The 1,153,433-nt window shown below is 37.9% G+C and overlaps 3 protein-coding genes, 4 long non-coding RNA genes, 1 other non-coding gene and 2 pseudogenes across 41 annotated transcripts; 5 read left to right on the forward strand and 5 right to left on the reverse strand.

The window, feature by feature from the left end:
• Nucleotides 1-140,699: 140,699 nt before the first annotated feature.
• CCDC59 (coiled-coil domain containing 59) lies at nt 140,700-147,259 on the reverse strand. Its single transcript, XM_081594869.1, has 4 exons — nt 147,090-147,259; nt 144,511-144,823; nt 142,865-142,964; nt 140,700-141,238 (listed from the first exon to the last, which is right to left on the reverse strand). Exons 1-4 carry the CDS (start codon nt 147,238-147,240, stop codon nt 141,077-141,079), a joined length of 726 nt encoding a protein of 241 aa, XP_081450995.1. The 5' UTR covers nt 147,241-147,259; the 3' UTR covers nt 140,700-141,076.
• Nucleotides 147,260-147,408: 149 nt separating this feature from the next.
• On the forward strand, nt 147,409-463,639 carry METTL25 (methyltransferase like 25). Of its 13 annotated transcripts, XR_014083322.1 has the most exons (16): nt 147,409-147,673; nt 172,825-172,989; nt 173,470-173,576; nt 177,741-178,334; nt 181,423-181,570; nt 209,324-209,418; nt 223,027-223,056; nt 227,310-227,383; nt 244,217-244,310; nt 254,967-255,041; nt 255,610-255,681; nt 257,206-257,321; nt 305,304-305,400; nt 320,003-320,148; nt 417,512-417,637; nt 462,341-463,634. XR_014083322.1 is itself a non-coding variant. In XM_081594867.1 (13 exons), the coding sequence occupies exons 1-12, from the start codon at nt 147,430-147,432 to the stop codon at nt 257,296-257,298; spliced, it is 1,788 nt and encodes a 595-aa protein (XP_081450993.1). In that variant the 5' UTR covers nt 147,409-147,429; the 3' UTR covers nt 257,299-257,321; nt 355,525-356,229. The 13 variants fall into 13 exon arrangements, 6 of the variants coding, with proteins under 6 accessions (XP_081450993.1, XP_081450989.1, XP_081450990.1 ...); XR_014083323.1 differs by lacking the exons at nt 305,304-305,400; nt 320,003-320,148; nt 417,512-417,637 and adding an exon at nt 336,991-337,067 and having other exon boundaries at nt 462,341-463,639; XR_014083325.1 differs by lacking the exons at nt 320,003-320,148; nt 417,512-417,637 and having other exon boundaries at nt 305,304-305,424.
• LOC145546835 (uncharacterized) lies at nt 197,005-205,775 on the reverse strand. Its single transcript, XR_014083329.1, has 3 exons — nt 205,551-205,775; nt 203,370-203,460; nt 197,005-197,293 (listed from the first exon to the last, which is right to left on the reverse strand). It is a non-coding gene; the product is annotated as an uncharacterized LOC145546835 (long non-coding RNA).
• Nucleotides 462,717-464,864, reverse strand: LOC145546834 (uncharacterized). The gene is made up of 3 exons (XR_014083328.1): nt 464,795-464,864; nt 463,465-464,176; nt 462,717-463,235 (listed from the first exon to the last, which is right to left on the reverse strand). It is a non-coding gene; the product is annotated as an uncharacterized LOC145546834 (long non-coding RNA).
• Nucleotides 464,865-464,985: 121 nt separating this feature from the next.
• TMTC2 (transmembrane O-mannosyltransferase targeting cadherins 2) lies at nt 464,986-881,880 on the forward strand. 20 transcript variants are annotated; one of them, XR_014083331.1, is made up of 14 exons: nt 579,892-579,998; nt 630,434-631,004; nt 667,641-668,469; nt 697,794-697,908; nt 736,011-736,096; nt 736,618-736,802; nt 737,886-737,964; nt 756,294-756,415; nt 783,031-783,112; nt 808,269-808,383; nt 820,988-821,051; nt 822,735-822,905; nt 824,933-825,000; nt 833,839-834,234. XR_014083331.1 is itself a non-coding variant. In XM_081594872.1 (13 exons), exons 1-12 carry the CDS (start codon nt 579,901-579,903, stop codon nt 851,308-851,310), a joined length of 2,382 nt encoding a protein of 793 aa, XP_081450998.1. In that variant the 5' UTR covers nt 579,892-579,900; the 3' UTR covers nt 851,311-851,319; nt 879,228-880,893. The 20 variants fall into 20 exon arrangements, 11 of the variants coding, with proteins under 11 accessions (XP_081450997.1, XP_081451001.1, XP_081450998.1 ...); XR_014083337.1 differs by lacking the exons at nt 579,892-579,998; nt 822,735-822,905; nt 824,933-825,000; nt 833,839-834,234 and adding exons at nt 464,986-465,797; nt 774,056-774,161; nt 879,228-880,893; XR_014083332.1 differs by lacking the exons at nt 579,892-579,998; nt 824,933-825,000; nt 833,839-834,234 and adding exons at nt 464,986-465,797; nt 879,228-880,893.
• Nucleotides 548,757-550,656, forward strand: LOC145546838 (uncharacterized). Its single transcript, XR_014083341.1, has 2 exons — nt 548,757-549,078; nt 549,178-550,656. It is a non-coding gene; the product is annotated as an uncharacterized LOC145546838 (long non-coding RNA).
• Nucleotides 642,050-667,809, reverse strand: LOC145546837 (uncharacterized). Of its 2 annotated transcripts, none has more exons than XR_014083339.1 (5): nt 667,134-667,809; nt 666,821-666,969; nt 660,467-660,535; nt 642,756-642,807; nt 642,050-642,370 (listed from the first exon to the last, which is right to left on the reverse strand). It is a non-coding gene; the product is annotated as an uncharacterized LOC145546837 (long non-coding RNA). The 2 variants fall into 2 exon arrangements; XR_014083340.1 differs by having other exon boundaries at nt 660,467-660,540.
• LOC145504046 (U6 spliceosomal RNA) lies at nt 773,534-773,634 on the forward strand (annotated as a pseudogene).
• Nucleotides 881,881-1,023,405: 141,525 nt separating the features above from the next.
• Nucleotides 1,023,406-1,023,477, reverse strand: TRNAC-ACA (transfer RNA cysteine (anticodon ACA)). Its single transcript has one exon. It is a non-coding gene; the product is annotated as a tRNA-Cys (tRNA).
• An 8,593-nt stretch (nt 1,023,478-1,032,070) lies between these two features.
• On the forward strand, nt 1,032,071-1,033,169 carry LOC145545009 (putative lipid scramblase CLPTM1 pseudogene; annotated as a pseudogene). Its single transcript, XR_014081786.1, has one exon. The product of XR_014081786.1 is annotated as a putative lipid scramblase CLPTM1 pseudogene (transcript).
• The last annotated feature ends 120,264 nt before the right edge of the window (nt 1,033,170-1,153,433 follow it).

Here is a 1,153,433-nt window from a genome sequence, read left to right on the forward strand (position 1 = left end):
GATGGACGTGAGTTTGAGCAAGTTCCAGGAGTTGGTGATGGACAGGGAAGCCTGGCGTGTTGCAGGCCATGGGGTCACAAAGGGTTGGACACAACTGAGCGACTGAACTGAATAGATATATAGCTGCCAGGCTTAGCTTAAAGTGAAAGTGTTTAGATTGCCTGCCACGAAGAAAATTGACAGAAAAACTCATGCACTTATGGCACCTCTACTAAGAAATCTATGAGTGTTTAGTTAGTTGAAGAAAATGTAAAACTGTCAAGAAAGCAACTTTATGATCATAATCTCTGTCTTGCTGAGACTTTCTGCAATGCTTTCATCAAGGACATTCTATGAACCATCCCACTCTGGTAATTATCTGTTGCTGAGTAAGTCCTTTGCATTTTATTCAAGGGTGTCCCCTTAAAACCCAACGAAGATGGCTAAAACAGATTATCTTCTCATCAATATGCTTTGAAAGTAATGCATAACAAATACCACTCCAAGTCCCGTCCCCCCCACCCCCAGGGAGATTATACCTAAATCTAGAAATTACTGTGGCATCTCCAAGGTCAAATAGCATCTGTAGAGTAAGTCAATTTTTCCAAGAAAGCATATAGATTTTGGTTTCTCTGAAATTCGGTTAAAAGCAGTCTCTCTAGATGGTGACATTGCTCTGAAAGATATTTATAATACGACTCAGTTCAAGAATTGCAGGGTTTTCTTTATTGTAAAATAAACTTATTTGTTTAAAGAGTATTTTATTTTATTCTAGTACTTTAAAGTTACAAAAGATCATATGGTTTATAACACAAACAGGATAATTGACTAGAAAGGCATTTTGTTTCCATGATATATAATGCAGTTTACTGAAATTGATTATAATTATCTCTGTAGTTTAGTCATTGGTGAGGTGATTAATAGCTAAAGTCATAACCTTTATGATTCAGATCTGTTCAAAACATTTATTAAATGCCTTTTATATGCCTGCTCTAATACAGTACATAGCTAACTGAATGGAACATTATGTACTGTACATTATTCTAAGACTTCTACCTGATAAGGTAAAGTTCTGTTAGGAAGATATTATTTCCTTCCGTTTTTCCTTCTTTTTTTCCTTTTCACTCTCTCTTCAGTCCCACCCTCTCTTTCTTCCTGGCTTTCATTTGCATGTCCAAGGTGAGAAATTTGTTTTAAAATCTATTTGCCAACCTTTGGTAAAGGTTAAGGATGCAAACAGTGAATGAAATCTGCCCTTAAATTTTGAAGTATCCATGGCTGAGTTCCTGTAACCTGTGAATATGGTACCTGACATAGCAAGTAAAAGACCCCACAACTTTGTAAATGCAGTTAACATAATAAACCTTGAGATCAAGAGACTATTCTGGATTATTTCGGTGGACCCAATCAAATTGCATGACTTTTCAAAGGCAGAGAACCTTTTGGCTACAGTTAGAAATGCAATGACATCAAATAAACAGCAGTGAGAAGGAGTCACCTCTGTGTTGTGAGTTCTGAGATGAAGGGGGTGTTTAGGAACTAAGGGTAGCTTCCAGCTGACAGCCAGCAAAGACAAGATACCTCAGTCCTACTACATGGAAATGAATTCTGTATGGGCAAGGAAATAGATCATCCCCTAGAGCCTTCAGAAATATGCTGACCCCTTGAATTTAGCTCTGTGAGAATGGTGTTGGACCTCTAAGAAAATAAATTAGTGTTGTTTTTAGCCACTAAGTTTGTGGCACTTTGTTATGACAGCAAAAGAAAACTAATCAAAGGTCTTATAATCTACTGGATAACAGGAAATATAAGCACATTAAAAAGTGATGTGGCAAGTATTTCAAGAGTGATATGAACAAAGCACTGTGGGTGTATTATTTCCTGGGACTGCCATAAGAAAGTACCGCAGACTGGGTAAGCTAAACAATAGAAACTTATTTTCTCATAGTTCTGGAGGCTCCAAGTCCAAGATCAAGGGGTCAGCAGATGTGGTGTTCTCTGAGGCCTCTCTCTGTTGGCTTACAGATGGCTGCCTTCTCCATTTCCTCACATAGCTTTTCCTCTGTGTCCTAAGCCCTTCTTTTCGGGAGCCCAGTCATATTAGATTAGGATCCACCCATATAACCTCATTTTACTTTAATTCCCTCTTAAATGTCCCATCTCCAAATACATCCTAAGGTTTAAGACTTCGATATAAGAATTTGGGAGGGACACAATTCAACCCTCAATAGTGGGATTCCTGAATGAGAGAAAGCTTGGAGAAAATTCCATAAAGAAGATTAGATACTTGAGCAGGTTGCTATTTTTTCAGGCAAAGAAGAGGTAGAAGAGCATTAAGCTTAGGTGGACTGCCAAACGCAAAGGCCCAGAGTTTTTAAACCACTACTCTTTCTTTAATACAAATAAGCTGATCAAAGAGTTCTGAGAGAATATAAATTTCAAAGTTTCAGATTACCTCTACAGACTCTACCATCTGAGTTCAGGATATAACAGGATATAACCCCTGTTAACCTATTCATATATTTTCTTCCATGTGATTTAAATTTACATACAAGCATGTGTTTATTTACCAAAAAAAAAAAAGCAAATTGCTGGGCTACTTGAATTTTTTAATTTGAAAATATTTACAAGCTGTATATTTATATAATTTTAGTGACTATGAAATATTCCATTTTAAGGATATACCATAGTTTTCCAGTCCCCTGTTTACAAGTATGTTTTGCTTCTCCAAATAAAGTTGCAATAAACCTTCTTATACACCCAGCTTTGTCTATTAACTGGTTTTGAAATAGACTGAACTTAATGGATGCAAGGTTTCCCTGGTGACTCAGTGGTAAAGAATCTGCCTCCCAAGCAGGAGCCACAGGTTCAATCCCTGGATCAGGAAGATCCCCTGAAGAAACAAATGGCAACCCACTCTAGAATTCTTGCCTGGAAAAGCCTATGGACAAAACAGCCTGGAGAGCTATAGTCCATGGGGTCACAAAAGAGTCAGACACAGTTTAGCAGCTAAACAGTAAACAAGCAATGGCTACAAACAGAAAGATTGTTTTGTTATTGTTGTTTTGCATTGTTTCACTACTGCCTTTGACAGTGATCCTCAAAGTATGGCCTCTGCCCTGTCAATATTAATATTAATATCACCTATGCCGATAATGATAATCAATAAACAGTCAATAATAAGAATAGAAAAGAGTTTTATTTGAGCCAAATTGAGGACTATAGCATGGAGCCCATTTCCCAGGTTACTCTAGGGAACTACTACAGGGAAACTTGGCTTTCAGCACAGTTTTACCTCCTGTTAGGACAAAGAACATAACAAGTCAGGAGTACATTTCTTCAAGGTTAAAAAAAAAAAAAGAAAATAGACCAGCACTTACACAGCAAGTCAGTGTGGCCTTGGCCCCTGGGAAGGGAGCCTTATCATCAAAGGAGTGCTAGCATTGGCATCCCAGGGAGAGAGCTATTTAGTCTTTATTTTTAACACAGACTTTCTTTACTTCTGGTGAGTGTGCCCTTTTCTTTAGTAATGAAAGCAGATGTCCAGTGTATGTTCGATAGGCCACAAACAGACTGTTCTAGTTAGTATAAAACTTAACTTGTGTCTAAGCCAGGATGACTTCCTCATATCCCAATAGTGTATGGGAAAATTTATTACCTGGAAATTTAGAAATGCAATTCTAAATGCAAATGCATTTAGAAATGCAATTCTCAGGTCCCAGAGACCCTGTCAGATCTACTAAATTAAAAACTCTGGAGATTGGACTGCAAACCCTCCATGTGCTTGTGATAAAGAGCAACATCTCATAATCCCTGCCCTAGCACCTCTCCCATTCCTACTCCTTGAGGACTCCTCAGGCACATCGCTTAGCTTTCTCATATCATTCCATTTTGCTAAGTGTTTTTGGGTGTTAAAATATCTCAGAATTTAAACAGAGAGGTTGATTCCAAATCAGTTCAAATTCTGAACCATGACAGTGTGTGGGGAAGGAGATTGTCTATTCTTGCACTTTTCTCATTTGTAATCCCATCTCACTCTGCTACTTTAGGATCTCTCTTCTCTGAAATTCTAAGACCTGGAGGATAGTTGGGGAAAAGGAAAAACCATGTCTTAAATGATTAGTATTATTGCAATCCAGCTATTGGGCTTCCCAAGACAGTTAGTGGTAAAGAATCCATCTGTCAATGCAGGAGATGAGGTTTCAATCCCTGGGTTAGGAAGATTCCCCTGGAGGAGGAAGCAACAACCCACTCCAATATCATTGACTGAAAAAACCCATGGACAGAGGAGCCTGGCGGGCTACAGTCCATGGGGTCACAAAGAGCTGAACAGGGCTTGGTGACTGAATGAGAACCATAAACCCAGATATTAGGATCCTTGATGAGGCAGGCATTCAAATACAGATTTTCTGGAAGACCTCCACAGGCATCTCTAATCTGCAGAGTTCCAGGGAAGGGATTGTGCACTCTCTGACAGGCCTCTGTGGCCTCCCCCTCCACCAAATCCCCTCCTCTGCCTCTCCAGCCCCTGCCCTTGGCAGGCTACTGCTCAGCCTCTTTTTGCCAGAATCCTCCAGACCCCAAAATCTACCCACTTGATTGATATTAGGTTGAAATGGCTCAAACCTTGTGGCATTCCACAGCAGTCAATTAATACACAATAAGCTCATTTATCTGTATCATGCTGATTGCTGGGCATACAGACAGTTCCTCTGCTTGCCCTTCTCTTTTCCAGCTATGAACAGTTTGAGAGGTCCGCATAAAGGGTAATCCTTTCCCTATCTGAGATAAAGTCAAACTACATACTAGATACAGGAATCAAAAACACAGAGATGGAGATCAGCTATGGGTTATTATTTAAAAAACAAAACAAAACACCTGTTTACAGGAAATGGCTTAGAACTGTGCCAGTAGTGCTTGCTAATATCAGCACATGGCCTCAAGTAATATGTAATTACTTACCCAGTTATAGGCATGGCTGCAAAACTGTAGTACTGCCCCCAACCCCCATGAGCAGGCTCCTTAATCCTTAACAGAAAAGCGGGTGATGCTGAGGCATACTTCTTCTGGACAGGCTGCTTCCCAGAGATTAGAGAAAGGGAAAAAGACCGAGTCGGAGTTGTCAGCCCTATTTCCCAGACCTAACAGATAAATTGTCTTGTTTCCAAATATGAAATGAATGAGTAACAAATAAAGAAGCAAGACTTTAAGCTAGGTCAGTGCTTTCCAATAGAAATATGATGAGCCACAAATGTTAGTCACATGTACAGTTCAAATTGTTGAGTCAGTTCAGTCGCTCAGTCGTATCCGACTCTTTGAGACCCCGTGAATCGCAGCACGCCAGGCCTCCCTGTTCATCACCAATTCCCGGAGTTTACCCAAACCCACGTCCATCGAGTCGGTGATGCCATCCAACCATCTCATCCTCTGTCATCCCCTTATCCTCCTGCCCCCAATCCTTCCCAGCATTAGGGTCTTTTCCGGTGAGTCAACTCTTTGCATGAGGTGGCCAAAGTATTGGAGTTTCAGCTTCAACATCAGTCTTTCCAATGAACAACCAGGACTGATCTCCTTTAGGATGGACTGGTTCGATCTCCTTGCAGTCCAAGGGACTCTCAAGAGTCTTCTCCAACACCACAGTTCAAAAGCATCAATTCTTCGGCGCTCAGCTTTCTTTACCGTCCAACTCTCACATCCATACATGACCACTGGAAAAACCATAACCTTGACTAGATGGATCTTTGTTGGCAGAGTAATGTCTCTGCTTTTAAATATGTTGTCTAGGTTGGTCATAACCTTCCTTCCAAGGAGTAAGCGTCTTTTAATTTCAAGGCTGCAATCACCATCAGCAGTGATTTTGGAGCCCAAAAAATAAAGTCTGACACTGTTTGCACTGTTTCCCTATCTATTTCCCATGAAGTGATGGGACCAGATGCCATGATCTTAGTTTTCTGAACGTTGAGCTTTAAGCTAACTTTTTCCACTCTCCTCTCTCACTTTCATCAAGAGTCTCTTTAGGTCTTCTTCACTTTCTGCCATAAGGGTGGTGTCGTCTGCATATCTGAGGTTATTGCTATTTCTCCTGGCAATCTTGATTCCAGCTTGTGTTTCTTCCAGCCCAGCGTTTCTCATGATATACTCTGCATATGTGTTAAATAAGCAGGGTGACAATATACAGCCTTGATGTACTCCTTTTCCTATTTGGAACCAGACTGTTGTTCCATGTCCAGTTCTAACTGTTGCTTCCTGATCTGCATACAGGTTTCTCAAGAGACAGGTCAGATGGTCTGGTATTCCCATCTCTTTCAGAATTTTCCACAGTTTATTGTGATCCACACAGTCAAAGGCTTTGGCATAGTCAATAAAGCAGAAATAGATGTTTTTCTGGAACTCTCTTGCTTTTTCGATGATCCAGCGGATATTGGCAATTTGATCTCTGGTTCCTCTGCCTTTTCTAAAACCAGCTTGAACATCTGGAGTTCACAGTTCACGTATTGCTGAAGCCTGGCTTGGAGAATTTTGAGCATTACTTTACTAATGTGTGAGATGAGTGCAATTGTGCGGTAGTTTGAGCATTCTTTGGCATTGCTTTTTTTTTGGATTGGAATGAAAACTGACCTTTTCCAGTCCTGTGGTCACTGCTGAGTTTTCCATATTTGCTGGCATATAAAGTCCAGCACTTTCACAGCATCATCTTTGAGGATTTAAAATAGCTCAACTGGAATTCCATCACCTCCACTAGCTTTGTTCGTAGTGATGCTTTCTAAAGCCCACTTGACTTCACATTCCAGGATGTCTGGCTCTAGGTGAGTGATCACACCATCGTGACCACATTAAAAAACTAATTTTATTAATATACTTTAATTTAACCCAATATTCTAAAATATTACTCTTCTATCATAATCAATATTTTAAACTGATACATAGCACTCTTTTTAAATACTAAATCTTAAAAATCCTATTCATATTTAGTACTTTGAGCACATTTGAATTAGGACCAGTCATAGTTCAAATGCTCAGTAAAGGCATGTGACTACAGGCTACCATATTGGACCATGCAAGTCTAGCTTAACACTTTCAATTTTAAACATAACTAGAATGGATTGTAAGCCTTCCCTACCCTCAGTCCACTTCCAGATTTCAGAATTCTCCAAGCATAAAGGAGACAGTGGTTTCTGTGATCATGACACCTTCACCACTACTCTCATCTCCAAACACCACAAGTTATGAGTTATTAACTCCTCAAATTTTTTTCTGTAAGGATTAGCCTACAAATTTCTGCAGCTCTGTAGAATGCTGCTAGGAAGTGTGATCTGTTTCCTATAATTTGAATTCACTCTGATTACTACAAGCAGATACACATTCTTTCTTATGTGCCATGTCCTAAAGCTGTCAGCCCCTGCCAGGATATATCATTAGACCAAAAAAAAAAATTTTTAATAACTTAAATTATGTTGATTTATTTATAAGCTGTAATAATAATATTTATAACCTACCACTGTGCAGTTATCTATTATATAGTTTATATAAAGTGAAGTAAAAGTGTTAGTTGCTCAGTCATGTTCGACTCTTTGTGACTCCACAGACTGTAGCCCACCAGGCTCCTCTGTCCATGAAATTCTCCAGGCAAGAATACTAGAGTGTATAGCCATTCCCTTCTCCAGGGGATCTTACTGACCCAAGGATCAAACCCAGTTCTCCTGCATTGCAGACAGATTCTTTACCATCTGAGTCACCAGAGAAACCCAGTTTGTATAATAGGTATAATATATATAACTTGTCTTAGACAATAGAAAATATGTGATTTAAAGTCAATGAATAAACTTTGCCTGCAAAAGACTCCCAAATTTTCAAAGAATTTAGGACTCTACATAATTTGAGAATTTACCTTCTCTTGATCTTATTCAAATAGAAAAAAACTCTTAAGTTAGTATTATTTGGTGCACCTATCATTGTTAAGATTTTAAGCTCCTACAGACTCAGGCTAAAAGTGGAATATTTTCTTGTTACAGAGCAACTACTTTTTATCTAATTGGATCATGAAAAAATCTCTTTAAGAGTCTTTATCTCACTTTTGCTACAGTTATATATGAAGTGAAAATACATAAGATTACAATATATAAGATATTGTATATATAAGATAATATATATACAAGATTAAAAAATAAAAGATTACAATTGATTTATATGCTATAAGGCTGCAAGAAATTAAACTTTTACACAATTAGTTATAATACATATTCAATTTACCCACGTTGAAAGAGTCAACATTCATGTCAAACCTATTTTCTAGCATGCCCTATAAATATATGAAATTATCTATTAGGAGTATTACTATTTTCTTAAAATTTTACATTATTTTATATTAACAACATGATGCATGAATTGGGGATCTTTGCAATATGATTATTTTGAAAATGTGATCAGATTTTCTTAGCAATGCCATAATGATCACAGTTAGAACGTCATCCCAGCTGATTGTGATGAGCATCAATAAGCAACAACAATGTAGAGACTTCCTACTACACCAGCAAATATGGAACCTAGATAGTAAGTGGGCATTCCTCTGGAATGTCTCTATGAGGAACTCAGTGCATCTATATGACCCCCCTCCTGTATGGGCTTTTGTTACTTAAGAACTTTCCTCAACTCTTGTCCCCTAGATCTTTGGTACTTTGAGCAAGAATGTCCCTGAAAAGTACCTCAGATGACTGAATCGTACACATTCTCTTTCCTTCTTCCTCTTAGTCTTTTACCTCAGTGCCCCCACTCTTTCCTACATAGTTTTCAAAATATCTCTGGATGGAGCTGTTTTCAAAAGTATGCTTTGACATATTGCAGTACCTCCACAATGTACTGCAGAAGTAAGGTCCCCAAAGTTCTCCATCATGTAAAAACTCCTCTATGATCGTTATGTTTGCCAGAAATAAGCTAAAGTTGAGACATCTCAGTTTTTTTTTTTAAATAGCTTATTTTTATCCGCTTCACTAGAATTACTGCTTTTGCCCTATTGTGTCCTATATTGTGTTAATTCCCAATCCCCCTCTCCACCTTTATTAATTACAAAAAGTAGTATGGCAAAAGTAACAAGGACTGCCTGGGTTCAATTCCAACATGGATATTTAATATCTGTATGATTGTGGCAGCATTGCATTAACCATCAGTAACTGTTTCATCATTTATAAAGTGAAGATAATAACAGCATCTACCTCATTGGGTTTTTTGAAGAAGTAAATGAGTTGATACTTGGAAAGCTCATAGAAAATATGTGGCATGTAGAAAGTGCTCAGTAATGTTGTTTACTAATAATCTAATATAATATGAATTCAATCTAACATAATATGAAATCCCCAGGATGCTAAAATAATAAAAACTATTTGGATGAAATGATGCCATAGAACTAACTGGAGAAGAAGAAAGAAGGAAAAGAGATAAGTGATCTAGGTATCTGAGAAAAGGAAAATAAGAAGCAAGGGGAGATGCAACAGGTTAAAACTTTTGAAATTGTTATTTTTGTAGCTCAAATATTGATAATTTCTTATGGATCAAACATGTAGTAAAAAAACATTAAGCAAAAGACTATTGGAGAGGTTGCTGGATACGAACGAACACCACATTTATGTTGAGGCCATATACTTGAGTGAAATAAACACCTGAAGGAGAAGATTATTTGGACAAAGAGTAAAGAAAAGAATTTTCAAATATCTTAAATCTAATCAGCCAGATAGGGAGGATGGGAAATGGTGAATTGAATTCAGGTCTGGATACCACATTTTGACTAATGCATGGAAGCTCTTTCCAGACAATAAAGATGTGGTATAAGATTAAAATTATATTTACTGAAAAGTTATTGGCAATTCACCATTGTGATAAACTAAACTTATAAAATACAATAAGCTTTCAAGAAAAGTTTATTCTTAAAAGTATGTGATTCTACAACCAATTAAAAGTTGGAAGAGTGTCATGATCATCACTATTATCCTCATGTTCAAAAATAGAACCTTATGGTATTAAAAGACTATTCAAGCATAGGGTAAATCAATTTTAGCTCAATTTCCTGCACCTAAAATATGTGACAGAAATAATCCTTTCCTAGTCTTCTCTCCCATAGAATCCAAACTCCTTACCCTCACCTTCAGTGTCCTTCATAATTTGTCACCCCTGCCTGCCTTTTTGGGCTTCCCAGGTGACGCTAGCAGTCAAGAACCCACCTGCCAATGCAGGAGACATAAGAGATGCAGATTGGATCCCTGGCCCTGGTGGGGAAGATTCTCTGGAGGAGGGCATGGCAACACTCCAGCATTCTTGCCTGGAGAACCCCATGGGCAGAGGAGCCTGGTGGTCTATGGTCCATAGGGTTGCAAAGAATCGGACATGACTGAAGCGACTTCACGGTCACACACAGGCTGCGTTTTAACTTTGTTTCCTACCATTTCCTGGAGAGACCATGTCATCTACTGTTCAAACTGAAACAATTTTAAGAGTGAATATAAGTCTCTAAAGTAATTACACAATTATAAATTTCTGAAATATTATTTTCTTGTTGAAAGTTTGGCTTTATTGTGCTTGTGATTTATAAAATTCTATTTAAAAATATTTTCAAAATTAAAATTCTATTTAGAAAATAGAGATAACACATACAACTGTTTCATAAAGGAGGAAGCTACTTTATCTTGATTATCAGAACACAAAAAATTGTCAACAGCAGCAATGCTACTGGTACATAAGCAAATACTTTTAATCAGTTCCTTAGTTGTTATCTGTCCCAACATCATATCACTGTTTTTCTTTTCTTAAAAATGTATTTTTAATTGTCTCCTTATTTAATATTTTTTTGAAATTCTCTGTAATCTTCTTCAAAACTAAATAGAAGGCTAAAAATTTGGTACTGTTGATATCTTCAATAGAATATTTTCTATAATCACAACACTTTTCACTAAGGAAATATTCTCTCTACACAAATAGGAAAACTGATAACCTCAAAGCAGTTCTGCTAAATAGAGGATATTCTCAATTCTGATATTTGAATAAGTAAATATTTCATTGTAAATATTTGCTTAAGCACATCATTTTTACCTGCAATCAGAAAATTTATCTCTGGCAAAAATTTTAACATGAAAACGGTGTCAAGTAAGTTATCTATATTTATAATTGCTCTAGATACTTTACCAAATTTAGGTCTTGCAAACTTATAGGACTTCTTAACATCATTCCGTTCTTGTATAGAATTTAAATTAGCCAATGAGAAGTGAGAGCTCTATCAAAATCAACTTATTCCAAATGCAATTATAGAATTTCAAACTAAGTCTTACCTGCTGTTTGAACTCCTATCATTTAATTTGTTCTCCTCAATTTGTTTTTTATGGATACATTTCCATGTCTTTCTTTTCACTAGCTTTGTTTTAAATAACTGCAATTCTTAAAAGTTTCAAAAGACAGAGACTCTTAAGTGTTCTGTTTGTTAAATATTTAAAGATTCTTCATTGATTTTCAGTAAAGTGCAACCAAGATTTAGAGATATCACTTATTTAAAAATTCAACATCATGATAAGATACAGTTAATTACAAATAGTTTTTCAAAGGCTCGAACATTTCAAAGCTCTCAATGATACTGGGTAATAAAGAAAAGTACTCACTGCCATGTTTCAGCATTATTTCTGCTGGACATCAGTTTTGTCACAGACAATTAGTTATTCAATTAAAGTATGTATATGTCTTAGAAAATTATATACTTGGACATTTGTGAAACCATGACATATCTCAAACGCATTTCTATATTTTGTAGCTTTCTAGAGTTGATAGCCATCTTCTTATAACAACACTGTACTATACCCATATGCTTTTACTAGCATTATCAACACAAAAGTTTTAAACTTAGTTCTTAACTTTTAGACTTAATTTACAATAGCAATTTAATAATGTTAAATATATCTCCTTTTACAGGATGAGATTCCAAAAGATTTACTTTGATTCCATGAAAAGAGTACTTTGTTTAAAAGCAAACCATTATAAAAATTTAATTGATTTACTATTTTCAGTGTCAAATGACATTTTTGTAAAACTGGCATCATTTATTTGCTAAATTCCTCTGTTGCTAATGGATCCGATTCATTAACACCTATGATGTCATTTTTTGTACATGAAAAAGAAAATCTAAGATTAAAAATGAGCAAAATTAACTTGAGACAGTAATCATTTAACCTAAATGTGCCTTCCACAGGCCTTAATATCTGGTAAGTTTCAAAACAGATAATGACTTATGCTTCTTCAGAAGATTATATATCATTATGCTCTCCACAGAAAATGTTCACCAACACTTTGTTTGATTTACAAATTCCTCAACAACTTTTTGAATGAAACAAGACTATAAGTTTTCATTATATATATATACTTTTTTTTAATCTCATTGCTACTAAAATGATTTATTCAAAAATCAAAATGACTTACCAAATAATAAAATAAATGGTTATAGATATTCAGGTCACTTCAGTTCAGACGCTCAGTCGTGTCTGACTCATTGTGGCCCCGTGAACCGCAGCACGCCAAGCCTCCCTGTCCATCGCCTACTCCCGGAGTTCACCCAAACTCATGTCCATTGAGTCGGTGATGCCATCCAACCATCTCATCCTCTGTCGCCCCTTCACCTCCTGCCCTCAATCGTTCCCAGCATCAAGGTCTTTTCAAATGACTCAGCTCTTCGCATGAGGTGGCCAAAGTATTGGAGTTTCAATTTCAACATCATTCCTTCCAATGAACAACCAGGACTGATCTCCTTTAGGGTGGACTGATTGGATCTCCTTGCAGTCCAAGGAACTCCCAAGAGTCTTCTCCAAACCACAGTTCAAAAGCATCAATTCCTCGGCACTCAGCTTTCTTTATAATCCAATTCTCACATCCATATATGACCACTGGAAAAACCGTAGCCTTGACTACATGGACCTTGGGTGACAAAGTAATTTCTCTGCTTTTTAATAAGCTGTCTAGGTTAGTCATAACTTTCCTTCCAAGGAGTAAGCATCTTTTAATTTCTTGGATGCAATCATCATGTGCAGTGATTTTGGAGTCCCCAAAAATAAAGTCTGACACTGTTTCCACTGTTGCCCCATTTATTTACCATGAAGTGATGGGACCTACATCATGAGAAATGCTGGGCTGGAGGAAACACAAGCTGGAATCAAGATTGCTGGGAGAAATATCAATAACCTCAGATATTCGGATGACACCACCCTTATGGAAGAAAGCAAAGAAGAACTAAAGAACCTCTTGATGAAAGTGAAAGAGAAGAGGGGAAAAGTTGGCTTAAAGCTCAACGTTCAGAAAACTAAGATCATGGCATCTGGTCCCATCACTTCATGGGAAATAGATGGGGAAACAGTGGAAACAGTGTCAGACTTTATTTTTGGGGGCTCCAAAATCACTGCTGATAGTGATTGCAGCCATGAAATTAAAAGACGCTTCTACTTGGAAGGAAGGTTATGGCCAACCTAGATAGCATATTTAAAAGCAGAGGGGGGTCCAGGAGGGGGAACACATGTAAACCCATGGCTGATTCATGTCAATATATGGCAAAAACTATTGCAATGTTGTGAAGTGATTGGCCCCCAACTAAAATAAATAAATTTATAAAAAAAAATAAAAATAAAAAATAAAAAAAAATAAAAATGGATAATCAGAAAAAAAAAAAAAAAAAAAGCAGAGACATTACTTTGCCAACAAAAGTCCATCTAGTCAAGGCTATGGTTTTTCCAGTGGTCATGTGTGGATGTGAGAGTTGGACGGTGAAGAAAGCTGAGCGCCGAAGAATTGATGCTTTTGAACTGTGGTGTTGGAGAAGACTCTTGAGAGTCCCTTGGACTGCAAGGAGATCCAATCAATCCATCCTAAAGGAGATCAATCCTTAGTGTTCATTGGAAGGACTAATGTTGAAGCTGAAACTCCAATACTTTGGCCACCTCATGCGAAGAGTTGACTCATTGGAAAAGACCCTAATGCTGGGCAGGATTGGGGGCAGGAGAATAAGGGGACAACAGAGGATGAGATAGTTGGATGGCATCACTGACTCGATGGACATGGGTATGGGTAGACTCCGGAAGTTGGTGATGGACAGAGAGGCCTGGCGTGCTGAAATTCATGGAGTTGCAAAGAGTCGGACACGACTGAATGACTGAACTGAACTGAACTGATGGGACCTAATGCCATGATATTAGGTTTCTGAATGTTGAGCTTTAAGTCAAGTTTTTCACTCTCCACTCTCAATTTCATCAAGAGGCTCTTTAGTTCTTCTTCACTTTCTGCCATAAGGGTGGTGTCATCTGCTAATCTGAGGTTATTGATATTTCTCCCAGCAATCTTGATTCCAGCTTGTGTTTCCTCCAGCCCAGCATTTCTCATGATGTACTCTGCATATAAGTTAAATAAACAGGGTGACAATAAACAGCCTTGAAGTACTACTTTTCCTATTTGGAACCAGTCTGCTGTTCCAACTCCAGTTCTAACCATTGCATCTTGACCTCCATACAGATTTCTCAGAAGGCAGGTCAGGTGGTCTGGTATTCTTTTCTCTTGAAGAATTTTTGACAGTTTATTGTGATCGACACAGTCAAAGGCTTTGGCATAGTCAATAAAGCAGAAATAGATGTTTTTCTGGAACTCTCTTGCTTTTCCAATGATCCAGTGGATGTGTGCAATTTGAACTCTGGTTCCTCTGCCTTTTCTAAAACCAGCTTGAACATTTGGAAGTTCACGGTTCACATATTGCTGAAGCCTGGCTTGGAGAATTTAGAGCATTACTTTACTATGTGTGAGATGAGTGCAATTGTGCGGTAGTTTGAGCATTTTTTGGCATTGCCTTTCTTTGGGGTTGGAATGAAAAGTGACCTTTTCCAGTCCTGTGGCCACTGCTCAGTTTTCCAAATTTGCTGGCATATTGAGTGCAGCACTTGCACAGCATCATCTTTCAGGATTTGAAATAGCTCAACTGGAATTCCATCACCTCCACTAGCTTTGTTCATAGTGATCCTTCCTATGACCCACTTGACTTTGCATGCCAAGATGTCTGGCTCTAGTCCAGTGATCACACCATCATGGTTATCTGGGTCATAAAGATCTTTTTGTATACTTCTTTTGTGCATTCTTGACACCTCTTCTTAATATCTTCTGCTTCTGTTAGATCCATACCATTTCTGTCCTTTATCAAGCCCATCTTTGCATCAAATGTTCCCTTGCTATCTCTAATTTTCTTGAAGAGATCTCTAGTCTTTCCTATTCTATGTTTTCCTCTATTTCTTTGCATTGATCACTGAGGAAGGCTTTCTTATCTCTCCATGTTTTTCTCTAGAACTCTGCATTCAGATGCTTATATATTTCCTTTTCTCCTTTGCTTTTCCCTTCTCTTTTCACAGCTATTTGCAAGCCTCCTTAGACAGCCATTTTGCCTTTTTGCGTTTCTTTTTCTTGGGGATGGTCTTGATCCCTGTCTCCTGTACAATGTCACGAACCTCTATCCGTAGTTCATCAGGCACTCTGTCTATCAGGTCTAGTCCCTTAAATCTATTTGTCACTTCCACTGTATAATCATAAGGGATTTGATTTAGGTCATACCTGAATGGTCTAGTGGTTTTCCCCACTTTCTTCAATTTAAGTCTGAATTTGGCAATAAGGAGTTCATGATCTGAGCCACAGTCAGCTCCCAGTCTTGTTTTTGCTAACTATATAGAGTTTCTCCATCTTCACCTGCAAAAGATATAATCAATCTGATTTTGGTGTTGGCCATCTGGTGATGTCCATGTGTAGAGTCTTCTCTTGTGTTGTTGGAAGAGGGTGTTTGCTATGACCAGTACCTTCTCTTGGCAAAACTCTGTTAGCCTTTGCCCTGCTTCATTCTGTACTCCAAGGCCAAATTTACTTATTACTCCAGGTGTTTTTTGACTTCCTACTTTTGCATTCCAGTCCCCCACAATCAAAAGGACATGTTTTTGAGGTGTTAGTTCTAAAAGGTCTTGCAGGTCTTCATAGAACCATTCAACTTCAGCTTCTTCAGTGTTACTGGTTGGGGCATAGACTTGGACTACTGTGGTATTGAATGGTTTGCCTTGGAAATGAACAGAGATCATTCTGTCATTCTTGAGATTGCATCCACCAGGTACTGCATTTCAGACTCTTTTGTTGACTATGATGGCTACTCCATTTCTTCTAAGGGATTCCTTCCCACAGTAGTAGATATAATGGTCATCTGAGGTAAATTCACCCATTCCAGTCCATTTTAGATTGCTGATTCCTAGAATCTCAACGTTCACTCTTGTCATCTTCTGTTTGACCCCTTCCAATTTGCCTTGATTCATGGACCTAACATTTCAGGTTCCTATGCAATATTGCTCTTTACAGCATCGGACCTTGCTTCTATCACCAGTCACATCCACAACTGGGTGTTGTTTTTGCTTTGACTTCATCATATTTCAATACCTGGACTGCCATTCCATTGAGTGATTTGAGAATACTTCTGAAGCAGACAGTCATAAGAAGGAGATTTCATCAATCAAGGGCTTCATACCAAGGAACAAACTGAAGGATGAAGACTACATGTACCCACAGCCTGCAGGATTAGATCTAGTTCACCAAGGCTACAGATTGTCTTACTTTAATCTTCATTTCTCTTTTCTTTATCTTCCTGAATAATTTCAATCCTCTGCTGGAATAAGGTTTTGGATTCTTACAAAAATATGTTTTCTTTTTCCTTAAGCGTAATATTTATAGATTCTACACTTTACATTTCTTTTTGAATCCTCATATACTCCTTGGTGTGAGTCCAATCCCTGATTGTAATCTTTTCATGATTCAAACAAAATGTACAATTAAACTGACTGTTGTATTGTTGTACATTTACCTCTCAATGCCAACCAGTTCCCTTAAGTATAAATCCCTTGTAAAAACACAATTGTTTTCATCAGTAATTGGACTCAAATATGGCATGACTTTTTAATATAGCAGATAACATAGTAGTCCAGGAAATAAAAAAAAAATGTAAAACCCCCATCATAAAATATCTATGAAGGAAGATATTTCTGCTTTCTGCTTCCACTGAAACAACAGCCAAGATTCATTTGTAATAAAAGAACTCTGTAACCAAACTTTCACAATTTGCCTCAGAAAGAAAACAGGAAATAGATAGCTTGTGTTTTACTTCTACCACATTTACAGACCCTACAAAAAAGGCTTATTATGTAAGTCTGTCTCCCTATCAGATCTAACCATTTACCTATTCAATCATGTCTCCACTTTATAATCTGTGTATGCTATGTCGCTTCAGTTGTATTCGACTCTTTGCAACCCCTGGACTGTAGCCTGCCAGACTCCTCTGTCCATGAGATTTTCCAGGCAGGAATACTGGAATGGGTATCTGTTCTCTTCTCCAGGGGATCTTCCCAACCCAGGGATTGAACCCAAGTATCATGTCTCTTGCATTGGCAGGTGGGTTCTTGGGAAGCCCATAATCTTCTGCCTAGCACCCAACTACTTCTTAATGGGGCTGAGACCATGCAATGAAATTGAGATAGCCCATAAGGGATATTTTACCCAAGACCACAACATTGGATAGACTCCAAACCTGATATTAAATATGTAGTGATAATAATAAAAACAACAACAACCTATTGGCTACTTTCAAAAAACTAGACATGGTCTAGTTATCTCAGTAAAGTGATCTCTGACATAATGCAGGATCCATTTTGACACCCTATTTCTCCTTTGAAAAAGAGCTCACTTCTTAACGTGGTACAAGAAGGAGAAAAAAAACAAAACTGGGCCTCAGTTTTAAGTTCAAAATCTTAATCATTCGATAGAAAATCCAGATAGTTTTGTTCTGTCATCAGGAGTTTTCATTTCATGCTTTAAAGGAGACACAGAATGTGAAGAAGCTCCTACCTGCCATGGAGCTAGACAATCTCGCTAGGAAGTACATGAGATTGAAAATATGATGATTTGGAACAGAAAAGCCCTAGACAGGATATTGGCCTCTTGAGGCTGTTGAAATGCCATTTGAGGGGGAAAAGAAATTGTTGCACTTTCATCTCTACAGACTTTATGAGGCCTTTAAAATTACCAAGAAGATCTGAAAAACCAGTGAAGAAATCACAAAATTAATTGACTTGGCTAATATCTTCATATCTGGTTGTGCAGGCTCCTCAGAATGAAACTGGGATTTGTTTTCTTGGTTTACTTTAAACACTCTCAGATTTAGGGCTAAAAGTCTATAAACTCTAATTATAATCATGCCTCTAATATTTGTCTGAGTGGCACAGTTCACTCCAACATCTTACACCTTATTTTACAGTCACCATCCATTAAGTGATCCACAAAACTGATCATCTTACAAAAAGAACAAGAAAGCCTAATATGTGTAGTAGTTGAAATAATTACCACCAGCAACTTGCCGTGACTTTACAAAAAGATGGTATAGAACTGGACCAATTGTTTTCCCAGAAAATAATAATCTATCCTCCAGCCTGGGATGATGAATGACAGCAATTAAGAACTCAGAATTGAAGGCATCTGTGTCACTATGACTTAGAAGAGACTGTAGATCACTTATGTCAGCCTGACTTAGTTGTTAGTTCCAAAAATTTTGCCAAGAAAAAAATAAAACTGTAAATCAGTAAATAACTTCACTGTTTGCTTCCTACGTACTTGCCCTGTCTCCAGCTAATGATCATTCTAGCTTTAGATCAGAGTATCTCCACTATTATAGCTTATCATAAGGGCAGTGAGGGGTATGCTGCTTTGCTGCTTTCTCTGGTAACCAATGAGGTAAGTAAAGTGAAGTGAAAGTCATTCAGTTGTGTCTGATTCTTTGCAACCCCATAGACTGTAGCCCACCAGGCTCCCCTATCCGTGGGATTTGCCAAGCAAAAATACTGGAGAGGATTGCCGTTTCCTTCTCCTGACATCCATTTCTGCTATAACAGGTGATCTCCCCTCCCTTGGCAGTGAAGACTGATGCCACATCTTTCTTGCCACATGGTGGAATGTTACTCCAGACCTTTCTTCAAGCAAGTAAGCACCACCACCCCACCCCACCCCATCCATTAAACCATTGATGTTGCTGACTCTGGGCTCTTTCTTTAGTCTAGAAATTGGACTTCTTTCTAGACTGAAGTACAAGTACAGGGCTTGAAGGCCTGCAATGTGCAGCCCAGCAGTTGGTGGGGCCATCTAGGAGACTGAGGAAACTTCTGTGAGCACCGAGTTGTCAGGAAGTAAGTGCTGCACAAAAACGGGACACGAGGGAACAGGCATGTCTCAGGTCTTGGATGAGTCCCTGGGACAGGCTGCCAAGTGAGGGTCCTTGAGAGAACCATAGTAAAGTGAAAGCAACTGACGTTTAATATAAGTAAGTAACTTATATTTGGAGAGATACATTGTGGCAGAATGTAGTCTGTCTCAGAAGGTGAGAGTGGCCCTGGGCTGTGGGGGTTAGTTTTTATAGGCTGGGTAACTTCATATGCTAATGAATAGGATAAATATCTATTATGGAGGAGGAGCAGAAATTTCCAGAAATTGGGCTGCTGCATACATTTTGGCCTTTTATGCTGGCCTTGAAACTGTCATGTGTCATTTAGTGTATAGTAATGTATTATAATGACTGTATAGTGAGGCTCAAGGTCTTTTGGAAGTCAAATTTCCTGTCATCTTGGGCCTAATCAGTTCCAGTCCATTTTTGTTGTATCTTGTTATTCTTAATGGCTGTGTCATTCTTTTAATGATCGTGCCCTGCCCCTTCCCTCCTGTCTCCTAAGGACAGGGAATGGAAAGCTGCTGGGGCCATCCATAGCATGTGGAACTTGAACGTTGTGGGTGTAACTGAACTTTTGCATTACTTTCCAAAAGTTGTAGAGGTAATCCTAGGGTGGCTGTCAGCTTATATGTGGTGCCCTGTGGTGGCTGTCCTTGATGAACAGGGGCTGCCAGGAGAGTATGGGGAACTCACAGACACCCCTAAGACTGTTGCAGAGATATTGGCGGTCATGGTCCATGCATGGATTGGAAAAGAATTTCAAGACATGAGGCAGAATGAGAGGAGAATAAAATGTATTAGAGTGGGAGATGCTGTTAGAAGAGCAGGCTGGCTCGAAGGGGAGCTGAATCATTTTGTAGGCTAGTAGCCAATTTTTATAGCCTCAAGACAGAGGTTGGTATTTTACCTAATATGAGGTCAGGGAACTGGCCAGATTAGATTCGGAGGTTCTTCACAACAGTTGCTGTGGGGCTTGGTCAGTTCCAGAGATTTTTGTCCTATGACCTTGGTACAAGGCTCCACACCTGGGCCCTTGGCTTAGGGCTCCACATTAGCCACCATTACAGTGGGGAAAAAAGAAGTTAGACAATAAGGCAATGACTGTAGCTATGAGCTGGCTATTGTGTTCTATGTTAAGGGCACAGACACTGAGCTAACAGCTGAAGTGAAGGTTGGGGGCCTCAGAAGTTAGGTTGAAATGGAAATCCAAGATCTTGTTCATAGGGCCTAAAAATGGAATCCACAAACACAAAAACACTCATGGTAGCAAGCAAATAAAATTTATTAGAGAGGAGGAAAGTAGAAAGCTCTCAGCATAGACACTGAGAGGAGGTAAAGAGTCCCTCAAAGGCCGGACTTACAGCAGTTTTTTAATCTTTAATCTGTACATCCTTAGTTGGCTCTAATCCTTAAAATATGTGGAAATACAGAGTCCAAAATGCAGTAATTGGATGCAGTCTCAAAAACAACAGAATGATCTCTGTTCATTTCCAAGGCAAACCATTCAGTATCACAGTAATCCAAGCCTATGCCCAGACCAGTAATGCTGAAGAGGCTGAAGTTGAATGGTTCCATGAAGACCTACAAGACCTTCTAGAACAAACACCCAAAAAAGATGTCGTTTTCATTATATGGGACTGGAATGCAAAAGTAGGAAATGAAGAAATACCTGGAGTAACAGGAAAATTTGGGCTTGGAGTAGAGAATGAGGCAAGGCAAAGGCTAATAGAGTTTTGCCAAAAGAAGGCACTGGTCATAGCAAACACCCTCTTCCAACAACACAAGAGAAGACTCTACACATGGACATCACCTGATGGTCACTACCACACATGGACACTACCGCATAATTCCACTCATCTCACACACTAGCAAGGTGATGCTCAAAATTCTTAAACTCAAGCTTCATGAACATGAAGTACATGAACATGAAGCAAGTACATGAACCATGAACTTCCAGATGTTCAAGCTGGATTTAGAAAAGGCAGAGGAACGAGAGATCAAGACAGAGGAACCAAATGGTCAATACCAAAATCAGATCAATAATATTCTTTGCAGCCAACGATGGAGAAGCTCTATACAGTCGGCAAAAACAAGACTGGGAGCTGACTATGGCTCAGATCATGAACTCCTTATTGCCAAATTCAGACAGAAATTGAAGAAAGTAGGGAAAACACTAGACCATTCAGGTATGACCTAAATCAAATCCCTTACAATTATACAGTGGAGTCAAGGGCTTAGATCCGATAGACAGAGTGCCTGAAGAACTATGGATGGAGAGGTTTGTGACAATGTAGAGGATGCAGTGATCAAGATCATCCCCAAGAAAAAGAAATGAAAAAAGGCAAAATGGTTGTCTGAGGAGGCCTTACATATAGCTGTGAAAAGAAGAGATGCAAAAGGCAAAGGAGAAAAGGAAAGATATTCCCATCTGAATGCAGAGTTCCAAAGAATAGCAAGGAGAGATAAGAAAGCCTTCCTCAGTGATCAGTGCAAAGAAGTAGATGAAAACAATAGACTGGGAAAGACGAGAGATCTCTTCAAGAAAACTAGAGATTCTAAGGGAATGTTTCATGCAAAGATGGGCACAATAAAGGACAGAAATGGTATGGACCTAACAGACGCAGAAGATATTAAGAAGAGATGGTAAGAATACACAGGAGAACTATACAAAAAAGATCTTCATGACTCAGATTAGCACGATGGTGTGATCACTACCTAGAGCCAGACATCCTGGAATGCAAAGTCAAATGGGCCCTAAGAAGCATCACTTACGAACAAAGCTAGTGGAGGTGAGTGAACTCCAGTTGAGCTATTTCAGATCCTAAAAGAAGATGCTGTGAAAGTGTTGCACTTAGTATGCCAGCAAATCTGGAAAACTCAGCAGTGGCAAGAGGACTGGAAAAGATCACTTTTCATTCTAATCTCAAAGAAAGACAATGCCAAAGAATACTCAAACTATCGCACAATTGCACTCATCTCACATGCTAAATGGCACCCCACTCCAGTACTCTTGCCTAAAAATCCCATGGATGGAGGAGCCTGGTAGGCTAGTCCATGGGATCACTAAGAGTCGGACACGACTGTGCGACTTCACTTTCACTTTTCCCTTTCATGCACTGGAGAAGGCAATGGCAACCCACTCCAGTGTTCTTGCCTGGAGAATCCCGGGGACGGCGGAGCCTGGTGGGCTGCCGTCTATGGGGTCACACAGAGTCGGACACGACTGAAGCGACTTAGCAGCAGCAGCAGCAGCACATGCTAAAAAAGTAATGCTCAAAATTATCCAAGCCAAGCTTCAACAGGACGTGAACCATGAACTTCCAAATGTTCAAGCTGGATTTAGAAAAAGCAGAGGAAACAGACATCAAATTGCCAACATCCATTGAATCATCAAAAAACAAGAGAGTTCAAGAAAAACATCTATTTCTGCCTTATTGACTATGCCAAAACCTTTGGCTGTGTGGATCACAATAAACTGTGGAAATATCTGTAAGAGATTGGAATATCAGACCACCTGACCTGCCTCCTGAGAAATCTGTATGCAGGTCAGGAAGCAACAGTTTGAACTGGACATGGAACAACAAACTGGTTCCAGATCAGGAAAGGAGTACATCAAGTCTGTATATTGTCACCCTGCGTATTTAACTTATATGCAGAATACATCATTAGAAATGCTGGGCTGTATGAAGCACAAGCTGGAATCAAGATTGCTGGGAGAAATATTAATAACCTCAGATATGCAGATGACACCACCCTGCCAGATGACACTTGGCAGAAAGCAAAGAAGAACTAAAGAGCCTTTTGATGAGAGTGAAAGAGGAGAGTGAAAAAGTTGGCTTAAAGCTCAATATTCAAAAAACGAACATCATGGCATCTGGTCCCATCACTTCACAGCAAATAGATGGGGAAATAATGGAAACAGCGAGAGACTTTATTTTTGGGGGCTCCAAAATCACTGCAGATGGTGACTGCAGCCATGAAATTAAAAGATGTTTGCTCCTTGGAAGAAAAGTTATGACCAACCTAGAAAGCATTTTAAAAAGCAGAGACATTACTTTGCCAATAAAGGTCTATCTAGTCAAAGCTGTTGTTTTTCCAGTAGTCATGTATGGGTGTGAGAGTTGGACTATAAAGAAAGCTGAGCACTGAACAATTGATGCTTTTGGACTGTGGTGTTGGAGAAGACTCTTGAAAGTCCCTTCGACTTCAAGGAGATCCAACCAGTCAATCCTAAAGAAAATCAGTCCTGAATATTCACTGGAAGGACTTATGCTGAAGCTGAAACTCCAGTACTTTGGCCACCTTATGTGAAGAACTGACTCATTGGAAAAGACCCTGATGCTGGGAAAGATTGAAGGCAGGAGAAGGGGGAGACAGAGGATGAGACTGTTGGGTGGCATCACCAAATCAATAGACATGAGTCTGAGTAAGCTCTGGGAATTGGTGATGGACAGGGAGGCCTGGCATGCTGCAGTCTATAGGGTCACATAGAGTCAGATAAGACTGAACGACTAAACTGAACTGAAATGGATCTAAGTGCTAATAACTTATCAGACCAAGGACACATTCCAGAAATTGGGGACAAAAGGTATAGCTTTAGGCTAATAGAATGAGCTCTTTATTGAAAACAAGATCAAGATCTCAGAGTCCTACAATGACTGCCTAGCAATTTCTACCTCAAGGTGACATTATGTTAATTGACCAGGAAATGTTGAAAATGGCCTCTGTGACTGGCCACCTAGCTCCATGGCAGTGCTTACATGGGGCCATCGATGAGAGTGAAGTGTTTTCCCTGCTCTTTTGGGTAATAGTTGCCTGTCCCATCACCTGACCAAATTAAGGGGTTATACCTACTACTCCTCTCCCTTGGCTGCTGTAGAATGTGTGAGGAGAGCTAGGCATGAAACATGCTGTGTATGCCAAGCCCTATGAAGGGCCAGACAGTGAGTTATTTTCATCAGGAAAGAAGGGTGAGATACTTCAGTCAACTCCTAGAGGACGGTGTGGGACTTTAGTGTCATTTATGAGTTCCTTAGTAGGACATCCAGTTGAAACTGTTTACCTCAGATTGGGACTTAAACCCATGTGCTTGGACTTGAACCCAGCCAAAACCCAGTTTGGGAATCAAACCCACATGGTCAAGACTTGAAGCCGACCAAAACCCTATTTGGGGCTTGAACCCACATGGCTGGGACTCATGAAAGTGAAGTTGCTCAGTCATGTCCGACTCTTTGCGACCCCATGGACTGTAGCCTACCAGGCTCCTTCATCCATGGGATTCTCCAGGCAACAATACTGGAGTGGGTTGCCATTTCCTTCTCCAGGGGATCTTCCCAACCTAGAGATCGAACCCGGGTCTCCTGCATTGGCGGCAGATGCTTTAACCTCTGAGCCACCAGGTTTGGGAATCAAACCCACATGGTCAAGACTTGAACCCGACCAAAACCCTATTTGGGGCTTGAACCCACGTGGCTGGGACTCATACCTGGCCAAAACCCATAATCTTCTAACTGAGATCACAGACCTGGTTTCAGGACCTAATGAAGTTCAGGTTCTTGATGTCCCATTACAGAAAAAAAAAAAAAAATCAGTGATAGGTAAGAAGTGGATTTATTCAGAGAGACTGACAGAGTGTGGGCCATCACAGAAGGCAAAATCAGCAGCAAAATGTGGCAGTTAGTTTTATAGGCTGGTAATTTCATAGGCTAATGAGTGGGAGGAATATTCCAACTGTTTTGAGAAAGGGGTGGAGATTTCCAGGACTTGGACCCCTGCCCACTCTTTGGTGTGCTGTTTGGCTTGGTGATTGAAGATCAAGGTCTAGTTGAAGTTGATTTATCTGCCATCTTGGACCCACTTGATTCTAATGCATTTATATTGTCCTCGGGCTATGTCATTCTTTTAAAACTTGTGCCCTGCCCCCTTCCTTCCTATTTCACAGTTGTCCATGTCATGCAAGCCATACCAGACTTATGAGAAACAGAAGAGATACCTTGCTGGAGTGATCAAAACCCTTTTCTACCTTGTAGTCCCCCTAGGGTATATTTTCTCTCCAAGAAAATTAGAGATACAAAGGAAACATTCCCTGCAAAGATGGGCTCAATAAAGACAGAAATGATATGGACCTAACAGAAGCAGAAGATATTAAGAGAAGGTGGAAAGAATACATAGAAGAACTATACAAAAAGATCTTCATGATCCAGATAACCATGATGGTGTGATCACTCACCTAGTGCCAGACATCCTGGAATGCAAAGTCAAGTGGGCCATAGGAAACATCACTATGAACAAAGCTAGTGGAGGTGATGGAATTCCAGTTGAGCTATTTCAAATCCTTAAAGATAATGTTTCAAAGTGCTTCCCTCAGTATGTCAGCAAATTTTGAAAACTCAGCAATGGCCACAGGACTGGAAAAAGTCAGTTTTCATTCCAATCCCAAAGAAAGACAATGCCAAAAATGTTCAAACTACTGCACAATTGCACTCATCTCACATGCTAGCAACATAATGCTCAAAATTCTCCAAGCCAAGCTTCAACAGTACATGAACCATGAACTTCGAGATGTTCAAGCTGGATTTAGGAAAGGCAGAAGAATCAGAGATCAAATTGCCACCATCTGCTGGATCATCAAAAAAGCAAAAGAGTTCCAGAAAAACATCTACCTCTGCTTTATTGACTATGCCAAAGCCCTTATGTGGATCACAACAAAATGTGGAAAATTCTGAAAGAGATGAGAATATCACACTACCTGACCTGCTTCCTGAGAAACCTGTATGCAGGTCAAGAGGCAACAGCTAGAACTGGACATGGAACAACGGACTGTTTCCAAATCAGGAAAGGAGTACGTCATGGCTGCATATTGTCACCCTGCTATTAAACTCATATGCAGAGTACATCATGCAAAATGCCTGGCTGGATGAAGCACAAGCTGGAATCAAGAATGCTGGGAGAAGTATCAATAACCTCAGATATGCAGATGACACCACCCTTATGGCAGAAAGTGAAGAAGAACTAAAAAGCCTCCTGATGAAAGTGAAAGAGGAAAGTGAAAAATTTGGCTTAAAGCTCAACATTCAAAAAACAAAAATCATGGCATCTGGTCCCATCAGTTCAGTTCAGTTCAGTCGCTCAGTCGTGTCCGACTCTGTGACCCCATGAATCGCAGCACGCCAGGCCTCCCTGTCCATCACAAACTCCTGGAGTTTACCCAAACCCATGTCCATCGAGTCGGTGATGCCATCCAGCCATCTCATCCTCTGTCATCCCCTTCTCCTCCTGCCCCCAATCCTTCCCAGCATTAGGGTCTTTTCCAATGAGTCAACTCTACACATAAGGTGGCCAAAGTATTGGAGTTTCAGCTTCAACATCAGTCCTTCCAATGAACACCCAGGACTGATCCATGGGGTCACAAAGAGTTGGACACGACTGAGCAACTAAACTGAACTGAGGGTATATTTTGCAAAACTGTGAGATCTTCAACTGTGTCCCCATATTTGAAAGAAAATGATACTTTTATTTTAATGGTATTTGACCTAAGTACACCTTGAGATTTCAAGAACAATGCCTCTAATGGCTCTGCTATTGTATCAAACTGAGCCTTTCGGAATTGATTTGGATTTTATCTTGGGTGTGTTCAAGAGTGACTTGAGTTAAAATCCTGTTCTCTCTCCCTGGTTTTGACCCTCATTAGGGGGTCCTAGCGGAGAAGGCAATGGCACCCCACTCCAGTACTCTTGCCTGGAAAATCCCATGGACGGAGGAGCCTGGTAGGCTATAGTCCATGGGGTCGCTAAGAGTCGGACACGACTGAGCGACTTCACTTTAACTTTTCCCTTTCATGCACTGGAGAAGGAAATGGCAACCCACTCCAGTATTCTTGCCTGGAGAATCCTAGGGACGGCGGAGCCTGGTGGGCTGCCGTCTATAGGGTCGCACAGAGTCGGACACGACTGAAGCGACTTAGCAGCAAGGGGTCCTAGTAACTTGAATGCTGATTTATCTTCCACTGAAGGTAAGGCATGTGAATACAAGTGATGATATGTATTATTTAATACTGTTATTTGTTTAAACTGAATCAGCTGTCTAGAAACTTGGAGAAAAAAAAAAACCTGAAGATGTTCAAAATGGGATTCTTGACATTCTAAATCTGGCTTTTGCTAGTAGAAGTCAGCTTTCTAGACGGAATTGGTATTCCTCTTTCTGTGCCTTTTGAGATATAAAAGGTCTTCCTAGCGTTCTCAGGAAATTTCATCTAATCCCTTAGAGTGAAAGAAAAACAAAAAAGAGAAAGCAAACTTTATGAACTCTAGCAGAAAAACTATGAGATCTCTATGTCTATACGGATGTGTGTGTGTGTGTGTGTGTGTGTGTGTGTGTATAGTTTATAAATATGAAGTGCATCAGCCTCCAGATAGCATTGCCAAAATTGGTTCATGATGAGTTCTTTAGAGTCATCAGTGTTAAATATAATAATTATATTGTATCTAAGTTTATTAAGGCTAAATAAGACCTTATTATATCTGTTGCAAATTTTTCAGCAAGGAAAATGATCTGATATGAAGAAAGTAAATATAAGTAAGTAATATATGTAAATATGAATAAGAGTTTTTAGGGAAACTCTATCAGTTCAGATCAGTTCAATCGCTCAGTCATGTCCTACTCTTTGTGACCCCATGGACAGTAGCACGCCAGGCCTCCCTGTCTATCAATTCTCGGAGTTTACTCAAACTCTTGTCCATCAAGCCGGTGATGCCATCCAGCCATCTCATTCTCTGTCATCCCCTTCTCCTCCCTCCTTCAGTCTTTCCCAGCATCAGGGTTTTTTCAAATGAGTCAGCCCTTCACATCAGGTAGCCAAAGTATTGGAGTTTCAGCTCCAACATCAGTCCTTCCAATGAACACCCAGGACTGATCTCCTTTAGAATGGGCTGGTTGGATCTCCTTGCAGTCCAAGGGACTCTCAAGAGTCTTCTCCAACACCGCAGTTCAAAAGCATCAATTCTTTGGCGCTCAGCTTTCTTTATACTCCAACTCTCACATCCATACACAACTACTGGAAAAATCATAGTTTTGACTAGATGGATTTTTGTTGGCCAAGTAATGTCTCTGCTTTTTAATATGCTGTCTAGGTTGGTCATAACTTTCCTTCCAAGGAGTAAGCATCTTTTAATTTCATGGCTGCAGTCACCATCTGCAGTGATTTTGGAGCCTCAAAAATAAAGTCTGTCACTGTTTCCAATGTTTCCCCATCTGTTTGCCATGAAGTAATGGGACCAGATGCCATGATCTTCATTTTTTGAATGTTGAGTTTTAAGCCAACTTTTTCACTCTCCTCTTTCACTTTCATGAAGAGGCTCTTTAGTTCTTCTTCACTTTCTGCCATAAGGGTGGTGTCGTCTGCATATCTGAGGTTATTGATATTTCTCCCGGCAATCTTGATTCCAGCTTGTGCTTCATCCAGTCCAGCATTTGTCATGATGTACTCTGTATATAAATTAAATAAGCAGGGTGACAATATACAGCCTTGACGTACTCCTTTTCCTATTTGGAACCAGTCTGTTGTTCCATTTCCAGTTCTAATTGTTGCTTCCTGACCTACATACAGATATCTCTGGAGGCAGGTCCAGTGGTCTGTTATTCCCATTTCCTGAAGAATTTCCCACTGTGTTTATTGTGACCCATACAGTCAAAGGCTTTGGCATAATCAATAAAGCAGAAATAGATGTTTCTCTGGCACTCTCTTGCTTTTTCAATGATCTAGTGGATGTTGGCAATTTCATCTCTGGTTCCTCTGCCTTTTCTAAAACCAGCTTGAACATCTGGAAGTTCACGGTTCACATATTGTTGAAGGCAGGCTTGAAGAATTTCAAGCATTATTTGTGGTAAACTCTATAGGAAGTTGTATTTATTATAAGTAAATATAAATAAGATAAGAGTTTTTGGGTAAACTCTATAGGAATAATTTTGTTTTGGGAAAGTCTATTTAAAATAATCTCCTCAGATTTTAACTTGAAACCAAGCCAAGTTAAATGAAGAGAACTCATTTACTAACTGGGTCAGTTCAATAAAATGTTGAAACATTAATTGCTGGGCAGGTCTAAGTTTACATACCTTTGTCTTCATAGGAGAGGAAGGTGAAAACATAAGTTTTCCAATCAGGAAATGTGGGTATGACAAACAGTTCACAATTACTTGCTTCTTGATTTTTGTCACAGATTAAGGTTTTTAAGGGTTAAGATTATAATCAGTCATAATTCTAGTTATTGTAACCAAGTTTCTTTATTGATTACAGTGTAATCAGATGTTTAAAGTCCTTCGTCATTCAATAAAAAGAAATAAAAGCTATCTAAATTAGAAAGGAAGAGGTAAAGTTGTCATTATATGCAGAGACACGCTTATATAGAAAACTCTCAAGACTCCACACAAAAATTACTAGAACTGGTAAATGAATTCTGCAAGGTAGCAGGATATAAGATTTATATCTGGAGTCTGTTGTATTTCTTTACACTAACAATGAATATCAGAAAGGAAAAGTAAAAACCAACTTCTTTTAAAATTGCATCAAAAAAATAATTAGAGGAAAACAATTAAAAAAAAATAATTAGAGGATCCTGCTGTGGTTTATGTCGGAGAATGTTTTGCCTATGTTTTCCTCTAGAAGGTTTATAGTTTTTGGTCTTACGTTTAGATCTTTAATCCATTTTGAGTTGATTTTTGTGTATGGTGCTAGAAAGTGTTCTAGTTTCATTCTTTTATGACCCACCTCCCAGAATATTGGAAATAAAAGCAAAAATAAACAAATGGTACCTAATTAAAATTAAAAGCTTTTGCACAACAAAGGAAACTATAAGCAAGGTGAAAAGACAGCTTTCAGAATGGGAGAAGATAATAGCAAACGAAGCAATGGACAAACAATTAATCTCAAAAATATACAAGCAACACCTGCAGCTCAATTCCAGAAAAATAAACGACCCAGTCAAAAAGTGGGCCAAAGAACTAAACAGACATTTCTCCAAAGAAGACATACAGATGGCTAACAAACACATGAAAAGATGCTCAACATCACTCATTATCAGAGAAATGCAAACCAAAACCACAATGAGGTACCATTTCACGCCCATCAGAATGGCTGCTATCCAAAAGTCTACACGCAATGAATGCTGGAGAGGGTGTGGAGAAAAGGGAACCCTCTTACACTGTTGGTGGGAATGCAAACTAGTACAGCCACTATGGAGAACAGTGTGGAGATGCCTCAAAAAACTGGAAATAGAACTGCCATATGACCCAGCAATCCCACTGCTGGGCATACACACTGAGGAAACCAGACTTGAAAGAGACACGTGTACCCCAATGTTCATCGCAGCACTGTTTATAATAGCCAGGACATGGAAGCAGCCTAGATGCCCATCAGCAGATGAATGGATAAGGGAGCTGTGGTACATATACACAATGGAATCTACTCAGCCATTAAAAAGAATACATTCAAATCAGTACTAATGAGGTGGATGAAACTGGAGCCTATTACACAGAGTGAAGTAAGCCAGAAAGGAAAACACCAATACAGTATAGTGACACATATATACAGAATTTAGTTAATCGGTAAAGATAACCCTATATGCGAGACAACAAAAGAGACACAGATATATAGGACAGTATTATGGACTCTATGGGAGAGGGTGAGGGCGGGGTGATATGGGAGAATGGCATTGAAGCATGTAAATTATCATATGTGAAACTAATCGCCAGTCCAGGTTCGATGCATGATACAGGGTGCTCGGGGCTGGTGCACTGGGATGACCTGGAGGGATGGGATGGGGAGGGAGGTGGGAGGGGGCTTCTGGAAGGGGAACACATGTACACCCATGGTGGATTCATGTCAATGTATGGCAAAACAAATACAATATTATAAAGTTAAAAAATAGATAAATAAACTAATTTAAAAAAATAAAAGCAATTGTTGTATTATGAAAATGAAAAAAAAAAATTAGGGATAAATCTGACCAAGGAGGTGAAAGGCCTGTATTCTGAGAATTATGCCACATTAATAAAGTTCTCTGCTCAAATGTTACCTCATCATAGAGGCCCTCTCTGACTATTCTATTTAAAAAATGAAAATTTCCTACTATCATTCTCTATATATTGAACATGCTTTATCTTTACTCATAGCATTAATTACTGCTGGCTATATTATGTATACAACTGTCTACTTCATTATTATCTTTCTCCCTCAGTGAGACTATGGCTCCATGAGAGAAATGATTTGTCTCCTAGTCATTTCTGTGTCCCTCATATCTAGAATAGTGCTTAGTACATAACAGATAACAATAGACATGAGTAGATGAATACACTGTTAAGCCATATTTTCTACAACAATTCTCACTTCCTTTAAGTATTTTATAGACAATATTTCTGGCAATTCATTTTAAGAGTATCAGAGCAGAAAGAAATTTGTTAGTTATAATAATAATTGTTACCATTTATTTCATAATAGTTCCCATCACTTTTTCCATTAACAGCCCATCTGTTTAAAAAAAAAAAAACATGTTATAGCAAAGAATATGTTTATTAAACTTTGAACAAATAGGAATGTTTTTCTTTAATAACATGGGCGTCCCTGGTAGCTCAGTTGGTAAAGAATCTGACTGCAGTGCAGGAGACCTGGTTTCAATCTCTGGGTCAGGAAGATCCCCTGGAGAAGGAAATGGCAAACTACTCCAGTATTCTTGCCTGGGGAATCCCACGGATGGAGGAACCTGGCAGGCTACCATCTATGGGATCACGAGAGTCGGATACAACTTAGCGACTAAACCACCAACACTTGTTTACCTAAACAAAATCATTATGTTCTAGCCACAATAATCGTCATATAATGAATTAGCAGCCACTCACTTACTAACAAAGTTACAGAATCTTCTTTTTCTCCATCTGTGTCTGAGGAGAAAAATAGAGAGAAACTATTTTCTAATTATTTTAAAGAGTTTAAGATTGTGACTTTTATTGACTTGAAATTTACCCTACTTGCTAACTAATGAGTTTGCCTGCCAGTTTCATAAATGCTGAACAAAAGACACGAGATTTCTATTCACAGACAAAGAATTTCATAACTACAAAAATGGCAGTGATGAAAGTAACAGCATTTGAGCCAGTTCTCTGAGCCTAGATTCCCAAAGAGGAATATGAAGGGGGCCACGTGATGCCTACCCATCAAGTAGATTGCACAGAAGAGAAACCCTAAGTTTAGGGACCTTGAATCTTTGATCATGGGCAGTAAGTGTGTCTGACTTTTGTTCAGAAGGAGATAGTACTATAGTGAATAATAAACAAACCTGCCTTTGCTCCAAGAAGAAAATGCTATGTCCATCTTGCAAAGCTGTTCACTTTACATACATTCTGGAAAAGATAGTCTAGGAAAATGGCAGTTAGTGTGTCTGCTCACAAGAGGTATGGAAATGTAAAGAACCTATGGTCTCTCTACAGGTACAATTTAGCATCAACTCCAACATGGCAGTAAAGTTGTTAAGGCACCTTGAGAGCTCTTCAATGAGGTACTTCCCTCTTCTAACACACCTCCATTGACACCATTTTCCTTTCTCCTAATTATATTTTAGAAATCAGATTATAAATTGCCTCCTCTGGGGAACGTCCTATGGTCCCTTGAGGTTAAAACAGTTGCCCTTTGCCCCCACAAAATTCTGCAAATCTCCTAATTTCTATATCACACCTCATTCTATATTAAAATGGCTCATGAATTGTTGAATTGTTTTTTCCCCTCTTAAGCCATAAACTTCTTGAGAATAAGAACTGTGATTTATTCATTAATGTGCTCTTGGAAACTTAAAAGAGAATTTGACCAATTGTTAATACTTACTAAATATATCGTCTTGAGAGTTTATGATAGTTGAGATTTTCATAAAATACAGAATTTTTGAACTCTTTAGTAAATGCTAGGCATTGTGCAGACTGCTTCCTGAGGTGCATCTTCATGAAGAGGTGACATTCTAGTTAATTCAGAAGGAATAAAAAAAAAAGGTAAATTTTCAATTGCAGAGAATTAAAGAAACCTGATTAAAAAAAAAAACTTGATGCCTCTAAAATTAACTCAAATTAGCTTAAGAAAATGTTTTTTAATAGTCTGTCATAATGTTCCATTAGTTCAGATGGAAATCTTTGACAAGCAGATGCAGACCTTGAGATCTTGTAGCTTACAACACTAGGCAAAATTTTATGATTATTTTCAAATTAAAGAATTATCTGTTTTGAAAACAACACTCTAAGGCAGTCTTACATTTTCTGGGAATTATTTTAAAAAAAGTTGTCATTTTGATATTTTTAGTTAAATCTAGGCAAATATTCTTTCTTTTTTTCTGGTTTCTTGTCTGCAAATAGAAATCTCATGAGCATGTCCGCCCTATGGAATTAAGTGTGTTACATTAAAGACAGGTACATTGTATTCTAAGCACTGTAGCAGATAAAATTTTCATAGTAAAAGTATACTCAAAACTTATAGCACATCTTATTTTTTTATTTTCAAAAACTGAAGCTGCCATAACAACCAAGTAACCTGATGGATCCAGTAGCTCATTATTTCAATTAGGTTTATTTTTTTCCAAGAGTACAGAATATTTTGTTCTCCTTCAAGAATTTAATATACTGGGCAAGATCAGCTGTAAAATCAGTTAACATGAAAATATCCAATTAGAACAATGCATCTTTTAGAAATAACATCTGCCAGAAATTTCAAAATCCTACAGAGTATTGAAATTATTTGTTCTTCTACTTAATCCCCAGGCATCTTGAATTTCAATACTTTTAAATAATTTCTCTGACAATGCCAAATAGAACTGAGGGTGAAATGGCAACAATTAGCTATGAATTGGCATTTTGAATGACAATAAAAAAGTTCAACATTAGTTGGGATTTGGCCAAAAGATCACAGGATAGAGAAATGACATTCTTTCCTTATTAATTAGATAGTTTTAATACTGCATACTATTTTAGAAATGTTAATAATTATTTTTATTAAATATGTTAATGCAGGAACTGGTTTTCAGAGCATTTTCCACCAATATCGCTTCAAGGGTGCCATCATTCTAAAATCCCACAGTGCTAAAAATTGCATCTAAAGAGTTTATAATGTATTTTAGCCTACTCATTTGCATTCCCAGCAAAAGAGAATGTGAAGGTCATTCAATCATGACTATTAGAAGGCAATATCAAGAAAAATATTTTAGACATTTGTGTAACTTTCATTTATCTGGTTATATACACCAGCTTCTACATCATTTTTGCTGAGCACATTTGTTCTAGGCCCAAGATTTTTAGAATTGACTGCCTTCATAAATCTTTTTGAGAATATATATATCAAATAGAGTTTAAAACATTAACAGTAATGAACCCTAGAGGGAAAAATTATGTTGAGCCCAATTTACTACCTTTCCACATCTAATTAGACACACTGGCAGCTTCTTATCACTTTAATAGCTATCGGTCTAATTAATGGATAGGTCATTAGAATTTGAATAAGGAATTAATAGAGACAATTCTACTAATTTACTGAATTTCATTTGTTTATAAATATAAGACTTCATATAGGTAGATAAATATTAATAGTTAAATTAGTGACTATTACACATAGATGTAATTTAAAATCTGGTGGTTAAGCAGAAATATACAGTGTGCAAGCAACACTGAAGCTAATCTTTTGACTCTGAGCAGAACACATTGTTGTTATAAGTTTCTGTCACACAATGGAATTTGTAAAAGCTGTTACCAGAAAGTAATCATTGGTTAACAGTCGAAGATATATTGTGTGCCAGGCGCCATAGTAAATATTTTGTTGATATAACCATACTTAATCCTTGTAAAAGCTCTAGAAGTTTTATCTTATCATCTTCATTTTACCTGGTGATGAAACTGAATCTCTCAGAGACATGGGGCATGAGAGTGGAATTCTGAGCAGTGATATGACCCAGTCCTGACTGACCCCAAGGGCCTGGACTCTGAGCCACATATTACAACCCATTGGTTTACTTTCCTCTCTACATTTGTCTTTGGCTGGCATTTTAATTATATGTCAGTCTAGCCATAAGATGGCTTCTATACTCAGAACTTGATATATAGCAACTTTGTTGTGTCCTAAGGTACACTGGTCATATCTCTTAGTGAGACAGCACCGGGAAAGGCACAGGAAGGGGAAAGGTTGTTGATATTCCCTCCCATTTAGGCCTGTCAGATTTAGCAGGTAAGAATACAGGACACCTAGTTACATTTGCATTTCAGATAAACAATAAATACATTTTTAGCCTAAGTATGTTCCAGGCAATATTTGAAATTCAAATTTTATCTGAAGTTCAAATTAAACTGAGTATCCTGTATTTGACCTGGCAGCCTTTCTCATCTACCCCACACACAGCTGTGAATAATAACTATAGGTCAAATTCCAAATGAGGCTTTTGAAAATACATTAGCATTAATTTTTTTTTAAACCATAATAGGCGATATCAGGATTATGGAACCCAAAACCTTGGTAGAAAAATATTGTTAAATGGAAAAAGATTGCACAAAAATCCAAAAATATATTTTTAAAAGTACAAAAATATATTAAAAAAGTAAACTAAGAAAAAATAGCAATAGGATGTTAAGTATCTTAACTTTTTAACAATACATATTAGAAAGTTGCTTTCTACTCATGTTTGTTCTTGAGATTTTTATCAAAGAGGTCAGATGCTATTATAATAATAGTTATAAGAGACAACAATTACATAAATTAAATTCCCAAAGTCAATTTTTGTGTTTGTGGTTTTAGTAGGCTTCTAACTGCTGGCTTTTCTTAAATTAATATACAGTGGTTCAAGTTATTCAGAAAATATATCCCTACATTCCATGTCTTCACTCATATTGCTTTTTTTTTTTTTTTGAGAAAACATAAAATTTGAGCTGAGTACCTTTTCTAAAGGTCTGTTGATCCTCTTCATAAAGTTATAGCAAAATAAATGTCTCTTCTGTAGGTTTATCCTTTGAATATGATTACACACATGCTCAAGATCCAAACTTGTACTAAATCTTTTTTCAGTTGATTTCAAAGAAAGGCCTTTCTTTGTTTGATTATAGTCTCCAAAACCACATCTGGCCTCTTTTATAAAGCTGCAGCCCACTTATTCTTTAATCTAAAATACTCTGTGGCTGAATTTCCCTGCCCATTACCAGCATTTTGCACAATTTAGGAGTAGAAGAAAGGTTATTTATTTATTTTTATTATTTATATATTTTTTAATGTTATTACTACAGTGAGTCATATCCTAATTGGTGTCCAAGAAAACATTATCTAGACCTGTGGTACTTCCTGTCTAACATCATTAACCTCCAACAGTAGCAGTTCATTTTCATTACCAATTATTCATTTAATGTCCAACATCATAGACTCCACAGGCACTAATTATTCATTGAGACCTGCAGTCCATTCACTCCTCTTCAATTCCATTGTCTGTTACTTCATTCTCCCTTTCATTCCTTATTAAGCTTATATTCCTTGATCATAATTGTAATCTCTTCTTGAAGACATCCTCTACTCTTCATCCTTCCCTTCCATGGGCATACACATCTGGCAAAACTCCAGATTTTTGATTGAGCCCAGGTATCTGCCTTCTCCAAACTGCCAAATCAAGAAGCTCAATGTTGCTGAGAAAGGCACATACCTGGGCTGACTAGTTTCACTGTAAATTCATGATCCTAAACCTAACATAGACGTTCAACTTTGCCTAGTCATCCTACTCTTTTTTTCCTAGTAAATTTGCTTCCCCATTCTGGAGATGGCAATTGTGACCTTTACCCTCTCTGCTCATACATTCCTTTATTGCCCCACTTGCAACCAACAAACACATCTTTCACAGTCTTCAGGCAAGAACTCTCCAACATTCCCACTCCAGTCCATCAGCCTTCCGCAGCAATACTTACAACATAAGCTGCTGCTTACGCTGACTTTTTTCCTTTGTTCCAAAAGCCCATCCTTTTATTAAAGGCCAATTCTTCCCCTACGCTTTTGAACATACGACCTCTAATGTTCTCATGATTTCACTTCTGAGGTTATCTTCTCTCCTCCTCTATCTTCTCTCCTTCTCCTTATTGCCAGTTGTTTTCTACACTGACCGTTGCCAAAAAAATACATACTGTACTACTGTCTGTCTTCAAACAAACATTCCTTGACATATATCCATGTACAGTTACCACCTCTCTTTAGATCCATTGCCATACAAACTGTCTGAAAATGTTTACATTCACCATTTATCTTCCTTACTTTTTGCTCACTTTTAACCCCCTTTCAATCAAACTTTAAATTATAAGGTCACAACAAAGTTTCATGTTGTATATCTAACAAACACCTTTCAGTATATACCTATTTTACACGTTTCATAATATTCGGCTTAACTGATCACTGATGTACCTTGAAATTTTTTCTTTGTTTCTATATTAGTCTGTTTTGGTTGCATTATACTAAGTTATGTTGCAAAATTTCATTGATTTAAGAAAACAAATAACTATTTTTGACTCTAGTTACATGTCAACATCTATGCATTGCAAGCTGTGACTCTGCTCTAAGTTGTACTTTCAGTTCATGTCTGCTACATGTGTTTTCTCACTCTGGGACCCAGATAAAGGGGTCAGCTTCTTTCTGGGGCATACTTTTCCCTTGGCAGAGGACTGAAGAACAAAAGACCAGGAAGAAACTTGCAGTGATTCTAAATCTTCTCCTCAGACACAGTGGATACATCACCTCTGCTCACATTCCATTTGCCAATTAAGTCATATGACTGAGTCCAAAGTAGTACAGGGTGAAAGGATCCTTCTCCAAGACTTGTATGGCAAGAGGTAGAGATGACCAATCCTCTTATGAGACAGGGGGTAGATAGCTATACACAACGATACTACCTACCAGTTTCTGAGATATCATGATCTTCATATCGACTCCCATTTTATCGACTCCTTTTTCTTAGTCTCTTTTTTGCAGTTGCTCATCTTCTTCCTTTTTAATGTTGAAGAATCCCTAAGATTATTTCTGGGCAAACTTTCCTTCTGTATATATAATATCTCTCTACTTTATCTCTATCATTCCAGTTCAGTTCAGTTCAGTTAGGTCACTCAGACGTGTCTGACTCTTTGCGACCCTATACATCAATTTACAATGCTATATCAGCTACAAACAGATATGCAATTCTAGTCTATAACACTCACAATAGCAATGAAAACATCAAGTATTTAGGGACAACTCTAACAAAATTGTGCAAGCTCTCTAGATAAAATTATGACAATTTTTTGAAAGGCACTCAGTTCAGTTCAGTCGCTCAGTCATGTCTGATTCTTTGCCACCCCATGGACTGCAGCATGCCAGGCTTCCCTGTCCATCACCAACTCCCAGAGCTTGCTCACACTCATGTCCATTGAGTCGGTGATGACATCCAACCATCTCATCCTCTGTCGTCCCCTTCTCCTCCTGTCCTCAATCTTTCCCAGCATCAGGGTCTTTTCCAATGAGTCAGTTCTTCAAATCAGGTAGCCAAAGTATTGGAGTTTCAGCTTCAGCATCAGTCCTTCCAATGAATATTCAGGACTGATTTCCTTTAGGATTGACTGGTTGGATCTCCTTGCAGTCCAAGGGACTCTCAAGAGTCTTCTCCAACACCACAGTTCAAAAGCATCAATTCTTCAGTGCTCAGTTTTCTTTATGGTCCAACTCTCACATCCATACATGACTATTGGAAAAACCGTAGCTTTGACTAGACGGACCTTTGTTGGCCAAGTAATGTCTCTGCTTTTTAATATGCTGTCTAGGTTGGTCATAACTTTTCTTCCAAGGAGCAACCATCTTTTAATTTCATGGCTGCAGTCACCATCTGAGTGATTTTGGAGCCCAAGAAAATAAAGTCTGTCACTGTTTCCACTGTTTCCCCATCCCCATTCCAATGGCATTTAAATATTAACTGTAACTTAATGACTTTCAGATGTACATTTCATCCCTGATTAACTGCTCCCTTAATGTCTACAAAACAGAGTTTTTGATTCACACACACATATACACACACACATCCAATATTCCTTATGCTTCCACATCTCACAAATAGTTTGGTTTTCTAAGCCAAAAACAAAGCATTTATCTTGATTTGTTTCTCTCATGTTATATCTAACCCATCAGCAATTTCCAACAGCTTTACCTTTAATATATGTTAAAAACTGTTTACCTCTCTTCATCTCTAATACATCTATTTCATTTCATATCCAAGGAACCAGGATCATGGTAAGTTTGGATGCTATATTTTTAAAAAATAGACACAATCTCATTTTTCAAAGAGCTCTTAATTAACAACATGGAACAACACATGCACTTTTTTAAGCTGTGAAAGATCATACAATGCATGCTAAACTTAAGGAAAGTACTTTAGTGCTAAGGAACACATATAAGAAATAAATTAATTTTGGTTTTGGTAGTAAGAGAAAGCAACCATAAAAAAAAAAAAACACCTCTCATCTTTTTCTTACAGCATTGGTAGAATTATATCAGAAACACTCTTATAATGGCCATATATGTGTTGGTTGAGAAGATTTAAGGGAAAGTAATATTAATACAAAAGCTAGAGAGAAGAAAAAAAATAAACTAGATAACTGGTTGGGAAGAAGGTAAGCAATTCTGAGAACCTGAACTCAGGTATTGAATGTGGAGGCTGAAAAGAAGACCAAAATTCTGTAGGTAGGTATTTACCTCTTTTGAACAGCTCAGTTTTAATAATGAGAGGAGATAGATGCTTTTATAGCAAGATATAATAAGAAAGAAATCCTTTAAGATATTTATAAACCTTGGTGGCTTTCTTTATACTTAAATTATATAGTTCAGTGTCAGAATAAAACAATTAAAAAGATAGAGGCCTATTGCTATTCTAAAATATTTTGTTCCCTGTGCACATTTTTAGAATGTACCAAAAAATTTCAAAAATTGGAAAAATATCACTAGACATCACAACTATTTATTAATATAACCATTATGTTAGTCTCTAAAACTCAGATTTATTTCAACTTGAAGATCAGTGAAAACATTATTGAACTAGCATCTGAATATGAGAGTTGTACATTCACCCAAGCTATAAATTCAGAACTCAGATTATGACTGCTCTATCAGCCCAAAGCCAAAATCTGTTGTAGGTATCTGAGAATAAAATTTAAGGTATACAGGCATCCAAGATAGGACTTATTCATGCTTTTACAGTTTTAGTATGAGCACTGAAGCTGAAATATTCACTATTTTGTTGGATTTATCTTGCCTGGATGTACTTTAAGCATCAAGAATAAAATGACAGATCCCATCAGTTATTTCAAGACTTTAATCTGTATAATGCCCTATGAGGTTCTACATATGTCCATAGAAAGACAGCAATGTGTTCTGATAAATATACAAACCAGAGTATTCTCTTGTCTTCTGCCAGTCCACTAAATAGATGCATCCTTGGCCTCAAGGGGCATATGTGATGTGACATGTTTATGCATGCCTAGAAATCCCTGTTTGCCAGTCCAACTTCTATACCTCCTAGGCTGAGGGAAAGTTGGATAGCTGGAAGGAGGAAAACTGTGCTGTGATCAAAGTAAATATAAATAAATCTCACAAGCGTTCTTCTGATAAAATCCAGTTTTCTTTCCTAACTTTCCACTGCATTTCTAAAACTTTGCTTAAAAGCTACCCATTTTGATAACAGAGCCATATGTTTTTGTTTGGGCTTTTTAAATAAATGTTTATAGAGCCCTTACCATATGTTATGTACTGAGCCAAATGGTTTAAATGGCTTATTTCACACTAATTCAAAAAGATATATGCACCCACATGTTCATTGCAGCATTATTTACAGTAGTCAAAATATGGAGATAACCTGAGTGTTCATCAATAAATGAATGGATAAACATGTGATAAAAACACACACACTGGAGTATTATTCAGACATAAAAAAATGAATCAAATTTGTAACAACATGGATGGACCTTGAGATCATTATGATGAGTGAAATAAGTCTGAAAAAGACAAATACTGCATGGTCTCACTTCTGTTTGGAATCTAAAAAACAAGAAAAACAAACCAAACAAAAACCAAGCTCATATTTAGAGAACAGATTGGTGGTTGCCAGAGGGGAAGGGGTGGGGTGGGTGAAAAGAGTGAATGGGGCCAAAAGATACAAACTTATAAAATAGATAAGTCATGAGGATGTAATATAATAATATGTTATATTAATATGTCCATTATACCTTAAGTTTTTAAAAAGAAAATTGATGCAAATGCAATTTAATAAAGACCATATAGTCTCCATATTTATTAACTATTCTATTCATATATTTCAGTCCTATCTCATCCCACAAAGGAATTGATTTGTTCTGACAATATTAATTATAAAATCCAATTACATTGTATCATATCTAGGTTTAAACATCTGGAGTGAGGAAGAACTCAGCATATAAAGAGGCAGATCATTCCCTCAGCTAGGAATTTATTTACATAGCTTTTTAAAATATATTCAGCCAAAATCTGTTTTCCAGTGCCTTCTACTTCTTTATCTTAATTTGGGGGCCATTTTTTCTAGCAGCTATATTGAGAGTCACATACCATATGATTCACCTATTTAAAATGTACAATTTAGTCCTTTTAAGTATATCACGGATCTATTCTGCCATCCTTACAATCTAAGAATACTTTAATCATCACAAAAAGCAAACTTCGTAGCCTTCAGCAATCACTCCTCATCTCTCTGTTCCAGTTTCTTGAGCCTAGACAACAAAAATTGATTTTCTGTCCCTGTAGATGATCTAGTCTGAACATTTAATAAATATGGAATCATACAATCTGTGGTCTTTTTTATTTTTTTTGACTGGCTTACTTTCCTTAGCATAATTTTTCAAGATGTATCTAAATTATAGCATATATCAGTATGTCATTTATTTCTATTACTGAATAATATTCTATTGTATGAATATACCACATTTATCATTTAATCAGTTGATCCATATTTGAGTTTTTTCTACTTTTGGGCTATTTTAAATAATACTACTATAAATATTTGTGTGTAAGTCTTTTTGTGGGCATATGTTCTCATTTCTCTTGGGTATATGCCTAGGAGTAGAATTTCCAGATCCTATATTAACTCTACATTTTACATTTTCAGTCACTGCTATGCTTTTGGTTTGTTATTTTTCTGAACATAGCTCCTTGAAATATATTTTTTAAATTATTTGTATAGTATAAGATACGTTATTAAAACAAATACCTGATTTAATCAGTTGAAGAAACAGAACATTGACAACATCATGGTCTGCTCTATCATGGCCTTCCTCCTCCTGCATGGAGATGTCCAGTGTTCTTACTGTAAAAAAATTACTCTTTGCTTTTAAAAATGTTGTTTGTTTTGTGTTTTTTAACTTTAATTGAAATAATATTATGCATACTATTAAATTACTTCTCTTGTTTATCATTGCATTTGTCAAGTTTGTTCATTATTACATCTAGCTGTACATCCAATTTCGTTGCTATATGACATCCCATTCTATGAGTATGTCACAATTTTTTAATCCATTTTCCTGTTGATGAACATTTTTGTTGCTCTCAATTTGAAGTTATTTTTAAACCTTGACAGTATAAAATATTTTACAGTTATCTCCTGATACAAACATTCAGTAGATACTCTAGGGAATATCTTAGGAAGGGAATAACCATCTTACAACTTTTCTTAACCATGTCATACTCTTACCCAAAATACTTACCATAAAGCCCTATACTTTAGATTCTTGTTCCACACATTTTTTTTTTTAATTCCATGTCTTCCTCTGGTAGTTCAGATGTCTAGTTATGACTTTAATTTGTATTTTTTAATAATAAATGGGATTGATAAGCTTTTTATTTGACCACTGACCACTTAGATTTCCTGTTATGTGAAGTGTCTATAAAAGCCTTTTACCCATTTTTCTATTGAAATGTCTAGTTTTCCTCATTAATTTGTAAGAATATATATTATGAATATAAGTATTTTATTGATAATATGCACTGCAACTTTTTCTCAGTAATTGTCTTTATTCTTTTTATGTAAAGAAATTCTTAATTTTAATGCAGTGTAACTAATGGTTAGGGGTTTCCACATCTTAACAAAGAATTATTTCTATATATCAAGTATGTAAATATATTCTCCTCTTGGATATTTTAAAATCTTAACTTTAAATCACCTGCATTTGACTTTCGTACAAATGCAGAAAATAATATCAGAGGTTGGTTATAATTTCTGTTCATCTTGACAAATATTCAGTTACCCCAGCACCATAAACTGAAAGTCCATCATTTTTCTCCCTAACTGCAGCACTGCCTCTGTTGCATATGACTGGATGTGTTTCTGAATTCTCTGCTCTATTTCTTTTGTCTATGTATCTAAACTTGTTCTAATAAAATGCAATTATTTTATACCTTTATAGAGTCTTAATATCTGTTAGAACAAGTTCACAACAATCATATTCTTTTTCTCCAACAAAGTGATTGTTCTTTGCACTTCAGGAAAACTTTGGAATTAACTCCAAAAACTCAACAATAACAGCAGCAACAATAGTTCTCAGTGAGAACTGTCTAAAATCCATAGGTTAATTTGGGAAGAATTGACACCTTAAAAATACTGTTTTCAAATCCATGATCATAATATACCTGTTTATTTATATAGCTAGTGCCTTTCAGGACTTCCTCAGTGGCACAGTGGTAAAAAACCCTGCCAATGCAAGAGATGCATGTTCAATCCCTGGATCAGGAAGATCCCCTGCAGAAGGAAATGGCAGCCCACTTACAGATAGAAAACAGATGGGCTGGTATTGGAATCACAGCCAAGGCCTAACTGAGGAGCCCACGAATGTACCTGGCCCCCTCCCGTGGCCTCAGCTCCTCCTCTGGGGCCATGGCTTCCTTCTGAGCACCCTGAGTATGTGCCATCCTGGGACACACACAGCCCCTCCCTGCCTCACAGCGCTCCCAGGCCAGTAGTCCAGACACTGGTCTGGAGACAAATAATCATACAATGACTGTGTTACTGTTGGGAGAACTCCCACTCAGGAGAGGTCCAGTTTGCTGTAAGAGCTTGTAACAGGGGTGGGGAGGGGATGGAGAGGGAGCAGGAGAAAAGGAAAGATATAGCCATTTGAATGCAGAATTCCAACGAATAGCACAAAGAGATAAGAAAGCCTTCCTCAGTGATCAATGCAAAGAAATAAGAAAAAAAAAAAAAAACGGGAAAGACTAGAAATCTCTTCAAAAAAATTAGGGATACCAAAGGAACATTTCATGTAAAGATAGGATCAATAAAGGACAGAAATGGTATAGACCTAACAGAAGCAGAAGATATTAAGAGGAGGTGGCAAGAATACACAGAAGAACTATACAAAAAGATCTTCATGACCTAGATAACCATGACGGTGTAATCACTCACCTAACACCAGACATCCTGGCAGGTGAAGTCAAGTGGGCCTTAGGAAGCATCACTACCAACAAAGCTAGTGGAGGTGATGGAATTCCAGTTGTGCTAGTTCAAATCCTAAAAGATAATGTTTCAAAGTGCTGCACTCAATACGCCAGCAAATTTGGAAAACTCAGCAGTGGCCACAGGACTGGAAAAAATCAGTTTTCATCCCAATCCCAAAGAAAGGCAATGCCAAAAGCGTTCAAACTACTGCACAATTGCACTCATCTCACACACTAGCAACGTCATGCTCAAAATTCTCCAAGCCAGGCTACAACAGTACATAAACCATGAACTTCCAGATGTTCAAGCTGGATTTAGAAAAGGCAGAGGAACCAGAGAGATCAAATTGCCAACATCTGTTGAATCATCAAAAAAGAAAGAGTTCCAGGAAAACTTCTACTTCTACTTTTTTGACTATGCCAAAGCCTTTGACTGTATGGATCAAAACAAAATGTGGAAAATTCTGAAAGAGATGGGAATATCAGACCACCTGACCTGCATCCTGAGAAACCTGTATGCAGGTCAAGAAGCAACAGTTAGAACTGGGCATGGAACGATGGACTGTTTCCAAATCAGGAAAGGAGTACATTAGGGCTGTATATTGTCACCCTGCTTATTTAACTTATATGCAGAGTACATCATGAGAAATGCCAGGCTGAATGAAGCACAACCTAGAATCAAGATTGCAGGGGAAAACATCAATAATCCCGATATGCAGATGATACCACTCTTATGGCAGAAAGTGAAGAACTAAAGAGCCTCTTGATGAAAGTGAAAGAGGAGAGTGAAAAAGTAGGCGTAAAAATCAACATTCAAAAAACAAAGATCATGGCATCTGGTCCCATCACTTCATGGCAAATAAATGGGGAAACAATGACAGACTTTATTTTTGGGGGGGGCTCCAAAATCACTGCAGATGGTGATTGCAGCCATGAAATTAAAAGACCCTTTCTCCTTGGAAGAAAAGCTATGACCAACCTAAACAGAATATTAAAAAGCAGAGACATTACTTTGCCAACAAAGGCCTATCTAGCCAAAGCTGTGGTTTTTCCAGTAGTCATGTATGGATGTGAGAGTTGAGCTATGAAGAAAGCTGAGCACCAAAGAATTGATGCTTTTGAACTGTGGTGTTGGAGAAGACTCTTGAGAGTCCGTTGGGCTGAAAGGAGATCCAACCAGTCAATCCTAAAGGAAATCAGTCCTGAATATTCATTGGAAGGACTGATGCTGAAGCTGAAACTCCAATACTTTGGCTACCTGATTCGAAGTACTGACTCACTGGAAAAGACCCTAATGCTGGGAAAGATTGAAGGCAGGAGGAGAAGGGGATGACCAAGGATGAGATGGTTGGATGGTATCACTGATTCAATGGACATGAGTATGAGGAACTCCAAGAGTTGGTGATGGATAGGGAAGCCTGGCATGCTGCAGTCCACGGGGTCGCAAAGAGTCAGACATGACTGAGTGAACTGAACTGAGTGCCTTTCAAAAAATTGTCATAATTTTATCTGGAGAGCTTGCACACTTTTGTTAGAGTTGTTCCTAAATACTTGATATTTTCATTGCTATTGTGAGTGTTATAGTCTAGAATGTGTATTCTGTTTGTAGATGATATAGACATTGTAAATTGATGTATTGTTAGGTACTGATTTTGTATCCAGAAACTGTCCTGAGTTTTTTCATTGTTTGCATAATTCATGTATATAATATCAAACAGAATTAGTGTTATTTGGTTCAAAACCATCAATTCTTTGGAGGAAGCATCTTTTAATTTCATGACTGCAGTCACCATCTGCAGTCATTTTGGAGCCCAAGATTCCAACTTGTGCTTCTTCCAGAGGAGCATTTCACATGATATACTCTGCATATAAGTTTAATAAGCAGGGTGACAATATACTGCCCTGACGTACTCCTTTTCCAATTTTGAACCAGTCCATTTTTCCATGTCTGATTCTAACTGTTACTTTCGACCTGCATACAGGTTTCTCAGGAGGCAGGTAAGGTGGTCTGGTATTCCCATTGCTTTAAGAATTTTCCACAGTTTGCTTTGATCCACATAGTCAAAGGCTTTAATATAGTCAGTGAAGCAGAAGTAGATATTTTTCTGAAATTCTCTTGCTTTTTCTATGATCCAACAAATATTGGCAACTGTACATCTCGAAGTTCTCAGTTCACATACTGTTGAAGCTTAGCTTGGAGAATTTTGAGCATTAGTTTGCTAGCATGTGAAATGAGTGCAATTGTGCAGTAGTTTGAATATTCTTTGGCTTTGCTCTTCTTTGAAATTAGAATGAAAACTGACCTTTTCCAGTCCTGTGGCCACTGCTGAGTTTTCCTAATTTGTTGGCATATTGAGTGCAGCACTTTTACAGCATCATCTTTTAGGATTTGAAATAGCTCAACTGGAATTCCATCACCTCCACTAGCTTTGTTCCTTGTGATGCTTCCTAAGGCCCACTTGACATTGCACTCCAATACGTCAGGTTCTAGGTGAGTGATCACACCAGCATGGTTATCTGGGTCATTAAGACCTTTTTTGTATAGTTCTTCTGTGTATTCTTGCCATCTGTGAATCTCTTTCACTTCTGTTAGGTCCATACAATTTTTGTCCTTTATTGTGCCCACCTTTGCATGAAATGTTCCCTTGGTATCTCTAATTTTCTTGAAGAGATCTCTAGTCTTTCCCACTCTATCATTTTCCTCTATTTCTTTGCATTGATCACTTAGGAAGGCTTTCTTATCTCTCCTTGCTATTCTTTAGAACTCTGCATTCAGATGGATATATCTTTTGATTTGTCCTTTGCCTTTCACTTCTCTTCTTTTCTCAGCTATTTGGAAGGCCTCCTCAGACAACCATTTTGCTTTTTTGAATTTCTTTTCTTGGAGATGGTTTTAGATTTTCTACCTACTATTGATTATTATTGTTTGAAATAGTCTCTAATTTCCTCTCATTTTTAATCATAATTTCCACTTATGATTTTTCTTTACCTAATAATTCTATAAAACTGTGTTTCCTATTTACCACTTTATGAAGATATTCTTATTAACTTTTAAAAATTACTTTTGATACTTAATGCACTTTGGTGCGGAGAAGGCAATGACACCCCACTCCGGTACTCTTGCCTGGAAAATCCCATGGACGGCGGAGCCTGGTAGGCTGCAGTCCATGGGGTCGCTAAGAGTCGGACACGACTGACCGACTTCGCTTTCACTTTTCACTTTCATGCATTGGAAAAGGAAACAGCACCCCACTCCAGTGTTCTTGCCTGGAGAATTCCAGGGACGGGGGAGCCTGGTGGGCTGCCGTCTACGGGGTCGCACAGAGTCGGACACGACTGAAGCGATTTAGCTGCAGCAGCAGCAGCACTTTGGTGAGATAACATGTCCTTTTAAATTTTTTGAAATTTTACTTAGGGAAAAGACAATTTTAAAAAAATGTCCCATGTATTCTTTAAAAGTATGTATATTCTTGAGTTTTACAGTCTACTAAGTCAACAATATGCTAGTCATATTGTTCATATCATACTTATTGTTTGATATGCTTGTTCTATCAACTAAGGAGAAATGGCTTCTAAAATCTACAACTTACGTATTTATTGTGGTAGGTATATGTATTAAGTCACTTCAGTCATGTCCAACTATATGTAACTCTGTGGACTATAGCCCACCAGGCTCCCCTGTCTATGGGAGTCTCCAGGGAAGATTAGTGTAGTGGGTTGCCGTGACCTCCTCCAGGGGATCTTCCCGACCCAGGGATCGAACCCACATCTCTTATGTCTCCTGCTTTGGCAGACGGATTCTTCACCACTGTGCCACCTGGGAAGCCCATTTATTGTGGCAGTTCTAAAAATTATTCCTTCATATATTTTGTATTTATCCCTATATGAATACTTGATATCTATATAAGGCCTATGGATATATGATATCCACTTACTTATAATTTTTATTGCTTCTTTGAGAATTGAATTTTTTATCTCTGTGAAGTAGATGGCTCTATCGCCAGCAAACCTTCTATACTGTTATGTCTGATAATAATAGAGGTGTGAGAATGCATTCATGCAACAGAGATGCACCTGTTACTTTTAGCTAGTATTGGTATGGGCTTCTCCAATGGCTCAGTAGGTAAAGAATCTACCTGCAATGAAGGAGAAACAGGAGACACAGGTTTGATCTCTGGGTCAGGAAGATCCCCTGGAGGAAGATATGCAATCCACTCCAGTATTCTTTCCTGGAAAAACCTATGGATAGAGGAGCCTGGTGGCCACAATCCAAAAGGGTCACAAAGAGTCAGACACAACTGAACAACTAAGCACAGCACACAGTATTTGTATGGTAAACTATTCATGGTTGGAGGATTATTTTGTTGTTGTTGTTTGGGAATGTTGTTTATTACTTCCCAATTGATAAAAATTTTTACTACAACTCAGTTCAAAGTTCTACATATGACAATAATTTCTAAAGGGCTTTTTTTTTTTCTTTCTTCCTGCTCTGCCACGTGCTAAGTCTCTTCAGTTGGGTCTGACTCTTTGCAAGCCCGTGGACTGTAGCCCTCCAAACTCATCTGTCCATGAGATTCTCCAGACAAGAATATTGGAGTGGAGTTGCCATGCCCTCCTTCTGGGAATCTTCTGAACCCAGGAATTGAACCCATGTCTTCTAAGTCTCCTGTGTTGGCAGGAGGGTTCTTTACCACTCGCACCTACTGGGAAGCCCTGCTCTGTTAAGTGGCAGAGAAACTTTTCTTATAAGAGCCTAGAGATAAGAGTATGGGTAGAGGCAGGTTTAACACCTTGTTCACACTTACCCTGAAGTAATAGGGCTTTGGGGCCTCAGAGTTTCTGCATTAATCCACCCCACCCACACACCGTGTTTTTTTGTATTCTCAGCCTTGACTCCACACACAATTTCTTACAAGGTCTTCAGATGTGGAACTCAAGATAGCCTAGACCAACAAAAGCCCTCAAGGCAAAAGCACCTTCAATGAACACCATCTGTCTTTCAAAGTTCTTGGGATTTTAATTTGCCACTCAACAAATTTGCTATCCCTGTAAAAAGTTTATCATTTTTATTTCTGTGTCTTAATTGGAGAGACTGTAAGCTGTAATAACTAAGAATGCAAATGCTACAGTCAAGGACATCAGAGAAAACTCAGTTTCAATTGTCATCGTAGGGAGGTTTTACTTCACACATGTGTCCAGAGGTTACTTTATTCAGTGGTTCAAGGACATTGTCAATAACTGGGGCCTTTTTATCTTTCTTCCCTGCTATACTTCAGTGTGTTGGCTTCTTCCCATCATGGTCTCTAGGTGACCTTGGCATGTTCAGCCATCTTTTCTTCATGGTAAGTTCCAAAGACCTTAAAAAACATTGTCTTTGTCATGTCTCTCAGAAACTTTCCCAGTCAACTCTCCTGGAAGGTCAAAATGTTCTCTTATACCCATTTCCAAATCAATCATTGGTAACTGATGTGGTGGCACAATGATTGTCTTAAATCAGTCATGATTCTGGGGTTTGGGGTGATGTTTTTACCCTTGAGTATATGGCTGCTATAGAGTTCACAGCTGAATAAAACAGGGGTCTAATTAAAAATAAAAGGAGAGACTGGTCTGTGGGTAGAAAATAAGTAATCTTAAATTTTTCTTACATTTCATTATTGTTATGGTAATAATTATTCAATATGTTAATTTATAAAGCATATTATACAGGGAACACGTTTTATAAATTAACATATTGAATAAAGAGAAGAGGGTGGCAGAGGATGAGATGGCTGGATGGCATCACCAATGTAATGGACATGAACTTGAGTAAACTCCAGGAGATGGTTATAAACCAGGGAAGCCTGGAGTTCTGCAGTCAAGGGGTCACAAGGAGTCAGACGTGACTTGGTGACTAAATGACAACAACAACAACATTCCTAGGGGACAATCAAAGCTAAATTCTAAAACAGTGTTAGAAATTCTCTTATTTGTTTACCCAAGGATCACACCTGTGTCTCTTGAATTACAGGCAGATTCTTTACCGTCTGAACCACCAGGGAAGCCCTTATATATTTATACCAATTCATTGATCTGGACCCTTTGAATAGTGCTCCCCAGCTGATTATTTTTCTAATTAGCTGTTCAAGTGTCTGTTTTTTATTTCCCTTTATCTCGTTCACAAGTATAACAGAATAAAAGAGCTTTTCTATTGACTAAAGTTCAGAAACCCTATACCTAATGATATTCAGTGCTAAAGTGTGAGGTTGCTTCTCTGTCTACATTTCTGTCACATTTCTGTCAAAAAATTTTTACTTGAACTGATATGATTCATTTCAAATGACTCCATTTTGGCTTCTGATGGCTACTTTTTTTCTTTCTTTTTTGGTCAAGAATCAATATCAAGGTCTCAAGGCTATACCTTCTCTTTGAATATTGTTACAACTTTCTTCTGCTTCCTGTATCCTCTCCACAATTCCTCACAGACTGTTAACACTAATAGTGGTGGCAGTTTATAATAGTATAGATAACATTTTTGAGCAACTTGCTATGTGCTAGACTTGTGCTAGGATCTTTAAATATGTTAACATCATCTAATCCTCAGAGCAACCCTGTAAATTTGGTATTGGGTTATAGAGAGGACAAGTGACTTGCCCCAAATAAAAACATCTTGAATCTGGAACCCACACTCTGGGCTACTGTGCAATAGTATAATATAGCAGGCATTCCCTTCAATTATGCCTTTGTCCTATAAGAAATAATTCAAAATATGGTCACTTTAATCTTAGTTCTTACCAAGATCACACCATGTTTCTACCATCCTAAATTTGATCAGTTTCTTTATCCACCTAGCATCTCAATCTTAAATGGATTGGTAAATAAATTTTTAGTTGTGTGTGTGCTCAGTCGCTTCAGTCGTATCCAACTCTTTGCAAGCCTATGGACAATTACCTGTCAGGCTTCTCTGTTCATGGGATTCTTCAGGCAAGAATACTGAAGTGGGTTGCCATGCCCTCCCCAAGGAATCTTCCTGACCCAGGGATTGAACCTGCATCTCTTATGTCTCCTGCATTGGCAGATGGGTTCTTTACCACTAGCACCACCTGGGAAGGCCAATTCTTAGTTGCTATCTTATTAATATAATTTGCTTCTAACGATGCCATAATTTCATGTTTGAGATTCCTCTTAGAGCTATAATTTATACTACTCCCACTGCTAAACTAGTGTATTGGATCTTATTTTCAAAAATTTCTTACAATCTTCACATCAAGAAAAACTAACAAAGGCCAAAAAATATGCCTGAGGTCTTGCAGTTAACTATACCATAAATAACCAGAATAATGGAGTAACCTGAGTGAACATTTTCAACCTTATTTTTAGAACATGTCTTTATGTAAAACAGGAAATATTTGATTACCTCACCCTAAGTAATGTCAGATTGCTAGCTGGCTTTAAGGGTGGAAAATTAATATCAACAGATAAAATTTTCTATTAAATTCACATATTTTATGAACTTAGAATATTTTTATAGGAATTACAATATAGCTCTAGACAATTTATTGAAATGATCCTATTCTATCATTTTTTATAAACATTTTCTGTGTATAACGTATTGTATCAATGTAGTCACTTATTAGTACAGCTTTAGTTTTCATCATAAAATGGCAGTCAGTTAGCTACATCACATGTCCAAGGCATCCATTGTAGATATCTGTCTGTAGCTTTTTCTAAGTCTGGAACATTTTTCTGTTCCTGCCGGATGTCAGTACACAGTTGTAGTTCTTCCCAGTTTTCTCAGTGTGTATAGCTGCTTCTTGGTTCATCATAATAAGGTATCTGTGTATACTGTATCAGTATCCATATATAGCAATGTTAGCAAATCCAGACTGAGCCTCAAATTCCACGGTGGAGGAGCCTGGTAGGCTACAGTCCATGGGGTCGCTAAGAGTCGGACACGACTGAGCGACTTCACTTTCACTTTTCCCTTTCATGCACTGGAGAAGGAAATGGCAACCCACTCCAGTATTCTTGCCTGGAGAATCCCAGGGACGGCGGAGCCTGGTGGGCTGCCATCTATGGGGTCGCACAGAGTCGGACACGACTGAAGCGACTTAGCAGCAGCAGCAACAGCAATGTAAATACCTTTAAAAGGGGACGAGTAACATGCACTTCACTCTCAAGTTTCCTCTTTCCAATTGTCCTTTCTCTTTCTCTTTCCCCTCTTTGCATTTCCTACCCTAACTGTTTTGATAAGGTGATGTCTTATTCTTACAATTGTGGCTTAATGTATATACATGTTTTGGAAATTACTAAACTGTGTACTATCTCGCTAAAATAAAAGGCCATATGTATACATGTACATACACATAGAGAGACACAAGGCAACCTAAATGCAACAAATCACCTAGTTATTTGGATATTGTGATTCACAATTCAAGCGTATTTTCTTACCAGCTAATAAAGAATTTAGATTGGATGACCTCTAGTCTGACAAGCTATGAAAAGAAAAGAGAAACAACTTCTCATTACAGAAATCTCCCACACTTGGAAGCATTGCAATCATCTCTCTTTTATCAGGAAATTTCCTCTTTGAGGAAATTGATGAAGAAAGTATTTACATATGAGGTAACAATTGGTGCCACTGGTAATTAAACCATGACACTTTATCTTCCTTTTCACACTGTTTCCTGCCAATTAAGGCACAATGACCCTCTTTTAGGTGTAATTTTGATCTCACAAGGTGGCCTTATTATTAACCAACAGTAAACATGCTAAGGAAATGGCAACCCACTCCAGTATTCTTGCCTGGAGAATCCCATGGACAAAGGAGCCTGGTGGGCTACAATCCATGGGGTCACAAAGAGTCGGACATGACTGAGTGACTAACACACACACACACACACACAAACATGCTAAACATTAATTATGGAGAATTTTTTTTTCACTCTTTGGGTACCAATCTCAACATTTTATTTTATTTGCATTTGTTTTAAAATAGACAACTACAGCAAATTCAGCATAAAAGTCTATGTCACATGCACAGTCTAAAATGTGGCTTGCAAGTTTTCAACTTCTCCAGTTTTCTTGGTTTGGAATGAGATTTTCTTTTACATTTTATTTTTCTTTTCCTCTGATGAGTTTGTGAAAAAGCTGTAGCGTTTTGCATACATAACTATCAAGTTCCTTTCAAATGCCATCTTACTTTTCTTGGTGGTAGAATATCTCTCAGAGTTTGATGCATAGCTCCAACCTCTGGTTTAGGTTGAAGAGGAGGAACTGGTATGGTGTAGAGTTTTATGAGAATCTCAGAGTCAGTATTCAAAAATCAACAGTATATAATGACGGAGGGAGAGAGAGTGGGTTCACAGACAAAATACTAGAGCTGTGAGTACAATAAAGACCTAAATGTGACCCAGTGCCTGCCCACATGGAGCTCACAGTCAAGTTTGGTAAAACTCATTAATCAAATATCATACAGCAAAGGAAATGTACATGACGCCTTGAAAGTTTGCAACTGGGGGGCTAACTAGCCCGAAAGGCCAAAAGGCTTCCATGAGAAAGTGATACATGAAATCTGATAAATGAATGGCAGTTCAGTGGGCAAGGGAACTCTGGCCGTCCCCAGCTACCAAGCAGCAGGAAGAGCTTGTAGCTGGAGGAAACATGGCTCATTTGAGCAAATGAAAGAAGTTCACTATTATTGGAACAGAGGAAAAAGAGAGGGCGATCGAAATAGAAGCAGGAAAAGAAGGTGGAATGAGGCCTGAAAGAGCTTTGTAGACCCAGGATAAAGACTTTGGTCTTGAACCTGAAATCAGTACAAAGAGATGAAGGTTTGTGTCTCTATAAAGATGAAAAGCCATGACTTTAACAGATTTGTGTTTTCAAAGATCTCTCTGCCTACATTTTGGAGCTCTATTCTGCTACTTCTGAACTGTCTGCCTTTTCTGGAGCTCGGAGTTGCTGCAGAGGATTAAAGCAAATTACTCTTCCATCACCCTGAATACATCAGAGTATACAGTGACTTGTTTTTCACATCTATCTCGAATTTGAGGTACTTATTCTCACCTCTCATGCCTAAAGCTATTTAAATTACCATGGAGATGGTCTGTCTACAGTCATACCATCATAGCAACTAATCTTCAGTGGCAAGTTTCTCTGGGGGGTCTCTCCCTCTAGAATTTATTAAATGAAATCTACATTTTTCTTTCTAAGAAAAATGCAAACTCATGTATTTATTCTGACACCTATCTGATTATTGCATTTAATTATATGCAAGAGTCTCTGTCTATAAACAGGCATTTATATAAATATAATAATTTTAAATTGTAATGCTAAGACATGCAGTTTTTTGAGATATACCTTAATACATAGAAATAGAAAATAACTAAATTATCCCATGCTCAGTAAGACACTTGAGATTTTTTCTGAGAAAAACATGATTATCTCCATAAGGCATCAAATCAAGCCAATATGTCATACTTTTAACATTAGCATTACCCAGTTTCTAAACTCCTCTGAGATTTTATTTCAGTAATCCATTATCACTTTTTACTAAACCTAAATGAAATAAAAGCTGAAATTGCATAATTTATGTGACTAGGAAATTAATAAATAAGCTAAGGAAATACATCATCGAGACACAGTTCACGCTAGGACACTTTCTTCACTGGTCCTCTTCTTATAAGCTGAAGACATTTAAACTAAAATAAACACCAACTGCCCTGTCTGGACAAGTCTTGCCAGTCTGTCATGCATCTACATCCCCTGACGCCATTTGTCATCTCGCCTCTCAATTTGTAGAAGTTCTAAAAATACAAAAAGACTTTCTAAGAATAGCAGCATTCATATCTTGAAACAGCCACACTATTTTTAAGTTTTGTTTTCTGATGCTCTTTTCTGATAAAACTAGCTCCATGCTTCCACCCAGTGGGGTTTCTTCACAAAAGGATTCAAGAAAGAAGGCAGGAAAGAGAAGCAAGGGGATAAAGAAGAGGAAGAGGAGAATGGAGAACAGCAAGAGGAGGAGGAAGAAGATGAAGGGAAGAAAAAGTAAAAGCACTCTTTTCTTTCGAATCTCATGGTTGGAAAACTTGAGTATCTAACTTTGTCTTTGACCCCAATGCCATTTTCTCAGGCATGTCCATTGCTGAGTTATACTCAGAAGTGTCTCACCTCTCACCTCTATTTAACAAACTATGATCTTGCTGTGGCCAGGAAACCTAGTAATACAAATGTCTAATTAACAGTGCTAATCCAGTATTGCCTTTGACAATATTTCATTCTAATTCAGCAATCTAGAAAGACGTGTTTAAAGTGCTGACTTAATATGGCTTGAAAATATGTTCAGAATGAGGCCATTTTTGTACCTTCATATTTTAAAATTTCTTTCAGAGTCGTTATTTTAAATGGATCCAGAAGTTTGTTTGTTTTTTTAATGTAGGAAGATAACTCAAGAAAAAGAATTTGTATCATTTCTGCCAATGAATAAAACTTAAATGAACTTCCAGAATTGGCAAATCTGTAAATACCATTGGTTCATTTATTCAATAAATATTTATTGAACATCTACCAGGTGGCAGGAACTGAGGATATAAAGATGATGAAAAGGATGTGCTGCCTTCACAGAGTTTCCTTTATCGTAAGGAGACAGCATACAAACAAACACAAGATATAATGTCAAGTGGTGGTAAAGAGTTGAAGAAAATTGAAACACATTAAAGGAATCTTATAGATTAGTTACCCAGGAATGTCTGTCTGAGGAAGTGACATTTGAGCAAGGAACACAGTGACATAGAGGAATACGATGTTGTTGACGACTATTCCAGAATGAGAGGATGCAGTGGGAAAGGGCTGTGAGGTGGGCATGTATTCAAATAATATCACAACAGTAAGTTGCACTTTTACCAAGTAAGCGTGTAAGACTGAAAATTACATTTTGAATGCAGTCACAGATTTCTTATAAAACGTAGTTCCAATTTAACCAAATGCTTTGAGAACCATCCATATTCTTATAATTAAATAGCAGGATTTTTTTTTTCCTTTTTTGAAACAAACTTTATTTAATATATTAACATAACATTTATAATATTTATATTTTAATTCTCCCTCTTTATTTATTTTCCAATTAATTTATTTTTTATTGAAGGATAATTGCTTTACAGAATTTTGCTGTTTCCTGTCAAACCTCAACATGAATCAGCCATAGGTATACATGTATCCCCTCCCTTTTGAACCTCCCTCCCATCTCCCTCCCCATCCCACCCCTCTAGGTTGATACAGAGCCCCTGTTTGAGTTTCCTGAGCCATACAGCAAATTCCTGTTGGCTATCTATTTTACATATGGTAATGTAAGTTTCCATGTTACTCTTTCCATACATCTCACCCTCTCCTCCCCTCTCCCCATGTCCATGAGTCTATTCACTATGTCTGTTTCTCCATTGTTGCCCTGTAAATAAGTTCTTCAGTACTGTTTTTCTACATTCCTTATATATGCATTAGAATACGGTATTTATCTTTCTCTTTCTGACTCACTTCACTCTGTATAATAGGTTCTAGGTTCATCCACCTCATCAGAACTGATTCAAATGCATTCCTTTTTATGGCTGAGTAATATTTCATATACTGTGTATATGTACCACAACTTCTTTATCCATTCATCTGTTGATGGACATCAAGGTTGCTTCCATGTTCTAGCTATAGTAAATAGTGCTGCAGTGAACAATGGGATACATGTGTCTCTCTCAATTTTGGTTTCCTCAGGCTATATGCCTAAGAGTGGGATTGCTGGGTCATACGGTGGTTTTATTCCTAGATTTTTTAAGGAATCTCCACACTGTCTTCCATAGTGGCTGTATCAATTTACATTCCCACCAACAGTGCAAGAGCATTCCCTTTTCTCCACACCCTCTCCAGCATTTATTGTTTGTAGACTTTTTGATGAGGGCTATTCTGACTGGTTTAAGGTGATATCTCACTGTAGTTTTGATTTGCATTTCTCTAATAATGAATGATGTTGAGCATCTTTTCTTGTGTTTGTTAGCCATGTCTATGTCTTCTTTGGAGAAATGTCTGTTTAGGTCTTTTTCCCACTTTTTCATTGGGTTGTTCATTTTTCTGGTATTGAGTTGTATGAGCTGCTTGTATATTTTGGAAATTAACCCTTTGTCAGTTGTTTCATTTGCTATTATTTTCTCCCATTCTGAGGGTCATCGTTTCACCTTGCTTATAGTTTCCTTTGCTGTGCAAAAACTTTTAAGTTTAATCAGGTCCCACTTGTTTACTTTTGTTTTTATTTCCATTACTCTAGGAGGTGGGTCACAGAGGATAATGATTTGATTTATGTTATCGAGTGTTCTGCTAATGTTTTCCTCTAACAGTTTTATAGTTTCTGGTTTAACATTTAAATCCTTAATCCATTTTGAGTTTATCTTTGTGTATGGTGTTAGGAGCTGTTCTAACTTTATTCTTTTACATGTAGCTGTCCAGTTTTCCCAGCACCATTTATTGAAGAGGCTGTCTTTGCCCCATTGTATATTCTTGCCTCCTTTGTCAAAAATAAGGTACCCATAGGTGCACTGGTTTATTTCTGGGCTTTATATCTTGTTCCATTGGTCTATGTTTCTGTTTTTGTGCCAGTACCATACTGTCTTGATGACTGTAGCTTTGTAGTATAATCTGAAGTCAGGAAGGTTGATTCCTCCAGCTCCATTCTTCTTTCTCAAGATTGCTTTGGTTATTTGGGGTCTTCTGTGTTTCCATATGAATTGTGAAATTTTTTTGTTCTAGTTCTGTGAAAAATGCCATTGGTAATTTGATAGGGATCACATTGAAACTGTAGATTGCATTTGGTAGTATAGTCATTTTCACAATATTGATTATTCCTACCCAGGAACATGGAATATCTCTCCATCTGTTTATGTCATCTTTGATTTCTTTCATTAGTGTCTCATAATTTTCTGTGTACAGTTCTTTTGTCTCCTTAGGTAAGTTTATTCCTAGATATTTAATTCTTTTTGTTGCAATGGTGAATGGGATTGATTACTTAATTTCTTTCTGATTTTTCATTGTTAGTATATAGAAATGCAAGTGATTTCTGTATATTGATCTTGTATCCTGCAACTTTCCTAAATTCACTGATTAGCTCTAGTAATTTTCTGATGTTATCTTTAGGGTTTTCTATGTACAGTATCATGTCATCTACAAACAATGAGAACTTTACTTCTTCTTTTTTGATCTGGATTCCTTTTATTTCTTTTTCTCCTCTGATTGCTGTAGCTAGGACTTCCAGAACTATGTTGAATAATAGTGGTGAAAATGGACACCCTTGTCTTGTTCCTGATCTTAGGGGAAATGCTTTCAATTTTTCACCATTGAGAATAATGTTTGCTGTAGGCTTATCATATATGGCCTTTACTATGTTCAGATTGGTTCCTTCTGTGCACATTTTTTGAAGAGTTTTAATCATAAATGGGTGCTGAATTTTATCAAAGGTTTTTTCTGCTTCTATTGAGATTATCATATGGTTTATCTTTCAGTTTGTTAATATGGTGTATCACATTGATTGATTTGCATATATTGAAGAATCCTTGTATCCCTGGAATAAACCCAACTTGATCATGGTGTATGAGCTTTTTGATGTGTTGCTGAATTCTGTTTGCTAAAATTTTGTTGAGGATTTATGCATCTATGTTCATCAGTGATATTGGCCTGTAGTTTTCTTTTGTTATGTTGTCTTTGTCTAGTTTTGGTATCAAGGTGATGGTGGCCTCGTAAAATGAGTTTGGAAATGTTCTTTCCTCTGCAATTTTTTGAAAGAATTTTAGAAGGATAGGCATTAGCTTTTCTCTAAATGTTTGATAGAACTCTCCTGTGAAGCCATCTGGTCCTGGGCTTTTGTTTCTTGGAAGATTTTTGATCATGGCTTCAATTTCAGTGCTTGTAATTGGGTTGTTCATAATTTCTATTTCTTCCTGATTCAGTCTTGGAAGATTGAACTTTTCTAACAATCTGTCCATTTCTTCCAAGTTGTCTATTTTATTGCCATATTGTCGTTTGTAATAGTCTCTTATAATCCTTTGTATTTCTGCATTGTCTATTGTAACCTCTCCTTTTTCATTTCTAATTTTGTTGATTTGATTCTTCTTTTTTTCTTGATGAGTCTGGCTAAAGGTTTGTCAGTTTTGTTTATCTTTCAAAAAACCAGCTTTTAGTTTTAGTAATCTTTACTATTGTTTCATTTCTTTTCATTCTTTTTCATTTCTTTTATTTCTGCTCAAATCTTTATGATTTCTTTCCTTCTATTTTGTTTTGTTGTTGTTGTTCTTCTTCTTCTTTTTCCAGTTGTTTTAGGTATAAAGTTAGTTGTCTATTCAATGTTTTTCTTGTTTCTTGAGCTAGGATTGTATTGCTATAAACTTCCCTCTTACAACTGCTTTTGCTGCATCCCATAGGTTTTGCATTGTCATATTTTCATTGTCATTTGTTTCTAGAATTTTTTTGATTTCCCTTTTGATTTCTTCAGTAACCTGTTTGTTATTTAGAAATGCGTTGTTTAGTCTCCATGTGTTTATGTTTCTTACACTTTTTTTCTTGTAATTGATATCTAGTCTCATAGCATTGTGGTTGGAGAAGATGCTTGATATGATTTCAATTTTCTTAAATGTACTGAGGTTTGATTTGTGACCCAAGATGTGGTCTATCCTGAAGAATGTTCCATGTGCACTTGAGAATAAGGTGTATTCTTCCACATTTGGATGGAATGCCCTAAAGATTTCAATGAGATCAGTCTCATCTGATGTTTCATTTAAGACTTGTGTTTCCTTATTAATTTTCTGTTTTGATGATCTGTCCATTGGTGTAAGTGGGGGGTTAAAGTCTCCTACTATTATTGTGTTACTGTCAGTTTGTCCTTTTATATCTGTTAGTGTTTGTTTTATGCATTGAGGTGCTCCTATGTTGGGTGCATAAACATTTACAATTGTTATGTCTTCCTCTGGGATTGATCCCTTGATCATTATGTAGTATCATTCCTTATCTCTTATAATCCTCTTTATTTTAAGGTCTATTTTGTCTGATACGAGGATTGCTACTCCAGCTTTCTTTTGCTTCCCATTTGCATGGAATATATTTTTCCATCCTCTCACTTTCAGTCTGTATGTGTCTTGAGGTCTGAAGCGAGTTTCTTGTAGACAGCATATATATGGGTCTTGTTTTTGTATCCATTCAGCCAGTCTGTGTCTTTTGGTTGGAGCATTTAATCTGTTTACATTTAAAGTAATTATTGATATATATGTTCCTATTGTCATTTTCTTAATTGTTTGTGGTTGAGTTTGTAGATCTTTTTTCTTCTCTTATATTTCTTGACTATTTAAGTCCCTTTAACATTTGTTGTACAGCTGGTTTGGTGGTACTGAATTCTCTTAACTTTTGCTTGTCTGACAAAGTTTTTATTTCTTCATCAGTTTTGAACGAGATCCTTGCCAGGTACAGCAATCTTGGTTGTAGATTTTTCCCTTTCAGTACTTTAAATATATCCTGCCATTTCCTTCTGGCCTGCAGAGTTTCTTCTGAAGATCAGCTGTTAAACATATGGGGTTTCCCTTGTATGTTGCTTGTTGCTTCTCCTTTGCTGCTTTTAATATTCTTTCTTTGTGTTTAGTCTTTATTAGGTTGATTAGTATGTGTCATGGTGTGTTTCTCCTTGATTCATCCTGTATAGGACTCTTTGTGCCTCTTGTACTTGATTGATTATTTCCTTTTCCATGTTGGGGAAATTTTCAACTATAATCTCTTCAAAATTTTTCTCATACCCTTTTTTTTTCTCTTCTTCTTCTGGGACCCCTATAATTCAAATGTTGGTGCATTTGATATGGTCCCAGAGGTCTCTGAGACTGTCCTCAGTTCTTTTCATTCTTTTTACTTTATTTTGCTCTTCAGAAGTTATTTCCACCGTTTTATCTTCTGGCTCGCTGATTTGTTCTTCTGCTTCAGATATTCTGCTATTGATTTGTTCTAGATTATTTTTAATTTCAGTTATTGTGTTGTCTCTGTATGTTTATTCTTTAATTCTTCTAGGTCTTTGTTAATTGATTCTTGCATTTTCTCGATTTTGTTTTCAAGGTTTTTGATCATCTTTTCTATCATTATTCTGAATTGTTTTTCAGATAGTTTGCCTATTTTCTCTTCATTTACTTGGATGTCTGTGTTTCTAGTTTGTTCCTTCATTTGTGTAGTATTTATCTGCCTTTTCATTATTTTTTTTTAAGTTATTGTGTTTGAGGTCTCCTTTTCCCAGGCTTCAAGGAAAGTTGAATTCTTTCCTTGATGAAGGTTGAAGTCTTTCTTCCTTTTGGTTTCTGCCTTCCTAAGGTTGGTCCAGTGGTTTGTGTGAGCTTCATATAGGGTGAGATTTGTGCTGAGTTTTTGTTTGTTTGTTTGTTTCTCCTCTGATGTGCAAGGATGAGCAAGGTGGTAATCCTGTCTGCTGATGATTGGGTTTGTATTGTTTTGTTTGCTGTTTAGATGAGGCATCCTGCACAGGGTGCTACTGGTGGTTGGGTGATGCCAGGTCTTGTATTCAAGTGGTTTCCTTTGTGTGAGTTCTCACTCTTTGATACTCCCTAGCATTAGTTCTCTGGTTGTCTAGGTTCTTGGTATCAGTGCTCTCACTCCAAAGGTTCAGGGGTTGATTTCTTGTCAGGAAGGAAGATTACACAGGTGGTTTGTTATGGCATTAAGTGAGATTAAAACAAATACCCCAAAACGAGAAACCAAAGATGAACCCCAGACAAATGATGTTACAAAATCACACAAATAATAATTAAAATAATGGAATATAAACATATAAATATACACCCACGAGCAAAGTGAAAACAGTCTAACAAAAATAAAGTGCAGTAGATTGACTCAGCAAACAAAGGAAATGAAAAATTATATTTACCTGTTAAGAACAGAATTAACTTAAGCACAAACTGGGACACAAAACTAAAGCAAGGTGCCAAGTGGGGAATAAAGCAATGAAAACAAAACAAACAAATATGTTGACAGGAAAGGAGAGAAAGAAAAGAAAGAATAGATATGCAAAGTTAAATAGATGTAGAGAAAGAAGATTTGCATATGTTAAAGATTAACTGCAAGGGGAAAGAAGAGTAGGAAACGCAAACAAAGGAATAAATGTAGAAAAACTAATAATAGGCTTAAAAAATTAAAAATTAAAATTAAACAAGAGAAAAGAAAAAAAGGAAAACTCCACAGAATTGCAAAAGCCCAATGTAGAAGCAGAGGTTTATGACAACAATAAAAAAAAAAAAAAAATACGACTAAGGGGAAAAAAAAACTTCAAAAGCTTAATTGGATTTCTTAGTGCCAATAAAATTGACAACTACGACAGAAGGGGGAAAAGGAGAGAAAAAAAAAAAAGAAAAAATTCCAAAAGAATCTACAGAACAAGTCAAAAAATAAGAATAATAAATGTTTTTCTTGAGTCACTGCTGTCAGAGTCCTTTCCCTCACTGGGAGTCACAGTCCACCTCACCTCCTTAGGATGCCCTCCAAAACTGTGCTGATCTCTGGACCTGCTGTGGGGCAGCTCAGATTCTAATCTGGTCCTATTCCTGTGTGTTCTTGCCTCCAATGTCCACGGCTATCAGAGCTAGTAAGTTTTCTTCTGTGGGAGCTCTCAGTGACCTTTTATATATTCCATAGACACAGAGTCTGCTTAGTTGAGCGTGTGGATTTAATCTGCAGCTTGTACAGCTAGTGGGAAGGTTTTGGGTCTTCTTCCTTAGCCACACTGCTGTTCGGTTTCAATTGTGGTTTTATCTCCACCTCTATATGTGGGTCGTCCACTGCAGTTTGCTCCCGAGGCTGCCCTGGAGAACTTGGGTTTGCCCCTGTGAGGGCCAGGTGTGGAGGTGGTGCAGCTGCTTGCCTTCTAGGGGTTCTGGCAGCATCAGGTACTCAGGGGGGTTGGCGGCTAGGGCAGCAGGAAATATAGTGCTCTAGAAGGGTATGGCAACCAGTATTGGCCAATACAGTCCAGTTTTCTTGCCTGGAGAACCTCTCTCTGACAGAGAAGCCTGGAAGGCCACAGTCTACAGGGTCGCAGAGTTGAGCATGACTGAAGCGACTCTGTGTGCATAGACACAAGACTTTTTTTGCCTGTGGCAGCTCTGCCCCAGTGAGAGTTGAGCATGAAGGTGGTGCAGCTGCTTGGCTTGCAGGGACCCTGGTGGTGCCAAGTGTGTAGGGACACGGATTGCCTCTGCTGCAGGAGTTATGCCCCTGCCAGTGTCTTTTTTTGAGCCTCTTGTAGCTGACGATCAGAAGGCCTTTTTGGTCAGTCTTTCCCCGTAGCTCTGCTTATTCGTGCACTTAGACGGCTCCCTTGCCTGGGGTCCTTCCTTATTGTTCGGTGTGTCAGGCACATAGAGGGACCCCCCTGGCTGGGGTCTTACTCTGTAGATCAGCACATCAGGCACTTAAAGGGGCACCCTGGGTGGGGTCCTACTCTGCAGTTCAGTGCCTCAGGCGTTTGACGGGCTAGCCTCTCTACTGTTCAGCTGCTGATGCTGTTGTGTGGGGGGAGAGAGGTTATGGTGATGGCTCCACCCCCTATGCGTGACTCAGCAGTATTGCCTTACTTCCATGGCTGCCTGGCTTTCCTCCACAGGCATTTCCCACCACAATCTCTTCCTTCACATCCCCTCGATCCATCTCTCCATAGTCAACACCAGCCCTCGCCCTGGGATTGCCCCACAATCCCTAAACTCCAGCTCCCAGCCGCTGCACCTTCCAGGAGACCAGAATTCCTGTAGGAGTATGTGTGGCTGCAGCAAGGACTGTCTGATTCTCATTTCCTTTAGGCTGCCACAGAACAGATGTTTCACTCTTAGTCTTAAATGTTTCTCCTCTGGCTCAGACAATTGCCCTGCTGAGGGGATCTGACCCCTACTTCAGGAGTTTAGTTTTATTTCAGTTAATTTGAAGTGGTTACGAATTTTCAAGGCCGTGTCCCTGGATATACAAATTCAGCTTTCTGTTTTTGTATAACTTATCTTCATCTCCATTTTGAATCAACACTATTCCTGATGGAAAAATATAATCTCATTCAATTCCAAGTTAGTTATTTCAGACCTTCTCTGTGAATGACAAATTCAAGAAGGTTTACACAATACCATGACATAGAGGTAGGAGATTGGAGGGAAAGTAGGAAGTAGGAATGTTTTATTTTCCCGTTGATTGAAGTTGAAAATACTACTTGGCCTTTTGATATGTTCCTTTTATTACACTGGCAACTGTTGAGAATTCTGCCCACTCAACACCTGCATAACCTATGGTTGCTTTCTGCTCTGTATCATTGTTGAAAGTGAAAGTCGCTCAGTCGCGTCCAACTCTTTGCAACCCCGTGGACTATAGAGTCCATGGAATTCTCCAGGCCAGAATACTGGAGTGAGTAGCCCTTCTCTTCTCCAGGGGATCTTCCCAATCCAGGGATTGAACCCAGGTCTCCCGCATTGCAGGCGGATTCTTTACCAACTGAGCTACCAGACAAGCCCCTGATATAATTGTTGTTATCACCTTAAAGATCCTTTACGTCCTTGTCATTCTCAGATGCAAAAGAAAACAGTGGCTGCTTCCTCTAACCTTTGAAAGCATATGTAGATAAAAGATGCATCCTCAAATATTTCAAAGGAGAGTTTGAGGCCCATATGTAGGGACTATGATCAGCAGACAGTCTCTAGCCGTCAACCTCTTCTTAGTCTCAGACTCAATGAGCTGCCTTGCTGAGATCACACACATTGACCTCACATTGCTAAGTGGTCGATACCCAGTGAGAGAGCAAGGTAGGCAGATAGAGGCCCAGCTACTTCAGCCAATCTTCAAAATTGACTGGCAATTCTTGTTCCAAAGCCTCCCATGAGGTTGGTCAAGGCTGTATCACAGTTAGACGTCTCCTGTCCTATCCTGTTTCTTCCCTCCTTCCTTTCAAAGCTGTTAAACCCCTGATAAACGTATTGTACCCCAAACTCTGTCTTAGAATCTGCTTCTGGAGAGCCTCACTTGAGAAGGACTTCCATCAGTTTGTTGAGTCTACCACACTCTCTTCTACCCAAGCATCTGATACAAATGTTCCAGGTCTGTTTTCCCACACCATGGTTATCAAAGGGCTCAGCTATTCTGCCACCCAGGCAACCAAGGAGAAAGTCTGCCTTAATCTCACATATCCAGACTCAGGAGGGTGGGATTTTTACCACCCAGCTTGGAACAAACCCCATAATGAGAGGCAAAGTATGAGAGTCCTTCCCAGTGAAACCATTTATTTTCAGTAATTTGTTTTCCAACTCTTCTCTCCTGAGACCTCAGAACTGCAACTTTAAAAATTGATTTAGCAAAAATTCTCCCACACATGTAGTCTAATGTCTGGATCATGGCTTTTTGTCTAAGTTTAGAAGTAAAAATGTGTACTTTTTCTCTATTCTAGGACAGCCTACCCCTTTACCCCCATATGATGGATGAATCATGTTTAGCAGTCTGAGTTAAAGGGAAGGGAGAAGGTCACAGGGTAAAAGTAAATTCACAATAAAAAGAAACATGTTTCCAGTGCCATCCAACCTCCATCTCTTTGGGGCAGTCACAGGATTCACACTGACCAGTCCAAGCCCTTCCATGGGTTTTTTAATAAATGGAGCAAAATATGGGGCGAGGGGTTTTAATACCTAATGATTAAGTCGCAAGAAGTTCTAAAACCTACTAGGTATCATGTACTCCCCTCCTTTGCTCCTGGACACAGGAAGCTCACCTTCATGCCAAAACTCAGAGAAAAGGCAAGATAAAAGATATAGGGCATCACACAAAACGTTCAAGTCCCTCAATCAGTTCCTATGAACCTCAGAATTGTCCTATTTCTGCTTTCCTGTAGCTGATATTTGGCTCCACCTCAGACTACAAACTCTCCCAGAATCCTCTCAGTGTTTTCTTTTTTCCTGAAAGTTGTCATAAGCTGGGATTTATTCTAAGGGACCAAAATAATACACCTTACAAAAAATCATTGGAACATTTGAATGTCCAGCCTTTGGCCTGTGAAATGTACCCACAGTTTTTCAGGGGTTGGTGTCCCCATTATACACACACACACACCCACGCATGCACACATGCTTCTAGGCCAAGAAATAATCTGCTCTCTGAATGACAACTTAATATACTTAATACACTCACATACTCCCAATTCATAAACTTTATTTCAGCCTGTTAATTCTGAGCCACTTGTGTCAATATCATCTGCTTATAAGATCTGAGAAAAATGTACTTGAGTTTCCCAGTGTTGATTGTCATACCCACTTCCTTAAGGGAGTCCAGACATTTCTTAAAAATTAGTGTTATATTAATGTACTTACTGATGAGAGCATTCAATGATTCCAAATATCTTTGGTTCTTAATATTGGTTCTTATTTCCCATCTTTGACATTATCCAGTCCTTTTCACACATACCGTGGAGAAGAATTCATCATTTCAGTGATTCCTGATAGCATAATATATCCTTCAGGGTCTGTAATTCAAATTTCACTTTGAAAACTTTCTCAGTTGCTTGTGATTCAGATTGATGGACCTAAATGACCATGGCCGCTGTGGAAGCCCAGAAGAACTATAAATTTTGGCTCTTATTCCTATGTATGTGATTCTTTAAAGATCTCAGTCCTATGGAAAACAGCTGTCCTCTCCATATGGATGATAAAACCTCAAGAACCACATTTAAGGTGAGATGCCTTTACTACGAGGGCAAGTATGTCACAGTATAACAAAAGCAGCCACTTGCCACACTTAACACTTCATAAATTGTGTAGTTAAGTGGTGACAAAGATGATAATTGCTGTTTTTGAGTATCTCAACTCCAAGACTATTGATAAGCCTAGAAATCTAACCTAAACTAAGCCAGATATCTAACCTGAAAGCGAGAATATCTGATTATGCTGAAATCGTCAATTCCTAAAAACTTTCTACCCTATTTTTGAATGAGGAATTCACCATCACTCTCCCTACCTTGAACCTCATCTTCCCCACATGCCAGCAACACAAACTAATCTAATTGCCTAGCTGATTGGCTGATAGGCACATGAACTCTTATTTGCACCCATAAACATTTATATTCCATTCCTGAGAGTATGTGCGTCTCTGTCTATAGATCATTTCCAGGGAGGCCCATTGACACCAATTCTGGTGATGCTACACCTGGCACCACAACACACTCTAAATATCTATCTGGACTTTTCGTCACCCATATTTGGCATCTGGCAATTCAATAAGTACTAAGTGTGATGTCCATACCTAGGGTAAAGAACTACTCTGAAAAACTCCAAAGGTTTTTTTGCTCTTCATGCCAACATACACGGCACAACCATAGGAGAATAATTAGTGAACTAATTTGCTTTTGGGTCAGCATCACCATCAAGAACTCTTTCAACAGGATGACCCTTTTGATATCCTGCTTGAAAACATTCACCATAGGCAAAATATTCTCTAGTTGGTATGATATCTGAATACACAGCCTCACAAAGTAGATGATTAGGATTACAGGACATGATCATTTTCTATTTGTGAAAGGCTCTCATAAATAATCCCAAATTAAAACTTCCCTATAACACAATAAGCCTATAGTTTCTGCCCAGTACTAGGCACATGAATAAAAACTACTGAAAATGATAATAACCATGGCAGTTATAATTTGAAATACTCAACAAATATTTATCATGCTAGAATATTGAGAATCAATAATGAGGATATAATTTGGGTGTCTACTGGAATTTAGAGACTACCAAAAATGCCCGATGAACAATCAAGTATAAATAAATTTTATTTTGGTGACATAATAGAGGAAATAAGAAGTACAAGAGGCGATAGGAGCTTGTAATAGAAATGCACTGTGGGGAGGGAAAGTCAGGAGAAACTCCTTGAAGGAAATGCTGCTTAAATTTAATCCTGAAAAGTTACACAATCATCAGAGGAGTTGGGGTATAGGGGAGAGATGAGAAAGAACCTGTGTTCCAAGCAGAGAGATCATTATAGTAAAAAGGCTAGAAGGTGAAACAAAATCACGGACTTGGAGAACTTAAAGATATTCATTCTAGCTGTACAGAAAAGCATGAGAAGGGGGAAACTGTATGGCAAGTAGGGGGCAAATAATGAAATTCATTCAGTAAAAGATACACCAAGAGAATTATAATTTAGCCCAAGAGCAATGGGAAATCACTAAAGGATTTTTACATGATCATATAATAAGATTTATGATTTAGAAAGAATGGCATGGATACAATATGGAAAACTTCCCGTGAAAACACGGGACTCTCCTTATTACTACCATAACAAATTCTACTGCTTTTTGAATCCACTTTCTAACTGCCCATTATTGTAGCTGCGTTTCTTGCAATGTGGTAAAGTAGAAAATCTAAAAACCTTCAAAATACAAAACCCATAATTACATTGAATAGATATAAAAAACAATATTAAATACATAGTAAGTCAGAAGAAAAATCAACATTTCAAGGAAGTCTGAAAAAAATGAGTCATTCAAATATGAAGAATAAACTAAAATCCAGAGCTGTACACAATACTGCTGCTCTAACCGAGTCATGGGTTACCTGCCTTGAGCTCTTGCCCCTCCCCCATGAAACTAGCATTCTCAAATGCGGCACCTCTGTGCAAAATGGTAAGCTATAAAACTGCACCCATGAGAAGGAAATGAAAAGGTAACTTATCTATTATAATCTGGTTCTGTGAGAGAGGAAAAGAAATCTCTGCTAAGAACTTGTAATCGCAGGCTTGACCTCAGTCATGTTTGGTGTTTAAATTCCCATCAGTTGCTGAATCCAAATCTCCAAAGCTTGAAATTAATATAAAGTTTTGCCCAATGGCTGATAAGTTTTTCAGACTCTCAGTAGAGTTAAATGTAAAAGTCATTCTTAAAGGATACAACCCAAGTCCAGGCAATAGAAGATTGCCTGCCAAAAATGAGCAATCCAAAATTAGAAAGCACAGGAGGAAAATATCCACTGAGAGCCAGAATCAGCAGATACTGCAAACAGCAGGCAGGACCCCCAAGACTTCAGAAAATAGAACAAGCTTAACGAAAATTACTGTGTATTTAAATATTAAGTGTATAAAGAAAGGAATAGAAATCCTAGATAAAAATAATAAAAACAATCAGAAAAAATGCAAGCAGATTTGGAAAAGAGGCAAATATAAGTTTTAGAAGTTAAAATTTTAATTGAGAGTAAAAGCAGAAATAAATGAAGCTGAAAACATGATTAGTGAATTGTTTGACACTGCTGTGGAAATTACAAAGAAATTAATAACTATAAATGAATAATGTTATTTTACGGAATATAAAGTCAAGGTGGAACTAGAAGCATTTGATCACAATAACATGGAAAACATGATGGGAGCTAATAAAGATAAAACATTCTAAATCAGTTATATTCTTTGGGAGAAAAGCAGAAATTTGGATTTCTTTAAACTTGCTTAAATATCTATTTAAAATCTTAAAGATAACACTTAAAAGAAACAATCTCATTTCAGTGGCAATGCATGATTTTCAAATGAATAGAGATTAAAAGACACAAAATAATTTCTATCAATTCAATAGAACACATAAGAAGGAAAATGTAAGCATAGGAAAACAGTATATAATAAGCGAAAATTTATGGTCAAAATAAATGAAAATAATAATTACAGTAAACATAAGTGCAATTTTTAAATCTCTATAACATATGGGCTCCCAAAAGTTGCAAGTAAAATGATAGAAAGGGGGAGAGACAGTAAATACTATCAAATAAAGACAGAAAATACTATTCAAAAGAAAACTGGAGTAAGACAAAACAAAATTCACAGACAAAAAAAAATACGTAAAAGTGTTTTCAGGCAAAAAGAGTAATTAATAAAAAGAAAGATTTGACAGGAAGATGTCACAGCGATAAACTAAATTATTGATATATGTATGTACCTAATAACTTATATAACTTCAAAGCACTCTAAGTTCCCAGTAATTGGCACAGCAAACTTTTAAACAGGGTACTAGTATTGTGTACATTTTGAAAATGGAGAAACTTTGATGCAAAGAGGTAAGTAATTTGCCCAGATTCACACACCTAGTACATGATAGAGCTGGGACATCCCATTTGTACCACAGTCTTTCAACATTCAAAAGGTCATTAAAAAAAAAAAAAAAAGAATGGAAAGCAACTCCCACAGTTTACTACAAAAGCAACATATTCTTCATTGATATTTTAGCTGAAAAGTAGAAAATGAACATACGCTTCCTAGATATCAAGCTGCAAGCTTGATATCAATCTTTGAGGGCTTATGAAGTCCTTCTTTCAGCTCCTACACCACTATCTCTAGTCCTCTGTCACCTTAATGTTGCCTCATATGATTAATCCTAAAATATATTACAAAGTCTTTGAGCTTAGAAGCCATGGTTTCAATTCTTTGTTGCATCCAGAGCACCTTATAGAAAATATTATACATAAACTATATATACATCTTCCAGCTAGTGTCAGGTAAATAGTAGGTAGTCAATAAATGTTAGCTCTTTGAACCTCAGAATGGGGTAACTGGAATGAGTTTCAAAAGTCAGGTAAACAGGTTTGAATACCACTTCTACTGCTTCTTAGCTCTGTGACATAGGCCAGTTTTCTCAAAATCTTTGAAATATGGTTATCTCACCCTATACGTGAGATAGCAAAAGAGACACAGATGTATAGAACAGTCTTTTGGACTCTGTGGGAGAAGGCGAGGGTGGGATGATCTGAGAGAATAGCAATGAAACATGTATATTATCATATATGAAACAGATCGCCAGTCCAGGTTCGATGCATGAGACAGGGTGCTCAGGGCTGGTGCACTGGGATGACCCAGAGGGATGGGATGGGGAGGGGGGTGGGATGGGGGTTCAGGATGGGGAACACATGTACACCCATGGCTGATTCATGTCAATGCATGGCAAAACCACTACAATATTGTAAAGTAATTAGCCTCAAACTAAAATAAATAAATTAAAAAAAAAAGAAATATGGTTATCTCATCAGTCAACTTACACAGTAATATCCGCCTTATTGCTATATGCATTAAAGAGAATTGTGTGTGAATAGATGCTGATACATAGTAGGAGCTCAATAAATATCACTTACGCTTTTCTTCCATTAGATAACTTATTTTATATGGTCTTGATCCTAGAGTTTTATATTAGGGTTCTCTAGAGAAACAGAGCCAACAGAGGCTGTGAGAAGTCCCACAGTCTACCCCAGGTGAAGAGGTGAGGCCAGTGGTGTAGTTCAGGGGCCTGAGAGCAGGAGAGCTAATTGTATAGACTCCAGGGCTGAAGGGCTGAGAATCCCAACCACTAAGGTCAGGAGAAGATCCATGTTCCAGGAAGATAAACACTGAATTCAACCTTCCTCTGCCTCTTCAATTCAAGCCATTGATGGATTAGAGGAAGCCCAGACTCTCTGAGAAGAGCATTTGCTTTACTCAGTTCACAGATTCAAATGCTAATCTCTTCCATAAAAATCTTCACAGACACACCCAGGGATAAGGTTTAATCAGCTCCCTGGAAAGCCCATGGCCCAGTCATGTTGATATGTAAAATTAATCATCACACTTTTATTACAGACATTAGATCCAAAATCAACAGAAGAATTGCTCTTGTGTCTTTCCGAGTATGAAACGTGAAACACAGATCTCATCAACAATGCAGTCTCGGAACATCAGTAGTAGTCCATTAACACCAAAATGATTTTTTGAAACAAAATTTTAATGAACAGGATCTAAATTCAGAAAGGATGAACATAGTTATTGTCACCACTACATTTTTAGCAAACTGACACTACTTACTCAGACAAAAATTAGCACCTCACACAGAAAAGAAGTGCTTCAGAAACATTAAAGGAATAAGATGCCAGAGAATGAGTAAAAGGTAGAGTATATAATGATAATGCTGCCAGATGAAAAGTCCAGCACCAGAAAGTTCTCCTTAGGTTGCTGCAGTCAGGAACAGGAAGTTTGTTTTTCTGTGTCAGTGTATTTTAATTATGTACGTTTAGACAGAGAGTGGATGTAAGGTTCGATTATCAACATTACAGATTCTACAAATAGTAATCTGTTTGAATAATAAGAAAAAAATGTGCATATTTTCAAACTGGATTTCTTTAGATTGGACCTCCCACAGCAAGACCACAGATTTACAGATTTTTATTCTGAAAGAATAAACTACCCTTGTAATGAAATAGAAGGGTCCTGAGGCCGTGAGCCTTCTGACCTCTTTACCTTAAGTCAGATTCAAGGAGTAAACCAAAATTTGAGGAAGATTATCAACTGTTACAAAAAGTAGAACTTAAGCTATGCTATGAAATTTCTTTGTACTAGTGTTTGTGTCTGACACATCATTACTGACAGCATCTGACATCTTATGTAGTAGGGTTGTTGCTTTGATAAATTAGTGAGTTTGTTCATATTATGTTAAAAATAAACATCTATAATCAAGCTGTTGAAACACAACTCAAACATTGAAACTCATATAAACAAAGGATAAAAAAGTTTGAACCCATCAAGCCAGTTGGTTATCAGTTTGTCTCAACCTTTCTCTTTGGTGTCTACAAATTTTATTTTTCTCTGATTGATCATAGATTCCAATCCTCCCTCTTTAAATACAAGAAAAAAAATTTACTCATGGAACTCCTGGCTTGATGGTACTTAGAAATCTCTCTGCTAGAACCCAATAATAAGGCGTTTTGTTGTTCACAACTTGCAAAGGTTGCTATGCAACCAAATTGAGGGGAAAAAGGATTTCAAGCCATAGAATATAGGCACAGGAATTGAGGTATTAGAATAAAATTAGTTGAATGTGTATATATGTGGGTAGGCAAATACTGTATAAATTATCAAAAAGGAATAAGCTGTAAGTATAAAGCAGTTTTTTTCTATGAGGAAAAAGATTCAGCCAGAAGAAGCATGTTTTCTAGTTAGAAGCTTATAAAGTTCTTACAGTTAATTAAGCCTATCTTTTAATTTGATCAGTCAAACTGCAGCATAGGCATAAGGCGAAAAGAAAAGAACAGTGGGTGGACAGTTAGCAACTAAATTGGGCAAGCAGCATACACCAGTATAACTCTTTTTTTTTCTTTTTCTGTTGTGGGTAGGAAGAGTATAAGAATATATAGAACCAGAACTTGTGCTAAACTGTGTATGACAGTCATTGTAACAAGAAAGAATTCATGAGATTCAGAACCCCACACTTTTAGGCAAGCAAAATTTAAGGATACATTTAGAAATATGTGTGAACAGAGCCTACATGATCTGCAAAGGCAAAAGAAAAATGGAGTTGTTCAGGTGGAAGAATTCCTCACCTCCTACCAAAATAGTCTCCCAAAAACACCCCAAAGCTTTATGTACTAAAAGTAAGTTTTACAGTTTTTCTCATTTGAGAAAATAATAGTATAAATGAAATTGTTTTCCTAAACTCTTCCAACAACACAAGAGAAGACTCTACAAATGGACATCACCAGATGGTCAATACCAAAATCAGATCAATAATATTCTTTGCAGCCAAAGATGGAGAAGCTCTATACAGTCAGCAAAAACAAGACTGGGAGCTGACTATGGCTCAGATCATGAACTCCTTATTGCCAAATTCAGACTGATATTGAAGAAAGTAGCGAAAACCACTAAACCACTCAGATATAACCTAAATCAAAATCCCTTACCATTATACAGTAGAAGTGAAAAACAGATTCAAGGGATTAGATCTGACAGACAGAGTGCCTGAAGAACTGTGGATGGAGGTTTGTAACACTGTAGAGGAGGCAGTGATCAAAAACATCCCCAAGAAAAAGAAATGCAAAAAAGCAACATGGTTGTCTGAGGAGGCCTCACAAATAGTAAGCAAGAGAAGGTAAAGGCAAAGGAGAAAAGGAAAGATATACCCATTCGAATGCAGAGTTCCAAAGAATAGCAAGGAGAGATAAGAAAGCCTTCCTTCAGTCATCAATGCAAAGAAGTAGAGGAAAACAATAGAATGGGAAAGACGAGAGATCTCTTCAAGAAAATTAGCGATACCAAGGGAACATTTTATGCAAAGATGGGCTCAATAAAGGATAGAAATGGTATAGAACTAACAGAAGCAAAAGATATTAAGAAGAGGTGGCAAGAATACACAGAAGAACTGTACAAAAAAGATCGTCATGACCCAGATAGCCATGATGGTGTGATCACTCTCCTAGCACCAGACATCCTGGAATGCGAAGTCAAGTGGGCCTTAGGAAGCATCACTATGAACAAAGCTAGTGGAGGTGATAGAATTGCAGTTGAGATATTTCAAATCTTAAAGGATGATGTTTTAAAGTGCTGCACTCAATATGCCAGCAAATTTGGAAAACTCAGCAGTGGCCACAGAACTGGAAAAGGTCAGTTTTCATTCCAATCCCAAAGAAAGGCAATGCCAAAGAAGCTCAAGCTACTGAACAATTGCATTCATCTCACACGCTAGCAAAGTAATGCTCAGAATTCTCCAAGCCAGGCTTCAACAGGACGTGAACCGTGAACTTCCAGATGTTCAAGCTGGATTTAGAAAAGGCAGAGGAACCAGAAATCAAATTGCCAACATCCGATGGATCATCGAAAAGCAAGAGTTTCAGAAAAACATCTGCTTTATTGACTATGCCAAAGCCTTTGACTGTGTTGATCACAACAAACTGTGGAAAATTCTGAAAGAAATGGGAATAATCAAAACCACAATGAGGTATCATTTCACACCAGTCAGAATGGCTGCTATCCAAAAGTCTACAAGCAATAAATGCTGGAGAGGGTGTGGAGAAAAGGGAACCCTCTTACACTGTTGGTGGGAATGCAAACTAGTACAGCCACTATGGAGAAGAGTGTGGAGATTCCTTAAAAAACTGGGAATAGAACTGCCATATGACCCAGCAATCCCACTGCTGGGCATATACACCGAGGAAACAAGAATTGAAAGAGACGCGTGTACCCCAATGTTCATCGCAGCACTGTTTACAATAGCCAGGACATGGAAGCAACCTAGATGTCCATCAGCAGATGAATGGATAAGGAAGCTGTGGTACATATACACAATGGAATATTACTCAGCCATTAAAAAAAATACATTTGAACCGGTTCTACTGAGATGGATGAAACTGGAGCCCATTATACAGAGTGAAGTAAGCCAGAAAGAAAAACAACAATACAGTATACTAATGCATATATATGGAATCTGAAAGATGGTAACGATAACCCTATATGCGAGACAGAATAAGAGACACAGATGCATGGAACAATTTTATGGACTCTGAGGGAGAAGGTGAGGGTGGGACGTTCTGGGAGAATGGCATTGAGACATGTGTATTGTCATATGTGAAACAGAGCACCATTCCATGTTCGATGCATGTGACAAGGGCTCAGGGCCGGGGCAATGGGATGATCCAGAAGGATGAGAGGGGGAGGGAGGTGGGTGGGGGGTTCGGGAAGGGGAACACATGTAAACCCATGGCTGATTCTTGTCAATGTATGGCAAAAACTATTACAATATTGTAAAGTAATTAGCCCCCAACTAAAATAAATAAATTTATAAAAAAAAAAAAAAAAAAGAAATGGGAATATCAGACCACCTGACCCGCCTCTTGAGAAATCTGTATGCAGGTCAGGAAGCAACAGTTAGAACTGGACATGGAACAACAGACTGGTTCCAAATAGGAAAAGGAATACGTCAAGGCTATATATCGTCACCCTGCTTATTTAACTTATATGTAGAGTACATCATGTGAAATGCCAGGCTGGATGAAGCACAAGCTGGAATAAAGATTGCCAGGAGAAATATCATAACCTCAGATATACAGATGACACTACCCTTATGGCAGAAGGCAAAGAAGAACTCAAGAGCCTCTTGATGAAAGTCAAAGAGGAGAGTGAAAAAGTTGGCTTCAAACTTCACATTCAGAAAACTAAGATCATGGCATCCAATCCTATCACTTCATGGCAGATGGATTGAGAAACAATGGAAACAGTGAGAGACTTTATTTTCTTGGGATGCAAAATCACTGCAGATGGTGACTGCAACTTTGAAAATAAAAGACACTTGCTCCTTGGAAGAAAAGTTATGACCAACCTAGATAGCATATTAAAAAGCAGAGACATTACTCTGCAAACAAAGGTCCGTCTAGTCAAGGCTATGGTTTTTCCAGTGGTCATGTATGGATGTGAGAGTTGGACTGTGAAGAAAGGTGAGCGCCGAAGAATTGATGCTTTGAAACTGTGGTGTTGGAGAAGACTCTTGAGAGTCCCTTGGACTGCAAGGAGATCCAACCAGTCCATCCTAAAGGAGATCAGTATTGGGTGTTCACTGGAAGGACTGATGCTGAAGCTGAAACTCCACTGCTTTGGCCACCTGATTCAAAGAAGTGACTCATTTGAAAAGACCCTAATGCTGGGAAAAATTGAAGGCAGGAGGAGAAGGGGATGACAGAGGATGAGATGGTTGGATGGCATCACTAACTCTATGGACATGTGTTTGAGTAAGCTCCAGGAGTTGGTGATGGACAGGGAAGCCTGGCATGGTGCAGTCCATGGGGTCACAAAAAGTCAGACACAACTGAAGGACTGAAAGGAACTGAACTCAAACTCTGATTGACCAAACTGCACTGCCTTTATCCTTCCCTTTCAGCTAAAGACCACCAGAATCGCGTCTATAATTGAACAAGTTGGGTTTATGATTCACAGAATTAAAGAGGGAAGCCCCATGCAGAACTGTGGGTCATTTTGGTGAGAAGGTATTAGAATCCGTAAGAATATTTAGGCTTGTCTGGGTGCCTTTGAAGAGAGTCTAAGAAGGCAGGACTTCACTTTAGATGCCATCAGAAAGTAGAGACATTTCTGTGGTTGGGTATCTCAGTAAAGCTCATCTACATGGACAGCTCACCTAAGTAAAGCTAAAGCTGTGATTGGTAATGAGAGAGAACCCGTTATGTTAGCTACGAGTAGGGAATACTAACCATTTTACAAATAGCACAATAACCTTGCTTTTGTGTGTGCTTAGAAAGTTATGAAGTAGCCTTGTTTTGCCTCCCTTTATTGTGGTCTCAGACTGGCCTTGTCTGACCTTGATGCTTGATAAGCTGGTGTTTGATTGCTTCTGTCAATGGGAGAGCCACTAATTGTATGTTCCAGGCCAATACCAAATAACTACAAAGCCTAGAACAGTGTCACATAGTTCCCTAATACCAACAGCTACTTTTTTCTTTCTCAGGTATAATTGCTGTTGGAATAGTAAATCTCTTACTTATTGTGAATTAGAATGTACACATGAACAAGGCTTGAGATCTTTGGATACCACGTTGGATTTACTACATGAAGCAAAAGATTTACCACAATTATATGATCTTCTTTCATTCACATTAGCGTGGATCTTTTTTCTTTGGAAATTAGCACAATCCCCTCTGCTCAGTAACTGGGCTTCCCATAAATATAAGTGGCACACATACCCCTACTGATCAAATTACTGCAACAGCCATTATTTATATAATCATTATTTGTAGAATAGCTCTACATCATCTTTTCCATTACTTCTCACAAAAAGAAAACTATAGAAGACATAAAGGGGGCAGATGGCTTTCCAAAAGGCACAGTTAGTGGAGCTAAAACATGAAGTCATCTTCTGAACTGAGAATCCATTCTAGTGTGTTCATCCTTCCAGCGTGGTGGCTAAGAAAGCAGCTCTGAGATCAGACCACCTCCATGTGGTCCCTATTCTGCCACTCACTACTTCTGTGGCCTTGATAAAGTTGTTTGACCTCTTTGTAACTCAGTCTTCACATGCATGCTGCAAGCTCAGGTGCTTCAGTTGTGTCAAAATGTTTGTGATCCTATGGACTGTAGCCTCTCAGGCTCATCTGTCCATAGGATTCTCCAGGCAACAGTCCTGACGTGGGTTGCCATGCCCTCCTCCAGGGAATCTTCCTAACCCAGGGATTGAAACTGTGTCTCTTATGTCTCCTTCATTGGCACGCAGGTTCTTTACCACTAACACCACCTGGAAAGCCCCAGTTTTCACATAATATGAGTTAAATACTAAGAAAATAGAATTTTTCATAGTAGCTCTTAGGTTTGTTTCAAAGATTAAATAAGTCAGTACATGAAGAGCAGAGAACAGTGCAGGCTCATCATTAACATTTGTTAAATGTTAGCCTTGGTTCCAGTACCTCAGAATCTGACTGTATTGGAGATTTGGCCATTAAAGAGTTAATTAAGTTAAAATGAGGCCTAATCCAATATGAATGGAGCCCTTATAAGAAGAGGAAATTTAGACACACAGGAAAACACCAGGGCTGTGTGTGCTCAGAGAAAACTCAATGTGAGGACACAGCTAGAAGGCAGCCAATTTTAAGGCAAGGAGTAAGGGCTCAGAAGAAACCAAACCTGCTGACACCTCAATCTTGGGCATCCAGCCTCCAGAGCTTGAGAGAATAAATTTCTGTTGCTTAAGCCACCCAGTCTGTGATATTTTGCTATGGCAGCCCTAGCAAACTAATGCAGACACAGTTGTTAATGTTGGCCATTGCAAGTGGTTGAACAATCCTGACAAATTCCATTTCCAGCTCTTAAAACTTATACCTAAAGATATTGATGAGATACTGAAAGAGAACACAAAATTACTCTTGACACTTTTCAAGAGTTGATATGTTCTCTTATATTTTTTAACTGTTGATTTTTTTCAAGTTTCTCATAAAGATCTCTTTCCTTCTGTCCTCACAGATTCCACCTTATATATCACTGAATATAAAAGTATAAATTTATTACTTCATGCATTTTAATTAGTATGTGATAAAATCAACATAGTGAAGATATAAGGAGATCAGTTAGAGCAGAATGGTGAGATGATAAAGCCATAAATGTCTGTAACTAAGCTATAAATAGGAGCCAGACCATGGCCAGTCACCAGGAAAAGATCCTGTTAGTGATTTCATTTTGGAAATTAAACAAGACCCAGAAAAGAGATTCTTATTAGTGTAGAGCAGGGCTTCCAACTACCCAAAGCTACATATCTTCCAGCAGTGACCCTCAATGTCTATTCTGGACATAGAAAGCTAGTCCATGCTGATATTGGGAATGATCAACCATTTCTAGTAACAAAAAAATGTTCTTCCAGTATTGGCATATCTGAGAACAGTTACTTCCAATGAAGCCTCTCGACCATGCAATCCTAGGTTACCTAAAATAACGCCAACTTCTTCACATGTCTGCAAACCCCTCTTTAACCTTTACTTTTCTTTACTAATCTTCTGTTCCTTCTATCAAGCTACTGACTACTATTTCCACTATTTCCACTGTACATTCTAGCACCACACTCCATTACTAGTTGGGAAAAAAATAAGGTCAGATGAACCAAGTTTGAGATCTGGTGGCTGCATGAAATCACCTAAGCTAATTATTCCTTCTATTTCTCAGCTTACTCCTCTGCAAAATCAGGAAGTGTTGGCCAGAAATTAAGAATAGAAATATGTTGTATGGAAAAAAATTAAAATAATACATTTTATAGAAAAAATGTTAATATATTGCAAATAAAAATTTAAATGCAATATACCATACAATATATTACATTACTATATAGTACATATACAAATATTAATATATTAATATATATTTAAGAAAATATAAATATATATTTTCAAGAAAATATAAATTAGCTATATTATATTAAAGAGGCATCAAGCCATTAATTTCATTAATTTTCATCAGAATCTGTGTAAATCATCAGAGGTAGAAAAAGGAAACAAAGAAAGAAAACGGGTAGACCATGGAATACTTTGGATTCTTTTACTTGCAAGAGAAGGGATTGTTGTTGTTGTTGTTCAGTCACTAAATCACGTCTGACTCTTTGAGACCCCATGGACTATAGCATGCCAGGTTCCTCTGTCTGCTACTGTCTCTCAGAGTTTGCTCATTTCATGTCCATTGAGTGGGTGATGCTATCTAACCATCTCATCCTCTGCTGCCCTGTTATCCTCTTGTCTTAAATCTTTCCCAGCATCAGGGTCTTTTCCAGTGAGATGGCTCTTTGCATCAGGTGGCCAAATTACTGGAGCTTCAGCTTCAGTATCAGTCCTTCCAATGAATATTCAGGGTTGATTTCCTTTAAGATTGACTGGTTTGATCTCCTTGCTGCCTAGGGGACTCTCAAGAGTCTTCTCCAGCACTACAATTTGAAAGCACCAATTCTTTGGGGCTCAGCCTTCTCTATGGTCTAACTCTCACATCAGTACATGACTACTAGAAAAACCATAGCTTTGACTATATGAATATTTGTCGGCAAAGTAGTGTCGCCGCTTTTTATTACGCTGTCTGGGTTTGTCATAGCTTTCCTTCTAAGAAGCAGGCATGTTTTAATTTTATGCCTGCAGTCACTGTTCACAGTGATTTCAGAGCCCAAGAAAATAAAGTCTGTCACTGCTTCCACTTTCCCCCCTTCTATTTGCCAGTGATGGCACCAGATGCCATGATATTAGTTTTTTGAATGTTGAGTTTCAAGCCAACTTTTTCACTCACCCCTTTCACCCTCATCAAGAGACTCTTTAGTTCCTCTTCACTTTCTGCCATTAGAGTGATATCATCTGCATATCTGAGGTTGCTGATATTTCTCTTGGAAATCTTTATTCCAGCTTCTGATTCATCAACCTGGCATTTCGCATAATGTGCTCTCCATATAAGTTAAATAAGCAAGGTGACAACATATAGCCTTGTTGTATTCCTTTCCCAATTTTCAACCAGTCATTCTTCCATGTCGAGTTCTAACTGTTGATTCTTGACTCGCATGTAAGTTTGTCAGGTCTGGTAGTCCCATCTCTTTAAGAATTTTCCAGTGTCTTGTGATACATACAGTCAAAGGCTTTCATGTAGTCAATGAAGAAGAAATATATATTTTCTGGAGCTCCCTTGCTTTCTCCATGATCCAATGAATGTTGGCAATTTGATCTCTGGTTTCTCTGCCTTTTCGAAATGGAGTTTGTACATCTGGAAGTTCTCAGTTCACATACTGCTGAAGCCTACCTTGAAGAATTTTGCCAGCATTTGAAATGAGTGCAATTGTATGGTGAGTTTGAACATTCTTTGGCATTGCCCTTCTTTGAAATTATAATGAAAACTGACATTTTCTAGTTATGTGGCCACTGCTGGGTTTTCCAAATTTGCTAACATATTGAATACAGCACTTTAACAGTTTCATATTTTAGGATTTGACATAGCTCAGCTGGAATTCCATCATATCCACTAGCTTTGTTCGTAGTAATGCTTCCTAAGGTCCTCTTGATTTCACATTCCAAGATATTCAGCTCTACGTGAGTGACCACACCATCATGGTTATTCAGGTCATTAAGTGCTTTCTTCCATGTATTTTTGCCACCTCTTCTTAATCTCTTCTGCTTCTATTAGGTCTTTAACATTTATGTCCATTATCAAGCCCTTGTTGTATGAAATATTCCCTTGATATATTGGGGGGAAAAAGATTTTTTTTTTTTAAAGAGATCTCTAGTCTGCCTCATCATATTGTTTTCCTCTATTTCTTTGCATTGTTCATTTAAGAAGGCTTTCTCATCTCTCCTTGGTTTTCTCTGGAACTCTGGATCCAGGTGGATGTATCTTTTCCTTTTTGCCCTTGTCTATTGCTTCTCTTCATTCGTCAGCAATTTGTAAAGCCTCCTCAGACAATGACTTTGCTTTCTTGCATTTCTTTTTCTTTGGGATCATTTTGATCACTGCCTTTTATACAGTGTTATGAGCCTCTGTCCATAGTTCTTCAAGCACTCTGTCTACCAGATCTAATCTCTTGAATCTGTTTGTCACCTCCACTGTATAAGGGATTTGATTTAGGTCATACTTGAATCATACCTAGTGGTTTTCCCTACTTTCTTCAATTTAAGCCTGAATTTTGCAATAAGAAGCTCATGGTATGAGCTGCAGTGAGCTCCAGGTCTTATTTTTACTGACTGTATAGAGCTTCTCCATCTTTGGTTGCACAGAATATTTCAGTATTGACCATCTGGTGATGTTCATGTGTACAGTTGTCTCTTGTGTTGTGGGAAGAGAGTGTTTGCTATCAGCAGGGTGTTCTTTTGACAGAACTCTATTAGACTTTGCCCTGCTTTGTTTCTTACTCCAAGGCCAAACTTGTCTGTTACTCCAGGTATCTCTTGACTTCCTACTTTTGTGTTCCAATCCCCTATGATGAAAAGGACATCTTTATTTGGTGTTAGTTCTAGAAGGTCTTGTGAAAGTGAAAGTGGAAGTGAAGTCGCTCAGTCGTGTCTGACTCTTTGCGAGCCCATGGACTATAGCCTACCAGGCTACTCTGTCCCTGGGATTTTCCAGGCAAGAATACTGGAGTGGGTTGCCATTTCCTTCTCCAGGAGATCTTCCCAACCCAGGGATTGAACCTGGGTCTCCCACATTGTAGGCAGATGCTTTACCGTCTGAGCCACCGACTATACAACTTGTAGGTCTTGTAGGTCTTCGCAGAACTGTTCAGCTTCTTCGGCATTAGTGGTTGAGGCATAGACTTGGATTAGTGTGATATTGAATGGTTTGCCTTGGAAACAAACCAAAATCATTCTGTCATTTTTGAGATTGCACCCAAGTACTGAATTTCGGACTATTTTGTTGACAATAGGGCTTCTCCATTTCTTCTAAAGCATTCTTGCCCACAGTAGTAGATATAATGGTCATCTGAATTAATTCGCCCATTCCTGTCCATTTTAGTTCTCTGATTCCTAAGATGTTGATGTTCACTCTTGCCATCTTCTGCTTGACCGCATCCAATTTACCTTGATTTATGTATCTAATATTCTAGGTTCCGATGTGGTATTATTTGTTATAGCATCAGACTACTTTGACCACCAGACACATCCACAGATGAACATCATTTCTGCTTTGGCCCAGCCGCTTCATCCTTACTGGAGCTATTAGTGTGCACAGCGTGGCTTATAGCTTCAATGAGTTATGCAAGCCCCTACGCCGGACAAAACTGTGATCCTTGAATGGGAAGAGTAAGCATAGATAAGAGCAAACAAGAAAGCCAATCAACTTTAGTTAAATTTCTCTTGGAAAATTGCAATGTACAAAAGTCTCTCTCTCCAGGTTGTCTTGGCAAAAGATATCAACCCTGTTTCTTTTATGGCAATAGCATTAAAATAAGAAAAAGCACAAATAAATAGAGATAGTGCTAATTAGAAGTAGATCCATAAAAGGATAAGACAAGAATTGGTGAGTAGTATAGGAAAGATTGTATCACCAAGACTGATACTATCATGGGGAAGACATATGACCCACATATAACTGGACAAACTTGAACCTGTGAACTTGAGAAAATATCTGGACATATTCTTCCTGTCACTGTTATTTCAGCTGCTGAAATAAAGAGAATTAGCAATAAATGACAATTTTAGGAAGACAGAAATGTATTTCTCTCTCAGCTGATAGTCTGAAGGGAATAGTCCTGTTCATAAGGCTGCTTGTTCCTTGTAGTCATTAAGAAACCCAGGTTCCTTCCTTCACGTTCTTTTTTTTTTTTTAATTTTAAATTAATTTATTTATTTTAATTGGAGGCTAATTACTTTACAATATTGGGGTGGTTTTTGCCATACATCGACATGAATCAGTCAGGGGTGTACATGTGTCCCCCATCCTAAATGCCCCTCCCAACTCCCGCCCCATCCCATCCCTCTGGGTTGTCTCAGTGCATCAACTTTGAGTGCCCTTCCTGTTTCATGCATTGACCCTGGACTTGTCATCTATTTCACATATGGTAATATACCATATTTGGTTCAATAAGGAACCAAATACTTCAATGCTATTCTCTCAAATGTTTCAATGTTTCAATGCTATTCTATAAAATCAACCCACCCTCGGCTTCTCCCACAGAGTCCAAAAGTCTGTTCTTTATATCTGTGTCTCTTTTCCTGTCTTGCATATAGGGTCATTGTTACCATCTTTCTAAATTCCATATATATGAGTTAATATGCTATATTGGTGTTTTTCTTTCTTACTTCACTCTGTATAATAGGCTCCAGTTTCATCCACTTCATTAAAACTGATTCAAATGCATTCTTTTTAATAGCTGAGTAATATTCCATTGTGTATATGTACCACAGCTTTCTTATCCGTTCATCTGCTGATGGACATATAGGTTGTTTCCATGTCCTAGCTATTATAAACAGTGCTGCAATAAACATTGGGGTACATGTCTCTTTCAATTCTGGTTTCCTCGGTGTGTATGCCCAGCAGTGGGATTGCTGGGTCATATGGCAGTTCTATTTCCATTTTTTAAAGGAATCTCCACATTGTTCTCCATAGTGGCTGTACTAGTTTGCATTCCCACCAACAGTGTAAGAGGGCTCCCTTTTCTCCACACCCTCTCAAGCATTTATTGCCTATAGACTTTTTAATAGCAGCCATTCTGACCAGCGTGAGATGGTACCTCATTGTGGTTTTGGCTTGCATTTCTCTGATAATGAGTGATGTTGAGCATCTTTTCATGTGTTTGTTAGCCATCTGTATGTCTTCTTTGGAGAAATGTCTGTTTAGCTCTTTGGCCCACTTTTTGATTGGGTCATTTATTTTTCTGGAATTGAGCTGCACGAGCTGCTTGTGTATTTTGGAGATTAATTCTTTGTCAGTTGTTTCTTTTGCTATTATTTTCTCCCACTCTGAAGGCTGTCTTTTCACCTTGCTTAGAGTTTCCTTCATTGTGCAAAAAGCTTTTAATTTTAATTAGGTCCCATTTGTTTATTTTTGCTTTTATTTCCATTACTCTGGTAGGAGGGTCATAGAGGATCTTGCTGTGATTTATGTCAGAGAGTGTTTTGCCTATGTTTTCCTCTAGGAGTTTTATAGCTTCTGGTCTTACATTTAGATCTTTAATCCATTCTGAGTTTATTTTTGTGTATGGTGTTAGAAAGTGTTCTAGTTTCATTCTTTTACAGGTGGCTGACTAGTTTTACCAACACCACTTGTTAAAGAGATTGTCATTTTTCCATTTTATATTTTTGCCTCCTTTGTCAAAGAAAAGGTGTCCATAGGTGCATGGATTTATCTCTGGGCTTTCTATTTTGTTCCATTGATCTATACTTCTGTCTTTGTGCCAGTACCATACTGTCTTGATGACTGTAGCTTTGTAGTATAGTCTGAAGTCAGGCAGGTTGATTCCTCCAGTTTCATTCTTCTTTCTCAAGATTGCTTTGGCTATTTGAGGTTTTGTTTTGTTTTTTTTTGTATATTCATACAAATTATGAAATTATTTGTCCTAACTCTGTGAAGAATACTGTTGGTAGCTTGATAGGGATTGCATTGAATCTATAGATTGCTTTGGGTAGCATATTAATTTTCACTATTTGATTCTTCCAGTCCATGACCATGGTATAGTTCTCCATCTATTTGTGTCCTCTTTGATTTCTTTCATCGGTGTTTTATAGTTTTCTATATATAGATCTTTTGTTTCTTTAGGTAGATATATTCCTAAGTATTTTATTCTTTTCATCACAATGGTGAATGGAATTGTTTCCTTAATTTCTCTTTCTGTTTTCTCATTGTTAGTGTATAGGAATGCAAGGGATTTCTGTGTATTAATTTTATATCCTGCTACTTTACTATTTTCATTGATTAGCTCTAGTAATTTTCTGGTGGTGTCTTTGGGGTTTTCTATGTAGAGGATCATATCATCTGCAAACAGTGAGAGTTTTACTTCTTCTTTTCCAATCTGGATTCCTTTTATTTCTTTTTCTGCTCTGATTGCTGTGGCTAAAACTTCCAAAACTATATTGAATAGTAGTGGTGAGAGTGGTCACCCTTGTCTTATTCTTGACTTTAGAGGAAATGCTTTCAAATTTTCACTATTGAAGATAATGTTTGCTGTGGGCTTATCATATATAGCTTTTATTATATTGAGGTATGTTCCTTCTATGCCTGCTTTCTGGAGAGTTTTAATCATAGATAGGTTTTGAATTTTGTCAAAGGTTTTCTCTGCATCTATTGAGACAATCATATGGTTTTTATCTTTCTATTTGTTAATGTGGTGTATCACATTGATTGATTTGCAAATATTGAAGAATCCTTGCATTGCTGGGATAAAGCCCACTTGTTCATGATGTATGATCATTTTAATATGTTGTTGGATTCTGTTTGCTAGAATTTTGTTGCAGATTTTTGCATCTATGTTCATCAGTGATATTGACCTGTTGTTTTCTTTTTTTCTGGCATCTTTGTCTGGTTTTGGTATTAGGATGATGGTGGCCTCACAGAGTGAGTTTGGGAGTTTACCTTCCTCTGCAATTTTCTGGAAGAGTTTGAGTAGGATAGGTGTTAGCTTGTCTCTAAATTTTTGTTCACATTCACTCGTGAAGCCATCTGGTCCTGGGCTTTTGTTTGTTGGAAGATTTTTTTATTACAATTTCTATTTCCATGCTTGTGATGGGTCTGTTAAGGTTTTCTATTTCTTCTTGGTACAGTTTTGGAAGGTTATACTTTTCTAAGAATTTATCCATTTCTTCCAAGTTGTCCATTTTATTGGCATATATTTGCTGATAGTAGTCTCCTATGGTCCTTTGTATTTCTGTGTTGTCTGTTGTGATTTCTCCATTTTCATTTCTAATTTTGTTGATTTGATTCTACTCCCTTTTTAAATTGATGTGTCCGGCTAATGATTTATCTATTCCATTTATCTTCTCAAAGAACCAGCTTTTAGTTTTGTTGATTTTGGCTATAGTCTCCTTTGTTTCTTTTTCATTTATTTCTGCCCTAATTTTTATGATTTCTTCCCTTCTACTAACACTGGGGTTCTTCATTTCTTCTTTTTCTAGTTGCTTTAGGTGTAAAGTTAGGTTATTTATTTGATTTTTCTCCTGTTTCTTGAGGTAAGCTTGTAATGCTATGAACCTTCCCCTTAGCACTGCTTTTACTGAACCCCATAGGTTTTGGGTTGTCATGTTTTCATTTTCATTTGTTTTGATGCATATTTTGACATCTAATCTTACCACATTGTGTTCAGAAAAGATGCTTGAAATGATTTCAATTTGTTTGAATTTACTAAGGCTAGATTTATGGCCCAGGATGTGATCTATCCTGCAGATTATTCCGTGTGCACTTGAGAAAAAAGTTGAAATTCATCGTTTTGGGGTGAAATGTCCTATAGATATCAATTAGGTCTAACTGATCCATTGTATCATCAGAGTTTGTGTTTCCTTGCTAATTATCTGTTTGGTTGATCTATCCATAGGTGTGAGTGGGGTATTAGAGTCTCCCACTACTATTGTGTTTGGAGAAGAAAATGGCAACCTACTCCAGTATTCTTGCCTAGAGAATCCCATGGACAAAGGAGCCTGGCAGGCTACAGACCATGGGGTCACAAACAGTCAGACATGACTGAAGCAACTAACACTAACACACATTATTGTGTTACTGTTAATTTCCCCTTTCATACTTGCCTTACATATTGAGGTGTTCCTATGTTGGGTGCACATATATTTATAATTGTTATATCTTCTTCTTGGATTGATCCTTTGATCGTTATGTAGTGTCCTTCTTTGTCTCTTTTCACAGCCTTTATTTCAAAGTCTATTTTATCTGATATGAGTATTGCTACTCCTGCTTTCTTTTGGTCTCCATTTGCATAAAATATCTTTTTCCAGCCCTTCACTTTCAGTCTGTATGTGTCCCTTGTTTTGAGGTGGGTCTCTTGTAGACAGTATATATGGGGATCTTGTTGTTGTATGCATTCATCCAGTCTTTGTCTTTTAGTTGGGGCCTTCAACCCTTTTACATTTAAGGTAATTATTGATAAGTATGATCCCATCGCCATTTACTTTGTTGTTTTGGGCTCAAGTTTATAAACCTTTTCTGTGTTTATAAACACAGGAATGTCTAGAGAAGATCCTTTAGCATTCGTTGAAGAGTTGGTTTTGGTGGTGCTGAGTTCTCTGAGCTTTTGCTTGTCTATAAAGCTTTTGATTTCTCCTTTATATTTGAATGAGATCCTTGCTGGGTATAGTAATCTGGGTTGTAGGTTTTTCTCTCTCATCACTTTAAGTATGTCCTGCCATTCCCTTCTGGCCTGAAGAGTTTCTATTGAAAGATCAGCTGTTATCTTTATAGGGATCCACTCGTGTGTTATTTGTTGCTTTTCCCTTGCTGCCTTTAATATTTTCTCTTTGTGTTTGATCTTCATTAATTTGATTAATATGTGTATTGGGGTGTTTCACCTTGGCTTTATCCTGTTTGGGACTCTCTGAGTTTCTTGGACTTGGGTGGCTATTTCCTTCCCCATTATAAAGCGTATTCAAATTCTTAGGGGAAAATGTATAATAAAGTGTAAATCATCACCACATGTTGTTTGAGATATTTTATTGAAGCAAGTTTTGTAATTATTTTATATTTTCTAATCACATACAAATGTAATTCAGACTCTGTTTTATGCAATTCCAAACAACTTTAAATCCTGTTCTCATTTTACATATTATAATATCAGGAATACAAAAGAAAACTTTTCATGTAATAAATGCAGTTCAAGATTATATGTTTTTGTGGTTACCTAGGTAATAGTTGCCATAGCTCTGGAATGCATAAGTTTAACATTTTATTCATAATTGATACTACACTATAGCTTCACATCACTATTTTAAATACAGTCATAATCAAATGTGTTAATCTTTATGTTATCTCTCAGTACCAAATATGCCTACTTATTCTATCAGGGTCAATATTTCAAGTGCCAATTTGCAATCTATATTCCATGCCTATTCCCCTCAAGATCAGAATTTTATAAAATTTCATAATTGTGTATATGGATGTGTACTGGTCTTAAAGATACTAACAGTTATACAACTGAATATATTTTAAAAAGAAATGCATTTCTAGTCTAAGAATATATTGAACATGTAGAACATATAAACCCTCTGAATACTTTTAATATGAAATTCACTTCTACTAATTAGGCCAACAGTCATAATTATTATCTATCTAGGAAAAATTAAAAATATTGATCCTAATTTTCATGTATAATTCCTGGATCTTTAGTTATTGGATTGCAGTTCATTCTGAAGTACTTAAAATTTTTGATTTATATCATACTAGGCATGTGAGATTACCCCTTTTAAGATGTTTGGTAATTTTAAAATCAAGAAGTAGTACTGAATACCAGAGTAAGTAAGAGCCCAATATCAGACTTGCAATCAAATTCCCTGTCTAAAACTAGTGATGTAATTTTGAGAAAATTACCTGAAATTCAGACCCTCATTTTTCTCATCCATAAAGGACTTTTGCAGGATCATTTTCAGTATTAAGTGACATAATATATGTGGAAACAATCTAATAATAATCCCATAGCAATTACTATAGCTACAAATTTATCCTCTACTTGGTTAATTATAGATGCAGAAGTGTATATTGGATGTTGTACCAAGCAAAAAAAAGTTTATATAATTTATATTGATATATTTATCTCTTGGCATCTACAGTGGAAACCTTTGCATTAACAAAAATCATCCAACTCTTTTTTATGAAACAGTATTTATAAAGAGTATAGCACTGTATTCTAAAACTAAAACAGTGAAACTTAACTGGCTTTATCAACTCACTCAACTATTTCAGATATCTCAACTGTAAGAGAAAAAATCTGTAGTCCAAAGAACACAGTGTATTGTGCCTTTTAAAAATTAATCTCTTCTAGGGATAAAATGTAAACACACACACACACTTCTTTGCATTGCTTCTCTTTTCTCAAGTTCCAATTTGCTATTTCTTAACCATGTTTTCAAAAAGGCTTTCTTCTCTACTATAGATGCAGTGAAACTGCTCCTGTCGAGGTAACCATTGATTTTCATTTTATCATTTCCAAAGCCAACTCCCAGTCATCTTACCTGAGCTCTCAGCAGCATTTGACATAGTTGATTGTCTCTTCCTTTAAAAAAAAATTTTCTTGGCTTTCTAGGAAACTTCATGTCCTGGTGGTCTTCCTTAGAGTCTGAATGCTCCTTCTCTGTCTCCTTTGCTACCTTTTCTTCTTTATCTCTACTTTTGAATTGTGGAGTGCCTTGGGGTTTAATCAAAGGTATACTTCTCTAATTACATTCATTTCCAAAGATGATTTTATCCAATCTCATTGCTATAAATTTCATCTATACTCAAATGACTCCTAAATTTAATCTCCACTCTACTTCTCTGAGCTTCATGATAATCTTCTTAAACTGTTTACATGTCACATGTTTTATCAAGTTTTGGTAATACACTGAGTAAAATGTTATTTGGAAATGTATAACCCAACAAGAACTTAGTTCTTGATATAGACAAAAAGAAACTTCTTGACATATGAGAAAATAGAGTAAGATCATTGAAGATCCTTAAGTATCTGCCATACATTATAAGATCAGTTGCTGAAATTATTAAATACTATTTCACAAAAAGTCTTAAATATTCTCTTGTTCTAGTGCTTAAATTAATTCCTTGACCTACTTGCAACAAAGCTTCATAAGGACTTTAGGCTTAACCTGAAGTACAAATGAAATGATTATATTTGATGTAATCCCATTATGAGAGCCATACATGTAATTCATTGTATCAAGTTAGACTAAGCTATGGTAACAAATTCCAAAATTTCAGAGGCTTAACACACCAGAGGTTTTATTGCTCATGTATCAGTGTGGCTCTCCTTCATGCAATCATCCAAAACCAAATGTCTCTCCATCCTAAGGCTTTGTCATTCTCACAAGCCTCTGAAAATAGTCAAAACAACAGAAAAGAAAGCGTGGAAGAGGCCAACCTACCATTGCAAAAGTTTCAAATAAGAATGATACATATCATTTCACATATTTATAATTTCACATATTTAGCCACACAATAACACTTTAATCACAAGGGAACTAATGCAGTCTAAATGTGTTCATTACTACAGTCTTACTGACATAAAAGGATTGAATGATTTTGGAGCAAAGAATCTCTTACACATATATACAAAATTAAAACACTGTCATATATACTTAAAACTCTCCTTAAGACCACTCCTCAGAGATAACCACTGTAAAGAGTTGTTACATATTCCAACTTACTGCATTCATTTGTTTAAATATATTTTAAATCAGTCCATAGTGTGCCTGACACTTTTCAACTTTAGGATAAAATTTAAAATTCTTAATATGGCTAGCAAGCTTCTAAACAGACAACTTCTTGGCTTCTTCTTCCCATCCATCACTGCACACCAGTCACATAATCCATTCTTCTATTCTTAGAACCTTCCTATTTATATCTGCAGTTTCTCTGTCTGGAACCTTCCAATTTTTTCAGGACTGGAGCCTTTTCTTTTTCCAGGACTCCACTCTTCTTAGAGAAGACTTCTTTCAGCATTAATCTAGGATAGTATCTTCAATACATATCTCATCAAAATATATAATTCCTCTTTAGTATTTGTCACAGCTTGAAATTATCTTTATTTCTTCATTATCTGCATTAGGATTTAAGTTCCAAAAGAAAAGGATGTTTCTGTCTAGTTCGGTTTGTCTCGAGTATAGAATGGTGCCTGGAATACAATATATGCTCAGTAGATGAAGAGTAAACAAATGAATGAGTGAATAATGAATAAGTGTTTCTATGACTGTTTAAGAAATCAGCTGAAAATTTAGTGCTTTATAATGACAATGATTTGTTATTTCTCATCACTGTGCACCAGGAACTCAGGAAGTGCTAATAAGTTCAGTGGTTCTTCTGCTCTAGATGATATTAACTGGTTCACTCAAATACAGCTGCAGTCAACTGGAAGCTCATATAAGGTGCCTTCTTATCCTTCAGAGTTTCTTTCCATGTGCCACCAATCATTCAGTCACCTATCCTGGACTTCTTTATATGGTGTTTGTTGAGATCCAAGAAAGGAATATGGAAGCTTCAGTATCTCTCAAGGGTTAGTGTGAAAATCCCAGAATATCATTCCACTGTAATTCTGTTGGTCTAAGTAAGTCACAGTCCAGCCCCCATTCTAGGAGAGAGAAAATAAATCCCATTTCTTAGAGTCTATGCATGTACAATGAAAGGAGAAAGTATTGACAGCCATATACCATTTACTCCATTATATGGAAATGCTGGCGAAAAAGCTATGAACATTTTTTAAATCAATATGGTCAAACTGTCTACAAACAGATTATAAAAATATTGCTTTGGAAAAGGGAGCAGAAGATGGCGGAGGAATAGGACGAGGAGACCACTCTCTCCTCCACAAATTTATCGAAAGAACATCTGAACGCTGACCAAACTTCACAAAACTACTTCTGAAGGCTGGCTGAGGACGTCAGGCTTTCACAAAAACTGCGCATTATCTTCAAAAGAGGTAGGAGAAATTATAAAAGATAAAAAGAGAGACAAAAGAGTTAGGGACGGAGACCCGTCCCGGGGAGGGAGTCGTAAAAGAGGAGGAATTTCCAAGCACCAGGAAACCCTCTCACCGGCGGGTGTGGGGGAGGATTTTTTATCTCGGAGGGCAACGTAACTGGGAGGAAAAAATAAATAAAATCGACAGATTACGTGCCTAAAGCAACTCCCAGCAAAGAACCCCAGACGCTCGCATCATCCGCCACCAGCAAGTGGGGGCTGAACGGAGAGGAGCGGGCGGCATTGCCTAGGGTAAGGACCGGGCCCGAGTGCCCCGAGGGCAATCTGAGGGAGCTAACGTGAGATAGTAACCTAAACTGTGGGACAGCGAGAGAGAGAGAGAACTATCCCGCGAAAAGCCCAACTCTAAGGCACTGCCGGCCCGCTCACAGAACAAAGGACTGAGCGATACCAGAGGAGAGCTAGCCGGCTGCGGACTGCGCCATCCCCCGCCGGACACAGCGGGCAGGCGGGGCCCGCCAGAGCCGGAAAGGGGCAAACTCGGCTCCAGAGAGGGCACCCCCTACCAAACTGCAAACAGGCTCCCAGTTTTTAAGCAAAGACTGCCTGAGATCCCGGAGGGTCGACAGCAGCCGGGAGGGTCGCAGCCAGAGACCAGCTCCCCAGAACCGACACAAGCACACCGGAGCCGGGCGCGCCCGTAAACCGAGGCGGGGACCAGGGAGGTGATAAGCCGCACCGCCCCAACAGGGGACAGCGCCCTCGCCAAACTCCTGGCCGCCTGGGCAGCTCCGACCGGGAACGGCACAAGCCGTGGGCGAAACCGAGTCTGCGCCTTTGTGGAGTAACCGGGAGCCTGAACCTGAGCGGCTTAGTCCTGGGAAGTGCACGCAGCTCAGGGCCCGCTCCCCGGCCGAGTAACCTGAAGCCTGAGCAGGGTAGACGGGGAAAGCACACACGCCGTGAGCGGGGGCGAACCCAGTGCGGCCGAGACACTGCGAGCTTACCACACACACGCCAGAATTGCAGTGTTCCTTCCTCCCCACAGCACGATTGAACAAGCGAACCTAAAGAGATCACCTCCACCGCTTTGTTGCAGGGCGGAAATTAGATACTGAAGAGATCTCCAAACAGAAGCCAAATAAACAGAGGGAAGTGCTTTGGAAGGGACAGGCCAACAGATTAAGATCCCTGTAGCTAATACCGACTGCATTAAAAAGGACCTACAGATCTTGAAAAGTATAAGCAGGAATAAGGATCTATCTAAAACTGAGCAGATCCCACACTGCTCACAACAGCTCCAGAGAAAGTCCGGGATATATATATTTTTTACTATTATTATTTTTTTTAATTTTTTTTTAATTTTTTTTTTTTAATTAAAAAAAATTTTTTTTTCTCTTCTTTCCTTTTTCTTCAAGTCCTCTATTGCACCTTTAACTTTCATTTTCATAACCCACTATTAACTTGCAAAAAAAAAAAAAAAACCCCTATTTTTGAAGCAAACTACATACATATATCTTATACCTTTTGTGTTTTTTTTTTTTTAATGTTTTTTTCCTGTTCTACATTTTTTTACTGTTTCTTTTTTTACTGTTTTACTGTTTTTTTTTCTTTTTACACTGTTCCCTTTTTTCTTTTTTTTTTTTTTTTTAGATTGTAAGTTTTATAAGAGTCTAACCTCTACTCTAGATTTTTAATCTGTGCTTTACATATTTGATATCAACTTTGTACATTTAAGAACCCAATCTTTAGGACCCATTTTTACTCAGGAGTGTGATCACTGGCCTGATCACTCTCTCCCCCTATTGATGCTCTTTCTTCTCCCCCAGGGAACCTCTATCTCCCACCCTCCTCCTTCTCTTCTCAACCCAATTCTGTGAATCTCTGAGGGTGTTCTGGGTACCGGAGAACACTTCAGGAACAGGATACTGCCCAGATCTCTCTCTCCCCTCTTAATTCCTCCCTTTCTACTCATGCTCACCTCTGTTACCTTCCTCCCCCCTCTCTATGTATCTCTGTGAATCACTCTGAGGGTTCCAAACTGTGGAAAGCACAGAGGGAAGTGCTTACTGGCTAGATTGCTCTCTCCACATTTGAATTCCCCTCTTCCCCTCCTGGTCACTTCAACCCACCCCCCCCACCTCATCTCTCCATGTAACTCAGTGAACCTTTCTGGGTATCCCTCACTGTGGAGAATCTTTTCACCATTAACCTAAAAGTTTTATTATTGAGGCTGTATGGAAGGAGAAGTCTTGAGGCTACTGCAAGAATAAGACTGAAAGCCAGGGGAAACATTAATTAATAAGAGACCATCCAATAGCCTCCATAAATTCACTGAAACCAAGCTCCACCCAAGAGATAATAAGTTCCAGAGCAAGACATACCACGCAAATTCTCCAGCAACGCGGGAACATAGTCCTGAGCATCAATATACAGGCTGCCCAGAGGCACACCAAATCCATAGACATCTCAAAAATTAATACTGGTCACTCCATTACACTCAAGAGAGCAGAAATCCAGCTCCACCCACCAGAACACCGACACAAGCTCCCCCAACCAGGAAACCTTGACTAGCCACCTGTCCAACCCCAACCGCAGTGAGGAACCTCCACAACAAAGAGGAACTTCATACTACCAGAATACAGAAGGGCCACGCCTAACACAGCAATCTAAACAAGATGAAAAGGCAGAGAAATACTCAGCAAGTAAAGGAAAATGAGAAATGCCCACAAAGCCAAACAAAAGAGGAGGAGATAGGGAATCTATCCGAAAAAGAATTTAGAATAAGGATAATAAAAATGATCCAAAATCTTGAAAGCAAAATGGAGTTACAGATAAATAGCCTGGAGACAAAGATTGAGAAGATGCAAGAAATGTTTATCAAGGACTTAGAAGAAATAAAAAGGAATCAATATAGAATGAATAATGAAATAAAGGAGATAAAAGACACTCTGGAGGGAACCAACAGTAGAATAACGGAGGCAGAAGATAGGATAAGTGAGGTAGAAGATAGAATGATGGAAATAAACGAAGCAGAGAGGAAAAAAGAAAAAAGAATCAAAAGAAATGAGGAAAACCTCCGGGACCTCTGGGACAATATGAAACGCCCCAGCATTCGAATCATAGGAGTCCCAGAAGAAGAAGATAAAAGGAAAGGCCATGAAAAAATACTCGAGGAGATAATAGTTGAGAATTTCCCTAAATTGAGGAAAGAAATAGTCACAGAAGTCCAAGAAACCCAGAGAGTTCCAAACAGGATAAACCCAAGGCGAAACACCCCAAGACACATATTAATCAAATTAACAAAGATCAAACACAAAGAACAAATATTAAAAGCAGCAAGGGAAAAACAACAAATAACACACAAGGGGATCCCCATAAGGATAACAGCTGATCTTTCAATAGAAACCCTTCAGGCTAGAAGGGAATGGCAGGACATACTTAAAGTAATGAAAGAGAATAATCTACAACCCAGATTACTGTACCCAGCAAGGATCTCATTCAGATATGAAGGAGAATTCAAAAGCTTTACAGGCAAGCAAGAGCTGAGGGAATTCAGCACCACCAAACCAGCTCTCCAGCAAATGCTAAAGGATCTTCTCTAAACAGGAAACACAGAAAGGATGTTTCAACACGAACTCAAAACAACAAAGTAAATGGCAACGGGATCATACTTATCAATAATTACCTTAAATGTAAATGGGTTGAATGCCCCAACCAAAAGGCAAAGGGTTGCTGAATGGATACAAAAACAAGACCCCTATATATGCTGTCTACAAGAGACCCACCTCAAAACTAGGGACACACACAGGCTGAAAGTGAAAGGATGGAAAAACATATTCCATGCAAACGGAGACCAAAAGAAAGCAGGAGTCGCAATACTCATTTCAGATAAAATAGACTTTAAAATAAAGGATGTGAAAAGGGACAAAGAAGGACACTACATAAAGATCAAAGGATCAATTCAAGAAGAAGATGTAACAATCATAAATATATATGCACCCAACATAGGAGCACCACAATATATAAGGCAAATACTAACAAGTATGAAAGGGGAAATTAACAATAACACAATAATAGTGGGAGACTTTAATACTCCACTCACGCATATGGATAGATCAACTAAACAGAAAATTAACAAGGAAACACAAACTTTAAATGATACAATAGACAAATTAGATTTAATTGATATTTACAGGAGTTTCCACCCCAAAACAATCAATTTTACCTTTTTCTCAAGTGCACATGGAACTTTCTCCAGGATAGATCACATCCTGGGCCATAAATCTAGCCTTGGTAAATTCAAAAAAATTGAAATCATCCCAGCCATCTTCTCTGACCACAATGCAGTAAGATTAGACCTCAATTACAGGAAAAAAACTATTAAAAGTTCCAACATATGGAGGCTAAACAACACGCTTCTGAATAACCAACAAATCACAGAAGAAATCAAAAAAGAAATAAAATTATGCATAGAAACGAATGAAAATGAAAACACAACAACCCAAAACCTATGGGACACTGTAAAAGCAATACTAAGGGGAAGGTTCATAGCAATACAGGCGTACCTCAAGAAACAAGAAAAAAATCAAATAAATCAACTAACTCTACACCTAAAGCAACTAGAGAAGGAAGAAATGAAAAACCCCAGGGTCAGTAGAAGGAAAGAAATCTTAAAAATTAGGGCAGAAATAAATGCAAAAGAAACAAAAGAGACCATAGCAAAAATCAACAAAACTAAAAGCTGGTTTTTCGAGAAGATAAACAAAATTGATAAGCCATTAGCCAGACTCATCAAGAAACAAAGGGAGAAGAATCAGATCAACAAAATTAGAAATGAAAATGGAGAGATCACAACAGATTCCACAGAAATACAAAGGATCATAAGAGACTACTACCAACAGCTATATGCCAATAAAATGGACAACTTGGAAGAAATGGACAAATTCTTAGAAAAGTATAACTTTCCAAAACTGAACCAGGAAGAAATAGAAGATCTTAACAGACCCATCACAAGCACGGAAATCGAAAGTGTAATCAGAAATCTTCCAGCAAACAAAAGCCCAGGACCAGACGGCTTCACAGCGGAATTCTACCAAAAATTTAGAGAAGAGCTAACACCTATCCTGCTCAAACTCTTCCAGAAAATTGCAGAAGATGGTAAACTTCCAAACTCATTCTATGAGGCCACCATCACCCTAATTCCAAAACCAGACAAAGATGTCACAAAAAAGGAAAACTACAGGCCAATATCACTGATGAACATAGATGCAAAAATCCTTAATAAAATTCTAGCAAACAGAATCCAACATCATATTAAAAAGATCATACATCATGACCAAGTGGGCTTTATCCCAGGAATGCAAGGTTTTTTTAACATCCGCAAATCAATCAATGTAATACACCACATTAACAAATTGAAAGAAAAAAACCATATGGTTATCTCAATAGATGCAGAAAAAGCCTTTGACAAAATTCAGCATCCATTTATGATTAAAACCCTCCAGAAAGCAGGAATAGAAGGAACATATCTCAACATAATAAAAGCTATATATGACAAACCCACAGCAAACATTATCCTCAATGGTGAAAAATTGAAAGCATTTCCCCTAAAGTCAGGAACAAGGCAAGGATGCCCACTTTCACCACTACTATTCAACATAGTTTTGGAAGTTTTGGCCACAGCAATCAGAGCTGAAAAAGAAATAAAAGGAATACAGATAGGAAAAGAAGAAGTAAAACTCTCACTGTTTGCAGATGACATGATCCTCTACATAGAAAACCCTAAAGACTCTACTAGAAAATTACTAGAGTTGATCAATGAATATAGTAAAGTTGCAGGATATAAAATTAACACACAGAAATCCCTTGCATTCCTATACTCCAATAATGAGAAAACAGAAAGAGAAATTAAGGAAACAATACCATTCACCATTGCATCAAAAAGAATAAAATACTTAGGAATATATCTACCTAAAGAAACAAAAGACTTATATATAGAAAACTATAAAACACTGATGAAAGAAATCAAAGAGGACACAAACAGATGGAGAAATATACCGTGTTCATGGATTGGAAGAATTAATATAGTGAAAATGAGTATTCTACCCAAAGCAATCTACAGATTCAATGCAATCCCTATCAAGCTACCAATGGTATTTTTCACAGAACTAGAACAAATCATCTCACAATTTGTATGGAAATATAAGAAACCTCGAATAGCCAAAGCAATCTTGAGGAAGAAGAATGGAACTGGAGGAATCAACCTACCTGACTTCAGACTCTACTACAAAGCCACAGTCATCAAGACAGTATGGTACTGGCACAAAGATAGAAATATAGATCAATGGAACAAAATAGAAAGCCCAGAGATAAACCCACGCACATATGGACACCTTATCTTCGACAAAGGAGGCAAGAATATACAATGGAGAAAAGACAACCTCTTTAACAAGTGGTGCTGGGAAAACTGGTCAACCACTTGTAAAAGAATGAAACTAGAACACTTCCTAACACCGTACACAAAAATAAACTCAAAATGGATTAAAGATCTAAACGTAAGACCAGAAACAATAAAACTCCTAGAGGAAAACATAGGCAAAACACTCTCCGACATAAATCACAGCAGGATCCTCCATGACCCACCTCCCAGAATATTGGAAATAAAAGCAAAAATAAACAAATGGGACCTAATTAAAATTAAAAGCTTTTGCACAACAAAGGAAACTATAAACAAGGTGAAAAGACAGCCTTCAGAATGGGAGAAAATAATAGCAAATGAAGCAACAGACAAACAATTAATCTCAAAAATATACAAGCAACTTCTGCAGCTGAATTCCCGAAAAATAAATGACCCAATCAAAAAATGGGCCAAAGAACTAAACAGACATTTCTCCAAAGAAGACATACAGATGGCTAACAAACACATGAAAAGATGCTCAACATCACTCATTATTAGAGAAATGCAAATCAAAACCACAATGAGGTATCATTTCACACCAGTCAGAATGGCTGCTATCCAAAAGTCTACAAGCAATAAATGCTGGAGAGGGTGTGGAGAAAAGGGAACCCTCTTACACTGTTGGTGGGAATGCAAACTAGTACAGCCACTATGGAGAACAGTGTGGAGATTCCTTAAAAAACTGGGAATAGAACTGCCATATGACCCAGCAATCCCACTGCTGGGCATACACACCGAGGAAACCAGAATTGAAAGAGACGCGTGTACCCCAATGTTCATCGCAGCACTGTTTACAATAGCCAGGACATGGAAGCAACCTAGATGTCCATCAGCAGATGAATGGATAAGGAAGCTGTGGTACATATACACAATGGAATATTACTCAGCCATTAAAAAAAATACATTTGAACCGGTTCTACTGAGATGGATGAAACTGGAGCCCATTATACAGAGTGAAGTAAGCCAGAAAGAAAAACAACAATACAGTATACTAATGCATATATATGGAATCTGAAAGATGGTAACGATAACCCTATATGCGGGACAGAATGAGAGACACAGATGCATGGAACAATTTTATGGACTCTGAGGGAGAAGGTGAGGGTGGGACGTTCTGGGAGAATGGCATTGAGACATGTGTATTGTCATATGTGAAACAGAGCACCATTCCATGTTCGATGCATGTGACAAGGGCTCGGGGCCGGGGCAGTGGGATGATCCAGAGGGATGGGAGGGGGAGGGAGGTGGGTGGGGGGTTCGGGAAGGGGAACACATGTAAACCCATGGCTGATTCTTGTCAATGTATGGCAAAAACTATTACAATATTGTAAAAAAAAATAAAAAAAAAAAAAAAAAAAATATTGCTTTGGGGTCTTCCATCATTCAGACAGCGTCCCTCTCCTTGATGGATCATACACTGATTCTTATAGATCAATGGCAAGGTCACAGAAAAAACAAGCTAAATCAAATGTCTCCAACCCGTCCTTTAGTCCAAATTAAGCGTAATGTACCTAACTTATTTGAACGTGACTACTGTGATTTTGGATTTCTGACTGAAGGTGGCAGTCCACCCCTCTGAAAATTCTTGAGCTCCAGAGATAGTAGAAGGTAAATCACAACAAACAGTGGGAAATTCTTAAAGAGATGGGACTACCAGACCACCTTACCTGCCTCCTGCAAAACCTATATACAGATCAAGAAGCAAGTTAGAACCAGACATGGAACAACAGACTGGTTCAAAATTGGGAAAGGAGTACATTGAGGCTGTATATTGTCACCTTGCTTATTTAACTTATATGCAGAGTACATCATGTGAAATGCCAGGCTGGATGAAGCACAAGCTGGAATCAAGATTGCCAGGAGAAATATCAATAACCTCAGATATGCAGATAACACCACCCCTATGGCAGAAAGCAAAGAAGAACTAAAGAGCTTCTTGATAAAAGTGAAAGAGGAGAGTGAAAAACCTGGCTTAAACCTCAACATTCAAAAAGCTAAGATCATGGCATACAGTCCCATCACATCATGGCAAATGGATGGGGAAACAATGGAAACAGTGAGAGACTTAATTTTCTTGGGCTCCAAAACCACTGCAGATGGTGACTTCAGCCATGAAATTAAAACTATGACCAACCTAGACAGCATATTAAAAAGCAGAGACATTACATTGCCGACAAAGGCCCGTCTAGTGAAAGCTATGGTTTTCCCAGTAGTCATGTATAGATGTGAAAATTGGACCATAAAGAAGGCTGAGTGCCTAAGAATTGATGCTTTTGAACTGTGATGTTGGAGAAGACTCTTCAGCATCCCTTGGACAGCAAGGAGATCCAGCCAGTCCATCCTAAAATGAATAAGTCCTAAATATTCATTGAAAGGACTGATGTTGAAGCTGGGACTCTCAAGAGTCTTCTCCAACACCACAGTTCAGAAGCATCAATTCTTTGGCGCTCAGCTTCACATGTTAACATTTGATAATTCTTTTCGTTGTTTTCATAGGTAAACTCACACCAGTCAGGCTTTGTCTCCACCATTCCATCGATATTGTTTATGTCAAAGTCACTGATGTCTTACAGGAAACTGAATCCTCTCTGCTCTTTTCTGATCTTATCTATGCTGCTGACCTCTTACCACATTTACTTAACTCTTCTATCCCCTTACATCTTACTGTATTCTTTCCTCTGACCTCTCACCATGCTTGTGACTCTGTCTCTTTATGACCCTTTCTCCTCTATTGAACCTCTAAGTGTTAGAATGCTTCAAGGCTCTGTTTCAAGTCACCTTCTCATTATGCTCCTGAAGTAATATTTTGAACTGATCTCATACAGTTGGTGGCTTTAAATACCAACTAAATACCCATGGCTGCAAAAACTCTGTCCTCTCTCTGGCACCCTAGTCATCAACTTTGTACCTGATAACTCTTCATGGATATCAAATATTTCAGACCTAGCCAGGAAAAATCAGAACTCCTAACTAGCTTCCTGATTCCACCCCAATCCTGTCCAAATCCTGTCCATTTCATAACCTAGTACTACAACTTTTTAAAATATGAATCAGATCTTGATTCATCCTTTCATAATATCTTCCATTGGATTCCTCTTGTACTTAAAAAAAAAATCCACATCTGTTACCCTGGTTTGCAAAGGACACAGTGTGGTCTGGCCCTTTTCTCTCTCTTTGAAATTATTTAATAATCCCCTTCTCTGTTCCTTTACATTTTAGCTACATTGACCTTCTTTGTAACTTCAAATCCAACATACTCCTAAATTTTCTCAGATTGTCACCTGCTCAGAGAGATTGACTCTAAAATAGTAGCACAATCTTTGTAGTATAAGCCTCATTTTAGTCATTGGAATTATACATTGTTTTCTTAATTGCTTTTTGTTTATTTTCCCCAACTAGTGTAAGCTCTATAAAAACAGAGATCTTCTTATCTCTGTATATATCTCAAAGAGCTGAGGCTGGTATTCAATAAGAATTTGCGAAGTGTGTATGCAAACTTACTACCTCTTTTCATGAGTGAAAAACTAAAACTTGAAGAGGACCCAGTGCAAAATATTTCTGGGGGAGAAAAATAGGTGCATAATCACTTTCCTTGAAACTTTGCATACATTCTTTAATTGCCTCTAAGTAAATTTGTCAATCAGTTAATGTTTATTCAATAGCTAATTATGTGTTGTCTGGAAATAACAAAATATTAGGCATGCTCCCTAATATCAACGCATTTTAAATTTAGATAAGAACAACTGTATACATGAAAAGTTAAATGCTAGACAGCAAATATTAAGTGCTAAAGAATGACACAAATGTGAATAAGAAGTATAGTTTAAAGAAAGAGTTTAAATCTTAAACAGTTTTAAGATTCAAATGCATTTGCTTCACAGGCTAATAATTAGTTATTTTTTGTTTTCTTCATTGGTGAAGCGTAATTGAATTTTTTTTAAAGATTTTGATGTCCAACTGAATATGTAGTCTGGTAACAAAATTTTGAGAAACTCTTAAAAAACTATTTCAGACAATTCGGGAAAAATAAAAACAAAAATGTTAATGATGTTCACTAAGAAAAATAGTCATTTTCAGAAGAATTAATTGGGAGAGAGGGAAAAGAAACCTGTGCTGTTTGGGGCAGAAATTGACATACTTGGTTGTTCTGCCTCATATATATATTTGAGGAATTATTTGAAAGATAACTACGCATTTCATAGTTGTAATTTTGAAATGGTTAATTGCATATTTCTAACTGCAGCGATTTCTACCACATATGTTTCCCCCCCCCCAAAAAAAAGGGTTTTCCCTTAAGAGTAGCTGTCTCTAAATCATGACTTTTGAGATTATTCTAAATAATGCAAATCAAAAAAAATAATATTAAAAAAATCTTAGTGTGGGTAATCTTAGTGTGGGTAAACTTATCAGATTAGCTTGTTATTTGCTAGGAAGTTCTGAGATAACATAAGGTTATCAAATGCCTAGAGAAAAAGACAGATTCTGTTACTGGGGAAAAGGTCACAGAAAAGGAAAATGTAAAAATAAGGATTACCTACTTTACACTTTTGATAACAGTCATACACAGATAGCAAAGTTTTTTTTAAAAAAATTATTCTTAGAAGAAACAGCAAGGAGAATCAAGTTTAAGTATAACCTGTGAGCCAAAAACAATAGTCCTCAATTCTCCATGAAACAGCTCAGCAGAAATGTAGTCTTGAAGTCATCCTGTGTGGCCATATCACCATGGTAACCTCCGGCTGAGTCCGGATGATGTCTGCAGAGCATAAGAACATTCCTTTAGAAAGAGAAGAATGCATGTAGGTCACACACACACACAAATACAATGTAAGAGAATAAAAGATTCATTTACAGGGAAGTGCAAGCTTCGTTTCTTAGGCATGCAGCGTTTGGACAATAAAACTTTTATGAATCTTTTATTATATGAGGCATGCAAAGATTTAACCCAAACTACTGAAGTTGGGAGCACTTCTGATATGGCAAAAAGGAGACACCTATAAAATAAAATGTGAGTAATTGGGAGATATTTTTCCTAGCTACAGAATCCAGAAAATTATTTTCCCCACTGAAAATCAAGGTGAGAGAAATCTCATTTCTCCTCTGGAGATACCTTTTTGGAAGCCATGTATCTCTGTTTCCAGGCATTACTGTGTAAGGCATTGTGCATTCAGTTGCTAAGTCATGTCTGACTGTGCAACCCCATGGACTGCAACATGCCAGGTTTCCCTGTCCTTTACTTTCTCCTGGAGTTTGCTCAAATTCACGTCCATTGAGTCAGTGATCCTATCTAATCATCTCTTCTTCTGCAGCCCCCTTAGTGAAATATATTTGCACATAAGGAAAGCTGCACTCCATTCACTGTTAATGATAATACATTTATCTATGTGATAAACAAACAGACAAAAATAGTTAGAAATAATATCAAATACTTTTTATTTTTATTTTTTTATTTATTTTATTTTTTTTTTATTTTAGTTGGGGGCCAATTACTTTACAATATTGTAATAGTTTTTGCCATACATTGACATGAATCAGCCATGGGTCCACATGTGTTCCCCTTCCTGGACCCCCCACCCACCTCCCGCCCCATCCCATCCCTCTGGGTCATCCCATTGTCCCGGCCCTGAGCCCTTGTCTCATGCATCGAACATGGAATGGTGTTCTGTTTCACATATGATAATATACATGTTTCAATGCTATTCTCCCAGAACGTCCCACCCTCACCTTCTCCCTCAGAGTCCATAAGACTGTTCTATGCATCTGTGTCTCTTATTCTGTCTCGCATATAGGGTTATCGTTACCATCTTTCAAATTGCATATATATGCATTAGTATACTGTATTGGTGTTTTTCTTTCTGGCTTACTTCACTCTGTATAATGGGCTCCAGTTTCATCCATCTCAATAGAACTGATTCAAATGTATTTTTTTTAATGGCAGAGTAATATTCCATTGTGTATATGTACCACAGCTTCCTTATCCATTCGTCTGCTGATGGACATCTAGGTTGCTTCCATGTCCTGGCTATTGTAAACAGTGCTGCGATGAACATTGGGGTACACACGTCTCTTTCAATTCTGGTTTCCTCGGTGTATATGCCCAGCAGTGGGATTGCTGGGTCATATGGCAGTTCTATTCCCAGATACTTTTATATTGCTTATTATTTAATAGACACTTTACATGTATTCACTTTCTTAATTCTTCCATCATCCCTGTAGCAAAGGTGCTATTATTTTCCCTCTTTAGAGATGAGGAACTAAAAACGCAAAAAAAAAGTTAAATATTTTCTTAAAGCCATACAGCTAATAAATGACTGATCCAGAACTCACCAGAGTCAGTTTGGCTCCAGACTCTATATTCTTAATCACTATGATGAGCCTATACTACCACGCAGAATTCTTTTTTTTTTCTTTAGGTACAAATGATAAAATGCCTCAGGTTTGCTCTGCTGTTGTCTTAGATACCTATTGTTGCATAAAAAAATAGCTTAAAACAATAAATATTTATTATCTCAAAGTTTCTGTGAATCAGGAATTTGGGACTAGTTGGGGTGAATGGTTCTGGCTGAGATTTCTTATGAGCTCGCAATTAAAATTTTTTTAATTGAAGTATAATTGCTTTACAATGTTGTGTTAGTTTCTGCTGTACAACAACATGAATCAGATCTATGTGTATATAAATACCCTCCCTCTTGAGCCTCCCTCTCATTCACCTCCGTTCTACCCCTCTAGGTCGTCACAGAGCACTGAGGTGAGCCCCTGTCTGTACAGCACCTTCCCACTAGCTGCCTATTTAACAAATGGTAGAGTATGTATGTCAATGTTATGTTTTCAATTCATCCCACTTTCACCTTCCCCCACTCCATGTTCACAAGTCTATTCTCTATGTTTGAGTTTCTGTTCCTGCCCTTCAAGTAGGTTCATCAGTACCATTTTTCTAGATTCCATATATATGCATTAATACACAATATTTGTTTCTCTCTTTATGACTTACTTCAATCTATATGACAGACTCTAGGTTCATCCACATCACTGCAAATGACCCAATTTCATTCTTTTTAATGGCTGAGTAATATTCCATCACCCATGTCTGACTCTTTGTGACCCCATGGACTGTAGCCCACCAGGCTCCTCTGTCCATGGAGATTCTCCAAGGCAAGAATACTGGAGTGGGTTGCTATGTCCTCTTCCAGGGGATCTTCTCAACCCAGGGATCGAACCCAGGTCTCCCACATTGCAGGCAGATTCTTTACTGTCTGAGCCACCAGGGAAGCTCATGAATACTGGAGTGGGTAGCCTATCCCTTCTCTGGGGAGGGTTCCTCCTGACCCCAGAATTGAACCAGAGTCTCATGCATTGCAGGTGGATTCTTTATCAGCTGAGGTACCAAAGAAGCCCAATAGACATACCACATCTTCATCCATTCATCTGTCAATGAACGTCTAGGCTGCTTCCATGTCCTGGCTATCGTAAATAGTGCTGCAATGAACATTCAGGTACATATGTGGTTTTGAATTATGGTATTCTCGGGGTAGATGCCCAGTAGTGGAATGCTGGGTCATGTGGTAGTTTTATTCCTAGTTTCTTAAGGAACCTCCCTGCTGTTCTCCATAGTGGTTGCATCAATTTATATTCCCACCAACAGTGCAAGAGTTCCCTTTTCTCCATATCCTCTCCAGCATTTATTGTTTGTATATTTTTTGACGATGACCATTCTGACCAGCGTGAGCTGATACTTCATTGTAGTTTCGATTTGTATTTCTCAAGTAATGAGTAATGTTGAGCATCTTTGCATGTGTTTGTTGACCATCTATATGTGTTCTTTGGAGAAATGGTTGTTTAGATCTTCCACCCATTTTTTTTTGATTGGTTGTTTGTTTATTGTTTGTTTGTTTTGATATTGAGTTGCATGAAAAAAAAGAAAATGAAAGTCATTTAGTCATGTCTGATTCTTTGCGACCCTATTGACTGTAGCCCTCCAGGCTGCTCTGTCCATAGAATTCTCCAGCAAGGGTACTGCACTGAGTTTCCACTTCCTTCTCCAGGGGACCTTCCCGACCCAAGGAGTGAACCTGGGTCTCCTGCACTGAAGGCAGACTCCTTACCATTTGAGCCACCAGGGAAGCCCTGAGTTTCATGAGCTGCTTGTATATTTTGGAGATTAATCCTTTATCAGTTGCTTCTTTTGCAAATATTTTCTCCCATTCTGAGAGTTGCCTTTTTGCAAAATCTTAATGTGGCTACAGCCACCTGAAGACTTGCTTGGGACTAAAAATACCTGCTTCCAAAATGTCTCATTCTCATGGCTGTTGGTAGGAGATTTCAGTTCCTTACCTCTTGGACTTCTGCATCTGGCAGTTTGGTTAGCTTTACCAAATGGCAGCTGACTTATCCCAGAGTGAGAGTTTCCCTCAGAAGAGAGAGCAAAGTAGTAGCCAAATGGACATATACCATCACTTCCGATATATTCTATTGATCACACAGAGTGCCATGTATTTATGAAAGCCATACACAAAGATATAAGTATCAGGAACAGAGGATCACAGAAAGCTATCTGGGAAACTGACAATTATAGCTGTAATTTGAATTCCTTTGATTAATGCAAAGCAGGGCTGCTACAAAAACAAGGCAAGTGAGGCATCTATGGGGTACAGTTTAAGGAGGCACCATTCTCAGGGGCCTGCCCTGCACTTGTGTGACCCAGAGAAGGAGTGCTTCTGTATGTTTTGCTCCCTAGGCCTCTTGCTTGCTTCACCTTTGTACCAGCCTTGGTACAAGGGATAAACAGTTTTCCATGTTTTAATTTATTAATACTACTTTTCCAATCATTTATAACTGTTGGTTTGCACCTGCAGGGGTTTCCCAGGTAAAACCCAAAATGGGCCCTCGTACAGGGAGGGCATAGAGAGATGGAAGAAAGAGACAGTCCCTCCAGATTGGTAGGTGGTGGGTTTAATAAGCAAGGGGACCTGAGGCTTGACTTGGGAACTGCGGAATGAGTAGATCTCCGCTCTGCCTGCCAAATCTTAAAGTTTAGACAGAAGTTTTAATGTGGTTCAGTCAGATATAGTAGCTACCTAGTCATGTGGTCTCCACCATACATTGCTCTCTTAAGGCCGTGATCTTGAAAACGGCTCCTGTGGTGGGAATGGTGGGCAGGGCGTACAGTCCAAGTAAGAGGAGGAGTGAGGAGCTTCCGGTTGCCCTTGTTCAGCTCACAGCTCATCCTCTGCATGACATCCTCCGATAATTACGAGATCAGAGTTATCCTTCATTTATCTGTGTGTGTGCTCAGTTGCTCAGTCGTGTCAAACTCTTTACAACCCCATGGACTGTTCTGTCCATGGGATTTCACAGGCAAGAATACTGGAGTGTGTGTTCCCATTCCCTTCTCCGGGGTGGGGGGGGGGGGCGGTCTTCCTGACTCAGGGATCAAAGCTGGTTCTCCTGCATTGGCACGCAGATTCTTTACCACTGCCACACCTAGGAAGTAAGAGTGAAAATATTAGTCGCTCGAGCACAGGTGTGCTCAACTCTGTGACCCCATGGACTCTAGCTCTCCAGGTTCCTCTGTCCATAGGATTTCCCAGGCAAGAACACTGGAGTGGGTAGCCACTCCCTTCTCCAGGGGATCTTCCCAACCCAGGGGGTCAAACCTGGGTCTCCTGCACTGCAGGCAGACTCTTATCATATGAACCACCAGGGATCTGGAGTATTTATCTTAAATTTTGCTTCTCTCTAATTTTTAAAGATATTAAGCCTACCTGCATTCTTGTCATAGATTTTAGTGGTGCATTTTGCCTCTAACATTAGATGCTTCCAATAGTCATTGTTCTAACGTGTCTTAGAGGACTAGAATAGAAATGCTTTGTGAAAAGTGGTCTTAACCTGGAGTCCCATGGGCTTTCTCCATAACACTCTAATATTGTGATATTTGAGTTATATTTATGCCACCTCCATTACAAATTACAGCATCATTTTTTTCAGACTTTGCAGTGTTTGCTCTTGTTTGTCCCACAAAACTGTCATCATTTTAAAATGCGAGAATGTGACCTTCATGTCTAACTCTAGTTCAGCAATAAGAACGAGAACTAAGTTTCATTTTTTGAATGTAATTTTATTTCGTTGAACTTTAAGAAAAAGGGATCAACATAAAAAAAATTTATAATGCAAATAATAGTATAAGGTAGCGACAACAACAAAAGAAATATTCTATCCCTACTGTTACATATAAACATCATTTTTTTTAATTTTTTATTGCAAGATATTTATTTTATGATATTCTGCATGCTTCTGCCATACATCAACATGAGTCAGTCACAGGTATACATATGTCCCTTCCTTCTTGAACCTCTCTCCCATCTCCAACCCTATTCCACCCCTCTAGGTTGTCACAGAGCAAATCCCCACTGGCTATCTATTTTACATATGGTAATGTATGGTTTCCTTGACACTCTCTCAGTTTGTCCTACCCTCTTCCACCCACACAGTGTCCACAAGTCTGTTCTCTATGTCTGCGTCTCCACTGCTGCCCTGTAAAGAGGTTCATCACACTATCTTTCTAGATTACACATACATGTGTTAATATGCAATATTTGTCTTTCTCTTCCTGACTTACTTCACTCTGTACAATAGGTTCATCCACCTCATTAGGACTGACTCAAGTATATTCTTTTTTTAAAGCTGCGTAACATTCCATTGTCTATATGCATCACAAATTCTCTATCATCTATTCATCTGTCGACGGCCATCTAAGCTGCTTCCATGTCCTAGCTATTGTAAAAATTCCTGCAACAAATATTGTGGTACATTTGTCTCTTTTAATTAAGGTTTTCTCAGGGTATGTGCCCAGTAGTGGGATTGCTTGGTCATATGGTAGCTCTATTCATAGTTTTTTAAGGAATCTCCATACTGTCTTCCATAGTGGCTGTATCAATTTACATTCCCACCTACAGTGCAAGAGGGTTCCCTTTTCTCCACATCCTCTCCAGCATTTATTGTTTGTAGATTTTTTAATGATGGCCATTCTGACTGGTGTGAGGTGATACCTCATTATAGTTTTGATTTGCATTTCTCTAATAATGAGATATATTGAGCATCTTTTCATGTGTTTGTTGGCCATCTGTATGTCTTCTTTGGAGAAATGTCTGTTTGGGTTTCCACCCATTTCCTGATTGCGTTGTTTGTTTTTCTGGTATTGAGCTGCATCAGCTGCTTGTATATTTTGTATATTAATTTTCTGTCAGTTGATAATTGTCTTCCTCCTACTCGTAGGCTAGTTGCACACATTAAATCCCAGTAAAGGTATACTTGTTTTGTTTTTCACTTATATCCTAAATATCTATGTATTCTTCACTAAACCTCTCTATATGTGCTATTGCTACACAATTCTTGTAGGTATCATTTCTATATTATTTTTAAAAGCTTTTTATTTCAGAAAATTTCAATCATATGCAAATGTATAGGTGCTGATAGTTAAACCCTTTGTACCATAACCCGGCGATGACCATCATCAGTCGCCAAATGTAATTGAGATATTTAGATATTTAACTTGAAGCTTAAGTTTTTAAGGCGTTTCTCAACTTTCAATATTTTACTGGTACATATGAAGTAGCCTACATCACCTTGAAAGGATACTTTCCATGAACTGAACTGACAACAGAGACAAGAATGAACCATACTTTGAGTCTTTGAGTTGCCCAAAAGGCTGGACTGTATTAAAAAATTCTGGGCTGTTATATATACATTAATAGATGCAAAATTATAGTAGAAGAAATTAAAAGTTACCTCTAATTGAAAAGTAGCAAAGCCTCAAGAATCATCAATTAATTGTGACTTGTCCATCTTTTTCAACTAGACATCTCAATCATTATTTTTAAAAAGTAATTTTTAAAGAAAACAAATTGAGAAATGATAAATCTTGAGAAAAAAAAAGAAAACGCAAAATATATTTTGTTATCTGAGACCTGGGGAGAGGAGCTATTGACTGCTGAGTTCAATTAAGTTTCAGAGAAGAAAGTCAGAATTAGCAAATCCTTAACAACCACTCTGGCAGGAAGTTAATTTTTGATTAAATAACATGATTATAGAATGAAGGAGCTTAATTCATAGGGAGATATTGGATGACATCCAAATATATTACTTATTTCTAAGAATTAAAGAACAACTTGAAATAACATAAAATGATCTTTTAAACAGCATTAAGGTAACAACTTGAAAACTGATAGCAGCTAGTGACCTCTACTTAATACTTAAATATTAAATATTAGTGTGGATTGGCAATGTAATTCATACTAATATATTATTAAACTTTTGTTTAAAATATGGCAAAAAAGTTTCCATTGCTGATTTGAACACACATAAAACAGGTAATAGTGAAGCCCACACTCCAGAGAGTTGATAACTGTTGTAAAAAAAAACCAAAACAAAACTGGACTAGATATCAAAAGATTTAGAATCCAGCTTTAACTCTTTCTTTAAATTATTATATGTTTGTACCTCAAAATAGTTTAGATAAAAAGTATTAATCTGGACTAGGTTAAACAGATGATTAAGCTAAAATTAAAAATAAGAAGATTCTCTAACATATGCAGTATAAAAAGATAATAATTAAATATATTATAAATAGTAGTTCTGTTTAAGGTTCTATTTTTAAATCAGAATTTATAGAAAAGCTTCAAATGATCTGTCTGTGCCGAACTTATATTCAGACAGGAAGAAAACAAGTGTAACTTACTATATGATAATGTTACTATATAATATCACCCAGACAGGCTTTCTTTCAAAGCATAAAAGTAAAAATACATACTAGATATAACATAGCCATTCTAGTGTATATTACTAATTGTCACATCTGTATTAACACTACTTAACATACATTTTTTATAAATCCAATTAATACTTTCCATTTGTGATGCAGCACTTACTGAGTCCAATTATTGACCTTTTGAGAAACTATGCCAAAGCCTTTGACTGTGTGGATCACAATAAACTGTGGAAAATTCTGAAAGAGATGGGAATACCAGACCATTTGACTGGCCTCTTGAGAAACCTGTAGGCAGGTCAGGAAGCAACAGTTAGAACTGGACATGGAACAACAGACTGGTTCCAAATAGGAAAAGGAGTACGTCAAGACTGTATATTGTCACCCTGCTTATTTAACTTATATGCAGAGTACATCATGAGAAACGCTGGGCTGGAAGAAACACAAGCTGGAATCAAGATTGCTGGGAGAAATATCAATCACCTCAGATATGCAGATGACACCATCCTTATGGCAGAAAGTGAAGAAGAACTAAAGAGCCTCTTGATGAAAGTGAAGGAGGAGAGTGAAAAAGTTGGCTTAAAGCTCAACATTCAGAAAACTAAGATCATGGCATCTGTTCCCATCACTTCATGGGAAATAGATGGGGAAACAGTGGAAACAGTGTCAGACTTTATTTTGTTGGGCTCCAAAATCACTGCTGATGGTGATTGCAGCCATGAAATTAAAAGACGCTTACTCCTAGGAAGGAAGGTTATGGCCAACACAGATAGCATATTTAAAAGCAGAGACATTACTCTGCCAACAAAAGTCCATCTAGTCAAGGCTATGGTTTTTCCAGTGGTCATGTATGGATGTGAGAGTTGGACGGTGAAGAAAGCCGAGCATCCCAGAATTGATGCTTTTGAACTGTGGTGTTGGAGAAGACTCTTGAGAGTCCCTTGGACTGCAAGGAGATCCAACCAGTCCATCCTAAAGGAGATCAGTCCTGGGTGTTCATTGGAAGGACTGATGTTGAAGCTGAAACTCCAATACTTTGGCCAACTCATGCGAAGAATTGACTCACTACAAAAGACCCTAAAGATGGGTAGGATTGGGGCAGGAGGAGAAGGGGACGACAGAGGATGAGATGGTTGGATGGCATCACTGACTCGATGGACATGGGTTTGGGTAGACTCCGGGAGTTGGTGATGGACAGAGAGGCCTGGCGTGCTGCAATTCATGGGGTCGCAAAGAGTCGGACATGACTGAGTGACTGGACTGAACTGAGAAACTATTATAACTGATCTGGATTATTTGATACACTCAAGGACAAGACCTATTTCATTACAGATTCTGAGTAGGAAACAGAAAAGACTCTAGATCTCAAAGCACAGTCTCTGGTTCGGCAGTTCAGGAATTCTTACATGTTGATATTCTTGGATTCTACTCCCATGCCTAATAAATCAGAAATTCTGGGATTGCAGCCAGATAATCTATGTTTTAGCAAGTCCACCAGGTCACTCTGAGTCACACGAAAGTTGAAGAACCACTGATCAAGGTTTTTATGTGAGAGTAAATGAAATACAGGTTAGATGCTTACAGAATCATTGAGAAGTCTACAAGAGCAAGCTCTGAACAGGGTCTCCAGAAATAAAGAACAAAATAGAACTGACTCAATAGGGAATTAACACCTCTACGTCTAGTTGTGGAACAGCTGATCTCAAGAGCATATACTGTAACTTCAGGGGCTATCAGGATACTGAAAATTCAGAATTCAGAAGCCATTGTTACTACTTCCATCTATATACCTCTCAGTACCAGAAGCTGGAGCATGGAGCCAGAGACACAACAGCAGAACTACCTCACATCTCCAGGACTTTTGTCTCAAGGAGTGACAGACAAAGGAACAGGAAGATCGCCTCTGCTTCCCAAACCCCTTACCAGTGCACACAGAAATATCCCCTGCAACCAGAAACATGGTGTTTGGGAGTAACTTAGTGCCAGCATTGTCATCAGTGGGCAACATAGTTCAATCACTACCTGGATGTCATCTAGACGGTTTTGACATATGTAACTAGCAGTATCATTTGGTTTCATCACTGTCTTAAAGCATAATTTAAGAGCTACCAAGGAAACAAGGATTTAGAACCAATTAGATGTTTAAAAAGAATCACAGCTAATTTGTTACATGTGTAGCTCAATCAGTAAAGAATCTGCCTGCAAGGCAGGAGACCAGGGTTTGATCCCTAGGTCAGGAAGTTGCCCTGGAGAAGGAAATGGCAACCCTCTCCAGTATTCTTGCCTGGAGAATCCCAATGGACAGAGGAGCCTGGCAGGCTAGAGTCCATGGGGTCACAAGAGTTGTACACAGCTTAGCAACTAAACCACCATCATTATCATCATTTATGAGTTTGTACAATCATGTGTTCATTGGCTAAACTGATGAAGTAAAACAATGCCCAGCTTAACCTTAGAAAAACATACCTAAGCAATTTACATAAAGATATAAATAAATTTACGTAAAGATGACATATAGATTGTTGATTGATAAATAGCAATAACTTACATTTGTATAATATATTACTTTATTCTCTATATAATGTAATTGAGGTACGCAGAGTATAATATATGTATTTTATACAAAGAAACCGAGTCTCAAAATTATAAATTGCCACATGATCGTAGCTGAATAATAAGTAAAAGAATCTTCTAACTCCTAGGCCAGTGTTTATTCTTACATACTTTAATGCCTTGTCTCTATGTCCTCTGAGAACCCTCACAACATACAGTATGACAGAAAAAAATGGGTACTGAACCTGGGACAGGAAAACAATGTGAGCGCAAGGCAAACAGGATCAAAGCAGTAGCCTAGGATGGAGTTTTAAATAACAATCAAATTCAGAGGAAACTATTGCAAATCTAATACAACTTTAGGTACATTTGTATATTAGTCAAGATAGGCCTAGCTATGCTAAGATCACAAAGAACCTCAACATTTCAGTGATTTTAAACTATAAAGGTTTATTCTTTGCTCCATTGAGGGATGCATGGGGAACCCTAATCTGGTGTATCTTCATTCAGGAACTCAAGCTAATGAAGTAGCCGTTAACTGTGACAGTGCAGATCAGCCAGCCAGAGGAAGAAAACACTCTAGAGTCTCTTACTGGTATTTAAATGACACATGTCACTAGTTCACACCTCATTAACCAGGATACAGCACATGGTCTCACCCAGCTACAGTGGAGCTAGGAAGTGCAATCCTATTACATGCTTGTAAAGTAGAAAAGGAGCCATAAATACTTGGCAAATAGCATGAAAGTCTACCACAATGTCAAAGGCAAATTAATAAAGGGAGCTTTTTATCAAGAACTTGGAACTGAAGGTCAGAGACATCCAATTAAGGTAGATGAAGCAATGTTAATATTAACTTGGTATCTGTAAGCAACTATTTTTTCCATTATGGTCATGGAGAGGTAGGAGAAGCTGGTCTATGAATGAAGAAAGTAGGTGAGGCAGATACTAGAGCAAAACACTGAAAAATAACAAATTTAGATCAGAGACCTGATGGCTTTCTCGATCTTGACTATAGGGAGTTAAGAGCCCTAGCTGCTCTTGAGTTCCACTGTATAACTCATTGTCTATCATTAAAGTTCCTATTTTTCCAAAATTCATGCAAGTTGGTTTCTGTTTGCAATCAATAGATATTAATTAAGGCAACAACACTAATTAATTCCATAGTAGTACTCTATCAAATAAAATGCAATGTAGAGTCTAACACAATATACTAGTTTCTCACACTGGTGAACCTTACTTTATTTTCCCTGCAGACAACATACTGATACAGAAAATTATTTTGATTTGGAAACTGTATCACAATATTAAAGAAAGAAAGATAATGGTACTAAGGAATTTGGATATTTTTCACAAAGTTGAAAAATTGAATCCCATTAATCTAAGTGGACTCTGATGCAAATAAGTTGTAAATTTATTAAAGATTTTTTGTCAAAACAGAAACAATGATAAAAGAGTTTTAAATGACTGATAAAGTGCGAAATGATAATCAACTCTCATCTAAAATTTAAAATATTAAAATTCATTTAAGCCAGAGAACAAATTATTAGACTCATTAATGATACTCAGAGAAATAGAAGAAAAAGCTTTAAAAACTGTTCAAATCAAGCAAACGAAATGTTCGAATTCAAAATGAAACGTAAATACTCTTAGCAGAGAAAGTAGAATATAAAAGAGAAAGTTCCTAAAGTTCTTGATATGATTCTTCCGGGAACATTTCATATCAGCTACACATATTCCTGAGTGCAGCTGTAATTTTCCATATATTCTCAAGTAACAAAGTGACAATTGTGGGACACAACCCTATTTTTGTTAATATTATAGGCAAGAAAATCATTTGATTCATATTGTGAAAAAATTAGACAATTGTGAATAAAGGCTGTCAGATAATCCAAACTGTCAGTTTTGTTTAAACATTTCTGAAAAGATGAAGTAATTTGACCAGAACTGCCAAAAATGTGCCAACTGCTTGAGCACATGCATGAATAAACAGGAAACAGTATTTGGATATACTGATGAAAGATAAGATTTTGTTATATATGTATAAAATTTCATTCAAAATATTTTCTCCTAGTAGGATAGCCAACAGTTCTTTTAAATATAAAATACTGGAGTCTATCTCTTCGAAAAATGTATGATAAATAAGAATATGATATCAATCACACAAAGGTTAAGTTTGATGATCTGAAGTAAAACACATATTGCCTACAATAAGAGTGTGATTTAATCAGTGTCTCTGCATAATCCCCCTAATTTTCAGCAGCAAGTCAAACTTGTCTGCAAATAATATTTTACCATACATTTCTTTTCTATTTGCATAGGTTGTCAAAATTATGGTTCTCTTATCATTCATAATCTCTAGTCTCAAGTAGGTTAAAAAGTCCTGACCAGCCATAAACATCAGCAGAGAGACCTCGTGGTGAGTGGCTCTCTGCAACATGGTGGTATTCATTTATTTTAAAAATAATTGAGTGTCTGCTCGGTTCCAGATATTGTTTTAAATGCTTTGAATTCAGCCAGGAAGATGACAGGCAAGGCCTCTAGTAAATGTTAACAACTAGTTAGAAAGATATTTTAAAACAAGCAAAAATATGTGAATAAAAGTTACATAGGGTAAAATGACAGAGATACAGTACACCGATGTCCCTGCTCAGGACTCTAATTGGATATTACAATAGCCTCTTTTAATTTCACTTCATAACCTCAACATTACAGTATGTATTTATCTATAGCATGTGTACACAGTAATAACTGTTCTTCCATGCAAAACCTTAGCTTAAAAATATATTTATTAACATCAGCTTGGCTTTTCCTCAAAATGGAGCAACAGCAACTTTTTAATACGCATTTTATAGTGGAGAAAATGAGCCTCAGGGACCTTAAATGGCTGGCCCAGATCTATGTGACACAGCTGGGACTTGAACTGAAGTGCACTGAAGAAAATTCTCTTGCAGTTCTTTGCTATATCAGGCATGTGATGGATATTATAACCACGGATACGACATATCCCTGACTTGATCATTTTATCCAGGCTAAGTTTCCCTGTTCTTAATCCCTGGGCAGAAGCAATCATACTCCTTCTAAAATTAACCTTCGAAAAGCCTAACCCATGGAAAACGCGTGCTCCTCTGAAATAAGTTAGAGGCTTAATGTCAGTCATGCTTCCTTCTGGTGGATGAGTGTCTCACCTCAAAAAGCCATCAGAGATTGCATGAAAAATATTCAGGTTTTCTATCTTAACATTTAACCTTCCCCTTTTAAATTTATAAATATCACCACAGATAAATGGAAGAACCAGGGAGCAAGCCGGAGAGAGAAATGAGCAAAGACTTCCTTGTTTTCCCTATCCATGACTGACGTACTTGCAATGCAGGACTGAGGTGTGGGTTGCCACAACCCAGTGGTCAGCAGCAGAGTTGTACTCAGCATTCTGTGCAGGATAAGGGAAGCGGCTCTTCTTATCACCTTCAATGTGATTTGATACAAATAACTTCTCGGGATCATTGACGTCCTAACTGACCTTTGGAGAAATGGACTTAGAAAGCTAATTGAGAGGCAATCCAATAGATTTCCCCAGAGGTACACTAGTAAATTTCCAAAGTGACAAAACAGATTGCTAAATTCCTGGAGATATCATCTTTTGAATGAGATGGAAGTATTCATGTTAGTGCTGAAAGGCCTAATATTGGCTAATGTCCACAGGACAGAAAAATTAGCAAATTTTTAAAAAATGCTCTCATTTGTGCCTCAAATCGTATAGGTGAGGTTTGCAAATCAAGTCTTCCTTGCCTCAATGAATTCACACTATTAATAAACATGAAAGTATCTTTTAAAAGTATATTTGACTTTATTGTACTCTATATCCCAGGGAAATAACTTCCATATATTAATATATCACTTCTCAAAACATTACAAATTACATAAAACAGCATTTAAACATTAGAATTAAAATAGTAAAAGGGGAATAATTCACTGTTTTTAAATTAACTCTCTATCTTTATCCTCCTCTTAGAATTACCTAATGGATATGGTCAATTACCTTGGAAAATATGCTTCTATATAGTTGGTTTTTTTTTTTTTTGCACTAGACTCTGGTTGTTGGAGAAGGTCTTTGAGTATGTGATCAATGCTTGACCCCAAGCTGGCCCTAGGCAATCATAGTCTCCTCACCCTCTTCTCTGTTGTGAAAATGTATATTCCACACACCATTCCCAGAGTGGGAGCAGTTTTGAAGTGTGAAGCCTTGAGAGCAATGTGTTGTTGTGATCATCTCAACCATGTACCTGACTGAATCCAGGCAAGGCTTCCATAAAATCTTTTAAGATTCTGGTGTGTGAGTGTGGAGATCTACTCATCTTGCAGACACCCAAAACAAGCCTTATATGTAACTTCCCTTTCTTATTAAAACTGCTGCCTACCAACCTAAGTACTCATCAACGGATGAAGGGGTAATGATGTGGTAAACATACATATACAATGGAATACTGCTGCTGCTGCTGCTAAGTCGCTTCAGTCGTGTCTGACTCTGTGCGACCCCATAGACGGCAGCCCACCAGGCTCCCCTGTCCCTGGGATTCTCCAGGCAAGAATACTGGAGTGGATTGCCATTTCCTTCTCCAGTGCTTGAAAGGGAAAAGTGAAAGTGAAGTCGCTCAGTTGCATCCAACTCTTAGCGACCCCATGGACTGCAGCCTACCAGGCTCCTCCATCCATGGGACTTTCCAGGCAAGAGTACTGGAGTGGGGTGCCATTGCCTTCTCCAATGGAATACTACTCAGGCATAAAAAGGTGAAATCTTGCCATTTGCAACAATATGGATGGACCTCAAGGGTACTCTGCTAAGTGAAATAAGTTAGATGGAGAAAGACAGATAACGTGATTTTACTCACATGTAGAATGTAAAAAACAAGAAAAAAAAACAACAAAATAAATGAATAAACCAAACAAAAGAAGCACATAGATACAGAAAACAGTAGTGGTTACCAGAGGGGTAGAGGGTGGAAGACAAAAATAGGTGAGGGGGTCAACTATGTGGTGACAGATGGAAACTAAATGTTTGGTGATGAGTATGCTGTAGTGTATACAGAAGTAGAAATGCAATGTTGTACACATATATGATATATATCATAATAAACCAGTGTTACCTTAATAAAAAATAGATTTTTAAATGAAGAGGGAGGAAAAAAGCTGCCTCCTTGCCTGTGTGTAGGGGCAGGGAGCATTCAGATTTCACCTGGGAACCTTCCGAGTTTACAAACCAACACAAGTCATTGCTGCTGCTGCTGCCAAGTCGCGTCAGTCGTGTCCAACTCTGTGCGACCCCATAGACAGTAGCCTACCAGGCTCCCCCGTCCCTGGGATTCTCCAGGCAAGAACACTGGAGTGGGTTGCCATTTCCTTCTCCAGTACATGAAAGTGAAAAGTGAAAGTGAAGTCGCTCAGTCGTGTCCGACTCTGAGCGACCCCATGGACAGCAGCCTACCAGGCTCCTCCGTCCATGGGATTCTCCAGGCAAAAGTACTGGAGTGGGGTGCCATTGCCTTCTCCGTCATTAGGTGTAGTTAAATGAGGATAAGACCCCAGGAATCTCTAAAGCAACTGTATTTTCAACAATATCCTCCAAGGCTCCCATGCAGTCTTGATGCAGACCAGACCCTAGTGTAGAGCCTATTGTGCTCAGGGGACATGGCTATGTATGCGCTGTGAGGCTGGAACATAAGGCACATTGGTTCTGGCGCGCAGCCCAAAGACAAGCTCCTGGTGTGAGTACCAGTGCCCAAGCAGCGCGGATAACCTCCTAACTTCAAACTGATGGCTAACAGAGCTTGGCAGTGCAGGAATACTCAATGAATACCTGTTTAATTAATTAACTAATGATAAAGGAGAGTGGCAGAATAAAAAAGTGTGTCAAATTAAAAAAAAACAGTGTCAAATTTGAAAAAAAACAAGCAAAGCAAGAAGAGTCAAGCAAAGATGGTGAGATTCTTTATTTAATTACTGTGCCTTTTATTTAATTACTATGAATCATAAAATGTGCAATATGCTAAAACTGACAAAATCATGTTAGTTTAGACTGACTAAAGAAAGAATTTATAGAACATAAGCCCTACTCCTTTGTTCTCAGAAAGATGAATTTCCCAACTTTCCAACAGAATGGCTGTCTCATCTTTTCTAGAAAATTTCTAGAGACAAATGACTCCACATCCTCCTGAGCAGATTGACATAAAAATTTCATGAGAATAAACATAATGGTGTCAGATATAAAATTGGTGATTAATCACTATGTCATCTTGAAACTTAATCTTTCTTACTTACCCAGTAAATCCTTTATAAGGGCTGTTTCTATTTAATTTTATTTTTCTGATAACAGAATTCTAAATATAAAAATTAGAATTTATTTCTAGAGATTTTGGAAAACTGGAAATTATGAAGAGAAAAATAAATCACTTGAATTCCTGTCAGCAAGCATTCCAGCATGCAATTCTCCTTATATTTTTGGTATATTTCCTCCTGGACTTCTAAAATTCACAAATGTGAGAAAAATCAGGATTATTTACTTAGTGTGTTTGTCTATAGCTATATGTCTATACACAAATATGTAACATATATGTAAACAGTGTTGCATCATCATTTTTAATTAACACTATATCATTTATATAACACATAAGATACACTGACAACAAATAGGAAAAATGTGGAACAAAAATGAAATGGATATATCAAGCTCAGAGTAATAGAGTTACCATAATAGAGCATTAAATTTAACACTAAGCTTCCTTGCTTAAAAAATTTTTGATACAACAAAATCAGATCTGCTTCTGCTATCACACAACAAGTGGCCCACAGGGCTTTTGTAACCTTTGCTTGATTGCATCACTGCTGCTGAGAGATTCAGTGAAGCATTTTCTACTTCATAGCAGTCTCCATCATTCTGATATTTATAAATATCAAAGAGCAGCAGCCTGCAGACAAAAACTTTCACTGGAATAACACAGCTTTTTCAAAATATCCAGTATAAATGAACCCATTTATAAATCCCTACTGGATTCCATCCCTGGGTCAGGAAGATCCCCTGGAGAAGGAAATGGCAACCCACTCCAGTATTCTTGCTGGGAAATCCCATGGACAGAAGAGCCTGGCGGGCTGCAGTCCATGGGGTTGCAAAAGAGTTGGACATGACTTAGCGACTAAACAGCAACAAACAGTGAAATCATCAACTCCCTTTTATCTTACATGTTTGTGGTATTTTCTAACTCCTTATACTTTAAGGAAATAAACACATCAAAAATATTTAGAAATGTTATTGCTTCAAGACTTTCATGTGCTTATTTGCACATTTTAGCATGAGAAAATTGTTTTCATGTGATAAAAAGTGACAAAATAATAAGTTTATTAACTATTCTACAGTCATTGTCTCTGAATTTTTCCTGAGTTTCATTTTCAAAAATAGTTGGAATTACATTTACTGGAGACTCCATACGTCATTTCAGTTTTGTGTTATATGCATTGTATGTATAACTTCATGCCAAAAATTATCCTTGTTCAAAAGAAAATTTTGGTTCTTCCCTAAATTATATGACTTATGGAGAGCCAACAAATATTTAGACAAATTTTGATTATATAGGTGTAAATTTCTAATAATACTGATATTTGATGGAATAAATATTTTTATTTCTCAAATTAATTCCCTAAATCAGTAAAAGAACACGTCTAAATGATTTTTAATTCCTCACTAGTAAAACAGTACCTTGTACACCCTCTGCTGGCTTTCAGGAGTAATTTAAACATTCTTATATTTGTATAGTAATCAAGCATAGACAGAACAGAAACACTTTAAATGTTACATAAAGACTCTAATCACAATAAAAATCCAAGTAAAATAATCATGTTTATCCTCTTTTGGACTTAAAAAGGAGGAAGATGGTGGAGTAGAAGGACGTGCACTCATCTTCTCCCGCGAGAGCTCCAAAATTACAACTTACTGCTGAACAGCCGTTGACCGCAGAGTCGGACAGGGCTGAGCACTCACGCATGTTTTTTATGTGTTCTGGGCACTAGTCCCTTACCAGATACGAGACTTTCTCCCAGTGTGGTGGCTCGTGTTTTCATTTTCTTAATGATCTCTTCCAAAGAACAAAATTTTTAATTTAATGAAGTTGAATTTATCAGTGCTTTCTTTTTTGAATCAGGCTTTTGTTACCACGTTCAAGTAACCTTTGCCTAAGTCAAGGTCACAAAGATTCTCCTGTGTTTTCTTCTAGAAATTTTATAGTTTTAGCTTTTACATTTAGACCTACGAGCCATTTAAAGTTTTATATAGGTCAAGGGTCTGTTTTCTTTTTCTTTTTTTGCATACATGATTATCCTATTGGTCCAGCACCATTTATTGAAGGAATTCCTGCTTCACATAGATATGAAGTTGGGGAAGGAAATACTAGAATTAATAGCCTTTTGGGGTTATTAACTTAATGTTTAATGATGTTTGTGTTTAGCAACCCATTAACAAAATTCCACATCTACCAGTCTTGCAGCCTCTTCAATAAAACATTTCTTAGAACTTAGTTGAAGGACATATTCCCAACTGTCTCTCTGTGGGGTACGGTAGTAAAGGGCTGAGCAGATTCGTTCAGCATTTCTGAGCTTTTGGACTTATTCCTTTAGTTATGCCAGCAACATTCCAACATTTCCACATTGTAAAATGTGGATTATTGATGAGTCCAGGCTTCAAAGAGCTACCTCATCAGGTTATATTCACATGCTTAAGTCAATATATTAAATTTCATATTCTGACAATGCATCCATGATAATAATTCAGCCCAATTATGCCTTCTACTTTATTCCACTTGATCTAATCTCTTAAAATCTACCTTCACACACATTGTTTAATTTCTTGCCATTACAGATTGGAGAGGTCCTGAGCCCATTCGAGTGTGTAGGCCATCTCTACATAGAGCAGTCCTTGTACTTTTCATCTCTGCTAGCAGTAATGGATGTGTTGTGAGGGGAATTAGATTGTGAGGCAAGTGCAGTCATCAAAAGGCTTTCATACTGAAGAGGTTTTGTTTGTTTTTCTGTATGTCTTTGAGTGAAAGTCATATAGATGGGAGTGGGGAGGACATCAAAGTTCTCAGCTTCATCCTTGCCACTCAAATGATCCTTTCTCCTGGTTTGCAATTCTACCCTTTCTGCCGCCAATACTTTTCTATAAGCACAAGAGACCTAGTTGACTTGAGAATTTATTTGAATTGTGAAACCCTCAGAATTGGACCCTGGACTTGGTTCTTACCCTCTGGACATAAGAAATGAGGGACCCCATCAAGATTTCTTTTAAGCTTACTAAACGTCCATGCCAGATATTTTTGGGTTTCAATCACTCATTTTCCACATATACACACTCTAGAGCTATCAGAAGGAACCAGTGGCTCCATGAATTTTATAATCACTGTTTTTGCTATAGCGACTGGGTTTTACATTCACTTGAATTCCCAGTGCCATATTCTGTCTATATGCTTCATCACATTCTAGCTTCAGTGATCATTTGAGTGATTGTAATGTCTCTGCACATCACGTATTCTTGCCTGGAAAATTTCATGGATAGAGGAGCCCAGCAGGCTACAGTCCATGAGGTCACTAAGAGTTGGACACTAATGAGCCCGCACACACACACACACATAATGTCTCTGCATGTCATGGATTACCCATGTCCATTTCTCCCCAGGACTCTGCAAGGATGTGAGAAATCCATTCCCAAAATTTGAAGTTCTGCTTCCAAGGCCACTTTGGATACTAATTATTGTACCAGTCAAGATCCTAGCAGGAAACAGATGATATAAACTGGAGAAAAAGTTCATAAGGAAACTGTTTACACAGGTATAGGCAAGGTATAGGGAAACAACAGTATATAATACTATGTCACTGCCAAATTCTTACCCCTCCCAACTCCTCCCTTAGGACTTCATTTCACTGTCACACAAAATACAGATTTGGAAATCATCCAAAATTATCCATTTTCTATTATATACCACTTTCAATGAACTAAATACCAAATCCTCCTAAATATACAGCTAAAATATCTTCTCTTCCCTACAACTTTGTTGCTTTGTTCCTACCTAGTGTGGCCTCATGGTTCAATTCTTACTGAATCATGAGAATTTTTGTGCAACATAAATTGCATATACTGGAGCAGCAGGAGAGGATGTTACAGAAATAAGGAACTAGGTCCTGGAGAAATCCATTGTCATAATGAGAAGTTCATTTTCTTTAATTCACAGCAAAAGAAACAAAACGGGGATAGCAGAACCCTTTATACTTTTATGTTATTTGTGTTATTGCAGTTGAATACTCAACTTTAGAAAATCCATTAATACAACATCAGCACAAAAGATGTGAATTTTAATATGTAGCTCATCCAATTACAGCACTATAAAGAGAATGAGGAGAAAAGCAGCTATAAACATCCAACCACAGATTTTAAGCAGTCTCATGCTGTGATTTTAGATAATGCGAATTTTATGTTCACGTCTCATCTTAGGAAACAAAATGCATTATATCAAAGATCAATCTACCTGGGAATTATAAACCTTAACACAATTCAGAGAACTTACGGATTTGGTTCTTTATTTTGATCAGTATTACTAGAGAAGTGTTCAATTGTGTTACATGAGATGAAGAGAGCCAACATGTCTAAAGGTCTATCTATTTCAAATATAGTACTATTTATTAATTATAAAGTATCAGGATGAAACATGTCCACAATTCTCCCTACCTATGCTGTATTGCCTATTTCTCTTATATTAACTACAATATAATATGTAACTATGTTAACTACAAAATGCGAGGGTAAGGATAACCATTGGTCATCTACCTGTGTTTTAGCAGATTTGTTAATATAAAGTATGGATTTCTACATTACTTGCAGATTAAATGTAAGCTGAATTCATATATTTTACTTAGTCCATAAGGGATTTTTCAGGCCAGACAGCCTTTAACAGTCATCTAGCTTTGGTTCAAAAAGAACATATCTATTAGAAAGAAAGAGCAAATGTCACGTGTTCCAAGAAAAGGGCTCATTAAATCTCAGGATGATAGCTAGGCTTTTCTGTTATTCTAAAATTAATCATTACATTGTTAATGATTCTTTATATTTACAGGAGGGAAATAAATCAGACTTAAGAAATATATAGTTCAGGTCCCCATTCTTCCTACAACCTCTTCCCATCAAACTCACATTCTTGAGTTCCCTAATTTGGATTTCCATTCCTTTTTTTTTTTTTTAAGGTTTGAGACACTTAAAATTCCAGCAGATCATTTTGAGATGTAATGTTAATTGCTTTAAACCAAAAAAAAAGAAAAAAAAAGAAAGCATTTATGGATTATGGAAAGCACATTTCCTTTCTGAAATATCCAGATAAATAATCTAGAGAACTGAAAATTTCTGGACACATACTACAATATATTAGGATATTATTGAAAAGGAATTATTGAATATGATTGTTTTGTTTCATGTTTTTTGTTTTCACTGAAATATATTTGATTTATATGTGTATATATGTGTGTATACACACACACACACACACATCAGTTCAGTTCAGTTCAGTTCACTCTCTCAGTCATGTCCGACTCTTTGCGACCCCATGAATCCCAGCACGCCAGGCCTCCCTGTCCATCACCAACTCCCGGAGTTTACCTAAACCCATGTCCATCGAGTTGGTGATGCCATCCAACCATCTCATCCTCTGTTGTCCTCTTCTCCTCCAGCCCCTAGTCCTTCCCAGCATTAGGGTCTTTTCCAATGAGGCAACTCTTCACATGAGGTGGCCAAAGTATTGGAGTTTCAGCTTCAACATCAGTCCTTCCAGTGAACACCCAGGACTGATCTCCTTTAGGATGGACTGGTTGGATCTTCTTGCAGTCCAGGGGATTCTCAAGAGTCTTCTCCAACACCACACTTCAAAAGCATCAGATCTTCGGTGCTAAGCTTTCTTCACCGTCCAACTCTCACATCCATACATGACCACTGCAAAAACCATAGCCTTGACTAGATGGACTTGTTGGCAGAGTAACGTCTCTGCTTTTAGATATGCTATCTAGGTTGGCCATAACCTTCCTTCCAAGGAGTAAGTGTCTTTTAATTTCATGGCTGCAATTACCATCAGCAGTGATTTTGGAGCCCAAAAAAATAAAGTCTGACACTGTTTCCACTGTTTCCCCATCTACTTTCCATGAAGCGATGGGACCAGATGCCATGATCTTAGTTTTCTGAATGCTGAGCTTTAAGCCAACATTTTCACTCTCCTCTTTCACCTTCATCAAGAGGCTCTTTAGTTCTTCTTCACTTTCTGCCATAAGGGTGGTGTCATCTGCATATCTGAGATTATTGATATTTCTCCCGGCAATCTTGATTCCAGCTTGTGTTTCTTCCAGCCCAGCATTTCTCATGATGTACTCTGCATATAAGTTAAATAAGCAGGGTGACAATATACAGCCTTGACGGACTCCTTTTCCTATTTGGAACCAGTCTGTTGTTCCATGTCCAGTTCTAACTGTTGCTTCCTGACCTGCATACAGGTTTCTCAAGAGGCAGGTCAGATGGTCTGGTATTCCCATCTCTTTCAGAATTTTCCACAGTTTATTGTGGTCCACACAGTCAAAGGCTTTGGCATAGTCAATAAAGCAGAAATACATGTTTTTCTGGAACTCTCTTGCTTTTTCGATGATCCATTGGATGTTGGCAATTTGATCTCTGGTTCCTCTGCCTTTTTTAAAAACAGCTTGAACATCTGGAAGTTCACAGTTCATGTATTGCTGAAGCCTGGCTTGGAGAATTTTGAGCATTACTTTACTAGTGTGTGAGATGAGTGCAATTGTGTGGTAGTTTGAGCATTCTTTGGCATTGCCTTTCTTTGGGATTGGAATGAAAACTGACCTTTTCCAGTCCTGTGGCCACTGCTGACTTTTCCAGATTTGCTGGCATATAGAGTGCTGCACTTTCACAGCATCATCTTTGAGGATTTGAAATAGCTCAACTGGAATTGCATCAACTCCACTAGCTTTGTTCGTAGTGATGCTTTCTAAGGCCCACTTGCCTTCACATTCCAGGATATCTGGCTCTAGGTGAGTGATGACACCATCGTGATTATCTGGGTTGTGAAGATCTTTTTTGTACAGTTCTTCTGTGTATTCTTGCCAACTCTTCTTAATATCTTCTGCTTCTGTTAAGTCCATACCATTTCTGTCCTTTATCGAGCCCATCTTTGCATGAAATGTTCCCTTGGTATCTCTAATTTTCTTGAAGAGATCTCTAGTCTTTCCCATTCTGTTGTTTTCCTCTATTTTTTTTGCATTGATCCTTGAGGAAGGCTTTCTTATCTCTCCTTGCTATTCTTTGGAACTCTGCATTCAGATGGGAATATCTTTCCTTTTCTCCTTTGCTTTTCACTTCTCTTCTTTTCCCAGCTATTTGTAAGGCCTCCTCAGACATCCATTTTGCTTTTTTGCATTTCTTTTCCATGGGGATGGTCTTGATCCCTGTCTCCTGTACAATGTCAGAAACCTCTGTCCATAGTTCATCAGGCACTCTGTCTATCAGATCCAGTCCCTTAAACCTATTTCTCACTTCCACTGTATAATCATAAGAGATTTGATTTAGGTCATACCTGAGTGGTCTAGTGGTTTTCCCCACTTTGTTCAATTTAAGTCTGAATTTGCCAATAAAGAGTTCATGATCTGAGCCACAGTCAGCTCCCGGTCTTGTTTTTGCTGACTGTATAGAGCTTCTCCATCTTTGGCTGCAAAGAATGTAATCAATCTGATTTTGGTGCTGACCATCTGGTGATGTCCATGTGTAGAATCTTCTCTTGTGTTGTTGGAAGAGGGTGTTTGCTATGACCAGTGTGTTTCTCTTGGCAGAACTCTATTAGCCTTTGTCATGCTTCATTCTGTACTCCGAGGCCAAACTTGCCTGTACGCCAGGTGTTTCCTGACTTCCTACTTTTGCATTCCAGTCCCCTATAATGAAAAGGACATCTTTTTTGGGTGTTAGTTCTAAAAGGTCTTGTAGGTCTTCATAGAACCGTTCAACTTCAGCTTCTTCAGCACTATTGGTCAGGGCATAGACTTGGATTACCGTGATATTGAATGGTTTGCCTTGGAAATGAACAGAGATCATTCTGTCATTTTTGAGATTGCATCCAAGTACTGCATTTCGCATTCTTTTGTTGACTATGTTGGCTACTCCATTTCTTCTAAGGGATTCCGGCTCACAGTAGTAGATATAATGGTCATCTGAGTTAAATTCACCCATTCCAGTCCATCTTACTAGATTAGTGGTTTCTGATTTCAAGAACAATATTCTACCTTGCTAAAGCCTGTGGTGCACAAGGAAGTTGTCATGACTCCTGCATATGGCTCACTTATTAGCAAAGTGGAATCTGAATGTGTAGTCGCTCAAGCGTGTCTGACTCTTTGCAACCCCATGGACAGAGGAGCCCGACTCTGTCCTGGGGACTCTCCAGGCAAGAATACTGGAGAGGGTTGTCAATTCCCTTTTCCAGGGGATCTTCCAAACCCTGGGATTGAACCTGGATCTCCCGTATTGTAGGCAGATTCTTTACTATCTCATCCACCAGGGAAGCCCTACTTATAGGCCACTAAAGTGAAAACATTCCTATTAAATCTAACAATGTAGATAAGCCTTTAGTGTTGATGATAGCTGAGTATACATCCTATGAAACAGATAGAAATGTGCAAAAGTATAAATTGTGTTAGTTCATGTTGCAGAATACATCTCAAAAAGTAATTTTAAAGAGCTGGGCCTGGATTGCTCTAAATTTTAGGCTTTTCTTCTCTGATTCAAAACTTAGATTTGTTTTTTAAATTAATTTGTTAATAAAGTATATAAAAATAAATTTGCTTGGAAAAGCAGTTTGAGGATAAAATGTAATAAGTGAATTTAGCAGTAGTTTATCACTTTTTAATAAAGGAAACAGCTATTGTGAATGTTTACAATTTAAAATAATACATCCAACCTGAAACTGAGAGAGTAAACTCATAGGCAGATTGATAAGAAGTCCAGGATCCCTGAGAAAGAGAAAGGAGTCTGGGGCTCTCAAGGAGGAGGAAAGGACAAACTTTTTTTCCTACATTCCTTTGTAAGGATTATATAACAACAACGTATCCTGCTTGAGGACAGTTTCTCCTTCTTAAAAACCTTCTGCATTATGCTAAAATAAAACCTGTTATCTTAAAATGTATATTATGGGAGTGGGTCTGGTAAGATCTTTCGATTGTTAGTTCTAACCCTGTCATCTTAAAATGTAAATTGTGGGAGTGGGTCTAGTAAGATCTTTACAACCTTGAGACATTCTTTTGATTTATTGTTAATAACCAATTGAAAAAGTAGGGGGGGGCACTCTCTGCCCTCTTCTGATGTCTGTGTCAGAAACTTTCTCTGTCCCTTTACATATTTTAACAAAACTCTGCTACACAAAAGCTGATCAAGCCTGGTCCCTGGTCCTAAAGCTAAATCTTCTTCTTCGGAGATCCAGAATCCAACACCGTTCACTGTAAGCTATCAAAACTTTAAACACACTGTTAACTGGCTATTTTGCCGTTTTTCAGTCTCTAAGTCATGACCGACTCTTTGTGATCCCATGGGTTGCTGCACACCCGGCTCCCCTGTCCTTTACTGTCTCCAAGAAAGTGAAAGTGAAAGGCACTCGGTCATGTCCTTCTCTGATTCTTTGTGATCCCGTGGACTGTAGCCCACCTGGCTCCTCTGTCCATGGAATTCTCCAGGCAGGAGTACTGGAGTGGGTAGCCATTCTGATCTCATGGTTTGCTCAAACACATATCCGTTGAGTTGGTGATGCTATCAAACCATCTCATCCTCTGGCACCCCCTTCTCTTTTTGCCTTCAATCTTTCCCAGCACCAGGGTCTTTTCGAATGAGTTGGTTCTTGGCATCGGGTGACCAGAGTATTGGAGCTTCAGCTTCAGCAGCAGTCCTTCCAATGGATATTCAGGGTTGGTTCCCTTTAGACTTGACTGGTTTGATCTCCTTGCAGTCGAAGGGACTCTCAAGAGTCTTCTTTAGCACCACAACTTGAAAGTGTAAATTCTTCAGTTCTCAGCCTTCTTGATGGTCCAACTCTCACATCCATACATGACTACTGGAAACACCATAGCTTTGACTATATGGACATTTGTTGGCAAAGTGATGTCTCTTCTTTTTAATACACTGTCTAGGTTTGTCATAGCTTTCCTTCCAAGGAGCAAGAATCTTTTAATTGCATGGCTGCAGTTGCCATCCTCAGTTATTTTAGAGCCCAGTACCAGCTATACTCCAATATAAAATAAAAAGTTAAAAAAAGTAAATAAAATGGTACATTAATACTACATTACCAAATTATATATTGATTAGGAAAAAAGAAATCTGAACTACTCTTCTCAAAAAGCAAGCATAAAATTCAGGTCACACAGATATGCTAATGTTTTTTAAACAAATTCAGATTTACTGAGCACACACACACAAACAAAAGCACAAAAAGTCACCTTTGAAACCTACTGCCATAGTAATCAACTTAAGCAGAGTTTCTAAAAGACTTTCTCCTAAGGATGGCACAAGAAGATGGATGATATTAAAAATACATTTGATTTTTTTTCCACTTCTGTGACGTGAGCCCCTTCTACTAGTTTCTCTATTCTCTTGTATTAATATTACATATACTATAATAATAAAATAGTACATTACAATAAAATAATTTTAGTATGAATATACATAATATAAAAGACCAAATATAGGAGGATCTCATAATATAGTTTGAGGGATAAGAAATGGATTTAGGTCTTTTATAATCATGAGATGGTGAACTATCTCTGTTCTATATTAGGAAAACAAGGTCTCTCAGTGACATCCACTGGATGGCTATATCTGGATTTGTGGGTTAAGTAAGCCCTGGGCTGCTTAGAGTGTTTGTATGGTGCCCATTTTAGGATTCCACCTTTCAAGCACCTCTGATTTATATGTGATTTCCCCAATATGGGACTATGGCATTTGGCTGCCCCTGCTTCGTATACAGTGAGAAAAAGGGGTCAAAGTTCATCAGTCCCTTCTTGTGGTTATGTCTCTATCCCAGAGGAGGAAGTTTGACCATAAGGAATTCAGTTTACTCTAGCATAGAATCATCATTTGAGTGTCTCTATACATCAGAGGTTCAACAATAAAGCAGGTTCATTAAGAAAACAATTCTCTGAAACCTATACAACTGCACTGTATCACCATAGACGTAACCACAAGTAGAAATTTTCCTTGAACCAAGCAACCTTTTCAGCCAGTGATGAACTATTTTTGGTGTGTGGAATAGTGCTTTGCCTTCACTAATGGATGCTGGAAAACCTGTAAGGCAGACAGGAGATAGGATACATTTCTAAACCTAATCAGTTAACAGGTAACATTCTATAAGCCCTAATTTCACCAACTCAATATAAGGAAGAAGGAATTAGTCACAATTAATCCTTAGGAAACTTGCAGTAAATTCCCTTGGTATTGTATCCCCCTATCTTTTTTTTTTTTTTCTTTTTTGACAATTTGTATTCATATACTTAGCCTACAGCAATTAAGCACCTAAAACATGTTGGGAATTTTGTGTCAAATGAGACAAAGCCCCTGATTTAGAAGCCTTTAATTTCTAGTGAAAAGAAAAAATTCTAAAGGTAAACAAATGTCAAAGTTGTGGTTGTTATATTGCACTATAGTTTTTTTTTTTAATTGGAGAATAATTGCTTTATAATACTGTGTTGGTCTCTGCTATACATCAGGATGAGTGAGCCATAGGTATATGTGTGTACCCTCCTTCTTGTACCTCCCTCCCACGTCCCATCCCATCCCACCCCTCTAGGTTGTCACAGAGCAAATTCCCACTAGCTCTCTGTTTTACATATGGTAATGTATATGTTTCCATGGTACTCTCTCAATTTGTCCCACCCTCTCCTTTGGGCTCCAAAATCACTGCAGATGGTGATTGCAGCCATGAAATTAAAAGACGCTTACTCCTTGGAAGGAAAGTTATGACCAACCTAGATAGCATATTAAAAAGAAGAGATATTACTTTGCCAACAAAGGTCCGTCTAGTCAAGGCTATGGTTTTTCCAGTAATCATGTGTGGATGTGAGAGTTGGACAGTGAAGAAAGCTGAGCACAGAAGAATTGATGCTTTTGAACTGTGGTGTTGGAGAAGACTCTTGAGAGTCCCTTGGACTGCAAGGAGATCCAACCAGTCCATCCTAAAGGAGATCAGTCCTGGGTGTTCATTGGAAGGACTGATGTTGAAGCTGAAACTCCAATACTTTGGCCACCTCATGCAAAGAGTTGAATCATTGGAAAAGACTAATGCTGGGAAGGATTGGGGGCAGGAGGAGAAGGGGACGACAGAGGATGAGTTGGCTGGATGGCATAATCGACTCGATGGACATGGGTTTGGGTAGACTCTGGGAGTTTGTGATGGACAGGGAGGCCTGGTGTGCTGCGATTCATGGGGTCGCAAAGAGTCGGACACCTTTGAGTGACTGAACTGAACTGAACTCCTTCTCACACTGTGTCCACAAGTCTGTTCTCTATGTCTTTGTCTTCATTGCTGCCCTGCAAATAGGTTCATCCATAACATCTTTCTAGATTTCATATACATATATGTTAGTATACAATTTTTGTTTTTCTCTTTCTGACTTACTTCACTCCATGTAACATGCTCTCAGTTCATCCACCTCATTAAACTGATTCAAATGTGTTCTTTTTATGGCTGAGTAATATTCCATTGTAAATATCTACCACAACTTCCTTATCCATTCATCTATCAATGGACATCTATGTTGCTTCCATGTCCTAGCTATTGCAAAGAGTGCTGCAATGAACATTGGGGTACATGTGTCTCTTTCAATTATGGTTTTCTCAGGGTATGTGTCCTTCCAATCATTTGAATATGATTATTTAATCTCTTGAACATTGCTGAAAGAGACACATATTTGTGCCAACCATTATCTATTATTGTTTTTAGCTTATGAAATTGAGTTGTAACAAAAGTTGTCCCCACTTAGACCCCATGGCCTGTGTGGCTTTTGGTCAGGTAAACCAGGCCTCTGCAGAAAAGTACAGGAAAAGTTTCCCAAACCTCATGTAGATCATGGGGACTAGAGCAATTGCCAATGCCTTGCATAATAAATAGAATTACAAGATACAGTACATGTGTGCATGCTAAGTTGCTTCAGTCGTGTCTGATTCTTTGTGACCCCACGGACTATAACCTGCCAGGCTCATCTGTCTATGGGATTCTTTAGGCAAGAATACTGGAGTGGGTTGCCAAGCCCTCCTCCAAGGGACCTTCCTGACCTAGGGATTGAACTGGCGTCTCTTATGTTTCCTGCATTGGCAGATGGGTTCTTTACCACTAACGCCACCTGGGAAGCCCATAAGATATGGTAGCATGCAAATATTCTGTTTATGAACACAGAAGTTCCCATATACCCAACCATTTCTGCACTAAATGCTATTGCAAATGCACAGGCTAATTACTTGTTTATTTTGAATATACCAAGAACTGAGTACGGTTAAACTCAACTATGCTGAGAGAAAACAATGATCATTTGGGTTAAATGACCCAAAACAGTGATATTTGGGTTAAATGACCAAGAATACAAGAATAATAATTACAAGAAAAAGAATGATTGTTTTAAAGAAATTCTTTCAGCTGTGTCTTATTTTGTCAATCTCAGACATGGACTGTATATCCACTGTCATCTCCTTGGTGCAGAGTCCTTGGACAAAATGACTGCTTCTTGAAATTATCTGCTTCTGGAGAATTTTTTGACTCGGTCTCAATTTAAATCTCATGTGAGTAGAAATCCACTGATTTGACAGTTTGTAGCTTGGTTGGTATTTTGCTTGCACTATGACACATGAGCCTATAGTAAGAATAGAGATGGTGTCCAGTAATGCTGAAAAGCATTTTCATGTTGATATGTGTTATTGGTTGAATTGTATTCCCTAAAAAAGATATTGGGTTCAATCCCTGGGTTGGGAAGATCCTCTGGAGAAGGGAAAGGGTACCCACTCCAGTATTCTGGACTGGAGAATTCCATGGACTGTATAGGCCGTGGGGTCGCAAAGAGTCAGACACGACTGAGTGACTTTCACTTCACTTCACTTCAAAAAAGATATGCTGGAGTCCTCACCGCTAGGACCTAAGAATGTGACCTTATTTAGAGGTTAGGGCTTTACATAGGTAATCCTGTGAAAATAAGGTAATTTGGGGTGAATCCTAATACAGTGTAACTGGTGTAGTTATCATAAGGGAAATTTGGAAACAAAAGCATGCACCCAGGGAGGACACCACATGAAGACTAGAGTTCTGCTGCCCTATGCCAAGGAGCCAGAGATAGAAGAGTGACCTGGAGCAGATCTTCCCCTCCCTCTGCCTAGGGAGACAGGAACAATTCTTAAAGATTATCTTTGTCTTTTGCCACAATAAAGGCTTTAGTCAGAACTATTAATTCTGGAATCTGAAAGATTGAATATTATGTAATGGAGCCCTTTGATGGCTACATTTTTGGTAGAAACGGCAAAAGAGGATGTCTTTGTAATTTCTAAAATAAAATCCATCTGTAAGTCATATTAAGTCAAGATGAACTAAAAGGGTTCTGTAAGATCAGTCCTGGACATGCTTTTCTTAGTCACTGCTATAGTCACATTTCCCCTTCATCCTGAAAAGGAATCAAGTTGCAAGAATAAGGTTTGAATTATGTCAACTAGGGATATATAAAAGAGATAATAAAAAGGCTTCATAAATGGAAAAGTTGCTGATAGAGAAATCTTGAGTGTTGTCTAAAAGTATTATAACAATGATTGTTCAGCAGATCATAGAGTTAGTGAGACGCAGACAATATATTGGCAGAAGCTTCAACCTGTTTGGCAGTTCTCTCGCGTTTTGCAAGCCTAAAAAGTATGCCTTGGTTACCAAACCATGGAACAGGTTAAAAGAGGCAACCTACTGGCTCTCATGAGCTAATACCCCAAATATAGCATCTTTTCTTTCATTAACAGAAGAGAAAAGGGTTTGACATGGTTGGGATACCCAAAGTAGAAGATAGTTGAAGAGAAGCAGTGAAAGAGGAGAAAGCTTCTTCATTTCTGCTTCCCATGGAAGAGACTCAGAAACTTGTTTGTAATAACCAGTCAATCCTCAAAAAAAAATGTTTTCATTGTTTTTCTTAGTTTAGAACTTTGGTAACACGGACATTTTATGTGTTCTGGTGAACAGAAACATCCATGGCTGACAGATTGTGACCCAAATAATTTGTAATTTCTTAGCAAAATTATAGCTTTTTCCTACGTGGTTTGTAAAGCTTTTCAGTTAATCTTAAGAAGAGTTATAGGAAGTCTTCCTGTGAAGTGCTTAGGTTAGGAAGGCATAGTAATCTCTATGCTGTACAAGGATGAACTCTCAAAGAAAAATGAATCCTTTTGTTTAGATTGACTTGTTTAGATGGAGAGAAACATGAGGATTCCATAAATCCCTGAGGTATAAGCATCTAGATATACTATTCATTTTCCCACAAAATAACAAATATTAACTGTCTTTATGTGTCTAGGAAGGAAAGCTGCATAGAAACTGACTACTGTGAAATATTTGCTTTTTTAGGGGTTGGAGGATAGGGTATATTTGTGTTGAGAACTGCTAGGAATCTGGGCATCAAAATTCCATCGCCCACCTTGAGATCATGAACAAGCAGGGGTAGTCTCTTGATCGACTTCTTACCTGCTTGTGTGGGAGTATTGCAAGGACTGAGATGTGGTCATCCTTATTCTAATAAAGACTCAATAATGAATTTTATTCCTGAACTTTCTTCAAGTTTGAATGGATATTGGGATGACCTCAGGGGGGAGTTATAAGGATTCATTTGACTCTTAGTCGGTCAGTTTCCAATATTCCACTCACATCAATAAGTTTTTAAACTGAAGAGTAGAAGGAATCTGATCTAACATTGCACCAGGTGCTGACAATACCTGTCAAAGAACTGCTATAGTTTGGGTGGCTCTGATGTGGTGCCACCTGGCGAACATGGAATTTCATGATGCTGTTACAGAGCAAGTCTCAATTAAGCTTGCTGGAGCAGAGGCACACAATGGAAATTAGTAAAAGTTACAAGACTAGTAAAATCATAGATGTCAACATCTTTTAGAGACAACCTCCCATTATCTTATTAGTACTGAAAGGAATAGGTTGAGACAAAGTAGTGAGATTTAAAATAGAAAATGTAGCATCTGCATTGAGTACAAATAGATATAAAGCAGAGGATGCTATGATATCTTGAGTATCACTGTTGGACCCCTAATTTGACTTCACAAGCTTCTTTCTCACTTTCAGCAGGTAGCCCCTTTTCTAGTACCTAATCTCTTCTGAGATGTCACATTTCCTAAAATGTTATATACCTACCATGTGACTGAACCATTTCCCTCCTAGGCATTTACCCATTCGGAGAACTGAAAGTATATGTCCACACAAACACCTATACAGAAACGTTCATAGTAGCTTTATTCTTGGGAGCCCCAAACTAGGAACAACCCAAATGTCAATCAACAGGTTAATGGATAAACAAATGCTGACACATCCATACCATAGTGTACTCAGCAATAAAAAAGGAAATATTGATAAATGCAACACCATGGATGAATATAAAATTTGTCTGACTAAAAGAAGCCATACAGAAAAGAGTATACAGTACATAATTCCAATTTTATGAAATTTTGGAAACTGCTAATTATATATAGTAACCCTAGTGGCTCAGACTGTTTAGAATCTGTCTCCCAATGCAGGAGACCCAGGCTTGATCCCTGGGTCAGGAAGATCCCCTGGAGAAGAAAATGGCAACCCGCTCCAGTATTCTTGCCTGGAGAATCCCGTGGACAAGAGGATCCTGACGGGCTACAGTCCATGGGGTCACAAAGAGTTGGACTAACACAGAAAGGCAGATCAGTGGCTGCCAGGGACCTGTTTGGAGAGCCCCTGGTAGAATTGATGAAAAAGGGCCATGAGGAAACTTTTGGAGATAATAGTGACGGATTTGTGATTATGGTGATGGTTTCTTGAGTGTATACGTGTGCCCAAACTCACCAAATAATACATTTTAAATGTATTCAATCTATTATACCCCCCTCAATATATCTGTTTGTAAACCCAGGGTCAATAAGCCCATGAAAAGTGTTCCCAATGGCAATTATCCAAACACCTAAAGAAAGCCCAGTAAAATGCTGATGTTTCCCGTTTTAGTATAAATATTTTCCCTTTCAAACTCCTATGGAGAAAATAAAGTCTATATATTAAATTACCTTTCAAGTTAACATCCAAAGGCAAAAAATTCAAAACCCCAAATCCATTTCTCTTGCCCTTATGAGGTAAAAATCTAACAAAATTAAAATCCCTCCCAGTTTCTTGTTTTGTTCATTCACAGCCAGAAAAGTTAATGCCTAGACAGATTCGTACAGCTGCGGCAGCCTGTGTGTTTTCCTTGGAAATGGATGTAGCTCATTTGGCACCTCAAACGTTAAATTAGTTCAGCATCAAGTCTGTGGTGTGTCTCAATTTTTAGAAGGTCCAAAGATTTAACAGAACATCCAAAGTAATCGTAACACTTGCCTCACACTCACCAAATTCATACAGTGGTTATCATGGACAAAATTATGTTCCCAGAACCCAGCAGTTGTTATTGTCAATTTATAGCAGAAACTCCATTGTAGAAAATCATTGGTATGTAGGAAGGAGGGTAACTGGGATGGCTTTAGTCTCATCAGAATGCCGGCCAGTTTATGCCAACTGTCAGGGGCCCATGCCCTGCACACGTCAACTAAACTGGAAGAAATTTTGCATCAGGAAGCTAGATTTATCACCATGCATTTAGCATGGCACACCGTATGTTCATTCTGGCATTTCAAACACTGATGTTGTCTTGCAAAGTAGAGATTTGCTGTGGAGCAGTCCCAATCACCAGGTCTTTTTTGCAGTCCTGATCTCTCCTGTCTCGTATAATCGAATATCTTTATATTCAGATTTTGTTCTTTCACACTGAATTTTATGACTGGCATGAACAATTTAAACCAGGAACTTCCTGAGAGCTCTGTACTGTATGCAGGTCCTCTGCCTTAGCCAAAGTTTAAAAGCAGCAAATACTGATACAGTCATCAATGTTTAGCACATCTGGATTTTTTCTGTCATCAAACTCTTGCCTCAGATGAAAGTTGCATTCTGGTAGCTCTTCAGCCTCTGATGAGGCCCCTGATGCTCACCCATGAATTTAAATATAGTTCAAGGTCAGACTGCTGCAGCTTGCACCCTGAGGCTGCCTGCACATACCAGTGCCTTTGTTAATGACAGCACAGCCAGAGTAGCTCGATAGATCCCCTTTGCCGGCATTAGCTGAGGCCATCCAGGCCAGCATTTTGGCGAGCCCCATGGCCACATCTTGTGCCTTCAGTGAAGCCTGTGTGTCTCGGTCATTACCCTCCCCTCCCTGCTCCTTTGTTGAGGCCTGCAAATGAACTTAACTAATTTTTACTCATCTTGCAAAGACCAGATCTCTAATGTTTTGTCCTGACGGCTAGAAGTAAAACACATGTGAAATCAGTATTAAGCAATTAACTATTCTACACTGCTCCACAGTCTACTGTCTTTACCAATGTAGCCAAATTTAGGCTGACCTGTTCATTTTAAATGCAATATATATATGAAAAAGTTGGTCGCTCAGTTGTATCTGTCTCTTTGCAACCCTATGGACTGTAACTTGCCAGGCTCCTGTCCATGGAACTCTCCAGGCAAGAATACTGGAGTGGATAGCCCATTCCCTTCTTCAGGGGATCTTCCCAACCCAGGGATCGAACCCCAGTCTCCTTCTTTGCAGTCTCCTCAAACCCAGGTCTCCTGCAATTTACCATCTGAGCCACCAGGAAAGCCCATATAATATATCACAAATTATTTAGCACCGTTCTTCTCTGTAATAAAGAAGTCCTCTTTAGTTAAGTCATGTTTCCTCAGCATCTATTATACTTTTAAATGCAGAATCATCAGTAGAGTTACAAAAACTTTAAAGCAGCATTGGGGTGCACCTGTTACCACTTATAAAGGATAGCATTTACTAGGCAATGTTTTACAATTATTGCAGTTCTTTTGTTTATAATGTTGATAACCAAGCCTATCTGATTTTGCAGTGATTTCAAGGAAAGAGGAGAAGCAGCACTGCAGTACTTTCCCTTGGTTCACAAAGGTACCAACAGACACAACACTGGTAGGTTCCATAACAATGTTCTTACATGGTACGGTCCCATAGGATCTGGAAAGCTGAAGACCTGCTCTGACACTGCCAGGTTGCCTTCACCCTTCAAAAAATACTACACTATGCAGTGAGTTGGCAAAAAAGTTTGTTCTGGTTTTTCTTTAAGTTATAGGAAAGCCCAAAGAAACTTTTTGGGCCAATCCATTACTTCTACTTAAGGAATGATTATAAATATCAAATTGTGCTTTATGAAGACCATACTATAATGTGTATAGGATATAATATGGTGTATAGGATATACATACACATATATACATAAAATAGGGTGTATAGGATCACCCCCCTATAAAATGTACTGAAGATAAATTTAAAAAGTTCAAGGGGAGTCTCTGTCTCCTTCAGGATTCCATAATTATAGAATTTTAAAACCATAACAGTTCACTGCTAAACTTCAACATTTATTGAAATGATTTATTGAAAGCTTTGCTCCCTTACTTTCAAAACACTTTATTTCATCTGAATTTCATATGGTACAAAATTATCACATGCTTGAACTTGTTGCACAAATAGCAGGTTCTTTCAGTTCTTAAGGGCAACTTTCCTTCAGTGGCAAATAAATAAAAATCAAATCACATATCATGTAGAGTATATATAGAAAATTTTCTTTTATAAAAACAAAAATATTTGGATATCTTATCTTTAATATAGCTTAGCCATTCAGTTTATGTTGACAAATTTAGTTACATGGTAGGAGGGACACTCCATATACAAAAGAATTCAATAAATAGCAAGCACATATTTTAACGGTTGATTAGTTAGGCAACAATGTCTGACTTAATTTTTTTCTTGTATTTTTTTTAGAAGATACTCCATCTGTAAATTCAAGTTTGGTTGGCCCTTTTTAGTCTTTTTGCTCAGTATTTTGAACACTTCCATTTTCTTCTTTTTGTAGAGCCTTTGAGCTTCTTCTCTCTCTTGTTTTCTCCTCTCAAATTCCTGAAATTATTAATGTATATAATTTTCATTAGTGACAAACAGTAGATACTGTTCACAATTCTGCTGAAATAGCTATCACTTCAAGGTCTGTCCTATATTTTTCAAAATGTGAAATGCTACTAGTAAGTGCAGTAGTGTACTCTCTTTGCCTTTACACTATCATATGTGCACAGCATAATGCAAAATTATTTAACAATTTTAATTTTGCATATGAGTAAAATCAGAGCACAAAGAAAGAAGGCACATTTAATAATTTCATCATTTAATTAGATTCACTGAAGAGTCAGAAGTGACTTTACAGGTTATCTAGTCCCTGTAACACTGAAATCATTTCTAGAATATCTGGTATTCTTTTAAATTTGCCATCTGACAGATTTAACTCAAGAAGTATTTAAATTCAAGAAGTACTTACTGACTGTACACTGTATATATGTAAAATATTGTGCTAGATATTATGATTTTGATTATTTAAGAATTATCATGTTCATCTGATTTGCTAAGATCAAGACTTAAATTCATTTGCACTTAAAGAAAAATAATTCCAAGTTATATAGATCTGAAAAGTACTACTTAAAATACTATATTCTTATATGTAAAAGTTAAAAGTTCTTGCAATAATACAATATGTGCACTGTTTTTCAACTTCCCCTGTAACACATATAGCTTCCACATGACACAGCCTTACATTTGTATGATGACATAATTAACCAAGTGCTTTCACATACATTACATAATTATATATATCAATATATTTTAATATAATATATAATGGAAATTTTTTTAAATGTTGTATGTTTTACAGTATAATGGCTCTTATTTCATCTGATATACTATTTACAAAGGTGGCAGTATTAGAAGGTTGGTTTAAAAAGCAAAGTATACTGTCACAGTCTATGAAACAGAAGTTTAGTTTTTCCGTGGAGAACTATTCCTACTTCACTCTCGTCTGCCATCAGTTTAAAAATAATCAAATAAATTTTACATGTTAAACTTCCAGATTTCTTAATTAAACAATCTGTAAAACTAACACATACAAGAAATTATATGTCAGCACCAACTTTGGGGTATTTTTGACTGATGTGCTAACCTTTTTAATGTGATAGATTATAGAGCTTTAATGTAAGAAATATGAATTAACCACAGATAAAACAATTTTGCTGAAGCTGCACATGGCTTTGTTCTACTCATTTTAAAAAAGCTATTATAATTGTGGGTTTATGAATGATAACAAAGAATGGTAACTTACTGCTAAGTTAATCTAGTAGGGTTTTTAAAGAGCAAGAAAAACTCTTTAAAATATTATTTTATTTTAATACCTCCCTCTGACTTCTACTTGCTTTGATGTAAATTTATGAAAATCTGTATTTTTTAGTAGTTCTCAAATTTTATTATGTATAATCTCTTGAGGCAATTGTTAAAAAATCACTATTACTATCACCTCTTGAGGGTAATATAAACAATGGAGGAATCAGGATGTTGAAATTCTCCAGCTCCTCTCAGATTATTCATTTACCCAGTAAATATTTACAGATGGGCATACTATGGGCCCCATATTTAGAAGAAAAGCTTACATATGCACTTAGGATAAAGAAAAATGAATCTAAGTATTTTAAAAATAGATCTTACTTGTTTCTTAGCAGCACGCTTAGCTTGTATCCGCTCATATTCTTCCCGTGCTTTTTGATTTGACGTTTTCTTTTTATTTTTCTTTGGAATATTAATGGAGCTTCACAAGATAAATGAAAACAAATCATAAGTATTAAAAATAATATAACCAAAATTATGACAAAATTACATCAAATATAGTACTTGTATAGTCAAATCTCACTAATGTAACTTAAGGCAGGGGGAGAGATGTTGAAAGAAAGACATTAAATCTTGTAGTAAGACATCCAAATAACACATTAAAATTTTTGTTATACCTTTCAACATATAGAAGGTGGTAAATATAGAGTCTTGAGAAATAGTTCAACCAGGGAAAATACAGAAAGTTCAGAAGAGTAAACCAGCATATGAATGGTAGAAATGACAGACTGCAAAGGCATTAAATTGAAGGATGTTATGAAGGACTTTATGGGTGTACATGAACTTTAATCCCAAAGTTCTCTGACCAACCTGTCTCTATTCCATTTCATTTGTTTTTTAATTGCAATCAAGTCTATGTTCTCTGGGGAAAAAAATCCATATTAATAACAGTAGTATTATTATTAAATAATATTTAATATTATTAAATATTATAATATAAATTTAATATATATATAGTATTATTATTATTAAAAACACCAATACAGTATACTAATGCATATATGTGGAATTTGAAAGATGGTAACGATAACCCTATATGCGAGACAGAATAAGAGACACAGATGCATAGAACAGTCTTATGGACTCTGAGGGAGAAGGTGAGGGTGGGACGTTCTGGGAGAATAGCATTGAAACATGTATATTATCATATGTGAAACAGAACACCATTCCAGGTTCAATGCATGAGACAAATGCTCAGGGCTGGGGCAATGGGATGACCCAGAGGGATGGGATGGGGAGGGAGGTGGGAGGGGGGTTCAGGATGGGGAACACATGTAAACCCATGGCTGATTCATGTCAATGTATGGAAAAAACCACTACAATATTGTAAAGTAATTAGCCCCCAACTAAAATAAATAAATTTATTAAAAAAAATTAATAACAGTAGTAGTAGTAGTAGCAGTTAACAGTCATATACCACTTCCCATGTATCATATGCCTTTTTAAGGACCATATATAAATGAAGTCATTTAATCATCACAACATCATGAGATAGGTCAGGGATATCATAGTCTATAAATAATCCATCCTGGGGTGTGCAACATGGTAGCTGTAAATCACATACTTACTATTATTATTTCCATTTTTAAAGAAGAGGACATTGGGCACCAACATATTAAAGCTAACTCCAGAGTCTATGATGCATTGCACTATAATACCTCTCAAAAGTTAGATTTTTAAAAACATAAATAGCAAGCATTAACCATGGTCCAAATAAATGTACTTGAGAGACTTAAATCTAAAACCCAGATCTCTTAATTCCATTCCATTCCTTGTTTATTAAGCAACATAACTCAGTCATTTAAGCTAACAAGAAAGCCTCCATGAAAACATTTTCACATAATTACTTGCCACTTCTGAAATGCCCTAAGGCAAATTCCCATTACTATAGAAACTGTTCTATAATCTCTTTCATAAAATGCTACTTACATCCACAATAAAGAATTTCAAAAGACTGTAATACATACTTTATTCTTATGCTACACTGTTCTTCTGGCTGAGGCTGCTCAATGCTACAGTGTTCTTCAGACAAAGCCTGCTCATTGCTACCTCGGTCTTCTGGCAAAGGCTGATCAACTTGTTCTTCTGACAGAGGCTGGCCAGCTTTTCTAAGCTGCTTCTTGAGTCTTTCCTCTTCAGCTAAATAAAGATGTTTCAGATGATCAGGATACCAGTCCGTGAAGCGGGATTCACTTGGGGTTTGAGACTTCTTTTCCCTCCAGAGTAATTTCTTATAAGTTTGCTGAATCTTGAGTTTTCTTCGAAATGCAAAGCCTTGTCCTGTTGAAGAATACATCAGTCTTGAATTACTTTCTCAGGAAACATTGCATGAAAAATGCAGTTGTTAATTTAAAACAGAAAATTTTTTACACCATCATGTTCAGATGCTAAATTTCATTGTTTTGCTTTAAAATGTTATTTCAAGAAAAGAACTTGAAGCTACTGGAATAAATAGTATCTTGGTCCTTTGCAAAAAGACTAGGCTAACAGAAGTTGGGAAGAACTCAAGTGAGACTCTCAAAGAAGGAAAAACTAGAGTGTTGCACAGCTCCAATTTATTGTACTCATAAATTAAACAGATTCATTAATTCATCTAAACACTTAATCTAGGTCTTCAATATCTGAAGGGGGGGGGGAACCCTCACTTCTATTCAGAAGTATCTGAAACGAGAACTCCCAGATGTTCAAGTTGGATTCAGAAAAGGCAGAGGAACCAGAGTTCAAATTGCCAACATCAACTGGATCAGAGAAGCAGCAAGATAATTCCAGAAAAACATCTACTTCTGCTTCCTTGACAATGCTAAAGCCTTTGACTGTGTGGATCACAACTAGAAAATTCTTCAAGAGATGGGAATACCAGACAACCTTACCTGCCTCCTGAGAAACCTGTACACAGGCCAAGAAGCAACAGTTAGAACTGGACATGGAACAATGGACTGTTTCCAAATTGGGAAAGAAGTATGTCAAGGAAGTACATTGTCACCCTGCTTATTTAACTTATACACAGAGTACATCACATGAAATGCTGGGCTGGAGGAAGCACAAGCTGGAATCAAGACTGCCAGGAGAAATATCAATAACCTCAGATATGCAGATGACATCACCCTTAGGGCAGAAAGCAAAGAGGAACTAAAGAGCCTCTTGATCAAAGGAAAAGAGGAGAGTGAAAAAGTTGGCTTAAGATTCAGCATTCAAAAAACCAAGATCATGGCATCCAGTCCCATCACTTCATGGCAACTAGATGGGGAAACAATGGAAAACAGTGACAGACTTTATTTTCTCGGGCTCCAAAATCACTGCAGATAGTGACTGCAGCTATGAAATTAAAAGGGAATTAAAAGATGCTTATTCCTTGGAAGAAAAGGACAAACCTAGACAGCATATTAAAAGGCAGAGACATTACTTTGGGGACAAAGGTCCATCTAGTGAAAGCTATTGTTTTTTTTCCAGTAGTCATGTATGGATATGAGAGTTGGACCATAAAGAAGGCTGAAGTTGAAGAACTGATGCTTTTGAACACCTGTGGTGTTGGAGAAGACTCTTCAGCACCCTCTGGATTGCAAGGAGCTCCAACCAGTCAATCCTAAAGGAAAAGAACCCTTAATATTCATTGGAAGGACTGCCGCTGAAGCTGAAGCTCCAATACTCTGGCCACCTGATGTGAAGAGTTAACTCATAGAAAAGACCCTGATGCTGGGAAATATTAAAAAGGGGACGACAGAGGACAAGATGGCAGGGTGGCTTCACCAAGTTTAAGCAAGCTCCAGGAGATGGTGGAGGACAGAGAAGCCTGGTGGGCTGCAGTCCATGGGGTCAAAAAAAGTCAGACACGACTGAGTGACTCAACAACCCACTCCAGTATTCTGGCCCGGAAAATTCCATGGACGAGGAGCCTGGCAGGCTACAGTCCATGGGGTCGCAGAATCAGACATGACTGAGCAACTTTAATTTCACTTCACATCTATTATTTTACCTTAGAGAAACTACCCTGTGACTGATTTTTTAAAAGTAATTCAACATTAACCAGGTTAGATGGTGGTGTATGACTTTCTCAACAGCAATTATCAGTAAACTGTACTTATTTAAGATTTATGTATTTCATATGGGATTTAAAGGTACTTCAAGACAGCAAGATAAAACGAAAAATACAAACTAAAGCAAAGTAATAAAGATAGCAAGAGAAAAACAGATGGTTCTGTGATATTCTTAATTAGTAAGGGTGCGAAACAGTAAATTTCTGGCTTGCCTTCTAGTCTTTACTGTAATACATGCAGGTTTCATGGGGAAAACGTAAAGGAAAGATTTTTTTTTTTTTAATGAGCCTAAGTCGAGAGAAGTATTTCAAGATTTAGAGTGAGCAACACTTCCTCGCCTTCCCATCCAGAGCTCTGAAAACCCCACGGCTTCAGCGAATTTAAGAACAGATTTCTTGGCTCCAAGTAGGGCTGGGTCTTGTTCCTAAATCCTTCCCAGCTTGGGAGGATGGCGAATCCGAAGGATTCGCAGGGCCGAGGACTTGTAAAAGGCTCTCTTATTACATACGTACCTTCGCGAACGCTCCCCGCGAAGGCTTGCAGATGATTAGGTCGCCACGTTTTCCGTTTCACGTTCTTATTTCTGTATTCAACCGGTGAAACTCCTCCACGCGTCCCCAAACTCCCTGTCCGCCCCCTTGCCGCCGGCCATACGGGCGCCATGGCACACCAACCAAGGCGCAGGAAAAACACAACGAACTCAGTCAAAATACGTCATCAGGCAGAAGCAATCCATCCGCCCACCCAAAAATCCACATCTGAGCTCTACTTATCCTGCCTTTCCTGCTTCCCCCCGAGCCCTTGCCTCGCGGCCACGTTTGCGCCACCTACAGTCCAGGAGGGTGGGACGTCATGGCGGCTTCTTGCCCGCTCCCGGCGACCCAGGACCTGTCCACGTTACGTGCCAAGTTGCAGAAGCTGCTGCGGTTCCTGAGGGAAGCCCTGCCCATTTCTAATGCACATACGGTGGACTTCTACACAGAGTCTGTGTGGGAGAAACTGGTTGACTTGCCCCCAGAGACGGTGCTCTCGGTGCTCAGGGCGTCCGCGGCGGCGTCAGAGGCGTGCCCCCTGGAGGAAGCCGGGAGAATGTCAGGTGAATGGCGGGTGGGCGGGGCGGGCAAGAAGGCGGAGAGACCTCGGGCCCTGGGGAGCGTGCCGGGTCGCGGAAGTCCAGCAGACGCCTGTGCCTGCGGGGAGCGGGCCGGGAGCGGGCAGGGGCGGGTCGCTGCGTGGAAGGGAGCGCAGCAGCTTTTCCACCTCCTGGTGGCGTGGCGCTGGGACTCGCCTCTCGGACCTCCAGTCTTCCCCAGGTGCTTTTGTATTTCCACAGTTTAAAAAGAACAAGCAACATTGCTAGGACCTTTCTTTAGTTTTGTAATTCAACAATAATTGTTTTGATTGGAGGGAAACGCGGAACAGTGCTTACAGATTCCATGTGAAAACACAGCAGGAGATAAGTCATCACCTAACGTGATGAGTCTTTTGGATTCTTGATTAAGATCATTTCAAGTGGTGATTATGGCCAAGAAGAAAATGTTGTGAAGTTGCCCAGTGGTGTCCAACTCGAGTGTCCCGACTCTGCTGCACGCCAGGCCTCCCTGTCCCTCACCATCTCCTGAAGTTTGCCCAAGTTCACGTTCATTGCATTGGTGATGCCATCAAACCTCTCACTCTCTGCCCTGGCCTACTGCCCTCAGTCTTTCCCAGCTTCAGTGTCTTTTCCAATGAGTCAGCTCTTTGCATAAGACTGCCGAAGTCTTGCAGCTTCAGCTTCAGCATCAGTCCTTCCAATGAGTATTCAGGGTTGATTTCCTTTAAGATTGACTGGTTTGATCTCCTTGCTCTCCAAGGGACTCTGAAGGGTCTTACCTAGCATACAGTTGGAAGGCATCAATTCTTTGGCACTCTGCCTTCTTTAGGGTCCAGCTCTCACAACTGTGTATGATCACTGGGAAGACCATAGCCTTGACTGTTCAGGGACCTTTGTGGGCAAAGTGATGTCTCTGCTTTTTAGTATTGTCTAGGTTTGTCATAGATTTTCTTCCAAGAAGCACGGGTCTTTTAATTTCATGGCTGCCGTCACCATCCGCTGTGATTTTGGAGCCCAAGAAAATGAAGTCTGTCACGGTTTCTATTTTCACTCATCTATTTGATGGCACTGGATGCCATGAGCTTCATGTTTTGAATGTTGAATTTTAAGCCTATTCAACAATAATAGAATCTAGACCAGAATATTCACTTTTAAAATGTATCTTACCCTGTTAAATTTTTTTTTATGTATTCAATTCTACAAATGGTCAGCTACCTCTAGTGTCAAAAATGATTTTTATAATGATTGTTTGTAAAGGAATATTAATTTTTGTTTATGTAAAGATTATGAAAAGATGGACATTTTCTCCATCGTTGTATGAGATTTATTGTTTGTGTCAAAGAAGTGCATTTTTTTTTATCTTTGACCAGATTTATATCTTTAAACTAAAGAATTGTTAGCCACTCTGTACAGTGTAATTTAGCTGTTAAATTTTTAGACTGTTTAGTCAGACAGGGTACAAATTCCAATTCTACCAGCTCTTTTATCTAAGGGAAGTTTGTCCATTCATTCATTAGGGAACATTTACTTAGTGCTTGCTGTGTGCCAGTACTTTTCTAGGAGCTAGTTTCTCTGCGGAGGAGGTGAAGGTGGAAGCAGGAAGACAAGCCTGAAGACTATTAAAGTAGTCCAGGGTGGACTTCAGGTAATGGCCAGTTGAAGAGATCAGGCAGTTTTTCCAGCAGATAGCAATGACAAACATTGACTGGATTATTAAAGACAACTATTGGAAGTCTCTAGAAGATGACCAAAGAGGGACAGAAATATGAGAAGAGTTTGTGTTGAGAGATTGCTACTGATGGGGAAGAACTGTGAGTTCATGACTTTCTTGCGGGGCATCAGTGGAAAATGACATCCTTCCTGGCTCAATTGGTCATGACAGAGTTCAGATCAGAGCAGATGGGAATTGAAGAAGCACCTTCTGGAAAGAGGGCCACAGAAGGACTGAGATCTAAGATATAAATGTAAACCTGGATCACCAGACTGCACACACCCACCCACACGCCGTTGACCCAGAGAGTCCCACAAAAACAGTGACAAAGCTAGGGGGATGGTGACCCCTGGAAAAACAGAGCTCCCTGGGAGATGTGCCGGCTTGCTGCAACTTCGACAGAGTGTGTTTCCAAAGTGTACACAGCTTGGGTAGCAAAAATCAAAAGCCTGTTTGAATTCCTGTATCAAAGGGCAGAATTCAGGGCTGGTGGGATGACTGGAAACTTGGGCTGGGTCACCTTGGGAGCAAACTTAACCACAGAGAGATTGAACCTCCCTCCCCCCTACCCCACCACCCCCAATCTGTCACATGTACCCAAGTCTTTATCTGCCTGCCGAGCTACACAGGCTCAGGGATATGCTGGGGAGAGGGTGCTGTAAATCAGCAGCTGAGCAGAGACGCTGGCTGCTGCATGGGGAAGGGGAGACAGATTTCAGTGTGGGTCCAAGCAAGTTCACTTCTCTTAGTAGAACAACAACAACAAAATCCTTAGAGAAATAAAACAGCTCCCCTGCAGTAAGTTATCCACAATGCTGCTTTTCAACCAAAACCCGCTCAGTGTGCAGAGAAACAGGAAAGGGTGACTCCTGCTCAAAGCACTGATTGCAAGTGAGCCCTGATGCTCACTGTAAGTAGCTGTGTTCAGAGAAGTAAAAGTGTGACCCAAGGGGGGAAAAATAAGTTAATAGGAGCTGATCCAGATTGGGCTCAGATGTTGGATTTAGGTGGCTATTATAAATATATTCAAAGAAGTAGAACAAAGTAGCCTAATAATTAAAGGGAAACAATAATTGTATGACCTCCCTTATAATTCTATTAATTGGAAGAGTACCCACTCATTGACCCATAATTATATTAATATTACACAGTGTTACACATTATCTGTTGCTGATAACACACTCTCACACAGTTTCTGTGGGTCAGCAATTCAGGAGCAGATGGACTGGAGGATGGAGCTTAGGGTCTCCTGGTTTCACAGTCAAGATGTTGCAGTTGCTGAAGGCTTAATGGAAGTTGGAGAACTTGCCTCCACAGTGTCGCGCTCACATAGGTGACTAGTTGGTGCTGCCTGTTGGAACAAGGCCTCTGCTGCTCAGCACGCGAGCATCTCCCTGGGGCTGCTTCCATGGAAGCTGCTATGTTTGCAGATGTTTTTGTTTCTGTTTGTGCTCATGATTGTGGACTTGGCCTGCTCATAGACTGTGTCTGGTATTGGTGTACTGTAAATGTTTTCATATTTAATAGGGAAGAGTATGGTCTGTGTGCCAGTGCCAGCCCAGCTGTGAATTGCTCTCTGCCACAGCTGATAGCTATTGTAATTTTCTTTTCCTTTTTCAAAAGTATAATATTACCTATCTTACAAAGGTGTAGTAAAGATGAAAGGTGATGTGATCTGGCTCCTGATACAGAACTGGGAATATAGCATGGATTCAACAAATTGTGGCTAATAAATGATGAGGGTTGTGGTAATGATGATTGTGATGGTGATGATATAATTAGGTCTTTCTTTCCTTGGAAAAAAAATTAATTGTCAAGAACCTCTAGAAATGTATATGCTCCTGTAGCAACCTGTATATTTCATATATTTAACACATCATGCGATTTTCATTGTTCACTGACTTCTCTGTCTGCAGTTAGATTAAAAAACAAAAGTACAGCGTTTGCCTTTTTCGTTTTTTATTCTTAGCACATTGAACAGTTTCTGGCATATAGATGAGTAAATTATTCTTAAAGAATGAAGTGAAGCATAGATCTATAAAGAATGTTATCAAAGGCACTTCTGGAAATACAGTACTGAACTAGATAGCTGTTATTTCTGATATTATATTTATCATCATTGTTTTTGTATGGCTTATTCCAACTAATACACTTTATAACTTATTTTGAGAAAATAGAAAACAGTAACTATTCTTTCCCTCTGTGAAAATGCAGTCCTTGATTCAATACACTGAAGATTACAGAAAGATACTCTGGGAATCTGGAGATAAAATCAAGGCAGGCATCATTTCAGGCTAAAATTTTTAAAAGTTTATTACATGTATAGGTGAAATTAACCATCTGCAGAAAAAAACAAACAAACAGTAATGATACCTTGTAAGTACTTTACTAATAAACAAGTGTTCTATATTTCATCAGGGATTAAGATTTTGTCTTACCCACTTCAAGGGAACCAAAATGTTTTTTGGAAGTAATGATTATATATGTAAATCTGTAACATTCTCAAGTGAATTATCTTTGGTCTTCAGGAGTTAATTGGTCTTCCTAAGTATAGAGAAATCTTTCAAAAGCAAAAAAGAAGAGGTATTCTGATTTAGGATAGCCAAAATAGTTTATGAAGCAGAAATAGATCAAGACTACACAGGCAACTCAACCAGCTACCCAGCTTGATTAAGATTTTCTTTAAGAACATCTGGCTTTATCTGCCCTAGTTGCAATTCTAAAATTAGGAAAGTGTCCTCTCAAATGAATGATATGGGCTATTGTTGTAATGTATTTCTCAGTGTTAATTAATAAATTATAAAGTCAGTTTCTTGTAAGTTTGCTTAGAATCAGTGGAAAACCAATTCAGCTTTAAGGAAATACAGTTCCTGTGCCTGGAAAGCCAGCCTCCGTGACTTTGCCAAAGCCCAGGGCTGCTCGAGACTCTAACTGAGCCTCTGGGGCCTCTCTCGACTCTCTTCTTTCGGGTGCATGAGGCCATGTGCGGCATCTCCTGTTTCTTGTTGTCATCACTCACATGATCCTTACCAGGCGTGGGTGCTGAATAAATGTTTAGAATTGGTTCCTTTTGGTGAGCATCTGCATAATTAATTTACTATCATTTTAATTGAACAACACAGGAAGTTTTTGCCTACGATAGATTATTTCATTGAAGTTTCCCTTAAATTATTTTTATTGCATCTCAATAGATTAAATTGCTTCTTGGCCATTCTAAGTATTTTTTGTTGTTGGTAGTGATTATGGTGCATTAAAATTACACTCACATTTAATTTGAAACACATGAAACAAAAGCATGTTGGAAATAGAAAGTGAGAACAGCAGAGAAATAATTAGTGTCATCTGTTTTACTCTGTTGTATCTAACTTTTATCTTTTCACTCTCCATATGTATTGTCCTGAACTCTGTTTTCCCTTTTCATATTTCTTGGATCTTTTTAGGAGACTCCAAGTGTGGACCTAATTTCACAGGACAAAATGATAGTGGCAAGTGTCAGCCCAGTTTCTTGGGTTGCTACTATAATTATGTGTTAAGAGTGAACAAAAATGCAGACACATCTGTGGGAATGTGTTTGGATATTGGTCATCATTTTTAACTTAATTGATGTATAGAAAGTACTTCTGATTGTTCCTTTTAGATGGGGCCATTTAGAACTTGAATTTATTTTCTAGTTTTTAATGGTTACCCACCTCCCCCCACTCCTGCAGCTTCTGATTTCCCTCATATCATTCAGTTATTAAGAAGCTGAGTAAAACAAAGCTTATGGAGATTCCTCTTACTTATGGCAGTTTTTTCCATCAGCCTACTCAAATTATATTTAGCCAATCTGAATAAATTTAAGTGTCTTCCATTTATCTAGATACTCATTTTATGTTATTTGTTTGAATTATCAAATCATTAACCTTTCACTGGAAATTTGCTGTTATGCTAACCTGTCTTCATGGTTTTATCATGATTTAAATTCTTAAGTTGAATTAAAAAAAAAAAAAAACTGCCTAGAAGGCTTCGCGTCTAATGGGGTCTACATGTATTTTTTGTTTTTTCACCTCTTCACTTCAGTGATTTAAAAGGTCCTCTATAAATGACATAATGACATTAGCAATCTTCTTCTTACGTAGGCTCATAATCTGCCAGCTCTTCTTCCTCCATTTCTCTTGCATCTGCTGTTTCCCAGGGCAAATAGTTCAGCTCCCTCGTTTTTCAATCTTGTGACAAAATTTTAGCAATAACTTCCAAATGGTTCTTGCTTGCAGACTATTTCAATTGCTTCTCCATTCAAACTGCTTTCCAGTTATCTTCCAGAATCATAGTTCTCATCTTGTTATTCCTTTACTCAAAAGTCATCTAGTGGGTCTTCATTTCCTGCAAAACAAAGCTCTTCACCTTTGATGTTATCTACTCTCTTTTCTCCAGCTGGAATCTCAGCTGTTAGTGTAAGCAAATAGGAGACAGCATGTAAAGAATATGGGTTTTGTGATTGTCATATCCAGCTTTGAATCCTGTCTCTGTTACTCTGCTGCTGCTGCTGCTGCTAAGTCGCTTCAGTCGTGTCCGACTCTGTGCGACCCCATAGACGGCAGCCCACCAGGCTCCGCCGTCCCTGGGATTCTCCAGGCAGGTGGAGTGGGTTGCCATTTCCTGTTCCAGTGCATGAAAGGGAAAAGTGAAAGTGAAGTCACTCAGTCGTGTCCGACTCTCAGCGACCCCATGGACTGCAGCCTATCAGGCCCCTCCGTCCATGGGATTTTCCAGGCAAGAGTACTGGAGTGGGGTGCCATTGCCTTCTCTGCTCTGTTACTCTAGTGCTGTGTAATCTTGTGTGGGCTTCCCTGGTGGCTGAGACGGTAAAGAGTCTGCCAGCAGACCCTCGAGACCTGGGTTCGATCCCTGGGTTGGGAAGATCCCCTGGAGAAGGAAATGGCAACCCATTCCCATGCCTGAAAAATTCCATGGACAGAGTAGAATCTTGTGTGAATTAGTAAAGCTTTTGAGCCTCAGTTTCTTCATTTGAAAAATGGAAATCGTAATTACTGTCTGAAAGGGTTGTGTAGAAGTTGATGAGATACCTGTTAAAACCTAGCACATAACTGCTGCTGCTGCTGCTAAGTTGCTTCATTCGTGTCTGACTCTGTGCGACACCATAGACGGCAGCCCACCAGGCTCCGCCATCCCTGGGATTCTCCAAGGAAGAACACTGGAGTGGGTTGCCATTTCCTTCTCCAGTGCATGAAAGTGAAAAGTGAAAGTGAAGTCGCTAAGTAGTGGCCAACTCTTCGCGACCCCATGGACTGTAGCCTACCAGGCTCCTCCGTCCATGGGATTTTCCAGGCAAGAGTACTGGAGTGGGTTTCCATTGCCTTCTCTGCACATAACTGAGTGGGCATTTAATAAACATTAGCCATCATTTCCATATTCTGCTTTCCTCACATAGAGGTGGATAGGCTGAGAGTCAGAAGACTGGGTTCTAGTTCATATCTGACTCTGATTAACTGTGTGTCTTGCACAGGGCAATTTGATCTCTGGTTCCTCTGCCTTTTCTAAAGCCAGCTTCAACATCTGGAAGTTCATGGTTCACATATTGCTGAAGCCTGGCTTGGAGAATTTTGAGCATTACTTTACTAGCATGTGAGGTGAGTGCAATTGTGCGGTAGTTCCAGCATTCTTTGGCATTGCCTTTCTTTGGGATTGGAATGAAAACTGACCTGTGGCCACTGCTGAGTTTTCCAAATTTGCTGACATATTGAGTGTAGCACTTTCACAGCATCATCTTTTAGGATTTGAAATAGCTCAACTGCAATTCCATCACCTCCACTATCTTTGTTCATAGTGATGCTTCCTACCTAAGGTGTTCATTGGAAGGACTGATGTTGAAGCTGAAACTCCAATACTTTGGCTACCTCATGTGAAGAGCTGATTCATTTGAAAAGACCCTGATACTGGGAAAGATTGAAGACAGGAGGAGAAGGGGACAACAGAGGATGAGATGATTGGATGGCATCACCGACTCAATGGACATGAGTTTGGGTAATCTCCAGGAGTTGGTGATGGACAGGGAGGCCTGGCGTGCTGTGGTCCATGGGGTCGCAAAGAGTCAGACACGACTGAGCAACTAGACTGAACTGAACTTGCACAGGGCATTTAATTGTGCAATGAGGAAGCATCAACTTCCTCATCTAAGAAGATGCCTAGGGTGTGCATCAATAACTGAGGCAGAAGAAGAGCCAGCCTGTCTCATATGGCTTATAAACATCTCTTGAATGACCAATAAATATTTATATATGTGTATATATATATATATATATATATATTTTTTTTTTTTTAACTAACACAAGTCTAGAATTGCAGCTTCTCTTAAAAGAAAAAAAGAAGATGTGGCTCCCCAAAGTTCTAAAGATTATGGCTCTTGGTTTGTGGACTTCAGTCACTTTCCGTGTACCCCTGAAAATGTATTCAGGAGTTTGCTTCACATTCTCAAAGGAGACCAAGAACCAAAAATAGCTGTGGCTCATCTGGGTAAAAGACGTCTAGTGTTGCTTCCAGTGCACAAAATGTAATGACAAAGTTTTTACCTCCAGATTTTATTAGTTCCTCTTGTTAAAGCCATGATCACAATGAAGGCCTGAGTCAAACTGAATTTTTTTTTTTAATCTTTATTGAATTTGTTACAGTATCGCTTTTGTTTTATGTTTTGGCTTTTTGGCCATGAAGCATGTGGGATCTTAGCTCTCCACAGGGATCAAACTCATACCCCTTGCATTGGAAGGTAAAGTCTTAACCTCTGAAGTCCCCAAGCTGAATCTTGAGATGAAAAAGCCTATAACCAGTCATCATTGGGTCGTGTCAGTAAATTATTGAACTTCCCACATGATCTGACTCCAGGTCACCTTTGATTATGAAGATGACTGAAATAATATGACGTCAATTCTGGATTTCTAAGATACATCTTCAACCAAAGAGGAAGGGACAGAGTATAAGGGTGCAGTATTACCAACACTTCTCTTAGTCATTCTCTCTCCACCCATTTATCTAATACTTCTGCTGCCTTATTGCCTGAATGTGCCATGCATTTTTCCCCTCCCTAATTTTTTTCATGTAACTCTCTTTGCCTGGAACTCTTTCCTGGAACGTTGTCTATTTAACTTATGCTAAATCTGTAACAGAACTAGTCATTTATATATTGTTTTATTCCTTCCTTTATTAGAGCACTTAGCATGTTGTGTTGTAATGACATGTTTCCTTCAACCCTCCTATTCTGTGCGTTCCAGTATCATAAGTGCCATGCGGTAGGCTCTCATTAAACACTTGTTGAATTTAATACATTCAGATAAAGAGTATATGGGCATTCCAGGTAGATAGAACAGTGCAAACAAACAGTGAAGGTGGAAAACTGTAAAACATGGTCAGTAGGAACATAAAACCAAGTATTCACAAATTTTTAAATAGCTAAAGTCACAATAAACTATTGCAGCCAGTGTTCCAAACATCTATCATGGGGATGTTTGGAATCATCCATTCATGGGGACACTGGTTAGGATCCCTTAGTGGTAGTCTAGAGATGAAGGATGTGCCTGGTTTAAGATGATGGCAGTGAGAATACAAAGGAACTGGTAATTTTAAAATACATTGTACAGAGAAAATCGGTAGTTCTTGGTGACTCTTATTTATGTATGGTTCAAAGAAATGGGGAAATCAAAGATACTTTCAAGAGATTGATTGTGGGAATATCTTGAAGAATAATAATGAATAGTCCCATTAGCAAAATTAGGAAAATCAGCTGAGGAAACTAGTTGGGGAAATAATGCATTCAGTTCTAGATATATTGTGTTTGAGGTCACCCAAATAGAGATATTTGAGGATTCATATTCATTGACCTCAACCATTCACATACCACCTTAGATTTTTACAGTTAGCTCCCATGTTTTATTTAAATAGTATAAATTATCACTGCTCTGGGCAACAAATACCCAGAAGTGACTAAAGTGAATTTAATTCTATTGCTATTTGAGAGGAAGGGATGGGCAGTCCTTGAGCATCTCTTCTATGACCTCTGCAAGATCAATGTTCTTCAGAACTTGCTGCGGTCATTGATAGGCTTCAGAATAGTTCTTAAGGACTGTCTCTAAACCTTATGACCTCTGGGTGCCTGACTATTTTTATAACCTAATTTATTTTTGCAAAAATTACTTAGCATCTTCTTGTTTGTTGTTCAGTCACTCAGTCACTTCTGACTCTCTACGACCCCGTGGACTGCAGCATGCCAGGTTTCCCTCTACTGCTAAGTGTTAGTCTAAGCATCTTCTTAGACTCAACACTGTGCTAGGTGTCATGGGTGAATACCAAGATGTAGAAGACATAATCTGTTTTCAAAAATTCACATTCCAATATGGAAGGTAAAAAACATAGTACTTGTAGTACAAAACAAAATGGGAAGACGAATGAAATATTCCTTTCTTTTGCAGAATTTTACTCTAGTTTCTTCCCATTTGATGTGGTCAGAGAATTAAATTATTATATTCTTTCTAAATTAAGTGATCGAAAAAGGCAATGGCACCCCACTCCAGTACTCTTGCCTGGAAAATCCCATGGACGGAGGAGCCTGGTGGGCTGCAGTCCATGGGGTTGCTGAGAGTCAGACAAGCCTGAGTGACTTCACTTTCACTTTTCCCTTTCATGCACTGGAGAAGGAAATGGCAACCCACTCCAGTGTTCTTGCCTGGAGAATCCCGGAGATGGCGGAGTCTGGTGGGCTGCCGTCTATGGGGTCGCACAGAGTCTGCCACGACTGAAGCGACTTAGCAGCAGCAGCAGCTGATTAAGTGATACATGAAAATCTACAGTCTGAGCACTGCCCAAGAAAATGGTTTTCAATCTTTAAGGTTTTTTTTAAAATTATTTAATTTCCAGCTATGTGAGACTGCTTTTATCCAAAAGTAGTTGATTTCATTTTCTAAATAAATTTTTCAACATTGTTTATATTTGAAATGTAAGTGTCCAGCTGTATCTGAGTTTTTGTATTGTTTCACAGGTTAATTTTATAATTCTCCACAATAAAATTCCAATTCTTCCCTTCCCCTCCATGCCCCTCACATGTCAAGCTGTTTCTCATTTGTTGTTTTATTCTTTTCCATGTGTTTCTTATGAATTTTTAGTTATTTTAATGACAATTGAAGTAATCTTCCATGACAGCTATTTTTTAATTTAAAAAATGACAATATTTTTACAGTTTATTCGGAATTTCATCACACATGGCTCTATCTTTGTCAACAGGTATTTCTCAAAAATTACTATTACTCTGTTGATTATGAAGGTATTATCTAAATACAGTGAATCTATCCTTTTGTCTACAAAGCTCCATTTATAAACTTTTCATACTCCTTAATACTTTAGAATATTTTCTACCAAAGACAGATTTAATAATGTAAATCACGTTTATACTCCAATATATGAAAAAAGGATATTTGGAAGTATAATTTTGTTATTATCTTAAAATAATTTTTTTTTTTGATCAGGAGGGTCATTTTTAACCTCACAAACTTTAATAGTGTAATTTATTTCTATTTCTGCTTTTTTTTTTCAGTCTTCCTTCCTTCTTGTTCACCTAGTATGTGAATTTTTTTTTCAATTTATATTTTTAGTCAAAAAGAAAATATGTGCTTCATTCTTCGGCTATCTCTGGAATTATGCAAAAAGATATCTACCTTGCCTTCATTAGAAATTGAAATTTAGATTGTGCAAATTTAAAACTAGTGTTCAGTTCAGTCGCTCAGTCGTGTCCGACTCTTTGCGACCCCATGAACCACAGCACGCCAGGCCTCCCTGTCCATCACCAGCTCCCGGAGTTTACCCAAACCCATGTCCATTGAGTCGGTGGTGCCATCCAACCATCTCATCCTCTGTCGTCCTCTTCTCCTCCTGCTCTCAATCTTTCCCAGCATCAGGGTCTTTTCAAATGAGTCAGCTCTTCGCATCAGGTGGCCAAAGTATTGGAGTTTCAGGTTCAAAATCAATCCTTCCAGTGAACAACCAGGACTGATCTCCTTTAGGATGGACTGATTGGATCTCCAGTCTTAGATCTGCACAGTCTTAGATTGTGCAAATAAAACTACTTAGTGTGATTAACATAACATATATTTTGTCAAATGAAACAGACTGACCTGTATGTTTTGGTAGCTCATATTATTTATGTTTTTTTGTTAAATGGGTATTATCTAAAAAACTCAGACTAGTAACTTAGACCATCAACAATAAGAGAAGATCTGTTTAATCCTAGAAATACTGGAAAGACAGAGATTATCTTTTCAGAGTTGGATTAATTTTAAAACTGTGAAATTTATATTAAGAATTAATAGCTCTGTCAGTGACTAAAAGAATAATTTTAGGTTGTTTTAAATATTTAAAATGATCTCGAGAAGCCAGAAGAAAATACTCAGTTGAATTGTCTGTTATAGTACTAACATTGGGCAAAGTAAAAGGTGAGGAAACAGTAAAAGATAGTGATTCTTAATCTCTTAGGTCACAAATCCCATGAAAAGGCTAATTCACATGAATGCTATAGTACCTCTTCCTTAGGAAAAAGGCATATATGCTCACAAATAGACATAAAATTTTACAGATGTAAAACTTTACAAAACTTTAGGTGATTCATAAGCTTCTGTAGCTCTTGTACCTCAGGATAGGAACCACTGGTTGAAAGCATTTTTAGTATTATAAAACTTTTTGCCTTATCTTGATTTAGACCATTACTTGTACTCATTCTTTTTTTCCTTGTCACTTTTTGTTCCTTATTATGATGTATATTTTCAGAATTTTCTTTAACTAATCTTTATGAAGTTCTGAAACTTCCCATGTGAGGGGAACTGTGTTTCAGATGTAACTGCAGAATATCTGACCAGTATCTTTAGGCAACACCAATGACAATTACTGAAACCGAATTCTTCCTCTTACTTGATGATTAAAATCAGAATGGTGAATGTAAATGTAAAGTTAGGTGGGCATTTTTTGCTTATTCTCTATTTAGCAGCCACCTTAAATAATGGCCCCTAAAGAATAATATTGATCTTTTTTTTATGAATTATACACATCATTTACAAGAATTAAGTAAAGAGCAAGATCTGCTAGAGTTATGGTAGGAACTAGATAGAGAAAGTGTATATTTAATGCAAATTCCTTTTGCACATTCTTTTTGCTGGGCAAATGATTATAACTGTATTCAGTTAAGAAATAGTAGAAGAGACACCCATTTATTTTGTGCTAATGTTGAAATGGAGGTAATGGAATTTAGAATAAGAATAGCAGATAAAATTAAACTCAAGTTAATGAAATACACAATAGAGGAAAGTACAATTTTAAAGGAGAGACGTGACTTTTTACTCTCTCAAAATTTCTTAGTAACAATTTAATTATACTTACAATTACTGTTTACTCGGGACAAAAAGTCCTTTATTTTTCTTGCCTCAATAATAAACAAACTGGAAAGTCTTTTTTTCATTCTTGAAAGCCTGGAAGTCTAGGCCCAAGTAAATGTGTATATAGAAAGGAAATATTGGTCTTCTCAGTAAAAGATCAGTAGCAGTGTTAATTACTAAGATATTGCCATCCTTGAGGTATTGTGGGCCAGTGGAGCTTACAGTGGTGTTCAAAAAACGACAACTGAAATAGGAAATGAGATGTCTGTGGTAGAGACCAGAGAAGAACCAAGAGACTGATGTTAACACTTACTGCAGTAAAATGGGTTCACTTTTAAAGCATTCTTTACAACTGTCAAGCAGTTTTTAAAGTTTTAGAATCTAGAATTTATTTTTTATTTTACTAACAAAATCATATTGGATTTTTTAAATTGAATTTATTTTTCAGAAAATATTTACAAACATTTAATTTATTCCTCAGCATGTCTAATTTTAAATGGACTTTGAAGTTGTAGAATTTCTCATAATCTGTCTCTTGATTTTGGTTATTTTCTGAAAAGAGAGACTTGCGATAAAGAAAATTAAAGCATTATAGTAAAGCAGACTTGAGCTCTATATTAGGTCTCTAAGGCACAGTCAGGATTATAAGCTAGCTACCGAATTTCATATCAAATTCAGTAAAACGTGTCATTGGTAATAATATTCTCTCTTGAGCTTTCAAGCTGATTCTAGGACATGGTGCCCACTACTGACCATGGGCTGCCAAGTACTGAGAAGTTCTTGCTTTCATCCTACTTACACTACAAAACCCAGTGCCAGCTCTTAGACTTGTGTCTCAAATTGCAGCTTACCTGTCTCTAGTTATGTTTTCATTCTAATGATTGAGGACTTGCATCCAACTTCTAAAATCCAAACTTCCTTGTTCCCAGCAGGCCTTGTGTTTAGAAACAGTATTGGTGATTGTTTCAGGTTCTTCTCTAGTAGCCTAAATGGTACTCTGGGCCTAATGTTTGAGTGTTTTCTATCCCATACTTTTCTAACAAAGTCCCAAGTGTCATGTTAGGAGGCTCAGTTACTTAGTTTGGATGTAGTGGTTTGGGAGTTGCCTGCTGTGTTCTAGGCTCTGTTTTTGGATGAGTGTTTATGTACACAAATACATATATACATGTAAGTATTTGTCTGGTTTGGTGGTTTAGTCTCTAAATCATGTCCGACTCTTGCAATCCCATGGACTGTAACCTGCCAGGCTCCTCTGTCCATGGGATTCTCCAGGTGAGAATACTGGAGTGGGTTGCCATTTCCTTCTCCAAGTGTATTTTATTTTTGTTCACGTGCTTATGATTCCCAGATGGCTCAGTGGTAAAGAATCCACCTGCTAATGTAAGAGACATGGGTTTGATCCCTGGGTTGGGAAGATAACCTGGAGGAGGAAATGACAACCTCCATTTTCTTGCTGGGAAAATCCCATGGACAGAAGAGCCTGGCAGGCTACAGCTGATGGGGTCACAAAGGGACTGAGTCACTGAGCACACACACACACACACACACACACACACACACACACACACACACACATGTGCTTAGGTATGTGTGTGTTCCTTAAAATATTGTAAAATAGATATTTGCCCCTATTTTTTAGATGCAGGTATCAAGTCTTATAACAGATAAATAGATTACTCATGGCCATAGAGGGAGAGACAGTCTGGAACCAGAATTCAGACCTAGTTCTTGCTTATTCATGTACCCATTCTAGTCATTGAGTGCCTGCTATGATAGCAAATCATTCTAGGTTTCCTCAGGACACAGCAGTGAACAAAAATCTGTGTCCTCTGGCATATTGCTATGTCAGATGATGATAAGTGCTATAAAACACTGATGAAGATCAGTGAGGAATGAGAGCTGAGAGAAGTTGCAGCTTTAAATAGGGTTGTCAGGGAAGTTTTCACTAAAATGGTGACATTTGAACAAAGACTTGAAGGAAGTAAGAGAGAGAACCATGAAAATATCTGAAAGAAGATGGTATCAGAGGAAAAAACAAGAGGAAGGCCTGAGTAAGCGCATCCTATGTGACATCTTGAAACAACTGTAACTGGGAATTACTGAGCTCTTTGTAATCCACAGTGAACATTTGTTATCCACGTGCTTTGTAAATAAGACACTATATGCTGCTGCTGCTGCTAAATCGCTTCAGTTGTGTCCGACTCTATGCGACCCCATGGACGGCAGCCCACCAGGCTCCCCCATCCCTGGGATTCTCCAGGCAAGAACACTGGAGTGGGTTGCCACCTCCTTCTCCAATGCATGAAAGTGAAAAGTGAAAGTGAAGTCACTCAGTTGTTTCTGACGCTTAGCGACCCCATGGTCTGCAGCCTACCAGGCTCCTCCATCCAAGGGATTTTCCAGGCAAGAGTACTGGAGTGGGGTGCCATTGCCTAGATGAATCACCAGTCATTGATAAATTAGCTTTATCCGGTCCAGTTATTACTTTGCACATAGTAGGTATCCCAGAATTGTTTATTTTTTAGCAAGTTTATTTTTTATATACCAAATCAGTTTTCTAAACTGCTGTTGTTTTGTATGCTGTTTTTATTTTCCTTCAAATTAAACTATGAAAAGGGTTTATTAAATACTGTGTATTTACTCTAAGAAATATTAGAGTAAAAACTGATTTTCCTAGTTGTATAAATAACTTAATTAAATGTGAAAATGCTTTTGAAATTGTTCCATGTAGTTTATACATTCATTGTGATGTAATGTTGGCACAATAAGGATATGCATATCAATTTCTTGTTAATTATATCATTCTTTCTAAGAGCATGGTTTAGTCTTGAGATATCATTTTTTTCATTTCATATACAACCATAAATTATGCTGGAACTTTTGTAAAAAGTTTCCTAGCACATAATTGAATAACATATATTGATTCATTTTAAAAGGTCGCAGTATATATTCTGTTTCTGCCTTACATAGATTATAGGGTTATGGGTATGTTTAAGCACTCATAAAAGTTAATCTACCCTATCTTTAATTTTCATACTTCAGCAAGACAGCTTTAACTTTTGATGAAGTCTAGTAAACAAGTATAAAAGATTGAAGCCTAAAGTCAACTCTTGTGGAAGTGCTTTAAAATGTGTAATTAAACTTGCATCAAATTTAAATTTCCATTTTGGGAAACATGTAAAATTCATCTCAACCAACACTTATTGAGCATTGTGCTTTGGAAGTTTTATTGCTAAGGAAAAAAAAAATTACTATTTCGGTAACAGTGGTGGTGTTTTAATAGAGTCTGAACCATGGAAGTGATGGGCAAGTTAAGAGGGGGCGGTTCCAAATGAAGACATTGTTCCATTAGGATTAATGGGTGACTGGATATGTGGATTGAGGGAACAAAGAGCATTGAAGATGATGGTAAGACTTTTAACTTCAGCACTGGGTGACTGATGCCAATGTTAAACAGGTTAGGAAATAGGAGGAGGGAAAGTTTTGGTGAACATAAGAACGCTCATTTCAGTTTGGGGCCTTTTGAATTGGAGACATCTGTAGGACATTATGTAGAAGTGAGTCCGTAACATTTCTATCGTTATTAAGAGGGCACTGTTAATTTCTTCGTGAAACTCTGGACCATAGGAAATTTTCAGGTTGAGTAATTATAACAATTGTGATCTTTACCCTAACCCTTATAACACAGGTAAACGTCAGAATTTAGCACATAGCTGTATTTTATCTTACCTCACTTTCTAAATGTTCTAAATCACTTTTGTCTGCCCTTGTGATTGTAAACATCAGGGCTGAGATGAGGATTTATGCTCTTTCAACAGGCTCTGCAGTACTCTTGAAGTCTTCATAGTGGCTTCAGTGATGACTACTACCACAGAATCTTAGAATTTGTCTCTACCAGTGTGCCTGGGGGTGCCACAGTAGTAAATGCATTGAGGAATTGCTTGCATCCATCCAGTCATTCATTTCCTACTTACTGAGTACCTGCTGTGTGCAAGGTGTTATAGCTTTCCACCTAGGTGTGAAACAGTGGGGGTGCTTAGTTTCCACAAACAGAAAACCACAACATCATAAAAACTTTTACTTTTCAGGGACTTATCAGTTGTTTTATATGTAGAAATTACTCTTTAATTTCTTAAAATCTTGAAATCACTTGTGGTAAAGAGGAAGCTTTTGGGGGGAGTGAGGACAGTGAAATGATTAAGAAGATAAAATGAGTTTGAACCTATCTTAAGATTATTGTCATTATTGATCTCTGCCAGAGAGAATTCCTGTTACCTTAGTCTGACAGATCTGCCTTGAACTTTTTTAAATGCTGTCTTTCCTGATTTTGTTTCTTGTCCCCCGAACTCACCTCTGTGGCATATTGATTGAATGTGGGAACACAGCCTTGGTCCACATGCCTTGCTACTTACTTAGTGTTTGTGGGAACCTGGCTAAACTGCAGCCTCTCCGAGTGTTGATTTCTTCCACTGTAAGTGTGGATAGGAGCACAGTATAACTAGCTTATAAGTCTTTTCCATTAAATATCAATTGTTTGGCACAGCGCCTAGCAGGTTGTATATGTACAATAAATGTTAGCAGTAATAGTGATGACATAATTGTGAATCCTAAGTCTGTCCTCCTTAAAGTGCTAAGTAATAGTCTAGTAAAATATCAGACATTTAGTTTTGAAATTTTATTTACATTAAATGTTAAAATTATATATTCATTATTTCTATTTTATTTCTAGCTTTGAAACATTATTTTTTATTTCTCTATTTTGAGATTTTCATAATCCAACATGTATATGTATAACCTTTCTCTTTCCTTGTATATTGATCTCTGCTACAAAAAAAAATACTCAGAGCTATCCTGATCTTATATTTAATATAATTAACTTCTCCCTTGCCTCTTGCTGTTTTTGCTCCCTCATGCCCAAGTCTTGTAAGAAACTTCTGTCTCATCTGTCTTGTAAGAAACTTCTGTGGGTTGACAGAAAAATAAGAGTAAATAAAGACAAAGCATGTAATAAAGCAGAGCAGATAGTTCCAGTAGAGGGAGATATTGGCAAAGTAATCAAGCCACATAATTTGCAAGTGCAACGGGCATCAAATTTAAAAATGAAGCTTTTCCTGGGTGAAAAGTTTAACTAATCGAGAATTAATTAAATAATAAGTTGAGTAACACTGTGGTTTCTGTTTTGCTAGTTGCCAAACCCAAACTCAGTATACAGGTATCTGGGAATGCACTATGCAGACCACGGACACCATTTTCATCCCAATGGAGCTTACTGTTTCAGAAGTAGCAGTGAAGGCGACCATTGACACCTCTCTCCAAATCTCTAAACATCTTAAGTAATGGAAGTTACAGGTTGGATCATTTGAAAACAAAGTTACAAAAGCTTTATTTTCATAATTCAAAAAATTTTTTTCACAGATTTCTAGATTATCTGAATAAACTGGTATAGCCTCAAACAACAGGACTGAATCAGAACACTATCTTTTTTTATATAAGTAAATTAATAAAAATCTAGTATCTTTGCAATTTAGATCTCCAAATTTCTGAAATTACTAGGAGGCCTATAATTAAAAACAAATTAACAGCATTAATTTGACTTGGATGGGAATTTTTTTCACATATTTTAGGTAGGATTGATTCAGTAGTTAAATTGCTTTGAACCTTTACTTTTCCAACAGAAACATCACATTTCTTTCTGTTGGCAACCTTGTCCAATAACTGACTACTTTAATAGTCCCTCTGCACTCTGAGATTTAATGCTCTTATTTCTATCACACTCTAAGAATTTGTAGCCCTGGTACGTGGGGATGTTGAGCCTGCCCTTAAAACTGAGAGACTCACTTAATAGTTGATTGAGTTTTCCCCACTGTATCATGCCTAAATATTGTGATGTGGATTTTATTACTTCTGGCTGCATTAGTAAATTCAGTTTGTAAAATGTCCAAAGAACTTTATATAATACACAAAATGTATTTAAAATAAACTTGTAGTAATCTTATAGTTTAAATTTCTATTTAATTGATTGAGAAATGGAGGTTGTACATTTCTGCTAATTTTCTTGTTAATTTAGTAAATATTGCTAGTAATACTATCAACTTAGTAGATATTAACTTTCAAACAGTGCTGTCTTAAACATGTAGTTTTTAGTTAGCATTCTGTAAACCCTCATCAGTTTTCTTGCTTTTAATTTTTGCCAGGAAGCATCATTGCTTTTCATGTTTAAATAGGTTTTTATAATTTCATAAGTAACTTTGGAGGATCATCAATGCTAGAAAAAATTTCATAGCATATATTGTGGTTTGTCTGGTAGAAACTAAGTTGTTCCTTGAATTGCACCATGCTTTTGTAAAGTGAACATTTTAAATATTTTATTTAATCACTAGATGTATTTTTTGATTATTAAAAATATTTTTTTGGTAAATGGACTTGAAAATGAACTACTCCATCAAAAGAGTTTCTTTGAGCTACTGCTTACAAATCAGAATGCCTTTTTTGAAAAAACTTTGATAAATAAATTAACATGCATTAAAAGTGGCAATAGATAAATGAAACTGAACAAATAAAGAGCAAATCTATACTATGTGTATTGATTGGAGTAGGCAAGTTATGCTGCAGTAATAAACCTAAAAACTCAGTGACTGAAAACAATGATGTTTATTTTTTATGTATACTGACTGCGTGTTCCTTGTAGTTTGACAGCAGCAATGTCTTTGTTGTCATCTCTTGGGGACTCAGGTTGAGGGATGTTCTATTTTGACACGTCTTAACAATTACAGTTCTAGGCAAAGAAAGTGTAGTGAATCTTTTGATACTTCTAAAACTTCTGCCTGAAAATGGCATAGTTCATTCGCCTCGGTGAGATGCAGCCACATCTGAGTTCAACAGGGTGTATGATCCTCACACAGAGAGGGACGCAGGGTGTTTAAAGAGTGGTAGTTTGCTCTGCTAAATCAGTGAGCATTGGGCAGGTATCAGTAGTTTCTATATGAAGCTCAGACAACGTCTGCTTTAAACTGACATTGGAAGAAAATGAACAGTTTTCACATAATCATAATCTGATTAATTTTAGAACTCATATTGAGAGTTTATTGAACAAACACACATGCATACACATACAAACACACCACACACAGGTCTACATGGTCCAGTGATTCAGGGTGCAGGGACTTTTTTATAATAACATTTATACCATTGAAGGGCTTCCCTGATAGTTCAGTTGGTAAAGAATCTGCCTGCAATGCAGGAGACCCCGGTTTGATTCCTGGGTAGGAAAGTTCTGCTGGAAAGGGATTCTTAGGCTTCCCTTGTGGCTCAGCTGGTAAAGAATCCGCCTGCAATGCGGGAGACCTGGGTTCAATCCCTAGCTTGGGAAGATCCCCTGGAGAAGGGAAAGGGTACCCACTCCAGTGTTCTGGCCTGGAGAACTCCATGGACTGTGTAGTCCACGGGGTCACAAAGAGTCGGACATGACTGAGCAACTTTCACTTTCACCATTGAAAATATTGCCGTTGTTCCACCTGCAGTGTGGACAGGGTGTAACAGCACTGGATGGACAGACCTTTTTAAATATATGGTTGTATGTCAGCTAGGATCATTCATGAATTTAATGACCATATTTTAGTTTAGCATGGTTTTAAATGTTTTTCTATCTTTCTTTCTTTTCTTGGTTTTAGAAACATCAACAACAAAACTACCGAATTTTATGTGGATTCTAGGTATATACTTGTATAGTGTATTACAAGAAAACTAGCTGCTACAAATAAATAGCTAATAGTTTAAATAATAAATATAATGGAACCATTAGTGATATTGCCAAAATTCACACCAAAATGAAAACGTAATTTGTTGTAAGATCAGTGTTCTTCATTTTCTTATAGTTTTTTAAAATTTATTAATTTTTAATGAAAGGATAATTGCTTTACAGTATTGTGTTGGTTTCTGTCATACATCAACATGAATTAGCCATAGGTATAAATGGAGAAGCTCTATACAGTCAGCAAAAACAAGACCAGGGGCTGACTGAGGCTCAGATAATGAACTCCTTATTGCAAAATTCAGACTTAGATTGAAGAAAGTAGGGAAAACCACTGGACCATTCAGGTATGACCTAAATCAGATCCCTTATGATTATACAGTGAAAGTGAGAAATAGATTCAGGGAATTAGATCTGGTAGACAGAGTACCTGAAGAACTACGGACAGAGGTTTGTGATATTGTGCAGGAGGTGGTGATCAAAACAATCCTCAAGAAAAAGAAATGCAAAAAGTCAAATTGGTTGGCTGAGGAGGCCTTACAAATAGCTGAGAAGAGACAAGAAGAGAAAGGCAAAGGAGAAAGGGAAAGATATACTCATCTGAATGCAGAGTTCCAAAGAATAGCAAGGAGAGATAAGAAAGCAGTCCTAAGTGATCACTGCAAAGAAGTAGAGGAAAAAAATAGAATGGGAAAGACTAGGGATCTCTTCAAGAAAATTAGAGATAACAAGGGAACATTTCATGCAAAGATGGGCACAATTAAGGACAGAAACAGTATGTACCTACAGAAGCAGAGGGTATTAAGAAAAGATGACAACAATGCACAGAAGAGCTATATGAAAAAGATCTTAATACCAGGATAAACATAATGGTGTGATCACTCACCTAGAGCCAGACATCCAGGAGTGCAAAGTAAAGTGGGCCTTAGAGAGCATCACTACAAACAAAGCTAGTGGAGGTGATGGAATTCCAGTTGAGCTATTTCAAATCCTAAAAGATGATGCTTTAAAGTGCTACACTCAATATGCCAACAAATTTGGAAGACTCGGCAATGGCCACAGGACTGGTAAAGGTCAATTTTCATTCCAATCCCCAAAAAGAGCAACACCAAGGAATGTTCAAACTACTGCACAATTGCACTCATCTCACACACTAGCAAAGTAATGCTCAAAATCCTTCAAACTAGGCTTCAAAAGTGTGTCAACTAAGAACTTCCAGATGTTCAAGCTGGATTTAGAAAAGGCAGAGGAACCAGTGATCAAATTACCAACATCCATTGGGTCAGAGAAAAAGCAAGATAATTCCAGAAAAACATCTACCTTTGCTTCACTGACTACGCTAAAGCATTTGACTGTGTGGATCTCAACAAACTGTGGAAAATTCTTAAATAGATGGAAATACCAGACCACCTGCCTTCTAAGAAACCTCCTAAGAAACCTGTATGCAGGACAAGAAGCAACAGTTAGAACCTGATTTTGAACAACAGTTCAGTCGCTCAGTCGTGTCCAACTCTTTGCGACCCCATGAATCGCAGCACACCAGGCCTCCCTGTCCATCACAAACTTCCGGAGTTTACCCAAACCCTTGTCCATTGAGTCGGTGATGCCATCCAGCCATCTCATCCTCTGTCATCCCCTTCTCCTCCTGCCCCCAATCCTTCCCAGCATTAGGGTCTTTTCCAATGAGTCAGCTCTTTGCATGAGGTGGCCAAAGTTTTGGAGTTTCAGCTTCAACATCAGTCCTTCCAGTGAACACCCAGCTGATCTCCTTTAGGATGGACTAGTTGGGTCTCCTTGCAGTCCAAGGGACTCTCAAGAGTCTTCTCCAACACCACAGTTCAAAAATATCAATTCTTCGGCGCTCAGCTTTCTTCACCATCCAACTCTCACATCCATACATGACCACTGGAAAAACCATAGCCTTGACTAGACAGACCTTTGTTGGCAAAGTAATATCTCTGCTTTTTAATATGCTATCTAGGTTGGTCATAACTTTCCTTCCAAGGAGTAAGCGTCTTTTAATTTCATGGCTGCAATCACCATCAGCAGTGATTTTGGAGCCCAAAAAAATAAAGTCTGACACTGTTTCCACTGTTTCCCCATCTATTTCCCATGAAGTGATAGGACCAGATGCCATGATCTTAGTTTTCTGAATGTTGAGCTTTAAGCCAACTTTTTCACTCTCCTCTTTCACCTTCATCAAGAGGCTCTTTAGTTCTTCTTCACTTTCTGCCATAAGGGTGGTGTTATCTGCATATCTGAGATTATTGGTATTTCTCCCGGCAATCTTGATTCCAGCTTGTGCTTCTTCCAGCCCAGCGTTTCTCATGATGTACTCTGCATATAAGTTAAATCAGCAGGGTGACAATATACAGCCTTCACATATTCCCTTTTCCTATTTGGAACCAGTCTCTTCCATGTCCAGTTCTAACTGTTGCTTCCTGACCTGCATACAGGTTTCTCAAGAGACAGGTCAGATGGTCTGCTATTCCCATCTCATTCAGAATTGTCCACAGTTTATTGTGATCCACACAGTCAAAGGCTTTGGCATAGTCAATAAAGCAGAAATAGATGTTTTTCTGGAACTCTCTTGCTTTTTCGATGATCCAGTGGATGCTGGCAATTTGATCTCTGGTTCCTCTGCCTTTTCTAAAACCAGCTGTAACATCTGGAAGTTCACGGTTGACGTATTGCTGAAGCCTGGCTTGGAGAATTTTGAGCATTACTTTGCTAGCGTGTGAGATGAGTGCAATAGTGAGGTAGTTTGAGCATTCTTTGGCATTGCCTTTCTTTGGGATTGGAATGAAAACTGACTTTTTCCAGTCCTGTAGCCACTGCTGAGTTTTCCAGATTTGCTGGCATATCGAGTGCAGCACTTTAGAGCATCATCTTTGAGGATTTGAAATAGCTCAACTGGAATTCCATCACCTCCACTAGCTTTGTTCATAGTGATGCTTTCTAAGTCCCACTTGACTTCACAACAGACTGGTTCAAAACTGGAAAAGGAGTACTTCAAAGCTGTATATTGTCACTCTGCTTATTTAACTTATATGCAGAGTACATCCTGCAAAATGCCAGGCTGGGTGAAGCACAAGCTGGGATCAAGATTGGCGGAAGAAATATCAATAACCTCACTTATTTGATGATACCACCTTTATGGCAGAAAGCAAAGAGAAACTAAAGAGCCTCATGATGAAGGTGAAAGAAGAGAGTGAAAAAGCTGGCTTAAAACTTAACATTCAAAAAGTGAAGATCATGGCATCCAGTCCCATGACTTTATGGCAAATAGATGGGGAAACAATGGAAACAGCGAGAGACTTTTCTAGGCTCCAAAATCACTGTGGACAGTGACTACAATCATGAAATTAAAAGACACTTGCTCCTTGGAAGAAAAACTGTGACAAACCTAGACAGCATATTAAGGATCAGAGACATTAGTTTGCAGCATAGGTCCGTCTAGTCAAAGCTATGGTTTTTCCAGTAGCCATGTACAGCTGTTGGAGTTGGACCATAAGGAAGGCTGAGCTGAAGAACTGATGTTTTTGAAATGTGGTGTTGGAAAAGACTCTTGAGAATCCCTTGGACTGCAAGGAGATCCAACCATTCAATCCTAAAGGAAATCAACCCTGAATATTCATTGGAAGGACTGATGCTGATGCTGAAGCTGAAGCGCCAATACTTTGCCACCTGATGTGAAGAGCTGACTCATTAGAAAAGACCCTGATGCTGAAGGAGATTGAAGGCAAGAAGGGGAGACGACACAGGACAAGATGTTTGGATGGCATCACCAACTGAATGAACGTGAGTTTGAGCAAGCTCCGGAAGATGGTGAAGGACCGGGGAGCCTGGTGTGCTGCAGTCCATGGGGTCGCAAAGAGTCGGACATGACTGAGCGACTGAACAGCAACATGCATATGTCCTCTCCCTCCCTCCTGTTACCCCTTCCCACCCCTCGATTTTTAGAGAGCCCCAGTTTGAGTTTCCTGAGTCATATAGCAGATTTTCACTGGCTATCTATTTTACATATGGTAGAGTGTATGTTTTCATGCTACTCTCTCCATTTGTCCCACCCTCTCCTTCCCCCTGCCCCGTCCCTAAGTCTGTTTTCTGTCTACATCTCCATTGCTGCCCGCCAAGTAGGTTCATCAGTACCATCTTTCTAGATTCCATATATATGCATTAATATACAATATTTGTTTTTCATTGATTGTTTTTTAAATCTCCAACCAATTAGCTAGTAATTGTTTATTCTGTTGCCAATATTTCTCTTTTTATCTTGATTTTTTAGATGTTACTGATTTTCCAAAAATATTTTGTGAAACCTCCCAGAAGCTGGTGAATGTGGAAGCATTTGCTCTGGCTGCAAAGTATTATTCTGTACAAAACTTGGGAATATGTACTCCTTTTGATCAACTGCTTGTGGCCCTTTATGGAAATCAAAAACAGAGAACTGGTAGGTGTGTTTGTGTGTATATGTATGTTTTTTAGGCATTTAGAAGTAATATACTATTCATATATGTTTATATTTCCAACATGTTCTTAATTTGTTAGACCTTGTATCGTGAGCCCTGGTAGACTTATCTGTCCTAAATGAATTGGTTTTCTTATGCGCCATATTAAACAAACAACTTAGTTATAAATCTCCACATTTTCTTCCTGCATTGTAGACTAGTTATCAGTCTTTTCCTTTGTAGTTAATTGTTTTATGATTCAAGAAACATTTTTAATAATGTTATATGAGTCTTTTCATTTTATTAATTCAAATTTGATTCATAATAGCTAAACTAGTAGATGTCTATCATATAGAAACCACAATAGGATCTCTGTATTATTTTCATATTTAATTATAGAAAACATGATCATCAACTGATGATTCTTACCACAGTTGATTTCTTTAGTAGCAGTATGTTAATTTTGTTTTATTTTTGTTCAGATGAAAATGTGAAACTTGATGAGTTTATGAATTTGAAAAAATCTCACGAAGTTCAGGCAATGTCAGAACTCATCAGCAGTATTGCTGAATACTGTGGAATAAAGCAGGTAATAAGAGTATTTCCCTGTATATTCTCGTGTTAAAATTATTACTATTTTGGGGGGTATCATTCACATTTCCTTTTCTACTGTCCTCGTCTAGTCTTTAAAACGTCAGTAAGTAATAGCTAATGTGAGATATGTCACATCATTTCTGATCCTTTAAATATGCTCTCACTACCTAATACACTGCAATTATAACCAATTTATACTAAAAAGAAGATATGGCTATTAATATTTTGCTACAAATTTCACTCTTTTCAGAATGGATAGAAGCTATGGTAATTTTCTTATGTTGTAATTCTACCTCGAAGCAGCATTATGAAGATGACTTCCTGCAGAATTGTTTACTACTCGGTGTTCCCAAGGACGTGGGGTACCAAGCTGTGTTCTGGGGCATCTGCCTCATTATTGTAACACAAAGAAACCTGGATTCTTTCATAGTGTCAGAATCATAATGCATTCCTGTTGTCAAAAATAGCCTTTGTGAAAGGTAGTAATGTCTGAAAACAGATGCTAAAATAAAATCAGTGATTGCCTATGTTGGCCTATAAAAATAGTCATTTTTCTTATTCCTACAAGAATATCTATGGGAGTCATGGAGGACTTTCCCTTCTTCAGTTTTTAAGAGGTGTTAGAATCTTTTCCATGTATTCGTCCAGACTTCTGTAGAGTTTGAGGATGGTTAGAAAACGATCACCTCTTGAGCCAGGCTTGCAGAACCACTTATGGCAACATAAATCTTGAGGGTAGGAACTAAGGCAAGAGCTGAGGCAGTAGCTTTCAACCTTTTCTCCATGTGTCATGCCTAAGCAGTACCTGTCAGGATCAGTAGCAGGCTCAGCATGATGGTGATACCCAACCAGAGTTAAGGGGACAAGTATGCAGTAAAACTTAACCAGCTGCTGCTGTGCGTAACATATGAAGGAATAGTAGAAACATACAAATGAATGGGGAAAATAAGCAATTTACTGATGACTACATATTTTATGGTACCATTTTTAAAAAGCTCTTAAAGAAAATAATGATATGTTCTTAAGGCAAAAAAATATATGCAAAAAAACCATTAAAAAAGCAAGGGAATCATAGACAATAATCTGATAATAATTGTTACCTCTGGTAGGGGAAGCAGGGAGATAGGATATGGAAAGGAACATGGTTATATGGAATGTAATTGCTAATATACCCATCCCTAGGTTGGCTGGTGGCTTCATGGGTATAGCAGATGCTACTGGACGCCTTATTCAAATACTATTGGGCCTTACCGTGTCATGGTGGCCTGGCTGCTTTCTACCTGGCAATTTCTGTATTTCTTTCCCTGTGGATTTTCTCTGTGTGCTGAAACATGACACTGCCTGCATACACATTCTGGGGATTAATTCCTCCCTGTGTGCATCCTTGAATTAATGACTAATACAAGTTAATAAACAAATACATCAACTCCAGGACTTTCCAGATGGCTTTACTCTGAGGTATGTGTCCTACACTGGCTCTCCGAGTTTTCCAGTGGGATTAAACCCAGGTTCTAAAGTCGTATTTTGCCCACAAACACACCTTTTGTTGGGCTGCCTTCCTTTCTCTTTTTTTTCTTTTCTATTTCCGTATCAGTGTTTTCTTCACCTCCCAAATAAATCACTTATACTTAAATCTTTGATGGGTATTTGTTGTTGTCCTTTATAACTTTTCATTTTGAGCATATTTATTTATTTATATGAAATATTATATAATAGATAATTTTAATTGATAAAACAGATTAATTTCTAAAGTGCAGAGAAAAAAATTGAAATAGCATGTTTTATGTTGTTGTTCAGTTGCTCAGTTGTGTCTCATTGTGACCCCATGGGCTGCAGCACGCCAGGCCTCCTTGTCCTTCACCATCTCCCAGAGTTTGCTGAAACTCGTTCATTGAATCAGTGATGCCATCCAACCATCTCATCCTCTGTTGCTCCCTTCTCCTACTGCCTTCAGTCTTCCCCCACATCAGTGTCTTTTTCAGTGAGTCGGCTCTTTGCATCAGGTGGTCAGAGTACTGGAGCTTCAGCTTCAGCATCAGTCCTTCCAAAGAATATTCGGGGTTGATTTCCTTTAGGATTGACTGGTTTGATCTTCTTGCAGTCCAAGAGACTCTCAAGAGTCTTCCCTAGTGCCACAGTTCAAAAGCATTAATTCTTCAGCTCTCAGCCTTCTTTAGGGTTCAACTCGCACATCCATACATGACTACTGGAAAAACCACAGTTTTGACTATACAGACCTTTGTGGGCAAAGTGATGTCTCTGCTTTTTAATATTCTCTCTAGGGTTGTCATAACTTTTCTTCCAAGGAGCAAGTATTTTTTATTTCATGGCTACAGTCACTGCAGTGATTTTGGAGCCCAAGAAAATAAAGTCTGTCACTTTTCCATTATTGCCCCTCTATTTGCCATGAAGTGATGAGACCAGCTTCCATGATCTTAGTTTTTTGAATGTTGAATTTTAAGCCAGCTTTTTCACTCTCCTCTTTCACCCTCATCAAGAGGCTCTAATTTAGTTACTCTTTGCTATCTGCAATTAGAGTGGTATCATTGGCATATCTGAGATTGTTGATATTTCTCCTGAAAATCTTGATTCCAGCTTGTTAGTCATCCCCGCCCCAGCATTTCGCATGATTTACTCTGCATAAGAAGTTAAATGCAGGGTGAAAATATACAGTCTTGACGTATTCCTTTCCCAGTTTTGAACCAGTCCGTTGTTCAATATCAGGGTCTAACTATTACTTCTTGTCCTGCATACAGGTTTCTCAGGATGCAGGTAAGGTGGTCTGGTATTCCTGTCTCTGAAATTTTTCCACAGTTTGTTGTGATCCACACAGGCAAAGGCTTCAGTGTAGTCAATTAGGCAGAAGTAGTTGTTTACTGGAGCTCCCTTGCTTTTCCTCTGGTCTAATGGATGTTGGCTATTTGGTCTCTGGTTCCTCTGCCTTTTCTAAATCCAGCTTGTACATCTGGAAGTTCTCAGTTCACATACTGTTGAAGCCTAGCTTGAAGGATTTTAACCATTACCTTGCTAGCATGTGAAATGAGTGCAATTGTATGATAGTTTGAACATTCTTTGGCATTGCCCTTCTTTAAGATTGGAATGAAAACAAACTTTTTACAGTCCTATGGCCACTGCTGAGTTTTCAAAATTAGCTGACATATTGTTCAGTTCAGTCACTCAGTCGTGTCCGACTCTTTGTGACCCCATGAACCACAGCATGCCATTGAGTGCAGCACTTTAACAGCATCATCTTTTCAGATTTGAAATAGCTCAACTGGAATTCCATCATCTCCACTAGTTTTGTTCCTAATAATGCTTCCTAAGATCCACTTGAATTCACACTCAAGAATGTCTCGCTGTTGGTGAGTGACCACACCATCATGGTTATCTTGGTATTTAGACCTTTTTTGTATAGTTTCTGATGTGTTCTTGCCACATCTACTTAATCTCTTCTGCTTCTGTTAAGTCCTTGTCATTTCTGTCCTTTATTGTGCCCATCTTTGCTTGAAATGTTGCCTTGTATCTCCAGTTTTCTTGAAGAGATCTCTGGTCTTTCCCATTCTATTGTTTTACTCTAATTCTTTGCATTTTTCACTTAAGAAGGCTTTCTTTCCTTGCTATTCTCTGAACTGTACATTCATTTGGGTATATCTTTCCTTTTCTCCTTTGCCTTTCATTTCTCTTCTTTTCTCAGCTATTTGTAAGGCCTCCCCAGACAACCACTTTGCCTTCTTGCATTTCTTTTTCTTGAGAATGGTTTTGGTCCCCACCTCATGTACAATGTTAGAAGCATCTGTCCATAGTTCTTTAGACATTCTGTCTACCAGATCTAATTCCTTGAATCTGTTTGTCACTTCCACTGAATAATCATAAGGGATTTGATTAGGTCACAGCGAAATGTTCTAGTGAAGAAAGACAATTTTATTTTCAATGTCTATCTTTTACATCTTTTTCTTGACCTATTACACTGCTTAGAACTTCTCTTAAAATATTGAATAAAAATGATGAGTTATTTTTAATGGGATCAGAAATTAAAATAGAGTAAAGCATAACAGATTGTATAAATTTTACAACCATCCATTTATTTGCTTTTTAAAAAAATTGAGATTGCTGTTACCATCTAACTGAAATCCCTTTAATTCATTCTCATTTTCTTTAGATAATTGACCTGGGTTCTGGAAAAGGCTACCTAAGTTCCTTTTTGTCCTTAAAGTATGGCTTAAAAGTTTATGGAATTGATTCCTCAAATACTCATGGAGCTGAGGAGAGAAACAGGAAACTGAAGAAACATTGGAAAGTCTATCGTAGGCGGTCAAAACTAGATGTCAATGGACTGACGTTACAAACAACAAAAGAAAGGGAAGTGCAAGATGAAACTAAACGTAAAGCAGACATTGAGGGAATATGTAACAACAGCACTGCAAAGCAAGAAAAGCCATCAACCTCAGACTTTTTATCAGAGTTTTCAGGTTCTGTGATTTCTGACATCAGAAGACAAATGGAAAACCTAAAGGTTTATTCACACCAAGAGGAAAATTTGTGTTTTGAAAATGCCTTTTCTCTTAGAGACCTTTTGCCTGTTAATGCCATAGAACCTACTTCCTCATCCCAAATACGTAAGAGAAAAATGTCTGAAGCAAGTAAAGAAAGAAGAAAAATTACTTCGAAGTCAAATGAACCAAATATATATTCACCTTTAACATCTATTATCACTGCTGATTCAGAACTACATGATATTATTAAAGATCTGGAGGTGATTTCAGTTTTGAATTCTGTAATTTGATTTATGTAAAGGCCCTAAAACATAGAATTAAGTTTTAATATTAGCTTACTTAAGCTGCATATCTTATTTGATTACATTAATTGAAAGAACCAAAAAAATAAAATAATATTCAGGCTTTCATGATTTCCATAGATACCAAAATCTGATAAGAGTACAAATCTGACAATCTGACAATTACAGTTTTCCGGAATGGGGTGCCCTTGCCCTCCCCTAATTTTTAATTCTGAATTAAACGTAAGTACTAATACAGACACTAGTTAGCTAAGTTATCATTATACAATTGATGGATTTTTAAAATTCCAGTCCAAGAAAATTCTTACGTTTCATTTACATTTAGAGTAAAGATGTATCATCTAGGGCAATATTGGGCTTCCCTGGTAGCTCAGCTGGTAAAGAATCTGCTTGCAACACAGGAGATCCTGCTTCGATTCCTGGGTTGAAAAGTTCCCTGGAGAAGGGATAGGTTACCCACTCTAGTAGTCTTGGGCTTCTTTGGTGGTTCAGATGGTAAAGAATCCACCTGCAATGCGGGAGACCTGGGTTTGATTCTTGGGTCAGGAAGATCCCTGGAGGAGAGCATGGCAACCCACTCCAGTTCTCTTGCCTGGAGAATCCCCATGAACAGGGGAGCCTGGAGGGCTATATAGTCCATGGGGTCGCAAAGAGTCTACACAACTAAGCATGAGCACAAGGGCAATGTTATGTTTAATGTTAGCCTTGGTAACCGAATTTTCAATTTTATTGAGCAAGAGTAACTTCTGAATTCTTAAATATTTTGAACTTTTTCTGAACTACAAGTATGTTGAGTTATATAATGTTTAAGAGACAATGTATCTTAAACAAAGGCAGAATTGTATGTTAAAACAATATTAGAGGAGTTTCTAGAAATCATTTGGCCTAACTCATTGTTTAGAAATCAAGGTAGCCTTTAAAAGTTATGATATTCTACTCCTGTTAAATTTTTTGAAAATTCTTCCCTAAAGAATGAATAAACAAAAGATCCTAGAATTCTTTATAAATTTAAATCCTTGTTTGGTTGGTGACCAATGTTTAATACTTTGTCATTTTAGAATGGGGAATTTTTCTTTTTCCCAGGTATTTTTGTATTTCACTAATTGTGGAAAACTGGTTAATCCTCATTAATTGTTTTTCCTATATATGAAATCAGTAATTAAGTTACAGCTTAACCTTCTCTTGAGGTTAAACAACCCCAGTTACTTTAACTTGACTTCAAAATATATACACTTTTAGTGCTTATTATCATTTATTTTTGCTTTTAAGAGTCATCTGAAAAGTATATGATCAAAACTGTATGCAAGCTTTTATAATAATTTGCTGATAAAATATATGCTGGAAGATTGTTTCTTGAGTCCTTAGTGAATCAGTAATTTAATAACCCAAATTGACCGATACCTCTTATCCTTTCCATTCCCCACCGCACAACACACATACAATTCTTAAATATTTTGCTAGTAGGATACTATGCTAATTGCAGATTTTTGTTTGCCACCTGCTGATATTATTAACCAATCCTGTATAATGAATACAGTAAAGAATGAGGTTAAATGTTTTTTGTGTTGTCTTTAGGGAGAGCTAAGCTTAAAAAGAGAGATTTGTACCTCTATGATCTACCCTTAATTAGCAATAAACCCTTTCTCTCTGAATTACTTATTATTTATAGCATAACATCTAAGTAAAACCTACCCAAGCTGTCTAATCACTGAGAAAAGCAAAATAATTACACAACATTCCATAAAATGTGCTTTGAAGAGAATAATGATTGAAGCAACTGAATATTTTATCAAGTCAAAGCATAGTACAGGTACAATTCTTTTCTTTAGAAAGGTTAGACTTCAGCCGTGCCTGCAATGCAAGAATCCCGGGTTCGATCCCTGGGTCAGGAAGATCTCCTGAAGAAGATAATGGCTACCCACTCCAGTATTCTTGCCTGGAGAATTCCATGGACAGAGGAGCCTTGGAGGGCTATGGTCCATGAGTCCCAACAAGTCGGACATGATTGAAGTAACTAGGCACACTCATATCTAGATTATATGAGCTAAAGTGTTATTTTTTGTAAAATAACTCAAATGAAGTAGTTGTATTTGTTCTTAAAATAGTTATAATAATATATTTTATTCCCAACTTAATGTCTGTTATTTTAAATATTTATAATATCCATATTTATAGTAACCTGATATTGATGATAAGAATATAAAACATTTACTGAATTTTATTATGTGCCAGAGATTATACTAAGTCACTTACAAGTATTAACTTATTAAAGTCTTGCAACAACCTGTTGAGATGAGATACTATTATTGGCCTCACTTTACAGATGAGAAAATTATGGAACTGAAGAGTTAAACAGCATACTGATCAAAATTCCTTTGAGTGCCTGCCACTGTAACCACTGTGTCTGTGTATGCATTTAAATTAGGCTTTGAGTAATTAGGAGAAACATTCCAAAGGAATTTTACATAATTCATGTTATAAAATTAAGAGCAACATTTTTTATTTGGAATTAATATTGTCATATTTGGTGTAATGAGTGAACTAAGTAAACTTTTTTGATGTTGGAGTAGAAATGCCCACTTAGCAAGGCTTAATTTCTTTTGAATTTCTTTTGTATGGCAGGTTTTAAAAGTTTTGAACGGTGAAGTGCAATTTAAAAATTGACTATTAAGATATTAATATATCTCAAATCACAAGTTTGTCCTAGTAACACCACCTACATTTGATTGGTCAAATCAACCTTTATTTTGACTAGTTGTTAAGCAAATATTAATTGTAAAAGAGATCAGAGAAAAGTAAAATGGACAAGTAACCAAAAGCATTAGAAAATCAACTCAGAAGTATGTCAGTTTTGATAAAAAATCACTATCATTTTACCTATAAAGGAAATAATTATGTTATGAAAATGGGACATACGATACTCACTAGTTAGAACTTTATCATTTTTTTAAAGCTCTGCATTCTGATAAACATATACAGTCTTCACCTGAAATGTGTTTTACCCCTCCTTTTAGTTTCCAACATTTTTTTCTTCTTATCTTTTAAGGATTGTTTGATGGTAGGTCTACATACTTGTGGTGATCTTGCTCCAAATACTCTGCGAATATGCACTTCCAAGTCTGAAGTCAAAGGAGTTTGCAGTGTGGGTTGCTGCTATCACCTCTTATCTGAAGAGTTTGAAAACCCACATAAAGGTACAAAGTTCTTTATGTCTCATGATTTTATTTATTTAAGCAAAATTACTGCTTTATCTCTCACCCTCTTTTTTGTTGTTGACAGTATTGTCATTTTGAATTAGCACTTGAGATAAGATCTGATATTCTTGCAATGTTAGAAATGTTACAGCAAATGAAATTTGATGCATTGTCACTTGTGGTGTATTTTGTGATAGTTTTTTTTTTTTTTTTTATCATAGTATGGTCTTAAAGAGTGCCAAAAACTGCAAATATGTGAAAATTTTGTGTGATACATGTTTTAGAGAACTTCTATTTAAAAATATTTGTCAGATACACATTCACTAATGTAGTGAAGCTAAGTTATTTTGTCATAAATATAGAGTTGACAGGATTTGCTTTCATTTCCAAACCCTTCTCCATCTTGTAAGGCATACTGATATTTCCCCTTCATGAAGAGTTTCTTACTCTATTGTGAAGTGTTAAAACACTATGCTGTCAAAAAGGTGGAGACCTGCATTTGCTTTAAAATAATAGTATTCACACTCTTTGCTCCTTGGGCTGAGAAGATACCAGAGGAGTGAAGTACAGAGTGTGTTGACAAGACTGAAAGCACTTTCAGTCCTTCATCGAGAGCAGCTCCAGAAATTCCTCCTTTTGACCCATTTTATATGTTATATCTATTAGACATGGTATCACATTAGGCGGTTATGTAGTTTATTAATATTTAGCAGTTCTCTTTTCTATTAGTTTAATGAGTTCTTTATCAATATCCAGTGTCCCTTGCCAGGAATTTTTAGGTCAGGAAGTTGTATCAATATGGATGGCATTGTTGGCTCTTTTTTTCAGTTATAAAACCCAGATGAGTATGAAATTTTGATTATTTTTTAGTCATGTCCAAGAGGTAAAAATTATTGTTGTATACTGAAATTTGGTTGGGTGAAACAGAGGTCTTCCTTAAAACTGGCAAAAGTTTTTATAGAGAAGAGTGGAGTTAGAATTTTTTATGTCAGTGTTTTAAAAACTATCTTTTAGAAAAGATATGCAGAGGTAAAATTGTGAAGAGATACGCAGAGTGAGAGAAAGAAAGCAAATTGGCAAAAAGTTAACAGTAGTTTAATTTAAATGGAAAATGTGCTTGTCGTATTATTATTTCCAATTTTGCTCTGAATACACAAATTTTCAAGATAAAACTTGGGGGGAAAAGTGAACCTAAAATTTTTTTTTGCTCTATAGTATATAACCAAATATTGACATTAGTGTATAACCCTTTTTGTACCACTTTCCTAAAAGAAATGGGAAAAAAAAAAAACAACAAACATTTAATGCAATCACAGTTTTACAGCTTTTAAAATATTAAATGGAAAGTGTTCTCCTGGCTCAGCAAGCATAAAATTCTATGTAGGGAAGGAAGTTCTTGTTTTTCAGGCGCTTCCTGTTTTACAGGTACAGTGAAATGGGTTTTTTTTAACGATTGTCCCAGGTGGGAGTAGATGGAGCCACTTGATGTGTCTTTCAGTTCAGAAATACTGTCTTATAGTGTAAGATCTTTAATTTCAGCTCCCTGCTTCCTTCTTTCACTTTAACATCATCCCCCTCCACCTCACCCCCAACCACCACCCACCACCAAAATGCCTTCCCCTTCCAAAGGGCTTCCCTCTCTCCTGTAGGTGGTCCATCTTAAGACTGCCTTCTCTGGTCCTGCTGGACCCTTGCAGCCCTTGCTGTGTATCGTCAGGTCTCAGGCTTTATCTCTGTTCTTCACACTAGGATCGGGGTCCTCTCTCTTGGCAGTGTACTCTGTTCTCTGTCACACACATTTTTCTACTTCTGACTGTCCCTCTGGAATGATCCCCAGAACTGGTTCCGCTGATTTGAGATGTTTATTTCTTAATGTACATTTAAATCAACGTATCTAGTATAAGTGTGGTCTATGAGTAATTTTATTTATTCTCTGACTTTTGTTGAATATGTAAAGAAATTCAGATTTAAGTGGCTATCATTATTTCATGAAAACCAGGAAATGTTATTGGTACAATTTACATCCTTTGTCTGGTTCTTCCCTTTTATTCTTAAAGGGAATGGCAGAAACTACTTGCCAGGGTAGGAAGCGATTTAAGAGATTGACTAGTTGCACACTAGTTGCTCCTTTGTCAGTCCATTTATGTCAGTCTTCTATAGGCAAATAGTAATTTAATATTCTTAGTTGCATTTATTTATAATGTACTTCAATAAAGTATAAACAAATATAAGGGAAGATAAATATTTTTAGAGCTAAATGAAATGATTGAGGAAAGTCCTTTGTGTTATGAGACCACTTAGGTACCTTTTCTGACACACTGTTATAAATTGTTTAGAAGTATTTATTGACCATGTATTCAAGCTGAGATGAAAAAATATCTTTGAAAAAGGCATATTCACTAGAGAGGTTTTTGCAGAATCTGAAGGAAGATCGGTGCACCGCATCTTTGCCACTTCATTTCTGCCATGGAAAGATTTGATAGATTGAGTATTCAAAATGTAGACACTAGTTTTTGTTTACTTTTTTTTATTTTTTATTTTTTTATTTTTTATAAATTTATTTATTTTAGTTGGGGGCTAATTACTTTACAATATTGTAATAGTTTTTGCCATACATTGACAAGAATCAGCCATGGGTTTACATGTGTTCCCCTTCCCGGACCCCCCACCCACCTCCCTCCCCCTCTCATCCTTCTGGATCATCCCATTGCCCCGGCCCTGAGCCCTTGTCACATGCATCGAACATGGAATGGTGCTCTGTTTCACATATGACAATACACATGTCTCAATGCCATTCTCCCAGAACGTCCCACCCTCACCTTCTCCCTCAGAGTCCATAAAATTGTTCCATGCATCTGTGTCTCTTATTCTGTCTCGCATATAGGGTTATCGTTACCATCTTTCAGATTCCATATATATGCATTAGTATACTGTATTGTTGTTTTTCTTTCTGGCTTACTTCACTCTGTATAATGGGCTCCAGTTTCATCCATCTCAGTAGAACCGGTTCAAATGTATTTTTTTTAATGGCTGAGTAATATTCCATTGTTTACTTTTTTATCTTCAGAACTCAGCACATTGCCTCAGACATGGTTCATGTTGATCAGTGTTTGTACAATGTGTGCTGAATAGATACTTGAGTGGCAGTTGCCCTTGTTCACCGCATTGATAGGAGGAGTTTGGCCCCGGAACTCAAATAAGAAAAAGTGTTGGAAAGTTTTGTTAATGACTGTGACTGGCAGCTACAAACTCTCATTTTCCCTTCTTGTAGGCAGAGTTAATTCATGCAGAGGCCTTCCTGTCAAAAATATCTTAACCATTGGAAATCATTAAGATTATGATCTCAGTGGCTTAAGATCTATAAACTAGACTTAAGTGGCAAAAGCTGATGGTATTATCTTAATGTTATTTGATTTCCTCATAAATACCTGAAAAACACGGGGGCTTGGGAGTCTTGCTTGTTAGGAAAGCAAAGAATAAGCAAGAGGGAACAGGACTGAGTGATATGATGAGGCTGGTGGAGATGTATGCAAGGTGATTACTTTCAAATACTTTGAAAGCAGAGAGTTTGAAAGCCAAAAGGTAGGAGGAAAATGTAGAAAAATAAGTGATAGGAAAAACAAAAGCAACCGAGGTTTATGTTGAGCTTTGCCTAGCTTTGGACTGTTGTACCTTCTCTTCTCAAAAACTGGATGGCAAAAAGTCACTCCCTTCTTTCTTTCCCACACCCCATCTTCATTTTTCTTGCCATTGCCTATAGTGAAAGGAGAGAAGATATGAACCATCTCCTGTGATTTTTATAACAGTATTTCTCAACTCTGGCTGCCCAGCTGGATCATATATGACAGTTGCAGTGTCTAGATGCTTGGGACCTGCTTCTGACCTTCTGAAATATCTCTAAGAATGCGATTTTAATATAAGCATTTTTAAGAAGCACTGCAGGAATTCTAATGAACAGCATCATTGAAAACAAATATTTATTATGGTTCCTAAGACATACAGAATTTTAGAAGATGTTCTGTAGAAATATATTCAAGGTTGTTTGTAGTTATTTTAACCTCTCCCATGCAGGGACTTAGGTGGACTCTACTCATGTGCTAGTTTGCAGATCCAAACAAAAGACTGAACCCAAGAATATATAAGAAGGGTATATCAAAGTCTAGACTACAGAGAATTAAGCCCCCAAAAGTCCTTTAAGCATCAAGCTCAGAGTGAAAACCCAGGAAACTCAAACATATAGGTAAAAATGCACAATAAAGTTAAGGGTTAGAAACTAGACAAAATCAAGGAAGACAATCTGGAACAAGAAAAAAATGTCCAAGATAATTATATGAGCACCACTAGAAGACAATGCCAAAGAATGCTCAAACTACCGCACAATTGCACTTATCTCACACGCTAGTAAAGTAATGCTCAAGATTCTCCAAGCCAGGCTTCAGCAATACGTGAACCGTGAATTTCCAGATGTTCAAGCTGATTTTAGAAAAGGCAAGGAACCAGAGATCAAATTGCCAACATCCGCTGGATCATTGAAAAAGCAAGAGAGTTCCAGAAAAACATGTATTTCTGCTTTATTGACTATACCAAAGCCTTTGACTGTGTGGATCACAATAAAATGTGGAAAATTCTGAAAGAGATGGGAATACCAGACCATCTGACCTGTCTCTTGAGAAACCTGTATGCAGGTCAGGAAGCAACAGTTAGAACTGGACATGGAACAACAGACTGGTTCCAAATAGGAAAAGGAGTCCATCAAGGCTGTATATTGTCACCCTGCTGATTTAACTTATATGCAGAGTACATCATGAGAAACGCTGGGCTGGAAGAAACACAAGCTGGAATCAAGATTGCTGGGAGAAATATCAATAATCTCAGATATGCAGATGACACCACCCTTATGGCAGAAAGTGAAGAAGAACTAAAGATCCTCTTGATGAAGATGAAAGAGGAGAGTGAAAAAGTTGGCTTAAAGCTCAACATTCAGAAAACTAAGATCATGGCATCTGGTCCCATCACTTCATTGGAAATAGATGGGGAAACAGTGGAAACAGTGTCAGACTTTATTTTTTTGGGCTCCAAAATCACTGCTGATGGTGATTGCAGCCATGAAATTAAAAGATGCTTACTCCTTGGAAGGAAGGTTATGGCCAACCTAGATAGCATATTTAAAAGCAGAGACATTACTTTGCCAACGAAGGTCCATCTAGTCAAGGCTATGGTTTTTCCCGTGGTCATGTATGGATGTGAGAGTTGGACTGTGAAGGAAGCTGAGCGCTGCAGAATTGATGCTTTTGAACTGTGGTGTTGGAGAAGCCTCTTGAGAGTCCCTTGGGCTGCAAGGAGATCCAATCAATCCATCCTAAAGGAGCTCAATCCTGGGTGTTCGTTGGAAGGACTGATGTTGAAGCTGAAACTCCAATAGTTTGGCCCCCTCATGCAAAGAGTTGACTCATTGGAAAAGACCCTAATGCTGGGTAGGATTGGGGGCAGGAGGAGAACTGGACGACAGAGGATGAGATGGTTGGGTGGCATCACTGACTCGATGGACATGGGTTTGGGTAAACTCCAGGAGTTGGTGATGGACATGGAGGCCTGGCGTGCTGCAATTCATGGGGTCGCAAAGAGTCGGATACGACTGAGCAACTGAACTGAACTTTACTGATGAGCAGGTGTGTGTGTGTGTGTGTGTGTGTATGAAAGCAGACAACAGCAGACTTTTTGTTCTTAACGATTTAGCAGTGACTGTTTGGAAAGATGGAATACGGATGTGGTCTTATTTTGTATATACAGCATGCATAGTATTCATAAAATAGAAATCCACCACTGTACAGTTTGATCATAATATTGAGATAAACTGATAGGGCAAGATGTTTGCATGGGCAAGGTTGGCATATTTCCTGTCACATATTTAGGACTAGGTTCCATGGAGTGATGTCTTCAAATAATCAAGTATGTCATGTGTTGCTCCCCTCATATCTTACATACCTGCCCCTAACCCTCAGTTTGTTTGCACTGCTGTTTTCAAGTTTGAATTGGGGCAGTATTGCCCTTTGGGATGTAAATCTGAGTTATTGATAGTCCAACATAGTATAGTAGAAAAGTCTGCTAAGTACACTGCAACTTTTTATGACAATATTGTACTATGTAAACAATATGTGTTTTACATTAATATGTTTAGCCAGTACACTGTGGTAGACCATAGAGGTGGCCTGTCATGAATGTTAATTTTCAAAAATACCTCAAAACTCTCTGAGCAATTATGAATACCAAAGTTGTACCATATGCTTTAAAAACTGCTTTTAAATATTTATACATTATGAGCCAGTAGTTCCTAGGAGAACATGAAATCACAGAAACAGTTTTATTGCAGTGCTTCATAGAATATATATGTATATGTATATGTTTTCCCAAGTTTGACTTGTTGCAGTGTTTTGTCTTAATATTGATCATCATTATCATAGTTAATTTGAAATACTGATACTATTTCTTTCCGTAGAAGCTGGAGAGAGAACTTTTTTTGGTTGTTTTTCCTGTCAAGGTAGAGATGTGCTGAAGAAACACTCCTGGTTACCTCTCTAGATCCACATCTCTCTTCTTCCGTGTTAACTGAACTATGACTTTTTTCAAGCATCAGTTATTAGGAAGACTGAGTGCTGCTATCACCTCAGAAATATGTGACTCTCAATCTAAATTAGCTATGATGATTCCGTTTATTTAAAAATGGATATGAGACAGTTGTTACCAATGAAGCATGAGGAGCATATCTCCGAAGTGGTTTCCTGGGAAATATTTTTTCTCTTAAAATTGAATACAAGACAGAAACATTGCTTTTCTTTTTCTTTTTTGCCTCTGGTCTTGGTCATCTGTATCTGTTTGTTCAGTCTAGTAATTCAGCCTGCTGTGCATTCTGTCAGAGTTTGATCTCAGTTCTGTAACTGAGTCATTCAGGCCTGGTCTGAGGAATGAAAGTAATCTACTTTTCCTGTAAGTTTATATGATCATATCAGAGACCTCGGAGTGTGGGATGAGTAGAGAAAGAGCCGGGACCCTAGAGAGTCCCGTTAGGTGGTTTGATGGAGCTTCTTCAGTGACCCTGATAGGAGCCCTTTCTGGGAGCAGCTTTTGTCAGGGAACAGATTTTTGCTTGGTCGCTCCTTGTCTTCTCCACCCAATACCCGGAAGTCTGCTTGTATCTTCAGTGCCCTCCTAATACTGCGGATCTGCAGAGCTAAATACAAATGGTGCAACCCTTGAAAGCCTAGGGCTCACTTTTGTGTTCACCCTTGGTCCAAATGTGTTTCAGGGCATTAAGGTGATCCTCCCTAGAGCCCTCCATTTCCTTTTTTTTTTTAAACAAAGGAGAGCTACAGGTCATCTTTTAGCTGCATCTTTCAACCTGGTCCTGCCATTTCTGTATCAAATAGAAATTTGTCAAGGACATATGATACCCATCCTACTGTAAAACTATTTCTCAATTTAGGACACCAGTAGGAATTTTAAGGGAGGAGGCTAGATTCTTATATAGTCAACTTCACTGTCTTTTAGAATTAACAACTGGTTTTCATTGTTTTAAATTTAGAAGTACTTCACCTGGAAATGTATCTGGAGGATGAAGGAAAAGTGTTGAGCATATTATTTGAAAATGTGACACACAGTGTAAAAATAAGCGTATCTTGTATTTTGAGACCTTTTGGATATTCAGTATATGGTATTAATATTAAAAACTTCTAAGGCAATATTAGCTAGTTAAGATTAGCTTTACACCGTGTTTTGTGTCTACAGAAAAGTATGACTAATTTTAGTCAAGCAAATAACAGTGAATTAATCTCGTCATTCCAGCAGTGCATAAAATTGCTATCTTTTTAGTAAAGATTTAACAGATATTCTGTTTCATAAATTGTGCATTTTATTAAATCTGTTTGTTTGCTTTGAGCATTTAATGCTAGAATTTTGGAGGACATAAAGGAATAGAGTTTGGTTTCTTTTATCAAAAGAGCATTTGTTTGACTTCCATTTCTAGCCATGTGTGATTTTTCTGAGGAACTTTCCTGCTGTAGTTCAGCTAGGTCCTGCCTAAATTAAAACATGTATTTCTTTAAGCATTGCTGAGTCTACAAAAATAAAGGAAATCTCCATGGATTTAGAAAAATCAAAACCAAAAGATTAAATAGAGAGAAGGGGAAGAGAGAGAAAGAGGAGTTGAAACTAGAGCAGGGAACCGTGAGTTATAAGATAGCTGCTGCTGCTGCTGCTAAGTCGCTTCAGTTGTGTCCGACCCTGTGCGACCCCATAGACGGATAAGATAGCAGACAGTGTTGTCTTGAGGCAAATGCTGGTCACGTTGGGATATGGAGACTAACATTGGGCCCACCTACTTGGTGCAGGAGCTGGACCTGAAGAGCTCTTACTAAGCCATGACCTTGAATGAGGCAAAGCAGTCTTCAGTCAGTCCCATGCAGAGGTAAATTCAAATCTTTGGGGGGGAATACATCCCAAATTCTGGCCCCTGGAATTTCCACTGATTAAAATCTACCAAATGTAAGCTCAGAACTTTAACAACAACAACAAAAAACTGTATTACAAAGTCTGTCTGGCTAGGTATCCTGTCTGCCCCCCCCCCATTCAACTAAAAATACTGAATATAATTAAATTTTGTTTCTTAAAGCATTGAAATACTGGAAAGATACATAGTATTTATCAGGTTAGTATACAGGAGAAAGTAGGAGTCCACAAAGAGAACAGAAATGCTGAAGCTACTACGGCTATTTGTGTACTGTGGCAAAGTTGAGATTTGGTTTCAAAGCCCTACAAGGAGTGGAGTACAAATGATAAAACTTGTACTTAGGCACACACAGAGGCATGCACATAGGAAGCTGAGACCATAAGGATAAAGACTAAATTTAGAGCGGCTGCAGCAGAAATACAGTAGATTGAAACATTTAAGATTACCTAGAGGGGTGGCAGTATGGAGAAGGGATTTTCAAGGACTATTACCAGGTTTCTGTTCACAGCCACTGGGTAGGTGATGGTAAAGTTTACATTATGGAAAAAATTAAGGAAGGCCAAGTTTTAGGACAGAGTTTTGCACATGTTTAATAACTTAAGATTGCTTTATATATGAGTGATCATATTTGGACAGGTTTTAGAAATACATGGAAATGGAACTATTGTAGTATAATCACATAGGATTTATTTTTGTCTTACTTTCCAGAAAATCTGTAAGGTAGTAGCTGACATTGGTTCACATGGTTCAAGGGTGTGAGGGCCAAGGTCTTTGTAGTTTTGTTGGCCTTTCACTGTGGCCACACAATGATTGCTGCTGCTGCAGCCATTATAGTTCAAATGGAAAGAAATATGAAGGTGGAAGAACTTTTCCCATCTGAGATAGCATCCTTTAAAGAAATTCCTTGGTAATTCTAGCCAACAAGTTCCGCTCCTCCATTGCTCATCTCTAGAAGTCTAGGTAGTCTGGGAAATGTAACTTTCTAGATGGGCATCTTACAGCTCCAAGTGAAATCAAGATTCTGTGAGTAACAAAGAAGGAGAAACTAGATATTTGTAGGCATTTACCATTCTCTGCCACTGTGTGTGTGTGTGTGTGTGTGTGTGTGTGTGTATGTGTGGACAATCATGTATGAATATTAATGCATGAATAAGGATGAATAAAGGCACAGCGGGTGAAAGTGATGAGTGTGGATAATGTAACAGTCTGTGCATGTACCAGAGTGTAATCATATCCATTGTCCTCTTCTTTCTTTTAGTAATAGAACTCCTCTTAGTTTTAGTAGAGCAGACATCACCCAGCTAGAGTCCCTGACTCCCATGTGACAAATTCAAGCTAACAGTCTTATTTAAAGACCTGTGTTCTGAGATCCTATCCAGTACAGGTGGATCTAAGGTCTTGTTCTGAATGCTTCTTCTTTGGTGAAACTTCTACCTTAAGACTAACTGTTACGCACTATAAATATATAGCAAGCCAACAATAAGAGCAACAACAAAGGATAACAAATTTTATGTGACAGATTATATGTGAGTATATACAATTTATAAATGATTTCTTAGAGGTAAGGGAAAAAAAGAGAATATGATAAGTATTAAAAGAGCTATTCCAGCTAGAAGGTAGAAATGATTTCCTGTTAGGAAATCAGGAAAAGCTTTGCAAAGATATTAATAGTAACTTTTGAATTGAGCTTTGTAGGGTAGGATTTAGGTAGACAAAATTGTTTAGAGAAGCATTCCAAGTGTTAGGAACAAGGTGAATTAAGGCATGGCAGGTCACTCATTGGAGATGAATGAATATTCTAGGTGGTAGCTTGATTCATATGAAGTACAGAAGAGTGATATAATGTGGAAAAGAAAGGCAGAGGTCAGTCCAAGAGGGCCTCATATGGAAAGTCCATTTTGGAAATGAAAATTTTGGGCAGAACAGTAACATGTCAGGACCTATGAATTTTCAAGTATGAGATTCTCTGGTACCCTAACAGTGAAACAGTGGGAAAAACAGAAATCGTGGGATCAAGGCTAGGACAACTAGTGCAGTAGAAGCATTCACCCCAAAGGAGTTAACTAGCTGCTCACATTCCTATTCAAAAGGCAAACTTCAGTCAGATGTGAGCTGACATCTGTTATCAAAGGGGCTTAGTGGAAAATTGGAGCACATGCAGCAGGAGTTTCTGATCAGGTTTTAATATATTTGTTCTTTGAAAGGTACTGGCTCTCACAACACACAAATGTGTGCTAATATTTTTTTATTCTATTTCTATTAAATTTTTTAGAAATACTGATCACGATCCACTAAATTTCATGACCTGTTAATGGGTTGTAGCCAGTGGTGTGACAGTAAATATTTAAATAATTTTCTCCGTCCCTGGATAAAAGCTCTAATATGTAGCATTTCCTGATACCCATGGTATAAATACATCCAGATTGGCCAGTTTCAAGCTGTCAACCTGTTATCACTGAATTCTTAGCTGGGAAGAGATGACACAGTCAGCTCTCTCTGAAGTCAACCTCACTACACCAGTGACTTTGACCCACAGTTTGAAATAAATTTAAATATATGTCTGTTTTAAGTAAGTGAATTTATTCACTTAAGCAGCAAATCAACCCATCTGCCTACTTAAGCAGCAAATCAACCTATCTGTAAAGCCTCCCAATCAGTGTCTGGTATGCAGCAAATGCTGAATATATATTTGTCAAAAGAATGAGCTCCTTTATTTAGACAAATATAAAGGAATATTTATGCCTTCCTTAGTTTATTTCTTTTTCACTGGCCAACTTTTCATATAAGGACTTCAGTTTCTCAATTGAATCTCACAGAGATTTTTCAGATTTCTAAACTTCCTACTATATCACATGTTCATTACTTAAAATTTTAAAAGAATTTTAGCATAAAATTTGAGAAAATAAAAACAAGTTATTAAAAACAAATTATAAGCAATTGATTAAATTTCAAAATGATTCTTTGAAGAAAAGAGATTTTCAAAAATAATTTTATTGAAGTATAGTTTATTTATAATGTGTTAATTTCTGCTGTGCAGCAAAGTTATTTACTTATATATTGTTTGTTTAGTCTCTGAGTGGTTTCCGACTCTTTGCTACCCCATGGACTGTAGCCCACCAGACTCCTCTGTCTATGGAGTTTCCCAGGCAAGAATACTGGAGTGGGTTGTCATTTCCTACTCCAATACATATATGTATTCTTTTTCATATTTTTTCCATTATGGTTTATCACAGGATATTGAATATAGTTCTTTGTGTTACATAGTAGGATCTTGTTGTTTATCTGTCCTGTATATAATAGTTTGCATCTTCTAATTCCAAACTCCCAATCCTTCCCTTCCCTCACCATCCAAAAAGAAAGTTTTAAAAACAAGTAATTTATAAATGATTGGTAATATTTCAAATTAATTTGTTTCAATTAACTTTCTTTTAGCCTTTCTTATAAATCAGTACTGTTTGATCCAGAATCTAGATATTGGGGCATGGAATTCTTTTAGCAAGTCTGACTAATTTTAAAATCAACCTGAAATTAAAATGAAGATTCTCTGAAATTATGAGAGCATAAGAACTGATGTAGTAACAACTTTGGGCATTGAGAATATCAGAGAAAATTTATTCGGTGTAGAATGTGCTAAGACACAAGAGATACTCAGTAAACTGTGTATCCACCAACTGCCCATTTTCCTAGATACCTAGGTAGGACAGTATGCAGAAATTGACAACCCAACGGGAAGACATATAACAAAAGACAGACATACAACAAAAGACAGTGTAATAGGTGCTGTATTAGATTTGGATGCTCCAAAATAGTAATATGTAAATTCCCAAGGAAGTCCAAAAATATCCCATAGGGAGGAGATTCTTTGACTTACTAGAGTTTTACTATTCTCTGCAGTGCTGTGTGGAGAAGGCAATGGCACCCCACTCCAGTACTCTTGCCTGGAAAATCCCATGGACGGAGGAGCCTGGTAGGCTACAGTCCATGGGGTCGCTCAGAGTCGGACACGACTGAGAGACTTCACTTTCACTTTTCCCTTTCATGCACTGGAGAAGGAAATGGCAACCCACTCCAGTATTCTTGCCTGGAGAATCCCAGGGACGGCGGAGCCTGGTGGGCTGCCATCTATGAGGTCGCACAGAGTCGGACACGACTGAAGCGACTTAGCAGCAGCAGCAGCAGCAGCAGCAGTGCTCTGGCCTTGTATAAATAAGTTTACCTTTGTGGATCATTTGTAAATTAGTAAAAAGAAAAGTTAGATGACCATGAAGGTCTCACTTACGACTCTGATAATATGATTTTATGACTTGAATATAGCTTTCCAAAATATGTCTTTTATTTAAACTGAACCTCACCTGTATTTATCACAATATTTAGATTTAGCCCTGGTTTCTTTTCTTCTTAATTGTATAGGGTTTGCATAAACAAATACTCTACTTTCCTGCTATGATTCTGCATTTGAAGTATAATGGAGAGTTTTTGCAAATCATACTCTTAAATCTATGTCATTGTAATAATGGCCATAAATTTTCTGAAAGCTTTATGTTAAGTAAAAATTATCTAACAATAAATTCCTAGTTAAATGCTTATTTAAGTTTTTATTTTCTTAACTATCAATATTAACAGTTTAATAAATTTCTTTAGAATCAGTAACCATCAGGAGATACCTTGGCTTGAAGAAGGTATCGATCTTGTAATCTCAAGAGTGGATAAGTAGACTCCACTGTCAACTCTGTAGATTCAGGTGTTTATAACCTTCAGTTACAACATCACATTACTTCTCACTGTTCAGCTGGGCTTAAGTCTAAGGGAAATTCTTGCCAATTAACATGGAGTGAATACAGAGATTTCTAGATGTACTTGGCAGTCTGTGCATAATTACCTCACACAGACAGCTGTATCCGATCTTCAGTCAGTTATTGGCTCTGATAACTTTTGCCATAGGGAATCTTTTTGCTGCCTACAAGTAGTTAGACATGGAGTTTTAATATATATTCCCCTTTCTTTAATTTGCACTTCATTGTTTTTCATGACTAATAGAAAGTGGTTTTAGAAGCGCATGCAGATTGTATTTATTTAGCAAAAAAAACAAGTTTTCACTGTGCTCATGATAAGAAGAATTTCATTAAATCTAACATCAAAAATTGGTATATATTCACTTAAAAGACAGAGAAGGCAGTGGCAACCCACTCCAGTACTCTTGCCTGGAAAATCTCATGGATGGAGGAACCTGGTAGGCTGCAGTCCATGGGTTCGCTAAGAGTTGGACACGACTGAGCGACTTCACTTTCACTTTTCACTTTCATGCATTGGAGAAGGAAATGGCAACCCACTCCAGTGTTCCTGCCTGGAGAATCCCAGGGACGGGGGAGCCTGGTGGGCGGCCGTCTGTGGGGTCTCACAGAGTCGGACATGACTGAAGCAACTTAGCAGCAGCAGCAGCAGCACTTAAAAGAAGTACTAAAGAGAAATATATGCTTCAAACCATAAGATAATATGAAATCAAAGCTAATAGAAGTTCTTATCAGAAAGTTTACAATCAAACTAATATAAAACAGGCTTTAAAAAAAAAACTAGTTTACATTCTACCAGTTTTATATACAAATTTGGATTTGTATTCTATATAGCAAATGATGTTGTAAAATATTTTGCTATAAATATTGTATTTGCACATTTCTTTTTTTCATGTGATAAATTGTAAGCACATTGTCTAAATTTCTTTCATCAGTCTGGCAAAATAAGCAAAATTTTCCTAGGAATGAAGTTCACAATGTGATTCATGATATTCATATAAGGATTGTCTCATTGTCTTAATGTTTCAGATATTCCATATGTGTCTCAATATAAACTATTTTATCAAGACTGGAGTCTTGAATATAGAACATATGAAGAGCAACAGAGAAAATCTATCATGCATAGTAAGATGCACCATTGAGAACCTGCTATCACAGTGTTTGCCAGACCAATGCAGTGTTTTCTATCAGTACTCAGACATTGCTGTTCTTATAGTCACGCATAAAAATAGCAAAGCAGGACTTCCCTGGCAGTCCAGTGATTAAGAGTCTGCACTTCCAGTAGAGAGGAGGCGGGTTCAATCCCTGCCCAGGGAACTAAGATCCCACATGCCACGTGGTGTGACCAATTAAAAAAATAACTATCAAGAGAGTAGGATCTAGGCTGATTCATTAAGAAACAGTGTTTGAATATAGATGCAACTCTGTTAAAGCAATATATTTTATTTATTTATTTTTTTAATAAATTCTTTTATTTTAGTTGGGGGCTAATTACTTTACAATATTGTAATAGTTTTAAAGCAATATATTTTAAACTAGGATTGTAATTTACATATTCCTGTGAGATTATGTTTCCAGCTACACTTTTACCCAAAGGATAGGAGAAATATTAATATACTGATTGTATAGTAGAGCTACAAGTGGAGATGAGTAACAGAAAAAAAGGTGATGTAAATAGGGCTAACCTGATGTAGTCTAGAGAGAAACAAATGAGAAATGGTAAACTACCCTTTTACCATTGACTAATCAGCCACTCTCTTTTAGAGTATTCCGTGAAGCAAAAGACCATACATGGGATATATATCTCAGTGACTTAAACTGAAGATTCTTTTGGTGAAGGCAGAAGTAGAAGACATAGTAGGGCCTCGATTCATATTATAGATTTGATAATTAATTAACTAATGTGAATATCTGTTCTGCTGTGATTTTCTTCAGATGTCTTGAATTCTATTAAGTTGGTGCAAAACTAGTTGCGGTTTTGTATTGTTGAACTTTGCCTTTTGATATTGGAATACATTTTTAAATAAATGTGGCTATGTTATTCATCATTTTAATATGCATTTCTCGATTTATTTTTTGCTAATGACATTATTTGCTATTTATATTTATTTTAGACTATAGAAATTATATTAGACAAAAAGCAAATTCAAGTGATTTTTTAATTCAAGTTCAAAATGGATCATAAAGCAGCAGAGACAACTCAGAACATCAACACATTTGGGCCCAGAAACTGCTAATGAACATACAGTTCAGTAGTGGTTCAAGAAGTTTTCCAAAGGAGACGAGAGCCTTGAAGATGAGAAGCATAGTGGCTGGCCATAGGAAGTTGACAGTGACCAATCGAGAGCCATCGTCAAAGCTGATCCTCTTATAACTACGTGAGAAGTTGCTAAAGAACTCAATGTTGACCATTCTATGGTCATTCAGCATCTGGAGCAAATTGGAAAGGTGAAAAAGCTTGTTAAGTGGGTGCCTCACAAACGGACCGAAAATCAAAGCAGTCATGGTTTTGAAGTGCCATTGTCTCTTAATTCTACACAACGAACCATTTCTTAATCGGATTGCAATGTGTGACAAAAAGTGTATTTTATACAACAACTGGCAACAACCAGCTCAGTGGTTGGACTGAGAAGAAGCTCCAAAGCACTTCCCAAAGCCAACCTTGCACCAAAAGAAGGTCATGGCTGGAGAAGGAATGGCAGCCTACTCCAGTATTCTTGCCTGGGAAATCCCATGGACAGAGGAGCCTGAAGGGCTACAGTCCATGAGGTCGCAAAAGAGTCAGACACAACTTAGCAACTAAATAATAGCAACAATATTTAAGTTAAGGAGTGATCAAGTTGAACTCAATGAAATTGCTGGTGTTCAACCATTTTTCACCTATAAAAACCAGCAATGATAGCAGTTTCATATGATTCAACCTATGTATAGAATATCTTAATGGAAACATAGTGTAAAATGTCATTAATATGTTAATTAATACTTTAATTAATACCTATTAATTTGGTATTAAAAGTACAGTGGGGGAAAAAAAATGGTCATGGTCACTGTTGGATGGTCTGCTGCCCATCTGATCCATTACAGCTGAATCTTAGAAAAACAATTACATCTGAGAAGTGTACTTAGCAAATCGATGAGATGCACTGAAAACTGCAATGCCTGCAGCCAGTATTGGTCAGCAGAATAGGCTCATTTCTCCACAACAATGCCTGACCGCATGTTGTACAACCAGTGCTTCAAAAGTTGAACAAATTGGGCTATGAAGTTTTGTCTCATCCACCATATTCACCTGTCCTCTCGCCAACTGACTACCACTTCTTCAAGCGTCTCAGTGACTTTTTACAGGGAAAATGCTTCCACAACCAGCAGGAGGCAGAAAATGCTTTCCAAGAGTCCATCGAATCCTGAAGCACAGATTTTTATGCTTCAGGAATAAACAAATTTATTTTTCATTGGCAAAAATTTATTGATTGTAGTGATTCCTGTTTTGATTAATAAAGATGTGTTTAAGCCTAGTTATAATGATTTAAAATTCACAGTCCGAATCTGCAATTATGTTTGTACCAACCTAACAGGATCTTTTTCTGTACCTCCTTTACAATTTGAAACTTACTGAGAGCTACACATAAGTTTTATATTTTAAGTTACCAAATTTTTATACCTATATTTACTCTAAGCATTTTTAGAGAGTAGATCAATTTTTAGAATTTATCTTCTTTTAAATTATCTAGTTATGCCTTATCTGGTTGTACTGTTTTGAATTTATCCTTTAACTAAAGAGTGTTGATGAAAATTAGTCCATTTAAGAGATGGAAAACTTTATTTGAGCCAAACTGAGGCTTATAACCAGGGAACAGCATCTTAGAAAGCTCTGAGAACTGTTCCACACATTAGAAGTCAAGGCACAGTTACGTAAGTTTTTTGGAACACGGGGCTATACATGAAATGGCATATTATTGACAGTTTACACAGTCCAGATCTAAGCATCATTTTGGGCCCTTTCAAGATCAAGAAGAAATGTAATGTTTTAAGGAGTTGTGTTTTTAATGCTAGGAGAATGCTGTTCTTTATGGTTGAGCAGGTATTCCTGCTGATGGGAAGGTTTGGTTGCTGCGTAGTGTGCATACACTATGCACAGTGTGGGGAGAGAGGAGGCCAAAGGGCAGAGAAGAATTTTTTGTGGTTAAATTTGTCTTGTCTTGCCATAAAATGTGAATTTTATTTATATAGTTTAATTGTATTTATTCTTTTAGTTTTAATATATTCAATCAACTGGTGAGATATGAATACTTCAGAAATCTTAGCAGTTCAGTATAGTTTTAATATGCCTTTTACCCTTAGATAATATTTTGAATGTCATAAGAAAAAAGTCAAGTGTAACTCAGAGTTTTTTGGTCTGAAACAATGGAAAAATGGAGTTATTTAGTGACCTGAATATGACTGCTGAAAGAGTAGAATTGAGAAGAAAGTTGTTCAGTTTTGGACAATTGAGTTTGACGTTCATTTAAAAAATACAAGTGTGAAGGTTATATTATCAGTTGGATAGATAATTCTGGTTTTCTGAGGACAAATTGGGTTAAAGATAAATCTCTGAATTATTAACATACAGATAGTAAATTTGAGTGATATCACTTAGGGAGTAGAGATCTTAAAAAAAAAATACAGGTATTAAACCTAGAAATATTCTTTAAAGTTCAAAGTACTTTCCAAAAGGAGTTTGGGAAAAGTAGGAGGACCGGGAAAAGTAGGAGGACCTGAGAAGTGATCTAATAAGGAGAAACAGTACAGTGTTGTTCTTTTACTTAGCAGTGTATTTTGGGTTTCTCTTGTGGCTCAGCTGGTAAAGAATCCACCTGCAACATGGGTGACCCGGGTTCAATCCCTGGGCTGGGAAGATCCCCTGGAGAAGGGAAAGGCTACCCACTCCAGTATTCTTGCCTGGAGAATTCCATAGACTGTATAGCCCATGGGGTCACAAAGAGTCAGACACGACTGAGCGACTTTTACTTTCATTGTTAACATATATAGATTTACTAAATTTGTTTAATAAGGACAAAGTATTCCTTGGAATGGATGTACCACATTCTGTTTCACTTCTCCTGTATTGGTGCATATGTTTTATAATTTTCTCCTCTAAATATAATTTTTGATTTATCTGGTTCCATAATCTTATCTTCCCTGGTGGCTCAGTCAGTAAAGAGTCTGCCTGTAACGCGAGATACCTGGGTTCAATCCCTGGGTCGGGAAGTTGCCCTGGAGAAGGAAATGGCAACCCTCCAGTATTCTTGCCTGGAGAATTCCATGGACAAAGGAGCCTGGTGGGCTACAGTCCATGGGGTCACAAAGAGTTGGACACAACTGAGTGAACTTATGTTTCACTTTTTTTCACTTTCGTAATCTATCTGGGTTTATTTTTGTTTATGATTTGCAAAATGGTTCTATTTTTTCTAAATTCTATTTAGTGAATAATCCATTCTTTTACCCATTGATATGAAATGACACCTTTCTCAGATAGTGCATTTTTAGGTTCTCTTTTCCTTTGATCTGTTGTTTCCTGTAATAAAACTGTACTGTTTTAATTTATGTAGTTTATTTGAACCTTTGAAATCTGGCAGAGCAATTCCTTCAAAGTTCTTAGTTTTCAAAATTTTCTTAACTCATGCATTTTTCTCTTTCAAATGAGTTTTATTTATTTACTGTTAAAAGACTGGCCATTTTATTTCATTGGTCTGTGTAAAACATACAAATGCAGTTTTATATTTTTTAAAAACCAGATACAGGGTTATTGAGTGAGTTTCCTCAAAGAGATTTCTGTCAGGAAAGGCTTGCTGACTGCACCTCATTTATTGTCTGGGCTCAGCAATGGAAGCCAGGATATTCAGTACACATTTGGGTGAACATTATCAGATACGAAAGTCAAGCAATAAGACTTTGTTTCATGTTTTGCTAGAGTTCTTTGTAATATTTCTTGTGTGGCTGGGAAAAGGATACACCATCTTTCAGAGAAGGAAATAATTAATATTAAAATGCTTATTTAATATTAACAGTGGAACTATTTTAAAATTTGATGATGGAGTATTTTACTTATCCAGAGATCTTGGCAAGAGGAAAATTGAAATGCTGATCACATCAACGATTTAGTAAGGCTTAGGTAGAAAAGTTTGCTTGAGCCTTTCATTTGGGATTAAAGTTTATGTGATTTATAGTGCAAATTCATAGAAAAATTGTAAAATGTTTTGTGTTTAAAAAGAATGATTTTTAAATTATCTCATTTCCTTTCTAATGTTTAGATCATAATATACATTGTTGGCCAGGTTCAAAGTAAAAGCTGATTTTGATGATTTGTGTGTCAAATGAGTTTTAGAATCAGATTGTTAAAATACATTTTAAAAAAGCTTTTTGGATTTTTATTGACATACAATGAATTTTATAGATTATATTGGGGATAAATTATGTCTTTAATATGTTTTTTCTGTGTAACAAATTATCTTTTCATTTATTTGGTGGTAGTTTCAGATATTTTTGTTAATCCTGCCCCATTTTAGTTAGTTTATTCATAATGATTTTGTTGGGGTTTTTCCTTTGATATGAGAAACATTTATTGGGTGGCCTGATACATGCTAGTCACTGTTTTAGGGACCAAGGATATAGGATTAAACAAAACAAAGTCCCTGCCCTCATTAAGCTTATATTCTGATAAGAAGGCATCAGGGTCTTCCCTGGTAGAGCAGGGCATAAGAATCTGCCTACCAGTACAGGAGACATGGGTTCATTCCCTGGTCCAGGAAGATTCCACATGCCATGGGGCAGGAAAAGCTGTGCACCAGAACCGCTGAAGCACACATGTCCTCGGGCACACAAACCGCAACTGCTGAGCCTGTGTGTCACAACTGCTGAGGCCCATGCGTCCAAGAGTCTGTGCTCTGCAGCAAGAGGAGCCACTGCGATGAGAAGTCTGTGCGCCCCAAGGAAGCCCCCGCCCCCTGCACCTGGAAGAATCCCACCCAAAGACAAAGACCCAGCACAGCCAAAAATAACTTAATTTTTTGAAAGAAGGCATCAGGCATAGAAAAATGAATAAGTGGATACATAATGTCAGGTTATAAACAGGAGAACAACTAAATGGGGAGAAGAGGGAAAGGTATGTGAACAGCAAAGCGAAATCTTTCAAAAATCACTTTATATATTTTTTCCTATCTTTTTTCCCCTATCTCAATAATAATCATTGTGGTTTTAAATAAAATAGTCTAAAACCCTCTACATATGAAAGTATAATGTAAGTTGAGATTATTAACTTAGGGGACAAAAATTAATATCTCTAACAGCATAATCCCTGTTTATTTTTTTCTAGATAAAATTAAATGTCAAATTTCATTTAAGTCTAAAGAAATCTTAAGAGTATGTATTTTCAATGAGGGCATGCAGATGATCTTGATTCATCTATGTAATTCTGTTGATTGAGTACAACAAAGTTCTATAATAGGCACTAGAGGGTATAAGATAAGCAAGAGTCTGTCTTTCCCCTTTGGGAGCTCATGATACAGTGGCGAATTCAGAGACAATTAACGTAGAACTTTCATGCATGTCTGAGAGTGATGTATTCATGATCTATAGATCTTAATCAACTACAAATATGAATTATTGAAAAAATTAATAAAAGAAGTAATGAGTGATGGATGTATAAACCAAATGCTATTAAGACTAGAAGAGAGAGTAATTTTTTATAACTCAGGGATAAAGAAAAGCTTTCTAAAAAAGGTGACAGTTGGTTTTCATTTAGAAAAATGAAAAAACAAATCTGAGCCAGATTATGAGAGCCATGAATGAAGCCTCAGAATGTTATTCAGTGGAAGGCAAAGTATACGTAGTTCCATAAAAATATTTTTGAGTGTTTATTGCAAAATAATTGCATTCATTTGTTTACATTTTTGAAAAATAGGAGGCGACAACTAGTCACTAGGACTTTTCAGAGATAAAACCAACTGACATGGTAACCAATGGTAGGGAAATAGGATGGGGTAATGGTGAGAGTGGCAGTGAAGGCTAAAGATGATGGCAAGGTTTTAGGTTATATCATGATGGTTGTTGTTCAGTTGCTCAGTCACGTCTGACTCTTTGTGCCCCATGGACTATAGCACGCCAGGCTTCCTTGTCTTTCACTATCTCCCAGAGTTTGCTCAAACTCATGTTCATTGAGTTGCTGATAGCATGATTACATAATGACATATTATTATTGGGGAAGAACAGATTTGTAGGCTTAGGAAATGAGTTTATTTTTGCATATTTTTAGTTTTAGAAATATTCAGCAGATAACTTTAAAATTTCTTATCTCAACGTCCAGAAAGAAGTTCAGACTGGAGATAACGTGGGAATTAAATTTAAAGGAGTAGATGTAATTGCCCAGAAACAAGTGAGGCAAGGGTTGCCAGCAACCACCAGAAGCTAGGAAGAGGCAAGGAGAGATTCTTTCCAAGAGCATTCACAGTCAGCATGCCCCAACTGATACCTTGATTTCAGACCTCTAGTCTCCAGCACTGTGAGAGAACACATTTCTTTTGTTTCAGCCACCCAGTGTGTTGTCATTTGTTATGGCAGCCCTGGGAAAGTAATAACAGGAATGATCAGCATGTATTGAGATATGGACAAGATTACCTAGGGAAAGAGTATAGATAGATTCAGACTACTTTTAGACAATTTTGACAGACCATATTTTACTTTAAAAAGCAGTTAAGATCAGGCAAATGTGATACTTTTTATCATATCGTACAAAAATTTTAGTACCTGTTGTATTCTACCTAGCCATTTCATTCGTTTACCAGCTGAAGGCATGTGAGTTTTGGAGCCTTCAGCCAAAGAAAGCATAAAAGGGGCATGGAGAGTAGGGGGATTAACCCTTAAGAACATTTAATAGACAGAAAACAATAAGCTGTCAAGGGGCTATGAAGAATATTAGGCCACAGATAAGAGAGAATGAGATCATAGAAGCCTAGTGAAGAGAATGTTTTAAGGAGTGAACATCAGGAGCTCCTGAAAATCTGCAGTAAGAAAAATACCCATTGGGTTTGGTCTCATAGATGCTGGTGGTGATGGAAACAAGGGCTGTTTGAGTGGCATATGTCGATGTATAGATTTCAGAAAGATACTGTTACTCTTAATGTAGAGGAAGGAAGAAAAAGAAAGGGAAAGAGGATTTGCTAGTAGGTATTGCATTTACTCAGTTAAGAGCTAATGAAGATTGAAAATGAAAAGTAGATATAATTAAGAGGATGAGTATATAAGAACTTGGGGATTAAAAGAATAATAAAAAAAATGGTTCTATAATTCAAACTTGTGTCACTAACTGGATGATAATATTATTAACACAAAAAGGAAGAACTAGTAGAATATCTAGATTGACAAGATTTATGCATTTCTAAAGCTAGAAAAGACTAAGAAATGGAATAGAAGGAAAAAACAAGAAACTTCATCTCCTCCAAAATTAAAGATAGCATGAAAGTGATCCTCAAGGAAAGCAACTTGATTTCACTGATTTGTTTGTTCTGTTGCCCAGTCATGTCCAACTCTTTGCCACCCCATGAACTGCAGCACACCAGGCCTCTGTCCTGCACGTTTACCCAAGTTCATGTTCATTGCCTTGGTGATGCCATCTCATTCTCTGACACTCTCTTCTCCTGCCCTCAATCTTTCCCAGCATCAGGGACGTTTCCAATGAGTCGGCTGTTTGCTGATAAGGAAGTTTAATGCCCAATTTGACTAGATTTGATTATTAGTATATGAACACAGTTAAATAGGAAACCAAGACATAACAATGGAAATGGTGAACACTGTGACTTTGATTCAAGACATAGAAGGGAGCCTCATTTTTCCTTGCAGTCAGAATGAAGCTGATGAAACAGATTCCAAAGATAATAATGAATCTATATATGAAAGACTTTGTTTGACTTTGAGAGTGTCCCTCCTCAGTGTCAGCTTTTTGCTCTTGCTCTGTTAGAAAATGAACAAGCTGTGAGGCTACTCTAACCTCAATCACAGAACAAACTGTGATACAGATTCAGAAAACCTCAAGGTGATTACACAACCACTGGATGTCCAGAGGAGTGAGTCTCTCATGTGGTATCACATAACCCTGAACCAAGGCTGGCAATTCCTGTAAACTGCCCTAAAAGTTCAGAGGTGTTTTGGATGGAGGTTTGGGGAGCCATGTGCATGGAATGAGACTGCCCGTCTGCTGTCCTTCACACTGTTAGATAGGGTTGGAGGGGGAACTTACTTAAGCCTCCCCTTCTGTAGGCCTTCATTGTGGGGGCAAAGAAAAGGTTTATGAGCCGTAAAGAAGACAGTAACCCTCTTCCCCCTCATCACATTCACCAGCACAAGTTAGGGAACATGCTTGCCATCTTTCAGCCTCTCTTTCTCCAGTGACAGCCCACTGTCTCAGTGTGTGACTGCTCCCCTGCTGGCTTCCACACTGTATCGTCTGAAATCTAGAGGAGTCCCAGTCCTACGTAACCCTGTCTGCGTCTCCCCTTTATCACTGTGCATCAGCTGGCAAGCCCAGAGCTCTGTATTTCCCTGAAAAATTCCCTTCCCTGCCCCCACCACAACACTCACAGCCTCACCACTATCTCTAGGGATGGTAAGGCCTAACCCCATCGTGCCTTTGATCCCCGTTCATGTCAGTCCTCACCAGAAACCCGGCCTCACAATTCATTCCTGATTTCCAGGATTCTCATCAAGTGTGTATATGTCCTTTGTTCTGCCTTGTCTTCTCCCTCTCCTCAATTCCAAAATTTTCTTGAATTCGGTCACTCATTACCAGAATTGCCTTTATCTGCAACCTATTCTCTGAAGATCTCGTTACTGTCTAATCAAAACGGAGCTGCTCCCTGAGGAGGCACACTTGCCGTCCTCATCAAGCAGTGCCTTTTTCTGTCTCTGTTCCCTTGTATGATGTAATTGGCTGCTTTGTTGCCATTTCAAGACTGTATTCATCATCTAATGCTGTTTGAGAGATCACCACAAAAATGAATGACTTAGAGACAGAATAAATTTTATTATATCTTACAATTTCTGTGGGTTAAGAATTTGAGACAAACTTGGGCATGGATTTCTTATATTAGATTTTTTTTCCTGGAAATAATATACCCCTTGCATTGTAATATATTTTCCAGAAATACTCTTCTCATTTCAGTCTGATGTTACGTAGTAATTTTTCTCAGTCATTTTCTTAGCTTATTATGGGTGGAGGAAATTTCTACCTATTTTCAGGCAAGTAGACATGCTTTTTTCCTGGCAGCATAAGGCAAATTGCAGAGCAGTGATGGTACACTAATTATACTTTTAATTACAAATCCATTGCTTGTTTCTTAAGTGGAATTCTTTCCTTGTTTTGTAGCATGTGGACTTTCATCTCTTTTCCATTCTTACAAGTTTTGTAGGTATTCGGTTGTAGCATTAGAAATTGAAAAATTACTAGTTAATAATTTTTAAATTGTATAATATTCTGGTATTATATTTTTAGAAATTAACTATGTCTTGTTGGAGCTCTGTTTGTTTGCTTTTCATTAAGTCTTCCCAACAGATATTTTCATGACTTGTCTCCTCATGTAAGTCTCTGCTCAAATACACATTCTCAAAGAAGACTCCTGTATTAATTAGAACAGAAGGATTCAACTAGTGTGTCATGGATGCTACATGGGAGTTCCTGTGATATTGCTTCCTTCATCCTTTGGGTTTTGGCTCAACACAGTTATCATCATCTGCTTATTCCACTGTGATTTACAAAATCCACCATATTCTCCAAGTGCTGAGCTACAAAAAATGTTTGGGGAGCATTGAATTAAGATAAAGATTTAGATGCTAGATAGGTACAAACCCAAAGTAGAAGTCACTTCAACAAAGCAGATGGATGTTTCTATTTCAGTCCCAAGGTAGACAATTTAGTTCAGTTCAGTCGCTCAGTTGTGTCTGACTCTTTGCGATCCCAAGAACCACAGCATGCCAGGCCTCCCTGTCCATCACCAACTCCCAGAGTCCAACCAAACCCATGTCCATCGAGTTGGTGATGCCATCTAACCATCTCATCCTCTGTCGGGACGTCCCCTTCTCCTCCTGCCCTCAATCTTTGCCAGCATCAGGGTCTTTTCAAATGAGTGAGCTCTTCACAGCAGGTGGCCAAAATATTGGAGTTTCAGCTTCAGCATCAGTCCTTCCAATGAACACCCAGGGCTGATCTCCTTTAGGATGGACTGGTTGGATCTCCTTGCAGTCCAAGGGACTCTCAAGAGTCTTCTCCAACACCACAGCTCAAAAGCATCAATTCTTTGGCACTCAGCTTTCTTCACCGTCCAACTCTCACATCCATACATGACCACTGGAAAAACCATAGCCTTGACTAGACGGAACTTTGTTGGCAAGGTAATGTCTCTGCTTTTTAATATGTTATCTAGGTTGGTCATAACTTTCCTTCCAAGGAGTAAGCGTCTTTTAATTTCATGGCTGCAATCACCATCTGCAGTGATTTTGGAGCCCAGAAAAACAAAGTCAGCCACTGTTTCCACTGTTTCCCCATCTACCTGCCATGAAGTGATGGGACCGGATGCCATGATCTTAATTGTCTGAATGTTGAGCTTTAAGCCAACTTTTTCACTCTCCTCTTTCACTTTCATCAGAGGCTCTTTAGTTCTTCTTCAGTTTCTGCCATAAGGGTGGTGTCATCTGCATATCTGAGGTTATTGATATTCCTCCCGGCAATCTTGATTCCAGCTTGTGCTTCCTCCAGCCCAGCGTTTCTCATGATGTACTCTGCATATAAGTTAAATAAGCAGGGTGACAATATACAGCCTTGACGTACTCCTTTTCCTATTTGGAACCAGTCTGGTGTTCCATGTCCAGTTCTAACTGTTGCTTCCTGACCTGCATACAGGTTTCTCAAGAGGTAGACAATTACAACTAGTTAAAGGAGCTCTGTGGGCATTCACACAGATGCCCTCAGATGGTAAAGAATCTGTCTGCGATGCAGGAGACTCGGGTTCGATCCCTGGCTTGGAAAGTTCCCCTGGAGAAGAGAATGGCTACCTGCTCCAGTGTTCTTGCCTGGAGAACTCCATGGACAGAGGAGCCTGGTGGGCTACAGTCCATGGGGTTACAGAGTCAGACATGACTGAGTGTCTAACATACAGGCACACACAAAGGAGCTCTGAACCAGAAAGCCTTCCAAGAACCCAGAATCCTTCTGTCTTGTTGCTCCATCACTGCTTGCCAACATGACCATAAAGTGGGGAGCGGAGAGGGGAGGTGAGAGCATACCCCTCCCCTTTTTGAGCATTGAAAACCATCTGATATTTCATAACACAGAAGTTTTTTAGTGGAATCTACATCAACAGTATTGCTTCACTGGTAGCTCAGTGGTAAAGAATCCATCTGCCAATGCAGGAGACATGGGTTCAGTCCCTTGTTTGGGAAGATCCCTGGAGGAAGAAATGACAACCCACTCCAGTATACTTGCCTGGGAATTCCCATGGACAGAGGAGCCTGGTGGGCTATAAGAGTTGCAGAAGAGTCACTTAGTGACTAAGCAACAGCCTCAATAATACTTTGTTTTAAACCATTTTCTTATTTTCTAGTTCTATTTTACTTTTTAACCTAATATAAAATTTATATGTATCTCAATTTTCTTTTCATTACCACTCTTTTGATAAACTTGAGTTCTTATTTTCCAGGCTTTAATTTAAAATAGATTTTCTTTCCTTGTCAGAAATGGTATGTGATAAATAGTTGTTCGTAAGGGGGTTTTAACATCAGCAAGTTACATATATAACTCTAAAAGTGAGTCAACAGCAGGTATGTGTGATTAAGTAGTGAATGTTGACTTTTTTGTTGTTGTTACTTAAACCATAAATGCAGTTGAGCCAAACTGAATCACAGTTGAAAATGTAACATCCTATTAATGGAAAAAAGAAGAGTGCATACAGCTGTTCTGGAAAGTGAACATTGTGGCTGGGGAAAAAATATTGATGCTTCAACATTTGTGGGAATAAATTAATATTGTTCTAGGATAAATTGCCAAATGTCACATTTCATAAGTCATTTTATTAGAAAGTTGGGTCACCAGTAAATGTCCAGTATCTCATTACTTATAGTCTTTAGTTATACTGAACATGAAAAGTATTTCCATTTTAAATTGCTTTTGCTGAATCTTTGAGAAATAATTTTGGTAAATTGGTTGGTATCAGACCTGGAGCTTGAATACAAAACAACTGTTGTTGAGAAAATGCCATTTTCATAACATTAATATGTTTTCAATTAACATACTGGAATGAGCTGTTATACATTACCACTTCCATGTTTAACTACTGTTTGACTTTCAAACGACTGATTTGCACTTTCAATAGATTATTTACTTTAACTAAAAGAGGAAGAATTTTATTTAAATAATTCATATTTTTCTTCCACCTGCAGAATACACCCAAGAAAGGTGGGGATTTCCAATGTGCCACTATTTGAAGGAAGAGAGATGGTGCTGTGGCCGTAATGCCAGAATGTCAGCCTGTTTGGTAGGATTTTTTATTTCTCAACTAAGAGCTTTATGCAGATGTTGCTGAATTTATTTCTTTGGCTTTGTTAAATGCCAGATTTTGAAGAGCATCTTTATTAATGCTTTATGCACTGCAAATTATGAGGGGGAAAAAATGGCTTGCCCATACAACATTATTCACTCTGCATGTGGTAACAATTTATAGTTATACTTTAATTCTGCATTATTGTACTTAATTTCTTACATGTAATTACTTTAATTATCATATAAAATGTACCAACAACCAATTCTTAAACACAGAATTACTTTAGTGCTTTATCCACAGCTGTGTGTGTGTGTGTGTGTGTGTGTGTGTGTGTGTTTGTAGCAGATCATTTGGTCTCCTAAGTTTTAATAAAATGGGAAAAATATTATTAAACTGTCTGGGATAGGAAGTACCTATCTAGTTAAGTGAAATCTTTATTTAAAATGTCTGAGTTGGACTAAGAATGGAAGATGGCGGAGGAATAGGACGGGGAGACCACTCTCTCCTCCACAAATTTATCGAAAGAACATCTGAACGCTGACCAAACTTCACAAAACTACTTCTGAAGGCTGGCTGAGGACGTCAGGCTTCCACAAAAACACCGCATTATCTTCAAAAGAGGTAGGAGAAATTATAAAAGATAAAAAGAGAGACAAAAGAGTTAGGGACGGAGACCCGACCCGGGGAGGGAGTCGTAAAAGAGGAGGAATTTCCAAGCACCAGGAAACCCTCTCACCGGCGGGTGTGGGGGAGGATTTCTTATCTCGGAGGGCAACGTAACTGGGAGGAAAAAATAAATAAAATCCACAGATTACGTGCCTAAAGCAACTCCCAGCAAAGAACCCCAGACGCTCGCATTATCCGCCACCAGCAAGTGGGGGCTGAACGGAGAGGAGCGGGCGGCATTGCCTAGGGTAAGGACCGGGCCCGAGTGCCCCGAGGGCAATCTGAGGGAGCTAACGTGAGATAGTAACCTAAACTGTGGGACAGCCAGAGAGAGAGAACTATCCCGCGAAAAGCCCAACTCTAAGGCACTGCCGGCCCACTCACAGAACAAAGGACTGAGCGATACCAGAGGAGAGCTAGCCGGCTGCGGACCGCCCCATCCCCCGCCGGACACAGCGGGCAGGCGGGGCCCGCCAGAGCCGGAAAAGGGCAAACTCGGCTCCAGAGAGGGCACTCCCTACCAAACTGCAAACAGGCTCCCAGTTTCTAAGCAAAGACTGCCTGAGATCCCGGAGGGTCGACAGCCGCCGGGAGGGTCGCAGCCAGAGACCAGCTCCCCAGAACCGACACAAAGCACACCGGAGCCGGGCGCGCCCGTAAACCGAGGCGGGGACCAGGGAGGTGATAAGCCGCACCGCCCCAACAGGGGAGAGCGCGCTCGCCAAACTCCTGGCCGCCTGGGCAGCTCCGACCGGGAACGGCACAAGCCGCGGGCGAAACCGAGTCTGCGCCTTTGTGGAGTAACCGGGAGCCTGAACCTGAGCAGCTTAGACCTGGGAAGTACACGCAGCTCAGGGCCCGCTCCCCGGCCGAGTAACCTGAAGCCTGAGCAGGGTAGACAGGGAAAGCACACACGCCGTGAGCGGAGACGAACCCAGTGCGGCCGAGACACTGCGAGCTTACCACACACACGCCAGATTTGCAGTGTTCCTCCCTCCCCACAGCACGATTGAACAAGCGAACCTAAAGAGATCACCTCCACCCCTTTGCTGCAGGGCGGAAATTAGATACTGAAGAGATCTCCAAACAGAAGCCAAATAAACAGAGGGAAGCGCTTTGGAAGGGACAGGCCAACAGATTAAAATCCCTGTAGTTAATACCGACTGCATTGAAAAGGACCTATAGATCTTGAAAAGTATAAGCAGGAATAAGGATCTATCTGAAACTGAGCAGATCCCACACTGCTCACAACAGCTCCAGAGAAAGTCCGGGATATATATATTTTTTACTATTATTTTTTTTTTTAATTAAAAAAAAATTTTTTTTTCTCTTCTTTCCTTTTTCTTCAAGTCCTCTATTACACCTTTAACTTTCATTTTCATAACCCACTATTAACTTGCAAAAAAAAAAAAAACAACCCTATTTTTGAAGCAAACTACATACATATATCTTATACCTTTCGTGTTTTCTTTTTTTAATGTTTTTTTTCCTGTTTTACTTTTTTTTTTCCTGTTTCTTTTTTTACTGTTTTACTGTTTTTTTTTTCTTTTTTACACTGTTTCCTTTTTTCTTTTTTTTTTTTTTAGATTGTAAGTTTTATAAGAGTCTAACCTCTACTCTAGATTTTTAATCTTTGTTTTACATATTTGATATCAATTTTGTACATTTAAGAACCCAATCTTTAGGACCCATTTTTACTCAGGAGTGTGATCACTGGCCTGATCACTCTCTCCCCCTATTGATGCTCTTTCTTCTCCCCCAGGGAACCTCTATCTCCCACCCTCCTCCTTCTCTTCTCAACCCAATTCTGTGAATCTCTGAGGGTGTTCTGGGTACCGGAGAACACTTCAGGAACAGGATACTGCCCAGATCTCTCTCTCCCCTCTTGATTCCTCCCTTTCTACTCATGCTCACCTCTGTTACCTTCCTCCCCCCTCTGTATCTCTGTGAATCACTCTGAGGGTTCCAAACTGTGGAAAGCACAGAGGGAAGTGCTTACTGGCTAGATTGCTCTCTCCACATTTGAATTCCCCTCTTCCCCTCCTGGGCACCTCAACCCCCCCCACCTCATCTCTCCATGTAACTCAGTGAACCTTTCTGGGTATCCCTCACTGTGGAGAATCTTTTCACCATTAACCTAAAAGTTTTATTATTGAGGCTGTATGGAAGGAGAAGTCTTGAGGCTACTGCAAGAATAAGACTGAAAGCCAGGGGAAACGTTAATTAATAAGAGACCATCCAATAGCCTCCATAAATACACTGAAACCAAGCTCCACCCAAGAGCCAATAAGTTCCAGAGCAAGACATACCACGCAAATTCTCCAGCAACGCAGGAACATAGACCTGAGCATCAATATTCAGGCTGCCCAGAGGCACACCAAATCCATAGACATCTCAAAAATTAAAACTGGTCACTCCATTGCACTCTAGAGAGCAGAAATCCAGCTCCACCCACCAGAACACCGACACAAGCTCCCCCAACCAGGAAGCCTTGACAAGCCACCTGTCCAACCCCAACCGCAGTGAGGAACCTCCACAATAAAGAGGAACTTCATACTACCAGAATACAGAAGGGCCACGCCTAACACAGCAATCTAAACAAGATGAAAAGGCAGAGAAATACTCAGCAAGTAAAGGAAAATGAGAAATGCCCACAAAGCCAAACAAAAGAGGAGGAGATAGGGAATCTATCTGAAAAAGAATTTAGAATAATGATAATAAAAATGATCCAAAATCTTGAAAGCAAAATGGAGTTACAGATAAATAGCCTGGAGACAAAGATTGAGAAGATGCAAGAAATGTTTATCAAGGACTTAGAAGAAATAAAAAGGAATCAATATAGAATGAATAATGAAATAAAGGAGATAAAAGACACTCTGGAGGGAACCAACAGTAGAATAACGGAGGCAGAAGATAGGATAAGTGAGGTAGAAGATAGAATGATGGAAATAAACGAAGCAGAGAGGAAAAAAGAAAAAAGAATCAAAAGAAATGAGGAAAACCTCCGGGACCTCTGGGACAATATGAAACGCCCCAACATTCGAATCATAGGAGTCCCAGAAGAAGAAGATAAAAGGAAAGGCCATGAAAAAATACTCGAGGAGATAATAGTTGAAAATTTCCCTAAAATGAGGAAAGAAATAGTCACAGAAGTCCAAGAAACCCAGAGAGTTCCAAACAGGATAAACCCAAGGCGAAACACCCCAAGACACATATTAATCAAATTAACAAAGATCAAACACAAAGAACAAATATTAAAAGCAGCAAGGGAAAAACAACAAATAACACACAAGGGGATCCCCATAAGGATAACAGCGGATCTTTCAATAGAAACCCTTCAGGCTAGAAGGGAATGGCAGGACATACTTAAAGTAATGAAAGAGAATAATCTACAACCCAGATTACTGTACCCAGCAAGCATCTCATTCAGATATGGAGGAGAATTCAAAAGCTTTACAGACAAGCAAGAGCTGAGGGAATTCAGCACCACCAAACCAGCTCTCCAGCAAATGCTAAAGGATCTTCTCTAAACAGGAAACACAGAAAGGATGTTTCAACACGAACTCAAAACAACAAAGTAAATGGCAACGGGATCATACTTATCAATAATTACCTTAAATGTAAATGGGTTGAATGCCCCAACCAAAAGACAAAGGGTTGCTGAATGGATACAAAAACAAGACCCCTATATATGCTGTCTACAAGAGACCCACCTCAAAACTAGGGACACACACAGGCTGAAAGTGAAGGGATGGAAAAACATATTTCATGCAAACGGAGACCAAAAGAAAGCAGGAGTCGCAATACTCATTTCAGATAAAATAGACTTTAAAATAAAGGATGTGAAAAGGGACAAAGAAGGACACTACATAAAGATCAAAGGATCAATTCAAGAAGAAGACGTAACAATCATAAATATATATGCACCCAACATAGGAGCACCACAATATATAAGGCAAATACTAACAAGTATGAAAGGGGAAATTAACAATAACACAATAATAGTGGGAGACTTTAATACTCCACTCACGCATATGGATAGATCAACTAAACAGAAAATTAACAAGGAAACACAAACTTTAAATGATACAATAGACAAATTAGATTTAATTGATATTTACAGGACTTTCCACCCCAAAACAATCAATTTTACCTTTTTCTCAAGTGCACATGGAACTTTCTCCAGGATAGATCACATCCTGGGCCATAAATCTAGCCTTGGTAAATTCAGAAAAATTGAAATCATCCCAGCCATCTTCTCTGACCACAATGCAGTAAGATTAGACCTCAGTTACAGGAAAAAAACTATTAAAAATTCCAACATATGGAGGCTAAACAACACGCTTCTGAATAAACAACAAATCACAGAAGAAATCAAAAAAGAAATCAAATTATGCATAGAAACGAATGAAAATGAAAACACAACAACCCAAAACCTATGGGACACTGTAAAAGCAATACTAAGGGGAAGGTTCATAGCAATACAGGCGTACCTCAAGAAACAAGAAAAAAATCAAATAAATCAACTAACTCTACACCTAAAGCAACTAGAGAAGGAAGAAATGAAAAACCCCAGGGTCAGTAGAAGGAAAGAAATCTTAAAAATTAGGGCAGAAATAAATGCAAAAGAAACAAAAGAGACCATAGCAAAAATCAACAAAACTAAAAGCTGGTTTTTCGAGAAGATAAACAAAATTGACAAGCCATTAGCCAGACTCATCAAGAAACAAAGGGAGAAGAATCAGATCAACAAAATTAGAAATGAAAATGGAGAGATCACAACAGACTCCACAGAAATACAAAGGATCATAAGAGACTACTACCAACAGCTATATGCCAATAAAATGGACAACTTGGAAGAAATGGACAAATTCTTAGAAAAGTATAACTTTCCAAAACTGAGCCAGGAAGAAATAGAAGATCTTAACAGACCCATCACAAGCACGGAAATCGAAACTGTAATCAGAAATCTTCCAGCAAACAAAAGCCCAGGACCAGACGGCTTCACAGCGGAATTCTACCAAAAATTTAGAGAAGAGCTAACACCTATCCTACTCAAACTCTTCCAGAAAATTGCAGAAGATGGTAAACTTCCAAACTCATTCTATGAGGCCACCATCACCCTAATTCCAAAACCAGACAAAGATGTCACAAAAAAGGAAAACTACAGGCCAATATCACTGATGAACATAGATGCAAAAATCCTTAATAAAATTCTAGCAAACAGAATCCAACATCATATTAAAAAGATCATACATCATGACCAAGTGGGCTTTATCCCAGGAATGCAAGGTTTTTTTAACATCCGCAAATTAATCAATGTAATACACCACATTAACAAATTGAAAGAAAAAAACCATATGGTTATCTCAATAGATGCAGAAAAAGCCTTTGACAAAATTCAGCATCCATTTATGATTAAAACCCTCCAGAAAGCAGGAATAGAAGGAACATATCTCAACATAATAAAAGCTATATATGACAAACCCACAGCAAACATTATCCTCAATGGTGAAAAATTGAAAGCATTTCCCCTAAAGTCAGGAACAAGGCAAGGATGCCCACTTTCACCACTACTATTCAACATAGTTTTGGAAGTTTTGGCCACAGCAATCAGAGCTGAAAAAGAAATAAAAGGAATACAGATAGGAAAAGAAGAAGTAAAACTCTCACTGTTTGCAGATGACATGATCCTCTACATAGAAAACCCTAAAGACTCTACTAGAAAATTACTAGAGTTGATCAATGAATATAGTAAAGTTGCAGGATATAAAATTAACACACAGAAATCCCTTGCATTCCTATACTCCAATAATGAGAAAACAGAAAGAGAAATTAAGGAAACAATACCATTCACCATTGCAACAAAAAGAATAAAATACTTAGGAATATATCTACCTAAAGAAACAAAAGACTTATATATAGAAAACTATAAAACACTGATGAAAGAAATCAAAGAGGACACAAACAGATGGAGAAATATACCGTGTTCATGGATTGGAAGAATTAATAGAGTGAAAATGAGTATACCACCCAAAGCAATCTATAGATTCAATGCAATCCCCATCAAGCTACCAACGGTATTTTTCACAGAACTAGAACAAATCATCTCACAATTTGTATGGAAATATAAGAAACCTCGAATAGCCAAAGCAATCTTGAGGAAGAAGAATGGAACTGGAGGAATCAACCTGCCTGACTTCAGGCTCTACTACAAAGCCACAGTCATCAAGACAGTATGGTACTGGCACAAAGATAGAAATATAGATCAATGGAACAAAATAGAAAGCCCAGAGATAAACCCACGCACATATGGACACCTTATCTTCGACAAAGGAGGCAAGAATATACAATGGAGAAAAGACAATCTCTTTAGCAAGTGGTGCTGGGAAAACTGGTCAACCACTTGTAAAAGAATGAAACTAGAACACTTCCTAACACCGTACACAAAAATAAACTCAAAATGGATTAAAGATCTAAACGTAAGACCAGAAAGTATAAAACTCCTAGAGGAAAACATAGGCAAAACACTCTCCGACATAAATCACAGCAGGATCCTCCATGTCCCACCTCCCAGAATATTGGAAATAAAAGCAAAAATAAACAAATGGGACCTAATTAAAATTAAAAGCTTTTGCACAACAAAGGAAACTATAAGCAAGGTGAAAAGACAGCCTTCAGAATGGGAGAAAATAATAGCAAATGAAGCAACAGACAAACAATTAATCTCAAAAATATACAAGCAACTTCTGCAGCTGAATTCCAGAAAAATAAACAACCCAATCAAAAAATGGGCCAAAGAACTAAACAGACATTTCTCCGAAGAAGACATACAGATGGCTAACAAACACATGAAAAGATGCTCAACATCACTCATTATTAGAGAAATGCAAATCAAAACCACAATGAGGTATCATTTCACACCAGTCAGAATGGCTGCTATCCAAAAGTCTAGAAGCAATAAATGCTGGAGAGGGTGTGGAGAAAAGGGAACCCTCTTACACTGTTGGTGGGAATGCAAACTAGTACAGCCACTATGGAGAACAGTGTGGAGATTCCTTAAAAAACTGGGAATAGAACTGCCATATGACCCAGCAATCCCACTGCTGGGCATATACACCGAGGAAACCAGAATTGAAAGAGACGCGTGTACCCCAATGTTCATCGCAGCACTGTTTACAATAGCCAGGTCATGGAAGCAACCTAGATGTCCATCAGCAGACGAATGGATAAGGAAGCTGTGGTACATATACACAATGGAATATTACTCAGCCATTAAAAAAAATACATTTGAATCGGTTCTACTGAGATGGATGAAACTGGAGCCCATTATACAGAGTGAAGTAAGCCAGAAAGAAAAACAACAATACAGTATACTAATGCATATATATGGAATTTGAAAGATGGTAATGATAACCCTATATGCGAGACAGAATAAGAGACACAGATGCTTGGAACAATTTTATGGCCTCTGAGGGAGAAGGTGAGGGTGGGACGTTCTGGGAGAATAGCATTGAAACATGTATATTATCATATGTGAAACAGAACACCATTCCATGTTCGATGCATGAGACAAGGGCTCAGGGCCGGGGCAATGGGATGACCCAGAGGGATGGGATGGGGAGGGAGGTGAGTGGGGGGTCCAGGAAGGGGAACACATGTAAACCCATGGCTGATTCATGTCAATATATGGCAAAAACTATTACAATATTGTAAAGTAATGAGCCCCCAACTAAAATAAATAAATTTATAAAAAAAAAAAAAAAGACTAAGAATGAAAAGTATTCTCAGGCAATAAATATTCTTCCTATAGCAAAAAAAAAAAAAAGAAAAAATGTCTGAGTTGGCTCTTATCCTTAGATCTAGAACACTTTGGCCCACAGTCTTCTCTGTTTGTGGTGTTATGTTGGTCTAAAAAGGACCCAATGCCAGTTAAATGGTGTAAATGGATTTTGCCATCATAAATGTAAAATATAGTTTCTACAATAATGTTTCTAATGTACAACCCCAAGGTAAATTAACTATTATGTGGTCATTATCTTGATAATTTTATATTGCCAGTAACAGCAATGTAAAGAAATAGTGCTGCAGTGTTCTAGGTCATGTATCTGAGAGTTAACTTAGAAATCTATTTTTGCTAAAATAATTATTTCCTTTGATAAGTCCTCTTAAAATATTTTTCTGGGAATTGGTCTTGTTCTTTCATTATATTTGTAAATAATACTCATTTAGGGTCTTGTTAGAATGGCAACTCATTTTTGGAATGACTTGATTCCCACAATGTTGGCGGCTTATACCCTCTAAGCAAGAAGAAATTAAAATAGTCTTTTGTAGGGAATCTGACTTCATGTTGTTTTTCAGTCACTCAGTCGTGTCCAACTCTTTGCGACAGCATGAACTGCAGCACGCCCGGCCTTCTTATCCCTCACCATCTCCCGGAGTTTGCCCAAGTTCATGTTCATTGCATCGGTGATGCTGTCCAGACATCTCATCATCTGATGTCCTCTTCTCCTTCTGCTCTCAATCTTTCCCAGCAGCAGGGACTTTTCCAATGAGTTGTCTGTTCACATCAGATGACCAAGATACTGGAGCTTCAGCATCAGTCCTTCCAGGGTATATTCAGAGTTGATCTCCCTTAAGATTGACTGGTTGTATCTCCTTGCAGTCCAAGGAACTCTCAAAAGTCTTCTCCAACACCACAGTACAAAAGCATCAATTCTTCGGCGCTCAGCTTTCTTTATAGTCCAACTCTCACATCCATGCATGACTACTGGAAAAACCATAGCTTTGACTGTTCGACCTTTGTCAGCAAAATAATATCTCTGCTTATTAATATGCTGTCTAGGTTTGTCATAGTTTTTTTTAGTTTGTCATAGTTTTTCTTCCAAGGAGCAAGTGTCTTTTAACTTCATGGCTGCAGTCACCATCTGCAGTGATTGGAATTAGGATTGACTATTTTCCAGTGCTGTGGCCACTGCTGGGTCTTCTAGATTTGCTGACATAATGAATGCAAAACCTTGATGGAATCATCCTTTTGGGATTTGAATAATTTTGCTGGAATTTCATCGCATTCACTAGCTTTATTAACAGCAGTGATTCTTAAGGCCCACTTGACTTCACTCTTCAGAATGTCTGACTCTGGGTGATTAACCACACCATTGTAGGAATCTGGTTCATTAAGATCTTTTTTATACAGTTCTTCCATGTATTCTTTACATCTCTTCTTGATCTCTTCACCATCTACTAGGTCTCTACCATTTTTATCCCTCATTGTGTCCATCTTTGGGTGGAATACTCCCATGATGTTTCCAATTTTCCTGAAGAGATCTCCAGTCTTTCCCCTTTTGTTGTTTTCTTCTGTTATTAAGCAGTTCATTTAAAAAGACCTTCTTGTTTCTTCTGGCTATTTTTGGAACTCTATGTTTAATTGGATGTACCTTTCCCTCTCTCCCTTGCTTTTCACTTCTCTTCGTTCTTCTGCTATTTGTAAAGCCTCCTCAGATAACCACTTTGACTTCTTGCTTTTCTTTTTTGGGGGGATGGTTTTGTTTGCTGCCTCCTGTACAATATTATGGACCTCTGTCCATAGTTCTTCAAGCACAGTGTTAACTAGATCTGGTCCCTTGAATCTATTCATTACCTCTACTGCAAATTCACATGGGATTTGATTTAAGTCATACCTGACTGGCCTAGTGTTTTTCCTGGTTTTCTTTAGTTTAAGCCTGAATTTTGCTATGAGAAGTTGATGATCTGAGCTACAGTCAGCTCCAGGTCTTGTTTTTGCTGACTGTATACAGCTTCTCCATCTTCAGCTATGAAGAATGTGATCAGTTTGATTTCAGTACTGACCATTTGGTGATGTCCATGTGTAAAGTCATCTCTTGTGTTGTTGAAAAGGGTATTTGCTATGACTAGTGCATTCTCTTGGCAGAATTCAGTTAACCTTTGCCCTACTTTATTTTGTTCTCCAAGGCCAAACTTGCCTGTTACTCAAGGTACATCTTGACTTCCTACTTTTGCATTCCAATCCCCGATGGTGAATAGAACATCTTTTTTAGGTGTTAGTTCTAGGAGGTCTTCTAGGTCTTCATAGAATTGATCAGCTTCTTTGGCATCCGTGGTCGGGACATAGACTTGGATTACTGTGGTATTGAATGGCTTGCCTTGGAAATGAACCAAGATCATTCTGTCATTTTTGAGGTTGTAACCAAGTACTGTATTTCAGATTCTTTTGTTGATTCTGAGGGCTACTCCATTTCTTCTAAGGGATTCTTGCCCACAGTAGTAGATATAATGGTCATCTGAATTAAATTTGCCCATTCCTGTCCATTTTAGTTTGCTGATTCCTCTAAGCAAGAAGAAATTGAAATAGTCTTTTTGTAGAGAATCTGACTAGCCTAAGAGAAAAGTCTGAAGATACTGGCATTAGAAATTTCACAATAAAATAGGACCTTTGTGGTGAGGTCTGCAATTAATGGTCCTCTCATAAGCACAGTGCTTCCATTCAAGTTTACGATACCCACATTTCAATTATCAGCAGACAGCTAAGAATCATTAGCTGTCTAAGAAAGTCTAACAGTAAAGAATAGAGATCAGATAAACAAATACGAAAGAAGCAACTTGGAGAAAACGATCCAAAATAAAAAGAGATACTATCCGAAATAATATATAATAGCAATTAATATCCCTTAGAAAGATAAAAGAATATAGTATATTCACAAAACAAAACTGATATAAAGGAAACATTCAACAAACCATAAAGAAGGATTTTGAAAAGTAAATTCCAAAATAAAGAATTTATCAACCACTTTGCCTGACTAATGTCAGCCGCTTATAGAATGCCCCTCTCCTTCTAGCTCTACCCTTGTCTTTGCGCATGTGGATTTCTTTTATTGACTAAAATCTTAGAAAGTATAAGGAACATTTTTTTTGGTGTTTCTTGTTTCATTGCCTTTTTCTTCATAACTGACCTTTTCTACAACATTCAGAGCTTAAGGGATTGAGAGAGTGAGACAAAGAGAGAGATATCTTTCTGGTAACACTTTCAGATGAATTGTTAAGGGTGCTAACCAGAGGGGAAAAATGAATTATATTAGTGCAATCTTATCCGCATACTTTTAGCCTGATAAAATTTCAAAATATTTTATATTAGTATAAAATGAACACTTAGTGTATTCTCTTCATCATCTATATTTATTGGCCAATGAAAATTATTAATATTTGTAAGAAACTGTTCATCACCTACCTGTTTATCTCTTATCATGTAATCAAAAGTTAACATTTGGTTTTCTAAAATAAACTCATCAACAACACATACCAAAAGTAGCCCTGTGTTATATGATATTTGTATTGACACCAAATAATATGTTATTAAAAATTTGTCTATCACAACATTGTTAATTGGCTATAATACTAGTCGCTCAGTCATGTCTGACTGACTCTTTTCGATCCCAAGGACTGTAGCCCATCAGGCTCCCACTCTCCATGAAATTCTCCAGGGAAGAATACTGGAATGGGTTGCCATTCCCTTCTCCAGGGAATCTTCCCAATCCAGGGATCAAACCCAGGTCTGCTGAAATGGAGGCAGATTCTTTACCATCTTAGCTACCAGGGAATTGTCTATACTCCAATATAAAATAAAAAGTTTATTATTTAATAATTATCTTCTGTATTCATAACACTCTTGCTCTTGATGTTCAGTGAAGGTATCCAAAAAGTCAATGGAAAAGTTCCATTTTTTTCTTCAAACAATTTCTATGAAGTAAACTTTCATAACATGAGTTCATTTTCCCACTAAATCTTCATGACATGAGATCATAAAAAGTAAATTGGGATTTGGAAAACAAGTTTTTAGTTCCTACTCACCTGCTAACTAACTGTGCAACTTGTGGCAAGTTCCTTTCATTGTCAGTGACCTTGTGCATCTGCAAAAATTGCACTTTGAATAATCTGTAAATTTTCTTTCAGCTTTAAAAGGACATGATTCAGCTATATCTAAAAAGTAATATTTAAGAAGACATAGGCATCTGAAGAAAATATGAGTACTTTGAATTAGGAAGTGTATGCAAATCTGTTACATTTTACTACTTTATGTTTGAAATATTTTCTAATTAAAGCTTTAAAAATAAAATTTTAGTTAAAATATTATCATGTGATTCAGTTATAAAGCAATGTAAGTGTGGAAATGTATGTTTTTAAAAAAACTGAAAGTTTCAGAAGGCTCTATTCCATACTTAAATTATAACAAATCTTTCATGTATATTGTATTATGAGTATTATTAGAAATATTAGGAAATGTATTATAAAAATATTTTGTATTTTAAATAAATATAAATATAAAACCAACTACATATAAAATTGTAAAAATGTATTACTTTCTCTTAAAGTGACTTCATCACATGTGAATTTGATTTGAATTTGCAGACCATGCAGACCGAAAACATGTACTTTAGTAAGATAAGATTTCAACCATAATTTGTTTAATATACTTTTATTTGATAAAAGATAAAATTATATGTTTTTTAAAAATTAGAAGAAAATAAATTAAAAAGTAGTCTATAAATATGTTTATTATATTTATATTATAATAGCTTTGGATTTATTTGTTTTAGCTACAATAAAAGAGAGCCAAGAATATGTCTTTTTATATCTTTCCTGTTTTCTAATTCCTGCTAAATTCAAAGAGTGTATACAGTTGCAGTGTGTATGTGTTTTTGTACATGACATTCATGCATATAGCAGCCCTAAATTATACAAGTGTACCAGTTAACATTCCTTCATGATATTAACACTTCTAAGTGTATAAACTATTATGTTATCAGTTAATTAATCTCTTTAAATGTCACTTTTACAAGCCCTTATATAATGTGTTTATAAGTCTTATAAGATAAGACTAAACATATCAACTATCTTTGTCTTATTTTTTTCTCCTTAAAGGCTCTGGAGCGGGTTGCAGTTGGCCAAGGGGTAAGTGAGAGTGTTTACTCTAATCCAGCTGATGAAAGTGATAGGTTTTCTCAAAGTGCTCTTCATACTTGACCTGCTGGTGAACCTAAAACCTGATGGATTTTAATAAATACCCCTTCTTTTTGTCTCCTCTTCATATTCAAACTTACACATTTTCTGTAAGTTTACTTTATTATAAAAGAGAATTGAATTCTCAGGAAAAGAAAATTAAGCTTTTAGGAAAACTACATTATACTCTTATACTAGGGTCTCATTTCTTCATATTATATTAAACAGTCTGTAAATATTTCTGAAGAATGTTGTTGCTGACTTTCAAGCTTTATGGGCTTAGTTCAAGCAAAGATAAACAAGGTATAGCATTCAATTTATTTTTTAACTATAGTTCAAAGCACACATTTTATTTGGTTGTTTTTTAACTTTTCTTTATTGACTTCATTAGTCATTAGTTGCAACAACCAAATGAGTTTTTATATATAAACAGATGTCAAATGTATTCCATGTAATTGCTTTATCCTCTACCTTATGATTTATGAAATGTTTTAATATTTTTAACGTGTTTTTTTTAAGAATTTCTTTTAAATTTATCACAAAATTTTCTTACTGGACCTAAATTTTAGAGATTTCTTCTTAGCTTATTTTCAGAGTATTAATATGTCCATTTTAATTTTTAAATATGATAGTAGTATAATAGTAGTAACAAGTATCATTTGCTGAGTGCTTACTTTGGGTCAGACACAATGGTAAGAACTTTGTGTGGATTTTTTTTTTAAAAGTAGGGGCTTCCCAGGTGGCACTAGTGGTAAAGAATCCGCCTGCCAATGCAGGAGGCACAAGAGACGCAGGTTCCATCCCTGAGTTGGGAAGGTACCCTGGAGGAGGAAATGGCAACCCAATCCAGTATTCCTGGCTGGAAAATTCTGTGGACAGAGGAACTTGGCAGGCTATAGTCCATGGGGCTGCAAAGAGCAGCTGAGCGCAATTTAAAAAATATTGATTGTAGCTACCTAAAAATTGACAAAAACTGGTTTTTTAAAGACATTGGAGCATACTTTAAGCATGTAGGCTTTAGTCTCTGACTGCTGATTTGCATCCTGTCTTACATCAGCTACTAGGTTAGTGAGCTGGGGACACATTATGATTTCTCCACAGCTTAATTTCTTTATCTGTAAAATACAAATAATAACAATCATAAAACTAAGAGTAATAATAATACCTTTCTCATAGAGTTTTTGTGAAGATTAAATGAGTGAAAGATGTAAAATGCTTGAAACAATGTCACATAGTAAGTGTTCAGTACATGTCAACTCTTGTTACTGTTTTAGGTGATTAATTATGATCATGAAAATAAACGCTTAGTTTCATACAGTGCTTACCAAAGTTCAATTCAAAGTTTGCTTTATCAATTAAAGTGCCACATACATGGCCTCTAAGGTGGGGACTATTATCTCACAATACACACAAGAAAACTGTTAAGTAGTGAACAGTGAGATTTGAATCTCTTGCCTCTGGAGCCCAAGCTCTTAAGTATAGTACAGATCAAAATAGTGGTTCCTTAGGGGTCTGGAAGAGGAAAGAGCATTAATCATCATAATGTCCCGATACATTTGTTCTCTGCTCTTCAGTTGCCCAAGTGCTTGCTCATGTTTACAGTCAGTCTTGTGAGTTAAGTATTCCCCAAACTTACATGAGAGCATGATACACAGCCCAAGTTTAATAGTACATTCTAGCTCAAGTAATTGTAGTTTTTCCAGCTTAGTGCACTCTCCACTAGACCTGTAACATGTATGTCTTAATATACATATACATCCTCTAAGGGTGCACTCTGTCTGCTCCTCTCATGTTAAAACTCATTAAAGTGTTAAGTTGATTTATCATTTGCAAAGGAAAGAAAGTAAACTCTGAGGCACATCCAGCTTATTCCTGGAGTGGTCAGGCACAGGCTGCTCGGAAGATGTTGACTTCCTTCCCACTTCCCCTCGTCTGTATTTACCAGGATGGATAGTCCTGGTTATTCCAGGAGTGCACATCGAAGGCACTTCATAACTCTCTTTCCTTTCTCTTAGGAAACAGCTGTAAAGTTCTTATTTACTCAGGGTTCCTTGGGAGTGATGATTTATTCTATCCTGTTTGTATTCCTCTGTGCATTCCATTTTTGTACGTTCTCTTGCTTAAAGTATGTTTCTTGGTCTTTTTGGTGGCCTTTCTATAGTCAGTTTTTAATGAAAAATAAATGTACATGTATTTCTAAATTATCTGAATATCATTTTATATAATTTTTCTAAAAGGCATAAGGAAGGAGGGCTTTATTTTTAAGAGTTTCTTCTCGGCTTTCCTACATGAAAGTGTATAATAAAAAAATTGATGACACCCCATCTTTGCCAAAATGTGGAAGAAGCAAAATAGCATCGTGGCTTGGTAGTGGGACATCAGAGCCAGGCTTCCTCAGCTCAAACAACAGCTTCAATATTTTTAGGAGTTTTATATAAAATTAACATAAACTTGAAGTTCCTATCTATTATAACTAATCAAATAAAAAATTAATTTTGTAAGCCATTTATGATTCTAGTATTTTACTTCATTAAATATTTCCCAGAATGTCTGGAATTTCAATAGAACAGTATGAGTAGGTATTAATATATGAAAAGGGATTTCAACATTTCTGTGAGAGAACTGAAAGGATTTGGGGGCAATAGGGCACAGATAATAGAGATTGTAGGTACTGCAGGAAAGAATTACTCAAGATCAAAAACTATCAAATAGAAAATATATCCAGAGATGGGAAATTCTTAATGAAATTTTTGGAAAACTCTTCAAGAAAGGAAAGTTTATAAATTAGAGGTTTTGTCTTAAGTCAAGGAGTTGTATTTGGAAAGAAATTTTCTATAAGGAGTGTGCCTTTTGAAGGTTATAAATTTTAGTGTGGGCACTCAAGTATATATATGTCTGCTTTTCAGTGAGTCATCTTAGCAGTTGGATTGGAAACTGTGGTATTACTAATACCATTTCCTACTGGAATCCCCCTTCTTACTGGTCCCACCATCCAGTTGAGGATATAACTTGTGTTCAAAGTACTCTCTCAAGATCCTACAAGTCAGATGTTCTTCAGTGAGTGCCATCGGGTAAAGACCCAAGAAGTAATGGTTGACCCTCAACTGCCCACTTGTGATTTTTTTTTAGTTTCAGCACCTGGGACACACAATGTAGGCACTTGACGTTAAATGGGGAAGTAGGGCAGTAGAGTAGGTTTCCTGCCTGAGCACACAGGCAAAATGTTTCTTTTCTGCTGAACTCCACTTGACTCCAAATGTGTTCTGGTTGAAAATAAATGATAGTGACAATGTGGGGCTCAGAAGGAGAACTGAAGTTACAAAAGGGTGACTTATTAGATATGCACGTTTCATTGAACTCTATCTTTAAAACAGATTTTAGTTTTTACCTTATTTGACTACTCAGAGATATTCAATTATTGTTGACCTCCTTCCATACTTGCTCATTTTTCTTTCTTTTCAACAGTAACTTGACATGGAAACAGGGTTATTGTTCCTGATATTTCTGTTGAATTTTCCTGTACTATCAGTATTAAAAGCTCTCAGGATATGGATGGAGTTTTGGCCACTATTTATAGTTTCTTAGTGTAAGAGTACCTCTGACATTGCCACAGTGAAGCATTTTTCGTTTATGTATAGTACTTTATTACCTTCTACTTCTTTGAAACTGTTATGCATCACTAAGGCCTTCTTCCCTACCTTTGGACCTTCATGAACACTTCCCACTTCTTTTTCCCTAGGAAATGAACATATTTTGGAATGCCCTTATATAGTGTAGTGCCTTTTCTCTCTGGCTATGCATCCTAGGTTAGATCTCTAATCCACCACTGTGAGGAAAGACCCACATTCTCTGCTGTTTTGCACACATCCTACTTCTCTCTTATACAGTGCTGATGCAGTTGGTTGTGAAAGTTTATTTCTATGTTTTTAAATGATAAGCACTCCATTTGGGATGTTAGCTCATTTTTCTTTGATTATTCCTTTTTTACTTCATTCACTACTACTTCTTTTGTTTCTTCTATTTTCTCAGTGAGCATTAGCCTCCAGGTACATTTTATTTAGAATAGAAAAGTTATAATATTATCATCTATGTTAACAACAAACTCAGGTTTCTGACATTCATTTATGGTCCTGACTCTCAAGCATCGATTTGATTTCTGTTTTTTACTTGTTTCTTGTGGTCATATATATCTGCTTGTTTTTCAGCTGCCTACTGAGTCCCTCTTCTATCGTGCCATACTTCAGGATATTATTAAAGAGTGCTATGGCATCACCAAATGGTATGATGATTTTGTTTCAATAATAGTAACTCTCCTGTGTTGTCAGTGAAGTGACTGTTCATTTTCAGATGAATTTATTCAGGGTCACTGTTATTAGTAGAAGAAGCTTTGAATTTGAGCATAAAATAAGAGTTCTACTGATTCCCTTTTGTACTGAAAAGTTGTTATGATGATAAAGTTATATATGGTTATATATGTAAAATGTGCTTTAGAGTGTGAGAAGTATTGCAATGCTATATATTAGTAATTCAGTGAATATAATATGAGCAGGTGTGTGTGTATGTGTGTGTAAGTGCTCAGTCGTGTCCAACTCTTTGTGACCCCATGTACTACATAGACCACCAGGCTCCTCCATGGAATTTTCCGGGCAAGATTACTGGATTGGGTTGCTATTTCCTATTCCAGGGGATCTTCCCAACCCCGGGATTGAATCTGTGTCTCTTGTGTCTAGTGCATTGGCAGGCGGATTCTTTACCATTACACCACCTAGGGAGCCCAGATATGAGCAGAGGTTATATCTTAAAAGATTCACAACCACTGGAGCATGAAACTTAAGTAATTAGAACAGATATCAATTTTAAACAGCCATTGTGGCCATTCATGTCTCTACTGGTAAAATAGTAGTCCTGCATATGTTTTGTTTTGTTCCTGTTTTCCCCAGATAATAACTGCCTGTACACAAAGGCAAGGGTTAGGAGGGTTTTTCATAATAGTGGTTTAACAACTGCTATACTCAAGCATATATCTGCAATCCCTTTGGGTTTCATGAGTTTCTTCCTACTAGTTATAATTTTAGGATTCTTATTGCCATTTGGTTATAATGGAATTATTCTTAAAATTAAAATAGGATAGTTTTCAAGTTCTCAAAAACAAAAACAAATCCAAACTCATTAATAGCTATAGAAGCTATTAATATTTTCAGATTAGGTATAATTTCTCTAAGAAATATAGTCTTTTTTTTTTAACTAAAAAAATTATGACATGTAAATATCTACATATGCCATTGATTTTAATTATCATTTCTATGTAGTTAACTCCCAAATCTGTATCCCACTATCCATTCTCTTTTCCAAATATTAATCTTCAAAATGTCTAGAAATGAATTTCTCATGGTTTCCTGTAAACTAATTCCTTTCTCTTTCTAGAAAACTGATTTCTTTCTTACTCCAAGATGTTAACCTTGCTGGCAAAAGTCACAAAATTATGCGAATTCATGTTCACTCACATATTGACTGCCTGACTTCCTTTAAGCCCTCAAATCTATTCATTAGTGTGTTTGTTGTTCTCTTAATGCCTGCTTAAAATCATCTAAACTCTTGCCTAAACCTTTCTTCTCACTTAAAAATTCAAATCTCTCCAACCCTCCACATTCTTGCCTGCCTTGATTACTCAATAGATGTTATTTATTGTAAGACTTTTTTCATTCCAGACCTTTATTAACCTTTCAGCCACATTTGATCATGCAATAATTGCTTTTGCCAGACTGCCTTCCTCATTATCTTCCATTAAGCTACATTCCTCTAAGTTTCCTCTTCCTACTCTCAACACTCATCTATCTTCTTTAAATGTTCTTCTTACTTAGCCCCTTGGTGTTTCTAGAAATTTTCTAGTGTTTTATACTCAGCTGCTGTCTCTTTATATTTCTTCTTTCTCTTAGCAATTACTGTAACAAGAGATAACTTACATCATGTATCCAGCTCATACCTCTTTTCTGAAGTTCAAATCTACATTTCTCAATTTAACCTGAATAGCTTCACTTAAGTACCTTAAAAATACATCAGATTCAGCTATAGCCAAGACACAAAGTGAGCTTCACCCCAATTCTATTGCTGTTTCTTCTGTCCTTTGACTTCTTTTGTCCTTTCTGGGGAATGGCATGGCCATTATCAATATTTAGGAATCTTAAAATGATGTTTGCTTATTTTCTTTTCCCAGTATCAAGCCACACATTCTAGTAAGTTGTCAAGACTTGTGCTTGTTACATTTTTTAACACAGAGATTGTTTATTGTGTGGCAGGCAGTCTATCAAGTTCTGAATGCATATTGTGGATCTAGTATCCACACAGGAGTCTTTCATAATCTAGTCAGGATGGCATATGCAAAAACCAAAGAAAATAACAGAAACCCACATCCAAGAACAGCAGACTAAGTAATTAGAGCTAACTCTCCGTCTGAGAAAAGCTGAAAATGCTGAAATGTGTACATATGCATGTGTGTGGTGAGTGTATACAAGTATGTGTGTGTGTTTGTGTGTATGTGTGAATTTAAATTTGTTTTTAATTGGCTAGTGAACATCAGATACCAGCAAGGAAATCAAAAATTATCAGATATTTAAGAGAAGATGGAAACCAAAAGAAACGAGCTCAGCTTTAGGTTTTCATTTTTCCCCAGATGCCATTTCTTAGATACACAAAAGACAAGTTCCCCGGCAGTCCAGCAGTTAAGACTTAGGGCTTTCATTGCCGGGGCCCGGGTTCAATCCTTGATTCAGTCAGGGATTTAAGATCTCACAAGCTGTCCAGTATGACCAAATTTAAGAAAATAAATAGAATAAAGCAACAACAGCAGCAACAGCAGAAGAATGATCAACAGCAGCAGTGTTTATAAGGGCAGTAGCCTAAACAGAATGAATGAAATGAACAAAAATTTCATTGGTAGGAGAATGGAAAAACTGTAGTAGAATACTGTGCCTTAGTGAAAATGTATGAATTACAACTACATGCATCAAAGTGAATGAATGTTGTAAATGTAAACGTTATAGAAAAATTCCTATAGGATGGATCCATTCTTGTAATTTGGAAACAAGCTCAACTGTGTAATTATGCAGGAGTATAAATATGTGGTGAGCAATCAAGAAAAGCATAGCAATGATAAGCACAAGCATTATTCAGTGGTGTAGCATCCTATGGGAGGGAGGGCAGTTGAGGGCAAGAGTGACGAGATGGGGAGGACGAGGGGCACATAGGAATTTCTAAAGACTGATAATGTTCTGTTTATCAGGTTTGATATTGCTTACAAGGGCTCATTTTATTGACATACGCACTGTATTTTTTAAATCCTTGTTTTTATTCAGTAGCAATAAAATTATAATCTCGTTTCAGGCCACACCTCAGGATTAGTTGAGCTACCTATTATATTCTTAGTATCTATTGCAATCACCTCATTATAGTAATAAGGAAAATTAAGATAAAGTGGTTAAAAGCTTGTCTTAAGTCAAACAGCTTAAAACAACCAGGACTAGGACCAAATTTGTAGTCCACAAATGTTTTCGCTGTCCCATGATTCTCTTTGGAATATGTTTATTATGAGTTGAGTTACAGATCTCCTTGTAAATTCTTTGGGACATTTTTAATATGAGTTGAGTTATAGGTCTCTTTGTATTAGCAACGTAACAAGGAATCCTTGATTGGAATCTCTAGCCAGCAAGAGTACTAAAGATAGAAATAAGATCACTTAATAATTTCTTTTGCATTTTGTTTAATTTTCCTTGCTAACTAAAATATCTTGTATTCAAGTGATATCCCACTTCAGAATACTTGAAACATTGTTCTGAAAGTTCTTTAAGTATAATTGTTTATATAATCTTAGAAGTAAACTTTTTTCATGAACTTAAATTAACAGAGTATCTTTGTTGATTGTAATGTGACTTAGCATTTAACATTTATGTTAAAACTAAATAATTTGTGTAATTTTTAAGATGTTATAATTAGTCCTTATCTGGAAACTTTCTAAGGGAATAAAATGCCAAAGAAAGCATTTCATGAAATTAAAAATCCTTCAGAACACTTCAAAAGAGGACAGAGAAATAGATGTATATACTTTACAATTCTCTTTCATACTGAGTACCGTAAACAGCCATATAAGAAATACATCATTTCTGATGCCTGTAATTTGAGTTAGTTTAATTTTCATTATGATTTTGCAGTAATCAGATAAATATTTGAAAAGCCAGATCATCAACACTGGCTCACAAAATTAAAGGTAATTATTTAGTCCCTAAAGTGTGGTCAAATTAGCAAGTCATTATCTTTTAAATTGAAGAGTAGTTTGAAGTTTTTTGGTACTTCGTTAAGGGATTTCGATTTTCAGCAAAATTTTATGTCTTAAAAAATACGTAAAGGTTCCTTATCTTTCAGTATATATTAGCATATAAAAGGTAAGATAAATAATAAAGATAAATAATTTCATAAATATTCTGTGACAATAGAGAAACTGAATTTTTATACTTTCTGCTTATTTTTATTTAGTATGTCTCTACCTTTTCCTAAAATTTCCTACACTGATGTTGCTTCTTTGGAAAATGCTACAAGTAAGCCATGTTCTTCATTTTGTGGACAGCATGTGGATGGTGTTGGATTCACTTGAGTTGAATTTTAATTAGATCTGCTGCATTCACTTTTATTAAAAGAAAGAATGCTCATTCCTCTTTAGCATGCTAACCATGCCTTATTCTGACAGAGGGCCCCCTTTCAGTCTGTTCTTCAAATCCCATCATTTATCTTTCAGACACAGTCATGTCACTTGTCTTACTTCAATATGTTCGATAATTCCTCTTCTTCATACTCAGCAACTAAAGTATCTTTATTATGGCATTCAGGGCCATTTCTCAGGTGTCACTAATGTCCTTTCCAGCCTAAGTCACCCCTTTCTTCCTTCTCTGCACCCCAAGCAGCTGCTCATGCACACTGTTTGTACACTAGATTATTCATTTCCCATGCAATTAATTTTGCACCTCGTGTGTGTTCTTGGAGCTCCTCTGCCTACTTGAAATCTTCACCTCCCCATTCCTGTCATCCTTTCCTCCCCTGATCTCTGGCAGGTAAAATCCTAGGGTTTCCTTAAAACCCAGTTTAGAAAGCATCTCTAGTGTCTTTCTCTTCTCTTTCTCACTCTCTTCTCCCATAGTACTTTATCTGTTTGATTCATTGCTCCTATCCAGTCTAAATGTACAATTAGTTATTGTGTCTGTTCCTCTGCCACCTAGTGAGCCCTGGTGGCCAGTTTTTAGCTTTATTTAATGAAGTCGTATATCATAATGGTTAAGAACACAGATTCTGAAAATCCTCTTTAGACCCATTTTGCCCTCCAACTACTATCTCATATCTCTTCTTTCCTTTACTGGGAAAATCCTTGAAAGGGTGCCAATTTCTTTCCCATTTTTGCTTGAATACCAATCAGACTTTACTTCCATCACTCCATCAAACTCCCCTTTTTAGGATCACTCGTGACCCCACAGTAATCATGTACAGATGTTAGAATCAGACCATAAAGAAGGCTGAGCACCAAAGAACTGACACTTCCTAACTGTCGTGCTGGAGAAGACTCCCGAGAGTCCTTTGGACTGCAAGGAGATCAAACCAGTCAATCGTAAAGGCAGTCAACCCTTAATACTCTTTGGAAGGACTGATGCTGAAGCTGAAACTCCAATACTTTGGCCACCTTATGCAAAGAGCTGACTCATTGGAAAAGAATCTCATGCTGGGAAAAATTGAAGTCAGGAGGAGAATGGGTTGACAGAAGATGAGATGGTTGGATAGCATCATTGACTCAGTAGACATGAATTTGGGCCGGCTCCGGGAGACAGAGAAGGACAGGGAAGCCTGGCATGCTGCAGTTCATGGGACAGCAGAGAGTCGTACATGACTTAGTGACTGAACAACAACAATGACCCCATATGGCTAAATCCTGTGGTCAGTTCTCAGTCCTCATCTTACTTAGCCTGCCATCAGTATTTCACACAGTTTACTACTTTTTACAGAAACACTTTTTCTCTTATATGCTAGAGAAAGTCCCTCTTAAGATAGATAGTCACTTTTTTCATTTCATTCTTTCATTTCATTCTTTTTTTTACCCAGTTTATTTTCCTGACTCCTCTTCCTCTTTGAAACCTCTCATTGTTAAAGTGCTTTTTTCTATCCCTACTAACCAGGTGATCTCATAACATCGCATGGCTTTCAATACCATCTTATGCTGATGAATCTCAAATCTGTAGTCTAATCGTCATTGTTCCTTCAAGCTGTGTCTGACTCTGCGACCCTGTGGACTGTAGCTCACCATAGTCCAGTTCTTCTAGTTGTTCTGGTCAGGAATTCTAGAGACAATTTTGACCCCTCTCTCTCACACTGCATTGATCTAGTCCAGCAATTTCGTAGTCTCTCTAATTAAATATATCTAAAATTCTACCACTTCTTATCATCCTCAGGGCCACCACCCTGGTCTAAGCCACCATCATCTCTCATTTAGATGATTATAATAACCTCCTACTTGCTCTTCCTGCTTCTGTTTTTGCCCTGTTGAGTCTATTCTCTACACAGTAGCCAGAGTGATCCTGTTAATACTTTTAAGTGAGATCTTCCTCACAATCTTCCCATGCATTCTTATTCACGTGGAAGTAAAGCTGATTATTTTCACTATGACCTACAAAGCCTTATATGATGGAGCTATCATTATCTCTCTGATCTCATTTGTACTATTTTCCCATTTATTTGTGTCTGTACTGCCTTCCTTGCTATTACTGAAAAATAACAGAAACACCTCTACTTTAAGGCCTTTCCCTATAATGCATTCTCTGCTTGGAATATCAGCACCAGATAGCCACATGGCTAGCTCACTCTCCTTCAGTTCTTTACTCAAAATCATCCTCTCTGTGACACCCACCATCACTCCTCTCTAACATTTTATATCTACTTTCTCTCCTCTATCATCAGCTTCTCGTTAGCTCGTATGCTACACATAATGTACTGCATGTTTTGCTTACTTATCTCTGATCATTTCCCAATTCAAATGATTTTTGTTTGGCTGGTTTCATTCACAAGTCATGGAACCTTGTAATCTGGCTCCAGAGTATTTTAGAAATGCCTTTGAAGAAAGATAAATCAGATCCTGATTACTCTATAACAGTATTCTTCAGATTGTTGTCCTGAAGAGCAATGATTCTATAAAAATACTTTGAGAGAAAAGAATTTCTTAATCAAGTAAATGCTTCATGTACTATCATCCTGTTTAAGATTCGAATGCACATTTTTATTTTAAAGACTCTCAGTAGTTTGATGAGAGATAGCAGGGTGTGATGGTTAACAGCACTACCCAGTCCTCACTGGGTAATAACACTGTGATCTTGGGGACATTACCTAATGTCTCTCTCCTTCAGTTTTCCCATCTGTAAATTGGGATGAAAAATGGTACCTACCTCAAAGAGATGTTGTGAAAAGTAAGTTAATATATTGACATTGACATTGACAATTGACAAGTTGCTCAGTCTTGTCCAACTCTTTGAGACCCTATGAACTGTAGCTTACCAGGCTCCTCTGTCCATAGGATTTTCCAGGTAGGAGTACTGGAGTGGGTTGCCATTTCCTTCTCCAGGGTATCTTCCTGACCCAGGGATCGAACCCAGGTCTCCCACATTGTAGCCAGACGCTTTACCGTCTGAGCCATGAGGAAATCCCAAGTTAATATATATAAAGTGCTTAAAATAGTGCCTGGAACATAGTGAGTGGTTGCTATTATTATTAAAATTAATCTATTGAACTTTGTTGAAACGTGTTTATTTGTTCATATAATATTTTTTTCTCTCAAAACTATGCACATATGTAATTAAAATTTGTAACACTAAGTGTTTTATGGGGCATACTCTAAGAAGCACAGAAAAATCTTGAAAATAATTATTATAACTTATCCTAGGATCTCATTTGTGATTAATATGATTATTTGATTATTTGTCTTTCAATTCCAAAGGAAATGACAGTAGCAAAATAAGATTGTTTTGATTATTTTGTTTAATATCACATGTATTGTTGATAGTCAACCATAGAATACTGTAGAGTATTTTCTGTTATATACAGTAAGTCTGCTGCTGCTGCTGCTGCTGCTAAGTCGCTTCAGTCGTGTCCAACTCTGTGCGACCCCATAGACGGCAGCCCACCAGGCTCCCCCATCCCTGGGATTCTGCAAGCAAGAACACTGGAGTGGGTTGCCATTTCCTTCTCCAATGCATGAAAGTGAAAAGTGAAAGTGAAGTCGCTCAGTCGTGTCTGACTCTCAGCGACCCCATGGACTGCAGCCTACCAGGCTCCTCTGGCCATGGGATTCTCCAGGCAAGAGTACTGGAGTGGGTTAGTCCCATTTAAATCCAAAATAGGAACATAGTGCAACAAACATCCTTTCCTTTCGGTGACTAGTCCTTGCTCTCCTGTTATTTTTATGTCATGTCCACCTGATGACAAAATTTCCTATACCTGTCAAACCTCTAAATGTTAAAAACAAATTATATAGGATCAAGTTATTGTTACATGAATACTTATACATGTAGACAACATAAATTTAAAGTTTTTATTTTTAATTATTAAATATGAACAGTTAAACTTTATTGGAATGCATCTCCTATTGAGACAGATGGGTGTGGCCTTTATAATGCCTTTAGTAAGGAAACTTATTTGTCAACGATTCTCCAGAGGATCTTACACCTCATAGCAATGCAAAATAGTAATATGGGTTAGAGGTATGCTTTTTCTTTGCCAAGTTAGAGCAGAAGGGCCATCTGTGAAAGGAGATGTAGAAAACAGGCATTTTCCCAGACAGACGAGTTTAAGGAAAGTGGGTATAAGGAAGTAGAGGATTTGGAAACTTATTTTTTTTAAATCAGCCCAACGGTGTACCTCTTTCAAAGTCTTTGCAGATTCCTCACAGGCAGTGAAGACCACTGTTTTAAATCACTGCATTTAACCTTACCGCATTCCATGGTAAGTGGTCAAGCCACTTATATAAGCAATAAGAAAATCAAAACTTTTATTAATAACAAGTCAAGGTACTTATTTAAAAAACAAAATACCAACACAGTTATACTACCAAAATTATAATTTTATAAAGTAATATAAGTACTACCTTACCTAATATTTCTGTAACACTTTACAGTTTACTGTTATTGCGCATTATCTCATTTACATCTTTCTGTTGAGCTATTAAATAGATGTTACCTCTGTTTCATCTCAGTTTTCTCAGTGAGAAAGTTGAAATTCTGAGAACTGATTTGTTTACTGCTGCTGGAGTTTAGATCTGTTGACTCCTTGTCCAAGTGTTTTTTTCCTAGTACAATGAAATTTTAGAGAGTATTCTTGATTAAAATTAGAGCATTCTTGAAGTCTGTATGAGAAAGAGTGCTATTGCCAGGGAGGCCAAAATTAGGATCGTGGCCTCAATTTTTCTCTTACTCTGCTGTCATTGTCCTGTTAATCAGACAGTCTGCTTTGTGTTAAGCACTACCCTCTGTGATCTGAGGTTCTGTCTGAGGCCTTGAAGATGACCTGACAAGTAATCTGTGGACCCTGCCATCAGGGAGCTCATTCATAGTAGAGCAACAGAGACAGATATATTAAACAGGTAACTATGTGCTTCCCTGAACTATCAAAAGGATTCTCGCATTACTCTTTCTCAGGAGGATGGTAAGCAGTATTGCAAACTAGTCTAGCAGTCTTATCACAGCAACTGCCACCCATTATTTGATATGGTTCCCATGCTTTCTGGACCAAGTAACCAAGGGCACGTGGTCTAATGAGTAAGAAAATTTATATAGAAAAGCCATTCTATACAGTGGAAACATAGGAGTCATGTACAGTAAAATCTACCTATGGGAATTCCTTGAATTTCCTACAAAGTACTGTAGAAACTCAACTCATCACTTGATCATGTGACAACCACCCTTGGTGGGTAGTTTTAGGATATAGGATCAGAGAAAGGTTTTGTGTGGGGTGGCAGATTTTGGTGTGCTTGCTTGCTTTTTTCAGACAGAAAAACTTGAACGTTTTCCTGTGATAAGAGTCAAGACTCAGTACAGAGAAGTCAACGATACTTAATATGTCAGAGGAGACAGAACGAGATGGCCTCCAGATCCTTGATCTTAGGCATTTTCTTAGAGAAAACAATTATATTAACAAGATTAATTATATATAATTATATATGTGGGCTTCCCTGGTGGCTCTGTTGCTAAAGAATCCACCTGCAATGCAGCAGATCCAGGTTTAATCCCTGGGTGAGGAAAGTCCTCTGGAGAAGGGCATGGCAATCCACTCCTGTATTCTTGCCTAGAGAATCCCATGGACAGAGGAGCCTGGTGGGCTACAGTCCATGGGGTCACAAAGAGTTGGACACGATTTAGTGACTAAACCACCACATATTAATTATATTAAGTAATTGACAGAGAGAAGGATTTATTTTCACATGTGTCAGCAAAAATTAAGACTACAGTGATTCTGTGATGTCATAATATGTAATTATAAAAGGCAGACTCCTAACTTTAGTGTTAAATAATGATAAAAATACAATTGGCACTTACTAAAAATTAAAAGTGGGATTGCCTCGTATTCCATTTACTAACAGTCCTATTCTGCCCTTTTTCTTTCTGAATAGTATTGAGATTTTTCTTGTACCTGCCCTTTTTTACTCTTGTTTCTTAATTATTAGAATTGCAATATTTATCTTTAAAACTGTAGACTCTTCTAAAGGCTGATGAGAGAAGTAGTCTTTTTCTTGTAGCTGCAAAAGAGCAGGTTGCACTCTTCATTATAAGCTCTATTTGCAGCTATTATTTTTTAATTTGTTGCAGCTATTATTTTTAAGAACATTGTTTTGTAAGGTACCTAGACTTTAGATATTAGCCCATGTCTGGCAGAAGTAACTTTTTACCTCCAAAAGTTCTAAAAGCCTGATTCATTCTACTTAATCTTATGTTGCTTTGGTAATAATATTTAAATTGACATGCTGTTTTCTATAATATATTCTTATTTCTTAAACCAAAATGGAATTATTGGTACTTTCCTCTCTTTCCATACCCATAAAAGTAATAAAACCATTTTTCAGAACTTTTTTAACAATAGCACTCTATTTTCAAGTACAATCTTACATAGAACCAAATAAATTTAATAAATTTTAGAAAAGAACTTTTTCCTTACACAGTTATCCTTTCATATTTCATGGAAAATTGTAAACCTTAGAATACCTCTTTGAAGTCCTTAAGGAAAACAGTTTTAAAAAATTGTTTAACCTATTTCTAAATTTTAAGTGTTGGCCTAATTTTAATGTTACTGTATATTCATCTATTTTATCAATATTGCTCTTCACAATACTGTTGGAAATTGAGACCTTTTGAAACTCAATTCTTCCTCTAAGAAAGTTCCCCTTGTCAATTGCAGTAGCTGAGGCATCCCTACACTGTGCTGTATTCTGCTCACCATCTTGCGCTTATCACATTGAATTCCAACATTTCTTCACCTGTCTTCCCTCATAAATTGTGGATGATTCTACCCCTAGAATACAGCACAGTAACAGGAAAATGACCACCATTCACTGAGTGTTTGTCAGATACTGAGGCAAGCACGATACATAGACTCTGGTATTGAATCTTCAACCTTCTACTGCTGAACAAGGAGGGACAAGAGAGGCTTTTAAGTGGTAAATAAGTGGTAGAGCAAGGATTCAAACTCATTTCAGTCTCGAGTTCACATGGAATCTGCCGACTTCTGCTTGCCTATAATACAGAGGTAGACGTTATTCATCTGGAATTTAACAGTATCAAATGTAAATCTTATTGCAGTGCTGTGCGTGGGTGCATACTAAGTTGCTTCAGTCGTGTCTGACCTTTGTGACACTATGGGCCGTAGCTTGCCAAGCTCCTCTGTCCATGGGATTCTCCGGGCAAGAATACTGGAATGGGTTGCTGTGCCCTCCTCCAGGGGATCTTCCTTACCCAGGGATTGAACTGGCGTCTCCTGTGGCTCCTGCATTGCAGGCAGATTGTTTACAGCTGAGCCAGGGGGAAGCCCCTTGAAATGCTCTGCCAGAGTTAATATTTAATAGTAGTTAATATCCTAGATTCTGAAGCCAGACTTCCTGAATTCAAACTGTGAGCAGTTTACTTAACCTCTCCATTCATTAGTTTCACCATCTTTAAAATGAGGATAATAACGGGACCTACCACATGGAATAGTTGTAAGGATTAAATAAGTAGATGCAGCAAAGGGCTTAAGAGTCTCTGGCATGGACTTCCCTTATGGTCCAGTGGTGAAGAATCCTCCTGCCAATGCAGGAAACACGGGTTCGACCTCTGGTCTGGTAAGATTCCACATGCTGCGAGGCAACTAAGCCTGCACCCCAATAAGAGAGTAATTCCCACTTGCCACAACTGGAGAAAGCTTATGCACAATAGTGAAGACCCAGCACAGCAAAATGAATAAATAGGAGTCTCTGGCACATCATAAAAATGAAATAAATATTAGCTGTTATTATTTGTTTTGTTTACACTGCATTTTCCTTATATATTTTTCTTAGTAGTTCTCTCTCTATATATAAATATATATTTTAAATCACACTTGCTTATTTGTATGTATAAGCCTGCCTTCTTGTATTTTGTTTACCTGACTAGCAAATAAATCTACTTACTGTATTAACACATCTCATGTTGTAGTCTAACTAGATGTTTTTGTTTCTGCAAGCTGCAAGAGATATTTAATTATTTAATCCATGTAGTGGGATCCTGCTATATGTGCAATACTACTAAAAGCACAGAGGAGATAGTCAAGAGCAAAACAGGTGGAAACTCTGCTCTCCAGCTGCTCAGAGCATTGAACTCAAATATATTTTTAAATGTCATGGCTCTATCAATAAACATTTCTAGTAGACACCCCCAAAATGAATAGTTAATTGTTTATAAGTGATTCATATGTCTTTCTGCTAGTCTGTTGTATAGATTTTTAAAATAAACTGGAAAATTGAAATTAAAACAATAAAGATTTAATAGAAATTAGAGTTCTAATATTCTGTTTTCCCTGGGATATGTTCACCCTTCTTTGGAGTCCACTGACTCTAAAAGAGTAATCATGTGAAGGAAAAGTTCTGTGTCAGGAGCCTGACTTCATCTGGAGGGCCAGAGAAGATTTTCCTAAGAAAGCAACATTTAAGATAGAATCTGAAAAGGATGAATTTGAAATTCCCTAGGCAAAGAAATAAGGGGCAAAGTGTAACACAAATAGTGTTTATAGCCAAAAGCATGGTGTGTTGAAGAAACTAGAAAGGCTCTCATTGTGGATGGAGTGGCAGTGTCCTAAGAGAGGTGGAAAGGTTGTCAGAAAGGAACAGGTAGTACAAGGCTTATTATATACCGTGGCTCAGCTGGTGAAGAAACTGCCTGCAGTGCGGGAGACCTGGTTCGATCCCTGGATTGGGAAAATCCCCTGGAGAAGGGAAAGACTATCCACTCCAGTATTCTGGCCTGGAGAATTCCATGGATTGTATATTCCGTGGGGTCGCAAAGAGTCAGACATGACCGAGTGACTTTTGCTTTCACTGTAAGCATTTAGATCTTAATTCTAATGGTCATGGGAAACTGGAGGAATTTAAAGAGAAGTAACATGATCGAATACTCACCTTCCTGGTTCTGTTTGGTTGATATGTTTCTTCCTTACTGTGGTGGTGGTGGTGGTGATGGTGACTTAGTCGTTAAATCATGTCTGACTCTTGTGGCCCCATGGACTGTAGCCCACCAGCATACAGAAATCCGTGGGAGTTCCCAGGCAAGAATACTGGAGTGAGTTGCCATTGCCTTCTCTAGGGGATTTTCCCAATCCAGGGATTGAACCCGGGTCTCCTGCATTATAGGCAGATTCTGTACCAACTGAGCCACCAGGGAAGCCCCCTCCCTTACTGGTTACTGCTAAAAACAGGTCTGAAATAGTACAAATCAACAAGGGATTAAGGGGAAAGTCTTACACAGCAAATTATTGCTTAATACACTAAAAGTAATCTCATAATCATGTTGTGAGATTTTGTAACAGTAAAAGGTTAGTATATTCCAAAAAGAGAAAGTAAAATGAAGGCAAATTAAAATTTTAAATGTTTCTCTTTTTTTGAAAACAATCTGAAATATAAAACCCAGGAAACAAATCAATACCTACATTTGATGAGGACAAATTGAAATTTTAAGTGTTTCTCTTATTTTGAAAGCAATCTGGAACATAAAACCCAGGAAACAAATCAGTACCTACACTTACACTATAATACATTCTCTCTTCAGCTTACAATGGTTAGCACTTACCTGTAAGCATCTTACCCTTGCTCTTTATCATTTGAAATCAAAGAAGAGCTCAAACAATGCTTCCAATTATGACAAAAACAACATTCATGACAGCAACAAAAAGAGCTCACATCGTGGCACAGTTCTGAGGATCTTACATGTATTCCCTAATTTAATACTCACAGTAAGTTTACAAAATAGGTACTATTAATATCACACTTTTATAAACATGTAGGTGATAGAGTCAGACTAAGCCACACTCTTACGTACTATGCTCTGCTTTCTCTTTTAAGCTTCTCCATTAGGCAGTAATGGATCCTATAAAATAAGAACCAAAATCACTATCTCATGGGAAAGAATTGTTTGCCCTTTTGAATTAAAAATAACCAAAGTTTAAAAACCTTTTTAAGATGAGAAGCAGGAAGTTAATATTGACTTATTTTTCTGGCTACACAGTTAATCAATTCAATATACTATGATACATACTCGTATCTATTATATGATGTCTGTTATATATTAATATGCATAAGATCTGAGTGTTACACAAAAAGTAACAAAAAATATAATTTCTGCTTCCTGGAACCAATACCTATTCACATAACTAGTATTTCAAAGCAGTGTTGTTGTGTTTTTTTTTTTTTAATAAATTTATTTATTTTAGTTGGGGGCTAATTACAATATTGTAGTAGTTTTTGCCATACATTGACATGAATCAGCCATGGGTTTACATGTGTTCCCCTTCCTGGACCCCCCTCCCACCTCCCTCCCCATCCCATCCCTCTGGGTCATCCCATTGCCCCAGCCCTGAGCATTTGTCTCATGCATCGAACATGGAATGGTGTTCTGTTTCACATATGATAATATACATGTTTCAATGCTATTCTCCCAGAACGTCCCACCCTCACCTTCTCCCTCAGAGTCCATAAGACTGTTCTATGCATCTGTGTCTCTTATTCTGTCTCGCATATAGGGTTGTCATTACCATCTTTCAAATTCCATATATATGCATTAGTATACTGTATTGGTGTTTTTCTTTCTGGCTTACTTCACTGTGTATAATGGGCTCCAGTTTCATCCATCTCAATAGAACCGATTCACATGTATTTTTTTAATGGCTGAGTAATATTCCATTGTGTATATGTACCACAGCTTCCTTATCCATTCGTCTGCTGATGAACATCTAGGTTGCTTCCATGTCCTGGCTATTGTAAACAGTGCTGCGATGAACATTGGGGTACACGTGTCTCTTTCAATTCTGGTTTCCTCGGTGTGTATGCCCAGCAGTGGGATTGCTGGGTCATATGGCAGTTCTATTCCCAGTTTTTTAAGGAATCTCCACACTGTTCTCCATAGTGGCTGTACTAGTTTGCATTCCCACTAACAGTGTAAGAGGGTTCCGTTTTCTCCACACCCTCTCCAGCATTTATTGCTTGTCGACTTTTGGATAGCAGCCATTCTGACTGGTGTGAAATGGTACCTCATTGTGGTTTTGATTTGCATTTCTCTAATAATGAGTGATGTTGAGCATCTTTTCATGTGTTTGTTAGCCATCTGTATGTCTTCTTTCGAGAAATGTCTGTTTAGTTCTTTTGCCCGTTTTTTGATTGGGTCGTTTATTTTTCTGGAATTCAGCTGCAGGAGTTGTCAAAGCAGTTTTTGAGCAGGGAAGTGGTAAATGAAAATACTCTTCTAAGAAAATAGCACAACAATGTAGGCAGGAATGAAGGGACCAACATCAGCTTTATTTAGGAAGTAGCTGTAATAACTAGAGCCGAAGGTAATAATAAGTGGAATTGAAGTAGCCATCTAGAAATGGAGCTGAAGTTATATATTTGAGATATATTTCACTGAAAGAATTGATGGAGCTTCATGTCTAACTGGAACATAGTGATTAATATTTATACTGCCAAGAGTCAGTGACTCAGAAGTAAAAAATCTGCCTGCAGTGCAGGAGAGATGGGTTCAATCCCTGGGTTGGGAAGATTCCCTGGAGGAGGAAATGGCAACCCACTCCAGTATTATTGCCTGGAAAAATCCCACGGACAGAGGAGCCTGGCAGGCTATAGTCCATAGGGTCACAAGGAGTTGGATGCGACTTAGCACACACATATGAGTAAATGAGCTTTTATTCATTGTTTTTGATACTGATAAGTGGTAAGTTTTGTCTTCTCTTGATTTTTACATTATACCTAAATTGCAACCAAAATTGTGAGATACGATAGTCCAGCATTGCATTATTTGAATTTCCAACCATCTTGTATTTTGTTTTTAAACTATAATGAAAATCTTCAGGGCACAAATGAAATTAAGTCAGACCCAACTCAGCAGTATATGGTGCTTGCTCAATGGCTAGCATTTAGGAAGTTCTCTTTGCATGGCTGTTGGATATCACCACTATTAGCAGGTGTTGCCGTGAAATATGCACTGAGCCAGTAAAGTAAAAATGTGCTTTGTAGCACAATGGAACCTTTGGCAAGACCTATAGTACCCTTTAAAAATGAGGCTTTTTAAAATATCTGTACTAGGTTTACAACTTTTTTCTCATAATATTATCTTCTACTGTTGTATGTTAAAGGAATTCTCAAAAGCAGATCCTGAATATTTTTTATAATATGTAAATTAGGTGTTCACAAAAATATTGCTACATTTTTATCACATGTGGAGCTTGTGCCATATGTACAGAAGGTATTTAAAAATATTTCATGATTGAATTTAAAATCATCATAATGTAAATCAGAAAAACTAAAGAGTGATTCGATTTTGTTTTGCAGTGACCGGCATGTGGGTAAAATTTATTCCAAATCCTCTTCCTTTCCGGATTATGTCAGAAAGTCTCTAAAGAAGCTTGGGTTAGATGAGTCCAAGGTCAGTATATTATTGCCCACTGTTTTATAAGAAACACAAGAACTTCTGTGGGGTTCTGGATTGAGATAATACAAAATTATTTGCCTTCTACTTTTCTCTTATTTGTGGAAAACATCTAAATTATATTGAAACCAAACTTCAGTTATCTTAATTCCAGTTCACCTTTCCTGTCAATGTGGATAGTTTGCTGTTGTACACCTCTGGAGAAATTCCCCTTTTAGGTTTATTCAGGTAAAATCTGCCAGTTCTCAAATCAAAATAGACTTAAAGATAACAGAACAAATGAGAATTGTAAGTAAAGCAGAAGATGATGATTTTGATTTTAAACTGCACGCTTTTAAAGGCTGTGCTGTGCTTAGTCGCTCAGTCATGTCCAACTCTTTGTGACCCCAGGGACAGTAGCCCTCCAGGCTTCTCTGTCCATGAGGATTCTCCAGGCAAGAATACTGGAGTGGGTTGTCATGTCCTCCTCCAGGGATCTTCCCAACCCAGGGATCTTCCCAACCCAGGGATCGTACCCATTTAAAGACTGTATAACTCATTAAAATTAAAAATCTTAAATTCAAAAAGTCTTTGAATGAGAGAATCCTGGAAAGTTATAACATCATAGGAGCCCCAAGGTAATAATTAAGAACATATTATTGAAGACAAAAAAGTAAGCTGATGGACTGGTGGTAATAAATACTCTAACACTGAGAAAAAAGTAACATGATTCAGATGAGTTATTAAATAAAATATTAAGTTGAACCTGGATCACTTTGGTATTTTGAATTGATTGTAAATTGAAATCAAGAATGAAATAGGTGGTTAAGGAATGAAATGGATTTCTTTTAAGGAAAAAAATTATACAGATATGGTTAAGTTATATTAAAGCTAAAGGATATTATTATTTTTTGTACCAATTATACATTTACTCTGCAGTTGTTTATTACTTAAAACGATTAGACTAGTACTAGTCACTTTTGTCCTCTATAAAATAGCTATTAAAAAGCATTTCAAATTTATAGGATTCAAGAAAAATTAAATGAATTAATATACATAAGACGCTGAATACAATGTTTGTACATAGCAAGTACTTAACTAAATAATTCTAGCTTTTATTCTACTTTTTGTATATGTACTGCTTATAATAATGTAATTGATGTGACTTCTATAAATATTTTTATTGTCACCAAAATGAAGATCCTTCTAGTTTTGCATAAATAAGAATAAACACTGTTATACTAGTTATTTTATTTCTGTTTTTTAAATATATTTTTAACCAGACTGGTCTTTCTTCCATTAATCTTAATTAGTGCATATATTTATTTCATACTTCAATTCCACTTCTTACAGTAATATTAAAAACACAAACATAAGCATAATTTTTACAAATATTATTTTACTCAAAAATGCTTTATCCTTTGCCAGAAATCCAGATAGAATGTCACTTATTTTTTCTGATAGCTTTTTCTTCCCAGGTTTGTCTTTAATAATAACCATAGTAAATGTCTCTTAGTATATTACTGATTAAAATATTATTAATAGATAATATTTACTAAGCTTCCCTTGTGGTTCAAACAGTAAAGAATCTGCCTGCAATGCAGGAGACCCGGGTTTGATTGCCGGGTTGGGAAGATCCCCTGGAGAAGGCAGTGGCAACCCACTCCAGTATTCTTGCCTGGAGAATTCCATGGATAGAGGAGCCTAGCAGGCTTGAGTCCACAGGGTCACAAAGAGTCAAACACGACTGAGCGACTAGCACACGTTTACTGAGGACTTACTATGAGTTAGTTATTATGCCATAAACATCAACATTATCTCATTTACTCTTCACTAAAACTCTTATGTCCTATACTTATTATTCCCAATGTAACAATCTAGAAAGAGAGCCTCAAAGAAAGGCAAGTCATTTTTTCTGGTCCAAGGGGCAGAGCTGGAACTTGCACACAGATTCCGCTTCCATCAGAACAACCACTGTCAGCCACCACTGTGCTAAGAGGTGCAATTAAAAGCAAAAGGAAAAAGACTAATGTAGATAAGTATCACCTTAAAAAAATCAGTCTTAAATGACTGTCTTTCTTAGTTAGTAAAAGGTAATAATAGGACTTGCTGACTTTTCTCTTAAAACTGTCTAAGCTCATTTACAGACAAATGTGTTGAATAAAATATGCGAGGAAAAGAAAAGGGATAAGAAGCCCAAGCTGGAAGGGGAAGAAGGTATAGAATATAATAAGGTGTTTAAAAGGTAGTGGGCTGAGAGGAGGCAAATAGACGAGTATGTGTTTTGAGGATTTTTTGTTTGAATTGTGAAGGGAGAGAAATTAAGAGAATTGTGCCTATCGGGCCTGAGTAGTTGGAAACAGGATACTTATTAAAACTGAACTTACATTTGTGATCTAATACAAAATCCTATTGTTTTTCTCTCACATCATGAAGTATCAGTGCTAAAATGAAAGTCTAGACCATAGGCATGATAAAAAGATATTTATGAATAGTTTTATTTTAACAATGACATTAATTTTCATGTGAGATTCTAATTCTAAAAATTATCAAAATCACTTAAATTTAAAATGTTAGATATATCAAATTATTTAAAAGATCTTTAACCAAATTTTTAATCATTTATTAACAAATTTTACACATAATTGAAAATGTGGTGATTGCTGTTGATGTGTCTCTGGTCTCTCAAAGCACATCTCTTCATAGTCAAAACTGCATAATTAGGTAAAATGCCTAGAAAATCGCTTAGCATGCTCTGATATTTCTTAGTCACAAGAAACCATGCAAACTTGTGGAAAGACAAAGAATATTCCCAGACAAAACATCATTCCAAAGGAGACTAGAACAGCATGTGCTGGATATGTAAGTCGCCCACACATAGCAGAAAATATTAATCCATAAGTCCTGTAGTCAGTTGTGACACACAGCATTGGACATTTGCTCTTAGAGCAAGATTTCTCAAACTCAGCACATTTGGGTAACTCTTTGTTGTGGTGAGCTAACTTGTGTGTTGTAGGATGTTTAACATCCTTGGCCTCTACCCACTAGGTGTCAGCAATAGCACCCTGATGGTAGCAATCAAAAATAAATATTTTTAAAAATCTCCAGACGTCGGCACAAATGTCTTGGGAGGCAAAATCACCCTTGGTTGAGATCTGCTGTCTTCAAGCATTTGTCATTTTAACGATTCCATTAGCATTCTCATTGTAAACCCCTATTATCTTAAAATGCCACTTTATACAAAGAAACATAGCGTGTGGAAGAGGGGAAAAGCAGTGATTCTGTTCATATATTTTGAAGACTTTTTATCAAAATGATCTCTTCCTTGATCTTCAATTTTATATAGCTTTAACCACTTAATGGTGATATTGTTTCAATCCTGCAGAAGATATAGTTCTGTTTAAGAAGAATATTTCGATTTCACAGTAAAGCCAAGCCTACAATAAATGGTGTGGAGCATCAGCGAGTATACTGTTTGTAATAGGTGGACTTAGAATGAAATTTTATAATAAAATTCTTTGTAATTTAGTAAAGCATAATTATTTCTTTGTCAATTATTTTTATAGAACTTTACAAAAGTCTAAAATAACAAAATCCTAGTAATTAACTTTACCTTGACCTTAAAAAGTTTGGTAGTTTCAAATTTTGTCTTCTGTCCCAAACTTTAGTATCTCTCCACATTTTAGAAAACCTCCAAAACTGTCTTTAAGGTTTCATATTATCTTCAAGGTCCACAGCCCTTTTTTTTTTTTCTTGTTTTGTATTGCTTTTCTCTCTTTCTCCTTCCACATACATGTAATGCACACACAAGTGTGTGAGAGTACACACAAATCCATAAGTTTTTAAAGCATCTGATTTTAAAAGCAACAGAACTACTGTTGTTTGCTAAAGAAAGAATAAGCTGGATCATCTGTCCATAAGAAAATAAAATAAAAGGAACTTATGTCCTAGAGCTTTTGTGTGTGTGTTATGTACAAATAGAAAAGCGAAAGTCAAAGTCACTCAGTTGAGCCCAGCTCTTTGCAGCCTCTTTCCAACTGTAGCCTGCCAGGCTCCCCTGTCCATGGAATTCTCTAGGCAAGTTGCCATTTCCTTCTCCAGGGGAATCTTCCCAACCCAGGAATCGAACCCAGGTCTCCTGCATTGCAGGCAGACTCTTTACTGTCTGAGCTACCAAGGAAGCCCATATACATATAATGAATATTCAAATAATGTTACTCTCAGATATTGAGAATGAAATAGACAATAAAAGTGGTGATTTAATGCGGTGGATACATGGTGTTGAACGGACTAAGTTGAAAATCACCAAACATTTAGAACCTTAGTGAAAGTTGACAGAGGATAATTCAGAAAATTATCCTTAAATATTTATCCAGAACAGGCTGGCAAAAGCAAAACTTTTAAGACCACAATCATTTAGTTATTCATCAGCAAATATTTACTTTGAAGAATCTCCAAAAACCGTGGAAACTCTGGAGCTACAAAGATAATTAAGACATGACCCATGAGAAAATAAAACAAGTAATTATAGAAGAACTTACAGTAGTAGATACATATGTAAACTATGTATGTCTGGAGTGACTCACTCTGCCTGTGAAGATTTTACAGAGGACATTGATGCCTTAGCTTGGTCTTGAAGGATGTGTAAAAATGCATTAAGCAAACAAGATGGGCAGGTAGTGAGCAAAGAACTCATTTCAGGTGTGTGTGGTGGGGAGCATAGCTTGTACAAAACCACAGAGATGTAAGAAACATGATTCTGGACTCAGCACAGTTGAAGCATAAAGCAAGTGGAGGAGGCAGTGGTGAGAGATGAAGCCACAGGACCAGGCAATGTGGAGAGACCAAATAAACTTACCTTGGGACATTAGATCAGAGATTAATCAGTAGTAATCATAATGACTAAGTGGTTTAAATACAAGTGGGAAGACAACTACAAATACAAGAAGCTCATAAACTTTGATGTAGTGATATTCCGTGGTCCCTCAGTATCCTTGGGGAATTGGTTCCAGAACCCGCCACAGATAACAAAATACCAGGGGTGCTCAAGTCTCTTATATAAAATGGTGGAGTACAGGCAGCCCTCTGTATCTGTGGGTTCTACATCTGTGGATGCTGAGGACTGACTACTTATAAATGATCTACAGTAAATGAGGTCCTCTGACCCTAAAGAAGCAGTGAATCCCTGATACAATTTAAATATATAGGTAGCCTGTCATCTTTGGTGATGACATGTGCATTATTCCCATAAATATTTCCTGCTGCTTTTTGCAACCACTATAATAACACAGGGCTTCTCTGGTGGCTCAGACAGTAAAGAATCTGCCTACAATGCAGGAGGCCTGGGTTCTACCCCTGGGTCTGGAAGACCCCCTGGAGAAGGGAATGACTACCCACTCTAGTATTCTTTCCTGGAGAATTCCATGGACAGAGGAGCCTGGCAGGCTACAGTCCATGGGGTCAAAAAGAGTCAGACACAACTGAGCGACTAAGCACGCACACATAATAACACAGAGATACCTCAGATTGTGGGGTCTGTTCCAAAGCACTGCCATAAAGTGAATATTTCAATAAACCAAGTCACATGAAGTTTTTGGTTTCCAAGTGCATATAGAAGTTATGTTTACACCATACTGTAGTCTGTTATGTATGCAATAGCATTGTGTTTAAAAAGCAATGTACATGTCTTACTCAAAAATATTTTATTGCTGAAAACTCCTAGCCATTATCTGAGCCTTCAGCCAGTCATAATCTTTCTCCTGGTACAGAGTCTTGCCTCAGTGTTGATGGCTGCTGACTGATGGTGGTGGTGGTTGCTGAAGGTTGGGGTGGCTGTGGCAGTTTCTTAAAATAAGACAACAGTAAAGTTGGCTGACTCTTCCTTTCACAAATGATTTCTCTAAGCATGCAGTGCTTTTTGATAGCATTTTACCCACAGAACAACTTTCAAAATTGGAGTCAAATATCTCAAACTTTGCTTTATCAACTAAATTTGTGTAATATTATAAATCCTTTGTTGTCATTTCAACAATCATCACAGCATCTTCACCAGGAGTAAATCCCATCTCAGGAAAGCACTTCTTTGCTCATGCATAAGAAACAACTCCTCATCTGTGAAAGTTTTATCATGAGGGTACAGCAATTCAGTCACATCTTTAGGCTCCACTTCTAATTCTTGTTCTCTTGCTATTTCTACCACATCTGCAGTTACTTCCTCCACTCAAGTTTGAATGCCTCAAAACCATCTATGAGAGTTGGAATCAGCTTCCTCCAGGCTCCTGTTAATGTTGTTATTTTGGCATGCTTCCATGAATCATGAATGTTCTTACATCTAGAATAGTGAATACTTTCCAGAATGTTTTCAATTTACTTTGCCCAGATCCATCACATGAATCACTATTTATGGCAGCTATACCCTTACAAAATGTATTTCTTAAATAATAAGACTTGAAAGTCGAAATTACTGCTTGATCTATGGGCTGCAGAATGGATGTTGTGTTAGCAGCCATGAGAATAGCATTTCAGTTTTGTTGTGCATCTCCATGAGAGCTCTTGAGTGACCAGGTGCTTTGTCAGTGAGTAATAATATTTTGAAAAGAATCTTTTTTTTTTCTGAGCAGTAGATCTCAACAATAGTCTTAAAGTATTCAGTGAACCATGTTGTAAACAGATGTGCTAACATCCAGACTCTGTTGTTCCATTTACAGAGCACAAGCAGAGTAGATTTAGCATAACTTTTGAGGACCCTAGGATTTTGGAAATGGTAGATGAGTTTGGCTTCAAAGTCCCCAGCTATATTAGCCCCTATCTAACAAGAGATTTCAGCCTGTCCTTTGACGCTTTAAAGCCAGGCATTGAATTCTCCTCTTTAGCTATGAAATTGCTAGATGGCATCTTCTTCTAGTAGAAGGATGTTTCGTTTACACTGAAAATCTGTTGTTTGGTGTAATTATCTTAGCTAGATCTTCTGGATAACTTACTTACTATAGCTTCTGCATCAGTACTTGTTGCTTCATCTTGCTCTTTTATGTTGTAGAGATGGCTTCTCTCCTTAAACCTCATGAATCTGCCTCTGCTAGCTTCAGACTTTTCTTCTCCAGCTTCCTCATCTCTCAACCTTCATAGAATTGAAGAAAGTTATGGCCTTGCTCTGGATTAGATTTTGGCTTAAGGGAATGTTGTGGTTGGTTTTATCTTCTATCCAGACCAGTGCAACTTTCTCAGTCAGCAGTAAGACTTTCATTTTCATATCATTCATGTATTCAGTGGAGTAGCACTTTTAACTGAAGTTTTCCTTTGCATTCTCAATGTGGTACCACATCCACCCACCTTGAGTTCTAGCCAAGGGTCTATCAGCAGCCTCAGTCCTACCATCTACTGATGAAAAGAAGGTCAGTTACTAACCTGTCTTCTGATCAGGTAGTGTGTGGGGAGGATCTCTGAAAATTGTGTATCTCTTATCCATTCATCTGGTCCATTCCCTATGGAGCTGAAATATGGTCCACCTTTGCTTATCTGGGCGCCCATTTATAGATCTATAAAAAAGACAATTTTAATAAACAATGTAGGAAAAGAGACAAGTCAGCCAAGGCAAGGGGAGAAGGGGGCAACAGAGGATGAGATGGTTGGATGGCATCACCAACTCAATGGACATGAATTTGAGCAAACTCTGGGAGATGGTGAAGGACAGGGAAGCCTCGCTTGCTGCAGGTCATGGGGTCACAAAGAGTCAGATATGACGTAGCAACTGAATAACAACAATATCAGCCAAGTACTCAAGATCCATATCAACAGTGATAGATCATACTGATAGTAAATACCCTGGATATGATGTAAGGAATATGATACTTTACATCTGTAGTCTTCCTCTCAAAATATATAGCCCCAGTCTAATTATGAGGAAAACTGTTCCCAGTGATGGAACATCATACAAAATGCTTGACTAGGGCTCCTGAGTAATGTCAAGGTCATCAAAAACTAGGCAAGTCTGTCAAAACCAACAGGACTATTGGAGTTTAAAATGCCAAAAAAAAAATTGTAAGAAAAGTAAGGGGAAAAACCTAAAGCCCCTTGATGTGACCTCTCATTTACTGTCTCTCACCTAATTTCTCTTTAGGACTGGGTATCTCCTTAAACCTAAACCACAGACCACTGAGCTAGGGCCCCATTACACAGCTTAGCTAATATTAATCCCTTTTTCTGGAGTCTCAGAGATGGGCAGCAAGGAGCAGTGGAATACATGACCAAAGCTCCCAGCTGGCATTCAATGTGCACTTCAACTTGTAAGTTTCCATGAATGTTCTTGCCTACACCAAGCACCTCCTCCATTATGATGCCTTCTTTATCTCTAGGATGTTTGCCCTATCTTGGCTCTTACTGGGTTTAACTACAGTAATGTCATCAGTAAAATGAGACCAGGCATATATGTATGTTACAGATTCATCCTAGAACTAAATAGTGTCTTCATAAAATTTCCATAGATTCTCTGATCTAATCTTATGAGACTGATAGTTGAGCATTTTATTGGAAAAGTTGATTAAAGCATGAAATCATATCTTAAACACTGAATTTTTCACTTAGAAACATTAATATAATTGTATCCACCAAACGTTTGGTATAAGAATAAGGCCATTTATTTTGTTTTTTCCACACAGCTTTGCATATAGTTTCTCTAGTTGGATTTCTACCTTATCTTCTGTCCATCAAACATCTATAATGCATAGTTTATAGTATCCAGCTTTGGATTATTCAAAGTAAGGCAAAAGACCTCCATTTTTTTTTTTAATAGGAAAGTAAAGATGATAGTCACATCTTTTCTCTTCAAAATCACACAAAAGCAACAAATGGAAAGAGAAACAGAAATACAAACTCCTTTTTGACAAAATCAAAAAGCCTGTTAAATCTCAAACCATGTGTATTATGAAGTTCAGTGAAGGTAAAGAGGGATACAGAGTGATGTCAAGAGAAATTGCCTAGGATTGCAGACCACCAGCACAACCAACAATACAGTACTTTAAAGTAGCATATCCTGAGGGGCAAAGTCAACAATTCCTAGTGTGAAACAAAACCAGTTTATGACCAGGGTGATGCTTCTCAATTTGACATAAAGGAGACACAGAGAATATTGTAGAACCCAAGGAATCACAGTGAAAAACCATGTTTATAGGAAGCAGTGTGCCAATGAGGCAGGACTGAAAAAAAGGTTGTGAGTTCTGAGTTCTCTAACTGCTAATCTCACAGGACAGCACAGAAGTAAAGACTAAAGGCTGTAATTCAAACACATTCACAATTTTTTGAGGTGAATTTTGCTGGCTTGAAGTTAGGCAGGCCTAGACTTAGTCCAATATACTGTACTGCAAAAATTTGATTCAGGAGGTACTCATTCAATTCGAAGATGAGCAAAAAAAGGGCTGGAGAGAAAACCATAATCTCCCAAAGGGGAGATATTAATATTTTCTGGAAGGCCACACTAGAAATTGAATGAGACAAAGCCTTACTTTTCACTGTTAGTTACCCTTTTGTATTTTTTTTTTAATTCAAAAGAAATTTCATGTAATAAAAAAAGAATAGGGTCTTTGAAAAAATATGTATACATTTGTAAGGAGATCTGAATACAAATCCTTTCAGGTTTTAGACTCTCTTTATTCAGTCTGTCATTTGTCTTGACCACAGATGCATGCATACATGTTAAGTGGCTTCAGTCGACTCTTTGCAAACGTATGGACCATAACTCACCAGGCTCCTCCGCCCATGGTATTCTCCAAGCAAGAATACTGGAGTGGGTAGTGATGCCCTCCTCCAGGTGATCTTCCCAACCCAGGGATCGAACCTGCTTGTCTTATGACCCCTGCATTGGCAGGGAGGTTCTTTACCCCTAGTGACACCTGGGAAACCCCTTGATCATACAGAATTTGACAGCAATTTCTTCTGGTGACTTTCCTTTATCAAGCCTTTCACAAAGGCATTCAACATATAAAGAAACTTCTTTTTGCATCTATATTTTATTGATTTTTTAATATTTATATAATGTCATTATAATATAACTGTAATAAAAAAGTTTAGGAACAAATACACTTAATGCAGTAGGCATAAAGCTCAACTGGTGAGAACAGAATATGTATTAACAAATTATCTACAAAGTGGCCTACTAACCACAAGGATTCAGTGTATATGGGTGTCATGTTTTAGAGAAAAAACAGAAAGCAGTGCTTGTTGATGGATTGGTTAAGTGTTGTTAGAAGAAATTATGTTTAATGTGAATATATCTTTACTGTATTCCTTTTGCCTTTTCATTATTCTCTATGATATTTTTTTTTAGATATATTGTTTAAATTTTAATTTTATTTGAAAACTATTTATTGAGCTCCTACCTACTGTGTACCCAAACATAGAAACAAGTGAAGGTAAATATTTCATTACTACTTGTTGAAATCAAAGTTAATCGGATCTTATTGTTGATTTTACTTATGATATACTGAATAACCTATATTGATGCAGATTTAAATGAAAGAATTTAGTTAAATTGACTTGCTTCATGAACATCCTTAGAGCTCTTCAGACACCTAAGATTTCTTTGAATTATTATGTTTGTTTTACTTTAGAGTACATCTGATTAGGAAAAAAAATATTTTTAACTGTTACTAAATTTATTATTGTGGTTGTTTTATCTTGAAGCTGCCAGAAAAAACTATAATGGACTACTACAAGAAATATAAATCTAGAATGAATGAACTGGAGGCTTTTAATATGGTAAGTTTCAGAATTAAACATATTAAAGTGAATATGTTGCTAGACTTGAGTGGGATCCTATTAAATTTTTTTTATGGGGCCAACCAATCTATGTTGTTTTTCTCTTAATGTAGAAAAACTGTTTTGGATCATTTCCTATTTTAGAACTATATTAGGTGTCAGTACTGTAATAAAGAGAACACATGGCAGATTTCTCTTAAAGTGTATTAAAAATGCATGGAAAGAAGTTTTAGAGTTCTTTGAACACATATTGGTCTCAATGCAATTATTTCACAAGCATTCCTTTTAATGAATTTCATTCTTAGTACCCCTTTAAAAGCTTTCTATCACATATGTATGATTGCCTTTGGATTGCATCCCAAAGTCACTCAAAGGATATTCTTTTCCTTTAACTATTAAAAGAAAAACTTTTGATCTCGAAAGTATTTATTTTCTGAAGATGTACAATGGATATTGGAGATTTGACCTTATGCAAGTCTCTGTAGGTATATTTTCTTAAATGTGAGTGTTAAGTTACTGTTTTTGTTTGTTTTAAAGTACCACTGTGCTATCTTATTCTTTCTTTTAGTTGAAAGTTGTTCTAGCTCCTTGCATAGAGACCTTGATTCTTCTGGATCGACTTTGCTACCTGAAAGAGCAGGTAAATTTTGTTAATTTTAAATGCATAACAAGTATCTTCATTAAATCCCGTAATATCGATCTGCTTATAACTACAACAACTTTCTTTCACATAACTAGTAAGATAATTTTTCTCCTTATATTTTCCAAGTTTAAATATTCTTTCCATCTCTTTTGAAACAAAAGCATATGTACAACAGATGTTTCCCAAAAAGGTGCTATAATAAAGTGTACATTCTTTTAATTGTATGGTAATTACTATACAGTAGACAGTGCACACAAACCATCATATGTGACATACTGTATAGTTAGGATATCAACATAAAGGATATCATTTATATGTTTTACTTTGTAAGAATGAGCTTTTAATTCATTTTTGAATTTGGAGACATATGTACTCTGCAGTCTAGAAATTTCTTTCTAATCATTGCTTCTGTTTTCTCAGTCTTACTTGTTTTATCTATGTTGAATGACTAGAAAAATGATTTTTTGGTTTATCTTTGGGGAAAATGTGTTTTTCAGATTCTAGTCTAAGCTATAGTCAAAATTATGTTTTTGAGCTGTTTAATCCCATTTGTAGATTCAGCCTTATGTTTTCACTATAAGCTCTTTAATTTAATGTTTCTTTTATCATATGAAGAGCTTTACTTCTTTTCAGCAAGCTACTTGGAACAAGTGGTTTTTAATCAATTATATTTTTATGGAGAAAGGCAGTTTTTAAATATTTAGATACTTATATACTTTGCTAAGCTCCTAACTCACGCAAAATACTGGAAACTTTTGCTTTTCACCTTGGTAGTTCACAGAATCAGGCTTATTTTACTAGGTACTCATCGTTTTCCTTTTCAAAACAATTTCCAGTGACCTAAATAAAATAGGTAGGCATAACAGTATGTACCAAATTTAACTGGTAAGAAGTGATAGAAATCCTGCAGTTGTTCATTTGATAATATTTTCAATAATATTACTGTTATAAAAGTAATACATACTTAATGTTAGAAAATTTTAAGTGAAGAATATCAAAAGGAAAGTTGAAAGTAACTATAATCTCACCTTTCAGCATTAGCTCTTAAATTACTGTTTTCTAGAGCTTTTAATATATGTATGTTGTGTGTGTATGTATGAGCACAGTATTTCTACTTTAATTAAAAATGGAATCAAATTATAAATACAGCTTCTCATTTAATTTGTTCCATTTGTTTTATTTAGATATTTTCTGTCTCATTAAATGCACGACAGAAGCTGAATGATGTTTCATCATATAATTTATTTGAGTAATACCCAGTTGTTCCTAGCCACTTTCAGTTTTTCACAGTTGTGGCAAGGAGTAGCCTGGTGTTTCACTGTCTGCGTACATCTTTAATTATTTCCTCAACATAAATTCCTGAAGATGAAATTCTAAGTGTTAATTTTCTTCAACAAAGAATAATTTTCTTTTCTATAGTTTGTTTTTTACATAGCTGTCATATTCTGGTATATAGTCTAACATCTCTCATTTGCATTTTCAACCTACAGTTGTCTTTTTAAATCACTTGTCAATTTACAGGATGATATCGTGTGGTCTGCGCTTGTGAGGTTGTTTGATCCTGTGAAATCTCCCAGATGTTATGCGATTATTGCCCTGAAGAAGCAGCAATGATTTCAGTTGAAGCAAGATATTAGGTATATCTGTTTGTGACATCTTTTGCTAATTTTGTTTTTCTAAACATTAATGCAATGTTATGTAAATATTTGAAAAACATTGTTATATATCTTAAATAGACAATAAAACAGTAGCTAACAGCAGAATGCCTTAATCCATTTTCCATTGTCAAAGCATACATTAATTTAAAAAAATTAAAACTCATGAAAATATTAGAAAAAGATTGACCTACATTTCTGAATTAGTACGTCCCTAGGACATTATAATCTGGGCCTTGTTTCCTGTTCAATATTAGAGACTTTTGCTATTTGCTGCATATCACATTTTGATGTTTTACTGACTTAACATACAAAAGGTATAGTTATACTTACAGTAAAACTAGTTGGTCCTGAAGATCATCAGCATTTTCTTTCACATTTTGGAAGTATTTTTTATGTTATCAGGAAGGAAAAAATCATGCTTAAATAAATACCCAGGAAACAGGCCAGATATAAAAAGTCCTTAATATGAAGAATATTTTATACTCTGTTTTAATCTAAATTACATGAGGAAATATTCTGTGTCCTTAATAGGCATCTTATAATTGAGATATTCACTTAAGGATTCTTTTTTTTTAATAAATTAATTTATTTTAATTGGAGGCTAGTTACTTTACATTATTGTGATGACTCTTGCCATACATTGACATGAATCAGCCACAGGTATATATGTGTCCCCCCATCCTGAACCCTACCCACCCCTCTTCCTCCCCACCCCATCCCTCTGGGTTGTCTTAGAACATCAGCTTTGGGTGCCCTGCTTCATGCATCGAACTTGCACTGGTCATCTGTTTTACAAATGGTAATATAAATGTTTCTATGCTATTCTGTCAAATCATCCCACCCTCACCTTCTCCCACAGAGTCTAAAAGTCTGTTCTTGACTCGCTTTTAAGGATTCCTGGGGCTTTGTATCTTACCAAAATAAGGGATGAGTTGGCACTTAATGAATCATCTGGTGCTGTGTAAAAAGTCAAACTAGGAAAAGCAGAAGTGAATAGGAGAAGACCAGTACTCTGCACAGAGTGGTGCAGAGTCCTTTCATTAGCAGAAAACTTGAGGTTTCTGATTTGCACAGAAGAAGTGGACAGGTAGGAGAAAAAAAAGTTTCCTTGATCTCAGCTAGAGACTGCATAAAATTTTTCCAGGAGAAAGAGTAACTGCTTTCTTAAATTTTAGAGTCTATCCACAGGTGAGAATAATTTTTTGCTTTGGGTTGTGATACTGAGTTTGTAGCTAGTATATATGTGAAAAGATCCTGATGCTGGGAAATGAATGTGAAAAGACCCTGGTGTAGTATATATGTGTGTATATATACTATATATATATATATATGTATATAGTGTACACATATATACTTGTGTATCTACATATATATATATATATGTATATGTATATATGTGAAGACCCAGATGTAGCCAGTATATATTAGAAAAGATCCTGATGCTGGGAAAGATTGAGGGCAGGAGGAAAAGGAGATGACAGAGGACAAGATGGTTGGATGGCATCACTGACTCGATGGACATGAGTTTGAGCAAGCTCCAGGAGATGGTGAAGGACAGGGAAGCCTGGCGTGCTACAGTCCATGGGATTGCCAAGAGTCAGACACGACTGAATGACTGAACAACAGCAACAACAATATATGTGAATAATCAGGTGCTTCGTATACTGAGTGAGATACTGGGAAAATTAGCCATTTTTTAAGCTCTTTATGGTGAGAGTTTTGAACATCTACAGAAGTGGAGAATAGATTATAATAAATCCCCATGTACTCATCACAAACTTCAATAATTACAAGCATTTACCAATCTTGTTTCATCAGTATACACATGAGCATGCACACATACACACTTGTCACATGTACCTATCTTCCCTGGAGAATTTTAAAGCAGATCTCCGGCGACTTGTTATTTTACCTAAATACTTTAGTGTATATTTCTACGTTAAGGTTTTTTTTTCATAGTAATCTATTACTTGTCCTCATTCACATTTTCATGATTGGCTCAAAATGTCTTTATATATTAATACATCAGTTGGTTCAGTTCAGAATCTAAACAGGGTTCACATATTTCCATCTGATTGACGTGTGTCTTTAGGTTGCTTTTTTATTCTCTTTCCTCATGTTGGTTCCTATATGAGTAGCTTTTTCAGGAGCAGAAAACCTTTCCAGGCTACTTTCTTTCCTTTCATAATTTTACTTCTATGTAAAATTTTAAACTTTTTTCTAAAGTCCAAATATTTATATAACATTCATTCCTCCTTATACTAAAGAAAAAAGAAGAACCTTATATGGGTAAATCTCTGTTTTAATATTCAGTTCAGTACAGTTCAGTCGCTCAGTCGTGTCTGACTCTTTGCAACCCCATGAATCGCAGCACGCGAGGCCTCCCTGTCCATCACTAACTCTCGGAGTTTACCGAAACCCATGTCCATTGAGTTAGTGATACCATCCAGCCATCTCATCCTCTGTAGTCCCCTTCTCCTCCTGCCCCCATTCCTTGCCAGCATTAGAGTCTTTTCCAGTGAATCAGCTCTTCGCATGAGGTGGCCCAAGTATTGGAGTTTCAGCTTCAACATCAGTCCTTCCAATGAACACCCAGGACTGATCTCCTTTAGGATGGACTGGTTGGATCTCCTTGCAGTCCAAGGGACTCTCAAGAGTCTTCTCCAACACCACAGTTCAAAAGCATCTATTCTTCGGCACGCAGCTTTCTTCATCGTCCAACTCTCACATCCATACATGACCACTGGAAAAACCATAGCCTTGACTAGACGGACTTTTGTTGGCAAAGTAATGTCTTTGCTTTTAAATATGCTACCTAGGTTGGTCATAACCTTCCTTCCAAGGAGTAAGCGTCTTTTAATTTCATGGCTGCAATCACCATCAGAAGTGATTCTGGAGCCCCCAAAAATAAAGTTTGACACTGTTTCCACTGTTTCCCCATCTATTTCCCATGAAGTGATGGGCCCAGATGCCATGATCTTAGTTTTCTGAACGTTGAGTTTTAAGCCAACTTTTTCACTCTCCTCTTTCACTTTCATCAAGAAGCTCTTTATTTCTTCTTCACTTTCTGCCATAAGGGTGGTGTCATCTGCATATCTGAGGTTATTGATATTTCTCCCAGCAATCTTGATTCCAGCTTGTGTTTCTTCCAGCCCAGCGTTTCTCATGATGTACTCTGCATATAAGTTAAATAAGCAGGGTGACAATATACAGCCTTGACGTACTCCTTTTCCTATTTGGAACCAGTCTGTTGTTCCATGTCCAGTTCTAACTGTTGCTTCCTGACCTGCATACAGGTTTCTCAAGAGGCAGGTCAGGTGGTCTGGTATTCCCATCTCTTTCAGAATTTTCCACAGTTGATTGTGATCCACAAAGTCAAAGGCTTTGGCATAGTCAATAAAGCAGAAGTAGATGCTTTTCTGGAACTCTCTTGCTTTTTCAATGATCCAGCAGATGTTGGCAATTTGATCTCTGGTTCCTCTGCCTTTTCTAAAACCAGCTTGAACATCTAGAAGTTCACGGTTCACATATTGCTGAAGCCTGGCTTGGAGAATTTTGAGCATTACTTTACTAGCGTGTGAGATGAGTGCAATTGTGTGGTAGTTTGAGCATTCTTTGGCATTGCCTTTCTTTGGGATTGGGATGAAAACTGACCTTTTCCAGTCCTGTGGCCACTGCTGAGTTTTCCAGATTTGCTGGCATATCGAGTGCAGCACTTTCATAGCATCATCTTTCAGGGTTTGAAATAGCTCAACTGGAACTCCATCACCTCCACTAGCTTTGTTCGTAGTGATGTTTTCTAAGGCCCACTTGACTTCACATTCCAGGATGTCTGGCTCTAGGTTGGTGATCACACCATCGTGATTATCTGGGCCGTGAAGATCTTTTTTGTACAGTTCTTCTGTGTATTCTTGCCACCTCTTCTTAATATCTTCTGCTTCTGTTAGGTCCATACCATCTGTCCTTTATCAAGCCCATCTTTGCATAAAATGTTCCCTTGGTATCTCTAATTTTCTTGAAGAGATCTCTAGTCTTTCCCAATCTGTTGTTTTCCTGTATTTCTTTGCATTGATCACTGAGGAAGGCTTTCTTATCTCTCCTTGCTATTCTTTGGAACTCTGCATTCAGATGGGAATATCTTTCCTTTTCTCCTTTGCTTTCCGCTTCTCTTCTTTTCACAGCTATTTGTAAGGCCTCCTCAGGAGCCATTTTGCTTTTTTGCATTTCTTTTCCATGGGCATGGTCTTGATCCCTGTCTCCTGTACAATGTCACGAACCTCTGTCCATAGTTCATCAGGCACTCTGTCTGTCAGATCTAGTCCCTTAAATCTATTTGTCACTTCCACTGTATAATCATAAGGGATTTGATTTAGGTCATACCTGAATGGTCTAGTGATTTTCCCTACTTTCTTCAATTTAATTCTGAATTTGGCAATAGGGAGTTCATGATCTGAGCCACAGTCTGTTCCCGATCTTGTTTTTGCTGACTGTATAGAGCTTCTCCATCTTTGGCTGCAAAGAATATAATCAATCTGATTTCGATGTTGACCATCTGGTGATGTCCATGTGTAGAGTCTTCTCTTGTGTTGTTGGAAGAGGGTGTTTGCTATGACCAGTGCATTCTCTTGGCAAAACTCTATTAGCCTTTGCCCTGCTTCATTCTGTACTCCAAGGCCAAATTTTCCATTTACTCAAGGTTTCACTTGACTTCCTACTTTTGCCTTCCAGTCCCCTATAATGAAAAGGACATCTTTTTGGGGTGTTAGTTCTAAAAGGTCTTGTAGGTCTTCATAGAACGGTTCAACTTCAGCTTTTTCAGCGTTACTGGTCGGGGCATAGACTTGGATTACCGTGATATTGAATGGTTTGCCTTGGAAACGAACAGAGATCATTCTGTCGTTTTTGAGATTGTATCCAAGTACTGCATTTCGGACTCTTTTGTTGACCATGATGTCTACTCCATTTCTTCTAAGGGATTCTTACATTTTAATACCAAGGAAACTATGTAGGAACTTCCCATTGTTTTAAAACATTGTCATAAATTGCATTAACCAATGAACCCTTCCCATTTTTTAGTAACCAGAGAGAAATGAGAGATATCAGTATCAAATCAGCATGAGATGATCTGTACGATCACACTGAGATAAGATGTCAGCAAAAGGAAAAGAAATATAATATTTCGGTAGGACTTTATACACACAAATCCCCACTGAACTGTATGTAGACCCTCATCTTATAAAAACTGCCATTTGAGAGCTCATTTACAAGTTGAACTAAAGAATGGTGCATTGGCAAGAGCACCAGTTCTGACAGTTAATTTCTGGGAGAGTTAAAGCAAGACTTTTAATATCTCAGAGCCTCATTTGTAAAGCGGAGAAGGCAATGGCACCCCACTCCAGTATTCTTGCCTGGGAAACCTCATGGACGGAGGAGCCTGGTAGGCTGCAGCCCATGGGGTCACAAAGAGTCGGACATGACTGAGCGACTTCACTTTCACTTTTCAATTTCATGCAGTGGAGGGGGAAATGGCAACCCACTCCAGTATTCTTGCCTGGAGAATCCCAGGGATGGAGGAGCCTGGTGGGCTGCCGTCTATGGGGTCGCACAGAGTCAGACATGACTGACACGACTTAGTAGCAGCAGCAGCAGCAGCAGCATTTGTAAAGTAGGGGTTTATTTAGTATTCACTTTATTAATGTTTATTGAATGCCCGTTTTCCCAGATGTCTCAGTGGTAAAGAATCCACCTGCCAATGCAAGAGACATGGGTTCCATCCCTGGGTTGGGAAGATCCCCTGAAGGAGGAAATGATGACCCACTACAGTATTCTTGCCTGGGAAATCCCATGGACAGCGGAGCCTGGCGGGCTACAGTTTATGGGATCACAAAGAGTTGTACACAACTGAGCATGCATGCATGCGTAATTGAATGCCTCCCATGTGTCAGGTATATGTAGGCACTGGCAGTGTGGAGACAAACAAGAAATGTCTCTCTCCTCAAAGAGTTCAGTGAGGAAGACAATAAAACTACTCATTACAATAATTAATACTATAATTACTGGGCACGGCTGAGAGAATCAGGGCACAGGATTCTTTAGGGCATCTTTAGATCAATACACTTGGGGGCAAGAGGGAATTAGTAATATTAGTACCATAATTTGGATTCATGTAAATTGTGTCCTTGCCTAAGTCACTTAACTATTTGGTGTACTTCAGTTTTCTCATCTGCAGAAATAACGTAAGAATAGAATTTACTCCAAGTATGTTATGAGGGTTAAAGAAATAAGTATGTGTCATTGAACTCCCCCAAAATATCTCCAGGCACCCTGTTTATCAAGCAAAACTAAGTTTATTAGAATTCTCTGCAGTAAGAGGAAACTCCTCCTGGAAAGTCTCTGAAGGGGAAGTCAGGGGGGAGGATATTTGCAGGATTGGAAAGTCTGGGCTCAAGTAGTTTAAGGTAGCTTTTTTAAGGTGGAGAGCAGACAGGGATTTGGGAAAGTTCCTGACCTGATACAAGTTTTATGGTTAGTATCTGTAGCAGGGTGAGGGTCTCCAGGCATGTCTTGATGATAAGTAAACTGTTACTTGATAAGTTAACTCTTTGCCAAGGTGAACAGATTGTTTATCTCAGATAAATTAACATATGGGAATTTCCTGAAACAAACAATGAAGTTATTTATTGGTTTACGGTCTTATCTTCCTTGGGAAAAGTTTTCTTGTCACGAATAAATCGTGTTGACACAGGTGGTGTCAGTTCTTAGACTCCATAGCTGTCAGATTAGTGCAGATGGTTGCAGTTCTCCTTGTAAAGTACTTAATTCCTGGCACATAATGCATAATATAAAAGCAATAGTTGTGGTTTTTAAATGTTCTAGAGGGAGACAAATGGAGCTTAACCGTCTTTAGAACAGTGATTTTTGTAGGGAAAAGTGTTTAGTAGGGAAAAAACAGTGATTGTATCTATAGGTATAAATGCCTAGAGTTATACAAAAGGCTATCTACACCACATAAATCTGATTGTTCTTTAATTTGTGTTTCTAGCTACTGTACATAATTATTATTATTATTATTATTACCCTCTTTAACATGCATAGTTATTCCAAAGTCTTTGCATGAGTCATGCAGTTTCATTTTTTCCAAGGTGGCTAAGAGCTAAATTGAATGTATTTTTAAATACATGTTTTTGGTTTTTTTTTTAATTGAAGTATAGTTGGTTTATATATTATATGCTACAGGTATACAATATAGTGATTACTAATTTTTAGATGTTATACACCATTTATAGTTTTTATAAAGTATTGTCTGTATTTTTGTGCTGTGCCAATCTGATCTCATCACTTCATGGCAAATAGAAGAGGAAAAAGTGAAATCAGTGATACGTTTTATTTTCTTGGGCTCCAAAACCTATGCAGGCAACTGCAGCCACAAATTAAAACATGCTTGCTGGTTGGTAGGAAAGCTATGACAAACCTAGACAGCATATTAAAAAGCAGTGACATCACTTTGCCAACAAAGGTCCGTATAATCCAAGCTATTGTTTTTCTAGTAGTCATGTCGGGATGTGAGAGTTGGACCAAAAAGAAAGCTGAGCGCCGAAGAATTTATGCTCTCACATCGTGCTGGAGAAGACTCTTAAGAGTCTCTTGAACTGCAAGGAGATCAAACCAGTCAATCCTAAAGGAAGTTAACCCTGAACATTCATTGGAAGGACTGATGCTGAAGCCAAAACTCCAATATTTTGGCCACCTGATGCGCAGAGTCAACTCGTTGGAAAAGACCCTGGTGCTGGGAAAGATTGAAGGCAAAAGGAGAAGGTGGCAGGAAAGGAGGAGATGGTTAGATAGCATCACCAACATATATGTGTGTGTGTGTGTGTGTGTGTGTATATGTACATACTTATGTTTATATATATATATATTATTTCTATATGCTTCATTTTTTTCTTCCAGTTTTATTGAGATATAGTTGATATCTAGTACTCTTTAAGGTATACAGCATAATGATTTTCCTTAAATTCATGAAATGTTTATCACATTATTTAGTGAACATCTGTCATTTCATATAGACACAAAATTAAGGAAATAGAAAAAAATGTTTTCCTTGTGATAAAATCTTTCAGGGTTTACTCTCTTAAAAACTTTCATATATAACATGCAGCAATGTTAATTATATTTAAGTTGTGTACTGTATTCCCTAGTACAATTCTTACTTAGCTTACAACTGAGAATTTGTACCTTTTGACTGCCTTCATCCAGTTCCCCTTGCCTTCCCTTTTAACCACAAATCTGCTCTCTTTTTCTATGAGTTGTTTGCTTTTAAAGTGTAATTTGTCTGCAGTTAACACTATGTTAGTGCCTGTTACACAACATAGTGATTTGATATTTCTATACTGGTCAAGATGATCACAATAACTCCAGTTACGATCTGTCACCATTCAAAGATATTACATAGTTATTCTTTTAATTTAATTTGAAGTACAGTTGATTTACAATGTATTAATTTCTACTGTACAGCAAAGTGATTGTCATATATATGTCATATATATATGTATATACATACACACACATATTGGAGAAGGAAATAGCAACCCACTCCAGTGTTCTTGCCTGGAGAATCCTAGGGACGGGGGAGCCTCGTGGGCTGCTGTCTATGGGGTCACACAGAGTCGGACACGACTGAAGTGACTTAGCAGCAGCAGCAGCAATACACACACATATATGGGCATCCCCTGTGGCTCAGCTGGGAAAGAATCTGCCTGCAATGCAGGAGACCTGGGTTCAATCCCTGTGTTGGGAGGACCCCCTGGAGAAGGGAAAGGCTACCAACTCCAGTATTCTGGCCTAGAGAATTCCATGGACTGTATAGTCCATGGGGTTGCAAAGAGTTGAACATAACTGAGCGACTTTCACTTCACTTCACTTCATATATATATATTATATAGATAGTGGTGGTGTATGTGCTCGGTCATGTCCCAGTCTTCGCAGTCCATGGACTGGAGCCCACCAGGCTCCTCTGTCCATGGTATTTTCAAGGCAAGAATACTGGAGCAGGTTGCCATTTCCTGCTCCAGGGGATCTCCCCAACCCAGGGATCAAACCTGCATCTCCTGGATTGGCAGGTGGGTTCTTTACTACTAGCACCATCTGGGAAGCCCATACACACATGCATTCTTTTTTATATTCTTTTCCATTGTGGTTTATCACAGGATATTGAATATATTTCCCTATGCTATACACTAGGACCTCTACATACAATCGTTTGCATCTACTAACCCCAGATTCCCAGCTCATCGCTTCTCCATCCCACCTCCCCACCCCACACTGTACATTTCATAACCGTGACTCATTTGTTTTGCAACTGGAATTTTCTACTTCTTCATCTCCCTCACCTATCCTCCCCCTCCCTAACCTGCTCCCCTCTGGCAATCACCTGTTTGTTGTCTATAGCTATGAGTCTATTTCTATTTAGTTATGTTTGTCCATTTCTTTTGATATTTAGACTCTAAATATAAGTGAAATCATTCAGCATTTGTCTCACTCTGACTTATTTCACCTAGCTAAATACCTGCCAAGTCTATCCATGTTGTTGCAAATGGCAAAATTTCATTCCTTTTTTAGCTAAGTAATGTTCCTGTGTGTGTGTGCACGCGCGTGTGTGTGTCACATCTTCTGTTTCCATTCATCTATTGACAAGCACTTAGGTTGCCTTCATATCTTGGCTATTGTAAATAATGCTGCAGTGAACACAGGGGTGTATATATCTTTTTAAATTAGTGTTTTTGTTTTTTTCCTATAAATACCCAAGAGTAGAATTGCTATTATCATATGGAAGTTACATTTTTGATTTTTTAAGGAACTTTCGTCTGTTTTCCATAGTGGCTGCACCAGTTTATATCCCCACCAAAGTGCACAAGAGTTCCCTTTTCACCACATCCTCACCAACATTTGTTATTTGTGTTCTTTTTGATGATAGTCATTTCTGACAGGTGTGAGGTAGTACCTCATTGTGGTTTTCTTTGCATTTCTCTGATGGTTGGTGATATTGATCATCATCTTTTCATGTTCCTTTTGACTATCTGTATATCTTCTTTGGAAAAACGTCTATATAGATCCTCTGCCCACTTTTGATTGGGTTGTTTGGGAGGGATTTTGATGTTGTTATATGAGTTCTTTGTGTATTTTTCAATATTAACCCCTTATTGGATGTCTCATATGCAGATATCTTTTCCCATTCAGTAGGTGACCTTTTCATTTTGTTGATAATTTCCTTTGCTGTGAAAAAGGCTCTCTATTTGATGTAGTGCTATTCGTTTATTTTTGTTTCCTTTACCTAAGGAGACATATCTAAGAAATACTACTAAGATCAGTGTTAAAGAGCTTTCTTCCTTTGTTTTCTTCTAGAATTTGTATGACCACAGGTCTTACATTTAGGTTATTAATCTATTTTGAATTTATTTTTGTACATGATTTGAGAGAGTAGTCCACTTGAATTCTTTTGCATGTAACTGTCCAATTTTCCCAACACCATTTATTGAAGAGTCTGTCTTTTCCTCATTGTATATTCTTGCCTCCTTTGTTGAAGATTAATTATCCATTTAAGTGTGGGTTCATTTCTGGATTCTGTTCTATTCCATTAGCTATGTGTCTGTTTTTGTGCCAGTACCATATTGTTGTGATTACCGTACCTTTGTGATATTTGGAATTAGGGAGGATGATGCCTACAACTTTGTTGTTCTTTCTCAGGACTCTTTTGGCTATTCAGGGATTTTTGTTTTTTCATACAAATTTTACAATTATATTTTCTAGTTCTGTGAAAAATGCCACTGACATTTTGATAAGGTTCCATATGCTATATTTTTTAATTAATTCATTTTATTTTTTGGCTGCATTTGGTCTCCATTGCTTTGTGTGGGCTTTCTCTAGTTGTGGCATGTGGGAGCTGCTCTCCAGTTGCAGTGCATGGGGCTTCTCATTGTGGTGGCTTCTCCTGTTGTGAAGCACAGGTTTCAGTAGTTGTAGCAAGCAGGCTCAGTAGTTGCAGTTCGTGGGCCCTAGAGCTCACTGGCTTCAGTAGTTGTGGCATGAGGGCTTAGTTGCTCCACAGTTTGTGAAATCTTCCAGGAAGAGGGATCAAACCCACGTCCCCTCCATTGGCAGGCAGATTCTTAAACGCTGTGCTACAAGGGATGCTGTCCTCCCATATGCTTTAAATTTAAGAAGTATACATTTAAATAACTTTGGAGTCAAAGAAGAAAGTGGAAATGAGAAAATATCTTGAATAATAATGAAAATAATTGAATTATAATTTAAAAAATTACAATTTTTGATTACACATAATTGTAATTTTTGTTACAAATTACACATCAAATTTATGAGATAAGCTAAACCATAATATAAGGAAACATTAGTTGTGAATAATATTAGAAAATAAAAGACCAAAAATCAAAAAATTAGTAATTAGTGGAAGGAAAATACACAGAGAGATAATTAACACCTCCAAAGTTGGTTTTTAGATTAAAAAAACTGACACAACTCTGGCAAGAGTAATCATTTAAAAAAAAATAAAACATAGGAATGTAAAAGGGGACATCACTATAGATCCTACAGAAATTAGAAATGTAGTTAGAATAGTATGAACTGCTTTATGCCGATACCTTTGAGCATTTATATATAATGGAAATTTTTCTCAAAGAAATGCAATATGCCAAAACTGCTTAAGAGGGAAAATAAAACACGGATAATCATATAACTGTTATATTGAATCTGCAGTTAATCCTCTATTAATTCCCTACATCTCAACAAAAGTACTTTGTGGATGTTAATTATAATTGTTACCCACTGTCTTGTTGGTTTACAAGTAAAAGTTGAGGAGAAAGATTTCAAAGCTATTAATAGTTCCTAAATTCAGGAGTTCATAATCTAGTCACTGAAACACATATGTGAGGCATATGGAAGAGTGAGGAGTTAAATAATGACATACCAGAGGAGACAAAGAAAGTGTCTACATAGACACACAATGCTTTACCACGAACTGTGTCCTAGACTGTGGCCTTCTGTCCCATTCTTCCCCTTAACTATAGTTTATTTTAGGTTGTTTTTAAATGTGGTCAGTGGAATGGTTTGTTTTCATGGAGGAAAGGACTGTTTAAGAAATAATCTGCTGTGTGAAATATGTGCTCTGGTTAACCTGTGACCAAAGGAACTGAAAGTCTCCAAACCTCCCTGATGATTTGTACTTGGCCAGTGATACTACTGGCTACATGTATGGGAATTTATTAGTTGATGTATTTATCTCAGTGGATTGCCTCGTTAAGTTTGCAGGTGTTCTGTCAATGAAAGACCTTTTTTTTTTTAATTGTACTGTTTTTATTAGAATTTTCCAATGCACAATCCAGAATATGAGAGTTAACACATTTCAGCACAAAAGAAAGTAGCATGTATTTAAACCTTATGGGAGGAAAAGCTTTTAACTTGTACTCAGACAGTTATGATTGAACATGTTGGATTTTAGAAAAATAGAGAAAGTGTGCAAACTCCAACCTAAAATTCAACACATTGCTTTCCATTCAGTCAGCATGGGGTTTGGTGTGCATCAGCTAATCAGGTTGAACTAAGTGCACACATATTCTGAGTGAATTGCCTTCTCAGGAAAGAATCCAGTCTTCTAATACTGCTACAACTCTTTCAAGAAAAAGAGTTGATGGTGGTTTTGCATTGAGCAAAATATACTCCAATAATGTGTTTCAAGGGAAAGATAAAACAGTTCCAGATCCATTTGATTATAACAACAGACATCTCTGGTGCTCTGGTGACTTCAGACCATTTCCAATTTTAGTAGACAATATAACTGTGCAGGTAAACCTCTGTGAATAAATGCATAAGGGACAGATTTTTAAATCACAAAAAAATGTTAGTGCTGTATTTCCAGTTTAATTCAAAAAGACAGAAACTAAAATTGAAGGCAAAAGAGGGTTCATTTTTAATGTATAGGATGTTGGCCATCTTTCTAGTATATAAACAATGTCTTTCAAGTCTCCACATTTACATTCATGTTACCAGCTTATACAACATTTGGTAAGTCATTCCTTCACAGCAGGTCATACTGTACTGAGGAATGATATTTAGTAGTTTTGAGGGTCGACATTTACAGTGTAAGAACTGAAAACTTTTGCAAGGTAAATGGTTTTCTTGGATAACTTTTCTCTTATTAATAGCAAATAGTTATTGCTCTTAAAAATAAACAAATTTGAATTTTTTAAATATGCTTCATATTTTAGATTTCTAGCACAGTTTTAATATCCGCTTTTGTTAATGATATTACTGGTAATGTGTTTTCATTCTAATAAATTGGTTGCAGATGCTCAAAGAAGAAAGGATTTCATTAAAATTGCGGCTGTTAGTAGCATACCTCCTACCTTTAAGATTAATGAAACAATAGTAAATTCAACCAAAATCTCCTTACTGGTCTATTATTATGAAAATTAAAACTTTATGTCTCTTGGAGTTTTGTTTAGTTAAGGAAATAAAGCAATGTTACAGAGCTTCTGAAGGTGATAGTAGCCTAGTGGAGTTACATCAAGTATACATTTATGTCCTGATTTTTAGATTCTAAACTGTCTACAAGATGCAAATGCCTGAGAAGGAAAGGATAGCAGTTTGTGTGGACTAAAATAGAAATGCCATCTTGGAAAAATAAGAAACAGACAACCAAATCTAATTTTTCCAAAAACAGTGTATATGTGTCTCTGATCAAGTAAGATATATATAAGTTCAACATAACTTTGTTGTTGTTTAGTCAATAAGTCATAAAAAAAAAAAAATAACTCTCTTGTGACCCCATGGACTGTTGCCCACAAGGCTCCTTTGTCCGTGGAATTTTCCAAGCAAGAATACTGGAGCAGGTTGCCATTTCCTTCTCCAGGCAATCTTCCTGACCCAGGGATCAAACCTGCATCTCCTGCATTGACAGACGGATTCTTTACCACTCAGCCATCTGGGAAGCAAAACTTTATTGAACATCTATAACTGGATGTTTTAACACTTAACCTAAATTCTCGGAGCAGAAAACTAATTCAGCATGCGCTGGGGATATAGATTGTTAGTATCAAAACAGTAGTCTACACCCAAGGTGCAAGCAGTAATACTTCAGAATAGTTCAGCCATTCTTCTTTCATTCTAGGGACTTAATTGTTATCTTAAAAGCATAATGATTTCAGTGCTTTATAGTTACTTACAAACTTCCTTTTTGTTCTTTTCTTTTGTCTAGCTCTGCGGTCTCCAGACTTTGGTGAGCCAAAGAATTAAGATATATACTACTATATATTCAAAAGTAAACAAACCACCATGTAAATTTCCCATAGAAATATATTCTTAACACATTTAAGAGATCTTTCAGCTGTTAGTAGGTTTAAGAAAAAAGATTCAATGATAACAATCCCACTGACATTCCAAATAATGTATTTTGTTTTTACTACTTTCTATAATAGAGTCATACTTAACTTTTATTATCTCATAAGTATATGAAAGTTAAAATCAGAACTTTGCAATTTAAAGTTAAAACTTACAGCCAAGGCCACTTTTGAAAGAATTGAACACCAATGATAGTGGTTAGTTTTAACTTGCCTAGGAAGATCAATGAATACCAAGAAACTTCCTGCCCATGGTATTAATTTTAATTTAAAAATGAATCTCAAGATATTTACTAAAAATAGACCTAAAGTAATTGCTAATTATTTAATACCAACTACTTTGACATTTTACATGTTGTGTATACAAGGGCCACCCCAAAAGAATCAGAGTGTGGGTTTTATTAAGAGGCCTGTACATGAAATTTGAAAATTCCAAAGAAAATTTCAAAAACAGCTAACCAAATATATAACTGACTGCACAGCATAATGTTAGAGCAGTAACATTCCAAACAGCTTGTGGGCATATAGCACTGCTTAAAACTTCAACATATGAGTTAAAGAGTGTATTTCTTAGTTATCAGTACTAATCTTTCTGGACACCAGAGTGATAAGTTAAAGTTGTAAGAAAATATTCCAATATATAACACTTCTTCTTACATTGAAGTCCACATGAATGGCATGCTTACATGTCCAAAGATTAGCTTCCAGCCATAGAAATAATATGGGAAGCAAAGACTAAGCCGGAAATTGCCTGCATCACATTTTTTTTTCCTTGAAGTAAGCTGAGCTTAAGAGTCCTATTACTCAGAAATGGACTCTGCAGACCACCAGCATCAGCATCACCTGGGAACTTGTTAAAAATGCAGAATCTGAGTCCCTACCCCAAATCTACTCAATCAGAATCAGTATTTTTAAGGAGATCCTGAAGTGCTTAACATTTGAGAAGACATACTCTTTAAGGCTCCTCTGAGATACTTCTGTGCCCAAGAACACACAAGACATTGCCAGGCCCCATAGTGTCTGCTGCATTTCAAGGTTAGGGAACGTGCAGGTCCCCAGGGGACTCATTCACAGATCTGCCCTAAGTGGACCACATCTTGACTCATGCACAAGAGGTCTGTATCTAAGAAGGTCAGAGCTCCCTACCAAAGAATAAATACAAAGGAGACCAGAATTTCACAAATCCCTTCTTAGTGCAGCTAACTTTTAACAGGCATTACCCCAACAAGACTTGTTAATAAATTTGGGGATTGAATTGTGGAGTTTTTTGCAGCCACTTTTCAACTGACTATGGCTGTCTTTTTAATATAATGTCAAACATTTAATTTGAGAGTAAAATTTAAGAATGTGAAAATGCTCTGTGTTACCTGTATATCTACCATAAAACTCTAACTTATATATATATAGATTAGGAACAACTCTTCAGAAGGCCTTCATATCTTTTGATAGACTCTCTACATTGTATACTGTGCTTTTCCTGTTTATCTCTGATTATGATATCTTTCACCCATGTGATCTTTTCATAGAAATAAAATTAGCAAGCCAGTAGGCATTGGAATTTGCACAGAATTTATTTAAAAAGTCAAGATACAGTGAGTCTTTTGAGGCAAACTAATCAGGTTCCTGGGCTAAAGCTCAAATTGCTCTAACATACAAGCTATCATTTGTACAAATCCATGAGAAATGAATGAAGAATTTGGCTCTCAAATAATATGGTCATGCCATTTAGAACGTTTTACTCTCTTTTTGTTAAAAAAATGAAAATATAGTTAAATTACTTATATTTCCACCACCAAGTAGTTATTTTTATTCAGTTCAAATGTATTTATTATTTACATTTGCCTTAACAGTCAACATGCCATTTATGTTCTGCCTCTTTTACTTAACATTATGTAAGAAATGTTTCCCCATGATTCTACACTGCCTTCATCATGACTATTTTTAATGACCTGAGCCCGTCCTAATGACATTTACTCTGTTTACCCATTAGTTTATTATTAGACTTCCAGCCAGCCTCTTGCTGTTGTGCCTAGGACTACTGCAAATGCCTTTGAACACATGACATTATTCTTTTCTTCAGTCATTTACTTTCTATGAATATATTCCCAGAAGGAAAATTGCTAATTTAAGGTTAATAATACTATTAAATGCATTGTATACATTAACTATTTAGGAACTCTACTTTTTCTTGAGTCAGGGATGAATTTCCCTTTTTTAAGCAAATATATGGGACATTTGGATTTAGTTATTTTCATAAAAGTTGCCAGCTTGGGAAATCATTGATGTTTAAACATAGAATCCACAGACAATTTCATAACAATGAACTGCAAACCCTGAATAGGCTCCTGCCTTGATATTTATACATAAAATACAAGGAAACATAGGCAAGCAATATACTAGTGACTAGACAGAAACCAATTCAGATAACTGAAGTCTGCATAAGTGGGCCAATAAATTAAACTCAAATATACCCTCCAAAAATGCACAAATGACCAGTCACCAAATACAAAGAGCTTTTCTATGTCCCTTATTTGATTATTTTTTAAAAATAACCTACAATTTATTCTTTCCTGCAAATCCTGTTTTTCTCCACCCAAAGTATCCACCTCGTCTAGTAAATGCTAAAGCATATAGTTTAACTGGAATTATGAACAGACAGAGAAGGCCAATTTAAACAGACATCATAATAAAAAAAAAATTTTACCCCACTTACATGTATTAGTTAATAGATGTCAAAATGGCCAGTTTGACAGGAAGAGAAGAAGGAGCCACTTTAGTTACAGATTTCATGAACTCTGCCCCCCCCCACAATAGTTCCTCTTATATGCAGTCCAAAGGTGTTGCATAAGCCCCTTCCTGGCAAGCAGGGATACATCATCAATTTCTTTGACAGTTCTGAAAGTCTACTCTTCAAATTGCTCTTTCACCATTGTGGTCTCCATGGAAGCTTCCAATATGTTAACATAATTCCAGATTCACTATTCTCAAGTGTGCTGGCATCTGAGAGCTCTCTCTGAAGGAGTCTTCTTGAATGGCCAGATCTGTTTTAAAAATTTTAGAGGTGACTCCAACTTATGTTTCTCTTATACACATACATACCATTAAACAGAGTGTCCTTGGCAACTACTCAAATTTTAAAAGGTTTTTTAAACTCCAAATGACATGATGGATTATAATAATAATGCCAACTAAATATTTATTGAGTGCCTACTCTGTGCTTGGTGCTGTTCTAAGCATTTTATATTTATTAACTTAGTTAGTCCTTATAACAATCCTAAGAGGAAGGGACTATATTATTTCTGTTGCTTTACTGAAGGGAAAATTGAAGTAAAGAAAGGTCAAGCAACTTGCTCCAAGTAAGAGGAAGCATGAGAATGGTAAAGTCAAGGTTCAAATCCAGGCATCTGGCTTCAGGGTCTAACTACTTAACCACTACAGGTAATGTCTCACCTCTTGATTGTTTAAGGGTCTTCTGTGTTGATCTTCTTAATTTTTTCAGCTTCCTCTTGAGAAAATCAAGATATTGGTGAGTGAATAACCCTAAAAACCTCAAGTAATTGATTCTTTCTTGGTTGTCCTACCTCTAAAGGGTAGGTCTCATAATCTACCAATCAGACAGAACTGTTTTTACAAATGGCCAGAAAAATATTTGTCTTGTTTTTTTATCTTAGACACCTAAAAGAAGTTTCATTATTAAAAGGAAATGGCTCAGATGGTAAAGAATCTGCCTGTGGTGTAGGAGAACCAGGTTCAATCCCTGGGTCAGGAAGATCCCCTGGAGAAGGGAATAGCAACCCACTCTAGTATTCTTGCCTGGACAGAGAAATCTGATGAGTTTCAGTCCACAGGGTCGCAAAGAGTCAGACACGACTGAGCAACTAACACTTTAACACTTTCAAAATCATAAGTAAAGTGATCTTGAACTTTATGCCCAAAATAATAATATATATTTTCTTTATTATTTTTTTTATAGTGGAAAATTAAAGCTGAAAGTTCAGGTCACTTTTTCCAAAAATAACTAAAACCAGGAAGTGCTAAAACTCAAATGACGATTATGGACAATATTTAGAGAAAGCCACTCCATGACATGTCTGGAACAACAGACAAGAACATTCTCAACATCTCTCTTCTGACTAACATGTAATTGCTATTTTGTAACAGAGAATACTTTCAGCCCACTTGAATTCTCCTGACTTCTAGATTTTAAAAAAAGAACACTTCATTGAATGTTCCTAGCTTTTTGACAGCCTCCATTTCAAAACTGTATACCTTGTGTTTTTAAATCCTCGCTATAACCTTGCACTACAAGCCCAGATTCTGTAAGACGCTCCTAAAAACTCTTGTCTTACTGAGACAACCCACGATTCTCCTGGAGTGCTTCTCTGCTGGCTTTAGTAAGCGAAATAAACCTAACTTGGATGGCAGTTTTGTTCTTAGTCCTCTTGGTTGATGGGCTATAAAAGTTTCTAGGTTGTCTTGGTGGAAGGTGGTGCTAAAGTACACTGAAGAGCAGTATTGGGGAGAAAACAAATTCTATTTCAGTTATGTTGAGTGCAGGATGCTTTTGAGAAATTCAAGTAATATGAAAGAAGCACTGGTTCAAAAGGGTTTGTAGAACAAAGGGGGAGCCTGGATGCAAGTTCTGAACTTATCAATAGATAGATGGAAATTAAAGCCAGAATACGGATGAGATCACTCAGTACAAAAAGCATAAGAAGAGAATGAAGAAACTGAAACTCCAGTGTTAGGCTTCTGTAGAGAAGGCTGAACAACAAAGCACATCCAAAGATAAAGGCGAAAACCAGGGGCAGATCATCACATGAGTCAAGGAAGAGGATATTTCAAGGCCTATGGAGTAACCAATGGTTGAAAGCATTTGAAAAATCAAGTAACAAGAGAATGGAAAATTTTCTCTTGGAGTCCATCGTTGATACTTTTTGTGAGAGGTTTTTCAGAACTTTGATGGAAGCAGGAGTCAGAATGCAGAGAAGTATAAGCTAAATGAAGAAAGAAGGATCTTTCAGTATGATAGTGCCGTAAATAGTGATTAAAAGAATTGGTTCTAGAGAGAGACTGATGGAGTTGAAATTGTTTCCATCACTAGCTGTGTGACCTTAGTGAGGTTACTTATTTCTGCCTCACTTTCTCCATCTGTCAACTGGAAGAAAAACAGTAACTGACCACATGCAGTCATGAGCAGGAAGAGATCAAGTAACAGAGATCCTTTTATATAGTAACATCTCAATAAGGACTAACAACAAGTATTGCAAAAACGTGAGAGAGCATGACTTCTTTAGGGACTTGAAATTCAATGAATGCGAATAGTGAGTATGGAGATAAGAACAGCCGGGTTGAAGGGGTCCCAAACATGGAAGCCTTGAGTGCTGTACATTTCCTCTCAAGACATAAAGGTTTATGGAGGGAATTTAGAGAGTGATGTGACTATAGGTCTATTTTAGAAAAATCACTATGTCTATATAGCCTACAGGATAGATTGGAGTAGAACTCACTGAAGGCCAGGACAGCAGTTAGGAGCCCATTTCAAAAACCTAAATAAAAAGAGGTAATGCCTTGATTAAGGCAGAGGAAGTAAAAATGAAAAAAAGACTTGAGGTAAAATTATTATGACTTGATTACTGGTTATATATTGTAAGTGAGAGAGAGAATGAAGTCTAGGATGCTCACCCTTCACCTCCCAACACGTTCCTGATGTGGGTTGCTAGCTGAATAGTACAGTAATTTACTGAGGAGGAGAAGTCTGTGAAGAAGCAGAGGTCTAAGGGGTGCTTGGGAATTAGGGCTTGCTTATTGTTCAATTTTGGATTTGCTGGGCCTGGGGAATACCCAGATATTGAAGATATCCCATATGCAAACTAGAACCCTTAGGAAAGTTTCAGCTCAAGATCCATAAGTGGTTGTTGAAGTCGTGAGTGTTCAAGTAGTTACTGAGGAGGAATATCTCAAGAGAGGAGTATTGAAAAAAATGTTATGCAGAGATTTATCTAGGAAAATATTAGTTGACAACAGACAAATGTTAAATCTTCTTGAAAATTTGGTGGCAGACCAATGATGGCAGCTGCCAGAGCCAGTTAACATCCTCAGATGGGCTGCTTTAGTTCAACAGTGGAGAATCAACGATGAGACCAAGAGGGGGGACCGGGAAGAAGGCTAAACCCTCTCTCCTCCATTCAGCCTCCCAGTGTCTCCTTGTGGTCCACGTGATATCAGAAAATAAGCATCCTGCACAGGAGAGGTTGACAAGTGGTTCCTTGAAAGGTGGCCAAGCTTCAGGGGGCATATGTTAAATGAAAAATGTGATGGCATAGGAGTTGTTGGTTTTCTCTGAAGAAGGATTTCCAGATGCTCTTGGTGGAAAGGGCAGCAGCAATGGGAGAGTGAGTGAGAAGAGGGAAGAAGGCAGTAGGCTAGATGTAAGAGCACGAACAGGCAAGATGATAGGCACTGCGGCTACTTTGTCCACTTGGGAAGGATGACAAGGTGAAGGCAGGTAGTTCCAAGTTTTTGGTAATCCAAACAGAGGCCGTGAGAGGCCTCTGTCTCCAGGCATGATAATCACCTCATCCCAGGCAGTAGATATTGCACACTTAGCCCAAGTCAAACCCTTTGCCTTACCTTTTTGCCTAGTGAGCCCTGCTCACATTTCACAACCCACCTGAAATGTCATCTTTTTAGTAAAAACCAGGACTCTGTTGGAGCATATACTGGATATTGGAAGGCTATTTTTAAAATAGTGGAAAATGACTATACTAAAATAATAGCAATAACAACAACATTGAGCCATGAGTTGGGGAGCCTGTGTTCTATTCCTGATTTTGCCACCAACGATGTGACCCTGGGCAAGTGACTTCACCTCTTCAGGCCTCAGTTCTCTTATTCATACGATGAGAGAGTTTATATAATGAGAGTCAGTGAGAGACATTATGTTATGAGAATAATGAGAGAATTCATATAATGAAAGCCAGTGAGTTCTGTGATACTTTATGAGTAGTCCATGACACCATGGCCTTCGCTGGGTTGAGGAGCAGAGTGCATCCTGGGTGGGCTGCCCTAGCATGATCTCAGGACTGGCAGAAACCCCTGCCAATGAATCAGCATCCCAAAGAAATCATAAAGCAAGCCTTCTGGCAGCCTAGCTTTCCTTGGTGAGTGCCCTCAACAGCAGAGCCTGTTTGGTCTTACAGGACCAGGATGGTTACCTTACATTGGATTTTCTAGGGGATCCATTTAGAATATCTCAGAATCTGCAGGGTCATTTGATTACCTGTTAACTCTTAGGTGAGGAGAAGTAAAGAAGTGAAGGGAGTGAAGGGGAAGGACCTTGCAGAGTGGACTTGGTGTCCTTTGTCAGCCTCTTCCCTTTCCTGCAATTTACCCATATCACTTCTTAACTCCCTCCCACAGTATCATTTAAAGGGATCCCTTCTCCATTTTCTAAGGATAGTCCTGTTATCTGTGCTCATAGGTCCAAACCCACTGCTCTAGTACTGAACAGGAAATACCTAAAATAATAAAGTATATGGTTGAGAAGTGAGAAAAAGGGCAGCCATCACTAGACTGTGTCCTGGATCAACATCAGCCTCCTTCTTTTCCTTTATATTATAAAGTTTGAAGTAAAGATCCTGAGGAAGGGGAAACCACAGTTCTACATCTCCAATTTCATCCCTCATTCACTGCCCACTCACAGCAACCAGAATCCCTCCCCACCATCCCAGCAGCTGGTATCCACATCACCAGATCTGCAGGATACTTTCTTGACTGTACTACAGGGTCTGCCATTGTTGAAGAATCCCTTCCATAAACTTTCTTAAACTACAGATGTCATTCAGCCCAACTAACCACATTCTTTTCTCCTCACCCATATCCTCTCAAAGGGATGAACATAGACAGCTATGTTTTATACCCGAGACTCTTGGGACCATAGGTGATTGGAATGTGAGTACACACCTGGTCAATGTATCCTGGATCCTTGATGTGACCTGGCTCCACAAGACAACTTAAACCTATCAGATTCTCTCTTTCTCAGGAATTTGAAATAGACAACAGTATGGGCTGAAAGTTGAAAGGTCATGGTATATGAAGAGATTCTAGAGGCGGTGTTTGATCATGTGAGCCCAAAGTTATGAGGATCAGAAATTATGAATGAGCAGAGAAAGAGGTCCGTAGAGAGAAAAGAGTTAAAACTAATACAGAGAGAGAACCAGAAAGGCCAAAAGATTCAGGGAGATGGAGAGAACGTATGACCTCCAAGAGCTGCTTCCCAGAAGCCAAAGAGACACTTCCGTGTCCCATTGTCTGTTCTCTCTCTGCCCTCTGCGAACTCTTCTCTATTTGCCCTTTAACTGTTGTTGTTGTTGTTTTGTTTAGTTGCTAAGTTGTCTCCGACTCTTTGCAACCCTATGGACTGCATCCTGCCAGGCTCCTCTGTCCATGGGATTTCCCAGGCAAGAATACTGGAGTGGGTTGCCATTTCCTCCTCCAAAGGATTTTCCCAACCCAGGGATTGACTCCACATCTCCTGCATTGGCAGGCAGGTTCTTTACTGCTGAACCACCAGGGAAGTCCCCTTTAACTATTAGCCTTTTCCACTGAAGGCTCTGTCCTTCGGCCTTTTTCAGTCCATGCAGGTGGTGCTAGTGGTAAAGAATCCACCTGCTAGGGCAGGAGACATAAGAAAATCGAGTTTGATCCCTGAATTGGGAAGATCCCCTGAAGGAGGAAATGGCAACCCACTGCAGAATTCTTGCTTGAAGAATCTGGGCAGAGGAGCCTGGCAGGCTGTAGTCCATTGGACAGAGGAACCTGGTGGTCTGCAGTCCATTGGGTCGCAAAGAGTCAGACACAACTGAAGTGACTTAGCACACACACACACTTTCCACAGGACATGGTCTTGGCTTCCAAAAGCCTATATCTGATGATGCTCAGGTCTGAATCTCTATGCTAGCTCTCTCTCTCTCTCTAATCTCTCTGCTGAGCTCTAGACCTGTTTATTCATCTTCCTGATGGACACTGCCATTCCCCATGGGCATTCCACCAGAACTTCAAAATCCACGTGTCTAAAGTCAAACTTCCGGTCAAACCTGCTCTTCCTCTAAAACTCCTTTTCAGTGAAAGAAACTTTCAGCTAAAAATCTAAAATAACCTTAGACTTTTGTCTCCTTTGATCCATTTGGACATTAAGTCATAGTCATTCAGCCTCCAACATTTCTCATCACTGCTCCTCTTCTCCAGTCCCACTGCTACTGTCTTAAGCTCAGAGCCTCATAACTGCCCTTTTGGTTTCCGTGCCTATAACTCTTCTGTGGCTTTCCCATTTTCTTACAGGAAAATCCAAACTTTTAAGCTGTGGCGTCCAGTCCTTCCATGATGCTTCCCTGCCTACTTCATCTACACAGTCCTTCACCTCACTCCCTCTAACCCCAGTTGCAAAATGGTCCAGACTTTCTGCAACTCCCACAACATATCAAGTGTTGCCTCCATCTGTACTTTGCTCTCCTGGATCCTTCTTCCGGAAAGGCTAACATCCCTTTCTCTTCCTGTCAACACTTTCCTGTGTTGTTCTTCAGTATTTATGAGCCTGCCCCCACATTTAAATCACTAGCCTTTTATTATGCCCCAACTATACTCTGCACAGATGACTGTGACAGCATCAATATCATAGCACTTAATTTTAAAATGTTTGTATTCCTCTGTTCGACCTAGAAGGACAAGAAATCTATCATTTTTACTGTTTGTCCTGTGCCTAGCAGTGAAAGCATCCAGAACATGCTGTAGAGGAAAGGAAGGAAATGAATACCCTGATCCTCTGGGGGAGGTGGGGGGGGGACCAGCTTACCCTCTAAAAAAAAATAATACCCAATAAGTGAGGTCATGAAATTTTATGGTCATAATTTAAAATGTCCTCCAAAAAGGGAAGAAAAAAAAAAAAAAAGAATCTTTCCTACAGAGGGCAAAAAAGGGCACCATCCTTCTCCTCAGAAAGTATAGTATCTCTTCAGCAGCTGGAAGCAGAAACCCCTCAAAGATAGACAGCCTGTCTCTCATAATGATAACTGAGCAAGATGAAACAATTTCCTGAACAAAATAGAAACCCTCAAAAACAAAGATTTTTTCCATCTGCACCCCTGTCTTACTGAGATGTGGGGTTGGGATTTGATCGATTGAGATCCTGGTAAACAAGGTGAAAATAGAGCCCCTCCCAAAGGACTGGCAAGGCTCTGTGTCCGCTGCTAACACTGCTGGAGCGTCCGGTAGTCCCTAATTAGCTGAACGGCCCCTGCTGCTGGCCAGCTTGAAGAAACGCTCGAGAACAGTGCAATAATTTCTGCTTAGGATGTAATAAATGGCTCATTTAATTCAGGTGGGTGAAGACCTCTGCCCCTCTAGCCTGAATCCCTAGGCTGAAGTGCCGAAGGAGAGATTGGGACTGTGAGTCTGTCCCCAGGTGTCCCTCCCATTTGTACTGTGGTGTCTAAGCACCCTCTCACATGTCATGCCCTAGTTCAGGAGGGAAAGAACTGGCTGAAGCCCAGGAGGCATGCTGAGAGAGCTCTTGGGTGGAGGTCAGAGCCAGAAAAGGCGCAGGGGATGGTGAGGGGCCCTTCCACAAGGGCTCTGTCAGCCATCAGCCACAGGCTTTGCACCTAATAGCTTCTGGGGGAGGGAGGACCTGAGAGAAAGAATATTCGCCTGCCAGAATAAAATGGTTAATGCAAGCTAAATATATTCTCCTCAAGAGTGGGAAGCCACTTGATTTCTGCATTGTGAGGAGGATCGTTTTCCTGGACACATGCCGGGGAAGTTGGAAGGCAGGCAATGCATGTTTCCTCCCTTAGCCATCCTGCTGCCCAGGACCGCAGGCAGATTAAGTCTCAGACTTGCACAGGTTACCTCGGTGTGAGTCTCTTCCCCTTCTGGTTAACACTTTCTTACTCTCCAGGTATCCTCCTGTGTGTCAGTCACTGTGGGCTAACATTCTGCCCACAGTTCCATCACCACCCCAGCAAGGGGTCAGAACATCATCTAGGTCACTGCCGTGTGGTCATGAGAGCACATGAGTAGTATTGGCAGGGCTCCTTCCTTATCTGCCCACAATTCTGGGCCGAACTGACTCAAAGGCAAGAACCACGAGAAAACCGCTGACTCTCCAGATTCTGACATAGAGCATTGTCCAGTCTCACATGTTTAATGAAGGCTTTGAACTTTAGTTGTCAGTATATAATATGTTATACATCATAATTATGTGTGGTATAAGATGAAATACCCCAAAGCTGGCAGTACTGCAGCAATCTAAACTGAAGCTTTAAAGACACTCTAGATGGACCTCACAGGCTGGAGGGCAGCCTAAGCAGTAGGTTGTGAACGGGAATACAGAGGGCAGAGCTAAACCATTTCTGTGCCAAGGACCCCTCGGGCCCCTTCTCAAGCAACTTTTAAAAATATATAGTGAAATACAATACTTTGGCCATTTGGTGCGAAGAGCCAGCTCACTGGAAAAGACCCTGATGCTGGGAAAGCTTGAAGGCAGAAGGAGAAGGGGACATCAGAGGATGGGCTAGTTAAATAGCATCACCAACTCAGTGGACATGAATTTGAGAAAACTCCGGGAGATAGCAGACGACAGAGGAACCTGGCAGGCTGCAGTTCATGGGGTTGCAAAGAGTTGGACACGACTTAGCAGCTGAACAACAACAAAATACATAATTTGACAGGCAAACTAATCATATTGAAATGGTTAACAACAAAGTTTTTTAAAATTATAAATTCAGTAATATGTTTTTTTATTACTCATTAAATAATAAGATTAAGTAGCAGTTCTAAAAGCGACTATGATTTTGAAGTAACAGCCAGTGTAAGAAATACCTGAAGACATCAGCCACAACTGCAATAGGACATGAAAATATCTGCACCTTCTCTTGACGGTAGTTTCAAGTACTGCCAGTCCTGTTGAGGTTTGTTGTCCACATTTATAATTGAAGGGAACACTGAATTTCAGTCAGGGGTTAGTGAAAATAAAGAAGTAAGTTTTGTTCAAGATCCAAGATTATGGATGACCTAAATTCTATCTGTGGATCCCCTACATTGGGTAAACCTTCAATCTGTGGAACACAGGAAAACAGACCACCTAAAGTAACAATTATGAATAGCAACTCTTCCGTATTTGGAGGAATGATATCTTCCCAAATCAGCACAAACTTCTACCTACACTGTGTGATAAACAACGATTTCAGGAGTACTTAGGTTTATGAAGGATATAACTATTCCTTTATTTATTTAAAATGTTAAATTTTATAAGGCTTACTATAAAATTATAGTAATCAAGAGTGTGATATTGTTTAAAAGCAGTTATATAGGTGAATGGAACCAACTAATGAATTCAGAAATAGATCTACACGTATATAGTCAGTTGATTTCTGACAAAGGTGTCAAAGGTTTTCAAGGGGTTAAAAGAAATACACTTTTCAACAAGAAGTGCTAACCAATGATTAGGTATCAAAATGAAAAAAGAAAATCTCAACCCTCACCACATATTACATACAAAACTTTATTTGAAATGGATTTTAGGGCTAAAAGTAAGAGGAAACTGGAAGCCTTCTAGAATAAAATGTGGGAGGAAATATGTGTTACCTTTGGTTAAGGAAAGGTTTCTTAGAAAAACAAAAACCATAAGCCATAAGTGAAAAATTTGACAATTGGTCTTCATAAAATTTAAAATGTCTGCTCTTCAGAAGAAAATGAAAAGCAGGACCCAGACTGGTAAGAAATAATTGCAAAGCACATTTCTAATGAAGAGTTTGTAGACAGGTTACATAAATAGTGAAATAAAAACTCAGCAAAAAGAGAGGCAAAAGATTTGCACAATATTTCACCAGAAAATACATATAAACAGCAATGAACACATGTAAAACTATTTAATATCATTAATCATCAGGAAAGATGAACTAAAAGGAGATAACCACTACATGCCCATTCGAATGGCTAAAATTAAATGGATTAATGCTACTAACTCAGAGACAACCAACAGAGCTCTAAAGAGTGCTGGTGGAAATGCAATGACACAATTATTTTGGAGAACAATTGGCAGATTTTTATAAAATTGAACATACTTACCATACTTAGAAACAATTCCATAGATGTTTACCTAAAAGAAATGAAAACAAAGGTCCATACAGCAAATGTTAATTGTAGCTTTATTCCTAGTAGCCAAAAACCCATCAGCAGCAGAATAGATAAAAATATTGTGGTATTACAATATGCAATAGAATACTTCTCAGCAACAGCTAGCAATGAACTACTGATACCAGCAACAGTATATGTGAATTTCAAAAGCATTGCTGTAAGTAGACAAGCAAAATAAGCTGGACACATGCTGTATCTATGACAGTAACACAACATTCTAGAAAATTCAAAACTATAGAAACAAAGCAGATTGGATTGGTTGCCTATTGGGCTGTGGGTGATGGGAGGAATTGCCTACAAGGGTCATAAGGGAACTTCCTAGGGTGATGCAAATGTTCCATATGTTAGTTTGGGTGTGAACACACAATTGCATGTGTGTCAGATTTTAAAACTGCCCTTAAAAAAGGCTAATGTTATTGTATATGTGATTTGTGTTTCAAAACCTGACTTATAAAAAAATGCTAAAGTTTTATCAAAGAGAACTTGTAAATATTTTGTTACTAGAGCTAAAGTGTCATGTTAGAGAATTCAAAATCAGGATTTTCCACCCAAAATGAAAATAGGCATTTGTCTGTACTCTAAATACAGAGAAGAACAGATGTATTGGCTCAGTATCTTATTGGGTTTGTATGCTATTTGGAAATTGGATTGTTTTGACAGATTACTTGCTAGCCAGGAAAAGCATTAAGGGATTATTTGTCCACTGTGTTTTCAGATTTTTTCCTAATGATAAAATCATTTGAAGTATAAGAGGGCAGCCAAAGTAATTTTACTCAGGGAGATATTATTTCATACATAGACATGTCAGAAACAGCATAAGCAAGAAAAGAAGATTACTCCAATTTTTAACATTTTTTAGCTTATTTCAACAGCAACAAACAATTTCAATCCTAAGTAGCACATAATTCAGATTTCCTTTTAAGAGTTTCTCAATTTAAAGACTTGAAATCATTTGTTAATGTGGGTGTTGTAAACTTCAGATTGCAATTTGAATCTTTACTTCTCAATGCCTCCTTTAATGCTAACTATTTGAGGATACCATCTGATTATATCATTGTTTTTACTTGTGTATAGGCTCTAATGTCTTTCTATTGTGCTGCAGAACGTTTTGCTTGATAGAATTCTATGTATTTCAAGAATTTCTTTGCAAATAAAGCAAAGAAAAGCTTTAAAATCTCCATAAAAGCAATATTCTTCATTTTTCTGTTAATAGATCCTTAATGTTACCTACCTTATCTAAGAGTTTTTTTTTTCCAGTCCACAGTTCATAGAATGAAAGAACCACCATTCATTTTAAATGAGTTTCTGTGTAACTATCAAATGAATTCATTTTCACCTGTGTGCCTTTGTATTGTCATAACATTGGTTGTTTTAATGAACTGGTGGTAGATAATTTAGTTTATTTTTACATTCTTTGTTTTTTTTGTCATAAAAGCCACTGCTAAATCAGTGCGTATTTTTATGTTTTTCCATGGATATACTTGATCTTCAAGTAATTATTTGCTGATTTGCTATATTTACATGAAGTTTATTCTTTTGTATCTCTAGGTCTGCTGCCATCTAACACACAAGTATTTAATTAGTTAAAATGAGCTAAAAAAATTCAGTTCCTCACTCACACCAGACAGATTTCAAGTGCTCAGCGGCCATATGTGGTCTGTGGCTACCCTCTAAGACACAGAACTTTCCCATCATCACACGACTTCTGTGGAGCAGTGCAGATCTAGATCAGCGTAAGAAAACTGTCCTTTTGTAGTAAATCCTGTAACGTTTATGACCAACAGGTAAAATTGAGGTTACTATATAGGCACTACTTAGGCATTTGAAAAGTAGCTCTATTTAAAAATGGAAAAAACATTCCTGCAGGCAGTGACTAGCAGGCAGCAGACTGGAGTTGATCCAGTTTGCCCACTGCTGGTGCCGGTCATTCAGTCCTTTATTCAGTAGGAACATCCTTTTTGAACAGATCTATGTTTTAAGCACTGGAATAAATATTAAGTATAGCATAGTGAGCAAGAAACATAGTCTCAGCTCTCATATAGTCCAGAACTTAACAAGAAAGGCACCCTAACAAAAATTACACAATTAATTATTTTAATTTAACAACTGGAATGAAGCTAAACAAATAACGGGGGAACCTAAACTTGATAAAACATTGAGTTGATTCTAAAAATTATCTGTAACTAATATTTTTTTAAAATACAGCAACTATTTAGGCTTTCCAGCTGACCCATTTGAAAAAGGCATTGTAAAAATTAATAAATCTACATAATATTTCTAAATAGGCTGATGTTCAGATATATTCTTACATAACATCTGTTTATGTATGTGAACTAGAACATCCAATGACAGAAATTATATCTGTATAAATATAATTACATTTGTTATAAATGTAACATTTATTGATGTTTGGTCTTCTGTCTTCTTGTCCAGCATCTTTTATAAGAATTAAAGTGTATAAATTAAATGTTTCCTTGTAACCCAGAAAACTTGCCACAGATAAACTAAAATGGCCCAAGTTTTCTATTAATTCTTATTATCAAAATTCAAATTGAGGCCATTATTAAATGAAATAATGTGATGCATATAAACCTAGAATATTTTGACAGGTATTTTTTTAGAACATATGTCTACTTTACATTTATAAGAGCTCAGTATACATAATACACACAACAACAACAAAAAGATTAAAATATATACTATACTGTCTTCCTATGTATTGTCAGTGTCTCTCAAGATTATATTTGATTTTCTGAGCCCTTTATTGCACTTTGCAGTTCTTTTAAATGTGGGCTTTTTTATGGTGGTGTCAAGAACTTGCTGTGAATCTAAATATTTAATCACTGAGCATGTGTGAGAGGGAATTGAGTGAGCAGAAGCCATTCTAAATTGAATACACACCTTGAATGACAAATAGGCTAAACTGAAATTGTTTTGAGATTAAATCATGTGCTATATATCTGCTTTGTCTCAATAAATAAACCCCAAACTGTTAAATGCAGCTGATTATACACCAAGATGAGGGTGAAATAAAGGGGATAAAATATTTCCTAAGGTCATGACATGGAGTTTTAATTCTTCAGTTTCACTAAAATTAACAGATCCAGGAACAAATCCAGCTGACTCAGGTTTCAGTTCAGTTCACTTCAGTCGCTCAGTCGTGTCCGACTTTGCAACCCCATGGACTGCAGCACGCCAGGCTTCCCTGTCAATCACCAACTACTGGAGCATACTCAAACTCATGGCCTTCGAGTCAGTGATGCCATCCAACCATCTCATCCTCTGTCGTCCCCTTCTCCTCCCACCTTCAATCTTTCCCAGCATCAGGGTCTTTTCCAATGAGTTAATTCTTCACATCAGGTGGCCAAAGTATTGGAGTTTCAGCTTCAGCATCAGTCCTTCCAATGAATATTCAGGACTGATTTCCTATAGGATGGATTGGTTGGATCTCCTTGCAGTCCAAGGGACTCTCAAGAGTCTTCTCCAACACCACAGTTCAAAAGCATCAATGCCTTGGTGCTCAGCTTTCTTTATAGTCCAACTCTCACGTCCATACATGACTACTGGAAAAACCATAGCTCTGACTAGATGGACCTTTGTTGGCAAAGTAATGTCTCTGCTTTTTAATATGCTGTCTAGATTGGTCATAACTTTTCTCCAGGGAGCAAGTGTCTTTTAATTTCATGGCTGCCATCACCATCTGCAGTGATTTTGGAGCCCAAAAAATAAAGTCTGTCACTGTTTCCACTGTTTCCCCATCTATTTCCCATAAAGTGATGGGACTGGATGCCATGATCTTAGTTTTCTGAGTGTTGAATTTAAGCCACCTTTTTCACTCTCCTCTTTCACTTTCATCAAGAGGCACTTTAGTTCTTCTTCCCTTTCTGCCATAAGGGTGGTGTCATCTGCATACCTGAGGTTATTGATGTTTCTCCCAGCAATCTTGATTCCAGCTTGTGCTTCCTCCAGCCCAGCATTTTGCATGATGTACTTTGTATAGAAGTTAAATAAGCAGGGTGACAATATACAGCCTTGATGTACTCCTTTCCCTGTTTGGAACCAGTCTGTTGTTCCATGTCCAGTACTAACTCTTGCTTCTTGACCTGCATACAGATTTCTCAGGAGACAGGACAGGTGGTCTGGGATTCCTGTCTCTTTCAGAATTTTCCACAGTTTATTGTGATCCACACAGTCAAAGGCTTTGGCATAGTCAATAAATCAGAAGTAGATGTTTTTCTGGAACTCTCTTGCTTTATCCATGATCCAATGGATGTTGGCAATTTGATCACTGATTCCTCTGCCTTTTCTAAATCCAGCTTGAATATCTGGAAGTTCATGGTTCACGTATTGCTGAAGCCTGGCATGGAGAATTTTAAGCATTATTTTGCTAGCGTGTGAGATGAGTGCAGTTGTATAGTAGTTTGAACATTCTTTGGCATTGCCTTTCTTTGGGATTGGAATGAAAACTGACCTTTTCCAGTCCTGTGGCCACTGCAGAGTTTTCCAAATTTGCTGGCATATTGAGTTTAGCACTTTCACAGCATCATCTTTTAAGATTTGAAATAGCTCAACTGGAATTCCATCACCTCCACTAGCTTTGTTCGTAGTGATGCTTCCTAAGGCCCACTTAACTTCGCATTCCAAGATGTCTGGCTCTAGGTGAGTGAATACAGCATTGTGGTTATGTGGGTCATGAAGATCTTTTTTGTATAGTTCTTCTGTGTATTCTTGCCACCTCTTCTTCATATCTTCTGCTTCTTTTAGGTTCATACCATTTCTGTCCTTTATTGTGCCCATCTTTGTATGAAATGTTCCCTTGAAATCTCTAATTTTCTTGATGAAATGTCTAGTCTTTCCCATTCTATTATGTTCCTCTATTTCTTTGCGTTGATCACTGAGTAAGGCTTTCTTAGCTCTCCTTGCTATTCTTTGGAACTCTGCATTCAAATGGGTATATCTTTCCTTTTCTCCTTTGCCTTTCACATCTTTTCTTTTCTAAGCTATTTATTAGGCCTCCTCAGACAGCCATTTTGCCTTTTTGCATTTCCTTTTCTTGGGGTTGGTCTTGATCACTGCCTCCTGTACAATGTCACGACTCAGGTTTAAGCTGTTCTTTTATGGTGACAAATGACATGCACCAAGAAACTGAAATCTGACATCTCCATCACATCTTAGAACAATGCAAGTTTGAATAATGCCAAGAATGCTGCTGCTAAGTCGCTTCAGTCGTGTCCGACTCTGTGCGACCCCATAGACGGCAGCCCACCAGGCTCCAACGTCCCTGGGATTCTCCAGGCAAGAATACTGGAGTGGGTTGCCATTTCCTTCTCCAGTGCATGAAAGGGAAAAGTGAAAGTGAAGTCGCTCAGTTGTGTCCGACTCTTAGCAACCCCATGGACTGCAGCCTACCAGGCTCCTCCATCCATGGGATTTTCCAGGCAAGAGTACTGGAGTGGGGTGCCATTGCCTTCTCCTAATGCCAAGAATAGTGGAGTTTAAAAGAAGTTTAAAAACTGTGACTGAATCTATCAAGAAATGATTCCATGTATGAAGATTCCATATATGACTCACTAGCTGTAGCACTGTTCCTCTCACCTTTGTACAATTTCAGCCAGAGATGCTCTGTTATTCTGTAATGCACTTTATGTAAAAATTAAGGACTCTGGCTCCCTCACTGTCAATGTCCTCAACTCATCTTCACTGAGAGAGAAAAAAAGTCATACCTATTTAACACAGAGGCTTGAAGGCCTAGCACGGGAAGCCCGTCTTAATGTCATCAGGGATGGAGCATATTGACAACTGGCATACATTTTCCTCGTGGACCATGGAACCTCTAAGCACCCAATGGTAAATCTGTAGATAGATCACCATGTGCTTCCATCTGAGGTTCCTTCGGTCTCCAGGAAGGAGCTTCGCTCTGGTTCACCCACACAACAGCATCACGACTGGACCCAGTGCCCTTCTGTTGGTTTCCGTTTGCTAGAACCTTTGGCACAGGAATTGCTGGTGGTGCAGAGTTGGACGGGGGTCGTAGTCGGCTGCTGGAGTCAGAGGAGTAGATGAGGTAGGAGTAACCACCCATCTCGGATCTGCCCCACCCTTCATTTCTGTATAGTCTGTCCATTGGATCCTTGTGTCTTAATCCTCATTCTTGAGGTCCCAACCACATCAAAATGTGTCTTGGCACAATCCAGTTTCTCTACTTGCATTTCAAATGTTCCATTGTTATCATCTGAAACACTTCATGTTTCCCTTTGACTCCTCTAGCCCCAGAGGAAGCTAAACTATTTGCTAGGATCTCTTTTCCCCAGTAGAGGCTCTCTGCCTCAACCAAGACTAGGATGACCTTAAAGAAAAGGATGACCAATAAGAGGCTGCTTACTTCAGAAAGTGATTTTCCTTTTTCTGGAATTTTTGTTTATGCCATTTTCTTACTTTCTAATATATTTTAAGTATGTGCTTTTTCGGTAGTTTATTTGCCCTTTTTTTTTCCTTTAGTGGCTGCAATAAAAGTGTTGGCTTTCTGTGACCTACTACATCCTGCCCAAAAGCAGACCTATTCAAGTTATTTTAACATGCTGATATATGTCTGCTCCACCTCATTAATGCCTCTGTTCAGTACAGCAAAAGGGAAACCTGTGACAATGTCACTTTTTTGGTGAAGGGATAGAAATAAATATAACAGTGTGTTTTATAGGGTCTGGAAACAAACTGTAACCCTTTTCATTGGTATATATTTAAAGATGCAACCAAGAGACATAAAACTTAAAAAAAAAATCAAAAATACTAAAAGAGACAAAGTTGAAAGTTATCTAGTTACCACAACCTATCTTTTTAACACAGGAATTGCTAATGTTTGTGTAAATATAATTAATGAGTTGACTCATTGGAAAAGACCCTAAGGCTGGGAAGGATTGAGGGCAGGAGGAGAAGGGGACGACAGAGGATGAGATGGCTGAACGGCATCACCGACTCGATGGACACGGGTTTGGGTGGACTCCGGGAGTTGGTGATGGACAGGGAGGCCTGGTGTGCTGCGATTCATGGGGTCGCAAAGAGTCGGACACGACTGAGGGACTGAACTGAACTGAATTAATATTTTTATTAATAGAATGTTTAAGAACTGACTTCTCACTTTCATGTATGTCCTTCACACATTGAATAGCCGACTGTCGACTGAGGGTGAGATGGAAGTGTGTTGCCTGTGTTCGCACATCCCCACCTTGCCCTGGCATACACATACACCAGCCACGTGACCATACACGACCGATGGCACTGATGCCATGTAAGTTTTATTGGCTTACCCTTTTCTGTTGTTTGCTTTAAGGACACAGATTAACACTCTTACCAATTGTTTTGTGTGTGTGTTCTTTTTCAAATAAGCTTTTTATTTTGGATTAGTTTTAGGTTTACAGAAATGAAGTCCCCATATACCTCTCACCCAGTTTCTTCGAATATTAATATCGTACATTCACACCATGCATTTGTCAAAACTAAGAAGCCAACGTTGACACATTATATTAACTCCAGACTTGATTCAGATTTCAGTAGTTTTTGACTAATGCCTTTTTGTTTCATGATCTAATCCAGGATACCACTTTGTATTAAGTGTTTTGTTATTTTTTTTAATTGATGTTAAGTTTCACATTTCTTAATTCAGTGTCCTGTTTGTGCTTTTATGTAATCCTTTAGCTTTTATTTGAGAATTGTTTTTGAGTGCCAAAGTGTCATGTTTTTCATACTCTAAACTCCTAGGCAGACCTCTGAAGACAACTTGTCCTTTATTTATGACACTATATATCAATATTAAAGTAACTGAAAATATTAAAAATAATACTTACTTTGTGCAGAGTCCATGAACTCCAACCGGAACACATAAAACACATAAACGTCAAATTTGAGCAATAAACTTTGATTGATTTTTACATTCCATTTAGGGCACTATTTTTTTTCTGTATAGAATCTCATGGAAAATCTTTTAAAATATTGTTTTATAAAAAATCATTTCCTATGGGATCTGGAAGTTCTTTAGGTAGATTTTTAGTAAAATGTCTGAACAATTTAAATACTATTTCATATTGTCAGAATGATGAATGTTTTTAAATTATTTTATTACAATGATTTATCACCCAAGTTTACAGTACTCTGAGCATTATTTTTTTTGCTTCAACTGAATAACTAGCATTTTTCTGTTTTGTTCTTTTCCTTGTTGTGTACTCTACTCTGGAGCACTTTCAAATTTCAAAAAAGGTCTCTTATTTGGGACCCATTAGTGAATGGGCATGAGCCATATGTTCAATGAAATAAGTATTGTGTGATTGAGGATTAACTAAGGGAAAGGATCATGGTTCTATTAAAAGCAGCAAGATATTCCTGGAAAAGCTATGAAAAGATGCTTTTCCATTAAGGAAAAGCACTTATCAGTGCTGCCAGTCCCAGTAAAGATTCTCTACTTTAATATGAAGCAGACATTTCTTGTACATGAAGGAGGGCATTAGGCTTGATCACACTATAACTGTCTGCCAGGTAGGACTCTGACTTCTGGAGGTAACTTTGTAGCTCTCATCAACTACAGAAGACTGCAAAACTTGGCACTGTTCAAGTGGGCGGCCATGCCCTGATTAAAGGTCCAAGCCTACAGATCCATTTATAAAGTTTTGGCATTGAGATGATTTAGCCCAAAGAGAAAATTATTAAAGCATGGGCCCCACACTGGTGGCTTGAAGTCTTATTTTGTTTGGCCCAGAGAGAATGTTTTGTTTGTTGGTTTTTAATGTTGGAATTAACTGCTTAACTCTTAAATGTTGGGAGATCACATGCCTGAAATCTGAATTGCCCTCATTTCTACAAGTCAGTGAAAAGCTAGAGGGCTCTTTTTCAATGGGGCATATCCTCTCCAGCCACACACAGTGCCCACCCCACACGATTGTTTCCCTGCCCTGCAACTACCAGTTACCATCACTCCTTACTCAGCTGTTTTCCTATGATGAAAAGGCTCTGTCTCCATGGTGTTCTTCAAAGTAGGAAAAGGAGCTGTGCTTGAGAAGGCAGTGTTCCTCACTCAGTGATGTCCCCAACTGGCCTTGAGGATATTTGACCTTGTGACCTTGGGTAAAAAGGTGAGGTCATGTTCACCAGAGCATAGCAACTCACTATCCCAACTCTCAAATTGGAATTGAGATGCAAGTCCAAACAGTGACTTTAACCCTATCACTCACAGTAATGGCTTAGTGGGTTTCCCAGGTGGTTCAATGGTAAAGAATCTGCCTGCCAAGCAGGAGATGCAGGTTCGATCCCTGGGTTGAGAAGATACCGTGGAGGAGGAAATGGCAACCCGCTCAAGTATTCTTGCCTGGGAAATACCATGGACAGAGAAACCTGGCAGTCTACAGTCCGTGGGGTTGCAAAGAATTGAACACGACTGAGCAACTAAACAACAACAACGATAGCTTTGTAGTTTTATGCCTAGACACTGCAGCTAGACTGCCTCAGTTCAAACTCCCACTCTGCTACTTATAACAATGTATGCTTAGGCCAATTACCTAACCTCTCTATGCCTCAGTTTCTTCAATGGTAAAAGGAAAATAAAAAGAGCTCTTACATCACAGAGTTGTTGCAAGGATTCTATGAGCCAGCGTGTGGGAATCACTGGAAACAGAGCCCAGTACAAATAATGTGTGGCCCAGAAGGATGAGCTGGTACAGTTGTTACTCACTTTCTCATTGTCAGTTCAGTTCAGTTCAGTCACTCAGTTGTGTCTGATTCTTTGTAACACCATGAATCGCAGCATGCCAGGCCTCCCTGTCCATCATCAACTCCCAGAGCCCACCCAAACTCACGTCCATCGAGTCGGTGATGCCATCCAGCAATCTCATCCCCTTCTCCTCCTGCCCCCAATCCTTCCCAGCATCAGGGTCTTTTTCAGTGAGTCAGCTCTTCGCATGAGGTGGCCAAAGTATTGGAGTTTCAGCTTCAACATCAGTCCTTCCAATGAACACCCAGGACTGATCTCCTTTAGGATGGACTGGTTGGATCTCCTTGCAGTCCAAGGGACTCTCAAGAGTCTTCTCCAACACCACAGTTCAAAAGCATCTATTCTTCGGCACTCAGCTTTCTTCACCGTCCAACTCTCACATCTATACATGACTACTGGAAAAACCATAGCCTTGACTAAACGGACCTTTGTTGGCAAAGTAATGTCTCTGCTTTTAAATATGCTATCTAGGTTGGTCATAACTTTCCTTCCAAGGAGTAAGCGTCTTTTAATTTCATGGCTGCAATCACTATCTGCAGTGATTTTGGAGCCCCAAAAAATAAAGTCTGACACTGTTTCCACTGTTTCGCCATCTATTTCCCATGAAGTGATGGGACCATATGCCATGATCTTAGTTTTCTGAATGTTGAGCTTTAAACCAACTTTTTCACTCTCCTCTTTCACTTTCATCAAGAGGTTCTTTAGTTCTTCTTCCCTTTCTGCCATAAGGGTGGTGTCATCTGCATATCTGAGGTTATTGATATTTCTCCCGGCAATCTAGATTCCAGCTTGTGTTTCTTCCAGCCCAGCATTTCTCATGATGTACTCTGCATATAAGTTAAATAAGCAGGTTGACAATATACAACCTTGACATACTCCTTTTCCTATTTGGAACCAGTCTGTTGTTCCATAACTGTTGCTTCCTGACCTGCATACAGGTTTCTCAAGAGACAAGTCGGATGGTCTGGTATTCCCATCTCTTTCAGAATTTTCCACAGTTTATTGTGATCCATACAGTCAAAGGCTTTGGCATAGTTAAAGCAGAAATAGATGTTTTTCTGGAACTCCCTTGCTTTTTCGATGATCCAGTAGATGTTGGAAATTTGATCTCTGATTCCTCAGCCTTTTCTAAAACCAGCTTGAACATCTGGAAGTTCATGGTTCATGTATTGCTGAAACCTGGCTTGGAGAATTTTGAGCATTACTTTACTAGTGTGTGAGATGAGTGCAATTGTGCGGTAGTTTGAGCATTCTTTGGCATTGCCTTTCTTTGGGATTGAAATGAAAAGTGACCTTTTCCAGTCCTGTGGCCACTGCTGAGTTTTCCAAATTTGCTGGCATATTGAGTGCAGCACTTTCACAGCATCATCTTGTAGGATTTGGAATCGCTCAACTGGAATTCCATCACCTCCACTAGCTTTGTTCATAGTGATGCTTTCTAAGGCCCACTTGACTTCACATTCCATGATGTCTGGCTCTAGGTGAGTGATCACACCATCGTGACTATCTGCATCATGAAGATCTTTTTTGTACAGTTCTTCTGTGTATTCTTGCCACCTCTTCTTAGTATCTTCTGCTTCTGTTAGGTCCATACCATTTCTGTCCTTTATCGAGCCCATCTTTGCATAAAATGTTCCCTTGGTATCTCTAATTTTCTTGAAGAGATCTCTAGTCTTTCCCATTCTGTTGTTTTCCTCTATTTCTTTGAACTGATTGCTGAGGAAGTCTTTTTTAATCTCTCCTTGCTATTCTTTGGAACTCTGCATTCAGATGGGAATATCTTTCCTTTTCTCCTTTGCTTTTCACTTCTCTTCTTTTTCCAGCTATTTGTAAGTCCTCCTCAGACAGCCATTTTGCTTTTTGCATTTCTTTTCCATGGGGATGGTCTTGATCCCTGTCTCCTGTACAATGTCATGAACCTCCATCCATAGTTCATCAGGCACTCTCATTGTACTGCTGTATAATTTATTATATATGACTCACATTGTCTCCTAATTTATAACTCATCCTGGTGTCTGGTCTTCATGTTGTGTACTCTGTACCTCCTGGGGTCCACATCGGCTTTAGGGTTTGGCCATGTATTTGTGAATTGAAGAAGGTAAATAAGGCATGAATAGCATGCATTCAGAAATGATAGGGGACTTAGAGATCATCTGGTTGGCAGACTTTGTCTGTGGAGGGCCAGATTGTAAATATTTTGGCTCTGTGGCCATATGGTTTCTGTGGCAACTACTCAACTCTACTGTTGTAGCACAAAAGCTGCCATACATCCAGAATGAATAGGTGTGGCTGCGTCCCAAGATCTTTATTTATGGACACTGAAATTTGAATAGCATTTAATTTTCACATATCGTGAAATATTATTCTTCTGTTGTTTTCCAACCATTTATAATGTAAAACCCAGTCTTAGCTTATGGACCATAAGAACAGGTGGAAGGTCAGGTTTGGCTGACCCCTGATCTAGTCCCAAGCTTACAAACTCCAGTACTTTCAGCCGGAAATTCCACCTGGGAATTTTTGGTTGAAATGTGATGCTTCTGGGGCCCCACTCCAAACCCACTAAGTAAAACTCCAAGTCATGGGCTATGGAATCTTTATAGTGAACATGTGTGTGATCCCCACAAATGTGCCGCTAGGAATCATACTTTGGGAGACTACCCAAGGCCTTCTAATTAGTATGGAGAACTCACAACCCTCTTCATAGAGCTAGACATGATTTACCGAGACTGAATACAACAGGCACCACATTGCAGAAGTAAATGGGATCACTTGTGAACCTCAATTGTTTAAAGGTATTCCTTACATTCTTTTTTTTTTTTCAAAGTACCCCATCCACAAAGGTCATTATTTCCTTTTAGTGTGTTGGAGGGATATGGTATCATCTTGAAATCACCCTAATATCACTGCACATTAGAGAAACTTCACTTTGTGTCTTCTGTCAACATAAGAACATGTGCATACTTACTGACACATTCTTTGTGATGACAAAAAAAAAAATCTGAAAAAAAATTTATATCTGATGATGGTTACTTGAAATTTTATGCCACTATGTAAAGAATGTGTTACAGCTACATGTACTGCACTGGAGAAGGGATGTTAAGCACATACTAACAAGCGAAAAAAATAGCAAGAGACAGTAATGCATACAACATGATTCCACTTTCATTAAAAAAAGGAAATACACTGAAGACACTGGTTAATCTCAGGCAAATAATACTACAGAGGGAAGTGTAAGATGAAAGACATTTAACTTCTCCTTCAAACATATCTTTATTGTTTGACTTTTTGTAGGACTGATTTTAAAATAGAAAAAAAAATTAAGTGAAAAAATGGAAACAAAAAGCTTGAATAAACCTTCATAGCCTGTTTGTTTGGGATAGGAATCCAGGTTCCCTGATAAGAAAGAGACATCTGCTTCTGAGACTCACCAACTTGGAGAAAGTAGAAAAATTTAATAATGTGAATCTGGCTGCAAAATTGCACAATTATCATTTTCCTTTGCCAACTGAAGTCAACAGTTCAGGAGAACTTTTGATATGGAATTCCATGATATAAATCTCATCTAAAGTCAGGTAGAACCCTGACTTTGAGCGAACTCCTGCTTTGGCTAAACAAGTCAGAAAGGCAAATCATTCTGTTTCTGTGGTCTTTATTTTTAATAGGCAGCTGTTTGTTCCATTATAGTAAGTCTCTTCAAAAAGTAATCCATCTAAATAATTGCTGATTACACAGCTCCTGTTAGACTTCCACTTTGCCCTGATATTTTTTCAACAACAGATTTCTTAAGAACTGTGGAAACCACCACTACCAAATGTTCGTCTAAATTATTCTGTCTCATTTGGACACATTTTCGTATAATTACATTGAGCATTAGATATCATGCTTTCTGAAGTTAAGAGAGAAAACTAGATGAACCAAATCTATGATGGAGTTCCGAATTAAATATACTTAGCTCAAAGTGAAAATTTCAATATAAAAAGGTGAACTTCTTTCTCTAATTGCAATTTATCTATTTGTTCTCATACCATTTATTGAATGTTTACTATGTCAGAACCTGTACCAGAAAATGTATATGTGTTATCACACAAAGGGATCAGCTCAGAAAAGTGAGATGACATGTAGTCACACACAAACAATTGCACAATCAGAGATTTAATTCAGGTCTTCAGTTCAGTCGCTCAGTCGTGTCTGACTGTTTGTGACCCCATGGATACAGCACGCCAGGCTTGCCTGATCACCAACTCCTGGAGTCTACCCAAACTCATGTCCATCGAGTCAGTGATGCCATCCAATCATCTCATCCTCTGTCGTCTCTTTCTCCTCCTGCCTTCAATCTTTCCCAGCATCAAGGTCTTTTCCAAAGAGGTAATTATTTCCATCAGATGGCCAAAGTACTAGAGTTTCAGCTTGAGCATCAGTCCTTTCAATGAATATTCAGGACTGATTTCCTTTAGGATGGACTGGTTGGATCTCCTTGCAGTCCAAGGGACTCTCAAGAGTCTTCTCCAACACCACGATTGAAAAGTATCCATTCTTCAGGGTTCAGCTTTCTTCACAGTCCAACAGTCACATACATACACTACTACTGGAAAAACCGTAGCTTTGACTAGATGGACCATTGTTGGCAAAGTAATGTCTCTGCTTTTTAATATGCTGTCTAGGTTGGTCATAGTTTTTCTTCCAAGGATGAAGCATCTTTTAATTTCATGGCTAAAGTCACGATCCGTAGTGATTTTGGAGCCCAAGAAAAAAAGTCTGCCACTGTTTCCACTGTTGAAGTGATGGGACTGGATGCCAGGATCTTAGTTTTCTGAATGTTGAATTTAAGCCAACTTTTTCACTCTACTCTTTCATTTTCATCAAGAGGCTCTTTAGTTCTTCGTTTTCTGCCATAAGGGTGGTGTGATCTGCATATCTGAGGTTATTGATATTTCTCCCAGCAATCTTGACTCCAGCTTGTGTTTCCTCCAGCCTGGCATTTCTCATGACGTACTCTGCATATAAGTTAAAAAAACAGGGTGACAATCTACAGCCTTGACGTACTCCTTTCCCTGTTTGGAACCAGCCTGTTGTTCCATGTCCAGTTCTAACTGTTGCTTCTTGACCTGCATGCAGATTTCTCAGGAGACAGGACAGGTGGTCTGGTATTCCCATCTCTTGAATAATTTTCCACAGTTTGTTGTAATCCACACAGTCAAAGGCTTTCGCATAGTCATTAAAGCAGAAGTAGATGTTTTTCTGGAACTCTCTTGCTTTTTCGATGATCAGCTGGATGTTGGCAATTTGATCGCTGGTTCCTCTGCCTTTTCTAAAACCAGCTTGAACATCTGGAAGTTCATGGTTCATGTATTGCTGAAGCCTGGCTTGGAGAATTTTGAGCATTACTTTACTAGCATGTGAGATGAGTGCAATTGTGCGGTAGTTTGAGCATTCTTTGGCATTGCCTTTCTTTGGGATTGGAGTGAAAACTGACCTTTTCCAGTCCTGTGGCCACTGCAGAGTTTTCCAAATTTGCTGGCATATTGAGTGTAGCACTTTAAAGCATCATCTTTCAGGATTTGAAATAGCTCAACTGGAATTCCATCACCTCCACTAGCTTTGTTCATAGTGATGCTTTCTAAGGCCCACTTGACTTCACATTCCAGGATGTCTGGCTCTAGATGAGTGATCACACCACTGTGATTATCTGGGTAGTGAAGACCTTTTTTGTACAGTCCTTCTGTGTATTCTTGCCACCTCTTCTTAATATTTTTTGCTTCTATTAGGTCCATACAATTTCTGTCCTTTATTGTGCCCATCTTTGCATGAAATGTTCCCTTGATAGCTCTCATTTTCTTGAAGAGATCTCTAGTCTTTCCCATTCTGTTGTTTTCTTCTATTTCTTTGCATTGATCACTGAGGAAGGCTTTCTTATCTCTCCTTCCTATTCTTTGGAACTCTGTGTTTGAATGGGTATATCTTTCCTTTTCTCCTTTGCCTTTCACTTCTCTCCTATTCACAGCTATTTGTAAGGCCACCACAGCAACCATTTTGCTTTTTTGCTTTTCCTTTTCTTGGGGATGGTCTTGATCACTGCCTCCTGTACAATGTTACAAACCTCTGTCCATAGTTCTCCAGGCACTCTGTGTATCAGATCTAATCCCTTGAATCTGTTTGTCACTTCCACGGTATCATCATAAGGGATTTGATTTAAGTCATATCCATACTTTCTTCAATTTAAGTCTGAATTTGGCAGTAAGGAGTTCAGGAACTTATATGCAGAGTACATCATGAGAAACGCTGGGCTGGAGGAAGCACAAGCTGGAGTCAAGATTGCTGGGAGAAATACCAATAACCTCAGATATGCAGATGGCACCACCCTTATGACAGAAAGAGAAGAAGAACTAAAGAGCCTCTTGATGACAGTGAAAGAGGAGAGTGAAAAAGTTTGCTTAAAGCTCAACATTCAGAAAACTAAGATCATGGCATCCGGTCCCATCACTTCATGGCAAATAGATGGGGAAATAGTGGCTGAGTTTATTTTGAGGGGCTCCAGAATCACTGCAGATGGTGATTGTGGCCATGAAATTAAAAGACACTTACTCCTTGGAAGGAAAGTTATGACCAACCTATACAGCATATTAAAAAGCAGAGACATTACCTTGCCAACAAAGGTCTGTCTAGTCAAGGCTATGGTTTTTCCAGTAGTCATGTACTGATGTGAGAGTTGGACTATAAAGAAAGCTGAGCGCTGCCACGTTGATGCTTTTGAACTGTGGTGTTGGAGAAGACTCTTGAGAGTCCCTTGGACTGCAAGGAGATCCAACCAGTCCATCCTAAAGGAGATCAGTCCTGAGTGTTCATTGGAAGGACTGATGTCGAAGCTGAAACTCCAGTATTTTGGCCATGTGATGTGAAGAGTTGACTCATTTGAAAAGACCTTGATCCTGGGAAAGATTGAGGGCAGAAGGAGAAGGGGACGACAGAGGATGAGATGGTTGGATGGCATCACTGACTCAATGGACATGATTTTGGCTGAACTCCAGGAACTGGTGATGGACAGGGAGGCCTGGCATACTGCAGTTCATGGGGTCGCAAAGAGTTGGACATGACTGAGCAACTGAACTGAACTGAACCGATCTGAGCCACAGTTAGTTCCCGGTCTTGTTTTTGCTGACTGTATAGAGCTTCTCCATCTTTGGCTGTAAAGAATATAATCAATCTGATTTCTGTATTGATCATTTGGTGATGTCCATATGTAGAGTCTTCTCGTGTTGTTGAGGAGGGTGTTTGCTATGACGAGTGCCGTTCACTTGGCAAAATTCTGTTAGCCTTTGACCTGCTTCATTTTGTATTTCAAGGCGAAATATGCCTGATACTCCAGGTAACTCTTGACTTCCTACTTTTGCATCCCAGTCCCCTATAATGAAAAGGACATCTTTTTTGGGTGTTAGTTTTAAAAGGTCTTGTAGGTCTTCATAGAACTGTCAACTTCAGCTTCTTCAGCATTACTGGTCGGGGCGTTGACTTGGATTACTGTGATATTGAATGGTTTGCCTTGGAAACAAACAGAGATCATTCTGTCGTTTTTGAGACTGCGTCTAAGTACTCCATTTCGGACACTTTTGTTGACTATGATGGCTACTCCGTTTCTTCTAAGGGATTCTTGCCCACATTAGTAGATATAATGGTCATCTGAATTAAATTCACCCATTCCAGTCCATTTTACTTCACTGATTTCTAAAATGTTGATGTTCACCCTTGCCATCTCCTGTTCGACCACTTCCAATTTGCTTTGATTCATGGACCTATCATTCCTGGTTCCTATGCAATATTTCTCTTTATAGCATTGGACTTTACTTCCATCACCAGTCACATCCACAACTGAGTGTTGTTTTTGCTTTGGCTTTGTCTCTTCATTCTTTCTGGAGTGATTTCTCCACTGATCTGCAGTAGCATATTGGGCACATACCAACCTCGGGAGTTCATCTTTCAGTGTCCTATCTTTTTGCCTTTTCATGCTATTCATGAGGTTCTCAAGGTAAGAATACTGAAGTGGTTTGCCATTTCCTTCTCCAGTGGACCATGTTTTGTCAGAACTTTCCACCATGACCCATCTGTCTTGGTGGCCCTACACAGCATGGCTCATATTTTTATTGAATTAGACAAGGCTGTGGTCCATGTCATCAGATTGGTTAGGTTCCTGTGGCTGTGGTTTTCATTCTGTCTGCCCTCTGATGAATAAGGATAAGAGGTTTATGGAAGCTTCCTGATGGGAGAGACTGACTGAGGGGGAAACTTTCATGTTTTGATGGGCAGGGCCATGCTCAGTAAATCTTTAACCCAATTTTCTGTTGATGGGTGGGGCTGTGTTTCCTCCCTGTTGTTTGACTGAAGGCCAAGCTGTGGTGGAGGTTAATGAAGATAATGTTGACCTCCTTCAAAAGGTCAAATGCAGGCACTGCTGCACTCAGTGCCCCCCATCCTGCAGGAGGCCACCACTGACCCACGCCTCCACTGGAGACTCCTGGACACTCATGGGCAAGTATCAGTCAATATCTTGTGGGGTCACTGCTCCTTTCTCCTGGGTCCTGGTGCACACAAGGTTCTGTTTGTGCCCTCCAAGAGTCTGTTTCCCCAGTCCTGTGTAAGTTCTGGTGGCTCTATGGTGAGGTTAATGGTGACCTCCTCCAAGAGGGCTTAGGCCATATCCAGGTCTGCTGTACCCAGAGCCTCTGCCCCTGCAGCAGTCCACTGCTGACCATACCTCCTCAGGAGACACTCAGACATAGTTCTGTCTCAGTCTCTGTGGGGTCTCTGGGTCCTACTATGCACAAGGTTTTGTTTGAGCCCTCTGAGCATCTCTGGTGGGTATGGGGTTTGATTCTAAATGTGATTTTGCCCCTCATACCATCTTGCTGGGGCTTCTCCTTTGCCCTTGGACGTGGGGTATCTTTTTTTGGTGGGATCCATCATTCTCTGGTCAACTGTTGTTCAGCAGTGAGTTGTAGTTTTGGAGTTTTCACAGAAGATGAGTGCACGTCCTTCTTCTCTGCCATTTTCCAGGTTAGGCAGCAGCTGCTGTTGCTCCAGGATTCAGGAACATCAGCGCAATGGGGTTGCCGTGTTTCCTCTCAGTCTTTTGTGTGGGGTGGGCAAATGAGGAAGCAGTGAGAAAGGTATGCAATGCCCCCACCGCCCTGCTAGTCTCTGGCCATAGTGGCTCATTGCCTTAGCAGGCTGCCCTCTGGCCACAGCAGCATCTGGGGCATGTCAGTCTGCCACCACCGCCCAGGGGCACTGGCCCTGCTCAGTTGCGGCCATGGCTTGGGAGAGCATGGAGGGGCTGCCCGGTCCTGAACTCGGAGTCTACGTATGTATTTAACAAACATCGTTGCAGCACAGTGCCAGGCACTGTTTTAAGGACTTAATGAATAGTAACACATCAAATCCTCAACAATTCCAGATCGTCTGAACCATTTATAGGTGAGTTCACTCACTCAGAGGGAAATTAAATGACTAATGGAGCTGGAATTCAAACCCAGACCATCAGACTCCAGAGTCCATGCTTTAAACCACCACACTAGATGGCCCCTTCTGTCCTAAAGATTTGGTTACCCCCAGCGCTGGGCTGCTTAGGAAGGCAGACAGACTCATAAGAACAGAAATGGAATGAGTTAAGTGCTGAAGTCAACAGCAGTGGCTATGTAGCATTTGGAACTCTGTTATATCGACTGAAAATCCAACCCAATGACTTCAGAAAAAAGGAAGAGAGGAAATTTATTGTATCATGCTTTGGACTGAATTTTATATCCACAAAGCTCATATGTGGGAGCCCAGAGTGACTATATTTGGAGATAGGGCCCTTAAGGAGGTAATTAAGGTTAAATGAGATCATAAGGGTAGGTTTCTGGTATGATGGGATTAGTGTCCTTATAATAAGAGACACCAGAGACCTTTCTTTTTCTCTCCCTCTCCTTCCCCACTTCTCCTCCTCCTTCTACACAGACACACACACACACACATCCCACACCCCAGCATAGAGGCTGCCTGTAAACCAATAGAAAAAGCCTTTGAGTGACACCTTTGCTGGCACAGCACCTATTTCCCAGCTTCCATAACCGTAAGAAATAAGCTTCTATTGTTTAAGTCACCTAGTATATGGTATGAATTTTGTTATGGCAGCCTCAGCAGACTAAGACATATTATGGCAATGAAAAATCCTAGGACTAATCTAGTTCAGACATAGATGGATTTGGGGGCTCAAATGCTAACACAAGACTGTGGCTCTTGCGTTCTCCCTCTCTCTAGCCCTCCCTCTGTCCCTTTCTGACCTCTCTTGTTCTGCTTTCCCCTGAGTGGACTTTATTCTCAACTCAGCACACTCTGCATGCTCCCAGCTCTCAGGCTGACCTAACAGCTCTCAGTCACTAGCCAGTCCTAGGGATTTGGGTGCACCATCCCAATGAAATTCCAATGAGAAGAAGGCATCTCTCTTCACCCACAGCTGCAACAAAAGGGTTGCAATCAAGTCATGCAGGGCTTGCTGGGGTCAGATACTACCCCCACCACAATCACTGTGAATTGGCTAAACCTGAGTTACCTATCTTCCCCCGGAGCCAGCAGCCTGGGGTCCGCCCCCTTTGAACTCTGCGGGCTGTACCTGGAGGAGCCTGAGGACCCAGGAGGAAGTCAAGGTGGCTGCACCGGGTGAGAGGAGGTACGCAGACCCGCAATGCCAGAAGTCCACCACTGGGTTTGTTATTAACCTCCTTGGTCACTCAGAGGCTATGCATTCAAATGACTTGAGGGTTTGTAAAAACTAGATGCCAGAGGCTCACCCTTGGCCATTCTGATTAGACGGCTTTGTTCAGAAGCCTTTGGAGAGTGCAGACACCAGGGCTCTAGTCTGAGACACTGTTCTTTTTTCATTTTGTAGCTTAATGCTGAGATTCAGTGTTTTTAGATACAAGTGATTGGAACCTAACAAGAATGTGATTTGTGATTAAATGCATGTTTGATCTTCGTCCCTATTTCTGGCACAGACCTCCAAAAACCCTTGAATGTCCTAAGTGATAAGAGTGATAAAGGTGCCTTAATATTCCCCCTTTTTTTTGGAAGGTATACTTTTTCAAGTCATATTTGTTTACTTTTTATTTGTTTGGCTGCATCAAGTCCTAGTTGTGGCATGTGAGATCTTCATTGGGTCCTGCGGAATCTTTGGTTGCTGTGCAGTCTTCTGTAGTTGCAGCATGCAGCTCCAGACTTCAGAGGCTCAGTAGTTGCTGCTCGTGGGCCTAGTTGCTCTGTGGCATATGCGATCCCAGTTCCCTCCCTGACCAGGGATGGAACCTAAGTCCCCTGCATTGTAAGGCAAATTCTCAACCACCGGACCACCAGGGAATTCCTGAGGTGTCTTAATATCCCTAATAACCACCTTTCAACCACACCTGAGTTTATGTTAATATGACCTCTAGTCCCTTCTGTAAGCACTTAAGGATGCTGTTGTTTGCCTGGGGAACCAACCAAGTGATTAGAGGGTTGGAGATTTCAATCCCACCCCACCTCTGGGGAGGGGAGAGGAGAGGGACTGGAGGTTCAATCAATCACCAATGGCCAATGATTTGATCAATCTAAAGCCTTCTTAAAAATAGTGAAGATAGGGTTTGGAGAGCTCCGGGTTGGTGAACACTTGGAGGTTTGGAGAGAGTGAGGCACTGAGAGAGGGCATGGAAGCTCCACTCCATTTCCCCGTACTTTTCTCAATGCTGTCACCTACCTGGCTGATCCTTAGCTATACCTTTTTATTATAAACCAATAATCTAGTGAAGGGCTTCCCTGATGCCTCAGGCAGTAAAAAATCTGCCTGCATTACAGGAGACACAGGTTTGATCCCTGGGTTGGGAAGATCCACTGGAGAAGGGAATGGCCCGCCACTCTAGTCTTCTTGCCTGGAGAATCCTATGGACAGAGGAGCCTGGCGGGCTACAGTCAATGGGGTCACAAAGAGTCAGACACGACTGAGTTACTAAGCACACATGCACAATCTAGTGAGTAAACTGTTTCCTGAGTTCTGTGAGATGCTAGTTGGAGTCTCCAATCTCTAGCTGGTTGGCCAGAAGCACAGTTAACACCTGGGCTAGTGACTAGCATCTGATGTGGGGGAAGATGGTTTTGTGGGACTGAGCCCCTAATCTGCAGGAGTTCATGCTCTTCTCCAGGGAAGGTCAGAACTGAGTTGAATTGTAGGCCCCAAAGCTGGTGTCAGAGAATTCCTTGTTAGAACTGCCCCCTACCACACACACGCACATTAGAATTGGTGACCAGAATTTTTGGAGAGACTTCCAGTTCAACCACTTTATAATGTTTGTGTAAAATACTCCTACTAAGATGTCGCTGTGTACCAAAAATTACATTCCTTTTCCTATAAATTAGCAAGTAAAGGAAATAAAATTGTCCTGTGAAAAACAAATTGTAAGATACACAATCAATGGATTAGAGTATAAATCTGCAGAGCAAACTAAAGGAGCAGAATGGAGCTTGAGGCAGGCAGGACAGCAAACATGCAATGCATACTCTTATTTGACTTTTGTAACTTGTCATTTACACGTGGTGCTGAAAATACTCACTTCCAACAGGAAAAATACTACATTGTACTTTTCATCTACACACAACTTTCTCCTCCAAATATTGATCACTGTTAAATTTGCTAATTTTAACTGTCACTGATAGATATCATTTCTTTGTTTCTGGATTTTATTTTGTTGAGTCTGTGAGAAATAAAAATGGGAAAAAATCTAAATGAAACAAACAGCAGAGTAAAAAAAGCAGATAAGAAAGAATACAGAGCTTGGGAAGACTGGGAAACCTCATTCTACTGAATTTCCTAGCTGAAGAAGCAGCCTGGAGAGTCAAAGAAAAAACAGAATGCATCTCACTGGGGACAGCGGTTGTTCAGTTCGTGGAAGTGCCCATATATGTATGAAAATGTGTATTAACAGAGGAATGAAATCTTACTCTGAAACTGCTGGGGAAAGAAATGGAAGTGATCATTCAAGTTGCATTAGGAAGAGAGTTGCAATATCCTCTTAGCAGCAGAAAATAATTCTGGCCTACTTTTAAGCAGAAATGGAGTTTGGTTAAATGAATAAAGTTTAGCTCATAGAAGCACCGTAAAACCAGATAGCCAGGCTTAGAATATGGACAGAAACAAGGTCAGACCAGACCCAAATCGTGCTACAAGCCAGTGAGATGAGATCATCACTGCTGCCTTCATGGGAATCTGGACTGGGCATTTGGCTCGCCCAGCCCTGCACACTGAGTGTCATTGCCACATGCCTGTTTTACAGTCAGTGTAAACAGTGACTTCATGAACCACAACTCCCACTTACAAAGAAAGTTAATTGTAACCAAACTGTATTTAATTTATCTTAAAAGTGTACAATTTACCAACATCGAACACAAATGAAAATGCTTTCATTTTAACACCCAGTAATTCCACTTTGGAGTATGTGTCCTGGTGAAATGCACTGAGTATACACAAGGATCTCCACACCCAAGAATGCTCTTTGGGAAACGGTCATCCTCAATTTTTTTTTTTTAATTGATGCCATAAGTGCGGATTTTAAAAAATGCTTAGAAACTACCAAATGGCCAAAGCTGGGATAGAGAAAAAATAATTTCTAAAAAATCAGTCTGAATCAGAAGAGAGATTCCAAATATTTTCAGAAGCCTGGAACACTAGGGTAAACCCCACAAAATGGAGTATAACAAAGGTGCTTTTTTTTTTTTTGGTTCACTTTTTAATAACGAGCTGCATTGAGTACAAAATAAAGAGGGCTTGACTTGTGGGGATATTTCCTGAGAAAATAACTTGAGAAGTTGAGTTGACCAGAAACTTAAATGCATGTTACACGGCAGCTATAAAGCAACTCTGTCCTTAGGTTACACCCAGCCTCCTGTTCAGTTCAGGAGATGGGAAATTGACGAACCCGGGAACCCCTCAAAGTAGTGAGATGAAGATAAGAAGTGAGCTATGTTATATGAAAGAGAATTGAGGGAAACATTAATATTTAGGTTGAAAATAAAGAATAAGGGAAGCTGTAACTCTCTTCAAATATTATGTGGAAGGCAGAAAAAACCCTTAAAACCACAGAATTTCAGCTAAACATGATCTGTATTCCTCTAGGGGATAAAATGTAAGCAAGTGTATAGAAATTACATAAATATGGGTTTTGTTTTATATAAGAACAAACTTTCTAGCATCTGTAGGTTTCTAGTAGTTTAGTAAGTTACTGAGCTTCTCACCACTGGAAGTAATGATGGCTCTCTTTGAATTCTGTTGGGTGAGAGATTTTAAATGTTTAAACTTTTCTGCTTAATACTCTTTTGCATTCAAATTGTTTACTTTTCAGATAAGAAAACAGGCTTTCGGAGCAAAGAAAAAAGAATACTAATAGCTTGGTCAAAGTACTATGTTTAATACCTAACGGATCTTAATCAGAAGCCTTTGGGCTTAATTACAAAATAACCTAGTTTTTGTCTCTCTCTCCTTTTAGTCCTGATCAGTGGGGCTGTTCCTTTCCCTGTTTGGATAGCATCTTGGACCAGCCTGTGACTTTACAGGTTAAATTTAATTAGTAGTAGTACATTCACTTCAAATCACAAGCACAACCGAATTTGTGACTTAAAACATCCATTATTGTGTTATCCTCAGAGTTTAAACTTGATTTAAAGTGAAAACTCTCCAGCCTTCACATCTCCCTTGGCCTGCCTGCCTTTGGTTGCCTACCTGCAGCACAAGAAGGCTCATGGAAGGAGGAACAGGGGGCAGAAGAAGCTTTTCCCTAACAGACACTTTTATAAGACCTCTGCCTGTGGAGGAAACGAAGCCCACTCCAGTATTCTTGCTTGGAGAATCCCATGAGTAGAGGAGCCTGGCGGCCTACAGTCCATGGGGTCGCAGAGTTGGACACGACTGAAGCGACTTAGCATGCAGCACGCATGCCTGTCTTCAGGAGGTTGTGGGGTGGGGGGCGGTGAGGTGGGCTGATGCTGACACATTCTCTCACGGGGACCCTTCCATCTCTGGGGACTCCCTCACAGACCCCTCCACCCAACTCCTTTATCATGGTCTGGGCCCCAGCTTTGGCTGAGCCTCTCCACCCGAGCCGGAGTCCCTGCCCCAGCCAGGATAGTCACATGTGCCTACCATCTCCTTTTCCTGGCAGACCATGCCCTCTGGTGAGATCCCTTTAAAGACAATCACAGCCATAGTTTCCACAGCTCATCCCCAAGGGTCACGTAAGATACAGGGTGAGTGCTGTTACTGCCCAGAGGCAGCTCTCGGCTCTGTTGTCATCAGCTGCTCTCACTTCCTCAGGCTTGAGGTGGACTGCAGTCCCTGGGGCTGAGGAACACCTATTATTCTCCCTGAGTGGTTCCAGGGAAGCCCCTCTCACCAGGCCTGGCTTCGGGAGGCTGTGCCAGCACGCCCCTCCACACAAGGTGTTGGCAGGGGCGGGGAGGTGAGAATGCTGTTCTCACCTTGGAAAGTCTCCTGACAGACCTCCAAATCCCAATCTTTTTGTTTTTTTTTATGTCACTACTCTGAGAGAAGGACCCAGGTAAAGAGCTCATAACTTCAAAGGACTCGAATATTCTTGTTATAATTTTGCATTTTGAAGGTATGTTTTATCTGGTAGCTAGTATACCTTGATGCCCTGCTCAAAACGTTCAATTAAATATCCCTATTATGCTCATTTATTACCCTCACAAGCCTATTTGATAAGCCTCAATATCCCCATTTTATCGGTAGGAAAAACTGAGGCACAGAGAGATAAAACAATTTTGTCCAGTCCATGGTAATTTCAATCATGTCTGACTCTTTGTGACCCTATGGACCATAGCCCACCAGGCTCCTCTATCCGTGGGATTCTCCAGGCAAGAATACTGGAGTGGGTTGCCATTTCCTTCTCCAGGGGATCTTCCTGACCCAGGGTTACATGTCTCATATATTGGCAGGTGGATTCTTTACCACTGGTGCCACCAATTGTGAGACTGGTTATACATCCAGAATCTGTTATCCACATCTGCATCATACTATGATGGGTAAGCAGGTTGTGTTGTGCAGAAGAATCAACCTACATGTCTTGTTTTCCTTGTGGGAGCAAGAGGAGGAGGATTGTTTGCTGCTGTGCAGTTAGAACCAATCATCAATTTCCAATCATCCTTTTTCAGTCAAAGCGAAATGAAGTGAAGTCACTCAGTTGTGTCAGACTCTTTGCGACCCCATGGACTGTAGTCTACCAGGCTCCTCCGTCCATGTTATTTTCCAAGCAAAAATACTGGAGTGGGTTGCCATTTCCTTCTCCAATTTAAAGACAAAGGACCACAATAAACATTCATTGAGCACTTACTAAGGGCACTTACCTGTATTGTTTCATTCCTTTCACTTTTCCCTTTCATGCATTGGAGAAGGAAATGGCAACACACTCAAGTGTTCTTGCCTGGAAAATCCCAGGGTCGGCGGAGCCGGGTGGCTGCCGCCTATGGGGTCGCACAGAATCGGACACGACTGAAGCGACTTAGCAGCAGCAGCATAACATAAATGTAGTACGTCTTCCATTTTATAGATGAGAAAAGACTTGAGGAAAACACTGGGAAAAGACAGAAGCCAACCTTCTTGTTCCTGTTGCAGCTTTTTCTAGTGCTCAGAGTTAGCTGGTCCAATTCCGCAAGTCCTTAGGGCTATATTTCTTCTCATCTATCAAATGGAAGAATAACATCCATCCTTTATAGGGTCTTCCCTGTAGCTCAAAAGGTAAAGAATTTGCCTGCAATGCAGGAGAACCGGATTCGATCCCTGGGTCAGGAAGATCCTCTGGAGAAGGGAATGGCAGTCCACTCCAGTATTCTTGCCAGGAGAATCCCATGGACAGAGGAGTGTGGTGGGCTACAGCCCATGGGATCGCAAAGAGTCAGACACGACTGAGCAACTAACACTACTACTACTACTTCATAGGATCCTTGTGAGGTCAAATGAGTCAATGGATGGGAAAGAACTTTTAAAACTCACAAAGTACTGTCTACATTCAGGGAATCATTATGACTGTGTTATTCCCATCCCACAAAGGCAGCTGCTGTAGGTAAAACTGCAAGTTCATCCTCTGCCAAGTGTCCCGTGACAGGGACCACAGTGATGCTGTCCAACAGGCATGGCAGAAGAGAGACTGTGTCCTGAAAATCATTTAAACAGGAAACATAGTTAAAACCTTCAGAAATGGTGTTGTAGGGCTGAGACAGAGCCAAGATGAAAAAACTTTGGGATACTTTCTTTGCTCTTGAGAACGATTCTAAGGCTTGAAAATCAGAGCCAGGTGGAGGAAAAGGGAGTAAGTTCACAAAAGACGAGCAGAAAGAGAAAAGCTCAAACTCACAAATTTGGGGAAAGTGAGCATAGCAATACAGATAAGTATTTTTAAATCCACTCAAAAACTGAAATTCTAAGCTATGGGTGGATGTTTGCAAACACAACAGCTGCTGCATTCCACAGTCTACAAGGGAAATAATGGAAACTTTCTTTTCTCTTTTCCAACAAGACACAACAAAAGCAGAGCTGATGTAATTAATGAAAAAAAGATGGCTATTTAAAACAGTGAAGGCACTGAACAACAGAATGGAATGGAAATGAGGCCCACATTTAGGGACAATTTGTTATTTATCTGCTGTTCTTTTAACACACACTGCGTTCTGCTAATAGTCCCCTCTCCAGGTTGGTTTGCGATATAAGCATGAGAAGTTAGATGCTATGATATAAGCAGCGGGTTGATGGAGTTATTCCTTGAATATTAATTAACGTAGTCCATCCAACTTGAAGACTCTTACAATTGAATACTTCAACTTAATGGATCTGTTTTCAAATTCCCTTTAATGGCCCTTCTGTGACCATAATATCCACTTTTCCAGACATCCTAAGTAGAAACCATCATGGACAATGTATGTAAAATCCCCCAAGGATAGCATATGGAGGAGAAATTGTGGATTGCCAAATTCAGCAGCTCTGGAGAGAGTGTTTCTGAATTAAACTTGAGTCTACAGGGATTACAGTTCATTTATGACTGGCAAAACATATCTTCCCAATTCTGAAAGATAAATCCCACTGATACATATGCGGATTTCACAAGTGTTTCTCAAAAAACACAAGACAAAAAAATCTTTCCACAAAATGCAGAAGTTCCATGATATTTTGAAATTATGATAAGTCACAGGTTATGTTGGCTCTCACTGTTAAATAGAGAATTTTGTAAGTGCTGTACCAACTCTGACCCGAGGAAACTTGGTTCAGAAATTTCATGCTGAGATGTTAGGGTAAAATGACTGTTTTGAAAAACTTAAAGGGATTGACAAGGCAGTGACTACAGTCTTTGGTGTTTTAAAGATAAATTTAAAAACTTCAAAAGTTTGGGGAGGAAGGAACCAGAGTGTTAGAAACTTTTTCTTTTGCCAAATAAGATCAGCTTTAATTTTATTTTTTTAAGAAAAAGATAATAGATATAAGTGATAGCACAGACACAGAGTTTAAGGTGCAGTTCTTTAAATTAATGTACTTAGCTTCATGAAAAATCATCCTGGTTTATCTTCATGTTCTGATTTCATTGTGGACCAGGGAAAATATTGTGGCAAACCAGAGCTGGTCTGTGAACCCACAATTGAAAACCACTAGCTTGATTCACTTCATTAGAATGAGCTGGTTCTCTACCCTAAGCAACCATTAAAATCTAATTCAAAAGCTTTCAACATCCAGCAAACTCCTGTAATTTAGCACAAAGTGATTAAATCTTCTAGTGAATGTTTACATTTATTGGTGAATGATATTGTATTCTGTACCCATGCAATAAATTTCTTGGAATACTATTTATTTTTTAAATTTCCAATTTCAAGGAGCTGATATAGCTAAAATTTTAACCATCTTTAAATATTTAAGACTATTATTTTAACTTGAAATGCTAGTAAACTTCTAACTTACATGCACAGAATATTTATTCTTATCCTGAATAGAACTTTTTTTTAATACTCTTTTTTTAACAGGTTAAGTCAAACCATGAACTCCAAGAATCTACTAAGATTGCTTGTTTATTGGCACTGTCTTGTATTTGTGTTGGATATTTAATATTAATTCTCCTATAAGCAGAGAATTAAGAAATTGTATTACTTAGTGATTTTTGATGTTGCAATATTTCTAAATGGGATTTGGAATTATTTTAAAAGAACTTAATTTTATTAATTCTGGTGGAGTAGATTTCCATTGGAAATGAAAGCTCTAAAAATCAAATCTTACTCTGTACCTACTTTTGAAAAACTTTATTTGGGATCCTTATATTCAGGAACACATAGTTCTTTTTCCTGCCTGTTTGAAAATTAATATTAGCACCTTGACACTTTAAAGAGAAAGAACTGGTTAAATTTTCCCTCTAGCAAGTCCCTTGAGCAGTCTTCTTGAGTATTAAATTCTTAAAGGCCAAAGAAGGAGGGTATAGTATTCCCTCCCTACCCTGTTATTCTAAAGACAATGCACTCTTAAATTTCATCCATTCACACAAACTAAGTCTAAAATCCCAAACCAGGTAATCCACACCTCCTACCCCTCAAAAAATCCCATAGTAGATTAATCTGAATCTTTGAAAGTAAGGGGAATGCTAATGAAGAGACTCTCACTTTTTTACCGACATCAATTCATGAGTGTTTGAATTTTTATTTTACAACAAGCTTGTCTTCCTTTTGTAATGAGTAAAAATCTATCAAGAATTGTTTTTGAAATCTGTGTTTTCCTGATTCTGTAAGAACTATTCTTTTATTCTCAGGAATAAATAAAACAGATGGGAGGTGGAGGTAAAAACCCAGAATACATTTCTTGAACTAAAGAATGATTGAATATAGAACTTGGCACTGCATCAAAGCCAGCAGAGATCTGTTATTTTTTCTAAACATTTACTTTTCAATTCATGCTGCTGCTGCTAAGTCGCTTCAGTCGTGTCCGATTCTGTGCGACCCCATAGACGGCAGCCCACCAGGCTCCCCCTTCCCTGGGATTCTCCAGGCAAGAATACTGGAGTGGGTTGCCAGTTCCTTCTCCAATGCATGAACGTGAAAAGTGAAAGTGAAGTCGCTCAGTCATGTCCGACTCTTAGCGACCTCATGCTAGTAACTCCCAAAGAGCAGCTGCCATTTGCTGAAGTTGTTGAAGTTTGGCTACATTATCTGAGAACCAGTAGAGGGCGCCATCAACCACATTCTAGCACTTTTGGGAGAGGAAAAACATCAGTTTTGTTGGTAAAAAATGCACAACAGGGTCAGAAGTTTTCAATATGAAGCTTTCCTCTTCGAAGCTTCGCATAATTGACTCAATATTCAAGTCAGAGAAAAAAGTATAAATAAAAATAATATATACAAGATGTTGGTGTTATAAAACTTCAAAAAATAGAATTTCTTAGAAATTACATTAAAAATTCTTCTAGTTGATTTACTTAATACAGATTCTTCTTTATGTTATAATATTGGGACAAAAACCTCAAAAAGTTATCAAATCTCAACATGGTAAAATCCGTATATTTGTAAAATGACTGTGGTCTCTTTCTATCACTATGTTTGGAACTCTTAAAAGTCTCAAATACTTTTTTTTTGCCCCAAAATATCCTGTGGCTTTCATTCTGTATATTAGATTTTTTAATGTATGTTTTCTCAACTAACAATACCAGTTACAGTGTCATAGAGTTACTGCAACTAGTGCCTTTCACAGTTTACATAGAATATTGAAGCCTGATAAGTGATTATTGCTGCTGAGTTTTCCAAAGATAGTTTAAAGTTTATTTTCTTTTAAGGTATGGTTGACTTGTGAAGAAAAGACATTATAGTTTGGAGGTAGAATGTACAGATATCTTGAAATAATAAAAAATCAGTCCTTAGGAATTCCCTGGCAGTCCAATGGTTAGGATTCAGCACTTTCATTGCCAGGGCCCAGGTTTGATTCCTGGTGGGGAAATGAAGATCCCACAAGACATGCAACACAACCCCCCCCCAAAAAAGAAAAATCAACCCTTTAGAAGAGAGAATAGGGTTAAGCTTGGTAATTCCAGAATGGATAAATGGGTAGATATAGAGTTATATGCAACTCAAACTAGGGAAATGTTTTCCTATAAACAGAATTTTCTCACACAGAAGTGATTACTGCAGAAGTTGATAAGTTTACCATCATTGGAACTATGGAAATGGATTAGATATTCACTTGATGAGAATGTGCTAGAGATTTAACTTCTTAAATTTGCAAGAGAACTATACTAAAGTTCTAAGAAAAATTTTAATTCTTTAAAAAGATTTTAACTGGTGATAGTGTTATATTAAAATTGTGAGATAGTAGGAAAATCCTGGGTGATGTGACAGATTAGTCTAAAACAGTTAGTGGCTTAATATGACCACTTCTTTTAAACTCAGGCACTGGTCCAATGTTGTTTATTGATGGCTGGAAGTTGATTTTCCTTTATACGGAGATTCAGAGACTCAGCTTCTGTAGGTCTTGTGGCTCATCATCTCCCTGGGTGCTGAAGTACTTTGTTTCCAGCAACGGGAAGGAGAGAGAGAGAACAGGAAATGTACACCTACTTCTTAACTAATCCTGGAAGTGACACAGGGACTTCTGCTCCATATTCCACTGGCAAGAATAAGTCATACAATTCTACGTAAATTTAGGGAGAAAGAGAGGCACAAACTTTGATGCAGTTAGCTGTCTTTTCCACCATCCAATCCTCTGACCACTAAACATTTGTGAATACCCTTCCTCTTACCCATGAAACAAAGTCATTTCCCCTTCAAGTCAACTCAATATTACATTCAGTAACTTCTTGATCCAACTCAAAGTTCAGAAAAATCTCTGCGTCCCCTCCATCGGGTATGGTTGCAGCTCTTCATCATCCAGTGTCTATGTTTGTTTCCTAAAATAGATCGCAACATTGGCTCAAATCTTGACCTTGCATCTGTATCCTTGGACACTTTACAGTGTCTGGCTCACTTGGGATAAAAATTTGCACCCACCCTTTGACTCTGAGCTCAGCCACATGATTTGCTTTGACCAGTAGAAGACAAATTGTAAGCAGGAGTTTGCCCTCTGCTACTAACATGAGAATATGCTCAAGGCTGACCTACAGAGAGATGAGAGAGACACATGAATGAAGCAGAGCCAGTTGGCCCAGTCAAGGTGTCCTAGGTCAGTTGACAGCTAGCTGAGCTTCAGATATATGAGTAAGCTAAGTCAAGACAGAGCCACCTGGCTAAATCTCAGCTGATCCTAGACACATGAGCAATAAAGGTTTAATGCTGTTTGACACTTAGGGATAGGTAATAGTTTATGTGCAGCCATATTGTGGTAATAGATAATTGATACCTTTCCCAGAGTCTGAAATGCAGTACTTGGATGCAATCTCAAAAACAACAGAATGATCTCTGTTGATTTCCAAGGAAAACCATTCAACACCATGGTGATCCAAGCCTATGCCCCAACCAGTAATGCTGAAGAAGCTGAAGTTGAATGGTTCTATGAAGACCTACAAGAGCTTTTAGAACTAACACCCAAAAAGATGTCCTTTTCATTATAGGGGACTGGAATACAAAAGTAGGAAGTCAAGAAACACCTGGAGTAACAGGCAAATTTGGCCTTGGAGTACAGAATGAAGCAGGGCAAAGGCTAATAGAGTTTTGCCAAGAGAACGCACTGGTCATAGCAAACACCCTCTTCCAACAACACAAGAGAAGACTCTACACATGGACATCACCAGATGGTCAACACTGAAATCAGATTGATTATATTCTTTGTGGCCAAAGATAGAGAAGCTCTATACAGTCAGCAAAAACAAGACTGTGAGCTGACTGTGGCTCAGATCATGAACTCCTTATTGCCAAATTCAGACTGAAATTGAAGACAGTAGGGAAAACCACTAGAGCATTCAGGTATGACCTAAATCAAATCCCTTGTGATTATACAGTGGAAGTGAGAAATAGATTTAAGGGACTAGGTCTGATGGACAGAGTGCCTGATGAACTGTGGACGGAGATTTGTAACATTGTACAGGAGACAGGAATCAAGACCATCTCCAAGGAAAAGAAATGCAAAAAAGCAAAATGGCTCTCTGAGGAGGCCTTACAGATAGCTGTGAAAAGAAGAGAAGCGAAAACCAAAGGAGAAAAAGATATTCCCATTTGAATGCAGAGTTCCAAAGAATAGCAAGGAGAGATAAGAAAGCCTTCCTCGGTGATCAGTGAAAAGAAATACAGGAAAACAAAAGATTGGGAAAGACTAGAGATCTCTTCAAGAAAATTAGAGATACCAAGGGAACATTTCTTGCAAAGATGGGCTTGATAAAGGACAGAAATGATATGGACCTAATAGAAGCAGAAGATATTAAGAAGAGGTGGCAAGAATACACAGAAGAACTGTACAAAAAAGTTCTTCATGACCCAGATAATCACGATGGTGTGATCACTCACCTAGAGCCAGATATCCTGGAATGTGAAGTCAAGTGGGCCTTAGAAAGCATCACTACAAACAAAGCTAGTGGAGGTGATGGAATTCCAGTTGAGCGATTTCAAATCCTACAAGATGATGCTGTGAAAGTGCTGCACTCAATATGCCAGCAAATTTGGAAAACTCAGAAGTGGTCACAGGACTAGAAAAGTACAGTTTTCATTCCAATCCCAAAGAAAGGCAATGCCAAAGAATGCTCAAACTACCGCACAGTTGCACTCATCTCACACGCTAATAAAGTAATGCTCAAAATTCTCCAAGCGAGGCTTCAGCAATACATGAACTGTGAACTTCCAGATGTTCAAGCTGGTTTTAGAAAAGGCAGAGGAACCAGAGATCAAATTGCCAACATCCGCTGGATCATTGAAAAAGCAAGAGAGTTCCAGAAAAACATCTATTTCTGCTTTATTGACTATGTCAAAGCCTTTGACTGTATGGATCACAATAAACTGTGGAAAATTCTGAAAGAGAAGGGAATACCAGACCACCTGACCTGCCTGTTGAGAAACTTGTATGCAGGTCAGGAAGCAACAGTTAGAACTGGACATGGAGCAATTGACTGGTTCCAAATAGGAAAAGGAGTACGTCAAGGCTCTATATTGTCACCCTGCTTATTTAACTTATATGCAGAGTACATCATGAGAAACGCTGGGCTGGAAGAAACACAAGCTGGAATCAAGATTACCGGGAAAAATATCAATAACCTCAGATATGCGGATGACACCACCCTTATGGCAGAAAGTGAAGAAGAACTAAAAAGCCTCTTGATGAAAGTGAGAGAGGAGAGTGAAAAAGTTGGCTTAAAGCTCAACATCCAGAAAACTAAGATCATGGCATCTGGTCCCATCACTTCATGGGAAATAGATGGGGAAACAGTGGAAACAGTATCAGACTTTATTTTTTTGGGCTCCAAAATCACTGCAGATGGTGATTGGAGCCATGAAATTAAAAGACGCTTACTCCTTGGAAGGCAATTTATGACCAACCTAGATAACATATTTAAAAGCAGAGACATTACTTTGCCAACAAAGGTCCGTCTAGTCAAGGCTATGGTTTTTCCAGTAGTCATGCATGGATGTGAGAGTTGGGCTGTGAAGAAAGCTGAGCGCTGAAGACTTGATGCTTTTGAACTGTGGTGTTCGGGAAGACTCTTGAGAGTCCCTTGGACTGCAAGGAGATCCAAGCAGTTCATCCTAAAGGAGATCAGTCCTGGGTGTTCATTGGAAGGACTAATGTTGAAGCTGAAACTCCAATACTTTGGCCACCTCATGCGAAGATTTAACTCATTGGAAAAGACCCTAATGCTGGGAAGGATTGGGGGCAGGAGAAGAAGGGGATGATAGAGGATGAGATGGCTGGATGGCATCACTGACTCGATGTACATGAGTTTGGGTAAACTCTGGGAGTTGGTGTTGAACAGGGAGTCCTGGCGTGTTGCAATTCATGGGGTCACAAAGAGTCGGACACGACTGAGCGACTGAACTGAACTGACTGACCTTTCCCACCTAGGCTTTCAGCACTTAGTGAATAGAAACTTGTTTTCCTGTTTGTAGTGTGGATAATAGCTATTACTATGCTTTTCCTAATTGGAATTGAAATTTTTGTTGAGCTCAGTTTCATATATCACAAGCTTTGGCTAGAGAATATGCTTGAAATGATGTCAAACCTAAGTGTAAATCACTTTTTATATAGTTCTTGCACTTCGACTTTTCAAATAAATTTCAGATCTCTTTTCATTTGATTTTCATAGCAATCCTGAAGTCAGGTGCGTGCTCAGCCGCTCAGCCATGTCCGACCTTTTGCGTAACCTGCCAGGCTTCTCTGTCCAAGGGATTCTCCAGGCAAGAATACTGGAGTGGGTTGCCATTTCCTCCTCCAGATGTCAGGTAAAAAGAGGTATTTATTCTACATTTCTATCAGATCTCCATAACTGAGTGACTTGCCTCAGTGACAATTGGATAATGACAGAGCAAGACTAAAACACATTGGAATCCATATCTCCTGGCTCTTAAAATCTGGTCCCACTGCTGAATAGGCCTCAGTAGAGAATTAAGGACAAAATAATTTTCCATTGCTATTCTAACATGAATATGTTTATGATATTCTCACCTCATCAGTGGATATGTTCAAGGGACAGCTTTGTTCTCGGCTTAAGCCTATTCTCTCTAGTGGGATGCTAACACCAATATTTTCTGTATCGTTTAGGGGAGCTGAAGAACTAACTGATCAGTAAACAAGAATTGTATGCACAGAGATTTTGGCCTACAGCAGAGTTTTTCAGCCTCAGCATTATGGATGTTGTGAGTTAGACGGTTCCCTGTTGGGAGAAGGAGAGCAGTTGCCCTGTTCATTGTAGGATATTTAGCAGAGTCCCTGCACGTACCTAGTATCTGCTAGTAGCATTCCCAAAGTTATGATGATCAAAAATGTCTCCAGATGTTGCCAAATAACCTCCTCCCTCTTTGAGAAACATGGGTCTACAGATTAAATGCAATTAGGATTTTACAAGAGCATCAGATTCCTTGAACATGAGACCTGACATCTAAGGCATGAGTTTGTGCAACCTTTTCATTTTATAAGGTAAGTAACTACACCCAAGGGTTATTATGCAAGGCCACAAGCCTGGTTAATGCCACATCTTTTGACACAAATCAGTTCATATCCAGTATATGTGCTCACCACTGGTCAGCAAGTGCAGTCATGGAATTTCAAATAGCCCTTTCCACTTCTAATTCCTGTTCTGAGTCCAGGTAATGATTATTTATTATGATTTATTAGCCTTCCTTTGGGTTTCTATAGGAGCTTGATCCTATCCAAATAAGGCCACAGGTGGGACTTCTCTTCTCTGCCTCTATAAGTCACCCACACACTTGACCATATTTGCCATTTTTCCCTAGGCCACACCCAAGTGACAGTCTTTTTTTGTCTCTTCTCTTCATTCTGTATTTTTAGTCCCAGTTTCCAGCTGTTCCCAAGATGGTGATCTCTTTGACTGTCCCTGGATATTATCTTCTCCTTATCCTTTTCCTCTTTTAGGCCTTAGGAAATGTCATTTGCCATTCCACAATTCTAGACCCCTGGGTACCAACTGTCTCAAGGCAGGATCTCCTCCAGCCAATAGTGCCCTTTCAACACAAAATCTGCATATCTCCTTTTCATTTCCATCACACATCCAAATCCCCAATGAGGTATTCAAAAGGCATATTTTTACCTTAAAAGACAGATTATCTATTTGTCCTTGGACTTCCCCATTGCTCTCTCTTTGAGACACCTGTATGTACTGTTTCAGCACACTACCCTTTCCCCCTCACTCCCTACATAGTAGCACCTCTTTTTTCTCATTGCTCTGGGGCACAGGGTGTATTTTGCATCCCAGTCCCTTGTTTGAAACAGATAAGTAAGCAAAACAAAATAAGCTCTCTATCAGACATGGATTAACAAATTCAGTCCTTTGAGAATGCCACTCTATGAAATGGGTGGAAAACAATTATTTGATAAGGGTGCTAAACTACAATGAAAAGTCCATAATTAAAAAGCTTGCTATCATACCATTCAAAGAGAAAAGTGTCAGCTATTTGTGTTCAAGAAATTGGCTCCTTTCATTCCAGCTTATCCAGAATTTAATCTGGTTTCAAATAGTTATGTATTAACCAGTTATAAAAAGTTGCTACAGTGCGGAGCAAAGACCAAAAAAACACAATCCCAGAGAGCACTAGGGTAAAAAGCAGTTGCACATTGTAAGCTCTTATCACCTCCTTTAGGACTGGTTATTCACTTTCTTTTAAAATTATCTTGGCTTATTTAAGAAACAGATGAAGGTAGGGAGAAATTTGGGAAACGAAGAAACTCAAAAACCTCTGTTGAGATTATAGTTGGGGTAAGTAAAAACAGTAAAGATTTATAAGTGAGGATGCAATTTGATTCTGGCATAGATACAGGTCCTGAGCAACTTCCAGAAGGAATCATAAAAAAAGAAGCTGAGCCCAAGATCTATAAAAATAAGGAGGAAGTATATGGGTATATATGGAGAAGGAAATGGCAACCCACTCCAGTATTCTTGCCTGGAGAATCCCAGGGATGGCGGAGCCTGGTGGGCTGTCGTCTATGGGGTCGCACAAAGTCGGACACGACTGAAGCGACTTAGCAGCAGCAGCAGCATATGGGTATATATAGTTCTGACTGTCCCATTAGCATGCAATATATGTTAACATATATATTGAAAGGGGCTTCCCTGGTGGCTCAGAGGGTAAAGCGTCTGCCTGCAATGTGGGAGACCTGGGTTCAATCCCTGGGTCAGGAAGATCCCCTGGAGAAGGAAATGGCAGATTTAAAATTTTAATTCTCAGCTCTGATTTCAAATTATATACTTCATTTTTTTTTTTATTCCAGGAAAAGTAATTTCCAAGCTTGAGAGGATTCCTTTGGCTTGTTTGGATTAGAAAGGAACAGTTTTTATACTTATCATATAAACAAATAATTTTTAATGTTAAAAACGTTCTCACAGCTATTTATTTTTAAAATACCTACTAATGAGAACTTTATTTATTTATTTTTTTGAGAATTTTATTTTAAATAGACACTGTACTGTACGTGGGTCTGCTTTTGCTGCTAAGTCGCTTCAGTTGTGTCCGACTCTGTGCGACTCCACAGACGGCAGCCCCCAGGCTCCGCCGTCCCTGGGATTCTCCAGGCAAGAACACTGGAGTGGGTTTCCATTTCCTTCTCCAGTGCATGAAAGGGAAAAATGAAAGTGAAATCGCTCAGTTGTGTCCGACCCTTAGCGACCCCATGGGCTGCAGCCTACCAGGCTCCTCCACCCATGAGATTTTTCCAGGCAAGAGTACTGGAGTGGGGTGCCATTGCGTACGTGGGTCTAGAAAGCCTCAAAGTGTAGATAAAAGTTGACTGTAATCAAGTAAATTTAGTTTGTGGTTATGTGTTTATACATGAAACTTGGTTCTGTAAAATTTAGTTAGTTTTCCTGTATTCCTCTTAATGCTTCATAAAAACATGATGGTCAAATAGTATAATTTACTTCTCATATTTTTTATGTATTTGTGAGTCTTGGCAAGAGGAAAATTGGAGCATGCAGACAGGGCTCTGATTCTTCAATCTAAGTGGGTTCTAGAAAACAGGAGACCAAATCAGAGACTTTTTGGCCACAACACTGCTGTGTAAACAACAAACAGGAAACTTCGGAGATGCATACAACAATAAACATCGATTTTTGCCTGATGCATATAGGGTTTGGCTTGTGTACTGTGGATGTCAGCTAGGCTTAGTTCAGTTCAGTTCAGTTCAGTCACTCAGTCATGTCTGACTCTTTGTGACCCCATGGACTACAGCACACCAGGTTCCCTGTCCATCACCAACTCCTGGAGCTTGCTCAAACTCATGCCCATTGAGTAAATGATGCCATTCAACCATCTCATCTTCTGTTGTCCCCTTCTCCTCGTGTGTTCAATCTTTTCCAGCATCAGGGTCTTTTCCAGTGGATCAGCTTTTCACATCAGGTAGCCAAAGTATTGGAGCTTCAGCTTCAGCATCAGTCCTTCCAATGAATATTCAGGACTGATTTCCTTTAGGATGGACTGGCTTGATCTCCTGGAAGTTCAAGGGACTCTCAAGAGTCTTCTCCAACACCGCAGTTCAAAAGCATCAATTCTTCGGTGTTCAGCTTTCTTTAGGGTCCAACTCTCACATCCATACATGACTACTGGAAAAACGATGGCTTTGATATTCAGACCTTTGTTGGCAAAGTAATGTTTCTGCTTTTTAATATGCTGTCTAGGTTGATCATAGCTTTTCCTCCAAGAAGCAAATGTCTTTTAATTTCATGGCTGCAGTCACCATCTGCAGTGATTTTGGAGACCAAGAAAAGAAAGTCTGTCACTGTTTCCACTGTTTCCCCATCTATTTCCCATAAAGTGATGGGACCAGATGTCATGATCTTAGTTTTCTGAATATTGAGTTTTAAGACAACTTTTTCACTCTCCTCTTTCACTTTCATCAAGAGGCTCTTCAGTTCTTCTTCGCATTCTGCCATAAGGGTGGTGTCATCTGCATATCTGAGGTGATTGATATTTCTCCCAGCAGTCTTGATTCCACCTTGTGTTTCATCCAACCCGGGATTTTGTATGATATACTCTGCATATAAATTAAATAAGCAGGGTGACAATATACAACCTTTCCAATATACTACTTTCCTGATTTGGAACCAGTCTGTTGTTCCATGTCCAGTTCTAGCTGTTGCTTCTTGACCTGCATACAGATTTCTCAGGAGGCAGATGAGGTGATCTGGTATTCCCATCTCTTGAAGAATTTTCCACAGTTTGTTGTGATCCACACAGTCAAAGGCTTTGGCGTAATTAATAAATCAGAAGTAGATGTTTTTCTGGAACTCTCTTGCTTTTTTGATGATCCAATGGATGTTGGCAATTTGATCTCTGGTTCCTCTGCATTTTCTAAAACGAGCTTGAACATCTGGAAGTTCATGGATCACTTACTGTTGGCCTGGCGTGGAGAATTTTGAGCATTACTTTAACAATGTGTGAGATGAGTGCAATTGTGCGGTAGTTTGAGCATCCTTTGACATTGCCTTTCTTTGGGATTGGAATGAAAACTGACCTTGTCCAGTCCTGTGGCCACTGCTGAGTTTTCCAAATTTGTGGGCATATTGAGTGAAGCACTTTAAAGCATCATCTTTTAGGATTTGAAATAGCTCAACTGGAATTCCATCACCTCCACTAGCTTTGTTCATAGTGATGCTTCCTAAGGCCCAATTGACTTCACATTTCAAGATGTCTGGCTCTAGGTGAGTGATCACACCATCATCTTTATCTGGGTCATGAAGATCTTTTTTGTATAGTTCTTCTGTGTATTCTTACCACCTCTTCTTAACATTTTCTGCTTCTATTAGGTCCATACCATTTCTGTCCTTTATTGAGCCCATCTTTGCATGAAATATTCCCTTGATATCTCTAATTTTCTTGAAGAGATCTCTAGTCTTTCCCATTCTATTGTTTTCCTCTATTTCTTTTCACTGATTACTGAGGAAGGCTTTCTTATCCCTTCTTGCTATTCTTTGGAACTCTGCATTCAAATGGGTATATCTTTGGTTTTCTTCTTTGCTTTTAGCTTCTCTTCTTTTCTCAACTGTTTGTAAGTCCCCCTCAGAGAACCATTTTGCTTTTTGCATTTCTTTTTCTTGTGTATGGTCTTGATCCCTGCCTCCTGTACAATGTCACAAACCTCTGTCCATAGTTCTTCAGGCACTCTGTCTATCAGATCTAATCCCTTGAGTCTCTTTGTCCCTTCCATTGTGTAATCATAGCGGATTTGATTTAGGTCATGCCTGAATGGTCTAGTGGTTTTCCGTACTGAGAGGTTGCTGCTGAGCTGTGAAAGATGCTAGGATTCTTGGCCTCCAGAGGAGAAGAATTCAATCCAGCGCCAGTGACAAGGCTTGATCACTCAGAGCTTTTGGGTAATAAAGTTTTATTAAAGTATAATAGAGATAGAGAAAGCTTCTGACGTAGACATCAGAAAGGGACAGAAAGAGTGTCCCCCTGCTAGCCTTTAGCAGTATGTTATATACCTATCAGCAGGCTGTTAACTCAAGAAAGAAGATGTCTCAAAACTCAGAGGGGCACCAGGCCCATCACCCACAACATGCATTTTGAGATGACATTGCCACCAGGTGAGTCATCCTGGGCCATGAAATGATTGACATGAATCTTGAAGAAAAGCAGGTTCCAAATATATAGTTTCTTTAAGATAGATGAGGAGAACAATGTATGAGTAAAACATACAGGTTTGTTGAGACATGAAGAAAGACAGAGTCTAAGGTAAATATATCGTTCATTAACATAGCTTAAGAAAAACATTTCCATAAGAAAAAAAGACATCTGTTAGGTCCTGGTTTGAGAAAAGTTAAGTTCAGGTGGAGCTAGGTGTCATCGTGGCAACACAGAATTTTAAGAGACACCTCCTTTCAATTTCGTATAGAGAAGGGGAAAAAAATATGACACTTGTATTTGTTTCCTCCTGCTGCTTAAGAGAGAGAAAAAATGTCTGACACTTGCAGCCTATTTCCTTCATTTCCCCTGGCATTCCTGCCTGTTACCCTCTCACCTACTTTCTTCAATTTAAATCTGAATTTGGCAATCAGGAATTCATGATCTGAGCCACAGACAGTTCCCTGTCTTGTTTTTGCAGACCGTATAGAGCTTCTCCATCTTTGGCTGCAAAGAATGTAATCGATCTGATTTTGGTATTGACCATCTGGTGATGTCCATGTGTAGAGTTTTCTCTTGTGTTGTTGGAAGAAAGTGTTTGTTATGACCAGTGTGTTCTCTTGGCAGAACTCTGTTAGCCTTTGACCTGGTTTGCTTTGTACCCCAAGGCCAAATTTGCCTGTTACTCCAGGTATCTCTGACTTCCTACTTTTGCATTTTACAAATGAAAAAATGCAGCTAGCCCTAGCCAATCTGAATTGCTCTTGTTTCTGCTTCTGCAGCCAACTGGAAGGTCAGGTAAGAGCTGGCTGTTCTAGGCTGGCCTCAGCAGGAGCCACTCTGCTCACCTCCAGGATTTTCTCACTTCCCTTCAGTAGGCTACTGGGACTTGTTCTCGCCATGGTGGCGGGAGCCCAAGAGAGCAAGTAGAAGTGCACAGGGCCTCTAGAGTCCCAAGCTCAGAACTGAAATCACAGAACATTGTTATGACCAAAGCAAAGCCAAGGCCAAGAGACAGACTCTAGGTCTTCATAGAAGGAGCTGGAAAGTCCTATCTCCAACAGAGTGGGTGGAGAGAGGGGTAGAAATTGAGATATTTGTGCAGTGAATCCTCTACATAGGACAACAACCTTGGTAGAAATGGAAATTGGGGAGGGAGGGTGTAACTCAAGGCTATATTTTCTAAGCAAGCACCCTGCTTTTATGTAGATTCTGTATTAAGGGAGGTGTGATGCTATCTACTTTGTGGCTGTCACTATTGGCAGTATTTTATATTTTAAAACCCTGTGGAAAAATCAGATAAACCAGTTCAAGTTTTTGGTACATTTTAGTAATTCAGGACTTCATTTATCTAAGCAAATTTTTTCCAATATCCACAAACCTCATATTATGAGTCTTTAATTTTTTTGTACATAAAAGTTAGGACTTTTTTTTCTTTAAAATCCATGGAGAGTATGATTAATATCTCTCTTATACTTACTTATGTATATGTACTTCCACTGTTACTAATTCCCCTTGGTGTTAAAATCTCTTTCTTTTTTTTTTTCTTCCCTTAAGCATGTATTCTTCCTCCTTATAATAGCAGGATTTTTTATTTCTATGGGGAATACCCCCTCTTCTATTTTGTGAAGGCCTTTCATGGCTGTCAAGAATAGGGATGTAACTCAGCTTAGGCCAGTGGACCCTCTGCCCAGGGAATTTTAATGCTTGGTGCCTTGGCATCTCCTTTAATTTTATGAATTACATCAGAGCTTTCCAAGAAATTTCCTTTTGCAAGTTATCCAGAAATGTTTTTTATTCCTTATAGTTAGAGAACATTGGAAAATGTATCCCTTAAATTTTACTACCTATGCACTTTTCCTTACCTGCAAAAATTTGCAGTGTATTGCTATCACTCCAAGTTCTTATCTAAGGAGTATAACGTAGGTATTTTTACCTTAAAAAATAAAGGCAGAAAGATATTAAATATTTAGATGGATGAGAAGCCATGGTGGAAAATATAGTGTCTATTTATATTTGTTGACAGTAAAATGAAGATAGAGATAGTAGAAAGGGTGTTACCTTTGAAGCCAAACAGATCAGGGTTCTAATTATAGGTTAGCTACATACTAGACTACAGTCTTGGGTAAGGTAAAACATTTAGTTTCTTAACTATCAAAATGTGACTTATAAAACTTTATCATAATAATCCTAGTGAGAGGTAGAAATAATATATAAAGTGTTTGCCACATTGCAGGTGCTCAATAATTTATAAATATTAGTATTAAGCATATAAGCATATACATAGTGAAGAATTAACTTTACCCAAAGAGCAGTCTGGCCTTTGTCCCTGCTTCTAGGAGTTAAACTCTAAACCCGTGGAATTTCCCATGTAATAGGAGCATTTTTGTTATTCATGGTGGGTTCCTCAGACCACACCTGATATTTTATGGTAATGAGGTTACTCCATGGGCCCCTGGATACTTTATGTTGCCAAGATGACTCGAGATGGGGGTTGGACACACTCAAACACCATGTGATAAGAGAGGATTGAGACTTTGCCCAGGGTTATCAGCCTGAACTCTGGGGAGGGGAAAGAAGTAGACTTTGAGTACAACCACATGAGCAGTACTTCAATCACACTTAATAATAAAATGTCAGTAAAAACTGGAAACTGAGGCACAGATGAGCTTTATGGGTTGACAGTACTTCATGCAAGGATTAATTACCACAACTCAAAGCTGATAAGGCCAAGGGTCTCTGAGAAAACAGAAGCTTCAAATTTGAAGCCTGCCTAATCCCAGGTTCAACTCTGTGCATCTCTTCTTTTGGCTGGTTTTGAGTTGTATCCTTTAGCTATAATACAACTAGAATCACAGGTGTAGAATTTTCCTGAATTCTGTGTCATTCTAGTGAATTATTGAAACTGATGATAGTTTTGGGAAATACTCAGTCTTGTAATTGGTGTCAAGTCTTGGACTGACTTGGCAATCTGGAAGACTGTGTCCTTAACCTCAAGTTTGGGTAATTCTGAATAACATATTGTATTCCACCAAGAAAAATGAATGTTACCTCCTTGAAACTGACAAAGGAAACCTTGTTTTTCTTCTAGGCAGCTGGGAATGGTTATTGGAAGTTAATTACATTTAAAATATGCAAATACAATGACTACTCTTGCAATTAAGAGCATGTATTATATGTTATCATTGTTTTATTTTGGCAAATGTAAAAAAATAGCATTTTTAAGGACCTTCAGATGTTCATATTAATCTCCCAAGCCCTTATCCTCCTTTTGTTAATATCTTATATTCCTATATCTGTCAATTCTACAGAAGGGATTTTCAGAAATATAACCCTTATATTTGGAAAGAAATATCTTTGCTGGTCTTAGGCTGCTGAGCAGAATAGAATCTTTCTGAAACTTACTTATATTAATAATTACCACCATTTAAGGAGTCCTTGTCATATGCCAGACACCATGCTCAGTATTTTGTATGTACGTAACCAACCTGGAAATTATTTATTATTTTCTTTTTTAAGATGTCAATTATTGACCCCGAGAGACCTTTATAAAAACGTGTCAATCAAGTGAAGCTAAGTTTAATTTTAATAGACTTACTACAGTAAGGGAGAACACCACTTTGGCACAGTCTTGAAAGTGAAAGTGACAGTTGCTCAGTCATGTCCAGCTCTTTGCGATCCCATGGATTGTAGCCTGCCAGGCTCCTCTGTCCTTGGAATTCTTCAGGCAAGAATACTGGAGCAGGTTGCCATTCATTTCTCAAGGGAACCTTCCCGACCCAGGGATTGAATCTGTGTCTCATGCATTACAGGCAGATTCTTTCCCATCTGAGCCACCAGAGAAGCCCTTGGCATAGTCTTAATACCATCTTAAAAGAGTTGTTGTAGTTCAGCTGCTCAGTCGTATCCGACTCTTTGTGACTCCATGGACTGCAGCACACCGGGCTTCCGTGTCCTTCACTATTTCCCAGAGTTTGCTCAAGATCATGTCCATTGAGTCGATGATGCCATCTAACCATCTTATCTTCTGTCACTCTCTTCTCCTTAAAAGGGTGGGAAACAGTATTTACAGGGTTTGGAGTCTGTGATTAAGTTGTTAAACATAGTCTTTCCTTGCAAGAAATTTATTGGAATTGGGCAAAATTCATGATGTAATAGTTCAAAATTAGAGGACACAACAAGATGAAAGTTTTAAAGGAGTCTTGATAGTAAAATTTTCTAATAAGTGAGTTGTTAGCTCAGATGAGTAATCTATTGTCTGACAGAAAAACTGTTTCCCAGAATGAGAAAACTCTTTGCCCAGGAAAATTAATTTGCAAAAGTTTCTTAAAGCAAAAAGTGAAATAATGCATTAGTTTGCATTCTTATCTTTCTAGACATAAATTACCTGAAATTAATATTTAAGTCATGTTGACAGAGTTAATCTTAACTTTCAAAAATGAGGAAATTTAATAATTTTCAAGAATTACACCTAGAACTCAATAAGTCCAAAGTCCCAGTTTATTTAACAGCATAAGGTTCTCCTTCCAAATATATTTATATATCCCTGAAAATAAGACCACATGTAGCCGCATCACCATGACGACTAAGAGCTATTAAAAATGATTAAAGAAGACAATTTAGGTGATATGAACAAACTTTAATACTTCATGAAGTGAACAGTCTCCATGTGGAGAACAGTGAAGCAGGCAGGGGAAAATGTGGCAAGCTTTTAAAGAGGAAAAAATAAGGAACAAGGAATAGAAAATTTTAAAAATGAATAAAGAACAAGGAAATAAACGAAAAAAGCCCAGAATTGGCTTGCTATTTGAGGATTGGCTTGTTATTGAACCAAACTCTGCTTGTCTGGGCATATCAAAGCCAGTCCACTGATGCCAGGTTGTTGTGAAGGAAAGTGTTTATTGCAGTTGTCGACAAAAAAATGTACAACCTTAAGGTTGAGAGCTATGTTTGACTTGGTGAACAAAACTGAGGACTTAAGCCTGGGACTCAGCACCTCAGGTAACTTCAGAGACTGTTCTGAAGGGGCAAGGGAGGGAGCCAGGATGTAAAGGAGTTTTTACAATGAAGACCAGGTAGTTGGAACACCAAAAGATTACTATTAATGAAAGAAGACCAGATATCTCAAGTTAAGAAATGTAATGCTTTTCTGTGTATGGGAACATAAGAGCCTAGGCTCACTGAAAGCATTCCTGTCATAGGCACCTCAGCTGTCTGTGGCGTATTTCTGTGCTTCTCAACCTGAGTCCCTCAGGGCTCACTCAGGGTGGCTGTAACGTGATGGCTTCATGGCTGCAACATTCTTTGTTTACTGATATGGCAGGTGGCATTTTTAGTTCACACAGAGCACTGAGCCAGGAGAATGGACAGCTCATGTTTAAAAGACCCAAAATCCCTGGTAGCTTTCAGGCCAGGGTTTTTAAAAACAGCATTAGGGGAGAGGGTCATAGGATATGTGATCAGCTTCTGAGCGGCTTTCGGACTGCCTGATGGTGAGAGATAACAGGGTGATGTTTCAGGAATCTCTGTCATCACCCTTCTGATTCCATCCAGTCTGGAATCTGTATGCTTATGGTCAGCATATAGTCATCATCTTCTTCCTAGTGGGGGTCGGGGCATGAGGGCAGTCTTAACTTCTGATGAACAACTTAAAGATATGCATCAGATTTCTATCTATATCCCTTCAGGAGGAACCAGGAGTCCTGTGACTATTATTCTAATCATTAACTGCTTGAATCTGCTCTTTGGGATTCAGTGAAGGCCTAGGAGACTGAAGCTTTGGAAAAAAAACCAGAAATGGGGGACACAGAGGTGCTTTTGTACCTGGGAAGGCCCCACAGAGTCCCGCTTGGTTTCAATCCCTCCTTTTCTTTGCTACTCCTCAGTCCTGAGGGGAACAGGGACAGGACAAGAAAGGAAATAAAGTTTTCTCTAGAGAGATTAATCATATATTCAGCAGGGGAACTCAGTTTTAGGGGAACTCAGTTTCAGGTTGGCTGGCTCTATTGTGTTTCTCGTGAAGTGGAGTATTTATAAGGACACAAACGTTATCCGAATTTTTGTTTGCTGACGTGGCACTCTTGGAAAGAGTGGCTCCATTTTGGACCTGAATGGTTATTGCAACAGAACTAAGGTTCCCTCCATCAATATGACGTTACTATCTTTTACCAGGAAGATAAGGCTATAAACCAGTAAATTACTTCATTGTTTTGTGAAGGAGGAAAATTAATTTTCCTTCTACCCTTCTCAAGGTTCTCTTGGCTGAGAACCCCTGTAATAAAAGGCAGATTAACAGGGAAAAAAAATCTTTTTAATTGCATATGCACATTGGGAAGCTTCACAAAGATATGCTCTAAAGGCAGCTAGGCGATTGAGGCTTATACATCATCCTGAGTGAAGGAAAGGGATAGGGGGCTCAGGCTTTAAAGAGGGGGAGCCATTCCTGGGAGGGTGAGAGGACCAAATATTTAGTGAACAAAGTTTATCCTGCTGAGCAGGTAACTCTCAGGTAAAAAGATAATCTCCAGTAATCCATCTCTTCCTGGTACAGCCCCCCCTTCTAATGTAAATTCTCTATAAATATAGATTTTTATTATGAAAGGGTAGCTTCTGTGTTTTCAGAGCTCCTCCAGGGCCTGCAGTTTCTTAAAAATAATCAGCTCAAAATAATCCTTATGCCAAAGATTATTTTGAGGTGGCACATTCTGCTACTTCTCAGCTTACTTCAGGAGCTTCAAGAAAATTCACTCAGCAAAATAAGCTATTCAACCAGTCACCTTCTAAGACAATAGTTGCTCAAGCTGCTTGCTAATGAAGTAATTGTTTACTCCTCAAGAATCACTCTAAGATCCTCACCTGTCTGTGACCACCAATCTTAAACTATTGGATTTATATCATGAACTTTTTCTAATCCCAAACAGACCCCTGCCTTGAAAGACTAAGATTAAACCACAGGAGCCCAGACCTTAAGCCCCTGTAAATACCTATCTCTGACCTCTTCTTTCAGAGACTTTATTAAAACTTTAGGTTTTCGCCCATGGCTCAGTGGTAAGGAATCTGCCTGGAATGCCAGGAGATGTGGGTTTGATCCCTGGGTAGGGAAGATCCCCTGGAGAAGGAAATGGCAACACACTCCAGTAGTCTTACCTGGAAAACCCCAGAGACAGAGAAGCCTAGTGGGCTATAGTCCATGGGGTTGCAAAGAGTCAGACACAACTGAGCATGCATGCATGCAATGTGATATTCTCTCTAACAGTAGGGAAAAAATGTTTTAAGAAAAGTAGGTAATTGTCCAGATTTGCTTGATCAGCTGGTTATTCTGGTGGTATCTAGGTCTTTTGAGAGAGCTGGCAGTTGACATTCTTTAGGATCTGACATTCTACCTTATGGGCAGAGTCTGCTTAAATCAATGAGAAATTATAAATAGATACACCACTTGACATAGTGCATCAAGTGTTACAAAGCACTTCAAGCACTTGAACCTACATCATTTGGCTTAACCATCAAAGAGCTACTTAAGGTAGATATTGTTATTGCGCTTCCCTTAATCCTTAACTTTCTTTTTTAGGTCAGTAAACAAACATTCAGAGAGAGAGGTCAAATTGTTTGGTAAAAATCAAATAGTAAGTAATCAAGATGGAGCTTGCTAGATAGATGGCATTGAGCATAATTTTTTTCAAGTTGTGATCAAGGCTCTCATATTACTTAATCTCTTTTGTTTCAATATCCTTGCCCAGTTTTCCACTTCCAGATACCTTCAGTGTTCCAGTTCAAAATTTCCTCACACTGATCCACTATTTCTGCTTCTTTGGCTCTTCCAATCACCTGTTCTCTAGGAAACATCCCAAGTGGATCACAGTGTAATCTTCCACTACTTGTAGTTAACAAGCTAACAATGTCTTTGCTTTTTCATATTAATGTAGTTTATGCATGCATGCTAAGGCACTTTAGTCATGCCGACCCTTTGCAACCTTATGGACTGTAGGCCACCAGGCTCCTCTGTCCATGGGATTATCCAGGCAAGGATACTGGCTGAGTTGCCAGGCCCTCCTCCAGAGGATCTTTCCCAGCCAGGGATCAAACCCATGTCTCTTACATCTCTTGCATTGGCAGGCAGGTTCTTTACCACTAGTGCCACCTGAGTATTGCTTTTTAAAGGTAGTCTTTTTCTCCTAGTCTGTTTGAGGTCCTTATCTTCTAAATGGCAGTCTGCCTAACTAAAGGACTGCTATAACTTCCTTGATAAAAAGTAAGTTCAGGCTTGATAAGTCTCTCGAAAGAAAACAACTTCTGTGTGAACAGGAGTTACTGAGCTATCGACTGAGATTCAGCGTCCTCTTGAATGTCAGGACACATCATCATTCCCCTATTGTTATGACCTCAGGGGCCACTGCTTCAGCTTTGTGGGATTTTTTTCAACCAGAGACACAGGAAATTGTTCTGTAGGCTGTGTTCTGTGCAAGGGCTTCTGACAAACGGAGCTGGTGTTGGTGAAAACACAGTTCACATTCTCCTGGCCAGCTTTGCCTCCCCAGAGGGGAGTCCTTTTTTCAGATTTACACAAATATTGACTTGTGCTCAGTCTCTGTCGTGTCCAACTCTTTGTGACACTATGGATGGTAGCCTTCTGGGCTACAGTCAGGCTCCTCTGTCTGTGGCAATTTTCAGGTACTGGAGTGGGTTGCCATTTCTTCTCCAGGGATCGAACCCATGTCTTCTGTGTCTCCTGCATTGTAGACAGATTCTTTACTGCTGAGCCATTGGGGAAGTCCTAAATTGCACAAAGACAACATGTAAATTAGTGAGGCTCACCTGGCCTGAAATATTTGCCTAAGACTTAACTAAAGGGAAATACTAGAGAAAGTAACTTGCTACTGAAAAATCTAGTACATGAATGTGTCTCCAACTTGCACTCTCCTCCTGAATATCTTTCTCTTGATCTCTGGGTCAGGAGTCCCAACAAAGATGACATGCTCCTAAAACAGAATAGCGTTTCAAACACTTCTAGAGTCCCTGGGTGAAGAAAATGGGAATAATAAGGATATATTGTAAAGATTCTGTGAAAATATGCAGAGAGTTTTTAATACCATGCCTGACACATAGTAAGTACTTGGTATTGGTGGTTATTATTATGATTCAACAGCCTTTGACTTCACTTTTCCTCTTTATTGTGTCCAACTCCATATTCAGACTCATCAGTGAAAAGATTAGACTTTGAACACTAAACAGAATTTATATGCCTTCAACCTGAATCTTGACCTTGAATCTTAGCACAAAGAAATAAGCATATCTTCTTCTAAGAAAATATAACATGCATAATATTTATAAAACATTTATAGAATATTTATGAAAGTATATTTTCACGTATAATGTTTGAGTGTATACACTAAAAGTACTTACTAGATATATCTGTTGTTCCAGTGTTCATATCATACCAAAACAAAGTTTTGAGTGTGATAGATTTTTATTTTAAAAATAAAAGCTCTTATCTATATAATGCTGCTTTTTATAACTGACTCTTGTAATCCACCAAGAGTCAGGGTGGGCAGAATTCAGGCTCTCTTCGAAAATATGTCTGTCCCCTTTGACTTCAAGAGGGCAGGCAATCCTCCCAGACATGTCACCAGCCTAGGACTGATTTCCTTTTCCTTCTTAGAAGGGCTGATAGCATCTTGCAGTTACATTTGCTTGTTAGCACAGCCTTTTCTAAAGAACTAAAGTGTGCCACTGAGTGTCATTTAGACTCAGTCAAGCTGGATTGATACAAAGTAGAATGTTTTGGAGACAAGAATGGAGTGATATTTTTATATCTTTTTAAACATAAAAAGACTTATGCCACCATTAGCACTTTCATTAAAGTAGCATTCAAATAGGAGATGGATTTTTATGCATATATAATATATCAAATTAGGCAGAAGAAAATTTTACAATTTCTTATGTTGACTGTCTTTGCATTTCACAGGTTTTGGAAAAGTAATTCTTAATTATTCAGTTAATCTTTATTAAGGACTCCTATAGAACTGGCAATTCAGTGAATACTTTGAGAAAAACAGAGATTAGTCTAAAGTAGTGAAGATATCCTGTGGGGTCTTTGTTTAAGTATTCTACATGGAAACAAGCCTGACCCCTCTTTTCTTCTTCTTTCCTATTATCTACCATGCTATAGATCAGAACCACTTACCCAAAAGCCCAGGGAAACCAGATGGGTAAATAAACAAAGGAACCTATGATCAGTGTAAGGCAATGGAAATATGGAGACCGGAAAACTGGAGCCAGTGTGACTTAGCCCTTATCAGGTGTTACTTAGTTCCAACCAGTTGGAATCGTAGGCCCAGTATTAACAAATCTGCCTATTTATGAAAATTCTTTTCCATTTTTTAAGTGTTGGCAGCTAATTCAAATTAAAAGGAAACTGATTCGGTTGGCAAAAAAAGTTTTTTTTTTTTGTAGCATTTTACGGAAAAACTCAAATGAACTTTCTGGCCAGCCTAATTTATTCTATAGGTCTATTCTGTGTGGGCCAACAAGAAAGTAGCTATAAGCCAGAATCAGGGCATAGCCCTGATATATTTCCTGACCCAAGTGCAACTCTCACTAGGAGTGAAATGAAATTAGAAGACAGAGCTGTTAGACACATTCTAACTCCCTGTTAGGCGATATCGGCTTTGATTGGATGCTTTGAGGAAGAGTCCAAGGAAGAGGGAATTTTCCCCTCTGTTGGGTGCTGTCAGAAAGTTGCAACAAGTCTATGACTGATTATCTCAGTTAATCTTACCTGGAAGGAGGGCAGACTAGAATGAGGCTAGAGCTGTAAATTAGTAAAAAAAAAAAAAAAACTGCAGCCAGTCTTATTAAATTGCAAGAGGGGCTGTTTGGTATTTTGTGGTGTTTGTACAGTGACCTTGTTTTTTATCAGGGCTGAGAAGAAATTATGAAGTAGCCTTGTTTAGAGTAATTTTATCACAGTTTCAGAGTGACCTTGTTTGATGTTGGCATTCCACAGATTGTGTATGTCCAACAAGAGAAAAATATAGTCCAGCTGTGAGTGCCACACCAGCTTCAAACAACAGAAAGCTGTCTGTAAGTGATGTCAAGGCTGCATTTTTCTTTCTTGGATCTAAAAGCTTTACTTTTACTTATACAAAGATATTTATGTACAAAGATGTTCAATGTAACAATATTTATAGCAAAACAGTCTAAGTATTTACCAGCAACAGAAAGGCTTAATCACTGATTATTATAGCATCTAACGGGTCACTATGCAACTTTCAAAAATGCTGTATAGTTGTACTGATAGGAAGAATTCTAAAATACTGTTAGGTCCTAAAATGCAAAATATAAAATATCATTTGATTCTGTTTGTGTGGAAGGTCATTAGTGTTTTTTGGCAAATACTGTTTCATTCCCTTTCTAAGATAGGTATATATTTCCTGACCCTGTTGTGTTTAGACAAGGCTATGTTACTAGTTCTTGTAAAGGAGTTATCAATACTATATAAGTTACTTCCAGATTTAATTGTTGATCTAAGATCTCGGTTACTCTCTTTCTTTGACATGGCTACTGGCAACGATCCAGATGAAGGGCTGGACCCCAGAAGAAGAAAACCATGAAGCGAGTCTCTAGTTGACATGCAGTAGAGACGTAACAGGAGGAAGCAAAAAAAAAAAAAAAAAGCCTTGTTGTTTAAGTCACTGAGATTTTGTGATTGTTAGTAACTGCAGCATTATCTATCCTGGCTAATAGCACCAGAAATGGAGTACTACAGGGAAAAAGAATATGTGGAGTTGGGTTAAGGGCTGGTGGTGGTTGATCAGTGAGAAAACTTTTATCTGTGGCTGTAAAGATGGGGATTCATATTATGCAGTAATAAAACACATGGTAAAATGGTCACAAAAAAAATTATAAAGCAGCTAATATACCTATTAGAATTAGAGCTTTAGGGGAAGAAATTGAAAGACAAAATATTAGTAGCAAGTCTTAGCTTCTAGTGGCTGTTTGACAAGTCTTACAAGAAAGACACAAGCTATTAGAATTAGCTATTCCATAAGCAGGAATACAGGTGCCCTTTCAACAGGTAGTTTCAAGCCATCTTTTGTTTCAGGAAAGGTCTTTTGATTTCTATATTCTAGTATTTGTTCTCCTCTCTTGCTTTAGTTTCTGTCCTGAGGATCCCCTTTTATGTGTGTGTCTAGTCTTCCTTGCCTGTCAGCTATACTTTCACTGTTTTTCAAATACTTTTTAACATCCTACTTCTTTTTAATTTTTTTATCTTTTACTTTCTGTTTCTTTTAAGGCATTCATTGTGTTTATTGATTTTCTCTTGTGTCCTTCCTGGTTTATTCTTCAGTTCTGAAATGACATTTTCATTTATTAATGATTTTCTACATTTGTAAGCTCAAATTTCAAATTTTTCTATTTCTTCTCCTGTTCTCCAATTATATAATTTCTAAAATTTTAGAATTAAGATTTATGTTATTTCCTGGTTATTAACATTTTCTTAAATCAACTAATCTCACTTTGAAGAATTTGGTTATAGTTTTCATCTATTTTTGTGTTCAGATCATCCTGGCATGCCTTCATTATCTGTAAGGATATTATTTTTCTTCTCATTTTCTTTCTTATTATAAAATTTTCTCCTTATAAAATCCTCTTCTGTTATGCTTTTCATATGTTTTGCATTTTTCTGTATTACAGAGAGGGAAATCCAGGTAGCTTTCCTAGAATCATAGCTCGAGATTTCCTTCTGTAATTTTCAAAATGTGTTCAATAATAAAAGTTGACATTTTCATAAGATCTTCTAACTCTGGTTCTTTCTCTCCAATATTTTCCTGAACCGTTTTTTGTCTTTTTTTCCTTACTGGGAGTTCTACTTTCAGTATTTTATACTTGATGCAAGATTTGATACTGAAAAGGAATTTTAGCTGATTACTCTCAATGGCTTATAAAGACCAGATTTTTCTAGCATCACTATACGTACCATGGTCCCTTAGCTCACACTGTGAATTCAGGTCTGCTTCTCCCTCCTGATTCCAGCTGCTAGCCTTGAAATATCTTGATGAGTTTACCAGTGAGTACCTGCTGGCAATTTGGATACTTTTCAGCTCTGGAGCCATCAGAAACTTGTGTCTTTCCTTTACTTTCTCTCACAACATTGTTGAAACCGTGTGATTCTTCTTGGTGATGGTGGTTGGTCTTCACCTGCTCATATTTGGGGGTTTATAGTTAACCTAGTGATAGACGTTGTCCATGTAGGTTTTAGGTTTTGCTGTCCTAGTCCCTGTACCTAATTATATGATGAGATTTGGGGAAATTAAAAAAATCTGCCACCAGGAATTCCCTGGCAGTCCAGGGGTTAGGACTTGATACTTCCACCTTGTGGGCCTGGGTTCAAGCCCTGGTGGGGGAATTAAGATCCCACTGCCACCACCTTCCCAGAGTCCTCAACCTTGAATGTTTAAACATCTACTTTTTTTGGTTTTATGCTTTTATATATTTTTATTCCCTCTTAAATACACACTTTATCATATTTTTACATATTCATATCTATGCGTGTGTGTATCAGTGCAGCCATGTGACATGCTGAGTGGAGAACGCTGCAAATTTGTGACGTGTATTCCAGCTTTGTAACTATTGTCAGTGACCCGGATCTCATTACACGTTTCTAGCATCCATATTTTGATCTCTAACCTACACACACATGTGCACATACACACACAATAAGGGCTCTTTGAAAGGTGGATGATGCCAAATTTTAGGGCAGAAAAAAGAATCTGTATGGACCTGGGCCAATCTATTTGTTTGTACTAATTTTATAAATAAGGAAACTGAACTCCAAAGGATGTTACTGGGCACAAGCATGCTTTAAAAATGTCAGCACAAGTGCTGAAATAAAGAAAGGCAAATTACAGAGGCTCTTACTGGCCAAGTTTATTTGCAAATTAAAATAAGATTAATGATAATTCTTGTGACTAAAGTTAACTAAAGAAGTTGGCTCTAAGAAAGGCTGGAAGTTCCTAATAATATTCCATCAAGAAAAGTTTATATGAGATCCCCAATAGGTATTACAGTATAGAAGAGTGTATCTAATAGAATATGCTTCATATTTTATTGATCCAAATATAAAGAATTGCTAATATATATTAAAAAATTACCTAAATATCTATCTATAAATTTAGGTATGTACTTTCTTTGATCCAATGATTCCATAAGGAAGCCAGGTTATCCCAGCAAAAGTAGATTCAGTAGCAAGAGAAGGAAAGCATCAGCACATATAATTAATCAGATTCAAAGGGTGTCTGCAGCTAATCAGCTTCACTGGTCACACACAATAATCATGCAAAAGGAGGGTTCAACAGAGTGTTCTAAATGATGAATTAACCAAATGTACAAAAGAGTAAAGCTGACTATGCAGACACTATCCCTCATCTCCTAGGAGCTGACAATTCTTGATGGTCCAGCTAATTAAAATAAAATACTAATAAGAAATATATAAGATTTTAATAGTACTGACAAACCACACTAATACATCAATGTGACAAGGCAGTGGATAGGATAAAACTTAGAAGAATTCCTTACCTCTTTGAAAGCTACTGTGTCTCAAAAAATTAAAACTTTTACATAAACCAAACAAAAATGTTAAAAGCCTCACAATGCAATGATTAGAATTTTACTAGAAAAAGAAATTTACTACTGGATAGCAGCCTAGAAATCACCTTAGACTGCTCAGTCAGGGCCACATCTCAACTAAGAATTAAACTTTTCATGAAGTGAAAGTATTAGTCGCTCAGTCATGTCCAACTTGTTATGACCTATGAACTGTATGTATGTAGCCCACCAGGCTCCTCTATCCATGGAATTCTCCAGGCAAGAATACTGGAGTGGGTGGCCATTCCTGTCTCCAGGGGATATTCCCGATTCGGGGATTGAAACTGGGTCTCCTGCACTGTAGGCAGAGTCTTTACCATCTGAGCCACTCAAAACCTAGTTAGGCTAAAATGATAGCATTTTCTTAAAGATCTGGTAAGATTAGCAAAACCCCATGCAGGGATCTTAATTTAAACCTAGGAAAATAAGAGAAGAAATAATAGAAAAACAAAACAGAATATATATTATATATATAACTTTATTCCTGGTTTTAGACTAAATGTGTTTATTAATTTTGTAATCATTATAGTAGTATGCTGTCTATTTTCAAAAGGTGTTTAAGACATTTAAAGTAACCTAAAATATAAAGTGTTTGGTAAGATATATTTAAAAGTTTGGGGAATTTCGCTAAATTCTTGAACTTTGTTTTATTGATTTCTGTAAGTAGTTTTTAGAAGAATTTTAAAACTTACTATTTACTCTAATGATAAGATCAATAATAAATTAGATACTAATAAAGCCAAATATTTATGTTACTGTCTCACATAAAGGCCTATCATATAATAAAAACTATTGATAATATTCTAGTCAGGAGAAAGTAGAAATTTAAAAAGCAAACAAATAAATGAGCAAGAAAATTTCAGATAATTTCAAAGAAGCAAAGTAGAGTGATGCAGCAGAATGTTGGAAACATGTTAATCTGGACTAATGTCACGGAAGGTCTCAGTGCAACTGTGATGTTTGGGGTGAGACTTAAATGATAAGCAAATACCAGTCCTATAAAAATCTGAGGGCAGAGAGTTCTGGCAAAAAAACCGGTAAGAACCAGTGTCCTAAAGCAAATGTCCTTTGCTGTATCCAAGACTTAGAAAGAATGCCAGCATGGCTGGAAAATGATAGGTGAATGTCAAAATGGTAGGAGAAAAGACTGGATCATGTAGGGTCTTGTGAGCCACAGTAAGAGGGGGGGATTTATCTCCAGCATAGTGAGAAGTCATTGGAGGGCTGGGTACAAATAAGTAAAGAATGAATTAACTAATTGTGTTTGGGGAATAGATTATTGGGAAGTGAGAGGGGATGATGGGAGACCAGTTTGTTCTTCACCTGGATCCTTGTTCCAGTATTTCCTTGTCCCATGAAGCCTTCCCTGCTCACCTGAATAGAGATAATTTCTCTCCTCTTTGCACTTTTTAACACTGCATCACTACTGTCTTAGGACACTCATTATACCCAGTTTTGTACTTTAGGGAGCTGTTATGTTTCATCTCCCCTTGAAAATCTTAGGATGTATAAGTTCCTACAAGGGAGTGACTATACTTTGTGTATCTTTGCATTTGCAATAGAGCTTAACTTAGTGCTAATTCAAAATTAATATTACATGAGGATGAAAAAGTAAAAATTTATTTTGCTGATGGTAATTTGTTTTTGCTGTTCAGTCGTTAAGTCGTGCCTGGCTCTTTGAGACCCTGTGGACTGCAGCACGCCAGGCTCCTCTGTCCTCCACTATCTCCTAGAGTTTGCTTAAATTCATGCCCATTTGAGTCAGTGATGCCATCTAACCATCTCATCCTCTGCCACACCCTTCTCCTTTTGCCTTCAGTCTTTCTCAGCATCAGGATCTTTTCCAATGAGTCAGCTCTTTGCTTCAGGTGGCCTATTATGTTGCTTATGGCAGTACATAGAATCAATTCAGCTACAGTCTATACAACTATTGAAAGAATTAAAGAAATAAATGACTGTTGGTATCCACATTAAAAAAGCATGAAGAAGGTGGGCACAAAAGATGTCTCAACTTTTTATTCAAGGCCAATTCAGTGGCTGTTCTGGATAAAACAGAGAAAATTTATCTGGATAAAACAGAGAAAACTTTTTGAAAACTTAAAAAAAATTTTTTAACAGTTTGAAAAATATCTGGGTGGGGAAAATTGGGTTGAAAACATTACTAGCAGTTTGACAAGGTTCCTTTGGAAAACAAAAATAAAGAAGCAAATAACTTCTGTATTCTATTGATTATACTATTGGTAGAAAAAAAAATTAAGAAAGCATTTCATAGACAGTATTAAACAGATGGAATATCATACATCAGAAGAGAATGGGCTGTACTAGTGAAGGCCAGGACTAAGGATAGGTATTGGGGTCAGCACAGAATGGTGAGCACTGGTGAGAAGGAAGAAGATTTCAAAGATGTGAGACATGAGACATGAGGGTTGCTAATCCATGAACAATGCTCTGAATAGAAGCAGAGGAAATGCTTCTGGTCTCTAAAACCAGTGAAGTACAAACTACTTACCTGAGGAGAACTCGGTGAAGTTGGAAAACCAGTTTTAGGACCAAAAAAAAAAAAAGGAATATTAATTATCATTGCCCAAGCTTTGTATTTTGTCAATGAGAAAATTGAATTGTAGAAATATGAAACAGCACGCTGGTTGTTTCATACAGTCACACAGCTAACTAGCAGAAACAATTCCAGCTCATTGCTTTTGCCATTATACTCTGCAAACTGGGTGATTACAATCCATTCCCCCTAATTTTTGTCATAGTGCTTTAAATGTGGGGGGAGGGCTATTCATTCTTGCCATTGTCTGCCATTGTAGGGAACTGAGGGGCAAGTTGGCCTCCAGCTAGGGCTTGAGTATAGGACACAATGCTGACAAATTCCACTCACTCTCTGGGACTTTGAATTCTGAACACAGAGTCTAGGACAAAATCTTCATCTCAGATGAAGCTGAGTCATCTAAGCAGTGGCAAGCTGACAAGCCTATCAGTTAAATTCAGCTCTTGGATCCCTGGAGCCACTTCATTGTTTGCTCCTTGTGAGTCTGTTTATTTTGCTTTTCCTTCTGTTTTCGAATTATCCCATATTATGCACATTTATTTATTTTTTAAATATATTTTTAAAGTTTTTCACTTAGTATAGCAGAGTCAATTTCTTTTGCTCACTATACCCAAAAGTTCTAATTACTGCACTGCTCCTAGGAATATAAACATGTCAGGACATAAGATGAGAAATTAAAGAAACAGTGAAAAAGAAAAGGCAATGCCTGAAGTTTTTATAAGTAAGACTGAAACAGAATTTCAGATTAGGGTGTACATGTATTCATTCATGTAGGTGTAATACAGTTTTATTAAATAGCTAATCTGTGTCCAACAGTGGTGAGATAACAACCTGTGGACATTGGAATGAATGAATGGAAATAAAAAGATCCCATAACACATGTCAGGGACTCAACAGGTGAGCTGGACAGCCTGATGCAAAGAAAGTGGGATCCAAGAGTGAGGATGAATAGACTGGAGTTGAGAGCGGTAAGAAACAGAATCGACAAGACGACTGAGCTACCTGGATGCCCAGGGCCACCTCATTCTTACTCCTGAGCCTGGTTCTTTCACTCTTCCTTTGAGCCTGGAAATTCTGAAACTGATTTCTGTGCCTGTGTTCATAGGTAATTGAGTCCATAGGTAGCACTAAGAACAGAAGGCACAGAGATTCCTTTAGTGTCTTTCCATCTTTTACCTGGGCCTTGAAACTCTATTAAAATGTCATGAAAAAAATTCTCCAAGAGGTGTAACTGGACTTCTTGCCTGATGCATTTAGTACCCGTGAGCCAGACAGTTAATCTCGCGGCCTCAATTTCCTCTAATCTCGCGGCCTCAATTTCCTCTTCTATGCAATGAAGAAAAAACACTCGCTCTGTTTACCTACTGAGTTGTGAGAAACACATGAGTAAATGGATGCAATAGCTTAGTAAATTGAGAAAAAAGATCAAGAGAAAAATGTTACTTTCCCTTCGGCATCGTTTCCAACCTGTGTTATGAACAGTCATTTCTCAGCCATGTCAGAGAGACAAGTTTTAAAAAAGTTAGTTAAAGAAAAGGAGATTGAGACTCTGTTGCCACCTTCAAAGGCCAACCTTCAGATTATGCAACTCCCTAGAAATAAGGACAGAACAGAGGCTCTGGGAAGAGTTTTGACAAAAATTAAAGTACATGAAAGGTATACCACGACTGAGAAATTGCCAGAGTATACGTTCAGAAAGTAGGTGTATTTCCATGAGAAATCATCAATTAGAGGATTAGAATATATCTTTTATTTCTGAATCCCATGCATCTAGCATAAGTTTATCAGATAAGCACTGAGTAAGTGATTAAACAAAATTTATTCTTGCCTTGGCCCCATTGCATATGCATATACTTGCCCAGTGTGACATGCCTTTCTCCTAAACTAGTGACACTGACAGGCCGTTCAGAATGGTAAACTAGTTATAAAAGTTTACCTACTATCCCTCTGGAGTCTTGTAATTTTACATCACTGATGTTAAATTATAGAAATATAGAAAAAGAGGACAAGGATGGGCTTAGCTCATAATAGTAAAGGTAAGGTGCCAACTCTTTATTAGGAAGTTCAATTCCATGAAAGCAAGAAAGAGGGAAAGAGAGGAGTAAAGTAGAAAAGGAGGAGTAGAAAAATTAAAGTGGTACATCTTTGAGCTGGCCAAACGTTTTTAATTTGGGCAACCAATTCTTGAGTTTGGAGAGGCCACATAAACTTCTATGTCCCAGAATGTTCCATTGTCAAGGAAGAAGAACTATTAGAACTATTAGAAAAACTATTAAAATCATTAGAACTATTCTGTTACCTTCTTGCTGTCTCAGGTCTCCTATTGTTCAAGCCCAACCACATCACAGAACCTCATGACTGTGTTACCCATCTCTTTGGGAAGGTTCTGGAAGCCCTACAGGTCTGGTGAAGCTACTTGGTCAGGTTCTTCTTTCCAACACCGGCAACGTGATTGGGCCTCTTCATAATGCAGTTGTGGCAGCAACTAGGAAAAATTGGCTCCATGACTGTGGGAATGGACTGAGCCATTGGTAGAATTTCTGTGGGCAGGAAGCCAAGTGGGGAGCTGAGGCACTCAGGGAGAACAGAACAGTTGCATGGATCTGAGGGAGTACTTATACTGAGTCCAGAAAAACTCCCTAATACCTTTTGATGGAATTTACTTTAGCCCAGCAAAATAAGGGAGTAAATGAGAGAGTCAGAAAATAGAGAAGCGAAACTGAGGATAAAAGAAAGACAGAATGACAGCTACGGAGCACGGCTGGAGAGCAAACGATGCATTTTGGAGCAGAAAAATGGGCGTCTTTCTATGAAAGACGTTTGTAAAAAAAAAAAAAAGGTATGTTTAATACATGATAAAATCAAATTGCTCAAGAAAAAAAAAAGGCAATTATAAATTCCAGAAAGCAAAACCAAATCAAACAGTAATTTCCAATAATTGTAGAGCCAGTTATACATTCTAATAACTTTGAACATCTAAAAGTGAAAAGTGTAAGTATTAAAAGTTAAGCTAAGACAGAGATTTGAAGAAATGATAGAAAAGCTAGAGGCACTCATACTTCCACCTTAGAAAATAGGCATTTGAGATGTTGGTGATCAAAAAAGAAAGTGAGATGAATGAACATTGAGAAGAATTATTTCAAGTGACTTTAACACATAGCAATTTGTACATTCCTAGCAGGATTTAGTTTAAGAACAAAAGAAAATAAAAAAATATTGAACTGCATTATGCAATGATATTTTAAACTACTAATTATATGTTGGAAAATAGAAAAAATAAACAACTGTGCTAATGTTTTTAGGAACTAAGATTTGTAAAATAAGAAAGAGAAATGCAAAATCAGTGAAATTAACTAAAAGTCATGTAATAACTTTATGTTTTTATTGGAATATCAGTATAGTTTATTTATTTTTATCTTGCTAATATAACAAAATGTAATAGCCTATTTCATACCTTTGTATATTGAAAAGGCCTTCAAATAGTGACAACCTGGTATAAATAAGCAACTCTAGTGCCCAGATGTTGGCCTCTATTATTTCTCATGAAAAAGATCCAGAGATCCTTTTTAAACTAGTTCCAGGTCTCTGACAGGAAATATAAAAGATGATTCTGGTATATGTTGTTGAACTAAAAACAGGGAAGCTATTCCAAGATTATAGGAGTCACGTCAAAAGGTCTCAGGAGCCAACTTGAAGAAGTTCTCACTGGCATAAAAATGAAAAATTTAGCGCTGAAAAGAATGACCACACTGTATAAAACAGATTACATATATAGAGAAAAATCTGTGAATTCTTCATGATACTAAAAACAAAAAAGGCAGCCTCATTGATTTGCTAGAGCAACATCTTATTATTCTGAAAATTGGTAAAGAAAGAAAATATATCAAGCACTTCTCCTGCCTTTCCTATACAAACCACATTTCAAGGTAATAAATAGTTAATGTGGAAAAATTATTTACAGTAGAACAGATAATTCAGAAGACATAGTAAAATTAAGTAAGTCCACATTTTATAATCTTTAGTGAAATAACAGATTTGGTCAAAGATCATCAGTGGCTGCTAAAAGCATTAGGTAAATGTTGACAAGAACTTGATGGATGAGACATTTCCCAAACTCACTAATTAATCTTCTCATCACTCAGAAAGGAGCAACCAGGTCTGATGTCTCTTATGCTAACATGATACGGTAGAAAGTACACAGCACCATCCATGAAATATTATTGCAAAAATTATTTCAATATGAATTTAATTCAGCCTCTAGTTCTAACTACCAATTTTGTAGAAAGCATTTAAAATATCACATATTAACAACCCTATGACATGACATACCCAATTCAGCTATTACATATTTCTGTTTTCTCATTCTTCATATGAGGAAAAACTGCAGGTTTGAACTACTATGGAAACTATAATTATTATTCTCGAGGATTACAGATTCATTGTTCTTGAAGTGTGAAGTGTTCTCAAGAAGGGTTTCTCACCTTCATTCATTTCTTATTCAAACAAGATTTATTGGCCATCTTCTGTAGGTCCAGGGCTGTGTTAAGTGCTATTGATTCAGAAATGCGCATTAGAGTCTCTGACCTGGATTTGATCACAATTCCCTCAAAATTTAGGACTCCATTCCAAGGCAGAGATATTTGGAAGGGAGTAATGGAGCAAGGTCTGACCTAGTTATCTAAACATCATAGCTGGTAAAGCAGATATTAGACATGACCCAGGGCCATATTAATGAGAATGTTAAGGATTCTAATTTTGGAAATTAAAATATACATTTTGGCGTTGTATCATAACATGGCCTATTCTCAATTTTTTCTTGGTTTCTTTGAAAGTCAAGTTTATATAGAATTGTTGGAATAAAAGATGAATCAGAAAGTCTTTAGCATTTAAACATGAATTCTTTCGAATTGTGTGGCAGATATTTTACTCACAGATTTTTTGTTTTAAAGAAACTAGCACACATAAACGGTTTGGGAAATGAAAGTCAACCAGAAGAGCAATAAATATTTTGTGTCATTAATCAAAAATGGATTTCTAGGAGAGTCAGCTGATTCTTAAATTCTTTTTTTTTTTAATTCTTCAAAAGAAGAATAATAGAATCTCTGGAATTTTATTTTCATATGACAGAATTCAACAAAGAGTTTCCTGTGGTGGTTGCTTTCTCTGTATCAAACAGAGAAATTATATGCAGGTTTGTCATGTAATTGGAATAATATGTCACCTTTGTAGAGGGACTTGAATTGCATCATTCTGTCCAGTAAGCATTTTTCTATCATCTTGGCTGAAAAGAAAGCTCAGGAGAGTCCCTAGCCTTTGAAATAATTTTGATAAAGAACCTTTCAAATTTTATAGAATACATTTTTCAGCAAATTAACTACAGTTATGAGAGCTTGGAAAAATAAGTCCTCTGAACTTCCTGGGGTTAGTGAAAGTTTAACTTGCTTTCAAAAAGAATCTTTCTGTTTTATTGGCCCTCCATGGGCAGCTTGAAAGACTACTTCTTCACTTAAACTTGTGTCAAAGTCTCACTTTCAGAGGAAGAAATCAATCTAGTCATTTGAATCTAGCAAAACTCTTTAATTTGCATTGAAGACAGTGGCAAGAAGCTAGAATGGAAAGAAAGCAATCAGGACACCAAGAGACAGACTTCCTGGAGACACCCTGAGCACCAATATGGGAAACTCTTTCAAGGGAAAAGTCTAAACAAGGGACGTGACTGTTGCAATATAGGAAATAATCTTGAGATTATCTCCCAGCATCCCTGTCTGGGAACTTTTGCTTATTTCAGTTCATCCCCTTGGCACTAGCACAGTAGTACTATCTTTGAATGCCTTGATTATAAATTGTGAATCTTAAAACTTCTTGGTATCCATATTTCTTGCTACACACATAAAAACTCAGAGATAACTGGCCAATAGGGAAAAAGGAGGAATAGTGAAGCAGAGGTATGAAAGGATGAGAGAAAAAGACATTGGAAATGAAGACAGAGACAGAGTCCTGAATATTGGTATGCTGGACAATGTTTAACAATCAGTTCCCTACTTGAAAAACAAGGGCTAATTGTAGCATTGGCTAGTTTCTGTGGTATACATTTTTCTGTGTGTGTGTGTGTGTTAGCCACTCACTCATGTCTGAATCATTGCAACATTTTGAACGGTAACCTGTCAGGCTCCTCTGTCCATGGGATTCTCCAGGCAAGAATACTGGAGTGGGTAGCTGATCGCTTCTCCAGGGGATCTTCCTGACCTAGGGATTGAGCCTGGGTCTCCCACATTGCAGACCATCTGAGCCATCAGGGAAGCTTATGGCTGATTTCAAACTAACTAATGGGATGTTACCAAATGTGAATTGGAAAGAGATTTGTAGTAGCACACTGTTATACAGTTTTTCCAACATACAGACAATAAATCTGAATAATTTCAGAAGCCCATATAATACTAAAATACCAAATAGAGAATATTAAAGTAAATAATAGTAAAAAAAAAATTAAGAATGGTGAGACCCGATAAATTAGTACCTAAACAATATAATTTACTTACCTGTAAGTTTAATTTTTAATGATGACTGTGTTTTGCAACCAGCTTATAAAATTCTTGAATTTAGTAATTGACTCTGGTGAGCTGGTTCTGGTATACCAATGGTCTTGATGATGTTACATGCCTGGTTTCAGTTGGCTTGTAAGCCCAGCAACCTCATTTTTGTCCCTGGATTACTTGAGATAGCTCAGTGCCTTTATAATAAATCTCTTTCTCTGTTACACATAGCTAACTCAACTGGATTTGGGCCATTTGTACCACAGGTAGCTATTTTACTAGGAATTGCATCTCACTAAAATTTTAAAGATAATAGGAAAAGAAAAATATATAAAAGAAACCTTTAATAGCACTTCCTTTTTGCTGATGCCTTGTGTAAAGTATTGTGGTTAACATTTTGATGTAAACTACCTTCAGCTTCTTTCCCTCCTGGTTTCTGGTACAGATTAGCCTCCTGCCATCCAGAAAGCCACTAGATCTTTGCTTGTGAATGACCTCAGGGCCACTGAGAATGTAACTGAGACGACAAGGCTCATCTTCAAGTTTCAAATTAGGCTTCACAAAAAAAAAAAAAAAAGTAAAGGCAAGCCTTTCTATTATAGAATAGAAGCTCAGCTTCTTTGAATGATACAACGTCTCGATGATTTCCAAAGCCTGAGATCCTTGGAGTTCTCAGAGCACAGTGTTTATGCATAAATCAGAGAGTGAGGGGGAAATCTATGACAATATTCTATTTCAAAAAGATCAGCAGACTTCCCTTGCAGTTTAATGCTGAAGACTCTGATCTTCTATTGCAGGGGGAGCTAAGATCCAGGTCTGGGAACTAAGATCCCATATGCTATGTGGCCACATAATAAATAAATGTTTAAAAAGAAAGAAGATCGGGAAGTTAGGGCAACGAATAATAAGGGAGAATTATTAGGACACAGCTCAATCTTAGATTGTGGATTCCTCATGGGGCCACATTTCTGGAATGGGATTGGGTGGGTAGCAGCATAATGAAAACAGTGATATATCGTTTACTATTGTGATTATGTAACTGTTACTCACACAATATGATTGCATCATGATTAGTCAACAGAAAAAGAATAGAATTCTATATCACCAAAACTACCATTTAATAAAAAAAAAAAGAAACAATAGTCACTTTATAAAATCCAGATACATATCAGAATTATGTTGGGATTTTTTTGAAAAATACAAATGCCCAGGTATTTCTGTTTTTTCTCCAGAGCTCCACATATGTTTCTAATGAGCAGCCATGTTTAAAAACAACTGGATTATATGATGATCTTTTACTTTTATCTGTTTCAATTTTTCTCTTTCATATTCAGTGCTCCCATTTCATTTAGTTTATGTTTTCCAATTTCTCCACCTCTTCTTCTTTTTACGTTCTTTCTGAAGCCTTTACCAAGTGTAGTAGAAAAGCTTTTGTATACATATGTACAAATTTTATCTGTAATATATATATTTTAGAAAACTTATGAATTTTCACCTAAGTAAAAAATGTATGACATTTTGATCCCACTGCTTTGACTTAGTATGAATAGAATGCTTGATTTCTAATTTAAAAAATAGATATGTGATAGGCAACAAAGGTTTACTGTATGGCACAGGGACCTATAGTCAATATCTTAACACTAACGTGTAGTGGAAAACAATCTGAAAAAGAATATATGTGTATTTGTATAACTGAATCCCCTTTCTGTGCATCTGAAAGAGTGTAAGTCAATGATACTTCAGTAATATATATATGTATATATATTAAGAAAACAGTGATCGCGATCCAGGACATAGTTGAGAGGCTCCCACAATATAAAAGACTACAGGTCTCTGCAAGGTACTCCTGCATGTGTCTAACATGGACCCTGAGCGGTAAGCTTCCCTGGTGGCTCAGCTGCTAAAGAATCCGCCTGCAATGCAGGAGACCTGGGTTTGATCCCTGGGTTGGGAAGATCCCCTGGAGAAGGGAAAGGCTGCCCACTCCAGTATTCTGGCCTGGAGAATTCCATGGTCTAGTCCATGGGGTCGCAAATGGTTGGACACGACTGAGCGACTTTCACTGAGCAGTAAAGTAGAATACCTGAGAGGGTGTACCAATGTCTGGGTCTAAAGACAGCCTCATAGACTCCCCAAGTCCCAAGGCGAAGAGAAGAAATGCTGAGACTAGTGGAATGGGAGAAGCCTGGAGAAAAGGAGGCTATTGCAGCACTGGGTATTGTGGCACTGAGTGTTACAGAGACCAGCTGCTGTTTCCAGACACATTGAAGTGCCCTCAACAGAGGCCAGGAAGAACAGAAGATGATAGTAGGATCAGGGGTTGCAACTTGGCAGTATTGGCATGGCCCCCCAAGAACCCATAGTCCTTCTACAGAGAACAGGAGAAAGAGAAAGGGATGGGAAGCACAGACTGAATTAACTGAGTAACCTCCAGGTGAGTGTACTTCACAGTGGAAGTGACTGAAGTCTCCTGAATTGGTAAAATTTTGTTATTTACCTTTAGCAGACACAGGGCTTGTGAACAAAATTACTTTGTGTTGTATATAGAGAAACTTTAATAGTCACTTTTTTCACAGTTGAAAGTCTTCAAAAATAATTTTTTATAAGTACTTCCCACTAAAAACTTGTGGTTCAGTTTAGGGTTATGAATAGGGATCAGAAGATTTCAGGTGTGTTTTTTTTGTTTTCTTTTTTTTTTTTTCAGTTGAGCTATAGTTGATTTACAATGTTGTGTTAGAATCAGGTGTTCAGCAAAGTGATTCAGTTATATATATAAAATCAAAGGGTAAGCCAGGCCCTAGGGTAGACTCCTTTGTCTTTCAAGTGACTCCAAGCACCCCTTGGCTACAGAACTCCGATCTATGGCTCCATCTTTTTTTTTTTTTTTTTTTTTAATTTATTTTTTTATAAATTTATTTATTTTAGTTGGGGGCTAATTACTTTACAATATTGTAATAGTTTTTGCCATACATTGACATGAATCAGCCATGGGTTTACATGTGTTCCCCTTCCTGGACCCCCCACCCACCTCCCTCCCCATCCCATCCCTCTGGGTCATCCCATTGCCCCGGCCCTGAGCCCTTGTCTCATGCATCGAACATGGAATGGTGTTCTGTTTCACATATGATAATATACATGTTTCAATGCTATTCTCCCAGAACGTCCCACCCTCACCTTCTCCCTCAGAGTCCATAAAATTGTTCTATGCATCTGTGTCTCTTATTCTGTCTCGCATATAGGGTTATCGTTACCATCTTTCAAATTCCATATATATGCATTAGTATACTGTATTGTTGTTTTTCTTTCTGGCTTACTTCACTCTGTATAATGGGCTCCAGTTTCATCCATCTCAGTAGAACCGATTCAAATGTATTTTTTTTAATAGCTGAGTAATATTCCATTGTGTATATGTACCACAGCTTCCTTATCCATTCGTCTGCTGATGGACATCTAGGTTGCTTCCATGTCCTGGCTATTGTAAACAGTGCTGCGATGAACATTGGGGTACACGCGTCTCTTTCGATTCTGGTTTCCTCGGTGTGTATGCCCAGCAGTGGGATTGCTGGGTCATATGGCAGTTCTATTCCCAGTTTTTTAAGGAATCTCCACACTGTTCTCCATAGTGGCTGTACTAGTTTGCATTCCCACCAACAGTGTAAGAGGGTTCCCTTTTCTCCACACCCTCTCCAGCATTTATTGCTTGTAGACTTTTGGATAGCAGCCATTCTGACTGGTGTGAAATGATACCTCATTGTGGTTTTGATTTGCACTTCTCTAATAATGAGTGATGTTGAGCATCTTTTCATGTGTTTGTTAGCCATCTGTATGTCTTCTTTGGAGAAATGTCTGTTTAGTTCTTTGGCCCATTTCACATGGCCTTCTCCCCTGTGCCTCGGTGCATCTCTGTCAGTTCTCTCTGCTTTTTCCCTTTCAAGACTCTGGAGTTACAGAACTATGAACTATAAACAGGTGAAAATTTAAACCTAATTTTGTGGTAATTTCTTATAGCAGCAATAGAAAACAAATATAGCCAACTTCAGGAACATTCTGTTAGATCATGGAGTTGAGGTCAGGGTCTCTCTAAAAGACAGACTGTGCACTGAGGTCTACAGCTGCCGTAAGGCCAGGCCCCCTTTCCTTTCTCCTCCTCTGGAACTCTATCTTCAGTTCCCTCTTATTCTTCCCCATGTTCCTGATCGACGATGATAGTAGCTTATGCCAGCCTAAAATGTCCGGAGATGGGCTGCCCAGTCCTTGGAAGTGCTAGGCACTAAGACATATCTTCTTACCCTTTCTGCTTCCTGAGGGCTGGCATATGCAAAGATGTAGTGTTAGTCGCTCAGTCATGTCTGACTCTTTGTAACACCATGGACTGTAGTCCACCAGGCTGCTCTGTCCATGGAATTCTTCAGGCAAGAATACTGGAGAGGTTTGACGTGGTATCTTCCTGACCCAGCGATCGAACCCAGCTCTCTCACTTTGCAGGCAGATTCTTTACCATTTGAGCTATGCAAAAAGCCCTTGCAAAGATGTAAGTGCTCTCTTTTTCTGTGAGATGACGAACTGGCAGATAGAGAAAATAAGTATCCTCTTTTTTTAGAGTTCATGTATAAAAGATTTGATAATCTCTATAGTAATATAAATCAGTATTTAAAATAGAGTTCCTTATAGTTTCTAAATATACAATATATTGTAAAATCCTAAATAATGATATCCTGTAGTAAAAATCAGTGATCAAATAATTCCAATAATTTCTAAGTTATTTGTTAATTTTTATAATTTTTTTAATATATAATCTTGTTTGATAGACTTGTAACAAATTATGTAAGCCATGATCTTGGAGTTTCATCAACCTTTTCAGCTTCCCAATTAAAGTTATTCATTTTAGATGACATGTAATTTAATAAGGAATATCCATTAATTTGTTCATGGTGCTACTCTCTCAGACTATGCTCTTATTTCAATAATACAAACTAAATGTTTTAAAAATTTAGCCTTTTAACTGTGAAAATATATAATCTGTATAGTAATATAAATTAATATATAAATCAATATTAAGATCAATTCCCTTTGTTATCTAAATCCTGTATGAAATTTTTATATATTCAGTATCTCTATTATTGACTGAGTCATAAAATAATTTATTGAAATATTTATTTAATGGGCTTAATTTCACTGATTTCTTTCCCCTACTTCATTGAACAAAGTTTGCAAAGCTTATTTGGACAATTTTCAGAATTAATAAAATGAAAGATATTTTTTCTTCAGTTATCAAAACAATTGCATTTTCATTTGATCAGTGGTACTTTACTAATTTCTATTGAAATGGTATCTTATTTTACTTTATTTAAAATATGATTTTTACATTAATTTCATTTGCTTCATTATCATACTTTTCTTTATTTAATTTTATATATACAATCATTTTTATCATTTGTTTATTAACATCAGCATTTGTAACCAAGATATATTTTTTGATTGTAAAGTTAAAGGCTGTATTGAATCTTTGTTAAACTATTCGAAGTTAAAGCCAAATCTCTAAACATCCCATTTCACAATTTCTATTAAATGCATAAATGAAGCCTTTGCAGTCTTGGCACAAAACATCATCCATTGAAGTAAAACTATTCTTCCAATTTTCATGATTGTAATCCAAGGTCTTATAATAATGTTATTTGACTCCCTACAAAGTTTATTTGATGAATGGAAGTAAATAAAATTTTATCAAGAAAATACTGGTTGCAAATTGGGAAAGGAGTATGTCAAGGCTGCATATTGTCACCCTGCTTCTTTAACTTATATGCAGAATACATCATACGAAATGCCGGTCTGGATGAAGCACAAGCTGGAATCAAGATTGCCAGGAGAAATATCAATCACCTCAGATATGCAGATGACACCACCCTTATGGCAGAAAGCGAAGAAGAACTAAAGAGCCTCTTGATATAAGTGAAAGGGGAGAGTGAAAAGTTGGCTTAAAACTAAACATTCAGAAAACTAAGATCATGGCATCCAGTCCCATCACTTCATGGCAAATAGATGGGGAAACAATGAAAACAGTGAAAGACTTTGTTTTTTGGGGCTCCAAAATCACTGCAGATGGTGACTGCAGCCATGAAATTAAAAGACACTTGCTCCTTGGAGAAAAGTTATGACCAACCTAGACAGCATATTAAAAAGCAGAGACATTAGTTAGATGGCATCACCTACTTGATGGACATGAGTTTGACTAAGCTCCAGGAGTTGATGATGGACAGGGAAGCTTGGCATGCTGCCGTCCATGGGGTCGCAAAGAGTCTAACACGACTGAGTGACTGAACTGAAGAAAATACTTAAAATGGTTTATATCATCCAGTGACAATTAAATACAGTGATTAAGTCAGTGCTAAATTAAAACATCTGGAAATTTTTCTGAAATGTTACCTGGAGCTCTGAACTTTTTCACTAACTTTTCTCTAACATAATCTGCACAAAATTCAAGAAGTATTAAAAGTCATTTTGCTCATCAAAACAGCTATTTTATTTTTCAGGCAATGAAATTATGTTATTTTAGCTCTTATTTTTTCTCGCTTTACAAGATTAACAGAAGTACAACAACATTTTAAACATAAACTTCAGGTTTTAAATTATTAAAATATTTTTATGTGAAACAGTTGAAGCCTCATTAATAAATTAAAAATTTTAAATTCCATTATCTCAATATATGTTTCTGGGCAGATATTGTTTTAATTTATATACACACATTATTCACTTGTTTGGATTCAATATAAACCTCTCCTATTATGAATTTCCTGAGGAAAAAGTTTAAAGATTAAATCTCACCAAAAGTTATAACCTAAGACTAAATTTAGAAATCAAATTGTCTTCTCAGTGAGGTAAATTTCCTAAAGAAACAAAAGTTCAAAACCTGTAAGTTAAAGTAATTAAAAATTTTAAATCAAATGTACTTTTTTCTATGAATTGAAATTCAAGTAAGTGAATACCCAGGGCCTCAGAGTCCAAAGGTTAATAGGAAACAGAATATTCTAACGGTTCTATACCCAAAATATTTAGAAAATAAGCCAGTCATCAGGCTTGATGCAGTCCTCCAGACCTAGAATTTAGTGTTATCAAAGACCATAGCAGAAACTAAGCACTCTCTTGTATGTTTCAACCTCACCAGCTGGGAATCAAACCAAGGTCAGCTGTCCAAGGTCTACGCCTTTGGGACCTTAAATTTAGTTTCAAGAGATGTCCCACCTAGAGATTAATTTTGGCAGTATGATTATACCACAAGTGGTAAAAAGTTCACCTATGCATATGATTTTCTCTCTCAGAGAGTGACATTTTTGACATCCCTGCCTTTTGCAAGTTTAGGAATTTCTTGTGGTGGTAGTCCCAATTATCAGGTCGTAAGCTGAGGTATCTTTTGCATATTTAATTGAATGATGACTGCAGATATGACATTAAAAGACACTCGCTCCTTGAAAAAAAAAGCTATGACCAACTTAGCAAATTAAAAAGCAGAGACATCACTTTGCTGACAAAAATCTATCTAGTCAAAGCTGTGGTTTTTCCAGTAGTCATGAATGGATGTAGGAGTTGGACCATAATGAAGGCTAAGCACCAAAGAATTGATACTTTTGAATTGTGGTGCTGAAGAAGACTCTTGATAGTCCCTTGGATTGCAGGGAGATCAAACCAGTCAATCTTAAAGGAAGTCAACCCTGAATATTCATTGGAAAGACTGATGCTGAAGCTCCAATACCTTGGCCACCTGATGTGAAGAGCTGACTCGTTGGAAAAGACCCTGATGCTGGGAAAGATAGAAGGCAGGAGGAGAAGGGAATGGCAGATTTGAGATGGTTAGATAGCATCACCAACTCAATGGACATGAATATAAGCAAACTCCAGGAGATAATGAAGGACAGAGGAGCCTGGCATGCTGCAGTCTGTGGTGTAGCTAAGAGTCCAAAACAACTTATCAACTGAACAGCAACAAAATACTTCTTAATTTCTGTTTGCTCATCCATCCTAGTGTTTCTGGTCCTCCACTACTGAACTGAATATAATGTTAGTTGAATCTACCACAAAGACTCCACTTGATATCCAGTAGTTTCAGTCCTGCTACAGAAGATTTTGACAATGCCTCTTGGTGTGAAATTGCTTAAGTTGAAGAAACCTGCCTCCTGGGTAATTTCTCTTTCATCTCCACATTTGTTTCAGCAGAAAAGTCATCCTCAACCTGTTCAAATACCGAAGCTTCTCTCGAGTCTTTAATATGTACCTCTGGGGTCCAGGGTAGACTGATATCCCTGCTACGTGCTCCTAAGACATGGAAATTTCTCACATTTGTAATTTGCTGAACATGAAGGAAAGTTATGACCAACTTAGACAGCATATTAAAAAGCAGAGACATTACTTTGCCAACAAAGGTCCGTCTAGTCAAGGCTATGGTTTTTCCAGTGGTCATGTATGGATGTGACAGTTGGACTATAAAGAAAGCTGAGTGCCAAAGAATTGATGCTTTTGAACTGTAGTGTTGGAGAAGACTCTTGAGAGTCCCTTGGACTGCAAGGAGATCCAACCAGTCCATCCTAAAGGGGATCAGTCCTGGGTGTTCATTGGAAGGACTGATGTTGAGGCTGAAACTCCAATATTTTGGCCACCTCATGCGAAGAGTTGACTCATTGGAAAAGACCCTGATGCTGGGAAAGATTGAGGGCAGGAAGAGAAGGGGATGACAGAGGATGAGATGGCTGGATGGCATCATCGACTCGATGGACATGGGTTTGGGTAGACTCTGGGAGTTGGTGATGGACAGGGAGGCCTGGTGTGCTGCGGTTCATGAGGTCGCAAAGAGTCAGACACGTCTGAGTGACTGAACTGAACATGAATAGCATTTCTCTTGTTATTATATCTTTTTCTGCCTCAGTCACCTCTCAATACTTTTCAGAAACTTGAATCTGCTTCTTAAATGGGCCCTTTGCTTCCCTAATCAGTATAAAATCAGTACCATTTACAAAATCTTAAGATCTTGGTTTTTTTTTCATTGTTACTTTGCTTTCTGGACAGATATTTATTTGTCTAACCATTTTTCATAAATTTGGCTCAGTGAGGATCTTTCATAATAAGAAATAGGAAATGAGTGAGCTCTGGTCCTCCGAAAGCAACTATTTTTCAAATAAATTTTGGCCACCTTCATGTCTGTGGATTGGATATTCTCACCCAGGAGGAATTCTCCCAACAGAGCAACCTCTGTCCAAAGCCTGACCTTGATCTATTATTCTCCGAGTTGGCGTCCCTTGAATAACTTTGTTGCACCTTCTCTTGGAATCTCAATTACATGAATTTCTTAATCTGGCTCCCCCAGGATATAGGCAATAGCTGTTCCTCCCCCTAGATGCAGTAAGAGTTTCATTTCACTTTGATCCTCAGTAATCATTTGAATATTTTATGCTGGTCCTCTGGATTTCCTTTTGCAGACCAGTCCAATTTATTTAACTATTTCAAACAGCTGTCACAATCTTTAAGGGGATAATTTCCAGATAACTCCTAGTATAGATGCTAATTGTGGTTTCAACAGAGTTTCTTTCTAGGGAACTTCCCTCCTACCCCCTTTTGGGGAAGTTTATTCCACGAAGCTTTCTGAGACCTTGTCTCTCTCTTTTTTGGCTAGATTCTGTCATAACCCAGTGTAGTTTTCAGTTAAACAGTAAGTCAAACATGAAACCCATTTCTAAATCACGTTTTCAGGAAGGTTAAAACCATATTTATCTCCTTTGTGATTTTCTCTCTTTCTGTTTTAGCCTTCATGATCTAATTTTTCCATCCATATCTCTCTGGTCCGCCTTTAAAATTTCAACTTCCACCTAAGGAAGAAGGATTTCTTCCTCTTGCTTACTTCTTGGTTCTTATCCTGCTGCTCCTTTTCTGACAATAAGACCGAAGGATGTTTTTCAAACTATTCTGGTTTCTCCTTCATCTCCTGAACAAAACTAATTTCTGGAACCAGAACATCCCAGGCACAAGACTCCTAGTTATTTTAGTCGTTTTAGAACCCTAGAGTTTAATATGGGTACCAAGTACCCCTTCATGTGTGAGTTAACTCTTTATATCTCCAAAATCTAAAGGCAAAGTCAGGAAACATATCTTCAAAGCAAAACTGTGTGTGTGTTAGTCGCTCAGTCATGTCCAACTCTTTGTGACCCCATGGACTGTAGCTTGCCAGGCTCCTCTGTTCATGGGATTCTCTGGGCAAGAATATCAGAGTGGGTTGCCAGTTCCTTCTCCAGAGGATCTTTCTGATCCAGGGATCGAACCTGGGTCTCCTGCATTGCAGGCAGATTCTTTACCATCTGAGCCACAAGGGAAGCCCAAAGCAAATTTGGTACTGCATAGTTGAAGAAACATAAAAGGGTCTGTAAACAAATGAAGGCAGGGAGTCAGCCCATCTACCTGGGGCAAAAATTAGGTTTTGTAGGTTCGAAGCTTTATATAATTTGGGAAAAATAGCACAGAATTTTGAATACAAAATTAGATATGAAAAATATATAGTGACTGAGAATGATAGAAAAAAACACAGTAAATTATCAACTTTTAAAATCTGGCAAATGTTACCATATCTACAAAAAATAATATATTTTATTGTTTAAATACTTTGGTAGTAATTTTCTCCTACATTTTTAGTTACATGCTTTTTGATCTCCTCTTCTTACAGTGATGATACTCCCTATATAATGTGCTATAGAGAGTATAAGAAGGTATCTAGCTTATTCTTAGGTTGATTGAATTGTTATTAATTGTGTGCGCTCAGTGCTCAGTTGTGTCCGACGCTCTGCAACCCCATGGACTGTAAGCCCTCCAGGCTCTTATGTCTGTGCCATTTTCTAGGTAAGAATACTGGAGTGGGTTTCCTACTCCAGGGAATCTTCCTGACCCAGGGATCAAATTCACATCTCACGTCTCCTGCATTGCAGGCAGATTCTTTACCAACTGTGCCACCTGCTAATGGCCATAGGGACCCATCAAATATTTTATTTCACAGACATATATATATTTAGAATTCATCATAGTGCTATGGAGCTGTGCTTCAAAGAGGAATTCTGTTATGTTAGTTTCTACCTGAAAGCCGTCAATAAAAGAAATACAATGAATTCTAGGTATATTCATGAAATGTATTTCTGTTGTTTGGGAACCTCCATTTGGACCAGGGATTAATGAAAAAAGAATAACCACATCTAATGTTGTGTGTTTGGAGGTAGGAGAATAGTTCACATGTCAGGCCTTGTTTATCTTCCTCTGCTCATATGTTTCTATTCTATCATGACATGGACTTTGGGCCTGCACTTTTTATATGATTGCTCAGTGAGGCAAGACAGTGAGCACTGATGAACTCCCAGAAACTATTCCCACTCAGGGATGACAAGCAGTAACTTTCTGAAAGGGACTGTGAACCACATAAATATATCTCACTGAATCCAATTCCATTGTATCTCCAAATCAGTTACCCTAAGCAAGACTCCACGGCAGCCTGCAGCCATTTGTCAAAAGAAGCAGTCTCTAAGCAACTGCAGTGAAAATGTCTTAATTCTTGGATTCCATGAAAACATAGTCGTGTGAGCATATTGGAAGGGACCCATGCAATGCAGGGGCCCTGAAACCATAACTTATTTAGCTTCAGGATAAATCTGCCTCTGTCCTCAGCAGCTTCCTCCCTGAGTCCTAAAAGCAATTTAAAGCACAGGACAATGGCACAGAATCTGAGGCAACATAGCATTTCTCCCTACCCAGGACTGGCACAAATGACTTGAAGCTAGAAGCTTGCACAATAGAACTCCTGTAAACTCTCAGAAATCTCAATTGCTGTCTAAAGCCCTCATTTACCTAATTGATCTAAGTGAAAGTATTAGTTGCTCAATCGTGTCTGACTCTTTGTGACCCCATGGACTGTAGCCCAGCAGGCTCTTCTGTCCATGGGATTTCCCAGGCAAGAATACTGGAGTACGTTACCATTCCCTTCTCCAGAGAATCTTCCCGACCCAGGGATCAAACCTGGGTCTCCTGCATTGCAGGCAGATTCTTTACTGTCTGAGCCATCAGGGAAGCCCAATTTATCTAATAACATAGTTAAATAGAAAATATTTCTTTGGCCTCTGTTATTCAAAAGTTACTCATCAAAACTCTGCACAGGCCATACCATCTTAGAGAAATCGGTACCTGCTCATTTCAAGGTTAAACCAAAGCAGCCTGAGACTTGAGTGCACTCTCCTGAGGCTGGCTTGGCCAATGTTGAAACTGCCTTTGCTGGTGGACAAAGCAACAGAGTTTCAGTGATGAGCCAAAGTGGGGGGAAAATTCCTGATCCAAATTCTCATGCTCAGTATTATTTTGATCCTCAGATTCCACTGAATTCTGTTGCTTAAGCTCCCTGGTTATTATCAGACGCTCAGTTGTGTTTGACTACTTGTGACCTCACGGACAATAGCTGACCAGACTCCTCTGTCCATGGGATTCTCCAGGCAAGAATACTGGAGTAGGTTGTCATGCCCTCCTCCAGGGGACCCTCCCAACCCAGGGATCAAACCCAGGTATCCCACATTGCAGGCAGATTCTTTAGCATCTTAGCCACCAGGGAAGCCCAAGAATACTGGAGTGGGTAGCCTGTCTCTTCTCCAGGGAATCTTCCTGACCCAGGAATTGAACCAGGATCTCCTACATTGCAGGCAGATGTTTTTTTACCAGATGACTTACCAGGGGAAGCCAAGAATACTGGAGAGGGGTGTTCCTCCTCCAGGGCATCTTCCTGACCCATGGATCAAACCCACGTCTCTTACAGCTCCTGCACTGACAGGCAGATTCTTTACCACTGGCGCCACCTGGGAAGCCCCTTGGCCTAGGTTGCCCCCTGACAGAAGAGCTTGACACGTCGGTTTGCAGGCAGATAGTTCATTCCTAGAAGATGATTCCAGAGAATGGTAGTGAAGGGTGGAAACTGAGCCCATGACAAAAGAAAGCCAGTACAACAGTGACTTCCTGAGAAGTTCATGACTGGGAGCAAATGGGTTTTATCTCATTTGGGAATGTTTTCAGGTCTATGTAATATACACCTTGGAACTGTGCCCCAGTGAGAAGAAAGTGTTTATCCACCAGCTCCTGTTCCTGTGTGGGTCAAGGAGTGTTATTAATAACTCCCTTGGTGATCCGAGTTGTGCATGCGTGAGGGCAGGACATGTGTCAATGCCATGCAAGCGTGAGTGCTGGGAAAGATTTCTTAGGCATCCAAAGCTGTAGAGTTTGAAAAGCCCTGTGGCAGAGAGTGAGAGAGAGGTCCAGTGAGGTGAACTGCTGTCAAGGTTGGTTACCTACACAGAGTTGGTTACTACAGCATGGCTGGTGTGAAAGGGAGACCAAAAGAATATGAGGCTGACTGCAAGAGGTGCCTGACTCACTGCAGAAGCTCAGAATCACAAAGGAGATCAGAGAAATTGGCCCTTGGGGGAGAATACCACCTTATTAACATTAAATATTGGGAAATATGGCTTGGGTGCATGGCGACAATGTACTTCCTTATATTGAACCTCAGACTTAGACACTCAGAGGTGACACTTGGCCACCACTGAATGTCCCATGGCGGGGAGGTGCCCCTACAAAATGCAGCAAGAAGGAGCAGAGGAGAGGATCTGCCTCCTGCAAGCAGCTGACTCTCAAAAAGAAGAGTGGGAATTCAGAATTGATTGAGCTGCATATGCTGGACCCTTTGTCCCAAAGTCTCATGCAGGAGAGGGATGTAGGGGTTGAAAGAGGCAGAGAGTTTCTGCTAGTGGCACTTTCTTCATGAGTGGGGAAGAAGCATTCCATAGCAGGGTTATTATTCTCATCTAAGAATTTTCTCCACCAAAAGGAGAGCCAGATTCACATAGGGTTTAGGAGAAAAAGCTCTGGGCCTTGGAGAGCAGTCATCCATGTGGCTCAGTGTAGCTCAGCCTGGGTGTGGTGTACTTTAGGGCCAAAGCCTCAGAGTGAAAAGGAGTATACACAGCACGGCCTTATCTTCTTGGTGACTTCTAGGAACAAGAAAGATAAGATGGGGATATTCAGAGTCTCAGGGCCTTCCCATCTCTTTCTCTATCACCAACTTTAAAATTAATTACAGCCATCTGATTGTCTATGAGTGGTCAGGATTTCTGGATTAAGGGGATAAACTCAGAATTATCCTTTAGAAAGAAAGAAGGAAAATCACATATATTTTTTGGCCTAATAGGTATCAAGAATAATATCATTTCATAAATTTTCTCCTTTAATCCTTATAATAAAACTGTGTATTATCAACTTAATTTTACAAATGAGGAAACTTATACCAGGAGATATTGGAAAACTTAATAAGAGCTAAAATATTTCTTAAGTTTTATTATATCTTATATAGGAACACTAAACAGTATTAGTATGATCTTTTCTCTATTAAAAAAATTCCCAATTGGATTCATTATGAAGGAAAGTCTCTTTTCCTTTCTCTCTCCTCAAATTGCAATATCAAATAAGCTTTTTGACAAATCTGGGACTCCATTGCATGGGGTTGTTTCTATATGCAAGAGTCTGGGCTTAACATGCTATGTAATTATTTTCAGGTTCTAAAAATAAAAATCTCATGCCAGTAAAGCACACAGGGGAAAGTTTCAGTCTTTAAGCAAAGAGCCTGAGCACACAAGTAACATCTCCAAAGTTCTTAATATTTCCAGACAACCAGAATGCTAGTTTATACAGCTCATTTCTAGCTGTCAAGATTTCACATTGCCACTAACAAGAGGCAACGAATGTGTTAAGAATCACTCCAGGATTCATGTCACAGTATGCCTTTATACTTTTCCCTCCATAGAAAGAAGACAAATTGAATTGTAATGGTAACTAGAGCTATCTCTAGCTACATTATAAGCTTGTCTGCCCTTCTCCAAGAAGTGTTCATGTTGCCAGAAGTTTTCCAATTTACTTTACTGGATTGGTTAAGCAAAAACAAGCATATTTGAGCTTTTTTTAAATCAAAGTTGAAGGAAATTTATCTTTTTAAAAAAGAAGGAAAAAATATTGCTATGAACCGGTATTCTCAGAAAGAACCCAAGAAGACAAAATAACAGAGCAAAGGCCAAGGAAACAAAACAAAAACGCCTGGGAAAAAGTTAAAAAAAAAAAAATTAATGTCAGGCACAGGTCCAAAAGCATGATGGAAAGGCAAATTTATCCCATTCAAAAAATGAGAAAAACAATAGTTAATCCTCAGTTTCCTTTTTCTGACCTGGAGATAAGGAATCACAGAAGAATCAGAAAGACAGATGATAGAAGACCAAGATTCATCCCAAGCTTCCCCTTCTCTCTGCCCTTCCCTGAGCTCCCTAAGCAGAATGCACATACCTCCACAGTTGCCAAGAAACATTTTAAGATCACCAAGGCCCTGGGCACTCGTACATTTGATGATCACACCCCACATGGTAAACAAACACTAAAACCATCCACATCCTGCAAAGTTGATATTTAATAATAGTTACATTTTTGGAGCATTTACATGCTAACAGCCACAGTCGGAACACTTAATGTCTGTTTCATTGTCACAGCCATCCTATGTGTAAGGATTACCCATGTTCCATAAGGAAAGGAAAAAAAATGATTAAGTAACTTGCCCAGGGTCACATAACTGGTAAATGACATAACCAGGATTTAACCCCAAGCAGTATTATTCAAAACATCGTAAACTTTCACTAAACTATCGTGACATAATGGTATGTTCTATAAGGATTTAAATAAATATTCATGCATTTTAGTTGTCTTTTCATATTTTGGAGCCAGTGTATTATTTTTCCCTAAGTATCATAATGTTTAATGGTCCCTTTAAAAAAGCATATGTTCCCTATGTTCTGTTCCTATGGTGATTATTAAGTAAAATAACACTACTTCCCTTATCACATCGTGTTTTTCTTCCTCACCTGTCTCTCTTTCTACAATGTCAGAAGTTAAATAGTTAAAATGCTCTATACAGAGAGGTATTCAATATGCGTTTAACAGTCAAACTGAAGAGTGGTAATAGAAGGGAGAAGAACTTAAAACTGAGTCATGGCTAAGGCCAATTTGCTGAAGATTAACTCAGGGCTGGGTATTTGGAGAACTGAAGTACCCTAGGAAACTGGTCAATTTGCTAACAATGCAGTAATAGGGCATGCTAAGTCACTTCAGTCATGTCTGACTCTATGGGCTGTATGGGCTGTAGCCTTCCAGGTTCCTCTGTCCATGGGATGGTCCAGGCAAGAGTACTGGAGTGGGGTGTCATTTCCTCCTCCAGGGGACCTTCCCCACCCAGGGATCAAACCTGGGTCTCTTATGTCTCCTGCATTGGCAGGCAGTTTCTTTACCACTAGCACCACCTGGGTGATAAAGAGGAGGGGATTATTGAAGCAGCAACTTGGATATTATGCTCCCAAATCACGATTATAAATTCAAAAGGAAGATTATATTGACTATTTTCCTAAAGAACTTCAAAAACGGGAACACATAACCCAGAAAAAGTTGGCCAACAGGCAGATGGTTATAATTAACATCTCTCTCAGGGTCCCTGGTGGCCCAGAGGGACTTTCCTGGTGGCTCAGACAGTACAGAGTCTGCCTGTAATGTGGGAGACCTGGGTTTGATCCCTGGGTCAGGAAGATCCTCTGGAGAACCCACTCCAGTATTCTTGCCTGGAGAATTACATGGACGGAGGAACCTGGCAGGCTACAGTCCATGGAGTCACAAAGAGTCAGACACATCTGAGCGATTTTACTTCAGTACTTTAGTAAGTGTCTTCTAGTCCTAATATTTTGTTGTAACATGCTTTGAAATTTATATTGTTTGTAAAATACAGACATTTAACTCTAGAATCATATTATATCAATTATAAGTGTTTCATTGAGCCCACAGAATGTTATATATTATTTATAACAGGTCATTGTCTTTTCATTTATTTGACACCAGATCTTATACTTTTAAATTCAAAAGATGTTGTTAGAAGTAATTTGGTTACTTTGTTAAAGTAACCATAGAGATTCAATATTCTACTGAAGTCCTGTTTATTCAGCTTCATCTCTATGCTTATCACTGGCTCAGAAGTAGAGAAATACACTTCTTACTATTTCGATGAATGAAAATATATATGCATGCCATTCAGTAAAATAACAATGTTAAAACGTACTATCATTGTTTATATGAATATATAAATATATAGAAACTGAGAGTCATAGAGAAAAAAGTATTAAATTAATACAACTGAAATTATTAAGGATGATTTCCTTGGTTAGAGCAACATCGGAGTTTTTAAGCATGTGAATTTTAAAGCCCAAAAGACCTAAGTTCACATCAATTCCCATCACCTATTTTCCTTGTGACTTTGGACAAAGTTATTGAATATCTCACACCTCAATTTCTTCAACCATTGAAACATAAATAATAGTCAGTCATGGAGTTGTGATAAAGATTCAAATGAGACAGTTATTGTAAAGCGCTCAGAACAGAGTCAAGCTCATCCAAGGCACTTATTAATGATGCAGAGATAATTAATGATTAATGATTTTGAAGCAGTAGTTGCTGTCATAGTCCCAGTCTTAGCAGTAGTAGTAATAATAGCAGTAGCACTGGTAGTAGTAGGAGCAGTAGTGGTAATGATAGTAACGGCAGTCATAACAGTAATTAGCTGAGCTGATTTGTATCAGCAAAAAGCAGAAGAGTGAACACTCTAATGGTGCCAATAGAATAGACAGGGATTGGGAAATCATTCTGAGTGCTTATTTATTTTTAAACTTTATTGAAATATAGTTGATTTACAATGTTATTAGTTTCAGGTGTAGAGCAGAGTGATTCAGTTCTACATATATATGTGTGTGTGCATACATATATACATGTATGTATATGTGTGTGTATGTATTGTTGACTAAAAAAAAAAGATGTACAACTTGAGAGTTGTGAGTTAAGTTTTATTTGGGGCAAAATGAGGACTGCAGCCCTGGAGGCAGCATCTCAGATAGCTCTGAGAGACTGCTCCAAAGTGGCAGTGGGGGAAAGACAATATATAAGGTTTTGGTGAAGGGAGAGCTCAATACCATGAAGCACTCATTTTACAAAAGGCTTTTTGTTAGTCATGAGGATCTGATATAACCATGAAGGGATTTAGTACTTCTCTAGATATGAGGAGAGGCAAGGATTGAGATCATAAAATCTGTTCCTGAAAACATCCAACTATCTAAAGACCTGTCCCACCAGATTCCCTGGAGCACAGAGTGCCTCACTCCACCCTGAACTCCCTCAGGGGTTGTTGAAAGTCAACAGCTATAGTAGCACAGGGTTCAATCTCCATAGAGGCAGATGGCAAATGCCTTTGCTGTTCAGTCCTTGGCAATGCTCTTGGTAAGTGCCAATTTGTAGTTGACAGTATGTATGTATGTATGTATATATATATATATATATATATATATATATATTCCTTTTTAGATTCTTTTCCATTATAGGTTATTATAAGATATTGAGTAGAGTTCCATGTGCTATAGTGTAGGTCCTTGTTGGTTATATATTTTATATATAGTACTACGCATATTTTAATCCCAAACTCCTAATTTACCATCCCCCTCTCCCATTTGGTAACTGTAAATTTGTTTGTTTGTTTTTCTGTCTGAAGCATTTATTTTTAGATTAGTGAGATTATCTAGTTAAAATGTCAAAAAGACTACGAAGTAATGGGAAATAAAACTGAGTAAGTAAATTAACACGACATAAAATAAGTAAAAGTAAGTAAAATTAAGTAAATTAGCAAGACTGTAGGCGCTGGAGCGACAGCTGTGCGGTGCTGGAGCGACTTTGCGGGGATACCCCATGTCCAAGGGCAAAGGAGAAGCCCAGCAAGATGGTAGGAGGGGAGAATTTGCATTTAGAATCAAACCTCATTCCCACCAGAGATGCTCAGAGGTCTCAAACAAACCTTCTGCACACCAGGACCCAGAGACCCCACAGAGACTGAGACAGAACTGTGTTTGAGTGTCTCCTGTGGAGGTACAGGTCAGCAGTGGACTGCTGCCAGGGCTGGAGCTCTGGGTGCAGCAGATGTGGTATGGCATAAGCCCTCTTGGAGCAGGTAACCATTAACCCCACCATAGAGCTGCCAGAACTTACACAGGACTGGGAAACAGACTCTTGAAGGGCACAAACAGAACCTTGTGTGCACTAGAGCCCAGGAGAAAGGAACAGTGACCCCACAAGAGACTGACCCAGACTTGCCCAGGAGTGTCCAGGGGTCTCCAACAGAGGCATGGGTTGGTGGTGGCCTGCTGCAGGGTCAGGGGCACTGAGTGTAAAAGTGCCTGCATGGGACCTTTTGAAGGAGGTCACCATTATCTTCATTTCCTCCACCATAGTTTGGCCTCAGGTCAAACAACAGGGAGGGAACACAGCCCCACCCATCAACAGAAAAGCATGGCCCCGCCCTCCCCGCCCTGGTCAGAACAAGACTTAGTTTCCCCCTCAGTCAGTCTCTCCCACCAGGAAGCTTCCATAAGTCTCTTATCCTTTCCATCAGAGGACAGACAGAATGAAAACAACAGTCACAGAAAACTAAAAAATCTGATCACGTGGACCACAGCCTTGTCTAACTCAATGAAACTGTGCACCATGCCCTTTAGGGCCACCCAAGATGGACGGGTCATGGTGGAGAGTTCTGACAAAACGTGGTCCACTGGAGAAGGGAATGGCAAACCACTTCAGTATTCTTGCCTTGAGAAGCCCATGAAAAGGCAAAAAGATAGGACACTGAAAGATGAACTCCCCAGGTCAGTAGGTGTCCAATATGCTACTGGAGATCAGTGGAGAGCTAACTCCAGAAAGAATGAAGAGACGGAGCCAAAGCAAAAACAACACCCAGCTGTGGATGTGACTGGTGATAGAAGCAAGGTCCGATGCTGTAAAGAACAGTATTGCATAGGAACTTGGAATGTTAGGTCCATGAATCAAGGCAAATTAGAAGTGGTCAAACAGGAGACGGCAAGAGTGAATGTTGACATTTTAGGAATCAGCAAACTAAAATGGACTGGAATGAGTGAATTTAACTCAGATGACCTTATATCTACTACTGTGGGCAAGAATCCCTTAGAAGAATTGGAGTAGCCATCATAGTCAACAAAAGTCTGAAATGCGGTACTTGGATGCAATCTCAAAGACAACAGAATGATCTCTGTTCATTTCCAGGGCAAGCCATTCAGTATTACAGTAATCCAAGTCTATGCCCTGACCAGTAATGCTGAAGCTGAAGTTGAACAGTTCTATGAACTGTCTACAAGACCTTCTAGAACTAACACCCAAAAAAGATGTCCTTTTCATTATAGGGAACTGGAATGCAAAAGTAGGAAGTCAAGAGACACCTGGAGTAACAGGCAAATTTGCCCTTGGAGTACAGAATGAAGCAGGGCAAAGGTTAATTGAGTTTTGCCAAGAGAACGCACTGGTCATAGCAAACACCCTCTTCCAGCAACACAAGAGAAGACTCTACACATGGACATCACCAGATGATCAATACCAAAATCAGATTGATTATATTCTTTGCAGCCAAAGATGGAGAAGCTCTATACAGTCAGCAAAAACAAGACTGGGAGCTGACGGTGGCTCAGATCATGAACTCCTTATTGCCAAATTCGGACTTAAATTGAAGAAAGTAGGGAAAACTGCTAGACCATTCAAGTGTGACCTAAATCAAATCCTTTGCGATTAAACAGTAGAAGTGTGAAATAGATTCAAGGGATTAGATCTGATAAACAGAGTGCCTGAAGAACTATGGATGGAGGTTCATGGCACTGCACAGGAGACAGGGAACAAGACCATCCCGAAGAAAAAGAAATGCAAAAAAGCAAAATGGCTTTCTGAAGAGGCCTAACAAATAGCTGAGAAACGAAGAGAAGCAAAAAGCAAAGGAGAAAAGGAAAGATACACCCATTTCAATGGGGAGTTCCAAAAAATAGCAAGGAGAGATAAGAAAGCCTTCCTCAGTGATCAAACAAAGAAATAGACAAAAACAATAGAATGGGAAAGACTTGAGATCTCTTCAAGAAAATTAGAGATATCAAGGGAACATTTCATGCAAAGATGGGCACAGTAAAGCACAGATATGATATGGACCTAACATAAGCAGAAGATATTAAGAAGAGGTGACAAGAATACACAGAAGAACTATACAAAGAAGATCTTCATGACCCAGATAATCACGATGGTGTGATCACTCACCTAGAGCCAGACATCTTGGAATGAGAAGTCAAGTGGGCCTTAGGAAGCGTCACTATGAACAAAGTTAGTGGAGGTGATGGAATTCCTGTTGAGCTATTTCAAATCCTAAAAGATGATGCTTTAAAGTGCTTCACTCAATATGCCAGCAAATTTGGAAAACTCAGCAGTGGCCACAGGACCAGAAAAGGTCAGTTTTCATTCCAATCCCAAAGAAAGGTAATGCCAAAGGATGCTCAAACTACTGCACAATTGCACTCATCTCATACGCTATTAAAGCAATGCTCAAAATTCTCCAATCCAGTCTTCAACAGTACGTGAACCATGAACTTTCAGATGTTCGAGCTGGATTTAGAAAAGGCAGAGGAACCAGAGATCAAATTGCCAACACCTGCTGGATCATCGAAAAAGTAAGAGAGTTCCAGAAAAGCATCTATTTCTGCCTTATTGACTATGCCAAAGCCTTTGACTGTGTGGATCACAACAAACTGTGGAGAATTCTTAAAGAGTTGGGAATACGAGATCACTGACCTGCCTCTTGAGAAATCTGTATGCAGGCCAGGAAGCAACAGTTAGAACTGGACATGGAACAACCAACTGGTTCCAAATCGGGAAAGTATTATATCAAGGCTGTATGTTTTCACCCTGCTTATTTAACTTATATGCAGAGTACATCATGAGAAATGCTGAGGTGGATGAAGCACAAGCTGGAATCAAGATTGCCTGAGAAATATCAATCACCTCAGATGTGCAGATGACACCACCCTTATGGAAGAAAGGGAAGAAGAACTAAAGAGCCTCTTGATGAAAGTGAAAGAGGAGAGTGAAAAAGTTGGGTTAAAATGCAACATTCATAAAACTAAGATCATGGGATCTGGTCCCATCACTTCATGGCAAATAGATGGGCAAGCAATGGAAACAGTGACAGACTTTATTTTGAGGGGCTCCAAAATCACTGCAGATGGTGACTGCAGCCATGAAATTAAAAGACGCTTACTCCTTGGAAAAAAACCTATGACCAACATAGACAGTATATTTAAAAGCAGAGACATTACTTTGCCAACAAAGGTCCATCTAGTCAAGGCTATGGTTTTTCCCTTAGTTATGTATGGATGTAAGAGTTGGACCATAAAGAAAGCTGAGCGCTGAAGAATTGATGCTTTTGAACTGTGGTGTTGGAGAAGACTCTTGAGAGTCCCTTGGACTGCAAGGAGATCCAACCAGTCCATCCTAAAGGAAATCAGTCCTGAATATTCATTGGAAGGACTGATGCTGAAGCTGAAACTCCAATACTTTGGCCACCTGATGTGAAGAGCTGACTCATTGGAAAAGACCCTGATGCTGGGAAAGATTGACGATGGAGGAGAAGGGGATGACAGAGGATGAGATGGTTGGATGTCATCATCAACTCAATGGATATGAGTTTGAGTAAGCTCCTGGAGTTGGTGATGGACAGCAAGGCCTGGCGTGCTACAGTCCATGAGGTCACAAAGAGTCGGACACGACTAATCGCTTGAACTGAACTGAGCTGAAGTAAGTTAACAGTAGACAGCAAGTTATGATAGCCAGTAATTTCCTTTTGTTTGGAGGTGAGAATGGGTGGGTAATCACTAAACACTTCCTCTAATAATCTTCAATTGTCTTTGTGATGCCTCTACCTGGCTGAATGGAATGTAGAGTGAGGTTTTATCTTGAATTGAAGGGAAATGATATTTGAGTGCAGTTTTGTTCTGTCATTTACTTGTCAAAGGAATAAGAAATCACCTCCAGTAATTTAGCCTGAGAATGTAGGGACATTCTCAACCACTTAGAAGTGTGTTGAAAGATATTTCCTATTATTCATGCGATATCTTCAAATCTCTTTTGGATCATGAAGTTTCCTGAGAGGGAAAAGAATCTGTAAGAAAGCAAGACTTGTGGGGAACTGAAAATTTCTAGCCCAGTTAACAAATAAGTTTATGCAAAATAACTTTTACAGAAACAAGCAGCCTCAAAAGCAGCCAGCAGTGGTTGCCATGCTACCAAAAGTGAACTCTCTGCCTGTCTTCAGTTATTTCTGCTTTGAAGGGTATTTTGTGCCATTTGTGCCTCAAGAAAGAACCAGGCAGTCAAGGCTAGTGTGGGCTGTTTGATTCTCTGGGAAAGGAAGAAAACCATAGATCATAGATCACTGCCCCGGGGAACCAGGCTCATTAGGAGACAGAGGGGACAGGGGTTTGCTCTCTGAAAAGCCTAGTGGCTATAGAAAAACTTGGTTGTGATGGACTTTCTGTAAATCAAAGCTGTTAGTGGTGGGCAGATAGAACAGACTGAGAAGGGAGGGCCTAAATAGTATGACCGAACATCCTCGTTTGCTTGAGACTATGAGATTTCCCAGGATGGGCAATTGGGATGGTTGGTCACTTAAGTACAAGTTGAGCCTTATTTTCTGGGCAGGCTAAAGTCTTATTTGATGGGCAACAAAACCATATGCTGAACATAAATGTACTCTCAGAACTCAGAAATGATCCATCAACCTAGCTCTTAAACAACAAGCCATCAATGGGTTAACTCATAAATAGTCCACCCAGAGTCACTTCCTACCTAAGAAAAAGGAAATGTGTAACATTTAAGAAATACAGATCATGATCAGTAACAATGAATCTGAGATAGTATTCAAGAGCATAATAAATTTTTATATCTTGATCTGGACAAAAATTGCCCTCAGTCACAACCTGCCAAATTGCTGAGAGTGATTCAGTTTTCCTTTTCGCTGGGGAGGCTTAACATCTCAGTGACTATGCTCATGGGACTTAATATAACACAGAGCTGGCTTCAAATCATGACTTTATTGCTTTTGCACTATGTGACCCAAGGTAAATTTCTTCACCTCTTTGTGAATTTCTTCACCTCTTTATTTCCTTTTCTGTAAAATTGTAATACCTACTCCATAGTGTTGTTCTAGAAGTTGAAATTAAGTTAGAACAGTAAATGGGAAATGAATAATCAACAAATATTAAAGGCTCTCTTGTTTAATTTACTTTTCTCTTGGCTTTTCTTTAAGTTCCTTTTCTCTTGGCTCTTCTTTAAGTTTCAATCGCAGATAATAGGATCCCTCAGCTTGCAGGTTTATTTCAGGGAACTGGATGCTTATAATTTCTTTAGCTGGACTGAAGGAACAGGCTCCATGCTGAGCACACAGAGGCCAGCCCCAATCTGCAGAACAGTTTTCCTTCTGCTATAATCAGAAAAGTTACCTTCACTTCGGTAACTTACTTACCAAAGTAGCACATTGTCTGCTAAACTGGGAAGTTGTTCCTAGAGCTGTTGGGTCCAGAACCAGTCACTTCTGCCACAATCTGTGCCTGAAAACTGGCTACCTTACACCCTGGTTCTCTTCCCAGAGAATCCCATCTGACTTAGTATTGGATGAAGGCATCTCACTGGTGAAACTGAAGTCAGGTGAAAAGTCCTAGCTACAAGGTTGTCTAAGAAATGTGTGTTTTTCTTCATACTCTTAGGGGTTGCAAGTTATTTCAACGGAGCTAATCCATAGCTTCCACCACTGCCCTTATGAAATGGATAGTTTTATGCATCAATTTGACTGGGCTTAGTGATGTCCATATAGCTGGTAAAAGCTTTATTTCTAGGTGTATCTATGTGAGGGTGTTTCTGGAAGAGATTAGCATTTGAGTCAATAGACTGAGTAAAGAAATTCCACCCTCACCCATGTGAATGCACATCATTCAGTCCATTGAGGGGCTGAGCAGATTAAAAAAAAAAAAAAAAGGCAGAGAAAGGACAAATTTGCTCTATTTGCTTGAGATGAAATGTCTATCCGCCCCTGTCTTTGACAGGCGGCCTCCTGTTCTTAAGGCCTTCGTACTCAGACAGGGACCTACATCACTGATTTCTCCAGTTCTCAGGCCTTAGGACTCAGACTAAATTACATCACTGATTTTTCTGGTTCTTCAGCTTGCAAATGACAGATTGTACGGCTTCTCAGCTTCCATAATTACATGAGCCAATTCCAATAATAACCCTCCTCTTGCATATGTCTATATATGTATATTTCCTATTGGTTCTGTTCTTTGGTGAACTCTAACACACCTTCAATTTTCCATAGTCAGTTATACAAATGGGCAAAAAAAAAACCCCGACAGCAACTTATAACAATGCATTGAACTTGAGTAGAACATTTCCTAAATAAAACACTCTTTGGGTCATTTGATTTAAATAGGAGAGATTCTTGCTCCAAAAACATGCTAAGAGAAATATTTTGCACTCTAGTAATATGTACACATGTCCTTCTGCGATATGGGTTTAGCTTAAAGACTTCAGTGGTGTCTTTCTTTCTTGGTATTTATCTGAGTTTTGAGTATGTCAAATTCAAAATTAGGAGCAGGGTAGAACTCAAGGGCCTTCTGGGAACCAGTCATACACTCCCAGTTACCAGAGTCTTGGTCAATGATAAACAAGAACTCATGTAAAGAGAATATAAACATGTCTCTGAAAACCATTTATTTGACTTCTGTTGGCATGAGTAAAAGTGTTAGCCACTTTTACTGACTGAAGTGGCCTTATCTACAACACACAATCGCGCTGCTCAGCTTAGCAGAAATTATCATACAGAAGCATTTCAAAGTAAAGAGAAATTTATGTTTGGGGAATGTAGCATCAGAACTTTTTAGGGTTGTTTCTAGAGGCAGGGGGTCCTTAGAGATTTATTGCCAATAGCAGATTTATAGATTTATTGCCAAATGCAGCAGTCAGAGAGCTCAATGATGATGATTAGCACTGTTTTTTATTTGTAGATTAGTGGAGTGTGATGTGAAGTGAAGAAGCCTTTATGGGGGCAGCTCCAAATCTGAAAAGCAGGGGCTGAGCTGGGGGGATAACTCAATGCAGTTCAGTTCAGTTCATTTCAGTTGCTCAGTCATGTCCGACTCTTTGCGACCCCATGGACTGCAGCACACCAGGCTTCCCTGTCCATCACCAGCTCCTGGAGCTTGCTCAAACTCAGGTCCATCAAGTCAATGATGCCATCTAACCATCTCATTCTCTGTAGTCCCCTTCTCCTCCCACCTTCAATCTTTCCCAGCATCAGGGTCTTTTCTAATGGGTCGGCTCTTTACATCAGATGGCTAAAGTATTGGAGCTTCAGCTTCAGCATCAGTCCTTCCAATGAATATTCAGGACTGATTTCCTTTAGGATGGTCTCCTTGCAGTCCAAGGGACTCTCAAGGGTCTTCTCCAACACCACAGTCCAAAAGCATCAATTCTTTGGCGCTCAGCTTTCTTCACAGTCCAACTCTCACATCCATACATGACCACTGGAAAAACTATAGCTTTGACTAGATGGACCTTTGTTGGCAAAGTAATGTCTCTGCTTTTTAATATGCTGTCTAGGTTGGTTACAGCTTTTCCTCCAGGGAACCAGCATCTTTTAATTTCATGGCTGCAGTCAACATCTGCAGTGATTTTGGAGCCCCCCAAAATAAAATCTGACACTGTTTCCATTATTTCCCCATCTGTTTGCCCTGAAGTGATGGAACCAGATGCCATGATCTTAGTTTTTTGAATGCTGAGTTTTTAGCCAGCTTTCTCACTCTCCTCTTTCACTTTCATCAAGAGGCTCTTTGAAGTTCTTCTTCGCTTTCTGTCATAAGTGTGGCATCATCTGCATATCTGAGGTGATTGATATTTCTCCCGGCAATCTTGATTCCAGCTTGTGCTTCATCCAGCCCTGCATTTTGATGATGTACTCTGAATATAAATTAAATAAGCAGGGTGACAATATACAACCTTGACGTACTCCTTTCTTGATTTGGAACCAGTCCTTTGTTCCATGTCCTGTTCTAACTGTTGCTTCTTGACTTGCATACAGCTTTTTTAAGAAGCAGGTGAGGTGGTCTGGTATTCCCATCTCTTGAAGAATTTTCCACAGTTTGTTGTGATCCACACAGTCAAATGCTTTAGCGTAGTCAATGAAGCAGAAGTAGATATTTTTCTGGAATTCTTTCTTTTTCTATGATCAACAGATGTTGGCAATTTGATCTCTGGTTCCTCTGCCTATTCTAAATCGAGCTTGAACATCTGGAAGTTCACGGTTCATGTATTGTTGAAGCCTAGCTTGGAAAATTTTCAGTATTACTTTGCTAGCATGTGAAATGAGTGCAATTCTGCGGTAGTATGAACATTCTTTGGCATTGCCTTTCTTTGGGATTGGAATGAAAACTGACAATTTCCAGAATTGTGACCACTGCTGAGTTTTCCAAATTTGCTGGCATATTGAGTGAAGCACTTTAAAGCATCATCTTTTAGGATTTCAAGTAGCTCAGCTGGAATTCCATCACCTCCACTAGCTTTGTTTGTAGTGATGCTTCCTGAGGCCCTCTTGACTTCACGTTCCAGGATGTCTGGCTCTAGGTGAGTGATCACACCATCATGGTTATCTGAGTCATGAAGGTCTTTTTTGTATAGTTCTTCTGTGTATTCTTGCCACCTCTTCTTAATATATTCTGGGGTTAACTGGAGAGTAGTAAATGTCTTTGGGAGTCCAATCAATAAGAACATTTCTAATTGAACTAGGAGCCTGGAAGCCACCACTGGTAGTATGTTAGTTTGGAGAAGGAAATGGCAACCCACTCCAGTGTTCTTGCCTGGAGAATCCCAGGGACGGGGTACCTTGATGGGCTACCATCTATGGGGTCGCACAGAGTCGGACATGACTGAAGCGACTTAGCAGCAGCAGCAGCAGCCGCCATCTTCCTGTCTCCCAGCCTTCATTATTTTCCTTTCCTTCGATTATCCTTCTTCATCAGCTCCTAGAAACTTGAATATAAAGTACAAAACTATATGGTTGATCAGTATCTATTTTTTGACCATTGTCTGTACTTGAGTTGAAAGGTTCCTCATTGTCCAGAGAACTTTGCAACTCTTCAACCAAGTAATTGCCTTGGAGAAGATGTGAAGAAAGAAACAGAAATTTACTTTACTTTTTTCTGAATAGATTGCGATCATCATGTAGAAATCTAAGGAAGGAAAACAAAAAAATTTGTATATATTTGAGTGACAGTTTCATTCTGAGCAGAGGCATGCATTTGACATTCTAAATCACAGTGAGATATGATAATGACTGATTAATTAAGCATCATCAGTCAAAATAAAAGCACTAGGAACTAAAAAAACTTTAAGGTTATGCATATCTTCAATTAATAAACTTCTTTGTAGTGTGTTATCTATTTAAATATGTACCGAGTCTTTTCTTTGAATTCAAAGGAGTCAGCATTTAGAAATAATGATTCTACAATGCCATGGCTCTTGAGTGCATGGAAATGTGATGTGTTGTTGCACCAAAGAACCCTCATACCAGGTGCAAATGACAGACACAACAGGCATGATGACAGAGAGGTTTTGTAAACAGGTACAGGAGGGTTATTTTATCAAGGGTTTCAGCATCCACAGCTGTTACCCTTCAGCAGATCTGACTGAGTTACTTAGTTAATAGACTTTATACTACTCTTTGATTATGTTACTTTCTCTCCTGCATTTTTCAGTATCAGTTGATACAGCACTGAAAAAGGAATTGGAAGGTTCTGATGAATCCTAAGAAGATTTCAAATTCAATGACATTTGCTAGATCCTACGCTTTTCACTGTTGGTTGCTTTAATTTAAATGACTCTGCCCCATGAACATGAAAATCCTTCGAGTGTTATTTTTTACTGTGGAGTGAACGGAATTTTATTTGAAACCTGCAAAGCATATGCTTCAACTGAATTTGACAGTGATACAGTCTTTGTTCAGGGAGTTGAGTCAAATTATTTTCATCTCACTGATTGTATTTATGACTGATATTATTTGAGTTTGCTCATATTTCAATATTTGATACCACACATGCATGCATGGTCTCTAGGAGGGTTATTGATGACCGTTGAAACCTGGCTCAACACTAACAATAACAGGCCTCTCTGCATGCATGGTTGGGTGTGCTAATTCACCATCTGAGCTGGTAGAGGCTCTTCACATCCCTAGGAGAGCACTCATATATTCAAAATAGTACAAAGTAAAGAGTTCATTTAAAAGCAGCATTTATCATGAGCCAGTTAACAGAATAAAATACCTAATATATTAGCACTGACTAAAGCAAATTGCAATAGGACCTGCTGGATATGATGATTCAGTGACATATTCCCATGCCATGGTGATGAGCTATTTCTTCACTAATTTTATTAAGATTAATAAAATAAGGAGGATGGATCCCACTGAGATTAAGGCTTGTGAAGGTGAGCAAAAAAAAAAAACAAAAAACAACTAGCTTCTGAAATAATGTGAGCATATATATTATTCTTTCCATTCTTTACATCCAGTAAATGTACATGTTTCGATTAATCAAAATACCCTCAAAATATTCTTCTTGAATTTAAGCTATTCTAGGATTAAATTCAGTAATCTGGTCTTTAGGGAAAATTAAAATGTGAACTCAGAAATTCTGGAATATTAAGAAAATATCGGTTCAGTGGTGCCCTAGGATGACTAATTTGTTGAAGACATGTGGGGATATCTGTTTTCAGTTATATAGTCTTAGTTTTTGGAATAATACTAATAAAAATTAAGTATAAGTGGTTACTAAACATGGTGTGAAGTTATGCATTTAATATTTTTAAGGATTATAAGGAAATTTTGGACTTCATGCTTACTCTAAGCTCAAAAGAGGATAGTAAACTCTGATAACAGTTTAAGCTTTAAGAAACCATTGATGGGCTACAGACATTTTCTAATACTTTCTTTAAGTTGTCTATAAATTTCTTTATGACCAGCAGAGTCCAAATCCACTATAAGATTCTCTGCCTGCTTCACAGACTCATTCTTTCAAAGACAGGACTCACCATCTTGCTCTCTAAAAGCATCCTTCCTTTAAGTTCCCAAGCCTGGTAAAAGCTATTCAAGTCACAAATCTAGACAGTACACCCAATTCCACCCTTAATTCCTCCAGCACCTACAATCTACCACCAACTCCTGTCAATTTAACTCTTAGGTTTCTTTTTAGTTTATTCACTTCTCTTAATACCAATGTCTCTACTCTAGGTCACCATTAAGCATTCCTGGATTAGTGCTACACCACTTAACAGATCTTTTTGCTCTCACATATGTATTTATCCCTTTGATTTTGTGATTACACGTTAACCAAAGGGACTTTTATAAAACGCAAATCATTCTTCTGTTTAAATTCCTTTACCAGTTTCCATGTTTCTTAGGACAAGGTCTAAACTCATTGTAAAACAAAAGATGTCCAGTACACCCTGCTACCTTGCCTATGAATATGAATTTTGACCTCCAGATTTTTTCCATGCAATTCCATCTGCACAGAAATAATCTCCTCCCTTAGGATAGCTTCCACTAGTCCTTCAGTGAGAGGTAGCATCTGTATCATTTTTCCAGGAATCCATTTGTAACTCTCCCTCCAGACCCAAATCCAGGTCATGTGTCCTTCCATTGTGTATCCACAGCACTCTGCTGATTGTTCTCAAGACACTGCATAGTAATTACCAGTTTGTCTGTCTTTGTCTATTAGAGATAATCTCTCCAAAGAGAGATTATCTCCTTCTCTATATAGCTCCAAGGCAAAGACATATCTTACACAAAATAGGTGGTTAATCAACAATTGTGGAATGAATTAATAGTGTGAAAATTGAGTTGAAGCAATTTGTGGTATATAATCATCTCAATAATCTTTTAAAGTCACTGTAAGTGCATGACAGAGCAGAGTAATACAGACTCTTTGTACAAGGGAATTGGGAATAAATGGTTTCCACTTCTAGAGGTTTACATTCTGAAGTAAAATTCGATTGTTAGACATTCCAAAATTTTGTACTTGATAACAAAGGCATCTATGAATATGGAGTTAAGCGTATCTAACCAACAGTTCCATGAAACTTAGCAGGGGGCCAAGAAAAGCAGTAAACAATCATTAGAGCACAATATTATCAGAACAACCTGAGTTCATGTCTGGGGCTCTGTTCCTTACCAGGCATGTGATATTTAGCAAATTATTTAATCTCTCTCTTTTTTTAAACAAAGATAATGTGGTCCCTATCGTGGATTGTGTGCTGTGCTGTGCTAAGTCGCTTCAGTCGTGTCTGATTCTGTGACCCTATGGACCTTAGCCCTGGGTAGTATTAAATCTGTATTCTGCTTGTAGTATCTTCTATGCTAGGAATTTATGGTATTTATGTCATAGTACTCTACTTTCCACCTCTAGCACTTAGCACATAATAGATAACCATTAAGTTTTTGAATAATATCAAGACAACAAAGTATTGACTTACAAGGAATCCTAAAATTGGTATAAAATGACAAAATGGGGAAGAAGTCACTTCATCAGATACACACAGAAAAGTTTCCAAAGAAAGTTATAAAAATTCTTACCATGAATTTGAATGACAGTATTTGAAATTCTCATTTAAAATTTTTTCCATTAATTTTTGAGCGATATTTTGATTCCAAAAGTTTGCAAATTTTTGGAACTTTCCAATCCATGGACTTCCCTAATAATGCGGAGTTGAGGAACAAGCATATACCTGAAAGGCTAGTTATATAATACAGAAATCTTTATAAAAGAAACATACTCCTTTCTTAAAATGCATTCGTTGAACATTTTTTCATCCTTCCAGTCGGTTCCAAGCACTGCATTGGCATTAAGAACACTAAAGTGAATACTAAGCATTCTTGTTTGCAGGAGCTAACAGTTCTGTGGTAGAGATGGGCAGATGTACTGAGAAACTCTGCAGTACAACAAGTCCAGTGATGCAGTTACACACGGATGGAGCTGTGATGGCCACAGGGACGTTGGGCGAGACGACCCTGAGGACGTGATTCTAAAGTGGAGTCCCACCGTTGCTCAGTGTTGTGGAGGGGCATGAGGGAAAGATATTCCTGGCCTAGGGGGAGGTGAAAATAGTGTGGCACGTGCTTGTGTACTCCAAACTGTACAATGTTGATGGAGTGGCAAGAGATGAGACTGGACAAAAGACAGGGTCAAACCCTGGGGCTCTTCAAATGCCATGCTGGAAACCTTAGACTTTATTCTGAAGGCAGTAGTGAATAGTGATATATTTTATGCAAAGGAGATATGCCAAGGACATCTGTGCATTTTAGATAGAGCATGTATTATCTAAAACAAATGTAGAAGAGATTAGAAGCTTCCTCCTCTCTGTTCCAGCAGGAATTTATACATAACTCTTACTCATCTTTGCAAAATGTTTTGTAAATCTATTTGCTTATATTTTTTCCCTAGAGCAGTTGTTCTCAATCCTTAATATAGGTCAGAATTCCCTGAAGGTGTTGCTAAGACAAATTGTTAGGTAAAGTTGGGAGCATGATTTTGCATTTTGAACGTGTTCTGGGCTAATGCTAATGATTTTTACCTTTGGTCATATTATGAATACCCCTGTTTTAGACTATGATTTTGGCTTATTTATTATTTATCTTTGTTTCCCAAACATCTAGTCCAGAGTCTGTTCTTTAACAGATACTATTTTTAAAGAAAAGAATGAAAGGATGAAAAAATTCCAGGTATGGGAGAAATTAGAGAAATTTAAGAAAATTAGAGATACCAAGGGAACATTTCATGCAAAGATGGGCTCGATAAAGGACGGAAATGGTATGGACCTAACAGAAGCAGAAGATATTAAGAAGAGGTGGCAAGAATACACAGAAGAACTATACAAAGAAGATCTTCATGACCCAGATAATCACGATGGTGTGATCACTCACACCAGACATCCTGGAATGTGAAGTCAAGTGGGCCTTAGAAAGCATCACTACAAACAAAGCTAGTGGAGGTGATGGAATTCCAGTTGAGCTATTTCAAATCCTAAAAGATGATGCTTTAAAGTGCTTCACTCAATATGCCAGCAAATTTGGAAAACTCAGCAGAGGCCACAGGACTGAAAAAGGTCAGTTTTCATTCCAATCTCAAAGAAAGGCAATGCCAAAGAATGCCCAAACTACCTCACAATTGCACTCATCTCACACACTAGTAAAGTAATGCTCAAAATTCTCCAAGCCAGGCTTCAGCAATACGTGAACCGTGAACTTCCAGATGTTCAAGCTGGTTTTGAACTGCAGAGGAACCAGAGATCAAATTGCCAACATCCGATGGATCATCGAAAAAGCAAGAGAGTTCCAGAAAAACATCTATTTCTGCTTTATTGACTATGCCAAAGCCTTTGACTGTGTGGATCACAATCAACTGTGGAAAATTTTGATAGAGATGGGAACAGCAGACCACCTGACCTGCCTCTTGAGAAACCTGTGTGCAGGTCAGGTAGCAACAATTAGAACTGGACATGGAACAACACACTGGTTCCAAATAGGAAAAGGAGTACGTCAAGGCTGTATATTGTCACCCTGCTTACTTAACTTATAAGCAGAGTACATCATAAGAAATTCTGGGCTAGAGGAAGCACAAGGTGGAATCAAGATTGCCGGGAGAAATATCAATCACCTCAGATATGCAGATGACACCACCCTTATGGCAGAAAGTGAAGAAGAACTAAAGAGCCTCTTGATGAAAGTGAAAGAGGAGAGTGAAAAAGTTGGCTTAAAACTCAACATTCAGAAAACTTAGATCATGGCATCTGGTCCCATCACTTCATGGGAAATAGATGGGGAAACAGTGGAAACAGTGTCAGACTTTATTTTTTGGGGCCCATAATCACTGCAGATGGTAATTGCAGCCATGAAATTAAAAGATGCTTACTCCTTGGAAGGAAAGTTATGACCAACCTAGAAAGCATATTAAAAAGCAGAGACATCACTTTGCCAACAAAGATCCGTCTAGTCAAGGCTATGGTTTTTCCAGTGGTCATGTATGAATGTGAGAGTTGGACAGTGAAGAAAGCTGAGCGCCGAAGAATTGATGCTTTTGAACTGTGGTGTTGGAGAAGACTCTTGAGGTTCCCTTGGACTGCAAGGAGATCCAACCAGTCCATCCTAAAGGAGATCAGTCCTGGGTGTTCACTGGAAGGACTGATGTTGAAGCTGAAACTCCTCCACTACTTTGTCTACCTCATGCGAAGAGCTGACTCACTTGAAAAGACCCTGATGCTGGGTAGCACTGGGGGCAGGAGGAGAAGGGGATGACAGAGGATGAGATGGCTAGATGGCATCACCAACTCGATGGACATGGGTTTGAGTAAACTCCGAGAGTTGGTGATGGACAGGCAGGCCTAGCGTGCTGCGATTCATGGGGTCGCAAAGAGTCGGACATGACTGAGCGACTGAAATGAATGAATGACGGGAGAAATAAGTACATTAAGCAGAATAATTTTATTTGTCCTCTTTATCAGAAATGACCATAAATGATAAAGTACTTATGTTAGTATAAATTGTGGGAGAAAAAACAAAGAGCCACAATAATAATGGTAAAGATGAGAGCTAAGTTAAGAATCTGAAGATTTTCATTTGCTTTCCATTTTTTCATGAATAGAGTAGCCTTGAGAAAACCATTTTACTTTCCACAGTACTATATCCATACCTTAGATGGATGAGTAATTGGCCATTAGCAATACTTCATTGAATAGGCCCTTTGAAAAAAAAATCTCAGAAAGAATTTATTCATATAAAGCCTATTGAATTTAAGTCTCATATAATGAATACTACAAATAGAATAAAAGTTCCAAATGTACCACAGCAAGTGTTCTCTTACATCATGTCCATAAATTCTTTTCTACCTGATAAATTATCTGACAAAGAAACTCTATATTCTTTGTAGCACTGTGCTCTGCTTCATGGGTGAATGCCTCAGTTATAGACTATACTTCACCTGGGTGGATTCTGTTTTGATTCAGAGGGTGAAAGACCCACACTTAGAGTTTCTTTTTCCAGGATGGGTCGTTATTTATGTCAAGTAATCTTTCCTTTCTGACTTTGTACACAGTGACTTAATTTTCAAGATGGCAGGAATGCTTCACAGCTGCTATATATAGCTGGGATTTTTTTTACTTGGTTAAGAATGAAATGTACTTATCTCATAGTCTATTCCAACTAACTGGAATCAATAAGCAGATATGCCTATCCAGATAGTAGAAATTCCAACTTAGTCTGTTTCCAAAAGACATTTCCTCTTCTCTTGAAATTATTAAAGAACAGGATGACTTATAAAATCTAGAAGAAGAAGGAAGACTTTGGGTATTCATTTCATAATAGTCACCACTTGAGATTCTTTTCAGACCACTGGAGAACGGTTCAAAACTATCTCCTCCTGTAACAGCATCCATTGCCAGGTGCCAAGCTCAACCACTGATCCTAACATATATGGAGCTGTCTGTAGCTTCCCTATACCTTGAGGTCCTTGCGGTTCCAGTATTTCCACAACAGAACTGACCTACCATCTCTGCCACATCCTGCATGTCTCAGGAAAGACATTATACCCCCTAGGCTTATATTACTCCCTCTTTTCCAACTTGAATCACCAACCTCCATCTGGCCCTCTCTCCAGTTACTCCAGGTTAATTCTTTGATAGGCCTGACTCTGTAACAAAGGGTACCTCGTCACCTAGTTCAGGGTTCTCCTCCCCTAAGGTATGAAGCCTTAAATTTCAAGACTTTCAATTTCTCATTTACAGTGAACCAACTTCAACCTGGATTAGTGCAATGGTCTCCTAATAGCTCTCCTTGCTGCCTCTCTTTTTAATCTATGGCTCCTTTTGTATGTGTTTTAGGTAATCCGGAAACATAGAACTGATCATTTTAGAGTAGGAGTCAGCGAAACGGTCACCAGGTACACAGGCCAAACCTGGCCCACCTCTTTTTAGTTTTTTTTTTTTTTTAAACCATCCTAAGCTAAGACTTTATTTTTACAGATTTCAGTGATTGAAAAACATTTAGTTAAAGAATACTATTTCCTTCCTTTAATGTAAAAATTATATGGAATACATATTTCAGTGTCCATAAGTCCAGTTTTCTTGGCACATAGCCATACTCATTTATTCATGTATTGCCTATGGCTGCTTCCACACAACAATGGCCATGATGAGTAGCAGACAACATATGGCATAAAAAACACCTAGTATAGTTACTAACTGGCCCTCTACACAAAAAGTCTGCCAACTCTTATCTTGAAGTACTGTCTGAAAACCTTCAGTGAACCACTTCACTCAGTAACTGAAGTCCAAAGCCAGGATCCTTCCCAGGAAGTGACCATAAAGTTGCTTATTGCTCAGTACTCCCCCTTCCTTCCCTCTGCGTCTCACAATCTTAACACTGGGCTTTCCAGTCACAGAGTCTTCACCATTCCAAACAACTACACTGATTTTTCATTTTAACTTACTGCTACAAATTTTCCTTTTCTCCCCATTTTCCTCATTTCCACCTATCTTCAAGACTTGGCTCAAATATATTATATTTAATCAAGTTAGAAACTTCCTACTCTTTGATGTTAGAAACTTCCTGATTTTACTCCATTGTAATTCTATTAGATGACTCATCACATTGAAATAATTATTTGTATATGGGTGGCAAACATTCGTTTTGTCACTTAAGGTTCATTCTCTCTGCCTGTGACATTAAGATTACAGTTTTGGTTTATCTAGTCTCTACCTCCTTCTTCTTTGCTAAGCCTACCCTTTGGCTAAGCCAGTGGATGCATTCCATCTATTTAACCATAGTGACTGCTTCATGCTTGAGTACACCCAAGCCAGGCAAATCAGAGCTAGTAAGTTTCAATTCCAGTACTTTTGTCCTCCTGTGAGGTTATTTGGGCTTCCCTGTGGCTCAGATGATAAAGAATCTGCCTGCAATGCAGGAGATCGAGGTTTGATTCCTTGGTCGGGAAGATCCCCTAGAGAAGGAAGTGGCAACCTACTCCTATATTCTTGCCCAGAGAATCCCATGGACAGAAGAGCCTAGTGGACTACAGTTCATGGGGTTGCAAAGAATCAGACATGGCTGACTGACTAACACTTTCACTTTCATGAGGTTATTTGGTTTCTACCAACCTCTCACCTGTAGGACAAAGTAAAGGAAAATATAAGCCTGAAATCACTGGGGGTAGTAAAACATGTGGTGACGTTGTTTGAGCCCCAAATGAAGCCATGTCTGAAACTAGATGGCCTCTTGAACATTTGGATGATCTCAGTTAAGATTTCAATATAGTCTCATTGCTTAGACTAATTTGGGTTAGGTATTCCATCATCTGCAACCAAAGGAGTCCTAACTGGCATGCTGTCTGCTTTTCCCCATAAGACTCATCTCTGTATCCCTGGCAGATAGGGCACACTCAATACCTGTTTTTGAAATAAGTTAATTTTACTTTCTTATGTTCCTGACCTGCTCAGAAGTCAGATGGAAATGTCTCATCTCCTGAAGTTACTTAACCTCACTGCCTTCACTTTGTCTCTTATTCTACTTCAGTGGTTTTATCTGGGTTTTGAGAGCTGAACTGCTCCTGATTACTCTCTTAGCTTGAACTGTGATGAGTTCAACCTTACTGACATAGCCACAAGTTTCCTCTTTCAAATATCGTTGCTTTGAAAGAGATGCTTTATCTTTCAAACATCATTCTTTCATTTCTGGCCTCAATGCTATGCTCATACCAAAGCTGTAAGATGCCTAAAGTAAGAATGTGGCCAATGTCTGTTCTCTATGTCTGCATCTCTATTCCTACCCTGCAAATAGGTTCATCAGTACCATTTTTCTAGATTCTGTATATGTGCATCAATATACGAAATCTGTCTTTCTCTTTCTGACTTACTTCACTCTCTATAACAAATGCACCTCACTAGAACTGACTTAAATGCACTCCTTTTGTGGCTAAGTAATATTCCATTGTATATATGTACCACAACTTCTTATCCATTCATCTGCTGATGGACATGTAGGTTGCTTTCATGTCCTAGCTATTATAAATAGAGCTGCTATGAACACTGGGGTACTTGTGTCTTTTTCAATTATGATTTTCTCAGGATATATACCCAGTAGTAGGAACACTGGTTCATATGGTAGTTTTATTCCTAGTTATTTTTTGTTTGTTTGTTTGTTTTAAAGGAATCTCCATATGGGAGAAGGAGCTGCTGCTACTGCTAAGTCGCTTCAGTCATGTCCGACTCTGTGTGACACCATAGATGGCAGCCCACCAGGCTCCCCCATCCCTGGGATTCTCCAGGCAAGAACACTGGAGTGGGTTGCCATTTCCTTCTCCAATGCATGAAAGTGAAAAGTGAAAGTGAAGTTTCTCAGTCGTGTCCAAGTCTTTGCGACCCCATGGATGGTAGCCCACCAGGCTCCTCTGTCCATGGGATTCTCCAGGCAATAATACTGGAGTAGGTTGCCATTTCCTTCTTCAGGGGGAATGGGAGGGTGGGACAAATTGAGAGAGTGGCATTGACATAGCTACTACCATGTGTGAAATGCTACTACCATGACGTATACACTACCATGTATGAGACAGACATCCAGTGGGAAGCTGCTGTATGTTCACAGGGAGCCCAACCCAGTGCTCTGTGACAACCTAGAAGGGTGCGATGGGGTGGGTTCAGAAGGGAAGGGACATATGTCTACTTGTGGCTGATTCACATTGTTGTATGGCAGAAGCCAACAAAATATTGTAAAGCAATTATACTCCAATTGAAATTTTTTTTTTTTAGAAAGGAAAAATAAAAGCCCTTAAAGTTGTGTGGACTTAGGCTAGAACTCTAGACTGACTGATAGATAATATACATGAGACCTTAGATATTTCTGGCACCTCCTTGTAAAGTGAAGGGAACTGTATCTCTCTTAGGCTGTAGCAATGAAGAGAAGATTGGTACAGACCTCAGTATAATCAGAACTCAATATATAGTTTTATTATTTTAATTAAAAAAAAAACCATACCTCAAGAAACAAGAAAAAAATCAAATAAATAACCTAACTCTACACACAAAGCAACTAGAGAAGGAAGAAATGAAGAACCCCAGGGTCAGTAGAAGGAAAGAAATCTTAAAAATTAGGGCAGAAATAAATGCAAAAGAAACAAAAGAGACCATAGCAAAAATCAACAAAACTAAAAGCTGGTTTTTCAAGAAGATAAACAAAATTGACAAACCATTAGCCAGACTCATCAAGAAACAAAGGGAGAAGAATCAGATCAACAAAATTAGAAATGAAAATGGAGAGATCACAACAGACTAACAGAAATACAAAGGATCATAAGAGACTACTACCAACAGCTATATGCCAATAAAATGGACAACTTGGAAGAAATGGACAAATTCTTAGAAAAATATAATTTTCCAAAACTGAACCAGGAAGAAATAGAAGATCTTAACAGACCCATCACAAGCACGGCAATCGAAACTGTAATCAGAAATCTTCCAGCAAACAAAAGCCCAGGACCAGACGGCTTCACAGCGGAATTCTACCAAAAATTTAGAGAAGAGCTAACACCTATCCTACTCAAACTCTTCCAGAAAACTGCAGAAGATGGTAAACTTCCAAACTCATTCTATGAGGCCACCATCACCCTAATTCCAAAACCAGACAAAGATGCCACAAAAAAAGAAAACTACAGGCCAATATCACTCATGAACATAGATGCAAAAATCCTTAATAAAATTCTAGCAAACAGAATCCAACATCATATTAAAAAGATCATACATCATGACCAAGTGGGCTTTATCCCAGGAATGCAAGGTTTCTTTAACATCTGCAAAACAATCAATGTAATACACCACATTAACAAATTGAAAGATTAAAAACCATATGATTATCTCAATAGATGCAGAAAAAGCCTTTGACAAAATCTATTTATGATAAAAATCCTCCAGAAAGCAGGAATAGAAGGAACATACCTCAACATAACAAAAGCTATATATGACAAACCCACAGCAAACATTATCCTCAATGGTGAAAAATTGAAAGCATTTCCCCTAAAGTCAGGAACAAAGCAAGAGTGCCCACTTTCACCACTACTATTCAACATAGTTTTGGAAGTTTTGGCCACAGCAATCAGAGCTGAAAAAGAAATAAAAGGAATACAGATAGGAAAAGAAGAAGTAAAACTCTCACTGTTTGCAGATGACATGATCCTCTACATAGAAAACCCTAAAGATTCTACCAGAAAATTACTAGAGCTAATCAATGAATATAGTAAAGTTGCAGGATATAAAATTAACACACAGAAATCCCTTGCATTCCTATACACCAATAATGAGAAAACAGAAAAAGAAATTAAGGAAACAATACCATTCACCATTGCAACGAAAAGAATAAAATACTTAGGAATATATCTACCTAAAGAAACAAAAGACTTATATATAGAAAACTATAAAACACTGATGAAAGAAATCAAAGAGGACACAAACATATGGAGAAATATACTGTGTTCATGGATTGGAAGAATCAATATAGTGAAAATGAGTATACTACCCAAAGCAATCTATAGATTCAGTGCAATCCCTATCAAGCTACCAATGGTATTTTTCACAGAACTAGAACAAATCATCTCACAATTTGTATGGAAATATAAGAAACCTCGAATAGCCAAAGCAATCTTGAGAAAGAAGAATGGAACTGGAGGAATCAACCTGCCTGACTTCAGGCTATACTACAAAGCCACAGTCATCAAGACAGTATGGTACTGGCACAAAGATAGAAATATAGATCAATGGAACAAAATAGAAAGCCCAGAGATAAACCCACACACCTATGGACACCTTATCTTTGACAAAGGAGGCAAGAATATACAATGGAGAAAAGACAATCTCTTTAACAAGTGGTGCTGGGAAAACTGGTCAACCACTTGTAAAAGAATGAAACTAGAACACTTTCTAACACCATACACAAAAATTAACTCAAAATGGATTAAAGATCTAAACGTAAGACCAGAAACGATAAAACTCCTAGAGGAAAACATAGGCAAAACACTCTCCGACATAAATCACAGCAGGATCCTCCATGACCCACCTCCCAGAATATTGGAAGTAAAAGCAAAAATAAACAAATGGGACCTAATTAAAATTAAAAGCTTTTGCACAACAAAGGAAACTATAAGCAAGGTGAAAAGACAGCCTTCAGAATGGGAGAAAATAATAGCAAATGAAGCAACAGACAAACAATTAATCTCAAAAATATACAAGCAACTCCTGCAGCTGAATTCCAGAAAAATAAACGACCCAATCAAAAAATGGGCCAAAGAACTAAACAGACATTTCTCCGAAGAAGAAATACAGATGGCTAACAAACACATGAAAAGATGCTCAACATCACTCATTATTAGAGAAATGCAAATCAAAACCACAATGAGGTATCATTTCACACCAGTCAGAATGGCTGCTATCCAAAAGTCTACAAGCAATAAATGCTGGAGAGGGTGTGGAGAAAAGGGAACCCTCTTACACTGTTGGTGGGAATGCAAACTAGTACAGCCACTATGGAGAACAGTGTGGAGATTCCTTAAAAAACTGGGAATAGAACTGCCATATGACCCAGCAATCCCACTGCTGGGCATACACACCGAGGAAACCAGAATTGAAAGAGACGCGTGTACCCCAATGTTCATAGCAGCACTGTTTACGATAGCCAGGGCATGGAAGCAACCTAGATGTCCATCAGCAGACGAATGGATAAGGAAGCTTGGTACATATACACAATGGAATATTACTCAGCCATTAAAAAGAATACATGTGAATCAGTTCTATTGAGATGGATGAAACTGGAGCCCATTATACAGAGTGAAGTAAGCCAGAAAGGAAAACAGCAATATAGTATACTAATGCATATATATGGAATATGAAAGATGGTAACGATAACCCTATATGCGAGACAGAGTAAGAGACACAGATGCATAGAACAGTCTTCTTATGAACTCTGAGGGAGAAGGTGAGGGTGGGACGTTCTGAGAGAATAGCATTGAAACATGTATATTATCATATGTGAAACAGAACACCATTCCAGATTCAATACCATTCCAGATTCAATGCATGAGACAAATGCTCAGGCCCGGGGCAATGGGATGACCCAGAGGGATGGGAGGGGAAGGGTGGTGGGAGGGTGGTTCAGGATGGGGAACACATGTAAACCCATGGCTGATTCATGTCAATGTATGGCAAAAACCACTACAATATTGTAAAGTAATTAGCCCCCAACTAAAATAAATTAATTTATTAAAAAAAAAACAAAAAAAAACCTTGCTTTTTATGTTTTAGATGCAGAGCTTATGACATGCATTTAGATTTTTATAAAGAATTAGATTTTCTTTTGCTTTGAGAAGTGGATGTTTTTAATTATCGAGAATGATTTTGAAAAGAAAAATCTGATCTACTTCAGCTTCATTGTATTCACTCTAGGTCATTTTGACACAGAGTTTGATTAATATGCTTATGCATTTGAATTAATATTTCAGGCTCTTATGTGAAATTGTAGGCTTTCAGAGTCAAAATAGGCTTCCAAAACTGTAGGTAATATCATAAATCTAACCCCAAATTATACATATTTATGGATTGATGCCTTATGAAAATACCTAGAAAAGTTCATTGTACAGTACATGTTTAATCACATTTATTCCTCTTACTCTCCTCTCATCCTGATTTCTTCTTCCTTACTTTCTACAAAGGATCTGAGGAAAAAGAAATACTGTTAAATTCTTTAGAAGTATAAACAGTTTCAAGTAGTATTAGTTAAATACTCCATAGGCCAGATTCCAGCAAAAATTGACTCTCAGAAGTACTTCCCTGGTAGTAAAGTGACCACTGCCCCTGATCTGGAATACCTATTCTACTGCTAAATTTACAGAAGACCAAATCAGCCACTCCGTCCCAGCTTTTTCTGCTCACCACCATGGCCGAGACAAGAGTTGTAGATTTTCTTCTTAAAGCTCACATCCAGATAGATGTAAATGATTAGCATACAAATAATTCCAAAGCAAATATATGATTTCCATAGAAATTTCATTTGAAAAGAGAACTATTAAGCATTTGCCTTCCAGGGTAATAAATCTTTGAACTTACTGAATCTCTTAGCCAGAATGCATTAGAGGCATTTTTGTTTCATTTTCATATATATTACTCTCGCAGTGTGTAGTACTGGAAATGAAATGTGGATTCCTGCCAAGGGTTGTAGGGAAGGGGATTGTATGGGGGCACAGACAGGTGACAAGACAAGGAAGTGTTTCAGGTGAGAGTGGCAGGGAGTAGATAAAGGACAAGAATACATTTTTTCCAGAAAGAGATATCTACTCCCTTTACAAGGCTTTCTTCTAAACCAGAAACTGGCAAAAAAGATAAATAGAAGAGAATATATGTAATTTAGGAGTTGAGTAATCAGTAGTCACCCTAAAGTTCAGAAATGCCAAAGCTGTCCAAAGTCAAAGTTAAAAGGTATTATACATTCCATGAAAGTAGCTGTGAAGATGATTTAGAAAATTGGGCAAATTATAGAGTTTATACCTCCTCATTTATTTGCACTACTATTTATTCCATTCCAAGGCCAAATTATATTCCTTCTCACATCAGCTCATTGATGTCTAGACTTTCAAATAAGTGCTGGCTTCAAAACTCCAAAGTTTAGCTTTTGATTCTCTAAGAGCTAAAGTATCAGAGACTGCCTTTAGTATCATGTATTCTTAAAATTTCCTCTGATGTGTTTGATTTTCCTTTAGCTTAGTGACTGAATATCCTATTCCTACCTGAGATGGAAATGAAGTAGATATGATGTCTTTTTTGCAGGAGGAACTATAAATGTTATTCTCTTACATTCAGTTGCTTTGGTCTCTAATAATTGCATTAAATATGTCCAGGTTATAGAGAAGTCGTAAAGAATAGAGGATGTAAGAAGCTTCAGTAGGAAAAATAGACTTTTAAAAGTCCAGAATATTTCTGGTTCATCTATTTTTTTGCTTAGATCAGATTACAGAGATAAGATTTAGAATCACAAAAATATTAGAACCTGGATAAAACTCTTGAGACTTGACCTTAAATCCTTTCACCTCTTGCAAAAATAAACTCAAATTTCGTAAAGGGTCAGACTGAACTTGAAAAAGAAAATATTTCTGGAAAGCCAAAGATGGACAGGTTTTGGGAAAGTAAGGACTCTCTAAGACCCTGCCACACCTCCCTCAATGTTTGTTATTGTTATATAAACTTATGTTTCTTTCTCCTCCCTTACCTTCCCACTACACCCTTTCTTCCAAGCCAGAATTGTGTGCCAGCTTGCTAGAGAGAAGGTTTGTGTTAGAGGACAAAAAGCAAATGTTGCTTACAGATAATCTGTTTTCTGGGCTTTAGAAACATACCTGAGGAAGAGTTGGGAAGAGTGTGTTTTGTATAAAATGAGGAGGAGGAAGAGAGAAAAGACGGGTAAGAGAGAGAGTAGGAGTAATGTCTGGAGCAAGCAAGGCCTTAATGGAGGATGCTTGAAAATCAGACTTACAGGAGCTGGACCTCGGCTTCAGGTCACCCAGCATCAGCAAACCCACCAGCATTGGAGCCACAGAGCTACCTCCCCGGAAAGGACCAAGGGGGTCTGGATGGGGGTGTCTAGCTCACTGATGTGTCCTTAGTGCCTGAAACAATGCCTGTCCGTTGGTAAGTTTTCAGTATTTGTTGAATAAATGAAAACAATGGAAAACTTTATGAACTGAAGTGCCCTCTTTCATTTCTGAGGCATTATATAAGTTTCTTGAATTTTTGTGGGATTCTGAGAAATGACAACTCCCCCACCTCCTCCTCACAACAATAGTGTCTTATATTGACTTTCTGCTGTTCTGGCAAGATGGAAGATCAGAGTGAGATTTTATTTGATTTCTTTCACAACTGCAGTTTAGGGTGGAATGCATAGCCATACAAAAATGTGGCTGTGATTGCTTCCATGTCTTGGCTATTGTAAATATTGCTGCAATAAATATTGTGGTGCATATATCTTTTTGACTTATGGTTTCCTGCAGATATATGCCCAGGAATGGGATTGCAGGATCATATGTAGCTCTATTTTTAGTTTTTTAAGGAACCTCCATATTGTCATCCATGATGGCTGCACCAGTCTACATTCCTGCCAAGAGTATGGCAGAGTTCCATTTTCTCCACATCTTCTCCAGTATTCATTATTTGTAGACTTTTTTTGATGATGGTCAATCTGAAATAATGTCATTTGTAGCTACACAGATGGACCTAGAGATTATCATGCTAAGTGAAGTAAGCCAGACAGAGAAAGACAAATATCATATGGTATCACTTATATGTGAAACTTTAAAATGAACTTGTTTATTAATACAAAATGCTAATAGACCCACAGATGTAGAAAACAAAGTTATTGTCACCAAAGGAGAAAATAGGGAGTTGGAGTTTAGGATAACTTAGGAGTTGGAGTTTAACATATACTCTCTCCTAATCGTAAAATAGATAACAAACAAGCACCTACTATGTAGCACATGGAACTATACTCAACATTTTGTAATAACATGTAAGGGAAAAGAATCTGAAAAAGAATATATGTGTGTGTATATATCCTGTACACCTGAAACTAACACAACATTGCAAATCACCTATAATTCAATTTAAAACAAAGAAAAAAATATGTATCCATGGGATACACTAAAATTCTACCTGATGTCCAGGAAGATAATAGAAGCAAAGGCAGGGGGATTCTTCAGAGCCCCTCAATTGCCCTGAGAGGGCAGCTCCAGAATTTTCACTTACATGATATTTCTAAGTCTTAGAGTTGGTCATCTAGTTTGAGAAAGAGGTGAGATGAATTGTGAATCTGCATTTGCATAGAATTTCTCATACAATTAAGTAAACATTCATGTTGCATACGAAAAGCATAGAAAAGGGTTTGTTGGAAATGAGGAAGGGAGACTAGCGTTCTCTCAAGCTAACCTCAGAGACATATGCTTTGTCATAGTGACATGGAAAGGTGTACACACTTTCTCAAACACACAATCACACTTGCACACTTATGTACATCCAATGGAGTATCAGCACCTCTATCTTGAATGTTGTTATTCTGCTATATTAATATAGCTCTGCTGAATCAAACTAAGATAAAAACAACGTAAATTAAACTTACTTTAAAGATGTTTACTAGGCCCCAGCCATGGTGGGTGGGGTTATAAATAGAATCCATAGTTCAAGTTCAATTCAGTCACTCAGTCATGTCTGACTGTTTGTGACCCAATGGACTATAGCACGCCAGGCTTCCCTGTCCATCACCAATTCCCAGAACTTGCTCAAAGTCATGTCCATCAAGTCGGTGATGCCATCCAACCACCTCATCCTCTGTCATCCCCTTCTTCTCCTGCTTTCAATCTTTCCCAGCATCAGGGTCTTTTCCAATGAGTCAGTTCTTTTCATCAGGTGGCCAAAGTATTGGAGTTTCAGCTTCAGCATCAATCCTTCCAAAAAATATTTAGGACTGATTTCCTTTAGGATTGACTGGTTGGATCTCCTTGCAGTCCAAGGGACTCTCAAGAATCTTTCCCAACACCACAATTCAAAAGCATCAATTCTTCGGTGCTTAGCTTTCTTTATGTTCCAACTCTCACATCCATACATGATTACTGGAAAAACCATAGCTTTGACTAGACGGACCTTTGTCAGCAAATAGAATAAAATATATACAAATGATGATTTCTCAAGTATTTGAAATATTTTGTTCTATTTATATTTTATAAATCTCCTGCCACTTTCAAAATATTTTTATTGATAGGTAGCTTAAATCACCATCTTAATTTTTACCACCAATTCTCCACCCAGAATAAGTAAGTGAGTTTCCATTAATTTAATGTTAAAATTAATACCCAGAATAGTAAATGAAGGACTGAGAGTCACTGAGTCGTGAACCAAATGTGATTATTTTCAACTTCTACTATATGTCAAAATTTTAAATATTTATTGGAAAGCATGCTTCTGAATATTCCATTCATATTATGAAATCCACACATTAACACACACGAATGGTAGTCAACCTCAAAGCCGCTGAAAGAATTTATGTTGTGCTGTTAGGTAATCTTTTTTAAAATTATAATTTCCAAATAACATAGAGTAACACCAGATACAGAAAACAAAGCTTATTGCATCACAATCTTATAACCTTTGTAGAACTGTGGCTCTCTCTCCTATTATGTAATAGTTATGAGATGATAATTTTATGATTTACAAGTACACAAGCAATAGATAGACAGATACATTATGAATTCTTTGGTTAAAAGGCTAGAGGAAATCCAGTCTAGAATGTGTAACTGTTATTTATAATTAGCAGTAACAAAAATTCAAAAGGAACATGTAATTGTATATGGAGACTTTTAAAATAGCCAAATTTAGACACTCTCTAGTACATACATTTTGTTTCCATAAAAGGAAATCTGGAAACACATAAAAATAGGAAGAAAAAGAGAAAGAAGGATGTTCACAGGCCTACTAAGCTAAACATATCTGGTGTTAATATTTTGATTCATTTCCTTTGCCTTTATATATCTTCTAACATATATTTGTACTTTGTTATATCTTGTAAAATTTTCTATGATATTATAAGCACCCTCACATTATTTATGCTTTTTACCACATTTTAAGGGTTTGATCTCTGGGTTGGGAAGATCCCCTGGAGTTGGAAATGGCTTCCTGCTCCAGTGCTCTTGCCTGGAGAATCCCATGGACAGGGGAGTCTGGCAGGCCACAGTCCATGGGGTTGCAAAAGAATCAGACATGACTGACTGAGCAAATAATGTTCTATTTAGTTAATGTATCATAGATTGCACCACTATTAAGTCTTCAGCACCCCATAAGCCTATGGAGTTAAATATATGTTTCATGTTAAGATGACATCCTCTCTTTCTCTCTCTCTCTTTCTTTCCCCTCCCTTTCTTCCTCTCTCCCTGTCTCCTGTCTCCGTCTCTCTCCCTCTCTATCTTGTGATTCGTTTTAACGATAACATTTTTGTTCTATTTTTGTTGCCTGAATTTTGATTTTCTCATTTGTAAAATGAAAAAGGAATGATGTATTTCCTTAGACGAGAGCTTAACAAACCTTAGTACATAATAGGTGTTCTCTAAAGATTGTAGAGTAAATAATTGAATGAATTAACAAATTATAACAGGAAATTCCTACTGGGCTTTAATTGTTTGGATTAGGAGATCAGGGAAGGATGAGCATATCGATATACTTCCCTTATTCCCATCTTGACTCCATTCCATCCTCAACCCTGTCCCATGGCTGGTCAGCATTCATCTCTGTACTCACCTCTGCCTTTTTCTGTATTCACTTTGGATTTTAGAGACATCAAAGAGGAGCTGTCCAGAGCAGCATGCTTGTACTCAGAAATGATGAAGTAAAATGAATATTGTCCATTCCCTTAAAAAATGAGCCATATCCTGTATCTTCTCTTTCCTCTTACCTGAAATCTAAATTCCATTACTTTCCCACTACAGGGAACATGCACAGCTTTCCACTCGTTGTTCTCTGCTCCCCAAACTAAGATAGCAAAGGTTTTCCTGATCTTGGCTAAATATCTTTCAGCTAGAGATATTAGACAGGTGATCTGAGTTATTATTCTAAGTTCATAACACATGTTTCATCACAGTCGCCACTTCCCCTCTTCTTAAGATTGTTAAATTATAGCTCAGCATCTCCAGCTTCATATTATGAGTCACGTTTATCATAAGCTCTTGTATGTAAAATATGCCATCATCTTCACTATTACTTTATTACTGCTAAGAAATTCATATGTAGGAATTTGGGCAGTCCTTCAAGATGAATTTCCTCATTAGACTGTGGTTATAAAATGCAATCCATTAGCAGAGGCCCCTATCATCCAATCATTAAAACGTGATGCCCAAGGCTTTTAGCTTTGCTCACTATTATTTTTTGATTCCTTTGTAAATACAGTTTGCCATTTGAACTGCTTTGCTAACTACTGGGAAGTGTATTCCATTTCTGCATGCTGGTAGAATATACTGTACTTCACTGAAACAAAAAGAGGGTAAATTTGACCCTTCAGCATTAGGATAAATTGGTGGGAAGGACAAATTGATGGGCTAATTGCAGCACTGAGACTCTACAGACGGACAGATACTATACCTTTTCCTCTACCTAGACCATGCTTCTGGAGTCTTATCAAGGGAACAGCTCTCACAGATCCATTGAGTTTTTTAATAACATACATTTAGTATCTCTGATGCTGACCTGCTGAATCAGAATCTCTCTCATGAACACGATGGTTGAAGAATTATTAATAAAGGATTATAAGCTTACATTCAATCCTAAAGGAAATCAATCCTGAGTATTCATTGGAAGGACTGAAGCTGAAGCTCCAATACATTGGCCACCTGGTGTGAAGAGCTGACTCATTAGAAAAGACCCTGATGCTGGGAAAGATTGAAGGCAGGAGGAGAAGGGGATGACAGAGGATGAGATGGTTGGATGGCATCACCCACTCAATGGACAAGAGTTTGAACAAACGCTGGGAGATGGTGAAGGACAGGGAGGACGGACGAGCATGCTGCAGTCCATGGGGTTGCAAAGAGTCGAACATGATTGAGTGAGTGAACAACAAAACAAGCTTACAGGTTCTAACTTTTTAAAATAAAATAAGATAAAGCGAAACAAAAAACTATGTTAAAGGTCTGTGGTTTTTCTGCACGACTTTCTGATGTAAGCTGTTTGAAGATCACAAACTTATTTTTAGACTCAATTTACCAGTGATTCATTGATGATTTTACCAACCTAGAAGGCAAGTGATTGTACTATTCAACTGGTATAAATATTAATGGAGTTTATGCACACATATGCACATATTAAAAATATCTTCAAATACCAAGAGAAGGAAAATGCCATATATTTCTTTCTGCTACATATTTTCATGCTCTGTGACCTCAGCTGGATCTCACAGCAGCTCAGAAATATTTTCAACCATCTGAAGGATTACCTACTGCTTCTCCACAGCTGTTTCTGCAAACTGTTCCTCCATTTCTCTGAGCATCTGTTTCTCTGAGAAAATGGAGGCTATTGCACGTGAATCCTCCCATCCCTCTCCACCTGAACATTCCTCTATATGACTGTATTGCTTCTGTACCTTGCATGCATGCAAAAGAAGTACCTTCTTTCTTTCCCAAGAATAATCCTACCAGAATCCTAAAACTAAGTCTTTTTCAGATAATAACATATATTAATAAATTTCAGGAGGAAGAATGATTCCTGCTGTCCATGGGCAGATGGAGGCTGGAGAGAGATGATAGAGAATAATTGTAGGGTAAGAGGATTAAGATCTCGAAGAAGAGGAGCTGAGGGACAGTTGTGGTTGACAGGGTACCTAGAAACCAGGACAGATCACAGGATCAAAAAGGCTAAGAGTTGAGAGACTAGGAGAGACACCAAATCTGAAGTCATGGAAAGAGCACAGAGCTGTAAATAGCTGAATTTATAGCCAACTGGAAAGATATTCAAACTCAAGGATGGAAATAGGTTTAGTCAGAGCAGCCAAAGGATCAAAGGATGTAAGTGTAAATTGTGCTCAAAGCTATTTTTTTTTTTTTGCCATTCTTGACCCAGAGGTTTTTCTTCACCCTTTCAGATTTTTAAAAGTTCCTATCCTTATGTGGCTGAACAGTTTGTTAAATCCTACAAAATCTTTCTATCTAAACCCTTGATCTCATCCTCTCCTGTCATTTTGAGGATGCTATGCCATGTCTGTTCATAGCTTGTGAAGAGGATGCTTAGACTACAGGAGGATATCTTCTTGTCCTCTTGTTGATGCCTCATCCCCTTTGCATAATCCCCAGGCTTTGTCGATGTGGTTTGAATAAAACTGAGCTGAGCCCCTGACTCCCTGAATGAATAGATAACTCGAGTCTGACCAAAGTACCACATCCCTGTGGTCCAGTGATTGGTTCAAGGATGGTGCATGACTCAAGTTGTGCACATCAGAGATGATGCGCTTCTGCCTCAGGACACTTCTAAAGCCAATAAAGAGAAAGTAGACCTGAGATATGGAGAGAAATAAAATCCACATAACATTTGAGCCCAAGACACAGTTCTGCCTGAAACCAAGCCCTGTTCTTTTCTGTTACATTAGCTAATAACTTCCCTCCTTTGTTTAATTAGTTTTTTTAAAAAACTTGAAATAGGAAGTGATCTAATCAAAATTTAACTGTGATATACTCATAGTAAACACTCATGTGTTTTCTGGGGATGAATAGAGTCACAGGCTCTCTGGATAGTATTGTGTTTCTGTGATTATTCAGAATTAATGTTCAGCCCTCCGCGTTGCAGCCTGATCTCTTGTAGATCAGAAGGGTTCTTCCTTCCCCTGGGTAATATGTGAAATTCGCATATTGTTTGTTTTAATGTTGTGCTGTTCATGAGAGACAACCTGAACTACAAGCTGTTTGGTGAATGTTTTATTAATACTCAGTGTCTCTTTGTGGAATTATTCTTCCTTCATTTTTTGCCCAGTTGTTTTGGGTGGTACTGACTGCACCCCAAGCTCCGGGGGTGTGTGGGGCACATGACTCAGATCAATTAAAGTTTTCCCTAAGACTTTGTGGAAGAAAAAGTTACCCCATTCTGTCTACAGCCATACCACCCTGAACGCACCTGATCTTGGAAGTTAAACAGGGTTGGACCTCGTTAGTATTTGGATGGGAGAATTAACCCCTGTTCTCTGGGATTCTAGTATTAAGTATGCATGCTATGTCGCTTCAGTCGTGTTCGACTCTTTGTGACCCTATGTACAGTAGCCCACCAGGTTCCTCTGTCCGTGAGATTCTCCAAGCAAAAATACTGGAATGGGTTGCCATGCCCTTCTCCAGGAGTAAGTATATGTAAGTCTAAAGCTGCCAGTGGATATTTGGGGAACACTCAATACATACAAGTGTTTGAGGCCATCCCAGAGAAAAGCAGAAATAGAGATGGAGGAAAGGGAGTAGTTTAATGAAGGCGTCTTTAGACTTGGGTTTACAATGCCTAAAGTCTTCACTGCTTAGACTTCCTACTCACTTGAGCCAACAAATTCCCTTTCTTCGTCTAATCTGGTTTAGTATGGACTTTTAGCACATGGCATCAAAATCTTAACTAACTATACATTGGCATCCAAATGTCAGTGCTAATGGGTTAGTGTCAGCTGTCACAAGATTCCAAAAATGTGTGTGAAGAAGTGGAGCTTCTGAAACCCCGTGTCTCAGGATTTGCTGAGAAGGTATTGGTGACTTGCTGACGTCTTTGAGAAGATTCTCGGTGTCACAGTGATGAAAGGCTGCAGATACTAAGAGAGGATTCTGAAATATTTTTATATAAAACATGAATGGGGAAGGAGACATATCTAACATGGCCCTGAGAGTCCTCTGAACATTATGGCATTGCTGGAACCTCCCGAGATTCTGAGATAACACAGGTCTTGGCTTCTCTGTGTTGCATGAGAATTTGAAAGAGTCAGCATAATTGTAAAGGGTTGACCCACAAATGTGATCTTGTGTCTTTGCTAATACTTAGTGCTGGGTATCAAATTTCAGTACCCCCTCAGTCCTCTGGTCTGCCACACATACTCCTCAGGGTTTTTCCATCCATTTTGTAACCCTGATGAGACAGTGCATAAGTAATAAGGGTAAGTATATGTAAGTCTAAAGCTGCCAGTGTTAAACCTGCTAGGCTGTTAGGTTTTTTCTTTTCTAAGATTGTTACTTTCACATAAGTAGCTATAGAATTCTCATTGAGAGACCAAAGGATAGGTTCAAATTTATTCTCAATTTTTTAAAATTACCAAACAAGGATACCCTGAATTAAATATGAAATATCATTTGTGAAAATTCCAAGTCTCTATAGAGTTTAGATGTTAAATTTCTTAGAGCAGACTTACAGCTCATCTTTTTCATAAGATCACATCTGAGATGGTTTAGTTCTTTGGAAATCGCCTATTCAAGTGGTAGTTTTTATAACGAAAACTATCATAATAAACTCTGAAATATCATACACCTGGTGGGATAAATTTTCTGAAATTAAGAACTCACTTTATCTTTTATAAAATAGCAATTATATTAGGAATTAAGAGATAAGTATTGTCCTTGTTCTACTACCAGCTAAACCTGGAGGAGAGACTTTACATCTGAGAGTCTGAGAGCACTGGCTCATAGAGGTAAAACAAGATGAGCTCTCTGGTCTTTTCCAACTTTGAGTCTGTAATTTTACATAACATTAGCAATTCTTGCAAATAGGAATTTTCTTCAGTCCAGTTCAGTTGCTCAGTCGTGTCTGACCCCATGAATCGCAGCACGCCAGGCCTCCCTGTCCATCACCAACTCCTAGAGTTAACCCAAATCCATGTCCATCGAGTTGGTGATGCCATCCAGCCATCTCATCCTGTCGTCCCCTACTCCTCCTGCCCCCAATCCTTCCCAGCATTAGGGTCTTTTCCAATGAGGCAACTCTTCACATGAGGTGGCCAAAGTTATTGCAGTTTCAGCTTCAACATCAGTCCTTCTAATGAACACCCAGGACTGATCTCCTTTAGGATGGACTGGTTGGATCTTCTCGCAGTCCAAGGGACTCTCAAGAGTCTTCTCCAACACCACAATTCAAAAGTATCAATTCTTCGGCCCTCAGCTTTTTTTATAGTCCAACTCTCACATCCATACATGACTACTGGGAAAACCATAGCCTTGACTAGACGGATAATTTTTTTAAAAAAAGTATCCCTATGCTGTAGATACAGAGATTCAGTTCTAAAACTACAAGATAAACAAGTTATTAAAACAATTAACTAGAGGGAAGATGCAAGAGTAAACCTGAGTGTACTTTGTTGGATGTTACACATAACCTGGGCTTCCCAGGTGGCGGTAGTGCTGAAGAACCTGCCTGCCAGTGCAGGAGTCATAAGAAACACTGGCTTGATTCCTGGGTTGGGAAGATCCCCTGGAGGAGGGCAGGGCAACCCACTCCACTATTCTTGCCTGGAGAATCTCATAGACAGAGGAGCCTGGCGAGCTGCAGTTCACGGGGTCGCAAAGAGCCAGACATGACTGAAGAGACTTTGCACACAGGTGTACATAAGCTACTTTTAAGAGACAATTTAATTCTTGGGCTTGATGACACCACCAGAAGAGTTAGTTCCTTGGCCGTGCTTTTACGAGTAAAGACTGAAATAGTCTCCTGCTATGGTGGGCATGGAGACATTCTGCCCAGATCCATCTCCAAGGAAGGACTCACTGCCCAGCTGACAGGTAGGGACGAAATCAGCAGACAGCCTGTGGCCCCCAGCTCCTTCGAGGAAAGTCACAGCTGCGTGGAGACACCGTGCCTGTGTCACAGTCCTGCTGGGGCCAGAGCGCCTTCCCTCATGGAGTGGGCTTCCGAGGGCTTCAAGCAGGACCCTCCTCAGGCACCACTCGCCCTAGGATTCCCTGCTGGGTTGGCCAAGGCTTTTCCCAGGCATCCTCCACAATCTAACTTCTCCTCTGCTCAATGTCTCTTCTTCCCCTTTGCCTTCTTGTGTGCTGATCCCTGAGAAATATGTTGCTCCTCAAATTCCATCTTAGCATTTGGTTCCAGGGAAACCAGTTTTATACACTTGTAATTAATTTAGAAATAATAAAGTGATGTATTGAACTTTCCTTGTCACAAGAGATGATGGGATTAATTCCCATTTCAATATTAATAATGGTTATTTCTAGTTTATTGGGATTAAAAAATGTACTTGTACTGCTGTAATTTTTCAAAAATGATAAGCAATTTTTACAAAAAAATGAAGTTATTATAAGGCAAGAATAATAAATATGTCATTGATAAGATAATGGGATAAGAAAGGTAAGAGATGAATACATAAAAAGAGAATCTGCAATATATATAAATCAGAGTTAAATAGTATTTATCTCTGACCATTACTACAACTAGACACTTTTTAAGGTTACTGTAAGCTGTTCCCCATATTTGTATCTCATGTTAAGTTTCCTTATAGAAATTAATACTAAAGGTAGGCTTTGAAAAAATTGTATACACTGAAACAGTTTACCATGATATAAAGTAATCAAACACACAGTGTTGCTATGGATTTAAAAATTGTAAAGCTTAACAAAGTACACATTCTTTCTTCTATTTATTAGTCAAATTTTGCCCATGCTCATGTTGGTAACTAGACATATTCTACCCAGTGTGCTTGGGCGTGTCTAATATTTTGAACAGACAATCATTTTTAGAATCTACTCGCATAAAGCAGCCCTGAATATTCATTGGAAGGACTGACGCTAAAGCTGAAGCTCCAATACTTTGGCCACCTGATGCAAAGAACCGATTCATTGGAAAAGACCCCGATGCTGGGAAAGACTTAGGGCAGGAAGAGAAGCAGGCGTCAGAGGATGAGATGGTTGGAAAGCATCACTGACTCAATGGACATGAGTCTGAGCAAGCTCCAGGAGATAGTGAAGGGCAGGGAAGCCTGGCATGCTGCAGTCCACGTGGTCATAAAGAGACGGACACGACTTAGTGACTGAACAACACCAATTATCTCAAGTATTATGGAAAGAAGTTGAACAGAGATAGGTGTAGGGATTATATAACATAAAAGTCTTCCTCAAGCAACCTCAGATGTTTAAAGTTTTCATTATGATCATATGTGGTAACTGATGGCCGGTTGGTTCTCATGGGTGTGATCATGGTCCTAGAATATTCTGGATTTCCAGAATCTTAGTCAGCTGCTGTAGTCTCGATCCTGCAAGGTCCGATTCTTAGCATGCCATCTGAGTGTTTTCTTCCCTGCTAAACCAAACATTGCAACTGGAAAATGAAATCCTTTGGTCTTAGGTAAGAGTAAGAAGTAAAAGTATCTCCCCGGCTCTAGCCTGCTGCCTAGACTGTTACATTTCTCATTTATGGGATCTGCTCATTAACAGAAAACAAACAAACAAACACCAGAACTGTTTTCCAAGGATTACAATGTAGAATTCTGGCAATAGTTTGGTAACCTATATCATAACCCTGGGGACTTCCCACTTGGTTCAGTGGTAAAGAATCTGCCTGCCAAGTAGGAGATGTGAGTTTGATCAACAAGATGCCCTGGAGAAGAAAACTGTAACCCACTCCAGTATTCTTGCCTGGGAGATCCATGGACAGACAAGCCTGGTGGGCTACAGTTCATGGGGTCGCAGAGTTGGACACTACTTAGTGAATAAAATAGTAACAACCCTAACCCCAACCACCATATAAATTTTCTTTCTCCCTTATATCACAGACACAATTACCAGTGTAGTCTTTCTCTCTCCTCTCACCCTCCAACATCCCTCTCCCCAAATGTCAAGGGCACTCTAAAGAATCAGATTCCTTTATGATGAAACCTTCTGTACAAACACACACACACACTCACTTGTTTGAAATAACATTTGTTGAATGGACATTCCCACTACAAAGAATGCAAAATTTCTTCATATTCATTTATATGTGGTTTTTAGCTGCTTGTTAAAAATAGACCAAGTGAGAAATTAAATCTCACTAATTGAAGTAGATGGGCTTGGAGCAAGTGTCCATGCTCAGAAACACTTTTTCCAAAGGCAGGATTTGTTAATGTCTCACTGTAGTCACATTTACTGGGCTGCAGCATATATGGAACAGCTTCTCATCTTTATAAAGTCAGAGCAAAGATGTGCCCATGTGGGGAAGAATAGCAATAACTCCAAGAAGTGGCATTCTGAAGCTTTAAAGTGTATTTGAGATTTCAATTAAAAGTCCCTAGCCACAGGTGGATTTCTTCCAAGCACTTCCCTTTGGGCCTTTGCTCTTTTCACAAGCCAGGAAAACCACCAACCATCTACAGGGCTTTGTTTTCCGGGTGTGTTGTAAGACAATGAAATAATGAATAGCAAACTCAGTTGATGCCAGATTTCTGTCACACAAGCTTGGCATCTGGAAGTCTAGTGTTTTCACTCAGAGCAGCTGTGTAAGTTTGGAAAGACATTCCAGTTAGAAGATCCATTAACCCCTGCTTAGGGCCGCATTTTAGTATGAACATTTTTTAAGGGACGAATAAGTGTTGAATCCTGTTGAATCCAAGCCCAGATTGTGCTTTAAAAAAGAGTGGCACTAAATAATCTTACTACTCAGGCTCATGTGCTTCGAAGCTCACATTTTGAGAGGTGTTGGCAGTTATCTCGATAATATAGTTAGAGTGGTTTGTAATGCTATGCTTTCTTCTTATGACATGTTTGGGGAAGACATTTAAATAATGTCTTCACTTAGGGATGTGCTTGATCCTAATATGAATGAGTGAATAGTTGTATAGTTTCTGTGAACTATGACATGAAGACTGTGCCTCATTAGTTCATTTAACAAGTATTTGCTGAGCACCCACCATGCCAAGCACATTATTAGGTATCTTGGATTGGCCAGTAAACAAAGCAAAGTCCCTAATTATCTTATCATTGCACATACACTAGAGGTGTCACTTTTACACGAGTTACAAGTCTTGGGTGTATGAAAAATAGCAACTGGGACTCTTAAAATTTTACTTAAGTCCTTGAATTCTTTGGACCCATTATAAAGAGTAAATTTCTCATCTTGTTTAAAATTTATTTTTAATTGAAGGATAATTGTTTTACAATGTTGTGTGGCTTCTGCCATAAGAGCATGAATCAGGCATAAGTATACACCTGTCCCCTCCCTCTTGAAGCTCCCTCTCACCCTTCCCCCCATCCCACCCCTCTAGGTTGTCAGAGAGCCCTGCCTTGAGCTCCCTGTGTGATACAGCAACTTCCCACCTGCTATCTGCTTTACATACAGTAATATGTATGTTTCAGTGCTTCTCTCTCAGCTTGTGCCACCCTCTCCTCCCCCGCTGTGTCCACAAGTCTGTTCTCTATGTCTGTGTCTCTATTCCATCCCTAAATAGGTTCATCAGTACCATTTTTCTGGATTCCATATATATGCATTAATATATGGTACTTGTTTTTCTCTTTCTGACTTACTTCAATTTGTATAACAGACTCTAGGTTCATCTACCCATCCCCCCCCCCTTTTTTTAACTTTTTGAAGTTTGCAATTGTTCTTCCTGGAATATTGTCATCCCCATCTTTAGTTTTCAAGACCTGTTCATCCATCAAGGCCCTATTCAGACTCCCAACTCTGTGCCTACTATCCAAATTCCTGAAGGTACAACATGTTCTTCTTGCCCTGAACCCTTAGAGCAACTTGCCTGGAGATATTTGTGGCAATCAGTGTTTATTCTATCAGTATCTGGCCTATTACCCTTCTCTCCTTCCTGTCCTCCCAAACATTCAACAAACTCCACAAACACGTCAACGTTGAAATTCAGTGGGAGATGGGATAGTCCAATTCTTTTTGGTAGGTGTGTGACCTTTACATAATTATTCTACCTAATTTTAGACTGACATTTTGTGTCACGGTTAGAGCAAGATTTGGGCCATTTATGACCTGTTCTTTACCGTTATCAGTCAGACTGAGTCAGAAAAACAGAGCCCACATCACCTATCTTAGCTTGAGAGTGGATGCTGGAAGAATTGAATGGTCTACTGGCAATAGTGAGGCAATCCTGAAGCTACTGGGAAGCTAAGCAAGAAGCCTTGGGAAGGAGATAGGGTTAATCAAGCCTGAGAGCCAGTGTCTCCTCATGAGAGCCAGACCTTGACAGACCTTGTCCAGTGGGAGCTCGTACCACAGAGGGAGCAGCTGCCTGGAGGGAGTTAGAAATATGGAGTGGAGGCAGTTATTGCTGGAGAAGCTGCATGAAGCAGAGAGGACAGGGGAAAAATACCCTGACTTCTTTGCCCCATATACTAGTCTGCAGCCAATGCCTCCCATTGGTAGAAAGCAGCCAGAGGCAAGGGAATCTGAGAATAAAGTTTACAGGATTCAGTTACTTGTAACACAGAGCAAGGGAAAAGGAAGTGGCAACCCACTCCAGTATTCTTGCCTGGGAAATCCCACGGATGGAAAAGCCTGGTGTGCTATAGTCCATGGGGTTACAAAGAGTCAGACACAATTTAGCAACTAAAACAACAACAGCAACATGCAAAGCAAAGGAAGGGTGGATAACATATTTGGAAACAGTAAAATCATTAGCACAGCCTGCAGAATCAAATATTTACAGCACATACTCTCTTCAAATGATAGTTAATTGTTTAGTTTATGAATATTGTATCTTCAATTAGAAGCCCACTTTGATTACAAGATCTTTGAACATGGACCACTTTTGAGCTATTTGTGAGCTAGACTAATCTCAGAAAACCATGCCATCTGGTGTAGGTTATTTCCACTGTTCCCCGTTCCTCTATCTTCTTTTTTAAGGTTTTTTCTACAATTTGGTTTGCTTTCTCTTCTTAGGTATCTTCTTGTCTTGGGTTCCTTGCAATGCAGTATATATAAGTATTACATTGGGCAGATTTGAGTTTTATTTCTCCTTTCCATGTATCTGAGATCACTTGATGGTCTATCATGTAGAAAAATATAAACAGCTAAGTGTTAGTAGAAGCCTCCTGGATGGCTCTCAGTGATTCTCATCTACTGGAATTCACGCTCTTATATAGTACCAGCTGCTTTGAATTAGAGTTCAAAGTGGAAGTGATCATGGGGCACTTCCAAGATTTGGTCACAGATGGTAATGCAACTTCACCATGATCCCTTGGATTGCTTGCTATGTGGATGCCAACTGTCAGACTGTCAGGACATTCAAGCAACCCAGTGGCCCATTTGTAAAGGGGCTGAGGGCGATAGCCAGTGCCAACTTGCCAATTCTGAATGAATCACCTTGAGCAAATTCTCCAACCCCAGTTATGCCTTCAGAAGACTGAATAAGCTTCAACAGAAATGATTGCAGCCATTAGAAAGCTTCAGGGAAAAGTGCCTGGCTGAACCCTTCCCAAATTTCCTAATCCCGAGATTTTATGAGTATAATAAAGTTTGGGGATAATTTGTTATGCAGCATTAGGTAACCGATGACTTTTGTTACTATTTTCATGATAGTTCTTCAAGGTTTATAAAGTTGATGCCTGAATAAGGCTGATAGTCCCCCATCTCACAGTACTTTGCAAGTTGCACATCAAATTTCTTCTAAACAAATTATTTTCTTTCCTATATTAAAGTTGGGAGTTAGGTGCAGTCATTTTTAAAATTAACCTTGTCTTACATTTGAGGAAAATGATACTCAGATTTTGAAAAACTTGTCCAGGTTTCCTTAGCTGTGCTGTGCTTAGTCGCTCAGTCATGTCTAACTCTTTGAGACCCCATGAACTGTAGCCTGCCAGGCTCCTCTGTCCGTGGGAATTCTCCAGGCAAGAATACTGGAATGGGTTGCCAAGCCTCCTTCAGGGGATCTTCCCAACCCAGGGATCAAACCCATGTCTCCCACATTGCAGGCAGATTTTTAGCGTTTGAGCCACCAGGCAAGGCCAAGAATACTGGAGTGGGTAGCCTATCCCTTCTCCAGGGGAACTTTTCGATGCAGGAACGAAACTGGGGTCTCCTGCATTGCAGAGGGATTCTTTACCAGCTGAGCTACCAGGGAAGCCCCTGAGTTACCAGTAGCTGGTTAGCAGCAAATCCTGAAACCAAAGCTGTCTTCCAAACCTTGTGTTGTACATTGCTGGAGATTTTCAGCAGTCCAGCAAGGCGAATATGGAGACCTGGGGTTGGGACTTTCTGATGATGCTCAGAATTTAGAATGTGTGTACTTGGCTGGTTCACCCCTGCAAGTAAATAGTCAAAAGTAATGAGACAACATGCAGCTATGAAGCTGACCTAGGTGGCCAGCTAGGCAGGTGTGAACTCCAGCTGTTACTATACACAACCGTTTTTGTTCACTTCCCCATTGCCTAATACTTTCCAGACCCCCAAATCTAGGCATCTTGAAAATCTAGTTGCAACTTTTTTCTTCCAAGGATTTGGTTAAGATTATAGACATATGTGCTTGGAATATCCAGACTCTGTGTGTGTTACAATGTGTTTCTCATTTGTGACTTTACTGAAGATTTCCAATATCTAGAACAGTCCCATAGGCTCCAAAATACTTAACACCGAGGCCTGGTTGGTAATGAAGACATTCTTTTTCTCTGACAGCCCACAGTAAATGCACACAGCATGATTTTATGCCCGTTATTCATTTATTTCATAAATATGAAAAATTGCAGTCCCTGCAATATGTTTAGTCTCATGTTCTTTATCACTTTCCAACCTTCAATAACTAACGTCCTGATCTGTTACAAGTTAGGCACTTGGTCAAGTGTGCATTTGCCACTAGTTTGTGAATTCAGTTCAGTGTGGACAACACAATTATACTCCACTACTTGCCTGGGAAACCCCATGGAAGGGGGAGCCTGGTGGGCTGCAGCCCATGGGGTCGTGAAGAGTTGGACATGACTGAGCGACTTCACTTTCACTTTTCACTTTCATGCACTGGAGAAGGAAATGGCAACCCACTCCAGTGTTCTTGCCTGGAGAATCCCAGGGAAGGGGGAGCCTGGTGGGCTGCCGTCTATGGGGTCGCAGAGTCGGACACGACTGAAGCGACTTAGCAGCAGCAGCCTCTTCTCCCAATTTCCTGAATGTTGTTACTTATAGAAATTCAGATTCAAATAAATATCAAGGATAGCATTCAAGGGAAAATGTCACAAAACGATAGCTTGAAAGGATTTTTTAAAGAGCAAGGCTTGGCTCAACCCCTTGACTTGAGAATGTCAGTCTTATATCTTTGCCTAGAAAAGTGATTAACCACCTTACCTGTATATTAAAATAACCTAGGAAAGCCAGCATTAGTCAGTGATCTGGGTCCTATGGCAAAGCAATTAAATTAACTCAGAATCTTAGTGATGGAGCTCAGGTATCAGAATTTTTAACCAATTCTCTGGTTAAAAATATACAACCAGTTCCAATATACAACCATGGTAGGGAGCACTAGCCCTAAATTTGGTTTGGTGGGGAGTGACTGAAGACAACAGAACCTTCCCATTTTCCTCCAACCAGCTTGATTTCTGGAGATGTTCTGCTCTGGTAGCAAGAGACGCCAGAGTTAGAAATGATCAAATAAGTCTCCTAGGTATGCTTTATGGTAGGGCCAGTACTGAGCAACACACTAGCGGTGTATGTTTTCTACTTTATCCTGATAAAACTTGATCTTTACCTGAAACAAATAGATGGCCAGATATTTCTCAGGCAAAGATGGGTTTATTCAGGATCAGCAAAGAATTGCAGTTTGGGGTCTGTAACTATGGTGGGCCACATACAAGTTCCCCAATCTTCCCCCACCCCACCCATGGCAAAGAAAGGAGAAAGTTTGAGCCTGTGGCTTTTCATTGGCTGAGTTCCTGCCAGGAAAGAAGAGTCTTTCTTCTTACCAAGAGTTGTTGGATTCTGCAATCCTCACAGCGTGTAAGAGCTGTATTTAATTGAAGTTTCTGTTTATTAATTTTTTACAGTCTCAAATTTCAGGACACTGTACACATTTCACTGGCTCTCTTTGCTTTTATTTCCCCCCAGTCATGTGGATAAAGTTACTGAGAGGACACAGTATATCTTACTTACCAGGCTCAGGGCAGTGACTATAATAGCTGTAGCCTGTGTTCGTTGCAGCCACATTTTGGAAGTAATTGTGTTTAATGCCGCCCATGTTTTAATAATAGGCAGGATATCATTATAAACGAAGTTCACTGTTGCTTTAAAATGACTCCCATGTGCATGCTCCTGCCTCAGCCTACTTACTTAATCCTGGCAGACACTTATATGCCTGTATGGATCACTTATGGAAACCCCACGTTCTCATAAAGTTTCCTCTCCTGTGAGATATGCTTTAGGGCCCTTTTCCTAAACATCACATATGTTATCAGTGGGTTCACAGATAGGTCATCATCCCCTTTGACTTCAAGCTCTAAATGTAGCGATCTGTTTTTCATAACTCTTTGTATTCGAATGACTACACAGTGATCCCCCCAAAATGGATGTTTAACAGGTGCATAAAATAAATGCATGCAAATGTCCTCTGCCTAATTTCCCTTGTAGATGGGCAGTTTTTCTCCATTAGAAAAAGGAAAGTCTGGTTATAGAATGGCAAGACTATGTAACAGATTCTTTTCTGCATTGTGTCATATTCCAGAATTTAGGAGAAATGAACAGTATAAATCCTCGAACATGAAAATTATATAAGCTTCAGCTTCTAAATAAACCAAAGCATGAAAATGACAGAACCTTAAACGTAGATGCCTTGGGAGTGCTATATGTTGGGTGAAGATAGTTAACCTCAGAATATATGCCAGATTACTTGGACTAATTTAATATCTTTTAGTCCCTATATACACTGGAGGCATATTAAAATTAGAAGTGTACACTGGAGGCATGTTAAAATTAGAAATCTAAATTGTAAATATGTTTAAATACGTCTGTTTCCTCTAAAAAATACTTTAATGTTTAACATTCAAATCCACGCACATGTTTTGGGATGTTCAGGATAATAAACAGAAGTACTAATAGAAACTAAGATAGATCAAGATAGATATTATCTCAATACAGATAGTAAGACTCTATTTATTTTTTATCTTATTCATAGTTTCCGTGTAATATATTAAATTGGGAAGTAGCTAAGACTGGTGGTCCAGTAACTAAGACTCTGAGCTCACAATACAGGGGCCCTGGATTCCATCCTTGGTCAGGGAACTAGATCCCACATGCTGCAACTATGAGTTTGCATGCATCAACTCAGGCCTAGTGCAGTCAAATAAATAAATTATATATATAACATGTATAATATACGGGCTTCCCTCATAGCTCAGTCAGTAAAGAATCTGCCTGCAATGTAGGAGACCCTGGTTCGATTCCTGGGTCAGGAAGATCCCCTGGAGAAGGAGATAGCAACCCACTCCAGTGTTCTTGCCTGGAGAATCCCCATGGACAGAGAAGCTCAGAAGGCTCCAGTAGATGGGGTCACAAGAGTCGGACACGACTTAGCAACTAAACCACATATATATATATACATATATATATATATACACACACATATATATGTGTGTGTGTGTTTATATAAAATTGAACATCTCAGCAAATAGTTATCAATTGCTTTATTTGCTGTGCCCACTTCAGTCTTACTCTACCTGTTTAACAAACATAGTACAAAATTGATTTTTCTCTTTTTTATGAAAAAAAGATCAATAAAGATTAAGTACAAGCTAAACTGATTGAATAATAAGATTTGACTCAGGTCAAACACTAGCTATGGAGAAAAGTAATGTTATATAGAGGATTGTATAATGTAAAAATGCTATTCCCAAATTCCCCTGTAACATGATATTAATGATATTACTCTTGCTTAAATTCCCAACTAGAAGAAAAAAACAGATGAAAAACAACTATATGGTTATGGATTATGGTTAATGTGTTTTATTTCTGTGTGCCTATTTATAGAAAGCTCTCTATTTTTTATAATAATCTTTTTAAACCAAATTCCCACAGAGAGATAAACATTTCTTTGCATATCAAAAACTGGTAGAAAAAGGGCATGGTTTTAGAACTCTTACAGTTCTTAGAGAAAGTTTTATAATATAATCCATGACTTTTTCTGTGCCTGTTTAAAAATATTTGGGATAGTTTTGTTTTAAAGAGGTATCACACACCCCATTTAAAAATTTCATTTCACTAAGTTACACAAATTTATTGAGCAACTTACGGGACCAGGGATTGGAAACTGCGAGAACGCAAATATGGTCTTTCCTCCTGTAAATATATATTCTATAGAGACAGACAATAGCAAGTAGTCAAATTTATAAGTGAGATGATCACATGTGGTGGTGAAAGTTATGACTAAAATAAAAGCATAGAATGATGAGCAGGAGATACTATTTTAGATAAGGTGGAGAGGAAAGTCCTTTTCAAGAAAGAAGGCATTTGGGCTGAAACTAAAACGTGGAAAAGGAGGTAGCCAGGCAGAACTACAAAGAAGCTTGCTTTTAGGCAGGGGAACAGCAAGTGTAAAGGCCAGCAGGGAGCTGGCCGGTTCACTGCACAGATCATTGTTTATGATGTCTGTTTGAATTCCATTCGGAATTAAAAGAGAAATGCTGCTGTAATAATCAAAGCATGACCTACCTACGAGATCAGTCAGTACCTGTCCTGAGAACAGTGATGATTTGCGTTTAATTGGCCACTTTAATTTTCATACCCTTTAATTCAGCAGACAATTTGCAATTTTGTGCCCAGCAAAATCTCCCTGACAAATGTAGCATACAGATGAGAAGCTTCTGATTTATCATTCAAGTCATTCAGGGCCCAAATCACAATCTGTTTTTTTTTTCCCTCCCCAATAAAATAATTCACTGCACCAGCTGAGAGCCTTTCAGGATTTGGTCCATCTTACAATTGTCCATTTTAACAAGATTTGACTGTCCCCCCATCTGCAACACGTATTTTGTCAGGAGAACAATGCCAGTTGCACAACGTCAAACAACATACCTGTGACGGTCAGGGAAGGAAACCATACCCCCAACAACTGCTGATAGGTCCTTTGTGCTGCTGTTAGAATTTTTCTTAAGAAAGATCGCTTTTTAACATTAAAGCTGGAGATCCTATCTCATCAACTAGAATTAGAGACTCATTTGTTGTTAGTTAAAAATGAGATGAGGATGTGTTTCAAAGGAATGGAAGTCTGAAAGAGAGGGAATGCAAATAACAACGGAAAGCTACCTTCAGAAATTGTGGGCATACTGTCTCAGAAGGAAAAGGGAAAACAAGAGAAAATGAAAAATGTAACATTTTCATGCAGTTTCTGCTATTAAGTCATTATTGTCTGTACTCATTCAATGGTATTATTAATGCAGAGAATTACAGTGTTTTTCCTCCATCATAGGTGTGTTGTGACGTATAAATAATGAAAAGTGAAATGTTATCGAGCTACTTCCTAAAACATGGGAGCCTCTGCATTTACACCTCAATAATTCTGAATGCTTCAGTGAATGAAAAATAATTAAGGGGTATCTAAAAAGACATAGATTTATTACTTTCAAGGGCACATTCTCACTTAATGCAATGAATAACAAAGTTCTTCAATGCAGAGGTTATACAAAGTTTCAAAACTTAGGAGTGCTTGTAATTAAGAGAGCTAATTATGTGAAATATATTATAGAGCTCTTATAAAAGTTAAATTTTCTGAGATTTATATATTTCGTTTATAATCTTTAAGTAAACATTTATTTCATTTATAATGTTTAAACAAATTTGGTTTTTTATTTGGATACCTGTTGTTGTTGTTGTTCAGTCACTAAGTCATGTCCAACTCTTTGCAACCCCATGAACTGTAGCACGGCAGGCTTCCCTGTCCTTCACTATCTCTCTGAGTTTGCTCAAACTCATGTCCATTGAGTCGGTGATGCCATCCAATCATCTCATCCTCTATTGCCCCCTTCTTCTCTTGCCCTCAATCTTTCCCAACATCAGGGTCTTTTCTAATGAGTCAGCTCTTCGCATCAGGGGCCAAAGTATCAGAGCTTCACCTTCAGCATCAGTCCCTCCCATGAATATTCAGGGTTGATGTCCTTTAGGATTGACTTGTTTGATCTCCTTGCAGTCCAAGGGACTCTCAGGAGTCTTCTCCAGCACCACAGTTCAAAAGCACCAATTATTTGGCACTAAGCCCTTTTTATGGTCCAACTCTTAACATCCATACATGACCACTGGAAAAACCATAGCCTTGACTAGACAGACTTTTGTTGGCAAAGTGATGTCTCTGCTTTTTAATATGCTGTCTAAGTTTGTCATAGTTTTTCTTCCAAGGAGCAAGGGTCTTTTAATTTTGTGGCTGCAGTCACTGTCTGCAGTGATTTTGGAGCCCAAGAAACTGAAATCTGTCACTGTTTCCAATTTTCCCCCATCTATTTGCCATGAAGTGATGGGACCAGATACCATGATCTTAGTTTTTCTGAATGTTGAGTTTTAAGCCAGAATTTTAAGTTTCCTATTTCACTTCCAAGAGGCTCTTTAGTTCCTCTTCGTTTTCTGCCATTATTGTGATATCCTGATATCCTTAGTGTGGATATGTGCAGCACCATACAAAAATAAAATCCAATGTCCATGTTTCACAGTTTTGAAGTTCTCCAATGTGAAAATGTCAAACACTACCAATATATTGAGTGGCCACACTTCCAGAATTATATTTAGGACAAATACTAGAGTTATAAATATTGGAATTTTGAGGACCCTAAAAATAAATTTTAAGGAGAATAGGCTTAGCTATTAATCAAGAGTATTCATCAATCCCCAAAACACATAATGGACACAAAGCAGTTCGGGGTGCTGACCCTCCAAACAGTAGAAAATTTGAGTATAATTCACAGTTGGCCCTTTTAATCTGAGGTTTCTCTCTATCCAAGGACTAAACCAGCCATGAATTGTGTAGCTCAGAGATATTTATTATTGAAAAATAGCTGCGGTTGAGTGGACCTGTGCAGGTCAAATCTCAGTTGTTCATGGGTCAAATATATTTTAATTTTTGGGGCTTTGACCTACATTTTCAAATTTTTAGTCAGCTTAACATGTCCTTTCATAAATTCATACTTTTCTATAAACCGGTGCTGCTAACTAACCTTCTCCTTTAACTCTGTCATCTGGTAAATTTCTCCTCTTTCTTTAAGTACTAACTTGCTGCTGCTGCTGCTGCTAAGTCGCTTCAGTCGTGTCTGACTCTGTGTGACCCCATAGACAGCAGCGTACCAGGCTCCACCGTCCCTGGGATTCTTCAGGCAAGAACACTGGAGTGGGTAAGTAATACTTAAATAGCAATAATTTACATATATTAAAATTAGTTTGTGTCTATTAAATGACTACTAAGGGTCAAGTATCAGTTGTTCAGCTCAGTCGCTCAGCTGTGTCTGATCTTTGCCACACCATGGACTGCAGCACGCCAGGCTTCCCTGCCCATCACCAACTCCCGGAGCTTGCTTAGAATCATGTCCATGGAGTCAGTGATGCCATCCAACCATCTCATCCTCTGTCGCCCCCTTCTCCTTGTGCCTTCAGTCTTTCACAGAATCAGGGTTTTTCCCAACGAGTCAGTTCTTCATATCAGGTGGCCAAAGTGTTGGAATTTCAGCTTCAATATCAGTCCTTCCAATGAACACCCAGGGCTGATCTCCTTTAGGATGGACTGGTTGGATCTCCTTGCTGTCCAAGGGACGCTCAAGAGTCTTCCCTGACACTACAGTTCAAAAGCATTAATTCTTTGGCACTCAGCTTTCTTTATAGTCCAACTCTCACATCCATACATGACTACTGGAAAAACCATAGCTTTCACTAGACAGACCTTTGTTGGTTAAGTAATGTCTCTGCTTTTTAATATGCTGTCTAGGTTGGTCATAGTTTTTCTTCTAAGGAACAAGTGTCTTTTAATTTCATGGCTACAGTCACCATCTCCAGTGATTTTGGAGCCCAAGAAAATAGAGTCTGTCACTGTTTCCATTGTTTCCCCATCTATTTGCCATGAAGTGATGGGACCAGATGCCATGATCTTCGTTTTTTGAATACTGAGTTTTAAACTAGCTTTTTCACTCTCCTCTTTCACTTTCATCAAGAGACTCTTTAGTTCCTCTTCACTTTCTGCCATAGGGTGGTGTCATCTGTATATCTGAGGTTATTGATATTTCTCCTTGCAATCTTGATTCCAGCATGTGCTTCATCCATCCCAGCATTTTGCATGATATACTCTGCCATGTAAGTTAAATAAGCTGAGTGACAATATACAGCCTTGACGTACTCCTTTCCCAATTTGGAACCAGTCCTTTGTTCCATGTCCTGTTCTAACTGTTGCTTCTTGACCTGCATACAGATTTCTCAGGAGCCAGGTCAGGTGGTCTGGTATTCCCATCTTTTTAAGAATTTTTGACAGTTTATTGTGATCCACACAGTCAAAGGCTTTAGTGTAGTCAATGAAGCAGAAGTAGATATTTTCCTGGAATTCTCTTACTTCTTCTATGATCCAGTGGATGTTTGCAATTTGATCTCTGGTTCCTCTGCCTTTTCTAAATCCAGCTTGAATATCTGTGAATATCTGTGGGTTCACAGTTCCCATACTGTTGCAGCCTAGCGTGGAGAATTTTGAGCATTACTTTGCTATCATATGAGATGAGTGCAATTGTGCGGTAGTTTGGACATTCTTTGGCACTGCCTTTCTTTGAGATTGGAATGAAAACTGACCCTTTTCAGTCCTGTAGCCAGTGCTGAGTTTTCCAAATTTGCTGGCATATTGAGTGCAGCACTTTCACAGCATCATCTTTTAGGATTTGTAATAGTTCAGCTGGAATTCCATCACCTCCACTAGCTTTGTTCATAGTGAAACTTCCTAAGGCCCACTTGACTTTGCACTCCAAGATGTCTGGCTCTCGGTGAGTGATCACACCATTGTGGCTATCGGGGTCATTAAGATCTTTTTTGTATCGTTCTTCTGTGTATTCTTACCACCTCGTCTTAATCTCTTCTGCTTCTGTTAGGTCCATACCATTTCTTTATTGTGCCCATCTTGGCATGAAAGTGCTGTCAGGTATCAACACTTTCCAAACATTTTCTCATTTATTATTCTGTGATATATCTGCAGTAAGAAAACTCCATCAGTTGTTTAATGCAAGTGCTCTCAAAGTATTTGTGATGAAGAACAATTTTATTTCCAGCCCATCACTGACAAAAACTTTTACAAACTATAATGTGCTCTATCGCTATGGCCGACTCTTTGTGACACCCCTGAACTGTAGCCTGCCAGGCTCCTTTGCCTATGGGATTTTCCAGGCAAGAATACTAGAGTGGGTTACTGTTTCCTTCTCCAGGGGATGTTCCTGACTCAGGGATTGAACCCACGTCTCCTACTTGGCAGGCAGATGCTTTACCATGGAGCCACCAGGGAGGCCGTTAAACTATAATAAAAGTAAATAAAAACATGAAAAAAAAAGCTATAAAAATACACGTTCCAATTTATTTATAATTACATTGAACAAATATAAAATTCTCTATCAATCTGCTTTACAGGTTTCAAATTCTACATTTGTGTACTTTCTCAGCGCTGACTGAGAGCACAGACTTCTTGGAGCAGCTCAGATGCATATACTTCAGAGCAGTAGGTTCAGCAACATGTTCTCAAGTAGCAGGTCAAGTTTTCACTCCAGGGTTTTGTTCTGAACCCTTAGGCAATAAGACTTCCTTCCACACTTCAGAAATCTTGACCAAACTGCCAATAGGTCCCAGAGACACCATTTCAAGGCTTGACTTGTTTCCTGTCCCCATGCTAGCCTTTCTCTGTGTGAAGGACAGTGAGGACATTAGTTAAGCAATTAAGAAGGAAACCTACCCACAAGGGTGTGGTCCTATAACTCAAAAGAACAAAGTAGAGCACTGTCGTGTAGCCAAGTTATTCGATCTTAGATAAGCCACAAAGGAGGCATCGAGTTCTCCTGTCAGGGTGTTCTCTGGAGTGAGCTGTCCGCCAGCTGCTGTCTCTAGCACTCCCCGTGACCTCAGTTACAGATTTCCTGTAAACAGTTGCCTGAAGGAGAACACCCACAACTCTGAGACGAAGCAATAATCTTGAGCACTGGGAAGATTTTAAAAACGAACATTTCTCCCAGAGACAACCAAATCCACAGGGACCTGGTACTCAATTTACATTTCCAAATACAGCAGATGACTTGGACTTGAAACATCTGCATTCAAGTCATTTCCGTGTCTTCAGGATACTGTGAGGCATCTAGTTTCACAATTTCGTCACTAAAAAGCCCATTGTGGTGTGTGGATTTTCCCCCCCCAAATAAATGGGTGTTCTACCTCAAAGATAAATACAAGTGCTCAAAATTTAGAAGAAATAAATGTGTAATGTCATCTTCTGTTGGTTTTTTTCTAATCTCACTAACAGTTTTTTTGTCTGTTTTTTTTTTAAGGTTTAAAAAACTGTTGTTTCAGCCAGAGTCATTTTAATACAGAAATTAATACACACAAACTGTTAACTTCAGAATCTAATAACTTGCTATAAATATCCATTGCTTCCTTCCCTTGAAACAGCCAAAATCTAAAATAAACACTGGAATATATTCCTGACACATCGAAACACATGTCAGGGGAGTCACTGTCATTTACACAACTGATTATTGTCACAGGAGAAAGAGTAGGTGAACAGATGCCCCTGATTTGATGTGAGTCACCGGACCTGGTCATCATCTGGGCCCTGAGAACCTCTCCTGACTCCTGCACCCACCTGTACAGCTCTGTGTCAGGGCACGCATAGCCGCCCTTCAAATACAAGACCTGTACTTGGTGGCAACCTCCCCTGTCTTGACGTATTTGTAAACAGATGGAAGAGGAAGCTTTATTCTGAAGTGGGCTTCAAAAAGATTTATCCTGCCAACAAATGATTCTGTTGGTGGTCTCTATAACTGTGTGCGTGAGTGCTCTCAGTCTTGTCCGACTCATTGCAACCCTATGGACTGTACATCTCAAGGCTCCTCTGTCCATGAAGTTTTTAAGGTAAGAATGCTGGAGTGGGTTGCCATTTCCTCCCCCAGGGATCTTCCTGACCCAGGAATCAAACTCACATTTCCTGTGTCTTCTTCAGGACAGCCAGAGTCTCTACCTCGGAGCCATCACTGAAGCCCTCTCTGTAACTGGGTATCTCACTTTTAAATGTGATTCTGTAACTGGGTAACATTTAGAAATGAGGTACCATTTTCACCTATACAGACCACCAACATAATAGTTTTAACATGTTCTAGAGTTTTCTTCAGCTACCCCAAACACAGCATCTTGGCATACTGAAGATTTTCAAACGAAGGAGTTTGAGCAGACAGAAGCACGAAGGTCATTGTGACCTTCCTCACTACTTCTCCTTGAAACGAGTCATAAAAACCTCACCAGAGAGAAGCTCTTTTATCCCTGGAGGAAAGGCACGTCCTTGTCTCCAAAAACAGCAGGACTCTGAGAAGAATCTAGACAGACAGGCCTTGCTAAAAGTCTCCAGTTTTCTGTTCTTACGTTATGCTCTTTAACCTATCATATTCCTCCATGACTGCTGTTGATGAAGATAACCAATAAATGATCAATAATAAGACTAGAAAAGACTTTTATTTGAGCCAATGTGAGGACTAGCCCAGAAGCCCACTTTCCAGGTCAGTCTGAGAAACTGCTCCAGAGAAACGGTTTTCAGCAGTTTTATATCTTGTCAGACCAAAAAACAATAAACAAGTCACAGTTACATTTCTTCAAGGTTTCAAAAAAAAAAAAAAAAAATTAACAGTCCAGCATGTACACAGTGAGTCATTTGGCCTTGACACCTGGTAAGGGAGCCTTATTGTCAAAGGAGTTACCAGTATCAGTGTCCAAGAAGAGCGACATTTAATCTTTATTCTTAACATGAACATTCTTTACTTTTGGTTGTATGTATTTTTCCCTAATAATTAAAGCAGATGTACAACGGATGTGCGGTAGTCCGCAAACGGGCTGTTCTGGTTGGCGTAAAATTCAAGTTAATCCAAGTATAAGCTAGAATGACTTCCCCCATACCTCAATATGTGAAAATTTCTTTTATCACTTTCCACTCTTTATCAAACCTAGCATAAACATTCATGCCTGGTTCTGTGGGTCATTTCCTATGAAGTCTTCTGTGTCACATAAAACATACCATTTCTGTGCTTTTCTCCTGTCAATCTGTCTTTGTCAGTTTAATTTTCAGACCCAGCCAGAGACTCTAGAAGTTCAAGGAAACTTTTTTCCTCCCCTACACCTGATTAGGGCCAAGATGTTAATCTCAACTTCTCCTTTCCTTTTTTTCTTTTCAAACTACTATCTTGTGAGACTTAATAATTCCCTCTATCCACTATCATGTCATCTCTCAGTGACCTAGGATGAATTTTCCAAATTGAGAAATGTCCATTTTTTTTCCTTTTTTCTCATCTGTTTTTTGTCTTTTCCCATTCCAGTAATTAATCAATATTTTCCAAAATCCGATGGAAAGTAGTGGGGGCGGAGGCGGGGAGGAACTGATGAAGTCAATTCTGTTTCTTATTAGCAGTTCTCATAAAGAACAATGGAAACCCATAGCTAAAAAGAGATTTTTCTCTGCATGCCTTCAGGTCATTAGCATGGAGAATCAAGAGCTATCTCAGCACTGATAAGTGAGCCAGTAGTTTAAAATTGACCTGAGGCGGTTTTCAATTTTCTGGTTTCTTTCTTTGCAAGTAATTCTCTTCTCTATAGATACAGTTAGTATTTATCTCACATTTACCCCTCTTCTGGGAAAGTAGATCTTCATACTTAGATAGCAAAGACTTAGTATTTCTTTTAAGCTTTAATCAAGACCTCAAAAGCTTGTCATCTACGTATTATATTAGTTTGGACTTTTTCGTGGTAAGTAACGAAAGTCAGCTTGAGCTAGATAAAGTGCAAAGATTGATTTATTGGAAAGATACTGAAATATCTCTCAGAATGAAAATAGCTAAAACAGGATGGCTACAGAGTCAATGGGAACTAAAAATGAAGATTCTCCTGTAGCATCACTCTTGTTTTTGCTTTTTCTGGATGTTGGCCTTGCTGTTTCAGGCTTTCTCCCTGGAGAAAGAACATGGTTACAGTGACTTTGGGATCACACCCTTAGAGAGGAAAGGGAGGTTTCCCTAAATTATATATTTAGAAAATCTTGGGAGGGACGAGTTTCTGGTTCAGGCTGTGTCAACTTCTCATTTTCAATCTTGTTACTAATCAAATGTTATTGGGGCAGTTTCTTTTTATTTTTAGTAGTTGTCTTTTAAAATATTACTTTTTTTTTAAACCATGAAGTGATTTTTTTTAATTTATTTTTTTCCCACTTTCATTGAGGTATAGCTGATATACAGCATGATATAAGTTTAAGAGGTACAGCATAATGATTTGACTTACATGCATCATAGAACGCTTACCTAGTAAGTTTAGAACATCCATCAACCCATGTAGATATAAAATAAAGCAATGAGAAACAAAATATTTTTTCTTGTGATGAGAACTTAGGATTAATGTTCTTAACAATTTCATATGTAGCATAAAGCAGTGTTCATTATATTTATCATGTTGAATATTACATCCTGAGTGTTTATTTATTTTATAACTGAAATTTTAATCATTTCACTGCCTTCCTTCAATTACCCCTTGGTCTCTGTCCTTCTCTGGCCTGACTACTGTGGCTAGGACTTCCAATATTGTGTTGAGTTAAGAATAGTGAGAGTAGGTATCCTTGCCTGTTGCTGACCTTAGAGGAAATGTCTTCAGCTTTTCACTGTTGAGTATGATATTAGCTGTGGGCTTTTCATATTCGGCCTTCATTATATTGAATTATGTTCCCTCTGTACCCACTTTTGTGCATGCATGCATGCATGCTCAATCATGTCTGACTCTTTGAGACACCAGAGACTGTAACCTGCCAGGCTTCTTGTCTAGGGAGTTTTGGGGGCAAGAATACTGGAGTGGGTTACCATTTCCTTCTCCAGGGGATCTTCCCAACCCAGGGACCAAACCTGTGTCTCCTGCATCTCCTGCATTTGTTGGCAAATTCTTTACCACTGAGCCACTTGGGAATCTATAACCACTTTGTTGAGAGTTTTTGTTACAAAAGGACATCGAATGGTGTCAGAAGCTTTTTCTGCATCTATTGAGATGATCATGCAATTTTTATAATTCAGTTTGTTAGTATGGTATATTAAATTGATCCAATGGGTTTTGACATGCTGTGTGTTACAGTCTATAGGGTCCCAAAGAGTCAGACACAACTGAGTAACTGAAGTGAACTAAATGGGTATTGAACCACCCTTGTATCCCTGGGGTAATCCCACATGATCATGGTATATGATCCTGTTAAATTATTGTTGAATTCAGTTTACTAATGTTTTTGTTGAGGATTTTTGCATCTATGTTCATCAGTGATATTGGCCTGTAAATTTTTTGTGTGTGATATCTTTGTCCAGTTTTGTTATTAGGGTGATATTGGCCTTGTAGAATGAATTCAGAAGTACTTCTTCTATTAATACAATTTTTTGAGTATAGTTTAAGAAGGATAAGTGTTAACTCTTCTTAAATGTATGGTAGAATTTACATGGGATGCCATATAGCCCTGGACTTTGGTTTTTTGGGAACTGTTTTATTAATGATTAAATTTCATCACTGGTAATAGGTCTATTCATGTTTTCTATTTCTTCCTGGCTCAGTCTTGGGACATTGTACATTTCTAGGAATTTGTTTATTTCTTCTAGGTTGTCCATTTTATTGGTATATAATTGTTCATAGTCATCTCTTATAATCCTTTGTATTTCTGTGGTGTCAGGTGTAAACTTCTTTTTCATTTCTGAGATTTATTTGGATCCTCTCTTTTTTTCCTTGATGTGTCTGTTTAAGGGTTTATCAATTTTAATTATATTTTAAATTAACCAGCTCTTAATTTCATTAATATTTTCTAGCATTTTTTTAATCTGTTTTATTATTTCATCCATTTTTGTTCTAATCGTTAACGTTTCTTTCCATCCACCGACTTTGGGTTTCATCCTTTTGTTGTTGTTCTAGTTTCTTTAAATGTAAGTTTAGGTTTTTTTATTTGAGATTTTTCTTTTTTCTTGAGATGGCTCAGATCTCTATAAGTTGCCCTCTTAGAATTGCTTTTGTAGCATCCCATAGATTTTTAATTGTGTGTTTTAATTTTCGTTTGTCTCCAGGTATTTCTTGATTCCTTAAGTGATCCACTGGTTGTTTAGTAGCATATTGTTTAGCTTCCATGTGTTGAGTTTTTGCTTTTTTTTTCTTGTAGTTGAATTCTAGTCTAATAGCATTATGGTAAGAAAAGATGCTTTATAGAATTACAATTTCTTAAACATTTAATGAGACTTGTTTTGTGGCCTAGCATGTGAACTATCCTGGAGAATATTTCATATACACTTTCCGAAAAGAATGTGTATTCTTCTGCTTTTAAATGGAATGTTACATATATATATGTGTGTGTGTATTTATATCTTTACATATACACACATACATAATATATGTATATATATGTATATGAATGTCTATTTGCTCTAAAATGTCACTTAAGCCCAGTGTTTCCTTACCAATTTTCTCTCATTCTGCCTGGATGATTTATCCATTGATATAAGTGGGCTGCTAAAGTTTCTGACTCTTACTGTGTTATTACTTTTGATCTCAATTTATTAGTTTTACTCTCTTTTCTATCACTAATTACATAGTGACAATTTTAACTGTGGTGATAATTTTTATAATATATTGTATCTAACTTTAATGGAATGCTTAGTATGTGCCAAACTTCATGATAAATGACATGTATGTAACCACTTTTAATTCTCAAACAGCTATGTGATAAGTCTTAGAAACTAGAAAGCAAACAGGTTTCCACTGATAATTGATAGTCAAACAATAGCGTCACTAATCATTGTTGAAGTCTCAGACCTGAACCAATGGGACATGAGTTTTTAAATATAGGCAATGCCAGGTTTTTAGCTTTTGTTACATTATGCATGAAGTGAAGACCTCTGGCTATTCACCAAATCTCCTCTCTCTTCTTTGTGGACTCACATGCAGCTAGACTGCATTTCTCAGTATTCTTTTTGTAATGTGTTGCTGAGTGATTATGTTTGCATACATGGTAAGGGATATGTGCACTTTCTAGATCCTACTCACAGAACTCCCTGCTGTGTGGGCTGCTCTTTCTTCTTCCACTGGCTGGATGGATACAGTGACAAGACACATAGGAAGGTGGGCCAGAGAAAGCAAGAGCCCAGAGGAGAGTTACCCTGGCTACTTGGGCTGCTGTCCTGGAATGTAACATGAGATTTCAAAATCTATTTGGTACTATAGGCTACTCTATACCTACTAACTGTACACATTTGAGATTTTACTTTGTATTTTAAAATTAATTTTTATAAGCATACGCATTTTTTCTTGTCATTGGTAAAATTTATAACATATTTGATTAGTTAATTAAAATAAATAGGATCATGTCTGGCTGACTGATTGATTTAGAGCAGTTGTATTCCACAAGTGGGGAAAAAAAATCTGTTTAACAGACTTCTCTGTGATTCAGCCAGGTAGGCTTTTAAAGACATTTTCTGCTCCAGAAACGAAGACATGCCTTTATGAAGCAGCCTATCATTTCATAAGCCTCAAGTCTGACCCTTAAAATGTTTGTTTTGGGGGAGGAGCTCAGTCATATTTTAAATTTCTTCTCAAGAGCAGTATTATTAGCCCCCATTTCACAAATGAGGACACTGTATTCATTTTCTGTTTGTGCTATAAAAAAAAATTGCCACGTACTTAGTGGCTTAAAACAGCAGAAATTTATGATTTTGCAGTTCTGTAAGTCATAACTCTGACATGGGTTTCACTGGGCTAATTCAAGATGTCTACAGGCTGGCATTCCTTTCTAAAGCCCCCAAGAGAGAATCCAGTTCCTTTCCTTTTCCAGCTTCTAGAGGCTGCTCACATTCCTTGTCTCGTCAATCTCTTCCTCCATTTTCAAAGCCAGTAACAGTAGCTTTGAAGTCCTTCTTATACAGAGTCATTATAACTTCCTTTCCTGCCACACTTGTCCACTTTAAAGAAACCTTATGATTCCATTGGGCCTACATTGATAGTCCAGGATAATCTTCCTCTTTTAAGGCCAACTGATTAGCAAAATTATTTCCACCTGCAAATTTAATTCTCCTTTGCCTTGTAACCTAACATAGTCACAGGTTCCAAGGATTCAGACTTCGATATCTTTGGTAGGGGAGGGAGGTGTTGGCAAGCATTACTCTGCCTATCACAGAAATTGAGGTTTATGAACGACAAGTTGGCACTATCAGTGTTTAGATTCATTTTATAACTGTAGTTATATCTTTGCTGCCTATCTTTTAGCTCTTCATTGCTAATTAAATTCATTCTTCTATCTCTTTTTACTAAGATAAATCTCTTGGTTTTGGTTTTAAAAGAGTTTGAATTTGTATTGTAGTCTTCCTAGGTGGCTAACCTGTCTTTGTGACCCAAATTTGATAAGTACACAGATACTATCAACTACATTTCTCTAGGCATCTCTTTCTTGTGGTGGTTTAGTGGCTAAACTGTGTCTGACTCTTGCATCCCCATGGACTGTAGCCTGCCAGGCTCCTCTGTCCATGGGATTCTTATAGTAAAACGAAACTCTCCATTCCTAATAGGGATGCTTTTCACCTCATATAAATAGAAAATATGTGCCTAAATCCATACTCAGCCCCAGATTCACTCTCTCTCTTGTATTGTATCTCACTCTATCTCTCTCTCTCTCGTCTGTCATGTATTATTTGCAGAAGAGACTGGCCCCTGTGTACTACAAATCCCAGGCTTGCTTACATCTGGCTTCTAGATGGTTCAATGAATGGGAGACAAGGGCAGAAAGAGAGAGCATATTTTTCCCCGTACCATCCCAAATTTGGCACTAAACTTACATAGGGCTGATTCCACCCGCCTCTCAATTATAACTTCCATTGGGGGAGGCCCTTAGTCCATATTTCCTCCTCTTTTCCCTTTGGTACTAAGGGCAGTAGTGTTCTCTTGCTGATACTGGTCTCTGGAGCATCACCATCCCTTGTTTGTTTCCTTCATTTGCCCATATGTATCAGTACTTCGATGAGAAGTTTTTCAACAAATCTCTTCCTTTGAAATGAGTTCTGTTTTCCACTGCATCTCTGACACAATATCCCCAGGCAAATTTTTTAAAGTGCATTTTTGTCTTTTGTTAATGGTAAAACAAATAGATCTTCAGCTCAATGGAGCTGAAAGTTCTGCTTTGATGATATATAAAAGTGGCCATGAAGAAAGGAAAGGAGATAGCCAGCAGGGCTTTCTGCACTCTCCCTCTTCATGCATTTTGACTCTCACCCTCATAGTGTATAGTTTCCTTATAGAGATTAGAACTACCCTTTCATTCATTATTCAATATTTATCTGGAATAAAATTATAGTGTGAAAGATAATGCTAGGTCTTATGGCTAATAGGGGGAGATGGAGGGAGACAGTCCTCAAATAATGACACACATATTAATATAAAATTACAAACTGTGCTACTTGATATAAAAGAAGAATAGAGGACACTGAGTATGGAAGTAGGGGTGCTACTGACTTTGGAAGGAGGCCAATGGAAGCTTCCACATGGAGTGATGTGTATGCTAAGGTTTGAAGGAGGGGAGTAGTAACTCAGAGCAGAATTGGGAAAAGATAAAGCATGTAGCATGCTTGTACGATAGTCTCAAGCAAAGAAGAAAAGAACAAAGGCCTTCAGGAGACACAGAACTTAACAGTTTTGAGAGATCTTTCAATAGTAATCAGTGAAAGTGGATTGTGAAGAGCAAGAAGGATAGTAAAAGATTACATGAGGAACAAGCTAGGGGTCACACTGGCTAGGTAGGATTTTGCATCCACGTTAAACATTTTGGACATCACCTCAAGAGCTATTAGAGGATATTGAATGGTTTTATACAGAACATGATGATAAGATTTATGTTTCTGAATAACTCTGGCTGCCACAGAAAGAATGGCTTGTAAGAAGGCAACAGGTATGAAGATAGCGATATAGACTGTTTCTTATCCAGGCAAGTGATGGTAGTAACCTGAACCAAGATGGAGATAGTAGAGATAGAGAAAGAGGGATAAATTTGAGAGCTGTGTAAAACTGGCAGCAATTTGTGAAAAATAGAATGTGAGGATAAAGGAGAGGAACGTGTCCAGAATGGGTCCTCAATTGTTCTCTCTTTTACAAATTTGATTATTAGGTCAAAGCCTTTATGAAAGAACTAGAGTTCAATTCAGTCGCTCAGTCATGTACACCTCTTTGCGACCACATGGACTGCAGCACGCCAGTCTTCCCTTCCATCACCAACTCCCAAAGCCTACTCAAACTCATGTCAATCGCATCGTTGATGCCATTCAAGCATCTCATCCTCTGTCGTCCCCTTCTCCTCCCACCTTCAATCTTTCCCAGCATCAGCGTCTTTTCAAATGAGTCAGTTCTTTGCATCAGGTGGCCAAAATATTGGAGTTTCAGCTTCAGCATCAGTCCTTCCAATGAATATTCAGGACTGGTTTCCTTTAAGATTGACTGGTTAGATCTCTTTGCTGTCTAAGGAACTCTCAAGAGTCTTCTCCAACACCACAGCTCAAAAGCATCAGTTCTTTGGCGCTCAGATTTCTTTATAATCCAACTCTCACATCCATACATGACCACTGGAAAAACCATAGCTTTGACTAGACGGACCTTTGTTGGTAAAGTGGTGTCTCTGCTTTTTAATATGCTGTCTAGGTTGGTCATAGCTTTGCTTCCAAGGAGCAAGCATCTTTTAATTTCATGGCTGCCATCACCATCTGCAGTGATTTTGGAGCCCCCCAAAATAAAGTCCGTCACTGTTTCCATTGTTTCCCTATCTATTTGCCATGAAGTGATGGGACCAGATGCCATGATCTCAGTTGAAAGGAAACAACACCACTTTTTTCCATTAATTTTTGTCTGCGCTGGGTCTTCATTGCGATGCACAGGCTCTTAGTTGCTGCGTGTGCATAGGCTCTCTGGTTGCAATGAGCTAGGGCTACTCTCTAGTTATGGTGTGCAGGCTTACTGCAATGGCTTTTTTGTTGCAAAGCATGGGCTCTAGGACACTTGGGCTTCAGTAGTTATGGCATAGGGGCTTAGCTGCCCCATGGCATGTGGGATCTTAGTTCCCAGGCCAGGGTTCAAACCTATGTCCCCTGCATTAGCAGGAGAATTCTTAACCACTGGGCCACCCAGGAAGTCCCATTGTGCAACTATATGAGGCTTTTAATGAGACAAGAGTTATCAGCAGAGTGTAGGAGTTTAGAGAAAGGAATGACATATGTATCATTTGACATGCCTCTTCAATATGAATTTTATTTTATTGCATTTTTTTTCCTGTGGGGTAAGACCACTTAAGATGGGGCCTACCGTTTTAATGCATTTTAAAGTATGCAGTATCGTTAACTATATACACTATCTTAGGCAGAAAAAGAAAAAAAATCCTGAAATTCATATGAAACCACAAAAGATCATGAATAGCTAAAGTAATCCTCAGAAAGAAGAACAAAGTTGGGAGTATCACATCCTATTTCAAGATACGTTACAAAGCTGCAGTAATTGAAAATAGTATGATACTGATGTAAAAACAGATATAACAGGACCATGGAACAGAAGAGAGAGCCCAGAAATAAGCCTATGTATATACAGCTAGCTCATCTTCAACATGGAAGCCAAGAATGCATATGGGGAAATGATGTAGAATAGTACACAAATGGTGTACTATTTCCCAACAAATGGTGTTGGGAAAACCGGATATCCACTTGCCAAAAAAATGATATGACTTTTAGACTAGACACCCAGACAACTGAGTCACAAAGTAGAGATGTACAAAGTTCTGCCTCTTTGAAGAGAGATCTAAGCATAAGAAATATAAGGATCTTTAGAGAACAGAGAGTGGTGGTCTTGCTGAATAAGGAGGAGAGAAAATAGAATGAGACTTGAAGATGATTTTTTAAAAAATGTAGAGTTTAGCAAAAGTGGACCTTGTGTTTAATCCAGGAGGTACTGAATGAAATGTGTCATATTCTATAGGAAAATTTATTGAAGGTTTTAGGATTCCTTGACTCTTCCCCTCAATACTTTTTTGATTTTTTAGTTTATTTATCTTTTATTTTTGGCTGTGCTGTGTCGTCACTGCTGCGTGAAGGCTTTCTTTAGTTGTGGTGAGCAGGGCTACTCTCCATTTGCGGTGCATGGCTGACTTCTCTTGTTGCAGGGCACTGCTGGGGTGCGGGCTCAGAGCTGTGGCCCATAGACTTTGTTGCCCCTAGGCATGTGGATCTTCCTGGATCAAGGATTAAACCCGTGTCCCCTGCATTGTCAGGTGGATTCCTTCCCTCTGAGACCAGGGAAGCCTTTTCTCTACCTCAATTTTTTTACCTGCGCTGTAGCTATACTACCCTTTTCTAAAAAGGAAATACTCTACTTCCCCTTTTCTGCTCCATTTCCTGAAAGAAGGGAAGTTAATCAAAAATCTTAATTCTTGTCTTATATTTGAAAGAAAATAAGCATTTCAATTTTCTAATATTTAATCATTACTTTAGTAATAATAACCCACAGTTTTATTTTAAAGCTTTCAAACAGAGTTTCCTTTGCAGTGCATCTTAATTTTGAGATGTCACAGACTTTTGAAAATCTGATAAAATGATAGACCCTTGTCTCAGAAGAAAGTGAATAATCCCACCCTTACAATTTTGTAATCATGAGGCTCAGGGATCCCCTGAAATCCACCATCCAACATAGATTCCTCAGACATGGGAGATTAAGCCCTCCTTCTCTAAAGGAACATAGATGGAGTGTTTTGCTCTTCTTGCCTTAATTTTAATGATAAAACAGACTGCTTTGGTTTTGGATACATTAGGTATTTTTCTAAGGACTTGAATCCCTAATATTTTACATCAGTTTGTTTAAGAACCCATGGCTTTTAACGATAATATATTTTGAGACTCTTCATGCCACTGAGCTTCTCCACAAATAACAAGATGGAATATCAAAGAAGTTTGGAAGAAGAAAAAAAAGCAAAACTTGATTTCACAAAACCTATCTCTAGAGAATAATTTTCAGCCTAATGAATTTTCCCTTTGGCAACCAAATTCTTTGTTCCTTGTGCACAAACATATTTATTTGATTTTTCCTTATTCTTTTCCCCTGGAGGAGTACACTGCAACTAAGCCGCCCACAAAGTATGAGAAACCTTTTCTAGACCTTCGTCAAAAACAGCAGACTGTAAACAGAGTAACAGAAGACATGCAAAATTAATGTCTCTGCTTTTCAAATAATTTTTTAATAGCAACATTTCTTCATTCTGAGAGTCGCTTGCTGAGACTGCAAAGCCACTAGATTTTATTGTGGTTTTTAGCTCTTGGCGTTCCATTTTATAGCAATATATTGAATATATGTTGGCTCTCTAACTGCAGTGTTACAGTCGATGTAGAAGATTTTTCAAGATAAGCATCTAGTCAGAAATGCTTTATTCAGGCCTAGACCTGTTCTGGTCATTGGTCCCAGGACCTTGAATAAAGAAGGATTCTATTACCATGACCTCTGTCTGGCGCACGGCAAACCCTCACTAAGTAATTGCTGCCACTCACCAAGCCAAGTGTGACTTCGTGCTGGTAGAGTATCTAACTCAGAATTGCAGCAGTGGCCCTGCCCTCTTGCAATGGAAAGAGGGCACTCAGAGAAGCATCAGGTTGGTAAGACTGGATGCTTTATTAAAACATTTCCTTAGAGAGACAGACTTGTGTTTGATATGAAAATGAAAACCGAAAGATTCCCCAGGGTCAGTCTATGCAAAAGGGAGGGGGTGCTATCAGAGCTGACAAACAGAGGCCTTGGGAGAGCAGCAATGCAAACAGATTCACAGGGCCAAAGAGAAAGTAGGACAAGCTGGAAATGGTGCTCTTGACCAAATGCAAGGAACGTTGCCAATGTTTAATTTTCTCACCTAAATATGAGAACCCAAACAGAGACTGAAAACCTGTCCAATTTTGCTTAAAATACATGTTTTGGACATAATATAAGAGGAGCATAAACAAAGTTGTTTCGTTTTTCTTGAAAGCCTTTAGATTGTTCAAGATAAGTGCAGCATTAATGCAACTGCCTGTGGTAAGAATCCAGTGTAAATCCAGCAACATTGTTTTCTATGGTTAGTTCTGAGAGCTATGGCAAGGTGGTCCCAAGAATTTGCATACTGAGACTTTTGAGACCAACACATAGTAGATCCAAGCATAGATGTGCAAGATCACCTAAAGCACCCCTCTGCTTCAAGGTACATGAGGACGATGGGGAGGAAGGACAGGGAGATACCTACAGGAAACAGTGACTTTTTCTTTTTAAAAATTTTGTCAAGGATTAAAACAGAAATTAATGTTCTCACCATTCTGAAGGCTACAAGTTCAAGCTCAAGGGTTAGCAGGATTGGTTTCTTTTGAAGGGCTGAGAGGGAACATCTTTTCCAGCCTCTCTCTCACAGCTTGGGGTGGCTGCTGGCGATCCGTGACATTCCTGCATAATTCCAATCTCCTGTCATTACGTGGCTGTCTTTCTTTTGCGCATCTGTGTCTTTACAGGGCATTCTCCTATCTTTATCTGTCTCCCTGTCTCTTTTATAAGGACACTAGTTATGTTGGATAAAGGGTCCATCCTACTCCAGCAGAACCTCATCTAACTAATTATATATGCAATGACTTATTTCCAAATGAGGTCCCGTTCTAAGGTTCTGGGAAGGATATGAATTGAGAGGGGCAGGGGATACTATTCAATCCAATACACTTCCTTTCAGTCTCAATTTAAAATAGGCTGCACTATAGTTTTGGAAGTGTGTCTAGAAACTTCCCTGGTGACTAAGTGGTAAAGAATCTGCCTGCCGCTGTAGAAGACTTGATTTCAATCCCTGATTCAAGAAGATCCCTTGGAGAAGGAAATGGCAATCCACTCCAATATTCTTGTCTAGGAAATCCCATGGACAGAGGAGCCAGGCGAGCTACAGTCTACGGGGTCACAAAAGAGTTGGACATGACTTAGTGAATAAACGACAAGCAACAAAAATCTATAAACTTAGTCATGGGTATGTGTGCTCAGTTGCTGAGTCATATCTGACCCTTTGCAACCTCATGGACTGTAGCCCCCCAGACTCCTCTGTCCATTAAATTTCCAAGGCAAGAATACTAGAGTGTGTTGTCATTTTCTATTCCAGGGGATCTTTCTGACCCAGGGAGCAAACTCACATCTTTGTTTCATGCATTGGCAGGCAGATTCTTTACCACTGAGCCACCAGGGAATCCCATAAACTTAGTCATAAGTTGCTTATTACTGTCCAGTGGTGAGCAGGGCACTTCATTAAACCACATTCCAAGCATTATACTCAATTCTGGGTACATCACCCATGAGAGGGAATGTAGTTGAACCAGAATATGAACATGATAATGAAGATTTTAGAAATGGTGCTTTATGGGTAATAACTGGGGTTGTGCCATTGAGGAAGAGACTTGGGATGCCATTACATCCTTCTGCAAGAGGACTGTCCCTTCAGAGGAGAGATAGTAAGGAGGATCAGATTGTAGATTACATAGATCACAAGTATGTTCTCCTGCGTGTGCGAAGCCTGGTTCTGCATTTGGGGTGGGTGGGGATGGGGCTATCCTTTTACATTAAACCAGATCCAACTTCCATCTCTCCAAGGACAGGGAATACTGACTTTATATACTAGTGTGATTACAAAAAGACCTAGTCAGTCAGATTATGAAGCCACCGATAAGACTTAGAAGTACAGGGAGAAAAATAAAAGAAAAAGAAGCACAGAAAAAGAGAGAAACCTATAATATTAATAGTAACTAACATGTGTTGAGAACTGAGTGTGTGTAGTGCTTAACAGTTTTCAAAAGTTTCACATGCATGATTTCATATAATTTCATAACTTTTTTCCTTCCTATTCCAATATTGTCCCTCCTTCCTCCCTTCTCCCCCGCCTCCCCATTGGTAACCATTAGTTGGTTCTCTATATCTGTGAGTCTGCTTCTTTTTTGTTTTATTCACTAGTTTGTCATTGTTTAGAGGTTCTACATATGTGATATCATACAGTATTTGTCTTTCTCTGTCTGACATTTCATGTACCATAGTACCCTCCAGATCCATCCTTGTGGCTGTAAATGGGAAAATTTCATTCATTTTTATGGCTAAGTGGTATTCCATATACTACTATGAATATATGTTCTCTATATACCACATCTTTATCCATTCATCTGTTGATGGACATTTCGGTTGCTTCCATATCCTGTATTATAAACAGTGTTGCTGTGAGCACTGGGGTACATGTGTCTGTTTGAATTAGTGTTTTGAATTATTTTTTTCTAAATATATATCCAGGAGTGGAATTATTGGGTCATACAGTAGTCCTATTTCCACTTTTTATTTACTTGTTTGCCAAAATAATATTGAATACCTTTTATGGGCAAAATTGTGCAAAACATTGGGATACAAAGTCATGAGTGAAAACAGACACAATTCTTTCTATCATGGAGCTTACAGATATAAAATGGCAATGATGACGAATGCTGTGAAGGAGGAACATGGGCCTTGGAGAGCCTAGACCAGGGAAATTTGTTGAGTCAGTGAGGCCAGGGAGCAGTTTTTGAGGATATCCTATCTGAATCAAAATCTGAAAAAAATTTGCAGCAGTAACTCTGTGAGGAAGGGATGGGTGCATGAGGGTGCTTGAGAGGAAGAATAGCAAGTGTCATGCTGCTGGGGCTCAGGGAGCTACAGCAAATACAAGACCCTGAAACACCAGGGTGTTCGGAGCTGTGGAGGGGGGAGTGTGGCGGAAGATGAAGTTGGAGAGATGCACTGAGGCCAGGCAGAACTTCAGATGGCATTTAGAAGATCTGTATTATTTATCCCAACAGCAGTGGGAAATGATTGCTGGAGGAGGCATGGGATAATGATAAATGTTTTAAATATTGATGAACCATGATAATTATAATATGAAGGGTAAATTGGAAAATGGAAGCCTGGAAATCAGGTAGGCTATTGTAATTGCCCAGGTGAGAGGTGAGGGTAATTGAAAGATAATTTTGTTGATTGTGATGGATTGAAGTATAAATATTGGTGAGACTTTTTTAAAAGCTAGAATCAACAAGACTCAGGAAAGAATCAACTATGAAGGTGGTAAGGGAGAGGATCTTATCAAGGATGACTCCTGCTATTCTTCCTATGCATCCAGGTAAAGTTAGTGCCAATCTATCGAGACAGAACACCAGGAGAGGCGGTTTTGAGTGGGAACTTCATGAGCTGGTTTCAGGGATGTGCTTATTTTGAGATGCCCTTGAGACTTTCAAGTGGAAATGTCAAGACTGATGGATGGATTGTAACTCAGAGAAGAGGTTAAGGCTGGGAGATACACGTTTGTGAGTCATCTGCCTCTATTCCATGATATAAGTTATGTATGTGTGGGCGAGATAGCCTGGGGAACAGATATAGAATGAGAAGAGGGCCAAGGAGGAAATCTGGAGAAAGTTCAACATTTATTCCAACCCCCAATCCCTGGTTCCTGCATGCCAAGCAACCTTCAGATTCAAGGTGAGCTGACTCCAGAGAGAGAAGCCTTCATCCTGGGGCAATCAAGGGGTCTCATTCCCGTGCCAGCCCTTCGAATGTTGTTCCTGAGAATGATGTAGATTCTAACATAGGGTGCACACAAAGGGAGAATGTGCAGATCGTGTGAATGAGGCAGTTATATTGCATATTTTTTAAAGTATTTATTATTTATTTTTGGCTGCATCGGGTCTTAGTTGGGGCACATGAGATCTTTCCTTGTGGCATGTGAGCTCCTCACCAGGGCTTGCAGGCTTCTTTCTACCTGCAGCACAAGGGCTCAGTAGTTGTGCTATGCAGGCTTAGTTGCCCCGCGGCGTGCGGGATCTTAGTTCTCTCACCAGGGATGGAACCTGCATCCCCTGCATTGGAAGGTGAATTCCTAACCACTGGACTACCAGAGAAGTCCCCTATTTTGTATTTTAGATTAGTAAGTTAGCGCTCTGATGCTGTCTTACACTTGTGCATTTCAGATGCGGTGAGTCATTCTCCCAGAACTCAAAGGAGAGTCTCAGAGCCTTGGTCACTTACAGAGGAAGCATCCAACACAACTCTCCATCTTATAGACCCCACTTTCAGCTCCCATAAAACAGAATTATTTTCACATCCCAACTTTCAGTGTCTGTGGAACTGAAAGTGAGATTCTTTAGAGGCCCAGACCTTGAGGAAGAAGGAAATGATTGGGGATGAGTATTATGTGAAGTTGAAGGAATCAACATAAAGTATGGAAGGTGATTCTCTGGCAGTAAAGACCCAGTTTGGGCTTCCCAGGTGGTGCTAGTGGTAAAGAACATGCTTGCCAATGCAGGAGACTTTTAAGAGATGCAGGTTCGATCCCTGGTTCAGGAAGATCCCCTGGAGGAGGGCATGGCAACCCACTTCAGTATTCTTGCCTGGAGAATGGACAGAGGAGCCTAGTGGGCTACAGTCCATGGGGTTGCAAAGAGCTACATATGACTGAACCAACTTAGCATGCACAGACACATACAAAGACACCGTTTAAAGTCGAGATTCTGAATTTGTTGGAAAACTGCATTGCACTGTTACACGATTTTCTTCCCCAAAACCAAGGACACAAGCCTTGATTCCTTATTGTGTTCTCTGGATGTTCTTTTTGAGAGAACAGTTCATTGTTAAATATTTAACAGGGATTAATATTTACAGTAGGCAAGTATAATGGGCAAATCTATTGTATTTTGGTTTAAGCTTTTCTTGTCAAAGCCATTTTGTTTAAAAAGTCTCTTCCCTAATTTTGGTCTTTAGAGCATGAATGTATGTTCACATCTCCATAATTGTGTTCACATTTGACATCTATTGCTTTTAGACCTTTTGTTTTACTGTCATATAATCAAATTATGTCTTAACAAATAAAAGTAGAAGTAGAAGGAAATGTAGACAAGTTACTTAACCTCTTTGTACCTCAATTTTCTCATCTCAAAGAAGGATAATAATATCTACAGAATGGGGGAAACAATTTTCTCCCAGTTTTCTCACTCTCCTCACATTTCTGTCTCAATGTAGAAACTTCTCCTTCTGAGATATTGGTTTAAAGCTTTCTGCTCTTCCTTTCACCTTTCTCATTAGCTTGTCCCCACAGGAAAAGGAGTAATTTATATAACTGGTGGAGTGAAGAGTGTCTGGGATCCATTAATCAATCCATGTTGCTCTGCTGGGCAGGGATAATATTTTAAAGTTTGATGTAAACACGGCCTTTCTCTCTCTGCTCCTCTATTTTGGTTAGGGTAAATGTGTGTGCTCAGTCCTGTCAGACTGTTTGCAACCCCAGGGACTGTAGCCCGTCAGGCTCCTCTGTTCATGGAATTTTCCAGGCAAGAGTACTGGAGTGGGTTGCTATTCCCTTCTCCAGAGGATCTTCCCAACCCAGGGATCGAACCCGTGTCTCTTGCATCTCCTGCATTGGTAGGCAGGTTAGCTGTAATAACAAACAGACTCCTAATGTGTGTTGTGGCTCATTTACAACAAAGGTTTATTTCTCTTAACCATCAGAGAAAGATATTTCTGGCTGTGGGAGGTGGGGTGAGTGAGTGAGTGAGTGAAAATCGCTCAGTTGTGTCCGACTCTTTGCAACCCCATGGACTATACAGTCCATGGAATTCTCCAGGCCAGAGTACTGAAGTGGGTAGCCTTGCCCTTCTCCAGGGGATCTTCCTAACTCAATGATCAAACCCAGGTCTCCTGCATTGCAGGCCGATTCTTTACCAGCTGAGCCACCAAGGAAGCCCAAGAGTACTGGAGTGGGTAGCCTATCCCTTCTCCAGCGGATCTTCTTGACCCAGGAATCAATCCGGGGTCTCCTGCATTGCAGGCAGATTCTTTACTCACTGAGCTATGAGGGAAGCCCCGGGAGGTGGAGGGGAGGGGTACATTTCCAACACGTGATTCAGAACCGAGAATATTTTCATCTGTGGCTCTGCTCTTTTCTAGCCTTGCAGTTGCTTGAAGAAAGGGAAAGATGGTGAGGAGGGACAAAACCCCGTCTTAGAAGTCTTGGTTCAGACTGGCACACCTCAGAGACTTAGATAAAAATCCACTAGTCTCTCAAGTAGGGGCTTTTCGGCCTCTCTGTGCTTGGGGGGGTTTGAGGCAGGTAATAATTCCCTAGGGTGTTCTGGAAGCCCAAATTCATAAAGTGTGTGTGCAGAGATATATATCTGGGCTGCTATATGAGGAGGGCTCTTCTGGCTTCAGGGCGAAGTTAGATTCTTCAATCTAACTTCACAACACACCTGTTAAGTGCCCTCTCCTGAAGCCAGAGTTTTGGGATTCAAATATTGGTCTGCTACTTAATACCATATGTCCCTCTTTTTTCCTTTGTCTCTCTCTCTCTCTGTCTTTCCATTTCCTTTTCTGTGAAATGGGGATAAAATAATTAAAGCATTATTAGGCAATTAATTAATCCCTGTAAAGCACTTAGTAAATGCTCAATACCAAATGAACAATTGTTATTAGTAAAAAAGTGTTGTTTCTCTCTGACATCTGTCTGTCATTTCTCAATAAGACTGAATGCAAAAGGAATAGTCAAATCACTGATTATCTAACACTTACCTTCAAGTATACCTGGCCTGTTCCTGGTACAGGCTAGACATGATAAAAATGGAAAACATGATAGGTTTTCTGGTTTGTATCTTCAATTTGGGGCCTTAATTTTTGGTTGGTGTTTCTTTTTGTCTGTAGTCATAACACATACTGTCATCCTGTTATCATTTGTAGTCTATAACTTGCTCTGTCAGAATGCTTAGATTTTTAAATTTGAATTTAATGTGCATAGATTCTTCACAGATGGCTCATCACTTGGTTTCTGTTTATTTCTTAATTGATGTTCAGCTCTGCTTGTAGACTGTCTCTTGCATCTTTAATAGTTGACTTACAATGTTGTGTTAGTTTCTGGTGTATAGAAAAGTGATTCATATATGTGTGTGTGTGTGTGTGTGTGTGTGTGTGTGTGTATACAGGCCTGCATGCTTCATATATATCTGAATATATATATATGCGTGTGTGTGTGTGTGTGTGTGTATCTGAAAGTATAATTTGTAGAGCCATAACATTATAGAAAGAGCTTAGTGTCTTACATTTGTACAGTGCCTCCAACTTTACAAAGTACTTTACAAAGTAGTAGATCATATATGCTCTCATTTAATAACCAAATAAACTCTGTGAGCAGGTACCTTGGTTTCTGGATTACCACACTGCGGATCTGGGAGGTTAAGCAACTTTGTAAAGATCACCCACTTTGCAGGAGTTTGGGCTGCTTTGCAGGAGTCCTAGTCTCATATTGGACATTTCTTTCCATTTAAATACACTTCTCTTGAAACTGGTAAACAGATGCAATGTCAAGTATCAGCTCTGCTATTTTATTCATCTTTTCTGCCCTCTAGTTTCTTCAACTCTCAGATGGGATTAGTAATATTGATCCCTAAGAATTTCTGTGAGGTTGGCCCCTAGCAAGCATTCAATCATTGCATTAAAAGAAAGAAAAAGAAAACAGAAGAAGCAGACAGGTTAAGTCCTTAGAGAGAGAGAAACATAATGATTATGAGAGACTGTATTTTGTTCTTTATAATTTCCCATCCCTTCCATCTAAGAAGTTATCCAGACACTTTGGGCTCCCTTGTCTTAGGAGGAGTTTGTGGGGCTAAAACAAGAGTATCTGAAGATGACACCCACTTCCTGTCTAAACTGGTAAATTAAAATAGATTTGCTAAGATTAAAGTCTTATGGGATTAGTGGGGATTCTCAGCCATTTTCAACCCACTCCCTAACAGTACCTGAAGGAAGTGACAGAATCTTAAAAAGGAATGATAGATTCTGGAAGTTTGAACATTTGGCTCTGAGATTTGGGCACCAATGAGATTCTTAGGCCCCAAACGTGGCAGAAAGGCTACTGACCTTCAAGGCCTCCCCTGGGCTTAGACAATGAGAATTACCTGCAGTAACCATGATGGGTTGAACATGAAGGGTTCCGCTTGCATTTCAGTCAAACACATGAGCCATGGGACTCCTCAGAGAGCCCAGGAAAAGAAAGCAGTAGTCCAGCAAGTGGCTGTGTTTTAATCTCCAAACAACCCAGAACAGCAGGGCTCCAGCTAGGTTTCTGTTTTATTCGAAGGAATTAAAGAAGGTGATGTTCCTTGCACGCCTTATTTGGGGGACTAAGAGTTTCAACCACCAAATCAGCATTAGTAGGAGAGAGAGAAGGAAAGAGAGGTTTATGCCGAATGTGATTGACCATTGGAAGAAAAACAAATCTGCCCCTGAGAGAAAGAAAGAATACCCAAATATAACTGAAGAGCAAGAGGACTTGAGGGCCTAAATGCTAATGCGTAGAAGTCATGAATTCCCATTAATCTTTTTTAACCATCCTGAGGAGAGGGGGCTGCCATAGCTTCTGCATAATAGTCACCTACTGGACTATTGACCAAGTGCCTGCGTTCTTAGAAGTTTGGTTTAAGCAGTAGCATCAATGGCCAACTACCAGAGGGACAATGATATCCACATCATTTTTTCATTCCTTGATGATAGGAACTATGCTACACCAAACTCATCTTTATAGCCCTAGCATCATGTAAAAGAATGTACTCAAAACTTCCCTAAGCACATGATGGGCTGAATTATGTAATGAACCTCTCTTTGCACAAGAACTCTGGGCCATCTCCTACAGATACTACAGTTCAGTTCAGTTCAGTTCAGTCGTTCAGTCGTGTCTGACTCTTTGCGACCCCATGGACTGCAGCACGCCAGGCTTCCCTGTCCATCACCAACTCCCAGAGTTTACTCAAACTCATGCCCATTGAGTCAGTGATGCCATCCAACCAATCTCATCCTCTGTTGTCCGCTTCTCCTCCCGCCTTCAATCTTTCCCAGCATCAGGGTCTTTTCATATGAGTCAGTTCTTTGCATCAGGTGGCCAAAGTATTAGAGTTTCAGCTTCAACATCAGTCCTTCCAATGAACACCCAGGACTGATCTCCTTTAGGATGGACTGGTTGGATCTCCTTGCAGTCCAAGGGACGCTCAAGAGTCTTCCTCAACACCACAGTTCAAAAGCATCAATTCTTCGGCACTCAGCTTTCTTTATAGTCCAACTCTCACATCCATACATAACTGCTAGAAAAACCATAGCCTTCCTAGATGGACATTTGTTGGCAAAGTAATGTCTCTGCTTTTTAATATTCTGTCTAGGTTGGTCATAACTTTTTTTCCAAGGAGTTAAGTGTCTTTTAATTTCATGGCTGCAGTCACTATCTGCAGTGATTTTGGAGCCCCCAAAAATAAAGTCTGGCACTGTTTCCACTGTTTCTCCATCTATTTGCCATGAAGTGATGGGACTGGATGCCATGATCTTTGTTTTCTGAATGTTGAGCTTTAAGCCAACTTTTTCACTCTCCTCTTTCACTTTCATCAAGAGGCTCTTTAGTTCTTCTTCACTTTCTGCCATAATGGTGGTGTCATCTGTATATCTGAGGTTATTGATATTTCTCCCAGCAATCTTGATTCCAGTCTGTGCTTCATCCAGCCCAGATATTTCACTATACATTAAACAGTGGTCCAGGATTTGTGTGGTGGTGGTGATTTAAGTTGTGTCCGACTCTTGCGACCCCCATGGACTGTAGCCTGCCAGGCTCCTCTGTCCATGGGATTCTCCAGGCAAGAATACTGGAGTGGGTTGCCATTTCCTTCTCCAGGGGATCTTCCTGACCTAGGGATTGAACCCAGATCTCCTACATTGGAGGCAGATTCTTTACCTACTGAGCTAGGAGGATTTTTGTAGCAGACCTCAATGGCTCAAAACTCCTACTATTGTTTTATTATCTGTGATCATCTGAAATTGCATTTTCCTCATTCTACATGATCACCATTTACTAATCCAAACTCAAAGAATACAAGTTGATGTTTATTTGCTTTAAAACAGTCAGCAGGACATAGGCCACGTAATCACCCTCCATCTGTTTCTTGATGATTCCATATAAAATAACAAGCATCCTCCCTGTAAGCCATAGTTCTTTTATGTGCATCTGGTGGTAGAGAAAAGGAATGCATTGCCCTCTGGTTTATGGTTCCATTTTAGTAACTGAAAAAAATACAAAAATAGGAAGACTGTGTATAAATAAGTAACTGTAGCATATTTCTCTCCACTGTTGGTACTCATCACTTTATAATAGAGATAATAATTTAACATACACTATTAAGTTGGACTTTATAATAGAAGCCAAGATTTTTTAGAAAAAAATCAATGCTTAAGTTGATATTTTATTTTAAACTGCCTCTTGTATGGGTAAATGCAGGGAAAGGGTTTAATAATTCAGTCCAGCAAGCCATTACTATGCAACCACTGGGTGCCAGCAAAATTTGGGGAAGTTGCCTTTAACACGATAAGAGAAGCAAATTTCTGTGATTCTTTTCAATTTACATGGATCTTTCCTGGCTGTTTGAATTTTTAAAAATCTTTATGCTCAGTGGAAAAGTGGAGGAAAAGGTCTAACAATATGCATACTTAACTACGGTCCAAGCATGGTTCTTATTTTTCCTCTGCCTGGAAATGGAAAAATAGAAAAATAATTTTATTATTTTGAGAAAAAAAAACCCTAATGATTATTTTGTGATAAAAAAACAAAATTTGGGGTATTCCTAAAGTCAGGAACCATGTATTAAGTAAAACCACATCATGCTAACAAAAAGTATTTAATATACAGCTTTTGTGCTGCTATTTTTATTTACCCAACACAGCTAACAAAAGCAATCAGTCGATAGTGTAATCATTGAGAGCAGTCAGTCTGACTATTCTGATTAAAAATTTCTGAGAAACCTAGAAAGCTCAAAATAATTATAAGCAGGATGTCTTCTAAAAATCAATAAACAAGCTGTGGTAGCATGAAGTTCAGTTCAGTTCAGTCGCTCAGTCGTGTCCGACTCTTTGCAACCCCATGAATTGCAGCACGCCAGGCCTCCCTGACCATCACCAACTCCTGGAGTCCACCCAAACCCATGTCCATTGAATCGGTGATGCCATCCAGCCATCTCATCCTCTGTCGTCCCCTTCTCCTCCTGCCCTCAATCTTTCCCAGCATCAGGGTCTTTTCAAATGAGTCAGCTCTTCGCATCAGGTGGCCAAAGTATTAGAGTTTCAGTTTCAACATCAGTCCTTCCAATGAACACCCAGGACTGATCTCCTTTAGGGTGGACTGGTTGGATCTTCTTGCAGTCCAAGGGACTCTCAAGAGTCTTCTCCAGCACCACAGTTCAAAAGCATCAATTCTTCGGCGCTCAGCTTTCTTCACTGTCCAACTCTCACATCCATACATGACTACTGGAAAAACCATAGCCTTGACTAGACGGACCTTTGTTGCAGAGTAATGTCTCTGCTTTTCAACATGCTTTCTAGGTTGGTCATAACCTTCCTTCCAAGGAGTAAGCGTCTTTTAATTTCATGGCTGCAATCACTATCTGCAGTGATTTTGGAGCCCAGAAAAATAAAGTCAGCCACTGTTTCCTCTGTTTCCCCATCTATCTGCCATGAAGTGATGGGGCCGGATGCCATGATCTTAGCATGAAGAAATATATTTAAATAAATGAGCAGTTGGGAATACTTCAAAACAACTTTTTAATATATATTTATTTATTTGGCACATCTCTGACTTCTGCACTGGCATCATATAGGAGAATTTCTTTGCTTTCCTGATCACAGCTTCTCACATATCAGATATAACAGCTATTTGAACTGGCACATATACACAACTGTTCCTGACAGAAAGTGTGTTAAGACAGTGGATGTAACTGAAGCTGCAGATTTAGAGAGACAGCATCCCAAATGACCAACTGGGCATGTGGCCAGAATATTGCAGGTAACATTTCTCTTTAGAGAAAGGGATACGTCACTGCACAAAGCCAACATCAACTCAACTGAAGTCCTTCTCTCCTAGTACTTCTTCCAGTCTCTGCTCATAGTGACTGGCCATGGCTTAGGACTATTCAAAGTGCCCTGCATGATATATGAACAACATCTTCTGAAAATGTATGTTTTGCATGCAGCCATTTTCATAGTTTATAAAACCAGATGTGTATAGGATACACTGCGAAAGATAAATAACAGAACAGATGAAATAGTTGGGTTATAGTACGTTGAAAAGATCAAATAAAATATTTTTATTTTATAAATAAAAATTTGAAACCAGTTTACTTGACAATAGGATGACTCATAACCATACTGGAGTGATGAGCATTTTCAGAGCTGGTGTTATGCAAAGGACTGGAGCACGAAAGGAATGAAGCTGTCTTTCAACATTTTTACCTCAAGGGAAATCATACCGAATGAATGGCAGAGATAGATACTGAGCCAACAGATGACAAGAGGACTTGCTCCATTCTCTGGAAAATACGATGATATGAAACAGATTTCAGCTGTTCCTTAAGTTTTCCCTCTACTGGACAACAAAGCTGCCAAGAAATGAGGAGACGCAGATTATGACACACACGTAACCCCTCCACCTGCACTGCATCCTGACAAGTCACAGTATGTCTTTGATTCAAGTACAGGAGACCTACCAGTGAAGCGAACTCGTCTTCTTATGTGAAACACTGTATTCTGTAGAAGAATCAAGTAAAGCAAATGAGTATTTTTGTGACATTCTTTAGAAAGCAGCTCAAAATATCCTTTAACATCAGTAATCAGAGGTTCACATAAACACTTCTCTAGAAAGTAGAATCCCACTTTCACCTCCACCAACAAAAACAGACAAATAACAACTGAAGCTAAGAGAAATTAGGGGCAAAGTTCTGTTTTAAGTACACATTTTAAGTACATATTATTTTTTAGTTTTTCTTGTGATATAAAATGGAACTTACTCCTGCCCCTAACATTTGCAGAGCCCAAGGCAAGAGTGTAAATGGAGTATGAACATTTTAGAAGAAATATCATTTACTTTGAAAACAAAATAATTTGTTTATTTTTTTACATAAATTCATAGTTTTGATGAAAATATAGTTTGTACACTTTGGAAATAATTGTATATTTAGTTCCATAGATCATTACTGTTATCAGAAAATAAATTAGGTAAAAATCTTGATTTTACAACATAATGAGTTTGCTGAAATGAAACATGAATGCAAGAAAATAATTTTATAGAAATAATCATGTATATACTACAGTTATTTTATGATTGATCAAGACATCACTAGCCTATCAACCAAATGCCAGCTACCTTGTAAATCAAATAGTTTTTTCTACTGTGACAAATACACTTCTATAACAAAATCTGAAAATGTGTAAAGTTATGATTTTTCATATGACTGACATTTGGCAAAATACCAAAGCTGAATGAATTTAATTACTTTTGCTCATGTTGGGCATTTGGTTGATAGGCTAGTGATGTCTTGATCAATCATAAAATAAACAACTGCAGTATATACATGATTATTTCTATAAAATTATTTTCTTGCATTCATGTTTCATTTCAGCAAACTCATTATGTTGTAAAATCAAGATTTTTACCTAATTTATTTTCTGATAACAGTAATGATCTATGGAACTAAATATACAATTATTTCCAAAGTGTACAAACTATATTTTCATCAAAACTATGAATTTATGTAAAAAAATAAACAAATTATTTTGTTTTCAAAGTAAATGATATTTCTTCTAAAATGTTCATACAGAAAACAATTTATAATTAGTAAGTATAAATACTTTAATCAAAGCAATTTAAATAAATCTCATTAAATAATGTTATAAAAATCAATTAATAATCTCGCTATTCAAGGTTCCTGTGTTTGCCAGTGTAAAGAGTTAGTATCACATTTTATTGCTAGTCTTCAAATATAAATGTAAAAGAAATGAATTGTTTACTATTCCACAGCATTCTTCAGCTGCCATGTGCCAGAATTGAAACTATCACACTAAATTTGTTAGAATGGACAGAATGGTAAATGGAAATACATAAAGAAGCGAGACACACTGGAACCTAATCAGCAGAGCAAGATTGAGGTGGTGAAAACACTGTTACTGTGAAACAAAAAACTCCCCAGCTGTTGGGTGACTTCATGGAGGGACTCTCCTGTCCAACTGTAGAGTCCAAAGATGTTTGATGAATTTGGGCTTGATTCCAGCAGGTATGGCTATCCAAGGAGACTCAGTCTGCAGAATGGGAATACAGCCAAAGGAGTCCATAGGCATCAGCCTAGACTAGAAGTCAAGAGACGGATGAAACTATGGTTTTAAATGATATGTAGCAGAACCTCCTTGAGTAGCGAGAGGGTCCAGGTAACAGAGCTCAGCCTCCATGGATAAGCCTGTCAAAGTTAGGCGGAATGTCAGGGCGCCAGCCAAGTGGGCTTGGGTGCAGGGAAAAGCTCTATATCCAGATGGAGTTTGAAGTGATGAGAGAAAACCAAAACAGATGTCTGGATATATACACAGATTTAACCAACACGACTGGGCTAAGGGGAAAGTATTCATTCAGTAAGCAAACGGTGGGGGAAACAGGAAGCACATGGACCCCAGGTCCTCTCCTCTTGCGAAGGGTGCAGATGTATTTTCTGCCATGGTGAGAATCATTTCAAGCTTTGGTTGAGGTTTGAACTTGAATGGAAAGGGCATTTGTGATTATTGTTGAGTGGTGCTAAGAAGACATGAACTGAACAATTTAAAAATAGTGCCATGGCTTGGTATATATATTTTTCAAGTGCATATATGGGATTGTTGGACTTCCCAGGTGGCTCAGTGGTACAGAATCAGCCTGCCAATGCAGGAGATGTGGGTTCAATCCCTGGATCCAGAAGATCCCCAGGAAGAGGAAATGGCAACCCACTTCAGTATTCTTGCCTGGAGAATTCCATAGACTGAGGAGCCTGGCAGGCTAAGGTCCGTGGGGTCACAAAAGAGTTGGACATGGCTTAGTGACTAAATAACAACAACAACAACAACAACAACATGGGATTGTTGGGAAAATTATTTATTATGGTTTTAATGTATAGGCCCAATATATTGGTGAAGTTTAATTTAACTATGATTACATTTTGACCTGATCTTTATGGGTAAATTTTGTATTAAAACATTAGGAAAGTTTTCACTAATTTATTTTAAGTGGATATATATTATAAAATCAATTATAAAATCCTTATTATACCTCTTAAGACTCTTGAAACTGCTATTCCCTATGCATCAATCTGGGTCCTCATGACTCAGCAGTTACCTTAACATGGATAGTTTCTGCAACAATGTTGAATGACTGAAATTGTGTACTGAGTTTTTGGCATCAAGCCTTTCCTGGTGGCTCAGATGGTAAAGGATCTGCCTGCACTGCAGGAGAAGTGGGTTTGACCCCTGGGTTGGGAAGATCCCCTGGAGAAGAAAATGGCTACTGACTCCAGTATTTTTGCCTGGAGAATTCCATGGGCAGGCTACAGTTCACAGGGTCGCAAAGAGTTGGACACAACTGAGCAACTAACATTTTCACAAAAACATATCTCTATTATGAAACTAAGCTAATCCCTGGATCAGCTCTGTCCATGAAAATGTAAGTTTCTGAACACATGATCTTAAAAGAAAGACAAGTTATATGTTTTCAAGTGCTGAAAAGTAATTCTAAATTACTTTACATTCTAAAGATGACCTTCAGTGCTGTCAGTAATACTGCTGTTGTGTGAGATGTCAAAGAAAAGGGCTTTGGATTAGGAACTTGGATTTCAAGGGACTGGTGAGGATAGTGAAGTATTTTTCTGTTCTCACTGACTTTACATTGCAAAGGCTTTTTTGTTTTTACATGACCCAGGAGAAGCATAATTAAGGAACCAAGTAGTCACTTATATTTGGGGGCTGTACACTTTAATAATAAGTGGCAATTAGTGAATCATAGGAAATAGAAACTATTTTGTTGATGTTTTTCCTAAAAAGTTTCTATCTTAAATAATATTTTAGGTCCAATGACTGATATGAGATAGGAAATGACCTCTTCTATGACCACTTTGGTAGAAGCTTTATTTTACGGACATTCAGACAAACACTTTGATTTTAACTCGTTTTATATTATTTCCTGCTAAATGCATTAGAAAAATAGCAAACAAATTAATTTTCCTTTAAATACATGGTCTATTTTGCTGAAATAATTCTGCCAGCTGTCAGCTTATTGAATTGTGTTGGTATTACAGAGATATGCTGTAATGTATATTTTAAAAGTATATTTAGTAGGGTAACTTAAAAAAAATGATGCAAATAAATAGCAATTCTTAATTCCAAAAAATGTCTGACAACTTGAAATGGTCTTAAAAGAGGTAATCTGCAAGTATTCATTAATTATCACTTAAAGTTGATTTACCAGCATCTCTTTCTTTTTTACCTGTGGTAAAGAACACATAACATAAGATTTACCCTCTTAATAATCCTTATGTGTACAGTACAGTATTGTTGACTATATGCAAATTGTAGGACAGAGGATCTTTAGGATGTTTTCAACTTGACTGAAACTCTGTACCACTGAACAGGAACTCTGCACCGCCCCCTCCCCAGCCCCTGGCAACCATTCCCAACATCACTTTTAATGAATGATCCTTGACTTAATATTATACAGTTCTAGAATTTTACAAAAGTATCTACACATATTCTTAAGGAATTTTTGTTGTTGTTTTGAGTCGCTTTTACTGAATAATTGTTTCCAGAACCTTTGAATGCTTTCCAAGGATGGATAGCCAATTTTTACTTTGTTATCTGATGTTTCTGTTATAAAAAATAATTTTTAGAGGCAATTTTAATCAGATGAAAGATAGGAAATGTAATTAGTAGATCTTTGTGAATACATTGTGTTCTGTAATCTCTATATCTGGCCTCAAGGTAAAAGACTAATTTTTCTCTATTTATAAAATAGTTTTTAAAAAGTATTTCTTTATGTCTATCTATAGAGAGTGGCAGCTCCCTCACTTGGCTCTCAATACTAAATTGGAGTATAAAACTTCCAACAGTGGGAATTAATCTCTTCTCTGCCTGAATCATAGCTTCTTCTTTAAAAAATATTTGGGAATTCCCTGGCAGTCCATTGGTTGGGACTTGGTGCTTTATCTACCAAGGCCCTGGGTAAAGTAAGATCCTGTAAGCCAAGTGGTACGGCCAAAAGAAGTTTTTTTTTCTAGTTTAATTCAGATATAAATGACACATGGCACTGTTTAAGTTTAAGGTGTACAGCCTGGTGATTCATCTTACACACATCAAAAGATGATGATAACTTCATACTGAAGACAGTTCTCAATACTGTAAGTAAGCTAGACATTGTATATGATTTAAAATACAAAAAAAAAGCTTTTGAAACAAGACAGGCATAGTATAGAATCCTGGGTCATCATTTACTAGTTGTACCATCTAGAGCAAGCTACTTCATGTCACTGACCCTCAGTTTTGTGAATTGTAAAAAGACGCTAACAACGCCCATCTGTTGAGACAGAGAATTCAGTTACATAGTGTATTTAAAATAGCTGGCATAGTGCTGGTAGAATGGCTCAGCAGGTAAAGAACCCACCTGCAATGCAGGAGACACAGGAGACCCAGGTTTGATCCCTTAGTCGGGAAGATACCCTGGAGGAGGAAATGGCAACCCCCTCTAATATTCTTGCTTGGATAAGTCCATGGACAGAGGAGCCTGGTGGGCTAAGGTCCATATGGTTGCAAAGAGTTGGTCGTGACTAAGCACAGACACAACAAAATAAACACCTTTTTTTCCCTCTGTCCCTACATCAGAAACCCAGTTTAATTTGGCAGTAGGTAAGAGAGACAGTAAAGGAGATGGAGAGGAGTGATAAGGGAAAACAACATATTCATACAAAGTAAAAGTGTACATATAGGCAGCCACCGTGTTTGGCTTTTTGTAGTGTATTGTCGGCAATGAAATTGGCACCCATACCCAGAGCCAGGTTAGAAGATGGGTCAGCCAGGCAGTTGCCCAGTGCTCTGATCCGTTAGGGATACAAAATTACAACTGAAACAGATTGGAAATATAGTGCATGTTTGACTCCTTTCATAACTGGCAAGCTAAAAAGATGATTACTCCCTTGAATTGCAACTCAAAAATCCCGTTGGGTCAGAATCAGCCCATCTCCACTGAGGAGTTTTGTAGCCTGCTCCTGCAATTTGGGGGCCTGGTGCAATAACCCTGAGACTTAAGTCTATAGTTCCTGTCAGCTGAAGGATAAAACTGACTATAGAACATGATCTATGCTATTTGCTGAGAACCAATGATTTACAACTAAAGTTTAGATGCTTGTTCTGAAGCCTCAAAAAAGTAAAACTGATGCTGGAACAGGAACCACAGGAAATTGGGAAATGATTTGCTGGCATTAATGCATGAGAGGAGGCAGGGAATTTAAATGCTAAAAAGGAAAAAAAAAAAACAAAACCTTGTAACAACATCCATTAAATTGTTTTGTTGTTGTTTAGTTGTGCTGGACTCTTTTGAGAGCCCATGGACGGCAGCCCTCCAGGCTCCTCTGCCCCTGGTGTCCATGGGATTCCCTAGGCAAGAATACTGGAGTGGGTTGCCGTTTTCTTCTCCAGGGGATCTTCCTGATCCAGGGATCAAACCTGCATCTCCTGTGTCTCCTGCTTTGCAGGTGACCTCTTTACCACTGAGCCACCAGAGCTGAATATTGGTGATTAGTGCAATCCAATGACAGTATAGATGTGAGTGATAATCCCACCTAGGTTAAAGTATTGTGTCACTTGCCAAGCATATAATACGTTTGTCATTTTGAACATAAAGAAAAATACCCGTTGAACAAATATTTTAAGGTTATTGGTTAGAAGGAGTGATACCTGCGTGTCTTAATTGGGACTGCCCATTTTACTACTATCATTGTAGGTCATAAGTGTTCACTCTGCTTTTCATACAGAGAAACACACTCAGGAAACAGACACAATTACATTTAAATACCTAAATGCCACATGTACCTAGTCACATACTTACATATAAATATACTTAATAAATAAATCAAGAAGAAGCAAATAAGAGCCAGATTATAAGGGCTTATAATAGCAAAGAGAAATATAGCTTAAACTGTTGTAATTACACAGAAGTAGGGAATGATTTAAAAAAAAAAAGAACAGAGTTGTGTTATACTACCCAATTTCAAGACTTATAAAGCTTCAGTAATCAAGACAATTTGATACTGGCATAAAAATAGACAAAAGGATCAATGGACAGAATATATATCCAGAAAAAGACCTACCCATACCTCAATTAGGGCTTCCCAGGTGGTTCTGTGGTAGAGAATCTGTCTGCAATGCAGAATACAGGGGTTTCAACCCTGGGTTGGGAAGATCCCCTGGAGAAGGAAATGGCAATCCACTCCAGTATTCTTGCCTGGGAAATCCCATGGACAAAGGAGCCTGGTGGGCCACAGTCCATGGGGTCACAGAAGAGTCAGACACTACTTAGTGACTAAACAAGTATGTAACAATTAACAAAGACACAAAGGCCAATTCAGTGGGGAAACAGTTTTTAACAAACTGTGTTGGAATAATTGGATATCCAAGGACCAAAAGCAAACACACACAAAAAACAAACCAGCCAACCCCAACAAAAGCAAACTTTGAGTCATATCTCATCCCATATATAAAAATTAAGTCAAAATGAATCATTGACCCAATTCTAAAACCCTGAACTATAATACTTACAGAGAAAAACTGGAGAAAATCTTTGTGACCTTAAAATAGACAAACATTTCTTGGGTCAAACACCAAAAATGAGATTTAAAAACCAAAAAAGATGAATTCGAATTAATCAGAATTAAGAATTTCTGCTCTTTGAAAGACATTGACAAGCCACAAGCTGAGAGAAATGTTTGCAAATTACTTATCTTACACAGGACTTTTGTTTTGAATAAAGAATTCTCAAAATCCAACAATAAAACAGCAATGCAATTGTTTTAAAGGGCAAAAAAAAAAAAAAAAAAACACCCAAAAACCAAAACCCAAAATGTCTGTTGTTGTAGCCCACCTGGCTTCTCTGTCCATGGGCTTTCCCAGGCAAGAATACTGGAGTGGGTTGCCAATTCCTTCTCCAGAGGAACTTCCAGAGCCAGGGATTGAACCCAGGGTTCCTGCATTGCTGGAAGATTCTTTGCTGCTGAGCCACCAGGTAAGCCTTCAACACAGCTACTGGTTTGCAAACAAAGGGGTCCTTGTGAGAAGGAAGGGGACAGCCTTTAAAAGCTAGTTCAGTTCAGTTCAGTTCAGTCCCTCAGGTGTGTCTGACTCTTTTCGACCCCATGAATCGCAGAATGCCAGGCTTCCCTGTCCATCACCAACTCCTGGAGTTCACCCAAACCCATGTCCATCTCATCCTCTGATGTTCCCTTCTTCTCCTGCCCCCAGTCCTTCCCAGCATTGGGGTCTTTTGCAATGAGTCAGCTCTTCGTGTGAGGTGGCCAAAGTATTGGAGTTTCAGCTTCAACATCAGTCCTTCCAATGAACACCCAGGACTGATCTCCTTTAGGATGAACTGGTTGGATCTCCTTGCAGTCCAAGGGACTCTCAAGAGTCTTCTCCAACACCACAGTTCAAAAGCATCAATTCTTTGGCGCTCAGCTTTCTTCACCGTCCAACTCTGACATCCATACATGACCACTGGAAAAACCATAGCCTTGACTAGATGGACTTTTGTTTGCAAAGTAATGTCTCTGCTTTTAAACATGCTATCTATGTTGGTCATAACTTTCCTTCCAAGCAGTAAGCTTCTTTTAATTTCATGGCTGCCATCACCATCTGCAGTGATTTTAGAGCTCCCCAAAATAAAGTCTGTCACTGTTTCCATTGTTTCCCCATCTATTTCCCATGAAGTGATGGGACCAGATGCCATGATCTTAGTTTTCTGAATGTTGAGCTTTAAGCAAACTTTTTCACTCTCCTCTTTCACTTTCATCAGGAGGCTCTTTAGTTCTTCTTCACTTTCTGCCTTAAGGGTGGTGTCATCCTCATATCTGAGGATACTGATATTTCTTCTGGCAATCTTGATTCCAGCTCATGCTTCTTCCAGCCTAGCGTTTCTCATGATGTACTCTGCATAGAAGTTAAATAAGCAGGGTGACAATATACTGCCTTGACGTACTCCTTTTCCTATTTGGAACCAGTCTGTTGTTCCATGTCCACCTCTAACTGTTGCTTTCTGACCTGCATACAGGTTTCTCAAGAGACAGGTCAGGTGGTCGGGTATTCCCGTCTCTTTCAGAATTTTCCGCAGTTTATTGTGATCCACACAGTCAAAGGCTTTGGCATAGTCAATAAAGCAGAAATAGATGTTTTTCTGGAACTCTCTTGCTTTTTCGATGATTCAGCGGACGTTGGCAATTTGATCTCTAGTTCCTCTGCCTTATCTAAAACCAGCTTGAACATCTGGAAGTTCACAGTTCACGTATTGCTGAAGCCTGGCTTGGAGAATTTTGAGCATTACTTTACTAGCGTGTGAGATGAGTGCAATTGTGCGGTAGTTTGAGCATTCTTTGGCATGGCCTTTCTTTGGGATTGAAATGAAAACTGACCTTTTCCAGTCCTGTGGCCACTGCTGAGTTTTCCATATTTGCTGGCATATTGAGTGCAGTACTTTCACAGCATCATCTTTCAGGATTTGAAATAGCTCAACTGGAATTCCATCACCTCCACTAGCTTTGTTTGTAGTGATGCTTTCTAAGGCCCACTTGACTTCACGTTCCAGGATGTCTGGCTCTAGATGAGTGATCACACCACTGTGATTATCTGGGTCGTGAAGATCTTTTTTGTACAGTTCTTCTGTGTATTCTTCCCACCTCTTCTTAATATCTTCTGCTTCTGTTAGGTCCATACTATTTCTGTCCTTTATCGAGCCCATCTTTGCATGAAATGTTCCCTTAGTATCTCTAATTTTCTTGAAGAGATCTCTAGTCTTTCCCATTCTGTTTTTTTCCTCTATTTCTTTGCATTGATCACTGAGGAAGGCTTTCTTATCTCTCCTTGCTATTCTTTGGAACTCTGCATTCAGATGGGAATATCTTTCCTTTTCTCCTTTGCTTTTTGCTTCTCTTCTTTTCCCAGCTATTTGTAAGGCCTCCTCAGACAGCCATTTTGCTTTTTTGCATTTCTTTTCCATGGGGATGGTCTTGATCCCTGTCTCCTGTACAATTTCACAAACCTCTGTCCATAGTTCATCAGGCACTCTGTCTATCAGATCTAGTTCTTTAAATCTATTTGTCACTTCCACTGTATAATGATAAGGGATTTGATTTAGGTCATACCTGAATGGTCTAGTGGTTTTCCCTACTTTCTTCAATTTAAGTCTGAATTTGGCAATAAGGAGTTCATGATCTGAGCCACAGTCTGCTCCCGGTCTTGTTTTTGCTGACTGTATAGAGCTTCTCCATCTTTGGCTGCAAAGAATATAATCAATCTGATTTCGGTTTTGACCATCTGGTGATGTCCATGTGTAGAGTCTTCTCTTGTGTTGTTGGAAGAGGGTGTTTGCTATGACCAGTGCATTCTCTTGGCAAAACTCTATTAGCCTTTGCCCTGCTTCATTCTGTACTCCAAGGCCAAATTTTCCATTTACTCAAGGTTTCACTTGACTTCCTACTTTTGCCTTCCAGTCCCCTATAATGAAAAGGACATCTTTTTGGGTGTTAGTTCTAAAAGGTCTTGTAGGTCTTCATAGAACGGTTCAACTTCAGCTTCTTCAGCATTACTGGTCGGGGCATAGACTTGCAGGGAATTTCCTGGTTGTCCAGTGGCTAGGTCTCCACACTTCCACTGCAGGGTGCACAGATTTGATCCCTGGTTGGGGAACTAAGATGCCACATGCCACGTGGTATAGCAAAAAACAAAACAAAACTTAAGAGGCAAAGAAATGGAAACCCCATTTCTACAACTGCAAAGAACTGAATTCTGCCAACAACTGAATAAGTTTGGAAGTTGAATTCTTCTCTAGAGCCTCCAGATGAGAGCCCAGCTCGCTAAACCCCTTGGTTGTTGTTGTTTAGTTGCTGAGTGGTGTCCGATTCTTTGTGACCACATGGACTGTAGCCCGCCAGGCCGCTCTGTCCGTGGGATTTTCCAGGCAAGATTACTGGAGTGGGTTGCCCATTTCCTTTTCCAGGGGATCTTTCTGACCCAGGGATTGAATCTCCATCTTTTGCATTGGCAAGAGAATTCTTTACCGTTGAGCCATCAGGGAAGCATCTAGACCCCTAAATTCCCATCATATGAGTTCTTGAACTGATAATACAGTTGGGCCATGCTGGACTTAGGACTACAAAACTGTGAGCTAATAAACTGGAGTTGCTCAAGCAGCTAACAACTATGTATAAGAAGGAAAATAAGAGAGGGTGGAAGAGGAGGAAGGGGAGAAGGGAAATGAGGGGAAGAGGGGGAAATGACTTGAACAGATATAGCACCAAAGATGTATGGGTTGAAAATAAGCATATGAAAACATGTTCAACATCATTAGTATTAGGGAAATGGAAATTAAAATTATAACGAGATACTACTATACACTTAGTTAGATGTCTAAAATTAAGACTGATCCTCAAGTGTGGCAAGGATGTGGAATAACTGGAACTCTCATAAGCTGCTTATGGGAATGTTAAATGTTATAACTATCTTGGAATAAGTCTGGCAGTTTCTTAAAATATTAAACACTACCAAATGACTCAGCCTTCCCACTCCTAGGTATTTAACCAAGAGATATGAAAGTTTATGTTCAAATAGAGCCTTCTCATAAGTGTTGATTGCAGCTTTGTTTGTAAACTGGAAACAATTCAAATTCTGTTCATCAACAGATCAACGGAAAAACACATGGTAATATAGCCATACAAATAGAATATTACTCAGAGAAAGAGATGAAAAGAAATGAACTATTAATATGCACAAAACATGGGAGAATTTCAAAATAATTATGCTCAGTGAAAGAAGGCAGCTCTCACCTCTGAAAAAGTGCATAGTGTTATTTCCATTTATGTAAAATTCTAGAAAATGAAAACCCATCTCTCCTCACAGGAAGCAGCTCAGTAGTTGCCTGTGTCACTTTGCAGTACAAATCAGGGGAGACACTTGGCCAAAATTATCAATGGTAACGGATCACAACCTTCCAGCCCAGCACTGGCATGTGATTAAGTTCAGGGAGGAGGTACAGAGGAATGAGAGGCTCCTGATCCAGGTTCCCATTAGTGTTCAGTTTGGAACTGATGAATTTAATGTTGACATCATTTGTCGATTTCAGTCCAAGGACTGACTCTCTGGAACTGACTGCCAAGAAAATAAATGCCTTAGCTTCACGTCTACCATTGCAGACAACCTCTTTTCTGATTAGTTTATATATCGCGGGACAAGATCTTCACACATGTGAGGGTTAAGATCTTTTTTGTTTTGTGCATTGAGATTTAAATCCTTTTGTTGGAGCAAAACATGCAAAAATGAAAGAACATAATGAAAAGAACAAGACAAAAAGATGAAAGAATAAAGAGTATTGGAAAGAAAAATACAGGATAGTGGAAGACTATATGTAAGGACATAAATGTATAATTCACTCGTAATTATTAAATCAGTTATAAATTTTAAGATTTATTCATTCAAAGAGGCAAGTTAATTAAATTTATTGCAAAAATTTTAAATGAATTGATTTTTGTCATTTATTTAATAGGAATCTAATCATTTTAATAGGAATAATAAGTGGATTAAACATGCTTTATGACGTGCAAATATATAGTGGTGTCTTTAACATAATAAGGTGTCTTTAACATAATAAAGTGTGTTTAACATTTGGAAAATCAACTAAAGCATTTATACAGTGACTTAATATTAATATTATTATATAACATTAATTATGTATGGTATATTTGGAGAAGGAAATGGCAACCCACTCCAGTATTCTTGCCTGGAGAACCCCGTGGACAGAAGAGCCTGGTGGGCTGCTGCTGTCCATGGAGTCGCACAGAGTCGGACACGACTGAAGCAACTTAGCATTAGCATATATGGTATATAATATTATAAAATAATACAATATTAATGAAATTAATTATATTAATATAACATAACATGTTATATGGTAATTATATATTAATATAATACATTAATAATATTAAGTCACTTGTATAAATATTTTAGTTTGTTTTGCAAATTTTGATTTTCATTAATACTTTCATTGTTGTGTTGAATTTTGGGTTAGGCTTATCTTAATTATATCTACTATTTCTGTGGATTATGATAGGAAAAAGTCTATGCATGCTTGAATACATTTATTCTTAAAAATGTATGGTATGCGTGTATGTTTTATGGGGGTGTTTCTATCACATGTTAGAGTGTGGTCTTTGCAGGTGTCTATATCAGATTTGGGAAAAATCAAGCAAAAATGATAGACAAAGAAAGACTTCCACAGTATTTTATCCTGAATCTTCTGAGGGATGGTAGAGGAGGAAGAATATGAATTTAATCAAAACACCTTGGCTGTAGCCAGGAATTCTCTTTTCTGAAATATATCCTAATGAAGATATGGCCTTTTGAATGGGAGACTACACTGAGTTAACATGTAGATTTTGGAGTTAAAAGACATATATTTCAAATGTCAGATTCATCACATAGAGGCTGTCAGACTATAGACAATTTCTCAACCTTCATTTCCTTATCTGTAAAATATGGTGGTAAAGGTACCTATCTCCCAGGGCTCTTGAGAGGATTAAATGAGATCATAACATAGATTGTGTTCCACAAAATGCCTAATACCTAAAAAGTGTTCAGGGCTGGTAGCTGTTTCATAAAAACGGGTCACACATGGCTGTAGAAGATATTAGAGCAAGAGGAGCCGGGCTAAATAAAGCTTTGACCACTGGGAGGAGTAGGCAACTAGCTTTTAAGTGAAATCATTGTGTTGTCCAGCGTAGTAGCCACTAGACAATGTTGCTGTGTACATTTCAATTAATTAAAATTAAATAAAACTTAAAGTTTAATGCCTTAGTAACAGTAGCCATACTTTATATGCTCAGTAGCCACACATAGCTGATGATAGTTGGACTATAAAGAAAGCTGAGCGTTGAAGAATTGATGCTTTTGAACTATGGTGTTGGAGAAGACTCTTGAGAGTCCCTTGGACTGCAAGGAGATCCAACCAGTCCATCCTAAAGGAGATCAGTCCTGGGTGTTCATTGGAAGGACTGATGTTGAAGCTGAAACTCCAATACTTTGGCCACCTGATGCAAAGAGCTGACTCATTGGAAAAGACCCTGATGCTGGGAAAGATTGAAGGTGGGAGGAGAAGGGGACAACAGAGGATGAGATGGTTGGATAGAATTACTGACTAAATGGACATGAGTTTGAGTAAACTCTGGGAGTTGGTGATGGACAGGGAGGCCAGGCGTGCTGCGGTTCATGGGGTTGCAAAGAGTCAGACATGACTGAGTGACTGAACTGAACTGAACTGAACCACACTGAGGAGCATAGATATTAAACCACCTTTGTAGAAAGTTCTACTGGATGTGCTGGCTCTAAAGAGTCCATCCATGTTGGGCTAAGCATCAAGGCAATATTCATGAATAACTGGTTAATTTACCTAAGGTCCACATCAAAACTAATCTTTCTTCTTTTTTTCTTTTATTATATAGAATCTGAGTCTTATCGAAACTCTGTTACCCAAAACTCTGTGCTATTTTCAAGCTGTTAGAATATTTTTGATTACTGTTTATACCAGTGCATGTAAATGCTTTCAGAGAGATACTATGAAGGAGGCCGTTCTTGGTTTTCTTGATTGAGTTTCTGAATTCTATCATTAGCCTCAACATCTCTGCAGTTATCCATATCTGGTTATTAGCATGTTATTTCTACACTCCTCCTCCTCCTCCACCTCCACATCTCTGAAATGGAAGCTGGGAGACTGGGAGATTCTTAAAGTGATCATTCTTTTAGCAGCAGCTGGTTGTTAACCGCCCTGGGTTTGTGACAGAGGGGAACAGGATATCTGTCCATGGCTGCCTCTTCCTAATTACATTCCTAATAGATGGCAAGTTTGGGGATAAAGCGTGGTTACATTTGTAGTATCTATAGGGTAGCATTTTAAGGTATGCTGGGAAAGGTGGAAAGGTAACATGTGTAGCCAATGCACTGACTGTCATTAGCTGCCAAACAGCCCGGGTGCCTCTTTCGGCTCCCTGACCCACATTTCATCCACGCTCTGCTGTTTTTCTCCTGCAGGGTTATTTCCTGAGTGAAGCCCAGAGCTTAGGAGTCCCTCAGCAGAGAGCTCTGTTCTGACCTCCCTTAACAGGCAGTTTCACCTACTGGGCTAGTGCCTTTCTGCTTCCTAGTCAGTCTGTTAAGATTTTAGCAGGAGATTCTTGGATACCATTTCACAAAACATATGGGAGATTGTAATTACTTTGGCCTGGTACAATTTTAGAATTGAGAGAGCAAGGAAGAGGTGCAAATCTTCTGTTCATAAATAACCAAATCTGCGGGTGCTTTAAAAGGCATCCTAGGCAGCAGGAGAATTTATGTGCCACGTTTCACCCTTGGCACACTTTCCAAATGAACTGTTCAAAGAAAAGTTGTATTAGGACAAATAGAAATGACGACCAAGACCAGATGTGGATTTTTAGTTAATATTTATGCAACACCCAAAGGGAAGATGGTATTGCACAATAAACTAAAAATGTCTTAGGCAAATAAGGAAAGCTTTACCCCAAGGAACTGGCACTGCAGAGGTATGAATTATACAACAAAGGGCTGGGAATGCAGAACAAATGCAGGGTAGGTCGGGGCAGCTATAAAAAATAATTCATTGAGGAAGTGGTGAGGTAGCAGATGTGTGGAAACTACTTGGGGAAAATAAGGGCTTAGCACTTTTTTGGCCAGTCTTGTATCTAAGGTAGAAAACTCAAGGCAGCCAGCTTAATTTCCTTCATCTGTGAACAGCAATAGTAACTTTCAATAGAATATATATATATATATATATATATATATATATATATATTTCAGAACTCAGGCAGCAATCTCATAATGGCTAAGTACACCTTAATAAATTAAAAAGGAATGTCCTCAGGTTTGAAATGATCTCCAAGGACAGTGATGACATCTTTACATCTTTAATCTGATTTCTCCCCAAAGTTGTTTAAGGAAGGTTGAAAATACAGGCATTGGCTGCTTCTGAGCCCTTGGAAAGTGGTGAAAGAGACCAAGGCTTAATGCACTGGAAGAATACTGAGACCCATGTTAAATTATAGAAGGAAAATTTGTTAAAAGCAACTGGATTTCTCACACACAGCTGGATTTCCAGCCTTTCATTCATCAGGGATGGCAAGATGTGCCACTTTGTGGCACGTCTCACAGTGTCCTGTGCTTCTAATTCAGAGGAGCTGGAGATGGGGAGAGGAGAAAATGAGGGGGCGAGGGAGGAGTATAGAATATATTCCTTTAAAACTGTTGGAGTCTTGAAAATGGAGACAGCTCTGGGAAATGCTTACAAGATTTTAGCAGGCTGAACCCAAACCTCTTATACTTTCATTCCTCTGAGTCCGCTTAATTATTGAACAGAGCTGTCTGTGACTTCCTACCTCTCCCACTTTCCTGCAGAGTAGATGCATTCTTAAGAAGTTTTAACCTACTTCCTCCCTCTCTTCTTTGTTACTTTTTCACTATCTCTAGGATCCAGAACAAATCAGTTTCCCCTATTCTCTCAAGATTAAAGTTTGTGTACTTTCAGTTGTTATGGTTTCTGTTGAACATATTTACTTGTTTATTTATGGACATTTTTTTTTTTCCTTTTAACTGTGCAGGTATTTATAGGTGCTGGGCATCACATGGGAAACAAAACTGATAAGGTCCCTGGCCTCTTGGAGCTGCTCTTCTGGTGGTGATTCTGATACTGACACCTACGATGAAGAAATTAATGCAGCCAGATGGGATAGGGATCGCTGGCGGAGAGGCTACTTCCTGAAGTATGGGCTGGAAAAGCCTTTCTAGGCGATGACATTCGAACCAAGACTTGAATGCTGAGAAGGAACTGGAGAAGGTCTGGGTAGAAGGCATTCCGTGTAAGAATGGGAGAAAGAAAAGTGTAACTTCCAGAGGAACGGGATGTCTGTGTGGCTGGGGCACCGGAGCACAGTGAGACGGGGAGAGTCACGGGGCCAGATGGAGGCTTGGCTGGTCGTGGTAAGGATTTGGGTTTTATTCTATGTATAACAAGAAGTCACCGAACATTTTTTTTTCCCCCTAAGCAGGGAGTTCATAGGGTTTCAAAAGAATCCTTTAATATCTGAATTATAACTGAGGAGGGGTGGAAATTGCAGTAGAAGCAAGGAGACCACTTGGAAAGCTTCTGCCTTAGTCCATGATAGGAACATGGGTAGCTTGGGTGAGGACTGCAGCAGTGTGGATGTGATGAGATGTGTTTTGGAGGTAAACATATAGGTTGTAATTGACGGCCTAAAGGATACGTGGAAGTTGGAGAGAATGAAAATGAAAGTGTTAGTCACTCAGTGGTGTCCAACTCTTTGCAAGTCTATGAGCTGTAGCCTGCCAGGCTCCTCTAGCCCATGGAATTCTCCAGGCAAGAATACTGGGGTGAGTAGCCATTCTGTTCTCCAGGGAATCTTCCCGACCCAGGGATGGAACCCAGGTCTTCTGCACTGAAGGCAGATTCTTTACCATCTGAGCCACCAGGGTACCCTGGAGAGAGTAATAATAATAATAATAATGATGAATAATAGTTACCACTTCTATTGCATTTAGGTTATAAGTGCTTTACACATGTTGACTACTTTCATCTTCATAATTATGTGCCCAGAGATAGGTATTATTATCATCACTGTTTTATAGGTGAGAAAACTGAGGAACAAAGAGGTTCAGTGACTGGCTAAAGGTCACCCAGATGGGCAGCACTAGAATAGGGACTCACACTCAGGCATCTGATTCTAGACAAGCTTGATCTTCTTCCAGTGTCCTAGGATCCAGTATCAACAGGTAAGTGCAGTGGAGAGACACAGAGGACCTTTGATTGGCCAAACTTTTTGACAGTGGGCAGAGGTTATAAGGTTAAAAAGAAAAAAAAAAAAACAAACAAAGGTAAAGAGACAATTCCCTCTTATATGCATTTAGGTGTGTTTTTCCCAGGGCACAAAAATGGGCCCATCGTGTATGGCACAATATAATGAATATTCATGGTTTCATCTATGTCTACATCGATGTCCTTGTGAAATCAGAAGACGGAGCTTTGTTTTGCAGACACCCAAACCACGGTACTTGATTTTCAGGCCACTGCCAGACATCCTAGGGATGGGGGTGGGGGGTTGATCAATTTCTCGACGCCGTTTTGGAGAACTTGCCGGTTAGGTGCTGGTTAGGTTTTGGGGGGGCGGGGGAGAGGGGAAGTCGGCCTCTACGGGTCAGTTTTCTATGCTTTGCGGCTGCTAAGCAGCAGGGGGCGCTGCAGCAGTGTACTTCGTGGTCCAAGGGAGCCGCTCGTCCAGCCGGAAAGGCCAAGTCGAGAAAAGGTGTGGCAGGCAGCCCACGGTCCTCTTCGGTCTTGCAACTTTAGTACCCAGAGCTCGTTCTACACAGACCATTCTTCTACACAATATTTCATCATGTTGGATGCCTTCCATCCAGTCCTGCATCCGGGCGGAAAGGAAAGGGCATTAGCTTCCAGTCTTTCTAGGTTTAAGGATAGCGCTGTACTGGGTTGTTAAGACGTCTCTTCTCTGTTCTTCCAGACCTCCTGACAGTTCCCTTGAAACCACGCAAAGCCTCCGCAGCTGCGGGTACGCCTGTGTGCGTGCTAATCTTTTTGTCCTCTGTTGGGGTCCTTTCTTTTTAAGCTAACTGCGGGAATATTTCACCGCCCCCCCCCGCCCCCCCCCCCCATCTCTCCATTGACATTAGGGACAAGAGTCGGCTCGGAGCTGAAATCTCTCCCTCCTAAGATGCCCCCTCAAACTCGCCAACCCCCACTACCCACCCCATTTCGGCTCATGCACAGTGAGGGTGTCTGACGCGTCGCGTGCGTGGCGACCAAGTCTGCAGTACTAGCCAAACCTGTTCTTCCTCTCCCGGTCCCCAGAAGTCTCTCCAGCTGACCGGCCTTACGCCTGGCATCGCTTGGCACACGCAGCGCCGGGGCTGAGATCCAGCTGGTGCCAGGCGCCGCCAGGCAGCAGCGGAGCGAACGACTGCGTCCTCCCGGTCTCATTTCTTCTTCAGCTCCCGCGCCCAGGGCGCACTCCACCTACCTCTTTGGGCTGTTTTCCAGCCGTCGCCCCTGGGTCCCCGCGGCTTCCCAGAGTGAAATCGAAGGTGAACGAAACTGGGGGAGGGCGCGCGGTGGGAAGGAGGAGCCTCCCGCCCGGGGAGATAGTGGGAGGAGCCTCCAGCCTAGGGGGTAACGTGGGCGGAACCTTAGGGGCGGATCTGGGTGGGGAAAGGGGCTGGGCGATCCGGGGATGGAGGGCTGGCCACGCAGGCGCGGGGGGCAGCGCCGAGAACCCCACGCGGGAGCTTGTGGAGGCTCCAGCCACCGCTTCTCACTTCACTGGAGACGGGGCTAGGGCCGGGAGGGGAGCTAATAAAGAGTGAATGAGCTGCAGCCGCTGTGGCGGCCGGAGTCTGCCCGAGCGGCACAGGAGCCGTGCGCCCGGGAGGCGGCGAGGGGAGGCGGTTTGCCTCGTCCCTCCCAGCCGCCCTTCTCTCTCTCTCTTCCGCCAGCTGGTCCCAGAGCCCGGCTCGGTCCGGTCCCTCTGCCCCCACCTCGCACTCTTCCACCTTCTCCGAGTCCCACTCCGCACCTAGGGCGCCCCGCACTGCCATGGGTTAGGGTGGCGGCTACGAGCCGCGCAAAGGACCAGCCTGTGCATCCGCTGGGGGACGCGGAGCCCGAACGCCGCTAGCCGCTCGCCGGCGCAGGGCATGGGGAGCGCGGTGTGAGCCCGCACCCGGGGAGGACGCAGGAGCTGCGGAGACGGGCGAGAAGGAGAAGGAGGAGGAGAAGAGCGGTGGATTGGAAGGACCCGAGGGAGGAAGGAAGGGTGGGGAAGCGAGGGAAAAGTGAAGCTGGGAGGAGAAAGCGGCGGAAGGTGGGGATTGATGCTTCTGTTTTTTGTTGCCGCTGCTGCCCTCGCGCTGGGAGCCGAGCCGGAGGGAAGGCGGTGGAGAGATGATTGCAGAGTTGGTGAGCAGCGCTCTGGGGCTCGCCTTGTATCTCAACACCCTGAGTGCGGATTTCTGCTATGATGACAGGTAAGGGGGTGAGAGAAAGGGGTGACGGGCTACCTGGAGACTCCTCGGTGGCTTTGAAGCTTCCCGCTTTAAGGCTGGAAGTGCATCTTGGAGGGACTGTTCCTGCACCTGAAGGCTTAGGATACGCGTAAACATCAGAATCTAAAGCAAACATTCGGGACGCGGGCGCACAGGGCGGGCTGAGGGAGTTTGGGTTCTTTGCAGCAGGTTCCTCTCCCTTGCTTCTAGACTGTTGGCAGACGCTTAAGTTTCTTAGCGGAAGTCACAGCAATTTGGGAAACTGTTTAGTGAACGCATTAAAAACAATTCTTAGGTATTCCTTGGTGCAACAAAAGCACATTGAGCGATTTTACGTCTGGGCTGGAAGGAAGCTGCTCCCTGCCCTCTAATAGATCTTCCCTGTGACGTTTCCTTTTATTGATGGGACACTTTTATTTCCCGAGGTTAAAACGCACATTTGACAGTTGCCAAAATAGTGGGAAGATTGCACTGTTTCAACTTTCCCTTTTGACGCGTGATGTACATTACTTTGCGCCAGGGCCAGTGCTGCTCCCCCGCCTCCCTCACAAATCGATGGAGTATTACTTTATAAAAGCCTGGGCCTTCATTTCTTTTTGGGAGTTTTACTTTAGACGTTAGCGATTCTTTTGTGCTAATTGGGGGAAGAAGACGCCCCTAGAGACTGAAGTTGTCTTCTGCATTTGGGTTAGTTTGGGTGGCTAATGAGACCTGAACTGTGTTGTCAAAGAAACTGCATCGATTTCTGGGAAATGTCACAGTTGTGCTCGTGTCTCTACCTATTTTTTTAAACGTTGTTAGTGTTTAGAAACTGATGAAAAGCTCCATTAGGGGAAATTCCAATTTGTGCCTTTCCGGTGACTTAATCTGATTACAATTAAAACAGATGCATAATTAAAATATATTAGAGAGAACAGCACGCCTGGCTAAACTTATTAACCGTCCTGGGGTGTTTCATGCTCCATTGAAATTAAACCATCCAAAAAGTGAGCACAGATTTACTTTGACAGCTTTTCAGCAGCCTCTCTGGGCTATGGAAAGTGAATGGATCCCCAGGGTCAGGGCGAGGCAGTGAGTGAACTTAAGCAGTGGTTGATAGGGAAGTTGAAGGCAGAATCTTCTCTCCATGGTGATTAGTCAGATTCTATATCCTCTATTGTGCCCCCTCTCCCGCTTAAAAGCGTGTTCATGGTTGTATGCCTTAAATCACCAAATCTTGGTTCACACCCACGTGTGTTATGAAATCCCCTGGTAATAGATGCAAGACCATCCAGCAGACCCTTCTCAGTGCCTTTTATGTAAGTGTCTATCAGATACTAGTTAATAGAAAGCCACTGTTAGACATAAACTTTTCCTTCACTTTTAAGCAATGTACATACACTCTTTAGCAATTATGCTGCAGGCTCTGAGAAATAAATGGTCTGTGTGTAAGAGTGATATGAGCTGCTTCTGTTCCCTCCAATTTTGTGTTACTGTGCACCTGCTATTTCTAGAGTACTGGCAGAAAAAAACTCTTGCTTTCCAGAGTTGGGTGACTTTTCAGTAAAGTGAGCTCAGGGGAGAATCTGGGCTGTTACTGGTACTGTTGGGGACAGTTTGAAGAGTAAGTATTTAAGCCAATAATTAAGCGCTTATATAAAAAAGTAACTTACTATAATACTGTAACTATTGTATAACACTGATAAATCAAGCACCACTGGCATGGCTGCTCTTTATTGCTCTCCTGTTCTTTAAAAAGTACTTGTCAGAAGAATCTATCCAATAAAGATTAAGGCTGGAACTAAACTGCATTTGAATGTACTTTTCTCTGTAGACTTAAAGTTTATTTTGTGTTCTTGAATCATCAGTCAGAAGTGTTAGCATTAAAAAAAAAAAAAAGAAGTGTTAGTGTTGTAACTTGGGCAGAGTGTAAGTATGATGATAAATTAGTTGTGCTTTGATAGTTGGCAATTGTTGTAAGTTCTTTACCTGCTATAGATTGAATGGAGTGTCAAAATTCCTGACATACCTAGCTGCATAGATGAATTTGAAGTGATAATTTGCCCATATCATCTAGTTGATACATGCCCAATATATGGTATATAGACAATATATACCAATATGATGTTGAAGGCCTGTAAATAGAAATTATAGTTAGCTACAATTTGAAAAGTGTATTTGACTCTAGTTTTCCTAGTAGCAGAACTGCATGTGTGATTACATATTCTTCAGAGTATGAAGTCTTACCAGTATTACTTGGTTTTTATGAATCCTAGAAATTATGAAGTACATATTCATAGGAGCATGGAACTTACTCGGTGTCGCATAGCATTTTCGGGTAATTCAGTGCCAAGGTGAACTGTAGATTGTGACTTTCGACGTAGACTTTCTGACCACTGCTCTAACTCACTGGTGTGAGAAGGGGAAAAAAGCTGGGAGTGGCAAGTGGAAATTGTAGGAGGATGGTAATGTGTTTATTTCCACCACTCCATTTCAGACTACAAGGACTCAGGTGTGAAACTTGTTTAAACTACATCTGTGGTTTCTGCTGCTTCCCTGCTTTCCTACCCCTCCCAAGAACTTTAGTGAAATATGGTTTCTAAGGAGAGAGCAGTACTGGGAGTGAAAGAGCAGCTCAAGGAGAGAGATGACTTTTATGCTCGACTTGCTTAGTGAAATCAAGACTCTGCATTTTAGCTGACGAATCTGGCATTTGCTGTAGGAGGGCTTTCTATTGCTTTAGCTTAAACGTTATTGCTGTGGTACTTCTCCAAGTTATCATTTCTTTTAAATATAGTGATCAAGTTTACTTTATAAACTATATATGTAATTACGTTCAGTGTTTGATGTAGCTTGGTTGAAATTAAGTGGTAATCTGAAACCTTCTTTTAGCCAAATCAATTTCCCTATGGTAAAATTTAATATTTTACAAGTGTTTCTGTGCTAAAGTTAAGAATATGGCCCTGATGTGATGAAACAAACAGTAGAAGAGTGGAATTCACCATATCTGATGAAAAAGCATATACGGTTTCAGCTTCTTCCCTCTCTCCCTTTGCCTTCAATCTAGTAATAACTGTATTGAATCTTAATTTGTGGTTAGAGTAAAATTGGAATTATAAATATACAGTCATTGCTGAATTTTAAGTCATGCTGCATGTGATTTCTTGAAGGACCGTTTCATTTTCTGGAGAAATTTAATGTTAGGCTAGTGGGGAAAAACTTGCTGATCCCAAATTCTCTGCTGTCTGACATATTTGTTGAGGATAACATTGCATCACTTTCCCTTCATCCTCTTTAAAAGTCCTGTTATGTTTTGCATAGAGATAACACCAACAGAGGAGTCAGTTTACTTCAAAGCAACAAAAGTAAACTATAACTGCTGTTTCCTACACTCATTTCATTTTGCACATATCTTCTAATTGATGTTATGCTTTTTATAGTAGATAACAAGTAAATAAGAAGTTAATGCCGCAAATTCATCTTTTTATTCTAATGTGAGTAAAATAACACATTAGTTTAAAAAGACAATTTTGAGTTTCTGAAAGTAGGAAATGGGCTTGTGGCTGCTTTGAAAAAAATTTCCTTATTGTTCATTCTGCAGTTGTTAAACTCAAGCATGATCATTAACGTTATCTTTGGGTTTCTTAGTTACTGGTGTGCAGTAATTGTGTAAAACTTGGTGAAGCAACTCCACAACAGGAATTTCTACTCTTGAAATCAAAACCACCCCAAATTAGCAATAACACATTCCTAGTTTAGTTATTCATGTAGGTGTAAATGTAAATCTCACTTTAAAAATACTCATTTTTTTTTTCTGAATGTCATAAAGTGTTGGATTAACAGTATTTAAATGAAGAAACAGAGGATTTAAAGTATACACACAAGATTATTTTTATATTTTTTTTTCCTAAAGATATTTAACTGTATTTTCTACTTGATCTTTTAATGTTATTATCAGTTTGGGCTTTTGACCTGGTATAAGAATTTCTTGTGAAATGACCTGTTCCTCTAACTTCTCTGTAAAAAGTTCTCTCTAATAAATTTGCCTTGGACCAACCTGGGTTTGTTATCTTAAAGTTGTAGTATGTTCAGCCATTGAAGATGTGTCTGGTATTTAGTAAATGAATGTTTGGAAAGAATTACTATAAAATCAAAATAAATAAGAGAGAAGTTTGCTTTGTATCTAAGGTTGTCTCTTCAGGTCTTTACTGGAAGAAGCCAGTGTGTACAAGAGTGTTATTTCATTCTTATTTCTTTCCCAGTTGAAAATGTACTGAAAAAAAAAAAAGGCCAGTGGATACAATTTACAGTTTATAAAATATTTTATAGGACGTTTTATTTTCTAGCTAAGTTTTGACTGTTTAATCAAATCTATGTGGAGAAAGTCATTTTGCTGTTTGAACAAGTACATCTCTTAACAGTAAATTAAAATTAAGTGAAGTCAGTATGGATTGCTTTGCCTTACCTCTGTTGAGCTTGTCACATGGGGTTTATCCTAGCAAGTGACCCAAATACAAGCACTGAACGGACATGCACAAATGCCATAGGGAAATTTCTTGCCAGCCATCTGTCTCTTAGTTTTTTTCATATATAAATGTACTATGTTGGTGGGGTGGGGGGGAGCTGCCTGTATTATTGCATATTATTAGTTTACATCATCTTGTCATCTGCACTTAGTTTTTCAGAGCTAATGTACCCCTGTAGTAACACTGAATTCCCTGCTGCTATAATTCTGAAAAAGCTTCAGCCTTTTGGATTCCAGCATGAGTTAAGAGCAGTTTGTCTTCCTAATCTCTTTGTTGCTGTTCAGCATGCTAAAAGCACCTATTTAAAATGCTCTTGATGGTGCAGCTCTTTATCAGAGGTAAAGGGTATGTCTTGTCTAAACCCGGCACCTTCAAAATACTAGGAAAGGACAAAGTTTACCCTTAAGGTGCTCTGATAAATCTGTGGCTGACAAACCTACTTTCTTATAACTTCATTATTCTCACCCAACATGCTTTTAACACACTAATATTCATCTCTTTTAAGTTTTTGATTCTCTCTTGGAAGCTAAATCTTATGTGAACTTTGAGTCCTTCCTTGAAGAGCTTCACAAAATTGACAAGTGTGGCAGCCTTGATGGAAAGGACTATTGGGTTGCTGAATGTAATGACCTTCCCTCTATGAATAGCTGTCTTTATTAAGAGCATAGCTGAAAAAGAATAGAGAAGCCCATCACCAGGAGCTACATTTGTCTACTTTTCATGCAATGAAAAAGGCATAATATTTTGAATCATTACAGGTGTGGTTATGCACAACGCTTGATGGTTTGTTTAAAGATTTGATTTGTATGTGTTTTTGAGTAATAAAGGGCTACATTCATTAATTCACTGATTATAAGCACCACTAGAGTGGGCTTCCCATGTATATGGTGCATAAAACAAACAGTGGCTATTCTCCCGTATCAGTAAGCGTCCCTACCCGCCTGTCCTTTCCTGCCTGTACTTTACCAGGTGCTGTATAGTGTTTGAATCTGGGAGTCTGATGATAGACATAAAAAAATGCTGATAGCTTGTCCTTTAGCAGAGTTTCGGTTGCATTGGCTCATATTTATTTTGATGGATACTCACAGTGTGAAACTTTTGCTGGGCTTCTCTTGGCTTCTTTCCCAGAGCATCTGCTGAGGATCCATGGTAGATGGTTTGAACTGGATTTATTCTTGATCCAATGCTCATTGGCACCTTATTTGTACCTTGGAAGTTTTCGAATGCTTTTGCCACGTGGCTCCTTCCTGTTGTCCATGTCGGTTGTTTTCCTTGAAGGTCTGCATTGGCTGAACTCTTCGAATTACCTGGATTTGCCTTGACTAGTCACAGGGATTGAAGACTTTTGCCTCAGATATTAGTTGGGCTGCATTTTCTAGGCAGTTAATTCTAACAAGATGCAGTGCTATCAAATTTCTGTTGATCTCCTCCTCTCTGACAGTTTAATTTTTCAGTTATATTTGTCAGTTTCTCTGGTTCTCAAGGTTTCTTAGAATAAAAGGTATAGTTGTTTGTTTAAACTCTTTTAGAAATTTTTTGGAATTACCATTTTGGGTTCATCCATGACCTTTCTTCTTTATAGTTAAGTGGGAAACAATTGAGTAAGCCCATCTACTCCGGAGCAATTTGAAGAAAGTAGGAACACTGAAATGATTTATTTTCCAGATTCTATATTAAAAGTTTTTGTCATGTTTTAAAAGTATTTATCTTACTTAAGGGCATTTCATCAAATACAGTTAATTTGAGTAACTAGAAATGATTATTTTAAAGATGAGATGGAGAGAGATTTTGAACTTGCTCATGTCTAAAGGATTAATTTGGAAAAGAGATTAGAACTGAAAATTCTAACTCCACCTTTAGATTCCATTTTGTTGTGGAAATAAGTGAAATTATATATACATTTACTTGTTCCAAGGCTATATACACTTACCCCATTGCTTGAGGGCAGTGCTAATGTATTTGTTTTAAAAGTACCTTAGAACATGGCAGAGGAGATGCTATTTGCTTTTGATTATTTGGTTTAAGCTTTTGTTTTTTGATTTCTTTTCCAGGGCATTTTGTGATATCAGAGTGAGGCAGGGTCTGAAGCATGGCTCAGCATGTAGTTCTAGTCAAGAAAACTGGATAAATTACACATTTGTCAAATGTAACACACATCAGTGCCCTTGGAATAGCAGCTGTGTGGTAGGTGTTGAGGAAAATAAATTATTTCTTTCCCTTTGTCTTTGATGATTGCCCTTTACTTCTGCAGAATTTATTATGATACATGTGTGATTATTCCTCAGGAGCATCAAGTTTAAAAAAAAATGTTCACTATAAGCTTATGATTATGGTTTAACTAGGAAACGATGTGTAAAAATATTGCCGTGGGGTAAAGAAATTTACTGACATTTGAAACCGAAAAATTCACAATTTTTGATGATGAAAATGCTATTTTCCTACTTGTCATTCCAAGGATTATTGATTTCTTTAAAAGTAGAAAAATTCGACTGTTCTAGCCTAGAAATTCTCACTTGGCATCATTTAGGAGTATTTTGACTTCAAAAGATGTGTTATTTGCTGAAAAGTGGCCACTGGGGCAAAATATGGCTCTTGACATTTTGAACGGTGTTAAATGATGGCACCGAAGTATTTCAAACAGTCATGATTCAACATTGTTTAAAAATCCAGTGGGAAAAATGGCAGCCCATAGAACCCTGCATATTTGGAATTCTTGGAGTATTCATTTTAAATGCAGTTCACAAGTTTGCTTTTTACGAAATGCTGTGTTGTTTTTTTTTTTTTTTTTAAAGAAAGATGAATAAGGCTAGTGAATTTTTACAGCTGGGTCCTGTGGAATTTTGTGTTCTTTTTTCCAGTTGCTTATAAGTATTCTATAAAGGGACTGAAAAGATGCAGGCCATAGCCTTGTTTTTTGTTTTTGCTTTGCTTTCTCAGCTGGGTTATATGCCTATATTCAGGATATTATTATAATGCATATTGTTATTCAGCATCTATTATAAATCCAAGATCATAAAAGTAGTCTCTGAGCGAGGCAGATAAGTGAAAACACTTGGGGATAAGTAAACACCTTGTGTTTGTTAATTTCCGGCTTGTCTCATGTCTACCATACTTTCTTTTCTGTTTGGGATATCTTTTGGATTAAAAAGTTCAGTAGTCTGACTCCTTACAGTATCAGTGCATGTTGAAGTGACATTCCTGCAAATTGTGGCCTCCACAGGGGGTGCCCTGGGTGGTGACTGTAGAGATTGCGTCTTAGGCTTGACTGCTTTTCGCAGTTTGGAGAGGACACTTGTCATTATAGTGCCATTTGGGAGAGGGGGGTAAAGGTGACGGTTGTGTTGTTCCCCTTGGGGACCTTTCTCATTGTTTTCTACACTATCTTTTGTCCACCTTAGCCCTCCTATCTTCAGGTTTTTAAAGGTGTTATAAATTCTGAGCCTCCTGCCTTGGATTGTAAAAGATGTCTTAAGGTAGAATACTTGGGTCCAAATGTTTTGTCAAGTGTACTTCTTTTAGAATAGGATGTTTCTCTCCTCCTCCAAGTAATTAACTGCAGGACTGCTTTCCCAAAACAATTGAAAAGAGCTCATTTTGACAAAGCAAGCTTCTAATGACAAATTTCCCAACTACAAATTTGCAGAGGAAAAGTTCTCCGATGATGAAGAAGTTTAATCAGGCAAAAAGACATTTTTATTTGCAGAAATAGGTGCTTTAGAGGGAGGTAATTACTTATAGCTGATGTGAAAAACTGGTATACCTGAATTCATTTGGTAAACCTCATTTAAATAGGAAGGTTATTCTTGTTATTCTATTGAAAGGAAAAAAATGGTGCTGTTGTATCACTGAATTTATATTAAAGAAATAAGGTTTTACACTTGAACCCACTCTTATAGGGATACGTACTGACTTAACCAAAGAAAATGAATTTGAGATTTGAGAAGAAATCTGTTATAAAGACACTAGTGTCCAGCCTGAAATTACCAACTGTAGTTTGCCATAGGTATCTTCTATTTAAAATATCCCGTTGAAATGTTGTCTTTTAGGTTGCTTTCTCCACCTCTATGTTTTTAAAAGTCTTTGCATTTTTCTTTTAAAAACAATAGTATTTTTTGCTAATAGTATTCTATGTTGAACAGAAAATGAAACTTCACTGTTACTGATGACTCTTATATGTCATCAACATAAAGTAAACTATTTCTATGAGAGACTATTTAGTACCTACTTTTTAAAAAAACAATTGGGATATAGTTGCATTACAATATGTTGTTAGTTTCTGCTGTACAATGAAGTGAATCAGCTATATGTATCCATATATCCCCTCCCTTGTGGACCTTCTTGCTCCCATCCCACCCCTCTAGGTCATCACAGAGCACTGAGCTGAGCTCCCTAAGCTATACAGCAGCCTCCCACTAGCTATCTGTTTTACACATGGTGACGTGTATATATGTCAATCCCAATCTCCCAATTCACCCTTCCTTCCTCCTCCCCCAGTGTATCTGTTCTTTACGTCTGTGTAGCTACTTTTAAGTTCAGACCTGATACGATATTGAGGATGCTGTGGCAGGCAAGGGGGCTTAGACCCAGTCCTCTCTCATGACTACCTCCCCCTCCACACCCCACCTTCATCCTTTGATATGGATGATTATCTTTTAAAAATTCTTCTAAAATGCTTTTTAAATTCTGTTTCTTTGAACCAGGTGAAGGTCTTTGTACCTCTCCTAAAAGCACATTTTCAAGCTGGGCTTCTTGTTGGATCTCTTTCCATCTATGTATGTGTATATGTATATATTTCTAGATCATTGCTTTCCAAACTTCAGTCTACCTGCATATCACCTAGGCTTGTTAAAATGCAGATTCTGCCTGGCTCTGGTCTGAGAGTCTGCATTTCTGTCATTCTTAGGTGTGATCAGTGCTGCTGATTCATGTAATGTACACGTTAGCTCTGTGTGTTTTACAGACATTTGGAAAAGACTGCCTAAATTCCTGGATTAAAAAAGATTTAGCATAATCTTTTATATCTCAAAAGCATATGAGTTTTGCCTTTTTATTTAATCTCTTTGTTTTCATATTTGCTTAATCATGACATCTTTAAATTGATTATAAGTGTTTGAGATATTGTATATATTTTGAAAACGTAGAGAGCCTGCTAAAATCTAGATGATCTCTATTGAAATATCTGTCACTATCTTGGATTAAAATATCATCTTCTTTGTAACATTACTGTGGAGACAGATGTTGGGTTCTGATTTTGACAAACTAATAGGCAGTTGCCTTAGGCTTATCACTTGAACAGATTTGTTGTTGTTGTTCGGTCGCCCGGTCGTGTCTGGCTCTTTGCGACCCCATGGACTGCAGCACGCCAGGCCTCCCTGTCCCTCACCATCTCCCGGAGCTTGCCCAAGTTCATGTTCATTGCATCGGTGATGCTGTCCAGAAACTGATGCCTAAACGAGACTGTAGTCAGTGCCTTGATGAGTTGTACTTTCATTGAGTAATCCCTTGTAAGCAAACTTGGCTTACATTGCATGAAGACTCTTTATGTCAGGCAGGCAGCAAAATACAGACATTTAGGCAGCTGAAAGTAGGAAAGACAAACATTTATTAATGATATTCAGGCACTGGGTGATACTACTGGATAAAGGTATATCTACCTTTTGAAATATGTTGGAAATGCTTGGGCCTCTAAGATTTTTTTTTTAACCTGGTACACTATACCTTAACCTTTGGGGTTTTTCTGAAGAGGTGAACTCCTTATATATCTGAAGGCTTACATGCCTACTTAGTAGAAATCGTTTTAAAGAATTTATTCTAAAATAAGTTACAATTCTTTCTTTCTTTTTGAAATACTGTACTCTGTCTACAGTACTGAAAGAACAGTAGGCCGACATAAGAGAGTAGCATTTTAGTCTCGGAATTAACACTTTATTAACTAGTACTTGAGGTGCTAAGCCTCTAAAACTCGCTCTTCTAATTGGTCAGGAAGTGCAAATAATGATAACAACTGCCAACCACAGAGTGAAGATCAAATGAAATAGTCTGATGAATGTTTTCTGTGTATTTAAAGAGATGCAGGAAGATACAGTTAGAGGTAGAGGGTGTTGGACCAGAGGATGAATGACTTGGTTGTCCCCGAGTCACTGGCATCTCACTGTCTTCTCACCTTAAGACAGAGCTGTGTTCTCCACCATGTCCTTGCTCACTTTCTCATTTGGAGTCAGTGGTTGAACTGCTGTCCCAGCTTCTGATCCCCCACCCTGCCACACCCCATCTCTGCTTCTAATCTCTGTTCAGCCTTTGATCACTTGTCCCTGGTCTCACCATGGAAGCAGGTTTTGTTCTCATCTATACCTTTTCTCCAATAGTTTGGCCACCTGATGTGAAGAGCCAACTCATTGGAAAAGACTCTGATGCTGGGAAAGATTGAGGGCGGGAGGAGAAGGTGGCGACAGAGGATGAGATGGTTGGATGGCATCTTCGATACAACGGACATGAGTTTGAGCAAACTCTGGGAGATGGTGAAGGACGGGGAAGCCTTGCGTGGTGTAGTCTATGGGGTCGCAAAGAGTCAGACACAGCTTTGTGACTGAATAGCAACGATTCCTTTTCTGTTGCTTTCCCTATGTTGCTGGTCTCTGTGGTTATTTTGGATAGATATTCTGTCCAATCTTAGTACTTTTTTCCTTCTGCAAGGAAAAGGACCAATTATAGTGCATCGGGTGTGAATAATCTTTGGTATTCTGGTTCTACTTCGAAGGGCGTATTGTTGCTGGGTACTCATGGTCTCTCTCTTCAATAAAACCTTTTTCTTTTGGGAGTATGTTCAGATTCAGAGCAGTACTGGCAGCCCAGTGATTAGGAAAGATATATGTCAGATAAGCTGAAGTTTTACCTGCATTGAAGTGTTTGTGTTAATCAGTGTTGTATTGAGAATTTCCAGTATGTATGCTTAGCACATGTATTGGAGGGTGACATCTAATATCAGCCTGGTGATACAATTTTGTAACTATTTACAATTTTTTTTTTTCTTTTAGAACTTTCCAAGCAACAGAGTGGCAGAAATTAAGAGAGACCACAAGAATTTTGAAATCAGATAGCCTAGGGATCTAATCCCAGAACTATTACTTGCTAATTATGTAATTTTGATTGTGTTACTATAATTTTTCTAGCCTCTGTTCTATAGAATGAGGATAGTAATACCTACTTTATAGTGTTGTTGGGAGAATTTAGTAAGTTTTATAAAGTACAGTGCTAGGATCTTAACAAGTATTTCTCTTAATCAAGAAAATATTCTTTATCTCTATAGCTGATACTTTAAGATAATTATTTAATAACATCTAAAAATATTGTAGAATATTTAGGGGTTTTTCTTTAAAGCCAATATTCAAAATTTAAACTTATTTCTGATAATTTTTCACTTGGTATTTCAGATAGAATTAGTGTTACTGAGAGGGTTCAGTGAGCTATATTAAGTAATTACTAATTTTAAAATTCAGTTTTCACCTTGGGTTATAGGTTTGGACAAATGATTTTGAAATTTAACCATTATACACACATATAAGCATATATGTATACACACAGATTTTGCCAGTAAAATGTTTGTGGTATATATTCAGTTAAATGTATAACTGATTCACTTTGTTGTATACCTGAAACTAATACAATCTTGTAAATAAACTATACTCCAATAGAATTAAATTATTTTAAAAAATCATTAGCAATCAATTAAAAAAAAGTATATACAAAAACCAGAACTCAGATGTCTCTCCGACATCTTCACTGCAAAGTAACTTTCTTCTTTAGATTAGAGGATTGATACTGTGTGTAGGAGCATATGGAAAATTATGATTTCTTAGCATTTTGTAAGAGTTGTTCCACTCTCTGATGCATATCTTAGAGTTTTCAGGAAAATCATTATTTAAGGACATATCTTAATATTAAGATATTCCTTATTAATATTAATGAGAAAAAATCTTCATTAAAATATGGAGTTATTTTGAATTATGTTGCAAAAGGTTATGTTGAATTGAGAGCCCAGATTCCAGGAATACTTTTTTTTTTAATTAATTAATTTATTTTAATTGGAGGCTAATTACTTTACAATATTGTGGTGGTTTTTGCCATACATTGACATGAATCAGCCATGGGTATACAGGTGTCCCCCCATCCTGAACCCCCCTCCCACCTCCCTCCACACCCCATCCCTCTTGGGGGACAACCCAGGACTACTTTTTATATATCTTTCATTTTACAGTGAGTCTTATCAGGTATAAAAGCTCTGTTCTTTGAAGCCTTTTCTGGGAAACTTGTTATTATATCACTGACTTGCTCTTTGATCAGGATCTATGACTCATATTAATTTATTTACAGTAGTTCTGCCTTTAAGAATATTGATCTTCCTTTTGACTCAACAGATCTTTCACATATTTACTTACCACTTGACACTAACATTTCTGCCTTCCTTCCCCACTTCCTGCCCTTCTGCCCTCCAAACAAGAAATACTTCCCTTCTCAAAGTACAAGTAAGCTTAGGATGTTGAAGGTTTATGGAATTGATTAGACTATTTCCTGTTTAAAGTCTAGGTGTGGCTCTAATGATTTTCCAAGGTTTCTTCCAGCTTAAAGCAGGTCACAATTTTAGGGTTTGGGATTTGGGTCCATTTGTCTAAAAAATACTCTGAAATTGGCCATTGGGGGACCATTGATAATGTTTTCAGTAAAACATTGTGCATTTTGCTATGCATACAGTGGAAAATGAAGCACTAATACAGCAAACCATATGAACCAAAGATGTTTTTACCTCAGACATAATCATCATTTTCTTTCTTATGTGTTACCTTCTTCTCAGTTGGAATGTTTACTCTGTTCCTATTGATAACTAAATTCTAACAGCAAGTGGCAAACTCTTAAAAAGGAGAGCACTTTTGGTTCTTGTTGGATAGCAGCCTAGTTTTCTCTAATGCACATCTGTTCCTTGGAACATTTTTAGAATATTCAGGTGAAAATTCACCCAGTATTTTAATAAACCAGATTCTGTTACTGACGGGTTAAAACCATTTTTGTCATACTGTTTTAATTTATTAAAGGGAAACGGCAAATGGTTTCTGCATAATGGCTCTTAACTCTCTGGGAGTAATTTAAATGAGTACAAGAAACCAATAATTCAGGACCTTATTAAACATGCCTCAGCAGTTGATTTCTAAGACTAAAGAAAAGTCCAACAGCTGGATTTCTCCAGGGGAGGGATTGGATGGGAAGAGGGGTTATCTACTATGAAGGAGAAGCTTACGTTTGACATTCCTATAAATGAATTTTGGTGAAATTGCGAGGAGTTGACTTGAAGAGGATTCTGCCCCCTTCTTGTTTATGATACAGTGCTTTCCTCTTATGATTTAGAGGAGGGATCATTATGGAGAAATCAGGATGGGAGACAGAGGCACTGCAATGGAAGATGGGTCATTTTGATTGAGTACCTCTGTAGATTGGAACCAGAGCAGCAAATGATCGTCAGCTTCTTGAGATTAAATCAAGACAGGTTGTTAGAATGGAATCCTCTGAATTCAACTCCATTTGTTAGAAAGTGGTTCTTTGGTATCTTAAATTCTATGACAGATTTTGATTGCATGCTGAATTTGGGATGTGTGTTATAAGACAGCAAGCAGCATGTTTGTATTTTTTTTTTGAAAAAGGCAGTTATAATAAGTACCCAGATGTTTATCTTTGTGTACTTGGAATTTGAATTCTGAGGATTTATTATTTTGGGAGAGGGTTGGGTTTATTTTTTTAACTAAAGCCTGAAATAATTAGCAAATTTAATGTTAAATTGGACATTTTATTCATATACTCAACCTTCAGATTTAAGGTAGACCATAAATGATATTTTAAAATTAAAATTGTTCTAAATGCTAAGAATAATCTTAAGTTGAAATTTTGACTTTTATTTTGTGTCATCATTATTTGTGAAAACTGGTTGACAAAGAAGTTCAAAAATTTTCTGTAAAACCTAAGTTATGACAAGAACATTATTTATTTAAAAAGTTTTCTCTAGACCTAAGTAAAAACTTAAACACAAACCAGAACTTAGCCCGAATGTTTTTCCTTTGAGCATCACTGGGAATCTATATAAAAATAGAGTAAATGCTTTGTATGCTGCTTACCTACTGCATTTGAAAAAAATCTTTTGTATATGTCTGCAAGCTATTTGTGTGTTCAGAAAGAATTTACTGGAATCGACTGAAATTGGTAGAAAGAGGTCAACGAAGCACTAGAGCTATAACTTTATTGAAAACTGGAATGGTATTATCTGTCTTAATCTTGAGTGAATCGAAGTTAAAGAGTGATTTCATTTATGAAATATTATCACTTTTCCTTCACTTAAAGATTATTTGTATTTTAATCATGTTTTCCCAAGAAAATCACATTAGTTGCTGCTGACTTCTATCTGCATTGGTTTTAGAAAAAATAAAGAGATGAATAGAAAGTAGGCAAGCAACAAAACTAATCAGTTGATAATTTCCTTATACCCATATTTCCTTATACCTGTATCAAAAGATTTAAAGATATTTAGTTATAAATTTAGTTGTAAATTGTTTTGTGTTTTCTGGTCTCAGAAGCTGCAAACAACTGTTGTTACTAAAAGTGATGGAAAGAAAGAAAACGTATAGGTATGTTTACCATTTAAGTAGCCTGACTTGTGCAAATTATAGTATAAAAAATGATAATTCTATTCAAAGATTGTGAGAAAGATTTGAATGTGGTTTATTTTAAATTCAGGAAATCCACTCAAATAGACATTGGCCTTTGATTTAAAAGTGTTAAGTCATTCTTATATAGAAGTGTTCTATCTCTCAAGAAAGCATCAGTGTGGGATGCTTTCAGCTCATGTCATTCCTGGTTTTTTTTTGTTTTTTTTTAAGCAAGCATTTCTACGTGCTTAACTGTGTCAGGAACCGTGTTTAATATGGGGGATGGGGGTGGGGCACGGACCCTGAAGAAGATGTAGTCCATAATCTCAAGGATTTTAGAATCCGGAGGGGAGACCAAGTAAATAGATAGTTTCTCTAACAGGAAGACATGCTTATGATTGTAAGTACCTAAGAGGGGCACTTGACCCAGACTAGGAGGGAGTAGATAAGGAGCTCTTGTGAGAACTGATTCCTGAAGAATAAGAAATAACTTATATATGGGGGTGGGGGGGAATATGCAGGAAGAGAAAGTTATGCTGTCCGAATAGCAGGGCATAAAGCTAGACCAGAAGGTAGGGAGCGAGAGGGAAAGGAAGATGAATTGGCAAGGGAGGCAAAAGCCAGATCATTGACGGTCTTGTGATCCCTTATAAAATGTGGAGAACTGTCTGAAACAGGGTGAAAGCTAAAGCAGAGCGACCAGAAAGATGTCTGTAATAGGATTGTATTGGAGGATTTGTATTCCTGGTGATGAGGGCTAAAAGTAAGGTAGGAACAGAGATTTAAAAAAAAAAACAACATTAGAGTATATTAGGAAAAACTGAAGAAAAGTTGATGTCACTTGGTAACAGGCTGAATGTGGAGGGTTTTAGGAAAGGGACTCCTTTCGGGTTTCTGTGTTTGAACAAGTGGGTAAAAAAGGAAGAGCCCCGAGCTCGGTTTGGGGTGGAAGATGGCGGAGGGATCTGCCGACTTTCCTCAGAGAGCAGGAACAGCTGTCACAACACGGCTGTGCTGTGAGTGCGCCTGAGTCAGGCATGCTTGTCCTGCGGCTTTGAATTGGTGCTGAAACCTTGTCATTGGCCCTTTATTTTTGCTAGCATGTTCTATATTTTGGTAATACGATTTTAAGTGCCCCAAACTCAGTTCAGGAAATAGAGAGCCTCTTGCTTGTCTGAACGAAGAGCTCTGACGAGGCCATGAGAACTTCATTTCTTGCTCCGTCTCTCGGTCTGGCCATCTCGGTGGTCACTGTGGCCAGTGGCAACCTCAGGTCTCTTCTCGGGCTCTCCCAGAAATGCTCCCAGAGGGGAGTGGGAGACCTTCATTTTCCCGACTTAGATGACAAGCTCATCGGTGAACGCACCTCTTCTGGTGTTGGAGTCAAGAGGAGACAGGTTTGCTTAGCCCATGCCGCATGCGGTATAGGAAAGAGGGCGTCTGTTAGAAGAAAGGACAATGGATTCTGGGAAGGGGGCAGACCACAGATGTCCATGCAGCCCGGGATGTCTGCTTCCAGTCTATTAATACCCTTCCAGTCTATTAATACCCGCGGTCATTTGAGTAGTACTCTTTGGTTCCAAATCGATCATAAATGCAGTCTAAGAAGTCATGTGTATTATAAGGTGGTCATATATATGAGGTAGAACTTTCAAATAGGATGTGTGTGTGTGTGCGTACCTTGGATTAACCTCCAAATGTTGGAGTGGACACTATAGCCTGCCGGCCAGATCTACCCTATAGCCTATTTTTTAAATATCCACATCTGTCTGTGGACCTGCTGTCTCTGACTGCTGTCTCTACAGTGGCAGAGTTGAGTAGTTCCAACGGGGACCTTGGGGCTTGTAAAGTCTGAAATAAACTCTTGCCCTGAGGATCTTTCTGGTCCCCGAGAGCACATCTGTGCCCTCTCAGGGGCCCCCCTGACATTTGATGGGAAACACAGGTTTGAGATATACTTGTTAGGAGTTAAAGCTCAGGGGTCAGACTTACAGATGTAAAATATTACTGACTTCCTTTTCCCTTGGACCAGTATGACAGTGAGCCCTCGCAGGTGATTTTTTGGAAGAACTGGGCAAACCCACAGCCGGTCTGTCTAGAATAGCAGTCAGGGACTGGGTGGCGATCGTTTATGGGTTTTGTCCTAACTTGTCCCTGGATCTGGAGTGTGTTGGTGAGCAGGGGCTTTTAGGGGCAACAGTGAGTCTTTGTGAGCTGGTGCTCCATCCCCTGCCATGCAGTTTGGCTGTCCTTTTGGGCCTGCAGAAAGCGCCCTCTGCTTCATCTGAGAGCAGCTGCCTGGGGGATGCTGCTGGAGCTGTTTGTGAGCCTGACCCCCCTGCCTCTGGAGCTGCATGCTGAAGTTTCCCAGCAGTTGTTGCCCAGCTGTCTGCTGCTTTGTTACATTGTTTCAAAGGCTGTGCTTGAACTGGTGCTCTCCAAGTGTTTTGCTTGACCTCCTCCTGGGTTCAGGCCTGGTTTGAGCTCAGCCCTAAGCAGCTGTTTGGTATTCTTCTGGTGTCTGTTTTCTCATGGGGTCGCCCACTGGTCCTGATTTTCTGTGATCGAGATTCTGACACCTGCAAAGTGACTCTGCGTCACTACTTGGTTGTTGACAGCCTCCTCTTGATGCTTTTTTGTTCTCTGGGCTTCCCAGGAGGCACCCTCGATAAAATGTGTTCAGTAATGCGCTGTTTTTGTTTTTTTTTTTCTTTTCCTTATTGGCAAGGAAAAAGGCAGTATGTTTCTGCTTTGAACTGAATTGCCTTCGTCCACCGTCTTTTAGAGTCTCACGTGTTCAGTGGTTGTGGTTTGGATGTGGTTGTCCTCAGGTAGAAGACTCAATGTCAAAACCAGAACTGCCTCCTGCAGGATTGTATCTGATTCTTCAACATTCTGGGAGTCTTGTTAACTTGCCAGGCTAGAAGTGTAAATTTTACAAAGCGATTGTACCTGGCTTTTCAAAATTTGTTTCTTAAAGTTTGGTTTGCAGATTTAAAATAATAGATTAATCCTTCCTGAATGGAAAATGCTGCCTTTGATATTATTTTCAGTAGTTAATTTGAAGACTAATTATGTTTGTATGTGAAATGAACTTGAGAGGCCTGATAAATGCATGGAATACATTTTAGCCAGAAGCTACCAGTTCTGCTTAAAAACACCAAAAAATCCATTCATTTGATTTTCAATAAGGGCCTATTAAAAATTCTTAATGGATATGCCAGGTAGTAAACAGTTTCTATGAAAGGAGACATTTAGATAGAAAGGCTTTAACCTGGAGCTAGTGAAATCAATTAAAAAAATTAAGCTGAAAGAAACTCATTGAATCAAACATATATTATAATATTGTTTAAAGGGTATCATAATAGTATGAGTTTGGGGAAATTTCAATTCTAATGTTCAATTTTATGAGTAGATATGTAAAATATATAAGTTTTTAGCAATTGACTACTTGCCATAAGCCAGAGGAGAAACAATCAATTTACAAATAACACAGAGGCAGTAAATTTGTTGGCAACAGTTCTAGGCCTATTGTAATTCTGTAGTTTTTTCAATATGCAAGTGGTGAATTGCTAATGTTGCTCTGAGCCAAAGATCTGGTGATTTGTGAATGCGTCCAAGCAGCACTTACATTATGAAAGGCTTGGAGGTATTTTGATATCGGCGAAATACTTTATGGAAGTAATAGGAAAATGTGTACTGTTGAAATCATATCTATAAAATCAGTGTTTGCATTGAAGTTACTCTCACAACTCACATTTCAGATTTAAGGGTTTGGCTTGATGCTGTGTGATCAATTGAGACATAGTTCCCCTCTGGCAGGGGTTCATGTCTGAACCTAACGTCTTATTGGCTCTGCTCTAATCACATTGATCACTTTGAGCTATCGTCAAGGGGAGCATGACTTCCAACACGGGTACCCTGTTCTCTCCCACGAAGTTCAAAGTATTCAGTACATTATTGTCTCCCTTTTAGTTGCTCCTCTTTTGTTCCAGCTGTTATAGCTTGGGTTCTTTTTTTTTTTGGCTTGGATTCTTGCTTTTGCAAGGATGCTTCTTTCTCTTCTGGGCAGCCCAATATTTCCATCTCAAGTCATTTCCAGTCCACCTATTGTGTACTTAAATCAATATTTGAATGAATCATGATTGTTATGATCGTGATACCTGAATAATGCGTTACAAAGAGAAATATTTAGGAGTTTTGTATGTTAATTCTCCAGGGAAATAAGAAATTGAGAAAATGGGTTAATTATTTCTTGTTAATAGAGAGAAGAAAAATCAACTATGATGAATCATTGAATAATAGGAGTCCTTGAGTTTATTCTTCAATTTTTTCCACTCTGGCGGTGTGACAGTGGGCAAGTCAGTAACTTGTCTGAACCTGGGTTTGCTCTTTTATGGTGAGGACAGTAATTCCTGATCTTATAGGGTTGTTATGAGCATGAAATCCAATTCAGCTTCATACACTTTAATTTTCTGTCTAATCCATTAGGTACTCTGTTAGTAGTTGCTGCTGCTGCTGCTAAGTTGCTTCAGTCGTGTCCGACTCTGTGCGACCCCATAGACGGCAGCCCACCAGGCTCCCCCGTCCCTGGAATTCTCCAGGCAAGAACCCTGGAGTGGGTTGCCATTTCCTTCTCCGATAATGAGGGCAAGAGTGGGTAATGTGGCTTAATGTTGTGGAGTTCAAAGGTGGACTTATCAGTAGTCTGAAGATGGAAACTAGGGTTGAGGCTGTGGTACTTGTAGCTCCTAGCTTCAGGTCTTCTGATGCCATCCATTCTTTTGAGAGGAAAGTAGGCTCTTATTTTGAAGGTTATGTGAAAAATGGCATCATATTGGCAATGATGAAGTTTAGAGAATGGTACAGCTATATGGAATATTGACAGTATTTGAGAAATTACACAAAAATATGTAGGCATGAAGTAGATTATTATATCTTTTAAATAGTTAAATTATGTGCAAAATGTCATAGTAAGTTCTTTACATATTTCATTGCAGTTAGTCCTTTCAACCCAATAAGGCAGTTATTATGAACATGGAAACAGGCTCTGTGAAGTAACTTGCCTGAGGTCATTGGCCATTAAATGATGAATCAGATTTGAACTCACATGTTGGAGCTTAACTGCCTGATTCCCTCTGTGAAACCATTGGTATACATGAGAGTTCTGGAGATCTAAATTGAATCTTGTTTTTTCAAACAGTAACTGTGAGATTGCACAATTTACTCAAAGGCGTACTTACTTTGTCTTACCCCACGTTGTTACTGCAGAGCATACAGAGATGCATTTGAATGCATTTTGCTTTCAAATCAGATTTTTCTGTGTCATGGAACCCTTTGTCCATCTGATTCATCATCAGAATCCACCATCAACTTCCATTAAAACCCCCAAGCTTGTAGTGAACCAATATATGATTATATAGGCTAACAAAGTGTTGACATTTTGTTTCTGTCTTGGGTTTTGATGAATAATTTTATAAATTAAGGGATCTTAGCACTGAGTAGCTTATGTTAGTCAGAAAATCTGATTGTTAGCCTTGACTTTTGATTAATAATTAGTTGGAAAATACATTGTGAAAAGACAAAGTTAGACATAGAAGCTGTTAGATAGCAGGCTTTGGGTCGAGTGCAGGTGGATATACTTAAAGGGGTCTGTGGAGAAAATACTGGAAACTGCTGATTTGGATAATCTTTTAATATCTCTTTTAACTCTTGATTCTTTCACCCAAATATCCTTGATATTTATGGTGTATTGACATAAGTCTAGTTTTCTGTGGATTCTGATGAAAGAAAAGAAAAAAATGAAAACAGATGGAGAATCTGAAAAGTAACTCTTGGTTGATTGACAGTAAATGTGGAGAATGCTTTAGAAAGGAAATGAAATGTTGTCTCCAACAGATGGAAGTGTGTAAATTTTCCTTCCACTTTAGAGCTAGAATCACTGTGAGTGGTGATGTTTCAGAATCAGAAAAATAGCAAGAAAAGCAGTATGATTATCATCACAGGTAGGAGGAAAAGAAAGGGTTCCCATTGTTACGAAAGTCTCATACCTAAAAGGAAAGCTTCCCCTCAGAGATGTGGGCCCTACCCCTTCTTCCTTTTCTCCCCTGTCATCCTTTGTCCTCAGGGAGCAACTTGCACCTTTATCATCTTCCAATTTTCCCTCCTCCCTTGCTATTCTTTCATATCCTCTCTCTTTCCAGTTCCTGTTTCCTCTCTCTGCTTATGCTTCGTACCTCTACACCCACTCCCTCCTCCATGCTTTCCTGCCTCCACCCTTCACCAAGGTTAAGTGGTGATGTTCTTGGGCTCAAGAAGAGCCGCTTCATTGAGTTCTTGGCACTGTGAGAGCTTCTTTTTGACTATGACCTCATTCAACTCTGGACAGAGGCGGTACCTCCAAATCATGCTTGGTGGTAATTCATGCCTGGGAATTTGATACACAAAGTGCTACTTGAGCTGAACTTTAGGAAAGGCAGATGGCCATCTTAGGGATGCTATGAACTGACTGGCTTGCTTGAAGTGCTAAGACTGGCTCACACATTGAAAAAACAGCAAGTTGTTTGGAACGACAGGTACCAAGGGCATATTTGGGAGACTGGCCAGGAATTGAAATACAGAAGTAGGTAGAAATCAGTTCATGATGAGGCCTGGGTACCAAGGAAAGGGGCGAAACTAGGGTGACCCTTGAAGGAGAAAGAAATGATCAGATTTGGATTTTAAGAGAGAATGCTCTAACAGAAGTGAAATAGATTGGAGGAGAACCCTGTTGAAGGTAGAGAGGACAGATAGGAAGCTTTCACACCAAATCAGGAAAAAAGAATGAGAGTTTTAACTGAACCTAAGGGAATGAAGAGAAAGGCAAATTCTAGGGGTAAGGAGGACTCTAGAACTTGCTGACTGGATGTGAGAATGGGTAAGAAAGAGTGTAACAATTTGTGAAAGTTTCTGATACTGGTTGGATACTCAGAATGTCCTCTGTATGAAGGAACTTAGAAGAAAACCACTTTTAAAGGGAGAGATACAGAATTCATCTTTGGACATGTTGAATTTGAGGCTCTCCGCTGATATAGAAACTAGTAGAGTTACAAGCAAACTACAGTTTGGTATTAGCTACTTTACAGTTAGTGTATTGTGTCCTTGACATGTGCCAGCCAGAGTTCTAAGCATTTTACATGGATTATTCCATTTATTCCTTGTAATAATTCTGTGAAGTTAGGAACGATTATTGTGAAGAAAACAAGGCATAGCAAAGTTAAATGACTTTACATATTTAGAAAGTGATAGAATATTAGCATATGATTTCATTTATGTACAATGCCTAGAAAAGGCAAATGTCTATAGAAGAGAGTAAGGTAGTGGTTTCCTGGGAGTGGGCGTGGAATTAATGCAAATAAACCTCAGAAATCTTAATAAGGCTGTGAAGATATTCTAAAACTGATTTATTGTGATGGCTGCCCCATGCAGTAAATTTACTAAAAATCATTGAATTGTACACTTGAAATAGGTGAATCTTGTGATTTAAAGTAAAATTCAATAAAGTTGTAAAAAAAAGTGTTTGGAGTTGGGATCATTATAAAATATTTTATTGTAGTTGTTGTTTTCACTGGACTGCAGTTGGAAAATGCTCTTAAAGGTATCTAGGTATGTAGTACCTGTACTTAAAAAAAAATGTTTTGTTTTTTTTTTTCTTTTAATGCCAGTCTTTCAGCTGTTGCTTGATTACTATCTGTGAAGCCTTTTCCTGTTGCCTCTTGTAACTTGCTGTTTCTGGTCTCTTTTGAGATAAGGTGCTAGGTGACTAAGCTGGCTTCTGCTCCCTCAGGTTCTCATTTGCTCGCTCCCTTCCTTCTATATTCAGGAACTGTGTTAGGGACTAGGAATTTAAAAAAAAGAAAAAAAAAAGAAGACAAAGCATTCTTATAACAGTAGTCTAAAATTAATGTTATAAATGACTCAGTGGGCCTCCGAGTCTTCCCTTATACAGACCAGGAGGGAATCTTTACAGAATTGCTCCTCTGTTTATGGCTCTTGGTTTATTTCTTGGTTCGTGGGATTTGAATATAAGTAGGGCACAACTTTGGTTAGATAGCTTACATTTTGTTACAGTCAATGAAAAGGGTTCCCTGTGACTGTATTAGCAAATATAACCATCAGAAGCCAGATAATGACAAAAAAAGCAATTGCTTTCTTCTCTCTCCCACTCTCACTGGCTCCCAAATCCTGTCTCATTATCATCATTTCATTTTATTTTTGTCATTATGAAATAGTGAAAATTAAATTATCTAATATTATGTATGATTGAGTACAAGAGAGACAATAGGTGTTTTGGTTCTTTTACTTTATTTCTTTTGGAAAACTTGGTATGTAAATAATTTTTCTTCTTCTCTTTTTTCTTTGGTCAAATGAATCTGATTTTGACTGCAGTAGACTTTTCTGGTAAATCTTCGGCAAATCTGGTAGATCTTTGGGCAAAATGCCCGTTTTTTATTATATTTTATTACATGAAATGTGAATATTGTGTTCTGAGGAAAAAGATTTTACTTTAATTCATCTATTCTTATTTGTGCCATCTGAAAATGGCACAAATTGTTGGTAGAATTAAAAATGACCATGTTGCTTTTATCAGAATTAGTGGACACTTGTCAAGTGGGGCTTTACAGGTGGTGCTAGTGGTAGAACCTGCCTGCCCATGTGGGAGACCTGGGTTCAGTCCCAGGGTTGGAAAGATCCCCTGGAGAAGGGCATGGCAACCCACTCCAGTATTCTTGCCTGGAGAATCCCATGGACAGAGGAGCCTGGCAGTCTACAGTCCATGGGGTCACACAGAGTCAGACCCAACTGAGCGACTAACACTTTTACTTTGACTAACACTTTCACTTTCACTTTGTCAAGTGGTAGTGGTTCATTCATATTTGAGTGCTTTGGAATATTTGGTAAATTGTTTCTGTGAGTGCCAATTAAATGTGGGAGCAGACATATGTCAGGTGCCTGGGTTTATCACCAAATCCAGTAGAGTGTCTTTAAGGCTGTGTTCAATAGTACCTTATGGTGCATCATTCATTATGGAGAAAATAAGGAGGTTGGTACATAAAACCAAGACTTAGTTATTGAAATGAGCCTTTTCTGGTTCTTATATACAAGCATTCTTTACACAGTTTGTAGAGAAATAAACATCTTCATGTATAAAGCATCGCACGTCTAAGGGTGGAAGATGAGAGGGTGATTTAGAATGCTGGGATGTTTGTATCCATGAGAAATTTATCACCTCTTCCGTGATATGCCAGGAAGTTGAGTACCTTCAAGCAATTCAGTGATAAAAATTCTTAACCACATTGTGAACCTGCTCCCAAGACAAAATTATTATCTGCTGATTTTACCTGTAAGAGTAATAGGTGAAGGGTAATTTTTACATTGTGTACTTTAAGAGGCTTATTTTAGGCACTTAAATCGAGCAAATAAAAATAAGCGCATCAAAAAATTGGAAACAATTGGAAAATCAAAAGCAGGAATGGAACGTCACAAAACACTTTGAAATTTTCTGTTAATTATCCAGAGGGCATTCATTCAGGAAATTGTTTGTCACTGACAGTATATTGGGCATTTTGTAAATTTTTGAAGTTGAAAATTGGCAGCCTAGTTTTTTGTTTATTCTGAATTGTGTTACAAAAAAATAAAAAGCAAGGGAAAACAGAACAAAACAAAAACCCAGTAGGTAGCCAGCCTGTAAAAATTAGAACACCCTACTCCCTGGTTTGTATTTACAGCTTTCTTAATTTTAAAAGAAAATTAAGAATTTGACAACCGTGGGCTCATATTCCTGCATGGAACCAATTAGCAGGAGCAAAAGAGTGGCTGCCCCCTCATTACCAGTTTTATAGATGAGTCAATTTAAGGAACAGTGTTAGGCAGCATCCCCAAGGACACAACACGGGTTGTTGTGGAGTTATATTTCAAACTTCATCTAATCCAATTAAAAACTAAAAAAGCTTCTTCTACTCTTAATGCTGCAGAGTACACTTGAAGTTGCAAAGCAAAGCAAGATAGAAACTAACGTTCCTTACATGTGGCGCAGCTTTTTAATCTGTGAAATCTGAGCTTTTCCAGTATATCCCAACAATACACCTGTAAATCCAGGCAGGAGTTTTAATTCACAGGTTTCACAGTGGGAAGCCCTGGGCATGATTTGCTCAGTCACAACTCTACTAAGCCACCATGTTGGATTAGAACCCTGGTCCCTGGACACTGGTGCTGGAGCCCTTGTAACACAGTGAAGATCAAGAGTTGGCTAATAGTTTGAATATAAAGTCTAAACTTTATATTAAGTCAGAAAATGTGTAATTCTTACGTGTAGGATAAACCAAATGGCAGTGCCATTTCGTCTGCCAGCAGTGGAAAAGTTCAGCAATTTCATTTGATTCAGTGAGTACGTCTAGAGATCTGCCTAGTTACCATTATTTTTGATGTGTTTTCCTAAATGTTTACAGAGATTTAACCTTTTATAGGAAATTGGAAGTAGGAAGTTTTGAGCAGGTATGTTGTTCAGTCGCTCAGTTGTATCCAACTCTTTGCAACCCCATGGACTGTAGCATGCCAGTGTCCTTCACCATCTCCTGGAGCTTGCTCAGACTCATGTCCATTGAGTCAGTGATCCCATCCAACTACCTCATCCTCTGTCGTCCCCTTCTCCCCTTCCCTTCAGTCTTTCCCAGCATCATGGTCTTTTCTAGTGAGTCTGCTCTTAGCATCAGGTGGCCAAAGTATTGGAGCTTCAGTTTCAGCATCAGTCCTTCTAATGAATATTCAGGACTGATTTCCTTTAGGATTGACTGGTTGGATCTCCTTGCAGTCCAAGGGACTCTCAAGAGTCTTCTCCAACACCACAGTTGAAGAGCATAAATTCTTTGGAGTTCAGCTTTCTTTATAGTCCAACTCTCACATCTATACATGACTACTGGAAAAACCATAGCATTGACTCTTTGGACCTTTATTGGTTATATAATGTCTCTTTTTAATATACTGTCTAGGTTTGTCATAGCTTTTCTTCCAAGGAGCAAGTGTCTTTTAATTTTGTGGTTGCAGTCACTATCTGCAGTGATTTTGGAACCCAAGAAAATAAAGTCTGTCACTGTTTCTATTGTTTCTCCATCTATTTGCCATGAAGTGATGGGACCGGATGCTATGATCTTCATTTTTTGAATGTTGAATTTTAAACCAACTCTTTCACTCTCCTCTTTCACCTTCATCAAGAGGCTCTTTAGTTCTTCTTCACTTTCTGCCGTAAGGGTGGTGTCATCTGCATATCTGAGGTTATTGATATTTCTCCTGGCCGTCTTGAATCCAGCTTGTGCTTCATCCAGCCTGGCATTTCACATGATGTACTCTGCATGTAAGTTAAAGAAGCAGGATGACAGTATACAGCCTTGACGTACTCCTTTTCCTATTTGTTATCTGCGCTTGTTTGTCCTACATAACTGCAACTTTGTACTATTTGCCCAGTATCTCCCTACTTTCCCCATTACCATGGCCCCTGGTAACCACTATTCTACTTCCTGTTTCTGTGGTTTGATTTTTTCTTTATTTTTAGATTCCAGTAAAGGCAAGATCATACAGTATTTGTTTTCTCAGTCTGGCTTTATTAGCATAATATTCTCAAGGTCCATCCATACCACTGCAAAAAACAGGGTTTCCTCCTTTCTCATGGCTGAATAATGTTTCATTTTATATAGGCATATATATTTTCCTTTACACATTCATCTGTTAAAGGGCATTTGATTTGTTTCCATATTTTGGCTAGTGTGAATAATGCTGAAGTGAACATGGGAATATAGATATCTCTTTGAGATCCTGAGTTCATTTTTCTTGAGTATATACCCAGGGTTTTTAATACATTCACAGATTGTGCAACTATTACAATACACAGTGGTTAAGACACTTTAATCACTTCAAAAAGAAATTGCTGTCACCTCTATACCTTCATCCTTCCTTGTCCTATGCAACCATTAATCTTTGTTATATAGATTTGCCAGTTCTGGATTAGCTATATAAATGGAATCACATAATATGTAAGCTTCTGTGACTGACTTCGTAGCTAATTATTTTCAGGGATACACCACATTTGTTTAGCCGTACATCAGTTGGTGTACTTTTGAATTGTTTCCACCTTTTGGTTTTCATGAGTAGTGCTTCTATGAACTTTCCTTTAACAGTTTCTGTTTGAAAACTGATTTTCAGTTGTTTTGGGAATTTTCCTAGGAGTAGAGTTGCTGGTAATGTGATAACTCTATGCTTAACCAGTTGAGGAACTGCTAGACTATTTTCCTAAGTGGTCTCATTACTTTACCTTCCCACTAGTAGTCCCTGAGTATTCCATTTTCTCCACATCCTCATCAGCACTTGTTAACTGTCTTTTTCATTCTTGTCATTGTAGAGGGTATGAAATGGTTATCTTGTTGTGAGTTTGACTTATCTTTTCTTGATGACTAGTGCTGCTGAGCGTGTTTTTATGTTTCCTTTTCATTTAATTAGACCCAATACCCGATTTTTGTATTACTTATCTTGTCCAGTTCCTAATGGCTGAAGTGAGGGTTGGATGGGGAGAAAGATTTATTTGGATCTAGGAAACTCAGCAAAAGATAATTTAATAAAAGTTTCTCATCTCTGCTGTTTTTTAGCTGTAAGTAGATGAGGAAAGGAAAGCAAGAATAGAACTAATTGCTCATCAAGAGAGGAGTTACAAATATAAGTGGTTCTGATACGCATTTAAATTAGATTACATTTAATGAGAGGTTTTCTAAATGGAATTAATTTGGAAGGACACACAAGTCATTGGGTTTAATCTGTGTACCTTCCCATAAATAGCTAAAAATCCCTCCTCCCCCCTCCAGTTTCTGGTAAATAAAAGTTACTGTTCAGAAGAGCCTTTTTCTTCCTTGTTCCCTTGCTTTCTGTAAATGGCAGCTGCTGGGTGGCTTCAGCAGTGTATGCCACCCAGGAAGAGATGAAACTCAGGCTTGTTCAATTTTCATCTGGACCAGAAAACATCAGCATTTAAACGAAAGAGTTTTGAAAGTAAAAAAAAAGAAGATTTCTGTTTGCTATTGTCCTCATGATAGCTTGAATTGTGTTTTTTATTTTCTGTTTTTTTCTGAATTCCACAAATTCTGTTTTGGTACTTTCAGTGTTAACATCTAAAGAACTGAGAAATGGCTTCTTTATTATAGTTTACTACTGAATAGGGACTATGTCCACAATTATGTGATGAACCTATTATCTAAAAATGACTCTTTGCATCCAACAGTTGACTATGAGGTAATTTCTGAAAATAGTTAAGAGGACAACTGATTGATTTCAGCAAACTCCTTGAAAAAAAAAAAATCCAAGTTAATTTTGGTGAGAGAAGACAGAAATAGAGATTAAAATATGCAAGCTATTTAAAGATTTATGGAAAAGTCAGTGCCTTGCTCTGATTACATCTCTGAGATTTCTGTGATGATATGTGTGACCATTTATGTAGGAGGTAATTTTTTTTCAAAGTACTTTCCCATCCACTATTCTGTTTGATGGCTCATGAGAACTATGTGGTGTAAATAGGCCAAGAAGTTTTAGCCTCACTTTGTAGAAGAAATTGAGGTCTCAAGATGGTAATGACCTACCCAGATCTGTCTTCCGGTTGTCCACAGATTGAGGATTAGAAACTGGGTTCTCTGACATCATTACTGCTTTTTCTCACACATTCTGTGGCTGTTTTCATTTTTGCTTGATTGCTGCTGGAAGAAATATAAGGTTTTTTTCCTTTGTGTATTTTGCAAATTGTTCACCAGCGCTCCCATTTCTGCCATTATAAAGACTCTCCTAATGAATTATGCATCAGCATTTGATTTAAAAAAGAAAAATCAAAGGACTTGGATTTAAGTAGTATTCTCACATGGAAACATACTACTTCTTATGTGCTTTTCCCCTAAAATGGTTTGTGAAAGAATGATTTAAATACTAATGTGAAACTTTCTGTAATGTTGCCACCTGAAGAAGATGTGATTTGTTAAGCTGTGGAACAGAAGTAGTTTCAAGAGAAATTAACTTCAGTGGCATTAAAAAATTCTATTCTAGTTCTTTCCCCAGATTTCATGGAGTGTCAGTAAAGTCTATCCTAAGAAACAAAGCAAGTTTTGACAAGCAACCTTCACTTTCTGCCTCTTGTTACAATTATTTGACTTAAGTGTGTTCCATCTGTAGGACTGCAGGTTTTTCATGACAAGTGCTAGTTCATTGAATCTTCATGGTACCTATCACAGCGCCTGACATGTTGTAGGCACTCATTAAATACAGACTGAATGAATGAATTAGGATTCAGTCGTTCATCATCTGATGTGAAGGAGGATGATAGCCATGGAATTGAAGAGAAATTTGCAACTACAGTAATTATGAGACCTCAAGTCTTGTAATTTGGTACAAGAAGGGGTTTTTGAAGCTGAGAGTAACTGGTACACTTAACCCACTCACAAGTGGGACGCTGATGCTGCTTGAGAGGGGAAAGCTTGTGGTGTGGAGGTTTCCATTTGTTTCAGTTTAGGAACTCCCATTGCAGTTTTCTCCTCCCTATTAGCTGCAGTTGTGCAAGGCCTTCTGGGAGATGGGACCTAATACAGCTTTTTGTGGATTACTAAACCGAGGAATGGTCTGGAGTACATTGCAAAGCATCCTAGGACTTCTGAAAACACACATCACCTGCTCAGTGCACTGAAAGGCAGCAAATAGGCTTTCTTACCAAGTAATCATTTGAGTGCCAGGCTTTGTCCCTTATAGCCTGAGATATATCACTCAGTTTCTCTGAGCTTTGATTTCCTCATCAGTAAAATGAGGATACAGAGAGCCTCTGGGTTTGTTATAAGAATCAATTGTTGTTATATTTGTTAGAAGAGTAAGTGATAATAAAGGCTAATTACCCTGGGGAAGGAAAATTTTGTCCAGTTTCCTTCTGATACAGCTCAAGTTTGAGCATTGAGATGTGTAAGCTAGACTGGAAATTTAGAAGCAACCATTTATTAATTTTGGAGTCAGATGAAAGTGCCATAGTATGCATTAAAAATCTATCATTACCTTAATGAGAAGTGAAGAGAAATTGGCTATTGAGTCAGAGCCTCTCATTTGTCAGTCTTAAATAGGAGGGACATTACAATCATGCTACTTGTTAAACTTTAAGGAAGTAAAATTGTTGGATGGAGACATGGAAAAGAGACCGATCATCAATTGTCAGGCTTATATTCCATCATGAATCTTTTAGAGGTAGAACTGGTATGACTCTCTGAGAACATGTGGCCATTATTGAGTGACATTATTGTCTCATATTTTGTTGCTTGTAGATAGCAGTATCCATTTATACTTTCCTAGGAAAAATTATTGAGTAACTTCATGACTTTTGATGGTATTCTTGTACAATAAACATCTCTCTGCTCTTGATGATGAGATGATACATGTAAACCATAGAGTGTCAGAAAGTGAGAGTGAAACTCGCTCAGTTGTGTCTGACTCTTTGCAACCCCACAACTATAAAGTCCATGGAATTCTCCAGGTCAGGATACTGGAGTGGGTAATCTTTCCCTTCTCCAGGGAATCTTCCCAACCCAGAGATCGAACGCAGGTCTCCTGCATTGCAGATGGATTCTTCACCAGCTGAGCCACAAGGGAAGCCCAAGAATACTGGAGTGGGTAGCCTATCCCTTCTCCAGCGGCTCTTCCTGACCCAGGAATCGAACGAGGGTCTCCAGCATTGCAGGTGGATTCTTTACCAACTGAGCTACCAGGGAAGCCCTGAGTGTCAGAAAAGGCAAAGATAACAGCTTCAAATTTTTGAGACCTCTTCCTATTAATTGTCCAAAATTTCAGATTATTCTTTTCTAGAGGTAAGAGAGCAGGAAGGGAAATTACAAACTAGATTTGGAGCAAGAGGCATTTTTCTTTTTTAAAGAAATGTTAATAAAATGTCTTAAAAAACTCAGTAGAAAATACTTTTGGACTCCATCCAGATTTAGAAGTCGAGTTAAAGGTGATTATTTTTTCAAAAGAACTTGCTATTCTGTATATTCAAAGTCAGTTTTCTTTTTACCAGTCACTTTTCTAGACTTGCTCTTTTATTTTCTGTCAGCTTCGTAATACCTGGAGGTGTTCTCATTAAGTGCAAATGTATTTGTTCTGAATATTAATTTTCTCTTGAACAGATTGCTTTAAAAAACTGAAATTATGATTTATGGATTCCATTTTTGTGATGAGTCATTCACCAGAGTGGTCAGCAAGCATAGGTTTGGATTTCTTTGCCCTTAACCGGAGGTGGTCCCCAGTTGTTAACTGTGCACACAGATTGAGATTACAAACACAGGGAAAGCCTCAGATGATTGAATAGTATGTGTGACACCTACCTATCAGATGATGATAATGAGATGGTAATGACCCTGTAATTCTTCTTCCTAGTGAAAAAAATTGGATTTTTCATATGTGCCAGGTATGGGGTTAGGCACTTTACGTAGACCTATTAGTGACCCTGATAGGAAACTGAGGTTCCTAGACATAATGTATTTTTCCCAAGGTCACACAGCTAGAAAGTTGCAAAGGCAGGGTTTGGGCTCAGATAGTATACTTTTGGGCTTCCCTTGTGGCCCAGATGGTAAAGAATCTGCCTGCAATGCGGGAGACCTGGGTTCAATCCCTGGATAGGGAACATCCCCTGTAGGGGAGGGTATGGCAACCCTCTCCAGTATTCTTGCCTGGAGAATCCCCATGAACAGAGGAGCCTGGCAGGCTACAGTCCGTGGGGTTGCAAAGAGTAGGACAAAATTGAGCGACTAAGCACAGCACAGTATACTTTTAACCAGTTATCCCACACCACCTTTGAATTGCTGTACATTCCTGGGAAAGTTCCTTTTCTTGACTGATACACATTTGAGTGACCTGGTTAAATAAGGAAGGATTGATGTTTTCTTTGTTTGCCTCTTATTCTGATCTTTTATATTGGCTTTCTAAAAACAGTTACAAAAGAAAACACTTGTAACATTTTTTCCCCAATCATAAATGCTCATTATGGAAAAAAAGAGGAATTAAACTGTATTTCTACCACCTCAACCCTATCATTATTCTTGACCCTTTGTTATATTTTCTTCTAGTCCTTTCTGTGTATGTATCAATTTATTTCTTCTGCTGAGATTAAATTACACTACTTATTCAGAGCCATTTGCATTCTGTTTGTTGGGCCTTTGAATCTTCCAATTTGATTCTCTTTTATGGATATGAATGAATTGTCTCCAGAGATGCCAGTCTCATTCTCAACATAGGGGATACACAACTTTAAAAAAAATCTACTTTTAATTCAAGCCTTTGCCTAGAAATCTGAGGGGTGGGGGAAGAGATCACTCCATAATGCAGCTCTGCTTGAAAGCACACCAGTGTCAGAGTATTCCAACAAGTCAGAAAGAAAAGAGAGAAGAATAGGGAAAAAAAAAAGAGGGAGAAAAGGAGAGAAAAAACAAGGTGGCATAACAGAATATTATATTGTTGTACAAGTTACAGCGGTTAAGTACTTTCATGATTGTTATTTTGGCATCTCCTTTTAACGAGGTTGAGTTTTGAGAGCCTAAAGCAGGAATGTGAAGTGCCTCACACAATGGCAGAGCCACAACTAAGGATCTGGTCTTCATTTTCTTTTGACTCCTGGTGGTACCAGGAAGTCTCCAGCATTCGGAACACACACATCAGAAGAGCTGGAAATACCAGGCCCCCTTGTCTTAACTGGAGCGCCTGCTCCTGTGCTGGCCCAGTGGTTGTGAGAACTTTGCTAATAGAGATCAAGGTCCTATTTGATTTCTTATTTTGTGTATGCCTGGAGCCTGTTAAACAGTAGGAACATTTTTACTTAAAACTTGTTTTGAGATTATTCAACTTTCTTGATTTTTATAAGAAGTTTGTTTTTATTGAAGTAATCCTTCTAATTTGAAAAGTCAAAGATACTGTAAGACGGTTAATGAAAACCAGAACCAGCCTCATCCACTCCCTGTCTTCGAGTTGTGTTTCCCTCAAGCAACCACTTTAATCTCTCTGAGCTCTTCTCCTGGATGAGTATCTGTGTTTTGGAACAATAAGAGGGTGACCCAGGGCCATTTATCAGTTATATGTCCTAGGAAAGAAACAGTGCTGGGTACCCAGTCCACAAGTCTGTCCATTTTAAACAACGTTGAGTTTGCAGCAACAGATTTTAGGGTTTCCAATAAATGCTGTTGACTGTTGCCCATTCTCTTCAATTCATGTCCTCTACAGAGATTAGCAATCTTACCATATTTCTTTGTACAGTTTTATGTGTATTACATAAATATTCTTCAGTGAAGCCACTAGTTTAAGAGTGAGCTGGTTAAGAAATCTCAGAATCAGAGACAACGGGATGAGAAAAATTGAATGGGGCCATCCTGAAGAGGAAGCTGTGGCCATACCTCAGTGCCCTCTGTTATTATAGCTGCCTTCTTTAGAATTCTAATGAGCACACATGCAAAGTGAGATTGACTTAGAAACTGGGGGATAAAATATTTAGAGAGGTAACAAATGAAGAAGTATGGTATACAGATATCGATATTGCCTTTCCAAGTATCTAAGTTGTTCTGATTAATGTGTTTGGACATGTCAAGCTATTGCATTCAGAGTAGCTCTGCAGCTATTTCTGGTAGCTTGTGGAGAAGCAGACATCTTCAATAAGGTAATTATTTTAAGTGTATCTGTAGCTATGTAATGTGCACATGTGTTTGTCATTACAGTTGGCAAATTTAGAATCAAGTGCCAGTGTTATCTGTGTTTATATATTCAACAAATGAAAAAACCTATTGAATATTGGCTGCTACCTTTACAAATGTGCATTGTTTCAGAGTTTGCCAAGCACAGTACTTGATAGTTGTCACCACTTAAATTTGCTGTGTAATGTGTAGCACAGAAGATTGTACTGGGCAACCTAACAGGCTTATCGCCGAACTGAGCGAATGCGACTTTGTAGGTTGCCAGCGTGGGGCTCCAGAGTGTCTGGCCCTGTGGTGGTAAGACTTGGCATGTAGGAGTTCAGGGTTTTTTCTCATCTTTTAAAGAAAGAAAATTATATGTTAGTGAGTACAGTAATATTTTCAGTAAGGAGAAATAACATGCTGTCAGGACATAATTTGTGAGAAGTATTTAGTAGGTCATATACAAATTTTAGAACAGTGGGGATTTGGGGCTAAAAATTTATAGCTGTGTGCTCTTAAAACTGTATTCATCAGAAGCCTCTATTTAAATACTTGATATGTGTGTTAATTTGTTTACTTATCAATTTGTTGAAACTTTCAGGCTTGAGCTATAAATAATAGGCTTTATTTTTGGCCATGCCAAGGGAAAGAACAAATGTGGGATTTAGCAAAAGTAATATCTTAGCTATACAGATTAGTTATGTGTGTGTACTGCAATTAGACTGCTGTGTATTCAGGAACTAGTAAACCAAGTTAAGTGTGTAGCTGGCAAGGTTCTGTTTTATGAGGAATAGTGTGTGTAATAAATGACTGAATGGTTTGGCCTTAGTTCTTGGATCATGGTAATATATGCAAAAACAACACAGAGCCAATTCCTGATTAACAGTAAGTTTACCTAATTTGTAAGTCGTGAGAGCTTTCTCTTTTTGCTCTTTGTTTATTGTCTCACCCCTTTCCCTTCTTATTTTCCTGTCCACTGGGAGATAATGCTTGGAAAAACTTGGGGTGAGAGGGCAGTTGGAAATTTGGTTGGTAGCAATTTTTGCTGGTATTTTTGGAAGCTAAGATTTGTTAAAGTGTTTTCCTGGTGTTAAATTTCAGGATTTTTTTTTTTTATATATACTTGAAAGATTATTCAGCCTTCTTTACCAAAGGCAATTTCAAGTTGATGCTGGCTGTGTAATACTGATTCTGGAAGTTTAAAATTCTCTATCATTCTTTACTATCGATTTTTATACAGATTTTTATCAGAGTAAATGTCTCAATGGGCTTTTTAAAACAATTTTATTCTGGCTGCTGTTTTATTGAGGACAGCTGTAACCTCTTTGCATTTTGGTTCTCTTGATCCTAAAGTCTCAAAAGTTGAATGTGATAGTTATTCACAAATAGATGAGGGCTAATTTAGGTTTCCAGCTGTATAGAAGCATGGTTTATCTGAATTTTTGTAGGTCACACAAGTAACTTTATTGTTCTAATTTGGAACGTTCCAGCACCTACCCAACACATTGCTAGCTGGAGCTTAGGATATGATAAAACTTAGGTTCCTCTTGGGTATCATCCAGATAAGGTTAATTGCCCTAAGAGGACCTTGTAAGTGAATTTCAAAGCGTGGATACAAATACCAGCATCATGATAGTGGGCTGTATTTACATAATTACAGCAATTAATGGCTTTGACTAATACATTAAAAAATGATACAAATTATTTTTATTTTTCTAGCCTCATTTTATTTTCTTCATGATACTTTCCATTGGTGAAGCACTTTCCCTATTCATTAGTACAAAAAAGTGAAAACCTTAGTCACTCAGTTGTGTCCGACTCTTTGTGACTCTATGAACGGTAGCCCACCAAGCTCCTCTGTCTATGGGGATTCTCCAGGCAAGAATACTGGAGTGGGTTGCCATTCCCTTCTGCAGGGGATCTTCTTGACCCAGGGATCAAACCCAGGTCTCTTGCATTGCAGGCAGATTCTTTACTGTCTGAGCCACCAGGGAAGCACATTCATTAGTGTAAGTAAATACAATTAAGAAAGCAAATTGAATAACAGAAATGCAGTTAGGAAACAGTGAATATTGGGAAATATAGTTTATTTTAAGCCTGCTGATTCATAGAGAATTCACTGCTGTAAGGTGAGGGTAAGCATATATGTTTATGGATACCAAAAATCAACACAGATTTCAGTGCCCTTTCAGTTCAATAAATGTGTATCGACAGCAGTTCCACACCTGGGTATATGTCTAAAAAAAGCCCAAACACTCCACTAAACTCGAAAAGTTACATGTACCCCACTGTTCATAGCAGCATTATTTATACTTACCAAAATATGGAAGCAACCTGTGTCCATCAACAGATGAGTGGATAAAGAATATGTGATTTGTATATACACATACATACATACATACATACATACATACATATAATGGAATACTACTCAGCCATAAAAATGAATGAAATTTTGCCATTTGTAGCAACATTGATGGACTTTGAGGGCATTATGCTAAGTGAAATAAGTTAGAGAGATAAAAATACTTTATGATATCACTTATATGTGGAATCTAAAAAATATAACAAAAAAGAAGTAGACTCACAGAAAAAGAGAGCAAACTAGTGGTTATGGGGTCAGGCAGTAGGTTGCAAAGTGGGAGATACAAACTTTTAGGTTTAAGGTGAGTTACAGAGATGTACAACACAAGGAATATAGCCATTTTTAAAATAACTGAATAGAGTGTAACCTTTAAAAATTGTAAAAAAGTAAATGATATTGCACATATTAAAAAAAGCATGTAGTGAGTACCTACTGTGTTACTAGGTATCATAAGTGTTAGGGATCAAAAGATGAATAAATATACACTGTACACGCCAGCTCCCTCCTTTGTGTAGAATTTAAGGTTATGGATGGCAGTCAACATTAAGCAGCTAATTCAGTGTTTTGACTTTTTCTTTGTGTGTGTGTGGGTGTACCTTTCTAAGAACTGCTTATGAACAGTCAGTCTAAGTAACTAGTTTTACTTCTTTTTTTTTTTTCTTGTTAATGACATGCCTTTGAACATACCCCTTTTACTTAATTGAAGTAAAGTTAATGTACAATATTGTATTAATTTCAGTTGTACAACATAGTTACTCAACATTTAAATACATTACAAAAAATGACCACCACAATAAGTCCAGTAACCTTCTGTCCCCATACAAATTTTTCACAATATTATTGACCGTATTCCTTCTGTTATATCTTACATCCACATGACTTAATGTATTTTTTCACGAGATGTTTGTATCTCTTAATCACCTTCACTTATTTTGCCTTCCACACTCTCCTCTCCGGCAGTCACCAGTTTGCTCTCTGTATCTATGAATCCTTTTGTTTTTTTCTGTTGATTTTTAGGTTTCACATATAAGTGAGATCATATGGTATTTGTCTTTCTCTGTCTAGCTTATTTTGCTTAACATAGTACCCTCTGGGTCCATCCATGTTGTCAAAAACAGCAAGATTTCATTCTTTTTTATGGCTGAGTAATATTCCATTGGGTGTGTGAGTGTGTGTGTGTACATGTATGTGTATGTATATATAGCATCTTCTTTATTCATTCATCTGTAGGTGGATACTAAGGTTGTTTCCATATCTTGACTATTATAAATATTGCTACAGTGAAATATGCATAGGGTGCATAACTTTTTTTTTTTTAAAGAAATGACTTTTATTTTTTATTTTTTTTATTTTATTTTAATAAATTTATTTATTTTAGTTGGGGGCTAATTACTTTACAATATTGTAGTGGTTTTTGCCATACATTGACATGAATCAGCCATGGGTTTACATGTATTCCCCATCCTGAACCCCCTCCCACCTCCCTCCCCATCCCATCCCTCTGGGTCATCCCATTGCCCCAGCTCTGGGCATTTGTCTCATGCATCGAACCTGGAATGGTGTTCTGTTTCACATATGATAATATACATGTTTCAATGCTATTCTCCCAGAACGTCCCACCCTCACCTTCTCCCTCAGAGTCCATAAGACTCTTCTATGCATCTGTGTCTCTTATTCTGTCTTGCATAACTCTTTGAATTAGTGTTTTTGTGTTTTTCAAATGAATTGTGTTTTTCAAATGGAATTGCTGAATCATATGGTAGTTCTGTTTTTATAGTAGCTATACCAATTTTCACCCTTACCAACAGTGCACAAGGGGAAGTTAGAAGTAATCATGAGGGAAGTTTTTTCAGACATTAAAATTTTGAGTGTCACCCTGATGGCAGTGATGAAGCTGGAAGGCAGAGCAATTGGAGTGAAGACAAATAAGGAATGTGGTGATATTAGGAATATTTTATCTTATCTTCTTTGCAGGGAACACAATGCAAAAGCCATTCTATACCTAAACTTATATGTTTTTTTTATAGATTATAAAATAACGCTGAAGTTATACTAAGTCGATATCTGAAGTTTACATAGTTGTGGCACTGGTCTTTGAAATGTGTATTCTTTCAATTACATGACAAGGTATAGAATGACAAAGTTTAGCTCACAAATACTGATTGAGGGACTGTGTTAGACTTAAGTTGCTTCCGTTACATCATTACTGTCAACACCTTAAACCTTTATTAAAGAACTAATGCGTGAATTTATTCATTTCTTCAACCTCAGCTGTTTGCGTCTAATGTGTCTGGCCTTGGGCAAATCACACCAGGGTGTGTGAGTAAATCTCTGCTGCTGCTGCTGCTAAGTCGCTTCAGTCGTGTACAACTCTGTGTGACCCCATGGACGGCAGCCCACCAGGCTCCCCTGTCCCTGGGATTCTCCAGGCAAGAACACTGGAGTGGGTTGCCATTTCCTTCTCCAATGCATGAAAGTGAAAAGGGAAAGTGAAGTCGTTCAGTTGTGTCCGACTCTTCGTGACCCCATGGACTGCAGCCTACCAGGCTCCTCCTTCCATGGGATTCTCCATGGAAGAGTACTGGAGTGGCTTGCCATTGCCTAGGCCTTGGTAATAAGGATCTCAGATGAACAGATACATAATTATCATGCTTTGTAATATAAGATAAAGTTATGCAGGGATTGATATATTTTTCTTTTGCTGCATAAACAACTACTGTAAGTTTAAGTAGGTCCGACTATGTTATCTTTTTAGGGTCTAACAAGGTAAAGCATAGACATCAGCTGGGCTTTCATTTGGAGGCTCCGGGAAAGAGGTGCTTTTCAGCTCATTCAGATTGTTGGCTGAATCCAGTTTCTTGTGTGTGTGGGTCTGAGGTTCCCATTACCTGTCTGGCTGTCAGCTGGGGACAGTGTTCTTCAAAGCCAGCAGTGGTGTGTCAGGTCCTTGTATTTTGAATTTCTCTGACATCCCCTTCTGTCACCTGCCAGAGAGAACTCATTGCTTTTGAAGGAAGGGCTCATGTGATAGTCCCACTCATATGATCACCCTTTTGCCCTAATAATAGCCGTGACACCAGGGGACAAAGATCAAGAGGGTCATCTTAATATTCTGCCTACCACACTTGCTACTGGAAACAGAAGAGGAACTCCAAAATGCAATGAGAAAAGTTTAACAATGGCAGCATGGGGTTGACAATTGCTGAGCCAGGGGAACGTGTACCTGGGTTAAAGTCTAGGTCTCTTTATTGGCTTTGTCATTATCCAACCAGTATTTACTGAGGGCCTGTGTTAGGAGCAAGTCACTCTCAGAGACTCATTTTCCTTAGTCATAAAATCTGAAGACTTATATTTACCTTGAAGGGTTCTGTGAGAATTAGAAGTAATATAAATAAAATACCGGACAAGAAAGGTGCTCATAAATGGAACTATCAAGAGAATATATTGGAGAGAGTCTGAGATTTGTTGCAGGTGGCAAGGAGATATTGACATAAGTTAATTCACACCTTCTGTCTTTCATTTAACAGGTATTTATTGAATACTAAACAGCAAGCTGAGACTAGGAGGAAGTGAGGGAGATACTTGCCTTGAGCATAACATTTTAGGGAGAAAGAATCGTGCTGAAAACTCAGTAATAAGATAAATTATATGCTAATGTAATATTTAAAAAATCAAATTAAGGCAAAATCAAAATGATGAATCAAATATTCACATAAAGGCAGAAGCAATAACCACTTGTGCTGAGCCATATACCACTTGTCTGAGGCAAAAGGAAAAGTTGATAATACTGCTACTAAACCAAACTTAGGTCTGCTCACTCACTCATGTGCAGTAAAGCCAGTCTGTTGACACCAGGTTGTGGTGAATGAAGGTGTGACTTTTATTTTAAGGCACCAAATGAGGAGTCTGGGTAGCCGATGCTGGAAAGACCTGAACTCCTGGGTGAGTTTCAGGGAAGGATTTTTAAAGGCATGGTGGGGGAGGGGCATTGCAGGGTGTGTGATCAGCTTGTGCACGGTTCTCTGATTGGCTGATGGTAGCAGTGCAGTGTCACAAGGGTTAACATTATCTATCCTTAGGCTCCAGCTGGTCTGGGGGTTACCTGCTCACCATCCTCATGTAGTTAACTTCTTCCATTTGGTAGAGGTTTCAGTATCTGTAAAACAACTCAGAATGTGTATCAAATACTGTTATATTATCTGTGTACTTCAGAGGGGAACTAAAGATTCTGTGATTGCCATGTGGCTAATTTACTATTTAAATTGTTATCAGTTCTCCTGACCTAACTGCTACTTTTGATAGTGGTATTCACATCTTTTAAATCACTGATTCTTGAACCAGGCTTTTGTGACTCAGGGAAGGCCTGGGAGACTAGCTGTAGGCAAACGAGACATTGAGAGAGGTGTCTGTCCTGAAAGGTTCCGTTTGGCCATTTTACTGATCCTGTGTTTATTTAAACATTTTTTTGCATTAACTTGATTTTTAAAAAGATTATTTTACTTTCTTATCTTCATTACTGAGTTTTTAGTTTTGTACCTAAGGTGAAAACCTTTCTTACCTAACCCTAGCCCAGGCTCTGCTCACTTGGTTTAAGTCTTTTCTTTTTCTTTGAGATACCTTGGAAGTAAGTGATAGAACATATTTAAATGGTGAGTAAATAGTATGGAAAATGTAATCAAAGTTAAATTTCATTTTGAATACTATTTTGACTTCATTTAAGTATTATTTTAGGTTAATATCCTGGCTTTCTCAATAGTTCTTCCATTTCCTCATTTATTAAAATATTTATCAATCATTGTCAAAATGAGTAACTTATTTTTTGACAAACATGTCCTGTGTATAAAGAACAGACTTTCTTTCTGACTTAGAATTGCTTTAAACATCTTTCAGTATCAATAAAGTACCATTAGAGTATTCGTATAATAAAAAACCTGTCAGTTTTAACTTCTTTGTTTGATTCCTCTTTGATTTCCGTGGCTTTATAATCATTGTTGTTTTGAGGCTATTGCATTCTATTATGTATGCTTTCCAGTAACATAAATGGTGAGGGCAAATGCAACATAGTATCAGAATAACTTTTTTATTTTAAATCTTTACTCCATTGTGCTTTCCTTCTACAGTCTTGTCTGAAAAGGCTAACATTTTCTATGGTCTGGGCATTATTCCCATGATGGATATTTAGTCCCATGATTACTATATTATTGCTAGCATTTTAACATTTCTGAGAAGTACAAACCAAGATTGCCACTTACTATTTTGAATGTGTTCCAAACAATAGGCTTTACCTCAGAATAGAGAGTTGAAAAAGGAAAATGTTGGTTGCTTTCAACAAATCCAAGCTGAAATCTTTAATGAACATTCCAGCTACACAGCTTTTAAGATGTTGTAGGGAGATTTATTAATCTCCCTTTACCTTACAGATGAACAAATGCTGTACTTTTATGCACTAATATATCCGTGATTTGAGGCCTTCTTAAATCATATGAAGTGTAAGCAACTAAAGATCAGTTAGCATTTATGACTGTTAAAATGTCCAAGGGGAGGTAATATTGATTGATCCATTTAGAAATTGTGCTGAATGGTTATAAACTTTGAATGACTAGTGCTGTGAGTATTTTCCTTAATAAAATTTTGACTAGGAATTGTGAAATTATGATATTGTTTAATCTCCATCCTTTTGAGAAAATTAACATTGATTTAACGGTAAAATTGAATAACAGTAAATATAACACTAAGTTAGCCAAATAATTTCTTCCTCTGTTATGTACAACTGAACACTCTAATGTGTATTTTTTTAAAATATCAGGTCTGAAATGACACTACAGAGAGAGTCACGTTAATAATTAAAATTGTTATGTGCAGCTCTGTTTAGAAATGAATTTGAACCTACACTCAAAGCACCCACACTGGGAGACTAGACACTTATGTTTACTGCTTTAGAACAACCACTCTGTGGGAAACTTTTAAAAATAGCCACATGATTAGTATATTTATTTAAAATGGCAGGCAGCTCTGCCTACCCCAGGAAGGGAGCAGGAAATAAATGCCATGGGAAGCAACATAATAGGCTTGTGTCTAGGTTTTGTTTATATACATATTGCAAATAATTCAGGAATAAATGAATAAATAGTCAGAAGTTAAAGATTAATAAAAACACAGAACTTTCCAACTACAGATTTGATTGATTGTAAAGAAATTTGAGGTTGATTTAAATCTGTGATGCTCAGGCTTCCAGAGAGTAAGCCACAGCCACTGTATTGAGTTTTGTTATGTGCATTTTAAAGAGGGAACATATTACTTTCAATACCAGTACCCAAAGGGAGACAATTCCCTGAAGTCCTTCAAAAGATCACATTCCAAAGAAAGTATTTTAGGCAATGATATGGAATAATAAGTATATGTTGGGAGAAGGGAAGAGAGTCCATTGGTGTGAAAAGTTAGCTTTCAATTCTCAACTTTCCTGATAGTAATTTATAGGAGACATTGAATTCTGGTATTTTTCATTTTGCCTCTCTAAAAGTTTCTAATAGTTCCAAGTTAAATAAAATAGAGTAAGTCTTTTGATTTAATATAACTAAGTACTTTTCTTTCTTTTCTATTCATTTGCAAGTTTGCAAAGGGCAAATGGCAAATAGCAAAAATGATTGTGTTCCCTTAAATTAGTATGCCAGGGACAAACCTGTATTATCTTTAGTGGATAAATGGGAGTATCTTCTTTATTCATAAAACTACATCCTTCACAGTGGTAAGTTGATGTCATGGAGGAACTTATTTTTGTAAGATTTTAGCTGCTTTATCAGACATTCTACCTTTCAGTTGTCTTATGAGAGTATTTCTTATGATTTTGATTAAGAAGAGTGATCTGTTGCCTTTTAAAGTTTGTGATCACTTACTGAGTGACAGAGATGTTTGCATTCCAAATCAATGCACTAATAATTGTTAATAGTTTCTTGTGTTCTCTCCAATAAATATAAGCAACAGGTGTTCCTTTTAGTTTCATAGTGTCTTTCAAGTTTCAGTGCTGTGTGATGAGTTTTATTTAAGGCTTGGGGACATTTTCCTCTGACTTAGAATAAATTATCTGTTGACCTAATAGGACAATATAAAAGTTGAATATGTTCTCATTCATATGGAGTAAGAATTGCAGATCATTTACCACCAAATATTTAAACATTTTGAGGCTACTGTGGTGGAGTAGAACCAACAGTTATTGTTAGTTCTTTTAATGTCAATGGTAGCTGTTTTGACCAGTGATGAAAAAAGAAATGAGTAAAATGATCCTTAGTAAGTCTTCTCTTTAGTTCATTAAAAATGATACATAGAGAATTGCTTAATGAATGCTTGTCATGTGAATAACTGTAGCAGTGATTGTAACAATCATAGTGGCCAGTGTCTCTTTTTTTCAGCCTTTTTATAATTTAAGACATTAAAAAATAAAATACACATAGAGAGACAAAATAAAATATAAAACAAACAAAAATATACAGCTCAATGAATTATTATAAAATGATTGTATAACCAGTACACAGGTCAGATAGAATGTTTCTGGCACCCTAAAGTTCCCATATGCTCACTTCTGGTTATTACTTCCTATTTTCTTCTTTCACAAAGGTGATCAGCATCCTGGATTTTCTAGTGTCCCTTCTTTGGTTTTCTTCAGAGTTTTCTTTTCTTTTTTTTCAATTTTATTGAGCTATAATTGACGTATCAGCACTGTGTAAGTTTAAGGCATAGAGCATAATGAGTTGAAATATATACATCTTGAATTGATTAAGTGACCAGTGTCTTAAACAGTGTCAGTTATGTGTTGAACATGTGACTAAGATATATCCATGCTCTGTAAGAGCTCAAATTCTCCAGCCTCTTTGCAAGTAGATGTGGCCACAAGATTTCATTCTGCCCAATGGGATGTAACTAGAAGAGATTTATGTAACTTGATAGTCATTTCTTTTCTTGTTTCCTGCCGGCTGGAATGTAGGTGTGATAGTAGGACCAAGATGGGCCAAAAACAGAAGTTACAAGTTGATACAGGATTCTGTCTGGGTCCCCTATTATCAGGGACCTGTCATTTCTAGCACTGGACTGTGTATTATGTAGATGGAATGAAATCCCATCTTGTGTGCATCACTATTATTTTGGAATTTCTTATTTATTTTTGCTGAACTTACCCTGTGTTAAATCTAATGGGACAAATTTCTCAATCATTGGTCAGGAGGCCAAGTAGGCTAAGTGAATTGAATAATGGATGAAAGGGCTATCTGTTTAGGAATAGCTGGGGTGTAATTAAGGCAAGAGTCCAGGGTTATCTAGCTTTATGTGGATAGGAGATGCTAAACAGGAATCGAGGAAGGCTGACTCAGGAAAACTTAAAGGAGAACAGGAAGGTGTACTGGAAAGAATCCTAGAGTTGGCTTTACAAGATGTATATGGTAGAACCAGTACTGCTACTTACTGTTCATTGAGCCTTAGTTCTTTAAACTATGTTAATATGATGGATTGATACAAGGATGAAATGGAACATGTGTGATAAGTTGCTTTGTAAACCATTTCCTGGGTAATTAGTACATTGAACATGTACAAGTTATGGGAATGAAATTACAAGGCACATTTAAATTGTGCTTCCTACTATCCATTTAAAATATATTCAGAGGATGGAGTTTATCCCCTGTTAATCAAAACTCTAGCAAGTCTTCTGACTTTTCTGGTACTAGAAAGCCTTATAACCCCTTTACTTGCAATGACAGTCTCATTTGGGAAATAAATCCTCTGCTTCTGGTGGACTTCGCTGTAGAAGGGGAATCTGCATTCTGGACAGTGGGTTGTAATTGGCATTCATTCATTGCATCTGGTAATTCTAGCCTGAGTAAGTGCTGAAGCAAAGAGGAACCCCTGCTTCTTGCAGCATCCTTGTTTCTTCCTTTCTGTTTCTTCTCCATCTTCTGTCAAAGATTCTTCTGAAATATAAGAGCTGTATAAAAGGTCCACAAGAAAGTTCTTTTTTTGTGTATTGTGGATTCATGCAGGCTTTGCATACTTAAGACCTAGCAGAGATACTCAGAGCTGAATCATTTTCTTACGGGTGTGTCTCTGAATCCATTAGTGCCTTCCCTGCTGGGAACTGCTGACCACGGCTCCCCTGGAGTGTTTTGTGTTTGCCTCTGGCTGACCCTTTCCCCTCGGCCCTTGTTTTTGATGGTCTGTGTCACAGTTTCTATTGGTGAGACTTCTTAGGAAGTTCCTGTGGCCTTCTTAGGAAGAACTCAGAATGGCTCCACGCTGGTTCTTCCTTCTGCCAGACCCACTGCTGATCCACAGGGAACACTTTCCCATCTTTGACCTCCTCTTGGAAAGGAAAACCATCAGTACTTCCCAGGTACAGCGTTGTCATGCTGCCCCAGGCCCGCTGATATTTCCCAGGTTAAAGACACCACTAAATGTTGACTTCTAGCCCTGACACCACATAACAAGCTAGGATGTGCCCTTGAGTTTCCTCTTTTTTGAGATGAAGGAGGTAGCACATCCCCCTTTTTCTTGTCTCTGTGACCTGACACTTGTTCCCAGTACATCAGCGAGCAGTCAGATACTTTTGTGATGCCTACTTTGAAATTTGCATTTTAGTTTGCACCTCCCTGTGTATCTGATATTTGTCATCTGGGGCCTCAACCAAAGCTTATATCCAGTTATACATGCTTTTCAAAAGTTGTTTATTTGTATTCCCTCTCAAGAGGGCTTTCCTAGGGGTAGTATTGATTTAAAATATTTTTTTTAATTTCAGTGCATGGTTAAATGACTCAATCTCAGTCCAGATGTGCAGAGAAACTAAGAACTTTTTATTACTCTCTTAACTGATCTGGCCTTCCTTGCTTCCTGGATAGTAAGAAAGGGAACCACTAAATAATCAAGTAGAAGAAATAGTCCAACGTAATTAAGTCATATCTTTAGGTGAAATGGGAGGCTCTAGGATTTGCCTTCCTATCTCTTTGCTCCCATTCAGGAAGCCATGTGGGAATATGGGAGAGAAAGTGAGACTTTTGGTAGAGGGGAGATGGGGTCTTTAGATCTGTATGGAGCCCTTGGAATTCTCATCTGTTTCTGTGATCAGGACAAGTGATTACTAAGATGTAAGTAGGTCTGTCTTTCTATTGAGAGACTGCACAAATCCCTTTGTTTGGATCCCAGTACTATTCTTCCAGCCTACATATATTTCTTAGCATTTGCATTTCCCTTCCTGGGTTACATAATATTCTGAGTCCACTGCTATAGTCCTCATACTCTGTGGAGGTCATCATGAACCTGGTATGGCCAAAGAGGATTGTCAGTCCCGCAAATGTTTTGGGGCTCCCCCTGAAGCACATCCCTTTCACATTGAGTGTAGGACCACTGTACTTATCTTTCATTAACTCTTCTGTGCTCTGTATCCTCATGACCGAAATCCTTTAAGATAGAAGCGTACTTTCCTTTATTTCCTTCTGGAGACTTCCCCCTCTGTCAACTCATCTTTTTATATGTCTTCAGCCTCATGACTAAGCCTAAATGACACAAGGCTAAGCCTAAACAAGATAAAGATGTCTTTCAAAAATATTGTGATATCCATAATATTTATATTATATGCATTCACTATATGGTAGATTGTAACACAAAGCAGCTGGATAGTCTAAATGAGAAGAAATGAGTTTAGAAAGAGCTGACTTCTAAAGAGGATGATTTTCCACTATATCTTGTACAGCCTTCATTCCCCAGATCCAGTCTGTGTTTCATTACCACCTATGCATCTTTCGTTCCCAGACTGTGGGACCACCTTACCGCTAGTATTTATCCTCTAGTGCACTGTGCTTGATTCATATGTACACAGTTACCTTTCTGTGATGATTTAGACTGTTTCTGTACCCTTTCACCGTCTTTATCATGAGATTTGTCTTGCATTTACAATAGTTGCTGTGGGCATTTGTCTGGTTAATTCTTTTCTGCGCCTTCATTTACCCATTGGTGAATAAGGATAATAATACTGGCTTCATACGATTACTGTGAGAACGAAATGAAAGAGCAGATATATAGCCTTTAGTACCATGTCAGGTAAGGACCACCAGACACTCAGCCGTAGTTTTTATTATTCCTTTTCATTGTTTCCCAGCACAAGCCTTCCCTTTCAGCCAGAGTGACAGTATTAGTCTTTTAATCTTTCTGTGTCCCATTTTGACCGTCAGAAACCCTTGCGAGCCTTATTTGTTTTACAGGGGCTTTTCTGATACTTTTATTTCCCGCTAATCTGTCCTTTCTTTTAACTGCCTTAACACTATAGAAAACATAACTCTCATAGCACCATAGAGAGTAAGACTCCTTAGTCACAATGCATTGTGACTTATATATTTTGTGTGTATGTTTTGTATTTTTTCCTCATTGTTTTCCATTGTTTTCTTTCTTTCTTTTTCTTTAGCTGTTAGTATGCTTCTGGATAGCAAAGTTTTGTTGTCTTTCTGCCCTTTTTGGTAATTAAGCAAGCATATATTAAGTGCTTGATAACCAAGTGTTTCATAATTTTTTTTGGAAATTTTGACTTTGTTTACTGTTGACCAGCAGTAACTGTTAAATGGCATGTATTAGGCTTTTGTAACCATCTTTATGGAATATCAAATTAGTATTTGCGTGTTTGAGAGAAATATTATCAGATATTATGGTGACCTTCTGAAATGTGAACTTTTAGTACTCTCATCAAACTTCGTACGAGTCAAGTATGATTTCGGTTAGGGCTTCCCTGGTGGCTCAGTTGGTAAAGAATCTGCCCGTAATGCTGGAGTCCTGGGTTCGATCCCTGGGTTGGGAAGATCCCCTGGAGGAAGGCCTGGCCCATCCACTCCAGTATTCTTGCCTGGAGACTCTCCATGGAGAGAGGAGCCTGGTGGGTTACAGTCCATCGAGTCTCAAAGAGTTGGACGTGACTGAGCGACTGAGCACACAGCACATGCTTTGGGTTTGAAACGCTTTTGTTTGAAAATGATAGGAAACCTGTCTCTGGAGACTTCAAATATGTAGAAGTTTGTTTGTCTCAGGTAACAGGAGATTCAGAGGGCAGCATCTGGGGCTGCTCCATACCACCCACTGGGGCCAGGCTCTCTCCTCTACCATTCTTGGCATGTTGCCTCGGATCCTCACCACATCCATGGTCAGGTCCATATTCTAGGCAGAGGGAAGTGGATGGAGCAAAGTATAGGAAAGGGCACGTCTGCTTGTTTTTGTTTTTTTTTTTTTAATAAAGATGACATGAACTTTTATGGAAGTTCCACCTGCAGACCTCTGCTTATATCTCCTTGCATGGATGCCGCCTGGTGACCCTTCTCTGGAGAGAGACTGGGAGCAAGGGGCTGATGGGGCTTGGGGCAGGCACCAGCAGTATTCCACCCAAATATTAAGCCACAGCTTAAGTAGTGATCTTCCCAACTAAAGCCCCATTTTGAAAGTGCCCTCTACTAGATACCTCTTAAAAAAAATAACTTTTTAGGCTAATGAAACTACTAATTTAACTTTTTTTTGTTGGAGGGGTGCTGTCCTAGGCTTTGTTACAGAGTATGGACTTTTCTAGTTTCAGTGTGCGAGCTTTGTTGCCCCTTGGCATGTGGGATCTTGGTTCTGTGACCAGAGATAGAACCTGCATCCCCTGCGTTGGGAGGCAGATTCTTAACCACTGGACCACCAGGGTGGTTCCCATAATTTATCTTGCTGAAGGGATGTTTTTACTTTTTTTTTGAGGCAGGGGAATTCTGATGCTTGTTGGCTTTCTTTTTGTTGTCAAAGCCTGTCTGCAAAAGATATTGCAATCTCAGGTTTGGATTGAGAGGTATTCAGAATATAAAACCAGTTTTATTGCTAGAAGGGAAAAAAAAAAAGAACAAGGCATCAATGAGCATCTTGAAAGACAACAGGGATTTATTTTCTCTTCTGTTCATGTGTGTGCCCTTTAATTTTTTCTTTCCTTTAGCAGAGCTCAGGCAACCCCAAATTAAAGCAGTTCATGCCGTGCCGCACATGATGATTAAATCTGATATGATTGTCCTGAAGATGGACAGATAACAGTTGTTGCAGAAAAATCTTTTGTAGAATCTGAAAAGACGACTGGCACAAAGAATGCTCCAACTCCCCTGTGTTACAAGATAAAGTTAAATTAGATCAGCTGAGGTCCTTTGCAGGTAGCAATCCCTTTAGTAATATTTGATATGTGTTGACTGAACAGAAATCGAGTGTCCTAAGTGAAGTTCCATTATCCACAGGAGCCTCTTGTAAATACCACAGTGTTGTGATGTATGTTTAGCTAATTTCATGTCCTTCTGAAGCTGCTCTTCAATAGCTTGAAATGCTTATTACCGGTAAACATTGTGCATTAACACACAAGAGCCTAGGGAAGACACCACTTACCTTTTGGTAATGGACAAATAGATAATAGCAGAAGATGGGAATTAATTATGTTTATGCAGATGTCACATCAGTCTGTGGAAGAACAGAGTTATTTATGCTTTGGAGAAAAATGCCATTTTGTTTTCATGAAGATGCAAAGCAGGCAAATAGTTGCTCAAGAATAAATTATTTAAGTTGATATGGATTCCGTGGCTTATTCAGAGCATCTGGGAATAAAATATGCACTTTTTTTACCCCCCTCCCCCTTTTAAATTTAAGAAATGCTGCTTCAGCCTTCTGATTTAGGATCTCTGGCCAAATGATTTTTCTTTTGTCCTGCTCTTTACATGGCCAACTGTTTGTTTGTTGGCGCTATTTAAGTGCTGATCCTAAATTGTCATACTTACTGGCCCTGGCTGGAAAGGTCATGGCTTGCCTCTCTTACTGTGCTACTCAAAGCATTATGTAATATGTTGAAGAATTTGTATAGAGAGGTCTTTCTTTTACATTAGACATTTCTTATGGTGATACAAAGAGTTTTGTTATAAAGTTAGAAAAAGGTATGGGACACTGGAGTTTTTGAAATAACCAGGAACTGTATGTGTCTTTTAAAAGTTCTTTTTCCTCACTTGCTCAGTTATTTAGCTTTTGATGTATATCTAGCATTTTTCTATTGAAACAACTAATACACTGTCAACATTTTAGCCATCTGCCTAATGAAGTATCTGCTTTGAGGTGAGTACATCACATTTCTATTGCATCATGAATGCCAGGGTTCAGTTAATGGCGGTATTTGACACCATGCATGTTTCTGTCTACTGGGTAGAGTTTTGTTGAATTCAACAGATATGTATGTGACGCACTGTATTTCAGCAGTTTGTGTGTATCATGGAGATACAGAAGTGACTGTGGCTTCTAACTTTGTGAAGGGTCACACACACACATACACATGAACACACACGCATTGTGTTCTAACAGTGGCCCAGGTTCTCATCCTCTGACTAACAGAATGTGAATCTAAGGCACTGTTATGAAGGGATTTGCAGATGTAATCAAAGTCCCAAATCAGTTGACCTTAAGATATGGAGATTGTCCAGATAGGCCTAACCCCAGAAGGTAAGCCCTTTACAAGCAGAAATTTCTTCTGGCAGTGGCAGAGGAGGAAGTAAGAGAGCTTCAAAGCCTGAGAGAGACTCTACTCCTCTGGCCATTGGTGGTTCGAAGGTGGAAGCGCCCTGTGAGAAGAGGTGTGGATGACCTCTAGAAGTTGAGAGGAACTCCCAGCTGACAGCCACCAAGGAACTTGTCAGTCTTAGAAGAGCCAGGAAACAGAATGGGGCTAACAACCTGAATGAGCACAGACGTGGATTCTTACCTAGAACCTCCAGCCAAGAGGTCATTGTAGCTATCACTTGGTTTTGGTTTTGTGTGAGACTCTTAGGCAGAGGACCTAGCTGAGTCATGCTCAGCTGCTGACGTATAGAATTGTGAGCTAATATATTGGCCTTCTTATAAGCCTCTGCATTTGTGGTAATTTATGCAACAATACAAAATTAACACACACATACAGACAGACAGAGTGACCCTCTCCTCTATGCCAGGAGATGTTAGAGATGCCGAGTTAATTTCAGTTTTCAGGACACCAAAAAAAAAGAGAGAATTGGATAACATTATCAGAATTTTAGATTTACCATCAATATTCTAATTGTATCCATAAGAAAATAGAAGTCCAGAGAAGTGATAATTTTGTCTAAGGTTTTAGAGCTAGCTAGTGGCAGAGCTGGGAATGAGCTTGTATCCTGATTGAAGGTTCATTGTTGTTTCCATTATATCTCCCTATAGTGCATAATGAATTCTAGCTTTAAGTTGGAACCAAAATGCAAAGTCAGATAATAGCAATTACTCTGTCATTATGCCAGATGTAAGGAAGGAGAGTAATAGGACAAAAGGTAATTTCAGGAGAGCATTATTATTTTTCCCTTAAAGAAGGGATAAAAAAGTATGTGCTTTGTTGTGATTCATTCATAACCCAATATAAAAATATTGACACACTCAGTGCAGTCTTTTTTCCATCCAGGTGACCCGTGACTGAGGTTTTCAATGATCCTGATGTTATTTGTTTTTTTTTTTTTTTTGCTTTAAACACATTTAGCACTTTTGTTTGAGCATCCTCAAATGATGGCAGCTCTTTTACCCTTGAGGGTTTATTTGATATTGTTTCCAAATAGCTTTTGGATGATTGTAATATGACAAGTCAGATTTGGTAATCAGTCTGAATAATCTATTAATAACAAAAATCATTCTGAATAATATATAAGAAAATTGGTCTGGGTGATATAAAAAGAAAATACTGCTATCATGTATTAAGGTGGGCTTTTCTATTCGTTTCTTAAATGTAACAGACCATGGTTTTAAAGAAAATTTAGAAATAGACCATTGTTTTAGAAAGCGTAGAAGTCATTTGGAACAATGTTCGCATGACTAGAGTAAATACCCATTGCTTCTGGTAGGTAGTTAAATCGAACATGTGCTTTGGAGAGAGTGGAATCCTGACTTTGACAACTTTCTAGTTGTAGGATCCTGGGAGAGTTAGTCTTTACATATCCTGATTTTTTAATGTGTAGAATGGAGACAATAGCATTTTCTTTATGTCACATAGGAGATACTCAATGAAAGAATGAAATGAATGGACTAAATAATACTAGTCTTGCAAAACTCTTACATATAAACCTTATCCATAGTTTGTGCTGAAGCCTAGTTTGGTTTTCAGAATGTTACTTTTAGTGGTAAATTAGATGTTCAATTTTGATGAATAAGAGTAGCTTCCTGTTTTACTTGAATCAAACGAATGGAATTCCCCTGTGAATTCCATTCTTTGCTAATTTTGTACCAAATCTATGTAGACCCTTTTGGTGGCAGCCTGGGGGGTGTCTGCTTACCATAGGAGATATCATAACCATGTTTTCCGTCTATTCCAGAGGACGCATGCTACTGTGGGATCACTCTGGCTTCACCTGAGTGTGCCAAACTCTTTTTTTTTTTTTAATTGAGCTGTATTTAACTTGCTGCATTGTATAAGTTTAAGATTTACAACATACTGATTTGATGTCATAGTGCAATATGATGGCCATTGTAGCAGTAGCTAATGCTTCTGTCACATCCCATCATTATCATTTCTTCTAATGTTGGGAAAAATAAAAGATTTACCAAACTCTCTCAACTTGGACTTGCTTACACTTTAGACACTGATACTCAATCATTAGTACTATGTAGCGAGACGTAAAATCAAATGTAAAATCAAGAGTAAAATCTTTGTTGTCCTCCTTAACTTACATTCCAGTGAGAGACAGAGGGAAACCATTTTTTCTTATCACCACCTGCCTGCTCAGCCTTGCTCACCTGAGTCTACAAATGTGGGCATAACTCCCCCTTGCGCACGTGATGCTTGTGTGTGTGTGTGTGTGTGTGTGTGTGTGTGTGTGTGTGTGTGTGTGTGTGTGTGTGGCTGCTGAATTCACGTGATGCTTGTGTGTGTGTGTGTGTGTGTGTGTGTGTGGCTGCTGAATTCCTGACTTTGAGGTCTGGCCTCAGCACGGAGAACTGTGTCTCTGTTTCTTTTGGCTGATTCCAAAGCTTCTGTGATGTCACACCATACCCTTATGTGTAGTTTTTGTTTTCCTTCCCTTTAATCATATGTGGTTCAAGTTATGAAGTGCTTCTGAAGTTTTATATCCCTGAGCTCTAGAAGTTAAAACCATTTTTTAAACAAAGTATGACTGCAGTTACATGCTTCCTGTAGTACTGACCCAGTCAGACAGACTTCTGTTAGGGAGCAGCATGCATGGTGGAGATGAAGGAATGAAATGGATCTTGACATCTTTTGCTCAGGTTTTTGAGAGGTGACCTGACACAGCATGCGGTTTGCCATTTCTTAAAGGACTTAAAAGACTTTCCTGTTAATTGTCACTTTGTTCTCCCATCCACTATCTCCAGTGAATAGAGACTGTGTTAGAAATAATAATGATGTTAATTATTTTATAATAATAGCTGATATGTGTAGAGATTTTTTAACCTAAGGCTAAGTGCTTTGTATGAATTAGCTCATTTAATTTTCACAACAATCCTGTGAGATAATTGTAGTATCATCAGTCCTGTGAGATAATAACTATTATCAATCCTATGACTTTGGAGCCCTTGTCTTTTGAGTGTATGCTTATAAAGCACCGCACAAAGTGCTTTATATGTAGTTTTATTTTTCTAGTTCCTCACCACAGCCTTCTGAGTTGTTATTCCACTGATGTATAAGGTCCATGAGGTCAATGACTGTTTTCTTCTTCTAGGCTAAATCCTAGAACAGCAGCTATTATAGTGCCTGGTGCCTGTTAGAAACTTAGTGAATAGATATTGAATGGACCATTTTTAGTTTTTGGATAAGGAAACTGTTAAAGAAAAGGTGAATAACTTGCCCAAGGGCAAGTGGTGAAGCTAGAATTCCCACTCAGGTAAGTATGACTTCAGAGCTTGTGATCTTTACCTGTGTGCTATGAAAGTAATTTTTTTGTTAATAGATTTCTGGAACAGTGTTAAATTCTGAGGCAACATACAAAATATGTTGTATAATTTTAGGTTTCTGAAATAAAAAGAATATAATGTTATTTTGGAAACTGTGCAAAAATTTATTTTGAAACTTGTAAATCATCTCTTATGGGAAAGCTATGGGCTTAGAAGGCTAATCTTGAAGGAATGAAAAATGTGTTCTGGGAAAATATGAATCTATATAGGAAATACTAATATATATGTGAATATACATAAATATAGGAAAATATTGTGACACACTCAGCGACATTTTTAGTTCATTTAAAAAAGGAAAATTGGAAGTATGTTTTAGCATGAAGTTTTATGAGGTTTACTACTTCATAAAATATGCATAATTAAAATATGAATTTTCAAAACGTATTGATTTTAGCTTCTATCATTACTAATTCCTAATGCTTCTTTTTCTCTTCTAGAAAAAATATCTGGAATTATGAACACTTACATTGTATGGAGTGTGGAAAATGGTTTTTGGTACTTAAATATTGCTTAGTCGCTCAGTTGTTTCCGACTCTTTGCGATCCTTTGGACTGGAGCCTGTCAGGGTCCTCTGTCTGTGGGATTTCCCGAGCAAAGACACTGGAGTGGTTTGCTGTTTCCTTCTCCAGGGGATCTTCAGACCAAGGGATTGGTCTAGCGTCTCCAGTGTCTCCTGCATTGCAGGCGGATTCTTCACGTGCTGCGCTATCAGGGAAGCCCACATATTTAGGGTATTTCTAGACAGATAGTTTTGTTTTAAAGGGGTCAACAGAATTCCAAGGTATTTCCAAAAAGATTGTGCCAATTTCCACTGTCTCTAGAATATTGGGAACATATACTTTATTCCAACCAATATGGAATTATTGGCTATTGGTTTTCAAAATTATTGCAGTTGTTGTAGGGGAGAAAACAGCATTCCATTTTAATTTGAAGTCTGTATTTTTGATCAAGTTAAATATGTCTCCAAATGGTTATTAACTAAATACACTTCCCCATAGACTGTCAATTTTTTTCACTTATTGGTAATCCCCTTTTCTTTCTTTCTTTTTTAAAACTGTCTAGTCTCATGGCTGCGGTTACCCTAAATTAGTGATAGATGAGCTATTTATATTTTTTTCAAGCATAAACTCGGGAACAGCTAGACATTCTTTCAGTATATTGTTAATTTAAAAAGTCATGAAGACCAGCCACCACCCCTAGAAAATTAATTCTGAATCAAGGATATAAATATATATCTATAACATCATCACATACTTTAGTTGACATGAGTAAACATCTAGTGTGTAGAACTTTAAAGAAAATAAGCACTACAATTGGGCTTTATTTCTTTATTTAATTTTTTAATGAAGGAAAGAAGAGAATTCCCTGCTGGTCTAGTGGTTAGAACTCTGTGCTTTCGTTGCTGTGGATTTGGGTTTGATTCCTGGTCAAGAAACGAAGATCCTACAAGCTATGTGACTAGGCCAAAAAATTAAAAAAAAAAAAGAAGAAGTTTTGTGAAAACAAAAAGACCAACCATGTGTAAATATTTTTTCAATGATTTCCTCATTTGTGGCTTTACTGAGTGTAAGGTTAAAGTTTAAAAGTAAACATGATGTTATTATAACAAGTGTTTAAGATTAGTTTTATGTATTAGCCTCTGTTGTATATATTGGGTGGGTTAGTAATTTTAACTATAGGAAACTGACTAAGAAAATAGTTGTTCATTTCTGTGTGCTGAATTGAGAAGAATCTGTAAAAAAAGAAAACTTTGAGTTCATTTCTTTTAAAGAAGTTTGAAAACTTTACACCTAACTTCTGAGATTTAGGTCTCTCTTGTGAGACAGCCAAAGGCATAATATATTTTCTGGGAGACCCAGTTGATTAATGTGTAAAGCTGTTCAAATTTTCAAAGGTCTTCTAAAATGCATTTCTAGTTTTTTTGATGCAAAAGTTAGTTGATTTAAATGTCAGCCTGTGTCTTATGTCCATGAAACTGGTTGTCTCTCCATGAAACTTGTTGTCTCTCCTAGGAAAATATAGGTAAAAGTAAATTGTACTACATGAATTAGAAAAGCTTGATGGAGTTAGAGCTATTATTGAGCAGATTCTCTAGGGCGTTTTAGTAGGTCATGTTTTGCCAGGCATTGGAACATTCTGGAATCCTGTAGTCACATCTGTGAAAGGGACAAATGGTGATGTCACCAGAATCAGGAGATTGAGAGTTATATCTGGGAGTCCACCTGTTTTTCCAGGAGATTCCCCTAGGGAATGACATCTGCTCACATTTCCATTATTCTGCCTTTTGTTCATCAGAAATAAATTGAGAGAATATTGAGAAATTAAGGTATTTCATAGACAATAAAAATGAAGAGTAAATGCATTGTTTCAAATATGTTTCTTTCTCAGTGTCTTCTAGAAACAAATATTCTGTTATTGATTTTTCTCACCAGTAGTTTAATTCACTGAGTTCAGAAAACTATTATAAATCAAAAACCCATGGGGTGTCAGGCTTAGTGACTTAGTATTATAAGAAGTGGACGGCCCTCTATTAAAATAATAGATAGGCTCTGCTAATTTATTTGTAGAACAAAGCTTTATAAAATTAGTATTTGGATTTTAAAAGAGGTACTTTTAAAAAGTACTTCAGCTGAGTAGTTCATGCAATGTTGTATCATTTTGAAATGCAAAAAGCACTCCTGAATTTACATGGCCTGGAAACTGGGTTTTCTTATGTTTGATTTTCTCAGAGTACAGTATAATTGCACTCATTTCTTTGTGAACAGAAATGTTTGAGGATGGGTTAAATAAGCTATAGAAAGCACCTCAGAAGAAAGTGCCATGTGAGACATAATTATTTTCCAAGTACTATGTGTGAGGAGCTTTCACAAATTGAAGCTTCCTTGAAATAGAGATTACAATCAAAGTTCATCTGTATACTATTGTATTTGGGGTGCCTGCCAACATTCCAACTTGCAATCACTTTGAGGGGAAAATTCTTCAGATTCATTAGTGTTGTAAGCAAATGTAACTTAAACTCTGGTAACAGAGGTGATGTTGGGCAGGTAAGTTGAGCTGCTCAGTACCTCTCTTTTTCTTTCTTTTTTTTAAGATATGGAGCAGTGATTGGTTGTGGTGGCAATATACTGTTGGTGCTTCCCCAGCATCAGCATCAATTTCCCTTTTCTTCTCCTTACAGTATCTGGAATTTCATATGGGAAGCCGCTCCTCCTATATTCTGTGTAGTTCAGGAGGGGCTGCCTTCATCCCTCTCCTTGCTGTAATGAGCAAGGGACCATCTCCTGCTCACAGGGAGTAAGTAACCAATATTGATCAAGTGAGACTCAATTCTTGAATTTTTTGTTGAAATTATTGAAAAGGAAACTTGTTAACTTTTTCCCCCTGGAATTCTTAGCACATATGTAGTAAGCAAGATATTCTTGCTGCTGGGCTCCCCCGTGGCTCAGTGGTAAAGAATCCTCCTGCAGTGCAGGAGACAGCCTACTTTGCAGGAGACACAGGTTTGATCCCTGGGTCAGGAAGATACCCTGGAGAAGGAAATGGCAACCCGCTCCAGTATTCTTGCCTGGAAAATCCCATGGACAGAAGAATCTGGCAGTCTACAGTCCATGGGGTTGCAAAAGGACATGACTTCACCACTAAACCAATCAGCAGCAGTAAGCAAGATTGTCTGATGTGGGTGGGAGCTCCCATCACTCCTGAGGGGAAGGCAGAGCTTGAGCTGGAAATTCAGAATCCTGACAGCCCTGTCTGAGTATCTTATCAGTTTTGTGATCCAATGAATTATCTCTTTTTTTTCTTTTTGGTAGACAAGTATGTGTTCGGCTTCTATCACTTGTGACTGAAGAGACTTGAACTATACACTCTTAGTGATTTAATGTTGGATCCACCTCATCCTCAAAATTAACTTGCTATATGTACAGTCCTAACTGAAGAGAAATACGTAAGAGTTGGAAGTTGTGTTTTATTTGGAACCTTTCTGAGGACTATAGCCTGGGAGACAGCTTGTCAGAGAGCTCTGTGGAACTGTTCCAAAGAGGTAAGGGAGGAGCCAGGATATACAGGGGCTTCCCAGGTGGCACTAGTGGTAAAGAACCCACCTCCCAATTCAGGACACATAAGAGGTGCAGGTTCAGTCCTGGGTCGGAAAGAGACCCTGGAGCAGGAAATGGGAGCCCACTCCAGTATTCTTGCCTGGAGAATCCCCATGGACAGAGGAGCCTGGTGTGGTACAGTCCATGGGGTCGCAAAGAGTTGGACATGACTAAATCAGCTGAGCACACAGGATATACAGGAAAACAAAAATCAACAAAATAAAATAACAACAAAATATGTAGTTGAATATCGAAAGATGACTGCTAATCACAAAAACAAACATCTCAAGTTAATGCTTTTCGTGTTTTTCTATGTATGCAGCCGTCTGGCCTCATTGAAATTATTCCTTAGATATGCATCTGAACTCTCTAGGGCCAGTATCCTGTTTTGATCCATCCTGAGTTCCCCTTAGGGTGTATTGTTGGGGACAGTTGTAGTGGCTCATGGCCTGATGGCAGGACACATTCTTTGTTTACTGGAATGGCAGGCAACATTTTTGTGCAGTACTCATTGCTTTTTCCTTTTTTTGATCAGTAGTTTCATTTTTCTTAAAAAGTTAAAAGATTTTAATTATAATATGAAAAGTAAATACCTCCTAAAGATAAAATGGCATAATAGAAAAAACCAAAGCTGTTACATCCAGGCTCATGAGTGACATAAACGGCCTTTATCTAGTTTGAGCAACAGGGTTACAGTAGCAAATTATCTCTCAATTATCTCTTTGGTGGTTTAGTCCTTAGGTCTTCTCCGATTCTTTGCAACCCCATGGTCAGTAGCCTACCAGATTCCTCTGTCCATGGTTTTATCATTTCTCTGTATTTTCTTTGGGCCTTTTCTGTCTTATTTTTGTAACTTCTTAGCTTGGATGCTTGGCTTGTTTTCTCTGTTTACCAATAAAATTATGTAAGATTCTAAAGAAAATTGAACAGCCTAGGCCCTGTGTCCCTCCCGTCTATAATGATTTACAATTTCAGGGCTTTGAGGAATAAGAAACACTCCCAAGGATAGAGAAGCCGTTGATTAACAGAATAGTCAGTTTTTTAGTCTGTGTCAAAAAGTTAAGGGGAGCACATGCTTTTTCTCTATAAAAGAAGTTGAATGTGCTTGGGAGCATTTATCCTGCCAGAAAGGCTGCATGAGGATTTCACCTTACTGATGTGGCCTCGCTGCTTTGGCAGGTATTACTGCTTCCAGATTTGGTCACAGCATGGGACAAAGGAATATACAGACCTCCTTCCTGCCTTTGAATAATTAGCGTCAGCGTAGTATCCTAAACAGTGATGGAATATAAACAAAGCAAGCAGATAGAGAACCTGGAGAGATTGGCTTTGGGGAATTATTTAGCAGTAGTCACCAGCTCTGTTGACTATGGAGGCATTTGTGGATTTTGACAGCATTTTCCTTTGGCCTAACAACATTTGCTTTTTATTGGAGGGAGTCAGCCGCATAGTGGAAATGATGGCCCTACCACTTGTATACAGATGGGCCACCACCAATCCAAATATCACACTGTTACAGGAGGATGCATGCAAATGGCTCTATATGAGCCTCTTGCCTCAAGGGCCTTTTCCTTCCTGTGAGGAAAATTGAATCATTGTGTTAGCAGTGATGGTAAAAATATTGCTATTTTAGAAGTTTTATTTTCCTTAATAGCTCTTGTGTTTTATAATCCAGGTTCTTTTCTTAAAACAAACTCAGATTTCCAAGAATAAAAAGAAAATGCATGACAAATCCCAAATATTCTCAGTGTTGACCTGGCTTACAGTATGTAGATGACTTTATTTAATACAGATATGTTCCTGAAAAGTTGAAAATTAGTCAGTCCCATTTTCCGCATGGTTGAAGAGCTTGAAGTTTCAATAATTATACTGGGACTGTTAGGAAGCCCATGGGAGCCTCCTCTAGAAATCGTTGGAACATGCTTAGCAGTAGTTGTCTCTGGGAATCCACCAGGGATTGGTTTTAGGATCCCAGATGCTCAAGTTTCTTATATAAAATGGTGTAATATTTGCATATAACCTACATGATCTTTCCTTATACTATACTTTAAATCATCTCTAGATTACTTATAATAACTAATATGATGTAAAGTCTACATCAGTAGTTGCCAGTGTGGGACAAAATCAAGTTTTTCTTTTTGAAAACTTCTGGATTTTTTTTTTTAATATTTTCAATCGACAGTTGGTCAAATCCACAGATGTAGAACCTGCAGATATGGAGGGCTGATTTATTCCTCTGTTATTTGTTGTGATGTGCTTTGTTCATTTGGTTCCAAGTTGAAATAAAGGGTGCTTCATTTGTGTAATTGCCTTCTCTTGACAGTTTGCTCATGAAGATTTCATAATCTTTAAAAATATTAATATTTGATTAGATGTGCTTGAATGTTTACAGAGTTTTTCATATAAATTGCCTTGCTTCCCTTATAGCAGTGTTGAGGGGCCAGTAGTTTAATAATGTTTCTGTCAGTCAGTTCATTGATGACCACTCTGAGGTTCTACATAGGTTAAAACATGTACTCAGTGCTAGGAATCCAACTGGTACAGTGCTTATTATCATAGTTCTACAGGGATATAGTTGCTCTCTAAACCAAGAAAATACTTATTAATGATTCATCAAAGGACTCCTTATTCATGAGTCCCTCCCCACTTAATCCTACTAGCATCTCTGCTCTTTGGCCTCAAGTCAATAAGTCTTTTACTCTCTTCTGTGAACATCTCAAAATCACATGCCAGGGCAATGCAAAATGCACACAAATTTTGGACATTTTTCAAAGTATGTGTGGGATTTCATGAAGTCAGTTAAAGTGGCTCAGTAATATCTGAGTTAAGATGTAATCCCACAGATAAGTGAGAGTATGATGAGATTGGATTGGGCAGTTATAACTATGGATAATTACAAGAGAGGCCCTTCAGAAGAGTATGGCTGATTCGAATTCTTGACTATTTTGGCAGAAATAGTGCTTTTTAAGATTTTACTGTAATGTGAAGTAAGATTTGTATGGTATGCTTGTCACTTAAAACAAATATTTTATTAAGTAAGTAACAGGGATATACTGTATAGCACAGGGAGTTACAGCCATTGTCTTGTAATAACCCACAGTCTGCAAAAGTACTGAATCAATATTCTGTACACTTGAAATTAACGCAATATTGTAAATCAAATATATTTCAATAAAAATGCAAATTTATTTGATGTTTATACTTATGAAAGAATATAGCAAAACATAAATTCTTAGCTACATTACCCAAATCCCATATTTCTACTTTCACCAGGAAAAAAAAATCCATCTAGACTTTTGTGTTTATTACTCTGCTATCTTTTTAAAAGTAGTTTTATCATGCATGTACATATCTCTATTTACATTTTTCTCATTTTGAGCTTTATGAAAATGATATTGAGATCTATAAAGCCTTTGGTCATTTGCTTTTTAAAAACAATATAATAATTAAAAATTCATCCTTGTTGTGATATGTAACTCTCTTACTGATTTATACTACTGTATAATATTCTGCAATATTCCTGACAATACCAAGAGTTGGTATGGATCTGTGGGAGTTCTTAGATATTACAAATGTGAGTGTAAATGGTATAAAATTTTGAAAAACAGTTTAGCATTGACTTATTAAGTTATTTTATAGTTTCTTTCCTAGATATAGATTCCAGATCTAGAAGGATAAACTTGAATTATAAATGTTATGGGATTATCCATGACAGTGTTCATTTCATAAGTGTAGTATACAAGGTTAGGTGTATGACTTATAACTAATATCATTAATGTGAAAATACAGGTGTGGAATAATTACTTTCTATTCAAACACCAATTTAAATTCAAAGCATATTATCCCTTATAGTAAAAATAGATTTTGAGAATAATAAAAGCACTAAAAGAAAGTGAAAGTTGCTCAGTGGTATCCGACTCTTAGTGACCCCATGGACTATACAGTCCATCGAATTCTCCAGGCCAAAATACTGGAGTATTTTACCTTCTCCAGAGGTCTATTTTTACCTTCTCCAGGGGTCTTCCAAACCCAGGAATTAAACCCAAGTCTCCTGCATTGCAGGAGGATTCTTTACCAGCTAAGCCATAAGGGAGGCCCAAGAATACTGGAGTGGATAATCTATCCCTTTTCCAGCAGATCTTCCCAACCCAGGAATTGAACCGAGGTCTCTTGCATTGCAGGCGGATTCTTTACCAACTGAGCTATCAGAGAAGCCCAAGAAAAACACTGAAGATTAAGATAATTTTGGTTAATTTTGCATCATTTGATGTAAATATGTATGTAATGGAGCTTCCCATCTCGTAAATATTTACATGAACTTGATTTGAGAAATTCAAACCCTTGTATGTCACTGTAGGAGGCAGCATAGCCATAAAGAACAAATCCTGGATTGGGTGTCAAGAACTAGAATCTATACGAGTGCCCCTCCTCTCAAGTCTCAATTGATCTTAACCTCTTAACATTAGTTTCATCCTTGGTTAAATAGAGGTGATGGTGTCAGACTTATTTCCATGGCTATGTGTCAATTAAGTGAAACAACATGGGAAAATTCCTTTAGTGATAAAGTACTGTATACACTGTTTACTATTATTTTTTTTGATAGATTTATTTTATTTTTTAATAAATTTATTTATTTTAGTTGGGGGCTAATTACTTTACAATATTGTAGTGGTTTTTGCCATACATTGACATGAATCAGCCATAGGTTTACATGTGTTCCCCATCCTGAACCCCCCTCCCACCTCCCTCCCCATCCCATCCCTCTGGGTCATCCCATTGCCCCAGGCCTGAGCATTTGTCTCATGCATCGAACCTGGAATGGTGTTCTGTTTCACATATGATAATATACATGTTTCAATGCTATTGTCCCAGAACGTCCCACCCTCACCTTCTCCCTCAGAGTCCATAAGTCTCTTCTATGCATCTGTGTCTCTTATTCTGTCTCGCATATAGGGTTATCGTTACCATCTTTCAAATTCCACATATATGCATTAGTATACTGTATTGGTGTTTTTCTTTCTGGCTTACTTCGCTCTGTATAATGGGCTCCAGTTTCATCCATCTCAAAAGAACTGATTCAAATGTATTCTTTTTAATGGCTGAGTAATATTCCATTGTGTATATGTACCACAGCTTCCTTATCCATTCATCTGCTGATGGACATCTAGGTTGCTTCCATGTCCTGGCTATTGTAAACAGTGCTGCGATGAACATTGGGGTACACGTGTCTCTTTCAATTCTGGTTTCCTGGGTGTGTATGCCCAGCAGTGGGATTGCTGGGTCATGTGGCAGTTCTATTCCCAGTTTTTTAAGGAATCTCCACACTGTTCTCCATAGTGGCTGTACTAGTTTGCTTTCTCACCAACAGTATAAGAGGGTTCCCTTTTCTCCACACCCTCTCCAGCATTTATTGCTTGCAGACTTTTGGATAGCAGCCATTCTGACTGGTGTGAAATGATACCTCATTGTGGTTTTGATTTGCATTTCTCTAATAATGAGTGAACCCTCCAGAAAGCAGGAATAGAAGGAACATACCTCAACATAATAAAAGCTATATATGACAAACCCACAGCAAACATTATCCTCAATGGTGAAAAATTGAAAGCATTTCCCCTAAAGTCAGGAACAAGGCAGGGATGCCCACTTTCACCACTATTATTCAACATAGTTTTGGAAGTTTTGGCCACTGCAATCAGAGCTGAAAAAGAAATAAAAGGAATACAGATAGGAAAAGAAGAAGTAAAACTCTCACTGTTTGCAGATGACATGATCCTCTACATAGAAAACCCTAAAGATTCTACCAGAAAATTACTAGAGCTAATCAATGAATATAGTAAAGTTGCAGGATATAAAATTAACACACAGAAATCCCTTGCATTCCTATACACCAATAATGAGAAAACAGAAAGAAATTAAGGAAACAATACCATTCACCATTGCAACAAAAAGAATAAAATACTTAGGAATATATCTACCTAAAGAAACAAAAGACTTACATATAGAAAACTATAAAACACTGATGAAAGAAATCAAAGAGGACACAAACAGATGGAGAAATATGCCGTGTTCATGGATTGGAAGAATTAATATAGTGAAAATGAGTATACTACCCAAAGCAATCTATATATTCAATGCAATCCCTATCAAGCTACCAATGGTATTTTTCACAGAACTAGAACAAATCATTTCACAATTTGTATGGAAATATAAGAAACCTCGAATAGCCAAAGCAATCTTGAGAAAGAAGAATGGAACTGGAGGAATCAACCTGCCTGACTTCAGGCTCTACTACAAAGCCACGGTCATCAAGACAGTATGGTACTGGCACAAAGATAGAAATATAGATCAGTGGAACAAAATAGAAAGCCCAGAGATACATCCATGCACCTATGGACACCTTATCTTTGACAAAGGAGGCAAGAATATACAATGGAGAAAAGACAATCTCTTTAACAAGTGGTGCTGGGAAAACTGGTCAATCACTTGTAAAAGAATGAAACTAGAACACTTCCTAACACCATACACAAAAATAAACTCAAAATGGATTAAAGATCTAAACATAAGACCAGAAACGATAAAGCTCCTAGAGGAAAACATAGGCAAAACACTCTCCGACATAAATCACAGCAGGATCCTCCATGACCCACCTCCCAGAATATTGGAATAAAAGCAAAAATAAACAAATGGGACCTAATTAAAATTAAAAGCTTTTGCACAACAAAGGAAACTATAAGCAAGGTGAAAAGACAGCCTTCAGAATGGGAGAAAACAATAGCAAACGAAGCAACAGACAATCTCAAAAATATACAAGCAACTCCTGCAGCTGAATTCCAGAAAAACGACCCAATCAAAAAATGGGCCAAAGAACTAAACAGACATTTCTCCAAAGAAGACATACGGATGGCTAACAAACACATGAAAAGATGCTCAACATCACTCATTATTAGAGAAATGTTTACTATTATTGTTACCATCACTATTGTTTGAAGAACCCTGCTTTGGGAAGCAAATCCAGATCATGTCTTTTTGACCATTTATATCAGGGGAATGTGTCTCAGTGGCCTGATGTATATTGAAACAGACTTGTTCAAAGGATGTTTTGAACCCTGCTTAATACCAAATCTTCTCTATATTTTGTTACATAAAATGAACAAGAAGCTGTCCGAAGAACGTAAAGTAACATGTTCTCCTTACATGGCTTATTTAAAACTTATCTTAAAAGAGAGATAAGATTATGTTGTAAAGTTTGAATACTTTCTTTGCTGTTTGTGGAAAAAATTCCTAGAATGGAACAAAAACACTCCTGTATGATGAGAGTACACTATAATATTGAAGCCTTGATCCTAAGTGTCAGTAGCTATCTGACATGATTAGTATATAAGCACTGATGTCTAGCTAAGTACTGGCAAAATTCCAGTACCTGATTGACTATAAGTTTTGTTAATAATAATTTTAAAACTTGATATGTGAAAAGCTGGAAATATAAAAAGTTAAAGAAATTGACAAATTTTCCAAGCTAAATAAATATTATGCCCTTTTATTGATGATAAACTAGTTTGTACCCCCAAACTAGTTTGTAAACTCTAAACGACTTGTAAATATCAACTCTAGTTAATGCCTGGATTAATAAATAGCTGTGGGTTGGAAACCTGGGAGTTGATGGATAAAACTATTTGGTTAAATGTAAGGGTGCTTAAACCTTTGGTGCTCCTCTAAGCTAAATGCAAACAGTATTATTTTAATAGATTCTGGGGTACCTCAGTAACCTAATTTTTAGAAGACTATATCTAAAATAACTATCTGGTGAATGGTGAATGGATTCTCTCTTGTGTTTTCTCCTTTGCTCACGCTAGTTTCTTCATTATTCAAACCATTCTGTCACTTTTGTCCAAAGTCAAGTTTCAGAATGAGAAAAACAAATTATTAACCAAGTTAATTTGGGATGTAGCTAATATATACTTTTAAAAAATCCTTAAGTTTTCTAGTTATTTTATTTTTGTTTCTATATAAATTTCATTTCTTAATTTTGGCTGCACTAGGTCTTCATTGTGGAGGGCAGGGACCACTCTCTAGTTGCGATGCCCAGGCTTCTCATTGCAGTGGCTTTTCTTGTTGCAGAACGTGGGCTCTAGGCACACAGGTTTCAGCAGTTGTGTCTCTTGGGCTTAGTTGCTCTATGGCATGTGGAATCTTCCCAGACCAGGGATCGAACCTCTGTCCCCTGCATTGGCATGTGGATTCTTAACCACTAGAGCACCAGGAAGTCCTTTTTAGTTGTTTTAAAATGTGTCATCAGCATATTTGAGGAGCTGTCATTTAGCTGAATCTCTTCACAGATATCTGTAGTATCTTCTAGCACGATGTCTGACATCATTTGGTGTTACCTTTCCATTTACAAACAGTATAAAAAACCACACAAATGCATATTCTCAGATTTTCATTCAATGATTGTATTTTCTTAGCTTTAGGAGAATATTAAATCTTCTACTAAAATTATTCCTTACTGCCCCAGGTTTCTTTGGAGGACTTTCAATGGCAAATTGGCAGTTAGAAATTCAGGATTCACCTATAGAAAAAAGCTTCTTAGCTTGAGAACAGTAAGAAGCATGGGGTCTTGGTCTTGGGAAGATGAGTTCAGATTTTATCCTCATCACTTAAACAGCAGTGGGATCTTGATCAAGTTTGGTAACTTCTCTAAGTCTCCATTTTCTCACTTCTGACAAAAGGGAGTATATTTTTCACTGTACTAAGTATTAAAGGAAATGCTGATAGAAAGTGCTTACCTGTCTGCCTGGCACATAGTGATGCTTGGTAATGGTTCATGAGGTGTGCACCTGATCTGGTGGGAGGAATTGCTGAGCTGTGAGGGTTGGGACAATTATGGTGTTGGCTGATGGTCCAACAGGGAGACATGTGCTGTGGCCATCTTGTCCTCGGAGACTGAAATAAGTATTAGCTTGAATCCCTGTCCCACATAGGTTGGAATTCCCTGTGACCTTACCACCTGGAGGGGCTCATAGGAGGCTAACATTTTCGTAGTTGTTGCTATCTCTAAGTTTCTGCTTTTATTGAGATCTGGATCTCATTACACATTGTGTCGCCTACTTGTTGGTCTCTTTTCCACCCCTCTAGAACCCCTTGCAAGCTGAAGTGGTCTTTATACTTCCCGGAGTCCTGCTGATGTCAGTGTTGTGAACCCAGACTTAAATGCAGGTTTGATGTAAGTGAGGGACTTTCCAGTATAATACAGCAAAAACCTAAAATGGACCCTTAGAGGTTTCAGTCTTTAAAAGCCTCTCAGTGATTACTGCTTGGGGAAATGTTCATTCATTTCTTCTTCTGCCTCTCTACTCAGGGACTGGCTGTCTACCAGATTGCTGACCATTTTCTCTCTCTTGTTTACCTTACTCATCCTTGTTCTCCCAAATGCTTGTGCAGGGCTTCTGTAGAGCTGTTGAAGTGTTCTGTCCAGTGCATCCTGGTCTTCACCACATGTGTAATACCAGCCTTACCCTAATTCCTTACCTTTCTGAAAGGAATGCTGTGGCCACATAATCTGTTTATTTCCTTTGTAAGACTTGAGAGATTGAATATAAGGGATGAAGAAGAAAGTGTTAAGTCCAGAATTTCTAGAATTTCTAGATGAGAGGAATAGGATTGCTTGCAATGCAAATAGATAAGTGGTAAAGGAAGCTGACATGGTGATATAGAGGACAGTCACCTGGATGTTCAGGGATTCTGTCATATTTGATATTTTCATCAGTCTAGATTTAGAATACATAATTATCTCTTTTTTATTAGAATAAATTGCTTTACAATGTTGTGTTAGTTTCTGCTGTACAAAGAATTGAATCAGCTGTATGTATCCATGTATCTCCTTCTTCTTGGACATCCCGCCCATCCCCACTCCCCCCATCCTACCTCTCTATCTAGCTCATCAGGAGCACTGGGCTGACTTAATAAAAAGTTGGGTGAAAAAAAAAATGCAGCTGTGGAATGGCAGATAGCAACAAAACCTGTTTGCTGTTAATTGTGGTTCCTGTAAGGATGAAAGGAAGTGCAGGAACTAAGTCAGAACAACATAATGAGTGATCAGTCACCGAGCAGATGTTTGTCTGCTCTTCCTTACTCAAATAAGGATCGTCACAGGAGGAGGCACTGAGACTACAGCATTTTTTTTTTTTTTCTTTTGAGGCTTTTATTTGTTGAAAAACAGGAAGCTGGGAGAGGCATAGTAACTTCGTGTGTTGGGATCCTTCCCAGCCAGGGGAGTGTGTCGTCACAGATAAGAATACACATTTGTCAGGATGGTCCAGGAAGCCTACAATGTAAAGTGTGCAGCCTGAAAGCAGAAGGAGGGGGCCAGCGAACATACGAATACGAAGCCTCCTCAGCTCTGTGATGTTGGAAATTGGCCGAAGGCTAGAGCCCTGATTTCCCAGACACAGAGAAACTTCTCAGCCTTCATGATCCAAAGCAGCAAGAGGCTTTTAACTCTAAAGCTGTCCCAGAGTCCTAGGCCGGCAGAGCCTGGGCTGGACCTGAAGCTTTTGCTTGGCTTACAGTGCCAGTCTCCATCTGAAGGAAGCCTCCTCACAAAGAATCCCTGTCTAGTAAGAGCTAAGTGATGTTGAAATCCAGAGTTCTTGAACATTTTAAACTGTTTTCATTTAAAGATTTTGTTTGATAATCTCTTTTTTGAGTTCTTCTTTTGTTTCAATCTTTTTTTTTTTTTTTGACAAATACTTTTTAAGCCCTGCAGATATGACTGGGATGAGAAAATAGTGAATATGATGATAGGGTGCTTGCTTTAGAAAGCTAGTAATCTACCTACAGGAGAAAAGTTAAGAACACCATACATACTATCTGACACAGACTAAATTTTAATACATACTTAATGAATGATTAAATACTGTGATATAAAAAGGTTCCCTGAGTATATGGGCAAAGTGTTGTCTTTGTCAACAAATTGTCCTTGAGTCAACAAATTGTCCTTTACTGATGTTTCCCTGGGGTTTTTGAGAGAGAAGAGATAAATATGTGTTTTCATTTTGTTTTCCTTAACAAACAGGACGGTGTAGTAAGGTGTAGGTGTAGTAAGTTTTGAGAACTGTTGATCTAGAGGTTTTGTTTTTCATGTACTTTTATTTCATAATACTTACTTGTGGATATACTAATCAATTCTACAATATATTTTTTTAAATATTTTAATGAATCTCTGACTGATTAGTTTTTTTTCTTGGTATATTTCTAACTTCTGTCATTGAATGCTTATTACCTTTTTCTACTTTAAAGTGTTTAGAAATGAAAGCTCTTTCTTGTAAAATTGCTTCTCATTACTACCTGGCAACAAAGCGTAGGTGTTAATTTCATTATTCTTTTTGAAAGTTTTCTATTTTTATTAAGGCAATATTTTATTTGCAAAATTTTAATTTCTACATCTTAAGATGACTTATAGTTTCAGTTAATTGTGATAATATAAAGGCTTCCTTTTTCAAATGTGCTGATTTGTTTTTTCTGTTATAATATGGGATTAGTTTTAAAAGTACTCCATAACAATCGAAGGTGAACCTTTTGTACAGTTTAGAACTTAATATATGTTTCTTCAAGCAACCTTATCAGTTGTAATATTCAGATTCTCTGTATATCCATTTCTTTTGCCTGTGTAAATGGGAAAAGAATGAAGGTCCTTAATTTTTCCTACTCTGGTTTATTTCTACATTTATTTTCTTTTATGATATATTTTTGATACTTTATTTTTTACTGTGTGAGAGCTCTCTGATTTGTAGGTTTTTCATTCACACTTTAGGGGTACTGGCAACTGTACAGATTTTAGTCTTGCTCAGGTGTCCCATATAGACATTCTTGTCAGAGTCGTTACATTAGTTCAATAGAAGAATTTATATATATGCATGTATCTCCCTTCCTCCTTCCTGTCTTCTCCTGTCTGTGTTCATACACCCCTATTTATTGATCTGTGTATGTACATATATTCACTTGTATTTTGTCTTTTCATTCTAAGAAACTGTCTTTAAACGTAGCCACATAGTGCTTCCCTGCTAGCTCAGATGGTAAAGAATCTGCCTGCAATGTGGGAGAGCTGGGTTCAGATCCTGGGTTGAAAAGATCTCCTGGAGAAGGAGATGGCAACCCACTTCAGTATTCTTGCCTGGACAATCCCTTGGACAAAGGAGCCTGGTGGGCTACAGTCCATGAGGGTCGCATCCTTGACTTGAGTATTTGTGTCTTTTTCTCTTGTGTAGTTTGATGCTCTTGATGAATTGTTTTTTAAGTTATTTGAGAGGAATGAGTCATTTTTAGTTCCAGTAGTATCTACCTTAAGTTTTAAAGCATGAACATAAAGTTTTATATTCTTTATTAGTATAAGAAAAGATAGATTGATATCTTTTAAAGCTGACAATATTTACTGAAATTTATTTTCATCACACTTGTCCTCTATTTCTTTTTGGGCTATTATTATCCTTTTTATATTATCATGTAGTTATATTTTCTTTAAATTTTTTGTGCCTTTGCATTCTCTTTTATGACAGCATTTACAATATCTGATTTTTTCATCTTTCTCTTAGATCTGTATATGTATGAATACCATCTTCATATACAAATATATAAGGGTCTTTGCATGTCTGTCACTATTTTTCTTTCAATCAAAAATGAACAACTTCTGTATATTAATCTTGAGTTACAGTGTTGCTTCCTTGGTTTCTGGGAAAGCTTGAAGTCAATCTGATTCTTTGTAGTATAAACATTTTTCCGTCTCGATGCTTTTAGGATTCTTTTTTAGTTCTTACATCTCAAAAATGAATTAGGATATAGCTAGACTTTGATCAGTTTTCATTAGTTTTGCTGGTGTCGATCACTACTTTGTCCTGAGTCCTTCAGCTCTGTATCAGCCTCTGAAAATTTCTTTCATAAACACTTGATATTTTCTTCCTTTTTCTTGGTCTTTCTTTCTGAGGTTACCTGTAGGTTGGTTTCTCTTCTTTCTGCGCCTTACCTGGATTTCCTTTTTTATTCATCTGATATTTCTTTGTCTTTTCCTTAGGATGGAGGAAATTTGTTTTCCACTGATTGATTCTGCTGTTTATTTTGTTCTGTGAGTATTTAAATTCTGCTATTGAATTTTCAGTTTCGGTAAACTTCCTAAAGAAACCCTACTACCTTAAAATCCTGCTGCTTTATCAACCAGTTCTATACAAAATCTTGTTCTGGTTTCTCACATCTGGTTCATAGAGACCATGTTTTCTCAGATTGTATTGAAAAGATTGAGTTTTAAGAATTTGTTACCTGAAGTAATTCCGCTTCAGAAATAAATTTTTCTTTGTATTTTATGTTTTATTTATTTATTTTTCTGATGCCAAATCCATCCTATATTATTATTGGAGTATAATTGCTTTACAATACTGTATTAGTTTCTGCTATATACCGAAGTGAATCTGACACACACACACACACACACACACACACACACACACACACACACACACACACACACACACACACACACACACACACACACACACACACACACACACACACACACACACACACACACACACACACACACACACACACACACACACACACACACACACACACACACACATTGAATCCCCTCCCTCCTCATTACCTACCTCCCTTCCCAGGTCATCACAGAGAATCAAGCTGAGCTTCCTGTGCTGTATAGCAGCTTCCCACTAGCAATCTGTTTTACCCCTAGTAGTGGATTATATTTTGTTTTAAAGTTACTTTGTGTAAATTGTTTCCCTGCTACATTGTCTTTGCAAATGGAGAAGTCTGTTCAGAATCATAGTTTACCTTGCTGTCCTGCAGAATTTCCGTGAGGCTCCTTCTCTGAGAACTTGTGCTCTAGAGCAAGGGGATAAAAATCAGCATCACAGGCTGAAGGTTCTAGAAGTCAAAGGAGAGACAGAAAGGAAGATAGAGCTCTACAAAGACCAGCAGAGGAGTGTTTTGTCTGCTTCTTTAACTCTGCTGTTTGCTGTGGCTGTGGTGTCAGAATTCACACTTTATATCTGCCTTTGTGCTTTGCCCTCAGTGCCCCATTTGCACTATTGCTGTGTCTTACCTCCTTTTTGGTACTTCAGCTCTTTATAGAAGGGAAGGCCCTGGAACAGTTGTTTGGCTGTGTAAACAGTGGCCTCCCAGCACAGCTGCTCTGCATTATACTGAACAGTGTGTACCCATCTCCCAGGGCCTGTCCACACTTCCAGCTCACAGCCCTGCAAAATGGGATGCATCTATGGAATTCTCCCAGACAGGGTTTGTGTACTTTCTACAGCACTGGGTGGTTTTCTGGTGGTGTGGCCATATTTTAAGCCTTTAATGTCTTTTTAATTAGGTTCCATATATTCAGGAGAAATTCCTCAAAGTTACTGACATCTTGATAGGGGTGCTTCCTTAATTTATAGTGTGGATGCAGGGTTTTCTACAGCTGTATATTTATGGGTCATTTCAGATAAGATTCTGAGAGCATAAAGGTTTTTGTTTTTGCCTAGAATCAGAACCAAAGATTCTGAAAGAGTACAGGAGTCAGATAGAGATTGCACTGTGTTCATTCCAGATAAGATGTTTTAATATGGCGTAAGTTGTGACAATCAGAAGTACTAATCCTTTTTTCCTTAACAAGGCTTTCACACCTTGCCATAAGCAGCAGGGGCATTCGAGACCTTCTCTTCAAGGGACAGAATCTGCCTAGCTTCTGGGTGGCTTAGGAAACATACCAAAATATATAATCTCTGCAGGTAGGTAGATCCCAAGGAATGCCAAGGAGGGACTGAGCCGCCCATGTCCAGCTCCATCCACAGCTCACCCATCCGTCGAGTCTCTCCATTTCTCTAAGGAGGACCAGTTGAGGGTTCGTGAGAGTCTGACAGAATTACTCCAATAGCTGCATGAGATGTAGAGGTTAAGTGCAGCTTCTGAACAATCACCACCACTTCATGGCAAATAGATGGGGAAAAAGTAGAAACAGTGACAGGTTTTATTTTCTTGGGCTCCAAAATCGCCACAGACGGTGACTGCATCCACGAAATTAAAAGACGTTTGCTCTTTGGAAGAAAAGCTATGACAAACCTAGACAGCATATTAAAAAACAGAGACTTCATGTTGCCAATGAAGATCCATATAGTCAAAGCTATGATTTTTCCAGTAGTCATGTACAGATGTGAATATTTGACCATGAAGAAGGCTGAGTGCTGAAGAACCGATGTTTTTGAACTGTGGTGCTGGAGAAGACTCTTGAAAGCCCCTTGAACAGCAAGGAGATCAAGCCTGTAAATCCTAAGGAAATCAACCTTGAATTTTCATTGGAAGGACTGATGCTAAAGCTAAAGCTTTAATACTTTGGCCACTTGATGTGAAGAGCTGGCACATTGGGAAAGACCCTGTTGCTGGGAAGGATTGGGGGCAGGAGGAAAAGGGGACGACAGAGGATGAGATGGTTGAATGGTACCATTGACTCAGTGAGTTTGAGCAAACTCTGGGAGATAGTGAAGGACAGGGAAGCCTGGCATGTTGCAGTTCACGGGGTCGCAAAGAGTCGGACACGAGCTAGTGACTGAACACCATCAACAACTGAACGATTATGATGATGACCTAGTAGTTACATGTGTTTAAGCCATCGTCTTCTCTAGATATTTCTGAAGCATAAAACTGAGAAATGATGTGAGAATATTTATTTTTCATGGGCTGAGTTTTGTTTTCTTTTAACATAGTCCTTTCAAAATCTGAACCAATGTGCCTTTATTCTGACTTATTACTGAAAATTATCTATGTTACCCCAAGTATAAAATTCTACCACTGGAGTTTAACTGTGTGTGTGGATCTGAATTTCATTAGAATTTAAGTATCCTTGAGTAATTTGTTATTAGACACTAAATAAAATGCATAACTGCAAGTCAGATTCTGACTTTTACTTGAGTTTGCCTAGGAAATAATAAACCTTCCAGTCTGTGAAATTTAGTATCCTATTTAATACATTATGACTGTAGTAAATGATCAGCAATTAAACTTCTTAAACATATGTATTTGGTGAGTGGATTTGCATCTAGTAGCTCTTGGCCCATTGTTTACAAGGGTATCTGAAAGAGTTAGAGTTTCAGATTTTCAGATATGTATAATGTGTTACTCTATTTGTAGGATGTTGGAAGAACTGAATGCTCTATTTTAGTTAAGCAAGATTTTTCTGTCTGAGGCTTTGATAACTGTCTTCCATAGGGTATAACCTACAAAAGAGAATGTGTTAATCCTCAAAGCAAGGTAAATAAACACAACCACTGACCTTTAGAATAGCTGCCCCTGAGCCTTCCCTTGAGGTAATTTTTTCATTTGTACAAGAATAGCCAAGGGGAAGATCGATTTGTCCTATAAGCCTCTTGATGAAAGTGAAAGGAGAGTGAAAAAGTTGGCTTAAAACTCAACATTCAGAAAACTAAGATCATGGCATCTGGTTCCATCACTTCATGGCAAATAGATGGGGAAATAGTGGAAACAGTGGCAGACTTTATTTTTGGGGGCTCCAAAATCACTGCAGATGGTGATTGCAGCCTTGAAATTAAAAGACACTTGCTCCTTGGAAGAAAAATGACCAACCTAGACAACATATTAAAAAACAGAGATGTTACTTTGTCAACAAAGGTCTGTCTAGTCAAAGCTTTGGTTTTTCCAGTAGTCATGTATGGATGTGAGAGTTGGACTATAAAGAAAGCTGAGCGCTGAAGAATTGATGCTTTTGAACTGTGGTGTTGGAGAAGACTCTTGAGAGTCCCTTGGACTGCAAGGAGATCCAACCAGTCCATCCTAAAGGAGATCAGTCCTGGGTGTTCACTGGAAGGACTGATGTTGAAGCTGAAACTCCAATACTTTGGCCACCTGATGCGAAGAACTGACTCATTTCAAAAGACCCTGATGCTGGGAAAGATTGAAGGCAGGAGGAGAAGGGGACAACAGAGGATGAGATGGTTTGGTTAGATGGCATCACCAACTCAATGGACATGAGTTTGAGTAAGCTCCAGGAGTTGGTGATGGACAGGGAAGCCTGGCTTGCTGCAGTCCAGGGGGTCACAAAGAGTTGGACACGACTGAGCGACTGAACTGAACTGAACTGAACCACTTAATCTAAATGAGCCCATCATTCTTTTAATCACTCTACCCTACTTTAGGTGAAACCTTTATGGTGATCTGAAATAGCCTTATTAATTTGTTTTCTTGCTTATATTATCTTTCTGCTCTATCAAAACCTAAATGGTCCTGCTCCTCCAAGTATTCCTGGCTGGGTGCCCAGAAGAGTCTGTTGAATGCAAAACACTGAGTTTGCCTAGAGCTTATTCCTCAGAGCAGAGATCAGAAATCTATGGCCTGCAGGATCTTACCAGAGGACATTTGTTTGATACATTCAGTATCGTTTTGGTTTTTTTCCTCTTTTAATTGAATAAGTTAACATTTATAAATTGGGTTTTAAATAAACACCTGAGTTTCTGGCTTCTCTTGAAAACTTGAAAGAGCTGGGAAGCCTGGCCTCACAGCACCGCGTGGCATCACCAGCGGGAGTTGGTAATGGCTGTCACACGTTAGACAGAACACTTTTCTTTTTCCTTAAGCCTTCTGACCACCAAAGGTTTAAGAGTTTAGTACCCTCACTTTCAACCCAGTCCTTAATTTCATTATAAATAAGAACAAATAATGGTGTGGCTTAAGTGAAATGCCTTTGCATTTGACAACAAGATAAATTACATTGACATGGGGAAAACAATGGTAAATGATTGAGTAGGACAGCGAGGTTACACATAAGTAATTAATGAATAATAGAAGGTGATAAGCACCGTTCTAGTGGAAGTCCATCATACCTGGGCTTCCCTGGTGGCTCAGATAGTAAAGAATATGCCTTCAAGGCAGGAGACCTGGGTTTGATCCCTGGGTTGAGATGATCTCCTGGAGAACGGAATGGGAACCCACTCTAGTATTCTTGCTTGGAGAATTCCATGGACAGCGGAGCCTGGCAGGCTACAGTCTGTGGGATGGAAAAGAGTTGAACACAGCTGAGCGACTAACACTACTACTCTACCATCAGACCTACATTTAATTTGCATATATATTTGCCTGTGTGTATATATATATATATATATATATATATGTATACAAGAATTCATATATTTAATGTGGCTGCAGAAGAGAGGAAACTGGAAAAGAAGTAGGTTGTTGAGGAAGAAAGGTAGGTGAGCTTGCGAAGGGGAGCAGTGGTAGATAAAGGGAAAGAGGTGCTATTGCATGGGTTCCCCATTCTGACTTCAGTTCATGTTTGCACCAGAATATCTGTGATCCTCACCTTTAGTTTCATTCACATTGTATCTCTCTCTCTACTGCTGTCCATTGGATATTTAAATATGAATTGTTGTTACATCATGGCCCTTAAATATAAATATGCTACTGTATTTAATGTTTAACTGAACAATCAGAAATGTGTTCCCAACTTGGGAGTAAAATTGGCTTAGGAATTACTGGTCTTTATAAAGGGTTCTTGAGTCGTTTTGATTAAACTACATTTTTGCCTATGTGCTCACCTAACTCCTTGCAACTTCTTTCTATTTAAGTTGCTGTGACCTGCCAGAGGAAAGAGGTCTAACTTTGAGGCTGCAGGATCTGGAAATATTTCGTAGAGGAGATAGCATTTGAGTGGAGACTTGAAAGATGGTGGAAATGGAGCTCCATCTAGACTCGTGTTTCCAATATGGTAGCCACTGGCCAAATGTTCCAATTAAAATTAATTCAAGAAATAAGGAATCCAGTCCTCATTGCACTGGCCACATTTCCAGAGCTCAGTAAACTGTCTTGATTAGTGGCTTATACAGTTCGGAACATTTCCGTTACCGTAGAATGTTCTACCGATGGTTCTGCTGTCTACTGCTGGTGCGTGTAGGAAGGAAGTACTTTACATCATTGCAGGAGGTAGAAAATTTTGACCTCTGTTAAGATGAACAGTGAAGAATTAATTTAGAGTGTTTCCTGTCCCCACCTTCCCTACCCTCAAATAAATAGAATTCTTTTTCCTCTGGAAACAAAAGCTAAGCCAAATAATGCTAATTACCCAAGAAACTGTGGAATTTTACAAATGTTCACATTCTCTACTGGGTCCCTGTTTTTCATTAATCATTTGTGGAATTATTTAGCTGGTGAAAGTGACGTTGGGATAGATGAGGACATCTTTTTCCTAAGTGGAAAAGAGAATATTACTGATTATTTTAGAAAATTATCCTTGTACTTCTTTATTGACATAGATTTTAAGGAAGGTTTTTGTTTGTTTGCTTAGCTTTAAATATGCTTTGGTATTTTGATGTATATGCAGTGTATAGTTTTTCTTCATATAATTTATATGCCACATTTTTTTTGTGATGCAAAAATCGAGCCCAAGTGGAAATATTATATGTTGCTTGGCTGCTCCTAAACTTTCCCCCATGCTCATCTCCTCACAGTTATTTCTGAGTTAGTTACATTGGTTGTCACCAGGGACTACCGGCTTCTATGTCTTTTTGGCAGTTTTAGAGTCTTGTTTCAAATTATATGCAGTCAAAAGCTTGGCAGTGATTTGTTACTGTCCAACCTAATGTTCTTTTGATTGTATTACAGTTTGTGATAAAATATCTGTTGATTTGTGATACATAATTAATACTGTTCAAACTGTTGGAGTTTCCTAGGTAGTTGTTTATGTGCTAAGGATGAAAGAAAACTTTCCTAGCATGTAATTTATCCACAGAGAAATGAGAAGGGATTTTTTTTTTTTTTTTTAACCAGGATATTAATGCTTGAGCCCTAAGTGGCCCCTGGGGACGTTTTTTTTCTTTTTCTGTTTTCTTAGAGCAGATGTTACCTTTTCTTTTTCACAGGCATTTCAGAGATGAGAATTTTAGGTAAGATATTTCTCTGTCACAATGAAGAGTGATCCCTCTTTGTGGCATTAGTATGTAAATGTATTTTTTAAGTGTGAGAATTAGACATTTTTATTAGAATTGTTGTTGCTCTGCCAATGGTTAGGGAGAATGTTTCTTTCAACCATGATATCTTTACCTTTTCTCTCTATTATTTAACCTGGAAAATGAAGAACAATGAAGAGACATGAAGAGAAGAATTGATTTGGTCATCAATTTATAGATTGAAGCTGCTATATAAAAAGTAAGCCAAAATAGCAGTGATCTCAGAGTGACAGAAATTTATTTTGCTCTCACATAAAAATTCCCCTCTAGGGCTGATAGAACTCCTTCAATCCATCCTCAAGATTGGGCTTTTATCTCATTTCTTAGTGGCCGCCATGCCTTCCAGCACTGTGTCTCCACTCACGGAAGTCCCTGGGAAGAGAAAGTGGGTGGTACCACTTTCCTCCACAGGCAGGACCTGCAAATTGTCCTTATCAATTCTCCTGGGCCCCCTTTGCTAGAATTTGATCACATGGTCATATTGCAGGGAAAGAGACCCCTGTTAGGGCTTGAGAATGGATGGGCTCTTATCTAACACACAGAAATAAATTGTCCGAGGTAACACATGTGCTGAAAAAGCAAGAGATTGTATTGGGAAGGGGTGCCCAGGTGGAGTCGGAAGGTAAGGGAACCCAGGAGAACTGCTTTGCCACATGGCTCTTAGTCTAGGGTTTGATGATGATAGGATTTGTTTTTGGGTTGTCTTTGGCATTTCATTCTGAATCAGCGTCCTTCCTGATGGCACACACAACACTCAGCCAAGATAGATTCCAGCAAGGAGGATTTCTGGGAGGTTGGTAGGACATAGGGACTGGAGTCTCCTTTTGACCTTTCTCAAATTCTCCTGGTTGGTGGTGTCTTGTTAGTTCCGTGTTCCTTTCCAGGATCTCCTGTTATAAAATAACTCATGCAAGTAGTTACTATGGTGTCTGGCCAGCATGGGTGGTTTCAGCCAATGCTTCCCCTAACAAGAACATAGCTACCAGGGAGGCCAAGAAAGTGTTTGAGTTTTTGTGTCTTTGGCCCCAACCTGGTGTTTCATTGTAAAACAATAATGGGAACTATATCAGCAACAGCGTGGTGCTTCTGCCGCAAACCCATGTGTTCCAGTCAACTTCCAAATAAACTTTGGAAATTTCCATTGATAAGATTGACCCCAAAATGCCATTAGTAAATAGGATTTTATTTTAGGATTGATTTTTCTATTAATAAAAACACTAATCATAAGGAAACATTAGAGCAGGGCTGGCTAGTTTTTAGAGCCTGCATGAACTAAATAGATACAAACAAGATTCCCATACTCAGGAATCATGAGTGTGGGCCTAGGGGAGTAAATTTTGAGAGAGGTGCAAATGAAGGAAAGTTAAAAGAGGATTTGAGCCGTGATTGTGGCTGATTTAAGGTCTCATGAAGTACATGGAGTTCTGGGTAACTAATAATGGTCACTAAACTTTTTTGCAATCTGAAAAAGAAAAATATTTTTCCTGGAGAATAAAAATGTTCTGCTTGAGGCCAGCCTTAGTCTCTAGTAGCAGTAAAAGCCTGTGATATATAATGATGCTCATATTTCTTCCTTTTTCAATAGCACTGTGGTAGGGAATGTAAATGTACCAAGTCGTATCTAGTGGAAGGAGACAAAACTCAGCCCTTTTTCCTTTTACGCTTGATTTGATTTTTCTCTGACACATTTATAATTTATCAGTTTCTTTAGTCTGAAGTCTAGGGCTTGGCAGAGTTTTGAGAGGATTGTATTATTTCCTTTTAAGAGGAAGCCATTGCCTTCTCCGAAGAGGAAACATAATTTAGGAAAAAACTGTAGATGGGTTTTCTGTATGTGTGTGCATAAAACCTCATTTCTGGTTTTACCAAGAAAATCAAGTATATGTACAAATAGAGTATCCCATTGAATTGAACCAACTTTTATGGAGTTTCTAGTGGTACGTATGTAAATATCAGTATTAGCTCATGTATGTTAGGAATGTCTTGGTTTATTCATGATAGCCTTTCTAATAATGCCTGCTTTATATTTAGATCTTTCTTTTAAAATATAAATATGCTAACCATAGCATGACCCATGTGTGTGCACAGTCATGTCCAACTCTTTGCAACCCCAAGGACTATGGCCCACCAGGCTCCTCTGTCCATGGGATTTTCCCGGCAAGAATACTGGAGTGGGTTGTCATTTCCTCCTTCAGGGGATCTTCCTCACCCAGGGACCAAAGCCGTGTCTCCTGCAGCTTCTGCATTGACTGACAGAATTCTTTACCCCTGTGCCACCTGGGAAGCGCTAGCTTAGAGCAAAGAGAGGAAAGGCCAATGTAGGCCCTGCTGGTGGTTCCTGGGCATTATCAGAAGATATGGGTCTGACATGAGTCCCTAGGGAGTGCTAGTACCATGCCCCATTTCCACTCTGGGTGTGTTCTGGGTTTGGAATCACCCGCACACTTTATTTTTGTTCATTTCCTGCTATGCTGTTAGTTTGGATACTTAAAACTGCTGGACCAGGGTGCATCATGTTAACCAAGTTTTGAAAAGTATACCTTAAACTGTTCTGAAAGTAAGAGCCTGCCAACATGCTTTGATTTCATGGTTTGCTCCTCTTCTGTGTTACGCAGCTCGAGGGGTGCCCTGTTCATAGATTTTAGTGTGAATGGTGACCCTTAGGGTTGTGTAAGAGAAGGTCTCCGGTCATAGCCTTGAAATTGCTGCATTCATTGTAGTATTGGTATATTCTCACTGGAAAGACTTTAGCATTTATTGTCTAAGCCAGATTTTGAGAATGAAAGGGGACATAATTAGTAACTACAGCAGAAAAACAGACACAAACTCAGATTTTCCTAGAAAAGTGGGCACTTAACGTTTCTCCTCCTTGTAACAATCAGTATACTACTTGGTTGGTTATTAAAATAGGTTGAATAAGTTTTTCTGTTTGAAACATTTCTGTTGATATAATAAGGCAGTGAAACAAATGAATCAAAGTGAGATATCCTAAGAATGGTTTCCTTTTTGCATACTGTGTAATTTCTAAAAGAAATCTTTAAAGGGTGCCTTTATGTTTTTGTTTTGTGGCCATATTTACTGAGGATGCACAACATTCCCCTTTTATGTGTCTTTTAAGTCCAGGTTTCTCCAGCTGCTAAACTGTTAAATTTATATTGAATCCTGGTGAGGTTTTTCCCAATAAAATGTTCTGGAGACAATTATTTAAAATGTCTTTCTTAAATTCTTTAAATCTGATGTTGACTTGCTCAAAAACGGCCAGTTGCAGACTTACATACTCGCTCATTCCAAATGCCTTTTCTTGGCTTTGCATCTCTTTAGGTGACTGGCTCCCCAGCTGAATGCTTCTCTCTTGCAGATTCCTCTCTTCACTGTCTCCAAAATTGTTGACATTCATACTGTCTTCATTGATTTTCAGTGGAAAAAAACCATTTTCTCCCTTTCCAGCTCCTTCCCATTCTCCAGAGTCCCTTATATCAGGGTCCCTTTCCTCTGCCTGTTTCCTCTTTGTAATTGTACCGTTTGAGAAAGTGAAGTGAGAAAGAGTTATGCCCTAGAATCATGTCCCAGATCCATCTTAAAAAGAGTTGTATAATCTTGTGACTCAGTGTTAACTTTCAGTAAATTGGGTATAGTATAACATCACTTCATTCAGTTTCAAGGATTAAATTTGGTAATATATGGAAATTACTTTTTCAACTGTAAAATACAATATAAATATTCATATGATTCTTATTCCCATCCCTTGTTTTCTGGTCCAGTTTGTTAGTTTCTACTAATTATTATATGTTCAAGAGTCTTACTGCCCCCATGATATTGTACATAGGTAAAGCAGAGATGATATAATATCTTACAATGTTTCATTATGTCCCAGCCGTGCCTAGAGAGCTGTAATGGACACATTAAATATTGAACATTCTAGGTCTGTCCAAAGTCTTCTCTCCAGCTTCATCTTTCTGAAGAACTCTGAAATAAGGCTTGCTAAATATTAAGCTAGAGAGTTCCTTTTATTATAGTTGTCATTCAATTAAGAATTCTTGCACAGCCTGATGCTTCAAGGCTGAGTGGCTCTCTGGACAAGCAATGTGACTGAGGACATTCCAGACAGAGAGCATAACACAAACAGGCAAAGAATCCTGACGTCAAAGTGGAAAGTGTAAGGAAATTGAAAATGGTTGCAGTGGTGCGTAATGATGTTGGTAGTTATGGGAGCTAAGGTGGGAAAGATTGTTAACAACCAAATGCTGGATGGGCTTACAGTAACTTTGCTGATGGGGAGATGTTCAAGGATTTAGGCATGGGATGTCAAATATCAAATAGGGTCTATTAAATTGAGCATTCTAATGTAATCACTCACAGAAGATAGCAAATAAGAATATTTCACGTGATAATCCTTTTAGATGTAACTCACATTTATTATAGTTGAGAAACTTAACATTCAGGGCATAGCTGTACATTGTAAAACCTGCTAGGATATGCTTATGATTAATATTGATGTTATTCAGAAAGCGCATGCTCCTGCTCAGTCACTCAGTCATGTCAGACTCTTTGTGACCTCATGGACGATAGCCTGCCAGGCTCCTCTGTCCATGGAATTTTCCAGGCAAGAAGACTGGAGCAAGTTGCCAGTTTCTACTCCAGGGGATTTTCCTGACCCAAGGATCGAACCCGCATCTCTTGCATATCCTGTACTAGCAAGTGTGGGTGTACTGTGATCAAGAATAGTGAAGATGTGATAATAGATTGGATCTTTGAGCACTGTTACTTAGCATAGCAATGAAGCAAAACAGCCACATTCTTAGTCTGTTATATGCCTTAGTTCTAGCATTAATGGAGTCTCATCCATTAAATTTCTCCTTTCTTCCTCCAGGAAGGGTTGTTCCTTCAAAGATGGATGTTTCGTAAGTTCCTTTCTGTACCATTTATTTGTAAATATTTCATTACAGGAAAGATTATTTTTACTAATTATCTGCTCTCTGTCTTTCTTATTTCCCTTTTAGCAAACCCACACCCTCTGTAAGATCATTGATAAATTGAGCAAAGCACAATATAAATGTTTGCCAATATCTGCTTTTTAAACTTTAAAGTGTTTAATGCAAAACGGCTGCTTACTTGTCTACCTTAGATAATGTTAGAGTGAAGGAGAATATTTTGTTAATTTTTGTTACCTAAGTGAGTTTAACTGAGCACTCCAGCATCTAAGGAAAATAGTTTTCTGTAACTTCAAAGAGCAGTGTATGAGCTCAGTTGCTACGTCATGTCTGGCTCTTTGCGACCCCATGGACTATAGCCTGCCAGGCTCCTCTGTCCATGAGATTCTCCAGGCAAGAATACAGGAGTGGGTTGCCATATCCTTCTTCAGGGAATCTTCCCGACCCAGGGATTGAACTCAAGTCTCCTGCATTGGCAGATGGATTCTTTACCACGGAGCTACCTGGGAAGCCAGCCCCTCAAAGAGCAATAAAATGACTTTATTTCATTTTTCCCTGTTCTAAGAAATATAGAATAGATGGCTTTAAGGTAAGTTCCCTAAAATATCAGACTCAGTGTGTTTTGTTTTTTTTTTTGACAACAATCCTCTTTTATTGAATGTTCGTATAATACTGATACCATTGAGTACATGAGATAAATTCTATGTGTTGTACTGATACCTTGTGATATGAATATATATAGAAAGCATAAATAGGGAATTCCTTGGTGGTCCAGTGGTTAGGGCTCCGTGCTTCCACTGCAAGGGTGCATGGCCAACTATCATCCACATGCCATGTGGAGTGGCCAAAAAATATGCGTAAGTGGCATCATATAAGAAGTTTGTAAAGTTAATTTTCCTTCACAGTCAAATGGAATGACCAAGAACGATTAGGAAATTTGCTTTAAAAAAAAAGTCTTATAGAAATATAAACCAAAAATATTGTGTTTTCCCCAAGAGAAGTTTGAACTAATACTTTGCAGTTTTGTGGTAAGAATGTATTTGCATCTCAAAGGTAAATGTTAAAGAATGCATGGGACACAAAATGTACTTACATATATGAATAAAAATGTTCTATCTCATCTTCCTTTTTTATTGTTGATTTTTCAACATATCTGAAGTTTTTTTTTTTTTTTTTTCCACTTTTTAAAATAGACTTAATGGGCTTTCTGGCTGCAAATGCTTCTTTTGAAGTTGCTGTATAGTTAGAGGAAAAGTTTCTTAGTAGGGTTACAGCTCTCATTTTTGTTACGAAAACAACTTTCTATGTTAGAAAGTAGGGCTAGAATAATGAATGAATAATAAATGTCCATTTTATTTTTGAGTTTTCTGAGCTTCTGTTTCTTTTTGTGTTATCTTGAAAAAATTTTGCCTTTGCAATTACAAATATTTTCTGACCTTAAATAACTTGATCACTGATATAAAGTCTGTTTTCATTCAGAGTAGCTAAAACTTACCCCAGGTTGGCTATGAACAAAAGTAGGATTAAAAAAAAAGACAAAAAAATAAATCAAAACAGGGCAGGGGATTATGGTTGATGATCAGATCAAAGTTAATAGGGCGCAAATGCTGAAAATAGCTCTCTTAAACAAATCAAATTTCTGTAGTTATCTTGAAGTCATTTGAAGAAGGACGGGTTTTTATTGCTTGGAGAATGAAAAAACCCACAGGCCTATAGTACATTTTGAAAAAAAGGGTTCTTTGTCATATTTGAATAGAGTATGTGTGTGGAGTTTGTTCTTCATTTTTTTTTTTAGCAGAAAAAAGAAATCAACAAGCTGGCAGTTTGTTGTACAGATTTCCTCTTTGTGGTGGAAATACTGGGACGTTATGGGAGAAAACCACTGCCCATCTTAACACAGATGCTAATTGTGTCCTGTAATTCTTCCTGGTTGCCATTGCGATGTTCTTAGCTGCCTTTTATTTGTTGTTTCTCCCAGACAGAAGTGATTACTAATCACATACCATGCTGCACCCAAGAAGTGGGCCATTTGGTTTTCTTTTCTTTTTTTTCTTTTTTGGAGCCAAAGTGAAAGGCAGATTGGGGGTTTGGGTCCCAATTGCTCATCCCCTACATGGCTGTGCTGCTTCCCTAATTTGCATGGGTACCTTGGGCATTGTCCTGTGAGACTGGGGTAGCTTGACCCCTTCTTCAGTTTAGTGACCCTTGTCATCTTGCTGTTCATTCCTGAGGCCTGTTTAATGCTAATTAGGCCTTCAACCAGTTGCTGTTTACAACTGTGTGATTTAGAAAGAAGGCCCTCTCCAAAGGCCACATTGGTGGTCTTAAACTATACTACTAGGATTGAAGACCCCCCACCCCTGGAGAAGAGCCTCTTAACATTTCTATTTATTTAGAAATATGTAACAATCACATGATTAACATAAATAAACAAACAATGAAGCACTGAATTTTTGTTTTCAATGCTTCTTAATGCTAGACAGATGCTCCTTAGGAAGCTGCTTTAATCCTTAATCCTTAACTCTCAGTTCAGTTCAGTCACTCAGTCGTGTCCGACTCTTTGCAACCCCGTGAATTGCAGCACGCCAGGCCTCTCTGTCCATCGCCAACTCCTGGAGTCTACCCAAACCCATGTCCATCGAGTTGGTGATGCCATCCAACCATCTCATCGTCTGTCGTCCCCTTCTCCTCCCGCCCCCAATCCTACCCAGCATTAGGGTCTTTTCCAATGAGTCAACCCTTCGCATGAGGTGCCCAAAGTATTGGAGTTTCAGCTTCAACATCAGACCTTCCAATGAACACCCAAGATTGATCTCTTTTAGGATGGATAGATCGGATCTCCTTGCAGTCCAAGGGACTCTCAAGAGTCTTCTCCAACACCACAGTTCAAAAGCATCAATTCTTCGGCGCTCAGCTTTCTTCACTGTCCAACTCTTACATCCATACACGACCACTGGAAAAACCATAGCCTTGACTAGACGTACTTTTGTTGGCAAAGTAATGTCTCTGCTTTTAAATATGCTATCTAGGTTGGCCATAACCTTCCTCCCAAGGAGTAAGCGTTTTTTAATTTCATGGCTGCAATCACCATCAGCAGTGATTTTGGAGGCCAAAAAAATAAAGTCTGACACTGTTTCCACTGTTTCCCCATCTATTTCCCATGAAGTGATGGGACCAGATGCCATGATCTTAGTTTTCTGAATGATGAGCTTTAAGCAAACTTTTTCACTCTCCTCTTTTACCTTCATCAAGAGGCTCTTTAGTTCTTCTTCACTTTCTGCCATAAGGGTGGTGTCATCCGCATATCTGAGGTTATTGATATTTCTCCCGGCAATCTTGATTCCAGCTTGTGTTTCTTCCAGCCCAGTGTTTCTCATGATGTACTCTGCATATAAGTTAAATAAGCAGAGTGACAATATACAGCCTTGACGTACTCCTTTTCCTATTTGGAACCAGTCGGTTGTTCCATGTCCAGTTCTAACTGTTGCTTCCTGACCTGCATACAGGTTTCTCAAGAGACAGGTCAGATGGTCTGGTATTCGCATCTCTTTCAGAATTTTCCACAGTTTATTGTGATCCACACAGTCAAAGGCTTTGGCATAGTCAATAAAGCAGAAATACATGTTTTTCTGGAACTCTCTTGCTTTTTCAATGATCCAATGGATGCTGGCCATTTGATCTCTGGTTCCTCTGCCTTTTCTAAATCCAGCTTGAACATCTGGAAGTTCACAGTTCACGTATTGCTGAAGCCTGGCTTGGAGAATTTTGAGCATTACTTTACTAGCATGTGAGATGAGTGCAATTGTGCGGTAGTTTGAGCATTCTTTGGCATTGCCTTTCTTTGGGATTGGAACGAAGACTGACCCCTTCCAGTCCTGTGGCCACTGCTGAGTTTTCCAAATTTGCTGGCATATCGAGTGCAGCACTTTTAAGCATCACCTTTGAGGATTTGAAATAGCTCAACTGGAATTCCATCACCTCCACTAGCTTTGTTCATAGTGATGCTTTCCAAGGCCCACTTGACTTCACATTCCAGGATGTCTGGCTCTAGGTGAGTGATCACACCATCGTGATTATCTGGGTCATGAAGATCTTTTTTGTACAGTTCTTCTGTGTATTCTTCCCACCTCTTCTTAATATCTTCTGCTTCTGTTAGGTCCATACCATTTCTGTCCTTTATCAAGCCTATCTTTGCATGAAATGTTCCTTTGGTATCTCTAATTTTCTGAAGAGATCTCTAGTCTTTCCCAATCTGTTGTTTTCCTCTATTTCTTTGCACTGATCGCTGAGGAAGGCTTTCTTATCTCTCCTTGCTATTCTTTGGAACTCTGCATTCAGATGGGAATATCTTTCCTTTTTTCCTTTGCTTTTCGCTTCTCTTCTCTTCCAAGCTATTTGTAAGGCCTCCTCAGACAGCCATTTTGCTTTTTTGCATTTCTTTTCCATGGGGATTTTCTTGATCCCTGTCTCCTGTACAATGTCACGAACCTCTGTCCATAGTTCCTTAACTCTTGGGTCCTAAAAGAAAAAGATAATCTCAGTTCAAGATCTCAGTCCCCACATTAACCTTGTGGACTGTGAACATTGCTTATGGGTATGATGAGAGTGCTGGGAAAGAGAGAGCAGGTTCAGTGATCTCAGATTTAGGAAATAGTTACAATTTGGATATCTTCTGTTCCATAAAACTAATTGAACAGAAAGACAGACTTCTGTGGACCTTATGCTTGGCATGTGTTTGACCTTGGTAAATATGGGTCCTGGAATTTATTACTGGCTTCATCTGAAACACTGAATCTGCATTTCAGCTGAGAGTTCTGTGGGTCCTCCTGATGCTTGTCTAATGAAGGATCAGAAATGCCTCACAGACCTCTTTGACCAACACTGCCTTCTGCCATTCTTGTATGGACGTGTTTAACTGAAGCCAGGGCAAGTCAAAGACCTCTCCTGTCATCACTTTGAGGAGCTGGGTACGAAGCTACACTTTGAAACAGAATCTTTGAGTTCAGCATTTGGCATAGTCACTGAAGCACACTGTCTCTGAAAAGAGGACAATGGAAAGAAACCTGTGGCCATGGATATTCTTTATCCTTTTCAGATGAAGTACAATATAGATGGCTGTTTAAAGGGTTAGAATTGAAAGGCTTGTGTGATACACAGTACCTTTGAATTACTTTTGAGTAGCCTCTTTATTCCCAATTTTGATAATATGGCAAATTTATTGCAATGAAATTAACAAAAATTATTGACTGTCCCTTTATATACAGAATGAATATTTGGAATTTGGGGAGGATGCTTCCATTTATTCTTTCATGGGCATGATATATCACATGGTGACAGGCTGCTTGACTTGATATACTTGTTTATGCAGTTTCTTTTACAGTGAAAATTGGGTACATTCAGAATTTTTGATTAGAAATGCTTCAGTTAAGGGCAAATGAGATTAGATGCTGAATGGGTTTGAATAATTTCCTGGATTGGGGTGAAACTTAATAGGCACTAAAAAGTAAGGAAGAAAGATCATGTAAATCAAAGTCCTTACTTTGACAATTCATGGCATGAAAAGACAAACCTGTTTTCTGGTTGTTGGGCAGATTTTTGGCTTGTAAGTAGTTTTTTGGTAGCTCTTTCTATAAGAAGTTGGATGTATAAGTGTGTGTGTGTGTGTGTGTTTGTGTGGGTATGCATATGTGTGCGAGAGACAGAGAAAGTAGAAGAGAGAGAGAGAGAGAGATGGACACTCTTGAGTGGTCTAAAGGCAAATTTAAAGATTCCTCCCTTGCCTCTTGCCCCTTAACTTTGTCTCTTCCTCAGATACAAACATGAAGCAGGTAGATGGAGACAGACTTTCTTTTTCATTGGCATTGACCTGACACTGGGATATTTTAGCCCAGCAAGTAGAAGTGTGTCTCGTCTATGGAATTCTGATTGTGCATTTTCTTTAGTAGTTCACTGGTTTTTATCTGTACCTAAATTCACATTCTCATCAATGAGGGACTCATGATTTTTAATCTGGCTGGAAGAGTGGTTATGTTGTGAAAACCTGGGGAGAAGTTCACTACCAACACTACCAAGTTGTCATTTTAGAAAGATTATATCTTCCTGTTGTTTTTCCAACACTTGAAGAAGACATGGGAGTGATTTTTGTCCAAGGATACAAACTTTTAGCGGAGGAGCAGGCTGGGGAAGAGGAGGGTCCTTCCCAGTGCTTGCCCTTCTCGGCTGTTACAGAGTGGGGTTGCACCCCAGCTAAATGCTGTGTAACAGGGTTGTGAGGAGCTGTAATGTGATTCTGTTTATAACCATCCTCTGGAAGCTTTAGAGTTGGATACACAAAGATGAGAAGAATTCTGGTTACTACCATATTTACACTAATTACCCTCAGCCAATAGGAATGTATCAAGTAGGACTGTCTGTTTGCTGGTAGTTATTCTTCCCGGGTTTTGACCAATTTGCTCTACCATTCCAAAAATATTGAGGAACGCACAGTATAAATACTTGGGAAATACATTATATACATATAATACTGCAGCAGTATAGTACTGTAGTCAATGGAGGAGATGTGGGTTCGATCTCTGGGTCTGGAAGATCCCCTGTATAAAGAAATAGCAACTCGCTCTAGTGTTCTCGCCTGGGAAATCCCATGGACAAAGGGGCTGGTGGGCATACAGTCCATGGGTTCTCAAAAGAGTTGGACACGACTAAGAAAAACAAATTAATATTTGAAAAATACATTATGTACATATAATACTGTAATATGTTATTTTGTATATGACAGGTCTACAAAAACGAAAATAAACAGATGCAGATAAAAGCTTCAGTATATTTCTCCTATACCCCAGTGATTATCTGGTACCACTTTTCCTTTTGGGGAGTATGAAAACCCTCTTTAAAAGCATTGTTTAGGACACTGTGTCCAGAAGAAGATGGGCTGTGTTGGAGGAGGACCTGCATATTTAGAAAGTGGAATGAAATTGACATGATATGTTATTTTTTAAGAAAATTTTCTAGGTGGAGTTGGGTGTTAGGTCTGATGTAATTGCTATGCTCCTATGGCTTGATAAAATTCATGTTTCCTCCTACCCTGTCAGAAATTAACAGGGGGGCACAATTTGTTGTCATGGTGCCCTACTTCACCACCAGTGGCCTGGCTGAATTGGTGGATGTTGTAAGGAAGCTGTATTCTAGCCTTCTCTCTCTCAGGTATCTTAAGCCCACATCAGTTCCTTCTCTATCTAGCTGTAGACCAAGGCTGACTCCCCTTTGGCTTCTATCTGGAAGTTCAAAAGTGGTTAGGAAATGCGGGGTTAATGCTTTGTTCAGGGCAATTTCAAGCTTCATTTTTTGGTTTTGGTTTTTAATTTTCCCAACAAATATTCAGTTGGAGTTAACAGCATATTAGTTTCCTTAGTGGAGAGCATCAGCTTTATTGCAGAATTCTGCCCTGGAGCTTTCTATGTGTCATCGATTTGTCTCCTGTGTGAGTGTGTTCCAGTCACATTAGATTTTTCAGAAAATAGGCTAAGTTATAATTGCTGTGTCTTCTTTATTTTCCATTTCTATTTGGGAATGATAAGAGTGAACAGTTGAAGGCTCTTACTTGTCACAGAATGGAAAAGATTTGCCCTACCTCCCGTGTGTGTGTGTGTGTGTGTGTGTGTGTTTCTCTTAAGCCTACGCTGCCGGAGTCCTGCTCCAGCTGGTCCAGGGTTCCCTCAGGATGGACTGTTGGCGATGCGAAAATGAGAAGACACAGCGAGTCTCGGTGTTTCCAAGTGTCTCCTGACTTTATTGTTTTCAAGACAGCTTGTGTATTTTTAGTTGTACGTAGAAACAAATGTAAAGTGTAAAGTCATGCCAAATCAAATCAATGGGTCAGCAGCTTTTGACCCTTATCGGAACCAGGACACTGTTTGTGTTTTTAGTTACAAAAAGTTTAAAGTTGTTTATATCATCTTCTGGCCTGGAGGCCTGCTAACATCTGGTGACTCTTTTATTGATAAGGGTTGATCAGCTAGGACACTTTTGCATCAGGCACAGAAAGTACCAGGGTTACATTTTTTTTAAAGAATACAGGCATAGCAGATTATGACAAAGAAAGAATTCATAAACTCAGAGTTTCAAGGTAAAACCTGTTTTCTGTACTCTATCTTATGCCTTGAGCCTAACAGGGAAGAATGCGGTCCCATAAAGTCATGGCACAGCAAGCTGAAAACAATGTAGTGCCAAGGTCAGTGCTTAGCAAAATCACCAGCTGAATTAACAATCATCTTATTATTTGTGTTAAAGCTAAACTTCTATTTATATAAATCTCTAACTATTATGCTTTCATTATATAGGCTAGATATGTTAAGAGCAAAAACATAGTAAATATAGAACTAAGTAACAGTTTCATAAAGCAATATCTCTTATATTTCCTAATAAGCCTTTTTTCCTACGAAGGGCTCTGTGCCCATTGGGGCTTTCTGTGTGGAGGCTCTCAATGTTGTTTATTGTTAAGGAGCAGTCATGCACATTAGCTCCAAAGGCACAGGTACATTTATTAAACAAACTAATATGCTAGCAAGAGGAATTTAGATTAGAATACTCTATATCCTAGATAATTTTATTAGGGTGCTACTGTTCAGGGGCCTTGTCTATTGAGGTTTCAGATTGATCTATTTTAGAAGAGAATCAGGAAAGGCCTTTTGCCTAAGTCACAGAAAATAAGAAGAGGTTTATTATAGCAAACATCAGAAAGATAGATATCATCTTTAAGGTGAGCCCTAAGGCAGCCTTCCGAGAATCCCTGAGGCCTGAGTAGCTCTGCTCGTCAGTCCTTCTCCTCATGACTGTGTCATGGGTGGGATCTCGTGAGCTGGCTCCCGGCACTATGCAGTGGAGAATTCATCAAGTTACCGTTCAATCAGAAATGACTCATTTTTACTTTGCAAGCTCTCCTTAATGCGTGAAGCTGCTAGGGAATTTCTTGAGCATCAAAACAATAGATGAGAAAGATGTACAGGGCAAACTACGTTTTGCTTCGATTTTTGTCAGAATTGGGACACTCTATTGGAAAAGGAATTTCCCTGCCTTGTGGTTAATCTTGAGCCCTCTTCTTCTTTCTCTTGGTATCAGCTATTTTAATTTTTATTTATTTTATTAACTATTATTTTAAAAAATTATTTATTGATTTAATTATTTGGCGGTGTGGTGTCTTAAATTGCGGCATACAGGATCTGTCATTGCAGTGTGAAGACTCGAGTTGTGGCACTTGGGCTTAGTTGTTCTGTGTTATGTGCGTTCTTATTTCCCCAACCAAGGATTGAACCCATGTCTCCTACATTGCAAGGCAGATTCTTATCCACTGAACCACCAGGGAAGTCCCTTAATTTTTAATCTGAAACAAAAAACTAAAAACAACCCCAAATCACAACATGTTCTTCTGCACTGGAATGTAAGAAATTAACTTTTTCTTTGTTTCAAACTGGAAAATCCATCTTGCAAAAAAATACAGTATTTGGCTGGAGAGGTGTTTTTTTTAACCCCACATGATTAAATTATATGAAAAATACTGTGAAGAACTCTTTTCAGTATTTTGAAATATTACTGCTTATGTTTTATTATTTATTTTACTAAGAAAAAGCTATTTAGTTTATCCTTATCAATATTATTTCCTGTATGACTTGTCCATCAATGGAATTTTAAAAACCAGTTATCAATTTTGCCTATAAATTTGTAACTATAGAAAACATTTTTTTGGTGGATAAAATTACCATAGAGACTGTTCCTTCTGTCTCCCCCACTCCCTCATTTGTTTTTCAGACTGGGAAAGTTGGCAGAATTTAAGTTTGTATAAGAGATATACTTTTAGTTGTTGATATGCATATGTACCTACAAATATATGTATTAAGTGTGTGTATGTGTGTATGTGTATGCATCAGTTCAGTTCAGTTGCTCAGTCATGTCCGACTCTTTGCGACACCATGAATTGCAGCACACCAGGCCTCCCTGTCCATCACCAACTTCCAGAGTTTACCCAAACTCATGTCCATCGAGTTGGTGATGCCATCCAGCCATCTCATCCTCTGTCGTCCCCTTCTCCTCCTGCCCCCAATCCTTCCCAGCATTAGGGTCTTTTCCAATGAGTCAACTCTTCGCATGAGGTGGCCAAAGTATTGGAGTTCCAGCTTCAACATCAGTCCTTCCAGTGAACACCCAGGACTTATCTCATTTAGGATGGACTGGTTGGACCTTCTTGCAGTCCAAGGGACTCTCAAGAGTCTTATCCAACACCACAGTTCAAAAGCATCAATTCTTCGGTGCTCAGCTTTCTTCATAGTCCAACTCTCACATCCATACGTGACCACTGGAAAAACCATAGCACATACTTATATACAATTATGTCTGCCCGTTTATTATTGGACTGAGTAATGTAAGCAAACTTTACAAGACAAGGCAGCAGCAGAAGGAATGTTTATTACCACATTCATTCTAATATCCCAAGTGTCCTAAAGAAAATTGAAGTGAAAGTGAAGGAAAATTATAGTCTCAAATCTGACTTGAAAGCCTAAAGCTGGATTTTCTTTGTTACTTTGGGATTTTCTAATCTTCGTGATTCTAGAGACCACGACTCAGAGCTGACCCCAGACCCTTGGAGGAGCTGGTTCATTTCTGCAGACATTTGTTCACTCTCTGATAGGTGGATGGCCCTGGCTAGGAGTTTATGTCTCTGTTTCAATTTACAATTTCAGTAAATATTATAATACAGTAAATATTATAACAGTAAATTTTATAATTATAAGGCACAATTACTTTATATTGTATCCTCTCTGATATTTAGATTTCTTTCCACGTTTTGGTCAGTGCAGAGACCATCTGTACGGTGTTTCTAAATTTTTTGCATGTAAAACAATATAGAAAATTAAGCTTCCCTGATAACCTGATTGTTGTTTTGCTGATATCTTCTGATTTCCTTGTGTTCAGTTTGCTGAAGTTTCCTTTCATTAAGAAGCAATAGATCAGATTGTCCATGTGTGCAGAGTTAGAAAAAAAGACAAGTAAGCATCTAAATTTCTACTTTCCTTCTTCGAAGGAATTATAGTCTAGTTGAGAAATTATGACATAGACACCTGGAAGGTTAATTATCTGCTCCACCCCAATTTTAATTGCAGTGTTAGTTAATAATGGAAAGATGTTAGATATGACCTAACAAATGGTAGTGGCCCTCACAGTTGAGAGTCAGGAAAGCCCCACAGTTCAGAACTGAGGATTATTTTATTTCTTCTATTGCCATCCTTTTATTCATGTTGACATTGAGATCAGTGGTCCTGAATTAATTTCCTTCAATTTGTACTTTGAAAGTTATTTTCACTAGCTGGTATTTCTGGTAGAGAAACAGAATTTGGTTAATTTGGGGGGAGGTGGGGAAATGAGCCTCTGTCATTATTTTGAAGTAGCGCCGGTGACGAGTGTTGAAATGTGGACTTTGCTGGCTCTCACTTACTGGGGATTCCTTGATTAGAATATTGCTGCTTCTTTTTGTCTCCAGCAGTGACTTATTCCATCATCTTTTAATAAGACATCTCAGGCCCCTTAGAACTCTTCCTGAGAGACTTTCCCCAGCCTCTGCAGGGACCCTGGAGAGGGAACAACCCCAGCTCCCAGGGATCCTGTAGCTGTTTTATTCTAAGAACATGTTTACTCTTCAGTTATGCTAAAGTTGATCTGTGTCTATAGCATTTAAAAATGAATCCCTCATGCTTACCTGTTTTCTTATTCTAAGTCAGCGAAAATGAAAAGTGCTTCATTTGTTTTCTTTGCATTGTTCTGTATCTGTATAACAATACAGTTTGTGTTCAGCTGTGATGCTGTTTTGTTTGCTCAATGATCATCAGGCTGTTTCTTTTTAACACATGTTATGTTTTGGTTGGATGGTGGAGTTTTATAATTTAATGATTATACCCAGTGAAAACTGGTAAAAATCTTTTTTCCTATTTATATTTTCACTGTTGACTAAGTGAAGCAGTTTTCACTGTTTTCTGTATTTCCTTATTTTTCCTTCCACAGTTAATTTTAGAGGGTCTGAATAGGATGGGGTGGCTAAGGGATATTATTTATGAAATGTCATAGGACTTTTTTTCTGAACTGAATTTCCGCTTATGTGTAATAGCTTTTTTTGCTGTTTAACTGTTTCTGAATTAGGAAGGAGATGCTATTAAGGAATTGCTTATAATGATGTTTAGACTTTTACAGGGTTCGCACAGAACTCATCTATACGTAAATGATTTATATTTTTCCCTGTAGTGTTAGTATTTGCAAAACCTGCCTAGACTGTTGTTTGCTAGATTTGCTTCTTTAAAAAGATTTCTGTTTTACAGTTATCTTTGACTTAATTTATTTTATCCTGTCAGCACAGGTTTGTGTGTATATAAATCTCTTAGCGATTAAAAGCAGATATTGAACATTAAATGTCCTTAGAGCAACAGTGGGCTGAACTTTTCTTTCCTTTCCCCATCCTGATAAAGCATGTTTCCTATTTTAAGAGAGTAATACGTGCTTTCCTAAAATGGATTTTGGTGTGAGGTAGGAATAGACTCGGAGAAGGCAATGGCACCCCACTCCAGTACTCTTGCCTGGAAAATCCCATGGATGGAGGAGCCTGTTAGGCTACAGTCCATGGGGTCACTAAGAGTTGGACACGACTGAGCAACTTCACTTTCACTTTTCCCTTTCATGCACTAGAGAAGGAAATGGCAACCCACTCCAGTATTCTTGCCTGGAGAATCCCAGGGACGGGGGAGCCTGGTGGGCTGCCGTCTATGGGGTCGCACAGAGTCGGACACGACTGAAGCGACTTAGCAGCAGCAGCAGCAGGAATAGACTTTCCAGTGTCCCTATAGTGTTCCAGTGATTTCTTTACAAAAAGTCTGTCAGGAGTTTCCTTAAAAAAGAAAAAAATCAGATCTGCTTCTGTATTTTAAATATGACTTGATTGAAAAAGCTTCCTTCATTATATTATTATGTAATATTTTAGAAACATCTTTTGGGTAAAGTACTTTTTATTTTGAGAGTTAATTATAGCAGTATTATCCAGGTACAGCAATGACATGATAGGACTTCTTCTGATCCTTTATATAGGTATGTGGAATAAGAAAAGTAAATATTTTCCCCACAAATTCAGTGGAAATATTCAAAATTCCTCCATCCTTGCAGGTACCTGTAGCTACTAGCAAAATTGAGGCTAGATGGCATATATTCATTGAGGACTCAGTTCTCTTGGTTACATGATTATGTTTTTAGCAGCAGTTTGGAGGCTCAGATCTGCAGGAATATGCATAGTGGGGTTGCCAGGATGGGGGGTTGGCAAGGCTGGGATTGTAAATACGTCCCCTCTCCCCTTTGCCGCCCTCCCCAACTCCTCCCACCACTAGTTCCCCTTAGTACATGCTCCTTTGTGTTTTGCCAGTGTCTTTTTCCTTTTTTACAGTTTGTTCAGTTGCGATCTTCCTAGTATGATGAGCAAAACTGTTACTTTCCTTAGTAATTGTTTGCTCAGTTTGCTTTCCTTTCTCTCCCTTGCAGCTCTCCCAGAGCCTTTTCATGTGCAAGAAATACTGTCCCCATCTTTTCCAGCTGGCACTTTAGTGGCTTTGAAAAATGTATGTTATATTATGTCCTTCACATCTCACATTGCACTCACCGTGAGATTTAACTGTTCTTGGGTTCTTGGCCTATTCTGTGTCTCCTTTTTCTAGAATTCTGAAGTTCTAAACCCCTGTGGCTTTTCTGACTCTTCACTTTCAGAACCAAGGAACTCTGAGTTGACTTTTACAGGAAAGCTGGTTTCCTATTTCTGTCACCAGATGTTCCTAACTCACTGATGGATGCTCCTTTCAGATGATAAAGTATTTCCTTGTGCCAAATGGCTTCCTAAAGTCTCTTGGTTCATTCCTTTTGTTTGTTTGTTTTTGAAACCAGTTACTGAAACGTGGGATAAACAAAGGTAAGCATTTTTGTTTTTCTTTTAATCTCTGAATGGCAAGTGTGAGAAGTGAGGCTTTGCCAGAAGAACAAGAGGATCCAGAGCAGTCTGGGAAGAGAATTGCATCCTGTAGGCTCTGATTATGTGTATGCTGAATTCCAGAAGTTGTTAATAAAGAGGGAAGGTCCAGTAGTTTTAAGTATACTGTTATAGTTAAGAAGCATTTGAAATAAGAAAGAAATAGACACATGTGGACTCTGTGTAAATATCACTACGGTGTATTAAAGGGCTTCCCCAGGGGCTCAGTGGTAAAGAAACCACAGGAGTGGCCAGAGGAGCCACAGGTGGTTTGATCCCTGGGTCAGGAAGATCCCCTAGAGGAGGGCATGGCAACCCACTCCAGTATTCTTACCTAGAGAATCCTATGGACAGAGGAGCCTGGCAGGCTACAGTTGCACAGAATCGGACATGACTCATGATAGGAATACGTAAGACTTTGTGATTGACTATGGTTTCAATTTGCTTTCTGTGTTGTATTTGTATTTGTTCCTCACATTTAACCTGTAGAGTAGGCAAGGCAAGTATTGATATTATTCACTTTACAGAAGAGGAAACTGCTCAGAAAAATCAGTGAATTACCCAAGGTCATGCTGTCAGGGCCAGAGTGCCGTGCTTTCTGATATTGAGCTCAGGACACTGTCACAATTGTGGAGCGATAGGTTGGGCTGGTGGGAGTTGGTCTTCTCTCTGGCTGTGGATTCCTGTTCCTGTTTGAAAGACGCAAGGTTTGAAATTTCTTTAATATTAGTGGTTTGTTTTGCTTTGATTTGAAATTTTCAGTTGATAGCACTATTTCCCTCTCATGGATTCTCTTTAGAAGAAAGAAATACTGGTTTTGCTTAAAAGAAGTAAATTACTAGACTAGATTCAGTGTATTTGAAAAAATTCCTTCTTGTCCTTCCTTCTTTGTCTTTCTTCCTTCTTTCTTTGTAACAAATCTTAACAATTGCTGGGGTGCCATAGCCTCTCTTTAGGGTAGCTGGTTACATGAAATCATCCATAGTACTCAAATGACATGGGTGGAGGGTAGGCATCACCTTTGGTCTTCTGTGTTATAGGACCGACCAGATAGATACTCCTCTCCGAAGGCACTCTGTATATCCAGTCCAATAAGCAAGTCATCTGGAGTGTGTTTTGCTTCTGCTCTGAAGAGGGAAGCCAACTCAAGAATATATATTTTAAGTTTGAATAATACAATATTATTCTTTCCTGGTTTCAGCAGCATTCAGTGAAAGAAGCTAACACACTAATAGATTTTTCTAATTAGAAAGCACTTTCAGGACAATACATGTGCCTCTACTGTAGAGAGAAGGCACAGTCCTAGAAAAGTTGTCCTCTGATGGAGTTACTAAATCCTTCCCTCCTTTAATTTAAGTTAAATTCAATTAATTATTTACATAATAAAATGTGCTGAGTATCTGAATCAGACCAAAAACCATTGTTTATTTTATAATACTTTTGTGTCTTTTTAATTCCTTTGTGATTTCCAGAAGTGTGCTGCTGTTCATTTATCTTTCCTTCAGCAGGACACCCTTTGATTGACTAGATGCACGCATACATATATACATACAACCATGTCAGTGTTTAGCTGCATGATAGCTGTATGGGTTAATAATTCTGAATAGTTTCCACTACTTGGTATTTACACAAATCTGATTATTGGTATGTAAAGGATTAAAGGATGTATTATTTTGTTTTTTAGGATTCCCTTCACTTTCACCTTCCAGGTCTTGGGTTCTTAGGCTCTCAAAATAATAGTTAGCATTTGTAAAAGACTTTGCATTTTATGTAGTTCTTTCATTTACACGTCTCACTGATACTATCTCAGGATAATAAAGTGATTGACTCAGTTTTTTTTAAATTAAAACACATCTTTAGTTCTGAATTTAGGCACAGATTTACTCTGAAAATAATAACCTCTAAAAAGCATTATTTAATTAATGGTGATGGAGTTTTCCAGTGAAATGATATAAATTCAATTTATCCTTAATATTTTATATGCAGAGGAACACTCTTGCATTCTAAATGACTTAATTAGTGTTACTATTTCAAATGACACTTGATTTCCCTTTAAAAGTATTCATTGTAATAAGGAATTAACAGCATGAGAATTTGAATTTTTACACACCTTCTTCCTATGCCCATTAGAAATGACTTAGGAGTTCGTAATCTTGTGTGGGGGTAGGGATGGAAGGTTTTTATGTTGGAACACTGGAGCTCATTAGCATCTTTCAAACCCTAATGCTGTTTTGTTTCAGATAGATTTATTACACTGTCTTTCTCCCCAATGCACTGCAGTGTGTGAAGGTTCAATTGGAACAAACAAAAGAGATATATAACCCTTGAGCCAATTAACATCACTTACAATGTTCTTAATAGGCTTATCTACTGTATATGAAACTTGGGAAAATGACTTAACTTTTCTGCTTGCTTGATCTCTAGGGAAGTTTTTCAGCATCAGCTGCTTTGTACCCACAATGTAAATTTCACGTATTTGATTTCCAGCTTTCTGATAGAAAACCTCTTTACAATCCGATGGCTCCAGGGTGCCATGGTCACTCACTTGCAGCTATTCACTTATTTGCACAGGGTCTGTTGATGCGTGAGAAGAAGGCACATGTGACTTGGTCCTGGGGCAGCTCTGTGCCCTGGGCCAGCATGTGGGACAGGGGACAGCCCTGCAATTTGTTCAGCTAGTGCCGGCTCCTGGGGTGCGCGCCTTCTTTCTGACTCCTCCCTTTAGCCTTTGTCCTCTCTCCTTTGACTGCTTGTCACTGAGCTTTGGTTCCCCTTTTGTTCTTGAAAGGTATAAATGATGCACGTTTCCCCTCTTCCTCTACATCTATCCACTGACACACAAAGAGGGTTTCTGTTGGTGGAAATAAATTGAGGTATATTGTTCGTGACATTTCACAAACAGGCCAAGCTCTGCCTTGCTTACCTAGAGAATGTTAATTCCACAAACTAATGGAAGACTGTACCTCCTGTGAATTTAGCTGTTTTACATTTTAAGAAAAAGCATCTACAGTTTTTTTTGTGTGTGTGTTATGTCAAAAGAGTTACATGTATTCCTACTTTGTATAAAAGATTCTATTATAAACATATGAAAACAATACTTCAGTTACTGTAATATATGATATTCCAATTTGACAAGGCAAATCTAACCACCTCTTGACAGTGTATTTGTTAAGAGATTAGAGCTGGAAGACAGATCTATAGTAACTGACTGGTTGATTTTAGACTCAATTCTTAACTACTCTAAGTTTTAGTTTCTCCATCTGCAAACAAACAAAAACACAAAAAGACAGTAATCATGGGATCCTTGTGAATATTCATATAAAACTACTGTAACAGTCTCTGCCTTGTAGTAAGCATGTCAGAAAAGGCAGCACTGATGCCGATAGAAATCTTTTGGGAAAATAAGGAAAAGGAGCCTAGGATCGTAAGACATCGAAGACCACATGGAATAGTTCATGAATGATTCTCTTGCAATGGAAATAGTTGAGAAAATTATATGGTAAGGCAGCCTGTTCATTCCATAAATTCTCTCTACAGCTCACCCATGTCTTGATATCCTGGTCCTGTATTCAGAAGCCTAGTGTTTGTATCTGCAGGGTCAGGATTGAGTTGCCTTACGTGAATGTTGGTTTCATCAGGTTTATAGTTGGATAGCATGATTAAATAACGTCCCCTGATCTTCCTCTGTTGTAGATACAGGCTTATGTGTTATCAGTGATTTTGGCCTTTCAGACGTAAGGCCATGTGCTAGAATACCATAGTGTTCTGAGCACCAGAACAGTGCCAGTCTCATAGAAGACATTGAGTGTGTGTGCATCTGAGATGAGAGGCTCTTATGAACCTTTTGAGTTGTTGGATTTTAATAAGTTAAGACTGAAGAGGGTGGTTTGTTGGAAGGAGAGGTTGTCTGTAGCCAAGGTGACCTGGCCAGCTTCTTTGCCAGTATTTCCATGAAAGTATTGAGCACAATGGAAGGGTAATGCTTACTAAATAGAGCTGGTTACTAAGGTATCTTGAAACAGGGCTGAAGAATGATTTTATTTGGTATAAAAAAAGAAGTTTTATAATAGACTGATACCAGCTGAAGGGGCTGGTGGTAAATTGAACCCTCTGGCTTCTGATTTTACTAGTGAAAAAATTTCAGGGAAAGTTAGAGAAATTTACTTTAATGCATGCAATGACCAATTATTTCAGATCCTTTACGTATATTTTAAGTTACTCAACAACCTGCTTTATCTTTTGGTGAAAAAATTGATCAAAGTAACTTCATTTTATTCTAGCAATTTAAGTAGTTGGTCTAAGAATAACTTTGTTAGAGTGGTTAGTTTATGGAAAAAATGTATTCTGCATGGCAGATTTAATAAAGTGATACTAAGTGACAGACATGTTAAATTTAATGTCTTTCTGAAGTTAGGCATAATTCTATATATCTTAAAAAACAGTATTTTAAGAAGTGATGTTTGTAACCTATGTAACCATTGGGAAATAGAATTTTAAAAAGTAGGTGGCAAGACATCAAGGGCTTACTGTATAGCACAAGGAACTGTATTCAATATTTTATGATAAATCATAATGGAAATTAATAAGAAAGAATGCATCTATGTAACTGGATCACTTTGCTGTAGAGCAGAAATTAATACAACATTGTAAACCAACTATACTTCAACTTTAAAAAAAAAAGTAGGTGGCAAAGAATTTTAGAAAAGTAGTATACATTTAGTTGATAAGGCAAACGTAATTTTGTGAGGGAAAAGTGGCAGTTCTATTTGTGTTTAGTTTTGAGGATACATTAGATGCATGGTTTAGCTTTCGTTATTTTTCTTTACTAAGACCACGCTAATATAGTATATTTGAATAATGCAGTGTTTTTTGAAAAATAAGGCCATTTTATGAGTTAGAGCCAAGGTGATGGGGCATAAGCGGTTAATTGAAATCTCACTGTGGTCCAGAGCCATTTCACGCCCCGTGTAATCATTGTGTTCTCTTGGTGTATGGCACAGGGGTGTAATGAAGTCCAGACCTAGATTTAGATCCGGTGCTTCTTGGTAGCTCTGTGACCTCGAGGAATATGATTAACCTCTGAAAACCTCAGTGTTCTTATTTGTTCACTGTCCATCAGAGTACCTGGCACAAAGAAATCACTGGCAAACAACAACAAAAAAGTGCTACTTTGGCAGCACATATACTAAAAAAAAAAAAAAGTTTCCTCTATTTCTCCTGCATTAGATAGTGTGTTTGTAAACACTTTGCTCAATATTTAGCATCTCGCCTAACCGATATACCTTGAATTTATTTAGTCTCTTTCTTTTTCCTGTCAACCCAGGACCTCTTCTCCACACTCTAAGATAGTTATTAATAAATACTTATATTAATCAAGAATATACTTTCCACTCGATCGCCAGAGTTTTTGTTACCAGATAAAGAGAAACACCTTTGGGGTCCAGGGAGGATTCCTGCCCTGTGCTCCTCTCTTCTGCCCTGTGGTTGAGGTTTCCCTGGCTGACCTCAGGATGATTCCTGTACCTACTGAGGATGTGGCTACATCTGGGGGTGCTAGCTGCTCAAAGCCATACTGAACCCAGAAAGGCCACCCTGGATCAGTTTCAGCATTTCCTTTGCAGACCTTATCTGAGGTTGTAAGTATCCTCCTTAGCAGCCTCTTTGTCTAAACCTCGGTTGAAGCTTCTGCCCAAGCCCCTTTCTTTCTAGTCCAGTTCTGTTAAGAATCAGAGTGGCCTGAAAATCCAGAAGAAGTTACCTTTGGAGCCTGAGTTATAAGTGCAGGTTCTGCAACTTGCCAGCTACTGGTTATGACCTTGGGCAGGTTACTCAGTTCCTCTAAGCCTCAGTTTCCTCACCTATAAAATGGGGATATGAAAGTTTCTATTTCAAAATTCTGTGAAATTCTTTTAAAGTCATCATCTGGTTAGATATAATCAGACCAAATTAAAAGTTAGCTACAATAATAATTATAATTTAAGATATATCTATGTTATAAAAGGCTACATTGTTCATGCTGTGCTTTAGATCAACAGAGTTTCTGAAATAATCATTTTTAGTTGCCTTTTAAACTCAAACTATTTACACTATACTCCTCATATATTGTTCATTATCTTTCCTGCCTTGTTTCCTGCAGCACTGATAGCTATTTTTCACAACATTACAGATGCTCTGCAAGTTATTGTACAATTTTTATTTATACAATTGGAAAATAATTTTATGAAATATTATTTCCTGTAAAGCCTGGGTGCTACTGTGACATTATGTGCTGCTAATTATAATTTCAAGAGACGGGGGTAGAGGCTGTTTTTTCATTCGTTGTTTAATTCATGAAGGCAGTCCTTATTTTCTAGTATAACAAGTGAGATAATCACTCTTATGAACTTCAGAGAAATAGGCCTTCTTCACCAGACAGGTTAACCTGTCCCTAACCAACCTCCTTAATGGATTGTCAAAGTGACTAGGCTGGCTGAATTTCTCATAGAAATGGTAATATGTATAGTATTATAATATGTGGTCGTTTTGGAATCACTGTCTTCTTTAAATGCCATTACATTTATCGGTTGCTGTGTGAAATAAAGTCTAGGGAGACAAAGAAAAGTCATGTCAAAAACTTACATGGAAACATAGCTCAGGAGCTCTGTTTTCCACCTCTGTGAATTGTACAGTAAATTCACTAGATTCTAAGATATCAGGCTGTAGTTCATCAGCCTTTGAATTATCTGACAATAGATTATTGCTTTATTCACATGTTTGATGCATGTTTTTGAAGGTTTTATATAGACAGAACCAGGACAATATTAAGTCATTTTAGATTCAGTGAGAAGATTGGATCTTGTGATTTATATAAAATACTCTGACATTTATAGTTCCTAGGTACTGTGTGTGCTAAGTTGTTTCAGTCGTGTCCGACTCTGTGCGACCCCATGGACTATAGCCCACCAGGCTCCTCTGTCCATGGGATAGAATGGACAGGCAAGAATACTGGAGTGGGTTGCTATGCCCTTCTCGAGGGGATCTTCCCAACCTAGGGACCGAACCCGTGTCTCTTATGTCTCCAGCATTGGCAGGTGGGTTCTTTACCACTAGTGCCACCTGGAAAGCCCCCTAGGTACTATGGTTATCTCTAAATTTCTGTTTACAGAGCATATTTTCAAGAGTATTCTTTGTAATGTAACCTAATTTTAATTATAAAAAGATATAAGGATTTACTACTTACAGAAATTGTGACTAACTAATAGCCAGAAGTAAAGAAAATGTACCTTTGAAACAAATCCAAGCAATGATATATGCAGGCCAACTTGCGCTTTGAAGAGCAATGGTTGATGCTCTGGTTGATGCACTCAGCAAAGCTCATATAGTATTCGTAAGTCCAGCCAAAAATACCATTCCCCCCCTAGACAGCATAAGGTCACTCCCTTCTGCCAGCCTTTGCATCTCTGAGGCTGATATTCAAGCTTAAAAAATATTTCCATGGGAGAACTGCTACTAGGTAATTGACTTATCCGTAGTAGCTATCTGTAAATTTGAAACTTACATAGACTTATCACACTCTTGATAACACTGATAAGAAGTACACTAAGTGGTGAAAAATGAACTCAGTTCTGCAAACCAGAGAGGAGGTTAGTGCAGACTGATGATGCAAAGCCTGCCTTGATCAGGACTCACTTGGCTCTCCCTTCCAAGCCGCTTATTACAGGAAGAGAGGTTGTGCCCTGCTGTTTCCCAGAGGTGAGAAGTGAGCTTAATATACTAAGAGACATTTCCTAGGGAATGCATGCAGAGGTAGAATAGAAATATGGTCTTTTACTTGCTGCTACTGTGGCCACATGTCTTTTAAGGAAGTAGGGTGGTGTATTCGTTTCTTAGAGCTGCCATAGCCCAGTACCACAAGCTGGATGATACAGGAAAAATATATTTATTGTCTCCTGGTTCTGGAGCTAGAAGACTGAAATCAAGGTGTCCGCAGAGGGAATTTCTTCTGAGGGCCGTGACAGAAGGATCTGTTCCATGCCTCTCCTCCAGCTTATGGGGATTTGCTGGCAAGGTCTGGCATTCCTTAGCTTGCAGAAGCATCACTCTGATCTCTGTCTTCATCGTCACATGGCGTTGTGTGTGTTGGGGGTGGGGTGGTCCTGTGTCCCGATTTCCCCCCTTTGTATAAGAACACCAGTCATATTGTATTAGGGCCCACCCCAATGACCTCATTTAAACTTGATTACTTCTGTAGAGACCCTGTCTATCTTCAGACTAGGTCACATTCTGAGACAATAGAGGTTTGAACTCCAGCATATCTTTTGTGGGAGAATACAGTTCAACAGTTCTAACTGGTGAAGCCCTCAGAGTTCCTTGCCTGAGGGATTGTGTCACAAAGCAGCATGAAGGAGCATCATGGCAAAGCATTCAGTCAGGCTTGTTTAGTTGTCAGGAGTCTCAGGTTGAGTCGTTCTCTGGCTTTTTATGAGACACACATAGGAATAAGTAATAATAATGGTAAATAACAAAGAAAATAAATGCAAACAAATAAAAGTCAATATAATCTTATGTTTATAGGAATGAAGTAGAGAGGTTAAAAATTGAACATGGCAACTATTAGCTGTGTGTGACCTCAGGCAAGCTGTTAACCACTCCAGCATCAGTTCCTTCATCTGTAGATAGCAATAGTGTCTTCCTCACTGAGGACTGCTTGCAGATTAAATCAGATGATACTCTTGAACTCTAAGTACAGTGCTTGGCCCCTGGTAGGAGCACACTAGAGCATAGTTGATAAGAAGGCAAACAAAGAGGCCTGCGGCCCTTGTGGATGCTGGGGAGCAGGCATATTCCAGGTGGGAGGAAACATCTGGCTTTTTACCTCGCAGAGTTGCTCACAACTCCCGCTCTGCATGGTCTTTGCTCTCTTCAGCTGTGTCTCTGGGCACTTGATCTCAGCACTGGGCACCCAGCTGGACATCAGGCTTCCTTTTCTTTCAAGTTGTTTTCTTTGTTGCACTTTCAGAGCTCATAATTTCGTTGTTAAATGGAGGAAAAGTATAAACGTCAGAATTTACTTAAGCTCTTAAAATAATCAGTACTTGTTAACATCACCCCTCCAATTTTAGTAGTTGTAGTGTTCAGAACTTGGAGATGCACGATTTCTTCTCATTGATGAGATAATAAAAATGTCATGTCCATACTTTTGGAGGGGTAGGGAGAATACAGGGTTTGTCCTTGTTGATTTTTGATTGGTAGAGTAGAATCCTATACAAACACATTTTTCCTGTTAGCATTTACTGGGAAATATGGAATGTGTTTGTGTGTGGCTTAGAGCTGTCCCTGTTGGTTGTAGATCATTTTTAAACAACAAAGAGGGGGTTAAATCAGAAACACACATTGGCATGCCTAGAAAACATGTGCATGAAAGTGCTAGGTACCAGGCTATATTTTTGTAAATTTTATGTACTTTTGTACCAACAGTATTTATTTTTAAACTTTTTAATGGGGAGGCAAGGGTTTGACAAGGTTTTAAGAACCTTGTATGTGCAGGGCGAGGATGAGGATAGCTTCCAATATAATAAGGGACATCAGGCAATAGTCTGAAGGCACTTAAAGGAGAAGAACTGATTCCCAAGTGAGGAATTGAAAGAAACTTTTAAAGTTTTCTCCTTGAAAGATGAAACTGATTTTGACAAAGAAAGTAGAATGAAAAGGCATGAGGTATAGAAAAGTGAATTGCCTTGTTTGATGGATAAAGTTTAGAGATAACGCTAGAAAGGCAGAATGAGAATGGATTGTGGAAGGTTAGAAATGGCAGCTAAGTGTTTTAGACCTTGTGGTAAGGAACAACCCCTTTAAGGGGAATCTGCTGTAGGAGGGATCATCCAACAGTGTAGGATTCTTAAAACAGTATGGTGATGGGGAGCTTTAAAGAGCTTCCAAGGTATTCCTGGTTTATAACAATGTGGGCCTGAATGTTGTTAATGGAAGCTGGAACATAGAGGAAATGAAAAGAGGTGTGAAATACTATAAAAGTATTATCAACAGGACTTTATGCAGGGTAAAATATGAGAGTGTTTTTGATCCAGGGTGTCCGGGAAGAGTGGGTGCCATTAGCAAATGTAAGATATACAAGAAAAAGATGTTAAATTTTGGATATGTTGAGTTTGAGTGGCTGAGTTTGACATCATTGCATCCAGATAGATACAGCTAATAGGACAACTGGAAATATGAAAGAAACTCTTTTGGTGGAACAAATATTGGACTTTTTCATGTTGACAAGATAAGACAGTTGAGTTCTGTGGGGTGGTAAATCAAAGAAAACAATATAGTTAAAAGGTTTCTGGTTTAAGGAGGAAGTGGAAACAGAGAGAAGAGAAAAGGAGCTTCTAAGAGCAGAAAGAGGAGTACAGCTTTACAGAATAGTAGAGGAGAGAATTTTAGAAGGAATTGCATTGGTCAATAGCATTAAATGTTTTTATGAGATTAAGGAGATTGGCTGCTTTTCAGAAACCATTTTTGGCCAAAAGGAGGGAGTTCCAAATCAAAGTAAACAAAGTTAAGGAGTTTGTACATGTTAAAAAAGTGAAAAACTGCTCATAATGACTTTTTCCCTAAAATTTTCGAGAATTTTTTGGTTGACAAACCTTGATGTTTTTGTTACTTGGAACCTTCATTTCTGAAAGACAAATCTGGAGGTTTATAATGAAAGAATGTGTACTTCTTTGCCCCTGAGAAATTTATAAATCAGTGATGATTAAATTTTGACTTTAATAACAAAGGGCAGACTTTGTCTGGGACATAATAGGTTAAATAAACATTTGTTTAAATTCCTCTTTTGTCTTGCCTTATTCCTTCATTAATATAAAAAGTAAGGGCTCATTTGATGACTGTTGATCAGATGATATAAATTTAAATTGAAGTCTTAAATTTCAGAAGTGGATACTACAGTAAGACTTTGTTTTCCAGAAGTTTCTTTAAGTGGAACTTGGTTTTCATGATGAATTCTGCATTTGAAGCCACAAAGTTGGCGTTCTCCAGAACGATAGGCTTGTAATCGGTTGACCAGATCTATGACTTGACAAGGGACTCAGTGTAAATACAGCAGGTCGCCCTTATATATTTGGTTTCCCATTTGTTTCCCTTAAGCTCTGTCTTTGGATGCTCTTTGAAATTAAAACACATTAACCGTTTATTGAGGGGTTATTGTGTGCTACTTTTGGGACAATAGAGATAGATGAGTGATGTGGTTCCTCTCCTTGAGGCACACACAGTCTATTGAGGGAGACAGAGAAGCAGACACATGAAGATTCAGCTGTCATTATAATATAAACAAAGTGCTGTGGGAACAGGGCAGGGGAAGGAAAGAACCAGGAAAATTGGAAGGAAGTCTTTTATTTTGGGCAGTTGTATTAAATATTGTCAGATTGCAGCACTCTGAGTGGTTCACAAATGATCAAAGATACAGAAAATTCTGTTCCTTTATTTCTATCAGTAGCATTTTTTTTTTTAATTTAAGAAGAAGTGACTCAATTAGTCACACAAGCAATGCTTAAAAATTGCTTAAGTCTAGTACTTAAGAGTGATGTCTGTGATTTTCCTTAGCAACTACAGTTAAATTGCTCTTCACCTTGCCCACAAGGGCAAATCAGTATTCAAATGATAGTATTTCACATTTCTATTTATTTTATCCTCAGTATTTGGCACTTCTATTTATTTTATTTCCTTTGGAGAGAAGAATTGAAAATGTGAATATATATATATATATGTATGTATGTATAGACACACATAGATATACACCCACACCTTTCTTAAATCCATGGATTGTGTACATGTTTTCTCCATTCCTAGAAGATCTACCCATGACTTTATGATAGCACAAAACCTCTTTCAGTTCAAAACAAACTGTTAATATGTAGGACCAACTGAGATGTTGTTTGACGCAAACAGGAATGGGAAGGTTGACCTTCAAATTCTAAATAATTAACAGAAATAGTCTAGAATACAAATGTGCTGCATGACTCAACATACAGTTTTTAAACCTATGAATACCATGTAAGGAGGTGATTGTGTTCACTGCCAAATGATTTTTCTCTTTATGGAAAGATTCACCCAGGGTTTCTTTAATGAGGTAGTTTACTCAGTGCATTTAAGTATTAGTTTCCAGACCATTAACTCCTGAACAGAAGACTGGAGGTGTGCAGAGAAGCTTAAACCAGAGTGTTCCTAGGAACAGCCTCTAAATTGTGTTGTTCATATGGAGTGAAAAATAAAAGGTAACTAGTTCCCTTTGGTTCAGTGTTGATTGGTGGGAAAATATCATTTCCTTTTCATATCATGTGTGAGTGCTACCTTTGTGAGGTAAAGTAGATACAGTGCAGTTTAAGTTTCATCTGTGACATATACACCAAATGTAAACTTAGGTGGTGATTGCAGCCATGAAATTAAAAGACACTTACTCCTTGGAAGGAAAGTTATGACCAACCTAGATAGCATATTAAAAAGCAGAGACATTACTTTGTCAACAAAGGTCCGTCCAGTCAAGGCTATGGTTTTTCCAGTAGTCATGCATGGATGTGAGAGTTGGACTATAAAGAAAGCTGAGAACCAAAGAATTGATGCTTTTGAACTGTGGTGTTGGAGAAGACTCTTGAGAGTCTCTTGGACTGCAAGGAGATCCAACCAGTCCATTGTAAATATCATCAGTCGTGGGTGTCCATTGAAAGGACTGATGTTGAAGCTGAAACTCCAGTACTTTGGCCACCTGATGCAAAGAGCTGACACATTTGAAAAGCGCCTGATGCTGGGAAAGATTGAGGGCAGGAGGAGAAGGGGACGACAGAGGATGAGATGGTTGGATGGCATCACCGACTCAATGGACATGAGTTTGAATAAACTCCGGGAGTTGGTGATGGACAGGGAGGCCTGGCATGCTGCGGTTCATGGGGTCACAAAGAGTTGGACATGACTGAGCGACTAAACTGAACTGAACTGAAACTTAGATGCACCAGAAGGTTAATCTGTGAGGTGATGTGTATTTTTGCAACTCTATGTAATTAATATTCCATATACCTGTTCTTTGACCTTAGCTTAGATAAATAATACATGACCTCTGAACGTGTAGTGAAATTGAATGAAGGTACATGGAGCAGCATCACGTGAGGCAAAATTCACCTTCCCTGGAGTAACTAACAAACACGAAATATCCAGACTAAACTTATTCTGAAAGTGAAAGTCGCTCAGTTGTGTCTGACTCTTTGCAACCCCATGGACTAAACAGTCCATGGAATTCTTCAGGCCAGGAAACTGGAGTGGGTAGCTGTTCCCTTCTCCAGGGGGTCTTCCCAACCCAGGGATCTTATTCTAGGATGTCATAAATACTTCATAAATAAACTAGTGGCATAATATTGGGATAAAAGTATTGGAGTCACCCTAATTCATAGGTGTAGATTGAGATTTAGGCTAGAAAGGAATTGTCTGAATTCATGTGGATATATGTGAGTAAAACTATTTAAAATATAGATGAAAAATTAAAAGCAGAATTACACAGTTTATATGGGTAGCTATCTGAAATTGAGTAGCCCATTCTTAACTTATAATGGGCTCTAAGAAATGTCAAGTTTTATTTGATATAGTTAATAAAGATGAATAAATTTTAATTGGATGTAGAAATTGACATCTCTAGAGTTAGTCTTTAAAAAAATGGATTGTGGCTCTCTGGAAATTAAAAAGCAATAGACTCTATTAATATAAATTGAACTAAAATTTTGTTAAAATTCTAGAAAACTCAGAGATGATTACCTAAAACAACATGAACTTTTTTGAAATGCTTCTGAAAAAGAAGTGGATGGTAATTTGATTAATGTACATGTATCTTTTAAAATTTTTTCCAGAATGTTTGCTATTGTTTGGAAAATAGTTAACAATATATTTTTATTTCTGTGTATTAGATGGTAATAAGTTAATTACAATAAAATGACTTTTATTTGTACATTGCTTTGCAGTTTTAAAAGCTCTTTTTTTGTTTATAATCTTATTTAATCTCTAAAATTCCTGGATAAGGAAGGAATTATTGTTGTTGGTTTGTAGATATGGAAACTGAACTGGAAGATCAAATACATTAATCATCAAGCATTATACACTCTCAGTTCTTTCATTTGTTTGTTTATTGTTCAGATATTCACTAATCACCCTCTATAATACCAGGAGGCCCTCTATAAGTACTGGAGGCAAAGCTTGTACTGTCTTTTATTTAGTCCAGTATTCTTTCTGCTGCTATTTGCTGCATCTCAAATGCAATTAAAAATTACTATTTAAGTAATCCCTTCTTGTCTGTTTTGTTCAGATGTTATAATGAGCCTTTTTACTAAGTAGAATTTCTAATTAGTTTGAATTAATTTTGTATTAGATACATTTTTCTTTTCTCTTAACATTTTTGTGTATAGGTTTTCTATAATCAACTTTTTTTTTCCCAAATGTGAATTTGTATAAGCCAAAAGTTTTTCCCATTACTATATTAAATTACTCCTAAGCTTTTATATAAATCTCTCTCTCCATTTGGTATTAGCCACTGCTTTCAAGAGTTCTTACTCTCTTTAATCCATTACTCACCAATTTATTTTAATGAAAAAAGAAAAGTATCTCAGTTGACTTTCTACCCTGAAAGAAAATGATTGACTCTGAAATTATTTACTTTTAAAACTGCTAATATTTAGAAATAGTAAATGAAAGCATCTATGGTCAGAAATAAAGAATATTAACAGCTAGTTCAGTAATATACAGTGGCATAAGTAATATACATGGGAAGAAAATTCCAAATCCAGTTCAATAAATTTTTCTTGAATGTCTACTCTGTATCATGCTAGGTGTTTTATAAGATAAAAGAAAACGCCTCAGAAGCCTCAGCTCTTGCTTTCAGTGTCATCATAACCTAGTTGGGAAGAGATTCATTATGTATTATACAGCTCACACTGCAGAGGAGAGTAAAATCAGTGCAGCTTAGCTTTTTGACTGCACAGAAGAAGGAATGCTTCAGTCGTCATGGTGTGGTTTTGGTGGGTTTAAGGAGAAAGTGACATTGGAACTCATTTTCAAGGAGGTGATTTCTGTAGGGGAAATGGATGTTGAGTTGGTGCCACAGAATAGAAAGGAAAAAAAAGAAAAAAACCAACACAGAAATGGTATAAAGAAACAGGATATAAATGAAGCTAGAAATAGATTTTAAAAAGATGTTTTATTGAATTTAGACCTTCTCACAAACACTTACTCATTCCTATTTTTTCTTGCTTTATGAACCCATGGTCTCTGGGCATAGATAGGGGTGGAAGGTAGGAGTGGATTTTGTACGTGTTATCAGTCCTGTCAGTTACCAGGAGCCTAGTGATTTGGGGACTGGAACGTGAGAGTGAGTTGAGGATTCATCTCTGGGGTGAGTGATAGATTAAAAAATAATCGTTTCATATTATTTTACTCTGGATTGGTGACTTTGAAGAAAAAGCATAGAAATCTCATGCTTGGGACCTATAGTATGTCCTTTGGCTATCTTTTATCTTTCATAGAAAAGTTTGTGGAATGGGTTTGTATAATTTGTGTATTTTCTAAATTAGGCTAGTCCTTTCCATGTATTTTACCATAATCTCTTTCCATTCTAGAGGAGCTAAAACTCTGAGAATTTATATGAAGATTCTCTTTCTGAAGAAACTTGGAAAGCTTTGCTGTTCGTTCACTTAGTTGTGTCTGACTCTTGCAACCCCATGGACTGTAGCATGCCAGGCTTCCTTGTCCTTCACTATCTCCCGAGTTTGCTCAGACTCATGTTCATTAAGTTGATGATGCCAGTCTCATCGTCTGTTTTCCCCTTCTCATCCCCTCGGTCTTTCCCATCATCAGGCTTTTTTCCAGTGAGACGGCTGTTTGTATCAGATGGCCAAAGTATTGATGCTTCAGTTTCAACATCAGTTCTTCCAATGAATATTCAGGGATGATTTCCTTTAGGATTGAGTGATTTGATCTCCTTGCAGTCCAAGGGACTCGCAAGAATCTTCTCCAGCCCCAGAATTCGAAAGCATTAATTCTTTGGTGCTCAGTCTTCTTTATGGTCCAATTCTCATATCCATACATGACTGCTGGAAAAACCATAGCTTTGACTAGATGGACTTTTGTCAGCAAAGTGGTTTTTCTGCTTTTTAATATGCTGTCTAGGTTCATCACAACTTTTTTTCCAAGGAGCAAGCAAGTCTTAATTTTGTGGCTGCAGTCACCACTGCAGTGCTGCAGTGATTTTGGAGTCCAAGAAAATAAAATCTGTCACTGTTTCCACTTTTTTCCTGTTTGCCATGAAGTGATGGGACCGGATCCCATGATCTTCATTTTTTGATTGAGTTTTAAGCCAGCTTTTTATGTAATGATATTAACTTTTGTTTCGTATACAAAGAGAAAATGTTTATAATCAAAATTTATACCTGTGTAATGAGAGACAAGGGAAGTATAATAAGTCATTTTTATACTAGAGCTTAGCCATGTGCTGCCCTTGGCATGGGCCTTCACTGCATGTCATACCTTGCTATACCATTACTAGCAACTGTTGGAGACCACTAGTGGTCTATTCAGCCATTGGTCAGTGACCCAGTGGGCCCCTTCCCCAAGTGAGGGACTGTTAATGGGGGACCATTAGTGGTCCTGCTCAGCCATTGGTCAGGACCCCGTGTGCCCCTCCCCCAAGTGAGGGACTGTTAATGAGGGACCGTTAGTGGTCCTGTCCAGCCATTGGTCAGGGCCCCATGTGCCCCTCCCCCAAGCAAGCAACTGTCAACAAGCAACTGTTGGTGGGCACATTCAAGTCAAGTTTGACAGAGTGCAGATCCACAAGTAGAGAGGGGTAAGAGGTGAATCCTAGCCTTTTCCCCGGGGCCCTCCAGGTCACCTCATCTTGGGCAAGCGGGTGAGCCGGGGGCCCCAGGGAATAAGCTGAGGACTGTGTCCTGCAGGGTTCCAGGACCCTCGCCATGGCCATCTACTGGCCAGGCCCAGGCCTGATGGTGACCCTTACCCCACCCCTGCCTCTTCGGCCTAATGGCGGCAGCAATTTGCATAGGATGCTATCATGCCATCCAGGGGAACTGCCCCCACCGCTTGGGCCACCTGAGGGCCAGTTGGGTCCTGGGCACCTGGCTTCCTCATGGTAACGGCTGAACAGGGTCTGAGAACCTGGCCCTGAGGGAGCTGCCAGCTGAAATCTGCCTCCTCTTAGCCAGGACCTGGATGTCGGAGGCCGAAAGTTGTGCCTTGGGGTCTTGCCCTTTTTTGTCGAAACAGGGGATAACATTCTTTTGGTGGAGGTTTACTGGAACCTCCTGACCATGACCTGACCTCAAGAACAAAGTGCCGGACACCAGGAAGTTTGCAACAATTAAGCACACTCCTCCCTCACCTTTCCTAGAAAAGGGCTTTGGGGGAGTTTCGAGATTTCTAAGGCATGAGCCACGCATCTCCTTGCATAGCCTGCAATAGACCTTTGTCTGTTCCAGACTCTAGTCATTTTTGTATTGTTGGCCTCGTTGTGTGTCAGGCATACATCTTTGTGTTTCAGTAGCATTCTTACACACCATTTTCTTTAAAAAAGTAAAAATCGATGTTTTTTTCCCTTTGCTATGATCAAAGGAAGCTTCTACTGATTACTATCAATTGTTCGAAGATTTTGATTTTCCTTATTGTAGATGAGATTTTGTCTTTCATGTAAAAGGCAAGGTTACCATGTTTATATGAGTTCCACAGTAAAAGCTGTTTTAGTTTTAAAGAATATAGAAATTAACTATAATTTACACTAATAACAGAACTATTAGGGGAAAAATATAAACGTTCACACATAACATTTTGATTCTCAAATTAAGTCTATAAAATCTTTGAGTGAAGTCTTTCAGTCATGTCCGACTCTTTGTGACCCTGTGGACTGTAGCCTACCAGGCTCCCCCATTCATGGAATTCTCCAGGCAAGAATACTGGAGTGGGTTGCCATTTCCTTCTCGAGAGGATCTTCCACCTGGGTCTCCTGCATTGTAGGCAGACTCCTTACTATCTGAGCCACCAGGGAAGCCCAAAATCTTCTTTAAAGCATGAGAAATTTTATATTTTTCAACCAGATTTTTATAAAACAGAAATCAAATGTTTTTTATTCAGTTAATGTAGAAAATATTTATTTAGCAGCTACTGAGTACTTCAACAAAGGTCCATCTAGTCAAGGCTATGGTTTTTCCAGTGGTCATGTATGGATGTGAGAGTTGGGGACTAGTTGGGGAATAGTTCTTATAAAGAAAGCTGAGCACCGAAGAATTGATGCTTTTGAACTGTGGTGTTGGAGAAGACTCTTGAGAGTCCCTTGGACTGCAAGGAGATCCAACCAGTCCATCCTGAAGAAGATCAGCCCTGGGTTTTCATTAGAAGGACTGATGTTGAAGCTGAAACTCCAATACTTTGGCCACCTCATGTGAAGAGCTGACTCATTGGAAAAGACTCTGATTCTGGGAAAGATTGAGGGCAGGAGTAGAAGGGGACGACAGAGGATGAGATGGTTGGATGGCATCATTGACTTGATGGGCATGGGTTTGGGTGGACTCCGGGAGTTGTTGATGGACAGGGAGGCCTTGGCATGCTGCAGTTCATGGGGTCGCAAAGAGTCGGACATGACAGAGCGACTGAAATGAACTGAACTGAACTGAGCACTTCTAGGTGCTACTTCTAGGTGAGTATTTCTAAACATTGTAGTAAAGAAAAATCTGCCTGCACAGAAATCATATTCAAATGAATTAATGAGGTTTTATCATTTGGCTGCCTACCATACATATTTCATGAACATTTATTATAGGTTATCATCAGTCTTAGAGGCAATACAAATAGGAAGAATAAGTATAGATGGATATTTTACAAGGAATACTCTGGGAAAAAAATGTTCAGTTATTTTGAACAAAGGACAGATCTGAAGTTGCAAATTATTTAGAAACTCAAAATACAGTTTTTTTAAATTGCTGGGTAAGAGCTCATATACATTTATCTGAATGAATGTACCCTTTATAACATGATACTGGATCCTTGCTGTAGCAAAATTACTGAGTATGTTTTGCAAGGTTTATTTGAAGTTTTCTATAGCATGTTCTGCTTCCTAAGCTATTTAAACATATCTGAAATTTAAGGAGATTGTTGATGTCTTAATTTTTCTTTCTCAGTGGCTGCTACGTCTCTTTGAAACATATTAGAAACAAAATCAGTTATTGTAGTTGTCTTAGACTAGCTGTTGTTGGATGTTACTTTACCTGCATCTCTCTGTAATAGTGATGGTATGGAGAACATTGATTCATGAATCCTTAAGTTTCTTGGAAATTAAAGAAAGATTCCATACGAAGTAAGGAATTACTTTAAACTAATGGCCAAACTGAAAATCTGCATGTATTACAGTTTGTCCATTTACTGGAAAACGTCAACAGACTTAACTAATTCTTTTGACTGGAAAGGGTATTTAAAGTGACATCAAATCGATGTGAAATACAGATAGAACTAAAATCAAATTGAATTTTATTAACTTAATCTGTCAGATATTTTTTTCTGGATCATGTTGAATAGCTTTGTCAAAGACAGTTATGATAAAATTTTGGAGGCTGTCTTTTATATGTGAGAAAAGGTTGTTACTAGGCTTGTTGAAATCAGTGAACATAGAAGATGATAAATCCTTGACTGGCTTGGTCTGTTTTCCTCTCTCCTTTTTTTCATTTCTTTTACTCTTTCTTGTTTCTTTTGTAAAATATCTTACAAGCCTGTAGAAAAGTATTGAGAATTAGGTGTTTCTTTTATGTAAGAAATGTGACTGATTTAGAACATTTTTTATAATTAGAGACAAATTTTAAGAAACAATAACATCACTTATAGCTTCTATCCTTAAAAAAAGTTTTTATTTTTAATTATTATATTTAAATCAAAAATATGTGATTTACTTGATTGAGATCACATTAGATACCCAATTTTATCATTCTTTGGGAACTCAAATTTTAACAGACATCAAACAATTACGTTCATTTATTCCCTAGCCTCAGTGCAATATAATGATAATATTTTTCCTTAAACTGTGTGGGAACTTAACTACATAGTACTTAGGATATATATATTATATATAAATTTCCAAACCTCTCTGGCAGTGTTGTTAGTTTCTGCTTGAATGCTAATGTTTATGGAGCACTCACTACTCTGTAATAGTAGGCTGATATATTCCTGGGCTTCATTAATAGTTGCTCTATCTTTATTGAGCCAAAAGTTTCTTTCCAGTACATTTTTTCCTGTATTAAGCTTTCCCCCATGAAGCCACACAGAAAACAGCTATTCCCTTTTACAAGTGACAGTCTTTCAAATATTTCAAGGCAATGGTCCTATCTGCACTTTAGCTTTTCACTTTCAACTTAATTGTACCATTTCTTTTGTTTGGAAACTTCTTATTTGGCTTTATTTTTAAATCCTTAGCCATTCTAGTCACCTTTATTTTGACATCTTCCATTTAATCAGTACTACATTTAATATTTGGTCCTACACTGAACACTTCCATGAAATTACAACTTCCTTGATCAGTCAGCTATGCATTTGCAGTTTCATAAGCTTTTCTGACAACCAGTTTATACTCCTGGGCTTGGTAAAATTTTTTCCTTACAGCAGTGCTCTTTTAAGCTATATTTCCTTCTGTTATCTTTTCTGTGTGCAGCTGTATTTTTGTCATTTTTTGAAGACTTAGTTTTAAGTGTGCCTTGTTACTTTCATATCTGTAGATCATTCATTTATGTATGTGCAAGATGTAGTGCCAACTGTATTTTTTCTGGTGTCACTTTGCATTGTGGTACATGGTATAATTGTGATTATACTACAAGAGGGAACAGGAAATGAAGAAGATGAAGATGCTGATGATTGATAATTATGGCTACTTACCTGGTGCTGGTACAATTAGGCCTCACAACAGTCCTTAAAATGCAGTTGTTATTATTATTCCCCTTTTACAGGTTAAAAAAAGTATGGTTTTATAGAGAAAGTAATTTGTTGAGGATCGTCTAGTGATTGGCAGAACTAGCTTAAAATTCGGATAACTGGCACGCCAAATCCATTTTCTTAACCACTATTCTGTAACTTCTGTCTTAGCAATTTAAGTAAGGGGAAGACTCTGCTTTTCATCAGGAGTGGCCAAGGCTTCTGTGAGGAAATTAGCTTTTGAGGGAGATGTTTCTAGCCTAGAAAGTTATTACCAGGTAGAGCTACTAAGGTAGGAAAGTACAAGCATTGAGGTGAAATCCTGCTTGTCTGTGTGCGCGGTGTACTGTCACTTCAATCATGTCCTCTTTGTGTAGTTTGGTTGTAATGTGACTTATGCATGGCGTGTTGAGGAAAATAAGATAGAAAAAACAAACTAGAGAAGACCAATTGTTGGGAACCCTTCATGTCTAGCCAAAATAAGTATGTTGTGCTGGTAAGTAAAAGGAAATCTTGGATGATTTTTGAACCAGGATGTTCCATAGTCATCTCATGTGCTGACAGTATAATCTTGATGTGTTATTTAGGGAGGATTAGAAAGGAAGCTTATAGAAAGCAATCAGATGAGAAAAAAATTAAGGCTATTTCAGTAATCAAACTAAGAGGTAATGAGAGCCAAAATTATCAGTTATTACTGAAAGGAACATAAAGAGCAGATACAGAAGACAGGGCATTTCTTGAATTGTTTGATTTTTGAAACCAAATCAATATTTGAGTTAGTAAGAAATGAAAATGAAGATGCTGCTCACAGAACTAGTCATATATGGTTGAGGAATAAATATGAGGAGTAGTTGACCTTTAAAAATGTTGCGTTTGAAGTACTGCTTGAAATCCAGATGGAAAGATTTAATGGGCAATTTGAGAATCAGTGAAATGGAAGAAAAGATAAAAGTGGAGATGTTGTTAACAAAAAATTCAACTGAGCAAATTTAATGAGCCAATTGACTGTATTCAGTGATTCATGAGTTGGACAGCATCTCATTTAGCAAGTAGAAAGCTGGTCCTAGGAAATGTACAAAATGGAAAGCTTTTAGAGACAGACAGAAGGAGGCAGAAGAGGGAAGTTTCCAGCAAAAAGTGAATTGTTTCAGGCAAGGTCACTTTCCTCTGGGGGAAAGACTTGGATCTGTCAGGCAGATTACTTGACTAGCGCTATCACTTAATTCCAGATTGACTGGTTAAAGGTTGCATTTTTGGATAGGCTGAAACTATAATTAGATTAGATGTTGTCTTGATTTGTTGATCTGTGGCTTAGCACAAGTGACTTCATTTGGGGCCTATTATTTGTTTCTTTTTTTGAACATGTAAACCATTTTTATATGTAAAGGGGTAGGTGTGAAACAATGTACAAGGTCATGAAAGAGGGAGAGGACATGGTAGGTGCTCCTAAACTTGAGATGACCACTGGGATTTTCAGAAAGAAGTATATGACAGATAACAGCTTGGGCATTTTCTTAAGGACTTTGTATGTAATTTCAATTTAAACTCTTCATTCATGCATTTCCTGATTTTTATGCTTCATTCCATGAGTGGGTCAACCTCAAACACTTCATTACAAAGACCAGATGCTAATTCCATTATCTTTGCCAAAGTTTCAGATTTTAGTTTAAAATTAACAACCAGATCCTTGCCTTATTTTCATTCCTTTCATCACTCAGCTTAAATTTGTCATGGTTATTTCTCTGAACTCTTAACTTTTATAACCTATAAATTCTATCATTTCTTCTGATTCAATATTCCTAATATTTCCTTCCTGGTTAGCATCTTGTAGCCCACAGTCCTATCTATGCATGTTTCACCATTGAGTAGGTTGAATCTACTGATCTCACTGAAGTTGCTGCAAAACATGTAGTTTATCCGTTTGGCAAAACGTAGCTCGATTTATATTGTTTGGTAATGAGTTCTTTGGGGTTTCTTGTGTGGTCTTCAGAGTCTTAGAAACCCATGGCTTAACATGCCTCTGGCAGCCAATCAAATTTATACCGACTAGTTGGTAAGATTATTGTATTGGAAAATATTTAAAACCATACTCTTTTAAATGCTCTGTTTTTACTTTTACAGTTTTTAAAGAAACAAGTAAGAATTCCCTCAAGGAAGTGATCTGACCTAACATTTAACATTGGAGGGGAAAATGTTGCTCCTCTGACATGTAGAATCAGGAATTGAATTCTCTATTATCCTTGCATTTTAAAGGGATCATGATAGTCAGTCTCCATTGTGGTAAATCTCTTTCGAGTTGTATTGATGTGGGCAAGTGTTCTGCTGTAGATAAATATTTTGTTGCTTTTTCTGTCCCAAAAATAAGCAGAAGTGAAAGTTTGGAGGATGAAACATTTTGATTAACTGAACAGTAAAGTTGTGACTCAGAAAATTTGAAGAGCCCAGTATACTTCAGAGTGACATGTTGAATCAGACTGAAGGATTATAGTGCCTATTCTCAGGAGAGAATAATGGACTCCATTAATGTCCATTATACAGGATGAGTCTTCTCACTTCCGTAAGGACTCTAATAGACTTACATGAACTGCAGCTCGCTCTTTCTCTTCTGTAAGCAGATGTTACTCATCTTTGTATTTCCATTACTGAGCATAATACTTGATATAGTAGGTATGTATTAAATAATAATATGAGTGAACAAATTTTGTCTAAAGGGAAATTTCCCCCTTAAAATTTTTTTCTTGAGTTGAATGTGCTGGTTATGTTTTCTCTAATTCTTCATTTTAGAAATGAAGATGGAAATTTTCCACTCAGAGAACATTTAGTTGGTAAAAATGTATAAACCTTAGGACAGTAGAACCTTAGGATATGTAAGAAAACCTAAATCATTCCAGAATGATCAGTGATAGCAGTAGCTCAAATTCTTTGAGTGAAATTATGCTTTACTCTTGGAGAATTTATGTAAAATGGAAAGGCATTTATTTAACACACATGTGCAATCTACGTACTCTATTCACATCACCCTAGAATCAGGGGGCTGTAATGCTCATTACCTCTTTGAGGGCCTCAGAGATATTTTTATTTATTTATTGGTTGTGCTGGGTCTTCCTTGCTGGATGCAGGCTTTCTCTAGTTGCAGTGAGTGGGGGCTACTCTTCATTGTGGTATGTGGGCTTCTCATTGCAGTGGCTTCTCTTGTTGCGGAGCAAAGGCTCTAGGCACATGGGCTTCAGTAGTTGCAGGAGGCAGGCTCAGTAGTTTTGGTCCCTGGGCTTTAGTTGCTCTGTGGCATGTGGAATCTTCCTGGACCAGGGATTGAACTCTTGTCACCTGCATTGTCAGGCATATTCCTATCAGCTATACTACCAAGGAAGTCCGGCCACAGAGTTTTTAAGAGACTACTAGAAAATCTCAAAAAAAAAAATGAACAAAAAATCCTCTTGATTAGATGGTGCTCTGGTGACAGTTCTAAAATGTTGTGGCCTCTGGGACCTATTTGTAACAAGTTAGTGTATGTAAGTATGTCCAGGAGAGTAGAATTTCATCCTCCTGCCTGTGTGTGGAGTGGCTCCGTTACCTCAGGACCACCAAGAATCTGCTGTTTTTGCTTCAGATAACATTAAAATGAGGTTAAGGTGTTAAAAAAAAAAAGATTAAAGAAGCCTATTTAGGTGATGCAAACTTTAACACTTTATGAACTGGACAGTCTCCTTTCATATACCTGCAAAATGGGGCAGAAATTAGGTAGCTTTTATGGGATAAAGAATAAAATACAGGAAAGCATAGGAGATACCCGATGGCTAGGGTCACATAGTCAACCTAGTTTGGAGTGAGAAGGCCTGAAATTGGCCTGGCCTTTGGGGATTGGCTGACAGACATACCAAATTTCCAGCCAAGCACATCATTTACAGGAACACAAATCTTATCTAAGTTTTGGTTTGGTGGCATGGCATTCTGGGCAAGCATGACTCCATCTTGGGGATATAAATTTATTTCTACAGATAAGAAGAACTGTTTTGACCTTTTATTGTTTCTAAGAATGAAAAGGGGAGTCTTGCTAGTTAGTAAATTTCCAAATACTATACAGGAAATATTTTGTAGAGATAGGAAAAATTAGAGAAGATTCTAGTTGGAATCTTTTCTTGGAAGAAGGATTGCATAAGGTTTGTCTAGGCAAATAGAACTTTTCTTCTGTATTCCAGTCCATACTCTAGAAATGTTTTGGGTTGAATTGTTGACATAGACAGAGCATAGGATATAAACATGAGAATACAAGTTAGAAGAAACAAGAATTTTTCTTTCTTCTATGAAAGTCAATTTTGTACATTTTACCTGGCATATAAGAAGTATTTTTCCTTTCCCTAAAACCATCTTGTGTTTATTTCACTGCTGTGTAATATTCTTTTGGGAATTGAGCCTGTAGTTCAATAATTCTGCATAATACCATTTGGACTATGTCATGTAATAATTCTTCAATCTTAGTCTCTGTATGTGGAGTGAGAAAAGGCCATTTGTGGTGTTACAATCTATTGCCATTGGCAAAGGAAAAAAGAACCGCTATGTGTGTGTGTGAGTGTTTACTACCAGTGACTTGTTTGAATCAAATTACTCACCCTTATTTATTAGGTCATTTGTGTCTTTAATCATTAAACTTTGTCTTATTCCTCAGTGAGAGTGCACACAGTGAGGTCGTAAGAGAAGAAAATGGCATTTAAGTTGCTCCATGATAGTGAAAGTGGGTCACTCAGTCGTGTCCAACTCTTTGCGACCCCGTGGACTGTACAGTGTGTGGAGTTGTCCAGGCCAGAATACTGGAGTGGGTAGCCTTTTCCTTCTCCAGTGGATCTTCCCAACCCAAGGATGAAACCCAAGTCTCCTGCATTGCAGGTGGATTCTTTACCAGCTGAGCCAGGAGGGAAGCCCTACTCCATAATAAGGACTCTCATTTCCAAATGAACCAAGTTGATTAGATGACCCTGATACTATTAACTTTTTATACTCCCAGTTAGTTGTCTTTTGCCTTTTTGCAACAGAGAAGATGGAAATTAGAGTCTAAAATTTTCCATTATCACGAAGGTCAGTGTACATACCCGAGAACTACTGGCCTGTGCCATTGGGCTTAAACCTGCCAGTGGGAAAATGCAGAGAGGCAAAAGGCAACAAATTGTGGAATTTAAAAAGGTGACAGTTATAAGGATCACCTGATCTGTCAGGCTCATTTGGTAGTAGAGTTGTCCATATTATACAGAGGTGAAGTATCCATCTCTTCAATGGTGGGTTTAAGCTTGGTGGGACATGCCAGTCATTCCTGGGTGTGTAGGTTGACCTTTGTGATAATGGAAAGTTTTAAGACTCTAATTTTCTTCTCTACTTTTGGTAGCATTTTCTATATTGTATTAGGCAGCACATTTTACTTACATTTACACCTTAAAGGAAGAAATGAACTGGAACTGAGATTTTAAGATAGAAGTAAAATTGTTAATTTTCCCTGTGTCTCATCATTCATTACTTGTATCTAACCTTTTGTTCTGCTTACTGCTGGAAATAATTTACCATTTCTTAGACATAGAGTCTTAACTTTTGGACTTCCCAGACCCTAAGTTTTAATTTTTTACTTTATTCTAGTAATTGTCACAGAACTGCTGACTGACCTTTTTTCATATATATATATGTTAATCAATGAAGGACAGTAGAACTCTAAATACTTCCAGATGATGAATATTATAGAAAAGTTATTTCTTCTGTGCTTGTTTATCTCATGGTCTTTTCTTCTCAACAGAAGTTTTCCATAGTACATCTTTGCAAAGTTAAATTGTTTCTTAATTATGGGAGGTCTAAAAAAATGATGGATGGCTTAACTTTAATGCTTCCATTCTTTTCAAACATGTAACAAAATTTTGCCTAACTCTTCCCATGTGCTTGGCCACATGCCATAGACCATGATCCGATAGAAAGGTTAATTGCAGGGTTCTCTAGGTCATTGCTAACAGTGAGCATGGATGTAGGTGAAGTATTTGTGTTTATTTTATATGTAAGTGTATCAAGAGAAAGGCCTCCTCTGGTTTGATTGTCAGCATTTTTAAGGTTCTTTAAATCTATAATACTTAGTATGGCAGTTCTCACTAATAGCTGCTTAATGAATACTCAGTGATGTCAAATAGTGTTCTAGTATTTTTACCATCATTTATTTACTCTCTCATGTTCAGCCTCTTTGACTTTTATGATGATAAGAGCTTGTCCTGAAAAGAGATCTGTTTTGAACCACATGAACTGCAAGCTAATTTAATTTAACATGAAAATAAAAAGGAGATCATTTGATGGCTAGATGTGCAGCCGTAGACTTCATCTCAAATCTGAAATAGTTGTAGTAGATAGGATTTCTGACCACTATCATGCATTTTTATTATTTTTCACTGTGCTATATAAAAAAAAAACTTACAGACCAAATTCACGTTAAGAGTCAAGTTAAGATCTAACTTTTTCTAAGTAATTTCTAAGAATTAGTCTAGTTGTCATCCTCTATTATTTAAAGAGTGTTTCACATAGAATGTAGGGTTACTTATAGTTTATTCTAAATATGAGAAAAATGCTAGAGTTACAACATCTTCAGTAAGAGATGGTCATCTAGCCCCTATTTCAATGCTTTCTTTAAAAGGAAGAAAGGAAGATTACTACTTAAGACACAACTTTGTCCATATTTGAACAACTCTCATTATTAAAAGTTTTTATTTCAGTTCAAAGTTAATTTTCTTCCTCATTACTTTTAACATTAATTTCTTACATGACATGGTAGTAGCTCTTTTATCAGACTTACTTCTCATTTTCTAACCTTTTAGTTAACTTTGTTCCTAGATACTTAACACTTCTGGTATTATTTTAGATACTCTCCAGTTTATCATCATTCCTTTTTTCCTTGCATTTATTAAACGAACTGACTGAGTGGGTATATGAGTATGTAGGTGTGCTTACTTATTAATTTGTTTATATTTAACTTACACTGTCTAAGGATGTAAAAAACACTGGGTAACCTCAGTTCTTTTCTCCATTTTTTTGGTAACTTCTTTATAGTTCTTTTTTTGGTCATTTTAGTAACATTATTGGCCTTTAAGATACTTTTAGTTTTTTTCTTTTTTCTCTTTAGTATTTGAATTTTTCTTTTTATAAACATTCATATGATATACTACTCTTAACAGTGGCTAAAATTTAACTATTTTTATTCAGTGTTGGTCTCTAGCTTCCTAATGGAATTTTGCAGAGATTATGGAAGATGAGGGCTTCTCAGATAGCACTAGTGGTAAAGAGCCCATCTGCCAATGCAGGAGATGTAAGAGATGAGAGTTCGATCTCTGGGTCGGGAAGATCCCCTAGAGAAGGGCATGGCAACCCACTCCAGTGTTCTTGCCTGGAGAATCCCATGGACAGAGGAGCCTGGTGCTTAGCGCCCTTCAGAAAATTAGATATTGCAACCTCTTTAATAATTCTTATCTTTAACAGCTCTCTCAGTAATGTTTTCCTCATTTCTTTTTTTTTCCAGTTTTACTGAGATATAATTGAAATATAGCACTGGTTAAGTTTAAGGTGTGCAGTATAATGGTTTGAATTACATGCATCATGAAGTGATTACTACAATAAGTTTGCAAACATCCATCATCTCATATAGATATAAAATTAAAGAAATAGAAAAAGTTATTTTTCTTGTGATGAGAACTCTTAGGATTTACTTAAATTTCATGTATTAACAGAGCAGTGTTAATTATATTGACTATGTTGTATGTTATACCCCTAGTACTGTACAGATACTCCTAGTATCTGGAAGTTTATACCATTTGGCTTCCTTCACCTAATTTTCCCTCTGTCTATCACCCCTTCTCTGGTAACTATAAATCTGATTTTCTATGAATTTTATAAGTATAATTTATCTATAACACTATATGAACTCCTGATACACAGCAAAGTGATTTGATATTTTGGTAACCTACATCATCATTCACTTTGAAATGAAGTATTCAGAGCTAGACACTGTTGATGACCTCATATTACTTACTAAGAAATATTATTTTATATGATATATACTTTTATTGCATTTGTTGCTTCTCTGGTGGCTCAGCTGGTAAACAATCCGCCTGCAGTGTGGGAGACCTGGGTTCGATCCCTGGGTTCGATCCCTGGGTTAGGAAGATCCCCTGGAGAAGGGAATGGCTACCCACTCCTGTATTCTGGCCTGGAGAATTCCATGGACTGTATAGTCCTTGGGGTCGCAAAGAGTCAGACACAACTGAGCGACTTTCACTATTACAATATTTTATATAGTAATATTACTGTATATTTTTTCATAATTCACCTTCTGTTTATCTCAATTGGTTTTACAAAGATTATATTCCATGGACTGTATAGTCCAAGGGGTTGCAAAGAGTCGGACTCGACTGAGTGACTTTCACTTTCACTTTCTTAATGTAGATTCTTAATAACCTTAGGAGTAATTTTAAAATACTCACATTTTCTGCTATTAAACCAGCACTCCCTTGACCTTTACTGGCATAGTTAATTTGTGAACCTGGATTCTAGGCTTTTCTATTCAAGGACATTAAATATCATGTTGCTTGTTTTGGTTTTCTCTATTAGTCTGTTGGAAACGTTTTGGATCTTGACACAGCAAACAGGAGAATGAGTGCCTTCTTAAATTTTGTACCTTTTAGCTGTCTCACCCTATCTCTGGCCTTGATTTCCTCTTTCCTTCACCATTTTGTTTTCTTGGAACTGAAAAATTCATGACCCCAAATTGAAAATATTGTTTTACTTAAGTAAATTAATAATAACAGTTGCTTTGATAATAGCTCTTTAAAGATATTCTTCTAGTTCTCATATAGCATTATGAGATATTTGCCTCATTTTATAGGAAATGAAAATGATGTATCATTTATAAATCAATAATATATTCATTCAATAAGTCATTTACTGTATCCCTGTTATGTGATAGGAACATGGAAGTTTAATAATGTGTGTGGCCCCTGCCTTGTACTTCTTACAAGATGCTGTAAAATTTTCATCACAAGTGCTGTAATACAATGGAATATTATTCAGTGCTAAAAAGAAGTGGGCTATCAAGCCATGAGGAGAAGGCAGTGGCACCCCACTCCAGTACTCTTGCCTGGAAAATCCCATGGACGGAGGAGCCTGGTGGGCTGCAGTCCATGGGATCGCTAAGAGTCGGACACGACTGAGCGACTTCACTTTCGCTTTTCACTTTCATGCATTGAAGAAGGAAATGGCAACCCACTCCAGTGTTCTTGCCTGGAGAATCCCAGGGACGGGGGAGCCTGGTGGGCTGCCGTCTATGGGGTCGCACAGAGTCGGACACGACTGAAGCGACTTAGCAGCAGCAGCATCAAGCCATGAAGAGATATGGAATGCATATCTCTTAATGCATTAATGAAAGAATTTAATGCATAAATGAAAGAATTTAATCTGAAAATGCTGTTATGAGTCCAAGAATATGACATTCTGGAAACGGTGGAACTATGGAGACCATAAAAAGATCAGTAGTTGCCAGAGGCTAAGGAGGAAGAATAGATGAATAGACATAGCACAAAGGATTTTTAAAATAGTGAAACTATTCTTTATGCTGTAATGCTGGATATATGTCATTTTACATTTGTCAAACCCATTGAAGTGTTAATACTCCAAGTGAACCCTGATGTAGACTATGGACTGTAGGTGGTAATGATGTATCAGTGTAGTTCTTTGATTGTAACAAATGTCCCACTCTGGTGCAGGACATTGATGGTAGGGGAGGTTGTATGTTGGGGCCATAGTGGTATATGGGAACACTGTATTTTCAGCTCAATTTTTCTGTGAACTTGAAACTACTGAAAAAATAATATATAACCTATATTCTCTCTTTTCTTGGGAAAGGATCTACAAAGATCATGAAAGATTTATGGAATGTCAAACTAAAACTCAAACGCACCTCTAACAATGTATCCCCTGGGTATCCAAGTCAAGCTCTATCATGAGCTCCTGGTACCAAGTAAAATGTTCCTGGGTAATTTTTTGACAAACTTGATTTCCAGTGAACATCTCCTTCAGATTCCCAGTAGCAAATGGAAAATTTGACAGTGTTACTAAAAATAGGTGACATTTTTTTCTGAAACAGTTTTATTAAAATGCTTGTGACTTTCCTACTCTGATGTCACTCTGTTGTCCTTAGTACAGCAGAGCACACTACAGTGTGGGGTGGTTTCATTTTCCATGTGGTGATCTAGCAGTGACCAGACAAATTAGCTTCATAATCCTTACACAGCCTGGGAGTGAGCCACAGTGTGGAGGCAGGTGTGGGAGAAAATGCTAGAAAAAGACAAAAGGAGGATGGAGGGGCCATCCTAAAACCTTCTTTGGAATGATGTTAAAAGAAAGTCTAGACTATTCTGAGCATTTTTAACTCTTACTTCAGTGTGTCTTTTATGGAACTGAAATTAACCTGTAAGAGTTTATCTTCTCCCACATTGTTGATTTTGGAAAATGACATATTCCATAAATTTATTCTCTTATTAGTGTAATATTAGTGTTTTATGTTCTGAAACATTAGAAAATTGGTGGAAAAATATACTCTGTACTTACCTTCATAATTGAAGTATATTGGATTTATCCTTCCCCATGACTCAATACCATAACTAAGTCATGAGTAATATCACCATCATGTTATCATTGAGTATTGTTTTTTGTTGTATTATGTAGACACATTCAGGAATTCGTTATATGTTTAGGAAAATTTTTCACTACACAAAATGACCCCAGACGCTTAGTGTGATTTCACACTAAGATATATTTAAAAAATATATCTTTAATATTTTTTCCTTCGTAATTACACATCCAGATGTTACTTCTTGCTCTTCATATGAGTACTCTACCAGGCTTTCCACATTTCCTGATCTGTTAAAACCAATTTGCTGTGGAATGAAAAATAAAAGTATTTAGTTTTTTTAAGAGTGAATGGATAATCATTAGCATAGATATTTTCCTTGGCTCAAAGAGAAATGGATAAAAATCTACAGTGGGAGAAAGTACAGTTATTTGAGGATTTGGACCTTCGATAGTTCTCATGTTGACTCCCCTTCATTATTTCCACAGAGAAGACCCATGTAGCCCAGCTCCTAAGAAGGGGAATGGGCAGCCATTTCTTTGCTCTGATGTTCTAGTCGGAGTATCTGCTTGAACCAAAGAAGTTGTTGTTGTTTAGTCACTAAGTCTAAGTGGTAGATATTTCTCTCCATTGCCTGTGTTCCAGTCTTGAGTCTCTTCTTGTAGTTCCCTTGCCCTCCCCTCTGTTTCTCTGTTCTCCCTGTCTTATCCCAAAAAAACAGTGAGAAAAGAGTAATGTGTAAATATTAAGTCCTGGTCTTGGTGCTGGTTGTTACTCCATTTCTGAAATAACAGATATTCTGTTTGGATCTTATAATTTATATTGCAGAGACTTGATTTTTAAAGAGAGAATACCTAATAATTATGCAACAGGCTAGGTGCATAAGCAGAGTCCAAGACTTTTTGCTAGTGAGATTTGGTGGCCAGACTAGGTCAACGTGTGACCTTGATACAATAAAAATATACATTACTAATTATAATAATTTGGTGCAAAGATTGTTCTCTAACTCACCTATTAAATCAAAGTGTCTAGCACATAGCAAGCACTCAGTACAAATGTGTGAATGAGTAGCAGTGAAATGCTAGTTAGATATTTGGGTGAAAATCAATTTCTATCACATCTATCATTGTCTGCAGAAAGGGAATGCTGTCAATACTTTATATAATGAAAAGATATAGAATGGATTGCAAAGAAATTCATAGGAATTTCATGCCTGTGAAAATTTAGTAACATTAAATGGCCTGAAAAGTCACTACTCACTAGGATATTAGAAATGAATGACATAGATTCTATGATTTGTGATCACTGAAATTTGCATTTGAGTTTTCTAGTTAAATGAGAAGTAGGCTAATTTTTGATGAGATTGTTTTCAGGAAATAATCTATTAAAAATATACAGGTAATTTAGATGTTTCATTATAATTCAGCCCTTCCTTTGACAGAAGAGATAGGAAATTACAAAAACAGATTTTTACATTGATTCAAAGTTGTCTTCTAAAGTAGTTTTATTTGAAAAAATTTTGGATTTATTAATAGCACTAGAAACGGAAGGTATTTCAGTTCAGTACAGTTCAGTCGCTCAGTCGTGTCCAAATCTTTCCAACCCATGAACCGCAGCACGCCAGGCCTCCCTGTCCATCACCAACTCCCTGAGTCCACCCAAACCCATGTCCATTGAGTCGATGATGCCATTCAGCCATCTCATCCTCTGTCGTCCCCTTCTCCTGCCCTCAATCTTTCTCAGCATCAGGGTCTTTTCCAATGAATCAGATCTTCACATGAGGTGGCCAAAGTATTGGAGTTTCAGCTTCAACATTAGTCCTTCCAATGGACACCCAGGATTGATCTCCTTTAGGATGGACTGGTTGGATCTCCTTGCAGTCCAAGGGGCTCTCACGAGTCTTCTCCAACACCACAGTTCAAAAGCATCAATTCTTTGGCGCTCAGCTTTCCTTATAGTCCAACTCTCACATGCATACATGACCACTGGAAAAACCATAGCCTTGATAAGACGGACCTTTGTTGGCAAAGTAATGTCTCTGCTTTTAAATATGCTGTCTAGGTTGGTCATAACTTTCCTTCCAAGGAGTAAGTGTCTTTTAATTTCATGGCTGCAGTCACCATCAGCAGTGATTTTGGAGCCCCGAAAAATAAAGTCAGCCACTGTTTCCACTGTTTTCCCCATCTATCTGCCATGAAGTGATGGGACCGGATGCCATGATCTTAGTTTTCTGAATGTTGAGCTTTAAGCCAACTTTTTCACTCTCCTCTTTCACTTTCATCAAGAGGCTTTTTAGTTCTTCTTCCCTTTCTGCCATAAGGGTGGTGTCATCTGCATATCTGAGGTGATTGATATTTCTCCCGGCAATCTTGATTCCAGCTTGTGTTTCTTCCAGCCCAGCGTTTCTCATGATGTACTCTGCATAGAAGTTAAATAAGCAGGGTGACAATATACAGCCTTGACGGACTCCTTTTCTTATTTGGAACCAGTCTGTTGTTCCATGTCCAGTTCTAACTGTTGCTTCCTGACCTGCATACAGATTTCTCAAGAGGCAGGTCAGGTGGTCTTGTATTCCCATCTCTTTCAGAATTTTCCACAGTTTATTGTGATCCACACAGTTAGAGGCTTTGGCAAAGTCAATAAAGCAGAAATAGATGTTTTTCTGGAACTCTCTTGCTTTTTCGATGATCCATTGGATGTTGGCAATTTGATCTCTGGTTCCTCTGCCTTTTCTAAAACCAGCTTGAACATCTGGAAGTTCATGGTTCACATGTTGCTGAAGCCTGGCTTGGAGAATTTTGAGCATTACTTTACCAGCGTGTGAGATGAGTGCAACTGTGCGGTAGTTTGAGCATTCTTTGGCATTGCCTTTCTTTGGGATTGGAATGAAAAGTGACCTTTTCCAGTCCTGTGGCCACTGCTGAGTTTTCCAGATTTGCTGGCATATTGAGTGCAGCACTTTAAAGCATCATCTTTTAGGATTTGAAATAGCTCAACTGGAATTCCATCACTTCCACTAGCTTTGTTCATATTTATAATGAGACAATAACAACTGGAAATGTGAGAGGGGTGGTCCTCTTTTCTTATTTTCCTGCTGAACTTGAATGGGGTGGGCAGGCAGGACTCCCAGATTTGTCCGCCATGGAAGTAGAGACTTGCAGTCAGTGGAGAACCAAGACATGGGGGAACAATACTGTGTTTTTAAAATAATTTTAATTTCTCATTTCAACTAAGCATTTTCAGTGCTTCACTGTTAGTTTCTCTTCTCACTGGTGCTTACTTTTCTGCTTTTCAAGCATTTTATACCTAATTGCTTCTTTTTCTAACCTTTTCTCTTCCAAGTGTCTAACTATCTCTCCAACCTGGTAGGATGAAGGACTCCTATTATGTATTTTAAAAACAACCACCACCACCACAAGAGAACTCTAGCAAATAGGTGTATATCTTCGCATATGCTGTATAGACATATTTTATTCAAATCACCGGGATACTTTGGGGAAGACTTAAGAAATGGAAATTTTCCTGTAATAAGACATGTTGTTTATTTTGAGTCTTTATATTTAACTTTCCTTAATATGTCTTCCAGTTTGTTTACTCTGTAAGTAAAAAACAAACAAACAAAAAAACTCACCAGGTTGCTGGAGAAAACTAAGTTTCTTCAATATTGATGAGAGAGTACACATAAATAAAAAGTAATTGAAAATTTTATCGTGGGTTCAAAAGACTTATTTCAGATTGATGGTTATATTATATATAGTAAGTTGAGAGGAAGCAGCAGGTGATTCTGGTCTTATACATATCAAGTTGATCTCCAAACTTCATTTTAAATAAAATGTTTAAGCAAATTCATTAATCTATCCTGAAATATAATTTGAATATCATTGCATCTCATGAAAGAAACTGGCAAATGAGTACATGCTTCATTGTGGTTTGAACTTTGATTACAGTGCTGAATATCTTGTACTCATAAGATATACTGGTGTAACTATCCTTTTTAGGAAGACTGTAGATTAAAAGGGTAATTATGAAAGAAGGGTCAGTATGAATTACTGACACACTTTCTGCTTCCATAGCTAGACCCCTTGACGACCATGCTAATGTTGTCCCAATAATGGTTTTACTAAATATGTAATATTCTGCTTTTTAAGTTTGTACTAACTTTTTATCTTTTTATTCCACATCTCTAAAGAGTTCTTGTTCCCTGCTAAGTTTTAGAGCCTGAAGTATAATTTTAATGGTCAGCATAAAAAGATATTTTAAATTTTGCATTCCATTTCAAATCATTTACTTACATAAAAGGACTTGCAGAGATGGAGAGCCTCAATTATGTTCATATGTAATTATACAGCAACATTTGCTTCAAATCGTTGCACATATTTGGTGGGAATAGAAAGTATTTCTTAATTACTGGATAGATTGATTTTTTTTCCTCTGGTTGAATATATGTGGCCTTCCTGATGAGCTGTTTGAAATTCTCTCTTACATGGCCATATAACATGCAGTCTTGTTTACTGGATATTAAAATATCTTTTTTGGTGACCAAACCTGTAAGAAGCTTTCAAGCTTAATGCCTACAGCCCTATCTTTGAAGTATTAAATGTCTGAATTTGATCTCTTTTTCTCTGAAAATGTACTTATTATTAGATCAACATATTTCACCCTAAACTGAGGTATATCCCTTTTAGAGCTAAATAAGAGTTTAGAAATTCCCAAGTCCCTTATTTTACTGATGCAAAGATTGGAGTGTAATGATGTAAATGATTTGCATAAAGTAATTCTTAAAATTGCTGATATTATAAATTGAATCCAACACTCTATTATTTTATTATGTGGTGAAATTATAGCTAGGTCTATTAATATAAATAAATGGTCTAAAGGAATATTGGGGGTAAGATGTAAAACATCAAAGACATTGAAAGTTAGCTAACCACAGTATCTTAAGGAATCATATTAAGCTGGTTTGTTTTGTATAGAGTTAAAATCTGTAAAGATGTAATACCTACTTCTTTTCTCTCTTCTGGAGGGAGGAGAGCAAGAAGGTAAGTCATATTAACTGACCACTTATCCTTTGTCAAACTGTTGAGGAAATGGGTCTCAATGAATTAAGCAAATGGCCTTAGTAAGGGACCAAGCTAAGAGACGTCTCATGCTTGCTGGCATTCAAACTTTTATTGTTCCTTGCATTAGATAATACTGCCTTTAAATATAGGAAGGAAATATGTATGCAACTTTTGTGAAGTTTGAAAATAGAATTTAATTTGAATAATCCAGTTTAAATTTTATCTTCCTGTATTATAGGAGAATAGATCAGAGATCTAAAGTTATATGAGAAGAGGGGGAAGTTTCTTACGGGAGCAGGGTCAACTAGAAACCGTGCCTTTGTTTGTTACAGTGCAAGGATGCACTTCTTAAATGCTTTCAATTTTGAAGGGCCTTGATATATCTAGAGAGAAATATTCTTTGTAAAATAGCAAACATTTAATATGAGTGATAGACTTTACTAGGTTGTTTAGAGAAAAAAGAAACATCAAAAAGGATTTTTTTTCTGTCCAGAAAATGTTTACAGTTTAATTGCTGTTGTTGTTCAGTCACTAAGTTATGTTTGACTCTGTGATCCCATGGACTGCAACACACCTAGGTTCCCTGTCCTTCACTCTCTACTGGAGTTTGCTCAAATTCATGTCCATTGGGTCAATGATGCCATCCAACCATCTCCTTCTCTATTGCCCTCTTCTCCTCCTGCCCTCAAGCTTTCCCAGTGTCAGGGTCTTTTCCAATGAGTCGGCTCTTAGCATCAGGTGGCCAAAGTATTGCAGCTCATTCAGATTTCCTTTAGGATTGACTGGTTTGATCCTCTTTTAGTCCAAGGGACTCTCAAGAGTCTTCTCTAGCACCACAAGTTGAAAGCAGCAATTCTTCAGCGCTCAGTCCAACTCTCCCATCCATACATGACTACTGGGAAAACTGTAACTTTGACTACACGCACCTTTGTCAGCAAAGTGATGTCTCTGCTTTTTTAATATGTTGTCTATATTTGTCATAGCATTTCATCCAAAAAGCAAGCGTCTTTTAATTTTGTGGTTGCAGTCATAGTCCACAGTGATTTTGGAACCCAATAAAATAAAATATGTCACTGTTTCCATTTTCCCCTGTCTATTTGCCGTGAAATTTAATTGGGATATACTGTTAGCACCCATAAAACACTTGGACTGCACTTGTAGCTCCCAAACAGTTGCTAGATTAGCTGATGCACATCACGATAATAGGTGTTTCAGCTTGAAAAAAAAAATAGATGTTAAGATAAAATAATCAAGAGACTGAAATTCAGAAAGTTGCTATTTTCAGAAACAATCATTTGGGAAGTTATGTATTAATACTGCCTGATATACCCGGTTCCAAATAGGAAAAGGAGTATGTCAAGGCTGTATATTGTCACCCTGCTTATTTAACTTCTATGCAGAGTACATCATGAGAAATGCTGGGCTGGAAGAAACACAAGCTGGAATCAAGATTTCCGGGAGAAATATCAATCACCTCAGATATGCAGATGACACCACCCTTATGGCAGAAAGTAAAGAACTAAAGAGCCTCTTGATGAAAGTGAAAGAAGAGAGTGAAAAAGTTGGCTTAAAGCTCAACGTTCAGAAAACCAACATCATGGCATCTGGTCCCATCACTCCATGGGAAATAAATGGGGAAACAGTGGAAACAGTGTCAGACTTTATTTTTTTGGGCTCCAAGATCACTGCTGATGGTGATTGTAGCCATGAAATTAAAAGACGCTTACTCCTTGGAAGGAAGGTTATGGCCAACCTAGATAGCATATTTAAAAGCAGAGACATTACTTTGCCAACAAAGATCCATCTAGTCAAGGCTATGGTTTTTCCAGCGGTCATGTATGGATGTGAGAGTTGGACGGTGAAGAAAATTGAGCGCCGAAGAATTGATGCTTTTGAACTGTGGTGTTGGAGAAGACTCTTGAGAGTCTCTTGGACTGCAAGGAGATCCAACCAGTCCATCCTAAAGGAGATCAGTCCTGGGTGTTCATTGGAAGGACTGATGTTGAAGCTGAAACTCCAATACTTTGGCCACCTCATGCGAAGAGTTGACTCATTGGAAAAGACCCTAATGCTGGGACGGATTAGGGGCAGGAGGAGAAGGGGACGACAGAGGATGAGATGGTTGGATGGCATCACCGACTCGATGGACATGGGTTTGGGTAAACTCTGGGAGTTGGTGATGGACGAGGAGGCCTGGCATGCTGCGATTCATGGGTCGCAAAGAGTTGGACATGACTGAGTGACTGAACTGACTGAACTGAACTGAATATAGTGATTAAAATACATGCAGAAGTATTATCATTTATTGAAAAGCCGTTGTTTTCTCAATAATCTTCATGAAAACAGAACTGGGAAAACAAATCAGAACATATTATAGAAACTTATTATAGTAATGTGAGTGCTTTGATGAATAAAGTGTTTAATGTACATTCCAAGGGTTTATGTTGTTTTGACAGTAACGTTATTTAGGTGTTGTTAGGATTCTCTATGTAAGGCAGTATGTTTGAAACATTTAATTTCCTGGCTGCCCTATGGTTTCCTCAATCTTCTTTGGTTTTTGTTGTTTTGTTTACAAATGAGAAACCAGAGACCTGATTCAGATAGCTTTTCAAGAGCCTCGCATAAATCCATAGTCAGAACCAAACCTACTTCATGGTGTCTGAGTTATTTTCATGGTAATATTATAGAAACATAGAGTACTAGCTTTTGAAGGAGACTCAAAATCAGTTGTTTTGATCCTTTATTTATATAAAGATAAGAAAAGGCCTTTTTCTGCACAGCCTATAAGTAGCAAATCAGGAATTATCTGTTTTTTTCATTTGAATTTTGTTTAATGAATGGTGTTTAAGAGAAAATTTGCACTCACCAAGCTTCTGGGTTTTGTGAATGTTTAAAAAAATATTTTGCAAGTGAAGAGATTATTGACTTTAAGAAAGAGGAATCAAAGTAATCCTAGCTTGGTGATAGAAATTACTAGTAATAAATATGTCATTAGCTAATTTTGGCAAACATCATCCCTAAGTGATCTATATTAGTTTAAAAAAGTTATACATAGGCAACTTAGTGCTACTTATATATAATTATGATTATTATTTGTTATTTAATCTCTTAAACCTTAAGATTACATGAGCTCTTATTTGTAAAGGTAGAATAGTACCTGGCACATGGTATATAAAAGTCTTTGTTAAATAAGTAATTGTTGATGTTAACTAGACTTATTGTGGTGATCATTTTGCAATATATACAAACATCATTATGTTGTATACCTGAAACTAATATCATATCATATGTTACCTCTAAATAAATAGATACATGTTAAGTGTATAATAGATGGTGATACATCATCTATGCTTTCTAGTTCTTTAGGAAGAGGAGATAGAAAAAGTTTTAAATCTCAGTATTCTGAATTGCCAGATTGAAAAGTGTAATTTAGAAATAGTAAATGGTTGATCTTCTATAATGTACATACTTACCCTTAACCTTTATCTGGCCTAATTTATTTAAATTTGATTTATTTCATTTGCAAACAATAAAATTAAAAGTCAGTAGAAATATAAACTCTGCATGTATCAGGACAGAGTAATTACAGACCATTCAGGTCTGTGAACGAGACTATTTATTTAAGAGTCATTTTATTTAATGGTAATGATTGTCATAATATTATATTCATGTTTCTGAGGGAGAAAAACCGCAATGTGTCCTACAGTATTTGTGGTCTACAGAGGTGCCAACCCAGCATTTAGATTTCAAGTTGTGTGCTACTTGGCATTTGGTATTGTTAGAGATTTGTTTATTCAGGCAGCATTTATAGTGTGTCTACTTGTGTCAAAACCTGTGACAATTTTCCTTGCAGTATTTTTATTGGTTTTGAGAAGTTATTTGAGTACCTAATATGTCCAGGCACTTTTCCAGGATCTCAGTTCAGTTCAGTTGCTCAGTTGTGTCCTGCTCTTTGTGACCCCATGGACTGCAACACGCCAGGCCTCCTTGTCCACCACCAACTCCTGGAGTCTACCCAAACTCATGTCCATTGAATCGGTGATGCCATCCAACCATCTCATCCTCTGTCATCCCCTTCTCCTACTGCCTTCAATCTTTCCCAGCATCAGGGTCTTTTCAAATGAGTCAGCTTTTTGCATCATGTAGCCAAAGTATTGGAGTTTCAGCTTTAACATCAGTCCTTCCAATATTCAGGACTGATTTCCTTTAGGATGGACTGGTTAGATCTCCTTGCAGTCCAAAGGACTCTCACGAGTCTTCTCCAACACCACAGTTCAAAAGCATCAATTCTTCAGCGCTCAGCTTTCTTTATAGTCCAACTCTCACATCCATACATGACCACTGGAAAAACCATAGCCTTGACTAGATGGACCTTTGTTGGCAAAGTAATGTCTCTGCTTTTTAATATGATGTCTTGATTGTTCATAACTTTCCTTCCAAGGAATAAGTGTCTTTTAACTTCATGACTTCAGTCACCATCTGCAGTGATTTTGGAGCCCCCCAAAATAAAGTCTGACACTGTTTCCACTGTTTCCCCATCTATTTGCCAATAAGTGATGGGACCAGATGCCATGATCTTAGTTTTCTGACTGTTGAGCTTTAAGCCAACTTTTTCACTCTCCTCTTTCACTTTCATCAAGAGGCTCTTCCGTTCTTCTTTGCTTTCTGCCATAAGGGTGGTGCCATCTGCATATCTGAGGTTATTGATATTTCTCCCAGCAATCTTGATTCTAGCTTGTTCTTTATCCAGGATTTAGGAATATACTGGTAGAAAAACAGAATATAATCTTTGCCCTTACAGCCTGTTTGGTCTAGTGGAGGAGAAAATCACTCAGCAAATAGTGATCATTGTTCTGGGTGGTATAAAGGTAAAGCAGAGAGACCTCATCAACTCAGAAATGTTGGGAGGGTTTCTGAAATTAACTTTGAAGCTGAACTTTGAAGGATGAATGGATTTTTGCAGGGTAAAGGTGGATGGGGTTAAAATGGGAGGAAAAACTTTAGAGAGTCTTTAGAAAGATACTGAAAGTGTTAAGAGCTCTGTAGAGAAGCGATAAAAGTCTGATATGAATGAAAGTTTGGTGTTAAGGGAGAAATGGCTTCAGACATGGCTGAAAAGGTGAGCAGAGGCTGTGTAATCCTGAACTATGTATATGATATTAAAAGTTTTCTTTTTTATCCCTAGAGCAATGAGATGCACTGAAAAAGCATGGCATTACGGAGTTACAATGAGGTTTGCAGATCTGCTGCAAAAGCAATCTGAAAGCTTTTTTTAATTTTTGTCTAAAGGGAATCTGTTTGGTTTCTAAACATTGAGTGCAAGATTGGAAGGTTTGAACTAGCATTTTTACAAACTAAACTGTATCGTCTCAAACTGAATTCTATTGTGTTTTTATAATTGCACCTTTGTGTCTCTGCCTAGCACAGTGGCCTTAAAGTGTTTATTGATCTAGACTTCCCTTAGCCAATATAAATGTCTGCAGTGTGGGTGAATTGGCTGTTTAGGGCCTCATTGCTGTATATTATATCTTGTCCTTTAGTGTTGAGAATAGTGTTTTGGTGATATTGACAATAACTTATAAAATAGCTTAGAGATAATGTTAGTAGAACATCATCGGATAACAGTGGTGCTTTCCTATAAAACAGTATGTCCTGTAACCCTTTTTTTCTTACCATACCATAATAGTTCCCAGGGTACGTACTGTGTGTCTTCAGCTTTATTTTTTTCTTGTTTATAGAAGACTAAGCAATAACTTTGAGTTTTATGTGTTAAAAAGCCATGCCAAACCAAAAATTAGAAACAGTCTAAATGTCTTCCCGTACTCCTGTGTTGTAGAATCTTCATTCATTGAGCTGCTTTAACATGGTTACAGTGAAGAAGTTGTATAGGAATGGGTAAATCTGACACTGGTTGGGTGAAAATATAAGTTGCAGAATGAAGCTTAGTTTAGTGTGCTAGGCTCCTCTGTCCATGGAATTTTCCAGGCAAGAATACTGGAGTGATTAGCCATTCCTATCTCCAGGGGATCTTCCCGACCCAGGGACTGAATTTGGGTTTTCTGCACTGCAGACAGAGTCTTTACTGTTTGAGCCACCAGGGAGGCCTCTAATATATTTGAGTAAGTTTTAAATGCATGCAGAACAATGCCATCTATTCTACATGGAACATACTTAAATGGTAACAGCATAAAAACACAGGGTGAAGAATCAGACCAACTTCAAGATGGTGGTAATTTCTGAAAGGGAAGGTAAAGAATAGGATAGAGATAGTTTAAAAAGTATTCCACCTGGCATTCCCAGGTGGTGCTAGTGTAAAGAATCCGCCTGCCAATACAGGAGACTTAAGAAATGAGGGTTCCATCTCTGGCTTGGGAAGATGCTCTGGAGGCAGAAATGGCAGCCCACTCCAGTATTCTTGCCTAGAGAATCCCATGAACAGAGGAGCCTTGGGGGCTAGAGGACCCTGGCAGGCTAGAGTCTATGAGGTGGCAAAGAATTGGATGTGACTGAAGTGCCTTAGCATGCAGGTTAATAGGTAAACCCAAGGTGGTTGGATGGCATCATCGACTCAGTGAACATGAGTTTAAGCAAACTCCAGGAGATAGTGAAAGACACGGAAGCCTGGCGTGCTGCAGTCCATGGGGTCACAAAGAGTTGTACACAACTGAGCGACTGAACAACAGCAACAACACCAATTATATATTTTGGTTCTAAAAGATGAGTAATTGAAATAAATAATACAAAAGTTGAATATATGTTGATTCTAGATGATAAGAGAAAGATATATGAAATAGCAAATAGAAGTGAAAGTGAAAGTTGCTCAGTCGTGTCCAACTCTCTGTGACCCCATGGACTATCCTGTCCATGGCATTCTCCAGGCCAGAATATTGGAGTGGGTAGCCTTTTCCTTTTCCAGGGGATCTTCCAAACCCAGGGATTGAACCCAGGTCTCCTGCATTGCAGGTGGATTCTTTACTAGCTCAGCACAGGGGAAGCCAAAGAATATAGGAGTGGGTAGCTTATCCCTTCTCCAGTGGATCTTCCTGACCTAGGAATCGAACCGAGGTTTCCTGCATTGTAAGCAGACTCTTTACCAACTGAGCTATCAGCAAATAGATATATAAGGCTATTGTCAGTTGCTTCAACTTTGGTAACCATAACAATAGATAAAAGTGGCTTAAACTATAATAAGGTTATTTCTTCTTTATGAAGAAATCAGGAGGAAGATGGTCTCAGAGTTGGTTTCCTGACTTAACCATTATACCAAGAGCTCATGATCTGTCCATCTTTATAGGTCAGCAGTTTCTCTCCTGTTTTTAAGGTTGCTGAAGCTCCACACATCACATTCTCATAGAAAGTCACCAACCTGGGAAGGGGAAGGGATGAGGGATGCTTTTCTGTCTTGTCAATGAGAAAATAATCCTCAGAAGATTTTTTATTATGTCTCATTGACCAGAATTTAGGCTAAGTCCTCTCATAAGACAGAGCCTGCTAGATTGTAGGTGCTTAATAAATATTCGTTGAATGGCTTTATCTTTAATAAAAGAGCAGTGGGATTGTCACAGTAATTCTGTGGGCTTTGGGTTTGTGTGTGATCTTTACCTTCAGGTCAAAGTCTTTATTGATTGCATACTTTTGTCCTGAAATGCTTAGTATAGAAATGTCCTTAGTATTTTTTTTTTTTTCAGTGAGCAAAAGGGAGCTGTTAGAGATCATGGGTCTCAAACTTGTTTTTTTCCCTAGATGAGGGAATAGATGTTCAAACAGATTGTGGTAAATACTAACACTGAAACTCCCAGCCCTTGATGTCTGTTCCAATGTGCCCTCTCTTTCTCTCGTGTCTGTCTCTCTGTGTACACTCAAAGAATGTAGTAGGTACTGTGAATCTCCTAAAGGATCATGCTAAGAACTTTTTGTTGTGTCTGAAAGATGTGTTAAGAAAGGTTTTGAGATATATAGAAGTCCTCTTTGCATTCTTTACTATTATTGTGTCATCACTTGACTAAATTTGTACTCATAGCTCAGTGTTGCCTTCATCATAGACAGGAAATTATTATTATTATTATTATTTTTTAACCAAAGCTGTTATTGACTATCAGGGTAAAATACAGAATATTTTATGTGTGAAATACCCAACCATTACCATTTTGAAGTGATTTGAAGATCTTGGTGAGCTTCTCAGGTTGGATAACCAGGTTAATAACCACTTTTCCCCATGAAATTAGATATGCTTGGTGTGTCTTAATTTTTTTGTACTGGTCATCTAGCCAAATTCACTTCAAGTGTGACATTAAAAAGAAAAAAAATCCTAAAATATAACTTTGAAAGCTGAGTTGTCACACACAGCAAAATGTCTTGTCAAACTTGCTGCATCATTCCTTCTTTTCTCATCCTAGCCAGACATGATGTACATTTTACTTGAGATACAGTTGCTGTTTTTAATTATGTGTGTAATTCTTTTGTAAGTGGAACTTGTACTACACATTTTCAGACTGAATAAATAATATACCACTGTGGACTGTTTCAGCAGTTATTTTTATCACAGATGTTGTCTTCCTAAGTGGCTTAAGGTACCTCTATGTTTTGTCCTGAGTGATAATTTGTCCTGTATTATTGCCTGGGGTATTTCTTTTGTAATTCCAACAGCATTTCTTTTGCAAAGCAGTGGAGAGGTATTATTAAGCTCTTATTAATTTATAAAGCTTAGCCAAAAAAAAAAAAATCTACTGAAAGGCACAAGTCTTCACTACAAATAAATTGCATGCCAGTGGCAGCTACTAATTCAAAGCAGCTTTTGAATCCTAGTAGAAAGTTTTCAAATTCTCTGAATTATAACTTTAACTTAATTTGTCATCCAAAGAAATGAAACAACAGCTTTAAAAGGAGGAGAGAGGATTGGTGAACAGAGGAGATGGAATAGATTTGTCTTAGGAAGCAAATGTTTTACTTCTGGATTTGCATTCCCAGTTCCCTGCTGCTTCCACCCCTGCTGCAAATTGAATGTAAACTTTGGGTCATGGTCAAGTAAGACACTGTCCAAAAGATTTCATACTACCTAAGGACTATCCAAGATGGCGTCAATCTAGCACAATATTCCATCTAATTGTAGTTAGACATGGCTGCTTTCTTTAGTGGATGTTTTCCTCTTTCCTTTTTGTCTTCTTTTCTAAGATGTCAATAAACATTATGGAGCAGAACATATAATACTGCTATATTTTCTGAAGTGTTTTTTAATGACAAGAGTTGTTTATTTTTAAGGTAGCAAGGTGGAAAATGTTTTATTTTGCTACAGCATAATAAAGGAGGAAAACCAGCTGAATAAACATTTATCAACTAAAGTAGGTGCTAAAGCTGGGTGAGAATCCCCATTGGAACCTTCATCATGTGTGAAGAGCCTTTCTTTCAGTTTATAGCAGATATTTGCAAAATTGCTAGTGAGGCTACAAAGCAGTGTCAACTAAAATAAGTCTACTGAAAGCCTCTGAGTTTTAAAATGTAAGTAGTTTGGACAGTGAGAAATCTGAGCTCTTTGTTTAGAATCTTTCTTAGGTAGTTGTGGAGGAAAGGCAATTAGACAAATCATACTCCTTTTCCTCAAAATGCTTCATGGAATTGTTTCACTCTCACTAAATGTATGGTATGTTGCCAAATAAGTCTATAAGGAAAATGGAAATCCTGAACAAATATGGCAAATATACAGCTGTTAATTTGTTAGTTAATTGGAATATTGACAAATTCAATAGTGTGTTCAAGACTTTTGACCTCAACTTTAAGAAGAGTTAATGGTGACCAGAGCTCTGTCTTGACACTTAAGGCTGTTGTCCATTATATGAATAATTGGTTTTCAAAACACGAAGCAAATATGGCCAAGCAAGTAGGAAACCTGGGAAAAGTTTTTCCATTGCCCAGTCTTAAATAAAACTAACAAACACAGCAACAATGCCACAAGTGTATAAAAATATGATAATTGCCCACCAAATCTGTTAAAGATGATTTTCAAGATTTGGAGATAGGAGGAAAATGTGTAAGTAGAAAAACATATCTACTTTCGTAAATGAGAAGTTACAATAGTGTGTCTAAGTGTGGTGTGTGTGCTCTGATTTCAGGAGGTATTTGTATAGACATTGGATATACAGTCCCTGGGATATTCCAGGCCAGAATACTGGAGTGGATAGCCTTTGCCTTCTCCAGGGGATCTTTCCAACCCAGGGATGGAAGCTAGGTCTCCCACATTGCAGGTGGATTCTTTACCAGCTAAGCTATGAGGGAAGCCCATTTATTTTAAGGGTTTTTTGCCTATGGATATTATTGCTAAGAACAAGGCAAAATATAAGGAAAATAAAAGGGAGGCAATTTAAAGAAAGATATTAAGTAAATTATCTCCAGGAAGATCCTCTGGAGGAGGGCATGAAAGCCCACTCCAGTATTCTTGCCTGGAGAATCCCATGGACAGAGGAGCCTGGCAGGCTATACAGTCCATGGTGTCTCTAAGAGTCAGACATGACTGAATCAACTTAAGCATTAAGTAAATTAGTAGTACAATTAGTATATTTGTGTGATGGAAATCATGAAGGTTCTGTATAGATCACTTAAGGAATAAGAAATATTGAGTTATGAGTATCAGTTTTAGATGTGGTATTCTGCAGAGATAGAGCATCATTGACTCCCCAAAGGTGGAGTGTATTTGAAATATATCTAGTGTAGCTCTCATCTGATATTATTCATCATGATCATCTTGCCTCTGTTTTGGAGAACTCACTAACCTTTGAAGTGGTGCATTCCATCACTAGACATTCAAGTTCTTCCATGTAGCTTGGTATCAAACTGTGAGAAAGTAATTCCATGATCTCTGTCTTCATGATAAGTTTCAGTTCAGTTCAGTCGCTCAGTTGTGTCCAACTCTGCAACCCCATGAATTGCAGCACGCCAGGCCTCCCTATCCATCACCAACTCCCGGAGTTTACCCAAACCCATGCCCATCGAGTCGGTGATGCCATCCAACCATCTCATCCTCTGTCGTCCCCTTCTCCTCCTGCCCTCAATCCTTCCCAGCATTAGGGTCTTTTCCAATGAGTCAACTCTTCGCATGAGGTGGCCAAAGTATTGGAGTTTTAGTTTCAACATCAGTCCTTCCAATGAACACCCAGGACTGATCTCCTTTAGGATGGACTGGTTGGATCTCCTTGCAGTCCAAAGAACTCTCAAGAGTCTTCTCCAACACCACAGTTCAAAAGCATCAATTCTGCGGTGCTCAGCTTTCTTCACCGTCCAACTCTCACATCCATACATGACGACTGGAAAAACCATAGCCTTGACTACACGGACTTTTGTTGGCAAAGTAATGTCTCTGCTTTTCAATATGCTATCTAGGTTGGTCATAAACTTCCTTCCAAGGAGTAAGCGTCTTTTAATTTCATGGCTGAAATCACCATCAGCAGTGATTTTGGAGCCCCCCAAAATAAAGTCTGACACTATTTCCACTGTTTCCCCATCTATCTGCCATGAAGTGATGGGACCAGATGACATGATCTTAGTTTTCTGAACGTTGAGCTTTACGCAAACTTTTTCACTCTCCTCTTTCACTTTCATCAAGAGGCTCTTTAGTTCTTCTTCACTTTCTGCCATAAGGGTTGTGTCATGCGCATATCTGAGGTGATTGATGTTTCTCCCAGCAATCTTGATTCCAGCTTGTGTTTCTTCCAGCCCAGTGTTTCTCAAGATGTACTCTGCATAGAAGTTAAATAAGCAGGGTGACAATATACAGCCTTGACGTACTCCTTTTCCTATTTGGAACCAGTCTGTTGTTCCATGTCCAGTTCTAACTGTTGCTTCCTGACCTGCATACAGGTTTCTCAAGAGACAGGTCAGGTGGTCTGGTATTCCCATCTCTTTCAGAATTTTCCACAGTTTATTGTGATCCACACAGTCAAAGGCTTTGGCATAGTCAATAAAGCAGAAATAGATGTTTTTCTGGAACTCTCTTGCTTTTTCGATGATCCAGCGGATATTGGCAATTTGATCTCTGGTTCCTCTGCCTTTTCTAAAACCAGCTTGAACATCTGGAAGTTCACGGTTCACGTATTGCTGAAGCCTGGCTTGGAGAATTTTGAGCATTACTTTACTAGCATGTGAGATGAGTGCAATTGTGTGGTAGTTTGAGCATTCTTTGGCATTGCCTTTCTTTGGGATTGGAATGAAAACTGACCTCTTTCAGTCCTGTGGCCACTGCTGAGTTTTTCAGATTTGCTGGCATATCGAGTGTAGCACTTTCACAGCATCATCTTTCAGGACTTGATATAGCTCAACTGGAATTCCAACACTTCCACTAGCTTTGTTCGTAGTGATGCTTTCTAAGGCCCACTTGACTTCACATTCGAGGATATCTGGCTCTAGGTGAGTGATCACACCATCGTGATTATCTGGGTCATGAAGATCTTTTTTGTACAGTTCTGTGTATTCTTGCCACCTCTTCTTAATATCTTCTGCTCTGTTAGGTCCATACCATTTCTTTCCTTTATCGAGTCCCATCTTTGCATGAAATGTTCCCTTGGTATCTCTAATTTTCCTGAAGAGATCTCTAGTCTTTCCCATTCGGTTGTTTTCCTCTGTTTCTTTGCATTGATCACTGAGGATGGCTTTCTTATCTCTCCTTGCTATTCTTTAGAACTCTGCATTCAGATGGGAATATCTTTCCTTTTCTCTTTTGCTTTTTGCTTCTCTTCTTTAGTCAAGTCTAAATTTGATGTGATGATAGTTTGGAGAAATTTATTTTTGTTCTTCTAAATTTCCTTTTACTTGGGTAAACAAGCGTCTCTTCTTCAAAAGTTCCCCAAGTGACATGGTTCCAAGATTCACATATCATTTTGTATGCTTCTTTGAATATATTCCAGTTTTAAACTCTCTTCTCAAATGGTTCCCTAAAGTTAGGTAAACTTGGATAATTGACTTAAACATTCTGAAAATGAGGGTATTAGCTTAAATGTTATACCACCCTGTAATACCTTATGATGGTGAATTTGAATTCTTCTGTTACAGAATGTGTCACAAAAACGAATTAGAAAATCTTTCTCATCACTCTTTTTTATTGTTAGTATGTATAATAACATCAGGCAGTAGTAACAGTGATAATACCTTACAGTAATATGTAACAATACTGAGATATTTTGAGCTTATTTTATCCTTGTTATAGATATCATAGCTTTAATTATGTATTGTGTTTGTTTTTATTGCAGTCCGAGTTTGCATTTAATTTTTTTCTCTTTGGTGGCCATGTCGTGCTGACTCACTGCATTTTCCTGTTTTCTGAAATCTTCAAGTGTTTTTCCATGCATTTGTAGCTGACTGATGATCTCTCATCCTATAGCTCCTGGCTTTGAGCCCAATTTTAGGTGTTAGGATTTAATCCTTATCCCTATTAAACCTCACTTGGTTTACTTCAGTTGGTCATTCCATTTTATCAGGATCTGTTTGGGTACTGAACTCTGTTAATCTAATCATTCTCCCCACTTAAAACAGTATCAATATACATTCTTTTTTCTTTTTTTTTATATCAGGCATTCTTTTCCATCTGACTTTATTTCCCTGATTAGAAATGGAATGCATACTCATTGAGCAATCATTGGCCAACTAAATCAGTTCTGTTGGAACACTAATATTTAGTCAGTTCTCATTGGTTTGACAATTGCAGTTGATAAATAACTATAGCCTCCTGTTCCCTCTGAGGCTCTTCTCTTCCTTTACCATCTTGTTCCCTCATCTGAGATGAGCTGGACCTCTCCAAGGACCAACTACTTAAAATTTAATGCTGAATGTAGTAGAGGCTCTAGAAAACCCTGTTTCAGCACTGCCAATTCTCTGCCAGTTGTTAATGTTTTGAATATCATCCCTGAGTGTAACATACTGTATGTGAATTCCACAGCCAACAACGGACCACTTACCTTAATTACAAGGTCTAGTCCTCCAGATTGTATTTGAGGCACAGGAGGGATTTTAGAAGGAGTTTTCAGGATGAAAGCTATGTGGAATTTTACTGTGAAAATTGTTCCTCTCATTCAAATCAGGAAAAGGTTTGGGACTTTGTTCTACCTATCAACTTATTTTCCACTTTACTTTATCTTACCAGATTGTTGCTCCAGCCCTTTGCATCAGGTTTTCCTTTCGTTACTATATAAAGTAAGAAACAATGGTATTCTTTGTATGTTCACAAAGATTGTTGACTCTTGCTCCTGTGTGCCTATGGAAAAGGAGTCCTGTGTATACTTTCATCAGGAAATGATTTTGATCACCTTGTTAATATGCTGGGACAAGCCTAGCTAAATGGAACACTGTCGTGGGCAAAGTAATGGCCTCCCAAATATAGCCACATTCTTATCCTCAGAACCTGTGAATATGCTATCTTTAAAGATTTAAAATGAGCGATTATCCTGTGTTATCTGGGTGGGTTTGGTACAGTCATGAAGGTTCTTGTAGTGGAAAGAGAGAGGCAGGAGAGTCAGAGTCAGAGAAGAGAGGATGAAAGCAGAAGTTGTGTGATGAAATTTGTTGCTGGCTCTGAGGATGGGGAAAGAGCCCATGAGCCCGCAAATGGCTGCTGTCAGCTGGAAAAGGAACTGGATCCTCTTCCAGAGCCTCTAGAAGGAGAACAGTCCTGACGTTGACTTCTGTCCAGCAAAACCTCTTTTGGACTTGAGGCCTTTGGAACTGAGAGCTGATAAATTTGTGATGTTTTGCTACTAAGTATATAGTAACAATAGGAAAATAATGCAAACACCAATATCACCTTTTTTTTTTGCCACTAATTATAGTTATCTGGTTGCAGTTCTTATCCTGGTAAGTACAAGCCAGAGGGTAGAAGAAACAAAACTGTCTGGACTGCCTCCCTCCCTCTGTCATTGCTGAGACAGAGAGGTTGGGGTTTTGTGTGGTTGGTGTTCTCTCTCACAAATTTACTCAAAATTGTCTCCTATTCCACCATCATGTTTTTTCCTTTCTTTCTGCCTCCTCTGATTACTTAGTCTCTAATCTGTGTAATATATACAACAGCCAAAAAAGAACAAAAAATAAGACCCTGTTAGATGAAAAATAAAGATGGAAGTCTAATTTTCAGAAGGATTTTTTCACATAAACTAATACCTGTTCTTGAAGCACTGCCCCCCACCCCCCCACCGCTTGAAATGTGACATGCACTGTCTCCTTGTCATAACAGAAGCTTTGATTCTTGATGTGAGTTACACTTGAAAGAAGGCTTGACTTGGGATAAACCAACTACAGAGGTCTGCTTGATGCAAAATAAGTACTAAGGCTGAAGCTCAGGAAATAAGATAAAATTTAAAAAGTAAATGACTTGATTCAAGAAACATAGAATAGTGACTTCTCAGTGGAGTTTAAATAGTCAATTAATTTTTATCACAATTGAACTCTGAAATTGGGAAAACTATAAAGAATAGTTTGGCATGATTTTAACAGTCTGTTTTAAAGTTGTTATTTAAAGACTAGAAGACTTTTTGATCAATAGGAAAGTCAATAAATGTAGAACACTCCATGGTGAAATCCTTCTGTTCCAGACAGCTTTCCAGTTTGTTGCACTAATTTTGTATCATTTAGACCTTTTAGCCCATGCTGTGAGTTGCAAAAGAAACAGTATTGACCAAGGGGGATTGACTAAAACACAATTGTGCTGCTTTATTGTACATTATTATTCTTCAAGAATAACTTTTTAAAAAAATTTTGATTGTGTGTGTGTGTGTATGTGTGTGTGTGCGTGCTCATGCATGTGTGTGTGTAATTGTAAATGAAATAGGGGCAAGGGCCTTCCCAGTGCAGAAATTTCAAGACTGGCAACATTAACAGAAATAACATTTGAACACCAATCTTAAGATCTGATTTTTTTCTCTAATTCTCCTCCTTCCTCACTATGTGATCTTGGATGAGCACGTTTATTTTCCTCTCTAAAAAAATAGGAAAAGCATTTGTGACATCATGTGATGCATATAAAAATACTTTGAAAACTAGAAAGTTCTATGTTAAGTCATGGTGGTTCTGATATAAAGTTCCTCATCATTCTTCTGTCCTCCTTTAGCTACTTAGGGGATCCAGAGAGAGTCAGAAGCCAAGACAGGCTGGTGTGACCAATGTTGACTTTAGTGTGGTGACAGCATGGGTGTCATGATGTCCACATGTCTGTGACAAGTGTGGCTTTGTTTCTCTGTCATTGCATTACTCTCCTAATACCATTTCTACCCTCAATACTGCTAATGCACCATGATCAGTATAAAAAGAGTGTTAGTTCCAGAGTAGTTGCTTGTGAGCATAATGTAGATAATGAAACTCTTGTTTGGTTTGAAAGTTGGGCTTTTGGTGGAGTGCACTTCCTACCAAGATGATCATTTTCAGCATATGGAGCCCATTAAGTGGTGTTGGAACTGGATTCACAGTTTAATGTGCTAACACTGCATCTGTTTCTGCCCTGATGGTAGCACCTGGATCAGTTTAAAACTGATGTAGAAGTTTAAGATGTGGTGTAGTTAATTTCTAAAACAACTGTTGATCTTTATACGTGTGAACCCCGTGGTCTTTCAAATTCCAGATGAATTCACTGCCATTTAAACTGATACCTGTGTGTACTTTCAGAATGGGAAATAAAAAACATATGCCTTCCCCTCTAGGAACTTTTTTTTCACTTAAATTCTGAGAAGTGACAATGATGAGATTATTATTATTTTTTTTTCCTTTTTTGGGGGTTGGGAAAGAAGATCCCTTTAGGTTGCCCACTCATAACCTGTATCAAATAACTCACCCAAAATGAGTTGTTGATGGATGATTTTCCTTTCTGCTTTAACAAACACAGGCATACACATAGTCCAAGCCATTGATGATGCTATAAGTCATTGATTCCTCTTGAAAGCCCAGGAATGGACAAGTATTAAAAATTAAAGTGAGGTGATTCTGTTACTGAGACTGCACGCCTTATCTCTGTGGCTGGCTAAAAGCAGAGTGCTAGTTCACTGGAGCTTTGAAAAATGACTTTTCCCAGTGACCTCCTGCTTTTTAAAGACTGCGGAGTTTGGAGTTTCTTTTTAGAGTGTTAAATGCCCTTGGAGGCTTGTCGTACAGTTATATTCCCATTAGAAAGATTGAACTTCTCTCCAGGATGCCCCAAGAAAAGAAACCATTAGAAGGCAGAGCAATATAGCGTTTGGAGATGTCTGTTCTGTTCTCCTCCCCAAGGCAACTTTTAATGTTAGTTTTTCAATGTGAAAATCCATCTGCTCTGATTGGAATGACCATGATAGAGTGTGTGACATTGCCTTTTCTTACAAGATGATCACATTTCTGATCTTGAACTCTTCTAGATTGTCTTCCGGGCCATCACAAATTATAGCCAGTTTACTGCCCACCTGTCTTATATGAAGACTGTATAGAGGACTCTTTCAAATACTATGTTGACGTTTATGTTTTGTTAGCAAAGATTTAAAAGGTTTAATATGTGTTGTCCTGCTCTTTAGAAGTTGGTATCTTTGAAAATAATGAACTGTGTGTGCACGTGTGCACGCGTGTGTGTGTGTGTGTGTTAGGGAGAGAGAGACAGTAGAAATTCCTAGAGTAACCCTTTTCCTACTTTGTGCAAGAAAAAAATAGGCCTTGCGAAGCTCGAAAAATAGTTTGCAAAGCACATTATAGTTTTATTAGAGTTCATGATCTTTTTGTAAAAAAGAAATACCCAAGCCAGCTTCTTTGATGATATACAACTGTTGGGCATCCCATGAGGCCGCTTCCCAGAATATCCTAGTTAGACTGCTCTATGACATAAGTCCCGTGACTTTTTTTCCTTTCTGTTACCGTTTTTGGTCCCTTCACTTAACCTTACTGTCATCCATTATCCCAGATGAGTTAGACCTCTGGGAACAACATTCTCACTCTCTAAGTGTGGCTAATGGGATTAATTAATGATGAATACAGGCACAATTTCAAGTGGGTGTGGTGGGGGAGAGAGGAACAAGAGGATCTGAAGAATATGCTAAGAGAAAAGATAAACAATGCCAGGAACTAAATGCTAGATGGAATTCTATGTTGTAGAGTGGTATAGGCAGGCTCCAGGAAGGCAAGGGAGGTGATTCACTGTGAGAACAGCCATTTGCTAAGCAACTACTGTGTGTCAGGAGTTAACCTTATCTTATTTCATTATTATCTTACTTTATCTCCCCCCAGGAACAGCAGTTTATAGATGAGAACACTGACTCATCCAGTTAGTATATTCAAGAGGAAACATTTGAGTTGAGCTTTAGCTAACTCTAAAGAGTGTGTACTCTGTATATGTGTGTGTGTGTGTTTTACACTTAAAATGGATTTTAGGAGTTGCTTCAGATAAAAGATGTGGATTATGTTCTTATAGATTGGAGTGAAAAATTGAATCTGTTATGCTTAGATTCCTCTGATTAAATACTGTCTCCCATTTCTTACAGAAAGGTTCTGCTTGTTTGTTTCATTACTTGTGAATTTATTTAATTAGCATGGATAGTTATGTGTTGAAAAAAATTTCTTTTATTGGCAGTGGACAAGGTGACAGAAACTATGTTTAATGAAGGCAGTGATGGTTAATACTGAGCAAAAATGATCTTGTGGTCTGTTCTGAGATTTCTAGTCTTGTGGAGGATTTAGTAGTCTTAGATACAGAAGGTAAAACAGACCCTTCTCATATCCAGCTCTTCCAAGTTTGAGGATTCAGGGGCCAGAAAAAGAGTAAAATATACCATGCTGAAGAGTCTTAAAGGGGCATGTTGGTGCTTCACAGTTTGTTCTGTTTATAACACGAGATCTGAGAAAGATGATAGTTTTCATTGTTCAGCATAAGTATTTTAAATGCCTACCATGTGATTTATTTAAAGGGCCAGAGAGCAAAAAGTGTCAGGGCTTCCTGAAGTCTGATTTATTTCCTGATAATTAAAGCTTGGTCAGGGAATGACATCTAATATATATTAGAAAGTACTATGTTTTGGAATGCTGATACATTTGAATGGTGGAGTTAATGTCTTTCTTTCCTCCTTCTGGGATGAAATATCTCTTGCCTTCCATGTCAAATTAGAGACTTGCTGGTGGTTTGTGGACCAAATGTTTGGGTACTTTGTGTAGGCTCATCTGTGTTAGTTTTAAATTAGAGTATTTTCCTCTTGCCTATCTGTTTTTCATCAGGACTCATCTATTCTTGTGTCCAAAAAGACTCTGTGATTTAGCTGTGAGGCTGGTTTTAGTGTAGGGATGTCTATGTCTCCTGTCATCACAGGCAGTCCTGGTGAAACGTCCCATGTTATGTGTGTGTGTTGCTACAATATGTTTAAAGTCTGATCTTTCTCAGATGTATGTGTGTGTGTATAACTATTTTATGGCTGAAAAGGGATGCAGACAGCACAATTTCTGCCAGAATATGTTTTCTATTATATTTTGTAATATGAAATTATAGGTTAGTTTTTGGTTTTCATAAAGCTGCCTTTTTCACCCGTCACTGGGAGACAAGTAACACCTTCCTTTGACTCACGTTTTCCAAGACTCCTTAGTGTTAAAAGAAGACTTTCTTTCTGGAATGTAGAAATTAAAAGAATATGGCACAAAAGCCTTTTTATAGCCTTATTGAGTCTTGAGGGCAGATATATGGATTCCAGACAAAATACAGTAATAGACTAGGATTTTACTTTCAAATCGTCTTACAAACACTTCTTGTGGGAGATTTATTGTCCATGTGGAGGAACAGAGCTGCTTTGAAGGTTAAATGGAGTAGTTTGGAGAACAGTGTTCAAGGCCTTTCTCTGCTTCTTATTAAGTATATGCTCTTCTTTAACTAACTTAACCCATCCAGCTTAGTTTTCTATTTTATAGCAGTATTGTGAGAATAAAAGGAGGTTATGTGTGTGTGTGCTTTGTAAGCTTTGTGATCTCAGTGTAAATATGAAGTAGCATTTGTTTTATTATGTGTGTTTAGTTAGAGTTAATGCTTCATTGGCATGAACAGGACATTTCCCCTTCTCTGATAAAGCATGTAGACAAATCCTGGCAGAACTAAGAATAAGATACCTCTGAAAGTCCTATTTAAGCTTACAAAGCAGTTCAACCCCTGTCATCAAAAACAGAGCACCAGACATAGTGTTGGACAGATACAGCTTTTGTGTGAAATCTAGTTGCTCTGAAACTCTGAAGGATTAATAGGAGAGTGTATGTAATTATGTATGATCGTCTCTACGGTATAGTAGGGTGTATGTGGACAGCAATACCAAAATCCCACAGAATAGGTTGCTTAAACAACAGAAATTTATTTTCTCACAGTTCTGGAGGGTTGAAGCCACAGAACAAGGTGTAGGAAGGTTGGGTTTCCCCTGAGGCCTCTTCTCGGCTTGCAGATGTCCGCCTTCTTGTTGACCTGCACGTTTTGTTTTTTTTTCCCTGTGCCCGTGTGCCTCTCCTGTCTCTCCGTGTGTCCAAATTTTGTTGATGACACCAGTTAGTAGATTGCATTAGGGCCCAGCCTAATGGCCTCATTTTAACTTTGTTGCCTCTTTAAAGCCCGATTTCCAAGTATAGTCACATTCAACATATAGATTTTAGGGGGACACAATTCAGCCCATAATATAGGGTCAGCAGCAGATGAGGAACTGAGGTTTGCATTCCAGTGTGAGTGGCTTTCATCTTTACCAGTGCACTTGTCTCTGGAAAGACTGCTAACTTGGCATGTCTGCATCTGCTTACTCATGGGGGTGGTGACAAGGATTCAAGATAGTCGTGAACATGAGCACATTTTGTAAAATATAAAATCATGATATAAATGCAAGTAGTATTATAACAAAAGTACCTGTGAGGGATATATTGGCAGCATGTGGAAAATTTTAAGTAGAAGAGACAAAAGATCATTGCAAACATTTGGATAAAAGAAGCTTCTTGGCTCATCTCTTTGGCTGAAGGAGGTGCATGGATAAAGAATGGTGATTTGGTTAAGACTTAATTCAGAGAAGACAGGAGTTAGGCTTACAGATAAGCCAAACATCTGGATGATATAGTGTGAATATCTTCCCATCTCCCAGTGCCTGTTTTCTTAAAGCCTGTTAGTTTCTTGGTTGGAAAAAGATTTCCCCTGCCTTCCAGGGCCTGGCAGCAAGAGCTCTCAGTGGGTTCCCAAGCAGTGGTCTTAGCCGGAAGGCAGTTTCCTATTTACTTTAAGTGACGATTTTATGATCCCTTCTCAAGGATATGATTTTTTTTTAAGGTAATACTTGACTAGTTGGAAAAACTTCCATGTATTTTAGCATATCTGTTCTGAAATGTGTACAGCATGTTTATATACATAGGCAAGTGTTTTAACTGGAAAGGTGTATTCTAAGCTTGCCATGCCTACCTATTTAGAATGTATCTGGATGATCAAATTCTTAAGCACATCATCATCTTTTATTCTGTAAAAGCAAATAGAAGAATACTACACACAAAATAGGTGTTCTTGGAATCGCATGGTTATGCTTGTGTTCTCTTTCTTGGATTCTGGTGTCTGATAAGACTCCTGTCTTTTTTGAAAGCTTTGAATTATATTAAAATATCTAATCTCATATTCATTTCTCCTCTTAGAAAAGACAAACATTTGTAACTTTTAGTTTGTTTGGTTTTTTGGCTGCATGACACATAGGATCTTACTTCTCTGACCAGGGCTCAAACCCGAACCCATTGCCGTGGAAGTGCAGAATCTTAATCACGGGACCACCAGGAAAGTCCTGTAATATTTTAAAGTAGAAAAATTATAAGGAACCAGTCACACTTTAATGCACAGACCCAATTGTAAGGGAAACATAGTATGAAATGTAAGAAAACCAAAATTTAATTACCTTTTAATAGAACTATGAATTTATGAAAACCTATGAAACTGAAATTCATAAAATATACAAAGTAGTGTACTAAAGTGGTTCATAAACTTGGAGTTAACTTTTGAAAGTGAAAAAGTTTCATAGAACCTCTTCTTGTTATTGTTGTGTATGTTTGCTCAGTCATGCCTGACTTTGCAACCCCATAGACTTTAGCCCACCTGGCTCCTCTGTCCATGGAATTTTCCAGGCAAGAATACTGGAGTGGTTTGCCATTTTCTTCTCCAGGGGATCAATCCCACGTCTTTTACATATCAGGGAAGCCCAGAACCTCATCTAGAGGTTGCTAATTTTAAGTTTGGAAATTTAGGAATAAAGATATTTCATTATGCTTTTAAGTTGAGACTGATTCAACTTAGTGCAAATGTGAAGGAGGTGAGTTGTAAGTATAATATTTTATGTGATGGTGGCATCATATGGATATAGTGAACAAGTAAATGTGTGGAAAATATTTTTTATCATGCAATTTGCAAGGCAATGAAAAAATTTCAAGTTTTTAAACTAATATTAAGGTAGATGACTATTTTAATCAATGAAATTAAATGCTTGGAGTATGGTTTTTGTGATAATCCATGCTATTAGATTTTGCAAAATGCTTTTCACATTAATACTTGAATAAACATTTTTAGGTAACAGAAGTTTTAATTTTATAATTTAAAAAAACCCTATTTACTTATGTTTTTATTGGCTGCACCACATGGCATGCCATCACACGCAGGTTGTTAGTTCCCCATGTCCCCCTGCAGTGAAGTGCGGAGTCCTAGCTGCTGGACTGCCAGAGAGGTCCCAGAAGTTTTCATTTTAAATCGGCAGCTTTGTTTTACATGGATTATTGAGTTTTTTCTTGACCATTTCCTGTACAAACTCTGAAAACGGCAGCACTGATTTACTTGTGGAACTAAAGACACTTATTTAGTCCAGGTTCATCCTTTTCATTTTCTCCCACCAAGACGAGAGAGTGTCTGGGAAAACTCGAGACTTGGGAAGCTCTAGAGAGTGAATCTGAATCTGCAATAGCTCTGGGGCTCAGTGTAGCTGCTTCTGGGACCATGTTTAATCAGATCCTTACTTTCTTTGTTTTGGGGGTGGGGGACTGGAGAGGGTTGCTGTTTAGATATAGCTCATAAAACTCCTTTATTGCTTATAGGAAAAACTCCTAAAAGGATGGAAGAGGGGACCACTAAGAATATTCTTTAGTTACAAGGCTGAGCATTCTCAGACTTACCTTCTCCCAAAGCTAGCAGTTACTTGGGGGCCACGTCCCTTAGATGTTTGACAGTAGGCACTTTGTTACTCCTGTGGCCTCTTTTCATCCAATATCAAGACAGTGTGATTTACATTTTTAAAAAAACGCTAGTTTCTTAGGAGGTCATCATCTCTGCCATTGAAGGGTTTACAATATAGTAGGAGGAGATGAAGATGAAAACAAGTAAGTTTAGGAATGTGTTATGTGTGTTAATGATAAATTCATGCCTAAAGCATAGTGCCTTCCATTTCTGCAGGACCTGAGAGAAAACTATTATGCCCCAGCACCAGAACAGTGCCCTGCACCAAAATTTACTTGCTCTATCTGTAGACTTTCCTCCAGGAATCTGAAATGCATTGCTTCTCCCCAGACTAAGACCAACCCTCAGATGTTACAGTATATCTTTTATTTCCCTACCCTGGTAGCTAAGTATTTGCTATTAACTAGAGCTTTCTAAATATAATGGCTTATCCCTAAAGAAGGACTCTAATGAAAGGATTATAGGTTAAGTGACAAATGTGTGCCAAAGACTTCTGGGTAAGCCAATTACCCTGATGTTTTTTCTCTGTTAATTATTACTGAGTGAATGAACTGCTTTTAGATGAAAGTGATAATTCTCTCTATACTTAAAACAATGTAGAATTTTTCTAAAAGATGAATGCAGTTCATCAATACCAATCATTTCTAGTTAGAATTCAGTTCAACAATACATGTTGAATGCCTACTATGTGCAGGGCTCCGAAAGATAAATAAGAAGCAACATGTTCTGTTTCTTAGGTATTAACAGTGCATTGGGGAAATAATGCAAGTTCTAACGAGACAATAGCTGAATTGGACCTGACGACCAACTGGGAGCTTGATGTCTAGCAACATTGCTCTCCATCTCATGAAGGAAAGTAGTAACACAGAGTAAATGCCGGTGATCCCTGCCGCTCTATCCTTCAAACTTAACTCCAGCCCAACCAACCTATTGCTTTTGTTTCTCAGAACCCAAGCTCACCACCTTCTCTCCTGCCTCATGGTCTTTGAAAATATTTCCCATTAGTCTGGTAACATCCCAACTCCTTCCATGTATGTAGACATGCTTTCCCCAAGCAAGCTCTTGATCCGCCAAGACTTTCAGGAGTCTGTTCTGTTCTCCCACAGCAATCATGATTTCGTGCTAGAGTAGTATTTATCATGCTGCAGTGAAATTGCTTGTACACATCATTGCCTCTTCTCCTAGACTGTTTCTTAAAGTCAGTGCATCTATTTTGCTTACCATTCTATCTACAGTGTGCCCTTTATAGTGTTTAGCTCATCATGAAATGAATAAATAAATGAGTGGGTGAATAATGTTCTTAAGACAGAACCAATCCATTTTGTTGATCTGTAATTTTCAATAGGGTAGAGGAGGGGAACTATTAAAATCACCTGTGTCCTGATTTCAACACATATATTTCCTTCTACTCTTCTGAAATGCCTTTCACATATCATCCCATTTAAGATCCCTGATGACTGTAGTAAGAAGTCAGTGTTATTAATGTGAATGTGTCAGTGTGCAATGTCAAAATCTAGTAGATTTGCAACAATAACTAGGAAATACTTTGGGGGAGACTGTGGCATCACAAACGTGCGTTGGTGACTGAAGCACATTTGGACAGATATAAACTGGTTGAATGGACTGCCCAGGTGGCTCAAGTGGAAGAGAATCTGCCTACCACAGGAGGAGCTACAGGAGACACAATCCCTGGGTCTGGAAGATTCCCTGGGGGAGGAAATGGCAAACCATGCCAGTATTCTTGCCGGGATAATCCCATGGACAGAAGAGCCAAGTGGGCCACAGTTCATGGGGTGGCAAAGAGTTGGACACAACTGAGCCCTCACATACACACAAACTGGTTGAAGAACAGCAGTTCAGGCAGAGAAAGGGAAGAAATGATCTGAGCAAAGGCCTGAGAGCTGGGGAATTCAGTTGACATTAGGATGCATGTGGAAAAGTAATGGGAGATTGGCCTAGAAGTCATAATGAGATTGGCTTGGCTGTGAACTCTGGGCTTAGAGGAGTGTTTATTATGGTAAGAAACAGGGCGTGATGAGGGAGTCTTGTGAAGCAGAGTGATGGTGTTAGGGTTATACTTCAGGAGTTAAATTTCAGGAAGTTTCTCTATCCACAACATGCATAATAGATCAAAAGGGAAATGAAAGCAGGCAGGGGTGACTATTTAGTTCACTTTAACAAATATTTGTTATGTGCCTAATATATATTGTGCATTGGAGAAAATATATTGTTTCCATAAGGGGACTTAGAGCCTAATGAAGGAAACAAAGTAATCAACAGTCACTTTCAGTAAATCTCCTAGGCAACAGAAGTCAGAAATGAAGGAAACCTGAATGAGGGGAAGAGAAAAGAGAAGTTAGAGGAGATTCAAGGGAAATTTGCCTGTAGAATTTTTCGCTGAGGTCTTGACCAGTGTCAAATTATCCTTAACCAAATTGAAAGTAGATGTGGGAGCAAAGAGAGAAGACAGGTTCCAGCTGCACTAGGAATTAACTGCCTCTTTGTCTCCTCCATCTGGGTTTCCTTTTGTGTGTGTTGGCCTCATTCTTAGGCTCTGTCTTCAGGGCCTTTAGCACCCCTAGGACTGATCTCATTCCCCTAAGATGTCCTTTCCCAGTAGATTATTGGAGCTGCTTTGACTCTGGTTGACCTGCCTGGCTGCTCTGCAGTTCTTATGGCTGGGAATGAGGATGGGGGATATAGTACACTGACTGGCCAAATCATAAGATAACTTTCATCAGGAGGTGAGGACAAAAGCTTCACTCTATTCACATGAATGGAGAGTGGATTTGGCCTGTTCTCAAATGGAAAAACAGGACACTGTTAACCAGAAGAAGGTGTGTGGAAAAACCAGTCCATGACACAGGCAAAGTAGATTTCAAACATTTTAACAATGCCCCATTTGAACTTCAGCACAACAATTTGTGAGAAGTTTATCCACCAACTTGGTAAAGAAGCTGTGCTCTAGAGAGGCTAACTGGCCATTTGGCGTTAGTAGAGGAACCACAATTTCATCATTCAGGTACAGCTATCACCTGGGCCAGTAGACGTGTAGACTCGTGAGCACCACCCAGGCTGAAGGTCTCGATGAGAAAGTGTCCCCTGGTTGCAGGTGTTGGAGATAATGACCACCAAGGTGAAAAGTATAGAGTGAGCAAAGGTCAGAAGACAGAACTGGGAAGAAACGTCCACATTTGTGAGAAAAGTCTGAAGGAGATGGTAGCCAAGGAGGGTTGGAAAGAGGAAGTCAAAGAAGATAGAAGTTTGCTTGTATGCAATTACATTACATTTTACTATCAAGTCTATTAAAAGACTATTATGTGGGGAAAAAAAAAGAATAGGAAGAGAAAAGACTAAAGGTAAGATGTTGTAAATGTTTATTATTTTGTTCTGAGAGTGTCATTAAATCTTAAAGGATTTTTAAGTGAAATAGTCATGACCATGATGCATAGATGTTGACAGCTGTAAACATGAAGAAAGAGCACTGTGTTTTCATGGATGGCTAGAGCAATAATTGTTTTGTGTTAATGGTGATAATAATACTAATAATGATAGCAGCTAATATGTTGCATATATTACATGTAACACTGTGCTTTTTGCTTACTAACTCATTAACTCCTCAAAATGGTCCTATAAAGCGAGTACAGTTGTTATCCTTATTTTTCAGATAAGAAAATAGTTACAGAGAGGTGGAGTAACTGGTCCAGTTGGCTCCGGAATCACTTTTAGTAACTATTGCATCTCACTGCCTTTCCTGGAGATAGATAGGTGTGCTTGGGTAGCACAGAAGCGGGGCAGATTAACAAAGGATATATGCTCTTTTTTTTTTTTTATCCTGCAGAACAAATTTCAATCCATCACCTAAAAAAAAAAATTTTTTTTTCTGCTTATTTTAAGTGCAAAGTTTGGCTTTTACTTAGTTTTTAGTAGAACAATTGAAAGCACTTGGGGGAGAGTGTGCCATTTGATTTTTGGAAAATCTAAGCATCATTCCTGCTCTGAAGAACTAATGGTCATCATTTATGTGGGTGCTTGTGACTGAAAAGGTCAGTGGACAGAAAAAAAATGGCAGAGAAACACACACAAGGACAGTTGGGATGGTGGTGTCACATCATTCATCAGTTTTATAACAGTGTTGGCCTCTGTCAACATTTTTTTAAAGGAAAAAATCATAAGGCAGCAAAAAACAAAGAGCCACAAATGAACAAAACTGAAAACAGGTTAAAACCCCCTTGAAGACTTGAGAGAATAGATCTTTTTGCTTCAAAAGACAGTTTCCTAGTCCTGTGTCTGGAGAATTCTGCCTACATTTGTTTCTTTTCTACATCTGCTACTTCAACATTCTTCACCTTTCCCAGAGTGAAAATTTCCTAATTCCTTAGTGTCTTTCTGAATTGTCAGTACCCACTTACAGAAGTAACTTCAGATTATAACAGCATGAAATTTTGTTTTGGCTTAAGCCTTTCTATTAGCTGAGAGAAGAAGAGGTTTCCCTCTTTCAGTTTTGGACTCAGGTTCTCATCTATTTGAATTTTCTTACCTATTATGTTTAATGTTGAATGACTGCCTTTGCTTCTCATTTTGCTGGCAGATTGTTTAGATTCTATTAAATACCTTTTGGTCCATTTCTTCCTTAATATGATGAGAGGAATGTATATTTCATCCCTTATCACTGACTTGCATGTGTGAGATGACTTATATTCTAAAGCCCAGTATAATTTAGTCTTATTTCATGTTCTTATGCCATAACATTCATTGAGTAAATAAAAACCTACCTAATAAGATAACACCCATCAGATAATTTTATCAGACTGAAGTCTCCGCTAGTGGAGTATATTTTGAACATGGGTGAAATGTTTCTCTGCTCTTACATTTTTGTTTTGTTGATGCTGTTTGCCCTTTAAATTTTTTCCTACGGTGTAGAAAATTTAGGGCTGTGCCTCAGTTTTTTTCTCATAGTGAAATTATGAGATTTTTTAGTTTTGTCCTTTGTTTTGAAATTCTTGTTTCATTGGAGTTAGGCTTATATCTTGTTGGCTGCTGCAGATTACTAGATTTATTGCTATGGACATAAGAAATTCTGGCGACTTTGAACCGATTTTTTTTAATTTATTTATTTTTTCTTTCACTTGAAAAGGAAAGCTGGTCGTGGAGCTGAACTAATAGCACGTAGAAAACCTGGTTTAGGGAACGTGGCTCCATTCTATATGGGTCTGCCACTGAAAGAGTGAAGTATTGTCCTAAACAAAACGTGCTTCTCAGCTTTCCTTGCTAAATTAGCCAAGCCTTATCCCACAGTGTTCTGCTGTTGAGCTTTCTGCTGCCCCAACTTTGAATATATGAGTGTTTCTGCATTGATATTAGAGAAATTCACATCAGTATTTAGGTTTATGTTTAGTGGAGGCCAGTTGGCTTTTTATTCTCAATGGCTTGAAATCAGCTTTCTCTGACAACACTGTTTGGCAGTTTTTCATATTACTTTAAAAGTTTAATTATAACCCATCAAGTCTTAAGCAATTACTTCTGGGGTAGACTCTTGATGAATGTCATAACAAGGTGTTTTAATTTAATAGATCCAGAATAACATCTGTTTCTAATATTTTAAAAGCCAATTTATATGGAAATTCATTTATACACAGTCAATACACGGAGCCTTGTAAAAATCAAAGTCAAAATGGAAAATCAAACCACCATGATATAGTAGGTCTTCTGTTAACAAAGGATTTCACTGATGAGTAGATTCAGCTGCCTCTCGCTAATACCCTAAATAAAAAAAGAAAGTGAAATTGCTCAATTGTGTCCGACTCTGCGGCCCCATGGACTGTAAGCCTACCAGGCTCCTTTGTCCATGGAATTTTCCAGGCAAGAGTACTGGAGTGGGTTGCCATTTCTTTCTGCAGGGGATCTTCCTGACCCAGGGATTGAACGCGGGTCTCCCACATTGCAGGCATACGCTTTACCATCTGAGCCACAAGGGAAGTACAACATCCTAAATATTGCACCTTAAACAAGATAGCAGTTTATTTCTCATACTCATGTAGTTTGCCCAGAGCCGGTATGCTCTATTGCGACAGGGCCTCAGTTTCTTTCAGTCTTATTGCTCTGTTGGGCATGATTTCCATTCCTAAGGACACCTTATGGGTCATGATGGCTGCTGGAACTCCAGCTGTTACATCTGTGCTCCAGCAGAAAGGAGGTAGAGGGGTAGAAGAGGGAAGAATACTAAGCTTTTTCTTTTTATGGATACTTTTTCCCAGAAGAAGTAGTTCTTTGTCTATGTTCCAATGGCCAAATATTAGTCACTGGCAAATATTAGTCATGTACCATATTAACAGCCAAGGAAGATAGGAAATGATCTTTTTTTTTTTTCCAGAAGATATGTACCGGGCTAAAAACTAAAGATGTTATGAGTATGGGAAAAGGGGAGTATAGACATTGGAGAAGTGTCTGTCACATTGAGTACTTCTTAAAACGTGATTTTAACGGATCTTCTGCCTTTTATTGAGCATCTGGAAAAGTCAGCTAGTTCTCATAAGTAGATAACATATGTAGAAAGACTAGCATAGTGTTTGGCAGAGTAGATAACACAGGCATCAATGCACATTAATGGTAACTGGCTCATTCTAACCCCCTGGTGCACCTGATTTCAGAAGCTGTGGGTCCAGCTGACTTTAATAAGGGACTTTCTGTAGATTAGAATACAGTCTTTGTAGAATAGTAACAGCAACAGCTAACAGGGCCAAGATGTTCCTTGCACTAGGTCTCCAGAACATGCATGAATCTGCAAAGCATTGTCCTCTGCTTTTCTGCGTAGAAGATAGATGAACAATTACAAGAGTTAGAAATGTGGAATCTTGGGTTCCTCCTCAACCTTTGCCTGCCTGTTAACAAGATCCCCAGGTGATCCTCATGTATGGGAATCATTTCCCTGGGCAGAGAGTCTAAAATTTATTTCTACTAACAGAACTAGTCCTTCCTCTAAGTCTATCTGCTACATCAGTATTACCTGAGACTTTGCTTCTTAAAAAATGCCTATTCTCAGGCCTTATATCAACCTGGTGCCTGAGATCTGCATTTCTAGCCATCATACCACAGGAGGGCAGTTGTTTGACAACTTCTTTATTAAGCTTTTACTAAGGGATAGAAACTCTGCATTCATTCTCCAAAGGTATTTGCATTCAAACAAAGAAGAAAAACTTTTGAGGAGAAAAACATACCACCCTAATTGTGGCACCTAGTAAGTGTTAAGGGAGGATCTGAATTCAGTCTCCTTGTGAAGCCACTCTAAGGCTTTTTTGCATTAATCATGTACACCTGGAAGCCCATCTAAAACCACGTGAAGAGAAAGCTATGCAGGAAGGCGATGTTTCAGCGGTATATTTTAGCAATGTTTTCTTTTTTTCTTTCTGTCTTTTACATTTGATTTCTTTTCTGACATTGTTTTTTAGCCGTGCTATCAAGACGAACCAGGACCTTCTCCCAGAAACCCCCTGGACCCACATTTTCTACAATGACTTTTGGGGGACCCTGCTAACCCACAGCGGCAGCCACAAGTCCTATCGGCCCCTCTGCACTCTTTCTTTCCGCCTGAACCATGCCATCGGAGGGCTGAATCCCTGGAGCTACCATCTGGTCAACGTGCTGTTGCACGCGGCGGTCACTGGTCTCTTTACAAACTTCTCCAAGATCCTCCTTGGGGACGGGTGCTGGACCTTCATGGCTGGCTTGATGTTCGCCTCTCATCCCATCCACACGGAGGCCGTGGCAGGGATCGTGGGCCGGGCTGATGTGGGGGCCAGTTTCTTCTTCCTCCTGTCCTTACTCTGCTACATGAAACACTGTTCTACAAGAGGCTCCTCGGCCAGGACCTGGGGCTGGTTCCTGGGGACGGGAATGTGTGCCGGATGCAGCATGTTATGGAAGGAGCAAGGAGTCACGGTCCTGGCAGTTTCCGCTGTTTATGACGTCTTTGTCTTTCACAGACTGAAAATGAAGCAGATCTTACCCACCATCTACAAAGTAAGTGATTGTTGGGCATGAATATTGGGTTACTGAGTTCTCTCCACGCTTGATCCCTTTTCCCCATTTAAAAAAGCAAATTATTCCTTTCCAGAGAGAATTTAAAGTAAGTTACTTTTTGATCTTCGCGAGGTGGAAGTGTCCTCTCTGACCTTTCCCTACTAACCTGGGTGTCAGTCTCTGATTATTTTATTTCTCGGGTTTCTTAACTTAGTTTCATGATTTCCAAGAGGGTAGAAGGACAGTTCTGCCTTGTAAAGAATATGCATCTTTATTTATTTATCTTTTACTCCTTTATTTCAGTCCAAGTCCTGTAATCCAATAAATTGCCTGTAATAGGTGTTTGAAAAAATAACACAGCTGATCAGTGGGCTGGATGCTTGACTCTGGAAAGAGGAAATCCTCTGCCATTTGTTAATATTCCTTTTCCTAAGCTGACTTTGGAAAACAAACCTCTCTGCTGTGCTCTGGGAAGTCACATTCTTAAATAATGAGTCATATTCACCTTTTCCTTGTGGTAGTATATAAGAATAGAAGAGTCAAAACAGAAATTGGTTATTATAAGTTCTGCCCTGAGGCCAATTAAGACCTTTGCCTCAGGGCCTAATATGTGTTCTTCCGAATTCCCTCAGTGGTTTCAAATGCAGTATTGTTTGAAGGTCACGGAAGCACTTTTGGATCCCAAGTACTTGAAGAGAACTGAGCAGTTTCCTGCTGGTGTGTTAGGAGAAGCCTTGAGAGGACTAGTGCATCTTGAGAAACTGCCTGCTTCCCATCTCCACATCCTCCCTTCCTCCCAATAAACTCATCTTTGCCTTGCCTTTAAGTAAGAGACTGAACTTGGCCAGTGCTTGCAACCTCAGACATGATTCAGACCAGCTCCTTTATCCTTCTGGATACTCTTCAGCGAGGAGTGTAATGGTTCAGGATGCTGACCCTGAGAAAACTGTCAAGTGTTGTAGTTTTTACTACTTTTTTCCTCTCAGTCCTTAATTTTACTTAAAATCGAATTGGGAAGAAATTGAAGAACAAAATGGAAGGAAAGAGAAACACTTATTTTGAAATGATTTTTTTTTTTTTTTAACTTAGGAAGAGTAATTACTGCTGTGCTTCTGCTCTGTGGTGAAACAACCTGTTTACTTAGAACTCAAGTATCAAGTGCTTAATGAAGTTCTTTTGTGATTTCGATTAACTGCTAAAACTTGAAAACCCTTAATCGAATTTGGTGCTTTGAAAACAACATAGGTTTGAAAGCCAAGCTCTTAATTTCAAATCAATTTTAAATACTCATTCAAAAAATTTAGGGAGAACAATCTTTTTAAAACCACATCATCAACAATAGCAAGTTTTCTTGTTGTACTGGAAATACAAATAGAATAAGTCATGGTCCTTGTCCTTTGTAGGGTGAGAACTATTTGGGGATGCAGATTGGGTGTTTTAAGACCTTGATAGCCTGTGAAGCACTGTGTTTTCTTCTGCAGAATTTTCATCTTACCATTTCATAAATTAGGAAATTATCTTGATATGTCAGTTCAGTCTTGCTTTTAGGATTTTTGAAGTTCTCTTCTGAGAAATTTAGTTCTCTAAGCTTATTTTCAAGGATAAAGTTGCTGATACAGCTCCTTACTGTAAACTTGTCTCATGTAATATTTGGGACATATTTATAATAGAAAATTATTCTTTGTTCATCCAAAAGTACAATACAATTGGGCATCCTGTATTTTATCAGGCAGCTTTACTCATGCAACTGCTGCTTAAGAAAATGAGAACTGCCACTAGTGCAAGGAAAGAAGACGTTTCTTTCCATCTAAGTTCTTTGGTTGCTCTAATAATTAAATTGCCATAAGACAGATTAACAGAATTTGCCTGCAGTGCAGGAGACCTGGGTTCAATCCCTGGGTTGGGACGATCCCCTGGAGAAGGAAATGACAAACGACTCCAGTATACTTACCTGGAAAATCCCATGGACAGAGGAGCCTGGTGGGCTGCAGTCCATGGGGTCACAAAGAATCGGGCACAAAGTTCCCCATCCTATGGGAAAGGGCTTAATGCTTTGAATGTTCAGTGTCTTGAGAAGTTCTCAAGTGGAAACTTACCCAGGCTGTCTGGTAACCCCTGCTTGTGGGCAAAGAAGTTAGTCATGGCAGCAATACCCTTCATCTGATAGTTGCTATCTCAGCTTAGCTTTTTCTTTTTTCTTAGGTTTGGGACTTGTGAGCTTAATGAGGGCATTTGGATAATAGATTTTATAGATTTGTGAGAAACCTGGAGATGATCAGATGATCTATGCCTGGCCCCTTGTCTCCAGCTGAGGTATAGAGAACCAGAGATGTGAAGGTCACCCAGAAAATGGAATCTCTGGAACTAGAAGACATATTTGTGACTGTCTATTGATCTTACACTGTAAGGGTATGAAGATGAATAAAGAAAGTAGATGACTCCACAGTAGAGAAGGAAATAATAAGTATTGAATCTTAGCTTGCACTGAGTGAGTCACCTTGAACTAGTTCAATGACCTGTTCCTTCATGTCAGAATAGAGACCATGTTCTCCCTTGGAGAAGTGGGAAGATTATAGGAAACTGTATGGTGCTTGTTGTCAGCTGCTTGCTGCTGCTGCTAAGTCGCTTCAGTCGTGGCCGACTGTGCGACCCCATAGAGGGCAGCCCACCAGGCTCCCCGGTCCCTGGGATTCTCCAGACAAGAACACTGAAGTGGGTTGCCATTTCCTTCTCCAATGCATGAAAGAGAAAAGTAAAAGGGAAGTCGCTCAGTCGTGTCCGACTCCTAGCGACCCCATGGACTGCACCCTACCAGGCTCCTCCGGTTATGGGATTTTCCAGGCAAGAGTACTGGAGTGGGGTGCCATGGCCTTCTCCGTGTTGTGAACTGGATACCCAGTATTTGGAAGGCACTTAAAGCATATTAGTTGAAGGAAAAGAAGAAATATCAATGGAAATTATAATTATTTCAAGAAAGAGAAGGCCAAACTTTTCCAGTGGTTTGAAAGCATATGAATTAGGAATCAACTGAAGCTGAAGCATGAATATTTAAGCAAAAACTTCCATTTAGAATTTTATGACTATAGGGCTTGTAAACACTGGCATAGAGTACATATGGAAGTTATAGAAAAATTTCATATTCTGTCTTTATATAGATTTCTATGCCTGGGGTGAGTTAGAAGAGACTCTGAAGGAAGTGGATTAAAAGACTTTTCAACCTTAAATGAATACATCTTGAATGTCTTACTAATTAACTCTACATCAGAGTTATCATAGTTTGCCAGATGAAATAAACCTCCCTGCCTTATTAAAACAGAATTTATATGTAAACAAAAAAACCCAGTGCACAAATGTTTAGCTCTCTTATGCAAACCAAAGAACTAGCCAAATGCTCAAAAATCTTAAAATGGTGGTCCTCCTCAAGCTGGAAATGATTAAAACTAGAGGGGCAATCTCTCTATTTTTATAGTTTTGTCAGTAATGTTTTTCTCATAGCAATCACACTCAGCTCCTTGCTTCACGTTTCTTTAGTAGTGTCAGATGTTTTGATTGCATATTTCTTGTCAGATTCAGGTCCCAAAGTCAACGTTTACTAGGATCAGGCAGAAGGAACTGTAGGGACAGGAGTTACACCCCCTCACTGGGGACTTCTCTCCATCCTGTCATTGCAATAAGAAAGTACAGGGTTCTGTTTGGTAGAGATTAAGATTTTTCTACGACTTCCATCTGGATTCTCTGTGACATCTCCTGTTATTTAATATTGGTTACTTAAGAACAAATATGCCTTGTTTGGGCCAGACAGTCTTCTTGGGATGACTGAATTTGGCCAGAATTCTTGGCTGCCATTTTTTGACTGCTCAGGTTCAAGCAAATGATGCCCGTGTCCATATGACATGTAAAATTTCTGTAGTTCTGCAAAGGAAATAAGGAAGTCTTTTTTTTCTTAGTGAAGGGTTTGAAAAATAGTAAGTACCCAGAATATTGTAGATATTTTATTTAGTATTTAGTAACCACGTGTGGGATTCCCAGGTGGCTTAGTGGTAAAGAATCCACCTGCAGTGCAGGAGACGTGGGTTTGACCCCTGGGTGGGGAAGATCTTCTGGAGAGGAAGTATTTCCCACTCCAGTATTCTTGCCTGGGAAATCCCATGGACAGAGGAGCCTGGCGGGCTACAGTCCATGAGGTCACAAAGACTTGGACACAACTAAATGCACACACAGGCACACAAACACACACAACCGTGTACAGTGTTTATATCTCCTGGGCACTGTTCTGAATATGCAAAAAATATTAACACATTTAGCTTAGTTAGTAACTGCTTGTCAAGAGAATAATATGACTTTTGAAATAATATGGTTGATTATAACATGAAATAATACAGTTTTCAATACTTAGGGAAAAAATTGGAGGATTTGTAAGAGATTAAATATGTGGGCTTCCCCAGTGAATTACTGAATTCACACTTAAAGACTGACTTTTGAAACGGATGTGCTTGCAGTGGTAAAGTGAAATCTTATACCTTCTCCTTTCTATAGTGAGGATTTCATTCCTGATTAGTGAGGTCTGGAAGGTGGGACTGGAAGAGATGCATGACAGAAAAATGTTGAAAAATAAGTTTTCTTGACCTCTCAACAAATGACTATTTTAGCCTTTCTTAGATGGTCTCCACTTACTTAGCTTTATGTTGTCAAAAAGTAAGGGGGATGGGGAACCTTTGAAAGATACTTAAACCAGCCTTGCAAATAAATGCTAGACTTTTATCTGCCCACAAAATGTTTTACAAGTCTCCCATGATCCCAGGAGGTACATGGGTAATAAAATCAGTAAAGGCAACATTTTTCTTACTTACCCAACATCAGTCATTGCTTGCCTAGTGGCCATTTTCTGTGCTTATTTAACATCTGTTAACTGTTTTAATGTGGAAATATCTTTTTTCCCCCTTTATTAGCCTCATAATCACTTATTCAGTTACAGGTGGAAAAAAATTTAAAAGGAAAGGAAATCTGAAAGTGAGTGTTACAATTCTAATTATAGCCCAAAATAATTTGGAAAAATGAAGCCCTTTGAGTTTGATATTTTAAGACTTTCTCCACAGATAACTACATTTATTTTACCGTAGTTGCTTCCGAGATACGTGTTATCTGGATAGCCACCTTTTTTTCAAATGAAATCTTGTAGCTCTATTTCATGTAAACAAGATAAAGACACTATATTACTAGAGAGGGACATGGGCGGCATTGCCACTTTTGAAAAATAAGTCATCTCTGTCTAACAAAACTTTATTTTAATGCTAAGCAGGATGTGATTGATGGCGGTTGCCTGTGGTGAGAAGTTTACCTTTATCTTGGGTATTAAGTAAGCTGAGCTCTATAATGGGATGCAACCGTCAGACCCACACTAACAAATAGTTGCATATTTCCAAACCATTTACAGGACGTATCTTGAGAATGGTTTCCCAGAGTCGGAGCTTATATTCTGTTGAAGGTTTTGGGCTCATCACTGTCTGAACACTGAAGATGTTAAACGTGGTGCTTTTGTACATCAGACTATGTTGTGTGGCTCCCCACGTACAGAAGAACCAGTGTATAGCCTGCAGGTATTTGCACATTGGATCCACATGTGCTTTTTTAATTTGATTAGCTGCTTGGATGGCATTAGCAGAATCTGTTATCATTTATGGCTTTGTCCCTTTTCTTTCTAGACCAGATTGTGGTTTTACTCAAGATGTGACCCTCATATCCATTGCCTTGAATGAAATAGGATATATTTGCTGATTCTGATTGTCTTTAAGCACCATCTGTGCCACTCTGCTTCAAGTAGTGCTCTTGCTTTCTGAAAATTGTCTTTCCCTTCATTTGCCTTACACTTGACTTTGTGAGAATCTAGATATAGCAAGAAACTCTGGTTCCGATCACAGTATTTCCTTGCATTATTGAAACTGGAGGGGGGGGTGACTATTTGTCATGCACTTACAAATGAATTTGGATTTCCTCCCAGTAAACTTGTTGTAGCGTTTAATATTCATGACCTGTAGTACTTTAAAACTTTGAACAGCTGCCAAGACCGCTAACCAGATAATACCACAAGTAAAGTCGAGGTTCAGAAATATTTTTCAATTCCAAAAGTCAAAGATTAATAGGGTATTTTATACCTTCAGGTTGGCTTCCTCACTCAGCTGATTTGAGATGATTCTATATTCTACTTGCTGTTTAGATTCAAGTCAAGTCATTTAAACTTGGGAAACTGACTATCCTTGCAAGTTTCTGTGATGCTTGCGTTAGAGTGTTAATATCTGGGACAGCGATCTTATCACAAATTATGATTTTTTTTTAAAGGTTATCTTTGTGCAAGGCACTGTGGTAGGTGATGTGAGGAATCTAAGATGAATCAATAAAATTCTGTTCTTAAGGACATTTGAGAGTAGTAGGAAGTTGAGAATAGTACATGTAAGTGTAGGATTGAAATTCAAGCTAGAGAGTTGTGAGGGTTGTCAGGCACTTGGAGCCCGAGGGCAGCTTAGAGGACAGGGAGGTGACTTTCAGCTGAGGGGATCGGAAGCACCTTCTGGGGCAGGGTTTGTGAGCAGGGCCCTGAAGGATTGTTTGGCTGTAAGTATTTATAATTAGAGAGGTGGGGGAAAGTGGAAAGTGGTGGATGAGCATTTCCTTGAGGGAAACTCAGAGGAAGTTACTGAGGAGCACTGAGCAGTCCTTTCAGCAGATACGTAAAGCACATGAACTTAGTAAAATGAATTAGGAAAGGTAAACTGAGATAGCTACTGTGTCTAATGATGTCAGGGCCTTTTAAGATATGACGTGGCCCCAACATTGATGAGAGATGATGCATGGTTTTCAAATGTGCTAGCCCTTGGACTCGTCCATGGGAAAAGCCCAAGAATGTACAGGCCAGCTCTTTCTTGCCTCTTGGGAGAGCTTTCTTTCCTGTTCTTTCCCTGAACCTGAGAGAAGGTCCCTTGGGTGAAGAGGCTAAGGATCCAACTCAGGAGTGGAAGTTATATCTCATTCTGTGAGTGTGTTTCCTATCAGTGTTTATCTCATTCTGTAGCATTTAAAGGAAAAGCAGTGATTTTCTGAATAATAATATTGTTTTACTTTTTGCTCTGTAATATTTGACATGTTATTATACACTCCTAATGAGAAAAACAGGGAGTCCTTAAGGGCTTTCTCCTATGTCTGTTCTTCCAGCTTTGCTAAACGGTGTTCAGATATTACCATGAATGGCCACAAACACAAAATCCCTCTTTGTTTTGTACTCTTTCATACAGGAAGACAGAAAAAAAAAATTAAAAGGGTCCTTTTTACAGTACAGAATAAAACACTCTATCAGCACTGAATTTCAACCAGTTAACTGAGTACACCGTCAGTGAAAATGACACGCAAATTGGACCTTGTGATGAATAAATAATGAGTCTCATTGAAATCATCTCTGCTGTTCTCATAACACTGTCTGGGATGCGTATTACATCACTCAGTTCAATTTTCGATAACCTGCTGCCTCAGAGGAATCAAATTGACGGGGATCTCGTGATTATCAGGTTACTCATATTCAACTGGGTTCTGTCAATTTCACGAAAATGATGTAGTTTGAACAAATTTGAAACCGATTGTCATTGCCTAGAAGTCAGATTCCTGTCTTAAATGCCTGGAACAATGGAAATGCTAATTTAGGATTGATTTCTCAAGTGAAATTAAAGCTATAGAAAGCCAGATTTCTGGAGTGCATTAGAGAGTCCTTAAAAGGTGTGAGCAGGGTGGAGGGTGCAGTGGATAAAACTGAATGTTAAATTCATTGATCGTTGATAATAGGGTAAAGGTTGCATGGTATGACAAGTTTTTTTTTTTAATATCCAGTTTCATACCTATTAATCACAGTATTCCTTTCTTCAGAAGGAAAATAAGAAATGAAAAGGGAAGAACAGCACTTTCTAATACGAAAGTCTACAATGATTTGGTACCGGGAAGGTCGATGTGCCCTTGCTCTCAGGGTTTGTCTTTACAACTTTGCATCACCCAGATGGCTCCTGTATGCTCTGTTGGTCTGATTACAACTCTTGCATCAAGTGGAATAGCATGAATTCAGAATTTAATACATGTTTCCTCAGTAATTATGGCCTTGATTAGTGAAGTCAGTGTTTCTCTTCCAGAGGACACTTTCTTTCTTTCTCCACATGTTTATTCATTTCATTTCAGGAAATCAAATAGAATGCAGAGATCATAATACTTCTCTTTGTTGTAATAAGGGAATCGTCAGCGCCTGCATTTGGGTGTGTGATTGTCATTTTGCTTATAATTAATGTAAAATTCAAAGAAAACAGCAAGGACAACATGAGAAAAATGAAGCACATTTAAAAACAAATAAATGACTTAGTTTTTAGTATGTGAAGAAATGAAAGATATACCCAGAATTTCCATTAATGTATTATTAAAGATAACCACATACTAAGTATATTTAGTAGTCATGGCTTATATACCACATCAGTTGTGATAGCTTAGAAATAATTACATTTTGTATATTTAAAAGCAACAAAAACAAAAAAAAACCTCAGTATTTTAATTTTGTAAATTTTCAGTCATTATACCTGTTAGCAGTACCAGCCCAGCCTTTTGAGGGCATTATCTTAGTTTTTAATGCATGAGACACTGAGTCCCTTCCCTTATAAGAGGGTGTATATGTGCCTGTGGATGTTGTGTGTCCCATCAGAATAAACTGCAGGAATACATGTTTATATAATGTTGGATTATACCAAAGCTAGATATGAGTGGTTTGAGTATATTTCTGTAATTTTTATGAATTGGAGTACTCCAAATTACATAGAATTATTTCTCCTAATTTGAAGATTCAGGCAAAAATTTACCTGTTCCATTGAGTGACGTTTCTTACAATCTCATAACAAAGTGTGATAAAAAGTCAAATACACCTAATACTATGAAAGCAAGTGATGTTTACTTTGAAGAACCACTTGGTGATTGGCTAATCTTCTCATGTATAGATCCAGGTAAGAATATTTTAGAAAGGCCTTTGGATTGGATCCTGAAGATTTAGATTTAAATGATGTGACTTTGGATAAATTACTAAATGTATTGAACATCAGTTACAGGGTCTGTAGAGAGGACAGAATATAATATTTGCCTTGCCAAGTTATTGCCAGATATGAATATGGTAAACGTACACTCTCAGGCAGGTTCGTTTTTTGTAGTAGATATCACCATCCTCGACAGCATTTTGTTACATTTCCGTAGCATTTCTGTAATAGTGAACTTTTTGTCTGTCGTCTTAGAGAGCAGTCAGTTGACTTAGTCTAATGGGATGCTGGGTGAAATGTCGATCAAGTGTTTGCTATCCTATTCACCAGTGCTGACAACTTAAAGAATATTGAGAAAAAGACCCTTTTCAAGGAAAATTCTTCTGGACAACATGATTTCATCATTTATCTTTTGTTTGAAAATAAGTACACATACTCATTCTTTAATTTTTCTCCGTTGATAATACCTTAACTATCATTTCATAATTTTATAGCCTGATTTTTCCCCTTTGGGCTCAGGATGGTGCTGTTGCTTATGTATCTGGAAGTGGAGGGGATCCAAGCTTTTTCTGGTCTGCTCCCCACCAACACCCTGTTTCCTGTATATTTGCTTTTCTTAAGGTTTATAGTAAGGAAGATTAGTGCAGTGGCTGCAATAGCTTGCAGCATTCATCTTATTCTTTGGGGAAAGACGGAGTACTGTTAACACCTAAGGGTGAATGTGCATCTCTTGCCTCCTCTTGTTCTTCCCTAGCCTGGCAGGCAACACTGTGGCAGTTGATTCTAGAATCTCTTATAACAAACCTTTTCAGGGAAACATTGAGGCTGCTTTTTGTTGTTACTGCTGTTGTTCCATAGTTTAGTTTATTTCCTTACCTCCTAAGGAGAGCAGAGATGGCAACATTTTTGTTGTTAAAGCAATACTGTTTTCTGGCTGCTAGAGAGTTTATAAAATATTTCAAATGCCTCAATAACATTCAGACCAAATTATTTTTACAGGAACTTAATTCCTGGCAACTTGGGCTTGCTGAGAAAAGTCTATAGGTAAAACTGGTTTTCCTTTTATAGGTAAGATTATACTTGCCAGTGGTAAAGAGTCTGCCTGCCAGTGCAAGGGACCACAAGAGACGTAGGTTGGATCCCTGGGTCGAGAAGATCCCCTGGAGTAGGAAATGGCAACCTGCTCCAGTATACTTGCCTAGAAAACTCCATGGACCAAGGAGCCTGACGGGCTACAGTCCATGAGGTCACAAAGAGACAAACACCACTGAGCACACATGCACAAGACTGGTTTTGATTTTGAAAAACCCAATATTTAAGAATATGGTTTAACTGACAGGTAACAACTAGGGTGGGTAGGGGATAGAGACTGTTTAAACATTAGGATTTATTATGGGTTTCCAAACTGGAATGATTATCAGCCTCTCATGGGGAAACTTTTAAATCAGAGATTGTAGCTCCAAACTGGACACTACTGAATAAGGATATTTTGCTCTGCTTATTTTTTGTTTGTTTGTTTTTGAAGTGTTGAGGTGGAGCTGGTGGAGAAGTAGCAGGAAAAAGTACTATTTATTCACATAGGTCCTCATCTCGCAGTTTGCTGGGCACAGCTTGTGGGATCTTAGTTCTTTAGTTCAGTTCAGTTCAGTTGCTCAGTCGTGTCTGACTGTTTGCAACTCCATGGATCGCAGCACGCAAGGCCTCCCTGACCATCACCAACTCCCGGAGTTTGCCCAAACCCATGTCCATCGAGTCAGTGATGCCATCCAACCATTTCATCCTCTGTCGTCCCCTTCTCCTCCTGCCCCCAATCCTTCCCAGCATCAGGGTCTTTTCCAATGAGTCAACTCTTCCCATGAGGTGGCCAAAGTATTGGAGTTTCAGCTTCAACATCAGTCCTTCCAATAGATCTACTTTTTAAAAAAATTCCCACTGTTGTTATCAAGTCTAGGTTCATCTCCTTGCCACTCATAAGCCAATAATTCAAGAATCAAGTGTCCGTAGAAAGGAAAAGTGCTTTAATCAGAAAAGCTGGCAATCTGGAGAGAAGATGGACTCCTGTTCAGAGGCCAACTCTAGATTCTGCTCAGCTGTGACAGATTTTAAAGGGAACTAGTGGGGTAGTGGGGAGAGGCTGGTTTTGCATCATTCCTGGTTGTATGCAGACTAAGAGACTCTCCAGGTGTTATTTTATCCCACTGTGATCTGCCTGCAGGATTGCTAGAAGGGCTTAGTGGTGGTGGTGGGGGGGGGGTGGGTGGGCTGTTGCAGGTAGAGAGCTAGTCATTTTTTAGCAGCTTAGTTCTTCATTCTTTTCTTTATCTAGGAAAAAAATTAACAGGTTAGACAAGGCAGGGTGTGCATTCAGGAGACCATAAGTCAGGGGTTAGTTCCAATTGCTTAGTGATCTCATTCCCATAATTATGTTCTTTTAAGGTTAGAGGGCAGCAGAAGTGGGTAAACAGGAAAGAGGTGAAAGAGCTGCTTTCCCTGTAATTTTGATGAGTAGCTGGGTCTGGCACCTACTGATGTACATTGAGAATCTGATACCCCATACAATATTATGAAACATTATGAGATTTTCATAAAGACACAAGATTTTGTGGTCTGGAAGGGATATTAGAAATTATGTATCTATATGCTAACCTATCTCTTTTTACAGAATTTGGGGTCCACAGAAATTAGTTGGGTATACAGTTAACAGTACCTCTTCCTCCAGTGGTCCAGTGCTTTTACCACCATGCACATTGCTTTCATGCCTTTAAGTTATAGAAACAAACAAACAAACAAACTTGTGAGTACGAAAATAATTTTGAATTTGCCACTTTAGAGACTTGTAATGGACCACCACCATGTACCGTTCCTCAGCTGTGTCATGAGTAAGACTGCCTTCTTATTTCCCCCTAGATACTTTCTCTTTAGCTATGTTAGTAATTCCAGGATTTAAGGCTTCCTGTATTTGCCTGTTGCCATTCTAGGGCTCCAGCTTGATTTAAGCCCATATTCAAATGGAACATACTTTTTTTTTTTTTTTTTGGCCACACCGCATCGCCTTAGAGATCTTATTCCTCCGACCAGGGATGGAACTCATATCCTCTGCAGTGGAAGTGTGGAATCTTAACCACTGGACTGCCAGGGAATCCCCTCAAATGGAGCATATACTTTTGTAGCTAACAGAAGCTTAATACAAAAAGACTAAAATCAGTGTATTTTTCTTCCTAATTTGATTAATTTCCTTTACTAACAGGATATTATCTTTGGGATAGATTACCCCTCAACAGAGGGATCTTCTGTTTGAGGATACTGAGCCTGGGATTGGTTTAGAGGTGGAGAAGATGAATACTGGCTTGGCTGTTCTTTTACACCCTGTTCTAGCTCTCCAAGGCACCACTGTGCAAACATGGAGCAAAAAAATTTTAGGCATTAGCAGTAGACTCATCAGCTTGGTGTATTGTTGTTCACCCTGATACTCACAATTCCAGGAATGGTGTAGGATGCCACTTGTTTCTTAAAGACGCTTAAAGTTTCTTGTGATCATACAATATGACTTTAGTTTCTTTCCGTTGAATGATTATTCAAATGAATGACAACCCTAATGTCAAAAGAGAGGACGGTTCCAAAAATGAAGGTACTTCAGAGGTAAAATTGCCAGAAAGGAGAAAATGCAGAGATGCCAATTGAAAAATGGGCAGGCTAAGTGAGAAAAGGGCTGAATTTAAGCTGTCAAAGCAGCAGCTGAAAGTTTCTGGTTCTTGGACAGGATAATTTGTAGTCTTTGATTCTCTTGCATTCTGTAGTGTAATCTTCTCTGCAGCCCTGCTGACTTCAATATTGTTTAAAGAGGAAGAGAAATACTCCATTTAAATTCATTAGCCTTCATTTGCATATACACAGAGCTGGTGGTAATTATGACAACAGCAACCATTGATCAAAGCTTACTGTGTGCTAGCAAAGTGTCTTCTATGCATTTCTTTGTTCCATTCTATGAGAGTAGATATTATTTACAGATAAGGAAACTTATAGGAGTGAGGTTTATAGGAGTGAAGTAACTAACTTGCCCAAGGATTTCAGAGAGTGCCTAGGGAAGAAGGGATCTCCTTCCATAGTTTTAACACCAAAGCTCCTGGTTTGGTTAAAATGGAAAATCCAAATAAGATGAAAGAATCAGTCATTCTCATATTATTTGGTCTTGCGAACAGTGCTGTTTGCCTACATTAGTGTTAAATACAAGTGATACACACTTCTACGTGCAATTACTAGTTTTATGGCTGCTAAAAATAAAAAGATGGATAATATATTATCCTGGTTCCTTTGGGTAGGGGTGAGTCTTGAGTGAAAGAAAAACAATGCCAACTCAGTAGCTCATATCATCCAGAATTTTGTTTTTAACTTTTTAAGACTGAGCCAACAAAGGTCTGTCTAGTCAAAGTTATGGTTTTTCCAGTAGTCATGTTTGGATGTGAGAGTTGGATTATAAAGAAAGCTGAGCACCGAAGAATTGATGCTTTTGAACTGTGGTGTTGGGAGAAGACTCTTGAGAGTCCCTTGGACAGTGAGGCGATCCAACCAGTCCATCCTAAAGGAAATCAGTCCTGCATATTCATTGGAAGGATTGATGCTGAAGCTGAAACTCCAATATTTTGGCCACCTGATGCAAAGAACTGACTCATTCCAAAAGACCCTGATGCTGGGAAAGATTCAAGGCAGGAGGAGAAGGGGACGACAGAGGATGAGATGGCTGGGTGGCATCACCAACTCGATGGACATGAGTTTGAGCAAGCTTCCGGAGTTGGTGATGGACAGGGAGGCCTGGCGTGCTGCAGTCCATGGGGCCTCATAGAGTCAGACACGACTGAGCAACTGAACTGAACTGAAAACCATTTCATGCTTGTGCATTTAATTTGGATTCAGAGTCAATTTCCATTTTTTTCTCCCTCAGTGCCTATCACGTGACAAGTTTGCTAGATGCTTTCTTATCTTTTCATTTTTTTGAAAAATAAGTACCAAGTGTCTTCTAAATATGAAGCGCCTTTTTAGGTGTCAAGGATAAAGTAATGAAGAAAACAGACAAAACTGCTCACTTGGAATTTATGTGCGCATGTGTGCTCAGTCATTCCATCTTGTCTGACTCTTTGAGACCCTATGGACTGTAGCCCGCCAGGCTCCTCTGTCCATGGGATTCTCCAGGCAAGAATACTGGAGTGGGTTGCCATTTCCTCCTCTAGGGGATCTTCTGACCCAAGGATCAAACCCATGTCTCTTGCATCACCTGCATTGGCAGGCAGATTCTTTACCACTGAGCAACCCCCTGGAATTTTACATTTGCTTTCTAATTTCACTGTCACAGTGACCCTGTGGGGTCATTGTTTGTACCCATTTTACAAGAGACTGAGTGAATCCCCCTGAATTGATTAGCATGCAGTGAAGGTGGATTTCAAAGGCAATGCTAATTCTAAATGCAGTGATCATTTTCAGTACAGATCATTGTCTTTGTGTTCCTTCAAGTAAAATATAGCCTGATCATTTAAGGTAGTATATGAATAGTACTTATTGCATGTGTGTATGTGTGTGTGTGTGTGTATGTGTATGTAGATGGTTTAGAAGCTTCCTTGAGAACAAGTACTGGATACTTTCTTTCTTTTTCATCTTCCTATCCCAGAAGAGTAACAGGCATTGAGATACTGATACTCTGAGCTTGATCATCAACATCACATTGGCCTGCAAGGGCATAGCATGTCCACCATGGGTTTGTCCTACTCTAACAGATTTAAGAGAGGGGCCTTGTATATACATCCTTTGAGGTTGGGCTGGGTTAGATTTGCTTCTGAGGCTCCTTATGACTTTCTGTACCTCTTCTATAATGCATGGTGCTTCCCCAAAGCATGCAAAATTGAATTTTCTGGAGTCAGTTCACATTGAAGCATTTGGTTTGACTCTGAATTCATATTGCTGCATCATTGCTAATCAACCTTATTAGCTTACGTGTATAGGCAACGCGCTCCTAATGGCTTTATAAGGGAAAAGATAAGTCTGTGCTACAGAGTTTGCTTTATAATTCAGATTAAAAACCTTTTCCTATAAATTTCTTTAGAAATATGATACAGCTTCGAATGATTAGCAGTGTTGTGATGTCCAGTGCCTATGAGTCTTTTGGGGGTCCTTCCCTGAACAGGATGTGTCAGGCCTTATTGAATGTGGATTGTAAAGAGTTTTTTTCAGAATCTGAGATTCCCTATATTTATATAAAAAAAGAGCTCTAGGTTCCCTGGTTCAGTACTCATAACTTTTGAGGCCAGATGTAATTCTGATTTTTAAAAATTATTTTGGAGATAACAGGGTGCATAAACTCTGTATCATGTAACACTGCTAACATGGCAACATTCCAGATTAAGAAACTTTTAGTATTTCTGAAGGGAAATATATGAATATTTACAATAAATGGAATAAAGACTGTAAATAGCCACATGTCAGATTGGGCTTTTTTGTATTTTTTAAAAGTTTTATTGAGATATCATTTGCATATCATAAAATCAGTTTATTCTTCATGTTGCTTTTGAATATGTTCACCAAGTTTTTGCAACTATTATCATAATCTTAATTTCATATTTTGAAATTAAGAGTGAGGGAGTTTGGACCTAAAGTTACTGGTTTTCAAAGAGGTAGTGTTGTTGTTTTAACTTCTTTTTTCTTTTTGATTTTCCAAGTTTAACAAGATCTGTATAAAAAAAGTTCTGACCTCAATCCATTTGGTTGGTTAAGTCTTACAGAGATTCCCGCATGTTTTCAATGGTGTCTTTAATATGCTTGCCTGTCTTATTTACTGTTTAACAAATTGGTTGTGGTGTTTGGGTAATCAGGTTATCTTCTTTGGGGTTATGTTTGGGTCAGAATGCTTGGATCCTAGTTTTTTTCAAAATCATGATAAATTGTAGGCCCCTCCACAAGTGTAATTTTCTGCAGTAAGAATCTGACATCAGTATTTGATAGCTTTCTTGGCTGTGTGTTTAGTACATGTAGCTCTTGGTTCTTGAATGAGTAACTGGTTATAGTGTAAATAGGAATCTGAGTACCTTGTAGTCTTTTTCACATATTTGCCTCTCAGTGTGTATTACAGATGTCTTACACATGCAGAAGTAATTGTGTTGTGTTTAAGTACATATTGTTGACTTATTTTTAGCTGTGACCAGGGGTTTTATCAAAGTGTAAAGGTGCACTTTAAAATCTAAGATAGACTCAATTTCTATTCCTTAACTTTTTAAAAAAAAGAAGCATATTTTTAGACAAACTAAACATATTTAAATATGGAAAAGAATTTGGGGTATTTCTTTACCCCTTTAAAGAAATGGCCATCCTTAAAATATATCCCAGCTTATTCCCTAGAGGTAGATTTACTTTTGAGCAGTTTTAAAGGAGCAATAACATAGTTAATTATGGGAGAAAGATTCTATAAAAGTTTAATATGCCATTAAGACATTTGCTGATTTACATCAGATTTATATAAAGGTTGTTTGAAGCTACACCTTTGCATGCAGCTGGTGGCCTTTTTCTAGGTTAATTACATTCTAGCCTCTGAAAAATGTTAGACATTTGAGAGAAGTTGTGATTTCAGAGATAAAGGGAACATGCTGTGAAAAGTATGGCCATGTGGCATAATGACATAAATCCTGCAGTTCTAATCAGGAGGCCTGGGTTCTCACAGTTTCTCCCACTACCTGCTTGTGTGATTGTGGACAAGTAATTTAACCTCTCCAGGGTTTACTTTCCTAATATGGACATTTCTGGGGATGCTTCAAGAGCCAAATTATATCATGTTATTTTTAATCATAATTAAAAATTAATTTAATTGCAAATCTTTTAAAAAAGTAAGATAATAAACTTTCTTTGTCTTGAAATAATCTGATTGGAAAGATGGAATTAGTATGCCAATATGAAGTACTTCATTCATTCCCAGAACAGAAGATTATATCCTCAAGTACTTATAATAATGTTTTTTGAGGACCGAGTATTTATTGCAAACTGAACTGGGCTCTATGTTTTGTTTCACCTTTCAGAGAAATCTGCTCTAAATTATCTTCATATCTCCCTTTGATCATGATGGTTTGAAGTTATCTTTTTCATTATCTTCTAAACTCAAATACTTCATTTTCTTCAATGGATTCTCCCAGAAGTCCATTATATTTTCTATTTCTTAATTCCCTATTCTAGCCTACATAATTGTTTCCTTATGTCATTTTACATGAGCTGTGCTGTCATTTTAGGCATGTAATTAGAAATTGACTTTGATCCTTTTTCCACGCAAGAAAAATAGCATGTTTTCTTGAAATACCAAGTTGAATTTGCCATTCTCTGTAGGGGAATTGAAAAAGGAAAAAAAAAAAAAGCCTAAACGAAATAATATTGTCAAGTGTCAAACAGTGGTTTGGACTGAGAACTCTCCATATTGAATCCTCTGTCTCACAGCCTTTGTAAAGGCTCATATTGACCCTTTACAAACAGTATAAAGAGTCAGATAGTAAACATTTTCTGTCATGTTGATACCATGCCAACAGGTTAACTCTGGGATTACTGAAAACAACTGAATGTTCTGTGTTCTAGTAAAACTTTATCTGAAAAACTGGTGGGCACTAGATTTGGTCAGTTTTCTGACTTTATAGCTTGCTGACTTTATTTAGTACCTTCGTTGATATACACACCCAATGAATTAAGTCATACATGCTCTCCATAGAGGCTGAGTTTGGGATAATATCTTTACTGTAGTATCATTCATTCAGTTTCCTATATGCATTTACAAAGGACTTTCACATTCATTTTTATCTGAATCTTTAATACTTCTGTCAAGAGGATATAAATCTTCTTCTGTTACAGTGGTAGAAATCTAGAGTGGTGGAATTTGTCTAAGGTAACCCTGAGAACACAAGTCCTTTCCTCTCATTTTCTGCTCTGTATTTTATCTGAGTACCAATGAGCTCACCGTGCAGGTATCTCCAATCCTGCTCTGTATTAGTCGACTCTCCTTTACCCTAAAATTGGAAAGTAAATTCAAGTCCAAATTTAGCACTTCTACTATTCTCTAGATACCAAATTCATTCAAAATAATCATGCAAAATAAACTTTGGTAACAATTCCCCACAAAGGAAGCCCAAGTAAGCAGAAAGCAGTTTCCAAGAATAACCAGCTCTCGAAGTTCATCACAGCTGTAAAAATATATCTTCAGTACAAATTTAGCTTGTAATAGAAGGATACTTGAATTTTTCTTCATCTTCCTTGATTTTTTTTTGTTTGTTTTTTGCAAATTATTAAGAAAGAGATGCTGAGGCTGTTTATTTATTCCTCTTTATACAAAGGCCAAGCATTTTTATTATGAAGGGGAGCTGTCACTGGAAAAACAAAAAAAGAAAAAAACAACTGAGAAGTAAATGCCAGGGAGGTAGTGGAAAGTTTGACAATATTACTGTGTTATAACTTTCATCCTGTCTTTTTGAAAATTGGCCATTTCCTTCTGTTTGAATGAGGCATGCTGTGCTAAGTCTCTTCAGTCATATCCAACTCTTTGTAGCCCCATGGATTGTTGCCCACCAGGCTCCTCTGTCTGTGGGATTCTCCAGACAATTCTCCAGACTACTGGAGTGCTGTTTCCTTCTCCAGGGGATCTTCCTGACCCAGGGATTGAACATGCATCTCTTACATCTCTTCAATTGGCAGGCATGTTCTTTACCACTAGTGCCACTGGGAAGGTCTTGTTTGAATGAAGAGCACTTGGCAATCAAACATCATTGGAAGTATTGATTGAGTTTTCCAGGATAACTAAATCTGTAAGGATCCACATGAATTTGGCATCTCTTTCCCTTTCTTTCAAACTCATCAAGCCACAATCTTCAGTCCTGAATGTTGTATAAATATTACATTTTAGTAAGTATTGTTTAAGGATTTTTTTTAAAGTGCAATTTTACATTTGGCCCTTTTTAAAGTTATTTCAGATTTTTTGGCAATGATTTGTAATATTTTCTTCCTTATCTTAATGAGGCAACTGGTTGCATGAAGGAATGAATAAATAAAGCCTGCTGTTTTAAATGGTGGCCTTATCTGGGAATTCTGATTTTACCTCTTTGTGTCTCAGGACACCTCAAATTGAGGGTTTTTTGAAGATTCAATGAATTCATATGTAGAAATTTCTGAATGCTAAATGTTCCATTAATGTGCACTGGTTTTATTTTTTATCCATTTTAAGATGGTTCCGCTTCTCTGAAAATTGACCAATTTTAAAATATGTGCCATAAATATCATATGAATGGTTGTTCCTCTTATTTTATATATTTTTTAGAAGTCAGAGTTCAATAGAGAATTTCAGTAAGTTTGAATATTCTGATACTGTTATCTAACATTGCAAAGATTAGTCCATTTTTATGTTTATTAATCATTAAATTTCTCACTTTGTACATCACTAAACTAGGAAGTGACTGAATTTTTTTTAATAGGGATGTTTAGAAATGAGATTAAAAATAGCTTTCTCCCTAGGACGATAGTCTCCAGTTACTGGGAGGTGTGCAGTTACATAGAAGTTTCTCACATCTCACAATAGCATCCTTTTGAAGGAACTAACATAGCTGTTTCATGAATGTCCATCCTTCATATCTGTAATGTCTTACATTTGTCCAGTGTTATACCTTTTTTTTACAAACTTTTCTAACACCTCAGATCACCTCCTGAAGACCTTGGGGAAGGGAAGTGGGCTTTTTAATGCTCTTCATTTAGAGCTGATGATGCCCAGAGGTTTCCTGTCATTTGATCACTGCCATCTTGTTCAGGTGAACTTATAAGTCTAATGGTTAAAAATCTTCCTGACTCCTTTTCTCTCTGTCTCTCCCTTTCCTTTTTTTCTTTTCTTTAAGATACTATATTCTTCTCCTATTCTTCACTGATTACAAAGAGCCCTAAAGATTAGGAACTGACATGGCTTCATGTTTCAAGTATACTTAAAAAATATATTTGAACTTTTTTCCTCAGTAAGCAAGATAGGATTTATTAGCTACAGGGACTTTTAAATGCTGTAACGTTGTTCTAACACTTAAGTCAATACAGCACCCACCAGGAAAAGTAAATGATTTGTTAAATAAGTTTTGGACAGTGACATAAACTATGTAAGTTAAAGAAATGAGGAGCTGCATCATCACCTAGCCACGTGGACTTCAAAAAATGTTAGGGTAAAGGACCCCCTCTCTATATTGTCTTTTATAGGTATGTAGACTAGAGAGATCTGATTGGAAAGTTTGATCATTGTATCAAGATTCTGCCATATCTAAAACCACCCTCGTATCTGCCCTCCAACTCCCTTCTAGACTGCTATCTTGGTTCCTTGTTTGTTTGTTCATTTATTCATTCATTTGCTCAATCATTCATATGCCTACTTATCTATCTAGTGTCGAGTGGGTGCCTTGTGTCAGGTGCCAGTCCAGTTACCATGGATATGTTTACTTTAGTGAAGAAAACAGACACACCCCTACCCTCTAGAAGCTTGTATTTCTGTGGGAGCAGTGAGACTTATTTCTGATAATCATTAAGATTATATGTGTTTAGTGTCACTGTGGGCCTTAGCACCTTTAGACTTGACCTTTACAATATATCTTTCATATATGGTACACATTTATAAAACTGGAGAGCTTTGAGAAGGCAGGGATTAATGTAACCTGGAGAAGTTGGGGAATGTCTTGTGAATTTAAGCTGGAGGTGAAAAAGAACATTTAAGATAATGGCACCATTAGGTAAATGGATGCAAATTTGCTTCATATATAGAGTAATGAGGCTGATAACTGGATAATTTTGAAGTTTATGTAGTAAAGGTGGGCCAGATTTTGGATAGCTTTGAATACTTTGGTCAAAAACATTGGAGTCTATTCCTGAATTATTGTAGATTCTTGTTGAAGAGTATGATTAAGATTAGAAACAGAGGGAACACATTCCATGCCACAAACACAAAGACAGATGAAATTTCTGATCCCGACCTTGACCAGATAGCTCTGTGTGCTTGGTGAGCGTATTTATACTCAATGGGCATCCATTTCCTCACCACAGAAGTCAACATTGAGGAGATAAATCTCCGGAGTTCTGGGATTTTACAAATAGATATCTCTGATCACTAGGCCTGTTCTAGCAATTGCCCATCTGTGGCCTTTTGAGCATCACCTGTGGAAGTGAATGGTCTTTTATGTTGGATATCACTTAGAGGTTGGAGAGGGTGAGAGCAGGTTAAAAACCTAGTGGTGAAGGACTGGAGGCAGTGGTTGCAAAATGGGAACTGGGTGGTTTGGTGGGGGCCGGGGTAGGACATGGCACCCTGGACTTTTAAAGGACATAACTTGGAGTCTTAGTCCTTCCACCCATTAGCTCTGGGATTCTGGGCAACCTGTTTCGTCTGAGTTTCACCAACCCTTTTGTAAAATACAAATTGACAAAGTTTACAAACAAGGTTTTAGAAAGAATTCCTTGAGATAATATATGTAAGAACATTCTGTATAATGTTTACTAAAGCTTCAAAATTAGTGTTACTCCTCCTAATAAATGATTACTCCCACACTCCAGTGAAATATAATGACAGAATAGAATGTTGTTTTCTAGGCACTGCTCTCTTTACTAGATGCTGGGACCTCATCTGGGAGGGATAACATGACTTAACAGGTGTTTGAATTCATTAGGCAATTACACACAATTCTCTTTCCTTGTAATATCTGGTCTCTCACAGAAAAATAGAATGGAGCTTAATTTGTAGTCATGTTAGCATATTATTTGGATGACCTGAATTTGTTTAGATTATTGAAGGAACAAAATACGTGGGTAGATTTGAGATATGGCCCAGAGTAGGACAGAAATGATATTTTGAGAAATTTGCTCCTCACTGTAAAATGCTGGGATATTTAGGAGTTCTTATGGAACCTATTCAAAAATGGAATTTCCTGGTACTCCTTAAAAGGGAATATTTGAGTCACAGAGGCTAAATAAAGACTCATGTGTATCCTATAATTTTTATTATTTTCTGGCTATCAAAATTTATAGCACAGTGTTATGATTTTTTATCTTTGGGTTTTATTAATGTTTGACTTGCCCATGGCAATGGTTGCTTGAGTTTTCTACACTTCTAAGCATTGTTGGTGTCTATTGCTGTGTTGAACGTGCCTAACACATCACATTATGAGGGAACAGGGACTAGTGCATTTAAACAAGGGCATATTAAATATGGGATAACAAGCCAGAGCATCCCAGTCATATTTTAACCAATCACTTCCTTCCCCTTTGCTTCATGTAGACTTACTGAGTGCCAGTCACACACCTGGAAAAAACTTCTTGCTTGACTCCCAGTAGGGTTCTTGGGGCCAGGAGCCAATCAAAATGATTGACAGTTTAGTCTGGGAGCATCCACTAAACCACAACTATTAAAGCAGACAGAATTCCCATAAGACAAATGCTTTTTGGATGTAATCCAGTGATAATAATCTATTAAAACAAGTTGCCTTATCTTATGAGTTACCTTGAAAAGAGAAGTGGATGCAGGGTGAATTGCAAAATGTTTGCACGTGTAACTTCAATGTATTTAATTTTAAATAATTAGGGCATGGCATTGATTAGTGCTAATTGGAGTTGTGTTGGGCTGAAAGAATTATCCAAAATATGTTTTGAAGACTCATGAGAGATTTTTGCAGTAATTCTTACTTAACTCAGGAGTTATTAAAATTGATATTACTAAAATCAAAGATCTACATCTTAAAAAATACTAGATTTTAACCCAGTTTGAAGTGATTAGCAGTATCATTCTTTAATGAGAGCTACAAAAGCTGGACATGCTAAAAAGGGAAGATTAATGGGGAGAGTTTTAATGGTCCTCAAAATAGGTATTTAATAAATGCAGATTTTTTTTTTTTCAAACTAACTTAAAGTCCGATCAAACTTTTGGGTTATATTGAAGTCTTATTCAAGTGGAAGACGAATACTACAGTGGTTACATAGGTTTCACAGTTGTCAAATTCCTTTCTGTCTCAAAATCTCGTGAAGTTGGCTATGAACTTTCTGAAGCACCTCAGTTCACATATATAATCTCTAAAAGTCAGTGTATAATTAACATTTAATTTCAAATCTCACATTAAAAGAGGGAAAAAAAGAAATTAGATGGATAGCATATACACAAAGATTTCATCTGTTTAGATTGGTAGCTGCTACCAAAATGCTCCCAAAATTGCATTTTGCCAAGTATGAAGAAGACATACTTGGAGAGGCCATTAGAACAGAACTTGAACTGAAAAACTTGCTTGTATTTTCATCTGTTCCCAAACATCTGGCTCATGGCCACTTGGCAGCTATATCAATCATTTCTGTGTCTGCATAATATGAAACATGCAACTAATTTATTATTCATAAAGTAAGTATAATTCGAGGGTAGCCCTTTTGATGATTAATTTCAGCTAATAAAGGCATGCATTTAAAAATGCTTATTTGGAGGTACAAATATTGGTGCTCTTAGAAAAGCCAACCTCTTTATTTATAATAAGTATTGCCATCTAGGCTTACTATTTTCAGAAGAAATTCTTTTTCAGAGTAATTAGATGCATAGATGTGAGAGATGACTCTTCATGAGAATTCAAGTTATAGTTTTTGTTTTTGCCCACATCACCCATTCTTAGACTCAATTTTTGGTTTAAGGTATTTTCGAACCACTAGCCTTAGGTTCCTGCTGACATCACTACTTTGCTGCTCCTCACATCTCTTTCTGTATTCAGTGAAAGAAACCAAATTGTCCACCCAAAAAAGATTTGAAAGTAGAGTTGTTTTGTTCTATAATAGAGTCTAGTAACCATAACTTCCCTTCCTACTCTGATCACTTGAAAATCTGGCGTGGGTGTTTGCTTATTCGGTTTGTCTTTAGGCAGAGGTAAAGGGAAGGAAAGATGATGACCCCCTTAGTAAGGGATGACTCCCTTACCTCATGCTTAGTAAGCCCAGAATATTCTACTCAAGTGTTCTTATTGAGGATTCCAGTTCTGTTTAATTCTGTTCTGAATGACAAAATAATTATTATGTCTAAGTTTGTGCCAGAGTGTTGTCTGGGAATTTCTGAATGGTTGTAATCACCAGATATTGAGAGAATTTGAAAAATTGATGGATGTTTTCCCAGGTGAAAATTTTCTTTCAAAGACTCTGATTACTCTACCTCAGTTTGCCAATTAAAAAAATATTATTTTATATCCGTGAGCACCTTGAGAATATAGACAAAATCCACCTGAGGATTGTATAGATAAAGGGCTACATTTTTAACCTTGAGAATAAGTAAAGGATCATTCGTTCATTTAGACATTGAATTTACTCTTTGTATCTAGCAGAAGATAAGTGTAATTATAGAATGGGAACACATTTCCATGCCAAGACATTAAGCATTAAAATTATGCTTATTAATGAAAACCTACCTATAAAGGTCTGTGTGTTATTTGTTTATATACATATGAAATCTTTTTTTTTATTGGTGTCTTTTGTATCTTCGTAGGAAAACTCTCACATGCATTAAATAGCTGTCTATTCTCTTTGAGAAAAGACTGCTGTATCTTGGCCTCCCCACTGAGTGAAGTCTCATTATAATTTGTCTCTTTATGTTTCCAAAATGCTGGCTCACATGCTTACCTCATTAATGAGACTGGAACGCATCTCATAATGGCTGGTTTGTGGCACTAAAGCCACACAGAGTTAAAAGAATGTTGCCCTTGAATCCATTGGCACAGGAAATGCATTTGCAGTGCAGTTGCCCACTTGAGAGATGGATAGAAAAAGAGTTCCTTTTCCAAATTCTGTTGATTTTGAGCACTTTTATTTTGATTTCTCCCCCTATTGTGTGTCATCTTAAAATATAGGGGAAGTAGTTTAGTAAGAACCGAAAGTGTTTTGATAGTCAGAGAGGTGTCTTCTTTGGTTTAAAGCATTTTTTGTTTCTTAGGTCGTGAGGCTATTTTCTTCACATGTTTTCTTCATAAAGGCTGGATTGTTTCATGGCTAACCTGATTTGACCATAGCGCACTGCCTGGTGGGAAGCGTTAAACCTCTTATTTTAAGCTAAACAAGATTACTCTGAAGGCTGGCATCAAGGGGGTAGCTTTTAGTGTAATGGTTTCGGGGCTGTGGCACACCCGTGCAGTTTCAGTAACTGAACTCTTTGGGTACTTCAGTTTCTAATACTTAGCTCTGGAAGCAGCTCGCCATGGGTGCACAAGGAATTGCTAACTGCTTCATTTCCCCATGTTAGCTTAATGAGGAAGAATGGGTCACCATGCCAACCAAAACACCCTAGCCATGGGTTTAGAAGTGTCCTTCCCAGGATATTTGCTTCTCTTTTGGAGGTTTCTAGTAAAACAAAAGCTGTGGAATACCAGACAAAACTCAAAACAGGATTTGAAATCAGTATATCATCTCTCAGAGTCCATATAATCAGCTGTGGTCATTTACTTCATTCTTTTATACTGTCCTTTCAATTTTGAAGACGTAAAATGTTAACAGACATTTATGTTGATGTTAATTTTTCAGTTAGTATTTTTTGGCTCCTAGATATTGACCCATCAGAGGCCATCTATTTAATTTCATTTGGTTTCTAGCAACACTTACTCTAGTAACAGCCATTCTTTAGAATAGACTCTATTTTTTAGGACATTTTTAGGTTTATGGAAAAATTGAGTAGAACAGAGTTCTCATGTAGTCACATATAATTTTGCCTGTTATTGACAGCTTACACTAGTATAGTGTATGCATTACAATTAATTAACCAATGCTGATACATGCTATAAAGTTCATAGTTTATTCAGATTTCCTTCATTTTTCCTTTATGCCCTTTTTTTTTTTTCTGTTTCAGGATGCCATCTAGGATAGCTCATTACATTTATTTGTCATGTCTTTGTCAGCTCCTCTTGGTTTTGACAGTTTTGCAAAACTTTTATTTTTGATAAACTTGACAATTTTGAGGTTTCCTAGTCAGATAGTTGGTAAAATGTTCTGCATTGGAATTGGCTTGATGTTGTTCACATGATTAGACAGGATTTTTTGGTTTTGAAAGAAAGCATACAGATAAAGGGACATTTTCATCACAGAATATCAGAAATGAAGGGTACGTTCTATCAACGTGATATATCACTATTCAGGTTGACCTTGATCATTTGACTGAGATAGTGTTTTTCAACTTTCTCTTGTAAAGTTATATTCCCTCTTGTTCCCATTTTCTCATATAATTTTATTATATCATTTGTCAATATAGACTCATGGATATTTTATACTTTAGATTATAACGTAATACTACTTTACTTCTTTTATTGCTCAAATTGTCTGGCTTTGGCCAGGGGAGCGCTTTAAGCATGTGCCTGTGTCCCTTTGACCCTTTGCCATATCCTGGGGTGGATGTGTGTGTGTATGTTTGTTGAGCACTTTCTTACTTTCTAGCACTACAAGATTCTCCAGGCTCACCTTCTATATTTCCTGGCCCAGCTCTAAAATCCGTACATTTCTCCAAAGAACCTTAGTTCTTCTTATTGGAAAATGGTATTTGAAATCAAGATGTGAACACTAGGTAACACCTTTTAAGGAATAACTAAAACAAAATTTTAAGTAAAATTAAGGAGTTTTCAACTATACTTAAAGAACAATAGATGATCATCTTAGATTTTTTTCTCTTTACATCGCATTTTAAAATAATTTTTAATGTCCGTTTTCTCCAGTATTAGCTAGTATCACATGAAGACATATCACATGAAGAGAAAATTTCAAACAGGCTAATAGTTGTGATTTAAATTTAAAAAATCCTGTTGTTTCTGGTTGCTTTTTATTACCAAATTAATCCAAATATATTTGATTTTAAACTTTGGATAAATGTCATGTGTTATTCAATGTATCACATACATGAATATGCTTTGAAACTCTTTGGATTTTTATATGACCATACTCTTCCCTTCATGAAAATCTTGTTGGATAAGTTATAATCTTGTCTAAAGAGTCTGTACATTTTCTCAGTGAATTTTAATCTATATCTGATTTTATTAAGCTGCTCAATATTTGCCTGGTTATAAGGGATACTTTCTAATACATGGCCAAACTTAACAGAAAGTATTATGGTATATTAGAGTCAGCTTGAATAAATGAAAAAAATCCTTATAATATAAAAGTGTTAAGTATCTTGCTAACGTATGTGTTTTTTTTTAATGTACTAACATTTTTTTTAATGCTCTCAGTTTTTAAATTCTTTCCTCACAAAGACTAGATGAACCCACCCATTGAACCTCTCTATAATTTTGAAATATCAAATATTAAAATTCTTTTATCTTGTGTGTTAGTTGGTATAGGAAAAAGTTTCTGATGTTTATAGGGTAATTATTAATAAGGAAAACAATTTTTCCTTTGAAGGGAAACAGAACTACCCTGACAACTTGATTATGGCAAAACTGATTAATCTCAGAATATAGTCTAGAAAAAAATTTCCAATTATACTTTTAGCCATGCATTCTTTCTTGTTATGTATTCAGAAAAATCTGTTTTTATATTAATGTTTTGGGTGAGTCTCCAGTGAGAACTATTTCAGAAAGGAGAATAGTGAGGAGAAATCCTGTATTGTTGATATAACAAAAGCTTATGACTTCAGTGATGAATGGTAGATTCAAAATAGAGGATGCTCAACTTTTGTTATGTCTGTATAGTCTTTTCTCTTAGTTATTCTTATAACTTTCAGATACTGATTTTTATCTACTTTATTATTACTACACTACTATCATTGCCAAGGGCTTAATTTGGAATTAAATGAGTCTTATGCTTAAGTAATTTATTTTCACTAGTTTGCCAAAAAGTGAGTCTCATGATGGTTTTAATACTCTAAGGCGGAATGTTTACATTTTTCTTTCGTTGAGTCTGAAACAATTCTTTTCAGTTTCCTTTTTGTCTCACAAAATGTGAGAGCAGAAGGCAGTATTGGAGCTGCCATCATGAATGGTAGTTTTCCTTGAACAATATAGAGGGGAGCTGTTGTAATTGATTTTTGCTTTTCTTTTATATTATTTCATTAGTCAAAGACTCCCATTGATGGGTGGGGGAAATCACTGTATGGTTTCTATGAAGACATCACCACTAATTAATGTGGCAGGGTCTTCTCATCAGCTGTGCCTTCATATTTCAGGTGATATGTGGGAAAGACTTTGATATTTTATGATAAATTTCTCATTATTTGTTTAAGCACTAGCTGCATCCTTTTATTCCATTAGTATCCAAAGACGAGAGATAAAATTGTTAGCTGTGAATTTTATATTCTTACCTGATTTCCATTCTGTGATTTCCTATTTGACAGTTTCAGAAAAATTTCTAAAATTTTGTGATTAGAAATACATAATTCTTTAAAATGAAATGGAGATTAGATCTGGTTTCTCTTTTTATGTTAAAGGAAATTTAGAAAAAAAGAACATATTTGAATTTGTAGAGAAATTAGGCTTTCATGAAGCAGATTTATATCATTTGGTAAGTAGATAGTGAATTGAACCATGAAGGAACCCTGTCCATTCAATAATTAACATAAAATATGTTTGCTGAGAATTTTTTTAGGGATCTAGTCATTTTCCCATTTTTAATTCTACTCTTGGAATGAAATAATAGTCAGAACAGTGTTCCTCCAGAACATATGTCATTGCTTTTTTGTGTACTCTTCATGGAGAGAGAGTGAGACAGGCAAAAAATGTTATGATATAAAGGTGACAAGGCCAACTTTCTGTATATGCTGATAACCAAGCTGTTTTTAAATAGCCTTGGAGTTGTGCAATACTATTTAATTTATAGCCCTTCATAAGGGATTAGGAATGAGGATTTAGCATAACAAGATTCAAAATGTGTGAGATGATAGGTATAAACAGACTTGGTTCGAGGGTCAGAGTTAGTTTAAGAATAATTTATTTGAATACCTACAAATGTCAGAGTGTGTATTAACTTCTGGGAATTCAAAGATGTGTCAGTTATTTTATCCCAGATATAAAAGAGTAGGGTAACATCATCATAATTTTGTATGCCAGCTAGGGTATATTGTGAAATTAAGAGATTTTCTAGCAAAATTAGGGTAAAGATTACAAAATAATTATAAATAGATTGAATAGGGACATGGAAAAGATCTTTTAATTAAGAAAGTTATAATAGCTACCATAATTATTAAATATAGAAAATTATAAGACTAACACATCAGATACTTAAGTGCCTGTAACCAGAATTTAGATTTGTTAACATTATTTGTATATTTCAAAGCAGAAAAATTCTCTTTTAAACTCAAGAATTATAACTTTAGGCATAACAGATCTTCAAAGCTTTTGTTTTTTGTAATAAATTTTGTAGGGCTATGAATAAATAGCAACTAAGAAATTTGAAGCTACCTTTGTTTCTTACCCATCAGTCCATCTCCATGCCGTATCCTGTCCCAGATATTTCATCATCTTATGTTTGGTTTAATTGTTTCTAGACTTGGAAAAAATAAACAAACCAACAAAAAACCTTTACAAATGTATGCATGCATTTGTGAATAAAACAGAGTATTATTTCCTGAATGGCTAATATGATCTTATAATATGCATATTTTACACAGTGATTTTTCACTAGCTATGTTACTGTAAAGTGATTTGTTTGCCTTAATTGCTATATAGCATTTTTCACGTTGATATATATTTAGATAAATATACATAGCTGTATACTATATATAGAGATTATATATATGCTTGTCCTTTTAATTACATTATACATTAGGTCATATGATCATTACCATAATTTATTTTCATACTGATGTAACGAAGTTTTTAGTTCTTTCCTTATTTTTGCTTTTATTAACAATGCTGGATTAGATGACATTGTATTCAGATCTGAGAGGTTTTATTAAAGAGTATGTAACTAAATTCAGATGACCAAATGATAGGGGATACAAATTATTAATTTCCCTGAACGCTTCCAAATTTCCCACCCAACTTGTACAATTTATGTTTTTTCCCCAGTGTGTGGTAGTTCTCATTTCAGCACAATTTCAGGGACTTGAATATCCAGCTCTTTTTCTTTTTTTTTTTTTTTTGCTTAAGTTTGCTTGAAATATGTTCTTTTCACTTCAACTTTCACTGATTATTGAGATTGAGCATCTTTTCAAATATTTATTGTTCTCTTTCCTCTGAATTTCATGTCTGTAGTTTCACACCTGTATTTACTATTGGATTATTTGTTTTTTTTGTGGTTCATACTTAGAAGACTCATTTTTTTTTCTAAGAACAAACTCGTTGTTTTCTGTCTGTTGCAACAAGACTTGAATATTTCAACCCTGAATTCTACTTATTCCAAAGATCTCAATTTCTTTGGAGCCTGACTTTCATGGCACTCATTTATTACACTAGGAATTCAATTTGTCCCAGAGCCTGAAAGGAAGCATTATTTACATTTCATTATGGTTCCTTCATTTAGAATATGAGGAAAATATGCCTTAGACTTTGTGAAATGAAAGCTAGAGTCTAACAGTATTTTCAGTGGTAGTAATAAGGATTAGACTTGAGCAAATATTCGATGATTCTCAACCTTGCCTATATTATAATCTCCTGTGGAGATTTTATACTAGAACATCAGTATTTTTAAAAGCTCACAATTGATGTTGATCATCCTTTAGGTCTGAAAACTATCATTGAAGCCACTATGATCCTTCCCCTTCCAAATTATTTTTCTCGACAAAGTAGAATATGTGAAGCTCCAAAAATACATGAGCTCTCATTCTTCTTACGGGTTTATATCCAGCACATAAAAGAAGAGTGTCTGCCATGTAAAGCAGCCTTATTAATATGTTGACTGAACCGATTAGGCTTTTTCTGTAAAATTGCAATCATTTTTACAATGCTCTCAGTCATAAGTTATACCCAGATCATGTTTAAATTTCCCAGACTTTGGAATCTCATCTTCTGTATGTGGTGTTTTACCAGTTTTGACTTTCAAGTCTAAGGTGGCAGTTCATCAGAACTCTCATGCCTTATCTTGGGAATACCTGTGTTGAATCATTTTGCTGCCCCACTCGGAGAACAAAACAGTGCCGAGGTGCTGAGGCTAATCACATGGTCACTTGGCTCCGAGTTGTAGTTCAATAAAAATTGTTAATTTGACTTAATCCATAAATCAGAGTTTAGCGGCCAAATCAAGAAATAAAAGCTTTCCGTCTCCATAGGATTAGTGAATATGAGGTTAGAAGTGAGACTTGGTTTTTATCAGAGTCCCATTCTCATAGACGATAATTTAAACAAAATTCTATGAGAAGGCATTAAAGAGTCTTGAAAGTCACAATTTCAATCTTTGGCTACCACTTTTTAAAGTATGAACCTACCTCAAGGCTTTAGAAATTCTTCTACTTTTAAAATTTTAGCCTTAATTGTCTTTAACCTATTTAGCTCAGTTTTCCTTTCATAGTGTCATTTATTTAGCCCACGTAGATTTTGCCATTATGGGAAAATGAACATATAGAATGGCTCACTTCAGAACCTTTGGGTCTCTTGATCCTGGTTATTATGTCAGTTGTTTAGAGACTGTACATGAAAATGTTTTAAAATGTAAAATACTTTATAAGTTAATGAACATTTTATTTTTCAGGCTTTTTCATTTTTCTCATTTTCTCAGCACTTATCCTTACGGTTTCCCAGGTAGTTCAGTGGTAAAGAATCCGCCTGCCAATGCAGGCAACACAGGAGATGTGAGTTTGATCCCTGGTTGGGAATGATCCCCTGGAGGAAAAATTGGCAACCCTCTCCAGTATTCTTGCTGGGATAATCCCATGGACAGAGAAGCTTGGCAGGCTACAGTCCATGGGGTTGCAAAGAGTCGGATGAGACTGAGCATGCACGCAGCCTCCTTATATAATATTTGTCATTGAATTGTCCTCATTACTCACATCTTTATTTTGTAGTTGAGTGTACTGATATTTTCTTCCATCATAATTAAGACTAAAATGATTTTATCATGTCTTAATTCTTAATGTTTTATTTTTATAATACTTTATTAAAATTTAATGATACTTTTATTAAAAATTAATGAATAAGATAGTTTTGCCTTATGACATTTCTATAGGAATCAAAATTATATAATCATTAAGGCTAACTTATGATTAAATAATCAGAATTATGTAATCATTAAGGGTAATTTCGGAGAAGGCAATGGCACCCCACTCCAGTACTGTTGCCTGGAAAATCCCATGGACGGAGGAGCCTGGTAGGCTATAATCCATGGGGTCGCTAAGAGTCGGACACGACTGAGCGACTTTGCTTTCACTTTTCCCATTCATGCACTGGAGAAGGAAACGGCAACCCACTCCAGTATTCTTGCCTGGAGAACCCCAGGGATGGCGGAGCCTGGTGGGCTGCTGTCTATGGGGTCGCACAGAGTCGGACACGACTGAAGCGACTTAGCAGCAAGGGTAATTTATGCTGAAGTTGAAGCTCCATTACTTTGGTCATGTGATGCGAAGGTCTGACTCATTTGAAAAAACCCTGATGCTGGGAAATAGTAAAGACAGGAAGAGAAGGGGCGATGAACGATGAGATGGTTAGAGGCATCGCTGACTCAATGGACATGAGTTTGAGCAAGCTCTGGGAGTTGGTGATGGGCAGGGAAACATGGCATGCTGCAGTCCATGGGCTTGAAAGGAGTAGGACATGACTGAGCGACTGAACTGAACTGAAGACTAACTTATTCTGGAGTTTCATGACCAGCAAAGAAACCTGATTACATTTCTCTCCCCATGTAATTCTCTTACTCCCTTACTTTTCTTGCCTGACTATAGCTGTTTTTGTAATGCCTTCTTCCTCCCTCTCATCCTCTCTGCTTACCCCCACCAGAAGATACTGTAGTAGAATGGCCGTAGTTACACTTGAGCACTTGGTTAATACTCAGTTACAAAATGGACTTTTGGTACAAATTCAAAGTTGAATTGTTTTCCCAGATCTGTCTTCTTTATGATAACTTGGTACCTTGCCTCATTTGTCTTTGCCAAATAATATGTTTCTCCTTTGTGTAATCTAAGAATACTCAATTATGTGATTGATCTAACAAATTATTACAACTTTTATGGTTTTGTGGGTTTTCTCCCTTAAAATCAAGAAATTTTAGAACTTTTACTGGATGGAATTTTAGAGGAGCAAAGGAATAGTTTGTAGAAGTTATCCTTAGATAACAGTGTGTCTTTAAACATTGGCTTTTGCTAGGACAGACCTGAAATGGAAAGATTGGTGGCTAATGAACACTTTATTCCCCCATCATTAAAAATTCTATGTAGCATTACATAAATTAATTTTGAGCAGGAATCTGCCACAAATGTTTTAACACTTGTTAAACAGTTAATTTTAGGCAGTTAATTCTGTGAATTTAGCATTAATGTGTGTGTATGTTAGTTGCTCAGTCATGTCTGACTCTTTGCAACCCTGTAGATTGTATTCCACCAGACTCCTCTACCCACGGGATTTCCCAGACAAGAATACTGGAGTAGGTTGCCATTTTTTTTCTCCGTGGGATCTTCCCCACCCAGGGATTGAACCTGGGTCTCCTGCATTGTAGACAGATTCTTTACCAACTGAGCCACCAGGGAATGATCTGACATTAATGAAAAATTTCTATTTTGGGCAGTTTGAATTTAAGGTACCTAATGTATCTTTGACTGTGCCCAGTAGGCAGTTGGGTAAGTGACTATGAAGAAGAAGAAAAGTTAAGAAGATGTCATTAGTATTTAATAACAATTGGTAATATCATGATCTTTGCTGACATAGGTTCAGAGTAGAGAGGGAGCAGATGATCCCAGATGAGTTCCGTGGCTTCTAGCAAGTAGAGGTGGGGTGAATGAGAGAGTCAGAGGAGGACAGTTCAGTGATGGTTGCATCATATAATAAGACACTTGTTTTCATAGAACTTGTACATGCTCAAAATACATTGCTTTGTGGACTAGGATTTTTTTCTTTTTTGGGGAGGGATGTAATTGACATTTAACATTGAATTAGTTTTAAGTATACTACATGATGATCTGATATATGTATATATGGCAAAATGAATACCACAGTAAATTTAGCAGACATCCATCACCACAAACACACAAATTTCTGTTTTTTTCTTGTAATAACAACATTTAAGATGTATTCTTTTAGCAACTTTCAAATATGCAATACAATGTTTTTAACTACCACCCCCATGCTATATATTACATCTCCAGAACTTATTTATCTTGTAACAGGACATTTTTTTTTACCTTTTGAGTATCTTTACCCCTTCACCCATTTTGGCTGTCCTTCCAATTCCTAACTCTGGCAATCCCAGTCTGTTTTTATCTACAAGTTCAGTTTTGTTTTTTTTTAATATTCCACCTATTAGTGAGATCATACAGTATTTGTTCTTCTCTGTCTGACTTACTTCACTTAGCATAATGCCTTCAGGGTCTCTTTTGTTGCTGTTGACAGAACTTTTATTTTAATGGTTGAATAATACTCCATTGTACATATATAGCACATTTGCTTTATCCATTCATTCATTAATGGACACTTAGGTCGTTTCTGTGTCTTGGCTGTTGTATAATGTTGCAGTAAATAGTGATTATGGGTGTGTAGGTATCTTTTCTAGATAGAGATTTCATTTTCTTTGGACAGATGTCCAGAAGTGGAATTACTGAATCACATGGTAGTTCTATTTTTAATTTTTTGAGAGGCCTCTGCACTGTTTTCTGTAGTGGCTGCACCACTTTGCATTCTATCAAAAGTGCAAAAGTGTTCCTTTTTCTTCACTTTCTCGCCAACACTTGCTATTTCTTGTCTTCTTGGTAATAGTCATTCTTACAGTTGTGAAGTGATATCTCATTGTGATTCTGATTTGCATTTCCCTGAGGATAAGTGATATTGAGCACCTTCTCCTATACCTGTTGGTCATCTGTATATCTTCTCTAGAAAAATGTCTGTTCAGATCTTCTGTCTATTTTTAAAAGATTGCTGTTTTTTTCTCTTAAGTTATGTGAGTTCTTTATATATTTTGTATATTAACCTCTTACCAGATACATGACTTGTGAATGTTATCTCACATTTTTAGTGGTTTGCCTTTTTATTTTGTTTGATGGTTTCCTTTGCTGTGCAGAAGCTTTTTAATTTGATATAGTCCCACTTGTTTATTTTTGCTTTTGTTACCTTTTATAGGTTGTTTTTTAAGCTAAATGTTGGGCATATTCTTTGTATGGTTCCAGGCATCTTTCTCAATGTCTTTGAGGAAGACAGTTTTATATAGTGCCAGAATGTGTGCACTCATTCTGTGTGATCTCAGTAAGAGATCACATTAGCAGTGAATCATTAAAGTTGGGAAACGGGGTCGGATCTTCTCTCTTTCCCACTGCCTCTTCGGAACTTAAATTGAGGTCACTAAATTCTTATTTGGGTTGAAAGAGTTTACCAGAAATTTCTTATTAACAGTGATGCCCTTTGGCCTTCTTCCCTCAGTTGTCTTTTTATTAAAGCCAGTTTATTTTTAAAAAGTTATCATTGACATGAAAATTTTGGTATTCCTGAGTTTATTAGATGTTTATTATCACTGATGTCATTGAGAGCACAAGATAGCAGATGAAAGCCCAGTTTATAAATTCTGCAAAGAGATCAAGATAGTTAAACAGGGACTGGCATAGACATACCACAGTTTCTCTTATTATATGAAAGTATTTGTTCCTGTGAAACCTTTTGTAAGCTGAAACAGCATAAAGCAAATAAGCTATATTACCTTAGGAAACATCTTGGTAGCAGATGTACAAAATAAATGGAGATGAAGTGCAGATGGTCCCTGAAACAGTTTAAAGCCGTGGCAGCTTGATGCTCTGAGTGTAGTTCCCGGGAAAAACCTTGGTGATTCCACTCTCTCTAGATGGCTCCCTGCAAAAACAAATCCTGAACCTGTTTTCATTTTTCACCTTTTTTTGTAAAAGTGAAAATCCTCTTTGCATTTTTGTTGTTGTTGCTAATGAGAATAGGTACTAATTTAGGTCTTTTGTAAAAGCAAAGTGGCATTAAGTGAACATTTGAAAAGCAGGGTATACCTGTAGCTAAATTCTCTTTTTCCTTTGAGCCATGCAGAATCCTGTCAACTCCATGTTTTTTGGCATGCCTACTCTTTGTTTTCCCCAGAATCTAAACTATAAAATGAAAGAAGACATTTATTAGATGTCTACTATATTCCATATACAGTGCTGAGTACTTTATATTGTGGTCTCATTTTGACTTAGTACCAGTTTTGGGAGGGAAATATTTTCAACCCGTTTTATAGAGGTCAAGAAATTGACGCTCTGGTTACTGGTATTTAGCGAGAAACAAGAGGAAAAGATACTCATGAAAAGTTGTATACAGAATTGGATTCCATAGTCAATTTTTTTAAGCTTACAGGAGCCATAAGCATGTTTAAAGGAGATAGAAACAAAGTCATGTATTTGAAACCTAATACTCTGTTTTTAGTTGTCCATTTAAAAAGACTTTTCATTTTTAAATGATCTGTACTGTGCCGTATTGATGATGATCTTAATTTTTTCCCCCCTCTCTTTTGGTTTCAGAGGAAGAACTTGTCTCTTTTTCTCAGCATTAGTTTGTTAACTTTCTGGGGAACTTCCCTTTTGGGTGCCCGTTTATACTGGATGGGAAACAAACCACCAAGCTTTTCCAACTCTGACAACCCAGCTGCTGATTCGGACAGCCTCCTGGCTCGCACGCTCACCTTCTTCTACTTGCCAACCAAGAACCTTTGGCTGTTGCTATGTCCAGATACCCTCAGTTTTGATTGGTCAATGGATGCCGTGCCTCTGCTCAAAACAGTTTCTGATTGGAGGAACTTACACACTGTGGCCTTCTATACTGGACTCCTCCTCCTCGCCTACTATGGTTTGAAGAGCCCAAGCATAGAAAGAGAATGCAACGGGAAATTTGTAACAAATGGCAAGCAGAATGCAAATGGACATAGCTGCCATTCAGAGGTGGAGTACGGGAACTCAGAGATTAAACCCAGCTTTGCATCCAAAGTAGAAAATGGCATTAGAAACAATGCATCGCAGAGAACACAGCTTCCTTCTACGGAGAACATAGTTGTTCTGTCTTTATCTTTGTTAATAATACCCTTTGTTCCTGCCACGAACCTGTTTTTCTATGTCGGCTTTGTAATTGCAGAGCGAGTATTGTATATTCCTAGTATGGGCTTTTGCCTCCTCATTACAGTGGGTGCCAGAGCCCTTTATGTCAAAGTCCAAAAGAGGTTTCTCAAGAGCTTGATTTTTTATGCTACAGCTGCATTAATTGTTTTCTATGGACTCAAGACGGCCATCAGGAATGGAGACTGGCAGAATGAGGAAATGCTGTATAGGTCAGGGATAAAAGTAAACCCAGCTAAAGGTAATATTTTATTTTATGCTTTTACCTGGATGGTTTACTCTTTCTGCCTTTTTGTATCTTTCTTTCTTGCTTTTTAACAGTGTTAAGAATGAAGAGGTTCTTCTAATACTTACTTTAACATTTTCTCTCTTTTTTTTTTTTAAGAGATGAGCAATGTGACCATTTTAGAGACTTCCATTGTTCCATATTTGGAATAGGGAAATGTTTTCCCAAGTTTTTGACTATACTTGTCCAGAGGAGTTAGAGCTCCTATTGTGTAAAAATATTTATTGTCATCAGAATTTAGAAAAATGCTTGACTTCCACATTTTATAGTGATATGGACATCATCTCTTTTCATCATGTAATAAAAGTCAGGTTATCTCACGTAAATACAGTTTAGCTCTTCTGTTTTCCAAGCATTGCCTGAGGAAATACGACAAGGCTTACACTGACATTTTTAAAAGATTTGGAGATAAGGCTACCTCTGAAACTTGGCATCGTATCTGTAGGTGTCAGTGTGTGCGTGTGTAAGCACTGAGTCATCCTTAGCTTTGCAGAGGCTAAATTATCTGGATATTGCCAAGCAGTTTGTGCATTCTCGTTTGGAAATAAGTCCTTAAGTCACTTAAGGAAATACACTTTTCACTGTACAATGAGAAGATGGAGCATGTTTTTCATGATTGCTTTTGATTTAGAAAATTATTTTAGCAAATCTCAAAATCTATTGCTAGAGTAGAAAGTAGCCTTTAAAATGTAAATGAATAGTCAAAAGCTGTTAATTCAGTGATTTCTCTGGTTTAGGCAAGGAAATGATGACAGAAGCTAGAGAGCAGTTGAATGAAAATAAGTGTACATTTTAAGTACAAAAATATATCATAGTAAATAGTGCCAGAGTCTTGTTCTTCATAAGCTATTTTTTTGTGATTTATCCTTTAAATTATGGCAGCTTGCATAGCTTTTGAACTGAGCTTTTTCTACTTTTCCAACACATTTCTGTACCAGTATTCAAATACTGAATGTGTGAGACTGTTCCTATTGAATGGAATGGCCTGCTGATACGTATCAGATATTTATCCAAATATCTAGATGCCCCACAAACAACTCTGGCATTCCTATCTGATTACCAATTAAGAGTTCTTGAACAACTACTCATTTCTTTAAGACAAGGGACTAATTGTTGGTACTTAAAATGTTTAGTAGATTGCAGAGACTTTAATGGGAGCAGAAACATTAAAATCAAGCTAATACGTAGCATAGAATTCTTCAGTTCTCGTGGAAAAATCTTTACCTTGTGGCTTTTTACATAGTGAGCACTGCACAATTTATTGACTGCACCTGAATCTTGCTGTAAAAATTGTTGTAATCAGTTCTTATAGAATGCTTTTCGGCTAGTTTTTCTTCACTGGTGCATGAGAATATAGAAAACATGGCTAGGTTGCCAGTTTATTTTCCTGCTGTTTAAAAGAGATACACGGTAAGGAATGAAAAGAAAACCCCAGCATGCTTTATCACAGGGTTGTTTTAAGGATTTATTAAATGTATTGGTTAAGTTTCAGGTTAAGCTACTATAACAAAGAGGCAAGATAACAATGGCTGAAAGAAGATAGAATCATTATTGTTTCATAACAGTCTGAGCCTGTGTAGTCCAGAGCTGATAAGATGGTGCCGTGGGTCTTCTGGATCTGTGCTCCTTTGCTTTTGTTCCCTCGCCATCTCAGTGGGGTCACCCTGTCCAAGTGGTCCAAGATGGCTCAGTGTCACTTCAGCACTTCAGCTAACAGGAAGAGGGAGAGAAGGGACAAATGGTGGGCGTTCCCACTCTCTTTAAGAGCATATCGCAGAAATTGCCATCCCATGCTCTCTCCCAGACTCTGGGCCACACCTCACTACAAGGAAGGCTGGGAGATATTATCTTTATTCTGGGAATCCAAGCATCCTGCCACACTGTATCGCTCTTGAAGAAGGGTAGGGCCGATCCTGAGATGCTACTATAAGAAGCAGTCTCTGCCCCAGGGTAGGTGAAAAAATTACCGAATATTTTCCAGCATTAGCTACTATACTGTTGACAGTTATGATTCTGACTTTGTTGAAATTATTTTGGTGACATGGTTAAAATGATTGGTCATTTCTTCATCCATCTGTGCACTCAGTAAAACAGTTATTAATAAGTATGTCTGATATATTTTCGTGTCTCCTACTACTTAAGAAGTGTGATTTTGACAGACTCTATTCAAAGTATTTAGGTACTCCAAATATTATTAGTTAAATGACTATACAGCTGACCAGTAGTATAACTCCTCTGAGACATCAAAAACTGAATTCCTGAACAACCCTCTTCCCAACCTGTACTCCAGCCAAGTGCTTTACCTCAGTTGATAGCAACTGCATTTTCTCAAAAGCTTTGCCCAGCATTAGGAGTCATCTATATTTCCTCTTTTTATTTTCCACCCTACATCCATTTTATCGGCAAATCCCCATTGTCCTGTCTTCAAAAATACATCCAGAACTTGACCATGTATTACCATCTCCACTGCTACCATCATGGCCCAAGTCACCACCATCTTTTATCAGATTATTACTAAAAGTCTGTAGCGGAATCTCCCTGCTTCCATTTTCTTGCCTTTTAGCATGCTTTTGTGAGAGTCAAATGTGATGTTATCAAGTATTAATAATAGGAATTTAGGTGAAAAAGGCTTAGTGTGAGTTTTAATGTTAATCTGACCCTGAGTTGGGCTTGAGTTTAATGTTTGCTGTAGATGGAGGCATTGTATTTCCCTGGTTTCCTTTTCTCTTCTATGGTCTTTGGTCTTTAGCCCAAGCTTGGAGTCTGTATTTTGCATCTCCTTTTCCTGTAAATTAACCATTTTTATACTAGAGCCCTGCGGGTATGTTGGTTAAATGTAGGAGAAGGGATGTGTCCTCTTTTTTGATGATTAAATCTTAGTGTCTCTGGAGTGTCACCTTAATGAGAGTTTCTTAACTTTCATTCTCTCTCCTTCTTGTTGGGACAGGAAAGCCAGAGGGGATGGGAGGGAGAGGAGTGCCTGTCCCCCACAGCCCTGGGAAACAGCTATGGTAAAGCTGCTTCGCTGGAGGGGAGACCTTTGTTATGAAGGAGGATCATTTCATAAAAGTTCTTTTTTTTCTCCTCCGCAGAGCCAGGAAGGCCTGTTTGTTGGCTTTTCAATGCAAGAACCTGGGAGCCCCTGGGCCCTGGAACTAAAACCCACAAAAGAGTAGATGCTAGATGCCTCCAAGACTAGGGGCTCCAGAAGTTTCTTACTCTCACTTAAGCTCCACCACATTCAGCCTTCAGCAGCTCTATTCAAAATTGCCAGTTACTTATTCCTATCAGTTTCTCCTGCAGGTAATCTCATCTCTTTGCAACTGGATTTTCCTTGAGTTTGCCATTTGTTTAGCACATTCTTGTTGTAAGAATGGGAGTGAAGAGTTCCAAGCTTTTTATACATCTGAGTTGAACCCCTGCTTCCATTTTTCCATCCTTAGCGTCTACCTTTCATCAGCAGCCCTAATGATTCTTTTGAAACATAAACTGGATTGTGGAGTTCACTGCTCCCAGTCCTCCACTGGCACCCATTTCTCTCAAACTCAAAAGCACACAGGCAGAGACTGGACACTGTAGTCTCCCAGCCTCGCCTTCACTTGCTTCACTCCAGCCCTCCTGACCCATATGTTGTGCCTTCTCTATGCCCGGGAAACCCTGGCCTCAGACCTTTGGCACTTGTTACTGCTTTTTCTTGGAATGTGTTTCCTGGGATACTCTCACCTCTGTCTCCCTCAACTCCTTTAGGTCTTTGGTGCAACGTTGCATTATCGGTACGGCGCTTAATGTCAAATTGTCTGCTCTTTGTAAAATTGCAGCTACCCTTCTGCTTCTGCTTTGTCTAGCATTCCCTGTCCTCTTTCCATACTTTGTTCTTCCCATGACATTTAGGACCATTTGACATGCTATATTTTCCTTATTTCTGTGTTTATTGTTTGAATGTGTTATCAGTGTACACTGTAATGCATGACACAGGAAGACAAGGAGTTGTGCATTTTTTTTTTTTTAATGGTATGTATGTAGCTACTAGGACAGTGCCTGGAAGAGAGAAAGTTTTTTTGAGTGAATACACTGATGAATAAATGTTAGTCATAATCCTCCTCCTTAAAAAACGTATAGAACTTATTTAGAGATAAGATGTACATTTATTAAAGGAAGTGAAAGTGTAAAATATGTTGTTGATACACCACGTACTTGTTACCAAGTCCAAGCTCACACTACTCACCACACGACAGGCCAATAAATCCGAGAGAGGAGGTGTGGAGGCAAGAAAGAGACTTTAATCGGGGAGCCAGCTGACCTAGAAGATGGCAGGCTAGCACCTCAAAATAATCATCTTGTCAGGGCCTGGTTGCCAGGTTGTCTCATAGATCAGAGATGGAGGGGAGGTGAGGAAACAAAGTAAAAAGACTATTCAGTCCTTGAAAATGTCCTTCACAGGTGGTTGGCTCAGATTATCTCCCCGAGGCAGAGAGATGTATGTTTCTAATAACAGAAAAAGGGTTGAAGTCATAGAAGCAGATCTAGTGTAAATTTAAAATTAACCCTTCCTTATTTCATACTAAGGCATGTTTCATAATAAGAGGAATAGAATTGGGAGCGGAGTTAATTTTGGACTCCTTGAATCCCTTCTGTGACATATGCTTCCATTTTGATACAAGGCAAAATTTTTAAAATTCAGGTTCCTGATTTTTTTCTATTTATAACATGCTAATAAATATTCTGGCTACAGTGACTTCCTTAGCAATTATGAGACTGGTAGTCATCTTCTTTAAGATAGTGTTTTCTTAGTCTGTGATGTTATTTGAGCCTAGCCAAAGATTAGAAATGCTTTAAAGCCAGTCTTATGTAACTGTGTTTGAGATTACAGTTATTTCATTGAGTTAGTTTTTTTCGTTTTTTTTTCTCCTTTGAAAGCCTTTGCAAATTTTGGAGTACTTCAGTCTATTACTTCAACAGAATATGATTTTAAGCCTCATGAAGCATTATACATGGAAACTGCTGCCTTTAGTAAGGGGTTGTACGGACAGCTGCCAGTAGTCATTAACTGATTGGATGCAAATGATGATGGGTAGAGCCTGTCATAGTGAGTGTGTTGTTCATTTATGGTTTAAATCTGGATAGTAGAGAAATGATAGCTGACTTGGACTATATAAACCACAAGTCCTATCTCATTATGTGGTTGATAATGTCAGGAAAATACTAGACATAGTTGATTGGTATAGTTTGCTCATTTACAGTGACTCTTTGCATTTTTATGCTTAGGAATGAGAAAATTTTCTTTGACTGCTTAAATGAGCAAGCTCATTATTTAATGAGCAAGTCAATATATTTATATTTTTTAAATATAATATTTAAAAGTTTTTTTTAGTGTGTGTTTAAAACACTGTTTTATATACTATATTGATAAGTATTTGCTTGAAAAAGCATTTCTTAATTCATTACAAAGTGGTTAAATGTATGATCGCTTTTCTTTCTTGGCCTCTGGCCTTATCTAAATCCCCATGTGTCTTTGGCTCTTACAGAATTTGGCATCATAGATTTCTGCTACTAGGGCTTTCAAGGCACACTACACAGTTTTGACTATCTTTCTCTCATTTCCACAGCTGTCTCACTTATGGTTTTGCCTCCTCTTAAAATTGATTCATTCTGTAAGGTTCTATCCAAAGTGTGCCTTCATTTTCCTTTCTGTATAGAGCCCAGAACACTACTTGGGATATATTAGTATGGAGTCAATAAATGTGTCATTGAATTTCCAAGTGACTTTCCCCGTGACTGTAGGACTTCTCCACTTCGGTGATTTGTCTGCCTCTCAAACACATCACCAGTTTTCCCTAAACCACCTATTTGCTGACTTCCTTATTAATTATGGTCATAAGCAGAGACTAACAAAAAAGTTATTATGGATAAACAGATCAGTGAGCTCATATACATAAAAAAGAATGATAATGATAGCAAATGGGCAGCATATTTAGTGTGCTAAAAGGCATTTACATTTTTTCAAGTTATAAATTAAAAATCAAATCAGCTCTTTAGAATGGTCGGTTTATTAACTCTATAGCAATTTGCTTTACAAAACATATGATTATGATTTTTTTGTTTAGGAACAATTTCTGAAAATATTTAGGATTAATGAAGCAGGGTTCATCCAAGGAAAATTTAACATGATAACATTTATTTTAATGCTCTTTTCTAACATAAATATGTAAAATTATATAAAATGACCACATATTTGAAATTATAAAGGTGATTATTCACACATCCTATATTTCCTATATTCAACCCCTCCTTATGCAAATTACAAATATTGTCCATTTAGATGTAGAAAAACAAATTAAATGTTTCAGCTGTGCAACATTTGACAGTTTTTCTTTTTTCCAAGATTTCTGTGAAATTGATACTTCTGTGTCAGCTTCACATGGTTGCAGATTTCAAAAAACAAGTATGTGGAAGGAATATCATTTTATGTAGGAAAAAATTCATAATTTAAGTGAAATGTAAACCACTAAGTCATGTGAAACTTGACTAATTCATTGTGGATTTTATAGTCTAAGTTTTTGATTACCTCTAATTGACTGTCTTCTTTAACCGTGGTATATTGCAATTAACCAGCTAACTTTGAGAATGTGTAATGAATCTTACTATATTTCTTAGATAATTTGTCAAGTTACAATACTTCTGAGGTAAGATGAAAAAATTTCAGAGGTTCAGATTTTTATGAAAAATAAAATTTAGCAGTTAAGTCAAGAAGGAAAACCAATATAATATTTTATAAGACTGACTGTCTTGAATTGAAAACCTATAAAACACAAATTTTCATTTTTGACAGAGAGATGCGGAGGAGATAGCTAGCAAAAAGTTCCCTAAAAGGCTGATTGGGAGAAAAACAATACAAAGTGGAATAAGGTTTCCATAGGGTAAAGAAATTATGTGTTTCTTCTTCTTCTTCTGCTTTTTTTAAGTGATGCAGGATTCTATTATTTTCTGTTGAGCAATCGTGATACAATTACTGTACAAATCAAAAATCACAATAGTAGATGTTTATCAGTTTTCACAATCAATAGCCAGACAAAAAATAAAAATTGCAAACCATAATGGGAACATGATTACCTAGCAATATAAAATACTTCCAATTTGAGGGGTTAAGTAGAGTGATGTGGTAAGTGGAAGTGCAGGCATGCACATGTTTTCATCTGCCCAACCAGTCGATGGCTTTTGGCTCATGCATTTAATCCATTTACATTTAAGGTAATTATCAATATGTATGATCTGATTACCATTTTCTTAATTGTTTTGGGTTTATTTTGTGTAGAGCTTTTTCTTCTCTTGTGTTTCCTGCTTAGAGAAGTTCCTTTAGTGTTTGTTGTAAAGCTGGCTTGGTGGTGCTGAATTCCCTTTAACTTTTGCTTGTCTGTAAAACTTCTGATTTTTCCATCAAATCTGAAGGAGAGTTTTGCTGGGAGGAGTATTCTTGGTTGTAGTTTCTTCTCTTTTATCACTTTAAATATATCATGCATGCCATTCCCTTCTGACTTGTAGAGTTTTTTTTGAGAAATCAACTGATAACCTTATGGGAGATCCCTTGTATGTTCATTGTCATCTTCCCCGGTTGCTTTTAATATTTATCTTTGTCTTTAATTTTTGTTAGTTTGATTATTATGTGTTTCAGTGTATTCCTGCCAGGGACTCTCTTTGCTTCTTGGACTTGGTTGACTATTTCCTTTTCCATGTTAGAAATGTTTTCAGCTATTATCTCTTCACGTATTTTTTCAGGTCCTTTCTCTCCCTCTTCTCCTTCTGAGACCACGATAATGTGAATGTTGGTGTGTTTAATGTTGTCCTGGAGGTCTGTTAGGGTGTCTTCATTTTTTTTTTTTTTCCTATGTTCTGTGGCAGTGATTTCCACCATTCCATTCTCCAGATCATTTATTGATTCTCTGCCTCATTTATTCTGCTCTTTGATTCCTTCTAGTGTATTTATTCATCTCTGTTTGTTTGTTCTTTAGTTCTTTTGCATGTGTATATGCTTAGTTGCTCAGTCGCATCCAATTCTTTGTGACCCCATGCAATGTAGCCCACCAGGCTCCTCTCTCCATGGAATTCTCCAGGCAAGAATACTGGAGTGGGTTGCCATTTCCTTCTCCAGGGCATCTTCCTGACCCAGGGATCAAACCTGGGTGTCCTGCATTGCAGACAAATTCTTTATCATCTAAGCTACCAGGGAAGCTTAGCTCTTCTAGATCTTGGTAAACTTTTCTTGAATCTGCTCCATTGTTTTCCTGAGATCCTGGATCATCTTCACTATCATTATTCTGAATTCTTTTTCTGGAAGGTTCACTATCTCCATTTCATTTTTTTTTTTTTTTTTTCCTGGGGCTTTTATCTTGTCCTTTCATCTGCAACATAACTTTCTGCTTTTTCATTGTGATTTATGTGATTTTTGTTCTAGCCACTGTGAGATTGTGCTTCTCCTTGCTTATTCTGTCTGCTCTTTGATGGAGGAGACTGAGAGACTTGTGTAGCCTTCCTGATGTGAGGGGCTAGTGGTGGGTTAAACTAGGTCTTGCTCTAGAGGGCAGGGCTGTGCTTAGTAAAGCTTTAATCCAGTTGTCTCCTTATGATTGGGGTTGTGCTCCCTCCCTGTTAGTTGTCTAACCTGAAGTGACCCAGACCTGGGGTCTAGGGGCTCCATGGTAGGGTTAGTGGCTCCATGGTAGGGTTAGTGGCAACCTCCAAGAGGACTTATGCCATGGGGCCCCTTCCAGGACTGCTGCTGCCAGCTCCCCAATTGTGTGGCAAGCCTGCTGACCCATGCCTCCATGAGGCCCTCCAATTCTAGCGGGTAGTTTTGGCTCAGTCTTCTGTGGGGTCACTGCTCCTTTCTCCTGGGTCTTGGTGCATGTGAGATTTTGTTTGTGCCCGCCAAGGATGGAGTCTGTTTCTCCTACTCCTGCGGAACTCCTGTAATTAGATCCTGCTGGCTTTCAAAGTCAGATTCCCTGGGAAGTCCCAGTCTCTTTGTTGGATGCCCAGGCTGGGAAGCCTGACATGGGGCTCAGAACCTTCACAACAGTGGGAGAACTTATTTTGTATTATTGTTCTCCAGTTTGTGGATCACCCACGTGGCAGGTATGGGATTTGATTTTATTGTGATTGTGCCCCTCCTACAATCTTGTTATGGCTTCTTCTTTGTCTTTGGACATAGGGTATCTTTTCTTGTTGGGTTCCAGTGTCCTCGTGTCAATGATTGTTCAACAGATAGTAGCAATTCTGGTGCTCTTACAGGAGGAGGTGAGCACACATTCTTCTACTCTGCCATCTTGAACTGGAAATCCTGTGTTTCTTCTTCTTAATTTGTCTCTTCTGAGTAGAAAAATGAGATATAAAATAAGGGGGTTGACAAGAATGAAATGAAAATGTCTCATTGAAATGAAATGAAAATGTCAACCAAAGGATTTTTAAAAAGTAAACATGCTAAATTGTTAAGGCACCATTTAAACATTTGATTCTTGAGTAAGTTAACTGTGGTTTCTTATTGACATGGAGTAAGTCACAGTAGTTCAAAAGCATATGGTTTCCTCTAAGAACAGAGAAGCACATAAATCTTTTCTTTGGTTCCAGTTCTAATGCCTGCAAGTACAGTTTTTCAGGGAAGAAAAACAGAGACAACACAACAGATTCAGTAAAAATGGTACTATTGTGTATTAACAATAAAGTAGGTGACATATCACTGTGTCTTTGGGTTTACCATAACAAAACTTACAGAATCTTTATAGGTGTTTGAAAGCCTTTAACCCTAAAATTAGTGTTGCCTTAGATTGAATATATTTACTTGTAGTTATATTTCAAAGAAAAAACTCACATATAATTAAAATAAGTGTGAAGTTATATTATTCTGATTTCCACATTAGTTTTTGTATTTCATTCTTAAAATGTTCTAACATTACTTTGCTTCTCTTTTGTTAAACATATATGAAATATTTCATTCATTAAGAAATATATCCGCAAACCTTATATTTGAACCACTTAAAGGATACCACTAGAAAAAATAACACATTTTGCAGATTGAGAAAAAGCTATTACCAGAATCAGTGATGACCCCCCTATACATCTTCTTATTTCAGTTTTGTTGCTTTCACTTGTGTTCTCTTATTTTATACTAGAACCTCTATGACAATGTCAAACAGAAGTGATGACAGCAGATTTTTATTTCATTCTTTTTTGAGAAAGAATGTTTTAAATATTTCACCATTATTTATGTGCATTTTATGTTTTTTGGTAGACAGCTTTTATCAGAGTTTTCCTCTTATTTCTAGTCTTAAGTTTCTTTTCTGTGAATTAATATTAATAATGATAGGCATTTTCCCCACTTAATCTATTTATGTTAATGATTTGTATTAATAGATTTTCTAATGTTGGACTTACTTTGCATTCTTAGAATATGTCCAAGAATTACTAATTATGTATTATCCAATTTATATTCTTCTAAATTTTTCACCCGTGTTCCTGAGTGAGACCAGTGCTTCTGTTCCCAAGGCTTGAGTTTGTGTGGCTTCTCTTATCCAACCTCTATTTTGAAGCCAATTAAATCCACAGCCCTGATTCCTCTTAGTTTTGCAAATTTACACAGGATGAATGCCATCTTCAGAACCTGTTAAGCTTCTGTACTCATGCTTTTGAGAGTTTCTAGGTTTGAGGATTCCCCTTGCTGTCCCATCAATTAATACCAAGTAGTAGTAGTGAATTGCACTCATCTCACATGCTAGTAGAGTAATGCTCAAAATTCTCCAAGCCAGGCTTCAGCAATACGTGAACCGTGAACTTCCAGATGTTCAAGCTGGTTTTAGAAACGGCAGAGGAACCAGAGATCAAATTGCCAATATCCGCTGGATCATCGAAAAAGCAAGAGAGTTCCAGAAAAACATCTATTTCTGCTTTATTGACTATGCCAAAGCCTTTGACTGTGTGGATCACAATAAACTGTGGAAAATTCTGAAAGAGATGGGAATACCAGACCATCTGACCTGTCTCTTGAGAAACCTGTATGCAGGTCAGGAAGCAACAGTTAGAACTGGACATGGAACAACAGACTGGTTCCAAATAGGAAAAGGAGTCCGTCAAGGCTGTATATTGTCACCCTGCTTATTTAACTTATATGCAGAGTACATCATGAGAAACTCTGGGCTGGAAGAAGCACAAGCTGGAATCAAGATTGCTGGGAGAAATATCAATAACCTCAGATAAGCAGATGACACCACCTTTATGGCAGAAAGGGAAGAAGAACTAAAGAGCCTCTTGATGAAGGTGAAGGAGGAGAGTAGAAAAGTTGGTTTAAAGCTCAACGTTCAGAAAACTAAGATCATGGCATCTGGTCCCATCACTCCATGGGAAATAGATAGGGAAACAGTGGAAACAGTGTCAGACTTTACTTTTTTGGGCTCCAGAATCACTGCTGATGGTGATTGTAGCCATGAAATTAAAAGACGCTTACTCCTTGGAAGGAAGGTTATGGCCAACCTAGATAGCATATCTAAAAGCAGAGACATTACTTTGCCAACAAAGGTCCGTCTAGTCAAGGCTATGGTTTTTCCAGTGGTCATGTATGGATGTGAGAGTTGGACGTTGAAGAAAGCTGAGCGCCGCAGAATTGATGCTTTTGAACTGTGGTGTTGGAGAAGACTCTTGAGAGTCCCTTGGACTGCAAGGAGATCCAATCAATCCATCCTAAAAGAGATCAATCCTGGGTGTTCATTGGAAGGTCTGATGTTGAAGCTGAAACTCCAATACTTTGGCCACCTCATGTGAAGGGTTGACCCATTGGAAAAGACCCTAATGCTGGGTAGGATTGGGGGCGGGAAGAGAAGGGGATGACAGAGGATGAGATGGTTGGATGGCCTCACCGACTCAATGAACATGGGTTTGGGTAGACTCGGGGAGTTGGTGATGGTCAGAGAGGCCTGGCATGCTGCAATTCATGGGTTCGCAGAGAGTCGGACACGACTGAGCAACTGAACTGAACTGAGTAGTAGTGAAAGTTGCTTAGTTGTGTTCGACTCTTTGTGACTCCATGGACTATACAGTCCATGGAATTCTCCAGGCCAGAATACCAGAGTGAGTAGCCGTTCCCTTCTCCAGGGGATCTCCCCAACCCAGGGATCGAACCCAGGTCTCCCATATTGCAGGCAGATTCTTTACCAGCAGAGCCACAAGGGAATCCCATCAATTAATGCATTCATTAACAAATTCTTATATTTTCAATCTAGAAATTTTCAGTTCAGTTCAGTCACTCAGTCATGTCTGACTCTTTGTGACCCCATGGACTGCATCACACCAGGCTTCCCTGTCCATCACCAGCTCCCAGAGATTGCTCAAACTCATATCCATTGAGTCGGTGATGCCATCCAACATCTCATCCTCTGTCGTCCCCTTCTGCTCTTTTCTTCAGTCTTTCCCAGCATCAGGGTCTTTTCCAATGAGTCATCTCTTCACTTCAGGTGGCCAAAATATTGGAGCTTCAGCTTCAGCATCAATCCTTTCAATGAATATTCAGGAGTGATTTGCTTTAGGATTAACTGATTTGATCTCCTTGCTGTCCAAGGAGATCTTGGACAGCAAGAGTCTTCTCCAACCCCACAGTTCAAAAGCATCAGTTCTTCGAGGCTTGGCTTTCTTTATAGTCCAACTCTCACATCCATACATGGCTCCTAGGAAAACCATTGCTTTGATGAGACAGACCTTTGTTGGCACAGTAATGTCTCTGCTTTTTAATATGCTGTCTAGTTTGGTCATAGCTTTTCTTCCAAAGAATAAGCATCTGTTAGTTTCATGGCTGCAGTCACCATCTGCAGTGATTTTCTAGCCCAAGAAAATGAAGTCTGTCACTGTTTCCATTGTTTCCCCATCTATTTGCCATAAAGTGATGGGAACAGATTCCATGATCTTAGTTTTTTGAATATTGAGTTTATTCCAGCTTTTCCACTCTCCTCTTTCACTTTCATCAAGAGGCTCTTATGTTCATCTTTGCTTTCTTGCCATAAGGGTGGTGTCATCTGCATATCTGAGGTAATTGATATTTCTCCTGGCAATCTTGATTCCAGCTTGTGCTTCATCCAATCCTGCATTTCGCATGATGTACTTTGCATAGAAGTTGAATAAGCAGGGTGACGATATACAGCCTTGACGTACTCCTTTTCCTATTTGGAACCAGTCTGTTGTTCCAAGTCCAATTCTAACTGTTGCTTCCTGACCTGCATACAGGTTTCTCAAGAGGCAGGTCACGTGGCCTGATATTCCCATCTCTTTCAGAATTTTCCACAATTTATTGTGATCCACACAGTCAAAGGCTTTGGCATAGTCAATAAAGCAGAAATAGATGTTTTTCTGGAACTCTCTTGCTTTTTCGATGATCCGATGGATGTTGGCAATTTGATCTCTGGTTCCTCTGCCTTTTATAAAACCAGCTTGAACATCTGGAAGTTCATGGTTCATGTATTGCTGAAGCCTGGCTTGGAGAATTTTGAGCATTGCTTTTCCAGCGTGTGAGATAAGTGCAATTGTGTGGTAGTTTGAGCATTCTTTGGCATTACCTTTCTTTGGGATTGGAATGAAAACAGACCATTTCCAGTCCTGTGGCCACTGCTGAGTTTTCCAGATTTGCTGGCATATTGAATGCAGCACTTTCACAGCATCATCTTTCAGGATTTGAAATAGCTCAGCTGGAATTCCATCACCTCCACTAGCTTTGTTCATAGTGATGCTTTCTAAGGCCCACTTCACTTCACATTCCAGGATGTCTGGCTCTGGGTGAGTGATCACACCATCGTGATTATCTGGGTCGTGAAGATCTTTTTTGTACAGTTTTGTGTATTCTTGCGACCTCTTCTTAATATCTTCTGCTTCTGTTATGTCCAAACAATTTTTGTCCTTTATTGAGCCCATCTTTGCATGAAATATTCCCTTTGCATCTCTAATTTTCTTGAAGAGATCCCTGGTCTTTCCCATTCTATTGTTTTCCTCCATTTCTTTGCATTGATCGCTAAGATCTCTCCTTGCTATTCTTTGGAACTCTGCATTCAAATGAGAATATCTTTTCTTTTCTCCTTTGCTTTTCACTTCTCTTCTTTTCACAGCTATTTGTAAGGCCTCCTCAGACAGCCATTTCGCTTTTTTGCATTTCTTTTTCTTCAGGATGATCCTGATTCCTCCGTCCTGTACAATGTCATGAACCTCCATCCATAGTTCATCAGGCACTCTGTCTATCAGCTCTAGTCCCTTAAATCTATTTCTCACTTCCACTGTATAGTCATAAGGGATTTGATTTAGGTCATACCTGAATGGTCTAGTGTTTTTCCCCACTTTCTTCAATTTTAATCCTAATCTGGCAATAAGGATTTCATGATCTGAGCCACAGTCCACTCCCGGTCTTGTTTTTTTGCTGACTGTATACAGCTTCTCCATCTTTGGCTGCAAAGAATATAATCAATCTGATTTCTGTGTTGACCATCTGGTGATGTCCATGTGTAGAGTCTTCTCCTGTGTTGTTGAAAGAGGGTGTTTGCTATTACCAGTGCGTTCTCTTGGCAAAACTCTATTAGCATTTGCCCTGCCTCATTCTTTACCCCAATCCCAAATTTGCCTGTTACTCCAGGTGTTTCTTGACTTCCTACTTTTACATTCCAGTCCCCTGTAATTAAAAGGACATCTTTTTTGGGTGTTAGTTCTAGGAGGCCTTGTAGGTCTTCATAGAACCATTCAACTTCAGCATCTTTAGCGTTACTGGTCTGGGGATAGACTTGAATTACCGTGATATTGAATAGTTTGCCTTGGAAATGCACAGTGATCATTTTTTATGCATAGGAGTGTTAAATTAGAAATCTCTCCTCTTTTTAGTCTTGCATATTAGTATTAATTTAAAAATTTGAATATTACTATCTAGGGGATCTGGTAGAAAACACACATAGGTGCTTACTAAAAAATTAAATAAGAACCAAACACTAAAAGTTTTTATTTAAAAATGATAATATTGTTTTCCAAGTAAGACACTACAATCCAACTTGATTAAATAGTAGAAACAAACAAACACAAACAAAACCCTTCTGGAGGGCAGAACTGTATTAGTGCCTTTTTTGAGTCTTGTATTTAGGCGTCTAAATCTCAATAATACTTGCTGCCACTCTGAACATTTATTCAGTCACTTTAAAGAGCAAAATTCAATTCCTTCATGTAAAACATCATGGGATATTATTTTAAAATATCAGTGTTAATATTTTTCTGGGAGTAATGTAGGCATACATTTTAATTAGGAGAGTAAAGTTGCTCAGTCGTGTCCGACTCTTTGCGACCCCATGGACTGTAGCCTACCAGTTTCCACCGAAGTTTCTATTAATTGTAAGTTTAGGAAGAAGGAACTAGATTAGGTATTTAATACAACAGATGAGTGTCAAATTTTGACTAGAACAGAGAACTAAGATGTCAAGGAACTTTTCTTGGTAAGTGCATTTCTTTCTCTGGATGGTGGAAGAAACTTAGTCTTACAGTGTGTTGGGCTCTGTGTTTTACAGCTGGGAGTTTGTTTAATAAAGAAATGTAATAAACATTTATTCTTCTCTTTCTCTCTTCTTTTTCCTTGTGAAAAAAATAAATTTCTCAAAATATATATCACATGGCTACCAGGAGGGACCAGGAGGTTGGAGATATTTTGAGATAATATCTGGTTTTACTTTATCACTTGGCTTATTGTCTTTGAGTTTTTACAAATAAGCTTTGGTGGTTTGCAATACTGGTATAGAATACCTCATTTCTCTAGTTAGTCTGTTTTCATATAATCTGAATATTTTCCAAGGATGGCTTGAAGTTGCTTTCACTCTAGTGGTTAAAATTGAATGCTGTTGTCTGTATTCATGTGAATGGTGAAAACAATTTTCAAGGAGAGATAAGTTTCTGGGTTTACATAAAGAAAACATGAGCATATTAATTAGTGATACCATGCAAATCTGTCGTGTGCCTTTTTCTTATCTCCAATCATAATATATTTAAAATTACTTCTGCTGTTGGAATTCTATTATTAGGAAACAATGGCGCAAGATTGAAAAAATCTCTTTTGCTCTTACAGTTTAGGACAATGATTTTGAGAAAGTTTGTTTTTTTGGCAGATAGTACTGTCAGTAAGATTCTTTTTGTGCCATATCTTTGGGTTTTGTGGTGCGATTCTAGAACCAGGAGGCTTAAGTGACACTTCGTTCAGAGGTCTGCTATGTTCTGATTGTGGCTTTTCCAAATGGAGCCTAGAGCATATTTACTTTTGAGGCTTTTAAGCAGGAGTTTAGACTTAAAGAACTATACCCTAACCCCAGTTCCAATGACTGCCTAGGAAAATACTGCTTCTTTATGGATTTTAATCAACTTAACATGTAAATGCTCTGAATGTCCACACCATTTAGGATGCATTATATGGGTTTATGCCTCTAAAACCACATATTGATCATAATTTCTAGTTGGTAATATTTATTACAACTAATATGTATCCAGTAGATGTGTTTGGTGTAAAAGAGACTTTAATGGACACTGAAAATTCCTTCTTAGAGCTTTAGGAAAATGGCCCAGCCCTTCTCTTTCTCATAGTGCTCACCTGATGTGAGAATGTCACTTTAGTGCATTCACTGCTGGTTCTTCCTATTTAATTTTCTCCTCTGTGTACTAGCTTCCTTTTGCTGTTTGGAAGTAGAACTTTCTGAGTTGTATGTTTAAGACTGTAAAATAGCGTCATCCTTTACATCAACATCATGTTTTTCAAGTAATGCAAAAATGCCTCATACAAGTACTGACTGCACAGCCTTTGAAGAGCCTTATCTGTTTGCCCTATAGCAGCAAAAGAGGCAAAGAAAATTAACCTCCCTCTTTTTTTCTGTTGTTCGTAGTAGCTGAAAACATACATTAAAATGATAGTTGCCCAAGATTTGTGCATACAGTAAAGGTAATTGACATTTTTAGAAATTTATTTTATTTAATAGCTAATTTTATTTTATTAGCATTCAAGGATATTTTTCTACTCACGTAAATATTTTATTCTTAATATTTGTGCTTTTACTGAAAATTTCTTACTTTTAAAATGCCCTTTTCTCTATTATTAACTCTACTTCTTCCGTGTTCACCACTACCTGCTGAGTTAAAAGCTACTGTCAAAAATTAATATGTTGAAGTTAATGGAGGTTATAACATGGTGTCGTGATGTACTGTATTTGATATATACTGCCTTTTATCTTAGGAGCATCTTTATGTTTTTTGTTTTTTTCTTTTTCTTACCTTAAAACTGGGTTTGTGGACTTCCTTGGCCGTCCGGTGGTTAGGACATTGCACTTCCACCTCCGGGGCCATGGGCTGGATCCCTGGTTAGGGAACGTGCCAAAAAATTTTTTTAAATGATATTCTCAAAAGAAAATCACAAAACGTGGCCTCAGGAGTGTTTAATGTTGCTTTGAGTTTTGCTTTTCTTGGCCTTGATTTGTTTGGCAATGAAATTCTCAATAGCATGACCATAGATACTGAACATAGGAGATACACTATTAAAGTGTATATCTACCTGGTTATGTTTTTTATGGATGATGATGTATTAATGATATATCATTCCTGTTCCATAGAAATGTACTTTGTAGAGCTACACATCTATTATCTTATTTAATTACCTCAGTGATGCTGGAGTTTAACTTGGGCAAGGATTGTTACACCTGTTTTACTGATGAGCAACTGAGAGGCAGAATGCTTAGGGAGAAAAAGCATGGTAAGTTGGTCAGATTTGCAGAAAGGTAGATAGGGTAGTCTTGGTGGTTTAGTCCCTAAGCCAGTCTTCTCTGGTCCTTGGAATCTCCCAGGCAACAGTACTGGAGTGGGTTGCCATTTCCTCTTGCAGGGGATCTTCCCGACCCAGACAGGGATCGAACTTGGGTCTCCTGCTTGCAGGCAGATTCTTTACCAACTGAGCCACCGGAATTCAGGACATGAGGAGCTGTTATCCTCATCTTTACAGTGTTGTTACAACCTCTCTGAGCTTCTAGGTGGCTGATCTGTATAGCAAGTACAGCAATACCACTGTGTGTGACCAAGTGTGTGTAGCACCCCTAGCCCAGAGTTTGGCCCATATTACAAGTTTACTTACTACTGCTAATAAGAAATGGGAGAGTCCAGTAATTTACTTCATTGTACCCAGATCTAATTGGTAACAGAAATAAAACTAAAAACTTAGGTTTGGGATCTTTTTGATTTATGTTTCCACATCAAATTTCCTTTTAGTGACACATATTTGGAAACTAACCTGGGGCTATTAAATGGCAGGGACCCATTGAATGATGACAAGATTCACTGTGAGGTAAAGTAGCTTATGAGATTGGATTGTAAAAGAACAAAAGGGAGAATTTTTTTTTTAATCATTTCTCTTCCCCACCCCCCGGCCCCCTTCCCCCATGGAATTGTTTAGAATACTCGCCTTTTCTAAAGGTTCTTCATCTTTTAGAGCTGAACCAGACTCAAATGATACCAATTATGATGGAGGCAAGTTGTAAGAGATTCTTTGGGTCAATTATATTCTGACTATGAAATCAGAAACAACTGCTCTATATATTTTGCTATCAATCTATGTGTAATGGTTGAATGGCTACATGGGCTAAGAGATAGCCAAATGTGAGGAATTGCTTATAAGTCTTTACTGAATTGGTGTGTCTTTTATATAAATGGGCTTCCCTGGTGGCTCAGATGGTAAAGAATCTACCTGTAATGCAGGGGACCCAGAATCGATCCCTGGGTTAGGAAGATCTCTTGGAGGACGGAATGGCTACCCACTCTAGTGTTCTTGCCTGGACAAAGGAGCCTGGCAGACTACAGTTCATGGGGTCATATAGAGTCAGACACAATTGAGCGACTAACACTTCATATAAATAGGGTCACTATTTGTGGCATGCCAGTTATTATTCACTAAGTCTTTTAGATTGACTACTTTCAACAGTGTAATAAGCATATTAGAAAAAGGATCTTTTAAGATTTGAAGAAAGTATCAAAGCCCGGGTGTTTCCAAATTCTCCCTCCTTGTCCAGTCATTATATTTGCAAATACCTTACTATCTTTATTTATTATGTAATCCTGTGGGTTAGTTAACTGGAAACTTCACAGGAGTACCTTGCTATCAGAGAGGAACATGAAGCAGATTTTTTGTTTATTTTGTTTTGATTAAGGTTCAGTGAGAAACATTCTGAGCCTAGATGGGAAATTAGAGTGAAGGCCTTTACAGAGAAGACCCAGCTTCACAGACCATGCATAGTTCTGATTGTTGTTGTTCTTCAGTTGCTAAGTCCTGTCTAACTCTTTGTGACTGATAGAACACAGCATGCCAGGCTCCTTTCTCCTCCACTATCTCCCAGAGTTTGCTCAAATTCATGTCCATTGAGTTGGTAATGCTATCTAATCATCTCATCCTCTGCTGCCTGCTTCTCCTTTTGCTGTCAATCTTTTCCAGCATCAAGATCTTTTCCAGTATGTCGGCCCTTTGCATCAGGTGGCCAGAGTATTGGAGCTTCAGCATCAATCCTGCCAATGAACATTCCAGATTGATTTCCTTTAGGATTGACTGGTTTAATTTCCTTGCAGTCCAAGGGACTCTCAAGCGTCTTCTCCAGCACCACAGTTCAAAAGTTCTTTAGTGCTCAGCATTCTTTATGGCCCAACTCTTATATCCATACCTGACTACTAGAAAAACTGTAGCTTTAACTATATGGACCTTTGTTAGCAAAGTGATGGCTCTGCTTTTTAATACACTGTCTAGGTTTGTCAATAGCTTTCATTCCAAAGAGCAAACATCTTTTAATTTCATGGCTGCGGTCACCATTCATGATAATTTTGGAGCTGAAGAAAATAAAATCTGTCACTGCTTCCACTTTTTTCCCTTCTATTTGCCATGAAGTCTTGGGACCAGATGCCATTGTCTTAGTTTTTTGAATGTTGAGTTTTAAGCCAGCTTTTCACTCTCCTCTTTCACTCTCATCAAGAAGCTCTTTAGTTCCTCTTCGCTTTCTGCCATTAGAGGAGTCATCTGTGTATCTGATGTTGTTAATCTTTCTTCTGGCAATCTTGATCCTAGCTTGTGATTCATCCAACCTGGCATTTGGCATGGTGTACTCTGCATGTAAGTTAAGTAAGCAGGATGACAACATATAGCCCTGTGCTCCTTTTCCAACTTGGAACCAGTCAGTTGTTCCATGTCCGGTTCTAACTGTTGCTTCTTGACCCACATACAGGTATCTCAGGAGACAGGTAAGGTGGTCTGTTACTCCCTTCTCTTTAAAAATTTTCCACAATTTGTTGTGATCCAAACAGTCAAAGACTTTAGCATAGTCAATGAAGCAGAAGTAGCTGTTTTTTTGCAATTCCCTTGCTTTCTCCATGATCCAGTGAGTTTGATCTCTGGTTCCTCTGCTTCTTCAAAACCCAGCTTGTACATCTAGAAGTTCTTGGTTCATGTACAGCTAAACCTAGTTTGAAGAATTTTGAATGTAACCTTGCTAGCACATGAAATGAGCACAGTTGTATGGTAGTTTGAACATTCTTTGGTATTGTCCTTCTTTGGTATTGGAATGAAAATGGACCTTTTCCTGTCCTTTGGCCACTACTGAGTTTTCCAAATTTCTTGACATAGTGAGTGCAGCACTTTAACAGTTAGGATTTGAAATAGCTCAGCTGGAATTGCATCACCTCCACTAGCTTTGTTCATAATAATGCTTAGTAAGGCCCACTTGACTTCACACTCCAGGATGTCTGGCTCAAGGTGAATGATCACACCATCATTATTATCTGGGTCTTTAGGACCTTTTTTGTGTAGTTCTTCTGTGTATCCTTGCCACTTCTTAATCTCTTCTGTTTCTCTTTGTTCCTTACTGTTTCTGTCTTTTATCATGCCCATCCTTGTATGAAATGTTCTCTTGCTCACTTCAGTTTTATTTAAGAGATCGCTAGTCGTTCTTACTCTATTGGTTTCCTCTATTTCTTTGCTTTGTTCATTTAAGAAGGCCTTCTTACCTTTCCTTGCTATTCTCGGAACTTTGCATTCAGTTGGGTATGTCTTTCCCTTTGTCCCTTCTCTCTTTCTTCTCTTCTTTCCTCAGCTATTTGTAAAGCCTCCTCAAGTAACCACTTGTTCTTGCATTTATTTTCTTTGGGATGGTTTTAGTCACTGCCTCCTGTACAGTTACAAACCTCCATCCATAGTTCTTCAGTCACTCGGTCTACCAGATCTATTCCCTTGAATCTATTCATCACCTCCACTGTATGATCATAAGGGATTTGATTTAGATCCTACTTCAGTGGCCTAGTGGTTTTTCCTGAAGTGAAGTGAAAGTCACTCAGTCGTGTCCAACTCTTTGTGATCTCCTGGATTGTACAGTCCATGGAATTCTCCAGGTCAGACTACTGGAGTGGGTAGCCTTTCCCTTCTCCAGGGGATCATTCTAAGCCAGGGATCGAACCCAGGTCTCCCACATTGCAGGCAGATTCTTTACCAGCTGAGCCATGAGGGTAGTGGTTTTTCCTACTTTCTTCAATTTTAGCCTGAATTTTGCAGAAAGGAGCTCATGATCTGAGCCACAGCCATCTCCAGGATTTCTTTTTGCTGACTGTATAGAGCTTCTCTATCTTCAGCTGCCAAAAACATAATCTGATTTCTGTATTGACAATCTGGTGATGTCCTTTTGCATAATTGTCCCTTGGGTTCTTGGAAAAGGTTGTTTGATTTGACCAACACATTCTGTTGACAAAACTCTATTAGCTTTTGCTCTGCTTCATTTTGTACTCCAGGGTCAAACTTGCCTGCTATTCTGGGTATCTCTAGACTTCCTACTTTTGCATCCCAAGCCCCTATGATGAAAAGGACAATCTCTATGTGGTGTTAATTCTAAAAGATGTTATGTGTCTTCAGAGAACTGGTCAGTTTCAGCTTCCTTGGCATCAGTGGCTGGGGCATAGACTTGGATTACTGTGAGATTGAATGGTTTGCCTTGGAAATGAACCAGGATCATTCTGTTGTTTTTGAGGTTGCACCCCAGTACTGCATTCTGGACCCTTTTGTTGACTATAAGAGCTACTCCATTTATTCTGAGGGAGTCTTTTCCACAGTAGTAAATATAATGGTCATCTAAACTAAATTCAACCACTCCTGTTGATTTTAGTTCACTGATTCCTAAGATGTTGATGTTCACTCTTGCCATCTCCTGTTTGACCATGTCCAATTTATCTTGATTCATGGACCTAACATTCCAGGTTTCTATGCAATATTATTCTTTACAGCACTGGACTTTACTTTCATCACCAGACATATCCACAACTGAGCATCATTTCTGCCTTGACTCCACTGCTTCATTCGTCCTGGAGCTATTTGTAATTGTTCCAGCTCTTCCCCAGTAGCATATAGGACACCTTCTGACCTGTTTGTTGTTCAATCGCTCAGTCCTGTCCAACTTTTTGCAACTCCATGGACTGTAGCATGCCAGGCTTCTCTGTCCTTCACTGTCTCCTGGACTTTGCTCAAATTCTGATCTGGGAAGGGGCTTATCTTCCAGTGTTGTATCTTTTTGCCTTTTCACACTGTTTACGGGGTTCTGAGGCAAGAATACTGGAGTGGGTTCCCATTTCCTCCTCCAGTGGACATTTTTTGTCAGAACTTTTCACTGTGACCCATCAGTCTTGGGTGGCTCTGCACAGCATGGCTCTTAGCTTCATCGAGTTATGCAAGCCCTTTTGCCAGCACACAGCTGTGATCTTAAGAGTTCTTATAGCAGACACTGAACTGTGGATGTAGGGGTGGCTTGTAGTCAAAGTCAGACTAGAGATTGCACATGGTAAAATGCTAAGGAATAATCCTAGGTTTCTTAAAACCAAAAAACCTGCCCTAAACTGTATATATGGATATTACAATATGCACATAGATGTTATACTAAGTAACAATGCTATGAAGACACTGTTAACATATCATTGGAGTACTAAATTTTATTTTTTAATTTTTAATACTTTTTCCCTTATTAGGAGTATACTGATTTTCAGGTGTATCTGAAGTAACCAAAAATAGAGGAATGAGAGAGGTAATTGCATATTATAAAGTTGCTATAATTAGAATTACATAAAAGTATGTAGTATATGTTTTCTGGTATCCTATGAATCATAATCTTTAAATTATATCTATTTTTTCCACTTAACATTTTAACCAGACCTTTTTTATCCACGTAACATTATGTTTCTTTCTGTAATAATCCAAGGTATAATTACCTTAGGAAATATAAATCCTTGTAGGCTTATAAGCGCTGTGATTTCCCTGGATCATGTGAAGTGACTGTGATGAAATCAGTAAAAACCCAGGCTACAAAAGTTGACCCCCTTACAATGTTTGTTAATGGGTAGAGTGAGAAAGCATTAACAAAACAAAACAAAACACATTCACATTTATCTTAAGTTTCATGCACTTACATGGCCCTCTTTTCCTTCTCCTTCTGCTTGCTTGCGTCTTTTTTACCATTTTCATTGAGATTAGAAATTTTAACATAACAATTCCTCATATTTTAAAATGACACTTATTTAACTTACATCTATGTGAACACTGTTTTTGGAACACATCTGAAGTCCAGGTGTTTCATAGTGGTTAAAACAAGGACTTCAGAATCTAACAGACACAACTTTTATCTCTGTTAGCTTTTAAGTGTCCCTTTGTCTAAGGCACAGTTTCCTTGTCAAGTACTAACTGGATGATAATCTTTGTTAGGAGGACTAAAAGAGTTCATATGTATAGAAGCCTAAAAATAGGGCTATAATCTGAAGAAAAACACTTATCAGGTACACTAGGCACTCCTGTATTTATTTTTTTTTGCAGCTGGTCTGGCTTAGATAACTGGCAAGATTTCAACGTGTAACCCCTTTTTGTGGTAGCATTCTGATTTCAAACAAGTTACTCAGAATTGGAGGAAGCAAAGTTTAGAATTTATCATGATAGTTAAAGCATTATTCAATGTTCAATTTTGCAAGATCTTTACATAGAACTTGGTGTCAATATAGGGACTAAAGACATGTATTAAAGTTCTAAGGTAAATTACAACTAAAGGTGGAAGTAAAAAGTGAGAGTCCTTGTTGATTTTCGTGACTGTGTTCGGAGGATCAGTATAATGGAAATAGTGGTATGCTAACCCTGAAGTATAATTGCTTGTGTGAATGTTAAGTAGTCAAAATTTGAATATTAAGAGATTATTTCATCTTATTAGCTAATTTTTCAAAGAGCAATGCATGCCATAATCATAATAAAAACAACTTTTTTTTTATAATCAATGAATATAAATATCTTTCAGTTTTTAATGTAAAGTAAAACTATCCTGGAAAAAAATTGCTCATATCTGCCTGCATTGATTTTTGTAAACTATATCAAGCACTATGAAATTATAATATTTGATACTTTAGAGTAAGTTTAAACTTACTCTGTGAACTTAGAACTACTAAATTTGAATGAGGTCTTTAAAAAAGTTTTGGAATGATTCATTGTAGATCACTTAACATTTCCAAAAGGAGCTAACATTTGATTTTCCTCTTTAGGAGAACTTTTGCAAGGTGGAAATATTTAACTGTTATTCTGCCTTTCAAAGAACATAAACTGTGGTAGTTTGTGGCCTTTGAGTAGCTTTCCTTGTGAATTAAGGTCATTTCTTAGTAAATGGATACCTTTTAGGTGTAGTTAAATGCCAGTATGAAGGGCCCTTGAGACATAAGAGTTGTTCTTGATTCTTTGCTTCCTGATTTCATTCAAAAGAAAAATTTTGTTTTCCTTTTGAAAATAAAATAACTTCACAGGTGAGATTTCCTGAAACTTGTCCAGTGATACCTTGAAGCTTTGGTTCACCTTTCCTTAATATAATCATCATATATGCTTAGTCCTAAGAAATAAAGGCTTCTCTGGTAGCTCAGCTGGTGAAGAATTTGCCTGTAATGCAGGAGAGCCTGGTTCAATTCCTGGGTCCGGAAGATCCCCTGGAGAAGGGATAGGCTACCCACTCCAGTATTCTTGAAGTTCCCTGGTGGCTTAAGAATCTGCCTGCAATGCAACAGACCTGGATTTGATCCCTGGATTGGGAAGATCCCCTGGAGAAGGGAACGGCTACCCAGTTCAGTATTCTGGCCTGGAGAATTCCATGGACTGTACAGTCCATGGGGTCGCAGAGTCAGACATGACTGAGAGACTTTCACTTTTCTAAGAAATAAGTCATGTGCTTGTTAAACAATCCTTTTTTAAATCTCCATCACATATAAGGCACCTTTAGGGTACTTAGGAGTCCTTGATAACTGTACTTAATCTCCAGTATCTTTGAGCAACAAACATTTATTTACATAGCTATAACTATGTTCTCTTTCCATTGCACTTTCTAGAAAATGTGACATTTAAAATCCCATTGCCAAAGAAATGTGAAGTACTTAATGTATTGTTTGGCATTAATTTTTCTGTGGTGTGGAAAATACATTATGAAAGATGGGTACCATGTAGCTAAAGTTTGTTGGTACCATGGGTACTAAAGTTTGTTGTTTCTGGAGTATTTTGTCCCTACCAGTTCTGAGGGAATGACTCTTTTGGATAATTTATTTTGGCTCCATTTTATACTTTAGTCCGTCAATTAAATATGTGTAAATGTTGAGTACTATGATATGTGGTTTGACTTTGTAGTTAGACTCAGTATTGAAATGGTGAGATTTTGACATCTGGAAACAGATCTGGTTCTCTCTTGTCATTAACTTTGCAATTTAAGGAGTTAACTTTAGTTTATACATCAATGAAATGGGTATAGTGATGGACCTCAAAGTTTATTATTATATTATATAAATTCTGGACACTGTCAAGCATATAGTAAACATTAAATACATGAAAGCACTATTATTTTTATCCCAGCATACATATATTTTTATTTCTTTTCCTCCTCTCCTTCTCCCTTTACCTTTTCCTCCACCTAGGTTTGCAGTTGTTCAAGCTAAGCCCATGAGATGAGACAGTAGTCCCTCAACAAGAGCAGTTTCTTGCAATATTCATTTTGTCAAACAACAAGAATAGAATTCGTACTCTGAATATTTTGAAACACTGTTGGGAAAAACTTTCAAAAATTACATGAAGATTTTAGAATAAACTAATTACAGTTTTTTAAAATTTCAAATAAGTACTTTATTATCTCCAGTGTTTTAATGTGAGAATTGGATTCACCTGGACACACTGTCTATTAAAATATAGACTAAAAAACTGGATACTTTTTTTTTTTTTAACTTTAATCACAGTTTCTTGGAAGAATTGCGTGGATTTTATTCCAGTAAAACTGAAGGGTTTTAAAGATTACTGTATGAAGTAAATGAATCGATAACATATGAGCTTAAAAATGTAAAATGACATTAAATATTAGTAAAAATACAAGATCTTTAAGTTCTATCGGTCCAAAGTAAAATTCACCAAGTGCAAATTTGAAGATAACCTCAAACATCCATTTTGAATTGTCTTAACATCAACACAAGAAAAAGTTTAGTGAATGTTAAAACACTTTATTCCTTAAGTAGGATATAGGATAACTCCATCTCTATTTTAAAAGAATGTGTGGCATGACTTTAATTTTCCTTTTCCCCTTTTCTCTTATCCTCACCTCCCTTCTGTCCCCCTTTTCTTCTCCCAGCTGCAGAAGTTAGATCAATTATATTCCTTAGTTCCTGGCCAGTTTTCAGGATGATCCCTACAAATTTCCCTTTTATTCATATATTATTCCCTTTTTCCTCTATTCCTAGCTTAAATATCCCTTTGCATTATAGGCAACTGTCCTAATGTAGTGATTTCTCTCCTTAGATTTATAATGTATCCTTGTAAAGTATATAGTGATATTTTGGGTAGGAATGAATTTTTAATATTTTTAAGTAATGTTGTGACAGAATGCATTAGCTATTTTGAATATTTTTTGGCTTTTCAAGGTCTGCTGCTGCTGCTAAGTTGCTTCAGTCGTGTCTGACTCTGTGCGACCCCATGGACGGCAGCCCACCAGGCTCCTCCGTCCCTGGGATTCTCCAGGCAAGAACACTGGAGTGGGTTGCCATTTCCTTCTCCAATTTTCAAGGTCTATTCCTGTTAAAATATTTACACAGAACTTGTTGATTCTCACTGCTGTATAGTGAGAATATCCATAAAGTTTCGCATGATACTTCCATGATGGAAAAGTTGATTACTTCCTACTATCAGCCAACACTAAGAGACTTGTATTAAACATCCTCTTAAATGTCTTCCCTGGTGGCTCACCCCACTCCAGTACTCTTGCCTGGAAAATCCCATGGACGGAGGAGCCTGGCAGGCTGCAGTCCATGGGGTTGCTAAGAGTCGGACACGACTGAGCGACTTCACTTTCACTTTTCACTTTCATGCATTGGAGAAGGAAATGGCAACCCACTCCAGTGTTCTTGCCTGGAGACTCCCAGGGACAGGGGAGCCTGGTGGGCTGCTGTCTATGTGGTCACACAGAGTTAGACACAACTGAAGTGACTTAGCAGCAGCAGCAGCAGCTGGTGGCTCAGACTGTGAAGAATCTGCCTACAATGTAGGAAACCCCGATTTGATCCCTGGATTAGGAAGATCCCCTGGAGAAGGGAATGGCAACCCACTCCAGTACTCTTGCCTGGAGAACCCCATGGACAGAGTAGCCTCATGGGCTACAGCCATGGGGTTGCAAAGGAGTCAGACACGACTTAGCAACTAAACACCAACAAGCAGCCTTGGATTGAAATCTCTGCTTTCGCACTCCTGTATTAACTTGGCAAGTTCTTTAGTGTCTCTGAGTCTGTTTCCTTATCCATGCAGTGGACAGGGTTTTTATATACAGTACTATGTTGAGAGCTCAGTGAGACCATTTTTTTCAAGTATATGGTGTGACATGTGGCATGATTAGGTACTGCATAATGGTAAGTATATGCTTCTCCTCTGTTCTCCATCAGAAGCCAAAGAAGGTATATGACTTTCCAAATATGAAAGATTATTATTCTCTGTAGATAATACTAAGTATGTAAAGTGCATTATATTTGATCCTGTTCCTATAATCAATGCTTGACACTGTAAATTGTGAAGAGCATCCATTACAATGATATTAATGATAATAGCAAACATTTATTGAGTGTTTGCGACATGGCTAGCACTATCTTCAATACTCTCTATATACTAACTCATTTAGTCTTTGTGAAAAAACCCAGGAGATATTATTTTCCCCCATGTTGCAGCTTAGTAAATGAAGGCACAGAGTGTTAAAATACAGGGCACACAAGCAAATTTGGGATCGAAAGATTCTACACATTTTTGTGCATTAAAAATTGGTATCTCAAACTCTTTAATTCTCCATATAGAACTAGTAATTCTCCAGATAAATAGATCTTGACACACATGAGCCTTCTCATCCTCATCTTCTAGTTGGGAGGGACTCTGGTTTGGGGGCCCAGGACCCCATCTCCTTGTGGGAAAGAAAAAGGACAAGAGAAGCTTCCAAGTTTGAGGAATAGGTCTGCTTGAGCTCCTTGCTTTGTGGGCAGCTGGTGATGGGGTCTCTTATAAATATTGATAAATCATGATTGTTTAGAGTGGAAAATAAAGGGTATAGTGAAAATGTAAACTTTTAAGTGTGATTATGTGTGAAGACACAAACTTACTGATTTTCCCACTTGTGAATTTATTAGCAGGAAAGGTATAAAAGCATTATATCTGAGTAAACCATATATACTTAATTATTTCTAGAAGCATAATGTTTTGCTGATATATTCTGATGACTATTAAGCCTCTTTGTATCTTTGATCTTATCTTCTTTTTGATTCCCAGTTCTTCTGTTATTTATCAGTGTTTTTGTATTTGAATGAAACCTTTGTTTATTTTAAGATCATTTCTTACAGTTTCTGGTTTAGTAGGCATACAATAATTCAGTTTGTAAAGAACTCTACTGAAATTTGAAAGAGCTTCAAATCTTTGTTGGTGATCTTAAGGTAACATCGTTCTTGGCCTTATGATAAACTGTATGTGTGTATATTTGCTTTGAGACATAATCATCATCTTTTAGGCTTTCATATGTAATCCCCCAGTTTGAGTTTAAAGGAAATAAATTTTCTTTCTTAAAGATGTTTTATGAGGCTTTTTTCTCTCCTTGTGGTACTTCCTGACAGCCTGAAGGTATATCATATATAATCAGAATGACACTAGTCTGAATACTTCTTTTTTTTTTTGGCAGCGTGGGGTAACCTTGGAAATGTTCTCAAGAGTCAGAGCAAAATTTCTGAAGCTGAAAGCGCCTATAGAAATGCTTTGTATTACCGAAGCAACATGGCTGACATGCTTTATAATTTGTGAGTATGCATTGCTTTCCCTGGTTTGGTATCTTTGAAACACGTGATGAGCGGGGCTATTGCTTTCACTGCTGGAAATGGATATGATGATAGCTAATATTCTGAAAGTCTTTTCATGAATCATGCTTCTGAAGCTAGCAAATGGATGGTCTTTGTATTACAACTCTTTGTTTTGGGTCACATCATTGATATTCATGTGTATTGAAATAATATGGCTGAAAATTCGAAGTACTATGCCATATAACATACAAAAATTGGTTTAGATGTTTTTAGTTAGTTTTTTTTTTTTAAGTTTGCACCTTAGTAGTTGGGTTCATAAAATAAGACTGCTATGCATCATGCTCTATATAATTGATATCTTGATTTTTTTAATGGTAGATTTTATCCACTGTTAAAGAATCGCTGGTGTCAAAGTATGTATAGAACATGTACTAAAACTGGGAAGTTACCAAATAAGATAATATTTTCTACCCTGTCCTCCAAAGGCAATGATGATTAGGTTGGAATAATGGGATAATTTGGAATGCCTGTGTATGTTAGGTTAGGAAAATCCCTGGGAGAAAATGCTCTTCTGTTCTTTGAGTGGAAAGCCCAGGGGGTGCAGTTAGATTTGAGTGGATGAATGTAAGTTACACTGAAATCCTTTTCTGTCTCTTGTATTTGATACTTTTTTGTCTATAAGTAAGAGAACCTTAGTCTAAACTTGCTTAAACACAAAAGAGAATTTATTAGCCCCCATCACTGAAAAATTCCTGGGACATAAATAGATCCAGGTGCTTTATTATGTTTTGAGTATTTGTCTCTATTTTGTATTTTTGGTTTCCTCAGGGTTCACTGCTTTTTCTGGGACTCTGTCTATGTTAACGAGATGACTCCTATACCTCTATCCATATAGAGTGTCCTCAGGCTCTGAAGGAGTTGTCTTGGTGTGTCTATTAATCCTGAAAAAGGTCCTGACTAACCTTCCTAAGGTCATGCGTTCTTTCTTAACTGAAACAGACCTCCACTGACAGTGCCTCTAGGATTGGAATAGAAGGGCGGAGGACCAGTTCCCTGTAGAAAGGAAACAGGCATCACAAGATGTCTACTGCTTGTGTTTAATGACTGCAATGCAATATCCATAGTATTAAACTAATTTTTCAACTTCATTTTTAATATGGCTAAACCTCAGAGCACATATATTTTTTAAAAAATTCAGGAAAAAAAAATAACAAACCAAAATCAAGATTTTTTAAGGGAAAGCAGACAAGATGAGCTAAGTTTAACTTCCTGTTTGTACATTTACCTTGGCTTTAACCTCCTAGACTTTAAACCTGGGGTCTCAGTCTTTTGGCCTGTGGTCTAAATTAGATCAATATGTATTTTGTGTTGACCTGCGGTGTTCAGTTTTTAACTTGTGCCTTCAGGTGGAGCACTCCCTCTCCAGTTTATACAGCCCCTGATATTTACGAGATCTCTGCTGTTTGATACTTCATCATATATATAGTATATGTGTATGTGGAAACCATCATTTCCCTGAAATAATTTGAGATTGCATCTTTTTCTTTTCTTGAATGGTTGTATCTAGATTCTCCAGCAACGACCCCCCACATGTCTTTTTCATCTAAATAATGTGATGATACCATATTATTGATTTATAGTTTATTATTTCATAAAAAAGAACCTTATCAGTTTAATAAATTTATACAAATGTTTATTTACTTTTGCCTCTGAAAAGAATATTGTCAGAGGGACCTTTTGCCTTGCAATTTGGGTCACATATGGCCACTTTGCTACTTGTGCCTATTTTCTATACATTTTCGGGGGGGTCGGAAAGAAAGCTGAACAACTAGCATCTCGTCTCTGAACTTGTTTTTCTCATCTGCAGCCATTGGTTAAAAATTTAACTATCTTTTGGTGATATATGGTGGGCAAGGGTTGAAAGAAAAAGAAAATGTATACCCACACTTATTCTTTGAGAAATTTACTCAATTAGATGAATACAGTTTAGATATAATTTAAAAACTGCATTCTATAGCTCCCTTTGTGGATACATATATAAACTGAGAAAACAAATAGATAAACCTCCCTGAACCGTAAGGAAAATTCCTGCTGGAGAAGTGGTTGTTAACAAGATTGGGTCCCCCCACCTCACCATTTGTAGGAAATAGGATATGGCGTAAATAGTGTCAAAGTAATGTTTCTAATATGGCAAGTTTATTTAACTACACTTAACTGTTAGCTCAAATGAACAGGCAATTCCACAAGAAAAGGTGGCAGTGATTTTTGATGTATTGCGTTATATAACCCACGTGGTTCACAGAATTCTGCTACATAACTATGTTTCAAAATAGGTGATTTTTTAATGTAATTTTTTAATGATTTTTAATTAAATAGTAATAAAATACATTTTGCAACCCATAATATCATAAATATGCCTGGTATTGTATATACCTAGGAGCAATCTTTTTTTTTTCTGTTTATTTATGTAGTTAAAAAAAATCAAGGTTTTCTCATGTACAGTTCAGTTCAGTTCAGTCGCTCAGTCGTGTCCGACTCTTTGCAACCCCATGAATTGCAGCACACCAGGCCTCTCTGTCCATCGCCAACTCCCGGAGTCTACCCAAACCCATGTCCATCGAGTCGGTGATGCCATCCAGCCATCTCATCCTCTGTCGTCCCCTTCTCCTCCTGCCCCCAATCCTTCCCAGCATTAGGATCTTTTCCAATGAGTCAACTCTTCGCATGAGGTGGCCAAAGTATTGGAGTTTCAGCTTCAACATCAGTCCTTCCAATGAACACCCAGGACTGATCTCCTTTAGGATGGATTGATTGGATCTCCTTGAAATCCAAGGGACTCTCAAGAGTCTTCTCCAACACCACAGTTCAAAAGCATCAATTTTGCGGCACTCAGCTTTCTTCACCGTCCAACTCTCACATCCATACATGACTACTGGAACAACCATAGCCTTGACTAGATGGACTTTTGTTGGCAAAGTAATGTCTCTGCTTTTAAATATGCTATCTAGGTTGGTCATAACCTTCCTTCCAAGGAGTAAGCGTCTTTTAATTTCATGGCTGCAATCACTATCAGCAGTGATTTTGGAGCCCCCCAAAATAAAGTCTGACACTGTTTCCACTGTTTCCCCATCTATTTCCCGTGAAGTGATGGCACCAGATTCTCATGTACAACTAAGGACTATTTGACAAAAAAAATTTTTTTGAGATATATATGCTATATCACATAACTTTCTCTACTATACAGAAATTGTTCCTTGATCTATTGCAAATCCTGAAAGTACAGTAGTTGACTTTGCTCACTTTAGCCCAATAACATTCCTTTGTGGTAGCAGCAATTGTTAATCACATTTCATATTATCAGTTAAACTCTTAAAGATGCTTTATGACCAAAACCTGAAACTAATGAAGCTATTATATTAGTTAACGTGAAATACTCATATTTATCAATGAATTTTATAGTTTTATTTATTTATTTTTGTCTGTGCTGGGTCTTCACTGCTGCACTGGCTTTTCTCTAGTTGAGAGTGAAGGCTACTCTCCAGTTGCAATGCGAGGGCTTCTCATTGTAGTGGTGTCTCTTGTTGGGGAGCATGGGCTCTAGGTCTCACAGGCTTCAATAGTTGTGGCTTCTGGACTCTAGAGCACAGGCTCAATAGTTGTGGTGCACAGGCTTAGTTGCTCTGAGATATGTGGGATCCTCCCAGACGAGGAATCAAACCTGTGTCTCTTGCCTTGCAAGGCAGATTCTCTACCACTGAGATTCTCTATCACTGAGCCACAAAAGCTATTGAGAATCATAAGCTCCTATTAAGTCCTCTACTTTGCTTTAAATAAGTAACCTAGATTTTTTTTAAAGCATAGTCAATGTTCATAAATCTATGTGCTTTGTAAGTTATAGAAAAAATCATATTGCTGGAAATTTTTATTTGGAATATAACCTGGAAACATTCTTTATTTCATAACTTTAAAACAATAATTCCTAAAAACAGGTATGCCACCACTGACCAGACTCAGGATGATTCTAAGAAGCCAGAGATAGTCTTTAAATTAATTCCTATAGTTTTATTTTTATGTTTATATTTTGAAAATATAACTAGCACAACCAAATACTGTTCTAGGAGAGAAAAGAGAAAAAAAGAATGGTTTGAAAAACTATTAAGTCAGAAATAGTACAAATGGTAAATGGTTATATCTGAAGTTTAGGAAGCATTGCAATAAAATATTTTAAAACTTTGAGGAATTCTTTCATACAAGATTAATTAATACCAAGTTATATCCAAGCAGTGCGTATGTATAGCTATCAGTTCAGTCAGTTCAGTCGCTCAGCCGTGTCTGACTCTTTGTGACCCCATGGACTGCAGCACGCCAGGCCTCCCTGTCCATCACCAACTCCGGAAGCTTGCTCAAACTCATGTCCATCGAGTTGGTGATGCCACCCAGCCATCTCATCCTCTGTCGTCCCCTTCTCCTCCTGCCTTGAATCTTTCCCAGCATCAGGGTCTTTTGGAATGAGTCAGTTCTTTGCATCAGGTGGCCAAAATATTGGAGTTTCAGCTTCAGCATCAGTCCTTCCAATGAGTATTCAGGACTGATTTCCTTTAGGATGGACTGGTTGGATCTCCTTGCAGTCCAAGGGACTCTCAAGAGTCTTCTCCAACACCACAGTTCAAAAGCATCAATTCTTCAGCTTTGAGTTTTCTTTATAGTGCAACTGTCATGATGAAATAATTTAAAATTTTTTCTTTGGGAACAGTTACTTGAATTACATTTATGTCCTAATCACTCTTGTTAGTTGCTTATATATGTTACGACAGTTTATCTTCACTTGGTGTCTACACAAAAAGGAAAAGGAAACTCATAATTTGTGTAAGATTGCACATGCAGTAGAGGAGCCAACATTTGAACTTAAGATGTTCTGACGCTACAAGGCTGCAACAATAGTATTTCTGCCCAAGCTGGCAGAAATAAACCAAGATTTTGAGGGGAAAAAAATCTCAGTATACGGCTTTCAAATTCAGGAAAGTAGTTAATTCAAATCATCTTTCATGTAGAAACAAAATACTTGGAATTACATCTAACAAAAAGTATAAGTTAATTTTTTTATAATAGTTCCTTAGTTTATTAAACTCAGGCTGTACTATTTTGTTAAAAACATCATGGATTTGTACATCTGAGCTAAGAGTTGCCTTTGAGAAAGTACTGTAGAAACTGTTTTTAATTGCATAAACAACATTATCACATTTTGATATCACTTCAATCCATGTTACAGATTATAGTCATATAATGTGAAATTTAAAACAATACTTAGTAGTAGTATCTTTTTGTGTTGAGGTATGATTGACAAGAAAGGCAATGCCAAAGAGTGCTCAAACTACCGCACAACTGCACTCATCTCACACACTAGTAAAGTAATGGTCAAAATTCTCCAAGCAAAGCTTCAGCAATATGTGAACCGTGAAATTCCAGATGTTCAAGCTGATTTTAGAAAAGGCAGAGGAACCAGAGATCAAATTGCCAACGTCCGCAGGATCATCGAAAAAGCAAGAGAGTTTCAGAAAAACATCTATTTCTGGTTTATTGACTATGCCAAATCCTTTGACTATGTGGATCACAATAAATTGTGGAAAATTCTGAAGGAGATAGGAATACCAGGCCACGTGACCTGCCTCTTGAGAAACCTGTATGCAGGTCAGGAAGCAACAGTTAGAACTGGACATGGAACAGCAGACTTATTCCAAATAGGAAAAGGAGTACATCAAGACTGTATATTGTCACCCTGCTTATTTAACTTATATACAGAGTACATCATGAGAAACACTGGGCTGAAGGAAGCACAAGCTGGAATCAAGATTGCTGGGAGAAATATCAATAACCTCAGATAAGCAGATGACACCACCTTTATGGCAGAAAGGGAAGAAGAACTAAAGAGCCCCTTGATGACAGTGAAAGAGGAGAGTGAAAAAGTTGGCTTAAAGCTCAACATTCAGAAAACTTAAGATCATCGCATCCAGTCCCATCACTTCATGGCAAATAGATGGGGAAACAGTGGCTGACTTTATTTTTCTGGGCTCCAAAATCACTGCAGAGTCTGACTGCAGCCATGAAATTAAAAGACGCTTACTCCTAGGAAGGAAAGTTATGACCAACCTAGGCATCATATTGAAAAGCAGAGACATTACTTTGTCAACAAAGATCCATCTAGTCAAGGCTATGGTTGTTCCAGTAGTCACGTATGGATGTGAGAGTTGGACTATAAAGAAAACTAAGTGCCGCAGAATTGATGCTTTTGAACTATGGTGTTGGAGAAGACTCTTGAGAGTCCCTTGGACTGCAAGGAGATCCAACCAATCCATTTTAAAGGAAATCAGTCCTGGGTATTCATTGGAAGGACTGATGTTGAAGCTGAAACTCCAATATTTTGGCCACCTGATGTGAAGAGCTGACTCATTTGAAAAGATCCTGATGTTGGGAAGGATTGAGGGCAGGAGGAGAATGGGGCGACAGAAGATGAGATGGTTGGATGGCATCACCAACTCGATGGACATGAGTTTGGGTAGACTCCGGGAGTTGGTGATGGTTAGGGAGGCCTGGCATGCTGTAGTCCATGGGGCTGCAAAGAGTTGGACATGACTGAGCGACTGAACTGAACTGAAATACATGATATAATGTTATTAACTAGTCACTTTGCCATGTGTTCATTGTATCTCCAGGACTTACTTATAACTCAAATTTGCACCTTTTGACCCACATCAACCATTTTGCCTTCTTCCTAACAATTCTACTGTTAATATCAAGAGATATATTACATTTATTGCATAGCCTATATTTAGTCCTTTATTCATATGATCAAATTTATTAAAATTCAGTAGGTCCTACAAGTTGTTTTAAGGACAGTTTAACAGATCTGTCTTATGTTACTCATTTATCTTTTCAGGTGTAATAAATTTTCAGAATAAGTCAGATGGACCATTGCTCAGTGATTTACACTGTCAAATCTTATAAAAACACAGCCAACTTTCAACCTTTTAACTACACTGCTCACTGCTATCAGAAACATAATTGATTTCTCATCTGAAAAATACTCAGTGTTCTTTCATTGTTATAGATTTATCCCAGTCAGTCTGTCCCAATTGCTACCTAAACAGGGAATTCAATAGAACACTGAATATTTCATTAGGCACCAGATTTCAGAATGCAAATAATAAATTTAATGAGGTTTAATCAATTCTTGCTTATCTTACATAACAGAGGGGATTATTTCTGTGGATAACAGAGATTTTGCCACCATAAATTAGCTGTCATTTTTGTTCTATAAAAATGTAAGTATCATCCAATCTGAAAAGCTAGGAAAACAATAAACTAACAAATTTAGGAGAACTAAAAATAGAAAATGCTAATAAAGTAGAATGTGGAGATACAATGAGAAGTAATGAATAAGTGTAAAAGCTTATTCTATTAAAGGATCAGAGATCCTTTAATAGATCATGGACAAAGATCATGGACAAAATACAAAATCTCAAATATACTATATTGACAATGAGAATGGCGCTGCATTCAGATATATGCAAGCTTAAAATAACAATGTTAGTTATGTATGTTAAAATCTTAGTAATACAGATACTGTTCTGGGAAAATATAAGTGATTAACATTAGCCCAAGAAGAAGTAGACAATCTGAATCAAAACCTTGGAAAAATTTAAAAACCACATTGAAGAATTTTCTTCCCCAAGGAATCAAGTTAAGGCATTTCATGAGGAAGTTCTATCAAATCTTTAATCAAATAGTATTTGTTGCACTAGTTATACTTCTCAGTTATTTTTGTGAAGCTAGATAAAATGGATAGTAAAAAGTCTGATGAAATTAAAAACCAAAAAACAGAAGAGAATAATGACGAGAACAAAACTCCAAAGCAAAAAGCAAACAAGCAAGAACAAATAACAGAATCACAACAGGCCGCTTAGACTTATGTCTATACATGTAAATGGCAACCCACTCCAGTATTCTTGCCTGGAAAATTCCATGGACAGAGGAGCTTGGTGGGCTACAGTCCATGGGGTCTCAAAGAGTCGGCCATGACTGAGCACATCAGTACAATATACATGTAAACATACCTTAAAATTAATGTAGTGGATGCAGTAGCATATTAAAGATTACAACACCACTTTCAAATGGGATTTATTCTACGATTTATTGGTGGGGCATTCAATACCAGAATTCAATTGCTATGCTCTTTAAATTTAAAAAGTCCGAAGAGGCAAAAAATTATGATCATCTCTAGAAGTGCTAGGAAAGCTTTTGATGCACATCTGCCTCAGTGAACAAGACATAAACTAGGAATAAATAAATACTTCTGCAACATAATGATTATCTGTCTAAAGTTATAGAAATGCTGTATTTTATATTGAACTACAATGGTCATTACAATTCAAATTCAGCTTCTTGCGGTAGTGGCAGTTTCTTATTGGTCATTATATCTCTGCATATCCACAGAAGTTCTAACTGTATTTGTTGATTTTATAAATGATTTATGAAATTGGTATCAGAGCAAAGGAGATTGCATTTATCACTAGAAGCGATAAGGTTAGCAATGGATATTGGATAGCCACATTTGTGGTTGTTTGAATGTTTTGATCATTGTCACTGAACAATTCTGGACAAGAGCCTTCTTGAATAAGATATCTAGAGTTGTATTTTCTTAAAGTTTCAGAAACAAATACACTTATGTTAGGGTTGGTTCCTACATTAGTTTCCCAGGGCTGCCACAATGAAGTACTTCAAATTAAGTGGTTTAAAATAATAGAAATTTATTGTGGTCCAGTTCTGGAGGCTAGCAGCTCAAAGTGAAGGTGTCCACAGGCCATGGTCCCTCTGAAACCTTTAGGGGAATCCTTCCGTCCCTCTTTCCTGTGGTTTGCTGGGATTCTTTGGAGTGCCTTGGCTCATAGCTGCATGACTCCAATCTCTGCCTTTGTCATCACACGAAGATCTCCCTGTGAACTTTGCCTTTGCATCCACTTCCAAGGATACCAGTCAGATTAGAGGCTCACTCTTGTTATCACATCACATCTGCAGTGACCCTTTTTCCAAATAAGTTATTGAAAGTTACAACTTTAACACGTCTCTTTTAGGAGAGACATAATTCAACCTACAATAGCTGCCTATTGGGAGCTTTATTTTGAGGCAGAGTGACAGATACTGTCCCCAGTATCAAACACAATGCCAAGCACATGAGTTTTTAATGGGAGAGAGGGGTTAAGGGAAAGACTCCTTAACAAATCTAAAAATTTACATAGAACACGTTTATATATCTCATGATGCCAAGAGCTCTGTCTTCAGAGGAAGTAATTTAGGTGGATAGAGCAATGAGGGATATGTGGAGCAGAGTTGTCACCATAGATACAGTTCTAATGAGAGATTTGTTTCTTTGTTCAGGGTCAGGTTTTGAGGACCCTTGAGAGGTTAGAAAGATAAGAGATTACAAAATGGAAGTGGTAAGACTACCTGATAATGGGGTTGAGCCATTCCTTGAATCCTCATTGAAAATAAGGCATGAGAAGCCTATGAAAGTGAGATCTGGTAGAAATGAGGGGGGACATAACACTTGGCCAAATGGCTAGAGTTCAGCACAAGGTTTCCTGCCAATTTCCATGGATATGTGTATGTAAGGAATGGAGGGAGGTGCTCAGAGTATACCAGGGAAGTCAACAGGTCTCACGAAATAGAGAATTCAGGAGAGGCTATCAAACAGGAATACCAGAATGTGCTTGCCATGTCTAATATCAGATGAATGGGACTGAGAGACTTTGGTCATATTCCATTGGCTTGGAGTCATCAGAGCTCTGGATACATGACTCATAGGGCTCTTTAGTGATTCCTGGAAGAAGGTGAAACAGCTTGCAGGTACCCACCTACTTATTCACATGGCAAGAACAAGACCTAACACTTAATATATACTTTCATGTTGTTTTAATTGATCATTTTTACCACTTCATTTTTACTTGAATACAGTATTGTTGTAGAACACTGAAACACTACTGAAGAATATGCTGCTGCTGCTGCTAAGTCAGTTCAGTCTTGTCCGACTCTGTGCGACCCCATAGACAGCAGCCCATCAGGCTCCGCCGTCCCTGGGATTCTCCAGGCAAGAACGCTGGAGTGGGTTGCCATTTCCTTCTCCAATGCATGAGAGTGAAAAGTGAGAGTGAAGTCGCTCAGTCGTGTCCGACTCTTAGCGACCCCATGGATTGCAGCCCACCAGGCTCCTCTGTCCATGGGATTTTCCAGGCAAGAGTACTGGAGTGGGGTGCCATTGCCTTCTCCGGAAGAATATGAGTAAAATATAAAAGTTATTATTGCATTCCTTACACATCTTATCCCCTCCTCTAGTACATATCTTTTTACTTTTTTCTATATGTAGTTATAACATGTAGTTATACAAGCATAATTTTAACTTTTCCCCTGCATATGTGCACCACCAGTGATTTTTTACTCCTGGGTATATGTACAGATGTGTCATAATTTTCATTACTACCTCTGATTATATTGTTTCAATTGGGTCTGTTACATAGTCAGCATTAATAAATGCCCAGTAGGATGGTTTTAAGACTGTGTTGCTTGATTCTTCATTTCCCTAATTGCCAGTGGAGTTTGTTTTGTTTGTTAGCTGTTAGTAATTTTTCTGGAAATTAATTATTCAGGTTTCCTACCTAGTTCTTTTTTGTAACATCAAAAACATTTTGTATTGGAGTATAGCTGATTAAAAATGTTGTAGTAGTTTAAGGTGAATAGCGAAGGGACTCAGGCATACCTAATTCTCAGCCATTTTACCTAATTCTTTACTGGGATGTTTTTCTTGATTTGTGAGGTTTAAGGTAAAAATACTCCCCTCTGCTGAACTTATATGTATAACACAAACGTTTGTTCTGCAAGTATTTTCTCCTAGTTTTTGCTTGTATTTTTAATTTTCTTATGATCATCTATTATACATAACTTGAGTGTGTGTATATATATATATATAAAATCCATAGACCTTTTCCTTTAAAGCCTCTTCACTTTGTCTCTATGAAGACCAGTCATAGGCTAATATTTTTTAAAGTTATTGTCCTTTTTTTTAATGTTTTTAGAATTATTTTTTTTCTTCAGCTACTTAGTGTACCCTGAATATATGTTTTGTATTAAGGTGATTTTTTCCCCCAAAATGAAACATAATGTCCCCATAATAATTTATTGACTGCTTCTCACCTAAGCTAAATTATATAAAACAAAAGGTTGTTGTTATGGGCTTTATTTTGGTCTTTTGATAACCTACACCAAGAACAAGTTGTTTTATTTAATATAACTTCTGGTATCTTTTATATTTTAAAAGGTAAGTTTCCCATTCTTGTTATTTTTTTTCAAGCACTTCTTGATTATTCCTCTGTGTTTTGTTTTTAATATGAACTTATCATAGCCTTGTTAAATTGGATTAGAAGTCCATTTGGGCTTTTAGTAGATTTTTCAGTGACTATATGTTCAAGGGAGGTAAACTGACATTATTCTACTCTTGAACTATCCCTTCCAGATAAATATATTTCTGCATTTATTTCAAATTTTAAATTTCCCGTATTTAAAGTATTGTGTTTGGGAAAGTCTCACATGTTTGTTGATGATTTATTCTAATTTTTTTCAAAAAATTATTTCTGCTAATGTGAGTTAGATTCTTTTATTTCCACTCATTACAGTTTAAACTGGTTGTTCTGATTATTTAGATTTTACTTTTTTCTAAAGATAACTGATTCCACATTTTGTTGTTGCTCTATCATATGTCTGGCTTTTAGTTGAAAGTTCTTTCTTGGATTTTTCCCTAATGTTACATTCTTATTTGCTGGGAGGCCTTTGCACATACTGTTTGTTTTGCCTGCAGCATTCTCTCTTTTCTCCTCTTATGACCTCTTTATACCCTACTCCTCATCTTTTTTGCCTGGCCACATATTTTTACATACCTATATGCTTCTCTGGGAAGATTTCTTGATACCCTTCATATTACCAGAATTGGAATATGGATAGTTGGTCCCAGGTGTTACCATGGCAACTAATACTTGTTTATTTTTAGTAGAGATCATATTTACATATGGGGCTTCCTAGGTGGCACTAGTGGTAAAGAACCCACCTGCCAATGCAAAAAGATCCCCTGGAGGAGGAAATGGCAGCCCATTCAAATATTCTTACATGGAGAATCTCGTGGACAGAGGACCCCAGCAGACTACAGTCCATAGGGTCGCAAAGAATTGGATATGACTGAAGCAACTCAGCATGCACACACGCGTATTTACATATATGATACCATGTTCTTGTTAGTTACAGTACAATCTCTGTAAGGCCAGGGGATGTTTAGGTACCATTCCATCCCCAGTACTAAGCACCATGCCAAGCACATGAGCTTTATATTGTGTACTAATCCATGGTGATTAAGAATCTAATGAATGATTTAAACTATGTATATATTGATTAATTAATGAGTTAATAAACTATTAAATAAGTTGATTAGTGAAGTCACTGAGTGAAAATAAACTAACAAAATGCAAGTTTGCTAGAAAAAAGTCTCAGGTTTGCCAAGTATATCTACTCAGTTCCCTTCTTTTCCAACTCATGTAGCTAGTCATGTTCCCATTTGACTTTTCATATTGATTTATTCCACTACTTTTTCCATTATGTATACCTATGACAAAGCCATGTCCAGAAAATGTAAGAGTAGTAAAATCACCTCACAGTTAACATGGTTATTGTATACATACTGAGGTGGAATAAAGATTCTGGAATATATCATCTGATGTCAAGATCTGACTTCTCATTTTCTTTCTCCCACCAAACCCAAAATATTTTCTTTATGACAAACATATTGAAAAAAAACTTTTTTTAGAATTGGTAACAGAAAATAATTATGTTATATAATTGGATAACCAGCCAAGGGATGTTTCAGCACAACAAATTCTGATATTTTTGTTAATCAGAAAAACTCAAATAGTAAATAATAAAGCATTTATTTCTATTCTGATTTATTAAAATTGTGATGATGTTTCATGGTTCCTAAAATAGAAATAATCTGTTTAAAATCCTACTTGAGATGTGTAAGTGGCTATACAATTGATTTTTATTTATAGAAATACATTGTTTAAATATATCTTTCAGTAATTTTCAATTCTAATTTGTAAACTTCCTATAACATTAACCATCTCTACAGGAAAGGTGAATCAACTAAGGATACAAATGTTACCTTTATTGAAAATATTTTCAAAAGTAAAAATAAGTAATTATTTGAAATTAGGGCAAATTAACCATGCTTAATGATTTCATATATGCATTTATGCATGTAAATTCTTGAGTATATTTTAGCATTAAATTATCCACTCGAGTTTTGGATGCTATACTGTATGCTATAGAATGTAGAATGCTATATACTACATTCAAGAAATGTGTCCAAGTCTTCTGTCTTGTCAAGATGCCAGGCTAGATTAATGCAAGAGAATTAATACATGATGACCTAGACGTCTGTAGGATGGTAAAGAAGAAGTCAGAAATAATTTAATGGAGAACCTAAATTATACTACATACAAGTCAATTAAAAAAGACACACAATGAAAAAATATTCATTGCAGGTTTTATACTGTAAAACATCATATGTGATTATTCAAAGTACAAATTGTAGGTAACATAAAAGCTCATCTTACAGCTTTCAGAGTATCTAGTGAGTTTTTGTAAGTGGTTTGCAGGAAGAAGCTGCAGGTCAGGTGCTTGGGATACTTACTTGCCTGGGATGATCAGTCCCAGAGAAACCTACTTGGATAATAAAAACTCACAGAAAATTGACAGGGTTATCCTGTAGAGGTAGTGTTTTGGGTGGATTTCCCCCACTGTATTGTCACAGGAACTAGAAAGACTCAGTCGCTCAGTCGTGTCCGAATCTTTGAGACCCCATGAATTGCAGCACGCCAGGCCTCCCTGTCCATCACCAACTCCCAGAGTTTACCCAAACCCATGTCCATCGAGTCAGTGATGCCATCCAGCCATCTCATCCTCTGTCGTCCCCTTCTCCTCCTGCCCCCAATCCTTCCCAGCATTAGGGTCTTTTCCAATGGGTCAGCTCTTCACATGAGGTGGCCAAAGTATTGGAGTTTCAGCTTCAACATCAGTCCTTCCAATGAACACCCAGGACTGATCTCCTTTAGGATGGATTGATTGGATCTCCTTGCAGTCCAAGGGACTCTCAAGAGTCTTCTCCAACACCACAGTTCAAAAGCATCAATTCTGCGGCGCTCAGCTTTCTTCACCGTCCAACTCTCACATCCATATATGACCACTGGAAAAACCATAGCCTTGACTAGACGGAATTTTGTTGGCAATGTAATGTCTCTGCTTTTAGATATGCTATCTAGGTTGGTCATAACCTTCCTTCCAAGGAGTAAGCGTCTTTTAATTTCATGGCTGCAATCACCATCAACAGTGATTTTGGAGCCCAAGAAAATAAAGTCTGACACTGTTTCTACTGTTTCCTCATCTATTTCCCATAAAGTGATGGGACCAGATGCCATGATGTTAGTTTTCTGAACATTGAGCTTTAAGCCAACTTTTTCACTCTACTCTTTCACTGTCATCAAGAGGCTCTTTAGTTCTTCTTCACTTTCTGCCATAAGGGTGATGTCATCTGCATATCTGAGGTTATTTATATTTCTCCCAGCAATCTTGATCCCAGCTTGTGTTTCTTCCAGCCCAGCATTTCTCGTGATGTACTCTGCATAGAAGTTAAATAAGCAGGGTGACAATATACAGCCTTGACGGACTCCTTTTCCTATTTGGAACCAGTCTGTTGTTCCATGTCCAGTTCTAACTGTTGCTTCCTGACCTGCATACAGGTTTCTCAAGAGACAGGTCAGATGGTCTGGTATTCCCATCTCTTTCAGAATTTTCCACAGTTTATTGTGATCCACACAGTCAAAGGCTTTGGCATAGTCAATAAAGCAGAAATAGATGTTCTTCTGGAACTCTCTTGCTTTTTTGAGATCTCTACAAGAAAATTAGAGATACAAAGGGAACATTTCATGCAAAGATGGGCTCATTAAAGGACAGAAATGGTATGGACCTAACAGAAGCAGAAAATATTAAGAAGAGGTGGCAAGAATACACAGAAGAACTGTAAAAAAAAGATCTTCACGACCCAGATAATCACGATGGTGTGATCACTCACCTAGAGCCAGACATCCTGGAATGTGAAGTCAAGTGGGCCTTAGAAAGCATCACTACGAACAAAGCTAGTGGAGGTGATGGAATTCCAGTTGAGCTATTTTAAATCCTGAAAGATGATGCTGTGAAAGTGCTGCACTCGATATGCCAGCAAATTTGAAAAACTCAGCAGTGGCCACAAGACTGGAAAAGGTCAGTTTTCGTTCCAATCCCAAAGAAAGGCAATGCCAAAGAATGCTCAAACTACCGCACAATTGCACTCATCTCACACGCTAGTAACGTAATGCTCAAAATTCTCCAAGCCAGGCTTCAGCAATACGTGAACCGTGAACTTCCAGATGTTCAAGCTGGATTTAGAAAAGGCAGAGGAACCAGAGATCAAATTGCCAACAGTATATAAGAGTATCAGGCAAAAGAATATTGGATGAATTATAATGATATTAGTCCAGGACAGCTTGATGCTATGAAACCTCTTGACTGAAGTTCCTCCTTCCTTGGAAAGTGCTGGAATACGTGCTGTTGGCATTTACCTCTGTAAATCCCTACTTACAGATCTTTTTTCTAAGTCACACTACCTTTCTTACATGCAGAGTTTTGTATTGTGTTCAGTTGTTATGTTAATACAGTTAAACAGGTTATTACTTTATACCTGCTATCTTCAGAGCCATCTTATTTCTTTTCCCACAGTTCATTTTTGAATACCATTTCTTTGAATCACTGTGGCTTGATTTTACAGTTTAGCTTTCAAGGTAAAATCTACTTTCTTGCCACTCTAAAATCCCCAGTGCTTCTAATAACTATGTCAAATATCACTAATTTTCACACATTTATGAGATGTACTGACCACTTATAAAGTTTGATTAATACAGGTTATATTTTGAGTATGTTTATAGATATGAACCACTTCAATGGCAGAAAGGAAAAGAGAAAGTGAAAGTTGCTCAGTTGTTTCCAACTCTTTGCCACCCCATGGACTATACAGTCCATGGAATTCTCCAGGCCAGAATAGTGGAGTGGGTAGCCTTTCCCTTCTCCAGGGGATCTTCCCAACCTAGAGATCAAACCAAGGTCTCCCACATTGCAGGCATATTCTTTACCAGCTAAGCCCAAGAATAATGGAGTCAGTAGCTTTTCCCTTCTTCAGGGGATCTTCCCAACCCAGGAATCAAACCGAGTCTCCTGCTTTGAAGGAGGATTCTTTACCAGCTAAGCTATCAGGGAAGCCTAGAGGAGCTAAAGAACCTCCTGATGAAGGTGAAAGAGAAGAGTGAAAAGCTGGCTTAAAACTCAGCATTCAAAAAATGAAGATGATGGTGTCTGGTCCCTTCACTTCATGTCAAATAAATGGGGAAAAAGTGGAAACAGTGACAGATTTTATTTTCTTGGGCTCCAAAATCACTGTAGACGGTGACTGTGGCCACGGAGTTAAAAGATGTTTACTCTTTGGAAGAAAAGCTATCAGAAACCTAGACAATGTATTAAACAGCAGAGACATCACTTTGCCGAAAAAGGTACTTCTAGTCAAAGCTATGAGTTTTTCAGTGGTCATGTATGGATGTGAGAGCTGGACCATAAAGAAGGCTGAGCACTGAAGAATTGATTCTTTTGAACTGTGCTGTTGGAGAAGATGCTTGAGAGCCCCTTGGACTGCAAGGAGATCAAACCACTCAATCCTAAAGAAAATCAACCTTGAACATTCAATGAAATTACTGATGCTGAAGCCGAAGCTCCATTTGGCCACCTGATGTGAAGAACTGGCTCATTGGAAAAGACCCTGATGTTGGGAAAGATTGAGAGCATGAGAAGAAGGGGGCAACAGAGAATGAGATGATTGGATGGCATCACCGACTCAATAGGCGTGAGTTTGAGCAAACTCAGGGAGATAGCGAAGGACAGGGAAGCTTGCTGTGCTGCAGTCCATGGGTTCGCAAAGAGTTGAACATGGCTTAGCGACTGAAGGGCTTCCCTGATAGCTCAGTTGGTAAAGAATCCGCCTGCAGTGCAGGAGACCCTGGTTCAATTCCTGGGTCAGGAAGATCCGCTGGAGAAGGGATAGGCTACCCACTCCAGTATTCTTGGGCTTCCCTTGTGGCTCACCTAATAAAGAATCCTCCTGCAATGTGGGAAACCTGGGTTCGGCCCCTGGCTTGGGAAGATCCCCTGGAGAAGGGAAAGGCTACCCACTCCTGTATTCTGGCCTGGAGAATTCCACTGACTGTATAGTCCATGGGGTCACAAACAGTCGGACACGACTGAGCAACTTTCTCTTAGGGACTGAACAACAACAGCAAATAGGCAAGAAGACATTTGCAATTTGTTTATTGGAAAGAAGGTTTTAATCATTCATTCAACAAATAGTAGAGCCCTCAGAGTGATAGATGTCGGATGATGAGAATAAACTGATAGAGTATTATTTCTGTCCTCAAGTAGCTTGAAGTTTGAATTTAAAAATATGTTAATAAAGCAACATCTCTTCTAAGCAAGAGATGCTTGTATTATGACTTATCTCAGCCTGGAGCAAAAGGAAGAATAATGAAGAAAGACAAGAGGAGTCAAACTAGAAAGACGAACAAGTTCATTTAGGAGGAAAATTGTACAGAATTGACTAGGTAAGTTTCAGATGACTGTTGGGCATCCACTAGGCAGCTAGAATGTGTTTCTACTATTCATGAGAGCATTCTGAGGTAGAGGATGTAGGTTTAGGAGTAATTATACAAGTGTGTGAATTGAAACTAACTGTAAATAATTATGGAGGATGTTTGTGTGTAATGTCCGTATATATGTGGATAAAGGAAAGAAGGACCATGGATGGAATCCTGGGTAATACCAATATTAAAGGAGCTTGGTATTGAAAGTGGAACCATAAAGTGTGCTCAAAGAAAAAGAGAGAAACCTAGGGTATTTGATGCCATTGAAGCTGATGTATAGGACAGCAAGAAGGGAGAAAATGGCCAAAGATCATGTACTGTAGAGAAGTATTTCTATGAGGATTTTGTGTCTCTGTCTTCATGGCAAATAGATGGGGAAACAGTGGAAACAGTGTCAGACTTTATTTTTTTGGGCTCCAAAATCACTGCAGATGGTGATTGCAGCCATGAAATTAAAAGACACTTACTCCTTGGAAGGAAAGTTATGACCAATCTAGACGGCATACTAAAAAGCAGAGATGTTACTTTGCCAACAAAGATCTGTCTAGTCAAGGCTATGGTTTTTCCAGTGGTCATGTATGGATGTGAGAGTTGTACTATAAAGAAAGCTGAGCACCAAAGAATTGATGCTTTTGAACTGTGGTGTTCGGGAAGACTCTTGAGAGTCCCTTGGACTTCAAGGAGATCCAACCAGTCCATCCTAAAGGAGATCAGTCCTGGATGTTCATTGGAAGGTCTGATGTTGAAGCTGCAACTCCAATACTTTGGCCAGCTGATGTGAAGAACCGACTCATTGAAAAAGACCCTGATGCGGGTTAGGTTGAGGGCAGGAGGAGAAGGGGACGACAGAGGATGAGATGATTGGATAGTATCACCGACCCAATGGACATGAGTTTGGGCGGCCTCCGGGAGTTGGTGTTGGACAGGGAGGCCTGGTGTGCTGTGGTTCATGGGATCGCAAAGAGTCGGACATGACTGAGTGACTGAACTGAACTGGGGGAAAAATAGTGACATTAATCATGGGTCTAGAAACTGGGAAATATTATGTAGTAGAGGATAACATTTTGTCTTCAAAAAGCAACAGGATATCCTGGAGAATAATTTTTTTCCTACAAAATGCATGGACACAATGACAGAAGAATTGAAATTCACACTAGGAACTTATTAGGAGCTGGGATATAATTTATTTATGTCTTTGTTTCTAGACATAGTGAAGTCTTTGACACCTCCTTGGTACTAACAAGTACTTTTGGATAGGATTGAATTAAACCACTTATTATTTTACACTCAATTCATTATAGTGATGTATACTACACATCGTGGTATTGATGTCTAGGATTGTTTGCTGGAACTGTTAAATGTTGCCCTCCCCATTGCAACTTAAAGTAAAATTGAGAGAAATCAGAATCTTTTTAAAAATAGGAGCCTGGCAACAGAAAGAAGGAGATAAAATCCTTCCTCTGCTTGTTTGTATTATAGGTTTTCTATTACGAATATAGTTTTAAAATGGCACTGTGCGGGTCATGCTTTTGCATGTAGAAATATTCATTCAAAATTAACTGTGTAGAGAGAGTTAAACTATTTTTCATGTTGGAAAAATGATGAAAGACATTTTTCTGAAATCTCATTAAAATGGCCTTTAATTTTATAGTCATTGTTCATCCAGAGCACTGTAGGTGCATTTGAAGACATGTATTAGAAAGCCTATAAAAGAGGTTTATTAAGAGATTCATAATTGCATCCTGTTTTTTACTGCCCCGTGTTTGGTTTAACTTTAAAACTGATTGAAAGTTGCTTAAATGGCCAGAAGTATTTTTCTTGTTGTAGTTCCTAAAATTATATTCACGTGGACAGTGCTGGCTGATAGGCAGCAGGATTTCAAATAAATTAATTTCAGTTTTCTCAGGAGGTTTTACATCATGGGAAAAAAAAAAAGCGTCTTCCTCTATTCTTGTAGAAAAATGAACAGATGTGAATTTGTTATTTGTGTAGTTCCAGTCAGTCCTCTGCAGATTTACAATTACTGTACCATAAGAATTATTTCCTAGGCACACCAGGAAATGCAGTAATCTTGTCTTCCATTTTATTTTTTTCTCTTACACAAAACTTAACTAACTTTGCGTTCAGTTTGGGAAAAGTTGCTTCGTATGTTGGAGAAGTTTCTTAAAGTATAATTGAAGTTTTGAGGGAGACCATCTGGATATTAAGATGATGAATTTTAAAAATTAATATCTCGTCATCTGCTGCTTATTTTCATCTTGCATGCTATTCATATAAATAGTGTACTAAATTATTACTGTGGCTAAATTATATCTCATATCACTCACTCACTTTCAGTTCTTTGCTCCAAAGAATTGCATGAGGCTCCCCAGCTGCCCTATTTAAACTGCAGCCCCTCCACTGCTCTCACACTCCTATTCTCCTTTACTTCTTTATCACCTTCTAGTGAACTTTATAAATTCCTATTTAGTTGTATATAGTGGTATTTAAATGAGTACAACTGTTAGTTCATTTTGTTTCAGTTCAGTTCAGTCACTCAGTCGTGTCTGACTCTTTGCGACCCGATGAACCGCAGCACGCCAGGCCTCCCTGTCCAACACCAACTCCCTGAGTCCACCCAAACCCATGTCCATGAAGTCGGCGATGCCATCCAGCCATCTCATCCTCTGTCGTCCCCTTCTCCTCCTGCCCCCAGTCCTTCCCAGAATCAAGGTCTTTTCCAATGAGTCAGCTCTTTGCATCAGGTGGCCAAAGTATTGGAGTTTCAGCTTCAACATCAGTCCTTCCAATGAACACCCAGGACTGATCTCCTTTAGGATGGACTGGTTGGATCTCCTTGCAGTCCAAGGGACTCTCAAGAGTCTTCCCCAACACCACAGTTTAAAAGCATCAATTCTTCGGCACTCAGCTTTCTTTATAGTCCAACTTAAGCTTTATGTAATCTCCCTGCAGACAGAGTTTATATATAGCCTAAGTGCCTGGTATAGTGGTTAGCTCATAGCACAAGCTTGATAAATATGTGTTGGATGTATATTTATATGTGCTGTCCATGATTTAGGTACATCCATTTTCCTTAAACTCTGTGTGTGTGAAGGGTGTGTCATGGATTATTTTAGGGCCTTGCCTCCCTGCTCTTTTCTTTCTTCCTCCATCCCCATTTACCGCTGTAGAAGAGGAATGAGAGTACCAAAGATGCCCTTTTTCTTTCCTCCTCCATTGCTTCCAATTACAGTGCCCCTACATTGACTTTCTCCAGGCACCCTTATTTGTGGAAGTGACTAGATAGGGGGTTGGATGAAGGGCAAGAGGGAGGCCTCTTCCCATCTTGCTGTTCTGATAATACGGAGAATAGAGGGAAGAAATACCCACCAGTCATCTAGAGAAGAAGACCCAGACACAGCCTGGTCAGTGTAACCACATCTCATCTCCAGACTCAGAAAATGACAGGCAAGCACTTTGTTAAAGAATAGAAATTTCAGGTTAGGGGATTCATCTGAGCTACCCTGAAATCTAAAGGTAGTCAGTTTTTAATGCCATTTAGATTCTATGAATTGCCTTTGGTTTATTTGTTTTAATGATTGTGTGTGTGTGTATCCCCTGTATCTTTGCCTAATTGATGTAAAAGTTCTCAGGAAGTTCTCTAAATCTTCAAAGATCAGATTTTGGAGTCGAAGCAAACCTGGGATGTGAAATGAGTACTCAGTCTCCTGAAATTTAGTATTGGAGAAGAGAGTGGAACTGTAATTATAAGCAACAACTGATATCGAAGAAAGATGAACAAGATGTCCAATTTCTAGACTCTGCTCTAAAAAAAAAGTAATGGTAAGCATTCAGAGATGAGAAGTTTCTCTGGGCAAGGCCAGTACCTTTATAAAATTTGAGGATGGAGTAAATAGAAAAGACAAGAGAATAAAAAGCAAGTGGTGCTGAAAGTATTCACCCATTTTCTCTTCATTGAAGACCTCAATCCCCAAACTTCCATCATTCCACTCAAATCTTATGCTTCCCCGCCAGTTCTTTTTCCCTGTCTTCAGCCACTAATTTGCCTCTAGCTCCCATTGCTAGGACCTGTAAACAATGACTCCTGCCACAAACAGATCCTTGCTCTCTTGACCCTTGAGTTGAGTGAAGCAATATGTCTTTTCATCACCAAAAGTAAACCTGAAAGGTTAGTTTTAGGAACATTGTTATAAACGGTGTTTTGTTTTAATTCCTTCAGCACTTCAGGATAAGCCCCTGAGTGAATTGTTTCTAGGTTGTAAAATGTATTCCAGGCCAAAAGAGATAGGCTAAAACTTTCATTTTTGGAACTCCTCTTGCTTATTCTTAAGTTTGAAACTGCTGCTCTGACCTAATACCAATTCCTGCTGTCTGTGAGATACATGATACCTTTTCCCCTTTCATAATTTATGGCTTCAACAGCAGACTTTTGTTAGAGCCCTGCTGTTAAGGGACAAAGAAAACACCCACTTCGTTAAACATTTATGTTTAAAGTGACTACATTGTACTAAATCTCTGTGTGCCTGTGGGAGCATCTCTATCCCACATTATAACCATATCTATGATGGAATCAGGGCCTGATTGTTTTCTTTTTTGGTAATTTTTTTTTTTTTTTTGAGTGTGTTGATTCCTGTGGAATTCATGAATGTTCATTATTCTTTTTCCCCGGTGTCTTAACAAACTAGTTCCTCAGCAGTGATTGTGCACCATCCAACTGATAAATGTCTCTCCTTTAAAAAATGACATTATAATTAGTCATCCATGTTGCATAGCCCCTGTAAATAGCAGAGAATAAAAGCCAGTCTGTATATAGTTTAAAGTTTCATCCTTGGTAGTTACCTCTTTTAATTTGTGGTAGGTGTGTTTTTTAATTCTTAATTTTGCTTGTTTTAAATCACAAAATTCTCTTGAGAGAATGAGGGAATATTTGGGAGAGATTTGACTATAATCCCAGAAAATAGACCTACTTGAATAGTATTGGTTTTTGTGGGAAGAAAAGGAGTAGAAAAGAGGGATATTTGTTTTGTGGGGAGAAAAGGAGTAGAAAAGAGGGAAAAGCTTTGTTTTTTAAAAAGTTGAATACTCACCTTTGCATCATGGAGGCAGATTTGTGAAATACTAAGGGCAGGGGTTTTGGCATTAAACAGATTTGGATTCAAATTTCCCATTTATTGGTCTTGTGCTTGGTCAAATTGCTTAATTCTTATTCTTCATCTGCAAAACGAGATTCTGATATCACCTGGTGTTGTAAGGATTAAACGAAGTGCCTGGAAACTTGATGTAATTGTATAATAATGAAAGCTGAAGAGTTTGTTAGCTGTTAGTTTTATCGCATTTCTAACTGTACACAGCTCTGCTTTTGTGGAGGATATTGCTTACCCTCACTGGTAAGCATTTGCATTAAGAGGAATGGGTCTTAAGCCCAAGAATAAGTTATATTGATCAGAGTCTCCAGAGAAACAGAACTGATCATGTACATACTACAGTAAAGAGATGTATTGTAAGGCTTGACACATGCGATTATAGGGGTTGAAGTCCCACAATCTGCCCTCTGTAAGCTGGAGACCCAGGAAGGTTGGTGGTGTGGTTGAAAGACCTTGAGAGAGCCTGGTGTAAATTCGAGTCCAAGTCTGTAAGCCTGAGCACCAGGAGTGCTCAGGGCAGATCCCTGTCCCAGCCCAGGCAGAGGGGAAGAAATCTTCCCCTTCTCTTTTTAGTTATAGTCAGACCTTCAACAGATTAAATAATGCCCACCCACAATGGGAAAGGCAATCTGCTTTATTTCATCTGCTGAATACATTGCTGATCTTCCTGAAACATCCTCACAGATGCACTTCAGAAATACTGTTTAGGGACTTCCCTGGTGATCCTATGGCTAAGACTCAACGCTCCCATTGTAGCAGGCCTGGGTTCCATCCCTGGTCAGGGAACTAGATCTCACATATTACAGCTAAGATCTGACATAGCCAAAGAAATAAACATTAAAAAAAAAAAAATGTTTAACCAGATTTCTGAGCGTCCTATGATTCAGTGAAATTGACACATGAAATTAACTATCACAAGTGTATTGGTTATAATGCACTTCTTGGTGAAGCTGATTTGGTATTGGAGGCTGTAGTTTATCCACCTTTGAAGCAAGTCTGAGATGTTTATATATTGGGGTTGGCATGTACAAATACAGAAAGAGAGAAGAGAAATTTGTTGGTATAGAAAATAAAAAAGCACTGGGTATATGAACAGGACAGAGAGGGCAATTGTTAATGCTTAAACTAAGAACAGGTTATGTATTCCCAGTCTACCACTGTGGGGTCATGAAAAGACAGTGTGATTTGAAGCCTGGCGGTTTTGAACTAAAGTCTCATCTTGAGGCTTTGCGATTATATTACCATGGGCAAGCTGTTTAACTTTTTTCTCTGATGTTTTCACATCTCTAAAGTGAAAGGAATAATAATAGTTTAAGTTGTTAATTTTAAATATGAAAATAAATAATATGTAAAACACTATCATAAAGTCATCTTAGTTCCTATTAAGTACTGTTTTTTGAAACTAGGAAAGTATATTCACACCTATTATTATTGTATGACAAGTAGAGGTAAATGTAGCCTTAAATATATATTCAGAAGACAGGTATAAAGTGAATTAAGCATATAGTAATATACAATATAGTCTGTGAATCCCATATCCAGCAATAATTAAGTAGATTTGAGTAACGATTCTGATTTGGTGGTTCCTTATTTGTAAAATGGGGATTATACCTTTATAGGTTTATTAAGAGAATTACACAAGATAATAATTGTGAAGCATTTTGTTCAGGACCTGTTACAGAATAGAAATGGACTTATATGGGTAAATGCTTAATTAGCTGTCATAGTCCAAATTTTAAATCAGAAGTATCTTTGTAACGAATGCTCCATTTAACTGAGTCTTCATCTTTTTTTCAAACATGTTACTATAGTGATACTACATTTCTCTTTCATTAGACCCTAGGCAAAAACTTAATTTTAAAATAAAAAAAATAAAAGCTACAGCTTGTTCATTTTCCTAATATTAATTGATGGGGTTTTTAGTAATACATTGGAAAAATAAAAAGTTTTTTTGTGGATGCTTACTGTCCCATATTTGATAGGTTAGAATAAAAAATAATTATCTTTATGAAATAGGATGTCATTAGTATACTTCATTCAGTTGGCAAAGTTTATATAAAATCAAATTTAGAACAAATAAACAGGTCCATGTGGAAAGAAAGACACCAGGGAGGAGGCTTAACTATATTCACTGAAACTGGATTGCTTGGCAGTTCTGTGACACTTGGAAGTGATATCCAGTGAAACAGGGTTCAGCTTTGGGGAGGTATGCAATAGAATTATGTGTGCGCATCTGTCTAGTTCATGTCACATGATTGTTGTCTTTTTCTCCATCTCCATTTCCATTCTTCTTCATGTAATAATACAAAGCAGGGAAACGATGTGCTCATTTCCCTGTTTAGTGGAATTTAGCCTTTTCAAGAAGTGACATCTTTTGATTTTGCTCAGAGTACATATAGTATATAATAATCATGTATAATAACAGCAATAGTTTAAAATAAATATCCAATTAAATTGTGCTTTTTGTAGCACACATATTATTATTATAATAAATTGAAATTGTATGTTTTAAGTAAAAAGTTAACTTTTTATATTCTGTTTCTCTCCTTGGTACTTTTCTATCCAAAATTCTCTTTGTAAAAATGTTATTTTTACCTATTATATTGAAACAGTTTAATTTAGAAAAGAAAGAAAAGGAGAGAAGGAAAGTTGGTTTTTTTTGAGGAAAAAAAATATGAGTAGAGAGAAATATTTTGCTTAGTCCTCAATAAAAAGTCTATTATCCTAGGGTGAACTGAAAGTCATAGACATGCCATGTGAGACCAGAAAATTTATATAACTTTGTCTCTGATATCTCCCCTGGAACTCAGATTCAGTCACTTATATCTCACTGAATCTTCTGAGAAGAAAATTCTACCTATTTTCGTTTCACTTGATAATTCCTATGAGTTTCCTTCTTTTTAGTTATTTGGGAATTGAGAGGATTAATTAAAATGTTTTTATATAAAAATGCTACAAATGTATTACTCTTTTGGGCAAAGAGTGATAACTCTGACCACTCTGATGTCTAGGCATTTAATTTAAGACTTCCTATTTCATACACCTATTATGTTCTTGAATTATTTAAGTTTAATTGAATTATTTTAATTGCAAATTTCATACTTGGCAGTTGTCTCATCTGGTTATCACTCAAAACCAGACAACCCATACTATGTATTCATTCAAATATAATTAAAATAAGTTTTCCTTAAAATTTTGTATGAGATCCATACTAGATATTAAATATTTTATAAATAGTTTAAAAAAAAGAAAGCATAAATGAAACAATACATGTGCTTCTTTTATCAGTAGAGAACAGATAAGAAAGTTAGTGGTAAGAAATAACATTAGCTTAAACTAGCTAAAATTGTATTTTCTGTTCAGAGAAGTCCAGAGGTGTGCAGTCCTATGGTTGTAGGAAATTTTCATAAAGAGCTCAGTTTCCTGGACTCCCTTCAGTTTCCTGTCTACTATTCTGAGAACAGGGCCTCAACCTGTTCTCAACAAGACAGAGGAAGGATAAGGCAGAACGTGCTCCCTCTTCTTTAAGAACTTTCCCTAGAGGTGCTCAGGCCACTGAGCTTTTACTTCACTGGACAGAATTCAGTCACATGACCAAGGCTGCTGTACCAATTGATTCTGATTCTTTGTATATATTTAGTGGCTTGTGCATACTAGGTGCTTAATTTCTAAACTCTTGTATCATTCTAAACTTTGGCATTATTGCAATTAATTCAAGCTGTAGTAACTTACTTTATTTACAGCTTCTGTTTTTAAAAAGGACTTTTGAGTTCATTCCATTTACTGCTGGGATAGTCACTTGAGTTTTTGCCTAATATCTATTTTATCAAGCAAGATTTGGGGGCATTTGTGTGTTATGAGTTTAACAGGCTATTAATTATCACTTCTGCCTGTTAATAGAGATCAATAATTTATTTTTCCAAATATCTTATTATGAACATAGCCTAAAACTAGGCATTAATCTTGGAATAACAGAAGAAATGCAACTGTAATATCATTTCACAATTAAATTATATAAAATCTTATTCTTTGAGTCATTAGCTAAATTAGGAAATTCTATTAGGTAATTTGGATTAATGCAAAGTTTGACTATGATGCCAAACCAATGCTAATTAACTTCAATTCGGAAATTTCAAAGGCATGAATACCTTAGGGAAATATTGAACATCCGAAACATATATGTCTATATCTGAGGAAAGAAATCTTAGTTACAAAGTACCTACATGTGTTAAAGTATAATAAAATAAAATAAAATTCAGAAGAAAAGGCTCAATTGAAGATGAACATAATGTTTTTGTTAGTAATTGGACCTTAGGGATTATAAATTATTTTGTCAACCATTGCTATAAACATTAAGCTATCCACTGTATGTATTTATTTTTTGTCTTCTTATCTTTTTTTTTAACTTTTTAGTTTGTATTGGGATATAGCTGATTAACAATGTTGTGGTAGTTTCAGATGAAAAAAGGGACTTAGTCATATACATACATGTATCCATTCTCCCTCAAACTCCTCTCCCATCTAGGCTGCCACATAACATTGAGCAGTGTTCCATGTAAGCTATCTATTTTATTTTGAGGACTAAGAATTCTTGCCCAGGGAGTAGCAAACAACTTATTACTGATATATTTTTAATAATATGATCTTAATTTTAAATTGCCTTAGCTTTTCAGTTTCCAGAAAGTTTCCTACATAGATAGTCATTTAATTTTCATGAAACTTGTCATTACTGCTGCTGGTAGATAAAAATGCTGCCCTCTGTAACTCTGGTTTTCATAAGCATAGTGGCCTTGATCTGTCTGGAACTCCATTCCCTGCACACTTGCCTTCTGTAGATATTTTATCTGGCCTGTCATCATGGAAAGGTATCCCTTTTGTGGGTTTCCAGAATACTTTATGTTTCACTTACACTCTATTGTGAGTGTTTGTTTATATGACTTCACCATGAAATAGCTCATTCAAAAAATATTGCTCTATGTTTGGTAATCTTATTCTCAATATTTAGTATGTTATAGGAGTGCCATAAATTCTGTTGTAATGAAACTGAAAAAAGAAAGCTACTATTCTTTGTTGTTGTTTTTCATTCACTAAGTTGTCTCCAACTTTTTGCAAGCCCATGGACTGCAGCACACCAGGTTTCCATGTCCTTCACTGTCTCCAGGAGTTTGCTTAAACTCATGTCCATTGAATCTGTGATGCCATCCAACCATCTCATCCTCTGTCGTCCTCTTCTCCTCCTGCCCTTAATCTTTCCAAGCATCAGAGTCTTTTCCAATGAGTTGGTTCTTTGTATCAGGTGGCAAAAGTATTTGAGTTTCAGCTTCAGCATCAGTCCTTCCAATGAATATTCAGGATTGATTTCCTTTGCGATTGACGGCTTGATCTCCTTGCAGTCCAAGGGACTCTCAAGATTCTTCACCAACACTACAATTTGAAAGCATCAGTTCTTTTGTGCTCAGCCTTCTTTATGGTCCAACTCTCACGTGCGTACATGACTACTGGAAAAAAATAGCTTTGACTGGATGGATTTTTGTCAGCTAAATTGTGTCTTTGCTTTTTAATATTCTATCTAGGTTTGTCATAGCTTTTTTTTCAAGGAGCAACCATCTTTTAATTTTGTGGCTGCAGTCACTATCCACAGCGATTTTGGAGCCCAGGAAAATAAAGTCTGTCACTGTTTCCACTAATTCCCCGTCTATTTGCTGTGAAGTAATGGAACCAGATGCCAAGATCTTAGTTTCTTGAACATTGAGTTTTAAGCCAGCTTTTTCACTCTCTTCTTTCACCCTCATCAAGACGCTCTTTAGTTCCTCTTTACTTTTTGCCATTAGAGTGGAATCTTATGTATATCTGAGGTTGTTGATATTTCTCCCAGCATTCTTGATTCTAGCTTGTGATTCATCCAGCCTGGCATTTCGCATTATGTACTCTGCATGTAAATTAAATGAGCAGGGTGACAATACATAGCCTTGTCGTACTCCTTTCCCAACTTTGAACCAGTCCATTGTTCCATGTCTGGTTCTAACTGTTGCTTCTTGACTTGCATACAGGTTTGTCAGGATGCAGATAAGGTGATCTGGTATTCCCTCTCTTTAAGAATTTTCTGTTTTACTATTTTTCAGTATTTCCCTGGTCTTAACAGTTCATGACACTATGTAAATCACATCCTGTTTCACCCATGGTCTGCGTAAGTGTCCGCTTCACTCAATGCAATACATATTCTTGAAAAGTATACTTTTCTTCTGTTAATGTGCTTTATTAACACCAACTTTGAACATGTCAGATTTCAACCATTTTAAAGACCTTTGTTTGAACCTGAGGGAAAATGTAGCTTTACTTGAAGATTTCTATGTTTTGACAGTTCTATATTGAGGGCAACTTTCTATTAATACCAAGAGCCACTGATATTTTATTTGGCTGTACTGACAGCGGTGGGGAATGGCATGCTTTAAAAAAAAAATGAGAAAATGTATTCTTCTGTTTTTTTAAATGAAAAGTCAGTAGAAATGCTGATGAAGTTTTTTTTGAAAAAATAATATATTCCCTGTATTTTGCTTTTGTACCATCTATATTCTTTATATAGTCCATATATGTGATTATTGAAGACAGGAGGGCCCTATGTTCTAAAGAAATGTGTTGTAGTTAGTACATATGAAATACTAAATGTAGTTTTTTAACCTAAGCACTGTTGACATTTGGGGCCAGAGATGTCTTTGCTTTGAAGTGACTGTCTTGTGTCTTCTAACATATTTACATTTTTAATGGCATACCTGACCTCTACCCACGAGATGCTAATAGCTCCACTAGTTGTGACAGACATACACATTTCCAGATGTTGCCCAGTGTCCCCTTGGTGACAGTCACCCCTGAGTGAGAAGCAGTGTGCTAAAAAAAAAGTGTTCCCCTTCTGTCTCTGTCAATATGTAGAATCAGCCAGAGATTGTATGCCTATTTATACTCACTGTTTGTTTTCAACTGTGTCCAATCCACTGTTACGATGGATTTGACTGGTTTTCATTTATCAAATGTCTAGAGTCTTGTAATTTTTAAAAAATGATATTTAGACAAAGACAGGGTTGTTGGGGGAGACTAGCGTAATGATGGGCAAAACTTTCACAAGAAAAAGAAAGTCTCCACACTCAGTGGTAATTCCTAGAACGTGATCAAAATCAGGTTAACAAAATGTTGAAACAATTTAAGACAGGATATTTTGTTGTTTTTTTCCTTTAAGTAAATTGGTCTTCTTTAGTCTAAGTATTAGAGTGAATAGTACTTTGTATATCCAGTTGCGTTTTCTTCCTTCAAACTGTAACAAGTATTTATTCTTTCCATTTCCCCAATTTGTATTCTTCACCAACTGCTTTATTCCAGTGACTGTGGTTCTGAAAGATAAGTCATTTGGGGGAAAATATGAGAAGTAATATATTTTAACCTATTAAAATACACTATAATATATCCACCTACACATAAAGGTGTGTGCCACTACTTATTAGAGATCAGCAACATTTTTTCAATTTCTCACCCAAAAGACACTTTAAGTTTACATTAATGTAAACTGGCATGGGCCAGTTTCCTTAACTGTTAAGCAACTTCATATAATATGAGTAAAACTATTTCTTATTAGATTCTGGTTTGATGGTATATTAAAATGTATTGTTGTTTTTAATGTGCTACATAGAAACTTAAAGACTTTGTTGACATGATCAGCATGTAAACAAATTGTGTCATCTATTTTAAATAGCTGTGGAAAAGCCTTTGCTATGAATGCTCTATTAAAATACAGATCCTCCTTTATAATCTGACAGCTGGGCTTGAACTGTGGGACACTTCTTGCTAGTGGTGTGTCCTTTAGTATGTTGCTAAATTTTTCTTACCCCAAGTCCATCATCTGTAAAATGGGGCTAGTATAATATCCTGTTTCACAAGATTATTGATGAGTAATAATTAAGTTAATATATGTAAATGTAAAGTATTGTATATAACATTATAAGTGCCAAGTAAGTTTACCTCTTTCTATTACCATGACTTATATGATGTGAAGGATTTCTATCCCACTGTCCAATCTTCAGTAAAATAAGGAACGGATTCAGTAAATGTGGAAAACAGCAGGAACAAAAGCATCATTGTTACAGTGCTACAACTGACCCAGATTCATCCTGAATTGATAAAATGGCAGTTTGAGTCCTTTTCAGAGCATCAATTCAAGTTCACATTTTATAAAATCTGGAGAATTTTAGAGCAAATGAAACCATAATCCAGAACCCATGCTTCTAGAATTGAATTATCTTCTCTCTCTCTTCTTTTTTACTTTCAGAAAGAGCATGGGATTTATTGTCAGAGAAACTATGTTCCGGTCCTGCCTTTGCCTCTTATTAACCAGAAAACCTAAAGTTCAGTTGGTACATTCTCTGTGGACCTCTTGTCCTGTGTGACACAGGACTGATGATGATACTTTTTATTGCTGGCTAACTACTGCTTACTTTCAACTCTCTGCCAATGGCACTTGGGCTCCATGAGTCTTCCCTTGTCCATTCCTGAACTAGAGAGGTGTTACTCCTCTGTCCTCTCTCATAGTAATTTTCCACACCATTTATTTTCTTATTTGTCTCCCTGAATAGACGGCGCATCCACAGGCAAGTGCATTTGCCTTGTTCATATTTGCAGCAGGCATAATAGGGTATAGTTGATGCTCAACTAAATCCTTAGCCATAAGAAACTGGTCACTATAGGTGTCTAACTTGGACTCACTCCATTGCTAACTTTATTCAGGTATACAGAGGGTGATGCTCTCTAATTCAAAGAGCTACTTTATATGTAATCCTGGTGACTTGCTACTACATCACTGTGTGGGACTGGTTTTCTCCAAAGGATGAGGCAGGCTGGACAGGATTGTCTAGGAGTGGTTATCATGTAGTGTTTTATGAGTTGGAAAATGACACAACCATAATACATCAGCATCAGGGAGCCCATGAGGCTGAATACATCATTTTCAAGGTTTATGGGCTTTAGGCACATTTTCAAAGATACGCGCTCATCACCTAATGTTCTTTCTGTCTAGCCTAACAGCATATTTGCCCTTTAGAAATGTAATTATGTGCAGACTAATTAGTGGGCAATTGCAGTTATTTAGGTGACAGGAAAGATAAAAAGGGCTCTGCTAGATCTATAAAAGTGAACCTTGAGGGGCCACAGTGAAGAGCCTTAGAAAATAAGAATTGGTGGGCTTTGGAAGCTTCTTCTGCTTCTGTTAGGTCCATAACATTTCTGTCCTTTATCGAGCCCATCTTTGCATGAAATGTTCCTTTGGTATCTCTAATTTTCTTGAAGAGATCTCTAGTCTTTCCCAATCTGTTGTTTTCCTCTATTTCTTTGCACTGATCGCTGAGGAAGGCTTTCTTATCTCTCCTTGCTATTCTCTGGAAGTCTGAATTCACATGGGAATATCTTTCCTTTTCTCCTTTGCTTTTCGCTTCTCTTCTCTTCCAAGCTATCTGTAAGGCCTCCTCAGACAGCCATTTTGCTTTTTTGCATTTCTTTTCCATGGGGATTTTCTTGATCCCTGTCTCCTGTACAATGTCACGAGCCTCTGTCCAAAGTTCATCAGGCACTCTGTCTATCAGGTCTAGACCCTTAAATCTATTTGTCACTTCCACGGTATACTCATAAGGGATTTGATTTAGGTCATACCTGAATGGTCTAGTGGTTTTCCGTACTTTCTTCAATTTAAGTCTGAATTTGGCAATAAGCAGTTCATGATCCGAGCCACAGTCTGCTCCCGGTCTTGTTTTTGCTGACTGTATAGAGCTTCTCCATCTTTGGCTGCAAAGAATATAATCAATCTGATTTTGGTGTTGACCATCTGGTGATGTCCACGTGTAGAGTCTTCTCTTGTGTTGTTGGAATAGGGTGTTTGCTATTACCAGTGCGTTCTCGTGGCAAAACTCTGTTAGCCTTTGCCCTGCTTCATTCTGTACTCCAAGGCCAAACTTGCCTGTTATGCCAGGTGTTTCTTGACTTCCTACTTTTGCATTCCAGTCCCCTATAATGAAAAGGACATCTTTTTTGGGTGTTAGTTCTAAAAGGTCTTGTAGGTCTTCATAGAATCGTTCAACTTCAGCTTCTTCGGCATTACTGGTTGGGGCATAGACTTGGATTACCGTGATATTGAATGGTTTGCCTTGGAAACGAACAGAGATCATTCTGTCGTTTTTGAGATTGCATCCAAGTACTGCATTTCGGACTCTTTTGTTGACCATGATGGCTACTCCATTTCTTCTAAGGGATTCTTGCCCACAGTAGTAGATATAATGGTCATCTGAGTTAAATTCACCCATTCCAGTCCATCTTAGTTTGCTGATTCCTAGAATGTCGACGTTCACTCTTACCATCTCCTGTTTGACCACTTCCAATTTGCCTTGATTCATGGACCTAACATTCCAGGTTCCTATGCAATATTGCTCTTTACAGCATCGGACTTTGCGTCTGTCACCAGTCACATCCACAGTTGGGTATTGTTTTTGCTTTGGCTCCATCCCATCATTCTTTCTGGAGTTATTTCTCCACTGATCTCCATTAGTATATTGGGCACCTACTGACCTGGGCTAGATAAAGGACAAAAATGGTATGGACCTAACAGAAGCAGAAGATATTAAGAAGAGGTGGCAAGAATACACAGAAGTGTACAAAAAAGAGCTTCACGACCCAGATAATCATGATGGTGTGATCACTCACCTAGAGCCAGACATCCTGGAATGTGAAGTCAAGTGGGCCTTAGAAAGCATCACTACAAACAAAGCTAGTGGAGGTGATGGAATTCCAGTTGAGCTATTTCACATCCTCAAAGGTGATGCTGTGAAAGTGCTGCACTCGATATGCCAGCAAATTTGGAAAACTCAGCAGTGGCCACAGGACTGGAAGAGGTCAGTCTTCATTCCAATCCCAAAGAAAGGCAATGCCAAAGAATGCTCAAACTACCGCACAATTGCACTCCTCTCACATGCTAGTGAAGTAATGCTCAAAATTCTCCAAGCCAGGCTTCAGCAATACATGAACCGTGAACTTCCAGATGTTCAAGCTGGTTTTATAAAAGGCAGAGGAACTGGAGATCAAATTGCCAATATCCACTGGATCATCGAAAAAGCAAGAGAGTTCCAGAAAAACATCTATTTCTGCTTTATTGACTATGCCAAAGCCTTTGACTGTGTGGATCACAGTAAACTGTGGAAAATTCTGAAAGAGATGGGAATACCAGACCATCTGACCTGTCTCTTGAGAAACCTGTATGCAGGTCAGGAAGCAACAGTTAGAACTGGACATGGAACAACAGACTGGTTCCAAATAGGAAAAGGAGTACGTCAAGGCTGTATATTGTCACCTTGCTTATTTAACTTCTATGCAGAGTACATCATGAGAAACGCTGGGCTGGAAGAAACACAAGCTGGAATGAAGATTGCCGGGAGAAATGTCAATAACCTCAGATATGCGGATGACACCACCCTTATGGCAGAAAGTGAAGAAGAACTAAAGAGCCTCTTGATGAAGGTGAAAGAGGAGAGTGAAAAAGTTGGCTTAAAGCTCAACATTCAGAAAACTAAGATCATGGCATCTGGTCCCATCACTTCATGGGAAATAGATGGGGAAACAGTGGAAACAGTGTCAGACTTTATTTTGGGGGGCTCCAAAATCACTGCTGATGGTGATTGCAGCCATGAAATTAAAAGACGCTTACTCCTTGGAAGGAAGGTTATGGCCAACCTAGATAGCATATTTAAAAGCAGAGACATTACTTTGCCAACAAAAGTCCGTCTAGTCAAGGCTATGGTTTTTCCAGTGGTCATGTATGGATGTGAGAGTTGGACAGTGAAGAAAGCTGAGCGCCGCAGAATTGATGCTTTTGAACTGTGGTGTTGGAGAAGACTCTTGAGAGTCCCTTGGACTGCAAGGAGATCCAATCAATCCATCCTAAAAGAGATCAATCCTGGGTGTTCATTGGAAGGTCTGATGTTGAAGCTGAAACTCCAATACTTTGGGCACCTCATGCGAAGGGTTCATTCATTGGGAAAGACCCTAATGCTGGGTAGGATTGGGGGCGGGAGGAGAAGGGGACAACAGAGGATGAGATGGTTGGATGGCATCACCTACTCGATGGACATGGGTTTGGGTAGACTCCGGGAGTTGGTGATGTACAGAGAGGCCTGGCGTGCTGCAATTCATGGGGTCGCAAAGAGTCGAACAAGACTGAGCGACTGAACTGAACTGAACTGGAGGCTTCTTTAAACCTGGGATTGTGAGAAACTTGGGATTGTGAGAGTGAGTGAAAAGTCAAGAGTGATAGCCAGGCTCCTGATTTTAGGCAGTGGCTTGAATGATGGTGCTGATTGCTGAGGGAAGATTTTTTCCTTCTTTTATCTATTTCATTTATCTCTTTATATAATGTTAAGTGGGAGATACTGCTTTTGGGTTTTGGGTATATTGGTTTTGAAATTCTAGCAAGCACCTAGATTGACATGGCTGAGTAAGGTGCTGGATTTTCAACAGATCTGGCTGTCAGGGGAGAAATCACTCTTTTAGAACTGAGAACAGTCAGCATATGAGCTGGATGTATGCATGTTGTCATGCAGAGACTGTGCTTATCGAGAAAAGGAGAAAAAGACAACGATCTGTGAATTATCAACCTCTTTTAAAAGAATATATGAATAAAGATGTGCTTTTCTTCATACTGTGAAGTATAGTTTCAGGGATATAGAGCTAAGGAAGACCAACTTTCCAGAAGCTAAGGAAACACAGTTTCAGGAAGGAAAATGGGTTTAATAGTCACAAATGCTACAGTTGAGTAGGTGGTTCATATAGGCAGACTCTTTGGGGAGTTTAATTGTTAGTGGAAATTTGATTATGACATTTCAGCTGAATTCTAGGAAAGAGCCTAGATCAGATTTAGGGGTAAGTGGGATTTGAGTCATTGGATATACACACCACAGACCATTATGAAAGAAAAATCTGACTTTGGAGGGAAGCATGACAGTAAGAAGTAAAGAGCTGGAAGCAAGAATGATAAGGTGGTAAGGTTTTATCTTCTCCCCTTGGCTAAGAGGCAAACAAACATTTTTCTAGTCTTGAGGGAAAGGAAATTGCAGTGGGGAAAATGATTGAAGATACTGGATAAGGAGCGGCTCATGGAAGAACTTGAATTCCTAAGGAAAGTGGGAAGACCCCGGTTAAGATAAATTTCTCCTCTGATGACATTAGCTTTTTATCAGAGAAGTGCCTCTTTATCTGAACCTCAAAGAAAAGACACTTAAGATTGTAAACAAGTTTCTGAAATGAGATAATATATATGAGTTTAGTTAATTGGAAAACATTTTGTCTAAATTATTTTTATAAAGGAAATTATTTTTATAAAGGATATTATTTTTTGTGTAAAGTATATAAGTGTTCTTTCTCTTTATCAATTTTACTTGCTTTTAAAGACAACTGAACATTTTCACAGACTCTTGAATATTGCAGGAAGCTTTGTTTTCCCTTGTACCCGGCAGCAGAAAAGTGTACTTAACAGCAAAGCATATCAATTTTGCAATCAAATTGTTGCTCTAAAGTTTTAATAGATATGTACCGTTCTGTGAATATGTAACTCTTAATATGATTTGAAGTGATTTCATCTATTCACACGGCTCTTTTAACAATAGAAATAATGAGGTTAATCTAGGCTAATAAAACAAGTGAACCAACTTTAATTTCAAAATGATTTACTTCATTATTTTTCAATCATGCCCATTAAATAATAAGCGGAGTATTTTAAATACCCTACAAAATGACAAGTTTTTACCAGTAGGCTTCTCATTTTTCAAACCTCCATTTTACTGCCTTTTGAAGACCTTGGGAGCTGGCAAGTGGAATCTGCAGTTTGAGGCTGGTGACAGTAGTACTCAGGTCCAAGAGAGGTGCCAAATGTCTGTAAGACACTTGCTGATTTTAAGAGAGCAAAGACAAGTCACAGAGCCCCTTGTGAGAGCTTTCAGAACTTAGTCCCAGGTCCCTGACACTGTATTTTCACAGACATCATAGTAATTGATTCTTAGTTTGGTCATGAGGGCAGGGTCTGGAAATGCTGGGATAATCCACGTGGCTAGTCACTGCCGAAGCAGCCTCCTAGGGAGGTGCATAGAGTCTGAGGGTCTGTAGACAAAAGCATGTCTCACAACGGGGAGCTGAAATTTGCTCACTGTTCTGAAATTCAAGCTTATTTGGCCAAATCCAAATAATAAAGAAGTAACTATGTGTATGGCTTTCAGTCTGTGTTCTTTGATAGAATCTGATTAGATTCCAACTCTATCCTGTTGACCCAGGTTACCTGTTGCTTTTTGGGCGATTTGGGCCAGTATTTCCCAGGCAATAGGGCCAATGGGAGAGGCATCTTAGGTTTAAATGTGTGTGTGTGTCTGTATATATATATATAGTTCAGTTATATATATATATAGATAGATAGAGAGAGAGAGTTCGGTCGCTAAGTTGTATCCGAACTCTTTGTGGACTGCAGCACGCCAGGTCTCCCTGTCCCTTACTATCTCCTGCAGTTTGCCTAAGTTCATGTCCATTAAGTCGGTGATGTTATCCAACCATCTTATCCTCTGCCACCCTCTTCTTCTGCCTTCATTCTTTCCTAGCAGCAGGGTCTTTTCCAGTGAGTTGGCTCTATGCATCAGGTGCCCAAAGTATTGGAGCTTCAGCTTAGGGCTTTAGACAAGTTTCTTTTCTAAAATGATGGAAAACTGTCCATGTTCCGAGGAGAAATGCAAGTGGTTGGTAATTCTAGTGGGAGAGAAAAGACTGCTGGAAAGGGGAAAGTTCAGTGAGGGGTAAAGGGCTTTTAAAAAATACTTCTTAATACTTTCTAATGCAACATAAATGCAACTGATACCTCTCTAAACATTTTCTTTCCCAAGGAATCATTTCCTTCTATTCAGAATTTATTTTTATAGTACCAGGTCATTTTTATGACCCCATTAACCATTTTTATTTTTGAAATATAAAATGAAAATTTGTGGTTTTATGTATACTAATACTGTCTTGTCTCCAAATTTCTATTTTCCTCATGCAGAGGGTTACTTCTACAAGAGAACAGCAGGTTTGCAGAAGCACTACATTATTATAAATTGGCGATTGGGAGCAGGCCTACACTGGCTTGTAAGTGATATTCAAGTCCTTTTTAAATATCTCTTTCTTTCTCCATGAAAATGGTGACCTAAAGTCTCATGGGTTAAAACACATGATACTTCTATTTCTGAATACTTTCCAGTCAAATTAAGAGCCTTTAACAAGTACATCTCTCTCAATTTTAATGTTTTGGTGTCTGATTATCATTTTGATACATTAAGAAACATGCAACTTTTATTCATCTAGTTTCTAAGCTCAAAATATTCTGACACTTTGAAGGCAGAGACTATTTATATATATATATATATTAGTGACACCTAGTATGTTTATATATTAGTAGTACCTAATATATAGATATATTAATGATACCTGTACTTTGTACTACATTATTGTTCTTTTGTATGTTTGTTGTTCCCTGGAGGTTCATTTCTTGATTTTCTTTTAAAATCAGAAATAATGCATTAAAATGAAGTTGAAGTAAAAATAGCTTTATTGTTTCCACAGTGTACATCATCTTCTCTCATTTATATCTCCACTTTTTTATCCTTCAGCTGCATATTTAAACACGGGTATTATTCTAATGAACCAAGGAAAGACAGAAGAAGCCCGACGCACGTTCCTGAAGTGTTCTGAGATCCCTGACGAAAACCTAAAGGACCCTCATGCCCATAAGAGCTCGGTCACCAGCTGTCTGTACAACCTGGGGAAACTCTATCATGAGCAGGGACACTATGAGGTCAGGCCAGAACCTATCTGCCCTGTTCCTCCCCCTTGTTCTGATCTGGTCTCAATGATTTCTACCTGTGATCTCATTGTAGGAACACTGATAATTTAAGAAGCTAATACGTATTTTAATAAAAGAGTTTTATGGGGAAATTCTTTTGGTAAAAACTCTCTGTTTAAACAAAACAGATTTTTTCACTATGATTTTCTCAGAGTAATATGACTCCTTATGAAAGGGAAATAACATACGTTACTGTCCAAGTCGTTTGCTCACCATTTCTTTGATTTTATGATTTAAGACATGCTATTATTGTTATTTGTATTCATTGTTTGATGTTAAAAAATACATTTTTTTATACTCTGCATGTTAAGTGATTTGGTATAAATCCTACTTGTTTCTTTTTATTCTTTTAAACACAGAATGCAATGAAAACTATTTTATTTTTTTCTGAATTGGGAAGAGGGGAAAAGTGATGGATACAGGATCTTGTACAGGAAGTCAGGACTTGTACTTAGTCCTGTGTTCCTTATCTCTCACATGAAGCCTGCCTTCATGGGGTTTGTCTCTCCCATTCGATACCACAATCCACTTTCTCAAACCACTCCCCCAGAGACTCTCACATGATATTTTAAGACTGGAATCTGAGGATAAAGATGCAATTTCAAAAATAATTGCATTTCATGATCTCAGTATGTCTCAGTAGCTAGAAGATTGATTAGTTGATATTTTATTTAGATTGTACTTAATTGCTTGACTTGAAATAATGACGAATTTTAGAGGACTATGGGTGACTCCAAAATATAAATTTTTCTAGTTGTTTTTATTGCATAATCTATGTGAATTGAGAAATTTAAAGAGTATTGGTAACATCTGACTCCTTGTTAAACTGATTTTTTATATAACCTTCACTGACTGGGTTGAATGATTTTATTCATGAAATTGAGGTAATTTGATATCAAAGAATAAGTCAGTTGAATTTTCCTCTAATGAACCATTTAGAAAGAGCAATGGGATATTTTAATTTTGGAAAGATGTTGTTATTTTGTTTCAGTGAATAGCCTTGTACTTTATTTCTTTTTCTGTTTCTTAAATTAGGATGCCCTTAGTGTATACAAGGAAGCAGTTCAGAAAATGCCTAGGCAATTTGCCCCACAGAGCTTGTACAACATGATGGGTAAGTAAAATAGTAATATTTTAATTGATATTTCAGGGATCTGTGGGAAAATTAAAACCTGTACCTGTTTTAAATGGATCTCTAATAAATCATGTTTTAATCCTCACTAAAAAAAAAAAAACCCTATTTACAGTTGGATGTCACATTTAAATTTTCACAAAGCACACCTATTCTAAGAGCAAATAAATATTGTTAATATAGTGATTCTCAACAAATTGGCTGGATCCCAGAGTTGAAAAGGGGCTCATAAACCAAAGTGAGTATCAAATATTAGCTAGATTCTTGAGATTGCAAATGATGAATAAAGTACATATAGATTTTGATGAGTTTATCAAATTTCTGATAATTTTTGATCATGTTATTTTCTTAATCAGAATATTTTCAAAAATAACCATGCTGTGATATAGAGATTCCTGATTTTGATGCTTACAATAGATGAGAATGAGCCAACTTGTGTGGTTTGCACTGATAAAGGTTTGGCTCACAAGAGGTTTTTTTTTTTTGCCCCCCCCCGGGGTATTATTTTAGAGTAAAAGCAATACTGTGAAGAGTATAAATGTTCTAGTACAATTGTTCCTTTTTCTACATTGTGTAATTAGCTCAGTTTTCCAGAAAGTATGCAAGTGAGGGCATAGAGTTTTCTAGGTGCAAGAGGTCAAGAACTAGAGTTCTAATAAAATCTGCCTATAACCTGTGATTGGTCCATGACAATCTCATAGTAAATTGTTACCATAGCTACTTGATCATGGACATACCTAAAAACTGTCTATTCAGTATGTGACTCTTGAAAAGAATCCCCGAAGTTTAAGATGTCCTGTTGATTAACGTTGCTGTTTCTAGATAGGGGAGAGAAGTGAGAGGGCTGTTTTTGTCTTCAAATCAAATATTTCTTTTTCTCCAAAGTACAAATTAAACGTCAAATTTTCTTTTCATTAAACCTGGCTAAGTTTTTAAAAAATATTTCTAGGCCTTCTTCATGTATATAAACTATATGTGACTAAATCGTTTCTAGGATTATTTTATACTTCTGTATCCTGTGATTTGAGAAATCTGATCGTAGCCGTATGGCTTTTGAGTACACATAAAAAATCCCATGCCTTCCCTAACTAGAAAATATATGCCTGGCAAGGACACTCACTTCTACTTTTTTTTTTTAAACAAAAGAAAATTTAGAAATGTTTTAGAGCTCGAACAAGGCACATTTCAGCAAAAAGAAAGAAAAAAATGATTTGGAAGAGGTTAATATATTCATCTGTCTCTTGAATCCTGCCCCTAGTTAGCCTGGACAGCAGCGGGGTGATTTAATGCTCCTGTTAAAGAGGACACTGAAGTATTTTTAGTTGCTGCTATTTTTCTCTTGGATATTATCACTAAAAGATAAAATCTAGCTTCCTTCAATGTACTCTTGTCCTTACCATCTTATGTAGCAAATTCACACCTTTTACTATTTGACATTTTACTATCATTCTGTCCACGCAGGTGAAATGTACATGTCCATAGAGTGTGTACCTAGAATATGTAGATGTATCAGTTGAATGAACTTTTCTGTGTTAGTACTGGATGGTTATTTATTTCACAGTGAATATTGAAAGAACTATGTTCTCTAGTTTTCTCTAAGGAGGCATATTGGTTTTAGTTTATAATTTTGTTTTTAACACTAATGCTTAGGAAGGACTATTTCCCAATTTTCCTTGATTATCAATGAAGATCTTTTTCTTTAAATTAGGAAAGGACTCAGCTCCTTGACGATAGACTACATGTGGCATCTTCATTGTTAATAGGAAGTGTGGTATTCACTATAGTGAACAATTTCAAAAATTCATTCAATTATTTTATGTAAATACATTTGATTGAAAATTCAGCTGTTACCTTGGGATCTGTGTCTCATATGGTTACACAGATGCTGAGCACTCATAGGCAGCAAAAGATAAGTGTGTCCCTGGAGTGATTACTTAGTCCTTTGTCTTATTTTCCATCATAGAAGGAGGGAGCCGCTTTGCCCAGACTCTGCAAAGCCCTCTAACAATTTGCGAGGGGAGAATCTCAATATAATTTAAAATTTCAGATTTCTTCCATAATTATAGTGGCTGCCTTCTGTTTAATTTTATGTGATGGTCTGTCAGCTGACCAGGTTTTACAGTTTCAGTTGTTCACGAAACTATAATTTTCTCTGAGAGTAAGTTCACCTCCTAATCAATGGGTGATATCCTCTGAGTGTTGGCTTTAACTCCTAATACATTTTGATTAGCCTTCATTTGACAAGAAAAAAAGTGGCCCAGGAGATAAACTGCCCTATCGGTTCATCAGTTTCATTAGTCTGTCAGCATGTGCTGATTATCCTATCAAGTTTGTCAACAGCCTTGAATATGTTTTCTAATTCTTATATTTGCATATTATTGGTGCCCTTTAGGGATCAGTGATGGATTTTAATGTCTGGCTATATTTAGCCTGCAAGTATTCATTTTTCTCATGGCTCATTAATTTACCCCTTGAAGACCATTACCCCCAAGCACATGCATGTGTATATGCAAACATTTTTTTTTTCTTATATTTGGAGAGGTTAGGAGAAATAAAAGAATATGTGTGAAAAAATACAATTGTATTTTAATTCTATTATTTGTTTAATAACGTAATTCATTGCAGCTGCTTAAAGAAAACACACACTCTGGTCCTTTGTATTTTCCCTTCCCTTGAACATTTTATGAAAAACATCACTCCCTGCTGCATGCTAGTAGTTGACTTGCCCTGAACATCAAAAGAGCCTATTTTTTGAATTTGTGTATTAATAGAAATAACAAGATTGATTAACTTGCTATCCCAACTTAAAATTTTCCATGTTTTATCATAAGACGGTTAATTTTTATTGTGGCAGTTTATACGTAAAATTAAAAATCTACTTTAGACATAAAAATCTACATAGACATTTTCATTATTCTCTTTGATTTCATAGCATCAAGATGATTAAGTCACAATAATTGAGGATTGTGTCCCATCTAAAATTAAGTAAATTTATAAGCAGGTACAAATCATGTTTTAAAAGATGCTATATATCATGTTTATAAACAAAAATTAAACTTTTACCTAGGCAGCAGTTATAATTAGTAAGGTATGAAAATACATGAATTATTAAGAGGCCAAATCATAAAAAAATTGCTCCTAGCCAGTTGTGTGACTTCATTTCTGTATTTCCTCTTCAGAGGAAATGGGTTGGATTCAGAGACCCCAGGTTCAACTTATGGCTTTAGCACTTTGTAGCTGAGTGAAGTTGGACAGATTACTTAACTGAAGCCTGAATTTCCCCATCCGTAAGGTGCCTGTAATGGTAGTGTCTGAGAACTGATTGAGATAATGTAGGTAAAGAATATTGGAGCAAATGCCCAGTCTAGTCAGTGGTTCATAATATTATCTTCCTTTGTAATCATTATCATTTCTGTGGGCTTTAAACTCCAGAAGTCACTAATTGTATTCTCTAGCAGTTCTTTCTGTATTAACAATGTAAATCTAATTTCTATATAGATACAATTTTGAGATTGTGATGGCTCTGGAGTCACCAATGTGGATTCTATTCAGTTCTGTCCTATCTATAAGTGCTGTATTTTCTCTGGAAGTCCATTTTTCCTTATCTTTCAACAACCACAGTCAAAATCCTTCTTTTATCGTTAACTGTATCAACCAAAAGTCAGACACGACTTCACTTTCACTTTTCACTTTCATGCATTGGAGAAGGAAATGGCAACCCACTCCAGTGTTCTTGCTTGGAGAATCCCAGGGATGGCGGAGCCTGCTGGGCTGCCATCTATGGGGTCGCACAGAGTCAGACACGACTGAGGTGACTTAGCAGTAGCAGTATCAACCAAAAGTGAAACAGCCTACTTAGGCTACTAACTAACTACTACTACTTAGTATTAGTAGTAGCTAACTACTACTAGTTAGTAGTAGCTAACTAACTACTTAGTTAGTGCCCAATTAATTTAATTACATTAATACAGTAATCCCTCTAAATTGAAATCATCATATTTAGTGTTTTTTCTCCTTTTCCTGTCATTACATATTTTTCCCCCTAGACTTAGTCAAAATTACTCTTTATTCTGAAATTATTTTTTATTCTGATACCCATTGTAGGCCTTTATTGATTCTCAATTTCTCTTCTTCTCAAATTGTAAATGATTTTTAGAATCATAGGATGTTAGAGATAGAAGATTCATATTTTTTAAAATCCTCCTAATGTAATCTTTTGTTTTATATGATAGAAATTCACACCCAAAGAGTTAGGTTGATCTGTTTGCGATTGCACTGTTTGTGTTACAAACAGAAGTGTAGTTTCCTGGTTTAAATTTAAATGCTTTTCCTATTTAGCAGTCTTGCCAAAACTGGCATTCTTTACTATGTCAAATAACTTATCTTTACCCATATAAAAACTAGCATATGCAGATGGTAAAGGACAGGGAAGCCTGGCATGCTTTAGTCCACAGGGTCGCAAAGAGTTGGACACGATTGAGTGACTGAACAATAGCAATATCTATATTTACATATAGACATATCTATATAGATATATGGATATAGATATCATTCCCTGTCAAATATATATTAAAAACCTTTTCATCTTAAAAATAATGAAACACCTACAAAATTGTTTCATCACATATGTATAAAATATACAAGATATTAAAAATTTTTATATGTAGGATAACTTTTAACTGCCTTCATTTTTTTCTCTTCTTTCTCTTCATTTCCCTTATTGTGTATGCTTAAGCATTGTTGTTGAATAATCCTAAGAGATTGTGGAAAACTAAATTAGGTTGTAAGTTTCAATTTTATCAGTATGAATCCAATCCCAAAGGTCATTTTTAAGCCTATTTACTGTTTAAAATTACTTGGCTTTCTTAATGCAAAGTGATTGCTGGGTTTAATTATGTAAGCAATTTGGGCCATTTCATCTTGGTAATATATCTTGAGAACAAAAGGGCATGATGTATTCATAGAGTAAGAGTCTGGAGTTAATGCCTTGTTGTTGAAGTCTGCAGTCACTATGTTTAGAAAAATCTGTATGCAAAAAGAAAAAAATCTTTAAGATACAAGTACTGAGTCGGGGGGAGGATATAGAGGTGGTGGTGGGATGAAATTGAAATAGTCCATATAGTTTCTGCTCTCGTAGAACTTTCTAAGTGATTTCACGATTAGTCTAAAACTCTAGTATCTTTCCTTAATAAGTAAATGGCTATGAATCAAATGGATAATTGTATTACTGTAGCCTCAAGAATATTTTGTTTATATCTATGTAGGCTATGCTATGTTGACTTGCCAAACAAACCAAAACAAACCAATGAAAATCTCAAGCCTTTTTTTCTAACGTGATACTATTATCCCAATTTGCATATATATTCTTGTTATCTTTTTAAAAAATGAATGTCTGTGTTGGGTAAAATGCTTTTACTGTAGTGAGTGGTTGCATTCTTCCAAGGGAAGTGCATGATAATAATCATTGCTATTTATTAACTTATTTGCCTTTATTTTGATCTCCTAGGAAAATACTGCTTTGATTCTCTTATTTCTGATAATTCCTAGATCTCTTTTTGTACACACCCCTGTTACTTATAAAATCAAAGCTCAGTACTGGAAAATATATTTTCCTCCATCAGCCTGCAACTAACAAGTCTTTTACTTACATAGGTTTAAGATTGAAAAGATGCTTTCTTCTCTCATTGTTTCATAAAAGAAGAAATTTTGTGACTTAATTTTCAGTTTTGTGAAATTTCCGCACTTTGAGCTAGTGAGAATGGTGCAAGAACACAATGAATTTATTGGGGCATTTTTTTAGATTAAAAAGCTTACACAAATTTTAAAATTTGTATTTTTGAGAAGTAAACTTGTGGGATGAGAAAGTTGTATCATAAATGGCTATCAGGGAACTTTAGGTTCCTTACTCTCGTTTAGGTAAGGAGAACTGACAAAGATGTCAAATGCACCTCCTGAAAACAAAACACCAAAATTCTCACTTGTAAATTTATCCTAACTCACCTGAAGGATGTAAACTCTGTGCTGAGTTCAGTTAGTAGGCTGGCTGTCAAAGAAGTCTGTTTTTCTCTCAGCCTCTGTACGGCTGGCTTTTCAGCTGATTAATTTCTTTTTGTTGGATTATTCCAGTGTGTGTATCTATGTGTGTGTATGTGTTTACGTCACTTTTTTCAGAGTATATTTAGAAATATTCAGAGTAAATTTCTCAAAGGATGGTTTACATGCTTAATTTTTCTTCTATGACTGGTGGTTCTTAAGTGAAATGCTCAAGTCACTTAGCATGCTGACTGTGAAAAGATGGCTTTTTACTGTGTGAGATTTGAGCTTCACATCTTTCAAGTGTGGAAGCATTAACACTCCAGTAGTGTTAAGCTTTTTATACCACCTGCTTCCCCTGTTTCGAGTTCTGGTGATTTTCTTATGATTGCTTCCATTGGCACTCTTAAAAATCTATGAGTCAGCCTTTCAAATATGATATGACTATATAACTGGATTACCTATTGATTTGTTTACCTCCAGAAAGAATATTAACTTTGAATTTTTAAGCTAAATCTATTCATTGAACTTTCATTTCTCCATCATCAGAAGAGACAAGACCAGGAGAAAGGACAAGACCAATGCCAGGACATTTTAGAAATTCACTTTGTAAGCTATGGAGCCAGTAAGATAAGGAAATCATGAGGTTTTGGCTGTGTTATCAAAAAGAATAAATATATAAAATGTATGTACACAGTTTGCTCCTAAAATTTCATTTCTTAGTATAAAACTGTAGTGTTTTTTTTTCCCTCTTTTTACCATTCACGCTTGATTTAAATTCTACATTACATACTACAGTTACAGACATTAATTTGCTAGGCATTAGTCTATACACTACAAAGGCCCGCCTCCAGTTCAGCTGCATTAAATAGGTAATATATTTTGTTTAAAGTTTCAATTAAACCTAAGACCAGAAGATATATGGTCCCTATGGGGAGTTTGAACATTTTCATGCCAGTATTATGGTTGCTGAAGGATCATGCTTAGGTCTAGATGTCGCTTGCTTTCCTGGAAATATGAGACAGTTGATTATATTCACTGCTATTAAAACCACACAAGCCCACCTGTTACATTAATTCATACTTTTGCCAGGTTAGTGGTAAAGGAAAAGACTGAAGCTTAAAAACTTTATTTTTAAATTGAGTCATAAAGAAATGAATATACTCAAATTAATACCTAATTATACCCTTATTATCTGATTCCCAAATGGTTTCAATATATTCTACTTTAAAAATATGTTTTCTGAGGCTTCAGTAGAAGTAAATGAGAAAAAACATGTATAATTTGCTCTTTCATTGGGTACTTTCCATGGAGTGAATCTTTTACTCGGTTAATAAATATCAGTGGAGTTGTTCTTAGAAAATTAATGTATTGTTATGCTATAGTTGGAAAATTAACTAAATTTCAAATCCTGGCATTCTTAAAAGATGCCAGTTTTAATGACATTGAGATGAAATAGACATAATAATGAAGAAGGAAAAAATCATATATGAAAAATATAGTCCTAAAAATCAGTGTTGAGAAAACGATAATTTGCACATATTTAGAATAGACCAGTAATACAAATGAAGTTTAAAATTAAATACATTACTAACTGTATGTCCTTTGCTGTGTATATATTTATATTTGTTTTTTCTAATAGGTAGGGAAAGATTGTTTTCTAAAAGAAAATCTCACTTAATTCCCCCATGAGTTGTTATATAGTTGTGATTTATTTGTAATGATAAAAGTTATTGTCATATTCAGATTAAACAAAGCATTAAAATAGAACATGAAGAGTTTTGTCCCAAATTGCAAGTCTTTTTTTTTTCTCCAAACATGTAATTATGAGCATGGGGTTCTATGAACTGTTTGTAGAATCTTATTTTTAAGTATTCATTAAAAATAGGATGAATTTTTAAATTTCTGATCTCTCTTAGTGATTAACATTCATATAAAAATTTATAGTATAAAATACATTATTCATTACATATTATAGAGTCATGTTGCTTAATCCATACATATGAAGTGTATTCCTAAGATGTGTATAAAGTAAAAAAATGCTTTTATTATACTTTTCTGATGGTTTCCTGCAAATATTTATATCTTATTTTTCTGAATACTATTATTTTCATTAATTCTTCCCAAACTAGTACTACATTCACTCATTCTTTTTTCTTCTCTCTGGAGTAAACTTTGGGTTTTTCTCAGCACAATTTATAACTTGCTTGCATATATTTCTAGTAGTCTAAATTTCAGTTCTATTAAACCATTTTATTTTATTGTGATTATCTTGTGGATAGTATTATATTTGGAGGGAGAGGATCACACACACACAGACACACACGGAGAGTCTCACTTTCTCTTTTTTGGGAAATTCTGAGCATATTATGGGATTGTCTCCAACATTTGTTAATTGATTATTTTTAGTGATTTAGTTCCTTGAAAGCGTAAAGGAGATTGATGAAGCCTAGAGAATTTCAGGATACCCAGTTGCAAAAAGAGCTATAGTGACATAGGCTCCTGGCTATTTTTCAAGTTAAATTTTGATGGTACATCAAATGTTTTAACAGTAGGTATTAGGAGCCTTTTAAACTTTGACTGATGTTTAACCTCTTTCCTCATGGTTAGTGTATCAATTTAATGGAACACATATTCAGTTTTTTCCCCTGCATTTCCTCTTTTTGCTTTAAAACCAGCCTTTCTGGCTTCAAGGATTTCCCTTAAATTTGATGCTATAAGGACTTGCCCCTAGAAATATATCAAAATTTATTAATTTTTTATAGATAATAAAAGTGAAATTAAATATGGTTGGGGAAAGGAGTTTTTATAAAAGTTGATCTAGGAAAATTGATTAAATGTTTGGAAAGAATGAAATTAGCTATCTGCCTCACACCACATGGCAGAATGTATTTCATATGGAATAGGTAGCTAATTTTAATAGTGAAACTATATAATTAAAGGGGAATATAGATCCCTATGGTGGGGAATAGTTTTTTGTGCATAATAGATAGTAATAAATTTACACAGGAAAAGTCAACCTGATTTGCGTGTGTAAAAATTAAAGTAGTCTGATATGAAAAGCTGTTAACTGTCTTTTGCTTATCATAAGAGAAAGATAAATGTCTTAATTAAAAACTGGCTTAAAATCATTAAAATGATTCACAATTTTAAAAATATTGATTGTTAAATTTTTGTGGAAAAAATTTGTGAAAACGTGTTTTTGGGGAACTCCCTGTCAGTCCAGTTGTTAGGACTCTACTTCCACTATCAGGGGCTTGGGTTCGATCCCTGCTCAGGGAACTAAGATTCCACAAGCCCCACAGTATAGGCAAAAAAAAAAAAAAACAAGAGAAACCAGAAAACAAAAACAACAATATATGCATTTTCATTAGTTCAAGGATTTCACTGCTGTATATGTGTTCTAAGATAAATAAGATGTATATTAAAAAAAAGAAAAGGATGATAATTGCTAAAGTAGGTTTAGTACCTACAAGAATATGGGAGGGGAATTTGAGTACACAAACAATTAATATTGAATGAGAAAATATAATTTTGGAAAATATAGCATATTTTTATTTAATACAGTAAACTGTTAGAAGGAACCTAAATATTTAAAACTAGCAAAATGTTTTACTTATAATTCACTTTTTTAATGTTTAAAAGAAATTGTGGAAAAACAAAATTTTACTAATCAGTATCTATGATTGATGGGATTCATTTGATTTAGTAAAAGTACCACCTTTCAGACTTTCTGCAATGAGTAGATATAATTAGATAATAAATATATAAATGTTAAAAATAAACTTAAAGGAATAATCAGGACTTGATCTAGTCAATCTTGAGTAGATCGTCTAGAAAATCCATCAATTTGGCATTTCCTTAAACTGGGGTACTGTTACTGGTTTATGAAACAACTATACAGATTACTGGACAGTCTTTGTCTATAAATTTGGGAGATTAAAAAGTTATTTAGTCTTGGCTCCTCATTTTGTAGATGGTAAAACTAAGGCCCTTTCAGGGTAAGGAAGTTGTAGAACATATGCACAATGAAATACTACTCAGCTTAAAAAGGAACGCATTTGAGTCTGTTCTAATGAAGTGGATGAACCTAGAGCCTATTATACAGAGTGAAGTAAGTCAGAAAGAGAAAGACAAATATGGTATATTAACACATATATCTGGAATCTAGAAGGATGGTACCGACGATCCTACGTACAGGGCAACAATGGAGACACAAAGAACAGACTTCTAGGCTCAGTGGGAGAAGGGGAGGGTGGAATGATTTGAGAGAATAACACTGAAACATGTATATTACCATACACGGAATGGATGACCAGTGCTAGTTCCTGCATGGAGCAATATACCCAGGGCCTGTGCTCTGTGACAACCTGGAGGGATGGGTTGGAGAGCGAGGTATTAGGGGTGTTCAGGATGGGGGGGACAGATGTATACCTATGGCCAATTCATGTTGATGTATGGCAGAAGCCATCACAGTATTGTTAAGTAATAATCCTCCAATTAAACTAAATTAAATAAGAAATAAAAAAACTAAGTCCCTTTCAAATAACCTGTTTGTCTACAACCATACAAAGTTTTAATGGCAAAATAAGAATTAGAAACCCGATCATCTTATTATTCTTTTTGTTTGTAACTCATAATTCAGTCGGAGAAGGCAATGGCACCCCACTCCAGTACTCTTGCCTAGAAAATCCCATGGACGGAGGAGCCTGGTAGGCTGCAGTCCATGGGGTTGCTGAGGGTCGGACACGACTGAGCGACTTCACTTTCACTTTTCACTTTCCTGCATTGGAGAAGGCGATGGCAACCCACTCCAGTGTTCTTGCCTGGAGAATCCCAGGGACGGATGTGCCTGGTTGGCTGCTGTCTACGGGGTCGCACAGAGTCGGACACGACTGAAGCGACTTAGCAGCAGCAGCAGCATAATTCAGTGCTGCATCATAATTATAAGTAATTTTACCAGATAGGATGAGACAAGCCAAGTTAATAAGTCAATTAATTAAAATGTATTTATTTCACTTTAATATTCTATGCAAAATTAGTTTCTAAGGGAAAGAACAGTAACATATATAAAATAAATAATAACAAACTTGAAGATGGGTAAAGTGCTCATTAAAGAAAGGAATGATTACCTTAGTAACCAGCCTGTTCCTCAAACTGGGAAAGCTTGGAAAGTAGACAGATTACCATAGAATGCCTAACTTAGAGGCAAAGTATCGTACAACACTTGCAGTAATGACAATGAGATGCTTTCACCCTATCAGCAGGAGGAAATCTGCTAGAAGCCACGTGGGGCTATATTCTGAATATGCCTGTTCTTTAGAGGCCAGAAAAAATTGCTGTAACCTATGTGAGGCCTTTTGTAAAGATAGCATTTCTCCCCAGGGTGCTGGTGTCCCAGTATTTTGCAAACATACTTCTGAAACTTTCATAACTCCTTAAATTATAGCAAGGTATATGCAGTTCTGTTTTTCATAACCTTTTTCACTCATGTTTCTCTGTTCACTGTGACTTTGCTCCCAGCCATTTACCATATGTTTTATTGTTTCCGTGATACTTTTCTTCATTCTGAAACATGATATCTAGGAAATTACATTTTTAACACAGATTAACTGAAATTTTAAGAGGTAAATTTTTTAAAGTTTTTTGTATTATTTGTTTCATGTACACCTAAAAATCAAATTTTAGAAAAGTTTGATAGGATAAATATATATGATAAACATATCCCTTTGTCACAAGATTGTAAGTACCAGAAGGCAGCATTCATTCATTAAACTTTTGGTTTACCATTATGTGCATTATCCATGTTTGCTAACCTAAATTGATATGCAAGATACATATTTAAGAATTCAAAAAGAGAAATTTAACAATTACTGTGAGAGTTGAGTAAAGAGTGACTACTTTTGGTAAAAGTGGTCAAAATTTGTTTTTTTTTCAAATAGGAAATTTGGAGGGTGGAGAAATTAGATGAACGTGGTCAAAAGTTATAAGCTTCCAGTTATAATACAAAATACTAGGGATGTATTAAATTGATACAAAAGTAATTGTGGTTTCAGACTGTGATTTTTAAATCAATTTAACTGGGTTCAAACACATCTTTATTAATCAAAATAGGAATTATTACAATCAACACATTTTTTGCTAGTGAGAGATGTTTGTTTATTCCCGTAGCATAAGTCCATGCCTTGGGATTTCGGGAACTCTTGGAAGGCATTTTATGCCTCTTGCTGGCTGTGGAAGATTTTCCCTGCAAAAAGTTGTTGAGATGCTTGAAGAAGTGACAGTCAGGTGGCGAGAAGTCAGGTGAATATGGCAGATGAGGCAAAACTTCATAGCCCAACTTGTTCAACTTTTGAAATGTTGGTTGTGTGATGTGTGGTCAGGTGTTGTCGTGGAGAAAAATTGGGCCCTTTCTGTTTTGGGCCCAACAGAAATTGTGTCATTTCTGTTGACCAATACCAGCTGCAGGCATTGCTGTTTTCAGTGCATCTCATCATTGGCTGAGCATACTTTTCAGATGTAATGGTTTCACTAGGATTCAGAAAGCTGTAGTGGATCAGATGGGCAGCAGACCACCAAGCAGTGACCATGACTGTTTTCTGGTGCAAGTTTGGCTTTGGGAAGTGCTTTGGAGTTTCTTGGTCCAGCCACTGAGCTGGTCACCACTGGCTGTAGTGTAAAATCCAATTTTTGTCCCATGTCACAATCAGATCTAGAAATGGTTTGTTTTTGTGTAGAATAAGAGAAGACGACACTTCAAAATGATGATTTTTTTTGATTTACGGTCAGCTCATGAGGCACCTATTTATCGAGCTTTTTCACCTTTCCAATTTGTTTCAATTTCCGGATGACCATAGAATGATCCATATTGAGTTCTTTGGCAACTTCTCTTGTAGTTGTAAGAGGATCAGCTTTGATCATTGCTCCCAGCTGGTCTTTGTCAACTTTTGATGGCCAGCTACTGTGCTCTTCATCTCCAAGGCTCTCGTCTCCTTTGCAAAACTTCTTGAACCACCACTGCACTGTACGTTTGTTAGCAGTTCCTAGACCAAATGCGTTGTTGATATTGAGAGTTGTCCGCTGCTTTATGACCTATTTTGAACTTGAATAAGAAAATCACTTGAGTTTGCTTTTTGTCTAACATCATTTATATAGTCTAAAATAAATATAAAATTAACAGCAAGTAATAAGTCGTTAGCAAAAAAAAATTGAAGTGAGAAGTGCACATTAAAATGATGTATAAGATAGCCACATTTGTTTAAGAATGTATTCCAATACCAAACAGCATAGTTCAACAATGTAAAACTCAATTACTTTTGCACTAGCCTAATATTCAATATGATGTACAATATCATATAGTAGTTAACACTGCTATATGATATACTTGCTTAGAGAGTAGATCCTCAAAATTCTCATAACAAGGGAAACAAATATTATGTTATATCTATACTATATGAAATATATCAAGTAACCTTATTGTGGTAATCATTTCACAGTATGTGTCAAGTCATGATGTTGTATACCTTAAACTTTTACAGTGCTTTATGCCACTTCTATCTAAATAAATCTAAAAGGGGAAAAAAAGAGGAATCTAAACTGAAATATAGAAATGTATTATTTTGTGTAAAAGCAGGAAAAACAAAAGGTAACACGAGCAGATAGCAGTAATATATACCCCTGTATGCTCTCTTCTTTCTCTGTAAGCCAGAGATGTCTGGTAACTTGAAACATGAGAATCACTGAGATCTAGACTCTTACATCATCAATAATCTAGTATTCTTTCTTTTAAGGAGTTAGCCTTTGCTTGGGTTATTTAGATTCAGGGGTTTTTAGGGAGGAAGAGTGACATTATTTGTTCTACATCTGAAACTGGTTTATATCTGCCTGAAGCCAGCCTGGAGACATCCAAATCCCCTTTGTCTGTGAGTGAAGCATAAATAAATCTGGATGATGAACCTGATCACTATATCATCACACAGCACATCTTTGAATTCTTATGAAAAGTGCCTCTATTATGTCATCTTTTTTGTAGTATAAGAAAGAAAAATACTCATCATTGCTTCTTTCCTCCTGGGTACTATAAACATTTTTTTTTTCTATTATTGTAAGTTAAGAAGAATTACAGTACCCCAGAAGATGACTTAACCCACCTTCCTGCACCCTATTCCGAATCAAATATCTTCATTCTCTTCCTTACTGAATTTACTGAACTTTCTTTTCCTGTGATCATTTCCGTTATGGCATTTTTATGATTTTAATATTTTAATCAAGCTCGAAGGATTACATATACACCATTCTCTCTCCTAATACTGAATTCAGTAATGGTACTTTTTGCAATTATTTTATTTCTTCTCTAGTTTTTTTACATATTTGGACTAAATGGTATGGTAGAAAGAGAGAGATTCTAATCTGAACCTTCAGTGTCGTTTGCTTGTTTTTGAACACTGAACAAGTTGATTAAGCTCAGTAACCCATAGTCACCTCATTTGTAAAATGAGACGAATGCTAGTTAAGAGTGTAAGAATAATATAAAAGTATAAAGGTAATACATTTAATACTTCAGTGGATATTCTATAAGTAATAAACTTTATATGGTTGGCAACTGCTTGATGCAGTGGCAAAAAGCATGGGCTTTCAAGACATTCAAACTTTTATTTTTTTAAAATCTTTGGGCCACACCACATGGCAAGTAGGATCTTAGTTCCCCGAGCAGGGATCAAACCTGCAACCCCTGCATTGACAGCACAGAGTCTTAACCACTGACATGTCCGGAAAGTCCCCAAATCTTTTAAGATAGGATTATTAGCTGTGAAGGTCACTTGTTATTCCTGAGCCTCCTCCTCATTCATAAAAAGACCCTTATATAAATTAGAAATGAGAAATATGAAGCTCCTACTTTGGCCATGCCAGGAATACAGCAAGTACTTGGGCTTATATTGTTTGTTGCCTGAACCTTTATTGAATTGCCTTTTAAACACATTTAAATCATCTATGATTATTTTCTTGCATTTTTGGTTTTGCGTCTTGATTTTATTACCATTTTATAGGCTATTTTTGTGTTAAGATTAACCTTTAGAACTAAAGTACATCTTATATGCTACATATTTCCCTGTTAAGAATTGAATCCAGTTTGAGGAAGAAACATTTTTAAAGGTCAACCGTGGATTATTATTGCTCTTACCCCTTTAATTCAATAGATAAGCTCAAGGCAACGTGAAATGAACTTGATGGCCTGTGTATCACAAGCTAAAAAACTGTTTCCCATGAGTGAGACAAAGTATAATTTTCACCTGAGCTGGAGACTTGGAAAGTTATTGATTGTTCACTACCAACAGATTAGCAATGCACTGAGATCAGGTCGTCCTGTGTTTGAACTGCCGCTTTCTACATTTAGGGTTTTGTTGTTTAATTTAACTACTCTGCTTTTCAATTTTCTCATCTGTAAAATCCAGGTTAATTAAGGACATTCCTTAATTTAAAAAAATGAGATACAGAGCAACTAATATAGAGACTGAAAACATGTTTCATCTCACAAACGTAATCTGAAAGTTAGTTGGTACTGGCTGAATGAGGGTGAGGTGTTAAGGACCCGTGTGGGGCTAAGTGAGAAAACCTTCTGTGCACCCAAAGGTATAGAATGGGAGGAGTGAGTATATGTAAGTCAGATGTTTCTCCTTGTAGTTTGCTACTCTCATTCACAGTAAACATTCAATGAATGCTATTGTCATCATTATTACTGAGATACAATGAATGATTACATGAAGTTTTTCTAAGTTGTAATGGATAGAACCTAAGCAGGCTAGTTATTTACATTTTTCATATACTTGCCAAGATGCATTAATACATTATATTTTTTACTTATGGTCCTTTGATATTTTCCCACCTCACAAGCTTTATAGCTTAGTAAATTGCTTATGACTTCTTACTGAACAAAATAAGTCAAGTTAAGTAGTTAGAAAATTAATAATATTTCATTTCAAAATGAGTTTTAATAATGATAGATTTCTGCCTTGGAAAAAAGGAGGAGTATGCTTTTTGAAATGATTTTCAAACATCAACCACTTAAATATGAAAATTTGAATCTCAAAAGCACCATGGACTTAGGATTCTCCTGTAATTTCTCTGTGCCGATAACTTACTGTTCTACAAATTTGTTGTTTTTTTAAATAAATTACAAGTAGAAGCCGTATTAGATGCAATGATTGTCAACTTCTAAAAAGTGATCTATGAGCAGTTGAAGACTATAAGTAGAATTTCAGATTAATTCCAAACAGAACCTCTTAAAGCAGACCCATCTTTCAGCTCTGACTCTGAAATTTCTACTGGCTTTAAAATCCACTTCAGATAGTTGAATTTTGTTTATCATTAATTGCTTTAAATTTTTTAACATTCAATTTTACATTTTTTATATAAATCATATCTAATATTTATTATAAAGAAGTGCTTCACTCTCCCTAAGAAAAATTACTGTTTGCTTTATTTGGAAATGTTTATTAATTCAACATTGCAAAAAGAAAACTGCCTGGCAGTGTTTTACTTATTATGAGATATTATAATAAGACAATATAATTATTACAGAAACAGGAAAAAAAAAATCTGTACCTAATCCTACCACTCTTAACAACTATGAGTATTTTGTATATTTTATTCTAGTCTTTGGTCTTTGTTTCAGTATTTCTTGCATCTCAACCTGAGCACTTGATAATGTCTAACCAAATTCTTCTTAAATGGAAACACATTTTAAGCTTTAGGAAAAAAAAAATTAAGCTATCATTTTTATGATAATATACTTTAAGGACTGTTTTCAGAACTAGAAACACATGGATGTGTGAGTGGTGCATACATTTTTGTTTATGTTACATGTAATTTGTCACCAATATTTTTTACTAACTGGACAAGCAAAGGGCACTCAAAAGGCCTGAAGATGCAGATCAATTCAATTCATCAAACATATTTGTATTGACAACACTGTGGTAATGTAGAGAATTTGATTAAAAAAAAAGGAAGCTAGCTCTTTCTTTGAAGCAAAGATGTACAACCAGTGTGGGTGATACATTTAGGAAAAGCCTCTGATTATTCCTCTAAATGGAAAGAGCTATCACAATTGTGATTAGTTAAGCAGTTATAAAAATCTGCTTGAAAAATAACGCAGGTCACCAGTTTGTTGCTTGGTCTCAGAAATTGAGTAGTTTCTACATTTGAAATGTTTAATATAACTATAATATTTAACTTAAATACACAAATCATCTTACAATCTAATCATCCTATCAAGTGGAATATTCTTTCAAACTATAAGTGTAGAAAGGAGAGGCGGGTGGTGATAAGGCAACTGATACACTTTTGGCTTATTTCTGATTTTTTTCTCTTGCTTGGCTGTTAATGAAAAGCTATTTGGTGGGCAAAATTTATAAAAGTTGAAAATAAGAGCTGATGGCTGAAAGGCCTTAGACTAACTTTGCACTTGGTAATGGGTATGCTAAATAATTCTCACATATTCACTGGATTTTCCAAAGAAACTGGTCCATTTTACTTTACTTATTAAAATATAAAATGCAAATAATTTCTGAAAAAACAAAGATCTAGCACCAATGCTTCATCCCAAATATTTGTAGCTCCTTCCCCCCGCCCCACCCCACCCCGGCCACATCACTTATGGGCTCTCAGTTCCCAGACCAGGGACCGAACCCATGCCCCATTGCTTCTGCAGGGATTGAACCTGTGTCTGCTGCAGTGGAAGAATTGAGCCCTAACCATTTGATCGCCAAGGAATTCCCTTTAACTTCTTCATTTAATATTACTTTCTCAACAGCGTTTTCAACTTTAGTGGGTAGGACCTTGAACTTTTGTTGTTTAGGTCCTGCATAATACTCTCCACTTAGTATTTATTCTATAAATACTTGAGTTTGTAAAGGAAAGAATGAGTATGAATAAAAAAGAACAAATGATTGTAGATAAGAAAGACCCAACCTTAAAAAATGAAATGGTGACAAAGCACATATGATTGAGAGTTAGACATTTTTAGATTAAAAAAAAATCAAAGCTTTACTGCATACTACATTTTTGACTTAGGCATTTCACTTAATTTTGTCGAACACAAGTTTTCTCGTCTGTGAAATCGACATGATGATGACTTTAGGGGAATCAAATGAGATAGCGGATGAGAGTACTTCTCACAGAATCTGAAAATGTATGGAATATAAACATGTGATATGATGCTGTTGCAAATGTTCTTGGAAAACTGTATCATCAGATTGATTTTCTTTTGATTCTCTTGTCAGGTGAAGCGTACATGCGATTAAGCATGCTCCCTGAAGCAGAGCATTGGTATATGGAATCATTGAGATCCAAGACTGACCACATCCCTGCTCATCTTACCTATGGGAAATTGCTTGCTCTCACAGTGAGTAACTGTCTCTCTCACCCTTTAGAAATTGGTTCTCCTGTGAAGATCGAGGTAGATAGGGTCTGAGGTACCTGTTCCTGGCCAGTTAATCCAGACTGTTAGGATGTAATGATGGTCATACTAAATTAGAACAATGTATAAAAAATATAGAAAAATGAATTCCTTTGGCTATGGGGTTTGCCATAGATAAAGTATGATGTGTATCCTTGATGTAACTTAGTTGAAATGTATCAATGGAGAACCCAAAATGTGTGATTATATAATGAACTTGTCAAAATAACCATATTTGTATAAAGATTATGTTCTGTAAGGCAATGTTAACCCCAGATTGGCTATAACACCTGATTCTTTCCAAAAGGCAAGTATTATATAGGACATTGCATGTGTGTCCATCACTGTCACCTAGAATTCCTATTAACTGGAAGTCATTCTGTAAGAGAAGTGCACCCATAATTTGGCTGCCCACTATGTGATAAGTCTCTTGGCCATATTTCTATGAAAGCGATATTGGAAGCATAAGGACTTGTTTATAGTCAACCACTGTGACTTAGAAAAATTGTAATTTTATGTGCTTCAAAGTAATAATAATATTTTTGTTTGTTTTCTACAATAGGAGATTGTTCAAAATATTTAAATAACTTTTCTCAGCTCACCAACTAATAAATGGTACAACTAGCCTTCAGTCTGAATCTAAATCTATTGTCTATGTTATTTTAGTCATATCCCTTAATTTCTCTCCAGTGTTACTAAAAATAAGTGAATATTAGCAAAACATAGAGAAAATGGCCAGGAAAGTAATTCCTAAGTAAATTCATAGAAAGATATCTTATAGTTGTTTAAAAATAATGTTATTTCCCATAGAAGATGATAAGCTAAACAATTATAAGTATTACCTTTCCATTCTAAGATACCACTAAAATGCTATTAAAGAGATTATATAGGCAGACTAAGTAACCAGAAAACGTCTCACTACAATACATCTAGGTATGCTTAATAAAATACAACAGATATGCTCTTAATGCATGGCTGAGCTCAAAGCGTAGGAAAAGAATTTCCCCAGGATGGAAATAAAGCAGTAACTAAACACCAGAACAGTAAACGGTAGGCTGATCTTAAAGTTGATTTGGGATAGTTTACTAGTCTTAACAACCCATGGGAAGGAGCTTATTGTCTGTCTGTCCTTCTTGATGGAATAGGAGATGAAGTCTTGGACCAACAGAAGGCCAGGAACTAGGTGTCTAAATAAAGTAGGCAAGTTCATATCCTCTGTGAAAGAACAATGTAGAAAAAGTTCACATACTGATAAAAGAGGGCAGCATGAAAGTTTGCCTTTCTCAGCATGGAATCCGGAATTTTTTCAGAGAATTTGTCACCACTGTCCTCCCCTCACTGGGGCTTGGATTTTGAATTTACTTTACTTGAATGAGCAAGGAATTCCTAGGCCAGGAAATTAAAGTTAGTTTACTGAAAACTCTAGCTGAAGATGATGCTAAACGTGTCTTTTGAAAAGACATATTTATATCTAGAAGGAGATTTACAGAGTGGGTTTTGGAAAGAACGGTGAGCACAGAAATGGTGATTGTGTGAGTAAATCAGAATAAAATTTTACTGAATAAAATATTGAGAAGGAATAACCTCATAGGAACAATCAGATGGGAGGGGAGGTGAAATTTAAGTTGATTTTTGGAACTCAGGTCGCAGAAACAGGTGTTACAACTGAGTCATCAAAACAGAATAAACCACTGTGGTTTGGAATGGGATAAAAATAAGAAATCTAGAGACTCGAGACTTGGTGGTAGCTGACATAGAAGAGAGTGCATTAGGGAGAATAAAATAGGGTGATCAGTTGTCTCTCCCCATGTGCACAATCCTAGTAACCAGGTGCTCACTGCAAGTCAAGGGAAGGTATGTTCTTAGTGGTGAAGCAGTTGAATGAGACAGCTCCCTAACTCTGGAACAGCTTGCCCAGTCGAGGGTGGAATGCAGAGGGGAATGAAAAGAGGACTGATCAAATGTTTTCCAGTGGAGTACTTAGACTGTCAATACCCCTTCCCTATTGCATGCAGAACACAACTACAAAAGAGTTGATACCCCCCAACCGGCAACACATATACACAAACCCCACCTCCCAAGAAATGGTAGCATTTTTATCTGGAGAAACTGAATCACTCTGGGGAAAAGATTTCCATATACCTACATTTAGAGATCTCTGAAAATGACTAGCTCCCTAACCAGACATACAAAAGTGACTCTTTCCAGTCTAGAAAGCATGTTTATGCCTAAGGAATTCATTCAGCTTTTATTAACTCAACTTGTAAAATAACAATGGGCCATCAGAGATCATTTGTCATATTAGGAAACCCTCAAATGTAAAAGATTGGAGCTGAAACAAATGGATTAGCAAAAGGAAATGAGGGAACAGAAGAAAAAAAAATCATTCAAGATGGTAATATAGCATTTTGTGGAGTGCAGGATGACATAAAAAAAATATGAAAAAACAAGAGCTTTTAGAAATTAAAAAGTTATAGCAAAACAATTTTCATTTGAAGGGTAGGAGAATAAAGATGTGGAAATGTTTTCATATACAAACAAAAAAATGAAATAAAATATGTGAAAGAAAGAATTGTGAAAGAAATTAATATGGGGCCCCAAAAAAGAAGGAACAGAGAAAGAACATGACTCAGAATTTGAGGGTATGAGTTGCTCTTTGGGACATTTACAAGATCATACTATGTCTAGTCTAATCAGTTAGAAAAAAATGTGTTTCACCTTACGAAAACCTTTTCCATTTCCTCTTCTGATAGGATGGTAATTCACACAGCTCCAAATAAGAAGAGAATTCATATATACCTCTTGCTGCAACTACTGCCTGTAGATGTTCTTGAAACATTTTAAATTAGATTGATAAATGGTCACCTTCAAAAAATACCACCTTCAAAAATAGAATTTTCAAATGCCTGATTTATCTTTCCTCCAATAAAATCACTTGGAAAAGGAAAACATTGAAAACTTATCTGTACCTAATTCTGAATATACCTAGACTGTGACATAAATTTGTATATAGAAACCATGTATCCTTTATTTTTCCTTCTTGTTTTCAAGCCTGAATATTTTAAGTTTCCTGTACCAAAACTATGATTTTACAAGCTGCTTTATTTTTAAGATATTTTTAAAAACAAAATTTAGCAGTTTTAATTTACTGAAGCATATAGAAGGAAGGGAAGAAAAGACATATTACGATTCAAATTCTAATCCCCCCCCAACAGAACTTTTATAGTTTCCAACTTGCTGATTAGATGAAATATAAACCCTATTATGGAATGGCTTAAATTCACAGTGCCAAAAAAGTCCAAAACCATCCTTAATAGTTTCTTTTTGAATTATGAGATTTGGCAAATTTCTGATCCCAGTGGATTGCCTTTGTCTAATTTTGGGTTTCTTAGCCTGGTAAAATGCCATTGACTTAACATGAAATTGGCAAGGTAGAAAATGCCACACATTTTGACTTCTGAATGCTTTAAATATAAAATATTATAAAACGGAATTGGCTGTTACTCTGAAAAGAAGAGGAAAAGAAATGGAATAGTGTTTTTACTGTTCCATCAGAACTGACCAAAGACACAATATGTACAACTGACTTGCAACAAAATTAGACTTATATTGTATATTAAGATTTCATATAAAGAATTATATTTTTCTGAGACAACTTTGACAAAAACAAAAATGTTGGTGCTTTTATTATACCCAGTGGTATGTCTTTCAGAACATTTTTGTACAAATTTTTCTTTAAGAATTTTTAGTATAGATAGTATTTAGAAAAGTTCAAAAAGATTTAGGATTTCCCAGAATGCTTTGACAAATTCCGTAGAGCAAATCCTTTTTTATTCCTCTGAAAAAAATGTCCTTTTCCTCTCTCTGCCTGTTCAAATTTTATTTCCCTCTGTGAAGTCTTGCCTGCGTCTTTTAAGCAACTATTTTTTTTCCTTTCTCTATACTTCCATGGTGCTGATTTTCAGTATCTCTGTAGTGGCACTTTTTCAATTGAATGGCAGATATAAATCTATGTCTTTTGACTCTGAATGTGGGGCAGAGACTGTCTTTACTTATATAAGGCATTTCACAATCTTAGCCACTGTTCTTGCACCCTCCTTTGTATTTCTCTTGTTAAGTTATGTAAGGGCTGGGCATGTGTCATTTTTCCCCGGTTTTGTTTAGATGTAATTGCTATATAGTACTATATAAGTTGGGCTTCCCCATTGGCTCAGCTGTAAAGAGTCCATCGGCAGTGCAGGAGACACAGAGACACGGGTTTGATCCCTGGGTCAGGCAGATCTCCTGGAAGAGGAAATGGCAACCCACTCCAGTATTCTTGCCTGGGAAATCTCATAGACAGAGGAGCCTGCAGGTTACAGTCTAAGGGGTCCCAAATATTTGGACACAAGTTAGTGACTAAACAACAACAACAAGCTATATATAAGTTAAAAGTGTACAGGTAGCTGATTTTTGAATATTCTTGTTTCCCTAGTCTGAATCTCATGTCCTCATTAGTCCCTTCATTTTGCCAACATGTGCATTGAGATTTATTAATCCATGCTAAGGCATCACTCTAATTCCCAGTGGTATATACTGAATAAATGAATGAGAGTGGCTTGATTGTAGAGTGGATACAGTGTGATTTTCGAGACCCTGGAAGGGGAGGTAGGCACAAGAGGGTGGACATCTCCTGAATGCTTTGTGATTGATTGGTGTTATTTCATGAAGCTTTATGATGAGTACTACCTTATTTTTATAAGAGAGAAAACTGAGCTTCTCAGATTTAAGACATGTCCCAAGAATAAATAAGCTACTCAATAGTAGAATTGGATACATCCTCAAGGACTTCTGAATTAAGCACCGTTAATATTCATTCTATATTAAATAATTTTGTGTGATGCTTTCCTCCCTTTTATACCTGATTAGAGATTCTAAAAGTAAACTAGTACTCCTGCCTCCGCATAGGTATAAAAATAGCTTATTTTTAGGCATTACCTCTAAATACTAGTTTAGTTTGAATGGGTAATTCAAACTATTTTTTATTATTAAGCTTTATAGCTCATGAACTTAGGACTTCTGTTTTTGGCTATTGGCACTTTGAAGGTCCTACATTACTCAATCACCAATGTTCCAGGGTGCCCTAGAAAATAGTTAGTTCTGCTTTAGGGTCATTGGTAGCCTCCATGTTTAAATATAGTTGGGCCTGGGTGACCCAACTATAGAACATATAGAACTTTCATACCAATGTCATGTCCAGTTAAAATACTAAACACAAGTTCTCTTTAAAATTGTGATTTATTCCTTGCTTGAACTTTGTTACCTAGGACTAATGCTGTGAATTTAAAATTGGACAAGCATTGAGAAAGGAAGGAATAAGTTTCCATTATCACCATGTTTCAAATGGTTTTATAGTTGTTTCTAAAACCATGTATGAACTTTAGTTGTGTGCACATCCTTACTTTTTTTTTTTTTCGTCCTTTTGTCCTTGTTCAATTTATTTCAGCCAAATATTTTGTAGTTTTTTGAGCCAGTAAAATTAGTATTGATTTAAATTGTAGTAAAAGGAACTTGTCTGTTAGGTTATTTTCCAGATTTAGGTTAGTAAGAGAGAAGGAAGGATATGGGGGACTCTAACAGTAATTCTTGATACAGCAAACCTTTATTTTGGCTACTGCATGGAAGTACTGAGCCAGATTTCTGTGTCTAGCCAAAGTTAATTGGGCTACATAAAACTCCAGTTGTGAAAGTACTTGAAGTTCCATGGAAAAGTTCCATAACCCAGGCTAGAATGGTGTCAGTGTAGTTTATCTGGAAATGCAGCACTGTGTGTTTCCTTGGGCCTTTTGTAATGATTATTACTGTTTAGAGCTGAGATTATTTTTCCATTTGGTCTTCTCTAAAGCAAAACTCTTCCCACTTTGCACGTTGACTAACATTTAGGTTCCTTTGTTTTATTATAATCACCGTACAGTCATGTTTAGATTGGAGGGAGCAGGAAACAAAAAATTTTCCTGTGACTCACTGAATGATTATTATGGATATATACCGTTGAAGTTACAAAACTTATTCTGTGGAAAGAGAAGGCATATATCACATATATTGTGCTACTGAAGTACTGAATGAAATATAGAAGAAAATGTAATTCAATGCAGTGTTCAGCTAAGCATTTTATATGAAGTTGCCGCATCTAAACTTATTAGCATTCTGGCAGTAATTCACTTATCGTTGTATTATTTTTACTCTAAATCATAATGAATCTGATAGTTGTTTTTATGCATTTTGATATGTAGAATTAATATCTTTTTAAATTTAGGTATAATTATAGAATCAATCTTATAATTACTCTACTTGTTGCCACCAAGTGTCCTACGAATCCAAGTACCTCTGAAGTATCTCAGACTTTTATTCTGCTTTTCAAGTCAGTTATTGAAAGTCATTGTTAAGAGATATTTTCTCTTGGCAGATATTCTCAGAAATAGTAAAATCAAAATATTCAAATTCTTAGGCATTGAAAGTCATGTGAAATAATCATCCATGGCTTTATATCTAAGTATCATGATGCTATGTTTGAAAAGAAATGTTAGCTTTTTAAGTTCAGTTCAGTTGCTCAGTCATGTCCGACTCTTTGCAACCCCATGAACTTCAGCACACCAGGCCTCCCTGTCCGTCACCAATTCAGAGAGTCCACCCAAACCGATTTCCATTGAGTCGGTGATGCCATCCAGCCATCTCATCCTCTGTCGTCACCTTCTCCTCCTGCCTTCAATATTTCCCAGCATCAGGGTCTTTTCCAGTGAGTCAGGTCTTCACATCAGGTGGCCAAAGTATTGGAGTTTCAGCTTCAACATCAGTCCTTCCAATGAATATTCAGGACTGATTTCCTTTAGGATGGACTGGTAGGATCTCCTTGCAGTCCAAGGGACTCTCAAGAGTCTTCTCCAACACCACAGTTCAAAAGCATCAGTTCTTCGGCACTCAGCTTTCTTTATAGTCCAACTCTCACATCCATACATGACTACTAGAAAAACCATAGCCTTGACTAGATAGACCTTTGTTGACAAAGTAATGTCTCTGCTTTTCAATATGCTCTCTAGGTTGGTCATAACTTTCCTTCCAAGGAGTAATTGTCCTTTAATTTCATGGCTGCAGTCACCATCTGCAGTGATTTTGGAGCCCAGAAAAATAAAGTCAGCCACTGTTTCCCCATCTATTTGCCATGAAGTGATGGGACTGGATGCCATGATCTTAGTTTTCTGAATGTTGAGCTTTAAGCCAACTTTTTCACTCTCCTCTTTTATTTAGGGGTAAATAAGATGATACTGGGCTTCCCAGGTGGCTCAGTGGTAAAGAATCTTCCTGCCAATGTAGGAGACACGGGTTTGATCCCTAGGCTAGGAATATTCCCTGGACAAGGAAATAGCAACGCACTTCATTATTGTTGCTGGGGAAATCTCATGGACAGAGGAGCCTGGTGGGCTACAGTTCATTGGGGTTACAAAACAGTCAGATACCACTGAGTGACTGAGCTTGATACAACATAACCTATCATCACAATTTCCACCTTGTTATTCTTTCTGCTGCATCATGTTGACTCTCCTGTCATGTAATAAAGCGTGAACACGTTTTAATGTGAGTTAAACTTCATTTATAATTTATATTTTTCCAGTTTGATAATTTTTAATAGGAAAAAATTTGAGCATCTTTAGTTATTAAAATAGCACGCTTATTTAAACCCACGTTTACTTTTTGCTCTGTTGGTAAAGAATCTGCCTGCATTGCAGGAGACCTGGGTTCGAGCCCTGGGTAGGGAAGATCCCCTGGAGAAGGAAATGTCAACCCACTGCAGTATCTTGCCTAGAGAATGCCATGGACAGAGGAGCTGGGCAGGCTACAGTCCATGGAATTACAAAGAGTCGGACACGACTGAGTGATTAGCTTTACTTTTTTAAAAGGTGGTACTGACCGCACACATTTTCAAAACAAATGTCTTCCATTCCGATGATTGGCCCAACACTTCCAAAAGAAAGTTGCCTTTTTTTCCCCCTGTAACATCTGGATGTATGTATGTGTGTGTATTTATACAAACAGATCTACACACAGAGGCATATATGTAAATGAAGCCACATGTGTTCTAAAATGTGAGAGATTTCATTTTTGAAGCCTCATAAACAGTCAGTAGTACAGATGAACCTATTTTCAAAGTACAAATAGAGACACTAGACATAGAGAACAAATGGATGAACACCAGGGAGAGAGACAGTGGGATAAATTGGGAGATTGGGATTGACATGTGTACACTGCTGCTGTGCTTTGCTTTGCTGTGCTCAGTTGCTCAGTCATGTCTAACTCTTTGTGATCCTGTGGACTGTAGCCTGCCAGGCTCCTCTGTCCATGGGAATTCTCAAGGCAAGAATACTGGAGTGGGTTGCCATGCCGTCCTCCATTTATACACTACGATGTATAAAATAGATAACTAATCAGAGCCTACTGTATAGCACAGGAGAAGAAAAGGTAAAATCTGTTCATAGGACATATATTAAGTTAACCTTAAAAATGCATTTCAATATACATTAGGTACAGACAAATACTGTTTGATTCCACTTATACAAGGTACCTAGAATAGTCCAATTCGTAGAGTCAGAAAGTATACTGGTGGATGCCTGGAGCCTGGGAGTGGGGAGGGAAAATGGGCAGTTAGTGTTTAATGAGGACAGAGTTTCAGTTTAGGAAGGTGCAAAATTCGAGATGGATGATGGTGTGAGTTGCACAATGGTGTGAATGTGCTTATTGCCACTGAACTGTACAGTTCAATGTGGTTAAAACCATATATTTTATATTGTGTGACTTTTACCAGAATAAAAAAAAAAAAACATTAAAAAATAAAAGCAGGGGCTATTCTTTGTTGTGGTGTGTGGGCTTCTCATTGTGGTGGCTTCTCATTGTGGAGCAGGGGCCCTAGAGCGTGTGGACTTCAGTAGTTGCAGTGCGAGGACTCAGTAGTCATGGCGTACAGGCTTAATTCTCCCAAGGTATGTGGAATCTTCTTGGATCAGGGATAGAACCCGTGTCCCCTGCAGACAGATTCCTAACCACTGGACCACCAAGGATGTCCAAGAAATCTAATGGATTTCTTAATCTTATTTCTCCATAGGTATTTTCTTTTCTCTGACTCTAAGATTTTCTCTTTGTCTTTAGTTTTCTGTAGTTTGGACATACTATGCCTAGGCTTATCATTTGGGGAATTTATCTGCCTTAGTGTTCTCTGTGTTTTCTGAATCTGTGCTTTGGCGTTTATTCTATTTTGGAAAGTTGTGCCTCAATATTACTTTAAATATTTCTTCTGCCCTCTTGTCTTTCTTTCTCATCTGATATTCCAGTTACTGGTATGTTACATGTTTTGAAATTTTCCTATAGTTCTTGGATGTTTTGCACTTTTCATTCATTTATCTCATTACATTTCAGTATGGGAAGTTTCTATTGACTTATCTTTAAATTCATTGATTCTTTCTGTGGTCATGTTGAGTCTTCTAATGACCTCATTAAATTTATTCTTCATTTCTGTTATATTTAGCATTTCCTTTTAATTCTTCGTTAGAATTTCTCTCTGCGTACATTATACATGTGTTTCTGCATGTTGTCTACTTTTTCCATTAGAGTCTTTAACATGTTAATCATAGTTATTTTAAGTTTCTTTTTTGACAGTTATAATGTGTTTCATGTTTCAGTATCTTATGGTATGGTTCTGATACTAACTTCGTCTTTTTGGACTGTGTTTTTCTTTCCTTTTGTCATGCTATGAAATTTTTTGTGGGTTGTTGAATATGTTGAATTCATAATAGGGTATATTTCACAAAGATTATTCTTCGCCTGCCCTCACCAGGAGGGGATCTTTTTTGGTTCTTTACTGTGAGAACCTCGTTGGGTTCTTTGGAAATTAAGACCATGAAAGAGTTGCAACCACATCCTCCACCCAAAGACTGGCCTTCAGGAGTTTCTCACTCTCAGGCTAACCCACAGATGGCTTCCAGCAAGTCATCAAAAGTACCACTTAAAGTGTACCCATCAATTCATAGCTCCTAATTTGATTAAGACTGTTTGGGAGGTTGATGTCTAATGAGTTCTATGAAGCCTTCATGGCACATTTTTGCAATCGAGATCAAGAGGGCCTGAGATGTTGACAGTGATAATTTAGACCTGAGCTGAAGACTCTTAAATTGACTATTAAATTGTCTATCTAGAGGCAGAGAAGTTCAGACTTCCTATTTTCCATCTCTGTGTCACCTCTGTACTTGATTTTTTTCCTGTTTAGTGACCCACATTTTCTTGTGATCTTACTCATTTTCTCTTAAGAGAGAGAGAAAATCATGTTCTGTAATAATGCCAAAACACCCATGTGTATATGGGTGTATGCTTCTCCTCGCGCACTCTGCTGAGACTTGGGAAGGATCCAGATTGGAGATATGCTTGTCATATGCATTTATACACAGAAACTCATTCTCCTGGTAATCTGCCAGTCTCTGACCATTTGCTGTGTGTGCGTTTTCCCTTTTTGCCTGGATTAAAGTTTCTTGTAATTGTATATGTACTACCTCTGGTCACTTCACACTCTGGAAATTAAAGTGAATGAGCTTTGCTTACTAAACAGTGCTTATTAAACATTGTTTAATATTTAATTTCAATAGCTGTTTCTTTCTTTGTAAGTCACAGAAATTTATTATTCACAAGAAGGTGACTCAAGAATCATTAGACTAGCAGAAAGTAGAAATTTAGTAACTTGTGTTGGTAAGTAACCTTATTTTTTCAAATACATGGGTTTTGAGATGGTTGGTATCAAATGAACCTTTGTTAGCTGCAGGGCCTTTTAGTGGTGTTAAAACAAGGAACATTTTCTCCATTAGACTGACTTTCCAAACAATTTCCTGAACTTGGACATTGTAAAGAGCACTTGTAAGCCTCCAGCACTTGGACTGAGCAGGTAGTCTGTTGTCTCGATGCTTGGCCTGCGTTTTCTCTGTGAACCAGCTGAAGTACGATAGCTCCTTTTTGAGACCTCCCCTCCCTGGACTCGCTCAGACACAACAGATTCTCTGGTCTCTGTTTTCTCCTTAGGTACTATGCACAATGAGAGCCCTTTTAAGTATGATCTTTCAATTGGTAAATGCCCATTTCCAGAGTCACCATGGTATTATTCAGTCTATAAGAGCAGGAGTCATCTCATAATCCAGTGCCTGACACCATGGTTGGCTTACAGTGGATACTCTCTGAATCTCTGCTGAGGGATGGGAGGTTGGATGCATGAGTGTATGGGTGGACCTACTCCATAAAGCTCATCTTTAAATAGCTTAATGATTCCTCGTAATAAACTTCTGGACCAGGTCAATAATGTAATACCTTAACTGTGAAACCGGATTGTCTCTGTTTGAACCCCAGTTCTGCCAAATCAAGCTTTTGTGCCTTGGACAAAGTAGACTAATCTCACTGTCCCTCAGTTTCTTATTTTGTAAAACAGATAATAATAATATCTCAGGTGTAATACAAGGATTTAATACGACGATACACAGAAAGTGCCTGGAACAGCACCTGGCACATAGTAAGCTGCTCTTACAGTGTTTCTGTTCTTACCATATAACCTGTAAAGAGAAAGTAGAATTGCAATGTGCCAGGACAACAGACTCCCAGAAAATTCTGTCTTGGGGAAGCAGAGATGAATGGAAACTTAATTACGCTTGACAAAGATCAGATGGCCTTGTGCTGTGAAAGGATATCTTTGTTTAAGCCTTCTTTGTTAGGAGTGTGGTGGGAATAGGAAGCTGAGGTCACAGTAAGACCTGATCGATGCTGCTATTGGAGTCTCCCGGTTTCAGCTGATATTGCAGTGTCATAAAACCCTTGTTGACTCTTCTGATTTAGATGAATACTTGTGAGAGGGAATTAGGGTAACTATAGAATATTTGTCCAAGCCAGGAAGGGGTGGCTATTATTTTTACACTGTAACAGTGGACACAGAGTAGTTACAGGCAAGCCAGAATTACTTCCGAGAATTACTTACAAAATGAGAAGCGCAGTATACTATTTCAATATGCTTGTGGTCTGGTTGTTATAAGAACCTTTTCTAGGACATTTTGGCTTCCCTGATAGCTCAGTTGGTAAAGAATCCTCCTGCAATGCAGGAGACCCCGGTTCGATTCCTGGGTCAGGAAGATCCACCGGAGAAGGGATAGGCTACCCACTCCAGTATTCTGGCCTGGAGAATTCCATGGACTATATGTCCCAAAGAGTCGGACACGACTGAGCAACTTTCACTTTCAGGACATTTTACCTTTGATAGGCATCTTTACCTTAAAGTCCTTTCAGAAGAAAATAAGGGGGTCATTCATTCCAATTCCATTTAATTTTGTTTGTTAGTAAATTAAAATACACTGGATTTTAGGTCTTGGATACTATCCCCAGTCTCAGTGTCAGCTGGCTGGGTCTAGGGGAAAAGGACCAGTTCCTTTTCTCTGTCATAGATTGAAAAGCAATGGAAGCAAAGGAGTATGATGTGAATTAAGAGCTTAACTTTCTTTAATCTGAATCTTTAACCAATGATGACTTCCCTGAACTGAACTCTGTTTTTTAAGCCAGTAGAGTTTAATCAGTCCAGATCCTTTGAATGACAATTGAGAAAAGCAAAACCTGTTCAAATTAGTGGCTTTCCTTGGTGATTCATCTTCTTGGTATCAGAACCAGACTAGAATTCAGGTTCCTGGTGTGCTCAAATGGTAAAGAATTTGCCTTCAATGCAGGAGACCTGGGTTTGATCCCTGGGTTGGGACAATCCTCTGGAGAAGGAGATGGCTACCCATTCCAGTATTCTTGCCTGGAGAATTCCATGGACAGAAGAGCCTGGTGGGCTACAGTCTGTGGGTCACAAAGAGTCAGACACGACTGAGTGACTAACATTTTCTGTGACTAAATCCAGTGCTTTTATTCAGTACACTGGTTCAGTCATCAAAGAAGTTTACATCTAAATAAATTAAATAACCGTCTCTATCCTTACTGCTGAAGATTTCGACCAAAAAAAGGTATGAAATTAGGGAATTATTTACATCTGGCTGTATCTTCTTCTGAGAGCATTTGGATTTTAGAGTTGTGGCAGCCTGCCAGTGACAAATGGAGGTGCAGAGATCGCCTCCCCATCATCCACTACCTTTTATGGTGTCAGGGGATTGCTTGATCTCCTTTGTGACCCAGCTGCAATGCAGCTGTTGTTGGCACTCCTGCTTCTCCACTCTCACAGTGCAGCTTTCCTAACCATCCCCATGGGGTTTAACTTCTGAGCACGAGTATCAGCTCTGAGCTCTGTGAGCCAAGGCCACCTCTTGGGGACCAATCAGCGTAGCATCTTTCCACATCATGGCTAAACAGTTTGTGGTGGAGCAATCCAGCAATTTCTCAAGACAAACAAGAAGCACCCATTTGCACAAACAGTGCAGCTGGATGGTTGGAGTTGTTGCAATAGCTATATCTGGGGGCTTTCCAATGACATTGATTCCTGAAACAGAGGTCACATGGACCACTTCATCCATCTAAAGTGTCCTATTAGTGTCTATTGTCTGTGAACTTGTGGTGCCATCTTATGGACCACAGAAGGCTAATTGAAATTGTGGTTTCTTTTTTTTCCCCTTATGTAGAGGAGGTATTGACAAAAGTGACAGGGGTGACATTCTGGGTATCACTCGAGCCTCATGATGTTGTCAGATTTACCCACTGAAGCCTACACACTCTATCATGGAGGCAACAGGACTTCCCAATGAGAGTATGAAGTGTGTTTTCAGTATTTGCTTTTCCAAGATATTTAAAGTTTTCATGCATCTGGTGGCTTTTCAGGTGGCGCTAGTGGTAAAAAACCCACCTTCCCATGCAAGAGATGGAAGAGTTTCAGGTTCGATTCCTGGGTCAGGAAGATACCCTGGAGGAGGGCATGGCAACCCACTCCAGTATTCTTGCCTGGAGAATCCCATGGACAGAGGAGCCTGGAGGGCCACAGTCCATAGGGTCACAAAGTGTCAGGCATGACTGAAGAGACTTCAGGCACACAGCATCTGGCCTGTGGCTAAAAGTGAAGTTGCTCACTCGTATCTGACTCTTTGCAACCCCATGGACTGTAGCCTGCCACGCTCCTCCGTCCATGGGATTTTCCAGGCAAGAATACTGGAGTGAGTTGCCATTTCCTTCTCCAGGGGATCTTGCCAACTCAGGGATCGAACCCGGGTCTCCCCGCATTGTAGGCAGGTGCTTTTACCATCTGAGCCACCAGGGAAGTCCCAGCCCTTGGTTAAGTGTTGACTAAACCAATCTCCTTACAGTGGTTTATGATTAGAAGAGATTACAAGTGGGAATAAGAGTGCATATGGTAAGGGTCTGGTAAGGGTCACAACAAAAGCAGGAATCAAGTGTTTTCTTAGCGGACCTGGAAGGAAAAGACTCAGTTCAAAGAATTCCGGGCTGGTTTCTTTTGGCCTTGGTTATGATTGGAAAGTTAACTAAGAATTCTAGAATTTTGAGGTTTTCTCTTTTAATTTTCAATTCAACTATGAACAAGTAAATCTACACATTAATCTTTATTTCCAGTTTCAACTTATGTTTTGATTTTCTGTGTTCTTTTTCCAAACACTCAATATGTCTCATCCCCTTCTACTGACATGATCACGTCCCCTCTCCCTCAGAGCCAGACATATTGACTGAGGACATCAGTTTCCTCAACCCTCTCCCCAGACTTACCCCCACTCCTTCTGGCTTCAAGACCTATTATGCCGTAAAAATACACCTTACTGAACTTACTAGTGTCTGATCTCTGTGTCACTAAACCCACTGGGTGTTTTTTAGAAATTGACATAATTGACTACTTATGTCTTCTTGAAATACTGTTTTACCTTATTTCAGTTCTCTTGATTCAGCCTGACTAACAAACCACATCTTTGACAGCTCAGATGTCTCAAAGGTACCTCAGTCTGTACAATTTTCAGAACTGAGCTCGTGATTTTCCTCCCTTAACCTGGTCTTTTTCCATTATTTACCTACTTTATCTCGGTTTCAGGATCAGAAACCTTGAGGTCATCTTTGTGACCTCCATCTCATAGCCCCTCCCTCTCCTATCCATCTTGTAATCCTATCTGTATTACCTAAATATCCCTCTTGTCAGTCCACTAATCTTCCTCTCCATTATCAGCCCATCACTCTTGTTTAAAAGCCTGGATTAATCTGCCTGCATCCCTTCCGTTCCGTTACAACTGTTATCCACACAGCCCTCAGAGATATTGACAAAACAGATAAAGACAAATTCTTTCATGTAATCTATCTCCCAAGTGGGCTCTACCTTCAACCTTTTCGAATAGCCCACCTCTATTCCTTCTCTCTGGCTCCCTCACCCTGGGTTCATGCAGGGTTTTTGCCACAGAGATTTTACCTTTGTTGGGTCTCTACTTCACGTATTTTTGTCTCCCTTCAACTAGTTAATCACACAGCTCTCGGATTTTTTAGAGCAAGCAGCGCTTCCTTTGGAAATCTTTCCCAAGTACTTCAACTAGTTCTAAGTGAAATCCACATAGAATATTATGTTGTACTCATAGCACCTCCAGTTTTGGACTCTTCATGAAGGCAAAAGTTGTCCCTAATTCACCATTCTCATCCTAGTGCTTAGCACAGTCCCCAGTAAATATTTGTTGGATTAAGGAAATCAATGAATAAATTTAATGGGTTGCTGAAAGTTCATTGTTTTAATTACAAACATATACTTTTCTATTTAATTTTTGAGTCAAAGAGAAATTCTGTGTACTATTCTGAAATCTAAAAATAGCTGATTTTGATATTTAAAAATGATTTCATAATTCTAAAGTAAATGTTTAGGATATATGTATCTGTAATTTAATAATAAATGTGTTTAAAGAAAATTTCTACTTCACCACAACATCCTCAGACATTTTAATAATAAAATATTCTCATAAATTTATATTATAGATGGAGAAGAGTTTTAACTTAACTGAGTTTAGGGTAGCAATGCAATGTAACAGCCTAAGCAATTTGCCCAGATAGAGCTTAAATGTGGTTGTAGCCTATCAAATTAATTATCTCCTACTGAAATGTTAATGTAGTATGTGTGGATGACCTCTTCAAGCTTGAAGGGAAAATATGCAAGTGAACAGATGTAAAAAGAAGCAAAAATTTGTTACATAACAGAATATCTGAATAAGCTAAACATCTTTCATTATGTAATATTTTAGAAATTGGCTATTTGTATTAATACCTTAAAATCTTAACTTTTTTTACTCAAAAATGTCAAAGCTGTATAGAAAGCAACATATAATTTATTTTTTTTACTAATAAAATATTTAAAATATTTGTGAAAGTCAAGCTACTTATTTTATATAGTTCTTTAATATATTTTTCTTCTCTTTTACTGAAACCATGCTTTAAATAGAAGGCTTGTTTCATTTTTGTTTGGTTTTGTTTTTGCCCGTTTTTCTTTTTTTTGCTTTCCTCTTGACATTCTTGCAAGTTTTCTTTTAACTTCTTCTCAGGGAAGCTACCAGATATCTGGTGTTTTTGCCAAGGCTTGATCTGTGACTTCCTCTCTGGTCAGGCTTTCTGAATTAGTCCTCCATACTCTCCTGCTGTAGCATCTCAATCAAATAGGAATTGATTACTCCACTACACATGCGCCTTCCTACCAACACTTGCTCTCACGAAATCTTTTTCATGTGTATAAATGATACCTGCATTCACCTAGGTGCCACAAACCAAAGCTATGGAGTCATATTTGACTCCTGTTTTTATGTTATACCTATATCCAATCTTATCAGTCATATATCTACAAGATACTCCACATCTAACCACATCTCACTGGCTCCACTGCTTTTACCCTAGTCTTTGCCATGGAGTATTAACAACCTCCTAAGCAGTCTCCCTTTTTTCTGTGCCTGATGCAGTCAATTTTCCAGTCAAGATCTCAGGTTTTTTTTTGTAAAAATATGTGAGATCATGTTGTGCTTTTATCTAAAATCCTCCATGGTGTTCCTTTCTAGTTAAAAGAAATTCCAGGGCTTGCTTCAGCAGCACATACACTAAAATTGAAATGATACAGAGAGGATTATCATGGTCCTCACACAAGGATGACATACATTTATGAAGTGTTCCATATTTTGTGTAGCTCCCAGAGGCTGTTTGGTGGCTTTGCTGGTTAACACCAAGGAAATGTTATGAGTCAAACAACATGTGACATCCAATATTGAAACTGTGACTTTTACTACCAAAAAAGAAAAGTTAACTCCAGACTCCTTACAATGACTACTTTGCCCTATGCAATCTGATCACTCGAGTCTCTCACACATTTCCTGTGATTCTTTATGGAGTTTTCTCCCCTGCCGCCATATTGGTTTTCTTGTTAGACTCTAACATTCCAAACATGCCACGTCTTTGCATGGTTCATTCACTTCCTTTACTTAGGTTGCTTTTCCAGTGTCAACAGAGACTTTTCTTGATGACTTTCTCAAACTGCATCCCACCCCCAGTGTGTGTTGCTCTCTCACATTAACCTGTGTTATTTTTTTTACCAAACTACTTTAGACCGACAGTGTCACTGCTCCTGTGTGAACTATCATTCCACCACTAGAGTGTGAACTGCAGGAGGACAGGAACTTCGTCTTGATTATCAGGACTGTAACACAGCAAGGTACATAGTAGGAGCTTAATCCATTTCTGTGTAGTGAAATGTCACATCTCTGAAGAATTCCCTTTCCAGTGAATGAAGTTGTTCTGTGTTCTCAGGACACTTAGTTTGACACTAACGCTGCAGTATTTTTTTGATAGTTTACTTTTAGGTGCGTACTTCCCTCCGCATCAGTCTTGATACCGGAGAACCAACCCTCTCATTCACCTTTGAAATCCAGCAGTAAAATGAGCCAGTGATACAGGTAGTGGTAGCCTCCTCTTTAAAATATTCTTTCATTTAAAAAAAAATTAATTAGAACATAAGCAGCATCTTGCAACCTGCTTATTTCGTTTAGCAATGGATCATGAAATGTCTTATGGTTTAAATACTTTCTACAAAATCATTTTAATAGATACATGTTTCATTGAAATGGCATGTGGTTAACCAAGTCTATGCTGGTAGACACCAAATTTGTATAAACAATGCTGCAATGAAAATAAATAGCTGCCTCTTGGAATTTACAGGTATTTCCTTTAGGACAAATAACTAGACATAAAATTGTTTAGCCAAGTGTATCTGTGACTTAAAAGTTTTGAGGCATATCAAATTATTCCCAGGAAGATCTTACTATCTTTTACTATACTTTAGCTATGTGTTAGCTGAGTGCAGTTTCTAATGAACCATCAGGAATACTGAGTTCTTTAATTTGGGAGCAACTTTGCTGATAGATGAATAACATCTCAATGTATGAATTCACCTTTTAGGTAAATTGGATATTGAGTAAATGTAACATATCTTTTTTAGGGATATCGACCCTTATATTTTGGTATTAGCAAGCTGCTGATTTGTGCCTGTTGCTCATGTAACATGTTTGACATGGAAGCCAGAATTCCAGCTGCATATGGTTGATGCACTTTAACTTCTTCGAGTGAAATTCAGTCTGCTGCAGTCTTTTATCGCACTTTGTCTGCCATTTCATTTCAACCAGTTTTGTGGCCTTCTCCCATCCAAAGGTTCACCTAAATCTGAAGGCCTATTGGTATTCAAAAAGCTAGGAAGGAAGCTGGCCAAGTCAACTTGGTCTGAGCTAATTCCTCACCTTGAAGTCTAATGGCTCTGCAGTGGGACCTGGGATGGGTTTCAGGGAAGCTTTGCTCAGGTCTGAGAGTTGTAGTTCTGGGCTCCAGCCTTGCCCAGGCATGCCCAAGAGCCATACCTCCCTGCTGAGGTCTCAACAGTCACTCTGGATGCTACCCCTGGACACTGTGAGGTCACTCCCTGTCACCACTGGCTGCCCTCAATATCATTTGACATATGTTTAGGCTTAATGACAGTATACTCCAAGTGTCTGTGAAGTGGCTTCTGCTTTGTGACATTTAGGAAAAGAGATCACAAAAGACCTGACAATTATAGAAGGTGAAACGTGAGGGACAATTCAGTGAGAAACACAAACTATTATTAAGCTATTTAGCCACATTCATTTTTTTTATTTGTAGCATTATTCTTCTATTTTTAAAACTTTCAGAAGAAATAGTATTCTTCCCCTAAAAAAATGAATGTCATTGTCAAATTTTGGGTCCCTGATAATTTGATGATAAATATTTTAGTAGTATAATAATAAAGCATTTCATCCTGAAGGTTATCATTGCTCTTGCCCCTTCACTTTGCCTTTAATTAGGGTTATCTCTGGCTGATTACACATAATGACTTAGAGAGGGACTTTAGAACTAAATGGTTTGATATAAATCATCTTCGTTAGTAAGAATTAGTTCAATTGTTAGATATTTTTTAAAAATGATCTATTTCTCATGAGGAGAAAACGTTTTATATCTTGAAGACACTTCACATATAAACACTGATGTTAAGATGTACTATCAAGCAATGCTTCTTCTGTTTGTAAATGAGGATCTTCACAAATTATTTTTTCAAGGCTGTTTTATTGCTTTTCCTTTTGCACTCAAACTATAATACACCTGTAAACAACACATTTACCAAACTATATATAAGCTTTTGAGCTTCCCAGGTGGCACAGTGGTAAAGAATCCACCTGACAATGAAGGAGACGCAAGAGACGTGGGTTCAATCCTTGGGTGGGTAAGATCCCCTGGAATAGGAAATGGCAACCCACTCCAGTATTCTTGCCTGGAAAATTACATGGACAGAGGAGCCTGGGACTGAGCATGCACACACTAAGTTGCATATATGCTTTTACATCCTCAGTCATGTCCAACTCTTTGTGACCCCATGGACTATAGCCCACTAGACGAACATTCCTCTGTCTGTGGAGTTCTTCAGGCAAGAATACTGGAGTGGGTTGCCATTCCCTTCTCCACGGGAGAACCTGGGTCTTCTGCAGTGCAGGGGCAGATTCTTTGCTACCAGGGAAGCCCATATAAGCTTTTAGATCTATTTTATTGGCTGCTTCCCTTTCTTATTTCTTGTCTATGTAGATACTCGTTTGAATGAATGACCAACAGTTTACCATGATCAGACATTCCCCTAAAATAAACACTAAATGTATGAAAGTGACTGCTGGATTACAATTGCAGAAAGAGACTCGTCTACAGTAAACTTAAAGCAGCCTCTAAATAGGAGTAGGGCGACCTAAGGAAGATCCTCTGGTTTATTTTTTATATTATTCCAACTGATGTTACCGGGTTTCTTAGGTGGCTCAGTGGTAAAGAATCTGCCTGCCAATGCAGGAGATGCAGAAGACAGGGGTTTGATCCCTGGGTCAGGAAGGTCTTTGGAGAAGGAAATGGCAACCCACTTATTCTTGCCTGGAGAATCCCATGGACAGAGGAGCCTGGAAGGCTGTATAGTCCATAGGATTGCAAAAAGTTGGATACGGCTGAACACCCACACCCACAACTGGTGTTCCTACCAATGCTGAAAACACAGGTAATCCCTTATTGGGATATAAATATTTGGATGAGAATCAGGCTAGTCTGAGGACCACTTTTTATGGCTTATTGGAAGGCTTGAGTTCAATCCCTGAGTTGGAAAGATCCCCTGGAGGAGGTCACAGCAACCCACTCTGGTATTCCTGCCTGGAGAATCCCTGTGGACAGTGGTACCTGGCGGGCTACAGTCCATGGGGTCACAAAGAGTCGGACATGACTGAGCGACTAAGCACAGCACAGCACAGACCTTGACTCTTGTGACAATTTCCACATGTAAAGTGGAAAAATTACTGTTTTATTCATAGCTCTGTAGTTTACTGAAAATGTGACCACATGAATAACTAAGGAGTTACTATATGCTGTTAACTTATGTGCAAGAAAATAGTGATAGCCTGTTCATTTGTTGACTGATAATTATATTTATAGAATATTTGGATGGCTATAGATGAAAAAGTAAAGTCTTAAGGGAGTAATCTAATTTAGAGGACAAGATTAGTATGCTACTTACATTACAAATATATATATGCAAGAATGTAGAATCTTGATATATTCAGGTCTTTCAGTGAAATAGCAGTTCTGAGCTGTGGCATCAAAACACACTTGTGTGTAGGGTGGTAGATATAATGAGTGATTTGCTACTAAAAATAAGTTAAAATATTGGTATATGGTTAACTTTTAAAGAGGAGACAGTTCAAGCTGAAGCCATTGATAGTATACAATTCTCTCATGTTTAATATTCCTGACTGCTTCCTTAAGTAGGAGCTCCAGGTTTGGGAGGAGTTGTGTATGTGTAAATATTACTATGTAAGTATCTATTTTTATATTCCTTTATTTTGTAGTTGGAAAAAGCATTGATCAGCTGTCAAAAGAGTTACTGTTAACCTTGTATACCCACTCAGGTGGGCACCTGTTTCTGAGCAGGGAAGGTAGCATCCAGTTTAATTAGAAAACAAAATAAATGTGCTGCAAACTAATCATATGCTGTAAAACAGGCTACCTAAACTTGACTGAATATTTATGTTAATGTGTATGTTTTACTGCTGCCAATCAGAAGAGGATCTGACCAAGCCTAATGCCGATTGAGGATGCTTTTTTTCATGAATTTAAATGATACTAATCTTGAGTCTGTGTTTTTCATACTCAGTAAAGTGCTGCAAACTTTAGAAGTAAGTCAGGAAATCTGAAATCTATAGTAACATTGAAGATGTGAGCTGGAAGAGTTTTATTGGAGGAAGGGGAAAGTGATAGGAATGAGAGACATTTTATAGGAAAATTGTGAAATTTAGTTTCTACCATGACATAAAGTTCTACAAAGTATTTTTGAATTTTGGTAATTAGGAACCAGCTGGTGGCCTTCAAGGTGTAAAGAATGGTGTTTTTTTGTTTGTTTTTGAGGAGATAAGAGAAAAATCAAAGAATATCAGAGCTTTCTATGCCACCAAGTAAAAACCCATCTTTCTCCTTTGATCACTATTCACTCAAGTGCCAAATTATGAGGAAAATAAAATAGACGATTTTATAAAATTGCTGAAACCAATAATTTCCACTTGACTTAACGATTTTTAGCAACCCATCAAAATTGATATAATGTTCATTTTTCCAAGTGAGGAAAAAGAGGTTCAGAGATGTTATAAAAGATACTCAGAGTCACACAGCTACATAAATAGAGGCAGCAAGATTGAAACAGAGGCTTGTCCAACTCCAGCCCAGATCTCTCAGTGAGAATCAGAGAAAATCGTTGTCAGCCCTCAGTTCTCTGCGGCTGACTCCCTTGCTTATTGAGTTACTTGTTTTCTAGGTGCTTCCTGCAACTCGGACTTGCAAGGGACACTCTGTGTGGTTCAGTTGAATGGTTATATCCTTAGTACTTAGTACAGCACAAGGAATTCAATAAAATTTTAACTTAAAAAAACAAGTGAATATGCAAATAAGTCATAGACCTGTCAGTGGAAACCAAGCCACTCCACTCACATTTCCCTTATTTGTCACACTGACCACAGTCCCTTTTTCTTGGTTTTTTCAACCACCACATGTGTCCAAACATCCCAAACAATACACACAATGAGTAAGGATGCTTGATATGAGGGGTTTTGTATAACCAGAGGCTACTCCATAATGCTGACATAATCTAAACGATGCCAAGAAAAACCTGCTGAGACATGATTTTTTCTTCTTCTCTACTTTTTTAACTGAAGTCCCTCTAAAACAGTAGTAGTGAAAAGAGTAAACTTGATTAAACTTAGTGTTACCTCCCTACCATCCTTCCTATGATCCAGTGATGTGTGTGTTTGGTTGGCTTACGTGTCTGGCTGAATCTTAAATTTTATATACTCTTCTGAGACTTTTATTTTCCACATAATTTGGCACTTGACTAAGTAGTGATCCAAGTAGAAAGATGGGTTTTTACTTGGTGGTTTGCTACTTCCCACAAAAAAGAATGTTCTGGCCTTTGGTATATTTGTTTTGCATCTAGGAGGTGTTAGGGCTCACGGCCTTTTAATAACCTGGTTCATTTGAGTAACCTGAGATGACTGGCCTTTGAATTTTGATTTATTTTTTAAAGCTATATACTGCTGCTTTAGCTCAGTCAGTAAAGAATCTTCCTGCAATGCAGGAGACCTGGGTTCAATCCCTGCCTCTGGGATCCTCTGGAGAAGGAATTAGCAACCCACTCCAGTATTATTGCCTGAAAAGTCCCATGGACAGAGGAGCCTGGTAGGCTACAGCCCATGGGGTTGCAAGAGTCGGTCATGACTTAGCAACTAAACCACCACCATTGCTGCTTTGCCAGTGGACTATACACATGAGAATTCTACTACACTGTTTACTGTGACAGTGATAAGTGAGCCACTTTCTTCTCTTTGGTCCTTAAAACTTAAGTGGAATAAAGTTCACAGACACCTTTATATTTTTGTATAAAACATTTGTCCAGACTCTTTACCAATGATAGGTTTCATTTTGTATCTTTCTTTTATTATCTTGTGCAAGTTCTTAGTATATTATTTTCCAGTGATGATTTAAAGACTGACCATGTGTTTTGAGGCTCTGAATAAAGCAAGATACAGTCTTTGTCATTCAGGACTCTGTATTTTATTGCATACTATGTATGTATATATATGCAGAGTACATCATGTGAAACACCTGGCTGGATGAATCACAAGCTGGAATCAAGATTGCTGGGAGAAATATCAACAGGTTCAGATATGCACATGGTACCACTCTAATGGCAGAAAGTGAAGAGGAACTAAAGAGCCTCTTGATGAGAATGAAAGAGGAGAATGAAAAAGCTGGCTTAAAACTCAGTATTCAAGAAACTAAGATCATGGTACCCATCCCATCACTTCATAGCAAATAGAAGGGGGAAACGTAGAAGCAGTGACATTTTATTTTATTGGACTCCAAAATCACTGCAGATGGTGAATGCAGCCATGAAATTCAAAGATGCTTGCTCCTTGGAAGAAAAGCTATGACAAACCTAGACAGCATATTAAAAAGCAGAGTCATCACTTTGCAGATGAAGGTCTATATATTCAAAGCTATGGTTTTTCCAGTAGTCATGAATGAATGTGAGCGTTGGACACTAAAGAAGGCTGAGCGCCGAAGAATTCATTCTTTTGAATTGCAGTGCTGGAGAAGACCCTTGAGAGTCCCTTGGACAGCAAGGAGATCAAACCAGTCAATCGTAAAGGAAATCAAATCTGAATATTCATTGGAAGGACCAATGCTAAAGCTTAAGTTCTAGTACTTTGCATCTGATGCAAAGAGCCAACTCATTGGAAAAGACCCTGATGATGGGAAAGTTTGAGGGCAGGAGGAGAAGAGGGAGACAGAGGATGGGATGGTTGGATGGCATTGCTAACTCAATGAATATGAGTTTGAGCAAACTCCAAGAGATAATGAAAGACAGAGAAGCCTGTCCATGGGGTCACAGAGTCGGACACAACTTAGCGACTGAACAGTAACAACACATCTACAAATAAAATAAGTTAACATTTATTATAAGCGTAGAATATGACTATCTACTGTAATAACTACTTCATGTGTATCCATTCAGATAATTCTGTAATCGCATGAAATAGATTTTATTATCCTCATATTAAAAAATAACAATGCTAGTTTTAGAGCAGTTTTAGGTTTACCAAAAAAATTGAGCAGAAGATATAGAATTAGCATATAGTCTCTTATCCTCCTACACTTCTCTGGTTACGTAACTTGAACTTGTCTTGTACATGTTACAACTGATGAGCCAATACTGGCACATTATTATTAATTAAAGGCCATAGTTTACATTAAGGTTCACTCTTTGTGCTGTGTATTCTATATGTTTTTGACAAATGTAGAATGACATGTTATCTGTCATTACAGTACTGTACAGAATAGTTTCATTGCTCTAAAAATCTTCTGTGCCCCACCTGCCCTCTTTTTTTGTAATAGAGAAAGTTATACATAATAGATGAAATTATTTTCCAAGGGTCATTTAGCTACAAAAGTGTAAGAGCTACTCTGCCTTCTGAAATCTGTAGACTGCCTTATTAATCACTAAGGGATCCTATCTTGGTAAGATTCTTGCTAATTCTTACTAATTTCAACAAAGGGTAATATGTGTAGCAAGTATTTTGCTTGTGCTTTTCTTTGAAGCTAAAGCACTGTGAGAAATATTGCAGGAGAATTTTTAATGTTTAATTATTGGATATTTGGCTAAATGTTTCTTATAAATTAAAGAGGAGTTATTGACATTAGTAGCGTTAGTAAAATGAAAGAGGAAGTCAGTGGTCTGATCGTATAGTTATCACTAGCTGCTGGAATGAATAATGGGTGAGTAAAAGAGCAACAGAATGAACTTCTTAAGCAAAATGAATAAACAAAAAGGAGAGGTCTTTTGGAGACATGAGTCAAAGTTGCATAAAATGTAGAATATTAGGTTAATCAAATACCTCTATCTTTGGAATAATTATCTTCTTAACAGTGATTTAAAAAATATGTATGTGAAGGGGAAAGAAAAACATCACATGAAGCTAATGTGGTAGACAGTGTATGAATTAGAAAGAATGATCAGATGAGATTGTTTCTCTTTTCTTTAGACCCACAGCTTCTGGGCACCACCCATGACTTGCTTCCACCCAGTTAACATAGATCTGCATTTTACCCTTGCCATGTAGGACAAGGCTTTTTTAGGAAGGGTCTTCTTTGGACTGTTCTCTTAGCTTGAGTCACCCCCTTTTTGTTACTCTGTAGGCAGTTTTGGGTCAGAAGCTACAACACAGCAAAGAATGTCTAGTTTTAGAATCTGCCTGGATTATGCTATTATTTCATGAAACATCAGTTTATTACATATAAGCCTTTGCTCCTAGTTTTTGCTTATTTTCTTCTGAGATTGATGATAATATTTACTTAAAACTATAGCTAGGGAGAAGATCAAGCTTTAGACTAAATCCTGATTTAAGTATGTTGTATTCCTGAGTGACAGCAGCAAGGATAAGCAGTATTTGTCTGAGATTCAACAAATTGTGACTTAGTTTCTTCCTATATAAAGTAAACATTAGGACAAAATCATCTCAAAAGCTAAAATGATCATCATTCTTTACAAGGAAAAATGAATGAATGAATGTCTACAATGTAAATTGAAGGGAGAAAATAAAATAGAAAATGAAAACACATTTCCCACCATTCCTGAAAACTCTCTCATCTTTTTGGTTTCCATGAAACCATTTTTTCCCTTTTTTCTCTTGCTCTCCTGGTACTTCTCTGTGACATCTCTGATAAACTCACCCTCACTGTCTCTTCTTCTAATCTTGATGTTTTCCAGGATTCTGACTTCAGTCTTCTCTCTCAACACATTCTGCTTGATCATCCCATTTAGATAAAAACAAAGCACTGCTTTTTGATGATGAGTACCAGGTAGACATTAGTCTACCTCATATGGGCCCAGGAGGTGAAGAATCCCTCATGATGTGCTGCTGAATCATCCATTTTCTCTGTTTTTCAAGGGTCGTAAGAGTGAGGCTGAAAAGTTCTTCTTGAAGGCTATTGAGCTGGACCCCACCAAAGGAAACTGTTACATGCATTATGGTGAGTGGTTGATAGTTTTATCCATGTCCCCCATAATTATGATGAATGCTGATATGAGATTCAGGTTGCACTGATAAAGAACACTTTGAGAGGACATTGACTTTGCCATTGCAGATATAGCCTTGAGCTGTAGTCTTGCCTTCTTGTTCAAAGCAGTCACGGTAACAACAGCCATGCCTTATGTTTTCCTGTAGTTATTTTCATAGGACTTCAGTGGTGAAAGCTATTTTCAGTCACTCGTCTCCCACCCCTGCCCAGTTCAGTTTGGAGTTGAAATGAGATCTCATCAGCAAATCATTTTACTCTTTGCCTGATGCATGGCATATAATTAAAATATTAATATTAGCTCTCTTTTCATTCTAAATGATAATATTTTACTCACTGAATGTAATATTTTGAAGTTTTAGAGGCTTACATTTTGGCCACAAAATCTTGCTTTCTGGAAGATTTGGAGGTACCCCAGCCTCTAAAGTCCTGGGATTGGGGTCAAGGATAAAAACTGTATACTATAAAGGATGTGTCTTTCACTGAGTTTACCCTCAGTTTATCTTAACCAGTCCAGAATGAACTTATATAACAGCTCTATTACACTCCACACTGTCGTTAGTAGTGAGTCATGTGTTCCGTGAGGCGATGTATATAGCTGGTTTGGTGTCAGGTGAGATGTACTGATTTCTACCTTATTTGCATTTGCAATAGCTTTCAAGGAGCTGAAAAGCATTTACTTTTGCTGATCCCTTGGAAAAAGAATTTTTTTGACCACTGTTGTCTTTGACGTGTTAAGTTATTATCAAGTAGTAAACTTAAAGATGAATGGGAATGAAATATCTTGAGGAAATAAAACTAATATATTTGTATAATATTAAATTCCTTCTCCCATTTTCCAGCTAGTAAAAATGAATCAGTGATGAGCTCTGAGTGTGGAAAATGAAAATTAAAAAATGGAGGATACACTTAATTAACCATCAGTTCATTTGTTTATTTATATTGTGTGTATATGTTTATAAATGTGGGGTTGTGATACTTTATCTTTTTAGCATAATACAGCATGTAATTTCATGCAACTAACTGCATCACCACCCCTGACTTTATTTCACAGTGCAGTTTTATTGCCATGTTAAGATAGTAGTCAACTCATTTAAGTGTACTGCAGAATTTAGTTCATTTTTTCAGGTTTTCTTATATGAAGTATTTTAAATTAGGATTTTCTCATGCATACTATTTTGGATACCCCTACTGAGCTAAAGTAATTCCCTGATTATTTTGTTGGAGTGCTGAAGGACCTCTTGTCATTTTATGAAATAGGTTTTTTTATTTTTATTTTTTAAATCCTATCTTGCTGCTTGCATTTTCTGTACCTCAAACTAATTCTACTTACTGCATCGTCTAAGCTTCTTTCCCATAATTTTATTATATACTTTTTATTTACACAACCAATTCCTTTAAACTTCATCATTGCATTTGAAATGCCATTGGAAAAAAAACAACACTATTTATTAATTTTAAGAGTTAACTCCCTTATTCTGACTTCTCTGTCTTTACCCACTACTAATCTTTTAATTTATTTTTTATGTTTCCATATTCTCCTGAATTTTTTTTTCCTGGGGTGGTAATAGGGAGTATTACTTGCAGGAGAAATTTTTGGATTTAGTTTTAACAGAAAATGCAATAGAGTCTTTATTGTGTATGTTATTAGGAAAATAATGATAAATGTTCTGTAAATGCATGTGTAAAACTAATTCTTAGTACTCTTCAGTTATTTAAAAATTTTTGGCATATAGCCATTATTAGAAGTACATTTGTTTTCTAAGGGAGGGATGACTGCATAATTCAATATGCTTTTATGAATAGTTTCAATATTTCTCCCCACTCTGGAATAGGAAATGGAAAGGAGTCAAAAAATGAGGCATCAAAAAAGAGTAGTTAAGGCAAAGTAAATACAAACGGACAGGAAGCCCATCACTGAGTGCCTGATATTCCTATCTCACTGTGCTCAAGTTATTTCAAAATGTACATTTAAGGGAATATTAAAGTTTTTATTTAGAAAAAGTCTGCTTCAAATGACTAAAATTTAGAACTGAAAAGTTCTTTTAAATTTATCTAATGTAACCTCTGATGTACAAATCAGTAGATTGAAATCTAGAGACATGAAGTTTTTGCCCAAGTTAGTTGTAAGTAACTAAATTTTGGATCCCTTGATAACTGTCACTGCTTTTCTCCTATAATAGATATTCCATTTCTTTTCACAACATTGTAAATAAACACAATTAGAATGACACTAAGCATCTATTGTAGACAGACACAAGGTGGCTGGGTAGGTAGATGGGTATTTTGGATTTGTCAGCCCTTTTGTGCAGTATTAGACTGTCAAATTCATATAAATCACTACTTAAAATTCTTAGCAAAGGGTTTTTATTACTTTTAATTTGTATAAGATGCAAAACACTGTTCTATTTCATAATGGAAGTTGTGCTATGTAAGTAATAAATAAGATGATGTCCTTTTCAGAAGGTGATGTGATAGGAAGTAGAGTACAAGAATTCTTGAAACCAAATAGTCAGGTGAAACATCTTTGAGGAGGTGATATTTGAAATCTAAGCTGATATTTTAAATCTTGCAACTCTTTGAAGAGCCAGATAGGAGCATTTCAGACAAAGAAACAAAGTTCAAAGGTCACAGGCAAGACCAAGCTTGTGTTCATGGCAAAGAAAGAGGCTACTATGACCAGAGCTTATTAAACCCGATGGAAAGATGTGAGGAGATGAGACTGAAGAGCAGGCAGAACTAGAGCCCCCAAGCCCAGGAGGCTTTTGTAACCAAGCTAAGGAGTTCACTTTTTATTTTAAGAGCAATGGAAGGAACCATGTGGTGAGACAAGATTAGAGAAGGCTCAGAGTAGAGCAAAGAGAACGCAATTGCTATCTCATAGGCGAGAATGATGGTGGCTTAGGCTGGAGAGTGGTTGTAAGGATGTAAATATTTATAATGAAATTATACGTTTACCTTCCTTAGAAAATTCTGAGGTAATTAACAGCAAAGACCTATTTTTCATTTTTGCACCGTCAGTATCCAGCATATTACCATATCACAATAATGTGCAATAAATGCTGAGCTCATTTAATTTTATAATTGGACACAGGTTCCAAAACTGACTGAAAATTTGTTGTTAAATTTTGTATTACTCCTTGTCCAAGAGGATACATACTGTGGTTTTTATACCACTTTTTTTTCCCACTTACTGTTTATGGATATTCTTAAGGGTATTTATGCCCACGGGTTGAATGAATAATGACACTTCAGCTTAAAAATAAAAGTTTAAATGAAATATTAATGTTAAATGAATATTTGTGTAATGTAAATGAAATGTTAAATGTTGTTTTGAGTCTTTTTTTTAATGCTTTTGCAAATGGTAATGAACATGCCAGAGTGGGTGAGTTTTGTTCTTTTGGAAATTTGCTCTGCCTGGTGATTGTGGGGTTTTTTTTTTTTGTTTTTTTTTTAGCTTGTTAATGGTACAGGTGACTTGGAATATGCCATCCAGTTGGGACTAGACAGAGGATATTATAGGAATTTATAGTGACTGCAATGGCAATTAGAAGGCAGTATTTAAAAGTGTTATTATAATGTTATTTGTGTTTTGAACCCACTAGTTATATGCCTTGAGAGAAGGGATTAAATTAGAAATTGCCATTTTTTCTTCATGTTGACTTTCAGGAAAGAAAGCTAAGAAGATTTATAAAACTGGTTTAAGAAGTTAGTTAAATGTAGCCTAAGTGGTATGTATAGTCTCTGGGATTAAGATTCATCTGTAAAGTGAAAAGATTGATATGGGCTTCCAAAGTGTTTTCCAACTCATATTTCACATTGTTACTAATATATACTTAATTTTTCATTGGTCTTTCATCAGAAATTTTAAGGAATGTAAAAGAAATAGGTTTCAAACTATGCTATTGGTACTAGTATACTGTGTTCGTATCTCATCAAGCTTACAGTGAACTTCCATGTCCACATAAATCATATCTGGTCTTTATAGAATTTAATTTATTAATAAGTGAGCATTTGGTGCCTGGATGTCTCTTCTGTGCCTGTTAGTGAAGGGATTCTCCATAAATTTTCTTTTGGCTCCAACAGGAAGCTTCTGCCAGAAGAATGAAAATCAAGACAAGTCCCTCCTTGTTTCTTGGTCTTGTTTTGTGTTTTAAAGGATTACTGGAAAACCATTTTGTCAGAAAGAATGTTTTATAACTTTTTTTTTATAATACATAGTAGTAAATTTGATGTAGACTGAAAAACTAAAATCAGTATGTCTGTTATAAGGTACCTACTATGCATAAATCTGGGACAGATGTCAAGTCATTAGATATTAAGCACCGAAGCATAAAAAATTAAAAGGGAGCAGATTGTGACAGATTCTAATGAGAAGTACTTTGTTATGTAGATCTTGGATGGTTCTTCTTTTCCTATCTATCTCTTAACCATGTTTCTAAGAGCAAAGATTTTAGTCTCCTTTTCTTTATAATTGATCCTTTCTCTCGGTGATGTTCATTTCCAAGGATTCAGCTATATAATGATGAGTCCTTTTTAAGATTTTAAAATTTTATTTTATTTACCTATTTGGCTGTGTTGGGCCTTAGTTGTGGCATGCAGGACCTTTGATCTTCATTGCAGCTTGTGGGATCTTTAGTTGCTGCATATGAACTCTTAGTTGTGGCATGTGGGATCTAGTTTCCTGACCAGGGATCGAACCCCAGGGCCCCTGTGTTGGGAGCACAGAGTATTAGCCATGGGTCCGCTAGGGAAGTCCCTATAGTGACCCATCCTGATCTTCTTCCTCCAACTCAATATTTATCAGGCACCATAAGTGTTACCAGACTCAGGTCTGACTGCTTGCTGCTCAAAAACCAATATTCCAGAGGCATGTACTGGTAGAAAGGAAAAGCTGCTTTAATCAGAAGGCTGACTATCTGGGGAGAAGGCAGACTCATGTCCTGACAGCAGCTCAGAAGATTCTGCTCAGCTATGATAGTTTTTAAAGGCAAAGGGGGGAAAGGATCTCTGAGAATCATCAAGGCAAGAGATCAAGCTCTGCATCTTTTTCCATTGCGTGCAGTCTAGCTGATTCCTCATGATCTCTTCAGATGTTAGCTTGCCTGTGTTTTCTGCCTGCAGAATTGCTAAGGAGGCTGCTGGGCATAGAAAGCTAGTCATTCTTTAACTATTTAATCATTCATTCTTCTTTTAATCTAGGGAAAGAATCAACAGGTTAGGCAAGGTATTGTGGGCATTCAGTAGAACATAAGTCAGGAGTTAGGTTAAATGTTCTAGTGATCTCATTTCTATAAGGTTTAAGCAGAACAGAAATAGACAAACAGGAAAGGAGCAGAAGAGCTCTGACAAATCCCCACTTGTCAGACATTATTCTATCTCTATGAGATTAGGGGTGAAAGTCTGTCTTCCAAAATTTCATGCTGACATAAGGGCACCATATTCTCAGAGTAGTAGATGTTGACATGGCTCTATAGCCTGTCTTTGCTGACAGTCTTAGTTGCCTGCTTACATATATGAGCAGAGCAAGCTACAATTATTTTGACACTCACAGAGTTATCGATTATTATGAACAATAGTGTTAATTCCTTTCTCTTGAGGCCAGTTCTGCTCAAGATAGAGCAACTTATGCCATGGCTGCGATCTGGTCATCATGCAGTTAGCTTTCCCCTCTGGTAGTAGTTATAGTCGGGGCTTTTCTGATGGCTCAGACAGTAAAGAATCTGCCAGCAATGTAGGAGAGACCCAGGTTCAATCCCTGAATTGGGAAGATCCCTTGCAGAAGGGAATGGCTACCCACTCCAGTATTCTTGCCTGGAGAATTCAGTGGGCATTTAGTTATAGTATCTGTTAAACAACTCAAAAATGTGTATCAGAAACTGAAAGATTCTGTGACTCTATTGTCCTGATCATTAAGTACTTGAGCTTGCTCTTTTGTGACTCAGGAGACTTGAGAAACTTCAACTTTTCTACAAACAAGAGGCAAGGGAGATGGAGAGATCCTTGTGCTTGGGTGGGGGTTGAGAGGGGGCAGCAGGATTCTCCCCAGTTTCATAAAGATACAGTGGGGAATAAGACAGGCTCCAATGCAGACTGAAAACTGGAAAGGAAGGCACAAATTATAAAAATAATGATTCAATTATAATTACAATTAGTTTTTAAAAGGAGACACACTGTCAACTAGGGGGACTTGACCTGGGTGGCTGGGGTGCAGGAGAGCTATGCCTGATGCGTGTAAATGATAAGTAAGAGTTCTCCAGACAAAAGTGTAGAAGAGAGAGGATGCAATGAAGAACTTGAACTAGAGAAAATGCTTGAGGCGGAAGGCATAGCATGTGTCTGGGAATAGTTCAAGGATAGAACTAGAACCATAGTTAGATGCTAAGAGAAAACACATGGAATATACAGCCAAACTGAAGAACATACAAATTATGAGAGCTGATCATTTTTCATCTGGGGCCCATAGAGAAGTGTGAGGTCTTTTTAAGGCTATAATTATCTGGGTTTTTTTTTTTTGGAATCATTACTATCAACAAGTTTAGAATCCTGAAAACTTATTACATTTGTCTAACATTTTATGATCTTACCCAGTGTTTTCTGACCCTGATCTTGTTTGGTCATTATCCTCTGTGAGGTAGGAATGGATCGCAATTACATTTGGCTAAGACAGTAGAAGTTCAGAATTTTCAAGTGACTCTCCAGATCAGAAATTTTCAACATACGTCCATGGTGGGAGAAGAACTTGAAAATCTAGCTCTTTCAACTTTTAAGTCCAGAACTTTCTACTGTTACCATCATAGGCTATTTTTCTTCAGAATAATGTATATATATTAAATTTCATTTTAAAAAGTAGTCACTTTTTAAATAGTTAAAGGTAGAAATAGTTAAAACATTGGGTTTAATTTTTTCATCAGTGAGCACTTCAAGAAGCCTGAAAACTATTTAATGGATTGAATTGATGAGAGGCGTGTGGTTGCTTTTATTATTCATAATTAAAATAGAATATAACAGTGAACTGAGGTTGGTTGTGTTGTAGCATTTCATTTTTAATCACTTCAGAAATTATAAGAGTAATTTTAAAAATTAAATAATGAACTAAGTAATGGTATTTTCTTGATTAAAAATGGATATACGTTTTTAGCCTTTGCAAAAATTACACGGAGATTCCAGTTATGTTCAGTGCTTCAGACTAAAACATTCTGCTAAAATATCTGTGTTTTGTGTGCCTTTATTGCTCAAGGACAGTACAGGCAGTTCACTGGTGTGTAATTAGAACAGGATTTTTGTAAATGTTGTTCCAAGCAATTTATTTCTTGCCAAGGATTTTTTATTTTTAAATTCGCTTTTATCGCAATATGTTTAGTAATTTAATATAATTTAATCTTCATACCTGTGTGCATTTTATGTGAGATACTTTCCAGAGACTTTTAGAATTAAAACTTTCCCAGGAGTAAAATATGAAGAAAGAAGGAAGGGATTAGCTAAGCTTACAAACCAAAAATAAAGGGAAAATTACATGATATGTGTTTCAAAAAAAGAAGATAGTTAAAGGACAAACCGTTACATGGTAGGAAGTAGTTTACTTAAAAGCAAAAGGTAAAAGATAGGGCTACTTAAGATGTGAGAAATGCTATAGAACTACGAGTAAAACAGAACACAAAGACTAAGGGGTATAGTGAGAATAACAAATAATTCTCAAAAGAAGAAATATAACAAGTTTTAAAAGATAGGTAAACATACAATTTCATTAGAAATCAAATTCACGTAACAATGAATTCCTTTCAGCTGTTCTAGCATGTATTCTCAGTAATTCTTCTCTTGGTAATATATCTTAGGAAAGTACTAATTTTTTTCTATGTTTAAGGTTATCAACAAAGTAAATGGAGCACAGCATTGCTATTAGAGGAAAAAAGTTTAAAAAACATCTAAATGCCCCCAAAATGAAAATAATTAAATAAACTCTGGTTATTCCCTTTTGAGGAAATATTATAAATCTTAGGTTAAATTTATAAAGAATAATAATAACAGAGGCAACTATCTGTTATACATTATGGTACATGAAGAATCATAAATTATACAGAATAACTATATCATTTAAAAAAGTAAAATAAAACAAGGAAAATGTCAAGAATTTTAGCTTTTTGGGCTTCTGCAGTTAATTTGGGAGGGCAGGCTTAATATTTTTAATATTGTTTTCTTTAATAAACATATTAGTTTTTGAAGTAATGAATACCTTAGCAAAATGTGAAAGAATAAGCATCTTAATCTATTGCTCAGTCTGTAGAAAAGATAGGAAAACTATCATAAGAACCAAATAATAAGTATCCAAAAATTATTTAATAGAACTCAATATGTAAAGTTCAAGACATTAAAAATTATGTGATAAAGGAATAAAAAGTAGAGAAAGGCATCTTGTCTGAATTCTCTTAAATACTGTATTTCCTTGATGAATTCATCAAATATAATAATAGTACAAACATTTAATAAGTGCTTTTATATCCTGAGAAATTCACTTGCAGCATCTCATTTAATCCCCACAAAAGCTAAGTGGTGAGGTTACCTGTCTCCATTTTGCAATGAGGAAGGTGAGGTCATCAAGCTATAAGGCAAATTACCTAGGATGTCAGTGCTATTTAATGTAAAGGCAGCATTTGAACTGAAACACTCCTGACTACCACGTTGCACTGTCATCATCTCTATGTCAGTGTAAGGAATAAACACAGATATTTTACATCTATGGATGCTTTATTGGTGGGTGATACCATATGTGTCAAATATACTGAAAGTTGAGAATCACTCACCTTTTATCGTTATTTGGGGCATTCAGAGATAGAAGACTATTTCTATTTATCTTGTCAAACATGGACAACTTATTTATGGTCCAAGCTTCAGTGAATGATGAGAAAGTCTTTGTTCATCTGTTATTTTTTACCTTTTACTCTGAAGCCATAAAAGACTTAAAAATAAGAAAGAGAAATCTCTATGAAATTCATACATTTATTATCAGCATTCCATTCTTGGTTCTGTATGAATTTTCTTTTGAGGAAAGAGAATAAGTAAGAATGTTATATACATATAATATTTACTACTTTGAGTCCACTGCTTACTACCTTTTAAATGTCATTTCCAATTACTTTTTATAGAAATAATATAAAATACTCCTTAAAATATAAACACTAAAACTAAAACTTATTATATTAAGTATATATCAATCTATGATTCTTATGCATTGTATACTTCAGTCTTATAAACCTTTTTTCATAAAACACATGTAAACCAATTTATTGTGGTAACAGCAATCTGGTGTCACCCAGCCTGACCTCATTGTCATACAAATGGCCACTTGTTAGTTATACAACTGTAAGCAACTGTCCAAACCTCTCAGTGCTCTCATTTCCCCATATGGAAGATGCTCCTAACACCATATTTCTGAGATTCCAAAATGACATCAGGTCTGACTCACTGTCTTAGTCCATTCAGGTTGCTATAACAAAATACCACAGACTGAGTAGCTTATGAACAACAGAAATGAATTTCTGACAGTTCTGAAATTCTGAGATAAGGATACCAGCACTGTCTGGTAAGGGCCTTCTCTGGGTTGCAGACCTCCCCTTGTAAAATTGTTTGGTGGAAGAAATGAGGAAGCTCTTTGAGACATCTTTTATGAGAACACAAATCTCAGAGCATTCATGACCTAATGACCATACAAAGGTGCTACCTACTAACACCTTGGGGGTTAGGATTACAACATTCAGACCACTGCACCCAAGTTGTATTATATTTCATTATGTTTCTAAAAAGAAATTAGTACTACTGTTAAAAGTTATACAAGGATGATAAGATGCTTCACATTATTAGGATAATTAAATAAACTCAAGTATTATGGCATGGCCAGACTCCAAAGTTTGGAGAATATACATAAGGAATCGGCTTGGTGTCATGGCAGGCACATACATATCCATTAATGCTAGTACTCTTATTACTGAGGTTCAATCTCAAACATTTACATTTTTGACCCAGTTGTAGGTGCTTTTATGTATGTTTTGTCACTCCAGGAATCTAACACTGGGCAAAAAATAACATTATGCCTTTTTTACAGATGCAGAATTTAAGGTATCAAGAGTGTAAGTGATGTATTGAAGGCCCTATGCCTAGTAAGGGTCTGAACCTTGTCTGATCTCCAGCCCATGATATGTTTATGGCCTTATGCTTTAAAAAATTCACTCTAACTAAATGTGGGTCCATAAAGGTGACACAGACCCAAAATGCTGAGATTTTGGTAGAGTGCTGGTGGAAATACCCATGGAGCTCTCATAATCACCTACTTGAAAACCTCAGGAAGGACAGCTCGGTCACCAAGACAGTGAAAAAGCTGAAAAGGAGCAGATGGAGGGAGGGGGCTCATGTAGAGGAGAGTGAAGAGAAAAGGCAGGAGGAAAGGCCCCAGCCCCCACCCTGTGCAGTTTTATTCATGGTATGTCATTTATTCCTTCTGATAACATAGTGAGGTTATCCCTGTTTAAAAGTGAGGAACCCAAGACTCAAAACCAGAGAATCTTGAATATAACCAGGTGACCTTTCTCCAGCACTGAAAATAGTACCTCACACAAAGAAGGTGGCCAGTCAACATTTTATTTAACACAAGAATGACTAAAGAAGGATAGACTGGTTTTCTGTTAGTTTTACTCTTTCCTTTTCTTATCTCCACTTCCAATTTTTGCACAGAGATAGAAGGAAATGGCAACCCACTCCAGGACTCTTGCCTAGAGAATCCTGTGGATGGAGGAGCCTGGTGGGCTGCTGTCCATAGGATCGATCAGAGTCGGACACAACTGAAGCAGCTTAGCCTGCATGCACTCATTGGAGAAGGAAATGGCAACCCACTCCAGTATTCTTGCCTGGAGAATCCCGGGACAGCAAAGCCTGGTGGGCTGCCGTCTATGGGGTCACACACAGTCGGACACGACTGAAGTGACTTAGCAGAGAGCAGAGAGAATGTACTTTTTTAAAAATAATTTTTGACTAGATCTTGTTTTGCTAAGAGAAAGTGGACTAAATTCACGCCTTAGTCCATTAAGACTACTATAACACAATACCGTGTTTACAAACAACACAGATTTATTCCTCACAGTTCTGGAAGCCAAAAGTCCCAAGATCATGCTCAGGTTGATTCAGTGTCTGGGGCCCACTTCCTTGTTTATAGCCATGTTCCGTCTAGTTCTCCTATGGTAGAAGGGACAAGGGAGCTCTCTGGGGTCTCTTTTATGAGTGTACTGCTCCCGTTCATGAGGACCTCACACTTGACGTAAGCACCTCTTAAAGACTTTACCTCTGCATAGCATCACTTTAGGGGTTAGGCTTTCAACATATGAAAGGGAAGAAGGCATAGACTTTCATACCATAGTAACAATTTACATATATTCTTTTGAAGATTTTATATAGGACTCAAAAAGTCATAAAAGCAAGAAGTTGAGAATTGAAGTTTTGGATTAGGACATAGAAAGTGCATTGGATTTTGGATGGTGGATCAAGGATTTTGGAATGAGGCACACCCAGCCCTACTGTAGATTACCTCCTTTTATTTATTTTTTTTAACATTACATCTTCATGACGTGTTTTATTAGAAATTTGTACCTTTTGACCCTCTTCAAGCATTTGAATGTTATTCTTTTTTTTTTAATTTTAAATTAGTTTATTTATCTATTTTTTAACTTTACAATATTGTATTTGTTTTGCCATACATTGCTATGAATCCACTATGGGTGTACATGTGTTCCCCTTCCAGAACCCTCCTCCCACCTCCCTACCCATCCCATCCCTCTGGGTTATCCCGGTGCACCAGCCCCGAGCACCCTGTATCATGCATCAAACTGTAGATTACCTCCTTGAGCATGCCTTGTGCTAGCCTCTTTGCCCCTCAAATTCTTAATCTGGAGATGATTTTTACCACTTCAAATGAGGATTAATTTATAATTTCATAAAATAACTAGCATGTAATAAATGCTCATTTGTTGTTTGGCTGCTCAGTCGTGTCCAGCCAACTCTTTTCAGTCTCATGGACTGCAGCCCACCAGATTTCCCTGTCCTTCACCATCTCCTGGAGCTTGCTCAAACTCATGTCTGTTGAGATGGTGATGCCATCCAACCATCTCATCCTCTCTCGTCCCCTTCTCCTCCTGCCTTCAATCTTTCCTAGCGTCAGGGTCTTTTCCAACCGGTCAGCTCTTCCCATCAGGTGGCCAAAGTATCAGAGCTTCAGCTTCAGCATCAGTCCTTCCATGAATATTCAGTGTTGATTTCCTTTGGGATTGACTGGTTTGATCACTTTGAAGTCCAAGGGACTCTCAAGAGTTTTCTCCAACACTGCAGTTCAAAAGCATCAATTCTTTGGCACTCAGCCTTCTTTATGGTCCAACTTTCACATCTGTACATGATTGCTGGAAAGACCATAAATTTGGCTATATGGACTTTTGTCAGCAAAGTAATATCTCTGCTTTCTATTACACTGTCTTGGTTTGTCATAGTTTTTCTTCCAAGGAGCAAGCATCTTTGAATTTCATGACTGCAGTCACCATCTGCAGTGATTTTGGAGCTCCCAAAAATAAAGTCTGTCACTGTTGCCATTGTTTCCCCATCTGTTTGCCATGAAGTGATGGGACTGGATGCTATGATCTTAGTTTTTTGAATGTTGAGTTTTAAGCCAGCTTTTTCACTCTCTTCTTTCACCTTCATCAAGAGGCTCTTTAGTTCCTGTTTGCTTTCTACCATGAGGGTGGCGTTGTCTGCATATCTGAGGTTGTTGATATTTCTCCCTGCAATCTTGATTCCAGCTTGTGCTTCTTCCAGCCCAGCATTTCGCATGATGTACTCTGCATATAAGTTTAATGCTGAGTAAGTTATAATAATTTTAAAATTATAGTGAAAACCATACTAATATCCTGGGGAATGAATGAATTGTATAGAACAATTTTTGAATAAAGTGTATAAATAAGGGACAGAAATTAGGGGAAGGGGAGCTAGAATAGTGATGTAAGAATTAAGAAAAAGAAGAAATCCTTACCTGTCAGCAAGCAGACAGAAAGACCAAAGAGAAAGGGAATAATTGCTTGTAAGAAGAAGAAGGATTATAAGTGACAAGTAATTAGGAACAAGAGAAGAGTTGGGGAGGACAGAGATAGAGAAGGAGGGAGGGAGGCTGTTTTTCCAGTCTTAGCTATTTCATTCAGTGACTGAATGTACTTGGGAGGTTGTTTACAATCTGCCTCTGCTTAAGTAAGACAGTTGTTCCCAAAGTTTGTGTATCCTGCCATTGACTCCTCAGTGCCCCTGTGGACGCATTTGTAAGTGAATATCGCCCAAAAGCCCTCAGGAATTTTGTGGAGCACAGTGAAAAGACTGAGCTCTTCTTAAGCAGAGGATGTAAGCTCCTTGACCACCTCTCTCCAGTCTCATTACTACCCACCTTAACTTAGTCTCAGAGGCATGTTCCTTTCTGTAACGACTTCTGTGTCTGCCTCTGTCCTGCATCAGTCTCATCTCTTTCCTTACAGCTCCATTGTCTCAGATTACACAACATCCTAGAACAAAACGTGACTACTTCCCCCTGTCTTTAATTAGGTTGTACCCTCATCTAGTTATGGCTTTGTCCTCATCTTTAGGTGATGAAACTCGGACTGTTTGAAGTCTTAGCATGAATGTCTTATCCTTGATGGAGCATACTTGATCCCTATTGAATCTCTTTATTACTTAAATCTATGATGGGATCGGGTTGCTTCCACACTCCATGCCCCCATACCACTCCTCCCCTTTCTGTGATCTCTTCAATTCCTCCCTGGGCCCCCCTGTTCTCCTTCTTTGCCCCGTCTAATTCCCTCTCTCCATCTGATAGTCCTGGTAACTCCCTCAGTTTCATAGCCCTTCTGAAAAGAGTCAGGGAAGAAATAAAAGCAATAAAGCAGCACTGGCCTTCCTGGCCTCCTTTCTGGGTGAGCACAGAGCCCTAGCCTGCTAATCATCTAATCTTCTTTGCCCTGGACACCTTTTGTGCCACCTGTCCAATTCAGGCCAGATTCTTGGCCTCATGGTCACTTAGGGACAGATCCAGGGCCTTCCAGCCTCAAACTGAACTGTCCAGATTGATCTCCTGGGTGTCCTTTTCCTTGCTTTCTTGGCCCACCTGTTTTCTTAGACAGTAACTGTGACACAGTTATCACTCTGGGTCTGTCTCAGTAAACCAAAGGTTTTATTAACTCAGACTGCCAAAGCACAAAAACATGAATCAGAAAAACTAGAAGGGAAGGGAGAGAGAGATTGGCGTGAAGAGTGAGAACAAACCTCACTCACACATTCAGCAAACCACCCTTCAGAGAAGCAAAAGAGAAGATTCTCCTCCCTAATTTTATTTCTCCCAGGTGTAATGAGCACATGTTAACAAGTAGCCTCTCTTCAGTAGAATCCTTTTCCAAAAGCTAGTCTAAATCTTATGCATTTGGTTATTACCCACCCATCTTATCAGGACTGCACTACTCACCTCCCTAGTTAGAAACAGCACAGAAAGGGCTCACTCACCTCTGCTCAACTTCACTGAGTCTTCTTCTTGTAATTAGATGTCATAACCATTCAGTTCAATTCAGTTCAGTCGCTCGGTCGTGTCCGACTCTTTGCGACCCCATGAATTGCAGCAACCAGGCCTCTCTGTCCATCACCAACACCTGGAGTCTACCCAAACCCATATCCATCGAGTAGGTGATGCCATCCAGCCATCTCATCCTCTGTCGTCCCCTTCTCCTCCCGCCCCCAATCCTACCCAGCATTAGGGTCTTTTCCAATGAGTCAACCCTTCGCATGAGGTGGCCAAAGTATTGGAGTTTCAACTTCAACATCAGACCTTCCAATGAACACCCAGGATTGATCTCTTTTAGGATGGATTGATTGGATCTCCTTGCAGTCCAAGGGACTCTCAAGAGTCTTCTCCAACACCACAGTTCAAAAGCATCAATTCTGCGGCGCTCAGCTTTCTTCACCATCCAACTCTCACATCCATACATGACCACTGGAAAAACCATAGCCTTGACTAGACGGACTTTTGTTGGCAAAGTAATGTCTCTACTTTTAAATATGCTATCTAGGTTGGCCATAACCTTCCTTCCAAGGAGTAAGCGTCTTTTAATTTCATGGCTGCAGTCACCATCAGCAGTGATTCTGGAGCCCAAAAAAATAAAGTCTGACACTGTTTCCACTGTTTCCCCATCTATTTCCCATGGAGTGATGGGACCAGATGCCATGATCTTAGTTTTCTGAATGTTGAGCTTTAAGCCAACTTTTTCACTCTCCTCCTTCACATTCAGTAAGAGGCTCTTTAGTTCTTCTTCACTCTCTGCCATAAGGGTGGTGTCATCCACATATCTGAGGTTATTGATATTTCTCCCGGCAATCTTGATTCCAGCTTGTGTTTCTTCCAGCCCAGCGTTTCTCATGATGTACTCTGCATAAAAGTTAAATAAGCAGGGTGACAATATACAGCCTTGACGGACTCCTTTTCCTATTTGGAACCAGTCTGTTGTTCCATGTCCAGTTCTAACTGTTGCTTCCTGACCTGCATACGGGTTTCTCAAGAGGAAGGTCAGGTGGTCTGGTATTCCCATCTCTTTCAGAATTTTCCACAGTTTATTGTGATCCACACGTCAAAGGCTTTGGCATAGTCAATAAAGCAGAAATAGATGTTTTTCTGGAACTCTCTTGCTTTTTCGATGATCCAGCGGATATTGGCAATTTGATCTCTGGTTCCTCTGCCTTTTCTAAAACCAGCTTGAACATCTGGAAGTTCACGGTTCATGTATTGCTGAAGCCAGGCTTGGAGAATTTTGAGCATTACTTTACTAGCATGTGAGATGAGTGCAGTTGTACGGTAGTTTGAGCATTCTTTGGCATTGCCTTTCTTTGGGATTGGAACGAAGACTGACCTCTTCCAGTCCTGTGGCCACTGTTGAGTTTTCCAAATTTGCTGGCACAACCATTATTACATGTCAAAACCAATCAGCCCAAATACTTCCACGGTGCCTTTTATTCTTGTTCCAGTCATCTGAATCTTTGGGAAGAACCCTCAGGTATAGATAATTGCTTCTGGATGCTAGTAATAGACAATAAAGGACAGAGATGGTATGAACCTAACAGAAGCAGAAAATATTAAGAAGTGGCATGAATACACAGAAGAACTATACAGAAAAGACCTTCATGACCCAGATAATCACAATGCTGTGATCACTCACCTAGAGCTAGACATCTTGGAATGTGAAGTCAAGTGGGCCTTAGGAAGCATCACTCTGGACAAAGCTAGTGGAGGTGATGGAATTCCAGTTGAGCTATTTCAAATCCTAAAAGATGATGCTTTAAAGTGCTGCACTCAATATACCAGCAAATCTGGAAAACTCAACAGTGGCCACAGGACTGGAAAAGGTCAGTTTTCATCCCAATCCCAAAGAAAGGCAATGCCAAAGAATGCTCAAACTACCACACAATTGCACTCATCTCACGCACTGGTAAACTAATGCTCAAAATTCTCCAAGCCAGGCTTCAACAGTACGTGAACCGTAAACTTCCAGATGTTCAAGCTGGATTTAGAAAAGGCAGAGGAACCAGATATCAAATTGCCAACATGCGTTGGATCATTGAAAAAGGAAGAGGTTCCAGAAAGACATTTACTTCTGCTTCATTGACTATGCCAAAACCTTTGACTGTGTGGACCACGACAAACTCTGGAACATTCTTCAAGAGATAGGAATACCAGACCACCTGACCTGCCTCTTGAGAAATCTGTATGCAGGTCAGGAAGCAACAGTTAGAACTGGACATGGAACAACAGACTGGTTCCAAATAGGGAAAGGAGTACGTCAAGGCTGTATATTGTCACCCTGCTTATTTAACTTATATGCAGAATACATCATGAGAAACGCTGGGCTGGAGGAAGCACAAGCTGGAATCAAGATTGCAGGAAGAAATATCAATCACCTCAGATAGGCAGATGACACCACCCTTATAGCAGAAATTGAAGAAGAACTTCAAAGAGCCTCTTGATGAAAGTGAAAGAGGAGAGTGAGAAAGCTGGCCTAAAACTCAGCATTCAAAAAACTAAGATCATGGCATCTGGTCCTATCACTTCATGGCAGATGGATGGGGAAACAGTGGAAACAGTGTCAGACTTTATCTTTTTGGGCTTCAAAATCACTGCTGATGGTGACTGCAGCCATGATATTAAAAGATGCTTACTTCTTGGAAGGAAAGTTGTGACCAACCTAGACGGCAGATTAAAAAGCAGAGACATTACCTTGCCAACAAAAGTCCGTCTAGTCAAGGCTATGTTTTTTCCAATAGTCATGTATGGAGTATAAAGAAAGCTGAGTGCCATAGAATTGATGCTTTTGAACTATGGTGTTGGAGAAGTCTCTTGAAGAGTCCCTTGGACTGCAAGGACATCCAACCAGTCCATCCTAAAGGAAGTCAGTCCTGAAAATTCATTGGAAGGACTGATGTTGAAGCTGAAACTCCCAATATTTTGGCTACCTGATGGGAAGAACTGACTCATTGGAAAAGACCCTGATGCTGGAAAGATTGAAGGTGGGAGGAGAAGGGGACAACAGAGGATGAGATGGTTGGATGGCATCACTGACTCAATGGATAAGAACTTGAGTATACTCCGGGAGTTGGTGATAGACATGGAGGCCTGACGTGTTGCAGTCCGTGGGGTCGCAAAGAGTTGGACACGACTGAGCGAATGAACTGAACTGAACACTTACTTTGTGCCCTTTATGTATATTTAAATTTGATTATAAGTTGAACAAAGCCAAGCAATTCACTTCCATCCAGAAATGATGCACTTTTCTTGTGGAACCTTACACAGCTCCCTTTTCAAATTTTCTACATTTTATAGTTAAACTATCTTCATAATCTCTTTTTTCGTCTGCTAGATGGAAACTGTTCCAAAAAGAAATGTTGCATTTATCTTCATATCCCCATATCTTGGGTTGGCTACTTTAACCTTCAGCTTGTTATTTTCACAAATGGTTGGAATTATTTCACAGTGCAATAGAATATAATAAATTTTAGACACCTTACATAGTTTGAACTTTTCTGAAATTAAATACTTTTGAAAGTATTAATATAATTGATGTCTGGATCACTTATATTCCAAGGGAAATTCAAAGGTCTAAAATCAGGGCCACTAGTTTGCTCAAATACAAGAGGCACATTCACAGAGACATCATTCTGAATGGCACCCTTGTGTACTGTGCATGCGTGACCATTCACTGCAGCCTTGCCTAAAATTACTGTGAGGTGAGAGGCTATCAGTAGGCAAGTGCCTGATGACCTGGGCTGATGAGGTTCTAACTTGGTCTGGAAAATGAAGTAGTTAGTCACATAGAGCTATGACTAGGTTAATTCAGTCCTGCCATTGATTAAGTATTTGGTAAATCCTCACTGTGTGCCACGAATTAAGAGAGTGAGCCACTGTAATATTTGGGGTAGAGCATTCCAGGCTTTTCCAGAATGGAAAAAGACCCTGGTGAAGGGGTCTTTGTTACTCTGATGTGTTAGATGAACAGCAGGAGCCTAATATAGATTCAGTGAACAAGAGGGAGAGTAGTAGAAAACAAAGGAGATGAGGTCAGAGAACCAATGTAAAGGTTGAGGGTAGAACTCTGTGTTGGTCATATCGGGCAGGATAGTCCAGTGTAATGACTTTCAACTTCCCTGAGCCAACTGTAGAATGAGAGGATCCCTGACTGCTGTGTTGAGAGTAGCCTGTAGAATCAGGGGCAGAAGTGTAGATACCCATTAGGAAGTTAACTGCTGTTATCCAGGGGAGAGGATGGTTTGAGACAGGGTGGTATCAGAAGTAAGACAATTCTAGATATATTTTGATAGCCTGATGTCCTCTCTAAGGGGAACTGTTTTAACAAAAATTCTCTGTTCTAGTTAAAGATTTTCATTTGCCTTTAACCATTTTTAAAGGCTGTGTATGAGTGATTTTTCCTCAAGAGAATTGAATTATCATAGCACATGTTACTAATTGTTTTAGTTCCTTAATTTAGTTGTATTGATCATAAGACTGAGTTTTTCATGATATTTTAGTGAGAAATGACAGTCCCAACTAATCTTGGGAGTTTATATGCAGAACGTCTGGAAAGCAGTGTTTGAACCTACAGCTTAAGGCCAGCTTACAATTTTATGGGTTTCTACCTTTCAGACAGCTTTTTAAATCCAGGAATTAATGAAAGATTAATCTTCACAGGCTTGTCATATTGATATGTTGGTAAAAATCTACAAAGTAGTTAAATTGTTCAGTGAGACAGTTGTCCAGAGAAGAAGCAGCACACCTCTAATGCTGAAACAGTTGAATTCAAAACTCTCAACTGCTTTCCCCTTTCCCTCGTGAAGCTACTTAAACTCTGTATCTGGGCCTCTAGAGAAAGCTTTCTCTTTTTATATCCTCTTCTGTCTTTCCCTACTCAAATGTATTTTTTGTTTTATAACTCTTCATCTTTTTTTTTTGTCTTTCTCCCTTTGATTGGATACAAGGAAATAAGATGATTGTAATTAACTTGGGTAAGACAAATTACAAACCAAAGAAATAATGATAAGGTATGGTAGCACAGTATACCCGGAGAACAAAATGTATTTTACTTAAATTTTTGTGGTTTATTTATTTGAGATTCTACTCAATTATCAAACACAAAGAATGTGTTTGTCTACTGTATGTGAAAGAGAAGTGATTTCTCAGAGATCTAGCCTGTTAGTGAGGAATAAAACTCTTAAATGTCCTCATTTTGAGAGAGTAAACTTATACGTAGTATTTCTTATTCATATACATATGTATTTCTAGCTGTACATGTATGTAGAACCTTGTCATTATGCCTGTGATGTGAAGGAGAGCATGTCCCATGCAGTTGATTTCTAGAAGAGCTCAGTCTTACTGGTATCTACGCAGACAGGAGTCCAGGGTATGGTGCAAAACATTCATTTTCTTGTTCCCATAAGACAGCTAGCCCTTAAGCTGGGGGCTCTGTACTGGCAGCATCAGTTTTCCATAGGAACTTCTTAAAAATGTAAATCATAGGCTCTGCCCTAGACCCACTGCATCTGAAATTTTAGCAACAGGACCTAGCTCTCTGTTTTATCAAGTCCTCAAAGTAATTGTGATACGTCCTAAAGCTGGAGAACCACTGAGAAAGGCAATCTTTCAGGTCTTACAGATCTACCAGTGTGGATAGACTCCCCAGAGGGCCTGCCCTCCTCAAGTTTTTTTCCTTTCCTTTCTAGCACCCTTCACTCCCCGCAGTGTCCTGACTCAGTTTTGTCTCAGAATGAAAGTGAAAGTGTTAGTCATTCAGTTGTGTCAAATTCTTTGAGAGTCCATGGACTGTAGCCCACCAGGCTCCTCTGTCCATGAGATTCTCCAGGCAAGAATATTGAAGTGGGTAGCATTCCCTTGTCCAGAGGATTTTCCCAACCCAGGGATCAATCCTGGGCCTCCCACACTGCAGGCAGATTCTTTACAATGTGAGCCACCAGGGAAACCTCAATCTCAGAGCCCCAGTAGTAGATCCAACTCACCAAGCTTCAGGATCTGGCTCAGTCTTGGGTGGGCTCAATGGTCAACCTTTGTATTCTTCAGTGAAGAGTACTTCTGGCTCACTTGCTAGTATTGATTAGTTCTCCTAACACTGATCCAGTGCTTTATCATGTAAAACAGTTCACTTCCCAATAGTAATCAAGACAAGAGGATTGAGATCGTCAGCCTGTCACATGTACTATAAGTGGGGCAGTCATGGTGGAACAATTCTGGTTTATTGCCCCTTGTTCCAGTACAATTAACAATACCATTCACTTTTACTCCCTTAAGTGCTCTAGTTTAGACTGGTAAATTATATTACAGTGAAGTTAAACAGTAGGCAATTCTAACACTACTGGGAAGTGGTCAAAGAAGGCTTCACCAAAAAGGAAGTGTTTTAGGAAGGAAGGAGTGTTTAGGAAGGAAGTGAAACATGTCCTATTATGCTAGGTGGGCAAGACAGGCAGCCTGGAGATTGGGGCAGGACAAGACAGAGAAACCGTAGAGGCTGAGAGTTGAGGGCCAAATAAGGATGTGAAGCAGCAGGTTACACTAAGGGAAACAGGGTAGTTCAGAGTCTGGAGCCGAGGTATGGTGGGAGCAATAATGGAAGAAACTAGTAGAAGAGGAGCGATTAAGGTAGTCTTTTAGCAGTAAGAGCAAATTTTGTTATTCCCCAATAACATATCAATTTAGGATCTTTGGATAATTATGTAGAAGAAATCTAGCGTGTCTTTATTTATTTATGTTGGTTCTGTGTATTTGAAATGCTTTTTGCTCTATTTTTGCATCAATTGTGAGCTCTATTTGAAACAATTAATTACTGTATAACATGGTATAATAATAATATATCAATATTTTTGACTTTGGTTCAGATTTTCAAATTCACTTAAAAAACACCACATGATTCACATTGCCTAATGTCTTATAGCTTTATCATAGCAGAACACTAACTGGGCTATTGAGATCTATGACTTATTGAGAACAGAACAGAAGGAATTAGGCAGATACTTTACTTATATATTGTATTATTGTTTTTCTGCATGTTAATATGATGAATGAATCCTCCTGTTAGAAAATCATCATATAGGAATTTTTTCTTTTTTGGTCATCATTTGCAGTACTAAAAATCATATGTTTCATGTAGTTTTGGGATCTTAAAAGCTGCTACAGAGCCTATGTTCTGTGGCAAAGCTTACCTGAAGTGTAAGGAAATGTTTTTAAATATTTTAAAAATTGCCTATTTGATTTGCACAACTAGTTAGTTACTCTTTTTTTTGTTGATGAACATCAGAGATATGTTCAGCATTAGTAGAACTTGAAAGGCTTTGCCTTGGTCATTGCATATCAACTGTCTTTTTAGGCCATTGAGTATCATTGTCTTCATCACCTAGACTTCTTGTCACTGTCCCTCTGTTTCTTCATGGACAGTATAGATTTCATTTTTTTTCCTCAGAACTAATATATCTACTTTTCCTTTTACCATCTGGAATAATAAAATAACCTTCATTATTGTTGCATTTCCCTTCTATTAATACAGAATACATTTCAGAATTAATAACTGTCTGGAAAGGAAAAAGAATAATTAATTCCTACATTATCCTTTGTTTAAATATCACATAAGTAATTAGTATATTTATTAATACATTTAGTTAGGTAAATAGGCCTTGAAGATAGGTAGCAATTAATATTATGTTCTAATTTTTAATCTGTAAAAAGCATAACTAACTGAAAAATGAGTTTAGCCTGGTATCCTGTACCAAGGCATATGTGCAGAGATATGTCTGTTTTTTGTCCTACTTTATTAAAACCTCATATACTTTATTTTTTTTCTTCTTTCTTAAACATTTTATTTTAAAATAAGTATAGATTTACAAGAAATTGCAAAGACAATACAGAGAGATCCTGTAGTATTAATACATCTACGATATTACATCTTCTTTAATTAGAAGCTTGCTCCTAAAACCAAGAATTTGATACTGATATAAAGTTTGTGTATAGCTGCATGGCATTATATCACATGGTAAATTTTTGTAACCACTACCACAATCAAGACACAGAACTGTGTCATCATCACAGAGTCTTCCTTGTCCAAATCTTTTATAGTCTTCCTTACCCCTCCCCCCCACTCTATGATGCCTAATTCTTGGCATCCTGAAATCTGTAAAACCTCATATACTTTAAACTGAATCTCATTTCAACATGTCTGTAGAGTTAATGTCTACATGAATTCCTTAAGTAATACATTTTTCTATGTATCAACATAACTACTTATAATTCTGTTTTCTTAATCATTTTCTGGCCCCCAAATTATGTTTGTTTTGGGAGATGAGAAAGGTGCCAAATGTTATGTGAAAAACTAAGAAAGTGATATAAAACATTTTGTAGAAACAACTAAAGGACCTCCAACTCCTGTCAAAAAGTAGGATTAAAAGCCTAGGCCTGTATTTACTCACCACTCTGTACCAGTTGAAGTTTAGAAACTGGTCTTAAGTACAAGCAGTGGCTGTGGTTGATTATAAAACCTTAAAGTAGAAAGTTTCCCTTGTGTTTTAAGAACTGCCTTTTAGTTCAGAAGATAATTTATCGCAGCACTGTTTACAATAGCCAGGACATGGAAGCAACCTAGATGTCCATCAGCAGACGAATGGATAAGGAAGCTGTGGTACATATACACAATGGAATATTACTCAGCCATTAAAAAAAATACATTTGAATCGGTTCTACTGAGATGGATGAAACTGGAGCCCATTATACAGAGTGAAGTAAGCCAGAAAGAAAAACAACAATACAGTATACTAATGCATATATATGGAATTTGAAAGATGGTAACGATAACCCTATATGCGAGACAGAATAAGAGACACAGATGCATGGAACAATTTTATGGACTCTGAGGGAGAAGGTGAGGGTGGTACATTCTGGGAGAATAGCATTGAAACATGTATATTATCATATGTGAAACAGAACACCATTCCATGTTCGATGCATGAGACAAGGGCTCAGGGCCGGGGCAATGGGATGACCTGGAGGGATGGGATGGGGAGGGAGGTGGGTGGGGGGTCCAGGAAGGGGAACACATGTAAACCCATGGCTGATTCATGTCAATGTATGGCAAAAGCTATTACAATATTGTAAAGTAATTAGCCCCCAAGTAAAATAAATAAATTTATAAAAAAAAAAAAAGAAGAAGATAATTTGTAATATTTACTAGATAAGCAGTAAGCAAAGAATTTACCATTTTTAAAGTTTTTCAATTTCTTTGTATGCCTTAGGACTTGTGAATCATTTTTCTAACAATTTTTCATATTGTCAAAGTCTTGAACTCTAAGAAAACAGGAATCTCAAGACAAACAAACAAAAATAATAAAATTAAACAACTCTATAAGCCTGTCAATTGCCTGGGTGGTTTCTGTATACCTCTGTCCTCCCTTGATTTGATTTTCATTTGATTATCTGTATTAGATAAGGCTTAACATCATTACTTTTGCTGCTAATAAATCCTTACCTATAGAAAGCAGCCTGTTCTCTCTGTTTGCATATTTATATCTTAAAATTGGTCCCAACTTTTTTTGCCTTTCTTTGCTTTTACAATATGATTTTGGGGTAGCATCATACAACAGTTCTTGAGATATAGTTTTGAAGAATTGTGTGGCTCTATCTGCAATAATTCTAACCTTGCAAAGCTCACTTGAAAGTAATCTCAAAAATCTGAATTTGTGAATATTCTTCCGTGTTTAGTAGTCAGTCTGTAAGATAATCCTAAGCCAAGCTTTCTATGTTCTTTCAATAATTATAGTGTTACTTAGATGAGGAAATAAATGTATATTAATATGGGTAGCATTGTGCATACACATCAGAGACAAAAGCTGCTTTAAAGGACCAAGAAGTAAAATCAACTCAACTTATTGTCATATATCTTTTTTCCTACAAAGCAACTCTCACCTTAGAGTCTTGAGGTTTATAGCTAATAATTAAATTTTATACTAGTGATGCAACATAATGATTATAGTGACTTACCTAGGTGAAACAACTAATGTCTAAACCAGTTGATGAGTGGCTTACTGAAATATATTGCACCTGAGCTATAGATTTAGCAGAACTAATATAGTGCCTTAATCCCCACTTTGACAATCAGAAAACTAAAATCTTCCCAGAATTTTTTTGTTTTGTTATACTTAAAAATATATATATTTTTTCTTACATATTTGTAACATACCTTTAAATTTGTTCATTTTATTTCTTGCTTCAATAATCTATGGAGGATTTTTAAGAAAAAAGATGTGTTAATGTAACAGATTTGGTGTACTGCAATATCCTGCAATTAAGGGAAAGGTATATAAAATATGCCTCAATAATGAGCATGTAGATGTGCGGCACACATAAATCTTAGCTTTGTATCACCTTTACCACAGTTCTTACATTTTTCTCTATAGCAGCTTTAGTTGTTTCACAGGATTATTATTTTCTAGGTTTCAGCTCACTTGACTTCATGCTTTGCAGGTCAGTTTCTTCTGGAAGAAGCCCGCCTCATAGAAGCAGCTGAGATGGCAAAAAAAGCAGCTGAGCTGGACAGCACAGAGTTTGATGTTGTCTTCAATGCTGCCCACATGCTCAGGTTAGTTTTTGCTACTGTGCCTGAAAAGACTAACACTATAGCTTTAAACCTATTAAATTAATATAATTTAATCAATTATACTAATTACCCTTATTGTAAGTACCACCTTACACTACATTCCAAAATGAATTATGCTGTTTAACCATGTTAAAATCAGTTGGGTCTATTTAATTCATTATAATTTATGTGTCCAGTATATAGATAGGGTATATGAGAGTTAGGATTCTCTGAAAATTATTTGAGACCCTTTTCCATTAAAAAATTATTGTCCATAAAATACAAAAGGAAAACTGCAAAATTGAAATTAATAATTATCTAATTAAATATCTCCAAGACAGAACATTGTGTCAATTAGTCAACTGCATCTCGGTATTTGTGTTTTTGTATTTATTATTTTGATGTGGCACATGAATACATTTTATTATACTTGATAGTAGAGAGGATTATCGAATATAAATATACTGAAGGCCTATCAAATTCTCAGATGGCCCTGTAATTAACACTGTTGTTATGTGTTGAAGTAGTATGTTTTTAGACCTATTTATGCATCTCTTCTCAGAAAGATTGTTTTGAAGACTAATTACAATAATTCAAAACAATTAAAAGGCATATGAACAGTTTTTGTGTCAATATAAAGTGAAAGTGAATGCATTAAAGGAGGATGTTTTTAAGAAACTCGAATGGTTTATACAGTTGTTCAAAAAGCATTATTTATTCTATTAGCCATATGTACACCCCTTCTCAGATGTGGTTACTTGAAATCCACTCTAAAAATCTCCATGCAAATGCTTCCTTAGGTAACATTCCCACTATGGCTCAGAGCCTGGCTTCTGGGAAGTTTCTGATTACATAGATCACTCTTACCTGGGAAGAAGAATAACAGAGAATTGGTCCACATTTGAATGATTTTAAAACATGGACTTTTGAGAAAAATAGAGGAACATTTAAAAATAAAAATTTTTTGAGATGATTGTAGATTTGCATGCAGTTAAGAAACAACACAGAGAGATCCCTATACAATTTATCCACTTTCCTCAATGGTGATATTTCATAGAACTACCATACAGTATCAAAACCAGTATTTTGACATTGGTACTAATCTACTGGTTTCCCCAATTTTACTTATACCGTTGTGTGTATCTGTGTGTATTTAGTTTTGTGCACTTTTATTACACGTATCAGTTTGTGTATCCATCATTCCAGTCAAAATACAGACGATTTCCATCACCACAAGCATCCTGTCCTTTTATAATCACATACCCATCAGGAACCAATATTTAAAGCAAGTTTTATAATTTACTTTGAGATTTTATTTATAATTTGAGATTATTAATGTAACTATATCGTAGTGGTTTCCTCCTTGGCTTTTAATAAATTTTTAATAAAGAGGAAAAAGAATACTGTGAGGTTTCAGTTGAATACCCTCATTTCACATTAATGCTTAGCATTCCTAAAGCAGATACTTTCAAAGAGAAATCAGGATTCAATAAACTATTGGTATATTTAAAAAATAAATTGTAACCAGTTTGCAAGAACATTCAATGGAAGGATAATTTTTTTTAAAAGACAATTTTAATATGCATGACAAGGTCAGTTGCTGTGATGGGAAGGGGACTTTTTGTTCTTCATGAATAAAACACTATGCTTTTAGTCACAATAAACCATTTACAAGAATGTGCATGCACAAGTTTCTAGATACTAATTCATCTTAATCATAATAGATACTTTCATCAACAAGGCATTTTGCTACATATTAAATCAATATCTGAAATTCAAGGTCTACCAATGTTTGTTATAAGAACAATTACAAAAAAGGTCCTTGTTAAATATATGACTTGTAATTTTTCCTTAGTTACTGTAGTGCTAGAAACCAGTGGAAAGTTTTGTTATACATTGGCAGCATGGAAATTCTTAGGACTTATTTTTCAAAACCTTCTCTCTAGCTTTCTGCAGGATGCATTCCTTATCAAGTTGCATTCAGTCAGTGCCTTCGTATCGTGATTGCGAGTATGACCACCGCAGCCTGCCCATATCCTATTCAACTTGGTGGCAGCTCCTGTGAAGGTTTTTGCTTATTTTTTCAGCTCTGTCAAATTCAAGTATTTCTTGAATGCTTACTGTGCAAGCTGAACACCAGCCTCTTCCCTTATTAATCAAGAACATTTAGGGGTTTTCTGAAAAATAACAAGAAAAGCTATTGGTTTTCCCTTGAATGCAGCCTTATCAAAATGGCTAGCTGTCAAGATTTTGCTTATTCAGTGTTACATCTAATATTTCCCTTGGTGATGCCACATTGTGGTAAATTGAGTTTGATGTTAATTTTTCCTCAAGAACTCTGTTCTTTCATAAGATATTTAGGAGACAGAATTGGCAAGGTTTGGTGATGAGTTGGATGTAAGGGAAAGGGCAGAAGTCTCCCTCGCTGTGTCTTGAATTAATGGTTGACTTAAGATCCAAAATCAGCAATTTAGGAAATGTTAGAGTTCAAGACATGATTTGAAGCATCCTGATTTAACTTCCCTTTCCTAGGCTAATTCCCAGTGAGTTGACCCAAGGAATCTATTAATAGACAAAAAGCTGCTCATCACAAAAGCCAAAAAGGAAAAGAGGAAAAAAATTATTCCCCCAGAAGAAACTAGATTGGAAGAGCTCATCAAGGGGAAAATCTTTACTTATTCAGACCTTCAAGAGGCTAGAAATTTGCAAAATTTCTAACAGGCTCATTTTAATTCTCAATAATAGATGAAGATCTTTTTCTGTAAAATTAAAACATTTCTAATTAACCTACTCCAGTATTCTTGCTTGGAGAATCCCATGGACAGAGGAGCCTGGCAGGCTATAGTCCATAGGGTTGCAAGAGTTGGACACGACTTAGCAACTAAACCACCACCACCAATTTCTATTGTCAAGGTGATTCACAAGAGCACTATGTGGTGTGGAAGTATTAATGCTGCTCACCAAATATATTTGGCCTTCTGACTTCAAGAAACATAACAGGACTGCACTTTCCTGCCTTCTCCCTGGGTCTTTTTGAGTCACTGAATGTGTGTGAATGTGATGTATGTTACTTTCAAGCCAAAATTGTAGGAATCAGTGGAAATTGATCCTGAAATAATAAATGGGAGACAAACCTCCCTCCTCATTTGCACTAGATATGTTGAATGAGTGCAAAATAAATTTTGTCCCTTCACTGAGATTTAGGTTGTGTCTATTATCGAAGTGTAATCTAACCTGTCCAAACTGAATGTGTCTGTGAAAATAAAATAGGTTGTTGAAAAGAGGGGTCATATAACACCAGAAAAATTTACTCAGTGATTAATAGGATCTCTGAGTTTATAACTACAGTGGAGGCAATGTAAAATTCATAGATAATTTAAATAGAAATTATAGATATTTTCCCAGAACTTAATGAAAAACATCAAAGATATGAAAATGATGACTGAAAGGATAAAAGATTGGGGGATAGAATGAGAATGGTATATACACAGTAGTTATATATATATATATATATATATATATATATATATATATTTGTATAATTACATATAGCATACAACTGTGTACATATAGTTATATATACACATATTACTCTTGCCTGGAAAATCCCATGGATGGAGGAGCCTGGTAGGCTGCAGTTCATGGGGTTGCTAAGAGTCGGACGTGACTGAGAGACTTCACTTTCACTTTTCACTTTGATGCATTGGAGACAGAAATGGCAACCCACTCCAGTGTTCTTGCCTGGAGAATTCCAGGGACGGAGGAGCCTGGCGGTCTGCCGTCTATGGGGTTGCACAGAGTTGGACACGACTGACACGACTTAGCAGCAGCAGCAGCAGTGTTTATATACTACCTATATACATGAAATATGTATACATGTACATGTACACATGTATACAATTATATGCTATTATATATGTCACAAAAATGAAAAAGTGAACTGCTAGTCTCTCAGTCGTGTCCAACTCGTTGCTCCTCCATAGATTGTAGTCCCCCAGGGTCCTCAGTCCACAGAATTCTCCAGGCAAAAATACCGGAGTGGATAGCCATTCCTTTCTCCAGGAGTTATTCCCACCCCAGGGACTGAACCTGGGGCTCCTGCATTGCAGGCAGATATTTTGTCATCTGAGGGACCAGAGAAGCCCATATATGGCATATATACACATATAATTATATTTGTTATATAAATGTTAATGTAAATAGAAAATTTTTGAAGGAGAACCTAGAGCAATTAAACAATTATCAACAGGTAGAGAAACTTTCCAAGATAGGATGAAGGTCTTTAATCATCATATTAAAAGTAAAATTAATGAAAAGAGATCTACCTACTCCTAAACTTATCTTCTTGTTTGAGTCACTGTTTTTAGTTGCTCACTAAAGAATCCACTCTTGGCAGTTTAAGTGGAAACAGGATTTATTGTAGAGAATTCTACAGTCCACAGACTCTTCTGACAGGATTGAGAGTACTCTACATAACCAGAAATAATTTCTACCGCCTAACTTTCCTTGCAGCACAGCAGATTTTAGAATCCAGAGCTCTGTCATCATCACCCACAAGGAACGAAGAAGAACAAGCACCACATTCATGAGATGATTCTTCTGGGTGCAGCTGCTTTCCCCCCCACACCCCCACCCCCAGCCCATTATGCTTGCTTCTGACTTTGACTGTCATGAAGTTGCATCTGATTGATGGAACTTGAGTTTTGTGCTGATACTTTGGCTGGAAGAAAGCTGGAAGATGAGGGAATTTCTGGCTTTTGCCTTGTTTGGGAAGACAGGATCCACATTTTGGCTAATTACTAAATATATTTCCAGGAAGAGTGATCACAGATGTTGAAGGCCTCACATAATATTAGAATGTTGACTACACGTGTTGACATTTTTAGTACTTCAAATAAAATGGAAAAGGAAAAAGTACTGGATGTTTCCAGATGAGAGCATTAAAAAAAAAGCAGATTGGTTATCATCAAAGGAAAATATCAAAGGAATTTAAAATACTAAAACTCAGTAGAGTTATGTCTACAGAGTTGTGAGAGGAAAGTATTGAATCAATTATTCTGTTAGAAACATTTTGCATGAATGGATTTATTCAGTGTTCTCCCAGAACTGGAATCTTGAAAGCACACAAGGATATTTGACACCTGAGAGGAAGTCTTGAGATGCTGAAAACAAATTTAACTTATTCCCAGCATTCATGGGCTGTAATGAAAAGCTTTTTTTTTTTTTTCTCTTTTTTTTTAAATCCACTTATAGGGTAATGAAAGAAAAAAAGTAGCATTTATTCAAACACCTCCTGTCTACCTGGACTATATTTTACATTTTTTGTGTGTCACCTTCTTAATTATAATTGCACATATATGAAGAAGATATTTATATTCCCATTTTACAGATGAAGATGCTGAGACTCAGTGTTAGTTATTTCCCACAGTTGGTAAAGCTGGGATTTATGCTTAGCATATTCTGGCCAACTTTAATACTGTTTTCACTGTGTCCCATTGGCTCCCTCACATCTTTATAACTGAGCAATTACCTAGAAGCTGTGACTCCTGAATTTACTGATGGAAAAAAGATTTACAGGAAGTAACAGATTTTCAAATATGTAAATCCTAAATAGTAAGATCCTTCCAATATTATTAAATTACCCTTTATGATAAATTTTAGAAAGTAGATTTATAGTCATAGGAGAGTGAACTCCAAGTTTGTACTTGGAGATGTTAAGTTTTTAGACATATCGTCTTAGGATAGTGTCATACTGCTGAGATAACTACAGTTTACTTTTTTCCAGGTCTAAGGGCCCAAGTTGTCACTCCTTCCTAAGGTAGTAAGAAAGGCAAAACTACACTATACCAACGGGTTCCCAATGTTTCCCTAATTTTTAGAGAGCAGAGTGAATATTTGAGAAAAAATTGTTATCTTTTGGTTTTCATTCTCAAATAATTTTACTGGAAGTGACATAAAATTGAAGTTCTTAAGGGATAAACGAACAAATTCAGATTATTTTCTCAGAGCAAATTATGAATACACACACACACACATACACACACACACCTACACACATGTGTTGGATGTTGGAAATATCTCCCAGGCCCTCTGGGTCATATGCTTCCTTCTTTAATATTTAGCAAGTTATCAAAGACCACTTGAAAAGTTACTGGATTTTCCATTTATAAATTGTACTTTTCTGACCAATTTTGGTCAGGAGGGGCTTGTTTCAACTAGGTTATAATAGGTTGTAAGGTCTTTAAAACAAAGGGGTGTGGCAGGGACTCCCCTGCTGGTCCAGTGGTTAAGATTCCATGCTTCCATCGCAGAGTTCACAGGTTCATTCCGTGATCGGGGAACTGAGATCCCACATGCCTCACAGCCAAAAAGTAAAAAAAAAAAAGAAAAAGAAAAAAAGAATATAAATAAATAGGGCCAAGAAATTAAAAAAAAAAAAAAAAGCTATTAAAAGAGGCATGGCAGATGAGGTTGGAGGAAGGTAGGCATCTTCCTACTCCATGCCTTTCAGACATTAACATATGTGTGAATCATGAATCACTGGAGATATTGTTACACTGCATGTTCTAGTTTAGGATATGTAGGTGGCACCTGAGGTTTTACCCTTCCAAAGAAAGTCCCAGGTGATGCTTATGATGTTGGTTCTTAGACCTCTCCTATAAGGAAGTTCTAGCTTGCCTTTCCTTTTGTCATCCCTCTCAACCCAGTCTCTCCACCTAAGCATTACACCTTGAATATAAGTACTATATGGGGCAGCAGCAGCAGCAGCAGCAGCATAGGACTATTATAGTGGACATTACCAATACACATTTCCTCATTCCCTCTCTTTTTATTGTGTAATCTTTACAAATACAGGCTTAACCTGTCCTTAGCAGCCCTGAAAGATTTGAGGCCATTAAAGAATGGGCTGACACTCTTATGGGACATCAAGAAATGTCTAACTTTAGGGAATTATTTTGTAAAACTAAAACATCAACAAAGTCTTTTCTTCTGTTACTGCTACACTGTTACTGCTACATTTCCACTTTGCCTCTCTCTCCTTGATGTCTAGCATTGAGATGGATGCCTACAGATCATGAGACCACTTTTAGTTTCTTGACTGCGAGTTCTCATTTGAGAATCCTTCATGATCATTAACAGTTAATTCTAGGAGTTTCATTACAAGAATTTTTTCTGCTCTATTATATTTACATATATGTGACTCTGATTTTGCTATTTTAAGATTTTCCATACATTTTTATGTCCTTGTTTATTTCAGTTCTACATCTATTCCTACCATACATTGATCAGCTAGAATTAAAATGTGGCTCTGTTTTGAGTAACTTAAAGCTAAATGTAAGTTTAGCAAGTTGGCATGGACCCAGGAAACCTCAGCTACTGTTTCACTCTACTTTCATGATACAGGGAACAAACAGCTCTCCAGTATAAAAAAAAAGGCTCATAATTTATTCTTGAACATGATCACCAAGACTTTAATAAAATATTGTCTTTTATATGAGTCAAATGGTGATTATCATCCACATTAAATAATCTTAATTCAAAATTGGCCATTCACAAGCATTAATAATTGTAGTTAAAGAGAGTCTTCTAAATGCTACTTGAGTTTTTATTCTCTGTATTCTCAAGTCATTTTAAATTTACCAACTTTCACAGAATACGTAAAAATGTAGGTAATTGTAAATAATTCTTTAATCAGATTTTCCTCAAACATTTTACAGGATATGTTAAGTTGTTTCACAATGTAATCAATCCCCAAATTTCTTTTATACATCTTATCTTGTCAGAATATTGAGTCCTAAACCTGTGTTCTAAAAGACACTTTTCTGTCATAAAATAATATCAGAGAGAAGAATTAGTAATACGAAATTTATGTCTTTATTTTTAGCGTATAAGCTTCATAGTCTCTTGTGCAGAAATAGAATTCCATAGTACTCAAATGAGGACATTTGTTTGTGCCTTTTGTTACTATCTGTTTCAATTCTGAGCCTATCTTTTCCCTGACAGCAGAAAAACTGAATCTAAAGACCAAAAATACAATTAGCCTAATCCAGTGATTTCCTCAGAAGTCAAGGTTTACTTCATAATCATGTTTACAAATAACATCTGGCTTTTTCTACCTCCTATCTTTCCTGGCCCCAAGAGGCCACAGCTAATATGCAGAGAAAGAGGGCCTTACATATATGATAGGCAGGAGTTAATAATAAGAAAGGAGCCTCTGTATGAGTCTGCAGTTGATGTCTATTGTTGGCATAGTGATTAACTCTTTATTCTCTAGATAAGGGACCTAATGTACTTTCCTGGCGGCTCAGTGGTAAAGAATCCACCTGCCAATGCAGGAGACTCAAGAGACATGGGTTCAGTCCCTGGGTGGGGAATATCCCTTGGAGGAGGAAATGACAACTCACTCCAGTATTTTTGCCTGAAAAATTCCAAAGACAGAAGAGTTTGGTGGGCTGCTGTCCATGGGGTCACAAAGAGTTGGACAAATCTGAGCACGCATGCACAGGGGACATAATGCTAACTCAAGGTGACATGTTAGATGAGGGTAGTCACCCATCTGGACTTAGTGTACTTTCCTGGTAAGAGTAATTTTTCTTCCTCACTATCTCATTCCTGGCATTTTAAAATGTACTGTGGCCAGAATACAAAGGTGTCTGTATATGGCCTGGGAGATCTCTTGGCAGAGCCAACTGCTTTCCCCTCTACACATTCCTAGTCTTCTACTTGGCCATAATGGGAAATTAGGGTTCCATTTTCTGTCTAATTGTGATCTCACACACCCCTGCCACCAAAAATAGGAGATCGTGGAGGTAAGACAGTGAGTATCCAAACACTGTTCTTGCTTTTTCTCATTCCCTAGTTCCTTGCCTTTCCCCTGAGTTCCTCTTCTTCCCTCATTTTTGGGAGAGGGTGAGGTTCATAGTGCAAAACATGAAATCATGCATTACACCATTCTCATACTGTGCTTTGCTCAGCTGGGTCTGGTGAAGTTAACTTCTAATCAGTTTGGGAGTTAGGGTCACACAGGAAGCAAAACCTGTCGTTGCAAATGTTCTCCATATTTTCACTGTTTCGAATCTCATTTCTTACATTTAAACATTGTTTTTAAATCACAATAATCAAATAACATGTTTTATTCCTTTCTTAGTGTTTGATGTGGTAACTACTGTGATCATCTTCCACAGAACAGTGTATCACATGTCCTTCTGATATATCTGATGCTTACAGGGATATCTGCCTGGTCTTGTGGTTCAGATATTTTGCTTTAGAGTCCTTGATTTAGAGCTCAACCTTTTACCAGCTGTGTTAACTTGGGGGATGTCAACTTCTCTAAACCTAATTTTAATCATCTTTTAAATGTGGTCAATAATAGCAGTCAGTTCATGGTACTGATGTAACTGGCAAATGCAGTAATCAATTCATAGAATTTTATAAATGATAGAGAATTTAGTGTCCCAGAAAAGAAATAGTGAACAAAGAAAAAATAGGGGTATACAGGAAAAATATATTTTATCAGCTTCTTTAAATAGTATGATCCCAGTAATCCTGGGAACCTGAGTCCTGTAATCAGTCTTTAACAACAGTGGTTACGTTTCCAGACAACATTTAGTAGAGTCCCCTAAGCAATTAGCAGAATATTGCTAATTTCCTCAGTTTTCAAATGTTGATTAATGATTCAATCATTTTAGCAATTAAGATTTATTAAGTACTCCCCAGGTGCTTCTTGCAGAGGAGAGTATGCAGTATAGCTTACACCATAAAGTAGACATTGGACAGCTCCTCATGAGTTTTCTTTGTAGAGAGTATAACAAGCATATACATGAAGATTCAGTGGGTAGAACTGATACACTGTTTTCCCCATAGTTTTACATGTGTTGCCATAAACACCTGATAACTAGTCAGTAAACGCCATTTAATATTAGAAGCAAAGTCCAAGAGTCAAAATTAATTTTCACAATTATATAGCAAATATAATAAACTCTACTATTTATATTTTTTATTAAATGGAATATCATTAATTCTACTTCTGGCTTAATAGACTAAGTCATCTAAACTAGATTTTTCCTTTGAGAATTCAAAAGACTGAAGACAGGGAAGGCTTGATAGACTAATAACCCTTTTAAGGGGAGAAACCTTTTTCCAGTTGCATTGATTATTATTTTAAAGGCATTTTACCCAGTGACCCAGTGAATTCCTTAGTTCTACTTTTAATCCTTATCTACCTCATGACTTTGAATGTCCATAAGATGAATATTAATGATAGCCATACTTTCTATATTTGACATACACAGGTTTATCTTGCTTCAAAGTGACCTACTTCTTTGTAGTATTAAGTTACTCTAATTTCCTACCTCCATGCCTTTTATTTTGCTCTGGAGAAAACCTTTCCAGGGCATGACCTAATGAATTCTGGTTCAAATTGCCAAATGAATCTGAACCAAAGTGATCTTATAATTTGGTTGAGGGAACCATCTTTAAATACCCTAGCGAGAGAATTTTTACAGTTTCATACCAGACTAAAACACTTTTCTTGACATATTGAAATTGAACTTCAATGTTTATGAGAATATAAATTGCAGCAGCATGTTGTAACATGTCGTGAGTCCAGTAGAGTCTTAAGTCAAGGGTTTTTACTTTCTCATAACCCCATTAAAAATAGCAATGTTTCTAATTATTTTTCCTTTAAAAATTAGAAAAATATGTCCTGCTCTCTGGAGAAATGTTGTCTTCACTTATTCATATAATTTTTATGGTTGCATGGTGTATGTCTTTATAGTTTTTATGTGGCCTGACCAAAGTGCAAATTCAATTTTATAGGTATGCCCAGTTTGCCTTCTCTTACAGAGAGTAGTAGCTTTCTAGTTGAAAAGGTTAATTTTGTTTCTTCTCTTTATTCCTGACCTCTTTTCAAACTTCTTATCTCAAAAGCTTCTTCATGTCACAGTTTCAAGAGAACACTCCATTTAATTGCAGGACCTCAAGGCATTAACTACTGTTGTTCATGTTATAACTGTGCTGTACATATATCTAAAGCTGAATTTGTCTTTTTTCTATAGCATTTCTTTTCTATCCCACATATATGCTCACCAGACTACAGTGCAACCTGCAAGAGCTTCTAATTCTTATTATCTACTATTCTGGAAGGTTTTCCGAAAGCAGCATGGCATGATAATAAAATGTACTGTTTTCTGTTTGTTTGTTTTTTATATTTTATTTATTTATTTGACTGCACCATGTGGGATGTGATCTCTTAGTTCCCTATACCAGAAACTGAACCCATGCGCCCTGTTTCAAAGTGCAGAGTCTTAACTACTGGAGCGCCAGGGAAGTCCCAAACATACCATGTTTTGATGGCTTATTGACTGGACTTCCTGGAAACTCAAGACATTTGATTTCTTCTATTAACCAGTTGGCTGAAGCAACGAGTTTGCTGTGAATTGAAAGAATAGACAGTGCACAAACTTATCTATAAAGTTTAGTGTACATCTTATTTGTGTCAGTCAACTGTGACAGTCACGGTATTTTGTGGTAATTAAGAAAAACTGTTGCTGTTTGAAGGCTGTGGGAACTGCAGAATTCAAGACAGGCTGGAAGCCTGAATCAGCAGGAAATAAGGTAGCCCCAGGCTCTTCCTGAAAAGAAGCGGGACATCCAGTAACAATTCTTTACAGGAAGAGTCTGAAAGGACATAGCCCTGTTGCCTCCACCATTGTGAGCAGTTCTAACTGTTTCTTCATCCTACAGCCATTTGCTCAGGAATCGAGGTCTTAAGCAAGAATGTCCCTTTAGCTGAGGCTCCATCATGGGCCTACCCTTGTGGCCAGAGAGCAAAGAAAGGGAGAGGCTGACTTGTTTTTTTTTTTTGGTAGACTGCGGACATTGAAAGTTTCTTCTCCTGAGCTTAAAAGAAAGTAACTTTATAGATAAATACAGATTAAAAAAAAAAAAACTGCAAGCATTTATGATTTTCATAAAACAAAAACAGCTAGATAGTAATCTTGGCAATTTATTTTTAAAAGTAAAGGTTTTTCTGGGTCATCGTATTGAAGCAGGAGAATCTCAACCCTGTAACATATTATCTTGTTTGTCTTGGAAAAGAAAAATGACATTTCTAATTTCTAATGTGTAAATTCACAGTAATATCTGCTGAATAGGATTAGGCTGAGATACTGAGATATTATTTACAATGCCTAAAAGATCATGACAAAGTACATTATTTGTTGTTTAGTCGCTGAGTCATGTCTGACTCTTTCTGTGACCCCATGGACTGTAGCTCTCCAGGCTCCTCTGTCCTTGGGATTTCCCAGGAAAGAATACTGGAGTGGGTTTCCATTTCCTTCTCAAGGGATCTTCTCAGTCCAGAGATTGAACTCACATCTCCTGAATTGCAGGCAGATTCTTCTACTGCTGAGCCACCCTGGAAGCTCCACAAGTACACTGCATGCATTCAATTTTTAAATATCTTTTTCTACTTAGTCAACTTATTATTTGATTGACATGGTTGTGATTTTTTAAAAGTTAATATTATCTTGTTGCATAATGATTCTGTTCCTTAGTCTGAAATTTTGAAATAACTAATATAGTTTGATGTTTTTCTCTTTAACAGACAAGCTAGCCTCAATGAAGCAGCTGAGAAGTATTATGATCTGGCAGCCAGACTGAGGCCTAATGTAAGTACCTTCCTAATGTGAAGCATTACTCAAAGAGTTACGTTCACAGCATGTGAGAGTTATAGACATAGAAACCTTGTGATACTGGCTTTTTTCCTCTCTGGTCTCTTATTTTGAATACGTGCTAAATGGCTGATTCAACCATAAAATCTGCCAGTCTCAAGCTTCTTTCTGTTTCCAGAGGTACACATTTTGCTGTTTACTATCCTGTGTAAAGCACTGTATATTTTTATCATTTGAATACAGGTTTTAGCACTATTAAATATTCTGCATTTGGATGACTGTTAACATGAGTTCTTTGAAAGTATTTTTGCTGTGATGTTACATACCTCTGGGTTTCCTAACCTCTCACTGATTCTTGCATGTGGTCAGACCTCAAGCTGTGTTCAATTCAGTTCAGTCACTCAGTCATGTCTGACTCTTTGTGACCCCATGAACTGCAGCACGCCAGGCCTCCCTGTCCATCACCAACTCCCAGAGTTTACTCAAACTCATGTCCATTGAGTCGGTGATGCCATCCAGCCATCTCATCCTCTGTCGTCCCCTTCTCCAGGGGGACCCAGCATCAGGGTCTTTTCCAGTGAGTCAGCTCTTCGTATCAGGTGGCCAAAGTATTGGAGTTTCAGCTTCAACATCAGTCCTTCCAATGAACACCCAGGACTGATCTCCTTTAGGATGGACTGGTTAGATCTCCTTGCAGTCCAAGGGACTCTCAAGAGTCTTCTCCAACACCACAGTTCAAAAGCATCAATTCTTAAGCACTCAGCTTTCTTCACAGTCCAACTCTCATATCCATACATGACCACTGGAAAAACCATATCTTTGACTAGACAGACCTTTGTTGGCAAAGTAATGTCTCTGCTTTTTAATATGCTGTCTAGGTTGGTCATATCTTTTCTTCCAAGGAACAAGCATCTTTTAATTTCATGGCTGCAGTCACCATCTGCAGTGATTTTGGAGCCCAAAAAGATAAAGTCTGACACTGTTTCCACTGTTTCCCCATCTGTTTGCTATGAAGTGATGGGACTGGTTGCCTTGATCTTAGTTTTCTGAATGTTTGGTTTTAATCCAACTTTTTCACCCTCTTTCACTTTCATCAAGAGGCTCTTTAGTTCTTCACTTTCTGCCAAAAGAGTGGTGTCATTTGCATATCTGAGATTACTGATATTTCTCCCGGCAGTCTTGATTCCAGCTTGTGCTTCATCCAGCCCAGCGTTTCTCATGATGTACTCTGCATATAAGTTAAATAAGCAGGGTGACAATATACAGCCTTGATGTCCCCTGTCCCTATTCCACAGTCCTCATGTCTAATAACTGTTCTTTTCAACTTTATCAGGTATTTTTTTTATTAGAATTTTTCCCTGAGTAGTCACACTTCCATAAAGTAAGGTGGATGGAAATTAGATCATTACTATTGAAATAGAGTAACCATTTATGAGAGTATAAGAACTGGTGTTGTATCAATCTCCTGAGTACTTTTTTCTTCACAATACGTCACTGAATGCCATTGCTTTTATTCTCATCCACACTGCTCTGCATCACTCTCCAACACTAAAACCTCCACCCTGCTCTCTAGATCTCCACCATCTATTGAGAAATGTAATTTTCAAGTAGCAATGATAGTGCACGTGTGATGTGATTTATGTTACTACAAATAATGGAATCAGTCCCATTTCTTTACAGTAACTCATCCATTGGACAAACATCTATAGAGTGCCTGCTTTGTGATAGAATACAGAGATTTTATACTCTAAAAGACCACACAATGTAGCAGAGAAGACTGAACATAATCAATTAATTGAAATACAGTGTGGAACAAGAGGAGTATTAATGCTTCCTTCAGGAGACTCAGCTGTATGTAACCTTAGCTCTTGAATCTAAATGTCCCCAGTGTCATTAACTATAAGGTGATTTAAGAATCAATAAGCTGTTTGCAACAGAAGAAAATAATAGTTGTAAGAACAAGTAGCACTAAAATTTATTAAACACTTGTTATGTGTCAAGCATCATGTTAAGTACATCATGTGAATTCTCTCCTTCATCTCTCACAACAACCCACAGATCCTTCTGTGATCCTTGTTCTGCTGAAGTTGAGAGAAATGAATAACTCACCCAGTATCACAGCTAGTAAGTAGAATCACATTGTAACCCAGGCTGCTGTGTGTATAAGAACAAAGCTTGATGGAGAAAAAATGCAGTTGTGTCTTAGAAAATGCACCAGAAGTCTAGAAAAACAAACAAAAAAAAATAATGATCTCCTCATTTATTTATTAAATGTTTAGAGAGCACCTGTTAAGTGCCAGACACTATTCTAAGCACTGGATACTCAGCAGTGAACAAAACTGACAAGAGTCTGTGCTTCTTAGGAGTTTATAGACTAGAGGTGAGGAGACAGAGCAGAAGCAGATAAATAAAGTATATAATATGTCTGACAGCAGTAAGTGCTTAAAGAAAAATGGAGCAGCAAAAGGGAATTAGGAGTTGCAAGGGGACATACATATGCAGGAGGCACAGTTTTGTATATGCCCAAGTTGAGCATCTTTGTGTAACATTTCTAAGAAAAGTATTGGACTTAAGACCTTAAACTTATTACTGTAAGTACACTGAAGACAGGAATCAGGATTTTTGTGTTTGACTTCTTCCCTCCCTCTGATCCTTCCTTCCTTCTTTTCTTTGATTAGTAGAATTGATTGATAGAATCAATAATAGAATGATATACATACTAAATGATGGTAAGTTCAACCTTTATTCATCCAGTAGCAGTCTCTTGACTGTCGCTTTTATTTTTATTAAGTCGTTGGGCAGCTGGTGGTTTTCAGCACATTGTACTGGATTAGTGAGAAAAGGGCTGTCTGAACTCTCTGACCATACCTCAAAAATGAAAAAGACAATTGGACACCACATGATTTAAACCTGACTTATGAGATTGTTTATTTTAGATGACTGGCCAAATCATAAAATCAATATTTAACTCAAAGTCACATTTATGAAATCCCAAAAAGTTTCTTCATAAACATGCTGCAAATTGCTTTTGAAAAAATGCATTTATTCAAATGATATTTCCCTTATCTGGTAACAATAAATTAAGTAGTTTATAGACTTGGATAGGATATGAGGTTTATATTTAGCAATAGTAAATGATGTTACAATTTATGGATCAACATATGTGATGTTTCTCTAATTTATTTTACAAGTTGTGTTTGGTTTCCTGTACATAATCGAGTAAGATGCCACTAAGACAAGACTGATAAAATACAGATCTTGACTATAATACAGGTTTCTATTCTGAAATGAAGAGACTGATTTAAACAACTGCCCCATGCCTTGAATTATTAACATTTAGCATGTGATCTAAATTAAAACATCCATCTGACATCTACCTTGCTCATAGCTGTTTATTCCTTTTATCATAGAAACATTCTTTGTTATTTCTGTACTTAATAAATTCCAGTTACCTGTTTATATGAGAACTTGGTAAATAGACCTCAACTCTTATTTCCTATTTAAGTGCTTTCATTGTCTCTTCTATTTTTCTTGTCTACATGGTAATCTAATCTTACTCTTATTTTTCATAAAGCACTTTTTTCTGTTTAGTTTCAACTACAACAATCTGTAGCTGTATGTGGGGAACTCTGTGGAGTTTCCAGCAGTGTTTGTATCAGATCATGACTATGCAAAGTAACATTTTTAATTGTAATCCTCTTGTACTACCCACTTGTTATAAGAAGATTGTTCATTATCTGCAGGTTGGATTTCTTTCTTAGTAAAATACCTATTCCATTTCTTCATGATGTTCCGTGTTGAATTATTTTATGTTTTCTCTTCTACAAAAGACTTATTTTTCTATATAATTTGCTTTAAAATTATTGATTGACTTTCAGGATTATTAATATTTGAAGAAGTCCAGTGACCCAAATGCTAAAATGATGAAGGAAGTCTAAATTAGCAGGTACCTATAATTTTAAATGTTAAATTCTGATATTATCTCTTCATCAGGATACATTGGTGTTTACTGAAGTGCACATTTAGACTAAAGAAATACATCTATTACAAAAATGATACCTAATTTTTATTTTGTTGGGAGTGATTGCTCTAAAATCAAACTTATTATTATATGAAAACATGTTTTTGTAGTGGGAAAACTACCAACATTGCCATTTTAGGTTTTTCCACTTTCAGTTTTCCATTTTTATAGGTAAAATTGATCTTTCTGTAGAGAGTACTTTAAAAAGACAATGCTTTTAGTCTTCTCTCCCACTTACACACATCAAAAAATGCTGACTCTTAAGGACCAGAGGGAACATTAAAATGAAACTGTTTTGTTCCTCCTGTGGGAAGTAAGCCAAATTCTGCATTAATTAATAGGTTTTTAAATTTTCTTTAAAATGTGAATAATGGGCAATCTGTGTAGTACAGTCACCCAGTTCTGTTTGGCTTTTAGTCAATTCCAAAGTTAGAGTAATTTCTAATGATGAGGAATTGTATTTCTATATATTTTGTATTTTTATGCATGTAGTTGTTTTTGGTCTGAATTCATTCAACTTAATTTTTAAATTAAGTTCCAACATTGTGTAAAACCCTATGCCAAGTGCAGTAGAATTTCCAAGTTGTGAAAAGTTAATGCTGACCTTGAGAAATGTACTATCTAATGTGGGCAGAGAGTGAGGGAGAGAATGCATGGACTCAAATCCTTACAGTTCAGGGCAGTAAATGATGCTTCATAATAAGGGATCTGTGAGTTGTGGAAGCTAGGTGCTGGAAAAGTGTACAGAAGAAAAAAGTTACTTTCAGTTGAACTGATCTTAGAAGACATTGAGTTGGAGTTGACAAACTTAGAAAATCTTGAAATGATTGGACATGTATAGGTGAAGTTTTTAACAGAATGAACAGAAAAGGGAGAAATCTGGCAGGTAGAAGCTTATGTATTAACAAAGACATAGCCTCAGAAAGCATAAGCTTTGCCAAAGCAACAGTAAGCAGCTGTGGTTAATATTGCCAGTGGTGGAAGGGCAGAGAGGAAGAGTAGGGGAAGATAGAACTGAAAATAATATAAAGCCAAGTGAAAGGCATTGAATACCTACTGAGAATGAGGAGTTTATAATCCAGAATTGTGTAGGATGACATAATGAAAATGATCAAAGTTATATGATGTTTCACTTTCATGCAATGGAGAAGGAAATGGCAACACTCCAGTGTTCTTGCCTGGAGAATCCCAGGGGCGGGGGAGCCTGGTGGGCTGCCGTCTGTGGGGTCGCACAGAGTCGGACACGACTGAAGCGACTTAGCAGCAGCAGCAGCAGCAGCAGGATGACGTAATGAAAATGATCAAAGTTATATGATGTGATGAAGAATGTGAGTTGCATTGGGAAAGTAGAGATGACAGATACAGCTTTGAGAAAACCGAGTAAAAGGTCCTTTGAATAGTATAGGCACAGGCATAATAGATCCTAAACTACAGAAACACTGTGGAATGGAAAAGAACATGCAGAGAAAGCAAGTATATTATTTAATAGGATATAAGTAGGAAAATTGACTCAACGAGTGTTCCAAATTTTTGAACTTTGGTAACTTGGGTTAAAAAAAAAACCCCAAAACAGAAATAGGACAGAAGAGTTGTTTATTTCAAGAAGGAAGTGTTAAGTTTGGACCAAGTAGATTTTAAGTGAGAGGTGAGATGTTCTGATTTTTCTATGGGATGTTCTGATCAAGTGCTTGGCGGGAAGACCACCATTAGGCCTAGAGATGTGGGAGTCATTTGCAGAAATGAGATAGTACCAAAGAAGAGGATAAGGTCATTGAGGGAGAGAATGATGTCACCATAGATATCAACTTTGATGAACAATCTCCACTACACTAAACAATAAAGAAAAACAAAGACTGAGAAAGTCCTTTGACTTCAGAGGAGAAGATGACACTGGTTACCTTCATGAGTTCAGTGGCATGAGCAGAAGTTTTTGATGTTAAGAAAATGAAGACTTGGGAGGAGAGCATTTAAATTTAATCTGTAAATAAGTGTGGAGGTAAATGCAGAAGCAATACCAAAGAAATATTAAGTGTGTGCTTATTAAACGTTAAAAATACATGTTCAAGGGAATGTGTATGTGTGTATGTGTTTAAATTTGAGATTTTAAATGTGTCCAAGTAGAAGGGAGAGCAAAGAAAGTATTGAAGATCTTAAGGGATTATTTCCTCCCCAGAGACTGAAAAAGAAAAAGTAGACTATAGAGATACAAGGGGGGAAACATTAGAAATAGAGGGAGCTTAGGTAGTAATTTACTATTGCCGTATTGTTTTGACTCTCTGCTGATCTTGTGGCAAAAAGAACAGAATATGAAGTCAAAGGCCTGTGGGTAGCTGGATAGGCTGGACCATGCAGTAGATAACATTTGATATAGGCTTATACTATCTATACATGATTAAAAAAAAAAAAGCCAGTAGAGACACTGACATTAAGCCCTTTGTCATTTTGTGATAATTTTAAATAAAGTTCTGAAATCACTGGTAGATTACTTCTAGCTTTGATTCAGTTCTCTGACTTTTACAATAATTGTTGTATTCATCCTTTATATTTCCAATATGTGTAATATTTTATAAATGTTTTCCAATGTGCATTCATTATGTATGATTTAAAGGGGAGTGTGTTCCAAGGATTGGACTATCCAACAGAAAATTATGTGTATCCATTTTACCTTTCCTGGGCACTTAGAACATAAATTATTTCAGAGTGTTACTATAAAATCAAAGATGATGTTATCCATTTGGGCTGCTTAGCAATGATTGTATGTCAACAGATCAAATGAGAAATGAGATTCAAAGAAATGAGCTTACTGTAAGAGAGTGGAGCTGTGTTTTGAGCTAGTACATAGATTCTGCAGTCTATTACTTTCAGTTTGGACTACCCTTTAATGGTAAACATAGTAGTGGGATAGGGAAGGGAGAGATGGCCAAGCAGTAGAAATAACCACGGAGACTAGAATCTGGGGAAGAAAGGTTAAAAATTAACTCTCATGGAAGAATTACTGTCTGGTAGAAGAGACAGAAGATATTCTGAGTTATAGTTGTTTTCTGGTGGAAAGATATTCCTCAATCCTAATTAGAACAAGAGACCGTGAAATTAAGTTAAGCAGGACAGGAGGACAGATTCAGATTTGACCATATAGGGGATTTTGGTGGGGGAAGATTACTGAGATTGCCGTCTCCTTGGGGAAAAAAATGACAGAGTTAATAATAATGTGTCTGGGAAGCAGTTAAACCACATTTCTGCTTGTAAATAGAGGAAAAACCATATGGCCTTTTCCAAAACTTTCCACAAGTTTCTCTGATGTGGGAAAATCACATACCATGTGTCTCTTGACTTTTAGGCATTAATAATATATGGATCCCAGAATCAGCAGTTTGACTTTATGAGTAAAATGTGTTTTAATATTGCAAATATATTTCCCACTCTCACTAGTCATTTCAGTTACAAATATGTCTATCTATTTTATAGTCAGAAATGGAGTGAGTTAATGGACTTCTCTGACGGGCCGGTGGTTAAGACTGTACTTCCAATGCAGACGGCTTGGGTTCCATCCCTGGTCGGGGAACTAAGATCCCACATGCTGCTCAGCGTAGCCAAAAAAAAATTAAAAATAAGAAAGATTTTTAAAATGAAGTAAGTAGACAAACCCAGAATAAATACGTTTCCGTCAAGAGAGAAATTGCCATTGGTTTCCCCCCTACATTTTACATGGTTTTCTTCAAAGGGCCCGGAGATATCATTGATATAAAAACAGTTGGTTATTCACACATAGCCACTTAAATCAGCAGATCTTAATTCTACTTCAGTTCATAAATAGGTTTAATCTAATTGATGTTATGTACATTTATGCACAGAGCCAGAGAAATCAAATTTCTAATTCTTCATGTCTAATTTTAGCAAGATAGATGCCCACTACCCTGAGAGCTTCAGTGATGCCAGGATCAGTTTTAGTTCCAGCACATCCCTATCTGTCTTCAAACCTCTTTCTACTGTAGATCTTCTTTTCAGATTATTTGGATGCTGCTTTTCTTCTAACAAGTTACAAAGTTGAGGTTTTGGTGCATTCATTTCTTTCTGCTTGCATTGTTGTTACTTTTTGTTATACTTCTGTTTTGAAATGTTATATAAACCAGAAAAAAATGATTTTCTGATGTGGTTACTGCTTTTGTTTATCATCTTGTATAATTCTTCATGGTTGGAAGACAAGCATGCTGAGTACAATCCACTTGTTTACTAGCTGTTGGTGTGGGCTAGTTGCGCCTAGAGTGGGGTCAGCTATTTGGGCTGAATTAAGCTGCATTTAAAGTTTTTCCATCCTTGGGGTATTGTTATTCATCACAGTCCACATGCATTTTTTGAGCACTTTTTTTGAAAATGTGTGTGCGTGGTGTGTGTGTGTGTTTAAGATTCACAACCAGAAAAGGCTGAGGGGATGTGAGGCATGGGCAGAAACTTATGTGGTGATTGGTTCTAAAGAAAATCAGCTTGAGTACTTTGAGGTTGAAGAACATCAGAACCTTTGGGGAATTCCACTTAATTATGTTCTCTGATTCCAAACATGTTTATTTTTACTCACATTTCTTTGTGGGCGTATACATTGCATGGATATATAGCTGTAAGTGTTTGAATTGTGGAACCACACACTAAAATTACATTTAGTCTCTTCTCCTCCAGAGAAACTAGATTCAGGTCTTGCTTTGCTTTTAACTCAGCTAATGTAATCACACTGGCCCATGTTCCTTCCTGGAAATATCAACTAGGGTGGACCAGTAGCTGCCACCATCGGAAGGAAGTGACCTCCCACCCCCAGTTACTACATTCTTCATAATTCCCTTTGGTTATTTCCACAGCTGGTCTTCTCCATGTCTTTCTTTTTTTAATCTATTTTGTTGAAATATGTTGATTTACAGTGTTGTATTAATTTCTGCTGTACAGAAAAGCGATTCACTTTTATATATATATGTACACACGTATGTGTATATACATGTATATATACACACACATATACCTATATGCATTCTTTTTTATATTCTCTTCTGTTATAGTTTATCACAGCATATTGAATATAGTTCCCAGTAGGGCCTTGTTGTTTATCTATTCTATATACAGTCAATAGTTTGCATCTGCTAATCCCAAACTCCCAGTCCACCCCTCCCCCACCCACTCTCTGCCTTGGCGACCATAAACCTGTGCATCTGTGAGTCTGTTTCTGTTTGTAGGTAAATTCATCTGTGTCATATTTTAGATTCCACATATAAGTGATATCATATGATATTTTTTCTCTCTCTCTGTCTCACTTACTTCACTTAGTATGATAACCGGTAGATCCATCCATGTTGCAAATGGCATTATTTCTTTCTTTTTATGGCTGAGTAGTACTCCACTCTATATAAAATTTCTCTCTCATTTCTATTAACTTTTCAGACATTTATGTTTCTGATCCTCTATTGGTCTTATGGGGCCATGCTTTTCTAAAGATACCCTGAAACGTTAACAAAAAGCCATGTTTATATACAGTTCTTATCCCATCTGTCTTCTGATTTTACTGCAACATTCCACTTCTTTTTTTGTTTGTTTCCTTATTTTCAAACTACTCCTAACTCCTTGTTATCTGCCTGAACTCTTGCATCTACAGATAAAATAGTATTATACTTTACCCTAAAGACAAAAGTTGAACAGATCCTGAGAAATGAATAGACTGATGGATTAATTTTTTCTTGAAAGTCCTGTGTCTTTGCTAAAGAAAATAAAATTTTTCTGTGCTTTTGCAGATAGTAAGGAAGACTTTATTCAGGGCTACTGAGATAAGTGTCATGACTATGGAAGGAGGGGAGAGCAATTACACCAGAAACAGCAAGGGGTGTTCAGTGGATGGCAAATTACTGAGACCTCAAGGGTGAGATCCTTGGTAAACCAACTTAACAGAATTCTTGTGAAAGACAAGCCAGTATGATCAGATAGTGAGGATGGGGAGATTCTCACTTAATTAACTTAGCAGAATTCTTTACAGCTGGGCCAGGCAGGCCTAAGAGAAGGCCTAGAGATGAGGCCTTCTCAAAAGAGGATTCAGAAGGGTGTCTCCTTTGGTCAAGGAGAATCTGTGTCATCCTGAATGACGTTATTTTTCCCAGGCTGAGTTGTTATAATGTTAAAATTCTTGTCACTAGATAAGGTTGGAATCAAGAGTTTCCTTTATCAACTTGAAACGAATTTGCTTCAGGATTTTGCTAACAGACCCTACAAGAGAGCTGAAAGAATGACATCTTTAAGAGAAGGGGAAAAAAAAAATATGTGTATGATACAAATTTTTTCAGTCTTTTCCTTAAAATGAACTGTTACTTTCTCATATACCAAGTGCCAACAAATGGCCACTGTGGTATGGTATTCAGAGTTTTATCAGTTGTCCAGAATCTGTGTTGCGATAACAGCAAAAAAGTAAAACTATAGGGGACAAAATTTCACAGGCTTTTATATGTGACTTGCTCTCATTATTTCTATGTGGTTTTCACCTCTGTTTTGTTGTTGTTGTTGTGTCACTTTATTAAAGGAGATCTCTAGCAAAATAATTCCCAGGAAGGCAGCTCTAAGACATACTGCAGCATATTATGACACATTGCCCTCTCGAAAACTAAATGGCAACTTAAAGAAGGCAAATGTGGTGCCATTAAAGATCTTGTGACAAGAGTTTGAAATGCTCAGTTCCCTGAATTTGTTTTCTTTTAAAAGGAACTTCTTCAGTTTAGGAATGCTAAACTTTCAAGAGAGAAGTAATTTTGAAAAGATTTGTTAGGATGATTTACCAAATAATTTATATATTTATACATATGTATATATACACATATATAATACTTCCAACAGTTTATGAGTAAAGAAAATAATTGCTTAAATTACATGCAGAAATAATCAAATGTGTTTTTGAAAGTGTGATATGATAGATATCAGCAAGCTCAAGAATGGCTAGATGTAGACCATTACTGCTACTGCTTTCAAACACTTTTTTTTTTCTTATTCTCCAATCTAAGTTACCCTATCCTTATCTGCTTACCTGTATAATCATATAAAAGACAGCTGGATATTCCCAAAAGAATCTATATTTGTAGTGGTTTATTTCTTGTTTCTACTTGTAATATTCATTGATTGTTTATATAGGATTCCTAATAAAAGCTACTAAAACAAATGAATAAAATCCTCAACACATATTTAGTTTCCTGCAAGACAAATTATTTTTCTTAAATATATACTCCATTTTCCACTACGTTAGAGAAAGCAATGGTGGTTTTCTCTTTTCTTAATAAAGTTCAGCTATCTTTTCCCAAAGAATGATACTATTTGTTAACTTTTTGGGTGGGGGGCTACATAGGGTCTTTGTTGTTGCACATAGGCTTTCTCTAGTTGCAACGAGCTGGGGCTACTCTTCATTGTGGTGCACAGGCTTCTCATTTCAGTGGCTTCTCTGCATTGCAGGGCACAGGCTCTAGGTCACTCAGGCTCAGGAGTTGTGTTGCATGGACTTAGTTGCTCTGCACCACGTGAGATCTTCCAGGACCAATGAATGAACCCATGTCCCCTGCATTGACAGAAGGATTCTTACCCAATGGACCACCCAGAATGTCCCCGTTAAATTTTTATAATTAAAACTTTCATCTGTTTCAACTGGCTGAAAGTATGCTAGTTTACAAACCTATCAGCAAATCTAATGGCAGAAAATGAAGAGGAACTAAAGAACCTCTTGATGAAGGTGAGAGAGGAGAGTGAAAAAGCTGGCTTAAAACTCAGAATCCAAAAAACTAAGATCATGGCATCCGATTCCATCACTTTATGGCAAATAGAAGGGGAAAAAGAGGAAGCAGTGACAGATGTTATTTTCTTGGGCTGCAAAATCAGTGCTGATGGTGACTGACTGCAGCTATGAAATTAAAAGACACTTGCTCCTGGGAAGAAAAACTATGACAAACCTAGACAGTGTGTTAAAAAGCAGAGACATCACTTTGCTGGCAAAGATTTGTATAGTCAAAGCTATGATCTTTCCAGTAGTCGTGTGCAGATGTGAGAGTTGGACCATGATGAAGGCTGAGCACCAAAGAACTGGTGCTTTCAAGTTGTAACGCTGGATAAGATTCTTGAGAGTCCCTTGGGCAGCAAGGAGATCAAACCAGTCCGTCCTAAAGGAAATCACCCCTGAATATTCATTGGAAGGACTGATGCTGAAGCTCCAATACTTTGGCCACCTGATGCAAAGAGCTGACTCATTGGAAAAGACTCTGATGCTGGGGAAGTTTGAAGGCAAAAGGAGAAGGGGGAGGCAGAGGATGAGATGGTTAGATAGCATCACTGACTAAATGGACATGAATTTGAGCAAAGTCCAGGAGATAGTGAAGGACAGGGAAATCTGGCATGCTGCAGCCAATGAGGGTGCAAATAGACACAGCTTTATGACTGACTAATGACAGTCAGCAAATCAATACTACTAGAATAAATATATCTTTAAATATGCATTGATATCCATGATTAGATGCATTATTAAAATGATACCAGGAATTGTGAAAAACCATATTTGAAAAAATGGCAATATGAAAATAATGAAAGAACAAAGGGCTTTAAAAATGCATTTTTATAGGTCACTGTTCTTAACAAATCTCAAATACATGGACAACTGTGCTTGCTTATGAATTTACTTGTCTAGAAAGAGATTTCTGTGTAGCATTTATAATTTTTCAGTTATGTTTATATACTTCTCTTCACTTTAATATCTTCTTTTTGCTATAGTTTTCTTAGGCTCGCGCTGAGAGCACTAGATTCCACAAGGCTTGAAGAGGGAATTATTTTGCTGCCCAGAGAAGATTATGTGCTTTGATTAGTCTTGGAAATCTTTACTGGATACATGCACATGTGCTCAGTTTTCCTTTCGTTGAGTAATGTATCATCATCATTTGATTTTCCGGTATGCTGATTGACACAGTAACTTCTAGATGTTTTCTTCTTGTGAGGAACTTGCGTGGTGAGCAGATGATGGGTTGTGCCATAAGCACTGGAGTACCATATGATTGCTTTAAACCCATTGTTTACATTTGCATTTGTATAAACTGTGTCTCCATGCTTGGAACTTGGGAAACTTTTTCTTGCACACTTAATGAGGTAAATAAAAGAGAGCATTCACCTAAATGGAAGTGGTAATATTGAGTGGCTTAAAAGTTGGTAAACAACTATTATAGGTCTGTATTTCTGCTTGTATTATGAATTATTGCCAAACAATGTCTCCATAACTTGTAGAAGAATAAACATGATAATGTTGAGATCAGACAAAATTTTTTTTTAATTAGGAAATCTCAGCCTAACAACATCTACACTAGTTAAACATTGAAAGTTCAATTCTACCCCATTTTTATTTACAGATGGAGAGACAGAGTCAGGGTAGTTTTTCCGGGATCTCACAGCTAGTGGTAGAGTCAGAATACAAATCCAGCCAAGCAGAGTGCCTGTTATATGTCAGGTTCTAATATAAGTACCAGGGATATAATGAGAAACAAGAATGTTGTGATTCCTCCTGTATCAGAGCTGTAGCTGATGCAGGCTTAGGATTTAATTGTTTCTTAGTTTTTTTTTTTTATGAGTGGTTTATATAGTTTATGAGTTTTGAAAGTTTGCATTTTCCACAGCTTATACAATGCCTAAAAATGCATGAACTCACTATGTTGTCTTCAAGGACTATTAAGGGACTTTAAGAAACATAGCAAACAGATTACTATTTTCATATTGCTTGAGATGTATTGGTTGTCTTGGACTGACTTACGCAACCACAGTAAATATGCTTCTCATTTTCTCATAGAAATAATTTATTTCCTTTTCTTTAATAAACTGAAGCAAGCAAAATGATGTTGTAAAACGTTAGTTTAGGATTTGGAAGGCCAGATACATTGGACAGTAGACTCTTACTTACCTGGTGGTTTCTTTGTAAAGTTTAGCAGTTAATTTGTGTTCTTTAAATGCAAGTTGTGGTAGAATGATATGGATGTATCATATCAGATCTTATTTTATTCCTACTATATGTTTATTATGGTCAGAAGATGTATTTGAGATGTATAATATGCATGTTCACATATTAGGATTATTTTGATTTCCAGTACAACCCCATAGACTGCAGCACACAGGCTTCCCTGTCCATCATCAACTCTCAGAGGTTGCTCAAACTTTCGTCCATCAAGTTGGTGATGCCATGAGTTTGAGCAAGCTCCGGGAGTTGGTGATGGACAGGGAAGCCTGATGTGCTGCAGTCCATGGGGACAGAAAGAGTTGGACATGACTGAGCGACTGAACTGAATGTTTCAATACACAAGAAGCTAAAATTCTCCTACATATAAATAAAGTAATATTAACATTCTCCTTTTAAAAATTCCTGGAAAGGAAAAAAAAAAGCTACTTGGAAATATGCTAACTTGATTGTATGTTTTTAATCTGTTTAATGAAGTGTCATTAATCGAGTATTACAGCAAGAAGCTTTTATTGAGTAATTTAGAATTGATCTTATAGTCCTTAATTTATTCAGTCCTAGTATGTCTCATATGTCTAAACTGAAGTTGCTGGATATGGTGAAGATGTTTATTTGAAAGGAACTATAGGATGAAGATATTATATGACTCGATTCTTTTTAAAAATTGAATTTTTAACTCTGCCTTAATGGAAATTTATTACCTCCTCAAATATGTATATGCTACTTAAAGTGTCCTAGAACATGCTAGGCTCTGGCAATAACCAAAGTTCTGCCAGATAGGTGCTGGCAATAGCTTCAGAACAAGTTAGAATTCCTAGCGAAGGCAAGAATGATGACAAAACACGACATACACCATCAATAAAGTTTGAAAGTTAAAGGGCAATTCATTACTACAGGTTTTGAATGTCTATTTTGAACTGTTTTCATAAAATTACAGTATATAGTGCTAAATGGTCCTTGATATAGTGAAACTCCTTCAGATATATTTTAATGTGTTTTAAAAGTCAAGTTTTTATTTTAACATGTTTTCAGGAATCTATATGCATCACAACCCTCTTGGTCTAAAAACGTATATCACTTAGTCATGAATCATATTTTATGTGCCTTAATCGCAACAAAACATTTTTAATGTTTAGGGAAAAACTATATTCTATTCATATGGCATCAGTGAAAAAAGATACTTTTTTCATACTTTCAGTATCATACTTCCAACATGATATTTCACAAAGAAACTTTGGGTTTTGCTTTCTGGATTGTGCACAGACATGTGTAGTACATAGACTTTGTCTATTTCCTGGGAGCTGCTATAAATAGCATTCTTCAATGACTTCACTGGTTTGGGAAGAGCAGTCTCTACAGTGTTTTCCCAGTGGAATCATGCCGTTTTCACAGGCCCTGGCAGGCAACATACCTTAGCATTATAGGCTCTGTGATCAGATGGGTTGGGTGTACAACAGGGCTTCACCTCCTCTCACTCTGAGATCTTGGATATGTTGCTTATATCCCTAAGCTTCATTTGCTCACTCTGTAAATGGAGGTAATAATAGCTACATCAGAGAGTTTGTTATGGGAATTAAACAGTATGTACAGAGCACTTAAAATACTTCTTGGTCCACAGCCAGTGCTAAATTATTTACATTGCAGGAATTTGTCTATATATTTTTCACATAGAATAATTCATAAATAAATCAATTCCACTTGCCAGGTTACATAAACAGTGAGCAAATCGGTGTTACTTATCTCAGACTCAGGCATGCTTCTTCCTCCACGCATTTATAATCATATTCTTTCCTCTGGCTGCCATGCTTTTCCTCCAGAGAGCAGCATGGCTAGCTCTGGCACTTTCTAAACTCTGCTCAAACATTGATAGCAACTTGTGTCAGTAAGATTTCCCATTCTGCCCCATAGGAAACACTGCTATACCAGTATCGACCTCTTTTATCCTGTCCTGTTGTACTTTTTCTCTTTGGTTTTATCAACATATACAGCCTACGTATTTTCTTACATCTTTGTGTTAACTGCATCCGCTCTCCAGAACACGAGCTCCGTGATGGCAAGGCCTTTGTTTTCTGTATTCACTCTCCCCGGCACATACAGTGGTGCCTGGAAGACAGTAGGTACTCGGTCAATATTGTGAAGGGATTCCCGGGAAGCTTCTGTCCTCTCAGTCTGTGTTGGCTTCCTGTCCTTTCCTAGTATGGACATCTTGCAGCACTGAGTGTAGTTCTCGTGTTTGAAACATGTTGTGTAAAATATGTCCCTCCCCCAATAAAACTCAGCCTCTAAATGCAAGCCAACCACAACATGGGCTGCTCAGCACAAAACACGATGATCTTTTACAATGCTGGAAATAAAATCAAACGCAATGAGACTGGCTGCCAAGAACACATTGAGAGGCTGTACTGTAGTTTACTGAAGCATCAAGAGCCATGTGAGTGAGTTTTTAAAAAAAGATTTTCAGGAATAATGTTGGTCTTTTAACTCTCACTGAAGGGAGAATCTTGAAATATTTTCTTGCTGCTCCTGACCTGCACACACCCTGGGTCTCTTGGGTCTCTTCACCTGATTCTCAGGAGACAGTGATTCTAATGAACTGGGTGCTCTCTCAAATTTTAAATGAATTCATACTCTCAGGAAATTCAGAATCACTCAGATTGTTGGGTCTCTTGATAAGTGTTCATATCTAATAGAATGAGTAGCTGTAAAATTCAGGACCAGCTACTGTACAGCTATGTAATCCAATTAAGGTGTATTTATCATTACCTAGAAAAGCAATATTAACTCTTAAACTTCTTTGCTTGACCCAATGGTATGACTGCTTTACAGACCTCAATTTCCTCTATAAAACACAAACTAAATAATAAGGTACAAACTGATTTTAGAAATCCATTCAGACTTTATTGAAAACTGGCCAAATATTTTCAAAAAATTAGCCCCTAAAAGGCATTTCTCCCTCTCCACAGGTAATTTACCCTATATAAGATTTCCTTTTTTAAAAAAACTAGTGACACACCAAGGAAACCAGAATTGAAAGAGACACGTGTACCCTAGTGTTCATTGCAGCACGGTTTACAATAGCTAGGACATGGAAGCAACCTAGATGTTCACTGACAGACGAATGGATAAGAAATGTGGTATATACACAATGGATTATTACTCAGCTATTAAAAAGAACTCATTTGAATCAGTTCTAGTGATGTGGATGAAACTGAAGCCTGTTATACAGAGTGAAGTTAGGTCAGAAAGAAAAACACAAATACAGTATATTAACTCATTTATATGGAATTTAGAAAGATGGTAACAACAACCCTATACACGAGACAGCAAAAGAGCCACAGATGTAAAGAACACAGACTTTTGGACTCTGAGGAAGAAGGCGAGGGTGGAATGATTTGAGAGAATAGCATTGAAACATGTATATTACCATATGTGAAATAGATGATCAGTCCAAGTTCGATGCATCAAACAGGGCACTCAAAGCTGGTGCACTGGGATGACCCAGAGGGATGGGATGGGGAGGGAAGTGGGAGCGCGGGGTTCAGGATGGGGGACACATGTACACCTGTGGCTAATTCATGTCAATGTATGGCAAAAGCCACCACAATATTGTAATTAGCCTCCAATTAAATTAATTAATAAAAAACTAGTGAAATAAAAAACAAATATGTCAATGCTAAAAATAAGATTATGTGAGAAAAACTTGTAAGCCAAAAAGTTTTCCTCCCCATTAGTCAATTTTATGTAGAAATAAAATAGGACTAGATTTTGTGGTTTATTTCCCTGGGCTGTTGTCTATGAATGACTTATTTTGAAATTTGAAGCCACAATAGGGCAAAAACACCAGTGAAGAGGGAAATGACAAAAACAACAAAAAAAGGTGTAACACCTATATGGAGAGGGCAAGTGTGCCAAAGACTTAATATGACAAGCCACAGGCACAGCCCTGGGAATTTAGGGTTTTATGTCAACCATAAGAATGAACGAAAGGGTATAGTCTCTAAAAGAAAAACTGCCTATGTTTTAAGAAACCTGATTGTGGTTAAATTTTAAAGACAAAAGGTACAAATTGGCTAAACTAGTATGTGTGCTTTCCAGGGAGAGTTTCCCTACCCCCCACCCCCAGACTCTTCCTGCCATCACTGTGTCTAGCCTGGTAGTGATTCTCGTGGGTCAGGAAGCAAGGGCCAGAGTGCTGACTGTACCTTCTATGTCGGGGTTTGGTGGTGATGTACTGGTTTTAATGGGGTTGTGGAATCAACACTTTATCATTGGAAGAGAGCACTCAATTTGAGCCCACTCCCCAATTTATGCTTGCTATTAGTTCTTCTGTGAGTTCCTTTAGTTGAGGAAAAGTAGAACAAGGGTGGAAAACCAAGGAATGCACATATATATATAAAACTATGGCTTTGAGAAAAGGTCTTGGTGGAGTCAGCATTTGTCTTCACTTCCCTAAACAGGTAGGGTTTACCAAGTTTTATCCTTTATCTGCTTTACCTTTTTCTCAAATTTGCCCCAGAGAAAGCATAGATTGCTTTATTTTTCTAAAGGTGGTCCATAGATAGTTTCTGTCATGCTACAAACAATTTCGCATCCTAGAATTCTCCTTGGGACTTCATTTATTGTTTGAAACCCTATTCATAAAACAGTAGGAACATAGTGGTGTGTGTTCACTTGAACTGAGAGGGATATTTCTTATGCCTTAATAGGTGGTTTAGAAATTAATCATCTATTTGAGCCCAATTGAAAAAAATCTGCAAGACCTCTCCTAACATAGTTTTCCTAGACTGTTTCTGGAAACAATAGGGTAAATTTACTATCTGATTAAAACCAATAAGAAAATCAGCTTTGAATATTCGTTAAATAAGCCCAGGATTCTACATTCACTCTGGGATTCTGTTTTAGGTCATCGGTAATAATTTTGCTTACAATCAATGCTAAAATATCTTCTATCACAACAGAAGTAATAGTTCTCTTATTTACTACTGAGTTTTTAATCTACCTCTTGCCATTGACCTTGAGCACAAATGTTAACTTTCCAAGAATAGAAATAGTAGTCTTGACTTTGTTCTTTACAGTGAGTCTCATCCCTAGCTGTATTAGAATCACCTGCAGAGCTTTCCCAACATTGTGAGCCCTAAGTCTCACCAGACACCCTGACATTAATTGGTCAAAGACAGAACCCATCACCCTAGTTTTTAAAGCTCTCTAGTTGATTCTAATGTGCCATGGATTGTGGGCCCCTAGTTTAGCAGCTGGACTTCTCAGGTGGAGCTAGTGGTGAAGAACCCGCTTGCCAATGCAGGAGATGTAAGAGGTGCAGGTTCGATCCCTGGGACGAGAAGATCCCTTGTAGGAGGGCATGGCAACCCACTCCAGTATTGCCTGAAGAATCCCCTGGACAGAGGAACCTGCGGAGGCTACAGTCCATAGGGTCGCAAAGAGTCAGACATGTGACTGAAGCGATTTGGCATGCACACATGCATAGTTTAAGAGCTAGCATTCTTTTCTTGATTGGCTTTTCTTACATCAACCAGTTCCAGCTAAACCATTTACTTTGTGATCGTGAGTTTATTTCTTAATCTCTCGGTCTTTGAATTCCCTCTTCTGTTAAATGGGTCATTAGTAGTACTTAAATCATGAGATAATCTTGAGAATCAAAGGAGTTCATAGATTTTAAGCATTTCAAATGTGCCTGAAACATACTATATATGATATATGTTAGTCTTTCAGTCATGTCCAACTCTTTGAGACCCAGTGGACTGTAGCCTGCCAGGCTCTTCCGTCCATGGGTTCTCCAGGCAAGAATACTGGAGTTGGTTGCCGTTTCCTCCTCCAGGGGATCTTCCAGACTCAGGGATCGAACGTGGGTCTCCTGCATTGCAAGCAGATTCTTTACTGTCCAATCCACCAGGGAAGTGTACCACAAAGGTTAGCTGTCATCAGCATTATCACCTGATTTTAAAATCAGAGTGATAATAGTGAGCTTTGGATTGCTTCCTTCTGTATACTTCCTAACTTGGGCTCTTCTGGAACATCTGCTCATTAGTACTTTTGCTATATTATAAAACTGAGTGCAAGGTCTGCTTTTCCTCTGGTTCAGCCACTTACATGTTGCAGTGCATTCAAATTAACTTGAATTTCTTTTTTTGTGTTGGGCTGGTGTGAGAATTGAAAAAAAATTGAAGGGCACATCATGAGCATTCAATGAATGTCACTATAATTGTTATTGTTTTAAATTAACTCTTTGGTACTTGCTATTATTAACTGAAGTGTTTTAGAAGATAACTAATTCACAATGCAGCACACACATTTTTGTGTTTTGTATGTGCATTTAAGCAAGCTAAGTAATCACTTGGGCCCGATAAGCACTCTAAAGCTAAATCAAACAAATTGCTATAGCCTGCTCTCTAGCCAGCATGATGCCTATGTTAGAAGTGTAAGAACAAAAGCATAAGCTACAAAATCCTTAAATTTTAAATCCTTAAAATCTTTACAGGCTCATCGTGAGAATCTCAGTTTGAAGTATGGCATGGTGGTGAGCAAAAGAAACTCATTTCAACTCTAAATGCTGACCTCTGCTAGGTCATGATCTTTCTTAGGCAGCTTTGCCTCCAGGAGTTTTTGGTGTTGCATCTTGATAAAGGCAGAACAAGGGATTGACTTGATAGCATAAAAACAAAAAGGCAGATTTTTATGGTCTTCTTTGTGTTTCTTTGCATGTGCTTTCTGCTTGCTGCATTTTTCAGAGTTCACTGTATATATCCTAGGATTACAGTCAATATGGGCTCATGAACTCAAAGTTTAATTGTGATAGAGCACATGGAGAAAAAAAGCATCTTCCTGTTCCCATATTTACCATTTTTTATGCCTGCCTTTTCACATAAAATTCTTAATAAATTGGTTGGAAAGACTAGGCACAGTCATATTCTGTAAGATTGTTACCATGGTTTAGATGTTTTAAGTGTGGCATTAAAATATCTGATTTTCAGAAGCCTTAGAGGAGAAAGGTTAGATGTACATGTATTTTCTTAGATTTCATCTATCTTGGAAAAAAATTACTGAAATCTATGTGCTGAGTGAAGGAGAAAAGAAAGAAACCAATTACAGTTGGGGAAATCAAATGAAATATAATCACTAAAGTACTTTATTCTAACATCATATCCTGCTAAAACTGACACATCTATGCCCTATAGGGAGAAAACTCATTTGCTGTAATTTAATATTGAAGGTTCTATTTCCACTGTTATGCATTGAGTCATGCAGCTGACATATCACAAGTGTCTGCAAAAAGTTAACCTCTTTGGATAAGATGGTTTTCTGAGATTAGCATTTATCGAATTCCCAGGGTTTATGAATGGTGCCATCCTCTGCCCTGGCACTGAGCAAGAGACACAGACATAGCTCCAAGTCTGCCCTTCTGTGAGGTGTTCCCTCTCTTCTCAACCCTGTCTTCCTTCACTTTCCATCTCTTCCCACACTGCTCTTGTACCCGCCACAGGGTGAGCCTACTGTTGCATGAGTTGTCTGTTTCCTTCTTAGATCCATTTCCCAGTAGCTGCCAAGTGATATTTCTAAAATGTAAATCTGTTCCTAATACTTTACTAATGAAGTTCACACTCATTAGGTTCCTGTTACACCCAACACTCCAAGAGCTCCTCCAGTGCCCTGCCTCACTGAAGCGTTGGTAGGTCAATATATACCTTCAGTCATATCATGTATAACCCAGATACCCCCAAACCTGAGCATAATGTGACTGGCCAGATAAAGTCACATTTCCTTTAATACACAGATTTCCTTTAATATACAGATAGTTCTCATTGTTCATATAATTTCTGGATTTTCCCCAAAGAAGGGCTTCATGTTCTACAGAAGTTTCTGGGTGGTTTCCTAGTCACCACAGTAAGCCTTTCTCTGTCCACACACACTTTGTTCTGAAGCTCAACACATCATTTTCCCCTCCCTTCACTGCCCTTCTCCCAGCATGCTTTGGTCCAAATTCCTAAACTACCTTTTGCACAGGTGATACTAGTATTTGCCTTTAAATATTTTAAGAAGCTAGACTATAACTGAAGGTCATTTTAAAGAAGAGTGAAACTTCATGAAGGTATTACCATTGTTTTGTCAAATTCTACTCTATTGATGAACATTTCATTTGCTTTTTTGCTCTCTCTTTCTAAATGCTGTTATAAGCAATGCTGCAGTGCACCTTTTTCATATTCCTGTAAAATTTTGTTTTTACTTCTCCAAGATAAATTCCTAAACATATATGATTGCTTAGTCAAAGAAGATGCTGTTAATAGTTGCTATACTGCCAGATTATTTTTCCAAAAAAGTTACAGTTCACATTGCTACCAGCACAATGGCCAGATTGGAATAATATCCCTCTTTTACAGTCAATAACAACCTGAAGACCAAAAATTGGTACCTTTTTTCAAGTTGCATCTTTATGATTATTACTGTGGTAACACATCTTTTCATATGTTTTATATACTAATCATCTGTTTAGTATCTTTTGTGAAACTTGCCTATAAAATATCTAACATGACAACAACAAAAAAATGCCTATTTTTCTACTAGATTTCTTTCTTATCAAGATGTCTCTTTTCCACTATGGCATGTGAGTTTACACACACATAGAGAAAGGGAGATGAAAAGATATGTGTGAGAGCATAAGTACCAACATGTATATGCTGGTTTGAATGGGAAGAAAGAAGTGGAAATAATGAACTTTCTCTGGAAAGGTACACTTGTGTTCCTTCGAGAGCCATGCTTCTGCTCATGGTGCATCCCTAACTAGACTGCTGCCTTTGTGGCTGCCACTGTTTTAGAGATGACCTTGTTTTCTTCCCTCCCCAAAAGGCATACTTTTGCAGTATTCTCACCCAGGCAGAAGGCAGGCCTGACTGCTCCAAGCCCCCAAGAGAATCTAAGGGACTCCTCCTTGCATACAGAAGAGTATTAGCCTCTTCTGCGTGGTCATTATTGATTATAGGCATGGCTCTGTCCTGATGTGTTGGAGAACAAAAGAAAGGAAGTTCAGGGTAAGAATTTTCTTTTACACAAGTTACACATATCCATTCTGCTTACATTTCAGTGCTGAGAACTTAATTACATGACCAAGCCTGACCACAGGACAAAGTAGGGAATATTGTATCTAGTGGGTAGCCCTTTACTCAGGAAGAAGGGAACACCAGATTGTACTGGGGGAGCAATCAGCAGACTTCAGCATATTATTTATATCATTTTCATCATTTACTCTTACCTTTCTAAATACATGTTTCTATTTATAATAGGTTGTTTTGTATAGTTCAGTTAAATAAATACAGCATCTATGTTCTTCCTATCCCCATGATTAAAAACCAACCTTTTATCATAGGTTTCCTTTCAGGCATCCCTCTGTGAAGCAGTATCAAGTTGTATTTACTACAACCACAGAGACAAGCAAAGCTCGGATGTCCCTTTTCTTGAGAAGTAGATGCGTGCAAAGTTAAACAAAAGTGTAACACATCATTCCCTCTATAGTTACGTAAACAGCTGTTTGCACACAGGTTTGAAATGTAATTGTGGTAATACAGAACATTTTTAAGATATGATGTATTCAATATTGAAGTACTGTTTATGCTTCAGAGATCCCTGTTCTGTCTCTTGGGCAGCATATAAGGAAATCTGTTGGCTATTCACAAGGTTACCCTGTGTGTATATTTGTATGTGTGTACACATTCCTCTATCAGAGTCCGTTTTACCTTATCCTGTGGAGTAGCTCAGCAAGATAATCAGTAATGCAGCATTAGAGAAGAAAATCCTTGCAAACTTAAGGTGCACAGCTACATTTCTTGTGGTCAAGTGATATTTTGCATATTTTAATATTTTCTTCCCTGACTGAACTTAACCAAAAAAAGCAAAGAAAAGGAAAAAGGAAAACACAGCCCTTTAGACATCTCCAGACTTCTCCTTTTTCTTTGTGTCTGAGAGTTGCAGCTGCCAAGTTCAGTGAATGAGAAAGGACCTCCAGTGAATTCCCAAAGGTATCATATAAAACAGGGAAGAAAGGGCAGTAAAATATTTTTTATAACTCTTGTTCTGACTTTTTTTCCTGTGTATCAAATAAAGTTGTCAGCGTGTTGTTGGGCTTGTTTTTGTGAGAGTCTAAGAAGGTAGCAAGAGATTATAGTAGATGAGTTTATACTCAGCTTGGGCCTATTACATCTCTACAGAGGAACCTGTTCTCCTGCCCTTCTTGTCTGAACAGAGGAGGAGATAAACTGAGGTCTCAAATGAAGAGAACACGAATAAGCTCCCTTAGACGAGGACAGTGCTAAGTGGGAGAGGGAGAAGAGGCATACTGAAAAATATTTAGGAGATCAAATGGGCAGCATTTGATGATTCTTTAGTAGGGGCCAGGAAGTAAGGAAGAGAAAGGAATCTGTAGTTTGGGTGATAAAGTGAATTCTGCCACATTATTTAAATAGGGAATCTTAAAAGATGAACATTCTCATAGGCAAGACAATGCATTGACATTGACCGCTGGATGTCCTTTGATGCAGATCAGGCAACTGAATACAAGCCTGAAAATTAGGGGAGATAGAGATGCAGATTTGGAAGTTACTTTAAAAACCTATGGAAAACAGTATAGAGATTTCTAAAAAACCTAGGAATAAAACCACCATATGACCCAGCAATCCCACACCTAAGGATATACCCTGAGGAAACCAAAATTGGAAAAGACATATGTAACCCATTGTTCATTGCAGCACTATTTATAATAGCTAGAACATGGAAGCAACCTAGATGTCCATTGACAGATGAATGGACAAAGAAGTTCTGGTACGTATACACAATGGACTGTTCACTTCAGTCGCTCAGTCGTGTCCGACTCTTTGCAACCCCATGAATCTCAGCATGCCAGGCCTCCCTGTCCATCACCAACTCCCAGAGTTTACCCAAACTCATGTCCATCAAGTCAGTGATGCCATCCAGTCATCTCATCCTCTGTCTTCCCCTTCTCCTCCTGCCCCCAATCCTTCCCAGCATCAGGGTCTTTTCCAATGAGTCAACTCTTCACATGAGGTGGCCAAAGTATTGGAGTTTCAGCTTCAACATCAGTCCTTCCAATGAACAACCAGGGCTGATCTCCTTTAGGATGGACTGGTTGGGTCTCCTTGCAGTCCAAGAGTCTTCTCCAACACCACAGTTCAAAAGCATCAATTCTTCAGCGCTCAGCTTTCTTCACCGTCCAACTCTCACATCCATACATGACTACTGGAAAAACCATAGCCTTGACTAGATGGACCTTTGTTGGCAAAGTAATGTCTCTGCTTTTTAATATGTTGTCTAGGTTGATCATAACTTTTCTTCCAGGAGTAAGCGTCTTTTAATTTCATGGCTGCAATCACCATCTGCAGTAATTTTAGAGTCCCAAAAAATAAAGTCTGACATTGTTTCCACTGTGTCCCCATCTATTTGCCATGAAGTGATGGGACCAGATGCCATGATCTTAGTTTTCTGAATGTTGAACTTTAAGGCAACTTTTTCATTCTCCTCTTTCACTTTCATCAAGAGGCTTTTTATTACTCAGCCATAAAAAGGAACACATTTGAGTCAGTTCTGATGAAATAGATGAGCCTAATACCTATTATACAGAGTGAAGTGAGTCAGAAAGAGAAAGATAAATATTGTATTCTGATGCATATATACAGAATCTAGAAAGATGGTATTGAAGAATTTATTTACACGTCAGCAATGGAGAAACAGACATAGAGAATAGAGCTGTGGACATGGGGGAGTGGGGAGGAGAGGGTGAGGTGTATAGAAAGAGTAACATGGAAATTTATATTACCATATGTAAAATGGATGGCCAATGGGAATTTGTTGTATGGCTCAGGAAACTCAAACAGGGGCTCTGTATCAATCTAGAGGAGTGGGATGGGGAGGGAGATGGGAGGGAGGTTCAAAAGGAAAGGGATATATATATATACCTGTGGCTGATTCACGTTGAGGTTTGACAGAAAACAGCAAAATTCTATAAAGCAATTATCCTTTAATAAAAAAAAAAGAGAACACAAAGAATAAGTGTTTTTAACCCAAAGTTTGTAGAAAGATATCAAAAGCTTTTGTGATGCCTAAACTTGACATGTTACGGCCAATTAAGAGTGAAATTTGGGGTGTGCTGGCAGGGTGGTTAAATAAAAGCAGAAAAAAGGAGTGAAACTACAAGATGACAAAGAAACAATTCTTGCAGAGGTAGGATGATCATGGGTGTGTGTATGTGAGTGTCTGTGTCTGTGTGTACATATATTTAGGCAGAACCTACATATTAGATGATGGATTTGATGTAGGGTGTGAGGGAGAAAAGTCGAGACGATCCCATGGTTTTTTACCTGGGAAACTTTCAGAAGAATAGAATTGCTATATCCTGAGATAGGGAAGACTCCCCAAGGAGCACAGTGAGTGAGTGAGTGAGTGAGTGAATGAGTGAAAGAAATAGAATGAATGTGTTTTAATAGAAAATGCAGCTTTACAACTTTATCACAGTGACTTCACTAACGATAATGCGTTTCTAATCCTTACTAGACCATTGTAATGAACAAACTAATTTACATTTAGTAGCTTCTCATTTGTATGTTCACCATGTGTTATAAGGAGAAGGCAATGGCACCCCATTCCAGTACTGTTGCCTGGAAAATCCCGTGGATGGAGGAGCCTGGTGGGCCACAGTCCTTGTGGTCGCTAAGAGTTGGGCACGACTGAGCGACTTCACTTTCACTTTTGACTTTCATGCATTGGAGAAGGAAATGGCAACCCACTCCAGTGTTCTTGCCTGGAGAATCCCAGGGACGGCGGAGCCTGGTGGGCTGCCGTCTATGGGGTCGCACAGAGTCGGACACAACTGAAGTGACTTAGCAGCAGCAGCAGCAACATGTGTTATAAAGTGGTTGGCCTTGCACATAGGTTAAATATGTCTTCAGGAAACCCTCTCTACAGTATTAATTTGCTTAACAAATTCTTTCCTCTTAAATATTAGAAATGGAAATTTACATTCAGATGAGGAAGACTGCTCTGTATCTGATGATTTCTTCTTACTATAAAAATTTGGCATGTATATGATTGAAAGAAAAATCTTGCCAGTATCGCAGATGCATCCCTTTGAACCAACACAAACCAAGTTGCTTTTATTCAGTTGAATTTACAGGTACTTTACAGATTATTCAAATATGCCTTCTGTGTTTCTGAAAGAGTTTATGGGCTAGTTTTAGAGCCACTGTTTGGGATAGTAAGTTCTCTGTCACATTCAGGAAGTTTGCCAGACCTACACCAAAGTATGTGTGGTGTTATCAGTGGGAGAAGCTACCTGAGAAAGGCAGTATGTGGGGGCCCTTCTTTCACTAAGTTCTGATAGAGTCTTGAGTGAGTAGTCATGTCTCTCTCTCCTTTGCTTCCTGCTCTAGGACCGGTTAACCTAGTTTTCTATCAGGGCCTTACACATGCACTTCTTTGTCCCAACTCCCTTATCTGTGAATTTCTGCTCATTCTGCTGATCTCAACTTGGCAATCATCATTGATGGAAAACCCAGAGCTGCATTTTCTTCCTGCAGTTTGCTTCATATTTATAGTTTGTATTGTAGTTGATCTTCATTTAGTTTTGTGATGATTTGATGTTCGTTCCCTTCACAAGACTGTAGGCTCCATGAGGGCAGAGTGTATGTTTGTTTTATAGACCAGCACATTGTCTTTCTATAGTGAATGCTTAACAAATAGCTGTCGAATAAATAGATGAAGATGGATGATCTACCTGAAGTCACACACCTAACTAGTGACAGAACCAAGATTCTAATTCAAGCTACTGCTATCTCTGCCTCAAATCTCAGGTTCCTCAATCTGATCCTCTAATTTAGCCATAAGAATTGTATCTCAACATGTTTGTTCCAGGATTCCCAGGTGGCACTAGTGGTAAAGAATCTGCCTCCAATGCAGGAGACTTAAGAGACATGGTTCGATCCCTGTGCTGGGAAGATCCCCTGGAGGAGGGTATGGCAACCCACTCCAGCATTATTGCCTGGAGAATCCCTAGGACAGAGGAGCCTGGTGGGCTACAGTCCATAAGATTGCAAAGAGTTAGACACAACTAATGGAGAAGGCAATGGCACCCCACTCCAGTACTCTTTTGCCTCGAAAATCCCATGGATGGAGGGGCCTGGTGGGCTGCCGTCTATGAGGTCGCACAGAGTAGGACATGACTGACACGACTTAGCAGCAGGAGCAGCAGCAGACACAACTAAAGTGGCTTCCAACACACACATGTTTCTTTCAAATTACAAGTACAAATATTCTTTGATTTCTAATACTGATAATAACCTTTTCCCACACTTCTTGGGCAGAAATGGAATCATTTTTCTAACAGAAGTTTTATCAGAAATCAAAGAGGTAATAGTTGAGTTCACCTTACCAAAGGTGCCCCTACCCAGTGCATGCAACCATACAAGTCACTAACTTTTACTGTCTCCTGATCACCAGCACTACCACCATCCAAGAACTCTTCATGCTGTGAAATTTCATGCAACTTTACCTCTATTCCCCTGAAATTCTTCTCCCTGGCCCCATGAATCCATCCATGAAAATCTGTATCAAATACTGTCTCTGTGTACTGCATCATTGTTTCTAACAGCTAAGAAAGTAGAAACAACCTAAATACCCACTGAGAAGACTTGGTAAGTAGATTAGGATATGTTACACTCTTTTAAGGATTTTAGAATAAGAGTATGTCATATCTTTTTAATGAATTCTTTTAATAAATATAGGCTGCTTCCCAGGTGGCCCAGAGGGTAAAGTGTCTGCCTGCAATGTGGGAGACCCAGGTTCGATCCCTGGGTCGGGAAGATCCCCTGGAGAAGGAAATGGCAACCCACTCCAGTACTCTTGCCTGGAAAATTCCATGGATGGAGGAGCCTGATAGGCTACAGTTCATGGGATCATAAAGAGTCAGACACGACTGAGCAACTTCACTTTTCACTTTTAATGAATATGCTATACTAAGAGAGAGAGAAATCTATTTCCATTGCTGAGTGATTTTTCTCCATAATCACAAGTGTCTTAATAGCAGTGCACACTAAATTACTTCAGTCATGTCCGATTCTTAGCAACCCGCCAGGCTCCTCTGTCCATGGGATTCTCCAGGCAAGAACACTGGAGTGGGCTGCCATATCCTCCTCCAGAGGATTTTCCCAACCCAGGGACCAAACCCTCATCTCTTGTCTCTTGCATCAGCAGGTGGGTTCTTTACCACTAGCACCACCTGGGAAGTCCTTAATGCCAGTTCCTCCTGAAAGGTCTAATTTTTTTTTTTTTTCAGGCTTTCCTTTTTTGCAAAAGGATGAAATATGATGCTTTCCTTTTTTGCAAAAGAATGAAATATGATGTATTCGTTTTCCCCAACTGTTTCCCAGGGAGCTCTTAATTTCTTGATTAAAAACCTTAATTTTGTTCTTTTTCTTGCACAGTAGGTGTTAGTCTTTAGCATTTATGTTGAAGATTTATAACAGTAATGAAATTTTCCAAACTAAATAGCAACAACCCCATGGGTATCCAGATGAGTTCAGTTTAATTTTTTTCTCTAATAAAATTCTTTCTGTGCACAACGTTCAGTCTTCTCACAGTGGGTTCTCAGTGTACACCTGTGACTCCGAGCTGAAGTTTAACCATATGCTGTTGTGAATTTCCTTGTGCTCTGTTAATATATTTTACTTTTTGCCAGAGTCCAAATCCCTCCAGCATTTGCGTCTATGCTCTTTTCACAAATATTTATGTCTCCTCAGATGCCTCTTAAGAATAAGCCAGATTAGGAGATTCTCTAAGGCTTTTGTTGTTGTTCTTCAACTGAAGAATTTACAAAACATAATTTGCCCCCACAAATTAAAGGATGAAAAATGTTAATTTTCTTTCAATTTGGGGTTGGTTACCTTACCCTTATAAATAATGTATTTTCACCCTTGATGTAGTTTTTTCTACTAAGACAGTACTGTCATCTGGAAATTTGTACATTACCACTAAAATATTATGGCTCTTCTTTTGGTAACATGCTGTAAAATAATATCTAATATTTCTGTAGTGTTTTATACATTAGCCAAATGTTTGTATACCTACTTTATTATTCCTCATAATATCTGATGAGGAAAACAAAGGTTATTTTAGTAAGTTTGTTTACTTTTTTTTTCATTTAGGAAACTGATTTGGCAGTGTTGGATACTTTTTCCTAAGTCATATAGGTAGGAAATGCTAAAGTAAAATTTAAAATTTGGATCTTCCTACTATTAATCTAGAATTGTTCCCACTTGCCTTTTTGGAGATATATATATGTATATATACAAACACACAAATACATACACATGCATATACTGTTTTGGTATATTTGTCTAAAACATTTCCTCCTTTTTGAGGAATAAGTTTATCAACACCTTTAAAATCTGAGGTCTTTTTGTTGTTCAGCAGGAATGATCTGTCTGAACAAAATATAATTATGTAGATCAGATAGCTTAGAGAAACCCCGATTGTAATGCTTTTTAACTAAGATAATGTATGTGATAATAATTCTATATTTTGCTTATCTGAAACACTATTTTTTCCCATTAACAAATACTAGCAAAAATGGTTACAGTTAAGATGATTTTCCCACTTCTAGCACCTAATAATCACTGAAGTAAGTGTTACAAAATTTCTGGAACTTTCTTCCAGAAAATAAGTATGGTGCTACCAGCACATCCTTGATGCTTCTGATTGATTTAAAATTATTTTATTACTTTAATTGCTTTGCAATTCATGTTTTATAATCTTAGTTTTCCTTATACTTTGGTGGATAGCTGAAAACAATATTAACCACATTTTTAATCATTCTCTACTCAATAGAACTTCATAAATGAAAAATATATTTATTAATCAAATAAATTAAAATAACAGGTATTTAGCATGATTGCTTGTGACATGAGTTTGCATTCAAAGATTAAAAACCTCAATATAAATTTGGTGTGGTTAATCTTGGACACGAGTGTTTTGTTTTTAAATATCTAAGCATTATAATCTTAATCCTGTTGTTTGTAAGCAGTGAACCAATTATAAAGATACAAATTAATTTCATGTTTCTTCAAGTAGTTATTGATTTATTTTCACTCTTAGAATGCATGGAGCAAGAAATAAAGGCTAAATTAAGAATAGCTTCATTGACCCCAGATACTTTTTATAGTGTTTCAGAAAAATCATAGAAAATTCATATTGTGCAGATAGATTCTCTGTATATCTCAATACCTCTGTCTGTCATTCTCTCCATCTTCCAGTTAGCCTTATGCCCTTAAGGCTGCAGGATATTGTCAATGTAATTTCTCCAAATGTTTATGACAAACATTGTGAATCACTGCCCATGTTTACCATGATGAAACAATCACTGTATTACCATCGCAGTAAGTTGGAAGAATAGAGTAGAAAGAGAAATGGAAATAGTGTGGAAAGAATTGGGTTTGGACTCAGCAATACTGATTGATCACTGGCTGTGTTACTTTGAACAACTTAATCCTTCAGAATCTGAGATCATATAGGTGTATGTGCTTTGAAAAAATTTTAAATAGCAAAAAAAAGTAAGATACCTGTAGTATAAATAATGGAAGACAGGCTTTCATACCCATTAAGACACTAAGAGTTAAAAAAGATCTAGGGGCTTTGTATACAATGCCTATCAAACAAATAACTGTGCTGAGAATGAAAATGATTTGTCACGTTTAAGGTTAACAGTGGGCTAATGATGTTTTCACTAAGGAAATTGTGTGTAGAAGGCAGATAACAAATTCAGATTGTAAGGATAGTTCTAATACTGCAGGTGACAGCATTGCGTGTGTGACTAGCTTACACAGTGACATCAGAGTGCAGATCTTCCTGTAAGTGAGTTTGTACCCACATAAGAAAAAGCATGACTTTGGGTAGACAACAGTAAAAGTAGACACATAAATCCTTCATCCATCCTGGGAAAATCAATCCTGGCAGCATGAAAAGTATGCCACTTTTTACTCTTTCTGTAAGTGAAGAAAGGAACAAAATATATTTGGTCACTAGTCTAATTTTCTGCTTAATGATAAAGGGAGCGAATAGATGAAGACAAGCAAATTCATTTCTTCTCTTTTTATGAGGATGAAATTAGACTTTGTTTTGGCAAGAAGTATTATTCCCCTGTTTACAGCATGATATCAGACTGAAAATATAAGAGAAGGGTTGTGTCAAAATGCAAATCAGTCAGTGTTCATTATAGGAAAAGGGCCATATACTTCCAGTAAATAAACTGTGGGTTGTGTAGTGGTTCTCAGTGGTAAGCTAAACAAAGTGGAGAACTGCCAAAAGTGGATGACATTCTAGGAGGATGTGAGCGTGTTTCAGTAGCTGTCTGTGTGCTTGTATTTGTTTATATTGTTTATCTGTATATTTGCCACTTCTTCACTTCCCTTGAGTTTGAAAACATTTTGAAAGCAAAATCCACTTTCCTTTTAACTCCCCCCTGTTACTTTGAATGGTCTGCACAAGACGCAGGCTCCGTAATTATTGTTAACTAACTCCTCATTAATATGTCATCTTCAAATTTCAGTGACTTTTATAATCACAAAGACTTCTACTTTGGTCAGTAGAGAAGAACACAGAGGTTCTGTCTTCTGATAGAGGATAGGATAATGTTTTTCTTCTGAAATACTGTTGTACTTTGAAGGGGGAGATGAGAACCACTCTTCTGAAGAGAAGGGGTAAAAGAGCTTCAAACTGGAGTTGAAGATCCTAAGTGGTGAGTCCCCTAGAGAAGCAGGATTCTCCTCAGCATGGAGTCCACTAGCAGCCCTGCTTTCCTATTAATGAGCCTTTGAGCTTTGATCATTGCAGAGCCTGTAATGGAGTCAAGACCCTCCAGGTGAAATATGATGGTTTGAGGTTGGTAGCTTTCTCTGGTTGTTTGCAGTGACAGACACAAATCCTCCCTAGAGAATATTATTTTTAGCTACTGAAGTACATGGAAAATTAAGGCTAGTAACGTGAACTACAAGGCTGCTAGAGCAATCTGATAATAAAATTAAGAAATGTGTTCATCAGTCATTAGAAACATCTTAGAACGTGATTTTTCTGCCATGCTTATTTTTTGGTAAAAGTTTCAGAGGCTACTTTAGAACTTCAAGTTAGGTGTTAGCAAGTAGTGATTATCTTGGGGCGGGGGGAAACTTTACTAAAAGGTTATCCTCACACTCATCCTTGCTAGTATTTGTTAATGAAATTGTTGTGTTATTTCTTCCCATAGTACCATCAGAACTAATCTAAGTCATGTTTTCTATCCTTGTTCACAGAAATCACCCCAGAAGACCTAGCTCTCATAAGTCATACCTCTTCCCCAGAATCTAATCCCCTTAAGATTCTGTATTTCTCTCCTCTGCCTGCATTGCCCATCATTCACTGCCCAACTCTTGAAATGCTTTATTAACTGTGTTCTGTCAAGAGAACCCTCTTAACCAGTTGCTCTTCTCTGCCTCCATGATCTCATTTCACACAACCTACCTGCCTACCATCTCTAGCTCTAGCACCAGCTTCCCAAATGCTTCAGTCACAACTAGGATCTCCAGTCCATGGAGATCATGAGTGTTTCAGTGTTCTTAATCATCATACCTCACTTTACTCTTTATTGAGATTAGCTTTCAAGGTCAGTCATGATCACTTCCTTGCATGCAACCTCAGCCCCTTTGCTTCTTTTTGTCCCATCATGTCTTTGGGGCCCAGTCAACACCTGATTGAGTCCATCTCTGCCGGTTCCCTGTCTGCATATTGAAGCAAAATGTAGCTCAAGGAGACAACATACTTTAAGCTCACTATCACAACTTCAAGGCAAACCTACTACAACTTTCTAGTCTGATGTTTTTCTGGATGACTGTTCACACTGAACTGTCTCACCTAAAATATTCACAGCCCTTCTTCCATCATCACACTCAACTGATGGCCTTGCTTCCTCTTTCACTGAGAACATAGAAGTAATCAGAGGGAACTTCCACAGTATCCCATCAGCAAATTTAACCATCTGTTAGCCTCTGTGACTTTAATGCTACCTTTCCTCCTATTGTTACGGATGAACTGTCCATACTTCTAGCTAAAACCAAACCCTTCATTTCTTCACTAAATGATCTTGTTCTTGACTAAAGATGTTACCCCTCCCTCTTTCTCTGTCTCTCCTCACTCCCTCTTGTTTTCTGTTTCTGTATTACTGACTCTCATATTAACTATTTTTTTCCCTCTACCAGATTTTTCTCATCAGCATGTCAACATGATATTATGCCTCCAAAAATTCAGAAACAAAAAGACTCCCCAAGTGATTCCTAAATGTGTATTTCAGGCTAATATCTCTTCTTTGGATTCCAGACTAATCTATTTAGTGCCCAATTAGTATCTTCACTTGCACGGGTCCCTTCAAGCAACTAGTCTAGAACTGAGCTCCTAATCTTCTCACACTTTCTCACATTGTCCTCCCCGCAATAAATCATTTCATTCTTCTAACTGCATCGGAGAAAGCAATGGCAACCCACTCCAGTATTCTCGCCTGGAAAATCCCATGGATGGAGGAGCCTGGTAGACTGCAGTCCATGGGGTCGCTGAGAGTCAGACACGGCTGAGCGACTTCACTTTCACTTTTGACTTTCATGCATTGGAGAAGGAAATGGCAACCCACTCCAGTGTTCTTGCCTGGAGAATCCCATGGATGGAGGAGCCTGGTGGGCTGCCGTCAGTGGGGTCGCACAGAGTCGGACACGACTGAAGTGATTTAGCAGCAGTAGCAGCAGCATAAGCCAACTTCCTCTGCAACTATCCTTATCAAAGACATCGATATCACTGCTGACCTGTAATACTACAGTTGACTCCTTTATTCATCTACTTCAACACAGCATTTGAAGCATAAGTCAGATCATGTCACTCCTTGAGAAGCTTACTCCTTCAACTCCTTCCAGTTCTTCACTCAGATAACATCTTCTCTTAAGACCTTTCCTAATATCCCTGTTTAATATTGACAAACTTTTGTTGTCGCAGACCAAATAGCAAATATTTTAGGCTTTGCAGTTATAATGTGTCTGTTGCAACTACTCAGCTCTTTGCATGCCCTTGTAGCCTGCAAGCAGCCATAGACAATACATGATTGAATATGGCTATGTTCCAAAGACTTTTCATTTATGGGCATTGAAATTTGAATTTTATGTAATTTTCATGTATCTTGATGTATTCCTCTTTCTTTTGAGGGTTTTCAACCATTTAAAAATATAAGCCATCAGGATCCTCTGTCCATAGGATTTTCCAGGCAAGATTACTGGAATGGGTTGCCATTTCCTCCTCCAGGGGATTTTCCTGACCCATGGATTGAACCTCTGTCTCTGTGTCTCCTACACTACAGGTGGATTCTTTACCTCTGAGCCACCAGGGAAGCCCATATCACAATACAATATGCTATATATTTTACTTATTTTTTTCATGTGTATCTTTCGAGTAGAATTTAAGCTCCATAAGCCCTGGGGTTTTGAACTGTTTTGTGTACTACTGAATCCCTAATAGAAGTGCTCAATAATTAGATGAATGAAAATGTGAATAAATTTTATTAGAAAAGGAAGTAAAGAAATTTGGCTATAATGGATGAGATCACTGCTGAATGCAAATGTATTTATTGAGTTGACCAAAAATTTATTTGGTTTTTTCTATAACATCTTACAAAAAACCTAGATGAACTTTTTGGCTAACCCAATATTTTAGAAATTCTAGTCATAGAACTACAGAAGACATGTGTTAACCATTTGCAGCCTAAAAATGTTCCTTTAGTGGCTTTCTTCTTGAAGTTTTTATTATTTCATTGTTATAGATTTTTTCATCCTCTCTAAATCCCATTTATTTAGTAAGAAACACAATGCATTGATCTACCTGTTTGGGGGATGGTCTTGCTTCCTGCCCTACTGTGTCTTGTCAACTGAAAAAAATTACACAATCTAAAAGTTGAGAGTTATGTCTTATCTGGGGAACATTCTGAGGATTTCAAGCCCAAAACACAGCATCTCAGATAATTCTGAGAAACTATTCCCTAAGAGGCCAGGGCTGGTAGCCAGGATATATATGAGCTTTTGCAACAAAAGACCAGATAGTCTGAATATCAAAACATTACCATTAATAAAACAAAACCAGATACTTCAAGTTAAGGAATTTAGCACTTTTCTGTGCATAGGACTTCCCTGGTGGCTCAGATGGTAAAGCGTCTGCCTACAACGCAGGAGACCCAGGTTCGATCTCTGGGTCGGGAAGATCCTCTGGAGAAGGAAATGGCAACCCACTCCAGTACTCTTGCCTGGAAAATCCCATGGATGGAGGAGTGTGGTAGGCTACAGTCCATGGGGTCGCAAAGAGTAGGATGCATCTGAGCACGCTCACGTGATGTATAGAAAGATTCAAGAGTCAGGGCTCACTGAAATCATTTTTTTGATGTACACTTTAGCTAACTAGGACTAGTCTCATGTGTTTTCTCACCCTGAGTTGTCTCAGGGTGCATTGTCAGGGGTGGCTGAAGCAGCTGACTTCAAGATGGGCTTGGCAGTAGGCAGCTCCTTTGTCTGCATCCTGATTTTCCTCAGGGCTTACTGTGTGGGCAGCTGTAATGTGATGGCTTGATGACTGCAACATCCTTTACTTATTGATATGGCAGACAGTATTTTAGTTCACAGGTTCTTCAAGTTCTGGAGCTAAATGGACCTGCTGATTTGCCACACGCCCTCTTGCTTTTCTGCTGGAGGCTGCCCTTTCATATGACCACTCTAAGTGGTCATGTTCACTTAGCACCCAGGACTTAATTTTCTAAGAACATTACCTCTATAATTACTGCTCAATTTCTTCTTCTCTTGGATGAGCCAAAGAATTTCACAAAGGTCTTAAACTTCTGTCTTTGACAGAAGTAAATGAAAGTGTTAAATTATAAGCATTAGAGCATAGCTTAATTTCTGTGAGCCGTTTCAAGATACTGAAATTGGACTTAGTTATTATATGTAATGGGCTTTAAGCATTTATGAGACAAATGACCTGTAGTTTAATTAGATACTTAGTGAAGTATTCATAAGATACTTTGTTTTCAGAATAGTCAATATGTAATAGAAGTAAAAGGATCTTGCTTCTAGTTTCTTAGGTGAAAGAATTGAGAAGTACCTGCCTTGTACTTCTAGAGAAGCTCTTTCTGTTTTGCTTGTTCAGATACAAATCGTGTAGAGGACTATTCAAGGTTGTTGCATTGTCAATACAAAGTTACGTTTTTTGAGTAGGTGAAATGTATTACTTTGTCATTCTGTAAACATATTTGACATGCATCACATAATCATTATGGTTCTCTAACACGGCATTGAAGATGAGTCTAAAAGAAATCAAAGTTGGCATGTGAGAATTAATCATTGGTATAATTCATTTTGTTCTACCTTCCTTTTCAAGTCTTATTTTGGTTGTTATTTGCGAGTATGGGTGAATGACTATTCAGTAAATATATTTGAAATTCACAGTTGCTTGGACTCTTGGTCTATGCATTTGCTTCATTGATTGTTTATTACTTGCCTGCTTGCTTGTTTTATATTAGTAGGGTAGACCAAGGAAGGAAGGTAAGAAAGTGTATAGCATTTTCAAAAATATAGCTACTCAGAGAAGAGATAAGAATACATCAAGGCAATATCAAATTTGTTTTATTTACAATTTTGAAAGTACTATGCAGAAAAATGTCATCAAGCCAGTCTTTAATGTCTTCCTCTAATATGCTGACTCTACAGACTTTACATTAGAAGGAGCAGTCTGAATGTGACAACATTCAGATATGAGCATTTCAGAAATAAAGGCCAAGTGTGCAGTTGAATGTGAACATTTCAGAAATCTTGAGGGTTTCTGAATCATTTCAGAGATCTTGAGCGTGAATGTGAGACTATATGAGTTACAAAAGTTCTGCCATTTAGCCTCTCTTGATTTGCCACGAGTGTTGATACATAAAAGCCATGTTTATTTTTACATTTTCAGCAGGTGTGGCATTTTGGCAAGTGTAATGGCTTGGAGTACAGCACAGCTTCACCTTGATCGGTGTGTCCTGATGGAATATTTTCTGAAATGATGTGTGCAGACCTTGCATCATTATTTTTCCAAGCATGTATCAACAAAGTCTTGGTCCTAGGAAAGTACAAATAGAATGCCATGCAGCAGACAGTATGTTTACATTTTATTTTTAGTACCTCGAAAGATTTATAGTTTCTGGAGGAATTACTTTGCTCCTACTTGTTACATTTGATCTGATCATCCTAACTCACAGCATTTGCAAAACTTTCCGCTTGTTGTGTGCATGAAGTTTCTGGTGCATTCTCCCAGGGATGTGTGTTTCTTCCTATTCATTCTGTGGGTGGACAGTTGCTGCCTTCTAATGTCATGTTGAAATGTGATTGCTCTGAATGGCATTGTCACCTTTGCATTAATCCTGCTTATTCACACCAGGATCCCCATCTGCTTCATAAGAGGGGAAAAAATATGTTATCCATCTTTAGAGTGTATGCCTAACCCAAATTTCACATTAATCCACTGTTTTAAGGTCTCTGACATGCTCATTTCTATTAAAAATATGAATATTTTCAATTAGTCCCATACAGAAACAAATCTATCATTTCCACAACGTGCAAACTAGTGTCTCTCAGTTGACCTCCATCAGGTCGAAGCCATTCACTGGCAAACATAGAAGTCAATTAGAAAAGTGATGTATATAGGTTAAAAGTAATCTCGTGAATTTGATTATCATGGCATCTGTCAAGCATTTATTCAAGTATAACTTTAATTCTATCAATGTAGTATGTCCATGCCTCTTGCTATATTGTGTTTTTTTAATCAGATCAATTAACAAGCAAAAAAAAAAAGCCAGCCCTCCTCCTCCTCCTGGGAAAAACAAGAATTAGCCCTCTGTTTCCATCTTTCATGGCAGCTGAGTTCTTAAGTGTTGTAAGTCGAAATCTCAGCTTCCAGCATATCTCTGAAAATACATTTTAATAACAACATGATTATTCCAGTGACATGTTTCAACTCCTTGGAATGAGCAGTCATTGTATTAGATGTATTCACACTCATGCATCACACATGCGCATTTGGATGGCCTGTACAGCTGGAAATCCTTCTGTGTAATGTGCCTGTGATTGAGAAAGCATGCACATGTTCCTCCCTCCCCTTCATGCTAAAAAGAAACGAATAAAGTGTAGAGTGAATTATATCCCTTAAATCATGTTTGGAGTATCAACAGGCAGGAAATTCGGTTCAGAGAACAGGAGAAGAAGATGCTGTGGGCTTTGGTGGCAGCTCTCTAGACTAGTGAGAGAAGGCAGCTCTCGGTGTGTGAGACATCTGTCTGCTTAGTGTGCAGACCTTTTTCTAGACTTCTTTCCTTCAGTGTTTTTAACCTTCAATACGTTCTTCTTATTTCCATTGTTCTAATCTACATGCACTTTAAGCCGTCATATATTTTCTCACACAGGTAGAACTTTTACTTGGTAGTTTCTTTGAAATGATGAGCTATGTGGGGCTTCCCCGGTGGCTCAGGGGTAAAGGATCCTCCTGCAATGCAGGAGCCACGGGAGACGTGAGTTTGATTCCTGGGACGGGAAAATCCCCTGGAGGAGGGCATGGCAACCCACGCCAGTATACTTGCCTGGAGAATCCCATGGACAAAGAAGCCTGGCAGGCTACAGTCCATAGAGTCACACAGAGTTCAACAGGACTGAAGCAATTCAGCATGTAGGCACACATGATGAGCTACATGCTTGCTGCAAATCAAGATAACCAGTGTGCTAATTGCATTTTATAAAAGCTTTGAGTGAGAGATCGGGGAGAAAAGGGTTATTATGGGATTATATGAAATGTGTGTGAAACTTTTGAAAACTGTAAAGCATTATAGAATTTAAAGAATCATTCCATTTAAAAACTAAAACAAGAGGCGGGGCTAAGATGGAGAAGGAATAGGACGGGGAGACCACTCTCTCCTCCACAAATTTATCCAAAGAACATCTGAACGCTGACCAAACTTCACAAAACTACTTCTGAAGGCTGGCTGAGGACGTCAGGCTTCCACAAAAACTGCGCATTATCTTCAATAGAGGTAGGAGAAATTATAAAAGATAAAAAGAGAGACAAAAGAGTTAGGGACGGAGACCCGTCCCGGGGAGGGAGTCGTAAAAGAGGAGGAATTTCCAAGCACCAGGAAACCCTCTCACCGGCGGGTGTGGGGGAGGATTTTTTATCTCGGAGGGCAACGTAACTGGGAGGAAAAAATAAATAAAATCCACAGATTACGTGCCTAAAGCAACTCCCAGCAAAGAACCCCAGACGCTCGCATCATCCGCCACCAGCAAGTGGGGGCTGAACGGAGAGGAGCGGGCGGCACTGCCTAGGGTAAGGACCGGGCCCGAGTGCCCCGAGGGCAATCTGAGGGAGCTAACCTGAGATAGTAACCTAAACTGTGGGACAGCGAGAGAGAGAGAGAACTATCCCGCGAAAAGCCCAACTCTAAGGCACTGCCGGCCCGCTCACAGAACAAAGGACTGAGCAATACCAGAGGAGAGCTAGCCGGCTGCGGACCGCCCCATCCCCCGCCGGACACAGCGGGCAGGCGGGGCCCGCCAGAGCCGGAAAGGGGCAAACTCCGCTCCAGAGAGGGCACCCCCTACCAAACTACAAACAGGCTCCCAGTTTCTAAGCAAAGACTACCTGAGATCCCGGAGGGTCGACAGCCGCCGGGAGGGTCGCAGCCAGAGACCAGCTCCCCAGAACCGACACAAAGCACACCGGAGCCGGGCGCGCCCATAAACCGAGGCGGGGACCAGGGAGGTGATAAGCCGCACCGCCCCAATAGGGGAGAGCGCCCTCCCCAAACTCCTGGCCGCCTGGGCAGCTCCGACCGGGAACGGCACAAGCCGCGGGCGAAACCGAGTCTGCGCCTTTGTGGAGTAACCGGGAGCCTGAACCTGAGCGGCTTAGATCTGGGAAGTGCACGCATCTCAGGGCCCGCTCCCCCGCCGAGTAACCTGAAGCCTGAGCAGGGTAGACGGGGAAAGCACACACGCCGTGAGCGGGGGCGAACCCAGTGCAGCCGAGACACTGAGAGCTTACCACACACACGCCAAAATTGCAGTGTTCCTTCCTCCCCACAGCACGATTGAACAAGCGAACCTAAAGAGAACACCTCCACCGCTTTGTTGCAGGGCGGAAATTAGATACTGAAGAGATCTCCAAACAGAAGCCAAATAAACAGAGGGAAGCGCTTTGGAAGGGACAGGCCAACAGATTAAGATCCCTGTAGTTAATACCGACTGCATTGAAAAGGACCTATAGATCTTGAAAAGTATAAGCAGGAATAAGGATCTATCTAAAACTGAGCAGATCCCACACTGCTCACAACAGCTCCAGAGAAAGTCCGGGATATATATTTTTTTTACTTTTTTTTTTTTTTTTTAATTTTTGTTTTTTTTAATTAAAAAAAAAAATTTTTTTTCTCTTCTTTCCTTTTTCTTCAAGTCCTCTATTACACCTTTAACTTTCATTTTCATAACCCACTATTAACTTGCAAAAAAAAAAAAACAACCCTATTTTTGAAGCAAACTACATACATATATCTTATACCTTTTGTGTTTTCTTTTTTTTAATGTTTTTTTTTCCTGTTCTACATTTTTTTACTGTTTCTTTTTTTACTGTTTTACTGTTTTTTTTTCTTTTTACACTGTTTCCTTTTTTTTTTTTTTTTTTTAGATTGTAAGTTTTATAAGAGTCTAACCTCTACTCTAGATTTTTAATCTTTGTTTTACATATTTGATATCAACTTTGTACATTTAAGAACCCAATCTTTAGGACCCATTTTTACTCAGGAGTGTGATCACTGGCCTGATCACTCTCTCCCCTTATTGATGCGCTTTCTTCTCCCTCAGGGAACCTCTATCTCCCACCCTCCTCCTTCTCTTCTCAACCCAATTCTGTGAATCTCTGAGGGTGTTCTGGGTACCGGAGAACACTTCAGGAACAGGATACTGCCCAAATCTCTCTCTCCCCTCTTAATTCCTCCCTTTCTACTCATGCTCACCTCTGTTACCTTCCTCCCCCCTCTCTATGTATCTCTGTGAATCACTCTGAGGGTTCCAAACTGTGGAAAGCACAGAGGGAAGTGCTTACTGGCTAGATTGCTCTCTCCACATTTGAATTCCCCTCTTTCCCTCCTGGTCACCTCAACCCACCCCCCCCCACCTCATCTCTCCATGTAACTCAGTGAACCTTTCTGGGTATCCCTCACTGTGGAGAATCTTTTCACCATTAACCTAAAAGTTTTATTATTGAGGCTGTATGGAAGGAGAAGTCTTCAGGCTACTGCAAGAATAAGACTGAAAGCCAGGGGAAACATTAATTAATAAGAGACCATCCAATAGCCTCCATAAATTCACTGAAACCAAGCTCCACCCAAGAGACAATAAGTTCCAGAGCAAGACATACCACGCAAATTCTCCAGCAACGCAGGAACATAGACCTGAGCATCAATATACAGGCTGCCCAGAGGCACACCAAATCCATAGACATCTCAAAAATTAATACTGGTCACTCCATTGCACTCTAGAGAGCAGAAATCCAGCTCCACCCACCAGAACACCGACACAAGCTCCCCCAACCAGGAAGCCTTGACAAGCCACCTGTCCAACCCCAACCGCAGTGAGGAACCTCCACAACAAAGAGGAACTTCATACTACCAGAATACAGAAGGGCCACGCCTAACACAGCAATCTAAACAAGATGAAAAGGCAGAGAAATACTCAGCAAGTAAAGGAAAATGAGAAATGCCCACAAAGCCAAACAAAAGAGGAGGAGATAGGGAATCTATCTGAAAAAGAATTTAGAATAAGGATAATAAAAATGATCCAAAATCTTGAAAGCAAAATGGAGTTACAGATAAATAGCCTGGAGACAAAGATTGAGAAGATGCAAGAAATGTTTATCAAGGACTTAGAAGAAATGAAAAGGAATCAATATAGAATGAATAATGAAATAAAGGAGATAAAAGACACTCTGGAGGGAACCAACAGTAGAATAACGGAGGCAGAAGATAGGATAAGTGAGGTAGAAGATAGAATGATGGAAATAAACGAAGCAGAGAGGAAAAAAGAAAAAAGAATCAAAAGAAATGAAGAAAACCTCCGGGACCTCTGGGACAATATGAAACGCCCCAACATTCGAATCATAGGAGTCCCAGAAGAAGAAGATAAAAGGAAAGGCCATGAAAAAATACTCGAGGAGATAATAGTTGAGAATTTCCCTAAATTGAGGAAAGAAATAGTCACAGAAGTCCAAGAAACCCAGAGAGTTCCAAACAGGATAAACCCAAGGCGAAACACCCCAAGACACATATTAATCAAATTAACAAAGATCAAACACAAAGAACAAATATTAAAAGCAGCAAGGGAAAAACAACAAATAACACACAAGGGGATCCCCATAAGGATAACACCTGATCTTTCAATAGAAACTCTTCAGGCTAGAAGGGAATGGCAGGACATACTTAAAGTAATGAAAGAGAATAATCTACAACCCAGATTACTGTACCCAGCAAGGATCTCATTCAGATATGAAGGAGAATTCAAAAGCTTTACAGACAAGCAAGAGCTGAGGGAATTCAGCACCACCAAACCAGCTCTCCAGCAAATGCTAAAGGATCTTCTCTAAACAGGAAACACAGAAAGGATGTTTCAACACGAACTCAAAACAACAAAGTAAATGGCAACGGGATCATACTTATCAATAATTACCTTAAATGTAAATGGGTTGAATGCCCCAACCAAAAGACAAAGGGTTGCTGAATGGATACAAAAACAAGACCCCTATATATGCTGTCTACAAGAGACCCACCTCAAAACTAGAGACACACACAGGCTGAAAGTGAAAGGATGGAAAAACATATTCCATGCAAACGGAGACCAAAAGAAAGCAGGAGTCGCAATACTCATTTCAGATAAAATAGACTTCAAAATAAAGGATGTGAAAAGGGACAAAGAAGGACACTACATAAAGATCAAAGGATCAATTCAAGAAGAAGACGTAACAATCATAAGTATATATGCACCCAACATAGGAGCACCACAATATATAAGGCAAATACTAACAAGTATGAAAGGGGAAATTAACAATAACACAATAATAGTGGGAGACTTTAATACTCCACTCACGCATATGGATAGATCAACTAAACAGAAAATTAACAAGGAAACACAAACTTTAAATGATACAATAGACAAATTAGATTTAATTGATATTTACAGGACTTTCCACCCCAAAACAATCAATTTTACCTTTTTCTCAAGTGCACATGGAACTTTCTCCAGGATAGATCACATCCTGGGCCATAAATCTAGCCTTGGTAAATTCAAAAAAATTGAAATCATCCCAGCCATCTTCTCTGACCACAATGCAGTAAGATTAGACCTCAGTTACAGGAAAAAAACTATTAAAAGTTCCAACATATGGAGGCTAAACAACACGCTTCTGAATAACCAACAAATCACAGAAGAAATCAAAAAAGAAATCAAATTATGCATAGAAACGAATGAAAATGAAAACACAACAACCCAAAACCTATGGGACACTGTAAAAGCAATACTAAGGGGAAGGTTCATAGCAATACAGGCGTACCTCAAGAAACAAGAAAAAAATCAAATAAATCAACTAACTCTACACCTAAAGCAACTAGAGAAGAAAGAAATGAAGAACCCCAGGGTCAGTAGAAGGAAAGAAATCTTAAAAATTAGGGCAGAAATAAATGCAAAAGAAACAAAAGAGACCATAGCAAAAATCAACAAAACTAAAAGCTGGTTTTTCGAGAAGATAAACAAAATTGATAAGCCATTAGCCAGACTCATCAAGAAACAAAGGGAGAAGAATCAGATCAACAAAATTAGAAATGAAAATGGAGAGATCACAACAGACTCCACAGAAATACAAAGGATCATAAGAGACTACTACCAACAGCTATATGCCAATAAAATGGACAACTTGGAAGAAATGGACAAATTCTTAGAAAAGTATAACTTCCCAAAACTGAACCATGAAGAAATAGAAGATCTTAACAGACCCATCACAAGCACGGAAATCGAAACTGTAATCAGAAATCTTCCAGCAAACAAAAGCCCAGGATCAGACGGCTTCACAGCGGAATTCTACCAAAAATTTAGAGAAGAGCTAACACCTATCCTACTCAAACTCTTCCAGAAAATTGCAGAAGATGGTAAACTTCCAAACTCATTCTATGAGGCCACCATCACCCTAATTCCAAAACCAGACAAAGATGTCACAAAAAAGGAAAACTACAGGCCAATATCACTGATGAACATAGATGCAAAAATCCTTAATAAAATTCTAGCAAACAGAATCCAACATCATATTAAAAAGATCATACATCATGACCAAGTGGGCTTTATCCCAGGAATGCAAGGTTTTTTTAACATCCGCAAATCAATCAATGTAATACACCACATTAACAAATTGAAAGAAAAAAACCATATGGTTATCTCAATAGATGCAGAAAAAGCCTTTGACAAAATTCAGCATCCATTTATGATTAAAACCCTCCAGAAAGCAGGAATAGAAGGAACATATCTCAACATAATAAAAGCTATATATGACAAACCCACAGCAAACATTATCCTCAATGGTGAAAAATTGAAAGCATTTCCCCTAAAGTCAGGAACAAGACAAGGATGCCCACTTTCACCACTACTATTCAACATAGTCTTGGAAGTTTTGGCCACAGCAATCAGAGCTGAAAAAGAAATAAAAGGAATACAGATAGGAAAAGAAGAAGTAAAACTCTCACTGTTTGCAGATGACATGATCCTCTACATAGAAAACCCTAAAGACTCTACTAGAAAATTACTAGAGTTGATCAATGAATATAGTCAAGTTGCAGGATATAAAATTAACACACAGAAATCCCTTGCATTCCTATACTCCAATAATGAGAAAACAGAAAGAGAAATTAAGGAAACAATACCATTCACCATTGCAACAAAAAGAATAAAATATTTAGGAATATATCTACCTAAAGAAACAAAAGACTTATATATAGAAAACTATAAAACACTGATGAAAGAAATCAAAGAGGACACAAACAGATGGAGAAATATACCGTGTTCATGGATTGGAAGAATTAATATAGTGAAAATGAGTATACTACCCAAAGCAATCTATAGATTCAATGCAATCCCTATCAAGCTACCAATGGTATTTTTCACAGAACTGGAACAAATCATCTCACAATTTGTATGGAAATATAAGAAACCTCGAATAGCCAAAGCAATCTTGAGGAAGAAGAATGGAACTGGAGGAATCAACCTGCCTGACTTCAGGCTCTACTACAAAGCCACAGTCATCAAGACAGTATGGTACTGGCACAAAGATAGAAATATAGATCAATGGAACAAAATAGAAAGCCCAGAGATCAACCCACGCACATATGGACACCTTATCTTCGACAAAGGAGGCAAGAATATACAATGGAGAAAAGACAATCTCTTTAACAAGTGGTGCTGGGAAAACTGGTCAACCACTTGTAAAAGAATGAAACTAGAACACTTCCTAACACCGTACACAAAAATAAACTCAAAATGGATTAAAGATCTAAACGTAAGACCAGAAACAATAAAACTCCTAGAGGAAAACATAGGCAAAACACTCTCTGACATAAATCACAGCAGGATCCTCCATGACCCACCTCCCAGAATATTGGAAATAAAAGCAAAAATAAACAAATGGGACCTAATTAAAATTAAAAGCTTTTGCACAACAAAGGAAACTATAAACAAGGTGAAAAGACAGCCTTCAGAATGGGAGAAAATAATAGTAAATGAAGCAACAGACAAACAATTAATCTCAAAAATATACAAGCAACTTCTGCAGCTGAATTCCCGAAAAATAAACGACCCAATCAAAAAATGGGCCAAAGAACTAAACAGACATTTCTCCAAAGAAGACATACAGATGGCTAACAAACACATGAAAAGATGCTCAACATCACTCATTATTAGAGAAATGCAAATCAAAACCACAATGAGGTATCATTTCACACCAGTCAGAATGGCTGCTATCCAAAAGTCTACAAGCAATAAATGCTGGAGAGGGTGTGGAGAAAAGGGAACCCTCTTACACTGTTGGTGGGAATGCAAACTAATACAGCCACTATGGAGAACAGTGTGGAGATTCCTTAAAAAACTGGGAATAGAACTGCCATATGACCCAGCAATCCCACTGCTGGGCATATACACCAAGGAAACCAGAATTGAAAGAGACGCGTGTACCCCAATGTTCATCGCAGCACTGTTTACAATAGCCAGGACATGGAAGCAACCTAGATGTCCATCAGCAGACGAATGGATAAGGAAGCTGTGGTACATATACACAATGGAATATTACTCAGCCATTAAAAAAAATACATTTGAATCGGTTCTACTGAGATGGATGAAACTGGAGCCCATTATACAGAGTGAAGTAAGCCAGAAAGAAAAACAACAATACAGTATACTAATGCATATATATGGAATTTGAAAGATGGTAACGATAACCCTATATGCGAGACAGAATAAGAGACACAGATGCATGGAACAATTTTATGGACTCTGAGGGAGAAGGTGAGGGTGGGACGTTCTGGGAGAATAGCATTGAAACATGTATATTATCATATGTGAAACAGAACACCATTCCATGTTCGATGCATGTGACAAGGGCTCAGGGCCGGGGCAATGGGATGATCCAGAAGGATGGGATGGGGAGGGAGGTGGGTGGGGGGTCCAGGAAGGGGAACACATGTAAACCCATGGCTGATTCATGTCAATGTATGGCAAAAACTATTACAATATTGTAAAGTAATTGGCCCCCAACTAAAATAAATAAATTTATAAAAAAAAAAAAAAAAAAAAACTAAAACAAAAAAATAAAAGGAGTAAAATTAAGGAAAAAAACTGTAAGGGAGACCTAGGTAGCCTGGGATCATGATTTTCCATTTGGATCATGTGAGAGACTTCCTGTGAAATTAAGAGCATCAGGAAAACTTGTCTTTGAAATAGAATCATCCTTGGTGAAGAATAATTTCTGAGGTCTTATCCTTAATTTAGTAGATGCACTTTAAAATCTGTTAGAAATCACCACTACCTTTGAAGTAACTCTGTTACAATCACCGTTTTTTATCCCCCAAACCACAGCTGTTGGCATTTTGATTGCCATAGAAATGAATAGCACCCCACATTGTGGCAATCACACCCATCATAAAAGTTAAATGAACAGTCTTGTAATACCCACTGTGATGGGACAGATGTAAGAGAGAAGGATTGAGCACACAGGATAAAATATCTCACTGACAAATTGAAACTACTCCCTTAATACAGTGTAGTGTCTTGCTTGTCACCTATATCTGTTTTGTTTTATTCAAAGCTGTTTCTAAAGCAGAAATACTGTGTTGAAACTGAGAATCAGAATAAATCATTTCTATTATCTGTCAGAATTTGCCTTGCCATTGCTAGACTCCCTGTGTTGTTTTCCCTTGCTGGTTGTACACTTTGGTAAATCTTTTTGCAGAGATGTTTTATTCAAAATACGACTGTAGTCAAAATATAACTTGCAAAGAACTATTATTTCTGAGTTGGGAGCATTGCACTGGTTGTGAGGTTTTTGGTTCCGAAAATTTTGTGAAAGATAGTTTAGTTGTGTTATTTCATTTTTAATAACAATTTTCTTTCCACTTTGGTTTAATCTCAGAAGGTTTAACATCATGACTGTCTCTACTGACATCTGAATCTCCAGACTAATTGAAATGCATAACCCAGCTCTATACAGGCTTCTCTCCATTGCTGTCTCTGCTCTGCAGTTTGCTTTAAAAAGTAACAAACTGCTTTTGATATGACACATTCATTTCAAAGGTTTATATATCATTCTCATCTTGGAAGAGTAAAGAACTTGAAGCAACCTGATCATCTATCTTGTCTAAGAGCCTCACACCCATGAGGAGGGAATCTTCTTTCACCCCATAGCTCTGTCTTCATATCTCTGTTATAAGTGTCTGATTCTCCTTTGGTATAGAAGAATATGTAGTGAAGCCCTGGATTGTAACTCCTTGAGAGCAGTGAAGCCTTCTTCTGTTCAGTCCCCTATAGTTCTCAAAACAGTGCATGGATATCAGTTTCGTCTACCTCATAAATTTCAGGAGCATAAATGATATGTAATAGAATGTATACCTCCTAATAGTTTGTGATAAATGCCAAGTGTGCAATTAAAGTTAGCTCAGGCCACATGCAGACTGAAAATATGTATTGTTCTTTTTCATCACTTAGCATATCTGGCAGCAACCTTGACATAGAGTAAGTGTTTAATAAATGTTTGTTAAACTATGCTGAGATTAGACTAGAATTTACCTCTCCTAGGTCACCTCTTTTTGCTAAACCATGCAAATTTTCTTCTTTCAGAAAGCATTCATCGAGAGCTTCTTTCACATGCCAGAACTTGGCAGTAGCACTATAAAACCAATTAAAGTAAATTCACTATCTTACCCTCCAGCATAGAAGATAGACACAATAAGTAGATATCATTCATTGTGGTAAATGTAGCAATTAATGTCTGTAGACAGTGCTATGGAAACACAGAGGAGTCATCTATGAATATGGTCATTTTTGAAATGATCGGAAGTTTATCAAAAATAGAGTGGAAGAAGAGCTTTGTCAGAAGAGGAGTTTGATGAGAAATGGGTGGTCCAAATAGCACCTGGGAGAAAGAGAAGTTTCACGTGGCTCATGCAGAATGTAGATGGAGGGCTTCTGTGGGGTGCCAAGTTGTAAAGGATTTCTTAGTACTGATATGAAGAGTGGATTCTTTTCTGTCAACACAGGTTGATCCTCTAAAGCCCCATTGTATTTAAGAAAGACCAATGGTCCAGTCAAAGGTATTGGAGGTGGGGAGATTAGGGGACTGATAGCATTTAGGAATGGTATAAGATGTTAACCCGGGTAGGGCCAGTAGAAATGGAGGATGGTAAAGAGAGGAAGAATATGAAACATGTTCGTCTTAAACTTCCTTGTTGCCCCTGAGAAAAGAAACTAAGAAGCCAGAAAGCAAGGAATCTGAATAGACAGAGAAGTAGGCCATAAAGGAAAGTCTGTTGTAGTGCTGGAAGCACCCCAGGTGCTGCCATCCTTCTCCCACATACAGGGGTCCAGGACACCCATGGTTACTGGGGCACACTTTGGTGGCTGCCCCTCTTGCTGCCCAGATTTCCGTCATCATCCTCTCACCATATTGAAGGTGCACCTATATCAAGGATTTTCTGTTTTGTGTATAACAGATTCTCCACCTTAGAAACAGTGGTTATCTGGTTGTCAGTCTTGAGAAAGTGACTCTGACCAAGAAAACACCAAGCCAGATAGTCTTATATACTAACTGTTTTGAGGTGGTGGGAGCTTTGAGTAATTCCCTTTCAGATATCACCATGTGGTTGACAATCTTTACAGCACTTATTCTGTCCAAATATTAAAGAACAGGTGGATCACTGAAGAGGAAATGTAAAAAACTAACAAACTTCTGAAAATATTATTAACCTCTCTAGTAATCAGGGAAAAAGTTAAGCACAGAATAAGATAATGTTTTACAACTCTCAATTTGCAAAATTTAAAAACTTGACAGTACCAAGTATTATTAAGGATATGAAAGAAAGGCTCTTGATGCTAAAGCGTTTTGCTACAACCATACAGAAGAATAATTTGGTGACCTCTGGCAAAGTTGAAGATCCCCCATGTCCAGCAATTCCACTCTTAGAAACTCTCCCATAACTTTGCGTAGAGATATTCACAAGAATATTGATGGCAGCCTCTTTTTTTAACATGAGTTTTTTTTAATTGAAGTATAGCTGATTTACAGTGTTATATAAACCCCTGCTATACAGCAAAGTGATTCAGTTATTCATATATGTACACATTCTTTTTATATTCTTTTTTATTATGGTTTGTCACAGGATAAATTCCCTGTGCTGTGTGGTAGGACCCTATTGTTTATCCATTCTGTATGTAATAGTTTGCATCTGCTAACCCAAATCCCCCAATCCATTGCTTCCTTACCCCTCACCCTTCTTGGCAACCACAAGTCTGTTTTTTATGTCTGTGGGTCTGTTTCTGTTTCATAGGCAGGTTCATTTGTGTCTTATATTATATTCCACATATAAGTGATCATATACTATTTGTCTTTTTCTTGCTTACTTCACTTAGTATGATAATCTCTAGTTGCAACCATGTTGCTGCAAATGGCATTACTTCATTCTGCTTTTATGGCTGAGTAGTATTCCATTGTATGTATCTACCGCATCTTCTTTATTCATTTATTGGTTGGGCATTTAGTTTGTTTCCATGTCTTGACTGTTGTGAATAGTGCTGCTATGAACATAGGGATGCATGTAGCTTTTTGAATTATAGTGGCAGCATCCTTTATGAGTCTATATGCCCATCCTTCAGAAAATGGGTAGTCATTAAACAGAATTTATGTGAAAGAGCTAAACCTCACATATATTAACAAAGATAAAAAAAATGAAAAGCAGAAATTTCAAGTTCCAAGTGAGTGCTTGGCAGGTTGGCATCCCATGATGGATAATGACAAATGTATAAAATTAAAACTTATATACAAGATCATACATTCGCTGTTTACACACAAAAAATAAAACTGTGAAACATACATTGGAACGATAAATACCAACTTCAGGATAGTGGTTTTATTCGGAGGAAGGGGAGAGTTCAGTGAAACATATTTGGGGGCCTCAATTGTCTTTATAAAGTTTTATTTGTTGGACAAGTGACACAGTTTTTATAGTATTCTCTGAAATTTTGTATGCCCTAAAATATTCATAATAAAGAAAACTCTGCATAATAAAGAAAACTTTACCTTTGTGTTCGTTCATTTAATCTTTTACCCATTGGTCTTTTCAGCTACCCATCAATTTATTCTTCTTTTCTGTCAAAAGAACTGTATTAAAGAATCTGAAAAAACGATCATGGCTTAAACGAAGTTGGGAAAAAGGAAAATCGTATGATTAAAAGAGACTGTAAGGGAGATTTGAGGATGAAGCTGCTGAGACAATTAGATGAATGTATATGTGTGCATGTGGAAGAACACAGTGAATGAAGGGTATTTAGGTTTCTAGCTTGGCATTAGACCATTAGGCATGCAGATGGGCCCAAGAAGGACTGATGTTAGAACTGAGGGGAATAAGATGTCTACTTTTGTCTCAATCCATGTTACACTTTTTCTTCCACAAGCCTGATAATCTTAAAAACTTTAATTCCATAATTGTTTATTAAATATTTGCCATGTACGAGGCACAGTAAATATAAAGAGATCCTTTAATGTATGCAAAAATAATTTTTTCATGAATATGTTTCTTAAAAGTTTATACCATTAATTTTTAAGCATCGTGGTTCAGTTACTGCTCCAGTAAATTAAATTGGGTAAGCAATTTCAGCTGAAGCCAGTTCAACAGCAGTAGGCAACCTTCATTAAGTTATCATGTATAACTACTTGAAAAAAAGTAATAATCCATTAAAACTTTAGACTGTGCAAACTCATTTAAGTTTGAAAATTCAGAAGGGAAGTTATCAGAAGGTGGTTATCTTGAAAACGTTCCCAAAATGTATAATGTATTAACTGAGTGATAGCTAGGTAAGGCTAACTTGAGACAGTCTTTCTTAAAATTTGTTTCATTCTTGTAACAGTAAACATACAACTATATGGATAATTTCAGCAATACTTGGAGTGAAAATAGGTATATAAAACTAGACTGTTATCTCTGGCTTAATCTTTTTCATAGCTTCTCTTGCCTATTGATTTATTTTCATAAAAAGGAAGTGGTCTCAGGGACTAATGGAGTACAGAGAGACCAGTTACTGCGTGGGTTTTCAACTCTAGAACATTTCAACCAAGTCCTTCTTTTCCTTTTTTCTAGGAAAAGAGTGTCCTCTGTTCAAAATTCTAAATTTTAATCCTGTTCCCAGTAGAAAGATGAATTCCCAGTCCTAAATCCCCTTGTGATCTCACTACCCCTTCTCCATAGATAACTTTCCAAGAGTATGCAATAGGCAAGGCAAGGAAGGTGGCTTTGCTTTCCAACCCTGTGTAATCAGGATACCCTGTGAGTACAGCTGGGTTCCGTGGGAGCCTCAGGGGCATTAAGTTAGAATCAGACTTTCATAATTTTGCCTTTGCTCTCCCCCACCACAGTATACATCTATTATTTTAATTTTGCTTATTTCCTCCAGTGCTCAAAAAGTAAGCCAAAGACCACAGTAAAGTAACAATAAAAGAATAATTCCCTAGAGACTTGGAAAAGACGTCATTTGTTGCCTCAGTATGGCTCCTAGTCAACCCCTTTGATGTAAGGCATCTGTCCTCTTCAAGGAAACAAGAAATATCTGGTTCTCCTTTCTAGTCTGTGAAGCAGGAGCTGGTGTCATTTGCTGTGAAGAGTACAAACCCAATGTTCCTGAGTTGCAAGCTGCCTGACTGCCTTGGTTAGCATCCTGAACATTTCATCGGCTGTCTTTAATAAAGGAGGATGTGTGTGAGGGAAGACATCAGCAATTGTGGTTGGGTTTCTGTTCCCCAGCCCATGAGTCACAGCTGGCGGAGAGCAGTGACCCCGCTGTGTAATCAGACAGCCAGTCACCTGGACTTCTTGCCTTTCAGTTATATAGTGAGGTAGTCTTTAAAGGCATTTAGAAAACTTACTTGCTCTTCTTTGGTTATGAAAATTCTTCTCATTCCCTCTCCTTCTGTCTAACAATATGGCTTCTGTTAATAAAGTCTCTTTGGAACATTTAATCCCTAAAATAATTACACAGCCAAGAGAAGAATCTTACTTTATGAAAGGATAGAAATATGATCTGACATACTTTGTTCTATAGGAACTTCATCCTTTTATAGGAAACTTCATCTCAGAAGACCTAAACGGACATAATCTAGAATCTGGAAATGATCTCTAGAACTGTAGTTCTCCAATTTTAATAAGCATACAAAGCATCAGGGAGATCGTGTTGAAATTTAGATTCTAATTCAGTATGTCGCACCTGAAATTCTGAGTTTCTGTCAAGCTCCCAGATAATGCCGGTGCTTTTCTGTAGCAAGGCTAGAAGACCTGAAAGCATTCAGTCCAGTGGACATCCACTTAAGCTACCCTAGTCAGTGCTGTGGAAGGGAGATATGTAACAGGCTTAAAAGGTAAAGCCCTTGTCTTTGAAGAGAAAAACAACCATGTAAGAAGAAAGTTGTCTATATGTACTTTTATTCATAAATTTTTAACAAAAGCATGAAACTGTTTCTCAAAATAACAGTTGATTATTAAAGTAGTTACCTAAGGCAGTGATACTCATGTCACATGTGCACACAGCAGTATGTGAATTTCATCAGTTTCTGTTTACTCAAGTAAGAAGCTGTAGTGATGCTTTAAGCATTATATATGTCCATAGAATTTTAAAATTTTTTGAAAAAATTTTAAAATTCCATTAAAATAGACATATTTAAACCAAAATGTCTCGTCTGAACATAGAAGTATATAACTGCTTAACAATATTCAATGGTATTCTTCAGTATGCATGTTTTTAGTTTATTTGGATTTTTATTCTTTAGAGAACACAATGAGTATATGTGAGCTTTCAAGAGATTGATTATCCCACATTAACTTCATAATGTCAATTATTGAATACTTTTGATTAATGAGCATTAGCATCAGTTCAGTTCAGTTAAGTTGCTCAGTTGTGTCCGACTCTGCGACCCCATGAATCGCAGCATGCCAGGCCTCCCTGTCCATCACCAACTCCCAGAGTTTACCCAAACTCATGTCCATCGAGTTGGTGATGCCATCCAACCATCTCATCCTCTGTTGTTCCCTTCTCATCCTGCCCCCAATCCTTCCCAGCATCAGGGTCTTTTCCAATGAGTCAACTCTTCTCATGAGGTGGCCAAAGTATTGGAGTTTCAGCTTCAACATCAGTCCTTCCAATGAACACCCAGGACTGATCTCCTTTAAGATGGACTGGTTGGATCTTCTTGCAGTCCAAGGGACTTTCAAGAGTCTTCTCCAACACCGCAGTTCAAAAGCATCAATTCTTCGGCTCTCAGCTTTCTTCACCGTCCAACTCTCACATCTATACATGACTACTGGAAAAACCATAGCCTTGACTAGACAAACCTTTGCTGGCAAAGTAATGACTCTGCTTTTTAATATGCTGTCTAGGTTGGTCATAAGGATAATGCAAAATTACAGTTATTTCAAAACATCATTATAAATTAACATTCCAAACTTATTTTGATAACAGATTTAACATCCTAATTGTGTTTTCTTAGAAAATATTAACTTTTTTTCATCACTTGATAGCAGAAAGTTTACTTCGAAATAGTCTAAGAAAAGGACCCCAGGCCGCAATTTACAATCATAGAGCCTATTTATGTGACCTAGTGTGTACTTTACCAGCTGTGTTCCCAGCTGGCTTTTCCAGGTTTAACCTAAGAAAGGCTTCAAACCTAGTATAGGCAGAGCTAGTTCACAAATCCTCAGCGTTTGGACTCAGTGGTCATTCAGGCACATTGACAGATTCTGCTTTGCGTGTTTGAGATGATAAGTAGAGAGAAAAGAGGAACTGACACTTTTACATGATCATATAATATCAACAAGCCTATGAAGCAGGTTCTGTTATCCCATTTCCAGAAGAAACTGAAGTCTCCATGCTCACTCAGCTTCAGGGGCAGAATTGGCATTGGAACCTAGGCAGTGTGACTCTGTAACCTCTGAGTGTGTGTAATAATCCCCATTGAGTTGCAATTATAGTTAGGTACAGACTCTGATAATAAAGTGGTTCAAGAAATAACCACCACCCCACAGAGCCATCTGGTTTCTCTCAGCCCCATCACTGTGCCTTTTCTATTTCTGGTTAGTAAGGAATGGCCTCCAACCGTGGTTCTCCCTCCCCATTTCCTGTTTTCCCACTCTGGATAGGAGGAAGTCTGAACATTTTATCTACTTTGCATATACAGTAAATCAGGCTGTGAACATGCTTCACCATCAATTTAGTAGCTGTTTATTGACAGTTGTGCTAAGCTATGGGAATGAACATAATTCAGAAATGTGTGCAGCATCAAGAAACTCAGTATAATAATGTGTTGTGTGATAACAAAGTTCTTTTAGGAAGACAGAGTAGGTGGTGTTATTTTAGGTTCCCAGTGTGGAGCTATTCACTGCACATGTAATTTAGAGCTATGTTTATTTGGCTTGGTGTTTAAAATTAGAAGTTGACCATCTGTATTTTTCTTGATAAGTGTGGAGTCATCCTGACCAAAAAGGTTTTTGAAGGTCAGGAATAGTTTATATTTGCAACATTATTTTTGGAAAGGAAAAAGGATACAGAAAAGTTGGAAAACAGTGCCCAGAAGTTGACTTAAGAGAACTTTGGTATACATCCAGAGACATGTTAGACAGCCATTGAAGTAAAAATTATAAAGTATGTGTAACAACATAAAAATCATAAACATGCATGCGTTAGACCTCAAGCAAAATGAGACAAGAAAAGGTGAACTTGACATTTGTAGAGTGTTTATTATGTACATGTACTATGCTACGTTTATTTTCTCACTTTATCTTTCTAACAACATGCAAAAAACTGATGTTATTTCAGTATTTCATAAATGGAAGAATTGGGGCACAGATATGTTAGGGGACCTCGCCAAGGTCACAGCTGGTGGTTAAGCAAGAATTCAAATCCAGATCTCTTCAAATTCAAATCTGATCATCTTTTCCCAGTTGATTTACTCTGAGCTATTCAACCATACCCCCTCCCCAGCATAGTTTTTGATTTAGAAATAATTGTAGTTACAGTAAAGAGTAGAGTCATATGAATTCAGCTGAAAAAAATGCTGCATCGTGAAAACACTAAATTGTAAAAATAATTGTGATTATTTTAGGCTGCATCATAGAGTCTCCAGGACAATTAATAGTTGACACCAGCTGTAAAATCAAAACATAATCTTAGCATAAACAATTTTAGCTTTATCTGATGTTTGAAGTATGCATTTATGTAACTGCCAAGATATTAACTGTACTTTGTTAGCTAGAAAGTTCCAAGGACAAGACAAGAACAGAAGAGCACTTACTCATAGAAAGCAAGCAAAGTGGTTTTTTTTCTTTCCCCTTTGGGAGGGCCTTGTTATTTATTGTTAATTAATGTTTGAGAATTTGAGTATGGGAACCATTGCATTAAACTAGTACTACTACTGTACATGCTAAGTCACTTCAGCTGTGTCCGATTCTTTGCGACCCTGTGGACTCCTCTGTCCATGGGGATTCTCCAGGCAAGAATACTGGAGTGGGCTGTCATGCCCTCCTCCAGGAGATCTTCCCAACCCAGGGAGTGAACCCACGTCTCTTAGGTCTCCTACATTGGCAGGTGAGTTCTTTACCACTAGCGCCACCTGGGAAGCCATGCTACATACTATGTTGCTATATTTATTGTAAACATTGACTATTGTAAGTTTAAAAGGTTAAAACTTTATCTCATTAAAGTACTTGAGTTAAATTTAGAAAGGGCTTTAGTGATTGCATTTGAATTTTTTCAGGGTTTTCACCCTAAAAACATCAGTAAAGACACATACTTGTCACCTTTTCCCACTTAGTTCTTTTTTTTTTTTCTTCTTGGCATTGAGTTGAAAAGAAGTTCAATTCTTTCCATTTAAAATTGTATTCCTTTTAACTTTTTTTCTCATGAAAGGACAGTCTGACTAGGTTACTAGGTCTTCATATGTAACCTATACTTTCTCATTAAAGGAACAACTATTTCCCTAACTGCCTGCTCTCTTTAAAGCACAAAGTACACAGCAGCTGTTTGAAAGCTTTTTTTTTCCTTCCTGGTATCCTTATCTATTGGTATAAATTGCTAAATTGCTTCCATAAAATGCCTCCAGACATAAGGGAATCATTTACATAAGTGGATGAAGATTTTTGTCTTCCATGGAGGAAAGCTTACCACGGTCTGTTAATCGTTTTCCTCCCTCTCTCTGGTTCTAGTATCCGGCTGCTCTGATGAACTTGGGAGCCATCCTGCACCTCAACGGCCGACTCCAGAAGGCTGAGGCCAACTACCTGCGGGCACTACAGCTCAAGCCGGATGACATCATCACACAGTCCAATCTCCGAAAACTCTGGAACATCATGGAAAAGCAAGGCCTAAAGACTTCCAAGACCTGACACAGGAAGGCTGGACCGCATCCTCCTCCATACATGAAAGCCGGATTCATGAAGGAACAGAACTTCCCAGCAGTGCTATGACAAGAGCTAGTTTGGACTTTGAGACCAGGGGCAGAGGTCCCTGAGGCCACCGCCACTTCTGGGAGTATCCACTTTGCTATGGACACAGCCATCAACACCAAAAAAGGGGAATGTTGGAAACTTCCTGAAGGATATAATCGTTATCCATAAAACTAAACCCAAGCACTTAACAGGATCTTTTGGCATTCTAAAAGGGGGAGAGGTATAAGTTTCAAATGTTGTTCATTTGTGAAAGCTAATTTAGAAATTATACTGTTCCTTAAACACTGTGACAGAAAGTGAAGAGTGTCTTTTCAGCCATGGTAGACCATTAAGGTCAAGTGTTCACGGGCAGTGATTCAAGTGTGGTGTGAATTCTGGTAAGCTGGCCATTTGTCTTAACGTTGCTGTCTTCCCTCTTTGGGACAGCCTACTTATCAGTTTCCAGAACTTGGAAAACTTTTCTTTTTTTAATGCTGTGTCAGGATCTGTCAGAGTCTATGTTGTTTCCTGACTGGTGCACATAACACTTTATGATTTAGATGTCACCATGATGTGGGCATCCTTGGCTTTTCATGTTCTGTAACGGATGCAGGAGAAAGCAAACCACTGATGTCCTAGGAGGGGAGGGCAGAGGCCCATGTGTGCCAGGCGGGCATTTTTTACTTTGACGTCAGCAACTTTTCCCAAACTGCCTGGGAGAATTCATTGTTTTAATTCTTGGGCTTTTGAAATTGCCTTGTAAAATGGCTGTTCCTAGTTAATGCCCATGCTTATATAAGAAAGTAAATCAAAAGGAACTTTAAAAAGGGTTCTAGTTCCAATACCTAACCAGCAGCTAGTCCAAAAGGGAAGGGGCTTTGTGCCTTCCAGACATTGCTGGGTTAAAAATCAAGTCTGCTTGACAATGTTACTGACAATTTTATATTTTGGAAAGAATTGGTATGAAATGTTAATCACTTTCTAATAGGTACCCGAACAGCAGTGCTGATAAGTTTTTGAGAAATTATTTTTAATCATACTTGTTCTTCCCAAAAGACATTAAAAAATGACTTATTTTAAGCTGCAGTAGACTATAGCATTAGTCCATGTGTTTCTAGGTTTCCTGCCAAGTGCTTTACACTGTTGAAAACTATTTTTCACTAGCAAATTTGGCATTTTATTTCATTGCCTATTCATAACCACTTCAGTGATCATTTCACAAGTAAAAGACTATAAATGAAGTAGAGAGAAACATTTATTGAACATTTTTTGACTTGCAGTCAAACTTTGCTACTAAAAATTAACTTTGTAAAAACAGCAATCCACTCTCTACTTCTTCCTAGAGAAGGTAGCTATACAGTATTCTGCATATTTATTTATTTATTATTCTGCCATAGCAAAGTAACAAAACTTGATTCATTAAACCAGTTCTTTGCAACTTAAAGTTAGCTTTTTTTCTTGTCCTTTCATACTCCACGTGTATATGGTCAGCATCCCCATTTAAGGGAAGCTACACGTGCAAATAGATCATAATATGTTTCTTCATATTTTGTATGTTTTGCTGCGTATCTGAATATGGTGGGGTAAAGAATTTAAAGTAGTGCTTCTATGGCATTAGTGTTTTGGTGAGAAAGATAATGTAGTGAGAGAGATTTGTTAATGGCATTAAAAGAAGGCCCTCCAAATATGTAACATATTATTGGTAAGCATTTCATTGAAGGGCCAAAAGTTAAATTATAACTAAATCACTGTGTTTTCAGAATGATATTTAATGTTTAACAACAACAAACCCATGGTCAAACCAAAAGCATGGGTTGAGGTATATTTTTCATCTTCTAGTGCATTGGCAATTGCAAAAAAAGAAAAGAAAAAAAGGAATTTAATATAAGGATATAGAGGTGAATTCAATGTCTAACATTTTTATTTATTTAAATAGTTATTGACGTATGATGGCTTCCTCGTCTTAACATTTTGTGTCTTTAAATTGTTATTGTTCTTCCTTTCATACACTTGGTTCTTGATAGTTTCACTGATTGCACAGTAGAGGCACTTCATGTTGACCCAGTTCCCAAGTAGCATAATAATTGGACCTGTGTCATAAAATGCATGGATAATTAATAACTAAATGTCCCTGACACCTATCACTACAGGGCTGGACTTAGTAACTGACCAACTTGGGGGGAGGGTTGGGGGAGGTCTACAGAACATGGTCAAAAAAATGTCTCCGCTCAGGGATTTATGGTGGATTATTGCAGACAGTGCTAAAACTATAGAGCACAAGACAAGTTTACTAAATTAAAATTTTATTTTTTTGAGAAACTGTTATTTGTATAAATTATCAAGTTTTGTAGGCTTTCCTTTTGTAGAAATAATTGTTTTATGTGCCAGAGAATTTTGATTTTGTTTTCAACAATAAAGCATTGATAACAAATATGTTTATAAGCTGTTTTTAAAATCTTCTACAGGAGTAACACTTACATTCTCTTGGATTTTAACAGACCTAGGAGCAATTTGGGAATCTCTGGAAACTTTTCACAAACACCGTTTTAGATATTAACTTTGTAGATTCCTTTAGATTTGTTTGTTTTTTATAACTTCAAACAAGTTGTGTCACTAATTTGGAACTTTCTCATTTGATCCAAAATTTTCTTGGTAAACAAAAGCTCTTCTCTGTACTCCTTGGAAGCCAACAATGAACCAGCACAATAACATCAGAGAGGAGTTGTAAGAAGTTGGAGGAATGTTTTAGAAAACTTGGGAGAAAACTTCACAGAAATTTCAAGTGAATAAGAAACTTCAAATTTCAGCAGTACTCCAAGGAGAAATATATCTCAAATTTCTATGGAATAACAATAACAAAAGGTCAATATGTGTTGAAGTGGCAGAGGGAATGAAAGCCAATTTAGAGTCCTCTCTGATTACATCCTGTAGGAAGACCACCCAAAATCACATAACAAGAAAGTTAAAGCCTGGGTACATGCACACCTTGCTCTACTGCAAAGCTAAATATAGCAGAGTTCGTCTGATTGCATTGTCATTTCAGCTGCTTCTCTTGCAGCATGTGGCAATTCCAATGCTGAGGCCAAGTTTTCTAGCAATATCCCTTCATTAAACTAAGTTGAGCCTTAAATAGTAGGGAGCAAATTCTATGATATTGAAAATAATATTTAAATTAAGTGAAAAATACATAGAAGTGAATTGAAATAATTATAATTCTTTTTAAATATATATCTTTTATTTATTTCTTTGGCTGCACCAGGCCTTTATCATGGCACGTAGGATCTTCAAGCTTCATTGCAGCATGTGGGATCGTCAGGTGCAGCATGTGGACTCTAGTTGTGGCATGTGGACTCTTTAATTGTGGCATATGGACTCTGGTTGTATATGAACTCTTTAGTTGCACTAGCTGTGGCATGTGGACTCTAGTTGTGGCATGCAAACTCTTCGTTGCAGCATGTGGGCTCTAGTTCCCTGACCAGGGATTGAACCTGGGTCCCCTGCATTGGGAGCACGGAGACTTAGCCACTGGACCACTAAGGAAGTCCTTTACAATTCTTAAATTATCCTTGGAAACCCAGTTTTTCCCATGTAAGAGAATAACCAAGCCTTAGATGCCTTTTCTTTCTTAGTACTGGAAATGTGTACTCTGTGAAAACTGTGATCACTAGGGTGAAGACATCAAATAAAAAGTCACTTGATCCCCAAATCTCCACTTTTTAGAAAGTGATTTTCAAAAATATCAAGTTGATCATGAGCAAATAGTAAATGTAATTTTCATTTATGGTCTATTTTATGTTCTTCTGCTCGACACAATGTGCCAGCCTAGAAAAACAATGTCAGAAAAGAAAGACATGGGCTTCACTGGTTTCAGAGTGTAGTTACTCAATCCAGTTTAAAACTACCTTTATATTAAAATAGAACCAATTGCACAATGATTTCATATCCTAAGATCTCTTAATATCTGACATTTCTATAGCTGTTGTATAACTGCCACTAATTTTGGAAACTTGGTTAAATCACTTAACTTGGTGGCCTTACACTCTTGGTCCATGGAAAAATTGTCTTCCATGAAACCAGTCCCCCATACCAAAAGGGATGGGGAACATTGTTCTAAACAATAGAAAACTGTTTTTTACAGTGCTAAAGCTGAAAGTCTATTATTAGAGTTCCAGCAGGGTTGGTGAGGGCCCTCGTGAGGGTTGCAGACATCTCATGCCCCTTCCCATGGTGGAAGGGGTGAGTGAGATCTCCTGAGCCTCTTTTATAAAGGTAGTAGTTCCATTCATGGGGGATCTGTCCTCATGACCTAGTCACCTCCTAATACCATCACCTTTTGGGCATTAGGTTTTCACCATGTGAATTTCGGTGGGATGTAAACATTCGTAGCAACCTCCTTTAATCTTCACGATCATCTGTTATAAGAGAAGTAGAGAATGTGATTTGTGGAACATGGATACCTAAAGAAGTACCAGAGCAGGTGGAGAAAACACCTCCAGACTTGGGTTCACTGCCTGACTTCTCATGACACAGGATGTGTGAGCATAGGGCAGGGACGGGCTTGCTGCCTGTTAGCTTTGGCACATGCACTGGTTATTTCATACCTCTGAGGCCTGCTTTCCTTACCTGTGAAGCTAGAACATAATCTCATACATCCATAGGGTGTTTAGCATAAAAGATGAACTCCCCAGGCCGGTAGGTGCCCACTATGCTACTGGAGATCAGTGGAGAAATAACTCCAGAAAGAATGAAGGGACGGAGCCAAAGCAAAAACAACACCTAGCTGTGGATGTGACTAGTGATGGAAGTAAGGTTTGATGCTATAAAGAGCAATATTGCTGAGGAACCTGAAATGTTAGGTCCATGAATCAAGGCAAATTGGAAGTGGTCAAACAGGAGATGGCAAGAGTGAACATCGACATTCTAGGAATCAGCGAACTAAGATGGACTAGAATGGGTGAATTTAACTCAGATGACCATTATATCTACTACTATGGGCAGGAATTCCTTAGAAGAAATGGAGTAGCATTCATAGTCATTTGGACTATTTAGTCTGAAATGCAGTACTTGGATGCAATCTCAAAAACGACAGAATGATCTCTCTTCGTTTCCAAGTCAAACCATTCAATATCATGGTAATCCAAGTCTATGCCCCAACCAGCAATGCTGAAGAAGCTGAAGTTGAATGGCTATATGAAGATCTACAAGACCTTCTAGAACTAATACCCAAAAAAGGTGTCCTTTTCATTACAGGTGACTGGAATGCAGGAGTCCTGGAGTAACAGGCAAATTTGGCCTTGGAGTACAGAATGAAGCAGGGCAAAGGCTAATAGAATTTTGCCAAGAGAACGCACTGGTCATAGCAAACACCCTCTTCCAACAACATAAGAGAAGACTCTACACATGGACTTCACCGGATAGCCAACACCAAAATCAGATTGATTATATTCTTTGCAGCCAAAGATGGAGAAGCTCTATACAGTCAGCAAAAACAAGACCGGGAGCTGACTGTGGATCAGATCATGAACTTCTTAATGCCAAATTCAGACTGAAATTGAAGAAAGTGACCATTCAGGTATGACCTAAATCAAATCCCTTATGATTATGCAGTGGAAGTGAGAAATAGATTTAAGGGAATAGATCTGATAGAGTGCCTGATGAACTATGGACAGAGTTTTGTGACTTTGTACAGGGGACAGAGATCAAGACCATCCCCAAGAAAAAGAAACGCAAAAAGGCAAAATGGCTGTCTGAAGAGGCCTTACAAATAGCTGTGAAAATAGAAGCAAAAAGCAAAGGACAAAAGGAAAGATATACCCATTTGAATGCAGAGTTCCAAACAATAGCAAGGAGCGATAAGAAAGCCTTCCTCAGTGATCAGTGCAAAGAAATAAAGGATAACAACAGAATGGGAAAGACTAGAGATGTCTCCAAGAAAATGAGAGATACCAAGAGAACATTTCAAGCAAAGATGAGCTCAATAAAGGACAGAAATGGTATGGGCCTAACAGAAGCAGAACATATTAAGAAGAGGTAGCAAAAATACACAGGAGGACTGTACAAAAAAGGTCTTCATGACCCAGATAATCATGATGGTGTGATCACTCATCTAGGGCCAGACATCCTGGAGTGTGAAGTCAAGTGAGCCTTAGGAAGCATCACTACGAACAAAGCTAGTGGAGGTGATGGAATTCCAGTTGAGCTATTTCAAATCCTGAAAGATGATGCTTTAAAGTGCTGCACTCAATATGCTAGCAAATTTGGAAAACTCAGCAGTGGCCACAGGACTGGAAAAGGTCAGTTTTCATTCCAATCCCAAAAAGGGCAATGCCAAAGAATGCTCAAACCACTGCACAATTGTACTCATCTCACATGCTAGTAAGGTAATGCTCAAAATTCTCCAAGCCAGGCTTCAGCAATACGTGAACCGTGAACTTCCAGATGTTCAAGCTGGTTTTAGAAAAGGCAGAGGAACCAGAGATCAAATTGCCAACATCCACTAGATCATCGAAAAAGCAAGAGAGTTCCAGAAAAACATCTATTTCTGCTTTATTGACTATGCCAAAGCCTTTGACTATGTGGATTACAATAAACTGTGGAAAATTCTGAAAGAGATGGGAATACCATACCACCTGAACTGCCTCCTGAGAAATCTGTATGCAGGTCAGGAAGCAACAGTTAGAACTGGACATGGAACAACAGACTGGTTCCCAATAGGAAAAGGAGTATGTCAAGGCTGTATATTGTCACTCTGCTTATTTAATTTATACACAGAGTACATCATGAGAAACTCTGGGCTGGAAGAAGCACAAGCTGAAATCAAGATTGCCAGGAGAAATATCAATAACCTCAGATATGCAGATGACACCACTCTTATGGAAGAAAGAAAAGAAAATTAAGAGCCTCTTGATGAAAGTGAAAGAGGAGAGTGGAAAAGTTGGCTTAAAGCTCAACATTCAGAAAACTGAGATCATGGCATCCGGTCCCATCACTTCATGGCAAATTGATGGGGAAACAGTGAAAACAGTGGAAACAGTGGCTGACTTTATTTTGGGGGGCTCCAAAATCACTGCAGATGGTGACCACAGCCATGAAATTAAAAGATGCTTACTCCTTGGTAGGAAAGTTGTGACCAACCTAGACAGCAGATTAAAAAGCAGAGATGTTACTTTGCCAACAACGGTTTGTCTAGTCAAGGCTATAGTTTTTCCAGTAGTCATGTATGGATGTGAGAGTTGGACTGTAAAGAAAGCTGAACACTGAAGAATTGATGCTTTTGAACTGTGGTGTTGGAGAAAACTCTTGAGAGTCCCTTGGACTGCAAGGAGATGCAACCAGTCCATCCTAAAGGAGATCAGTCCTGTGTATTCATTGGAAGGGCTGTTGTTGAAGCTGAAACTCCAATACTTTGGCCACCTCATGGGAAGAGTTGACTGATTGGAAAAGACCCTAATGCTGGGAAGGATTGGGGGCAGGAGGAGAAGGGGATGACAGAGGATGAGATGGTTGGATGGCATCACTGACTCGATGGACATGAGTTTGGATAAGCTCTGAGAGTTGGTAATGGACAGGAAGGCCTGGCGTGCTGCGGTTCATGGGGTCACAAAGAGTCGGACATGACTGAGTGACTGAACTGAACTGAAAATCCTTACAGCTAAGTTTTATCCTATAGTCAAGGAATAAGGCCATGCATAATCAAGTTATATAACAGTTTTAACAAGATAATTGATGTTTCATCTGTCAAATTTTCACCTTTTTCTTCTGTATTTTATGCTCTACTCTGCAATAGGTCAAGGTTTCCTTATATCTCACCCCTGATTGTGTTGACCCATGTCTCTCAGCAAAATAGGGTTGTGCTTTCCTCCACCATCAGAAACTAGGGGATCAGGGTCTTCTGAATATAACAGTTTGTAACAACAACAAAAAATGTATGAAGTACGGAATTTGGCCTGGCTTAGGACCTTAAGACTTTGCTGTAGTTCAGCAATAAAACAAAACCAGAACTATGTCATCTTTTCTGAACACAGTAAATCTGATATCAACAACCCTTTTTACAAATACAAATTAATTATTATTATTGGTTATACATTAACCACCATGTGTCTCTTTGACCATCAATCTACCTTTTTGAGAAAGCCAAAGCCTTTCTCTTTTTGGAAAGAGAAAGGATGGGCATGTGGAGAATGAACAGTTAGTTGCCATTCTGTTGTAGAGGGAGGAGAATTTGATTGGAGGAGTTTGAGACTGTCCTTTGTGGTTGCTTAATTAGCTGCCAAGATTGAGCCACTGTATTGTAGGGGAGAAAAAGTTGAACAAAGAAGAGCCTGGATACTACAGCCAGCGAAGAGGCTGGAAAAATGTTCAACCCATTTGAAATTTCTGCTGGAACTGTCCATCAATTCTGATCTAAGATATATTTAATTTCTCTCCTATCTCCTTTGGATTTGACAGGTATATCCCTCATTCAAGACAAAGCTATCAGCTGTTCTCTACTCAGATGGAGAAAATAGAGTTCTATTTTTCAGTAATAGCTCAAGACTCCTAGAAACACTTTTTTCAAACAATTTTCTATCATGTATCTTTCTTTTCTATCCCAGAAGACTCAAAATGAAATAACTCCTCTGAGAACATTCTCTTGGCATCATCTTTGAGCAGCTAGAGACCATAATGAAAATTTATAAAACATATTGAGAGAGAAGTCAAGCAATTTAATTTCTTTCCAAAAATACTAAAAATGTCATAAAATAATTAAAATGCCTTTTTTTCAGTTGGACACTCCCCTTGTATTGTGTGTTAGATCATCTATTACCAGAGAATCAGAATTTGTGAGGGAGGAGTAGAAACAAGTGAATACCTTTGATTTAATGCAGGCCCTTTTCTGATCTCATTTAACAAGTAATGGCCCTATTGACTCTAGCAATAATTAGCTTTTTAATTCTTTACAACATCAGCTTATAAAGTTACATAAAGCCAATTAATAATCTCAACAGGCTTTTATTTTTAATCTATTTGTGTTATTTTAAATATGTAATTATGCATCACATCTAGATATTTTATGTTTCCTTTGCAATGGACTATTATTCTGTAAATGTGCCTTTGCCTGTACTTTATGATGATGGCTGTTGGGGAACTTTCATTGAAATTATGATGTTTTAAAGTATCTTCATAGAAATCTGTCCTATACAAACAAAGATTTAGGTGTTTCTCTGTTGTATTCTATTAAACAACAATGGAATAAATTTGCATTAAATCATATGGAAGAGTACATCAATATTAGGTTTTATCATAGCTCATCAGATCAATTTTCCTAATTACCTTGTTGATGATAGTTTTAAAATGTACCTATACTGGCAAAGTGTCATTCTTTCTGTAAAGTGGGTCAAGGAACATTATGTGTTTTTTGTCATTTCTCTTTATAGTGCTAATTTTTGTTTGGACTTGTATTCATTCCAAAATTTTTCTCTGTGAGTGATGCTGAAGACTAGTTAGCGTGCTACTACTTCTCAGTTCAGTTCAGTTCAGTTGCTCAGTCATGTCCAACTCTCTGCAACCCCATGGACTGTAGCACGCCAGGCCTCCCTGTCCATCACCAACTCCTGTAGTTTACTCAGACTCATGCCCATTGAGTCAGTGATGCCATCCAACCATCTCATCCTCTGTTGTCCCCTTCTCCTCCCACCTCCAATATTTCCCAGCATCAGGGTCATTTCAAATGAATCAGATCTTTGCATCAAGTGGCCAAAGTATTGGAGTTTCAGCTTCTATATTAGTCCTTCCAATGAATATTCAGGACTTATCTCCTTTAGGATGGACTGGTTGGATATCCTTGCAGTCCATACAAGGGACTCTCAAGAGTCTTCTCCAACACCACAGTTCAATAGCATCGATTCTTCAGTGCTCAGCTTTCTTTACAGTCCAACTCTCACGTCCATACACGGCTACTGGAAAAACCATATCTTTGACTAGATGGACCTTTGTTGGCAAAGTAATGACTCTGCTTTTTAATATGCTGTCTAGGTTGGCCATAACTTTTCTTCCAAGGAGCAAGCGTCTTTTAATTTCATGGCTGGAGCCCAAAAACATAAAGTCTACCACTGTTTTCACTCTTGCCCCATCTATTTGCCATGAAGTGATGGGACTGGATGCCATGATCTTAGTTTTCTGAATGTTGAGATTTAAGCCAACTTTTTCACTCTCCTCTTTCACTTTCATCAAGAGGCTCTTTAGTTCTTCTTCGCTTTCTGCCATAAGGGTGGAGTCATCTGCATAGCTGAGGTTACCGATATTTCTCCCGGCAATCTTGATTCCAGCTTGTGCTTCATCCAGCCCAGCATTTATCATGATGTACTCTGCATATAAATTAAATAAGCAGGGTGACAATATACAGCCTTGACATACTCCTTTCCTGTTTTGGAACCAGTCTGTTGTTCCATGTCCAGTTCTAACTGTTGCTTCCTGACTTGCATACAGGTTTCTCAAGAGGCAGGTCAGGTGGTCTGGTATTCCCATCTCTTTCAGAATTTTCCAGTTTATTGTGATCCACACAGTCAAAGGCTTTGGCATAGTCAATAAAGCAGAAGTAGATATTTTCTGGAACTCTCTTGCTTTTTTGATAATCCAACGGATGTTGGCAATTTGATCTCTGGTTCCTCTGCCTTTTCTAAATCCAAGTTGAACATCTGGAAGTTCACATTTCACGTACTGTTGAAGCCTGGCTTGGAGAATTTTGAGCATTACTTTGCTAGCGTGTGAGATGATGCGATTGTGCGGTAGTTTGAGCATTCTTTGGCATTGCTTTTCTTGGGAGTGGAATGAAAACTGATCTTTTCCAGTTCTGTGGCCACTGCTGAGTTTTCCAAATTTACTGAAATATTGAGTGCAGCACTTTAAAGCATCATCTTTTAGGATTTGAAATAGCTCAACTGGAATTCCATCACCTCCACTAACTTTGTAGGGATGCTTCCTAAGGCCCACTTGACTTCACATTCCATGATATCTGGCTCTAGGTGAGTGATCACACCATCATGATTATCTGGGTTGTGAAGATCTTTTTTGTATAGTTCTTCTGTGTGTTCTTGCCACCTCTTCTTAGTATCTTCTGCTTCTGTTAGGTCCAAACAATTTTTGTCCTTTATTGAGCCCATCTTTGCATGAAATGTTCCCTTGGTATCTCTCATTTTCTTGAAGAGATCTCTAGTCTTTCCCATTCTATTGTTCCCCCTGAGTCAGTCTCTCCCATCAGGAAGCTTCCATAAGTCTCTTATCCTTCTCCATCAGAGGGCTGACAGACTGAAAACCACAGTCACAGAAAACCACCCAATCTGATCACATGGACCACAGCCTTGCTTACTTCTCAAGTGGCCACAAAGTGATATTCATGGAAATCGTAACAGGAACAAGAGCAAATATTAGGTTTGACCTCTGCACTTTCAAAAGAAGGAGCTGTAGCTTAGAGCAGTCAAATGACATAGCTTATACACTCACAGTGATCAAATGTAGCAGGTAAAATGTTGAGTCCTAGCTATAGGTTATATCCTCCATGGCCCAGTGCCAACCATCTAGAGTTTATGAAGCATCTTTCTTCTTTGGAGGAGAAGGTTGATACCAGTGAAGGTTTGCTCATGGATTTTTTTATGGCTGGCATACATGCTGCTGCTGCTATTAAGTCGCTTCATTTGTGTCCGACTCTGTGCAACCCCATAGACGGCAGCCCACCAGGCTCCTCCATCCCTGGGATTCTCCAGGCAAGAGTACTGGAGTGGGTTGCCATTTCCTTCTCCCATGAGGGTATTACTAAATTCAGTGTGGGTCCCTGATTTAAGACATGAACTCTTCATTTTAGGATAAATTTATCAACCACGCCTAACTAAACACAGTTGACCTGAGTAAATGGTACAGAAAAGTATTAAGGTTGATGAAACCATTTCCAAAGATCCATTCTTGTCATCTGATGACTGCTCAGTTATTTATTCTGACCTAGCCATGATGAATCAGTGATCCAAAGTTCATTAGTGATTTCAACAGGCACAATGTGCAAGATTTCAGTAGATATGACCAAATTGCATATGATCCTTCATGTTGAAATTGGCTAGCTTTTTATCTTTTGTTTTACTTGAAGCTGTTCTATGTAAATCTTTTGGAGTGTACTGGCTAGATGAACTATGTAATCTAGATGAAAGCCTTTTATAGACCAGAGAATAATTGTAACATATGAATTTGCATGCATGCTCAGTTGCTCAATTGTATCCGACTCTTTTGAGACTCCAGGGACTGTAGCCCACCAGGCTCCTCTGTCCGTGGAATTTTCCTGTCAAGAATACTGGAGTGGGTTGCCATTTTCTACTTCAGGGGATGTTCCTGACTCAGGGATTGAACCTGTGTCTCCTGCATTGACAGGCAGATTCTTCAGCACTGTGCCACTTGAGAATAAGATATGAATTGCATGCCATTTTTCTACAGCAGTGTAGCAACAGGAAATAGATTTGCTACAAGTCTTATGATCATTGTCTAATCTGTGTGATTCCCTTTAACCAACATTGTCCATCTCCTCTCTGTTATGCGCATGTATGTGCTTGTACACATTACACACACACACACACACACATACACACACACACACTCACACTCTAACTCACTATGTGGCTGGAAAGTCTAGGACTAAACATGAGTCAAAACATAAGTGTGTGTTCATTTGATCCTCTGGGAGAGGAAGTCATTATCAGGAATGAGATATACTTTGTGATGTTTTGATTAGCAGAGGAAGTAAAGTGGGATCAAAGCTTTTGTCCAAAGATGAGTTTTTTTAAATCCAGACAATCAAGGGTCAAAAGGAGATGGGGGCCGGCATTTCTTAAGATATTGTTATAAACACTTGACACATTTCTTCTCACTCTTCTCTGTGCCTGTCAACAACCAAGCTGAATCACTCCTTTATCTAGGGTACTTTCCTGTCGTTCTGAAAAAGAAATACCACCGCTCAGATAATGAGAAGACACGACAAATGAAGATTTGTAGCTCTCCATTTCTAGGATAAGAGAAATTGCCAAATTGACCTTTAAAAGTCTTAGTTTTAAACATATTTCATTTTGGAGACATTAACCAGATTATTAAGCAATACGATTCTCTAGTTAAGCAATACAAATTCTCTAATACTGGAAGCAACACATGCAGTAATTCTGAGCAGTGCTGAAAATGAGGTGACCACCCAAATGCCCCACTTGTATCACCTCTCTCTCTGGCTTTAACTCCCTTGATGACTTTATATCCGATATGTGGCATTCAACTTGCTCCTTGAAATGCAGGGCAGTGGGGTCCTTTCCATAGACATAAATCTGAATAAAGAGAGCAAATTATTTCATTTTTTCACTCTCAAAATTGTGTTCCTGTTGTCATTGTCTTTTTAGCATGCAGAACGTTTTGCAGTTTTCAGAAGGCGTCATTTTATTTTTTTACGTAGTTCTTAAAAACAATTTGGCAAAGTAGACAAGAGAATCATAGTTATCCTCAAATCCAAACTCCAGATGAGGATTCAGAATCTTACAACAGCCATACAACTTATTCAAGATCATGTTCAGTACAAAAGCAGATCATTCTCTCTCCTAACCTGATGACTTTAAATCCTGGGCAGACATTGATGGATATGGATGCAATCAGTACACCGTGGGAGTTCTGTTTCCCTTTCTGATCCCCTTAGTCTTTGAGGATCAGATGTGATTGAGGAGTATTTCTGCCTGAAAGAATTTCACTCGGAACTGAAGACCAATTCCAACTACATCCATACGTGGTCAGAAAGTAGGAGGAAGAGGAGAGGATCAATCAGGTGTACGAATACTTGGGTCACAACCACTTTATTATCTTTCTTTGCTTGTCAGTAGTTGGGGTTTGGCATGGATTGCTTCTAATTAAAACATTGTACTGACTGAAGCTTTCTCCTGCAGTTCAGGTGCCAGCTGAGCTCAGCCTGATGATTGGCTTCCCCGTCTTCTATGGGGAGTTCAGTGTTGTTCCCTAGTTCTCGTTAATACCTTCCTCTTAAATCCCAAGGCTATCAGCCTCAGCTTCTACTGTTCTCTCCTGGCCTTTTCTTTTTACTGTTCTGCCATTCAGAGCACTTTCTTTTCTGTTTTCCCCTAAAACGATTTGCATTTGTGTATGTGGCCAGTTTAAAGGATTTCAGTGGTGGAGTGGATTTAATCAAAAACTTAATATTGAACATCCTGGTTTTCTGTATTTCTCTAGCCGCCCCTGGCAAGTGGAACTTCTCACTGGTCACTTCTCTCCATGGATTTCAGCCCCCTTTCAGGCAGTCCTCTTTCCTGTGCTCACTCCAATCTCAAAACTCCTGTCATCTGCTTATGCAAAGGCCTCCAGACCTATTCTGCTGGAAGGAAAACTGATTATCCAGGTGTTTTTTCTAAAACAGAGTTTGGGAGGCGGGGCTAAGATGGCGGAGAAATAGGACGGGGAGACCACTCTCTCCTCCACAAATTTATCGAAAGAACATCTGAACGCTGAGCAATCTTCACAAAACTACTTCTGAACGCTGGCAGAGGACATCAGGCATCCACAAAGACAGCGCATTATCTTCAAAAGAGGTAGGAGAAATTATAAAAGATAAAAAGAGAGACAAAAGAGATAGGGACGGAGACCCGTCCCGGGGAGGGAGTTGTAAAAGAGGAGAAATTTCCAAGCACCAGGAAACCCTCTCACCGGCGGGTTTTGGGGAAGATTTCTTACCTCGGAGGACAACATAACTGGGAGAAAAAATAAATAAAACCCACAGATTACATGCCTAAAGCAACTCCCAGCAAAGAACCCCAGACGCTCGCATCCGCCATCAGCAAGTGGGGGCTGAACGGAGAGGAGCGGGCGGCACTGCTTTAGGGTAAGGACCGGGCCCGAGTGCCCTGAGGGCAATCTGAGGGAGCTAACGTGAGATAGTAACCTAAACTGTGGGACAGCCAGAGAGAGAGAACTATCCCGCAAAAAGCCCAAATCTAAGGCACTACCGGCTTGCTCACAGAACAAAGGACTGAGCGATACCAGAGGAGAGCTAGCCGGCTGCGGACCGCCCCATCCCCCGCTGGACACAGTGGGCAGACGGGGCCAGCCAGAGCCGGAAAGGGGCAAACTCGGCCCCGAGAGGGCATCCCCTACCAAACTGCAAACAGGCTCCCAGTTTCTAAGCAAAGACTGCCTGAGATCCCGGAGGGTCGACAGCCGCCGGGAGGGTCGCAGCCAGAGACCAGCTCCCCAGAACCGACACAAAGCACACCAGAGCCGGGCGCGCCCATAAACCGAGGCGGGGAACAGGGAGGTGATAAGCCGCACCGCCCCAACAGGGGAGAGTGCACTCGCCAAACTCCTGGCCGCCTGAGCAGCTCCGACCGGGAACGGCACAAGCCGCGGGCGAAACCCAGTCTGCGCCTTTGTGGAGTAACCGGGAGCCTGAACCTGAGCGGCTTAGACCTGGGAAGTGCACGCATCTCAGGGCCCACTCCCCGGCCCATTCCCCGGCCGAGTAACCTGAAGCCTGAGCAGGGTAGACGGGGAAAGCACACACGCCGTGAGCGGGGGCGAACCCAGTGCGGCCGAGACACTGCGAGCTCACCACACACACGCCAGGTTTGCAGTGTTCCTCCCTCCCCACAGCACGACTGAACAAGCGAACCTAAAGAGACCACCTCCACCCCTTTGTTGCAGGGCAGAAATTATATACTGAAGAGACCTCCAAACAGAAGCCAAATAAACAGAGGGAAGCGCCTTGGAAGTGACAGGCCAACAGATTAAAATCCCTGTAGTTAATACCGACTGCATTGAAAGGGGCCTATAGATCTTGAAAAGTATAAGCAGGAACAAGGATCTATCTGAAACTGAGCAGACCCCACACTGCTCACAATAGCTCCAGAGAAAGTCCGGGATTTTTTTTTTTTTTAATTTTTTTTTAATTTCTTTCCTCTTCTTTCCTTTTTCTTCAAGTCCTCTATTACACCTTTAACTTTCATTTTCATAACCCACTATTAACTTGCAAAACAAAAAAAAAAACCCTATTTTTAAAGCAAACTGCATACATATATCTTATACCTTTTGTGTTTTCTTTTGTTACTGTTTTTTTCCTGTTTTACTTTTTTTACTGTCTCACTGTTTTACTTTTTTTTCTTTTTACACTGTTTCCTTTTTTCTTTTTTTTATATTGTAAGTTTTATAAGAGTCTAACCTCTACTCTAGATTTTTAATCTTTGTTTTACATATTTGATATCAATTTTGTACATTTAAGAACCCAATCTTTAGGACCCATTTTTACTCAGGAGTGTGATCACTGGCCTGATCACTCTCTGCCCCTATTGATGCTCTTTCTTCTCCCCCAGGGAACCTCTATCTCCCACCCTCCTCCTTCTCTTCTCAACCCAATTCTGTGAATCTCTGAGGGTGTTCTGGGTACCGGAGAACACTTTAGGAACAGAATACTGCCCAGATCTCTCTCTCCCCTCTTGATTCCTCCCTTTCTACTCATGCTCACCTCTATTACCTTCCTCCCCCCTCTCTATGTATCTCTGTGAACCACTCTGAGGGTTCCAGACTGTGGAAAGCACAGAGGGAAGTGCTTACTGGCTAGATTGCTCTCTCCACGTTTGAGTCCCCTCTTCCCCTCCTGGTCACCTCAACCCCCCCCCCCCCACCTCATCTCTCCATGTAACTCAGTGAACCTTTCTGGGTATCCCTCACTGTGGAGAATCTTTTCACCATTAACCTAAAAGTTTTATTATTGAGGCTGTATGGATGGAGAAGTCTTGAGGCTACTGCAAGAATAAGACTGAAAGCCAGGGGAAACATTAATTAATAAGAGACCATCCAATAGCCTCCACATACACACTGAAACCAAGCTCCATCCAAGAGCCAATAAGTTCCAGAGCAAGACATACCACGCAAATTCTCCAGCAACGCAGGAACATAGCCCTGAGCATCAATACACAGGCTGCCCAGAGGCACACCAAATCCATACACATCTCGAAACTCAATACTGGTCACTCCATTGCACTCTAGAGAGCAGAAATCCAGCTACACCCACCAGAACACCGACACAAGCTCCCCCAACCAGGAAGCCTTGACAAGCCACCTGTCCAACCCCACCCACAGTGAGGAACCTCCACAATAAAGAGGAACTTCAAACTACCAGAATACAGAAAGGCCACGCCTAACACAGCAATCTAAACAAGATGAAAAGGAAGAGAAATACTCAGCAAGTAAAGGAAAATGAGAAATGCCCACCAAACCAAACAAAAGAGGAGGAGATAGGGAATCTATCTGAAAAAGAATTTAGAATAATGATAATAAAAATGATCCAAAATCTTGAAAGCAAAATGGAGTTACAGATAAACAGCCTGGAGACAAGGATTGAGAAGATGCAAGAAATGTTTATCAAGGACCTAGAAGAAATAAAAAGGAGTCAATATATAATGAATAATGAAATAAAAGAGATAAAAGACACTCTGGAGGGAACCAAGAGTAGAATAACGGAGGCAGAAGATAGGATAAGTGAGGTAGAAGATAGAATGATAGAAATAAACGAAGCAGAGAGGAAAAAAGAAAAAAGAATCAAAAGAAATGAGGAAAACCTCAGGGACCTCTGGGACAATATGAAACGCCCCAACATTCGAATCATAGGAGTCCCAGAAGAAGAAGATAAAAGGAAAGGCCATGAAAAAATACTCGAGGAGATAATAGTTGAAAATTTCCCTAAAATGAAGAAGGAAATAGTCACAGAAGTCCAAGAAACCCAGAGAGTTCCAAACAGGATAAACCCAAGGCGAAACACTCCAAGACACATATTAATCAAATTAACAAAGATCAAACACAAAGAACAAATATTAAAAGCAGCAAGGGAAAAACAACAAATAACACACAAGGGGATCCCCATAAGGATAACAGCTGATCTTTCAATAGAAACCCTTCAGGCTAGAAGGGAATGGCAGGACATACTTAAAGTAATGAAAGAGAATAATCTACAACCCAGATTACTGTACCCAGCAATGATCTCATTCAGATATGAAGGAGAATTCAAAAGCTTTACAGACAAGCAAGAGCTGAGGGAATTCAGCACCACCAAACCAGCTCTCCAGCAAATGCTAAAGGATCTTCTCTAAACAGGAATCACAGAAAGGATGTTTCAGCACGAACTCAAAACAACAAAGTAAATGGCAACGGGATCATGCTTATCAATAATTACCTTAAATGTAAATGGGTTGAATGCCCCAACCAAAAGACAAAGGCTGGCTGAATGGATACAAAAACAAGACCCCTATATATGCTGTCTACAAGAGACCCACCTCAAAACTAGGGACACACACAGGCTGAAAGTGAAGGGATGGAAAAACATATTTCATGCAAACGGAGACCAAAAGAAAGCAGGAGTCGCAATACTCATTTCAGATAAAATAGACTTTAAAATAAAATAAAGGCTGTGAAAAGGGACAAAGAAAGATAAAGATCAAAGGATCAATCCAAGAAGAAGATGTAACAATCATAAATATGTATGCACCCAACATAGGAGCACCACAATATATAAGGCAAATACTAACAAGTATGAAAGGGGAAATTAACAATAACACAATAATAGTGGGAGACTTTAATACTCCACTCACGCATATGGATAGATCAACTAAACAGAAAATTAACAAGGAAACACAAACTTTAAATGATACAATAGACAAATTAGATTTAATTGATATTTACAGGACTTTCCACCCCAAAACAATCAATTTTACCTTTTTCTCAAGTGCACACGGAACTTTCTCCAGGATAGATCACATCCTGGGCCATAAATCTAGCCTTGGTAAATTCAAAAAAATTGAAATCATCCCAGCCATCTTCTCTGACCACAATGCAGTAAGATTAGACCTCAATTACAGGAAAAAAACTATTAAAAATTCCAACATATGGAGGCTAAACAACACGCTTCTGAATAACCAACAAATCACAGAAGAAATCAAAAAAGAAATCAAATTATGCATAGAAACGAATGAAAATGAAAACACAACAACCCAAAACCTATGGGACACTGTAAAAGCAATGCTAAGGGGAAGGTTCATAGCAATACAGGCGTACCTCAAGAAACAAGAAAAAAATCAAATAAATCAACTAACTCTACACCTAAAGCAACTAGAGAAGGAAGAAATGAAGAACCCCAGGGTCAGTAGAAGGAAAGAAATCTTAAAAATTAGGGCAGAAATAAATGCAAAAGAAACAAAAGAGACCATAGCAAAAATCAACAAAACTAAAAGCTGGTTTTTCGAGAAGATAAACAAAATTGACAAACCATTAGCCAGACTCATCAAGAAACAAAGGGAGAAGAATCAGATCAACAAAATTAGTAATGAAAATGGAGAGATCACAACAGACTCCACAGAAATACAAAGGATCATAAGAGACTACTACCAACAGCTATATGCCAATAAAATGGACAACTTGGAAGAAATGGACAAATTCTTTGAAAAGTGTAACTTTCCAAAACTGAACCAGGAAGAAATAGAAGATCTTAACAGACCCATCACAAGCATGGAAATCGAAACTGTAATCAGATATCTTCCAGCAAACAAAAGCCCAGGACCAGACGGCTTCACAGCGGAATTCTACCAAAAATTTAGAGAAGAGCTAACACCTATCCTACTCAAACTCTTCCAGAAAATTGCAGAAGATGGTAAACTTCCAAACTCATTCTATGAGGCCACCATCACCCTAATTCCAAAACCAGACAAAGATGTCACAAAAAAAGAAAACTACAGGCCAATATCACTCATGAACATAGATGCAAAAATCCTTAATAAAATTCTAGCAAACAGAACCCAACATCATATTAAAAAGATCATGCATCATGACCAAGTGGGCTTTATCCCAGGAATGCAAGGTTTTTTTAACATCCGCAAATCAATCAATGTAATACACCACATTAACAAATTGAAAGATGAAAACCATATGGTTATCTCAATACATGCAGAAAAAGCCTTTGACAAAATTCAGCATCCATTTATGATAAAAACCCTCCAGAAAGCAGGAATAGAAGGAACATACCTCAACATAATAAAAGCTATATATGACAAACCCACAGCAAACATTATCTTCAATGGTGAAAAATTGAAAGCATTTCCCCTAAAGTCAGGAACAAGGCAAGGATGCCCACTTTCACCACTACTATTCAACATAGTTTTGGAAGTTTTGGTCATAGCAATCAGAGCAGAAAAAGAAATAAAAGGAATACAGATAGGAAAAGAAGAAGTAAAACTCTCACTGTTTGCAGATGACATGATCCTCTACATAGAAAACCCTAAAGACTCTACTAGAGCTAATCAATGAATATAGTAAAGTGGCAGGATGTAAAATTAACACACAGAAATCCCTTGCCTTCCTATACTCCAATAATGAGAAAACAGAAAGAGAAATTAAGGAAACAATACCATTCACCATTGCAACAAAAAGAATAAAATACTTAGGAATATATCTACCTAAAGAAACAAAAGACTTATATATAGAAAACTATAAAACACTGATGAAAGAAATCAAAGAGGACACAAACAGATGGAGAAATATACCATGTTCATGGATTGGAAGAATTAATATAGTGAAAATGAGTATACTACCCAAAGCAATCTATAGATTCAATGCAATCCCTATCAAGCTACCAATGGTATTTTTCACAGAACTAGAACAAATCATCTCACAATTTGTATGGAAATATAAGAAACCTCGAATAGCCAAAGCAATCTTGAGGAAAAAGAATGGAACTGGAGGAATCAACCTGCCTGACTTCAGGCTCTACTACAAAGCCACAGTCATCAAGACAGTATGGTACTGGCACAAAGAGAGAAATATAGATCAATGGAACAAAATAGAAAGCCCAGAGATAAACCCACACACCTATGGACACCTTATCTTCGACAAAGGAGGCAAGAATATACAATGGAGAAAAGACAATCTCTTCAACAAGTGGTGCTGGGAAAACTGGTCAACCACTTGTGAAAGAATGAAACTAGAACACTTCCTAACACCATACACAAAAATAAACTCAAAATGGATTAAAGATCTTAATGTAAGACCAGAAAGTATAAAACTCCTAGAGGAAAACATAGGCAAAACACTCTCTGACATAAATCACAGCAGGATCCTCCATGACCCACCTCCCAGAATATTGGAAGTAAAAGCAAAAATAAACAAATGGGACCTAATTAAAATTAAAAGCTTTTGCACAACAAAGGAAACTATAAGCAAGGTGAAAAGACAGCCTTCAGAATGGGAGAAAACAATAGCAAACGAAGCAACAGACAAACAATTAATCTCAAAAATATACAAGCAACTTCTGCAGCTGAATTCCAGAAAAATAAACGACCCAATCAAAAAATGGGCCAAAGAACTAAACAGACATTTCTCCAAAGAAGACATACAGATGGCTAACAAACACATGAAAAGATGCTCAACATCACTCATTATTAGAGAAATGCAAATCAAAACCACAATGAGGTATCATTTCACACCAGTCAGAATGGCTGCTATCCAAAAGTCTACAAGCAATAAATGCTGAAGAGGGTGTGGAGAAAAGGGAACCCTCTTACACTATTGGTGGGAATGCAAACTAGTACAGCCACTATGGAGAACAGTGTGGAGATTCCTTAAAAAACTGGGAATAGAACTGCCATATGACCCAGCAATCCCACTGCTGGGCATACACACCGAGGAAACCAGAAATGAAAGAGACGCGTGTACCCCAATGTTCATCGCAGCACTGTTTACAATAGCCAGGACATGGAAGCAACCTAGATGTCCATCAGCAGACGAATGGATAAGGAAGCTGTGGTACATATACACAATGGAATATTACTCAGCCATTAAAAAAAATACATTTGAATCGGTTCTACTGAGATGGATGAAACTGGAGCCCATTATACAGAGTGAAGTAAGCCAGAAAGAAAAACAACAATACAGTATACTAATGCATATATATGGAATTTGAAAGATGGTAACGATAACCCTATATGCGAGACAGAATAAGAGACACAGATGCATAGAACAATTTTATGGACTCTGAGGGAGAAGGTGAGGGTGGACGTTCTGGGAGAATAGCATTGAAACATGTATATCATCATATGTGAAACAGAACACCATTCCATGTTCGATGCATGAGACAAATGCTCAGGGCCGGGGCAATGGGATGACCAAGAGGGATCAGATGGGGAGAGAGGTGGGTGGGGGGTCCAGGAAGGCGAACACATGTAAACCCATGGCTGATTCATGTCAATGTATGGCAAAAACTGTTACAGTATTGTAAAGTAATTAGCCCCCAACTAAAATAAATAAATTTATTTAAAAAAAATAAAGTAATATAAAACAGAGTTTGAAAACTGGCAGCCCACAGGCTGAATTTAGCCTCCACACATGTGTTTTTTTTTAAATGTGAACAAATATTTAGGAACCCAGAGTTAAACAAAACACAAAACAAAAACTTGGGTTTCTGGCTTTCCTTGAAATACAAAATATCTAGCAACTGGGGTCATATCTCTGCGGGCAGTTGCTGTTCTCTTCAGATAGGACTTTTCTGCCGTGTGTGACGGTCCCCACCACCCTTGCCTATGCTCGGCCTCTAGAGGCATTTGAGTTCAAGACTCCTGCTCTAATCAAAGGTGGTTCCTCCCTTCCCAGGTGACTCTCACATCTGCTGTCAATATTTTTTTTTGCACTACATGATCTTATAAAAATGTACTCGAAACTGTTCAAAGATGATGATTTACCTAGAATTTTTTAAAACATTTGATAATTTCTTTAGGCTAGAAATTCTGTCACACCATTTAAAAAAAAATGAGTTATTTGCACTTTTGGAATATTAGGAATAGTGCTACTAGGAACATATATTTGCAGGCTTTTATGTGAACACATGTTTTCATTTCTTTTGAACAGGTACATAGGAGTAGAATTGTGGGGTCATAGAATCATGCTATTCTAGTTTTTTGAGCAACTGCCAAACTGTCTTCGACAGTGCCTGCCCCATTTTACATTGCTATCCCCAGTATATGAGAGTTCTGTCATCTCCATATCCTCACCAACACTTAATATTTTCTTTTTTAAAATATGTTTGTTTATTTATTTTTGGCCGTGCCAGGTCTTTGTTGTTGTGCTGGCTTTCTCTAGTTGCGACGAGCGGGGGCTGCTCTCTAGCTGTGGCTCCTGAGTTCCTCATCATGGCAGCTTCTTTTGTTGGGAGCGTGGCTCCAGGGTGCATGGGCTTTGGTAGCTGCAGCACCCGGGGTCTAGGGCGCAGGCCCGCTGGTTGTGGCACATGGGCTTAGTTGCTCTGTGGCATGTGGGATCTTGCCAGATCAGGGACCAGACCTATGTCTTCTGCACTGGCAGGCAGGTTCTTTGCCCCTGAGCCACCAGGGAAGCCCCCTTTTAAAATTATTATTATAACAATCCTAGTGGATGGGAAGTGGTATTTCATTGTGATATTTATTTGGATTTCCCTAATGGCTAACATCATACAATTTAGTAAATTTTTAATTTTAGTAACAGTAAAGTTTGCAAATGAATTGGGGGAATAATTGGCAATATTATGGAAACTTCTCTTTTCTCTCAATAGCTTTAATGTTATTATCTATTCAGATATGCCTGGCTTATAAAACTTAACTCTTCGTTGGCTTTTGACTAATAGATATTTGCAATTCATCATGCTAGGAAAAAAGACCTCCTAATGTACCATATTGCCTCAGAACAGAGTTATTTTTCATATTCTTTATCTTGCAACCTTATCCATTCAGCTACATTTATACAAATAGTTTTAAAAGCCTCCTACTGCAGAATTTAATATTGATGGATGGAGACCCAGTCTCAAACCTGCAAAGAGTGTGCTGCTGAGGGAACCAAAAAATGAGACAGATGTTTTAAGAACAAGCATATTCTGTTTCACCTCTTAACTTTAACTAGAGATAATAAATGAACACCAACTAAATAGTCCATGTGCAAGAATTTTGCTCTTGAATTTGGTTCATTCAATAGGATTTTTTTCAATTAATACAAATGATAACTTTTGAATTCGTAAATACTTGATATATTGGATTTGTAAGGTGATTAAAGTTTGTTTACTTCATCGGTTTCTATGCAGAAGTCTATGTCAAATCCTATTAAAAGTATCATCAGTTTAGGAATTTCTTATCTGAAGGGCCTCTTTGCTCTCTCTCCATAATTGTCTTCAATAGAGTGAACTTGATTAATGAGCTGTCTCATTTTTCAGGATAAAGTTAACATTTTCCTTTTCCCAGCAATGCTAGCAAATTACTTGATTAATAACAAAAAGCTTTCCTTCACACATAACTTTTGAATAAACAAGTTATGATACTGTTGGCAACATGTTAAGAGGTATTCCTGTAAGTAGGATATAAAGGAAATTGCCTTTGTAATTAAATATATAAAGAGGGAGCCTATTTTTTGCTTACTAAAAATCTGTTTTTTTTTAAGTTCCCTCTCTCTCGTAAGTGGAGAATGTATTATGAGATTGGGCCAAAGCAGAACCCAGAACCCAGGGTATCTTTTTCTATGTTGAGTTTCCATTTGTATTTCTCTCACCATTGGAAGCCAGGAAGAAAACTGTGAAACATTTATGAAACTTAGAGTTTCTAATTCAAAATTTTAGGACTCATTAGCTTTCCCTTAAAGTGTGGCAACAGGAAATAATTAGTCCCATGTTGATTGAAAGATAGATACCTCCCCCCAAAAAATTTCCTAATATTATTTAAAAATCAAAATCAGGAGGACAACTGTTTTCATGGAGCAGAGAAAAAGGCCTTTATGAAAAAGAAAGAATTTTAAATGAAAGTGGAAGAAAATGAAAGGAATTAAAATATATCCTCATCATATGCTAAATGCTTTCTATATATTCTATTTCATATGGAAAATTAAACCTACCTTTATTGCCGTGTTGTTAGTTCCCTATCCAGTAGTCATTTCTCCCTCTGGGTCAGCTATCAGAACACCAACTTTGTCATAGATTTTTGGCCAGATCCGGTAGGTGGATTGTCCTTGGTTTGAGTCAGAAGTCTCCTGGGCCAAATCAGGTCTGCCATCTGTTTTTATACAGCTGTGATCTCAGATTGTTTTGTATGTTTTTGAATGGTTGAAAAAAATCCAAAGAATAATATTTCATAATATGTGAGAGTTATGTCACATTTCTGAGTCCATCAGTACAGCGCTGTTGGAATACAGCAGCACTCGGTTGTTTATAGATAGTCTGTGGAGGCTAGAATGGCAAGTTGGAGTGATTACAGCACAGACCGTATGGCCTGCAAAGTCTAAAATATTTACTATCTGGCTTGTTACAGAAAAGTTAGATGACCCTTTGTCTAAGTGAATTGTGATAGACGTGTCTCTGGCTTTTCCAGGCCTGCGTCCAGCTGGCATTGCCCATGTGACAGTGAAATGCAAGCAGAGGTCTTCTAGGGGAGTTCTGCAAAGGCTGTGCATTCTTCCTAAAAGGCTGGCATCTTACCTCCTGCTTCAGGTCTTGAACAGGAAAGTGAAATCTGGAGGTGAGAGTTTCTATCTTGCAACTGTGGGATGATGAATATAAAAGCCAACGCTAGCACCTTAGACCTCAGTTCCTGATAAAATTCTTAAGCAGCTGAACCCAGGCCCTTACCTGCCTATTGCCAGACTTCCTGTCATGGAAGGAACATGGGGAGAAAAGTCACCCCCATCTGGAAGGCAGTCTTCATTGGGTGTTTAGATGCTAGCAGGCAAAATACCTTCCTCACTGACATGCCCTCTTTCTTTCATTTAGGCCTATAACCTCTTTGGTCTCAGTTGTATAAGAAGAGTTGTAGGGGCCAGGAGACCCTTTCTGACATCTGTTCGGTATGTAGGAAGTGGATAACTATTTCATCTTTTTGCAGGTAAGGTCATACCTGAGTTTGCTCATCTTAACAAACCAGCATCCTCAGCAGCATTCAGTTCAGTTCAGTTCAGTTCAGTCGCTCAGTCGTGTCCGACTCTTTGTGACCCCATGAATTGCAGCACACCAGGCCTCTCTGTCCATCACCAACTCCTGGAGTCTACCCAAACCCATGTCCATTGACTCAGTGATGCCACCCAACCATCTCATCCTCTGTTGTCCCCTTCTCCTCCCACCCCCAATCCTTCCCAGCATTAGGGTCTTTTCCAATGAGTCAACTCTTCGCATAAGGTGGCCAAAGTATTGGAGTTTCAGCTTCAACATCAGTCCTTCCAATGAACACCCAGGATCGATCTCCTTTAGGATGGATTGATTGGATCTCCTTGCAGTCCAAGGGACTCTCAAGAGTCTTCTCCAACACCACAGTTCAAAAGCATCAATTCTGCGGCGCTCAGCTTTCTTCACCGTCCAACTCTCACATCCATACATGACCACTGGAAAAATCATAGCCTTGACTAGACAGACTTTTGTTGGCAAAGTAATGTCTCTGCTTTTAAATATGCTATCTAGGTTGGCCATAACCTTCCTTCCAAGGAGTAAGCGTCTTTTAATTTCATGGCTGCCATCACTATCAGCAGTGATTTTGGAGCCCCAAAAAATAAAGTCTGACGCTGTTTCCACTGTTTCCCCATCTATTTCCCATGAAGTGATGGGACCAGATGCTATGATCTTGGTTTTCTGAACGTTGAGCTTTAAGCCAACTTTTTCACTCTCCTCTTTCACTTTCATCAAGAGGCTCTTTAGTTCTTCTTCACTTTCTGCCATAAGGATGGTGTCATCTGCATATCTGAGGCTACTGATATTTCTCCCGGCAATCTTGATTCCAGCTTGTGTTTCTTCCAGCCCAGCGTTTCTCATGATGTACTCTGCGTATAAGTTAAATAAGCAGGGTGACAATATACAGCCTTGACGTACTCCTTTTCCTGTTTGGAACCAGTCTGTTGTTCCATGTCCAGTTCTAACTGTTGCTTCCTGACCTGCAGCAGCATTATCTTGATATTTGGGGAAATGGTTATGAGAACAGTCTGTTTCCCTTTGTTACTACAGGGAACTCTTAGCAGAAGGTCATCTGCATCGCTGGTGGTTGTGGTCCTTCTCCTCCCCCCTACTCCCAAGTTAGATGTTCCATCATCTATTCTGACTTAATATTCAGATTAAAACGTTATTCTCCTCAGGATGCCACATTCTGTGTCTTATGTCAGTCTATGTACATAGCTCCAAATGCTGCAGGAACAACATCATATCTTACTCAGCTTCATCACCTTAGTCTCTAGCGCAGTGCCTCATACATTACAGGTGATGAAGGGGTGAAGGGAAGGCAAGTAAGTGCCCAGTTGTCAGATAAAAGAATGCAACATGGACTACAACAAGTGCATTCTTTAATTTATCAGATATTTGTTGAATATCTTGTTATATGGCTTTTTCTGGGTGACGGGAATAAATTAATGAGTAAAACCAGCATCACTGGAAAAGCTAGCATTTACTGAGTACTTGCCAGAGTAAATGCCAGATACTATTCTAAGCACTTTACAAGTACTGATTTATTTAATCTTAACAATAATTCTGGTGAAAAACCTGAGGCACAGAGAGGTTAAGTAACTTGCCTCCAATCACACAGTCAAAAGTGACTGAGTTAGGACTGGGATTCATATCCAGTGGGCCTAGCTCCAGGATACAACTTCCTTGCTTATTATTATGCTTTCAAGCTGCTTCTCTCATGTATTTAGGTGTAGAGAATACAGTGTGAAGAAAACTACTGCCCTTCATTAGGGGATTCCATAGCAAAAAAATGTAAGATACATTTTGCATGATGGAGATCTAGGTCCAACTTGCTAGGTTTCTAGTCCTTGCTGTGCATGTATTTCAGTGTATTAATTAATCTCTCTGTGTCTCAGTTTTCTTATTAGCAAATTGAGGTCATAATAATATCTAACTCACAGGATTATTTTAGAGATAGCATGAATTAATGCATATAAAGTACTAAAACCTGGACCTAGCATTTTTAAAGTATAAAACAAGGATTGGATGTCATTACTGTTGCTGTAGTGGATAGTTTTGTAATTTACATTGTAACTATAATAATAACAATAGTTTTTAATATTGTAATACAGTCAGGGTGTATGTGCGATTCCCTGGTGGCTCAGCAGTAAGGAATCCGCCTGCAATGCAGGAAACATGGGTTCTGTCTCTGGGTTGGGAAGATTCCCTGGAGGAGGAAATGGTAACCCACTCCAGTATTCTTGCCTGGGAAATCCCATGGACAGAGGAGCCTGACGGGCTGCAATGGACATGACAGAGCAAATGAACACACACAGGGGATATGTAGTTGGACCATAAATGATCTCATAAATAATTATTTAATGACAAGTAGTGATTAAGTGTTGAACAGGTATATTAAAAGAGTTCTCCAGAGAAACAAAACTAGAATGAGTAGGATATTATTGGCTCATGAGGAGAATTGGCTCACAAGAGTGTGCAAGCTGAGAAGTCCCAAGATCTGCTGGAGACCCGGTGGAGCCGATGGTAGAGTTCCAGTCCAAGTCCGAGCTCAAGTCCAAAAACCAGGAGTGTGAAAGGTGTAAGTTCCAGTTTGAGTCTGAACCTGTCCAAAGGCAGAAGAGTTATGTCCCAGCTCAAAGACAGGCAGAGAAAGCACATTTTCCCTTACTCAGCCCTTTATTCTATTCAGACACTCAACAGATGGGATGAGGTTCACCTATGGGATAGCACTTTGTTTTACTCAGTCTATAATTCAGATGTTAATCTCATGCAGAAACACCCTCACAGGCATATCCAGAATAATGTTTAACCAAATGTCTGAACGCCTCATGGCCCAGTCAAACTGACATGTAAAATTACCCATCACAAGTCCACCTCTTGTCAGCTTGGCACCCACTCACATCTCCTTAACCATACTTAATCTTCAAATAAAGACAGAAATAAGATCATAATTCTGCCAAACATGATACAATTATTCTCCCCTTCCCCAGAAGAGAAGGAAAGTCCTTGAGGGATGGTAACTCTTCTCCTTGATATCCAGTAACTTAAGTACATTTATGCCAGTTCACAATCCTGAAATACTATGCTATAAAGTCAATACATCTTATGTTACATGATAAGGGAATAAGAAAGGAAAATATATGCCGCTCATGTAAAGACTTTTATTTCACTTTATGGCAACATTCTTTACTCGACCTCCTGGATTTTTAAAAATTGTCTTTTGCATTGTGTTAATGTTTACTCCACTGGGGAGACCATGTGATGGCAGGGGAGACATGGATAAATTGATCAGTGCCTTGGGAAAATGTATCTGATGGCTGGGGAAGAAGAGTTTTGGCTTAAACAGTTTTCCATTAAGCAGAGTGCATGATTTTGAGACCTGGAGGCTAGGCCAAGAGAGGAGTGGACCCTAAAGGAGCAAGGAGCAGAAGACTCTAAGGTGAGCTTCAGCCAGGGCTTAGGAAAGCAGGGAAGATGAAGCCCAGAGTCAGATGTACTCAGCCGTAAAGTCCAAGCACTGGAGGTGGAGTCAAAAGCCAGAGGAAAGAGCCCCAAATCAGAACCTGGATCCAACCAAGAAGTGGGTGAAAAGGACAGGGCAAATCAAGGTGGTTTTCGTAATTGTTGTTAAAATTCCTGGAATGTTCCTGGTTACTTCTCATGGGCTTCAGCCTGGCTATACTTCTCCGGGACATGCAGTGGACTATGCTATTTTAACATATAAAATAGAGTGAAATATAGGGCAAAGAAGATAAGAAGCATCATTTATATTCAAAGCATCACACTTTTTGTAGCCCTAAACTATGTCGTATGATCATGCATTTTTCACTTCTCTATAGAGCTATGTTATACTTCCATTATTCATTCCATACCTATCCTTTAAGGAATGGAGATGATCTAAAAGGCCCTATGTAATGAAAACAAATAATACATTTATTAGAACTAGAAGTGAAGAATTATGAAAAAGAAAACATGAAAACAAATGGAAAACTGAGACAAAGTGAAAAAGGCAGGGAACCATGTTTGTGTTTCATTCCTCAATATCAAATGAAAACCCTCAAGAAAAGCATGAAGTGAGCCCACCTCATAATATCTTCATGATAAGGTCAAAATGAAGAGTAAACTGGGTGTTCTGGACCCAAGATGTCTCCTCCTTCAAATCAGTGAAGAGCCCTTGGTGTCAATTTCCTCTCTCATAAAACAACAATTACCGCTTAGTGAGAAGAGCCGTGGTTAAGAATCAGCAGTGTCTAAATCTTTCTCTGACACATGACCTTGGAAAATTTGTTAAATCTTTCAGATACTCAATATTTTCATCTGTTAGCTGGAGATCATGTGGAATTTAGACAATACATGTGATACATTTAGTAGGACATGCCATGACATTTGAAAATGTTCTATCTTCTGATTCTTTGAATCGACTGTTTATCATATGAGGTTTTAATAACCATTTCTGTTTTATCAGTGTTTGCCAGAAGAATTTCTCTTTGAATCACCCAACTGATTGTATTCTTGACATAGCCACTAGGGAACTCAAGTAAAATAAATGCAAACTGACAGCAAAACTGACTATAAAAGTTTGTAAATCTTTATAAAAGAACAAGCTGCAGATGAAAAGCTTTCCTTGGTTTCAAATAAGACAAAAACTTGTAAATCAAAATACTGTGATGTAGAGGAAAAGCACATAAGAGATCTTCAGTGCTTTCTCCCAATGTCTGTTTTGCAAAATACAGTAAATAATCATAATAAAGAATTAATTGGAAAGCTACTTTGGATCACAAGAAATGATCACAAAAGGATAACTTTTCCAGTGAATGTCACTGAAGTTTATAGAAAGAAAAACAGAACACTTTTTTTTCTAGAGGAGATGCTGGTTTTGCGGGAGACGGGCTGAGGAGGACTACTGGTTCAGAGAGAAGGAGTCTACAATGAATGGTCCTGATAGCTTCTTGGATGCTGCCAGAAGAACAGAAAAAGAGTTGAGGATGAAATAAAGAAGACATATTAAAGACCTACTAAGTGAACAAAACTGCATCAGAAGCTTCACTTTGATTTCTCACTTAAGCCTTACAATATCGTTAAAAGGTAGTTCAGCTCTTTTTAATCTAGTAGGAGGGAACCAACATTACAAGAATTATTAGGATTGAGTAACTGCTCAGTATCCAACTGTTAGTAGATAAGCGATAAACCATGATTAGAAAATGAGCTTGTCTGATTGTAAAACTTATGCTGTTTCCCTTCTGCCAGGCTGAGAGAAGGTTTCTCTTGGGTAGCCAGCTGCAAACCTTTTTCAGCCAGACTGGATTGCTATTTATCACCACTGCAGTAGTTGCAATCTTCAAGATTGGGATACAAAGTGTGTAGTTGACCAGGCACAGGGAAGAGTGTACATCTGTTCTGTTGTCTCCTTAGGGGATCCTGAGGAGGGAAGCAGCAGTAGTGAAAACAGCTTGAAGCAGGGCACAAGAATGCCCATGGATGGCATCTTACCACTCCTTTCTCTCAACTCCTCTGCAGAGAGATTACTGACAACAATAATGTTAAAAATATCTTTACACAAACAGTATTTTTATCACTCCTAGAGAATATATATATATATATGTATATATATATGTATATATATGGAATATATACATATTTTAATATACTTGAATACACACACACACACACACACACACACACACACACACACATATATAATTTAGGGCTTCCCTGGTGGCTCAGTGTAAAGAATCTGCCTGCCAATATAGGAGATGTGGGTTCAGTCTCCGGGTGGGGAAAAAATCCCCTGGGGAAGGAAATGACAGCCCACTCCAGTGTTTTTGCCTGGGAAATCCCATGGACAGAGGAATCTGGTGTGTTGCAGTCCATGAGGTCACAAAAAGTTGGACATGACTTAACAACTAAATAACAACAACATATATATTATTTATGTATACATTATTTTTTGATTAACTTATTTATTTTAATTGGAGGCTAATTATTTTACAATATTGTAGTGGTTTTTGCCATACATTGACATGAATCAGCCATGGGTTTACATGTGTTCCCCATTTTGAGCTCCCCTCCCACCTCCCTCCCCATCCCATCCCTCTGGGTCATCCCAGTGCACCAGCCCTGAGCACCCTGCCTCATGCATTGAACCTGGACTGGCAATCCATTTCACATATGGTAATATACATGCTTTAGTGCTATTCTCTCAAATCATCCCACCCTTGCCTTCTACCACAGAGTCCAAAAGTCTGTTCTTTACATCTGTGTCTCTTTTGCTGTCTCGCATATAGGGTCATCATTACCATCTTTCTAAATTCTATATATATGCATTAATATACTGTATTGGTGTTTTTCTTTCTGACTTCACTCTGTATCATAGGCTCCAGTTTCATATACCTCATTAGAACTGATTCAAATGCATCCTTTTTAATAGCTGAGTAATATTCCATTGTGTATATGTACCACAGCTTTCTTATTTTTATATGTATATAATATTATAAACATAAAAATATATATATAATACTCATACATGCTGTTATACATACACATTATTCTATTCTTCATGGCCATAATTTGTGGTTATGAAGAAGATATTAAAACAGAGAGATTTGAAATCCAAAGTAATAGCAAGTGGCAGACAAAAACACAAACCCAGGTCTCCTAACTACTTTTCATTACAATCCCAATACTTGATAGAAGATGCCTTTTTGTTTTAATTTGCCAGGTTCAGAGGGGAATTGCAAAGCTGACTTCCTATTTGAAATTAAGATCCTTTACTTCCTCAGAAGAAAGTGTCTATGTACAAAACATAATGGCATAGTAATGAGCTCCCCTGACTGTATCAACCGTGTACGCACACCCTTAAATATTAGTTTCCTTTGGCACCCCACTCCAGTACTCTTGCCTGGAAAATCCCATGGACGGAGGAGCCTGGAAGGCTGCAGTCCATTGGGTCGCGAAGAGTCAGACACGACTGAGCGATTTCACTTTCACTTTTCACTTTCACGCATTGGAGAAAGAAATGGCAACCCACTCCAGTGTTCTTGCTTGGAGAATCCCAGGGACAGGGGAGCCTGGTTGGCTGCCGTCTGTGGGGTCGCACAGAGTCGGACACGACTGAAGCGACTTAGCAGCAGCAGCAGCAGCAGCAGCTTCCTCTGGTGTCCAAAGTAAAAATCAACAGGAACAATAGGTAGTTGGAGAGCACAGTAATTGGAAATTCAAAGATATTGAATAGCATGTAAGAATAAGTCCTTATGAATGGTGAAATCTTGGTTTAAAAATATTTCCTTTTTGGAGGAGATACCAGGCTGGGGAGAAGGACCCTGTTATTTAGAGACAGATAGGGGATTATGAGAAGTCACTCCTTTTCAGTTTTATGTCTTTGAAAATGTGTGATCCTGCTAAATAGTTCTTGGCCAATTAAATATCCATTGAACAAAAAACACAGATGACATGTTTTTTTAGATGAAGCCTTTCTGTTTTGTGCTAATTATATTTGATCACTGATATCTTGGGACTTCCTTGGTGGCTCTGATGTTAAAGCGTCTGCCTACAATGCGGGAGACCAAGGTTCAATTCCTGGGTGGGGAAGATCTCCTGGAGAAGGAAATGGCAACCCACTCCAGTATTCTTACCTGGAAAATCCCAGGGACAGAGGAACCTGGTAGGCTATAGTCCATGGGGTAGCAAAGAGTCGGACATGACTGAGCAATTTCACTTTCACTTTATTGATATCTTGAGAGCCATACAGTGTATTCACGGGAGGTGGAATTAGCATGTTTCAGAAGTTTGGTGTAAGAAATAATTTTTATCCACCTTGTGTTCACTGACAAAAGATGAGAGCCAGTACTGTGCAAACACAATAGGAAAATTCCTTTGGGGACTCTGGATCAATCAGTCATGAAGCAAAATGTGGGGTATGGGTGCAATCATTTATTCATCTTTATTTCTTCATTGAAGAACATGAAACCTAAAAAATTGAAACACCAACCCAGTTCATTTTCAGTTTCAGTTCAGTCGCTCAGTCGTGTCTGACTCTTTGTGATCCCATGGACTGCAGCACGCCAGGCCTCCCTGTCCATCACCAACTCCCAGAGTTTATTCAAACTCATGCCCATTGAGTCGGTGATGCCATCCAACAATCTCATTCTCTGTCGTCTCCTTCTCCTCCAGCCTTCAATCTTTCCCAGCATCAAGGTCTTTTCAGATGAGTCAGTGCTTTGCGTCAGGTGGCCAAAGTATTGGAGTTTCAGCTTCAACATCAGTCCTTCCAATGAATATTCAGGACTGATTTCCTTTAGGATGGACTGGTTGGATCTCCTTGCAGTCCAAGGGACTCTCAAGAGTCTTCTCCAACACCACAGTTCAAAAGCGTCAGTTCTTCAGTGCTCAGCTTTCTTTATAGTTCAACTCTCACATCCATACATGACTCCTGGAGAAACCATAGACTTGACTAGACGGACCTAGTTCATTTTAGATATTCAAAATTATAGAAGTGGAGAAAAGAAAACATCTATGGCAGTGATTTTGAACTAGCACTGAAACTGAAACATTGCTTGATCTCAAATTACTTCTTTTAAATCAACTTGGGGAATGACATAACCATATTTAATTCCTCTAAGAAGAATTGTTCAGTTCCAACCATCTGCTAAATTAAGCAGCTGTAATTATAATGAACAATTATAGCAGACCTGATACAAAAGGGATAATAACTTGATGTAATAAGACAAAGTCCTGGGAGGCTACTGAAATCTTGAAGATGAAGATCAAAATTAGAACAGTTTTTTTTAGTGTACTGGAGTTCTAGGCATGGTTAAGTTCAAAGTGCAGCATCGCATTTTAAATTCTTTATTTCATTTTAGGACAAATGGTCACCAAATTCCATCAAACTACCAGTTTTCTAGATTTTTCCTTTTTTACCATGTCTCGTGAGATCACTCGTCATTTCTTATGGGTTTCTTGGCCCTTTCTCTATGCAGATACAGAAAATCTTTAGCATAACTTCTAATAAATGTGTGTGTGTACACTAAGTCACTTCAGTCATGTCTGTCTCTGCGGCCCTATGGACTGTAGCCCTCCAGGTTCCTCTGTCCATGAGATTCTCCAGGCAAGAATACTGGAGTGGGTCGCCATGCCCTCCTCTAGGGGATCTTCCCATCCCAGAGATTGAACCCATGATTCATATGTCTCCTGCATTGGCAGATGGGTTCTTTACCACTCGTGCCACCTGGGAAGCCCTAAAAATTATAAGACCAAAAAATTAAAATAGCTGGTCTCCTAAGTACCAGTAAACTAAAGGATATGTCATTAATGAGTCTAGCAGTTTTCTTCTTTGGTCCTTAAATAGATGTTCGGTGTTTCTGCAATTTTCTGGCACTTTTAACATATGTGTTTGAGTCCAAACACATTTTCCGTGAAACTAGTTGCCTCAGACTAGTATTATTGACGGTAAAATAGTAATAATAATAAGTTTTTTGGTCTTGCCTGCCCTGGTATATTGCCTGTTGTATTCTCTAACCAGAGAACTTATTTTCATAGCACAGATTCACATTATTAAATACTAGCAGGGACTCCTCATCAAAAAAGAAAAAAAATTGTGTTCACATGTGGCTCCAAGTTCACAGGAAATAAAATGCCTTAGAAGTTATTTTCCCTACAAATGCCAACAACGCTAATGTGGTAGGGACATTAAGGCTTCTAGGACAGAACTAATTCATGTTTTAGATTTTCAAAAATGTCATTCTAATTGTGTTGCTGCCGCCTGACAATATGAAGGCCTGAGATCAGGGGAACCTCCCCCTCCTTCCTCATGCATATACCCACCTCCATGGAAGATATCATTTCTGAGTCTTCATAACATTCTCACTCAGGAAATGCCTTCACTGCACTTTACAGTCTATGGAACCATGAGGTTTGGAAATTGATTAAAGCACTAAGTATTTTAGTTGTATTTAGAGGTATGATTGACAGGGCAGATTCCAGGGAAAATGCAAATAGTTTCTCCTGTTCTAGCAGCATGCTCACGTATTAATTTACTAGAGTTAAAAATGTTAAGATTACATAATTAAAATATTATTCCGTTTAGGAGTCCTAGTGAGGTTAATAAACACAGAGGTCCTAAAAGGCCTTTTTTTCTTGTTTATCGCTAATTGTACCTAGTGGAGTCTTTTTAACAAGGCTTTCTTTCTGTTTTTTAATGCCATTTTGTCGGGATATTGGGGTGATTCATTTCAAATAATTTTGCACTCTGTAAAACCGAAAGGCCTATGAGAAAGTGTTCGCCTTTACCCATTTATTTATCCATCTATCCATCCATCCATTCATCTATTCACCCCCTAAACATTTATTCACTCACCAAATACTTAAATCACTACCATGTTCCAGGCACATAGAGAGCAAGAAAGATATAATTTCTGCCCTCATGTGGCATATATTCAAAATAGAAAAGACAGAATATTAAAAAGAATGACTGATCAGGTGTTTTTGACAGATACTGTGTTAGGTTCAGCAAAGAGGCAAAGATTTCCCTTGGACGTCATTCCCAGGGACGTAGGATCCTAAGATCGTGGCCTCCTAACCTTTCTAAAGGCTCCCGCATTCCAGTGGGACTCTGAGGCAGAAGTCTCTGAGAGACCACATGGGTTGGTCCAGGTTATGTTTCTGGGCCGGAGAGGACAGATGCTGGAGCTTAGATGATGGGCAGGAGTGGCAAGAAGATAAAAGTGCCTGGTGAACATGCTGGCAGTGTGCCAAAGCCACACAGATGACTATTATTTTTGCAGAATGATGCAGTTTGTCTCACATGACAAATGTTAAACTGAATACAATTCTACTTGTTTAAATGGCAGTTTACAAAGATTATTGCTTTCACTTTTAGTGTGACTATCTAGAGAAACAATGAATACATATCAGCTAGAGAGGAGGAAATAGATGACATACTGATTCTATATCACCTTCGCCTCTCCAAAGGCCACAGCTATCTGGGGTTTTTGCTTCTTCCATGGACCATTACCAGGAACTTTGTAGGAACCACAGACTTCTATCCCTTCCCCAGTCTGTGGATTCTCTCCCTGCCTCATCTACTCCATGGTTGCAAATGCCCCTCTGGAAGACGGCAACATAACTGCAAGTCAACAGGCATTTACAATCTACTTCAATGTTTATAGACTAAAATTTTTCTTTCTACCTCAGCTTCCCCTATAGTTGGTCCATGCTGAACTAGCTCTTCAATTTTGAGGCAGTATTTACACTGTCTTGAAGAAGAAACAAGTTCATGACCAAGGGGATCTTCTGGAAAAGAATGTATTCAATGAATTATTTATCAAGACTCTTGGGAACATAACTGTTGCCTTGACAATAACTTTAGCTTTTGAGTGAATTATGGGATGTACAGTATTGGCCCCAAGGAATGTCTTTGGAGGTCAGGAAAGTGATATGTTTTATAACAGCACTAAGACAGCAGTAAGAGGTATGAGATAGCTGGTGGATTTAAAGAGCTGCTTTTTTAGACAGCTTATGTTTTCATATCTATGCCAGGTTTATGTTAAAAAATGATAGTCTAGCAGTGAAATAATTAACAGAATAACTAAGGCAATTAGATAAAATGTAAGAATTCAGTCAATTCAGTGATTTAGTATAGGTAGACAAAATAAGTCATTTTTTAAAAATAATTTTTTGAGGGGAAATATTTCTGGATGCATTATTCATCCCTGTGTGTATACATAGCATAACTATTTTTTTAGGATGTAAACAATTTGCAGCAACTGATCAGGTACAGTGTTGAAAGCAGATGTTTTTACTGAAAGCCATAGATTGTGAACTTGAACCCTCATTGCCTTCAATCTGAACTTATTTAAGGATCTAGCACACTTTTTATTTCTATATTTTAAATGAGAAATATGCCTCTTGAGAAATCTGCATGCAGGTCAGGAAACAACAGTTAGAACTGGACATGGAACAACAGACTGGTTCCAAATAGGAAAAGGAGTACATCAAGGCTGTATATTGTCACCCTGCTTATTCAACTTATATGCAGAATACATCATGAGAATCGCTGGGCTGGATGAAGCACAAGCTGGAATCAAGATTTCAGGGAGAAATATCAATAACCTCAGATATGCAGATGACACCACCCTTATGGCAGAAAGCAAAGAAGAACTAAAGAGCCTCTTGATAAAAGTGAAAGAGGAGAGTGAAAAAAATTGGCTTAAAGCTCAACATTCAGAAAACTAAGATCATAACATCTGGTCCCATCACTTCATGGCAAATAGATGGAAAAACAATGGAAACAATGGCAGACTTTATTTTTTTGGGCTCCAAAATCACTGCAGCTGGTCACTGAAGCAATGAAATTAAAAGACACTTGCTCCTTGGAAGAAAAGTTATGACCAAAGTAGACAGCATATTAAAAAACAGAGACATTACTTTGCCAGCAAAGGTTCATCTAGTCAAAGCTATGGTTTCTCCAATATTCATGTATGGATGTGAGAGTTGAACTATAAAGAAAGTTGTGTGCTGAAGAATTGATGCTTCTGAACTGTGGTGTTGGAGAAGACTCTTGAGGGTTCCTTGGAACTTGGAGATCCAGCCAGTCCATCCTAAAGGAAATCAGTCCTGAATATTCATTGGAATGACTGATGTTGAAGCTGAAACTCCAATACTTTGGCCACCTGATGTGAAGAGCTGACTCATCTGAAAAGACCCTGATGCTGGGAAAGTTTGAAGGTGGGAGGAGAAGGGGACGACAGAGGATGAGATGGTTGGATGGCATCACCGACTCAATGGACATGAGTTTGGGTAAACTCCGGGAGTTGGTGATGGCATGCTGCAGTCCATGGGTCACAAAGAGTCAGATACGACTGAGCAACTGAACTGAACTGACTGAAGAGTAACAATTTTTTATTTCTATGATTCTATCTCTACCCACTCTGTGATAAATTGATACCTTCTCACAAGGGCTTGTAAATGTAGAGCTCCAGACTAAGACATGCCATTCTGCCATTCTGGTCACTTCTCTGATTCTCTCAGTGATGTCTCCTCTCCCTCAGAAGCCTAGTGTTTGATTCTATCAGGGGAGTTTGTAATTTCTTCAGTTCTGTCTCATCACAACAAACATGTGAAGCGAGGGACCAGTGTTACAGCCCTTGGATGGACCAGTGTTACAGTTCTCGGATGGATCAGTGTTATAACTCTGTGTTACTGCTCAGTTTCATTTAGAAAGTAAAGGAAAATACATCCTCGAGGTGTGAGGGCATGGTGACCCAAAAGACGCAAAGAGAAGAGAGGCCCCCGGCCCACTTTTGGCTCTTCCTTTTATACATTTTTCTCCTCCTTCTGGGCCTGCCCTGTATAAATTGGGCTAGCCAGGAGGGCTGTTTGTTCCACCTGAAGTCTTCACTCTGGTCCTCAGACCTTCCTTTGGTCTATTTTCGTGGGCTTTTCCCTTCCTTGTCTTTTGGCCACCACCATTCTGGACTCCATTTTCCTATTATAACTACCTAACAATTCCGTATCTGGCTAGCTTCGCCTGTGGCTCAGACAACTGTGTGTCCCATTCTCAATCCACCCCACACCAACTATCACATCAAATGTGGAAAGTTGACTTAACATCAACCTGAATCACCTATACTTATATGGTGCTCAAGGTCTTGCTGCTTTATGTCTTAGTATCTCATTGATCTTTGCAATGTGATTCTCATTTTTTATTTTAATACATACGTCTTGCCTTAGATCTCTATAGTTCTATTGGGGATTGGGAACTGATCTGGAGGATCCAGCATACCAGCACTGTTTCTCTGACTCTTTCTCCAGTGACTATTGGTTGAACACATTTGTGCTAGGCATTATGCTGGGTGCAGAAAATAGAGGGCAAGACAGAAACAGTTTCTGTCCTAAATGGGCTTAGAGTCTAATGGGAATGATAGATGCAAGAGAGTAAATCAATCAGTCAATCAATCAATCAATTGTTTAAAGACATTGAAGAAATGATTGCAAATGTAAGGGATGTTGCAAAATGGGAAGGAAAGAGTGTTATAAATGGGTATAATGAGGGAAAATTAAAAGAAAACCTCAGAAGGTCAGAGAAGGATTCTTGAGGAAATAACATTTAGTCTGAGATCTGAGAACTGAGAAGTAATTAAATAAGTAGGTGACTGCAGGAAAACTTGGAGGAAAAACAGTGGCACCTCAAACCATGTTTGAAAATGATATTCTGGCAGTGGAATAACTAACTGAATAAGTAAAACGATTAGCTAAAATGTGGGAATCCAGTCAACTCAGTGATTTGGGATCAGGAAAGTCTGCTAAGACGCTGCATTCCTGAGATCAAACCCCATCTTTGGTCAGATGAGAGCACTGTGCTTTCTTCTGTGAGGCTGGAAAGACCAATGAAAACCAGATGAGGAGTCCTTGTCAGTCACAGTAAAAGACTTGGATTTTATTCTTAGATAATGAAAAACACTGAAAGCTTGGTTTAACCTATTTAAATTATGAAATTGCCTGAAAGTACAAAATAGTGTGAAAAGAATATGTTAGGTAACTCTCTAGTCACCATCAAGCCTAATATTTGCATTTGCTTCACAGGTTTTGAAGAAATACATGTTTCACTTCAGCTAAAATCCCAAACACTGGTTCCTCTCCATCCCTTTCTTTCCAGATAACCACTATCCTGAAGTTGGAGTGTATCAGTCCTATGTAATGATGCAGGATCTAATGAAGCTCAAAAAGTACAGTCATCATGACCTTGGAAGTTGTCTTCTAGGTATGTATTTTGAACAGACCTTACATATATGAACAAGAGACATTTTCAAGAAACTTATTACTCATTGCAGTGAAAAGTGGGACTAACATAACCATTCTCAATAGAGGGATGAATAAAGAAACCCTGGTTTAGTCATACAATGGAACCCAATTCATCAGTTGAAATATAATGCCTTGGAGCTTATTAATTGTTGATGATAACATTAAAAAATCAGATGTCTAGTTTAAAAGACTGGTTCCAAAGGAATATATGGTTCATGTATAAAATATTTAAATACATAAATAAAGCAATATTATTTATGGAGGCAAATATATGTAGTGAAAATGTAAAAAACATTGAAACTTCTAAGCAGGGATATATGTAGTAGAAATTGCATTTTATAAGCTCAGTCTGGCTACAATTTTAAGAATTCAATCACAAGAGTAGACCAATTAAGAAGTTACTACAATAGGGGAGTTGAACCACAGTTAAAACTTTGATTAGGGGGAAAAATAGATTCCAGAGCTATTAGAAGGCAGAATTTTTAGGATACGAGTTATGCGTAAAAAGGAGTCGAGTGACTATCAGTTTTCTGGCTAGAGTTACTTGGTCACTTGTGCTTCTGTTTACTGAAGAGGAGAGCAAGGATTGTACTGACAGCTCCGGCAGTGGGTGGAGGTAATAAATACATTGTTTGCAAAAGGAATGTGAATTGCTTTCTTCAGCTAGAGACGTTGTGGATATATCGGAAATGGGTCTGATTGTCAATAGGGAATTCTGAGATGGAGATAAACTTTGAGAGTCATCAGCATATAATGGGAGGCCATTCAGTTTGTAAGAGTAGGTGGAATTGATTAGATGAAGTATACAGAACAACAAGAAAGATGACCTAGGACTGAGCCCTGAGGTGCATTAAAATGTAGCATTGTCATTGGAGGCTGAGAGGAAGAGGTCGTGGAAATACAGTGAAAAAACAGATGAGAACAGAATATGGAATCAGAGAAGCCAAGGAAGCAAATTATTTGCAGGAAAGGGGGGGGCAGCCAACAATTTTGAATGCTGATGATACTTCAAGCAAGAGAAGGGATGAGAAGTATCTGTTGGATTTTGCTCTACAGAAGTCATTGGTTATATAAAAGTGAGCACGTTCGAATGGTTGGGCTGAACGCCATTTGAGGTGGGTTGAGAACTAAATGGAGGAATGGAAATAGAGATAAATGAGAGGTAGAGACACCTTGTTGCAGTCTTTTGTCTGGGAAGGAAAGGACAACCCGTGGGTAAGAACTAGGGGAGTAGGAAGCTAGGGTGAAAGAAATAATTGTTCTGTTTTTGTATATTTGTTTCTTTAAGATGAGGCAATTAGTGTGTTTAAATGCTGCCAGGAAGGAAAGATTCAGTAAAGAGGGAGAGATTGAAGATGTTTAAAAAAGACAGAGAGAAGATAACCAACAGGTGAGTTCCCCCCACAGAAGATGAAATTCAAAGCATTCTATAATGATTTATTCTCTAGTTAATTGATAAATGAATAGGAAAAAAATAGGTCATTTATCCTGAAATAGTAGTAAACCATAAAAAAATGGCTGTGGTGTGAAAAGGTTTACTTATTTGGGTAGTGTTGAGCTGAGGACACCTGATTGCCTCTATTGTCTCTCTGAGGCAGGAAGTGAAACCATTTGTGAAAGGAGTGGGTAGGATTTAGAGGTTTTAGGAGAGCAGAGTTTGCAATGGCTGTTGTGGAGGGTTGGAATGCATTCTGAATCAAGAAACAACAGAGAGTTTCTGTCACTTTTTAGTTCCAAGTTGAGGTTGGAAATTATGAATTCATGGTGGTGCTAATGTCCTTGGACCATGCTCATGTATCTATGCTCTATTCCCTTTGGATTAATTCTTTTACAAACGTCTCCTCACTTCTTCCTACAGACAGACTCCCCTTCCAGATGTGCCACACATGTCTGAATTCGCAGTCAATGTAAGGCATAGGTCACTTTCAAGGAGACAGTGTTGTTTTCTTAAACTATATCCAGCAAATCTGAAAGAACCCTATACGAAGGCAATACTTGAAGGCTTAGCTGTCTCTAAGTGTGTCACAAGCTTTCATGGACTTCCAAATTTATTGTGTTTTTAAGCCCTGAAAGAAGAATTGGGTATTTTATTTAAAGCTCTCTATGAATGACAGTATGAGAACCAGGAGTTCCATTTTTCATGAAAAATTTGTATAGTCTGTGGCACAGGTTTCATCAACCCTGGGCTGGAAATGCAGGACCTTGTGGTGTGCCTCTTAAGTGTGGCAGTGTTTGTGTTGTGCAAATCTTTGTTGTTGTCGTTTGGGCATCATCTTAATATGGGTAAATGTCATAGGTATCCAGAAGTCAGGGAACACTGTGGAATATTCTCATATGGTTACTGTGGTCTGATTGAGTCAGCAGCATATTGACACACATTTGCTTTTCCATAGATTCAAAAGAACCAATGTTTTCTTTTTAAAAGTGACTTCATCTTCCATCGTAAATGTCTCCACTCTAAAGCCTGGTGAGAGAATTCCTTGGAAACCAAAGAACATTTAGTCATTTAATGTGTGTGTGTGGGTGTTTTTCTCTTTAATTTATGAAGTTCTTTGAGCAAGTAAATTAAAAAGTGGTGTGTTAGTATTCCACATTTTGTTATTTTTGAGGCGAATTTATTTCATAAGCAAGTCTATAATTTAAGCAGTGTTTGTGATCTTCTGTGAAGCTTTTAGTTATCTCTATGCCATGGAAATTGGTTTTGCATGAGTTTGATCAGAAACGCAGTAGAATGTTCACCAGTTGTGGAATAAGAAAACTTGAGTTCCACTTCTAACTCTGCTACTAATACAATCTTGAGTCACTCTGAGCACCAGTTTTTCGACCTATGAAAGGAGGAGTTTTATTAGGTGATTCTTAAAATGTTTTCCAGATCTTAATCTCAACTTTAGGAGTTGACACAGCTGGTAGGCAGCATGTAAAAAAGGCTAAACATTGTTAATGTTTTTAATTCTTAATTCTTATATGTAATGGTAATGGTTTAGTCGCTAAGTCGTGTCCGATTCATGTGATTCCATGGACTGGGAACCTACCAGGCTCTTCTGTCCATGGGATTCTCCAGGCAAGAATACTTGGGTTGTCATTTCCTTATCCAGGGAATTTTCCCGACCCAGGAATCGAACCTAGGTCTCTTGCATTGCAGGCTGATTCTTTACCGACTGAGCTACAAGGGAAGCCCTTTATGGTACAGTTTTTATATATATATGGCACAATTAAAAATGCACATATTCAAGACTGGGGTTTAAGTTCATAGTATTCATTCATTTATTCCATGATGAGCACCAGAAATTTGGTGAACAACTATGAAAAAGAAATATATCAGTCCTGCGGTGGTTCACATTGTTGCATGGTAGGAAATGTCAGCAGTTATTGGGATAAATATGACAAGTGATCCTGTGATAATGTCTGCATCTCAAACTTCTCTTCTTAGTATATCTAACCTGCTATGCAGTATCTTTACTTGTCTGTCTTTAGCACTTTAGACTTCACACATCCCAGACTGAACAACTGAGCCCGCTCTCTGCTCTCACTTCCTAATTTTTGTAAATGACATCACCGTTCACCTGCTTGCTCAAGTCAGAAATCCAAGCATCTTGCCTGATTTCTACTTTTCCTCAGTATCTCTGCATCTAACCCAGCAGCAGAGCCTGATCAACTTATGCTCAGAACTTTGAATTCCCATGACTAGCACTCTAGTCCAAGCCACCATCATACTCGATCTGGACTACTCTAAGAACCTCCTTACTGCTCTCCTTACTTCCATTCCTATCCCATCCCAACTTATTCTCAGAAAGCCGTCAAAACAATGTATTAAAAATATAAATTCAAACATGGTACTTTCATTCTTGGAGCCTCCTTTGACTTCCTATTGTTTCTCAAATGAAATCCAATCATTGACATCACCTGCCCCTCTCTGTTTCTCTAATCTCATGGCTTTTTACCCCTTGACCATAAAGCTCAGCCACACTGAGTCACGCACCAGAGATCTTCACCTCAGAGATGATTTCTGCTGCTGCTGCTAAGTCGCTTCAGTCGTGTCCGATTCTGTGCAACCCCATAGACGGCAGCCCATCAGGCTCCGCCGTCCCTGGGATTCTCCAGGCAAGAATACTGGAGTGGATTGCCATTTCCTTCTCCAGTGCATGAAAGGGAAATGTGAAAGTGAAGTCGCTCAGTCGTGTCCAACTCTTAGCGACCCCATGGACTGTAGCCTACCAGGCTCCTCCATCCATGGGATTTTCCAGGCAAGAGTACTGGAGTGGGGTGCCATTGCCTTCTCCGGAGATGATTTCTATTACCATCTAAATAGATTGCACATCCTCTCTTCTTTTTCTGTTTGATTACCACCTGTTCTTATTTTCCACCACACTTATAACAGCATTTAATTTGATTATAATTTTATTCCCTTGTTTATTGTTTAACTTGCCCACTAGAATGATATCTTCATTTGGGCAAGAAATTTGTCAGTTTTATTCACTTAGTCTCTAGCATAGTCCTTATTGTATAGACCATTAAATATTACTTGAAAAAATCTGTCCAATAATTATGACTTTTTCTGTTTTGCAACCTGAAAATATCAAGGAAATGGAAACAAAAGGTATTTGATATTTCTGCTTTTAGATTAGACACATCCATGACGTGTCTAGCAGTTACCAATTATGCAAAGATTGACACGATTAAAATAATAATTTGCAATTTATAGTAGCATCACACTCTTCATTTTTTGAAACAATGTATCTATGAAGAACCATAAAAATAGAAATTCTTAATTGAACTAAGTCCAATTCTATTTAAGTACTTATTCATACAGCAAGTTGCAGAAGAGTTTTAATTAATAATATGCTTAATGACTGTCAAACAATTTTTAACACTATTCAACTTTTACTTTTGTACTCCTAACAAAATAATATTATCCCTTCTGACTAATTTTTCACTCATAAAAGCCTAAGTACTAATGTTCTAATAAATTGCCAACAATTTTTTTGTGAAATAATTTCTTTACTTTTTTTGCCTTTCCTATTAAATTGTGATCTTATTTATTTTTACATAAGATTGAATATCACATTGTGATGATAATTTTATATTTATGAATGATTGACAAAGAGAAAGAGGAGATAAAAAATAATAAAGTAACTTGTAACTTATATGCATTTGAAATTAATAAAAACTTGTGAGTGATACAAATGAAGTTATTAAGAAATATGGCTGTTCAGTTCAGTTCAGTTCAGTCGCTCGGTCGTGTCCGACTCTTTGCGACCCCATGAATTGCAGCACTCCAGGCCTCCCTGTCCACAACCAACTCCCGGAGTTTACCCAAACCCATGTCCATCGAGTCGGTGATGCCATCCAGCCATCTCATCCTCTGTCGTCCCCTTCTCCTCCTGCCCCCAATCCTACCCAGCATTAGGGTCTTTTCCAATGAGTCAACTCTTCCCATAAGGTGGCCAAAGTATTGGAGTTTCAGCTTCAACATCAGTCCTTCCAATGAATACCCAGGACCGATCTCCCTTAGGATGGATTGATTGGATCTCCTTGCAGTCCAAGGGACTCTCAAGAGTCTTCTCCAACACCACAGTTCAAAAGCATCAATTCTTCAGTGCTCAGCTTTCTTCACCGTCCAACTCTCACATCCATACATGACCACTGGAAAAACCATAGCCTTGACTAGACGGACTTTTGTTGGCAAAGTAATGTCTCTGCTTTTAAATATGCTATCTAGGTTGGCCATAACCTTGCTTCTAAGGAGTAAGTGTCTTTTAATATGGCTGTGGGCAGTTCAAATTTTTATTACAAAGTGTTAATTTTCCATAGTAGATAATGCAATAGGCTGCTTAGAATCTATTAATATAGAATTGTCTCTTTTCTGTGTGTTATTCTCATTTTTTGGAGTATTTGTAGCTCTCCTTTGAAGACTCACTACATCTCTAGAATTCTTAGTATATAAGAATCTATCACATAACAAATGCCTAATAAAATGTTGTTGACCTGAAGTGAAATATTTCTAGATGATTAAGTCCTACAGAGCTTATACTCTAGGCCACATGAATTATTTAGACAGATCTGAATTCTATTTTATATTTTAAAGATAGGATGATCACTAATATTTTTATCATTTACAATTAAATTTTATTTAGTTTTTGGATAGGAATACACATAGGTTGTGTTTTTAGGGAAAAGTAATAACCACTGTTAACGATTTTTAACATGCTCTCTTTCTTTTTAGTCTTTTTCCTAGGTATATTTTAAGGTAATACCATAACATAAGGTTTTGTTGTTTGTTTTTAATGTGTCATAAATATTATCACAGTGTTTTTTAACAATTACAAAATATTCAATTTGTAGTTATATTTTAACTTACTAGCTGGTAAAGAATCTGCCTGTGATATGAGAGACCTGGGTTCAATTCCTGGGTCAGGAAGATCCCCTGGAGAAGGAAATGGCAACCCACTCCAGTATTCTTGCCTGGAGAATTACATGGACAGAGGAGCCTGGTGGGCTACAGTCCATGGGGTCAAAAAGAATCAGACACAACTAACACACACATGCTATTTTTCAATATCTGGATTATTTCCACTCTATGATAATATAAACCACACTGTAACTAATATCTTGTGGTGTAAATCTTTGTCTGCATTTTTTTCCCATTGGATAAAATGACTGGATCTCATGATAGGGCTATTTTTATGCATTTTGAGTTGTGTGGAAATAGCATTAAAATTTTTTGACAACTTTTAATAACAGCTACATTTACTTGAATACTTCAAGCATATTTTCTCATACCTCCCTTTTGGTAGGTATTAATATTATACATCCCTTAAAACAGTTGGAGATTTCAAATAATACAGTCAAGGTCACATAGCTAGTTTATGCTAGAACCAGATTGTAAGCATAGTTTTGGTTTTTTTTTTTTCTGATTATAAGGATATATAATCTGAATTGGTTTGTTTGGCTGCCATAACAAAATACCATAGACTAGGTGACTTGAACAACAGAAATGTATTGTCTCACAGTTCTGGAGGCTGGAAGCTCAAGATCAAAGTTTGGTGTCTTTCAAGGTCTCTCTCCTTGGCATGCAGAAGGGTGCCTTTTCACTGTATCCTTATGGTCTTTCCTCTGTGCATGCTTGCCTGTGTTCTAATATCTTTTTCTTTCAATGACACCAGTCGTATTGGATTCGGGCCTGCCCAATCAAACTTCATTTTGCCTTAATTTCCTCTTTAAAGGCCCTATTTCCAAACACAGTCATATTCTGAAGTACTTGGTGTTAGGAATTCAACATATGAATTTTAGAGGGACACTTTTTAGCACATAACATCATCCTTTATAATAAATAACATTTTCCTAAAGGAATAGTCTACCGTACACTCAATTGTGAAATGTTGTTTCTTTTACAATGTGGAATAAAAGAAAATATTTTTTAATTAAAAATGTCTTTTAATTTTTCTGAAACTTCTAGACAAAACAATTTGACATAAAACAACCATACCAAAAAGAAGTATAGCAAAAAGGAGGAAATAGAATTATAATATGTAGATGATATGACTGTATAATTAGAACTACATCCCACCCAAAATTAACACAAAAGCTCTTAAAGTTTTGAGGTATTCTTTAAAATCTTAGATATAAAATATTCAAAGCAATCATTCTTCCATTATTAACTAAAAGAACGTTGTTCCAACAACAGTAATTTCATTGTAGGAATTTGTATTTTAAAATATATGTACAAAAGAGTACCTGCCTATAACCTGTATATAAAAGTATAACAAAGCAAACAAACAAAACAAACAAACAAAAAATCAAATATCTCTACCCTCCACATCAGCTTAAGAAATAGAAAAAGCACACTTCCCTAAATGTCTTTCTGTCCTTTTGAACTCCAAGATGTAATCAAAATTCTGACTTATTATTCCTTTTTTAAAAAAATGATTTTTCCATATCTGTGTACCACTAAGCCATGCATTTTCTATTTTGATTATTTTAGCACCTTAATATAAGTGGAGTCTGGGTATGCTCTTCTGTGAAGAGTTTTTTCATTTGACATGTTTTTTGAGATACATCGGTGCTGTTTTGTAAAGTGGTAGTGTATTCATTTTTGTTGCACTCTAGTATTCCATGATATAAAAATACCACAGTCTATTTATCCATTTTCCTGCCTAAGGATGTTTAGAATTGCCACTTTTTAAAGTTATAAATAATGCTGCTTTCAAGGTTTGTGTTTCTTAGGATACATGTTCAAGCATATTCCAGGGCAGTGGCTTTTAAACTGTTTTGACTCCAACCTTCGGTAAAAAAAAAAGTTTTACATTGTAATGAAGTATACATACAAACACTTAACATGTGTATGTGCACATATAACTAAAAACAATATGTTTACAAAATAATATTACATGCAGTGCTCACTGGTATTTTCTATTCTGTTTTTTTAAATGCTGATGATGGACCAAAAAATTGATTTTATGGTACTCATATATCTTTTTTAAAGCCAGTAGAGAATAATGTAGAATTTTAATCCATATTAATAACATGCAATGCTTCATATTATCCTCGGGAAGAAGGATGGCTTTAAAGTTCTACTGATATGGTAAAACTTTCTTTTAAGTCCGTTTTAATCATATCATTTTTTTTCTCAAAATGCCTCTGATTCTAGTAGATATTGCATCACCCCCCTTTTCTTTCTAATCATTTTTCCTGCCTCTTTCTAAGAAGTGTTGATCCACCAGTCTCTTTGCCCTTTCAAAATCTTTCTCTTTGTGTGTCTCTAATCTTTTATTATGTAGAAAAATTTAGCCATAGGATTAATTCACCTTGAAATGAGAGGTTTTATATAACATAGTTTCCAAAATGTAGTTATTTATCCATTAACGAATCCTCAAAGTAATGGGTAAGATCAGTCTTTTTTCATTCTAATATAGTAGATCAGAAAATAAATAGGTTTTATTTTGCAAGGCTTTTGCTACAGTTCTCGTGTGTGTGTGTGTGTGTGTGTGTGTGTGTGTGTGTACTAGGTTGCAATAATATGTATTTCTTATTTTAAACATGCAGTAAAATATTTATTTCCATCATATTCTCCCCAGTAAAAGCAACAATAGAAACAGACAAACCAAAATAACTTCTTAATCTTCTTTACATTGAGTGCACTATGTATTCTAAAAACACCCTCTGCCCCCTTTTATCATTGAAACCTCTGGGGAAGTTAATATATGGCACAGACTGACCAGGAACTCAGGCAAATCCATTGGTATTACGTGCCAATGGATCTGAGTGTAATAACTGCCCACTGTAGCTCTTAGCTCCACCTTTTTCTTTAGTAGGAATCAGATAGTGTTTCTTCAGAGTTACTTTTTGATACTGAAATCTGGGAGGATTTCCCTCTGCCAGGAGTTAAGCAATATTGGGTTACTTCTCAAATTTTCTCCTCCAGCCTTGCAGTCTAGTTCTCAGTGAGCAGTGCCTGGGTGATCATGGTGGTCTTGCTTGCATCATACTTCACCACATGTATTGCAGATTCCAGGGTCCTGCCTGGCTCTGAGGAGCCTTTAGGGTTGGAAATTAGCCTTTCTGCCCAGGGCCCTTGGTGTTCAAGAGGCCCACCTCAGGTTTCCACCAAGGCTTACACCAATTTACTGCACAAGTCTGTCACATAGTTTTCTTATTCCTTCAGGGTAACCACCTTCTACTTTCTCCCTGTTCATTCTAATTTGGTTTCACTAATCTGTGAGTTTTTTCAGTCTCTTGGGCCAATGTGTTGATACATTGTTGATTCTTTCTTGTTTCAGTCATTTCCAGTTTTTTAAACTGCACTCCACATACTCTTCAAATTTTGCAACCAGAATCTTTTCATTCTTTATAAATGTTCAGGGAAAATCTCTTTCTAATGTTTACATATGGTTATAAATATAAGAATTCACACATCTCTCCATCTTTTCTTAAGCTCTTTAGAATGAATTGCAACGTTGTTCTATACACACAGAGCTTTGGGACACTGAGTTCTCATATAATTATAGTGCTGGAGTCCTCTAAACTCCTAGATCATCTGTTACCTGTCTACCTGTGAGGCTTTATATACAATATAGTACTCAGGCATGTCCTAATCATGACTCCATAGACAATATCTCACATATGCATGTATTTTCAGATTGCAGTGTTTTAGGTATGTAACATACTAACTGTAAACGTGTTACATGCTTAGAATAATTTTTTTTCTTATGCCCCAGTGTTTCTAGTTAGTCTGTGCCAAGTAATGTCCCCAGAGATTTCAATCATAAAGGTGGCTTCCCAGATGGTGCTAGTAGTAAAGAATCCACTTGAAATGCAGGAGACGCAAGAGACACTTTGGTCCCTGGGTCGGGAAGATCCCCTGGAGGAGAAAATGGCAACCCACTGCAGTATTCTTGCCTGGAGAATTCAATGGACAGAGGAGTCTGGCAGGCTACAGTCCATAGGAGTTGCAGAGTCAGACACGACTGAGCACACACACACTCACAACTTATTCTACATAAGAGACACCAAAGGGGAATATCTTCAAATGGCCAAGAGGCTAGTGGATCAGTGTTCTTAAAACTTACTTTGTAACATACCCCACAGCCTCCAGACATTTCTCTTTCAGAGGTCACTTTTGAGCAAGTGAAGCATAGCAAGGCTCTGAAGAAGCTCAAACATTTCTGCTTCAAACCTAGTAGTGTGGTAACCCCTGTACCTATTGACTCAAGAGAGCCAATTTCTAGCCCTGCCTCAGTGACATCATGTTAGTGACAGTATCAATGTGACAACTGACCACAGTGGGAGTAGCTATCCCACAGAAATTGGCAAACGTCTTGCAAGTGAGTGCCCTTTTTTGTTGACACATTTGCTGGCACACATCTGCTGATACCTTATCTTTCTTTGATTTTCTTTTTTCCAGGAAATAATGCAATGTATTAAGGCATATCATGTAGGGAAAGGTTGGGTTAATCTGCAATTTTCAGCCTAGAATTTCCCACAGATTATTTTATTAGAGTTAAGGTTTTACAGCATTGTGTCCATCTATATTTTCAATGGAAACAGCCAGTCATGAATACTTTCTTAACTCTCTAATCTGTGAAAAACTGAAAGCATGATTGAGAGGGGATTCCCATCCTCTTATTCTACATTTGATATGGCCTGTCATCATACCTGTTGTCAGTTCAATAGCCACTGACTTGCCCGTCACAGTCATTCTAAGGTGATAATTCAAACTGAATTGCAGCTGTACTTGAATTTTAGGGCAAATATTCTAGACAGAAACACTTAAGGGTTAATCTGAATGTAACTGGACCCACTTGGGAACCTCTGCTGTTGTGCTGGGCTGCACTGAGACCAGCTTGCACATCCTGGGCAACAAACAAACAAACAAAGGAGAAGAGTAACATAAATGAAAACACGACACACGTATACCTGCCAAACACCGGAAGCACAGGTAACTGGTGTAAGAGCTTTATCAAAAGTTTGAGACTAGATTAGTGATTCTCAACGGAGGGTGATTTTGCCTGAGGAGATATTTGGCAATGTCTGGAGACTTGCTGGTTGTCACAATTAGAGGAAGAACGCTGCTGTCCCTAGGGGCCAGCACCTGCTGCTCAGCTGAGTAGAGTGCAGAGGAGTGGCCCCAGAATGAGGAGCCACCTGGTCCCCAAATGGCAATAAGCTCAGGCTGAGAAACCCTAGACTGGAGAGATATGGGGGCTTATAAATCTATCACCTTATAAGACTTCCTTAAAATTCCATCTTGGGATTTCCCTGGTGCTCCAGTGGTTAAACTCAGTGCTTTCACTGCTGTGGGCCACGATTCAATCCCTTGTCAGGAAACTAAGATCACATAGGTGCATGGCACAGCCAAAAAAAACCCTCAACATTTGAATTACCTCTGCTCTGTGTCCTTGGCAGTTGTCACATCTATTTCCACAACTCCAATCTTCAAGCTGCCCCACCCTTCCTCTCATAAAATTCACACTTCCTTTTCTTCATTGGAACAATTTAGCTATAGTTTATTTTTCTTCTTGTCTCCTGTTTCCCTTGCATCCTTCAAAATTATCTTTGCTTGCCACTCTACTCAGCAGGGCAAATGATCTGTTTCTCTAAGATCTGTTCTCCTTAGACAGTGTAGGGAAATAATAAATATGATTTTCTTCTCTCCTACATGGGAGAGCTAAGTTAACCTTAGAATACCCGAGTAATTTCTCTCTCAACTTTAAATTTGCGTTTTCTATTTAAGTTTTCATGCTTTCTTCTTTGCTCTTTATTTGAGTAATTAAAAGGTAGTAACTTAGCAGGTAGATTTTTCCCAGCTGCCAGAATTCCTGCTAAAATATGGTTTAGAACACCTTGAATCAAAAGCAACCTGACAAAGTGGTTTTTAAAGAATTGCACAATTAATGTGCTTCTTTGGAAGGTTTATTTTCCATCCATTACTATGCTTTGAAGTAGAATTACTAATTGTTATTCAACTATATTTCATTGCAGTTAAGTGGCTTCCAACATTTGAAAATAATTTACTCCCACTACTTCAGAAGCTACTAATAGAAGCCTCTAAATCACAATCTTGACAGGAGAGCTTCATGTTCTTTCCAGATTACATTGTTTTTGCAATTCCAGTTTTAACAAGGTGATTATATCCTTGAATTTTTGTACTTTGTGATTTTTTTTAGGTGGAGTGATACGGTGATGCTAAAATAATTCTTATTTTTTTAACTAGAATCTTAAATCTTCCTCCCTCCTAAATGATATTCCCGAATTTTACCATTCAAAGAGAGACAGGCCCAATTGGTCTCTGGGAAAATTCACACAGAGTTTTACAAGGGCTCTTATACATGGCCACATGAGTGGAGATGAAAGCACTCCAAAGATAAATTTGCTTCCTTCTAGACAAAGTCATCTGCTACTCATGGAAGTCAAATTTAGAGTTACTAAAATCACTGAAAACCTCTGACATCTAAGGAAAAATAAGTGAGCAGACACTGGAAAATTAAGCAGTTACGGTCCTTTGTTAATAGGAACTAGACAATCAGATTAAGCTATGTTTCTGCTACTCTGTGGTCTACAGGCAAATCACTGTACTTCTTTTTCTAATGAATTAATTTTTATTTTGGCAGCGCTGGGTCTTCATTGCAGCACATGGGCTTAGTTGCCCTGTGGCATGTGGGATCTTAGTTCTCCGACCAGGGATGAAAGCCCGCACTGGGAGGCAGATTCTTAACCACTGGATCATGAGGGAAGACCTAGGCAAATCACTTTACTTTTTGGAACTTCTGTAAAGTGGGAGCATAGTGTCTGCCATTACTCTGTCACAGTGCTGTGTGGATGATTCAGGGAGTTAATTATTCTCTTAATAAATATTTATTTGTAACCAAGCATGTAACAGATACTACAGTAGATAAAACAGATGCAGTGATGAGCAAGGATGTGAAGGTCTTTGCTCTTTTGTAGCTTTTACTATCTAGCACTCTGCCATTGAGAGAGCAGGGCATACTATAGCACTGGCATCCCCCAGAAGCTTGTTATAAATCTAATATCTGAGGCCCTCCTCAAGCCTACTGAATCAGAATCTGTATTTCAACAAGATTCCCAGGTGATTCATATGTGTGTTATAGTTTGATAAACACTGCTCTAGCAGATGTTACAAAAACAAACTCTAAAGTTAGGAAAGTATTATGCAAATGTTTTTCAAAGGCCAGTTACTCTTAAAACTAAACAAAGGAAGATACAAACTGTATTTAAAATTTCAAAGAAACTATGCACATGTACTTAACTGTCAGATACTTTCTGTTAAAATTGTAGGTGAAAGATAAATTGTAATTATTAGTTATATTATTACTAGACGGAAAATGTCTTTTCTTTTGGGAAAGAATATACAGTTAAGGCAGAGAATAAGAAACAGAGAGATGAGTAAGGAAATAATAGAGATGACTCAAGACAGCAAATAAGTCTGAAAGGGAAAGAATAAGTTACAAAGTATATAGTTTGTTTCCAGACATCAAAAAGAAGGGTGTAATATATTTCAGGGCTTGATATTCCTGAACTGTCAGAACAGCCACAAACTACTGTTAGTAATTTAGCAGAGACATTATGTCAAGCACAAAATCCACACCCACAACCTCATACTCAACCAAATTGCATGCAATTGCTTATGACAAGTCCTTACTGGAATCCTCTTATCATGGCAAACATCCTCTATGTTCTAAAGAGAGTCATGAAGGGAGGGAAAAAAAAAAAATGTCCTGAGCCTGTAGCACAGATTTTGTGTAGAAGCAAGCAAGAAAAAAATTGAATGACCCTACAAGAAACCATTATCCATCTGAAAAGTTGGTTGTAAATTTTATAGACACTATACATGTGAAATAGACACTGTCAAGCATTGTGTCCTAAAAGGTAAATAATTAAGTAGACAAAGGTGACTTTCCTTATTACAGATCAGTTGGTTTCAGTTTAAGGGCTAAGAAGATTCCGGAAGTAACCTCCCTATTATTGATTTTAAACTTGCTAGAAGGACACAATGCTGGAACACAGCCAAAGTATTATGCCAATGGTGTAGGATTAAACACTTGCCAAATTCTGCTACTTGGGCAGTATACTATTCATTGATGGAGTGCTTCATAACAGAAGAAAAGTGAATCCAGTTCACCTTTCCTTGGGAGGTATTTACAGAGTGGTACCAATAGAGCTTCAGTCCAACTCTTCACCAAATATTAATTAGGCCACTAATATGTATCAGTCATAGTGAGATGAACAAGTTTACAATCAAACTAAAGATATGAAAATGATAATAGCAACTGAATGAATGTGAATCTTCATATAGGAAACAACCCCAAATTTAACTTTGTTCCTATAACTGGCCTCTGTAATAGCTCAGCAGTAATGTTATTGCCTAGATGCCTAGTGGAGAGACAAGTTAACTGTAAGTTTTGTGTGGCTTGAGTGTTGTTTATGCAACATTAGCATAGAGTGTGCAGGTGAGAGCAATCTCAAATAAGAAAGGCAACAAGTGATTTAATAACACTGACCTTCAAACATTTGGGAGTCAATTGCAATAGTCATTACCGTCAATTCATAGAATGATGAAACTAGTTGCTTTTCTGGCTCCAGAAAAAATTGGCAAAGTAAAAAAATAAACAAAAACATTGCATACTATATTCCCTTTATCATATAGCTTGCCATATTTATTTTAGGGTAACTTCCTATATTATTATTTATCTTCTCAATTGTAAGCTCCCTGAAAGTAGTGTTTATATTGATCACCATTCTGTTTGTAGCAAGTAGAATAATGTTTGACATTTATTCATTCTAAACATTTCTTGAGCACATGTTATATGATGTCATTATCCTAGATGTTACCTGAAAACTGGGCTCACTTCTTGACGGGTGTTGGATCAGGAGACACTACTAAATCTAAGTTCATGAGAAGAAAGGATTTATCCTTACTTGCAGGAGGTAAGGGGATCACCAGGGATCTTTCCCAAAGCAGTGTCTCCCCAAACAGTAATAGTGAAGTTTTAAGCCAAGTTCAGTTCAGTTCAGTCACTCATCGTGTATGACTCTCTGCGACCCCATGAGCTGCAGCACACCAGGCCTCTCTGTCCATCACCAACTCCCGGAGTCCACCCAAACCCATGTCCATCGAGTCAGTGATGCCATCCAACCATCTCATCCTCTGTCGTCCCCTTCTCCTCCTGCCCTCAATCCTTCCCAGCATCAGGGTCTTTTCCAATGAGTCAGCTCTTCACATGAGGTGGCCAAAGTATTGGAGTTTCAGCTTCAACATCAGTCCTTCCAATGAACACCCAGGCTGATCTCCTTTAGGGTGGACTGGTTGGATCTCCTTGCAGTCCAAGGGACTCTCAAGACTCTTCTCCAACACCACAGTTCAAAGACATCAATTCTTTGGCACTCAGCTTTCTTTATGGTCCAACTCTCACATCCATACATGACTACTGGAAAAACCATAGCCTTGACTAGGCAGACCTTTGTTGGCAAAGTAATGTCTCTGCTTTTTAATATGCAATCAAGGTTGGTCATAACTTTCCTTCCAAGGAGTAAGCGTCTTTTAATTTCATGGCTGCAATCACCATCTGCAGTGATTTTGGAGCCCCAAAAAATAAAGTCAGCCACTGTTTCCACTGTTTCCCCATCCATTTGCCATGAAGTGATAGGACCGGATGCCATGATCTTAGTTTTCTGAATGTTGACCTTTAAGCCAACTTTTTCACTCGCCTCTTTCACTTTCATCAAGAGACTTTTTAGTTCTTTTTAGTTCTTCTTTGCTTCCTGGTGTCCTCTGCATATCTGAGGTTATTGATATTTCTCCCGGCAATCTTGATTCCAGCTTGTGTTTCTTCCAGCCCAGCATTTCTCATGATGTGCTCTGCATATAAGTTAAATATACAGAGTGACAATATACAGCCTTGACATACTCCTTTTCCTATTTGGAACCAGTTTGTTGTTCCATGTCCTGTTCTAACTGTTGCTTCCTGATCTGCATACAGGTTTCTCAAGAGACAGGTCAGATGGTCTGGTATTCCCATCTCTTTCAGAATTTTTCACAGTTTATTGTGATCCACACAGTCAAAAACTTTGGCATAGTCAATAAAGCAGAAATAGATGTTTTTCTGGAACTCTCTTGCTTTTTTGATGATCCAGCGGATATTGGCAATTTGATCTCTGGTTCCTCTGCCTTTTCTAAAACCAGCTTGAACATCTGGAAGTTCACGGTTCACGTATTGCTGAAGCCTGGCTTGGAGAATTTTGAGCATTACTTTACTAGCATGTGAGATGAGTACAATTATGTGGTAGTTCGAGCATTCTTTGGCATTGCCTTTCTTTGGGACTGGAACGAAAACTGACCTTTTCCAGTCCTGTGGCCACTGCTGAGTTTTCCAAATTTGCTGGCATATCGAGTGCAGCACTTTTAAGCATCATCTTTTAGGATTTGAAATAGCTCAACTGGAATTCCATCACCTCCACTAGCTTTGTTCATAGTGATGCTTTCTAAGGCCCACTTGACTTCACATTCCAGGATGTCTGGCTCTAGGTGAGTGATCACACCATCGTGATTATCTGGGTCGTGAAGCTCTTTTTTGTACAGTTCTTCTGTGTATTCTTGCCACCTCTTCTTAATATCTTCTGCTTCTGTTAGGTCCATACCATTTCTGTACCTTATCCAGCCCATCTTTGCATGAAATATTCCCTTGGTATCTCTAATTTTCTTGAAGAGATCTCTAGTCTTTCCCAATCTATTGTTTTCCTGTATTTCTTTGCATTGATCGCTGAGGAAGGCTTTCTTATCTCTCCTTGCTATTCTTTGGAACTCTGCATTCAGATGGGAATATCTTTCCCTTTCTCCTTTGCTTTTCGCTTCTCTTCTCTTCCCAGCTATCTGTAAGGCCTCCTCAGACAGCCATTTTTCTTTTTTGCATTTCTTTTCCACGGGGATTGTCTTGATCCCTGTCTACATAACCCCTAGAACCACTTTATTTCGTTTTTTACTGTGTGCATAGTTTTGCCTTTTCCAGTCTTTTTAGATTGACTTCTTTCACTTAGTAATATGCATATAAAGTTTCCCCTGTCTTTTCATGACTTGACAGCTCATTGTTTTTTAGTGCTGACTAATATTCTATTGTCCAGATATACTGTGGTCTCTTTATCCATTCACCTCCTAAAGGACATCTTGGTTCCTTCCAAGTTTTGGCAGTTATGAGCAGAGCAGCTATAAATATCAGTGTTCATGTGTTTGTGTGGACATAGTTTTCAACTCATTTGGCTAAACGTCAGAGAGCCTGATTGCTGGATTGTATGGTAAGATGTTTAGCTTTTGTAAGAAAGTGCCAAACCCTCTTCTAAGGTGGCTGTATCATTTTATGTTTCACTTCCCATTGCTCCACATCCTCATCAGTTTTTCATGTTGTCAGTGTTCTGGATTTTTGGCCATTCTAATACATGTGTGCTGCTGCTGTTATGTCGCTTCAGTTGTGTCCGACTCTGTGCGACCCCTTAGATGGCAGCCCACCAGGCTTCCCCATCCCTGGTATTCTCCAGGCAAGAATGCTGGAGTGGGTTGCCATTTCCTTCTCCAGTGCATGAAAGGGAAAAGTGAAAGTGAAGTCGCTCAGTCGTGTCCGACACTTCGCGACCCCATGGACTGTAGCCCACAAGGCTCCTCCATCCATGGGATTTCCCAGGCAAGAGTACTGGAATGGGGTGCCATTGCCTTCTCCAAATACATGTGTAATGGTATCTAATTGCTTTAATTTTAATTTCCCTTATGACATATGATGTGGAATATCTTTTCAAATGCTTATTTGCCTCTACATATCTTCTTGGTAAGGTGTCTGCTAGTCTTTGGCATTTTTTAAATAGGATATTTGGAGAAGGCAATGGCAACCCACTCCAGTATTCTTGCCTGGAAAATCCCGTGGACAGAGGAGCCTAATAGGCTGCAGTCCATGGGGTCACTAAGAGTCAGACACGACTGAGAGACTTCACTTTCACTTTTCACTGTCATGCATTGGAGAAGGAAATGGCAACCCACTCCAGTGTTCTTGCCTGGAGAATCCCAGGGACGGGCTAGCCTGGTGGGCTGCCGTCTATTGGGTCGCACCGAGTTGGACACAACTGAAGTGACTTAGCAGCAGCAGCAGATAGGATATTTGTTTTCTTATTCCTGACTTTAGGAATTCTTTACATATCTTGTATAACAGCCATTTATCAGATATATCTTTTGCAAACATATTTTTTCCAGCCTGTGGCTTACCTGCTCTTTCTCTTGAAATTGTCTTTTACAGAGCCCACGTTTTTTAACTATAATGAAGTCCAGGTTATCATTTATTTCTTTCTTTGATCTTACCTTTGGTGTTGTATCTCAAAGTCATTGGCATACTCAAGGTCATCTAGATTTTCTCCTGTATTATCTTCTGGGGATCTTATAGTTTTGTGTTTTACAGTAGGTCAATAACCTATTTTCAGTTAATTTTTGTGAAGGATATAAAGTCTATGTCTTAATTTACTTTTTTTGCATATGGATGTCCAGTTGTTCTAGCACCATTTGTTGAAGGTGAATATTTATTCCATTGTATTATCTTTGCTCCTTTGTCAGACATCAGTTAACTATATGTGGATCTATTTCTGAGATTTTTATTCTGTTCCATTGACCTATTTGTCATTATTTCACCAATACCACACTGTCTTAGTTAATGTAGATTTACAGTCTTTTTAAAATTAATTTACTTATTTATGGCTGTGCTGGGTCTTTGTTGCTGCACAGGCCTTTCTCTAGTTGTGGGGAGTGGGACCTATGCTCTCGTTGTGCTGCGGGCTTCTTATTGTGGTGACTTCTGTTGTTGCAGAGCGTGGGCTCCAGGGCACGCAGACTTCAGTAGCTCTGGCACATGGGTTCAGTAGATATGCCTCCCAGGCTCTAGAGCACAGGCTCAGCAGTTGTGGCACACGGGCTTAGTTGCTTTGTGGCACGGGGGATCTTCTTGGATCAGGGATCCAACTCATGTCTCATGCATTGCAGGCAAATTCTTTACCACTGAGCCATCAGAGAAGCCCTATGGTAAGTCTTTAAGTCAGGTAATTTATTCTTCTCCTTTCATATTGTGCTGCCTACTTAGGTCTTTTACCTAGCCATATATATTTTAGAATCAGTTTCCTGATACCTGCAAAATAACTTACTGAGATTTTGGTTGGTATTGTACTGAATTTATCGATTAAGTTGGGAAGAACTGACATCTTAATAGTACTAAGTTTCCTATGTGAGAATATGGAATATCTCTCCGTTTATTTACTTCTTTTAGTTTTTTGACCAGAGTTTGATAGCTTACACATATAGATCTTATCCATATTTTACTAATTCAATAGTATTTTAAAAAATTTAGTTATTAAGCTATTTCCCAAATTTTAAAAACTAACTACCTTTCCAGCTAGACTGTTAGCTACATAAGATCAAAACCAATGACTGCATTTTTTAGTGCTATATGTCTAGTGGTACATAATAGATTAAAAGTATTTATTAAATAAATGAAATAATGAATGCCATATGAGCTGAAATATATTATGTTGTTAATACTAGAGTTTTCTCTACAACATTCTCACCTCAAATGAATAGTCTATTCACGTGGTATTAAATTACCCCTTGCCAATGACCTGTTCCAAAAAGAATATGGCCATTCTCTTCCATGAAATGTTAGAAGTGCTGGAAGATTCTAGTGAAGATATTTCTTACTCTTAAAAGAGCCTTCTTTGTAGGCTTGTTGCTGTATCTGAATCTAGTACCTGGAAATTACACAGCCACCTTACTTCATGTGCCAGCATGAAGACAACATGAAGGATGGAAGTACAGAAAGACTGAGAAAAAATGAATCTCAAACTGATCCTTGAAAAATGTAATTATGCTGCTGAGTCAACCAATGTGGCGTCTTCTCCTCTGGATGCTGTGTTATGTGAGATAGTCAGTATCCTAGTTATTTAAGCTAATTTTAGCCTCTGGATTATCAGAAAAAGTCGGACATTTAACAGTTGGGTTAGTTTGAAATTTTCCTCTTTGACGTCTGTTGTTGCTACTCAGTGACTAAGTTGTGTTCAACTATTTCCAACCCCATGGACTGTAGTCTGCATGGCTCCTCTTCTCCGTGGGATTTCCCAGGCAAGAATACTGGAGTGGGTTGGCGTTTCCTTCTCCAGGGGATCCTTGTGACCCAGGAATTGAACCCACATCTCCAGCATTGCAGGCAGATTCTTTACTGCTGTGTCACCAGGGAAGCCTGTTAGAGGTCTACTTAAGCTAAAAGCAAATATCCTCAGTTGGGTAGAACCATAAAAATCCTGATACTTCCAGGTTGACACTAGTTGATATATTCACCTTCTTCTCACATCCACTTCCAAGAGTACACTGGGTTCTTTTGTTCTGCCCTAGGTCATCTTTGTACGTATTTTGGTGGATACTACTGGGTAATTAGGTAGGTATTTTTGTTTATCCAAGTGTAATGTTTATATATATTATCTTTTTTTAAAATCCAGGATGTAATACTTATCACCACCTTAAATTATTGAGGTATAAAAATAATGACCTCAGATTAAAACTTCATAAAAAAAACACAACATACCCTTATAGAGTAAACATCTGCTCACATAGCCTTGTCTTTTTCACTTTTAATTATCATATTCCTCTACACTCAGACACATATACACCACCATAATGTCTCTTTTTTATAAACACTCTTTTACTCCAACAATTATCTTTGTGTTGCCTGTATAACTTTGAAATGAAGGGAATTTGAACTGTTAAGTTGATTAAAAGGTTAATTGCCTAATCTTGGTTTCTTTCCTAAAAGGACTACTTTGACCTATACAAGTTTCCTGTCTGGAAGCTAGGAATCTTTTGAAATAAACTTAAATGAATCAGTCTTATCTCAAAGGTTACTACTTTTACATAATTATTCTAGTTTCTTGGCAACTGGTATTTGTCTTTTTGTGCTATTATGTTTGGAAAACTATGATCTCTAAGCTTTGTTTCTATCAAATATTTTGAGAAAATATTATGGAAAAATGTCATAAACATTTGAATGAGCCTTATATATTTCCTTCTTTTCAAGATGCTTGCAGTCTGAAAATACAATATCTGAAAAACTAGAGCTATTTAAGGAATTATTCTATTTTTATTAAATATTTAGGATGACAAAGTGGCCCTTCAAAGGTATTAGAAAAATATTTCATTTGCAATAACTTGTATAACAAAAATGTTTGCGATATCCCAGTATAGTTCTTGAAAGTCCTGGTGAAAAAATGCAATTATTCTCAACATACCATTAACATTTAAGCATCTTATGTTCAGTAATGGGAATCTGAAACATTTAATGTCTTAAATTTCCCCATTGTGTTAGCACTATACTGAAGAAGTACATTTAAGAACTTGATTCCACTCCTGTATAATTTTTAGGAACTTATAAAAATAGAGAAAAACCTGAAGCAGGGCTGTCAGAGTTAATATCCTTGTTAAATTATTTTTTTCCTTTACCAATTTAAAAGACAAGGTCCTTAGTTAATGCATTTTAATTCTTCTTTTCTTTATAAAATAAGCTCTTTTATTTAGGAAGAGACCTAAGTCAATGCTTAGACATTTCCATGAAGAAAACGTAGTGGAAAGAAAAGCACTAAATGGGATTGTCAGGAAGGGAAGAAGAAAGCCAAAATAATAGGGACTGAAGGCATAAGGGCAGGAAAAAGTGAAATAATAAGAGAGAAAGAGAAACATCAGAATTAGAGGATAAATAGCACAAAGAAAAATGCCTGCATTTCAGATGCCTAAAGTGTGCTAGGTCAGGGTAAAACTCATTGGCGGATGAGGTGGTGACTAAAGAGAAGGAGCAAATGGGGTTGACGGAGTTAGGGTGGAAGCAGTTATTACCTCATGAGAACATTTATGTGGCTTGTCCTTAAAGGCCAATAAACTACCATGTGACCTGGCTGCTGTGGAGCAAGAAGTAAAATGGGTCACTATATCACAACAACTCTAAGTCGGGAATTGCTTCATTTCTGGTGTCTTTGGTCTTCTAAAAATGTATAAAAAAATGTATAAATGCATAAAAGTATATAATTGTATAATATATAAATATATACATATATATAATGCATATATAAAAATGTATAAATTATAAAAATGTATAAAAATACAAAAGAGTATATTAAGAGTGTAAAACAATGTTTCTCAAATCTAATTACAAGTTAAAATCACTTGGAAAACATTCGAACCCAAACATCTCAGGATAAATCAATTAGTGCCAGGGCATCAGCTTTTGTGTCTTGTTCTTAGTTTTTAAAGCTCTTCAGATGATTCCAAAGTACAGCCTGGCTTGAGAGCCACTAACAAAAAGAATGATTATAAGATTAATACTCATATATCCATCATAAGCTTAGGATATATAACATTACCAATTCCTTTGAAGGCCTCTGTGTTTCTCTAACAGAATTACTGCTGCTCCTCAGCCCAAATACACAAAGGCATATATATCCTTCACTTTGTATTAATCATTCCTTGCTTTTCTATCATGCATCTCCAAGTATTTTAATTTTTAGCTTTCTGGTCTTAGACCTTTTTATAAATGGAATTATACTAAGTATGAGGCTTCCCAGGTGGTACTAGTGGTAAAGAACCCACCTGCCAATGTAGGAGACATGGGTTCGATCCCTGGGTTTAGAAACATCTCCTGGAGGAGGGCACAGCAACTCACCCCAGTATTCTTGCCTGGAGAATCCCATGGACAGAGAAGCCTGGCGGGCTAAAGTCTATGGGGTTGCAAAGAGTAGGACATGACTGAAGCGACTTAGCATGCACGCATACTGAATATACTCTTTTACATAAAGTATTTCACTGAATTACATTTTCTTGATGATTCTATTTGATACATGTAGTTACTATTCATCTGTTTCACTGTTGAATAATATTTGTTCAATGAACATAAACCAGTTTACTGTAATATCTTGTGGTATCTTCTTCATATCGTCTATAAATCTGGCAGATGCTTTTTCTTGTCAGTTGATCATAAAGAAATCTTACAAGGCTGTAAGCGTGGGTTAAGGCAGCAGGGGCAATGCAGCAGGATGTGCTGCTATGTCGACATTTAAGCCATCTGCTCATTCAGCTTACTTGTGCGTTTGTAGACTTGCTTTCGTTTGACATTTTTGTACCATTTCCACTTGGTTTTGAATTACTGCTTTGCATGACTGAACTAAAACTGGGTAGATCTGTTGAAAAAAACAATCCATGACATGTTTCAAGATCTCTGGATGCTCTCAGATACTCAGTCTTTTGCTAGGGCCAGTAACAAGGATAAAACCACGATACGGTTTTACTTCTATCCCTTGGGGGTTGGCAGTGTGATTCTCCTATTTGGCTTGGCCAAAGGCTCTGTACGGAGCCCTTTTTGCCCTGAACAGTTTAAGTGTCATTGAACTTGCTGGGTCATAAAATCCAATTGATAAACATGTTTCACTATGGTCAGACTTCATGTCATTTTCTTTTACTTTAAGCCCCATAACTCTCAGATTTACAGTTACTTGTTTAATGGATCAGTGCAGAACACTCAAATATGACTTTTGCCTTCAGAATCCAAAAACGCCAGTAAGTATTATGACTTCTCCAGTGCTAAGTGAGGCTGTATATGACAGTTTTTCTTTGAAGGGATTTTCCTGGCACTCTATAGACCAGTTAACCCCTAGAAATTTGACCATGATTCTGGGCCCCAGAAATGATATAGAGTTTATTTCCTTATGGTACTGATAACCTCCTAAAGTGCTTGTTACATCCTGCTCAGCAGATTAGGTTAGTGTGGTGACAACAACACAGAGAACTGGTGGGTGGCAAGGAGGTGGGGGATGGATAAGAAAGTGAACTAGTTCTCTGCAGGCTGATTATGGTAGAGAATTTTAAAGCTGAAATAGCTTTGAGGCATGCAGTGAAGATACACAAGGCCCATGACTCGGGTAGGCTCTTTGGATGTCCTCTCCTCCACACTGCTGATGCCTAGCCCACAGTGGATATCCCAGGACAGCTTCCTTCCTTAAAATTCCTTTAGCACCCTGTACTGAGAAAGCTTAACAATCAAGCTCATTTTAAAGGAGAAAATCCCCAGTGAGTCTGCTATTTGCCACTGCCTATGCTGAAGGGGAGAGAAGGAAATGGCAACTCACTCCAGTGTTCTTGCCTGGAGAATCCCAGGGACGGCAGGGCCTAGTGGGCTGCCGTCTATGGGGTCGCACAGAGTTGGACATGACTGAAGCGACTTAGCAGCAGCAGCAGCATACTGAAGGGGACATTCACAGCTGAGAGGCAATACAAGGACAACTGACACAATAGGCATTAAACAGCAAAAGAGATAGAAAGCCTTTGTCAGTTGATGCCAGCTAACCTCTGTCATCCACCACTCTGCTCCTAGCACAGTGGGCTCAGGCATGAAATAGCAATGGTGGCAAGGATGGGGTTTGCATGGGCTCCCATTAACCAGGGGTGCCACCATGGAATGTTTTGCTTGCCAGCAAGAGACCCATGTTATACCTCAGGATGGTCCCATCCCTCAAGGAGACCAAAGAATTAATTGGTAAGAAATTGAGTACACCAGATTCCTTACATCTTAGAAGTCAGTGATTTGTCTAGAACTGACACATATTTCCTACATGTGTTTAACTTGCCTTCAGAGAACCTTAGCCAGCACCCCTCTATAAGAGTTTATTGTTATTTGATTCACTGATATGTGATTTAACATGCCTAATACCAGGAATCCCTCTAATGCAAAGGAACTGTAGCTGTGAGCACATGATTTGAGATCCAATGTTCCCATCACCTACTCAACCACCCAGAAACTTCTGGCTTGATAGAGCAATGGAATGGATTGTAAAGGTGCAACCTAAATGTTATCTTAGGGATGATACTCTGCAAGGACAGGCCTCCTTCTCCAGGGCACAGCACACACCCTAACTAGCAACCATGAAAAATGCTCAGTCCTAATTAATCACAGTGTAAGGAGCCAGAACCATATACTGGAAATAGGAGTGGACTCACAGACCATCATTCTCCATGATCCACTTGGAGATTTTATGTTAACTGAATCCCCAGCACTTAAGTTTATAGAGAGCCTGGTTCCCAGGGAAGAAATGTTTCCATCGGGGGACACAGATTCCTAAGAAATTTTATTCCATAGTTGCCATCTAATCACTTTGGATTCCTCATTCCGAGACCAGTAGATGAGAAAAGAAATCGTTATATTGGCAAGGGTAATTGACTCTAGTTCTCTGCTACACGCTGAAGGTGGTAAGAATATATTTACCACTCAGGTGATCCAGGTGTATGTCCTTTGTCATTTCTTTGCCCAGTTTTGATGGTGAATGAATAAAGCAGCAGCCACAGCTGAAGAAGGGCTTAGTGAATAATGCTTAGAACAAGTGTTTGTCACCCCACACCCAAAGCACCTAAACCAGTAGATGTGGTAGCCGAAAGTGAATCGGGAATTGTCAGTAGAGCAGGAAGACAATGGATGTCAATTGTATCTCCAGGAATGGTTGCAATTGTGAGGGCTGTAATATGTCCACTAATTTTGCCCTGGCAAATTTACACAGAAGAGAGTAACTAGAATCCAGGAGGAACTGTTTACAGGTAGGTGAACTTATATGAAGCAGGTGGCTCCAAGTGTGGGTGCTTGTGGAGGCTGTGGGGAACCATCCCGTGGTGAATCCAGGTCCCACACTCATTCCCCCAGCCACTGGGATTGTTGGTTTCTGACAACTCACAGCTGAGGCCCATCGCGGCATGGCCGTCAGCCAAAGAGCTGGGCTTTGCCTAAGTTTACGGCGCCTTCTCAGAGGCAGCTGCATTCAATGACAGGTCAGAATGGAAGTAAAAGTGCCCGGCTTCCTTGCCTCAATTCAGGACCTCTCTGAAGGGCCATCCCAGTTCCAGAACTTGTACAAGATTGGTAAAGCCCTCTCTTGCAGTTGCATTTCAGTTCAGTTTCTCCCTCTCAATCCTGCTTCACTCCCTAACAATGCTTTTCTGGAGAGCTCTCACTATTAAATCTCATGAAGGCAGATCTTTTCATCAAAGTGTTTTCTCTAGGGTACCTGAACAAAAACAATGTCCTGAAGTCTTTTACATTTTCATATGTATATCCTTTCTCATCCCTTTTGGTTTGTTTCAGTTTTTTAAAAACCTCATTCCTAGTTCACTGAAAACAGTAGCAACTAGTTCTAGTCCACTTTTTTCAACTGCATTCAATCTGCTGTTCAACTCATCTATTAATTTCTTAGCTTCAGATATTTTTTTTTCATTTATGAAATGTTCATTGGATTCTCTTTTATAGATTTTAATTATCTGCTAAATTCTCCACTCTTTGATCTACTTTGCCTCTCTTTTTCTCCATGTTTTTTAACATTAACCAGAGGTTTTTGAAAATCCTTGTTTGCCAACTCCAGTATTTGGCTCACCTCTCCTTTTCTCATGAGAGTTGGTCATATTTTCTTGTCTTCACACTTCTAGTACTTTCTTAATTCATGTTGGTGCTTTAACTCCCGAGGCTCCACATTAATCTTATCTTCCTTTATTGATAAAAAGAGTGAGGATCAGAACTCCTGAATCCAATCAGACATTAATTAAAGTAGGGAGCGGGGTTTCTGTCTTAGGTAGACCCAGCCCACTTCTGCAATACCCCTACTCCTGTTTGCTCTGCTTCTTCTCTGCCTGCATAGAGTTTTGATTCTAAGTCTGTATATCTCCGTCTCCTCCAGTTTGGAAGACTGCAGAAAATTCAGCTATCTCCTTCAGAGATCTCAGCTCAGCTCTTTGGTCTTCCTGCTTACATTACTTCAAAATACGACCAGATCCTTGAAGGTAAGACTGGTGATATATTGAGTTAGGTTACTTCCATGTAGAAATTCCACGTTGCATTCAGGAAGCTTTCCACCCAGTTTCTCCACTTCCTGTTTAGCACAAAACTTAGCAAATGTTCTTTGGGGAGGAGTGGTTTCAAGTTTGAAACCTCCCAGGTTTCCAGTTTATCATACTAGTCCTGCAGAATCACTGAAATTTTGCTAGTTTCTCTTCTGTAGCCAAGGCCTAGAGTTTCCAAGCCGGAGCCTCCATAAGCACCTGGAATCAGAAAATGCCTGCACGGGAAAGAGAAAAATCCTTGCTCACAAAAAAGAGAGAGTTTTTCTTCTTTCTGGAATTTTAGTTTGTTGATTCTGAAGTTCCCTGATGCTTTTAAAATATTATATTTATAATTTATCTGGTTTTGTCTAGTTTTCAAGCAAATGTGCTTTCTTGTTCTGACCTATTCTAAAACAAAACTCCCCTTGTCATTATTTTTTAACTCCATTAATTATACATTGTTAATATTACGGTTTGGTAGGATCAAGCATTCAATGATTTATTTGAGTTGAATTCATTTATTACAACCTAGGTGTTTTTTTTTTTCCTTACGGTCAGCTTCTTTCTTCTTGAAGCCCTTTCTTTAGAAGTTCCTTTTAAGGAGCATTTGTTGATGGTAATAATGTTAGTAAATGTTTGCATAAAAATGTCTTTTGTCACCCCAATTCTTAAAATATGGTTAAATTGGATATACACTGAATGTTATTATTTTTTTTCTCTTGAAGATTTACTCCAACTCTCTTTTGCCTTCTATTGTTGAGAAATAAATTGTTGGTGTAATGTAAGCACTTTGTAGGTGGTTCTGTTTTTCTGCTGGGCTTTTAAATCTTTTTATATATGGTGTTTTTCAGTTTCCTTGGATGGCTCGGACTGTAGATTTATTTATTTCATTGTGCTTAGGATGTATTTAGCTTCCTGAATCTAGGAATCTTTTATCAATTCTGGAAAATATTATTACGTCTGAATACCCCTTTCCCCTTTTTCCCTCTAGCTCTCCTAGAGGTCCAATGAAGTGTTTATTATACTGCTTCATTGCATCTTCTAAATCTTTTACTTTCATCTGTATTTTGCATCTCCTCCCCTAAGTTTTGTTAGGGATAATTTCTTCTGACCTACCTACCAGCTTACTAGTTCTGTTTAACTATATCTGTTTCTGCTGGATTCTCACATAAAGTATAAAATTGAGAGAGGAAGTATGACTAGAAAGCAGAGAGATTCAAAGAGATTTAAGTCTCCATAGTTTCTGGTACTATTTCTAAGTATTAAGGTCAGATTTTATAAACATATTTTAGAACACATGACTATCTTATTTTTAGTCCTTTTCTACTTGATATGTTTTTTTCCTGAGCTACATTCTAAATATTAGTTTCATATCTTTCAATTCATTGATTCTCTCTTCAGAATGTAATCAGTGTTTAACCTGGAGCTTCTAAATTCAATTATTGAATTTTTATTTCTAGAAATTACATTTAGTTCTTTCCAAATCTGCATGGTAAATTTAGAAACTTTGTTACTGTCTAATTATAATTTTAGTGTATCACTTTAATATAGTATTTTCTTAATAGAAAAACTTATATTATCCCTGTGATAATAGTAATTGTAGCTTTTGCTTTTCTGCTTCTGTAGTTTATTGTCTCTGCTCTCTTGTGTGTGATCATCTGTCTCCTTATGTGTTTTATTATTTTTACTTGTAATATCCTGGAATTATATCTTTGAGAATATTTGATCCTAGATTTAAAGTCTGTTGTAGAGAGAGAATTTGTGTTTCATCCTCAAGGTAGCTGGGGACTCTCAAAAACTTTGAGGCTATTCTAATTTTTTGCTTGAACTCTTTTTTGTTCCACAACACCTGTGAATATTAATTTCAGCACTATATCCTATCGAGGGCAGGTATTCCAATTATTTCTTTCTTTGGAGCAAAGTTTTTTGTTGTTGTTGTTCAATTATTTTAATCAAAATCATTAGGCTAAATGTAGTTAAAAATAAACTCCCAAATTTCAGTGGCTTAACAGAATGAAGGTTTATGCCTCATGCCAAGTCTGATGTGAAGGGAGCTTTCCTCCCACATTTTTAAACTTTATAATGTGGAACATGTTGCCTCTAGAAAGCCAGGTCTGGAAATGGAGGACATCATTTCCACCCACATCCTACGTGGCCAGCATGCTGTCCCCTCAAAACAGCAAGGAAGGCTGGGAAGTGGGCCTTCCTCTGTGCCCAGGAAGAGAAAGGCTTATGGTCAACATATAATATTGTTTCTGTCACATGCATCAATGTTGAAAGCTTTTCGGGTGTCTAGCATTGTGTCAAAGTCTCCATTCTGACTTCCCAACTTGCAGAGAACCTAAGCTTTTTCTTTAACACTTAAGCTCTGAGGCTTGTGGTCAGTTAAAATCACATCCTTGGGAATGCCATTTTTAGTGTTTCAGTGCTTTATGGGTTTGTACTTTGACAGTTCTGGCTTCAGAGAATTTCCCTTATTTTTCTGCCAGCTCATCAATGAATTTGTGCTAAGGGTTTTTATTTGTTTTTAACGAGTACTCATGCATTCTTCTTAGGTATTCTGTACCAGGAAGATTTCTTAGGACAACTAGTCTGACATATTGCTAAAACTGAAAGTCAACCTCAATTTTTTAGTTTATTCTGGCCCCAACTGATAGCCATACACTGTGATTTCTCATATGGAAGAAGAAACCAGGAGGTTTCCTCATTTTGAAAGCATCTGAAATGTTAGGGCTGCCAGATAACTGCTTTCTAGTCATATTTTCTCTCTCAATTTTATACTTTATGTGAGAATCCAAGCTATTCCCAGACTAAGTTGTTTGAATTGTTTCCAAAAGACTGCTCTTATCTAGTTTTCATTTTAGTCAGTGCTATGTCATCTTCTCATTATTGTTCTTTCAAGATGTCCTTCAGGGACATTTAATTTGGGGAAGAACTAATTTTATAACACAAGACAAGTTGATACTTGAACAACCTGGGTTTCAACTGCATAGTCCACTGATATGCTGATTTTTTTTTTTCCATAGTAAATATGACCCAAGTTAGTTGAATCCAAAGGTAAGGAGGAACTGTGGATACAGGGCTGACTGTAAGAAATTATGAGATTTTCGACTGTTCCGAGGTTTGGCATCCCTAACCCCCACATTGTTTAAGGGTCAGCTGTAAATTCATAATTACCCACATTCCACTTAAAACTAATATAAATGACACCAAATATTGCGTTTATAGTTAGTATTAACATTTCCTTTTTTAAAAAATAAAACTAAATAAAATTCCCTTGTGGTAAAAACAGACTGAAGAATTAAGAATAAAGATAAGTGGTCCAATCCAAGATTATCCTGTTGTGAGCTGTCATAGATCATGAACTAATTCAAATGTCATGTTTAATTACTTGTAAAAATTATTTTCTATTTTTTTCAAAGAAATGATTACTGTGGCATGGTTGATTTTATTTAGATTCCATTGTTATTGATCAAGGCTATATATTCTCATATAGTGTTAAATTTCTTTTGCAAAGAAAAATTAGATTTAAAACTACTTTTGAAAATTTTCACAGACTTTGAGAGGCAACATCAGATGAGCTCAGTTGAGGATTTTAGATTGAAATTAGCTTTAATTAATTCTGTGTCTTGATAAAGTCTTTTGTGTTTTTGTGATATTTCTAAAAGAATTTCAATTTGAAAAATTTGTTTTAGCCCCAGTTTTCTTTCTGATTTTATAAACTAACTTCAGAACCTCAACCATAAATGTTTGCTAAACAGTAGAATCAGTACTATATAAGGCAGACTTAAAACTTTTCCAAACTTTTTCTCAAATTATATCTTTCAGATTTTCAAATGAACAGGTTGATATCCCTTGTTCAAAATTGTTTTTTTTTCCTGTACTGCTTCCTTTAAATGTTTCACTTTTCTTCCAAATACTAAGAAAAGTTGATTTTATGAATTTAATTGAGCTTGCCTATTGTAGTCTTAAATTCATGACATGTACACTAATAGTGTTAAGAGAAGCACACTGACTGAAACCACCCACCCTGGCCAGGCACCATAGTAACCATTTGCATGAGTTGTTTTATGACAGGAAGTCCTGGTAAGTAACACAGAACTAATAAGGCACCACCAACCGGAAGAGTTCGGGAAAGGTCAAAAGGAGACACCACATGTCTGACCACCTCCCAGAATCTTTCTCACTGGCATCCATCTTGGCTGCACCACCAGGAAGGACTCTGAGTCAGAATGACTGGCTAAAGACAACCCGGAAACTAATCCCATCACCATAAAACCTGAGACTGTGAGTCACGTGGCAGAGCAGTTCTCCTGGGTTCCCTTACCCTGCTGCTCTCTGCCCAGGTGCCCTTTCCCAATAAAATCTCTTGCTTTGTCAGCACATGTGTCTCCTCAGACAATTCACTTCCGAATGTTAGACAAGAGCCCAGTTTCAGGCCCTGGAAGGGATTCCCCTTCCTGCAACAATACAATTGCCAGTTTAGTTATTAAAGGTAATTATTGCCTTTTAAATATTTTATTTCTTGAAATTTTTCCTGTCTTGAATTTTTGACAGGTAATATTCCTTTGTTTTGCTCGTTTCTTTCCATGACAGTATAGATTGTTTCATGAATAAGACACTGCAGCTTATAAATAGTACCTTTAAGTCCAATTAAAAGAGAACATGTATTAGTTAAGCAAATTCTACTGAGTAAATTTGAGATCAAATTGACTTTATTAAATGATTCATGAATCTGATAGCAACCCACCTATTAACAGTAAACAGACAGGTGCTCCAGGAAGTTTTACAACATGGAAGGCTTTTCTAGAAATAGAGTGGGACAAGGAGATTATTAACAACAACACCACAACAACAGCAAAAGTTGTTTCAGGCTGGGTCACCTTTCCTTAGTGGGAAGGGCAAAGAATCTTATCATGCAGATTACTTCATTATTGCTAACCAGGAAATTCCAGACTGCTGGCTTAAAATGCCATTCCTAGGAGAGGCTAAAACTGAAGTTGGGTTAGATATGACAGTAAGTCTAGGTGAGCTTAGCAGAGTTTGGGGGCTTGTTTCTTTTTAAAGTAATGTTTGCTTTTAAAAAAGAAATCCTGTTCTGTGGCCCTTGTGCAGGTTTTCTCTTAGATATTGTTTTGACTTTATTCACAGTTCCAAAAAGATTTCCAACCTGCATCTTATAATTATTATAAAGGTGAAGGAATGTCTCCTAGTGAAAGCTAAACTGGCAAAAGCTGAATGTAGAGTATAAGCATCAGATGGGCAGCATAGACAGGGGAAGATAGAGGATTTGAGGAACACATGACAACACTTGAGTTGGAGAGGTCAGGAAAGATTCAAGGAGACAACAGGACTTGAAATAATATGTTATACTTTTCTTTTTTCTTCTCTTTGTTAAGCCACAAACTGCTAAACATTTTATGGGCAACTTATTTCTTTTGTAGTAGGATTATTTTACCAGGTTAAGTTGAAAAAGGAAACTCTCTATTCATATATCTAACATCTGCAAAAAACACATCCTATAATTCAAGTAGGTAGATTTTTATATCTTAAGGGAAGCTTTGTCAGTGGATCCCACTGAGATTCTTTCACCGGAGAAATTTCTATGTACCCAACATTTTACAGTGTTTGAGTGTTCTTGAAATGTATGCATTGGTCCCAGGTTAAGAATCACTGCTTAATATTTTAGTACCAACTGAATCAAAATTGAAAGTCTTAAGGAAGAAGGCTACAATAGGAGTGAATGATTCAGGCACTTGAGTAGTTTCTGCCACGTTTTCTGTGTATTTCTATGCTGCTGCTGCAGCTGCTGCTAAGTCGCTTCAGTCGTGTCCGACTCTCTGCGACTCCATAGACGGCAGCCCACTAGGCCCTGCTGACCCTGGGATTCTCCAGGCAAGAACACTGGAGTGGGTTGCCATTTCCTTCTCCAATGCATGAAAGTGAAAAGTGAAAGGGAAGTTGCTCAGTCGTGTCCGACTCCTAGCGACCCCATGGACTGCAGCCTACCAGGCTCCCCTGTCCATGGGATTTTCCAGGCAAGAGTACTGGAGTGGGTTGCCATTGCTTGTATTTCTATAGCTTTGTCTATTTTGTTATTCAGATTTGAAGTATTAAAAACTGTACTCATGTATTAGATACCCTAGATGAAATAAAGTATTCAGGGAGAGTCTAACGACAGAAGCTAAGAGAAGGAGGGTGGAGAAGTTTCCAGAGATCCAGAGTAAACAACTTCTGATGAGAACTCTGTATATTAGTTTGCTACAACAACTTGGATGATATCAACTGAAAAAAAAGTATCATGTGAGAGTTATACGCTTTATTATTTGGGGCAAAATGAGGACTATAGCCTGGGAGACAGCATTCAGGTAGCTCTGAGTGGTAGCACTCCAAAGAGGTATGGGGGAGGTCAGTTTATATGTGATTTTGGTGAAGGGGGAGTTCATTCAATCAAGCACATATTTTTTTTGCAGAAGGTTACTGCTTGTCACAAGGAGCAGATGTCACCATGAAGGATTTTAGTACTTTTATAGATACAAGAAGATGCAAGAATTGGATTCATAAAATCATCTCCTGAAAATATCTGTCTGAAGACCTGTTTTGCCAGTTTTTCTCAGAGCACAAGTGTAACTCATTCCTGGTTTCCTCCATGAACTCCTTACGGGAGTGTTGAAGGTCAGCAGCTGTGAGGCTCATAATTTCATCCTTGTAAAGGCAGATGGCAAGTGCCAATTTGTATCTGGCAATGGCTTAGAAAAAGAAACGTGTTGTCTCTCAGTTCTGGAGGCTAGAGGTCCAAGATCAAGGTTCCATTGATTCAGTTTTTGGTTAGGAATTTCTTCCTGGCTTACAACCAGCCTCCTTTTAGTCATATCCCAAAATGGCCTTTCCTAAGTGCATATATGGAGATAGAGCACATTCCCTGCTGTCTCTTCTTGTAGACATTAATCCTGTCAGAGCAGGATCCTACACTTAGGACCTCATTTAACGTTAATTGTTTGCTTAGAGGGCCCATTTGCAAATACAGTCATGCTGAGAGTTAGGACTTCAACATATGAATTTGGAGAGGAGGGGAACAATTCATTTCATAACACTGTGTGTCTCATAGTTGGCTCTAAGTCAATAAGGAGTAGCCAGGGTGTTTTTCAAATTGTTTCTGGGTCACCTATGTTCAACTCATGGGGCCAAATACAGATTCAGAGGTTTCTGAAGTCGTATATTTACTGAAATAAAATTTCTAGTGTTGAGGCAAAAATACCAATTCTAAGTAATATCCAGTAATTAATTTGTACATCAAATACTGAGAATCATAACCTTATTAAAGAGTTGATACTAGCTGAAATCAGCAATTTCTATCAGAGATGCTATTTTATTAAGAACTTATTAAACCGGTCCTGTGTATAGTTGCAAGTGCTGTAGACATTGTTTTCTTCCCTTCTAAGTTCTGGCTGGTCTAAAAATTAAATTTACATGTGACAGATTAACAGGAGAAAAAAATTTAATATGTATACATGGGAGAGACCTAGGAAAACTGACCCCTGAAAATGGCCAAAACCCTCACCTTAGATACTGTCTTCAGCTAGACTCAAAGAGGATGTTGGGGCAGTGGTTTGGGACTTTAAAGGGGAGAAAATCATATTAAGATGGAAAAACAAATTTTTGGTAACTAATTGTTTGTTGGGTCATGCAGAGACAGTGGGACAGAGTGGTTTTTGATCCTAGCCCATGTCAAATTTCCCTACCATACCTGACCCATTTTCTTTGTGGGTATCTGTCTGCCGCCTCTCATATGGAACAGGCCTTTTATATAAATTCTTTTGAGGCAGTTAAGAACATAACAAGGAAAACTTCCTGAGTCATTGTTATGTATTCATTCATTGGAGATTTATTTTTATGTAATTTTGTAAAAATTGTAGCTGTCTTATATTAGTTTCAGATATACAACATAGTGATTTGATCATTTTGTAGATTATACGCAACAGAAAGTTAATTCGGTATTACTGACTCTGTTCCTTTTGTACATTATATCCTATGAATTGTTTTATAGCTAGTAGCTTGTACCTCTTTAATTCCATTCACCTATTTCACCCACTCCCAAACCCACCCTCCCCTTGGAACAGTTTATTCTCTATACCTATATGTCTCTTTTTGTTTTGTTCATTTGTTTAGATTCCAGATGTAAGTGAAAATATACAGTATTTGTCTTTCTCTGTCATATTTCACTTAGCATAGTACCCTCTAGGTCCATCCATATTATTGCAAATTGCAAGATTTCATTACTTTTTATGGCCGACTAGTGTTCAATATTGTGTGTGTATCTGTGAGATATATATGTACAAAGATTTTATATACATATAATATTAATATATATTATTATTTGTTCATCTATGGATATATAGGTGGGCTTTCAAATCTTGGCTACTGTAACTAAGACTGCTGTGAATATTAGGGTCCGTGTATCATTTTGAATTAGTGTTTTCATTTTCTCTGGGTAGATACCCAGGAGTGGAATTGCTGGATCTTATGGTAGTTTTATTTCTAGCTTTTTGATTGTGGGCTGTGTTTTCATTTCTAGATTTGCAAGACAAAGATAGCTGCTTTTCTTAAGCCTTGAACATTGGCTTCAAGCTTCTACTTCACACTGTGCGGTCTCAGACTATCCCTCTGGCTTCCATTAGCATGTTTGATTGACACTGCTTGAAGTTGGGGGGTGGGGTTTACATGTTCTGTTTTATAATACCAGGGAGGGGAAATGTTCCTTGGTGAGACAGGACACCCATCCTCATAACAGTCTTCCAAAAAATAGGCAGCCACATTACCTAAAGTCCACTGAAATACTTCCACTTCATTTTCATGAACTCTTATACTTCTAACCATTGCCTCCACTAGGACCCCATTGACAAAGTCTTGGTCTTACAGTACTGGGTAGGGAAAATTTTCCTGGTAGACACAGCATCCATTCCCATGAAATATTAAGAGAGTGTTGACATAACCTCTTCACATAACACCCATTTAAACATTCCAGCCTTTATAATCTTATCAATCCTTGCATTTTTTAATCTAATTGTTTCTGGGTCCCACCAATGATTTTGGTAGCATAGCTCATGGGATTACTACACCAAGGATTCCTGTTAACTTCTATTTTTAATTTTTATTTATTTATTTTTTATTTATTAATAATTTGACCAGGTGTCAGACCTGTACCCCCTGCATTGGAAGGCAGAGTCTTAACCACTGGACAACTAGAAAAGTCATCCCAGGAGACGTTTCCTTTTTATTCTCAAGCCCCTTTTACCCTCTTCTGTATAAAAGGCCTTAGGTCCCCAGGAGGGGTCAAGCCAATGGAACTTTTTTGTCAATCTTTAATTTGATTGATCAGCCTAACTGCTACTCCTAAGTGGATTGCTGATAAGGTTTCTCACTGTAAATTTTGCCTTCTGGATTTTTCGGTTTCTCCAAACTGGGGTAAATAGAGTGGACTTGCTTTGGACCCTTTAGTGTTAGGGGACCAGCATAGTGTCCCTTTGGCCTACTTACCCTTCAGTTGTGCTATATTAAAACTTTTGTTTTAACCTCATCAATGTTGGTTTTATTCATCCCATTTCTTAATAACCATCTAAAATTTTTTTACCCTGCTGGGGTGAGTTCCATAATTCTTTCCTTTCTAATTCTTTTTTCTTCTGCCTCTTTGAAAAGTGCTCTGCAGTAACAGTCAGACACGACTGAGCGACTTTCACTTTATATACTCTATTTCTTAAAAACCTTCAAAAGTTTCCAACTTGTTTGGATGAGGCCCTTGGTTTCCTCCTGGGTTCTTCCAGTTCTTTTGTTAAATAACCTAATATTTTTGGTAGTATCTGTAAAGCCCATGAGGGGAGACTGACAGGCAAATTTGATGAGACTTCTTGAGCTGTTTTTTTTTTTTTTTTTTAAATCAAGAGAGTTCTTAAGACTAGCTATTCTATTTCTGTGTATCCATCCACCTTTTAATTTGATCCTTCCTGGTTACCAAGAAAGCAACTGTTTGCCATGAAAGTGCCCTAAAGATTTACCAATTTAGAAGTTTTTCCAACTTAAAGGACTCACTGTCTGGTCATTGATAAGTAAAATCTTAATAGTGACTCAAATGATAAGCTTTTTTATGGCTTAATCACAGTTGCAAGAAGCATCCCCAGAGGAGAGTACGAAAAGATGAAGTCCTCAGATGGTCTAGAAAGTCCCCTCCCAAGAATATTGTAAGAAAGTAAAGGCCCTTGTTGCACAAGTTTAGTCACAAAACAAAAAAGGTTGAGATGAAAAATATCCCTTATGGACTGGGACCCCTTATGACAAACTCCCCTGAAAGCTAGCATGGCTGGACGAACAGATGCCAGTCACTGTGTTACCTGCTTCCAGTCACCTGGCTACAGCTTCTTTGATTCCAGTCTACTCAGGGTTTCCCTGGTGGCTCAGATGGTAAAGAATCTGTCTGCAAGGCAGAATACCTGGGTTCAATCCCTGGGTTGGGAAGATCACTTGGAGAAGGGAATGGCAACCCACTCCAGTATTCTTGCCCAGAGAATTCCATGGGCAGAGGAGCCTGGCACGCTACAGTCCATGGGGTCACAAAGTCTATTCAACTGCCCACCAGATACACACCAGTATGTGCACTTTCCAGATGGCAGAGATCAGAAAGTATATCCTCACTGGTCATAAAGTAAAACTCTCAGGATATAGAATAAGACAAAAGACACGACAGAGACAAAGGGAAAGTGACCATCTTTGGGAGAGTAATGATCAATAAAGCCGTGAGTTATTCTGTTAAATTTACTAGAGTTGTTAAGTCCAAGGAATTAGTTCCACATATATTTTCTCCTGCTAATCTTAATTTTAGCAGAACAAATTCTTACCACCCTCCTTTCCAATAGAACCTGCAGGCGGAGATCAGGGAGACTGACATGGTAAGAATTCTTACCTTCTACTGGGCTTTTGCACTTGTCTTGGGATCTCCACTTTGCTGCAGCAGCCTCAGGGGAGTGTCCAACCTGTGAAGTTGCATCCTGCCCTGCTACACCAACTGTTTGCAAGGCAGAAATTTTCCTCTGCTTTTTAAAGTCTTTTCTGGCTGATTTAAGAATTAAATTGACATGAGACAGATGAGCAGGAAAAAAAACTTTGAAGTTTAATTATGTGAATTACATGGGAGAGACCCAGGAAAACTGAGTAATTTGCCAAAATGGCTGAAACCCTCATCTTAGTTACCATCTTCAGGTAAGGGCAAAGGAGGATGTTGTGGGTTGTGGCTTGGGAACTCAAAAGGGAGGAAGAAAACTCACATGGAAGTAAAAAAGCAAATGTTTGGTAAACAAATGTATGATGGGCCACGTGGAGACAGTGGGTAGAGAGGGCCCTGATCTCCAGTCAGACCTTTTATCTAAATTATTTTAGGCAGTTAAGAAGCAAGTAACAAGAATTCCTGAATTTTCTGTTTCTTAAAAATAATCAGCCTTAATTAATCCTCATGCCACAGAGACACATTTTTTTGTTGGTAAATTTTGCTCCCATATACAAACTTAGTAAGTACTCTTTCACTAAATACTTTTGTTGCACCCAAACTGTGGGAATAGTTTTCTTGTCCTTTGATGGTTTGCTATATTGTTTAGCAACATTGTTAATTTAATGAAAAATCTTGTCATTTGGACCCATGTAAAGAAAAAAAAAAAAGTCTTGTTCTTTGGTATTGTAGTTGGCATAAATTCCAAAGAGTTTTTTATTCGAATTTAATTTAAAAAAATTGAGGAAGGTAACAGATTTTCTTACTGTATGAAAGAATGCCAATGCATGATTAAAAAACAACACTTTTCTTTGAATTGCAAATATCCATCTGAAATTGCCAAATTTGCATGTGGGGAAGATGAAAGGGAAACCTGCTTTTTATTCGGTGGATTGATGATTGCTCTGTCGGATATCCAGGGGCAAAAATCAAGCAGAAGAAACGAGTTTCTATTTGCAAAGTGTTAAAGCAACAGCCAGATTGTTTCTTCTTCACTTACTGTGCACAGTGTGGGCTGGCACCGTTGTGGTAGCTTAGAAATCTCAAATACTGTCAGGAAAAACAAACCCAGCCCTCTAGATAGAATTAAAGGGTGAAAAACAGGCAAGGGGGAAGACCAGGGACTTATCTGCAGTTAACAAAAGAATGATACATCTGCTAACAGTGGTGGAAACTGCTTGCAGAGGAGAGAGTGATGTCAGGAAATGTCTTTCTCCCATGTTGCTGTCTTTGTCCCTGAGTAATAGCCTAAATATTGATTTAATTACCAGTGAATCATTTTAAGATGTGAAATTTCCTTTATGACCCCAAAAACCTATATAGTCTGCATAATGCTGTTGACTTGAAGAGTTCATATTTTACTCAGATATCTACTGAAGAATGTCTCAGGAAATTTTTTGTTGAAAACTGAGTGGTAAAAAGGAGAATAAAAACTTTTTTTTTCTTTTGTTATGCCAAACTAGTTTTAAGCTACTTACCTGGAGTATGTACAAGGCAAATACTTGTTGTGGTAAATAATCTACCTCTCTCTGTCCCCATAAAAAATATTAAATTTCTGGAAATTTCCTTTTGGAGTCATTATAATATCTATGACTAATATTGTATAGACAGTTTTAGGATAAACACAGGTTTAAAGTGTTAATGATACTCTGGTCACAGTGGCTGAAAAGAAACTAATTCTCTCCAAAAAAATGGAGTCAGTTAGACAGTTTTGGGGTTTCCCTTGTGGCTCATACAGTAAAGAATCTGCCTGCAATGCAGGAGACCTAGGTTTGATGGCTGGGTTGGGAAGATCCCACGGAGAAGGGATATGGTTACCCACTCTAGTATGGAGAATTTCATGAACAGAGGAACCTGGTGGACTACAGTACATGGGGTCACAAAGAGTTGGACACGACTGAGCGACTTTCACTTTGCAGACAGTTTCACTGACACTATGGGTTGTTTGCTGAAATGACCAAATGACTAATTTTCTTTTTTCTGTTGCTGATTGGTTTTCTGCATTTCTTTGTTGTCTTCTCTTACTCAGTATAGATCAGATTTTGTCCTGATCATTTTGAAAGCATTTTTAGGTGGATTGGTGATAAGAATCTGTCTACTCCTCTAAGAGTGCTCCAAACTGATTTTCACCTCTAGTAGTTTAGCTTGTCATGTGGTTTAACTTAATAACTGGAGATAGGGAAATGATTGATGCTACTAAGATACATTAGCTCTAAATACTTTCATAGAATTTTTTGGATAGTAGATTATTTTGCTAAATAATAAATTTCTCAGGGAGTAGAAGATACCATGTTAAAAGATTTTAGCCACATGATGACTAATCTGGACTATGGGATAATCATTTACATTTGTATACCATTGGAACACTCAGAAAGAATTCTTCTGAACTCAAAAAAGATGATGGAAAAAGGTGGAAAATGATTGTAAAGTTAGTGAACTGGCTGCAACACAAGTTCACATGCCAATCCTGCTTGTGTTAAAATTCTAAACTTGCATGAGTGCTCAGTCATGTCCAAATCTTTGTGAACCCATGGACTTTAGCCCCCCAGGCTCCTTTGTCTATGGGATTGTCCAGGCAAGCATACTGGAGTGGATTGCCATGTCCTCCTGCAGGGGATCTTCCCAACCCAGGGATTGAACCTGCATTTCCCATTTCTCCTGCATTGCAGGCAGATTCTTTACCACTGCACCACCTGGGAAGCCCAAGATTCTAAACTTAAGGACTTTGAAAAATTGTATAGTTAGATTTCTGTGAATAAATACACCCATGGCAATCCTTTTCAACCACTAAATCAGGTAGTGATAAAGGGAGCCAGATTAGAGAAGTAACTCAAATCATTTTACTATTTTAGTGTGTATGCTTACTTCATTGTTTTAGCACAATTGTCTTGAAAGCTGCAGTTATCAAATGTTTCTATGTGTTCATGTTTAACAGACTTTTCCTGCTTATGCCTTTGAATAGTATGTAGATGCTCAGAAAATAGTTATTGAAACAATGAATGAGTGAAGCCTTCTTAAACATCTTATGAAGAAAAAATGTGTATGTAATACTATAGGTCTGATATGTATTGCATTTTATAGTACATACATTACATTATATATTATATGTATGTGTTTCTAGTGTCTAGTAATTTTTTTTTTTTAACTTGACTGTGCTGGGTCTTAGTTGCAGCACACAGGATCTTTAGCTGCAGTGTGAGAAGTCTTTAGTTGTAGCATGTGGAATATAGTTCCCTGACCAGGGATCAAACCCAGGAACCCTGCTTTGGAAGCACAGAGTCTTAGCCACTGGACCACCAGGGAAGTCCTGTGTCTAGTCACTTGAATTGACTTTATATTTTTGTATCTCTTTACTTACTTACATTCTTGTCATTAATGTGTGCCATAAAGTAAGATGTATAAGTAAAAGTCCCTTTCATTACTTATCCTCTTTAGTAGCTAAGTTCTTATTCTGTCTGTGCTTTCCTCTAGCCAAGGTTCATTCTTCCGTTGCTGACTTCTCACTCAGCTCTTTCTATTGCTCCCATACTTGTCTTACCTCCTCACAGAATGCTTCTGATGTCCTTTCTTTTCTTTGATGTAATTTCCTTTGTCTATTGAAGACACTTGGTCTGTATAGTCATTTAAACTAAATGATGCTCATTCTACTACATGCCCACGTTTTTTTTCTTTTAGATTTACTATGATTTTTAGATCAATTAAGCATTCTTTAAATTTTTTCTGAGTAATTATAGAGATTACCATATTTCATCTCTCTGTAAAACTCATTCATTGTTCCAGGCTAATGAATCCAGTTATCTCTCCTACTTTTAAATATGAAAGTTTTCTAACTTCAGGTGTTGTTGTTTAGTCTCTAAGTCATGTCTGACTCTTTTGTGACCCCCTGGACTAAAGCCCACCAGATTCCTTTGTCCATGGAATTTTCCATGTAGGAATACTGGAGTGGGTTGCCATTTCCTACTCCAGGAGAATCTTTCTGACCTAGGGATTGAACCCATGTCTCTTACGTCTCCTGCATTGGCAGGCGGATTCTTTACCACTGCACCACCTGCGAAGCCTATTTTCAACGTGACTCTTTTCTTTTTCTTTTTTTTTTTTTATAAATTTATTTATTTTAGTTGGGGGCTAATTACTTTACAATATTATAATAGTTTTTGCCATACATTGACATGAATCAGCCATGGGTTTACATGTGTTCCCCTTCCTGGACCCCCCACCCACCTCCCTCCCCATCCCATCCCTCTGGGTCATCCCATTGCCCCGGCCCTGAGCCCTTGTCTCATGCATCGAACATGGAATGGTGTTCTGTTTCACATATGATAATATACATGTTTCAATGCTATTCTTCCAGAACATCCCACCCTCACCTTCTCCCTCAGAGTCCATAAAATTGTTCTATGCATCTGTGTCTCTTATTCTGTCTCGCATATAGGGTTATCGTTGCCATCTTTCAAATTCCATATATATGCATTAGTATACAGTATTGTTTTTCTTTCTGGCTTACTTCACTCTGTATAATGGGCTCCAGTTTCATCCATCTCAGTAGAACCGATTCAAATGTATTTTTTTAATGGCTGAGTAATATTCCATTGTGTATATGTACCACAGCTTCCTTATCCATTCGTCTGCTGATGGACATCTAGGTTGCTTCCATGCCCTGGCTATTGTAAACAGTGGTGCGATGAACATTGGGGTACACACGTCTCTTTCAATTCTGGTTTCCTTGGTGTATATGCCCAGCAGTGGGATTGCTGGGTCATATGGCAGTTCTATTCCCAGTTTTTTAAGGAATCTCCACACTGTTCTCCATAGTGGCTGTACTAGTTTGCATTCCCACCAACAGTGTAAGAGGGTTCCCTTTTCTGCACACCCTCTCCAGCATTTATTGCTTGTAGACTTTTGGATAGCAGCCATTCTGACTGGTGTGAAATGATACCTCATTGTGGTTTTGATTTGCATTTCTCTAATAATGAGTGATGTTGAGCATCTTTTCATGTGTTTGTTAGCCATCTGTATTTCTTCTTTGGAGAAATGTCTGTTTAGTTCTTTGGCCCATTTTTTGATTGGGTCGTTTATTTTTCTGGAATTCAGCTGCAGAAGTTGCTTGTATATTTTTGAGATTAATTGTTTGTCTGTTGCTTCGTTTGCTATTATTCTCTCCCATTCTGAAGGCTGTCTTTTCACCTTGCTTATAGTTTCCTTTGTTGTGCAAAAGCTTTTAATTTTAGTTAGGTCCCATTTGTTTATTTTTGCTTTTATTTCCAATATTCTGGGAGGTGGGTCATGGAGGATCCTGCTGTGATTTATGTCGGAGAGGGTTTTGCCTATGTTTTCCTCTAGGAGTTTTATAGTTCTGGTCTTACGTTTAGATCTTTAATCCATTTTGAGTTTATTTTTGTGTATGGTGTTAGGAAGTGTTCTAGTTTCATTCTTTTACAAGTGGTTGACCAGTTTTCCCAGCACCACTTGTTAAAGAGATTGTCTTTTCTCCATTGCATATTCTTGCCTCCTTTGTCGAAGATAAGGTGTCCATAGGTGCGTGGGTTTATCTCTGGGCTTTCTATTTTGTTCCATTGATCTATATTTCTCTCTTTGTGCCAGTACCATACTGTCTTGATGGCTGTGGCTTTGTAGTAGAGCCTGAAGTCAGGCAGGTTGATTCCTCCAGTTCCATCCTTCTTCCTCAAGATTGCTTTGGCTATTCGAGGTTTCTTATATTTCCATACAAATTGTGAGATGATTTGTTCTAGTTCTGTGAAAAATACCATTGGTAGCTTGATAGGGATTGTATTGAATCTATAGATTGCTTTGGGTAGTATACTCATTTTCACTATATTAATTCTTCCAATCCATGAACACGGTATATTTCTCCATCTGTTTGTGTCCTCTTTGATTTCTTTCATCAGTGTTTTATAGTTTTCTATATATAAGTCTTTTGTTTCTTTAGGTAGATATATTCCTAAGTATTTTATACTTTTTGTTGCAATGGTGAATGGTATTGTTTCCTTAATTTCTCTTTCTGTTTTCTCATTATTGGAGTATAGGAATGCAAGGGATTTCTGTGTGTTAATTTTATATCCTGCAACTTTACTATATTCATTGATTAACTCTAGTAATTTTCTAGTAGAGTCTTTAGGGTTTTCTATGTAGAGGATCATGTCATCTGCAAACAGTGAGAGTTTTACTTCTTCTTTTCCTATCTGTATTCCTTTTATTTCTTTTTCAGCTCTGATTGCTGTGGCCAAAACTTCCAAAACGATGTTGAATAGTAGTGGTGAAAGTGGGCATCCTTGCCTTGTTCCTGACTTTAGGGGAAATGCTTTCAACATGACGCTTTTCTAACTTCAGTTACTCTCTCATATAAACCAAGAATTCGGGCAACTTTAAATGTCTGTTTTCATCCCTTCCCCTGGCTCATTTCAATATTCCTGACTCATGTGATGCCTTCAGAGTTGGCAGTTCCATTCCAAACCATGTAAACTATATTCTTCTAATCATTACATTGACAGACCAGAGATTTTTATATCATCTGAAATTCCAAACTTCTCCAGTCTTTTCCATAACAAAATCTTTCAAACACCTCATCAGAATCCTATCTCTCTCATTAACATTATAGCCACTATAACTTTTAGAAACTAGCTATATTTTTCCTTAGCATGTTCATCACTATTAAGAATTGTTTGTTTACTAAATAAATATTTCTCTCTCAAAAATGCCATATAATTTTATTTCACTCTCAAGAATGAAAACTTTTAGAGAATAGGAGTTTTGTTCATAATACATGGCCAAAATTTACAACAATGCACAATGTAGAGTTGTCATTAGATAATATCTGTTGAACTGTTGAACGAATAAGGTAATTCCAGTGAATCAGGTATTTTTTTAAATAAACATTATTGTATATTAAGTTAACTTTTTCAACCATGTCTATAAGATTGTTTCCATAAAACTATCTCAGAAGCATGTGCATTTTGGGGTTAATGTTTACTTTAGAGTAAGTTTACAAATATAGTAAATTATAGTACAGTAAATTAGCTATAGGATAGTATAGTAAATAAACTATAGTAAATTAGGCACATTATCTTTTATGATTGAATGATACATTTTTCCATCTGCCTACATTAAAGACTGCAAACATTAAAGAGCCCAAAAAACAACAGTTAGTTGTTTCTAACCAAAAGTATGATATGAGAAGTGATACACATATACATGTTATGGAAAATTTTGGAACAAATTTCTTTTGTATTTTACCAAGAAACCAGAACTCCCCCTAATGCATTTATTTGGGATCATCTACATAGGTTGCTTTATTTTCTTACTTTTCAATATTATGTTGTAACTCTGCTTTAAAAAAAAGGGTATAATTCCCATTGTAAAATGCGAATTAAGCAATGATGTGAACTTTCTATCAGTGCTGCTATTATTTATAAAGTATTATGTAGAATGTAATTGAGAGGGATAACATTATATTAATCTTTGTGTCCCTCCAAAAGCAAAACACTATGTCTAACATTTGGCAGGAAACAGTGCTTGAAAAATGATCAGTGAGAGTGATTATACTCTTGAAAGCTAGTATTTAATGTGAATTTTCATTCATTTTCTCAAAATTAGTCATTGCTTTTTTGTTTGTCCTTTCTCATCATTAAAGTCTATGATAAATTATCATGTAATTATGATTAAATAATCAATCCATAGCTGAAAATTCATAGTCTCATAGGAAGAACATCTTGAAAGCAGAATTTCAGGGCTAGATGGGTCATTAGAGATTAGCCAGTCCTACCATTTTATTTTACAGATGGGCAAAAATGTCCCCGAGAGGGAAGTTGACTTGCCTGGAGTTTTACAACGTTTTAAAAGGATTAGAATCTAGGTCACCCAGTGCTGGGCTATTTCCATTTTATTAGATGATTGTGTACCATTAGGCACATTCAGAGAGTGATAAACCTATTTGTGCAACATTTTCTGTGGAGGTGATTTCCAAACTTTTTCAATACCACACTCTAATGAAAAATTTTGAGAATACTCTTAAAATATCTAAAATTATTTATTAATAAATTACTTACTAAAGTACTATATATATAATTTTCATAATAGAAATTTAAAAGAATAATGTAGAATAATAACATTTTCAAATAATTTAATTTTTATTATTAATACAAGCATCCTTTTCTATTTTCATCCAACATTATTAGCAATATTGTAGAGAATATTTTATATTTTAATATGTTATATTTTATGTGTTATATTTTAATATGCTTCATTATGTTTGAAAATCTTGGTTTAAATATTATTTAGAGTGATGTAAGAGTGAGGTTTTGAATTCAGGTTATTTGGATTGTTAGTTTTAAAGAATATCATAGAGGTAGGACATTTAAATGGAAGAAATAGCATACAAACTTCTACTTATAAAATGAATAAGTTCTGAGAATCTAAACTACAGCATGGTAACTAGTTAATAATACTATATTATATACTTAAAAGTCACTGAGAGAATAGATTTCAAATGTTTTTACCATACACAGTAAGTTCAGTTGCTCAGTTGTGTCCGACTCTTTGCAACCCCATGGACTGCAGCACACCAGGGCTCCCTGTCCATCACCAGCTCCCAGAGTTTACCCAAACTCGTGTCCATTGAGTCGGTGATGCCATCCAACCATCTCATCCTCTGTTGTCCCCTTCTCCTGCCCTCAATCTTTCCCAGCATCAGAGTCTTTTCCAATGAGTCAGCTCTTCGCATCAGGTGGCCCAAGTATTGGAGTTTCAGCTTCAACATCAGTCCTTCCAATGAACACCCAGGACTGATCTCCTTTAGGATGGACTGGTTAGATCTCCTTGCAGTCCAAGGGACTCTCAAGAATCTTCTCCAACACCACAGTTCAAAAGCATCAATTCTTCAGTGTTCAGCTTTCTTCACCGTCCAACTCGCACATCCATCCATGACTACTGGAAAAACAATAGCCTTGACGAGACGGACCTTTGTTGGCAAAGTAATGTCTCTGCTTTCTAATATGCTATCTAGGTTGGTCATAACTTTCCTTCCAAGGAGTAAGCAAGCGTCTTTTAATTTCATGGCTGCAATCACCATCTACAGTGATTTTGGAGCCCCCAAAAATAAAGTCAGCCACTGTTTCCACTGTTTCCCCATCTATTTGCCATGAAGAGATGGGACCGGATGCCATGATCTTAGTTTTCTGAATGTTGAGCTTTAAGCCAACTTTTTCACTCTCCTCTTTCACTTCCATCAAGAGGCTTTTTAGTTCCTTTTCACTTTCTGCCATAAGGGTGATGTCATCTGCATATTTGAGGTTATTGATATTTCTCCCTGAAATCTTGATTCCAGCTTGTGCTTCTTCCAGCCAAGCGTTTCTCAAGATGTACTCTGCATGTAAGTTAAATAAGCAGGGTGACAACATACAGCCTTGACATACTGCTTTTCCTATTTGGGACCAGTCTGTTGTTCCATGTCCAGTTCTAACTGTTGCTTCCTGACCTGCATACAGATTTCTCAAGAGGCAGGTCAGGTGGTCTGGTATTCCCATCTCTTTCAGAATTTTCCACAGTTTATTGTGATCCACACAGTCAAAGGCTTTGGCATAGTCAATAAAGCAGAAATAGATGTTTTTCTGGAGCTCTCTTTCTTTTTCAATGATCCAGCCGATGTTGACAATTTGATCTCTGGTTCCTCTGCCTTTTCTAAATCCAGCTTGAACTTCTGTAAGTTCACGGTTCACGTATTGCTGAAGCCTGGATTGGAGAATTTTTGAGCATTATTTTGTTAGCGTGTGAGATGAGTGCAATTGTGCAGTAGTGGCCACAGGACTAGAAAAGGTCAGTTTCCATTCCAATCCCAAAGAAAGGCAATGTCAAAGAATGCTCAAACTACCACACAATTACCACACATAATACGTAAAGTGGTAATTGTGTGACATGATGGAGGTATTAACTAATCCTACTGTGGTAATGATTTTGCAATATATATGTATCAAATCATTATGTCATATGTCTTAAGCTTAGTCAATAATATATGCCAATTATATCTCAAAACTCAAAAAAATTAAACACGTGTAAAAATGGTAGAAATAGTTCATTGGCTGCAGCTAATGTAACATGATATTCAATTTTAAACTCTTTCACTAATTATGCAAAGATTTGTTGGTTGAATTCATCCTAAATTCTAGTCTCTCCTGGGAGTCAGTAATTTATTCTTGCAAACAAAGTCTAGACTTTGAACGAATGCTGTAAATATCTAAAACTATTTCTTTGAATGAAAATGTACAGACTTTTCATTTAAAATGTTGATATGCACACATTTTGACAATAACTACACATCAAAAGAGATAGTTCCCAAATTTTTTTTCTTCAAAATGTTCTCTTCATAACATGAAGATATTTTGGAAACTAACTGCTTTCTCAGTCCTTGTTAAAATCACAGTGCAGTGCAGTCAGTGCAAGTCGCTCAGTTGTGTCTGACTCTTTGCAACCCCATGGACTATACATTCCTTGGACTTCCCAGGCCAGAATACTGGAGTGAGTAGCCTTTCCCTTCTCCAGGGCCTCTTCTCAACCCAGGGATTTAACACAGGTCTCCTGCATTGAAGGTGTATTCTTTACCAGCTGAGCCACCATGGAAGCCCAAGAATACTGGAGTGGGTAGCCTATCCCTTCTCCAGTGGGTCTTCCTGGCCCAGGAATTGAACCAGAGTCTCCTGCATTGCAGGCAGATTCTTTACCAACTGAGCTATCAGGGAAGCCCTAATGTTAAAGTCACAAACACTCTATAAAAATGTTCATTGTAAATAATATATGAATTCACACTTCAAAAGTTTTCTAGATAATTTCAATATTCGGGACAACTTCTTGTCTGATTTGATTAGATTATCATTATTTATATTTCAGTGTGGCTGATGAGCTGGTACTAAAGATTATAAGATTTAATTTGCAATTTTTTATTGTTCAGTTTTTCTCTCTTCCTCATATCTCCAATTCATGATTTTTAACAAAACTATCCTGTAGTTGTATACCTATTTAATGAGGATCAGTTTACTTACAACTGGATAATATAATTCACAAATCTCCTTCTTGGTTACCTGTACAGTGAAATACTCTGTTTGAAAGTACAAAGATATGAGTGGGACCACCATATCAAACTTTCCATTGTGGAACTTCTGTTTCTTTGGTGTAGTAATCCCACATGACAGGAATTTATCTAAATATGAATCTGGTATAGAGTGAGTGATGACATTGCTATGAAATTATGTTAATAGCTAAATACCAATAAATATTGTTTTTTTTTTCTCATTCTTTAAAAGTGTAAGTAGAGATTTTAATTGTTTTTTCTGTCACTCCAATAGGTCATTTTGCATACCCAGGTGAGTGTCTTCACCCCTCCTTGCAGTTAACTATCTTTTGTGAGGTTGCTTACCTTGTTTGCCTAGTCTGTAAGCTGAAATCTAGAATGTAACAAAAAACAGTCTAGAGAGAGTTTTCTCTGACTAGGTATCTATCTAGATATAACTAAGATGATTATCGAAGATTAGTCTAACATTCTCTTGAGAAGTTATCTATTTGCTGATGGTTTGAGTGTCTTGGCTTGATTTGTGCTAGAATACCACTTTCTTGAATTGAGATTGAATTACTACTCATAAAAACATTAAAGTTTCTTGGATGTTTTAATTGCTCAAAGTTTAAGTTTCACTGATACTTAGATGCACTTCACACAATATGTTGTTCAGCGACTGAACAACAACAAAGTGTTTCTTAGGAGATTACTGGTAGCTTAAGGTGAACGATGTCAGATTCATGATCTCTGAAGAAGATGATTTAGCTTCGGGACCAGGGACTAGGCTTGAACACTCAAGAGCTTTTGTATAGCAGAGTTTTATTAAAGTATGAAAAGAGACAGAGAATTCTGATGTAAACATCAGAAGGGGGATGGAGACTGCCTCCCTCACTAGTCTTAGAAAAGGGAGCTATATACTTTTTAAACTCGTTATTACAATAAATCAAAAGAATGTTTCAAGGTTGTAAAGATCTGACTAGAGCCACCCCCACAATTTACATTTTAAGATAACAAGGTTAGTCAGGAGGTTTTCAAGAAGGAGAAACTGTCCTCAAGCAGGAAAATAGTTGTTATATCATCCTTAGTATAGAGTTTAAACTGAGTTGTTTGTTGTGTAATCATCAGTTCTAGGCTTAAAGAAAATAATGTTTTATGTGACTAAGACTAAGGCATGTAGGGAACAACAACAAAAAATTTGTCCTTTCCTTCTCCTTGAGAATTCCAGACCCCTCTCTCTTCCTTGGGAACCCCAGACTTCTTATCAACCTGCCTAGGAATTGACTGTCTCATTCTCCCCTTTTCTTTTAGGAGAATTATTTTGCCAAAGGAAAGGGGCATCATTTTCATTCCATAGCTACTTCCTGCTGTGATAAGGTGCCATCCCTAAATTGTTGAGACAGCATATTCTCCTAACCCTCATATGGAGGGTGTCTGATCCAGGGGCCCCAAGTAATAGTTGGAAGAGGCTGTGGCATTCATAGGAACCTGGACAACCATTTGTAACCTAAAAGATTTCAGATGGTTAGGAACAAACCCCATTATACAGTTACAAATGTAAGGCAAAATAGTCATTAAATCAAGTTAAAACATAATCAAAATTAAAAGTTACATTATGTCCATAGTTTCATCAGTTCATCTTAGGATTGCTAGATGTCATCAGATCAAGAAGAGGCATCATATATGACTGTTGTTGGTGAAGGTATTTGCAGAGTTGAAGAGAGTCCTTTCCTTGAAGTGGAGAAACCCACCATGGAAACCCTTCAATTGATAAGGAGGTTGAAAAGCTGAAAGCTGAGTCAAATAGTTAGTTCTAAGCCTTTAACATCTATGACAATATCTGTGGGCACAAACAGTCTATCATAGAGACACTCCCTTCTTCTTAGGGGCAATTCAAGCCCTCATTAAAGCTATGGATAAAACTTTAAACCAACAGTCTTGTGTTTCCTGAGTTACCTTATGCAGATACCTCTTAATAATGTCATTAGCCTTTTTAACTTTTTCTGAAAATTGGGGTCTCCAGGAACAATGTAAGTGATATTCTATTCCTAGAGCTTTTGATACCCCTTGAGTTACAGCAGCTTTAAAGATGGAGCCATTGTTGCTCTGAACTTGAGAGTTTAAGATCCCACTTACATCATGAGAAGTCAGTGCAGTAAGATTTTGTCCATTACTAAACTTATGAGTTTTGGGCATTAGTAAAACAACAGTAGCAATTACCCTTAAGCAATGGGCCATAGCCTTTTTTCAGTAACAAAGTAAACTCTGATCCTGTGGGCAAGCTCAAAGTGGGAACCTGCAAGAGAGCAGTTTGAAGAGACTTAAAAGCCTTTTGAGTCTCTGGGGACCAAACCATTTTGTTGGTTTGGGCCTGCTGAGTTTCAGTTATAAGTTTATATAAAGACTAGGCAAGTTCCCCATAACCCGGAATCCAAATGCAGAAGTAGCCTGCAATGCCCAAGAATCCTCTCAGTTGTCTTAAAGTCATAGGTAGAGGATGATTTAATATAGGTTTAACTCCAGAAAGCAACCTTCAAATCAGTGACTGAAAAATATTTGGCTCGTTCAGAAATTTCAGACAAAAAGTTACAAGAATTAGGCACTTTTTATTTGTATATCTTGAGTTAGTCTCCACTTATCATTTGACATTTTTTACATCCAAAATAGGAGTTTTATATGGACTGTTACAGGGAATTAGTAGCCCCTGTTCAGTGATGGGTTTTAACCTTTCCTTAACACCTCAGGCTTTAATAGATATTGCTTTTGATGTGAAAATAGGTGAGGGCCTTTGAGCTTGATAAAGACAGGAACAGCATTTTGTGCTCAACCCACAGTTTTTCCATCAGCCCACACTTTAGGATTTACATTTTGTTCAATTAATGGGAGAGAAAGAGCAGTCTCCATATTTAAAAAAACAGAGGCCTGGACCTTGTTCAGTATACCCCTCCCCAGAAGCGGTGAGGGAGACTCCAGCACAATTAGAAACTTGAGAAAATAGCGCAGAGTCCCAGTTGCAGCTTAAAGGATGACTGAAATAATAGCATTTGGCTTGTCCAGACAGCCCCATTACGGTAGTGGATCTGGAGGAAAGCAGACCAGTGAGCACAGAGAAAGTTGCCCCAGTGTCCAAAGGAAAGTCGACTGATAGGCCCCCACAGTTATTAATACCCTGGACTCCTCAGGTGTAATTAGGATGAGAGCTTGTGTGAGGACCCCCAGGCACCTTCAGTCTAGATTGTCTTGAGAGTCTGACTCCTGGGGCTTACACCTCGGAGGCCAGTCTCTTCAGTATGGTCCTTTGCAGACCAGACATGGAGCTGTGGATGGCTTAGATGCCTGAGGGCAATCCCGCTTGAGATAACCCTCCTTTCCACAGTATAACAAGCTCATCCCCTTTCACCTGGGCTCCTCTGGGCATTTTTTTCTGCAGACTGTTTCAGAGCAAGTCTAACAGCCATTGTTGGGGCTTCAGTCTTTTGTAGGTTCTTTTATCTTCCTATTTTCCTTCGTGTATTTTTTAACCATAATATACCTTCTGATTGGGCTACAGCAAGTTTTTTAAGACTGATTTGGCCCAAACTCCTGTTTTTGTAAATTTCAGCAGCTATCTGGAGCCAACTGAGTAAGACATCTATCTTTTAAGATCATTTCTCCCTCTGAACTTTCAGGCTCAACATCAGTAAACTTGTAGGGAGCCTCCCATAATTATCTAGGAATTTACCAGGAGTTTATCAGGAGTTTCCTTCTTTCCCTGTTCTATGTCAGCCAACTTAGCATAATTTTAAAGTCTTAGCACATGCTCACTTGAGCCCTATAAGAATACATCGGACAAAGTGGCTCTGTTAGAGGAAGTGCTTGGCTCCCAGTAGGGAGGAGGGCTATTTCGTGTTTCCTCTTTCTCCTGCCTTCAAGCCATTCATCTCCAAAAATAGTAGCTTCCCCCAAAACTTGAGCTCTCGAGTCAGGAGTCAGCGTCTGTCCCAAAACGTATTATATCTCTCCAAGTAAGGTCATAAAGTAAAATTAGTCCCATAAAGACCTCTATGTACTTTTTGGATCCTCAAGATAGTCTTGAACACAATCGGGACAGTTCGAATTTCTGCCAAGACTAAGGCAACCTCTCCTGGAAGGGTGCCCCTATTTTCAGCCTGTTTAGTTGGGATCCCCATATACAGGGGCAAAGTAAGAGAACAGGAGGGAGCTGAAGGTTTCACACCCGAATCTGTACCCTTAGGACATAAGTCTGGCATGTGTCACAGAGAGATAAAGAGCAACACATATATCACTTCTGCCCATTTCCCTTGCTTTCTACAGAACTGATCTAATTGTGAAACAGTATTATAATTGAGACCTTTCAGTTAACAGTTCAGTGTTCCTCATCTTCCAAAGGTTACTGTGGCCATTCAATATCACAGAAGATGAGGCATGTCTTTTTTTAAACTCTGGGGATCAAACTTGTCCCAGCTTTTTTTTTTTTTCCAATACATTTTAAAGGAGTGGTTCTGGAACTGCTAGCTCCTATCTGTAAGAGAGAAAAAAGTGGTATTCACAGCCGTGGCTTCTTTCCACCAGAAGCATCCTTCCCAGTTCTAGATGGAGGTGTAGACAGATTCTCCACCAAAGCTTTCCTTCCTTGGTCGGACTTAGTCTGACACAGGCACCTTATTTGTCCTTCCTTGTTCTACCATTGAGGTGGGGTTGAGATGCATGAGGGGTAGACCTGATGGTATCCTACACTGATTTAGTTCCATACCACCAATACCTTTGTTTGATTTGCCCTTTTCTCTGATGCCACCTCAGGTGGAGCAGAGTAGCTTTTCAGAATATTTCCCAAGCTAGGACGACTAGCTTACATGTGCCCATGCACGTTCCTGAGTACAGTCCTGACTGCAGTAGAAATGGTGAGTCATAAAGGGATGAACAACAACCAAGATGTCCCTTCTGAGTGTCATCACACCAGTATAGCAAAAGAGGTGGTGGAGGGTTGGCCAGTGAGCAAAAAGTGATTTTTATCCTCAGGCTCCTAGGGCCAGTCCTTCCAGTTCATTCCCACAGATTCCACAAAAGGAATATACAGGGAGTTGAGACAAAAGCCACATGAGAGCCTCCTCTGGTCCACTAAGAGCTAGTGCTACCAAAGGAAGAAGCCCACTGTACTTTCAATCTGACCAAATCCTGCAGTTCCTGATCTGTGTCCTCAAAAACCTCATGGTCACCAGCAGTGCTGGTGCCCACATAGATCTGAGGCACAGCCATGACAGACTCACTTTTAGGACTCTAGCCCCTGAGGCAGGCAGCCAAGAGTGACATCTAGCCTGAGAGACATTCCTGGAGCTAGAGCTCCGCCTCACTCCCAAACGTGCTCTTGTAACTTTCAGCTCCTAGCAAGGCTGCTGCTGCTGCTAAGTCGCTTCAGTGGTGTCTGACTCTGTGCAACCCCATAGACAGCAGCCCACCAGGCTCCACTGTCCCTGGGATTCTCCAGGCAAGAACAATGGAGTGGGTTGCCATTTCCTTCTCCAATGCATGCAAGTGAAAAATGAAAGTGAACTCGCTCAGTTGTGTCTGACTCTGTGCGACCCCATGGACTGCAGCCTACCAGGCTCCTCCGTCCATGGGATTTTCCAGGCAAGACTACTGGAGTGGATTGCCATTGTCTTCTCTGCCTAGCAAGGCTAGGCGCTTCCATACTTGGGGTCTAAGTATGGAATACATAGTTATAGCATGGATCACAATTCCCTTGAAAGTCTATGATCTGACAAATTAGGTTAGTAGTTCTAATTCCTCACACAATTACAAATTGGTCAAAGAGACCAGGAAGAGATGACTGAGAAAGGAAAGTTCCAGCCACACGCTTTGCCCGTCTCTGGCTGCTCCCCTTGCAGGGACGTTGGGTATCTCTTGGCATTGGCAAGTCGGTATAAACCCCCAACAAGGTTCCCCTTTTTGGAGCTGCCTTCAGCCATTATGAGGCACCCTGAAACTGTAGAGCAGGGCTCAACACTTGCTTTGCACAGGGTGTGTCATTCATTCACACAAGCACACTGTAAAATTAGTAAAGTAAAGCAGAAAATGTGTATACTGAAATAGCAGAGAGGCTAGAGCTCTTGAGTGTTCTTACCTTGTCCAGAAGATCCTGGACTAGCCCTCAAGATGATAGCTTATGGTGAACGATGTCAAATTGGTGGTCTCTGAAGAAGAAGATTTAGCTTTGGGACCAGGGACTAGGCTTGAACACTCAAGAGCTTTTGTATAGCAGAGTTTTATTAAAATATGAAAAGAGACAGAAAAAGCTTCTGACACAGACATCAGAAGGGGGGTAGAGAGTGCCCCACTAGTTAGTCTTAGAAAAGGGAGCTATATACTTTTTAAACTGGTTATTACAATAAATCAAAAGAATGTTTCAAAGTTGCAAAGATCTTACTAGACCCACTTCCACAATTTACATTTTAAGATAACAGGATTAGTCAGGAGGTTTTCAAGAAGGAGAAACTGTCCTCAAGCAGGAAAAATTGTTGTTATATAATCCTTAGATTATAGAGTTTAAACTGATTTGTTTGTTGTGTAATCATCAGTTCTGGGCTTAAAGAAAAAAAACATTTTATGTGACTAAGACTAAGGAATGTAGAGAAAAAAAAAAAATGTTTGTCCTTTCCTCCTCCTTGAGAATTCCAGACCAGTATCTCCTCTTCAAGACCAGCCCCAGACTCTCTCTCCTCCTTGGGAGCCCCAGACTTCTTATCAAGCTGCTTAGGAATTCGCTCTTTCATTACTTTCTACATTTTGATTATTTTGTAGCTGGTGTCTGTTGTGAATACTCTGTCAGCTGCTCTAGGTTGTATGATCTGCAAGGTGATTAGCTCAGACTAAAAGAAATGCTAATGACATCACACTCCCTCTGTGGGTCTACTGTGTACATGTCATTTAAGATAATTTTTTTAAATTGAAGTTTAACACTTAAAATTGCAATATACATATTTTCCATTTTCCTTTATATAAAACTGAAAGTTATACTAAATCTTTGGTTAGAATAGATCTTAAACATAATAATGTAGATCATTTGGGTATCTGCTTCAGCTATATCATAGTATATTGCATTAGTATTCTAGAGGGTGGATTCCTACCTTGTAACATATATACAAATAATTTCAAAACAGCAAAGACTCAAGTGTAAAAGCAAAAACTGTAAAATTATTGGTAAAGCAATAGGTGTAAATCTTTATCACCTTGGATTAGGTAATGGTTCTTAAAATATACAACCAAATTACTTCTTGGCTTTCTGGTTAAGATCAAGTGTAAAACACGACTGCAAAAGCATAAACTATTGAAAACTAGATAAATTTCCTAAAATTAAAAAACTTTTGTGCCTCAAAAGGACACAAAGTGAAAAGACAGCCCACAGAGTGAGAAGGAATAATTTCAAATCACGTATCTGATGAGCCTTATATTCAAATATTTGAAACTTTTACTACTAAATTTAAAAAGCTTAATAAAAATAAGTCAACTAAATAGACGTTTTTTCCCCAAAACAAAATATGCAAATGGCCAATAAGCATAGGAAAAGATGCTCAATATCATTGCTTATCAGGGACATGTCTATCAAAACCACAATAAAATATCACTTCATACCTACTAAGATGGTTATATTTTGTTTAGTCACCAAGTTGTGTCTGACTCTTTGCAACCCCATAGACTGTACCACACCAGGCCTCCCTGTCCCCATCTCCCATAGTTTGCTCAAGTTCATGTCCATTGCATTGATGATGTCATCTAACCATCTCATCCTCTGTCACCCTCTTCTGCCTTCAGTCTTTCCCAGCATCAGGGTCTTTACCAGTGAGTCGCTCTTTGCATCAGGTAGCCCGAATTATTGGAGCTTCAGCATCAGTTCAGTTCAGTAGAACAGTTGTGTCCGATTCTTTGTGACCCCATGGACTGCAGCACGCCAGGCCTCCCTGTCCATCACCAACTCCCAGAGTTTACTCAAACTCATGTCATCGAGTTGGTGATGCCATCCAACCGTCTCATCCTCTGTCGTCCCTTTCTCCTCCTGCCTTCAATCTTTCCCAGCATCAGGATCTTTTCAAATGAGTCAGTTCTTCACATCAGGTGGCCAAAGTATTGGAGCTTCAGCATCAGACCTTCCAACGAATATTCAGGACTGATTTCTTTTAGGATGGACTGGTAGGATCTCCTTGCAGTCCAAGGGACTCTCAAGAGTCTTCTCCAACACTACAGTTCAAAAGCATCAATTCTTCAGTGCTCAGCTTTTTTGATGGTCCAACTCTCACATCCATGACTCCTGGGAAAATCATAGCTTTGACTAGACAGACCTTTGTCAGCAAAGTAATGTCTCTGCTTTTTAATATGCCATCTAGGTTTGTCATAGCTTTCCTGCCAAGAAGCAAGCATCTTCTAATTTCATGGTTGCAGTCACCATCTTCAGTAATTTTGGAGCCCAAGAAAATAAAGTCTGTCACTGTTTCTATTGTTTCCTCATCTGTTGCCATGAAGTGTTGAGACTAGATGCCATGATCTTAATTTTTTTTTTAATATTTAGTTTTAAGCTGGCTTTTTCACTCTCTTTCTTCACCCTCATCAAGAGGCTCTTTAGTTTCTCTTCACTATCTGCCATTAGTGTGGTATCATCGGCATATTTGAGGTTGTTGTTATTTCTCCTGGCAATCTTGATTCCAGCTTGTAACTCATCCAGCCTGGCATTTCTCATGATGTGGGTTGGAAAGATTCCTTTGAGAAGGGATAAGCTACCCACTCCAGTATTCTCGGGCTACCCTGTTGGCTTAGATGGTAAAGAGGCTGCCTGCAATGTGGGAGACCTGGGTTTGATCCCTGGGTTGGGAAGATCTCCTGGAGAAGGGCATGGCAACTCACTCTATTATTCTTGCCTGGAAAATTCCATGGACAGAGCCTGGCAGGCTGCAGTCCATGGAATAGAAAAGAGTTGGACACAACTGAGCAACTAAGCATACAGCACAGCTTTGAGTCTAAGTTATATAACAGTGTGACAATAAACAGCCTTGTTGTACTTCTTTCTCAATCCTGAACCTGTTGTTCCATTTTCAGTTCTGTTGCTTCTTGACAGCATACAGTTTTCTCAGGAGACAGGTAAGATGTGTGGTATTCCCATCTCTTTTGTTGGAGCTTTCCACAGTTTGTTATGATCCACACAGTCAAAGGCTCTAGCATAGTCAATGAAACAGAGGTTGATGTTTTTCTGGAATTAGTTTACTTTCTCCATGATACAGCGAATGTTGGCAATTTGATCTCTGGTTCCTCTGCCTTTTTTAAACCCAGCTCGGATGTCTGGAAGTTCTCGGTTCATGTAATGCTGAAGCCTAGCATGCAGGATTTTGAGCATAACCTTACTAGCATGGGAGATGAGAGCAATTGTCCTGTGGTTTGGTGACTATAGTTTTTTGTTGTTGTTGTTGTTTTAAGGAAGTAACAAATTTTTTAAGGAAATAACAAATATAGAGAATATAGAGAATAACAAGGATGTAGAGAAATGGGAACCCTTATACTTTTCTGATGGGCATGTAAAATAGTGTAGTGCCTTTGGAAAACAGTTTGGCAAATCCTCAGAAAGTTAAGCATAGAGTTATCATTTGACTCAGCAGTTACCCAAAAGAGCCACAAACAAATGTTCATACAAATACTACCACACAAATATTCATAGTATTATAAATGAGAGCCAAAATGTACAAAAAACCCAAATGTTCAATGGATGAATGAATGAAGATAATGTGATATATCTATATATAGTTGACCCTTGAGCAGTGCAGAGTCAATCTGTGTATCGCTTACAGTTTTTCCTCCATATGGTGGTTCCTCTGCATCCACAGATTCAACCAACCATGGACTGTTTAGTGCTATAGTCTTTACTATTGACAAACACCTGCATTAAGTGGGCCCATACAGTTCAAATGCCAGCTGGAATGGAATTTTATTCAGCAACAAAAATAAATGAAATACTGATACATTCAACAGCATGGATATACTTTGAGAATTGATAAAAATTATCACTTCTCTCCCCAGAAATAAAACATTCCCAAATATACAGACAAAAACTTTAGCACACATTTCTGGACATTTACAAGTCTCCTAAAATATTTTGTGAAATCCTAAGGCTCTTTGACTCCAAGCTAAGAATCCCTGACTGGCAAGATGCTGGATGAAATGATTTAAATAATTCTGGCAGCTATCATTATAGTAGTTACAATATTCATGTGGCAATAACAAAACAGCTACAGCAATAGCAAGCACAAATGTTGACATTTATCGATAATTTCTTACATTTTGGTGCTGGACTTTACAAGCATTTTCTCATTTAATAATCCCTACTCTCTACCCACAAGTTGATTATAAAATGTATAATGTGGACAAGGCATTGGAGTAGACGTGAGGAGTTTCTGATACCAGTTCAAACTGATTCTGCTGCTAATATCAATTAACTTATATAATTTTGAGCAGTTACCAAGTTTCTGGGTATCAGTTGCTTTATCTATAAAATGAGAACATGATTAGGATGTATTATTCTTTTAATTACTTTGAAGCTATTATTGGAGGAGGTCATGGCAACCCACTCCAGTATTTTTGCCTGGAGAATCTCATAAACAGAGGAGCCTGGCTGGCTGTGTAGTCCACAGGGTGGCAAAGAGTCAGACATGACTGAAGCAACTTAGCATGAAGCTATTGTATGTTATTCTAGTTTAGCTTAAGTTTGTTTTGTGTATAGTATACATGCATATGATATTTAGAGTAAGGGGTTATTATTGCTAAAATACACTTAACAAATGTATTATTTCTAAGTCAAATAAGCTGCTTTTCAGAGGTATTTTAGGGAGGGATACTAAAAATGTCACACCTGCATAGGCAGCAGGGTCAAGACCTTGTGGGAATTAGAGATGGTAGAAGTCCAAGATAAGAAAATAGCTACATCGTAGATCTAGTTAATTCTTCCTTGACAAGTATTTTCTCTAAGGTGGGAAACAGTGCTAATTATTTACTTAAGCACCAGAGTGACTCTGCAAAAGGATTAACTCTAGAAAGTTTCAAAGGAAGCTCAAGTGACTTTTGAATATATTTATAGAATAAAATAATATAATTTAAACTGAGCTGTTTTTTAAAAAACAAAATTTAAACTGAACTATTCACATAAAATCTTATTTTCTGAGTGTATACTTGCCTTGACTAAGGCTTTTGTGCCTTCTTTCTATCTGAAAGTTTCCTCAGTCACATGTTGAGGCAGAAACAAAATATCCACTTGGAAAACTGGGCTGTCTCTATGGACCCAATTGGATTAAAAGGAAAGTAGAATTAATGCCTAATGAATAAAAGTTTCTCCAAACTAAATTTCTTTACTCTGACTTCTGGACAAAAATACTCTGGAGATCAAGTTGTACCCAATCAGGCACCTTGCTTCTGAGACAGCAGTTCCATAGTTAGAAGTGGAGAAAGATGTCTCTGGATAATTGAAGAGAAGTTGTTAAGAAAGGGTCCAGAGAAAATACAATGGAGGAAATGAGGAAGAATATAAAGAGCTGAATGGAAAAGAGAGAGAGATCCGAGACACTGGTAGTATTTACTTAGGGAGTAAATTGCATCTTAAGCAGTGATTGAGAAACTAGCATAGAATAAAATAGAAGATGTTATGAGCATATTCCTTTTATCTTTTGCTGATGAAAAAGTCTTCCAGTTTTAATGTCTTCTTGTTTTTGAAATGAGAAAGTATAAATGGAAGAACTCTTCCCTTTGCTTGGTAAACTACTGCTTCAAGTATTTCAAGACCCAACTTCAATTTCCCTTTCTCCCAACTTTCCTATTTCCAGCTCCTGTAGGATTGGCTACTGTCCCTTTATGCTTTTATTATATGTGTATATTACAACATTCTGTGTTTATCTCTTATATACCATATATCACATTGTATTAGCACTCATTGACTTACCTGTGGGTTTCCTCTAACAGAATATGAGCCCCTTGAGAGATGATCTTGTTTATTTTACTGGCACCTAGCCTGGGTCCTGGCAGAACTGCACAACTCAGATTGAGACTGAAACCGTATCACACCTCAATTGGGACTTCAACACACCATCCTTAGCTTAGGAGGGGATTTGAACCCACAATCTCCCAGCAGAAACCACACACCTCGTCCCAGGACTTAATGAAACTCAGGTTCTTTGTTTCAGTGCAGAAGGAATTCATGGTGAGGCAAAGTGATAGGCAAGAATTAAATTTATTAATATAGAATGCTTGTAAAGGATACAGACAGGCAGGTAAGAGAGCTCTGCCCCAAGAGCTAAGTGGGAAAGTAGGTTTATTCATGGTGATAACAGATTTCATAGACGGAGTGTGGGCCATCTTACAAGACAAGAGGCCCTGAAATATGGAGTGATTAGTTTTTATAGGCTGGGTAATTTCATAAGCTAATGACTAGGAGGATTATTTCAACTATTATAGAGAAGAAACAAAGATTTCCAGGAATTGGGCCACTGCCCACTTTTTGGCCTTTTATGGGCAGCCTCAAAACTGTCATGGCACCTCTGGTTGTGTCCCTTAGCATAGGCTAATGTCTTATAATAAGCATATAATGAGGCTCAAGGTCTACTGGAAATTGAATCTCTGTCATCTTAGGCCTAATGAGTTCTTACTAGTTTTTGTTGTTGGCCTGGTCATTCTTTTAAAGTCTGTGCCCTGCTCCCTTCCCTCTTGTCTCACTGATACATTTATATTCAGCCAGTTGATCAAATGACTTACTGAAAATTTATTACCCAAGGTCTTTAAATTTTAGGAATCACAATATTGGTGTGGTTTTGATGTGATCTTGTCATCTTTAAAAAACAAAACAAAAAACCTTAATTCTGAGCCTCCCAAAGTTGCTGGCCTTCTAGAATTTCATCTTCTTTAGAGGCCAAGGTGGCTACTCTGTTCTTCTAAAAGGCAGCAGAAGCTTATATAGTCTAGAGAATAGGATGTCAAAAAGAAAAACAGTGTGTATTTCAGAATTTTGCAGAAATATAATTCACACAAAGTAAAGAGGCTTAGCCAAGTCTCAGCAGGAGTAGGATAAGGATAGGCCGTGGGGACAAAAAGATATCACACAGATTCTAACTTGGAAATAGCCTAACGCTGCTGGACTTGTGTAAGTGTTAAAAATGGGTCACAACTGTCCTTCCCATTCTCACTTCTGTTTGCCTGCCATATGTATCACAGCAAGTGGAGATGGAAGGAAACTATAGAGAAAGATTGTTGTTGACCTAGGTCATCGTAGTTCTTGTAGATCAGAAATAATAAAATCAAACCATAGGAGGATAGAAGAGAGTTTTCACCTGAAAACTTTAGTGAAAGGAAGAGAGATACAGGAAAGTGAATGTTTGGGTCAAGAAAATGATTTTCTTACTCATAACTGAGAAAATGCTTTCAAGTTTGAAAGTCCCATAAAGAGACCCATACATTTAGTAAAAATGTGAGCAGAGAAATAAGAAAAATTGAAACTACAGGTTAGAAGCTACTATGTAAAACTATCATGAAATTCAAGATAGAAAAAAAGTTTGGAAATTAATTTTTTCAGAAAAAATACTGTTTATTTTGCTTGTACAATGAAAGTCTCTTGTGATAACTAAGATCTATGTCAATGGTTATCGACCTTACCAGTAATCAGTTTGACTTTCACTTGTTCACTCCTCCACTGATATTATATTTTGAAAAAAAATGATAGTTCAGTTACATTTATTAATAATCATTTTTCTCTATATAAGTTAGAAAGTAGGAGGGATGCGACTTTGAGATCTTCCAAACTGATCATTTAATTCAGAAATAACAGATTATAAAGAAAATAGTAGGAAATAATGGCTTCATCAATTCAAATTGTACTGTCAACTGCAGTTTTGCAAAGACAGAGGACCAGTAAGAGTTTCCAAGCCTTACAGGCTTGTTAGGAACACACTTTAAATAACCTGATGTGCTGTCCAACTGGTAAAAAAAAAAAAAAAAAAGCCTTTTGCAATAATATGTATTGGAAATTTTATCTCATTCTTTCACTTTCTGAATTTGAAGGTTGAAACTAATCAAAATCTCCTCACAGGTTGTGTGTGTGTGTGTGTGCGCGCACACGCGTGCATGTGAGTTCAGTCACTCAGCCATGTCTCAGTCTTTGTGACCCCATCGACTGTAGTCTATCAGCTTCTTCTGTCCATGGAATTTTCCAGGCAAGAATACTGGATTGGGTTGACATTTCCTACTCCACCCACATGGTTCTGTTAAACACAATATATCATTTATCAATTTTTACATCTTTAGCTTACTGGGCAGACTTAATAGTGGTTGTCAATGCCTGATTTTATTTTTTACTACAATTTTCTGCAGATTTAAATATTGAGGCTTGGTCTAAGAAAAGCTATGAATTAAAACTGATTTTGAAATTTTACTGATGATCACTATCATTCTATCAGCTGAGGAATGAATTACTGGGAATTGTGGCCCCAGCTGGGTTTCAACATGGAGCAGCCCATCTGTCACCAATGGAAAAACTGGTTTGAGTACCACATTACCTGGGACAGAGTAACTAGACGTGATCTCGGACTATGTGATTAGGCCATTAATTTTAGGGGATGTTTAGGGAATCTGATATTGTCTAAGAAAATGAACTAAAGTCTCTGACACTATAATTTCCACATATAGGATTGGGAAAAAGAAGAACATGGTTAACTCAGAAGCACCACTGAAGTCTCTTATTGCATAATAAAGGGAGGGTGCATTCTAGTAAACTACTAGCTAAGTAGTTTACTTCTATTAACTACTATTACTGCTACCACTGTAATTATTACAAAAAACAAAAACAGCCACAGCTTCCGTTAATTTAGAAGCATCTCCTCTATGCTAGTGCTTAATGTTTAAAATCATTATTTCAAATTATCTCAACAAACTGTAAACAAGTAGTATTTCCAATCTTGAGAGTAAGAAATTGAAATTTGCAGAAATTGCTTTCCTCAAGTCAACTTGTATTATGTGATAGAGCCTGGATTGACCTGGTTGGATTACTTCCGAACTTCATGTTTTTTAGTTTTTGTTTGTTTGTTTGCATTAAATACATTGCCCAGATTCTCTAACAAAGTTCCTGTGATAAAGACAAGGAAGGAAGCAAGAAGAATGCCAAAGAACTAGCCTGCACCCCTGGCATTTCAGTGAGGATCAGGAATCTGCTGCTGCTCCAGTCCTCCTACCCAGCTGGATATTTGGGTGGAGGAGTTATTTCTTTTCTTTACTGCTCTCTACATGTCATATGCCCTTTGTTCTACATCCATTCATACTTGGCAATAGAATCATACAGATAATTCAACTTTGTGATATTTTTATTTAGGTTTGAGAGACCAATTTTTTGCTATTCTGTTGTTCAATTCCTGTTTACGCTTAGAGACTGATATTACTGTGTACATTAATGAGAAAGCTTAGGATCTTGAACCTATTCTGTTTAGTTCTAAGAAATGAAATTTGTAGTCCCAGTGGAAAAATGACAATCATCTTCAGCCTCAGTAGGTGCAGATTTCTATGTTTAAATATAATCTTTGCCGCATTACAACATGATGAAGGGATGATCATTTTTCAAGAGAATGCAAATCATAAGCACCCTTTTTAAAATAATTATATTCCTCTCTAAAGCAGAAAGATTATCTAAATGATAAATCCAACTGGTACATGATTTTGGTGAAATTAGCCAAGAGTAGAATCTGCAATAATTGGCAATCACTCTTTGTTCCTTTTGCTGCTTTGTATATTTATGCATGATCCTTCTCTGACAATTTTGAAACCAAGGACAATTAATAGTTATTAAAAAGTGTTTAGGCTCATATTTTCTTATATCTACTTTTGTGTTATTGTTCAGTTGCTAAGTTATGTCCAGCTCTTTGTGATCCTATGGACTGCAGCACACCAGGCTTCTCTGTCCTCCACCATCTCCCTGAGTTTGCTTGATAGATTATCAAACCAGTCAATCTACTTTTGTAATTTTCAACATTTCTTATTATGATAGATGTACAACCCTACAGGTATGTATATAATTTTATATTAATTTTACTTGTTGATTTTTGCCCATGATAGACACAAAGGCACTATATAAAGATGGAAGAATATACCAGTAAACTATCATTTATGTAACTTTGTCTAGAAAGTGGCTACAGTGTCCCTAGCAAGGTGCTGTGAATACCAACAATGATTCATTTCCTGCTGTCATGGGATATAGGTTAGGGAGGTAGCACATAGGCACATTTCTTTGGATTTGTTTTTTTTTTAACCTCTCTTTCCTGGTCTATTTAGGCTCCTGGAATATCCTGAAAGGGCAGAAGTCTCAGAGTCAGACTAAATTATACTCAGTCTAGCTAGTTCTGAGCTCATTCTAAACCTCACTTTTCCCATTTGTAAAGTGGGAAACAGTTGTCAGATTACAGGAAATACTGTATGTGAAGAGTGCAGCATAGTACCAGACAGGGAGGCACTTGATAGCTTTTATTACTACCATCTCTGATTCTGACATCTGCCTCCCTGCCATTGCATGCTCTTCTCTGTGAACTCTTGTCTATGAAGTCTTAAGAGATCAGTACATGTGGATTCGAGGACTACAGATCCTAGCACTGAGACCCAGCTACTTTGGATTAGGAAATCGAGCGTCTTGGCTCAAAGATCAGAAACAGGGAAATCAGAGAATTTTTCCTGGGGACTGAGGGTCCTCAGCATGACAAAGCATTTCGATTTACCGTTTTATGGAGGTATAGTTTTCCATCTATGTTTTAAAGATACAGGTATACCTCATTTTAATGCACTTTGTTTGATTGTGCTTCATGGGTGCTGCATATTTTAACAAACTGAAGGTATGTGGCAACTCTGCGTCAAGCAAGTCTATCTGTGTCAGTTTTCCAACAGCATTTGCTCACTTTGTGTCTGTGTCACATTTTGGTGACCCTTGCATTATTTCAAACGTTTTCATTATTATGATATTGTTATGGTATCTTTGATCTTTGTTGTTATTGTAATTGTCTTGGGGCACCATGAACTATACTATATATTGATGAACTTAATTGATAAATGCGTGTGTTCCAACTGCTTCATCAACTCACCCTTCCCAATCTCTTTCCCTCTATTCAGGTCTCTCTGTTCCTTGAGATACAATAAATATTGAAAGTAGGCCAGTTTGATAACCCTACCATGGCTTCTAAGTGTTCAAGTGAAAGGAAAGTTGTACATCTCTCATTTTAAATCAAAAGTTAGAAATGATTACACTTAATGAGGAAGGCATGTCGAAAGCTAAGGCAGGCCAAAAGCTGGTCCTCTTGTACCAAACAGTTAGCTAAGTTGTGAATGCAAAGAAAAAGTTCTTGAAGGAAATTAAAAGTGCTACTCCAGTAAACACACAAATAAGAAAACAAAACAGTATTATTGTTGATATGGAGAAAGCTATAGTGGTCTGGATAGAAGATCAGACTAGCCACAACATTCCCTTAAGCCAAAGCCTATTCCAGAGCCAAGCCATAGCCCTCTTCAATTCCATGAAGGCTGAGAGAGGTGAGGAAGTTGCAGAAGAAAAGTCTGAAGCTAGCAGAGGCTGACTCACGAGGTTTAAGGAAAGAGCCTGTTTCCATAGCATTGAAGTGCAAGATGAAGCAGCAAGTGCAAATGCAGAAGCTGTAGCAAGTTATCCAGAAGATCTAGTGAAGATCATTAATGATGGTGGCTACACTAAACAACAGACTTTCAATGTAGATGAAATGACTTATATTGGAAGAAGATGCCATCTACACTTTCATAGCCAGAGAGAAGTCAATGCCTGGCTTGAAAGCTTCAAAGGACAGGCTTACTCTTTTGTTAGGGGCTAATACAGCTGGGGACCTTAAGTTGAAGCCAGTGCTCATTTACCGTTCCCCAAATCCTAAGGCCTTTAAGAATTTTGCTAAATCTACTTTTTGTTCTCTAAATGGAACAATAAAGTTGGAATGGTAGCACATCTGTTTATAACAGTTTCTTGAATATTTTAAGGCCGCTATCGAGACCTGCTGTTTAGAAAAAATTTCTTTCAAACTATTACTGCTCATTGACAATGCACCTGATTGCATTGCATAAGACCTCTGATGGAAATATGAGATTCATGTGGTTTTCATGCCTGTATTCTGTAGCCCATGGCTCAGGGACTAATTTCAACTTTCAAGTTATTATTTAAGAATTACATTTTCTAAGGCTGTAGCTGTTGTAGATAGTGACTCCTCTGATGGATGTGGCAAAGTAAATTGAAAACCTTCTGGAAAGTATTCACTGTTCTAGATGCCATTAATAACGTTTATAGTTTATGGAAATAATATCAACATTAATAGGAGTTTGAAAGGAGTTGATTCCAACTCTCATGAATAACTGAGAGGTTCAAGACTTTGGAGGAGGAAGTAACTGCAATTCCGTAAAAAGAGCAAGAGAATTAAAAGTAGAATCTAAAGATGTGACTGAATTGCTATAGCTTTGTGATAAAGCATTCACATTGGGGAGTGCTTCTTATGGGTGGATATGCAAAGAAAGTGGTTTATTGAAATGGAATTTACCCCTGGTGAAGATGCTGTGAAGATTGTTGAAATGCCAGAGGATTTAGAGTATTACATAAACTTAGTTTATAAAGCAGTAGCAGAGTTGGAGAGGATCAGCTCCAATTTTGAAAGAAGTTCTGTTATGGGTAAAATGCTATCAAAGAGCAATTCACGCTACAGAGAAAATATGAAAGGGTCAATCTGTGGGTCAAACTTCATTGTTGTCATATTTAAAAAAAATCGTCACAGCCACCCCAACCTTTAGCAGCCACCATCCTGATCAGTCAGCAGCCATCAACTTGAGGCAAGACTCTACACCAGCAAAAAAGATTAGGACTTGCTGAAGGCTCAGATGATGGTTAGCATTTATAAGCAATAAAGTATTTTTTTAGTTAAAGTATGTGCATTGTAGTTTTTTTGTTTTTTTGTTTTTTATATAATGCTATTATACATTTAATAAACTAAAGTGTAAACATAACTTTTATAAGTACTGGGAAACCACAAAATCCATGTGACTCACTTTATTGTGATATTTGCCTCGTTGTGGTAGTCTGGAGCCAAATCCATAATGTCTCTGAGGTATTCCTGTATTAGTAAGTAAAGTCATTATTAAGTAAAACATACATAGCCAATGGTAAAAGAACCATTAATCAAAAAGAAAAGAAAAAAAAATTTACATGAGTAAATACCTAGCTCTAGTAGAATCAAAGCTATTTTCCCCCTCAATTAGTTTTCTGGGTATTGTAGCAGAAATCAAAAAACCATATATCCTTGGCACACAGTTTATGCTCAGTATATATTTGGTAAACAAGCAAATGAACAACAAAAAAGAAGTGAATGACTAGGTCTGCCCTTGATTAAATAAAATTTTGAAAGACTCCCTAGAACTAGTGGTTTACAAGAGGTAAGCAAATCAGTTAACAGTTTTGAATTTTATTGATATTGGTGAAGATTTAAAATGTGTATTAACTCTGCTGAAGTTACACCTTCAGGTACATACATGTTAGTTTTCAGAGTTTTCAATCCAAGAGCACGAGGCAGTAACTTTTCTGTACAGAAAAAAATATAACTACCTTATAGCTCAGTTGGTAAAGAATCCATTTGCAACACAGGAGACCCCAATTCAATTCCTGGGTCGGGAAGATCTGCTGGAGAAGGGATAGGCTACCCACTCCAGTATTCTTGGGCTTCCCTTGTGGCTCAGCTGGTAAAGAATCTGCCTGCAATGAAGGAGACCTTGATTTGATCCCTGGGTTGGGAAAATCCCCTGGAGAAGGGAAAGGCTGCCCACTCCAGTATTCTGGCCTGGAGAATTCCATGGACTGTATAGTCCATGGGGTTGCAGAAAGTCGGATGACTGAGCAACTTTCACTTTCACTACTCAATTAAATTTTTGTCAGAGATGTACTGTACCAAATGTCATGTATTAATCTAGAGTGACGCTGTAATACCTGAATGAACTAACAGAATTTCTTGCCATTGACACACAGTCCTTGTTGTTTGACAACATTCTTCAGAAAAATGTGTTACCTTTTAAAAAGAAGCATTTTCCATTGTTTTAGGAAGTTCTCTGAACATGATGAATTCATTAAACGCTTCTTAAATGTTATGTTACTTTGTAATTCAGTTTATGATATAAAAATTCTTGTTGAAATTTATTCTGGTTAAAAGTCATTTTGTCACGAAAGATAAATAAGAAACGGCCAATGGTTTTATCCCTTCATTCCATGATCTCACTGAAGTTCTGATAATATTCAGACAGTGTTTCACTTAGTTGGACAATGATTTAGAAAAAACAAAGCATTTGAGCAAACACATAAAATTAGAGACTTCTAGGGAACCTACAGAACATCTAGTCCAAACCTGCATTTCAGGAACTAGAAAATTGAAAAAGAGGAAGAGTAATTGTTTGCCTCAAGGTTGTTCACTTTGGTAGGGAAAGCATTGCTTGTTTTTGTTTTTTTTTTTTAAATAGAATCATGAAGCTTTATCCGGAGGGGAAATTCTCTTTCAGATAAACAAGTTTATGTAAGTTTACAAATGCCAACCTTGAGGTTGGCATATTTGTTTGTTTGTTTTTAACTGTATTTACTTTCTCTTAGTTAATTAATTGACCATGACCAATTGGCCATGACTCTTTTTCCATGACCTCTAACATCCTTACAAGAAATGTTTTAAAGAAGAAACTGTGAAATAGAGAAAGGTATATAATGTTGGCTCTTTTCCCAAATTACTGTCAGTTGACTGGTTTTTAGCACTGATCCATGCTTTATTCTGGGCTTCCCAGGTGGCTCAGTGGTAAAAAAAAACCCAAAAAAATCCGCCTGCCAATGCAGGGACTTTGCAGGAGCCTCGGTTCCATCTTGGATTTGAAAAGATCCTCCAAAAAAGGAACTGGCAACCCCCTCCAGTCATCTTGCCTGGAAAATCCCATGGACAGAGGAACCTGGCAGGCTACAGTCTCTCAGGTCACAAAGAGTCAGACATGATTTAGTGACTAAATAACAACAGCAGCAATGCTTTATTCCACCCCAGTAACTATTTCTTAGGCCCTCCTCTGTTGTCCCTTAAATACCATACAAAGTCAATGTCCTGACAAGAGAGGATTGGGGTTTTGTTCTGCTTTGGGTTTGTCTGTGTGTGTGTGTGCATTTATCATTAAAATTCTCCTAATAGATCATCTATATATGAGTTGTTTTCTTTTTAAACTTAATGGCCATTAAATAGAAATATAACACCTTTTTTTTCAATTGATCCATCAATATAGATATCTATATAATTTTTCCATATGCAGACCCTCTTTTTAGATAAATAGCGGGGCAAATACATAGTAGATAGCATGGTTTACATTATGATTTGCCTGATAACTGAAGTCAGACAGTGGGAAATTGAGTGATAAACATTAGTAGATCCTACCTTACTCAGATAAAATTGAGCCTCTTTGCCATTTTGCAGTATCTGACAATTTCATTCACAATGATAATAGGTGGAAACTCAGCTTATTTTTGTTAGAAAAAGTCACTTCTCTCAGTAACATCATTTGTGGCAAATTGTGGTAGAGCAATAAAAATAACAAAGAAGCAATAAATTGTTGCTTGTCTTTATCACAAACAATAAAATCCCATGAAACTAATGTTTCTCTTATTTCTTATCACATCTAGAGAGATCCCATTTTGGCATTTATGTCTTATGTTTTACTTAAGTTTTATTTCTGAAAAGTTGGTTTTTTTAGAAAAAAAGTCTGTATAACATAGTACCTGCCATTCAAATGTTCTTGGCTTCCGTTTACTCATCTGTAAAATTAATGGATTGATTTTTAGACATTTTTTAGGTCACTTCCAGTACTGAAAGTCAGATTCTATTATTTAGTTATACCACATGAAACAGTTCTTCCCTGTTGAAATAAGATGTATTTGTGTGTAAGTGATCAAAAATCCTATCTACACTGTACCTATTCATTCATTTTAGCCAGTGTGTACAATTTGGTGGCAATTTGCACTCACTGACATAAATCAAGGGTTGGCAAACCATGATCCCCAGTCTAAATGTGACCTGCCACCTATTTTGTGAATAAATCTCTTTAGAACATAGCCACACCGTGTTGATTGCCTCTGTCTATGGCTGTTTTTATTCTCCAGGGCAGAGTTGATGGGTTGTGAAAGAGCATATTGCCCTCAAAACCCCTAGTATTTACAATTTGGCCTTTAACAGAAAAAAGTCTGCAAAACAAAAATATTTTTATGTATATGTTCTTTTTATTGGCTCTGTTACAGATTTTTATTTATTTCTCTATAATAGTTTTTGTTGTTAGCATCGTCCTTGTGTTTGTGTATGTATGTGTATTTGATCATGACAGTAAATCCCACCTTTGTTTTGTTTATTTTTCAACCTAATATTCTGTTCCATGCTAATATTTCAATTGATTTTACCTCAAGTGTACAACTGGTAACTTGTCATTTCACTTAAAGGACAGTAAAGGATAATAGTCCTGATGATATTTAAAGGTGACAGAAATAGCTTGAAAAGAACTTGTATTTTCATGAAAATGCTGTCAATGAATTGAGGAGCCATTTCCAGGTTCTCTGTCACTGTAGTAGGTTGCATTAGAATATTTTCTTTTTGTGCTGATCGGAAGAGAATGTCCAAGTTATAATTTGTCAGATTATTTTAAGTTTCATATTTATAGAACTTTGAGATGATTGGAAAGTAAATCCCATTTGACAAAACAGGATTTTTCAGACTGCTCTTATTCTTTCTAAAATGACCTTTTCATTTACGGGTCATTTTCAGTTTTTCCTTGATTTTTGTTTTTCCATATAGCATGGTGGGGAGAGTGGAGGATGAAGAAAAAGGGGAAATCTGAAGAAGCAGTCAGAGGCACGTGAGGAAAGGGTCTTGTTTTAGTTAAAATTTAGGCCTGATAGTTGCTTAAGCTTCATGGCTCCCCATCATCTCCTCAGGAAATTAGACTTAATACTTAATGCTATTTCACAGTTGACTCTATTATATGAGAGGATGATTAATGAAGATGACATTTACCCTGATTGTTGTGCTCTTTAGAAAGATGTTCTCCATGAAGAGCTCGTGTTTCTAGGCTCCAGATAGGGGTGACGTTCTTCGGGGAAGAAATACAGTTGACCTGTTTCACTAATCACACTTTCAGGTACAGATTCTGATCATAGTGCTTCTTGTCAGACTCATCAGTGGAGAGATTTTCTTTGAAGTACAGTACTCATCAGTTTCTGAGCACTGAATTACATGACCTTCTTCTCTTTTGTCTACAGTTCATTGAAGATGCTAACATTCTGCCTTAAATTAAACTGAATTGTTTGAAAAATTCCAGGAAACTTCTGTTGGAAAAACTTCAAGGTTTCCAACTGTGGCTTAAATTGGTGATCCAGAACATGAATATCTAAAAGCAGACAGGGCTTGCATCCCATAAATTTACCTTTTGGGTCTCACAAGTAGGAAGATGACACAACTGTTCCAATCTTTCAGGGATTCCGATATCCTTGTCCTTTGTGAAATTCAGCCATTTTTGCTCATCAACATCAAACATCGAAAAGTTTAGATGTGTTCTGGACTTGCTGGAAGCTAAATGGGCTGGAAATAGTGCTAATTGAATTGCTGTATAATTCTGTAGATATGGAAGGCAACATTGATTTTGTTGCAGGGGACAAAGTAGTCTAGAAAAGGGGAACTTGTCTGAATTTCTTCCCCGCAGAAGCAGATACTGTGGTTGCTGTGTCTGGACTAGATTTATTTGTTAATTATTAATTGAGTTTCTCATAAACATTAGCCACTGTGTTTGTTTTCATGGAGGTCAGAGTCTAACAAGATCCAGAGGCATTGTCTGAGCCCCATTGTAGGCAAGACAGATACACAAGACTGACCTGAAGCCCCTAGACAATGATACTCAGTGGAATCTAAAAGATTGCTTTGAGGGAACAAATCTGAAAATGAGATTTAAGACAGATAGTCTAATGAGAAAAGTATTGAAAGTGTTAGTCACTCACTCATGTCTGACTCTTTGTGACCCCATAGGCTGTAGCCCTCCAGGCTCCTCTGTCTGTGGGATTCTCCAGGCAAGAATACTAGAGGGGGTTGCCATGCCCTCCTCCAGGGGATCTTCATACACAGGGTTGAACCTGAGTCTCCTGCATTGCAGGCATATTCTTTACCATCTGAGCATTATTTCGAAGCACCAGACAGAACCTAGGTATGTGCTCACAAGTCTATACCAGCGTTACCAGGCAGACATGAGAGACTGGGTCAGATGATTTGATGAAGAGCTGGGACAGGGGTTTGTTTCAGAATAGTGAGCTGTTTCAGCAGAACTCACCTTCTGACTAATGCAGAATAATCCTGGCGAAGAGCCTCTGAAATATTAAGAGCAGACTCAGTCACAGAAATCTTGAAGGAAATTATTTTTTACTTTTAAATGCTCCTTTGTTACTAGCATCTGGAACATCAAAGTTATCCCACAGCAATGGGATATGGACCTCAGGAATGGTGTTAAGAAAAGATACCATGGATTTGTAATTAGAATATAATGTTTTCATATTCTTTATTGCCTCTAACATACTTGAAAATAGCTTTTGCCTACTCAGGTAAAGTGTTTTCCTTGCCGTTATATTTAGGCTCCTGCTTAGTTAAGTCTTTCTCTATGTGTTGTGAAAAATCAACTTTCTTTCTTTCAATACTGTAATTACTTGGTCACAAATCTCAAGTTGTCAGAGTCCAAATGAACCTTTCTTAGAAACATTCATTTGTCACTCCACCTTAGGAGAAATGACAACTTTTTATTTTTCATTCTACTCATTGATAGTTACATCCAGGACTTTATCTCATTGGAATGAAAAATTATAAATCAGCGATAACTTATGTATCATTATAAATTTAGGAAGATCCTATTCTGAGTGTTGTGGATCTGCTGAGAATATAAACGGGTTGAAAGAAAAGACCTGTCTCCTTAAGGAGATGAAAACACTTCCTCAAGTATATTTTAATACTAATACTTCCAGAATCTAGATGAGTCTTCGATTACAAAAGAATGTTGCTAGTCACAATTCAATTTTTTTTAATCCCATAATATTGTCAGTTAATTGATGAAATGCCTTGCATTTGAAGGTGTTTAGGAATAAGAATATGTGACTATTAAACATTTTTTGACATTCTCATATTTTAGAGGTGTCTGCTCTTTTGCAGTTGTCTAATTTCAGCTGTAAGCCTGATAAGCTTTCCCTTCTAACCCTACTAAAATAATATGCTTCTATTCACTTCTTCTTTTGCCCTTTTTAAAAATACTTTTGCTTGGCAACTTTATCCTTTTACAATTCCTTTTCCTGTTTCTGACATAAACCATTACCATTTTCCTTAAGCTCTTCATTCCATCCTTGAGTCTTCACTGTCAAAAGATGACCTTTTAGTCTTAATCAAATAAAAAAGACTTGCTCAAATTTTCTCCAGACTATACCTTTCCAGTTTTTACTTCATTAGTCCTGTCTGAGAAAATGATCTTTTCATCCACTCCCATCTCTTTTATGGCTTTGCCCCATTATTGACGTCCTCTTTCTATAACATCTTCCATTTTCTTTGTATTGATTCCTTCAGATTCTGACCATGACCTCTCTCATATAACACAAAATTATACAAAATGAATTCTTAAAAAAGAAAAAAAAATACCCTTAACTTATATTGGTTCACAAGTTTCCTTTCCTTCTTCTTATCCTTTCAAAAAAAGATCAAATTCACCATCTCTGTTGCCCAGCTCAGCCCTTCAGTCATTCCTCAACATATAATAATCTGAATATACCTGGCTGTTGAAATTGCCCTCAGTGGTCAACAGCTCTGCCCTGGTTACAACATCTAATGATCTTTTCTTAAAATTCTGCCCTTTGATGTGTATAGAGTTGATACTGATGACTTCCCTTAGGCAACTGCTACTTCTGTGTCTCATATAGGTTTATTTTCAGCATCCTTAACATACGATCTTAAATTTATTCTTAACTGTTGGTATTTCCCAGGTTTCCACATCATTATTCCTCTCATTTTGCTTTCTATTTTCCGTCTCACCCATTACTAATTCAATATATCAAATCAACAGCAAGCCCTCCTAATTCTACCTTAGAATGTCTTTTCCTGAGCAATCCTTTTCTTCTATTTTTATTACTAAATCTTTAGTAAGATTTAAAGTAATTTAATAATTTAGTAATTCAAAAATTCAGTAAAAATTTAGTAATTTAGTAAGATTTAGTGAGAAACTGAATCTCATTGCCATAAGAAATATATTTGAGCTCCTTAACATGTCCTATTTCTAACCTATCCTGTTTCAAATCCTATTTTGAACTGACCTTTTCAGTGTATTCTCCTGATGCTTTCCCTCAAGTCTTGCCCCAGTGGGTCATATATTATCTCCTGAATAATTTTAGGAATAAAATGTTGCAAAGCTTACTACTTTTAGCTTTTGATCATTTTATTTCTTCTGCTTACAGTTCCTAACTTTCCTATTGGAAAATTCTGGCCACTTGTAAATAAAGTAAATTTTATTTTTTACTTTATTTGGTAAAATTCTAGCCACTTATAAATCTCTATACATGTGTTCTCTTCTTTGTCCCCTACTTTTGCACTCAGGCAGAAATAATCCTTCCTTTCTCCATATCTCAGTTGTGGCTATTTTGCTTTTGTGTACGAATATGTAGTCAGATTAGATTAAATGGGAAGAGATTCAAGGGGGAGAAAAGATAAAATATCCTTCACTTATATAACCATTTGTATTAGTAATCTATCACTGTGTAACAAATTAGTCCCAAATTTAGAGACTTGCATACTAAATCGCTTCAGTCATGTCCAACTCTTTGTGACCCTAGAGACTGTAGACCACCTGGCTCCTCTGTCCATGGGATTCTCCAGGCAAGAATACTGGAATGGGTTGCCATGTCCTCCTCCAGGGGATGTTCCTGACCCAGGGATCAAGTCTGTATCTCTTATGTCTCCTGCTAGAGGCTTAAAACAATACACGTTTTCTATATCACAATTTCTGTGAGAACAGAAACCAGGGTGTAGCTTGCCTGGGTCTTCTACTTCATGGCTTTTCAAAAGGCTAATCAAGATATCAGCTCAAATGTGCACTATTACCTTTATGCTTGAATGGGGGAGGATTCACTTCGAAGTTCAGTTCCAAACTTTCAGTTCCTCGAGGGCTGTTGGACTGAGGCCCTCAATGCTTGTTGACTGGAGGGGACCCTCAGCATCTTGCTGTTCAGTCTTCTCCAGCATGGCAGTTGCTTCATCAAAGCCAAACAAGAGAGAGTCCGGTAGCAAGACAGAAATCACAATTATTTGTAACTTAATCATAGAAGTGCCATCCTGGTATCCTTGTGATATCCTATTAGTTAAAAGCAAGGTTATCTCACATGCAAGAGAAGGGAATTACACATGGTTGTGAATACAGGAGGTGAAGATCATTTGGTAGCATTTTAGAAGTCTGTCTGTCACAGACTGTCTGCCACCCAGCACTCAGAGCAATCCTATAAGGTCCATTGCAATAGTATCACCTTATTTGCCACAGAAAAAAATTAGCACTGAGGGACAAAGTAACTTGCTGTTGATCATACAGTGAATAAGTGAAAGAACTCAGATCCACATCCAGGCAGTCTGCCTCCAGCGTCCTGATATTTAATCACCATGGAATCCCAGGAAAGGAAGAAACCAGCATAGCTCTGGGAATAGCAGCAACAACTCTGGGGAAGCAGCACTAATGAAAGTGGAGTTTTACTCTAGTATTCTGCTGACAGCACTCAGCTCCCAGATTTTCATATTTATTTCACTCAATCTGTATTCTTATGAAAAAGTCTCTCTCTGCTTGTCATCCAGTGGGTAGCCTCCTCTGGGTCTGATCTCCGCCTTTGATTGAAATAATTATAGCCAAGAAGCTAGGTTTACCTAGTACAACAAAACTTCAGGATTTCTGGCAGAATGGTATTTCACAGGCAACTGGGATGTGGAGTAAAAAGATAGGTCTCTTGGGTCATGCCCTCAGAGAATTCACCAAGTCACACTGTATCACAGTGAGTTGTTTTAATATGCATGCCTTCCAATGCAGTTTTCAGACAGAGCTGACCACATCTCTTGTATCTGTTGAATCCCAAATGTCCAGTACAATGAAACTGAGCCTTGTTGAGATTTTTCTGGGTAGTTTAATTTTCTTTACATGTGCTTTTGACCCTTATGGGACTGACGATGTTAAGAATGAGACAATCTGAAAAACAATGGTATTATTGTCTTTGACAAGAACTACAAAAAAGCAGGAGATGGCAAGAGTGAATGTCGACATTCTAGGAATCAGCGAATTAAGATGAACTGGAATGGGTGAATTTAACTCAGATGACCATTATATTTACCACTGTGGGCAAAAATCCCTTAGAAGAAATGGAGTAGCCATCATGGTCAACAAAAGAGTCCGAAAGGCAGTACTTGGATGCAATCTCAAAAACGACAGAATGATCTCTATTCGTTTCCAAGGCACACAATTCAGTATCACAGTAATTCAAGTCTATGCCCTGACCAGTAACGCCGAAGAAGCTGAAGTTGAACGGTTCTATGAAGACCTACAAGACCTTCTACAACTAACACCCAAAAAAGATGTCCTTTGCATTATAGAGGGCTGGAATGCAAAAGAAGGAAGTCAGGAAACACCAGGCATAACAGGCAAATTTGGCCTTGGAGTACAGAATGAAGCAGGGCAAAGGCTAATAGAGTTTTGCCAAGAGAACGCACTGGTCATAGGAAACACCCTCTTCCAACAACACAAGAAAAGACTCTACACATGGACATCACCAGATGGCCAACACCGAAATCAGATTGATTATATTCTTTCAGCCAAAGATGGAGAAGCTCTATACACTCAGCAAAAACAAGACCAGAAGCAGACTGTGGCTCAGATCATGAACTGCTTATTGCCAAATTCAGACTTAAATTGAAGAAAGTAGGGAAAACCACTAGTCCATTCAGGTATGACCTAGATCAAATCCCTTATGAGTATACAGTAGAAGTGACAAATAGATTTAAGGGACTAGATCTGATAGACAGAGTGCCTGATGAACTATGGACAGAGGTTCATGACATTGTACAGGAAACAGGGATCAAGACCATCCCCATGGAAAAGAAATGCAAAAAATGCAAAAAAGCCAGATGGCTGTCTGAGGAGGCCTTACAGATAGCTGGGAAGAGAAGAGAAGTGAAAAGCAAAGGAGGAAGAGAAAGATATTCCCATCTGAATGCAGTGTTCCAAAAAATAGCAAGGAGAGATAAAAAAGCCTTCCTCAGCAATCAATGCAAAGAAATAGAGGAAAACAACAGATTGGGAAAGACTAGAGATCTCTTCAAGAAAATTAGAGATACCAAGGGAATATTTCATGCAAAGATGGGCTCGATAAAGGACAGAAATGGTATGGACCTAACAGAAGCAGAAGATATTAAGAAGAGGTGGCAAGAATACACAGAAGAACTGTACAAAAAAGAGCTTCATGACCAAGATAATCACGATGGTGTGATCACTCACCTAGAGCCAGACATCCTGGAATGTGAAGTCAAGTGGGCCTTAGAAAGCATCACTAGGAACAAAGCTAGTGGAGGTGATGGAATTCCAGTTGAGCTATTTCAAATCCTGAAAGATGATGCTGTGAAAGTGCTGGACTCGGTATACCATCAAATCTGGAAAATTAAGCAGTGGCCACAGGATTGGAAAAGGTCAGTTTTCATCCCAATCCCAACGAAAGGCAATGCCAAAGAATGCTCTAACTACCACCCAATTGCATCATCTCACACATTAGTAAAGTAATGCTCAAAATTCTCCAAGCCAGGCTTCACCAGTACGTGAAATGTGAACTTCCAGATGTTCAATTTGGATTTAGAAAGGCAGAGGAACCAGAGATCAAATTGCCAACATCCGTTGGATTATCAAAAAAGCAAGAGAGTTCCAGAAAATATCTACTTCTGCTTTATTGACTATGTGAAAGCCTTTGACTGTGTGGATCACAATAAACTGGAAAATTCTGAAAGAGATGGGAATACCAGATCACCTGCCCTGCCTCTTGAGAAACCTGTATGCCGGTCATGAAGCAACAGTTAGAACTGGACATGGAACAACAGACTGGTTCCAAAATAGGAAAGGAGTACGTCAAGGCTGTATATTGTCACCCTGCTTATTTAACTTATATGCCGAGTACATCATGAGAAACGCTGTGCTGGAAGAAGCACAAGCTGGAATCAAGATTGCCAGGAGAAATATCAATAACCTCAGATATACAGATGACACCACCCTTATGGCAGAAAGTGAAGAAGAACTAAAGAGCCTCCTGATGAAAGTGAAAGAGGAGAGTGAAAAAGTTGTCTTAAAGCTCAACATTCAGAAAACTAAGATCATGGCATCTGGTCCCATCACTTCATGGGAAATAGATGGGGAAACAGTGTCAGACTTTATTTTTGGGGGCTCCAAAATCACTGCTGATGGTGATTGCAGCCATGAAATTAAAAGACGCTTACTCCTTGGAAGGAACGTTATGGCCAACCTAGATAGCATATTTAAAAGCAGAAACATTACTTTGCCAACAAAAGTCCGTCTAGTCAAGGCTATGGTTTTTCCAGTGGTCATGTATGGATGTGACAGTTGGACAGTGAAGAAAGCTGAGCACTGCAGAATTGATGCTTTTGAACTGTGGTGTTGGAGAAGACTCTTGAGAGTCCCTTGGACTGCAAGGAGATCCAATCAATCCATCCTAAAGGAGATCAGTCCTGGGTGTTCATTGGAAGGACTGATGTTGAATCTGAAACTCCAATACTTTGGCCACCTCATGCAAAGAGTTGATTCACTGGAAAAGACCCTAATGCTGGGAAGGAATAGGGGCAGGAGGAGAAGGGGACGACAGAGGATGAGATGGTTGGATGGCATCACCGACTCGATGGACATGGGTTTGGGTAAACTCCGGGAGTTGGTGATGGACAGAGAGGCCTGGCGTGCTACAATTCATGGGGTCGTAAAGAGTCGAACATGACTGAGCGACTGAACTGAACTGAAAAAAAAGCAAAAGCCATGATCTTCTAGAACCTTTAATTATATAAAGTTTGGTGCTGTTGTCTTCAATATATACTTGTGTTACTGAGACTTAACACAAAGGTTTGGTTTCATTCTGTGATACTGACAAGTGCTCAAAAGGAGAGGTAATAGAACCAGAGTAGTAATGGCGTCTTGCACTCTTTCCCATTTTAAAATATTATCTCTTAAGCTCATTTATATGGGGAATGTTTACATCGACTACAAACCTTCCTTTTCCTTGAAGTCTAAAGTGGTCATTCAACATATATTTATAAAATAGGTCTTGTATATGAGCCAAAGGGATGGGTATTGATGGCACTGTGAATATGGCAGTTTCTGCTTTCCACAAACTCTGTCTACTGGGAAAAATAATGCAATAAATATAAAACCATTGGTAAATGTATGGAATGTTTATAGGAGAGAGAATCAGAAATTATCTTTCTGTGAAGGTCTACAGTATTTGTATTAGTTATAGGAATATCTGCTTTAAATCACTTGTCTCAGTTCTTTGTGTTTGCCTCATTTCTTGTATTAAATAAATTCTTAAAGAGCATGTAACTGAATGAGATTGTTTCCTTCAAATCTCAGCTCACGTATCTTTTTCTAGTCAGCTTTCTGCCACTTCCCCCTCCACATGCCTTGTGTTCCAAGAGCATCTGGCTTTATCTCCATTTGCTTCTCTAGACTATAAATCTTTATTTTGTTGAGCTAAAATTGACATATAACATTATATTAGTTTCAGGTGTACAACATAAGGATTCAATCTTTGTATATATTTCAAAATGATCACCACAGTAAGTTTAGTGAACATCTGTCATCACCATAGATATAATTTTTTCTTGTGTTGAAAACATTTAAGATTTTTTCTCTTAGCAATTTTTAAATATGCAATATAGCATAACCAACTATCATCATGATACTGTATATCATATCCCTATGACTTATTTATATTATAAGCAGAAGTTTGTACCCCCTTTCATCAATTTTGTCTATCCTCTAGTCCCTGCTCTTGGACCACCAATCTATTCTCTGTATCAATGTGTTTAGTGTTTTTGTTTTTTCCCTCCACATGTAAATAAGATCATGTATTGCCTGTCTTTATCTGACTTAATTTCAGTTTGCATAATACCCTCTAGATCCATCCATGTTGTTGCAAATTACAAGATTTTATTATTTTTTTTATCACTGAGTAATGTTCCTCTGTGTGTGTGTGTTCACATTTGCGTGTATGTGTATGAATATTTGTGTGTATTTTCTTTACCCATTCAACTATTGGTGGACAACTATTTTTTCCCATTTCATAGGTTATCTGTTCATTTTGTTGATGGAGAGTATAAATTTTTTACGGAAGAGAATTGACATCTCTTATATCTTTAACCTTAAACTTTCTGGCACTGTAATTGGTCTTGCCTACTGAAAATGCATGTCTTAGACTAACCACATGGGCATCACCTCTAAGTTTTTCAGGAATACAGGATCTCAGGGCTCATCCTAGATCTATCAAATCAAAATATTTTAACATTATTTCCCAGTGAGTGTGTGCATATAAACTTTAATACAGTCCTAGCGGATATAGTGTATCATAGCACAAAGTTTTTCAAATGTAGCTAATGTATCATCAATATCAGAATCATTGCATTTGGGTTAGGGTGATGGTTTGGTGGTGGTGGTAGTGATTAATGATAGTTTATGAGTTTATAAAAATTGACATTCTTTGGTTTCATCTCAGAATCTGCTAAAAATTATAGCATTCATGTTTCTGTATTTTTAACAAGTTCTTCAAGTGATTCTCATCCTTACAGAAGTTTGAGAAGAGTCTGGGTAAAGTGTCCAAGCTCTGGAGCCAAATTCTCTGTTTCCTACTTTATAATATTGAATAATGATAGTGCCCATCTATTTGACTATAGAGCTGCTAGAAAGATTGCATGAGATCATATATGCACAATGTTTAGCATGTTCTTTGGTGCTAGTAATAATATGATGATATTAGCTGCTAATAGCTGGAACAACATATTTGGTATTCAATAAATGCATGTCTGCCTATAAAGTTGCTGGCAATACAAATATTATTTTCACTTTTTTTTAAATAATCTTCTTATTTAGTCCTTTGCGTAAAATATATTGCATCATTTTTTCTTCTTTTTCTTCCCTAAGAGTTTCCTTTGTGTGTGTGTGTGTGTGTGTGTGTGTGTGTGTGTTTTGTAATATCCTTCATGGTGTTTAGTATAAATAAGTTTCTTGATAACTTGGTTACATGATACATTTGCTGACTTTACTAATAAGAGATACAAAGGAGTGGCGGAGCAAAGAAAGACAATACTGTGACCCTGAGAGAAGTGTGAGGAAGACTATACATAGATAAAAAAAGAAGCATGGTTTTGTAGCCAGTTTGAAGCAGTAGCCACAAATCAGTAGACTCTTAGAGTCAAAGTAAAGTGGATACAGCATTTTCACAGTGACCTAGTCATGGAAACTAACATTCTGGACTGAACTTAAAATCTTCTGAACTTGAGTGTGCCTCCAAATATATTTTTCCTAAATGATTTTCAAAGGTCATGTATTTTAGATCCTCAAAGTTTCATATCATTAAATAGTTAATTGGTATAAAAGTTAGTTTCCATGTGGAAAGAAGTTGTGCATCACAGAGAAAGGAAAATGCAAGGTGTGTTTTGATAGAAACTGTAATTTTACTAGAACAGAAGGTTCGAAGTTAAGAGTAGATTGATTTAAAACATGTTGGTTTGCTTTACACCCTTCTCTAAAACCTTTGAATGGGTTAATTTTGCATTTGTAAGAAAATCTGGGCTCTCTTCTATCCCAGCAAGGCCTTCTGGATGGGCTCCTGCTTACATTTCTGACTTCCTGTCTCTGCACCAGTTCCCTAGTTGACTGCTCTAGCCAGGTCTCCTTTCCAAGCCTTGGGCAGAACATGTGGAAGTTACTCAATAGATATTTACTTTATTAACTGATGGGATGGATTAAAAAATGCATGATAAATGGATAAATGAATGAAGAGTGTTTTGCTTTATTTTTCCTTTAACTAAATCTAGCCTACAGAAATGAATTTGAATAAAATTGAAAACAAAAGCATTTGCTAGTATAAAGAGTGGTATTGATAGAGATGGAAAGCTTTGTCTATAGGACCAAACTTTCATCATTTTCCCTGTAACCAAGTGCCCCTTTTATGAATCTGAGCTTCAGTTTCTCATTCTATAAAAATAAATCTACTTTATTTAGTTAATCACTTTCCTTCCAAAAGAAATACTTGCTTGTTTCAGTTACTCCTTTTTATTTTTGATTGAAACTCAGCTAATTTTCAAGAGTATCTAAATCTATACCTAAGTGAATTTCGATAGGATATTTTTTTTATTGATTTGTGTAAAAAGGGGAAAAAAACCAAAATCTTTTTCATGGAAGTTTTGAATTGACAATTGAAAAGGTATTTTAGTATTATTCAGTTATTTTTTAGTTAGAAGCCTATGTGTTGGCAACCTCAAAATGTTTAAACATGGAAATTGAAGCTGCAAAAAAAAAGGTCTGGATTTAGCTTTGGATGAATCCAGAAATATCAGTGAAGTATTTCTTTTTACCACAAGCAGATACTTAATCTGAGCCAATTCTTTTGGACTATCTGTACTTTTTACCTTATAAATTAATTCTTCTGGTAGATGACCTGGTTTGGAAACATGGTAAATAAAAATAACCTGTTAATAATCTTATGCTTGTTGGAACAGCACTTTATAAACAAATGATTATGTGAGTACAACAGGGCATGCATTACTGAAGTTTAAGTCAACTGTGGTAAGTCTCTAGAAATTACTTTGTACCAAGGGCATCTGGCCCATAGCAAGGATATTTTTATCCACAGAAAGTTATATCTAGCGAAAATGTTCACATGGTCACTGAGAACTTCTTATGTGCTGCTATTCTGTGGGCACCACAGATACAAATTAGTAAGACTTCGTAAACCAGATGTTCTGACTCTGTGGTAGTATTTAGTGGTCTGTAGATGAATATTTGAGGGTCCTGGAAACGTCTGCAATTGAACACTAAACTTTTGTATATTTAGAACATGCATTTTCTTGGAAGGGAGTCTATAATTATTATCAGACTCTCCAGTATCTTCAGTATCTCTGTAACTGCTTATGCGTCAAATGTGGTTTACTTCACTATATTCCTCCGTAGACTCTAACTATCATCAAACACAAGGCTATTCATTATTAAAACTCTGGTGCCAAGCTTAGTACTTACTACTGAAAAAGGTATTCAGTGTTGATGAGTAAGTGAATAAATGAACAAATGAACTGTATCATCTGTTACTAGTGTCTAGTGTTTTCTCCTGTTATGATGTGGCCCTTTCATTCCATTTTTCCCTTGACTTGGGGAGTGATGATCTTCAGATTGGGTTTGCTATAAGTGTTCCATGCTGGAGTCCATTGAATAGGGTGATTATACTCCTGGAGTTCTGTAACAGAGCTGAGATAAGAATAACTTTTAGCACATTGTATAATAAAACCATTTAAATTCTTGTTCTCATAAGAAGAAATAAAGCTGATAAAGTTTTCCAAAGATCTCTTCCCTCCAACATTGTCATTACATTTTCTACCATATGACCCATTATTAAATTGATACCTGATTTGTTGTTTATTATACAAATTAAGGTAGTTTACATGTGAGCTATTTTTCAGACTTCTGGAATCTGGTCATCTCTTCCTCTATGACACATTTGTAAAACACATGATGAAAAATGTGTAATGTAATCATGACAAAATATTCCAAATATTTATTATTTGAAAGTGTGGCGGCTGCGACGAACCGTGCAGAAGTGGGGCCGAGAGGAGCTACCCCGCGCCCTGAGGCCAGGGGTGGCCGAGAAGAGTGACCCAAGGTCCAAGGAGCAGCGGCTGCGTGAGCACAGCAGGGCCGAGAGGAGTTACTCCACATTCACGGTCAGAAGGGGCCGTCGTGAGTAGATACCCCTTGTCCAAGGTAAAGAGCAATGGCTGCACTTTCCTGGAGCAGCCGTGAAGAGATACCACACGTCCAAGGTTAAGAGAAACCCAAGTAAGATGTTAGGTGTTGTAAGAGGGCATCAGAGGGCAGACACACTGAAACTATAATCACAGAAAACTAGCTAATCTGATCACACAGACCACAGCCTTGTCTATCTCAGTGAAACTAAGACATGCCGTGTTGGGCCACCCAAGATGGATGGGTCATGGTGGAGAGGTCTGACAGAATGTGGTCCACTGGAGAAGGGCATGGCAAACCACTTCAGTATGCTTGCCTTGAGAACCCCATGAACATTATGAAAAGGCAAAAAGATAGGACACTGAAAGATGAACTCCCCAGGTCAGTAGGTGCCCAATATGCTACTGGAGATCAGTAGAGAAATAACTCCAGAAAGAATGATGAGATGGAGCCAAAGCAAAAACAATACCCAGCTGTGGATGTGACTGATGATAGAAGCAAAGTCTGATGCTGTAAAGAGCAATATTGCACAGGAACCTAGAATGTTAGGTCCATGAATCAAGGCAAATTGGAAGTGGTCAAACAGGAGATGACAAGCGTGAATGTCGACATTCTAGGAATCAGCGAACTAAGATGGACTGGCATAGGTCAATTTAACTCAGATGACCATTATCTACTACTGTGGGCAGGAATCCCTTAGAAGAAATGGAGTAGCCATCATGGTCAACAAAAGAGTCCGAAATGCAATACTTGGATGCAATCTCAAAAACAGCAGAATGATCTCTATTCATTTCCAAGGCAAACAATTCAATATCATGGTAATCCAAGTCTATGCCCCGACCAGTAATGCTGAAGAAGCTGAACTTGAACGGTCCTATGAAGACCTACAAGACCTTTTATAACAAACACCCAAAAAAGATGTCCTTTGCATTATAGGGGACGGGAATGCAAAAGTAGGAAGTCAGGAAACACCTGGTGTAACAGGCAAATTTGGCCTTGGAGTACAGAATGAAGCAGGGCAAAGGCTAATAGAGTTTTTCCACGAGAACACACTGGTCATAGCAAACACCCTCTTCCAACAACACAAGAGAAGACTCTACACATGGACATCACCAGATGGTCAACACTGAAATAAGATTGATTATATTCTTTGCAGCCAAAGATGGAGAAGCTCTATACAGTCAGCAAAAACAAGACCAGGAGCAGACTGTGGCTCAGATCATGAACTCCTCATTGCCAAATTCAGACTTAAATTGAAGAAAGTAGGGAAAACCACTAGACCATTCAGATATGACATAAATCAAATCCCTTATGGTTATACAGTGGAAGTGACAAATAGATTTAAAGGACTAGATCTGATAGACACAGTGCCTGATGAACTATGGACAGGTTCGTGACATTGTACAGGAGACAGGGATCCAGACCATCCTCATGGAAAAGAAATGCAAAAAAGCCAGATGGCTGTCTGAGGAGGCCTTACAAATAGCTGGGAAAAGAAGAAAAGTGAAAAGCAAAGGAGAAAAGGAAAGATACTCCCATTTGAATGCAGAGTTCCAAAGAATAGCAAGGAGAGATAAGAAAGCCTTCCTCAGCGATCAGTGCAAAGAAATAGAGGAAAACAACAGAATGGGAAAGACTAGAGATCTCTTCAAGAAAATTAGAGATACAAAGGGAACATTTCATGCAAAGATGGGCTGGATAAAGTACAGAAATGGTATGGACCTAACAGAAGCAGAAGATATTAAGTAGAAGTGGCAAGAATACACAGAAGAGCTGTACAAAAAAGAGCTTCACGACCCAGATAATCACGATGGTGTGATCACTCACCTAGAGCCAGACATCCTGGAATGTGAAGTCAAGTGGGCCTTAGAAAGCATCACTAGGAACAAAGCTAGTTGAGGTGATGGAATTCCAGTTGAGTTATTTCAGATCCTCAAAGATGATGCTGTGAAAGTGCTGCACTCGGTATACCAGCAAATCTGGAAAACTAAACAGTGGCCACAGGACTGGAAAATGTCACTTTTCATTCCAATCCCAACGAAAGGCAATGCCAAACAATGCTCAAACTACCGCACAATTGCACTCATCTCACACACTAGTAAAGTAATGCTCAAAATTCTCCAAGCCAGGCTTCAGCAATACGTGAACCGTGAACTTTCAGATGTTCAAGCTGGTTTTAGAAAAGGCAGAGGAACCAGATATCAAATTGCCAACATCCACTGGATCATCGAAAAAGCAAGAGAGTTCCAGAAAAAACATCTATTTCTGCTTTATTGACTATGCCAAAGCCTTTGACTGGGTGGATCACAATAAACTGTGGAAAATTCTGAAAGAGATGGGAATAGCAGACCATCTGACCTGTCTCTTGAGAAACCTGTATGCAGGTCAGGAAGCAACAGTTAGAACTGGACATGGAACAACAGACTGGTTCCAAATAGGAAAAGGAGTACGTCAAGGCTGTATATTGTCACCCTGCTTATTTAATTTATACGCAGAGTACATCATGAGAAACGCTGGGCTGGAAGAAACACAAGCTCGAATCAAGATTGCCAGGAGAAATATCAATCACCTCACATATGCAGATGACACCACCCTTATGGCAGAAAGTGAAGAAGAACTAAAGAGCCTCTTGATGAAAGTGAAAGAAGAGAGTGAAAAAGCTGGCTTAAAGCTCAACATTCAGAAAACTAAGATCATGGCATCTGGTCCCATCACTTCATGGGAAGTAGATGGGGAAGCAGTGGAAACAGTGTCAGACTTTATTTTTTGGGGCTCCAAAATCACTGCTGATGGTGATTGCAGCCATGAATTTAAAAGACGCTTACTCCTTGGAAGGAAGGTTATGACCAACCTAGATAGCATATTTAAAAGCAGAGACACTACTTTGCCAACAAAGGTCCGTCTAGTCAAGGCTATGTTTTTTCCAGTGGTCATGTATGGTTGGGAGAGTTGGACGGTGAAGAAAGCTGAACGCCGAAGAATTGATGCTTTTGAACTGTGGTGTTGGAGAAGGCTCTTGAGAGTCCCTTGGACTGCAAGAAGATCCAACCAGTCCATCCTAAAGGAGATCAGCCCTGGTTGTTCCTTGGAAGGACTGATGTTGAAGCTGAAACTCCAATACTTTGGCCACCTCATGCAAAGTGTTGACTCATTGGAAAAGACCCTAATGCTGGGAAGGATTGGGGGCAGGAGCAGAAAGGGATGACAGAGGATGAGATGGCTGGATGGCATCACTGACTTGATGGACATGGGTTTGGGTCAACTCCGGGAGTTGGTGATGAACAGGGAGGCCTGGCGTGCTGCGATTCATGTGATCGCAAATAGTCGGACACGACTGAGCAACTGAACTGAATAACCCATAAATTTAATGAGAGTTTGATAGAGGGACTGACTGGGAACTAAAGTGCATTCTGGTGTTTATCTCTCTATTCAACTCCATAAATATTGTAAAACAATATTTGATACCAAACTATTTTTCTGGTTTAACAGAAACTGAGAATCTGATAAGAGAAGGGTATATGTGTGCAGGAGGAAGGAAGCCAGTTCAGAATGAATATTTCTGACTAGAATGAGGACCATATCCAGTTTTGGAGGCATTTCAGTACATCAATTTTTATGGTGAAGCTGGTGGCACCGATATCTTTGTGTTTTTTGATTGTGCCAGGCTCCTGTAAGGTCCTAGTTCCTGGGCTAGGGATCGAAACTGTTCCTCCTACAGTGGAAGCATGGGTCTTAACCACTGAACTGCCAGAGAAGTCCCAGTTATACCCATTTTTGTTTTATCCCATTGCACTCAGCTAAAAAGATGAACGAATTCCAAAAGAGTTCCCTGGTAGTGTACAGACTCTAGGGCTATCATGCTACACCATTTGCCATATAAATATATTACAACTGAGGTTACTTAGGGAAAAAACCAGAAATGCAATTATGAGTCATTCACATAGAAAGGAAGGAACCATGTACTGAAGGATTCGATATATTCTCTCAAGCAAGTTTTGGATCAGACTAAATTATTGCTTTTAGCTACAGAAAGTAACATTTTCCTTTTAAAACCATTGGTATAAGGTATTTCAGCATAATAATTGAACTGTGTTTTTATTTAAAAGAACACAAAAAGAAGTATCAACCAAGGTTGTTAAAATATGTTGAAACATCTGTCATGAATAGGTAATGCCATTTCCCTCATTTTGTTTCTATTATCTGTTCTATTAAGAGGCAATAAAACTGGAGATCTGAATCTTTGTTTTTTTAGACAAAATGAATGCTTTGAATATAGAAACTACCTTCCTGAAATTTAGTATACTTTAGTGGATTTTTTCTTTTTTTTACTATTTTTGAAAGGCATTGTGGTGAATCATGCTGATTCTTTGTCACAATTTGTTGGTTTAAAATCCCACGTGAATATAAAAACTAAGCAAAAGGGATGAGAAGACAAGGAGACACACAAAAGCAGTTCTGCTGGAGTATACAGAGTTAGCACGTTGGCCCAGGACCTGTGACAAGGGAATCCATTTCAAAGCATAATTACACTGAAATAATTTCAAAGTTTTCATATAGGAAGGATTTTTAGCTCAGGGAGGAAAGTTAGTTCTAAACTAATTCTTCTCTTAAATTTATGAAAGAGCAAATTTAGGTTAGGGAATGTTATGGACATTAGTATTTGTGCAGTTAGGGTCATGTACCTACTCAGGGTATAAATTTGAGCTAGAATCCTGAATGTTTTTAAATTAATTTTTATTGAAATATCACTGATTTACACTGTTGTGTTAGTTTCTGGTGTACAGAAAAGTGAATCAGTTACACATACACTTACATCCATTCTTTTTTAGATTATTTTCCCATATAGGCCATTGCAGGATATTGAGTAGAGTTTCCTGTGATATACAGTAGGTCCTTATTAGTTACCTATTTTATATACAGTAGTGTGTATGTATTAATTCCAATATCCCAATTTAATCCTCCCTGATGCCTTTCCCCATTGGTTACTATAAATCTGTTTTATTTACAAAACAAACATAGAATCCTAAATTCTTAACTCCACATATTTAGCACAGCACACTACGTTTTGTGAATATTCTCATCTGCCTAAATTCTCTTCTCCAACTACATGAAGGGAATCCCCAGAAATATATTCCCCAATATGGTTGACTTTATTAGTTACCTATTATGCATTACACGGTATTCAAAAACTTAGCTAAAGCAACACATATATATTATGTCAAAGTTCCTGGGGGTTAAGAGTCTGGGTGCAACGTAGCTGAGTCTTCCAGGGCAGAGGACACCATAGGCTGTAATGTAGGTGTCAGTCAGGGGTATAGACATCTCAAAGGTTGGCAGAGGTTCTGCTTCTAAGCTCGCTCGTGTAGTTTCTAGCAGGACTGACTTCCTCAGAGGCTGTTGCTTAGAGGCTACCTCCATTCCTTGCGATATTTCAGTTCCTTGCCTTGCCACTGGTGGCTCACAGCATGGTAGCTTGCATCATCAAATTGAGGAGGCTACAAAAGCCATTGAAAGAGTGCAAGCAAGGGACAAATCATCATCTTTAAAACCTAATTTAGCTGTGTTCTTTATTAAAGGTAAGTTGCTAGATTCAGCTCACACACCAAAGTGGGACTACCAGAAGTTAGGGTCACTGTGGGCCATTTTAGATGCTACTTGCCACATTCACCAAATTCCATTGCTCTCTGCTCTTATATAGATCGGTATAACTCCTTTTGGAGAACTTCAGTTATAGCAATATTACATGAATGGAATGGTGGATTGAGGGAGAGGCGCGAGGTTGTGGTCACATTCCCATTGTCTTCATTTGTATAGTTTTTCATAATGACTGTCTCCTCCCTGGACTAGGAGTTTCATGAAGACAAATGATTTGTCCTGCTCCCTTCTCCTCCCCCAGCGTATGAACTATTATATCTCCAGAACTTCTCAGAGTTAATGGTACACATTGGAATATAATATTTTATGAATAAATGATTTGATTGTCCCAGGAAACACTAGCCTTTGAATACAGATCTCTGTTGGAGGCAGGTATCTGTATTAAGTCAAATGCCAAGTAAAAGGAAGTTCAATAACATGTTAGAATTCTTTGGTGCCTTACTTCCTCACACATCAGACCTTCCATGTAGCATATATTCACATACCAAACATCATTATAAGCATGAAATTTATGCTTTAAGAGCAAGCAGACTGTTGGGAGCGAGGATAGACTGCTATCCTACCTACTCACAAGTCAGTGCAGAGACTTTGAAGACATTATGTGTTTGAGACTTAGTGTTTCATGTGGCCCGCAGTTAAATGTACAAAACGTTCCCTGATATAAAAATCTTATTATCTAATTGGTGAATTAAGATGAATGCCTGAGAAGGCAACTGATGTTTTGTATATATTTCAAGTGTCAAAAGACTAAAAAGAGCAAAATGAGGTGAAAGATGCAGGGAATTTTCTGTTGAACTGGTCAAGGAAGGCTTTACAGTGGTTCTGGTGGTTCATTCGTATCTTGAAGGATAATGAGGTTTAGATGGCTAACGTGGGCAGGGGAGCCAAGAGCCCTTTTTGAAGAAAATACTGTGAACAGCAAAGGAACTAACATAGATAAGAAAGATTGAAAAATTTTAGAGGAATAATGAGAAAAAACAATTCTTAAAGGAGATTCAGTGGCATTAAAGTTCTTCTTGATTTTACTTGGAAAGGCAGAAAATTAATGAATTTTGTATTTTCTTTTTGGAAGTTCTTTAACGCTGGCCTGTCACTGAGATGCAGGGGATAATAAGGCCAACCCAAGATAAATTTTGGAAGAAGTCCTTAGTTTCTGACTTAGTAAAGGTATTAGTGGTTTCGTTGTTCCGACTCTTTGCGACCCCATGGACTATAGCCCACCAGTCTCCTCTTTCCACGGAATTCTCCAGGCAAGAATACTGAAGTGGGTTGCCATTCCTTTCTCCAGGGGATCTTCTCGACCTGGGGATTGAACTGGGTGTCCTGCATTGTGGGCAGTTTCTTCACCATCTGAGCCACTAGGGAAGCCCAGTTTCTGACTTAGTTCAGTTCAGTTCAGTTGCTCCATCATGTCCAACTCTTTGAGACCCCATGAATCGCAGCACGCCAGGCCTCCCTGTCCATCACCAACTGCCGGAGTTTACCCAAACCCATGTCCATCAAGTCGGTGATGCCATCCAGCCATCTCATCCTCTGTCACCCCCTTCTTCTCCTGCCCCCAATCCTTCCCAGCATGAGGGTCTCTTCCAATGAGTCAACTCTTCGCATGAGGTGGCCAAAGTATTGGAGTTTCAGCTGCAACATCAGTCCTTCCAATGAACACCCAGGACTGATCTCCTTTAGGATGGACTGGTTGGATCTCCTTGCAATCCAAGGGACTCTCAAGAGTCTTCTCCAACACCACAGTTCAAAGGCATCAATTCTTCAGTGCTCAGCTTTCTTTATAGTCCAACTCTCATATCCATACATGACTACTGGAAAAACCATAGCCTTGACTAGATGGACCTTTGTTGGCAGAGTAATGTCTCTGCTTTTTAATATGCTATCTAGTTTGGTCATAACTTTCCTTCCAAAGAGCAAGTGTCTTTTAATTTCATGGCTGCAGTCACCATCTGCAGTGATTTTGGAGTGTAGAAAAATAAAGTCAGCCACTGTTTCCACTGTTTCCCCATCTACTTCCCATGAAGTGATGGGACCAGATGCCATGGTTTTAGTTTTCTGAATGTTGAGATTTAAGCCAACTTTTCACGCTCCTCTCTCACTTTCATCACGAGGCTTTTTAGTTCCTCTTCACTTTCTGCCATAAGGGTGATGTCATCTGCATATCTGAGGTTATTGATATTTCTCCCTGCAATCTTGATTCCAGCCTGTGCTTCCTCCAGCCCAGCATTTCTCATGATGTACTCTGCATAAAGTTAAATAAGCAGGGTGACAATATACAGCCTTGATATACTCCTTTTCCTATTTGGAACCAGTCTGTTGTTCCATGTCCAGTTCTAACTGTTGCTTCCTGACCTGCATACAGGTTTCTCAAGAGGAAGGTCAGGTGGTCTGGTATTCCCATCTCTTTCAGAATTTTCCACAGTTTATTGTGATCCACCCAGTCAAAGGCTTTGGCATAGTCAATATAGCAGAAATAGATGTTTTTCTGGCACTCTCTTGCTTTTTCGATGATCCAGCAGATGTTGGCAATTTGATCTCTGGTTCCTCTGCCTTTTCTAAAACCAGCTTGAACATCTGAAAGTTCACAGTTCACGTATTGCTGAAGCCTGGCTTGGAGAATTTTGAGCATTACTTTACTAGCACAATGAGTGCAAATGTGCAGTAGCTTGAGCATTCTTTGGCATTGCTTTTCTTTGGGATTGGAATGAAAACTGACCTTTTCCAGTCCTGTGGCCACTGCTGAGTTTTCCAGATTTGCTGGCATATTGAGTGCAGCACTTTCACAGCATCATCTTTCAGGATTTGAAATAACTCAACTGGAATTCCATCACCTCCACTAGCTTTGTTCCTAGTGGTGCTTTCTAAGGCCCACTTGACTTCACATTCCAGGATGTCTGGCTCTAAGAGAGTGATCACACCATCGTGATTATCTGGGTCGTGAAGATCTTTTTTAATCTTCTTAATATCTTCTGACTTAAGGCCACATTAAATAATTCTATATGTCACCTTACTACAGATGTTTGAATTCAGAATTATTTTTTGCTCCCTCTTTTCTTAAGATTTCAGTGATTTAAGAATGCAGATTACTACAAATTCAGACTGAGTTATGAATGACTGATATTCCTAAAACTCTTCTGAGTTATTAAAAAAAAAAATCCAGTAAGAAGACTATGCCATTTATTACTCTGGGAAAATGATAATGTGCCTCGTATTCTGCAGGTTTGGAGGAAGCCTCTTTTATATTTTTATTTAGTTTCCTTAAAGGAACATTATGGCCATTTCTGTCCAGTTCGCATATCATACCGGCTCCAATCAGTTCTAACCAACTGTTTTTCCTTCATTGTGACTTTTGCAGGCCCCTATTCTGACCCAGAGCCTGGACTGGATGGGTTTGTTTGTTAAGGAATTGGGGAACAGTGTGTTGGAGGGTATATTATTCTTCCAGGACTGCCACAAAAAAAATACCACAGGCTGGGTGACTTAAACAACAGAGATTTTTTTCTTAGAGTTCTGTAAACTAAAAGTCCCAGATCACATTACTAGCAGGGTTGGTTTCTCCTGAGGCCTTTCTCCTTGGCTTGCAGACAGGTCCCTTCTCACTCTGTCCTCCAGTGGCCTTGCTCCTGTGTATTTGTGTTCTCAGTGTCTCTTCATCTTCTTGTGAGGACATCAGTCATATATTAGGGTCCTACCCTCATGACCTCATTTAACTATTATGACCTCTTTAAAGGCCCCATCTCAAACTATAGTCACATTGGGGGTTAGAGTTTCAACATACGAATTTGGGGGAGACACAATGCAGTCCATAAGAGATAAACTTGCACTAGATAACTTTACAAGGAACAATCTTAAGGTTATACTGTGTAGGAGCCTAAAGAGACAAGGGCAGCAGAGGATGAGATGGTTGAATAGTATTACAACTCAATGGACATGAATTTGAGCAAACTGTGGGGGATAGTGGAGGACAGAGGAGCTTGGCGTGCTGCAGTCTGTGTTGCAAAGAGCTGGACACAACCTGATGACTGAGCAACAGCAGGAAAGCCTAAAGAGTACTGACTAAAGACCTAACATTTTTCAGTTTAATGAACATTTATTGCACACCAAGTACTAGGCTAGGCTTTAAACAGAGACAGTAAAGACACTCTCATACCCTTTGCTTCCTCATTCTAACAGATGAAATGGAGGTGTAAATACATAATTACAAGGTGTGATAGTTAGTTTTGTGTGTTGGTTTGGCTGAGTCACAGTGCCTAGATAGTTGGTCAAACATGACTCTGGATTCTGGAAAGGTGTGTTTTTGTGGGTGAGAGTAGCATTTAAATTTATGGACTTTGAATAGCGCAGAGTGCCATCCATAATGTGGGTGGCTGTTTAGTCACTCGGTTGTGTCTGACTCTTTTGCAACTCCATGGACTGTAACCCGCCAGGCTCCTCTGTTCATGGGATTTCCCAGGCAAGAATACTGGAGAGGGTCACCATTTCCTTCTCCAGGGCCTCTTCCCAACCCAGGGATCAAGCCCACATCTCCTGTATCAGCAGGAGTCTTCTTTACCACCGAGCCCCTGGGGAAGCCCCCATAATGTAGGTGGGTCTCATCGGTTTAGTGGACGGTCAACAGAAGAATGACCTCCTGAGCAAGAAGGAATTCAGCCAGTGGACAGCCTTCAGACCTGAACTACAACACAGGCTCCTCTCCCAGTCTCCTGCCGGCTGGCCCACCCTATAGATTTTGGACTTGCAGCCTTCATGAGTGTGTAAACCGGTTCTTCAAAGTAAATCTCTCTCTCCACACAAAGATACACATACTTTCTATTGGTTCTCTTTATCTGAAAATCCCTAACTAATACACCAGATACTCTTTGTAAGCAGAGTGTACTTGATTCCTTCAGTCACCTGCCCTCCCCTCTATGGACTTCACCTACTCAGAGTGTGTCTGCTGTGGGATGCTGGCACACAGGCAAAGAGCTAGAAATGTCCATTTAATTGAACTGTTTTCAAGCCACTAGCCAGAATGAGCCCATGTGGCCTAGTTTTCTACTATGTGGTCTGATTTTATGGTCAGGAATTTACAACTTTACAAAAAGTAGGGTACATAGATGATCACACTATTCCTCTTTCTGCTCCAATTGTTCTGGATGGAGGGCAGAGGATTCTCTGTGTGAGGGGATGAAGAGAATTGCGCAAATGGACATGGCACAGCACCACTAGGAGGGGGCATGCATGTCGTACACTGCAGGGCTGGGCCAGGGGTACAAACTAGGCTCTCCGTAACATTATTTCTAAAAGTATTAGGAGGCTGTGTATCTCCAGAGCACCTTATTTGGTAACTCACTAATTTATAGTCTTATTAGTCTCCTAACCTTGCCTGAGGGGATAAGTGATAAGCATTATTAACACCTTAGTGGCATCTGGGGACACTATAATGCAAGGAGGAGGGTGACCTGCCATATATCACACTGCAGACCTGGGAAGGGATGCAACTGCAGAGAACTGTCTTCTCCTGTATTCATTCTTTGAAGTCACTGCTGGGATCTAAAAGGTTTTTCTCTTGTTCTGTGAGAAATTTCATTGTTGTCATTTGTGGTATGCAAAGACATAGAGGAAAACAATAGGATGGGAAAGACTAGAGATCTCTTCAAAAAAATGAGAGATACCAAGGGAACATTTCATGCAAAGAAGGGCTCAATAAAGGACAGAAATGGTATGGACCTAACAGAAGCAGAAGATATTAAGAAGAGGTGGCAAGAATACACAGAAAGACTGTGCAAAAAACATCTTCATGACCCAGATAATCAGGATGGTGTGATCACTCACCTAGAGCCAGACATCCTGGAATGTGAAGTCAAGTGGGCCTTAGAAAGCATCACTATGAACAAAGCTAGTGGAGGTGATGGAATTCCAGTTGAGTTATTTCAAATCCTGAAAGATGATGCTGTGAAAGTGCTGCACTCAATATGCCAGCAAATCTGGAAAACTCAGCAGTGGCCACAGGACTGCCAAAGGTCAGTTTTCATCCCAATCCCTAAGAAAAGCAATGCCAAAGAATTCTCAAGCTACTACACAATTGCACTCATTGTGCTAGTAAAGTAATGCTCAAAATTCTCCAAGCCAGGCTTCAGCAATACGTGAACCGTGAACTTCCAGATGTTCAACCTGGTTTTAGAAAAGGCAGAGGAACCAGCGATCAAATTGCCAACACCCGCTGGATCATCGAAAAAGCAAGAGAGTGCCAGAAAAACATGTATTTCTGCTTTATTGACTATGCCAAAGCCTTTGACTGTGTGGATCACAATAAACTGTGGAGAATTCTGAAAGAGATGGGAATACCAGACCACCTGACCTGCCTTTGAGTAACCTGTATGCAGGTCAGGAAGCAACAGTTAGAACTGGACATGGAAGAACAGACTGGTTCCAAATAGGAAAAGGAGTATGTCAAGGCTATATATTGTCACTCTGTGTATTTAACTTATATGCAGTGTACATCATGAGAAACGCTGGGCTGGAGGAAGCACAGGGTGGAATCAAGATTGCAGGGAGAAATATCAATAACCTCAGATATGCAGATGACACCACTCTTATGGCAGAAAGTGAAGAAGAACTAAAGAGCCTCTTGATGAAAGTGAGAGAGGAGAGTGAAAAATTTGGCTTAAAGCTCAACATTCAGAAAACTAAGATCATGGTATCCGGTCCCATCTCTTCATAGCAGATAGATGGGGAAACAGTGGAAACAGTGACAGACTTTATTTTTTGGGCTCCAAAATCACTGCAGATGGTGACTGCAGCCATGAAATTAAAAGACACTTGCTCCTTGGAAGGAAAGTTATGACCAAACTAGATAGCATATTAAAAAGCAGAGACATTACTTTGCCAACAAAGGTCCATCTAGTCAAGGCTATGGTTTTTCCAGTAGTCATGTATGGATATGAGAGTTGGACTATAAAGAAAGCTGAGCACTGAAGAATTGATGCTTTTGAACTGTGGTGTTGGAGAAGACTCTTGAGAGTCCCTTGGACTACAAGGAGATCCAACCAGTCCATCCTAAAGGAGATCAGTCCTGGGTTTTCATTGGAATGACTGATCTTGAAGCTGAAACTCCAATACTTTGGCCACCTGATGCAAAGAGCTGACTCATTTGAAAAGACCCTCATGCTGGGAAGGATTGGGGGCAGGAGGAGAAGGGGATGACAGAGCATGAGATGGTTGGATGGCATCACCGACTCGATGCCCATGGGTTTGGGTGGACTCCAGGAGTTGGTGATGGACAGGGAAGCCTGGCGTGCTGCGATTCATATGGTGGCAAAGAGTCGGACATGACTGAGAGACTGAACTAAAGTAAACTGAACTGAATTAGAGGGCAGAAAAGCTTCTTAATGAATATGTAAATGGATGTTCTTTTTTCATTCCTGCAATGGTAAGTCCACCAGTTGAGAACTCTGTTGACTTAAAACAAAATTAAAAAGGGAGTTTGACAGCTCCTATTATTCTTATTTATTGTTCCACTTGGTTCATCACATGCAGTACCACAGGTTCCAGGGAAGCTGAAGAAATTTTAAGCCTCAGCTACAGGTGTTTATTGGAGACAGGCTGCAAAAAAAACAAAAAACAAAAACAAAAACACCAAACACACACACATTTGATTCCTTTAAATGAATTATATCATGAAGTTTATAATTGCTCTTCAAAATGTTTTATTTTGCCTCACCAAAAGCATGAGAAACATACTGTATTTTAACTTTTTATCACCTAATCAGGAGGATCACCTTCAAAAAAACTTGAAAATGTTCTTTTCCTTTTTCTCTTTTATCCCTGAACTCCAGCTGTTGAGACCATCCTACCAAACCATCATTGAGCTTATGAGGAAACTGATTCAGGGAGATGGAGTGACTTGTTATTTATCATTTTTATTTTTTATTTCATTTTATTTTGTGTACATGCATATTTATGACTAAGATAAGGCTGTTTCCAGCACAATCAAAAGATTCCAAATGCAAAAGCATAATCATGTTCGCCATGCTTTTTACAACTTTCACTCAGTCTTTGCCTGCTACAAATCTACTAAAGTAAATAAAAAGGAAATTGGTAGAGACTAATGTTGGACTTGACTACTGTTCTGACTGAACTGATGGTGTAGTTGAATCGAAGCCAATGATCGGAATGGGCATTAGGGAATACAAAGGCTGGAGTGTGTTTTTCCTTTAGTAGTGTTCTTTCATTACTGAGGGAGTAAAAATGGCTTCATAGCTTCCATCTGTCTTTTCAAAGTATTGTCTATGGAGTAAGAACAAGGATTTTGGTGTCAAAGGAATCTAAGTTTTAGTTTTCTCTCTTCTATTGCATTTCTGTGTAACTTTGAGCAAGTGAAATAGCTTTTGGTAGGATGGTAACTACCCTACAGAGTATTGCAGAGATTAAATTGTGCAATAGTTATGAAGTTCCTCTGAGGACAGCTTCTATTATCTTGTGATTATTATTGTTAATGATTGTTATTGATATTATGAGTTTTCTCCTTTGATCTCTTTTCATATAATTTTTTCATCCTGTCTTTTTTGGCAAAACCTAGAAAAGGGCAGCCTAGAAAAAGGAAATGTTATAGTCAATGAACAACCAAGGGGTCAGGGTGTATCCCAGTGGTCAGAATTGATGTACACAAAATAAAATGATTGCTGCTTACTTTCCTCCAGATAAATGAAAACAGTAGTACCAAAAATAATGGAAACTACCAATTATTAAGTGCTTATTCTGTGCAATATTCACTATTAAGTGTTTTGTACACATTAACTCTTTTAGCTCTCATTTTAAACACTGTAAGTTGTTTTTATTCATCTGGTTTTTTGGACAAGGGCACTGAGGGTCAGAGAACTAGGTAATATTCTTTCTTTTTTTAAGTTCATTTTTTAATTGAAGGATAATTACTTTACAGAATTTTGTTGTTTCCTGTCAAACCTCAACGTGAATCAGCCACAGGTATACATATATCCCCTCCCTCTTGAACCTCCCTCCCATCTCCCTCTCCATCTCACCCCTCTAGGTTGATACAGAGCCCCTGTTTGAGTTACCTGAGACCTACAACAAATTCCCATTGGCTATCTATTTTACATATGGTAATATGTTTCCATGTTACCCTCTCCATACATCTCACCCTCTCCTCCCCTCTCATGTCCATATGTCTGTTCTCTATGTCTGTTTCTCCATTGCTTCCCTGTACATAAATTCTTCAGTACCATCTTTCTAGATTCCATATATATATGCATTAATAAACAATATTTATCTTTCTCTTTCTGACTTACTTCACTCTATATAATAGGCTCTAGGTTCATCTACCTCATTAGAACTGACTCAAAGGCATTCTTTTTATGGCTGAGTAATATTCAATGGTGTATATGTGCCAGAACTTCTTTATCCATTCATCTGCTGATGGACATCTAGGCTGCTTCCATGTTCTAGCTATTGTAAATAGTGCTGCATGAACAATGGGATATATGTGTCTTTTTCAGTTTTGGTTTCCTCGGGGTATATGCCTAGGAGTGGGATTGCTGGGTCATATGGTGGTTTTATTCCTAGTTTTTTAAGGAATCTCCATACTGTCTTCCATAGTGGCTGTATCAATTTACATTCCCACCAACAGTGCAAGAGGGTTCCCTTTTCTCCACACCCTTTCCAGCATTTATTTTTTGTAGACTCTCTGTTGAGGCCATTCTGACCAGTGTGAAGTGATATGTCATTGTAGTTTTGATTTGCATTTCTCTAATAATGAGCAATATTGAGCATCTTTTCATGTGTTTGTTAGCCATCTGTATGTCTTCTTTGGAGAAATGTGGGTGTTTTTCCCACTTTTTGATTGGGTTGTTTGTTTTTCTGGTATTGAGTTGTATGAGCTGCTTATATATTTTGGAAATTAATCCTATGTCAGTTGTTTCATTTGCTATAATTTTCTTCCATTCTGAGGGTTGTCTTTTCACCTTGCTTATAGTTTCCTTTGCTGTGCAAAAGCTCTTAAGTTTAACTAGGTCCTGCTTGTTTACTTTTGTTTTTATTTCCATTACTCTTGGAGGTGGGTCATAGAGGATCTTGCTTTGATTTATGTCATTGAGTGTTCTCCCTATGTTTTCCTCTAAGAGTTTTACAGTTTCTGGTCTTATATTTAAGTCTTTAATCCATTTTGAGTTTATGTTTGTGTACGGTGGTAGGAAGTGTTCTCATTTCATTCTTTCACATGTAGCTGTCCAGTTTTTCCAGCACCATTTATTGAAGAGGCTGTCCTTGCCCCAATGTATATTCTTGCTTCCTTTGTCAAAAATAAGGTACCCATAGATGCATGGGTTTATTTCTGGTAATTTTCTTTTTTTTTTTGAAAGAGTTTGGATTTTATTCATAAGGCAATAGTAAACAATCAAGGATTTATATGAGGGTGATTAGGCTTTTACATGAAAAATGCTTTGAAATGTATAAGATCAGAAACAATGTGGCCAGTATATAATATATTATAATAACTCAATTGTTAATAATAAGGGCATGAAATTAAGTAGGCCACTGATGATGAAGGTGGCTACCAATTATAGAGACATTAAGAAAATAAAGTAGACTGGACATAATGATGTACAAGGGTGGAAAAGAAAGCAAAGAGCCAAGGATAAATCCTAGATTTCTGTCTTGTAGTTAAGAGTCAATGCAAAGATAGTAGTAATAAATATGAAGTTATTAAAGTAATTTTCTTAATATGAATTAACTAGCTAATTTCAGAGTTTGTATTCAAACACAGACATATCTGATCTTCACTCTTCAAATATCCTTAATCATCATCATGTAGAATTCTGGAACAGAAAAATGAGATTGAAAATTTATAAAGCTTGAATTATGACATGCTCAACTGCAATGAAAATCACAGCTTTTTGTGAGTCTTGGACATGCAGCCTCCTTTACTGATAGATATTAAATGTAACACACATATAGCCAAGGAAATTTTGTGTGCAGGACATATAAAACACTATTACAAACAAAAAAGAAAATTGCACAACCTGAAAAATAAGTGAAAGATATTATTAGTTATAATTACATTTGGCTTCAAGTGGCACAAAGTCTCAAAATAGTATAAATTTATTTTTTCCCCACATAAACAGTGACAAAGTAATTAGTCAAGGTTATTAGTAATTCAAAAGCTGGCTGGTATTTACATTGTATAATAACAATAAAACTGTTTTAAAATACATGAGAATGACAAATAACAAAAGTAAGCTAGTGGTTCCCACCATGCAGAGAAGCCCAGGAATGTGTGGAGGCAGAGGACATAGTGACCTCAGTTTTACTTTTATTTTCTTTCCTTAGCTAGTCGGTAAGTGAGACTCCATTTTATTTTCCTTACACTTATGTGTGACTGAACTATTTCATAATACTAAAAAGGGGGGTGGGTAACTTCAGGACAATCATTAGTAGGACGAGAGAAATAGGAAGAGGAGGAAAAAATGACCCAACTATCTAACTACCAGCATATCTACTCAGAAGAAGCCCCACAGTTATTGAAAAGGTGAGCTCAAGGAGAGGATAAATCTTTGTTTCTCTTTTCCTGTTTGAGAACGATAGATTCTTGCTTCTGCTTATTCATAAAGTAAGCTGCAAAGGGGTAATTATAACAGTAATGCCATATTGGAGATTTTTAACGTGCTGTGTTCCACAAGGCAATATCCAATAGTTGATAATTTGGTTACTGTATGTGATAACTGCTCTCCCTTCTTGGGGAGTGAAGTGAAGTGAAGTTGCACAGTCGTGTCCGACTCTTTGCGACCCCATGGACTGTAGCCCACCAGTCTCCTCGGTCCATGGAATTCTCCAGGCAAGAATACTGGAGTGGGTTGCCACTTCCTTCTCCAGGGGATCTTCCCAACCCAGGGATCGAACCCGGGTCTCCTGCATTGTAGGCAGATGCTTTACCATCTGAGCTACCAGGGAACCTAGAGGGGTTGGTTTTAAATGGGTGGGGTTGTTGTTCGGTTGTTATATTGAGAGGAGAGCAATATCGTCATTTAGTAAGTAATGCCAGGGAAACTCTATGTACTACAGTTCAGCATTGCAAAAAGTGCCAACAAGCTCCTTGGGTGGGGGAGAGGGAGAGGTGGGAGCAAGGGTAGAGATCCTGGTAGAACTACCCTTCATCTGATACAAGAGGGGCATGTATGTAGGCATCCGTGTGTATGAATCAGAAGATTTTTTTATCACCTTGGAACTTTATTTTCTACCAGAATGACAGGAATATAAAGGAGTAAAGGAAAAGCTCCATAAACTCAAGGGAATTGTTACACTCCCTTTTACAATAAAGATGTGTAACACTAAATTTGTACACAAAGTCTTTGTGTTTACTTTGACTTCGTTTACTGACTTCTTGGTCTAGCCCATAAGCTTGTATTTTCTAGATAGCTAGTTTTCACTCTTCCTTATTCAAAAGAAAAGGTAAAAGCAGGAAAAAAAAAAAACCCTCAAGACTATCCACATAAATAATAAATTTATTGAAACCATGTAGATTTGACTTTATTAACCCCTCCATGAATGCTTTAATTTTTCTACCTTGTATTTTAATTTTTCTACCATTTCTTTTTACGTCACAAATGATCTTGTAACACTAACATTTAGAACAAGTGTTTAAAAAGCACTCTGAAATAAACAGGAGATATTTGAATTGGAAACTTGATCTCTTAAGTGTTGCCTGCAACTGAGGTCTCTATGGTCAAAGCGTCTATTATTGATGCCAGAGAACTTAAATCTGCAGAAAGAGCAATTTGCATTCATTGTGGCTGCTACCAGAGTGGCTGATTCTTAAATTATTTATGCAAAGAAGCAAATTGTTCTGTTCTCTTTCTGAAATTATGCCAATTGCATGCTTAACAAGGCTAACCTTCTCACTGAAAATTCGACTTCTTTTTCAAGCTTGTATTTTTTTAATGTTTTCACTAACTGTTCACACTGAGGAAGATGAATCAGGAGCACAGAGCACAATGCTTTACCCAGACTCTGGAGAGAGTAATAACTAGAAGCTGTGATAGCAGATTCCATAAGCAAAATCTAACAGGTTTATGCTTGGTTGGTAGGGGTATTAATGTTTCTTGAAGTTATACTGCTGAATAAACAAGTTTGGGGCATTATTATTATTATTATTATTTGCTCAGCAGAATACATTCAGTCAAAAAAAACTAGAGGTTAAATGACTATGGTCCCAAATCTGTTTGCTATAAAACTAATGAACTTTATGTGACAAAGAAAACTTAGACCAGAGTTGGGATTTGGTTTACTAAAGAAATAGAAAGGAACATAGCCCAAGTGGTTTATAAGAGACGTAAAACTTTAGAAAATTGGAATTATTTTGGACATTTATTACCAAGCCCAAAGCAAACCAATACGTCGAAAATTTTATATATGCTAAGTCGTATGCCCAGGGCTTTTTACATAAATAGTCTCATTTATTATTAGCAACCCTCTTTGTGGTAGGTATAATTGTCCAGACTCAGGAGAGATGGTTCAGTCACAGATAACAATTAATTGATCATGGAGCAGTAAATGGATCTCTGAAGTTTTATTTTGTTACAGTGGACCTCTGATACATAGGTTGAGAAATGCTCATTTCTGTGGGTTTCTGCAGTATAAGAAAAAAGTATAGTATCTTTTAAAATTTTTCTTAGTATCATTAACAGGATATCAATTGGTCCCAACAGGTACTTTATTTGTTTACTCAAGCTGGAAGTGTGGTTAGTGCTTTACCATAAATTGCATGATCCCTCAGCAACATAATTTTGTCTAAGTTCACATCAGGAAACAATTCTCTCGAGAGAAAATATCCAAAATTAGTTTCCCTGGGTATGATTGAGCAGGCCTTGCCTCGTTTTTTCTTCTTGTTCTCCTCCTATGTCAGCACCAAGCTGTTTTTATTTTAGTGGTTTTCAAGTACATTTAAAGAAAGTGAAGTTGCTCAGTAGTGTCTGACTCTTTGCGACCCCATGGACTATAGCCTGCCAGGCTCTTCCGTCCACAGGATTTTCCAGGCAAGAATACTGGAGTAGGGTGCCATTTCTTTCTCCAGGAGATCTTCCTGATCCAGGGATTGAGCCCAGGTCTCACACTGCAGGTAGACTCTTTACCATCTGAGCCACCAGGGAAGCCCAAGCTATACCTAAAGTAAACTACCTACTTCCATCCTTCTATTTTCTTTGTTTCCCTCTGAATATTCTAGGTCACATTTGCTAAATTTATTCTGTATTTAAATTGAATTTTTCTTGTTTTAAGAACACACAAAAAATATACCTTAGGTTTATGATCGATATTGCATTAAATTAATATAAAATTTGGGGGAGAATTGGTTTTTGTTTTTACTGTACACCTCATCTAAGAACATATTTCCATTTGTTCAGTGTTGTATCTCATTCTTCAAGTAAGATTTTCTAGTTTTTTTCACTCTTGCAAATTGAACATTTAATACCATTTTCATTTTTTAACCAGCTCTTGCATTAGGAATATATTTTGTTAATGTATATACTATCATCTTTATTATCTTATTTAATATTGTACTTTTGCTGGAGACTCAGGAATATAGAACAAGGAAAGATTTACTGAGGGGACTAATCTAAGCTTTGAGATATCATATGTGAAAGAGGAAGGATTGCCTTTCAATAAGGAGATTTTGGTCAAGAGTGTTACATGTTTTCAAAAAGTGAAGGAAATTGAGGATTTAGAATATAGGAAGAGACTTGGACAACCAAAGCAAAGTTTCCATAATGTATGAAATTGCATGTGTTAAACAGTTGATTGTTTTAAAAAATTTCTGCGGGAATTCTTAAAGTGAAATGTGAAGATACAGAATGGTGGCTGGAGAGTGAGCAGTATCAAATACAGGGTTTTCTTTTGGGGACATATTCTTAAGCAGAAAGGAATAAATCTATGGAGAGATCAGCCTGAAGATCAAGATGAGAGGGAATAATTGGGAAAGCAAATGCTTGAAGGGCAAATAGTTGGCAAAATTTCTGTCATTTTCTTCTTGAGTATAAAATAATTGATGTTAGGTGTAGCATGTAATACGACTGTCTTACTTAGTCCAACCTGTATATGATCCGACCTCAATATTAAACTTGATTCTTCCAGTTGGAGAATGCATCAGTCATATGTATAGTAGAGTCTTATATTAGTTCATTGATTATCTCTCGACCTATTCAAATTGATTTCAGTAATGTTTTTCAAGAAAAAAAAATAGTGCAAGTAATTATTTTTCAGATTTAGAATGCCAAATTATACATTGATCATATTTGCATTTTCTAATAAGTTGTTTTTAGTCACATGGGGGATTTCACTTCAACTTCAGACCATCATCTTCACTTAAACGGAGTTTCTTGGGCACCAGGAAGTGCTCTAGTGCATTTCCGTGTACTATCGCTTTGAAGTTTCATAGCAACACCATGATAAAGATAATATGACCCTCCTTGTCTGACAGGAAAACTGAAATACAGAAAAGCTAAGTCAGGTGGCCAAATTTTCATAACTAGTAAGTAGCAGAGCAGGTATCTGGACTGCTGAAGGCCAGTTTCAGACAATCTGCATTTAACCAATATAATTATTGCCTCATTTCAACTTCTAAAATGTAATAAAATGTAAAATGTAAACCTAAAGCATAAAGATAGCAAAAGAAAGAATTTGCATGGTAAAATGGGGCAAACATATTTAGAATTCCAGAGAAGGTGGGAATATTGTTCACTAAATACAGACAGTGCATAAACAGCTCCCCAGTTCATGTTTTTCCTGTGGAAGGTCTTTTAATTTGGAATGATCACTTCATAGAGTGTATAATGTATTTTGGCTAATGGAAAACTGAGGTTTACATATTAAAACTCTACACAACATTGTAACACAGCAATGTGTGGGCATCAAATAGAATGGTCTTGTATTCCAATTTTTCTTCCCATAGAGTTCTGGTTCCATGATGTCCCCATCCTGTGAGGAAATTTTTTGTCTCAGCCCTTCTGAATGCAGGGGTGGTCTTGCAACTTTCTCCAGCCAATGAAATATGGGTGTAAATGACCTTTGTAAATTTCAGGCAGAAGCTTTAAGGGCCTGTGGTAGTTTTCCATGTTTTGTTTCTCTCTGTCAAAAATCATCAATATTCCAGATAGAGACCTGAGTTCTGGAAAGAGACAACACGCAGCTGAACCTTAAAATTCCTGATAGATACATAGCTTCAGTAAGAATTAACCTTTGCTATAATAATTCACTGAGATTTTAGACCACATGTTTTCTGACTTTTTCTGGCTGATTCTTATAATAGAGTTATAATTGATTGATGTAATTGTTTTAAGTTAAAGTTACTTTTTATGTCATTACTGAGAGTATTTTGGAGATGAGTGTGACTTAACTGACCCAGTTTCTCGGTGTACTTAAGTTTCTCTTCAGACTATTAAACAGATTTTAAACCCACAACCAATATTTTCAAGATGATGAAATATTCTGAAGGGGCATGTTTATATTGTTTTTCATTTCTAGTGTCATACAGTCTTAGTCTACCAAAGAGACTTTAGATTGACCTGCTTCATTTCCACATTTGTTTCTGGTATGAGATGAAAATTCATAATCGATAAAGTGTTGTATAAAAATATAAGTACATTCACACATCTTGTTTTCCTCTCTAACCTAAGTGGTCTCACTTTATTTCCTGAAGCAAAATTTCTCAGTGAATAAATAAACTAGAACCAACATGCTTAGGCATGAACTTTCTATCATCTCTGGGCAATTAATAATACTTTGATCACTAGCTCTCTCCACATTGTAAGAGGAATCATCATATCTCCATTATGGTAAAGTCTGTTGCTATTAACTTTTGAAAAAGTACCAAGAATTCCTCATTTGACAAGACTTTGATAGCAAGTTATTGCCAATTCCAAATGCCTTCCCCTTATTTATACTTCTGACTTGATGTTCAAATTTTAAACTGTCTTTATTTTCTCTGACTTAAAATGTGTGGATGAATACATATTGACTGACAGTTCACATATCCCACCCACCCTGAAGAATTGCCTACCTTTGTGTTGCCTAACATGGACTCCCAAGAGACTTTTGCATAGGCTGAAGAGATGAAATTTCCTACTTCAAAAACGCCAGCTTGGGTGAAAATCTACCTGAACATTTTAGGACCATCTGTTTTTGTTCTTTTTTTTTTTTTTCTAGCGAGGCTTTACTGGGGTCCCTGCTGCAGTCCGTGGGGTCGCTAAGAGTCAGACACGACTGAGCGACTTCACTTTCACTTTTCACTTTCCTGCATTGGAGAAGGAAATGGCAACCCACTCCAGTGTTCTTGCCTGGAGAATCCTGGGGACGGCAGAGCCTGGTGGGCTGCCGTCTGTGGGGTCGCACAGAGCCGCACACACTGAAGCGACTTAGCAGCAGCAGCTGCAACAGGAGGGAGTGAGAACAAACAACAGAATCCCTTGTTTTGCTCATTCCCTGAGTAGGGAGTGAGCATGTACCTTATATGGGGTTGGGGTAGGGGTGTGTCCAAGGGTCAGTCAGAAAGGGTGGCTTAGTATGGTTTGTCCACCCCTCTGGTGGGATTGAGTCCAGGGAACATGCTCAGCACCCTGCTTTTGCTCCTGGTTCTTTAGAAGCGGCAGTAGGAATGTTTTGAGGTTTTGTGTTTTTTTTGGTATCTTTTTAGGACCATCAGTTTAAGGCTGCTTACGATATGTGTTTTGATTTATACTTTAGGTTCGGTAAGATAGTGATGGAAACTTCTGATTGATAAATGGAGTGGCAAAAACAGACTTTCAATCTGAGGATCTTATTCTTATTAACACGCTACACTCTATGCTATTTCTTATCCTTATTTTTACACATTGTAAGTAAACAACATGTATTCTATAAGCAATTTCTTTTCAGTTTGAACAATCATAAAATATTAGAGCTAGAAGCATTAGTGCTTATCTGGTTGAATCCCCTCTAAAATAAGGCACTGAAGGACTTGTCAAGTATCTTATAGCTAATTAAGTGTCTGATTCTTAGTCCAGTGCTCTTTTTCCTCTACGATGAATCCATGTTCCTGTGTCGCCTAAAAAATTAGGAGTAATGAATTATTGTTTGCATTTGGATAGGTGCTAGAGGAGCATTTTGAAGTGAAATATACAGGGAAACAGGAAATTTGTTATTACTTTTGATTTTCAATGAGAAAAGCAAAGGTCTATATGACAGCATCTCGTGTGTATGCAAATACAGCATGAGAGGGACAGAGGGACAGGTCCACAGGCACAGAACTTGTCTCTTGGTTACAAAACCACAGTGACTTTTTGAGAGAAAACATAAACTGACCTGAAAATTTCTATATTTAAACCTGCCTTTCCCAAAATGTTAGGATGTAACAAATTATAAAGAAGCAACTTGGTTTAGATATGTCATATATAACCAGAAAGAGTAAATGACTAGGAACACTTAACTCTAACTCTAGATCCTTAGCATATATATTTTTAAGACCAGAATACAAAACAGTAGCAATTCTTAAATTTGGAATGGGTCTAGACTTATAGTACAGTGCTATTTTCCTCATGTGAACACATGACTAAATGGCCCCTACTAGACAGTTATTGTAAATTGGTGTATTTACTAACTTCCAACACTGGAGTAAAAATGTACACTTGATGTACTTTCCAGGGCCCTTGGGAGGTCAGGATGAGCTAACGTTCAAGGTGGTTATGAAAAAGGTAAAAATACATGTAAACTTTAAATTGATGTCTTGTAAATATGAAGGAGTTTATTCCTTCCATAGAACTCCCAGTGGCTCTACCAGGAGTAGAAGGTAAAACTGGCAGGTTGTTTGCAGATTATCTCAGTCAAGACAGTTTTTATATACTGCATAGCGCTTGATAAGAAAGCTCAAAACTATCTCTAACATATGCTGAGTTTTTCATTATGTATTTTACATATATTTCTTATAAAAGATTTCAATATTGCAAGACAAAAACCTAAAGCCTCACTAGTTAAATTTAATAAAGAAACACTTCATATTCATATGAAGCCTCATTATTATCTACTGCAAACTGAAGAGATTTAAAATAAAAATTGGTGCCCTTTCAAGGTAGAAGTTGGGGATAACATTTGCAGCTATTTTTTATAAGATTATGCTGATGAATATGGCGGTTGGATGTGAACCTGTTTGTAGGTTCAAATGGTGCTTTAATAATTTATTTTTGATTGTTTTTGCTTTGATTATTAATAACCTCACTCATTTGCTAATGTTTGTATTTTATAATCCAGTGTAGAAGTACAGGGAAGCCTGATGTGCTGCAGTTCATGGGGTTGCAAAGAGTCGGGCACGACTTAGTGACTGGACAACAAGCATCAATACCATCTACTATATTACATTAGGAAAATGTTTGGATAAGATCTTATAAACTTTTATGATGCTTTTTTGAAATATGCTAATGAGATCAAAGCAATTTGATAGCAAGCCTTATGATATGAAAAACATAAATTTTTCCAGTTGCTATGTTGGTATAAAAATGTATTATTTTTTCCATTTCTACAGGAGACTGATTTGTATGGGTAGAAACTTCTATATATCTTGGTTATAGCATTTAAAACAGGCATTTAAAAATTGAAATTGGTATTTTCTGCATAGAACATCACACATATTAAAGTTTTCAGCTATGCAAAATGTGACTTATTAAAACATGTTAGTTTTCATAAAGTAGATAAAAATATAATGTGTATGATAGGCATATGTAAATTGTGGGTACTATTTTTTATTAGGACATTCAAAGTTATTTTTTTATAATTAGAGCTAATAATAAAATTTGCATTATATGTATTTCATTCTCTCTACACTCCCATATACACACAGTATTATAATAAAAAAAATTCTTCAGCTTTTAGCAATTTGTTATTAAATGCTGTTTATTTTCTTTATTCCTCAATCCATATAACTACTTGTTCAAACAGTAATTCATTTATTCATTCAATATGTATTTATTAAACACGGATATTTGCTCTAAAATTTCTAAGTTATTCTTATTTTTATTTTACATAGCATGCCTCCACTGTGTTCTAGGGCAATTTCCTATTAGATCTTACTACCAAACTCATTTCACAGTTTAATCTAGTATTTTTTGCTGGTTAGTCACTCAGTTGTGTCCGACTGTTTGCAACATCATGGACTGTAGCCCCCTAGGCTCCTCTGTCTATGGGATTTTCCAGGCAAGAATACTGGAGTGGGTTGCCATTTCCTACTCCAGGGGATCTTCCTGACCTAGGGATCAAACCTTTTTCTCCTGCTTTAGCAGGCAGAGTCTTTACCACTGCACCACCAGAGAAGCCCCTAATCTAGTATTAAAGTCTGTCATAAAAAATATAAATTTTATTTGATTTTATTTACTTATTTTTTTAAGTTAAACACCCATATGACTGTGTTAAAGGGCGGTGGTCTGGGAGGAGGGGGATTGGTGGGGGATCGAGGGACAAGATGACGGACGGCCGTTGGCGTCCCTCCACGGGGCCCCGGCCCCTCCCCCGCCTGGCCCACCCCCTCGGCAGTGCCACGTCGGCTTCACCATGATTCCCAATGGTGCTGGGCTGGGGGGGCGCGATGGCTAGAAACACAGAGGAACAGACAGACGGACGGCGCCTCCACAAATGACGGGCCCTGGCCTGCCCCGGCCGTGGGGAGCCTCCCGCTGCCCCGGCCCGATCTGTCCAGGAAAAGGGCAACAGGGATGGGGTGGCAAGGGGCCAGGGCAGCGGGGTGGTGGTCACTTCTGCCCGCTGTCGCTCTGGCGCTGGCAGCTCTACGCCGCCCAGAGTGCCAAGTCGCCGTGGAACTTCCTGGGCGACGAGCTGTATGAGCAGTCAGACGAGGAGCAGGACTCAGTGAAGGTCGCCCTTCTGGAGACCAACCCCTACCTGCTGGCGCTCACTATCATCGTGTCCACCGTCCATCGTGTCTTTGAGTTCCTGGCCTTCAAGAATGATATCCAGTTCTGGAACAGCCGGCAGTCCCTGGAGGGCCTGTCCATGCGCTCCGTCTTCTTCGGCGTCTTCCATTCCTTCGTGGTCCTGCTCTACATCCTGGACAACGAGACTAACTTCGTGGTCCAGGTCAGCGTCTTCATCGGGGTCCTCATCGACCTCTGGAAGATCACCAAGGTCATGGATGTCCGGCTGGACCGGGAGCACAAGGTGGCAGGACTCTTCCCCCGCCTGACCTTCAAAGACAAGTCCACATACGTTGAGTCCTCAACCAAAGTGTATGGCGATATGGCGTTCCGGTACCTGTCCTGGATCCTCTTCCCACTGCTGGGCTGCTATGCCGTCTACAGCCTCCTGTACCCGGAGCACAAGGGCTGGTACTCCTGGGTGCTCAGCATGCTCTATGGCTTCCTGCTGATCTTTGGCTTCATCACCATGACACCCCAGCTCTTTATCAACTACAAGCTCAAGTCTGTGGCCCACCTGCCCTGGCGCATGCTCACCTACAAGGCCCTCAACACCTTCATTGATGACCTGTTTGCCTTTGTCATAAATTTTGAAATTACATTCATATATGCAGTAGTCCACAAAAGACATCATATGTCTATTTAATTTTCTGTTCCAATTATTCCTACAGCTTTCGGTTTGAATGAAAGTGAAAGTCACTCAGTTGTGTCCGACTCTTTGTGACCCCATGGACTATACAGTCATACTATACAGTCAATTCTCTAGTCATGTTTTATAATGCCCTGAAAGCTTTTAATGACAATTTGTTTGTTATCAAGATTATTCACCACAGGCCACTCCGACTGCCCCTCCCCTTTGCAGATTTGTTATATATCACTTATTTTGTAATTAATGCTTGTAGAGTGGATTCTTCTTTCAATAGGCAGTGAATTCCAGACACACTTCTATTTTGAAAATAGTAGACAGGCTTATTCAGATGACTGTAAAAATATCCATGAAAAATTCAGCTTTTAAATATTACCGAGATGTATCAAATTTTCTGGAGACAAGGTGAGAAAGGACTGAGAGAATCACAGAATTTAAAAGTTATGATTAATTGAAATTCTAGTAAGATTCACAAGGGCTGGGTGTCATTTGTCACACTGATTTGAGATGAGGAATGTGAGACTTCAAGGTTAGGCAAGGTGAGGTGGGAATTTCAAGAGAGCAATGCTTTTCTTTATTCTCTTCTGAATGGAGGTTGACAACCCATAATAGTCAAAAGAAAAGAAAGCCAATCTTTAAAGAGGCTCTACTCTATGATACTGAAGCCTGTCTTTGGTTTATCTTCTAAATTCATTCTTACTCTTTTTATTCCATTAAAATGCCTTTGGACCTTTATAGAAAGAAAACAACAAGGCATTAGAAAAAACATTACTTAAGTATCTTAAAGTCATAGTGTTTTGATAAAAGGACATGTGCAAATATTTTTAATTAAATTGCCATATTATTTATCAAATTGAAAAGGAGATTGATGTGGTTGTTGGTTTCTTGGTGCATCAAAGCATGATACCTCTCTCAGTTTTTATTTGGAAGTACCTGAGAAACAGATAAAACAATTGTGTCTGGAAATCATATTTGGAAAAATGTGGCTTGGCCTATACCAGGAAGTCCTGCTATTACTTCATGTGTGAATTTATCCTACCTACAAAGTCATGGGCATTGATAAAAAGCCACCGCCATCCCATCTGGGCACCTGACTGTGTAAAATGTAGGGCAGGGAAAAGTAGTGCTTCCTACAGACAGCTGCCTCTCAGGAAGAGAAGGGAAAGATGGGGGAGCGCACGGGGCCCCCCTTCCAAACCTGCCAGACAGATGAGCTTTCCTCCTCCCCACAGCAGTGTGAATAAAGTATAAGGTACAGGCCAGGAATTTGTTTCAGCAAGGCCCCTCCACGTGGAAACCTCAGGGTGAAGAATGCATGTATGCCTTTAATATTTCAAAATCTTGGAGGTCTGAAATGCATTCAAATCCATTAGCCATTAAATCATGTGTTGTATTCAGTTAGGTAAAAGTCAGAAGGAAGATTAATTTCCATCACAATAGATCTAGAATTAACTTCTTTCAGTTAATATTAAAGGTATATCAATGTTTCAAAATTATGGGATTTTTGAGCTGATTTCTCTTTGTGTTATTTTTTGGGGAGAGAATAAAATATTTGCTTTAATAATTCTTAACATGGAGGGAAAGTTTACCAAAATAAAAAAATCCAAATATTTCAGGTACTATAATTCTACCGAAGACTCTCTCTAAGTCTTACTATTAGACTTTATTTCCAAACAACTGGATTGATCTTTCAAGTGTGTGTTGTGAGGATATCTATACAAATAAATATTCAATGTGGTCCTTGCTTTGTTTATCATTAAATACCAGGAAAAGTCTCTGCCTTCAAGGAACTTATATTTTGGTAGGAAGAGCACATAATAAACAAAAATACATGTATCAAGTAGTGATAAATGCTGTAGGTAAAATCAAGTAGTGATAAGTGTTGTAAGGACCAGAAGAGAGAAGGAGGTGGTGCTATTATAGGTAATCAGATTAACAAGTCTTCTTCAAGATAGAGCCTTAGGGCAAAGTCTGAGGAAACCATGTGCATATCTTTGTTAGGGGAAGCACACTGACTGAAACCACCCACCCTGGCCAGGCACCATAGTAACTATTTGCATGAGTTGTTTTACAACAGGAGGTCCTGGTAAGAAACACAGAACTAATAAGTTACCAACAACCAGAAGAGTTCAGGAAAGGTCAAAAGGAGACACCACATGTCTGACACCTCCCAGAATCCTTCTCTCTGGCATCCATCTTGGCTGAACAAGGCGTGCACCACCAGGAAGGACTCTGAGTCAGATTGATTGGCTAAAGACAACCCAGAAACTAATCCTATCACCATAAAACCCAAGACTGCAAGCCATGTGGCAGAGCAGTTCTCCTATGTTCCCTTACCCTACTGCTCTCCGTCCAGATGCCCTTTCCCAATAAAATCTTTTGCTTTGTCAGCAGATGTATCTCCTTGGACAATTCATTTCCAAGTGTTAGACAAGAGCCCAGTTTCAGGCCCTGGAAAGGGTCCCCCTTCCTGCAACATCTTTGTGGAAGAGTGCTCTGGGTTAAGAGAAGAGGAAGTGAGAAGGCACTTAATGACTGTCAGACATGCTAGATATGTTCAAAAAGCAGCAAAAAGCCCCTGTGGCTGGTATGGAATAAGAAAGAGGAAAAGCAGAAGGTGGTGTCCAAGGGCCAGGTCATCTAGAGCATCATAAGGACTATGGACTTTATTCTAACTCCAAGAAGAAATTATTAGAAGGCTTTGAACTCTAATGAACTGATTTAAATTTAAAAGTGTCACCTAGCTGCTATATTGAGATGAGATTTTTTTTTTTTTTGGAAGATGCAGGAGGAAGCAGGGAGAAAATTCTTTCATTCAAGATATTTATTTAGAGTCCATTATAGGCCTGCTCTAGGAACGGAAGATATGTTAGTGAATAAAAACAAAAAAAAGTCACTGCACTCATGAAGCTTATGTAAAATAAATATCTGATCTACTTCATGCCAGTATACAGAAAACCCATATAAGATGTGGGTATGGAGAGTGGTAGGGGATGTGTATGGGCTATTTTATATAAAGGGTCAGGGAGAATGGTCCAAATAAGGTAACATTTAAGCAAGAATCAGAAGGAAATAAAGATATTTCAGAAAGAAAGCTTGAGATTGAGATAGGGGAAACACCAGAGGCCAGGATCCTGGTGGAAGTGCCCCTGAGATGGGGCTGGCCTGAGGGGAATAAAAAGAAAGTGGGTTAGATGAGGTCAAGGGGAGAGTGAAGGGAGAGGTGGTGTAGGGGATTCTAGGTCATGGTGTTTATGTTGAGTGTCATGAGAAACATGACAGAAAAATGACATGGTCTCCCTCATATTTTAAAACTAACACTGGCTTCTGTGTGTAGAATAAGTGGCAGAGGAATCAGACTAGGATGGAGAGGAGCAAGGCTGCTCTGGAAGGTGGATGAAGATTTATGCCTTTCTAATTCCCTTTTAGAAGGGACTCACTGCCCAGCTGTGAAGTGCGTGACTGGTTAATAGCTTCTAGTGGTGAGCTTCCTCCAGGTTCTGCCTCAGTTTTAAGTGAGGTCACCCTCTTCTTGGAGTGACCCCAGTCAGTTACTGAGCAAGGTGGTGGGACAAGGGCCTTGCCATTTCCGCTCTGTGTGGGACTTCTCTGGAGGGCAGCGTTTGCTTCAAAGAGCTCTAGTGGGCTGGTGGAAACTTTGTCAGGTGATTAGGTGGGCATCACTCTCCAACAGCAACCACTGCCCGAGGCACTGTTTGCGCCCCTCTTTCCATCTCAGTGTCTGCATGCTGGAGAACCCAACCTGTGACAGATGGAAAAAGCGAGATGAATTTAGAGACTGTTGTGGTAACTCAGGTAAGAAATCATGGTAATTCACATTAGGTTAGTAAGAGAAGAGATTTTGACAGAAAGATTGCAGATATATTTTGGAGGTGAAATGAATAGTAATTATTAATGTGTTAAATGTGAGATGTGATCGAAAGAATGGAGTCAAGTTTGCCTTCAAGTTTTAGCCTAGAAAAATTGGAATATGGAGTTGCTTCTCCACCAAATTGGAGAAAATTTTAAAAAGAGCAGGCTTAGGGAAGCTTAGAAAAAAAAATCAAATGTTCAACTTAGCATATCACCTTGCTTATGCTTAGTTGGATTTACAAATCTGGATTTTGGTGAATGGTCAGTAAGGGAGGTAGGCTTTTGGATGTTATTAGCCTTTTGCAGTATTTAAGCCATAGGAGTGGATAAACTCACTTAGAAAATGAGAGTAGATAGAGAAGTACCATACTTTAGGGCCTTACTAGTGTAGAGGTCAGAAAAACTAGAAAGGGCCACTTACAGATTCCAAAAATACATAACGACTGAGTCAATAAAAGAGTCAGGAGAGCGTGTACCAGGGAGCCACTGAAGAAAGTATTTCAAAAAAGAAAAAAGGAAAGAAAACATTATCTAAGTTTGGAAACATATAGAAGTTGATGACCTTGATAAGGGTGGTTTTAGTGTGGTAGTAAAGACAGAAGCCTGAGAGATGGGAGTTCAAGAATAATTGCTGGGTATGAGAATAAGGACAGTGCAAACAAGGCCCAAGTTCTTTAGATAAACTGACCAATACCCAGAGGCAGATATACTGTTAAAGGGATTTATTTACATGATTGCTATTATTTTAATAAAGCCATATATCAGTGTGCCAGACATTTTTCTCTGTGCTCAATAGACATCTAATTTAATATTCTTAACAACTATAGGATGGAGACACTATGGTTATTTTTGTTTTAGTGGAAATTTGAGGACAGAGACATTAAATCTATTGCTTAAGTTCACACAGATAGTAAGGTGTGCAGGTGGTAATTCAACCCAGGAAATCAGAATCAATAGCATTTTCCAGAATCAGTCCTCCCACCCCTGTTGCTATGGTGCAGGATGTTTGTGTGTTGGAGTTCACATACTGACGGGAATGTTACTATGAGGAAGCTTTGAGGATTTAAGAGAGAAGGGAAGGAAAACTGTAGGAGCAAATGCCATGAGTATGCAACAAGGGATCAATGCAGTTCATAAAGAGTTTGGTGTTAGACATAAGCCAGGACAGTTCATCCATTGAGATAGGACAAAAGTCTAACTATTTCTATGCAAAGGCAGGTAAGTTTTATCTTTGATGCTAGGAGAGTGAGGAAGTTCTCATCTAATTATTTCTATTTTGTAGTGAAACATGAAGCCAGGCCTTAAGTTGAGAGTGAGAAAAAGGGGTAAAGGTAATGGAGTATTGAAGAAAAAAATAGATGGTATAAAATTGTGTGTGTGTGTGTGTGTTATGGATGGGGGAATTAAGTAACTAAGAAAATATGTAAGGATGCTTTGGACTGTTGAGAATCTACTTGATATTTCATGTCATAAAAATAAAGTGAATCCAATCAGCACAGTCTTCAGAGGTATTTTTCTATAGCCAGTTTAGCTGCTTATCTCTACATGTAACAGATAAAATAGGTAGAGAAGCATATTTAACCAGGTTTGAAGTTTTGTCAGGTGAGTGTTACAGCAGGAGATTAGAATGAGGAACTTGAGGTTTTATGGAAGGGACCTTGGGAAGTTCGTAGGTTAAATGAGAAAGTGAAGGAGCTGGTAGACAGTGACAAGTGTGTAAAGTCCTAAATGGGAGTGTTGGAACAGTTAACGCACTTGAAGGCAATAGCAGTAAATCTGGCAAAGAGCAAACAAGCTCCACTCATAAAATTAACTTCCAGGGTCATTAGAAACCATTTCTTTAGTTTCAGCGAAATGCAGTTATTTAATCTCAGTAAACAGCAATTCTACTGGAGTCAGTTACTGTGTTTTACATTTGGCAAAGTTGTGGGAATGCTTTTCTGTGTGTTCAGAATATGAAGTGATTCTGCTACATGAATATTTAACACTCACTAGTGCTGATGGTGTCACAGGCAAAGCCATCACTTGTCTATTTTGGTATATAAAACTTAAATATTTAAAAATAACTACTGTAATTACATGTACTACTAATAAGCACTTCCTATATGCAAGCCTTGGACTAACACCTTAAATGTATTAATTCATTTACTTCTCTCAACAGAACTATTATACCAGTTTTTTAGATAAGAAAAAAAGACATAGTAAACCATAGAGCAATTTATTGATCAAGATTCTGTCAACAAGGGACAGAAAAAATACTCACTCACAAACTTATCGGCTCGTGCAGTAGGAGTGTCCAGGCGAGTGTTGTCTAGCACAGCTGAGTTTAGGCTCTTCAGAGAGGTTATATAACACTTACTTTCTTCTCTTTGCTTCTCTCTGAGTTGGATTCATCCTCAATGTGACTCTTCCCCAATACTGTCCCCTCCCAAGCCTTTCCCATAGTGACTTCTAGTTGCTTCAGACTCACACCCTTATAGCTTGTTAACCTTGATGGAAAGAAACATTTTCTTTCCCAATAGATGCTACACAAGTCTTAGGATGACTTGGGAAAAATGTTGTCCCTCAACTGATTACTGGAATCAGTGGAATGTGATTCACCGATTGGTTAAACTTACATCAAGAAGGTGTTGTATTGATCCAACCTGAATTTCGTGAACCAAAATTTGGGGAGGGATTGCTTTGTAAAGGAAATTTGAGATGCTCTTATTAGTTGAAGGGGGATTAGAGGCAAGGCAGGACTAAAATGAAATTTCATTGATTTTAGTGACTGTCTTCAGTAACATCACAGGGTCATTTATCGGTTCTAAGGTCATCAAAATCAGCCTAATGAAGGATCATGGAAGGTTTATCAAGACTAAGAGCAATATTTATGTTCTTGTAGGTAGATGACTTGTGCTATTTGAGTAAAATTACCAAAGTTTTGGGTTGTTCTTCCTAATACTTTTTAGTCATCTTCTGAACACTTGCCAATTTGCAAGGTTTGACTCAGTTTGTTTTACCAAATTGTGTTCCACTTTTATTTAACTGCAGCTTGCACCTACATAATGACACTACTGTAGGAAGAATTTTCAGTGGTGTTTAGACTAAATAATAACTTTAATTTGATGCACAGGGAGACTGTTCTCAAAGGTTAAATAATTCATTTTTATGATTCACATGGGCTGCAGTAGAAATAGAAACTCCATCTTGGTTTCTTATTTTGCTTGTTCTTTCTTATTCCTATTTTCCTTTCATGATTAATTTTTTCTCCAAGAAGAGATTGAAATTTATTAATGTGAATGATTACGGTGATGTTAGAAATCTAAACTAGGATATAAAATACATGATTTTGTTTGACTTTAGGCAAAACTTTCAACATACATATATCTGAAAAAAAACTGTCTGTAATATGAAATTGTTGCATCCCATAGTTATCATGTAAGGTTATTTTGCAGTTGTTTTTATGAAAAGTTTCATATATACAAATCCTAATTATATCATATTGAGCATTCATTTCCATATTACTCAGCTTCAAAAATCATCAGTTCATAGCCATTTATTTCTTCTGTGTTATGGTCAAATTTGCACTTTATAAAAGTAGAACTTTTAGTGATAGTAACTCTGGTAGAAATTAATTGAAATATATTCAGAAGCCATTTAGGTTAGTTATTGTGTTGATCTAGGTAAGAACCTGAATTTAAGTAAATAAGAGATTGAAATTAAAAAGTACATATGGAAAATATACAGAATCAACCTAATCTGGCAATTGGTTGAATGAACAGTGCTCTAAAATATTCTAATAAGGGAAATGTTGGTGTTATTTGATTCTCTTCTATCCTGTTTAAACATTGCCAAGGTGCTACTAAATGATCTTGTTGCACTGTATAATTAATTCTCTTTTGTGGTAGTGAAAACAATTATATATTTATGTAATTTTATGATTTAAATTAAGTCAGATTAAAATTTTTATAAAGTTTCCTATTTTTTGAGAGAGGAAGCAGAAATGTAAGACATACAACAGAAGCTTAATAAACGTGCTTTTGTAAACACTTAAATGCATTCTTCAAAAAATAGTTTAAAAGTGATTTTTAATAATTTTAATTTATTTTTGGCTGTGCTGGGTCTTTGTTGTTTCATTTTCTCTAGTTGCAGCAAGCATGGGCTACTCTCTAATTGTGGTGTGCAGTCTTCTCATTGCAGTGACTTCTCTTGTTGTGGAGCATGGGGTTTAGGGTGTATGGGCTTCAGCAGTTGTAGCTCCTGGGCTCTAGAGCACAGTCTCAATAGCTGTGGCACGTGGGTCTAGTTACTCTGCCACATGTGAGATCCTCCTGGATCGAGGATAGACCTCGTGTCTCTTGCTTTGGCAGGCAGATTCTTTACCACTGAGCCACCAGGGAGGCCCTAAAAGTGATTTTTTATTTTTTACATCTCACTACTCCTAGAAATCTCTTGGGCATGTTTGTAGTGAGAATACAACAGTAATATTTAATTTGTCAATTATATCTCAATAAAGGGCTTCCCTGGTGGCACAGACAGTTAAGAATCTGCCTGCAACGTGGGAGACCTAGGTTTGATCCCTGGGTTGGGAAGATCCCCTGGAGGAGAGCACGGCAACCCACTCCAGTATTCTTGCCTGGAGAATCCCATGGACAGAGAAGTCTAGCGGGCTACAGTCCATGGGGCCGCAAAGAGTCAGAATAACTGAGCGACTAAGCACAGCACATACCTCAGTAAAGCTTAAAATACTCACACACACACACACACACACACACACACACACACACAGCTTAAGAGAATACAGTAGAATAAGGCTGTAAAAGTACAAATTAAAGAGAGAGAATCCTAACAGAGAGAAGGAAGCAAATGGATAAGCAAATTGTTGGTTTAGCTAAATTCCTGTGACAAGTCAAAGGGCTGGGATGATTCTATTATTCTATTATCCTATGAGTTAAAAAAAGAGATGTTTTAATTAAATGTAGTGTATATATATAATCATATTCAATGACTCTCAGGAGGTTAAGTTGAAGCAATACTTGGTTTAACACTTAAATATAATAAAGAGAAAGGAGAAATATGCCTTTGATTTCTAAAATTTTTATTAAAGTCTGTAGTGGTGTTTCAAATACAACAAACCATGAAAAATGACTCCTCTCCTACTCTAAGTTCACCACTTGTAAGTAACAACATCAGGGAGGAAAAGAGAAATCCTATGCTTTGATCATCAAAATATAGTGTCCACGTAAAGTGAACTCTTACAGGTTGGCATTATGGGAGTTGATACTTGGAAAAACACATGGGGATAGATAAAGTGCAAAGTTATCTTTTCACCTTGGAAGTTTCTTAATTCCCACTGTAAGAAAAACTCTCCCTAACCCCCCCTCCCTCACCCTGTCCCTACCCCAATACTCTGAAGAAATGTAGAAACCTCAGGTAACATGTTTGGTCGTCAAACTGGAGCAATTGGAGTACAACTCTTTTTATATACAAACTTGATGATTAATATTCTTTGAAGACTTATCTGCTTCATTGGTTCTGAGAAGAGACAGAGTCCTAAAATGAGACTATGCATTTTTTTCTTTTTTTTAATTGAAGTATAGTTAATTTACATTGCTTAATTTCTGCTATACAGCAAAGTGATTGTTATACATACATATACATTCTTTTTTAATATTCTTTCATTATGGTTTATCACAGAATATTGAATATAGTTCTCTGTGGTATACAGTAAGACTTTGTTGTTCAGAGACTATTCTTTTTAAAAGCATAACCTCTTCTGGAAGCTGTTTTAATGAAGTGAGTCATCAGGATATAATAGAATCCCTTACTTGTCTTATGATGCATATACATAGATAATTGATTTCCTCATGTGAAAACATAATATATTTTTGAAATCATGTTTTTCTCCAAACTGTGAGCAACTATTTATTTTAGACTTTAAAATATCATCTGTTATTGTTTTCCTTATAATTTAAATTGTGTTAAGGTTTTACGAGTCCTTTTACTCTGAACATGCTGCTCTCTCTAAGATGATTGTTTTGTGTACTTTATGGCAACCAGGGAAAAGGCAAGTTGGATAAATCATGGAAGGGGTTGTTTTAAATTAGCAATTCCAGCCAATGCAGAATCCCCTTCCAACTCCGATAAATTTGCAAAACTTTGCAATTTCCTGTATCCTCAAACACTTTTTAAAAGTCATAAGAGTAGTGGTCATCACATAGCCATGTGGTTCTTCACTTATATTTACAAACATTGACAGAAAGAGCTATATGATAATATTCTTTCAGTTTGGTTAAATATACTATTTCAATGAAGAAATTAGCTCTAGGAGAGAGACAGGCATTTCTTTATTCACTTCATTGTTTAACTCAATAAGTATTTGTTACCAATAATGTGTTATTCCCTGTGTTAAAATACTAAAACTTAAAGTATGGATAAGATATATTCATACTTTATACCATACGTATACCATAATTAAGTCTGAAATATAACTGAGTGTCATGGCAACTAAGGATTGATTTGTTTGAGGAGCTTAAAATAGAATTTCCCCAAAATGAAATGAATTGATTTTAGGAAGCACTGTGTCAATAAAATTTCTATAATAATTTGATGAAAGTGGTGAATGCTATAGGCACACTACTCAAAAAGAGCCTGTGACAGTAACCTACTCAGCCTTTCAGCAGCTGTCTTATCAAATTCCATTTCTGTATATACTTTTTTGGCAATAGTTTCATTAACTAAAAGAGTGACTGACATGAAATAAATATTTGTTAAATGAGTAAAGGAAGCAGTAAATTACCATTGTCAGCCATAAATATTCAACTGAAAAATTTTCATTAGGCAGTATTTGTATTTTGGATAGATGGTCTCTCTTGCCCAAAATTAAAGAATCAAGTTGATGTGTGACCAATTAAACTCATAAATACACCTTTCTACTTGAAAACTCAAAATTGATGATGTAGTGTCAGAAATACTACATGATCCATGACATGAAATGATATCATCAGCTGAATTTTAACATTATGTGGCCTTTTCCATGCTTGATTTATGAATTTGTTTTGATTTTATAGTTATGTAAGAGTTAACATAAAGCATTTATAAGTATCTGTGAATGTTCAATATTATTCTCCTGGAAGGAATGAGAAAACTAACCTGTCTAGACTCACTCTTGGAGGCCACAGCAGATTATAAAGGGCAAAGAGTGACATTTATTGTGAGTGCATGAATGGACTGGCACACCCTTTGGAAGTGTGAGTGAGGATAGAGAAGACTCAGTAGGTTATTTTATTGTTTACATGATCTTCTTCTGCTTCCTGAAAAACACTGGAAAATTTCTTTTTTCTCTTAGTTTTCAGAGGTTGCATAGACTGCAAGCACCAGTGAACATTTTCCTTATCGCTTGATTATGATCAGAAATAGCAGTTTGGAAATGGAGATTAAAAGCATTGCTTATAGTCAAAAGTACTCCAGACTAAAGTACAGTAATCCAAAGAGTAATTGTGATCACTGAATGGGAATCCACCGCAATTATAGGCACCTGGATCCAGCAGTGTAGACAAAAAAACCCTGACCTTATGGGATGATATTCCCTGTACTTGAGGACAGAGAGTCAAGTGGAAAGAAGACTGCAATGGTGATTTGGAATTGGAGTGCCTGCTCAGATGCTCATTAGCTTTTTGACACTGGCAGACATTTTGCCTTTGCTTTCTTGTCCATAAACATGATGAAGTTGGACTTTGTATTTTTTTTTTTTTGACTTTGTATTTTGAAATAATTTCAAACTTATAGAAAAGTTCTAAGAACACTACAGAAAATCCCATAAAATGCTTTTTTATATAAAACAAATTCACCCACTGTTACAAGGTCTTTTATAGGAAAAGAATCTAATTCAGGATCCTCTGTTGGATGTAGTTGTCTTATCTGGAACTGTTCCTCATTCATTCCTTGTCCTTCATGACCTTAAGATACTTGAAAGTTACAGGCTGGTTATTTTGTAGAATTTGGCGTGGTCTGGTGTTTGCTCTTCTTAGAGTCAGGCTATGAATGTCATAGTAGTGATTCTGTGCCCTTTTCCCTGTAAAACATCATCTTTGGTTTGCTTTGTCCCATCATTGGTAACCTTCACCTTGATCACTTGAGTAAGGTGATGTCTTCTACATTTTTCCACTGTAAAGCTACTGTTTTCTCTTTTATAATTAGTACATATTTTGTGGGGAGATACTTTACACTACATAAATATCCCAGTCTTCATTCAACTTTCACTCACTAGTTGTGTGGATGTCTTTTGCCTGAATTAATTATTATGATTATGGTTGACAAGTGGTAATTTTCAAATTTCATTTCTTCTACATTTATTTGTTGTCATTTACTGTATGGATAACTTTGTTGTTATTTATTTATTTCAGTGTGGGGTTATGGATTCTTATTTCATTCTTATATGTTTTGTTACTGAGTCTTTTGATACAAAATGTCCCAGATTAGGCCAGTGGGGCCAAGTTAGCTTCTGTGTCTTTCTGATATGATTCCATCACCCTTTGTGCATTTCCATAATTGCTGGCATAACATTTTCTAGGCTTATTCTGTGATTTTCTTGCTCTACCTCTAGAATTAGTTCTTTAATCGAAGGAGCCAGAGTAGGTCTTAGTGAGTGTGTGCTGATTGCTGTTGGAACATCACTGTTCCCAGACTCTCTGACTCTTCAGAGCTAGAGCATACATATTTATCATCTAGATTTCCTTTTTTTTTCATGTTTACAATTTCTTCCTCTTTCAGTGAGAAAGCTCAATTTAAATTTGTTAAATTTTCCAATCCCAGTGAGCTGCTGTCCCACTTGGAAGTTTCCATGATATCAACCCCTGCCAGGCTTCTCTCCTTTATTGATTGGGACTGTCTAGTGGCTCTTTATCTGAATTATCAAGAAAGGAAAGAATTAAGAAGGAGAGAAGAAAGGGAACTATTAATTTTGAACAAGGAAAATAGTGGAAATATAGATTATTTAAGGCAAGTAAGTATATGATACTCTATTAAGGTAATATAGTGATTGGATTGGATTCATAATGTGATATTAACAAAGTAAAACACAGAATATATTTTTAATTTCTATATGTATACCATCAACTGACTTGTCCCTTAAAATCTAGTTTTCTTCTCTAATGGCAATAGCAGTGTCTTTGGACTCCACATTAGCTATTTACACCATTTTCATTTGTAGTCTCTGAGGGAGAAATCTCTGAAAGGGAAAGGAATGAATACATGAATTTCTTGATTTCACTTGGCTAACTACTGAGAGATATGCTGTCCAATTTTTTTGAAAACATATGAACTTTTAAAATTAAAGCTATATGAGTAAATTAAAAATAAACTCTCTAAGGACAAAAAAAATTCCAGAAACTCCCAATAGTTTATGAACCTTAAGAGAAGTTAAAAGTGGAAATGCCCTGACATTCTTACTTTGAAAGGTTAAGCTTAAAAATAAAAATGACCTGACAAACACAAGCTTTGATTAGGCTTTGAACCATAACATTTCAAAAACAGCCTGAGAACAGATACTTCTGAAAAAGATAGAGCAGTGCTGAGAGCCAGGCAAGATTCTCCCAAGGGAAAAAAAATATAAGTAGGAGATAACTATATTTCAGTGGGCATTTACAAGGAGATAATACTCTGGCGAGGTGGAAAGGGCGAGGTGGAAAGGTGTATTTAAAGAACATTCTAACTAATCATAGAACCATAACTTGAAAAACTTGCTGTTTTGATTTTCTCAGCTATTATTCATTCCCATAATCTTTCTAACACATAACATTTATAGGGGCATTTTGTTTTCATGGTTTTTCCATGGACGTTCCTAAATCTTCAAATTCTGGTTCTTTTTTTAAAACATCGTTTTTAAATACATAGTGAGTCTTTCTGGCTGTTTCCAGGTTCTCTGTTTCTGATCTTCCCCTCTGTCATGATAAAGATGTATGACAGACTTGGTCATGCACTAGCTAGTGGGTATCAAGTTTCCCTAATGAGAAAATATATTTATTCATCGAATGGCTGCTTTTTTTAGCACCTACTATGTACAATCACTTCATTTGACATCACTGCTTCATAAAACATATTTGCAGTCATGGAAAAGATTTGAAAATGCATAGTAACTATAACAACTCAGAATTCTCCTGGTTGATTTGGCTGTTTCAATCAGATTCTTAGTAACAGAAATGAATTCAACTTAATTTAGAAAAGGAAAAATCATGGGAAGAATCAGTGGAAAGTCTAGACAACCCAGTTAAGGAAATCAGCAGGGAATAAATGTGGCTCATCTGTAGGATACACAGCCAGGATCTGAATAATGGGTAGCTTATACAGAGAACTGGGTGAGGTAAAGAGACAATAGTGTGATTATAAGCATCTGGAATACCAGTCCCAGTGTGCTGGGGATAATTGGACTTTTAGCATTTAAAGTCCCACGTCCAAAATAACTCCTTAATCCTAAGGGCAGTTGGTCACCCTTTCAGTAACATTTGTCTAAAATTATATCCTTGTACTAGAATGAGGTTTAAATACCTTAATTAAAATCATAGAAAAGTGTGCTTCATAGTCCATATATAAAACCCTGGAACAGAGGGGTGAAAATTCTGTTAAAAGAACAATTTAGTAGGTGCTTTGACTTAATTGGCCACTACAGTTATCTTTATTGATTCATAATTCTATGTAGGCACAGCCACAGCTAAATTCATATAAAAATTTCTCCACTTACTTCCTGATCCTTATTAAGCTCCTCATTCAGTTAACAGTCTTCACTGGAATCTTTTACTACAAGTATTTGTTAACTCACAATATAGACATTACACTGTCTCTAATTTTCTCACTAATACCTTTTGACATTTAATTCTCACAACAAGTTCTTGAGGTACTGTGGTGTCAACATTTTGCAAATGAAATAATTGACTCTCAGATGTTTAGCTACTTGCTCTTAGTCACATATCTAGTGATCAGCAGAGCTCAGAATTAAGTGCATATTTACTTGACTCCAGAGTACATGCTATATCAAAATTATCTCCCAGTAGTCACTGACATTTTTTTCAACTGTATTATCTCTTCAGGGAGATAATAACACCCTGGAGGGCAGATCATACTTGCTGCAAGAGCTGTATATTGAATAGAGCAGCACTTCTCAAACCTAAGGAGCCTTTAAAAGTATTGGTAGCTAGATTTTTCCCACAGAAATTCTTCTCATTTGGTGTGGATACTAATATCTTTCTAACCATGAGACTCTGAACCATTGAGGTCAAGGAGCTGATCCTAGGGAAGTTTAAGCTGGCTTGAAAGATCAGTTAGGTATCTGAAAAAACTTGTGAGATTTAGTTTTGATATTTAAACTAAACCAAGATGTACATAAGGTATTCTCCAATGGCTCAATAGGTAAAGAATCATCCTGCAATTCAGAAGACACAGAAGACGTGAGTTTGGACCCTGAGTCAGGAAGATCCCCTGGAGGAGGAAATGACAACCCACTCCAGTATTCTTGCCTGGAGAATCCCATGGACAGAGGAGCCTGGCAGGCTATAGTCCAAAAGATCACAAAGAGTCAGACACGATGGAGAGACTAAGCACCAAGATATACATAGACATATGTACACATAGTCTTAGACTTCCTTGCCCAAAGCCACATGGACAGGCAAAAATCAAGCTTATTAAACTCATCTCGATAGATAGACTTGTAACTGTTCAGAAAAAGATATTAACTTGAAAACTTTAGGCTTAAAGTATAAACATATGTACTGTGAAGATTTAAGTGTCACTGAACAAGTAGCATTTGGTTACAGAAAGGTTTTTCTGAAAAATAATTATCTTTCTATGTAAACACCAGACTGAATTTATTTCAACTATTTTAACATTTTTTTCATGTCCATTCCCTTTGCCATCCACTGTTTAAATAAAAATGCATAGAACCATTGAATCAAAGCAACTTATTAACAAAACTACCATTTGTTCCTTTAAATTAGATCTCTTCACTAAATAAAATTGCACTTTATCTGGTAATGATTGAGCATAGTGAAAACCACATTCCCAAATTTGATCTCCAAAAATCCAATTTCAGTTTTGAACTTTTCCCAGGTAAGAGAAATGTAATTACCAAGAAATAGCAAAAGGAGAGGATCCCAAGACTAGATAGCTGGAACCTGAAGGAGAAATCAAAATTCCAAGTAGATAAGCAGGTGATATATAGTCACTGAAATATAAAGCATGATACATAGCCAGAAAGGCAGCAACAATCACTTGAATATTTTTCATAACTGGTTCTCTCTGTCCTAGGACAGTAGCATTTCCAGAATCCTCTTAAGGTAGGACTTGATTCTTAATTTAGCTAGTTTGATTGTTTGGTTAAGTACTTGAGTGTTGTGGTCTAAGAAGCAGTAGAAGGGAAGTGATTTTTGACAGCATAATGGATGACCCCAAATCCTTTTTGAATGAATTATGTCAAAATTAAAGATAGGGACATTATATTCTCTTGAAGCAATTAACCAACTTACACTACTAAATTATCTGCCCAACTGTCAATGCATCATGGCTGTTAGTGATAAAAATAAAAACATGTTGAATTTTTGGATGTTTTCCTTCTAGATTTGAAATGACTGCATTGAAAACTGAGTTAGAAAAATATATATATATATTCTTGTACTATATATATACATACACAACTTTATTGGAAAAACACAAACTCAGTGTGAAAGCAAATGTGGTACTTCAGAATAGCACCCACAGGGTAATATAATTATTAAATTGGCTCCAAACACTAGCACATACATTAAAAAAAAAGGTTGACAAGGAAAGCATATCTCTTGAGAGTGTAGACTAGACCATCTGTCAAAGGGAGAATTGATACCATATTTCCATTAAAGGTGGTCATTGATCATTTGGCGAAGATTTCTGTAGACAAATTGCATAGACTATGTCATCTTCCACTATCTTATCTTACATGTACAGACCTCAGACATTTTTCAAGGAAAGGCAATTTGGTGTTCAGAATTTGAGCAGGATTGTTAAAAATGTGATTCCAGGAAAGTTACTCTGTAGACATCAGTTGGAGAAAAAATAGTTGGAGAAAACAGATAGAAGCTGTATGTTTGATGTGGGAACCAGTAAATCAGCTACAGTACTCTCCGGGGCTGAAGTAACTTCAATTTAAAAAAAAAAAATTCAGAGTTTGATTTATTTGGTAGGTAAGGGGATAAGAAAAAATTCTGTAAATGGATTAACTTGAAAATCGATAAAGAAAGAAATTAGTAATTTTTTGAGGGAAGTCCTAGAGATAAGCATTGCTAGATTAATAGAAATATCTTAAATTTTCTAATAATTTTTTTCAGATGTAAATATTCATATATATACAACATTACTATCCTTGAACACTGATAGTGAGCAATGGAAAAAGATGTATATCCTTTCTCAGATAATGGAAATACATGCTAATTTCTACAATAAGTTTGGGACAGTTGTTTAGAAAAGATGACATAAATTCTAGCATTTTTGCATGTTAAATCTCCCATAGATATAATGTTAATATCTACATTAGTAGCTGCATGGTATTAACATCTTAAGTTTGTGTTGTGATTGTTGTTCAGTCACTAATTTGCGTCCAACAAGAAATAATGTTTATACTCATCATGATTAACATACAATTACAATATAACTTTCCTCATGGGTATATTTTGTTGTCTCACTAAGAGGATACAAACTCCTTAAAGGTGTATATTGTATGATATACTTCCATATATTCTCCATTTTATTTAACACAGTATTATTCATCAAGTTAATATACATACTTATTTATTAATAATATATAATATGTAAATCCTAAAGGAATTTTAAGTACCCAATAACTTTAAATTATTAAAATAATTAATAGTTAATTCCATTAATGCACCTGTTGCTATAGCAAATACCTCTGAGTTAATACTGTGACATTCTTTGGGAGCAGTACACAGAGATTTTTATTTCTCTTGCTGTCAAGATTTAAAGAGAACTTAACACACTTAACAAATGTTAGTTTTTATTTGTCTTGACTAATTGTCTCAAAATGTATTTGTACAAAATTTAACATCTATATCCCACTGTCATTGGACTTCTGGCACTACATATATGAAGAAAAACTTTTTACATGAGAACATTGTAACTTGCTAACCTCATTGATTCTCATCGAGAGTAGACTCAAGCCTATTCTTTTGTGGATCTTCAGCTTAAACAATTTACGTTACCCACCTGGGTTCAATCCCTGGGTTGGGAAGATCCCCTGGAGGAGGGCATGGCAACCCACTCCAGCATTCTTGCCTGGAGAATCCTCATGGACAGAGGAGCCTGGCAGGCTACAGTCCATGGGGTGGTAAAGAGTCAGACATGACTGAGCAACTAAGCACAGCACATGTGTATAAGAGCAGAGCGGTCTGTGTGTATTGAATAAAGTAGAAGCTAAAGGTTGGGGGTGGGATGAGGTCTGAAGAGGATAAAAAGGGAACAGTTACAGAATCTGACCAGGTACTCTCTTCTTCTGGTCTGCCCCTCTGGTTGTGACTGACAGGGTTTGGATTATGTTACAAATGTTTTTAATCTTTGTCATATGAAGAAGCATGTTGGAGATGGATAAATGTTTCCTAATTGACCTTCAGTGATCAGTCTTGCTTGCATATATTCATCATGTCTTCATGCCTTGGTAAGTCCCAGTGGATTAGCTTAGGAAAGAAGATAAGGAGAACGCATTTGGGGTCAAATACAATGGCAATTTACACTTGCCTGATCAAAATTTTGACCTGGAGTGTCAGTGTAGGAGGTTTCATATTATTCAAAGTCAAATATTGTAACTCATGCAGTTATTTTCACAAATGCTATAACATGGACTGTTTCCTCATTTTGTTTCCTTATTTAAGATAACTTTTTAGCCATTTGCATACACATAAAAGGGGTTCTCTGGTGGCTCAGATGGTAAAGAATCTGCCTGCAATGTGGGAAACCTTGGTTTGATCCCTCGGTTGGGAAAATCCCCTGGTGGAGGGCAAAGTAACCCACTCCAATATTCTTGCCTGGAGAATCCATATAGACAGAGGACCTGATGGGCTACAGACAATGGGGTCGCAAAGAGTCAGACACGACTGAGTGAATAAACACAACACACACACATAAAAAACACAGGTTTTCAAAATGTTTATATTTTACAGACTATAAAAACATGGACAGTCACAGTGTCAAGAACTCTTGTACTGACACTTACTATTTAATTATTAAGTAGGTCTTTTTTTGCCTGTTTGAGCATTTATGAAATGAGCAAGCTGATCTTAAACTTTTTTTTAAAGATTTCAATACATGTCTACCTTTCCTACAATGACTTTAGCACAAGCTTTGCTAATTCTTAAAAAAAAAAAAGACAATATAATTTCTATTGTCCCCAGATTTTATAATTAACTATAGACCTTTGTGATTAACTGGAGTATTTTTAAAATTCCTTCTGATTATAAGATTATCTCTTCCTGTGAAATAAACTCAAAAATGGTTAAAGCTCCTCCCCAAAATGTTTAATTTTTTCCCATCTTATTATGAAGAACACATTTCTGATTAACTTTTGGAATTCTCTTTAGCTCATTAAAGCCTAATTAACTCCTACCTTAACTAACCTTAACTCATAAGCCTATTAAACTCCTACCACTGACTTTTAGATAAAATCTTATTTTCTAACACATCTTTCTAGCATATAATAATGCTAGAATATCGGGCTTTTAATGTCTGTTTTAAGCTCAAGGATTTATTTTACATGGAAATCATTTTTTAGTCCTTGCTGAGAATGACTTCTGTACAGTTTTAATCAAGTCTGACTTAAAGAATAGAATCTCCCTGATGATTAGCTAATATAGTTAAGGTGAATGAGACTCCAGCTGTAGGAAATGTAATATGAATTTCATTTGCATTTTCATCCAGCTACTCAGACTATAAAGAGTGATTCTAAGATAATGTAAAAAGCCAAAGATTTAAAAGTTTTCAAAAATAACCTAACTGAACAGAGTCATTCACTTAGATATTTACAAAAAAAAAATCATTTAATTTATATTTTAGAGCTCTCCTGAGTATGGTTAGTTGTAAAGAAAAGACCTTTAGGAAAACAAAGCATTATTATGATTATTATTTCCATTATAGAAATGCCAAATCTAAAGATACACTCACAGAGTCAATCCAAATAGCATTTCACTGAATGAACAAAGACAAGGCTGTCACGGCATTTCTCTTTGGGAAAAGCCAGCTCCACTGCTCAGGCGAATGCATCACATTTTGAAAGGCTAGATCCTGAGGATAGAATAAAGCAATAAAACATGACTGGGAAGAGCCTTTTTCTCATGCTGTTATTAACATCCATCAAAAACCCAGAGTCTCTTTTAATACTACTTTCAAACTGACTTCTTCCCATCAAACAGAATTACAAATGACTTCATTCATGAAAACAGGGTTTTGGTTTCCCGTCAACAAATGGCAACATGTTTTTGCCAACCAAACCAACAAGTCAGTATTTTCTATTTGATGTAAAATGCAATTTTAGTCAGTGAAATCATTTCTAGGTATAAGGCAAGGAAACAAAGCTTAAAGCAGACAGGGGCTAACTATATTTAATCCACCGTGTATACTGGGCCATCCCAATGGAATCAAACACAGGTATTTCCCGCATAAAGCCTTCCTTCACCATTTTGAACAGAGCTATGAAGTATGTTTATTATGAACTTTTGAACTATCTGAACTTATTCTATGCACTGAAATATTGCCTTGAAAAACGATTTTTTTTTTAAACTAGTGACATGAAAGCTAAAGCTGTTGTGCTTTGTATCATTCAGTTGGAAGGTATTACCCTGAGAATTACATTTCCCAGCATTAGCCCAGGTTCCCTGAAAATAGTAAGCTGCACAGTGAATAATTAATATTGGCAAAGTCCTTATAAACCTCTGTAGATAGACTCTATCGTATTCTACTGGAATATATCCCAAGTACAAAGCAGCTTTGATTTAATTCATTGTCCATTCCTGATTTGTTTTTCTTTTACTGGCCTGCCCTCCATTCTATGTAAGACATCATATAAATAAAATTACTGTTTCTGGCTTGAATCATCACTAGATTTGAGTTAGTGGTTGCATGAAAGGCTAATTTAAACAACAGGCAGGGTCCCTGCCTTATATAGAAGACAGGAAGGAGCTCTGTCCACGACCATCCTTGGCAGTAATGCTCTGTCCAATTAGAATGAATCATATTCATGTTATATGTAAAATATATCATACTATGGTAAAGGAAGAATTTGCTGTTACTGAGTCAAGAATGAAAGAAAGCAAGCTTCAAAGGTCATTAGCCTATCCTCTGGCTTTCTGAGGACTACAATTAAAAAGTCCTCGAGAATTGTCTGCCAAGTCCTTAAAATTATTCAGACAAGTAGGCACCACAGTCTCCTTCTGTAAATCATTACCAGGTCTGCCAGCCTTTATAGTCAGTAAGATCTGCTTGCTATTTAACCCAGCCATGAAAATAGTCTCTGGCCAAAATACAGTGGTCCCAGAAAAAGATAGACAGTGGATCTAATTTTAAAAATAGAATGGGAATAAAAAAATAATTTTTTCTTTCTCTATTTTCCAGAATTTTGGTTTTCTTGGTAATCAGTCTTTTTGAAGTCGTAGCCTCCTAAACTGGTGAGGCAGTTTCTTATTACAATGTGGAACTTTGGCTGGACCGAACTGTGCCCTGAATCAAAATATATTCCTTGGAGAAGAACACAGAGTGACGAACAGCCAACCTATAACACATCCCTTGTCCTGTCCCCCAGTTACAACAAAATAATGATAATTTATATTTACTGAGTGCTGACTATGTATTAGGCGTTGATTTAAGATGCTCCAATGTATTAATTCTGCGATATCCTATAAGATGATTATTCCCATATGACAGTGAGAGTGTGAGGTTCTGAGGAGGTCAGTAACTTGGCTAAAACACCCACTGTTGTTGTTGTTGAGTTGCTAAGTTGTGTCTCTTTGTGACCCCATGGACTGTAACTGGCCAGGCTCCTCTGTCCATGGGATTTCCCAGGCAAAAATACTGGAGTGGGTTGTCATTTCCTTCTCCAGGGGATCTTCCTGACCTAGGGATCAAACTTGAGTCTCCCGCCATGTCTCCTGCATTGGTAGATGGATTTTTTACCAGTGAGTCACCTGGGAAGCCCTAAATCACCCGCTAGTCAGTGGCAGAACTTGGGTCCGAACTCAGACATTTTGGAGTCAAAATCTGTATTTTACCTTAACAAAGTAAATACCATTTGATATTTAAGAGTTTGCGTATTTCCAAGCTTTTGGAGTGAAAAACTCAGGTAAGAAGCACAGAGGAATGTGTAGAAGGTCACAGGAAGTATTAGACATTTGTGAAAGAAGATGATTGTTTACATTTCTGATAGAATTGTTTAATATGGTGGGAAGCCACCTGTCCTGTCTAGGCAGGAGAATTCTAAGGAGTATTTCTGGCAAAAATGGCTTGCCATTATTTTAACTATCACAATTCCTGAGCTATATAATTGATTGAAATGGACTATTTCAAGGTAAGGTTTAAAATAGGATGATAAAAATTTTTTGTGGTTTCAAAGAAGAATATCACAACAGGGAATGACTCATTCTTCTTTATTTTTATTTTTAAATTTTTATTGGGTATAAGTTGATTTACAATGCTGTGTTGGTTTCAGGTGTACAGTAAAGTGAATCAGTTATACACATACATATATACCTTCTTATTCAGAATTTTTCCTGTATAGGTCATTACTGATGGAGCATTCCCTGTCCCATACAATAGGTCCATATTAGTTATCTATTTTATATGTAATAGTATATATCTGTCAGTCCCAATCTCTCAATTGGTAGCTCTGTTAACCCTCAGTTTCTTTTCTGCTTCTATGACTCCATTTCTATTTTGTAATTAAGTTCATTTGTACTATATATTTTTATTATTGTATACAGCTTTATAAAATAATCTCTTAAAATATTCCTGACTGTTAAAAATAGATTCCATTTTTGTACCTGAACCAATTTTCTTTCATCTTCACTTACTCATATTCCACATTTGGTTAGCCTCACTCTCTTGATTACTCAAGTCCCTATCCATATAGAAAATAAAATATTTATGAATTAGCAATAATTTCTTTGGTTTTGAATTTCCTGCTCAGTTGTGCCATATTTTTGGATTCCACATATAAGCAGTATCATATATTTGTCTTTCTCTATCTAACTTACTTTACTCAGCATGACAGTCTCTAGGTCCATCTATGTTACCGCAAATGGCATTATTTCACATTTTTTAAATGGCTGACTCATTCTTGAATTAGTAATCCCTCTATCCCCTAATCCCATTAGTGGGTTACTTTACAGTGTTTTCAAATAATGTCTCCAAAGCTTGTCTGTTCCTCAAGTCAGCATTCTTGTACTTAATTTCCACAAAATACGATTTCAAACCTTCTCCATTCTCTTCAAACTCCTGACCCCCTTTCAGTTTTGGCTGTGGCTGTATATCCTATTTTAATGAGCACATGATGATGTAAGATAGCAATTATCTCTTCCCTGTCACTTAAATGACAAGCACACTAATCTTTGCTGATTTTCATTCCTCCTTTCCAAGAATAATCCTTCCACTTCTTTTCCTGGAAACACATACTTTGGAGTCATCCCTCTTCTTTTTCCTTTCCTTCTGCTTCTTTTTCCTTTGCATCAATCTGTAAACAGAACTGTCTCTCTCATTATAAGACTAAATCAACTAAATGAAAGGAAATAACATTCTTTGACCCTACTATATACCTCCTTTCAACTTTCTTGAAATCATCTACTTTTTTCTTTTAATATTTTTTCCTTGGTTCATTCTCCTCACTTTCTTGGCTTGTTAACCTCCAAATGCATTTCTCTTTGAATGCCATCTGATTTCTGTCTTCCCGTGTTCCACTGGTATTGTCAGAGTTACCCCATTGGTTTTAGAAAATGCCATGGGTGTTTCTCAGTCACCTTTTGGCATCATGTACTACTTCTGAATTTCCCTTCTTGAAGAAGCCCTTCTATTCTCTGGCTTCCATGACACCACACTAGCTTGTTCCTTTCTTACTTTGCTTTTAGTTTTCTTACACGTTCTTCTTCTACTTGGTAATAATTTTTATGCTTCATTCTCATCTCTCTTAAGGGGAAATTCCCCTAAAAGATTGCACCCAACTTTGTGACTCTACTCCCCAACTCTATGCCAATGATTTCCAAATAAAAAATTTCAACCAGGTACTTTTCATTAGCATCAGATCTATTCTTCCAACTTCCTGTAGGATACTACATGTAGTTATTCTGTCTAACTTTTCACATTTGCCATTCAACAAAATAAGCTCATATTTTTTCTCTGCAGTTCTCTATTCTTCTGTGTTTTCAGCCTCAATTCACAGCAAATCCTTTGCTCAGCTGCCAAACCATAAGGTTTGGTGTTATTCTTGATTTACCTCTTCTTCATCCCTTACATCCATTGAAATCTTTGTGTTCTAGTATTTTAGCCTTCCACAATTTTTTCAGCCCAGTAAGATTTTCCACATAGCTACAGCTCAAACTTAGGCTACTACCAAAAACATCTACTTCTGCTTTATTGACTATGATAAAGCCTTTGACTGTATGGATAACAACAAACTGTGGAAAATTCTTAAAGAGATGGGAATACCAGACCACCTTACCTGCCTCCTGAGAAATCTGTATGCAGGTCAGGAAGCAACAGTTAGAACTGGACATGGAACAACAGACTAGTTCCAAATAGGAAAAGGAGTACGTCAAGGCTGTATATTGTCACCCTGCTTATTTAACTTATATGCAGAGTACATCATGAGAAACGCTGGGTTGGATGAAGCACAAACTGGAATCAAGATTGCCAGGAGAAATATCAATAACCTCAGATATGCAGATGACAGCACCCTTATGGCAGAAAGTGAAGAAGAACTGAAGAGTCTCTTGATGAAAGTGAAAGAGGAGAGTGGAAAAGTTGGTTTAAAGCTCAACATTCAGAAAACTAAGATCATGGCATCTGGTCCCATCACTTCATGGCAAATAGATGGGGAAACAGTGTCAGACTTTATTTTTTTGGGCTCCAAATTCACTGCAGATGGTGACTGCAGCCTTGAAATTACAAGACGCTTGCTCCTTGGAAGAACAGCTGTCACCAACATAGACAGCCTATTAAAAAGCAGATACATTATTTTGCCAGCAAAGGTCCATCTAGTCAAGGCTATGGTTTTTCCAGTAGTCATGTATGAATGTGAGAGTTGGACTATAAAGAAAGCAGAGCACTGAAGAATTGATGCTTTTGAACTGTGGTGTTGGAGAAGACTCTTGAGAGTCCCTTGGACTGCAAGGAGATCCTACCAGTCCATCCTAAAGGAGATCAGTCCTGAATATCCATTGGAAGGACTGATGCTGAAGCTGAAACTCCAATACTTTGGCCACCTCATGCGAAGAACTGACTCCTTGGGAAAGACTCTGATGCTGGCAAAATTGAAGGCAGGAGGAGAAGGGGATGACAGAGGATGAGATGGTTGGATGGCATCACCAACTCAATGGACATGAGTTTGAGTAAACTCCGGGAGTTGGTGATGGACAGGGAAGCCTGGTGTGCTTCAGCCCACCAGATCGCATAGAGTCGGACATGACCCAGTGACTGAACTGAACTGATCTCTCTCCTGGATTCCTGCAACAGTATCTTCATTTGTTTTTCAGTCTTTAATGTTGTTCCATCCCATTTTCTGGCTTGTACATTTCCAAAAGGCATCATGCCATGCTTCTGATTAACATTTTTCAGTGAGAATACATTGTACTTACACTGAAGTTCAAATGTATTAACAGAACTTCCTGATCAAACCCACTGCTCAGTTCTTCAGCTTTGCTTTATGTCAAACTGAAGTGCTTTCAATTTCTCAAATTCATCGTGTTCCTATGAATTCTGGGCTTTTCATCCATGTGTTCTTAAACTTGAGCAGTCATTTATCCAATCTTACATGGCTTTCTTTAACAAATTCTTTAGATAAACTTTTCCTTGTGAAACTTTGCCTTGATTATTAAATCTGGGTTAATCATTGTTGTAATGGGTTTTCAACAGCATTCAAGCCTTTCCTAATAAGAGGTTTTTTTTTTTCTTCAAGTTTATATTCATTGTTATGCTATTTTAAAGTATAAACTAAACAAAGGCAAGATATTCATTTAGATTTTTTTGTTATAAATTCAGGATATTATACAGTTTCAGACAATCTTTACTTAGATTTACTTGTTGAATGCAAAACTAATAAAAGCAAGTCCATCTTTGGACAGAAGTATTTATTATAGGAAATATGTATATACCTTCTTAAATCCTTATTTTGAATTGATTTAATGATAATTTGCAATATGGGTTCAGACTACAATCATTTGGAACTATGTGATTGCCATCATAATTCATATGATCAGGTGATTCTAATGTTTAAATCTTACCAGATTGAGATGAGAATTTTCAGAAGTCACTCAATTTTGGGTATTTGAGGTCTCTGAAATATGTGGCTGGATCCCTGAGAGAAAGACTTTAAGACAGTTAGATTGCTCCATTCACTTCTTTACCGGAGAGGGGAAAATATGGAGTCAGATGACATGTCTAATTGTTTTGTCAGCTGGCAATCCAGGTAAACTGACTAATGATATTTGTTAGAGAGAAGAAATCTTGTGTCAAAATGCCTTTTGCAGGATATCTCTGGGAAAGAATAAATTATAGAAAAATAGAATGCAAGATCTAGAAGGCAAGGCTCCCTGGAGAATGCCATGTAAGCCATGCACTTCTGTGGGGTATAAAATGAAGATGTGTTGTAATTGAAACCTAACTAAAGCACCCTCTGGTTATACGAAGACTCCAAGAACCTCATCTAGAGACTGTATCTGTTCTGGGCAAACACACACACACACATGCACGCATCTAATACTGGAAAGAAGGACCTGAGTAACAGCTTTCAATGTCCCAAATTCTCACTATTGCTTCTGAGCCTTTTGATATTATTTCATATGGGTAAGAACTCTGGCTCTTTTTGTCTTACCCGTCAAACTGATCCTATGTGACAGTGATCCTATGCAGATCCAATGCTCCTTTAAACAAATTTAATAGTCTTCTGTTGATATTTATATACAGTATATGATGTAGCTGGATTCATGGTTCTTCTCTCTCTAAGTTCCCTTCAGCAGAGCACTTGAAAACGTTTAGTTTTCCTGCTTGATTATACCATATCTGAAGGAACATTCAAGGTCAGCTTCACAATCCACTGGTAACTATAACAGTTTGTGCATTTTAAGCAGATTTAAATTGCATTCATGAGTTTTATTTCAAAACCCATATATCCTCTTTCAGAGAACAATGCTAAGGACATTAGGTAATTGCTGGACTGAGTATTAGAGCTGGATAATTTCCTTAGATATTTTAATTGGATATCTGTGAATAAAGACTCTATCACACATTGTACTTAGCCTTCTAAGTATCAAAAAGCTAAGCATGCATTTGTTACAAATGGACTGTGGTGACATTAGCTGGTCTGGGAGTTCCTAGAAATATGGTTATTCTATCTACCTCTTAAAAGAAACCATGGATATTTACTGCCTCAGAGACTCTGATGAGTGGACAGAGGAAGGGATGGAAGATAGGGAGCAGGAGCGAGTTATGAGAACAAGATGTATTGCTATGTTTGCAGCAAAGGCAGACCAAACACAGAGTCTCAGAAGATAGCGTATAAATCAAGATATTCTGACATAATATAGGAGAGGTCTTTAAATGGAACTGATTTCATAGTCTTGGTGAGTCATAAAAGGTCTATTTGAAAAACTGCAATAATAATTAGACATCTGCCAAGTTTTCAGTGTTGACGTTTGCTGGAGGACTAAAAACTTTCCTGAAATCTATATTTTAAGACATTTTCTCATCTAATCATAAAAGGTTTTTTTTAATCAGCGTATGCTGTGTGAACCTTTTAAATAGTAACAACAAAGAATACGAACAATCTGAGAAGGAAAGGGAAATGTGGAACAGTTCCCTCTTAGAATTTCTGCTCAGTTAAAGAATCCAGGAGAGATTTCAACTCTATTAAAATACAGTTGTAATTTTAAAATAGTCATATTCTTATGAGCACTTTAAAAGTTCTTGTGACAGTCTCTTAAATTTTGCTTTGTAACAATCAAATTGGAAATGTTGAGTTCAGTTCAGTCACTCAGTCGTGTCCGACTCTTTGTGACCCCATGAATTGCAGCACGCCAAGCCTTTCTGTCCATCACCAACTCCTGGAGTCTACCCAAACCCATGTCCATCGAGTCGGTGATGCCATCCAACCATCTCATCCTCTGTCGTCCCCTTCTCCTCCCGCCCCCAATCCTTCCCAGCATTAGGGTCTTTTCCAATGAGTCAACTCTTTGCATGAGGTGGCCAAAGTATTGGAGTTTCAGCTTCAACATCAGACCTTCCAATGAACACCCAAGATTGATCTCTTTTAGGATGGATTGATTGGATCTCCTTGCAGTCCAAGGGACTCTCAAGAGTCTTCTCCAACACCACAGTTCAAAAGCATCAATTCTTCAGTGCTCAGCTTTCTTCACCGTCCAAATCTCACATCCATACATGACCACTGGAAAAACCATAGCCTTGACTAGATGGACCTTCGTTGACAAAGTAATGTCTCTGCTTTTAAATATGCTATCTAGGTTGGCCATAACCTTCCTTCCAAGGAGTAAGCGTCTTTTAATTTCATGGCTGCAATCACCATCAGCAGTGATTTTGGAGCCCAAAAAAATAAAGTCTGACACTGTTTCCACTGTTTCCCCATCGATTTCCCATGAAATGATGGGACCAGATGCCACGATCTTAGGTTTCTGAACGTTGAGCCTTAAGCCAACTTTTTCACTCTCCTCTTTCACCTTCATCAAGAGGCTCTTTAGTTCTTCTTCACTTTCTGCCATAAGGGTGGTGTCATCTGCATATCTGAGGTTATTGATATTTCTCCCGGCAATCTTGATTCCAGCTTGTGTTTCTTCCAGCCCAGCATTTCTCATGATGTACTCTGCATATAAGTTAAATAAGCAGGGTGACAATATACAGCCTTGACGTACTCCTTTTCCTATTTGGAACCAGTCTGTTGTTCCATGTCCAGTTCTAACTGTTGCTTCCTGACCTGCAAATGAACCTCACAGAAATAACTTCCAAGAAATTAGTAAGCAAGAATGGAAACAAACATATTTGTTCAATTCAGCACAACACAGAAAAATTTATGCTAAATGCATTAAGTTTTGAAAAGTGTGAAAATTCCATTTTTGCCATCCCATTAGCAGATTTTTTTTCATTCTTTTCATTTTATAAAAATGAATGAATTGGACTTTCTGAATTGTACTCAAGGAAAAATCTTGAATTGGAGTCCTGTGAAAGAAGTTTTTCCTCTGCCCAGTCACAGGCAGTTACCATTTTATTTTGGCCACATGTTTTGATTTGTACTTATGTGTGTATACAACATAGAGATGATGAAAGATATGCCTTATAGTAGTTTAAGAAAAGTATGAATTTAAGAATATTTCTTAACCTCCAACAAAAGTGCTGCAGAGGTGTGTAAAGCTTGTATGTTTTGGACTACAAGTGAATCTTGAAATGCATCTTGAACACAGAATAGCTGTTGAGTTCACACTCTTTATTCCTATGACTTTAGTCTAAAAGGCCCAAGCAGGTAATTAAAATGAGTGAAGGGAGTCAGGTGACAGAAAAAGAAACAGCTCCAAGTGGTATCTAAAGGGTGAGTCTTTACTCAGCTCCAGTTGATGGTGGACATGCAAAAGCACAGGCCCAGTGGAGGAGTATCTGTTTCAAGAGCATTTGTGAGTCACGACAAATGTGTGAATTCTCTCAATTTTAAATGTTGGCCAGGCAAATCAAGAAGGTAGATTATATGTGGCTCAAGATCTGCTAGTTTCCATATCTAACACAAGAATATTCTAATATTCTATGTCCCTACCAAGCTGATGAAACCTGAAATGTCTAAACTAAAATTTCATTAGCTTCTCTTCTTGAAAGCGAATCTTCCCTGAACTGTGTTTTAGGTTGTATATTCTATTCTCACTGAGAATTGATACTTAAAACAACATGGAACTGGACGTGGAACTACAGACTGGTTCCAAATAGGAAAAGGAGTGTGTCAAGGCTGTATATTATCACCCTGCTTATTTAACTTATATGCCGAGTACATCATGAGCAACGCTGGGTTGGAAGAAACACAAACTGGAATCAAGATTGCTGGGAGAAATATCAATGACCTCAGATATGCAGATGATACCACCCTTATGGCAGAAAGCAAAGAACTAAAGAGGCTCTTGATGAAAGTGAAAGAGGAGAGTGAAAAAGTTGGCTTAAAGCTCAACATTCAGAAAACTAAGATCATGGCAACTGGTCCCATCACTTCATGGCAAATAGATGGGGAAACTGTGGAAACAGTGTCAGACTTTATTTTCTGGGCTCCAAAATCACTGCAGCTGGTGACTGCAGCCATGAAATTAAAAGACACTTACTCCTTGCAAGGAAAGTTATGACCAACCTAGACAGCATATTAAAAAGCAGAGACATTACTTTGCCAACAAAGGTCCGTCTAGTCAAGGCTATGGTTTTTCCAGTACTCATGTATGGATGTGAGAGTTGGAATATAAAGAAAGCTGAGTGCTGAAGAATTGATGCTTTTGAACTGTGGTGTTGGAGAAGACTCTTGAGAGTCCCATGGACTGCAAGGAGATCCAACAAGTCCATCCTAAAGGAGATCAATCCTGGGTTTTCATTGGAAGGACCGATGTTGAAGCTGAAACTCCAATACTTTGGCCACCTCATGAGAAGAGCTGATTGATTTGAAAAGACCCTGATGCTGGGAAAGATTGAGGGCAGGAGGAGAAGGGGATGACAGAGGATGAGATGGTTGGATGGCATCACCAACTCAATGGACATGAGTTTGGGTAAACTCCGGGAGTTGGTGGTGGACAGGGAGGCCTGGTGTGCTGTGGTCCATGGGGTCACAAAGATTCAGACACGACTGAGTGACTAAACTAAACTGAACTGAACTGCTTCAGTTCTCATTGAGAATTGATACATAAGACAACACTATGCGGAATATACCTGAATAGACTATAAAACTTGTCAGTAGTCTGTTAGGTGTCAAAACTTGTCAGTGATTGATTAAGTGTCAAATGTCACTTGTGTGAAGATTTATAAGACAAATTTACTTTAGAAGTTAATACCAGTAGAACATTTTTTTAAAGATAAATCGTATCACATAACACATACTCTTTTTTAGGAATAAACAAGTAAATGACAAAGTGCACTCAAAATTCAGTCTCAATCATGGTAATTATATAAATTTAAGAATGATCATTTGTATCTTTCTAAGTTTATAGAATTTTGAATTCTTGTTCTCTTTTAATAGCTGTGTGTATGTGTGAATGTATGTGTGTGTATAGAGTTATACATTTGTGTGTGTGTGTGTGTGTATATATATATATGCATGTACATATATGTGTGTATATGACTGTGTGTCTTATTTTAAATGGTTTAAATCATTCTTTGGAAGATGGAATACAACTTTAAGTAGAAATTTTAAAAAAGCAGTTTGGAATCTTTCTGTTACAGCATCTGTAGAATTTTGATACTTTATCAAAAATTTAAGATACTTGAATAAGGAGCTAAGTTACTGATAAGGTTGTAAAGTAGCCAGATTGTTTTTTAAGTTCCTTTCCTTTTCTTAAATAATCTATACTAATTTATTGAGACAATAGTGATTTCATATTATTCCTGTACGAAAGGTGTATATTTTAGTAAGTATATTTATTTTACAAGCTGAAAGAATATGAAACAGAGGTAATAGTACACAGTATTATAGAAAATACGTGAAGTGTTTTGTTGTTGTTCAGTTGTTCAGTTGTGTCTGACTCTTTGCGACCCCATGAACCTCAGCAGGCCAGGCCTCCCTGTCCATCACCAACTCCCGGAGTTTACCCAAACTCATTGAGTCCATTGAGTCCGATGATGTCATCCAACCATCTCATCCTATGTTGCCCCCTTTTCTTCCTGCCCTAGTCTTTCCCAGAATCAGGATCTTTTCCAATGAGTCAGCTCTTCCCATCAGGTGGCCAAAGTACTGGAGCTTCAGCTTCAGCATCAGTCCTTCCAATGAATATTCAGGGTTGATTTCCTTTAGGATAGACTGGTTTGCTCCTCGCTGTCCATGGGACTCTCAAAGATTTTTCTTCAGCACCACAGTTGAAAAGCATCAATTCTTTGGCACTCAACCTTCTTTATGGTCCATCTCTCACATCTGTATATGACTACTGGAAAAAGCATAGCCTTGACTATATGGACCTTGGCAAAGTGATATCTCTGCTTTCTAATACGATGTCTAGGTTTGTCATAGCTTGTCTTTCAAGGAGCAAGTGTCTTTTACTTTCATGGCTGCAGTCACCATCTGCAGTGATTTTGAAGCCTACGAAAATAAAATCTGCCACTGTTTCCATTTTTCCCCCATCTATTTGCCGTGAAGTGATGGGACTAAGTGCCATGATTCTCGTACACATGCGGTGTTTAAGACATATAAACATTGGTTTTAATTTTGTGTTGTTACCTCCATAGTATTAGCTAGATCAACATACTTAGGAAAATTATATTTATTGTTGAAGTTAATTATGTGAAGCAACCATGGTCAGAAAATAAATCTCCTAAAGAAAGTTTGGAATTTTAAAATTGCATTTGCTTTAAAATAAGCCTTTTCTGTTTGTTTTAATTCACCAGATGAAACTTTTTCATCAAGATCATGTTTTGAGAGGTGGGCAATTTTATGTATGATTACAGCTGAGCTCAGATGTTGTGTTTGAGACTAGCTTTGACATCTTTTTCATCTTTGTATCATTTGTATCCCAAGTACAATAGCAGACATGTTGTCTGTTTTCTATAAACTCTTACTGAACTCTATTAAAGATAACTATTAAATAATTTTGAAAACATAGTGACATCAGAAAAATATTTTGTGCATTACTGTACACTGTTAAGCCCAACATAATTTTTGTTGATAAACTTTTTAGTTTTTCATGTTAGTAACAAAGTTTCTGAATGGTTATTGAATAACTGCCTCTTTTTTTTTACTTTTAATCATTACAATGGAATTAGACAAATATTGTGTTAACTTTTTGTATTAATATGAATAGCATAGGTTAACTACTGAAATGTTCATAAAATATGAGAATGCTATAAATTAGTCTTGAAAAATATTAAGAAATAGTACATTTCCAAACTTTGATCCAAATGTATACATTTAAGGCACTTTTTTATTTATTCTACTTATTTTTGCACATGTTTTTACTGGAATCACACTGATCCTCTGACTTTTCAATGATTTATTTTCTTTCAGTGATTCAGAGAAATTGCTTTCCTTGGTGATACTAGTCTAGCACTAAGATAGTGCTTTTTTTTTTGGTCTAAAAGAGTCTTTGCATTCCCTATCTAAGGCTTTATTCCTGTCCTGAGTCAATAATGGATTAAAAAGTGGACTTGCCAGCCTCCTTCCTCAGTCCCCTTCCTCAATTCTTAATCTTCACAGTAAAAAGATATGTACTTGGGAAAAAAGGTCAGTAGCCATAAGTTTGTGTTGTTTTCTAGAAAGTTAAAGTGCATTAGGGGCTTCCCCTGTAGCTCAGTCGGTAAAGAGTCTACCTGCAATGCAGGGGACCTGGGTTCAATTCCTGGGTCGGGAAGATCCCCTGGAAAAGGAAATGGCAATCTACTCCAGTAATCTTGCCTGGAGAATCCCATGGACAGAGGAGCCTGGTAGGTTCCCAGTCCGTGGGGTTGCAAGAATCAAACACGACTTAGTGACTAAACCACCATCACCACCAAAGTGCATTATATTTTTAGATTTCCAAATGGCTTCAAATTTAAGTATGCCTAGGGAATTTTCGTAATACATATTCATGAATTTATCCTAAATGCTATTTGTCACTGTGACCTGTTGCAATGAAGACCCTCTCTTCATAGAATAGTTTGCACTGTTCTTTAATCAGTTCACCTTCCTGCTAAGTCCTTTACTTATCTTCACACTATATTTGGAGGATATAGCACTTTTGGTTCTCTATTCTGTTCCCCATTTCTCTGCTAATTTTCATCCAGGCGTTTGACATATTATAAGCAGCTACATAATTGTGCAGACTAATAGGTAATGAATAATTAATTTTTTCCCTTCACTTAGTGTAGAGGAGATTTCTGTGGTAAAAACTATGCTCCTGTTGTCAGAATGTAATGACATATTGCATGGGGGAAGGGAACTTAATGCATGGATTTATCATGAATATCTGGGGATGTTTGCCAGTTAAGCTGAATTAAGAGGTGGATAGTGAGTTTCTAATGTATTGTTTATTTAGAATTCTACCTGTGCATGTCTACCATCTTTGTACACAAAATGTTCATGTTTCTATATGGTATAGTGAGAGTCAAACTGTCCACTGAATATCTAGTTTTATTTCACTTTTGCTTTTAGTTATACACTATCTTTAAGACCTTTAAGAAAAGTCACTTGACTTCCACAAGCTTTTGCTTCCTCAGTCATGCCAGCTATCCTTCAAAGAATTGGACAGGAGATTCATATTATTACATATCAAATTATTTCACAACCTAAAAAATGGTATATGAATGACAGGGCCTTTGCCACTGTTGTTAATTGTAATTTGCTTGGCTCTCTAAACATTGTGTGAGATAATTAAGGCAGATTCATTCATTTATTCAACAAATAATTTTTCATCACCCACAGTGTTTTCAGTGCTGATCATTCAACAGTGATTAAGTTAAACAGGGGCTTTTGCCTTCCTGGAGCCTATCCTAGTGCCAGATATAGACACCATCTGGTTAAAACAGTTCTAAGTGAAGAGTTTTGCCAAAAGAATGCACTAGTCATAGCAAACACCCTCTTCCAAAAACACAAGAGACAGCTCTACACATGGACATCAGCAGATGGTTAATACCGAAATCAAATTGATTATATTCTTTGCAGCCAAAGAATATACAGTCTATACAGTCAGCAAAAAACAAGACTGGGAGCTGACTGTGGCTCAGATCGTGAACTCCTTATTGCCAAATTCAGACTTAAATTGAAGACAGTAGGGAAAACCACTAGACTATTCAGGTATGACCTAAATCAAATCCCTTACAATTATACAGTGGAAGTGACAAACAGGTTCAAGGGATTAGATCCAACAGACAGAGTACCTGAACAACTATGGACAGAGGTTCATGATATTGTACAGGAGACAGTGATCACAACCATCCCCAAGAAAAAGAAATGCAAAAGGCAAAATGGTTGTCTGAGGAGGCCTTACAAATAGCTGAGGAAAGAAGAGAAACTAAAAGCAAAGGAGAAAAGGAAAGATATATCCATCTGAATACAGAGTTCCAAAGAATAGCAAGGAGAGATAAAAAAGCCTTCCTCAATGATCAATGTAAAGAAATAGAGGAAAACAATAGAATGGGAAAGACTGGAGATCTCTACAAGAAAATGAGAGATACCAAGGGAAAATTTCATGCAAAGATGGGCACAATAAAGGACAGAAATTATTTGGACCTAACAGAAGCAGAAGATACTGAGAAGAGGTGGCAAGAATACACAGAACCGTACATGACCCACAAAACCACAATGATGTGATCACTCACTTTGAGCCAGACATGTTGAATTCCCAAGGCCTTGGGCCTTAGGAATCATCACTGTGAACAAAGCTAGTGGAGATGATGGAATTCCAGTTGAGCTATTTCAAATCCTAAAAGACAATGCTATGGAAGTGCTGCACTCAATATGCCAGCAATTTTGGAAAACAGCAGTGGCCACAGGACAGGAAAATGTCAGTTTTCATTCCAATCCCAAAGAAAGGCAATGACAAAGAATGCTCAAACTACCACACAATTGCACTCATCTCACATGCTAGCAAAGGAATGCTCAAAATTCTCCAAGCCAGGCTTCAACAGTACTTTAACTGTGAACTTCCAGATATTTAAGCTGGATTTCAAAAAAGGCAGAGGAGCCAGAGATCAAATTGCCAACATCTGTTGGATCATCAAAAAAGCAAGAGAGTTCCAGAAAAACATCTGCTTCTGCTTTATTGACTAGGCCAAAGCCTTTTACTTTGTGGATCACAACAAACTGCAAAATTCTTCAAGAGATGGGAATACCAGACCACCTAACCTGCCTCCTGAGAAATCTGTATGTAGGTCAAGAAGCAACAGTTGGAACTGGACATGGAGTAACAGACTGGTTCCAAATTGGGAAAGGAGTACGTCAAGGCTGTATATTGTCACCCTGCTTATTTAACTTATATGCAGAGTACATCATGCAAAATTCCAGGCTGAATGAAGCACAAGCTGGAATCAAGATTGCTGGGAGAAATATCAATAATCTCAGATATGCAGATAACAGAACCCTTATGGCAGAAAGCAAAGACGAACAAAAAGCCTCTGGTTGAGAATGAAAGAGGAGAGTGAAAAAGTTGACTTAAAACTCAACATTCAGAAAACTAAGATCATGGCATCTGGTCCCATCACTTCATGGCAAATAGTTGGGGAAACAATGGAAACAGTGACAGACGTTATTTTCTTGGGCTCCAAAATTAGACAGCTGGTGGCTGCAGGCATGAAATTTAAGATGCTTACTCCTTGGAAGGAAAGTTATGACCAACCTAGACAGCATATTGAAAAGCAGAGACATTACTTTGCCAACAAAGGTCCATCTAGTCAAGGCTATGGTTCTTCCAGTAGTCTTGTATGAATGTGAGGGTTGGACTCTAAAGAACGCTGAGCACGAAGAATTGATGTTTTTGAGCTGTGGTGTTGGAGAAGACTCTTGAGAGTCCCTTGGACTGCAAGGAGATCCTACCAGTCAATCCTAAAGGAAATCAGTCCTGAAAATTCATTAGATGGACTGATGCTGATGCTGAAACTGAGCTGAACTGAAGTGCAGATCATTTTAATCACCTATAGTTGTAATGATGAGAATATAAATGGGGTTTTATGTTAGTGTAACATATGTACTCAGATTGTTCACTGTGAAGTTGTTGTTCAGTTGCTCAATCGTGTCCAACTCTCTGTGATCCCACGGGCTGCAGCATGCCAGTCTTCCCTGTTCTTCACCATCTCTTGGAGCTTGCTTAATCTCATGTCCTTTGAGTAGGTGATGCAACCCAACCATTTCATCCTCTGTCATCCCCTTCCTCTCCTGCCTTTAATCTTTCCCAGCATCAGGGTCTTTTCTTGAGTCAGCTCTTTGTATCTAGTGGCCGAAGTACTGGAGTTTCAGCTTCAGTCCTTCCATTGAATATTTAGGATTGATTTCCTTTAAGATTGACTGGTTTGATCTCTGATCTTCTTGCAGTCCAAGGATCTCTCAAGAGTCTTCTCCAACACCACAGTTCAAAAGCATCAATTCTTTAGTGCTCAGTCTTCTTTATGGTCCAGCTCTCACATTCATACATGACTATTGGCAAAACCATAGCTTTGACTAGATGGACATTTGTCGACAATGTAATGTCTCTGCTTCTTATACACTGTCTAGATTTGTCATAGTTTTTCTTCCAAGGAGCAGCAAGTGTCTTCTAATTTCATGGCTGCAGGTACCATCTGCAGCAATTTTGGAGCTCCAAGAAAATAAAATCTGTCACTGTTTCCATTGTTCCCCCATCTATTTCCTATGATGTGATGGGACCAGATGCCATGATCTTCCTTTTTTGAATATTGAGTTTTAAGCCAGCTTTTTCACACTCCTCTTTCACCTTCATCAAGGGGCTCTTTAGTTCTTCTTCTCTTTCTGCCATAAGGGTGGTATCATCTGCATATCTGAGGTTACTGATATTTCTTCTGGCAATCTTGATTTTAGCTTCTGCTTCATCCAGCCTGGCATTTCGCATGATGTGCTCTGCATATAGGTTAAATAAGCAGGGTGACCTTATATATTGTATATTGTCACTCTGAAGAATGGACAGTTAATTGAGATTTGAATGTTGAGTGGGGACTAGTTAGTTGAAGATTTGGAATAAGAACATTTCAGTAAAGTATATTAACCCTTCCCTGTGGCTCATATGGGTTTCCAAGGTGGCACTGTGCTGTGCTTCGTCGCTCAGTCATGTCTGACTTCTTTGTGACCCCATGCACCTTAGCCCGTCAGGCTCCTCTGCCCATGGGGATTCTCCAGACAATAATACTGGAGTGGGTTGCCTTGCCCTCCTGCAGAAAATCTTCCCAACCCAGGGATTGAACCCAAGTCTCCTGAACTGCAGGCAAATTCTTTACCCTCTGAGCCACCAGGGAAGCCCAAGAATACTGTAGTGGGTAGCCTTTCCTATCTCCAAGGGAAGTTCCCAACCCATATCACTTCACAGATATGTAGATGTGGATTTAGTCACTTCCACCTTCTTGCTGATTTCCCTGCTTAATTTTTTAAGATGCACATGCAGGAAAGCTGGGTCCAAAGAACTTGAGAGGATTCTATCCAAAAATAAAACAAACTTCAGTGGAAACTTACCCTTACAAATGTTAACTTCTCATTAAAGAAAGTGTGGAAAACAACAAAAAAAATTAAGTGCATATTATAGCTTACGGAGAACAATGTCAGATTTGTTATCTCTGGAGAAGAAGATTTAGCTTTGGGACCAGGGACTAGGCTTGATCACTCAAGAACTTTTGTGTAGCTGAGTTTTATTAAAGAGGACTGAGAAAGCTTGTGACACAGACATCAGAAGGGGGACAAAGTGTGCCCCCCTCTCTCATCTTAGCAAGGCCTTATACACTTTTCTCAGACCTACTCCTACAACATATATCTTAAGATAGCAGGATTAGAACTAACAATAGAAAGATCTTACCAGACCCACTCTCACAGTATACAAGCTTTAAGATTGCAAGATTAGTTGGACTGTTCTTGTTAAGAAGAAACATATCCTTCAGCAAGATCAGTTCAGTTCAGTTCAGTCGCTCAGTCATGTCCGACTCTTTGGGACCCCATGGACTGAAGCAAGCCAGGCAACACTGTCCATCACCAACTCCCAGAGCTTGCTCAAATTCATGCCCATTGAGTTGGTGATGACATCCAACCATCTCATCTTCTTTTGTCCCCTTCTCCTTCCACCTTCAGTCTTTGCCAGCATCAGGGTCTTTTCCAAGGAGTCAGTTCTTTGCATCAGATGGCCAAAGTATTGGAGTTTCAGCTTCAATATAAGTCTTTCCAATGAATATACAGGACTGACTTCCTTTAGGATTGACTGGTTGGGTCTCCTTGCAGTCCAAGGGACTCTCAAGAGTCTTCTTCAACACCACAGCTCAAAAGCATCAATTCTTCAGTGCTCAGCTTTCTTTAGAGTCCAACCCTCACATTCATACAAGACTATTGAAAGAACCATAGCCTTGACTAGATGGACCTTTGTTGGCAAAGTAATGTCTCTGCTTTTTAATATGCTGTCTAGGTTGGTCATAACTTTTCTTCCAAGGAGCAAGCGTCTTTTAATTTCATGGCTGCAGTCACCAGCTGCAGTGATTTTGGAGCCCAAGAAAATAGTCTCTCACTGTTTCCATTGTTTCCCCATCTATTTGTCATGAAGTGATGGGACCAAATGCCATGATCTTAGTTTTCTGAATGTTGAGTTTTAAGTCAACATTTTCACTCTCCTCTTTCAGTTTCATCAAGAGGTTCTTTAATTCTTCTTTGCTTTCTGCCATAAGGGTGGTGTCATCTGCATATCTGAGGTTATTGATATTTCTCCCAGCAATCTTGATTCCAGCTTGTGCTTCATCCAGCCTGGCATTTCGCATGATGTACTCTGCATATAATTTAAATAAGCAAGATGACAATATACAGCCTTGACATACTCCTTTCCCGATTTGGAACCAGTCTTGCTCCATGTCCAGTTCCAACTGTTGCTTCTTGACCTGCATACAGATCTCTCAGGAGGCAGGTCAGGTGTTCTGGTATGCCCATCTCTTTAAGAATTTTCCACAGTTGTGATCCACACAGGGAACCGCTTTGGCCTAGTCAATTAAGCAGAAGTAGATGTTTTTCTGGAACTCTCTTGTTTTTTGATGATCCAGTGGATGTTGGCAGTTTGATCTCTGATTCCTCTGCCTTTTCTAAATCTAGCTTGAACATTTGGAAGTTCATGGTTCACATACTGTTGAGGCCTGGCTTGGAGAATTTTGAGCATTCCTTTGCTAACATGTTAGATGAGTGCAATTGTGTCGTAGTTTGAACATTCTTTGGCATTGCCTTTCTTTGGGACTGTAAACAAAACTGACCTTTTCCAGTCCTGTGGCCACTGCTGAGTTTTCCAAAATTGCTGATGTGTTGAGTGCAGCACTTTCACAGCATCATCTTTTAGGATTTGAAATAGCTCAACTGGAATTCCATTACCTCCACTAGCTTTGTTCCTAGTGATGCTTCCTAAGGCCCACTTGACTTCACATTTCCGGATGTCTGGCTCAAGGTGAGTGATCACACCATTGTGGTTATCTGGGTCATGAAGGTCTTCTTCTGTGTATTCTTGCCACCACTTTTTTTTGAGTAAGATACATTGTTATATTGACTAAGACAAAGCAATGTAGAAAAAAATGTTCTTTTCTCTTACTTGAGAGCCTCACACCACTTTCTTCTTCTTGAGTGCCCTCAACCCCTTTCTCCTCCTTGTGGACCCTGGACTTCTTATCAACCTTCCTAGGAATTGACTCTCTCACATATAAATGGAGCTAAAATATGAACTTCTGTAAGTGTTCAAACAAAGAGAACACGGTGCTGAGATTTTGAAAAGAATGCAGAAAGAAATATGTCACTAATTTATTTTGTTTTCTGATTACTACCAAGCCATCACTTTAGTGATAATCCTTTAATAATACACTGTAAAAAGAATTATTTATACAGTAAGTTTACTGTTTTTAACAGTCACCTCTCAATTCCATTTTTTGTGCATGTTCATTATAACAAATTTGAATAACTCAGAAAGGTACAACAATAAAAGTTTTTCTTGTTTCATTAGCTCCAACAGTTTAATTGCAAATACTTTTCACTTTTGCATTGTCTTTATTTATTGAAAATTCTCTATTAGTGTAGACAACTAGAAGATTTTAGAGGATAAGTCTTGGAAAACATTGATGTGGAATTTATAGGTATGAAATATTAATATTCTAACTTACTCTCATTGGGTTTTTGAAACTGACACAGAAGCTAACATTAGCAATATATATAAAATATTTTTAATAGAACATTTAAATTAAGTGTTTAATGTTACCTTTTATGATGTAGTGATTTATCAAAATAGTTATCATAAAATAATAACAAATTTGGTCTATATAGTTTTTAGTAAAGCAATTTTTTTGGAAAACTTAGTGTTACAGTATATATAAAATATAACACCAATTCAGAATATTGAAATTAATATGCATAATAAAAGTACTGTCAAACAAATTACATTTAGTACAATATGAAAAGTTTTTCTATAAAGTTCTGCTAAAAATGCTTTCAGGCAAAACCCATGATTCACAAATAATAAGTTAGAAAGGAGAAAAGATTAAAGTCCTAAACATCTTGCATTTGGGACAGAGAAATTACACAGTAAACTTCAAAGATATTGAAGCATGCTTATTGAATGGGAATTTTCCAATTCATAATTGCTGATTATACTTGAAGATACAACCACAACGTGTTCTAATTTAAGTCACAACTTATAAGCTCTCTTCTTGATAATTTCGTTTAATGTTAACTATAGGAGAGGAGAATTTTCTCCATTTGTTTTCTCATTTAGGACAATTTAGATGAGATAGAGTCATTGCTTGACCTGAGAAAGCTCTTCTTTTGAGTTTTTGAGCTTAGCTGTCTTGGGGCTTGTTGATCGGACTCTGTTCCCAGACTTAACAGCTTTGTACTCTGTTCTCTACATCTTGTCAGTTGTCTCTGCCTGAGTCTCAACTGAAGCCATAGTTATAGACCAGGCATGCCTCTCCACGGGTGCTGGACCTGCAGATCTTCAACGACTGACTGGCCAAAGGCACCTGGCAGGGTTAATTGTATGTGTCAACTTGACTCCACTGAGGAACACCCAGATAGCTGGTCAAATATTGTTTCTAGTTGTGTCTGTGAGGGTGTTTCTGAAGAGATTAGCATTTGAATCAGTAGACTGAGTAAGGTTGCCCTTCCTATTACAGTTAGTCATCATGCAATCCACTGACAGTTCCAATAGAACAAAAATGTAGAAGAAGGATGAATTTGCCGTCTGTGTAAGGTGGAACATCCCTCTTCTCCTGCCTTTGTACGTCAACACTCTTGGTTCTCTGGCCTTTGGACTTGGATTGAGACTTATACTGGGGTTTTTCTGGCTCTCAGACATTTGGACATGGAATGAATGACATCTCTAGTTTTCCTGGTTCTCTAGCTTGCAAGCTTCAGATCCTGGGACTTCTCAGACTCCATTATTGTGTGAGCTAGTTCCTATAATAAGTCTCTTATTCCTCTATACTAATATCTATCTACCTATAGCTATCTGTATATAGATATCCTGTTTATGGATATATCCTCTCCTATCCTATATATCTATAGATCCCATTGGTTCTGTTCCCCTAGAGAACCCTAACTAATACAGCACCCATATCTGGTTATGAGCTCCTCGTCAAGAAAGAGATAAGCCAGAGGAGGCTGATGTGTCACTCTTCAGTGACAGTGACGTGCTGGCAAACATTCAACAACTTCCTCTGTAAATATCAATGTCCTGATGTGTAGGATTTACTGTTTTCTGTGTTGTTAATGCCCCCACCATGGTCAATTTCAAACATCATTTAAAGAAATACTGGGGTGAGATATATAGTAGCCTCTCTTTATATATCTGTGTCCATGCTTACAGGTATAATAGATGCAAATAAATTCAAGACCATGTAGCAAAGTAGGAAGTGGTGAGGTATGCATATTTATTACTTTTATTTTAAGTAATACATTTCAGTGTAAGTTTATATATTTTAATTTTAATCATTGGTTAAAGACCAGCTGGCAAAATCCCTGCAAACTTTACAAACCACTCTCATAAACTGCTACAAACTGACTCCAGCATGCACTTGTTGTTGTTGTTCAGTTACTCAGTTGTGTCTGACTCTGTGATCCCATGAACTGCAGCACGCCAGGCCTCCCTGTCCTTCACTAGCTCCCTAAGTTTGCTCAAACTCGTGGCCGTTGAGTCGGTGACGCCATCCAACCATCTCATCCTCTGTTGTCCCCTTCACTTCCTGTCCTCAATCATACCCAGCATCAGGGTCTTTTCCATTTAGTCAGCTCTTCACATCAGGTGGCCAAAGTATTGCAACTTCAGCTTCAACATGCCCTAGGGAGGGACAAATGGTAAGAATATTATCAAAGAGGTTGTTGCATTAATCTCAATACAGAGTGGAGAAAGCCATGGCAACCCACTCCAGTACTCTTGCCTGGAAAATCCCTTGGATGGAGGAGCCTGGTAGGCTGCAGTCCATGGGGTCGCTAGGAGTCGGACACGACTGAGCAAGTTCACTTTCACTTTTCACTTTCTTGCCTGGAAAATCCCAGGGACGGGGAAGCCTGCTGGGCTTCCGTCTATGGGTTGCACAGAGTCGGACATGACTGAAGCGACTTAGCAGCAGCAGCAGGAGCAATACAAAGTAATGAGAGCTTGGACCATAATGGTCAGTTAAAACACATCAGTGGAGGAAAGCTCCGGAGATGATGCAAGAGAGGATCAAGAAATCACTCAAGGGAAGGGTGGCCTCTTTGAGAAAAAGTAGCACATTTTATGACTTGGTAAAGTGTCATCAAATGCAAGGAAGAGATCTGGAATTGGGAGCAAAATTGCAAAGTCCACTTGATTTCGGTCAAAGTGCTATTAAGTCTCTGAGTTCTGGAAGAATGATAACATAAAATTAAAGATGGTGATTTAAGGAGACAGTCAACGCTAATCATTTAACCATAGTGGGAATCATGTCTATGAGAGGAAAGTTAGTGAATGTAAATCTGGCTTTCAGCATAATGCATGTATTGAAATGGAGGAGAGATTTGAATTTAAGAATACAAAAGGAAGAGGCCAATATAGGAAGTGATGTTAAGGAACCACTCTCATAGAATGGTATAATTTGCTGTGTTTTGAATTTAATTTTTCTGTTAAAAACTCAGGAGATAAAAATCAGTGCTAAAATAAGCTCTTTTGAATGTGATGTTCTATCATTTGGAAATTCAATGACTTATAGGAACTTCTTACTTAAAAGGACAAAATTAATGCCCGAAGACATGGGAAAAGCTGGTCTAGTGAATACACTTTACTCTTCTTTTTTCTTTATACTTTAAAAATATCTCTTTAGGATCACAAGGTTAAATGAACTCAATTAAATTTGCTGGCTGTTAATTTATAATCTGTTCAATATTACACTATTCCTTTAAAGAGTTCTGATGTTTTAGTTGGTTTTGAGATTTAACAGAATTAAAAAAGAACTCAGAGCAGCAGAGTCATTTATTGGCCAGTACTTCAAAAACAAAATTCAATTTCTTTTGATACCCTATTTTTGAGGGGCCCTGGAGACCTGGTGTGTTGTGAGGTCATCTGTCTTCTTTCAAAGACTGATGCTCTGCATCTCCCATGATTGAGCAAGAAAATGACAGCAGGCATGTTGTAAATTTACAGGTCAAAAGAAGCTCAGTGGTGTAAATTACATTACTTTGAAGTCTACATCTATTGCTGATCCCTTTGAAAATCTAATTTTACTCGATAAATTCCTTCCACCACACAAATACTATTTTCAAGGAAAAGATGGCATGGCTTTAGAAAATGGATGTGTCCATAGTAGGATATAACAAAGGAAAAAAGTAACTTTATTCTATCTCTGTTTAACTCTCTGTTGGGATCCACTGAATAATCTTACCTGAAGGAGTTTATAGATATTTTTGCACACTCTGAATAGGGAGATAAATAACAAAGCAAGGGACTGTGTACAGTTAGAACTTCCATTAGAATGCAGAATAGGATTGGTTACTTAGCAATTAATATCAAGAAATTACTGATTGTGATTTTTTTCTGGATTTTATCTTTTCCCTTTTTTATGCAGTGATTTTCACTTAAAAGTGATGCAGTATGATTCTAGTTGATGTATATGTTTGTTTGTAGTGAGTGCATTAACTGTTGCTTCTGATGATGGGCAGTTAGTTATGCTGACTTCTGATGTGTAGAGGATAAGAGGTATTAATAGAAGAGTTTGTAGGCTATACTCTCAGAAGTCTTTATTGATAGTTCTTGCAAACTGCACACAGAGATACAGCAGGGATGTTGGGCAGGTTAGGGAATATAGTAGGCAGCTTCTAAGATATGTCCCTGTGAGATCTGCCTCCTGATTCTCCTCTCCACGTATAATCCCCTTGCCTTGTCTCTGGGCTGAACCAAGTAACTTGCTTTTGATGAGAATATATGACAAAAACAATGAGATGTCACTTTAGAGTCTGCTTTACAGAAAGATTCTCTGTCTTATTTGTCCTTTTTTTATTCTCTCATTTGCTTCCTTCAAATATTGCCAGCTGCTATGTATGAACTTCCCTATGGAAAAGTCCATATGACAAGAAATTGAGGGTGGCCTCTGACTAACATATAAATGAGCTTATAAGCAGATATTCTGTTAGTCAGGTCATAAGATGATTGCGTGCTGGTTGACAGCTGGATGGTATCCTTTGGGATACCCAGAGTCAAAGGACCTACCTAAGTTGTACCCAGATACGTTACCCAAAAAATACCAAATGATTTTTAAAGACTAAATTTTGATATAATTTGTTGCACGCAATAGGTAACTAAAACAGGCAGTCCATTTTTATTTTATGTGTCCCATACTTGCATAAACAGGCTCCTCATAATTATATGTCTGATCAAATTAAATCCATAGAATGATTGTATCATTCCAAGGCAAGATGGAAAATAAATAACATCTCAAAGAGTCTAACTAAGAACTGTTTAATGAAGCAACTATTTAGAGAGAAGTTGGAAAGGTTATGAGACTCAGCCAAAAAAACCCAGAGAAACAGTAAGAAATTAGCCTTGGGGGAAACTGTTAAAACCACAGACCTAAAGGGGCCAGAAGAGGGAATGGTGTTGGTAGAATCCAGAAACGGACTCGCATTGTGGAAAACTGGCCACTCTCCAGAAGCTCCAGCTTTAGGGTGAAACTGATGTGGAGCAACAGCAAAACTATGAGAGAATAGGGGGAGGGAATCAATGCTTTGACCTCTTTTCTCCTACCTTTAGCTCTTCTCTCTCCATCTCCCACTGGCCAAACCCAACCAGAAGCTAGAGGGCAAGCAAGCCTAGGAGATGAAGACCTAAGCTCAGTCTCTCAGGGCATAGCCGAGGACAAAGAAGGGTGTATGGTGTGTTGTGGATCTCCAAGGAGTGTGAAGAGAGATTCAACTGCACAAGTGATATTCAGAGTTGGAGATTTGCTTCTGCCTAGCTAGCATTAGAAAGATGGTGGTTCATAAGCAGTTTGTGGAGCAGAAGTTGGATGCTACTTTTCAGGAAAATATATGACCTCTTCATCCTGGGCACCAACTGTCTTCTATTCCTATCCTTTTTGGGGGGTTAGGTATGGCATGTGACAGAGTTCTGGCAATGGAAACAGTAAACTCAGACCATGCCCAGATTGGGCCCATGTAAACCTTGTAAATACTTTGTTTTCTACTTCCCTTTCCATTTCTTGCTGTGTTGGATGGTGCCCTTGCAAGAATATTTTGGGATTCAACTACCGAAAGTAGTAGACTGTTTCTAAAGGCATGGGTCCCTAAATGACTATATGGAACAGAGTTAACTATCAATCAGACCACTCAGAAATGTTAAGAAAGCATGAGATAGATGATTATTTTTAGAGACATTGTATTTTTGAGGCTTTTTTCCTCTTTCATCCTAGCCAATCTTTACTAATACAAAGGGAAAAGGGTACTTTTTTTTTTTTTTGAATAGGGCTTCCTATTACACACATTAAGTCTCTGACCACTTTGCCTCCATGTAAGAATGTCTCTACCTACAGAGTTTTTAGTCGCTCAGTAGGTAGCCATTCCCTTCTCCAGGGGATCTTCCCGACCCAGGGATCAAAGCAGGGTCTCTCGCATTGCAGGCAGATTCTATACTTTCTGAGCCACCAGAGAGCACCCCCACACCTATATTTACTTAATACTAGCTAAATTGGATTAAGATTCTGAAGATTGAGTCAAAACCCTGCACGTTAAAATAACCAAACAGAGAAACAGAATCCCTAGTATGGCTGATAATATTGGGTTGATCAAAAAGTTCTTTCAGATTTCCCATACCATCTTATGGAATATTTTCAAAAATGCCTTAAACGCTTTGTTCAATCCCACAAGCTAATCTCAAAATTCATCTTTAACACACATGTATGGGCTGTGATCCCTATTCTAAAATCTGGAGAGCTTATGACTACAACACAAATGATGCTATGTGGTTTCTAAGGCTGGGTTGCAAAAGACAGTAGAGTTTCTTCTTGATTCTCATGAGATGCTAACTCTTAAAACCTAGTCATTGTGATATAAGGAAGTAGGCTGAGAGGACTACTGAGCTGACAAGATGGGTTATTTCTTACAGAAAAGGAAGGAAGACTCAGAAGGCAAAGCAAAGAGCCACAGAGGACAACTCTCAGATAGTAGGACTTAGTTTAAACAAGAAATGTGCTAGATATCAAAATAGCTATAGGGCAATGCTTGCTAGTATCTCTTGTTTTTACCCCTTCTAAATAGAAGTGTCTATAGCGGTTATCCTATGAATGTTCTGCCACTGTGTGCTGGGTGTGTGTAAGGCAGATATAACTTTAGTTCACAGTTCTTCAGGTTGACAGAAATGGTACTGAAGGAACTGTATGCAAATAATCACATTAAAGAGCCCCATATGTATTTGGACCTGATTTAGATAATAAGACCCTTAACTTAAGGCTCATGCTATAACTAGATTAGATTTGGGGATTTTAGAGGGAATCAAGAGCACATTTTCCATGGCAATATATGAATTTGGGAACCTAGTGGGCAGACAGGGGGAAACTATATTTCTCAAAACTAGTTTCAAACATATTTCCCTCCTATATGTTCTTCTTAACTTGTGTCCCTAATATTCCTCTCGTTGAGATGTAGGGAATCTATATTCTCTCCCATTGAATTTTGGTGCACTTGTGATTACACAGAAGTGTCATACCTGTTGCATCTGATTCTAGGATATAAAAGAAAGGAAAGCCTGGTCCTCCTGGGATTGATGCTTTTAGAACTCAAAAAAAAAAAGTACCCTAGCCAAGGTTAGAGTCTGCTGCCTTCATTTCCTATCATATATTTAAGTTAGCAAGACTTCAGATGATTTCAACTCCCAGACATTTTGTTACCTCTAGCTTTTGAGTTTTCCTAAAGAGAGGAAACAGAAAAAAGAGCTATCCAGGCTCTAGCTTACCTTAATGCCTGACTCACCTTTATACCATTAATATGGGAAGCTTTATTTTGCAGCTGTATTAACTAAAATACCCTGTTTCCATTCATAGACCCATAAGCCATTTCTATAATTGACTTCTGAATTATTCAAAAGTGAAGATCTTAGAAGTCTCAGCAACTTCCTAATCCTTCAGTCATCCTTAGCCATCTGTCTATTAATGGTGGATTGCTAGATGACTAATTACCAAGACCATCATCTTATTAATAATTACTTTATTCTTACCTCTTCAATTAATTTGGTATAACTGCTTGACTTCCACAAGCATGTTCATCTTGAGTATACAAAGTAAAGCAGTATAGCCTTGATGAACTCCACATACCTAGGGCTTTAAAGATACCACCCATATAACCATATCATTATTTATCATATATGATTGTCTCTGTCTGTTTGTATATATCTATCTACCTATATGAGAAAGAGAGACTCCGTTAAGAAGTGGCTGCTGCTGCTGCTGCTTCTAAGTCACTTTAGTCATGTCCGACTCTGTGCGACCCCATAGACAGCAGGCAGCCAGGCTCCCCTGTCCCTGGGATTCTCTAGGCAAGAACACTGGAGTGGGTTGCCATTTCCTTCTCCAATGCATGAAAGTGAAAAGTGAAAGTGAAGTTGCTCAGTTGTGTCCGACTCTTTGTGACCCCATGGACTGCAGCCTACCAGGCTCCTCCGTCCATGGGAGTTTCCAGGTAAGAGTACCAGAGTGGGTTGCCATTGCCTTCTCTTAAGAAGTGTAGGACACATAAATAAATACCAGTAATAAAAAATACAATGAGAAACCAGAAGACCTGCATTTAGTTTGTAGCTCCGCCTTGAAGATATTCAAAAGTGCTACAGAGATAGTGCAAACATTGGATGGGCATGGTAAATTAAATTCCCTTTAAATGACTTTCCAACCTTGAGGCTTGCTATGTAACATTCTGCTCAAAAAACCTAGGATTCACTCCAAATGAGAAATCAGCTTATAAAAATAATGCTGTGTCTTCTCTGACAGCCTCCAGATAGGTCTCTCTGTGCAAAACTCACTGAAATATTGTAGTCTTCATCAGCATCACAGTGCTGAGGGTGAGCAAGAGAAGCATGGACTCCACGTGATTGGGTTATTTATTACCTGTTGTCCCAGAGTGAAAGATTTTTGTAACTCTCAAAAATATGATAGATTTTAAATCAACTATATAAGTTCTGAGTCATATCACATTTTTCTGCTTGTTCTGTTATGGTGTAAAAATCACAAAATTTTTCTCTAGGTAGTAAAAAAAAGTAAAGACTGATGAAAGCCATTTCATGAAGGGACATTTAATATTGTATCACTTTCCTGTGTCATGAACAATAATTTATGATTTGTATTTGATCCTCTCCATAGAATAGAAACCGTCTCTTCCTTCCTTAGGGATACCCTCTCTTGTGAGAGCAATGCTCAGTTTTTTTGCATTGCTATGAGCTCTATACATTTCTTACTTTTTTCTTCCAAATTCTAGTCAAATTGCGATGGCTGAACATGATAAGCCATGGCTCATTTCATCTTCTCTACTGGGGGATCCTGCTTGAGTTGACACTGATTTAATGTACAGTATTTAGAAGGCTTCCCAGGTGGCACTAGTGGTAAAGAATCTGCCTGCCAGTGCTGGAGACACAAAAGCCACAGGTTCGATTCCTGGAAGACCCCCCTGGAGAAGGAAATGGCAACCCACTCCAGCATTCTTGCCTGAAAAATTCCATGGACAGAGGAGCCTGGTGGGATGCAGTTCATGGGGTTGCAAAGAGTCGGACATGACTGAGACTGCACACACACACACACATTTAAAAGGCATGTTGAAATTGTACATGAAGGATCTATTTGCAGGAATGTTGAAGGAACCTCCCAAGAAAGTATCTAATGCTCAAGAAAGACAGTCAAGGTGCCCAAGCTTGCTCAGGGCATAGGGAGGGGCCACTGTGGAGTACAGTAGCAGCTGTGACTCATTCAGTCTCAAATATCAGAAATTCATTTTCACCTAATCTTCATCTCTCAGCTGACTGATACCACTATATGAGAGCTAATTGCTTAAGTTTCAAGAGTTTGGTGAACTAGATGCTAAATTAGTTCTTGAAATTGGCTATGGTGGAGGTGTCACACCACAGAACTTGCCAAGCATACCAATAACGTTTTCCTCCTCTCATACAGGTCGGCAACCTTTACCGGAATAACACTTGTTCGACTTGACTCATTTCTTTCTTTCTTTCTTTTTTTATTTTTTTTATTTTAGTTGGGGGCTAATTACTTTACAATATTGTAGTAGTTTTTGCCATACATTGACATGAATCAGCCATGGGTTTACATGTGTTCCCCATCCTGAACCCCCCTCCCACCTTCCTCCCCATCCCATCCCTCTAGGTCATCCCATTGCCCCAGTCCTGAGCATTTGTCTCATGCATCGAACATGGAGTGGAGTTCTGTTTCACATATGATAATATACATGTTTCAATGCTATTCTCCCAGAATGTCCCACCCTCACCTTCTCCCTCAGAGTCCATAAGACTGTTCTATGCATCTGTGTCTCTTATTCTGTCTCGCATATAGAGTTATCGTTACCATCTTTCAAATTCCATATATATGCATTAGTATACTGTATTGGTGTTTTTCTTTCTAGCTTACTTCACTCTGTATAATGGGCTCCAGTTTCATCCATCTCAACTGACTCATTTCTGATGCTTAATTACCACCACAATTGTCATGAGGATGATTTCTAAAAATCAGAAGATGTCATTCCACTGCTTGGAACTGTCCACTAAGCTGGAACTATGTCCCCCAGAATCCCTTTCCCTATATGGTTCTGTGCTAGCATTGGCCACAAAAGAGTTTGAGTCTTGGAAGATGGAAGTGAAGTGGTACCTGTTTTTATGATCCAGAGGTCAATGTAGAGAGAGGTGTTGTTGCCACAGCCTGCTCAGTTTGCCCTTGGTGGTGTCCAGTTCAACCTTTAGTCATCTGCATGAAGTCCAATTTGTCCTTTTACATCCTTACTTTATGCCCATCTTTTTTTCTCAAATATTTACTCCAAGAGTTCAAGCTCAGAGCTAGACAAAGACATAACAGTGAGATAAACTGTTTAACCAGCTCCCACACATGCACTAAGATCCCTTTTATTGTATTATTCCTAGTGGTTCTGCATCTCTGATTGATCCAAACTGATGCAACTTAGAATGAAACCAAAGTTCTCACTCTAGCTAAAAAATGGAGGTTCAAGAGGGAGGGAATATATGTATATCCACGGCTGATTCATGTTGGAGTTTGATAGAAAACAACAAAATTCTGTAAAGCAATCATCTTTCAATTTAAAATTAAATAAATTAAATAAACATACTTTACTTCTACACACCTCTGCAACCATCACTGACCTTGTAATGGATTTCTCTTTTCTTTGCTCCCTATTTTGCCATACTGGCCTTCTTAGTTCTTTGTTCTTAGAACCCATAGTGAGTCTACTATTTTAGACTTTGTGTTAGCTTTTCCCTTTGTCTAATCTGACTCCTCTTCTTGAACTCTCAGTTCAAATGTCATCTTCTAAGACAGGTTTAACCTGACCACCCAATTTACAGTCTGAGTTGAAGCCTACTGTAATTTTTTTTTTTTTTGCAAAGTCCTGATCATTTTGTAATGTATTTCTTTTATTTATGTGTATTATCTTCTCTCAGCAAAATCTAAATGCCTTGGAGGCAAAGCTCTTTCTGGCCTGGCCAGTAATACATTGCCTGTTAATAAGTTTTGCGTTTTGCATTTTTATTTTACTTGTGTGGAAAATATAGTGAAAGTAATTTTTATGAACCAAATTCTTCTTGGAAGATACAGCATTTCTTAGTAAAAATGACTTGATGGCTGCTAGGGGTGAAGGAGGTAACGAGGAAGATGAGTGAAGGGATTTGGGTTGGGAGTGTTACGCTGTCCACTGCATACTCTCAGATTCCTACCCATGTATTCTTTAAAGATTAATCCATTAATATTGATTGAAGATAATCTTTTCTCCCAATTTGAAAGTGAGCTCAGTTTTATATGCATGTTAATGAAGAAGCAAAACAAAATTTAGAGGTCTTGGAGCCCCAAATCAGAGGGAATCACAGGAACTGAAGTCTCTGGGAATTTAAAATTATTTGCAGCATTTTCTAGACCTGCTGCTGCTGCTAAGTCACTCAGTCATGTCTGACTCTTAGTGACCCCACGGACTGTAGCCCACCAGGCTCCTCTGTCCATGGGATTCTCCAGGCAGGAATACTGGAGTGGGTTGCCACGCCCTCCTCCAGGGGATCTTCTGGACCCCAGGATCAAACCCACGTCTCTTATGTCTCCTGCATTGACAGGAGGGTTCTTTACCACTAGCACCACCTGGGAAGCCAAGTTTCTACACCTCTAGGGCCACAATTAGGAATATCAAGGGAATTCTATTTACTCCCCTGGAGCAGTCAGACTTCAAGTAATGTCTACATCTCAGAAGCCAAGAGATTAAGTATTAACTCACTTAATACTTGAGTTGTCTTTAGATCCAAATTTGAATATATATTTTCTCTACTATTTACTGATTCTGTGACCTTAACTATCATGTTATTTATATCCTCTATGCCTTGGTTTCTCCATCTGGACTTTAGGACTAGTAAGAGTATCTACTCATGGGTTTATTGTAATGATTAAATATATGAAAACATTTCAAGCATTTAGAACAGTGCATAACAGATAGCAGTCAATCATTGTGTTAGTACATTTTAAAATATTGATTAACAGGCATGTCTTTTTCTCTAATCAGTATACATGGTTTCCTGAAGGTGGATGTAAGTCTGTGTTCTTTATATCTAACCCAGTTTAAAATCAAGATTTTTGGCTTTAGCATGTAATCACTGTATCATAATTTATAATTAGTTATAATGTCAACAAACTATTTTCACATGTATCATGAAGAAACATTTTGTGTATTTGATAAAATTAAATGGTAGAGATTTTGTACCATAAAACATTCTTTCCTGGTATGATCTAGACAATATTTTTTCCCCAAATTTTAAACATTTTAACTGCTATTGTTTAAAAAAGATTGATGTATGTGTTACAAAATTCAGAACATACAAAAAGGTCATACAGTGAAACATCAACTTTCTTCCCAAACTGGTTTCTATATCTTAATTTCTTTCTTCTGACTGTACAACCAGCTACCTTTTGGAGATAATTTGTGCCTCACGGGAGTATAAAGGCAATGACTGAAAAGACACGGGCCTTTGCTTCCCTGATGTAAACAATGACCAACTGATTTTAGATATGTAAGCACATGTTCACACATCCTGTTGAAGGCTCCTTGAAAGAAGGAACAGCCAGATCAAGGCATGCTGAGGGGGTGTCTTGCTCTGCTTTAAATACATGGAAAATTAAATACTAAAAATATCAACAACAAAAAACAAACAAAAACTGCTCAATATTAAATCTAGCTGTTTTCTATGTGAGATTTTTAGTTAAATGATAAAGAGTTTCAATAAACTCTCAAAGAAGGAGCTAAAAACCTGAGGTTTATCCCTTTAGAATATAAATAATTATGCATTATCATTCAATTATCTCTATGCAATACAAATTATGATACATGAAGTAGAAATAAAAATACATTAAAATAAAAGCCAGTTATGATGTGTTAGATCAAATTTTCCTGTGAGAGCTTCTGTATATTGCAATAGGGTAGCTTTATCACACCATCTGAACTGTTTTCTATAGAAACTTTTGCATTTCATAAATGTATTTTTATTGACAAATTATTCACATGAATTGAAAGTTTTCCTCTATTTTTCAATAGATGTGTGAATATATAACAGAATTATATAAGATTGATATATACACATGTACATACCTCTGGCCACATTTTTTAAAATATCATTTTAATGACTACATTCACCTGAGATGATATTTCACTTGATGTTTGATAGCTTGACTTTTGAAATCCAGTACATCTGAATCGATACTGTGACCCTACAATCTTAGCTGTCTGATTTCGGACAAGTTCTCTAATTCCTGGAGATAATAATGGTTCACCTTAATTGAATATTTGTTACTTGTCTTCCTGATCTAAGTGCTTCACATGTATGAAATCAGTTTTTTTTATTCAACACATGAAGAATTTGAGGCATAGATAAGTTAGTAATTGCTTTGTGACATGCTAGTTAGAAAATGGTGAAACCAGACTCCCACTGCAGGCACTTGGCCTCCACAGCCTGTGGTTTTCACAGCTGCTTTATGCTGCCTTGTTGTATTAAACCAGCTTGCCTCCCAGAGTGAGTTGCTGCTGCTGCTGCTAAGTCGCTTCAGTCGTGTCCGACTCTGTGCGACCCCATAGATGGAGTACAAGGATTCTAAATGGAAAAATGCAGAGTAAACACACCTTAGATAATACTTCATGGTTTATTTGTTTCAAAATGTTTAATTGCAAAATTCATATCACATACAACTTACCATCTTAATCATTATAAGTGTGTAGTGTAATTGTGTTAAGTATGTACAATTATGCAGTCATCACTATCATCCATCTCTAGACTCTTTTCATCTTCCAAAACTTAAACTTTTCTACACATTTAACAGTAACTCCTCCTTCCCTTCTCAACCTCAACCCTCAACATTATATTTTCTGTGTCTATTAATTTGACCAATCTAGAAACCTCATATATGTAGAATCATATAGTATTGGTCTTTTTGTGACTGGCTTATTTCATTTGGCATAATGTCTTACAGCATATGTGAGAATTCCTTTTTCTTTAAGGATGAATAATAATCTATCTTATGTATATACTACACTTTTTAATTCTATTTGTCCATTGAGGAACACTTTGATTGCTTCCTCCCTTTGGCTATTGTGAATAATGTTGCTATGGATATGAGTATACAACTATCTCTTCAAGACTCTGGAATTTCCGATTACATTGTGGCTGTACCATTTTACAGTTACACCATCAGTGCACAAGCATTTCAGTTTCTCCAGACCATCACCAACATTATAATTTTTTATTTTTTAATAGCCATGTTGAAGTGTATGAAATGCAGTTTCTCATTGTGGTTTTGCTTTGCGTTTCCCTGATGATTGGTAGTAGAGTGTTAAAGAGTCCTCCTGCGAATTCAGGAGATGCAAGAGATGTTGTGTTTGATCCCTGGATCAAGAAGATCCCCTGGAGTAGGAAATGAAAACTCATTCCAGTACTCTTGCCTGGAAAAGTCCATGGACAGAGGAGCCTGGTGGGCTATAGTCCATGGGGATGCAAAGAATCAGACTGAACAGTGATTAGCGATGTCCAGCATCTTTCCCTGAGCTTTTTTGACAGTTTGTACATCTTCTTTGGAGAAATGACTGTTCAAGCCCTTGACCTAGTTTTTAATTGGGTTGTTTGTTTTTGTTGAGTTACAGGCATTCTTTATATGGCATGGATATAAATCCTTATCATATATACAGCTTGCATATACTTTCTCTTACTTTGTAGTTTATCTTTTCATTCTGTTAATTGGGTCCTTGGAGCACAGAAGTTTAAATTTTTAATGGAGTCCAATTTATCGATTTTTTGTGTGTGTTGCTTGTGCTTTTGGTGTCCTATGTAAGAAATTATTACTGAATTCAGTGTTATGAATTTTTCCCCTGACGTTTTCTTCCGAGTTTTACAGTTTTAGCTCTTACCTTTAGGCCTTTAATCCATTTGAGCTAAATTTTGTATATGATTTAAAGTAAAGTAAGGATCTAATTTCATTTTTTGCATGTGGATATCCATTTCTCTCATATTATTTCTTCAAAAGCTGTCCTTTCCTTATTGAATAGTCATGGCACCCTTTTTGAAAATCATTTGAGTGTGTGTACTTATTTACTTCTGGTCTCTCTGTTCATTTATGTCTGTATGCCTGTCTTAATGCTATTATCATACAGTCTTGATGACTGTAGCTTTGTAATAGGTTTTGAAATCAGGAAGTGTGAGATCTTCAACTTTGCTCTTCTTTTTCTAGATTGCTTTGGCTATTCAGGGTTCCTTTAGAATCCACATTATTTTTGGATAGATTATATCTGCTGAACATGCTGCTGGGATTTTAATAGGGATTGTGTTAAGTCTGTAGATCACTTTGGGTACTATTGAAATCTAGACTTTTAAACTTTTCAATCTATGCATACCTTTCCATTTATTTGTATCTTTAAAGTCTTTCAGCATTGCTTTGTAGTTTTCATGTACAGATCTTTCATCTTCTTGGTTAATTTTATTCCCAGCTATTTTATTCTTTTTATCCTACTGGAAATGTATCTTCTTTTCAGTTTTTTTTTTGTTTTTGGATGGTTCAATGTTAGTATACAGAAATGCAATTAATTTTTGTATGCTGATTTGGTATTCTTCAACTTTGCTGAATTTATTTATTAATAGTTCACAACTTTTATTATTTTTATGCACAACCAAAATTTATTTAATTGTTTTCTAATTTTTAAATAGTATTTATAAAATAAACATTTTGTTATTGTAAATAATGTTGAAACGCTCAGTACATTTCTAGGATGAATTCCTAGAAGTGAAGATATTTGGGCACATAGTTTGATTTTTATGACTGTTGGTAACCACAGTTAACCCTCCATATTTGCCTGGAATTGGTTCCACTTCCCCCCACCTCACCAAAGATACTCTATTGGTGCTCAAGTCCCTTAAACAAAGTGGCCCCATAGGTAGCCCTCCATATCCATAGGTTGGATGTCCTTTGATACAAAAGGCCAGCTGAACCGACAAATAATTTTCCAGAAAGATTTATTAATAACTTTTTAGGAAAAGATAAAATCACAACTTTCACACAGATATAAAATGAACATATATTAAATTATTCTATTTATAAGAAATGAGGGAACCAGGCAAATGTCATAACTATTTCAAAAGAAATATCAAAATAACACAAATGTATATGAAGTAAATGATCCCTACTACCGCTGCTGCTGCAGCTAAGTCGCTTCAGTTGTGTCTGACTCTGTGTGACCCCATAGATGGCAGCCCACCAGGATCCCCCGTCCCTGGGATTCTCCAGGCAAGAACACTGGAGTGGGTTGCCGTTTCCCTCTCCAATGCATGAAAGTGAAAGTGAAGTCGCTCAGTTGTGTCCGACTCTTAGCAACCCCGTGGACTGCAGCCTACCAGGCACCTCTGTCCATGGGATTTTCCAGGCAAAAGTACTGGAGTGGGTTGCCATTGCCTTCTCCAAAATGATCCCTAACTGAATAGAAAATTGAGACAACACTGGTTATTTTTACAGAGCAAGATAAGACAATTAAAATCACTAGCAGACAGGGTTGTTGTTGTCTAGTCACTAAGCCCTGTCTGATTCTTTATGACCCAGTGGACTGCAGCACACCAAGCTCTTTTGTCCCTCACTATCTCCCGGAGTTTGCTCAAATTCATGTCTATTGAATCACTGATGCTATCTAACCATCTTATTTTCTGCTGGCCTCTTCCTTTTTTGCCTTCCCTCTTTCCCAGCATCATGAGTCAGCTCTTCCCATCAGGTGGACAAAGTATCAGAGTTTCAGCTTCAGCATCAGTACTTCCAATGAATATTCATGGTTGATTTCCTTTAGGATTGACTAGTTTGATCTTGTGCAGTCTAAGGGAGGTTCAAGAGTCTTCTCCAGCACCACAATTTAAAGGCATCAGTTCTTTGATGCTTAGCCTTCTTTATGGTCCAAATCTCACATCTGCACCTTATTCCTGGAAAAACCATAGCTTTGATTACACAGATCTTTGTTGGCAAAGTGATGTCACTGCTTTTTAATATGCTATCTAGCTTTGTCATAGTTTTCCTTTCAAGGAGCAAGCATCTTTTAATTTCATGGCTGCAGTGATTTTGGAGCCCCAAAATACAAAATCTGTCACTGCTTCCTTTTTTCCCTTCTATTTGCCATGAAATAATGGGACTGGATGCAGAGTACATCATGAGAAAGGCTCTGCTGGAGGAAGCACAAGCTGGAATCAAGATTGCTGGGAGAAATATCAATAACCTCAGATATGCAGATGACACCGCCCTTATGGCAGAAAGTGAAGAAGAACTAAAGAGCCTCTTGATGAAACTGAAAGGGGAGAGTGATAAAAGTTGGCTTAAAGCTCAACATTCAGAAAACTAAAATCATGGCATCTGGTCCCATCACTTCATGAGAAATAGATGGGGAAACAGTGGCTGACTTTATTTTTCTGGGCTCCAAAATCACTGCAGATGGTGATTGCAGCAATGAAATTAAAAGACGCTTGCTCCTTGGAAGGAAAGTTATGACCAACCTAGACTTGATATTAAAAAGCAGAGACATTACTTTGCCAACAAATGTCCATCTAGTCAAGTCTTTGGTTTTTCCAGTAGTCATGTATGGATGTGAGAGTTGGACTATAAAGAAAGCAGACTGCCGAAGAATTGATGCCTTTGAACTGTGGTGTCGGAGAAGACTCTTGAGAGTCCCTTGAACTGCAAGGAGATCCAACCAGTCCATCCTAAAAGAGATCAGTCCTGGGTGTTTATTGGAAGGACTGATGTTGAAGCTGAAACTCCAATACTTTAGCCACCTGATGCAAAGAGCTGACTCATTGGAAAAGATCCTGATGCTGGGAAAGATTGAAGGCAGGAGGAGAAGGGGACAACAGAGGATGCGATGGTTGGATGGCATCACCGACTCAATGGACATGGGTTTGGGTGGACTCCAGGAGTTGGTGATGGACAGGGAAGCCTGGAGTGCTGTGGTTCGTGGGGTCGCAAAGAGTCAGACAGGACTGAGCAACTGAACTGACTGACTGACTGATGGCACTGGATGTTATGATCTTAGTTTTTTGAATGTTGAATTTTAAGACAGCTCTTTCATTCTCCTCTTTCACTCTCATCAAGAGGCTCTTCATTTCCTCTTCACTTTCTGCCATTAGAGTGGTATTATCTACATATCTGAGGTTGCTGATATTTCTCCTGGTAGTCTTGATTCCAGCTTGTGATTCATCCATCCCGGCATTTCACATGATGTATTCTGCATATAAGTTAAATAAGCAGGGTGACAATATACAGCCTTGCTGTACTCCTTTCACAATTTGGAACTAGTCCTTTGTGTCATGTTGGGTTCTAACTTCTGCTTCTTGACCTGCATACAGGTTTCTCAGGGGGCAGATAAGGTGGTCTAATATTCTCATCTCTTTAAGAATTTCCACAGTTTGTTGTGATCCACACAGTCAAAGGCTTTAGTCAAGCGGAAGTGAAGCGGAAGTAGATATTTTTCTGGAACTTTCTTGCTTTTTTGATGATCCAACAGATGTTAGCAATTTGATCTCTGGTTCCTCTGCCTTTTCTAAATCCAGCTTGAACCTCTGGAAGTTCTTGGCTCATGTACTATTGAAGCCTGGCTTGCAGAATTTTTAGCATTACTCTGCTAGCATGTGAGATGAGTGCAATTGTGTGGTAGTTTGAACATTCTTTGGCATTGCCTTTCTTTGGGATTGGAATGAAAACTGACCTTTTCCAGTCCTGTGGCCACTACTGAGTTTTCCGAATTTGCTGTCATATTGAGTGCAGCACTTTCACAGCATCATCTGTTAGGATGACGATATACAACCTGTCATAGTCCTAATTTTGAGCCAGACAGCAGACAGGATAGCATTTACTTACCTATATTAGCTATCTAAAACTTACAAAGGGTTGCAAAATAGCTTCAAGACAACAATTGGGGCTAGAAAATGGTAATCTATAAGAATGTTCTGTAGCAGATACAGTTTTCTATTGAACCACTAAAATTTTTTCTTACAAGTTAAACCAATTTACACTTCTAATAGTAATTTATATTAGGTCCTGGCTCACCTTCTTCTCCTGGCATAAAATATTATCTTTTGAAAAATCTGCTAAATTAATAGCAGAAAAAGTGTTATATAATTATTGATTTAATTTACGTTTTTGGTGACTGCTAGGAGAGTGATTGAAGACTGTCATAGGAAAGAACATTAAAATAGAAATTAAGTTCTGAAACTGTTCCAAACTCTTGTATCTCACTTTCTAAAAGATAGATAAGAGACATAAATTCAGAAAATAATTTTTGAACAGAATGAAATACTTGTTTATAGCTAAGCAGCTGAGAAATTTTTAAAGTTTAAATTAAATGTTATAAATCATACATCTAAAATGTTTATTTACAAGCAGAGTTTTTTAAAAAACAGTACAGTGGCAATTTGATTATTCTTGGTATTCTCTCTTTATAATTAGGATCAATTTCCCTTTCAGATTCTACTTTATCCTGGAAAGTGTGCTCCCTGTAGGCAAAGAATATTGAATGTTTAATGAAAGAAAAGCTTTCTAAACCCATTATTACGGAATGGCTGTACAAAAGCCACTTTTATTACTGTGTTCTCCTACTATATATTCTAGGTTTGCTAAAGGACAAGTGCTTTCTCTGGAATTTTAATCTTTTCTCTGCTATTTTTAATTGTGTGACCTTTGATGAAGTCTCTGGTCCTCTCTCTTTGTTAGCAGAAGTGGGTACTCTATCTCTATGCAGAACTGTTTGAGAATCAAATTAATCAATATATATGAAAGCACATTAAAAATGATGCTTTAAAGAGATATGAGAAGAGATTTGTAATATATTTATTCAACTCTTTTTATTAACCTCTTCTCTTCCATGTGCAGTATCCTATCTGGCCTGCCCTGTTCTTCTCAATGCCATTCAAGCAGTAACATGGGAATGATGGCTTTTTCTTCACTGCCATCAGATAGGAACACTGAAGAACCAACAAAAAATTAAATCTTGGCTTTTGAATCTTTAAGATGATTACTGCAAAGAAGTAAAAAAATAGCCTGACAACAAGAGCCCTGGTGTTCAGTTGTATAGACATGAAACTGTCTTTTGGGAGAAGGTTTGATTGTTACCCTGGTTTTAACTCCAAAATCTTTGCTTTAAACTTCCAACATCAAACTCTAGAGAACCCAGAGCTTAGAACAGACTCCATAAACTGTAGAATGGGAAACACTTTTGATACAAAAGCCCCCCTTTTTAATTAAAGGGAGGTAAAAACATCAGAGGGAGAGTAACTGGAGTTTACTGGTTTAAGAAAAGCTCTAGTGTCCCATTTGCCATGGTAAACTCTGGAGAAAAGCAGGAAGACAGAAAGTTCAATGGAAGCACCAGAGAAGTTAGAGGAGCCAACTTCTTTAGCACACGGACCTGCTAGCTCGCTAAACTTGGTATAACCTGGTTGTGAGAAGATGATGTTGAGATGGCCAGAATCCAGCATGTCTGAGAGCAGCATCCCAGTGTCTGCTCCACGTCTCATTACTCCCTTCGGAGGAGCCTAGAAAGGGCTAGGAGGACAGGATGGCAGGAAGGAACCTCACGATGTGCTTGTTCCTGATGACTGAAGCTTATAGGCTACAGCCAACATAAATATTTTTATTTGGGTCAGGTGACTTAGCCCAACACCAATAAGGTAACAAAGGGCAACTCAGCAGAGGCCAGAAATGGCAGAAAACCATTCTGGGCTAAATGTAGAGATGATGCAAATACAAGTGGACAATGGGCAAACCATGTATAAAAATGAAACTGACCCAAAGTCCTGAAGCAACAAGCTCAGGAAGCCAAACCACATTCTCTGTAGCAATCCGCCCCCACAGGTTAATACTTGGGTTAACAACTGCCAGTTTCCCAAGTTTTTGCACACCTATGCCCCCTGACCAATGACAGTGGATGTCTTGCTTCTAGCTAGCCAACCTCTACCTTCCCCATGCCAGTGATGCCCAATCACAGCACACCTGAAGCCTCCTTTTTCCCTCCTCAAAAACTTTCCAATTCTCTCTCTGCCTTTGAGTATCGGCCAAATGTGAGTGATGATGGTTGACTCCTAGCTATAGCAAGCCCTGAATAAATAGCCTTTACTTGCTTATATTTCAGTGGTCTTTATATACACATGGTTTGCACAATGTACATTTCCCCTTTGATGTATGAAAGTATATGTAGACTTATTCTAAATCTAGAAATCATCTGGGGAAAAGGCAAGAAACAGCAGCAGTGGGAGAATCTTAAATTGACTAAAAAGTAACTTAGGAAAACTGAGTTTTAAACCAAATGAGACTGATTTTTTTGTAAGACATTTTCTAAAACCAGGCATAAATGGGAGATTGAGATAAGTTTAAATAAAAGATAGAGATTTTATATATTTGGGGGGATGGTCCAAGGTTATAACATGTAGTATGTTGGAGAAGAATTATGTTGAGCATTATTGCCTTTCTTACTTATTTATACTAAAAATGAAGATATAATGTTCATTTTTCATTCATTCATTTTTCAGTCATCAAATTATTATTGTTATTATTTTTTACTATTTTCCGGATGCCATTGATGCAAAGAAGAGCAACATGGATATCAGGTGTCCTAGCAGCCCTAGTTTGGACACGTTTTAGTTGGGTCACTAACACACATATAACACAGGAGTGAACAAGTAATAAATGCTAATAGTATTATTTATGTCAGAAGTTGCTTACCCCTTACTTCAGAGCTCTTAGAAGATACAGTGAGGTCCCCCTGTCCAAAGGGACCACGATAGCTCTGCTCTTGAATTTCTAGGCATCTCCAATATTTAAAACTTTTAGGAAACCAACACTTTTTTCACGAAACCATTTCAGTAGGTACTAGTGCAACAAAACATGTGAAATTTGGGGTTCCAAACATCTAATCAGAATAACAACATTTAAGTTGTCAGTCAATTCAGCTCGCAATCTTTTTGGCAGTGAATTTAAGATGAAAAAGCAATTTAAGGAGTTATATTATTTCCCTACTGTATTTAATCAAAGTTAGCAGTCTAAAATAATTAGGAAACAGAGATGTAATTTACATAAAAGCTGCACATTTTTTTTAAAAAAGCAGATGTTTTTTAATGTGCAATTTATTTTCTATAGAGCAGTGAGAAATTTAAATTTCAGATTTGGAGATTATACTCCTTCCTACCCTCAATCTCATTTCACCAGGTGCTGTGGATTGCCTTTCTCTTAAAAATTTATTTTCTCCTTGACTAACCCTATGTCTTTCCCTATGATGTCATTTTTTAGAATAGAAAATTAATTGTGAAAAGATAGTAGATGGCAGATTTAATTATTCCCTGGTGGCTCAGATGGTAAAGAATCTGCCTACAATGTAGGAGACTCGGGTTCGATCCCTGGGCTGGGAAGATCCCCTGGAGAAAGAAAGGACTACCCACTCTAGTATTCTTGCCTGGAGAATTCCATGGACAGAGGAGCCTGGTGGGCTACAGTCCATGGGGTCACAAAGAGTTGAACACAACTGAGCTACTAAGGACATATCACATCTTATAGGGATTGAGAAATAATGGTTAAAATAATATAAAATTAAGTATGTTTAAATGTATTTCAACTGTTTGAGCACCTAATATATGCTAAGCACTGTACCAGATCCCAAGGGAATGCAAGGAAAAATGATGTAGCCCCTATTCTCAAGGAACTCACAGATGTATAGGAGAGAAAAAAGAGTAGCAGTTCTGTTTCATCTTTTTCATTTCTTTTGAAGTTTTGCACATATTTCATTAGATAGTCTTAGATACTTTATGTTTTTTGATGCTGTGGTAAAAGCCATCAATAAAAACTCCATTTTCCTTTGTTTACTGTCAGAATATAGAAGTACAGTTGATTATTGTATTTTGATCTGGTATGTTGACAAATTCACTCATTCTATAGACTCTTGAAATATAGCATGTGTCTGTAGATTCTTAAGAATTATGTTATCTGTGAATAATGACATTTCTTTCTTTCTGGTCTTATGCCTCTTATTTCTATTTATTGTCTTATTACACTGATTTGGAATATAGTTTATATCAAATATAAAATTAGTAGTGGTTGACATCTTTACTAGCTCTTACTCTTGAGAGAGTATTCTTCTAGGCAGGTTGATAAGAAGTCTAGGGGTCCCCATGAAGAGAGGGGTCTGGAATTCTCAAGGAGGAGAAAAGTACAAACTTTTTTTTCTTTTTTCCTCTGCATTACTTAGGCTTAGTCAATTACACAACTCAGTTTTAACTCTATACTAGGGATTATACAACAGCAATGTATCCAAGTTGGAGGACAGTTTCTCCTTCCTGAAAACCTTCTGACTAATCCTGAGAATATATTTTATTGGAGTGGGTCTGGAGGATCTTTCTATTGTCAAATGCTAATCCTGTTATCCTAAAATGTAAATTATGGGAGTGGGTCTGGTGAGGTCTTTACAACCTCCAGACATTCTTTTGATTCAGTGTAATAATTAATTAGAGAATATATAATTCCATTGCTAACACTAGCAAGGGGGTACTCTTTCTGCCCCCTTCTGATGCCTGTGTCAGAAGCTTTCTCTATCCCTTTTATACTTTAATAAAACTTTATCACACAAAAGCTCTGAGCGATCAAGCCTCATCTCTGGCCCCGGATTGAATTCTTCTCTGGAGGCCAAGAATCCTGGCCATCTTTTCATGGTCCAGCAACAACCTTTCACTCTCAAGGGAAAGTCTGAAATATTTTGCCACTGAGCATGTTTCTTACAGATGTTTTTTCTTGTTGTAAGTATTGTTGTTGTTCAGTCAGTTAGTCGTGTCCAACTCTTTGCAGCCCCATGGACTGCAGCACACCAGGCTTCCCTGTCCTTCACCATCTCCCAGAGCTTGCTCAAACTCATGTCCATTGAGTCGGTGATGCCATCCAACCATCTTGTCTTCTGTCATCCCCTTTTCCTCCTGCCCTCAATCTTTTCCAGCATCAGGGCATTTTCTAATGATTCGGCACTTCGCATCAGGTGGCCAAAGTATTGGAGCTTCAGCATCAGTTCTTCTAATGAATATTCAGGATTGATTTCCTTTAAGTTTGACTCACTTCATCTCCTTACAGTCCAGGGGACCCTCAAGAGTCTTCTCCAACACCACAGTTCATAAGCATCAATTCTTTGGCATTCAGCCTACTTTCTGGTCCTACTCTCACATCCATACGTGACATACTAGAAAAACCATAGATTTGACTATGTGGACCTTTGTAGGCAAAGCAGTGTCTCTGTTGTAAGCATTACGTATCCTATTAAAAACAATTGTTCTTTTCCTTCTTGTGGAATAGTCCTGATATTTTAAGCAGAGAGTACTATAAAAATGTGCTTACAAAATACTGTGCTTGAGTAATACTTTGTGTTATGAAATTGTTGAAAGTACTGGAAGAGCTGGACTCAGTGGTCTAACACTTGGAGATACTGATTTCCAGAACACTTTGCAGTGTCTGTAATATAGGGATCAGGAAGCTGAGGCTGACCTGTCACAAACCACCTCTTAAAACTGTGTCTTTCATGCCTTACTTTTCAGAAGAACTTTCAGCAAGATGATGGCTTCTGCCTCACTTTCACTTTTTAAATGTGCCCTGACTACTTCTAATTTGCAAGAGCATATCTATATCTAGATCCCAGGCTGTAAGTAGAGGTGAAAATGCCAGATTCTGTAGTATAGATGACATAATGGAGTGGAAATGTCCTAGGTAGCCCATTGGCCAATGGACAGTGTCCACAGCAGTCTATTCGTTTGACTTGCCAGTGTTCATCCCTCTACCCCCGCTTTGTTGTTGTTGTTCAGACACTAAGTTGTGTCTGACTCTTTGCAACTCCATGGACTGTAACACACCTGTCTCCCCTGTCCTTCACCACCTCCAGTTTATCTATTCAAATCTTCCCCAAAACAGAAGTAATAATCAATTGCTCTTGACTAGCACAATGTGGGGCTTCCCAGGTAATGCAGTGGTAAAGAATCTATCTGCCAGTTCATGATATGCAAGAGAAATGGGTTCAGTCTTCTGGGTCAGGAAGATCACCTGGAGGAGGAAACGGCAACCTGCTCCAGTATTCTTGCCTGGAAATCTCCATCAACAGAGGAGCCTGGCAGGCTACAGTTCATGGGGTCACAAAGAAGCAGACATGACTGAAAGACTGAGCAGGCACACAGAACAATGAAACTTTTCTTTGTACAAAGGAAGACACAGTTACCTTTTCCTATATAGAGCCCACCAGTCATTGAATCTATCTCTGGGTAGGTAATGTTCACTATCCTTGTAGTTTGTTTATTGTCTTAACTAGATATCCTTAATGAAAGGAGTAAATCATGAAGTTAACTATCATCACCATAATTAATACAATGTGTGTGTGTGTGTGTGTGTGTGTGTGTGTGTGTGTGTGTATTCAGTTCAGTTCAGTCACTCAGTCGTATGCGACTTTTTGAGACCTCATGGACTGAGGAATGCCAGGCGTCCCTGTCCATCACCAACTCCTGGAGTTTTCTCAAACTCATGTCCATTGAGTTGGTGATGCCATCCAACCAACTTATCCTCTGTCGTTCCCTTCTCCTCCTGCCTTCAATATTTCCCAGCATCAGGGTCTTTTCCAAAGAGTCAGTTCTTTGCATCAGGTGGCTAAAGTATTGGAGCTTCAGCTTTAGCATCAGTCCTTCCAATGAATATTCAGGACTGATTTCCTTTAGGATTGAGTGGTTTGATCTTGCAGGCCAAGGGACTCTTAAGAATCTTCTCCAACACCACAGTTCTTCAACATTCAGCTTTCTTTATAGTCCAACTCTCACATCCATACATGACTGCTGGAAAAACCATAGCTTTGACTAGACAGACCTTTGTTGGCAAAGTAATTTCTCTGCTTTTTAATATGTTGTCTAGATTGGTCATAGATTTTCTTCCAAGGAACAAGCATCTTTTAATTTCATGTCCGCAGTCACCATCTTCAGTGATTTTGGAGCCCCAAGAAATAAAGTCTCTCACTGTTTCCATTGTCTCCCCATTTATTTCCATGAAGTAATGGGACCAGATGTCATGATCTTAGTTTTTTTGAATGAAACCCTTGCATTAGGCCAAGGAAAAAAACCATATACCCAGTGCTCAATAAATATTGGATGACCAGTTAAATGAATGATACATGACAGGCAGAGTTTAGTAAGACTCTTCTAGAATGCTTTTTTTCTCTCTACCAATTGGACCACCAAGACCTGGCTGGAGACCCCTTCTCTGAAGTTTTCCTTATCCAGTCATAGTCTGATAGGATAACCAAGTGAGGATGTGGTAGAAATCATCTGCATCTTTGATGTCATTCATAACGGTGCTGTATTTGATTTTCATTGGAGATTATATATGTGTGTGTGTTTCTGTGTATATTGATATACACAGATATTTATACACATACAGATATTTGGTAGAAAAGGCACTTGCATGGACTTACGTATGACTCTTCTGATTTTCTGATCACTATTGCTCTTGGTTTCATGGATCAGAGAATCCTAAACTTTCTAATTGCTAAGCAAACTCATCCCATCCATACTCAGGTAATGGCGGAAAATTATAGGGTGATTTTTTAGAGTCAGTTAACCTATTATAAAGATAAATTAATTTTAAGACTGTATCAGTAACCTGACCCACATAAGTTGCTAGTCTTAGCAACCCACGAGTACCATATTATTTGTGGTAGAGTTACCAAATTCTTTTTCCTAGTTCTAGAATCACTTTCATTTAAGGGTAATATGCAATAACATGGAAAAAATTTTGGATAAAGGGCTATGATTCTTCACTGTGTGAAATCAAACAAGGCTTATTTTCTTAAACCTAGACTTTTTGTCTTTGTGTTTTGTTTGTTCAGATCATCCAGCCCTCCCCTCACTCCTATTTTTCAAATGCTAGCCATCTATTTCAGTCTTAGGAATTCTGTTCTAGTTTTCCATTGTCGTGTAACAGATTGCCACAAACTTAGCCACTTAAAAACAACACACATCTATTATCTTACTGTTTCCATGGGTTAGGGATCTGGGCGTGGTTTTGTTGCGTTCTGCTCAGGGACTCACAGGGCTACAATAAAGATATCAAACAGGGTGTACTTTCATATAGAGAGTCAACTGAGACAGAATTTAAATTGTTGGAAGAATTCATTTCTTTGCAGCTATGTGATTGAAGGCTCCAGATTTTTTTTTTTTTTTTTTTTCTGGCTATCAGCTGGAGCTACCCTTGGTTTGTAGAGGAATCCTATAGTTTGCTGACTCATGAACTTCTGCAAGCTGCTTATTTACTTCATAGAAGACCATATAGAGAGCCTACAACCTCCCTTCTGGCAAGATACTATCTGTGTGTGTCTGTATGTGTGTATAATGGGAGTGGCTGCCTATAGCCTTAGCCATATAATGTATAATCACCAAAGAGACATCAATTACCTTTGCTATATTGTATCAGTTGGAAGCAAGTCATAGACCCCATCTGTATTCATGGGGAAGGCATTACACAAAGACCTGAACACCAGGAGGTAAAAATCATTAGGGTTAACCCAGGGTTGGTCTGAAACAAATAGCATATTGAATAAGCCATCACCAGTGCTGCTGCTGCTAAGTCGCTTCAGTCATGTCTGACTCTGTGCAACCCCATAGACGGCAGCCCACCAGGCTCCGCCGTCCCTGGGATTCTCCAGGCAAGAACACTGGAGTGGGTTGCCATTTCCTTCTCCAATGCATGAAAGTGAAAAGTGAAAGTGAAGTCGCTCAGTCGTGTCCGATCCTTAGCAACCCCATGGACTGCAGCCTACCAGGCTCCCCCGTCTATGGGATTTTCCAGGCAAGAGTACTGGAGTGGCACCAAACAGTGCAGATTGTATCTATTTTGTGATTCTCCATAAAGACAGAATGGACTCCCTCTTAATTAATAGGTACGATGTGCAGTCTGATGATGTGGGTGAATGTGTGCTCAGTCATGTCTGACTCTTTGCCACCTCGTCGACTGTAGCCCACCGGGTTCCTCTGTCCAAGCAATTTTCCAAGCAAGAATACTGGAGTGGCTTGCCATTTCTGATGACATAAAAGTCTGTTGTGCAGAGTACAGTGAACTCTGTAGTTCTCAAGCATGTTACTTCCTCTATTATCTCTCAGTGGGTTCTGAGCCATTTAGGGGATACACAACTAGGTCTTATGTGGTAAATTCATGTCAGCAATCCTATCTTCCTAACTTTTTGTATCTTTCATCTTTATTTTACTGAAGAAGTTCTATAACCTCAATTAATAAACCTAGGCCATGGTTGAGTTCAAGTTTCATGCAGTCAATTGGACAAATGTCAGAAGTGTGTTCAGTTCCTCTAACACATTCAGTCCAGAATTCCTGGTCAGTATAACTGTGTAGATAACTTCAGCCTAAGCTAAATTTGTGTTCTTCATTCCCCAAACTAGTGTTTTTAAAGTCCATTTCCAAGTATTTTATCTACATTTATGCTGATGAATGTTAGTAAAATAATGTAGCTCTTTCAGTTTATAAATTTTAGGACAGAATTTGGCTCTAGGCTGAAGCAAATACTCCAAGGATTGCATAGTAAGTGTAATAATATATTAAATAGCAATATGTGTAGGCACAGTGATGAGTAGCAGAGGAAGAGTGAGGCCATTGAACTGAACAAAACAAAGTGAAATATTTTTTTTCTCCAAAGAGCTTAGTGAGTTTCTGGAAAAAGGAATAAATATGCAGTGTTTACCATGATTCTCAGACATTGAGACCTGTTTTCCCCTGACTAATTTATAAAACCTTGGAAATAACAAGTGAGTGCAAAGAGAAGAGCTCCAGGGGTAAGGAGATCCATAGTTTAGCTTTGCTTGGTCATTAAATAGCTGTTTGATTTTTGGTAATTCACTTTGCTTCAGTGTGCTTTGTTACTTTCATCTGTAAATTGACAAATCCAGATACTACATGGATTCTAGAGTGTCCCGTCCCCTGTGTGCTAAGTCGCTCAGTCATGTCTGATTCTTGGTGACCCCATGGACTGTAGACCCCCAGGCTCCTCTGTCCATGGGGGTTCTCTAGGCAAGAATACTGGAGTGGGTTGCCATGCTCTCCTGCAGGGGATCTTTCCAACCCAAGGATTGAACCCAGGTCTCCCACACTGCAGGCGAATTCTTTATCGTCTCAGCCTCCAGGGAACCCCATCCCCTCCTCTAAATATTTAACTGGAAAAAGACTTTATACAGATGAAAATAAAAAAGCTCATGAATAATTTTTGACTGCTTTAAGAAACATTCTAATTATGTCCCCACCCCTAAAGTTACATAATTAGAATGTTTCTTAAAACAGTGAAAAATTATTCATGAGATATTTTATTTTCATCTATATAAAGTCTTTTTCCAGTTAAATATTTTAATAATAATAGTGAGAAAGAACAGAAAAATCTGATATTTTGTTAAGTTTTGTAATATATGTAAGGCACTTGAAAACCTTTCCACATTTGTAGATAATTCAGTTACAGACAACTGAAGGCAAGCAAATGCCTAAATTATTTTTTCTCAAGCTTTTACTGGCTTAATATTTGACCTGTTTATACTCTTATAGAATTTAATCCATACGCTGGAATCAAATACTTAAAATCAGTAAAATGATTTGTAAGAGCTGTTTGAAGTCCTAAAGCTCTTTGAATACTCTTCAATCAGCTAAAATTTTCTTTCCATTAGATGCTGAAGGATATGTTTTTGTCAAAATTAAATCAACATATTTCCAGTCACTTGGCTTGGGAAGTAAGATTCTGAAGTTATTCTGAATAGTCTCTTGGAACTTATTTTCTTTTCCTTGCTTGCTAACCAGAGAAGGCATTTCTTTTTATAAACTGCACGATGGAACTAGCAGTGAAAACCCTTCTCTGATTAATCTAGGATGAAAGAATCTTCAACTTGTTAAAGTATTTAGAGACTGCTGACAGTAATAGACTACCACTAAAGTTAAGGAATGTGAGGTTTCAAGAAAGTAAATGAGATTGCAGGTCATGTAGCTAGTTAGTCAAAAAGTTCAAACTAGAACCTAAGTCTTTTTACCATGGTTTTGTAAATGCTACCTATTATGAACAAAGAAGCCTCTGGTTGTTAGAACATCCTGCTTCTACCTTTGGCGTCCTTGATAGCTCAGTTGGTAAAGAATCTGCCTGCAATGAAGGAGACCCTGGTTCGATTTCTGGGTCAGGGAGATCCCCTGAAAAAGGGATAGGTTACCCATTCCAGTATTCTTGGGCTTCCCTTGTGGCTCAGCTGGTAAAGAATCTGCCTACAATGCAGGAGACCTGGGTTCAATCCCTACCTTGAACCTCTTTTTCATGTTTAATTAAAAACGAGATTGCAACACAGTTTTGTTTTGTCTTTTGTTTTGTTTTGCTTTGTTAAATTTATTTAGAATACTATGTTAATGTTTAATAGGATTTTTCATTTCCTACATTAGATTGAGTCATATATTCACAGATTTTGGTGGATACATCTAGTTTCTATAGTAGCCTCCTTCCAATCACTTAAACTTTGCATTACCTGGAATATGCAGGAATGGTAAAGATATGCTTACTATACTTGATGAAATCCCCAATTCTTATTACCAGCTTTGGTTTATGTCTCGTATGATCTGAGGGAAAAGAAAAATCATTATGAGTGCCCTGAATTCTGACAAAGCTTGACCTCTTCTGAGAAGTACTGTTGTGAAAAGGAAAGGCATGTTAAGTGGCAGTGTCTGTTACCAACTCTCCAGGTGTTTGTAGAACACCTATCTGAAAGGCCAGGTTTATTCAGAGAAGGAAATGGCTCTAACTAGTTTTATAAGCATAAATAAACAAGTAGGCTGAAGAAACTGCACAACCTCCAAAGGAGGACCTAGGAGGGGCTTTCTCATAAAACTTTTCTTAGAGTAATTCCATATTTGGTTAATATTCATAATATGTTCTTTTTTGCAACATTTTTGTAATGAGAAAATTGGACCTAGGAGGCATACGATGGTTTGTACTCAGTCCAATTTGTTCAACAAACAAGCATCTAATATGGAAATGAACATTTTAAGAGATAAGCTTTCTGATTTTATTGGGAGTCAGAATTGGATGATCCAGAGAAAACATTAAAGATCTTTGTTTGAAACTTCCTTTTCTGATCTAGTAAGAGGAGATGTCAGCCCAGACCAAATATTATTTTGTTAGTATTGGGACCAAGAACAGAACATGAGTAGTTAGGTTTTCCATTTTCTTTTGGGAGTGAATTTGGGCAGAAAAGAGTGTTTGTGGCACTGACATACCTAGTTGGGAATATTTACTTACCCACTGTTTTCTTAAGTCTGATGTGTAATTTTCAAAAGTGATAATGTTTTAGTTAAACTAAATTATAGTGTGAAAAGTTCAAACTTTTAGTCCAAACACTACCTAAAGTATTTGTTAGATTAAAGATTCCTGAGTTTCATGACTAATCTATTTAATCAGAATCTATGGAATCCAAACCCTAAAATCTGCATATGTAAAAATGACTACCGGTTTTATTATACAGATCTTCCTTGCCTTATGATATTATGGCTTGATAAACCCATCTTAAATTGAGAATATCATAACTTAAAAGTGCATTTAATACATCAAACCTGCCAAACATCACAGCTTAGCCTTGCCTACCTTAAATATATTCAGAACACTTCTTTTAGTCTATAGTTGGGCAAAATTATCTCACTCAAAACCTATTTTAAAATAAGGTGTTGAATATCTCATGTAATTTTATTGAATACAGTACTGGAAGTGAAAAATAGGATGGCTGTGTGGGTACAGAATTTGTAAGTGTATCAGTTGTATACTTTCATGGTCATGTGGCTGACTGGGAGCTGTCTGTCTGTCTCTCTCTCTGTCCAGCATCCAGAGGGAATAAGGCACTGCAAATCACTAGCCTAGGAAAAGATTGTCGTTCAAATACGATTTCTACTGAATGAATGCAAATCAATTTTGCATCACCATAAACTTGGAAAACCATAAGTTGAGCCGTTGTAAATCTGGGACTGTTTTTACTTCCTAAAGTTTGTGAACAGTTGCCTAAAAGCTTATTCTGGATGCTTTTCAGAGAAGTCTCTCAAAAGTCCCTCACTTTCCTTAAGAAATTATTGCTTTTCTTAGTTCATTTTTTTTTTTTCTGAATATGTCATGTTGTCTTTCTGTACTGTGATTTTCCTGGCATCAGTGAAAATTAATTTTAGCTTCTCTCCTGATGTGTTGAACAGTGATAACACTATTGATGATGCCTATGGACCACAACCCACCAGGCTACAGTCCATAGGGTCGCACGGAGTCAGACACGAGTGAAGAGACTTAGCATACATAGAATACTCTATGTAAAATTTTACCTGATACTTTTTTCCTCCTTATCTGCAGTTTTGTCTATAGGAAAATAGAAACAGATATCAAGTATGACAATTTGACTAACCAATAGTGCTTTTGAAAATTTTGTTTCAAATGAAAATAAACATGGAAATAATCATCATGAGAAACAGTTTATAAGACATTTTTAAAAATTGTGTTTAGAACTTTTGAAAATAGTTTATTGTTCTTTTTTTCTTTGAATTAAAATGGACAAACTCCAAAAAATTAAAACTTGAGGCTAAAGTTAGCATAGCTTTATGGATGAATGAATATCTGTTGAGAAGTGCTACATTTGAGAAGTAAACATTACATTTGAATTTTAGCAAATTAACATGAATTCCTAATACTTTAAACCTTAACTACAGATAGCTTAGACTTTTTTGATATTAAACTTTGCTTCTAATCTATTGATTCTGAGGACTTTCTTTGAACTAAGACACTCAGAAAAAGGAAGCTAAAGAGAGGGTCTTGGAGAGAAAATGACATACACTCTGTGGTTTGAGTGTAAAATATTGGAGTGTTAGTGAGAAAGCATTTGTCTCAGGACTGGGGGATGAGGATTAATTTTGAAGTAAATGCTGCAATTTTTGATTCTTCACTCTTTACAGCAAAACTGATAGCAAAAGAGACTTTTTAATTATCATCGTTAATTAGTTGTGGGGACAAAAGAAATAGAACATTGTCTCTTGTTTCCCAAACTAGCTTACCTTCAGTCACTGAGGGTCCATGTTAAAAAGACAGATATCTAGGTTGCTGACTGTCAGATTCTGATCAATATTGTACATGATGGGACTTTAGGGAATTTGGATTTTTAAAAAATTATGTAAGTTTGGAAACATTGTTCTAGTCTATTTTCTTCTTTGTCAAAATTGTCCTTATGAAAAAAATATAAGACTAATTCTGATAATCTCACTTCAGGTTTCTATTCCTTCAGGTTATTGCTGTGAGTGAGAAATCAGGAGTTCTATTCCTGCTCTGCCACTTCATATGCTGCTGCTGCTGCTGCTAAGTTGCTTCAGTCGTGTCCAACTCTGTGCGACCCCATAGACGGCAGCCCATCAGGCTCTGCTGTCCCTGGGATTCTCCAGGCAAGAACGCTGGAGTGGGTTGCCATTGCCTTCTCCAGCCACTTCATATGAGTTAAGACAAATCATATAATTGTCTTCAATTTCCTTAATTTTATTCCTCAAACATTTCCTTATTAATTCTTATATGCAGGACATTTGTGAAAGGAAGGAATTAGGAATCATCTCCTTAGTCCTTTTCATGTCCAAGAATGTATGTATAGAACTTGTTCTCTATCTCAGAGTCTTCCCTGGTGGCTCTGATGGTAAAGAATCTGCCTGGGTTCGATCCCTCGGTTGGGAAGATCCCCTGGAGGAGTGCATGGCAACCCACTTCAGTATTCTTGTCTGGAGAATCCCCTTGGGTAGAAGAGCCTGGGGGACTGCAGTCCATGGGGTTGCAAAGAGTCCGACACAACTGAGTGATTGAGCACAGCACATCCTAGAGTTAGTTCTTGAGATAGAATGAACTTCAGCTTTTCCTTTAAACAGGCAGGGTACACCATAACACACTCTTGGCTTTTGACTTACAATTTATGTCAATGGTTTTGTGTCTAAATAGTCCATTAACCTTGAATGGAAATCTTCCTATATGTAGATTAATGTTTTGAACTGTAAATCCTTTGTATGTCACACAATGTCTGGCTGCATAAAACAGCTTTAAAAATCAATATTTTGGTAAAGTGTTCTTTAACAGTGGGAAGGATTCTCAGGTACAATCCAATTTCTGCCAGTGACAAAATAGATGGCAAAACTTGGAGTCACAGGATTTTAGAGCCTAGGCTTTACTGTACAGTATTTTCATCATTTTAAATAAAATAGGTTGGTCTCAAGATTTGGCCATCTTGGAAGTGACAAAAAGGAAGTAAATAATCAGTAAATAATCAGTATCCTACATCTTCAGAACTTTGCTTCATAAGAAGCAATCCTCTGGTGTGTTTATCAGCAAGAAAATGAAATCATTTTTGATTCTCAAATGTGATTTTTTTATTCCACAGTCTTTCCAATTCAACATACTACAGGATATTTTATAAGTGTCTTCCCTGTGTCAAATGTGCTGGAGATAGAAGAGAGTAAAATGCAGATGTCCTCCACCTCAAATCCACATTCTTAAAGGGCTTACACGCTGGTGAGGAAATCAGGCAATACATTAAAAACCAAGGAAACCATATAGTACATTATCAGGCATACAGTGTATTAGAAATAAACAGAGGGGGGAGGGTATGGAGTGCTTAGAGATAGGTGGGTTGCTAGTGACATTGGATGGTTTCACTGAAAAAAATCTACTCAGCAAAGACTTGAAGAAGGTGAGGGTTGGAAAGATTGAAGGCAGAAGAAGAAGGATACGACAGAGGATGAGATGGTCAAATGGCATCACCGACTCAATGGAGATAAGTTTGAGTAATCTCAGGGAGTTGGTGATGGACAGGGAGGCCTGGCGAACTGCAGTCCATGGGGTCGCAAAGGGTCGGACACAACTGAGCGACTGAACTGACTGACTGATGGACTGAATCTGTGGCTATACTGTTCCAAGCAGAGGGAAGAAATAATGCAAAGTCCTGAGGTGGGAGCATACTTGGCATGTTCTTAGAGCTTCTAGGATTGCAGTGTGATTAGAGGAGGAAATGTAAGGGGTGTGTATAGGGTACAAGGGCACAGAACTCATGGGGTCATATCGTACAGGATATGGTAGGTTATGGTAAGAATTTCAGCATTGACTCTGAGGGACATGGAAACTACTCGAGGGTTTTGTGAGGCTCTGCCTCAAGCTTGCTAGTCAGTTAACAAGACCACGAGGGCGGTTGTAGAGTTTTCCATTGCTTCTTTGGACCAATCACTGCTCTCTGTGACCCTGTTGTACCTGTGGATAAAATGTGAAGCTGGCTAATGAAAAAACTTTACAGGATAGTTTTAGCCATGTCATAATGAGAGTCATGTGACAGTGGTGAAACTGATGACATTAATAAATCAGAGATTTTCCTTTTGCATAAATAACCACTAATGCCTAATACATACACACACACACACACACACACACACACACATATATATATATACTTTTGAATTTATTTTAATGAATCTACTAGGTTGCCACTAATATAGGTATATATTTTGTACTTATATTTTACTTGTATTTGGTTGCATTTGGGATTAGGAAATGAGAAGATAAAACAAAAACTGAAAACCTCTAAAATTTAGTTTTAAAGTAAAAACACTTGCAATGTATAATGCTTTAAATGTCAAATATTTGAATATTTTAGTAACTATTAGGTTCAGTTTTGAAAGTTTTTAATGCAAGATGTTAATAATGTTAGGTAATTCTTTTAGACTGATTTAGAGAATTTTTAATTTTAAATGCTAGCAGAAATTTAAGAAGATACATCACTGCACCTATGGTAGTCAAACTAAGGATATGAATTTAACATTCATTTACCACTGGAGTTTTTTTCTTTTTTTGAATAATACTTTAATCACTACTTTCTTTACTTCTTAGTAAGCATCTGCGAAGACATATTAAAATCTAACATAAACTACTGGATGTATTTTAAAATGTGTACAGCAATAAAACTTTAATAATTTTCCAACATGAAAAGCAAAATCTTATTTCTATATAAAATTGAATACAAAGGATTCTTAGATTGCATAGAATGGAATCATTTCATTACCAGGTTTCTTTTCATTTTTACTAGGAAAGTCTTATGTAGGTTTGAATAATGACTTATTTAATAAGGAAAAAATTCTTTGTGAAATCATGACATTATTTATGAGCCATCCTATGTACTAAAACATATAACAAGGTATATGATACTATTTTTAAATTAAAGCAAACATTCAGGGAGACCTAGAAAGTTTATAGGCTTCATTTCTGTTTAGTTTTATAGAATAATACCTTTTATTTCATCTTTTCTTTTTCTTTTCCTATTTATGTTAACCCCTCTTGTTTTCAACTTAATATTTTTCATCTACTTAGATACCAAAAATGGATATAGGGCATATAAATTAATAGAGCCTGTCAGTAAGGTAAGCTGATTAAACAATATATACAAAGATATAGACATTTTCTAGGAATACATCTTGTCACACAAATATTGTCTGCTTCCACCATATGTTGTTTTAAATGCAAAACACATTTTCTTGTCTGATATTTCCTAATCTTCCTACAACAAAGTCAAATGCTTCCAATTTTTATAGACTTCAGAGAATGTTGTTCAGAAACACCCAGTCATTTATTTTTACATTATTTTGCAGTATAGCAACATTACCTCACCATTGTTAACAGATGTTTTCATCTCCACAGTTTGCTGTTATGTCATCAAACACAAAAATACAAAGAAATACAATAGGAAATGTATATTCTTTTCTCTCATAACATTTATCACAATCAATATAGCATTGGAGCAATGCTAATACAGCTATGGTCCTTTGAGGCTGAGAGTGTTTGTAGCGTAGCAGTATTGCTATGAGCTGGTGCCAGGACATATTCATGGAAACACTTAGGATAATACTGCTTTAGTAAAGGCAGTAATGGTATAAACAGGGCAAAGGAAATACCGGGATTGCAACAGATGCAATTGATTGGGGAATTGCCTTGGGGAATATTCCACTCATTTATTTTAAGTCCTGTCCATGTAAATCAAAAGACTGTGATGTTGTCAGGAAGACAAATCACAGACGTTGTAATACACTGTGACAGTGCTCCCGCTTTCCTGACATGGTGGATCATGCCTTTGGACACGAGAGGCTGTCTGAAGCATAGTTTTTGCACTGTCAACTGTAGAAAATAATCTGACTTAAGCATCTGAATTGCTGTGAACTGTGATATGGCTTGTTCCAAAAGTAAAAAGTGATATGACTGCTTTAGGTAAAGTTAACTTATGTAGTTGAACCCGGTCTTAAATCTCTTACAGAATAGAACTTAATAATTTTCAGTAATACTCCTAGTTGTCAATCTATACTAGAGCAGTAAATCTTAGGCACCAAAATAGTCAACTATGGATAATAACTCTAGAATTAGGATTTCAAATGAGATGTTCTCTGGAAGAGATGCTTTCAGACCAGAAGTTCCTTCATGAAGACCAAGTGTCCTTTCCTTACTCTTTTCAGCCATTAAGTGGGTATTTTGGAGTAAAAAAATTTTTATTCCTCTGTCATAATTATAGATTGTGCTAGCCTAAGAAAGCGATGTAAAATTTCTCTAATCTGATGCACCACGAGCACAGAGATTGGGAAAAGCAATTTGCATTTCCTTTTATCTCTTACTGATTGAAAGATCCATCACACCCCAGATTCACCTTGAAAGTGAAGAATGGCCGAGTGGTTCTTTGAAAGCTGGGACTTACAGAGAATTGCTGAGCATTTTAATAGAGGAATTGAACGTCTTATGATTAATGCTACTGTGTGGCCTCACTCCTATAAAATTATACATTACATGCACATTAATTATGATTAGCATTCCTTCAATGAATAGCAAAGGAAATAATAATGATTTGTTACTTATTCTTCAATGCTGTCACACAGTCTTTTGTAAAGAATGGGCTTGACTTGCTCAATAGATAGTAAAGGGATGCTAAATTTCAGTATTATGATTCCTTTCACTAGATAGTTCATACAATATGCAAGTAGTGTATAATTTAACTTCAACTCTGCTCCTTAAAAAAAAAAAAATCAGTGTGGCAATTTAACTTGTGACTTTGAAAAGAAACCTATCATTTTACTTAAAGTGGAAAATAGAATGCAATCATATTTTTATTATTACTCTTTTACTACATTTGATCCAAAAACACGGCATAAGCTCTTGTTCAGTCTTGCAACAACTTGGGAATCATGGAGATAAAACGTTGGAACTTTTCCCGTGTGTTATGAGTATACTTCTCATATGTAACAATATTGATATTTATATTACATTTTTATAAGTTATGAGTCATCGTCTATAATTTCAGATGGACAAGAAATGTCATACACACATGCATATACAGATGTGATTAAGTCAGACTTGGAACATATAGAAAGTCAGGCTTGTAAAATTACAGTCATTTGATTACTGGGGGCACCCCCTCTTCCTGTTGTACAAAAACCTGGCAAATAGAAGGTCCTCGAGCTGGCAGTCTATCTGTGTAGTTGCTGATACGTTGCTTATTTAAGCTTGGGAATAATCATCCCTGTTGCTTTTATTTCAAATGTGGGGGCAGGTATCTTTCCCAAGCCTGTAATTCCATGTGGTAGGTCCAACTCCGCAATATAGCCCCCAGCTGAAATCCTACCACATAATAGGTGCTGCCAGGGACAGGAAATGTGTTCCCACCTTTTCTCAGGATCCAATGGCCTCCTTTACCCTTAGCTGTGATGACACTCAGCATTTTCCCTCTTCTTTTTATTTTTCTTTGTCCCTACATTTGTCCAAAATATTCTTCCGCTTTACCCTATCACTACCCTCTCATCCTTGAAATCTAATTTTCAAAACACAAAAGCTGAGAAGAGAACCTGCTGGCAATTAATGCAGTTGTGCCCTGTGATCACAGCCTCTTTTGAGATAATGGGGGAAAAAAAGATCTGGATATCTCATGGGAATGTGGGGATGGAAAAGTTCAGTGAAAACAGAATACACGTTAATAGCTCAATAAACTACCTTGCCTCATTGCTTGAAAATTCCACCTGGAATTTTTAATGTATCCATACCCATAGTTCGGTTTGGAATTATAAGTTGAAAAGAAGCATGGAACACACCCAAAGGGAAAATGTGCATTGGTTCAATCATTTCCAATTCAGAGGTTCTATGTCTGATTCATAGAGAAACTCAGCAGGCAAATGAGCCTCCTGGGAGGTACAGGTTGTGCTTTTCTGTATTTTTTATGCATATTTCTAATGAGCTGTACCTTTCAACAATCCTGATTTTATCAGTAAATTTGTGGCCATTGAACTGCATATTGTGGAATCTATTATAGATAAATAGTAGTCCACTATCCACCTTCCCGGAGAAGGCAATGGCACCCCATTCCAGTACTCTTGCCTGGAAAATCCCATGGATGGAGGAGCCTGGTGGGCTGCCGTCTATGGGGTTGCACAGAGTCGGACACGACTGAGTGACTTCACTTTCACTTTTCACTTTCATGCATTGGAGAAGGAAATGGCAATCCACTCCAGTATTCTTGCCTGGAGAATCCCAGGGACGGCGGAGCCTGGTGGCTGCCATCTATGGGGTCGCACAGAGTCGGACACAACTGAGGTGACTTAGCAGTCGCAGTAGCAGTACCCACCTCCCATGGTACTCAGACATCTGTTAAAAAAATTATTCCTTTGAGACAAATTTGGTTTCACAAAGCATATAAAACTTAGTTTCCAGCTCGATCTGACTTAATACTGCCATTCACCACTGTGGCATAATGTCCATAACACATTTTCACTCCTTAAAATAAAAATATTCAAAGCACAAGACTGAGACTAGACGTTGGGGATTGGAATAAATGACTGCCTGAGGGCTCTATCAGTTGAGTAGAGTTGTGCTAACAATGATAATAATAGCTAACACTTATGTGGTGCCTGCTATGTCCCAAGACGGTTTTAAGGGCTTTATAGGCATTAACTATTTAAGTCCTTCCACAAGTCAGTGAGGCTGCTATTATTATTATTATTCTCACTTTACAGGTAGGAGAGCTGAGGCAGAGACTCTCAGGGATTGTCAAGTTCACATGGCTGATAGGAAGCTGATGGGGATGTGAGCGTAGTAGTTTGGCTCCTGAATCATTGATCTTACCCACTCCAGTGAACACCATGATTTCTTAGAATGGAAAGAGGACACAGTCACCTTTATTCCCATCTCTCCCCAACCCAACTCATGTAAAATATAATCATAAACTTCTGTTGCAAAAGCTAAATTAGTAAGTTTATGCTTATCAAGAAAAATAGCATGCAAAAACATTTAAAATAATAACTTCCATTGGGTGCTTATATATTATATATATCTAATAGCTAATATATATTTGTATTATGTAAAATTGGCATCATCAGAAAGTACAATGTTGAGAGCCACATTTTCATTTAACTTTATGTGGTGAGAATTTTCCACTTGCAAAAAGTCCTTAAAATATGTTTACATATTTATATAAAAATATTATATTCTTTATACGTATTATTTATATAAAAATTAAGTTGTTTCCAACTTTTCACAGTTCTAGATAAAAACAGTAAAAACAGATTCTTCTGTTCTTATGATCATTTTCCTGAACCGCACCTTCCAAAGTGAATTGACAGGATAAATTATATAAACACTTAGGAGCTCTTGAAGCGCTTTGCCAGATAGTCCCCCCCAAGTAGTCTTGCTTTGCAGTCACACAAATAGTGCGCAGGTGCCATTTGTAGAGCAAGTTCAGCAGCACTAGGTATTCTAGTCGCATGTGGTTGTTCCTAGTAAGGGGAAGAGGTTTGTAACATGTTGCAACGTTGTTTTAATTTAATGTATTCTGTGAATGTCTGTTTTCCTTGACATAGAAGGTAAACATATTTTTCTCATTTTTTTCCAAGTATAATTTCCATAGTGAGAATAAGCAACCTTTGACTTTCGCATATGTTACAAATATTTTTTTCCTGGTTTGGTGTTTGTATTTATTTTGCTTAACATGATTTTTAAATAGAAGTTTTAAAATATAGTTTAAATACATCAACATTTGTCATTGTGGTTTCTTTATTTCCATGTTGAGAGTAGCTACCCTCATTTTAATATTAGAGAAATACTCAATTTACTATCTTCTCTAGTTATTTCTGGTTTAATCTTTTAGTTTTTCATGGTGTAACCAATCTGAAATTTACTCTGGCAAAAATTAATACTGAATTTATTTGTGTATAGTGGCATCTTTTTAGTATTGAATTTTCTCCTCAAATGATCAGTGCTTTCTTCTCTCACTAAATTTTTATAGTTTTATTGACATGAAGTCGATGATTTGTTTTAAATTTTATTTTAAGATATGTATCTTGGATGCTGTTGTGATAAGGTCAATTGGCTTTCCCACTTTTTATTTTACTCTAACATATAAGCAAGATATGAATTATCACATATACTTGGTCAGTTTATTGGAATCTCTAATGGATTTTTTTTTTTTTTTACTTTTGTATGTTATACAAAAGCTGTAGCTTAAACAAAAGAATGGTCATAACCACGTAAAAAACAAATTTTATTTTCTTCTTTCTAATTGTTATATGTCATTGTTTTATTTTACATAGCATCTGAGAACTCCGAGAACAATATTACATAGTGATCAAATAGGTATCATTTGTTTTGTTTGTTTTTTATTTTGATTGCTCACTTTTAAGCAGAATATTGGCTTCTGTTGAGGTATTTAACTCAAAAATATTTATTAAACACCGAATATAGGCCAGGTAATCTTGGAGACTGTAGAGGAAGAGGCAGAGAATAAGTATGATAAATAAATAAATTTATTACATTAGTCAATGATAAATGTTAAGGATAAAAAATCTCCAGGCAATGGAGTGAAATATTTGGATGGGTTGCTTTTAGATGTTTTCTTGGGTTGCTTTTGGGTAGGGTAGCTAGGATGAACTCACCAAGAGGAAAGACCTTGAGGATATGAAGGAGTCAGTCCTGGACAAAGGTTATTCCTGGAAGAGTGAACATCAAATGTAAAGGCCCAAAGATAAGTATTTGTCTAGCATACTTAAAGAAGAACATGATCTTCAAAGATCTGAAAGCTACTGAGGCACCAGATCGTCTAGCCTTCAGTTCAGTTCAGTTCAGTCGCTCAGTCATGTCCGAATCTTTGCGACCCTGTGGACTTCAGCACTCCAGGCCTCCCTGTCCATCACCAACTCCCGGAGTTTATTCAAGCTCATGTCCATTGAGTTGGTGATGTCATCCAACCATCTCATCCTCTGTCCTCCCCTTCTCCTCCTGCCTTCAATCTTTCCCAGCATCAGGGTCTTTTCCAATGAGTCAGTTCTTTGAATTAGGTGGCCAAAGTATTGGAGTTTCAGCTTCAGCATCAGTCCTTCCAATGAATATTCAGGACTGATCTCCTTTAGGATGGACTGGTAGGATCTCCTTGCTGTCCAAGGGTCTCTCAAGAGTCTTCTCCAACACCACAGTTCAAAGGCATCAATTCTTCAGCACTCAGCTTTCTTTATGGTCCAACTCTCACATCCATACATGACTACTGGAAAAACCATAGCTTTGACTAGACAGAACTTTGTTGGCAAAGTAATGTCTCTGCTTTTTAATATGCTGTCTAGGTTGGTCATAACTTTTCTTCCAGGGAGCAAGCATCTTTTAATTTCATGGCTGCAGTCACCATCTGCAGTGATTTTGGAGCCCCCCAAAATAAAGTCTGTCATTGTTTCCATTGTTTCCCCATCTATTTGCCATGAAGTGGTGGGACTGGATGCCATAATCTTAGTTTTCTGAATGTTATGTTTTATTCCAGCTTGTGCTTCATCCAGCCCTGTATTTCTCATGATGTACTCTGCATATAAATTAAATAAGCAGGGTGACAATAAACAGCCTTGAAGTACTCGTTTCCCAATTTGGAACCCGTGTTTTGTTTCATGTCCAGTTCTAACTGTTGCTTCTTGACCTGTGTCTAGCCTTAGACTTCACAATAAGCACTTTGGTTTTTATTTTGAGTGAGGCAGGAAGTTGTTAAGAAGGGGTACTTTAAAGAACCTTGATTAAGAGAGATTTTTTTTTTAATTTGGAAGAGATATTGAATCAACTTTAAAATGAAAGATTTTATTAAGAGGATTTGCACAAAAGGCTTAAGTATTTTCTGTATCTGTCTTAGAGTATAAAGAAAAGTGGAAATAAATTTTAAGTTGGTTATTTTACCACAACAAAGGGCAGTGCCCTTTGGGGAAAACAACAGTATACTGTTGAGTGTCCTTACAATAAAAAGTGAGTATGCTCACCTTAAGAATTATCATGAGATTTAAATGAAATAACATGTAGAATATTCAGCTGACTCTTTGGCAAATAAATAGTAAATATCCAAGTATGTTAGCATAATATTAAAGTTAATCAAATATGTTAATATATAGCAAGAGCTTTGATATAAAAATATACACAATATATATAATAAACTTTGACTTTTAGAATGGAATTAACCTTGTCATACACATTTTTCCTTTAAATTTCTTGTCATGCAATTTTATGATTTTTCTCAGTAAGGTTATTTTAGCCTCACAGAAAAGCTGGGTCTACTTAGGGATAAATCCTAGATATTCTTTTTTAATAAAAATTTTTAGAGCAATTTTAGGTTCATAGCAAAATTGAGTTAAAGGTGGAGAGATTTCCTCTGTACCACCTACCTCCACACATATATGGCCTCTCATCACCATCACTCACAAGAAAGGTATGCTTGTTATTATTGATGAACCTATAATGACACGTAATATCACTAAAAGTTCATAGTTTACATTAGGATTCACCTTTAGTGGTACTTTTTATGGGTTTGGACAAATGTGTAATGGCATTTATCCATCATTATAGAGTCATATGGAGTTAGTTTCACTGACCCCAAATCCTCTGTTCTCCACCTCTTCGTCTCTCCTTTCTTAACCCCTGGCAATCACTATCTTGTTACTGTCTCCATAGTTTGCCTTTTCCAGAATGTGACATAGTTGAAATCATACAGTATGTAGCCTTCACAGACTAATTTCTTTCACCTAGTAGTATGTATTTACGATGTCCATATTTTTTCATGACTTGATAACTCATTTGTGTGTGTGTGTGTGTGTGTGTGTGTTTTAATTTAGCATTAAGGAATGTTTCATTCTGAATATACCAAAGTTTAGCCATTCACTCATTGAAGAACATCTCGGTTGCTTCCAAGTTTTTGCAAATACAGATAAAGCTGCTATAAACATTTGTGTGCAGATTTTGTATGGACATAAGTTTCCAGCTCCTTTGGGTGTTAAGAATAGTGGTAAGAAGCACTATTGCTGGACTATATGGTAAGAGTATATTTGGTTTTGAAACCACCACTGTCTTTCAAAGTATTTACACCAGTTTGCATTCCTACCAGCAATGAATAAGAGTTTCAGTTGCTGTATATCCTTTTCAGCACTTGGTGTTGTCAGTGTTTTGAATTTTGGTTATTCTAATAGGTAAGTAGTGATATCTTATTGTTGTGCTAATTTGTATTTCCCTTATGACATCATCTCATATGCTTATTTACTATCTGCCTTTCTTCTTTCATGAGGTGTCTCTTAAGGTCTTTGGCCAACTTTTTCACCAGTTGTTTTTCTTATTATTGAGTTTTAAGAATTCTTTTTATATTTTAAATAACAATCTTTTATCAGAAATGTCTTTGGCAAATATTTTCTTACAAGATTTGTGTAGTATTTTCTTATACGAGTCTGTGGCTAGCCTTTTCATTCTCCTCATAGTGTCTTTCACAAAGCGGAAACTTTTTAAATTTTAATTAAGTCCAGCTTATTTCTTTCTTTCATAGATCATGCCATTGATAGGGTATCTTAAAAGTCATTACTGAATTCCAGGTGATCTAGATTCTCTCTTATGTTAACTTCCAGAAGCTTTATAGTTTTTCATTTAGGTCTACTATCCATTTCAAATTAATTTTTGCAAAGAAGATAGGTTTGTGCCCACTTTTTATTTTTGCATGTAGATGTCTGGTTGTCGAGCACTGTTTATTGAAAAGGCGATCTTTCCTCATCATATTGTCTTTGCTTCTTTGACTGTAGTTATGAGGTCTATTTCTGGGTTCTGTATTTTATTCTATTAATCTGTTTTTCCCTACACACCACACTGTCTTGATTACTGTAGCATTATGGTAACTCTTAGAGTCAGATAGTGCCAGAATTCCGATTTTGTTCTTCTGTTTCAATATCATGTCGGCCATTCTAGGTAATCCTAGTAGGTAATTTTAAATTTTAAAATGTGGGCAGGGAGTAGAGTGGTTTTTTTTTTTTTTTCCCCTGAGCATTCTTTTTTTTTAAATTTTTATTGGAGTGTATTTAATTTATAATGTTGTGTGAGTTTCTGCTGTACAGCGAAGTGAATCAGTTATACATACACATACATCCACCCTTTTTTAGATGCCATGTAGACCATTATAGAGTAATGAGTAGAGTTTCCTGTGTTATACAGTAGGCTCTTATTATCTACTTTATGTATACTAGTGTGTATATGTCAATCCCAATCTCACAATTTATCCCTCCCCATCCCTTTCCTCATTGATTTCCATAAGCTTGTTTTCTACATCTCTGACTCTATTTCTGTCTTGTACATAAGTTCATTAGTACCTTTTTTGAGATTCCATATATGAATGATATCATATGATATTTGTCTTTCTCTGTCTGACTTTAATCTTGACCACTAAAAACATAGCATGATAAATCAGAAATCCACTACCTCATTGATTTTGAAATCTGCCCTTACATTGTAATATATGGATTCAAAAGAGAATATAGCAAGCTTTTCTCTTTTGAATATGTGGAATTATGCCATTTTTTTGTGTGTGTTTCTTAGAGATGGGAAGAGATGTTATTATTATAACAATAATAAAGGTGTGTGTGTGTGAAGGTATAAAGTCAATCTCTGCCTCCATTGTATGCCAATACAATGAATAGGCTATATTGCAACCAATTTCACAAAGAAACATTTCAGAATTACTTGAAATAAATGAGAATCAGTAAACTCACATCTAGAATATCACATTAGCAACTTTTTTGTGTGTAACATTCCAGCTAGTGATATCTGGGTCATCCTGAATCAATGATTTGAAAGGTTTATTTTCCCAGGTTCTGCCCTTGACCTGGTTTTATTTTAAAGTGCTTCACCTTTTAGGTATTCTGATTTAGTTACTTGCTTTCTAGAAACAACAACAAAAATGTAAGAGATGTTTGTGTTTATTAGCATTTATGCAGCATAATGTGATAAAAGCTACTTCTATTATATGCTTCCTAATGTGGAAGGGCTTTTGCTGAAAGCTAGTTTAACCTGAAAATGACAAGATATTGATCCGTTATCACAGATAAGAAATATCTTTAGTTATGTAGTGTTCCCACAAAGAAAAAATATCTGAGATAAAAAATGGTCACTTGCTATAAGCCTAAAATGATAAAGAAATAGTTATTTTTCCAGTTGTAAAATTACTAACATGAAAATAAGTAAAGAATATTCAGTAAGATCATATGTTTTAATAGATTCAAGCATTTCAAATATTATGTGTGTGTTCTTGATAATTCAAGGTGACCAGACCCGTATATGAAAGCCAGGCTTTTGTATCCATAGAGCATGTTCACTGAGCGGTGCTTTAATGTTAATGAAAGTTGGCATCTTGTGATATTCTGTTCTCTGCTTTTTGAATAGTTGAAGGTTATTTCCACATGGCCACTTAAGGTTGTGGAGTTTAAAGTAGTATGTAAAACATTTTCTTTGCAATTTAATCCTATCAGCAAAAAAGACTTTCTGAGATATATGGTAACTGATCACATTTTTCTCCTTTCACTTTAATTATCAAGAAGCCTAAATGGTAAAAAATGCTCAGTTTTATGTACCCTGTTATGGCTTATATATTGAAATGCTTTTTGAATCTTAATTTCCACTTCTTTTTTATTAATTTTGATTCTATAATTTTATTTCTATTTTCTTATGTCTTAGGTGTCCCAAATTTGTGCCTGAGAGTAATGGTTACACATAGGTGAATGGATTAATAAATGTTGTGTGTCAAAACTTTCTCATTTCCTTAGAAACTTTTCAAAGATTTGGTGCTCTTACTTAGCCAATAAATCTGTCACAGAAAATTAAACTTGCTGGAGACAGACTAACAATTAGTCAGAATTCTGGACAAAGAAACTGCTAGGTTAATTGGTCTGCCAAGTCAAAGTTGAAGTCTATCAATATTCAAAATCAGCTTACAAAGCAGTTATAACCTGACATAATCAATCATGTGAAAGCTTTTTTTTTAAGAATTATATTTTCCAGTAAACTAGTATATGATAAGGAACATAATATTGATTTCCCAAGATTGACAGTTGGAAATGCAAAGTAACCTCTCATATAAAGCCTTTGCTTTTTTCCTTTTTACATTAAAGGAATATCTTTATAAATGGCTTTCCATCTTAGATTTTAAAGTAATATTATTTTATCAAAACTCATATATATTATATATATATTTTATATATTTAATAATATATATATCAAAAACTCATATATATTTTAACAATTTCCAAAAGAATGTAATTCTATTTTCCCTTCTAAAATACCATTATTTACAAGATGTTTGAAAGAGAACTTTATCCAAATATTGTGTCCAGTTTAAAATCATACATTTCAAGAAATGATAAAACAGGCTAGAGGGCATTTAATATGATTGGAGAGGTGGAAAAATTACTTTTAGGCTAATCTAGAGAAGTAGTCATTACTTATTCTGGAAAGATAAATCAAAAGGGGCAAATGAAAAACTCTCTTTGAAACTCTCTTTGCTTACTTGCTCTTCATCTTCCCATGTGTGGACTGAAAAAATGAACTTTATTTGTTGTGAGGGAGGAACTCACACATAGGGAAGATGTCTTTGGTAGTATGGTAGATCAAAATGCTGACCTAGATTACCAAGTGAAGGTAATTACCAAGTTAGGTTGCTGTGAATTTTAATCCCTAGGGAATCACTAAACTTGACAGACAACTCTGTGATTTGAATGATTTAAATAATGGTGCTTGGTACTGAATCACTTGAAGAGGTGAAGGTTGTGGTGCTTTTCTAATTTACGTTTCAGTAATTTTATTGAAGCAGATATCGTGTATTCCAATAGATATAGTTGCTTCTCCCTAAATTAAGCACAGAGACAGATAATTAAGTTTCTGAAAGTTTTATGTATTACATACACCTGATATCTTTTTTAAAAATTACATTTTCCTTCCAATAAACTCCTCAAGCGTGCTGTTCATGCATCTATTTGAAGTATTTAATATGTTTCGTTGAGTTATATATTCCTTTCTTTCACTAAACAGTATTTTTTTTTTTTACAGTTAAGATCATGGTGGAAATTATTTGTATTCCTGGAACCTAGTACAGTGTTGCATGTGATGTCCACAATTATGATGTGGTGTGGTAAATGAAAGGAAAAAGGAAGAAAGCAAATAAGAAAGAAGACATTTCTGGCTCCTGTCTTAAAAAGTTGATCCTGTAATTTTGGCTTGTAGCCATACGGTGGCAGAAGTGTGACACCATGAAGAACTTCATTTATTCACTCATTCATTTAATCATATTACACACTATTAGGAGATTTCATTTTCTTTTCCTGCATGATCTTTCTGGAGTCTTGAAGACTATAGAAAACAGTGAATAATCTGAAAAGCATCTCACCCAATACATATTTGTCAACTGACCAGCTGAAATCTCGGTAAGGTTAAAGTATTCTCTTGCTAAAATGGGACAGTCTCTGACATATTTTTTCTCATATTCTTGCTTTTTAGTTTCTATATACACTTTTATTACTCTGAGAGTCCTAATTTTAAGTTAATCTAATAAAATATTCCAATTTAGCTGAGAATAATTTTGCAATTTCAGTGTCTGCTTTAAAATTTATGCATATTTTCTCCCGACAGGGAGGCAAAAAACATCTCTCGTTATTATAAAACTAGCTATCATTCATTATGGTCCCATAAGATATCAGTTCATGGGTATCATTTTTTCTTACCTTTAAGTTTGTTGTAATAAATTTATTCACTTTTTAAAGATGAAGAAACTAAATAACCAAATATTTAAAGAGTTTGCTCAATGTTACACTGAAAGTTATGGGAAGAACTTGGGATATGAACCTGGTTTGACATTCTCATCGATTTGGGCCCACCCATCAGAATTTACCCATGTAGGTTTTTTTTTAGTTCATATTTGCTGATGTATCAGATTTCATTTTTATTTACAGCCAATGTAGAGATGACCCAGCTGAGGACATATCTATTAGAATTCTTATCACAATATATCATAATTGCTCAATTACTTGTCTGCTTAATTAAAATTGAATTCTCTGAGAGCAAAGTTTGATCTTCTATCTTTGCATTCCCAGCATCTGGTAAAGAGTATGTATGCGTGCTAAGTTGCTTCAGTTGTGTCTGACTCTTTGCGACCCTATGGACTGTAGCCTGCCAGGCTCTGCTATCTGCAGGATTCTCCAGGCAGGAATACTGGAGTGGGTTGCCATCCCCTCCTCCAGGGGATCTTCCTGACCCAGGGATCAGATTGAACCTGTGTCTTTTGCAGCTCTTGCATTGCATGCAGATTCTTTATTGCTGAGCCACCAGGGAACCCCAGTAAAGAATATTCTAGGTGGAAAATACTCCATATATAAAAATGTTAAATAATTTAATAAATAAGGGTTCTTTTACCAAAGCTTAGGTTTCTTTTTCCCTCTCCTCCATCCAAGCCTCAGAAGTAGTTTTCTTAAAGTGAGAATATTTTTGCAGCAGACTTCATTGCTTACAAACCTCACTTTCTCTTCTAACTTCAATTTTGTTTAGGTGTCAGGATGCTTTGTGTTTCAGGGGAGTATGACATGAAGAGAGAATCAGTCAAGGTAATTCAATCCCCTTGTCATTGGTTGAGTTAGGAGTGTGTAAGTGATATGATGCAAAATGTGAGAAAGTCTGCTGGGAGTTGACCGCAAGAGTTTTTCTTGCCTTTAGAAAGCAAAGTAAGGAAAACGTTTGTGTTCTTCTGTTGGATATTTCAGTGTGAGGATATGATAGTTGGAGGCTGCTTCACCCATTTGAAAGATAAAAATCAAAATAATGAGAATGGCAGAAAAGAAAGGTGAAAGAATTTGATTACATTGTAATTTTCTGAATTAAATAACTTCTGAAATTTCCTAATACCTTGTATTGGGATAGATAATTCAATCAGAGCCATTACCATGCCTACCATTTTTTCACCTCAGTTTATTGTAAAATTTCCTGTACAATCAAATGTGGCCACAGTTGTGACAGGGAAGATTCCTCCCCTTAACTGGCAAACTGCCACGGTCTTCCATAGCAGTTAGGGAAGATCTAGATGCCATTCACTTCGAGGAGGTTCAGCTGCTCCATTGACATCCCGGACACACCTTATGAACTACTCACCTCCTATGTTAGGACAAGGTAGTGACATAAAATCTCTGGTATACCAGTAAAAGTTTAACAACTCACTTCCCTAAAACAAAACAGTTGATATTTTAAAATTTATTATAAGCTTCGCAGATAGAAGGCAGGTACAGCACACAGTTTACAAATAATAATAAAATATACAATACTCTTTATTGTAAGTTCCATATAGCTAATTGATTCTCATATAATGCTCTGTTTGGTTTTTTCCAAATTTCTGTATCTATAGACAAGCTATAGTTGCAGCAAATGAATATATTTCCAACATGACTGTTGCTTGATATTTTCATTCGCATTAAGAATAATACAAATGAAACTATAAAGACATATGTTGGCATTCTACTCATTTGCCAAGGATATTACCAACTTCTTTGCTGAGTTGGATTATGTTTTTCAAATACTGGAAGAATATATCCTTGCTCTTGTGTTCTATTCACAGTGGAACAGATACAGCCATAATATACTTTAAGTTTACTCTACAGTATTAACATTTTCTCTATGAATTAAGTTTGGGCCATTAAGAAAACAATCAACCAAGCCTTTGTTTGTAGGGTTTCCCAGTTTCTCTGGTGTAAATATTCTTGCAAGGACTGACTTCAAGCTACTGTAATGATGACAAAACATGAAACTGGGAAGAGGTGTGTAGTCGTACACTGTATTTTCCCACCATATAGAAATAAGGCAAATAATATCAAAAGCAAAGATAATTGTAAGATACACTAATATAATTAGGAAGTGATGAGGCTCGAGAATTTAAAATAAAATTGATCAAATTATAAATTTATATGATTTAATTTTTAATAATAGCTATGTTTAACAACCACCTTGCAAAATTCCTGAAAATTAAATATCAGCTTTTGTGAGTTGGTATCGGCCAGGTCAGGCACATTGCTGCACCATATGTTTCATCACAGAAATAAGTGATTCATTTTCCTGGTTCAGTTTAGTGAAATTTGGGTAACAAATTATGTAGAATCTCCTGTTGCTATCAGATGTATTTGTTTTTAGGCAAACAATTCTTCTAGCAGACTGTTTTTTCCCTTTTGAGAGTTAATGCCAGTATAGACTGGATAAAGTAGTTGAGGACCAAAATCTAATTATTTTAAGATGCTTGTGAATGCTGTATACCCAAATTTACCAAAATAATTTTTACTATTATGAATTTTTTCATACATATCAATTGAAGGCCCCTTCAAGAAATATATATCAATCAAAACTTGGGAGTTGGACATTTGTTTTGAGGATTAAAATATGGCAAATTATTTATGTGTGATAGTGAAATAAACATAAATCTTATTTAAATTATGTTATCATAAACCTAAAATATCATATAATTTTATAATTTTTGTTTACAGTTCAGTTCAGGCCTTTCTGTTATATCTGATGAATATATGTGGGTGATATCCTTTTTACTCAACCCAGATAAATTTAGTGATTTGCAATGAATATAGCCTTGACTTTTCAGATTTATTTAAATCAGACAGGGAATGAAATTGAGGGATTGGAAAGTGATATCAACAGCTTTACAATACTGTCCTATGATTTGTCTTCTTCCAATTTAGGTTCAGAAATAACATCCAATTATGTTCCTATTCCTGTAGAGAATTCCTCATATTTATAAAACATTCCTCAGTGGGTATGTTTTTTCAAAATCTTGATTGCATGCACCATTTCATTTGTTTTGTTTTAAAATAAATCAATGGAAAGAAAAGAAACTACAGAAATACTTTCCTTCTTTAAATTTCATATTAAATAAAAGGATTTATTTTTGAACCTGAACAACCAGCTGGTGTAGAAGAAAGGATACATAAATTTGGCATTAGATGAAACACATCTAATTCTGCTCCAAGCTTTTGAGAAACACACGGGAATTAAGTGTCACTGAAATTGAGCCCTCTCTTATCTCAGTAGGGTCAGGAAATAGAGAAATAATTTCTTTTTTCCATAGCTTCAGACTGGGATCTAGCTGAATTTCCCCACTCTGGCTTACTGACTTGTGCTTACAGATAAGTTACAGTTGAATGCATGAGCAGCTACCTACATGGATTTTTAAATGAGGAGAAAAATAGTTTGGCTCTACTGTCACAAATACATTCCAATTGCGATAGACATAATACTGTTAATATTGGACAATTTGACACAAATGTCTGGAAGATTCAAGAGCAATCTTTTCTATTACCTAATTGTTCACATAATTAAGGAAAATGGGGTTATTATGTTGACCCCATAATATTTAAATCCAACCTTTCAATTTTTCGGTGTTTGCAGAGAATTATTTTAAGAAATTATTCTCAATGTTAATTTTATACATATTTTCTCTGCTTACTGTCTTTAGAAATATATAAAGGGATGTTTTTTCCTAAGAACTTTCCTGTTTCTAATATCTCTGTACTAAAACTATTATAAAATGGCTAGATATTTCCTCAGTAATAATTTATAAATATCTTAACTTGAGAAGCTTTTAAATACAAACTCTAAGATTCAAAAGTTCTATTTTAAGTATTGCTATTGATTGTGAAAGTGTTAGTCACTTAGTTGTGTCCGACTCTTTGTGACCCACGGACTGTAGCCCACCAGACTCCTCTGTCCATGGAATTCTCCAGGCAAGAAAGTGGAGTGGGTTGCCATTCCCTTCTCCAGCAGATCTTCCTGATGCAAGGGTCGAATCTGGGTCTCCTGGGTTGCAGGCAGATTCTTTACTGTCTGAGCTACCAGGGATGCCCAATCAATAATCTGTTGATCATTAATGCTTAATGAATATGCTGATTTTTCCCAAAAATTTATTGATAATTTTAAAGCCTCCCCCGCCCTAAAAATGATGCCTCTAGAATATATCTTGATTAAAAGAATATACATCCTGGACCTGTTTTCAGTCAGACCTATGATATGTGATGTGCATATGATTTTTGGTAATTTCTGAGACATTAATTTTGTGTACCTATACAAATTGTTTGCATACAATGAAAGAGTGGGATCTGGTACACTGGAGAATCCTCCACACACACACCATAAAGGAGAAAGACGTTTTTAGGAGTGAATGCTGGAAAGTTTTTTGTTTCTTACTGGTACATTGATGAAAAATAAGCCAAAAGCAAACCTGATGGCTTAGAGAAACACTCCAAGATATTAGGTTACAGAACCTGCGGAAGTGCCTTTCTCCTTTCCTCTCGTTAAAAAGCCAGAAGACTGTAAAAATGGCCATGTTTTATTTAGCACCTTAGTTATTATTTTTTTGTGAGTGTGTCTTCAAAACAGCCACTCTCAATTTCTCCTCTTACTTTGCAACACAGCCATAGTGATTAAGAGCATAGATGTGGAATCTGTAAAAATTAATTTTATGTGTCAACTTGATTGGGCTAAGGGATGTTGGGATAGCTGGTAAAAGATATATTTCTGGATGTATCGTGAGGGTGTTTCGAGAAGAGATTAACATTTGAATCAGTAGAGTCAATCTAAAGAAGATCTGCCCTCACCAATGTGGGTGGGCGTCATTCAATTTGTTGAGGGCCCAAATAGAACAAAGAGGTGGAGAAAGGGTAAATTCTCTCTCTCGCCTTGAGCTGAATCATTCATCTTCTTCTGGCCTTGGACACTGGAGCTCTAGTTTCTTGGGTCATTAGACTCTGGTACTTCACCAGCAGCACTTCTGGATCTCATGTCTTCAGTCTTGAAATGGGAATTAGTCCCATACTTTCACCATCATCTTTCTTGGTTCTCAGGCCTTCAGGTTCAGAATGAATTATGCCACCAATTCTCCTGTATCTCCAGCTTGCAGACAGTAGATTGTGGAACTTCTCGGTCTCCTTAACTGTGTGAGCCAGTTCCTATATCTCCCTTTGTAGAAATCTTGGTATATCCTACTGGATCTCTTTCTGTAGAGATCTCTGAATAATACAGACTTGGAGTGCCTGACTTCACATTTTAAATGTTTGTTTATGTATTTGTAAACTTCTATACATTGATATTGGACTTCCTAGGTGGCTCAGTGGGTAAAGCATTCGCCTGCAATGCAGGAGACATAAGTTCCATCTTCCTGGGTTGGGAAGATCCCCTGGAGTAGGAAAAGACAACCCACTCCAGTATTCTTGTCTGGAGAATCCCATGGACAGAGGAGCCTGGAGGGCTACAGTCCAGAGGAGCACAGAGTCGGACACAGCTGAAGCAGCTGAGTGCTTATACATTTATATAGTGATGACTATGTGCCAGGCAATGTATTAAGCACATTTACAAATATTACCTTATTTGGTCCTCATAACAGCAGAGCTAGTATTCAAAGCTCAACAGTCTGTCTCAGAGCTTATGCCCTGAACACATTCTCAGCTCTAAGATGTTGGGCAGATGCTATAGTTTCTATAAAATGCAGATAAAAATGGCATCTTTTTATGTTTTTGAAGAACTGAGTTGCTACATGTTAAGCACACAGGGTGGTGGCTGGCACTTAAGTGTCACCATTCCCGACACTCGCCCCTTGCCCGCTCTTGCCCCCTCCTCCATGCCTGCAGCAGAAGGATGACTTGATTACTCTTTGGTCATTATCAATAATTCCTCTATGTTTTTTCTTCAAATGATTTTTATTTTTGTCTAATCTAAAACCTATTTGTTCTCTATAAGTCATACATTCAAACTTGCTAAGAAAGAGAATCCAAATGAGTTCATTAGTCACCATCAATCTATATAAGATTGCTAGATTTTGAGTGATCTCTTTGGATTGCTAGATTTTTAGTCTTATAGGCAACCAACCTTGGGCCCATGATCTGAGGCAAGGATGGCAAAGTCATGAAACAACTTTTCTTAAAACTGGAACAAATGCCTAATACATTCCATCATTCTTCACTGTGAAGATATGTTGTGTGCTGGATTTTTAACTATGCCAGACTTATACTCCTTTCAATATGCTCTATTCATCAGTTTAACTAATTGTGTTGCTAGTTTGAGATCTGGCCAAAGTATGCTCAGCCAGTAACACTCCAGTCTACCTCAACTTGTAATTTGCTCACTGCTGCACTTCCCAGGTGGCACTAGTCATAAAGAACCCACCTGCCAATGCAGGAGACATAAGGGACATGGGTTCAATTCCTAGGTTGGGAAGATCCCCTGGAGAAGGAAATGGCAACCCACTCCAGTGTTCTTACCTGAAAAACCCCATGGAGAGAGGAGCTTGGTAGTCTATAGTCCAAGGGTGGCAAAGAGTCAGACATAACTGAATTGACTTAGCACTTAGCAGTTGGCTTTGGCCTATTTGCAAGGTAGCAGGCCGGCTATTAATTTAGATTAGGTTCTTGGTTTATTTTAATGGAATAATTTTATTTATTATTTGTATTAGACATATAGAAAATAACTTTTTATAGTATCAAATGTTACTTACCATTTATATGCATTAGTCTGTATACCTAAAATGATATATAAGTTTGGAAGTAGAGCAGAGTCCTTTCTGAGACAAAACTGCCATTTAGAGGTGGAAGTGGCTGACAAAATGATAAGACAAGTGGTTTAGGACTTTATTTGGATGCATTAATTTGAATTTAAAGAAAGAAAAATGGAAAAGGTACTCTGAAGGCAGAGACTGAGGGAGGGCTGAGTATTTTCTCTCCCAACTTTAAGGTCTGGGTATGAGCCTTATTGGGCTTTCCTGGTTGCTCAGCTGATAATCCACCTGCAGTGCAGGAGATCCTGGTTCAGTTCCTGGGATTGGAAGATTCCCCTGGAGAAGGGATAGGCTACCCTATCCCACTCCAGTGTTCTTGGGCTTCCCTGGTAGCTCAGATGGTAAAGAGTCTGCTGCAGTGGGGGAGACCTGGGTTTGATCCCTGGGTCAGGAAGATCCTCTGGAAAAGGAAATGGCAACCCACTCCAGTATTCTTGCCTGGAAAATCCCATGGATGGAAGAGTCTGGCAGGCTAGAGTCCATGGGGTCACAAAGACTTGGACACGACTGAGTGACTTCACTTTCTTTCTTTCATAAATCATATAATCAGTCAACTTTTTAAGTTTCCTATCAGTATTTTTTGTTTATGATACATACGGACTAAAAAGTTAATTCACATATTTAACATTTATTAAATATCTTGTTAAAAGAGTTTAAGTATACACTTCTGTATTATAATGATTATGATTGAAACTGTTTTGCATATTTGGACCTAGATCCTTATGATAGAGAAAACAAGGCCATATTTCATGAATATCTCTAGTTCTGGTATAAACCAAGATCCACTCTACTTAATGAGTTAAGATGTCCAGGGCTTATTCTCCCTGTATCTATGACTCCTGGGCTTTTAAGTTCACCTAAATTAAAACAGAAACCATGTGGGTGGAGGAAAGTTTGATAATGAGGAGGATAATGATGCTGACCATGATGACGATGATTTAGACACATTTTATATGGCACCCTATAGAAGTCAAGCAGAGTTCCATTTAATAAATTATCACAATTTTTTTCAGTTTCCTCTCAATTGCTCCTCTTTCCGCTGTAGCGAATAGATTTGCAAGGGTGGGGGTAAAGGGAACATCTTAGGAATTTGTTGTTTCAAATTTCACCTTGTATCTTAACAGGTTTCAGATCCTTTCTCTTCCAGTGACCTTGTTCACTTTTTTCATTTTCCAAACACAACATGACTTGGTATCCTACACCTTCAGTCCAGTTCAGTTCAGTTGCTCAGTAGTGTCTGACTCTTTGCGACCTCTTGGACAACAGCACGCCATTCTTCCCTGTCCATCACCAACTCCTGGAGCTTGGTCAAACTCATGTCCATCCAGTCGGTGATGCAATCCAACCATCTCATCCTCTGTTGTCCCCTTCTCCTCCAGGGAAAAGCATTCTTTGTGCTGTGCTGTGCTATGCTTAGTTGCTCAGTCATGTCCGACTCTTTTTGCCCCTATGGACTATATTCCACCAGGCTCCTTTGTCCATGGGATTTTCTAGGCAAGAATCCTGGAGTGGGTTGCCATTTTCTTCTCCAGGGATCTTCCTGACCCAAGGATTGAACCTACATCTCCTGCATTGGCAGGCAGATTCTTTATCAGTGAGCCACCAGGGAAGCCCCAGTAGAACTCTTTACATGGCTATAAAAATAATTGACATTTGCAACTTTACAGGGAAATATTAGGGTTTTCTAGAACTTTCAAAAATTGTCAAGCGAGGAGGACATGGCAACCCACTCCAGTGTTCTTGCCTGGAGAATCCCCATGGAGAGAAAAGAGAAGCCTGGCAGGCTACAGTCCACGGGGTCACAAAGAGCCTGATACGACTGAGCGACTAAGCACACACACACACATTTATGATCTCTTTAGCTGAAGATATTAAAAGGCTCAGACCAGTGGAACAGCTCTGCTACTTGGGTGGGTGGCTGTACAGACATTATTTCCTATCACAGAGAAGAAACTGTGATCCATTTTCTCACTAATGAGGGCCTTTCTTCATTCTTGTAACTTTCAGGATTTAATTTTCTTTTCATTCTTTTGTATAATGTAATCTAAGGGAAAATTTTATTATTAAGTTGGGGAATTAGGTGGAAAAAAGTATAATATTGAATTGTTAGAAAATTCTTGAAGTTATGGAAAATTTCCCTACACAGTTCAAACAATTCAAAAGCTATTTAAGCTTCCATTCAATTTCCAAATGTTCTACGCAGGGGGCATTTTTATTTTGCTTCTTAACAGACTTCATAGCTTATCTTCAAAAAAAGTTGGCTTTTAGGCACTTTATGTGGCTGCTTCAAAGTATCCTTTTATAAGTGTTGATTTTGATGTTTAATTATTACAAAGCAATCAAACATAATTAAATTATGTTGATGTTTTCTCGAATTGTTTATCTGTTACTTTCATTGAAGTTCATTTTAGGTCAATTATCATATTTCAATATTTAGTTTTATTACATGCTTTTTACAACTGTGGCTATTACTGTTATTGGAGGTATATTTTATCACTTAATTGCAAAAGGTTTAGGGTGCTCTTTAATGCCTTTTGAATTTCCTAATTGTAATTAGTTAAATATATGAGGAATGCAAATTTTGTTGCTACAAATTATCAGTCAATTCATTTCATCCTAGATTAGGTAATATTTATCTGAAAAACCCAGAGCTTCACTCACTTCAAGCAAGGTTTGATGTCATATCTAGTAATATTGAGGATCAAATTTCTTTCTGTCACTCTGTTTTGGATTCAAATTCATTGTAAGATTGTCTCCCTTTGTGACTTCAAGAAGACTATCAGCTACTCCCGGGGCTGTATGACTTCTTAAACATGCTTATTAGCATTCTCTGTGATGGTTTAAGGTTCATTATGAATGTGCAATTTAGGCCACATGTCTAAGTCAGTCACCATGTATTTCAATATGAAATATATTGATTGCTTTGCCTAGGTTATGAGCTATATCTTTGGTTCTGATGATGGAATCAGCTTCCTGAGAACTTTGTTGCATGTGGTATTAATAATCGATTGCTATATTTTTTAAATATATCAAAACTTAGTGTTTTGAAACAACCACATTTATAATATCACAGTTTCTGTGAGTCAGGAATATGGTCAAGTCTTCACTGGGTTCTCTGTTTTTCAGGTTCCTCACAAGCCCTAAAATTCAGATGTCACTACAAAGTGTAGTCATGTCAAAGCCCAACTGGGAAAATATATGCTTCCAAGTTCACTTGTATGGCTGTTGGCAAAAGTCAGTTCCTTGTGCATTATTGGGTTGAAGGACTCAGATCCTTGATAGCTATTGGCTGTAGGCATCTCTTGGTGGTGGTTTAGTTGCTCAGTCGTGTCCGACTCTTGCAACCACATGGACTGTAGCCTACCAGGCTCCTCTGTCCGTAGAATTTTCTAGGCAAGAATACTGGAGTGGGTTGCCATTTCCTTCTCCATAGGCATCTCTTAGCTCCTCACTACATGGGCCTCTGCAACATGACAGCTTGTTTCATCAAAGCTGCAATCAAGAAGGCAATAAAGAATGCCTAAAAATGTTGAAGTTATATCCACTCATAAATTCAGTTTATACATACTTGAGTTAAAAATATCAGGTTTGTGATTCTTTTTAAAGTAAAAATATTTATCTCTTTTTCTATCAGGAACACTTAGGTTAAACAGAGATCTGTTGCAACAAGAAGAAAAGTAATCATCAAATTAAGGAAGGCAAGAGGCTTGGAAAATGGATTTTATTTAATTCAGTAGTGTCTAAGTTTTAAACTGCTAATTGTAAGAACTTAGAGGCCTTTTCACTGATCCCAGGCCAATATCCTAAAAATTGGACATGTTCTTTTAATCACTTTTAGGGGACCCAAATTAATAGTAAAATAAGAGGTTGATCTATAAAGGATAGTAACCCTAACATCTGTCAGTCATCTGTGATCTGGAGCCAGTTCTGGCAATAGAGATAAGAAAATGTTTCTTCCTGAGCATTTACTTACTACCAGTAGTTGAAGTTTGAAGCCTGCATCTCTATTAGAGAAGTAAGGTAGAATATTTGAATTCTATAAACCTTCTAGCCCATATCAAAGAAAATATTTTAATGATTTCACAAATAAAGAAAACCACGTGCCAATGTTAGCTCTGATTTCCACTGTGACTGGATTAACCATATACATTTTCTCATTTATAAAAGAGAAAGATACTAAAGTATCAGCTATCCTCACCATGACTTATCAAACTCTTCTGAATCAAATATGAGTATTTTGGATGAGTTATTAGCCCAGCCCTTTCAGTGCAGCACTGAGATTTACAAGGGCCTTTTATTTATGATTTAAGTGCTCCCTGATTTGATACATTTATATTAAGTTTTTATGTAGATGAAAATTTCAGCATCTTAATTGCTGGTTATTTTTAGTAATATTTACTAAACATTAATTATGTATTTGTCAAATTCATGCATTGGTTTATAGTCCAGTGATGAAGGAAGAAAAATATCTAGGAAAGAAAGGCAATTCAAAACAGTGAGTCTTAGGTTTATGAGAATATTAGAAAAAAGGAACTAGAGGAGGGAAATTTTTCATGGCTAGGGCCAATGAAGGAAGGTTTCAAAATGGAAGTCACATTTGATGCATGACTTGAAGGATAGGTGGACTTTAAAATGTGGAGATGATGGGTCAAAACTTTTACTTCAGGGAGAAAAACAGGAGCAAAATATAGATAGCAGAAATGTACAAGCAGTGAACACAACCGTCTCAGTTTACCTTGACTTGCACAGGCGGTGCATACAATAAAGCCCTAACAGGCATGGAGTCAGACTCTGGATAAGCTTGAAGGCCAGATGATGGAGTTTCCATGTTTTTTTTTTATTAGAGGAGGAGAGTTATTAAGGGTTCTGAGCGACATGGTTGAAAGGGGAGAGGCAGAGTTAAGAGTCTGGTGTCATAGTGCGTAAGTGGGCTACTGTACTAAGTATGGTTTTCCATACAAGCTGCTGTTCAGTTAAAAAAAAAAAAAAAAGGAATGTCTAGCCCTGAAAATTGTCAGCCTTAAGTAGTTGACATCACTTGAAATTATTTTATCGTTAAAGGTGTCTAATAGATCAATTCCAGCTTTCTAACTATAGTTTTTCCTTTTGGGAAAACTCAACATTTTGAAACAAAAGGTAATTTTTTGGTTGTTTTGAATGTCTTCCTTGTTCCTGCTACAGGATTTTTTCTTGCTGCTGTTCAAATAAGAGCTCTATTCCTTTAGCAAAGAAGATTTTCCTTTCTTTGTTTCCATCAGGCAGTGAATTTATAATCCTGTATTTCTGACATCGGGTCTGTTTCCATGGGGATGATGTAATAGAGCATATTTGGCACTATGGACTTGATCCAGCTAAAAATATTTGTAACAGTCTGGAATGTGAGGCAGTATAAAGCTATGGGTGTTGGCTCTGCCTTAGTGTTGATGCCTTCATTGAAAATGTCAGCTTTCTGTGAAGTCAGAAAGCAATTAAAATGGCACAGCAGGAGACAACCCTTCAGAGCTGACTTCTCTGCCACCTCAGTTAGGTTGTTCGATTTGTTCCTAAGAATGCTTAGAAAGATGCGTGTGTTACTAACTATAACTAAGTGAGAAGATCCTTCAAGATCCCTGTTTCAGAAGCATGATTTTTAACTGCAGTAGAAAAAGATGTAAAGAATACTAGCATGGAGAAGATGTAACATTCGCCTTCTGCTAAGAACCTATTGCCTTTAAATTCTTGTTCAAGCACATTTGGGCTTCCCTGCTGGCTCAGACTGGAAAGAATCTGCCTGCAATGCAGGATACTGGGGTTTGATCCCTGGGTCAGGAAGATCCCCTGGAGAAGGGAATGGCTACCCATTCCAGTATTCCTAAAGAGTTTCATGGAAGGAGGACCCTGGTGGGCTACGATCTATGGGGTCACAAAGAGTCAGGCATGACTGAGCAACCAATACTTTAACTTTTTCAAGCACGCACAAAAGTTACAGAGAGAGAGAGCAGTGCCCTGTTGACCAAGAATAACACTCTCTAATACGAAGTGCTAGTTGGAGGGACAAACTAAACCCCTGAAACTATTTTTTTGTGATATGGAAAATTTACAGGATATACCAATCTTTGAACGAGAGTAGTATGTCAGTATTTTCATATTTAGTTCAAATATTATCCTTGAGAATACCTTTGGTGATTCTTTTTATTAATTAAAAATTTTCCAGATTTATGGAGATATAATTAATATATAACAATGTATAGATTTAAAGTGTGCCATGTGATAATTTGATACATTTATTTTTGAGAAATGGTAACCATAATAGAGCTAGTTAGTACCTTCATCACCTCATGTAATTGCCATTTTTTTGGTAAGAATGTTAAAGATCTATTCTCTTGGTAATTTTCAAGAATACAACATTGTTAACTATAGTCACTATGCTATACATAGATTCCCCAAGACTTACATTTATTCCCCAGGAGAAGGGAAAGGCTACCAACTCCAGTATTCTTGCCTGAAGAATTTCATGGACAGAGGAGCCTAGTGGGCTACAGTCCATGGACTTGCAAAGAGGTGGACACAAGTGAGCGACTTCTTCATATTCTTCTTATAACTGGAAGTTTGCATCTATTGACTGACAGTTTATCTCCCCTACCCACCAGCCCCTGGCACCTACCTTTCTACTGTCTGTTTCTATGAGTCTAATTTTTGTTTTATTTTTCTAAATCTCACATATCAGTGATATCATATATTGTTGCTTTTCCTCTGTCTTATTTCACTGCATAATGCCCTCAAAATCTATCCATGTTATTACAAAGGGCAGTGTTTCCTTCATTTTCATGACTGAATAACACTCCATTATGTCTCTCTACTTATCGATCTTACATCTTCTTTATCTATTCACCTGAACCTCACACCTATTAGGTAATTATTATCAAAAAGAGACAAAAAATATCAGAGAAGATATGGATAAAAGTAAATCCTTGTGTACTCTTGTTGGGGATGTAAATTGGTATAGTCACTAAGGAAAACTGTGTAGATTTTCCTAAAAATAAATTAAAAGTAAAGTTATCATATGATTCAGCAATCTACTTTTGGATATTTAGCCAAAATAATTGAGATCAGGAACTTGAAGAGATATCTACACTTTCACATTCACTGCAGCATTGTTTGCATTACCAGGACATGGATACAACCTAAGTAACCCTCTTCAGATGAATAGATAAAGAAGATGGAAGATAGATAAGTAGATAGATATAATGGAGTATTATCCAGTCATGAAAATGAAGGAAATACTGCCATTTGCAGTAACATGGAGAATACACTGTGGAACTATACAAAAAATTCTTAAAGACTCAGATAACCACGATGGTGTGATCACTCACCTAGACCCAGACATCCTGGAGTGCGAAGTAAAGTGTGCCTTAAGAAGCATCACTATGAACAAAGCTAGCGGAGGTGATGGAACTCCAGCTGAAACTATTTCAAATCCTAAAAGATGATGCTGTAAGAGTGCTACATTCATTATGTTGGCGAATTTGGAAAACTCAACAGTGGCCACAGGACTGGAAAAGGTCAGTTTTCATTCTAATCCCAAAGAAAAGCAATGTCAAAGAATGTTCAAACTACCACACAATTGCACTTATTTCACATACTAGCAAAGTAATGCTCAAAATTTGCCAAGCTAGGCTTCAACAGTACATGAACCAAAACAGATGTTCAAGCTGGATTTAGAAAAGGCAGAGGAGCCAGAGGTCAAATTGCCAACATCAGTTGGATCATTGAAAAAGCAAGAGAATTCCAGAAAAACATCTACTTCTGCTTCATTGACTATGCTAAAGCTTTTGACTGTGTGGATCACAACAAACTGGAAATTCTTAAAGAGATGGGAATACCAGACCACCTGACCTGCCTCCTGAAAAAATCTGCATTCAGGTGAATAAGCAACAGTTAGAACCAGACATCGAACAATGGACTGGTTCAAAATTGTGAAAGGAGTACATCAAGGCTGTGTTTCCCAGGTGACACTAGAGGGAAAGAATCCACCTAGAAATGCAGGAGATGTAAGAGTTGAGGGTTCAATCCCTGCATTGGGAAGATCTCCTGGAAAAGGGTATGGCAACCCACTCCAGTATTCTTGCCTGGAGAATCCCATGGACAGAGGAGTCTGGTGGGCTACAGTCCATTGGGTGCCAAAAAGTTGGACACAACTAAAGCGAGTTTGCACTGCATTTGCACTGCACTCACATTAAAGCTGTATATTGTCCCCCTGCTTATTTAACTTATATGCAGAGCAGGCTGGATGAAGCACAAGCTGGAATCAAGATTGCCAGGAGAAAGATCAATAACCTCAGATATGCAGATGACACCACATTTTTGGCAGAAACCGAAGATGAACTAAAGAGACTTGATGAAAGTGAAAGAGGAGAGTGAACAAGCTGGCTTAAAATTCAACATTCAAAAAACGAAGATGATGGCATCTACTCCCATCACTTCATAGATGGGGAAGCAATGGATACTGTGACAGACTTTGTTTTTTTGGGCTCCAAAATCACTGCAGATTATGACTGCAGACACGAAATTAAAAGACACTTGCTACTTGGAAGAAAATCTATGATGAACCTAGACAGCATATTAAAAAGCAGAGATATTACTTTGCTGACAAAAGTCCATCTAGTCAAAGCTATGGTTTTTCCAATAGTCATGAATGGGTGTGAGAGTTGGACCATAAAGAAAGCTGAGCACTGAAGAATTGATGCTTTTGAACTGTGGTGTTGGAGAAGACTCTTGAGAGTCCCTTATACTGCAAGGAGATCCAACCACTACATCCTAAAGGAAATCAGTCCTGAATATTCATTGGAATGACTGATGCTGAAGCTCCAATACTTTGGTCATCTGATGCAAAGAGCTGACTCATTGTAAAAGACCCTGGAAGATTGAAGGCAGGAGGAGAAGGGGATGACAGAGGATGAGATGGTTGAATGGCATCACCAACTTGATGGATATGAGTTTGAGCAAGCTCCGGGAGTGGTGATGCAAGGCAGCCTGGCATGCTGCAGTCCATGGGTTTGCAAAGAGTCAGACATAACTGAGCGACTGAACTGAATATCTCACTTTTATTTTGATTTGCATTTCCCTTATGATTACTAATGTTGAGCATCTTTCCACATACCTGTTGGCTATTGTAGGTTCTCTTTGGAAAAATGTCTATATAGTTATTAGGTCCATTTTTAAATCAGATTGTGTGTGTGTTTTCTTTATATGTTTTGGGCATTTATCCCTGATCATTTATGTGAATTACAAGTATTTTCTCTCATTCTGTAGGTTGCCATTTTGTTGTTTGTTTCTTTTGTTGTGCAAAAACTTTTTAATCTGATGTAGTCTTGTTTTTTTATTTTTGCTTTTGTTATTTGTGCATTGGATGTCATATCAAAAAAATTACAGCCAAAATCTATGTCAATAAATTTTCCTCTATGTTTTCTCCTAGGTGTTTTATAGATCTGGGCTTTACATTTAAGTCTTTTATACATTTTGAGTGAATTTTATGTATGCTATAAGGCAGGGGTCCAATTCATTCTTCTGCATGTGATTGTCTAATTTTTCCAACAGAATTTTTAAAAAATGTTAGTGGAGTATAGTTGATTTACAATGTTTTGTTAGTTTCTGCTGTACTGTAAAGTGAATCAGTTGTATAACACATATGCTCACTCTTTTTCAGATTTTCTTTCCATATAGGTAATCACGGAGTATTGAGTACAGTTGTCTGTGCTATATACTAGGTGTAGGTCTTTATTAGTTGTCTATTTTATTTGTATTTTGTGTATTTTCAAAAATTTTATTTTTATAGTAGGTCCCTGTTGGTTTCCTATTTTAAATACAGCAATCGTGTACATGTCAATTCCAAATTCCCAATCTATCCTTCCCCCACAACACTTACCCCCTGGTAACTATAAGTTCATTCTCTAAGTCTGTGAATCTGTTTTATAAATGAGTTCATTTTTATTATTTTTTAAGATTCTATATATAAACAATATCGAATGATATTGATCTTTCTCTGTCTGATTTACTTGACTCAGTATGATGATCTCCAGTCCATCTATGTTGCTACAAATGGTATTATTTCTTTTTAATGGCCAAATAATACTCCATTATATATATACACACACACACCACATCGTCTTTATCCGTTCACTTTGTTGATGGATAATTAGGACACTGAATGTCTTTTGATTGGGTATTTTTTTTTTTTTTGCTATATTCTTGGCTCCCTTGTCAAGTTGACCATATATGGGAGGATTTATTTATGGGCTGTTGATTCTGTTCCATTGATTTATGTTTTTATTTTTATGCCAGTATCATACTGTTTTGATTATTACAGCTTCATATTATAGTTTGAAATTAGGAATTGTAATGCTCATTAACTTTCCTTAAATCAGGTATTTTGAACTCTTTATCGAGTAAACTGTATATCTCCATGTCTTTGTGGTCAATTATTGGAAGACTACTGTGATCTTTCGGTGGTGTATTCATTCTTTGATTTTTCATTGTCCTTGAGGATTTGTGTTGTTGTCTTCACATTTGAGGTAGCAATCATCTCTCCTAGTCTCTATCAACTTACTTTGGGAAAGAAATACCTTCTATCAGCCGCTAGAAATTCTGAGGCTTTCTCAGAACTTCTGTGGATATGCCTGCTTGATGTTTCTTGCTCACTCTTGTGACAAAATTCTTAAGATTACATGAGTTTTCTTGATTCTGCAAAGCATCAGCTTGGGTACTGACAGTCTTCCTTTTAGTTTTCCAAGGTCAGAAGTAAAGCTCAAATTTGCTGGTTTTCCCTGACCCAGAGATTCTGGCAGAATTTCTGCAAATGCTCACTAGCTGTCTGTCAAATCTTTCTGTCATTGCTGTTGGGAGTATGTACAAGGAGCTGGCTACAGGATGGAGATGTGTGTGGGTAAAATGTGTAGAGCACTAGGGGTGACAATTGGCTTGTTTGGGATCTATGTGCAAGGCATCCCCAGTGGCTCATGAGCAGGCTTATTCACAGAGTCAGCAGTGTGATTGGTAAGATCCATGTCCCTTTAACACCTTCTGAAGATCCTGTATGCTGCTCTCAGTCTCTTCTCACTCCCCAGTTGTATAAGTCATGGATGAGCTGAGAGAGAAATGGGCTTCTTTGGCTGCATTCTGTACAGCTGGGGAAGCCAGGTACTCACACACTTTTACTTTTCCCTGTAGGAGAATCATACACTGAGATGATCTCTCTTGGCACTGAGCAGTACCACGTTGGGTGAGAGGATAATTCAGCTAAAATCAAACTCTTCCTGTTTCTCTCTTTAATGTGTCCAAATTTGTTTTTTTTTTTTTCCCCTCTCCAGTGGTCTTCTGGAACTTCTCCACTGGAAAGCTTTACTTCCACAATAGCTCTTTTGTCTGTGGATGATTGTCTAAGATAGTATTCTCCAAAGTCTCCTGGACTGTGGTTGAGAGCGGCTGGAGCCAGTTCACAGGACACTGCAGGATCCACAGCTAGTACTGAGATCTGTATCCTCTTACTCAGTACATAGATGAGCAAGGTTTTTTATGGGTCCTGTGGAATATTGTGTTGAAACCCATAGCTCCCATCAAGGTACTCTGGGTGGATGCCAAATTATTGTTGAGGAAGGGGTACAAATGAGAGATGTTTTATTTGGCTTTGTTGCTGACATCACTCCAAGGAGTGCTTTGATTCTGCATTTTTAAAAAGGAATATGGAAAGATTATTTAAGGACAGTTGAAACTTTAGTATGAACAATTGCTTACTTTGCTGCCAGTTTATCATGGTGAACACCTGTGAATCACTACTTACAGATTTCCTTTGTTCTCTTATAGCTATATCTTGAGTTGACTGTGCAAAATATCTTTTCCATATAGTCAATCATGTAATTTGAATAAGTTTTTGTCCATCCTCAAACCTTTCTGAGGGCTCTCAATGGTTATTCCAAACATATACTCTGGTGCTTGTTTCAAGGATACATAATAATGGTAGATTATGTTATCTTGACAAATATTTATATCTTCATGTTCCTATTCATATCAATGATCTATGTGGCCAATGTAACATGTTTTGGCCAATGCTAATGTTATATGAAGAGTGATGACCTATGCCATATCCAAGAGATTACTTTAAATGTCCTGTGTGTCAGAAAATGGGTGTATCAGTCAGGAATTAAAAGGGGAACAATTATGATGAGTTTTATAGGATGAGGAATTTATTTTGAGAATTAGAACTTACATGTCAAAAGAGATGAAGAATTGAAGATACAGACAGAGATTTTGAATATCAGAGAAATCATTAATGAATCTCAGAAGTTAAGCAAAGAAAGAAAAGTTTGCGGGGAGGTATTTTGCCATGTGCACTGACAGCCAAACATTTACTGGTGAGTTGTTATTCAGTTGTTAAGTCGTGTCCGACTCTTTGTGACCCCATGGACTGTAGCATGCAAAGCTTCCCTGTCCTTCACTATCCCTGAGTTTACTTAAACTCATGTCCATTGAGTCAGTGATGCCATCCAACCAACTCATCCTCTGTTTTCCCTTTCTCCTCCCACCCTCAATCTTTCCCAGCATTAGCATCTTTTCCAATGAGTCAACTCTTTGCATCAGGTGGCCAAAGTATTGCAGCCTTAGCATCAGTCCTTCCAATGAATATTCAGGGTTGATTTCCTTTAGGATTGACTTGTTTGATCTCCTTGCTGTTGAAAGGACTCTCAAGAGTCTTCTTCAGCACCACAATTTGAAAGCATCAATTCTTCAGCACTCAGCCTTCTTTATGGTCCAACTCTCACATCCATACGTGACTATTAGAACAACCATAGGTTTGACTAGATGGGCCTTTGTTGGCTAAGTGATGTCTTTGCTTTTTAATAGGTTTGTCATAGCTGTCTGGGTTTGTCATAGCTTTTCTTCCAAGGAGCAAGCGTCTTTTAATTTCATGGCTACAGTCACTGTCTGCAGTGATTTAGGAGACCAAGAAAATAAAATCTGTTACTGTTACCACTTTTTCCCCATCTATGTGCCATGAATTGATGGGACTGGATGCTATGGTCTTAGGTTTTTGAATGTTGAGTTCTAAGCCAGCTTTTTTACTCTCCTTTTTCACCCTCATCTAGAGGCTCTTTAGTTCCTCTTTGCTTTCTGCCATTAGAGTGGTATCATCTGCATATCTGAGGTTGCTGGTATTTCTCTCAGCAATCTTGATTCAAGCTTGTGTGTCATCCAGCCTGGCATTTCACATGATGTACTCTGCATATAGGTTAAATAAGTAGGGTGACAATATACAGCCTTGACGTACTCCTTTCCCAATTTTGAACTAGTCCTTATTCCATGCCTGGTTCTAACTGTTGCTTCTTGACTTGCATACACGTTTCTTAGGAGACAGATAAGGTGATCTAGTATTCCTGACACCACTATTGGTCAATAAGATAGCATTCAAAAAGGATACTTAAATGCAGAGCAAAAAGAACAAGACTAAATTACAGTGCACCCAATCTATGTGTAACTAGTCTTGTCTGTGTTGAGTCCATAAACTTTTGACTTTATCATCTGTTGGCCATAATATCTTACTCTGATGTTCTTCAGGCAGAAATGGTCACTGGTTCACTTCTGCCTTGCATATATAAAGCAAAATAGTCTTATGATCAACTCTAATATGAAGTTTTAGAGGGAAATAGATTCTGGAAAACAGTTTTAAGCTTAACAGATGGATAGTACAGGATACTGAAATGGGTATTTGCCAAATTGAAATGACTCTTTCAATCTGGATCAGGATAAAGAATACATGTAATTGAACCGCAGCTGGAATAGTTTCAGTTAACCAGCAGCTCTTATATAACATGAACAAAAAAATATTTGTAGTAAGTCACTGAGAGGTTGGAGTTGTTTGTAATTGTAGTATACTTGACTCATAGGGAAATTGATACTGGAAGTGATGTACTGCCCAAACCCAGAGCCAAAAATATATATCATTTCTTTTATTGTTGGCTAGGGAGGAAACAGGAATCTGGAAAAAGAGTGACCTGTATTTTTAATAAAATGCACAATGGATAACTTGGAGGACAAATAATGACATAATAAAATTGTCTAGCCACTCCAGGAATGCAAGGGAGAAAAGAGACATAAATATTGGAATAGAATAATTAAAACTTTCTATATAAACAGAACATTATCTCTGTAGAACATCACAAGACATTTCTAAAATACTGATGGAATTTAGAAGTCAAATTAGTGAATTTACATGATAGAAGACCAAAATAAAAATAATAGTATTTTTAAATTCTGCAACTAAGAAACAGAAAATAAAATAAAAAATAGAGGCATTTCCAATAAAATAAAAAGCGTAAAATGTATACAAAGCAAACAAAAGATGTTCAAGACCTATGAACTGAAAACTAAACATTGTCTAGAGAAATTAAAGAAAATGCAAACAAGTGAAGAGATATACCAAATTCATAGATTGGAAACCTCAACATTATCAAGATGTCCAATCTCTCTCAATTCATCTGAAGAGTCACAGGACTAACAATCAAAATTCCATCAGATCCTTTTTGTCCTTTTTGTTGAAATTTGAACAATAATTTTAAATTTACATGAAAACACTAAGGACCTAGAATAGCTAAAACAATTTTTACAAAGAGAAAAAATGAATGTTTTTTCTGCTTGACATATAAATTGATAGAACAGAAGAGAGATTCCAGAAATAGACCCACACATAGTATATTAGTTGATTTTCAACAAAGTTACGAAGGGAAGTCTTTGTGAGAAATGATAATTTTCAACAACTGATGCTGAGACAACTGAATATCTGCATTGAAAAAAAAAACCTGGCTTAGTGCTTTACATATAATACATTCACTATGGGCTATAGACATAAATGTAAAACCAAATTAAATATATTTTTATAAAATAGTAGAGATTCTTTATAACCTTGGAGTAGGCAGATTCCTTTGGTCACATAAAGCAGTAACATTAGAAAATGATAAATTGGGCTTTGGCAAAATTAAGTGTATTTATTCTTTGAATAGTCATTGGAAGGACTGATGTTGAAGCTGAAGCTTCAGTACTTTGGCCACCTGATGCAAAGAGATGACTCATTGGAAGAGACCCTGATGCTGGGAAAGATTGAGGGCAGGAGGAGAAGGGAGTGTCAGAAGATGAGATGGTTGGATGGCATCGTCAATTCAATGGACATGAGTTTGAGCAAATTCTGGGGGATAGTGAAGCATAGGGAAGCCTGGCATGCTGCAGTCCATGGGGTCACAAATAGTCATACACGACTAAATGACTGAACAACAGCAACAATGCTTTAAAAACACCTGTTTATATCACAGCATTCTTTGTATTGTTTGTAATATATACATTATATTAGATCTGTTATTTTTAATAGCCAAGACTTTTATGATTTTTAATCCACAAAAGATTTGATAAACAAATTGTTATGTTCACACAGTGAAATACTACTCAGCAATAATAAGGGATGATTAATTGAATAAAACATGGAGATTTGTAACAACATGGATGAATCTTTTAAAAAAGCTTAGGGGCAGAAGCCAGACACAAAGAGTTAATGTTGTATGATGAGGGTTGGCAAACTTTTCCTGTAGAGTTTGTAAATCCTTTAGGTTTTCTGAGCCATACGGTCTCTATCACAACTACTCTGCTCCGCCATGATAGCATGAAATCAGTAATAAACAAGGTGAAAATGGGGCTATGTTCTAAGAAGACTTTACTTTCAAAAATAGGTGTCAAGGTTGATTTGGCCTGTGAGTCATAGTTTGCCAACCCTTGCTGTATGGGTTTATTTATATGAAGTTCAGAAACAGACAAAACTAACCTATAGAGATAGAATTCAAAATGGTGGTAACCTAAGGTGGCGTTAAGGTGGAAAATTCATTGCTAAGGAGCAGGAGAGAATTTTCTCGTGCAAAGTGAATGTTGTATATTTTGATTGGCATGTAACTCATGTTACACAGAGTATACATTTGTTAAGGCTCATTAACTTGTGTAGAAAGAATAGCATGTGCAGAGGTGTAGAGGAGACAAGAAACAACATGGAGAGTGCAATTTTAATTTTTCTAGGTTTAATTTCAGACTTCTAGATTACTTAGGTCTGTACCTGGATGCTAAATTAGGACTCAACATTAGTGTCTAGAAGTTCTAAGATTTTTCTGCCAAATATCTCCTCATTTCCAAGCAAGGATGTAATCTCATCAGGACTTGCAGAGGAGGATGGAGAGATGGTTCATTATATGCTTTGTAATCCTCAGCTTCTCACCTAATTCAAGTATATTAAAGAGTTGGCATAAAACTGTCCAAATTTGGTGTGTGTGTCAGGGGGGTGGTTCTATGGAAAGAATGCTAGTATGCTGTTGACCCCTTCGTCCACCTTGAAGAGGTGGTTTCCTCTTTACATAAGCCTAGAGGGTCTTCAAGGAGACAAATTGAAGAACTTCACCTATGTCTCCAGTTGGCTGAATGAACATAGTTTTATATCCACACCTGAGAAAGCCAGGAGGCAAGAGACGGTAGCTAGAGAGCAACCCGTATAATAGAATGAGACATGGTAGCTTTTGAAATACTTTGTGTGCCCAGAGTTATTTCAGGCCAAGGATGATCCATTTTCCAGGAAAAATGTAAGCTTTTGTTCAAGAGGAATAAGGTAGCTCCCAAATAAAATCTTTTTTATTGAGTTTCTTGAACAAAGGGCATTCACCCACAGCATGAGGAGCCTTGGCTAAGGACACTGCTAGTGAGTCCCCAGCAATGGAAGTGCCCTGAAGAACCTGTAAATAATCTCCTGTGAAAAGAATGGGTGATTTTGATTTTGTTTTTTTTGAACTGGCCAGCTTAAGGGAAACTAACACCAAATTATATCTCTGTCAGTCAAGGGAGGTTTTCTTGTCCTTTGCCTCTTTTTCTTCCCATGTTTCAGTCCTGAGGACCTAGAAATGGCCCATGATGTGGGAAAGCAGAAATGAGAGTTTCAGGTGGGAAATAAAAAAGAAGAAACGGACCCCATCACCTTTTCTATTGTGGTATCCAGCCTGGAAGCAGGCCCACTTTGAAAATTCGAGACCTTATACTATAGACATTTTTAAAAAAATTAGTAAGTATGTGGATTTGTGAACCTCCTGCATAAAGCTTGCATAATTCCAAGAATCTGTGGCCCAGAGGTTGGGAATTGCCTCTTTGAAGAATCTCTGTGTTAATTTAATTCAAAGGGTTGACTTTCTAGTTATTTCTTAAGTAAAGCAAAGTGCTTTAAACCCTCTTGGCTCTTCAGCTTTATCTCCTATTCTGCTTCGTTTTTTCTTGGACATGTAAGATTCATTTAAACCCTCCTATCTCTGGAGAAGTGAATGACAGTCCACTCTAGTATTCTTGTCTAGAGAATTCCATGGACACAGAAGTCAGCCGGGTTACAGTCGTGGGGTAGCAAAGAGTCGGACACGACTGAGCAACTAACACACTCACAAAAGCCCTCCTATAGCTCTTCTCTCTCTTGCTATTCTGTTAAATACTTCTTCAGAACGCATTAGGCAGTTCTTTGCTATTTCCTGGATTCATTTTGTACTTACTTTTTTGCCCTTCTGTCATTCCTTTTGAGGCTCTGTGGAAGTACTCTCCACCTTTTGAAACTACCCATCTCTCATGGCCTATCTCAAATGTTGCTTCCTTCATAAATGATATTTCTTATTCAATCAGAATTTTGTCTCTCTGTGAAACCTTATTACCATGTTATGGCTTATAGTATTTAACATGTTTTCTGTTGTAGTATAACTATTTATTTTTTATTTTAAATTAGTAAACTAACATATGCATGGTTTCTTTAAAATTCCAATGATATATTATGATAGTGAAAACTATAAACCTATGTTCACTTGAGTAGTCACCCTTATCCCTATTTCCACTCCACCATGTAATATTATCGAAACTTTGATGTTTATCTTCGGGTTCATATTTGTGAACTAGTACTACGTAGTCACATGGTTGATAAGAGGACTAACCGAGATAGTTTATAAAAATAGTTAACACAGTACCTGGCATATAGTGATTATTCAGTATTGGTTATTTTTATTATTTTGATTACATTATTGTTAACATCCTTTCAGATTTTTCCCATTGCATCTATAAAATTTTTAATAGCCTGCATATCATTACATATATGCACATAATATTTCCTTTTGAAAATGTAATACAAACAATCTATATATTGTTAGCACATTCTCATCCCATGTCAAACATGGGACTTCACGATTCTGATGCTTTGCTGTGAAAATGTTGTCTTGAATATACTTTTATATTCTTCTTTCTGTTTAAATATTTCTGAAGGATGGATTCTTAGTAAAAATTTGCTTTATCAAAACTTGTAAATATTTTACAGTTTGATAGGTACTACTGTGGAGCATTACCTTATTTCACCATACCTCTATCAGGATCAGGTAATGGGGATTTTTTTTTCTTTTGACCAATTGGATGGAAAGATGATATTCCATTATTATTTTAATGTCCTATTCTCTGATCACTGACAAGTCTAAGGATCTTCTATTTATTTTTTTCTGCTAATTGCTCTCTGTTTAATTTTCTCAGTTTTAAATAGGTTGTTGTCTTTTTCCTGTATCTGGTGTATTGTCCCATATTATCTAGTACAGCTATGCACCGACATCATCTTACCAAATTCTATAAGAAAATCTCCTTGGATTTGAATTGTAATTAGGTGGATTTGTAAAATATATAAAATTTAATGGAGAGAATTTTATAATACTTAGTCTTGCTATCCAGTTTCAGAGATTATCTATCACTCATTTATTACTTAACATAATGCCATTGAATATTGCCTGGTATCCTTGCTTACCTGAATGTTTGAAGTGATATATGTCCTGGCTCCTACATATATGCATGTGTGTGTTTCTAATTTGGAAAACTCAGTTATTTGTCCTCTCCTCTTCTTTTGCTGGAAAGGAAGGAGGATAAAAGATACTAAATTTTAAATGTTGGAAACAACGCATTTTTAAGGCTTCTAATTTTCCCTCTAGAATTAGAATGGGAGAAACAATAAATTTGGTAAGTATGAATCTGAGAGAACTATACTGATGTAACAATTTTAAATTTGACATGATTTTAAATGAAAACATGGCTGTTCCTTAGGCATCTACATCACTTGTATAATAGCAAGGTTCGGCTACTCAATATGGCTGTGTACTACAGAAATATGGAGTTCTAAAATCTCATTTCTCCTTTCCACTGTTTATGTGTATAACAAACTTATTAAAATTGAATGACTGTAATGATGTTCTCTCTATATAAACCATTTCAATAACCCTATCCCATCAGGAAAGCACAGACATCATTTTAGTGACATCTACACATTTTGGTTAGATAGCATCACTGATTCAACGGACGTGAGTTTGAGCAAACTCCAGGAGATAATGGAAGACAGAGGATTCTGATGTGCTGCAGTCTGTGGGGTCACAGAGAGTTGGACATGACATGCGACTAAACATCAAAAACACATTTTGAAGCCTTCTTCTTAAGTTTTGATGGCTATGTGGGAAAACAATTGTAATGGTAATAGATGTTTTCCATCTTTTTTTTGTAGAAGGTAAAAGATCTAATCTCAAGATATAGCAAAACTTTGAATTGACAACAGGAGGAATTTGCTTGCTGATGAAAGGGTGATTCTCATGAAGGGATTTCTGAGCATCTCTGCTCCCAACGAAAGAGCTTGAAAACACACTATTTAAGCACAAGTTTTCTTTGACTAATTTTATGGGGATCTCCATAAACCAAACAATTAGCTCAGAGCAGAAGTATAAATCTTTTTATATAAACCTTCACAATTTTGGTGTATTTGGTAACTGACCCTTCTTTTTCAGATCACCAAATTTAATGAAACTTGGATAGTTATAGGATGGGAAATTTCATAAATAAATACAAGCTGCATCATACTAACCTAGAGTCTGGAATGATTTAAAATATTTCCTTTCATATGATTCCCAAATTCTATATAAAAGTAAAATAATAATGAAGAAATAAAACATAATGTGGCATGTCTAGAACTTTTATTACTAGCCTGACTTTGAAACTGAGTGAAATAAGTTAAGAGATCAAAGCTTTAATGCCTTTAGTTTCTCTCTCTCCCCTTTTTTTCCCTTTTGGAAAGGCTGTTCTATGGGGAAACTAGAACAATTGACACTTCAAAATAAAATCACATATTTAGTTAAGAATATAACATTGATCATTTCATAGTAAAGATCCATAGGTACTATGAGATGGGCTTTTTAAATTTTTATTTCTATTGCATTTGTCTAAGTAGTTTAGAAACAGTTTGCCAGGCATGTGCTGAAAAAAAAAACAAAACAAACTAGGAGAGGAGCAATTCTGAATATAACAGTAATAAAATATATTTTTAAATGAACTATTATAGAATATATTCTTCAGTTGAATATGAATCTGCAGGAACATATTACTACATGTTATGATAGAAAAAAACATTATCAAATATGTTCCTTTCCCTGGGTTTGTAAATTCTATCATTTAATAGAGCAGATTGTGTGCTTAGGAGGAAGAGCTGGCATTGGGCAATTCCAAAGAGAGCTAAATGAAAAATCAAATTGATTTGGTCTTATAAAATACTATTGACTTTGATTTTTGTGTTCAATTTATGCTCCTGTGCATTTTCAGGGACATCATTTCTAACAAGATTGCGTTATCTGGACATGTGCAAACTGAAGTACTTAATTACCCCCTGGAATGAACCAGTTAGATTTTTGACTAGATTTCTTCGTCAAGAAGCTGCTCTCTCAGGTCTTGAGCTGAATTCAGTCATTTTGTTCCTTGATAACACTATCTATACCACTGGCTCTTAAACTTGAGCGTAGATCAGATTCACCTGGAGAGCTTGTTAAACCACAGACTCAGTCTCTACCTCAGGAGTAAGTCATTTAGTAGATGAGACAGAGAGCTCAGTGATTTCAATAGCTAACAGTTCTCAGGTCATGCTGACAGAGTAGTTTTGAGAAGCATTGGCTTAATACCTTGTTTGGCTTATAGCGTCTGCTTTCTCTTCTTCAGACCTGAAGGTACCTGTTTCTGAACCTAATGGTTTGGAATTTCTTTGTATTTTTATCTTCCTGATCAGTGGAAAGCTAAGCAAGAGGTGTGTACTAATCCCCTCCTCAGGGAGTAAAAGTTAAGTCCACCATGCTTCTCAATTTGGCTGAATTTATGCTCTGGTTCTGAAGGTAACTTTAAATTTCTTAATTTCTCTGAAGTGTACCAGATTTCTTGCTTCACAATCTTCTTAGTGATTTTCTTTTTGTTGTTGTTCTAAGTAATAGCCTTCTAATGTATCTCCTACATTTTCTAATAGATTTTTTAAGTCTACCCAGATAAATTTTTCATAACACTGCTTTGCCTATATGCCATTCTTTCCTGGGAGATTAAGTGATATATATGAATAAGAATTTTAATGCATCATTTAAATTGTCACTGTGCTTAAAATCCTGCAATTGTTCCCAATGCCTAGAAACATTTCCTACTGTTGACCTATAAGCTAGGAAAGGTGATAAAATTCTTCTGGAGTGAACCCACTTCTTGACTGTCTCTTAGGTTTTGTTGTAGTTGTTCATATTATTTCTCCCACCCTCACATCCACGTCTAGGAATTTAGATTATTTGCTTATTGATACTGAAACTAAGGTTTGGAAATTTGGGTTAAAAACAAACCTCTAAATACTGAACATGAACTTTGTCTCCCTCTACTCTGCCTTTTACCTAATTCTCTACTATTTTCTTCTCTAGAGAGGCTGGGTTTTTGTTCTCTTCCAGACACATCTCTAAAACATTCTACACTATCTTCCTGCATGGATTTCACTCTTAAATTTCACTTCTTAATTTACCCTAGTCCTTCTTGTTCTTTAAACAACTGCATACTCTTCTACCTTGTAGTCCCTGTAGAGTTTTTCCTGAGTTTCTGCAAACTCCTAAAATGTCTCCCTCCATAGGTGTGCCTTGTTCTCATGAAATCCTTCAGGACTTTGTGTCTTTAATATTTCTTCCTATTCTCTGTACCCATAGAGTGAAACTTTGTGTCCTATACAAGTTAGAGCTTATCTGACTATTATTGTAGTTGGTGTGTTTTTATAAATAATGTTTGCTAGTATTTAAAAAAATATTCTAAGAAAACAAAGCAGCAATGAATTGGCATCCTGATGAAACACAAAATAAGCCTAATTCTTGGGCTTTTGTATGTAAAGTTCTCAGGTGGTGCTGTAGTTAAGTTTGAAATGGAAGAAGCCTAAGAGGATAGTCTATGCTAATATTCTTTTTATTGTCTCAGGAGACTAGGTTAGTGTTGATGCTGTTTTTCCATCCTAATATCTGGATATCAAGCTGGTGATTACTGATGCAGGCATGATGGCTTACACAATCTTCCTCATGACTATTCTCAGGCTAATGTTACAGAAGTTACAAGATATGTATATATCCTTTGAAATTTTTGTAATACAATGAGCAGTTTTACTTGATATATACCTATGATTTCTCTTTATTTTATCTGATCACTTCTGGCTGGGGAACTGCTAACTACCTTATTTTCAATGATTATGTATCATGTTTATTATTTACGTTCTTAAATATTTGTATATCATTAGAACACTGAAAAAAGCTAATACATATTTAAAATTTACTCATGAGTTTACATTAAGATACTAATGAAATCTGATTTTTTTCCTCAATTCTGCATCTTATTTTTCAATTTAGGGTTGACTCCTGTTACTCATTAGTGTTTTCACTAGGATTTCTCTATTGATTTTTTCTTTTGAATGATAAGAATGAGCTGGTTGTGTAAGTGTGAATGATTATTTTTCTACCTTTAACCTCATTAAAATGTAGTAAGAATCAAGAGGAGAAGCAAATGAGAGACAAGTTTGGCAGTGCTCTAATAGTGTAGATTGGGAGCCATCCATATTAGCAGATGGTTTTACTAGTTTGACTAATGTGGCTTGTTAAATTAATTGGTAAAGAAAGAAGAAAATTTCAGAAAGGGTTTGTGTGATTTTCCTTGGTAGTCAAATCTAAATCTGTAGCTTCGAAGCTTACAGAGTATAAAATTCAGTTACTATGC

The sequence above is a fragment of the Giraffa tippelskirchi genome, chromosome 4 (assembly GCF_054371585.1).
Source record: "Giraffa tippelskirchi isolate mGirTip1 chromosome 4, T2T-mGirTip1v1.2.pri, whole genome shotgun sequence".
Taxonomy (NCBI): domain Eukaryota; kingdom Metazoa; phylum Chordata; class Mammalia; order Artiodactyla; family Giraffidae; genus Giraffa; species Giraffa tippelskirchi.

Coding starts and splice junctions, on each gene's coding strand:
- CCDC59 (XM_081594869.1), bottom strand. CDS start 147,240: ATGGCGCCCGTATGGCCGGCGGCAAGGGGGCGGACAGGGAGTTTGGGG. Junction 144,824..147,089: donor CGCGGGGAGCGTTCGCGAAG/GTACGTATGTAA, acceptor ATTCTTCAACAG/GACAAGGCTTTGCATTTCGA. Junction 142,965..144,510: donor CAGTGTAGCATAAGAATAAA/GTATGTATTACA, acceptor TATCTTGTGAAG/CTCCATTAATATTCCAAAGA.
- METTL25 (XM_081594868.1), top strand. CDS start 147,430: ATGGCGGCTTCTTGCCCGCTCCCGGCGACCCAGGACCTGTCCACGTTA. Junction 178,335..181,422: donor ATATTATTAAAGATCTGGAG/GTGATTTCAGTT, acceptor TTATCTTTTAAG/GATTGTTTGATGGTAGGTCT. Junction 181,571..209,323: donor GTTTGAAAACCCACATAAAG/GTACAAAGTTCT, acceptor TTCCACCTGCAG/AATACACCCAAGAAAGGTGG.
- TMTC2 (XM_081594870.1), top strand. CDS start 579,901: ATGTGCCCCTCCCCCAAGCAAGCAACTGTCAACAAGCAACTGTTGGTG. Junction 668,470..697,793: donor AAAAGTAAACCCAGCTAAAG/GTAATATTTTAT, acceptor TTTTTTTGGCAG/CGTGGGGTAACCTTGGAAAT. Junction 736,803..737,885: donor ATGAGCAGGGACACTATGAG/GTCAGGCCAGAA, acceptor TTCTTAAATTAG/GATGCCCTTAGTGTATACAA.